This window comes from Talpa occidentalis, unplaced genomic scaffold (genome assembly GCF_014898055.3).
Source record: "Talpa occidentalis isolate TD23 unplaced genomic scaffold, MPIMG_talOcc4v2.1 talOcc4.12, whole genome shotgun sequence".
Classification (NCBI taxonomy): domain Eukaryota; kingdom Metazoa; phylum Chordata; class Mammalia; order Eulipotyphla; family Talpidae; genus Talpa; species Talpa occidentalis.
In genome coordinates this window covers 81,842,879-82,915,915 of record NW_023601212.1, presented here as the reverse complement: position 1 = coordinate 82,915,915, position 1,073,037 = coordinate 81,842,879, and the positions used below count along the sequence as shown (strand labels likewise).

At 41.3% G+C, this 1,073,037-nt stretch overlaps 2 protein-coding genes and 5 long non-coding RNA genes across 13 annotated transcripts in view; 3 read left to right on the top strand and 4 right to left on the bottom strand.

Annotated features, from left to right (window-relative positions):
- Positions 1-10,658: 10,658 nt before the first annotated feature.
- On the bottom strand, positions 10,659-73,557 carry FOXK1 (forkhead box K1). The gene is made up of 9 exons (XM_037507057.2): positions 72,968-73,557; positions 30,728-30,913; positions 17,574-17,730; positions 16,817-16,963; positions 15,959-16,152; positions 14,955-15,121; positions 14,566-14,850; positions 13,181-13,405; positions 10,659-12,543 (listed from the first exon to the last, which is right to left on the bottom strand). Exons 1-9 carry the CDS (start codon positions 73,555-73,557, stop codon positions 12,257-12,259), a joined length of 2,238 nt encoding a protein of 745 aa, XP_037362954.1. The 3' UTR covers positions 10,659-12,256.
- A 14,069-nt stretch (positions 73,558-87,626) lies between these two features.
- On the bottom strand, positions 87,627-95,810 carry LOC119241634 (uncharacterized). Of its 3 annotated transcripts, XR_008551228.1 has the most exons (4): positions 95,307-95,437; positions 93,732-93,924; positions 91,003-91,318; positions 87,627-87,820 (listed from the first exon to the last, which is right to left on the bottom strand). It is a non-coding gene; the product is annotated as an uncharacterized LOC119241634 (long non-coding RNA). The 3 variants fall into 3 exon arrangements; XR_005124353.2 differs by lacking the exons at positions 93,732-93,924; positions 95,307-95,437 and adding an exon at positions 95,680-95,810; XR_005124352.2 differs by lacking the exon at positions 95,307-95,437 and having other exon boundaries at positions 93,732-94,514.
- A 162,935-nt stretch (positions 95,811-258,745) lies between these two features.
- On the bottom strand, positions 258,746-973,233 carry SDK1 (sidekick cell adhesion molecule 1). Of its 3 annotated transcripts, XR_008551224.1 has the most exons (46): positions 973,020-973,233; positions 720,534-720,693; positions 706,516-706,622; positions 704,136-704,283; positions 574,866-574,999; positions 473,803-473,914; positions 472,936-473,126; positions 465,202-465,285; positions 461,276-461,470; positions 458,104-458,220; positions 456,771-456,938; positions 454,846-454,948; positions 452,524-452,700; positions 443,150-443,286; positions 427,774-427,921; positions 426,681-426,821; positions 421,791-421,972; positions 401,652-401,767; positions 399,839-400,031; positions 392,670-392,768; positions 388,505-388,696; positions 385,262-385,383; positions 368,804-368,913; positions 367,013-367,163; positions 366,187-366,424; positions 357,628-357,743; positions 356,159-356,348; positions 354,050-354,148; positions 342,050-342,244; positions 339,083-339,284; positions 331,319-331,422; positions 328,416-328,486; positions 322,492-322,627; positions 320,965-321,024; positions 318,848-318,949; positions 299,030-299,145; positions 296,953-297,139; positions 295,099-295,236; positions 288,625-288,786; positions 287,906-288,031; positions 279,205-279,369; positions 275,889-276,026; positions 272,988-273,108; positions 272,467-272,596; positions 259,427-261,773; positions 258,746-259,340 (listed from the first exon to the last, which is right to left on the bottom strand). XR_008551224.1 is itself a non-coding variant. In XM_054693671.1 (45 exons), exons 1-45 carry the CDS (start codon positions 973,231-973,233, stop codon positions 261,537-261,539), a joined length of 6,534 nt encoding a protein of 2,177 aa, XP_054549646.1. In that variant the 3' UTR covers positions 258,746-261,536. The 3 variants fall into 3 exon arrangements, 2 of the variants coding, with proteins under 2 accessions (XP_054549646.1, XP_054549647.1); XM_054693671.1 differs by having other exon boundaries at positions 258,746-261,773; XM_054693672.1 differs by lacking the exon at positions 973,020-973,233 and adding an exon at positions 750,074-750,125 and having other exon boundaries at positions 258,746-261,773.
- On the top strand, positions 263,197-265,296 carry LOC119241633 (uncharacterized). The gene is made up of 3 exons (XR_005124351.1): positions 263,197-263,364; positions 263,698-263,795; positions 265,221-265,296. It is a non-coding gene; the product is annotated as an uncharacterized LOC119241633 (long non-coding RNA).
- On the bottom strand, positions 655,115-679,688 carry LOC129145525 (uncharacterized). Its single transcript, XR_008551225.1, has 3 exons — positions 678,741-679,688; positions 658,908-659,094; positions 655,115-655,613 (listed from the first exon to the last, which is right to left on the bottom strand). It is a non-coding gene; the product is annotated as an uncharacterized LOC129145525 (long non-coding RNA).
- LOC129145526 (uncharacterized) lies at positions 679,115-706,137 on the top strand. 2 transcript variants are annotated; one of them, XR_008551227.1, is made up of 4 exons: positions 679,115-679,797; positions 697,243-697,347; positions 702,055-702,182; positions 706,081-706,137. It is a non-coding gene; the product is annotated as an uncharacterized LOC129145526 (long non-coding RNA). The 2 variants fall into 2 exon arrangements; XR_008551226.1 differs by lacking the exon at positions 706,081-706,137 and having other exon boundaries at positions 702,055-702,212.
- Positions 973,234-1,068,992: 95,759 nt separating the features above from the next.
- Positions 1,068,993-1,073,037, top strand: part of LOC119240159 (uncharacterized) — a 22,753-nt gene continuing 18,708 nt past the window's right edge. For both annotated transcript variants that reach the window (XR_005124090.2, XR_005124089.2), the window contains exon 1: positions 1,068,993-1,069,286. This is a non-coding gene — a long non-coding RNA (uncharacterized LOC119240159). The remainder of the gene's footprint in view (positions 1,069,287-1,073,037) is intronic.

The window sequence follows — 1,073,037 nt, the reverse complement described above, 5'->3', positions numbered from 1 at the left end:
GATGCAGGGCAGCGACAATCCAGTGTGACAGCCTGACTAGCCTGAACTGGGCAAGATCTTTTTTTTTTTTTTAATTATTTTATCTATTTATACAAGCACTGTGTACAGTCAGAAGCGCGGGAGGGTGAGAGAATTCACCAGAGCCAGAGCGGGGAGCAGAGCAGGCAGAAGGACCGAAGTACACTGCTGAGGGGAGCAGCGGGCGGCAGGAGAGGTCTGCGCGCCATGTGGGACCGTCGCCCAGCGACCAGGGATGGAACCGGCGCTGCAGAGGCTGCAGGCAGCTTTGCAACCCAGCGCTCAACTGCTGCGCCACCAGGGAGGCCCAACTGGGCAAGATCTTGAAGGAGGAAGATGTCCAGAGGGGAGTCTAAGATTGAAATGGGACAAACATGAGGGCCCAGGGGTGAGCCAGTTGGTGGGACCTCACCCACACACTTTTGAGTCCAGGGCATGACTCAAAAGCAGGCGGTGGACAATAACAGGGTTTATTTATATGAGGAGTAAGAAAAGGGAGGACCAGGAAGAGAAAGAGAGCGGCAAGAGCGCTTGGTGGCACATGGCCAGGTGTCTGTTTAACTCCACGTAGTGTCTGCTGAGCCAAAGCCAGGTCCAAGCCTAAGCTATACTGTGGCAAGCTGGCAGCTTTCCATGGACACCCCTTCTCACCAGCAGTTTTAACTGCCTGGCCATACAGGTTTTACTACCAAAACCCAGGGGCTGATCTTCCCAAACCCCAGCTCTGCCCCTATTTCTCATTATCCCCCACCCTCCCACCGACTACCCCCCTACTCCCCACTCCCCAGCTCTGGATGTCGGGAAAACTGGACATTCCCATCAAAGGGAGCAGCATCTAGTCATAATGGTGGGGGAACAGGGAGAAGATCGTCATTGCAACTTAGGTTGGTGGCAGGGACCCATAGGGCTACAACTCAGTCCCATGAGGAGGCGCCACATGGCTGGTGCTGCTCGCCCAGAAAAGCTAAGGGTACTCACAGTTGCCACAGCTGGATTACTTGCTGAAGGAAGTTGCTGGGACAGAAGCATCATCCTGCCCCCAGGCTCCTCCACAGCCCAGCTGGCAGAGCAGAGAGGGGGCTTGTGTGCCGGACCCAGGATCACAAGGTGGAACCCGATGACTTGGCTCTGGTGGGGTTTGCTGGCTTGAGCGCTGGCGTACAATCAAAAGTAACCACAGTTAACCGGTAAATTTGAGACCTGGAAAGGAGTTCAACAGTTAGTTTCATAGCTTAAAAAATTAAAGAGCTTCTGCACAGCAAAAGAGACAATAACAAAAACAAAGAGAAACCCCACCAACTGGGAGAACATTTTTGCACCCAACACTAATGATAAAGGACTGATCACAAAAATCTGCAAAGAGCTGATGAGACTCAGCAACAACAAAGAAAATAATCCAGTCAAAAAATGGGCAGAAGAGCTAAAAAGAAACTTCTCTGAAGAGGAAATGCAAATGGCCAACAGACATATGAAAAAATGTTCAACATCACTTGTAATCAGGGAAATGCAAATCAAAACTACCATGAGATACCATCTCACACCAGTGAGAATGGCACATATTAAAAAACTAGCAACAACAAATGTTGGCGAGGATGTGGAGAAAAAGGAACTCTTGTGCACTGTTGGTGGGAGTGCAAACTGGTCCAACCACTATGGAGAGCTGTGTGGAGATTTCTGGACCTACTAAACATAGAGCTTCCATATGATCCAGCAATTCCACTCCTAGGTATTTACCCAAAGGACACAGAAACATCAATTCCAAAGAGCACCTGCACTCCTATGTTTATAGCAGCACTGTTTACAATAGCTAAGCTTTGGAAACAACCCAAATGCCCAAAAATAGATGACTGGATCAAGAAGATGTGGTACATATATACCATGGAATATTACTCAGCATTCAAAAAAGATAAACACATGCAATTTGCAGCAACATGGATGGCACTGGAAGGGATCATGCTCAGCGAAATAAGCCAAAAAGAAAAAGAAAAATACCGGATGGTCTCACTCATAGCAGGAATCTAGAAAACTTAAATAAGGGACCAGGAAAATGAATATAAGAAAGTGAAAATCAAAATCAACAAAAAAACTATGAACCAGAGACACTTTTTGGGGGTGGGGGGGGCGGGAGGGGAAGGATTGGGGTCAGAATGGGGCGTTTGCAATTGTATGGGGGAATATAAAAATAAAATTTAATATTTAAAAAAAAAAAAGTTATATAATAAATTCCCCTTTGAAAAAAAAAAAAAGTTTATCAAGTAAAACAACATGCACCCATCTTAAACGAAGCCAAAGATGTGTTCCATTCCTATAAACCAGCAGGGTGCTGGAAATGGTTCCCTGCTGGCAGCATGGTGTGTCATGTCGGGCACTTCCGTGGTGCCACTACTCCTGTGATGGCTGATTTCAAGCTACTGACACTGACATCACTGAACAAAGTCTGGGGAGATGCTGGCAGCACCTGCGCAGGAGCAGCAGATGTGAAGCTTGAGAGCACAGATAACAGCAGCGTGATAGTGACGAGTTGAACATCTATTACCTTTGTTTTTCATCGACTTAATTGTAAGTTTATATACTTTTGAATAATGGCTTTGACAGCAGCTCACAAAATTCCTGCAGCTTTAACAAGCACCCTCCCACGCTGGCTCTTGCACCCCCGGCTATAAAGCCTCCTGCCTGCCCTGGCCGGGACAGAGGACGCGTCTGACGCCCACAGGTTTGTCTCCCTTCCTGGTCAAATCCCACTCCCCTGCCCCAGAGGCATCCTCCGCCTTACTATTACCCCGGCCCTGAGTCTCACCTCTTTAGAGCTTGTCCTTCGCCAACAGCACTTCTCTGCCCTCAGCGCCCGTGAGCACGGCCGTGTTGCATGTGATAGCACTTCCTGTGCACGGTCCAGTTTGATGAATTCACCGTGAGTTATGCATTCTGTCCATGTATGGGCTCCACATTTTGGCAATATTGACAGAACTGGGATGCATTCTCTCTTTGGTATACACCCCTGTTCCCAGGGCAGCTGAACTTCACTAAGAAACTGCCACCAGCCATCCTTCCCTCCCTACACAAGCCCCAGCCCTGCCCGGCCCACTCGGGACATCACCAAAGGTATTGTTTGGCCTGTTTCTTACCAAATGTGTATTTGTGACAATTGTTTTAAGGCCTGTAGCGTAAGTGAAAATTATCAGGTTTTTCTGCCTTCCCGCCTAAAATTAGCATTAATAATGGATTCCTGCGGTCCTACATGCATGCCTGATGGTGGACACATGAAGTAGGGTGTGGGCATGCATAGGTGGGCACACCTGGGCTGAGACTGGTCTTACAAGGGCGGCGTCACAGGGCTGCCAGTAGAAAGCAGAATGAGAGCAGAACCAGCAGAGCAGTAAAGGAGTAGAGACGACGAGAGAACACCCGAGAGCCCAGAAGGAGTGAAGACTCGCTGGGGGCTGGGAGGCCTGCCAGCCTCCTACGCCCCTACCTTGTAAAAAGCTCAATAAAAGCCTGAAAAAGCCACTGAGGGCTCCAAGACTCTCCTTTACCCGTCTGCTCAGATCATAGAGAATCTGCCCTGTGCCTTGCTGGCTCTACAAGGTCTTACCAGTAAGAAATGGTTCTTAATCAAAACAACACTTAGAAAACAAAACAAAAAGCTCATTGTAGCTCCCTGGAGGAAACGTTTTCTCTCTTGCTTGCTAACTGGCTAACATCTTAAAATATTAAGCATCTGTTAATATTGCTTTATGGCTTATAGTTAGAACCTTGTTACAATGAACAGAGTTAAAGAGAAGTGTGCAAACGTCAGTTATACCTGTAGACAACCTTCAACTCTGAAAAAGGCAGTTATTTTAATTTTTTTATTATTTGTCATTTTAATTTTTAAGTTACAGTTTCACTGCTCTGTATGCGCGCATGTCCACTCACCCTCCACCAAACCACTTGTGCCAAGGCCCTATCGACTTTGCTCCCCCAGACCTTCTGCCCTCTGGTAACCAGTTAATTTTTTCACCAATTCCAAGATTTGTTTTTGCTGTAACTTGCCAGTGTTATTATTTGATGATTTATGTCCCACATAAACAAGACCATCTGATAGGAGTCTTTCACTTTCTGACTTACGGCACATAATCACTGGGTCATACGAATACCAAAGAAGCTTGACAATGTCCGTGACAAACTCCAAGTTAGAGGCAGTCTGCAGTAGGACACCCTACCTAGTGCCTCATGATGATGGTTTGATTGTAAATCTCATAGCCATTAATCCAAGGCGGCCAATTTCCCCACAGCTGACATGTACCATGTCACTTAACCCACAGAGTGTTCTGGAGGTAGAGATGGAATTCCTTGCAGGTTTAAGTCTTCCAGCTGGACTTTGAACTCAGGTTTGTCTGCTCCAAAGTCCACATCCAACCCCCTCTGCCTTCTTTCAGTGCTTGGAGGAGGCAGGACCCCTAGGACAGCATGCACAGGAGCACACGTCTCATGTGGCCATGTGCCAGCAGGGAGGACACACATCTGCCCAGGACACACATCTGCCCAGGGGGGAGGGAGGCAGGAGGGCAGTTCTACTGGTTCCTGCACACCACCATCCTGGACCCACAGGCATGCGTGCTCTGGGCCGACAAACCACCCTCAGGGAGGCCTCCTCCATGCAGCTTCTCCCAGGAGTGGGCTGGTTAGGGGAGAAAGCACCCCTAACTCGCAGCTGCCACTTGGAGGCTGCACTCCTATCCCTCATCCACCTGACCATCGGCAGCCACTCACAAGGACACACAGAGTCCTGGTGTCTTTTCTTTAATATATAATTTTATTTCTGGTTATAGAAACAAATGCTAAGAGGAGAAACAAAACTTCCCCATCCACATACAACAATTTAATAGATAAAACAGTTAAAATAAATGAAAAACAAAAAGTAGAAATTTTAAACTTTGTTATAGCTTTAAAACATTAATGTCTGATACAATTAGAAATCACATTCAGATCTCAAACTTTTAAAAAAAGTATGGCTCCTTATTAAAAAAATACTGTATCCCATTTGAAATGAAAATGCAGGCCGGCCTGGCACGAGCTGTGGTGCTGGTCTTTTTGAGGACGGTGCTCCTGCCACTTTGCTGGGTGTTTGTAGTCTTTCTGGGTTCCCCACAGACTAGATTTTACTTCCAGGTGGTAAAACGCTGAAATACAACATGGCCTAAGCTTCATATCCGACATTATAGAACCTAGATTTCCACTTTATAGGATACCACTGCTTTTAAAGCATGGATGACGAACATTGTGAAAAATACTTTAGACAGCCAATGTAAAAAAAAAAAAATACACACTCAAACAGGCTCTCGCACACACACCCCGCACAACACCCACCCCCGCCCTCCCCCAAATGATCTTTACAGGAGAATTATTCAGAAAAGAAAAAACCCCTCAGCATTGCCTTGACTCTCTCTTTTGTCCAAGGTGTGGGGCGTCAGTTTGTGTCTGACTCGGCTGAGTCTAATGGGAGACTCTGGGACACGCCGTCTCCCTCCACCCCCCTCCTGAGCAAGTCAAGCCCGTGGAGCCAGGTGTACGGTGTCCCAGCCAGCCCTTCCTAAATCAGGAGGGTGGGGAGGAAGTGCCACATGTAAAATGTCTGATTCTAAACCCCATTTTAACCAATTCAAAAAAAAAAAAATTTGGATCAGTTAACCCAGAAATTTAGAGGATAGAGCATAAGCAGCCACAGGCACAGCTGAACATACCTGAGGCCTGTCAACTTCGGGCAGAAGAGAAATCCACTTCAGAGTCACGGCCCTCGGCTGAAGGGCCAGAGCACAGCCTCCAGGGAACAGCCTCCAGGGAACAAGTGGGACGAGCGGGCCCCTCATGCAGGTGAGGACAGTCTCTGCAGGGGAGGGCAGCCGGCCACCTGAACACGAACCAGGGCAGGCTGCAGATCTCTCAGCCTGGCTCCCTGCACTTCTGACCCATCAAGAAATACTTGGATGACTCAAATGGGCAAGTTATTAAAAAAAAACAACCCCCCCCCAATAATGAATAATTGACCAGAATTCTTCCAATCCTACTTTGACTCTAAAAAACTGGGTTGGGGGCAAGAAGAAAGTAACCTGGAGACCTCTTCAGTCATCCTTGGAATCGACTGGGTGAGAGACACCTAGAGATGTCACTACAGAGGCCTCCGTTCAGCTGAGCCTGTGCAATCTGGCCAACCAAAGTTAAACACATTTGCTGCCTTTCACGGTCCCGAATTCTCATATTTTCCCAATTGGTACCAGAATGACAAGCAGGTGCAAATGAATGAATGAAACCCTTTTGTGTGGGGTATTTCCCTGGAGAGAAGGAAAGATGCCTAGAAATAAAGTGAGTGCTCCCTTAACCACCTGCTAATAATAGCGAGCAGCCCGAACCAGCCATTAGGATAAGGAAAAGAAACGGAAGATCCCCAAGGCTCACTGATTCAAAGAGGTTTTAATTTTAGTACTGTGTCAAGATGCAGTGAAAACGCTAGTCCCTGGTGACAGCAGCGCTTCTGTGTAATGCTCAGTCCTCCCCCTGGTAACGGTTACCCTGCAGGAAGGCCTCCTGTCGACTGAGTGGGGTTTAGAATTCCAGAGAGAAGGCCCGCCTCTCAGGACAGAAGCAGCGGTGTTTTTCAGTTTTTCAAACAGGAGTCCAGCCTCCTGCAGGCAGCTGGTGCAGAGAGCAGCTGTGATATGGAGGCCCAGCGAGGGTCAAGCGGTATCCCCAAACACCTTCCCCATCTCCCAGGCAGCCAGCTCAGCCCAGGCCAGGCTGCACCTTTGCTCATCCCTAGGGACCCAGACCAGTCAGCAGCAACAGGGCTGGCCTGCTTCCAGAGTCTGGTTCTGCAAGGCCTGGCAGGATGCTGAGCCTGGGGAAGGCGGAGGGGGTGAGCCTGGGCCAGAACCACCTTCTCAGAGAAGCCCCCATCAGGCCTTCAAAGGCCCGTGGGGGCAGAATAGCTGAGCCAGCGGCCTGCCTTTCTTTTCTAGAGTGAAACTAGTTTCCCTGTACAGTGAAGTGGGCCTGTTCTCCAGGAAACACTCATGGTTGTATCACAAAATTCTATTCTTGGAAGCAGCTATCCCTTCAGGGCTTGGTGACAGGAAAAGGAAAACAGCTCCAAACAAGATGCCCCTTGTACAAATTACACTGACAGAATCCACCTGCTCCACATCCAGGGCTGACTTCAAACCTCCCTCCCAGGCCAGGGAGACAGCCACAGCTCGTGGCCTGTGGCCCAAATGCCCTCCAGACCCTCCCCAACACAAAGGTAGCAGCTTTTGTATTAAAAGAAAAAGCAAGACGTCCTGCACCAAACCCTAGAGAAAGAGTTAAGCCTGTGGATGGAAAGAACCGTGTCCTGAGCATTTAAAAAAAGCTAACGTGGAAAACAAGGCCTCAAGAAAGGAACTTAAGAAAGGAATTTACATAATACAGGAAAACCACCTGCAAATAATGGACAGAAACCGGGCAAGCAACCACTTGCTGTGGCTGCACCCTGCCCTCGCCCCAAAGAGCCACAGCAGGTCCCATCGGAAGGTCAATCCTATCTTCATAGCAGCACATTTGAATAATTTATATTATTCTTATTAAATAATATTGCTTCTAGGCAGAGGTATCACGAAGGCGGCTTGTGAGAGGCCGTGGGAGATCTTCACTGCAGCCAAGACTGGCGGGGTCGTCCGGGGGTCTCGCGCCATCCTGCCCACCGGCCTGTGGTGGCCACGCTGTATGACGTGGACAAAGCTTCGGCTTAGCGATCCTGGGCTGTCGTCTAGTCTCACAGTCCTTTTTTGGTAACATCCTGGAGCAAGCAGTGCACTATTTATTTAGCACTGCAACGAGGGGCAGGCATCGGTAATGGGGACTCTGGGCCCTTCTTTCAGGGGAGCTATGCTCTCCAGAGGGGCAAGGAGGGGCAGCGGCTGGAGCCTGGAAGGAACCCTGAGACTGCAATGTCCCTCATCCCAGAGGAAGTCATGCAAGTGCAAAGCAGAATTTGAGGCTTTTAAAGAAAAACAGCTCCTTCAGGCCCCCCAACTGGTTTCTCCACTCAAAAAGCACTGGGAAAAAATCCTTTCTTAACACTTTCTCACATTCAACTAAGTTTCTGTGTTTTCAAATGAGGTCTGTTTGTCTCTATAAAGTAAGAAATTGACTCCAAAGCCAAAGAGCAGCTTTCTCCCCCTGAACTCTGAGTTGCTGAGGGATTTCTGTCTACAGCGAGAGATCGTCAAACACAGCTCCCCCAGAATGTTCCAGGGAGATATTGTTTTAGAGGATATAAGAGCCCTTGTTGAATGATGCCCTTGATCCCAAACCAGTCTTTCACCAGGCCCAGCAAGATACTGAAGAAGGACATAGGAGTCAGGGGGCTGAGATCTGGCCTGGCTGGGGCCTTTGGGCCCAGACAGTCTGGATAGGCAGGGAGGCTATAGCCAAGCTCCACGAAGTCCAATTCCTCCCTCATTTAGCAATTCAGAAACCCACTTCCACTTTTTTTTTTTTTTTTCCATTTGGCTTGGTTCTTAAGTAGAGAAGGAAAACAAAACACAAATAAATAGCAAATCCCAAAGATGAACAAACGAGACCCCCAGAGGAAAACGCAACCGTGGCCATGAGCGCCTGCACTTGGTTCCGGTCTCTGTCTTCACAGCACCAGCCTCACCCTCTCCATGCTGCAAGCCTAGACCAGACCAGAGTAGAGGAGCACTTCTAAAATGAGTGCGTCTGAGGGGACGGCAGCCTGGGTCGAGGGAGCCACTCTGGTACAGAACTACCTTCATACAGGGATTTAAGTTGTATAATCTTTATAGGTTTAAGAATAGTCTAAGTCCTTCAAAGGTGCTGCATTAGCTGCCCTCAACAAAGGCCAGTGTCATCTAAGAGCTTCAGCAGAGAGCTGATGACCCATACTTACTGGCCCCCTGGGGCATCAGAAGCCCCGCCAGCTCTGTCAGTGCAGTTGAAAAGTGCCACCAAGTCACCTCAGCCCTGGCAGCCAGCAAGCTCCTGGGCACAACTCCACTCACATTCAACGTTTCTTGGGAAATGCTCAACTGTTTAAAAACAAGTATCTCTGTGACCTTCTTCCTCTGCAGAGTATATTTCTGTATTTGGTGCTGGAGAGTCTGATGATCTGTCCAGGAGGCAGGTAGAGAAATGGATGCTCTGTGGGAGGATCAGGGAGCTGATGGAGGGGAACAGCTGTGGCAACAGGGCTTATGCCCTGCGTTAGAACCAGGCAGGAAACCAGACCTTCCCAGAGCTACCACCTGCTAATCTCTTCATGAAGACCACACTAGAGGCCAAACCCCAGGGGACCAAAGAGAAGGTTCTCAGACACCTGAGGCTGAATGACACTCCTGAGGCTGAATTTTCACTCCTGACCTGGGGTCAGCTACCCTCTGCAATCTATACTTGCAGCGTTTACAGGACCCCCAGACTGTAAGGCCACTGTTCTGGTAGTTTCTGGCCTAGTGTTCTTGCTTCCATGGAGACTGTCTGTGGTCAGCTCTGAGGGGACTGGGTGATCTGGCTACTATGTGCATCTCCCTGGGTACAGCTCATTCCTGGGCCTCTGGCTACCAATCTCAGGATAAGTTCTGGCACAAGCTGGGAAAGCTGCCCAGTCACGGGACCAAAACCCATCAAGAAGCTGACTGTAAACCCAGAGTGGTAGTCCCTCAAGGCCCAGCTCTCCACACCCTGCCTGCTTAATCTGAGCTTCCCCACAAGTCCCTCCTCAGTCCCCGAAGCAGCTCTCCGCTGGGAAGAATGCCACCCCATCAATGTTTGTCCTCTGCTTCCAGTTCCATTCACCCACATCTTCCACTCCCTTCTGCTTGGATCACTGCCAGAATAAACAGCAGGACCATCACTGAGAACACACAGAAACCAAAACATCTCCAGGAAAGCAAAGGGTCAGATCAGACAGATTGGTACTGGCTTTCCCTAGGCGGTGGGGATGGTCCACAGCACACACACCGCCCCCCCCCACCCCCCCAACCCCGGCCCGGAGGAGACCACACACAGCCCTGGGGAGGAAGGGAGGCAGGCAAGTAGCTCTGACAGGCCAGTTTCAGACCCTCAGAGGCAGAACCCTTGCGAGGAGACTCACGGTCAGCTGCATGTGCCACCTCAGCACCACTCCCACGCTCACTCCCAGCCATGCACACACCAGACACATCGCAAAGAAACGGTTATAGAAAATAACAGAAAGTAAATGTGGAACCGAGCGTGACCTCTCATTGCCGACGGTGGCTGATGATGCCCGGAACGGCAGGCCAGTCTATTGTCATCCAGGCCCATTTTCTCTGAAACTTCCCCCAAGGCAACAGGTATAGACTTCCAGAAAAGAGCTTATTTCCCATTGAAAGTTCAGTGCCATAGAAACGACAGGTGTGGGGCTTAGGGAACACCGGAATAGGAACGTCCCCGTGCAGGTAGGAGGAATGCCAGTGGACGTTCCGCTCTGGCCCGCAGTGATAGATGACAGTGGCATGGGGACAACTGTGGCGGTCAGATGGCTCACCATGCACCCCTGCTCTTCAAGCTCCGGCTAGAGCCAGGTCCCTCTGCACGTGAGCCAGTCAGGCCTGGATTGTCTCAGACCTCACTTCCAGGCCCCCCCCCCCCCCCCCCGGTTTTGAGCTAGTGCTGTTGGCCAGGGTGGTCTTGCAGCCTGTGCCCTTCCCCTCAGATTTTACCGAGACTGAGGTTCCCTCGGGTTGAGGAAGCAGCTTTGCTGGTAAGAGGCTAAAACCATTGTCTCTATGACTCTCGAGCTCCATGCAGCTTGCTGTTTTTCAGTTGTGTCCACCACCAAACCAATGCCCAGGCTTCCGGCCAGGTGCACCATAACTTCACAGAGGTGATCTTAGCATTTCCTGAGAATGTTCTCCAGGAGCAGTGAGACCCCCAACTTGGGCTGCACATCAGATGGTCCCATGCACCTCTTGCCTGGTGACAGCTGCCGATGGTGCTGGGCATCTGTGCACAAAGGTGGTCCCCCCACCCCAGGAGACAAGATCGACAGAGTCAGCAGGAGCTGGGGGTGGGAGAACAGCCTGCTCCCAGCTGCTGCTGACCTACCTCAGAGCCACTGGTGCTGCCGGCAGGAGAATTAGTTCCAATTTAAAACAGCAGATGGGTTTTGGGTGGTGAAGACAACGAACCAGATGAGAAAGCGGCATGAGCAGCCGACACTCAGCACGGATCCCGAGAGTGGTATGCTGGCACCAGGGCATCAGAAGCAGAGAACACGGGGCAGGTCCTACTGTTTTGGGAGAAACATGGGTGTGAAGGTCCCCCTGCCCACCCTCAGCCACCAGGAGCACCAGCCTGCAGTTCCACGGCCCTGCAATCTGGGCACAGCCAGCACTGCAGGGGGGACGCTGGCTCCCAGCTGCTCTTTCACAGTTTTCTGCCTCAAGCCGTCAATCTTTCTTGAAGTTAACAGACAGAGCGGCAGATTTACTCTTGAAGGAATCCCAGACCCAACGTGTTACACCGTCCACAGATGAAAACCCCAAAGACAGATGATTCCTTTTTTGTCTCAGTTTGATGTGACTCCCAGGCTCCACATTTAAACAAGACACGCTTGGGGTGCAAAGCCAAACTGAACCCCCCTCCCCTGATTAATGCCAATATTTTCTGTCACTTTTAGGGAGAAAACACCATGAAACAGTCTGAAATTCGGCCGTTCTTGTCTTTCTCTGGCCTGTTCAAATTGATCACAAATGGGGATTTATCCCTGGTCCTGTCCTTTCTTGCGGAGGGCCCGTGTGTCCCAGGCTGTATGTCTGTTGGTCCTCCCAGGGAAGCAGTTTGCTCCAGATTTTTGCCTCTGCGTGTGGCCAGGTCTGCTGTGATACATTCCTTGAGACGCTGCTAGACCTTCTCCCATGCCCTTGACACAGGCCTGGGGAGAGAAGATGGTGTGCTAAGGGAGAAGGAAATAAAAACAAAGAATTCCCAGAATCATACAATCAGCTGTCTGAACTTGTTTATATGTTTTGTTTGGAACCAGAGCAGGGGCAGGAGAGAGAATGGAAAGGAGGATGAGTGTGTCCAGGTGCAGGTAGATGGAGGCCATCCTGTCTGTTTGGCACCGTGCTTCCGCAGCGTGGAGTTTTCTCCCCACATCCAGGAGCGGCAGCGCTGTCAGCATTGCGATCCAGCTCCAGAATTCTTGCGGCATGCGTCCTGCTCCACCTACACGCAGGTGACTTCATTCCCCGGAGCCCGGAGCCTGCGGGCCAGCAGCTGTGATTACCCCAGCCTGCGTGGTCACAGTTCCACTGGGCTCCTCCACTCGGGACCGCTTGACCTCGGGCTCCCCGGTGGAAGAGGCAGAGGTGGAGGTGGTGCTGGCAGTGGCTGGGGTGGTGGTGGTGGTGACTGCTGATGCTACTGCTGCCGCTGGCTCCTCAGGCCCCACCTCACACACCCGGGTGACCACCACTGGAGTGGATGAACTAGCCTGGGCTGCAAGGAGCTGCAGGGGGCTGGTGAGGGCTAGGAGTAGAGGAAAAAGAGATTTACACTGGGAAATCAACCAGATACCCACTGGTTATTCTGAAATAGGTCAAAATCACTCTGTAAGAACTAAGAAGTGACAAAGAATCCAGCCCCCTGTCTAAAGTCAGTCAGCCTCACCTCGGGCAGGCCTTTCCTCATGGACTGTGACTCCTGTGAGCCGTCCCTTCCCTGACCCTGGCTCCCCTCTGCCAGAGGGGGTTCCGTCCCTGGTTTCCTTTAATTGCTGGATATGTGACAGCTTCGAGGCCCCTGATATGATTGCTTTTCGTGTCTGGAGCCCTCCAAATACCCTGCGGGCTCCCTCCCTTACCTGCTGCAGGAATACCAAGTGGCGCCTGCGCTGAGCCATCCCACATTAAATTGAAACCCATCCCATGAAAAACCCATGCCTGGTCCATGCTTTCCTTATGCCCACATGTGCTGTCTATTTCACTTCACTCTCTGATCTGAGACATGAAGATTTTGCTTTTTCTTAGTGTCATCAGTGCCTGGTGCACAGCAGCTCAACACACTGACTGGTATTACATTTTACGGAAGACCATTTTCATGTTGCACCAAGCCCAACTTAACTACAGAGCTAAAGAAGAGGGAGCTGAGGACGGTAGGGCCTCACCGTAAGCGCTGCCGGCTAAACTGTTAGTGGGGACGGCGTGCTTCCCATTCTGCGTGACGGCCCGGACTGGAAGATGGTGCTGCCCGATGGTCACTGGGGTGGCTGGTTGCAGAATGGTGACTGTGTGTCCGGGGACTCCTGGGGCCATCTGGCTGGCCACTGTCTGGATAACCCGGCTGGTGGCAGGGATGGTGGCGAATGCAATGGTGGTTTTCTCTTCCAAGCCTGCAGGACAGAAATGTATCACAACCACACTTGGCCTGTAGCAGCCATCCACTGCCATTAAGTCTGTTACCGGGGGCTAAGTGAACTGTGGTATTTTTTAAGCACTGACACTGGGAAAAAGCTTTGGTTCTCAAAAGAAAAATTCCCCCTGATGAAATATGTTTTGAAATAAGAATAAAAATGACTAACAGAACCTTAGAACAAATTATTTTAAACCTTGAACTTCAACAAACCCCAACTTATTTTTAAAAGATTTATTTTATTTATTTATACACACGAGAGCTGGGGTGTGTAGGCCAGAGGTGCTGGAGCTGAGAAGATTCGCTAGAGACAGAGTGGGGAGCAGAACAGGCAGATTGACTGAAATACACTGCTGAGGGGAGCAGTGGGAGAGACAGGAGAGGTCTGCCGTGCCATGTGGGTCAGCTCCCTGGCCGGGGATTGGATTCATGCTGCAGTGGCTGCAGATAGCTTGATAGCACTGAGACTTAACCCCTTGCGCCATCAGGGAGGTCCCAACAAACCCAAATTTAATCTGAGAAAGAAAATGCATCATTTGGAATGAAATAATTTGTGTTTGGAGCCTTAACTTAGCCTTCTTTCACCAAAAGCATTTGTCATTATGACAGAATTAAAATAAGACATTCTGCTGAGATCCTTTAACAGTGGCCAATAGCACGCAGGAGATGCTATTTGAAAGTACTCCTGTGAGGAAAGGCCTTTTATACCATGAGTTGCATATTGAATATTTACTCTATTCATTCCTTGGGATTTGGATTTCTAATTTAGGATTTTGTAACTATTTTTGACTTTAAGTCACTTCTAAGGACTCCTCCAGGCTCTAGAGGAATCATCTTCCTGATTCCAATTCTAGGAAGGCCCCACACCTAATTCAATGTCACCTTGAAGGCTCTGTGCATCCTAAGGCACATTACACAAGGAGAAACATGTTTCAGGGATAATTAGTGCTAATTTAGAAGGACATACTCCCCCAACAACAAGCAGCAGGGAGAGGCAGAGCCTGAGAACCATCAGTTTCAGAGACAGCCTGTGTCCCTGGCTTGGCTCTGAGGCCCTGAAGCCCAGGCTGATGCTCTACCTTCTAGGAGACCAATGACAGCTGACTAAGTCGCAGCCAGGTGAATGAAGGGCTACGTTACCTCTGGCCTCACTGCCCAGGTCCAACACGGCTGTGCCTGCTGCTTCGTGGGTGCCCCCTGCTGAAGCCTGGCTGGTGAGGATGTATCCGTTGGCAGAGCTGGCGGAGGTGGTGACCACCCTGAGCATGGTGACAGGTGGGGCCTGCTGCACCACGTGGATGGCGTGGCCAGAGGGCTGCTGAGCTGTCACTATTGAGGCAGGCATGTAGGCAACGGGCTTGGCCACTAAACTGGGAGGTCGGGGAGGCACAGCCATGATCACTGGCTGGGCACTGACGGGAGAGCCTGCACAGAGGAGCAAGGAAGGAGCACGTCAATGGTGACTCGGACATCTCCTTCTGGCACAGTTCTGAATTCTGCCACAGCCGTAAGAGAAAAAGCCTTCTTACCAGGTGCACTTTGGGAATAGCGATACTCTGGAACAGAAGCTAACTTTGACCCAAAGTCAGGGTCATGTGGAATGGGTGAGCCCTCCCGAGACAGGCACTCTGGAGTCTGCAGGCCACTAGAACGAGGGGACATTAGCCCAGGGTGAGTGGGTGAGGCTGGAGCACTCCTACACAGAAAAGGGAGAGAAATGGCCATGGTAGTAAGTAAATGTAATAAATGAAAAGAGTGTTTAACAAACATGAAACATATTACTGCCCATGCCCCACATGTCACCTCTGCCCAACCTTTCCTGAAGCCTCTCTGTCCTCATGAGGAATTTCCAACATGAACATTCCCACTGCCTCAACTTACCACCCAATAAATGTAGCACAAGCCTAACAGATAAAACCCCACCAAACAATGGCCTGCATCATTATGGCTTCCCCACCAGAGCTGCCATCCCACGTGGAGCATTTACTTCCTGAGAGGGACCAGTTAGTCCCCCACCAAAGTGACCTGTATGTTAAAAAACATACTTTTGTAGGACACCCAAAAACGTCCCCCTAGGACGAATCTAGCACTCAGAGGGCAATACAAGGTCTGGGAGCACTACAGTTCTCTGACATGGACAGTAAGCCACAGAAGCCCCTTCTTTAGTTACCATTCGCCCGGGCCCCAGTCTCCCTCCTCATCCATCCCTTCCTGGGCACAGCAGTGCTCCGTCGGGGAAGAGGGCGCGTACTGACTGGGTCCCTCAAACCTGTGGCACAGCCTGCTTCAAGGAAGGTGCTGTAAGCTGTAAGCACTTACACCCATCGCTGTCTTAGATGCTGTTCCTAGACGGGACCCATTTCAGCTTCTAAGAACGGATATGTTAGAGAGCAGCCAGCAGTCTGCTTCCTGACCTTGCTATTTCACACATTTATCAGTCCTGAGAGATTATCGTGACAAGAAAAGTGAAGGGTTTTACGTAGATGTCCTGGGAGGCCAGCCTCCAGCGGGCGCGAGCAGAGCAGAGGCTTACCGTGATGACAGAGGTCCAAAAGGGGTCCGGAAGCAGGAAACACCGCGCTGTCTCCGTTTTCGGAATGCCTGCTCCACAAGTTTGGCCTCTGAGGCAGGGTCGATTCGCCAAAAAGACCCCTTCCCAGGTTCCTCCTGAGAACGGGGGACTTTAATAAAGTAACGGTTCAAAGAGAGGTTGTGTCGGATAGAATTCTGCAGGCAAAGCACAGATATTCACCAATCGTTAACAAACCAATAGACTGATCCCAATGCACTCCAAATCCGAACACAACAGATGTAAAAGCTAGGGGAAAGACCCAGTGTTCATGCCAGGGAAGGTTTTTCATAGGTTGGCAAGTTAACTGTGTTTGAATGTGGAAGAGCAAGGCACTGTGACTGATTTCCCATCAAAATTCAACATAGTATCATTACCATTCTTTACAAAAAAGCAAAACAGAACGATAACCCATGGTCTAGGAATATGCCGAGACCAAACTTGTACTGGAAAAAAACCCAGCAAATGGGAAGTAACAGTTCCTATGGAGATAATATACACATACGACACATTATGCCTGCTGTAGACAAAGGTTTCGCGATCCTGTATGAGGACGAAACAATTTATACATGTAAGTAATGAATGCAGTGCCTTTCCAAATCAGCACAGTATTATAATGCACAGTTAGCACAGATATGTCATGATGCAAATATGCCAGCCTTTATGTTTCTGGTCCCCAAAATGGGAGACGACTTAGACTCACTGGCCTGGAGCCCACTTTAGATCCACCTCGGAATACAATGAAAGCCTCTCTGTTTATCTTTGTTGAAGAGGTCAGGTTTGAGTTTCCTGAGAGCCAGGTGTCTGGAGCTGGAGCCTCACCTGCCAGCCTTTGTCAGCCGTCCTGTAATATGGGTAATGCTTGGTGATGTGGGCATAGATGCCGCTTAGTGTTAGCTGCCTGTCCTGTGCGGAGGAGATGGCCTGCACAATCAGCTGAGCGTATGAGTACGGCGGCTTTGATTCATCCTAGGGAGGAAAAGCAACAGAAGTTTGCCTGAGAAACGTATCTGAGTCCTGTCTGCCCAGAGGTCACCTCCTGACAGAGCAACCCTCCCATAAGGACACGAGGCTCTCCGTGTCTGATTCAGTCCATCCCATGACCTCTACCTGTTTTATCCCCGCACCTGCACTAAATCAGGAATGGCGATTTCTGCCTCATGGGAAGGAAAAATGAGGTTATCATAATTTAATTCTGAAATGTCTCATCTCCTCTACAAGTTGATTTAAAAAGTTAATGAGACATAAAATTGTAAGGAAAGAACCTGCCATTTGTCTCACAAACTCCAATTAATGCTCGGAAGCTATTCTGCTAACAGTAGACAGGATGAGGAGAAGGGGTCCGAAGTGTGGAGCGGGAGTGAGTGTGCCCACAGCGCCTAGACTTGGCACATGCCCATGTGCACACGGTGCTATCTGGATAGGAAACAAGGCTGGCCAGAGGCCAGAGGCCCATGAAAATGGGCCATTTTCATGCCTCCCAGGCAACCGCGCTGTGGTCCCTGGGGCACCTGTGTGTGGCCCGGCTGCACCTACGCCTGATAACCTCAGGGGTCAAATGCACTAGGAGGGCTGAGACCTTGGGGCTGTCCCCTCCAGACGTGTCTGCCTGCTGCTCTGAGGCAGCCTTGGCGGCGAATTCTGCTGCCAACTGCAGGTCTGAGGTCACATTCTGGACAAAGCGGTAGCCGGAGGATCCAGCTCCCCGTGGACTGGCCGGGCAGGAGTTGGGAACACTGTGGAGAGAAGACATGCTGTAAGTTCATGGTCCTCAAAGGAGAATGTATGCAGGAAACAGGATCCCAGGACCTGGCTGGATGCCTCAGGGACAGAAGCCCGAGACTGCACCTCATTACCATGCTGCGCCAGCTCTTGGACAGAGGACAGACAGTGCAACTAAAGAGCAGCAGTGACAGAGTCAGACCAAGAGCCAGGGAGCAAACTCCATCTATTTGAGTGGCCATTTCTGCTCACTGGTATTGGGCCTGGTGGGCCCTGCGGGCAGGGGCAGGACTTCTGTCTAGTGCTCACTTGGCCACATGACGGTGCTGAGGAAAGGACAGGAAAGTCATGGATCCAGAGAATGCTCACAGCTGGTAGAAGGTGAGGTACCTGCTGGAATCCAACCTATTCCTGTGTTGGAGGGGGCTGGGGTGGCACACTGGCCTCCCCAGGGACCTGCCCTCATGGTCCTCTTGGGCCACAGCCACTGCTTCACTCGCAATGGCTCACGTTTGTTCATCTCTTCTAGGCTGCATGCAGTGCAATTCAAGTTGGAAACTGCAACCAAATCCAAGGGCTAGAAACATCTAGGCTCCTTCCTTGGAGCTGGTCCCATTTCAAACCCAATGCTCACCCTGCGCTCGCTTGTATCAGACCTGTGAGGGACTCAGCTCGACAGTGACAGACAGGCTTTGGCTAGTTAGCCAAAGTAGATTTTGGTATCAAACCACATCAACATTTTGATTCTGAAAACTATTTCTAAGACTGAATATTCAGAGAAAACCAAAGACAGCACTAAAAGTGGATAAAACACGGTAGAAGACTCTGTGCTGCACCGAGTGCCAGCCCACCTCCGGGGAAACACAGGTTCTCCTCTGCCTTGCTCCAGCCTCACCAGGACCAGGGGCCAGCTCTTCCAAGGTCACACCTCCCAGAACCATCAAGAAGATGCTCACACATGCGTGCTCCCTCCTATCTTGAAAAGATTTCTTTTGCCACTGGGTCATTCCCTGCTGTCCAAATACTAAAAATGCTCTCAAGTCCTGAGACACCAGCTCAGAGGCTACCACCTCTTTTGTGCCACTCTCCTGACACACTAGCCAGAAACTTCTTCCTCTGTGAGCCCCATAATAGTAATTACTGGTTCACATAGTTGTCCCCCTCAGACGGGGTGGAGGTGGGGGCCTATCTATAACACTTGAAGGTGCTCAAGAAATGTTATTGAAGGGAGGAAGGGATCAATGAAAAATAAAATACTGTAACTGAGAACAACTTGGCAACTGACGGTCAACTCAACTCCAGGTCATTATCACTTGTCAGTAATGAACCCATGTAAGTCAAATAGAATTTTAAGGGTTCTTATATAGGAATTCTTATTCTTTTGTCCACTAGGTTCCTCAAATATGGTAGAGCTAGGTAAGTCCTGTGAATGCAGAAACTTTAATCAACAACCATAAAGAAGCCTGTTGAAGGCAGGAAGCAATAAAAGCTGCCTTTGTGAATTTTATTCAGAACCAGATAAATACCCAAGCTTAAAGTAAGATGTGCAGAAGGAGGATCTTGGCAGTAACACATTCACAAACTCAATATCTGGTTTTAAGTGCATCCATGGGGCGCCAAGTGCCACAGGAGACAGCACGAAGCTGTGGTTCAATGGACAAGCCACCCTAATATGAGGGCTCTTTCTGAAGATTCTCTGCGCGGCATCTTGCCAAACAGCATGGCTGCTGGAGATGCTGCTGCTCAACAGCATCTAGTCCCAGACACTGCAACACCCTTCCAGACACAATGAAGTCGACCAAAATATCACGCCTCACTCTCCTGGTGACAGGTTAGGAAAGCCCCGCCAGCTGCGTGGCCCAGGGAGGGACGCATTCAGCTGGAAAAAACCTAATGTCCAGCCATGTGGCAAGTGGCTCTCCTTGACCCTAATGATGCTGACGGGTACCTTACCCTCACCAGAGATGACACCAGTAATCCCTGCCTGTAGGCACTTGGGCCACGCTACCCATATTCAGATCATTATTCTGTTAAAAAAAATAGAAAATTTGGGCCTCCCTGGTGGTGCAAGGAGTTAAGCACCGCACTGTGAAGCAATCCGCAGCCTCTGCAGCACGAGTTCGATCCCTGGCCGACCAGGGAGCAACCCACATGGCACAGCAGACCTCTCCTGTTTTGCCCGCTGCTTCCCTCAGCAGTGTACTTCGGTCCATCTCCCTATTCTGCTCCTCACTCTGTCTCTGGTGAATCCTCTCACCCCCTGCATCTCTGGCCTGTACCCCAGCTCTTGTATGCATAAACATTTTAAATTAATTAATCAATTAATTAATTATTTATACAAGCACTGGGTACAGTCAGAAGCGCGGTAGGATGAAAGAATTCAGCAGAGCCAGAGCGGGGAACAGAACAGGCAGAGGGGCACAGCAGGAGAGGTCTGTGCTCCATGTGGGACCCTCACCGGTGGACGGGGATCAAACCGGCACTGCAGAGGCTGCGGACAGCTTTGCAGCCCAGTGCTCAACCACTGTGCCACCAGGGGAGGCCTTGTGTGCATAAATAAATAAATCTTAAAAAAAAATAAAAAGAATAGAAAGTTTACATTAAAAAACAGGCTCAGCAGCAGGAGAAGAGTCAGGTAGCCTCTGTGCCTCCTTCCACGGTTTGGCCAACTCTGTGGACAAACCCTTTTTCAGAGGCTTCCTGGGGCAGTTCCAGCACATGTCCTACCAGCCTGGCCCAGCAGACCCTCTGAGTGGCCAGCTTCTCACCTACCATTCAGTAAGGTCTGTGCCTGGCACCCGAGCCCTGGTCCAAAGCTTCATCCACAGGGCAGGACAGAAGTGTCTGCAGGCTTGGGACAAGTTAGGGGCACAAACACTCAACTCACAGATAGGCCATGGGCTGGAATCTGGACCAGGGCTCCCGCCCCAGAGAGACTGACCAAGACTTCTGTGTCTAACACCAGGGCTTCATCCTGCTCTACCTAAAGCTTCCTGACAGGAAAACTGAGAAAACTTCCTACAGTGCATAGATAGGAATCTTTCTTGAGGAAATGGTGAGAACACCAGGGACCAGATGGGATGTCAGATTTAATGAGGAAATGAAGACCACTCCAGGGGTCCCCAAGGGCCCAGCACATGAGAAGTCTGAATTTGGGGATGGCCTTCCTGGTGTCATATGAAACAAATGCTATTCTTCCAGGTTTCAGATGAAAGTGGAAATGAAGAACGTGCACTGTGTTTCATTTATCACTGCATTCCCCCTTTTATGGAAAAACAATTTCTTTTTTTTTTTTTTTTTTTTTTTAAAATTTTTTTTTTTTTTTTTTATAGAGGCATGTTTTTATTTATTTATTTGTTTGTTTGTTCGTTCGTTTTGTTTATACATGCACTGGGTACAGTCAGAAGCGCGGGAGGGTGAGAGAATTCACCAGAGCCAGAGCGGGGAGCAGAACAGGCAGAAGGACCGAAGTACACTGCTGAGGGGAGCAGCGGGCGGCAGGAGAGGTCCGCGCGCCATGTGGGACCCTCCTCCGGTGGCCGGGGAGCAGCCGGGAATCGAACTGGCGCCGCAGAGGTCGCCGGCAGCTTTGCAACCCAGCGCTCAACCGCTGCGCCACCGGGGAGGCCCTGGAAAAACAATTTCTAAGTCACATTTCTGTTTTAGGCAAGAGACTCCAGATCCTGAGGACTACTTCTGGCACTGCTTGCCTGTCCTGCTAGCTGCACTCTGGGCTGGGATGCTCTCACCAGGCAGACCCCATGCCAACCCTCTGACAGCCCAGGTTTAGAAGGTCACCGCTTTGAGTGCCTAAGACACAGTTGTCAATCACACCACAGCCTATGTGTACAAAGAAGGAAAATAAATGAGCAGCCTGACAGGAAGGGGTATTTCCAGGTCTACGATGATGGCAGGAATTCAGGCTGAGAGAAATACATCTGACAGAGGTCCAAAGCCACTGCAGCTGGAGCTGCCACCAGCCTTTTCCAGGCTGCCCCACTGCCACCCTCTTGCCACCCCATCCCTGCTGGGCCCTAGATACCTGCTCAGACCCTGGCAGGCCTGGTTCTGCTCTGGGTGGTGAGCAGCCATCTGGCCATTCTCCTCCCATGCCAGCCTCCCGGAAAAGCAGGTCTTGAGGCTCCAGGCATTACAGTGGGACCCAGAGAGCCCAAGTGTGGAGGCAGTGCTGCCAATGACACAGCCCCCTCCTAGGTGTCACCTGGAGAAGCCAGAGGACCCTTCAGGGGACCGAGGACCATGAAAACAAGGCAAGGCAAGTTCTCACCTTGAGGCCAGGAGACTGGGGGTTTGGGGGAGGTGTCCTATGCTGCATGCCCTCCCCCCACCAAAGCAGCCTCCCTGAGCTCTTGTCCCATACCACCACCCTAGAGACCATCCAAGAGGCTTTGTGGTATTACAGTCTTTTTTCCCCCTAAGGTATCATTGAGATTATAATTAGATTATTTTTCAATTAAAAATATAATTAGTTCCTTGATGGGATGGCCATTGAGCTGAGACTTTTCAGGCAGAAGATCAGTTTTGATGACTACACAGAGGTAAAGTGGTAATTCTGTTTTTCATTTATGTCTCTTTAATTTCTTTTGAAAATCAGGACCTTTTTTAGTCTAGAAAATAAATGTCTCAATTAAAGTATATTGAATTTCTTATTCAAAACATTATTTTAATAAAATTAGAGGCTCGTTTTCCCCAGCCTTTGTGAGTGTCATACCTCACTGTCAGTATTAACAGCCAGCAGGCATACCTGTTGCTTGACACCATCTACGGCACAGTACAAAACAGAAAACCAAGAACACAGGCTCGGGGCGGCATCACAAGCCAGGCAGAAGCTAAGACTGGCAAACAAAACATGACTGGCATCCCCAAAGAGATTATGTACTATGAGGGAATGAAAATACTATTAACAGGCTATTTAACAAACAAGAAAATGCTCTCAAAAATTTAAAAAGTGGAGAAATGAAAGTTCAACAAAGGGTAGCAGGAAAGGCTGGAGAAAATCTCCCAGAAAGCAGACAAGAGAAGGTGATGGACAAAGGAGAGAAGAGGAGAGGAAACAAGAGCATGCGGGGTGGGGGTGGGGGTAATTTTCACAGATATGATTATTTTCCAGAATGGGAGGAAGCGAGTCTTCAGATGAAAAGGGCCGCAGTTAAATGCCCAGCCAAGAACAACACAAGCATCTCTCCAGCGCATCGCTGAGACGGGCAGTATGCTGGGGGGAGATCAAAGAGCTTCAGAGGAACCACCAAGTACAGAAGGGCTGGAAGTCAGGGTAGCATCCAATGTCTCCACACCAATGCCAGAAGTCAGAAAGCAATGGAAGTTCTGAGGGAAGAAGGTTTTCAAGCTAGAATTCTCTAGGTAAATTCTTCAGTAGAACCATCTACTGTGTGAATGGAGAATGGCGACAGTTTCTAGGCATGTAAGATCTTTTTAAAAAGTCACCTCTGTACTTTCCCTAGGAAGTGACTTGAGAATGTTCTACCACAGATCAACTGGGCAAATGGAGAAAGGGAAGCACAGGAAAGTGGATGATTAGGAAGTGTCTCAGGATGATTAGGAAGAACGTCCGGGGTTGGAGGTACCCAGATTCAGGCAGGAGGATGTCCAGGTCCCAGAGGAAGGTCTTCCCAGCAAATTTCAGTGATGGACATAAATGGGAAGAATGGACGCCCACAGTGGGCAGGAGATCACAGGTACCCAGAGATCTAACCAGACACAGAAGAGGTGGGTGACTCTCCAAGTATAGGCATACCTTGTTTATTGCACTCTGCAGCTATGGCAGTTTTGCTTTGTTTTTACAAATAGAAAGTTTGTACCATATTGGCACATGTGCTCGCTTTGTATCTTTGGGTCACGTCTTGGTCACGTTTCAAACCTTTATATAATTATCATATATGGAGGTGAGCTGTATCTTCGATGTTACTATCATAATTGTTTTGGGGTGCCATGGACCACACCCATATATAATGCTGAATGTAATAAATGTATTCTATTTCATCCACCAGTCACTCCCCATTTCTCCCTCCCCTCAAGCCTCCCTAGCCCCTAAGACACAACAATATTGAAATTGGGTCAATTAATAATTCTACAATGGCCTCTAAGTGTTCAACTAAAGGAAGAGTTACACAGCTCTAATTCTAAATCTAAAGCTAGAAATGATTAAGCTTAACACACTGAAAAGCACAGATAGGCTGAAAGCCAGGCCTCTTGGACCAAACAATAAATGCAAAAATGCTCTTGAAGGAAATTAAAGGTACTACCTTGGTCAACAAATGAATGATAAAAAAGCAAACAGTCTAATTGCTGATATGGAGAAAGTCTGAGTGGCTTGGATCAAACCAGCTACAACAACCCCACAAAGTCTAAACCAGAGCAAGGCCCGAAATCTCTTCAATCCTATGAAGGCAGAGAGAGATGGGAAATTTCAGAATAATAGTTGGAAGCGAGGAGAGGTTTGTTCATGAAATTTAAGGAAAGAAGTCGGTCTCCATAACATAAAAGGTAAAGAAACAAGAACTGCAAGGAAAAGAAACAAGAACTGATATAGAAGCTGCAGCAAGTATTAATAAAGGTGGCAATAGATTTTCAATGCAGAGGAAACAGCCTTTTGTTGGGAAAGATGCCATGAAGACCTTTCATAGCTAGAGAGAAGTCAAGAGATGACCTCAAAGCTTCAAAGGAGAAGCTGAATCTCTTGTTAGGGACTAATGCATACTACAGAGAAATCTTTTAAGTTCAAGTCAATGCTCATTTACCATTTTGAAAATCACAGGGCCCTTAAGAATGATGATGCTTGTGCTCTATAAATGGAAGAAGCAAGTCAGGATGACAGCACATCTATTTACAACGTGGTTTAATAAATAGTCTAAGCCCACTATTGCGACTGCTCAGAAAAAAAAAAAAAGATTAAAGATTCCTTTGAAGATAATACTTCTTACTGAAACAGACCTGGTTACCCAAGAGCTCTGACAGAGATGTACAGGAGAGGAATGTTGTTTTCATGCCTGTTAATGTAACATCTATTTTGTAGCCCAAAGGATCAATGAGGCATTTTGACTTTCAACTCTTATTAAAGAAATACATTCGGTAAGGATACAGCTACCACAGACAGTAATTCCTCTAATGGTTGTGGGCAAAGGCAATTGAAAACCCTCTGGAAAGGATTCACCGTTCAAGATGCCGGTAAGAACATCCATGATTCATGGTAGGTCAACAAAATACCCTTTCCAGAGGGTTGGAGGAAGATGATCCCAACTCTCTGGATGACTGACTTTCTGTGGATAAAGCACTGGCAACATTTAGGAGGAATGATTCTAATTTCGAAAGATGTTCTGCTATGTGAGTAAATCTATTATGGGTAAAATGCTATCAAATAGCTTTGCATGCTACAGAGAAATCTTTTCAGGAAACAGTCAATAATGAGACAAACGTTCAGCAATTGTCATCCCTACCAGTCAAGAGCCATCAACATCAAGGCAAAACCCTCCACTGGCAAAGACAATGTGCTGAGGTCTCAGATGATGGTTAGCAGTTTTTAGCAAAATAATTCTTTTCATGTGCATTGCTTTTTCAGACACAATTCTATTGCACATTTAATAGGCTACAATGTAAACACAACTTCCACATGCACTGGGAAAACAAAAAATTTGCATGACTTGTTTCAACATGAGATCCATTTTATTGTGGTAGCCTGGACCTGCAGTATCTCTGAGGAGCCTGCACAGGTAAAGAAATATCTGAACACTGTAACTACCACCAGTTATAATAAAGAAAATGCTAACACTAGTTAAGCCGATTGTTCCAACATATTTTATTGGGAGGGTGGTAAAGGGAAGAAAAACTATATTCTTCATTTCCATAAAGGAAGTCAATACATATCTAAGAGTGGGACACCAGGAGGTAGTCACATAGGTACAGGAGGCCGGGTAGGCATGCAGTTGGCTGCCAGAAGATAGGTTAGAAGCTGGAGGGATGTCTCCAGTGACTGGCAGGGTGGGTGTGGCTAGGGGACTGCTTTTTACTTGTAAACATTTTTTAATTTTAATTCTCATATATGTGCATTTTACTTTGATTAAAAAAATAACTTTTAGAAAACACAAATGAAGTAAATCAGTACTGCTTCTCCCTTGTGGGCACTCACTGAACATACACTCAATTGCTCTCCATCATCTACTGGGTAGGATTATTTTCTTTGAGTCTCATGTTTGTAAAGTAGGGACAGCAGTCTCGCAGACTCACTCCTCTGTGTCCACTCTCAGCACAGGCCTGACATGAATGTCAGAAATAGTTTCTACTTTTATTGTTCTTAAAATCATGTAGCTCATGACCATCAAGAGTATATTGTGAACCAAAAGCCCCACCAAATTTGACAATTCTATAGCCTCCGTACTAAATGTTTAGACATTTCAGAAAGGGAAGTAAAGACTACTGACATGTTGCTGGTGGCAAGCAGGGCATCGACAAACAGCAACTAAAGTAAGGAAGGAGATACAGCCACACCCCTCTCCAGGGCACTGGTGAGCATCATGGTGTGTCCATGAGGCAGATCACTGAGCAGTCACAAAAAATGTGATGACATGGAAAGGTGCCAAAAGACACAGTGTGATCAAGTTATAGAACAAAATGAATTCTATAGGATCTTCTGGGGGAAGGAGTAACAAATAACAATGCACAGTGGGCAAACTACCCAATGTTCAGAGAGATGCACCACATGGACATATATTGGGAATGTCATGGGGAGTGGGGGTTCGTTTTCTGAAATGTCTGAATTTTAGATAATGTATAGTACAGCACTTCTGTAAGCTGAAAACAATGAAAGAATAGGGAAAGATATTTTACAGAGGTCAGTTTCTTAGACTTTAAAAATTGTTTCCCTTAAGATAAATTCAGCACTCTAAAATCATAGATGCTATTATAAAATATTAACTTGTTTCTGAAATGCCTGCCCAGTGAAAAATCATCAGCAAATGGGCCTAAGCTATTCTTCAGCACAGACTTACCCAGGTGGGTGCTCACTCTGAGGAGTAGGCCCACAGAATTAATGGGAGGGCAACCTCCACACCTCCCTCAACTCCATGTCCTCCAGGCCCTTTCTATCCTTAGAATCCCTTAGTGTGGAATCTGGGGAGGGCAGCACAACAGGGCGGGTATGCACACACCCAGAAGGTACACCAAAAAAGCATTAAACTCGAGGCTGCAAAGGGTTTGTGAGGCCTCTGAGAACCAGGAAATGGCCAGAGGCCAGAGCTTCAGCGCCAAGCTTCACTCAACTTTCTCTCAACCATTTTGGAGGCTGGACTCATGCAGAAGGAATAAGAACAAGGAACACAAGGGCCTACTTTTCTGTGTGGATGAACCAATTTTATTTCTCTCGGGTTTTCAGGTGGATAAGGGATAAGGGGTGTGTGTGTGTGGGGGGGGGGTTTGCACTGATAATGGTAAGGAAAGGAAAATGCCCTGGAAAACCCACAAATGATGAGTCTCACCCAGTGGGGCCAGGACCTTAGAAGGAAGACTGAATCTTGAGAACTAGGCTCCTCTTTCCAGGGGGATGGGAACTCAGGAAAGACTGTGGCTGGAAATCTTCAAGCAGGACAATCACTCTGAAGGCAGGAGGCAAAGTTTGCTAGAGAAACAGTAGCACTTCTAATGCAGACATAATGGCTTTCATGTGCATAAGATAGCGAGGATTGCAAAGCAACACCAACTGCATTAGGGCTGAATTTGACCCGGCAATAAAGTGGAATTGTGCCCCAAGGTTAAAAGTGGTTTCGATTTTGAAGACAGGTGCTTCATTTTTGGAATATTTTGTTAATCTTTGCCAATTTCACAAATAACTTTCATTTTTGATGTCTCCATTGGGAAAGTCAAAAAATGAAATAGCTTCTAAAATCTTGCTTTTACAAGTAAAAATCAGTAACTCGCTACCTGTACTGTGCCTTTCGCTTACTTTCAGTAGTTTCCTTAAAACTCTAGCTCTAAGAGCACTTTTTAGACTGGTTTGTTTTGTAAAATCCAGAAAATAATTAACCAATGTCTTTTTTCCTAAAAATACCACCTTGCAAGATGAAAAAGGTCAACAAACACTGCTGAAGATAGCCGAATTCATTTCAAAGACAGTTCATTCATTTTTCTGGGTGGAGTACTTCAGGGAAAGTTAAAAAAGAAAAAGAAAAAACCCACACCCACCCACACAAAAAAGATGAAACAGAAAGGAAGGGGGACAGGTCAGGAGGGTGAAGGCGGGGCCACAGTTTGTCTGTTCCAACAGGTACTGGCCACACCTAAAATCTGGGAGTGGAGAGAGGCCCCTAGCTGGAGAAAGCCAGCTCCAGCTAGGCCTCCAATCTGCAGCCGCCTGGCCAATGGGGAGGCTGAGGCACAGGCACACCAAATTAGGAAGCAGACTAGGGAGGAGCAGAGGCCTGGGCTCAGCAGCAGCTCTGGGAGCAGCCTGCTCAGCTGCCAGGGCCCGCCCACAAGCCTGCTTCCCTAGAGTGCCCCTTGTACCTTGAGAGATGGACACAGGGCCTTCCCAGGGTCTCCAGGGGAGGGTACAGGGGAGGAAGGGCGGCCAAGGATGTTTGTAAACATGTCGGCTCCACCCCTAGACAGAGAAGGAACTTGGCAAGCAAAACCTCAAAGGCTTCTGAGGTTTCCAAACACTCAACTGATTCCGCAGTGCTAAGATAAACGGATGTAAACAGAAATCCTTGTTCAGTGACAATTAAAGGCCAAACAGTGAGAAAGTCAGTCCACAGCTACAACTTTTTCTGAAAATATTCTACCAGTGAGCGAATTGGGTGGTGACAAGAACCCAGTCCCTCTGGGACAGGCTCCAGGAAAAGGATCCAGCGAGACAGGAGGGTGGGGACAGTGCCACCCCCCACCAGCCCAGCTCCAGCCAGAAGAGCTGGTTAAATATAAACCCAGAGACCGCCTCCGCTCAGACTCTGCCACACCAAGGCGACTTCTCAGAACAGCTCCAGCCCACACCTGCTCTTCTGCTTAGTAAAAAAATTTCTGTTTAATCCTTTACCACTGCCTCCCTTCTAACACAAAAGCCACTTTAATACTCAAAGCTTTGCTTGAATATCTTAACCAGCTGGCCACTGTTTGTATTTGGAGTATTAGTGGGAAATATGTTTATTTTATGAAGCCCTCCAGGTACCAACCAAAACATTATTCTTAAAAAGCACTTATTTGGCTGGATTATAAACTGATTATTAATAATCCCAAGCCTGTAAGGGTGACCGCATGCTTTGATTTTCACTGCCTGCTTAAACAGCACATGCTGTGCCTCTTAGGGCTCTCAGCTCCCAGCAGTGTGGGAAACACCTTATAACGTTCCTACGGCTGCTCTAAGATGCCACTGGATAAAGGTGTCCGTACCTGGTAGTTGTCATTGAGATGTAATCCATATACGGTACAATTCACCATTTAAATGTACAATTTAATGCTTTTTGGTATGTTCACCCAGTTGTATAGCCATCACCATCTAATTCCAGAACATCTTCACAAACCAAAAGGGAGCCAGATACTTGTTAGTTTCTGGACATTTCATGTCAATAGAGTAACACAATATATGTCTTTTGTTTCTGGCTTATTTCACTTTATATGTTTTCAAGGTTCATCTACATTGTAGTGCATACTAGTAAATTTGTTCTCTGTTATGGTCAAATAATATTCCATTGTAGGGACATACATTTTATTTATTCCTTCACTCAGTGAAGACATGTAAGCCATTTCTACTCGAGCTGTCATGAACCTGGTGTACAAGTTCTGGGTGGACCTCAGGACCCAGGGAGCTGTCGGGTCATGTGACCACCCTCTGTTTAACCTTCTGAGTAACTGTCAGACTGTTTCCAGAGTGGTTGCAGTATTTTCCTACAAATATGTATAAATTATACACATAAGAGGACAGCAGTCCTCCCTCACTCATGGGGGATACCATCCAAGACCCCCAGAGAATGCCTGAAGCTAAGGGTAGTACTGAATTCTGCACATATATGTTTTCCTCCTATTCATAGACACCATGATAAAGCTTAATCTATAAACTAGGCACAGTAAGAGAACAATAACATAATAAAATACAACAATTATAACAATATACTATAATAAAAGTTAAAGTGGGCTCTCTCTCAAAATATATTATTGCACATCATAATTCTGGACCACAGCTGACCACGGTAACTGAAACTGGATAGCAAAGCCATTGATAAGGGGTGGATTTATGTAAGAGCGCCATCACAGAACATTCATCAAGAACTGAGTATCCACGTGTGAGATTTAATTCACTGGAAGTTAAGAACAGTGAGCTCACATGCTGAATTTTGGGTTTTAGAACAGAGTTTGTGTTAGAAATCTGCAAAGAGCTTAAGAAAGAAGTCTGTCATAAAGCTGTAAGGACTAAATAGTCATACTGTATTGTACTCAGCACAGGGCCTGGCACACATTACATTCCCAACAAGTTACTATTCATTGTATCATCACAGAGAAATGAGCTTCTTTCTACTGTGTTTCTATTCACAGGTAGAAATCACCCAGTTTCACCCTTAAGCTTTCTCCCAAGGGCTTATTTTATAATATGCCAAGGAGGAAAAAATTTTACTTTCTCAACATCTACAAAATTTCTAAAACTTTGCAAAGAATTTCCACAAATAGAAAACAAAGTTCACCGAGTCCTTTTCAATGTCTTTAAAAAATCATACCTGCACTGGCTAATAGGCCACACTTCAAACAGGAAAAGTGATTAAGTGATTCCTTACTTTTGTAAGAGAATCCTTCAGAAAACTTAAGTAGTCAAGTCCCCTGATACATTCCAAATAGTCTCAAAATTCCCATTCCCAGGCAGACATCCAGAGTCATACCCAATACTGTAGAAAATGTAGAACATCGCTATCATTTTCCTTTTTCTGAGAAAAACAGAGCAGAAGGTCCTCGGGTTTCAGAGGAAACCACGTGTTCAGTGCGTTGGAGGCGGCTTACCTGATGGTGCCGGTTGGGGATGGGACGGGGCTGACCAAACTCCGGAGGTCCGGCTCCGGAATATGGATCTTCAGAGGGGAGATCTGAGGGTACAGTGGCCGGAGGGGTGATGCCGGGGCCTCTTCCTGTTGCAGCAGTGATGTGAATTGAATCTTGATGGCTGTACTGGGGAACCGGAAAGTGCACCTGTGGCGAAAGGAAAAGCAGCATGTGAGACACAGGAGGAGAAAGCAAAGACAGCACAGAAAGGTTCCAGTTCATCAGGTAACAGTAAGGTATGTAACAAAGCTCTCATCATAACAGTGGGTCACATATGCCCAATGGCGTCTTTCATGCTTTTGTTTGAGTATTAATACCAATATTAGTTTCCTTGCACCATACATGTGAAGGAGGGACACGTCATCCACAGATGAATAGCTATGATGTCATTTACTACAGCAGTTAAGGTTTCCACAGTGTAACTGTCACAAAGTCTCAGGGCAGCAGGCGACTTAGTCACTCCTGTCTGTGTTTAAAGAGCACAGATGGGGGTGGGGGGGGCACCTACAGTGTGTGGTTAATGCCACCCCTATGGATTCTGGCAGTGCCATCCAAGGCAATTTAAATGCACACTACAATTTTCTTCTTTTATGAGACACAGTTAAAGAAATGTTTGTCATTTTCCCACTTTTTTTAGTTTCTCCAAATTCAGTGGAAATGTCTTCCATTAGTGTTTTGTAGAAAGTTACATCACATGCATTTCTAAGATGTTTCCTGAGGCCTATGGTCTCCCCGATCTGGAGACAATGTCCTCTCTTTTAAGTCACAGCAATATCCATCCCATCTCTTATCTAAGAATGGGTCAGGTATCCCCAAACCTGCAAAGCAATGAATGAGTATGGAGCTGGGAATCTGGCTAAGAGCTCCATACAGGTGAGTGGCATTCAGCTAAGATGAGTGCCACCTGTGCAGGACCAGGCTGAATGAGTGTGTGCATGTGTGTACACACACACATGCACACACACACACCCCTACCCCCCTGTTTTACCACTTAGATCTGAAGGCAATATGACAAATAATTACTTTAAAGATAGTTTCTATGGCTCTTTACTGTTGGGTTCTTCCTTCAGTAGCTGCAAAACAGCACATTTTACTCTTTGCCAAAAGGGCACACGAGTAGAGCCCTGACTTTCTGCACCATAAGAACCCCTGTCTTAAGAGATCTTATGGTGCCACAATCTAGGCCCACTAGAAAGGATGTGGCTTCTGGCCTACGAGGGAGATCAAAAAGCAGACAGAAGAATCTTAGAAAACAGGGCTGGGGGTGAAGATGAGAGTGCATGGTCCCTGCGCTGGTCAGAGCCTGTCTGCACAGCTTGCCAGGCCAGGGGGTGACTCTGAGCTGAGATGGGAGAGTGCCCAAGGGGCACATCATCTCAGATGACTCGTGGCAAAGGCAAGCAGGGTTCAGAACCACAGCCCTGACCTCTCTGGGCTTCCTTTTTCTTTGAACAGAAGAGATCATCTCTAAGGTGCTTTCCAGTCATAAAAAGATATGACTCTAGATAATATGGGTATAAAGACTATGTTTTTAGTACAAACCAACATTCTAAAGGTAGGGATTTAGGTATGATATTGGTGGCAACAAATAACACCATCAATAATGGATACTAGCCAGAACAGTGACCTATTGTAATGGTTCTTTTCCAATTAAGGTTTGACAATAAAGATTTTCATATTACTTACTATAGCATCTATTTAGACTCACTCCTCCAAAATTAAACAGAGGCAGAGTGTCTCCTACCTCAGAGGGGCAGAAAAAATACCAGGAAGCTGCTTCATTTTAAACAGATGTCTCCCCAGGGTGCTGCAGAGTTCACCAATTACATTTCTCCCTGGAAGGTTTTCATTCCATTGCAGGCCATCGCTGGAGTTTTAATGAGCATGTTTTGCAATTAAAGCTATTCTCTTACAGGTGCCCAGTCAATCTAAGTACAGTTGCCTTGACTGTGGGGTCCCTGCTGAAGGCTAAGATGTGCCTTGCTGGAGATGCCACCTGCCCGCCAGCCCTGTATACGTGGCACCCACCTTGGAGGGAGATTCTCGCCTAAATTTACAGACAGAAAGTGTAGCTGTCTTGGTGGGGCTGGACACTATCAGAGCACATGCTCCAAAATCGACTGTGGTGACAGTCGCACAACTCTGTGTATCTACTAAAACCTACCAATTTGAACAACTAAGATGGGTTAGTTGTATGGCACGTGAGATAGGTCCCCATTGCGATGATTTTTAAGACATTGTTGCCCTATAGCTCCCACACTCAGAGTCCACTCCAGTCTTGGGTGTTTCTCAGATCCATCTGGAAGTTAAAGGCTCCTAGAAGCTCAGACAAACTGGCAGTGCCTTGGTGCCACATGAGGCTGCCAATTTCAGCGCTGCTGGGAAGGTGGGCTCTGGTCTCTCTGCTCAGCCATCACTGACTTTATTCTCATCTGGTCAAGACCAGGGAACCCGTCACCTGCCCTGTGGCCACAAAGCTGTCAGAGAATGAAAGCAGCACGCTCTTAAAGGTGAATAGCCAGTCAGGAAACAACAGACATTTAGGGAGTGTCTGCAACAGGAAGGCAGAGACCAAACAAACATTTGGGGGGTGGGGGAGAGGAAAGGGCAACCTGTGAGAGAAGAATGCAGACTACCAGCATATTCCTGAAATAAGAGAGTAGCTGCCACGTAGGCACTGAGGGGCGCAAAAGCACATTCAGAAAAACAATTCCTCAGACAATTCAATAAGCACTTAAAAGAAAATTTCAAAGAGAAGGCTGAGTGACAAATCTGAAGACATCTCCAAGGAAGGGCAAAAAGTTTGGCGGTTCAGTCCAGGAGACTGAATTTGATTTACGTTACAAAGGACACCCATTCTCAGGAAGCTACCAGGGATCACAGACTGTGGTCCCCTTAGTGCTGCCACCCCGCTTCCTAACTGTCACAACAGCTGTTCTGGTGAAAACAGGCCAGTACAGTCACGAAACTAAAAATATGGTGTGCTGCATCCATGGTTGGGAAGTGATATCACATAGGTACAGGCTGAAAATCTGGTCACCTTCCCTGTGATGCCTCAGACTGGAGTGCGGGGCTAGAACGTGGGACTTCAGTGATGTGAATGCTGGAAGGCTGTGGCATTTAACAGACCAGTGTAATGGTCCATCTAAGCTAAGGCGACACCAAGCCTTTCTATGACGTGCCTCAAGGGTGAGGTGCACCCTGAGCCTCAGGACAGACTCCACCAGGTTTACAGCCTCAGTGACAGCCTCACCATAGCCACCGTTCAAGGGTAACAGCCAAACAGGCCCTAGTCCAGTAACAAAAAATAAAAGACCAGGGTTTCAAGAGTGTAGCTGGTTCTGGGAGGCTGGCTGTGGTTCTTATGAATGGACACGGGGGACAGCCTGGGAGCCCACCCAAGGGTCTGAGGCAACTCTATTGTCTAGGAAGACACAAACCTGGCCTATGAATATGATTATCCCATCCAACCTGTGCCAGTGGACAGCAGCCAGGAAGCAGGTCATCTGTAGGCTGCCTTCAGACAGTCCACCGAGGCTGGTGGACAGATTCTTCCAGAAGGGAGATGCAGGGACTGCCAGGAAGGCCACCCTCAGAACTATCCCTCTGGGGAGTGGGCTTTAAGAATGGATGGCTGTGACCAGTGAGTGTGTATCATTCTTTTCTTTTCCAGATCAGAGTTGCACTTGCCTTGCCCTATTTCTACAGCACAAGGCTTTTCTCAGAGGGAATAAGTGAAGCACACAGAGGGACCCAGACATCTTGGACTTCATAGGAAATTGACACTGGTGGGACTCGGGGCTGCCCCAGGGACGAGTGTTTTTTATGTTGGAACACAAACATGGGGTGCCAAAAGGGCAGACTATGACAGGTGCTAGTCCAGTGGACACACATCTACTTCCGCAGTGAGCTAGCTTTAGCTGGACAATCAGCTGCCCCACTGAAGATGATGCTTCTCTGCCTCTCCTACAACCATGGACTGTATGGTTAAGGGGATGTGAATGGCCATGTCCTTTAGAGAAGTGGAGTGTCTTCTTTACTTTTCATTCAGCTCCCCAGTATATGGGAGCAGATTCTGGAGCAGTCAGTATGGGTCATAAAAGGGGCAGTGGATAACAGAGATGCCATTCACTGTCTTTGGGTTTCTTGCTGCAGGAGGCCAGTTTGTTTGCCTCTGACTAGTGAGGGACTTTAGTTGACTTTCCCCAGATCTCCCCGCACTATCCCAGTAGCCCATTCTCAAACCAGGTCTGTCTGATTTCAAATTCCGTGCCTTTAGCTGCTGTGCTACACCATTTTGTCTGCTGTTTTCACTTATCAGCGAGCATGTCATCAACATTTTCCTCCTTCCTCCATGGTAACAGGAGGACCTGGTACGACTGCATTAGCTTACATTAAGACTGTGATATACAGAGAAATAAACTTCACCCTTGTTATTCTGACCTTCAAACCTACATCCTAATTCTACATAGCTGAGAGCTCTAATGGGGAATGGCTGGACAAACCCTGGTGTATGTTCACGGAGGAATATTTTTCCACCTCAAGGTAGAAAGCATGGCTAGGTCTCTAAGTCTCAAGGAAAGGCTGGGGACAGCTGAGCTGACTCAACAGGCAACCCAGCTGGCTTTTCTTATGCCTTCCTCCTGCCCTTGACTCCACCTGCACGTTCTTTGCATGTGGCACTAGCTTTCCTGGGGTGGCCCAGACCAGAGCTGCATAAGGTCTGACAGGGCATGGCATGCCGAAGGCATGGGGGTGGGGGTGAGTTTGTAATTACTCTGAAAGGAAAATACGACTTTCCAGGAAAAAGTTTTGAAAACATTTTTACAATATGTATACTATAACATAAAATTTCTAAGTCAAAGGATCCTGAAATTCTCAAAAATTTTTAAGCTAAAATATCTTATTCCTATTAAAAATGTAATATATTTTTCTAGAAGATTCCCCCAAAATTGAACAAAGGAGGGTGCAGTCATGGGGTCTATTTCACTGCAGAGACCATGCAACTGCTGTGCCAAGACGCAGGCTGAATAGTGAGGGTGAAGCAAGGCAGCCCTGGGTGCAGTGATAAGCAACTTGCTGCATTTCTTGGACTGTAACTCAAGTCATGTCTAACCTTGAACAGTTACAATGTTAACCCGCCCAGCACAAGCCCATAATGTCCCTAAAGGGGCGCTCAGTCTTTGGATATAGATCCACTGAGTCAAATATTGGTACAATAAACCTGCTTTTTGTTAGCCTCAGTGTTCTGGTTTCTTTATGCCACCTAACAATGGGAAAGCAAATCACAGCCTGACCAACACAGCAAGAAGGTATACAGTGGCAAAAAATCAAAATACAAGTGCAAACTAGGAAGAGTAAAAGGAAGCACTAACAGCCAAGGCCACAGAGGCACAACGACTACTGGCCCTGTTCAGGCACCAGCTTAGCAAGGCCGCTGATACACCAACATCCTATTCCAGAAAAACTCAATAAACTCAAGGCAAAGAAGTAATTCAAAACCCTGCCCTACCGTCTTCTCTCCCTCCACGAATCACAGCTGCAACCCTGAGTATTCCCTGGCCTCCTCCACCTTCCAATTGACCCATCAGCCTTATTTTCCTTGGTAGGCTACGAGGACTGGGGAATAGGGGGCAGGGTTGTTCTAGAGATGTGGCTCTGATCCTGTCTGCTACTAACAGCCTCACTTCCTCAGCTCTGAGTCCAGTTCCTTCCAGTAGTAATGGTGGGGTGCAAGTACAGGGGTGTGTGAGTTAAATATGGTGGGGATTCTCCTGTTTAGAAATCATTCAGCTTTCTTTTTGTTTTCCTATGCCTTCTTTTTTAATAAACAGAATGCACTTATTTTTACAATCAAGTAAAAAAAGCTATTTCTACCACAAAAAGGGGGAGGGGGCTCCTACACAAAATGGCAACACAGTGAAAACTGCAGACAAAGGTCTTTTTAAAAATAAAGTCTTAGTTCCCATCTCAAGAGCACCCTAAGTGGAAAAGGGGTAGGAGGCCCCACTGGACTAGGACAGAGGCCCAGGAGGCCCGCTGAGCTGAGCAGTGGAGAGCTGCCTTTACACACCCCCACTAGGTGGGGCTCCCAGGGCCCAGGAGTTCTCCCACTAGAGGAGGTGGCGAGAAAGCAATCCTGGAGTTCATGTCCCTTCAAAATCACTTCTACCTTCTCAGGAGGAGCATGCTTCTCCTACATCACTTTCACCAAATCTGGTCCCAGAGGATGTGGGGTCATTTCCATAGTATCACTGGGAGGACATCTGGTAACATCTATAGCAACATTCAGAGGATCTGTGACCACAGTTTCACTGGAGGGTTGGAAGTAACATCTGTAGCATCACTGGGAGTTGGGGAGGGCCCTAGAATCTGCATTTTTAGTGGGTAACCCCCCAAGACAGTTTTCCCCCAAGAAGCCTTACTCCTATGTAAGTTTGGGAATGCAAGGTCAAGGACTAGCAACAGGCCAGGCACGCTGCTCTGTCCTACCAGCACTCAAAGACAATGGTGAAAGCCCACGCCTCCAATTTAGCACTGACGTCTGCTCTCCACTCATGGGGTCTCTTGTCTCACCATGATTACCATGAAGGAGGATGCCCGCCCAATGCCTGGATGATGGACACACAGCCCCCCAGCAGAACTGCAGGCCGTGCAGAGTCAGGCACCAAAGGGGAGGACCCCAGGCCATCTTCTCAAGGACTGTCTTACCTCTGGATGGGGATGTATCAGCTTTAAAACAAACCAAAAACCAAAAACCAAAAACAAAAACAAAAACAAAAAAACCAACCAAAAAAATCAAACACTACTGTTCAAGTTGAGCTCCTAAGCTTGGAGTCTGGAAAATCAAATGAGGCTTAAAGTCTGATGTAAAGCAATCTTCCAGATTTGCCTGAAAAATAACAGGGATAATCCAGTTTTGAGTGAATGGCGGAGCTACAAAGGTCAGCATTACCACTACAAATGTCCTGGCTTCCTCAAGCTCAACTCCAAACCAAAGAGGCCCTGTAGAGGGACGTCCCGCACTGCTTGGCTTAAATGCAAGTGACAAGACCTGGCTTTTTCCGTGGAGGCCACAGAAGCAACGCTGCTGCTCTCCAGGACTGACGGGACAGAAAGACTAAACCCAGTGCCAGAGCTCATGTGTGGTGAGCAATTCAAGTTCTATTTTCTTTCCATGCTGAATTAAGGAAGCAATTTGTAAAAGTCCAAGTGATTAATCTACAGCTCCTCTGTAAATCCAGCCACAGTAACTCAAGGTCGCCATTATTCATGTGGTCCCTGACTGTTTCTGAATACAAAACACTGGCTTGACTCAGTGGGCTTACATTCTTCAGGATTCTCCTCCCAAGGCCATCTACTCTAGAAGCTTTCTTAGTGCTTTGCTCCCCCACCCCCATGCTAGGCTGAGGATCACTGCTAGGGTTGGCACTTCTTCTACATCAGACAGTAAGTCTGTGACGGTTAAGTGCCACCCCTGCTGCCTGCCTGTCCTCTCCAAAGACACGTGGTTGGCAACGGCACAGAGCACATGTGTTAGTGAACACAAGTTAGAGCTCACCGACGTGTTCTTTTATGCACTTAAGGTCTATTCCTTAACAGACTTACTCACGAAGAGCAGGCTTATCAATCAGCACATGGGGATGAGGCAGAACGAGAGAAATCTTAACAGGGCAACAAGTCAAAGAGACATGGCGGGCCTACGCCCCCAACCCGAGCTCTGTGAACCCTCTTTTCACCATTAAGGAAATTATTTGATTTTTCTGACCTGGGATTAACCTTGAAAATCAACAATATGTGCCTTTATAGTTCAACAGAATTAAAGAACCAGAGAACAAACGCTCAGGAGCACTGTGTTTCACGCAGTGGGCCAGGAGCAGCCCATGCTGTAACTACTCACATCCACGTCCACGGCTTTGTAAACAAGGCTCTGAAGAAAGCATCTCAGCTGCCCCACGGCTGTCCGGTGGTTGCAGAAGTTTGCTCCCCAGAGTCCTGCCACTTCCTGTATTGTCATCAGCCTGTCCTGAGGTCCTACTTCAGAATGATTTTTGCAAAACACAGAGATTTTTGCCTTAATCTTAATGAACATAAATTCAGTAACAAAAGCCGGTGTCTGCTTATGAGATGTGTCAGGGACTGTGCACCAAGCATTTTTAACATGTTAACTAACCAAAATGCCCCATTTTCTCTGAACACCTTGGTTATATCTAAACAAGTGTATTTTAAATATATTGCAGCAAAGACTCCTGTTTCATCATTTCTCCTATAAGACAGTGAGCAAAGACAAAACTTTGGGACAAAGCAGCTGCTGAGCTGTAAGGAGAAGAGAAACAACCAAATGAAAAAAATGCAGAAATATGTTCTCCATGTTTATTTTCTGAATTTTAGCAACTCAAAAATGCCCAAGTTCAATTTTATTAAACTTGGCCGACGAAACGCTTTCAGAAGCTGAAGGCTGAGCCCCAGAAGGCCTGCCAGGAGGGCGATCAGCCATGACTGTGACAATCGTCCAAATGGATGGTCTGCGGCAGTCTTAGCCTTCCCAGATAAAAGCATGAATTTGCCAAGCACAGGAATGTTCTAGCAAACACACAAAACCCCTGCCCCCATATCTCACAGACATTATCGTCCATATCAAGTTATGTATTTCAAGATCTTCCCTTTTGACACTATCCTCATCTTTGGCACAGCAAAGCTCAAGTGAGAACCCCAAATACAAACCTCAATTACACTCCCATAAAGAGTAGTCTTTGTTTAAAAAAAAAGGAAGAAAAAAGTTCCATTTGTCAAAACAAAACAGGGACGGTGAAAGCTTCGACAAATCACTTCCTCACTTTGGTTACCATAGCTGGGTCTCGGCTTAGTTTCCTAATTTGGAAAACTGGGCCAGGCACAACCAAAGCCTGACAGAAACGCACCACTTCAACACTGGAGGCCAGACAGGGAGGGGTACACCGTGGGGCATGGGTTTCCCCACCCCTTCCTACCTGAGGCTTGCACCTGGTTGCCAGCCCATTTCCCTGGGGAACTGAAACCCTGCAAAGAGGAGGAGCCCAGGAAGTTATCATAGTTGACACAGATTAAGAAATCCTTGAAAAGGACTGGGGCTAGGGAAGGCAGGGTGTGTCTTCTTCCAGGGGAGGCTGTGCCACGCCTGTTCCCAATGCACTGGCACCCACCCCAAAGCAGAGACTGAGCACGTTGGAACCTAACCACATTGCTGAGAGCGAAAGGGAGAGCAAACCTTGGGGCTCTCCTGGGCCGGCTGGTCTCCTGAAGTAACAACCACACTGGGTTTCGCCTGGCCGCAGCAGAAGCTTGCCTACTCCCACCTCCAAACGCCTGTCATCTCCCATACTAGTAGCACTTTGGGCAAAAGCTGAGGGTTGTTATTCCAAAGCAGCAGCTCCCATCGTCCATGGAATCCCAGCTTTGAATGGAAGGAAATGGATTCACAGCTGATTTCCAGGGGAAGCTAGAGAACAGGGACACCAAGAGTGGTGTGGGGTGCATGGGCCGTGGGCATGGTGCATGAGGGCAGGCCTGAGGAAGTCATGGAGCAGCAGGCCACCCACCCAAAACCTCTCTCTCCTCTTGCCCACACTTTTTTCTGGATGGCCATGTCCCCAGGTATAAGACTCCATGTCCTAGCTTCTGCAGCAGTTGGGGACTATCAAAGAAAAGTAAGTAGGCTTTGCAAGTCCTTGGAAAGGCAGAAAGGCTCATCAACCTTCCTCTTCTCACCTAGACTGGACATGAGAGGACCCAGGCACCAGCAACCACCCCGGACAAGGAGGCCACCTTGAGAATGGAAGCCAGCACCAAGAATGGTGGGGCAGAAAAACTATGCAGCCTCTATGTTTGTTGAGTCCAAGACTGATGGAGGCAGCGGTCGGACCCCACTACAGGCAAACTACAGATCAGACATTGAATCACAGCAGGCAGGGAGGGCATGTGTCAACTCCATGTACATCAGTGTGGTGCCAATTGGCCACCAGAAGCTTACTTTGCAATGCCATATCATTTCACTCACACAAAGTAAGAACCCAAAACACCAAGGCCTTGAATACTTAAGAAGCAGAAAATATAAGGACACTGCTATAAGTTTCTTGAAAATTAATGGTCATTATTTTGCACAATATCGGCTTGAAAGAACAAAAGAAAGGAAATGATTCCTGAATTCCTACAAAAACTCAATTTGTGCTGCACCCACGGTGACCTTGCCACAACCACCAGGAAGCTTATCTGCAGCAGACAGCAGACACACAGACATGAGACGAGGCAGAGCATCCTGGTGGGCCCTGGTGTGGGGCCAGCTCTGTCATCATTTCAGTATGCTTCAATGCAGCAAGATTATTCAAGATGGTCTGTGAAAGAAGTCAGCTCTGCACACCCAAAAAGCCAAAAACAAAGCAGCTTTAAGAAGAGAAACTTCGACAATGACCAGGTCATGTTGACCAACAAGCTCTTTGACTCAGTTTGCTGCCTGGGGGTAGAAGGACAGGGCTCAGGAGGTAGGGCAGGCCTCTCTGGGGCTCGAGGCAGCCTGGAGCTCACAGCTAGCTCATCTCCCCATGGAAGGATGGCGCCCGTGCAGTGTCCCAGCCCCTGCAGGTAAAGGGCTGATAAAATAAAACAGTATGGATATCTCTATCTTCCTTACCTTTTATTTGTTTCACAGTTCTGTTCAGTTCCTTCACTAAAAATCTAGAGGATTTTCTAACCCATCTCTTCTGCTATTGTCATGGTGCCTTCACACTCAATTATCTTCCTGACACTAAACTTTGGTCATTAATCAAATAAAAGAGGAAACAGATCAAATGATACCAAGAGCCTTTCAGATTTTCCTTGGACATGCCAGTCGAGGGTGAGAGCCATTCCATGGTGACTTCATGAGAATCTTAGTGAACAGCAAGCTTTTTCTTTTTCTTCAGGCCTACCTCAGGAAAACTTTAAATGCAGGCTTTTTTTTTTTTTTTAAGTTAAAAATTAAAATAGTTTTAAGTTCTATGCAAAACCTCACATTCACCAGATGTCGGGCTGGGGAGTAAATTTGCCCAGGGGTCCAGATCTTCCATCACTGGTAAAGCTTCTAACCGTATTGCCACCACCAGTAGAGAGGCGTGAAATACTTGGTGAAACAGAAAGAAAAGCAAACTCAGAGCCTTTGAGTTGCCACAGCAGAGTCTCACAATGGTAGGTGGGGATTATTCCTATTACATAAGTTAGTCTAATGACTACAAACAGTTCAGTATTATTAGGAATGAGGCCATTTACTAGAACTACTGCCTGCCTAAAGGCAACAGACCTGCTTATCACAGGGTTGCCACCTTCTCACCAAGGCAATCAGAGGGACCACATGATTGTCAGAGGACACAGGGTCACAAGGCTGGCTGGGACAATGGTGGGATATTCAGCCACTCAACTGAAGCACACAATGCAAGACCTCCATGAAGCCCAGGATCCTGAGTAAGTCTGAGCAGCTTCATAATAAACTCAACAAGATTTGTATAGGAAACTTAGTTTAGGGCACCAATAAATAGCATCTGGAGTTTCACAACAGGGTTTAATTAAATGGAAAATTCTCAACAGCCACAATTATCATGATAAAAAAAAGTGCCAGAGATATGCAAGACCTTTATGGAGAAAAATTAAAAACTTAGCTGAAGGACAAAAAGACCTATCTGAATGGAAGATGGGTCATGAGTTTGTAAGACAGTTTACAATATGTTTGTCTGATTCTTAGGAAGCATGTGGCCATTAGGGAAGTAAGGACATTCAGATGAGTGGCAGGAACAAGACTGCACCACAGAGAGGCAGTGACACTGGACATTCCACACCTTGCCCTGCTGGGTCTGAGAGTCCGTCACCCATCACAGCAGAGACAAGTCCCTGTAAAACATGGCATCCCCACTGAGGACCAGCAGGTTCATGCCATCCCTACTGAGGCTCTCGGGGACATGCGGGCCAGCACAGAGATGACAGGCAGGCCAGCTGGGGTGAGAGCCCTGTGTACATCTGGGCATGCCTTTCAGCATGAGCGGAGGTCACAGGGGATGGGTGCCTCACCAGAGTGCTGTTAGTGACTGATGAAACACAGGATTTAAAATAAGACCCAAAGTCTTCAAATAGCCCACCAAATGTCCAGGATTCAGTTAAAAAATCACTCCTCAGACCAAGAATGAGGAAGATTTCAAACAAAATGAGCAAAGCTGTTAAGACACCAACAAAAGAGGACACTGATATCAGAACTACCTGACGAGTATTGGAAAAGAACCATAAAAAGTTCAATGAACAATCACAAACACACTGAAGCAAATGAAAGAAACAGAACATCTTTATAAAGAAATAAAAGATGTGATGAAAAAGAAGATGCAAAGGGAAATTGAGAACTAAAAAATATAGTAACTGAAATAAAAGCTCAATGAGTAAGCTCCCGCAGAATAAAAAGAACAGAGAAAGGAATTCATGAAGGTGAAGTTGTAGCAAAAATCACCCAGCTTGCGCGAAAGAGAGAAGAGATGGCGCCCGCGGGGCTGCAGCAAAGGCCTGACATTCATTCAGACACTAAGAGTCCGGGACGGGGAACACAAGGAATATTCAGAGAAGTCACGTTGGAAAGTTTCCCAAATTTGGCAGAAAAGGCAAACTTAAAGATTTAAGGTGAGTGAAATCAAACAGGATAAACCCAAAGAAATCCACACCAACCTCTGGAAAACTAAGACAGAAAATGAGAGATGGGAGAAATGATGCACGGCAGAGAAGCAATTCAAAACTTAAAAGAAATTTTTGGATCTGAGGATTGGTGCAGTTCTTACACATGACATCAAAGAATAAAAGAAAAACAACAACAACAACAACAAAAATTAACAAATCGGCTTTCATCCACATTTTAAATTTCTTGCTGTGCAAAGAGCTTGTTAAAGGGTAAAGAGACGACGATAGACTGGGAGGAAACATGTGCAAACCACACAATGAACACAGGACTCATAGCAAGCATTCACAAGAGCTCTCAAAAGTCAACAGTAAAAAAGCAAATAATTCAAAGAACAAGTGGAGAAAAGACATGAAGAGACAGTCACTGAGAGGACACACAACAGGTAAGTAAGTGCATGAGACTACGAGCACATCACCAGCCATTAGGGAAAAGCAAAGTCAAGACCAAAATCAGAATGTCACCACACACCCACCAACTGGCTGAAAAGAAAAAAAGTGACACCACTAAATGGAACCTCTCCTGCACTGCTGGTGGGAATGCAAAATGGAGCAGCCACTGAGTAAGATAATTTGGCAGCTTCTAAACTAAACATATGCTGATAATACCACTTAGCAATTACACTCCCAAGCATGTACCACATGGAAATGAAAACGTACTCCACTCAGATCCTGTACACGATCATAGCAGCTTTACTTGTAATTAGCTGAAAACTATAACCACCAGCCCCTCAGCAGGTGGAGGTTAAACAAAACGGAATATTAGTTACTCAGCAACAAGAAAGCATGCTCAAGCACACCACTTGGATGAAGGCTTTAAGCTGAGTTTGAAAAAATTAATCTCAAAGGTATTACACAATCTCAAAATGGCACCACAGATATGTATGATGGATGTGTGGCCAAATGGATGGCATTCCCAAAATGACAAAATGGAGAATAGAGCTGTGGTTCCTGGGCCTTGCACAAGGATGCTCTCTGTGGGTTGGGGCAACTCTGAGTCCTGGTCCATCTACAGGTATGCTAAGAATGACTACACACACACACATATGCACACATGCCACTGTCTGTTCCCTGACTGATCCTGTCCTAGAATCTCATAGGCTGTGATGAGGGGGAACCAGGGGACAGGGAAAAGCGCACAGGGAATGTATCTGCCACTTCCTGTGAAGCTATAATTATTTCAAAATACTATTTCCACCCCACAGTGGAGACCCACTCTAGTGACAGGGGTTCCTGCAGGCAGACCACCACTTGACTGTCATCACAACACCCACAGGGGGTGCCCACTTGCCTAAGTGAAAAATCATGAGAGGGCCTCCCTGGTGGCGCAGCAGTTGAGCGCTGGGGTGCAAAGCTGTCCGCAGCCTCTGCAGCGCCGGTTCCATCCCAGGCTGCCGGCGAGGGTCCCACATGGCGCGCAGACCTCTCCTGCCGCCCGCTGCTCCCCTCAGCAGTGTACTTTGTCAGTCTGCCTGTTCTGCTCCCCGCTCTGGCTCCGGTGAATTCTCTCACCCTCCCGCGCTTCTGACTGTACCCAGTGCGTGTATAAATAAATAAATCTTAAAAAAAAAAAAAAAAGAAAAATCATGAGAAGGAATAAAAAAGCTTATGGCGGTCACCCATATAAAAATGTCTGTAGATGTTTATCAGGAAGAGAAGGTAAGAAAGTAAAGCTTCATATTCTACTGCTTTTACAACAGAAAAAAATCATCTGATATACTCAAACAAAACCCAAGATCAGAACTCCAACACACTACTGACTCCAAGGCCAAGGTTGTCACCTTCTACAGGAATGTCAATTATAAGGGAACACGGATGGCAGTGACCACAAAAAACATATTGTCATAATGAAGTGTGGGAAGTAACAGTAGAGACAGGGCTCAAGCACTTCCTGTTACAGATGAGGAGGGGCCGCTGTGGGCTCCACCTCTTGGCCAGGGTGCCCACTCACAGCACTGGTGCCACCTGCAGCACCACACCCTTTGCTCAGAGAAGTGCTCCGCCACAAGACAAAAACTGGTTTTAAAATGATTAGATAAAAAGGAAAATCAAGCAATCAGCTTAAAATCAAAATTTAACCATACCGATGGCACTGCATCCCACAGTTGTCAGCCTGTGCCAGTCTGTAAAACAGGGCAGCCAGCACTCCACTATTAGGCTGCCAGACCCGGTGTGCCCTTCCCAGGATGTACACTGAGGACATGGGTGAGGCTGGCAGCCGTCTTCTCCCCTTCCATTCAGAAGCAGGCAAGCCGGCCACATTGTTTCATATGTGCCCACATAATGTGGGCAACACTGCCCACCTGTTCCCCTTGGAATGTGGGAGACATACTCACATAGCACCCACCTCCCAGTCTCTGCAGCAACACTCTATCTGGCTGGTCCTTACTTCTGGTCCTTAATTATAGACTCCAGATGGAGAGGTATCTGTCAAAGTCTGGTATCCTGCGTCCTATGCCCAGCCACTGAAAGGACTATTTTGACTTGTTTAGTTTTCTCTACATTTCTTTCTTTTCCAGGGAACCAGCTGTGGCTGTGAGTATCCGAGTGGCTGGCTATGAGCTGGCCAATGACTCCTGACTTAATAATATGCACCACACAGCCACTTGGCAAGCTCCAGTTCCTATCAGTCAGTTACAGTGAGAAACAAAGAACTTTCAAAGTTTCATATTTCACAACACCAGAGTATTTCAAAATATCCTATTCATTCATTCCAAACTTGGCTTGGCTGGAGTCAAAAGCCGACTGTTGATAAACAGAAGGCTTCTCATAGGTTAGGCATTCCAGCCTCTGCCACTAGCCAAAGGAGGCTCAAGTCCTAGCTGATCTCTTGGCAAAGAGGAAGGTTGGGCAGAGCAGGCGCACACCAATGTCATCAGAGCCCATGACCTGCGCCATCACCTGCAGAGTCTGTGCCTGGGCCTCAGTCACCATTATGCTGGACCCTGGCAGCTTCACTGAGACACACTGTGCCAGCACCCTGAAGACATCATCTGTGCTCTCCCCTTGCAATGAAACATCCATAGTCCACAAACTCCATCTACACTCCCTTTGAAATTTTTCAAGGCCACGCCAGGAAAGTCAGCTGACCAGAAAAGCCGCCCCTGGGCCCTGTGAAGCCTGAGGATTGTGGATTTTGTCCCCTGCCCAGGAACGAATGCTCTTTGCACATACTCGCACATAGACACTCTTTCTGAAAGAGTGTGAACATCATGCTAATCATGGTTCTCTCTGGAGAAACGACACCCTGGAGCGGGAAGGAGACTTTTCATTGTACGCCCCTCCTGCACAAGACGCCACAGATGGTCTGGGAGGGAAACTGAGGGAGGGGAGGAAGGATGACTACAGTCCCTCTGTGGCCTGAATGCGGGAATGTACCACTCTTCAGAAAATAGTTAAACATTTCTAAGATGCATCTTTGAAACAGAAAAAGAATCCCCTGTTTAGAAACCTCTGCAAGAGGAGCTGGATCTTACCTTTAGACCTGGGTCACGTCTAGAAGAGAGCAGTGGGTGAAGGTCTAAAGTAAGGCCAACATAAAGAGATGACCTCACCCCTCTTCCATCTGTGAACGTGACAAGATCTGGAAGGCACAGCACAAGCGCATCTGAGGTGCTCAAAAAGAGATGACTTAGATCTTCTGCTTTAGTGTTAGCACGCCCATCACACGAGGCAGGGGGTGGGCGGCACTTCTCTGAGCCCGGGGCCTGGCTCACAACAGTGCTAATTATACATTAAAAAAAAAAAGTTTCACTACTTTAAACTTATACTGGAGGCTGTGAACAGTTACGAACTTTCTCTATTGACTATTTCAAAATTAAATAACTAGCAAATCCACAGGCCAGCAAGAGAACTCTTTTAAGCCACAAAGTTACTTGGATAAATGACCTGAGCCATGAGCACAGAAGTGAAGTTCATCAACCAAGGAGGCCCAGGAGCCGGCCTGTCTCTCAGAGGTATGGACCCATATTCTTTTCTGACCATAATATTTATTTATTTTTTAAAAAGATTTATTTTTATTTATTTATGCATACAAGAACTGGGGTGTAGGCCAGAGGTACAGTAGTGAGAGAATTCATCAGACACAGAGCGGGGAACAGAACAGGCAGACTGAAGAAATACACTGCTGAGGGGAGCAGCGGGCGAGACAAGAGAGGTCTGCTGCGCCAGGTGGGTCAGCTCCCTGGCCGGGGATGGAACTCAGACCGCAGTGGCTGGCAATGGCTTGACAGCACTGAGACTTTAACCCCTGCACCACCAGGGAAGCCCTTACCATAATTTTAAAATGAAAACTTGTTCACGGTTCTGCAGAAGTCACAGAGCTATGAGCACAATTTAAAAATAAATGTCATCTCTTATCAACTGGAAATAAACAAAACAGAGAGAGAAATGATTCACCAGAATCCCCAGCACTCCATCCACATCAGTCCTGCTTTGTGTCAATAAATCTCACCCTGGTTGTTTGAGCAGTGTTTAATCATAAATGGATTCGAATGCACTCAGAAGGATAAACAGACCTAAATACCACCTATATGGGAGAGTACAGATTATTAAGGTAAGAGGACAGGAGTTCCAAGTCATGCAATGAGAAGAGAAAACTGGTACACTGACGTCAAGCACAGAGCGACCACTTTCAAGATTACAAGAACAAATCAAGACTTTGCAGAGTTAACGATCACCTTCACTGTGGAAGGTAAGCAGGGCCGGCAAACCATTCCTCAGAGGTTTAGGCCAATGCTTGGTTTGAATTATTCTAAACCACCCACAACCAATCCTGCAGGCAAAGGAGATGCTGGTTTACAGCAGGCTGTGCATTCCGGCTTTTAGTGACCCTGTCTGTGCAGCAGCACCTGCTGTCCAAAGAATCATCTCAAGAACTGCACGTTCCATACTTGCAGCACGAGACACAGCAGCTCTGTGAAGCCTGCCGAGCAAATGTTTCCTGTTGGTATGTCACTGATATGCTCCTCAAGGAACTAGAAAAAAGCAAGCACATACAATCACCTCAAAGAAAGTGAACAATTAGTTTCCCGGGGCTCCCAACGCCCGGCATCCCTCCTCTCTGCCCACTGGCCCAGCTCTGGTCTCAACACCCTGCATCTCGCTCCAAACTTGAATTTTGTTCTAAATGTTGGGGTCAGCTGGCCTGCCGAATGGAAGAGTCCAGCCCCATTACCAACCTTAGTTCACCTCACACCAGACTGGATTTCATCCCGGACCCAGCTCAGTCTCCCTGCACCCACAGTACCTTGCATGTACCTCTGAACTGCACCTTTCAGTACGAACTTATTTAGGTGAACCTGGGAAGGGCCATCATCTCTCTAAGGCAGTGCCTCCTTTGTAAAGTGCGTGAACACCATCACCGCCTCCTCACGGGGCTAACAGTGGAAACAGTGGGCTGGCTGGCCCAGCCAGACCTGTGATGCATTTACCCAGGGCACACGACGAGAGGCAACAGATATAGTCAACTTCACTAACATTCTCCATAGGCCTGTGACTTTAGGTCTTCTCTGGAAAATAGTCAACTCACTGCTATCCATCACCAGGCTGCCTCAGACTCGTATTCCTAACAGGCAGTGCTGACCGCGTCGCCTCCCTGTTCTGACAACCTCCAGCAGTTCCCCACCAGCTGCAGAATTAGGCAAACCTTTCCACCCTCTTCACCTGCCAAGATGTCTGAGGCCCAAAGGGAGCACCGCAACTTCCTTTCCCTAAGGTGCCCTCACCTTCCATCCCCTCCTCTATGGCTCTTACTGCAGTCACTGCCTGCCGCCCTCACATGTGTGGTGCACAGAAAGCAGAATGACACTTCGCAGCAAGCGTGTGGTCACATACATGTGCACCGGAGATGACTTCCCACAAGGGAGCGTGAGTGGCGGCACTACGCCGTTTCTGGCCAAGGCTATCAAAGGGTGTTCGCCTGTTTCCCACCCCTGCCCCTTTCACAGGCTGGGTGCACTGACCTGAGGCCCGCTCTTCCTGAGTGACTGGGAGAGACTTCCTCACCTGAATGCTGTTTCTCTGTGCCTGAGCCACTATGCCTTCAACTTGGTGTACTCATCACATACCCTTGCCGTGACTCAGACCTCACAAGGTAAAGCCCCTGAGCATGCAGCATTCGAGTCTGTTTCCAGAGCTGCCTGATGAAAAACCTTCCTGTGCCCTTGTGCATCTGGTAGTGCCCACCAGACAAACGCCAGAGTGACGCTTCTTAAACCGACCTAGAGGGAGCCCTGTCTGTGGCACGGCAGCATGAAGAAACTGCTTGCTGTAGTACAAAAAGCCACGTTGACAAAGGGCCTGGAGAAGCAGGGTCTGGCCTTGCTTCGCCACGTGTAACCAATGCATTAGTCAGGTGCTCAGTGCCCTCTGCTCTGAACTTGTTTTCCATCCCCTTGAAGCTCTGAAGCTGTGAAGTTTTGAGCTATGATTTGGTTCCCCATCACCCCGAGGGCTAGGGCAGTGTCTAACAAGCATGCCACAGACTAGGAAAAGGAGTACAGTGAGTGAGTGCACAATGAACATAACAACAATAAAGTGAGACAACGGAACCTGAGAGAAGCTAGGCGCAGGGCTATTGTCGCTCTGAGGGATGGCGAGAAGCCGGTTCATCGGAAGCCAAACTGCCCTGAATGTACAGTCACCTTGGCCAGGCGCCCCCACTGCAGGGCCTGCCCCAAGGCCACCCACTCTCCAAAGTGAGGAAGCGCCACCCTGCTGCAGCAGAAACAGAGTCCTAAACCTGGGAGCTGAAGTTCCCTGAAGTTCGCAGGGATGCATTTATTGTGAGTATAAAAGAATCCCCTGCTTAAACTCCCAATACTCCTAGTTCAAATGCCAATGAAAACACTGATGCCACCCTGGCTGAAAAGCTGATGTGCATGGCTCTTTTTAAATAAACACCAGTTAAGGGTGCAGTTTCTAAGGAGGGAAATGCATGTGCTCCAGCACTTTCTATGAGGCATCCATGAGCCAAGAATAGAAGCAGGTATCTTTACCTTTTTACAGATGAGGAAACTGAGGCTGGAAATGGAGGCTGACAGGAATGAATCATTTGTCCAAAGACATCAAAACAGAAAATGACAATTTCTATTTAAGCTTTGACCTTCCACTTTCACTGATGAGAGCACAAACTATTCACTACTGTATTTAAAAATATATTACAATAAAACTGCTGCTGTTAATTTATCACCATTTAATCTAATTTTAAAAATCATTTAACTGTCATCCTCTCCTCATACTTCAGAATAATACTGACAGTTAACCTACCTGCTAGGCTGTGCTGAAAGCCTTGGCGTGCAGGAGTGCATGGGTCCCCTCCCGCTCCCAGGGGACAGGACATGGTTCCATACCCATTTTCTAGGTGAGAGCCCTTAGATGCGCAGCAAGAGGAGCACAGACAGCACCAGCTACTCAGTATCAGGAGTTCCCATGACCCTGTGGAACTGCACTACTCAGTGTTTAAACCAATAGCATAATAATATATGATTTAAAAGTTTTATATGAATTACTTTATTATGGGAAAATTAGGTCAGTTTTACCAATGCTAAATTCTGAAACTTCACCCTTTTGATGTCTAGTAGACCACACAAGCCTGCCACAAAACCAACATGCCAGGTGCTGGAGGGCACTGGCTAGGCTGGAGATCAGGCCCTGAGTTCTGGAAGAAGTCCAGCGCTCGTGGGATCATGGATCTGCCAGAGATGAGCCGGCTTGTCTGCTGTGTGCTGTTCAGCCTTTAATTCACCAACAAACTGTTTAGTAAGTACTTGTTAAGTGCCTGGCCCTGTGCTGGCCCTAAGCATAAAAATCAATGATGGCTTCTCCTAGCAGACAAGGCCTGTAACCTAGTCAAGGTCATACACGTAGCAACATGACTGAGCTGCCAATGAGACACAATGATGGTGAGGAGTCACAAGAGCTCTGCCTGGTAAAACGGAAGCAGGGAGGAAAGACTTGAGGGACCTTGAGGTTGAACAGGGCTCTCTAGGTAGAGGGGGTGGGGACAGCAATGAAGAGCTTGAATGAGGGCCTAGGGGATTAGGGGTTCTGTATGCATCAGGCCAATAACAAGAGTTACTGTTTTCCACTAGTCTCTTTTCTAGAAGAATTTCACTGCCACCCCAAGACCCCAAACTCTCCACCCCATACACCCTACTCCTCCACTGTTCACTGATGATAGTTGTTCTTGTTTCCTCCACAAAAAGATTAGGGGAAAAGCTCTTTTAGGTCATATTTAAGTTAAAGTTTACGCTATTTGGGGCAAACTGCTACATTTTATTACACCAACTTATTATACTTGGGTCACCTTTGTTCTCATTCTGTCATATAAAATTTCATACTAAACTGAGGAGATAACTGTGGATAATTTAAGGTCAAGTTAAATTTTAACCTATTCAACCTTTCCCAAAGGGAGTGGTCTTTTTCCCAAGATCCACTCCAATTTACCTTCAGGTTAATTTTCCCCAAATTAGCAGCCACTGGTAAGAAAGAAACTGGATCAGAGAGTCAGGAAGTGTGTCCAGTTTGCCTGAGGGAGGCTAGGATCATCGCTGGCAACCAGACAATGTTTACAAAGCAACGGGTCTCATTTTAGGGACCTCTATGCCAGCCTGGATAAAACCCAAAACAAAACACAGCAGAGTAGCATCAGCGGCCAGGCAGAATTTGAAAAGGCCTTTATTTGGCTTAAGACTCAAGCCCTTCAAAGCACATTCCTAACACCCTGGAAAGCCAAGCTGGCCTGGTTGGAGAGGAAGGGCTGGTCTTCCAGTTAACCCCTCACTGGTCACCGAGGGGCCAGTTCTTTCTCGGCATTTCCTAGAATTGGGAAAAGAGGCAGAGAATTGAGTGTCAATGGCAGAATAGGTCCACACACACACAAGCTGGCGCAGTGTGGCACTCAAAGAGACGAGCAAACCTGAGAAAGGGAGGGAGGAGCTCTTCCATGCAGGAGTGGAGGGAGGTAGAAGGGCCAATTCCACACTCTGCTTTTAAAACTACCCTTGCTACTGCAGAGTCCCAAGTCTCTGAGTGCATTTTAGCACTAGGAGAAGAAATTATCCATTTGTGGAAAGTGGGTCATAAAACAGATTAATAACATTGAATAACTGCCCAGGGAGAAGCCTAGTTTTGGCTGAGGCACAGGGTATACTAAACTGGTTTAATTGTTATGTAAATTGCATTCTCAGTCCCATCAATTTATCCCTGATGGCCTATTCATCAGAACAGTTTTCGCTGAAATACAAACTGAGCCGGATACCCTTTCCCAGCACCCGCCTCCCCTGCACGGCCAGCTTGTGTCCTAAATTCCCAAGGACACTTCTTTCCTTTGTGCACGTGAAGCTCTGGTCTCCACCACACTGGTGTGCTTGATAAAAAATGGGTGCAACTTAACAATGCAGCACATGGGATGGGGGAAACAGCACCATTGAGACTCCGCCCTAGTCCTAGGGTTGCGCTTTCCCCTGGGCTAATCTGACACTGCCCCATTAGGGACAAAGGCAGGAAACCTTTAGGTTGTGGTATTTATGTTTATGAAGAAACTGCAATGGAGTTTAATTAAGGTGTAAAGTAGCTATTTTCCTCATGAAAACATTTTTATGAGCTGTTATTCATTCAGTTTCAATCAGATTTTTTGTAGACACTGAAAAACAAAGAGCAAACAACAATGGAAAGTCCTCCTGGAAGAAGGGGCTGTTCACAGGGGAAGTGCCAGGGCCTGGTACCAGAGCAAGCGAGGCTGGGGCCATTAGACAGCCCACAAGGTGGGAGAGGTCTGAACCCAGACTCATAAAAAGGAAGCCCTGGTTCAAGCACACCCCTGCACACCCCCCTCACATCCACAAGTCTCCAATCAGTGCGCATCATGCCCCTCACCTCCACTCTGAAAGCAATTCAGAAAAAGTCAGAAATACATTTTGGGGCCACAAGCATTATCTGATCTGCTGTAGGAGTCTGGCTGTAGCTGGCCAGGAGCCACTGCCCAGACAGTCTCCCAACTATGACTGTCCAGAGAACTCACCTGCCTGGTAGGCCTTTGTGAGATGGTGTGACCCCCATCCCGGTTCTGTTTCAGCTTTAACTGCAGGGAAAGTCACAGAGGAGAGCACCTACTTCAGAGAGGCTAAGGGATCCTAATCTACTCAAGTAAACATACATTAACATAAAAAAGGGGCTTTAAAGTCCCTTCCCAATATTGGATCACCTGCTGCTGTGAAATGGCAGCTCTGCAGCTTCAGCAAAGTGCCTGCTTACTAGGCCTTTTTTTAGAGGAAGCAGCAGCACAAGGAGACCCACTGGAGGGCGTCAGCGGACGGCTGTGGGGATGAGAGTCCTAAGTCACTTTTCTCCTGCTCGCATTGCCGGATTTTCCAAAATTTCCTTAAGTGTGGATTGCATATATGGTAGGAAAAAGTGTGAAATTTATTATTTTATTGAAGTTTATACAGATGTATAACAAAAGAGAAAGTGTGTACTTTCTTTTGCAACTGGCTCATACAAACACTGAAAATTTTTGATATCCAAAAAATTAGAGGGTGCAAGTTAAGAAAATAAGCTCCCAAATTAGCTTTTGAGTTCTGTTAATTCTATCACAATAATGATCATCATCTGCTCCTTTCAAAAGTTACTGACGTTGATATTTTGCCCATTTTTAATAGTTATCTTGCTAAAGGTATCCTGTATCTTCCTGGTTTCATAAATGAACAAAAAAATGAAATTCTGATTCTTCATAAAATTTGAAGCCTGAAAAAGATGAAGGAGGCAAGGAGTTCCAACTAAAACATGGACAAAGTTTTTGATTTGAAAAAGAAAATACATGTGCACCAAATCCCAAAGATGAGATTTATGGTTCAGGTCCCTTAAATGTTAAGAGATGTATCAGAGGGTAAGAAAATTGAAGAGTTAATGATTCTCAAAACATGAGCCAAATACATAGTCGGGTACCTGCAGGGGATACACATTTCCCAGGCAAAGACACAGATGAGAAAACCAGGGGCACAGAGCTGGCAGGCCACCAGGGAGGGGTCTGTCCTGGTGGTGACCATTCAAATGTCGATTAATCAGATCCTGAGACTCTCCCCCAATGGCTTCACCTCCAGGGTCAACAAAAACAGGGCAGAGGGCAGGTTCTCCTCTTCCTGTTCTACAGGGTCTGGTCACACGCCCAGCAGGGAAAAGGCCCATACCATACAAATCACAGCAGAAATGGGTCTGTCTGTGCATGGTCCTGACCCTCAAGGACCTTCTAGATTGGGGCAGGAAGGGAGATGGTGGAGCACGTACAGATACATCACAAAAAACATATACAGTTGTGAATTACACGAAATCCTGAAGAACTAAGAGTGAAAGTGCTCTGACACAGTCCTGAGAAGTGACAAGGGGTGACTGCAGGAAAAAAGGGGGTGCAAGCAGCAGGTGTCATGATGCTGGGGGAGGATGGCATGGCGATAGCATGTGATGGTGGCCTGCAGGCCCAGGGAGATATATACATACACACATACACGATAAACGTGGAAATTAAGTGGAAGCAGAGGCTCAGGCTGGCAGCAGTGTGAAATATAAGACACCAAAAGGGAAGAGGTAAGATACAGAAACAGAGTAGCATGGAGCATCCAAGGGCTTGGCAGGATGGCTTGGGGAGGATTTATGTTTAATGCAGACAGAGCTTCAGTTTGGGAAGATGAAAAGTTTGGGAGGGCAGTGGTGATGGCATAAGTAAATACATTTAATGTCCCTGAAAAGGTTACAATGGTGAATTTCACATTATGTTTATTTCACCACTCACACTAAAGAGGTGAGCTGGGAGGTTCTAGAAGTAGGTGACATGGGTGGTGAATGGTTCCTGAAACCTGAAAGGAGGGGAAGGCAGGGTCATGGAAAGCATCTGAAGGGCTCCTGGGGAAGGGGATGCATGCTGAGGACACCAGCCTCTCCCTGCCTGGCACTGCCCTGCATCTCACTGCATCACTGAGAAACTAATTTCCTCAATGGTCTCTCCAGCATCACAGTCTATACTCCACCCTTGCTTAAAACCACCGAGCGACCCCCACCCCCACCATCACAAATCTTACTGTCATTTAAAGACAAAACAAAATATCTACTTTACAAAAGTTAAATTCACTGGACTTATAAAAGCTCATAAATCAAAATAACTACATATCAGAGAAAATCTTACATCAAAGCCCAATATATAAAACAGCTGAAAGAGAAGCTTCTGTCTCACAGTCACTCCCTCCTGCCTCTTCCAGGCCCCTCCTGCTTTTCCAAAAGCACTTCAGGAGACTGAGGGGCTCCTTGGAACCAAGTTTGCCAGTCACTGACCTGGAGAAAGAACTGGATGCCTCTGGGCACTAGAACCCCTTCAGGAGGTGCAGCTGGCACAGGGCACACAACTTTGAGAGGGGGTAGGACTTCAATACCCCCCTGTCTACTGCCCAGGACACAGTCTGGAGGAGCCACAGAGGCCCTGAGTTGCGTAGCACTGGGAATGGCCCCCTCCGCCCACACATTCTATGCATTCCTCAGAAGTGCTGGAGCTGGCTCTCCTACCTGCTGTCCCTTGTCTTGCCCACCCTCAGAGGCCCCCACAACTGCTATCCTTTGTGAGCTGGTCTGGACAAGCCCCTCCTCTCCCACACACTGGGGCTTTCACACACCCTCTTGCCCTTACATAGCCTCCAGTATACAGTCCCTGCCCAGTGGCCTGGTGCTTGTCTTTTTTGGTAGAGGGTGACCAGCGCTGGGGACAGTTTCTGGCACATAAAAGGTTTAGCAGCTGGAGATCAAGTCTTTGGATTTTATCTAGAAATGGCAGCCAGACCCTGACTCTCAGAAATGCTCAGTCTGGGGCACTCCCTTTGTTCTCGAGGACCACCTGCTAGGACCTGGGCCCTGGCACACGCCCTCTATGAACAGTTCAGGGAACTGTTCTGGTTGCTCTTTACATTTCACAGGCCCAGCAAATAGAAGTAAACACCAGCTGAATGGGAGCCAAAGATAACCAAAGGCTTTCGTCACTAACGCTAGTCTTTCTCTGACACCTGGCCTTGCCCTGGTCATGGCTCCATGGTCGTTTGGAGCTCAGCTTGTCAATCTCTAACACAGGGTACCATTTACTCACCTGTCATCGTTCCTCTGAACAAGAAGCTGCTCTGATCAAAGACTCTGAGGGTAGAATCTTTAGCTGCATCACCAGCTGAGCGATTTATCCCCAAGTTATTTTAGCAATGCATAGCTGTCCAAATATACAGAGAGCTACTCTTAGACAGAAAAAAGCCAGGCACACACATTTTTCCCTCAGTGTGGTTTTTCTGCATCTGTAACAAATGCAGTATTCAGCTTTTATGCTACTTTCTGCCCTTCCCAAATTAAATCACAGTGGGGGTTGGCTCACAGGCTGGGGCCACATTTCGTTTACTGCTCATTGCAGCATTTCCAGCACACTGAGCCACCGGCCAGCTGTCCAAGCAGCAATCTGTCCCCTTGTGTGAGACTTCCCCCAGATAATGTGGTTTTAATATCAAAGTTTTTAGTTTTGCCAGAATGAAACAATTCTTCATGATGCTCTGTCCAACTCTTAGTGAATAAAATCCACTCAAGTCTCTTGGGTTCCTCTGATTTTATGTATGTTTACTTCCCTCTTGCTCATGGAGGCCAGACAAAGCTGGAACAATCTGTGAGGTAAGGTCTCCAGCCTGCAGAGGGCTTCACCTTTCCCCTGTCCTCAGAGCCAGCCATTCCCCCATCCCTACCATCTTCTGCCCCAATACTGGACCCCCTCAGGGAAACCCTGACACATCCCCTCAATGTCTGCTCCTAGTCCCTGAGGAAATTCCTTCCCTACAGATTGAGAGCTGCACCGCAAGTCAGTCAGCCTCTGTTCTGGAGGGCTTCTCATTACCAGCTCCTGCCCATAATGCAGATGCCAATTAAAATGCCACTTTGCCAGAGAGGCCCTTCCAGCTACCTGTTTCCAGTGTCCTTGTGATTTCGCTGTTGCACTCTGGACTCTCCCCAACATCAGAGTGCCCGTGTGTGTTTTGTGACCGTAGTGTCCCTCTCCTGCTTCCAGTCTCCAGACAGCACCAAGCAAAGCAAGTGCTGCCTTGCCAATGAAAGTAAAAGCAAAGGTCTTAGTAATCAACTGGAATGTGGGCAGGGGAAGCTGAGGGTGATTTTTCTGATGCTATTCAGTTCCAGCACAGAAATGCCCAAAGGCCACCTAATATAGGCCAGGGGCTCAGGAGAAGTGGGGTGATAGAACAGGAACCCAGAGTCACTTTGACCAGTGGGGCTGGGGCAGCAGGGACGCTCGATCAGAGACCTAAAGGGAGCTCCTGCCCTCATGGCACAAGCACAGCGGGGTGGCATCAACAAGGCCACTCCCAGCCCTGAAAGGCAGTCGCTCTGGTTAGAGCTGCAAGGGAAAGGTCGGGAACAAGGCCACAGAGCCAAAGGACTGTCATCTAAATGTCAGGACTATGAAGACACAGTTATTTGCATCAGATACAATCACCTATGAAGTAATCTTCTTGGAGAAGTAGAAAATACATGTACTATGATGAAAAGATTGTACACCATTTATGAAAATCACCCCTAAACCCCAAATTTAGCGATGTATTATTCTTTGACATATGTGTGCAAGGAAAGTATGAGAAAGGGTTAGTTACATTCCTAAGGGTATTGCCTTTGCAGAAGGAAAAGAAATCGGGTGGGAAGGGGATCCCAGCGGCCCTCGGCATCATCTGTAACGTGCCATTTCTCTTATTTTAAAAAAGGTTTAAAATCAGACAAAACGTGAACAAGTGTCAGTTCTTCCTGGGTACACAGTGCTTGTTAAACCACTCTTTGTACTTTTCTGCATTTTTAAAATCCTTAAAATAGACATGAATCATTTCATCAGTTCTCTGCTGCCACCTCCAATTCTAACTTTTCCTCTGCAAATTGCCCAGCATCCCGGTCACGCACTGCAGGGATGGAACTGGTCATGTGTGAGCTGGTGTGAGGTCGCACCCCTGTCCTGCTTATCTCCTCGAGCCCTGCCTAAGCTGTCGCCAGTCTGTGCAGCCTATAAAGGTCATTCAAGCTGATTCAAGGTAAAACCTGTGTTCTTCTCTTCAAACCCCCTGTACCCTCTGCTTCCATCCTTAGCCAAGCACATCAAAGAAACACAAAGCCCTACTATTTCGTTCTGATCACGCAATCTGAGAAGGGATTCTAGTGACCCATTCTCCATCACTGCAAGAACTCTTAGAAACCTGTCAGTGAGTGACGGGCAACATCGGTGTGAGGCCCTGCAGCAGTTTCTCTAAGTGAGTCAGAACTCACTTCTGACATCCACACACCCCAGAGCAAACAGTCCCACAATTAGGAAAATAGCACAAGGACAACCAGGGGAGCATGTGGTAAGCGTATTAGTATGCCGGGGGCTACAGTGAGCCCTTTGAACACACTTTAGTTCTGACAATCACCGGGAAGTGGAGAGGAAGTCCATTTTACAGATGAGAAAATAGGAGTTTGAGGTCAGGTGACATGCTCACCCAAGGGCTCCCAGCTAGGAGGGGATGAGCCCAGGTCCTTTAAAAGCTAAACACATAGATGACTGGATCAAAGAAGATGTGGTACATATACACCATGGAATATTACTCAGCATTCAAAAAAGATAAACACATGCAATTTGCAGCAACATGGATGGTGCTGGAAGGGATCATGCTCAGCGAAATAAGCCAGAAAGAAAAAGAAAAATACCGGATGGTCTCACTCATAGCAGGAATCTAGAAAACTTAAATAAGGGACCAGGAAAATGAATAACTATAAGAAAGAAAATATCAAAATCAACAAATAACTATGAACAAGAGACACTCTATGGGAGGTGGGGGGCGAGAAAAGGACGGCTTGGGGTAAAAATAAGGGGGTTGTAATTGTATGGGGAATATAAAAATAAAATTTAAATTAAAAAAAAAGTTTCCCTTTTATTAATTCCATGTTGCCAAAGAAATAAAGAGAAAACAAGCGATAGAAAAATCAAACACCAAAAGAAACTTTGCATTTTCAAAGTTTATCGATGCTCATGGAAAGACATGATTTAAGTTGTGATAATAAAACAGGATCCCTACAACATGTACATGCAGAAGAAAACAGGTCAGCTGTTATCCATAGTCTGATAAACCCAGGATAGGGATGTGTGATTTTGGAGTCTGCTGTGAAAAGGCATCAGTCTGGTTTATAGTTGCTTGTTGATTTTGAATTTTACTTTGTATTAATTAGTCTTTTTCCTAATCAACAAGCAATTATAAACCAGAGACACACTGGGGCGGGGGAGAAGGGTGGGGAAAGAAAGGATTAGGGTCAAAATAAGGGGGGGGGGTGCAATTATATGGGGAATATAACCAAAATGAAAATGCATACATTGTGCAAAAATGAAAAATGATGTAAGAATTATATAAAATAAAATATTTGAAAAAAAGTAAGAAAAAAAAAAAAAGCTAAACACTACACCTCTGATCACCTTCCTCAGCCAAAGGCTCTGCATTCAGACATCTCCAATTTGTCTGTTTAATCATTATACATACAGTCTTTATGAGGTGCCAGCTACGTGAAAAGCATATTGGTAGATACTGGGAGTGGGCTGACAGAGATAATAAAGAAAAATACAGTCCTGTCCCCCCAAAACTCAGAGGTATCAGATAAGAACTACGAACCACTATAGTAGCATTGAGACAGACCGTGAGGGAAGAAGGTGCTGAGCATGGGACTCACATTCAAAGGCATGGGAAGGCAACCTTAGGAGAGTAGCGTTTAAATACCAAGCTGTATTTACTCTAAAAACAAGAAAAGAGCCCATCATCATGGTATTTATCCTGTGATTTGGAGGTTCTAGCTAATTCAACAATACAATGACAAAAGAAAGATAAAGAAAATAGTGGAACAGACAAAATAACTATTATTTGCAGGTGAAGACTGTGACCAAAACAACACAAGCAACATGTGAGTTTAAAAACTGTTACTAAAAATTGTAAATATGACTGGCTACAAAATTAATATTTTATTCCAGTACCAATCTCAAAAATCAAGTACTAATTTCAAAAGGAAATACAGTAACTCTTTGACAGAAAGCCAAACACCACCTGAACTAAGCCAGCAGCACCAAGGACACCATGTGTTTCCACGATGCAATGAGAAGGCTGTCCTCTTCCACCCTTCAGCCATCAAGACTGTGTCTAACCAGATGAATCTACACTGAGCAACAGCTGTTAAGTAACTGCCCTGTTTTAAAACGTCAAGGTCAGTAAAGACAAAGAGGCTACGGGGCCATTCTAGATAAAGGAAACTGAAAAGAAGGATGAGGAAAGGCAGCACTTGCCTTGGGTTGGGACAACTGACAAACTGGTATGTGAGCTGTGGATGAGAGCGCAGCACACAGCATTTCCTCTTCCCCGGCACATGGCTGTCTCCTGGAGGGGCCCTGCACTGAGCTCTGGTCACGGGACACAAGCGGATGTGAGCTCGCCCTGCCCACCAACACTGCACTGCCCCACATGACCCTCCCTCTGGCCTGCGGCCCGAGGGCCCTCCCCCAGGTGCCAGGGGGCCTCCCCCAGGGTCAACAGACAGTGCCAGCCTTGGTCCCTGATGGCCACCGAAGATGTTTTCTGACCCCTGATCAGAAACAGTGGAAATATTCTGGTGTTTCCACAGGAAAGATACTGGAATTTATCTGTTACAGAAGTCAGCAGTTACAGAGATTGTGGATGTAAGTAAAGATAATTTCTCTCAATAGATGTTTGGTGTTACCAAGTGCAAAGCACCATGCTAAGCACTGGGAACACATCATTGCACAGAGCCATCAGCTCCACCCTCGTGGCACTTACAGCTTCCTGGCAGGGACAGACTCAAATCAATGTTCACACAACATAATGACCAGCCACACTTAGTCCTATGAGCTATAAGCTCAGACACTACAAAAGCACACTGACAAGAGCTGCTTGGTATGAAGGTGTCCATGCCAACAGGGGACTGGGACAGGCAACACCTAATTTGTTCATCAAGGAATTTTAAAAATCTATATAGATATGGGCCTCCCCGGTGGCGCAGCGGTTGAGCGCTGGGTTGCGAAGCTGCGCGCGGCCTCTGCGGCGCTGGTTCGATCCCCGGCTGCTCCCCGGCCACCAGAGGAGGGTCCCACATGGCGCGCAGACCTCTCCTGCCGCCCGCTGCTCCCCTCAGAAGTGTACTTCGGTCCTTCTGCCTGCTCTGCTCCCCGCTCTGGCTCTGGTGAATTCTCTCGCCCTCCCGCGCTTCTGACTGTACCCAGTGCATGTATAAACAAAACAAACAAAGAAACCAGCAAACAAATAAATAAAGCATGCCTCTATAAAAAAAATAAAAAAAAAAATCTATATGGATATGAAGCAAAATAAGGAGCTAAAATTGCATGTAATCTACAGGAATTTAAAAATCTATAAGGATATGAATCAAGACAATAATACAGAGAAACTAGACTCATGCAAACTACCAATAACCAGTATGCACAGTGAGCCCAGGGCTAGCAAGGTTTTTTAATTCTCTCAAAACCAACAAATCTGTCTCTACTCTTTATCATACCCAGGAATCATCTCTCAGATCCCTTTACTTTTTTGCCCGGCTTCAAGAGCTGAGATAATAAAAGGGAAAAGCCTTCCATCCTAGCTTATCTGCTGTCCAGAGTGGCAGAAATGAAGAGAGTCACCAGCCTATTCAGCAATGAGATGTTTCAAGAAGAGTCGTTAAGGAGGGGCAAGGCTGACAGGTTCCTCACCTCAGGCTTATAACCACAGACAGCTTTACTGAGTGGATCTGCCTGGGTCCCACAGATTAGACCAGACCTTCCTAGGCTTTTCACCTGGAAGCACACTGCCAAAACATTACTGTGCCTTGGAGGAGAATGGGGAAAAGTGAGGGGGTGGCCACACCCAGACCTCATCAAAGATGCCAGGGGCAGTCTCTCGCACGGCAATTGAAGTTCTAGATTCTCCAGGGGATCCCCAGTTGGCTAACCTAAAGGTTCAGGCCCACCATTTACAGAGGAAAATCTAACTGCTAAGAAAGCTGGATATTCGGTTGAGTCTTTCTGTGGGCTAGGAGTCAAATTAGGACCATAAATGCTCCTGATTACCATGGAATCCAACCGAAAGGAGTTGGAAAGATGTTTTCATCAAGTTGTGATGAGTCACTGTTCCCAGCTTCAGGGACATACCTGCCAAGCAGACCGGATATTTATGTCCCCAAGGGGAAAAGCAGAGGGATACAAACTTTTACTGTGTAACCGTCCTTTTTATATCACTTCATGGCCTCCTACCTACTCTTTCTGTCATCAGTATCATCAGATTTCATTTTAACATTCTTTCTATATCAGCTCCAAAGAGTTACTTAGTTTACAAGTTATTTTTCATTGACAGTATTTCCAGCCACAGCTTCCTGGTAACATACAGGAGGCTCCTTAATTGCATCAGTAAGCTATATGCAAATCACAGACAGGAGGGAGTATCTCTGGGAAGATTCTTTTTTTTTTTTTAAATTCTTTTTATTTTTTTATATCACTGTTCATTTTTAAACAGTATTTGCTTCCCCCCACTCCCTCAGAAGTAGTCCCCATAGTTTCCCTCACCAACGCACCCGTGCACATCACCTCAGTCCCCTGTGCTCCTCCCTCCCTCCCTCTGATCCCTCTCCCTCCTACTCCCCTGCAGGATGTCTCTGATTTATAATTGTCTGTTTTTGCTCTGTTGTGTTTTGTACTATTATTATTTTTCTACACTAATGTCTTATTCGGTTCCCCTATATTCCTGTTGTAAGTGAAGCCATGTGCTAGTTTTCTTTTCTTTCTGGCTTATTTCACTGAGCATAATTCCTTCTAGCTCCATCCACGTTGCTGCGAATGGCATGAGTTTATCTTTTTGATTGCTGAATAATATTCCATTGCGTATATATACCACATCTTCTTGATCCAGTCATCTATTTTTGGGCATTTGGATTGTTCCCGGGTTTTACCTATTGTAAATAGTGCTGCAATAAACATAGGTGTACAGGTGTTCTTTTGAATCAATGTTTTTGTGTCCTTTGGGTAGATCCCTAGGAGTGGAATTGCCGGGTCATATGGTAGCTCCATTTTTAGTAGACTGAGGAACCTCCAGACAGTTTTCCATAGTGGCTGGATGAGTTTGCACCCTACCAGCAATGTAGAAGAGTTCCTTATTCACCATATCCTCGCAACATTTGTTGTTGCTTTTTTTTTTTTATTATGTGCCATTCTTACTGGTGTAAGGTGGTATCTCAATGTGGTTTTGATTTGCATTTCTTCTGGGAAGATTCTTGGACAGCTAACCCCACCACAGCTCAGCATGGCTCTGACCTGGAATCATGCACAGCTCATGAATACAACAGGAGCCAGTTACTCATCATGCAACTGCTCTGATGGATCTGCTAGATCAAAAGAACAAGTCATCTTACATAGAGATTTGGCACAAAATTCCAACGGAAAGCTATAAAACTAATTTCTAATCCTGTATGCTGCCTCCCCAAACCAGAGTATCTGTGGTACAAAGCACAAAAAGCAAGGCTTTGTAGACAGAATAGTTTTTCTATTTTTTAATAACGTTACTGATTAACACTGGTTTACAACAATACACACATTTTTGGGAGTATAGCTTCCATGTGTGCATACACCACAATGCACCCACCACCAAAGTTCCAGACAGATTAGTTTTATCTTTTGTGTAACACTGGTTTACAAAGAAGAGGGAAAGAAAGAGTGGAAGCTATCAGACTGGGGAGGAAAGAATGACTTTTTATGTTTAACAAAGTGGCACAGTTTTTTAAAAGTGTGCTTAGAAAGGAGGAGTATTTCCATGCAAATGCACCAAGTCACTGACATTCCTGGAAGCCTCAGCACTACACCCTTTTTCAAGTCCTGTCCCCTTGCTCTTTCTTTTGGTGGCCCTGCACCTGTAGCCAAAGGGGGGGAAACAGGCATTTTGTGAGAACCAGTTTGGAAAGGGAAAAGGCCCATGTGCCTGGTTATGGGAAAATAACAAATAGTTGACAAGCTGTTTTGTGCCATTTGTAATAATTAAGCATTGACTGAATATACAAAATATACTAACTGTAGTCAAAGTATGTCACAAGATAGTAATTAAGGACAATGGCTAAATTATGATTTTTCATTCCCATAAAAATATACTGTCACTCAACTTTCAAAGCAGATTTTTAAAAACCACAGTACAAAGTCTTATCCTTTAAAAGATTTCTATGTTTCCAAAAAAAAGCTTGTGGGCCTCCCTGGTGGCACAGCAGTTGAGCACTGGGTTGCGAAGCTGCCTGCAGCCTCTGCAGCACTGTTTCGATTCCCGGCTGCTCCGGGGCCCCCGGAGGGTCCCACATGGCGTACAGACCTCTCCTGCTGCCTGCTGCTCCCCTCAGCAGTGTACTTCGGTCCTTCTCCCTGCTCTGCTCCCCGCTCTGGCTCTGGCGAATTCTCTCACCCTCCCGTGCTTCTGACTGTACCCAGTGCTTGTATAAATAACTAAATATTTATTTTTTTAATAACTAAATCTTTAAAAACAAAAACAAAAACAAAACAAAACAAAAAAAAAGCTTCATGTGTTGGGCTCAAGGGAACCAAATATAACTATATAACAAATACAACTATCAGCTGAACATCAGAGCAAATATACTTTCCTTTGTATAATAAGATGCACTGATAGCTGCATGACTCAATCAAACATTTTCCAGTGACCAATGCATGAGGTTACAAAGCCATGCATGGGTAAAAGATTTATTCAAAATGCAGGAAAAAGTGCTGGATTTCAATGTAACTGTATGAAAAATCCACTGATGAAGTTCCAGATTCTATATTGCAATAACCTTTAAGAAACTAGTACTTGTTGAATTTTGATGAGGTGTCAAAGGGATACCATCTGAATAGTGCCTTTTCCAGCTATAGGATTATGAGGCTAGATTTTCTTCACATAGTTAAGCAACACAAAGTATCCCGGTAGTCTAAACTCAGATCTCAGCTGTCTTCTCATAAGCCATGCATTGAAGACTTTCACCAAAAAAAAAAATATATATATACACACACACACACACACACACACATATACATACATACGTATACACACACACACACACACACACACACACACACACCCATTCTAAATTATTTTGTTTTGGAAAACAGTTATTTTTTCACAAATAATTGTTTTTGGGGCCTCCCTGGTGGTGCAAGGGGTTAAGACGCAACCTATGAAGCAATCCACAGCCACTGAAGTATGATTTCGATCCCCAGCCAGGGAGCTATCCACATGGCACAGCAGACCTCTCCTGTCTTGCCTGCTGCTCCCCTCAGCAGTGTATTTCAGTCATCCTGCCTGTTCTGTTCCCCACTCTGTGGTGAATCCTCTTACCCCCCACACCTCTGATCTGTACCCCAGTTCTTATATGCATAAGTAAATAAATCTTTAAAAAAAGTTGTTTTTGAAACAAGCTTAATATTACTATTTTTAATAGACTAATACCTAAAAAAAATTCAGTTCTATTTCTAATATGGTAGTGCTAACAGATATACCCCACATAAACAAAAGCTCTTTGGGGTCTCCAGTAATGTATTAGGGTATAAAAGGGCCCTAGCACCCCAAATTTGAGAACTGCTAGAAAAACAAGGTAATTGGGTTGCCCAAAGCACCAATGAGTAGAAAAGAACCACGTACTTGAAGCGGAGGGTAGCAGGTTGGGGAAGATCTTTAGATACGCTGGGACCCTGGCTAAAGAAGAGGGGCCCTTTTGAGCAGAGCAGCCGCAAGGTCAGAGTTCAGCTCACAGACAGGGAGGAGGAGAGTCCTCTGAGGAAACAAATGGCTAAACATGTTACAGATGACTGAGGGCAAAAAAGTTTCTTCTTAATCAAATCATGTGTAAAATAACCATCTCTGTTCTCTTACTCTTAGGTGAGATAAGCCACACATTTGCAAACAGTACACCATTTAAGGGTGGAACTGCTATGTGTAAGTAAAGTAAAACCCTCTCTAACTCGTCTTCAGAATGTCCAAGGAAACCACGCTCAATAGTCTAGAAGTAGGTGGAACAAATTCTGCTGGGGGGGAACAGCCCCCACAAGTCCCCAAAATAACCAGGCAGGACACACTGCTCTCACGGCTCAGTGCAGTTGCCTTCTTGGCTTCCCTTTACCCTTAGTGAAAGATGTTCACACACAGGTGCCACTTTTCTTCCTTTTTAACCAACCAGGAACATTTTACCAGAAAACTAGAACTGGTGAAAGTGATAGCAGCAGCGAAAATTAACTAGGAATCTCCTAACAAGTCACAATGCAGGGGCCTATTCCAGGAAATCAAAGTAAAAGCATTTTATATAATCCTCTCATTTTAATATGAAACACTTTAAATGTAGGGTAATTATGGAAATGGGGCATTGCTGTAATTCAAGTTGTCATTAATTTAGCAAGTTTATTCCCTGACATTCACAAGATGCAAAAACAGCAAATAGTAAATTACTGTATCTCCAAATCAAATGCTTTCTTTCATTTCATCACATAATTTTAAACATAGCTGTCTTTTTCAAGTACTAGGAACACCATTAAAACTCTACATAATATACTTTTAGCACCTACCAATCTATTCCCTCAATAGTGACACTTTCATAAATTTATTGTAAATTTAATTCAACACATAAACATGATAAATAGCACCCTTCTCGTGGACTGACTTTTAAAATACTATATAAATTTTATCATATGAATATAAGCCAAAAGAACTCACAATGAACTACAAAAAGGCACATCTTTTATCAAGAGTCAATGTACCGGTTTCTAATTTGCTACACTCCCATACACATTTTTAAATTAAGTTTTTTAGCAAGATGACAATCTAACTTTTAACAAATATATGATACACAATAACTGCCAACTAGCAAGAAAACCAGAATAAAGCACTTTATTGAGAAAATGCCCCATTTCCTTCCACAAAAACTTTCTCCCTCCAAAACTCCAGGTCCATTATATGGCAGTTACCATTTCTCCAGCTTCCAGATTCAAACTGACTCTCCTATCTCAACCACCAACAAATTGGATCACCTCTTTCTCCAGATGATCTTTTTGCCAAATCTCTTCCCCTGTAACCCCAGCCCCCTGGTCCAGGTCTCAATGAATCAGACCTGAGTGACTATGTGTCCTATGGTGCTTTCCATGGCCTTCCAGCACCACACGCATCCACATCCCTGCCAGATCCTCCTCCTCCCTCATCAATGTGCCTGTGTACATGGAGACAGAACCAGCACCAGCTCAGGGTCACATCTTCTAGCCAAGCCACAGGAAACACTCAAGTGCAAACCCAGTCCTAAGTGCAAACCCAGGTGCACTCTGGACCAATCCCCCATAACCAAGGCCCTGGGTCAGGTAAAGACCCTAAAGCTCCCCGGAACTAGGGGAGGCAGAGAGAGAGAAGGAACGCAGTGATTGCCAGGACATTAGACAGTGGGCATTCAGCAAAGAGCTGCTGTCTTCACTAAGTCTAGGATATTTTGCAATTAATTTCAATCTGATAACTACCTGTATGATGGCTAGTAACTCATTTGATATTCTTCAATCCTCATTTAGAATAGCAGCAAGAGGTTGCGAAGCTGCCCGTGACCTCTGCGGCGCCGGTTCGATCCCCGGCTGCTCCCCGGCCACCACAGGAGGGTCCCGCATGGCGCGCAGACCTCTCCTGCCGCCCGCTGCTCCCCTCAGCAGTGTACTTCGGTCCTTCTGCCTGCTCTGCTCCCCGCTCTGGCTCTGGTGAATTCTCTCGCCCTCTCGCGCTTCTGACTGTACCCAGTGCATGTATAAAACAAACAAACAAACAAGTAAAATAAAATAAAATAAAAGCATGCCTCTATAAAAAAAAAAAAAAAAAAAAAAATCATAAAAAAAAAAAGATCTTTAGAATAGCAGCAAGAAACTATGTTTATATGATTTCACAGGACCTAAAACAACTACCAATGCAATAAAATGCTTTGGTGGTGACAACTAATTTTTATCATGGTCCATGTGCAGAAGTTGTTGCCCTTTACATCTACCATTCACAGTGTGTCTTTTAGAGGGGAGAGCAGTCAGCGTGGCGACACATAGCTACTGACAGCCAAAGTGAACACCAGTCCAGGGGGTGAAAAAGTAAGGCACCCAGGCAATGACCCTCACACACAGCTAAGAGACAGACATCTGTGCTTCCTGATGGTTCCCCCACGCACTCCCACGTATCAGGCAGTTCTGGTTAAAAAAAAAAAAAAAAACAAAAACATCAAACCCAACTCTGATCAGAGCTCTGCATCCAACAACCAATTCACAGGAATGACAGAGAAGAGAGAGAGTAAATGGAGAACTTGGGAAACCAAGTCATAAGAGCAGACTGTGGGAAACTATACAGAACAAGGGACCCTGCTCCCTCGGCAAGAAAAAGGAGAGAGCTGGAGTCTACAGAAATAAGAGAGACTGGGAAACATAGCAACCAATTGCATGTCTGCACCTGATTTGGTTCCTGATTCAAATAAATACACCCTAAGAAAGGAAAAAAAAAAAATCATGAGACAATAAGGGAAATCTGATCACAGGCTGGGTATTTAAAGATAGCAAGAAATTATTAACGTTTTAGGTATGATAACGACATTGTGGTTAGGCCTTTTTTTTTTTTAAGAGTCTATCTTTTATTGAAATATTGACAGACAAAATGATATGACATTTGTGACCTGCTTTCAAATAAGCGGGGGAGGGGGGGGATTACTTGGGATGAAGATAAAACAAGCGTGGCCATAACATAACTACTGACCCTGGCTGGCGGGGACATGGAAGTTCACTATTCTTTATGTTTGAAATTTTCTGTGTTTGAAAAAATGAAAAAAAGGAGCCACACTCAGTGCAGAAAAATTTGGAAAACACGAGGATGCAAAAAGGAAAAAGAAAAACAATCCCATAATTCTTACCACTCACAAGAGCTACCACAAACAGAAGTCTTATTTTTACTATCATTATTCAAGGAGTTCAGGTTTATTACAAAAGTATTAGCAAAGAAATTTGCAAAAAAAAAAAAAAAAAAAAAGAGAGAAAAGTAACTAAGGGACTGTGCATGGGTTGTCTGTTTTTTAGTTCACACACATCTAATTCAAATTCCAAACTTAATAGTATAAAGAACTACAGTCACACACACAAACCACACCCACCCTTCCAACCACAGGGCTGCCCACGTGCTGCCCCACACGCTGACTTCACGAAAGCAAGCTCAATCAGTGACACTGCTTTTCCTCAAGGAAGCTGCAAATTCATTTAGCCATTAGTGTGTGCCTTCTACAAACACAATTTTGTGTACACACCTACCTCCAGCCAGAGGGTTGTATTTCCTATTAAAAGTAAAACGTTGGCCCCAGAGCACAGCTGAAGTACTAGAAGAAACACTGGAGCCCGTACACAAGGGGCTACCTGAAGAGTGGACAGTGAAGCCTGAATTTCCTTAGGCTGGGACCTCCAGGGCATTGCTGAGCAGTGCCACAACACCACACTATGTTCCCATCAGCACTAAGTCGTATGTGGCGCAAGGAATTTTTTCCCTAGCAATAACTACAAACATTTAGGATTTGGAAACATGCATTTCTAATAACAGACGGGGGCAGCTTCTGATATCCCTCTTAAGCACAAGCTTTCTGGAGCAGGAAAGGGGGGACTGGCACCGTGGCAGCTGTTTTGGGGAGTGTAGTGGGTGCATGCCAGGGTCGCTCCATGTGGATGTCACCCATGCCGAGAGGTGTCTATACGCCACACAATGCAAAAAAAGCTCCTAGTCCCATGTAACTGCAGCGCACTAAACACAAGCATATTCAGGTTCACAAAATTCCAATACAGAGAAAAAAAATTAATTTATGGTAAAGAAATTCTTAACTTTAAAACTTAATGGCAAAACTGTGCTCCAAAGCCAGAGAGGAAACAGACATATTAATTACTGCAGTTCCTTTAGCGTCAGTAATGACTTTTTCATTTTGGAACACTTGCTCTGAATTCATTAAAATTTCTTGACAACTTTGAATGTGATAGGCCAAAGAACCTTCATCTAACTTCACAGTTTGTATCTGCGACCTCCTAGGTCTAAGTTTTCTAAAATAAAAAGAGTTGTATGAGTTATTGATATATTTTGGATATTAACTCCTTGATGGGTAAATGATTTACAAATACCTTCTCCAGCTATTCCATCATTGGTTATACACCCAAAGAACACAAAAACATGAGTTCAAAGGGGTACCTGCACCTCTCTGTTTTCTCTGGCACTACTCATAGGAGCAAGGTAGGAAACAACCTAAATGCCCACTGACAGCTGAATGGATAAAGACGACGTTGTATATATACACAATGGAATACACTCAGCTATAAAAATAAATGATGAAAATCTGGATTTGCACAACATGGACAGACCCAGAGGGTATTATGCTACATGAAATGTCAGATAGAGGAAGGAGGATTTCATTCGTGTGGAAGATAAAGAAACAAATGAACAAACAAAACAAAAACAAACTTAGATTGAGAACCAAATGGTAATTACCAAGAGAACCCGGATGGGAGACAGCAGGTAAATCAGGTGAAGGGGTCGACTGTAAGAGGCGGATGGGAACTAGCCTCTTGGTGACCACAATGTAGTATATACAGATGCTGTATATAATGCCATACACCTGAAACCTTTACAATGTTATATATAGACCACTGCCATAGCAATAAAATTTAAAAACCAAAACTGAAGCAACGTAAAATAAAAAGAACATAAAACCACCCAAACCACGAAACATATTTGTCAACCGTCTTTGACAGTCTTCAGAGGCCAACAACCTTCCACTAGGGGGGCAGATGTACACATCCACTTAATGTTTCTCCTTCTGCACATCTGTTCTTACAAAATCTATATCCCTGCTACATGGATATTGCTCAGAGGTGCAGTTAAATCAAACAGAGACAGGCACCACAGTGGGGCAAGTCACCACCCAGAGGGAGTGCAAATGTTTAGGCTGCCGGACACGGCGGTGTGCCTGGATTCGCCCACCAGAAGAAGGCAAGTTCCTTGGAGTATCAAGCTGCAAACGGCTGAACAGCAGCACTTTATAAACCACAGAACTGAGACAAGCCAATTCAGTCGATGACCTGAGGATTCCAAGGACTAAGAGTTCTTCCCCTTGAGTCAGAGAAAATACTAGTGGGAAAGTCTCAGCCCAGATTCAGGTAGGCCCTCTTCTCTGAAAACAGGATGTTAATGGAAGCACTCAGAACCTGAACCATATCAAGGTGTGTGAGCCGAACAGGTCCCAAAGAGCCACAGGGCAGGGAGGGGAAGGAGCTATTTAACCTGTCACTTTCTCACAGAGAAGTGATTGCCCAGAAAAGCACTTAGTGGCCCAGGATGGCAAGAGCGGGGTTTATGGATAAAACAGAACCGAGTAAAAAGAACCACGGGTTCGGGCAGAACAACTTTGTTATTCACGGATACCTGATTTCACAGACACGCATGCCTTTCATGCTTGGAAAATAGAGGTATACTCCCGCTCTCACACCCTAGGTAGAAATGAGTCATTCATTGTTGATGTTGTGCTTGAAAATTATTCAACACAAAATTTACAATCCAATATGCCAAGACCCTAGATCTTGGGAGAGAAGTTTACGGAAGCAAACGATGGGCCCTGGGAATTACCCCAGCAAAATTTCCCTGGACTCGGGGCACTTATAAAAGAGGGAGTAATTAGACCGTCAAACAAGGAGGAAGGCAAAGCACACTGGAGAAACATAAACACCAGTGAGGAGTTAAAGGCAATTACTAAACAGAAAAAGAAAGTGCCTGAAGAGGAAATGAGTAATTAAACAGGCTTTCTCCTGATCAACAGATCCTGAGAAAGCAGGAATCTCTGGGGCAGGGGAGCCCGAGCAGAGGAGCTGTGGGAACGGACGAAAGGGCAGGGAGCGAGGCGGGAGGAAGGGAGCACACGGCGGGTCACCCAGGCATCCGCAGCCCCCACCCCAGGGCCGTCCGGGCACCCTCTACCCGGGTGAATCCCGGCCGCTCCACCACCTGCCCCTCCACCCCGGGGCGTCCTGGCCCCCCACTACCTGCCCCTCCGCCCCGGGGCGTCCTGGCCGCCCCAACCCCTCGCGAAGCTGTCCAAGGCGCCAGGAGGGCGTCCTCCCGACCCGTCCCTCCAGCCCAAGACACTGTCCTTCAGGCCCGGCCCCACCTGAGGGGCTCCGGTCTTCGGGGAGACTGGCGCTGGGGGGGGACCCCCCGCTCCCCGAGCACCACCGCCCGCAGCGAGCCCCGTCGCGGGCGCGGGGCGCGGGGGGCGGCCCCGGGCCCGGGGTGGAGGGAGGGGCGGGCCGGGCGGCGCGGGCGGGGGGGGCCGGGGTCCCCACGCCGGGGCGGGCGCGACACTCACTGGCGGGGCAGCTGCAGGGCGGGCGCGCCGCGGCGCTGGAAGGCCCCGTCCACGAAGACGCCGTTCTTGCCGAGGCAGCGCAGGTAGAAGTGCGGCTCCTGGAAGCTGAGCTGCAGGTGGCGCCGCGAGATGAAGCTCGACAGGCCCATGCTCAGGTCCACCGAGCCCTGCGACGAGTTGCGGCCGATGGTGACGCTGGGCTGGCGCATGAGGAACTCGAACTCGCGGCCCTCCAGGCGCGCCAGCGCGGGCCCGGGGCTGCGGCGCACCGAGGCGGCCGCGGCGGCCACCAGGGCCTCGCCCGCCGCGCCGCCCGCGCCGCCCGCCTCGGCCTCGGCGCCCCCCGGGCCCGCGGCGGCCGCGCCGGGCGGCGGCGGCGGCGGCGGCGGCGGCGGCGGCGGCGGGGGCTGGGCGGGCGGCGGCGGCGACGGGGCGGCGGGCCCGGGCGGCGGCGGCGGCGGCGCGGCGGGCGCGGCGGCGGCGGGGAAGGCGGCGGCCGCGGCGGCCGCGGCGCACAGCACGGGGCTGCAGGGCGCCGAGCGCAGCGCCAGGAGGGCGCGGGCCCCGCTGTCCTCGCCGACTTCGGCCATGTTCGCGCAGCTCGGGCGGCCTCCGCGGCGGCGCGGCGGCGGGGGCGGGGCGGCGCGGGGCGGGGCGCCGCGGAATCCCGGGCCGGATCGCGCCGGCGCGGAGCGGAGCGCGGGGAGCGGCGCCCGGGCGCCCGGCCGCGGGGCTCGCGCAGACTCGGGGTGCGCGCGCGCGCGGGCGGGGCTCCGGCTGCGCCCCGAGCCCTCGGGGGGGGGCGGGAGCCTCGCCGGGGCGCGCCGAGGAGGCGGGGTGCCCGCCCGAGGGGGGGCTCCGCGCCCGGGGCGGCCTGCGTGAGGGGTGCGGGGTGCGGGCGCGCCCGGCCCGGAGGGGGCTGGTCCCCGCGGCCTCCCCGCGCCCGCGAGGCGGGGGCTCCGGCCGCTGCCCCCGACTGTGCGCTGACTTCCCTACGTTCTGGGGGGCGGGGAAGGGGAACCCCGAAATGTTCAACCGGAAAGTTTTGGTCGTGAGTCACCGGAGAAAAGGGCAGACAACCCCCGTCTCCCGACCCGACCCGCGCCCCCCACCAGCTCTAGGCAAAGCGCCAGGCTGGGTTTTCCTGCCGTGACTGGTCACTCAGTCACTCAACAAACCCGGGAGAGCATAGCCGAGAGCTGCACAGGCACCGCGCGAGCGCTGCGCATCCCTTGCAGGCTGAGGGCGGGCGCTTGGGGCAAACCTTCCCTGAAAACCCCGAGTGGGTCAGGCGCCCTGGGGCGTCAGCACCGGCGAAGCGTCGCCCCTTCGGCCCGGGGCCCTGGAAGCGAGGGCGATGATTCTAGACACAGCCCCTCCCTGGGGAGCTTGTCTCTACTGGGAGATGCACACGTGAGCCAAGTGCACATACTAAGAAACATCAAATTACCCCTGTCCCGGCCCCGCGAGGCTCCGTTGCAAGGTGACCTGTGACTGCAGGGAGCTGCGGGCAGCCGAGGGTGGGAAACCTCTGCTCACCCACGTTCCAGCCTGGGGCTGAACTAGATATTAGCCCAATCACCACATGAGTGAATGTGTAGGTACAAATAGAGGTAAGTGTTGAGGGGGCGCAAGTAACCCATTTTTGTGAGAAGCTGTAAGCAGAGAACCCTGTTTGACAGAAGGAGGAGGTCAGTAAAAAGCGGGTTGGGGATCGCTTCCCTGAGGAATGACACTTGCACTGAAGTGACTGGGGAAGCTGTTTCAGCCAAGGAACAGCATGCGCTGAGGAAGGGGGCATGTGCCTTTGAGAAAGGACAGTGGGTCACTGTGGGTGGGAGCAAGCAGGACCACCTCAGCTGAATCAGGTGAGGCTAAGGAGGAGCAAAGGGCTATGTTGGGTCATATAAGGATTTGAATCTCATCCCAGGAGCAATGGAAAACCACGGGGGCTGTGGGGTGGGTGCACAGAAGGGCAGCATGCAGACCCACACATTTGAAATAGAATCACTGGTTGTGATATGGAGCTAAATTGGCAGGAGTCAGAGAGACAGTGGGCGGCTAATTAGGATACTAGTAGACCAGGTGAGAGAGGCTGGAGGAAGGCGATGGAGAGAATTTGAGGGATTCAAACAAGATTTAGCTCATGCAAAGAAACGTACATACATGGCTGGTGGGAATGTCGGTGCAGTCGCCCTGGAAAACAGTATAGAGGGTCCTTGAACAATTAAAGATAAATTACCATATAATCCAGCAACTTCATTTCTGGCCATATGCGCAAGAGAATTGAGAGCAGGGTTTTGAAAGGATATTTGTGCACACATGTTCCTAGCAGCATTATTCACAGCAGCTGAAAGGTGGAAGCCACCCAAAAGTCCACCCGGTTGACTATCATTCAGCCTTAAAAAGGAGGGAAATTCCTCCAAGGTGCTACATCGTGGATGCACCTTGAGGACATTATGCTCAGTGAAATCAAGTGCTCACAAAAAGGCAGAAAGACAATCACTTGTAGGAGAGGTCTGGAATAAACTGATTCATGGAAACAGATGGTAGAAGGGTGTTTGTCAGGTGCTGTGCAGATGGGGACAGAGAATGGGGCATAAGTTTAATGGGAATAGAGTTTCAGTTTTGCAAGATGAAAAGGTTTGGAAGATGGCTGGTGGTGTTGATCACACATTTTGTGGATGTGCTGAGCTCTCCTGAACTCTAGACTTAAAATAGTTTAGATAGAAAATGTTATGTCTGTTTTATCACTTTTTTTTTTAATTAAAAAAAAAGCGGCATACAACCTTCAAGGTCCTTTGCTCTGGCTCATCTGAGGAGGTTTCTCTTTTTAATAACAGGTCTGACTGATGGAGCTTTCAGGCCCTGCAGGCCTAACTTAATATTCAGTGTAAAGACTATGCATAAACTGACAAGCCTAGGCTATTCTTTTCCCAAGAAGCAAGAACCCATATAATAGTAATGCCAGGGGCTCACAGGGCTAACTCATCATGACTTTGCCAAGTCTGGACACCTATTTCATCCCTTCTGACTCCTTTTTTCTTAAACAGCTTCTCTGGAGAGGGCAAAAAAGGGGCTAATAAAACACCACCAAAGAACCAAAGAGGAAAAACAATTCTCTCTTCATCTCCAGGTCTAGAAAGCACACCAAAGCTGTTCCACAAAGCATTCACTCACAAAAGTAGAAGTTAAAAGCTTGCAAGAAGTACCTCAACCACATTTTGGAGCCAGGACAAGTAGGCTCTCCCCTTGATAGAATCCTCTGGAACCAGTCATGGAAACAAAAAAGGAGCTGAACTAACTCCAAGGCAGTGAGCCATTCACAAGAAAAGTACACTGTGCTGGACGGTGATGATTAAGACCCTGTTAAAAAGGCAATAAAATATCAAGAGAATCCATTAAAAAACAAAGACAAAGCATGTGAACAGCTCCTTTGCCAGAGAAGACATATGCATGACAAACAAGCACACAAAAAGATGTTCAACTGTAATTGTTGACCCCAATGGTATATGCTGACATAGCTAAAAGAAAACAACAGTGTGAGCTCTCTACGTTGAGGACTGGATGCGATTGGTACTGCCACTTTGGATTACAGTTTGCTGGTTTCCTATAAAGTACAACTAACTTTTAATATGACCCACAATTTCTTTATTATCATGTGTCACTTAATGATGTGGTTACAATCCGAGAAATGCGCCATTAGGTCATTTCATCATTATGCAAGCATCACAGAGTGTCGTTACACAACCCAGGTGGTACCGCCTGCTACACACCTAGACTCTATAGCCTATGGGGCCCATTGTTATATATGTGACCCGTCATTGACTGACACATCTTTATGCACATGACTGTACTAGGTATTTAACCTAGTAAAATGAGAATTTGTGTTAACAAAAAAAACTGTAGAGAAATATTAATGGTGGCTTTTTTTCATAATCACCCAAAACTGGAAACAACCCAAATGTACCTCAAATGAGGAATGGATAACAAACCCAGGTACTGCCAGGTGGTGGAATATTATGCAGTGATAAAAAGGAGTAAGGTGTGTCCACACACAACACAGGTGAATCCCAAATGTATTGTGTGTGCTTTCAATTATAGGATGTTCTGGAAAAGGCAAAACTATAGAGACAGAAACAGATGAGTGCTTGGAAAGGGCAGGAGGTCTGGGAAAAGGTTAACCACAAAATGACATGTGGGAATTTTTGGGGGGTGGGTGGTAATTGTGATGGTCATCATCACACTATGTATTTGTCAAAAGTAGCAAAGATGTATACCAAAACAATGACTCTTACTCTGTGTAAATCATATTTAAAGTTAAAAAATAAAAAAATCTCTAGAAAGCTTGTGGTGGTCAGAGACTACTAGCTGAATTTGGCTATTTACATTTATACTCTAATTAAATTTAAATTAAACATTCATCCGTGCCGATACAGAACAACATTGCAGAAAGTTGGACTGGGCCATACTGCCCTGGGGGTGAGGTGTGCCTGGGCTACCTCTGCCCTTCACCCCTTCATCTCCCAATGTCAGGGAATCACACCAAGCAATGTGCTGTACAAGAACCACAAAGAATTGATGATGGGGTCACCCCTTGCCTTAAGCTGAGGAGGCCCTGGCTTGGACTTTTGCTCGGGATTGGTATGTGCAAGGTGCAGAATACAGCTCCATTATAAGGCAGGATCCTTCTAGAAATCCCACAACCTGAGTCCTGATTGAGTCAAAGGCAGGCAGATGGGGCTGAGGAGGCCAAAACCTCAAAGTTGAAAGCGGTTAGTCCACACTAGAGTCTTCAAGGACCTGGAGCTCAATACATATTTGGCAAATGACTGGGGACCCCACACCATGCTCTGTCTTATCATCTCCTTCCTCTTCCTGTTGACTAAATGTCACTTCCTGCAGTTTCTGTGCCCTTCTGAGATCCTTCCTGTGTCCCCAGTACTGCTTCCTGCCTGTTCCCTGGGTCCCTAGAGTCTCACATCACACAGTGATGAGATCTCTGACCACCCTGGGGAACAACTGGGCTTCTGTGACACCACAAAGACAGAAAAATGCCCAGAGTAATCTATGGAAACACCTTACTCATTTTAGACCTGAGAGAGAGGAGCTCTTGGAGCCCTTGGAACAGGATAACCTGTTTTCCTTTGAGGGCCTAACTCCCAACCACCTTGTCACTTAGAATTCATGCATATTTCTTAAACACCAGTTCAGGAAAGAGCTGTTTGATCTTTACACTACTGGAAGCCTGTTCAAAACAAAGTCCAAGTAAGAAGGACTCTGGCAGAGGAGCTGGCCTTTAGAAAAAGATGTGCCATGGGTTACTCATTGTTGCTGTGTGATCAATGGCTTAAAAACGTAGCGGCTTCAAACAATGCACCTGTATCACCTCACAGTTTCTGTGGTTCAGGAGTTCAAGGATGACTCAGCTGGGTGGTTTTGCCTGGAGACCGACCTCTTTTGAAGTTGTGTCAAGATACTGGCAGGGCCTGCATCTTCTGGAAGTTTTTCTGAGCATGGAGTCTGTGCCTCACCCCCCCAAGGCAGGGAGCTCACATCAGGCTAGTGGGTGCTGTTACTGGCAGGAGGCCTCAGTTCCTTATTAGTCTCATGACCTCTCTCTATAACATCTTCACAACATGGCAGCTGGCGGCCCCCAGAGGGAGGAATCCCAGAGGTTGGAAGAGGGCTGTGAGGACTTTCATGGCCTTACTGCAGAAGCCTGCCTCTGCCATTTCTGCAGTACCCTGGTGGTTACACATGCCAGCCCAATTAAGTAGTTCTAGAGCATACATACCAGGAGGAGAGTTGAAGTGGCTGTTGGTATCCCATACATTTGTTCAGTAGCCAATCTTCTGGTGATAACAGGAGATGCTATTGCATAAGCCCAGTCCTCACCTGGTTCCAGAAGTAAACTGAGTTTCTTAAGATACAAAGTGAAGTCAGAGCAGCGTGGAAGGACAGTGAAGGGTGTGGGCAGGGGCTACTCCACTGTTACAGTACCCTTGAGCAAGCTCTTTGGCCTGGGGGGCCTCCCTTTCCTCTGCTGTAAAATGGACTTAGGGTTTTTGGGGGGCTTAAAAGGGACCACGTCCATGGGGTGGTGAGATACTGAAACTCACGTGTTACTTCAAGAAATGCAGAGCATTTTGTAAGAATAGACTTAGAAATGAGGAAAGTAAGACTCTTAGCCTGAAGGTCTGCTCCACAGAAACACCTCTCTCCCATCCTCATCCCCCCAAAAAGTTGCTCAGCAGGACAGTGTAGAAGTAATTGTAAGTAGGATTCTGTAGTGCTATTTCTGCTTCTCTGTGAAGGTTTTGCATGTGCTCCCACCATTCACCACTCCATTCAATAACAAGTGCCAGTTCTTCCAGAGAGAAATTTGATAGGTGTTAGACACTTCTGCACCTGGTGAAGAGGGTCACCCCACATTTCCTATCCTTAGAGTGGTTGCTTGGGATCTGGCCCTCCAAGTCCATCAGTGGTGGGTTAAGGGTAGGGGGCCCCGTGCAGGCAAAGTTGGCTTATGACTGGGGAGCCCACCGAGGGTATTCCCTTGGCAGGATCTTTTACATAGACCTCTGAGGACACAACTGGGCAGATGTGGTGCCCCTCCAGGCATCATAATTCAGAAGAATGCATGAGAAATGCGCAAGGGAGAGTTTCTAGCCCCCATGCTCCCAAAATGGTAGCCACTGGCCACAGCAGCTGAGAAGCCAGGAAACGTGTGTGCTCCCGATTGCTAAGTGCTGTGAGGGTAAGTTGCCCCTGGCCTTTCGAGGAATAAGTGAAGGGAAATGTGAAATCTCCTGAATGGCTTTTATATTGATTACAGTTTGAAATGATAATATTTTGGATATGCTAGACTCAATAAAATGTTTTGCGAAAATAAAGTTCACCTGTTTTCTTTTATTATTTTTTACTGCTTTATCTGCAGCTACTAGAAAACTTAGTTACATTTGTGCCTGGCCTTGTTTTTCTATTGGATGGCACTGATAGAGAGCCATGAAACTGTATTTTTTTTTTTTTTTTTTTGGTCCCATTAGATGTTTTTGTTTTAATGATTTGGTGTCTTTGTATTCCTTCCTTTTTCTGTTACCCCATGGCCTCTCTAAGTCTTCAGGTCCCAGGGCTTCTGTATCAGCCTCAGGGGGAGGAGAGATACAGGAGAACACACAGCATATTTGAACTGGCTGGCTCCGCCTCAGGGTGCCTTGGTTTTCAGCCACGGAAACCAGCTCTGGCCAACTTAAACAAAAAAGGAATGTCTTGGCAGGATGCTAGGTAATTCACAGACCTGAAGAAAACGGAGATCCAGGTTTCAGAGAGGGCAGGAGTCAGAGCTGCCTTGGGGATTTAGCAGTAAAAACCTGAGGCTGATCTCTCAGGAGTCCCCCAGTGGGACTAATCAGCTCCAAGCTTTTCCCCTTATTGCATCAGACTGTAGGAGACTGGAATCCCCAGGAGAGAGCAGCTGATGGCTTATCAGAGGTTTGACATCCAGACCTGGGCCAAAGGTGGGCCAGTGCCTTGTCGGGCAGCCCTGCAAGACAACTTGCAGAGGGTGGGCGCGTGGCAAAGCCCAGCCTGGTTGCTGTAAGCGGCAGGGGGAGGCAAGGCTGCGCAGGCACACAATGGTGGCCGCTGCCTCATTTCAGCTAGATTTTGTCAGTGACCAGCCGAGAACTCAGTCAATTCAGTGTTTTATGACTCTTAAGTTTATCTGCTAAAACTTTAAATTTTGGAAACATTTAAAACATATATAAAAGAAGACTGAATAATAAAATAAACCTCCACATACCCATCACTCAGCTTCAACCTTGATCAATTTATGGTCAATCTTGTTTCATTGCTAAGCCAACTTAAACAACCCTCTCATAGTCCTTGGAAGCAAATTAAAGACATTATTTTATCATTCTCTTAATCTAGTGTGTATCTAAAAAAGATAAGCATTAGCTTTCAAAATCATAACACAACACCATTATCAGTCATAAAAGAATCCTACCAATACCTTCATATTATCAAATTTCTGGCCAATGTTTAGATTCTTATTTTCAAACATCTTTATTGAAGTATAATTTATAGATCCTAACATTCACACACTGTAAGTATACAGTCTGATGAATTTTAGTAGGTTTATACAATTGTTTCATAGTTACCCCAATCCAGTTTTGGAGCATTTTAGAACATTACTGCCACCTAAAAAATTCCCTCATACCTGTTTTCAGTCAGTGCTACTCCAACTTGCAGCCTCAAGGAAAACACTCCCATGCTTTCTTTTCTATTTTTCCCTTTCTCCAGCAATTTCACAAACACAGAATTGCACAACATGGGGTCTTTTGTGTCTAGTTTCTTTCATTCAGCACAAGATTTTGGGGTTCACCCGTGCTGTTGCATGTCTCAGCAAATAAATCCTTTTTACTATTGATAGTGCTTTGTTGAATATTGAACACATTCAATATGCACATGCCACAGGCTTTTAAAATCAATCCACTACTCGATAGACATGGATTGTCTCCATTTTTCAGTTTTACAAGTAATCCTGCTATAAACATTCATGGATGAGTCTTTGAAAGTTTTCTTTTCTCTTGAGTAGTAGTAGTGCTATCCTAGGGATAGCACTGCTGGCTTACACACTGAGGATGTGATTCACTTTTTAAGAAATTACCAGACTTCTAGACTATGACATGCTCCACAACATAAAAGTATTCTCTCAGCCTCTACTCATCTATATTTGTCCCCATCTCTTTTTTTTCCCTTTTCAATTTATTTTAAAATCAGACCATTTATTCAGTAGAGTTTCCCAATCTGACTTTCGCTGATTACATCTCATGGTGCCTTATTTCATCTGAATTTTTAAAAACAAAATGCCTCTCTGACAGCTTATTTGGGCATACACATACATACATGAAAACTAATAAAACATTAATATGTGTTTCCCTGCTTACTTGAAGCCTCCCTATTCAAAGTCCAGATTTCCAGGCAGGAACTGAATGAGTGCAATATCCCGAATTTTTATAGCAATTTGTTGGTAAAATATGCAAAGCATTTATGGGCGGGAGAGCACACTTTCCTGTTTGCTCTGGTGCCCCTTGTGCTTGTAACAGAGCTGGTCATCTCACAGGTGCTCAGAAACTGCTTGTTGAATGAATGCATGAATATGAATTTATGGATATTATCTGCGATGGAGGAAATGTCCCATTATTGCTTAAAAAGTCAGAATAATTCTTTGAGTACATAGGTAGTAGAACATTCAGTTTCAGTCATATCTGGGTATCATTTCCCCTCTATTCAAGGGTTTTGTGGACGTTTCCTACACTGTCTAGAATGTTCTAGAGGCAGAATCTTTAGCCTACCGATCTTTGCTGACATGTCCACCATTCAAGGCTGATGAGGTTGCACATTTTACAGCTTCAGGGCCAAGCTTAGGCACAGGAATCTTTGGCAAGGCTGGGAGGCCTGGTTCCTGAGGTCCAGTTTTCCCTTCTGTGACCCTGTCCCTTTCTTGGGGCTCTCCAAGAGAGCAGGAGACTCAGATCCCCTCTGCTCACAGCATCCTGCAATCCAGCACCTTCCATGATCTTAGTTTGTGATTCCTTTTGCTGGGCCTGGGAGCCGCCCCTTCTGGAATGTTCCTGCTCCTTTTCCCTTTTTGGAGGCCTTGACATAATTCTCTCCCTGCAAACTTATGCTTTCAATTCTGCAATCCAAGCACTCCCAAAACAAGAGAACACAAGCCCTGGCTATTTCCAGAAACAAATTCAGAGAAAACAAAATACAAATTTATGTATCAGGAGACATCCTGCTGCATCCATTTAAGGAACACTGTCTTTGTATCTAATAATCATAATACCTTGCTTCTATCATTTTTAAACTTTTTAAAACTGATGCCAAAACGGAAGGAGGTATCATCATTCCCATTTTATAGCCGGGGGCTACAGTTCAAACAGCCTGGTGTAAAGGTGCGTGTACAGGCTCTGGTGACAGATCCCCTTATTCCAATTGTAGTTCCAACCCTTACTAATTGCAAGATCTTGGGCAAGCCACCCAATCCCGCTGGCTGCCTCAGTTTCCCTCCTCCATATAATTTCCAGACTACATGAAGGTCACATGTGTATTTACTACTTACTAAGTAGAATCAGATGCAACTGCTGTTTAAAAATTATCAAATGTAGTCATCAATTGATATGGTTCAACCTAAAATTATAACCAAAATTTATAAAAAATAGGCCCAAGTACAGTTCAATTTGAAATCTTCAGGCAGGGAAGAGAAGGAATCAAAAAGGAAGCAGACACAAGGAAAGAAAATGAAATTGGTCTAGCGAATTAGAGGTTGTAGGCTGGAACTGCATGTTTCTCACGCTACTGTAAATATACATTAACATAGCCCCTGTTTTGAAGTGGGAGAAAAGGAAAAAGCAAATGTAGTTTCCCACATCTATGAAGAAATTTGTATCCTAGAGAAGGAAATGGAATTTGAGAGGGCCTGGCTTCCAGCCCAACTCCAAGCCGCTTGTAAGGAGTGTAGGAGAGACTGCACACAACACACACATTGCAGGGGTGATTGAAAGCAGATGAGATGTAGCCTCCTGCTCTGCATAGGCACTGCAGCGACGCAGCCTCCCACGACGTGGGTCGAGGAGGCCACAAATGCTGAGGAAATGTGCACCATGCGGCCTCCGTCGGCTGCCCAAGACCTCTTGCTGGTCTTTTCCAAAGCAATGTGACCCATTAATGCTTCAAAGGAAAAAGAGAAGTTGGCTAAGAGTCTTACAAAGTTTAAGTTAATCAAAAGGTTACATTTATAAGATATAATCTTGCCTCCCTCTTTTTGTTTATTAATGCCATAAACAATAAGCGCTAGTGTTGAAATTAAAGCAAGTCAGCATGCTAACTTCCTAGATTTGAAATCCTCCCCAGCAAGCATTTTCCTACTGTGCCAATAATAGTAAATGCAGGTATCAAAGGCTCATTATAATAAACCTAGGGTAGAGTGATAATGTCTGAGAAAAGCACCAGATATACTAAATAAAAAGAGAGTACAGGAGCCAGCATTCCTGAACCCTGTCAAGACCAAGAACTGAAAACCCTGACTCCACTCTGGATAGAGCTATCCTTGACTGTAAACACAGAAAGACAAATGGAGCTTAGGTGAAACCGTCACATTTTCCTTTGGGGACAGGGTGGTTCACTGCCCAGCCCCTCACCTACATTATTTAATTAGTCATTGAAGATTTAAAGTGTTAAAGGATAGAAACGCTCTTCCTCTCCTCTCCAGGCTGCCAGAAATGAACCATTGTTCGAATGAGGAGCACAGGATAACGTCCTAAGGGACATTATCACCAGGAGACTGGCTTCTGCTCCAGGCTTTGATGGCAGCTGTGTGATCTCCGGCGATGTTGTAGGGTGGTTAATGCTAACAGTGTGGAATTAAAAGGGCCCAACCACTAGTAGACTCTCCTGCAGCCATTGTTTGTTCTTCCTTCTAATTTGCACAACTCTGGTTTTGCCTGGGATGGTAACAAGCCCTGCTTTAAAAATGACATTTCCCAGCCTTTCCAGGAGCCAGGGTGGCCATAGTATATAACTATGATTAATGTGCTCAAAAGAGGTCACAGGGCTTACAGTGACCAATGCATCCCAGTTTTCCTAGACTTTCTTGGTTGCAGCAATGAAAGTCCTGCATCTTGGGAGGCTCCTTATCCAGGACAAACTGGGATGGTTGGTCATCCTAGCAGAAGCCTCTTTGAAAGGGGCAGATGTAACTGGGCAGGGCCATTTGCTCTTTCCTGTCCCTCTCTCTGCAGGTGGTATGGGCTCCATACCAGGGGGTCTATTAAGCAACATGTGTGAAGAAAAGCACCACCAAGTAATTTTGATGGAAAAAACTTGATATAAAGAGCTGTTTACTCGGCATAAAGTAGTTAACTAGGGAATTGAAAGGTATGTAGAGAACTCTAAATGTATCTTGGAAGTAGCAACTAAATGAAGTAGATACTATCCCCAGGGGTGGGTGAGATGGAGTGGGGAGGTAAAGTGAAGAAGTTATAATTATTGAAACTGATAGGGACTGAAGCTCTGATTTGTGAGAAGGCGGGCTGGTTATTCTGAGAGGTCACAACGAACTGCTTCTGTGTTAGAAAAATAACAGACAAGAAGCTGTTGCTCTGGGACTGAAGTGATGGTGGGGGTAAAGGAGCTTTGCTGGAACACAGCTTACAGGAACAGGAAACTTGTGGAGAGCCAAGGGAAGAAACAAGAAGGAGAGAGTCCCTCCTTCCTCTTCCAGCCTTGGAGTCTTTGTCTAATGCCACCTATGGGAAGACCCTAAGAAGGAGCAAGTGGGCTAAATTGGGTGTGCCTAACACCACAAAGCCCATTGTGCAAGAATGGGGGTTTGGAGCTGAGACCCTAATTTGATAGGTACACCTTTTCTTTGATCATGTTACTCCCCTTTCTCCTGGAAGAAATCTCCCAACACCAAATTTGGTGTTGTTTCCTTGCTTTTTCTTAGAGTTTTATCTCTAAATTTGCATGGAACTATGAGTAATGTGGTTTGATTTTACCTGTTTAAAAGCTTTTTATGGGCCTTCCCGGTGGCGCAGTGGTTGAGCGCTGGGTTGCAAAGCTGCCCGCAGCCTCTGCGGCGCCGGCTCGATCCCCGGCTGCTCCCCAGCCACCGGAGGAGGGTCCCACATGGCGCGCAGACCTCTCCTGCCGCCCGCTGCTCCCCTCAGCAGTGTACTTCGGTCCTTCTGCCTGCTCTGCTCCCCACTCTGGCTCTGGTGAATTCTCTCACCCTCCCGCGCTTCTGACTGTACCCAGTGCTTGTATAAATAAATAAAAATAAATAAATAAGAAGCTTTCAGAATTATACTATTTCTGGTCTTGTGTGTTTGAATTTTTACATTCAAATTGTTTGGGAGATGCACCCATATTCTGCAGGTGGTGGCGGTTCATTCATTTCCAAAACTCTTTAATAGTCTGTTGTGTAAATCTGCCCTACTTTATTCACGCAACTGTTGAGTGTTCACTCAACTGTTTAGCTATTACTTTAAAAACAGTTCTTGTACATCCTTCCTGCAGTACATGAGCATGCTTCTTTGGCTGGTTTTCAAAGTGTGGTCTCCAGACTAGCAGCATCACATTATCTGAGAACTTGTTAGAAAAGCAGATTCTAGGGCCTCCCTGGTGGCTTAGGGGTTAAGTCTCAGCGCTGTCACCACTATGGCCTGAGTTTGATCCCCTGCCATGGTTCATCAGATCTCTCCTGTCTCACCCACAGCTCCCCTCAGCAGTGTATTTTGTTAGTCTGCCTGTTCTGCTCCCCACTCTGTCTCTGGTGAACCCTCTCATCCCCTGCATCTCTGGCCTACACCCCAGTTCTTCCATGCAAAAATGAAGGAAAAAAAAAAGCAGATTCTGGAGACCTATGGACTCACATTCTGGGAGTGGGCCCTAGAGGGCCTTCAGCAGTTTCTGATGCATGAGAAAGTTTGAGAGCCATCTACGCTAGGTTATTTACCTAGAGGCAGATTTCTGAGTCACAGACTGTAGAAAGTTCTAATTTTTTTAGATAACATCAAACTATTTTCCAAAGTTGTTGTACCAGTCTGCACTTCTACCCACAGTGCATTAGAGTTCCCATCGTGCCGCATCTTTGCCATCCTTGGCTCAGACGCCTTAATTTTTGCCAGTCTGAAAGGTATAAACATCTTCCCCTGGCCTTCTCCCTGCTTGCACTTTTACTTTCAGATTTCCCCATGTCATGAGGACATTAGTCCTAAGGGATACCTCGACTCCAGCATGGCTTCATTTTAACTAAACACACCACTTTCAATGATGCTATTTCCAAATGAGGTCACATTCTGAAATGCTAAGGTTAGGGCTCCAGCACGTGAATTTTCAGGGAGACAACTCAATCTGTAACAAACAGCACATAACAGATCATCTGAAACTGGAACACTTTTGAGGTAAAATGGGGCCCTCAGTTTCCTGGATGACCCAGTACGTAGAGGGAGACCAGGGGTTCATAGAATGCAAACACTTACCATCCACATGACTCAGTGGTAAGGCTTTGTTGCAAACAACAGAAAATAACAGAGTTCTGATACTGCAGGGATTTATGATCTCACATGGAAGAACTTAGGACAAAGGGTGGTCCTAGAGTGGGTTAGTCCAGATATGCCACTAGCAACTCGGTTTCTGTTATCATTTGGCTCTTCTGTCCTTGGTGTATCAATTCATGGTTTTATGATGGCTGGAGGGGACTCAGGCACCCCCATCTTCACAAACCAGGGTCACTTAGGAACAAAACACTTTCCTAAGGTGCTCCCCACCCAGGGTCCACTTCCCCTCATATCTCATTGGCCACAGGACACCACAAGCCCAAGTTTAGACCACTTCCTCGTGAGGGATTTGAGGCCACCTTGCTTTTCTGCGCCTGATTATGGTTCTCTCTGAAGAACCAAACTCCACCTCACCTGGAGCTGGTAGGAAGGGGGTACTGGGACAAAATCTAGGTTCTTTTGGCAGAAAAGAGAGGAATGGGGAGGGGGCTGCTAGGTGGGCAACTTAGATGCCTTTGCTACAACACAGCACAGGGGCCAGCAGCACTGAGGAGACAGGTAGAAGGAGATATTTTCACAGCGGGGCATGAAAGCAAAACCCAGGAATCATGAATCTTTAAGGTGTTATTCTTTCTAGTACATTGATTACACTTAATGTTTTGGGAAGTTGGCAGCAGCACTCACGTCTTGTAAGGTGGATGGTGTGATCATCGAGAAGGTCAGGTAGTTTCATTTATTGCCCTGGTCTGAAATCATTTCACACCGGATGACTCTGCAATTACTAAGGAGCACAAGGAGAAAAAGGCCTCATTACCAACGATCGTTACCAAGCAACAAGCAGGCATAGCAAGAGTTGAAATAAAGGAACTTAAATGGACCACAGAAATCAATCATCAAAAAAGGTAGCATATGGGAGAGAATATTAGTTATCTGTTTCTATTTAATTTCATTAAAAAAATGACACATCTGGTTGGAAATGCAACATATGTTCATTATAGAAAATTAGGAATATATACACACACATACACACACACACAGAGGTATATATATGAAACTCATTGCAGGCATGGGCTCAGCATGGACTACTTTCAATAGTTTGGTGCCTGTCTTTCAAAACACACACACACACTCAGTCTCCTATCTTGCTTTTTGCAGCCACTCTACAGAGTATTTCCCCATGTTTTTTTTTTAAAAACCCTTAGTTGATATCAGCTTAAATAAATGCACAGTGCGTTCATTAGGAATAATTCTTTGCAAAACACTTTGAAAACTTTGAAAGGCCAGTCCCAGGAATTGGGGGTGAGTTGAGCACCTAAGCACCAACCTTGCTCTCATTGGCTCATTTTGACTTAGGCCATGCTTCTAACCTCTTCATTTTGGGAAAAGTAAAAGACTGTGTTGAAGATGAGGTGAGAGGAAAATCTCCTGTGCATTGATTTGTGCTGGAAATCATAAAGCAAAATAGGAAACTTTCCAGTTCTTAGTACTATTTTTTTTTTCTTCAAGGACCAGTCTTTATAGGTCTGAGCACTTCCTGGGGAATAACAGTGCACGGGTCCTCAGCTGCACCTTAAATTCTCACCTTACTTGGTGTGGTGGATCCTTAGGAAGTATGGCAGCGCCATTAATACAATCATTCTCTTATTAAATACAAAAAGAAATCTCACAATAGCAAAGCTCCAGGGTATTTCAGCTGTCCTGGCAGGATTTTCCCTATTTGACTACAGTGCATATGAGGCTAGGCCAACCACACACCTCATGTAGGTGAAGTTCCAGGTATTTAACTCTGTTAACCTTCAAAGAACGAGTAGACATTGCCGATTACAGGTCAAGTAAAACGATTTGTCTCTCAGGTTTACTTTCGTTGAAAGAAGAGTATCTGACTTCTTGGGCTGAAACACTGAACCGATCGTCTACTGTAAGACTGTGCTCCATGGGAAATAGGCTCCTGCAAATGTGTGCTCTTAATTATTCAAGAGACCAAGTCCAGGGGAAAGAACATGGGCATTGATAAATTTCAGAGCAAGACTGACCTAAGTTTAAATCCTGGTTCCACTCTAAGTGGCTGTCCTTGTGAGCACAGGGCAGTTGCATGCTCCTGGCAGCCTCAGGGTTGTCATCTGTGGGAGGGGAAAATGATTCTTGCTTGACAGAACCTGGTGCTTAGCATGGGCCCAGCAATGCATGCACAGGTTTCTGTGCTCAGCCTCCAAGGACACGTGGTGTTCAAGGTGACACTGGAATGTGTCTGGATGCTTGGACAGAGCATTTGGAAAAACAGAGAAAAAGCCAAAGTCCTAACAGATGAGTCAGGGCTCTCCAGAACTAACATCTAACGATGGTAGATGCCTACCGGGTACCCACATTTAGGCATCGCTCAGGGATGTTTCTGCCAATGACTGAACACACATAAGGGCGTCCCCACAGCTGTACTGTGCAGCTTAGGTGTGTAGTAAGCTGTACCACCTATGTGTTGTGACTGTACACTGTGACATTTGCACAATGATGAAATTACCTGATGATGTCTTCTCAGACAAATCCCTAACATCTAGTGAGATGTGACTGAGAGATTTATTATAAGGAATTGGCTCGTGATTCTCCAGCGTGGGCCAGGAGCCAGGAGAACAGGAAGGGCTAATGTGCTCCTGTTCTGTTTCACTTGGGGGAGGCTGCACACTTTCATTGTAATCGGGTCTTCCACATTAGGGAGGGCAGTCAACTGCACTCAAAGTCCACTGATTTAAATGTTAATTCATCCAAAAACCCCCTCAGAGAAATGCCCAGAATAATGTCTGACCAGTTATCTGGGCATTGTGACCCAGCCAAATTGACATAAAATGTGAGCTATTTTGCCCACAACCTAGTATTTTTGAAAAGCTAGCTAGGACCTAGGAGCACTGAGGGATGGAAGCAGGGCCCAAAAGTCCACCGTGGAGAGATGGAGCCCACAGCTGGCTGTGGGTTGTCTGGATATGCACACCCAGGTCCTCAGTCTGATTGTGACACTGCCGTGTCCCAGGTGTCAGAGGTCCTTTGGAGATGGGAAATAGGCTAGAGAGTATGGGACTATCCCAGGAGACATACATCCCAGCACACTTCTGTGACATGACTGAGACTATGAGGCCTCTCCTCACCCCTAACCTCAGGCTCTTGTGGCAAAACAAGATGGGATTAACCCATATTTTTCATAATTCAAAAGGAAATGAGGAGGGCTGAACTAAGCCAGAGGTGGCGCAACGGAGGCCAAGGGCCATGCCAATCCCCCTACCTGTTTGATGCACCCCCCCAACACACATACTGGGTTTCAAAACATGGAATTGGTTGCCAATATTCAAATGTGAAATGTGCTCCCCTCTCAGCCTGCTAAATAATAAACATTCTTTAGTGATTTAAAATATAAGTACCAAGGACTGGTTCCAGGGTACAGACTGGGATCAGTCTCTTCATTCTGTTTGGACCAGTAGCAACTCAGGATGAATTTTTCTTATCAGGTATGGCAGAGCTGCAAAGGGGCTGGAGGGAACTTGCTGTGCTTCCTGAGCCTCAGCGTGGACTTAGCCCAGATGGGCTTCTACCCATAGTCCATGGGCCAGGACAAGTAATGTGGCCAGGCCCCTAATTATAGGGGGTGGGATGACCATGCCATGTGTTCTACTGGGAGGCATGCAAAGTTACTTGGCACACCATGGGGATAATCTTACTACAAGGTAGAGAGCGACTAGGAACAATAATACAACCCACCATTTGTGTCAGTAATTCCTAAATGTATAATATGTTCCTTCTGTAATTGCACTGTGGTTATGACAGTATCACCATGCTGTTGACTGACAACCTCTCATTCAGTAAAGACTTTCCTCCTGGCCCCTCTTCCTTCCTGTAGTTTGCACTATGTGCACTTGAGAGTCACTGCTGTACTCAAAGCACGCCCTTGTTAGGCCAGTAAATTGCAGTATCTTTAGTCACCTGATTTCCCAAGCCAATGCTGTGCACTGGCTTTGGAAGGATTTCTGTCCCCCAGTGTGCAAGGATGGCACTTGAACGCTCTTCAAGTCAGTTTTTTCCACTTTCCTTTATATCTCTGAAAATTTTATGAAGAAGAACACACTTCCACTCAAAGGTATAAAAGCCCAGAACTGTTGCTCCTCATGTACTGCATCTGGACAGAAAGGCCACTTCTCAGCAATGGGACGATCCAAATGCAGGCCCAGATATCACGGGCCTGGTCCCCAGAGAGATAAAGACTTTGGGGAAATGATGGCTTGGTGTCTTGGTCTGTCTTCTGTTTGAAAACACAAGCCAAACAAATTCATGAATAGTGCAACGTTATTGGTTAATGCAGAATGGCAACCAGGGGAGAGGGGAAGAGATGAAAGTACTGAGTTTCAAGGTTAAGTCTGAGAAGCAAAGAGATCGGATTTTTTCTCTCCCATCCTCCTAGTATGTATTTGCTTTTAAAAAAAAAAACACAAAAAAACACCACCACAAAACAGCACTTAATTGGCTCTTTTTGGTTTCTACATCAAACAAGGAAGGGGCTGTGTGCAGGCAGCCCCCTCATTCCCTGCCCTGCCTCCTGCATGGAGCCTTTCAGAGCACACAGCACAACTGGGCACATTCCAAACCCCCCTCTCCAAGCAGCCAGGCAGCCAGTCTTGTTTGTTTGTGAGTCTGGGAGATCCAAGCATCTTGTTAGTGTTATGTTGGGGAGAGGGGTGGGAGATCTTTTGCTCAGGCCTCTGGAAAGCTCTTCCTGCTTAGAAAAGAGGTTTTGTTTGACTCTTTTTTTTCTTTTGGCCTCTGAGGCACCAAAGGGAGTGATTCATAGGGAACCACCTCGAGACTTCAATAGAGCAGCAGCGCGAGCTCCCAGGGCCTCCGGCCTTTGTTCACAGAGCGGGATAAAGCCATGAGGGGCTGCCGGCTTGGAATCCAGTTCTCATGCCTGCTCAGTGTCGTCCTTGCCAGGCCAAGCTTTGGACATGAGCTGGTCTGGAAGCTGAGCAGTGTGCTTAGCAGAAGCTTTCTCCTCTGGGGTGGTTCTGTGTTAGGAAGGCAAAGGGGTGACTCAAACCGAAAAGGGCTTGAGCAGGGGCTAGGGCTCCAGGACCCTTGTTTTGTTTTACTCCAGTACAGAGTAAAGAAACAAGGGGCATTCCCTTCTGGAATAAGGGTGCAGGGAGTGGAGGTGGCTGAGCCCCCAGGCAGGAGAAGAATGCAGGCCTGTGGATCATGACAGTTCCCAGCCAGCCTTGATGGCCTCTGGGCATGCTGAGTTGGCTCCTGTGACCACAGCAGAACTGAGGGTAGGCTTGGGAACTGAGATGGTGATTGGATACAGGATCATGAGGAAAGTGATGGCCGGTAGGTCCATGCCCAGAAACCATCGCCCAGTGGATGCCACGTTGGTTTCAAGCTTCCTTGGGCTGCATTTGTCCCTGAGGTTGAATGGGGTGGGGGGGAAGATTAGAAAGTGTTCTGGTCACATGGTGAGGATCATTCCTCAGGGCCAGGCCTCTTTCCTGCATTCCCTTAACAATTCTGAGTGCCCAGTAGAGCACTGTGCAAATTCAAAAGTCAGGTGCTCGGCTGCAGCATGGTGCATTTGCTAGGCTCGGAATGTGTTAGCAGGTGCAAAACTGAGAGCAAATAATACATGGCTGACAATGATGTCACCGCAGCACCTAAGCGTTTCATGACAAGTGTCAGAGGCCACAGAGCAGTGTGGGGTGGTGTCTTTATCAGCTCAGCCTGCTACAACAGAGATACTATGGGCTGGAGGCTTAAACAACAAATGGCATTTCTCACAGTTCTGGAGGCTGGGAAGTTCAAGGTGGGTGTGTGGGCAGATCAAGTAAGCCAGGGCCTACTTTCTGGTTTGCAGAGGGCTGCCTTCTCTGTCCTCAAGTGGCAAGGAAGTGGGGAGAAGGATAGGAAGAGGGAGGATCAAAGAGAGAGACAGCAATCTTGGGTCTTCTTATAAGGACAGTAATCCCATTCATGAGGGCTTCACCCTCATAATCTAATTATTTCCCGAAGACCCACCTCCAAATACCATCACATTGGGGATTAGGTTTCAATACATAAATATTGGGGGGATTGGGGGGAACAGATGTTCAACCTAGAACAGGGAGTAAGGCTACATAGGTACCAGCCCTGGTCTACTCCTGATAAATCAGGTGGCCTCTTATAAGACATGCGGCCTGTCTTGGCTTTACTGTCCTCAAATGGGGATTTGTTAAGGCTGAATTGTTTCCCTTTCAAGTTCATTATGTTGCAGTTCTAACTCTTGGACATAGGCTCTTTAAAGCGGTGATCAAAGTAAAATGAGGACACAGGGAAAAGAAAATCACCCACAGGCCAAGGAGACCTCTAGCCTCCAGACTGTGAGAAATGTTCATTGTTTAGGCCCCAGTCTGTGACCCAGGCTAAGACATGGTTGGTGGAAGAACCTGTCCCCCACGGCTGTTCTGAAAATGATGTGATCAAATAGCTGGAAAGCCTCCAGGAGGTGGGAGCGCCATTTAGCCACCATAAAATGTCAGCCACTGTGCCAGTCCTGTCTTGCTCAACTCCAAGCAGAAATTTGAACACAGAAACCCAACACCAGTGTCCCTGGCTAAGAGACACTGCTTTCCGTAGTAAACTGACCAGGATGCAAGTCCAGCCCATCAAGGACCAGAAACCCATCTCACAATGGTTTAAGCTGTGCTGAAATAGGTGAGCACAAAACACTGGGACCTGCAGTAAGTGAAATCTTGGTGTGCGTTGACCCCATGGCTCCAGCTGTTGATCATGAGTGGCTACGCCTTCCTCCTGTGCCAGCCTGGAGGCCCAGTGGCCACTTGACTCTGGTCACCCTCAGCCCATCTCTCTCTGGAGAGGCATCTGGAAAGGAAAAGCCATCTTCTTGTGTGGTTCTATCTTATTAACTAGGGATCCTTTTCTAGAATTTCCTACCAAATGCCCCTTCAAATGGGATGTCTGATCTTTCCTGAACAGCTTGGGGAATGGTGGGTGGTTGGTGACTGACTTGGATTTCTAAATCCTTCACTCATTGGTGGGTCACTGTGGGAAGTACAGACACATCCAGGCCCACTCTGGAGCAGCATTAGGTGCCCCGCCCCTTGACAGCTCAATAATGGGTGAAGGTAAAGCGGGAGTCAGTCACTTAATATAGTCCACTGAAAATGGTTGTCTCACCAAACTCTGTCCCTTGAGGCAGGTCCTGCTGCCACCTTCATTTTAAAGACAAGGAAATGGATACTCGTTGAGCTACACAGGCAGGTAGGAATGTTGGAACTGAACTAAAAGCACTAGGATCTAACTCGCACCTACTTCATGTGTAGAACCAGCTATGGAGTGAGGACAGTTGTATAGTATGTTGGGATATACATTCATGTTCAGATATTTCACCTAGGTTCAGATATTGCATGGGGTTCAGACACTCCATGCTGGTAGCTTGCAATAAGCCATCAGAGAACTACTGAGGAAATGTGAAAATGTCACAATTCAGAACATGAAGTCTAGATTTGGCCTAAGAAGGATGGTAAAAAAAAACAAAACAAAGACTACATGCTAGAGAGCACAGGTATGCAGAAAATCTTAAAACAATCACTATTTGACCCTTCAAAGAAAACACTTGCAGTCCTTAGTCTAGACTTAAGAAAGTAATGGAGAAAACTAACAATGCAGTTAAACTAAATGTTTAATTAATGGCTATGTAGCCACTGCATTGTGAATAGCACAAAATATTGAGGAAATAGTCATCAGGGACAGGAAAACTATGACTCAATACAGCAAAGAAGCTGTTCACCTATTGATGAATAAAGTTCTTAACTATGTCTTTTTGTTCTGATTTCTGTTTTACCCACTCATGTACTCTCAAAGCCACCTTCATATCATATATTTAATGACAAAACATTTTTTTTAGGAAGTAGTGCATTGGGAAGCAAATCAATTAGACAGATTTCAATTGAATTTCAACTGTAAGTTGGCTATGGATATAGGAATTCAGCAAAAATAAGCAAAAGCAGTTTCTGATAATCACAAAAGCATCTGGGATTCACAAGAGCATTTTACCATAGAGTGTGCTGCACATACCTTTTATCAGTAAAATTTATAATAAATGTACTATGTATACATGCACCATGCCCCCCAGTCAATTGTTAAACCTGTGCTACCAGCCTGATCTCTAGGATAAGTACTTCCTGCCTTCCCTTTTAAACAAAGGCCTTTGGATTTCCCCTTGTGTAGGTGTGACTAGGTACCTAAAGCCTGGAGCAGTGTCTGGCACATAGTAGGTATTTAAAACATGTTGCTGAAGTGTGTGTAAACTCAAGAGTACTAACCCAACAGTCTAACCAGCAGTGACAATGCAATTGTGAGTCTTTAAATGGGAAATGAGTGTAAAATGGGGGGTGGGGGTGGGGGTGGGGGTGGGTGGGTCTGGGGGTAGTTTGGTTTTTACTCTTTGTAAAACTCCTCCAAACCTTGAAGTTAAAGGACAAGACCAACTGCCATCAGCTGGCATGCACCCAACAGTGCTTTCACACAGAACCGCATAAATAAAAGCTATAGAATAAGTGATGTGTTAAACCGGAAACATCACTTCTTGGCTATTTTAATAATTCCTTGACTCACCGCCCGTTTAAAGGCTTAAATATGCACTGAGCACCGAAACACCAGCAGCCTTCAAGGCACGGACCCTCAGGCAGGGAGGGGGCAGAGGGCCCGGGGCCCTGCCCAGACAATGCAGCTCCGCTAGCTCCCGAGCGCCAGAGCTGCCGCGGCGCGGGGCCGGGCCCACGTGGACCTCGGGGGCCTCTCCCCGCCTCCCGCGGGGCCACCGAGCTTCCGCGCTAACGCGGCCGCGCCCGCCGGAACGCGTGACCTTGAGCGGGCCACGCCGCCTCGCCGCCCCCGACCCGGGCCTGGACCCTGGGGCCGGCTGACGCGCTGCCGTCATGGGGACGCGGGACGTAACGACCCTCCCGGCTCCCGAGCAGACCGGAAGGGGCGTCAGGACGCGTGGTGCGCAGCCGCACTGCGCAGCTCGGCGCTTCGGCCCCCGCCAGGGGGCGCTCCGCGGAAGGGGCGGCAGCTGCGCCCAGACGGGACCACGTGCGCACCACGTGGCGCCCCCAGCCACCCCGGGCCGTGGTACTGCCGCTCCGCGGGCTATGCCGGCGGGCCGTCACCAGCGAGGAGGAAGAGCTCGGGCTCTGCGGGAGTCCCCGCTCACCTTTGACCTCCGACCCCGCTACCTTTAGGGTTACCCCTCGCCAGTGGCCGCGCGGTGTGTTTATAAACAGAGCTCCCGGCGGGACCAAAACCCCGGACCGACGGATTCGCACCCGGGGGAACGGAGCCTTCCGCGCAGAGCACCTTCCGCCTTCTCCTGCGCTTGCGCGGCGGCGGCGGCGGGGCGGGCCGCGGCGCTGGGGCGGGGGCTTGGGGCCGGGAAGGGGCGGGCAGCGGTCGGGAAGTCTGGGCGGGGCGGCCGCAGCCCAGCCCCAGCCCTTCCGTACCCTGCCCCGCCCTGCCCCTCCTCAGCCGGGACCTCCCTGCACCTGCCAGGCCCTGCTCCTCCTCGGCGCTTCCAGGAGGTGTGCCCCGGGCCGTGATCCTCGAGTTGAAGTGCGGCTGAGATGGGTGGGTGAAGGTTAAATAAACACCGGCCTGCCCTGGCTGGACTCCACCTGGCTGCTAAACAGTCCCTGGAAGCATGCAGGCCCTCTGTGCTGATGAATGGTGAACAAGTGGTATTTACACTCAGTGGACTACTATTGAGCCATAAAAAGCAGTGAAGTGCTTTATTATAATGCTATGTGTTCTGTAACATGGACGGAGCTGGAAGACGTTGTGCACAGAAAGACAAAAATACTATGATTCCTCCGCTATCAGATCTAGAATAGGCAGATTTGTAGAGACGGAAAGTAGAATGGCGGTTATCACAGGCTGAGCAGCTGGGCAGGGGGGAGTTAGTTTTCAATGGAGACAGTTTCAGTTTTGCAAGATGAAGAGTTCTGGAGATGAGTGGTGGTGAAGGCTGCACCCCAAAGTTAATGTACTTAATGTCGCTGAACTGGATACTTAAAAATGGGAAATTTTGTTGAGTATATTTTATCACGTCCAGCCCCATGAGCCTGACTCTGTTTTCATGTTCCAAAAGGCCACAACCTTTTTCTGATGCTCTTGAACTCCTACAGCCCCAGCCAGCCTCAAGGCTTCTTACCATTTTGTGATAGCAGTGCCTTCCTGTCTCCTCTCTTCTGGACCTGGTGGTTTCCTTCTCATGTGTCCATTTACATAATAAACATGTGTCTATGCTTACTTTATGCTGCTTGTATAAAGAGAAGGGGATACAAAGATGATCAGAGCAGGTAATGACTCTCCCCTCACGCCTGGATATTCAGGCAGAGGGCATGGTCAATAAACAGAAGGGAAAACACTAGATTGCAAGTGCTGTAAAAAGAAGGTGATGTGGTAGCGACTAGGGACCTAATCTGGGTCAGGTGATCCTGAAAACTGTGGGGAAGACTGACCATGTGCGGTGAGACCTAGGGGATAAGGAGCAGACCATGAAGATTGGATGGGGTGGAGGGGGAGAGACGTTCCCCTGGAGAGAGAAAGAGCAAATACAGCCAGTGCAAAGCCCTGGGCCTGAGCCACTTCAGTGTTTAAGAACAGAGAAAGACCAGGTGGTTGGAGCATGTGTGTAAGGGAGAGATTTATGAAATAAAGGCAGAGAGATGGGTGCTCCCCTTGCTGTAATTATGGAAAAAATTACTCTCAAACACAGTAATCATTTTATTTCTCTCTAATTTCTATGGGTCAGGAGTTCATTTAGGGCTCAGCTAGGTGGTTCTTGTCTGGGGTCTCACTCGATGTTGGTGGGAACTGTGGGCTGCTGAAGGGATGGACTGGGCTGGATGTCCAAGTTGGCTGATTGGCATGGCTGGCAGGTGAAGCAGGCTGTGGGCTGGGAGCTCAGATGGTGCTGTTGCCAGGAGTACCCACCTGTGGTTCTTCAGCATCAGGCTTTCAGGGTCCAGAGCTGGGTTTCTTGTCTGCAGGCTCCCAAAAGACCAGGCGGAAACTACATGGCCTTTTAAACTTAGCCTCAAAAGCCACACAAGTCTCACTTGTGTCATACTTTGTTGGTTGGAACAAACAGAAACTGATTCAAGGAGAAGGGACATAGACCCCTACCTCTCAAATGGCGGAGCATCAAAGGTTTTCAGATTTTAAAATCACATTGCAGATGATCATAGCTCTTTTATAGATGGAGGAACCATTATTTGGAGGTGCAGTGAGGTGGCCCAGGTTCCACAGCAGAGCTGGGGAGTGGGGTGGAGTGGATGGGGCCTCCCGGGCTTCTCCTATCAGCCTCTTCTTGGCATGCTTCAGGATTAATCTTTTCAGCACCTAGTTTTGGCTCAGTGGTCTCCTAGGAGACGCCTTGCGGAGCAATCCCACCTTAGAGAAACACACAGTCTGCTTCCTGGTCCTGTTTTCCTGTCTCCACTGTCCTTGGTACCGCCTCAGACGATGGCTCATTGTCTGCCTCTCTCAAAGCCTTGTTTGTCTCATTCAAAGCTGCATCTGCAGAATCCAGCCTGGTCTGAGCCCACAGGAAAGCTTCATAAATCCTGGGAATGAATCTCTGAATTTGGCTCAGGGTTCACTTAGCTTTCGGTGCCTCCAGCTGTCACTCGTTGAGCCCCTGTGACACGCTGGACACTTTATAGACACCAACTTTGTCCTCACAGCAGATCTTAGGCAGACTTCACAGCAATGAAGATAGAGGCTGGTGGGGAAGGGCTCTGAATTTTTAACAAGCTCCTTAGGCATGCTGATCTCAGAGGATAAGGACTGTACCCGGAGTAGCAAAAATCTAGGTGTCGCTGATGTTTCTGGCCCTTGGACAGCATTTTGAATATCAGGGATTAATGACAGCCTCAGCGTCTGGGTTTTGCCAACAAGGCAGCCTCTCAGCCCCAACCCTGTCTACTGACTCAGAATCTGTATTCTGGGTTGGGGCTGGAAGGGCACTCCCTGACTTCCCCCTGTGCTCTGGCCAGCTTACAGTGCAGGACAGGGGCAGTGGGACCTGGCACAGAGTAATGATGAGTGGATGAGTCTTTAGCTCACCGACCTTTCTGGGCTCAAAAGCCCTGATGATGCGGGTGGTTTTGCGTTTCCCAGCCAAACGTGCTGCACCTTTGATCGGAGAACAGTGCTGTGCCCTGGAGATGGCAGTGCAGGACGGGGACTCAACGAGCCAGGCTGAAGAACCACAGCGGCGGCCCCTCCCTCACTCCACCCCAGCGTCAGCTCTCAACCTCTCAACGCACGCACCGTTTCCCAGAGCTTTCTGCCGTGAGCACTGGTTTCCGGGGTGTGTGGGGAGCCGAGATCTCAACACTCCTGCCTGAGCGATCCTCTACCAGGAAAGTGCTCACCCAGCCAGCGTTTGTTGATTGCTTAAGGTGTGAGGGAGCCTGCTAAGTACCAGGGACACAGATTCAATGCAAAGAAAACAGTGATAAAGCATCACCCAAACACACGGAAGCCATGAACAAGTGCTACTGAGAACTTCTGGGTGCTCAGAACAGTAGCAGCAGCTCAGCCGTGGGGCAGCAGGAAGCATGCTCAGTGACTTTAAAACAGCTGTGCCCGTCGGTGGAGGACAGATTTCCTTACAATTTCCCCTTCTCCCTGGTGACAAATTAGTCTTAGCCCATCAGGAAACCGATCACAGGGGTCTTCAATGGTTCCCACTGTAAAGAGTGTGTCCAGCTCCGGAGTGGGTACCAGATTGAGGACCTGAGAGTAAAATTGTCATGAATTCGGGGGCAGGTGGGTATAGGGGGGCATAGTCTGCCCTTGGTCCTTGGAGAAGGGTTGAGGGGAAGCCTTGCCACCCCACCCAGTTGGCGGCAGCTGGCTCCTGTGCTCTGAAGGTCCAATGGGAAATGGAAGCTGCCGAGGCTCACTTGTCATGGAGCCTTTGTGTTCCTCCAAAATTATGTATTGAAGCCTCCTCTCCCTCCCCCGTGCCCCCACCAGGTGTGGTGGTATTTGGAGATGGGGTGTCTGAGTAAATAATTACATTAGAGTCCTAGAGTGAGTTCCTGCTCCAATAGGAGCAGAGGAGGCAACAGTCTCTCTCTCTCTCTCTCTCTCTCTCTCTCTCTCTCTCTCTTTCTCTCTCTTTCTCTCTCTTTCTTGATGTGTCCAGAAGGCTGCCTTCTGCAGCCAGGGTGGAGCCCTCACCACAGACAGACCCTGCCAGGTTTGATCTGGGACTTCCAGTTTCCAAATGGGTAAGAAAAGAAATTTCTATTGTTTCAGCCACAAGCCTGTGGTGTTCTAGTGACCAGAGAAGACTAGTCATTTGGAGCATAGCTGGCGACATGGGAAGAGGTGGTGATTTATCAGAGGCCTACCACGTGCCAGGACTGAAAGACTCTTGTGGATGTTTTTGCTCAGCTCAGAGAGATATGTTTTAACCCTCCTTTCCCCGGGTCTCTCCCTCACTTTCCAGTTATGTGTTCTTTGGCTCTTTGTCCATTCTTACCTGTCTATTTGTTTGTAGTCCATTCTCCCCGCCTCTCCCCGCCCCTGTAGTAAATGCTGTGAAGGCAGGGGCTGCGTCTCCTGTCTACCCAGTGCCTTGTAGAGCACTTGGCACCGGTAGGTGCTCAGAGGCTAATTGTCCTGTGGTGGTGAGTGCAAGCCCTGGTGTCCACATAGCTCCTTATCGAACCCTCACAATTCTGCTAGGTAAGCATCACCTGCCTTTCACAGATGATGAAGCTGAGTCTGAGGGAGGGGGAGAGTGAGTTGTCTCAAATGTACACATCTGAGCAGTTGTGCCTGTAGGTGGCAACCCAGGTGCGACTGACTGCAAAGATCCTGTGCTCCCAGCAAATCAAACTGGATTCAGCAAAAGAGATTGAGCTCAGTTGTGGACAGGTTGAGTTGGCCAAGTTGGTGGGTTGCTAGGTGGATGTTAGTGTTACACTAGTGTTTACAGACTCGAAAGACCCTAGAGTTGGACAGGCTCATAGAAGATGTCCCTATACCTTCTCATCCTGGGTTGGACTCTTGTCTTAATGTTCGTGGAAGGTCGTCATCCTTGGTCTGCTCAAATATACCTAGTGATGGGATTCCTCACATCAAAGAGTCTACCAATTGTTTTTTCAGAGATGTTGATTGCTTAAGTTTCCTTATGTGGAGCCAATGTCTATTTCCCTGGTAAAAAAAACATGACGAACAAGACAAAACCAAGAGGTCTGCAAGGTCTCCAGACTTGGCTTGATGTTAACCCATTAATTAAAATTTTGCATTCAAGTCTTCAGTACCTTCTTAATCCATCTCGCTGAACTTCCTCAGCCCATATTTGTCTAACACACCCATAGGAGCATCATGAGAACCGCTGCCAAATATTGGGCTGAAATCAAGACATGCATCTCGTTAGTTTTAGAAGGGAAATGTGAATGGCTCTGGGGATCCAGGCGGTTTCTTAATCACCATCCATTTGTGTCTTCTTCTTTCAGGGTTTACAAGATTTAGGAATTTTGGCATGGCCAGACATCAAGTTCTGCAGCTTCCAGAATATTCCCTTCCTTGTTTTATTTTTGATGCAGGACATCTGCTTATCTCTTCTCTCCTGGTACTTTCCCAGTCCTCAGAGCTCTCTGAGGATGGGGACTACATCTGTCATGGTCACCATTCTGTTTGCTGCAGAGCCCCCAGAGCCTGGCGGAGAAGAGCTTGGGGACTGTGCTGACCTGCACTGCACGGAACTGACTCCAGTTCTGCAATCTGTTCCCAAGTTCTGTCTTGCACGTGACATTCCTGAGTCCGCAGATTCCAACCTGTCTCCTACTTTAGTTGTTCTTTAAAAAAAAAGAAAGCATATTCTTTTTTGTGATTATGAAAGTAATACATACCTATTAAGTATTCTAAAAATAACCAAACAAAATCATCTATAATTCTATGCTCAATGATATTTATTGCTCATGTTTTCTTCCTGAGTTTTTGACTCACAACTTTCAACTGCCAGAAGGATTGTTTCATCAGGGTTTTTTTTTTGTTGTTGTTGTTTGTTTTTTTTTAAACATCTCAAGTTCTACCTGATCCTAATCAGCTTTATTGTCTTCCCCCTCTACACTGCTCCTAAGTTCCCTACACTGGTTAATAGTGTCACCATTCACCCAAGATAGACCTCTTGCACTATCTTCCTTTTGACCCTCAAGATCTTATTATTCACGAAGGTTTGCCGAGTCTAGCACCTGGAATGTGGTTTCTCATCATTCTCCCTGCTTCCCAGGACTCCAAAGCAGCTGGTTATCATTGCTCATCTGAACTATTGCAACAACATTCCTACTGGCCTCTTAACCTTTCACCTCAACCACTGGGGCAATCTAATCACTACATGGTCGTTGAGATAAGATCATATCACCCCTCTGCTCAAAACTGTTCCGTGACTCTCCTCTTTCTATAGAAAATTCAGCAAGACACTCAAAGTTCCGCATCCTTTGGTCCTCTGTCGCCTTCCTCATCACCTACTGAATGTCATGTCCTCCAGGAAACTTCTCTGCTCTTGAGGTCAAAATTAACAACCTTTTCTCTCTGTCCTCCTACAGCATTTGTTGGACTGCAGGTGTGCTAGCCATTTTGTGTGCTGTTGCTTCTATATCTTGCTTCCTCTTTAGGCTGGGAGCCTACTGATGCCAGGGTCTGTGCCACTTGTCTTTGTGTGATTAGAGAGAGTCAGTGTTGTGCAGATTCATTTCAATGAAAGATGCATATGGGCACAGAAACTTTTTTTTAAAGATTTATTTATTTATGCATACAAGAGCTGGGGTGTAGGCCAGAGGTGCAGGGGGCAGGGTGGGTGAGAGAATTCGCCAGAGACAGAGTGGGGAGCAGAACAGGCAGATCTACTGAAATACACTGTTGAGGGGAGTAGTGGGTGAGACAGGAGAGGTAGGGGCACAGAAACTCTTAAAGTAGGATTATGTTCTCTGAATATCAAGAGTATTACCTCTTGGAACTTCAGGTTTTTCTTCACAAATTTTAAATTAATAGGAATAGTATATGCGTGTGCATGTGCTCGCTAAATATAATTTACTTGTTAAATATTTATATTTCGCAGTTATCCATTCCCACTGATTTTCCTTGAGGAATTGCCTGTTTTCCATCGGCTACAGTTGAATGGAGCGGTGGTGTTTATAATCAGCAGCCTGCCCTCCCCAAGCCAGAGGATGTCATATGACCCAAGATAGATCCAAATTGGATGTTTCTTCCTCTGGAAACTGAATTGGGGTGAAAGACCAGAGAGGTTAAAAACAGGTGGAGTTTCCCATCCTCCACCATTCCTCTTGTGGGACTTAGTGTCCTAGGAGGTGCCAAGTTAGGGCTCCACCTCTTATGGGAACAGGTTACATTTGGATTTTTGAAAATTACAGTGAGATGAAAATTCCAGGACTCCAAAGGCTTTGTGATCCTTTTATTTCCTGTCAAGCATTATGTCAAGCCCTATTCAGATGTTCCCCATAGTACCTCAAGCTCTTTTCCGGAGAGAGCTTGTCACTTGTCTAAACCTCCTCTAAGCTGGCCAGGCCTGCTTGGTGGTGGTGTGGGCATGTGATCACCTACAGGGAACAGTTCCACATGGTGGAGAAATGTTTCATGATGGAAAGATGTGGGCACATCTACTCTTAGCTCTTTTTATTTGCGTCACTGGGAGGCTTAGTTCTTCTCTGGAGACATACCAATGAGTAAATAAAGCTCCAAAAAGAGAAATCATAGAAGGCAAATTTATAGACTTACTTGTTCTTCCTTGTTCCAACCTATAGCTTAGCTTCCAGGAAAGGGTGTGGTTTGTTTTTGGATGCCGGTGACTGTGTATTAACCTAGTGGCTCCCTAGGGCAGGAGAATTGGCATGTGATGTCGATGAGGTCACTTACAACTTTGTCATATAGTTTCTTCTTAACTCTTAGCTGCCCTGGTTCTTGCTGATTTCTAAGTTTTTTCTTTTTTCTTTTTAAAGATTTATTCATTTATACAACAATGGGGGTACAGGCCAGAGGCACGGGAGGGTGAGAGAATTCACCAGAGACAGAGTGGGGAGCAGAACAGGCAGAGGGACCAAAGACACTGCTGAGGGGAGCAGCGGGAGAAACAGGAGAGGTCTGCGGCGCCATGTGGGAATCTCCCTGGCTGGCCGGGAATTGAACCTGCGCTGCAGAGGCTGCGGACAGCTTCACAGTGCTGTGCTCAACCTGCTGCGCTACTGGGGAGGCCGTGATTTCTGAGTTTTTTCCTACAGATTTGTGTTCATTCCTGAGTTAGGGATGAGTTTGTTGATTGCAGAAAAAGAAAGCCTCAAACAGCAGAGATAGGCTGACCAGGTCTGGGCTATGGCTCCCTGGGGTTACCATTGTCCCCGACTTTGACTTTTCCTGTCTTTCTGCCCCAACCATCCTTGGCATGTGGCTTTCATCCTCAAGGTCACATAATGATCATGACTGCAGTGGTGGCGCCAGCAGTCACGCTGATATTCCATAAGGGAGAAATGAGCAAGGGAGCAGGTTCGAAGGGAACTACCAGCACAGTTAGCCTCTTAAAAATGCCTTTCCCCCGGGACCTCCTTGGTGGCATAGGGGTTCGGTCTCAGAGCTATCATGCTATATCACTGCTGTGGCCTGTGTTCGACCCCCAGCCAGGGAGCTGACCCATATGGCGCAGCAGACCTTTCCTGTCTCACCCACTGCCCCCTTCAGCAGTGTATTTCAGTGTATTTCCACCTGTTCTGCTCCCCACTCTGTATCTGGTGAATCCTCTCATCTTCTATGCCTCTGGCCTACAGCCCAGTTCTTGTATGCATAAATAAAAAAAAAAAAAACTTAAAAAAAAAGCCTTTCCCTGAATTTCGACCCAGTGACTTCCATTTATGTGCTTTTTGCCATGGGGCCACCCCTGGTTTTAAGTGAAGCTGAAAAGTGCGGTGTAACTGGGCACATTCTGACCTTGACTAAAGCCAGGCCTGTTAGGAAGGGAGAGGAAGAGAGTGGATACTGGGTGGCAAGTCACAATCTTTGCCTCAGCCCCCGACATCCTTCCTGAGACTCCTTTTTGTGTAGATTAGTTTTAGATACACCCTGTGGCTTTCAACCAAAGAAAACTGACAGTTTGGCATATTTTTCTTTCTTCTAAAACCAAAACATTCAGAATTATTGTGGGGAAAAGAGGGAAACATAGATAAGAAAAAAGATCAGAATCACCTGGATCCTATGACCCAGAGATGAGGATCATTAATAATAAATTCATATCAACAACTGTTCTACCAATTAGTGGTTTTCTCACTTTTTTTTTTAAAGATTTATTTTATTTATTTATACAAGCACTGGGTACAGTCAGAAGCGCGGGAGGGTGAGAGAATTCACCAGAGCCAGAGTGGAGAGCAGAGCAGGCAGAAGGACCGAAGTACACTGCTGAGGGGAGCAGCGGGTACGGCAGGAGAGGTCTGCACGCCATGTGGGACCCTCCCCGGTGGCCGGGGATGGAACCAGCACTGCAGAGGCTGCGGGCAGCTTCGCAGCCCAGTGCTCAACTGTTGCACCACCAGGGGAGGCCCTGGCTTTCTCACCGAAAAAATTAAATCTTAAAGGAATGCTCACTTCATAACATAGACAAAATGGCGCGTCTTTGATTGATGCTGGAATGGGAGACCCAGATGCCTCCTTGTTGGGTCCCTCTTTATTTTGTTAATTTTTGGACTAAGTTGAGAAACCAGGGTTCTAAAGGACTGTCTATCTATCCTTGCATTTTTCTACCCTAACTTGCTTGATCAGTCCCCTGTGGGGGAGCCCTTAGGTTGCTGCCATCATTATAGATAAACTTTGTTATGGGTAAACTTGCTGAACTCTCCACCCCCCTCACCATTTAGCCTGTTTTGGGGCTCCGCCTCCTTGGGGCTCATTTGTTGCCTTGGCAATGATAACAGGATCATGGAGTCGAGTTGTTCTTTTCTCTTCCTCTGCCATCTAGTGGCCTTACACCAAGGAAGCCCTTCCCTTTCTCTGTCATGTCATCCCCATCTTCAGAAACACCAGTATCTTTTCAGCGCGTGCCCTCCTGGGATGCGGCCTTGCACGGCACATTAGACCCCTTTCATTTGGTTTTGCGCTGGGGGCTGTGAGCGGCACCTTGTTGGAGGAGGCCACCCTAGCTCTCTTGTGACTGGTTAGTGTCCAGGCAGTAATGATATTCAGTGCTTTTGTACATACTCTATTTTAAAACTCTTTTTTTCTTTTTTTCCCCTCTTACATTTATATATATATATATATCTCTATATATGTATGTATGTGCATATATAGATATTATTTTTTTTACATCATTCTTCCTTTTCGTGCAATGCATGTGTTCTCCTCTCAGTTGTTGTCCTCGTGAAATTCCCACCACCAATCCACCCGTGCACCATCACCATAGTCCCTTGTGCTCTTCCCTCCCCTGTTTTGATCCCTCTCCCCCACCCCCTACAGAATTTCTCTGATTAATAGTTGCCTGTTAATTTTGTTTTTTAATTATTATAATTTTTTTCTTGATCCCTTATTGGTTCCATTACATATCTCCTTTCTGGCTTATTTCACTGAGCATAAAGCCTTCCAGCTCCATCCGTGTTGCTGCGAATGGCATGAGTTTATCTTTTTTGCTGAATAGTATTCCATTGTGCATGTGTACCACATCTTCTTGATCCACTCATCTATTTTTGGGCATTTGGGTTGTTTTCATATCTTACCTATTGTAAGTAGTGCTGCAATAAACATAGGAGTGCAGGTATCCTTTTGAATTAATGTTAAATCTCTATTTTTAACTAATTCTAGATTAGAGAGAAATATATAAGGATATAAATGCACACATACATATGTGTACACACATGCATGTATATAGGCATATGTGGATATATGTGTATATACATGTGCGTCTATATATCCATAGACACACACAGATACGTGTAGTGTATATATGCACACATGTACATGTATACATGTGTGTAAATATGTACACTTGCATACACATATACACACAATATCTCTTATACCCCACATCCAGTTTCCCCCAGTGGTAACATCATGCATAATTATAGTACAATATCATACCCAGGACTTTGATATTTGTTCAATCCATCGTGTATTCAGGTTTCACTAGTTACATGAGTGTGGGTGGAGTTTCATCCAACATGGAGATCTGTGGAACAAGCATGACAGTCAAGACACAGAAATGGGGCCTCCCTGGTGGCCTAGGGGTTAAGTCTCAGTGCTATCACAACAGCATGAGTTTGATCCCCGGCCAGGGAGCTGACCCACATATGGCTCAGCCGACCTCTCCTGCCTTGCCTGCTGCTCCCCTTAGCAGTGTACTTTAGTAAATCTGTCTGTTCTGCTCCCCACTTTGTCTCTGGTGAATCCTCTTACCCTCTATACTTCTGGCCGGCACCCCAGTTCTTCTACGAAAAAAAAATCTTAAAAAAAAAAAGACACAGAACTGTTCCTTCACCACCAGACCACCTTATGTGACCCTTTCTAGCCACCGCACTTCCCCATCCCCAGCCCCTGGAAACCACTGATCTCTCTCCATTGCTGTAAGCTTGTCATTTAAAGAATGCTGTGCAAGTGGTATCATATACTATGTAATCTTTTGAGATTGGCACTTTTTCATTCAGTGTAACTCCCTTGGCATTCATAAAAGTTATGTGTGTCAATGACATGTTCTTTCTTATATGCTTCTCTCACTTAGCATTAAGATCTCAGCTTTACCCATGTCATAAGACAGTACTTTGTGGCTTTCATGGCATGGCTGTAGCCTTGAAGGGCAAGGGTCTTTGTGGACACAGAGTTTTCACTTCTAGACAGAATTCCGGGTTCTCTGGCCGATGCACACTTAGTTTTGTGAGAAATCGTCCAACAACTTTCAGAGTGACTGTGCCACTTCCATCCCCCCAGCAATGGGGCACCGTCTCGTTTTTCCACATTCTCCCCAACCGTCTGTTTTTTCATTTAGCCCCCCTGATAGATGTGAGTTGTGACTTCATTGTGGTGGTGATTTGCATTTCTCTAGGGGCTCATGAGTTGATCTCTTCTCACGTGCTTATTAACCATCTGCGCACCTCTTCCTGTGAAATATCTCCTCATTTCTTTTGACTGGCTTTTAATTAGATTGCTTATTTTTTGCTATTGATTTTGGATATTTATTTATTTATTTATTTTTAAAAGATTTTATTTATTTATACAAGCACTGGGTACAGTCAGAAGCGCGGGAGGGTGAGCGAATTCGCCAGAGCAGAGAGCAGAGCAGGCAGAAGGACCGAAGTACACTGCTGAGAGGAGCAGCGGGCGGCAGGAGAGGTCTGCGCGCCATGTGGGATCCTCCTCCGGTGGCCGGGGAGCAGCCGGGGATTGAACCGGCACTGCAGAGGCTGCGGGCAGCTTTGCAACCCAGCGCTCAACCGCTGCACCACCAGGGAGGCCCCTGGATATTTATTTTTTTCTGTATTCTAGATTTGAGTCCTTTGGTGATTATGTGATTTATAAGTCACATAATCTATTTTTTTTTTTCATTTTTCTAACAGGGTCTTTTTCTTTTTCTGTTGAGATATCATTGACATCCCATACATTCACTCCTTTAAAGTACACAATTTAGTAGCTTTTAGTATTTTCACAAAGTTATAGAACTATGGCCATATTTAATTCCAGACTGTTTTCATGACTCCAAAACTAAACTCATGCCCATTAGTGGACACTCCCTCTCTGTCCTCCCTCTAGCCTCTGTAACCCCCTTTCATTTCTGTAGATTTTTCTGTTTTGAATATTTCACTAAAATAGAATCATAACATGTGGCCTTTGGGATCTGGCTTCTCTCACTTAGCATCAAGTTCTCAGTTTTACCCATGTCATGATAATGTGTATCAGTATTTTATTCCCTTTCATGGCTGAGTAATATTCCATTACATGGGTAGACCATATTTTGTTTCTCCATTGTTATGAGTCAAATTGTGTCCTCCAAAAAAGAAATCTTGACATCCTAGCCCACAGCCTCAAAATGTGGCCTTATTTGAGAAAAGAGTTGCTGCAGATGTCGAAGTTAGACCAAGGTCTTCTGGAGTGAACCTGCAGGGACCGGTGTCCTTACATGACATATGGAGAGAAGAATGTTGTGTCAGCGACTGGAGTGATGCTGCTGCAAGGCAAGAGCTGCCAAAGATTTCCAGCAGACTCCAGGAACTGGAAGAGGCAAAGGATTCAGAGAGAGAGAGAGAGAGTGAGAGAGAGAGAGAGAGAGAACGAGCATGGCCCTTAGAATTCCTGATGTCAGTCTGCGGGTGAAGCATGTGTTCACAGCCGGCACTGTGCGATAACACATTTCAATTATTTTGAGTCACCTGGTTTGTGGTCATTTGTTTCTGCAGCCCCAGGAAACCCAAATATGCATTCATCATGTGATGGACTCTGGATTCTTTCCACCTTTGGGCTGTTATGATTCATGCTGCTGTGAACACATGCTCTCAATGCTCTTGGGTGTACGCTTGGTGGAACTGCTGAGTCATGTGGAACTCCATGCTTAACTTTTGTCAGTGTGGCAAACACGCGTAACACCAAATCTATAATTTTAAACTTATTAAAGTGTACAATTCAGTGGCATTAAGTAACTCACAATGTTGCATAGCCATTATACTACCTAGTTCCAGATCTTTTAAAAAATATTTATTTATTTATGCATACAAGAGCTGGGATACAGGCCAGAAGTGTGGGGGGTTAGAGGATACACCAGAGACAGAGTCAGGAGCAGAACAGGCAGAATGACTGAAATACACTGCTGAGGGGAGCAGCGGGCTAGACAGGAGAGGTCTGCTGCACCATGTGGGTAGCTCCTTAGCTGGCCAGGGATTGAACTCCTGCTGCAGAGGCTGCAGATAGCTACACAGTGCTGTGCTCAACCCCTCGCACCCCTAGGAAGGCCCTCTAGTTCCAGATCTTTTGCATCAACCTGAATTGAAACCTGGAATCCATCAAACAGTCCCTCCTGCCCCATCCTCCAGCCCCTGGAATCACCAATCTGCTTTCTGTCTCTCTGGATCTGCCTCTCCCATCCAGGTCATGTAAATGGAGTCAGCCCATGCATGTCCGTCTGTGTTTGGCTTCTTTCACTGAGCAGAATGTTCTCAAGTTCAAGCACATCTAGCATGGCTCGGTGCTGCATTCCTTTCAAGGAAGAATAACACTCTATTGCACGGATAGACCACACCTGTTTGTCCACTCACTAATTGATGGACATTTGGGTTGTTTCCACCTCTTGGCTATGACAAATAGTGCTGCTGTGAACATTTGTGTGCAAGTTTTTGTTTGAACATCTGTTTTTGATTCTTTTGGAGTGGAATTGTTGGGTCACATGGTAAATTTTATGCAACTCTTTGAGGAGCCCCCAAAGGCAGGACATGGAGGCGCAAGGATTAAGGATTCCAGTTTTCCCCCATCCTCCACCACACTTCTTGTCCTATCTCAATTTTTAATAACTTATTTAAAATGTCATTTATAAAGTCTAATGCACATTTATAAAGTTTAATGTTTAATAATGGCTGTGCTTAACCACCAGCTTGCAAAAAATCCTGAAAATGTAGCAACTGACTCTGGTGAGCTGGGGTGAGCCACTCCAGTCCACCAGCTGAGACCCTATTGTGTCCGATCTTATTCAAAGCAGCAGGAGTAGGAAGTAGGCAAGGGCACCCCCAAGTCCTGCTCTCATCTTCGCGTTCATGGGATGGGATGGAGTCAGTAACATGTTAACATAAACCCGGTGGTGAGCTGGAGGGGCTGTCAGTCAGAATGAAGCAGGGTGAGGGGATGGTGAGTTTGACAAGTACTTTCAGGCAGGGCTGTGGCGAGGCCCCTGTGCAGGAGCAGAGGGTGCAGCCTCGGAGCAGAGGCTGACTGCAGTGAGGGGGCGCAGGAGCTGGACAGGGAAGGTGCAGTCCAGGAGGAGGCGGGATCGGTGTCGCTGGTTGGGTTGTAGGGGGTGGCAGTGGGGGTCACGAAGGGAGCTGCCGTGGGAGGGTCAGCCTGTCATGTCCTGCCTGTGGGCCATGACACCACTTTGGACTTTGCGCCAATCAGGGATCTCTTTGGACTTGGACAAGCACCTTCTCCTTCAGCTGGGAGACTTTACCCCCACCAGGAAGTAGTACCTGGATGACCCTTCCCCTCCTCTCCTCCTTTCCCGACTCTCCCGAGAGCTCAGCTGCCCTGAGAGAGCAGGAGTTTTTCTGTGGGGTTGCAGTCGTGTGCTGGGAGGCCATAACGCCCAGTTAACCGCACCCTGTGGGCTTAACCAAGGGAACTTTATTTCTCAGTCTGCAGACTAGATGTCAGAGAGCCGGGCTTCGGCAGGGCTGGTTCATCCTGAGGCCCAGCTCCTTGGTGCGTGGACAGCCATCTTCTCTGCGTCTCAGAGGGTCGTCCTCTGCATGTCTGCCTGTGGGTCCACGCCCCCTTCTTATAAGGCGCCTGGTCCCACTGGGCCATCAGGAATGCGTTCTCATCTAATCACATCTTTAAAGGCCCTCTCATCAAATGCAGTCACGGCCTGCGGTCCTGGGGCTTAGGGCTTCCACGTGTGAATTTTGGGAAGACACTGGTCAACCCATAACAGGGGTGTTGGGGACTTTCAGTTTGGGTTGGGGTTGATACGTCTACCATTTATTATAGAAAGGGGTACCAGGAAAGGGGAATTTGGGAAGATGGACTGGAATTGGGGAGAGGTTTGGGGTGTGTTGTCAGGGGCAAGAGACTATGTCTCAAGAATTCATTCCAAGAATATGTTATCCTAAAATATCGCCGCTGCCCTAGGCAGCTTTCTTCTCATACCTACGGGTAACTCACATGAGGTAAAAGACATGAGGGGTACAGTGTGCTTCCTGAGCCCCCCCATACTGGCTCTGGGACATTTCCACTCTCAGAGAGCTCTCTCCCCCACTTCCCAGCAGCACACACACAGGCCCCCCCTGCCCTGACCTCTCTCACTGGAGTTTAGTGCCACGAACAGAATGTTTATGTCCTTCCAAAATTCATATGTTGAAATCTAACCCCCAATATGAGAGATTTAAGGGTGTCCTTGTGTCCACTGGATGGATGGGAACTTGGGTGGGGGGCAGTGGGCAGCGAGAGCCAGTGAATGTCTGGCGAGCGGCGGATCCCAGATCTGTTCAGATGCCAGGGAGCTCTCACTATGGCATCGTGGGGAGAGGAAACATTTCTTTCTCCCTCAGACTGGAGGAAGGCCGCCAGCATTTCGATTAGTGCTTTAAAAATGAAAGTTTGGCAACACGAGTTGCGCAGGCTTTGGGTTTGAACGGGCGCTGTCAGTTGTCGGTGCTCCTGATGTTAGCTGTCGCTGTTATTTTTAAAGGAAAATGTGTTCCAAGTTCCAAGCGAGGGACGTAGGAATGAGCCCTGGTTGTATGGCCTGTGGGAACATGTCTGTGGGCCAAAAGAAAACATTGCAACTTGGGCAATAGCAAATCCTGGAAATGATGACAGTTGCTTGCAAGCCTGTTGCCAGTCACTTGCTGGTGTTTGCAGAAACCTGATACACAGGCATGTGTGGGGGAGGCGGGAGGCTGGGTCAGCTAGGGGTCTCAGGGTCATAAATCACCAAGAAACTGGGACCCATATCCCCCTCTATTTTAGGTCAGGGTCCCCAGAGGATTTTGTGTGCAAGTCATTTTGGAAGTTAGCAATCTGGGGGTCTGCAAGGGAGTAGGCAAGACCAAGATGTCTAGTTGGGCAAAATCTTTGGACAAAGTCATCCAGAGGTCATGTGCAGGCTGAGCAGCTCTGCCAGAGCAGCCCATTAGAAGCTGTGGCCCCTGAAGCCGAGGGTGACTATTAAGAATGGTGGGCAACAGGGGACCACGGTGGTCCACAGCTGTCCTATGGGATGTGGGGGTGTGGATTCTAGATTTTGATCTTGTGATTTTTCTGCCTGTTGCCTGTGTCCCCAGGACTCTCTGGGTGTCTGTTTCAGAATTAGGTGCTGGGTGACAGCCTGTCTTGCTGCAGGCTCCAAAGTGGCGATAAATTCTGAACCGGTGTGCCGATAACTTGTAGCGTTTTCCTTTCCCCCAGAAAACAAGAGGCCAAAACCACTTCTGAATTACTCCTACCAGCCGAGTGTTATTGGCAGCCCCAAGCAAGGACTGCTAGTCACCACCCATGCAAGGATGCTGGTTTCCTCCCACGGTGCAATGTCTGATTTCAACAGTTCTGGAATGAATGTCACACCTGGAGGTGGCGATGCAGGAAGCTGGGGTTCTTCTGTTGCCCTCCTCCAAAGCCCTTCCACACATGGGGTCTCTGCGGCCACTTACGCTTCTTGGACTATAACAGGCATACAGAAAAGTGTGCTGAGGGGCTGCTCCATTTTTCCAAATGAGTTCACCCAGCTGAGCTCCTTCCAGGGGAACACCCACCTTTGGTGACCAGACACCGCACCTATGGGGATCTGCTCACCCCACTTCATGACACCACAGATGAGCTTGCCTGCCGTTTACGTTTTATGCACGTGAAATCACATGGGCTGTGATTATTTTTTTGGCTTTCACCCCTTGGTCATTTACTTCTCACTGAGGACGTGTTGTGGTGCGTGGGGGCGTGCTGTACAGCCTTCTGCTGTGACCACACCCTGCTTTATCCATCCTCCCTTTCGCTCATGGGCATTGGTGCTTCCCCAGTTCTGGCCTCACAGTGTGCGAATGGACCACAGATAGGTTTCTGGGGGCCTGGCGTTGTGTCTACGCCCAGTGAAGTTGCTGGGTCCTGGGTATTTGTATTTCAGCCGGACTGGTTGCTGCCAAAGAATTTCCAAAGTGGGGGTGGACTGTTACACTCCTCCTAGCCATACTGGAGTTCTGGTTTCTTTATTTTCCTTCACCAACCTTTGGTGTTTGGACCGTCCATCTTGCAACTCAGTCACAATAAACGGGATCGTGCATTTCAATATTCTCCACCCACAGGGCTGCTGCTTTTCTCACAACAGTTTTGTGGCAATTGGAAAATGGACACCCCTGTCTTAAGATACCATAAACTTTTATCTGTTGAAAATTTTTGTAATGTTCTGTTTTGGTGAGAGCATGACATGTTACTGCCCTCTGCTGGAAAACTCTTGAAATTCATGGTACAAATCTTGGATTTCTGCAGTAGAAATAGGAGCTCCTTAGGTGTGGATGCCCTTGGGCAGTGCACACCCTGGACAACCACACATGGTGATTCTGACCACTCTGCAGTCTTGTCTGCGCACACTAGAGAAGATGGTGAGGAGCGGGAGGAGGAGGGCTGATGAAAGCTCACAAAATGGTGCCTGAGGGACTGAATCTGGTCTAAGTCGTGTTTTATTTCACCTATGGTGTAAAATATATATTGAGCCAATGTTTTCAAATTGGGGGACTTTTGTCTAAAAATCTGGAAAAGTCTGAAAATTCAGAGAAACTAAAGAAATGGGGTCCGCTCCCCCAAATTAGAACAAAGGAACCTGATCTGATGTGTTGATTTAACCTCAGTCTGTCTCCACCATGTGCTGCTAGACTCCACCCAAAGCCTCTGTCAATGGACTCAGGAAAACCAGAAGATAACGTGAATGCAGGGGCAGATTTCTACCCCAGGTATTTTCACTTATTTAGGGCACATGCCTTAATGCTATAGGTATATACGTTCGTGATCACTAATCTTGACATTGATAAGGGGGGAATAAAACTACCCAAACTGATCATTAGACTGGGACAAAATAACTCCATCTTCTTTGTGCTGGAGCAAAAATCCCACTGACAAGATTTTTATGGAACTATAGGATCATAAGTCCAGAGTTTACTGGCAGAACTTGCCCAAATGTCTTGGTGCTTCATGAGCTGGTGGCTGAGAGGATGTGGTGGCAGGAGGGCAGGCGGTGGGGATGAGCTGGCAAGGGTGAATGGCTGCATGTAGTGCTTGCTCTGGGGGAATCTGGTGTTCTGAAGGTCAGGGAAGGGGGTGACAGCCTGGCAACTCATGGAGCTGAGATTGAATTGAAAATGCCAAGTCTTTATGTTATGTAGTTTTAAACTAGTCTCTTGATTAACTCAAGAATTATTCACTTGTCTCTGTCCCTATATGCAATTTAAAAAATCTAATGGCTAATGGCTAATTCAAATAGTCTTGAGGTCATTGTCATTATCATTATGGCTGAACGAGAATCACAATATGACCTGTGTTTTCTGGACATCTACTTGTGCACGGTGATGGATTATCTCATGTAATCATCACAGTGTTGCTACTCATATGGATACTAATATTAGTGTTGTTTTATAGACTTATTTTGTGGCTAAGTCATCTGAAGTCTAAGGAGGTTAAGCAATCTGCCCAAGATCACAGTAAGTTGGGGGCTGTGTTTGAACCCAAATCATCCTGATGTCAAGGCTCCAGCTTTGGATGTCTCTGCTCTTCTGCTCAGATAACATCTGATTTGCCAACAGGATCTCTTAACTCATGCACCAGATGAAATCTAGGTGTAAGCCAGTGTTTTGTAATGATTGCCAGTGTGATACTGCTGCATATGTCACTTCTTCCTTGAAAATGTGACTCTTTTTGATCTTTGATGTCATGTGTTTTGGGGCTCTAGACTGAAACCACTGAAGTTCTCCCCTATCTTCTCGCAGAGGTCCCCAGGGTGATCGGATATTTTGCACAAGGTCACAGCCTGGCCACGGGAGAACTGGAATTGATTGTGGGGATCCAATGTTGAGTTTCAGAGGTTCCAAAGCTGTAGGCATCAGTGCCTGCTCTTCAGCAAAGTGAGCCAATCCACAATCCCACTGGCAGCAGGAGAGCTGCCCCCTCTCCTGGAGAGGCTTTGCTCAAATTGGCAGATGTCAGCAGCCTTGATCCACTCGTGGCTGCTCCACGCGGTCCTCCTTTTTGGGGTGGACGTGGCTCATTTTTGATTCTGGCAGAAGCATAAAGGCCGCCAGGCCCGCACTCTTGCTGAAATAAATCCAGTCTTGCCCTTGCTGAGAGGGCTCAGCTGGGATATTATGGGATAATCAGAGCTCATTACATCTTCACAGAGGCGTGGTGAGGCTCACAGGAAAAGACAGGGTTGAAATGTTTGGGAAAATAGTGAAATGCTAGGCAAACCCACAGTGTTATGACTCCGGGGGTTGGAGGTGGAGGAGGCCTGGGGTGAGAGGTGCTATGTTGTCCCCCCTGGAGTCAGGCCCCTAGACAAGTTCCCTCTTCTTCACCCCAGGCATCGCTGGCCCCCCCTCCTCCCCCCCAGTCATGAGCTTGCAAGGAAGAGGGTGGCTCAGCTACCCTGTATTTTCATGCTGCATTTTTATTTGCACTGAAGCCTTCCATTTAAGACATCTGCCAGTTAGATTAAATAAAAGCCTTTCTCAGGCCATGAAGAGGTGGTTATTTGCATTAAGTGGGAGTAGCCATCCATGAGAATGAGAAATTTCCCTGTGAGTAGAGCCTAGAGATGCCGCCTGAGTCCTCCCAGAGAAGTGTAAGCCTGGGGGAGGGGTACTCGTAACAGCAGGGGGGAATGTAAGATCTTTTTGGGAGAAGTCAAAGCAGGTTGGACTTTGTTGTGTTTTTATTTCTACATTAAAGAACCACTTATTTAACACATGCCTTGTCTTAGGTATAGATCCAACCCTCAGGGTTCAAAGTGTAGACATAAATGGGTGCCCATGTGAGCAATAAAGTACTGTAGGGGCACTGATGAAGGAAAAGTCAATGTGCTGGGGAGTTGGATGTCAGGGAAAGTTCTGGGAACTATAACATCTGCACCAGGTGTTAAAGATATAGAAGACTTTCCCTGTTAGACAAGGCAGGAGCAGGCATTGGTGGTGAAGGGACAGTACATGTCAAGGTCCTGAGGGTGGTACCTGCAGGAAGTTTTTGGATGTAAGTGATCACCTGAAATGACAAGAGCTTAAGGCACTTGGGGAGCAGGGGGGAGGGGTGGAGAAATCAGTCTGTGAAAAATCTCCGATGTTGTGGGGTCATTTTTTTTTTTTTCTTGTGGGACCCTCGCCGGCAGCCAGGGAACGAACTGGTGCTACAGAGGCTGCAGGCAGCCTCCCAGCCCAGCGCTCAACCGCTGCGCCACCAGGGGAGGCCGTGTGGGGGTCATTTTTTATTGCTTACTTCCTCATAGTTCCATAAAAAGGAGGGCTATATGTTTTGGTCTCCAAAAACTGAAGAGTCCTAATAAGGGCCTTTCTGCAGATGGAGGTGGCTCCTCTGATTAGGGAGGCTGAGCTAAAATCACCACTATCATGTGCTTCTCGCTTCCTCTGTGGGCCTGTTTGCCCACCACTCGAGTGTCCGCTCTCAGGGTCACAGCACATGTGCCCACCCTGTGTCCTCCATGTGGCTAGTCAGAGAGGTTTGCCTGGGAGATTCCCTCCCATCCATGGCAACTGAGGTCCCAGGGAGGTGTAATTCTTGAATGAATGGGAAGAACAGATTCCCAAGACCGCCAGGAACATTCCTGACAGCCTATTCCAGCCTGGATTACCCAAAAATAACTCTAGTGTGGAGCTCCAGTTGGACATGTCTGAGAGTAGGGCCTGGCCGATCAGCAGAAACATCTTAAGAGTGGGAGGAGGTGGAGGGTCATGGGCTTTACCCAGTCTCATGGGGAAGGGTTTGTGAGAACATGCTGGGTCCTTTGAGGTACAGACAGGCGAGACAGCACTGAGGGAACCAGGTTCAGTGGTGATTCAGATTAGTTTCTTCTCTGGGGTTTCTTGTGGGCACACCCCAATAGCTAAGGGTTCAGATTACTGTCTCCTGTTGTCTGAAGACCTGCCTAAGATTCTTGCTGTCAAGGACAGGAGAAACAAGATCAGGCAGAAGACAGGACTTGGGTCAGGACCACAATCCCAGGGCAGTCAAATAGCAGGAATTAGGACTAAAAATTGGTGCAGACAATGGACATTTGTTGTTTTTCTAAGGGAGTGTAAATGGATCTGACCACTAGAGGGTGCAGTTTGGCAACATGCATCAGAAGCTTCTGAAATGCTAAGTTACAGGTAAAAAAAATCCCCACAAACCCAACAACAAAAGACCACCAAGCAAAACAAATTTCAGCATTGCTTCTAATCTACAGGTTTTGTATTTTTCAAAGAAGATAACAGTCAGCAATTTACTGCTCTAAGACTTGAAAATAGATTATTTGGGGTTTGTACATGCAGACATATACTGTGTTCTCTGATTTGCATAAAATACATGATTTCTTTTTCAGTGATTGCCTTACATCTTCAGACAAAACTTCGTGTCAAAATGATCTTAGAAAATGCATAATTTTATCTGCATACTGAATATCCTAAGCTTCAGGGAAATAAGTGTGTGCTGTTGATTGCGTTGAAGGGGCATATGCATTCATTGGTTCTCAAATGGGCTGTACTGTGTCCTTCCTCAAGTTCATATGCTGCAGTCCCATAACCTAGGACCTTAGAATGTATTTGGCAATAAGGTCTTTAAAGAGGGAATTAAGATTAAATAAGCTCATGGGTGAACCATACTCCCATATGACTGGTGTTCTTAAGAGGGACGACCACGTGAGGACAAAGTAAGATGGGGACCATCTTCAAGCCAAGGAGAGAGAAAGAGGCACAGCTTCTGCTGTATCCTAATGGTTACAATTAGCTATAGAGGCATCCCAGATTCAGTATTGGGGGAGTTTGATCCAGTCAGAATTAGTTTGAATCAGTTTGGTTTTTTTTTTTTTTTCAGGTCAGAACCAGTTTTAATTGGTTTGAAGCAGTCAAAACAGGTTTGAACTGGTTTGATCCAGTCAGAAGTGCTTTGAATTGGCTTAATCTAGTCTTAACTGGTTAGAATCAGTCAGAAATGGTTTGAACCAGTTTGAAAAGGTCAGAGCAGATATCAACTGATTACAGATTATTTTATCAGGTAAAACCAGATAGAACTGGTTTTAACTGGTTTTATCTGGTCAACACTGGTTAAAACAGTTTGAACTGGGGCCTCCCTGGTGGTGCAAGGGATTAAGTCTCAGCACTATGATGCTATTGGCAGCCACTGCAGATGAATCTGATCACTGGCCAGAGATCTAACCCACATGGCGCAGCAGACCTCTCCTGTCTCGCCCGCTGCTCCCCTCAGCAGTGTATTTCAGTAGATCTGTCTGTTCTGCTCCCCACTCTGTCTCTGGTGAATCCTCTCACCTCTCCTCCCCCCACATCTCTGGCCTACACTTTAGCTCTTGTATGCATGACTGAATAAAAATAAATCTTTTTTTTTTTTTTTAGAGATTTATTTTTCATTTATTTATACACGCACTGGGTACAGCCAGAAGCGCGAGAGGGTGAGAGAATTCACCAGAGCCAGAGTGGGGAGCAGAGCAGGCAGAAGGACCGAAGTACACTGCTGAGGGGAGCAGCGGGCAGCAGGAGAGGTCTGCGCGCCATGTGGGACTCTCCTCTGGTGGCCGGGGAGCAGCCGGGGATTGAACTGGCGCTGCAGAGGCTGCGGGCAGCTTCGCAACCCAGAGCTCAACCGCTGCGCCACCGGGGAGGCCCTAAAAATAAATCTTTTAAAAAAACAGTTTGATTTTTTTTTCCTGGTCAGAACTGGTTTGAAGCAGTCAGAATCTGTTTGAACTGGTTTTATATGGTTAGAACTAGTTTGAAATGGTCAGAACTGGCTTTAGCTGGTCAGAAAAAGTATGAACCAGTTTGGATTGGTTTGAGCAGGTCAGAACTGATTTGAACCATCTTTTTCCCAGTCATTACTGGTTTAAGTGGGATCAGAAGAAGGTACAATGGAGGCATAAGTTAGGTGGGGACCAGAGAAGAAATTGAAGTACTCAGACCTGGAGATCTTAATCATCTTGAAATGAGAGACCATTGCCTCCTCAGATTGAGGAGTTTGGGTCATTGGATAAGGATCTTGAGGAGAGTGGTGAAAATTGGACTGTATCAGCAGGAAGAAGAGGAGCTGTCGGGAACAGGAATTTGCCTCTGTTTCTCTTCAGGAAAAGAGCAGAGATCAAAAGTCATTGTAGTCGCAGGTGACAAGCAGAGAGAAAGTGAAGTGTTGCAGTGTCAGCTTTGTACATGTGAATTCATGCCATCAGAGACTAAGTATAGCACGGAAGTGAAGTTTTCAAATGCACCTGTCTGCAGCCTCTTTTGTTTCTTGTTCAAATTCACCTTGAGCAAATAGTCCAATTAACTGTTCCCTCAGTGCCTCGCTTATACCACCTTTGCATCAATGGACATGTGCATCCAGCTTTGACAAGACCTACAGTGCTTTCTGTTTCCTAATTTGAATGTGATCTTACACTTTGAGATGACTCAGATGACAAGATTGAGTGGCAGAAGCCAGCCTCATACCTTGATATTCTGATGAATTGAGACTCCGGCTCATCCATCATTTTTGGAGCTGTCAGAGAATTCCTACATCTGGAAGATCTGTTACTCTCCTACAGTATTGGAAGGGGGAAGAAAATCCTCCTGGCATCTGGCATTAGTTTTGAATTTGCTAGAAAAATGGAACTGTGAGATACAGAGTGAATGTTCTAAGATGAAAGTAGAGCTCAGATGAAGGACAAATGACTAGCCAATCCAAAAGGACCCTTAGAGTGAAAGAGGATGCTGTTTTCTTGACTACAAATTTTGGTAAGCATTTGGAGGGGCTGACTTTATTGGGAACCGGGTAGCTTAACCACTTTTCACAGCTGAGTGATTTCATCTAGAAAAACTTTTGGTTCATTTTAAAGCCAATTGTTCTGTTTCTATGTAACTAAAATGAAACTAAGAGTAGGTCCTGCAGATTCAAGAATAAGGTGCCAGTTGTTCAAGACAAAGGCAGATTCACCACCTCACTGGGTGCCTCATTTTGGGAGATAGTTATCTTGCCTCCTGTTTACCAACAATTCATACTTAAATGCAAAAAATAAAAAACCCCAGAGAAAACTCAAGATTAACATGTCTCCTGCTTTCTGCTCTCAGAGATTGCTACACATAATATCTGGAGGGTAATCTTGTGTAAAAATACATCTATATACCCATATATACTCATGTAGATTATACCTGCTTATATTTGTCAATGATTTATGGATAATTATACAATTAAATATTTATATGCAATTACAAGGTGCATAGGTTTATAAAATTTGTGGCACACACAGCAGTATATTTTGATGTCTCCTTTTTTTCTCTTTGCAATATATTATGTTTTCATATAATAAGTATTCTTTCTCAATATAATTTTTTCTAGTTGTATCTATTGCATGAATTGTCCAATCCTTTTTTTGTACAGGGACATTTTCTTGGTCATTCTTATTCTTTTTATTTTTGTTCCCAATTCTTATCCCACTCAATTCTCATTAACAACTGGTAGGGAAGTCTTATTGCTGTTTTGCGGAAAGTATGTCCAACAGGGACTTAGAGAAACTAAGTTTTTTTTTTTTGCATCTGGAGTTAGAATTTATACTCAGGCCTCTGATCTTATCCTAGATTCCTTTAACACAGAGATAAATTAAAATTCTCCAGTAATTATTTCTTTACATTTTTTTTATTCAAATGATGCTGGAATTCACAAAGAGGCTTTCTGCATTACAATGACTTAAATCATTGGTTTTCAATTTTTTCTTGGAGTCTGGGGTCCCAATGGGTGCCCAGGGCCACCAGCAAAGAGTGGAAAGTGAGAGTCAAGTGGGAGTGTCGCCTGCCATGTCTACCTCCACCCCTATCAGCTCTGTGACTTCTCATATGAAAGGTCCATACTGGGGGTTCTAGATTTTACATAGTGGGGGGTCATAGGGGTGTCTCTTTTGACAAAAGTATCTTGCTGCTAATAAAACAACAGAATAAGATGCTGTCTGTGAGTTCATGAAGAATTGAAGGAGAAGACCTTAGATGAGTTGATTTTAAAGGTATTGTTAGGGGGAAAGGATGTCTTCAGCAAACTCCATACAGGCTTTGTGGACTCCATCCCCACTCCATCAAGACATTGGGAACTACAAATCCCATTGTCACCAAAGGGATGTTGCAAGGACCTGAGGGCAGAGTTAAGCAGCCATTTTCTCTGTTTGTGTATTTAACCAGCCATGTGAGTGGGGTCTCTCTCTTGGCCAGGTAGTGCTTGGTCTCTGTGGGTCATTTGGGATTCCAGGTCAGCGGAATGAGTAGGACACATTTAAGAATTTATCTCCCTCTTTTTCTCCCTGAGTTATTCATTTCCTCATTTCCCCTTCCCTTGTAAATAAATCTTTGAGTAACCTTTTGTGTGTGACTGCAGTCTAATGCCCCTTTAAGCACGTGGGTGAGGCCCCATGATCAGGCAACACATTTTATATCAGGGTTGCCTTGTAATAGTATCACCCTGCTGTCCATCCATAAGCAATTACTCAGTCACAGAAAGGAAGGACGCTCCAACACACACTACAACATGCAGGAATCTTGAAAATGTGATACTCAGTGGGAGGAGTCAGGCGCAAAGAATTTACAGACAGAGCGTGGCAGGAGCCAAGTGAGGACTTCTGGAACTATTTCCTAAAATGTGGTGACTTCCGTCCCTTGGAAACTGGCTCTTGTCTGTAGCTGTCCTGTGTTGAGGAAGCTCAAGCAACCACAGCGAGACTACAGGGAGATGCCAAGTGTAGTCGTTCTGGCCCACAGCAGATTGGGATCTGGGTCAACAGACACCCCAGACCTGTGAGCCAAGACCTTTGTGATAGGGCCAGCCCCCAGCTGAGGCTCCAGTATGGTGGAGCTAACAGCCACTGTCCCTGCCATGCCCCATCCGGGAGCAGTACAAAGTGGCCTCTGGCTCCCTTAGTTTTGAGGGATGGGATCTTCTGGGGTACTGTGCCTTTCTTCTCATTCCCAGGCCAGGGGGTTCCGGGTGCTGGGTCTCCTCCTCGAAGCCTCATCTCTTCTGCTGTCTTCTGTGCTGGAGGGAGCCTGGGCGCGCAGCAGTTAGAAATGCCTTAATTTTATTAGGTTGCGCCTTCATTCATTTTTGTCCCGAGACACCCTTTGGAACCATTGCACGCCCTTTAAAAATCAAACTAATTAAGCTCTAAATTAATTAAAAATATAAGGAAATCGATCTGAAAGGCAATGTAAACCGAGAAGAGAAATGAAATGAAAGTCAATCTCCAAATTGAGTTCTACTCTTTGGGGAAGTGGCTGTTTTGGCCAGCGTCCCCCATGGGGTGAACCTCTGTGGCTTCCTCAAAGGCCATTGACCCCACCATGGAAGCCGGGATGCCTGCGCACAACCACATCTGCGTGGGGCTCCTGCTTCTGCCCACCTGCCAGGTGAGGGGCATGGTCGTGACCAGGCCGCCGGAGCCATTCTTTCTCTGACACAGTTAAAAAAAAGTCCTGTTAATCACCAGGACGTCTATTTATTCAGTGTCCAGAGGTGCCAGCCACATCACATGCTTGACTTCATCTCATTCGCAAAATGACTGTTTTGGAACTTGATGGAGGTGGTGGCATGACATAGAGAAATATACTCAATGCCACGCATTATTCAATTTGAAATGGGTTAATTTTATGTTATGTGACTTTTACCTCAGTAAACGATTAAAATTAACAGCAACAACCAAAGGCTGGTGGAGTAAAGACACTTGTGATGTCGTCTGATGAGGCTGACCCGAGGCTTGCAAAGCAGTAACCTGCCTCCTTCCAGGCAAGAGCAGGGGCCCGGGCTCCGAGTCGGGGTCCATAGCCCAGCTGTGGTCTGGTCTTCACCACCCCTCAGCAGTTTGGGGAATATTTTGCAGGGAGAACAGATTCTTCTTTACATATACAGTGCCAAATATATGAGTTTTTAGAGGTTTTTCTACAAAAGTACTTTTCTTCCATGAGTAGAGGGGTCTGTGTTCCCTTGTGGCCCTTTGCCTCTGCTCAAGGCTCACCTCACCCAGGCCTGGGCATGGCTGCCTTCCAGTTCATAATCCATAGCTTGTCACTGTGCCCGCACGTGGTGGAGGGGGTGAGGGAGCTTGGGGTGGGGGTGTCTCTTTTATAAGAACCCTCTACCCTCACAACGTCATCACCTACAAAGCCCCTTCTAAATACCATCATCTTTGGGGGTCGGGGTTTCAACAGATGACCCTTGAGGGAACACAAACTTTCAGACTATGGCCAGGAATTGTTTTCTGTCTGCATTTCTGCATGGCTATCCTGTCCCTGAGGCCTTCCAGGCTGGATGGAGGGAAATTGCAGGCAGGAGAGGCGCCAGCTCTGTTATGAACATGCGTAGAGGTGGTGGTTGTACAGCATCATGAAGGTGCTAAATGCCACTGAATTGTTCACTCTATAGAAGTTCATTAGGTTATGTGGATTTTATCCCAATAAGAAAAAAAGAGGCATTAGTTAATAATTCAACAATATTACCACACTGCATTGCAGCATAATCTCAAAGCCAAGCCGGGGAATGAAACCAGCCCCCTTTATTCTGTGCTCGCTAATTGGAGTGAACTCAGGTTTCTGACTGGGGCAAACCGACTCCGTGTGATTAATTTAGCAAAGGTCATGATCAAGAGGACACATGGAGGAGCCCACTGACAGGGTCTGAGGCTGGGCTCTGCCACTCACGAGTTGTGTGACCTTGGCCAGATTTTTAATTTAAATAAAAAAAAGGTGCATTTATTATCAGCAGTCCAAGAGGAAATGCAGAACGATGATCCAATATTCTGTTTAACTTTTAATGCCTTCTGAACTTTCACCTGCGGAAACCTCAAATCCTGCCAAGTAACATCCTAAAAGAAAGAGCATCATCAGAAGTCATCATCTCCCAAAATGTTTCCAACAGTTAATTAATCACCAACTAAAAACACTTCTGAGAGTCACGGATATTTAAATTCTTTGTTTCAGTTTCTTTATTGGTGAGTCAGGAAAATACTATGACCTATCTCGGTGAGGTTGCCCAACCCAGGAGATGTGAGCTCTGCTGCTGCTGTAATTATTATTATCAATGCACCTGTTGGTTCTGTGATGTTCTGGGAGGGCAGGAAACTTACTTGCTTTCTTTTGCACTGCTGATTCAGCTTTGAATAGAGGGTCACACTCAAGAAATAGCACAATGAATAATTGAATGAGTTGTATTAATATTCAAATCCACAATGTCTAAGCGTTATCTTTGGAGCCTGAGATTGAGTCATATTTTCTGCCACTGCAGTTCTCGAATTCTTTATAACCGTCTCGTGGTGTTCAACAGAGCAGCCAGCATGCAGGAAGTTCTACCAACACGTCTGCTGAGTGAATGACACATAGAAACTCAGCTTTCGGACACAGGAGATTTTGATGGCATTATTGTCACGGTTGGGCGTAAACATTTCCTGGGAGTTGAGCCTAGTGCCCGAGAGTCAGTTATGCTCAGGGTGACTCTGGAGGCTTAGGGCCCAGTGCAGTCCAGCCAGTTCTGGTCAGTAGCAGCAGGAAGAAGCAAACAACTTTAGCTTGTGCTGGAGGCAGGAAAGTCTTGGCTGTGAGCATCGGTGACCAGAGAATCTCCCAAGAAGGAAAAGCTGGTGACTTAGGTGGTGAGGACAGGGAGCCAGCGGAGGTTGGGGGTGGGGGGCAGTGCTGACATGCATTGTTGTCCTGTGCTGCTAACAAGGCAGTATGCCCAACTTCTGCTATTGCCATAAGTCTGGCTTCGGTAATGCTCCAAGTTAGTGCAGCAATTTCCCTCTCTTACACAGAGTCACTCAAACTTCTATGAGTCACCTCATGAAAAGCCATTTTGACCTATGGCCTGACAGTGCCTCCTGCCAGGCCAGTACGGGCACTGCTATCAGAAAACACCCAAGTCTGAACCTGAATGCATGTTGCCTGAGGAGTCCACTACAACACTCTTATAAATGATCTAGAGCTAAAACTAGAACGTGGGTGGCTTAAAGTATCAGAAATTTGTTCTCGCACAGTTCTGGAGGCCACAATTGAAGTCAAGGTGTCACCAGGGCCATGTGCTTGCTCAAGGCTCTTGGGGAGGAGCCTTCCTGCCCCTCCAGTTTCTGGGGCTCTTGATGCTCTGGGGCTGTGCTGATTGCTCCCGTCTTGGTCTCTGTCTTCACCTAATGTTCTTCCTTTTGTCCCTCTGTATCACCTCCCCATCTTTTTCTTACAAGTTCACCAATCACAACATTTAGGCTCCTTCCACAATCTAGGGTGATCTTCTCCCAAGATCCTTAGCTACATCTGCAAAGATTCTATTTTCGTTTAAGATCACATTCACAAGTACTAGGAATTAGGATCAACCTCTACAACACTCATGCTACTGAGGACAGAAAAAGCCCTGAAATGGAATGGATTCCTCCTGCAAGTTCTGGTGTGCTGCTGGCATAACTGGAGAAGTGGTATTAAGTGGATTCTAAACCTCCATGTAGGATCATGGTAATAATTTTTGTTGGTTAATATGGTCTTCTTCCCAACCTTGATTTTCCTATTTACAAGCTTACATACACCTTTTTAGAGAAACTTCTGAAGGTTTAGTGCCAGGCCCCAAGCTGGCAATCGGGTGTTTGGAGAGCCCATAAACTGATAGGTGGGGTTGGAGGGAAGGCAGAGATGGGATTGTGTCTGGCAGTGTGCATCAGGGCCCTGGACACAGTAGGGATGCACTACATTCTTTCAGGTGACTACGGCACCTAACTAGGAGATCCAGGATTTCCATCATCCATACCATGGAATACCATGTGGTGGGAATAAAGTAACGGTGGAGGGAATGCATCCAGGAATGAGAGGAGGCCTGGAGACATGTAGCTGGAAGAAAAGCTATTTATCCATCCCCTCTTTTAGGTGAAGCAAAGTAAGAGGCTGTTCCTTCTCTCACCTACTCGTAAGTCAGAGTGATTTTCTTGTCTATATCTCAGTGAGATGTTTGATTCTTTGTGATACATCATCGATTAAGGAAGACCTAATTTGGTTACCTAGGGATGGCCCTTCTCTGTTATTGAAATTTATTACCCTGAGTTTTATCTGGAATCAGGAGGCCTGGACAGGCCAATCGCTACATGGCTCTGACTTTGTGGGCTTGAAATACTGTCAGACACAGAAACAGAAAATGTGGACTGCCAGGCCCTGCTCGCAGTCCCAAAGCTTTGCAAGAAAGTTCTTACAATTTTACATCAAAAATGAAGGTCAGATCACTTCTTCCACATTCAAGGATATTTGGGGAGCTTGAGCAGGCCTGTCAGAGATTTCCCAAGACTTTATCTAAACTTCAGACTCTCTGGGTTATTATTCAGATTATACACCTAAAATCTGCTCAGCATGAAAATGTATATTCTTTTTTTTTTTTAAAGATTTATTTATTTGTTTGTTTGTTTGTTTGTTTATTTATTTATTTATACAAGCACTGGGTACAGTCAGAAGCGCGGGAAGGTGAGAGAATTCACCAGAGCCAGAGCAGTGAGTGGAACAGGCAAACTGACGAAGTACACTGCTGAGGGGAGCAGCGGGCGGCAGGAGAGGTCTGCGCGCCATGTGGGACCCTCACTGGTGGCCAGGGATCGAACCAGTGCTGCAGAGGCTGCGGGCAGCTTCTCAACCCAGCACTCAACCGCTGTGCCACCGGGAAGGCCCGAAAATGTACACTCTTTACATCAAAATATTATACATATTTATAATTTCCCTGTATCCAGGCAATTGATCCCATTTTGCTCAAAGTTCACTAACATTTGATTATTTCTTAGTATTATACAATGCATCTCAAATTTTGTTTCCTCCTGTTGTCCTGTCTTCCTTCCTTTTTGTCATATTGTGGCCTCTTACTTGATTCTTTTCTTGGCTCTTTTGTGCCACCTGAGTTTTGTCTCTCTGCTCCCAGCTAGTATGCTTTGAGTGTCATTCTTTTTTTCTTACTTTCCCTATCTCGCTTTGGGTAAGGCACTGAAAACTGTCTCTCTAGATGGGCCTTGACTACTTTCTCTTTTTTGTTATTTTTTCTAACTGACTTCAAAACCCAGCCATGTGTAACATATGGGGACCAGGCTTAGTGATTCCCAAAGTGATATTAAGACTACTTAGAATAAAAGACACATCCAATAAGATGACGGGCAAAGAAAAATCAAAGCTATAAAAAGGAACAAATATGCTTCCTTAAAGACTGAGTTACCGTGGTTAAATTTAAGCTTGGCATTGGGATTCTCACTGGTCCGGGCAATAAGGGAAATAGCATTGCCTTAAGTCACCTTATTTAACAGAAAATTGTCAGCCCACTTGTCAGAGAAAGGTCTTTTCTGGTTTTATACTGTAAAAATATTTTTTTTTCAGGTGGGTGTTATACAAGGGACACTGAGCAACATCATGGATGAGGCAGAGATGACCTTGACCTAAAACATTCCTGCTCTTTCTGTAGGAACCTGTGGTTCCACCTTTTTTGGGGTGTCCCTGTATGGCTTCGCCATGAAATGTTCCCATGGGTCTAAGCAAGCTGACCCCCTGAGTGAGCAGAGAGGACTGAAAATTTCTCTGCTGGACACTGCCAGCTATGGTAGATGCTAGGGTTGATATCAGTTTTGCTGTACTATTTGCACTGCTTGTATTGATTCTGTGACAATTGCTTCTTCTTTTTTTAGATCTTTAAATGAAAAAAAAATTCTTTCATTTCAAAAAAATTAAACAAACGCAACCACCACCTATTGGGCCCCTTCCATGCCCTTCCATAAGCCATCCTCTCCCCGTCTGGTAACCTCAGTTCTGTTGTTAGAGTTCACCATTTTTCCTTTTATTGTGTCCATTCATCTGATTTATTTCCTTATATTCTACATGTAGGTGAAATCGTTCAATGTTTGTCTTTCTCCTTCTGACTTTCTTCATTTTGCATAAGTCCCTTGAGTTCTTTCCATTTTGCTGAAAATGGCAAGATTTCAACATTTTTAGACCTGAATGGTATTCTGTTGTGAATATGTCATTTTTATCCAGTCATCTATCAGTGGTGGTTTCCATATCTTGGCTGTTGTGAATAATGAGCAGTAAACATAAGAGGCGTATATACCTCTGTGAGTTAATGATTCCCAGATTCTTTAGACAGTTACTCTGAAGTAGGATTGCTGGATTACATGGTGGCTCTATTTTTAGTTTTTTTCAGAAGCTGTTTTCCAAAATAGTTGTACCGATTTACATTTCAACAGTGGACAAAGTTTCCTTTTCTCTGCGCACACTTGTTAGTCTCTTTGATGTGAGTCACTCTCAGGGGTGTGAGATGGTATCTCATTGTAGTTTGGGTTTGCATTTCCCCTAATAATGAATAACATGACCATTAGCCATCTGTATGTCCCCATTTGGAAAAGTGTCTGTTTAGACTTTCTGCCCATTTTCAAATTGGATTATTCTTCTGCTCCTCTTCCTCTTTTTTTTTTTTTTTTTTTTTTTTGTTATTGAGTACATGAATTCTTTATATACTTTGGATATTGAACTCTTACTGGGTGTATGATATCTTCTCCCATTCAGTAGACTTTTTGTTTTTGCTTACATTTTATTTCTCTATGTAGAAGCTTTTTAATTTAATGTTGTTCCATTTGTTGGGGTTGAGTCCCCAAAGACATCTCTAAGCATGGGCTGGTGTGGGAGGCTGAGGGGCCCTGCAGCAGAGAATGTGGAGGCTCATCAAAGCTGGGCAGAGGTGTGACTGGGCCTGGGTGGCAGTGAGCAGGGCCCAGGGCAACAGGGGTGACTCTCAGGCCTGACAGAACCCCAAACGCAGCAGCAGACCCACTTTAGCACCAGGGTGGTTGAGGGGCTGATGCCTGCTTCCCCATTCCCATGAGTCAAACCCCATATATTCTGAGAATTAGAGCCTGCAGGGGGAGGGGGTTGTTCAAAAAGACTGAACTCAGAGAAGCTCTTGCCCAGTGAAACTGAGCCATTGTTTTATGACAATAAAATTCTCCTTACCAATCCTGCCCCAGGTAGGGTCTCATGGGGACAATACCTCAATTATGAAAAGTTAAAAAGGTACATTGTCTTTGAGTATCTGTATATCTGTACACATTTTCAAAAATGCTAAATCTTTCATTTCTGCAGTTGGTACCATAATATAGTGGTCTGATGAACAAAGATGAAAGAATCAGACAGCTGGAAAGGGTCTCAGCGTTTGAGTCTAAAGCTTTAATTTTATAGATTTTTTCATCGAATCCTTCTAACCACTCTCTGAAGAAATTGAGGTACAGAGAAGTTAATGATTTGCCCAAAGTCAGAGCTGGAGAAGGTAGAACCCTTCTGACCTATGGCCTTAACCATTTTGTTGTTATTCCAGACAGCCTCACTGCTTCCACTGCTGTGGTGGCAGCCTGGAGGTCCCCAAAAGGCAGGCATGGCTTTAAAGCTAATGTTGGTCCCCAGTGTCCTCTCAGAGCCTGAGCACATAGTAGGCCCTCTTTAAAAGCATCTCATGGCTCTTTGTGAAACACATATTAGAAATACTACGTGGACTCGCACTGGTACCATTCATCCTTATGCCACTTGGGGATTTCCCAATGCCTGCCTTAAGGAGGTTCATCTGAACCTTAAATGCTCCTGGGAGGTCAGCAGGAAGCTCTTGTCTGAACTTCTGTTTAGAGGAGCAAACATTTCCCATGCACCACGCAGGGTAGGGCCTGAGATGTCCCCAGATTGGTGTTAATGGTCACACCTGTGAACAGACCTACTCCATGTGGTGGGAGATCAGCCCTGGTGCCTTGGAAGCACCGAGAAGGAGCACTTGCCCCAAGGGGGGTTGGGAGGCGCTGATACCTCATTCGAGAGTTTAGCATTTTCATTAAAAAATGAAATTTATAGGGCCTCCCCGGTGGTGCAGCGGTTGAGCACTGGGTTGAGAAGCTGCCCGCAGCCTCTGCAGTGCTGGTTCGATCCCCGGCCACCAGCAAGGGTCCCACTTGCCACGCAGACCTCTCCTGCTGCCCGCTGCTCCCCTCAGCAGTGTACTTCGGTCCTTCTGCCTGCTCTGCTCCCCGCTCTGGCTCTGGTGAATTCTCTCACCCTCCCGCACTTCTGGCTGTACCCAGTGCTTGTATAAATAAATAAATAGATCTTTAAAAAAAATGAAATTTATAGGTGTACATGCTTTAAAAAAGGTGAACAGTCCTCCAAGGTTTATAAACAAAACTACCATTTCTCTGTCTTATCCGATCCCAACTTCAGTTTTTCCCTCTAATTAACTAATTGGATGAGAGCCACCCACATTATGGAGGGTTCCTTTACTCAAAATCTACTAATTTAAATATCTAAAAAAATCTTCACAGCAACATCTATACTGGTGTTTGACCAAAAACTGGGTGCTTCATAACCTAGCCAAGTTGATTAACCATCACAGGCACAGAAGAGAGTTTCCCCTTTTATACATCCCCCTTTTATATTCCCCCCCCTTTTTTTTTTACCTTGAATGAGAATGAGAATTCCCTGAAGTATGGAAGAATCAGCTTATTAAATAAACCTAGGCAAGTGGCTTGGAAGAGTTTTATCCTGAACCTCTCCTGAGCATTCCAGTTTGGAAACATTTATCAACTATTCACTCTGGGGTTAAGACCATGAAACTTTCAGCTGTTTTTAGCTAATTGCCTTTAGTTTTATGGGTCTCACAGTGGGTGGGAAAGGAGATGCCAAGTGACTGTAATTATTGCTGTTGGAGATGCTATTATTATTTATCACCTACATGTTACCTGTCTATCTTCACATTCCCAGTTCTGGGTTGGTGACTGAGCAGACCCAGCATCTGCCCCACAATCCCCTGTGACCCTGCTCCCACTTTTCAGATATGGCACCTATACACATGGATGTTTTAAGAAGCTGAGAATTCCTCAGCTAACACTGGTATATTTTTGGGGAAATGTTTTGGCCAATGGTGAAGTGAGTGTTGTCTGAGCTCCCTTTTTTGTTTATGATTGTAAATACCTGCTGAGTTCCATAATAAAGAAATGCCCCTCCTCAGGAGGAAGTTCTGAGGTTTCATACTTTTCAGAAGTTAAGTCATTGGCCCCACCCAGCACCCAGTGAAGTTTACCCCAGGGCTCTATTGTCAGCTATTAGAAACCTTGAGTTTTACTTAAGCCTTTTCTTATAGATTTCCAGGTAGCTCATCAAACTTAGTATTAGGAGAAAAGCCTGATGGGAGTGCCAGTGGGAGTTTACTAAGCTGTGTACATAGAATCAAACTTCCTGTTTGTAGCATGAGCCCTGGGAAGCCTTTTTTCCCTTCCTCCTGGACAGCTTTGAAACTTCAGTTTAGAAACTTCAGCTTATTAGGCAACCCAAGTATTTGCCAGCAGATAATTTGCACATACTCGAGTTCTCTCAAAAACTGCTAGCCCCTGGGATGATTTCCATGGCTCTAATTCACCTTCTGTTACTCATGACATCATTGGGGGACTTGAGAGAGAAAACAAGAGCTTTCTGCTTTACTTCTGTCCCTTCAAAGGAGGCACCCTGTGGGTGAGTCTGAGCACCTATGGGTATAACTGAGACAAAATGGTGGTTGTCTATTGACTTCAGATATTTAGCCATTAAATGAGATTTTTTTTTTTTTAAACACAAGCAGAATTGCTTATACAAAATCACTAGAAAGGAGATGATTTGACAAAATTAGAAAAATGTAATTTCACTGAGTGTACTAGGTGACACAGAGACTAAATTTTGGCAGGGCCTTTGTGACTAATCCGGCTCTGATGCCTCACCCAGGGTGCCCCTGGATGGAAGGTTCTAAACCACTGTCTGGAAGGCCAGTGGGCAGGGTCTGCTGTGCAAGCTGCCCTCCAGCTCAGATTCCTCTCCCTCTTGTTTCTCAAATCCTAATTTTCCCAACTAGGTCTTCAATGCCTTTTTCCTGCCTAAGAAGTTCCTATATATTTTTTTTCCTCTGAAAAAGCAATCATTTCCTTTCTATCTTTCTCTCAGTAAAACACCTAGAGACCCACATTCTGGGTTCTTCTTTTACATAGTTACAACATCAAATATCACAGTTGAAATGCAGTAACAAGATTTTTCTTAAGTTATAGAAGCCTAGAGTCAGTGTGTAATTTGCTTGGTCCTTCTGGAAGTGGTGGCACTGGAAGGTCCATTTTGTCATACCTGCACCAGCTCACTTTCTCACTCAACAAACATGCCTTAGAGTTGCTTAAATCTGCTGGAGTAAAAGGAGTCTTTGATTGTCAGCTAGACTTTTCTGGTCAAGGGAGGGAGTTATTGTGTATGTGTGTGCCCACTCCAAGGGGTAGGGTCCCGGCATTTGACCTGATGGGAGGGTAAAGGGACCACTACCAGGAGGGTGGGTGGTTGAGGGGCAGCCTCTCCCTGGATTCATTACTAGCCCTGCCACTCTCAGGCTGGGTGAGCCAACTGTTAACCTATGCCTTAGTTTCCCCATCTGCAAAGCAGGGTGATAACAGCGCTTGCCACCTAGGATTAGTGTGAGGATCACAAGTTAAAACAGATGAGGCCTTTGGATCCCTAGCCCTTGGGCCCTGCTTGGGATTCAGGTTGCCGGAGCAGTGCTCTGCCTTGCATGCGGCCCACTACACCACAGATCAATTTGCTAAAGAACCAGTTTGCTGAAAGAGTCAGTTCCTGGATTCTGAGGCTACTTTCTGAGGTTTGGGCTCCTCCCTACCCCCGCCCTCCGTGATGTTACACTGTCACGTGAGGAAGGGGGTTTTCCTGTAAACACATTGACTATTTTTATTCCTGGACTCACAATCCCACTCTGACACCTGCCTTTCCCATCTTTGTCCTGTTCCCTGCCCCACCGCTGCCCCTGTGCTGCGGGCACATTGGTACCTCCAAGGGCTTTTCCTTAGACTGGCTTTACTGTTTTCTCTACTTTTGTGGACTTATGTCTCTGTCTCTGTCAGGGAGATGGCAGTGGTAGAACATCCTCATGGTTCTGGTGAATGGACTTAATCTGAAGTGACTTCAGGTGAAGTATCAGAATCAGGCACAGGGCTTAAAAGCCAGCCACCCCAGGGTGCCATGGTCCACAGCCCTCCCCACAGTTGCCAGAGCCCATTGCGCCCCAGGACCCTTCATGTTACACCACAGGACCTGGTATCAGGGGCCAATTAACTGGACTCTACAGAGTGATGTGATGTCTGCACTCTGCATCTGCCTTCATCTGTTCAGGCTCCTCTAACAGAAAACCAGAGAAACTGATTTCTCCCCATAACAGAGGCAGGAAGTCCAAGATCGCAGTACCAGATTTGGTGTCTGGTGAGAAACCTCTTCCTGGTTCATCAGCTGTCTTCCCTCTGTGCCTTCCGATGGCAGAAGGGGATAGCTATCTTTCTGCAGTCTCTTTTACAAGGGAATGAGCCCCAACACCCCTGAAGTCCTGCCTCCTAAACCCATCATGTTGGGTTTTGGGGTGTAAGGACACAGATATTGACGCCACAGCACCATTTTGCTAAATTTTAGAAGGGTACCTGCAAGACAGGTGATCCCTTCATTCCGGTATGGAATCAAAATCACCATGCCTTCCTTGGCAAGCTCAGACACTAGGGATAGCAAAATGAATACATTGTGCTTCCTAGCCGGGAGGGGATCATAATTTAATTGAAGAAACAAAAACATCATTTTTGTACAACCAGCATGACAAATGTCACCGTAGGTAGATTTACGAAATGCCTCCAGGTGCTCAGAGGAGGGAGTCAGGAAGGGCTTCAGAGAAAGGGTACTGAGCTGTCCCCTTTGGTCATGGTCCACCTGAGTAAAAAGGTTCACATGGTCTGTTCCAATGACTTCCTGCCCGAATATTTAGCCTGTGGGATTTGCCAGTGAACAGCCATAGAATTAACATTCTCTTATCATAAAAGATTGTGCCTCAGTGTTTTGAAGTAGTTTTTGGAATATCAAAAAATGTAAAGAAAAAGGTAACCAGCATCCATGCCATAATATTTAGAATCCAGAATTTAAACCTTTAATATGCTGTCATTTTTATTTCAGATCAATATTTTTTTTAATATTTAAAGGAGCAAGAACAATACAATAAAGATGAAATGCCCTTCGTATCCTTCCCCAGTTTCAATCTCCCTTTTTCCCTCTCCAGAGACAATATTATCATAAATTTGGTATGTATTCGTTTACTCTACTTAAAATGATTTCATCACATTTCAATGAATATATATCTCGATATCATGTTGCAAAGTATCATTTATGCATTTTAAACTTTACAGAAGTCCTATGTTATGCATAACATAACATCCTAAAGCTTGATTTTTTATTCAATAGTATGCTTTCTAAGATATAGCCATCTTGATAGATATCTTACCTTATTAATTTTAAATGCTGTATAGCATTCTTCTATTGAACAACGACTCCATGATTTATTTATAAATCTGATGGACAGTTAGTTTCCATTTTTTTGCTCTTACCAAGAGTGCTGCATAAAGCATTGTTCACATACCTCCTGGTGAAAAACTGCAGGTATTTTTGGATTGCGGGGTACGTGCAGGACCTAACTGCTCTCCAAAGTGGTTGCACTAATTTACACTCCCATCACGTTTGAATGAATCTTTATATTAAACACTTGGTCCCATTAGACTTGGTGACTCACTGCAGTTATGTGATGGAACTGGCCTGGATGACTCAGGATCATGAATCGTATGTATCTCTTCCCAGCCCCAGGTTTAGTAATGTTTTGAGGTTATCTTGAAATATTCACCACCATGTGAATGTTTACACCATGGAAACTGGCAAACACTAAAAGTCAGGATTTTCCCTTGGAGAGTCAGGTATTTAGCACTTACCAGCACACCAGTGCACCCTGATGTTCCTGATGTCCTGAGTGACAACTGTTGTGGTTGGTTTCGATCAGTCCTCATGCACCCTTTCTGTAACAGCTCTTGTGAGCTCCTGGGGAGACACCTATGGGCAAACAAACATTCAGTCATCATATTGTAAAAGGACAATGATAGAAATATAGACAAGGCGAAACCATGACCCAAAGAGAGGCTAGTAAACTCTCTGGGCAGACTGCAGGTGGTATGGTTGGGAATGGATTCAGAAAGCTGACATTTGAGCTGAGTTTGGTAAAAAACAAAAATAGAGTAAAAATGGAAAGGTAATTCCAGGAAGAGGAAATAGCTTTGGCAAACCTACCCAGGAGTAAACCAGCAGAATGGAGTTAGGATTTTGGGTGGGATTGTTGAAGCTCAGCCTGGGAACCAAGGGATGCTGAGACCAAAGGGGATGTGTAAGTTCGTGACTTCACCCACTTGAAAAAATTAATTGTGGTAAAACACACATATCATCTTAACCACTTTTAAGTGCATAGTATAGAAGGGTTAAGTATATTCACATTATTGTACACCCACTATAACCATCCTTTTCTAGAAATCTTTATCTTGCAAAACTGAAACTCTGTCCCCATTAGGGACACTAATTTCCTCCTCTCACCCTAGCTCCTGGCAACTACCTTCTACTCTCTGTCTCTCTGATTTTGACTACTCTACAAATAGAGTCATATGGTGTTTGTACATTACGTGTGAGACTTCATGCACATCTTCAAGTTCACCTATGCTGGACCACATGGTAGACTTTCCTTCCTTTTTAAGACTGAACAATATTCCTTTGTACATATAGATCACAGTCTACCTACCTGTGCATCTATCAACAGACACGGGGTTGCTTCCACTTGTTGACATTTGTGGGTAATGCTGCTATGAATGTTGGGGCTGCAAATATCTCTGTAAGACCATGATTTCAACTCTTTTGGGTATATTCCCAGAGATGGAATTGATGGTCCTATGGTGTTCTGTTTTCATTATTTTGAAGACCCACCACACTGTTTTTTATAGTGGCTGCACCATTTTATACTCTGACCTATGACACTAGGGTTCCATTTCTTCCACAGCTAACAGTTGTTTTCTGTTTTTTTTTTTTTTTATGGTAGCCACCTTAATGGATATATTCACCCCACTTTTGATAAGATAACATTGACCTGAGTTACTAAATCATAAATATTGGCTCTACTTTATGATTTTTTTATGACCTGAACTGAGGTGAGCCAAGGTTCTTTGGATATCCACATGTCAGTGAGGATCATCACTGGACCCTCCACTGCCAGGTGCTATTTTCATTGCAAATCTTGCCAGATCTATTTGATTTCACTGGCCAAAGTTCTGACTCCTGTCAGAGCACTTCATGTGCTCTGTGTTGCATGAAGACTTCCCTCATCTTTTGCAAGTGCAAAACAGGAGATCATCTCCAGCAGAGGGAGTGTAAGAGAGAGCAGGTGAAGGCAAGGACAAATAAAATTATTTCTGAGTTTTTCCACTGTTACCTCTTGGTCTTCTTTCTTTCTGTAAGTGACATTGTGTGAGTCCTTATCTCCCTTTAATCGGGTTAGAGAGTGCTGGAAGTTCTTGACAAGCACATGGGCTATTAAAAGGATCAAATGAGATTATAGATGAGCAAGCACTCAAGTTTGTAGTGCCACATCCATGCACAGGATTATTATTAATCTCCCATTGATCTCTTAATACGGGAAAATAAAATTAAGTCCTCTCCCAAGGGGTTACCATGGCAAAGACTTGACTATGACTCTCATCTGCCCAGCCCCCTCCCTTTCTCTGTGGGATCCAAAGTTCTAGCCCCAGCCATTTAATTGCCCATGTGATTTATTACTCATTAATTCACCATAAATCAGAGGCTGAAAGTTTGTTCTGAATCAGGGACATATATTTGTTTTGCTTGGCTCATTGAATGCTTAAAAATTATTTTAATTTTGTTAGTAGCAGAGAGAAATCAGGAGAATTATTAACTAACCAAAAAAAAAATTCCAGATTTCTGATTTTTTGGGAAAAATGAGAAGACCTGGCAGTCCTGGGACAATACTTGCACCTGCTGGAAAGGGCCCTTCCCCATCTGCCCAGGGGTTTGAGCAGCAAGTCTGATGTGAATGAGAAATCAACCCTGAGTGTGACAGCAGGAGTCCCAATCTCTCCTGGGAATTTGTGAGCAGGCTGGATGGGTTTGGGGCATGTTTGATTTTGGGGTATGTGTGTATCCTTCTGGGGCAGGTATAACCATCACCCCATAGATGTGGTCATTTTCTTCCTATCCCAGTGAGTTGGGGCCTCCCAATGCTGAGGAGGAAAGCCTACTGGTAGGTAAGTGTGCCAAGACTCAGAGTTAAAAAAAAGACCACTGTATCGCTTCCTTTTTGATCTTTATGCTATTTTTGTCTAGATTTATTCTTGTCTAATGTGATTTTCAGCACAGCGTTAATAGAAAAGCTTTCAAAATTTTATTATTTGGTAAAGCTTTAATGTTTTGGATCTATATCTTTTATCATATTGAAGAAGTTCTCTTCTATTCCTAGTTTGCAATTTTTTAATGACACATTTAAAACCACAATTGAATGACCCATTTTATAAACCTCTTTCTACATCTATTGAGTTATACTGTAGGTCATTCATTGATTTTTGACTATTAAATCCACATGCATTCCTAAGGAAACCTAGGTTTGTCATTAAAGTGTTATCCTTTTTATTTACTGTTGGAACCAATTTTGACATTTTGCATTTAATGTTCATAAATGTAATTGGCTTTGTTAGGATTTTTTTATATTGACCTCATAAAATGAGTATTGGGGTGTTCCTTCTTTTTTTTTTAATTTTTTTAAATTTTTTTTTTTTAAAGAGTCATGTATTTTTATTTATTTATTTATTTGTTTGTTGTTTGTTTGTACATGCACTGGGTACAGTCAAAGCGCAGGAGGGTGAGAGAATTCACCAGAGCCAGAGCGGGGAGCAGAGCAGGCAGAAGGACCGAAGTCCACTGCTGGGGGGAGCAGCGGGCGGCAGGAGAGGTCTGCGCGCCATGTGGGACCCTCCTCCGGTGGCCGGGGAGCAGCCGGGGATCGAACCGGCGCCACAGAGGCCGCGGGCAGCTTTGCAACCCGGTGCTCAACCGCTGCGCCACCGGGGAGGCCCTGTTCCTTCTTTTTTATATAAGAGTTTTTATAAGATTTGTATTATTTATATTATAAGTATTCCATAGAACATCTCAATAAAGATAATCTGGAGTTTACTTTGTAGGGAGTTTTAAAATTATAGATTCAATTTATTTAATAATTATAAACTATTCCAATTTTCTGTTTCTTCTTCTGTCAATTTTGGTGAGTTGTGTTTTTCTAGGTATTTGCAAACTTCTAAGTTTTCAAATGTATAAATGTAAAATTTGCTTAAAAGAGCAATTTTGCTATTATTTTCATATCAAAATATCTATAGAGATATTTCCCTTTTCATTCTTGATATTTATCTCTTCTCTTTTTCTTACCAGAGAGTAATTATTTTATTAGCATTTTCAAAGATGACAACTTTTGGCTCTTTCTTCCTGCCTATTCTATATTTGCTTTATTTCAACTTTTAAATATTTCCTTCCAGTCTACTTCCTGCAAGCAGTTTAACTTGCAGTTTAATTGTTTTCCTTAATTTCTTGAGATGTATGCCGAGTTTGTTGATTGTTGGTCTCCCTTTTTCTTTTTGTATTAATCCGAATGGGTTTTAAACTTAAGTTCTTCTAAATTTGGTTGTGATTTGGATAGATTTCCCTCTTACTCTACATCTAGCTTAAATAACATAATAATTACCTGGTCTTTTAAAGGTTAACTGGAAGTCACCTTCTATCTCTTTGTTTTCAAACTTTCTGTTTTAGGTAATTTAAACATATGGAACTGAATATTATTTGATATAGTTTGCAAATTGTTGTGTCTTACTAGAACAATTTCATCCATTTTTATTTATTGTGTTTACCAATACGTTTTATTTTTTTTTTTATTTTTATTTTTTTTAATAAATTTTATTGTTATATTCCCCATACAATTGCAGCCCCCCATTCTGACCCCACTCCCTCCCCTCCCGCCCCCGCCCGCCTAAAAGTGTCTCTGGTTCATAGTTTTTTGTTGATTTTGATTTTCACTTTCTTATAGTTATTCATTTTCCTGGTCCCTTATTTAAGTTTTCTAGATTCCTGCTATGAGTGAGACCATCCGGTATTTTTCTTTTTCTTTTTGGCTTATTTCGCTGAGCATGATCCCTTCCAGCGCCATCCATGTTGCTGCAAATTGCATGTGTTTATCTTTTTTGAATGCTGAGTAATATTCCATGGTATATATGTACCACATCTTCTTGATCCAGTCATCTATTTTTGGGCATTTGGGTTGTTTCCAAAGCTTAGCTATTGTAAACAGTGCTGCTATAAACATAGGGGTGCAGGTGTTCTTTGGAATTGATGTTTCTGTGTCCTTTGGGTAAATACCTAGGAGTGGAATTGCTGGATCATATGGAAGCTCTATGTTTAGTAGGTCCAGAAATCTCCACACAGCTCTCCACAGTGGTTGGACCAGTTTGCACTCCCACCAACAGTGCAGAAGAGTTCCTTTTTCTCCACACCCTCGCCAGCATTTGTTGTTGCTAGTTTTTTTAATATGTGCCATTCTCACTGGTGTAAGATGGTATCTCATGGTAGTTTTGATTTGCATTTCCCTGATGGCAAGTGATGTTGAACATTTTTTCATATGCCTGTTGGCCATTTGCATTTCCTCTTCAGAGAAGTTTCTTTTTAGCTCTTCTGCCCATTTTTTGACTGGATTATTTTCTTTGTTGTTGCTGAGTCTCATCAGCTCTTTGCAGATTTTTGTGATCAGTCCTTTATCATTAGTGTTGGGTGCAAAGATGTTCTCCCAGTCAGTGGGGTTTCTCTTTGTTTTTGTTATTGTCTCTTTTGCTGTGCAGAAGCTCTTTAATTTGATGTAGTCCCAGCTGTTTATCTTTGCCTTCACTATCACTGCTTTGGGTGATGTGTCTGTAAAGATGTCTTTGATGTGCAGATCACGTAGTGTTTCGCCTATATTTCCTTCTATATATTTTATGGTTTCAGGTCTTATGTCTAGTTCTTTAATCCATTTTGAGTTGATTTTTGTGTATGGTGTGAGGTAGTGGTCAAGCTTCATTCTTTTGCATGTAGCGACCCAGTTTTCCCAGCACCATTTATTGAACAAACTTTCTTTGCTCCAATGCATAGTCTTTGCTCCTTTGTCAAAGATTAGTTGACCATAAATCTGTGGATTTATTTCTGGATTTTCTATTCGATTCCATTGGTCTGTATGTCTGTTCTTGTTCCAATACCATGCAGTTTTGATGATTATGGCTTTGTAGTATAGTTTGAAGTCTGGGAGTGTAATGCCTCCATTCCCTTCTTTTTTTTTCAGGAGAGCTTTGGCTATTCGGGGTTTTTGTGATTCCATATGAATTTCATCAATAATTGTTCTATTTCTTTGAAGAATGACATTGAAATTTTGATTGGAATAGCATTGAATCTGTATATTGCTTTTGGAAGGATGGCCATTTTAATAATGTTTATTCTTCCAATCCACGAGCAGGGGATGTCTCTCCATTTCTTTGTGTCTTCTTCTATTTCTTTTAACAGTGTTTTATAGTTTTCTTTGTATAGGTCCTTTATCTCTTTTGTTAGATTTATTCCCAAATATTTGATTTTTTTTGTTTCAATAACAAAAGGGATGGTTTTTTTGATTTCTTCTTCTTCAGATTTATTGTTTGTGTATAGGAAGGCTACTGACTTTTGCATGTTGATTTTGTATCCTGCCACTTTACTGAACTGATTGATGAGTTGAATTAGCTTTTCTGTGGAGTTTTTGGGGTTCTCTATGTATAATATCATATCGTCTGCAAATAGTGATAGTTTGACTTCTTCTTTTCCTATTTGGATTCCTTGGATGTCTTTCTCTTGTCTTATTGCCCTGGCTAGGACTTCCAGTATTATATTGAAAAGCAGTGGTGAGAGTGGACATCCTTGTCTTGTTCCAGATCTTAATGGAATTGCTTTCAGCTTTTCACCATTGAGAATGATGCTGGCTGTTGGCTTGTCATAGATGGCCTTTATGATGTTGAGGTATGTTCCTTGTATCCCAAGAATTTCAAGGGCTTTTATCATGAATGGGTGTTGCACTTTGTCGAAAGCTTTCTCAGCATCTATTGATATTATCATATGGTTTTTATATTTCTTTTTGTTGATGTGTTGGATAACGTTGATTGATTTTCGGATGTTAAACCATCCTTGTGCCCCTGGAATGAATCCTACTTGGTCGTGGTGAATTATCTTATGGATACATTGTTGGATTCTGATGGCTAAAATTTTATTGAGGATTTTTGCATCAGTGTTCATTAGGGAGATTGGCCTATAGTTTTCCTTTTTAGTGTTGTCCTTGTTCGGTTTTGGTATTAGTGTAATATTGGCTTCATAGAACGTGTTTGGTATTGTCCCTTCCTTCTCAATTTTTTGGAAGAGTTTGTGAAGGATAGGCACTAATTCGTCTCTGAATGTTTGGTAGAATTCATTTGTAAATCCATCAGGTCCTGGGCTTTTGTTTTTGGGGAGGTTTTTGATTACCATTTCAATTTCGCTAATTGTAATTGGTCTGTTTAGGTGTTCTATTTCTTCTTTATCTAGCTTTGGGTGATTGTAGAGTTGTAGGAATTTGTCCATCTCCTCTAGATTATTAAACTTATTTCCATATAACTGTTCATAGTAGTTACTGATTATTCTTTTGATTTCTGCTGTGTCCGTTGTGATTTCTCCTCTTTCATTGATGATCCTGTTTATTTGTGCTTTCTCCCTTTTTTCCTTTGTGAGCCTGGCTAGGGGTTTGTCTATTTTATTGATTTTTTCAAAGAACCAGCTCTTGGTTTCATTGATCTTTTGGATTGTTTTTTTAGTTTCAATTTCATTTATTTCTGCTTTGGTTTTTATTATTTCTTTTCTTCTACTGGTTTTGGGGTTTTTTTGTTGTTCTTTTTCTAGATCTTTGAGCTTCGAGATTAGGTTGTTTCTTTGAGTTCTTTCTTGTTTCTTGATGTGAGCTTCTATTGCTATATATTTTCCTCTTATTACTGCTTTTGCTGCATCCCATACATTTAGGATATTGGTGTCCTCCTTGTCGTTCAATTCAAAAAATTTTTTAATTTCTTCTTTGATCTCCTCATTAGTCCAGTGGTCTTCCAGTAGTGTGGTTTTAATCTCCATGAGGTAGGAAAGTTCCTTGCCTTCTTTTTATGGTTTAGTTCTAGTTTGATGCCTTCATGGTCAGAAAAGATGGTTGGTATGATTTCAATCTTGGTGTATCTGTTGATGTTTGTCTTGTGCCCCAGTATGTGATCGATCCTGGAGAATGATCCGTGTGCGCTTGAGAAAAATGTGTACTCCGTTTTTTTGGGGTTTAGTGTTCTATAGATGTCTGTTAAGCCCAATTGCTCTAGGTCCTTATTTAGAGCTTTGGTTTCTTTACTTATTTTTTGTCTTGTTGATCTATCCATTGTTGATAGTGGTGTGTTGAAGTCTCCCACTACGTATGTGTTTTCTCTGATGTCTGTTTTCAGAGAAGACAACAGTTGTCTGATATATTTTGGTGCTCCTTCGTTTGGTGAGTATATGTTAATGAGTGTTATTTCTTCTTGAAGTATTGTCCCCTTGATCATAATGTAGTGACCATTGGGGTCTCTTTTTATCTTTTTGAGTTTGAAATCTGTTTTATCTGATATAAGTATAGCTGTTCCTGCTTTCTTTTTTGGCCCATTTGCTTGTAGGATTGTTTTCCATCCTTTGACTTTGAGCCTATTTTTATCTTTTGTAGCTAAATGTGTTTCCTGGAGACAGCAAAAGGTTGGGTTTTGTTTCTTAATCCAGGCTGCAACTCTGTGTCTTTTTATTGAAGAGTTTAGTCCATTTACATTTAGAGTTAATATTGATATGTTAACATCTGTATTTGCCATTGTGTTTGTCTTTCCTTTGATTTTATTTATTTATTCTTTTAATAACTTTTTTTTTTGGCCTTCTTTCATTGTTATTCGTCCCTCTGAGGTTCTGGCTTTAGGACTCCTTGTAGTATTTTTTGGAGTGGGGGTTAGTTGCAATGAAATTCCGGAGTTTCTGTTTGTCTGGGAAGGTCCATATTCTTTCTTCAAAGAGGAAGGAGAGCTTTGCGGGATAGAGTATTCTTGGTTGGCATCTGTTTTCTTGGAGTCTGTTGACTATGTCCCTCCACTCTCTCCTTGCCCGTAGTGTTTCTTCGGAGAAGTCTGATGTCAGCCTGATTGGCTTTCCTTTGAATGTTATCTGTTTCTTCCCTCTTGCCAGCTTCATTATTTTTTCCTTGTCCTGGATTCTTGGGAGCTTTACTATTATGTGTCTTGCTGTATTTTTTCTTTCGTCGTGGAAGTTTGGTGTTCTTCTTGCTTCTTGTATATCAATTTTCAGCTCCTTCTTCACATTTGGGAAGTTCTCTTCAATTATCTCTTTGAATATTTTCTCTGTTCCTACTTCTCTCTCCTCTCCTTCTGGTATTCCTATAACTCTTATATTTCCTTTCCTCATGGAGTCAGATAGTTCCCGAAGTCTTTCTTCATTCTTTTTCCTTCGTACTTCTCTTTCCTTTTCTGTTTTGGTTCTTTTTATTTCTGTGTCTTCAAGAGCACTTATTCGTTCTTCCATTTCATCAATTCTGCTTTCATTGCTTTTCCCAGAATTCTTTAGTTCTTCCACTAATTCTTTGATCTCCTGCATTTCTTTTACTTCCCTCTTTAGGGACTCAATTTCATTCTTCTGATCGTTGATTATTTTTCCCTTATCATTGTTTTCCTTTATGACTTCTGTCAGTTTTTTAATCACGGCAATTTTAAATTCTCTTTCTGGAAGGCTCAGAAGTTCTTCCAAGTTACTGTCGTTGCAATCTGGGGGCTGGTTTTCTTTTTGTGGTGTGCTTTTTCTCTGGAGAGTTGCTAGGTTGCGTGTGGTTCTTCTCCTCCCTACTGTCTGTTTTCTAATTTGCCGTATGCGTTGGGACACTGTGTTGTTGGGACTGGCCGGCATCTTGTGTGGGCTTCTCTTCTCCCCTCTGGTTCCTCCTGGAGTCATCTGTCAGTTTCAAGCAGTCTTTATTGGAGAAAGGTCCCTGTCCTAAAATGTCGATGTGGGGACACACTCCCCTGTGCGCCTGGTCTGCCCCGGCGGTGGGTTCCTGCTCCCCCTCTGGGCTTGGACTGCAGGCCAGAGGGGGTCTGGCGTGGGCGAACTTCCCCCGCTCACCTCTGGCTCCTGAGGAAGCCTTCTGCAGGTAGTCTTTACTGAAGAAATGTCCCTGTTCTAAAATGGTGATGTGGGACACACTCCCTGCGCGTCCGGTGTCAGGCACACTCTTCTGCGTGCCTGGTCTGCCCTGGCTGTGGGTGCTCGCTCTCCCTGTGGGCTCAGACTACTTGTTCGGAAGGGGCTGGGTGTGGGCTAACTCCCCAGCTGGCCACTAGTTCCTTCAGGAGCCTGTGCTGTCTACAAGTCGCTAGGTGGCGCCAAAGATCTCTCCTAGAGCCCTTGGGGAGCTGATTTTCCACGCGGCAGCCCGGGCTGGGTGCGCGTCTCCCGGGGTCTTTGTTCTTCTCTAATGGCGCCCGGAGCCGTTCGCTCACCGCCGCGGCGAATCCTGCAGGGTTCGCCTCAGCTCCCGTTCACGGGGTGTGGTGGCTGCAATAGTTCCTTTCCACTCACAGTCCCGCTTGCTGCGTCCGTTTTTCTTGTTGGCCGTTTTGGTTTGTTGTTGTTTCGTCGGAGAGTGCAGCCTCTGTGGGCGGGGGAGGGGAGCAGGGTTCTGCGCTTCCCTCCCTTCTGGTCCTCTTTTATGGCCACTTTCTTCTTTGGGCAGTTTGCTGGAGTCACCCGTTTATCTTCCGTGTCCCAGTTCTCACTGGGACCTGCCGCTTTTCCTCCCTATTCACTTTTTTTAATGGGAGATCTTACTCGCAGCGTCTCCTCGCCGCCATGTTGCTCCGCCCCCTCCTGAATTAGTTACCAATACGTTTTAATACATGCCCCAACTCTTACCTTTTAAATTTTTTGTCCCTTGAAAATTGACTATTCAATTGTTTTGTTACTTTTTTCCTCCATAGTTTGAGGTTGAGAAGTTGTATATATAGAGCTATATATATCTATGTATCTATATCTATATGAATTAATATATATATATGAATTAATTTGGGATTTTTTTACCTTGAAGTTTTCAATAGCACATTAAAAAATATTATACATCTTGAATTATTTGAACAAATTGATAACTTTTTCTCCTCTTCACTCCCTCGATTTTCCATATTTCACAAAACTCAGAAGATGACTGTTAGAATGGCTTTAGTTTTTCTCATCGTGGTTACTTGTGTCTTATGTTGTCTACTTAAATTCATAATTTTTGTTTTGGTAGAGTAAATCCTTAACAAATTTACTCATTTGTTCAAAAAAGATTTCATGGATGTAAGCTCTTTGGGCTCTAATATGTCTGAAAGTGTTTACTTTTGAGTTCACACTTAAATAATGTTAAGTGTGTATAATTTATATATTTTTGTGTATAAAATGCTAGATTCAAAATAACACTTAAACCTCTGACTTCTGAGGTTATTGCTCCTTTGCCTTTCAGCATCCATTGTTGCCACCGAGAAGCTGGGGTCCAATTTGAATTTTGTTCGTTTGCAGGCAATCTGTTTCCTTTCCTCTTTCTTTCTTTTTTTTTTTTTGCTCTGTAATTTCTTAGGACTTCCTTTTGGTCCCTATTGTTTTGGAATTTCGAGTGGTGCCTGTAGATGCTTTTCTGTTTCAATCATTCTGATTAACTTTCAGTGAACTTATCCAACTCCTATACATGTGTCTTTACTTAACTCTGGATTAATTGTATTATTAAACTTTTTTTCTCTTCTCCATTCTCTGGATTCTCTACATATGAATTTCATATTAGATGGATTTTGAGTGGTTTGATTATTCAGGAAATAATTCATTTTTAGCAGTGTCAATCTACTACTCGTCTGAGCTGTTGAGTTTCAAATTTTCACTATTGTATTTAAAACTTCTATTTTAGGAAGGACCCTAATTGGTCCTTTTATTTACCCATGCACTGCTCTCTCAACTAGGCAAGGTTTATCTGAGGCAGCAAAATACTTTCTGAAAAAATAGAAATATTTTCAGTTACCCATATTTCAAATGGTGTGAAAATTATGCAGTCACAATTGACCTTAACCTGGGTCATGTCCAGGAAGACCTGAAAGAGTAATGCAGCCAGAAGTGATACTATTAAAAATTACTCCTGTCAAGGATAAAGTTACCAATCTTGAGGTTTACTTTTAACTAAAGCAACATAAAACTTCCTCTATTCCCAAACGAGGGACAAGTAGGCTGAATAGACATCGCCTAAAAGGCTTCAGGAAATCTGCCTCTGTTTTTTTGACTTGACACACAGTTCTATCAGCAACCTAAATTTAGATTGCTCCTTGTTATGAAACCAGGACATTCCATTTTTGTTCTAAAAGGAATGACACAGAAGTCAACTCAGCTGCTTTTAATTCATAAAGCAGATTTAAATTTAGCTGAGGAAATAAAGATGTTAATTGCAGTATTATTTATAATAGCACAAACTGGAAGCAACCCAAATGGTCAAAAAGGAGGAAAGAGGAAAATAATTCCTGGTACTTTCAATCAAAGAATATTATGTAGATATTAAAAACAGTAGCTATGAGGATTCAGTGGTAAGAAAGACATTAAGTTGAATGAAAAACAGGACATAAAATTGTGTGTCTACTACAATTACAATTATGTATCTGCAAAATATACTTGAAAATAGGAAAATGTAAAAGAAATGTTATTTGTGGTAATGAATTGGGATGCATTTTTATGGAGGAAATTTTTTATTTGCCTTTTAAAACAAAGTTGTATAATTTGAGATTAATTTAGGAAAATAGGTGACAGAGAAAAATGTGATGGAGAAACAGAGAACAGAGTCCACAGCTCCAGGTCTTAATCACGACTCTGCCCTGTGTTTGGATTATCTTTAAGCTGCTTCAGTTTTTATATCACTTCTGGAATTTTGCTTTTGTTGCTTTTCCTGCTCTACAGACCATATCCTATGTACTTTCCACACTTTCAAAAATCTTCTAAGGTTCTAGCTTAGCACTATTATGTTTTTTGTTATTACTCAACAACTTTTATTCATGACGCTGATGATTGTGGTTCACATAGTATCATCATTTGAGTCACATATTTTGTCTTAATAGCCTGTAGTATAATATTAATGTAATTCAAAAAAGACATGATATGAATATAAAAGATACTATGTGAGGCTTAGTGTACTTGAAAGCAGAATCCATGAACTGTACTATAAGTTAGTATATTGGTATATACTGTGTTAGGTTATATGATATGACATTCATGGAATGACTTGTTTGTTTGATCATCTCAATCCTTGAAGGTATAGTCTTAGATCAGATTGAATAAGCAAAAATCTCCCAAGTTTCTAACAGTATTATTATGTTTTCTGCCATTTTATTGGATTTGGAATTAGAGGAAAGTAATACTTAGTACCTCATTTTGTTAAGTCTCTGTTGTTTATTTTTTGTTAACTAATCAATAGTTATAAAGGCTTGCTCATTCACAATCTTTATCTTCTACCGTTATGTCATTCATAAATCTTTGTTTTTTAATCTGAAAGTCCCATCTAATTGTTTTTAGAAACTTAACCCATGATGCTGGCATAGAATATTGCATGTTATGTCTAACAAACTCTTATTTTAACATTTATTGTAGTCTTAAAGTATTTCTTTCCTCTTTGAATTAAATTAATGTCATATTGTTCATGGTACTGATTATGGATCTAGGATCTTTGCCCTTTGCTCTACACAGCTTAGGTAAGAGGACATGTTTAGCACTGATTATATAATATCACGTTGAAGTCAAAACTCAGTGACTCTGCTTTCAGCCGAGGCTTCACTGATGGATCAATTTAATCAGTTTTATTTTACTTGACACATTTCATGATGGACCATCACCCGGTTTGGCTAGTCTGGAACTATTCATTACAAAAACAATACCAGAGGGTAAGTATCCATGGTTGACTAAACTTTGGGTTATTAGGATTGCAGTCCAACAGCTGTCCACCTTTTAAAATGTGGCTATAGGAAGTATAGAATTACATATATCATCTACCATTTATAGCTTACATTACATCCGCATGAGTTGTGTTGGACTAGAGTCTGTAAATAGGATAAGTTAAATTTGGGTTTATTTGTCATCTTTGGACTCTAAATATTCCTCCTTTCTGTTGTCGATCCCATGGAAACGTGACATCCAGGCCACTCTCACACTTTTGGTGATCTCACTCTGAGGTTGTGCCATAAACAATGATCAAAAGTGGAAACTAATTCCCCAAGAGACTTTCCATTAACATACTGGAAGGCCAGAAAAAATCCCTTTGAAATTCACAAAGCAACGCAGAAATTCTTCTCTGTGCCAATGAGCTGCTGGAGATTCCTGATGCCCTTTCAACACTGGAAAAGTCTTTGGTTTCTATGGTGCTCATCAATGTCCAATTGTTTTTTCTGGACACTCAGAGAATGGAAATGTCTGAAGTTAAGAGCTGAGTCATTACTCAGCAGCTTTTATTCATAACACTGATGATTATGGTTCACATAGAATCATTTGAGGCACATATTTTGTCTTAATATTCTGTAGTATAATATAGATATAATTCAATAAAGACATGACATGAACATAAAAGATACTGTGTGATGCCTAGGGCACTTGAAGGTGGAATCTAGGGGCTATATAAGTTAATACATGGATATATTGTGTTAGGTTATATATTTGTGGAACGGCTTGTTTGATCATCTCAGTCCTTGAAGGTATAGTCTTAGATCAGATTGAATAAGCAGAAATCCAATTTGATTGTTAAAATAGCTGGGGTTTAGTCCCCCAAATTTTCCCACTAATTTTTTTTTTTAAAGATTTATTTTTTATTTATTTATACAAGCATTGGGTACAGTCAGAAGCGCGGGAGGGTGAGAGAATTCACCAGAGCCAGAGCGGGGAGCAGAGCAGGCAGAAGGACCGAAGCACAATGCTGAGGGGAGCAGCGGGCGGCAGGAGAGGTCTGCACACCATGTGGGACCCTCCTCCGGTGGCCGGGGAGCAGCCAGGGATCGAACTGGTGCTGCAGAGGCTGCGGGCAGCTTCACAACCCAGCACTCAACCGCTGTGCCACCGGGGAGGCCCACTAATTAAGTTTTAACATGCATGTGAATCAATGGTGATTTTAACCCTGTTGAAATACAGTGTCTAATTCAGAGACCTTGGGGCGGGACCTGAGAACCTGCATTTCTTACCAGCTCCCAGGCCACAGAGATGCGTTGGCCCATGGTCCCCAGGGAAACGGCAATCACCAGTTTGCCCAGCAGTGGCTCCAGGGGTTAAGCTATGTCTCTTAGCAGAGCAGGGCCTGGGGCAGCTTGAATTTCTGGACTATTCTCTCTAGCCAAGAGCAGCCTCATATTTCAGTGGTTTTGTTTCCTGAGTATAACACCATGGGGTAAGAACTAGCTTTGACTTTTCATAACCCCAAGCCATCTGTATCAAATTCTTTATACTTCAAGGACTAGAAAACCATAGTCCAAAATGATTCAACAAAGACATCTCTTAGCTCCTGTAATTGGAAATTCCAGGAACAGACCTGATGTGAGGGGCTCAAATGATGTCACCCAGATCAAGTATTTTCCCATGTTCTCTTGGTTCCACTCACATTCAAGGGACGGGGGGCGGGTGGGCGGCCCCCTTATATCAAGATCTCAGACTCCCTTCTTTTCTGGAAGGTTGAGATAGCTGGGGCACCTCCAGACCATAGGTCCTGTCAAGCTCAAGACCAGGATTCTTAGCAGTCGTCTCACTGCTTGCCATTGGTTTCTGTAGTCGGACTTACTTAGTACAAAGAAAGGATTTCTCCACATTCCTCAGGCTATTATTATTTTCAAGTTTCTACACTTTTCTCCCCACCACCATCCCTTCCACCCCACTGTCCCTTTCCCTTCCCTCCCTGTTAATGTCAGAGCCCTGCATTGCTGTCTACTTAACAGTCTGGTATTTGTTCTTATCATCATGACTTCCTTTACTATACATAGTTCTCTTCAAGGCCTTCCCTGGCTGTGTTTCATCTTTCCTGATGGCTGGAGAATATTCCAGAGTGTGAGTGGACCTCTTTTTCATCCAATTGTCTATTGGTGGGCATTGAGGCTGTTTCTATGTCCCAGCTATTGTAAACAATGCTGCGTTGATGTCTCCTACTCTTTGGCTACTTGCCCCTCAAAAATGGGATTTCTGGGTCACATGGTATTTCTGTTTTTAGTTTTTAAATGTAAATCCAGATTGCCTTTCATAATGGTTGCACCAGTTTACATTTTCCCAACAGTATAGCAGCGTTCCTCTTTTTCCTCTCCAACACTTACTGCTGGAGGCCTTTATAATATCCCCATCTCATCATGGGGATGAGATGGCAGCTCATTGTGGCTTTTTTTTTTTTAAAGATTTATTTATTTTTATTTATTTATACAAGCTCTGGGTACAGTCAGAAGCGTGGGAGGGTGAGAGAATTCACCGAGCGAGAGCGGGGAGCAGAGCAGGCAGAAGGACCGAAGTACACTGCTGAGGGGAGCAGCGGGCGGCAGGAGAGGTCTGCGCGCCATGTGGGACCCTCCGCCGGTGGCCGGGGAGCAGCCGGGGATCGAACTGGTGCTGCAGAGGCTGCGGGCAGCTTCGCAACCCAACGCTCAACCGCTGCACCACCGGGGAGGCCCCTCATTGTGGTTTTAATCTGCCCCTCTCTTACTGAAAGTGATGAACATTTTTCACATCTATTGACTTTCTGGATATTACGCAATGCATTTAATTTTTTTTTAATTGTAATAATTTTTACTGAGGTAGCATTGGTTTACAACACCGTATATGATTTAGGGGAATAGATTCACACCTCTTCAGATGTCTGTTACCACGCCACAGCACCAAAGGTGTTGATAGTGTTCAATATGTTCTGTTATGTTAATGAAGGTAACATTTGGAGAACACTGAGGATAGGGCCTGGTTACCAGGAAAATAAAAATGAATAGACAATTGGAAATTCCAGTCCCACCCACCCTGACCTTGAACGTGGGGAGAGGGGCTGGAGATTGAGTTCAATTGCCAATGGCCAATCACGCCTATGTAATGAAACCTCCATTGAAGCCCAAAAGGAGGGGCTTTGAAGAGCTTCCAGGATAGTCAAACTGGGGGGTGGGGGAGAATGGTGGACCCAGAGAAGGTGTGGAAGCTCTGACATTCTCTCCATACCTCACTTTATGCAACTCTCCCATCTGGCTGTTGCTTTGTTCTCTTTAGAAACCTTCATAAAATAAAAATGATGATCTAGTGAGTCAACAGGTTTCCTGAGTTCTGTGCACATCTTCAGCAAACAGAAACTGAGATGGGTGTCCTGGGACCCTCTGATTATAGCTAGTTGATCAGAAGCACAGATAATAATCCAGGGCCTGTGGCAGGCGCCTGGAGGTTGAGGAGGGGTCATGGCGGCCTCCGATATAGAGCTGGCTGTCAGAGGCACAGGCTTGCCGGGGACTTGTGGAAGTGGAGGGCAGTCGGGGAGACTGTGCGCTTACCTGTTATAAGATGGTACGTAGTTGAGTTCGTGCACACCTTCAGGAGTCTGAGAACTGCTTGTTGGTGTGGGGCAGTCTCAGCATCACAGTCGATCGGAAACCCAGGAACCCAACGTAATGCTGCTGCTGGCCTGGGGAGGCAGGGTGTCCAGGGGCCTCCCAGCCTCCAGCAAATCTTTTACGCTTTCTCTGGGCTCTTCCTGCCATTCTTTTGTGGTCTCTCCTCTTCTGTAGGCACTCAACCTCTCATAGCTGTCCCACAGCCCTCCTCCTGTCTGAGTGACGCCGCCCTTATATCCCTGGCCTCTCGGCGCAGATGTGCACACTTATGCACAGGTGTCACAATCATGCACACGTGCCCTACGCCCATGCTCCCAAGCGCCTCCTGCATTAGCACAATCAAGGCCGCAGGTGATGGCCACAGAGGCTAATGGTGCAAAAAGCCTGATTAATTCACTCACCACACAGGACCACACTTTGAGAACCCCTGGCCTGAACAATCCTATCAAGGCCCCTCATTTGTGGTGCTTATCTCAAGCCCTTGTCTTTACCAACTTGTGCTATTACTTAGGCTTTCCTCTTTCTTCCCCTCCAGTCACATTCAAGCCTCCGGGTGCCCTCCTTGTTTAGAGCACAATAGATGAACATCGTCAGTTGGTGTCCAGACTTGGAGAGAAGAAACTGAACGCCTGTGTAGTTTGTTAGTCTCGACAGACTGAAGAAGACCCCTTGGCCCTAGTCCTGATATTGTTCACATTTATATATATCCTGATGTGCTCACTGTGGGTCCCAAGGACCCAGCATAATTTATAACTTTAGAAAATAAAATTGCAGTCTTTTGCTAGTGATTTAAAGTAAGAGCTATTAGCGTAAATGCTGTTGCTACTCAACAATTTGAGGAAAATACGAACACTTCTCCTTAGCCAGTGCCTGTTATAGCAACCCGGCTGACATGGCTGCTGCCTGCTGCGGCAGCTACGGCTGTGTCTTCTCAAAGTGAGGTAGAATGGATTCTGCCCTTCCCTCATCCCACAGGAGCTGTCCTTGGGTGAGGGGCTGACAAGTACCTTTATACCGCTGCTCTGCTTTCTTTTCCCATCCTGGCTGTTACAACTGAGATGAAAAGCCACTGTCGTCTGGGTGAGCTCTTGGTCAACAAAACATTAAATCAGTGTATTATTTACTCAAAAAAAGACATCCAGCTAACCATTCCAGGTAGGGCTGGCTTTTCCTTGAGGCAGAATAGATGATTACACAGCAGTTTCTTGGAGAAGTGGAGGGCTGTCCTGTCTAAAATTCCACAGATCACTTCCTGGGGTTAAGTACTGGAGTCCTCAGCTAGTGTTTTCTCATAGCATAAATGAAAGTCACTTCATTCACAGCACCTCTGTGTGAAGAAGTTGGACCATGTGAAGATCTCGGATGATTCTAGAAGAGAGAGAGGAAGTGGCAAGGGCGGTGTTGGGAAGGTTGGGGGGGTGGTCGGTTGACTCACTGTTCAGAATTCTCATTTCCTCTGAGCACCTTGCCGTGGTCTTCCCTGCCCTCCCCCGCCCCCACCGCCCCCGGGTGTTGGTCAACCGCTCTGGTGCAAGGTATTGGCAGACGCAACACACCAGGGATTTGAAGTGAGCTGGTGTGAGGCATGCACTCTTGTCCTCTGCCATTGACAGGAGAGCTTCCCCTGAAGAGCTTCTGCGCCTTTAACCTAGACTCCAGACTAAATACATGTGGTCCAGATTAGTGTCTGACCCCCACGGGTGGAAGGGGGAGAGGTCAACCAGACTCACAGCTCAAAGAAGGGGTGACCCCAGGCAAGCCTGGATTAGGTCAACAATGCTTGCTGTTTTCTTTTCCACCAAGATTTTGTAGTTGTTTGTTATGTAGCAATAGCTGACAGATACAGATGACAGACACTGGTGAGGAAGTTGGGGATGCAAGGTATTATTTTAGCACTTTCTCCAATTTGCCTAGAAAGGCCCTGCCTCTATATCAGAAATCACAGGTCCATCCATGAATTTTTGAAACACTGGTTCATTTTTGTCTCCCTCATTATGATTTGCAGGGTAATGATGTCATTAAACAGCTTTTAAAACTTTCACATTAGCCAAGAGATGGGATCATAACCAGCACTTTGGCAAGATTTCAAAACTGAAGGGGAGTTGTGAGGTGGGTTCATTTATAATAAAATGCAATGACTTGAGGATTTTAGTTTTCAATTACAAAAGTTCTAGTGCCAAAGGCTCAGCTATGCAATTCAGTTCTTAGCTGTTTTTGGCTGTTTCATCTCCTCAGTGCTTGACATCTAAATACCCAGTCAGTCAACAGCCACAATCCTGTTCTTATTTCATGCACTGCTTGTATGGAGTTATGGGGAGAAGAGAAAAATGTTTCCTATATATTTTTAAATTTATAATTTGGAGTAAACATGAACTACTAAATAGATCAGTTATTCACTTAAATGCCAAAAGGGCTTTAATAATGGCTTCTCTAGTAACTTTATAAACTATTATAATTTGTATTTATTTCTGATAACTAACAAAATAGAAAACATCGTAAAGAAAAATGAATTGCCAATAATCCTACCATACAAATAATGATAATTAATATTTTGATGAATAACTCTTCAGACATTTTTCAAGACACTCATAATTTATATACAGGTTTTAATGGTTGCAATGTATTCCTTTGCATAAATAGGCCATGATTTGTTTTATCAATTTTCTATCAATATTCATTTATTTTGTGATTTTCTCTACTATAAAGAGTAATGCAGTTAAGATCCTCGCATATTCATCTATATTCTAAGCAAAGTTCTTATGAGTAGAATTTTAGGTCAAATGTAAAGTTTTTGTATAAAGCATTTGATATATGTGGATGAAATAATTTCCAGAAGTTCAACTTCAAAAGCCACTTATAAAACACTTAATTATTTTGATTAGATGGTAATGTCATAATTGAAACATATAATGTATCTGAGGTCAACGATTATTCTTTTCAAGTTTTTAAGTTGGGCTTATGTACTTGTGATGAAATCAAAAACTTTGAATTTTGGTCCTTTCAATTCGGTGTTCTTGTTTCTTCTTATGTTAAAGTCTAGCTCACTAGGGAACATCTGGTGATTGATCTATCTATCTATCTATCTATCTATCTATCTATCTATCTATCTATCTATCTATCTATTGAGAGAGATGTGTTAGTGCATCTCTTCTGAGACTTTGGCTCTACCTTATGTATCCCCTCCTGGCTCACCAGACGCACAGACCTGCTGACTGATTCCAACAAACCAGGTACTGATTTCCAATCTCTAGACACATTGGAACTGCTAGGCAATTCCATGGGGTTGAAAACATGCAGCCTAGAGGTTGGCCCAGCACTCCCTTTTTCACATATTTCCCACTGTTCCCTGGTAATTTCGGTGGCTAATTCACCCACTTACTTTTCCTGCCTTGTTTCTATGGGCATATGAGTTTTGTTCTAAATCTCTTATGTTCAAATAAAGAACGTGTGAAGTGGTTTACACGTGAGCCGCACTTCCAGAGTTTTGTGGAATGAACGGGCCTGGGAAGGGAGCAATGCCCTCATCAATCTGTCCTGATTGACTGGTTTTCTGTTGGTTTTCTTGGCTCTCATGCCCCTGCAGTTCCCCTTCGGATTCTGATCTCCACGTCCTGTGCCTGACTGCATGGAAAATGAAAGCAACAAAGAAGACGACAAAATACAGGCAAAGAAAAGGAAAGGGGAAGTAGAGAGAAGCAGCTCTCTTTATCCTTTGTGTGACAAATGGTTCCTGTGGTCCTTCCAATAATATAAAACTTACTCTTCCCTATTGGTGCTGTGATTCTGCCCAAGGGCTAAAGGGTGGCTCTTTTGGGGAGAAAAGCTTTTTTAGAGTAGTTTTAGATTTACAACGAAATTGAGAGGAAGATACAGAGATTTCCCCTAAACATGTACACTCTCTCCCCAATACCAACATTGCTCATCAGAGTGGTACATTTTTTTTTTTAAACCAAGGAGGAACCTACATTGGTATGTGATAATCACCTACCGCCCATACTTTACTTTGGGGTTCACTATTGGTGTTGTATATTCTCTGTGTTGGAAAAATGTATAATGATATATACTCATCATTATAATGTCATACAGAGTATTTCCACTGTCCCCCAAATTCTCTGTACTTTGCTTATTCATACTTCCCTCGCCTCTCCCCCAGAAATCACTGATGTTTTTACTGTTCCCAAAGTTTTGCCTTTTTTAGTGCCAGATATTTGGAATCATACAGGATGTGACATTTTCATGGCTTGGTAGTTCTCTTCAGTGCTGAATAATACTCCTGTCTGGATGGACAACAGCTGATCCACCACCTACTGAAGGACATCTTGGATGGTTCCAAGCTCTGCCAAGTAGGAATAAAGCTGTTATAAACATCCATGTGCAGGTTTTTATGAGGATATAAGTTTTTGACTCCTTTGGGTAAATACCAAGGAATTTGATGGCCAGATCCTATGGTACGAGTACATTTGGTTTTGTAAGAACCACCAAACTCTCTTCCAGAGTGGCTGTGTTTCACCAGAGCAATTGGCAAGAGCTCCTGCCAAGCCACACCCTCCCCTGCGTTGGGTGTTGTGGGGTTCTGGGTGTTGACTCTTTTCATAGGTGTGCTGAGGTAGTTTTAACTTGCCGACATATGAATTGGAACATCTTTCCTATGCTTCTTTGCTATCTAAATGTCTTCTCTGGTGACGTGTCTGTTAAGATCTTCAACCAAGGCAAAATGAAGCACAGAAAAGGGATGAACTGAAGAACTTAATCTAATTCCTAGAATCAGCTAGAAGGTGAGTTTAACAAGAGCAGAAACTTGTGTTTGAATCCCTGCTGTATTTCTGACACTGAAAACAGCACCCATCACGTGATCCAAGCCCTGTGAGTACTTGCTGAATGAATCCTGACCATCAGCTAAGACATTTCCATATGTTTGTTGAGAGGTCAGTGGATGCGGCACTCAGCCTGTCATTACAAATAACATTTTATTTGTTCATTTATGTTTTGTCTAAAATTGCTTTTGCATAATCATGGCAAGTTAAACCACTGCCACTAAGACCATCTGGCTAAAAAGCTGAAAATTATTTACTATCATCTAGCCCTGGATTAGTAATCTCTCTGATTAGCCAGCTGCCCCAAAGTGGGCAGCACTGCAGAGGAGGAATGGGCACCCTGTTTGATTCCTCAACACTCCCTTATGAATTTCATGCATTTATGCTAAGGCCTCAGATCTTATGGATGGCTGGGGAGCCACTGTCTCCTCTTGGGCTAGAAGGCCGTGTAGGCAGGCCCATGTTCTTCTATGCCACTCCAAAATTCAAAAGTTCTGCAAGCTGAAAATTTTGGGGGAACTTCTTTGGCTGCAAAACCTGACCTGAGCTGATGAGAGACTATTTATAATCATTATTTTCCTCACTTAGCCTGAATATTCATGTGTTTTCCTGCAGAAATATTAATGGGTTTGATTATGGGGTGCTGCCCCCCCGATCCTTTGGGGTTTTAAATGTGATATAAAGCATATGCAGTACATTAGCTTTTGAAAGATGCAAAGTTCTGAATTCCAAAATACATCTGGCCCCAAGGGTTTCAGATGAGGCTCGTTGGCCTCTATAGGAATGGCATGAGAAAGTGATAATTCAGTTAGCACAGAGCACTCTGCTTTGAGCAGGGGAGGAAAGAAAGTCTGTGAAGGCGGGGCGCTCGGGGACTCCAGCAGGCAGCCTTAGTGGGTGTCTGGCAGCAAAGCCTGACCATGAGCATGCACCGGGCACTCGGGCCGTTTGGGGGCGAGGAGGAGTAAGAGTTCCACTAAAAGCAAATGTCTGCTTTTACCTGGGGCTGACTGAGGCTCTTCAGCTGCAGGTTGAACTCAATCACCTGCAGGCAAGTTGTGGCTGGTGTGGTCTGCCCCCTCCCTTTTTCACAGATGCCTCCTCTCCCCCAAATCCAGTAGCTTCAAGATGGGGAACTCCCCACCCACTCACACCTCAGAAGTGGTTCTGGTGAGGACACTTCTGCCATGCAATGATAGAGAGCTGCCGTCCCTTATTTCTGATGTCACCAGTCAGGGGGCAACATGAGGATGGTACAACCTTGGGGCTGCAGGCCCCATGCTGAGCAAAGTGCAAGAGTGGCTGGGAAAGTGAGGGTCCAGCAGTTCTAGTTTAGCTCTGAGAGAGGACTTAATCCCTCCTCCCCCCAAGAGGGTGGGGACCCCATCAAAAGCTACGAGGGGTTCAGGCATTAACTATGAAAAATGAATGACATATCCGGAATGCGTTGGAGAAGTAGAATGATCGGAAAACAAAATGGAATTAGAAAGCCAGTGAGATCATGGGAATTCCTAAATGGTCTGTCATTTGGTTTTAGTCTTTTCCCTCATGGATGTCAATCTTTCCTTTTAATTTTTTTTTCTCTTCTCACTTGGGATTAAATTATGCTTTCAAAACCTAGTCATTTTTTATGAACTGATTGAATGACTTCATTGACTTGAAAGAACTTTCTGCCAACTGCCTTTAATTGCTTTTTTCCCCCCGTTAAATCAAAGGTGCTTATATTCAGTCCTGGATCTGCTCCAAATTAAGTGATTATATGTTGTTGCCTCCACACTCGCCTCTAATTTCTTCAAAGTAAATGGACGAGTCACATCCCTGCCTAAAAGTAATGACCTGTTCATACAGGGAGCACCTGCCATTGTGGGTGATTGACTTCCCGGGGAGAGGCAGCTTCTCCCAGTGGAGGCAACTTTCTTAGAATGCTTATAAAAAGAACCAAACTAAAAGGTAGGAAAAAAGACCAGGGAAACAATTGGTAGCTAGGATGACAAATTAAGAAGATGGTGCCCATGATTGAGTTGCTTTTCTCTTCTTTGGATTTGAATTGTTAAAACTCAGAGAGAGAGATTGCTCGAACACCTGTCTGCGTAGCACACTCACAGAGGCTGTGGGGACATCTCCTGGGCCCAGGTAGGGAGGATGATAGAGGTGAGGGGCCAGCTCAAGCACAGACCCAGAGGGGACAGCAGAAAGGGCATGGCTGCCTACGATTTTGATGTCTCAAGTGGCCTATGTCAGATTATTTTCCGTGTTCCTGTAGGAATAACTTCTTATGAAACACAACCCCTTCAGAAATTCAGTTTCTGGGGCATCCTGAAAAAGCAAAGAATACAAGTAGCTATCATGAAATATAATCTAGTTAGAATAAATTGCCCAGGCATGAAGGTGAATGAGCTACAGAGACTTCAACTGGCGGGGACTGCTTGATTTGGTGATTGCCATCTGCTCAATTATCAGGGTGATAATTACTTGAAATGACCTTTCAGCCCATCTCTAGGCTTATATAGAAGAGTAAATTTATCCCTCAATCCATTAACAGTTTTTTTTTTTAACTTTGTTTGAAAGAAGGGATTTCAGAACAATTTGACAGGCCTGCTGGGGACAGTTGAACACCTGAGGGAGGTGGAGTACTTGAGAAAATCTACCCCATATTTCTCAGATGTGAGGACTTGGATATATGGGGAAAAGGAGAAAAGACTCCACAAAGGTTTTGTGAAAGGAAGAAAGAAGCAGCAGCCAAGTTCTTCCGTTCTGAAAGTCATTTTTCATTTCTGTCCATCTCTACTCTCCTCAGAGGCCTCCTATACCCCCAGAGCTTCTATTATCACATGGACACCATGTCCTAGCTGCAAGCTCAGTCCTAGTCCTGGGCCCCCACTCACTCGCTGGCCATTTCTTAGGGTCAGTAAGGGACCCTCCCACTTTCTGCAAATGAAAATGCCCCAAATAATGTCTAGCAGATTCCCAACCCATTTCCTGACTACACGTTTTCATCATTGAAATCACTATTCATGGAGCTTTGAAACCCTCCTTTTCCTGTCTCTTGACCTCCATATCCATCTAACTTTTATCTCTAAATTTTTTCTTAAGTTTATCCTTCCCTTAACAAAAAGCAACTTTAAAAAAATTGAAGTATATCACATATACATGGCAAAATGCACTACTATCAAGCATACATCTTGTGTGTGTGTGTATGTATGTGTGCGTGTGTGTGTAACTAGCATCCCATCACATAACAGAATATTTCCATCATCTTGGAAGTCTCCCTTGGGCTGACTCAGATGTAGAGGTAACTGCTAATATGATGTCTATCAAATAGGAGCTTGGTTTAACTTACATTTCACACAAACAGCACCACACACTGAGTCTGGCTGATTTTGGTCAACAAAATGCTTATAAATTTCATCTACATTAGTATTTTCAGCCATAACTTCAGCTTTAGCAATTGAAGTGCTTTCAATTTGGGGTTATTGTGAATAAAACTTCTAAGCTGAGGTGATCATCTCAGACCACATTTTTGGTGGACAAACATACTCAGTTTTTTAAGAATGGAATTGCTGAGTAGGCATATTTTTAGCTTTTCGTAGATGATGCTAAATAATCTACCAAAGTGCTTGAACTGATTCAGTCTTCAGTCTTACCAGCACTATAAGAAGGCTCCTGTTGCTTCACATGCCTGCCTGTGTGATGGCATTGCCAGCTTTAAGGGGAAGTCATTCTGATAGATATGTCACTGCATTTCATTATAGTTTTAATTTGCTTTTCCCTGCTGAGAACCTTTTTAATTCTTATTGAGCATGTAGGCATTTTCTTTTGTGAAGTGTTCGAATCTGTTGCTCATCTTTTAATTGCATTGTTTATCTTTTCTTCATATACTTACATATGATTCCTTTGTGGGAGAGATGCGCTGAGGAGTTCGTAACCTTATCTGTGCATTGTCATTTCCATCCTTATGACATTTTCTGATGAATAGAAAATTTCAGTTTTAATGAAATCCAATGTTTGAGTATTTTCTTCCATGGTAAGTACTTTTTGTATTGTCTTTAAGAAATCATTGCATACTTCAATATCCTGAAAATAGTGTGCTGTGTTGTGTTTTCTTCTGGAAGCTTTTTCATTTTACCTTTCACATTCCAATGCCTCACCTGCCTCATATATGCTGCAAAGATCACTCTTTCCCTCTGGAATGGCTGTGGTGCCATCGTCATTAATGAAATGATCTCCTATTTGTGGGTTCCTGCACCCTCTACTCTGCTCCAGGGGGCCACTTCTCTATCTTCGTGCCAATAACACTACATCTGCTGCTTTAGCTTTGGTGTAAGTCTGGACTCAGATCTCTATCCAGCCTGTCTTGTCTTCCATGATTCTGGGACATAATCTCTCTAGTTTAGCAAGAGCAATTTCCCCCTCCCTTCTTTCTGTTTATTTGCCTTTCTTCTGTTTTTAGAAACCCAAACAAAAAATAGATGAATATGCACACATAAAGCGAACCGATAACAACCAGCACTGTCTGTGGTGGAGCGAGGGAAAGGGGCTGAGGCCCACACGTGAGGCCCCCTCCTGCCTCATCACATCAATCATGTGCTCATCTGTGTATTTTCATTTGATCACTTACTACGTGCCAGTCCCTATGCGAAGTGCCAGAAAAGCACTGGGGAGCAACAGGAAGATGTGCTTGCCTGAAAGCTTCCAGTTTAGTGGAGGAGGCAGAGAAAAACATTGTAAACCACAAACAATTCTTGCAATTACAGCTAGTGAAAAGGGATGGGGGAAACAGGACGCAGTGAAACAGACCATCTTCTGTAGGTGCGCAAGGCGGGGCTCTCAAACCAAGACCTGGAGGATGAGAAGAAGCCGGCCATGCAGAGGAAAGATTGTTCTGAGGAGAGGGAAAGGCAGGCGCGGAGGTCCTGGGGCACAGCAAGGCTGGATGCATCCTAAAAACTAAAGGTGGTGGATGGTGGGGGTGACGTGGTGATCTGCCTCTGAACAGGTGTGACCGCGAGCCACTGGCTCACACACAGTGTTCTAAACCTGTGTTACCTCAATAAAAATAAAATAAAATAAAGCCAAAAACAGAAGATGGCAGCAAATATGAGAACAAGGGATGGGTTCATCTAGGACCTGATTTTTTCACTGGTTCTAAGTTCCCTGAGCATAAGGGTCGTGTCCAGTATTTTTTTTTTTTATTTCTTAAATAGTTTGGTGTAGTAAGAAGAGCAGAGTGATGACAAGGAAATACTCTTGGATGGGAGTTGTCATAACCTTGTCAGCTGCTCGAGGTGCATGACTGGGAGGCTAATAAGCCCACCTTTGGCTTTTCCTGTGGGTGAATGGATTTTCTTGTTTAAGTGTTGGAAAGAGTAAGAAATCAAATTAATAACCCACAAAAGCATGCCCCAGGCCTTACAACTTATATTTAAAGATTTAACATCACCCATTTATAACATCATTAATTTATGAGTCTCTGGTGCTCTTGGTTACCTAAAACCTTTTTGGGAACATGTAGGATGGGAATAAATAAGTAAATAATTGTAATGATAATGTCTTCTGAACCTGGGCTTGTGAAAATGAAGCATTGATTCTTTCGGGCTATTTGCTTCAATGACTGACTGCAAACCGATGCTTTATTGCTAATAAGTTCAATATGGAAAACTTTGGAGACTTCAGGAATAGAAATCAGCGCTTGGAAAGAATTTCACACCATGAATGACAGGTTGGTGAAGAAACTGATTAATAATACACTGCAGCTGCCATCGCTGGAACCCCACCCCACCACCCCATGCCTGGCTCTGAGGCAGACACCCGTCCCCGTAGCCGCTCCGCCACTCTCAGCTGTTTGACCTTAGAAACCCCCTTCACATCTTCATGCCTCTGTTTCTTCATTCATAAAGGTGGAAATTCAATATTTATTCATCTCATAGGATTGCCACGGCCATAGAGTGGTGTAATGAGGCCTGTTGGTCAAATCCGACCCATCACCAGCACTGCCCATGAGCTAGGAATGATTTTCACTTCTTGAAATGGTTGCCACAACAAGAAAACCAACCCGGAAGAATGCTCTTTTATGACATGTGAAAATTATGTGACATTCAAATGTCAGAGTCTGTGAATGCGGTTTTTTTTGGACACAGCTATGCTCACTCCTGACGCGGTCCGTGGCCACCCCCAGCTGTGCTTTGGAGTTGGGGAATTGGATAGAGACTGACAAAGCCTAAAATATTTTAACAAACCCAACTGTCCAATCTTTCAAATTCCCTACCAGTGTCTTACTGTTTCAAACACAAACTGGATTTCTACAGACAGAAACCTCTCTTATCATTCAAAACTGTACAAATATTAATGAACAAATCATACTGAACAGCTAATTGTCATCCACCAAGTGAAGGATAAGGGTAATTAGTAAACTTGTGAAAAACTATGTGCTTTTTCTCTCTCTCAGAATGGATTTAATGGAACTTGTGAATTTTAAAGAGTTCTTGTCTGCTCATGATGTTGAATTTAACAGGACCTCTATTTTTCAATGGTTGATTTCTAGATGTGTCAGGTTAATAAAACTACATTTCTCAGTATTTCAAAATGAAACTTTTCATTGCTTCAGGATCCAATTCTCTTTCCAGCTAGTCCACATGACTGTTTTGACTGAATTATTCAGCAGCTGAGTGTTCTGTGTTTTGTAGAAGTTGGGACTTCACCTTCGCCTTACCTCCCAGGCTCGCTTGGCTTCAGGTTATAAGGTGCAGACAATATCACCATTTTTGCAACATGTTCCTATTCTTTGATTTTCCTTGATTTGTAACAATGGTATCTGGCCTTCAGAGAACACTGGGAAACTTATCTAGAATCTTGTGGAGCCTGAGGGAGGAGAGGTGGGTATCAGTCCTCCTGAGAGCTGTAAAGGGCAAAGGCAGTGTGGAGCGCCCTCTGGTGGCAGGGCAAGGAGACAGAGGGCTGCCTTGGGAACTGGCTGCAATGGCATCAATGCCAGTGGGAATAAAGGTGTGTATGGTGGGGTTGGGGCAAGGGAGTGATTAAATATGGATTCAAGGCAGCTCTTTGGAAGGTGACTCCCGAGCTATAAAGACTTCCTGGGGAGCAAAGTGACAGCTGCCTGGTGGGTTACAGGAGGCCTGGGTACTTGAAAGCAGTCAGATGGAGGAAGCACTGCTTGCATCAGGGAAATGTGGTTAGATTCCTAGCGGGGGAAAGCCTAGGGCAACCTAAAAGGCACCTATCAGAGCATCCGCCACCGCCAGAGTGCTCCCACCTGGCCACAACTGCACCAAGCCAGCGCCATGCCATCTTCCTTTCCCTTTTCTTCCTTTCCCAAGCGCTTGCCCCTGGGGAAGCAAAGCGCAGCTGGAGAGTGTGCCTGGGGGCTGGGCGGAAAGGAAACAAAGGACCTTCTCCCGTCCACCAGAGGTTCTTACTCTTAAATCCAGCCCCACTTGATGGAAGAAATAAGTTTTAGACTTAAGTAACTTCGACATTTTTATATTGGAGTGTTTTAATTCCCGAAAACCATTTGCATATACTTTCTGGAAGTGACCCAAACATCTCTGTGCTATTTCTGAGATTTCATGAAAGGGAGAGAAGATCTAGTCCAGAAAAATGGGTTGGAAGAGACACCTTTATTTGCTACTCACAGACCAGCTCCTGATAAATCTCTGATGTGGCTTTTTTTTTTTTTTTCCCCCCTAGAAAGGCAGAAAAACTTAAACCAAGTCAAAAATTCATTTTTCTCAACTCAAGAGTTGCCACCACTTCCGTGCTCTATATGAGAACCCACGGTTTATGTGTGCTCTTCAGATATTTACTGTAAGGGGTGAATTTTGCTACCATACAAATCTAATGAGACCTGGAGTCCAAGGAACTTTCAAGGGAGGATGAGGCAGGAATTTTTTAACATTGGAGCATGTCTCTCAGGGTTTCACAGGTGGGGTCAGAGTTTCTCTGAACTCCATGAATTTTTCAGGCCAAAATTGGATGTGCTTATGCACATTATTCCTGGGGAAAATATAGAATTCATAATTCTCTTCAAAGGGTCTCTGACCTAAAAAAGGTCACAGACCATGGGTAGATCCTTGCCCTGATGACTCATTTGAGGTAAGAGGAACAAAGACCCCATGAAGGGCCCAGGCAAACAGCTTGGGATTTCCAGAAGCACAGAGGAGATGCAGCTGTGGGGGGAGATAATCCTCCAGGATCAGCCCCTGAGAAAAGAAGGGGCAGAAACAGAGGGAAACTCTGAGCAACCAACACACCCAACACAACTCTGGCTGGAATGGGCCTGTGGTCTGAGCCCCCTCCCTGGGCTGTGTTGGCTGGGCCTTCCTACACGCTCTTTGCTCATTCACCAGATGTAGACCCTCAGAGGGAGATGACCTTGAGTGGGCCATGTTCTCTGCAGCTGAACACTGCCCCCTGCAGGAGCTGATGGGTAGCTCACTCTTCACTCCAGGAGGAGTTGCCTGTCTTTTGGGATTATTATAAAAATAAAACCCCAGAGAATGTTTCCCTTCTCTGATTTTTTTTTTCTTTTTTGCTCAGAGCATTGTGGGTAGAGGGCACAGTTCTTTACCTGGATAGCTTAGGTTCATAATTCTAAGTGATGTATGTGTGTTTGTGTGTGTGTGCGTGTGAAGACCATGGAGGCTAAGAGCAGAAAATTTAGGATTCTCTGAATCCAACACCTCATCAAATTGACATCACACATACATGTAGATTCAATTCATTTCAAATGTGCTATCAAACACTATTTCAGAAGCTTCAGAAGTGGCTCAAACTTTTAAAGAGAACCAAATCTGAAGTTCAATTCAGTACCTTCCTCATGCATGACATAAGAGCATCATTTCTAGAAATTTCCCATCACAATTTCTGAAATGTAAATAGAACACAACAAAAGTACACAAAGAACAGCAAACAAATTAACAAAGAAGACACTTTTAGTGGCAAGCCTGTAGGCTGGCAAGGCAGGGGGGTCAGGGGGCTGAGGAAACCAAACCCCATGAATATTTACTCTTTCTCTGGGCTCTCTCCAGCATTCTCTCAAGGTCTAGCTCCTTTTTGCAATCATTGTCTCCTTGTAGTTGACCCCCATCTCTCAGGGACGCCCCCCTTAAATCCCTGACCTCTAGGTTCAGGTGTGCACACCTGTGCTTCAGGTATCCACAATCAGGCCCATGTGCCCGCCCCTATGCTCCCAAGTGCCCCCTGCATCAATACAGTCAAGGCCGCAGGAGATAGCCGCAGAGGTTAGTGGTGTAAAAAACCTGATTAAATCACTTACCCCTGGTTCCTTCATGCACCTCCGGCCTGGCTGCTAGTGTGGTGGGAATTGTGATTGGAATCCAGGGCCTCACCTGACATGCCAGCCTGGCCAGAGTCACCCCAATTACAAGTTTTGCTCTCTCAAACTAGAGGTCTTTCTTGGCACGGCTCCACCAACTCAGTAGAATGCTTAACTTTAGCCTTTTCAACTCCAGTGCTCTTCGCTCAGATTAATCCCTCTAAGTCTCAGACACAGGATGGAAAAACAGGAGTTCAGCTGTGAGGGCGGCTTTGTGTTGGGAGCTTCAGACCCTCACGGCTGTTTTCCCCAATTAGAATATTTTCTGGACTGTTTGCTTGCGAAGTAGGTCATAACCTGTTCAGCTTTCTCCTTTTGAGAAAACCCACTGATTCTCTCTGTGTCTGTATTTAAGTGTTAAAAAAATATCCCTATGGTATAAATCCACCTTTTGGTTCAACTTTGGAAAAATAGAGTTTATCCTAAGAATATGCAATTTAGTTGCATTAGCTTCCCAATCGTATTTGTGGTTGAAGTAGCTTATAATGTTCAAGAACCAACTGATAAGAAGGATTTTCCTTATTGTCCAGAGGAAGTTAAGCCCATAAATACCAATTTTCTGTTATAGGTCAACTCTGAAGGGAAATGAAATGGACTGGGTGCGCACTGGGGGCAGGCAAAACCAATTCCCCTCAGGCGCACATGTGTTCTGTTTTATACCAAGGACAACTGCTTAAATCCACCCTTAGTTCCCAGCAAACCCCCCTTGACTTCAAGAAGTCAAGAATCATGGTGGATTCATGGCATTATGGGAGTTGTAATCCTAGGTGCCTGGGATCTCTTGGGCATGGAGATGTGGGTGGAACCCGTAGAACATCTAGTGGAGTTCATTCAGGATATACTATTCCCCCAACAATTCTCCACAGTCTTGAAGAGAGCTGTGACTTCTAGATACTTCCATTGGGAAGGGCAGGCTCTTGTGCACAGCATTCTGACCACTGCTCAGCCTCATGAGAAATGGCCTTGGCCTGCAGCACCTCCTCACAAAGGGATGGAGAGCCCAGCCTATGTGGAGCTGTCGCCGTAGTGGGACAATCTCCACTGTTACAGACTCATCCTCTGTTCTTCTTGAGTGTGTGTCTGTGGCACCAGGCCCACCCACTGCTGTATTTGTAAGGTAAGGAAAAATGTCAGGCTTTTCTGCCCTCCCTCAGGATAGATGACGGAGCCCTGTGGTCCTAATGCATGCCTGATGGCGGGCACCTGGAATAGGGTGTGGGCCTAGGTAGATGGGATTCACCTGGGCTAAGACTGTGCTTTTTAAGGGCGGCATCACAGGGACGCCAGAAGCCGAAAGAGAAGCCGAGAAAGCAGCAGCAGAAGCTGAAGAGAAGCCAAGATCACCAGAGAGCCCAGATAGAGTGAGGATTTGCTGGGGGCTGGGAGGCCTGCCAGCCTCCTGGCCCCCCAGCATCCCTGCCTGCCATATGCCTGGTGAACCCCAAAAAGCCACTGAAGACTCTGACTCCTCCTTTACCCAGTCTGCATGGGATCAGAAAACCTGCCCTGTGTCCAGTCCCGCTTTACAGTCCCCTTGGGTGAGAGGACAGGGTTCTGTTGCAGTCCAAGAGGGGTACTTATAGGCCACTGCCAGAGTTCCAGTCGGGACACAGTGGCCCTGGGGGATTCACCCCCACTTGTGAAATCTCTTCTCTCTCTAAGCGAAGTGTTCTATCCAGCACTTGGCTGGGTTGTGTTTTTCTTGGTGAATCCAATACCCAGATCCTGTGGGCACAAGCACTGGGATGCCTAGTTCTAGTGACACATAACAGATGCCATTGCCTCGGCAGTTTCACACTGTAAAGTGCTATGTTGAGGAGTCAGTGCAAAAACACCCAGTGGAAAGTGAAAAGTGAGTTGTACATGTGAAAGAATGGGGTCTATCAGGGGGCACCCAGAGAAAGTCGACGTATCTTAGGGTGGCAGCTCAAGAGTCCTGACCTGGTGGTAGGATACATGGAACTGCTTTTATTTTCTTATTAAACAAGTTCCAAGTCCATAAATTTCACTGAACTGTCACTGGTATGGAAATGAGAGACTTCATACCAACATAGTTGATATCTACTCACTATTCTAAAATCTGATTTGAAATATTAGATGGAGAATCTTAAGCCTTTGCCCAATCTACCCGTATCTCCCATCATGAATTTGGATTGGAATTCTCAATCTATGAGATGGAGCTTTCTGGAGTCTCAAAAGGGAAGAAAACTTTGTAATTTTACTTTCCCTTTCACCAGAAATTGTGGTGTCTACAACACCGACATCACGACCGGTTGGTGATTACGGGTGAATATTTATTCTTGCTTAATCCAACCAATTGAATGAAAACATCCATTTGTATATTAGTTATCATTTTAGAAAATTGTTCTTAAAACTAGGACTAAAATACTGCCTTGCTGTTGTGGATAAAGAAGGAAGCTAACATTTCTAGATTATAGGCATGTGTCAGGGACCTGACCAAACATTTCTGTAAGTGTTGGTGTGTTCAACAACTGCTACTGACATTGCTCATTAAAGATAAGGTGACAAAGGACAATAGCAGCTATATAGGAAGGTATTAAGTCCCACTGCATGCAGAGATGATTACAGAAATAAAGATAGTTGGCACCTTAAATGACAATGAACTGGAAGTTCTTGCCTGAAGGAAATGTGGCTGTTACAGAGTCTGATGTCCATGGATAATAGGAGGAGAGGAATGACAAGAAACCACTATGGAGAAGAACTAGGGAGTTCAATCATTTGTCAAATGGGGCAGAGTGGACCCTTGCTAATTTAGAGACTCATGGAGATGGACCTGGGTTTTCCCAACATAAGTAAGTCTTGGTTGGCCTCCCCTCAGAGGCAGATTCTGAGGCAAGGATTTGAGTTCAAGTTTACTTGGCAAGGGTTCTAATGAAATGCTGGGAGGGAAGGGAGAAGGAAAGATAGTCAATGCAGTCTCTATGGTCAAGCAACTTGCCATGTGGGTCACTGGAGCTTCTACGATCTGACGTTGTAGAACATGCATCTTTGTTACCCCACCCAAGGGGTCTGGAAACTTCAATGTTCATACACAAGCTCCAGCCATTGGATGAGGGCAGTACATAGCTGGGAATTAATTTTCTGGCCATCTGGTGTGCTGTGGTAAAGAGATGTTGGGCACTCTCATTGGTAATGATCACAGAGATCTGGAAGGGCACCATCATTCAAACCAGTTCTACCTTGATTAGGATACTTAACTGAGCTTCCATTTGGCACCAGAAAGAAAAAAGCACATCTTGACTAATGCACACTTGTAGTAACCAATCACATTTTCATACTGTCTCATGTTTCTCTATTAAGAACAGTTTTGGTTTCTGGTTCTAAGGTATGCTTTTGACTACTTGATCGAGTAGTCCTCTTGCTAAATGAAATAAAAACCTCAGGATGTTAAATATAAAACAAACATTCAAACAACATGGATGTAATTAATATCAGTGAATAGTACACTTAAAAAGGGTTAAAATGGTCAGTTTTATATTATGCATATTTTACTGTCAAGAAAAATGAAAACAAAACCAAAAACAAAACCAAACCAAAACAAAACTAAAAAAACACCAAAACAAAACACTGAAAGATGACAGACAACCTGGGGACTCCAGGGCCTCAAGACTGATGTGGAAGTGGGTTCCCTGAGTTTTCTCATTGGCCTATGTACCCCAAACTGAGTGCTGGAGAAGATGGTGGCAGGAAGTGTCAACAGGTGCGGATGAAAAAATACTAAGAAAAGCTCTCTCAAAACAAAGGGTTAGGAAAGGGACAGTTTAGCAAGATGGAACATTTTAGACAAAAATCACTCTACTCCAAACATCATGGGAAAATATAACCATCTAAATATGCCAATTATAAGACAGAGTTTGACAGAGTGGATTTTAAAAATGAACAAATTATACATTGTCTACAAAACTCTCACTATATATCTAACATATATAATGATATATGCAAATAGAAAGTAGAAGGGTGGAATGAGATGTACCACAAAATATTCAAAAGAAAGGCGTGTCTATATCAACAACATAAAGTAGTTTTTGAGCAAACAAATTTGCCAGAGGCTGAGAAGGACATTACTTAATGATAAGAGGGTTAATCCACCAGAAGATGAGGCAATCCCAAATGTGTATGCAGTGAAACACAGAGCTGTAAAATATGTGAAGAAAAATTGATAAAACTTAAAGTGGAAATAAACAAATTGACTTCAGTCTCTCTCAACAACTCATAGAAAACTAGACAGAAAATCAGCTAGGTTATTGCCAAACTCAATACCACCATGAAGCAGTAGAATTATAGACATTTTTGAATACTCCATCCAAAGACAACAGAATGTATGCTCAAGTATACATGACAGACCATATCCTGGGCTTAAAAACCCTAAACAAATTTAAAAGTTAAACCATTCAGAGTATGTTTTCTGACCACCAAAGAATCAAACTAGAAATCAATAAAAGAAGATAATAAGAATATATTTAACATTTAAAAGCAAAATTCTTCTCAATAATTCATAGGTCCAAGGAGTTTCAAGGGACATGAAAAAAGAAATGAACTTAATGAAATGAAAATACAACATATTGATAATGTGGGATGCCGTTAAAGCAATGGACAAAGAAAAGTTACAACATTAAATGCTTACTCTGGAAAGAGGAAAAGTCCAAATCAATCACCTAACCTCCCACCTCAAGAAACTAGAAAAAGAACAAAATAAGCTCAAGACAAACAGAAGAGAGGAAATAATAAAAGTGAGTAGAAAAAATTCATTGGAACAAAAACTAGAGAAAAAGAAAAAAAATAACAAAACACCAATTCCTTAAAAATATATAGGAAACTGATAAAACTATGGAAATAAAAAAGAAAAACAATAAAAAAGACAGACAAGACACTAACAACATTAGGGATGGAAAAGGGGATGTTACTATAAGTCCTTCAGACATCAAAAGAGAAAATTACAATTTCATGCAAATGAATTTGATGAGTTAAGTGATTTGGATTAATTTCTCAAAAAGCATAAACCACCACAAGTAACCTCATATGAAATAGATGATTTGAGTGATGTAACTATTAGGGGAATTGAATTGATAAATTAAAAAATGTTGACAAAGCAATCTTCAAGACATGATGGATTAACTGGAGAATCTTCCAAACATAAGGAGAATTAACACCAATTCTACATAATCTGTTACAGAAAATAGAAGAGGATCCCTTCCCAATTCATTCTTGGAAGCCAGTATCGCCCTGATACCAACATTTGGTAAAGACAGTCACCAACACATATCCTTTATGAATGTGATGCAAAGATCCTTAGCAAAATATTAACAAATGAAATTCAGCAATATACAAGAAGACTTATACCTTATAATACAGTGGGGCTTATTCCAAGGTTCAATATTTTAAAAAATGAATCAATATAGTTCACTATATTAACAAGCTGAAGAAGGATCACATAATTATATCAATTGATACAGAAATAACTCAACATCCATTTATGGTAAAAACTCTCAGAGGGTCCATAAAAAATATCAAAAGTGATAGTTCATCTAAGTTAAAAAACATTTGTTCTGAGAAAGACCCTGTGAAGAGAATAAAAAGACAAGCCACAGACTTGGAGAAAAAAATGTGTAAACCATATATCTAGCAAAGGACACACACCTAGAATATATAAAGATATGCAACGTCATTAGCCTCTAAGGAAAATGCAAATTACTATCATGATGATCTATTGCTACACACCTATCAGAAGAGTTAAAATAAAAATAGTGACAACAACAAAATGCTGGCAAGGGTGTGGAAGAACTGGATCATTCATACATTGTTGGTAAGAATGTAAAATGTTATGACCACTCTGGATAACTGTTAGTCACTTTGGATAACTGGTAGTTTCTTAACTATTAAGCATATATTTGCCATATGGCCCAGCAACTGCAATCTGGGATATTTTTCTAGAGAAATGAAAAGTCTTCTTGAAACACAAATGTTCATAGAAGGTTCTTTTTTGGGGGGTAATAATTCCAAACTGGAAATAATGAAAATGTTTCATAATAAGAAAATGGTTAAGCAAACTGTGATCTACCCATGCCATGGAATATAACTCAGCAATAAAAAGGAAGGAACTATTGACACAACAATCAACTGGCTGCTCTCAAGGACATCATATCATGTTGGGTAAAAAATATCAAACTCAAAAGGTTACATACTGTGTGATTTCATTCATATAACATTCTTGAAATGATAAAGTTATGAAGATGGAAAACTCTCCCATGGTTGTTTGGGCTTAGGGATAGTGGGGGTTTCAGGATGGGTGTAACTGTAAAGGGTTAGCAGGAAGGAAATCTTTGTGGTGGTGAAATGATTGAGTCCTGATTACAGTGGTGGTTCCACAGATATGGCAATACATGAGCGCTAAGATGACCTGAAGCTATAAACGCACGTTGTACAAATGTCAAGGCCTGGTTTAGATGTTATGCTGTAATGAAGTAAGATGTTGCCATTGGGGGAAGAACAATGAAGGGTAAAAGGGGTCTCTCTGCACTCTTTTTGCAATATCCTATGAATCTATAATTATTGCAAAATAAAAAGCTATTTTAAAAAAGTGTCTAATGCCTAAGGTTTCTAGGAGTATCAAATGAGATAATAACTTTAAAAGGCTTAGAAAAATGCTTGAATCCAAGTATGAGTTCTATATTAAAAGTGTAAAAATATCACCCCAATATAATGAGTTCCTTGCTCCGGTCTTCATATTTTAAAATAGCTCATGTTAATGTCAGGTCTTTGGGGGGCGGGGACAGGAAGGGATTGTTGTTACTCTCAGAAAGTTTGGAAATATTTTCCAGTGAAGTTCAGGATTAATTTTTTTCTTTGGGGGAAACTTTTTTTTTTATAATTTCAAATGAATGCCACAATATTGCAGGAAATATGGAAGAAGGTGTCTGTGGAATTTGGAGCTGAGAAAAGTAAGGAATAACATGGATGCCACACACCATCTCATCCACATCCTACATTCTGGAGAGTTTCACTGCTAATGTCCGGAGACAATCGTTAGGTAGCTTTCATTACTAGTGGTGGTCAGTGAAATATAGCTCAGTTGGGATGGAAAGTTTTAATTGATGATGTTCTAACTACACAATTATAATTGGTCCTAATGAAAAAGAAATGTAGAAATATCTAAAGAAATCAGTGTGACATCCCACTCATGTAAGAGTGAATGCTCATTAATTTGGACTGATAGAGACAAGGGAGGTACACCACCATGTACCTGGGAATATATATCAGAGACTGGTGCAAGCTGGCAGGAATGGTGTTAAGGTGACCAGAAATCAGAGCTGGTTGAGGTGTGCAAATGCTAAACATGATGGACTTTGAAAGCTAAGTTAGAAGCAAAAAGACAAGTTACGTCCACTGGGGCAAAAGTCACAATTGTCGTTGTACGAGAACACATGAATACAGAATGAGGATGCTTTTATAGCTAAAAAAGAAGGAAAGACTTGGCAGTAAGAGCTCATGTTTTTTGGCTACCCAACATACCCCAGACAGGTATTTCCTCATCTAATCTGCACTACAAGCCTTCGGTGGGTGTTATATCCCAAGCCTGCAAATCAATGCAACAAATGTCTTGGAAGCAACTACTATGTGCCAGGCTCTGTTGTAGATCCAAAGATATAGCAGAAAATTAACCAGACATGACCTACCTTTAAGGCAATGGCATTCTGGGGTATAGTAGGGGAACAGTTAATAAAGGAATTAAACAATATTTTAGAAGGTAGGGGAGGGGAAACAGCAGGTGTGAAGTTGCAATGAAGGGGTCAGGTACTAAGGATGTGGCATTGGAACAGGCTTACAAGAGCCTGCAAAAGCATGTAAAGCATTGACCTTCCTGCTGAGTTGATGACCTTGGAGGATTCTGGGGGGCTGTACTCTCGGAGGGCAAGATGGAAGGAGGAAGGCAATTCTAAACCTGCAGACAGTGGGTGGGTGCTTGGTCTCCAGGGAAAGTGAAGGAAAAGGGTCCAAATCTGAAGAGAACGTGAAGGCAGAGGTGTGGGATTTATGGATGAACCCTCACTTTTAAGCTCCAGTGATGGAAGAACGGCGTTGTATTAACTGAGATGGGAGCACAGCGGAGCTGCTGGGTGTGGGGCAGGTGAGGATTCCACTTCTCGTGATGTGATGGTTGAGACGCCTGTCAGACAATTGGTGAAGAGGAGGATGTGGGATTCTGCGTATGAGGGGTGGGAGGATTGAGCTGGGGCTCTACTTTCGGCAGAGGCCATCGGCATCAGCATTGGAACCTGGAGCTCTGAGCCCTGACAGATGACCATGAAGGGAGGCAGTGCAGCTGGAGAGGAGGTTGTGGTCCTGGAGTTGGGAAGGAGGGGAGAAGAGGAAGCAGCAAAGGGGTCTGAGAAGGAGCAGCCACAGAGGTGGGGGAGAAGGGAGAAGCTGAAAGGCTTTTTATCCTGGAAACCAAGCTGTGTCAAATGGTGCCACTAGACCAGAGAAGATGGAGGCTGAAAGCTGAATTGGTGCAAGGAGGTTGTGCAAGGAGGTTGTGCAACTGAATTGGTGCAGGGAGGTTGGAGTTCTTGGTGAAATTGACAAAGTGGCTGTTCGACATAAAAACCCAACTGGAGTTGACTCATAAGGTAATTGAGGGAGGGGAACTAGCAGTGATTCCCAAGCAACATCCAGATCAGTGGAAGACAGTTTTAAGAGAGGGTGGCCACTTACCCACAGGGACTCCTCACACACAGGAAATTGGATGCATATTTATCGGGAGCATCCTGGTAAAGACTTCTGTGGCAGGGTGGGAGATGGAATGGGAAGATTCTCAAGGTCCCCTACAACTCAAAGATTTTGTCCTTCACTTTGCCAGGGCTCTAGGAAAGCCAATTGCACAGATAATCCGAGGGAGACTCACCTCATTCCAGTGATAACATTGGGGCGACAGATGCTTTTGCTGTGGCCTTGCTTGTGCTGTGTTCTTTTTCTTTCTACAGTTGTATTTACATTCCCAGCACTTCTTAAAATGTTGACTATAAACCAACTCTTCAAAGAAGTTGTAGAATTCGTCATAGGGTCAGTAAGCAAAATTGAAAGAAAACTGGCAAAAAAGAAACCCACATGGCAGGCAGGGGTCCCTCAGAGGAGGGGAAACAAATGTTCTCAAATGAAGGATGGGAATGAAGCTTGCTCCTCAATCAATCGTGCAGCACTTGTGTTCACACACAGAGTAGAAAGAGCCCACAAAACTTTGTTTAAATGAAAGGAGTATTTCAAGTAGTGAATTCACAGTCTCAGGAGGGAAGCAGCAAAGTCTCACGCTCAATTTAAATTAGAAGGCAATTGGATCTTTGAGAAAATGCTCTGTGTTCAGTATAGTTTTCCACAAATATTAAATGTTAGTCAGAACTATTCACATTTCTGTCATCACACTCTACCTCATTATACTATTTTATATTCCTTGAGGCATATATCAGTTTAAAATGATTCTGTTAATTGCCTCTGTGTTAACCATTTATGTGCCCTCCTTGACATGGGAGTTCCGATAGGACAGAAACTTCTCTGTCTTGTATATTTAATAATGCTCATATGAATTTGTTTACTAAATCTAATTTTTGGTGGTTGAAGCTATGACACTAACCTACTTTTTTGTGTCAGGAGTAAGTTTACTTTGGGATGGACCCTAATTAAAATAGATGTTTATTGTTAGACAGCATCTGTCCCTAGTTCCTCTTCTGCATACCTATTTAGAGTGGAAAATGACCAGATGTGGACTTTCCCAGTATTTTTTATATTTTTGCCACAAGGAATTGTCCCATATAATCTTAACAGAGTATGCTGAGGGACTTCAACAAAAGCTTTTGTGTAGTAGTAATAGAGAGACCCTCTTATAGGGAATGAACGTTTGCCACTGTTTCCATAGCTTCCTGATTTTGAATAAGGTCATGATGCCTGGAGCTGCAGCAGCCACTTTATGATCATCAGGCAATACATAAGTTCAAAAAGTTCACATCTTAAAGATGAAGGGGAAAAATGGCATGATCATCTTGACTCTTTGACAACTCTTTTAAGTTATAGGAAGTCACTGCTTATCTCCTTGCTAAGTGAATAAGCCTCTATTAGTTGAGTTTTCTGTTACTTGCTGCTAAATGCATTGTAAATGATATAATAGCCACTATGTGGTATCACTAAACATCTGTGAAGTAAACACTGTGTTTTCCAGTTAGTCCCTAGGATGTTAATGAGCTATGCTCATGGTTGACTCTTACCTTTCTTACATCTAGGATCAAGCAGACACTTTGCTATTGAGGACTGACTTCTAGACAATTAGGACAGATTCTCTCTGATAAACATTATTTAGCACTGTGTTTGCTACAGGTATCTCTGACTCTGTATTGTCACTTTTTACACGATTAAGATTTCAGTTCAATCCTTTGATAATTCTTGGACTTCCCTTGTAGGTGTGTGTGTGTGTGTGTTTTTTTTTTTTTGGTGCAGATGATTCCAGTTTTACATATAAACCCAGCTCCTCCTGCATGTTAAGAACTGGAAATATAAATGTGGATAAAACACAATCTCTGCTATATTGAGATGAGGTGGAGGTGAGAGGGCTGGAGGACAAAGGAGGGAGAAGACAGGATTCTAAAATAATTTAAAGATCAAGATACCTATGATAAAGGCAAACAAAAAGAGTCATTCGGGCCTCCCCTGGTGGTGCAGCGGTTGCACACTGGGCTGCCAAGCTGCCCGCAGCTTCTGCAACACCAGTTCGATCCCTGGCCGCTGGTGAGGGTCCCACATGTCATGCAGGCATCTCCTGCCGCGCCCACTGCTCCCCTCAGCAGTGTATTTCATCAGTCTGCCTGTCCAGTTCCCCGCTCTGGCTCTGGTGAATTCTCTCACCTTCCCGCGCTTCTGATGCTTCTGACTGTACCCAGTGCTTGTATAAATGGATGGATGAATCTTAAAAAAAAGAAAAGCATGAAAAAACAAAAAAACCCCCCCAAAAAAAGAGTTGTTATATCATAGATAGAAATGGAATGTTTATGTTTATGAGAACTCTTTACAATTCTTTTCTATTTAATTCTTAGAATTAAGAATTTTGTGAGAAGTATCTTTCTATTCACTTTTTTTTTTGGATGTGATAACTGAGGTCCAAAAGAGTTCACTAGTTTAAGTTTACCCAACTAGGACTGGGTCAGCAGAATTTGAATCCAAAACCAAGTGTTCCAATTCAAATCTTCTATTTCTCCCTTTACTCTTCTCCCATAGGAGGTAATTGACAAAGGTAGTACCAGTCCAGAGAATTGCATGTATTTGGCCTAAAAGAGATTTTCAGAAACTGTTTCCCAAGTTTCAGTTTACTTACTGACAACTACTTATACTATGAGGGAATCTGTAAGCAGTATAATGTAGTATTAAAAATATCTTAATTTTTAGAAATTTTAGAAGAGATGAATATCAAAGAGACATTTTCCTGAAAATACTTGCTCATGATTAGCATTATGTAGATCCCTGATGATAAAATAGAACATGATGGATGGATTTTGGCCCTTGAATGAAATATACACTGCTTAAATTTTTATTTTTTGTTTATTGATTCTACAAAGAAAATTGATAATGAAAGTAATGTTCATAGACATGGTAAGTCTAGAATGATTACTTAAATATTCATGACATGCTATATGAGCTAGTATGCTTTAGTTACAAGTAACAGAAGTATTTGACAAATGGAGTATTAAATAATATAGATCCTTAGTTTCTCTCATTGTGGTAAGTTCAATGGCAAGTTGTTCCAGGATTGATTATTGGAACCATATTCAATTGGAACCATGAAGACATCATTTTCCTTCTGTTGAGGAGTTTCCTCATGGTCACAATATGGTTGCTATAGCCCCAGGCATCACATCTTCATCCAATCATGTTCAAAAGAAGGAAAATTTCTCCTTGCATGTCCCTCTTCACTAGGCAATTTCTCCTTGGCATATTTCTACTGATGAGCTTTTGGACTGAATGTGGGCCAGGCCTAGCTTCGAGAGAGGTTGGAAAGTGCATACCTGTCATTTTCAGTTATTATGATGAACAGTAGGTGGTCCAGCTGCGAAGAAAGGTAGAGAAAGGGAGGAAATAATTCCTTTTCCACAAGCCCATCTATATAGGGCAATATTATTTCTCAAGCCTCTGAATTTGTTGCAATCATTCCTATTCCACAGGATGGCATTGCAGGGAAACTATTCACCATGATAGCTTGTAACTTTCTACTTTGGTTTGAGGTTGCAAGGTCCCACTCAGTGACTTCCACTGGTATCCTATGTGTTATTCTCTATTTTCAAAAAAGATACTAAATTAAAAGTGAATTTCCCTCCTTTTCCCCAGTCCTCTTCCCTAGAAGCAACCACTGCTACCAGTGTCTTATGTATCTTTTCAGAAAATACTAAACACATGACTACTAACCTCACAAAATGACTCTCCAGCTTGTGACTTGTGGTCTAAATGGCTCTTGGAAAGTTACAGCACTTTTAAACAACTCCTCTTTGCATGTCTGTGAGTGCACATGTGTGAACCATGCAATCTGTTTGTATAAAAAAAGTTGTATCAGCCATGCTCATTTGTTTACAGTTTCACTTTGAACGACAGAGACACAGTTGTAGTTGTGACAGAGACCACAGGTCTCATGGAGCTGACACACAAGCTCTCTGACCCTTAACAGAAAGCCGTGCCACCCTGCTTTAGGTTATGGCCGCATATTCATTTGTATGTTGAGTCTATTTTTCCTGTCGTACTTCTGGCTCCTGCTGAGGACACCAGATGCCAGGGTGCTCTCGGAGCTGGAGTGTGGGGGACCCTCGCAGGCTCTTTATGTCTGTGCCTCAGTGACTTGATTCCTGTTTGGAAAATCAGGCTCTAAAGGGTATGTAGTGCTTTCTGCTTGCTTTGAGAATTTAGATAAATTTAAGAATTCCTTATTTTCTGAGATGAGTCACTAGGTCTCTAGTCCGAGAAGCAATTTTCACGCTTAAGCTTTGCACCCAGGTCCTGCTGCTATTGGAGAAGCCGTCCTGGACGGGTGGAGGCAGATTTGACCTTGCCACAGGTCCCAGTTTCCATTAAGCCACTCAGTTAGGCAAATAGAGAGTAAATGTGTTTCTCAATCAGATCGTGGGTTTACACTCAAGGATAATTTAATTTAGTAGAAAATCTGGAAACCTTGGGGAATGGCAAGGATAGGAGAACAAGTATTTACAGAAATACCATGGAATCAACTTATCCAGTGTGTATTTTTTCAAGCTCACTTCTGCAAAGCAATGGCTACAAAATGACTCAGATGAAAATGGGATTGCTAATTTAGGATATTTCTTTCTCTTTCTTCTCTTCCTCTCCCACCCCTTCCCTTCATTTTTCCCTGCACCATTCTTAAGGCATATTTAGAAAAGAAAATAAGAGAATCCCTTTCAATCCAGGAAACAGGGACGGAGTGCAGATGCGTGCAGCTCTGGGGCAGGTCCCGGACTGCAGACACCAGCCGACCTCAGCGCACCTCCCTGCCCTCTGGGGTTGGCCCCAGACTCTTAGCCTGAAGTTCATTATCAGTTGCTGCCTGGAAGTTTCCCTCCGAACTTGTAAGGAAGACCAGGTAAGATCTCAAACCAGAACTACTAACACACTCCTTTATTAATGTTTCTTTCTTTCTTTTTGTTGTAGAAGAGTCAGACAGTAAACTCAACCAAAAGACAAAAAAGGAATGTTGCCCACTAGTCTACCCTCTCCCAGAAAGCCCATTTTCACATTTGAATATTTTTCCTTCTATGTTATTTCCATGCATTTCTTAGAATTAAGATTCCACAACCTGCATATCTTCTTTTGTGATCTGTTTCTCTTACTTAAAATATATTCTACCTTCCATGCAGTGTTCTTCTAATTCAAATGCACTTTCTAACCTGTGCTGAAGAAAACAAGATGAATAATCAATGCTACTTATGCTTATTTGCTGGCTGAAAATTTTGAAGTTATGGCCTCTTGGATAAGGGTCACAGGCTACAAATATATTACCTGAAAAGATCTTATTAATTAGGGGAATTAAATAGGTTAAGCAAGAAAAAGAATTGACAATATGTATCTCTAAACGATGTCACCTGTGTGGCTGGGCCATTACTAAGACAGCACTTTGAAATGTGAACCGAGAGTCATGAACTTAGCTGATGGAAGCAAAGGCAGTCTATTTATAGTCAATGTTGTCTCCAGAATCTCTTTACTAAAATTTAGAAAGTTTTGGCAGGCTTCCATGTGGTTAAGGCACTGGCATTTGGGGGTGGAAAGACATCCTTGGTTAGCAGTTGCTATGCACTGAATGTTCATGTGCCCCCAAAAGCTAAATGTCGTAATCCTGAATGTGACAGTATTTGGAGACAGGGTCTTTGTGATTAGGTCACGAAGGTGGAGCCCTCCTGAATGGGATTAGTGCCTGTGCAAGAGCAGGATAGGTCATGAAGGTGGAGCCCTCCTGAATGGGATTAGTGCCTGTGCAAGAGCAGAATAGGTCATGAAGGTGGAGCCCTCCTGAATGGGATTAGTGCCTGTGCAAGAGCAGGATATGGCTTTCATGAGAGGGAAATCATGCAGTGTTTGTCTTTTCCTGTCTGGCTTATTTCACTAAGCATAATTCCCTCTAGGTCATCCATCATTTAAAAAAATAACCAAATAGAATTCCTTTGTTTATATATAGTACATCTTGATCCATTTGTCACTAGTGAGCACTTAGGTTGCTTCCAGTTCTTTGTATAAATAGTGCTGCAAAGAACTTGGGGGTGCATAGATCTTTTTGAACTTGTTTCCTCAATCTCTCTCTGCCAAGTGAAGACACAGCAATAAGGCATCTATCTACAAAGCAAGAACAGGGACCTCACCAAGAACTTAACTATATGCTAGCAGCTCAGTCTTAGACTCCGGCTTCCAGAATGGTGAAGATAATTTCTTTCTTTCTTTCTTTTTTTAATAGCAGCCTGAACAGATCAAGGCAGTGGTAAACAAAGGTTAGACAGGAGGGCAGGGACTATGCAGGTATGGGCTCATACCTGTCCTTCCTGTATGGTAAGTGTGCACTGCATGGTGTTGAGTTCTTGGGGCCCCCGATCACCCTTAGGTTCGACGATCCACTAGATGGGCCACTGAGTCCAGAAAAGATGTATTGCCTATAGTTACAGTTTACTACGGCAAAGGACAGGGGTTAAAATCAGCAGAAGAAAGAGGTGATGAGGCAGAACTTCCAGACAACACTGGCTTCTCCCAGCAGCCGTGTGACAACATGGAAGTGATATTGCTGTCCAGGGAAGCTCACCCAGCCTTGGTGTCCACACACATGATTAACTTCTTTTCCACCCCTCCCAGAGGTCAAGCTGAAACTGTGTGGCCTAAGGCTGCCACCTTCAATCACATTGCTGGTATAGGCTGTCTGGCATGGTGCAAGGCCCAGGTAAACAAAGACACTTATCAGTCAGGACATCTCAAGTCAAAGGCTAAACCTTTCATGCTGGCAGGGCTTGGGTAATTTATTTATTTATTTTTAAAGATTTATTTTATTTATGCATACAAGAACTGGGGTGTAGGCCAGAGGTGTGGGGGTGTGTAAGAGGATTCACCAGAGACAGATTGTGGAGCGGTACAGGCAGATCTACTGAAATACACTGCTGAGGGGAGCAGTGGGGAAGACAGGAGAGGTCTGCTGTGCCATGTGGGTCAGCAACCTGGCCAGGGACTAAACTCATGCTGCAGTGGCTGCTGATAGCTTCATAGTGCTGTGTCTTTAACCCCTGCACCACTAGGGAGGCCCAGGGCTTGGACAATTTAGACTTCTGATTTAGCAGGTTACTGTGCAGCCCCCCTGTCGCCAATGGCCACTATTCAGTTAAACTGTGGTTTAAGCCTTTCCTGAGCATCTCTGCCCTGGATGTGATGCTTGTCCTAGGAGAGAGATGATAGATAATGAGGGGACTTACAGGGATTCTCTCCTGCTCAGCTGTTTCTCTTCTCTTGCTCTTGAATCTAATTAAGAAACTAAGAAAGGACTAATTTATGGCAGAGGGTGATGCTGTACCTAATAATGTATTGATCATCAAAGGATAAATAGACTAAAACGGAGATGCTAGTTAAATACAGGAAACTCTTGGATTGTGGTCAAAGTAGCTATTTAGAATCTAATGGATCCAAGTAGAACTGGTATTCTTTAGACACCCTCGGTTACATACATGGTTTAATGAACACAAATGTAGGCCAACAACACAATGAAAACAGTAAATGTGGAAGAATTGTGATGGTGGCATTGCAGAATATGATTTTATTTTTCTCAGGATATTGTTATTTATGCCTGAGTAGTATGGTGGTTTAAGTTACTACTAAAATCTCATAACAAGCACTAGCTAATAACTGTCACAACTATCTTTCCTAGGTAGCCTGAAGTACTACACTTGACAAAAATCCTCAATGTGAACAAACACACACACACACACACACACACCCTCCCCTTCCTGAACCACACACATTGGCTTCAGGAACTAAGCACGCAAATCCAGATTTTATTTTTACTGGAGTTATATTGCATCATAACATTATATACCTTTCAGGTGATCATCATTGAGAATCAACACGTGTATAGACCACATTAAGTTCACTGCCAAAATTCCAAGTCTGTCCTGCGCTACACCGCTGTTCCCTGTGAACTGATTCACCTGCCTTCCCCCCCTTCCCCTACAGGGGTAACCTGTAGCTGGTCTTGCAGCCCAAAAGTTTATTTTTGTTTTATTCAGCTCATTCGTTTGCTTCCATGCCACATTTGAGTGAAATCATACAGTGTTTGCCTTTTCCTGTCTGGCTTACTTCACTAAGCATAATTCCCGCAGGTCCATCCATGTTGTTGCAAATGGCAGGATTTCATTATTAAAGAGCTGAGCATTCTGCTGTGCACATAGAACACGTTTTTACCCATTTCAAATCTTTACCCATGTCAATCAGTGGGCACCTCGGTTCTTTTCAGTTCTTGACTGCTGCAAATAATGCTGCAATAAACATGGGGGTGCATAGATCTGTTTGAATTAGTATTTTTGTATTTTTCGACAAGGAGATATTACTTCACACCTGTGAGGATGGGTATTATCCCAAAGATAAGAAACAACAAATGTTGGAGAGGATATGGAGAGAAGGTATCCCTTGTATGCTAGTAGTGGGGATATAAATTGGTGCAGCCATTATGGAGAGCAGTATGGAAATTCTGCAAAAGATTAAAAATAGATGTACTGTGTGATCCAGACTTTCTTTAAAAAAAGCATCTGATAAACAAAAAACATATGAAAAGATGATCAATCTCATTAGTAATCATGGGAATGCAAATGACAGCCACACTTAACAGGTTGGCAACATTTTGAAAGGCCGACTTGAGGGAATGTTGGTGAGAATGTGAATCAATATGCTGCTGAAGATGGTGGAAATAGGTGCCAGGTCTTGGAAAGCTGGCGACATTGGTGCTGCTGATGACACACACTATGCCACCAAATGGCAATTCCCACTCTGGGTGCGGATCCTGGCGGAAACTGCACATGTGCTCACAAGGACTATGTGCGGACATTCAAGTTGCAGTGTTTGTAACAATGACATGATGAGAGCAATACAAAGGCTGATTACCAGGAGACTGGGTAGATGTGCCATGGTTTAGCCTGGTGGATACCAGGCGGGGTCTCCCGTGGCTGTGGACACAGCTTCCCATTGTTTGGCGCCTAGTTGACCCTGGTTCCGTGAGGCTGGAGGTTCACACGCCCCAGGTCAGAAAGCAGCCCTTAAACAATGGCTGGTGGGAACTGGCATGTGAATAACTCTGCTCCACTTTCCTTCTGTGCCTGTTCTACAGAGTTTCCAAGAATTCCCTGGTGGGATGGAGCTCCAGTGTTTTAAATGCCAGTCTATCCGTTGCTTATCTGGGGAGATCCAAAGAAACAAGGGAAACTTTATTGAGTATTTATTATCTGTAATAGTTTTTATTTCCTCCAAATAAATGACATGGATTTCAACCCTTGTCTCAGGGTTGACCTTTGGGGAAGCCCAGGCTGAGACTTGGCTGTCCACAAGCTGTCTTGGGGAAAATCATAGCAATCCTTGGTGAATGTCCCAGCAGGCTTGTGGTGCTCCCATCAACAGCAGAGGCATTAACTGTTGCTTTAACTCTCTCATTTCTGTCAGCTGGCTCCGCTGCACCCTCTTTTCAGCTCAGGGGAAGAAGAGGAAGGCGCTGAAGTCTGGGATTTGTTCTTGTGTATTTCCAAACAGGAGACCCCCACATCTTGGCAGACTCCCTCACTAACTCCATGCTGCAGGGAAGTTTACCCCTATGTAATGCCTCTGCTAAATCTCTATAGCTCCTGCTCTCCTATTACACAACTCTGTGCTGAGGACTCAGAAAGACACAATCTCTTCTCCATGCTCAGACTTCTAGCTCTCTTAGAACAAAGGGTACTTGTTTGTAAAGAAAGCATGATTCTTGACCTACTAAACATAGAGCTTCCATATGATCCAGCAATTCCACTCCTAGGTATTTACCCAAAGGACACAGAAACATCAATTCCAAAGAGCACCTGCACCCCTATGTTTATAGCAGCACTATTTACAATAGCTAAGCTTTGGAAACAACCCAAATGCCCAAAAATAGATGACTGGATCAAGAAGATGTGGTACATATATACCATGGAATATTACTCAGCATTCAAAAAAGATAAACACATGCAATTTGCAGCAACATGGATGGTGCTGGAAGGGATCATGCTCAGCAAAATAAGCCAGAAAGAAAAAGAAAAATACCGGATGGTCTCACTCATAGCAGGAATCTAGAAAATTTAAATAAGGGACCAGGAAAATGAATAACTATAAGAAAGTGAAAATCAAAATCAACAAACAACTATGAACTAGAGACACTCTATGGGGCGTTGGGGGCGGGGAGGGGAGGGATTGGGGTCAAAATAAGGGGGTTGCAATTATATGGGGAATATAAAAATAAAATTTATATATATAAAAAAAGAAAGCATGATTCCTCCAAATGTTTTGATAAAGTGCCTTGTTACATCCTTGCCATCATCATATTCTAAAAAGTCACACATCGCACAGAATGGGGAGGATGAGCCAATAACTGAGGGGATGATAGATTTTGAAATGGACAGTGTACCTGAGTCATCTTCCACGACAACACCAGAAAATGGATGTTGTCAGGGTTGTGTTTGTAACTTGCTTGCTGGTGGTACAGTCAGATAAACTATTTGGTATGAATTAAAACAAAACTTTTTAATTTATTTATTCCAGAACTTGTAATCTTGCCTTAAATTTCTTCTGGAACAAGAAGGGTTATAAGATGGAGTAACCACATAACTATTTTTTTGGGGGGCCCAAACTGGGGAAATTTTGAAATTGAAAAGTAATGCTAAAGTAGAAATAATTTTAGAAATATTTATTTATTGGCTGACAAGTTGGTTTCATTAAATTGGTAGACCTATGAAATACTTCTTTTGAAAAACTATTTTCAAAAAATAAATATTTAAAAAATAAATGAAAGCTATATGCATTAAAGGAAAAGCAATTCAAAACTCTTCATACTAATTATATGACGATTAGACAGTAAAATGGGAAGAATGATTATTGGCAGCTATTCACACATTTCTCTAAATTTCTTAGTCATATTTCCTTCTGATACCATGTCACTGATATTTTTCTAAAAAAAAACAAAATTTTCCTTTTCATAAAATTGCCTACAATCTTCTTCAGAGTGGCTTTTATGATTAATGACTTCAAAATTGTTGACGTCTCCAATCGATTCTTCTCAGTCAATCATAATATTTGAAATTGCAAAATCACTCCTCTCCATGGGTGCCAAACTTTCTGGTAAGCTCAGAACAATTCTGACAAATGGAGGTTATTATCAGTTCTATTATTTTTGTGTTAAACTTTGCGGATATTTTAGACCACACTTTTACAGATCCTGTCTTTTTGCTTTCACTCAGAATACTTCTGTTGAAAGATATTTTTATGAATCAAAATTTATGAAACAGTTTACTCTATTTTTGATTCTTCTAAGTATTTTGCTAATGGAAGCTGCTGGGAAATTTTAAGTACTAACTATCAGTTTTCAAATTAAAAATAGGAACTCCATCGAAAGATTTTTTTTCTTTCTGTCTCGATATTTCCAAACACAATTTTGGAGTTTTAAAATGAATTATTATACATGGTTTGAGCTCATATCATTTAAGTTGTTTACTTCCATGCTTGCTTTTGTGGGGACAAATTTCAATACCTTCCTGATTGCAGACTTTATTTTCAATAATTGCATTTTGCTAAGATCTTCAAGAGCGAAGATCTTTTGGCTGCCATGATTACTTTAATTAAAAATTTCCAACTGATTTGAAATGAAAGCATCCAAGATTTAGAGGATTCATTTATAAAAGACAGAAAAGTCACTACCATTTTAGGATGCTTACATTAATTTTATCTAAAGGTTCAAACATTTCCAAAATGCATGGAATATTGGAAGCAAAGAGAGAAAGTGTTGAACTTTAAAAAAAGTTAATGTCAGCCTCATTTAAATATTTTTGTAGTTCAGTTACTCTGGGCATAACTATGTATTATAAGTTGTGACAGGCACAGTTTTTGTTTCTAATATCAGAATATTGCTGCATATTTGGAACAATTATAAGTGCCCCACAATGGGTTCCAAGTATGTTGTTTGTCCTATAAGAAATATAGTTGGAATCAGTTATGGTGCATTTGTAATTTATAATTTAGTAGAACACTGCTTTTACTTTGATGTCGTTCTCCATCAAAATATTTGTTGTGTGGTCACAGCCCCCAAATTATTTTATCTTCAATGGTGAACTTTTAAACTGAATTTTCAACAGCATTCATAATATCTTTAGATGTGTTGCCTTCAGCAGGATGAATTTTCAGAGGCTTTACTTTGATACTATGAATTGATGAAAAACACCAAATGAACTGATTCAAATGAACTGAATTTCTATTTGAACGTGACTCTGAGATGTGAAACATGCCATCACTTAGCTGTTTGTGCAATTCCTCCACTAATGAAGCCAACATATGAACAGCGATTGCTTCCCGTTTTGTACTTATGCAGTAAAACTTGGGACGAAAAATGAGTGACATTAATTGGAAGAACAGTCATTGGCTCTAAACGAAGAGTCATATTTCACCAAGTGTCATGTAAATGCATCTTCCTACACTGCCACCTTCGAGCACAGTCTTCTAAAATGACAAGAAGGTTTGAATTGATATCGCAGCATCTTTAGTGGGTTTGCCTTTTTCTGGTTTTCATGTGGGACCTCATGGAAACAGGAACAGGAAAATGCCCCTGGGAGTGTTTTCACTGGGCCCCATTGTGGGTGCTTGATGTCAACAAGCATTTTGTGTCAACTATATGTTCACCATTCACTTCTGGGGAAATGGGAATTCAGCCCTTAATTTTTATTAAAACATGCACTTTGGCTTTTCATTTTCAGTTTATTACTATCTTAAGGGTTTGTTGCAAAATAAAAAAGGCATTACCACACCATAAAATACATAACCCGTTGTTGATTTACTCCATGCAATAAATGTCCATAATCCTTTAGCACGAGTGTTTGGGTTATTATAACACATTCACCAGCAGGGCTGCTCAGTGTCTTTTTCCCACATAAATTAAACATTCACCTGTGTATATTTTCCCCATTCCTCACTGGCCTTGCCATGGCTGGCCTGTAGTTTCAGGCATTTTGCAGGACAAAGCACAGGCAGCTCTGCTGCAAACTCCTCCCAACTACCCAGGACCAGAGGGCGACCTGTATCTAAGTTCACTCCATTTTATCACCCATCTTGCTTTATGAGTGAGTCCCCCACATGCTCTCCTAGAAAGGGAAGTGCTAGCTTATATTGGAAATGATTATGAAACAGGGACGGCCCATGCTAATCAGCTTTCAGATTTAGTCATGCATGAGCCCAAGAGTGTGGTGCCTGGCATGTGTCTCACCCGTTGTCAGACTAGATGATGGCGGAAGCTTCAAGCCCACTGGGTATGCTTTCCATCAGGGCTAATGCTAGTGCAGCTATCATAGCACTGTGATGTTAGAGAATTTAACAAAGCAAAGCAGGGACAGCAGAGAAAGATTGTTTTAGGAAAAACAGAAAGTTTGGTCGCTCCAGTAGATAAGTAGATAGATGCACAGATGAATAAGAACAGGGGCCCGGTAGGTGACAGATAATACACTCATGTGCAATACACAAAGGTAGAGATTATACATAGATGTAGGTGACACAAAGATAACAGGTAGATGGTACATGGGTGAAAGCTGAAAGGTAGCTGAAAAGATGATACTAATGGTATGTCGATGACTTTGCTAATTGTCAGTTATGATTAAGTCGACCGCTACTATTTGGCCAATTTATCCTTTTGTGAAATATTGCATAGCATGTCTTTACCTTGAACTGAGAACGTCTACTCCAGGACCTTATAATCTCTCTGACTTTTAGTTTCCTTATTTATATAATGAAGATAACAAGCACTCTGACATTAAATAAGATGATGTCTATGTGCATGCTTTGAAAAATGTAAGCTAAAATCCTCCTCCTTTTCATAAGAAAAGAACCTCCAGTGTAAAAACTCAGTCATTTCAAACTGATTCCATGTTACTACCAGTGTCATCAGGAAAGAAAAATATGTTATTTCTTATTCTAGCAAGATAAGAGACATGGAGTAGAGATGGCAGTTTATATTCTTATATTGATTTCTTGGCCCAACTAAAATATATCACTTAGTGTGTTTGCTTTTTTAATTAAAAATATTCATCAAAATATTATGTACATACAGTTAAAAATAAAACAGCATTACAGATAGTGATTTTTAACTTTTTATTAATTTTTTTTTATTGTGGTAAGATATACACAGCATAAAACCATTTTAACCATCTTTAAGAGTACAATTCGGTTGTAGTTAGACTTTGGCATTGTTGTGCACGCATCACCTCCACTGTCCCCAAAACTCGCCTCATCTTGTAAAACTTAAATAACTTCCCTTTAAATAACTTCCCTTTCTGTTCCCCCAGTCCTTGGTACCCACCTTTCTACTTCCTTCCTTTGTGATTAGACTGTCTAGCTTATCTCAATTAGCATGCTCTTAAGGCTCATTCATGTTGTAGCATGAATTGGTATTTCATTCCTTTTCGTGGCTAATATTTCATTTATGGCTACATGTAGGCATAAGTGGCATGAATATACTACGTAGAAAATACTACATGTAAAAAGTATAGAGCACATTTTCCGTCTTCATTCATCTGTTGTTGGGTTCTCGGTCGTTTTCCCTGCTGTCTGTTGGAATAACGCTGCCATGAATACAGTGTACACGTGTCAGTGAGAGCTCCAGCCTCCATGTCTGTTGTTTGCAGACCCAGAGCCACTGGTAACTTCTGGCAGACTTTTCTTTCCAGGTGAATCTCTTCCCAGTCGCTAAACATTATGCTTATATAGCTATGCTTTTATTTTGAAGTTTGAGTCCTCCATTAATTTTCTGTTCAGATGAAGCCTTTATTTTCCTAGCCACACCTCAGGCTCCTTCAGTCTCGCAGTATTTTTTTTTTAATTAATTTATTTATTTATACAAGTACTGGGTACAGTCAGAAGAGCGGGAGGGTGAGAGAATTCACCAGAGCCAGAGCGGGGAGCAGAGCAGGCAGAAAGACCGAAGGACACTGCTGAGGGGAGCAGCGGGCGGCAGGAGAGGTCTGCGCGCCATGTGGGTGGCTGGGAGCAGCTGGGGATCAAACTGGCGCTGCAGAGGCTGTGAGCAGCTTTGCAACCCAGTGCTCAACCGCTGCGCCACCGGGGAGGCCCAGTCTCCCAGTATTTTAAGTTAGTAAGTGGGTTTACGCTCAGGATGTCCACTGCAGAGTTAAAGAGCTTGCTCTGCGACGCATCCTGTCCACACGGTAGTCTGCCAGGTGTCCCTTCCTTTGCATGTCCACTACGACCTGGGGACACTGTTTCGTGTTTGTCCCTGGGGGTCAGCCTGGGTGTAGTTTCCTGTCACTGCTAAGGGGCTCACTTTCCTTTGTCCCTCTAACAGAGAGGCCACTACAAGCCATCCCTTCCTTGATGTCTCTGCGCCATCTATGGAATCTGACACTGCCGCCTCCCCCTCTCCTAGTGGAACCCTCGGCTTGGCTGTGGCTCTTCCCAGAGAGCTGTCAAAGAGAGGCATGCATGGGAATTATGCTTTCTGAGGCCCTGCATGTGTAATAGTCTTTTGTCCTCAAACCCTCAAACCAGATTGACAGTTTGCCTTGTAAAGAATTTAGAACAGAAAATCATGTTCCCTTGGACATTTTGAGAAACAGTATTAAATGAATACTATTGTCTTCAAGCCCCAGCATCCTTGAAAGGTAAGATGCTATTAAGTCCCTTAATTCTGGTTCGATGGCCTGGTTTTAATTTTTTTTTTCTGGGGGCTCTTAGGGGCCTCTGTGGATAATTAGGACCCTGGGTGCTACTCTCTGACCAGGTGGTTCTTTGTTCATTGTCTGACGCCAGTGGGTCCTGTCCTCCTTCATTGTGAGAAAATGCACACAGATGACTTCTTACACAGCTTCCTTTTCATTTCCTCAGATCTCTCTTTTGGAAACACCTATGAGTTCGATATTAAACATTCTCTTTTTTTTTTATATCATGAGATAATGTCCTGCCCATGCTGATAAATTAGTACATAGAACAAAGCTGTTTCACTGTAGCATCCAAGAACAAGCCCAGTTTATGGCAAAGAGCAAAGTGAGTGAAAAAAATTATCAAGAAAATGAGCTGGTGAGAAACACCTTTTTAACAGTGTTTGTTTTATTTGTTATTATCTCTCTCCACCTCCTATTAGAACATATTGGGGGAGGGAACATGTTTTTTTTTTCTCTACTGTATCCCCAGCGCCTGGAATGCTGCCAGATGCAGAGCAGGTGCTCAATAAATATTTGGTGACGGAGTAAACAACATCCTCTGTTGGAATGTCAAGTGCATGGAACAGGAGCCTGCTAATCAATTCTGTTTTCCCCAGGACCTCCAGCACTTAGCTCATGCCTGGGACACAGCAGCTGCTTATTAAGTCAGTGTTGAATGTGTGAGTAACTTGGGTGGGAAGCCAACCTTCCTGCTGAGAGGGGTCAATGTGCTTGGCCATGGAGATCCTTCACTGGGGTTCTCTTTCTCTGGGGAATAAGCATCCTATCTCTTGCTTGGCATTTTGTGCCTGGCTGTTATGTCCTGTGCGGCAGTGTGGCAAGGGCAGATGGTCCACGGTTCCATCGCAGATATTCCATGACCTCCTGTTTCAGCTCCTACCTCATGTCATCTGTGTCTTTTGGAGGGACTGTAGTCCTATTTCTCTTGGATTCTCTTGGGGGAGAAATGTCCTCTTTATTTTCCACAAGTTCTGCTAGAGCTCTCAGAGGGTTGACTTCCTCTCCAACCCACAAGAGTGGTCACCCCCATCCTATCATGATCTCCACCTCTATCCTCCCTCTGCATTGCTCAGTCTCACCAGATGAGCTCACTCAGGCTTTATGCCTTCTTAGAAGCTTATACTTCCCTAATTCTCATTTAAACTGGATTGTAGGAAAGAGAGAGAGGACATATACCTGGCATTTAATGGTAATACTTTGCATGGCTCTGAAGGACGTCTCACACCGAGAGCATGGACCAATCAGCCTCTAACAAGGTCACTGTTCTTCAGATCTTGACCAGGTGGGGTGCTCTGAGGGCACAGAGGGCCTCAGCAAAGAAAGCCATTATGTGAACAAAGCCACATAGTAGCAAGTTAATCATTGTTGGGTACTGGTGACTTTAGGAAGCATGAGTCCAAGTGGAAACTTATAGTTGCTATAAAGGAGGAGATGAAGCCTGGTGGGTAGAGGGGGGCGGTGTCACTGATTTCTCTCCCAGGTGTTAGAATGTCTCAGGGTTGCGGGATCCAAGCAGGGTTTGGAGACTCTCCCTGACTCTCCACCTGCCAGAAGAGGAAGCACGTTTGCAGGCAGCGTGAGAGACTTGGGAAGATGCTCCAGCCACCCGTCAGCAAGACCCCGAGGCCCCTCTGAGGCTGCAATGGGCCTCCGTGGAGCAGAGTAACTGGAGCATTGTGGTGGAATCTGGGAAGACTGGGACCGTTGGACCCCCAGGCTGCTGGCTCTGCCCTGCTTCCTCCACTCGGGGAGGCTCACAAATGCTGTGCACATAAACAGTGCTGTGGTGCCCTGGAATTGTTTGCATTTCTCAGCAACATAGGTAATGGTCAGGCAGACGTGGCTTTGTCCCTTCTGAACAGTGTTTTTGGGAGACATAAAGTATGTGGTGTGAGGTTATGATTCGGATGCAGGGCAGGGACTTCAGTTGTAAGCACAGTCTTACTATACATGCAGGACCACTCCAGGCCAGACGTTGGGGCAAAAGCATGGTGCCAACTCTGCTCTTTTCCCCCCTGGACTCCAGGAATGGTTGATGAGACCCCACCATCCATTTCTCAATGGAAAGCTAAGTAGACACCAGTAATTTCATTCTGCATTTCCAAAGGGAAGCTCTTTGCTGATGAGTCAGAGAAAATGGACTTGGAAAGGTCCAGACAGAGGGTGTCTTGAGCTGGAACTTGAATATCCCAGAGAACAAAGACAAATTTCAGATCCTTTCTCTTAGCCACTGTGCTGTAGAACTTAATAAATTTCTACCAAGAAAATATCCAGTAGTGGTGTGAAAATAGGTACATGTACATCTATCTCTATAACTGAGAGAAAGATAGAAAACCATGGATTGCACTGAGATAATGTCCCTTTACAAGGATTCTCTCCTTGGAAAATATATTGAATTCATCCTGAGGCATCTTGGCCCAGAAAGTAGATGAATTAATTTGTTCCTTCTTTACATAGTTACTGGATTTTTTGTTTACATAGCATTTTCACCAAGACTCTTGGGAAAGTAGAATTAGTACAGAAAAATAGTTGATAGCATGTAAAGTGGAGAATACTCAAATAAAATAGATTAAGTGGGAAGAAAATACACATATAATGTGTATTATGGATGCGTAATGGCCTACTACTGGATTAGTATTGATGCTTTGCCCAGGATGGAGCCAGTTCCTGCTAAGAGCAGTCAGTTTAAACAATAGAAAAATTACAGCATGCTTAAAAATACATAGAAAGGGAAGAAAACTCACATTTAATATCACTCAACACAGATGCTTAAAGGTAGCTATTGAGTTTGTATTGATAAAGGTTGGCATGGCACCCACACCTCCCAGATTTTACATGGCAGTCCTGATTTAAAGTAGTCTGTCCTTTGATGATTATGTGTTATAATCTGAGCACTGGGAGATAGGGCCCAGACCAGTTAACCATGGAAACTACCTATTCATCTATTCAAGAAATATCTGTGTGACGCAAAGTGGAAAGTCACAGACTTTGGACTCACATACTACACTGTGGTGGTTGTGGGAAAGTCAGTTCACCCCTCTCTCAATCCATTTCCTCATCTATAAGTAGAGATAGTCACTACTCTTAGGCATAAATGAGGTCACCCATGTTTTGAGGTGATATTGTGAAGAATTTACCACTTTCTTCTTTTAGTTCCTGAATGTGGTTACTTGTAACCCAAGGACCTCCCTCTTCCCCGCACAGAGATTTGAATTTAGAAATTCAAAGAACTTATCTCACCAGCAAAATGGGAATAGTGATTACATAGAACCAAAAGAATATGGTCTTGGAAGTCAGAAAAATTTGAGTTCAGATTCTGTCTATAGCAGAAATTGCACCGCCCACAGGCTGTACTGGGGTGGTCTGTATGGCCTACAGGACACAGCAGAAGGGATGGCGCCTGCTCGAGTAGGTTGCGCAAGATGCCACTGCTTCCATCTTGATTCACCTCTCTTGCATGGTCCACTCTGGGGGAGGCTGGTGACCCCATGCTGAGCAGTCCCTTGGGGAGGCAGCTGAGGGGGACCTGAGACCTCAGGTCAATACCACGTGGGCACTAGAAACCCATCTTCCAGCCCTGTCAAGCCATCAGATGACTTCAGCCCTAGATGACCACATGACTGTGACCCCATGAGAGACCCCAAGTCACAAGCACCCAACTGAATGGCTCCCAGACTCCTGATCCTGAGACACAGTGTGGGGTCACAAACACTTGCTGCTTAAAATGCTAGGTTTGGGGTTAATTTGCTACAAGGCAAACTGCAGCTACTATACCTTCTGTCCCACTTGCTGTTGGGTAACCTTGGGTATGTTGCTTCCTGTTTTCATCTGTAAAACAGGGGCCATGGCAGTTGCTTCTCCCACCCCCACCCCACCCTGTTATCCCTATCAGAGGACCCTGCAGGTAGGTCACATACACATAGCACCTGCCTGTGTCTCTGCCTGTGTCTCTGCCAAGGTCCATCCTCTGAGCACGAGTGCGTCCTTGGCCTGTGTGTGAGCTGGGCTGCAAGTGCCATGAAGTTCGTGGCCTGGGAGAGATCCCCCACCAGTGCGGAAAGGGGGCTTCTGAGTGTTCTGCCACTGTCTCTGAGGGGTCTCATGGAATAGCTTTTGCTTTCAAAGACCCTTTATTCATTCTCTGCCCTTCTTGGCCTCATTATTTATCCATTCCCTTACTGTGCTTTCGAAGAAAATACTTATACCCGAACTTTGCCTTCAGGTTGGCTGCAGGGATGACCCACACTAAGGCAGAGCTAATGTGATGTTTTTCTGATGAATGGGGAATCGTGGGGAGGGCTGGTTCTCTTCCTTTTTAGGGAGACTTGCAATGAAAGCTCAGAAGCAAAGGCTCTCTGTTCCTGAAATACCTTATTCCGGGATGCTTCACCCAAAGTTAGGGCTCAGTTATGGTGCATAAGTGAGTGAGACAGAGAGAGACTGCAGGAGAGAAATTTCTCACCACGAACCCAGCTCTGTTAGCACTTGGTGGGCTCATTTTATGTCAACTGAATCATTGTCTCAAATTCCTTCCAAAGTTTTCTTTCTGTGTTAAGTGCTGAGAGTATTCAGGGGGGCCGCAGCCTGAAGGAAGCATGTTAGATGACCAGAACTCAGTGGGGTTTGCTCAGGTTTCTCCGCAGGCCTCAGCACAGGGACGGGAGACAGGGGGCAGCGCTCAAAACTATGTACAGCCCATTAAAAACCATGACTCCGCTGACCCCCTAGCAGTGGGACTCGGCGCCTCTGTTCTTCTGCCAGTAATGATCAACGATTTACACCAAGACATTTGCCCTCTTAACAGGCAACCCTTTGGATCACTCGCTGGGATTTAAAAGATGGCTAGAAGGGGTGAGCAGTACTCCTGTGATTCCCCCAAAACGCTGACCTCGTGACACTGGCCTCATTAGCACCATGCTGTAAAAGCAACGATAGGGCCCAGACAGAATCCCTCCATAGCAGAAACTGGCCATCACACATGCAGGAAATGGGAAAAGCTTTTCCCTGACAACACATCTAACACTGCTGCCTGCTAGAGCTGTTACTGATGCTGTTTAATCAATGACTGTATGTTTCAGGAAAGTTCACGAATTCTCATCTATTTAACCAAGATGCTTTCATCACATATATTTATGTACAAGTGTTTAAAAATCTTTAAAATATAAAAACTTAAAAATATAGCCTCCCCGGTGGCGCAGCGGTTGTGCGCTGGTTTGCGAGGCTGCCGGAAGCCTCTGCAGTGCTGGTTCGATCCCCGACCACTGGGTGAGGGTCCCACATGGCGCACGGACCTCTCCTGCCGCCCGCTGCTCCCTTCAGCAGTGTGCTTCATCGGTCTGCCTGTTCTGCTCTCTGTTCTGGCTCTGGTGGATTCTCTCACCCTCCCGCGCCTCTGACTGTGCCCAGTGCTTGTATAAATAAATAAATAAATAAATAAATAAATAAACAAACAAACAAACAAATAAATAAATAAATAAATAAATCTTAAAAAAAAATAAAGGGCAAAGGATCTAATGGAACTAGATCTTCTTTGTAGTTTAGAGCATTGTAAAAAAAAAAAAACTTAAAAATATATTCTAGAACTATGTTTTCCCTTTTTAAAATTTTTTAAAAAAGATTTATTTATTTATACAAGCACTGGGTACAGTCAGAAGTGCGGGAGGGTGAGAGAATTCACCAGAGCCAGAGCAGAGAGCAGAACAGGCAGACTGACAAAACACACTGCTGAGGGGAGCAGCGGGCGGCAGGAGAGGTCTGTGCGCCATGTGGGACCCTCGCCAGGCGGCTGGGGATCGAACTGCGGCTTGCCCGGGGCTCGAACTGGGGCTGCAGAGGCTGCGGGCAGCTTCACAACCCAGCGCTCCACCACTGCGCCACCGGGGAGGCCCTGTTTTCCCTTTTGAAGTTGATTAATTAGTAACTTTTGAGTAGCTAATATATATTCTCACAGTTCAAAATTCTGAGGATAACAAGCAATACCTATTCCTTGTACTCCTATCTAATGCTACCTAGGTTTTCTCTCAAGAGGCGACTGATCTTATGTGCTACCTATATATATGTATAATATTTCCAGAATATTTTTTATGTAGACAACCAACTAGGTGTGTGTGTACACACACATGCATATATGCACACACACATTCATAGCACACATACTGTCTTTTGTCCACTATGCAATCATCCTCACTATTTATAGATTCCATATTTGGGAATTTGCCTACTTGCTAAAATTTATTTTAGCTCCAAAATCAATACTCACAATATTTCTATGATCAATTTCAAAATGCATAGAGCAGTGAAAAATTGGGGTCTCCAAACCTGCACATATCCAGCTGAGGTCAAACTAAGTAATGCTCTGCCTGCCTGTTGAAGCTCACACTCCAAACGCAGGTCCTTTCTGCAGTCTGTTTAGTGCTACATTTTCCAGACTTTGTGCTTTTTGATGGTGATTTTATCACTGAAAAGGCCCCCAAGCACAGTGCTGAAGTGCTGGTCAGGTTTCCTGAGTGAAGGAGGCTGTGGAGTGCTTTGCAGAGACAACAGGTATGTAGGTAAACTCTGCACAGCCAAGAGTGCTGTTGGTCAGATGTAATGTTCAAGAAGCAACAATAGATATTAAACAAGTTATCTTTTAAACAGAAACATAAAACAAGATTATATGTTGATTGATTGACAAGAATGCTGGACCCGAGGCCTGCATTTCCCTGTCTTAGTCACCCTTCTCGTCATGAGGGGAGACCTGTCTCCTTGTCCCTCGCATTTGGATAGGCAGATGACTGATTTGGCCAATAAAGTCTGGTGGGACCGATGCTGTGTGTATTCTGAATCCAGGTCACAAAAGCCACACATGTGCTGCTCTACTGGCTGCTCTTCCCTCACAGAGTCTGCTCAGAGGGCCCAGCTGCCATGCTGTTAGAAGCCCAGGTCCCATGGGTATCCACTCTTGGTGTGCTGGATGGTCTGTCCCTTCAGGCTGCTGGAGCCCCAAATGGGCAAATTAGTCTTCCTGAGGAAGCCGTAGACATCCTGGAGCAGACATGAGCCCTTTTCCTTCCTGTGTGGATCCCTGACCCATAATATTGAAATGTTAATGTTTTCCACTATCTGCTTTCATAATTGGTTTAATTCCTACATCAACGTCAACATTTCCATTTCCTATAGATGGTATAAAATTTGGGGTGGGTTTTTCCACACTGTGTTCCTGGAATGGAATTGGGTTTCTGGCAATAGGGCACTGCCATAACACCAGCTTAAAATATGTGGTGGGGCCTCCCTGTGGTGCAGGTGGTTGAGCGCTGCACTGTGAAGCTGTCCGCAGCCTCTGCAGCGTGGGTTTGATCCCAGCCGGCCGGCGAGATACCCACATGGCGAAGCAGACCTCTCCTGTCTTGCCGCTGCTCCCCTCAGCAGTGTATTTTGGTAGTTTGCCTGTTCTGTTCCCCACTGTCTCTGGTGAATCCTCTCACCCTCCTGCGCATATGACCTGTACCCCAGTTCTTATATAAATAAATAAATCTTAATAAAATAAAATAAAATATGTGATGTTGGTTTAGGAGGCAGATGGTGGGCAGAGTGGATGGCTTCACTGAGGCTAGAAGGGGTCTCTGGTGGCGTGAGGAAAGGTTAGCAAAATGCTTGCTTGTGGTAACTGGAGACTAGGAAATGTTTGTAATGTATGGCTAAGAAGATCTGGCTAAGATTGCCATACAAAATGCTGAACATGTCCCCTGGTTTCTTTTCACTAAATTTCTTCTTCTTTACACTGTCTCTTCATAACCTCTGTCCTTTTTAAATTTTGCTTTTCGTTTGTTCTATGAAATGTATAAATAGAATTTATAAATAAATAAACATCTATTACATCTTTTGTTAAAATTTATTAAATGAGGGAATTTACAGCTTTGTTCTATGAGTTGCAAATGTTTTTCTAAGTTTCTCATTTTGTTTCATGACTGTTTAGGATGGATTTTCTTACAGAAGTTTGATGATGATGTCAGGTCTACTTTTTTTCCTCTTACAGTTTCTGATTTTATATGATAGATATAACTCTAACATTATTTTTGAAATCTAGCATGTTATCTATTTTATTACTTTGGTGTTTTTCTCTTGAAAATTATTTAAATTTTTGCTATAACTTATTTATTACTTTTTCTGGATGTGAGAATGGCTACTCAGTTGTTGACTGAACACTATTGAGTCAATGGCTAGATCCTTTCATCCCCGATGTGAGATGCCAACATAATCAAAATTGAATTCTCATAAGTATTTGAGTCTGCTTTTTGACTTTTTATTCTGTTTCATTATTTTTTCTACCTATCAGTGTGTTAATACACTGCATTTTCAGTGATTATAGGTTTAAAATGTGACTTAACACTTGATAAGCCTGATTACCCCTTCTTTTTCAGAAGTTCCTATCTGCTTTTACTCGTTTCCCCACACAATTTAACAGCAGCTGTGCAAATCAGACCCTCTGCTTCATTGTTCTTGAGGTCACGTTAGATTTATACACTAATTTTGGATGTATGGGCATCCTATTACACTGATTCTTTTGATGCAAGAATGTGGTATATTTTCCATTTATTCTAGGCTTATTTTATGCCCTTGGGAGCATATTAAAGTTTTCTTCATAATGACCTTGCATATTTTATTCTTAGCTATTTCATCTTTGTTGTTGCTTTTGTAGGGAGTTATTTCTGCTGTTATATAGTCTAATTAGTTGTTTTATATGTTGTCATTTTTGCATATTAATAATATTTCTTTTCCTTTTCTCCTCCAACAGTTTTATACAAAGCAAAAGTCTCTGTTCTATTGGGAGTCCCATTGTGCCTACCTCTGCTTCTATCATTCAATCTGTACTTCCAGGACAGGCATCCAATTCATGTAGTTCAAGAAAGGGAAGTCCCCCTCCCCTTTATTTCCTTCCAGAATTGCCCTTTATGGCCCTTTCTGAGATACCCAGCACTGTTGATTGCATTTCTTGTTATTTGCAAAGACACTCCTAACCAACAAGGGAGACAATATGGTGGAAGAGAGGCGAGCCTTGATGACGTCTCAGAATCCTGGCCCAAGATCTCCAAGGTCTGCTATCAGAGTTCTTATTACACAAGCCACAAACTCTGTTTTGTAAGAAACCAGTTTGACCTAAGCTATTTGATCCCTGCACGAAAAGCTTCCCTGGGAAAGACCCTCTACCCGTCCTGCCATTTACTGTGTACCACTTTACATGATGGACTGTGTAAGGGCCATGGGCTTTCATGGTCAGATACTAGAGATCTGTTTTGTTCTTTTGTTTGTGTTTTCCTCATTCTTCTTGCTCCTTGTAGCTTTGTGTTACTGTTACATGTTTGAAGAAACAGCCCACTCTGCTTTCAATTGTCTTTGAACTGGGAAACCTTCACTGGTCAACTCAACCTGGCTGGAGATTCTGTGCCTGTGTGCTGCAGGGCCAGAGTGCTGCAGGGCCAGTGTCCAGTCTTTTCCAGGATCCTGCTCATTATCCCCTGCTCCCTCTGGTGTCTGATTGTGTCAGCTCCCTCTCTGCTCCATTCCAGGCAGAGAAACTTGTCCCTCAGGTTCATGTTGAGGGAGTCCACCTCCTGGCTTGTGGAGCTCACATTTCTCTGGCTATCTCTCCTCCTTGATTTCTTCCGCATGGAATGACTGGGCTGCAAGGGCTGGCTTGACTGTTATAAAGTTTTAAATGTGCAATTTTAAATGGTCATCATCCTTACCCACTCTGTAATGCATACATGGAATGGACCATTGTTCAAAGATGAGCAGCATATGGAACTCTGAATTTCAAATACAAGTGAAGTAGGAGAATAATAAGAAATAAGGAATCTTAAATTTGTCTCTAGATGATCTCAGCAGGGCTCACTAGAGCCATAATTTACAGTCATTGTATAAAAAATGGCACATTGAGATTCCTTTATATTTTAAAAACTGGCATTACAAAGAGAGAGAGAGTACAGCAATGCTAGCACCTAATTTCACTCCTATATTTAGGGAATATAGTCTTTATTCCACCTGTTGCAGCCACATGCTGTTTGTGAAGAAATGCTAACAGTCAGCACTTAATACCATTTCTCCTATCTCTCACTTAAATAAAACACAAAACATTAAAAAAATTGTTTTGAAATTCAAGAGTCAAGAATTTCAAACATCAAGTCAATTTTTGTCCTCCTTTAAGATACAATAGATACTTGACTCAATTTGTGTTTCAATATCAATTTTTAATTATTTATAAACAAATCAAGTTTTTATGTAGAACTTATTGGGAAACTCCACTATTTTCTCTATATTTCATGAAGAAATGTGCTTATATAAAACACTGTAGTAAATATGGTTTTAAAATTATATTGACCTAAAATGAAGTATTTAAAATTAAAATCTTTTTGTATCTTTTCATATCTTTTTTTCATATCTCATGTGCACAGAATTACCTGATCATCCTGGCTGACAATGAGAGCTACATATTCCAGGAGCCTCTGCCCCATAGAGGTCTGGTGAGAGCTGGTGGAAAGAGGCATGAAGGGAAGATTTGAGAGGGGGAAGGGCAGTAACTACTGTTCACAAAGGAACATCAAGGTCAGGATAAGAAGGGACAGGCTCTGGGTGCTCCTGGGTCCAGCATCCTCACCTCCTCATTCCTGTCTGGGGTATGCATATCCTTTGGGCTCCATGCCACAGAGCTCTGACTCAGACTTCTGCAGACCCTTGGCCGTGGGTGCAGAGGAACAGCAGCCACCCAGGGGAACACGTTCCCACAGTGCTCTCTCCCTGGACATCCCAGCCACATCCCAATGGCCTTGCGCTTGACCTCTCTAGTTGTCCTGAAGGATCCAACTTGCCCACCTGCTCTGGGTTTCAGGAGGAATGCCGAGTGATGTTTCTATCACATTCCAGCTCCACTTACAACCCTTCATTTCTCCAGCTCACTCTATGTGTGTATAAGGTCCAAAAATGGATAAGAAAGCTCTGTCCCATAACACTCAGTGTCTCTCTGCTTCCCTGACTGAACCCTGACAGATCCACCCAGAGAAAAATTGTGAAGATGGTTGCTGTGATTACTTATTTTCATGAAAGGGTCTTATGAATCAGAATACACAAAGAGCCTTCAGGAAAATATATTGCGAAATGCAATTTCATTTTTATTCTTTATATGATATTTAACAAAACCCAAACCAAAAGCCAACAGGCCTTCAAATACCACAAAGTCAAATTTGGAGGGAAATATGGCCACAGCGTCTGTATTTTATTCTCAGGACCTACCCCACGGGCTTCACAAAGACTTTGAAACCAGCAAATTTTTTCTGCTCTAGCCTTTGGTGTGTCTTTCCCCATGATTTTTAGAAAGCCTGTCCTGGTCTGATCCTTAAAGCAAAAGAGGCTTTTGGTTTCCAGGTGAAATCTGACTCTCTGAAATTTTATCTTGGTAGTGATCACTTGCACTTACTTTGGGATTTAAATCAAAGGTTCCAACTGCTAGTCAGCCATTAGGATTTAATCTAGCTAGGTTTTTTATTTGACACACACAGTGCTTTGTTTGTTTTTAAATTGATTTAGTAAACAAGTTTTATACATTGGGCGATTTCCCATTAAAATCTTGATTTCTGACCTCTCCAAAAACAGTCAGAAGATACTGCTTAATTGGGTCCCCATACAGGTGGGTAAGCCTGGGACAATAACCCTAGTCTCCACCAATCCTTACTATCTTAGCTTCAGCCCACTGCCTGCATTTATACTGCCTGCCAGGCTTGTGATATTTATAGCCCTCAGTTGTCTGTATCCAGGCCCTTTGCAATGGCCACCTTCCTAGGCATTGACCCCTGGACACAGCAAAATGCAAGCCATTTTTGTTAGGCAGCAGGGCCCTGGACACACAGTCCTGCCTTTCAATAGGGGAGCTTGTTGGAATCTACTACCATTGTGTGTGAGACAGGGCGAACAGGAAACATGGTGCCCACAGTACATTTTGGTCAACTGAACCTTCTGAACTTTTTTCTTTTCTTTTCTTTTCTTTTTTTTTTTTGGGTCTGCCTGGGAGATCTTAGCTCACTCACAAGCATTTCACTTTCTGGTGCTTTTTTCCATTTCTTTGTTGACTTTCGGATCCTGTCAGTTCAGATGATATTATCTGCTTCCATGATGCTGATGCTATATCAGGCACAGCTAAATATCAAGACTCTGGCATTTTCTAAGGTTGCAATTTCATTTATTATTCTACTGATTTCACACTATTCCCCACCACACCCCCTTTCAAAGTCTTTCTTCAACCATTTTCACATTTTGACATCAGATTTTTCCACAGAATTTTGTAACGGTTGATGCTCTGGTTGCAATGGGGTGCAGGACTGTGTAAGCTCTGTGTTCTGGGTTCATTCCTCAGCCTACCTTCCCCTAACACCCATGACCTAGACAGAGTGAACATTGAGTCAATCCTTTTTCTGAGCAGCCTGGTGAATCTCTTGGTCACCTTCCCTGGGCCCTGTCTTGAGGCCCTTAAACATTTGCAATAGCACCTGTCTCAGTGTTTTATCTCCTCACCAGTTTGCTCCCCAACTTGACTTCGGGCTCCTTAGGCACTAAGTCTTTTTTCATTAAACTTGCTTCATCTTTGCACTCTTCATCTGAGAATACAATAGGAGTGCATTAGTGGCTCTTGCCACAATAATGGAACAAATCACTCCCAAGCCTACCAGCACAGAACGCCAGTACTCATTTCTTGCTGTGTATCTGGGATTTGGCTGATAGGCAGGGTTTGGGCTCTGTGGGTCCTGGCGTGAGCTCAGCTCAGGTCTGCTCTGTGAGTCTTTTGGTTTTTCTGGGTCAGTGGGACTCCCAAGGCTGCTCTTGTCATTGTGATGCCCAAGTGCGGGGAGCAAGCCCAACTGGATGAGACCTTTTTAAATTTTTGCATCTTGCCTACTAACATCCTATTGACCAAAGCATGAACTCAGGCCAACCTAATGTCCAGTGATGGGAAAATACACCGCCCATGAGGAAGCTGTGGCAGGGATATGGAGGCCCACTACAACCACAAAGCAGTGGAGACTTCACGCTGGTACTTCAGCCTGACCCCGCGTGCTTACTTTTTTTTTTTTTTTAAAGATTTATTTATTTATACATGCACTGGGTGCAGTCAGAAGTGTGGGAGGGTGAGAGAATTCACCAGAGCCAGAGCAGGGAGCAGAACAAGCAGACTGACGAAGTACACTGCTGAGGGGAGCAGCGGGCGTGGCAGGAGAGGTCTGCATGCCATGTGGGGCCCTCGCTGGCGGCTGGGGATCGAACCGGTGCTGCAGAGGCTGTGGGCAGCTTCGCAACCCAGTGCTCAACCGCTGTGCTACCGGGGAGGCCCTGACCCCGCATACTTAAATAATTGTTGCATCAACAAATATGGGATCTTTAAGAGATTCAAAAAGATCCCTCATTTCTTGTTCAGAATTTAGTGACTGCAGATTTATCCACATGTGTGGCCTGACATTGGGAGGCTGCTTCTAACATGTTCTAGTTTCACGCCAACCATTTCCAGAAGTCGCATGGCTGTCTCAAATTAAGACTCAGAGGGTCAGAACCCGGAAGCTCAGTGCCACAGCTAATCACAGCCTCGACTGTGATGTCCAGCTGAATGGTGGAGCCAGGCCACCTCCCACATCTGGGGAACCCCACCTCCAGGCCCCATGGCCTCCTTATTAACATTCACTCATGCACTGACAGGGAGCAGAAGTCTGAAACCATATTAAATTCTTGTAGACCATTTTATTTTATTAGACCATCACTGTAACATGAGTTTTGGCATATGTATGAGAATTATGAACAAAGCTTATGAAGGAGCAAATATTTTCACTCATTATTGTTCTTTTCCAATGTTTGTTCATTTGATTATTTGTGAAATTCTATTAAAGACAACTAAAGGAGATGGGCACTTTCCACATTCCTGCCCATTGATGCTAATCCTAGGGATTTTATGCAATGAAATTTGTTTTCAAGATTCATTTTTGTTGAGTTGGTGCAGAATTCTTCTTTATAATTTGTGGAGAGGCAGAGGTCAGGAATAATATGCACAAATATTTATCTCCTAAACAGTTAATTCTTACTCTGAAAGTGACTTGGGAAACTTGAGGGGAATAAATTTTCATCATGTAGCAGAAAATGTTGAATAATTTAATTGGCACTTTTGAATACCTGCCTGTGAAATAAAGGAAAGGCCTATAAAGTGTAGGGATATTTGGAATTGTTCAGTCAGGAGGCTGCCTGGCACAGAGAGAACGGGGCTAACAAAAGAGCACATTGAGTCAATGAGTGATTGTGAGCTGTGGAATCCTCTGCTCTGGGTCCTGTCACTTGAGACCGGAGATGAAAAATTACAGGTAGACACTCATATTGCTAATTACCATGGACAGGATGTCCTCACCACCATTGTGGCTTGTGTACTTCATTCTAGAGAGCAATACTCATCTAAAGAGATGAGGTTTTGCAGAGAATTTCTCATTATCATCATTTCCTATAAAAACCTCATGAATTATTTTGGGGCACTATCTCCCGCTGCCATGGTACAGTTACAATGACAGGCTTTATAAAACTCATTTCTCTTGTCCAGGTCTTCTCAGCTTAGGCACAACTGACTTTCCTTGTGGTGCAGCCTGTGCCATCCTCACCCTGCAGGGTGTTAAGCAGCATTGATGGTCTCTGCCAACTAGATGCCAGAACTACTGCTCACCCAGTGTGACCACCCCGGATGTCTCCAGACATTGCCAAATTGTTCCTTGGGGAGCAAAAATTGCCCCGAGTTGAGAACCACGGCTTTAGTCCAATCTAAAAACAATTATGAGGATGGTAATCATGGAAATGCAAATTAAAGCAAGAAAGAAACAATTTTCCCAGCATCAGTTTTGCAACAATATCAACTTGGATAATGCAAAGTTTTGGCAAAAGTGGAGGGAAAAAGTTGTTCCTGAGGGCTTAGTGGAATAAATATTTTAGGAGGCATTGCTAGTTTCTATTCAGGATAAAAATGCACATCACCAGTGACACAGACTTCCTTTTAGTATCAAACCAGGAGAAACAGCGACGGTTTTACTGAGGAAGCATTAAAATGGTGTTCACTGCAAAATTACTTAATACACAGAAAAATGGAAAACCTAAATGCCCATCAACCGGAGGGCAGTTAATTAAGCAGCAGTGACCAGTGCCACAGACTAATTTGCAGCAACTTAAAATAATTAGGTACATCTGTATACACTGACGTGATGGGGCAATAAAACACCGAATTAAGAAAATAAAAGGCAAATTACCCAATGAGAGGTACAGAATAATTTCACTTGTTACTATCTCTTATATACAAAGTCAGTGAGTTCTTCAGGTTGTGTTTATAAATTGGAACACACAGAAAAAGATCTGGAAACTTCCCTAAGAGTGGTGACCCCACCACTCTTTTGCTTAACCTTGGTGAGAAATTGGTGGTAACTATGACCAGAATTTGGGCAGGTGGAAGGGAAAGAGGAAGTGAGGATGATGTGGGGGCTTCCAGAATGCCACCCTTCACAGCTGTGGCAGACATTTAAGAAGCAAAGGGGAGAGGGAGCCATCTGGAAGACAGCAAAGACCAGTGTGCATTCAAACGTAACTGTAACATTTGTAACAAATGTAACACACAGCACACTCACAGCAGCACTATTCACAAGCGCCAAAATGCCAAGCAGCAACCCAAGTGTCCACCAATGGATGGATGGATAAACCAAATAAAGCTATAGAGACAACAAAGTACTATCTAGCCAAGAAAAGAAATGCTAATAAGTGGGACAATGTCATGCTTGGAAACATGATGCTAACTGAAAGAAGCCAGACACAAAAGCCATGTTATGACTCCATGGAGACAGAAACCAAAATAGTGGATATCATAGGCTGTGGAGTGAGGGGGTAGCAGGTGACTGCTTAATGGGTACAGGTTTCCTTTTGAGGTGACAAAAAAGAGCTGGCTAGAGATGGTGGCATATACAACATTGTGAATGTACTAATGCCACTAAATTGTTTATTTTAAAATGGCTAATTTTATGTTATATGAATTTCACTTCAATAAAAATAAATTAAAAAAAAAAAGTAGGGCGCCACTTGTTCTGAGAACTAGGTGGCATCAGCTGTGAGGACACAAGCCAAAATCTGTTCATTCAGAAATTACTCTTCCATATCACCAGAGCTAAGGAACGCTTTACAAAGTGCATGTTTGTTGTCAAGGACGTGGGAAAAATTTTACCCAATTAATTAATGAAAGTCAAAGACTTGGACTCCTGACAAAACACTAAGGTAACAATTCAACTTTGCCAAATGCTTGGTGGAAAAATATGAAGAAAGCAATGACCCGGCCCTCCAGGCTTTGAAGAGTAGACACAGTCATGAAAACAAATAATTACGTGATAAATTGAGTACAAAAGGATACTTACAATTTATGGAAAACAGAAAGAGGAAAATGAGGATTCTTTTGGAAGCTTCTAACAGAAGCAATCTCCTGGGGTGGGCACTCACTTTTGTCAGGTGGGTCTTTTGGGCTTCCTGCTGGTCGGTGAGGAAGGGGGTTCAGTAGCCGCACGCCTGAAGCCACCTTTAGTATGGAGAGAAAAATGTCCACTTTGAAAAGATATGAGAATTGCATTTACTGTGTGTGCTGCTCTCCTGGCTCTTTTCCTAGACTGTCTTTCTCCCTGTCTTTGCAAATAAGAAATAATCCTCCAGCTCCTACTCCTCAACTCAATCCAATCTTTCTTCTTTCTTATTTGTTTAGTGCAGTGGTTCTAAAAGCGTGGTTTTGCAAAGCATGGGCCCTGAACCAGCATTGCCAGCATCACCTGAGAACTCACTAGAAATGGAAATTCTTGGTCTTCTCAGACCCGTTGGCTCAGGCAGTCTGCTGGGGTCCAGTCTTCTGTGTTAACAACCTACTTGCTGTTGCTGTTGAGAGTTCAAGTTGGAGAACTATAGCCCTAAGCAAACAGCCCTGGCATCTCTCAGGGTGATTAAATCCTCGCAAAGACAATGAGATAGCTCTTCACTCCCAACAGAATAGGTAGAATTGAGAAGTAGACAATAACAAGTGCCAGTGAGGATGTGATGAAATTAAAACCCTCATACACTGCTGGTGAGGCTGCAAATAATGCAGCCATTTTGGAAACCAGTCTGGTGGTTTTTTAAAATGATTAACACAGAGTTAGCATGTGCCCCAGTAATCCTACTGCTAGGTAGCCATGAGAAATAAAACACATATCCACACAAAAGCTTGTATGTTCACAGTAGCATAATTTCAATAACCCAAAGGAGGAAATAGCCCAAGTGAATAATAAATAAGCAAAATGTGGTATATCCATTGAATGGAATATATTTAGCCTTTATAAATAATGAATTAATGATACATGCCACAACATGGATGAAATTTGAGAACAGTATGCTAACTGAAAGAAACCAGTCACAAAAGACTAAGGTAGTGGAGTAATACTAAGGTAATAGAATAACTTCTACCATCCTGTAGTTTCATTTATGTGAAATGTCCAGAGAAGGCGAGTCCATAGAGGCAGAAAATAGAGTAGCAGGTACCAGGGGCTGGGGTGAAGGAGGGAGATGGTGAGGGTGATGACAAGAGGATTCAGGACTCTTCCTGAGATGAGGCAAATGTTCTAGCATTGACTGTGGTGATAGTCACATGCATCTGTGACTAGGCTCAAAACCATTGACTCTGTACACTTTGAAAGGACCAATAATACCTCAATAAAGCTGTTTTTTTCACTTAAGAAAACACTCAAAGTCTCCCCCGTTGCTTTAAATATCAAGTTAGGAGCCTTTACAACAGCCTCCAGAGCCTAGAGTGGCTAAACTCCACCTGGGTTCCAGTCGCAGTTCCTCCCTGATTCCCTCTCCATTTCCATGTTCTAGAAACCCTGCCAGAGCCAAGCCCAGGTTGGGGAAGGCTGCTCTCCATGGGACACCTTTCCCTGCTCACACTGTCAGATGCTGCTCACTGTGTCTGTCCCGGCTGCTGCCCTCTCTCAGAGTTCTGCTTCTTTTCCGTCATTAAGCCGATCACAGCCAGCGAGGCATCTTTGTTTTTGTTTCATTGGTGTCTGCTTCTCTCATGAGCCCCTAAGCTCCACTGAGCCAGATACCAGGTTTCTTATTATATTTGCAGCACCAAGCACTGTGCCAGGCATGGAAAAGGAGTTCAATAAATATTAATCACATTAACTAATATTAATGAAAATGCTAATTTGCTTCCATACACCTGTGAGGAATGCATCACTATCCTCCAAATGCATGCAAAATCACCGTAATTGCTTTTTTTCCATCTTAGTTGAGAATAAATTTCATATAATTGCTCATCTTTGAGTTGAAAATAAACTCTGAGAAGACACTGTCATTGATTGTATTAGGCTAAAAATCCCATAATCCCAGCTGACCTTTTCATCTATAAATTCCTAGTGTTGGAGGACGGGGGAGAGATGTATGATTAGGTCAGAGTCTTGCTAGAAACCCAAGTTAGAACTTGGGAATATCCACCTTTATTATCCTACCTAAAAGGCAGGACTCTGTTGGAATCTTGACATAAACTTGTCAAAGTTGTCCACTCATGTCAGTCTCAGATTTCAAGATATTTATTATTTCCTGAAAGCTTATTACCGAAGGGCAAAGGAAAGCATGAGAATGGGAGATTGATGTGAAAGGAAAAAGATTTTCAAAGGATAAGGCCAGACAAAACTTAATTAATGATAAATCTGATGGGATACACTTCTTCAGTGAAACCACCAGCCTGTATTAGTCTGTTAGTGCTGCCACAACAAAATATGATAGACTGGAGGGCCTCAACATCAGAACTTGATTGTCTGACAGTTCTGGAGGCTGGAAGTTCAAGATCAAGGTGTCAGCAGGGCTGGTGTCTCCCAAGGGCTCTTTCCTTGGCTGGTAGATGGTGTATTTTCCCCATATCTTCCTGTGATCGTCCCTCTGTGTCTGTGCCCTAATCCCCTCTCATTTTTCATAAGGACACCAGTCCCATTAAATTAGGGCCCACACTAAAAAATGACCTGATAGTAACTTAATTTCCTGTTTCCAAGTACAGTCATATTTTGAGGTACCAGATATTAGGATTCTAATATATTAATTTTCTTGGGAGGGGAGCTAGGATTCAGCCCATTACATGATATATGAATAGCAGGCAAGTTCAGGGGAAAAAAACCACCATTTCTCACATGACATACTCCTACTAATATTACATGATTATTTGTCTAAATAAATTTGAGACTAAGCCTCACAATTTTGATAAATCTGATAACATAGATGTTTAGGAAATGCTTAAAGAAATAACCAAAGACATTGGTTCATGTTATTATAAATAAACACTGTTTCTCATCCTTGGGTTGGGCAGATACAGGCCTGTTCTTTTAGATCAAGTATCCTCATGTGCTTTTGGAGACAACTTCTCCCTCCTTAATTTTCAGCTCACTGAGTAGTAATAGTTTTCAAGCCCTGAAGAGTCTAACTTTTCTTTTTCTCCAAGGGTCCTAAGAACAACTTCATTTGGTTAATGACTGAGGTTAAACCATCCTACTTGACATCTTTGTTGGTTCTTCATTTATAAACAGAAAATAATGTATTTTAGGATTTTTCTTAGCAAAAAATCTAGAAAAAAAAGACCCATTTCTTCCATTCAGTATACATATGGAGTCACAAGTGTAAGCCTAGGATGACATAAGATGCTAGACACTTGCCTTGTCTCTTCCTTCAATGATGCAAAATTTCTAGATGCTTCTCAAACTATCACACCAAGATTTCTTGATGTCAGTCAGGGCTTTTATTAAAAATTCAGATTAGAATTATGACTATATCTACAAAACTCAATTTCTCCCACATTCAAATTCTTTTATTCTAAATAAAAGTTAAAAAAAGAGCAAACTTCTTTCTTAGCAAATGACTACAGACTCCATCATATAGGTAAATGCTGTCAAAAGCAATTGAGTTCATCCTAGAGCTGACAGAAGGAAATGGGATGGCATTGAGGAGAGACCCAAATGGTGATAGTCCAGATGCTGAAATTAGACCAGCAAAAGTGCAGGTCTGTAAGGGGAGAGACACAAGCTGGTGGGCTAAGACTTTTCGCCATTGCTGCAGGATGGGGAGAGACGGGAGTTGCAGATATTCCCAGAGGGGGCATTCCAGTTTAGAGATGTCTTCACAAAGAATCAACGAAAGACATGTCATCTTTTGTAGTTGACAAGAAGTAAGACCTTGCATCATGAAACCCCACAGGAATGTTTGGACAAAGATCACTCAGTACTGAATAATCACACCACGATTGAGTGTATTTACATAAATGAACTAAAAGGAAAATATGAGAAAAACAGCAGCAAATATATTAACAAAGAATGCTCAGCTATTTTTGCAACATGTTTTTCTTATTGCTGCTGAAACAAATTGTCATAAACTTGGTGGATTAAAATGTAAAAGATTGAGCTACTATATTACAGGCCTGGTGGTCGAAAGTCTGAACTAGGCCTCACTGGTGTAAACTCAAAGTACCAGCAGGTCTGCACACCTTTCTGAAGGTACAGGGGAGAATAGTTTTCTTGTTTTTTCCAGCTTCTAGAGACCACCTGCATTCCTCGGCTTATATCCTCTTTCTCCATTTTTTTAAGGTCAACAATGGCCAGTAGAAGTTTTATCACATGGCATCACTCAGACTTCCTCTCCCACCTCCCTCATCTACATTTAAGGGTCCTTGCGATTATACTGAGTCCACTGAGATAATTCAGGGTAATCTCCCAGTTTTAAGGTCATCCAATTAGCAGTCTTAATTCCATTTACACAATTTCTCCCCCTCCCTTTCCATGTAACATTACATATTCATAGGTAACATGAATCGGGATAACTTTAGGGGGGTTATTATTGTACCTACCACACCATGGTATAGAGGTGAAATTTTTTTTTCTAAAATAATGAACAACAAAAAAGAGGGCCAATAAAATAGTCAAATCTCAGGAGAGAAGGAAGGGATAAAGACAGGAGTGGATATATTTACACGGCTCACTGATCAGAGAGCTGCTGGGCTTCAGATCCCAAGTGCCATGATCACCTTCCAACCCAAGGAAGGGACACTGAGAGCAGAGCAGTGCTATTGGTTAAGGTTGAAAGTTGTGAGCAACAGAAAAACGAATCTGGTGAATTGAAACAGAAAAGGAATTTATCGAAAGTCCTTAGACATCATGTCTGAGAACCAGGCTTGGAGGCTGCTCTGCCATGAATGATGGCCTGAATCACCCTGGCGGGAAGAAGGATGGTCCCGCCCCGGGACGCCAAGTGCGGCTCCAGGCTGGTCCCTCCCACCCCAACCCCCAGCTGCCTGGGTTTGGCTCCAACATTGTACACAGATGCTCCAGCGCGGACACATGCACGGAGGCCCCTTTCCTTTCCTATTGGCTGTGATTCCCAAGTCAGCACAACTGAGCCCAGGTCACACAGCCTCACTTAGCTGTCCGGGAGAGGTGAAAGCGAGGAGCTGGTGTCCCTCACCTTCTGGTGGGAGATGGCAGCGGCTCTGCCTGATTCCCCCAACACAGAGCAGGCGCGCAGTGCAAGAATGAACAAGAATTGACAGCGCCTTTCATAGCAACAGCTGTGGTGTGCTCAGTAGATATAGTGACAGAACAACAGTCTTCTTAAAATCTAGCTTGGTCACGTCATGTTCTTATTTTAAAAATTTCACATCATCCCATTTAGTAGTAAAGCAGAATCTGGTCACTTGGGGTGTGGTGGGGGGGGACTTATGGTCAGTGCCAGCCTGTCTATGCAGGCTCAGCCCTGACCCTCACTACCTTCAGTTACAATAGGCACTTACTCTGCCCAGTCTTAGCCCCCTGCTCCCTTTTTTTCCCCCTGTGTCTTATTTTTAGGTAAAATTTACATAGAGTGAAATGTGCACATCTTAAGTGTTAGGATTTGATGCGTGTTGACAAATGCATACACCTGTGAACCAGACGTCTATCAAGAGAGACCTCTCGCTCCTGGGTATTTCTCTCCTGCCCCTGCCCATCGAATCCTTGCTCCTTCCCACCCCCCAAAGCAACCACTGATCTTTCATCACTACAGATTTATTTTGTCTGTCCTAGAATTTCATTTGCATGAAATATAGCATGTGCTTTTTTGTGTCCACATAACACTGGCACTGACCATATGTGCTTCTGCCACATAACAAAATGTATGTGGGGTTCATCCACACCCGTGTGTGATCAGCAGGATAGATGAGTGCGGTGGGCCAGACAGACCTGGTGAAAGTCATCACTCTCATTTGAACAAGGATTGTTCCGATCACTGAGATTGAGGAGAAAGGACTAGCCAGATGAACCAGAAGTTGGGTTACTGTGTCCCCCAAACCTACCCCAAACAGACCCACTTTTTCTCTTTTATAAAATATATTTACTGTCTGGATAAGATTTTGTTTGGGAAGAGTTCCTCCCACTTCATATTTGAGAAACACAGGCTGAAGCATGCCGGGCAGCTCCTGGGGGCTTGTTTCCTGGCTGAGCTTTCCCTCCAGCTGGAAGCCATTTCAGTCAAGATCAAGAGTCCACTTTCTCATAGTCAATGAGCAAACATTTGGCTGCCCAGTATGGGCAAGAAATGTGTTAGACTCCGTGGAAGATTCCCCAGACCTTGGGACAAGACTCTAGCTATGGTGGTCCATGGTTCTGATTGTGGAGATGTATAGGCAAGACTGGTCCGGAGCCCTGCTGCTCTTAGCCCAGAGAGTCGGAGCCCATCCTGAAGGGAGAGCCCTGCCTGCGATTGCTTAGAAAGCTGATAAGCCATCTTTGATCTCTGTGAAATAGGAAAGGGAAAAGGATTAGAGTAGAGTGACTAGTGAGGTTTGTTTACTGTGGGGCTCTTGCAGAGAAAATATTTGTACGTTTCTGCATTGTTGGGGCTGCCTGGGCAATTTTTACTGGAACCTGGGATCCTAAATGAAGAGCAAGCTCTGGAGTTAGTTGGCAAATGTGGAGAGCGAGAGAACTCCGGAGAGATTTGCTGGCTCTCTGGGGAGGAGGCAGAGGCCCAAGACCTGAAGATACTGGGCTTCCCAGGCCCCTGGCGGGAGTGAGCACACTGGCTAGCTCCACTCCGTGGAGCCCCTCAGAGGCCACTAAGTCTGTGGCACTATTTCAGGCTTTTGTTATGGCCACACCTCACTTCTGGTGATAAATTCATATCGAGAATATAAAGATATGATACAGGTTAATTATATAGGAAACAATAGCTAATGTGAGAGAATCCTCTCTCTTCACACACCAGGCTGTGGTCCGCAGTCCTGACTACTGGGGAGCCTCCACGTTCCATGAAGTCACTCAAGACCCAGGCTCCTGCCATTCTGTTGCTCCCTCCTCCCCTAAATTCTGGTCTCCATCTAGCACAATGGAAGCGCTGCTGTTACCACATCTACACTCCAACCTGTAGGGAAGAAGCTATGAGGCAGACGTCCCAAATAAGAGGTGGATCTTAAAGTCAAAAGCTGGGCTCTTCCCTCTGCTCACATCCCAGTGGCCCCTTATGGTCACATGGCCTCATGGTGCTGAAGGGAGGCCGGGAGGTGTGGTCTCCAGGTGGGTGGCCTTGAGCCCTGCTAAAACTCCGCTAACACGGTAAAATGAGAGAAAGAATTTGGGAAGACGCCCAGCATTCTGCTGAGTGAGCTCTTTGCAGGAAGTCACGGAGGGATGGGACGAGGAAATTTATTAACTGGCAGGTTTTCCCTCTCTCCTGTCACATGTAGGCTGCTTCTCATAAATAAGGGTCCTCTTTTATTTATTTATTTTTACATAGCCCTGCCTCCTCCGTTCCTTGGAACCAAGTCAGGTCCAAGAGAGCTTGTTGCACTAACTCCGTCTCCCCATTTCCCACACTGTTTGTGGCAGGCAGTGTGTGTGTGTCCTATTTCAGGGCAAATCCCAAATCTGTGGGAGGTGAATTTGAACTGACACAGACTCCAGCCACTGCCCGTCACTTCTTCAAGCCTCTCCCGCACAGACCTGCGCTTTCCCAGCTGGTTGTCAGTCTGCACATGTACCTGGAATCTGTGGACTATATCTGTTTTCTGGGTTTCCCCAAATGGAGTTTATGGGGTTTTAAAATTCTCCTTGTTCCTTATGTATGATTTCCAGGAGGAGATGGAGAAAGATGTTCTTACACAGCGTGTTCATTCCAGAAGGCAATGGAATAGTTTAATGAGTCACTTTATTCTGGCTAGAAGGAGCCACGGACTGGCCTCTTGGGATACAGATTTCTCTGTAGGGTGAGACACCGCAGCAAGTACCAATTTAGGCTGGTGACAGAAAATCAACTTGATTAACAACGACAAGTTCAGATGAGGTGGCGAGAGTGTGTCGTGTTAGGATGGAAGCTGTGTCTCACTGTCTGCCATCCCAGGACAGCCCTGAGGACATTGCCCTGGGCAAAATGTAAGTGGGTTCTCTACCAGTGAAATTGTCCCCGACATACCTCTGAGGAGGGTAATGACCCTACAAAGAAGTAAAACTCCCAGGAAATGAATGTGTAAGTGCCACTAAGTTAATGCAAAGCGAGAGCTCAGGCAGCGGTGTCCTTGCTGGGCGTAGTAACCACGGGCCATAAATGAAGCCAGAGCAGAGGCTGATAGAAGTGCTGTTGGGGCCATAACTCTGACTCCGTCTGGTGCCTGCAGCTGATAAAGACACAGAGCATGGCTCCCTCCGCCCACCCGTGATCAGGACTTGTAGCACCAAGTTTCCTCTGGGGCAGCCAATTTTGTTTTTTCTTCGTGGAACAGATTGCTGGTCTCACGGCCAGATTCGGAACAATTCTGTGTCCCCACAGTGTGATCCACCACCAGGTTAATTCCAAAAATTTTGTAACGTATTTAGGTGGCAGAGGCGGCCTGGCCATCTTCCAGGGATGCCTTCCCTCAGCACGCCCTTGCTGAGCAGGGGCTCTGATGGCTATGGAGGGCCCCTTCTGTTTACAGATAAATAGAGGGTCTAGAAGGAACCTCCTTCATGGGCCTCAGATGACTTGCTTGAGGTCTCTAAGCCATTAGGCTGGCCAAGTGATCGGGGTGGATCCTGCCAACTGTGTGCTAACCTCATCATCCCCTCTTCCTTGCTAAGAGGAACTTGAGCTTTAGGCTTCAGTGATAATCCACGTGATGATTTAGGATTATCTAAGACTATCATGACAAAGCAATTTCCCAACTCCTCAATCTCCCTCGCAGCTAGAGAAAGCCATGAGATCCAATTCTTATCCATGAAACCTAAAGCAAAAGGGAAAGCTTTTGCTCTGTTGATAAAAGCAAGGAGAACTGTGCTGGTGCAGCTTCCCCCACTTCCTCCCTACTCACTGCCACACTCACAGATGTGATGTCTGGTGTTGTGTAGCCATCTTGTGACCATGAAGCAAAAAACCACAAGTCTCAGTGCTAACACAGCCTGGGTCTCTGACATTGTTTAAACAACTGAAGCAATGTCGGCAACTACCTATCTCCAGATTTTTCTGAGAATAATAACCCCCTTAAGAAATATATTAAGTTTTCTCTTCACTACAAGCCAAATTCAGGCCTGATGAAGTACAAGAGCAGAGCTAGGATGCTTTCAGAGATGCTTGACCTCAAAGTCCTTATGGCACTGGAACTGGTGACTGCACAGGTGGCCTCCCCAGTGTGCTGTGTAATTACATTTCTAATGTGGCTTCTGGATTCCTCTAGAGGCTTCCAGTGCAAGCAAGCAAAGACAAAGGGTTTATCTGATCTGAACTTTGAAGTCACACAGCATCACTTCTGCTTCATTCTATTGTCACAAACAGCTCACTACAGTCAGTTTAGATCCCCAGGAAGTGTTGTAAAACCAGAACCAGCTGGAAGGGAGTTCTGCTGGGGAACCACTTAGCAGGGGCATGCTCTTCAGCCACTGTGCTGAAGGCATAGAGGTGAATAAATTGTTGACCACTCATGGAGATGCAATAGCCTCTTTTTTTTTTTTTTTTTTTTTTCATTACAAAATGTTCATTGTAGGAGCTCTGGAAAGCAGAGAGAAAGTTAAAATCTTGCCATCCACTATCCTGTCAGAGATTCAGCCATAGAAAGCATTTGGCATGTTTCCTTTCAGTTCTTTTTTTCCTCAGGATAATTTTGGATCATGATTAGTTCTTTCCAAGCAGTGAAACAGGACAAGGGCTCGAACAGGTCTCCAGAATCATGGCACACTACCTCAGGTGCGGTTGTCCGACTGCCTCTTGGAGAAACTGATGTTTTTACTGAGACCAAAATGACCAAAGGAGTTGGGGGAAGAACTGTCCAGATGAAAAGGACAGCTGGTGCAAAGGCCCTGGGGCAGGGTCTGGTATGTCTGCAGGTCAAAGTGGGTTCAGAGAGACCAGGGTGTGTTGAATTTTGGAAAGAGGCTTACAATGGGGTAGGTGTCAGTAAAGACTGGGCTGTGCAAGGCTCATTAGTCATGTGGTAAGGATGAATTCTATCCTAAATTTATTTCAAGCAAGAGGGAGAAGAGATCTGATTAAAAAACAATTTCTCTGTTGGGGTTGCTGCACAAAGTGGTGCTGTTAACTGTGTGGCTTAATTATCAGACATTTACCATCTCAACCTGGAGGTCAGAAGTCTCAGATCACACTGCCACAGGGTCGGTCCCTGCTGAGGGCCTATAGGAAGAATCTATCCCAGGCCTCTCCCCTGGCTTCTGGTAGTTGGCGGATTGTCTTTGGCGCCCCTCAACTTGCACATGCCCCTTACCCCAAGCCCTGCCCTTTGCAGGGGAGCACCTCTCCTATTGGATCAGCGCCCACCCTGATGACTTCATCCTAACTCTATCCTGTTTCCAAATGAGCCACCTTCACAGATGCTGGGGGTTAGGACTCCAACAGCTTTTGCCGGGAGGAGGCATATTCAACCCATAAGCTTGGCATTGCATAGGCAGATGAGTTTGGGAGTAGAAGGCAGAAATTTGACTCAATTCACTGAGAATGTTCTCCTGTGTTCCTCCATAGTCTGAGACCCAGTGGCCTGCAGAGCCTCCCAGTGTCCGCTGTGCCAGCCTGAGGTGGCGAGGCACCTGTGAGTGTGTGAAGGGCATCAGGGAACAATCAGACAGCAGTTCCCCCAGGGCTGCCAAGGGTGTCCTCTGGGACAGGAGCCTTGTTCTGACCCAGCCCTGGCCGAAGCTGCTTCCTCTGGTCTCCTAAGTAGCTGACTTGTGGGAGAAGGTGCTCTGCTCCCTGCAAGGAGTTTTGTCTATTTTTCTAAGGCTAAGATGTTAATCTTCATTATGCATCGAACCTGGAAGGCTGTTTCCAACTCTGGTGAGAAGCTCTCTCTGCTCACACTTATAATTCAGCACTGTAGCTCTGAGAGGGGAAATATTTAAGACCCTGACATCTTAGATGGAGGTAGTAAATCGATGCAGCTTTGCAGGAACTTGAAGGATGGACTATCATGGTCTTAACTGTATACTCCTCTAATTCACACCTTAGAGTCTTATGCCCCCACTATCTCAGAATATGACTGAACTTGGGGATGGTCTTTTGAGAAGTAATTTGGATAAAATGAGTCATGTGGGTGGATCTGAGGCCAGTACGACTGTGCCTTAGCAGACGAGGAGATGAGGACCCAGGGGGAAGCCAGCCACCCTCACACCCAGGACAATGGCTGCAGAAGAAACCAGGCCTGCTGACACCCAGGGCTTGGGCTTCTAGCCCCAGGATCTTGAGGTGATAAAGTGCTGTTGTTTGAACTACCCCTTGGTGGCTCTCAGGAGAGCAGCAGACTGTCTGGGGCTCCAGGCTGGAGAGATAGTGATAGGAGAGGTGTACTGAGCGTTAGAGTATAGGGTCCAACTTTGCTTTGCAGGGTTTCCATATTTGCAAATTTGCGGGTTCCTTAGCTATGCTCTGCCTTCTCATTTCTACCCTCATTTTTGTAAATGAGTGACCGTTGTTGCGTGCTTGGTTGGCGATTCTGTTGTTTGAGACGGCCCCAAGCTTAGTGCTGCCTGGAGTTCCTGAGCACGAGGCTGTGCCGTGGGTTCTGGAGAAGCTACCCGTGCTAGATGCTAGATTAGCTCTGGCCACGCGACAATGTGGTCACTCGACACTACGTAAGGAATCAACACTATATAACAGAGGGTCTTCAAACAGAACCACATAAACAAGGTGTACTCACTGGCTTACTACAGAGTAGTCACAAAATGGTCTCGTGGAACCTAACCCTGTGTTTCCACCTTGGGAGCCATGGTTCTGCAGTCACTGATTCCACATTAGTGGTGACGTCACAGAGCACAGTTACTGAGAATGAGGAGAATCAACTACAGATGCTTCTAGGGAGGGGCAAGTTAGAGGGTATTATGGGGGAAGTGCTTGGGGGCATCTCAGAGGTGCACTTACTTTACAGCAGCATCTAAAGTGGAGATGAGATTATGAAGAGGATGAAGGGGCTCACCTCGATTACTTGTGTTGCGAAGGTGGTTGTGTGTCCATGTGCAGACGTCGTCATCACATCCTTTCCCCACGCTGTGGACGGCAGGTGATAACTTAGCTTTCTTTCCAAGTGCTCTAAGTTGCATTGTCAGCCTGAGGACTTTGATTTTATATTAGTGACCATTAATGGAGCCTTTATGTCTATTTTGCCACGAGCCCAGAGCACCATGTAGTGTTTGTGGAGTGAACACCAGGCATTCTGCTAGGTGGAGGCATCTGGCGCCCATTTACATTCTAAATTGGACCAACTATTAGCTTCTTTCAGAAAAGGTTTTTTTTTTTTTAAGTTATTTGTTTGAACTTTGCTTTTACTTTTGATCACCTGAAGGCAGAGAAATCTAAATTCCCAGAAGATAGAAGAGAGAAATTTAGCAGATTTCTAGAAGGGAGGGCTATTTTAAAATAAGGGGTTGAAAGAGCATTTCACTGGAAAGGAAAGAAGAATAAAGTCCTTTTATCCCTACATTAACTCTGGATTCTGAAGTCAGAAAAGAAAGTACACCCGTCTCCCCAGCTCTCCAGATGAAGGACCTGAGGCCATGTGACTATTGATTACAGACCTTGGCAAGGCCAAGAGGGAGCTGAAAGTCAAAACGAAGGACCATCAAATAAGGAGAAATACATTTTTCCACTATTAAAGTAAGCTCTGTATGTTAGCTGAGCACTCATTTGGAGATATAATTAACGTGGAGAGGGAGGACAAGACAAATCACGGCAAACTGATTCAGCAGAAATCATATCAGAGCTGGTTATTGACCTCGGCAGGAGAGGGAAAAACCAATCAAAGGCAGCTCGCGGCAGCCAGTGAAAGAAATGCACCCCCCCCACCCCGGGATGAGCAATTGTTAATCTGCATGCAATAAAATAAGAACAGCACATAAACAATACTCAGTGTCTTAAAAAATGAAACCATTAGTGTAACTGCATATGCTGCTCATCTTTCCCTTCTGAAACGTATGAAAAATTTCTTCGCCAGGGCCAATTAGGATCTTCTACCACTTGCACAAGAAGTGCTACTTATTATAGGTGACAACATAATGCTAAAAAGACGCTTAGAAATAAAACCCAAACTGTAATCATTTGGCTGGATAAGGCTCCCTGGCTTTGGCAGCCTCGTATATTTGCAAAAAAGTCTTCTTTCCATAGAGGTTATGTCTCTCTTTAGTATTTATTATGGTGTGTGAGGGGCTGGGGTGGGGGTGCAGGGGGAGGGAATCTTAGTTCACATCTTGGGAGGGCCAGAAATGTCCCGTGTTGTCAATGCCTTGAAATCAACTTAATTTTGCTTCTTAGTCCTTTCCTGCTTGGCTGGTAGGAAAACAAGAGGCATTTTAATGACATTCCCCACTCGGGCTCCTGCTAGAAATCGTGCCTAGGTATTGGAGTCCAGTTAAGGTAAAGGCAATTGGGAGGGTGAGAACAGATGACACCTATTGTTGGTTCCTATGGTCCCCCCAAACCTGAAACTCTCTTTGCTGCCTCTGAGCCAGATTTGGGGTCCTGGAGTCTTTGGTGGAGCTGGAGTCCAGGCTGAGAACCACATGCCTGGAGAGCATGTGACTGTTGTCTCTGAGGACCAGGCACAATTTGGGGGGATAAAGATTTGTACACGTCCCTGAGGTTGCAGAAAACTGGAACCCCTACTCCTCACAATTGGGAGACGTTCCTTTTTCAACCTGAGAAAAATGCTCCTTCTGTCTACATTTCCCTCGGATGCTCACTTCTCTTTTCAAACTCTGTTTTCTCAAAGTACTTAAACTTTTGAAACTAAATCAGGCGGGGAAAAATGCCTGGCAAGCACTTGCTGTCCCCCTTCCAGTACCCGATCTTGTGATGCCCACACTGTCAACAGGGGGAGGGAATAGGAAAGTACAAGGGGAAGACAAATTAATATCTAAAACAGTATTCTGTGATGACTGGTTGAGGCTCCAGGGCCTTGACTGTGCGAATTCTGCATTTGAATGAGTTGAGGACTGTGACCCAAGCCCCTCCCCCGGGCACCCCCCCTCCCCCCGCCCCCCGCGGGGGGCCCCCCCCACTAGGCCGGCTCCCACAGAATCAAGGGAATCTCATACATATGCATCCAGTGAGTGTGACTTAGGGTCTTTAAATTCTTGTTTTTGGAGTTGACATTGGCATCAACTTTCTTATCAATCATGGAGGTCACTATTTAAGACTGTGGGTTGAGATAATCCCTGCAGAAGCTCAGCTGTAGAAATCAGAGGAATCCTCAAGTATGTGCCTTATGAAACATCTTTCAAAAGTGAGAAAATCCTTAAGTCATTTATTCATTTTTCAACCTAGTCTAGGGACAGCTGGAAATTTTAATGAATCTGAAAAATTTGTTCAAATAAAGAAAATTAGATAAAGATATATCTGTGGTATAAAATTTAGATGATGGTAATGAAACTGTCCTTTGTAGGTGAAGATGTTGCCAACTGACCATCAGGAGACAATGGGTTTAATTACCTTTCAGTAAAAATAATGAATTCACACTAATCTGTGGGTCTCTTTTAGTTTTGCTTCTAAAATCCAATTCTGGATAAGGGCAACTATCAAAAAAAAAAAAAAAAGAATCAGCACATGATTCTCACTGATTCACATGATCTCTGTTGTGGCCATGCTTGACATCAGAATTTGTGGAGTGCTAAAAGATCATGATATTCTGGGGTAAATTCTTACAGGGCAACTCATATTTTGTAAATGTTGACTTTGGTCCAATGTATTCATCAAAATGGAAACCCCTATTAATTTGAATGAGAGTCAGGAGACTGAAGACTTATTGTCAAGCCCCAAACACCCCAAACTCTACCTTGGTTAGAAGTGCTACCCCTAGAGATAACTTCAGGAACCTGTGCCCCATGAGAGGTGGAAATCACCCCTTGGCGTGGTCTTGGCACACAACTCCAGGGGGCACTGTTCACACTGTGACCTGTGCAGAGGGTGACCTCTTGTGTGACTCGTTCTCCCGGAGCAGTGCAAGGCACAGAGTCTCACAAGCTGTGTTCTGACACATTCTCCATGATTTCTCATAGCCAACAACTGCAATTGGGGAGCATTTATTTCTCCCTGCTATTCCTGTGCCTCCCAAACTGAATAAAGGGTGAGAGAGGACACTCTATTAAAGCTTAGGAAGCCACTCCACATTGACAGCCTCAGACTGCTGTCACCATGTGGGGCTGTGACTCCTTGGTGAAATCCCCTCATCAGAACAAAGACAGGAGAGCAGAGCGAGGGATGGTCTGAATGCATTTCCTGTGGCGGGAGCTGCAAGGCCTCCAAGCTGATCAGATAAGGTAAATGTGTGAAACAAGTCAGAAGACCAGACACTCACCTCAAGCCTCTGCCCCACATTCAGAAGGCCAGTTTGTCACACCCCACTTCAGATGTCACTCAGGGCTCCTCTTGGGGGAACAGGTGCAAAGTGAAGCAGGGAGCCCTCCGATTAGCAGCATTATCTTGAGCCAGATCCGGTGTAGGGTCGTGGTCTTCAGAGGCGAGAACAAGCAGGCAGCGGCAGGGGAATGCCACCTCGCAAAGGGCAGCAAGTCAACACGAGCCACTCTGGGAGTTCCAAAGGGATGTTAGAGGTGGCCAAATGCTGGGGGTAGTATTTTCTCAACACCCGCTTGTAGTTTAACGTTTCCCCAGCTCTGCACTCTCACAGCTGAGTCTGGTGAACGCCCTCATTGTCAGAGTTTTGCAACCGCCGAGGCCGGGTAGTTTCACCGTCAGTTCGGGCTTAAAAGAGAAACTTGGAGCCCTTGGCGTCATCTCCAAGGATGATGGTGCCTTTCCATGACCACTTTGAGAGTGCGCGGGGAAGCAAGCCGGCAGGGAGACAGCAACGTGGGCCCCTGCGGATCTCCACAGCTTCTTTCCTCTGGGCTTTCTCTCGTGGACGCTTCCTCTTGCAGCCATTGCTCCTCCTGCAGGTGTTCCACCACAGCCATCCCCATCTGAGCGACGCCGCCCTTATAGGCTCCGCCTCCAGGCTCAGGTGTGCCCACTTACGCACGCCCACGCCATCCTCCAGGTGACCGCCATCAGGCCCGCGTGCCCCGAACCCACGCTCCCGAGCGCCTCCCGCATTCAAGGCCGCAGGTGACAGCCACAGAGGCCAGTGGCGTAAAAGCTCTAGCATCTTCATTTACCCTACAGTCGCCACAGGAAGGGGGCTCCATTTCCCCAAATATCTCGACTTTGACACGGCATCGTTGGTGATGTTCCCACAGGTACGTGGGTGCTGCGCTCCTGTAGGGTTAGGGAAAACGTATCAGGCTTTTCTGCCCTCTCGCCATTAGGATGACAGAACCCTGCGGTCCTGAATGCATGCCTGATGGCGGGCACCTGGAGTAGGGTGTGGGCACAGGTAGATGGGATTCACCTGGGCTAAGACTGGGCTTATAAGGGCGGTGTCACGGGGACACCAGCAGAAGCAGAACGAAGGAAGAACCACGAGTAGAAGCAGAAAGCAGTGCAGCAGAGACCACCAGAGAAGGCCAGAGAGCCCAGAAAGAGTGAAGACTTGCTGGGGGCTGGGAGGCCTGACAGCCTCCCTGCCCCCCAGCCTCCCGGTCCCCCAGCACCCCTGCTGTGTACCTGGTAAATCCCAATACAAGCCTGCAAAAGCCACCGAGGGCTCCAGGACTCTCTCCTCCTTTACCCCGTCTGCTTGGATCATAAAGATCCTGCTCTGGCCCTTCCTGCCCCCTACAGGTCCCCACAGCAACACGAATAGTTCTCATACTCCAGCAGGGTGTGCACAAATTCAACTCAATTCTGACACTATCTAGCTGGAGTTAGCATAGGATTTCACAGATTAAGGGCTTAGTCACCCCAGGATCTCCCTTCCCTTCAGACAGCAGCCAGAACTGGTGCTTTTGACCGAGTGCCTGTAGATCAGTGTACCCCAGGACCCCTCCTCAGCCTTCAGATGCCTGTCCCCAGCCCAGGTTACTATTTGTGTTTCTGACCAACTGGTTGTGAGTCAGAGGTGCCCAGCAGGCCCAACTCTGGTTTAGTTAATTTGCTAGAACAGCACACAGAACTCAGGAACCCCATTTACTCACTAGACCAGCAGCACATTACACAGGATTCTAAAGGAGAGAGATGGTCAGGCAGAGGGAAGAGACGCGCGGGATAAAGTGTGGGGAAACAGGGCAGAGCTTGCTGCCTTCTCAAGGTGCACCGTTCTTCCCAAACCTTTGTAAGTCCCCAGCCTGGAAGCTCTTTGAAGTCCCCTTGTCATGGTTTTTGTGGAGATTTCATTATACAGGTTCAAGGGATTAAGTCACTGCTTTAGTAATTGAACTCTACCTCTGCTCCTCCTTCCAGGAAATCAGAGAGTGGGATTAAAAGTCCCACCCTCTGTGCTTGTTGGTTTCCCAGGCAACCAGCACTACCCACCCCCCCCCATGTGCTTTCCAAAAGTTACCTCAGTCAACAAAACAAGAGCCCCCTTCAACACTCAGCACTTGATCCAAGGGAGCTGAGACCTAGGAACTGTGGATAAAGACTAAATACATCTGAGAAATACATTTTGGTATCTGAATGACCAAATACATATTTTCCCTCTAACTCACAATATTGCAGAAACCATACTCAGAAGGCCGTGCGTGTCAGTCAGAGTGGAGACGCAATCTCCTGGAGTAGGTGTTGGGATAAAGCAGGCAGAATGACTCTGGCCGCATAATGCAGCTGGCTAATAAGAATCACATTATTTTGTTTGGCTCAGAAATGATCCCAGATCTTCTTTATTATCTGTGGCTCAGCTGTTCTCTAGAAACATTTTAGCTACTCTTATCAACAGATTATGAGACAGCCTGGCTCTCCTAACTAAGAGCGTTTTAGGATTTCAATGTTACAATTTTATATCTCCACTCTCTGGAAATTTGGGTCATTTTGTGCATTATGAAGGACTTTCACTGTCCATGTTCATTTGCGGTGATTATGTGAGTGGCCAAAGGGTGAAAAGTAATCCAGGTTCTGCACATGTAAATTCAAATGGGGAGTAGTTTCCACCGGAGGTGAGTCGCCTTGAAGGGCCAGCACCTGCCCTGCACTTCACTGGGGCATCCGTGCCTCTGAAATGTCCTTGTGATTTTTGGCGAAACAACTGCAATTTCCCACCTGTTATGAACCGGTAGCGACAACCTGTTCTGATGAAAGCGATAGTAAATTATTGACTAGGCGCCCCAAATAAAATCCATTTAAATGTTTTTGTTGTTGATACAGTTTTGGTTTTTATTCCACTCAGGCACACCGGGCTGAAAATTAACTCTAAACTTGCTATAAATCTAAGGAGCAGGAAACAAAGAACTTGTTTCTTGTCCACCCCCTTCCCCACAACCTATTTGTTCTGCTTTTGATTATTTGAATTTTTATTTGATTCTTTGTCTTTGCCTACTTACGAGAGATGATGGACAGCTTTCAGTTTGTATTTTACTTGACATGTTGACAGCCTTTTAAAATATAATTATGTTATTTTCCGACTAAGTACAATTGACCATAAAAACCTGGACAATGTACAAAATTATGGACAAAACAAATATCACCCCAAATGCCATCTCCCAAAAGCCAGCGTTCCTATTTTGGTATATTAGTCTCATGCTTGTTCTCAAACATTTCACAGCCTTTTGGAGTGCCTGCTATATGTCAAGCGCTGTCCCTTTCAATATTTTTTTTCAATTTTGTTTTTCTGTGCTGTGTACTCACTTATTTCAGAATTAAGACAGTTGCACTTTAAATTCCGTGTCTTTTTTTTTTTTAACCTAATGTTTCATTGCATGTATTTCCTCACACCGTTCAGTAGCTTTAAACTGGCACATAGTTTGTTTACAAATTATTCAAATTTATCACGGTTTTTAAAACTGTTTACTTACTTGTACATATTTAGGAAGATTTTCATTTCTGGTTGTTATAAATTAAAACCCATATGTAAATCATTGTGTGTTTATTTCATTGCTATTTGAGAATAAATTGCTAAATGAGAATCCTAGTTGGAAGTATAAACATTATGTGTTAGATGCTTACGTCCAAATGGTGTTGCAGAAATATTGTCTAATTTTTCTCTCTTATGAGCAGTTTGAATGGGACTGTCCACTTTATAGTGTTATAGGGCAGGGTGAGGGTTTCCCTGGAATCCTCAAACCTGCCTGCCCTAAATAGGTTTTGCCATCTGCCGCATCAAGACAAAACATACTCTAGCGCATAAGACCTTCAATAGAAAATAATGTCAATAAATTTAGTGTGAAATAAAGAGAAGAAAAGGGAAAGAATATAGTTTCCAAATCAAACACCCACAGTTTCCCATCCCCTCGTGGCAAATGCCCAGCTAAACAGGGTTGGCCCAAAGCAGGACCACTGAGACCCAAATTCTTGCTACAAATTGAAGGCACCTTCTGGTGGGAAAGCACATGAAAGGGGCAAAAGGGGCCAGGCAAGTCTGTGATGACAGGAGCAAAATCAGAATACAAGCCAAAGTAAAGGCTCCCCATTGTCAGCCTCCCCATGGGGCTCACGCCCACTGTCTCCTTCCGTGTCCCTCGAGTCCCTGGTGCAAGTCCAAGGCCAAGAAGCAAGTGCAGCTTCTTCACATATCTCTCTGCTCCATGTGCTCCTCCAGGTCCTCTTCTTTTTTTGTTTTTTAAGATTTATTTATTTATACAAGCACTGGGTACAGTCAGAAGTGCGGGAGGGTGAGAGAATTCACCAGAGCCAGAGCGGGGAGCAGAGCAGGCAGAAGGACCGAAGTACACTGCTGAGGGGAGCAACGGGCCAGGGGAGGTCTGCGCGCCATGTGGGACCCTGTGGGACCCATTGGCCTGGGATCGCACCAGTGCTGCAGAGACTGCGGGCAGCTTCGCAACTCAGCGCTCAACCACTGTGCCACCAGGGGTGGGGTTGCTCTATAACAGTCCCTCCAGGTCCTCTTCTTGATCTCTCTCCTTCCTTCTCCCACGCACACTCCTCTAGATTCCCCTCCTGGCCCAGCCCCATCTTCCCTTAAGGTGGGGGAGGGGAACCTGGAACCTCCCCTTTCTCTGGGGATCACCCTGCTACAATAGCTCAGCGAGTCCTCACTTAATGTCACTGGAAACTGTGACTTTTTCTTTTAAAGATTTATTTATTTTTGCACCCAAGAGCTGGGGTACAGGCCAAAGATGCAGGCGGGGGGGCGGGGGGGGGAGGGGGGTGGTGAGAGGATTCACCAGAGACAGAGCGGGGAGCAGAAGAGGCAGATTGACCGAAACGCACTGTTGAGGGGAGCAGCTGGTGAGACAGGAGAGGTCTGCTGTGCCATGTGGGTTGCTCCCTGGCCGGCTGGGATCGAACTCATGCTGCAGAGGCTGCAGATTGCTTCATAGTGCAGTGCTTAACCCTGCACCACCAGGGAGGCCCTGGAAACTGTGACTTTAAGTCAAACAATGACTTTAAACAAGTCCTCAAACCATTGTTTTGTTTAAAAATCAGCTGGGATTTTTCCCCCCTTATCAACATTATAATGAAAGATGAAATGAAACAGTACTATCTTTATATATAGGACGTGCTATATTTACACTAATACTCTTATTTTTTTAAGACTTCATTTTGTATTGTTTTATATTTTTGACTGATAAGTTGAATACTGTATATGTTTGGTGGCTATTTTTTCCAGGTTCAGAACTTGCTTTCAAGGCCATTGTTGAAGGATTTCTCTCTACTCGTCTTTCCATTTTCAATTTCATTCATCAGTTTTTTTAAATGCAGTACTTAGTACTTTCATTCATCTTGGTTGCCATTTCTTTCATGTTTTATACCTAGAAAGTCCTTTCTACTTTGAAATTCCCTATATTTCTTTCTAGTTGTGTGGCTTGGTTTTTATATTTAAGTCTTCAAAGCATCTGCAATTTACTTTGATATATGATACATGAAAGAAAACTAACCTTATTTTTATCCAGGGAGTTGATTATCTTGCTTTATCACCTCAGAGTTGTGGAGTGAAATGTAGAAATATTCAAAAGGTTCTGGGTTTCCTCTCTGTAATCCCTCTGTGCTGAGTCTTCAGAATCCTGAATCCCTAAAATGCAGAGAACAGTAGACTCCTTTTAAGGATTGAATTATCATTTTAAACAGCTCTGCTTTGTGATGTACTACACATGCTTTCAATTCCCCCATTTAAAGTATACAATTCAATGATTTTTTCCCCAGTATTTTCACATTATTGTGTGTCTATTACCTTAATCAATTTTAGAACATTTTTATTATGCCCCCCAAAAATCCTGTACCCCTTAGTGACCACCCTTCAATTTATCCATCCACCCTAGGTGCTACCATAGCCCCTGGCACCCACTAATCTGTTTGCTGTCTTTCAAGAGTTGCCTATTTTGGATATTTACTATAAGTGGGATCATCTGCTATGTCATCTGCCATGATTACTTTCTTTCATTGGACATTGTGTTTTCAAGGTTCATGCTTGTTCTAGCATGTGTCAGCACTTCATTCCTTTTCATTGCAGAATACTATTTGATTTCATGGACATACCACATTTGATTTATCTGTTCACCAGTTGACAGATGTTTGCGTTGTTCCCATTTCTTTGTTCTTATAAATGATGCAACTGCAAACATTCCTGACAAATTTTTGTGTGGGCACAGATCTTCTTTCCTCACAGGCATATGACTTGGAGTGGAACTGCTGGGTGGTATGGTAGCTTAGCTCTACATTTCATTGTTTGGGAAACTGCCAGACTGTTGCCCAAGGGTTTCCCATAGCAGTGCGTGAGGATTCTGATCTTGTGACATACTTACCAACACTGGTTACTTATGTGATAGTATCTGGAAACAGTTAGTGTGCATATAATTATTAAGATGCACTAGGTTGGGTCCCTAGCCAATATGGCCGGTATCCTTATAAAAAGGGGTGCCACTCCAAAAGCTGGACACACTGGGGGAATGCCATAGGAAGACTGGAGTGATGCAGCCACAAGCCAAGGAAACACCAGAAGGCAGAAGACAGGCCCAAAACAGATCCTTTCCTCCAGTCTCAGGGAGAGAGGCCTTGTGGACACCTTGACCTTGTACTTCTAGTCTTCAAGAAGATTTCTGATGTTTAAACCACTCAATTGGTGGTCCTTGTTAGGGCCTTCCTAGCAAATTCATCTAGAGGCGCTGCAGCCCTGGAGAGGTCCATGGTGGGCTGACACAGGGCATAGGGCACCAGGGATGGGGCTGTGAGCTGGCAGGGCCAAATGGAAGAGCCAGCCTCTGAGCAGGCTTGGGGAATGGTGGTGGATTTGCAAGCAGGGAGGAAGGAAAGACCAGTTGAGCAAAGAGGCCAAGGTACAAGATGTGGGAAGGTCTGGAGAAGATGGAAATGTCACGAGGCAGAGCAAGGGAAGTGGGCACAAAGGTCTAGGGAGTGGGGTCACTTTGGGCCTTGCAGTGACCACACAGTCAACTGCACAGCTGGGAAAAACTTTGCCCCAAAGGCTGAGCCTGGTTGGGCTGTGACGTTCTTCCTCCAGGTGAATAGACCATTAATTCCTGCCGTGCCTGACCTGTTGTGAAAAGCGATTTAGTTAAATAGGTTCCAGGTGACTCCCTAGATTGTGACTATGAGGATTTATGCAAAACAGGACACAGACTTAACATCCTTCATCAAGCCTGCTCTTGTTAGGATCCAGCCCACATGTGGGGCTGCTAAATCTTCCTTGGTCCACTGCTCACTCAGGCTTCTGATGCCATCCTGTGTGCCAGCCTCATTTGTTAGGCTGTGACCCCACAGTGAAGCCGGAATTTGCCTTGCTCATAACCCAGCTGGAAAATTAAATTTTATTTCCAACACATCTTTACCCTTCTTGCTGCTGATTTGTCTGGCTCCAAGCCAGTCTCCCTATGGCTTTGGTTTTAATATGTGGCCATAAACCCCTCAGTGCTACCACTGCTATAAGCTGTCCTGGTGTCACTCTCCTCAATGCAGTTAATTAAATTCTCCGCACAGTGTGCACGAGGAGATTGGAAAGCACCTTGGATGGAGAGCATGGGTGGATGCTCTTGATGGGCATCAAGGTGAACATAGATTATAGTCCACACAGAACGAGTAGAGGCCGTCTGGGATTGGGTGGGAAGTGGCACCTCTAAGTTCCTTTAAAAAGTTCCTAAATGCTTCCTAAAAGCTTTCCCTCTACCCCAAAGTGATGGCCTAGTGTGACTGGTTTCAGCCTGATACCGTAGACAATTCTAGGGCGTCACCAGAAGAATGGGTAAGCAGATGGGCACATGCATCCAAACAGATGACAACTGCTCAACACTAGAAAGGAACGAATACTACAAAACAGCACACACTGGATGACTCCATTTTATGGAGCACAACAGCCTGCCAGACTCATGTACAGCCACGGAAACCAGATGGCAGTTCTTCACTGTGGAGTGTAGACTGGCGAGGAAGAGCCTGTGGGAACTCTCTGGCCGACGAAAACATCCCAGTGCTTGACTGATGGAGGTTGCACTCGTTTATCAAAGCTCACCCTAGCTTGCACTTTAGACTTAAGCAATTCAAAATACGTAAACGTTACTCCACAATTAAAAACAAGTCCCAAGATGATACAACCATAGAAGTTGCTGGAAATTCAAGTGTCCAGTCACTTACCTTCGAGGGTGGACCTCCTCGGGCTCCAGCAGGCACTTGGGATGGTGGCAGAGAGCACACAGGGGGATTCACCACCGGGGTTCCCTTGGGATGATCACCTCATTGATCGCTGTGGCTTTCTTAGGGAGCCTCTCCAGGTGCTCCCCGAGGGGGTGCCTGCGGGACTCCATCACACCGTGCCCAGATAGTCCAGTGCAGGAAGAGGACCTCATTGGTGGGAGAAGAAGGTTAAGTGGCTGCTGGGGCGCTCTATGCTGGATGCTAAATACAGAATCCATCTTTCAGAATTTTACTAGGCGCCTCCACTTGCTCAGAGCCAATTAAATAAACATCTCTAGAGGAGATGCTATGAGCTGCAGGTGAGATTGGGTTGAACAGTCCCCTAGTTTATTGGATGTCATCATGTGTTTACCGGAGAGTTACTTCCCCTGGGGTTGGGAGGGTTTAGGCGTGAGGTGGCTGCCCATGGATTATTTTTGGGATTCTTCTGGGGCTGGTATATCCCTCCCTTTCTCAGAATAGTTTGCACCTATATGTATGTGGGTATATCTCGGGGACGGCTGCCTTAACATGGCCTAGCAATTGGTCCTATCACACACCCACTTACTCAGCTACAAAACCTAGAAGTTGTCCTTGTTTCTTTATTTTTAAAAACACCCTGTCCAAGCCAACTTCATCTCCCAGATCTTTCTGGAATCCAATTCATTTCTCAATAGTTATTGCTGTCCTCTGTCCCACCTGGAACGCAGCCTCCCCACTGGCTCCCTGCCTCCGTTTTTGTTCCCTACCACAATCTATCCCATCACCCTCTGCGCGGTGGTTTGTCACTGCAGCAGGGTCAAGGCCCAGCTCTATCTTTAGCGAACAAAGCCCTGCAGGGTCTGGCCCCTGCCCGCCTCCCATCCTCCCTCTCACTGTCAACACTCCAGCTCCCTGGCCTTCTTTGAAGATCATGAGTGTCAGCCTCCTCAAAATACAAACCAAAGCCACAGAAAGTTATCACTTCACACTCACCATGAAGGCTATCAAAAACAAACAAGCAAAACCCCAGAACACAAAAGGTGTTGGCAAAGATGTGGAGAAATCTGAACTTTGGGCACTGTTGGTGGGAAGGTAAAATGCTGTAATCGTTATGGGAAACAATATGGCAGGTCCTCAAAAAAAATGAAATGAGCACAGGATTCACCAGTTCCAGCTTTCGGTATTTACCCAGAACGATTGAATGCAGAGTCTCCAAGAGATATATTTGTACACAGCAACATTATTTATAATAACAAAGAGAGCAGAAGAAACCCGAGTGTGCACTGATGGAGGACATACATGAGATTATATAAAAATACGCAATGGGGGCCTCCCCTGGTGGTGCGGGCGGTTGAGCGCAGTGCTGTGAAGCTGTCTACAGCCTCTGCAGCCTGGGTTTGATCCCAGCTGGCCAGCAAGGGTCCCACAAGGCGCAGCAGACCTCTCCTGTCTTGCCCACTGCTCCCCTCAGCAGTGTATTTCATCAGTCTGCCTGTTCTGCTCCCTACTCTGTCTCTGGTGAATCCTCTCACCCTCCCGCGAATCTGGCCTGTACCCCGGCTCTTGTATAAATAAATAAATAAATCTTTTAAAAAAATAAAAATACACAATGGGATGTTGGCCTTAAAGGGGAAGGATATTCTGCTGGGCTATCATGCTGAATGAAATGCCAGACATAAAAAGATAACAGGGTATGATTCCTCTTACAGGAGGTCCCTAGAGAATCCAAATCCTTTGAAACCTTTGAGACAGAAAGAGAATGGTGGTCCCCAGAGGAAGGAGCGTGGGGAGTTCATGTTTGATGGGCACAGAGTTCCAGTTGGGGCAGATGAAAATGTTCTGGAGCTGCATGGTGGAGATGCTGCCTCATGATGTGGATGGATTCACCGCACTGAATCCATCCACATCATGGATGGATACTAAGAAACCATTAGAATAGTAAAGTTTACATTGTGTGTATCTTACCTGAATTTAAAGAACAAGCCAGTTCTCAATCCAGGAGCCAGGCCCTGAGGCCCATGAGACATTAGCTATAGGGAGCTGGTGGGTAGTGATGGAGTCCTGGCTGGCCTGATGGCATCTACAGTCTCCACGTAACTCACTGGCCCCCTCTGGAGGCCGGGCTGTGTCTCTCAGAGTTCCGCTGGGGCACAGCAGCCAGGACCTCATCCAGGCAGAATGGGAACTGGCCCCCGGCTCTGCTCTGCTCCCATCATAACCCATCTCCACCTCCCACTGTGCTGGTTCACTTGCAGAGCCCACTTTAAGCAAAAATATGAAAGAATTTCAATATTTTTATGTTCTTTTTTTTCCAGATTTACATGTATCTTTGAACATTCAAAAATGTTACAGAAGTTAATCACAGGCCAATACCTAAAGACAAGACCAACTGTGTCACCGTGTTTGAGATATTTCTTTCTTGTCTTTTTTGAGCACTGTTTATATAGATAAGCCAGTACTCAATATGACTCTGTATTTTGGTGTTTTCTACCTAGTGTTGGCATTTCCCCATGCCATAAAATATTCTTCAGCATGAAGTTAATGATAATACCTGTCCAGGATCCCATCCCATGAGTACGCCATCATTTGCAATAACACCTGCTTTGTTTCTGTTTCTTCCTATTTTGCTAATAATGCTCCAATAATCTAATTTTCTTGAGAGCTTTTTTGATTGCATTTCTAATTATTATTTTGGAATGGATTTCTAGATTCCTGTGGAGTGGATCACCAGGTCAAGGATGGGGAGCATTTTGAAATTTTTCCTACATAGTGCCAAATTGTTTTGCTCCCTGTAAAAATAGGTTTCATATATTTATTCACCAATATAAATTTTTATGTAAATTTTTATTTTCTTTGTAGTAGCAGGCCTCAGAAATTTCCCTTTGATAAATGTGAGCTGAACACCCTTTTTTTCATTATTTATTTCTTATTCTTTTCTAGAGCGTTTGTACTGATTTATATAGTTCCTAATGTTGCCCATGTCCACAACTCTCACAACCTTTCATATATACTTAACATATGGTATATTATAATACGTCATTATTTTAATACACAATAATTATTATATATTTTTATACTGATGTATCAATAATAATTCTAATTCTAATTTGATAGTAAAATAGACTATAGTATTTTTAAAAATCTGAAAGTTTTTGGTTGCTAATAAGGTTGTAGATCTTCCCATATGTTTATTTGCACTTATGTTTCTTTTATGAATGTCCTTTGAATGTCTGTCTGTGGGGCTTTGGTATTTTCCTTATTGATCGGCACAAGCTCTTTGTAAATTAAGTCTAGTAACACTTCATTTGTCATATTTCTGCCCACATTCTGCCACTTTGCTGTTTGTAATTGTAATAAAGTGGATCAATGGTGTTTATTTACTTCCCTCCCGCACTGAAGCCCTTCTTCCTTCCTGCCACTCTGCGCTCTCCTCCTGCTTTCCGGGAAGGTCAAATTGAACAAAGGAGGGGTGGCCTGTGGCCTTCAGGTTCAGTTCTGGAGACCAAAGCCCTCCTGGGGAAGCCAAGAGCTTGCTCTTAACACCAAGGCTTGGAGGGTGTCGTGGGGTGTGCGGGAGCCCCCAGGACTGGTGGGCCTGGTGGCCTGGAGGGTCTGGACAAGTTGCAGTGGCACCCTGGTGGGGGTGCTGCAGCCACTGGCTTGCGTTCCCTTTCAGGTGCTGGGTGATGCTGGAAGGAGCTCCAGGCCTCCCTTCCTCCATTCCAACAGCGGCACAAAGCCAGGGAGCAGCGCAGGAAGGCAAAGAAAAGGGGAACCTCTGGAGACTTCTGACGGAGGGCAGGAGCTGGCCATGTGGGCCCACATGATCTGGGGTGGGAAGGGCATTAGAGCTGTGAGAATTCCGGAACTGCCCTCTCCCCAGAAGGAACATACTGTCAACAACTATCGGTGCCATTTATCAAGTGCTCCCACGTGCTCTGCGCCGGAGCTTCGCCTGCACACCTCATTCAACACTCCCTGGACTCTCCCAGAACATTTCCTTTATTCTGCCCATTTCATAGACAGGAAAACAGAGGGCAGAAGCCTGCCCAAGTTTGCGCAATCTGCAGAGCTTGGGCTGGGCCTCAGGCCCAGGCCTGCGTGAACCTGGAATCCACACTCACTGCTCAGCCTCCTCAGTAGAACTTGCTTTTTGGCATCATTTCCACATTCACGACTGACCAGAATGATGAGAGACCTGGGCTTCAGTGGGGGGCTGGTAGGTTGAGAATGAGAGCCAAGATGCTCTCTTCCTTACTTCTTTATTTGTTAGGTTTGGGCTTTCAAATCCCTTTCCCACACTTGAGCTTATCTGAGGCTCAAGCAGCCAGAGGGCAGGCCTGGTTTTCCTTCAGGGGAGCCATGATGAGGGCCAGGTGCTCTGGGAGCATGGAGGGTTTCAAAGTTGGAAGTTCCTGCTGCCATTTGATGGTGGGGCGCTCTGTACCCATGAGATGGTCAGAGCTTGGCACACGCCAGAGGGGGACTTTGCCAGTGTTACTGATGAAACATGTATTCACATCAAAGGATCTGGGATCCTTGTAACCTGCTGACTTGATCGTCCCTGAACCCATGTTCGAAACCCAGTTGTGTTGAGTTCACTGGGCAAGTCAGAAAGTCAGAAGGGTAAAGGGAATCTTCCTTCCTCCCATGAGTGCCACAGCATGTAGGTCCTGCTTGGTGCAGTGAGGATGTGGAGCACAGAGTAATATTATGAAACAAACTTTGGAGAATCAATCAGGACAGCTAGCTTTCACCTGCAGTGCTGGCCTCTGCTTTTCAGCAGAAGGTCAAGGAAGAAATGAATCATGAAGGGTTGTCATTAGAAAGACCTCTGCAGAGAAGGCGAGCCATGGGTTGGGCCTCAAAAGTGGGAGAGAATTTCTGTAAGTAAAAGAATATGGTAAAAGGGCCAAAGTGTATCACTAGCTATTAGGGAAATGCAAATTGAAAGCGCAATAGGATTCTTCTGTACACCCATCAGAATGATTAGAATTAAAACAACTCACAATAGCCAGTGTTGACTGGGAACACAAAATGGTACATGGTACTTTGGAAAGCAGTTATGTAATTCTACAAAAGTTAGACATATACACATGCTTATGACCCAATAATTCTGAGTTTATATCAAGGAAAATAGGTGCTTATGTCCACAAGGTGATATGTATACGAATATTCACAGCAATTTTATCATGAGTCCTAAAATGGAAACACCCTAACATCCTTCAACAATAGATGGGTAAAAAATTCTGGGATACTCATTGAACAAAATACTAATAACAATGACCTAAAAAACGAACACAAAGTTGATAAATCTCACAGACATAAGATTCAACAAAGGAGACCAGAAACAAGCACAGGAGACTTGGCATGTGATTGTACTTTTATAAGTTAGACTTATGAAGGATGATAGAGAATAGAGAAGTGGTCACCTGGCAAGGGCTTGTGGGACAAGGTTAAGTGGAAAGGGGCATGAGGACCATCTGGAAGCTGGAAACGGTGTACAGCTTGACTTGACTGATGATTATGTAACTAGGGTTAAATGGTTAAATTGCTCTCAGACCCTAAAGCACAAAAGAAAAGTCTAATTTGAGACTTGTGTTCACAGAATCATTTTCTTTGCAAATGACACAGCCTGAGCAAGCAGAAGCTGCTAACCTTGAGCTGAGCCCTTAGGCCAACGGGAACCAGAGATGCAAAAGCAGAGGAGGGGGTACCCAGAGGTGAGGGCAGCCACCAACAAAATCTCAAAACTCCAGTTACCCAAAGAATAGCCTCTTCGTACTTCATGTATGAACTGCCCCATCACTAGTCAATGAACTTCAGCCAAGTCCACATTTCTTAGCCTTTAGCTCACTCCTTTGTCAATAAAATTTAACTCCTTTATTCTCAACCCTGGTTTCCCAAATCTATATAATCTCATTCCCTTTCTTAACAGGGGAGCTGGTTTGAGGTTTCTTCTTGCCTCCTTGCCAATCTATTCACCGTTAAGCTGTTTTCTTTTCTTAAAACCTGATGTCACCGTATGAGCCTCAATGTCCACTGCTCAGTGACATTCCTACAGGCAAGAACATACATCAAATTTTGCTGAATTGTATTCTTAAGATTTTGTGGTTTACTACCTATGAGCTATACCTCAATAAAAGCATTTAAAAAAAAATAGCCCTAGTCATCAAACCCGAAAAAATGTTGAATTCAGGTGAAGAATTACTTCCAGTAATTCATTGGGGGAAGCGTTTTCCACCTTTTTGGGGAAAACAAAAAATCTATCCTCTGAGTTATTCTTAGCTTTCTGAAGCAACTTCATGAAGGAAATAGAGACATTTGCACAATGTTTGTCTAAGTCATTGTCTCCCTAACCCCCACCTGGCCCCTGCTCCCCAAAGTCTGTAACATCCCTCAGCCCCTGCTGCTGGGGAAATACTTTGAAATGCATCAGCATTCCAAAGCAAAACTGTCCTTTCCTTGAAGCTTCATTGAGCAAGATGTGTTTCGAGATTGGAAATATGTAGATTTATTTATCTTCTAAAACAACACCCTGTACTTGAGGGATGCTGAGCAAGTCTGCTGAGAAAAAGGTGAAAGCTGTCTGAACATTGAAAAAACAGTGGGTAGGGGCTCTGAGGCCAGTGGACAGAGTCAGAACAGGACAGATTCCATGGAGCAGGCTGGAGGGGGCCAGGGAGCACCTTTCTTGGCTTGGATTTTTCACACAGAAGAGGTGGGTTGAGAGAGAGGGACTGATTGCTGGTGTCAACTCCAGGCCCTCAGAGGCCCTCGGAAAAAACTGGGGTGTTGCATGAATCCAGGAGATTAAGCAGCTGGTCCCCAAGTCTAAGTTTCCCTCTTTTCTAAGTAGCTGGGAGCCAGCGCTGGATAAATTGTTCAAGTTGGAAGATTTGTCACCCCCTCTCTGGCTCTTCCTTCTGAACCCTTGGCCTTCCTCTGTGACACTCCCAGCCCCCCTGCAAAAACACCCCTTTCTTTCTGCTCGTTTCCCTGTCAGATCTACTTCTAAGACAAGTACTTCTATTATTGCTACTAAAACGCAGCAGCATTGGTTAGGGAGGCCTGAGGGAATGCTGTGAAGCGGAAATTCGCATTTTAATTAGGGCCCAGGGCTGGGGCCCCTTCCCCAAAGAGCTCCCTGGCCAACTTCCAGCCCTGAGCTGGGCTGCCATTTGCACAGTTACATCTGCCTCCTCACTCCACAGCCTGGCCTGCAGGAGCGTGGAGCTAGCAGATGACCGAAGCCTCGGGTCGTAATTTCCAGCTCTAGTAAAATTCTCATATATATTTTTTATACCTGTTCTAAATTCATTTGGGCTCTGGGCATTTTGAGCCGGGCTCATAATATGCTGGGCTGGGAAGAAGGCAAATGGAGCTCGTCTTGCTTCATGGTATCCTATACAGAAAGGGGAAAAGAAAATCCTGAATATTTATGTCTGCGCTCCCGGACCCAAGGCCCCCTCTGTTCATCTTGCTCTCAGTCACTGCAAGCCAGCTGCTCTTCCTCCTGGAGGCTCAGGCGCATGCCAGCGGTCCTCCAGCTCCTTCCCAGCCACTTCCCAGAGCTCGCCCTGGAAGTTTGCATGGTCTCTGATGAGAAAGAACACGGAAAACACAGCCCATTTATCGAGCTGTCCTGGGTGTGTCTTGGGGTGTAGCCCGGGGCTGGCCACCAGTCCCGAAAATGACACTGGGATCTATTGAGGATGAAACTTCCATTGAGCAGAACTGTTGCATTCAGAGAGGCAGGAGATATTCTGATTAAGTAGATTGAACAAGGGAAAAAAGCCCACGTCAGTGAGTGTCAGGGCAAGTGAGGGTTAATTAGGCAGCTCAGGGACAGGGCAGGCAGGGACTTTGAGAGAGTTAAAAAAGCTTCTGAGATAAGGACAGAGAAACCCAGGAGGGCTAATGAAGGCAGTAAATTTTAAGGCTAATAAGGAGAGTGCATTTTAAGAGAACTTGGACAGGGGCAGTGAAGGAAAGACGAAGATAAGAGCTGTAAAGCTGCGCGCAGCTGCCCGGGGAAGCACAGCCACAGAGCGAGCCAGCCCCCAGGAGGATGAGAGAGTTTAGGATAGAGAGAAACAGGTTTAAAGATGCCCTAGACACAGGCCCATTCGGCTTCTTGGCCCCTCCCTGACCTGGTTCCCTGGCCTGGGAGTCCCACTTTATTTCTGTTCATTTTCTCCTTAACAAACTTTTTCTTTCTCTAAACAAATCTGCCTCTTGTCGCTTGCTTGTCTGAGCATCAGTGACGCTCCTGCTGCAGGTTCCTGAGACACCCACCGGTGGGGGTCTAGTGGCTGGGGCTCAGCGCTGCCCCTGCAGCCTGGGATCTGCTCCAGGCAGGAGACTAGGCCTGAAAACCTGAAATTCCGGTATTATCAGCATGGTTCTTAGAATGTGGAAGTCTGCTTGAAGAACAGAAATCTTTCTAGAATTTAAAGACCATCTTCTCTGAGTGGTCCCAGGCAGGAAAGGAGGGAGGGAGGCCAGTGGATGTTCCTTGGCTCTCCAAGGAAAAGCTCCCTCTTGGGGTCTTACCCAGTTTCCCAGGTGTCCATGCCGTGGTTCCCTGCAGGTGCCAGTGTGCTGCCCGTGAGCGTGAGGTGGGGACAAGCAGGGCACACTGGCCCTCACATGTGATACAAGCAGGATATGTCTCTCCCAGAAGACAAAAAAAAAAAAAAAAAAAATGTATTCTGCTATCACCTGACCTCTTAGGCCTAAGTGGAAAATAGTGATTAAAAAATAGATTTAAAGAAAAAGTTGAAGGACGCAAAAGTTCCACAGTCATCCCTCTGCTTCCCACCCCAGCCCACTGAGGGTTTGAGTTGGCTTCTGGCTAGTAGAAATGTGAGACTCAGCTTTCCTTTAAGATGCTGATAGTTGAAGAGGAAAGGATTTACATTTCTCCACCCAAGGGATTTGTGTGGACAGGACAGAGGCCCCAAGCTCACCCCCACCCCTTGCAGGCCCGGTGGGAGGGCTCTGCCCCTCCTCCAGAGTATGAATGACAGCCCCCTGCATTTCTCACACTTTAAATTCATTTTCCTGACAGGGGCTGCTCTTGGAAGCACCAAGGGGGCCCACGAGCAAGCTCAGGCACCAGGGATGGGAGAGCCTTGTACCTGCAGGTCCAGGCCAGAGGGAGGGAAAGCGGGGCCTCTCATACCCCTGCTCCCTGGTCACGGGCCCAGCCACAGCATTCCTGTTCCCAAGACACCCCTCCCAGGTGCCCACCTGGACAGAAGAGACTCCCAAGGAGAGGGGTGTGTCTTCACTGTACTTACATCCGGGAGCTAGAATCCTGTATGCCTGCTCTCCCGCTTCCTGCCCGTTTCTAAAACTCCCCCCGGGCGTGGCCTAGCCATCTCCTCCCCACTGCAGCACTGGTCCCGCTGCCCACCTTCACCTGGAACCTCCGAGGTCAGATACTCACTTTCTTCAGCTGACAGAAACCAGAAAGAGGGGCGTGTTTTTTCCTCAGGCCCTTTTGCCTGCCCTCAGGGACATTAATGGCACTTTTTAATGTCCGTGCCTCCCTTTCCCTCTCAGGGGGAAGGTGGAATGTTTATTCATGCCCTTTTATCCTCAGGGGAAGATGCCTGGCACAGCTGCATTGAAGAAAGAAAGTGGAGGAGACAGGGAGAACGTGAGGGAGGAAGCAGGGAGAGGGGAGGGAGCTGGCAGGGCAGAGGAAGACAGGGAGATGAAGCTTCAGCACCCAAGGCCCACATGCCCAGGCGTCTTCTTTTTTTTAATAGTTTTTTTTTTTAAGATAGATTTATTTATTTATTTATTTATTTATTTATTTATTTATTTATTTATTTATTTATTTATACAAGCGCTGGGTACAGTCAGAAGTGCAGGAGTGTGAGAGAATTCACCAGAGCAAGGCATCTTCTTGACCTTGGGAACGATTTGGAGCTGGAGGGGTCCAGAGTGCCCCTCCTCCTCTGTGTAGTTTGCCAACATTTGCCTCCTTGGGTTTTCCTGTAGTGAAGGTTGCGGGGTGGGGGGTGATGGCTCCAAGTTGTTTCTACTTATGTCTCCAGCACTGAGGCAGGATTTCAAACCTCGATTCCCAAAACCAAGTTCTAAAGTGGATTAAATGAATAAAAAGGTACAGCTTGGCTTAGAGAACATGGCTGGGTGTTTTTCTAAGGAAGGATTAGATGCACTAACAAAAAACAAAAGCCAATAAACTTAGATCATACTCAGTGCTGCCCCTCCAACCACCTTCAGCAGCACAGCAGCAAGGTGGCAGATCAGGTGCCTGTGCTGAGAACTCACACTGCTGCCAGGGCAGGGCCTTGGGTCCTGCTGTGTGTGTGTGTGTGTGTGTGTGTGTGTGTGTGTGTGTGTGCGCTGATGGTGCTTAAACAAGTCCTCTCTGTGGAACTAGCCCAACTGTTTGGATGAATGTTTTGGAATGATTAATTTTTAGTCTAATGTTATGTGCCACAGGGAAGATTGTTGGCATTTTGCATGTAGAGGAATAAGACCTCCCCACACCCATCCATCACCCTCTTGGGTGATGTGAAGAAACACCTGTGGCTTGCCAAGGTCAAGTGGCCAGTTTAAGCCAAATCTGGGATTAGTTTAAAAGGTGGGGAAACTTTCTACTAATTATAAGTTAAAAAGGTGGGGAAACTTTCCAGAAAATTCATGGCCAACATGTTTTGGGGTTCTTTAATGTTTGAATCACTGTGTTTTAAAAAAAAAAGGTGAGAGGAGGGGTGGTTAGGAAAGTGATTAAAATATGGTCTTGATCCTAAAGATCCCAACAAATGAATATCTAATGGTAGAAATTTAGTAATGACCATGGAAAGTGAGAGATTTTCGGAAAGAGGTCAGCCCAAGATGTCTCAAATTCCCTCACAGGAGACTACCAATTGTTGAAGGTCTGTAATGGTCCACTGAAATCATTGAGATTCTAGCTGCCTTGACATATGGCAATTTTAACTTCAGCAAAAGGATGAATTGTGTTACTTTGGATGCTGCTGTTGCGTATAGTCATTTCCATGTTAACCTGTCTTTCTTTTCCAAAAATGGCTGCCAATTTACAGGCAACTGCTCAGCATCTTAGATGCTGGCATGACTGCAAAGAGCCAAACCATATTTTTCAAAGCCATCAGAATATGAAATGAATATATGAATATGAAAAGGGATTTCAGGCATATTAACCAGTGCTTAATTCCTATCTTGGGCTCAGAGAGATGGGAAGGAAATTGCCAGGGCAAGAAAGCCCACATTTAACTAACTTCCAGAGTCAAGAACATGATGAGGAAGCAGCCATGCACTGGATCACGTTCTTTCGTTGGCAAAATGGGTGTAAAACTCCTCAGAGAACACAGGCTCCATGATGACCAGGAAGGGCTGTGTACGTACATGTTGTTGCAGAAACCAAGACCCCAAACAAAACAAACCGGCAATGACTAAACGTTCTTAAGCCAAAATGTCCTGGCTGGCAAGCCTGCAGTTTGGATTATTTCCTCTCTGAGAACTTTATCATTCTGTAACTTCCCTTTTATTCCCCCCTCCCATAGTAGAAAAAAATCTGAGTATTTAATTTTAAAGATAGAGCCTAATAGGATAACTTTTACTGTCTTGCTTCCTACTCCCTCCCGGTGTTTTATCGAACTTTCTCTGTGCCAGCTGTGTTGAAATCTGTAGTCTTTACTGTACTTAGAATTTATGTGCTTTGGGGCACATAATCTGAAAGTTCAGTTTAATGAGTTTGGACAAGTGTGATCACCGTCACCCAAAGTGAGGGCCATTTCATAGCTCAGATTTCCGCCCCCAAACCACCTTGTGGTTCTGGACTTCACACTGCTGACATCAGGGTATCTGGATTATTTTGCATCTGGCCTCCCTTGCACGAGATAACATTTGCCAAGGCTCTTGCATATTGGTTGTGAATCAATAGTTTGTTTATTCTATTGCTGAGTAGGATTCCATTGTCTGGAATTTATTTACCCATTTTCCAAACAAGCCCACAATTTATTTATCCATTCTGTGTTGATGAACATCTGGAATATGGTGAGGCTGCTGTAAATATTCCTCTACAAGTTGTTTGTTTTTGACACATTTAATTTCTCTTGGGTGACTATCCAAGTAAAGGATTGCCGTGTTACAGAGCAAATAAATGTTTGATTTCGTAAGCAACTAGCACCCCAACATTCCGAGGGAGAGCCATTTTATTCTCTCACCAACAGTGCTCCACGTCCTCACAAACATTTGGTAATGCTAGACTATTATGTCTTTAGCCAGTCTAGTGGGTGAGAAATGAGTTTCTCCTTTTTATTTGACCAACTCCTATTCATCATTCAAGACAGCCAGATGCCATCTTTCTATGTGGCTTTCCAATTCTGCTCTCTGTCCCGTGGAACTTGCATGGTCTGTATGTTGAATTTGAATCATCTCTTCAATTCTGTCTTTCCTCCAAAGAACCACGAGCTCTCCGAAGGCAGGGCTGTGCTTTACATGCCTCTGCCCCCCTCCCAATGCTCAGCAGTGTTCCTGACCCACAGTGAAAGCCCCAAAAGTCTGATGAAGGAATAAGGAGTTGAGAAGTTTGGTTTCTGATTTTGTAATCTTGGCATTTCTGATTCTTTTAAAATGGGAATTTCAAGAGACACCGAGGTTAAACTGTATCCAAGTGTTATCAATGTATTGACTGATGGTGTCCAATACCATCTCCCTTATCTTCAAATTTGTTAGCAGATAACATTGGCCAACAGCACTAAAACTTGTTTTGTTTGGCTCCTGAGAGGCTAGAGGGAGAAAGCAAAACTGAACAGCAATGGCCACAGCTCAGCCGTGGCTCTCATATGGAGCCATTCTAAAGAAGAAATCAACCTCACAAGGCCATTTCTGCTGGGGCCTGGAACGCACACTGAAGAAGGGTGGTTGTTTCTGTATTGACCATTTCTGCATCAACCTGATAGTGATCCCAAGCATCCTGAGGCCACCTGAGGCCAGCAGGGACCCCAGCTCACTCTGTACTCCTTGGCTTCTGTCTCAGACCACTGTACTTGCACTGGTCTATACCTGAAAAATTTGCACTGGTTGGCATCTGCATTTGCAAATTCACCTATGAAGTGGAATTGAGTTGCAGTGTGTGGATTTATCATCAAAACATTCTTCAAGCCACTGGTCGTGCTCCTGCATTCTTGTGCCAGGAGAGCTTTGGTGGATGGAAATGAAATGTCTCCTCCCCAAAGCACAAAGGACAGCCATTATTTCTAAGGTATTAAAAAAAGACAAACTTTGGAATTCCATGGTGTGAATCCATCTTGGTCAAGGGATTATAAAAAAAAGTCATATTTCCATCTACACACAGTCAAACCTTTTCCTACAGAGATTATAATAAGGTCTTCCCACTTGCCTTGGGTCTCAGTTACAGCTCTCTTTCCTCCTTGCCTTGCTAACTTTAACTCCTCATCTCAAAGTGGTTCAAGATGGAGGATGAAGGAATTGGAATTAATTCAAATGGCCAAGTGGTTCCAACCACAGGTCTGCTGGGGGAAACAGGACTCTGAAATACAGTCACCCTCTGATATTACATAATGCCCCAAAGGGTGGCAGAGGCCTACTGCAGAAATACCCAGTTACATAAAAGGATTTATATCACCAAATCCCAAACTTATGATGGAAAGATTAATGCAGCTTTTCTATCCATCAGAACTTTCCAGAACAATGGAAATGGGTCATAATCTGTGCTGTCCAAGATGGTAACCACTAACCGTGTGTGACTATTGAACCCATGAACTGTGGCTCGTGAGGAACTGCATTTTAAATTTTATTTAATTTATATTTAAATAACTACATGTGACTAATGGATACCGTGCTGGACAGCACAGTTCTAACCTCATTTAAGGGCTAGTTAGTTGTCAAATGAGTCCAAACACCCCCTCAGTCCATCCGCTTCATTTCTTTTGCCAGGAGTAATTAGGGGAGGATTTGTGGATGTGGTGGAGTTTCATATGGATGTGGGATGATAAATAGGGTTTGAATAAGGAAAGTCATTACTATCTAGGAGATAGGGGCAGGAGGAGTTTGCATAAAATCAAAAGTAGGAAGGGTAACTGCCAGTTGTTGAAACTAATCAGCCTACCCACAACAATGATGCTTTCTCAGTTGTAAATGAAGCCTAAATTCACCTGACAGAGGAAAACCTACAAGATCTCATTTTGAAAAGATTAATGTGTAGGTAAAAGCACGCAGCGTTCAAAGACTTGTTGCTGGTGGTGCCCGTGGAACATGGGAGGCACCTTCGTGCGAGGAGGCTTTGGTCTTGTATGTATTTGTTCCCTGAGAATTAATGGTCTTCTAGCATATTTAAAGCCACATTAAAATTCTGTTATCTTCTCTATTTCAAGGGCAAAAAATACCCAGTCTTTTAAATTAAACTGTTTTTCAGATGTCCTTCTGAAGGAAGAATCATTCTGTCTTCACTTGGATTTCAGCCCCATCAATAAGAAACTAGGAAATTACTTGTAAAATGTTGAAAGAAAGGGGCACTTCTCATGACCTCCTGGCTTCAGCCTTTCTCTTTTTTCTCCTAACAGATAACAAATCAGAGGGAACAATTCAGTCTATTTCTCTAGAGATGGTTACAGACCTCTGTAAGCAGGACTCTGTGATTGCTCTGGTTCCTTTGGGGCCCCAGAATGGAGGAAGAGGATAGGGCAAGAGTGGATGGTAATTGGAGCTCTGTAGAGGTCTAAATAGTGCATTAAAAATGTAGAAGGAATGACAATGTTGATGAATGTAATAAGATCCCAATTTCATGAAATAATGTAAAAGTTGGTAGCGAGATGTATTTCAGTCAAATTACACAAAGTCTGATACAAAAGTAAAAATTGAACTTTGGTATCAGAAAAATGTCATAGAAGAGGTTCAAGACAAGAGATAAAGTAACCCAGAAGAAAATAGGAAAAAGAAAATAGAAACCAAATAACTGAGAACAAGCAAAATAAAATAATAAAGTGGCAAATATAAGTTTTAAAACATCAATAGTTGTATTAAATGTAAATGGTCTAAAAATACCACTTAATGACAGAGTTCCAGCTATGTGTTTCCTATAAGAAACTCATTTTAAATTTAATGATATATATAGGTTGAAATTGAAAGTACTGAATTGATAGTAACTGAAATCACAGATTGTATTTACTGCCCATAGTGGAATCAAACTATAATCAATGAATGACAGAAATAGCAAGAATATCTTTCCAAGAAATTGGAAATAAAATAGTACAATTCTGAATATCCCAGCAGTTGAATAGGACATCTCTGGGAAGTTTAAAAATACATTGAATTGAATGGAAACGGAAATGTGACATATAAAAATTTGTGAGTTTAAGTTAAAACAGTGCCAAGAGGGAAATTTATAGTACAAAATGCTCACATCAGAATAGAGTAAAAGTCTCAAATCAATAAATTGCATCTCAAGCAATTAGAAAAATAGCCAAATAAAACCAAAGAAGAAGGAAAGCTATAAAAGCAGTAGCATAAATCAATGTCATTGAAAGCATAAAACTAGTGACACACAATGGGAAAAAAAAGCCAATTTTTTAAATAATCAAGAAAATAAAAAAGTGGTAGAAAAATTGACAAAAAAAGGGAAAAGACATGCTATTTTAGAACTGTGAATGAGACAGGAGACTCACTACCAGCCCTCACACGTAGAAAGAATAAGGGAAAACTCCAAGCAACTCTACACACACAGTTAATGACTTAGATGAAATAGGTGAATTCTTTGAAAAGTACTTACTACCTCTTCTCACCTGGTATGAAATAGATAATTTGAATAGCTCTATAGCTATTAAGGAATTTGAATTTATAATTAGGAGTCTATGAATAAAAAAGTCTCCAAGTGGTTTCACTGGAGATTTCTACCAAACATTTAAAAAGTATAATGACACTAATTACATACTAATTACATAATTTCTTCAGAAAACAGAAGAGGAGGAAATGTTTTTCTCATTCTGTGAAGCTAGTGTTACTCTGATTCATACATCTTAGATGTTCTCAGCGCACACTCAAATGGAAAAGTCCAAGGAATTTACCAAAAAATACTTCTGGAACTTGTAAGTAGATTCATCAAGGTTGTAGTGTATAAGATGAAGACATACAAATTAATTTTCCTGTATTCTACCAATGAACAGACATAAACTAAAATTTTAAAACATCATATCATCTATAATTGCTTTTTAAAATATAATAGAATATTATATAAATAGAATAGACAACCTCTCTAGTCTCACCCACTGTCCTCTCAGCAGTGTATTCAATAATCCACCTTTCTTGCTCTCTAATAATAATAATAATAATATCAAATTAAAAAATAAGAATTATTTAGGTGGAAGTCTAATTAAATATACATTTGACTCGTATGTTGAAAAATACTAAGCTAATGAAAAGAAATGAAAGATGAGCTTAATAAAAGGGGAAATATTCTAAAACAACTCTGAAAAAGAAGGCTAAAGTAAGAGGAATGTCTCCAGTATACTAGATAGCTACAGTAATCAAGACTGTGCTCTTAAGATAAAGAGAGAGGTTAAACGTACTAAGTGGAGAACCCAGACAGAGTCCCCCACAATTAAGTCATTTAATTGTGTTAAATGTTTAAGGTTAAGTCATTTTTGACAAAAGTGTAAAAGCAATGCAATGAGGAAAGTAAACTTTTCAACAAGTGGTGCTGAAGCATCTTTGATCTAAATTTCATACTTACACAAAAACTCAATCAAAAAGGATCACAGACTTAAGGTAAAAACTAACTTTTGGAAGAAAACATAGGCAAAAATCTTTAGGCTACAGAATTTGGTGAAGAGTTTTGAGACATGGGATCAGAATAGAGGGGAGGGAGTGGCGCCCCAAATGGAGTGCTGGAGGTGGGGGCAAACAAAGAAAAAGACATGGTATCAAAGTATGATTCATAAAAGAAAATATCAAAAATTTGGCTTCATTAAAATTTAAAGAATTTGCTCTGGGAAAAGCTCTGTGAAAATGATGAAAAGAGAAGATGAAGACATAACACGAAAACTACATGTCCAACAAAAGACTTAGATCTAGAATATATAAAAAAAAAAAAAACCTTTCAACCGAACAGTTAAAAAACAAACAAGCAAACAACCCAATCAGAAAATGGACGAACGACATGAAAGGACGTTTTACTGAGAAGGCTATACAGATGGCAGATAAACCCATGAAAAGATGTTCAGCATTACTAGATATCAGAAAAACAAATTAAAACTATGTCATCACTATACACCTATTGGTTAAAATAAAAATTAGTGGTGATGGACTATTATTCAGCCATTAAAAAGGTGGAAATCCTGTCATTTGTGACATTGATGGAGCTTGAGGGCATTATGCTAAATGAAATGTCAAACAGCAAAAGACAAATTCTGCAGGATCTTATTTATATGTGGACTCTAAAGAAAATCAGACTCATAGAAACAGAAATGAATGGTGGTTATGGGGGGTGGTTTACAGGAAATGGGGATAAATTTCTATTTATAAGATGAATAAATTCTGACATACTAATGTACAGCATGGCGACTACAGTTAGCAAAAATATATAGTTTATTTGAAAATTGCTAAGAGAGTAGCTCTCAGATGTTCTCAGCACACCCTCAAATTGATAGTTATGCGAAGTGATGGATATATGAACTAATCTTATTTTGATGATTATTTTGCCATATATCATGTCAACTCCTCATGATGTCCACCTGAAATTGACACAATATTATAGGTCATTATATCCCAATAAAGGTGGAAAAAAATAGTGGCAATTCCAAATGCAGGTGAGGATGAGGAGAAACAAATTTTCTCATCTATTACTTTCACCCAGAATGTAAACTGGATGTCATCCTCTGGAAAATAGTCTGCAGTGTCTTAAAAAATGAAATAGACATTTAATCATACAACCCAGCAATTTTACTTCCCAGGCATCTGTCTCAGAGAAATGAAAACTTGTGTCCATATAAAAGTCTGTACGCATATGTTCATAGCAGTTTAGTTTTGAATAGCCAAACCTGGAACTAACCAACGTTCCTCAGTAGGTGAAGGGTTAAACAAACTGCTACCCCATATTGCAAAATATCACATAGCAATAAAACAGGGCAAACTATCAATGCACACACCACCAGCATGGATCTCAAGGGCATTAAGCTGAATGAAAAACACCTTCTCTAAAGGTCAGATACTTTATGATGCCACTTAAGCAACGTTCTCTAATTGACAAAAAGATGGAGATGGAACACAAATGAGTGGTTGCCATAGTGATGTTTGAGGGAGGGAGGTGGGTGTGTATAAAGGGGCAGAATAAGGGGGACCTTTGTGGGGATACAGTGGTGATTACACAAATCTACACGTGGATAACATCACATAGATCTACTGTGATGCTGTGATTCATAACAGAAAGACGTATTTGATCTTCATCCCAGGCCCTGGCAGAGCTCCTAAAACCCTTGGAATTTTCCAAGAGGACAGCAATAAAGGTGCCTCTTGTTGGGTGAGTTTCAGAAGCACCTAAGGATGGGCCCCGGTAAGAGCTAAAACCATAAAATTCTTAGAAGAAATCACAGATACAAATCTTTGTGAGTAGGCAATGAATTCTTGAATAAGACATTGGAGGTGCAAGCAATAAAGGGAAGCCAGATAAGCTGGACATCATTAAAAGTAAAAGTAAGAATTTTTGTGCTTCAAAAACACCATTAAGAAAGTGAAGCGACGATTGGGAGAAAACATTTAACTAATCATATCTGATGAGGGACTTGGTTCAGAATAAAACTCAGTGACTAAAAGATCACTAGTTAAATTAAAAAATGGGCAAAGAATTTCAAAAACTATTTCTTAGTAGATAATATAGGAATGTCATCTATTCTGTATTGGCTGTATGATCTTGGGTAGGGTCAGCAGCCTGAGTCATTAGAAAAGTGTAAGTTAAAGTCACTTATAACTAGCAGAATGGCTAAAATAAAAGACATACATACTTTTCACGCTTTGCTAGTGAAAACAAAAACTGTATTGACACATTAGAAAACAGCCTGGCAGTTCCTCAAAATGATAAACACAGCTCCCCTGTCTCAGCAATTCTGTGTTTTGGTAGATACTAGAAAGAAAGAAAAACCTATGTCCACACAGATTTCTACACAAAAGTTCATAGCATATGAAAGGTAGAAACGACTCAAAAGTTCATTAGTTGTTGGATGGACAAAAGTGTGGCCTAACATACAATGGACTATTGTTTGGAAAAATAGACAAAAACCCAACCAAACAAAAAGGAATTAAGTGCTGACCCCTGTTGCAGGAAGGCTGAAATCTTGAAAACATTATGCTTAGCTAAAGAAGCCAGGCACAAAAGGGCATAAATTGTATGAATCCACTGATATGAAAAGCCCAGGAGAGGCCAATTTATTGACAGAAAGTCTGATAGTTGCCTCGGCTGCAAGGGGAATGGCGGGGGGCAGGCAGGGGTGATGTGGGATGGTGACTGACTGCTAAAGATACAGGATTTCTTTCTCGGATCATAAAAACATTTGAACTTGAATAAAATAAAGTAAATGTACTTGGAACCGTTGACTTACGCACCTGAAGCTGGGGAACGCGGTGGTGTGGCCTCTAAGTCATTCCGCAGGAAGGCAGCGAGGAGGAAGCCGCAGGCCGCCGCTGTGCTTGACCTCGGCTGTAGTTGGACAGCTTGACCTCGGCTCCTGACCTGGCAGCACTTTACCGGTCCCCCTGGACAGTTGTTTAGTCTACGTCTGGCTCTCTCTGGAAGATGCAGTAACTTCCCCATGGGACCCACGGAAGCCTCTGCTTCCTCACAAATCCTCAGAATGTTTGTCGTCCAAACCAAACACCAGGGTGTACTATGTCTGGGTTTCTACATGTTTTCTCTGAAGAGCCATGTTTATCATTTGCTTTTCTCTTAAGTCTGTGTTTTGGAAGATTTTATTTATTTAGCAAATTTCATTTACCTTTCCTCAAAGAACGATACGGTTAGTTCCTTCAGGTTTTTGGCAGAAGGCCACTTCTCCACTCTGGTTAAGTGAAACGATACTTAGAGTATTAGTTAAAGTGCTAACAGCCACCCCCCACCACTCACCTCCCGCCCCCCCACAACTCCCTTACCCTAAACTACTTCTATTTCTCTTCTACCCCTCACCAGCAAGCATCCCATGCAATTCACTTCTGGATTGTGGTTATCATTTATTTCTATCTCTTTTTTTAAAAAAAGATTTATTTTATTTATTTATACATGCACTGGGTACAGTCAGAAGCGCGGGAGGGTGAGAGAATTCACCAGAGCCAGAGCGGGGAGCAGAGCAGGCAGAAGGACCGAAGTACACTGCTGAGGGGAGCAGCGGGCGGCAGGAGAGGTCTGCACGCCATGTGGGACCCTCTCTGGTGGCCGGGGAGCAGCTGGGGATTGAACCAGCGCTGCAGAGGCTGCGGGCAGCTTTGCAACCCAGCGCTCAACCGCTGCGCCACCGGGGAGGCCCTATTTCTACCTCTTCTTATTTGAAAATCAAGATGTGGGGGATGTCTTGTCGTGTTCCCCAAAGTGTCCCTAGTACCCGGTACACTGCGAAGGGCTCAACAGTGTTCTGCTGAGTGTGAATGGTTAAGTAATGCTTTGCTTTCCTTTTAATTATTTTTAGAATCGAGTTCAGTAAGAACAATGACCATTTCTGAAGTAGTCTGTATATCCTCATTTTGCAGAGGGGAAAATTGAGTCAAGCCTAAGAACCCACCCGAGATCACGTAGCTCATAAAGAGGGCTCTCGGGTGTGACCCTAGACAGTGGCCTTGGGAGCCCACCCCACAGTGCCATGGGTATGGAGCTGACCCTCAGACTCTCGTGCCAGATGTTATTTCAGCCCAAAACAAAGAAACCTGCACAGCCTAGCAAAGGAGTAGATCGCTAGCATTGTGAAATATTGGAAGTATCTTGAGAAACTCAGGTATTTGTTTGAACCCCTAGAGGGTATGGACGGACCAGGTAAGAAATAACTAAGGGAGAATTATGGCTCCAGAAAACAGAAACGAATACACTGTAACCATCATAATCAGCAGGTGCAGGCCTGGGAGCGGGCGCCTGCCCCAGGTTTTTGAAGCGTCTGGTGCAGGATTTTAGTTCCTGGAGATCATAAACTGGGGAGGCAACCACTTGAAGGCTGTGCCTCTGGGGGACAGAGGTAGTCCCTGAGCACCCTGGACCTGGACAGCCGGCCGTGCCTCAGCGCCCTGTTTCGTCGGCTCCCCTGTGCTGGTTCTGTCCTAAGCCCTGACGCGGCTGACGGGCGGCGAGTCTTCCTTTTTGTCATTGAGATGGGAGTAGGGGGCCTCCCCGGTGGCGCAGCGGTTGAGCGCTGGGTTGCGAAGCTGCCCGCGGCCTCTGCGGCGCCGGTTCAATCCCCGGCTGCTCCCCGGCCACCGGAGGAGGATCCCACATGGTGCGCAGACCTCTCCTGCCACCCGCTGCTCCCCTCAGCAGTGTACTTCGGTCCTTCTGCCTGCTCTGCTCCCCGCTCTGGCTCTGGTGAATTCTCTCACCCTCCCGCGCTTCTGACTATACCCAGTGCATGTATAAACAAAACAAACAAATATAATAAATAAATAAATAAATAAAAACATGCCTCTAATTAAAAAAAAAAAAAAAAAAAAAGAGATGGGAGTAGGATGTCAAAGGAGGGCAGACAACTTGGCTGGTGGTGGATTTGGCAAAAACAACAAGCTCTTTGAGAATAGATGCGGGCACGGGGAGCTGTGATTACATCAGCCTCGTCCAACTGAGAGCTTCCTCCCGCCCGCCATTGACCTTCTTGCTTTCCCAGCTTCTCCGCTAACAGCACCAGGACTCACCGGGGCCTTATTCAGATTCCAGCGTGTCCCCACTATTTACTTTGGGCTGGATTCAGATTTACTCGGAAAGCAATAGGAAATTCAGACACCAGATTTAGTGGTGAATGTCCTCCATGTGATAAAAGACAGTCAGAATTAGAGGTTGCTCAGGCAGGGCGGACGCCGAGGAAGGGATGGAGGGACGGCGTGGCGGAGGAAAGAAGGTGGCAGACAGTTCAGGGGACAGTGGGGCTCAGCTGCCTGATTTCAAGTCACCAGTTAGGAAAGCAAATACAGAAAACTGCAAGATAAATGTGTCACTTTTCAGGACAACTTTGAATGGAAGATGAACAGACCCAAGGAACGAATCGTTAGTCAAAAGAGCATATGTTGCCCCACGTTGAAAGGCTGACCACAGGCTGGTTCCAGGGTGAACTGCTTGAAACCAGGGTTGTGTATTTTGTTGTACATGGGGCAACTTTTCCCCAAAACCCCATAGCCAGGAGAGGGTTGACAGTGCCCTGCGTGTGGCTGGGCGAGGCACTCCCGGCCTCTTTATCCGATCAGTTGCAGATTCTTCCGCTTCTTTCCTCCCGAGGACCCCCAGGTGACCAGGACGAGGAGGTGTCCACCAGCAGGCCACTCTTTCTTACTCAAGGTGCCTGGGACGGCCTCAGGGGTGACAATGGGAACAGAGGATGCTAGTTTTGGAATTGAACCTGCTTTCCCATCCACTTCTGACTCACGCCTCAAAATAACCTGGTGATACGTTACAGAAAAGATCAGACAGGATTAGTGAATTTCCCAGGACCACAGAGCGAGGAAGAGGCCCATCTTCTACAAGTCATGTCCACGTCCAGTGCTCAGGATGCCCAGAGAGGGCAGGCCCTGGGGGCATGGCCGGGGGGGGGCCCACTCAGCCCAGGTGCCCTGGCATAGTGCCACTTTTCTCTTTGTTACTGAAAAGATAATAAATGAGTATATTGAAAAATTCAGTGGTATGAAGCTAGTCTCTCTCCCTTCAGTTCCTCTCCTTCTGGCCCTCCCTAGTGGCAATACTAAATGGCAGTGGGCACCAGATTCATGCTGTCTCCCAGAGCCAGTCTCTGCACATGCCAGCATCTGGTGTGTGCATTGCACATACGCACACACGGGCAGGCAGGCACGCACACAGCAGGAACACACTTACTTTTGCACAAAACAGTTTTATTGGGAGCTTGCTCTGTGTCCACGTATGGAATTTCACCTCGTTCTTTTAAAGAGCCATGTGGGTTCCATGTATGGATGTGGCGCAATGCATCCTCCTGGCGTATGTGGCCTGGTGCCCTGTGTGACGCCAGGCTGTGTGCAGGGCCAGGCCCGCGCGGGGCGCTGAGTGGGTCTATGGAGGGGGTAAGGAAGAGGGGCTCCTGGAGATGCCGGCGAGGCTTCCCTCGCTGGGGGCCCGCATGAGGCTCTCTCTGCCGGCAATGCCCGGGAGGCTGTCTGAGAGGTCGGTTCAGGCTTCTGTCTGGTGTCTCTCACACCTCTCTCTGGAGCGGGAGCCCCCAATTTTCCTGTGCCCGATGATCTTGAAAAATATTCCTGGAGAGGCACAGACCCTCATCTACCTACACTGGGCTCTACTAACTGAATGGGATTTTTTTCCTTCTGGGGTCCCTTTGGGGTGCCATGGGGCTCTCCGGGCCCCAAATCAGCAGGCCACTTTCCCTATCTGCTGGCTAGAGAATTCCACCAAAACATTTTCAGGATGCTTCAGAAATATGAATTTTTTACTCTAATGTTTGAGGCTGGATCAAATTCAACCCTGTAATGTGGTGTTTGCTTAATGACTGCAGAATATTGTCTTATCTGAGGGGAAGCAGGACATGCAAAGACCGCAGAGCCCAAAATTAACAGCTTGGAATTTTCGCCCATGCTGGCTGTTAATTGACTTAAGCCATTTAAAGGAAAAGAGGTTTTGGCAAATCCCAAGGCACTCGCACGAGCAAAGCCATGGACATAGTCAAATCATTTAAAAATACACGTCTGGCGAACCAATCATTTCAGGAAAATAGGCTGTTTGAGCAGAAGGCTTTCAAAGCTTCCGTGGCTCCCGAATAAAGTTTCTGAATACGGTTCTACTGCATCGCAAAACTAAACCCCTAAAACCTAGTTGTGATTGTCATAGACGTCAGCAACCACCTTGTCCAATTTCGGTTTTCTTGGGAAGGAGATAAGGCCAACCTCAAAACCGCTTCTCCCTTGTGGGTCAGGACGATGCGGCATTGAGGGTGGGGGGCAGCGTGCACAGAGCCAGCCCCGCAGATGCGGGGGGGCGGGGGGCGGGTACCGAGCAATGCTGACCCGCACAGGAGGACTCTGCCAGGCTGGGATGTTTAAAACAAGCTCATGATGTTCATGGAACGTTTTGTTTTTTTCTCTGGAAATGCCTCATTTTGCGGCAAAGCTGCCGAGGGCTGACACCCACAGCGCCTGCGATCTAGGCGGCACCAGCTGCGGCCCATCGGTTGTCTTGGCTGGAACCGCCTCACCCTATTGGTTTTCCCCTGGAGAACCCCTGGGGAGCAGCCTCCCAGCAGCCCTTCCAGGGAAAGGGCACAGCCTCTGAGACCGAGGGACTGAGCGGCTTCTCCAGGGGCAAGGAGCGGGTTCTCCTTCAAAGGAGGGGCGCAGTCCTGGGCTAGGTTAAGCAAAGAGAGCTTACTGAGGGGGTGCAGGGAGCTCTCCGAATTGAATCAAGCTTGGAAAATGGCAGGAAGACATGTTGCCCTGGGAAGTCAGGTCATTCATCCAAGGCGCCCCCAGCTTGTTTTTCTGGAGATTCACATTCACGGGGGGGGGGGGGGGGGGGGGGGGGGGGGGGGCTGGGGGGGGAGCACAACCCCAGGAACCTAGCTCGGGCCCCTAAGAAAATGGCCCTTCGGAGGGGTCCTCTGTACATGTCCCTAGGGGTGGAAGCCACGACCCACAGTTGGCCTAAGAGCTATTGGCTGAGTGGCTTCCTAGCAGCCAAAGCCCTGTGAGACCCCCACCCACACTGGGGCCCAGCTCACCTCAGAGGTGCTTTGCTGAGGTGGTGTCTGCTGGCTCCGCCCCTCCTGCCCACCCCTCCCTCTGGCCTAAGGACACTCCCAGGACCTCTAGCTCCTCCAGCCCCAGGCAGCTTTTTTCTCCTGCATTCATCCTCCTTCCTTCCGGTACACCTAGCTGTCACTCAGCAGGACAATGGAGGTTTCTTTTCAGAAGTTCTTCCATTAAGTTTTTAATAATAATAGTATTAGCAATGACAATAGTTATGGCAAGGCTCTCTATAACACGCCAAGTTAACTCACACGCCCTCTGTATCAACACAGGCCAGAATGAATGGGGAAGAGAAAAATCTCTTTCTCCACATTTCCGTGCAGGTGCCAGAGGGTGCGAGGCTTGGCGGTGTTTCTGTCATCTCCAAAGCGAGCTGCTCACAGGTTTGAGAAGAGCTCAGGTGAGAGCAGGTGGCTTCTGGAAGGCAGAGCAATGCAGACGTTCAGGATCTCAGCGCTGTAGCAACCAACCTCCTGGGTATGGCCTGGAGCGCCCCATGAACCCAGCTTGGGGCGCCTAAGAGAATGGCTGTCTGCTGACTGTCTGCTCTGGGGCAAGTGGTTCCCCTTCCTTGTGGGTGTTTCCTCATCTATAAGTGAGGCACTGACTGCACCCCCCCACTGGCTCCTGGTGGAGCTCTATGAATTAACAAATGCAAAGAACGCAGACGGCTGCCCAGCACATGGTTGTCCAACACAAGTCATAAGGCAGCTGCCATTCCCAAATATTGAAAATGTGCAGATTTTCATTTCATATTTAGGGGGGTTGGAATGTAGGTGGACAATGTTGAGAAAAAGAGAGAGAAATGAAGGTATTCTGAAAGGGTGAGGTGGGGACTCATGGCGCCCCCTCTTCTTCAACTGCCCCTCCCCCACCCCGGCAGTGGACACCCCTCCTGGCTGTACCAGGGAATCAGGGACTCCGACTTAGCTGGTCTGGGTGTGGCCTGAGCACCAGGAGTTTTACTCTAAGACACAGCAGGGAGGAGAACCCCCATCCTGAGGCGGCTGGAACCGGAGGAGGAGCGTAAAGCTGCGCCTCCCCAGATGAATCCTGGCACTGCAGCCGCACCTCCTGCCTGTGCCCCCCAGGAAAGGGGGTGACCACCCTTCTTTCTCTTTCACTCAGAGTTCCCCTGAATCTCCAGAGACCCCCCCACTTGGGGGACAACTGCTGTGGAGGGGAGGCAGTTTCTTCTGGCCCTGCACTCTTCCCAGCAAGGCTAAGGGCAGTCTCCCCTCCCGGCACCTATGAAGTCTTTAGGGGGCACAGCCAGTAGCGAGCCTGGCCCTGCCCTGGGTGGTTGCCCTGGGTGGTTGCTGAGCTCTCGGGGACGCTCAGCTTCACCGCCTGCCCCTGGCCACCTGGCTGCCGGCCAGGCCGCTGGGAGCGCTCAGGCCCTCTGAGCTCCCTCCCTCTGCTGTCCAGGCACACTCGCGTGTCAGCAGGAGTGGGTGTGGGGCAGCGGTGTGTGGGGTTCAGCGCAGCACCAGGGTGAAGTTTCAGAGTTTACTTACTTTTATAGCCCTAGAATTCATGAGTCATTTCATCAAAACTTGAAGAAAATCACAGGCCATAAGGAACCAAATGACGTTTTTATTAAAAATTGCACCCATAGCACCTCTCTGTCTTCCTACAGTATTTTTGAAAAGGAGATCGGGTTTTCTGCACAATTCCAGAAAATGTCGCTGGGAAAACCTCAGGACCAACCTAAGCTATTGACAAAGCAGAAGGTGACCTGGAGAGGAACTGAGGGGCGCCTGGGCGGGTTGGCCCCGTCCTTGGACTCCTCCGTGGCTCTCCCGCTCCGGCCTGGGTCCGTGCTACGGGGCTGCTGAAGCGAGGAGAGCCGTGCTCAGACACGCGGACTGACCGCTCACTGGGAGAATAGCTACACTGTGTGTCAAGGACTCGTAAAACTAAGACCATGCGACAAACTTTTATGCAAACACCATGCTTCAGTCCATCGTCACCAGGCGCAAGCACAGGATCAACAGAGGCGAACAGAGTGACCCGCGCCCTCTGGGCTGTCAGAGCTCACGGGGCGAGGCCCAGCACCTGTGCGCAGTGGGACGGGCCCCACATGGCCCTCTGTCACCTTTCTCCGGCTATGACATTTCCTGCGTGCTCCGAAGAGCACCGTAGGGAGGGGCTCGGGGCAGGCGGGGGAGGAGAGGGCTCAGTGGGGGCAATTTGTTAAGAGGGTGGAGGTGTGGGGGGGGGCGGGGGGGGGGGCAAGGCGATGTGCATAAAGCCCACAGGGGGCACAGGGACACCCACAGCTCTGCCCTGAGGGCTCACTTCTCTGGAGACTTGTGCCCTGGGGGCCCTCATGGCGAGCTGAGACCTGCACACCACCCCTGCAGCTCAGACAGAGAGCCTGGCGCCTCCTGCTGCTTCTCTGCACCCCTCGCCTGGAAGGGCAGCTCACCCCACACTCTCCGAGACGAGACGGATGAAGGTCTTCCAGGGAGGACGCGGCTGCTGTTCACTGTGAGGCACCTAAATGCCACGCTCCAGAAGCAGGCGAAGAGAGGACATTTCCCTTGGCCTTGGTAAAGGAAAGGTGGCTTGTCCTTTATTCCAGAACTGAGATTAAAATCCAGTGTCCATTCTCCTATTGTGACTTGTTTTCCCTCCCTAAAGATGAAAGGCGGGGGGTGGACACTTGCCAAAGCCCACAGCGCTCTGGGAAGGAGGCGGCTCTCTTGGGCCAGGGGCCGCGGCGACAGGACGGGGTGAGAATGTTAACAGTCCATCAGCAGCCAGTGCCAGTGCAACCTCGTACAGACAATGCCATACCAAAAAGTTTACTGAAAGTAGAGAGAACACAGGAAATATGAGCCTGAATAAAAAGGTGTCATGTTGTTGTCACAAAAACCCAAAAGCAAAAACACACCTCAAACCGAACTGTCCGCATCCTAGGATGGTCCAGCATTTCCCCATTAGTTAAAGCAATGTCCGTATGGCTTAGGAGGCAGTCAAAGTGCACGGAAGGCAGTGTCTGTCCACGTTTCCACCGATCGCTTGTCTTCCAGGAGTTCCCGCTGCAGCGACGCGGTTTCCTGTCCACTTTGGGGCTGAGGGGAAGGAGGTGGGTCCCCCAGGTGGGTCCTGTGCAGTGGTCGGGACATTAGGGGGTGGGTGGGTGGAGAAATTCTCATGCGAAAGTGGCTTTGGGCAGAGCATCTAAGATTTTTGGTTTAGAATATATTCCCCTCCACTCAGAAAGAGCAGGACAGAAGGCGTGGAAGGAGGGAGGGCAGGGGAGAGAGAAAGAAAGGAGACTTTCCACACTCTTTATTTTTGAAAAAAACTGCAGAGATTTTCCATCCAACACAAAACTCTCCTTGGTCTCCTGGGGCCACATCCAGCAACTGTGAAGGCAGAGGGTCAAGTCACCCCTCCACCCTGGAGGTGCAGGGAGAGGGCCACGCACAGACCATGTGCTCTACTAGTGGCCTCAACACCGCTGGGCCCCACCGTACCCCATCTTTAGGCACTGATCACCTGGGAGGACCCCCCCTGTATCCTGCCTTGCTCCCCTGCGCTTGGGGGATGTAGGTAGAGTGGGTGTGTGTCTTGCTTGGCTACACTCTGGCTGGCCAGAGGGATGTGGGGGCTCGCAGGGTGCCGCACTAACAGCACTTCTGTGACCTCTAGACCTGGGCTCTGAGCTGGGGGACTGACCACCCACACCCCAGCCACCCCAGACCTCTGTTGCAATAATAATGGGATGGGCTGGAGGAGAGCTAGTTTGGACTTTAAACTTTTCAAATTATTTCATGCTATTTTCCTTTTGCTAAAAATGAAAACAAAACCCTAACAATTAAAGGAAAAAAGCTTCCAGAAAACCTGTTAAGGCTAAAAGCTGGCCTCTGAGGGGGGCAGGGACAGCAGCACTGGGGGTTCAAGAAGCAGCGGGAGGCAGACAAGCAGACCTAAGACCGGACTGGGGTGGAGGCCAGTTCCTCACACAGGAGGACCTGGGGGGCGCGCGACTAGGACCTCGTGTTCTCAGAGCTGCTTTGCTTTATTTGGAGACACTGTCGCTTTTCTCATGTACAAAGCTAAATAATTAATAAAAAGGCACCTGGAGACAGCAAAGACTCATTCATTTCATGTGACATCTTTTAAAAAAAGATAAAAAGATTTAAAAAATACTCTGGTTAACAATGCACACTCCGTACACCACCAGCGACTCTGCAAACGCCACTCTGTTTCCTCTCCGGCAGCGTTTGGGCTGCACGGCGTGCTCAGGACAGGAGCGAGCTCGCTAAGGGCCGCTGTGATGGCTTCCGCCGCAGGGGAGGTCTCCTGTCCTGCACTACTGGATTGAAAGAAAGAAAGAAAAACGTCCCGAATATTTCAGCATTGGAAGGACACACCGGGCCGCTGAGCCATCCCAGCGTCAGGAGATGCCCCTTGGTCCCCGCTGGTTGCTAGAAACCTCACAGCTGATTCCCTCGCCTAGAAACTGCTGACAGAACATTCCAGAAATGGATGCAGTGGGTCAGGAAGCACTGAGCCCAGGTCAAACATTCGTTCATCAAACCCCACGCCTGAGCCTGGAGCCCTTGGCCCTGCAGGATGGAGTCGGTGCGCCGGGCCGGAGGCAGAGGAGGCCGAGGGAGGAGGGAGGAGGGCCTGCCTGCGGGAGGGGGGTCTCCCCGCTCCCCCTCCATCTTCCTCGCTGGGCCCCCGGGATGAAGCAGCCCAGGACTGGGAGGTCTGAGGTCTTCCGAAGTCCGGGGTGCCAAGCCATTGCACCAGTGAAATACACCTTCTCGTAAAAAGAAAAGAAAAAAGAAAGAAACCCGCTTCCTGCAGCGATGGTACAAAAAGCCGTTAAAAAAACCTTCTGGATTGAAATCTAGTGTTCACAAGTAGGTAAAATCAGCACGTATCAGAATTTGTTTTTAAACAAAAACTCGGGCTCCGTTAGTGGAGTTGATTGTCTTAACAAAAATAGACTCCAGAGTTCGCCTCCTCCCCCCGGGCGGCCGGGCTCACACGAAGGAGGAGAAGCCGGTGAGGGGAGTCCGGGTGCCGGGGCCGGGGGGCGCGAACACGGCGCTCTGCGTGGTCACCACGGTGTGCAGGTGCGGCCCCGCCTCTCCGCCCGCCACCGCCTCGTACCGGTGCGGGGTGCGGCGCTTCCACGAGTTGTAGTAGGTGGGGTCGCTCATGTAGTGGTTGACGAAGGAGTGCTGCGGGGGCGCGTCCTCGTACTCCGAGTCGGTGGCCTGGGGGGACAGTGGCCGTGTGAGCATGGGGGGGCTGCCGCAGGGGGGGGTCAGGGGGCGCAAGAGGTCACAGGGGAGGACATGGCTCAGAGGTGCACAGGCAGGGGTGGCCAGGGAGGGAGGGTCCTGGGAAGGTGGTGGTCATGGGGGTGATGGTCAGGCAGGGGAAGGCGGCCAAGGGAAGGGTGGGCATGGGTAGCACAAGGTGTGGCCAGGAGGCCGGGCCCCGGGCCGCTGCCTGTCAGCTGTTTCTGCTCTCCTCCTTCCTCCCACCCAGGCCCAAGCCTGCCCACCCTCCATGCAAGGTGCCACAGACCTCCCCAGGCCTGCCCTAGCCAGAGGCCCTGCTGAGCTCAGGTCTGCACACCCACCCCAGCGGGGCGGCGTGCTTTCTCAGATGCTCCTGAGTCTCTGCTCCCTCATCCGTGGTCCGCCTGAGCTGGGACCAGGAAGCGTCTACAGGGCACTCCCACCCCGGGAGAGGTCTCCATGGTCTCAAGGGGAGGCTCAGGGTGTCCCCACAGCCCAGAACACAGAAGAGCAACAGAAGGGGCAGGGGCAGGGCCGTGAGCTCTCTGAGACTGCCGCGCCCGCTGCCGTGGGCCAAAGGGAAGGCAACCCCGGTGTTGCTGAGGAGGGTGTGCCCTCCACGGGACATCAATTTTTATGCGAGGGCGCCTCCACGCAGACCTCTGTGGGGGGGCAGCTGAGAACCAGGCCAAGTGAGGGCGGCTGATGTCTACCGTCTCCACTCCACTCCCCTCCCGGCGCTTCCCCACCCGGTTACAAAGGAGCCACGGGAGACCCGGCAGCCCATTGATGTTGCAGATTAGTCCTGCTGAGAGCTTCCCCCCTTTTCTTTTAATAAAATAAATCAGTAGTTTCCATTAAGAGCATTTAGTGCACACAGTTTCTTTGTTCATTTTCTTAAAGCAAAACTCATGTTTTTTTATGGTCTTTTGGGTTGATTTAAATCATTTGAGGTGGAAAGTAGAGGTGGAAACGATTTTTTTCCCTGAGGGTGGAGGGCTCCAGTTTCCTCTCCCAGACAGGATCCTGGGACCCTCACGGTCGGGGGTTCAGGAGCAGTGGATGGTGCCCAGCAGGTGGCCCTGGTTCTGCTGTGCGGACCAACACCTAGAAACTCCCAGAGGCTGGAAACATAGCAGGTATTTATAGACAGGACGGTCAGCCCACGTAACACTGGCTTGGCCACTGGGCCCCACCCTGAGCTGTCCCTCACACTCCAGTCACCGGCCTGCATGGCATTTAGGGCACAGACTGCCTCGAAGACTCAAAGGGTTAGTCACAGTCCTGAGCTCCCCAGGACCTTAGTGTAAACTCCTTGTATTGTGGAATCACGAACTGCCGAACTGCCGGCACCGGTGGTTCCTCTCCTTTTTACTTTGTCAGAGCACAAGTAAGTGCAGGACTGAAAAATGTCCCCTCCTGACACTCCTGAGATGCAGAGCACCCAGTCCCTCCATTACCAGATGACGATGACAGAGGTGACAGTGGCTTCTCTTCAGTGGACAGATCACATGCCAGATAACCCAACCACGTGATCTCTGCACCTGCCAGTGATCCTGAGGTGGGTATTATAATTCCCTTTTTATAGATGGGTCTCTCGGGGTTTGGGGGTGGGGTGGGGGCGGGAGCCAAGCCTGAGCCTTGCATCTCCAGCAGACAGGACTGGCTCCCAACTCCAGGCCTGCATCAGCTGAAAGGATTCATGCATCCCTATCTGTCATCCCAAAGCCCACAGTGCTCTGGAAATCAGGTTGCTTTTGTAACTCATTTGGTGGCAAAGCCTGACCTGAACTGAGCTAATTTGGCAGCTAACCCTGCGCTGAACTGATATGAGGCTATTAAGTGTGAATATTCTGGTGTTTTGCTGCAGAAATACTAATGTGTTTCCTTGCAGATTGCTGCCTGGGTCCTGCTGGAGACGATACATAATAAACGACATATTCCCAAATCTGAAACACCAAATTCTTCGATGATCTGCCTCAAGGGTTTCAGGTGAGGCATCAGGTTCCTCTATTTGTAGCTGTGGTTAAAGGATTATTCTCCCGTTTCCCAGAGGCCTTGAAGTAGCTTACAAGGCAAACTCTGTGTAAACTGAGACAGGCAGGAGAGAGAATAAAGGTCACCCAAGGAAGCTGAAGGGATCTGTGACCTATCCCTGAATGGGGTTAGTCACTTATGCAGATACTGAGCTTGGGTCTAAATTTCCTGAAGCACAGAGGAAAAGAGCACACGTTGAAATGCACCGAAGGCCTCCCTTTCCTCCTGAGAAAATCGCAGACACTTGGGAACAGACCGCAGCTGTTGGCTTGAGGATTCACAAGTGGGGGTCAAGGCCATGACCACCTGAAGACTGAGTCTACCATTCCAGTTGTCTTTGGTGCTCTGGGTACCCCCGCTCACTGTCCTCACTCAGAGGATGCTCGCATAGGAAAGGTGAGAAGAGCTCTGTAGATCTCACTGTGTGTCTGAAGGAATCAGGCCCACGGAAGAGTGACCTTCTCAGGGTCATTACTAGGGACACAGTGAGGCCACACCCCGCACTGGTACCACTGTCAAAAGTAGCAGAAATGCCCCAGTGGCGCAGCAGGTTGAGCGCAGCGCTGTGGAGCTGTCCGCAGCCTCTGCAGCACCAGTTCGATTCCCGGCCGGCCAGGGAGAGTCCCACATGGCGCAGCAGACCTCTCCTGTCTTGCCTGCTGCTCCCCTTAGCAGTGCATTTCGGTCCTTTTGCCTGTTCTTCTCCCCGCTCTGTCTCTGGTGAATTCTCTCACCTCCACACCTCTGGCCTGTACCCCAGTACTTGTATAAATAAATAAATCTTAAAAAAAAAGTAGCAGAAATGAAGGCTTTTCAGTAACACTTGAGAGACACCCTCTTCACAGTTTAAGAAGAGGGCGGGGAAATGCTTTGAATGGTGGGTCTTAGGTCAAGTCCTAGCGGGGCAGGAATCATCCAAGCCAACACTCATGCAGCACCCAGCTGGTGACCCTGCAGACACCCTGACTGGGGAGGCTCTTCCCGTCCCTGACCACCCCTCACTGCAGCTATCTAGCCGGGTTTGTGGCCTAAGGAAATGGGGGTGCTTGGAAGGGGCTCCGCATTGTGGAGGGGTCAGCACTATAAGCGCCTGTCCAGCTCAGCATAGAGAATGGCGGCCCACGGTCCACACCCCCGTGTTTTCCTCCATGCCTAAGACATACAGTTTCATCAGAGCCGTCTTAGTAACTATACTTGTATCATTGTGCATTTTCTCAACCTAAATTTCAAAGTCGTACAGCATCGAGAGAGGGCTCTGTGACCAGCGTGGGTGCTAAGCACTCCTGGCAGGAGCTAATGGAGGTGTCTTATGTTCCTGTCTGGGCTTTGACCTTCCTGAATGACCTTCAGGAATGACCCTTTCTGCTTTTCCCTGTACAGGGGTGAATGACTGTCCCTGAGAAAGCAGCGTTTGGCTAATAAGTGGACACATGACTTAGCTGAGCTGGATGGCATCTACCCGGGGTTTTCACGCATGTCTGGAAGAGCAGAACTCAGTGGGCAACCAGGTGGGTGGCTGGAGCCGTGAGTGGCCTGGGTTGCAGATCTAGCCAAGTGGCTTTCTGGGCCGTGGTGAGGAACTCAACCACCATGCAGAAGGAGTCAGGGTCCAGAGACTCAGAAGGCCCCCTTGCTCCCTGCTCTTCGTCAAGGGAGAAACGGGAGTCCGCTGCTCCTGGGAAGGCCCTCACAAGAGAGTATGGGATTAAAACACCATTCCTCCTTTGGCTGATGGGCTGTTGATTGTTTATATGACATTATTATTTTTTAATGGGGATGTATTTTACTAAGTTAGAATTATTGACTTGAAGGAAATGCTGCAGGCTGCAGGGTCTTTTTTTTTTTTTTTTTTTTTTTTTTTTTAAGTTTCCTGTGTGATATGGAGGGGTGCTGTGTGCTGGTTTCCCAGGAAACTGGGGAAAGACAGACGTGATTGGACGCGGTGACAGACCCACTGTGAGTTTCCAGCAGTACGCGGAAGCTGGCAAGCAGCTGACAGGGATAATCCCAACACCTCTGGTATTATGTCCACAAGATGAAAGACTCAGATATTACTAGGGAACTAATTAGGTACAAGGAGTACAAAGGGGCTTGCCTAAGTTGGTTGGAGCAGGAGAGATGTTGAAAACTTTCTTTGGGTTTCAAAAACAAATTTTAAAATGCAGTTCAAACAGTCATCCTGATACAGTTCCTAAAATGGTGGCAGACCCTCTTATTTCTAAGCAGAGAATCATAAAGAGGCACAGCATGTGTCACATGATGCTGATGGCCTAATTCAGAGCAGGGCCCATCAGGCAGGTTCTTGTGCACCTGTGAGTTGATTCTCAGAATTGCCACTTTAGCAATATCTCTGAAAATGGTTAAAAAATACCCTGGGGGGATAGGTTGGCATTGCTGTTTTCTTAGAGAATTTATTAGCTTCTCAGAAGAGCTCTTCTAGCAGAGACCCCCAGGGTTTGTGATGGCTTATTCTCCTGGGTCTGAAGAAGAGGATGGGCAGGAAGACTGCCCCAGTCACAACCTCTCTCTATCGTTCCTGCATCGCCTCTGGGTCAAACCATGGACTGGACCCAGGACATTGAATGTACTTTACTCTGTATCCCTGACATCCCAGTGTACCAGCAGTTAACTCTAGAAGCTGTCTTTGGTAGGGGATGGCCACTTTACATCTAATTCCCAGTGCAAAGTCACTAACAGACAATCCTGACTGAAGTGGGTGCTACAGCTTCTGAGCTTCTAGCTCCTTGATTTGTTCTCCCCGTGGCCCTGGCCAATCTCTCTAAGGGCTTTATTGACAGTTCTCTGAGCCTCACCTCAGAGACATTGTGGGTTTGGCTCCAGACCATGGCAATAGTGTGAACACTGCAGTAAAGCAAGTCACCTTCTTGTTTCCCCACACATAGAGAAGATATGCTTATACTATGCTGTAGTCTATGAAATGTGCAATAGTATTATGTCTAACAAAACAGGGTACATGCCTTAATTTTCGGTGACACAGAGACACGAAAAAGCTGTTGGAAAAACGGTGCCGACAGATTTGCCCACGCAAGGCTGCCACAGACCTTCAATTTGTAAAAAAACAGAGCATCTGTAAAGTGAGATGAAGTGAGGCACAATTAAATGAAGTGTACCTGGAACTTAACTCTGTTCCTGTAAATGGTGGGTTAAGGCAGGGAGTCAGAAACACTCATCCCTCACAGGTCCTCTGAATGTCAGAATCATCAATGGGGAATGCAAGATGCTTCCAGAATGGAAGGAGGAGCTCTCTGATCTGCTCCCCAGTGGAGCAATGATTTCACTGGGAACAATAATCTTATAAACAGCCATTGAAAGCTTCTGGAAATGGTGTTATGAGCACAGAGCAAATGGAGAAAGATTTACTCCAGAAAATCTAAATATCACTCAGAACAGTGAGCATCTGAGGCTTCTGACCCATGAGCTCGCCCCCACTGCCAGCTGAGTGGGACGGCTCTACCTGGGCAGAGGTGGTCAACAAGACAGGACTACCTCTCCTCCAAGCTCCAAGTCTAAGAATTTGGTTTAACCTGGGGCAGAAAGCTTTTATACACATCCCTAGGAATATGTTGCAAAAGTCTCTTTCAAACAGATATGGCCAAGAATACAGGGCTCTCTTCCCTCACCTAACCCTCATTCCTCACAGGTTGGATGGTCTACATCATGTGGGGCGAGCCAAGAATGCCACACTTTGATCTTTCCCACCGCAGCTCATTGTAGGGAAGCAGCTCCCTGTGGCAAGCCCAAAAGTCCAGGGGCTACCATCTGGACCCACTAGGGGTGGAGAGACAGTCCATAAAGAACAAAGAGCTCCCCAGTTCTGCCTAAGGGGAAATGAGTTTATTTGGAAGAAGTGCCTAAGGGCATCACTGAAAACAATGGAGGCCTCATCGGTAAGAAATTAGTAAGGGGAAGCTGGTAGTTCCATGATATCAACAAGTAAAGCAAGAAACTAGCTAGAAGTTTAACAGAGAGAACCCGGGAGTGAGACAGCAAAGGAGAGCCCTCTTGGGGTTGGAACAGAATTCAAAAGGGCTGGACTTTAATTGGATCAAACTATGGAGTACTTTATACTTCAGGGCACTGTCAAAACTAATAAGAACAGCAAGTAGTGGAGGCTAACAGCTGGGTGTGATATCAATAATAGCAAACCGTGCAGAGTCTTAGTGGAGAGGTAAGAAAAAGAGACCAGCAGGGCCTGGCTGAAACCACAGGCAGCGCTGGTATCAGGGCACCTGCATGCTCAAGGCTGCCCCCTCGAGGAGCAAACTCAGAGTGCACACAACGCCGAGGAGACACACTTCCCGGAGGTAGTCTAGCCAAGTTACCAAACAAGTAAATTAGCAAATGAGCAAACAATAGCAATAGTCCCCAGAGGGTTGTGGATCTTAGTGTTCAGAGTTGTGGCAGTAGATTACCTAAAATTACCTGTTTAAAAAAATGAACAGGAAAGTGTGACCATTGCCCAGAAGAGCAGATAGCCTCTGAGGAGGGCCAAACGTGGTTCACACTTTGAAAGCAGTCACTATAATATGTTCAAAGAACTAAAGGAAACAATGCTTAATGAATTAAATAAAGTATGAAGACAATGTCTCACTAAGTAGAGAATATCAATAAAGATACAGAAATGATGGAAATATAACCAAAGGAGAAGTTTTGGAGTTGAAAAATATTAACTTAAATGAAAAGCTAAGTAATTATAAAAGAAAATGTAATGATACATTTATTCTCTAATTGAAAAAGCAATTGCATAAAAATATGCATTTAATAGCATTGTTGGTTCTATGACATAGAGAAATGTAACATATTTAACACTGCATAAAGGAGATGCTGAGCAAGGAGAAGACTTGTACGAATAACCTGGATCCAAAGGAAGAAATGAGGAAGACCAGGAATAGTAAAGAAGAAGGCTAAGATGAGAGATTCTAAACATATACTTGCTCTCCTTTCTTCTCTCAATTTTTTTGAAAGACATAAATTTTTATAAAGTAATAACTATGAAAATATATTCTTGAATTTGAATGTATAGGAACATAATGTGTGTAACAGCATACAAGAAGGGAGGAGGGAACAGAGAAAGATATGGATACCTTTTCTACATGCCACAGAAATTTAGTCTAAATCAGTAGTAAATACTGACACTAGAGCAATCACTTACAAAACAGTTGAAAAATATAGTATAAACAAAACTAAGAGAATTAAAATGGTACATTAGAAAATAGTCACTTAAAAAACAAGACAATAATGGAAAACAAAGGAATAAAGATGAGACATATAGAAGGCAAATGACAAAATGGCAAAAGTAGACTCTACTTAGCAGTAATTACATGTGAATGAATTAAATAATCCAGTCAAAAGGTAGATATTGGCAGAATGAATAACACAAACCAACTTTACACTCTATAAGGGGGCACTTTGGACTCGAATCCAGCTGAAAGTAAAAGGATGGAAATGATCGACCATTTAAGTAGTAACAGAGAATCAGAGTGATTATACTGATACCCGACAAAACAGAATTTAAGAGAAAAATTGTGACTAGAGGCAAAGAGGGTCATAAAAGAATCAATCCATCAAAAAGATATAACAGTTATAAACATATATGGACCTAAAGACAGAGGCCTGAAAGACAAGAATTTTAAACAGACAGAATGGAAGAGAGAAATAGACAATTCAACAACAGTAGTTGGAGACTTCAATACATTAACAGATGGCAGAAGGCCCAAAGCATAGAAGACTTGATAAACAGCACCATAAATCAACTAGGACTAACTGACACATTCGGAACACAACGGCAGACTCACACCTTCTTGTCAAGTACACATGGAGCAGTCTTCCAGCACAGACCATATGTCAGGCCATAAAACAAGACTCAAAAAATTTAAAAGGATTTGAAAACATACAAGGTATGTTCTTTGCCTATAATGGAATAAAATTAGAAGTCAGTAACAGAAGAAAATTTGGTAAAATCACAAATATGAGGAAATTAAAAACATACTCCTAAAAACTATTCTGTCAAATGGGTGACTTATGTGGTGATTTATATCTCAATCTAGCAGTTTAAAAATGTAGCTTAAAGTAAACTTTCCCATTTGAGCTGCCACTGCCAAGAAAATGAAGGTCACCCAGGTCCTGCTGTTGGGACCCTGTGAATAATCAGTGCCTGCAAATCTCCCAGATTCATAAGCTTCAAAGTTGGGATCTTGCCAGGTATCAGAGCAAAGAACTCTGGATAAAAGACAGGCCTCACTTTACCACCTGAGGACCCAGGCTGCAGAGAGGCACAAGAGTTCTCACCCTGGACTCCCCAGGGTTTAGCTGGAGGTGCCTATCAGAGGCTTCAGAGCGGGCATGGATCCCAGATCCTCGGTGGAGTTCTGCACAGAGTGGAGAGTGTCTACGCCTTTCACCAGTTTCCTGCTGACTCCTTCACCCAAATGTAGTAGCAACTTTGAGGGGCATCTGTGGGAGTTATAAAAGTAACCCCTTTCTCCAGGGCTAGCCAAGGGGGTGAGGCAGGTGCCCTGCGCCCTCCACTACACATCCTTATGCCACCAAGACTTGGTTCCACTGCTAGTGGATCTGCCTCTCAGTTCACACCACTAGGGTGTGTCTGGGGAAGACATTACAAAATCTCTTTAAGCTTTGGCTTTCTCATCTGTCATAAGAGATCCTAAAAATCTCCTTGCAGATTGAGTGTGGTCTCCATATTCCACTCTTCTTCTACCTGCCCTGTCACCTCCTCCCTGTATGTATATACATGCACATCAAACCTAGCTCAGTACCTCCATGCATTTAATCATTCTCCATACAAGTCAGCTGGATACTACCCTACAAACTCCCTGCATATATGAGAAGAGAAACAGACAGATGCTTCCAGAATAGCCCGGACCATTCCCTAGGAATGGTCACTGACCACACATCTTTGGTTTGGAGGAGATGGCTGTGGAGAGGGACACTCACATCAGCTTTACTCTTCTGTCTCAATGAGGCCTGCCTCGTGGGGCGGGTGTGAGCACTCCAGGTGTGCACTGGGCCCACACTAGGCGCTCAGCTAGCAACTCCCCATGCAGAGCTAATGCACATTCACTGCAAGCATCATCCCTGACGCCTGCAGATTCTAAAGAGCAGCAGGCCCAGGAATTAAGGACAGACAGTAGGTAGGTGTCTTGCAAACATGTCTCTAATTGCTGACATGGAGTTGGCTGGAAGGCAGTCCCGCCCCTTCCTGGCATGCTGCTTTTGGTACAAGCAGCTAGAACAAGGCTGCTGTTTCCTTATCACAAAAAGGCAGGTCAGTTTTGCAGGCGTCCACTTGATAACCCCTCAATTTTAGACAAATGTACCTTTCCGAACATCTGCAGGGCTGCTTGCTGTTTCCCTGTGCCCAAGGCTATGGCACAGAAGGGGGACCCAGTGGCCTCTGTAAACAGAGCACTCCAAGCAGAGCAGAGCAGTGTCAAACGGCACCCACCTGCTGTCCAGTCTCACCTGGAGTTCATATACAAGGCACAATTTAAAAGAAGCCATTCTGTGGAGCCTCAGGGCTCAATAAGGCCTGAATTCAGGTCAAAATGAAGGTGAGACTTTTTTTAGATTAAATATTGATTTAGAGTATGAATGCCAAGAGGTGGGGCGGGCCTACGTGCCCAGCAAATGACTTGGTGATTTTCGTCCCTCTGAGATTTCGCATATCTGAAATCAAAGGTTAGGGCTGATAGGGAACCATCTCTAATTGTGGCTTCAGCCGGTTTTGCTTGTACATGTGACACAGAGACAGGGCACTCGTGAGGAAGGCCCCTCCCTGGGCTCTGGGGTTGTGTTTGAGGCTGACTCTCCCTTGAGGGGGCGATCGCTCCAGGTAACTGCTCAGTGAGGACAGGGAGGCGTCTTCAGCGGGAGGTAAGTTCTCCTCTTCAGGGCACGGAAGCAAGAACAGAAAGTACTCTGGGCAGGAATGGTGAGGCTGGCAGGAGGGGGAGCAGATTTGGGGAGGGGAAGGCGCCCTAGTTTCTACCACTCTCACTGGCTCAGGCTGTCTGCCACCTCAGCTGGGCTCTAGAGACCATGGGTTCTCCGGTCACCACCAGAAAACACTAGATTTATTTCTGAAAGCAAAATGGAAAGCAAGTAGGTTTCTAGATCAGAAGTCTACTGGGCTGAGTGGATGATGGAAGAGCTTGCTGGCCCCGGGAGCTCTAGGACTAGGTGAGAGGAAGTGCATGGACATGCCCCTGTGCGCGCAGGAGCTGCTGGGAGTTCAGTCAGCTTCACACTGGTTCCGAGCCTGCCTTTCCCAGACAAGCTCGGTCTAGTTCCTCCTCCGGCTCTGTGGACTGGAGAATGAGACTTGTGGGAAGTGGAGTGCAGGCCTGCGCATCTGTCCTGCGCTGGGCTGTGCCTTGGCCTAGGGGCAATGGGTCTGAGTGGGGCTTTTTTGTTCTTTTCTGGTCTGGGAAATAGAGCTGTTTGTCTTTGGCTCTGCTGCCTGCCTCATGTGGCTGTTGTGGGGCTCAAACCGAGACCCAGCGTGTGGCACCTTGAGAAAGCAGAGGGTTTCCTACGCAGAAGGGAGTGGCGGCCACACCCAAAGGGAGTTTGCTTTAGTACTGACCTCCGATTCTGAAGCATCCACCGACTTCTCCTTGAGATTCCCACTTTCACTCAGTGCTGTGCCGTTGTACTTGTGGTGGATGTCCTCGTCTGAGTAGTGCAGCCCGCCAGGGCTCGGCCGTGGTGGGGACCTAGGGTGAGGACATGTGTCCTTCAGGGTAGCTCTGGGCAAGATCCCTTCCCCTCCCCCTGGCCCCCATCACACCTGAATGGGAGGAGATCACCACCTCTGACACTGTCCTGGTAACTGCTGCAGCTTCATGTGACACCTATGTGAGGGTGTCCCCTACTCTGAGGGGCCCGGCCAGCTGACAGAGGGGCCAGCCTGGGTCACTTCCCCCTACACATGAGAGTGCCCTCTTCTGCTGGCTCTACAAGTGGATTTAAAATACCCTTAACCCCCTACCAATCTTGCCTCTTGGATTCAACATGGCCTCTGCTGGGATCTGGTGGGATCTGGCCGGCTTAGGTCCTTGGGCAGAAGTGGGTCAGCTCTTGGGGTTATGGCTGCCATGTCCCTACCTGGTCCCGTTCTTTTTTGAGAAGGTGTTCTTGACATTGAGGTGGCGGCTGTTGAGTTCTAAGGCAGCGAATCCTCCATTATCCAGTGTCACGGACTCCTCCATGTTGGAGATGCTCTTCCCTGAGGCGGAGCCGGGAGAATGCACACAGGTGTTTAGTGATGGGCCAGGGCGCCCAGCCTGTAGTGCTACCGATGCCTGCTGAGTGAAACGCAGGTTGTGCAGGCCTGCTGTAGCTTACAAGAAAGCCAGAGTTGGGGAGAAAAGCTTTGGACTGATGACAATGATGGAGCAGCATGGCAAGAGTAGCATTTGGGGTTTACTTTGCCTGACACCAAAATACTGATATTCTTATCAGTATGTTACAATAAAGTACTCAAGATATATAAGCTTTATAGATAAGCTTTATATCAGGGAAATTAAGGTTTAGTAATTTTCAAAATAAAAAACACCTCACAATCATATCACAAAATGCATTTATAGGGGGCTGGAAGCAGAGGGAATGGGGTTTCTTCTTCAGATGGTGAAAATGTTCTAAAGTCGACCATGGCTCATGGCGGCACATGTCTGTGAACAAACTGAAAACCACTTCGAAAGGGTACGTTTATAAGTACACATCAAAACACTTTTTAAATACATTAGCAGATCAAATGAATGACAAACTTTTAAGAAACCAAAGGACCTTAGCTGTTTCCAGTGGCATCCCATCTCTCCTGGCTTAAGTGCCTTGCACTATCGCATGCTAGGGCTGGCCACCCCCACCCCTTTGGCCCCTCACCACCCTGGGAGCCCTGTCCCCAGAAATGCTGCTGATTTACTCACCCCCTTCTTTCAGATCATGGTCAAATATCATGAGACCAGAGAGAACTTTCCCGATGACCTGAAAGAGCAGCTTCCCCTTCTCCCGCCTCCATCTCCAGGGTCCCATACCCCGACTGTTATCCCACAGTGCTCATCCCCAAGGCTGTGTTTTTCTTGCTGACATATGCGCTTGTTTCTTGCGGTCTGCTTTCTGTCTCTCCTACTGGACCATACGCTCTGTGAGGCCTGGACCTGACCACCCACCGCCACCCTGCAGGACAGAGCCATGCACACACGTAGGTGCTAACTCCACTGCCACCCCCAAGCCCCCAGGAGCTTCTCGTTGCTGGGGACCTAGCATGCATTCTGGCACAATGCTCTCTTTGTGTGCAACAGGAAAGCCAACGGAGCCCAGAGAGTGGCGATGAAAGATGGAGCTGCTCACGAGCAGGATTTGGGTTGATGTGAGGTGAGCAGGTGGAAACCAATATCAGAGAGGAAATCCGGGGAGGATGGCAGTAGAAGGGAGGACAAGAGGGGCAGGGAAGAGTGATGCTGTAATAGCAGAGGTTTAAGTTCTGCATGTCTCCTGGGCAGGAAAGCAGACATTCTGGTAGACAAGTATTTTTTATCTAGGCTTCAATTATGATGTTAAATTAATACTCCAGGGTGAGGCGGAGTATCAGAAGCTGCAGGTCAGGTCTGTCTTTTCAGGTCTGTTTTCCAGATGGAGAAGGAGAGTGAAAAGCAGGGAGATTTTCTATGTGCCAGACAGGATTCTGTAATAGCATTAACTCAGTAAAATGACATGCCATTCATACATTGTAAATCCCATAGGAATAAAATCTGATTTAGGAACACTTGTTAGAAGTGAATTTATACAGAAAAAAATAAATCCTTTCTTTGAGGGATGAATTGCTTAACATTACAAAGGCAAATGGCAGGGGCTTTAGGTGCCTGGTTTTATTAACCCTTTCAGCAGAGGGACTGATAGTGCTGATGGCTGGGGTGGGGGGCCCAGTGGGTTCATGCAGTGGCTACTTGGTTAGCGAGGACTCATCAGGGTCCACCTTTTTAAGAAGAAAGGACAGAGAGCTGAGGGGAGAAGCTGCAGGGGTGGAGCTGGGCTCATAAAGGGCCCTTCCTGTTAGCATGGCTACTGGGTATGTGGATGCTGTACAGGGGGTAGAAGGGAGACCAAGGTCTAGAGCCCAAGTATGCTCTGGTTATACAGAGATGGTATCTCACTGGTGATTATGAGGAGTTTTTAAAAATTAAGGACAATAAAATGCCTAAAGTGTACTCATTTTAAGCTTCTGGAGTGATGTCATCTCATTACGTATGAAACCACTGTGGGCACAGAGGTAGAGAACACTCCGGCACTCCATACTGCTCCCTCATGAGCCTTCTCTGTTTGTACTTCTTTGCCAGGAGGTAATTGCTATTCTATCTTCTGGAAATATCAGTTCCTGACCTTCCTATACAGGGAGTCACACTGGATGGTTGTTTGCCCATTTCTCTGATGGCAATTCAGTCAGCAACATTTATTGAGCACCTACTGTATGCAGGGAGTTTGTGCTGAGAATACAAGGCTGAACTAGACCTCAGAGGGTCAGAGTTGGAATGAAGAATGTGAGGCAACATACAAACTTAAGACACGTTTCTGGAACATTCCATGAGTCACAGCAACATTTCTGAGATGTGTTCTATTTCACTGTTTACATAACACTGAATAGCACAGTGTTTCATCTGCCTGATACTTTATACTTTCTAATCAAATTCAAAAAGACCACTTTCTTAGCGCAAGGTGAGGTGCAGATGAGGAAACAGATTCAGAGAGACCAAATGACATTTCCATGACACCTGGCCAATGTATTGAGGTCAGGGCCAGGGCTGGAATCTGGGTCAGCCGGGCCTAGAGCTCTGGCTTTTTCGGGAGGTTTACTGTCTCCACAAGGAGATCTGGAGCATCTATTTTTCCACCCACAGGCAATGAAAGGGAAAAGTGGCCGCTGTCATGACAGATCTAGGAGAGACAGTCCAAGTGAACACTTCAGTTTGCACATGTGCAGGGCTCGTGTGCACATGAGAAAATGCCCACCTGTGCCGCAGTTCTTGTACCTCTTATTCTGCCCGTGCAAGACCAGGGCAAACACCGCCAGCAGGAGGAGGATCAGGCTGGACAGAGCCAGCACCAGGAGGAACCACCATTCCTCGTAGAAGGGGGTTTCCACTTGAGCTGTGGGGCAGACAGAAAGCAGAGACAACTGACACAAGTTGACAGAAATGCCACCTGGCCCTGAACCCAGGAGTGGGGTTTCGGGGGTGAGTCAGGAGGAAGGCTAAGAGGCATATTCCGCAGCTGCAGCGGAGATGAAGCCCCTGTCTGGACTGGGAGACTGCGGCTAATTGACCATCGTCGGGGACAGGGCTGGAGCGGGGAGCACGGTGGCTCCTCAGCAGCTGCAGGAATTAAGCCTGAGCACATTTCCACCTTCTCTGAGGAAGTAGGATCAATATGCTGTCCCTTCCCCACAGACCTCTCCACCCGGAGTCTGCTCCGACCTTGCCCGTCAAAACTACCTTTCACACTTACATCTCCAAATTTCATCTGCTCGCTGATGTTGAAAGGAGGAAGGACCAAGAGCGCCTGGACGGCCTAACCTCGCCACGAGCTGGCACCCCTCCCAGACAGCTCCCCAGGGCCCCTGGCCCTCCCATCACCACCTCACCACTGCCTGCTGGGGCTCCTTGCCCCTTATCCCACTGCAACCATTTCCCAGCTCTTCCCCTTCTTCCTGTCTTGCTCAAATCCATCCTGTATATGGCGGCAAGGGAGAAGAGATCTTTCCGAGATGGAAATAAGTTGCCTCCTCCTAAGATCCTTCGGTGACGCCCCATCAGGGTATTGTCTAAGCCTGAGGGATCCCCACGGTCCTGTCCTGCTGAGCTCTGGGCCGCCCACACCAAGTGGGCCCCTCTGGTAACACTCACTGGGTGGCTGTCTGTCTATCTGGTGCCCCCTCCACCAGGGCATGTCTTATTTATTTCACGCCTCCAGCAGAAGTGACCTGAACAATTGGCCCCACCTTTGGATAAGTTTTTAAGAAACAAATGGAAAAGGTTTCATTTAAAAGTTGCTTTAAAAAGGGATACTCTTTTTCCTCATGTTTATTCTGTCTACTAGGAACTGCAAAGTGGGAAACTGTTTTTTTTGAAGGTGTTGTATGGCCCTGGGGTCCCACTCAGAGCCTTCCTTCTGCCTCCCTGCAGGTAAATGGTTCCCAGATGCGGAAGCCCAGGACAGAACAGGAAGCCTGTTACAGGTGAAGCCCAGTGGCTTCCCAGGGGAGAAAACCCACATAAAACACGTCGACCTTATGTGATATAGCTCATTGCACAGATGCAAAATATGTGCACACTGGGGAAAAAAGAGGGGAGTTTGCTTTAGATAATGTGACAGCACAGGATTTCTGAGGAGATGACAGCATTTTGAATCCAAAAATTAAAGGCTGGGTTTCAGGCTATGCATTAAACTCTCCTTCTAACGAGGCCAACAAATCCCCACCCCACCCCATGGAAGTGGCCACAATCAGCAGGGAAAGACCTTGGCTATCCTGCATGTATCCCACCTCAGGCCAGGACACCCCCCAGATTTGCTGGCTTCATGGAGGGTGACAGAGGCTGACTACAATTCAGCTGGCAGCCAGGGCCAGCATTTGGATGCAATGGATTTCAGAGAAATGTCAAGCCACAGGCCCCTGGACTGGAGGGGGGAAGCAGCTGTATTTTCACGTAGGAACCAGCCTTTGTCATCAGCTACCTGTATGTGAATTAAAAGCTCAGTGCATTTGGAATTGCTTTATATCGATTTTTCATAGATGAGCCAAGTGAGGCAAATCTTGGGTCGCTGAATTGGGGTGATGGGTGCTTGGTTTCTTTATTCTAATCTCTACCCTGGGTATGTTTACATTTTTCATAATAAAAATGAAGGAAATGAGAAAATTTTGTTTTTGCTAGATCTTATTTCACAAACGTGCTGGTGGGGCGTTGGGCCTCTCCTGAAGCCTCTCACTGAGCTACCAGGAGTTACAGGGCTTAGGGTCCTGCCCCCACAGCGGCCTCCCTTTCTCCAAGCTCATGCAAAGAAAGGGTGAGGGATGTTTTCAGTGCAAACAAATATATTCAGTAGCTTCAACAAACTGAAATTCAGGGGAAGAGAAATGTACTTTTCTGGCTTATAAGGAAGAGCAATAGTGAAGCTGACACTTTCCTGGTCCATGTCTCTTGGTTTCTGGCCTAAACGCTGCCACTGTTTTCAGGCACCAGCCCCCTCTCTCAAACAGCTTCACACTGTCACCCTGCCTTCCGACCCTAAGCCTCTCTAGAGCCCTGACTCCCAACCTTGGCTGCACCTTAGAATCACAGTGGTGTTAAAAATAGTCACTCCTCCCAGACTCCTGCCCTAATAGATGCAATCACTGGGGGGCGTGGGATGGAGGGAGTTTTCCTAAGTGCAGCCAGGGGTGAGACCCATTTCTCACTGCACTCTCTAGGGAGTGAGTCTGGCTGATCTGGCCAAGTCACCAGCCTTTCCACCTTCCCCCACCTGCCTGACCCTCCTGGGCTGTAACCAGCACTTGTCTCTGGTAACCCCTCTGCCTCCATTATCATGAGGCATTATCCATTATCCCTTCCCCTGTGATGACATCCCCCAAAGCCTTCAAGACCCAGACCACCTCCCTCCTCTGAGAAGCCCTTCCTGATTCCCAGGCCGTCACTCTCTCCCCGTCTGTTACACCCCTGTTACATCAGTCTGTTGTCACTACAGGGGAAGAGGCCTGTTCTTCTTTATCAGCTGCTCCAGTCCTCGCAGCCCTGGGCTGGGTGGCACAGTCCTCCCAGCCCTCAGCTTCCAGGGGGGAGAGGGGAGGTGGTGGGGGGGGGGGGCTGTCAGACACAACCTGGTGTCTCGCACTAGCACTGCCCTGAGGGGCTGCTGGGGAGATTTTGCTTTTCAAAAATTGCAAATGGTTCCCTGGTGAGGATGTCTCAGCTAACAGGAGGGGCTGGACGCCTGGGCTCTGGAATACTTGCACACAGAGGGGACACTGCTTAGCTCAGGCTGACTGTCCTGACTCTTGCACATGTCTCTGATTAAGAAAAAATGAGGGAAAAAATGAAGAATTGCTTGAGAACAGTGTGACGACAGTCTTCTGGATCTGGGCTCTTCAGGGGCCTGGCTGGGGATGTGGTTGGCTCATTGGGTGCTGGGATCCCCACCGTCTTCTCCAGCAGGGCCCTGGACTGTCAGAGTCTGCCAGAGGACAGTGCTTGGCCTCTTTGTGATTATTCCACACCATCCTTCCCTCAGAAGCAGGAGCCCCTCTCCAGAGTTTCCCCCGAAGGCTCCCTACCTGACACAGCTGTGGAGGGGCTGCTGGGCTCCCCAAAGCCCACCTCATTCACAGCCACCACCCGGAACTCGTAAGTCACTCCTTGCCGGAGCTTATCCAGACTGAGGGTGTAGGATGTAGCACTCCGGGGAATGTCCTTCACGAACATGTCCCACAGACCTTCATCTGCAGGAGGAAGCAGGGAAAGAGAGGTCAGAGGGGCCTTACTCTTGAATTCGAGCCCCTTGCATCGGTCAGCTCACAGCTCCCCAGCCCAAGACTGGTGGCACCAGCAGCTGAGGTGGTGAGCTGCACAGGGCTGGGGGGACAGGGAGGGAGACTTGTCTTTTCACTCGGGAACAGATGTTGCCAAAGCTGCTTTCTGGCCAGCGGTATTTCCCAAACCATCTCCTTGCTCCTATCACAGTCCCATGGCCCCCCAGGCCTTCCACTCTGGTTTCTGACTTGATGGTGTGTTTGGCTTAGGATTCTTTAGGCCCTTCTGGCTTGCTGCTGTTGCTGACGTATGCACCCATCCCACCTCCCCACACCCCCGTATCTCTCTCCCAGGATCCTCCTAGTCAGAGCTGGTCCCCTGCACATGCCAGCCATGGTTCTGAATGCTGGGCCCACCTGCATTCTAATTGGAAATGCAATTCAGCTGGCGGGTCAGAGAGACAATGTTAAAGGACAGTTTCTTTCACTGCCAGCAGCCAGCTTTGTGGAGATTCGGCTCAACCTCCACATAGCCTCAGGCGGTAGCTGCGCCACTTTTAAAATCGTCACTTTTAAAATCAGCGCCACTTTTAAAATCGTCCACAACTGGGGCCTCTCTCATGCAGCTGGCATGGAGACGGGGAGCGCAGTGGGAATCTCACATGCTCCCAGACACCCCTGACAGGGCCTTTCCCTCAGACCAAGGATCCTGCTTTCAACTCTCAAACCGAACTCCAAAGGGTTGCCCTTGACTTTGAGTGTCCTTTGGAGGCTGCAGCATCAAACCTGCCCTAAGACCATCTTGTTTTTAAATCTATGCTCATCTGCTACCAAAAACAAGTATGAATTTAAAAAAACATTGAATTTTGAACAGAAACTTACACATCCCTGTTCACAGAGAATTATTCACAGCAGTCAAAAGGTGGAAGCCACTCAAGAGTCCATCCAAGGATGAATGGAGAAACAAAGTGTGGTTATCTGTAGCTGGAATATTCGTCAGTCATGACAAGGAAGGGGGTTCTGACATATGTATAGCATGGAGGGAACTGGGGGCCATTTTAACTAAGTGAAAAAAGCCAGACACAGAAGGACATCTCCTGTTTGGTTGAGCTTTTATGAGGAGCTAGAGGGGTTTCTGTCGTAGAGACAGAAAGTAGAAGGGGGCATTCTTAGGAGCTGGGAGTGGAGTGGGGAGTTAGTATTCAACAGGGACACTTTCGGAAGATGAAGAGGTTCTGTGGATGGAAATGAAGATGATGCACGATGATGTGAAGGCCCTTGTGCTCTCAAACTGTCCACTAAAGAAAGGCTAAGGTGGGAGATTTTATGATAGTTATATTTTACCACAAAAAAAATCAAATATTTTAAAACCCTGCCATACAGGAAAACAGCAAAAAATTGAACTTAAAGCCAGAAGAAAATTGGGAAGCAAGAGAAAGGAAGAAGAGAGAGGGAAGGAAGAGAAAGGAAGAAGCAAATGGATGTAGGGGCAACAACCAACAGCAATATTTTCCATTAGAAAGTCAGGTGAGACAGCCTTGGTGCGCATTAGCTGTGTGACCTCAGGCAGAGTACTTAGCCTCTCTGTGCCTTGTTTATAGAATGGTCACAAAAAAAGAATCTGCATTATAGATGCCAGGACTAAATGAGTTAATATTTACAAAGTGCATAGGACAGTGGCACACACATAGTATACCCAATACTACAAGAGTGTAAATAAAATGTAAATCTAACCACTAAGGCTATAGGTTGGTGAAAAATGGGTTTAGAGCCCAAAATGTTCATTTGCAGCAGCAATCCTTCATGAATTATAATTTCTTTTATAGGTTTAGGTATGTGATCTTTTAAAAAGAGCAGGAGATCTGGAGAGAAAAAAACACATCTGAATATGAATGCAGCGTGTTGACAGCTTTATGGGGAGCTAAGGGTTATCTGGAAGCCAACTTATCACACACGTTGAAACACCAGATATGCTCAAGTGGATTAGCCCCACAGTAAACAGAAGGAAAATTGCTAGTGTTCAAGTCTATATTTGCATAGGATTTAAGAGTTTGCACCTATTAAGTTCTTAGAGTCACAGGTTAATGAAGGACTGGATGTGAATGAGATTTTAAAGGTACAAATCTCTGTACAGCAGAAAGGTAGAACAATGACTATTTATTTCTAAATATCCACATTTATAGTCACTTCTCACCAAGATATCCATTATCACTAATAATGTCAAAATGGCAAGCCATAACTTAAGCCTCTTTTCCTTCTGAAATGTTGAGGTTCACAAATGAAATGATTGTTATATGTGATTTATATTCTGGCTTTGCATAAGAATGATCAGGGAATAATAGGCAAAGAGGGTGCATTTTCTCTGCATGCAGCAACCTCAGCCTTGGGAACCCCGTGGAGCCTTCCTCCTCCACTCGGCTCCTCCTCCATGCATTTATTCCACAAACACTAAGGACTCACTCTTTGGTCAAGTTCCAACCATCAGGGAATCAGAAGAAATTTCTATTCCTTCACGGGCTATTCATGGTCTAGGGGCAAGGGGTGGAAGAAAATCAGCAAGATCTTTTCACCCTTTCAGACTCATCTTTTTTGACCTCAGTCCCAGTCCTGCCTCCAAGAAGAGATGGTCGCTTCTACCACTTCTACCAATGGGCTCTCGGAACCTTGTCACATTTACCGGTCTATTTGTACCACCTGGGCTCTTGAACTTTTCAAGAGTTCAATAAATATGTTCAGGTGATCCATCTTCTCCACCTTTGTATCCCTGTAGCATTTCTCAAGGCCTTGTATAAGCAGACTGTTAGTAAATAACCACCACCAGCAGCACTTTTTTTAGTGCTTACTATAAGAAAGTCAATGTTATAGAGGCTTTAAATGTTGAGTGAATTGTATGATATTTTTCATCTAAAAAGATAGACTATTTTATGCTGTAAAAGATACTAAAGAAAAAAAAAATCAGACTCAAACTGGATGCTGCTTAAAACCATTGAAATTAAGGGACCAAGAGTGTGGAAGTTACTTTCTGACATTCTGAGTAGTTTCTATGCTTCTGGAGTGGGTTTTCGGAATGTCTTTTGCATTAATGTTTCTGTAATGCTTTGCTACTACCTAAGGAAAAAATTATTTCCCTTCTTTTACCATCACCTAAAGGCCACATTTTATTTTAAGAGCTCTGTCATAGCTCCAGGAATGTGTGCATTTTTCATAAAAACATTTTAAAATATTGATACAGAATCTCAACATAAAACGATTTATTTAGCAATTCATTTACATTGAAAAGTGTTGAGGTGGGGGTGGGGATCATACCAAGAGAATTTCCTTCTGAATTAACAGAAGAAAATGTTCACATTTTTATTCTGCCTAATTCTCCCTTTCTAAAATCAGCACATTCAGCATTTTAGATCTCACTTACAATTCACTGGGCTATTTATCCACACTAACATTTATATCATGGTCATGAGTGGGTAGGAAAAAGCTGGCAGCTGTTAAAGCGTCCACTCTGTTGCTCCACTGTGGATTGTTTTTCTCATTTGTATTATGCTGTTAAATATCTCAATAAATCAATGATGGAGAAAAGTATCTCTACAAATTAGGGGGGAAAAATAACATTACAGAACTATTAACCATAATGAGATTTTTGCAGCTGATTTCCACGCGCCAGGATAATCCCTAGCGCCTGGGTTTCCATCTCAATCAACACTTGAGAGGAGAGTGGCCTTTGTATTTTTTAAAGGCAGCTCTGAGCCTTTGTTTCAGCCAGCTCTCGGACCTCAGGTAAGGCTCACTGCTGGGAAACTGAGCAGACACCAAGCTAGCATTCCCTTACCCCAAAGGAGTTCCTGGTGGCCATCCTGGAAAAACCCATGATTGCCCTGAGATATCCTTTAATGCCTTATGCCAGACAGCAGGTGCCCGGATGACTGATGACTGTCCCTGTTGGGGCCAGGGCTTTGAACTTCCTGGGGGTCAATGTCAGCTCTCAGGCTTCCTGGTCTTGATGTCTGTGGGGACAGGGGTATGTGGCAACAGAGTGAACCCAGTCACATGTCTGCTGGGCCCCTACTGTCCTTGCGCACTCTCCTTACTGAAAAATTGTTGGGAAAATGCCACTGCACAGGACGCAGGCAGGGAACCTGCTGAGGGATAAACTTTGTAAACTATTCCTATTTGTTACCACACTCTGATCACATGCCTAAAATCCTCTCAGCCTCAGGAGAGATAGTTTTCCTTTAAAGGATACAATCTCTTTGTCTTTGCTGTCTTTATTGCATTATTTGTCTACTCAGAAAAAGGTGGGGGAGTGGCTAATATTGAAGATCACTGAAGAAAGAAACCTTTTCCGTTAAAGTAGGTTATGATGTTGTACAGTACTTACTCCTAGCAAACAAAATGAGTCAGTTTTAACTGTGCTAGCATCTCCCCCACCCACGTGGGAGGAGGCACATCTGTTCCAGACAGTGTCCTAATAAACCTGGAAACACAATCACCTCCTTTTGGAATTTAGAGGGAACCCAGCTCAGGCACATCTGAGGGTTCATTGCTTAATCTATCCCCGAACACCCAGACCCGACTGTGTGCTGCAGGTATTAGGGCAGATGCCACGCCAGTACAAAAGTCTGATTTCATGGACAGTTAAACAGGGTCTCCATGCCAAATGAAACTGTCATTCACAGCCTGAGATTTCTGGTTCCACTAACTCACACAACCAACAACTTGACTGTCAGCCTGCAGCGCTGAGCAAACGGACTCCTGTCAGTTGTCTGTTTCTTCAACACTGCCATCTCTCTTTGTATAAATGGTCAATCTGGGTTAGAAATGTAACTGAAACAGGCGGGGCTTAAACACAACTGTATGTGATAAAAAATTACCCTTTATCTGATCCTTGCTTAATACAGGAGAGAAAAGGAGAAGAGTGTCTAAATGCAAAGGATGCCTGTGATGGGCACTGACCCCAGAAAGAGACGGGATGCAAAACTGACAGGCTGTCAACAACTGTGGTTAGGAGAGAGACAAGAAGCGAGTGGCAGGGCAGGGCCCGAGTTGGCGCTGCAGCTGCAGCCCTCCTGCTGAATTTGCTGACTTGGGGACTTCTGTGGATTTTAAACAGAAAAATACTGATTTGGAAAAATACTGATTTTCATCTTTGTTCAATTGAAAACTCCCATGGCCAAAGCCCCAAAATGAACAAAATGAATGGGGAGGGGCCTGGGAGGCTCCCAGCAGCACTACAAGAAGAGGGAGCAGCATCCTGGCAGGGGCAGGGGCCTGTGCCCAGTCTAACCAGCTCTCATCTCCAGGCTAAATACATGACTTGTGAAAAAAGCAATACAATGTCTGCTTGCACTGGATACATCCTAAATATGTATTTCATGGCTGCTTTGGAGAGGAAAATATATTTATAGTTCCTTTAGTGCCATTCTAGTCTATTGTGTAAATATGTAAATTAGGCTTCGTGATCTACACAGTAAAATGCCTTGGGATAATTTGTGTAAATAAATCATCTGCATATGCCCACTGCACAGTTTCTACTGCCTTCCAGGGAGCTTTGCAACACCGATCTAGAGGAAACGTACGCCCAGCCAGAGAAATGAATCCTGGGCAAGGCCGTCCCCAGGGGCCTAATGTGATGTCCTTGGGCCCACACGCACTGGCCCTCCCTTCTCCAGAAGAAAGAGGGAATCTGTGTTTGAGCCCGATGCTAATTTCATTAGCTGCTGTTCAGTTCTGCAAGTGGACGTTAGGGCAGCCATGGGGCTATTCAGTAGAGTTTGAGGGGGTTAAAATGAGGAAGCAGAAGAGCGAGAGGCTCAGTGGCCATCTGCCTGGCTGCCCAAGCCTGCTGGCCACACAACCACCAAGCTGATGAGCTTCTTGCCTCTTGGCTGGGTGGGAAAGAGTCAGGCTGAGTGGACAGCTGGGGCCACCCAACACGATGTACTCAGCGTTCCCAGACACCCAGTGGTGGGGCTGACCTAGTGTGGCTTTTCCCTATGGAGAACGACTCCTTCTAACAAAAAGCAGGACCCATACACCAAAACCAAGCTCTCCCCAGAAAACCACTCCCATGCCTGGAGAAAGTCTTGCCAGGGAGCTTCGGTGGAGAAAATGAGATGATACAGCAGTTAATGTTTTGTGTAATGAGGCCTGTAATAGATGACAGCTGAGATCCAAAGCCCTAAGGTACTGGCAAGGTGTTTAAATATTGACAATCCATAAAAGCATTTCATTTGACTCTGAGTTGCTGCCGGCCTTCGTCACAGAAGGGAGGGGGTGCCTTTCTCGACTCGCAACAGCAAGACCGTGAGTCCAGCTGCCTGTCCTGATTCAGTTAACAATCTGAAAGGGGAAATCGTTGGCAGCCTGCTTTCCAGTTTGAGTAGCAAAATGGAGGTGAAAGCAAAATCTTTAGGGATCACTGAAAAAGACAGCTCATTCCAGGTCAGTTTCTTGTCACGTCTAAGTCCCCTGGGGTCATTTTTCATGTTTGGTCCTGACTGCTAAGCTCAGAACTCCGGCTGACTCAGAAGGCTTCTAAGTTTGGGCAAGGTAGGTCCTCAGAGGTGCGAAGCTCAGTGTGAAACCCTCGCTGACATGACATCCAATTAGTTCTTATTCACACCACCTTGCCAGCTCCCTCCAGCTACTCTTCTAACCAATAGGTGCCCTGTCTCCTTCATTATGGAGGATGGATGCGCACATGGTAACTGAGGAGAGATTAAATAGCTCCCCAGGCAAGCCTGAGAATCAATACCTTATCATTTCTTGGAAAGTGCTGAAATGTGTTCACTAGTGTTAAGATTCTGAGCCCATGCACCCGTGTCTGGCTGGTGATGTGTTACATTCCCCGCAGGCTGATCTCTGACATGAAAATGCTTGTCTCCAAGATGTATTGGTGCACTAGACTGAACATAGCTGAGACATCTTGAGATATCGCAGAACGTCGCCTTATTTGGAAACAGGGTCTTTACAGATGTAATTAGTTTAGATGAGGCCATTTGGGTGGACCCTAAACCAATCTGATTGGTGTTTTAATAAAAAGGGGGAAATCCGGACTCAGACACACAGGGGGAAAGTCAAGTGAACGTGGAGTTAGAGATTGGGGTGATGCTTCTAGAAGATGGCCAGCAAAGCACCAGAAGCCAGGGGAGAGGCCTGGCACAGATCGTCCCTCATCACCTTGTAGAGAATGAACCCCACCTTCACCCTGATCTTAGACTTCTAGCCTGCAGAACTGTGAGACAGAAAATTTCTGATATTTAAGCCACCCAGCCCATGCTACTTTTACAGCAGCCCTCGCTGACTGATACACCTACATTTAGAAGTAAGGAAATACTAAGGTCTGTGAAAATAAAAATGTGTTTTTCGCTTCAAAGCTCAGGGATCTCCTGAATTCTACCATAAACTTGGTAGACCTGAGGAGTTTGTAAAGTAAGTCATGTAATAAATGCCTTCCCTGGATTGGGGGAGAAAACTGGGTTGTTTCCTGCAGGCCAGGGCAGCTCTGCAGGTCCTTGGTCTGGGCTCAGACCTCACCGTCCTTGTCAATCTCTGAAAGTGTTCTTGAGTCAAATGTCATCAGTAGAGAGCCAAGGATTGTATTCTAGTACCATCTGCTTTCAGAGGTGACTGACCACAAAGGCCCGGGTTCTACATTGACCTGACTCCCTTCACAGAACAGACTGAATGCTTTGCTCAACAGAAACTATCAAGATCCCTCAGGCTGGACTTGTGGAGTTCCTAAGCCAAAGAATTTTTATATTGTTTTTAAATATGTGTACATATATTTGTCATGTGTGCGGTTTCCCCATAGAAGTTTCTACAAGGCAGTTATGACTCGTAATCTTTCAAAAGCAATCTGGAGGGGGAGGAGGGATGTCTCTGACAGTGATGTATGCAACTTTGGGAATTGTTCCTCCTGGTCTAATAGCTTCTGTAAATATTAAACTAAAATGATTCTCAGCACTGGCGCCCATCAGCTGAAGGGGTGGGGTGGGGATGGGGTGCTGGTGGTTCTCTCTCTGAATATATCCCTAGCACAAGGTGCACTTCCATGCTCAGATATTCATGATTAACTGTGAAACCATCTGAAGGTCAGAGTGACTATGCTGTGTTGTCTGCGTTTGGTGACAGGCTCTAGCTTCAAGCAGTAATATCAGACCCAACCCATTAGAAATTCATTTTTCAATAATGTCCATCCTTTGTTATTATAGTTGATCAGAGGAAGGCTGGAGGGGGGGACCCTCTTAGGGTGGTAGGTGGGAAATGATCTCGGGCCTCATCTTCAGAAGCCATAAAGATGAAGCAGATGTGTCAGCCTTACTATTAATGGGGATCTTCACAGCAATCTGACATGGGCGTGACTCTTTCAGTCCAGGCTGTGAACGAACATTCAGAGCCTTTGGTGAAAACACCCTCGGATCTCACCGGTGGGTTGAAAAAGCCTCAAGTGTCTCTAGGTCCTCGCTCCTGGGCTGAGGAGCAGGTGCCAGTGGGCCACCACCCTTACCTGAGGGCCTGGCCTCTATGACGTAGCCCGTGGTAGGTGCCCGGCCGGCGTTGCCCTCTGTCCACTGCAGGGTCAGTTCAGAGGCAGATTTGGTGACCAGGACATCTCTAGGGGAGCCTGGAGAACCTGGGCAGAAAAAGAAAACAGGGGTGACACTTGCTTTGGGGGGTGGGGCGGGGTTCTAAGTCTGAATCCCCAGGCAGGCGGCTTAGCCTTGTTCAGTACAATTTGTATATGGGGAGGCTGACACTGGCCTCGTGGGCTTGACCTGAGATGGGAAGAGCTGATGCATGTCAGATGCCTGGCAACAACAGGAGCTCCCTGGCCTTGATTCTGCCACTCTCTCCTTAGTAAAGGCCAGACTCATTTGGGGGAAACCACATGGCTGTTCTTCATGATGTGAAAAGCACATTTTCTCGATATCTTATTTCAGAGATTGAATTCAATAACTTTCTTTTATTCCCCCAGAAAACAAAAACCTTATAGGCTTAACACTTAAGAATTTTTCCTCTCTAGTTAACAAATCCACTGCAGAAGTTCACATTAACACAAGCTCTTGAAGACATCCTCATGGCCACAATATTCCCGTGTTCGTGCCTGCTCGAGCTGGCCACTACCACGTCATAGGGAAGGTAGGCGAATCCTGAGCTGGATGGAGTGCGAGGAGAGAGGCTCCAGTTGCGACTGGTGGGAGCTGTCTGACAGTGGTGTTGGCTTACCCTCGGCTGGCCCGGCGGTGACATTCGCTTGCAGCTCAGGCCCGTAGGTAATGGTCCGCGCTTGCACACGGAAGAAATAGGTCACTCCTTTGGTGAGATCCCGCACCTTTAGCCAGCGCTGCCAATTCCCTTTCACATCCACTGTCACCACCTTGCTAACCCCTAGAACCACCAAAAGCAGAGACAAGAATATGTTTAGAAGAGCAATCAGCACTGTCCATCCCACTGCGATAACAAGGAAATCTGGCCTACACTTGGCACAGGAACTATTTCTTACAATTAGGAGGCGCTTAAGTGGTGATAATAGACAATTTTCAGCACAGATAAGTGTAATTAGAGTTTAAGCTTGATAAGTGAGTGCTGACAAAGAATGAAGCAAACCTCACAACACAGTGGGGGAAGGCGGCCCCCTGGGCTCACTAATTACATGAGCGGGGAGAGCCAGGCCCAGGCAGTGCATACTGCAGGAGGGCCTGGTCCCCCGACTCTCGGTCAGCCCCCTGATGACATGCTGGAAGGAGTCCTCAAATGAAGAAAGCTCCGTGTCGCTTGTATTGATGACCAAAAGCTTCCTGACTTAGTTATAGGGGGAGAGGAGAAATGGAAAAAGATTTTTCACTTTAGCTAAAAGGTGGGAGTCCCCTCAAGGGGTCCCCAGCAAGACTGATTTGCCAAGTATAGCTCAAAGGCCTCAGCAACACCTAACAACTTCTTCCCTGCATCCTGAAGCAAGGATGGAGGAACATTTGTCATCACATATATCAATGACTAGATTTAGAGAATATGACAACATAGAGACAAAGTTTTCACTCATAAATATGCAAATGAAGCAAAAATGCTGCTGGTTGTATTAAGTATAATTAGAAAACCAAGATTTAACATTTTTGGGAAGAAGATACATAGTGAAAATCACACAAACAGCATTTTCTAGGAGGGAAAATGGGGTTCTTTGGCGAGCTAAGTTTGAAGGCGATACATTAAACAAGAACAAAGTTAAATAAGGTCCTTGCAGCGGGATTTCTTCAGTGCTTCCAGTGCACTGACATCCGGCTCATGGCTTCCTGGAGGACAGTGTAAGGATGAGGCATTCCAAGACTTAGTGAGCAAAAGTTGTTTTCCATGTTGTTCAGAAGAGCTGCCCCTGGTGCCCTTGGGCCCAGCTGCTCGCCATCCCCATCAGGGATGGGGTCAGCCTGCCCTGGGCGCCAAGGGGCACGGCTATTTGGTGTCTTCAAACCTAGAGCAGAACAAAACTCCCTTTTTATAAAATGCATTCGCCTTTCAAAGTCATCAAAGCAAATTTCCCTAATCTTACTGGTCTCCAAAATATCTTTTAGTTGGTTCACTATTTTCATGCCATGGCATTTATTCAGCTAAATTATTCTCCTTTAAAGAATTCTTTGACTGCTTTTGAGCATTCTCTAAATTTGAGTTTTCCTCCAATGTAGAGAAACAGGGCCACTTCTGCCCAGACAGCCCGACCCTCTCCTCACATTGCTCAAGACAGGGGCTTCCAGGGTGACCGTTTGTGCACACATTGTGGGTCATCAGCAAACAGACAGCGTCTGGCTGAATAGAAAGTTATTCTGGGTAGTCTACCCTTTCTTTGTTACAAAGTGGTTTCCCTCTCTCCAGAGCAAAACCAAGCACACAAAGATCTTGTGGATTCTCTCCCACCCGGAGGGAGAGCCAGTCTGGCCTTCCTGCGATACTCGACTGTGTCAGAATCTTATTTATTTAGTTGATTTTTAAATCATGCCCTGCACTATAAAGCCTCGGGGTGCAATCACATAAAATACTACCTTTTAAAACATAGTTTACAACATAAAAATAGCTCTACCATTAAATCAGATTCCCAGGAACATGGTTCAGTGAGTGTTCCATGTGGCTTGGTACTGTGGGCAGAGGGCTGGGGCGCCCCGCCATGACCAAGGGGCCAGCCAGGGACAGATGTGGGCCCCGCCTCAGCATGCAGGTGTGCCAGGACAGTTTTCCAACTGTGAGTGGCACGACACTGCATCAGCACTGTGGTCCCCATTCCTTTGACTGGGACAGGTGCATCTTAGTCAGAAGCTTGTCCCAGATACTGCCCATGCCTGGGTGAGGAGCCATGGAAAAGGCCCTAGAGTCAGTCATGAGAGAGCATTGTTTTACAACAATTCTTTTCTATCTTTGTGACACTCAAATACACATATGGGCCTATCTCTGGCAATCTTCACAAAGGAATCAGAATTACTACAGTTAATGGAATTCTGGCTCCAAACAAAAAGGCCTGATGTTTTCACTACCTCTGCAATCATCATTCTGGGAAGTGTATGGGTTCTATGAGGCATCTGAAAGTACTGCCAATCACTCAAGCGACCTGTTTATGACCTACGGCTCTCTGATGCAAATCTCGGATTCAACAGTGAAGGGGATAAGGATGGGGCTTCTCCAAGAGGCCCCATTCCAAGGGCCTTACGCCGAAGGCTTCCAGCACAATGATCAGAGTGGCAGTGCCACTGAGGGTGGTCGTAGATACTGCAACTTCTCTGGGCAACAAGAGAAGCCGGGACAGTTGGGAGAGTCAGACCAGCATGGAGGCTGGGCTACTGGGGCTGCTGGAGCAGGCCAGGCGCTGTGGTTGAGTGGTGCCTGCCCCCTGCTGTCTTCTGTGCACTCCCAGCCACACTCCATCCCATAGTGAAGGGCCTTCTCAGTTACACGGCAGCACCGTCAGAGATTCAACTCCAAGTTCCCCCTGCCCTCACCAGCCCCAGTAGGGACAAGTGCCCTCCGTGACTAAGAGCAGAGAGGACCCTTGGGTGGCACTGCTGGCTCCACATTTGGCCAAGTGTGGATTCTCACTGAAATGTTCAGAGTGGGCCAGCGGGAAGGGAGTGCGAGAATGGGGTTTGGAATTGATCATAGGTCTGTTACTTGTTCCTGAGTGAGGCTGGGCTGGGCAGTTGATCTCTGTAGGCCTCAGTTTCCCTGTTTGTTCTGAGGTTGATGGGCCCACCTCGTGGAACTGCTGAGAGGAGCCTGGGAGGTGGGCAGGCAGCGTACATGGAGGGTCAGGATCCCTCTCCATTAGCAGTGTTTAAAGTTACAAGTAGCTAGTGCCAGCATCTGCCTGGAACCTCACCCTGTGCCTCTTATACACATCTGTATGTTGCTGTGTGACCCCACCACCACCATTTAACTGAGCTCATGATCCTGGGTGGCCCCCCGGCCAGGGAGGCCCTGGTGGCCTGGCTCTCGTATTCTGTGTGGGTGTCTGGTGGGGGTGACTCTCCACTGGAGGCCATAGGGGCCAGGCCTGATGGTTGGCTGGCTGTCAGCCCCGAGGAGGATGGTGACAGGGTCATGTATTTCTCATCATCAAAGGGTTAGATCAGGAAGACCCAAAGAAGAATTGTGCCTGAGGTTCTGGTCATTCTCATAGTCTGTGAAGTGAAGCAGCCAGCAAAGCCGAGGGCTTCTCCCCCTGCTCCCAATTGAAGCCCATGAGCTTGTCACAAAGCCAGGGCAACCAGGCCGAGAAAGCCAGGTATCCCTGAGGCCCGAAAAGAGAATGCTGGTGACTGCTGGTTTCCTGTGAAAAGAGGCAGAGCCAGTTGTGACAGTGACCTGTTGTCACTGGAGAGAGTGATAAGCCCATGTGAGCCTCGTGGCCTGGAGCGTGAACAGCTCTAATAACTGCTCCTCAGGCTCTGTGTCTGTGTCGCTCACAGTCACATTTAGTGTCAGAAACACAAACACTCTGTTTCTCTCCATCAGGTGGCAGATGAGAACTTGGCTCTTCAACCTGATTGCCAGGGTTCAGCCTACCTCTGTCCATCATTCTCCAACTGCAGGGCACTGGCAAATGTCTTAGAGCAAATGGCTCCAAGCCCATCACTTTGTTTGGGAACTGAGGAAAAAAGCAGCATGCAGTGGAGAGCGTGCAGGGATGTGCAGCATGCACCTAGTGTGGCGGAGGTGCTGTACAGGTCACCCAACAGAGTCAGGACCTTGGAGGGGGTGTGTTTATAGGGAGCACAGGGGGAGCTGAGTGTGAGCAGAACCTGTCTAAAGTGCCCACACTCCTGTGAAAGTGGATGAGTAACTGCTCCCTGACAGCCTGGCACCCAGACATGCAGGGTCATCTCCCTGGGAGGCCACCCAGTGGAAGGTGGGGAGAGCAGTCACACTCCAGGAATAGCTCCAGGAGATGGGGGTGTCACCAGCTTGTAAGTCCCACTGCGGCAGCCCACAGGGCAATGGTTACTGTGTAGTCTTGCCTGGGGAGCAAGAGAAGCAGTCAGGGGGCGGGGTCCTGGGTGCCCGCCATGGAGGTGCAAGAGACCCTGCAGTCCCATGAACATAGACATGCTGGTCCACAGAATATATCGCTCACTTAGGGTGATGTAGGGAAGCTCACTGTCTGACAAAAAGGGGCTCGTAGGTCCATCAGAGCCATGGATTTTACCAATCCTTTCTCATTTCAATGGCACTAACTGGTTAATATCTCATGGGACCCGTGTGTGTATCGATGTGTGTGTGCAGGCAGGGGTGTACGTGTGTATGTGCAGCTAGGTATGTATGCATATGTGTATATGCAGGTAGGAGTGTGTGTGACACTGATGAACACAATGGAAGCTCTCTGTAATTCTCGGCTTGTCTCCTTGCTGGGGGAGCAAAGGTGGTGGCAAGTGTCTTGGCCTCTGCAGTTTGCACCCCTCTCCCAGCCAGGCCCCAGCCACCTGCCGCCAGGCAGGCATTTGGTTCTGACAAGAACACAGCAGAATGCACCCACGCTGAATCAATGTGGTGCTGTGCCCTCTTTGCCCTTTTCCAAACTACTTTCACATATCACCTCTTCTGTTATTTACCAAAGTTCATCGATTGTGTGAGACACACTTTTTCTTCTCTATTTTCACATCACTGATTTGGGATGCAGCTCAGAATTGATGGATCAAAAGCATTGCCCATAGTTTATTGGAAGTATTTTTTCTTTCTTAGCACTTCATAAAATAACAATGAATCTTATACTCAATGGCATCTTAGATGCGATAAAATAAAATCTAGTGCTTAAATTTTCATCTTCAAATCAACTCCCTGATTTACTCAAATGTACTTATTTTAAAAGGCAACTTTTATCATGGCTTTAAATGGAGAGCCGATATTATCTGATGTGTTGGTTATATTTTTCCCTCCTAGACATTAAAGAATCTATAATCTTTACAGTTCACCTATTACGGGGGGGAAGTCTGCCTTGAGCTGGTCTCCTCTCTGCCTGACACAGGTGGCTACCATGTGGATGACAGCAATGCCACTCATGCCCCAGCCTCTGGCCCTCACCTTCCCATCCAATTCAGGGGCAAATACTCTGGGCACCACCTCCCAAATGCATCCCTGATGTTCCTCCTACCACCCCAGCAATGTGTTCCCTTGCCAGAAACCACAAGGGTCCCCCCCGGTCTCCATATGCCCAAGCTTCCACTGTCCCCTAAAGCTAATCCATTTCTTTTTCTCTCTCCATCTATTATTCATCGTTATGCTTCGGTTGTTTCCTCTCTCAAAGCTCTTTTATGTTTAAACATTTTCTCTGTTCTTCTTAGAGGGTCTGTGTTTTTTATGGATCCCGGAAGTCAGAGTGATCAATACGTCTTCTTTTTATCCCAGGCACTGAGATGGTGGCAATTAACCAGAGGGACACTGGCTTCATTTTTGAGTGAAACCCACCATGACCCATGCAATCCGGCGCCACACCACGTTCTGCCGTGCTCATCTGGATCAGCCTTGGGAAGAGGGTCCGGGCCTTCCGGAGGAAGGTCCTCCCACGATGTCTGTGGACCTGGATCCTTCTTATCACCCAGGTCTCCTTCCTCCACCCAATGGTCTCATGTCACTCTACTTTCTTCTCCACGGCAGTGACCACTGTCAGATTTTTTCTTATTTGTTTTAATTACCCATATGTGACCACTCCTGGAATACAAACTTGCTGCATTCTGGAAAGCAAGGATCCTAATAAACAGATTGGTTATAATCCTTGCTTTCCTGTACCCACAGATTTTAGCATCTTGAATGGTTAGTGACAAAAAGTAGGTGCGTAATAAATGTCTGCTGAACAAATGAATAGATGAAGGTAGCAGAAGCACATCTGAAAAAGCCGGCCTGTCAGCGCCTCTCTCAGGAAGCCCTGCTAGCTCCTCGCCAGCAACGCCCTTTGTGATCCCAACCAGTGGCACCGAAAGGCAGCCTCCCAGTGCCTCCCAGAATCTCAGGACAGGAGAAATGCCTTGAATGCTACAGAGACGAAGTCAAGGGTCTCTACCACATAGGTCTGCAGTGGGTGCTGTGCTGGATCCCAGGGCACAGAAGGCCTTTAGTAACCAGGCCTCTTCCAGAAGGTTCCTCACTTAAAGATGAGGAGGAGGCTGGCTCCAAACACTGTGGGGTATTGTGTACCTGTGAGCCTGTTCTCCCCAGGGTCCCTTCTGGCCTTACCTTGCACAGGTGCTAAGGGCTCGTAGACCACGCGATAGCCCTGCAGGACGCCATTGGCAGCCACCGGCTCGCCCCATGAGACATTAAGTGTGGTAGAGGTTATTTCTGAAAATGCCAAAAAGCTTGGGGTCCCAGGAGCTGGAAGAAGAGAACATAAAGGGACTTTCACAAAGCTCCCTTATAGATCATCTACATACAGATCTACGCCTCCGTGAAGAATAAAAATGCTATTAGATGTTATTTCCAACCCAGTAAAAGTCTAAAGGCCACGGGATGAAAGGAAGATTTATTGATCATCTCCAAACTTCCTAGGATCAATCAAAAGCCACAGACCCACCCAAGAAGAGGAGAGAAAATGACGGTGCTTAAACACAAAGGAGCCCGAGAGACACAATGACAAAAGCATAAAAATGAATAATAGATGGAAAGAGAAAACGAAATGCAGATTGCTCCACTTTCCAGTGGCTGGTGGAGGATCCCGCAGCTCTGGCCCTGCTCTTCTGGGGAGGGCTGGGGTCTGTGTGCTTAGAGAGCTCTCCCCCGCTCCTCTCCTCTCCCCCAGGGGCCTGCGAGCCTCACAGGCCCCTACCCTCAGGTCTCGCCTGCCCTCTCAGGCACTCTGCCAGCCCAGTGGCCTGCTTGGTCTGGAGAAAGAGCAGAGCGAAGGGGCCAATATGAGCTGGAAGAAATTACTAGCAGGTGCATAGGGCAGCTTGGTGGCCAGGACAATACTGACCCTGCCTCTCCTTGCCCCCTGCCTGGCTCCCGGTGAAGGGCACTGGAACCCAGAGCTGCCCCCACCTGACCCTCCACCTCCATCAGTGTCAGAAACAGCCCCAAGTCAGCACCCATGTTTCCCCTTTTGTTCTCCCTCCTGCTCCAGGGGGTCCTTTGACTTCTGACCTGCCAGGGCCAGTGTGTCCTGAGGGGGCCCAGCCCCCCCTCTGTTCTACAGCTTCTTCCAGCTTAGGCTGTGAGTGAGACCCAAGGAAGCATCCGGTCATCTGCCCATCATGCCCATCGTGATGCTTGAAGCCCGTCTCCAGGGGGAGAATTATCGAGGTGGAGTGCTAGTTGGCTGAACCCACAGAATGTTGGAGAACCCAATGGGAGCTGAGTGGAGTGGGTTGTTGTTCCACATGCTCCCCACTTTCCTTGTCTTTGACTTCCTGGTTCTTACAAAGAACCTCCTACTGCTCCCCAGACCCCAAGGCCAAGCTGCTGTTCTCTGGGGAGCCCTGTTCTACTTCAGTGTTCCCAGGACACCAGGAAACACTAAAATGCCCTGGAGAACATGATCCGCTTGGAACACACACTGTGCCTGTGTGAGTAGGCTGGACGCGGCCACTGCAGCGTGATGACTGGCACCGCAGCCCACCCACGAGAGATGGCCAGTGACTGTGTCCAGGGTGGTCTGCGGCCCTGAGACCCAGGACAATGCCTGATACTGTGGCTTTACCCCCCAGGGATCTGCGTGCACTAATGGGAAAACCCTGATCAGGGCTGGGATGCACCTGCCAGCTATGGACAAGGCCTAGGAGTAGATATAAAGCCCTCCTCCCCGCCGCCATCTTGGGGGGCTCTGCGGAAAAGGTGCACCGCTCACATCTGTCTAACACCAGGCTGAGGCCAGGCCCTGGGGAAATGAACTGATTCACACCCAGAAATCCCTGCCTCTTCAGAAACCCCAGCGACATAGGATGGGGGCTACATGGCAGGCACAGAAATGTGGGCACAGAGGGAAAGGGTCCTCCTGCCTAGAGGGTCAGGGACACCCCCTGGGAGGTGACACAGGTCTTGGCTCTCAACGGGAGTGTTCCACAGAAGCAGCGAAGAGGAAGCACGTTCTCCTACCCGCCTGATGCGTGCGCCCCTGCTTGGGGCCGCTTCTCGGCCCGTCGCCGGCAGCATTGAAGGCGGAAATGCTGACCAGGTACTTGGTGTGGCTGCTCAGGTTCTTCAGCTTCACCGTGGTCTCCGGCAGGAACAGGACTTTCATTTTCTCCGTTTCGTTCTGGCTGTCTGCCTCCCAATAATAAATCTGTTAGAAAAAGCAAGAGGTTGGGGACGGGGAGGGCGTAAGAAGGCCCAGTGAGCTGAGCTGAGACAGGGTGTCACCTAGAGTGAGATGAGACCCTGGGGTTGGGGGGGAGGCCTGGGTGCATTCTCGGGTGCAGTTCTGGCTGGGAAGGGGGTACTTCTCCAATGGAATAGGGTTAGCTGGGGTCAGCGCAGGATGCAGGGAATTCCTGGCCACTCCTGTGTCTGGGGAGCCCGCAGCGAGCGCTTCTGAGCTGTCTGTAGTGTGAGCACTGCCTCATGTGACACACCCTGCACGAGGCAGGGTGGAAGGGACCTTCTTTCAGCGCCCTCTCTCACAGAACCAGCTCTCCCGGTGCCTTTTTATGGCCTCTGCTCCTTCCCTTGTCATCTGGAGAGAAGAAACACTAACCACATCTCCTCATCCTCAGCCTGTGACTACAGAAAGCCCCCCGGCTTCCACCCGTGCTCCCACATTTTGTTCGAGGCTCACAAATACCATGGTGAAGAGCCACGAGGGCCTGGCACTGTGGGGAGGCCTCATGTTCCCCCACCTCCTGTCATTTTGCTGTGCTGTGCCCCTGGGTGAATGCAATGCCTGGCGAGGAAGAGGCTGCTAGAATTGCTTCCCTTGTCAGTTGACCCAGAACCACTGCCCGAAGCTGGGGCCAGCCAGGCTTCCAAAGGCAGCACTGGTTCATGGTCCCGTCTTAGCTCTGTGGGCTGAGGCCAAGCCAGGACCTTCAAGTGCAGGCCCAGGTTCGGGCCAAGTCTCCTGCTCGGCACACTCGTGCGTCCAGGGCAGGCTGGAGGGCCCCAAGAGTGAGTATCACTCACTTCCACCTGCAAGATGCCTCCAGCTTCTGCTCTCCGAACTGAGCAAATAGATGCTTCGCTCTAATAGGCCTTACTACCTTGAGATCAATATCCAGGTTCAATGTCTGTGTCATTAAGGAAATTAGAAAACATATTTCGGACATACATAAATAGCACCTTGCCTGCAGGCTCAGGGACTTCCTGTTACCTCATTAATCACTGCAACAACCCTGCCGGGGAGGAAGGTATTCGTTTTCATAAAACACCTACAAAAATCATTTTCAAATGGATGTTTAATTGGTCCAATACTCATCAGGGCAGGCTAAGCTATAGAATCTGATAACTGATCAACTTGGGTCCTAACAGATCAGACACGGACATTCCACTCTGGAGAAGGATGGGGGATTCCGAGAAGCTTCGCGGGCTCTTCTCTCCAGGATGGTTATAGCTGATCTCACAGGTTTCTAAACTCTCTAGATAAACCAACTCTGTAACTACCCTCCCCCTGGCACTGTTGTTGGCATGGCCTGCTGTCTTTTTAAATGTCACTTCTAGACTACAGAGCTAATGTGGAATCATAGTTTATTGCAATGGTTCTCAAAGTGAGTTCCTTGGAACCACAGTCCCCTGGGGTACTTCTTAGAAATGCAAATTTCTGGGTCCCCTCCCCCCCATATATTTGATCAAGGGACTCACACAGTGACCAAGGGCAGAGCTGGGAAGAAGAGCCTGTTCTCTTCAGTGCACTCTGTTTTATGGTCAACAAAGGTTCAGAGAGTCCAGAGTGGGTCAAGGGAGCAAGGAAAAGGTACCTGGGCACAGACGGGCTATACAGTGAACCGAGCTCCCCTCCCCAGGGGCCCAGAGGCCCGGTCAGGCTAGGCCTGCTCCAGCGCTTAGTATCACCCACAGCGCAACAGGCTGAGGGCTGGCCGTGCGTCTGCCGTGGGAAAAGAGCAGGACAAAAGGAACTGAAGGCAGCAGTCACGGAGGCCTCTACGCTGGGGATTTAGGCCCAGATGCTTGGTGTACAAGTGACCTGAAGGGAGACCCAAACCATGCAAGGGAGCATTGCCTTGTAGCCCTGGATGTTTCCGTTCTGGCTCTCGGGTGGCGGCGGGTCCCACGTCACCTCCAGCTGGCTGGCCGTGAGCGGGTTCACCTGGACATTTTGCGGGGCCATGGCCGGGGCTGAGGAGAGAGAAACACAGGAGAGCAGCTGACACGTATGTGTGTTCACAGGGGCGGGGCTCCCGACTCCAGGGGAGACACTGCGAAGGGATCTACTCTGGACCATCTCAGTGTTGACTCCAGGGAACGCTGCCTGCCCTCCCTGGAAGCATGATTTTTTTTTTAAAGATTATTTATTTATTTATACAAGAACCGGGGTACAGATCAGATGTGCGGGAGGGTGAGAGGATTCACTAGAGACAGAGTGGGGAACAGAACAGGCAGACTGATGAAATACACTGCTGAGGGGAGCAGCGGGCCAGACAGGAGAGGTCCGCCGTGCCATGTGGGACCCTCGCCGGCCGGCCGGGATCGAACCGGTGCTGCAGAGGCTGTGGACAGCTTCACAGCGCAGCGCTCAACCACCTGTGCCACCAGGGGAGGCCCTGAAAGCATGATTTTAAATGCATAAAATAAAATAGGGAGCATTCCAAAGAAAACCGATTACGCTGAGACACAGCAGGGTGTTAGGAAACAAAGGCAAGATATGGCAATCTCTGTGCTTCATGCGCCATGAAGTAGGCTGAGTTGTTGGCCGGGAAGCTGCTGGGATGCCTCAGCAGAGACGTGTGTGGGTGATGTCTAGTGAGTCAGTAACAGCCCTGATTCGATGGGGGACTTCTATGGGCTCAGATGCTGAGTCACAGGTTCTGCGGTCCCTGCTGTGGCTTGTTGGCCACGTTCATAATGGAGGGAAATGCCAGAGTCAGATGGGGTTTAGAGGAAATAAAGGCGTGTGTGCTCCCACCACAGGTTTGGGGTCCTGTGGTGAGTCCTGTTCCACACGCACTTGGTCTGCAGACACAGGGATGTGAACACAGATGCCATCACCCCTTAATTGTTCTGTGAGGCCACCTATGGCTTCAAATTATGAGGATCCAGTCCTCGATTTCAGACTTCCCTCCACCTCAGGGGTTCTCCCGGGGGCTGTGTTTGTGTCAGTGGGGTGTCTGTGCATGTGAAAGTTTGTGAAAGGTGACCAAGGAGGACGCCCTGGCCATGGCCTCAGGAGCAGCAGCTGGGAGCTGAGAAGACACAAGCACACATGAGTGCTTTTCAGAACATGCCTCTCTTCTCGGTCTTCCAGTTTCTTGCAGTGTTTGAATTCCATGCTAGACACATGTGCAGACGGCCTGTCCCCTGCCTCCTGGGAGTTACTCCCTTTTCTACCTGGACACTCCCCAGTGAAACCTGTGCTGGGCTGGGCCCCAGGACCTGTGCTGGGGGCCTGGCTGTGGGAAGCAGAGGGCCAGCACAGCCCCCGTCACCATTTTAGTGTAGGCCGCAGGCCCAGAAGTCCTGCCTTGGACTGTTCACAGGCCGTAGATGGACGTGATAAAGCAGTCGCTGTCTGAGGGAGACAGCCCATACAGGGGCTCTCTGAAGGAGCCTTCTTGGGAGACGCTGACCTTCATGAGTCACCCCTTCCTCAGGTCTTCTCTCCCCACTTTGCTCACCCCCACCCCACGTAGAATAAAATAGTAATTAACACCCACTCAGCCTGACATCAACTATTTATTTTGTTCTAACTGTGTGGTTCCCGTATTATCGCTGCCCACCCTGCCGTTAATGGAAATGTTAATAACCCGCACCAGGTTGTTGTGACAGATGCTCGGCCTCATTATCAGAAATTCTTATTTACCGCTCCATTAAACAACAGAATCACACAAAAAAACAATTCAATCAAAACTAACTGGAGGAATTTTAACAGCCACATTAATAATCCAAAACATAAATAAAGTTAATGTCTTTTGCATGTTTGCCATCGGCAACTCTATTGCAAAATTACTGTTGTACAATTAAAATGTGAAAGGCAAAATTGAGCATGGCCATTACCCTGATAGTTGGTTAGAACTGTCTGTGTGTGGCACCCACCCACCCCCAGGGTTTCCTTGGTTAAGGCACAGCCAAACCTGGGGACATAAGAGCTCTGAGGTAAGAGAAGCCCATCCTGGACACAGGTGGCCTTCATGAGCTCCAGGCGAACCCCTGAACTCTGGGACCTATGAGCCCCTCCACTGGGGTTGGCAGCTGTCGGACAAAGCCCTCGGGTCCCACTCGACTAGCTGAGTCACACTGCTGTCCCCCAGCTGATGCTTAATGTACCCACTGGCTACCCCGAAGCAGAGCACTTTCGTGCCATAGAAATACTGCAGGTAACAAAGACATTTTGACGATGACACAGCAGGGGAGAGAAGTATGTGCGAACATGGAGCGAAGCGTGTTGGTTTCGAGACTTATTCTTTGGTTCCTGAAAGTTCCTGCATTTCCACCCTGACAGAAGAGCCTGACTGTCAGAAAGGCACTGTTTACAACCCCGAATGCAATTCTTGTTCTGTGTAAAGTGTGTTCGGTTTGGAGACCGATGGAGCGTCTGATGAATCATTATCTTTTTGTTCTCCTACCTTAGCATTTGTGGTGTATGGCAAACGCAAATATCAGCTCAGAATGCTTTTTTTAAAATGCATGAAATTATTTTTAAAAAGCCTTTTAGCCCAGCAATTTCTGGCATGTGGTGATATACGGATAGCCTACAAACAACAAGGAATGTAAAGGTTAAGATGCAAAGTGAAGATTCTCTCCACAAGTCTCATGTCAGGGCTTACAAGGCTATCCCAGAACTGTGATCCAGAGTCTGGGGTGTGATGGCTCCTGACACCCTAGCCAGGGAGCTACTCTGGCCCTGGGGAAAGAGAACTTGCCAGTGTAGTAATAAGGAAACTTCTGGGACTTCTGGAGACACCTAGATCAATAGTAAAATTCCAGAGGTTTCTGGAATTTTCTGAAATTCTGGATGATGGCTTTGGGAGCCCCACAGAGTTGGGTGCTGTGGGCAGGATGCTGGTGGACTGGCCCCACGGGTAGTTAGGACAGTCAACTCCCTGGGTGGGTGCTCTGTCCCCAGTGTGCCCATCCAGTATCAGCTGGATCAACCAACAGCCCTGAGAACACAGTGGCTATCCCTGACTCGGTTTCAATTTGCTGTGAGAGCAAAGTGCTGGTTCACGACCTCCTTACTCCAAGTCTGCCATATCCCAGAAGAATGTGGGCTACTTAGCAGGGCCAGAGCCTTACTTCTGAGCTGCAGGCCCTCTGCAAGGTGAGGTGAGCACCAGTGTGCTCATACCACAGAAAGGAAAGGGGAAACAGCTATAAAGATATTTAGAAAACTAGTAGAGGCTAGAGAGCTCATGGGGAAGTTTTTGGAGCTGGAGGTATCGTCAACTCTGCCATGAGACTCAAAACATCCACTGCCCTCCTATAGAAGGTTTGGCACCCAACCATGGACAGTACCTTCTTGAGGGAACACTACATGCACTCCTGGTCTGATGACAGGGACTAGTAGTGGCCTGCAGGCAGAGGTGCCATGGCCACTTCCCAGCAGAAGCTTCCTGAGGGCTGTGTGGCCACTACCTCTCCTCCACCACCACAGGGGTTCCATGTGGGGCTGGTTCCTCCATCCATGTCTTGAAAGGAAGACAACAGGAAGCAGGACGAACACAGTCAGAGTGGGAAGGACAGGGGATAGTGAGGGATAAAAATGTCATTGGTGTGGTCAGTCACTGAGATTTGGGGTTATTTGTTGCCACAGCATAACTTTGCTGAAATTTTCCTGAATATTAATCAGGCTCTGGGCTTAGGACTGAGGGGAGAGGGGACACAAAGGTGTAAAAGACAAGTTTAGCAGGAGAGGTAAAACACAGTGGTCGTTACACATGGTGGAAGGCGAGGGCAGGCTTAAAGGGCCACAATGGGGGATGTGGGGTCTTTTCCAGAAAGCAAAAATCTAGCTGACTCTTAAGGGGATGATTTAACATGTGATGATGAGCCAGAGGAACCTGGGTGCTGTGGGGGTGGGAATGGATGAGCAATAGCACAGAGGTGACAGAGCAGAGTGTCTGTTGGGGTCATATCAGACACATGGGCATCCTGGTGCTACAGCCATCTGAAGCCAGGCTGGCATCTGTTGTGCTGGGTGGTGCTGGATGATGCTGGGCCATGCTGGGCCATGTTAGGCTTCTATTTTTCACTTTTTTAACCCAGTGATCTATTATTTGGGTAGAACAAGTTCTTAACTGATAATCTGAGGCTCACTGTCCCTATTTTAATATAATAAAATAAGTGTTACTATATATGATCAAAAAATTAAAGAGTCATCATTTTGCTTTAATTACATCAACATTTTTCTGGTCCAACACTTACTCTGATTTCCTGCTGAAGTAAATAAGAAATAGAATTCTCTAACGTAATTTAACTTCTCAGCAAACTTTGCCAACACATCTGTTCCCCTAAGCAGGGATACCTGGAGACAGACTTTGGGTTTGGGTAATTATAGCGCCTCCAGGGCCTTCTTGATAAGTAAAGGAGGCTTCATGGATCACTGTGCTTCCACTCAGTCAGAGGCAAGTCACAATTGGAGACAGAGCAATGATTCAGTACAGGAAGGCAGAAAAGTAAGGATGGAGCAGATTTAAAAGACGAGCCAGGAAGCATGGCGGCTTCTTGTCTGGGCAGGTGCACAGACCGCCAGAAGAAAGGTTGTGGCCCCTGATGGGCCAACGCACCACCAGCTCCGCTCTCAGCTACTCTGGGTCTATGCATGAGCACTAAGGTTGTTATAGAGTCATTAAAAAAAAGAAGCTTACAACAGGCCATTGAAAAGAAAAATCAACTTATACACCTGTAACAAGCATGAGGGACATGGATCACCTTCCTTTCAACCTGAAACCCTGTCTCTCCAGAAATCCCAGACTTCTGAAGGAAAAAACTATGGAGATGAGACCCAGCCTGCCAGCTGCTGGCACTGTGGTGACCCATCAGCTGGGGGGGTCCACAGCACTGAGGGTGCACTCGTGTGCCGCAGAGCCAGGTGACTGGCGAGCACTGCATCTGGGCTCCCTCTACCTCACAACCCTGTGAGGGGGGATACTTCTCTCTGCCCCCTGCTTCCTGCACACAGATAGAAAAACTAAGACCCAGAGAGGTTAAGTTGCCCAAAATCACCGTCTCAGCAAGTGTGATAAAACCCAGTGGCTCTCTCTGAGCCCCCCTCCCACATAATTCCTAGGGGTATGCAGGGGGACCTGGGGCAGCCTCCTCCTTCCCACAACGCAGCTCCTGCTGCCAGACTTTCCTTCAAACTCCAACCCCCCAGTCTTTACTCTAAGCGCCTCATTGCTGAGTGAGAACTGCAAACAACTCTAAGGAAGCAGAACAAGGAAAATCAGGAAACCAGTCACAAAAACTGTTTTCAGAAAAAATCAATGACATGTACTTTGAGCGACAGAAACTCTACATAGGGCGCCATGGAAGAAGCCCCGGATAGTGAGTTTTAGGATCTGGGCTCAGCAGGTGGGACCTAGGACATTCTTCAATCTGAGGCTCAGTTTTACAGGTTGTCAAGTGAAGACCAGTCTGAAAGTGCTTTAGAGACGGAATGAAGTAAGCCACGTGAGACCACAGCCCTGCATCTGGCAGAGAGCAGGCCAAAAGCCTGCTCTTCCAAGGTGCGCGGGACCTATGTGTTGGATGCCAAGCTCATCTGGAAGTGGGCAGTTCATGGGATGGGTGAGCCACTGGTCATACCTGGGCTCTGTTCCCTGTACAGAGGGGAGTAGTTACACCACAGAGTACTGACATGTTCATACATGCACCTCCCCTGTGGTTCCCTCATGAATTAAGAGCAATTAAGGTGTGGCAGGGGGCTCTGCCTTCCAGAGCCTGGCACTGGCATCACAACTGACAGAGATGGATTCAAAGGCCCCACTTCCTGGCTCATACCCTGTGTAAACCCTTCCTCTGAATAGGGGTTACCCTGGGACTGGTTACAGGAGACTGTGTCTTGCAATCGTCAGCAGCCCCTCTCTTAGCCTCTTGCTTGCTGAGGCATGAAACTCAGGGAGGTCTCTGTCCAACAGCCTGGAAAATGGAATCCAGCCAGCATCACACGAGGGAGCTTACAAATGGAACCTTCCCTGCTAAAGGCTGCAAGGACACCCCACACAGGGGCCGCAGCTTGGCCATGCCTGGATTCCAGAACAGAAGGCCCTCTGAGGCAGCGTGGCGGCTCTGAGCAGCTAAGTTGGGATGATTTGTCCCATAGCCACAGGTTCCTGATAGAGCCTGATGTGAATGGGCTCTTCGAGGAAAGTTGAAGCCCATCCTCTGCACATTCTGGACCTTCAGAAAGTTGCTTGAATTTGGTGGCACCTTTGCCATGGATGCTGGATTCATGGTACTCAGGAGCCCAGGCCCAGCTTCAGTTTGGTGCCAGGAGCATCCAGAGGACACCTAAGATAAACCCATGTTCTTTTTACAGGTTGATGCTTTGGCAAGAATTACAGGATTCTGGAGCTGCGAAGCATTTACATGGTTCCTATAACAGGGGTCTCAGGACAGGGATGAGGACGAGTTCGTGAGTTTTTGAGCTCTGACAGAACATGTTCATATGGGTGAAGAAAACAGAGTGCGTACCAAGAAGACATCCTCCTAGTAGGCGATAATGTGGCAGCTGCAATCCTAAAATGCAGAGCCGTTTCAACGATTATGTCTTAAAAACAGTTGTTTCAATAGGAAAAGGAGGAAGAGGCCAGAGAGTCAGACTCATAAAAGCAAATGCATTTTTCTTACAGATATTTCCATGATAAAGACTGGTTTTGAATAAATCCAGTGTTTGGTTTTATCCAGTAATGATCTCTGCTTCCCCATCAGCAGCACTTACTGCTCGCAAGTTCTTATCAGCTCAATCACTGTTACCACCCACTGTTATGATAAGCAAAGTTAAAAGCCACTCAAACAAACCAACTAGATTGCCTGTAACTATTGTTTTTTCCCTCCTTGGTGATGGAGTGAGTTTCTATCACAGCCAAATCCAGGTCCCGACAGGCCGGGATTGCACCGTAACCGGTGGCCGTCCAATCATGCAATTCACAGTTTCTAATTCATCACTGGATTCCTGTGCAGTTTGTATTCTCAAAACTTAAAGTATAGGAAAAATAATTTAGTCTCCTTTTCCACCTTAGAAAATTGAGGCTTGGAGGGGTTAAGTTGCTTGTCCTGGAATGCGCTGGACTTGAACTTGGGTCTATGTGGCTCTTCAGGCACAAGTTGGCAGGTTCTCTGCCAAGGGCCAGACAGCATTTTAAGCTCTGAGGGGCATAAAGTCTGTTGCAACCACTGAACACTGCCTTTGTATAGCAGAGCGGCCACAGACAACATGTAAGTGTCAAGGCATCTTGATACAACTTTATTTACAAAAACAGGCTGGATTAGCTTCTCTGAGTAGTGAAGGAAGGACACAGGCTGGAGAGGGAGGCCTATCTGAACCATCAAGCACACTACATGCTGAATAGGATCCACGACACTTGGCCCAGTGTCCTGGGCTGTTAGCCTTCAGCATTTAATACTGGAGCTGTCAGGTGTCCCGGGGGAGAGCCCCCAGGGTTCTGTCACTTGGGACTGGGCTTTGAGAGTGGACCACTTGCTATCTTGGGCCTGCGCTGCTCTCAAAGTCTCATGTGCCATGGGGAGCCTCAGGTAGAGTGTGGGGGGCGAGTGATCCCGGAGGCCCCAGGAGGCTGGGACCAGCAGAGATTGGCTTAACCTTCTGACATCCCACATTTTTGAAATGCTGTCTTTCTATTATGGTTCCAAGTCAGAAGGCCTTATTTTCTAAGCAATATGTACCTTCCTCAGGGAAAGTGGCCACTTTGATGTGTCCTGGTACCAATGACCCAAACAGCATTTCAGTAGAATCTTTTGGAAGCTTTTTGCATTTCAGTTTTTTCACCTGCAAGAGGAAGGTAACCTTTAAACCCTAAACCCGCTGGGATGTGGCGAATCCGTGAACTATGACAAAGGAAATTGCAAGTAGGATGAGACCCCTCTAGTTCTCACTCTTCTCCCACATCCAAGTGCAGGGGCGAGGATGCCAGACTCCTTGGTACTCTCCCACACACCTCAAGGCTCAAAGAAACACTTTAAATAAATCAACGTGGAAATGAGGCTGGGGCTATCAGGCCCCTTCTCAGAGGAAGCACTGAGTCTAAAGGGAGGTACGCCCAGATAGGGAGGCCTGGAGCAGCTCGGAGCCTCACAGGAGCCAGGCCAGTGGCTGTTCAGGCCTGAGCACACAGTGACCTTTCCCTCTTTGCTGCTGGTGTTCCTCAAAGAACCTGCAAGTAGCACCTGCAAGTAGAACCTGGGTAAGTAGCACCCAGTCTCCATCTGAGCTGGGCCGATGGCAGCCACGTCCTGAGGTGTCACCCCGATGGCAGGAAGGGGAGGCCTGAGGCTGCGTGCTCACAGGCTGTGCTCATAGCACCAGCCAAGCCTTCATTGTCATTCCTGCTTCATAGGAAGAAAAGCTGAACATTGCACTGCAGTGAGGGGAGAGGCTGGAGTCCAAAGCCAAGCGTCCTACTGCAGAGCCTGGTTCTTAACCTCAACAAATGGGAGGTGGTGAGCTGCCCTAGTCAGCAGGAATCAGCCATCCACTTGTTAGACAGTCTTCATACCCACATCCCAGGTGCTACAGGGCCTGAATTCCATAGCAGGCCCTTGTGCATGCTGTGCGCTCACGCGGGGACAGCACTATGGGGCACTTGTGCCTGAGCGGCAGGTGTACAACCTAGTGCAGGACACAGGCAGGTCAAGAGGATGCTTCACCCCTCCAGGACAGTGCCACCTTGCAGCCCATCACGCTCTTCAAGCACCACCGTCATAGCTTTGCTCTCCTCCCCTCAAACCTTTCCAAGAAGCCTCTGATCCTGAAGCCCTTCCATGCCTGGCTGAGCTGTGCTGCCTCTCCCCAGGCCTTGGCCCTGCCCCCCACCTCAACTGCTGCTTCAGCCCTGTCTGGAATCTCCCTCCCAACTCATCTCTGCACCTTCCCTTCCAGCATCTGTGCTGGTTGTAAAGGGCAGGCTGGAGTGGCTGCTGCAAGGACAGAGCTGCAGATGACAGCCTGAATGAGGGTGGACCATGAAAGGGAAAGTGGACTTGACATTAAGGACCTGAATCACCAGTCATGTTGACGAACCTATTGGCTCTGGGAATCAAAGATGACACCCGAGGGCTGTCTTGGGTTTGGGGTGATGGAGGTGTGACCCTCAGGCCACGTGGAGGAAGAGCAAGCGTTTCTGTCCTTCTTGCTGCCATGTTGTGGGGCAGGGGACAGGGAATAGTGATGGGCTATACTCACTGCTCTCCAGGCTCCGGGTTTCTCTGTCCTCACTGCCCTACCACCAACCTGGAAACTGAGGCCCAGGAAACTGACTCATTTGTCTAGGAGCACAGGACAGACCAGGACTCCAACCATAAAGCATTCACCTAGTTTGTGCTTTAACTCCTACATAAAATTTCAGTGTGGACAAGTAGGTTTGCAGAACGTGTGGGTCACAGTCGAGGCGCTGGGTTGGCTGGACAGATGGTCCAGTCTGGAGTGTGAGAACTGGAATCACGGGACTCCAGAGACAACTGTGGATTTGGGCATGAGGTGGCCATGTCGGGAGTGGGGAAGGGAGGAGAGCAAGGGCCAACTCCCACTAAAGGCCCCAAAGAGACGACAGAGGCAGAGGTGGAAAGCGGGGGGATCCGTGAGTCAAAGGTCGGGGTAAGACAGGACGGGGAAGTAATCCGACTTGGTTATTCCAGGGACACGTGGGCTGATGCCGGCAAGGCTAGGAGTAGAGGACAGAACCGAGGGCGGTGAGAGCAGTAACTCCGTGGCAAGTTGAGTGCTGACTGAATATCGATTTTATTAAGAAATTGTTAATTAGTTTTTCTAGGTGTGAGGATGACTTTGTCATCATCATAGGTTTTTATGAGTTCTTTTAGAGATATGTGATGAAAATCTTTTTGAAAAAAATGCGTGGACATTTTAATGATGTCTGAAAAGTGCTTCCAAATCCCATGGGGGGAGGGTGGGAGGTGAATGTACAGGCGGAGCAAGATGGGCCAGTGGTGTCTTGTGGTTGAACTGGGTGGTGAACGCGTGAGCCTCCTTTCTGCTCCTCTACCTTCCCTTGTTAGAAGTCAAACATGAACACTAACCAGAAGAAGAAGGTTCTTTTAGGAAGAGACTGTCTGGGAAGGAGAGAGAAGAGCAAAGCTGGTATTTGGGGGAGACCTGGACTCAGGGCACCATGTTGGACTCAGCAGTTTCACATCCACTGGGCTGCGAGAACCCAGGGGTGGCGTGGACACCTGCTTTCCACGCGGCCAGCCGCTTAGCCACACACACACATGGGATGAGGCCTCCCTTCTCCATGCGGATGGCCCAGTGTTTGCTCATCTCAAGGTTTAGTCCACACTGAGCTCTGTGACTTCTAGACAGCCCCAAGCCCTGTAAAGCCTGATCTGGGAGAGCTTCATCCCCTTAAAGGTTCCATGCAGAGCAATCATGTGCCCTCCTCAAGGGCAGAACTAGGGGTGTCTCCCCCTTTGGGGGCCTATTGAGTTGCTGGGTGAATGAGGTCTTGATCCTCAGCAAGTATGGTAATCCGGAGGGCTTTCCAGAGAATCTGGCCAAGGACTGAAACTGAGGATTGTGTGACATTTGGGATCCTTTCCAGATAAAGCATTAGGCATTAGCATTGTCTTCATAACCTTCCAATGTTGCTGGAAATAGAATTATGAACAATGTCCATTTATCTACATTTCCTGAGCTCCCATGTCTGCTAGGAAGGGCAATAATTCAGGCTGAGGGGCAGCAATGAAGCACCCAGGGCAAGAGAGGGACACCCAGATTTGGGGAACATGTTTTCCTTGTGGCTGGACAAAGTAGGGTGGGTGAGGGCATGTCTAGAGATGATGCTGGAAGGAAGAGTGGGCCAGGGCTGGAAGGGTCCCACCGGCCAGTCTTGGAGCATATCCCCCCCACCATCCCGTAGATAAATGGGGGATCCTCTGAGGGACTGAGACAGAAAAGCAGCAGGATAGGATCTGCAGTCAGGAGGGTATGGGGGCAGGTGTGTGGGGAATGGGTGAAGACAGTGACCCAGAGGCTTCTGAGAGTCTCCATAAGGGGACACAGCTCACACCTGTGGGTGCCCAGCATTAGCAGACCAGAACCAGGGTGGCTTGGCCCCCTCTCATCTCTTCTGGGGGCTTGTCTGATTTTGAGCTTAGACCCTGGAGCACCCCAGGTTGTCAGAACCTCTGCTCCTGTCATCCCCGCCTCAGCCCCCCTGTCCCTCTCCTGCTGAGCTCAGAAGTTGTATAATCAACACAGTCGCGCCTTGATCAGCTGCCTGAAACCTCAGGCTGCCCACAGAGAGGGGTCCTGGGGTTCTGATGCTGAGAGAGGGTGCGCCGGCAGCAAGTAGCACATGCCCGGGCTGTAGCAGGCAGTGCAGTTCTCTCTGCATGACTAGGGCAAAGGGCGCGCTCTCCACTCACTCTCCGAGGTCTGCTCCACCTGCTCTGGTCAGGCCCAGGCACGGGCGGTGTATGTGTTGGGGGTGTTCAGGAGGGGGATGGCCCCTCTTCAGTGAGCCTCCAGGGTGAACTCCTTGGCAATGGCTCAGTGCTTGTGCATCACGGAGCAACCACACGCTGCAGCCCCAGGGTGTAGAAGTCCTGGGCCACCTCCACATGGATGACCACCCTGAGCTCCAACTGTCCATCTCTGAACTGGGGACGGTGGATGCACTGAGCATGCAAGGCTGCCCACAACGCCCACTTGGTCATTCATGACAACCGAGGTCATTCTGGGCCTCTGCCCACACACAGTGGGTGAGTGAGCTCTTGATCCTCAGCCAGTAAGGTAAACCATAGGCTTTTCCAGAGAATCTGGCCAAGGACTAAAACTCAGCACTGCTGATGGCACTAACAGGGGAGGCTGCCGCCACAGCAAGAAATCGCCAGCGGTTTCCAAACACCATTGCTTGTGTTCCACGAATAACACTGGGCGATGCCCCTGCACACAGATGGAGAGTCGCTGTGGCTCCATGACACACGGGCGGGATGGGCACACTGAGCGCCGCTGGCAGATGTTCCCCCGTACACAGGCTTCAACTAGCGCAGCTCAGAGTCCTCTCCTCATGGAGCAGGCTCTAGGAGACGCTTTATCTGTCACTAGGGGGAGCTAAAACAGCAAGACGCTCAGTGATTTGTCTCCCATTCCAACCAGCAGTAATTAAAAACTTGGAGTGTTTGTCAGAAAGGTGGAACCCAAATTCTGCAATAAGTTGTCATTCTTGGAAAATGGCAAAACAGTAGTTTGAAGATTCTTATCTGTCTTTTAAAGCAATGCACACACCAAAAGCAACCAAATGCCATATAAAACAAAGATACGATAATAAATGCTGAGATTTTTGCGTTTGTCCAACTGCCCTTTTTGTAAAAAGTTAGAGAGCCAGAGATCAAAGGGCTAGATGTTCAGCTGCCAATGAATGCTGCACCCCATGCCCCACTGGACGTGGGAGCACGTCCTGCCTCCCTTTGCTGGAGAGCCCAGAAATCGGATCTTCATTGTGGGACTGATTGTTAATACGTCTCAGTAAGCAGCGCCCTCAGCCTTGGGCTCTGCACAGCCCATAGGGCAGGGCCAGGTTACTGGAGTAGCTGGGCTCACAGAACTGCCACAGTGAAACCTGAGAGATGGCTGATACAACATGCAGGCCCAGTACCCAGAAACTTCTGGCCCCAGCAAGAAATGCAAACCAAGAGGTACACTGGTCAGCACCTGCAGAGGAAATATGAATGGAATGGAGACAGCAGGGATTTCAATGTCAGTTTAGAATTTAATATACTTTCCATAAAAATCCCAGTAGAATTTGCTGTTTTGAGTTTGCCAAAATGGTTGTAAAGATTGTAAAATGACTGGAAAATAAGCCAAAAATGAAGACAAGCTCTATTGCATAATAAAGTGACGTAAATGAAAGGTCTGGCGGCACCAGGGCAGTAGGAACACATCTCAGACACACTCGACCAGAGGTAAGAATCCAAAACATGAGTAAGTGCCATTGAAAAGAATCAATCAGTAGAAGGTCTTGGGGAGGGGGCTCCTCTGGCATTGAATACTCTGCTTAGAAGCCCACTTTACACCAGGTACCAGAATAACTTCCAGATTGATTATGGAATTTAATGAAAAGAAAATGAAACCATAAAGGTTCAGAAGCCAATTATGTGAGTACTTGCCAGCTCTCTGGCTGGGAAGCAGAGCTGCAGCAGATCTACCGGTTTGAGCACACAACAATATTTTTTAAACACAATAAAATCAGTGACAAACCATGTAAAGGGGAAACTATTTGCCACAGATATGATTGAACACGATAGTCCTAATATCCAGAGTTGCTACAATCAACTCAAAACACTAAGACTCCACGAGAACAAACACTATGAACCATCACAGACATTTAATCACAGACGAGTAATTTGAAAGCCTGTATATGAAAACAGTCCTGAGATAACTTTTCACCAGAGGAGGGAAGATTTAAAATGGTAAGAGGAACAAGCCACTAGTGTATTCTGATCTGTTGACACAGTGTCAACAAGTTTAGGGTTTTCAAAAGTACAAAATGTCTATCTCCCTTGAACCAGAGATTCTGCTTCTAGCACTTTTGCCTAAGGAAAGTCTCAGGGAAGTTGTGAGTTTTTAATTGTGTTCACAGCAGCTTTATTGTTAGAGCAAGGCACTACCCTCAGTACCAGGGTAGTTGAGGGCTGGTTGGGAAGTTTCATCCCACCAGGAACCGACCCTTTCCCACCCATCAGGCATTCTGCACCTCACCAGGGAGGCAGTGTCTGGTCCTGCCCCCCACCTCCCCAACAGCACACGATGCACCAGACACACACACAACCAGGGTGAAAATTGCAAGCTTGCTCTACCCACATGGTGTCTAAACACATTCCCAACTTCCAAACTGAACCAGTTCCAAGCCCCCAAGGCCCTCCTACAAACAAGCCCCCCACCTCCATGTCAGTCCCAGGAGGAGGCTACAGATGTCGGGAGAGGCAATCTCAGACCTGACCTGGGTCTGCTGCTGCCAGACCTCAATGCCATGGGCAAGAAAGCCCAAGGAGGTGGGAAGGTAGCATCGTCCCTCCTCACTGGGAGGCCAAGGAAATTCTGAGGCATTTCCCAGACCAGGGGTGCAGAGAGAAGAGTCACATCTAGATGGTCTGGGGGCTGGGTGGGGAGGAGGGTTCTAGCCTCTCCCAGGAGCAGCTGTGGGCTCCACTCAGGGCCTCCATGGACACGCTAAAGAGTGTCGCTTATGTTTACATGTGTTCAACTGGGAGGTGTTAAGGGCACTCCCTGGGGACAGACATGCAGCTGCTAGACTCGGGTACAAGTCCTTGCTTGCCAGCAAGGACTGTTTGGGGCATCGGGTCTAAAGGGTGAGACAGCTGTGACTCTGGTGTCACTGCACAGGTCTGGGTGCCCAACTACCATGAGGGATGGGAACTGGAGGTAAAAACTGCCAGCCCTGCTTTGTCTGGGGCTACTGTGTCTCAGGCCTGCTGCAGGCCACAGGGATCCAGAGGCTGCGGTCAGGCTGGGAAATCAAATGCTGGGCTTTTCAGTGGTTGAAAACAGGGGTTGAAGGGGACCCTCAAAGGCTGGATGCGAATCCCCTCTTGGCCCCTTGGGAGCTATGGCCAATAGCTGGGCTGCCCATCTCTGAGAGGCCAACCAGCCCCTCGACCCCCTGGTGTCTCACTTTTCATCTGTCTCCCAGTGGAGGAGGGGTCCTGGGCATGCACCCCCATTCTACAGATGAGCAAAAGGAGCCCCAGGACGGCCTGGCCCACTCCCCACCTAGCAGTCCTCTCCTTACTGCTTTCTTGGCCTCACAGGGAGCGCCTGAGTGTGCTGGGGAGGGGGTTTCACATTTCTGCAGTCTTTTCAATTTGCTCGTGGCCCCTGACAGAGGATCAACTTTCCAAGCTGCACTTGGAAAGGCCGTGAACTCTGAAGTGAGGCCAGGCTGTGAACTCTGAAGTGAGGGCTATGCCGGCCAGGAGGTGAGTTCTGGGCCAAGTGTCTGGACCCCTATTGGAGTTATTGTTCGTATTCAGAAGGGCTGGTGGCATTTCCCTTGCAAGACTGTTCGGGATAAATAGGACAGGCTGACCTGGTGAGGGATCCCAGCTAAGATATGCCCAGGTCTTGGAGACCGTGACCCGCCCAACGCTGGTGTTCAGTCCCTTTCTATGCGGGAATCTGTAACGGCTCTGTGCTATGTCTCTGCTGCTCCCTTCCCCATAGAGTACGACAGTTACCCCATTAGCCCCACGTCGTGTGCCCCACAATGGCAGCCTGCCTTTTCCTGGGCACCTCTCCTCTTCCTGCAGATGCAGCCACAGCTAAGGCCCAGCAGAGCCATGAACACCTGGCTCCAGAGTCCACACTGATAGCGGCATTGGCTGTCCCCTGGGGATCTTTCCTCCTTTTTGGTGCATGTGGTCCAAGTAGAGTTGACATCATCCCCTGGCTCAGGGACCTCAGGCCGCTGGCCACAGCAACTGGCTTGCAGATGGGGGTGCTACTAAAAGCAGGCTAAGTGCCAGTGCATGCCCACTGTAAGCCTTATTGGAAATGGGAAGCTCTCCTTCTGCTGCCTTTAACTGCAGAGCTACCTCGATGAAGAGCCTAAGGCAGGAAGCAAGCAGAAAGAGGACAGGTGCCGAGATGGGACATGGGACCAGTTTGTTGGGTCCTGGATCCAGCCGTGATTGAAGCTGTATCCAGACTCTTCAACTGCTCTGTTACATGAGTTTATAAATGATTGTTTCAGCTTAAGCCTGTTTGGGTTGGTTTCTCCTGCAAATTGGAGTCTGTATCAAGGTACTGTTTTTACCAATATGTAAATCTAATAAGGACTTTAAAATCACTCTCTTTGAGGTAAAACAGATTCAATTGCATATATTTGGACTAGAAGGGACCTCATCATTTTCCAGATAAGGTCAGACAAATTGAGCTACTTGCCCAGGGGCTTCTTCATTCATCCACCCACTAATACTGACGAATCCTGGTCCAGATACATTCTGGACTCTCATCCTGTGAGCTTGTAAGCAAGACAGATGAGTTGGAGGCAGATTTGGGATAAGAACCTGTGTCCTTACTCCTAGCTCACAGAGTTTCCCTTGGCACCATCATGCCTGAAGACTAGAGCTCAGAGTGGTTAAGTGACCTGCCTATAGCCACACAGCTGGTGGCGAGCACAGCCAACACTCAGACTGATGAGTCCCCTCATGAAACCACAGTTTTGTCCTAGTTTTCATCAATGTCTTTTTTCATCAATGTTGACTAGGTTTGTAATACTATGGAGCATGTAGCCAAGTGAACAGAAATTAGCCCAATTTAATTTTATTTTCTGAGGCTTTGTTAGCAGCACCTCTCATTGTCAGAATGAAATTATTACAACAGGAAACTTGGGCTGTGAGATGAGAGGCTGTAATGATAACAACTAACTGGCAGCAATGCTAGAAGCACGGGCATCCTCCTTCCAGAAAATTCTCTGCAGTGTAAACACAGATGACAGAGAAACATGCTGAGGCTGAACAACAGCTGAGAAACCCAAATGCAGGACTGGGTGCTGCCAGGCCCAATGTGTGAGATGTTTGGATTAATACAGGAATGGGGGAAAGAGAGAGGAGCAGAAAGAACTGAATGCAGGGACCCCTTCTGGTCTAAATTCTGGCTTGGAACCCCAAACTAGTTGGAGCAAGGAGAGGTGTATAGAAATAAGGCCGCAGGACTCCTAAGTGGTGGAGGAGACAACCACCTTCAGGAGCCTTAGGGAGGGCCTTCCAGACAGAACAGGAGACCCGGCCTGGGGACCAGAGGGGCTCTGGGGTCTCTTGGTAAGGCTGCAACCCACATGATGGTGGAAGAAGCGAGTGTATAGCTTCCTTCCCTCCTATCTCCCTCCCCCCATCTGATCTGGTGCTGGGGAATTGCAGGGTGTGCACAGCAGTAGCAGGCTTGCTCTGCCTCCTGAGATGCTGCCACCAGCTGGGCCCTACAGGCCCATGGAGCTGTGTAGTCCCATCCTCTGCCTGCACCCTGCCCTTCCCCTGCTGTAGGGAGTGCCAGGAAGAAACAAGCCCAGGACACAGTAACTGGAGCAGAAAAAGTTAAGTGTGGGCACTGTGGTTACGGTGCAGACCTCCAGACAGCGATTCTAGCTGCCGTCATCTTGGCGTGTGTGGGAGGACCTATCTGTGGGGCACGCCCCAGGGCACAGGATCCCCATGGCCACCCTCCTGTCCCATCTCCGCATAGGATTTCTGGAACCTATATTTGGAGGACAGAAAAGGCATGTGGGGCCACTTTGGTGTAGTGAGAAAGACAGACATAAAGAGAGGATAGGCTCATGTCATGATGGAAAGTCGAGCGGTCTCCCACAAAGTATCCAGGGAGCAATACAGAGGAAGACATGTGGAAGTGCCTCGAGGGAGGGTGTCAGGGGGTATTTCTGAGAAGAAGCCCTGAGGTTAGGCCCTGGGGCAGGAGTGGAGTCATCTGCAGGGTGGGAGGGTGGACAATGCTCCAGGCACTTGGCCTGTGAGTGAATTTCCTGAGACATTGCAGAGCTGCTCTTGGGTGCTTGCTCTTATTCCAGCTCCTCTTCAAGCTCTGCAGGCTCTGCTATTCGGTGCTCCTGTGTGTAGGGTCAGAAAGCTTTGGCATGATGGGTACAACTTTCCTTTTTCTTCTAGGGGGTAGTAAAGGCTCCAAGAGTTCAAGGCCAGAGATTTGGTGGCAGTCACTCTTCATGGGGGAGTGGGTGTCGGGGAAGGAGATGGGATAGGAGGACAGGCCACTAGGGAAGAGGAGGAGCAGAGACCCCTGGTGAAGAGGGCAGGGAGTTATGAAGTCCCAGGGGAGCAGGAGAGCCAGCATCTCATGGGGCTGCAGCCACCTTTACCTGGGGGGTTCAGTATCTGCCCATCACCCCTGAATAGTATGTGGTTCACCATGCTCATAGAAGCTCTACTCATAAAATCCAAATGGTGGAAACACATGCTAAGCGTCCACCCTGGATGAACAGGTAAATCAAATGTGTTGTACACACACAGGGAGTATTACCCGGCCAGGATAAGGGATGAGGTGCTGACACCTGCTGCCACATGGAAGAATCTCAAAACCACGATGCCCAGTGAAAGGAGCCAAGCACAAAAGGACATATTGTATGATTCCAGTTATATGAAATATCTAGAATAGGCAAATTCATAGAGACAGAAAGTACATTAGAGGTTGCCAGGGGCTGGGAGAGGGAAAGGGGCTGCTTAATGGGATGGAGTTTCAATTCGGGAAGATAGAAAGTTCTGAAGATGGATAGTGGTGATGGCTGCACAGCAATGTGAATGGACTTAATGTCCCTGAACCACACACTTAAAGAGGATTAGGATGACATATTCTATACTGTATGCATTTTACTACCGTGCAAGACAAACAAAACAATACAGAACTGGAGCTGAAAACTTGGCATCAAGCCCATGGTCGCTTTTCTGACCCAACATGGCTCCCTAGGGTCTGGCCAGTCTCTCCTCCAGGCTCCAGGTCTTTTCTCTAAGGCTCTGCCTGAAGGACCTTGAGTTCCCTAGACACTGACTCCTGGCTCTGGGATGCAGGCTGACTGACAGGATCTCAGTATTTCAGATCCCAGCTGGTCAGCCATGCACCCCCCTCACCCACCTCGTGACCAGGCCCCACCGTGGTGGCCATCCAGGGTCCAGGTGCCGGAATGGACAGGAGTACCCACCTTTACAGACAGCACATCTGGTGCCTTGTGTGGATCTTTTTGTGGCAGGCCCATCCCCCTCTAGAATACTGGCCGCCTACGCCATCTGCTCTAAGTAACCCCTTGGGACAGAGTTCTGTGCAGAGAGAGGTTAACATAACCCATGCTCCAGAGCTCACGCATGTCACTCATCATCACTTGTTGACAACATTGCCTGACCAGCCCAGAAAAATCCTGCTAAGCAAGACCCTCAGTGCTGACTGATTTGTTATAGTAACCTCTCCGAATTGCAAATGGTCTCATAGGTCTCTGCTTCCTGGTCCAGTGCCCGAACCTCCTTCCTCCTGCAAGCCTGGGTCTCTGTCCAAGGGAATGCCATGTATTCCCAGCTAGAAGCACCCATTTCTGACAAAGCATCTGCAGATCCAAGCAGAAACCCCAGACTGTGCACCCCTCTGGAGAACACAAGTCAGCAAGAGGAGAGTGGGGTGCTGGTGGGGGAGCTCCTGCCAGAGGATACACAGGGCCTGGGAGGAAGAACCCACTGGGCCTCAGAGCTCAACACAGCATCTCCCAGTGCATTAGCCCCACAGAGAGGGTAGTTCTTGAAACAAACTCAGGGGACACATGCTCTCTAAAGGGGTAGAACATGCCCTGTGGCTGACCAGGGACCCAGGAGGGGTAGTTCCAGGAGGTTAGGCTAATGTGCCTGAGGGCCCCTGCCAGATCCAGGACAGCAGGCGGGCAAGAGCCAACATCCCAGACAGGGGTGACACACACTGTCCAGCCGCTGATGGACACGACAGCTCCAGATAAAGCAAACCTGGCGGTTCCAGCTGAGCCTGCCTTCTCAGCATTGACCGGACACCTCCCCTCCCACCTGTTACATGTTTTACACAGCGGGACATGCAAGACTTGAGCACTGCACCTGGCAGCCTCAGCCCATGGGTGGGCTGGGCGCTTACCTGCCTCGCCCACGAAGACCTCCACAGGCGCGCTGGCCGGGCTCTCGCCTATGATGTTGTAGGCGGTCATCACCACTTCGTAGCGGCGGTATTTCTTTAGATCTGTAGAAGGAAGGAGACGGTGGTCAGCCCGCCCAGGTGGCCCTTATTTTTAGAACATTCCCTCTTGAATCATACCCAGGGAATCTGTGCTTGGAGGAGACGCAGGGGAAATACTCAGACTCCCTTCTGAGAGGAGTGTGTGAAGGGCATGGCACACCACATTCAGCTCCACTCCTCTGGGGGTGCTTCAGCACCCACACTGGGGTGAAGCAGACACTTGGCCCATCTGCATTCAGGGAACAGGCAGCAGAAGCGCCTCTGGTAAAGGTCACAAAACCTGATCTGGGCTTGCCTTTTGGTCCAACAATCTCTCCTTACAGACAGGAATAGATGGAGAAGGACACTGGTGTTAAAAAAGAAAAAAAAAAAATACACAAACCGAAGGTCTTCAAGGTTGAACGACAAGGTCCTGGGAAGAAAAGGTGTGTGCAGTCACACAGAGAGTGCACAGGGCAGGCAGCTGAGAGAGGAAGTCATACTAACAGACACGGGGAGAGGACCTGGCCTTTAAACCAAAAAGTTCAGGAAGGGTCTCGCGCTGGTTACTGCTGCTTCATCAGTTTTCCCGAGGCCAAGTGTGCATGTGTGATCACGTGGGTGAATGGTGTGAAGATGGCTCAGCCAGGTCTGTAAATTTTGCCTCCTGGTAAGCTACTACTTTAGCGAAGGTTCAGTGAATCAGACCAACAAGGTCCTGCCACCACAGGCTTTGCAAAAATGTTGACAAGGCTCAGCCCACATGCTGAGTCGGAGCTCAGCCTCACCCACCCTCACTGGTGTTAGAGCTGCGCTGCCTTGTGGGCCTTGTAAGGCTGGGCTTATTAGTCTCAATCTGGGAATGTATGGCTGCAAGTCCTGAGGAGAGGGGTTACTGGGAGACAATTGGACAAGCAGGAGTGGATGAGGATGCAGCTGTGTGGGTGGGTCACCCCTCTAATTCTTCATGACCCATGATGGGAGGCCTGGAGCCAGGAACCCTCATCATTAGAACCTGGTCTGCACACAGCTCATCTGCTCACTTCTGGGGAGTGTCTGGTTCTGGGAAGCACTCTGCCCCAGAGGATGGGAGAGAGGTGCCAGCAGATAGGGGAATAAAGCAATATTTAGGGAAACAGCTCAGTGCAGAACGAAAATAGCTGAAGCCTATCCTGGCCACAGGGAGTTGGATGGACTGTCTGCAGGGGGTGGTGGAGGCTGAAATGGGGTGAATCACCATGGCCTGCATTTGGACCTTGAAACCCACCCCTAGTGAAGAGTCAAAGGGGTGGTTTAGCTGGAGTCCAAGGGAGGAGGAATATAAAGAAATGGGGTGTCTACACCCAAAGGACTATTATCAGCCTTTAAAAGGAGATTCTGACATGTTGGTTCACCATGAAGGGACCTTGAGGACACTGTGCTGGGGGAACTGAGCCAGTCACCAAGGAAAGACCCCGTATGAGTCCACTTACACGAGGCCCTCAGAGCAGACAAGTCGACAGAGGCAGGAGCAGAGGTGACTGGGCTGGAGGGGGCAGAAGGGGAGTTAGTGTTTATGGTGTCCGTAGTATTCATGGGGTTTACGGTGTTTCAGTTCGTGAAGATGGAAAGTTCTGGAGAGGGCTGGTGGTGATATTGCACAACAACGTGAATATACTTTATGCCACTGAACGGGGCACTTTAAAGTTGGTTAAAATGGTAAATTTTGTTATGTGTATTCTACCACACACACACACAAGACTAAAAAAGGTCAAAGACAGCCAGCGAGGAAATCTTGCCCAATCCGACTATCCCAAACTTGAGGACCAGATGTTAGTAAATCCCCTTCCTGGTGTCTGTTTCTAGAAGTTTCATTTCCTGTCTCCCTGGTTCTGGCATGTGGAGGAGCAGCGTTTGAGAGGGTGAGTTCCAGGAATTAAAGCCATTAATCCAAGCTGGTTTTCACTTGGTCCACTGAGAGGCCAATTGGCGCTGGCCCCGACCTGCTCCCCGTCACGGCCACTTCCCGCTGGAGGCGCTAGAAGGCGGTGTGCACTTACGTGTTAATTCATACGTCGTTAATGTGGAGCTGCTGTTCACAGTCTTGAAGCTGCTTTGGGCTATTAGGGTAAGCAAAGCAGAGAGGCAGTTAGCATGCAGCAAGCAGTTACTGCAAATGATGTGCTGAGGAAACGGAGATGGGGCCTGGCTGGGAAGCTGCTTGGCTCCCACCCTGTTTGTCCAAGGCCCATAAGGACCACAGATGACACTTCCTACCAACTCTCTGGGGGTCACCCCACTTCATTAACAGCCCCTGGTCCATTGATGGGGTGGGGCATGCACTCACCTTTCTGATTAAATGGAACGAATTAGTATCTGGCACGACAGCACAAAGCAATACCGGCGAAGACAGAGAAATCAGTTTCTCCCGGGTTGGCAACTTTTCCAGATTCCCTATGGCAGGTACAGACAGCTTATCTGTGCTCAGGTGGAGCCCTTACGTGTGCTCAGGTAGGTAAGCAAACTCAAAGAGCACTTGCAACCTGACCCAAGCACGTCCTGGGAGCCTCTTGTTTTGACTTTGCTCCAAAGCTCAGGAAGATGCTAATAGTTTGGCATCAGTGAGGGACACCTGGGGCTGTGCCAAGCATGTGGGTGAGACCGCCAAGCCGTTTTCTTTGGTCAACACTACCCCTGATACCAGGCCAGGGCCAAGCTGCAGCGCGCTGCCCAGTGTGAGGGGCTCTGGTGTGCCCTGGGGAGCTGCCTGTCTGCACATGTGACCCGTGTGGGCTGACCCCACAGAGCCTCCTGACAAGACCAAGGTGGCAGAGAGCAAGAATGTGGCCGCCGAGCAGCACATTTCTGAAGCTGCTCTCGTCTCCAACATGTGGACACCAAGGGCCAAAAAGTATTTTCTGTGATACCCTTTGTCAGGAAATGAAACTCTAACCCTCCTTCCAGAGTAGGAGGAGAGAGGGGGGCAGCCTTGACCGATGGGCAGAGCTTGTCCCTGATTTTAGGGCCAGACCATTGCGGCCCAGGTTGCAACTGGCCATGCCTACATCTCCCCGCCAGACACTCTCCATGCAGGGGAGCAGCACTGCAGCTTCTGGAGGGCCTGGCTAACTCTCCTTGTAAAACCCGGGGCACATGGACCTTACTTCACACTGTGCTCCTGACTTCTAACCCACTGCTTCTGGCCCCTGAGCCCCTCCTTTCTTTCCACCTTCAGACCATTTCATCTTGCTGGGCCCTTGTAAGTCACACCTTCCCTTCATGTCCTTAATGAAATCCTTTTCCCCTGACCACCTGTCTCAGAGGACTCCTCCTCCATGAATCCTCCCCAGACATCCCCCCTGCCCCACACTGGATAGAAATCCCAAAACACAGGGAGCTTTCTGGGGGCCACTACCCTGCTGACCTTCTGGCAGACTCAGCCTCACTGCGCACCCCTGCGTCCCTGTGCTCAGTGGGAAGCAGGACTGCCTCTCCTCAGATCTGCCAGGCACTTCCCACCACACACTGTACAGAGAGGATCCACGATGGTTCCCTGGGTGGTACCTACACCAGGACGGAAGAGGTACCTGTGAGCTCTGCTCGTAATGCAGATGGTGTCTGGAGGGTCTTGTACTCGCTGCCTGAGGCTGCCTCAGCCTCCAGCTCCCGGTAGTAGATCCTGTACCCCTGCAGAAGGCCATTCAGGCTCTCGTCCCTCGGAGGCTGCAAAGACACCACAGTCAGTGCAAAGAAGAGTCTGATGAGGTCGCTTCAGGTTTAAATAGCCAGTTGGTCAGGAGGAAGTCACTGCTCAGTAATAGGTGGTTCCCGGTGTTTGCCAACAAAAGACAGGTGTCACATTCATGAAGGAGAAAAGGGGGTTGCAGGCCCGGGGCCAGGCCATGGAGTCACGTTCTGTCATCCAGATTTTCTAGTGCCCATCTGAGGGGGCTTGGAATCCTATCCCTGTCCAGCTGGAATACTCGGATGAACCCAGGACTGAGGCAGATGGGCCAGGAAGCTGCCTGTTGCCTGGTAAATCCAGAACTCTGAGAGTGGATGTGGCCACTCCAGATTGTCCACCAGCTGGTCTAACCCTGTCCCTCTCTGTCCCTATCCACCAGGGCTCCTCACAGACCTCTCTGCCTGCCAGGTCACACCCACCCCCTCCTGCCCAACTCAGACCTCAGGCTGCAATCCCTGGCACCTGTGAGGTCAGCTGGCCTAGGAAGATCTGATGGTAGGTGAGGAGCTCATTCAACTGTTAAACCCCAGGGAATAAGGAAGGCTCAGCCTCTACCCCACTATAAACCTTTGCAGGGTCTGACTCCAGGACCTGTGTCAGCCAAGATCTCATCAGAGTCCTTCCTCCCACAGTGGTTTCTGTTGACAGGTAGTTGATCTGTCACTAGGACAAACGCGCAACTGCACCCCACAGCTGTGTGCAGAGCAGTGGAGTAACATGAGAATTCCAAGCCTGTGGCTCGGCTCGGGGGTTACAAATTAGCCCAGCCCTGCCTCTGGCATCTGCTATCTCTTCGGCCTGTGAGGTCTCCTGAATAGTAATCAACAGTAACTGAAAGGCAGTCCTGCATGCAGTCTGGAGGATCAGAAGAAATGTCCCAAAGAGGGGGTTTTCCAGCTGACCCTGGAGATGGGGGGCTGAAGCAGCAGTGAGAGTGGCCCTCTAGGAGGGGCTGCAACATCTTGTGTGGACCCTTAGACAGGAGTGCAGTGGTGGCAGGGGTGTGGAGGGGCTCTGGCCGCAGGGCAGGGGAGGAGCAGCCAGTATAAGGCTCAGTTCTAGTCAGGACTGACTGTGCACCTAGTGGTTCGGACAGACAGTCATCCTGGCAGAGAGTCAGGATGTGGCAGCGTCAGGGGTCTGGGTTGTGATGATGAGAAACCTCATGCTTCCCTTTCTAGGTCTGAGCTGACTGGAATGGGTAAAAGGAAGAGGGAGTGAGCAGATCAAATGGTCTTGCAGCGGGGCCTCTCTGAGTGTCAGCCAGCCTCTCACCCTTCAAAGCCTCCCTTTCAGCCTCAGATTATGTCTCTGGCAACTGGAGGTACTTGGACCTCAGCAGGGAGATTGCAGAGGCCAGGGTCTGGCTCTGCAGATGCAGGCTGGTTGAGATAGGATTACAGTGAGGACTATTTTCTTTTAGGGAGATCTTATGAAGGGGGGAGCATAGGATTCAACTCACCAAAAATATCAAATATGCAGGAAACTAAGAGTTTGGGAAAACAAAAATGTTCTCAGTGGGAACCAAATGTGGTTATCCAGCTGGCAGCTAACACCCCAGCCAGCATCTGTGTCCATGTATCCTGGGGCTGGAAGATGGAGGGAGAGGGTGGGGGCTACCGATCCTGCGCCCACAAGTACTTCTATCCAAGAAGGAAGGGTGCTTTAGAGGTGTGAATGGAAGAGGTCAAGTCCTCAGGCCCCACAGGCACAACTGGCCACAGATATGGCTCTGCATGTGCCAACAGGCTCACTGCTGGTGGCCCAGAGATCCCTTGCACTGCCCTCCCAGCAGGAGGCTTCCAGATAGAGGGAAGGGATTGGAGGTCCCACAGGCCTGAGAGAGGCTGCTGTAAAAGCTGCAGCTGGTCCAGGCCTCACAAGGGCAAGCTCTCTTGATACAGAGTCCTAGGTCTGCATGGGATTCTGAATGCCTTTAATCACACGTTCTCTTTCTAGATTTGGAATAAGCTGATCTGTCATTCATAAAGAGGCCTCCATGACTCTGTATATCCCGGGAAGTACCAGTGGGACAGCTCCATGTAACACATGGACCGTTCTGGAGGTGATGGGCCAACAATTTCATACTATAGATTTAAGGACTGTCGCTGAACTTCCCAGCGTCAACTGTCAACTGTTTCCACAACAAAGAGAAGCTTCCCTTTGCATGCAGATCAGTTCTTTGGGCCCTCAGCACCAGCACCCCCTCCCCTCGCCCCTGTGCCCATAGTTTCTGATTGGTGTTGATTGGAGGGCAAGGTCATGTTGGTTCATTTCTGTCTTCTCCACAGCACCTGTGACAGGCCTTGGACTCAGCAGGTGCTCAACCAATGTTTGTGGGAATGAGCTGGGTTTGCTCACTCCCTGTCTATACTTCTTTCATCCTTGATTGGCCATCTGTATGGGCAGATGCTTCAGAGAACTGGCCACCCCACCTAAAAATGACTTTACTTTGACTTTATTCTGCAGACCAGAAAGTCTACTGGCAGACTCTTTGAGGGTCTTGAGTGCCTTTTCAGTTTGTGAAAATGCAGGTGACCTGGTAGGAGTACATCTGGCCTGGTCACCTGGTGAAACAGGTAGGAGAATGGAGTGAGCTGGTGAGATGTGGAAGGATGAAGACAGGGAGTCTCACAGAGGCAGTGGGGTTGTCTGGAAGGAAGGACAGGGGTTGGGAGGAGGCAGGACTCCGTGATGAGGCTCACTCTTCTTCCTTGCTGCTCACATAAGGACAGACTGGGATGAGGGCAGCAGCCATACCCTGACAGGGCAGCTCCTATCTCTCCCCAGGGCTGGGGCTTAAGGGGGTTTGACACATGCCCAGGGACCTGTGGCCAATATGAGACAGAGATAGAACTTAAGTACAAATCTAATCAACTATCATCATGCTCTGGTGTCAGATGTGCACCTCCCTGCCTTTGACCTGCGGAAGGTCCGTTCATCCTGCAAGATGCATTCAGTTGTCACCTCTGCCTCCTCCTCTGCTGTCTTTCCACTGCATTGTAGAGTTCAGCCCACTAAAGGAAAGCTCTTCTGGGTCTGGAATCTACCCCATTCACTTCTGGATGCTCTGCACCCTACACAGAAGGTGCTCCAAGTTTCAAATATGCCCCGAGAGGCCCCACTGCCTTGCCCCACTGTTCATGCAACCGTAATGCTCCTCCTAGGAAGTTGCCTGTTACAACACTGAGTCACCTTCTGCTGAGAGCTTCCTGCATGACTTGATACATCACTCAGGATGCTTTCTTCACTAGAAAACAACCTAAAAATCCACTTAGAGAAATGTGCAGTAACATGAGGGGAAATGTATTTGAGTGACAGACTGTCCAATCCACTGGAGGTTTCAGAACAGCCAACTTAAATGTTGTGATCAATTCAGAAACACTAATGTGTATTATGAACAGTACTTGGTATGAACACAATACCACCACTGTCTAGAATATATGCTCAAATCCTTAGATTTCAAACAGCACTGGACCCTGTGAAAGGCAAAGATTGATTATCCCACTAAGAAGAATCAAACTTGACAGGCTACTACAGAGGAGCTATTTAAATGGGTCGGCAGTCTTGAATTACAGTCAGTGTTAGCATTTTTAAACACATTACTAAAAAAAAGAAAGGTTTACAGGTGAAACATTCCATTTGGAATGCAAATCTATATTTAAACATAGTCTCTTTGTTCTGTTCACCCTGATTTAGTAAATTACTCATAATTTTAATTATACTTCAATTGCCTGGCAGTTGACAGACATTTATTTCTATAATACATGGTATTGACCACCTCCTGCTCTGGGCTTCTTGCAATTAGTTTGTTCTATTGGGCACCAAACAGGGACAGCTGATGGACACATATGCCAAGTTCCTTTGGTGCCGCTCCCCACCACTTCATAGAGTTGTTTCACTGCCACTGAGGGGCTCAGAGCCCAAGTGGTTGGGAGGCAGGATGGCCAGTGGCACGCCCACCATAGCTGGTGTCACGTCCACAGCGTCTTCTCTGGCGGTGATGCTGTATCCCAGCCCTGAGCCCTGCCTTTACAGAAAAGGAGCTTACCTAGTTATTGGTAAGCTGAGCACCACAAAGGAAAAGCTAATTTTCTGCTAAAATTTAGCACAGTATAAAAGAACAATCTTCTTTTGGCTGATTATGTTCATAGAGGGTCAGAAATGAGTTCCTACATCCCACCTAAGACCTGCGTGGATGTCAGAGTGCGGTGCTCTAACTGGCCTTGGACCAAAGGCCTTTGGAGACCTCAGAGGTCACCTATGACCTCCTATTTTTACAGATGAGGAAACTGGAGTGAGAGAAGCTATGGATCAGAGAGAGGAGGTGGGAGTCGGCTCTGCTTTCTTGGTTCCCAGTTCAAAGCCCAATATGCTGGGGGAGCTAGAACTTGCAGTGCTATGGAGTGAATTTCCAGTTTCACCTGAGGGTATCTGGAAATGTGTTTTGATCTCCTTTAAAGATTCCATCACCTCCCAGAAGCTGTTACTTAGCAATAGAGAAGAGATGAAGATGTGGCCCCCCAATTACTCCATCAATACTTGCAGGAGATTATGACCTTTTACCAGAACCTGGCTGATTAAAATGCTGTCCCCCATCAGGTTGTGTGAGATTGAACCACGTGAAATATGGCCACTTCCCCAACTGAATAATGGTCAAATTTTCTATGATTCACCTAATAGTTAGTCCTTACTTAACACCATCAATAGGTTTTTGGAAACTGTCACTTTAAGTGAAATGATGAATAATGAAACCAATTTGACCATAGACTAATTGATATAAGAATTTAGTTCCTGTGGCATATTTCTTGTCACAAAAACATCACTAAACTTCTAAGCAAAGACCCCAAACACTTCTAATATTCAACAATCATTTGTATTTAGTCATTCATTTTCTAACTCCCTGATTCCAATTCACCCCATGGTCCACTGGCTCTAGACCCTGCCATCCTCATCCCAGAGATGGCAGCTTTCTTCTGGCTTCAGGAAATTCCTTGCTGACCAGAAGCTTCCAACAGGCTCTCACCACTGCCCTTCCCTCTCACCACTGCCCTTGGCCACTGCCATTGGCCAGATCTAGCCCTGCTAGCACCTGACCCTGGCTGAGAACCCCCTAGAGCTGGCCCACAGGCAGCTGGGCTGGCCCTGGGGCTGGCTAACTTGCCCCTCTATTACTTTTGTCCTCCTTGTAAGCAAAAATCATGCAAAATTATAAATAAAGCAAAGAGAGGACAGCCATGTTCCATTCAAGGTCCAGTGTTGTTTAGTGCCCCACCAAGGATTATTTGATTATTGAGAAAACTGTGCCTGGTTTGACTCACTGTTCACTGAAGATTAAAGACTCACATTAGTGAAGATACATGGAATCCTGCAGATATTTTGTGTGGTTGAAAGTGATTTCTACAGGAGAGATAACTTCAGAGGTTATGGTTTCATTGCTCCTAGGAGCCCTGCTCTGTCCTCTTTCCAAATTCCTGGGCATTCAGTCCCTCTGATGCCCTTGTCCAGCCTTGCCCTTGCTGGTGCCTCCTTAATGACATGAGGACAAGTTCATTCTGCACGTGCATGTCAGCCATGTTTTCCGAGTCTTCGAAATCCTAGTTGGACACTATTTTCCTCCCAGTTTTTGTGTCCAATATGGATGTTTTCTTTGTGCTCCTCCTAAACACCAGCCCAGCAAGGGCCAGCCTGCAGGTTCCAGCCGAATGAGCAGGGAATGAGCACAAAGTAACTCCCTAAGCACAGTAGATTCCCGCAGGTCCTTACCTGCCACTGGATCAGAACAGAGGAGGTGGTGTGCGGTGTCACTGAGATGAAACTTGGAGGTTCTCCTGGAACTGAAATCCAAAGAAGTACACAGGGTTACAAGATGTGGTCCATTTGGCCACCATTCCTAGGCAGCTCCCTCCTGCTTCCAGTGAGGAGGTGGGGCCAGGCCAGCCCTAAGCTTGGAAAGTAGATAAGACAACAGCCTGGCTGGCTCCTTCTTCCCTATGGATTCTCTTCTCCTACTTGTAATGCCAGTGCCCAGGACAAAAGCGACCCAATTGTAAATGGATGGTCGCAAGATAATGTCCCTGAATTTATCTCTGCAGACAAACCCACACAAGTGAGTCGGAAGTGAGCCTGGGCCTCTCAACTGCAAACCCCTCATCACCCCTCATGACAGTGTGGTGCCCTGGGAACCTTACCTGCAGAGCCTGCCTGTAGGTACCACCTCCACTCCCCTTGAAGAGGAGCATCCTTTCTTTTGAGGTGCTTAGGGCAGCATGATTTCTCTCTGTGATCCAGCCTGGCCACAGGCCCTTGACTTTACACACTGGCAAGGCCATCATGAAAAGAGGCTGGCTCCTGGTGGTTGAAGGGCTACTTGCCATTGTTTTCAGATATGCAGTTCTGCTCTGCTCTCTGGAGGGACAAGGTCAGTTTGATCTCTGCTCATGGCAAAAGTCCTACACTCTGGAAACCAAGATTGTTTCAGGCATCCCTCAGGTCCAGTGGGCTCCTCTGTGCCCTCTCAGCCCCTTGTTCCAGTATCTGCAGAGTCCCACATTAGCCCAGGGAACTGATCCTCTGACAGCTCCCCACTGTAAGCTCCTGGGCAACACAAGTTAAATTCGAAGGTGGTCATTGAACTGAACTATTTAGGAAGTTCTCCCCACCTGCCCCCACCCCGTGGCAGGGCATCCCCACTCCTCTCACCCTGAAAAATTGGGTTGCTGGGTCACCTGCTCAGAGAGCCTCCTCTGCACTTGCCAGGTTACCAGGTAATTTGGGATATGCCTGCATTGGTCTCACCCAGCCCTCTCCATCCTCCATGTCCACAGCTCTCAACCCCACACCCTTGCACCTCTTGCTGTGCTGTCTTGGGTCAGAGGTGGTCCCGTCCAGCTTTCCTGATCATGCTGATTGCAATTACAGGCAGTCCCAACACCCTAATCACATTAACAAGAACGTGTTTATTAGCACACCTTGCACACATGCTCCTGGAGCCCAGGGACCCTAAACCCTAGAGTCTGTCCTGCCTGCCAATCTGGAAACAATGCAAGGCAAGGCAAATACAATGCAAATCACCTACAAAGAGAAGCCTCAGACCTCAGGAAGGAAGATAACATGCCAGATAGGTGCAGCAGAAGGAAGGCTTTGAATACAGAAGGAGGAAGCAAGGCCTTTGGGAAGCCTGGAGAAGCTCCCTCTGACTGAGCCATGTAGGGCAAAGCGAGGCTATGTGTCCTGTTCTCCTGTCAGTTCCTTAGAGACACCCAACAGTAAAAGAAGCTTGTTCTGTTTTCTAAGAATTGGCGCTTAGCCGCAGATGTAAGATTAAAACAGGAGACACAGAAGATAACCAGTTACTTGGGGTAGGTCCTCGCTTTCCTGCCTGGACCGTGCAGGCTGAGGCCAGCACTGTCCCGTCCCGTCCCTCTGACCAGGAACACATGGCCTCAGCAGGCCCTGGTCTCTAGGAGCACTGTGTGTGCTGCACAACAGTCTCTACACACTGCTGAGAGCTGGAAGGGTCCACCTGACCCTTTGCTGGTTCTACAGGTCACCTGAGGTCTCTTGTTAGAGACCCTCAAGGCTCAGATTATAAAAAGAGCAGAACTGAAGACGTGAGGTGGAGGGGTGAGCTGGCTAGAGATTGATTTGTTTAAAAATGGTTCCACTGGTGCATTAAATGGGGAAGACAGTGCTCTGGGCTGAGTCTGGGGAATTATTACAAAGCACTGTGGGGCCAACTAAGTGCTCAGGTTTGCGGTCCCAGATCTGAGCGTCGGCCTATTTCGCAGTATCAATCCTTTTCCATCCTAAAAGTCTGCCTGTCACTGCTGGATGAGTTTGATGGTGTTGTCTCCTGGCAGGATCAGTCACCCCAAATCACAATGGATCTTCAGGCCCAACTCCTCTGAGGTAGAACAGAGGGGGTGAAAAACCACTGGGAGCTTTTAGGGCTCTCCCGTCCATCACTTCATTGTGCTTTTGTCAAATGGCAACACTGGGGGATGGCTTGCGAAGCAGGAAAATGGGGGAAACCTCTTAAAACCCAGCTACCCTTTGACATTTATTTTTAATGACCCTATAAATTATTCAATTTCTAGGATGCTAATGGATTATAAGGGTTTTGGAAGCCAATCAAAGAAACTTCCATTCCATTTGGAAGCCCTTGAAGTCTTGATTTACGGCCAGGGCCTCACAGGAACACTCCGAGTTGCCTGTTACTAATTGAATCCTGCTGCTCCCCACAGCTTCCCTTGCTCCCATGGGGGATCCCTTCTGGCTCAAGACAAAAGTGGGGCCTCTCTTTAGGGGCCAGAGTTTCAGGGTGCAAAGGCAGCGGCAGTCAGGCTGCTGGTGTTCAAGGGCATAAACTTGTAATGAGTAGTAAATAAGCCACAGAGCTCGACTGTGCAGCGTAACAAATGCAGTCAAGAATATTGCTCTATAGTGATGTAATGAGATAAACACCGCTTCAACGGCAATTGTATCACAGTATATAAAGGTATCCAAGCAGTATGCTGTAAACCTTAAATTTATAAGATGTAACGTGTCAAATTTATTTAAAATAAACAAACAAACAAAACAAAACTTCCAGTGAAAAAGAAAGCAAAGGCAGCAGCAGGGAAGGGGTCTGGACCTGTCTGTCTCCAGGCCAGGCCCAGCTTTCTCACCATCCTGCAGCGTGGTCACCGCCTCTGTCTCGGTGCTGAAGTCGCTGTCCCCGATGTCATTGGTGGCTTTCAGGCGCAGCTTGTAGGAAGTGAAGGGCCTCAGCCTGAAACATGCAGAGCCCTGTGACTGCCCGAGATTTCCCTCTGGCCACCCTGGGGGTCCGGGTGAAGCCCCCAGAAGGGAGGTGGATTCTTCCCTGCCCCATGCACTCTGGGATTCTTCTGGGCGGAGAGGAGGTTCTTCGAGGTGGAATGAATCACTCATGGCAGCAGTGAGTCAGGTTTAGGGGCCTCCCATATTGTCCAGGGAGTGGCCCTCAGATGCCAAGCTCTCTCTGAAGGGCCTGCCTAGAGAGAAGAACTTCCCAGATGGGAGAGAGCAGAACATCCTGGCTCCCAGCAAATCACTGCTCTGAGAAACTCAGGGAATTTCTCAGGGTGACTAATTACATCAGCCCTGGCTCTAGTCTACAATGTAAAGTGAGTGCTCCCCAGTTCACCTTCTCACTCACTCCTTAGTACTCAGTGGAGGTCTGTGCTGGTCAGCCTGAGCCTGACTGTAGTCAGAACCCTACCCACCTCTCACCTCCACCATTTATTGAGGTAAAAATGGTGCCAGCACTTGACAAATATGAGCCCACTGAGCTCTGTGGGGCATTCTGTCTTATGAAGGAGAAAATACAGGCAACTTAGATAAAGTCCTTTGTCCACTGCCAGAGGACTGGTAAATGGCTTGGCTTAGATTGGAATCAGGGTCTTGAAGCAACATTTGCATTCCACTCTACAGAAGACCAAGAACACTTCCCCCTTCACTGATGGAGATTTAGGGACATTAATGCTCCCCGGAGGCACTGCTAAATGCCGCCACCTCAGGCCTACTTCTTCCCACCTTCCTACATTCTTCTATCCATCTGTTCTTCCTTCCACCTATCCATAGAGCTATGCTGTATTTATTGGGTCTCATGTGCCAAGTGTGCCACACCTAAAATTAAGGGTTCAACCTGTTCTGCACAGAGAGTGCTCAAATCTTCATCAAGTCCCATAAAACTGCACTTCCAAATGCTCACCCTTATTTAGTACCTGTCCAGCCAGCTCCTCTTGGCCATCCTGCATGTTACTTCAACATAAGCAGGTATAAAATCACTGTATCTCTACCCCACCTCTGCCCCCCACTCCAGCAGCAGGTCTGCCCTAGATTATGGCTTGCATTCCTCTTGGCTTCCTAGACCACAAGACCTGCAGTGATTCTGGATTCTACCTCCCCTGTCCCTCAAGTCCAAACTATCTCTTAAGTTTCCTCAACTACCAGCCTAAGTAAAGCCCTCATCACCTCAAAACCAACCCCCTCTCCTCATTCCCAATCAAACCTATAAACTAGTGGTTTTCAAACTGAGCACTGTTGAATCCTCTGGAAGACTAGGGTCTCCTTACTCTTCATATCCATTTCCATCTGGTTTCTAATTTGGCTCTGGGTAAGGATTTTTTTTAAAGAAAGCATCTTGCTTTTTAAAAATTCTATATCCATTTTTGGAAACCAGTATTATATAAAAATTTCTTCTATCCTTGTTTTCATATTGTCTCCTGCTGAAGGATAGATGGCAGGGGTTCCTGATCAGCTAACACCTCAAGGGCTGCTTCCCCTTCGAAGCCCTCTAGAACCTGATCTCACCCTGCTACTTATGAGTCTGTGGCTGCAGACAAATCTCCCAGTCTCTCTGGATAGAGGGGAAACTTGCCTTGTCCCAACTTTAAAGGAGATGCTTCTTAAGCATTAAGAATAATATTTTATTACAGGTTTCTGGGAGATACTCTTTATTAAGTTAAAAAAAATTTCCTATTTGTTCCTAGAGTCCTAGAAGTTATTTTTAGCTAATTTTGTTGATAACCATGCATTTTTCTCCTTTGACTTCCTGCCTCATGCACCATGTTTTTGGGAGCTAGCTCCTTCTACTTTTCTTATTAGGAGCTCGTACAACACAGTTGTTAGGAGTGTGAACTCTGAAATCAAAGTGCCCAGTTTCTAACTTTCAGCTAAGCTTGAGCTGATTACATTCCCTAGCTTCCCTATCTGAACTGATGAAAATACACATTGTAAGGTGGCTGTTGGGCTTAACTTCAGGAGACCCCCTTGGGAGCAAATGGGCATACAGTGAGAGATGACAACTTAGTAGCTGCCATGATCACCCTTTCATGTAGCGGCATACAGCCTGTCCCTGCCTGCTTCCTCATCTCTTTCATCACAATTTGCAGTTAATTGTCTCTTTTATGACTATCTTCCTTATAAGACTCAGGACTCTGTGAGGATGGGGACTAAGCTGGTCTCATTTACTGCAACACCAAGGGCATCTAGGGTGCTCAGTGAGTATCTGTTGAATGAATGAATAAGGGCATTATTCATCTCCAAATTTTTTGAGAAGGTTGAGTTAGAGGACATGTGAAAATCAGCAGTGTCTGACACATGGCAGATGCTCCAGAAATGACCTTGCTATAGTTAACACATATTTATTCAGGACATTATTATTTAGAACATTTTGGGCACATATTATTTTCACATATTTAGTAATTCACTGTTCTCTAGTGATTTTGGGATTTGAGCCCAAATATCAAGTTCATTTGAAGCTCACTGACGATCACTCTTTCTTTGCACTCCTGTGGGGTTGGAGGAGCTGGCACACAGTAGGTGTGTGGTCAGTGTGTTAGACAGGGAATGAGGTGGCCCTGATGGGGCTGTGTGCAGAGGGAAACAGGAAGCAGAGTTTCTCAAATCAGATGTATGTTGGGCCAGGCGCACCTCATTCACTTGCTTGCTTGCAAGGTGGATGAATTGTTGGGAGTCACAGGTACAACTAAGGCCAGTGACTGCAGGAGTCTACCTTTCAGGCAGGAAGTCTGGCCAGGCTTCCTAAAACTGACCAACAATAGGTCAGGACAGCGCAGGGAGAGACCAGCTTATGGCCAGTGAATGGTGGTGGTGCCCTCCCATGGTCTCTGAGTCTCCTGGTCTCCTGGCCCGGATGCACCCTCTGCTTATTCACCCAGTCCCCTCATGACTCTGGGGAGCTGCTCCCTTGGACTATGGGTATTTCTTGATGCTGACTGTGGCCCCATCCACTCCTGGCCCTGTGGTGCTCCTCTCATGGCAGATCGGGATTTCGGGGACCGCTGAGATGCCACCGGAACAAACCATCCTGAATATTCTCCTTCAACCCCTTTAGTGCTCCCAGTTCTGCATTCTGTTTACACTTCAGGTGGACTCAAACATCTGCTTTGGAGTCAGCCACACCAGAACTCAAGGCCAGGCCCTGCCACTTCTCACCTGGATTCAACTGGGTGAATCACTTAGCTTTTCTGAATCTCACTTTATTCATCTACAAAATGTACTTCTCAGGGATATTGTGAAAGTAATTTGCACAACCCTCCCTCATGGAATCTGACAGATCGTGGCACACAGTAGGCAATTAATAAAAATTACTCTCCCTTCCTTCCCCAAAAAGGCTTTAATCTGGCTCTGTCCCGGGAGTCCACCCTTGCTCTGTGCAGCTTCCCTTAGTCTTCATCTGCCAGCTTTCTGCCATCCAAAATCAGAAACTGGCTAGATTTGGGTAAATATTTGAGATAATACCCATTATTGAAACTCTAACAATCCCAAAACTCAGGAAAAGAATGGATTTGGATAATGCAGGACTCTTACTGCCCAAACTGCTATCCAAATTCTTGCTATCCAAAGTCAGGAACCAGGTATTCAAAAACAAGCTAGGGCCTGTCCTGCCTTGGATGGTCAACCTCTTCCCCTATCTACACATTTTACCTGCACAGTCAAGTACTCTGGGGGCAGGAGGGGGGCATGGCTTACAGTGAACTGTACTTCCCCCAGAGTTAAATGGAAGGTCTTATAAATAAATAGGAGAGTCTCCATATACTCACTCATTCACTTTGGTTAGAATAATGAAGTATATGAGTCTTGAACATTTAAAAAATTACCTGCGCCACCTTTATTTATATTTAAAGGGCTGACAACAGTCAATAAGAACTCATTATTAGCACCACAAAAAGCATGGAACCCTTGGCCGAAGTTACCTGGTTATCCATATGGCATTATTTTAAAATTACACCGATGAACAAAAGAAACGATCCCATGAGGCAGGGTCAGTACGTTGACCTGAGTGTAGTTTTACGCTACAGGAACTCCTCGCTGGACCTTGTATTTTTGGTTTGAGTCCACAGCACCTGACACAGTGGGCAATCCATAGGATAGCAGAATCCCCCATTACTGACATGCAACACACCAGGAACTCACGCCACACTGTTCTACTCTGAAGTGACATCAAGACTATCCACGTGGCAGCCCTTTGCTTCCACTATGCTGCATCTTTGAGATGCTACCCAACTTACAACGTCAACCATCAACCAACCAGAAACTGGTAATGTGGAAGTCTGTCCCTCAAACCCACGCCCTCCCTGGTACTCTCCACCCATCCTCACTAGATGTAGGCATGGTCACAAGATTTAGATGGTTCATCTTTTATGGGCTTTCTTTATTTTTGACAACTAGCTTATTTCAAGGAACTTGCATAAACAAAATATACAATGAAAAAAATCCAGCCATCAAAAAAATGGGAAAATGCAGTCATCAGGATTACTAAACATGCCGCAGATCACACCACACTACAGTGTACAGAATATCGTTTTTCCGGATTCTGCCCGTGACATTTTCCATTGATAGGCAGAGGAAGCATTTGTCCTAGTTCTGGCCCATTAGGAAATTGACAACAGTCTCTCCTACACCAAATTAAACTGTCTGTCCTGAAACATGGACCTCTCCTTTCCAATGTAAAGTCCCAAGCACACAGCTGGTCTGTTTCATTTCAGGGTCTCCCTGACAGGAAAGGCAGTGGATTTTATTTTTCTTTGTTCTTTCAGATGGTTACACAAAGGGGGTGACATTGTTTATATCTGGGAGGACATTCTAATTAAGTTTTAAGTGCCCAGTGCTATTGAGGTTGGTTATCAAGTTAGCTGGGCTTCGTCGGCTAGCTCCCCTGACCCCCCAGAGTCATGCCAGGAGAATCCAGGGCTCTGGGGAGGAGTCCACAAACAGGAGAGCTGCCCCCGAAGGGCTGAGAGCCGTCCTCTTGGGTCCTGGGGCTGTCGCTCAAGGGTAAGTGAGTGCTGGCGGGAACCTGGGGCAGAGTTTGACTATTTTTGGATGCATTATTACTTGGCTGCCAGCTCCCTGCTGTCAGTAACTGAGGCAGCTCAGCTCTAAGCTCCCAGAGTTAAGTGGAATCACGAGACCATTCCTCTAGCCCTGTCTCTCACAGATGAGAACATGGAGGCTTAGCAAGCTCATGCGGTGGGCTTCTCCCCAGACCACATGGTGACTAATGGGTACAGACTACCAACAACCTGCTGTTTACATGACATGCCTTTCCTCCATTATCTCAAAGACCCTCATAAATGAACTGTGTGATGGTTTGTTCCATGAAGCTTTGAGTTAGGGGCCTAGGGAGAGTTAATGCTACACCGAATCGAAGGGATTCGATTCTCCTTCCATTTGGAGAAGTAATCATTACCTACATGAGCTCATTACTTCCACTTCCTCATCTGCAACATGGGATTGATGGAAAGTCTAGTCACAAGTGGTCTGTGCACCACAGGGCTGTTATGGATATTGCAGGGAACAACATATGGAAATTGTTTTGAAAATGACAGAACATCGCATCATGCTGAGATGAAGACAATGATGACAATGACAGTAATGAAGGCTCAGTGGAAAGCTTTAAACATCTGGAAGCCACTTGACCAGGTCACTATGGAAATCACCTCTGAAGCGAGCATCCCAACAGATGGGCTTCCATGCTGAGGAGTTTACACTGTAGCACTCACTGTAACTGGTTTTCTACCTTGAACTCCCCAAAACACCTATCTGAGCAAATGTGTATGGCAGACACGTCAGGTATCTGAACATGTCTCTCCCCTCAAATGGGAGCCAGGAGTGCCCCCTGTCCTGCGGTGGGGGGGGCAATGCTTATGCTTGGGACCCTTCACCTCCATTTCATTCAGAGCTAAGTGCTGCCTGGGTCTTGTGGCGGAGGGGTCACAGTCCATCATTTGGGGACCCTGACAGGACAGCTGTAACTAGAAGCAGGTGAGCAACTGCCTTCCTTCCTGGCCACTAACTGGCTCTCAAGGCTATTTCCAAAGGAGCATGAAGTCTGGGAGCTGAAGTGGAGATGCGGGATGGCCTAAGTAGCCTGAAGGTGGGTGCCCCAGGGTGCCTTATACCATGTCCAAAGTACACAACAACTGAGAGATGAGTGATGAGGAGACCCCCCCAAGGCCATCTGAATGGCAAGTGACAGAATCCAGGTATGAGTGTGGGATGGTTCTGACTTCAAAATATCTTTGGCGATACCAACATCTTCCTGTGCTACCCAGAGCTGACCACACCCACATCACACATCATGCTGGGTCCTCAGACCAGGGAGGGCAGCACCTCCTTTCTCCAAACCCCACTGCGGTCACCTCTGGGATGCACGCTTCAGCCTCAGTCTGATTCCAAAGCCTGAACTAGGTCTAGGGGTCGTTGAGGATGGGGGCTCAGGTGTGGCAGTGTGCAGGGCTGCGCTGGGCCTCAATGGGGAGGGCCGCCCCCAGGAGGATGCATACTCTCTCCCATCTGGCAGGCTGGTGACCTTTCTGAGCTTTGGTTTTCATCACAGAGTGGGAAGATGAGCTCCCCTCACCGTGCCACAGAGGGGATTCTACCAGCTGCTCTAGGTGACATTTCCCAGCATGGTGCCTGGCATGGTAGGTATGAATCAGAGGTATTTGAGTCTCAAAGGTGAAGGACCTTGGCCGGTCTGAGAAACCACTGTCTTCACTCCCTCAGCTTCTATGAGGGAGTTGATGAAGATTCCAGAACCCACAGAAACAGGTCCCTCCCCACACCCAGTAACACCCAGTTAATTGCTGCTTAATACGCAGTAACTAAAATCAGGGCCAGATGAGAGTATGGTGAAAATATCAGGGTGGTCTTCCCCAGCAAGCTAATGGACTGGGGGGCTTCTTCCAGGGATAATGGGGACAGTGTAGGCCCGGCTGGGTGGTAAGCATGGCAACCTGAGATCACTTCTTCCACCTGCCCGTCTAGATTCTCAGCCTGCACTCTGTTTGCCCCTCAATTGCACAACGGGCTGAAGGAAGACCATGGAGGAGACATGCCTGCAAAATGTCTCACTGCTGTCAGCCTGTCCCCCTCCCACTCTGTGCCTAGGAGCCTACTAAATACTGGATAAATGGGGGGATTCTCACCTTGTTCGGTGGGGCCTCTATTTCCCCATCAGGCATCACTAACTGGGGTGGATCCTATCTGCCTCACTTATTTGGAAAGAGCACAGAGAGAAGGAGCATGTCTCCTGGGACACCAGCAGCCCCCTCCTCCCTGCCCCCCATCATCTGCCTCTGGAGGGCAGGGTACCTGAGCCCACACACCCAGGCAAATGAGGGCCAGCATCCCTCCCTGCTTGTCAGTGCCTGGGGTCTCGTGCTGGGTGTTGCCACCTGGAAAAGGCTCGGGTGGGTCCCAGGTGCAGGACACAGGAATTCTGGGCTCCCTGGTGCCCGTGGGAAGAGGAGCAGGAGGTCTCTGTGCTGTGTCTCCTTGCACCATGAGACCCATGCTCTGTGGGTGGGAGCCACAGCAACGGGGACCCCATGGGCAGGGCCCAGTCCCACGGGAAGGGTCCCCCCAGCTCTCAGTACCTTTCTACGGCACAGGCGGTGGCCTCGTGGCTGACGGACGAGGAATAGGTCTGCCAGTCTCCTCCGGGAAGCTCCCGCAACTGCACTGTGAAGTACCGGATGGGAGAGGCCCCGTCGCTGCCCGGGACCCACTGGAGCCGAAGACTACGAGCCGTCACGTCTGCCTGGGGTACCAGGAGCTCTCTGGGGGGTGCAGGACGCTCTGCAACCAAACAAGGACAGCCCAGGGGCAGCTGAGAGGCCGCGAGTTCTCAGGGGTGTGAGGTACTCTTAGGGCTGACTCGGGATGAGCCACTGCGTGGATCTGACTGGAGACCTTGCTTGTTCCTGAGCAGAGACAGACAGATGGACAGAGGCGAACTGACGCAGGCTCCCGACTGTCGAGTTTGGGCATCTCTGAATGGTACCTGCGTCTCCTAAGCCTCAGGTGTGAGCTGAGGTGTTATCGGATTCTGGGCTCAGTGCCTCTTGAACACTGATTTCCTCCCCCTGGACGTCCACTGAACCTGAAACTTTAGTGACACCGATCTCAGTTCGTCCTTGGTGCCATGCTGTCCCCTGTGCTGGCAGTGGTGGGACTGAGAGTGGGGGGCATGGGCCAGGGCCCAGAGTCTGACAGTGAACTGTTTGCCATCTCTGAGTCTCCTCACCCATCGATTGCAGTAAAGGAACTCCATGGGGGAGGGATAATTGTTTAATTGTTTATCATGCAGATTATTGATTCTGATTAAAATGTGTGGCATGTAATAAAGCAGCAATTGATTGCCGGCCCTGCAGTGACGGGCCTGTGAGGAGTGCTTCGATCTAACTTAATCAGCACCCTTCTCCTGAAGGGACGCTTTGGCGGGAGCCATGGCCCTGAGCCCCTTCCCTGCCTCAAAGCCCCCTCCTGGGCAACTGGCAAAGCTCTCTTGGCCTCTGCTCTCTGAGCAGGAGTGAGGAGTGGAGGGCCTGGGGCAACATCTAAACCCAATGGGCCTAAGAAGCAGGTGGTGTGGATGGGGTGGAGGTGCAGTGTGTGGGGTGGGGTGCAGAGTCAGATGGGGTGGAGATGCAGGGTGGGGTGGGGCTGCCGAGTGGGTCGCGGGATAGGGGATGAGGTCTATACTTTAACAGGGGCACGGTATGGGAACATCCCCTCCTCCGTCTACAGGCCGCGGAGCAGGAGAGCATGGCTTGTTGACAACTACTGCAGCTCTGAGGCAGGCAACATATCATCATCATGAGGAAATAGGCTTGCTGGTTCTGGCGAGCAGGCCTCAGAGGCTGAAGTCTTCCCTTGGAAGATTCTGAGCCCTGAGCCACAGAGGTGAAGCCAGCCTTCCCCACTGCTGGCCATCGGAGGGGTGGACCCGCTTGGGGGACTGCCTTTGCAGCTCTCCCTGTTGCTTTTTTTTTTAATATTTTTATTTTATTTTATATATTTTTTACATCATTTTTCATTTTTGTACAATGCATGCATTTTCATCTTGGTTATAGTCTCCCTTTTAAACTTTTAAACTGATGGTTTGAAGTCAGCCGGTGACACGGTGGAAGCCACCCGGGGGGTGGTCAGTACAGGTGGATGCTGTCCAGGAGGAGGCAAAAGAGCTGTGGGGAGAGTGTGGAGGGGCGAGCTGGGAGAGGGAGTGGGCAGGGAAGGGCCCTAAGTGGCTGTGCAGTTCTGAGTGGGCGAGGAGGGGTAGAGAGGGAAGGCCACGTCTCGGCCTTAGAAAGCAGGAAGGAGCTGGTTCCCACCCAGAAATCTGAGCAGACTAGGTGAACATTTTCCTGGCCTGGTCTGAGCCATGCGGTGAGAGCAGCTGTTTCACTCCCTGGCCATGAGTTTCCTTGGCTACAAACCCCAGCTCTGTTGGTGAGAATTAGAGGTGAGGAGGGCAGTGCCTCTCAAACTGATCAGAGGGCAGGAGGGCTCAGAATGTCTTTGTCTTTTTTCAGATCTACAAATTGTCTGTCAGATGTTTTGGGCTCAACTTAAATTGTCCCAAATTGTCTAGCTCCCTTAAATTGTCTGCTGTGGTGCCTGTGATGCAATGCTGCAGACACGGAGGGCAGCTTACACTGAGTGAGCACTGCGCTCAGGCTACTGGTCAGTGCGCACAGCAAGTGCTCCCATGGTCCTGTGCTCTATGCTCGCCACACAGTCCGCAGGCCATACAGAGGGGAAGATCTTTGCCTGAGGTTGTTCAGCTCCAAAGCCTGGGCATGTGGTGTCTCAGAAGGGACGCAGAACAGATTATATGCTCTGAGTCCTTCCCATCTGGGTGCCCTCAGGCTCCTTCCTGTTATCATTTCCCCTAAGATCTCTGGGTCCAGCTGTGATGTCAGAACCTAGAATTAGTCAAAACTGCATTTTCTGTTAAAGGTGCTGTGGCTCTGGCCCTAGAGGAAGCTAGTCTGTTGTGGCAGACTCCTGAGTGAGGTCCAGGACATGCCCGTGGGCTGCTGGGAGAGAAACCTGCAGCAGATTTTTGTGGGAAGAACAGCCCTTGTGTGCACCCTGTGAAACTTCAGCCCCATGCTGTGCACCCTGTGAAAATGACCCATCTGGGCTCACTTTCTTCTCCCATACAACCAGGGGCTCATACCACATTCTTCCTGGGCCTTGTTGGGGACAAACCAAGATAGCACATATCAAGCACCACCACCAGGGCTCAGAACAGAGGGGGTGCTCATGGGCTTCCCATTAGGACCGCCTCGTGGAAAACCTCCTTCCTGAGCACCTCAGTGAGGGCTCCGGTTTTGAACATCGGAGCTAGAACAACACCCTCTATGAGATATACCTTCATCTTTAAACCTGGGACAATCATGTCTACCTTTGAGAGTGGGACTGTGGCTAATGCCGAGCCCGCTATGCAGGGTGGTCTGACCAAGGCAGCAGCCTGCCCACCAAGTTCATGGTTCCCTACGAGCCCCCATCTCCTCCCACTCCCACCATGGCAGTGAGATTCAGGATGAGAGTCTTACCTCTCTTCTCAGTGGTGATGACCGTGGCTTCCAGTGGCTCCCCCCAGCCCTGCCTGGTTTTGGCCGACAGCCTGAAGATGTAGGCTGACTCTGGGGCCAATTCAGTGGCCGTGAATTGCCTCACGGTGGCACCGACCTCCACAGTGGTGAATGTGTTAGGGCTGCTGCTGGCCAGGCGGTAGGCAATCTGGTACCCTAAGGGGAGACAGTAGGGGGGCTGAGTCATCTCTCCACTCACACTAGAAAAGCCCATCTTCCCCCACTTGTAATCACTTCTAGATTGGAAACCCAGACAGACATTTGTTTCTCTATGAGTCCTCCCTCCTCAGTCGGCATCTGAAAGGCAGATGCTTTGCACACGGCCGGGGAAATCAGAGCCACGGTGGTGAATAAGGCAGGGCTGGGCACCAGCTAATCTTCCATGACACTTGTTTCCCTCTTCATTCTTCACAGGAACAGGATGTGAAACCAGTTTCATCTTCCCATGGCCACTGGTACCCCAGAGGAAGCCAGGAGGACTTGGGAGGAGGCAGGAAGCCAGCAAGTTGAGCGTTTCTGATGGGGGTCTGCAGAGTACTCACTACTCACTGCTGCTGTCCCCCACTCCACCCTCCTCTTGAAGATAGGTCTTCCCCTTCCTGGGCTAAGAGCAGTATCTTCCATCTGGTTTTTTAAAGCACATTTCTCCAACAGTGTGGCCTGCAGGGCTAGATGGTGGGTTGAGTGCCGTTGGCTCTCATGTCTGTGTCTGGTCCTTCCTCTCTTTCATCTTCCTGCTGCCCAGCTGCCCACAATCCCCAGTCTCCCAGAGTGTGATTGACACCCCCACCATCCACTGCCTTCAGTTGACTCCTTGTTCTTGCTTCTCCTCTGCCCTCCACACCCCTAGCAGCTCTGGCATGTGGCTCTGAGCCGGGGGCTCCACTGTAAATAATCCTCCTCCTGTCAAGGAAGCAGGAGGGTGCCTGCTAATCAGTCCAGGGAGGGGTCTATGGGCTCTGAATGTCTCTCATGTTGCTTGATTGTATCAAGGTTCTAGGGCTGATAAGAAGTCATTAATGATCAAATCTCTCCAACCAGGCCATGCCAAGCCCTCTCCACCAGAGTTTGAAGAGGCAGTGCCCACTGGCAGACCCAGCCAGGGTGCAGTGCTTAGCCTCTTTCTGCTCACAGACATGCTAGTCCAGCTGCTAAGCTCCTACTCTGATTAAAAGCAGAACTGATGGGGTGCTACAGCCTCTGAAAACATTAATGACAGCCAAACTGTTCAAGTCAAACAAGGGGGACTCATGGGGGGAAATTAGATCAACAGAGCTGAACTCTGTCTCCACCAGCTCTTGCCTTCTCGGGTGTCTTGTGTTTGGGAGGGCTGCCCACAGAGAGAAAGCACCTGCCTGACCCCTCGTTCAGCCCCTCTCTCCTCGGCCATGTCTTGTCTGGTGAGTGTCTCTGCTCCTTCTGTCTGCCTTCGGCCCCAATGTTGGTCAAGCTCCACAGGCACTGACCCTGCTCCTGCACTGCCATCTATCCAAACACCCCGGGCCAGAGGAGAGAGTGCCCAGGCATTTACTCCCTAGTCACTGCCAGTCACTCTCATCACCACACACACTGCCCTGTCCATGGTGACTGCTATTTGTAGATCTGGTGTATGCAAAACCCTGAACCTGAACACCCTGAGTAGCCACTACAGCTGTGGTTCTGCCTTCTACGCATGGTCTCTTCTCTCTGCCACAGTGACCAGCTGTCCCTGTGCTTCCAGGATGTGACTCAGCAGGCCCTGCACCTCTGCTAAGGGTGCCTGCTTGAAGCTGTCCTTTCCCGCTCACGGACCGGTTGACTGACAGTCCCGAGATTCTGCCAGCTCTTCTCCGAGACCTTCCCTCCCACCTCCTCTCCCTGCCTATTTGACTAGTGGGAACCTGACAATTGGTGTAACATGAACCCAATCCCAAGCCTCCTGAGATCCCTTGACAACAGATCCCTAACAAAGCAGACATTTAAGTTTGCATCAAGAACAGACTAACGCACCTGTGTCTGGGGCTTGGGCCCCGACTATGCACACACTGAATTTCTGGGTGGGGTAATCTTATAATTTTGCACAGTGGCAGGACAGATTTCTCCTTTGTGCATGCCTCTGCCTAAGGTAGCAAGAAGCAGCAGAAGCCACCTGACAACAGCTCCTTGTACAGGTACACCCCAGAGGCCTGGGCATGGCGGTGAACACAAGGCTGACTAGACACCCAGACTCCCCATGCACTTCCTTCCCAGGTGACTCCACCAGCATAGCTTCCTTCACTCCATGGGGAATCATGTGTGATTCAGACTCTACACTGATTCAAACTGCCTCTTGCCCAGTGAGTCTGAATTAGTGAGACACCAACTGCTTTAAGGAATAGCACAGTGATTACAGATGTGCTTTCATATTGTCAACCTTTGTTACATTTTGTCTCTGCTCAGATTATTCTGTTGCTGAAGTTAAAAATCCCGTGATGAAACTGAGATTTTTGTTCAAAGGCATATCTTTTGTGAATTGCGGAATTTGGGAATTTAATGGGAAAGTCATCTCTCCTTGCCTGTCTCTACTATTAATGGGAACAGCCCTACTTCTTCAGGGCCTCTATGTCCAAGGCACCTTACATCTGTCATGTTAGAACTCATGACATTCCAGGGAGCAGATATCAGTGTATCCACCTTACACTGGAGGACAGGGAGGTGGTCCTTTGGCATTGGAGTCCCAATTCTTCCCAGGAAACCCTGCTATTTCCCATAGTTCTTTTGTGCTCTGAAATGATAGGATTCTGATGATCTGAAGAAAAGGGAGAAAAATGGAAAATAATTTGGCCACTCAACATGAATTTTTCAAGGTGATTATGAAAGTACAGGAGGAATCTTGAAGCATTTAGCAAGCCAGAGGCACAACTGGTGCTATGGTGGGACTTAAGCACAGCAGTGCAGTGGAGACTCTGTGGCCGATGGTCTGTCTGGAGGGGACAGACAACCTGGGAGGAGCAGCCTGGCTTCCCCACAGCAGCGGGGTAGTACCCACCCTGCTTTGAGAAGGCTAGCGCAAGAGGAAAAGCTGGAGCGCCTGCACCAGGACAGTGGGTGACACCAAGACAAGGGCATGCTGATTCTGTGAACCTTCACAGAGCAAGCACATGAAGAGGCACTGGCAGCCCTGTCCCACACAAGGCACTTTCCCTTCTATGGATATTTCTGCTTGAGCCCTAAAGATTCTAGTGAGCTCCAAGACAGGTCTGATTAAATAGTTTATTAGGGAGGCAACCCCAAGAAGTGGAGAGGAATAGGGAAATTAAACAGGGAGGTAAGGATACTGCTAGAAACCTGTTGTGAAAGCTGTGGCCCCTCTGCACACTGAGACTTGGCCCTATTGGGAGCACTGGGGACTGTGGAGAAGCCACAATCACACCACAAGTGAAACCATTTCCCCCCCGTCAGGAACATGAGTTTTAACAACTGCATAATATTCCATCTTGGGGCCCTGCCCCTTAGCGTGCTATCAGGACCACAGAAGAAGCAGGGGTGTTTGCAGCTGGATTGCCCTTGAGTCCACTGCCCTTCAGCTTCAGTCGGGTAACACAGAGATAATATTGATAATATTCACTTTTATATCTGCAGCAATGACTCCATGAGATAATGTATGTAAATTGCAAAGCACAACGTCATTTGTGCCTAATTGCAAAAATCTGGGTTATTATTTCTATCTCTGATCCAGTTCCCACTCTGAGCCACAGGGAGAAAATTCCTCAGCTTTTGGGTTAAATTTGTACCTTCTGTTATTTGCCCTAAAAATAAGGCTACTATCACCTAGTCCCCCATTCAGTGGGAGTTCAACATAAAGATCAACACCTGCATTTTACCTTGATGGACCCCATGGACACTAGAAGAGACACTTTCTCTGTATACAAACAGCAAAAAGAAGCTGCTGAGCACTACCAGTTCTTTTTTTTGGGAGGGGTGGGTGGGTGGGTGGGGGAGGGAGAGTAACGATAGGCAGTATTCAGAGATAAAAGCATTTGGGAGGAAAAGGCTGGTTATGTAATTATAGTTACAGCAAGATCAGAACCATTATTGTGCTGAATTTCAGTGATGCAAGGTCAGCAGCCGACCTGGATGTTAGGGAAGGATGGATAAGCTGAATCAATAGTAGGAGTAAACTACAGCCTGTGAGCGGGCCTGTGTTTAAGGTTATGGGTGAATTATGATAATACAGGCATTCAGGGGAGTAAGGCCAAGTGCCAGCAACATTGAACTAAAGCTAAGATTAAAAACGTGGAGTAAGGGAGGCCTAAATGGGTTTCTGAATACACCCAGAATATGGAGGACCTCGAGCGCCTAGAACATCAGAACCGACAATGGGCACATGCTACAAATTCCAGATCTATCCACCAAGACAAATGCAAAAGGGAGATTTTCAGATCATGGAACCAAAAACTAAAAGCCTCTTGGTGGGAGTAGTCTCACTGCCTCAGTCAGACAGTTTGACTGGACTCATACCAAGGGGATTCTGGAGAGTTTTGTACAGATATATTAGAAGGCTACAAGACTTTATGGCTCCGCAGGCAAATAAAAGGTACCAGGATGAGAGCTGCTTGCCACAGGGTTCTGATGCTCAGGTTCCCAGTGGCAAGGCCACCACTGGGGTGGGGTGCTCCTGACCTCCTCAGTGGCCACTGTTATGGGTGTGGGTGGTGACACTCTGCCAGCATCCATTAAATGGTTAGAGAACTGACGAGCAGCTGAACAGCCCTAGGAGGGCCTGGTCAGCCCAGCCTAGGTGCTGTGTGGCTTGTTGGATTTATAGATTATCCATCTGAGACTGTGGCCAGGCAAATGCAATAGTGGATCAAAACCATGCATTTGCAAACATGGATTATATTCAATTGAGCTCCTAATTCTCAGCAGAGTTCTTGCCTACCCTTTTGTAATAAGCTAAAGGTAAATGTTAGACCCTCAGTAGCTGGAAGACGTCTAACCAGGTGGAGGTGGGGAAGATTTTGGCACATCTGATGGGGGCAGGCCCATGTGGATTTGAAGAGCACATGCATCACTTTAGTTTAATAGCATTTAAAGGAGTCTGGAGTAGTTGGCAAGGGAGGGAGGGGTGACCACACTCAGGTGGCTTGCTCCACACCCCCCAAAGGAAGGCTCTAAATGCTAAAAGCTCTCTATAGTAAAATATTTACGCAAATAAGCAAGCTTTTCCCCCTCTAGGCACCTGCCAGTGTTTCATGCTGTTAATCTCTTTTGGAAATGCAAGAACATGTTTTGATATAGATTACAAAAGCACGAGCTGCAGAGGTGTTTATATACTCAGAAGGCCGCGCTGCCAGAGTGGGAACATTGATTCAGGGTCTCTGGATGTAAAGTGAGTCTTGCAAAAAGATGTTTTCCCTTCTCCCCCGTGAACACCAATCTGAATCTTTAGAAACTGTTTTCCCATCTTTCCTCCAGCATCTACAATTTGGTGTGCTAGCTGTAATAATATTCAGGTGACAGGTTACCCAGACAACATTTGTTACAATTACAACTAAATGCCATTACAATGTGAGGCTCCAATGTGATGCTTTCTGCATTACAGGTAGACACCGAGCCATCTGCTTCACCATGGCTGGAGTGCTCAGTTTAAATACTATCTTCTTTCTACCTGGGTTATGGTGATTTTCAATCACCTCTAGGGACCCTGGATCAAAACCCAAATGTCTCCACATACTTAGGAACATCCCATAGCCTGGCACCAAATCACCTTTCTAGAAATTTCTCCCTCTCTCGTCAGCATGAACCAGCGTGATAAAGAACCAATCAATGTGACATATCACTGGTGAATATAAAGTAATTTCTAGCATTGGGCTAAGATGCGGTGTGACATAGAGACGGTGAACCAGCCCTGGAATCCAACAGGCCTCCAGGCTCCTATCATCCAATAGAAATGATAAAATACTAAGTAACCAAGATACTAAAGCTTACCACTGATTGAGCACTTACTATGTGACAGGGATCGTTCTAAGTTCTTAATGCGCAATTCATTAAACCCTAGGAGGGAGGTATGAATGATATTCCCTTTTGAGGGTACAGAAAAGCTAACTAGCTTTTGTGACTTCACTCAGCTAGCACATAGTGGCTGAGGGCTGACCCAGGCAGCATGGCTGACATGTCCAAAATCTCACCCACGCTCTACTCTGCCTGTCTGTAAGAGAAGAGGAAAAAAGCAACTTGTCCGTGACTCATGCCATGGGATTATGCAGTGCATAACTGCCTGGGGAGTTCAGGCAGAGGATGAATCATGTTGTCTGGGGATGTCAGACAAAGCTTCTTGAAAACAGCCGATTGAGTCAGGTCCCGAGAGACAGGAGAGGTTCCACAGCTGTTTGACCCTTTCTGTGTGTCTTACTTTCTGCAACTTAGAGAAGCACAACCTCATATATACCCTCAGAACCCCATAATCCTTCCCTGTGTCCCATCAACACCATGTCCAGGCAGCAATTCCCATGGGATTTCACACTACCTCACTCCAAGTTCAGGGTGGAAAGGGGAGAATTGTTAGAGCAGTTGGGCAAGAAAAGACTATAAAAAGAATCCAAATTGGGAAAGATGAAAAACTATCATTATTCGCAGATGACATAATAAACATAGAGAACCCTAAAAAAAAAACTAATTGAAACAACAAACCAGTTCAGCAAAATGTCAGGTTTTAAAATTAATTCACAAAAATCAGTTATCTTCCTATATGCAATCAATGAACTTGAAGAGGAAGAAATTAAGGAAACAGTCCTATTTACAAGCACACCAAAAAAAAATTAAATGCTGAGGAGTTAACCTAACAAAGGAGGTGAAGGATCTATAAAAAGAAAACTATAGGGCCTTCCCGGTGGCACAGCGGGTTGAGCACAGCGCTGTGGAGCTGTCTGCAGCCTCTGCAGCGCGGGTTCGATTCCCGGCCGACCAGGGAAATTCCCACATGGTGTGGCAGACCTCTCCTGTCTTGCCCGCTGCTCCCCTCAGCAGTGTATTTCGGTCCATCTCCCTGTTCTGCTCCCTGCTCTATCTTTGGTGAATCCTCTCACCCTCCCATGCCTCTGGCCTGTACCCCAGCTCTTGCATAAAAATAAATAAATCTTAAAAAAAAAAAAACTATTAGACATCGTTAAAAGAAGTAAAAGACACACAGAAGTGGAAAGATATAATGGATGGTGTCATTTATATGTGGAATATAGAGAAACCAAACAATGGATCATGCAACATTGATTTAAAAACTAACCCTTGAAAGCTGACTATAAAACTGAGGAATCAGAGGGTGTGTGTGGGGGGTGGGCAGGTAAAGTGGGAAGGAAGCACAATGGACAACGGACTGTGGTGGTGCACTATGGTCACAACACCTGAAAAACTCGGGGGTCACCCTATACTTCCAAAATACTAAGAACAATGTAAACCAACATTACCTTAGTAAAAAAAAAAAATAAGGTCCAGTGCTGGTGAGGGAGGGGTGATTTATGCACTGCTGTTATGAGTGCAAATTAACACAGCATTTCTAGAGAGAAAATTTGAAATGTGTGTGAATATCCTTAAAAGTGTTCTAATACCTTGTAGTTATTTTATTTCTGGGAATAGATCCTGAGGAAATCACGAGAAATGCAATGAAGATTCACCTCTAAGGATGTTAGTCACATTATTATTTATGATTGCGAAATTTGGTAGATAATCTGTACTTCTTTATTTTCAATTACAGTTTATTTGAGTTTAAACATTATAATATTTGAATATGTTCTTACTGTGAAGTTCAAACAATACTGAAGTATATAGAGGAATTCTGCTTTTGGCAACGTGGTAAACTAGATGACCTGGAAAACCTTCCTGTGAAGACATTTAACAATGACAAATATGATTGTTAAGGAAACCTTCTAAGTGCATAGTTGAATTGGCAAGAGACAAGGAGAAATTATAGAGGTTGCAAAGGAAATGGAATAGCAATTCAGATAAGTTAAGATGAAGCTGAGAGTAGTCCGAGGACAAGAGGTCATGGCAAACAAGGACGGCCAGGTTCATGGCTGTTGGATAAACCCAACATAACACCACAAGAAGCCACTTTGAGCCTGACAGGATGGCAAATGTTTTAAAATTCTAAACCTATCAAGGGTTGGAATAGGTGTATAAAGCAACACAGAGACAGGAGGGCGGTATTTCCACTTAGGAAGACAGCCTGGTGTGAAGCTTGAAACCTACAAACTCTGTGACCCGGGTATGTGCCAGCGAACCAGAAGGCAGCTCCTGACAAACGGGGGACACTCCTGAAGTCCCACACCAGGGGAATGGAGGGAGAGACTGTACATGCAGAAGTGACGACTGGGGAGTAAGTGACAGCTAGCGGCGTCTGCCAAAGCTAAATTCACGAAGCTGAAAGGAAAAAAAGGCAGGTCTCAGAAAAACACATAACCGAGATTTATCTGAAGTCAAAAAACATGCAATACTACCAGTAGGTTGTTTAGGCTTAAATGTAACTATAGTAAAATCAGAAAAGAAAGTGAATAAAGACAGGGCCTCCCCAGTGGCACAGCGCGTGGAGCACTGCGCTGTGATGCTGTCCGCAGTCTCTGCAGTGTCGGTTCGATCCCCACTGGCTGGCAAGAATCCCACATGGCGCAGCAGACCTCTCCTGTTGTGCCTGCTGCTGCCCTCAGCAGTGTATTTCTGTCATCTGCCTGTTCTGCTCCCTGTTCTGTCTCTGGTGAGTCCTCTCACCCTCCCGCGCCTCTGGCCTGTACCCCAGCTCTTATATAAAGAAAAAATAAATCTTTAAAAAAAAAAAGCTAACAAAAACAAATTGGGTGAGTGTTCTCCTTTGATTAGGACTTCGGTGGTATTGGAAGTCCTACATCTTAAACTGGGCGCAGGTATATATGTACTATTTTATTATTCATATATGACAAACACTGGAATGATGAGAAGCATTTTATAATCATGAAGCATTTTATAATTACAATGTTAGAAAAAAATGTTAGATTGTAAGAAAAAATGTTCTTAAACACCTAAAATTTTTTAGGTGGTAGAATTGTGGGTAAATTTCATTTTCTTCTTTGTACTTCTTTGAATGTTTTTAAAAAATTTACAGTGAATATGTTATTTTTATTTTATAATTGTTCTTTTATTATAAAATATTTCAAATGTGCAGAAAAATACTTAGAATATAGACCAAACACTGAAGTATTTGTCACCCTGACTAAACAAATCTTGAGATGTTGCCAAATTTCTCTGATTTTTATTTTTTTAGAAAGAAAATAAGACAGAAAAATTGGAAGCCATCCTGTGGGCTCACTGGATCCTCTCTCAGAGACAGCCTGATTCTCAACTGAGGGTCCATTCCTGTCCATATTTTACATTGTTATTCTATATGCACATCCCTAAAACGATATACTGTAAGGGACACATCACCCAAAGCAGTGATAGTGAAGGCAAAGATAAACAGCTGGGACTACATCAAATTTAAGAGCTTCTGCACAGCAAAAGAGACAATAACAAAAACAAAGAGAAACCCCACCGACTGGGAGAACATTTTTGCACACAACACTAATGATAAAGGACTGATCACAAAAATCTACAAAGAGCTGATGAGACTCAATAAAAACAAAGAAAATAATCCAGTCAAAAAATGGGCAGAAGAGCTAAAAAGAAACTTCTCTGAAGAGGAAATGCAAATGGCCACCAGACATATGAAAAAATGTTCAATATCACTTGTAATCAGGGAAATGCAAATCAAAACTACCATGAGATACCATCTCACACCAGTGAGAATGGCACATATTAAATAAACTAGCAACAACAAATATTGGCGAGGATGCGGAGAAAAAGGAACTCTCCTGCACTGTTGGTGGGAGTGCAAACTGGTCCAACCACTATGGAGAGCTGTGTGGAGATTTCTGGACCTACTAAACATAGAGCTTCCATATGATCCAGCAATTCCACTCCTAGGTATTTACCCAAAGGACACAGAAACATCAATTCCAAAGAGCACCTGCACTCCTATATTTATAGCAGCACAATTTACAATAGCTTAGCTTTGAAAACAACCCAAATGCCCAAAAACAGATGACTGGATCAAGAAGATGTGGTACATACACACCATGGAATATTACTCAGCATTTGAAAAAGATAAACACATGCAATTTACAGCAACATGGATGGCGCTGGAAGGGATCATGCTCAGCGAAATAAGCCAGAAAGACAAAGAAAAATACCGGATGGTCTCACTCATAGCAGGAATCTAGAAAACTTAAATAAGGGACCAGGAAAAAGAATAACTATAAGAAAGAAATATCAAAATCAACAAACAACTATGAACCAGAGACACTCTATGGGGGGTGGGGGGTGGGGAAAGGAGGGCTTGGGGTCAAAATAAGGGGGTTGTGATTGTATGGGGAATATAAAAATAAAATTTAAATAAAAAAATAATAAAAAAACAAAAAAAAAAGGATATACTGTAAGGTTGGTCAAGTATACATAAACATTTTCAAACTGCATATTCTTCTGCAACTTGCTTCTTTACACTCAACAGATGTTTGTGAGAGTTATTCATGTTGACACATGTAGATTCCCTTCATATTTTAGTTTCTATAGTGTTTTCTGCTGTATGAGCAGCCCATAATTCCCCTTCCTATTGCATTATTGATGGGCATTTGTAATGTTGCCAGTTCTTTTTTCCTGGCTATTAAAGGAGTCCTGCCACAACTATCCTTGTGTACTCTGTGCACACATGTGAAATCTCTCTAGGGTGTGAGACTGGAAGTGAAGAACCTCCAGATTACAGGTTACACGTCTGCCCTACCTGACACTGCCACATGTTTTCCAAAGGGATCACACTTACCTAGAACACAAAGCAATATATCTGGGGGTCCCTAGCAGTTGAGATTAGGTAGATACCATATTTGAGAGCTGATCTGATCTGGAGAATACACCATACTTGCTGCTCTTCTTTTAAATGCCCAATTTAAGTAGTTTGGGCCTTGGGTTCTCTTCCTCCATGGAAAGAAGGCCATTTCCAGCAGCTCCTGGCCTGGCCCAGACTACTACCACAGTCTCAGCTCAATCTATGCCTCCACAGGCAAAAGGCATTTTGTTTTGGCTGAGTGGACACCCCTTCCTTTTTTCCAGGCCTTGGAAGCCCTTATCCTTGGGATCCAGCTGGAAAGCTGCTGCCCATCCACCCAGATCCTACTGCCCAGAAGGAGCTGCCTGCAGAGCCCTTGGTGACACCTCTGTCATGTCACTTGTCAGGTAGGGTTATGGTGCCTCTCCCTCATGGTACTGTGGACATCTGCAGGCTGGGCACATTCTACTTACTGCTCACTTCCCACTCTGCATATGACGCCTGGCGTATAGAAAGCCCTTAATCTGTCAGGGTGAAACGGTGAATAAATAAAGGAATGGACCATTTTTTAAAATAAAATGTGCTGCCTTTGGGGAATAGAAAAAAATTAAGGCTTTTCATCAATGTTTCAGGATTATTCTTCTGAATGAAAAGTTAAAAGTAAACAATTTCCCTGGGACCAAAGACATGCAATTCACTCAAGCAGCTTCTTAAAAGGATTAGGTGCAAGTACTGTAGTGGAAGAAAGATGTTTCCAGGAACTTGATAGCAAAGCCCAGGTCTCTATCTTCTATGAAAAACTGGCTTGTTGTTTTCCAGAAACACATCAAAATAGCCTGGTTATTTCAGAGCTGAAGGGAAGGTCAATTACATATGATATTGCTATGAACCCCAAACAAATGGAAGAAATTCTAGGTTAACAAAATGTAAATTTCAGCCTGCCAGAAAACCTTAGCGCACGGTTCACGAAACAGCAGAGGGTCTCCAACCTCTCAGAAAGGGCTAGGCTGCTGTAGACAGAATCTTGTTTTTGTTTTATCTCTCAGAGATCTAATAAAACCAGAAGAAATCAATCTAACTGTTATTTCTCTGCGATCCCTTTACTACTGCCGCTCCCTTACCCAGAATGATGCCGTTGGGCTCTTCTGGGGGCTGCCACACGATCCGCACTGACGTGAGCCGAACTTCGGGGAACACCAGCCTCACCGGTGGGCCTGGGGCTGAAGGGGAAGAAACATACCATGATCTGGACACTGATACAATGTTATATGGGCCCGTGTCAAGATGAAGGGGGTTCTGTGGGCGAGCGGAGCATGGTGACGACCATGGCTGACACTGACTGTGGATGAAACATTCTAAGTTTTGGCAGAATGACTTTTGGAATCTAACTGGCTAATAATTTTGAAGAAACACCCCTCATTTTGATTCCTGCCCACCCGCTTTTCTGAATTTCCTCATCAGCACTCATAAACAATGCTGGAAATAGTGTGCTAGTTGCAGGAAAGCTGTCACTGAATGATGGCCTAGAGTGGATCAAGTACATCAAGCTGAGAGGAAAGATTTCACCAAGCTGAGCTCAGATTCCTTTCCTGGGGCTTTAGGTACATAAAGTGGTCTAAAATCCCTCCCAATTCTACATGGAGGTTATGATGGCGATAAAACAACATGTTTCTCATCAGAGATTCCCGCCCCCACCCCCTTATGCACACTATCTCTCTCCTGTGTTGTCCTAGAAAATTAAGTCTGGCCATGCACAAATGCATATAATTCTTTTGCAGGCCACGGTGCACCAATACTTCAAAAAGCAGTTATGTACTGTGGTACTATTGAATATAGTGCCATAGTCCTTCTAAAACACATTCACTTAAGTGGAGAGGTGAGCTAGTGTGTGGCCAGAATCAGGACTTCTTGTTGGAACTTATTAACTGATTGACTCCTAGATAGGAGGCAATGGGCATGAACAATCAATACAAAAATAAAATGGTATGCGTTCTTGTCATGCCAGGGCTGTTGAATTCTGCCTCTAGCTATTAAACTGAGAACAATATTTAAAATTTTAAACATGCATTATGACTACTATAATGGGGTAAAATAAATGCCAGGAGGACGCCACAAGCCAGGACCCAATGCTGACATAATCCCATGTGACAACACCCCCATCCCCAAAGCCATTCAGTACCAATCATTTGATGAATTTGAAAGGAGGGGTGGAAAAAACATGTCTCTGTTAGGAGTGGGAGAGAAGAAAAAAAACTGTTCTGTGATGTTGGAAGAAACAATTGTAATTGACTGAGTTTGAGGAGCAGTTTCTAAAATGGTCCTTTGACTTTTCAGTTGTGTAACCCGGATACCCTAACGCTTTACAAGGTTTTGCAAAGAAACAACCTCAGGTCACGCTTGTCCTCTCAGAGGCCCACTGGCCCTGCAACTGCTTGTTTCTGGAGGACAAAGTTTTGCAGAGCTTCTTCCAGCCACCGACCCATAAAACAGAGAGGACAGGTTCAAGTCAGCTAGAGTACATTTGGGGGCTAATTACTTAGTAAAGATGCTTAAGAAAACCCACAGTTGTTTCGCCTGTCAGATGGTTCTGGTCCCTGAGGAGAATAGCATTTACCACCCCTGCCACCGACATATTAGTTATAGTCTTTTCAATAATGAAAATGTGAAGGAGTTAACCTTTGAGTGTTTGATAGCTGCAAAGTGGAGAAACATATTTACTGATGATCTAGACTTCTATAAACACAAAGCCATCAAGTGCACTTGTTATTCAGGCCTGGAAACAGGGGTCTGGGCACCCTGGGAGCCTGAAAACACTGCACTCTGGATGGAAACGTCTAATTACCTCGTATTATGCAAATGGCAAGAGCTGGGCAGCACCAAGAGAATCGGGCACACAGGCCGGGAGTGGAGTTTTAACTAGATTTGTGCAGACATCACCAAGAGGAGCAGCCTCACGTTTTATGGCCCCGGCCCACCGGCCTTTATTGCACTGCCTATTGCAGAGTTACGATGAAATTCTGCACAGGTTCATAATTAGGCTGTAAAAATTCACTCCAGGCTGAGATTGGCCATATAAATGCTCAGCGACTGAAAGACAATTTTGTTTTGTTTTCCTCAACTGAAAAAAAAGAAGTGGTTTGAAAATTAAGTTAAAAATGACAGCCACCCAAATGGTTTGGATTGTTAAAAGCGACATGGGAGGCCAGCGAAGGCTTGGAGAATAAACATACCGTCATCTTTGGTTCGCTCTAGGAGGAGGGGCGAGCTGGGGACCCCATTCCCGATGCGGGTGAAGGCCAGCACCTGGAGCTCATACAGCACAAACTTCCGCAGGCCTGCCAGCAACGCAGACTGCGTATGGTTCCCTCGCACGACGTGACTTCGGAGCTCAGAGTCCAGATCTTTGGCCCGGAACAGGATCTGAAGCATCGACACACACGCGCAGTGGTGATGAGCATGTGACGTGTCAGGGAGGGATCTCGGCAGGTGTGGGGGGCTCGCAACTGCAGGCGAGGACCAGGACGGCTATGCTGAAGGCTGAGGCACCAATTTATATAAGCTGTTTTGGGGGAAGATGGTGATGCTGTGCTCCAGCGTAGCGGGGTAGCTGGAGTTATGACCCAGTTCATGGCTGCATGAGCTGGCTGCCTTGCCAGAATTTGCAGGGTCGGAGGGCCCCAACGGCGGGCCTCAATTATAACAGAGACAGTCTGCTTCCCAAGAAAGGAGCCAGCGGCCCACTCGGTTTCCCGGCTTAAAAGAGAAGCTGCTCTCTGGCATGCCTATACCATATTCTGCTGCCCACACCACACACAGTCATCCTAATGCCCACCTGCTCCTCAGCTCCTAAGTCCTTGCAATAAGCTCGCCCTCTCCAACCTATTCCCTAGGATCAGAGACCCCAAAGATTGTAAAAGATGGGGTCATCAGGGAGAAGCTTAAAAATAGCACAGCAATATTTTTCTCTAGGACCCAGGTATGGGATGGGTCCCCTCAGTAGCATTGTCTAATAGGCCTCATGTCCGATGGGGCCAGAGTGAGTGATTAGAATATCCAAGGCAGGGGAAGCATGAGAACAGGTGGAAGAAGCAGAGACTGGGGTATAAGTTATGGAAAGTGCAGTGGAGATGTGCACATGAGACAAGCGTGGCCTTGCTGGCCAAATCCAGAAATGTTCATTCTGTAGTTTGGTGGGGGTGCTGGGGAGCAGAAGGGGGAAACAGTGCTAGTCACTGCAGTGATGGAACAAGAGCACAGGTAAAGACTACCCCAGAGATGGCGCGCCAAGAGGCTGGGGTGCTCAGTCCTACAGTGATGCAGGATGACAGGGAGGTAGCGAGGAAGGACAGACCTGCATGCTTTTATACAGTTACACTTATTCGGCACTTGGCATGAAACAATAACCCGCTTCATTCCCACAGCCTCCTGCAAGGCAGTGACGGTCATTACTCCCAGACTGCAAGTGAGACAACAGGTTCAGACTTCAAGTAGCCGCTGCCATGGTGTGTGGTTTTGGCACAAGGTAAGAGGTCGTGCAGGTGCCTGATTCCCCCTCTAACTCCCCCAGGCTGGAGTGAGGCTTAGACTGGCATCTCAGAGCTGCCAGAGCTACTGTTCTATGAAAGATACAAGCTCACTGGGGGAGTGACGTGCAGCAGCCCCTTCACGGTGCAAACACAGGAGGGTCTCTGGAACATACCTTGTAACCCAGTATGAGCCCATTTTGATCCTGTTCAGGCACCGAAGCCCATGTCAGTAAAATTTGGGTGGAGCTGACAGCCTCAGCTGACACGTTTTCAGGTGCGGCTGAAGGAACTGCAAAGAAAGAGTTAAACAGATTGGTACCAAAAGTCTAAAGGCTTCTACAAAGAGAGGTCTAATTTTTACCCAAATAATCAAGTTGTCCTTGAAATAGCAATGTATTCTGAGCATTTTGCAGTGATCAGATTAAACCTGCAGGGGTATAACAGAAATGTAAATCTCTTTAATATTAGCAACAAATTCCATAAATCCTGGGTATTTAGGAGCTCAATTCTACCTGAGTCCACCCAGCAAGAAAATACGCTTGGTCTGCTTTCTGTATTAACTTGCAGGAACTGCAGACTTTCATCTCAAATGGAAATCCTCACGTTCAGATGCTGGTTCACTGACATCTCTAAATGAGGTTTGTCGTGAGGTGCTGGGTGGGGCTGGAGAGAGGAGGTAATTATCTGACCCACATGAATGGCAGGAAGGGATGGTCACTAAGTGCTGAGACATTAAGTGTCAGTTGTTTAAAGCCACCCTGTTGGGACAGTTTTTTTTTTTTTACAGTAGCCTTAGGAGATAGTCTTTAGAGACAGTCTATAAGAAAATGTGCCAGGATTAAGGCAAGTTGTTGGAAGTGCACGGTAGGGGTTGGGCCCTTGGTCCAGGTCAGCACGAGGAGTCACCAGACAAGGTGGCAGAGCGGAAAGGAAGCGGGCTCCACAGAAGGTCATAGGGAAGTTGGCAAGTTGTTGGAGAAATGCTGACTCTGGAGGGATGAAGGGGAAGGAGTTGGCCCCCACCTCTGTCCCCTCTTGTCCAGGGAGGGGAGGCCATGGAGGGCATCCTAGGAGGCACAGTCTTGGGCTGCAGCCCCCATGAAAGGGCATGCCTAGCCATGAAACCCAGGAGGCGGCAGCACGGCCCGGCCCACTTCACTATGCGGATTATTTCAGAACACGGAGGCAAGAGGCATTTCTTGCTCCTGACTCTCAAGGAACCTCTTCACATTTTTGGAGAGAGATAATGTCAGTAAGCCCACACTGGGTAGATAAAGTCTTTCTTCCCAAATATGTTCGTTGACAGTCATTTATTTGGTTATTCAGTTATTCAATAAAATAACATTAATTTATTTGCACAGATATGTGCCGCAGTAAAGCATATTTATAATTTCACGTTTACCTAGCCATCTGAAGGGGAAGGAGGCTCACTGCACTTCCCACCCTGGGTTCTCACTGGGGTTCTATGTGCCGGTCAAGGGCTCCCACCAGAGCCCTCAGTTCCACCAGGGCCCTTCCAGGACATGGCTACATGCACACTTAATGTAATAAAAAATGAGTGATAAACTGGCACCTTGAAACAACTGTGAATGAAATGGGTCACTTTCATTAAAAGAACATGAAAACCTATAATGCCCCTGACTTTATTTTCTGAGTCTGTTTGGAATAAGATGAGAATATCAGATACAATGTATGCCCAAGATATTAATGCTATATTCTAACAAACTCTGTCCCTGTCTGTAAGAAGAGAGGCCATTGTCATAGCAACAAAACCAGTCCACCTCTCAAATGCTTAACTGTTTCCTGCAGGTCAATCTTTGAAACTATAAGTGCACAGTTCTTACTATAGATCTACAAATAATAGCTGATTTTCGAAGTCGTGGTAATGCGTGCCTCCATTTACTGGAGGGCCATCCACATCCCCAAAGGACTAGGGTGACCTGGTGATGGAAGCAACTCAGACACAGCACTCAGAGCACCGCTGGAGTCTAACAAGGAGAGAGGCAGAGAAAATGGCAGTGTTCAGGATTAGAATTTCAGAGATTTAAATTCCACCTGGATAAAAGCTACCATTTAGTCACAAACAATGTTTTTAAGATTTTTTTTTTTAAAAGCCTTACTCATTATCTATTCTGAGGTAGATACAACAACTTTCCAATCTAACATCTTAAGTTCTGAAACAGTCTTAGAAATTTCCTTTCAAAACAACAACAACAAAAAAAACCCCAAAATAATGCTATTTTAGGACGCTGATTCTTTCCTTCATTTGCTCTCTCTTCTGTACAGGATTTCTTGCTGCTCAGTTCAATTCTACTTCTCATGGCATCTCTTGATTTTTAAAGCCTCATTTATCCTTATAATATATCATAATATAGCACGAGATGTCACGAAGCCAGTTAGACTGCACTTCAGAGTAAACTACATTTCAGTGTGGTTCAAAACAGTCCGCTGTGTGCCTCCTGCCCCGGGTGCCTGCCTGCACGCTGCTCCCTGACCTCCCAGCTCAGTCACTGAGTGACACCTTCTCTCTTAAAATGCTAAGCAGTGCCTGGAGGACCAGTTCTCTGAAGGGGTGGTTTCTCTGCTGGGGTGGTAAATGCTGAATGTTAGCAGGTCCAAGAGAGACAAGAAGGCAAAATTGCTGCATTAAGCAGCATGCGCCTGCCAGTGGGAGGAGCTGCCCATTAGAAGGAGGAGCTTCACAGTCAGAGGGAGGAGCTTTCCATGGCAGGAGATTCTAAAAGCTCCACTCAGAGGAGGCCTTACTGCAGCCCTACCAGACACAGCCACGATGATGGGGTGCCCAAGAATGCCCCAAGTGGTGGGTCCTAGAGGAGAGATCCACGCCAGAGGGGTGTCTGAAATGTGAACCATCTGCCTCTTGATTTGAAGACCAATAACCCTGCTATCCCATTTGTGATGAAACACCTGCTAAACCAAAATTCTTCCCAGAGAGAGAAACATAAAGTCAAGTTTACTAACCGAATAAATGTTTCCTTAGAAGTAAAAAATAATTATCTGTGAGTCATAATCTTTAAAAGAAGGAAGAATGTGCTAGCGGACAGAGCAAAGATTAAGTCACAAGTGATCTTACTCGAGATCAAAACCCTCCACAGTGCGGGAGGAACATGACAGTACTGAAGCTGTTGACCCAGTTAATTCTGCAGGGCTGCATGAGAGTCCCCCCTATCATACATATATGTATGTTTTTGTTAACTGAGGAAAAAAACCAAACCCACAATACAACATCTATACCTCAGTCTTAATTAAAACATTCCAATCCCCACAGAAATAAACAATGTTACTCATAAAAGTCTCTTCAGAGTTGTTGTGTAAGAGGTGACACAAGATTGAAGTAAAGAGAGTTAGAAGGAACCATCTGGAATGAGTTTACATAGAGTGACATCCTCTTGACTACTGTTAAAATAGCTTCTCAGCAACTGGAAAAATTTGTACAGAAATATAGTCTCAACTCAGCAATTTTTTTGCTGCTTATTTTTTGTGTGTTCCTTGAAAACATATCAAAACAATATTATTTTCCATTTTTTATTACATTTTCTTCATCTGTACATAATATTAACTCTGTTGTTTTCTAAAGGAAATACTTGAGAAGTAATTTAGCTGGGTGTAACATTTGAGGCTCACAGATCTTTTCTTTCAGCTCCTTCCAGATTATTATTCCACTCTCTTCTGGCTTCTGTTCTTGAGAACAATTACCTTTGTAGGTAAGATGTTTTTTACTCCAAATATTTTTAAGATTTCTCTTTGACTTTGATATTTGCAGCTGTGGCACAATGCAATTTGCTGTGGATTTGTGTTTGTTTATTCTCCTTGGGATTCATTCTGAAAATTCGTGTCTTCTGTTAATTCTGGAATTTCTCAACCATTATCTGTGCAAAGTTCCTCACACTCATTTCACCTCTCCTTTCTGAGTCCTATTAGATGTATTTTGGACCATTTATTCTATTCTCTGTCTTTTGACCTCTCTATCATATTTCAATCTCTGTTATTGTGCTGAATATTTTAGTTATTTGCTCATATTCAGCTTCTAGTTTGATAATTCTTTGAACGGTGTTATTTCTAATGATGGTCCTATCTTTTTGATGTAAAAATTGCTTTAAGTGGTATCTCAACCTTTACTGAAAGTTTTAATGCTTTCTTTTAATAATTGAAGACTTTAAAATGTTTCCAGCTTTATTGAGACATAAGGGACATAGAACATTATGTAAGTTTAGGTGTACACCGTGTTAATTTGATACACTTACATTTTGTAAAATGATTGCATCATGGTGGTAGCTATGTAACAACAAACACCTCCATCTCACCACATAATTACCAGTTGGTTTTTATGGTGAGAATATTAAGGGTCCATTCTCTTGGCAACTTTCAAATATATTAAGACAGTATTATTAACAATACTCATCACTTTGTACATTAGATCCCAGGAAATTATTCACCTTATAACTGGAAGTCCTTAATCATTTAAAATGCACTTCTGACATATTCCCTATCAAACTGGTATATATTTAAAGTGATTCGGCCTTCCTTTCGGCCTTCCTTCCTTTCTTCCTTCCTTCCTTCCCGATGCTTCTCCTTACTTATGGTAGATTATTTCTTTGTATGTTTGGCAACTGTGAGTTCATCATTTAAAATTCTTGGTTTTTATTTGGGACTGTGTGGCACTGGCCTGCTTCCTTTTCATTTTGCTTTCTTTTTGGAGGATTGTAAAATCTTTTCCTGCAGTATAATACGTTTAATATTTCAGAAGGAGTTCATCACTGTTTGCCCTGAGGGGAAGAAGATATCCTGCTCAGAAAGGACAGTAAGGCTCTTTGGAGTCTTCCAGTCATCGCAATGTGTACAAATTTGAACCCTACTTATTTTAGTAACAGTTTATCTGTACCAAATGAAATTAGGGGAGGTTGAGCTCTTCTTAAGGGAAAAAAAAAAAAAAAAAAAAAAACAACAAAGCAGCTTTATTGAGATATTATTAGCATAGCATACAAGTCACCTCTTGGAAGGAGACAATATGATTATTTTGTTGCATTCCTCGCTGTGCTGAGTTATATTCTGTCATGGATATCCCACATTCATCAACTGATGGACATTCAAATGTTGTTTCCACTCTGGCTGTTATTAAAATGCTGCAATCAACATCCATGCACAAGTTTTTGTGTAGACATATATTTTCCACTCTTAGGTATATATTACCTGTGAGTGGAATTACGGGGTCATATGTGTGTTTAACATACTGAGGAATTACCAGCTGCTTAAAAGTGACTGCACATTTTACATACCTACCAGTAGTATATGAGAGTCCCGATTATCTGTATCTTCACCGACACTTGCTATTGTCCATTTTTTAAAAAAAATTATCTTAGGCGTCTTAGGGCTATGAAGTAAAGTCTCACTGTGGCTTTGATTTGCATTTCCCTGATAAGTAATCATGTGCAGTGCTTTCATGTGCTCATTTGGCCATTTGTATATCTGCTTTGGGGACATGTCTGCTCAGATTCTTTACCCAGGTTTTAATTGGGTTATCTTTCATTGTGGGGTTGTAAAATTTCTTTTCTTTATATATTCGGGATACCAGTCCCTTATCACACATATAATTTACAAATATTTTCTACCATTCTGAAGATTGTTTTTTTTTTATGGCCTTCTTTGAAGCATAAAGATTTCCATTTTGATGAAATCTAATTTATCTATTTTTTTTCCCTTTCATTGTTTGTACTATTGGTATCTGGAACCAATTTCTCTTCTGAAAGTTTCTGGACCATTCATATAGTGTAAAATCAGAACCCAAACTGGGTCAGGCATAGGATTCACAGTTACTTTTTTTTTTTTTTAAGTCTGTATGCATTTAATAGATAATTTTATGTACCAAGGTGGGGGATTTTTTTTCCTCATTTAGAGTCTAGGCAGACAGACCAAATTCCCTGGGCAGATCATTTTAGTCTTCCCTTTCAAATATTACTCAGCAATCAAAAAAGATAAACACATGCAGTTTGTAGCAACATGGATGGAGCTAGAAGGGATCATGCTCAGCGAAATAAGTCAGAAAGAAAAAGAAAAATACCGGATGGTCTCACTCATAGCAGGAATTTAGAAAACCTAAATAAGAGACCAGGAGAAAGACTAATCAATACAAAGTAAAAATCAAAATCAACAAGCAACTATAAACCAGAGACACACTACGGGGGTGGGGGGGTGGGGGCGGAGGGGCGGGGAAAGGAAGGACTAGAGTCAAAATAAGGGGGGGGTGCAATTGTATGGGGAATATAACCAAAATGAAAATGCATACATTGTGCAAAGATGAAAAAAGATGTAAGAATTATATAAAATATTTAAATAAAAAAAAAAAAAGATGGTACAGCCTTCAAGAATCTTGTGCTTATGAGGGGGGCTTCTTAGTTGTCACTCTCCACTTTACACAGATCGAGGCAGAATCTTCTGTGTGGCAGAGGTACCAAACCCCAAGTTCTGGAGCCACCGGATGGCTCTGCCCTCACCCAGCCAGGCAGTCGCAACACCAATGGCTCAGTCTCTTGTCCTGTTAGCCTCTGACATCTGGGACTTGCCTGTTTTCCTTATGGGCATATCAGTACATTTCAAATTAGGAAAAAAAAAAACAACCACCACCATGTATTTTAGCCATAATGTTCCTAGTTAGCTACAGCAGAAGTTTTCTTTTCTTCTTTTTAAAAAATATCTTTGATGGTCTGCCCATTATTGGAGTTAGAACGTCGTTAGGATTTTTCAAGTTCTTTGTCACAAAGATTCAGACGGTTAAGGTAATAAAGCTTTTAAAACCTCCATGTGGTGATAGCCCGTGATCAGTGTGTTTTGGTCTTTTCTTTCTTTCTTTTTTTTTTTTTTTTGTGGGACCCTTGCCGGCGGCCGGGGAACGAACTGGTGCTGCAGAGGCCGCAGGCAGCCTTGCAGCCCAGCGCTCAACTGCTGCGCCACCAGGGGAGGCCCTCTTTTATTTCTAATGTAATAATATCTAACGCCTGAAAGACAGCTGAGGAGCTATCTGATCCAGTCTAGCTGTTCTGCAATCCCTCTTTAAATGCGGGTCCTCTTGGAAGCCTGGTGCCGTGGTGACAGCCTCCCTCCAGGGTTCCCTTCTGCCCCCAGTCCAGGGTGCTCGGGGCTCGTTCAGTGAGCCACTTCTCAGTCTCTGTTTCTCTGCGCTGCTGTTGCAGAGACCTCCTGCTGGCCGACCCTGGGCCTCAGAGAAGGTCAGGCAGAAATCAAGTCAAATCTGCCTAAGAACTTTTGCTCTTGGCTGAAATGGCTGCTTACAGTCTGTGGCTGAAAGTGAATCAAAGTCAAGGGAAGTGAATCTTAGCAACCTTCATGTGCCTGCCCATAATGGTAATGCCAGGTACAGACATATTTGGTGCCTTTGCTGGGAATAGGAGAACGAGTCCACCAGGATGAAGAGAAACCTTTATCCAGCATTTCCCAAACCTTTCATGTCATGATAGGCAGAGAAGTGACACTGGGTGCACACCAGGGAGGCAATGAACTGTGGCCTGCTGCTCTGAGTCCCCAGTGGTGATCAAACCTACCTCCCTGGCCTGGGTCCCTGGAGAGCTGAGGCACCTGCCCACCTTGAGCACCCCTATGATACAGTGCAGTACAAACAGTACCCCCAATCAGAGTGGATACAGGGCAACAGGAGGAGAAGCTGAGAGCCTGGGAGAGCCCACCAGGGTCAGTGGATCACGTCCTTATTTTTCAGAGCCGCCTATATCCTTAATCCAGCCTTCCTTGTGTCTTACTGGCCCCTCAGCATTCTCCATGTCCCCTTGACACCCCCTATGTGTTTTCTGGGTCCTTCCTTAGAGCTCCTAGTAGGCCCAGGTTGAGCAGCAGTCTGGTCAGCCCTGGCAGTGACCGGGCTTGCCAGAAACTCACTCCTGACCCCTGTGCGGTATCTTTCATGGCCTCTGAAGCCATTTCCCAGGCAGGGGAATGTTGCTGGATGCTGTCTTCATCAGGCCACCATGCACTTGGCCTTCCTTACTCATCCTTCTATGTATTGCCCATCAAGTGTACTCTAATTTCTGATTTTATCTTCTACAGCAGTTTTCAGTGTTTCAAAAGTCAATTAACTTTGTGATTTAAAATGATGACAATAGAGGAAGACTTTGCTCATACAATGTTTTAGCACATGGACAGAAGTAGAGTTCTAGTTGGGGAGCTGGGGAGGCCTGGGGCATTCTGAGGGCCCCAGTGTGGACACTGTCTCTGGAAGGGGGTTGGGGGCCACTTGACCCCTTCCTCTCCCATGTGGGTTTCAGGAAAACCTCCTTGATTTTGTCCCCTTGAGCCTGGAGAAAGCAAGGCTTGTCTTGGCTCAGGAAGCCACGTTCACACATATCATTAATCAACAGGAAGTCCTGAGGACCCGGAATCATAACTACCTTCTTAGAATCCCTATACATGCTTGTTGAGCCTCATTGATAGTGAAAATTATCCCTGATTAAAAAAAATAACATTATGAGTCCAGCTGCTGGTAGGATTCATCATTAGTGGCACAGGCCCTAATGAGGTTTTAAGTAATTTGCTGTCGAGGTTGACCTAATTTCTGCATTACAAAAGCGCTGCCACAGACAAAGGTGGGTCAAACCAATGAAATGGCAGGGATGGTAAGCTCCATGTCTCGGGAGACACTCGAGGACAGGGTCCGAGTCTGCAGGCCTGAAGAGCCTTCCCCTCACCTGACTCCCGCGTCCGGCCCCGGACTGCCTCGCTCCAGGGCCCGGCCCCAATGGCGTTGAACGCTTGCATCTGCAGCTCGTACTCCGTCCACTCCTCCAGTTCCTCGATGGTGCACTCCCTCTCCAGCCGATCGTTGATGACTTGGGCCAGCCCTGAAGACTGGAGGTCCAAGCGCCAGTACTTAATCCTGTAGCCCACCGACTCGGGGTTCCCATTGTACTGGGAATCAGGCAGGGGCTAGAAACGGCAATAGTCCATGGTGAGCTGACATCTCAGAACCGTCACCATTAAAGGCCTTCAAGGATGGAGCTCTCTTCTGAGGTCAAGTCTGTGGAAAGTATTTTCTGGGAGGAACATTTTCAGAACTTTCTACTCACCCAGGGACCTTTTCTTTTATTAATTAAATGAAATCCTCTCAGTAACTCTGACTGAAAATAATTTCTTTTAATACATTTTGGCTTAATTTTGTGGGGAAATGTTCTGATTAAATATCAAACTGGCTCTCTCACAAATATTGAGTGTGGTTCCATGCTGACCTGGCTTAAGGACTCACAGAGCCAGGGTGTAGCACCATGGACTGACTTTCTCCCCCAAGGGATACTCCTCAGTTCCAAGAAGCCAGTGAATAATGCCATGAACTAATGAGATAGCCCAGGCTGGTCTGAGAGCCAGCACTGACTGTAAAATGTAATATTTCCTGGTTTAATGATGAGCTTAGTTTTGGCTAGTAAAGGGCATGACAAGATTACTAAGTGCTGGGTGCAAGTATGTCCTCTGGCTACTTGAGACCACTGGCCCTGTCACTGCCACGTGGCCCAGACTCACCACCCAGCGGAGCCGCAGGCTGGTCTCACTAGCGGTCCTGACAGTGATGCTGGTGGGAGCCACGTCAGGAGGGGCCTGCAGCGTCTGGATGACCCGGGATGACTGGCTGAAGGGACTGGCACCAACGATGTTCACCTGCCTCATTCGAAATCTGGAAGTAGAACCACTGACAAGTTATTTCGGGGCAGAAGGTAAAGGGAGTGATATAAAACAAAACCAGACAGAACAAGCTGAGACTGTTTCTCGGGGGAGGGATTGGATATGTGTCTTCCTATATTGTAAAGGCCTTTGCTCAAGGGTGCCCTGTTTCCACCTGGTTTCATTAAAAATGCAAATCACATATATGTCCCTTTCCCCTAAGCCTTTTAAAAATGGTAAATGGATTGCACCTCAACAGTTTCAAGTTCTCTAGTGAAGTGCTATTGGGGAAGTCAGTTGGGCTGACGCAGGTTTAGGAGAGTATCAGGAGGTGTTCAAGAAGCTGTTTAACAGAATTGCAGAATGTGGCCACCAAATGACAGTTCTGAAAGTCCAGTGTTTTTTTAATGATGATGGGCACCCCCATGCCCTATTCTCTGTGGGTTCATGGCCCCAGAGCCCACACCCTGGGACTTGAACCCAACCAGTAACTGTGACCTTTGGGAAATTCAATCTGTCCCTGCTTCTTTATTTCTAAGTCAGATGCTCTTGGAGGTCTTTGTGAAATGTTCTCAGTTCTACTGCCTTATTTACATATACAAACATTTGAATGGAAGTTACAAACAAGAAAAATATCCTAAGCACACATATATTTATGACAGAGGCTTCCTAAACTGACATAAATAAGACAGGGACATTGATCACTAGTCACAATTTCTGATCTTTGAAATAATTATACAAGCTATGCTAATTTCACACCGTAAGTCCTGAATCCCAATAGTTGATTTTATGCTAAATGTTTTCCTCAGACACTGAGAGTACAGCATCTTGATTCATCTGCTCTAAACTCAGAAGAAGGATGTAAAATGAAATAAAAGCTAAACAGAATCTCTCACCAGTTTTTTTTTTAAAAAACCCTAACTTTGGTATTGTACTGAAAAAACATTCTTCCCAAAGATGCAATTTCACCTTTACTCCCTGAATTAGTCATTCTTATTTTTTTATTCCCTGATCTTATGAAATGTATCCATCCTGGCAGAACAATGACATTATCAAACCCAACATCTGGTGATAACTGGAAATTTCATCGCCTTCAATGATCTTACGGGAAGTTATAACATCTCTAACAGCTCATGATGGCTCTCCCCTTTGCTAAGGCCAAGGATTTACTGCCTGGATAAGTTTCAGGATCAAGAAGCAAAAGGTTAAATGGCATGTTAATGTTTGATTAGTGAGTCTAGCAACTCCTGGACCCTGGAAGGGGAAGCAGAAGGCTATTCTGAAGACATCTGTTTTGTGTATAGAAAGCATGTTCATAGTCCTGACAGGTTGTAGAGTTTTGTAAAGAAAAGTGTCCTATCTCTGACTGCCTGTGGCTCTTGCCTATTAAGCCTAATATAACTGTAAGCCATTTCTATCGAGTGTCTCGTCAGCTGGGTTAGATGGAAAGAGCATTGCTAACCTAGCTCTCAGGACATAAACCCCATTGGAGCAATACTGAATTGTGTATCTTCTCTGAAAGGTTCAATGTACTGCTACTGCCATGTGGACACTTTTCACTTACCTGTGCATAAGTGGATTTTGCTATTGCAGACAAAGCCACCTGCTGGTGATGCCAACTTGCCTGCAAAGGCTGATCGCCTGCTGTCTCACCTGTAGTGAGTGTAGGGTGTGAGGTTTGGGATCTCCAGGGTCTGGGCATCGGGCTCATTCTCTTCCTCGTAGAGGCTGACCCACTCCTCTTCATCACCGATGGCTCCTACCTGTGAAGAGGGAGATCCTGGCACCGACTGGACAAGTCTCAGGGCATGCGACTGCCTGGTCCATGGTGACTAGGCTGCGACTCTGGCTGGGCAGAGTCATGTGGTATCCCCTATTTGCAGAGCTACACTGAGTCCTGTGCACACACATACCCCAACTTGTGCCTTGGAGATGCGGCCCCACTGAGTGGTTTTAGCCCAAAGCTCAGTCAGCAGTCATCTCTCCATGCTCCCACTCTGCCCCAAACACACACTAAAACTACCAGTGGTGACCATTGGAAGGTATTTACATAGACAAGGACTCCTTGGGTGCTAGAGGGGCAGGTACACTTCCTTTCCTAGCAAAATAACCATCTTAGGGTAGAACTGACTCCCTCCCAATAGGACATGGCCTTTTCAGGTCTATACAAGTTCAGGTCTATATAAGCTCAGGTCTATACAAGATGGGGAGTCGCTCTCTCAGTTTCTACCTCACTGGGCCTCTGGTCCTGCCCAGGGACCTGCTTCTTGCTGTGTTTACCTTCATCATGAACTTTGCCTCCCCTTGGCCTACTCAGGTGGTATTTCCATTTGGCTCCAACACTCTGGGGCCACACTAGCTGTACTGCTCACTTATGCTGCCCTGGTAATATCCTATTACTCTAACAGGACATCTTCTAATTCTGTCCATGCCAAGCTGACCACACCACTCAAGCTGCCTTGCCAGTGCCATGAGCCCTGTCCCAAAAGAGACAATAGGGGCACCTGAGACCTCCTGCTGGCTAGGATGGCCTTAGGATTCCACTATGCAGGCTTCTGCATCCCTGTCCAGGGCACTCTGGCCTGGTGTGGCTGTGTGGCCCTGGGGACCCAGGGAACACAGGCAAAGAGAAGGCGCTGAGTAGAGTGAGGGTCAGCTACACAAGCCCTGTCAAGGCAGGATCAGCCCAGGGCTTATGCAGCTAACACTTCATAAATGCCTCAAATGACAGCATAGGAAATGTGCTCATTAATTTTGCAGAGAAACCAAGTTGGCAGGTGTCCAGGTCACTGGAGGATGGCATGAGAATTTGAAATGACCTTGGTAAACTGGAGAAATGGACATGGAGGACAAGAAGGGGAATAAGTGAACACAAGTGCCGGATAGCAGGCTTCCTAAAGAAAACTCAAGGCAAAACACAAAACTCTAATTACTTTGACCATTAAAACAGTTTGGAAATTCCTCAAAGAAATTAAGCATAGGGTTACCACATGACCCAGCAATTCCACTTTGAGCGATATGCCCAAGAGAAAGGGAGCCTGGGACTCTAGCAAGAGCGTGCACATCCAGGTTCACGCAGCCCTATGCACAGCAGCAAAAGGTGGAAGCAGCACAAATGTCCATCAAATGGATGAACAGATAAAAACTGTGATCCATCCATAAAATAGAATATTAATGGCCCATAAAAGTGAACGAAGTGCTGATACAAGCTTCAATATGGATGAAGCTCGAAAACATTATGCTAAATGAGAGAAGGCTGACCCCAAAGGACAATAAAGTATGATTCTTTCTCACAAAACATACAGAACAGGTAAATTCAGACATGGAATGCAGATTGGTGCTGGTTGGGGTCTACGGAAGGCGGGAGTGGGAATAGGGGTAGAGTTTCCGCTCAGGATGGTGAAATGTGTTGGATCTAGATGTAAGTGGACTAACTTGTGAAGCGTACACTTTAAAACGGTTAACTTTATGTTATGTAAATTTCACTTCAACTGAAAAAAAATTAAAATGAAATGATTGGTCAAAAGCTTATGGTGGAAAAGATTAGATTCAGTGAGCAGGGTGGATAATGAGCATCAGGGAGGCAGCGAAGCAGCCGAATGGGCCAGAGGATCAGGGCAAGACTCTGTATTGTGCTCAGGAGAGGAAGAGGGGGGACACAAGAACCTTGAACCAGGTGGGCTGGCTTCCTCCTATCTCTCCACCCCCACACCGTGGTCCACAGTGAAGCCTACCTCAGGGGGATGGGAATGAAAGAGACAAAAACAAGACCATGTGGACAGATGGAGGCTGTACAGCGCGCCTGTGCAGGACATGCTCCGCCTTCCGTGGGAAGAACTGTGAGTGCCTGACAGTGTCCAAGGAGGATGGGGAAGGTGGGTGTGCTGGGACCAGAGACTGGAGGGAGTAGTACTGGCCCCCACGTTTGCTTTGTCAACTGGTTCCATGTTATAATAAATTACTAGTTACATTTACTAGTCCCGTAAAGCAAATATGCTACCACACTCAGTTGAATTGTGTGGAGTAAAAAGGACACTCAGCACAAAGTTGTAGTGGTGTCAGAGAGCGAGGTGAGGCAGGTGCATGCTCTCAGTGAAAGGAATCCTCTAGATATTAAATCAAAGCACTTGTGCAATATCTTGGAAAACACATTTAGAGGAAACAAAAAGAAAGGCAGACAAAAAGAGAAAGGGATGATTTCGGGTCTAGGGCAGTCAGCTCCAGAACTTTGATTTAACACCAAACCCTCATCTCAATCAGGGCAGCTGCTGCTCTGTGCACAAGGTGGCTAAGGTGGTCACTTGGCACATGGCCCCTGGGCACTGCTATGCCTTAGCTGCTGTGGAGCTTCTGAAGCTCTTCCTTTGTCTGGGCCTGCAGGAGGGGAACAGATGCATGTCCAGTTTCAGGGACTACCCAAGTCCTTAGGCCTCTCTGTGGGGCATCTACCTCTGCAAAGTCACGCCTTTCTCTTTGTACCCCTCGCCCTACTCTTTCAACCTGGGATGCTTATTTGAGCTCCCCTGGTGTCAGGCCCTGGTGAGAGACCCTGGCTCTCTCACTCTTGACTTTGAAGCCTAACATGGATTTGTTATCTGTATAGTTGATTTGTGGGTCTGGTGGCTGTCCTGACCCTGTGGGCATCCTCTGACCTGCTGAAACACCCAGCACTTGGGAGAGTACTCTTGGCTGCCTGGGCTGCTGTGGGTTGACAGGGTGCAGTGTGCAGGCTCAGCAGTGACCCTGGTTTTCAAAGCCTGTTCTACCCACATGGACTGCAGGAGAACTGGCCAGACCTCTGATGCTCCCTTAGGAGAGGGCATGTAGGAGGCCTCCATGGGCACTAGAATGGCAGAAGATGGGCAGGTAGCAAGCAGCAGCAAGTTGGGTCCACAACTCCATTAGCAAAGACCTGGGGGCAGCAAGATGATGACTCTCTACCTTATCTTTACAAGGAGGAGTGAGCTCCTGCCCTGGAGAACCTCTGAGAAAGGACTCTTTCCTTCGAGAATTCCCAGGCCCCATCATTCTCAGGCAGATGGCCCCAAACTGGCCTTCTAAGAGGTCATTTCTGGTTAACTGTAGGACTTCAGTTTTGCTGAGTGTAGCTACAATGGGAGGGTCAGGACCATTGGACTGTGACAATGGAGAACCACTGAGGCTGACATACAAGGTCAAACCTCTATGCCATTCCATCCAGAGCTTGGTTATCTTTTGTAAAACTTGGATTTGAATGGGTGCCACATTGTCGGCAAGCCCAGGTGGGCGCCACACGGCTCCATTTGGCACTTCCTGCCTCTTTTCCCTGAAGTTGCAGTTTGTCATTACCTGGAGGCATCAATAGTCTCAAACACCTGTCCCCTCCAAATGCTCTTCTCTCTCTAAAATGTGCCGACCCCTTCTGCTCCTTCTCTATGCAGCTGGTAAACTCTCCCAGAATGGGGAGAGCATCTGGGCCTTTGGGAAGCCTCCGTGAACAGCATGCCCTCGCACCCTACTATTCCCCAACCAGGTTGTCAGATGGAATGTGGTAATTCTGTGCTCTCATGGCATCTTCTACCTTCCTCTGATCTGGTGCTGATCGTATCTGTCAAATTATCCACTTAATAGTGTGGCTCTCATACAAATACATAATGCGCATCTAAGATGCATTTTGCTCACTAATGAGGGAACAAACAGGGTGATAAAGCTGGTTCAGAGGAGCGTCAAAGTATGTAGAATAAAAGACAGAAGATGGCATAGAGTTCATGAGTTAGACATAACACAGGTCTGGGTTTGCAACTTTCAATCTTCTACACGATAGTGTCCAACTTCACGGTGGGGGCCAAGTTATGACACAGTAAGGCAACAGACTGACAATACTTGAGGCAGATAACCCTCAGGTAGGCTTATCAAACAGCTCCTAGGACAGAAGTCAGCAAACTATGGTCCATGGGCCAAAAGGGCCCACCTCCTGCTTTTGCAAATGAAGTTTTATTGGAGCATCGCCACGCTTGTTGTTTTGTGTCTTGCCAACAGCTACTTTCATGCTTCACGGTAGAAACAGAGTCGCCGCAGAAACAATTTGGCCCGATGGCCTACAGTATTTACTATCTGGCCCATTATAGGAAAAGTATGCCAGGCCCTGCTGGAACGCGCCATGTCTGCAAGGCCAAGCTCCAGGCAGGTCCGGGACCTGGCTCATCACAGTACCCCGAGCTTCTCCCCAGGGTCTCCCGGCATTCAGTCCAAACAGGGGCCCATTCTGTTGGTTTAACACAAATATACAAATAAACACGTGAAAGATTTCAAAATCAATTGTCTCACACTGAGCTCCAGAAGCAAATTATTGCTGAAAGTATAATTTTGCATATAGATCTCTAGGGGAAAACTTTAGTTTCTATAATAAAAGGTTTACATTTTGATCGGAGAGACCAGGCTTCTTTTTAGTGGGAAATAGAAATCCTTTCATACTTGCTGGGCTTCTCTGGCTTTCTAGTTAGATTCTAAGACCATCATGACAGAGTATTCTAGAAGTAACTGGCTGTTCACTAATGATGCACTGGACATGGAGGGAGGCAGAACTCTCTTAAGGGTAAAATAAATCAGAGCTCTGTGGGGAAGCTGGGATTTTGAAGGGTTTTCTTCTTCTACTAAAACTAACAAACAGCACTTTGCAATACTTGTCACAAAAGCAGAAATACCACACCTTTTCAATGCTACTCGGCAGGGAAGTTGTTAGGACCCATTAGGGAGCACCTGTGCAGTCCATCCACTGAAGCACCACGATTTGCCGCCTGGCCCTGGTCCCAACAGGAGAAATCTGCTAGCTTGTCTCTTCCTCGTCTGGCCTTGGTACCAGTTGGCCAGGGGCTGGGCCCCTCTGGACACGAGCCACTCATTTAACTCAGTTGACTCCTGGATCCCAACACCTTGCCCAGTGGGTTTTCCTATGTGAGCGTGAGTAGTTTGCACTCTGCAGGACCTCAGGTAGAAGTCAGCTGCTTGGGCAGAACTTTGAAGCCCGGCTGAGGGGCAGTGGTGGTCTTGATGGACTCAGTGCCCCAGAGGCCAGGAGGTCAGTGGCCATTCAGGGGACACCATCCTTACCCAAAGTGTCAGTCTGCACGAGGAGAGGAAGCACACACAATGCAGTTGTGAGTGGGGAGAGGTGGAGGGGGCGAGGGGAAGGGGGCTGGAGAAGGAAGGGGGAAACAGCTCTCCTTTTATCCACAGCTAAGGAGAAGAAAAAAGACACTCCAAGAATTCATTCCATGGAAAGCTGCCAAGCCAAGTGCACCCTGCTTGGCTGAAACTCTGGTGTCAGCAGGAAAACTTGCATGTCAAGCAACTTCCACAGTTCTTGAGTCCCCTCCTGTTCTGAGTGGCTCTCCTCCCCGGAGCCTGAGCTGGTGAACCCCCCTCCCCAGGAGGCAGCTAGAGGGCTGGAGGGTGGGGACAGATATGGCATCTGCCACTTTGCCAGTAGAAGCACAGCGTAGCCAGGAAGGCCAAGGGCCAGCGAGTCAGGCCAGTTTGCAATGCCAGTGAGTTGTTAAGAGCATCCCACCAAGCACTTGACTTAGCTTGACAGGTTTCCTGCTTTGGAACAGCCAGAAATCTGGTTCCCCCAGTCTACCCTGTCTGCTGTCTTCTTAGTGTTATTTTTAGTATTTGATGTTCTTTCTCTCTTGAAAAGCAGGAGGATTATGGAATGACTCTTTGGTTTTTATCACCTGATAAAAATAAAATTTACATTTTAAAACCATAGGTATCATGCAACCTCCAAACTATTACCTTTTCATTCCACGCCAATCCCTGATTGGAATGTCCTCATCCCCATCAAAATATTGTTCACCCTTCAAGGCCCAAATGAAATTTCACCTCCACTTTGGAGCCTTCCCTGGTTATCATGGCCAGTTATCCATCACATCTCCATCATCCCTCCCATATTTCCCCCACATGGTGAGTTTCTAGAGACAGGGCCTCAAAGTTTTCCATCCTTATAATCTAGTGTGTAGCATGATATCTGAAACCAGTAAGACAGCAGATGCTTAATAAATGCTTGCTGGATGAATGGATGACTGAATGAAAAATATAAAACCTAAAGACAGGAAAAAACGAAACACGTAGGCAAATCTAAAAATCCAACAAGCGATGTAAAAATGGGAGCAGCCCTCAACAAGAACAGGAAAAAATTACTCTCATAAAATTTAATTTGGTTTGACAGTTGTGATTTATATATACGTTGACCTCTATTTCTTGAAAATGACATTTGTAGTAAAATGCTTCCTTTAGTCCTACTTGAGTTGTCACTTGTGCTGTAGTATTTTCTTCTCCTGTGGTATTTTAAAAAATCCCATAATAGAACCTAAAAGGATCTGAAAGCTAATGAACAAAAAGGCCACTTCAAACCATTCATCTTGTACAGATTTCCTATGCTGGTCACAAAATAAAAGAGAAAAGTCATTGTAAGGGTGTTATTATGGACAATCAAGCAAACAATAAACATTTTGAGATATCTGAGTCTATATTTCTATGTCACCTATCATCACAGCGCCTACACGCTTAGGCCGAGGCGTGACACCAGAACAAAGATGCAGCCTGTCTTGGCAAATTTACCACAGTGACCGCGTCATTATTGAAGGGACCATTAGAGATGGTGACAGCCCTCTTATGCATACACGACGGGCTATTCAGAAATAATGTTGCTCTTTTTCGTCCTATTATGAAAGAGAAATTCAACTCTAGTCAGGGTTTATTACAACTGAACTGCTGACAGATACTTATCAAAAGGGCCACAGCCAGCCTTAACTCCCATGGTGTTAAGAGAGGGAGGAGTTATAACTGTTGATTAGAAGCCCCAGCTCCAGCTGTCGACATTTGGCCTGTGCCCTTACAGGAAGACAGCACACCAGCACACCTTCCTCCTGTCAGGCAGCAGGCCGCCTGTGCATGGTTAAACTGGGATGAGATTTTATAGGATGGTAGCTCCCCCCTGCCCCCAAATCTGCCAGGTCATTTTCATTCCTTAAGTGTGGGTCCTGGGCAGCGAACCATTTCCTGGAAACTTTTATGTACCAGTTCTGTTCTGAGTCTGAGGTAAGGAACCTTGACTGGACAGACAAGGTCCCCGCCCTCACTGAGCTCAGGTTCCTGGGGGACTCTTTGTAACAACCGAACAAATCAAGAAGAACACTTTTGTGACAAAATGGAACAGTGTGTGAGTCCCTGGGGCCTCCTGGTATGTCTGCTTCGCAAGCGGTGAGTCTTCACTTAGATACTGGTGCCCTGGCTGTACTGCCACATCTTCACTGGTGATGGGGTGCAGCAGGGTCCCAAACCCTCTGCAGAGGTGGGCCAGCCCCAACTCTGGGCGAGGTGAAGCCCAGGATGGGGGTGGGGAAGCCCCCGAGTAGTTTCTAAACATAATTTCTATGCAGACAAAGCTGGATTTGACATTTTTCAAGCTGTAGGATTTTTGGTTCCATCTGAATGAATTCTAAGCAACAGCAGCCTGACTCTCAGCTGGCCTCAGGGTACATGGCCCTAGGCAGGCTGCTGGCCCCAGGAATGGGGATGATTTCCTGTGTGGTCACTGGTCACTCAGCCAACTGCTGACCACTCAGCACCTCCTTCCCTGAGTTTCCAAGGGGAGTTGGCCTTGACTGTACCCTGGCTCCAGACACCAGCCCTGGTCTGGATCTGCTGGGGAACTGCTTGGCTTTCCAGCTGTTCTCTGGGGCTCAGCCCTGTGTTCCTTGCACAGGCCTCTCCCCAGGATCACTGCCTCTCCTCTGGGCCCACATATCACAAGCAGCCTTTGTGAGGGCAAACTTTATTCTTTTTATTATGAGCTTCTGTTTACTAAGTGCTTAGTATACATGAGTTCCATGCTAATGTTTTCAATGTGCTATTATTTTCCCAGTGGCATGGCAAGGAAAACGAGGCAGGAGGGGTCACATTATCTTCCCCAGGTGCTGTTCCCTGTCCCCATCCTGACTTCTATGCCCCAGTGAGCACTGATGGGCCCTCCCACACCCACAACTACCACGGAACTGAAGGCTCCCTGTCACCAACACACCTCATGCTGTCCTTGGTGCTTGTCCCTTCCCTGGTCCTGCCGCCAGCAAGGCCAGTTCTTGAGGGAACACGGGAGCCACTGGGGCAGAGCTGGGGTCAGAGTGCCCATTCCAAGGATCCCGAGATATCGCTAAGCCTCAACATTGCCCAGTTTGCTCTTTAACACTTCTATAGATTCTTAAAGAAGAAAAACATCCCTGAAAACACATACACAGGAAAGTGGACAATTTAGAATAACGCCTTTGGACTAATTATTTTACATTAATATGCCTCTTATTTTTGAAAGGAAGGTCTTCATAAGTGAAAGCCCCTCTGAGCCTGTGGCCTTCTGCTTCTCCCCCTCAGACAGTGATCAGCCAATGAGGTCTTGGTACCTTGTATCTTCCCTGCACCTCCCCCTTTCCTACTCACTAGAGGTGGGGGCTGCTGTGAGTTTCTCTCGAGGCCCAGTGTCTAGTACAGGGCTGTGGCAAGCAAGCGCACAGCACACAGGGAGCAGATGAAGTGTGGACAGAGCACACCCAGCTGAGGGGAGGATGAGAGCACTGCCCTGGCCACACACTCACCTTGATGAGCTCGGGCAGCTCAGGCACAAAGGGAAAACCCCCAGGTTATACATTGACAAGAGCATTTGCCAAGATATTTTCCTGATAACTCACTGAGAGGAGCAAATTATTGTGAGAGGCCCTGAGAAACAGGGAAACAGTGACCAGGTACACATACGCTGTGCTCCTGGGCCAATACATCAGCAAACAGAACAAGGAAACAGTGCCTGAGGCCTTCCCATGTCAGATTCCGCCCCCCAGTGGGAAGTGCACCTGGGGATAGAGAACGTTGCTTCATACCCCTGACTTTCCCCAGGAGTGTGTCATCCTGCAGGCCATCATGTAGACACAGCTCGGGGCACATGAGCATCTTACCTGTGGCTCTTGGGCACCTGGCGCTCCGTCTCTCTACCCTTTAGTTACCGAGAGAACAGCGCCCAACAGTCTCTGCTTTATTTTATTAGCCCATAACACTCTCTAAAACAGTTCCTTTTAAGAAAATGGCTACTATTATGTACAAATAAGCACTAAGTGGGTTTTTTTTTCCCCCTTTCCATTTTCAGAATGAAAACCGTTTTATCTGTACCCAAAGTGTTACCACTAGCATCTTCATTATAGGAAATCCTGCTCAGAGCAGCCTTTTGAGGAGGCTAGATGTGATTCTGGCTATTAGAGCTCAGCAAATGGCTGCAGACGGCAGGGGTTCACAGAGGACTGAGCAGGCAAACAGGAGTGGTAAATGAAAACATATCACATTTGCATTCTCCCCTTTTATGGTGCGTCATAAAAATGTGGGAAGAGATGTTTTGCTCACTCTACAGTCAAAGGTTACTAATTAAGCAAAGCATTACTGAACCAGAAATACCTATAAAAGCTGCTTTTTTTAAACCCACATCTGAACATCAGCTTATTACAGGGTCTTTCAATGGGCCCCTCTGATGATTAGGATCTTTCATTCCATAATTCACTAAAGATAACTCCGAGTAATAAAACCTTCTTGGTGCACTTTAAAAATGGTCAGAATTTAAAGGAAACTTTTCTGCAAAGAAGACGCGGTTGAGCTGTAGATCAAAGGGAAGAAGTAGAAACTCCGTGCTTTCATGTAGGGCCTAGTAGGAGGCTGCCAGTCCTGGCCTGGACCTTGAGATGGGCTCAGGTGCTGGCCCCTTCCTGGACCTCCACAACCACTGACCAGGTTCAGCCCCACTTCTGTTAGCACCCCAAGTAAACCTCTACTCAATCACCTCATTGCCTCACTGGTTTTAATGAGATGCATCATTCACTGGCTGACTCTCTGGACTGGCTGTTCCTGAGTCTTAACTCCTCTTCCAATTCTAGGCCCCGGTCAGGCACAGAGTAGGAGGCAACACACACTGCTTAGGTGGGAGGCTGCTTGGATGGGAGGCTGGGTAGGGAAAGCTTCCACTACAGCCTGGAAAGCGTGAGCTGGTTTGCTCAGCTTGAGAGAATTGGGTGTGGAATATTCCAGTAAGCTTTGCCTACACAACTCACAGTCTCAAGAGAGAGCCCCACTACTTTGAGTTCAGAAAAGTTGGAGCTTGTCTAGAGCAGGAAAACCGTGGAGAGCTTCTTAGATAACTGGAGTAGGATCCTGGGGGATAATATAACGAGGGTGTGGCACTTAGAGAAGAGGCCCTGGGATAGGGCCATGAACTGTCCTGTAGGCTGACCGGGTTCTCAAAGGAAATTTAATTTGTAACATATCCATGCAGTTACCCCTGTTTTGCACCTATAGCCTGAGCTTGGTGACTTGCCAAAAGTCATAAAACTTGGACGCAGCAGAGCTGGGAGTCAAGTTTAGCACCTCCATCTCAAAGTCTGTGCTATTTGTTTTCACATGGCTGGCTTTTTGGAGGACATGGCCTTTTTGGAGGACCAAGTCGGACTCAGTCATCCGTGGAACAGGGCGAAGGCCAGAAGGAGGCACAGAGAGGAACAGGCTGGCATTTCTTGTGCCTGGAGTCCCAGCACTAAGAGTGAGAAGAGGCACCACAGATGTGTTCTTTCCCTGGATGGGCCATGTGAGCACTGGGGAGGATGTACATAGGTCAGAGTAGATTCTGAGTCTGTGGAAAACTGAACACTGGCCTTAAGGCCTTTAAAGGCATTTAAAGAGATGCCTATTCAAGGCATATCCTGCTGTAATATGTCCTTTAGGTTAGAAGCAACAGGTCACAAGTGAAAACAAGATGAGTTTGCCAAAACAAATGGATATTTATGCTAATGTTGGTAACATTCTTGAGATTTTCTTGGGATATCTTAGGGTATCACTGAAAATCAGCACAACTTGTTCAACCAAAAGAGTACGAATTATTACAGCATAAAACCAGGGTAGCAGTCTGTTAATGGAGTCACTCCAGATATTTGAAGTAAAACGACATTGCTTTCCTGTGACACCAGGCATCGTCAGAGAAGAGACAAGCCACAGCCATGTGCTCTGCTCTAGGATGGAGCCCTCTACACAGGGCTCTCAATGCATCCAGATGAAATGCACAGCTCCTCCCAATCACTGCTATTTTCTAGAGAGCCCACAAAAGCTCTATAATCCTTACCTTCTGGGGTTTAGAACAAAGCTGCTTTTTTCCCCCCAAGAATGAACATTTACCCTCTAGGAACATTAAAACACAAATGGTTCAGATAATGAATTTTAGGGGGAGAAACATTATTTTGTTTTTGAATTTTTAGCCATCTGTACTACTACCAGAATTTTGAAACTTGCTGAGTTAATGTTAAAATGTCTTAGAAAATATTTCTTAGTTCTTCCAGTTCTGGTAATATGGTAAACAAGATAACCCAAAAAGGACTTGCATCCCCAAAGCTTTATTGGTCAGAGAAAACCAGAGGCCTCCTAGGTGCACAGATGAGCGCTTGAGGAAGTGCGTCCTCACTCTGAGCAGCCAAGGTAGTGGGGCTGAATGGCGGTGGGGATGGGACTTGGTGCATTTTGTTCAATGGAGATGAGAAGGATGGAGCTCCCTCACATTCTCCCAGCAAAACAGAGATCCAGAAAGTCTAGATCATCCATGAAAAGTCATTTGCATGCAGAGGATGTTAGCTGGGGAGGGGCTGGCTACCAAGCAGTCCCACCTCTGAGACCCAGGGTTCTGGGTCCCTGGAGCAGGACCAGAGACAATAGCTTTCCATTCACTCTGTATCTGGGAAGTTACATGCAAATCCAACAAGGCCTTGGACCCAAAGAATCCAATGAACTGATTTCAGGTGGGGCCTGGGTATTGGTGTGTGTTAAAATCTCCCCATGCACTGACTCACAGGACTGAGAATGCCGAGCATTTAAAAAGATGCCCACAAGATCCCACTGGGCCAGTGAGGTCGGGTCATCAGCAATCCTGCCTCTCACCTCTGTCCACAACGCAATCAAGTTCCTGTTTATGAAAACTGGTGAGAAAAGAAACTATTGATCTTCAAAACTAAACCAACAACCAGAAAAAGCCAAGTTCACTTATGAACACAGATATAAAAATCTTATAGCCCAAACCAAATAAACATCATAATCAGGTTGTGTTCATCTCAGGAACAATGAAATAGTTGGATATTAGAATATCCATATACCCATTTCCTTCCCACCAGATGGAGAAGAAAAAACAAGTGAACAACTCAATAGATGGAAGACATAATTTGATAAAATTAGACTTCTTTATTATTTCTTAAAAGCCCCCCCCCCCAAAATAACACCTAACAAACAGGATTAGAAGAAAGTTGTCTTAACTGAATGTAGGTAGCTTATTAAAAGGTAGCCAAAAAACCCACTAAAAATGTACATGATTAAATAGTAAAATAATTTCTTTGAAGTTAGTAATAAAACAAAGATTGTTCTAACACTGTTCCAATTTAATATGATACAAGATTTAGTTCTCTCAATAAGATTACAGAATGAATTAATAAAAAGAGACAAAAAAGAGGGAAAAAAGATGTAAAAATATCAAAGGAAGAAACAAACTGTCACTATTAATAGATGATGTGATTTATTTATAGAAAACTTTAGTAGAAGTAACAAGCTAACAAGGAGATTCTCAAATTTTCTGATTACGACACCAACACACCAGGCTGAGCAGGGGCACATACCCAGGTCACAGGTGTGAATCCTGGAGCCAGGATGTTCCAGTGCAAACTGACTCCTTGGCTTTGCTGTGTGACCCTGATACTGCAACCCGTGCGTGTCTTATCTCTAAGAAACGCAACAGCAACCACTCCAGAATCGTTATCAGGATTACATGAGTTAATATTTGTAAAAGCACTTAGAACACATAAGAGTTCACTCAATACAGAAAAATGGTCAAAAATCAATAGTGATTCTAGATGCCAGCAGCAAAGTCAGAAAATGAAATTACAAATACACATAAAATCTTGCAAATAGTACCAGTGACCATATTTTACAGGTGAGGAAATTAAGGTTCACAAAGAAGTTAAGTAGTATGTCCAGATCACAGAGTCAGGATCATTTTTCCTGCCTTTCTGAGAGCATGTAGTGATTTCATAAGAAGAAAATAGCTAACAAAAGTAGAATTAAACAAATGGGAACACTCATAATATTTCTGGATAGAAAGACTCAGCCTCATACAAGATCACAAGGCCAGGAAAATCCTAACTAAGTCAAGCTCTGTGTGTGTGTGTGTGTGTGTGTGTGCGCTCACACACGCATTGCTGGGGGCACTGGGGAGATCTTACCAGATGTTAAAATGTAATTTAAAACCTCTATAATTAAACAATGTGGAGTTAGTGCATGAATAACCAGACTAATAGAATAGAATAAAAAGTTCAGAAATAGACTCAAGTACACATGGGAATTTAATTTTACAAATCAGGAAGAGAAAAAAAATGGACTTTAAAATAAATGGCTTTAAAACAACTGCATAGCTATTTGCAAAATGATAAAAATAGAGTCATACCTCACTCTCTATATAAGGGCAAACTCCAAATAATGGAGATCAAAATACAAAAATGAAACACTAAAAGTGGCAGTAGAATATTGGATGAATGCCTTTATAACTTGAGCATGGGGGAAACTGTTGCAATATGACTCAAAAATCTAAAAACCTGTAAAAGCAGATTGATAAATTAGACTTCAGATTTTTTTTGCATGACAAAAAATTACATACGCAAAATGTGATGGGAACACAAAATGCTACAATCTGTAGAAGAGGGAATTGGTAATTTCTAGAAAATTCACATATACATTAGTTGTTTGATTCAACAATACTGCTCTTAGGAATCTAACCCAAACACATAGTAGCAAAAATACAAAATGCTTAGGCCTCAGAGGTTTCCACACCATGATCCCTGGTACCTGTGAGTATATTACTTTACATGGGAAAAGGGACTTTGGAAAAGTGATTAAAGTTAAAAACCTTGAAATAGGGAGATTATCCTGGATTAGCTTTGTGGTTCAACACAATCACACAAATCCTTAAAAGTAGAAAATGGATCTGATGGAAGGAGGAGAGAGTTGAAACCTGAAAAAGACTTGACCAGTCATTTCTGACTCTGAAGATGAAGAATGGGGCCACAGGCCAAGGAATGTGATGGCCACTGGGAATTAAGAACAGCTCTCAGCTCACAGCCCGCACAGTTCTAGAACTATAAAGAAGTGAATTTTGCCAACCATTTGAATCAACAAGGAATTAGATCCTCCAGACATGAATGCAATGCTGCTGAAACGTTGATTTGAGTCCATGAAATACAATTTGGATTTCTAACCAACAGACTTGCAAGAGAATACATTTGTGCTATTCAAGCCACTAAGGGTTAGTAGCTTATTATTGCAGCCACAGAAAACTAGTGTACATCCCTGATGCCTGACAGCAGAGGGCTGGTTAGATGAACAAACCTTAAATCATCCACATGAGGGAAGACTCTGCAACTGTAAAAGGGATATGGGCGCTCTCCACACAAGGTACAGAGTGATCTTTGGGGTTGTTGCCAGTTGAAGATAGGAAGGCACAGCATGTTATGATGTAAGAAAGGTGGGCACATATATGTATATTTGCTTATGCTTCAAAAAACCAAGAAAGAATAAACTTAAAACCTAATATGGGGCATTTGGAGGAGAGAAGTGACAGTGTAAAAGGAAAAGGTGAACATGAACTTATATGATTATGCCTTTTCTATAGTTTTGTCTTTGAGATCATGTAAATCAGTGACATGCTCAAAAATATATTCAATTTAAGATGTTTTAACAATGTTTTAAAAAAGCAAAAGGATTTTTAAAGAAAGCAATCACTAAAATTTGAAGCAAAAGAGCAAAACAAAACAAAACAAAAACTCTGAAATGAATAAACCTAATTTTGTATTTAGTTGGTGATATAACTGCACAGAGAAAAGAATTTAGAATTCAGTATTTTGACTGTACATCCACAGTGGAATACAGTCTAAGAAACAAAAAAATGCTTAAATTTCATTCAGTAGCCTTATTGTTAGGAGTGGCATTGAAATTACAGCTTGAAAACTTTTTATACAATAGTAGGATAAAGAAAATGAGTAATTATGTTAATATTAAAAACAATTTTAGCATATGAAAAAGGTATTTAAAATATAAATTCCAAGTTAAGTAATCTTCAATTTGCATTGGAAATACCATTATGATCTCATGATGTTTCAAAAAAGTATGTATGTCCTCTGTGTGTGCACTGGAAAGGTTTAGAAGCAATGACCAACCACTAGCAACCCTCAGTTGCCCTATATCCAGATTTGGGTCTTTAAATGCCACTTGACACTAAACTTGCCAGGTAAGAATCCTGTAGCTCAATTTGCACTTGGGGCAGGCAGTCATAGGTGAATCTAAGGCATCCTATTGTATCAGAAAGCAAAGATATCATCAAAGATTAGAGTTCTCTTGTTGAAGCATAGAACATGAAGGCCTGACCCCTGGCCAAAGATGGGTCAATTAGGTTCAAAAAGAATAATAACTGTAGGTGATTAAAAGGCACTGACTATATTAAAAATGGATATATTAAAAAATACTGGTAACTTGGGAAAGAGATAGCAGTGCGGAAAAAAAAAAAAAAGAAAAATTTTTTCAACATCGGAAGTAACTAGATGACCAGATTACTTTGAAATTGGTAATCAAAGGAAAAGGATTTGGAATTTACCTTCCTTCCCATTTTTAGGGTAACTAAATAACTGAAGTGATGAGGGGAAGTATTTCTTTTCAGAGATGAGCTACTAAAGGAGGAAAGATTGATTAAAAAAGTACCATTTTGAGTACTGTAAGAAAATAGTTAAGTAGAAAAAAATCATTCAGGAATGAGATCATAAGATATAGAGCTGGTGGGGAGTGACAAGGTGATCCTGCACCTCAGTTGTCTCCAGTCTCTGGCTCTCTGATCCTAAAACACAGCCACCTCCCAGGCGGCTGAGCAGCTCCAGCCCGTGAGTCATTGTTCTGCAGAGGCATCACTTAACTGCCCCCAAGTAGAGACCCCAGTATCACTCCTAGGAAACTCTGACCCTTAGTTGAGACACATACCTGCCCCTCTACAATCCACCTGGAGATGGATGTCTTCCCATCGTAGCCTGGTCGGAACTGAAGAGTAGCAGAGCGAGGGCTGATGTTGGAAATGACCAAATTGGATGGGGCACCAGGAAGTTCTAGAGACAAATGAGAGAGGAAAAGTAGAGATTTAAATTCTGTCACAGCTCAGGAAATATATCAAACATGTCAGCAAGTAAATAGTCTCAAAACACCATGCTGCCAAAAATAGGGTTTGTTTTCAAAACCGTGAAAGGGAGAAGCTAAACTTTCCCAAGGACATGCTCACAACATAATTCTTACTTTAATAGGGTCACCCATCAGGTTCCAAGTCATCTGAAGAGGCACTGGAGACATACTCATGTAACCTCTTAGGGGATAAACTCTGAAGGTAGGGACCATGTCTTACTCACCACTGTACACAATAGGTAATTCATAGGTATTTGGATGAAGAAAGGATGAATGAAGGTAATTTTTCCAGGCTCCTAAAAGACATGACCACTATCCTTTCTAGGCTCCTAAAAGATGTGACCACTCCTTTTTATGACCACTACGCTGTCTTGGAAAGAGAATGGGGACAGGGGACAGGAGCGTGCCCACGGCCCTGTGTTACTTCCAGGCAGCACGACATGGGTAGGTGTGTAGGTTGTGGGCTTAGGCTTCCTGGGACTGGTTTCCAGGACAACTGAATGCAGGTGAAAGTGCAGAACTCTTCACACTCTGCCTGTGTTCAGTTTCTCTGGCAACTAAATGAAGGGAAGGTGGTTCTGAAGGAGGTGCCCATCATCTGAGGTCACCCATGGCACGCCTACTCCTCCTGCAGTAGGCTGCTCACCCAGAGAGCCTGTCCAAGTCAGAAGTGATTACCATGAGCTCAGGATGAGAGCTCTTATATTGTTGTGCAACGCAAAATACTCTCTAGAGAAAGATAATGGGGCAGAATGAAGAGGGGAAAAGACAACGCAAGTCGCCAAAAAGGGCTGTCAGACCATGCTGTTTCTGAGGAGTGACTTCCTGCTGTGCCATTGCTTGGGGTATTTGAAACCAGGTCTTGCACAGAGTCAACACAACCACTTTGGTGATCAATTCAGTATTGGCAGAGGCAAGCTCTCTAGGATCTCGAGGGTCCTTTTTCATATCTAGTTTAATGAGTTTGAAGCAGAAAATGTTTAAATCGAAGGACAAGTGACTCTTCTTTATATTCCTCGGCTCTCTGGCTTCGTAAATGGTTCTTTAGTCACTAATGGATGTAAACTTCAACCACAGCAAACATAAGACAGTCCCCCTAAGTGACCATCATAATGTGATTTTGCTTCTAGTCAATACTTAGATCGCTCAGGGAAGTCTCAAGAGCAATCTCCAGCCACAGGTGATCTGACCTGTAAATGAAGCCATAGCAGTTCCGTGGCTCCCTTCACCTGGGGTATCAGAGGTGTCCCAGCAGCCAGTCCCCTCTCCCCTCCTGTCCTCACTCTGCAGTTTCTGTACAGCTCAGGTCACAGTAATCAGATGTGGAGGCCGGTGGAGGTCAGCAGGACTGGTGTACTGCCCCAGTTGGACAGTGCCCAGACCATCTCAGGGAAAACTCTGGTCAAACACACGCCCTCCCTCCCTCCCTCTCAATGTGGTTCTCAGTTGCCATGTGCAAGCAAATTAAAGAACACGCTACCACCATCATCACTACTTCAGCACAGTAACAATATTTTAAGTACGAGCTTTGGGAACTGGCTTTAAATGCTCTCAGTAGGCGCTGCAGGAGCTGACTATCTACCTGGGAAACATTAATCTTTCTGCAAGACAAAGAATTCCTTCTTTCAAGAAGAGATTTATTTTGCAAGTGCCTTTTAAAAAATTACCAATTGCATAGACATCACCTGAGAAGTTGTTCCACAGGCAAACGCTCCAGCCACGCCTCATAGTCACAGAGTAGACACGAGGGAGGGGGCCAAGCAATCTTAAGAAGCCCCTGTGATTCTGATGCCCTGGACAGTGTCAGAACCACCACCTTTGAGGGAGGATATGGGGCTATCTATGGGTGGACAGAAAAACTGGGCTATCTTTGGGACAGTGCTGGGCTCAAGGCTCCACTGCTGGCAGTATAGGTTGTTCGTGGTTTCCAGAAAGTGCCATATGAGGTCATACTGCCAGATGAGAGGAAACATGTCCCCCTCGTCCTTCTCTGACACCACATACAACACAGGCTGCTGGCTCATTAGAGCGGAATGTGAGATGAGGCAGGAGCAGGTTTATCACTGTAGGCTTTTTATTCTGCATACATTTCACTTGTGTATTCTCTTCAGGTCGCGCACGTCACCCTTCCAGGACAGCAATTAGGTTATGAAGACTGAACTGGATCTGAGGGTCTATGTACGGAGTAAATGCTGTTGGAAAGGGATCTTTACATTCAGGGCATTATACCGAGGCTCCATGCTTTCCTTAAAGACTAAACTAAGGCAAATTGATGACTTTTAAATGGCAAGAGATTTATGGCTTTAATCTCAGAATTGAACTAATAACTCCACAGTATTTTCTCATGACAGGAACCTGTGAATCCTTGAAAAAACACTTTCATTTTAAATACAAACTTTACAATTAGAGAGAAAAGTGAGTAATAATTTTCTAAAGCTGAAAAGAAGTAAGCTGGCTATTTAGGAAGAGATCTGAACTTCAAAAAGGACATGAGAGCAGGTGTAACCCATGTCCACACCAAGGTCAAATTCAACCCAAGCACTCTGTTCATTTAGCAAGAATACTGCACCATTGCTTATATTTTTCTCCCCCCATCTCTTTACCTTTCCTTCACATTGCTTCCTACTTTGTTTTTTAAATTCAAACTTAAATTTTTATTGTTTTGTTCAGTGAATAGTTTTCACTTCCTGTTCTTAATTTATTACCCACATAACACAAAGTTTGTGTTTTTCTACTGTGTGGTCCTCCACTTAGGCTCACACTTTATGGAATCCATCTCTTTCCTCCCTCCCATAAGCACATTCCCATAATCCACACCCTAAAAAAGAAATGTTAAGCCACCCTAAAAAGACACTAGACTACGAAGCTGAGTTTGGGCATTATCCACTCACCCCTAACCACCTTGGCAGGCAGCGTCTGTACAAAGAATGGGGTCTCATAATCACAATTTATTCAGCTTCAGATTCCATCATGATGTGGGTCTCAGAGAAAAAAGGCCCAGTTAGCCCCTGAAATGCGGAGGCAAGGAAAGCTCGCCAAGATTTTACTGACCTGGAGGCACTCCAGAAGAAATGGTGGATGATGTTGCCAGGCCGGGCCCCACAGCAGTAACAGCAGCCACGTCGATGGTGTAGGTGGTGAGAGAGGACAGTCCTTTGATCTTGTATTCGTGAGTTGTGCTATTTAGAGTGTGTGAGAGACGAGAGTCGTTCTTACCATACACCTCCCAGGAAATCTGATAGCCTAGAAATTGATAACAGGAGGGTTAATTTAGGTCCTCTGAAGGCCAAGAGCTGAGGCTGGACACCGCACCTCTGTCACCTGCGCAGATCTGAGACAACAGTGATGACAACCCACTGCCCTACTAGAAAGGGCTCCTTCCTTTGTGCTCCCCCAGAAATTTCCATCGCATCACTTTTCAATCCACAGTGGTCCTCTCCTCCGTGACAGTGAGCTATAGGAGGGCAGGGCCTGTGCAACATTTTGGTAACCTTGGTCCCCAGTGCATGGAATGAAGAATAAAGACTGCCAGTCTGCTTCACTTGATTCAACTGTCTCTTGTCAAATTCTGGATGCATTTTATCAGCAGTTGCATTTTTAGAAGTTGATGCTCTCATTATGCAGTACCCAGTCAGTAGCCTACTCTTGGGCTCCAGCTAACTTGTGGAATTACTGCTACTTTTTCTGCTATGAAATGATGTGTCCGGCACTCTTTCATTGTAAATAGTGCTTTGCCTTCCAGTGTTTTATCTGAGTACAAAAGTCTTCTGGTTCTGCCTCCCTCTTTTTGAATCCCCTGTTTTCCTAGTGAAATCTGATTTCCCTTGTACTCTGTTCAGTCCAATGGGGTCTCATAATCACAATTTATTCAGCTTCAGATTCCATCATGATGTGGGTCTCAGAGAAAAAAGGCCCAGTTAGCCCCTGAATTGGCCCCATGGAGGGGAGTTTATGTGATTAGAACAGGCTAAGGAGTGTCTGGTAAAGGGGAGACAGTGATGGAAAGAGCTCCTGAGCCTGGAGACAAAGGGAAGCGAGAAAGTGCTTGCTCTTCCCTCTTCCCAGGCAATGAGCCCAGGGGCGCTAAAGCACGGGAGGCACCTTAGCTCTCTTCCTCCTCCTCATGGAAGCAGTAAATACAGTTAGAAACTTGCACTCATAGACACACAAGCATTTAGAGGAAAGCATCTTGGGACTTTAATATTTTGGAAAAAACCTAACATCAGAAGCCGCCACCTGCCTGCCACCCCACGGAACCTGACGGTCCAGCACCTCTGGGCATGGCACTGAGGCTCCCGGGCTGCGGGGGCATGTGAGGAGCAGAGGCAGGCAGGGCATGGATGCCGTACCTGGTGCCTCAACACACATCAGAACTGTCAAATCATGTTAGCTGCATGCCTGCTTGAGGCCTTGCCATGCTCCAAGGTCTCTGCCCCAGGCCCCTGAAGACCGCTTAACCCTGAACTCGTCTGCTTATGGCTCTCAGCTTGGCCTTGGGCCTTGCTTTTTCTCTTCTCCAGGGGCTCGTGCATGTGCCCTCGCACAGCTGCCCTTTCCCATCCCAACCGTGACCTTGGAGTCCCCATCTAGCCCTGGGTTGAGACTTTAGAGACTCCTCCTTAACCATCCTGATGGCTAACCCTGCTCGTTCTCCGGGGGCCAGCACTCTAGCCAGGATTGGGAACAAAATGTACCATGAAGATAACAACCACAACAAGCCTTCTAGGCTGAGAATACTAGTAACTTCCAGTACAGAGAGTACTGGCGGCCTTTCTGTACACGTGTTAATTTCCTTTAATCCTCACAATAAACCTTGAGGTTGGAACCATGTTTATCTCCAGTTCACAAAGGAGAAAACCAAGGTGCAGTAAGCTGTGAACTTGCCAGCAGTTGGGGGGATTTCTACGGTTTCCCAGGCTCCTCATGCTGCTGAAGGTGCCTCCTGCAGTGCCACTTTCTCCCCAACCCTTGCCACCTAGGAGGAAACATGAAATCATCCCCCAACTGGGTGCTTAGGTCTGAAAAATCTCTGAATAGTTTGGTACTCAGGGTCTACTCAAGTGGACAGGAGAAGGAGGCTTTCTTTAGTGTCACAGCCTCCCTGTCACACAATTTTATTTGTTTAAAAGCTGTTCTGCATCAAAATCTACCAAAATACAGCACCTTTACATCATGGTGGCCTGGAGGCCAAACACAGCAATTCTAGCATGTTGGGTAAGTGCTGGGATTTATTAGTATCAAAATTAATAATTTGGTATGTTAAAGTTACTGTGGGTACAAACTAAGCCAAGACCCTCAAAAATACCTGAAGAAAGAAAGTGCTGGCTTAGATGCCTAAGAAAGGGGCCATGTGAAGTCTGCACAGGGACACAGCAGTGGCACGTGGGGCAGAGAGGCCTCCGTTATTTCTGGGAGGTGCATGGGGATGGCCCAGAAGTGTTCCCTCTGGCTCCTGCATGCAGAGGAGCGAGGAGCGAGGAGTCAGCCCCTGCCAGGAGCAGTGCCTCCAGCTGGCGTCCTACCTGCTCTGAACGGCTGCCTAACTGAGACTAACGACTGTAGGAGCTTCTGAAATAATTTTCTGTTGATCTGAAGTAAATTCCCTACAAGAGAGCAGTACATCCAATCACAAACTGTCTGTCTGCATCCCAGCCCTCATAAATCAGAGTTTACGGAGGGAGAGTGGGAGAGGTTGAAATTTACAATGAGAGTGCAGTGGGCAATTTTCTGGGGTGGGTGGGCCACCCCCTACTCAGCGTTTCCCTCTTCTTGGTCCTGAACTAAAACAAAACAAGGCAGAGGGGAAGCTCTCCGCTTACTAGCACCAAGGCTGATAAACTATCATTTCCTATAAGGCCTCCAACCACATGACGCTGTGCAAAGGACCAGGCTATTATGCTGTCATCTGCCTCTAACAGCCACCTACAGCTTTAATGGGGAAGGCTTCAAAGGGATGGCAGAGCCACAGCAACATTTCCAGAAAATGGCTTTAGAGGCCAGGTTTGCCTAAAACATTGTTTTTCTCTTGCTGCGCTTGGTAAAATAGGCCAGGGAGCTGTTGGAATGCTCCATAGGAGACCCACTTCGATTTGGAGGGTGCTGACCTGTCTGGGGGCAGAGTGGCCAGGGCCAGGGCCAGTCTTGCTAAGGGCAGGTGCTGCCCGGACAGCCAGTGAGGCACGGAGACAACTGGCAGGCCACACCTCTAGGCAGGTCTTCTGGGATGCCAGGCACATATTATGGTGTAGGTGGCATGGGCCAGACAAAGTGAGAGGGGGGGCAATGTGACCCCAGGGAGGACAAAAGCAGAATGTCTGCCCGAAGCTCTGCTATAGTGAGCCCCCCAGCCCAGGATCAGGAGTGCAAGCTGCCTGCTGGCTCCAACTCCAAAAGTCAGGGCTTTGAAGGTCAAGTTCCACAATAAACAATAAACTGTTGCTTGTGACTACAGGTATTTGTTTAAATAAAATACGAAAATGAGTTCATTAAGGCCTAATAGCTGGAGAACACAGATGATCATAAATTGGAACTATTGGAAACCACCGCTTAGCTGTGAAATGTTGGCTCAACTCAAATGATTACACCTATGGGGCTTCCTTTAAGATTTAAAACAGAAGTCAAGTGTGCAGTGTGTTCTGAAAGGCCAGGGCGGGGCCTGAAAGTGCGTATTTGTAAGAAGAGCCCTCAAATCTCTCTAGCAGGAGGCCTCGTCAGCTCTGCCCCACGTTAGGCCTTTCCAGATCTGCAGACTTTCAGCACAGCACCTGCACAGAGTAGGCATTCAGTGCGCATGTGCTGAAGAGGAAAGACCACCTCATCTCTCCCAGGCTCAGTTTCCTCGTCTACAACAGTTTTAATCTCAGTGTTTGCCTTATTGTGTTTACATGAGAATTAAGGGAGATAAAAGTGTGTGGGAGAAAAACACCATAAAGTAATGCATTCTTGTGATCAAAGAGATCTGAGAGGTTTGGTAAGAGAATGCAAGGAGACCAGGTCTGATCTCTGAGGCTGAAGCCCATGCAGGGGAAGGCCCCCACATGTGGTTGGGCTTTTGGGGCTGGCCCTGGTGGGTAACCAAGCCCCAGGCTGATGTGGCAGTTGGTAAAAACACAGACAGACAGGCACACTCTGTCAGCCGTTTTGCTGGAAGCAGTCTCGGCCTCCCTGTGCTGGTGTAAACTTGCTTTTTCTTTTTTTGGAAAATGGGGACTCTCACCTGTAATGATGCCGTTTTTCTCCAGAGGCTCCTGCCAGCTGACCTTGAGAGATGTGTCCAGAATCTCTGTGAAACTCAGATGTCCCACAGCTCCTGGCTCTATGATTAAAAATAAAGTCCTCTGTTACACAACCACCTCCAGCTCTTTGGGTCAGATTTGTATGGCAAGTTCTAACCATGGAAGGGAGCCAAGCCAGAGGCTGCAGGAAATATCAAGACCAGCCTGGAAGGGATGAGGGAATTCGAGGTGCTGAAGGCATGTGGGCTGTGGTCACATCAATGAGTTTACTCAGCTTCCTTGCAGCCACGCTGCCGGGAGCAGGAGAAACCGGCAGTGGATTTAGATCTCTCGTCCTCTGCCTTTCTCTTCCATTCATCTAATTAGATCAACTGGGTTGGCTGGATCCTGAGAAGCAGTCACCTATACTTCATCCCTGGACATGAATCCACATTTGTGTGTCTGGTTTGTGTGGGGTCAAGAACCAGGGGAAGCCCAGTGTCTGGCCCACACCTGGTTGCAGGTGACACCAGCACTCCTGTTGCAGAATTGCAGGTTTGTCCTCTTCAGTCACTCTCCCCAGGGACTTGACAGTGGCAGGGCAGGGGTCTGAGGAAGTTCCAGCAAATGTGTACTTTCTCAGGAGTTTCTTGGCACTATAGTCCCCTGCTCCTAACGCAAGGAGGTAGAAGAGCAGAAGGTGGTTTAAAGCTGGGTCAGCGCTGGTCTGAAACCTGGCTCCACTGCTTGTATTCTGGAATAATTTAAACTTGCAAAGCCTTAGTTTGCTCATCTGTGAAATGTGAGAATTAAAATAACTCACTCCACCAGGTAATGGTGAGAATGAAGTTTAACAAGACATGAAAGCAGGTAGCAGGTCCCTGGCACCACAGAAATGCTTACTGATGTTAGCTGCTATCATTATGATCCACTGCCAGTCATCACACATTCAGAACATAAAGTAATTTTTCAGATGAGCTTACTGCTGCTTGGAAAAGCATCTAAGGGAAAGAGACTTGAGAAGCTAAAACATGAATTAAATAGATGCAGAATCATAGATTCTCAGACCCAGGGGACATTACAAATGTCCTCTGTTCTCTCTCCCACTTCACAGCTGTGGAATTCAAGGCCAGGTCCAGATCAGTTCTAGGACACAAAGCACACAGATCTCCCTAGAGGGACAGCAGGACAGGACAAGTCACCCCTGGATGCAACTTCAGGGGCTTCTGACCCTCATGCTCCAGCCTTCCTAGATTTAGAGACCTTCACTGCTCTTACAAATAGACCCATTTAGCCAGCCTCCCCACGTAGTGGTCGGAGGGGGAAGAGGCTGCCTCATAGTTCAGAGGCGAAGGGTTGACTGTGCTGCGTGATGCTCTCACTGAAGGCTGGTGAGTCCCAGCTCTGCAGGGCATGGGGAGCAGATAGAAGGGAAATAGTTGATAGGAGGCTGGAGCCTTAAGATGGGATGGGGGAGTGGAAGGGGGAGAGGAAGGGAAGGAGATGGATGTCACTGTTGACTGAGCCAGGCATTGTGTGGGTGCCTGGCAAATATCACTTAACTAGGAAATAGGGCTGCTTTGCTCAGACCAGCTCTGCCCTCCTCTCTACAGTGATGCCATGTGTTTACCCTCTCAGAGGCCAGCTCAGGAGAAATGCAAGGGACAAAGTCACAGAGGAAGAACGGAAGGTTCAAAGGTAAACTCAGAGACAGGAGAAAAAGAGCACGAGGACGGAAGACAGCAAGCAGCTCCACGCAGTGCTGCACACACCATGGCGTGGATGTAGGCGGGCTCGCCAGCTCCTGTGGAGCGCACGGCCACGTGGCTCCCTAGTGACCTCTGAGTACTGCCATACTGACACCTTTTTCATAAGAACTAAATGTAATTTTTAAGCTTAAAATAGGAGAGCATGAAATCAAGGATGTTGGTTGTCCTGCCAGAGAGCAGAATTCTGGGGATCCTAAAGATTCACCCCCTTCTCCATCCTGTCAGCTTGCTCACCCAGATGGGGGATTTTTAGGTGAATCCAATACTAGTTCTCAGCTGGTATTTTGTTGAAGCCTCCAAACACAACTGGTAGCTTTTTAAAAATGGTAACAGCAAATATTCAACTGGGTGAAACTTTCAAAAGACTTTTGATGGTAAGCTCAAACCCTCTGGCAAATTTCCCTCTTAGGGTGTGGAAGATGGTAAAATAGAATGGCTGTCAAGATCATCTCATCCTCCCCCAATTCTGAGTTTCCAGAAAGATATTCTGATGGATTTTGAACTGACTTGTTCTTTTTTCGATCGATAGAGTAGCAAGAAAGCTTTTTGCTCCTTTTATATGCTCAGTGTTTCTGCTTCCTGGATTCCTGCCCAAATATGCTGTCCTCTAGCTCGGCTGCAACAGCTGCAATGTCTGCGCTTAAAATTTATATTATTTCCTCTTTACTGTGCTGCACCCCACCCCCACCCCCACCAAGTTCTTATTTCATTGGCGCTTTGGAAATACGAGTTCTGCTGGATGTGGGACCAAGCACAGCACAGCTACGGAGCTCTGGGGTCCCCTTCTCCAGCTGCCAAGAGTCCTGCTACCCTAGAGCCTGCTTCAAGCTTGCCTTTCACCTTTCAATGAGGTAGTTCACTTTTACAAGGGTGCTCTCTCCTTCTAACCAGGATAAACAGGCTCCCTGCCTAGCAAAAGAGGTGATTCTGTTAGAAAATTCCAAAAATGATGAGATCACTTCTAGTTTTTTCAATTCCTAAGAAAGAAACTCCAAATTTTCTTGTTTTCCTTACCAAGTTTCAGTTACTTGTTTGACTGTATTACATGTTCTATTTCCTAGCTACAGAGCTTTATGTTGGGTTTCCTCATAGTTCTGGTCTACAGCTAAGGGGAAAAATGTGCTTTTTTAGTAAAGAGTTCAGCCAAGAGTCTTCTCTGTTTTAATTTGGAGAAGTTTACGTTTTATTTTTAAAAAATATCCTCTGAAAAGAAAAACCTGATGTTTGGTTGTATCTGGCTGTGATTTGAGTGAGATGCTGCCCTTGCCATTTCTTACAACAAGTAAAATAGAGGAAAACTTGCAACAAACACTTGGAACAGTTATGAAGGGGATGCCGGACAGAAGCTCTTGAAATTTATTGCCACCTTGCAACCACCTCCCTTACCATAAATCTCCCTTCCCATGTTATCTATATATCTATAGGAATTAGGCTGTGCTTTCCTATACAGGAGTGGAATTCTACCCTTTGTCTAAGCAAGGCTTATTTTCCTCTTCCAGGAGTCCTGGGATCCAGCATGGAGACATCTCACTCCATACTCCAAGTTCCCAAAGACAAAACTTCCTTGAAAACCAGCCTCCTCATGTCCAGTTTCTCCCTTTTTTTATGCTTCCCTTACAATTTGATACCCAAAGCAACTTCACCTGCTCAGGTAGTTTTAACAGTAAGGATCTTATACCTTAAAAGTTCTGATATAGAACTGACTTCAAATCTTCCCATTTGTAGTTAGACCTTGCATTCAATGACATTCCCTAGACTTTTTCTTGGAAGGTAAGATTATAATCACTAATTTTGAGATTTCTAAATCTACGTCTTTAGACTTTCTTCTGCCTGTTCACCTAGATGTCACCACAGGTATGTAAAACTGGGTGTATCTCAAATAAACCTATGATCTCAACTCAGGATGTGTATTCCACATCTTGGTTACTGGCAATACTGTCTGCACAGTCAGAGAAACCCAAGTATGTTGATCCATCCTAGAGAATTCCTTTAACCATCTCCCAAATCTAGTAATTTTCTACATTTTCTGTGACAGCTCTCTAACTACTCTTTTTATTACTATCTCTACTGTCTGGGGGTAGGTTCACATGATTTCTTACCTTTTTCTAGCTCTTTTTACTTAAAGTTCATGACTGGAAAAAAGATCCCACAGCAGATACACATTATTTTTTTCAAGTTCTCATGAAAACATTCACGAGGATTGATCATATCCTGAGCCATAAAACAAACCTCAATTAATTTGAAAGAACTGAAATTACACAAAATGTGCTCTTGATCTAACTGAAACAAACTAGAAATCAATAGCAAAAATACAATAGGAACATCTCCAAATACATGAAAATTAAATAGCACACTTCTAAACAGACAATGGGTTAGAGAGGATGTCTCAAAGGAAATAAAAATATCTATAACTGAATGAAGTGAAACATATCAAAATATATGTGGTTCAACTAAAGTAGTGAGGAGAGGAAAATTCTTATAGCACTAAATGTTTATATTAGAAATGAAGACATTTCTTACTAAGTAGTGATATCAAGAAATTTAAAAAAGGAAAGAAAAGCAGAAGGAAAGAAATAAATAGAATAAGAGCAGAAATCAACAAAATTGAAAACAACAGAGAAAAATAAATGAAACAATAAAACTAATAAATCTCTAGGAAGAACAGAAAGTAAATAAATCCATCAACAATATCAGGAGTGAAACATTATATATACTATAGCCATTAAAAAGATATTAAGGGAATACTACCAACAACTTTACACTCACAAAATTTGACAACTAAGGGGACAGATCCCTTGGAAATCACAAATTATCGTAATTCACCCAAGATGAAATAGAAACTGAATGGTATTACAGAAAATGATTCATAATTTTAAAACCTTTTCCAAATGAAATTTTTAGGCCTAGAGATTTCACTGGAACTTTTAAACATTTAAAGAAGTAACATCATTTTACACAATTTCTTTCAGAAAATGAGGAGAAAATACTTCCAAACTCATTTTATGAGGAAACTATTACCCTGACACCAAAACCAGACTAAGACAGTAAGCACAGAAAGACAAAGCAACAGACAAATAGCTCATGAATAAGTAAATGCAGAATATCCCCTATAAAATATAGCAGAGTCCAACAACATAAAAATAATTATACACTATGACCAAGTAGAATTTATTCCAAGTATGCAAGGCTGCATCAAAATTTGGAAAGTCAATCCACCATGTGAATAAACAAACTGATCTGAAAATTATATGATTATATTAATTGATGCAGTAAAAGCATTAGAAAAGATCCAACATTTAATCATAACAAAAACACTCAGCAAGTTCATAATGAGATATGCCTCAATGATAAGAATATCTATTAAAAAATCATACCTAACAGTGAAAGACAGAATGCTTCTAAGCATTTCGTTTTCTCTCTAAGACTGAGAACAAGTGAAGAATGTCTACTTTCCTTACTCTTATTCAGCATAGTACTAGAAATTCTAGCCACTGCAATAAGACAGTAGAAATAAGAGAATATATATTAGGAAGAAATAGATGGTACTGGGTATGACCATAAAAGAAGGATCTTTATGGTGTTGGAACCATTCAGTATCTTGACTCTGGTAGCTGAGACACAAACCTACCATGCGATAAATCGTATAGATCTAAATACACACACACACACACACACACACACACACACACACACACACACAAACACCCCAGAACAAGTAAAACTGGGAAAATGTAAATCAGAACAAATGTAAATATCCTGGCTGTGATATACTATACTTTTGCAAATGCTACTACTGGGAATCTGGGCATATTATAATGGAATCTCTGAATAACTTCTCATAACTGCATATGATTCTGTAATACTGTCAATAAAAATTCAGTTAAACAAAAAACATATAACTAATCAAAGGTGAGTCTGGGAAGAACTTATGGGGTTACTCAATAGTAGCAGGGTTACTTTCATTTAATTTTTCTATTAGAGGAAGTTAGGTAGTCTCGGAACACCAAGAAATGCACATCGTATTTTCCCTGTGTCACCTATTTGACATCAACTTTGAGTCAGTGGCAAGGTGGTGACAGTGGAATGCTGGAATGAAAATCAGTCTGTCAGGGTTATAGGTAGTGAAGAGGTTATGGAGGAGGTCAGACTAGTCATTTATACTAAAGGAAATGAGCTAAGTCACTGGATGGAGCAGCACAGTTGGGGAATTGCTACCTGTGGGTGAGGGAGACCTGAAGATATTTGTGGGCTCAGGGAAGGTTAGTCTATTCATCCTTTGAGAAGCAAAGGAGAAGGATGGGGTGAGAACACAGGGTAACTGAATGGAAGGGAAAGAGAGGCAACTCATTTTAGATGGCCTTGACTTCCACAATGCTATTTGCAGAGAGGAGAGGGAAGCTGAGGGAGCAGGCAGAGAAGAGTGATGGACCACACCACCAAACAGGCAAGTGAGAGGCCGACTACACCAGTTTGGCTGAGATAGGGAGGAAGAAGCTGGAAGAAAGACAAGTGGCAGCCCTGGAAACTTCAAAAAAATAACTTATAATAGTTTTAATTCTCCTTATAAAGGGAGTGCATATTTATTGTAGAAGTGACAATATACAGAAAAATACAAAAATACCTACAAACATACCACAGTGAGTTGATAATTCAAAATTGTGGTATATTCCCTTCAAGGACTTTCCTCAGCTCATAATTTGACATAAGTATATTTTTATAGAATTTAGAGCTCATATAGTTTGGGACAACATTTTTTTCCACTTAATATTAGATCATCATCATTTTCTCTCAAAACTTTTTCACTAATTCCAGAATATTTAGCATTTTGCCATACCATATTTTTTTCAATTATCCCCCTTTGGAACATTTGAACACTTTGCATTTTTTTTCAATTACAGATATTTGTAATGAACCTCCTTGTACATCAACCCATGTGAACATCTGTGATAATTTTTTTGAGAAAAATTTCATTAGCTAATGTTTTCCAGAAGTGTCAGTTGGCCTGAGAACAGGGAAGGGGCCGGTTTGAATTGAGCAGATGCAGATAATCGAAAGTTGAGGGGCTCAGGATGACCCAGGTAAAATGCATGGGGAGGGCCTGAGGAGCATGGGCAGAGAAGCCCAGCAAAAACCGAAGATTGACCACATGGCCAGGACCAGGTGCTCTTTCTCGCCTTCCTGCTTTCCTCTAGCCAGGCTTCCTTTCATATTCCATGGACCAAATGTTATTTATGTTTTCTAGTGACTCATCTCTGTAGGGCAAGTAGAATGCTGAGAATGCTGAGAATATGGAGTTCCCTAATGACCATCTCTGCCCTCAGTGCTGGGTATACCAGCAGTCCATTCTTATTTAACAGCTGACTCATGACTATTGATATGACACATGGCAGATAAATACTCACTGTCTTCATGAGTCCAGATGAGCTGAGGAGTGCTTGGAGGCCCATCCCCTGGAGTGGTGAAACACAGAACTGATGTGAAGTAAGCAGTAAACTTCTTCAAGTTAGTTATGAACCCATGGTGGACTCCATGGAAATCAGGAGCAATGGTGACTACAGTGATAACCTCAGGGGCATCTTCTGGCCATGCTAGAAGCTGGATGGACAGGTTGTAAAAGACATTTTGTTAGTTGCATTTTTTCACTCTCAGTCTTGATCAGAATTTTCTTTTGCAATCAATATGCGCTCAGAGAAAGCAAAGTTATAACTAAGAAACCCCATAAATCCTACATTTAATGATCTCATGTAAACATTGAATTTGAAAGTTATCTCAGATTATGGAACACAAAATGTATTTTTATATATATTATATATGCATACATAAATAAAATCTACTTTATTCATTGGGATAATACATGCACCTTCAAATTTTTACTTTCTCTTCACTTAAACATATACTAGAATATATATTTATCATCTTCTATTCAACTGAATCAGTACAATGAAACATAAATACATATATTTCTCCTGCTAGGCACATGCTCTGACTCCATAAAAAGTTCTTGATACAATGGAAACAATTGTAATTATTTATAATTTATATCACACTAGTTTTCTAATAAGAATTTTAGGAATTGATTTGAATTTTAAAGAAATATAGCATGTATATATGTTCCAAGGGAAGTTGTTTAACTGTTTTGATAACATTATATGTAAGTGTGACTTTTAATTCCTTTGACACTCAACATTTCCAGAGTTAATTAGGTCTGTAAGTTAACATGCCACAGGACATAAAGTATATTTCTATAGATCAAGCCAACAACTAAGCCATGGAATGAATGTGGTCTTGTCAATGAAACTTGACAGGGAAGTCAAGAACAGGAATCACCTTGATCAATATGATTTTCTTTCAAAAAAGCTTTTGAATATAGATACTGCTGGGGGAAAAGAAAAGGGTAAATTTCTAGCGAAAAACAAGTGTTTCAGCAAGTTGACTCCAAATGGGGAAAAAAAACCCACGTCTCTGAAGAAATAATAGTCTCTAAATATAAAATTCTCTATAAATATCTTTCCTAAAAAAAAAAAATCTTTCCTGAGTTTAGCTGTCATTGTAGAAGATTAATGAATATGTTGTAAGTAAAATTAAGATGGACTCCCAAGCCCATCCAGAACTTGATCTAAAAGTTAAGATAAGCTCTACTTTTGGAAATTGCATCCAAAAACATCTATGAAGGTAACATATTCCAGTAGCTGTAAGAACAGAGGATTCTGGATTGTGGGAATGTGTCTGTGTCCTTAATTTAGTTCATGTAGTTATCCTGATTCAGCTGGTCTCAGTTCTATTAACAGAACTCTCCCTGAAGTAGAGAAGGGGAAGGGATAAATATCCTTACTTGATAGAAATATTATAGTTGCATCCAGTACCCTCTGTTCTAAGTCTGTGTTCTGAGAGGACTCCTTTCCAGGAAGAAGTGATTTGTATAAATACTATTTCCAATCAACTGAGATAGTTCTCTCAATGGTAATTTTTAAATGAACAGCCTTTCTCATTAGAAATTTTTCTGTTTATATGAGCCATCTTCTTGATAAGCAGTATTGAGTTTCAGAACAGTAGCTATAAGACCTTGCATAAATTGTGACCCCACCAAGGCCAAATGCTCTATAACTAGAAGCAATGGGTTCTTGGTGAAATGAGGGGTGGCTAGCCTCCTAACTGAATCATAAGACATGACATACCAAGACAGGCCCCTGGAGGCTCTCCATGAAGCTCACATACCTTGTATCCCTGGTTGATGCCATTGATGAACTGCTGAGGGGGAGGCTTCCACAGGAACTGAATGGTCGTGGAATTCACAGCTTCCGTCTGTACATTCTGTGGGGGCGCTGTAGGCACTGTTCCAAGGCAATCATAAAGGACAGCAAAACCACCAGTAGGAGGCACAGTAGGGAGAAGAGATGAAAAAGAAATCCTTAGCTACCACTTAAGGATTCACTGGCAATTACAGCACTGAGAACAGGGGAGTGTGATGAATGTTTTTGGAAGCAAATAGTGGCATTACAAAGAAAAAAAAATTGGGCTATTTCTCATTTTCTGTTGGAGAATTCTTTAAGGCATAGGCAGAAAAGTGAATGGATCTTCTCATTCCACAAGCGAGCCTTTCCTAGGGATCCCAAGATGGATAGCAAACAAAAGCTTTCTCTGATTTCTTTTTCAATTACCCAGTACTTGTGATCAAGGCAATGTTTCATCTAGAAATCCATCTCCCATTATATACCACTGTGCTTCAAGTCAAATTATCCTTTACATGGAAAAAAAAATCCCCTTCCCATATGTATTGTTGTTTATCCATTTGGAGACTGAATTTTTCTTTGTCTGTCATAAAGGCAAGCATTAAAATTTTTTTCTCTGTTTATTTCTTTCTTTTACTGAACAGCTATTAAGCCCAATTATATATTTGCAAATGGCCTGTCTTCAAGGAATTCACATACTGGGAGAAAAACTGAGGTTGTTGTAAACAGACAAACTACTCTCTGGAGCAGTAACTAACCAGCTTTGCCCTAGGAAAGTATGGCAAGCTTTGATCAGGAGACACCTGGTGAGGTCTGGAAGAAAGGGCCAACCACTGAAGAGAGGAAGACCTTGAGGAAGGCATCCCCATCTGGGGAAACACATTGAGTAAAGACAAAACCTGGCAAAAGGTGAGCATGGCTGGGCATGGGGTATATTGGGGAGAGGGCTTAGTAAGTCGGGGGTTATTTTGGGGGCTGCCTCATAGGTCAAACACAGTGGTTGATAATGTACATGTTAGGCAATGGGGAATTAAAAGTGTCTTGAAAAAAAAAAAAACACAGTGATGTGACATGACAAGCTTTTAAAGGATGATAACCCTAGCGGTCTATGAAAAGAGGATTAGCCCACTGGCTCTACTATCAAGTTTTCTGCAGGTGAAAAGAAAGGTCCTAAAGGTTCTTTAGAATCCTATTTCAAAAGTAAGACACAGAAGCCCGAAAGATCATTTGGTTCAAGGCAAAAAATGAAACAAAACAACAACAAAAACAAAGACAAGGGCCTCCTGGCACAGAGCACATGAAGACAGAACACAGTTCTGTTAAAAATTACAATATCTTTCATTGTTCTTTTTCTCAAAAACTCATCTCATTATGCAGAGATGAAAATAATGTAACATTTATCCAAGTCCCTCAAGTCTACTCTTCCATGTTCTCTTTTCCAATCTGCTCTTGACTTCGGCTATGATATCCCTTGACACTTCCCTCCATAAGTCACCAAGAAAACTGTCCTACTTCCCACTCAACAACTATGCAATATTTGTGGATTAAAAATGACTACAGGGATTGCTGTGTCTAAGATGCAGAAAGCTGGAGAGAACATAATGTATACCAAAGGACAGGAAAAGACTGAATAAACTATAAAATCATAACTTTTCTTGAGCTCACATGAAGCTGAGATCACAGGGCAACCAAGCAGTCTGAAATATAAAGAAAGCTGGACATCCCCAAGGAGGGTGACTGTGGTATTGGCTCATTTGTACAGAGCACAGGAGAAGATATCACAGAACTGGGTAAAGGAAATCCAACTGATTCTTTTTTTTTAATGTTTTAAATTTTTTATATATATTTTTAAAGATTTATTTATTTATACAAGAATCAGGGTACAGGCCAGATGCGTGGGAGGGTGAGAGGATTCACCAGAGACAGAGCAGGGAACAGAACAGGCAGACTGACAAAATGCACTGCTGAGGGGAGCAGCGGGCGAGACAGGAGAGGTCTGCTGCACCATGTGGGACCCTCACTGGCTGGCTGGGATTGAACCAGCGCTGCAGAGGCTGCGGACAGCTTCACAGTGCATCGCTCAACTGCCTGCACCACCAGGGGAAGCCCAAATTTTACATATTTTTTACATCGTTGTTCATTTTTGCACAATATATGCATTTTCACCTTGGTTATAGTCCCCATACAATTCCCACCACCCTTGTTTTGATCCTACTCCCTTCTCCCCTCCCCCCATAGTGTATCTCTGGTTTATAGTTGCTTGTTGATTTTAATTTTTACTTAATGAATTGCTACAGGGAATGTGGGCTAGCATGGGGGTATGGAATGTTTGGATACTGCAAATACACAAAAATGACTGAAGTACATACAGAGATATAAATGTGAGAAATATAGTAGCCTTCTGATCATAAATTACAAGACCCAGAGGATAATGAAGCAGTTATCTTTAAAGTAACCAATAGAAAAATCTATCATTCCAGAATTCTGCAGCCTGTGAAAATATCTTTGAACATGAAGGCAAGAGAAAAACATGTTTAGAAAGACAAAAATGGAGTGAATTTATTACTTCAAATCTGCAATATGAAAAATGTTAAAGGAATTCATATAGATCTTTTAGATCCATGCCCATCCCATTTGGTAAGTGAATGAGCGACCCCCACATGCCACCAGGTACCACACATTCCAGCCCCTCTCAGCATAACCCCTGATATAAAACTAGATAGAATATAAGGGCTGTTTTCTTAAACCCTACATTTATTATGTATCAATTGATAACCAGGGACAGTCTCTACAGAAAGAAACAGGGTAGAGAAGAGGATGTAGGAGAAAGAGGAGGAAAACAGAAAGGGGAAAAAATATAAGGAGCTAGTGGGAAAGACTAAAAAATATTTTGGCTTTTTCTCCTAGACCCCACATTCTCGGGGTTGGAAGAGGGCCTCTCATCCTTTGTGGGTTTAATGGTTTAGTTCTGGGGTTTCATGAGCCCAATTAGTGACTCTGATATGCTATGAAACTTTCCAACAAAAACAGTTAGGTTCACTAAAATAAGACCACAAAAAGGTGTTTTGCATCAATAAAATCAGCAATAATTTCCCACCATTCCAAGAAGACATGGGCATCTTTGCTTTGGTTGGGTGCTATGTAGTAGTCATTTCGCAAGGTGTGTTCTTGCCTGCTTCTGGCCTTTCATCCTAAAGTTAGTGCCTCTTGGCACTCTCCATGGTGTCAGAAACAAACACCAGGACTGACTCCCTCGCTGACCCAGTTAAGAGAGCAATTGCTTCCTTTTGTCTCTTCCTGGGATGGCACCAAACCATGTGACAGAGGATCCGGCCTGCCATCCTCACACCAAAGCTCATGGAGTCTGATCTTTTGGATGTCTTGACCTTTGGGCATCTCTACCCCAATGTCACAGGATGGAGTTTCTGAAGTTTCAGATTCCTTTTCTCTTGCCCACGCTGGACTTCATTAAAAAAATATATATATCAGCAATTCTTCTCAATTTTCTTTTATTCTCAGATTCTTTGGCTCCCCCCCCCCACCAACTTTTATCATTAGAAGTGACTTAAATTTGTGTACAGTGAACTTAAAATTTCCCTCAAGTGAGAGAAAGACCTACAGCCTGCAGTATATCCTCTGACTGGGTTCACTTGCAGGAGCAGTTGTGGCTCTGCCACATTTGAAGACGGGAGGACTGTCTCTGAGAGAGGACTACTCACAGAGCTGGGTTTTAGTTCTCACACAGGTCTCTGAAGGAAGCAGTGGCCTCCTATTGCTCTGAATAAAGCCTCCAGGGACATTTTCTCCCCAGATAATTAGCATTTAGAGTGCCATCTTTCTATACCCTTAACTGTAGACCTTGACGAGGCCTGGTAAAGTGACAGGTTTATGTTCTTTTGTGGTTTTCATTGTTCAAAAAAAAAATCCATTTTCACTAGATAATTCCCCCAGCACAGATCTAGGGTATTCTCAGTCTTAAATTTGCCACAGCTTAAACCCATTTGACAGTGTCTCAATTCTGTCAGCCAAGGACAGGAGCCCTGTTTGATGCACCCAGCACTCAATACCTAACGACTATCAAGTTTGAAAGGAAAACCACAAGAGAAGTTTCAGATACAAGTTTTATCTGTCATGGAGACATTTGCAAGCAGGCAAAGCAATGACTGTTTCTTATACCTGAAGATGTGATTTCCTGGAATGGCAAAGAGGAGATACCCAGGGCAGAGTAGTCCTGCCTAGGTGCATTTGATGGGGTACACTTGGGCTGGTGTCTGTCAGTTTTTCAGGATAGTAGTCACTGTTTACTGTCACTCAACAGCTTGTTGAAGTGACTGTTGAAAACCACACATACATTTCATACTGTTAAATGAAAGCCAATCTAAAAAGACTATGTAGTTAAACTAGACAATGTAGTTCAACTAGATGATATTCTAGAAAAGGAAAACTATGAAGATAGAAAAAGAGCTTGGCTGTCAGGAGTGGGGAGGAGGTGTGAATAAGTAGAGCACAGGGAACTTTTAGGGCAGAGAAATTGTTATAGATATATCTCCATGAAGGGGCGCACTGAATGGGTGCCACTTCCCCCCATCCCCCACTTGTATGCAGTTGCCTTGGATTACAAGTCCCAGCATGCCATAAACTGAATATCCTGGATGGGAGGCAGCTGGGAAGGGGTAGGGTAGATATATAAGTAGAAGGGGAGACACTTGGAGAGGGGACCCATGTACTTGGACAAGACATGTGGAAGAGAAACATGTGTAGACATTTGGAAGGGATACTGGAAAAACACACATGGGTGAGAGACACATGGGAGGTTGCTCCTGGTCCTTGAAGGGGACAGTGGTGCCCTATTCCTGACCTCCTGTTGGGGTATATGGTGTGGGGTATGTGGTGAGTTTTGAGTCTCTTCTGTCCCAGCTCTCTGGGACTTGGCCAACCTCTTTCTTGTGGTTCTTTGCCAGAAGGTACCTTAGACTTGTAGCAAACTCTTGGGTCTCATTAGCTCCACTTTCAGCCAAACCAGTTTGGTTGAGAATTTGGCCATGAGGAGATGGTAATTTTTTGAGTTTTATTGGAAAACTATTATTTGAAATCCTTTCTTCTTTTTCTATGTACACCAACTTTATTAAAAATCTTTCACACTAACAGTCTGCTTCCTTTCCCTTTGTGCATACAAAATGGTCAGAATGCTTTTAGACCACACATCCCATAATAGTTTTGGATCCTTGGGTTATTTCTCAGGCACATGCTAACAAAACTATGATGTTATAATGGTGAATACCTGTCCTTATGCATTTTCCCAAACCCACAGCATGTATAACGCCGAGTGAATCTTACTGTAAACTATAGATTCTGGGTAAAGTGTCAATGCTGTCCACTGCTTATAATAAATGTTCCATTCTGATAAATGATGGTGATGTAGGGGAACTATGGGAGAGCTCTGCATGCTCTGTTCAGTTTTTCTGTGAACTCACAGCTGCTTTAAACATTGTATTTTAAAAATGAAACACTGGCACATGATTTGTTTTGAAAACTTTCTGAATCTAGTCACTATTATGCACATTCCGTGTACTGCCTGGGGCAGAGAGGCCTTAGAGTGGCCAGACCATACAGAGCTCTCTGATAAAGACACTAGCCCATGTTCTATCAACCTGTGTTCTATCCTAGTTGCAAGTGACATTTCATTCGTGAATTTTTGTTGTTGCTCAGTGTGAGAGTATATATTTTTTTCCCAATTAAATTGCTAACATTTCCATCTGGTTAGATAGAGAGGGCATGTGTGATCATGCTTATGATTATTTTCTGGCATTGTTTCCCAATAAAACATGAATGATTAAATAAATCTCCTTTCCCTTCCTTTCTTCCTGGCTAGCAATGTTAATTCAGCAAGATTTGATCACTGATGGAATTTCAAATTGAATCATTGTTTTTTGAAATTAAAGTTTTAAAATAATACGGTGCATAATGAAGCCTATTCATTACAGACGACTATAGGGATTTACAGTTTCAAATAATTGATTTAAATTTTTTGAAATATTTTAGAGCAGAGATTATGTGATTAATAATTTATGTAATAAATTTTTCAGAATTTTAATCCTTTAATCAAATAAAAATGAATGTGTCAATACTGCCTTGCTCCATGCTTCATTTTTTTGATATTTCAACTTGATTTATTTTAAAACATTCTTAAGCATGAGTACATTCAAAACATTGAGACGTTGATTCTCGAAGTCATTAAGACCTACAGTCTACCCAATGTATTTTGTATTTAAATATATAAATAATTATTAAAATTATTTATGGCAATATTATTAATGTAATTTTACATTTATAGCAAAGTATTTCTCACCACAATAACAACTTTTGATTACGGAACAGTCATCAGGTATACCAGGTATATCTTCCACCCAGGGACTATAATGGGGATGATCCAAAATTCAGAAATGTATGTTCTGATAATCTCCTTTTTCAGCCTCTATTTAGAGTTTGATGGAAAAGGAATCAGCTGAAGCAATGATGCCAGGTAAATTATGTCAGCACCTTTCCTGAAAGCATTGATCTTACAGGAAAAAAAGATTAAAAGTAGGAAAATTTTCTGCAGGGACAAAAATAAGGACAGGTATTTATGAGTTTGTTACAACTGCATCAGATTGAGTACAAGGAGCTAGTTACAATGTCCTGCATTTACTAGCTATAGCCAAAATTCCTTCTGCAATTGCAGAATCACTCAAACTGCCAGGCAGCATAGAAACTGTCAGCAATGTGTCTGGGAGCAATGAAGCACAGGAAATAGGAAAGGTACTACTTTTGAATATGCTGTTAGAAGCTGCATGGCTGACATGGAGATGACCCACAAACTTAGTATAGAAGATGATTAAATCAAAATGCTTCCATTGTCAACTGGTGGTAACGATGTTAACTGCACTTGGTTGGATGTCTCAAAAGAAATCCTTATGACATTATTTATGTTGCAAAAGACATTCCTGTCTTAGACTGGGTGCCCGAGAAATGGACTTTGGCTATAAAGCCACTAACATATAAGCTTTATTGGTGTTAAGTGGACATATCTCTATGGAAATGAGAGGCCAGCACTGGGCAGAAGAAGGGCTGCTCTGTCAGACAGCAGTGAGTGAGGCCTCAGTTGATCCCACAGGCTGTGTCCTTGAGTTGATTCAAACTAAGGGACAGAGACAGGCATTTCCATGTCCATGGCAATTAGTCATGGCCACAGGTTGACTTGTGGGAGTGGAGTTACTTTGGGTGAGGCAGGTCCCCATGGCAGTGAGCAATTCCTGGGAAAGTCACAGCTATGAGTCCTCAACAGGCCAGGTATCAACACTGGGAGAGGGCATGATACCCAGAAGAAATGATTTGGACCAGACGCCACAGTATAACACAAACCAGACAAGCGCAAGGGATGAAATGGTCAAAATTAAATGGACACGTGGGAATAAATAAAATACAAGAGAACAAATGTGTAATTTCTATACCATTGCCAACAGAAAGGTAAAAGACTTTATATAACAAACTCAATATGAAAGGCTGTGATTCAAGAAATCCATTGTTGTATTCATGGAGGTCTCCTCTGTAAGAAGTGGTCTGTGGACCTGAACTCCTCATTAAATGCCGTTATCAGAATGATGCATCTAATAAAACCCAAGACAAGATAGTTGTGTTGGTTTTTTGCTTTGTAAAAGAAATGGAATCAGAGTACCACTTTTAACAAAAGAATTTCTTTTGAGTGAATCAAGATGCTGTTGTACTCAGGTATAGTTAGTCACATTGGTTCTCATCAATCTGCAATGGACAATTCTTTGATTTAATGACCTGGGCTAAGTTTGTCTCTGGGTCATCTGACATGTCATCCATTTATTTTCTAACAGTATAAATAAAAAATTGGAACTCTCCTGTTTCAATTTCAAATTGAAGTCTATCAGCTGTCCAAAAGAAGGGATTTTCAAGAGTATTAACTTAACAAGCAATGTTCTTATAATTTTGGGTAAATGGATCTCATTTTGAAGATCTATTGATGGTTGTTATTGGCATCAAAATTGCTTATTTAAATGACACTTCAAAAGTAATAGAGAGCTATACTGATGAGTGTAAAGTGCATGGATGGATTCAAAGCAAAAAATCAACTTTGTTAAGGAGTTAAACATTTTTCACTAATGCTATATAATCAATTTTATAATTCTAAAGGAGTCTGTGTTTGAACTCTAAAGAAAAATTAAGACTGGCAGCAGTATCTGTGCAGATCTATAGAAATGTCCATTATTTTGAAATACTTTATACGAAAAACACTTGATCAGAATCCAAATCCACTCACATTATCACAAAACCCCATTCAACATTACATTTGTCAAAGAAATAAAAGGAAGAGCTGTTAACCTAAAGAAACATTGCACCCTTAAAGTATAATTTAAAGAGATTGAATTATCTGCGTTTTGGTTAATAGCAAGAGGGAAGTTTCTCTCAATGGTGGTGGGGGGGAGAGCAATAAATAATCTTCAGGCATTTGTGATCATTTACTTGTGCAAATACTTTGACAGTAGTAACTTTCAAATATTTGAGGAGGTTATCATTAAAAGCCTTGTTCTCAATAGAACCAGATATTGAAAAAGTTATGTTACCCAATCGAGGTCAAGTTTCTTACTAAAGATCTTGAGCTTTTTGATTGGGAAGCTTTAGATTTAAGTTCAGATTTAACAGTTTCCCTAGTGTGTCAGTGGGGCTTTCTAAAAGTGTATTGTTATGAATCCGTGAACTGAAATGTGTCTGAAGCATTTCAGTCCACTGAAGTTGTTGTGATTATTGATTTTCATATTTTCCCCTCTTTAGTTAGCGGGACCCTCTTCAAGTCAGGTCTTAAATTTTTCTGACATATCCTCAGTTCTGTTTGAAAACTTTGCTTTGTGGAATGACTCAGGCTCATTGTCCACACTGTCTGCTTCTACCCATCCACTTATACAAGAAAGCCTATTTATTCTTGTGGTTAATTGGGAAGCTCAAAGCTAATGGGTTGGTTCTTATTTCTACACCTTTTTGCAGAAATCCTTTTCTTAAAGATAAAACCATCATGCTACCAATTCAAATTTAGAGTTTCAAGTCTGCCAAAAATCTCATCCCAATGTCATCAACTTACTTATTTGTTTTATCTCACAATATAATTGTCTTAGAAATAAACCCAACATTACTACCACCAAAATGACTGTTGAAATAGTTCTTGAGTCTTTTTTAAAAAAAAGTTTTTGTGTTTAGAAGTATATACTCCCAAGGATATATAGTCAATTTTTTATGTTTTAAAGTTACTTGAAATAAATACTTTCATTTTGGCTATTCCACCAACTCAATGTAGTTATGTTCATGTGTTTCAGTTTTTTTGAGTTTTCAAATTAATTTGGTTTTACATTTTCATGATTTCAAAGTCAATGAGAAGCCTACTTTCTATTTCCATACTTTCTATTTCCTTGTCGATATAGGTCTATAGTATTAGAAATATTCTCCTTCCTTTCTTACAGCTATATAATACTCTATTTGTATGGTTGTGTACTCTTCTAATACACTAAATTTCCATATGTAATTGGGTCCATCCTGGGTTTCCTGTTCTTTTCTATTCATCATTCACTCAAGCACCAAGACCTCACTGTTTTAAATATAGAGCTTTACAATATGTTTTAATACCTAAAGGGTTAGCCCACTCTCTTTGCTTCTTCTCTTTCAGGGTTCCCCAGCTTATTTGTTCCTTTAAAATTAACTTTCCAAGGTCCAGAAAATACCTGATACTATTTTTATTTCAATCATGAGACATTTGCAAATTAACACAGGGAGCACTAACATTGTGACGTAAGTCTTCTTATGCAAGCACATGGTATGTACATCTGTTTGTTTATGCCTACTTTTATGATGCCAGGGAACATTTATAGCTTTCTTCACAGATTTTGGTGATTTCTTAAGTTTATCTTCAGGTTTCTTTTCTTTCTTCCTCCCCCTTTTCTATTCTATTCTAATGTTATTCTGCTACTATAAGCAGCTTTTTTTCTCTGAACATAACTTCTTGCTGTGAAGTCAGTTGTTTTTACATGCTGATTTTATAACTTGCTAGTTTGATAAGTTCTCTTGTTTATAGTAGCTCTTTCATTGACTCTTTTGGAGTTTCCAGATAATGAATCTTATTATCTGCAAGTACAGATAGTTTTATCACTTCCTTTTCAGTCCTTATGTCTCTCATTACTTTCATTTGTCTACTGTTTGGGAATACACATTTATAGGAGGAGACAGGGCAACAGAACTTTAGACCACAGCAGGGACACTTACAGAGCTCCTCCATCAAATAAATGGAGAAAATGGACTTGGGGTTTGGGGCACACACATAGTTTACCATAGTGAGTAAACATCTATTTCTATTTATTATACATTTTTACTATGGAGGACTTTTGAATATTGGCAAATGTCAAAACTGCATTTTGGAATAAAAGCCTACTTGGATATGAGCTATTATTTTTTCATGTGCTGTTGGATTTTGTTTAATTTTTTTGTATCAATATGCAGAAAGTGAAACTAGTTTGTAACCTTCTGCTTTGATACATCTTTGCATTCTCTGGAATTGTTTGGGATGTTTTGTGCCCTAAGGCATGATCAATTCTTATAAATGTTTCCTGTGCACTGTGAAGGTGTATTCTCTATTACCAGGGTTCAGAGTTGGTATATAAATTCTACATTATTCATTGTTTTGTTTAGGTATTCTACATTTTTACTGATTTTACCTTTTGTTTATATTTGTCTTAGATTGAGAGAGGCATATTAATGTCTCCTTTTATTTGTTTCTCCTATAGTTTCTGCTTTATGAAAGTTGTTACTATGGTACTACATATATAAATGATGAGTGTTATTTCTTCATTATGAAGTGTAGCTTTTAGCTTTATAAAATGTTCTCCTTTCCCTTTTTAAATGATTTATTTTCAGATAAATTCTACTGGTCAGATATCATGATTATGATGCTGCTGTCTGTTTTATTCATATTTGTCTCTGTATTTTCTGTCCATCCTTTTACTTCATACCTTTCTAAATCTCAATCTTTTATAAATCTCTTCTTTACAGCATAGTACTAGATATTGCTTTGTTAGCCAGCCTGGAGATCTTTTTTCTAACAAGCTAATTTATGTCTGTTATATTTATTGATATAATCAATAAATTTGGCTTCAGTTCTGTCACATTATGTATATATACAAACATATTTTAAAATTATATGTTATTGATATTTCTCTGTGTATGGCTGTGTGTGCCTCACCATGTGATGCTTTATTTTCTTTCTTGATAGTTTTTGATAATCAAGCTTTGTATTTTAGCTCTAATGTTTATATACATACATATGTATACATACACACACATATTAATATGTTTACAAAAACCCTAAGTCTTCTCTTTTTAAAATACAATCTAATGGCTCTCTACTGTAAACAATATTGCAATTAGATTGTAAACTTTTTATCTCCTTTCTTCCTTAGAAATACTGTGATATAAGACTACAGAATGATGATATAGTAAAATGTCCTAATTCAATTTATATGTATTATTATAATTTACCAGAAGACTTCCTACTTGGTTTCACAGTTTCACTTACATTTGGAGAAGCCAATTTTATCTCTGGTAACAAGGTTCACATGTCTATGTTCTGCATACACATATATTGCATGTATATGCACACATGCATGCATGCATGCATCTATATGCATAATCGTGAGTGTGTATGTATATAAAGCTATTTTTATGTATGTCTAGACACATAGACACATTTATATGTGTATGCATGTTTGGATGTGCACTTACACACATGTATACACATAGATGAGTGTGTGAATGTACAATTAGACATGTATTCATGCATGCATACATATATATTTACAGTACATAGGAGCCTCCTGCTATCTGACTAGGTCCTTTCTTTGTGTTTATGTATGAATCTAGGTGAAGGTCTCCACCTTATGAACCTCAAAGTCTGGTTGGGGAAGCTAACATTAATTCTATGTAGTAAGTGCTATAATGAAAGTCTGAATGGATTCCCTTAGGGGAGACTTTGTGGAGGAGAGAGTTCCTGGAACCAAATGCGTAAGTGGAAATTTCCAGGTGAAAATGCAGCAGGAAGTGTATTATAACCTGAGCATGTGCCAGGGCATGGATGCTCAACTCAGTATCATGGTTTTGTCCTGTAAAACCAGAGTTTTATGAAGAAAGCTTCTTTTAGGAAGCACTATAGAGGCAAAGGCCATATAAATGGTCCTCCGATGATGTCCAGACCGTTCTGCAGGCTGGAGAAGAAGGAATTGTAGGGACCCTCCTAGGTCATGCCATTCACCATGGAATTTCTGGCCAGCCCCAGAGGGTGGCCACTCAGCAATTGCTGGCATAACATCTGGGACAGTTTTCCTGATCTCTAAGTCAACTTGAAAATCTGTTGTACAACGTAAAAGGGGTTTTACTTATGTTGAACTAAAACCTTTCCTTTTGCAATTTCTGCCACAGATCCGTCTATCTCCTGGGTAAATTCTTTCTTGCACATATAGTTGTTAGACTATTTGAAAAAAATCACAAAAAATATCCAGCTAGGCTTTACTACCATAGGTCAAATAACCATCCTGTTTCTTTTCCATTTTCCCATACAACAGAATTTATAGGCACTGCCTATCCTGGTCAGTTCCCTCTGAGAAACCTTGATTCTCTCATTGTCTCTCGTGGAAAGGCACATGGAGTTGCCTTAGTGCCTCAAGTGGCTTCTAGCCAAAACACGACACTGTGACGTTATGATCTGATTGATTTGAAAATCTGTCATCTACAAGATAGAGATTAGGATTATGGTCTCGGCACTCCTTGGATCTGAACTCAACTAACCATCTTCTTCCAAATCTTTTCACGGTAACTCTTGGTATTTGAAGTCTCCCCTTCCTATGGTCACATGATTGCTTATGTGAATCCAAAGGTAGTATTTGGTTTATGTCTCTTATCTTTCAGTTTTGGTTTCAACCATGTTACCTTTTCCAACCCCCAAAGGCAAGCCTTGTGATATTCTCAGCCTAACTTCCATTTAGTCTTACTGTTGGCTTCAGTAGTTCTCTTGGGAAGACTTCTTCAACCCTGATCCTGATGGATCCTACAAGCAGTGGAAACCTTTTGTGAAAGGGATGCCAGATGAATCCAACCAAATACCCTGTATTCCTCAAATTCAGTAATTTTTCAAGTCACAAATGCATTTAGAAGACCAAGAAATCAATGTAGCAGTCAGAGCCCAGTTAGCATGTTTGAAAGAATGAAACCTTGGAATAAAAAATACCACATCACATACTGCACGAATAATAGCTGTTCCAGGAAACTTTGTTTCAGGTGTGTGTATGTGTGTGTGTGTGCGCGCGTGCATGTGCATGCATGCACTGGGTTTCAAAATAAAACTTTTCTTACTGTGAATTGCTGTAAAAAATGTCCACAAACTACTGCAAACTCACCTGCCATGTGAACATGTAAGTAGGTAAGAAGATACTTCACTTCTTTTCTATTTCACATGAAAACTACGTTGAAAATCTGGCAGTGATTTTTGTCCATGTTTGATATATGCAGAATGAAAAAAGAAAATCACAAATCTAGCATTTTCTAGCTATGTGACCTTGAGAAATTAATTTCTTCCCTAGCATCTGCTTTCTTCTGTAAAATAGGGACAATGATGCCTATCTCACCCTACTGCTAGAGGATGAAGGAAGGAAGGTGATGAGTGTAAATGCATAGTACATGATAATGCATACTGCTAGATAGAGGCTTCTGCTAAAATGCAAGTTCATATTCTTCCCTTTCCTGAAAGTTCTAAAAGACCAAATTAAGTCCAACCTAATGGGACAGCTATATCATTTCATTCAGTACTTACTTAGTGTTTTAGGTGATTCTGAGAGAATTTGGAGTATCTGATTCTGTAGGTGCAGTCTGAGACCTAGGAAGTCTTAAGGATTGAGAAACAAATCTTTTGTGCAGTGTCATTTATGCCACATTGAGAATTTCCCAAGAGGAGATAAGAATGGAGTTTGCAAACAGAGTTCATTTATAATCCTTACTTTAGAAAACCTTTCAAAGCCCAAGTGAACATTTAGGAGCTTTTACTAATGTTTTAGAAATGTGGATAACCAAATGTTTTTTCCATTTCTTTTTAAATGTGAAATATTTCTTTTTCATTAGAAGGTAATGTTCTGAACCCAGAATTAATCATTAGAGTGCAAAAAAAAATACCTGTTACAAGAAGAAAAATGACAAAGGAATAAAACCAGGAAAAAATAAAATCATGATGTGCTCAAAATGATGATTTATAGTATAATTTGTCTTGAACCCTTTATAGAAAAAACAACATCTGCATATTAATGGGTACATTTAAGAAGTTCTCTGTATTTGCACTGGCATGCTGGGAGATTTAAACTTCATCTGTGACATTTCATATTCTGATGGAGTAGAGGACTCCACACCTAGGCTCACCTGAGGACTTCATACTCACATTATTTCTTCATGAGTCTTTCATGGTTAGTTGAACAATTTTTAACAAAAACTGAATGTGGGAACCAAACACTGAATCTATGTGGGATCTGCACTGCTGATTGCTTCAGATGACTATAGTACTTCCCTCACAGACAAAGTGATTAGAAAGGTGCTGAAGTAGATATTGGCAGTAAGAAAAATGCTTGCAATTATATTGGGCATTTAGTTACGCAGAACTTTTACTCTATGACTTTTCCCACTTGAAACCAAAAGCATATTGATTTCTAGAGGCATTTGAAAGAAATTCTCCAGTAAATTTAAATCATTTTCCATTTCAATTTAGTAATCACAATGGAAATCTGACAAGCGGGTTCCAAGTATATTGGGATTCTAGGTCACAGCCGCCATGACAGAGACACCTTTTCTCTCTTGTCTTGCAAAGTTCACTTGGCTGGAACACTATTCAAGTTCTGATGCTCAATCTAAAAGTTAATATTTGCATTTAAAACTGCCTAGAGCAGAAAAGGTCAGGAAGGCACGACTCATAGAACTTATTAAACAGGCATGGTGGATAAGCTAATGGTGAACAAAGTATGAAAGGGTCATGCAAAATCAGAGAAGCTAGAAAGTTTAGATTAAAATAATCTGAATATCCAAGGTACGCATCCATGCTGAGGACTCACAAAGAACCAATGTAGACACGTTTATCTACCAGATGTTTGCTGTATTTCTAATAAAATGGAATCAAAAAGAAAAATGGAATTTGTGACAGGTGAACAGTGGGTTCAGATCTCTTCAGGGATCAATGTCCCACTGTGTTAAACTCTAGATAAGCAAGAATAACTTGCTTATCTTCCTTCAAGAGCCTCCTTGACGAGAATACATTAGTGAGGAAAAATATGAGCTCCAGGAGCACCAGGCACTCCCTCTCTGCCCAGGCAAAGGGCATTCCTGTTTCTCTGTTTGCACCCTGATGCCAAGAATTGCCTTTCTGCCTTCACTTTATACCAGGGCCACTGTACCCTTTGTAAGTTCTGTGAGATCCACAGTGAAACACGTCACACACCCACCTAATGGAGTAGGAGTCATACCAGCTTTCCCCAAATCCAAAGAGCCTTATTAAAAGTCGAGATAGATTACGTATCATTTCCCCTGATGGATCAAGCTTGCCACTGGCTGAATGGAAAAGGAAAAATTAGGTTGGTTGGACTGTAGCTTTATTCTTCCTGAGGCCAAGTATTTCCAGCCCTGGTCTCTCCAGATTGCAGATTATGTTTCTGTATCTTCTGATCATTTTCCAAGTTCGGCTGACAAATAATTAAGTTTATGAGTTACTCTTTTTCTGTTAATATAGAGGCATTTTAATGATTTCCTTTTCAGCTTCAAGGACCAACTTGGTCCTGCAGGCTTTCTCAACAATCGGTGCTAAGAGCGGTGGGGCCTCGAGCGCACCGAGAAGGGTTCCTACTACAAACTAGCAGGTCTGGCTGTTGCCTAGACCGATCCACAGAGATTGAGTTCTGAGGGTGAGGGGGCCCAGAGACACTGTGTGTTTACAGTTTCTGCTAAATCCTACATGGACCATCATGTGGGCTCATGAGGCGAGTTGGATGTCACATGGTGTGAGACAGACTGTTCCACAATTTTATAACTAGAAATTTTTTGTGCCCTAGGCTTGACTGTTCAGTTGGCATCAGCACAGAAAGTGAGGTAGAAACTGCTAGCTGCCCTCCACTTCCATCCCCTTCCTTCCGCAACAATAGACAGAAGTGTATCTGTAGATGCCCACCTTTGCAGCTTCTCCAGCAGAGACATTCCATGAGTTGCAAGTGGAAGTCAGAGGCAGATGGGACTGCTACAAAAAGGCCTTAGAAGTGGGCATACTCGCATACTTGGGCACGGCCACATCCCTGTGCCTTCTTCCTCCTTGCTTTCTAGAATGTGGACATGACAGCTGGCACTGCAGTAGCCAGCTTGTGATCATGAGGCAGACGCTAATGATAGCAACGCAAACAGAAGGAAGCTGCTTCTCTGGTGACTGTGGCACTGTTGCTAGTGTGGCAAAGATGGGAGCACACCTCCATTTTGTTTAAGCGAGTTATTTTAGGTCTGCTGGAGCCTTTCCTAACCAGCATGGCCAGCTGCAAACTTAGTGCCCTGATGTTGTCCTGCCAGGCCGATCCCAGCAAAGCCTGTCGTGAGGATGGATTTCACATTCATGGCATCATCTTCTGAGTATCTGGACTGCTGGTCTTTAAAGCATGTAAGTAGCAACGATCTTGTGAATAAGAGGAGGATATGAAGTGGGTGAAAGAGGCTGGTTTCTATTTGAGTTCTCACTACTGTTTCACAGTGTTGGTCTGACCTCCAGAATCAGCTGCAAGTCCCTGAGTTTGAAAATGTGCCAGGCATCTCTACCCTTACTTCCAGGTGCCTCACACTACATCGAGCACACAGTAGGTGCTCACATCAATTCTTAAATGTCTGTTTGATTATTATTAGCAGGGATCTCTTTCTGTACAACTGCCAGGCAGAAACACTGTAACACCGTAGTGCATACTGGTCACTGTCACAGCAAGAGGAGAAAGACATAGCAATGCTGGCCTCTGAGTGATAGCACAGCATTTTCAAAGCTTTTCCTCATGTATTGTCTCATTTTCTCTTCACAATGACCCTTAAAGTAGTCAGGGGCAGGTACAAATGTCTCAATTTCACAAATGAAAAAATTGCAGCTCAGAAAGGTTAAGTGTGTTTCTTGAAGGCAGATAAGTAGTAAATATCGATATTAAGAATCAGGCCTAGGTGGACTCCCAGGAAAGGGCCCTTTCTGGGACCAAAGATATGTTCTCTTTGAGACTAAACACACAGTATTTTCTGAGCCTGTACCGAGGTGAGGAGGGGAGCTGAAGGCTGGTATTGAGCACATACAAGGACACATTCAAGAAGACAAAGAAGAAATTCCTGGAGTGAGCAAAGATGAGAATTATGGCCAATGCACTGACTGCCCGAGACGCATGGGGTAGGGGCTCTAAATTCCAACATCAGCCTCAAGCATTCAGGCAGGGGTTTCCCTGGTGGCGCAAAGGGTTAAGATGCAACCTATGCAGCTACCCACAGCCACTGCAGCATGAGTTCAATCCCCAGCCAGGGAACTACCCTCATGGCACAGCAGACCTCTCCTGACTCACCCACTGCTCCCCTCAGCAGTGTATTTCAGACAGCCTGCCTGTTCTGTTCCCTACTCTGTCTCTGGTGAATCCTCACCCCCCCACACCTCTGGCCTGTACCCTAGTTCTTATATGCATAAATAAAAAAAATCTTAAAACAAAAAGCACCCAGGCAAAGCAGATACCCCAGTTACAAAAACTGAGCGGTCCATGGGAGATCTGCATATGTGGCATTTTCAGAAACCTTTGCTCATAAATAGTTGAGAGAGAGCTATTATGAACCATTATTTGCACAAAACGCTAATTGAGGTCAGATTCTCACCCACATGAGAACAAATCCTTCCACCTAGCCAAAGTGTACCTAGCAATAAGTTTCCCCATCAGGAAGATTCCTTTATATAGCGGTGAGGGCCCTCTTGTACAGTTGTCACCTCTGCCTGAGCTCCACACTCTGGCAGGACAGTCCAGGTGTCCCCATCCACCCCAATGGGGAAATGACCTCTCAGTTCCTGAGGACATGAGAGGCTGCTAATGTCCCCAGAAAACAATGGTCTTGACTGCAAAGACTGGGTTGCAATGGTGACTCTGCCATTTGTGAGCCACGCAATTTCAGACCAGCTGAATTGGAGCAAGCTTACATCTGCTCTCTTTATGCATAAATGACTGAAATAAAACCACCCTGCTCTATCCTTGAAACTGCAAGCAACTTGAAGAGGGTCACCTGTTTTCACACCTGTGCTGTTGTGCAGGAAGCAGTGGGGGAGGAGCAGTGTGAGTCAGCCCTACTCTTTGGACAGGGTGTTTGGAGACACACAAGGGGTTGTAGGCTCAAATCCATTTTGAAAACCATAAGGCACCGAATGTATTACCCCTTGTCCCTCGTTGTCAGAGTTGGAGGGATTCATCACTTCAATGCAAATGACTGTTCTTTTGTCTCTGGAGTTCTCCACTTCCCTCCCATCCCTGCACACTCCAACAGCTTCATCTTCCTAATATGGCATTTCAAGCATGTCACTCACAGCTCTTAAACCTTTAATGGCTCCCCAACACCAATGGAATAAAGCCAAATCCTAAGGCCTCAAAGCCCTTCTCCATTAGGTTGAGATCTGCTTCCTTCTGCCCTGCACAGAACTCAAATGCACCGGGATTAAAATGAGGCAGTCGCAGTTAGTAGTAATAGGAGATTATTAATAGCAGTATTCGTCATTTTAAGTGCTTCCAAATTTATTGTTATTTTATTAAATAGACTAATTAAAGCAAACATTAATTGTCCAGGTTTTCAGCTATTTTCATTTTCCAATGAGTAATCAGGAATTACTTGCAGATGAACAGGTCCTTCCTGGTTGTCTTGCATTTTAAATATTTCTGCTAGTCACTGTGAAAGCAGAGCTGACTGCACTTAATTTATAAAGGAGGATTTATGGACTTACGGATGACAACAGACAGCCAATCAATAAGGGATGATAATAACAGCATGTAATATCAAGGAACATTAGGTCTCAGGCATGATTTGGGGAGAGAAGTGGGCAGTTAGAAACCTTATCATTTGAAAAAGGTCAAGGTCTGGTAGCAATAAAAATGCCTAAGCAAATAAAATCACACCTGTGAGTCAGGAGAGGGTACAAATTGCTGAATGAAAAAGGATTTTAGATTTTGTGGGAAAATTGCTTCCTTGGGCAAGGATTTGGGCTACTGTAGGACACAGGCATTGCATCAAGAGAGGGTCTATTTATTACTGCTAAGAGCAGTAACAATGAAACTCAGACATGGAGAGTGTTTCTGAATGCCCACCTCTTCTTGAGGCTGAGATCTGAATCCTTCAGAAAACCGTGGAGGAATTAGAAGCTGCAGAAAGTCTTAAAATGACAGGGTTGAGTCTTAGTGCATATTTGTAAGAAACAGTGCCTATATGACATTCTGCCTGGTCATTTTTTAGGGGGATGGAGAGAGGAGGAATTTTTATTGACCTACTAACTTGTTTGCTTGTGTAACTGAAAAAGAAAACCCTCCAAAAGATATCATGTTGCAAATTCCATCACCAACACTTAAATTTCATTTCTAACAAAACCCAAAATTCTAAATAGTCATTATCTTTGAAAAAGATCACAGCATCACATAGGATTCCAGAGCCAGATTTTCTGCACAATACACCATCACACCATAGAGAAAAAGCCAACTCTACAGAACTTTTCAAGAATAAGAGGACCAGTTAAAGGAGGTGTGTAGATACTTCCTGTCTTTAATAACCAGGAGAAAGCAGTTAGAATATTACTGGTTTTCCTCATACAGTATCACTGTATCTTCAGAATAGGTCCGGAGATTATATTATGTATATGTTGAATTTCATTTTAAACCATCCCTGAAGGACCAAATCCTCTATTTTTAACATGCCCAGTCAAAGTTTGCAGACCCTGCTCCCCAACAAAGAGTGCAATCTTTCAGGGAAGGAAGCTCACCTCCTTGCAAGGTATACTCAGTCACAGCCCTGCTGAAGACACCCAGTCCAGCCCCGTTGTAAGCAGCCACCTGTATTTCATACTGCGTCCAGATAATCAGCTCTGTCACCAGGCAGTAGTTCACTTCTGGGCTGGTGATGTTCCTCTGCTGGTATTCTCCAGGCAGGCCGGCCAGGCGGTACCTGCATCAGAATGTAGAGAAATGCTTTGAGCCAGGAATTTAAAACCAAGGTTTTATCCTTGGTTATTGTGCAGGGCAAGAGGAAAATGGAAGCAAATAAATGAGGGTAAGGCTGAGAGATCAGCCCTAACAACACTACTTCCCAATTCAAGGATGAAAAAAATGTATAATCTCACAGTGATTATAAACTCTGGACAAAACAGAACTGGCATTTCTGCTACACTATGGTTAAGGAAAAATTATAGCTTTTTAAGCGTAACTTGTCTAGGGAGTACAGTGACTTAGTACCAAAAATTCCAGACATGTTTTCCACGGGGGTGTTGCTATAAATCAGTTTGAACAACAGTTTCCTCCTAATACTCTGATGTGGCCATGGACAGTGAAGCAAGCAGTGCTGCCTCTTGGCCTCTGTGGGTTGAGTTTCCAGTTTGGTTTCCATTTCAGAATTGTATGTCCCAGAATTAGAATAAGTCATTTTAAAAGGTGTACACACCCCACAAATGCTGGACCAATGCTAAGCATGACAAACTGCTTTTAGGAGACGACTGAGGGTGCTTGTGTGGTGTGTTCTGAGCATATAATGGCAGAAATTCAAAGTTGCATTTATTTTTCAGGTGATAGATATGACTTTGGACTTAGAAAATGCATAAATTAGGAAATTACTATTTGCACTATGAAAGGACTTTTTTTTTAGCATTATTTTGATTAGCAAACGTTTTTCCATTATTCTGTTAATGGAAGTGAATCAGTCCCCCTGGCAAAAGTGAGGGATTATGTACAGAGAGAGTAATTTCCTAAATCATCACACGGCATCCGAAAGCATCTAATTTCTGTCTACGATGTGGTGCTTGTCTCAGGGAGACGTGGCTTTGTGTTTTTATGCTGAGTGGGAAAGGGAAAGGCTGAGCAGGAGGGCACAAGACCAGAGAGGCCGCAGGACACCCTTCACTCATCCTGGGAGGCTGGGAGCTTCGAGAGCTCCTCCAGAAGTCATCCTGCAGTGCCCCCGTCAGACCAGGCACAGGACCCTGGGCTCAGAGGGGAGGGCATGAGTGAGGCGTTCTGACCAGAATGGCAGCAAGACCGCACCATCCAAAAAAGAAGAAATTCAGGCCTTTAAATGGAAAACACCTCTCCAAAGAGAATGATGACCGAAATGCACCAGGGAAGCACAGAAATGGCAATAAAAGGCTCTTCATGAAAATCAGGATTTTCTGAAAGTCGTTTTTCATCCCCTCTTGCGACAGGCCATTTATACTTGGTGAAGCCTGTTTGATAGGACAAACAAATGATCAAGAACTGACAGTACTTGAATAGCAAGAAGGTCTGAGGCCTCCTCCTGCCTTTTGCCTGGATGGAGCAAGCAAGCAGCTTGGTGGCTCTGCTGCTCAGCAGGCAGCACCGCAAGTGGAGAGCAGGCAAAAATCAAAGTTCATGGATCAAACCACGTTTTTGCTTCATGCCCCATCAGTCTGTGCTATCGACAGAAGTGGTGTTCCTTTACTGAACGCCTGCACTAAGTAAGTGCAGGTGTAATTCACAGAGGGGTCAAGTCTGTTACACCATGAGGGTCTTCAAGGTGGCAGACAACAGGGAGACTGGCTTGGTATGAACAAGCCACGGGACACATCTTCCCACTAAATCCCTATCCACAAAGCAAGAATTGTTAGAATGAATGGCACTGAGATGGTTAGACAGCCATTGGAAAGGGCAAAACTAGGTTCCACACCCACACCACATACCAGAGTATCCTGCCATATGGGTGGTGCCTGGGGCAACTGACAACTAAGAGGCACAGACTGGGCACAAGGGGCTAAGGAGAGCTCTCGTGCATGGAGCTATCACCACACACCCATGCTCCAGGGAAAAGAAAATGTCAGAGCTCCAGAGGTTGGGGAGAGGACATGTGCATTGGATAGTCTCAAGTAAGTCCTTCCCTTCTCCCAGCCATGGTCTCCACTCCCACGATGACACTGGGACATTTCATAGGGTTGTCCCAAGAATAGAACAAAGCTGATAGATGTGAAAGGGAACAAGCAGTGCAGAGCGCCCCATAAATATTTCTTCTTTTGGAATGTTGCTCTTCTAGGAAGCACGTTAAGAGAAAGCTCTGAGGGCCTCCCCTGGTGGCACAGTGGTTGAGCGCTGGGCTGCGAAGCCGCCTGCAGCCTCTGCAGCACTGGTTCGATCCCTGACCACCGGTGAGGGTCCCACATGGTGCGATAGACCTCTCCTACCACGCCCGCTGCTCCCCTCAGCAGTGTATTTCGTCAGTCTGCCTGTTCTGTTCCCGTCTCTGGCTCTGGTGAATTCTCTCACCCTCCCGCGCTTCTGACTGTACCCAGTGCTTGTATAAATAAATAAATATATCTTTAAAAAAAAAAAAGAGAAAGCTCTGAGTTAAACTAAGCTAAGTCTGGGTGAGCCACCATTTCTGCAAGCAGGGACCCTCCGCGTGTGATGCTGCAAAACAGACCGCAGACACCATGTCTTAGAAATGGGTTTCTCTCTCCTCCACATCTGGCAGCTCAGTCCATGCAGACCAGTGGTTCAGGATGTGTTTGTAATATTCACAGGATGTCTGGGAAGGTCACAATTAATAACGGAAGTGCAGGGCATCATCCTCTGACTGGTAGGCTACGTTGCCCAGGAGACCATCTCAGACAGAACAAGATGATTTTTTATACGGAAATAAACAGGAGAATGTTTTTAAAGGACATAACCCCTATGCTCCTCTCAAAGAAACACCCTGGCCATTATTATAAATATTTTATTACTGCGCACGCATCCTAACTACTTCTTATGGCCAGAGCCACAATGGTGATTTATTTCTATTTTGCTCTTCCCTGGATTGTGCTGCAGATCTGACACAGAGACTTGTGCCCTGGAGGAAACGAGCTTGCAAACAGAGCTGATTTGCAGACCAGAGGATTATTTGGAAATGTTTCCAAGCAAATTCATTCTGGCATGGATCTTTAATTTCTGAAAACTTTGATATTCACAGGCCTTGGGTAGTGTACCCTCATTTTAGGGCTTTTTTGACTTAAGTCCCTACAAATACAGATGCCCTCTTTTCCAGAACTCAACTCCACTGACACCATCATGGAAAATCCTTTCAACAGTCATAATCCCACAAAATAGAGAAATGTGCACCCTCTGATGGGAACTTGTAACATCAGAGAGATTTTATTATTAAACTCCACGCCCCGAGCCCAGTTCTGTGGGCTGACTTTTAAAGTCTACTTGACAGCTGGAGCCTAAGAAAACTATTCCTCCATGTGTTGAAAAAGACAGAGGCAGGCAAGATGAGGAAGCTTGTGATGGGCGGGTCCAATTACTGCCACTAATAGATGAGCCTGGAACAAGAGCTGCAGCTGGAGCAAGGAGCCATTTGTAGAGTGGTGATGGGGAATCTTGGCTTCAGCAGTAGAATGCAGGGCTGTTTTCTGGAGAAGAACTACAACTGTCCAGAAGCATCTGCAGGACCCACAGCCCAGGGGACAGATTGTGTGCCCTTCTTTGAAAAGGGGAAGGACAGTTGGGGACATGAGTGCTGATTACAGTTCTCCAGTCCTTCATGTACCCCTGGGGACAGACTTTAAACCATTTCAGGCAGATAATGATCTGGCTTATGTTTTGAGGATGATTCACATACTGGAGGGAAAACTTTACAGTAGCAGTAAATTGGTTGTGACAGGCAAATATTACATGCATATGGATAAACTTGTATGAAATGATGAATGGATGATTACACAGACACATATTGGGAGTGAGTGGTCTTCCACACAAAAAGACAATGGTGTTAAGGAAGCATCACTCATCGTTTCTTACATTTATCTAAGAACTTAAACTTATCCATTTCAGACCTTTGATAAGCCACTATTTGATCATGTGCTGAGAATGCTCAGGACAATAACATGCTCAGAATAAGTATAAACCAGGCATTTGGAAGATCCATCTATGATTTTGGCTCTATAAGTCTGCTAAGAAGTAAGGCTAACAAATTTGTCCATAGTTCTACACCCTACTAGAAGAAATTTAATAATTATCTTTCAATGTAGTTTCACTTTTTTCTCTTTTATCAACAAACCACTGCAATTACCTTGTTTGGTGCAATTTTAAAATCAGGAGTAGTTCTGGCAAATGAGATTTCTTCTTTCAAATACAGGCAGATTGACTGAAATACACTGCTGAGGGGAGCAGCAGGCGAGAAAGGAGAGTTCTGCTGTGCCATGTGGGTCACCTCCCTGGCTAGGGATGGAACTCGTGCTGCAGTGGCTGCGGACACCCTCATAGTGCTGCATCCTAACCCCTTGCGCCACCAGGGAGGCCCTCAACTGTATATTATTAATTAAAATTATTATATTTAATGACACATGTTCCTGGTAAAAATTTTATATAGACTGAAATGGATAGTACACCGTGCTACCAAACCATAACACCCAACTCCATCCTTCTGTCAGAATGCAGCCGCTGATGCCAACTTTTTGTGTGTACCCACTATGCTTAGACTGTCTCTGCCAAGCTGTCCACGTTCACTATGCTCTCCAGTTTGCCACAGTCTCCACCATTCCCTAAAGACATACATTTGCCCTGGTTCTCCTGATTGTTGTTGGTACCTACAGACATCTGACTTTGCAACCTCAGCAAAGCAGACATGTAATTCTTTATAATGACAGTCTTCAAATGACCAATCATAGCCTACTTACCTGAGGATATACCCACGTAGCACCCCATTGTGCTCTGTTTCTGGGGGTGGTTGCCACTGGACCATGATAGACTGATTTGTCCGTCCACTGGCCACTATATTTTTCGGGGGGGCGCTGGGTGGTTCTTCAGGTAACATCAACCTAAAAAACAAGGAGGGGGAGGGGAAATAGAGATCATGAGGAGAAACAAAGGTGGCTCATTCATGTTTCCTGTCTTGCTGAATCTGGAGCCATTTACTAAAATTGAGTGATGAGAAAAACAAAACACACAGGTGATCAAACTGAAAGGACACGCATGAAATAGTTACAACAAATCAGCATAATAGGAAATCAGTTAGGCAGCAGCAAGGAAGACACAGGAGGTGACCTTATTCTGTCTGAAAAACCCATGGTACCGCTACTCTTTAACAGATTATAAGCCTGAGCGAGCCAGCTCACAGGCCCACAGTCTGAGACTCCTTCCAAATTATTTTCTTTAGCTCTTTCAATATTCCTCATCTCAAACGCTCACATTCTAAAGAAAAGTCATTTAGATCTCCACAATTCTACAACTCAATTCCATGGGGAGCTCGGGGCAGCTGGGGAGTGGGCATGCTGAAATCTGATGAAGCTGTTTCCCATGTTACATCTGAGTGGGCTTCAGAAGCAGCCACCCCAGGGATGGGTGAGCAGCAGCCCACTGGGGATCCACAGCAACACCAGTGCTCATTCAGCTTTCTCACAACACTCGGAGATGCTTACTTGTCAAGACTGTCAAAGCGTGGTACCAGCGCCGGCCCTCTTGGCACTCAGCTGGATAAAGGGCCTGGAAACAGGCACACTCTGCATTTCACGTATACCGAGAGTTGTGCTATCAGGAATAATTTATATCAGCACGGCCAGAGAGCATCACTGAAGTCTACGAAACTTCCCTCAGAGCGAAGGACAGCCAGCTAGTCCAGCACATGACTGCATTTTCTCTCTTTTTGCCAGTAACACCAAGGGCTGGAGGGTGATTACTTTGATCAAGTTCCTCTACTTGAAACGAGGCCTCTACTTGCTCTAAGGCTCAGCTTGCCCCTTGTCCCCTGACAGAGGGATGGCACTCACGCACCTGCTTGTCTCTGTGCTGTACTGGCCCTTCCCCACTTGATTCACGGCACACACCCTGAATTGATAGGTGCGAGCTGGGGTCAGACCATGTACGGTGACGCCTGTCATCTCGGGGCCAACATCTGACAGATGCACTTTCCATGGAGAGTCTGAAAGAATAAGCAAAACAAATTCAAACCTACACAAACACAAGTATAAATAATGAGTGCATACAAAATGCATTCCCTAAATCATCTTACTGGCTTACCAACGCAGGTGTTGGAGACGGAGCACTGATTTCAAAGCGCTGATTTCAACAGACATGGAAACCGAGCTTCATGAGGCTGGTAACTAGTGAGCCTGGCAGTAAACTCAGGGCCCCCCTCCAAGCCCAGAGTGCCTCCCGTTACCCCATGCTGCCGTCAGCAAGTAAAGAAATTTTCTGTTCAACCCGCATATGGCAGTTCAAATGGAACCGAAATATTTCTCACCCCTGTCTTCAATATGTGATGGGAAAGAGTTCTCTGACAGCTCACATGGTTAGGCAGATTGCAGATTTTCCTCCCAGAAGAGGATGCTGCACATGTCACCAAATGATAAATAAAAACTATATTCATTAACATTTTAATAAAAGAGGAAATGAGCATGATAAAGACAGATGGGCTGTGTATTTCGCAACCCATCTGCGTGGCGGTCCGTTCCACCACCACACCCTGAGTGGCTTTGGCTGGAGGGAGACGTAATGAAATTCACAGCTAGTTCACAATATCTTTCTACCCAGCTTTCTGGCAGGTGTGGGAGAACAATTCTGTCAGCCAAATGAGGCTTCTGAAGGTTCTGCTGGGCTCCTACACCTTCGCGTGATTGTTTTGCAGTTTAAACATGCTTTTTGGCCAGATCATTTCAGAGAGTGAGGCCTTGGCTTGAACAAGCCCTGGCATTGAGGTTGAGCACCCACTGTCAGTTCCCATTCTGAATCACTATGGTGCCTGAACTGTATTTTCAAGTTATCAGTGAAGTAAAGCCTGGGGAAAGAGTGTGCGTGAAACCAAACCTTCTGTCTGTTCCTAGGGTGCTAACATCCCTTCACCCCCTCCCCACCCTGGAGTTGGTTAGAAAGAGATGACATATGAAGTCCACCTGGGCATCAGGCAATGCTCAGACTGAAGACAACACGAGCTACATATACACTCCTCACGTGGATCACAGCCACTTCTGCAAAAGCCTGAATGTCTAGCGGTAAGGACTCATGAGTCTGGGTCTGGGAGCTCATTGGAAATGCACTCTGGTCCCTTCCAGGTCAACAAGAAGCCATAAACTGCTCTGAAATGAAAGAAGACTCTCAAAGGCCACCTCACTGACCTCCACAGAGATGCCTGTCACCAAGTTGGAGTTTGTAAGCCGGATTCCTCAACAAAAAGTTATGCTGCTCTGAAGCATACTGCCAGTTGGGCTTGAAGACTGAATCTTTTTAATTATTTCAAATAAAGCTGCTTCCAAAAATGGCTTTCTGGGAATGCAGTCTTCCCCACCAGCTGGGCATTTCAGTGTTCTTGGCTGTGGATTTGCCGTGATGGGTAATCTACAGTTGATGAGGAGCCCCCTCACTTTATGTTTCCTTAAAAATGCCACGTGTGCATCCCTGACGAGCTATGGGAAAAGCACAGCAATTTCTCTTTCACTTTGAGAGTCTGAGACCCCCCTATAAGCATCCAACAGCTTGTGGTGATCTGGCTTTCTAAGGTAGCTCCCTTACAGAAAAGAGCCACTTGTCAGCACAGAAGATGAAAGCGCTCCCCTAGTATCACTGCGACTGGACTTCTTTGGTGGGAACCAGGGCTCTCCAAGTCAAGCTTCAATGGAAAGAGTTTTCATTCTGTTGACTGAAAGGTAGTAGAGAAAACATGGATACCAAAGTTGACTATGAGCTCTCCCACTGACTTGTTTAATCTTGCATGTGCTTCTTATGTGAAAATGGGGGTACAAATCAAAACCACAATGTGATAGCACCTCCTATCCATTTGCATGGTTATATAGGGGAAAAAAAGCACAAAATAACAAGCGTTGGCGAGGACGTGGAGAAGTTGGAGCCCTGTGCAGTGTTGGTGAGAATGGAAAATGGTGCAGCTGCTGCAGAAAACAGGATGGCAGTTCCTCAAAAAAATTAAAAATACAATTTTACCACATGATCGCAATTCCACTTCTGGGCATATATCCAAAGAAAATAAAAATAGGGTCTCAAAGAAGGATCTGTACACCCATGTTCATAGAGCATTAGCCAAAAGATAGAATAGCCAAAAGGTAGAAGCAAGTCAATAGTCCATCACATTGATGGGTCAATGAATAAACAAAATGTGCCCGATTTATGTAATAGAATGTTATTCAGTCTTAAAAAAGAAGGAAATTCTAACATTTGGTACAGCGTGGATGAATCTTGAAGACACTAGGTTTGTATTAGAAGAAGATAAATCCCGTATGACATACTTAAATGAGATCCCTAGAGTAATCAAGTTCACAGAAAGTGGAAGGTGGTTGCCAGAGTCTGGGGGAGGGGGATGGGGAGTCGGTGTTTCATGGGGAGTATCAATTTTGGATGATGAACACATTTTGGAGATGAACAGTGGTGATGATCACACAACAATGTGAATATACTTAAGGCTACTAAATTGAGCACTTATAGTTAAAGATGGTATATTTTATATGTATTTCACCACAATTCAAACTTTTTAATGGTGAAAAGATGGGGAAATAACAACTCCTGAGATTGTTATGAATATGAAATAAGAAAATGTGCATTGCTGTGTCCAGCCTGGCCCAGGGAGCCTGGTCTGTGCTCTGGACATACTTGATTCCCAGAGTCACTTCCACCCTCTTTGTGCCCCGGAGGCCCTGCCTGGCAGGGATGGTTCCCACCCCAAGGCTTCTCCTAAAGAGCAAAGGGAGGGAGAACGAAGTCAGGGCTTTTTCTTTTCACTGGGAGGCTGCTCAGACTACCTGCATCCTCCATCCAAAGGTGCCTGCTCTCTGCACACTCTCAGCTCTGCAGCCTCCTTGTTTCTGTGGGTCACTGGTGGTACCAGCTCTGCTGCTACCAGCCCCAGATTACTGGGGGTTCCCTCAGCCCACACCTTTGCAAAATTTTCTCAAAGCTTCCTCCTTTATTATTCTAATTTGAGGGTGCCCAGTTGCCTTGTGGGTACCTAATTGATAGCTTGTTCAACAAGCTTATCTTTCATCCCTTTCGCCCTGCAGATCTCAGTGTCTGTAAGCAACAGAGTGACCACAGCAATTTCAGCAGGAGACAAAGTCGAAAGGACAATGTTCAAACCAGCTGACTGAAGCTGTTAACTGCAGGAAGAAAGAGGCAGAGAGGGCCCAGAAGTTGCCTTTCCTGCCCTTAGAGCCTCCTTCCCAGCCTTTGCCCCTGTGACTGGCAGCCATTTGTCAGCTCTTGGAAGTGCCTAACTCCAGCAAGAGGATCTGTTACCCAGTTTGATTTGACAACAGGGCCCATTAATCCACTCTATACTTTTAGTCCTCTGGATGCATCTACAGAATTCTTTATTCTTTTCTTCCCTCTTACTAAAAGATAAAAGATCTGGCAAGAAGAGAGATTAAACTGAAAACTAATACAAATGAATCCAATCCATCCCAGGGGCACTCTGATTTGTACCAAAAAAGAAAAAAAAAAGTGGTTTGGGAAGGATTAGCTCATTCACAAGCTTCCGAATTGCAAGCTCGCTGAGAACTGTTAAAATTTAAATAGCAAGGTCTGTTCCTAACAATCAATAAGCAAAATCCCTTTAAAAGATTCTTCTCCCAGTCCTCACAAAAGAATACTACAGGATGCTTGTCTTGGAGGCTGGGATATAGAAGGATCTTTTGATAAAAGAAACCATCCCCATAAAAGTTTTAAATAGTTTTTCCTTCCCCTTTAGGGACACCTCTGGCTCCTCTGATCTAGAAGACCAGACAGAAGACAAGGAATTTCAGACTCTTCCAGTCAGGCTATTATACAAATCTCTGCTGCACAAATGGCCATCACTAATCTTCTGAGCTACCAGCATCCAGAACCCAAGAGGAGTTAATTGTCCTCCACGCTTTCTGTTGTTTAAAAAGCTAGTGGTGTTTAATCTTTGCAAACGTACTGAAGCTTATTCCAATAAAAAAGCATTACCTATTTCCTTAATTAAAAGTACGTAAGGAAGGAAAATGCTTTTTCAAAGAAAACTTTCTTAATTGCCCAGAGGCCCATTATTATGACTAATACCTAATGTCTGCACAGCAGCCCGTGGTCTGGAAGTACTTCTGCACCTGGAACCTTGGGGAGAGCTATGGGCCTCCTCTCACAGACAGGAAACAGAAGACTCCAGGGAGTTTAAATAACTTCTCCAAAAACTCATGGGCAGCCAAAACCTAGACTGGCGGGAGGGTCAGCATCACTAACATACAGCAGCTGGACCCCTGTGTCTCCTCAGGAGCTCCAGCAGGAAGTGCCAACTACACCCAGGAAGTACTGACGCACACACACAAACCAGGAAAAGAATGTCAAAAGCTAAATTGAAGTTATTGCAACTCCAAGCAATAAAGAGGACTCTAGGACCTATGAAATGAGACCTCAAGGAAGCAACTAGCCAAATCCAGGGCTGGGGACATAAAACAGGACAAACACCCTGGCCTCTGCACCAGGAGAGCAGGAGAAAAGGTAGTGGGAGGCTTGTGGATGTCCAGATTAAGAGATAGAGCAAGATGTTAATAATGGGGGACACTGGCAGCAGGGTAAATGAGAACTCTATCTTCAGAATAATCCTGAGAACCTAAAGCTGTTCTAAAATAAAATACCAAGTAGGAAAAAAATAGACCTGTCAGCGAATAGATTGGTGTGGCCTGGGAGGAGAGGGGCTGTTATAAAATCCTGAGCAGGCTGGCACTGAAGATTCTGTGTGATCTGCAGTCTTCTGAAAGAAGACTGAGGTCTTCCAGATGGACGTGAGTCTATCAAGGTATTAAATACATTTAAAATGAGTGAATTCAAACACAATTTTGAAGAATGTAACTTAGACCTACACTGGGCAACTCTGGGAGACGAGACTGAGGCTACAAGAGGGACTGGTCATAAGAGGGATGCCTAAGGCAGAAAGAGTTCTTCCACTAGCCAGATAATTTCATAGAACGGCAGGAAAGGAGCAAGAAGTAACAGGGATATTCTACCTAAAACAGAACACCAAAGAGTAGACAGCTAAATACAGATGCATATCCTTTTCTTTGGGAGCTCCCGAGCTGTGGGGTAAGACACCAAACGTGGCCTAGACCTGGGAGATGCACACTGACAGGAAGAGTGTGGGTAAGGCCAGAGAGGTTGGAAATGGGGTTGGGGCAAATCCAGATGTGTAGGGAGTCAGCTTTGGGCAAAAGCTGACTTTTGTGTGGTGGTGGTGGGAGAGCCCCCCCAGAGTGGCCCTTGATGGGAATACCTGCATTGGAAGTAATGTCAGTCTATGGGGCAGGTTTGGGGAAGGCCCTCTGGAAGGTGGCTCCAACAGGGCACGTGGGGACCACCTGAGCCACTATGCCCATCTCTCCATCTCACCTGGAGGCAGCTAAGGGGGAAAGAACCTGTAACCCTGCCCCCTCAGCTCCTCTCTGGGTTTGTAAGATAGCAACAATCTTCCTTTCATAAATATCTTTGAAATGTGCTGTCTTTCTGGATGGATCTTAAAATGGAAGCAAATGCTATTAATGTGAGGCTCAATATGCAAAAGCCCAAAGAAAAATGAGCTAAAACATAAAATAGTTCCTAACAACTCTGAGGCTATTAGAAAATACCTATGTGAGATATGTTTCAAAGACAGCATTAAAACGATTTGAAGCATAAAGAACAAAGTCTCTTTGCCGTTTTGGCAAGCCAAACAGCACAAAGCCCGTCAGCTTTTAAGTACATAATAGCGAGCAGGGATGAAGACGTTTAACATATTGTGCAGTGACAGTCAGGAGCAGCTTTCATACAGGAGCAAATGAGCTCACGGAGAGCAGCACGCAAGACAGTGAGGGCTCTGCACATGAAAAGATACTGTCAGGACAAGAAAGATTTGAGCCACACAGTGCAGAAGAGGTGGTCCTTATGATGGAAGAGACTTTACCCGCCTCCCCCAAAGATGCTTGGAAGATGGCTTGGAGAGACAGCAGGCCTCAGAGGATGTTCTTCAAAAGCAAGTCTTAGACTGGTAGTAAGTCCTTTCAAGAGACCTGTCAGCTATAGAATGTTCTACAAACTTCCCATAGGATGTTACTATCTGAACCCCAAAATATCACCTTCAACTCAGCATGCTCCAATCAGGCTGACAGATGATCTGTCTAGAACATGGGGTCTCAGTAGACTCCCACTCCCAGGTCTGGGTCTGGGGTGCCCAGTCACCTTGGGTGTCTTTCTTTTTAGGAAATTCAATCAACAACTCAGGATCACCACCTTTCTTGCACATGGCCCTTGCTCCCGACACTTTCCACAGCCTGTGACCCTCAGAGTTGCTTACATACCACAGCCAGGGGACTCTCCCAGTGTGAGCTGGTGCTCCCCCACTCACTCTTGCTCAAAAAGTTTTGTGTGGTCTTTGGGGTTTATGACTGATCTGATATGTGTGTGTGTGTGTGTGTGTGTGTGAGAGAGAGAGAGAGAGCGCGCGAGAGAGCAAGAGAGACAGAGAGACCCATCTCCTACTTCCAAAGAGGACTTATGAGACCTTCTAAAGTGAAGAAATATATATATATATATATAAAATTGTATGATAAAATGAAAATGAAAATATAAATTCAAAATCTCTAAGGAGAAGAAGACAAAGAGATGCTCGAAGCACCTGGATGACTTAGGTACTTCAGTTTACTTCAGTTAAGCACTTAGTTTAAGTTTGGGTTTTATGGCAACACTGGTGAAAAAACAATACATTCAGTGGCCAAGTTTCAAAAAGAAGTTGCTAAGTTCCTCAAGAGGAAGAGGCATCTCTTGGTAGCAGAGACCCCTTCAGTAAGTAGGCTGTCTCTATATTGAGAGACAGTGAGTGATGCAGAGATACAGAAATGTTCTTTCAATTTAATGTGTCTTTTAGCACATCCTTAGAAAAAATGAAGACATGATAAAAGACACTTATAGAAGACAGTTGCTTCTTTTTTAAGTAAGAAAAAGTGCATTGATTTTAAGATGGAGTCTCAGGACCTTGATATGATGGTGAAAGCTCCTCTGAGTATCAGTTCTGAAACCTTCGGAAGGCAGGACTCCAGGTCTTCACACCAGACCTGAAGGATGATCATAGGCTGAACTCCACTGCATAAACTGTAGGGTCTTGCTAAATGGAATGTTTAGTTATTTTAAGAATAATTTACTTAGAAGGAAGACATGTCCCTACACATAATTTTTTTTAAAAAAAGATTTATTTATTTATTTATACAAGCACTGGGTATAGTCAGAAGCGTGGGAGGGTGAGAGAATTCACCAGAGCCAGAGGAGACAGCAGAGCAGGCACACTGACGAAGTACACTGCTGAGGGGAGTAGCGGGCGTGGCAGGAGAGGTCTGCGCGCTATGTGGGGACCCTCGCTGGTGGCCGGGATCCAAGCAGTACTGCAGAGGTTGCAGATTGCTTCATAGGTTGCGTCTTAACCCTTGTGCCACCAGGGAGGCCCCCTACACATAATTTTTATATCCCAAGAAGAGCAATAGAAGGAATGTATCACATATTGAAAAACTGCTTTTCAAATCAGTATCATATTCACTTATATGAAGTTCAAGAACAGGCAAAAATTAATCTAGGGAGACAGGCAGGAAGTCCTCCTTTGAAGGAGGACTGTTGACTGGAAAGAGACACAAGGGAACTTTCTAGTATGCTGAAAGAGTTTTGTATCTTGTTTGAGGTGTAGGCTACATGGGTGTATACATCTGTCAAACCTCATTTAAGATCTATGCATTTCATTATATGCAAATTACACCTCAATAAAAAACAAAAAAAAGTCAATACCATACATAAGAATAAAATTCTGGCAGACATTCCATGGAGATCAGAGAATAAACAATGAAAGATAGTAAGATATAAACACATAAAAAATTTTTTACTACTTGGAAAAGATATGGTTGTCATGAAAACTGAGAGGATCAACTGAAAAATCACTAGACTAATAAGAGAATAAGTGACTGAATGGAAAATAAATATCTAGCCATCAATAGCTGTCCTATATTCCAGCAATAACTAGTTGGAAGATGAAATAGAAAGAAAATTCTATTTATATAGTATGAAGAAACATCTCAGGACAACATTAATAAAAAAGCATAATTCTAAAATATAAAAAAATAAGTGGAGAAAAATTATTTTTGTGGCTAGAAAAGCAGAATTACCAAGAAGTCAGTTCTTATTTAATATGATTTATTAAATATGATTTAATATTATTTAAAAGTCAATGGGATTACTCTTGAAACTTGACAAAATAATGCATTTTTTTCCTGAAACAATAAACAGGTGACAAGAAGTAACAAAATTCTGGAAAGATGAGGACTCGCTTTATCTGTTTTAGACACGTTTTGGAATGAAAACAATTGAAATACTGTAAAAATGGTAGAAAAACAGACAATCAATAAACCATATAAACTCCAAACAGACTTTTATATAAACAGGTCCCATTAATATATAAAAAAGGAAACATTAGTAAACAAATGTATTATTTAATAAATCATACTGGGAAAATGGGTGTCATTTGGAAACAATAAAATGTCATGTCAGAAGACTCAACACATCTAAATTGCAGATGAATTAGAGCTAAATGCATTAAAATAAGCTTTAAAAACAAGAGGAAAACTTTTAATAATATGTATTTTATGCTTGATAATATTAAAATATTCAAACAAAAGTAATGAAAGAACTCATAAAGGAAAATATCAATAGATTTAACTATATAAAAATCAAACACTTCCAAATGTCAGAAAGTAATACGCAAAAATTAAGAGTAAAAAGCAAATTGAAAAACAACTTGTTACAAGTAACAGAAGAAACCCTAAGGCCTCAATAGAAAAATAGGGGAAAGGAAATTGACAAATCACAGCTGAGGGAGTACAAAAAGCCAACCAACTTGGAAAAATGACTTCAACAGTACCAGTAATCAAAGAAATGCAAACTAAAACACTGTAAGATCTGAACATAAAACTCAGAACCATAAATCTTCTAAATAAAAACATAGGAGGATATCTTTACAAACTTGGAGTAAAATATTATTGAGTTTCTATCTGGATATTTTCATTAGTGTTGATATCCCACCTTTGCTGTGCCCTAGGCCTAGTTTGCCCAGATGGGTAGTTAATTCAGCACTGCAACTGAGTACACTGCTCCATGCTCAGCAGAAGGATCCTGGAGAAAGTGCCCTCTACAGGAGGAGGCTGGGAACAGTGCCTCCCAGGGGAGGAGAGACAGGACAGCGCCTCCCAGGGGAGGGAATGGAGGGCAGTGCATAGAGGAGAGACTACCAACGTGCTGATCAAAGACAGAAGGTGGCAAAGGAGAGAGAATTCCCAGACACACAGAGCAAAGGTGCAGTGGTACTGACTGGTGTTTTCAGAGAACTAGAAGTGATGCCTTGTTGAAGATGCATGAAAAACAAAGCATGAATGGCTGGAGATAAATCTGGAGAAGCAGGTGTTGGTCAGATGATAAAAGACACTACATGACTAAGTCAGCAATCTATTCTTTAGGTTATGAGAATTTCTATATAGGGAGGAATTTGGGCAAGCAGTCTGGTTAGCAGATGGACTAAAGACTAGTCTCCAGGCTATGTTTAAAGCACAAGCAACTTGAGGCTACCAAAGGTGATTATGGAGGTATTATGATTGCCCAGTCCCAGTGATGCCTTCTCTGAAGAGTCTCCAAAGAGTTTTCAGAATTCACTTGCTTGCTGTGTGTTTTAGAAAGCTCTCATTGGTGGTTTGATGAAGTTTGGATTTGAGCGGGTCAAATAGATGGATTAGTATAATGGGGTGATAGTCGGGCACAGTGGCTGTAGGAATAGAGAGGAACAATGTATTACATGAAGGTTTAATAGTAAAACCAAAAGAATATATGGATTTACTTGTGGGGGGCAGGGAAAGGCAAGGAGTCAAGAATGACTTCTATGTTTCTAACTTGGAAAATGAACAACTTTGGGGGGATAAGACGATGAGTTCTATTTTGATAGTAAGAGCTTGATGAACCCCTGGGACATCTAGATATCTAGAAGACATTTGGTTACATGAATCTGAGACCCAGGGGAGAGCTCTAGGTTGGAAGCACACATAAGGGAGTTGTAGCGGTGAGCAAAGTGTGAACCATGGGGGTGAACCACATGACATCACTAGGGAAAACAGGTAGGTGAGGACATCAGCGAATGGAGTGATACCAACATTATAGGAATAGGGCTGGAAATGAAGTTTTGAGACGGGTCCGTGAAAAAAGTCCAAGAAATAAAAGAATAAGAAGTAAGAATGATGAGTAGGTGGAATGAACGAGAGCTAAGGAGCAGGAGATCATGTGCTTAGAGGTAGAAGCATCCAGGAGAGGGGGGGAACATGAAGACAGGGCAAGAAGGATTTGGCCATGGAGCCAAGACCTGGGGGAGTGAGAGAGGGAGCAGCCAGGACAGGGTGGAGAGTTAGCTTATAACACACAGGGGATTGCATGATTGTTTTTATTCTTTGTGCTTTAAGTAATTTCTAAATTTTTATTACTGAACATGAATAACTTTAATAATAAAAACTATAACTATAAAGTTATTTTATATTTTAATTAAATTTAAATAAGGTACAACATATAAAAAAACCACAACGATGAGCTCTCAATAGCCATTAAAAACTAATAGTAGAAGCAAAAGAATGAAATATTTTGAATTTTTCCTATAAGTGTGCTTGTTACCAGCAAGTCCTTACTAGGAGACATATGCTAAGACTTAAAAAAATTAAAATCCAAGGGAAAGGATGTAATTTTTCTAAGTGGTATGAGATTGCCATAATTCTATCTTAGCAGTGAGATATTTTAATGCAACTTATGGAAAACAGGCAAGGACTCAGTTTGAGAATGAGATTGAGATATAAGGATTGACAAGTGTTGCCTCCGATGAGGAATCTGCATACATGATGCCAATCCACTCTATTAAAGTATAAATTTTTTAAGAGATAAAATGTGGTTCTCATCTAAGTAAAAAATTAACATTTGTCAAAGACTTTAGTTAACTCATTAATTAATGAAAGAACCAGTAAGATGTTATAACTGTATCAAAAGAGAATTTGAATAACACACATGTATTAATAATCAGGAATGCTAAAATGAATTTAAAAATAGATGCTAACTGGTCATTATCTACAGAGCAAGAACCAACTGCTGTAATAACCACTTTGTAAACAGGACACAATGCATTTGCACTTTTGTGAACAGGCATTATTCCTATTACTGTTAAGTTTTCTACAAGCTACAGAATTGTACCATAGCTCAAAAACAGTAAGTGCAGACTCCTATGGTATCAGCCAACCCCTAAAGAATGTGCTAGATGAGACACCCAGTTTTTTGGTTCACTTCAAAGTCTTTCACCAATTTTTCTGGCAGTCTCTCTGCATGTGATCACAATATCAAAGAAAAAAGTATTCTTGACCAAACTCAATATACATTTTAAGGAGGGTGCCAAATGCTTTCACTCTTCAACAGGATTTTTTCAGCCTAATTCTAGGTTCCTCTCTGCCAAGTCATCAAGAATTCCTGTACTCTCTAACAGAGGAATCCCCCAGGTCTCCTTTGCTGCCACACTCTGTGCTCCTCAGCCCAGTAGACTTGTACCTTGAACCGTGTCTCTGCGGCCCTCTCTGAGGCCCGGGGTTACCAAAGAGGCGCTGGGGCAGAGAGAACTACCGAACTTCACAGAGAGACAAACTACAGGATCCCTGTGGAGGGACAGGCGTATTTTTCCATAAAGGGTTTTGACTCCAGTCAAGTGCATGAACAAAGGCTCAGTTCAAGCTCCAGAGTTCTGTTCCATAAAAACTCTGAAGTGGCTTTATTGTAAAGGCTGGCATGTCGTGAGGGCAGGTGTTACAAAGCGCCTGCCTCTGCCACTAACTGATGTCAGTTTGGCCCCTGTAGGATGCACGGTTTCCAGGAGAATGGCATCCTAATCAGCCTGCCAGGAGGAGCTGGCTGCAGGATATTCCAAGTAGCTGGATGAATGAACCTATTGGATGGAGATATTTAGAACTGTCCACTTTGCACAGCTGAGTATAGACCAAATGTAATTTTCATTTTAGTGTACTTGCCACTAAGCTGTTCTTTCTGACCATAATTAGCCAGCATGCTCAATTGCTTCTTAAGGGTGCTAGTCCCTAATAAAAATTAAAACCAGATCATTTGGTTTTTCTATTTGCTGTGGCAGAAGACATGGAACTAATTGACTGATAGCAGTGTGGATTATTTTGGGAAAAGCCACAGACTTATTTTGTATAGTTGAAATCAGGACCAGCTTGGAGATAGCCATCTTATCCACTCCAAATGCTTGGTATAATAATAGTACTTTGTTCATTAATAATAATAATAATAAATGGTGTGGCATACTCTAGATTCCTCTACATTAGAGATTCTAAAGAGAAAACATCTGGGAATCTTTGCCAAGTCGACAATTCCAGCAGGAGAGCCAGAGGTTAATGAGGGACTAACGATGTACTTAGTCACCTTCTTAGTGCAATGAAACACCTGAGCAACTACAGCATTGTCCAGTATGTGTCAGGCATGCTGTTAGCATCACAGGTACAGCGAGTTGACAATGTGAACCATGCTCACACAAGGGGTTCATGGTTCTGCTAGAAGATGGCGTATTAACCAGTGAGTATTGTTCAATGTACTAAATACTCAAAGTCAATATAAATAATAACATGGGAACTTCGCGGAGGGAATGATGGGACACAGGTCAAGGAAAGATATGAAGGAAAAGCAGTATTTTTGCTAGGTCATTAGGACGAGGGAGAATTTTCTCAGGCAGACACCACCACACAACCCTCAGCAATATCTGGCTCAGTCTCCCCAGTTGGAGTCACATTAGAAGCTGCTTGTTTCTAAACAGGCCCTAGGCTTGCTCTGCTTAATCTCACATTGGCCCCTCACTCACCACTCCACACAGTGGGTTTGCACCTCAACAGAAGCTTATTATGTGGCAGAAAGTGACCTGTCTGACCATCTCCAGGGTGTAGAGTGAAGACTGATCATCTTATCTCTGCGTCTTTGCACTCAGCAACATGCCTGGTGTGGACCAGAGGTCCAGTCAAGATTTAGTGTTGGGTGGATGGAAGGAAATATTACCATAAAATCTGTGTCTTATTTTGGCAAGATGTTTGACGGAAAGAACCAATCAGTTGTACAACTTACTGAGAAAATAATTGGTAGAGTTTGAAACACTGCCTTATTTTACGTAAACTGGGGAGGGTAGAACACTTCCCCTTCAGAAGACTAAGACTGGAATTTGAATCCATCACGAGGGATTCATTTCCATTCATGTCAGAGAGACTGCCTAGTTACAGGCAGTGCGATATTAGGATGAACACACTGGCCATTGCAAGGAGCTGGCCACCGTGAGGCTGTCTTTGTCAGAATTCTGATGGCAAGAGCTTTCCTGCTGTCACAGTCTCTCTGTATGTATCATCATCAACCTCTGCTTTACTTACAGACCACATGGCATGTGATGCCTTATCTTCTCAGGAAGCTGATTGAAATAAAGAATGCCAATGACTCCTTTCATTGATCAGAGCTACTGAGCTAAAGCTAAGTTGAATGTCAGCACGCAGACTGGTTTCCACGCACATACCTGCCCTCAGAGAGGCGACCAGAGTAAATGTCAGTGCTGTCCACAGGAAGGGGAACAAGGGCCTGGACAAGGGGCTCATTCTGAAAGAGTACTCTAAACTGAAGCATTGGGGGTCCATTTAGAAACCTAGGACATGGATGTCCAACAGCCTTTGGTGCTACCAGATTTGGCTGAGTGGGTGTTCTGGCCAGCTTGTGGGAGGAGGCATGGGGTGGTCATGGTGGATGACCTAGCCCTGTGAGCAGAGGGAATATCACTGAAATGAGAAACAGGCTCACCCAGTGAGCTGCCAGGAACCCAGAATGTTTGGCACAAGCTGGTTATCAGGAGCAGAGTGACCTGGGATTGGCAGAAGTAGGCTGCATGGGACAGAGGAGGCAGTGTTTTGTTCTAGATCAAGTAGGAACCTCACAAGGGAAATAGGTGCAATCATACGAAGAGCAACACTCTGCTTGTGTAAAGAACATTTTGGAATGAGACGTGCAAAGGCTGGGGGGCCGGCTAGGGGCTACTGCCATTGTCCTGGCAAGAGATTATGGTGGCTTGGGCCAGTGAGCAGATTCCAGCAATGTCCTGGAACTCCATTTGGTATGATTGCTGATGAGTTGAGGGGAGGTGGGACATGGGAGAGGGAAGAAGGAGCCAGGTTCTGCTCCTGGGCTTCTGACTTGAGCAACACAGAAGCCATAGGGGTGCCAACATAAGATTCAAATGGCCATGGTAATGAGCAAGAGTAGCATTAGGGCCAAGAAAATAGTCCAAAAACAGATTTTGATGAAGTTAAGTTTGAGAATTCTTAAGACAACCCAGTAGAGGGGTGCAGTAACTCGGTTCAATGTATGACCCTGGAGGTCTGGGTAAAGACTTACAGAGCAAGATATGCTTTTAAAGAAAACAAGCCACTTACAACCACAGGGAGATTTCCCAGGAAGAGATTCTGGGAGAGTAGAGAGGTGTGAGCCAGTGGACATAGAAGGGCGTGTCCTGCGTCCAGCAGAGGAGAGGATGGAGGACTGGCCAGTGAGGTTGGAGGAAATCCAAGAAAGAAAACATCTGCTAAAGGAGGGCTGGAGTGATGTGCTGGCTGCTGCTGAGGGGTCGAGGAAGGGGAAGAAAGGGCACATGTGTTGAAGCCAAAGGAAACATCTAAAAAAATGTTAACCATGAGCATTGTTGCTTTTGTTGACTCTTCAATCAGCCCCAAGTGGGGGATTATAGCCAATTTCAAAGGATGATACTGGACCAAGGATCTTTGCCTCAGGCAGCCCTGTCTGTGCAGCCACCTGGGGACTTCAACCCCACAACCAGGCTCCCACAGCAGCTCCCACAGCAGCCTCCACCGCCCCCCAATTGTTCATTCCTTCTTTCTCCTCCAGGCTGCCACATCTCCTTTTATCCTTTCTACAGTGAGCTGTGCTTATCATTTGAAACCCCATAAAGCATCATAACATTTTACTGGTTGTTTTGGGTCTGAGCCAGAAGTAAAGGTTATAGACATTAAGAGTCTAGAAAGAGATCTGATTATTGTCCATGGCGACAATTTTCTTTGCTACTTACTGTTTTCAGACAGCTCCACAATGTAATAAAGAACAGGGCTGTTTCCATCAAAGGGTCGAACCCAAGAGAGCACCACAGTGTGGCTGTGGGAGGAATTCAGGCTGGCCAGGAGGTTCTGAGGCGAGTGAGGTAGTTCACTTGGATAAAAAAAATAAAAAAATGAAAGAAGAAAAAATGCACATCAGAATTGATGGTTAGCCTGGGTTCTTACATTGCACAGACCTGAAGTGTAATGTTTATAAAGTGGAGAACATAAAATATGCCCCAAACACAAATACTATCTCCCCCAGGAAGTCCTCCACCATTCACAATGTTATTTTGTTTTCTAAACCATGACTTAACCCCTCCTGAAGGTACTGACACAACTAATGACATTGTAATCAGAATCCAGTGGGGATTGCCACTTTTTACACAGTATATTATTCAATTGAGAAAATGTGGTCAACAATTTGTTTTTACAACTAGAAGCGTTTAACAAAAATGTAGCAAATGCAGTAAGCCACATAAATAGGAAAGGCCTGGGAAATATGATTCAATATTTCCAATGCTAGCATTTGGAGTTACCAGCCCAAATGCCCATATATATTTGTAGACAACTTAGTTACCTCATTTATTGACAGCATGAGGTTACATTGTCATTTTGTCCTCTGTTAGATAATGGAAATTTAGGAACAGCACTGAAAGGGAAATGTGGTGAAAACACTAAAACCCTGTGGAAATAGTAAATAACATATCGGCAAGGCTATAAAATGGAAAAGCAATTAAAGTAAATAAATTCTGAAAAGAAGTTACTAATGGAAAGGCCTTTACTGGGACTTACTATGGTAAAGCTTCAAAATGCAACTGTAGTTTCCACTACCACACCAGGTCTACAACCTTAAACTCATAAGCTGCCCAAGTCCTGTATTTAACCTTTCCAGCTCATGATTCAGGGAGCAGGACCCTGTTTTGTGGCCATTAGGGATGACTATCCTTTTATTAGCGCTCCTGGCAGTGCTGGGGTGAGGGGGTGCTGACTACTACCCTTTTTACCCACTAACTAGTTCCTGGTCTCTCTTGGACATCAATTACTACTGACCCACATAGGACAGAATAAAAGCCATAATTATACTTGATATTTTTAATTTAAAAAATGTACTCATTATACTTTGGAATTTATTAAATTGTTATAGGTTTGCAGCTACCTAAGAAACATAGCTCTCTCTAACCCAGGCACACCATTTATAAACAAACTAATATTTCTAACATAGACTATGACTTTAAATGAGTACAATAAAGAATAAACCTGAGTCTGAAATGTTGCCTTGCTTTCTCTTTAATTGTGAATTAAGTTTTAAATCAGAAAAGGAGCAGTTATTTCTACTTGATTTCTCCAATAACTGAATCTCCTTAAGATTTCTAGTGAAGACCAAAATGAAGGAAATAACAGGATAAAAATATCTGTTCTACTTCTCTCATTTTCTTTTTTTTCCAACCTCAATTGGTTTTGTCTGAAACCAAACCAGAAGTGTTGAAGTACTCTCACATGAGAACAAACTAAGAATAAACTTGTATAAATATGTCCAAGTAAGACTGTGGTATAACACAGAGCTTATCTGGTCTTTGTCCTGGGTTACTGCATGGGGCTTCTAGACCTTTGGAATTTCCTAAGTGACAGGACTGTGTGCTATTTACAGTGGAGCCCTTGGACCCCACCTGAGTTTACAATAACAAGGTCACTTGTGGTGGGGTCCAAAATAGTTCTGGGGTGAGGGGGCTAGAAAAGCCAGTCATGGGGGTAGAGGGGAGGGGGCTAGAGCCTGAGTTCAGTCACATGGCCAGTGATTCAATGAGTCTACTATTGACACCCCAGTAAGAACGATGGACACCAAACTCAAGTGAGCCTCCTGGTTGGTAATCACACATCTCTCTGCCAGAACAACATCCTGAAGACAGGGGTGTTTCCTGTCTGGGATGCACCCAGACATCTCTTCATTTGTCTGGTCCTGATTTTAGTCCTTTACAGTAAAACTGAAACTGTAAGTGTAGCACTTAACTGGACTCTGTGCGTCATACTACTGAACTATCAGGAACTACTAAACCTATCAGGAAAGTGGGGAGCCCCAAATTTTAGTGAGGCATCAGAAGTATGGGTGGCCTGGGAAGTCTGGAGCTTGTGGCTGGTTTTGAAGAAGGGACGGTTTGGTTAGGGACAGTGTCCTCTACCTGTGGGGTCGGTGCCACTCCAGATAGTTGGCAGAATCACACTGTAAAGCTTTTTCCTAGGAATTCTCTGACATGAGGAATGTTAACTTAGAAGACTGATGGGGCTAGTTTTTGTTCCAGACCACTTTCTACCTGTGAAAGTGCTTAAGGAGGCTCCCTTCTAGCCATCGCAGTCTGACCTCTAAGTTGGGAGGAGACAGACGCAGCCCCTGTGAGAACCTTGAAAGACCTGTGTGACATAGAAGAGAGCCTGGTATCTTGCAATGGGGAGGAAGAAATTCCACTGAAACATTTCAGAGGACTAATCTCTGGGGCTTGACCATGAGTCAGGAATCATTTTACTTCCAAATTAGGTACTCATTGGCCCATCCTTCTCTGTAGCCAGTAGTTACATTCAGGAATCTCTCCCTTCCCTCCACCATCTACCCATCCACATGCCTCCAGTCAGTTACTAAATCTTACCTCAAAGATGCCCTCAACACCAAACCCTCTGCTCTATTGATGGACCAGCCCTCAGTTCAGCCGCCACCGGTCCTCTCAAGAGTTCTAACTATTCTGCTCACTGCCACTTGGGCTACACTGGAAGGGTAGGGTTATGGCCTGCTAAGGGCATGGGTAAGACCATCAAAATTCCTGGGATATCTGACTGACACTGACTTTTCAGAGCTGGAACTGGGGCCCCAAGAGCAGCTCATTGGAAAGAGTCCCAAGGGAATGGACATAATATAATAGGAGGGAGGACACATTATAAGGAAAATGATGAGCTGGAATTTGAAGGGGTCAGGCAGCCGTGGCTGACATACAGCAGAGGTCTGAGAGAAGACAAGGGGAGTAAGATGGGGGACATTCAGCCAACTTGGGACAGAATGGCAAAAGGGTCATTCTTGTCCTTCAGGATGTATGAACTGGGCAGGAGATGGGCAGTAAAAGGACAAGGTTGTAACTGGACAAAAGGAATGATCAACCGTGACTCCTGAGAAACTACCACAACTTTGCACACTTTTCCTAGTGGCCTGGAGCAGGTTATGCTGGATCTAATTCTAACTTTTAAAAGTATATCCTTCCCACAGCTGGGAAACAGGGGGCTCTCACAATGGATTTCCAATCATGCTTCTCTTAGCCTGAGCGCACACTTGGAAATGACCACTCTTACAGGTGAGTAAGCAGCTCTTTTCTTGGGCTGTAGGGCTTTAAGAATTGTGTTCAATTCACAGTACTTGTCTAGAGTCACTAGATGAGCATCCTCCCCTAGCCAGATGCTACTCATGAAGCCTGGGCATGTGATCACATACAATCCCTCTGTCCTTCGGAGCTTGCAGATTCTCACTTAGGATGTGATTCTAGTGAGACTGATTTCTCGCTTCCCTCCTCTTAGCAGATCAAAGCAACCAAAGAGAAGGCCACAGGGCCAGCTAGCAGTGGGCGCAAAATGAATAGCAAAGTGGTAGCCAAGAGCCTGAGATGGAGGGATGAAAAAGATTTTTTAAAAAGATTGAAAAAAAAAAAAGACTTAGAACTCAAAAAACAAAGTAGCTTCGATATGTGTGGATGAATTGAGACCTACAAGGCTAGCATTGAAGAGAGCATCACTGTCTGCAGCATCTAGAAACAATGAGCCCTCATGCGGTCCACTATTGTCCAACAAAGTCGGCTTCATTGACTCATAGTCACACCAGGATGATGGCTCAGTGCAAAATGTTTTACACGTTGATGTTTACATGTACCATGGGCTCAGAGTTGGAGGTTAGTTTAGATCCTTTCCTAGTTCCAGCTTCTACTGAGGTGGAACAGGAATTTAGCACAAAGGCCACAGGTCCCTACGCCCCCCCCCCCTACTGGGATATTTCTCAAAGCCAGCTATGCAGATTCCAGAACAAGCAACTCAAGTCCTATTAGTTTATCTTCACACCAGGTGCCACTAGTTGTAAAACTTGTCCTATTTTAACTAACAGGAGGCTATGGGGCATGGTGCTTTGATAAACAAAACTGGCCAAAAATCACTATTCCCATCTGTAAACTCCTGCCCCTTTTGTTAATCAAAAATGGCCAAAACCCATTCAGGATCCCATCTGTGAGCCCCTGCCCCTCAAACTAAGCAAGTCTTTATATCAGCAGCTTTAAGACCCAAGGCACGACTCTCCTCTGAATCTGCCTGCACTCAGCCCCGGGTGTGTACTATCACTACAATGGGCTTCATTTCTAACTTGCCTGTACTGACTCCCTCATGAATTCATTCCTGCTTAGAAGTCAAGAACCTCAGGACCTCCAAGCACCCAAGGCCCTAGAACTACCCTCTATGAAAATCCCCTCTCTCTTGTGTTCACATCCCCTGTTCAACAAAGAAAAGAACTTTTTAAATTACACTGGAAACATAAACAATTTCTTCAAATGGCAAGTTTTGGTTATCTAGAAAATTAAGCTCTGTGAAATATTTGACTAACCCATCAATAACTGATAAATGAGTCTTTAATATATTCTGAGTCCATTTCAGAGTACCTTATCTAATGGGGATAGATTGTGTCTTGGCACTTCTCTGCCAACTTTGAAAGGAGATAAATGATCAGCAGAATGACTCACAGACAGTAATATGCAGACAGGGTGACCAAGGGAAGTGGGTGGCAGAACAATGGAAATAAAGCCGAGTGCTGAGTCACTTTGTAATTTAAAGAGAATGAGGGGAGAAATCACCATCAGGCAAATTACACCACAATAATATCAGAAATTAACAACAGACACAGGACTGTATAGGAAGAGATTAAGGAAGGTGTGTTTGAGAAAAACAGCTTGGAAAAAGACTCAAGAGAAAGCAATTGGTAAAATTGTGGCTGTAGGGGGGAATTGCTCCTGCAGAAGAGGATCAGATAAGTATTTTTCTATATAAAAAAGCATTGCCCCTTTAACGCACAATGATGATTTGGTCAAACCCATCTTCTTTGACTTCGGTCTGAGGAAGAAGATGAGGCGGACCTGATAACTTTCGAGAAATGGTATTAAATTGTTCACTCCTTATTATGGCTTTGTCAGAAGTAGTTTTATTGAAAGAAACTGCTCCCCCTGCCCCAGGGTTTGGGTCTTCAAATGGCTCTGTAAATTAGGTTTTCTTTCTACTTCAGGCTCAAAAGAATTAGTCTCTGATCTCAGAAGGGAAGATGCAATGCTAATTGGGTCTTTAAATGATTAACAATTAATCAATCCACAAAGCCTAAGGAACCTGGTCCCTCTGGTGTGCTCAATACAGGAAGATACTTGGGGGTGTGGAGTCATCCCAGAAGCAGCTCCTCCCCTCAAGGCATCAGAAAACTAGTAAGAAAGACAATTAACACAACCGGTGACCTGTGTAACTATGACCTATGTGCTGTTAATTTCCAGAAATTAATTTGGAATTCCTGGAATTGTAGAGGCTTCTTCTCTTGTGGAGGGGGGAAAAGCAGACCCTTCATATATCAGTCCTCCTTTGTGGCACAAAATATCCAAGCCCATTTCAGACTGGTAGGTGGGGTGAGGCTTACACAGATATTAAGGGAACCTAGTCTATTCTAGGCATTGAGGGCACAGCAGTGGACAGGCTTACTGAGTGTATCAGAGGGTCATAAATATGGTCAAATACAAGACAGGATAAAAGAGAAACTTACTGATGCTGTTGTGGAGCAGCTGGTGCGCTGTTGTCAAAAGGAGGATGGCCATATTTTTTTTTTAACAGAAGATAAGGAATAATAAGAGCTGTGGCTGATTAAATATCCACCCTAGGGCCTCCCCGGTGGTGCAGCAGTTGAGATGGGTTGCGAAGCTGCCCGCAGCCTCTGTGGCGCCAGTTCAATCCCCTGCTGCTCCCCGGGCACCGGAGGAGGGTCCCACATGGTGTGCAGACCTCTCCTGCCACCCGCTGCTCCCCTCAGCAGTGTACTTCAGTCCTTTTGCCTGCTCTGCTCCCCGCTCTGGCTCTGGTGAATTCTCTCACCCTCCCGCGCTTCTGACTGTACCCAGTGCTTGTATAAATAAATAAATAAATCTTTTTTTTTTAAAAAAGAGGCTGATTTGTTTAAAAAAATAAAATAAAATAAATATCCACCCTAAGATAGGTCCCAGGCCCACATTCACAAACACTATGTTATTCAAACCTCCCAAATGCCTCCCAAAGTACATGCGAACATGCCTGGTATACAGGTAAGAAAACAGAGGCCAGAAGAGAGGTCACCTGTCCAAAGTCATAACAGTGGTAAGAGGTTGGAGGGTCCTTCAGGCCTGCCTCGCTCTGGGAAGGTGTCACCTTTCCTGCCGGCAGGGACGCCTTCCCTACAACCAGGCTTGCACCAAGAGCACAGAGGTACCCAGCACGGAGCAAACAACTCTGAGAGCAAGTCAATGAAGGACCTGCTTTTGAAAAGCCCACTTCTAATGCTCCTAATTTCTATATTTAATAAAGCAGCTTTTAACTGAAGTGGGGAGGCAGGGGAAGGGCTTTCAGGCTCTTTTGAAGGACACTGTTCAGCCATAAGTACCTCTCAGTCACTTCTGCAATATGAGATTTTTTCTTTTTTGTTATCTGAGTAAATCACAGAAATGTTACTGAGCTAGATATGAAAGTTCTCTGAGAGGCACAAAATGCCCTGCAATCCTGAGTTATTGTTATTATCATTACTACTGTCATTACTGATGTCAGAGAGTTAAGACCTATTTGGAGCTGAAGACACACCACACTATAACCTGCAACATCCCCAATTCATTCAGATTTGGAAGAGTGGAGTGTTTATTACACTAACAATTCACAAGGAACAACTGTCTCCAAATCAGCTCTGTAACCAGTTGTACCTAAATTGGTTTGAATCACAAATCTGCAAATATTTCTATATTTAGAGATGAGGTGTTTTACTATTACAGAAAGCCTATTATTTTATGGATACAGCAACATTTGCTGAAAAATGTATTTTACTTAGAGGAATCAAATAAACAAATAGTAGGGAAGATATGTAAATCAGCAGAACATAAAAATTGTGCAGAACAAAAAGAATGCACCATATTGGAAGTATGCAATTTGGCTTCTGCTGACAGAGTCTTTATGAAATGCTAACATTTATTTGGTACCAATGATGGATGATCTGAGCGTTCTCAAAGGTAGTTTAAAAATGTGAATAGCACAATGGATTATGTAAATTCACTGGCCATATAATCCAATATTATTAACATTAAAAAAATCTCCAACAAGAGATATGGAAGGGAGGAGAAAGGGCAGAGCACCAGAACTTGGGGTGCTGGGTTTCAGGGTCTCAACATTGTGATCTGAGCCATTTGTGTGCTCATGGGGGGAAGTCCAGTGTCTGTGAGCAGAGGGAAGTTGAATCTGCCCTGAATCAGAAGGAGAATCACCAGTAGTATGCGACACATATGCATTCATTTTTGCATTCAAACAATCGACGTATATTTTTGAGCACTTACAGGACACCAAACACGGTCAGGCACTCAAAAAGCAAAGTTGTGCCCTCTAGGTGCTTCTACTTTAGTAGGGGAAGGAACAGTGAAGTAGGCACTGCCACCTGTATGAGCAATACTAGGACAAGATGGCAGCAGGTGTGGGGAAGCACTGTAGGACAGAGACCTGGTGCCCCAAGAGCAGGGAGTGATCCTGAAGGCTGGATGGGAGGGACAATTCTGGTGAAAAGGGTTTAAAACACAAGTGAAGCTGTGAAGGCAGCAGAGGGCTGAGGTCTCATGGAAGGGGGACTAGGGACACAGGATGGCAGAAAGAAACCAAGGTCAGCAGGCAAATGCTAAAGGCAGGGTAGCAGGCTCTGGTCCTTCCAAGCACACCTATGGAACTGGACAAACGTCTGTGCAGCAGCCTGGCGGCACCAGGAGCCCTAGCTCCTGATCTTCTGTGGCAGAAGGGACACTTGCTTTTTCATGACTAAGGAGGGTGACCTTTGCTCCCAACAAGTGTCTAACCTCTACAGAAAACAAGGGGTCATCCTTGAGACAGAACAACTAGGAAGTAGCATGGGGCTGTCCCAGGCACTGAAGAGACATGACAGGCTTTTCTGGACTAGCTGCTACATATCATGAACCAGTCAAAACAGCACAAGGAGGGGCCAGCAGAAAGGAATTCATCTGTTCATTCATTCGTGTGTGCACGTGCACACACATGCCACAGATACAGGAGGCCACGTGTTTAATACTTAGCAAGTGTTTCTTTTTTTTTTAACTTTTAATCCCCTTGGCCAGAGTCTAGAGATTCAAAGACAAATGAGATATAGGCCTGTATTCAAAGTGTTCCAGTTCTATTTTTAGGGAATGATTGTTGTCTATATAATCCTTTCTGGGTCCAGGTAGGCAGAAAAATCTCTGCAAATTACCTTTTCTAATGGCCCAGCATGTCCTGTGTCAGCCAGGGACCGCCGGTGCCGACTGCCCTGACATCGGATGGCTCTGGCCTCCTCTTTGCTTTTCAGGTTTTACTTTTGTCCGCATGTGCCCAGGGACTATCCGGGAGGGCACCACACCAGTTTTAAAAGGCAAATAAATACATGTCGAAAAAGTAAAATTTGTCAGCAAGCTTTTCAGCTACCTGCCCACGAACAGAGGGAGTCATGGAAAAGAGCGGAAGACAGAAGAGAACGATGATCTCCTGCCTGGGCCTCCGGGCGCCCACCAAGGTCCAGAGTGGAGTAACGCGCAGCTGCCTGCTATTTTCAGGATTTCACAAGACTTATGGACAGTACCTATTGACCACGGGGAGGCGGTTGCACTAACTTCAACTTGCAGTCTGGTTGACTTTCATGGGTAGGGCTCATCTCAGTGGGCTGACCCTGACATTTCTGACTAAGCAGAAGTTCTGCTGGGCATTAAATGGAAAAGTAACTTTCTATTTCTTACCTGTGGTGTGGGGAATAGAGCCTGTTACAATATGGTGTGGAGAGGGGCGGAGAGGATATGATAACAGGGATCAACAAGGAGGAAAACTCATTTTCAAATCATCTAAACCACTTTAGAGGTTACAATTCTGAGGTTACAAATCCCTGTTATGTGTACATAAGGCAGAGACCTCTGCCTGTTGACTAGGGACCCAACGTGGATGACACCCATGTTAAGTGACAGCTACTTGCAAAAGGCCTGGCTGACTCTCACTGGTGCGCAAAGTCCGGAGATAATCACCACCCTGCCACTGCCATACTCACATCACTTCCAGTCGGGCTGTTCTGGAGTCGTTCCCACCCTGGGAGATAATTTCACAGGTGTAGTCTCCGATGTCACCTGACCACGTCTGGCTAATGAGGAGGGACCCATCTTTCTCCACCACAATTCTGGAACTGCTAGATGGGGTGAGGGCCACGTTGTCCTTCTTCCAGATGTAGCTGCAGGCCAAGCAGAGTCTTAATTTAGGATCTTGGCCTCTGATTCTTCCCTGACTATTAAGAAGCAAACAACTGAGACTTGTGAATCTACTAAAAAGCATCCTGTAAAAGGATGAATTTTATGATATGTGAATTATATCTTTTTAAAAAAAGCAACCAGATATCTTGATCATAGTACAAAAATAGATGCTAAAGTTAAAAACAGGACAATGAAGATAACTGAAATATTTATCTGGTCTTTGAGTTTAAAGATAGAAGTGTGAAATCCTCAGCACACCAGCCTCCCACTAAAACTGTATCTAACTGTATCTAACAGTGGGAAGTTCTCTAAGGACAATAGTGTGGCAGGGATGGGAGTCAATGACTGCTTAAAAAAAAATCACCAGGGTGGAATTAGCCAACTTCTCAAAAAAACAGATCACATCCCATAAACATGTTTTCTTAAAAATCCAGCCATTCTGGCACATTGTCCTTAAAAGTTGCATTTCTTTCTTGGTTAGTTTTATTTATGACAATTTTAGCACATTTTCCTTTTCAAATGTGGAATCAGTTAAGTGCTCATCCAGCCTCTAGACTTCAGTGGGCTGGGCCACTCCTCACTACTGACTGGATGGGAAGTGCTGACTTTCTTTTCCAAAATAATTCAATTAAAGTTCCAAAATGGATGGAATTCCTTAATGAGGCCCACTATGAAAAAAAAAAAAAACAGTCATTTACAAAATATTTATCTGAAATTACCCCAACTCAGAGACAGAATAGGCTTGATTCTGCAAGGAGGAAAGGAATCAATTGCTCATTTGGGGGCATAGAATTCAGCTGAGATAGTCACTGAAGACCTGGTCTTTCTGGGGGGGGAGAGAAACTCTGGCCCCAGGGGTACCCCAAGAGTGAGTAACCTTATTCCTTCTTACGAAGGAAACTCCAATTTCCTTTTTAATAATCACACTTAAAAAGTTACAAGAAAAACACCACGATCCAAGGGGATTATTTTTGAGATCTCAGAGTGGCAGAAATCCAATCTTAATTGTTCTTGATTCTTCTCTTGAGTCGCAGTCCCAAGTCATTTAGAAATGAATGAATCCTTTTCCAGGCATGAGAACTGTCTCTAAGGCAGCCCCCAAGGATTCCCTAGGTAGCCTTCTACTTATCAGTTTTTGTTCATTTGTTTTGCATCCCTCATTCTTGTAACTAAACTGAACTTGGTTTTTGAGCTCTGGAAGCTCCAGAGAGACAGGTGCAGATATGAAAGTTCAAGATTTGCCAAACACCTGCCCAAGAATAGAGCGAGAACAGCTTAGTCTCCAGATTCAGCTAATGATATATGCATCAACAGCCATCTTCCTCTGCTCAGAGCAAAATGTTCCAGAAGGAAGGAAGACATCTTGATTCTATCCATTTGGCAGACTGCATGCCTTTTGGGCTAAGAGTCAAAACACTAGGATGGTGGTATCTTTTGAGAATCATTGCTAAGGCTGATTCTGAAAACTGAAAACTTTTCTGAAAGTGGCAGCTTTTTGGGAAGATGCGCACCATTGACAGCACCTGTGTTTGCTGCCACACATTCCCCTGGAGTATTATATTTATCATTGCTGCCTTCCCAGTCAGAACTCAAGCAAAGTCAACATGTCACAAATTCTTTGTGAATCTCCAAGTTCCCTTCTTCACATGTAGTTTCCACCCAATGTGTCAGATAACTGTGGCTACCTTTCTTCCATGCCAGGACTCCCTCAATCTCCATTTCACAATGAAACCATCTTTGGAGGAGAGAAAACCCCTCTGGAGTATTAGCACAGACCGAGCGCAAACACTGCTGAAATCCTATTCGATCCCTCTGGATTTTTCTCTCATTAAGTATCAGCCTCTGACAAGTACGTTTTACAGATAGTGTATTAACCTTGGCAGAAAAATCATGAAAAGCTGTATTGAAGTCATGAAGTGGAACATAGCTCACTGTAAATAATACATAAGGCTGGAGTAGAAAATGGGATTTGTGTGATTAATGATGGAGCCCACGACCGTAAGATGCTGTAATCAGGCATCTGTGGCTGAAATCAAAGTTCCAAAAATTCTCCCTTCTCATCTCAACTTCACTTCCTAAGCTCACAGAATAGTAATGAACCACAAACGCTAATTGACTTAGCTGACCGGAGAGAAATCCGGGGGTCATGAGTGGCTGTGCAGCGTAGCGTGGCGGTGGTTCCCTTAATCACGACCAGGTCCTCGGGAGGGTCGACAATGGATGTTCGATCTGAAAAAACACAAGTCACAACTCAGATAAAACTGTATGTGTGAAAATTTCCTCCCATGGAGGGTAACGTGTTGGTCATCTCACATAAAAATGTCCAAGTTTCATCTTGGCAAAACGAGTGTAAATGGAGCACTCAGAACAGTTCAGGGACTTGAAGGAGCCCTCCAAATTATAGCCAGGGAAGTTGGGCCTCCCTGCACCTCCCAGGTCAACTCTGGACCTGTAAATGCTCTGGAATAAAATGAGAATGGAAGGTCATATGCAAATACCTATTAGGTTCTTCTCGCTTAAGTAAAAATCTTGATTCTTTCCCAAGAAAATCATCAGTTTGGTAACTCCTAATGTCTAGCACTTAGGACTTTTCAAATTCAATCTTGTAAGGTTGTGCAATTATTACTCCCACTTTTCAGGAATGAAGACTGAAGCTCAGAAACCCAGTTACTCATTCCATACCTTGGAGCTGGTAAGGAGTTGCCTGGTGCTTAGTGGTTTTGCCTATACCAGCCGCAACCTGTGTTCTCACACTGCACACCTCTGAGGTGAATGCTGCTCTGGCACCAACAGAGCCCCAAATCTTGGAGTCACTCAGTTCAGGGGCCTTCCTCACTACTTGCTATGCCTCTGAGCTTCAGTGTACTTGTCTGTGTAAGGGGGATGTTGGTCACTGTTGCAGAGAATAAAGTAGGGAACAGTGTACAGGAACATGTTCTGCAGGCCACACAGCGGTTGTACCAACCACCCTAGTGTTGCTACGACTTTGAATCTTAGCAGATCTACAACATTTTCTGGTGACTGACCTATAGAGATTGAGATATAAGCTTTTAAGTGAATGGTTAGTTCACACATGATGAATCAGAAGTGGCTGACAGAGTCGATCACCAATACCACCAAATGGAACAAAACCTCTTATTTAGTACTTGACAATATTGGGGGGAATTTGGATTCATTCCTTTTAAACTTATGGTATTTTTCAGAACCCCTAGTAAGTTAGAAAGGGTCAGTTATCAAAGTGGACACCAATAACATCATAGAAAAAAGCCAACATACTAAAGCATAATAATTTTGTTTTTCTTCAAAGGTGGTATTTTTAACAAATTATCCCCTTGAAAAAGTTGAAACTTTCTCTCCTCACAGTTTTATGAAGATCTATAAGTAAGCATTGTCTTTTGCTCATGTACAATGATTTTCAATATAATATATAGAGGGATGTAGCAGAGACGAAAAACAGATGGTGAGTGAAGTTACAAGAAGGGAGGGCAGAAATACTTGGTGCTCCAGAAAACAATTTATGCTAACTTTTCATAAACTTGAATTGTAGGTAAAATAAGAATAAACCAAAGGTATAAAAATAATAAAGGTCTTTTCATTCACTTTTAATACATAGGAAACATTTTTAATATACTAAACATATTTTTGTTGGTTGTAATGATAATTACATTTATCCTAGAGAAAGAACATGCTTTCTCCAGGATTTTAATTCTTGTTTCAGTTTTCTTTTATAATGCTTATAAAATTAACCAACCTATTTGTTTTGCTATTTGAATTAATTTGAGATAATAGCCCTACTCTACTGACTTTAAAAAGTCAATCTTTTATCTCTCCTGAATTGTCCCAAATTGAATCTTTGAATACATTATCTAATTATTCTTTTAGAAGCTGAAAAATTAATTACTCAATAGATTTCTATAAATTAGTTGTAAAGATAATCATTCTCTTTTGATTATATTAGAGAGTCCCAGGGCATATGGACACCCCCTAAGTGCAGATGACACGGTGATTAAAGCCGGATTAATAGAAGGTTCCTCTTGGATGCTGTCCTTACTCCACACAGTGAGCGCTGCAGACGCCTTCAGGGAGCCCTCTGTGTTGGCTGCATAGCAGGTGTAGTTGCCAGCATCCTGGACAAAGACAGGGGCTATCTGCAGACCCCCAGACTCCAGGAGCATGAACCTAGGAATCCGTACGGAGCCGCTGGCCAAAATGTGGTTTCCTGAAGAACAGCAGAAGACAACGGAATGTTAGAGCCCTGTCTCTTGAAATGAAAGAAGATGATGTTAAAAAGCCACAACCAAGAAAGTAATATGAGGAAATAATCGAGTAAAGCGGAAGTTTTATGCATAAAAGTTACCAAACCAATTTTCTTTTACATCATTTAGAATAACAGAAACTGAGAATATCGCAATTGTCCAACATTGAGAAAGTTGTTGGTTAAACAAATTATGATTTGTGGTGATCATTTGTGTGGAGTGACTTATCTTTATTGCTATTCCTCTGGGTTTGAAAAGTTTCTATAGAAAGTCATATACATTTTAAATCTAAAAAGAAAATAAATAAAATAAATCCCCTTTTCTCGTTAATTGTCAGTGTCCCAGAGCCTCGTGTTTCTAAGCTATGTTCTGAGGGCAGGAATTGCACTTCTGAGAGTTGAGAACCATCACGTGGCTTTCTGGGAACATGAACCAGATGTAAGTTTGGAAGTTTCACCCGCCCATAGTCCACCATGCGTGACCAGTTAACCTCTATGAACTGACAGGTTTGACATGATGTGTAAAGGAGGGGCTGTGTGCACTGCTCGCTTAGTGAAATATGTGCCACCTGTGGCCTGGGTGTCATGAAGACAGTCTGAGTGGCACTATTCTTCATGGGAACTGAAATAGAAGTGGAATGTAGAGCTTCACACATGTCAAACTGGAGAGAATGAAAATGGTCCTGTGCTAGAAGCAACTTGCTTTCATAAAAAAATGGCCACAAACAAAAAGGGTATGTGAGTCTTAAATGTTGAATATTATCAGGGTAGAAGTTCATTTCACAAATGGGGAAACTGAGTCCTAGCAGAACTGCTCTAAATTCAATACCTCGTATTTTAAGGATCCTCAGCAGGCCTGAGGTACTTTTCTAAAGGGCTGAGACAGATGAAAGTGATATTTACACAATGTATTAACATGTCTGTTTCCTTTTCTAGGCCCGTAAGCTTCCTGAAGGCAGAAGTCTGCTGTCTCACCATCCCAGTAAGGCATCTAGCACCTTGCAGATACCGAGTACCTGGTTATTTAGTCTTTTACTGAGTGAACAAAAATGAGAACAATGAGACACACGCCTCAGCCTGGTGGGTTCATGTTCTATGTTGTTTGTACCACTGTGGGCGGCAGGCCTACCTCTCTTCCATGTGATGGCAGGTTTGGGAGCCCCAGACACCTCACACCTTAACACAGCTGTCATCCCATCTGTAACTGTGGTGTCCACTGGAAGCTGAGTGAAGGTTGGTGCAACATCTGAGCAGAGAGTTAAACAGGGACATATTCAGAGTGTTGTTCCACAAAAACGCTCAGACTGGTATGGTGAAGTGGTCTATGTGGAAGTTTATAGGGCTAATCTCAGAGACACCGCAGTGATAAACAATGAAAACATTTTAGAAGTGACAATAACCTGTCATTGTTTGTCTTCCAGGAATTGTCCATCTTTGTTTACAACCTAAAAAGCATACAGTCTCTTGATGTAACAAATACACAGTGGGAGAGTGCAGGGACCCGGGAAGAACAGCTTTAGATGGATATAAAAAGAGGATTTATTTAGATAAATCAAAAAAGTTGCTACATTAAGGAGGAAAAAAGCTGATTTTTGAATACTAAGGATCACCCAAATGATGGTAGTTTCTTTCCAAGATCCATTCTCCAAGTTAAAAAAACCAGATTTCAAGGACTTCAGCAGGGAACTCCTGGGAAATGTTGTAGGCCTGAAGTGTTGTGGGGTTCTTCATATTAATGGAGGCCTCTAACCTCTAACAGCCCTGAATCAGACAAAAGGAAGGCAGGAGTAGCTCAGGCTGGTTTCAGTGAGGGCTCTTTTGACTGCCCTGCTTTGCTAATGATGAAACAGAAGACCCCGCACATCAGTGACCTGTAGCTCCCAAGCCCATGTGAGAGCATCTGATGAGCCTGGGGCTGATGTCCCCAGCAGAAGTGAGAAGACTAAAGGAGATGAAGGCACAGCTGCCTGACTCTCCCTTCACTGGATGGGGATTCCTACAGATCAGAGTCCTGTTGCTTCTTCCTCCAAGCATCTCATAGGGCTGATCACGTCAACACACTGCTTGCACTACTGACTCACCTTAACTGATCCCCAAACTTCTGCTCTTACCCTCAAAGTACATTCCATAGCCATAAACGACGCCATATGCTTCTCCCATGGCTCTTTGATCGGCTGGCTGCTGTGTATCCCTCCATCCTATCTCCTACCCCCTTGCTCATCCAAGACTCCCTCCTCACCTACTTTCTTCTCCCTGCATACACACATAGCCTAGCTTGTCCCTGCAAGGCACCCCCCATGCTCCATGATATGCATGGCCCCCAAGATTTCACATGACAGGCCCCTCTGTCATAGTTCAAGTCTCAGCTCCAGTACATCTGAGAACCCCTTTCTAAGCATGCCTGAAGGGGCCTTCCCTGTTCTCTGGTCTTCCCAGGCCTCATCACTAGCGGAAGCATCTTCTCCTTTACTATCTTTCTCTTAGAAGCACAGAAACCAAAACCTCAGGGACCCAGCATGTCTGACACAGATGCTCAATAAACATTTATCAAATGAATGAATAAATATTGACTGCTTCACATGCTGTATTTTCCTTTCATTAAAGATGTTTTAAATTTTTTTAAAAAAATAACCATTTTGCAAAAAGGTCAGTGTAGCATTATCATAATCATTACTTTATTTGTTTCTCTGGTTGTCATGGTAGCCAGTTTAATGAGCACTGCACTGTCATTTATATTGTCGCTATGATCCTCATAAAACCCCTGTGAACTGGGTTAGGTTGGTTGCATTTTGGCAAGAAAACTGGGGTTGAGAGAAATTACATAAGGTGCCCAAAGTTTCTCCCTAAAGCAAGGGCCAGCAAACTACAAGCCATAGACCAAATGCAACCTGTCACTTCTTTTGAAATAAAGTTTTACTAGAATGTAGTGAAACCCACTTGATTGCCTATTTTCTTTTTCTTTTTTCTTTTTCAAAGATTTATTTATTTATACAAGAGCTGGGGTACAGGTCAGAGGCATGGGAGGGTGAGAGGATTCACCAGAGACAGAGTCGGGAGCAGAACAGGCAGACTGACTGAGCAGAACAGGCCCGCTGAGGGGAGCAGCGGGCAAGACAGGAGAGGTCTGCCGCTCCATGTGGGTCTCTCCCTGGCCGGCTGGGAATCGAACCCACACTGCAGAAGCTGCGGACAGCTTCATAGCGCTGCGTTCAACCTGCTGCGCCACCAGGGAGGCCCTGTTTGCCTATTTTCTGAGGCAGCTTTCATTCTGCTTGCATCAAAGGTAAGTAGGTGTGAGAGACCACATTCCTCAAAGCCAAAAATAATTCCTAGGTGGCCTTTGACAGAAGTTTTGCCAGTCCCTTCCCCAGACCACTCTGGCCCACAATTTTAAGTTAGGCATGGAGTAATTCTAACTAACTAAAACTCAGTTTCTACTTTAGTAACCAATATTATTTCCACTGCTTAACACAACACTGGCTTCCTATGCAGAATTCTAACCTGAAGATAAATTTGACCCTGCGCAAGGTTCACAGAAGTCATCCCTAGATCACCAACATATATGCATGTATCTCTAAATATTCCTCCAGTGTCTTTGTAAGTTCTGGCTGGCAAGAGCTACTGGCTATGTACATGCCGGCATTGATTTGCTTTCTCAAATGGCTTTCATACCTGAGGATATAAGCATTTTGTTTCCAAAGGGCAAGCATGAAGGTGTAATTCCATAATCATGAAATTCTACTTTGTTTTAAAAGAACAATATTACAACTATGGGAGATTAAAAAGAAAACCCGCAGATACTTGAAAACCTTTACCTTTATTTTATTTTTCAAAGACAAAGTGCCAAAGTATTTCTGTTAATGGAATAATAAAAGAAACTCACAAAAGAACCATCATTGTTCAATAAAACTAAAACAGAGAATGAATATTTTAAAAATGGTGAAAAGAGCAAAAGAAAAAGATTAGGAGTGAGCTATTCATGCAACATTCCTTCCAGTTCTGTCCAGAAAAATGGGGGATTTTTTTCTACTTCCCTTCAGCAAAGAGGAGAACTTAAGTGCTGAAAAATCAAGGCTTTCATAAGAACAGGGAGGGCACGAGGGATGGGAGGCAACTAACTGTCTGTATTTGCTGCTCACAGGCTCCAGCAGAGCTTCCCCTATACCTACAAATGGGCACAGCACGGTTTCCATTTACCATTGACCTCAAAGGTTGAATGGAGGTGACCACCTTCTCAGTGTCACATGGGGCCAAGGTTGGGAAGCCCTAGAGGTCTGGTTCTGCTGATGGGCAGTACTCACTGGTGACATCCAGGTAGGTGTAGGTCTGGATCTCCCCTCCTTCATTACTGGCAAAACACTGGAAGATTCCAGAGTCCCCTGGACTCAGCTTCTGGATGCGCAGGACTCCACTGGGGAGCACTTTGTACCGAGGATTCTGGAGCTTGCTGATGGACACGGCATCCTTGTACCATCGGAGGATAGGAAGAGGGACCCCTGTGCAGGAATGGAAATAGATGGGCATTAAAAATTAAATTTTAAGAATTCCTTATTATAAGGAATTCTTACTATAGGCAAAACATTTCAAAGACTAAAACGTTTGAGTTGTAATAAGCATGTTATCATCTATTAGTCCTTTACCTCCTCCCCCAAAGTATTTTCTCACTTTAGATGAGAGATCGGCAGAGAGGCATTAACAGGAATGAACTCAGACCCAGATACAATCCGCTGGGCTCCCCTGAGCTGCACAGCTTTTCACTCTTACCTAGACCGTGCACTTTCGACTGTGCTGTACCGTGAGCCAGGGCTGGGGATGACAGTCTCTGCTGCTCTGCAGGGCCTGATTCTGCCACTGGGGGCTCAGGGAAGGTCACACGGGTGGAGAGAGTACAGCACTTAGTCATATCCCAGTTGATGATGGTGCCATCTTAGGCAGAATACAATCTCTCCTTGTCTGTTTCCTCACTTGTGGAAAGCGAGAGACCATCGTGGCCTCAGAAGGTTGTGGTGAATATTAATCACATCAATATAGATAAAGCTCTCAGAGCTGGCACGTGGTTGGTGCTCAATGGAGAGTATCCCTATTAATTACTACAACAACAGAAACGTGTGCCATCTTTAAAGCCCTCTACTTAAGGAGTGGCGATCGCTGGTCTAAGTGGCTGTCTACTGTTTGGAGGGGCAATTGATTAGGTTAAGGAACAACCACACAAGATGTATTTGGTGAAAAGTTGAGGAGACATAAGAGATATTAAATTGTAGATAAGGGATAAATTGTCTTGGCCCCTAAGACAAATGTGAGCACAACAGAGGAGAAGGAGGGGCTGTAGGATGGCTCCATTTTATACCCCAAGAGCAGAGTAAGCCAAGGGAGCACAGTTGAGAGTTTGAGTGCTAGGACTGAAAGGTTTGACTAAGGTGAGATATTCGACAGTCACTCCGAATGGCCCCGTCCTCATCTAAACACTGCAGTGAAAATGAGGCTGCAGTCAAGGGCACTTCAGCTGCCCACAGTCTGGAGGCCTGAAGGAGATTGAGGGTTGGGTGTTTGCAGCTCACAAGGAAGAGCCTGGACTGACAATGACAGGGAACTTCCTCCCTGAGAGCATGGGGATTTCTGCTGCTCTTCCCCCTGATGGCTGTGGTCAGTGCAGGTAAGCCAGGAGATGAGTGGCTGCCTCCTCTTTACCCAGCACACCCCCCTGCACACACACACACACGTGGCCTCCTGCATGAAGTGAGCTCCAAGCAGGAACCATCAGACTCCTTCCACTGGTGGCTCTCCAGGGGCTTGGGTGACTAGCAGTGGGGGAAGACTGGCTTCTTGGCACTTCCTGATGACCCTTTCTGAAGCAGGAAGGGTCGAGCTCACCCAAGAAGGGCATGCTCGGCATACCTGAGGGGCTGTGCAGAGAACCAGACCAAAACACTCAGGGCAATCAAGTCCCAACTCACAGTGGGTACAAGTCTGCTGGTTGTGGATACAGGTGAAATATGCTTATTTCCAGATCTCAGATGGTTCAGTATGTACCTCTGTTTCTCCAAATGCAAAATGGATTTAAATAAAACCCATCCTGACATGGTTCATGGTGAAAAGTTCAACTAAATCCCTTGATTTAGGATGCTATGTAGGTATACGACGTTTTCTTTAATAAATAAAATTAATGTCATGAAATATTTCAACATAATGTATTCTCAGATTCTGTTCTTTGCCTTAATTATGTTTCCTGTCACTTTTCATTAAGTCAGGAAATTAAAAAAAATCCATTTCAAGGTAAAAGCATAACCAATTCATGTAAAATCTCATAATAGCAATTACATGATGTAGCTTTCATAAAGAATAACCACTTCACATGCTGCTATAGTTTCATTGTCAAAATTAAAAGAAAGCAGTAAATTATATGATGGCAATGCAATGTTGAAAGATCTGTTCAATATATATTTATAAGTCTATACTTAACAAGCAGTTTACCCAATGGAAATCATGCAAAAAGGAACATTCTCTTGTCAAAGGAGAGTTTAAGATTGTCACTTATTGAAAAATAATTGTTAGGAGATAGGGAACTAGGAATATTTCTATTTTGGGGCAGTTTAATGTCATAAACAGAAGTCTTATCCCACGCAGTATGTAGACTCTCCTTTCTAAAATATAAGCACTTTAAATATTTTTTTTTATTATTTATTTATTTATTTATTTATTTATTTATTTATTTATTTATTTTTTTAGGGATTGGGGTCAGAATGGGGGGATTGCAATTGTATGGGGAACTTTAAATATTTTATAGCTTCACTTTCAGAGAATTGTTGGCCTTAAAAAGCTGGTGTTTATATAAGACAGAGAACAATGCAACCATGGTAAGGAAAATATTTCTATTTAAAATTCATATTATGGTTCTCAGCCCCTTTTCCCCTGCTCCCCTGCGGTTGAGGTAGCAGAGTCAGCAAAGAGACCAGGAACAGGCAGATCTGTAAACAGAGGCCATGGGGACTCACCGGGAGCTGAGAACCAGAACTCCTGGTGGAACAGATCCTTGAGGCAGGGGAGGCTGTTACATACAGGACATGTGAGGATGGGGCTGTGGTCAGACGCTGGCCTCTGTATTTACCATTAACATGGTACCGGGCAAGACCACCACTTATTTTCAGAAATGAAAAATGACATGACATGCCTATAAATAGATGGCCTTTGCTCTAAGTCCCAGGACCTCTCTTGGGACAAGACAGGTGTCCTGCTCAAAGCACTGGCTTTGGCAGCTGATGGATTTGGGTTTGCAATCTCTTATCTCCATTAATCACATACCTGTGGTGGGGTTACCTGCCCTGTAGCTAAGGAGCAGCTCCTATGTACCTGACACTGGGCCAGGCCTTCACCAGCAAGATCTCTTTACACCTTCCTGCTCTGAGCCTTGATCACCTTATTTTACCTTGCTTTCTAAGATTTTATTTTCCCCACATATGTGCAGTGAGATAATAACATCTCTCATGGAGCTGTTTTGAAGATGAGCTAAATTGTTAGTAAACTTTACCCTCCACACTCAGAAGAAAATGCCCACCCTTGAGATGGACAGGTATTAACATAAAAGAAAAGCTCCTTTCATTTCTTGACAATCTTCAGAGCACTCACATAGCTTTTGTTAATGAAATTGCTTTAAAAAGCCTGTCTCTGTTAAGGCATTTGGTATAATTACTTGTGCTGCTGGGCATGAAATGGTGAAAGTGGACAGCTAGTAATCAAGGCCTGGGGCCCAAGGTTGGCATTATCTGAATAACAAAGGAAAAGTCCACCCAAAGCTGAACAGGCAGAAAAACAGGAATATTTCCTATTCAAATATTTAAAACAATTGGTCTTCCTAGGAGCTGACTTGGTCACTAGTCCCTGCCCCCCATGGATGAGAGTATGAAGCTCCAGCCCTGAGCCCTGGGGATGGGGATGGGGATGGATGGGGTGGGGGTTTGGTCATGCTCTCAGTGCAGCTGAAGGTGGTCGAGAACCTTTGTTGGGACAGAGGTGGGGGGTCAGACTTCCTTACTGCTCTCTGGGGTAAATATTACTATCCTTGCTTTGAAGATGAAGATGTGAAAGCTAAGTAAGGTCAAATACCTTTGTCAAGGTCACATGGCCAATGACAGTTGTACTCCATTCATTCAGCAAAGATGACCCTGCCCGAAAAATGCTGTGCCTGTTCCCCCAGCTCATGGCTGCCTGTTTGACCGCCTCCCACACTTACCCATAGCTCGGCACACGATGTCCACGGTTTCCTCTACTTCAACTAAAATCCGATTCTCAGGTTCAGCAGTAAAATACGGCGGCTCTTTAAATAAGAAAACACATAATAACCCCTAAGCAAAAGAAGAGTATTTCCAGAGGACCCTAATAGTCTGATATAGTTTGCGTTCCTTTTAGAAACTATTTTTAAAAACTTCATTAGTTACCATCATACACACAAACTCAGGATTCACAGAGCAGAGGCCAAAGGCAATTTATATTTGAAGGTTTCAGAAAGCAAATTACTACTTAGGGCGATGGCTACTTTTCAGTTTATGGGCTTGAATCATGGAATATCTTAATTCACATTTTAGAAGGACTATCCCAAGAGGTTCATAAAGGTTTATATTTACAGCACAGTATTTTATAGGCTAGTTTGCTTCAGTATCTAAACTAAACACCACCTCATGAAGCATGTCAAATAAAGTGGCACGGCGAGGCACCCAGCCTGCATCAGAGAACGGAGCAGCCTATTAACATATTTTTTAAAATCTTAGCAGTTCTTCTCCTCCAAAATATAGATTTAATACTTCAATAGAATGTAAACTAATAGCTAAGAGAAAACGGAGGAAGGGCCCCTCATCTATCTTTACCAACAAAAGAGACTCTTAGCCACTTCCTATCTCTAGATATTCTACTCGTTATTCAACACAAAAAAAATAGGGGTTGTATTAAACAATGAATTTCCTTGGAGAAATACGTGCAATATTTTTCTCAGTTTATTCAGCAGAAATTCAACAGTGGCATGGCCAAGTTCATCCAGTATTTAGGTGGTAGTGATTTTATTATCATGATAACAAAAGGCTGTTGTATTCACTTTCTGCGTGATAATTAATTTCTGGGCACTGTCTTCCAGAATGGTTTATTTTCATTGTACTTGTGTTGAATGTGAATAATATAGCTTGGCATGCCTCCTATATTGACTGTATCTAAAATGGGGTGGAGCTAAAGGAAGAAAAATAGAGTAAGAACTTAGCATTTCAAAGAAATGATCAAGGAGAACAGACTGGTTTCTCAATGGAGGCAGTTAGGTATCAATTCTGCAATTACCTGGATCACTCAAGCGGGAACAATCTGCCTGAATTACCTCCTCTGCTAAGGCTGCACCTTCACTAGGTGGAGGCAGAAGACTCGACTTAGTTTTGCATGTGTATAGACCCAGGTCTAAAGAAATACTGCACAGATTTAGAGTCAATCTTTTCCAAGCTGGTTTTTATTGCACACTCATATTCACACCAATCATGTCTCATTCATCAATAATAATGATAGCTGCAGTATTTATATTCTAACTATGCAGTAGCTGTTCCCATGTGTGGGTCATGCCCTGTATTCATCAGCGATGGCTGGAATCAATATCTACCATTCTGACCAGTTCAGAGGACGGGAGGGGGAAAAAGTTAAAACATCAACATTTGCCTGTGACCAATTACAGCTTTCCTTTCTTAAATTACATATCCTACTTTGAATTAGTTGTAGAATCTCATGCAATTTTAAGAAATAATGCATTCTTTGCTCAGTTGACTCCAAAGATAATGTCTTACAAAACTATAGAACAATTAAGATTCTGACATTGAAACAGTCAATCTAACACGATCAACCTATCTTATTCCTGTCCTTTTGCTCATGCTCCTGTGTGCTTGCCTGTGCCACTGAGCTCGATGCAGTGTCACCAGCTGTGCAGATATGTGCCTGCACCACCACAGAGCAGGTCTCTGACAAGGACCCCTCATTGCTGCCCTATTGTAACCACGTCCACCCCAGCATCCCATTCCTAACCTCTGGCAACCAATCTTCTGCTCTCCATCTCCCTAACACTGCGGTTTCAAGAATGTTTTATATATGAAATCACATAGTATGTAATCTTTGGAACTGGCTTTTTTCACTCAGAATAATTTCCTTGAGATTCATCCAAAAGCAGTTATACTTTGATAGTAAAAAATCCATACATACAAATAGTCAACATCTACAGGGCCAGACAATTCTCTGTGTACTGACTGCAGATGCTGCCAGGCAAAATGGCCCAATGTCTGAGTGGTGGCTTCCTCATTTGGCTCCCCCTAAGTGCTAGGGAGGGCCCTAGTCTGGGGTTCAGAGACAAGGGGTACCTGAGGCTGGCTGGAGCAAAGGCTTGGCTTTATGGCTGGGGTGCCTCAGGGACCTTGAGGCCCAGCCAAAGCCACTCCTCAGAGCACTGCCAGCCTCCCAGGCCAGCCAGTTCCCACAGGGGCTTGGCACACTCACTTTACTCAATATTCTGTGCCAAGGGCAGTCTCTAGGCTCTTTGGGCATGGTCTGGAAGAGCAGCTTGCCAGTACTGCCAAGTGCTCTCACTGGAGCCAATGCCAAGGGACATTTTAGGAGCTGAAAGCTGCGAAGGCTGGGAATGGCATGGGCAGAGAATTTGTTCATTTATTGATGCTCTTGCCTTGTTCCTGAAAGTCTTCCAGGTGGCTGAGTGAGTGGAGCAGGGATGCTGAAGCCCTGACAGGCCCACACAGCTCCTTCCTCATCAGAACATGCTATTATTTCTCCCACTGCTCACCTTTTATAGGACCTGAACTCAGCAGATGCTTGGAAGTGTTTTCTCTTGATCTCCAGCTACTTTTACACATAGTCACTTGAAGGAAAAAAACTGGAGGGAAATATCAAGCATGTCAACCTAGATGATACCATGGGTTGGACAGTGGGGAGAGAGCTCTCGTCACAGTGCTCCTGTGCAGACTTCATCACCGCTTAATCCTCAAGGGGCAAGTGCATGTCTTAGCAAATCAGCAACAACTCTTTCTAAAAGGTTTCACTGCCAGCACAGGCACACACTAAGTTTTACAAAATTTACCAACCTGTGGTCAATAAAACTCAGGTTGAAACTAACACTCTTATCTCTTTTAAAACATGATGAAGACATCAGGAAAATGTTCTCATTGCTGTATGAAGCTGGATGTTAACAAGAGGCCAGCATGCTGATGGCCCTCTGCCCAGGGTTCAGGCAGCATGAGCTCCAGTCCCCCCATCTCAGAACTGGAAGTGGGGATAACACTCAGTAGCCCCAAGAGGGCCCCTATCAAGCACCCCACTCTCCAAAATGCCAGAGTAACAAGGTGTAGGTTGATGTCTGAAGGAGGTGGCATGGCTAAGTTGCACAGTCTGCCCTGAGTAGGGCTTACCAAAGGCCCCAAAGATTTTCCCTGTTCTGCCTTCCTTTCCCCTCCATGGTCTCCTTAAGGAGCAGCAGATCCCAAGGTGTGCCCTTGACTTGCCATCTTGGTTCACACCCTGGTGCCTTTGTCCATTGCAGTAGGCAGAACAGCCCCTAGAGATGTCGCCACCCTAGTCATTGGATCTTCTGAAGATGCTCTGCTTCAAGGCAAGAGGTACTTCACAGATATGATTAAGGTTATGGATTTTTAAATGGAGATATTGTCTTGGATTGGGGGTAGATGTGCCCAATCTTAGCACAGAAACCCTTAAAAGAAGAGAACTTTTTCTGGCAGGAGGGGAGTTCAGAGAGATTGACAGCATGAGAAGAATTTGGCCTACTACTACTGGCTTCACTAGTGAAGGTGGTTATAATTTGGGGGATCTGGAGGTAGCTCCTAGAACCTAAGAATGACCCCTCCACTCAACAGCCAGAAAGAACACCAGTATTGCAGTCTCACCACATGAACTAAACGCCGTGCTGACTGAGCCAGAAAGTGGATTCTCCCCCAGACCTTCTAGATAAGAATTCAACCCAATCACAACCTTGAATGATCTTGGGAGAATGGGAAACAGACTAGTTGAGCCCTTTCAGACTTCCGACCTCAGACCTATGATGTCATATAGCATATTATTTTAAGCTGTTTCCCACAACAGCAACACAAAGGCATTATATGCCTTCTCATTTCTTTGCATGGAATGATTTTCTCAACTCTGTCTTCTTGGCAAATTTGGACTCAAGCATCGAAATTCAGAGCTTGAGTCCCTTCTTTTGCAACCCCCCACCCCTCGACTTCCTCAGACAGGGCCTCTACCCACATACTTTGGTGCCAATGATCCATATTTGTGTGATCCACCTATAGATCAGCCCCCCATATCTTTAGAAGTGTCTCAGACAATGTATCTTACATCTGTATTTTTAGTACTTTAGCATAATTTCAGAGAACACCCTTAAAAATATCTACTGAAAGAAGAGATGAAGGGTAGTAGCAAAGACCTTGAAATCCTTAAGCTCCTTTAGGGGAGGAAATGTGTCTGATTCTTCCTTGCAAATCCTCCTCCATTCTCTACCCATGCTAACACTTTAGCTTAGTGACTTGTACATACTACGTGCTCAATCAGTGACTGGTGCATGAACAGTGAAGGCAGAAGACGCGAGAGAAGCCTGGAGGAAGAGAGGGTGCACAGACAAGCACACCCTTGTCCCTCTGAAATCCTACCCCGCCTTGGTATTCCCGGACTGGCCCAACAACCCTGCATTCAAAAGCAAATGACCCAAATAGCATTTGCTATTTGCCTCACATGACTTTTCCTTTTATCTTAGTAACAGTTCTGTATTAGCTTTATTTTCTGAGCTTTAGTCAGTAATACACTGCCATGCAGATAAGCTCCAGCTGTGATAGGAGATCAATAAAGAACATAATTATTATAGGTCACATGTGAATATAATACCAGTCTTATGTAAAAACCATAGAAAAAGACATCTTCAGAGTATCTTAAAACAACACAAAGGAGTTACAAGACAGGTTATTCTTAGTCGGTAACACAGTTGCTAGAGTGTCTCCTGTTCTGAATGTAATACTTGTACTTGAATTTGCCTGAATTGTTGGTGGAAGCTCCTCACCCACTGCCTGTCAGGAGAACCTGGGCCCCTGCAAGTGCTGCATGTATTTGGTCATTCCTGCTGAACTGTAACTGCCCATGAAGGGATTGTCTTCCACACAAAAATCCTCCATGCCTGGGGTGGCTGCCACCTCACTCCTCCGTTGCAGACTCAATAAATACATGTTGTGCAATAAGCGGAGGAGGTAAGGGAAGAGGAAAGGAGCCAGAGGGAGAAAGGCAGGAAGAAGGGAGGGAAGGGAGAATGAAGAGAGATGGAGTTTTACATCGGGATGAGAAGCTCCCTCTCAGCTCTGAGAACCTCAGTGCAGCTACAGAAGAAGGTGCCAGCCAAGAGATGTTACAAGAACTTTGGCATTTCAACAATAATCGAGACATTGGGACTTCTAAATGATTTGTGTATAAACATGAAGATAGATTTGACACATAGAGAGAGGGCTCTCTGCAACAGGGACCCTTGTTGGAATTTGTGCGTGGGAGCAGGATACGCATGCTCACGGAGCAGGACACTGTGCCGGCAGCACTGCTTTGGATGTGCATAAGAGTCAATCTGTTGGGATGGATGGATGGAGAATGTACCCACTGTGTTTCACTGGATCTGTGGAGCACACTGCTCCACACAGTGGGCACTTGGCCCACTTGGCCCACTCCACACTGTGGGCACCCAGATTCCGGTGGTCAGAGGCCAACAGGAACAAAGATACACACTGACCATGGAAACAGGAAGAAGGAACATGCTGGGCCACCCAAGAGTGTGCCGTGTGTACATGTGTGTGGTGTGGGGGAAGCAAGGAGGTTATTGTAGGGGCAGTGGAGGGATAGATTAGGAATAGAATATTGGAGAAAGAGCAGCAACCTTAGTGGAGGTTGGAGGAGCAGGACGGGAAGGCCCAGCCCAGGATGCTGCTTCTGCAGGTGTGGGTTGCTGCAGGAAGTCAGCGGTGGCCGGTGCCATAGCCAGACCCCTGTGCTCCTGCTCACACCTCGGAAATTAAGCAATACAGCAGGGAGGCTGACAGGCAGCGTAAACAGTGCAACTACTCTGTCTTGTCTCATCAGTCTGAAATAAAAGTAATTGGAAGCCAAAATGCTCCTGCTCTCTTTCGTCTGCAATGTTCACATCGCTGGCTCTGCACAGTCTGCCGGTGACAGCGCTGCGAAATCAGTAACCGTCCTGAGGACCCTCCTTCCATGATTACTGGGTTTGGGGTATAATCTCCTAAATCACTCTGAATTGACAGAGCCTTTTCAAGGCTTTTCCAAGATGACTCAACCACAAAATCCTAAACCTGTCACAGCAAATTCTTATGAAGACGAGGTGACTTAAATCAACATCACAAAGAAACAACGTGTGCTCATGTACCTTTAAAAGTGGGTACACAGAGGGATGGCAGCTCAAGCAAATATAAAAATGATCTGCTTCAGGATTTAGATGTAAATGCAATATGTAAGTTCACGTGATAGATTTAAATATTTTTGAAAGGAATTATGATGGAAACAAACATCCTAGTTTGCAGGGAGATAAATTTCTTCTCTGGTTTAAATTACCTTAAGCTGTTTTAACACAATATAGTCCTGTCTACTAGAGATTTACACATCACAAATTTTAATTTTGGTGCAATCTATAATGTACTGTGCTCATAGCTATAGATCAACACTAATGAAAAAGTCCTCACGGGAATGGGGATGTGGTATTTACATCGATAGCTAACGCAGGGATGATAAAAGCAGCAAGAGAACCAGCTGAGACCCCTGGTGTAGATGCAGCAAGGATTTGTGACTCTGACTTGCTTTCTGTGAGTTTTAAAAATTCTTACACCTCTTTCAGAGGGACTGACAGGTTTGCCTGGTATGTATTTGGCAGTCATTTTCAGGCCACAAAGCCATTTCCTAATGATTTAAAGGAATGTGACATACTCAAGGCAAACTGCCTCTAATGCAATATTTCTTGATTCTCTTGATAATTTCATAGGAAGATAAAAACTTTATTTTTCTTAGTTTGCAAAGTGGCAAACAGTAAAATAGGTTATTTGAAGAGCAATGGCTCTCCAAAGGGCTTTCTGCTTATTTGACTTTTTCCTGTTTTTAATTCCCCTTCTTCTGGAAGAGAAGAAGTTAAGCAGGGTTTCTCCTTCCTGAGGCCCACTTCTAAGACACTCTCTTATCTGCGGTGGCGTCTGTTCTGTTAGATAGGCCACTACATAGTAATCACAACCACTTAAGAATAAAAGTGTCACAGGAGCTAAAAAAAACCACAATTTTGGAGCAACTGTACTTGCCTTACAGTTTAACATAATCTTATCATAATCTGAAAAACAAACTACGGAGTCCCTCAACCACTGCACGACGTACATTTCCTAAACACTGATATTTTCTAGCATTTACTGTAACTCAAATGTGCTTAGTTTTATCTCCTAGTTCAGGATGACACTTGGCTCATGCTCTAGGAAGCGTCTCTGCTGTCATTTTTTAATTTAACAAAAGGTAATATCTAATATTTTCTCTATTCTGGGTTAAAAAAAAAACACAACAATCTCTGAATGCTGATCATAACATCAAGTCAGAATTATGGTAAAGTTGAGAGGCACCCAGGCCAACACAGGAATGTGATTTATATATATACAACAAGGTTTTCACCTATTTCCCAAGGTTTCTGACTGGAAGTAATCAGAAGACCATTTCTTGGAAGTATTCACCATTCTTTGGATTGAATCAATCTGTATTTTTGGAAAAGAAAACTAGACTGGATTTGGAATGTGAACTCAACTACACTGCCATTTGCTGAGTTGAAGACAAAGTCAGTGAGACAGAGGTGTCACTGTGTTGTTTCTAGGGATGTGTCAGTGAGGGACTCTGACTGAGATAGTTTGAGCCTTACCTATGATAGAGAGGAAGGCTCTCGCCCTAGCAGGCTCAAAAGTGCTTCCTCTTAGTGTCGCCTCACAAACATACACCCCGGTGTCTGAAGATGTGGGATTGTTGATGGTGAGGTGTCTCCCAAAGCTGTGAAGCCCACTGGTGAGTCTCACTCCATTTCTTTTCCAGCTCACACTCAGCTCCTCAACAGGCCTGTGAGAACAAAGGGTATAGACACAAAAACTGTGAATCATCAAGATGGCCATAATAATAATTTTAGGCATTCAGCACAGCTTGACAAAGCTAATTCTACCAGGAACCATGGCAGGTTGAACAATGGACATTTAAAAATCAATCCAGATATAACTCTACTCCCTTACGGCATGCATCAATGATACATTCTCCTCAAGGGCTATTGAGCAGGGATAGCTAATTGCAGCAGCAATGGACCATAAGTGCTAATGATTCCATTTGCTCAGGAAAAGAATGTTTAAAATAAATACTACTAGGGGACACAGCTACATGGGAGGCGTGATCATGGGAACTCAAATCTGGAGCAACTACTAACTAGGCCGAGAACACCTAGGACTAGAGAGGAGTTAACTATTTCCTTTGTATTAAAAGTCTTACCTCTTCTCTCCTTAGTTCAGAGTAACTATCATTCACAGTTATCACCTCTCTTCCACCTCCTCCTATTGAAATTTTATATTCAACGTACATTTAATGTAGTTACTTATTTTCTCCTATGTGGTGCGGCCCAGCTAGACAAACAAGACTACCATTTCTAAAAGAGTAAAACCACACATGGTGTGTCATTCCACGAAGGGTAACTTCATGATGTTGCAGGTATTATGGGTTAGTATTCCCAAGTGGACAACCAGCTGCATACCTGGCATTGGCTATGCATTCCAAGGTGACCTCGCTGGACCCAGCTACCACACTGCTGTTTCCTGGGGGAATCACAATGATGGGTGCCATGGTTTCAGGTGTACCAACATCTCCTGTGACAGAGAAAACAACAGTCCATGGAACTCTCCTCAATGTAGAAGATGTGATCAGGACATGATAAATGAAACTTCTTGCTAAGCCACTCTGACAGGACACCCAGTCTCTCACTGCCCTATCCCAACTTTGGGTGTGGTCATTATCACTGGCTTTTTCAGATTGTGGACCAAGGTTCAAGTATAGCTAGTTTCCTGGGTGAATCTGTGGTGTAAGTGTAAGTGTGTGAATCAACTAGAAGGCCCAGGAACTAACAGCTTTACTTAGGATGAGATTAGTTTATTGTGTGGATAAGAGGCTTTCAAACTGAGTATTGTCCAAAATGCTTGCCAGATTTATTTATTCATATCACTTTAAGACTTTGCTTATTGACTTACCTAGTCTACCCACTATTTTCAAATCTGTTCAATTTCACAAATATTTCATATGTCAGAAACTCTGTGAGGCCCATGTATATTAGAAAGTGCCCAGCTTTCCTATTAGTGCCCAAATGAGATTCCCCGAAAGAAATGTTTTCAATGAACAAAGTGTTCAGCTCCATCAGCATACTTTCAAATCCTTTTTCCTTTTCTGAAAAAAAATGTCCTAAATCGGACTCTTTTTTGTGAGTATCAAACCATAAATAATTTCACTCATATTCCTGGTAACAAGGGAGAAAAAAAACAGGACACCTTTTTACTAAAATACATGTAATATCAAATTAAACTACCCACAGTACACTTTGCTACTGTTTATTTAGGGAAAATGGAGACTGAGCAAACATTTCTAGAATAGGAATTTCAATAAAGGATGGAGATGGAGGAGACTAGAAATAAAAATAAATTTAAATTACTACAAATGCAAAATGTTTCATCTAGTACTTCATGGGGACGTGACCCACCACTATTATGAGCAGCGGAAGAGAAGTCTGGCAAATGGAAGGTTCTAGCCTGTTGGGCTGGCAATGGGTGAGGCCCATGGAGAAAACAACAGGAAAAGAGAGGATTGGGCTCATCAACACTAATGTACCTCAGCTCTGTTTTCTGGCTCCAGTATGTGATTTTTGAATGAAAGTTTCACATGAATGAAGAAAAAAAGCTTCATTAAAACAAATGTAATGTTGTAAACTTATACTGATTCCATGGATATGAAACAGATTATCAGATGTCCTGAGGTCTCTTGGAAACTGCCAGGAGACCTTCGTCTTCCCAGACTCTGTGCAAAGTTCGCCCTCCAGGGCTTCTTCTAGCTCTGTAAAATTGTGGGGGTTTTGGGGGTGGTTATCAGATTTCTGAGGTAATGCCAGAGTACAGACACTTTTGTGATGGGGCAAAGGACGAAAGTGGAATGCCAATCAGATTAACAACCTGCCTGTCATCTGTGAAAGTTGCTGATGAGGAGAAATGACCTGAGAAGCTAATATTTGCAAATAGTTATGTGAAGTGAAGGAGAGCAGCAGTGAATGCTAAAAGGTCACGGAACATGGTGCTAATTTGGCATTAATCACTGCTCAGCCACGGTGGCAGAAGAGGAAACCCATGCTCAGCACTTGTCATTGCCCAGGGAGGACAGCTCCTGGCTGGTCAGCCTCAACTGTATGCTGACCCAAAAGATGTTCAAGAGACAGATTAGCACTGAGACCAAGCGTCAGCCCGTCGGGGACCACTAGGACACTGCACGTACCACTCCACCGTGGATTTGGCCGCACCAGTAGAAAGATGAAGCAGGCCTTCATTTTGATTCATGTGGAACAATAACTTGTATTTACACCACAGTATTCCTAAGTACCCTCACTCTATGCAGTCAGTGGGACCAGCTCAGAAACTTATTCACTTTGGGTCTGATAAGTGCCAGACTGTTCTCAAATCTGGGTCTTCTGATCCCAGTGACATGTCAGCTTCCCATGACGCTTTTGGAGAAGTTGCTGCAAGAGATGCAGATTAAAATGTCATCACTCCAATAAAATATTTCTAATACCCACATAAGGTCTCTGGTAAGGTGACCTTGACTTATGGAAACTAAAACAGTAAGATCAAAGCAAGGTTTTCTGAATGCAAAGCTGGTATATTGTCTATTGGCAGATTTGCATAAGTGACTAGGATCCGGATCTCTCAACAGAAAGGATAGAGCTTATTACAGTACACATTCGGGGTACACTTTCTTCCTTAAAAAACATTAAGAATTTTGATCAAATTCTTAAGTGCATATTGATTGAAAAGAAATGTAATAATCTCTCCCACTAATGAGAACGTTTGACTTGTCAGCTGTCAACTTCCCTTCAACTAGGGGGGAAACTCATCATAATTATGAAAAGACTCTAAATACCGGAGCGCAGAGATCTTTTCTGGGGATCATTCATTCTCACTAGAGAGGAATCTGACCTATTTGTGTGTCTGCCTATCCATCTGTCTATTTAGTTTAGCTATTGAGTATGTTGCATACAGTAGCAGGGGAAGGAAGCAGACTGTTCCAGATACAAACTGTCAACTAATCTTCCTGTTCTAATCTCCACATCCTAACTAAGCCCGCTGTGACCAAGTTCCAGGTTAAGACCTTCTTTCCTGGTGGCTGGGATTCCTCCATCTGAAAGCTGTGGTCCACAGCTCCTCTCGTTGTCATGTCGATCTGTCTCTTGTTCCTGTACTGCTTGTTAGCAGGTTTTTACTCCTTTGTTAATGAGAGGAGGTAATGGCTTGCTTTTCCTGACATTTTTAACCTTCTATGCTGACTCTTCTAACTAACAATTTTTTTCACATTCAATTTTTAGAAGATGCAAAGGAGAATATTCAGGTATTTTTCAAGGGAAAAAGTCTGTTTATTTCTACCATTCCCATAGTATCTGAGACCTAATATGCACTCAAATAGATACTCAGCAATGATTGATTAATTGCCTAAAAATATTTACCAACAATGATATAATACTTCTTTACTGCTAATATTACCTCTCCTGATGTTCTATACTAATGGCTCATTTTTAAAACAGCATATGCCAATGTTAAGAATTATTTTCAAGAAAAATGAAAATAAAATGGTAAGTGGAGTTTACCAAGACCCACTGTAGCCAACATTTTATTAAATGTTTACATTTACAAACATTGCCCCATTTAATATAATGACAAGCCAGTAAGATAGTGATAATTTCCTTTTTATAGATGAGGAAAGGGAGGTCCAAAGTCATATGACAGAAAAATTTTAGATGATAGTGTAGAAATAATAGTTTAAATTTAGTAACATTTCTACCCACAGTTCATAATCTTTCTTTTACACAATACTGTCTCCTAATAAAAACTTGGGTTGTGCTTAGTTACTCAAATATTGAATGAACTAGAACTTTCCTTCTCCGAAACATTTCCTTGAGACTTTATTGCATGCCTCCTGGGCTGGTTTTAGGTAGTTGGAGAGGAAGACATGAAATCAAAGGAGGATTTCTACCGGCACTAGGTAACTTCAGAAGCAGAAAGGCACATGCTTTAAATGAGGCTCTTTGTCGTTATAGGGATGAAGTAACAGGAGATGGAAAAAGGGGACTTGGTCCTGATCAATTTCCCCAGATGAACCCCTTCATCACAGAAGTGGCTGAATAGGGAGAGGCTGTCTAGGCTGCATTTAATTGAAAGTGTACTTGATGCATATCAGATTCCTCTAACAGAAGAAAAAGACTCAGCGTTCACCTGCACTGTTTAGTTATGGAATTACTGCAGATAAAGTAGGATAAATGGAAAACACCCATGTTACTGTAGCTAAACACTGCTTTAAGCAAGCAAAATAATAAATGGCAAGTCACACAACTCTATGTTGGGAACACAGAAATGGTGGGAGGTAGTGGACATGACATGGAAGGCAGTAAAGCAGCCATTCGGGAAATGCACATTGTTGACCCTGCGGGCATGCTTGGCATGTCATCCTTTCTTTTCAACTGTTTCAACCTGGACATGGGGATTCAGGGTGCTGGCCAGGTTCCTGGAAGCACACCTGAGGTGATCCCTTACTCCAGCGTCCTCCCTAGTCCCTGGCCCTTTATGTTTCTTCCCCTATGATTTCAAATGAAGATTCCGCACACCCAATAGCTGAAAGGCATAGCTGCGAAGGGAACAGAGTTTAGAATCCAATGAACATGGAAATGCCATGGCTCCTCCTCGCTTGGGAGCAAGTCACTTAACATCTTTGGGCCTTACTTTCCTTATTTGTGAAACAACCACCATTTCACAGGACCATTAAAAACAAGAACATAAAATGTTTTTTCATATATGCATGTAAGCTTACATGTGTGTCAAATGAGGTATGTACAATGTACATATACAAGTAAATGCATGTAAAATTGTATGTCCATACATGCATACATAATGCATGTTAAATAGTGTGCACGTGGTTCATGCCAGCAGTGTGTGTGTGTGTGTGTGCATACATGATGCCTAGAATGTAGAAAATGCATGTGAACTTGATGGTTATTAAGGTTTTGTTAGGTAGGAAACAAAGTCCTCACTCCCTGCCCTATCCTAGACTTTCATCCATCTCTCTGCCAGGGGTGTCTTTCTCGTAGACTCCTGAAGGTGCTTGAGGCCAGTGTGGTTGCTCCTCTTCCCATGTGTGTGAAGGTGAAGAATGCTGACCTGGAGGCAGGTCCAGGGCTCCATTCAGAGCCCAGCAGGTAAGTGCCTACACTTGGCACTCTGAGCACTTACATTCCCCATACCCCTCTCCTCATAAAGATTCCATAGATGTCAACATCTCATTAAGATTAATAAAAATCAACAAAAAACTACGAACCAGAGACACTTTTTGGGGGGTGGGGGGCGGGAGGGGAAGGATTGGGGTCAGAATGGGGCGTTTGCAATTGTATGGGGGAATATAAAAATAAAATTTAATATTTAAAAAGAAAAAAAAAAAAGATTAATAGCCCTCTTTCTTTGAGTAAAGAGTCTATACCCTAAAGAAGTGGAATTTTCCAGAATGTCTAAGAAAGTTTATCCTGCATTTTGGTTTTTGCTCTTGGAGTCACTGTCTTGAGTCCTGACTGACATCTGCGTGATCCTGGCAAACATGCCTCAGGACCTCTTGGCAGCAGCTAGCTCAGACAGGGGTGAGGCTACGGACTCCCTTACCTGTGTAACATCAGGTTTTCTCCTGCATCACTCCAGACATAATGAGGTCAAATGCTTTTCTCAACCAGGAGATACTGAGTCATATTTTCCCCGAGACATGCAACTCATGCATGACTTTCATGATGACGTGCTGTAAGGGCAGGATAGGACAGAGCGCAGGTTTTCTGATCCCATGCAGACCGGGTAAAGGAGGAGTCAGAGTCCTCAGTGGCTTTTTGCAGGTCTTTTATTGGGGTTCACCAGGCATATGGCAGGCACGGGTGCTGGGGGGCCGGGAGGCTGGCAGTCCTCCCAGCCCCCAGCAAATCTTCACTCTATCTGGGCTCTCTGCTTCTGCTTCGGGCTTCTTCTCTTTCGGCTTCTTGGCTTCTGCTGCTTCTACTGGCATCCCCGTGACGCAGCCCTTAAAAAGCACAGTCTAAGCGCAGGTGTACCCACTTCAGGTGCCTGCCAACAGGCATGCATTCAGGATCACAGGGTTCCCTCATCTATCCTGATGGGGGAGGGCAGAAAAGCCTGATTTTTTACCTTACCCTACACGTGCAAAGTGAGCAAACTATGCCCTTGTCACGCAAAGGCAGATGTGGTCAACAAGGTAACTTTGTTATGGGAAAGGCTGAAGTATGAAAAAATGCCACAAATTCTAAGATTTAAAAGAGTCTACAGCTCTTTAATTCTGAATGTGTCTTTGTTTTTGTAAAAACAGAATCCCATCAAAAGGTCAGCAGGTAATGGAGTCCACAGGAACATTTGAAACCTCAAAATCTTCTTGCTTCAAAAATAATGGGTCTAAAATTTGTATGAACAAAAGAGAAAATAAACTTGGAGATAAGCAAGGAGTAAAGGCTTATGAATCTCTTACTCTCTTAGTGTTGAGCAATACATTACTTGTCTCTCCCCTATCTTTTCCCAACATCCATCTGTTCAGATGACATAACAGTAAAATTCAGAAAACCTGTCATTTTGACAGAGAAGAAGTTATCCCTCTCAAGCTGGCAGTACAGATACCCTGGCTCTTTGGCCACATGACTCTCATTTCACCTTAGTGTAGGGATTTGTGGGTAGATCTGTCTACCCCCTAGAATAAGGAGGGATGGACATGCTATTCATCTTTGTATAAAAAGTGAAATGCCGGGGCCATAAGAACCTGCTGTAAGTACTTGTTGAATGAAGAACTAAGTCTGTCCAAATGTTTGCTGGTTGATTATTGTCATCAGGCCATTATCACTGCAGGATGTTAACAACAATAAGGGCTCTTCCTCTCAGTGTACTGTACTGGGTGCTATGCTAGTGATGGAGATACAAAGTTTAATTGCAGGATGTCAGTGTCTTCAAGGTGGCTAGGGTTTACCAGAGGAAGATATTTAACAAAGCAAGTACAAACAGGTTGTGGGTGTAGGGCAGGTGGAGGGAGGGTAATGGCAGGACATGGTAGTTTTGCAAAGTAATGAGTTTAAGCCTTCCAGTAGAAAAGCCTTGTGACAGATCATTGAAGGAATGCATCAAGCAGACAATGGAAGGAAAGGAATTTCAGAACAGACAAAAACAAAAACAAAAAAAAGAAGTACTGGTTTGGCTCATCCGGAAAACAGCAGGTAGTTCTTGATGGTTGAGGGGAAACTGAGGTCTGGGTGGCTACAGATGAGGCTGGTGGGGCCATCTATGGAGCATGGACTTTATCAAGTAAGTAATGGAGAATCAATGAAGGGTGTGAAAGAGCAAAGCTGTGATCAAATAAGAGAGACAATCGGGGCAAAAGGAGACTGAGCAGGACAGAGGAGTCTGAGGTTGGGGTTAGGAAGTCTCTGGGTTTGTGGCTTGAGTGGTTTGGTGGATGACAAAGCAACTCATCAAGGAAGAAAAGACTTAGAAGAAAGAGCAGGACTGGGTGTCATGATGTTGATGAGTTAGGAGGGAAGAGGAGAAGGGAAATAGTTCTGGAGAAAAGGTCCTTGTTTTACCCGAGTGGCATGAGGGGTCTGTAGGTGGGCAGATTTGGGGGCACTGGCTGGCCAGTGGTGTGTGTGTGGTGACTGACATCCTAGGAGCCAATGAGGCCACTCCTTGAGCATGAAGAATGGGAACAGAAAATATTGGACAAAACCCCAGGCAGAGGTGGACTCTTGAAGGGCAAGCAAGGGAAGTTCACAGAAGATGCTGAGATAGGTCGTCAGAGAAAGAAGATGGGAGAGGCAGAGGTCATGATGTTTAGGAAAGAGAAGCTATCCTTTGATCCAAATGGACAGAATTCCCATATATAGAATCAAGGCTACTTCTGTTCATTTTTTGAAGATGAATCTTTGCGTTTACCTTGCAGGCCAATTGCCATGGAATGCAGAGCTACATATACATAAAGCCCTGACCTTTACTAAGCACCTCACTGTACCCAAAATACATTAGAATGCTATAGAATGTGAGTCACTTTCGTTCAGTGCTAGAGCTTAGTTTCAGCAAACCGGCTGGCTCTAGCCAGCTTCAACTAGTACTCTGACGATATAAAGCACAATGTAACTGATCAAAATTTGATTCTTCTTGACCTCCTTCCATGCATAGCAGGGTGCACTGCTGTTATTTTGGAGGATGGGTAAAAAACAGATCCAAGACATTTTACTTAAAAAATATTAAGTAAATTTTCCATGTACCTATTGTTTTGCAACAGCTTGGAGTCTATCCTCTTTCCCTGCATTATTAAAACTACCTGGCAAAGGGATTAAGTGCTTTCCTGCCTGCAAAAGCATCTCAACAGGTGCGTCTGATCTCTTGAGACTATGGGAAACAAGAGTCTTGACAGCTCAAACCCTGAAAGACTGAACTCCCCAGGACACACATTCTTTAAGAAACTAAGAGCTACACTCAAATCTATCTATCTGAGAACCCATATAAGTGACTATATGTGTTCCCATATAATCTTTTTTGTTACAATGTGCTGTAGTGAAAGAAAGGGAGGCAGCAGCCAGACCCAGGTCATTCCCCAGGACTCCAAGAAGGTAGTATCTCCAGGCAGAATATGGGCAATTTTAAGATGCTTTTTATTGTGGAAAGTGAAATAAACAGCATAGTTTTTCTCCTCAGAGGAAAAATCTCGTTCAGTAAATAGAAAATTCCTCTCACCTTTTTTACATTTTAATTTCTAGTAACCTATCTCCTGAACAGGGTAAGTGGGTTAAAATTCCTGGGTTCATCATTTGTTGTATGTAGAAGTGTCAAAGGAAACGTTCCTGTTATTTTAAGCACCATGCACTTTTTCACCCATCAGCCAGACCCCAATCAGCATTCTCGAGGTGCCATGGCAGTTGGGCGTGGCGCAGGGGGCCAAAGGGAAGCATGTGGGGCAGGGGCCCAGTGGGCCCAGTGGGCGTGGACAAACCCATGACAATAACTCTGGCTGCTCCCTGGAGATGTGTGAGCACCAGCTCACTCGATTCTCCTTGTTTACTGCCCAACATTAGGAAGGAAAGAAAAATGGGAGAAAATACAGTGGTATATCCCATTTACAATTTTATCTTTACATGTACTTCCATTTTTATCTCAATACACTTCTGGACTTTCCTATTGACAAGAGACGATAAATAAAATAATATGACAGTTTGACAAATAATCCAGCAGTTTCTTTTCTTCTCATTTATAACATATTTGAAAACCTGCACATTTGGAAATGAATGGAGTGTAACAAAGAATGTATTTTCATCAGCTTTTTACTGGGCAGAGAAAAATGAAGGTGATAACAGGCAATTCTACAGTGGGCGTATTTATTTATTTATTTTGGGATGAGTACAAATTTAGCAGCCATAAAACATGAGTGTGGATTTAGGAATTGCATGACTGGACACTGGCGTGATTCAAATACTAGATTCAAGAGACAGCAGCTGATAACCTGTTTTTTATTTAAACGTATAAATGCATGATAGTATATTGTTTAACAGTAGAAGACCAGTCACCACTAAAAAATGGGGACTACACACAGATAGGGCAGATGAAGGGATCAGAGTGTGTGTTTACTTTTTAATATGAAATTAGGTCAGTTTTCTGAATGGCATTGTGAAATGACTGAGAATATAAGTAGGTACAATAATAGATCACTTTTAGCTTTAAGAAGATATGCCCTTGAATAATTTTGCCAAACATTTGGGCATGGAGCCCAAGCCCACCAGGGCAATTAATGCCCATCTAAGGCTATTAGCAAGGACAGTGGGGCCCCTTGGCAGAGGCCTTTGAAGACCTGGTCCTCTCGCACCTCAAGCAGGTTGACAGAAAGTTCTTTTCAAAGCTCAAATGAGAGACAAAAAGTACTTAGAGACTGGTAGATCTGTAGGAAGTACACTTATTAAACTGGAAGAGAGATATCAAAACCACATCTGATTTTTTTTTAATGACCATAAAGCCATCATTTTGAGGACACAAGCTATCTTGAGCAGTCATTTCTTCCCCTTCAAGCTACAGGGTTGATAACAGGTCACCCCCTTTCCTGCTCTTCTTCCTCATGGCTCTTACCTCACTTATTACTTACTGGGCTTGTTTTATGTATTCTCTCCCCATAAGAATGCAAGACCAGGAGCACAGGCATTTCTACCTGTTCTATTTTGGCCATACTCCCAGGGCTTAGAACAGTGCCTAACATATTGCAGCTGCTCAACAAATATCCATTGGGTGACATGGAGTGAAGGTCTTGGGACAAGCCTCACCTCCCTGGGTTTATGGTAGAACTCTTGTGGTTAAATGCAGTAGAGCCACACAGTTAACATTTTCTGATCATGAAAGACTCCCGTAGACCTGTCCTGTTCTTGACCCCTGGGTCACTCCATGGGCAACTTCTTAGACATGCCAGTAAAGACCAGGCCCCAGGTAATGAAGGCCAAACAGCATGACCTCTTTACAGTACCTCCCTCCCAGTTTGGCCTCCCTAAGCTTCAGTAACACACAACCACAAGGTACTCTGAAATATCTTGGCTGCACTCCTCTGTTCAGAGTGTGCCACTTGTGGCAAGTGTTTCCATTTCTACCTTCCCTCACTGTCCCCCCACCCCCACCCCCGCTGTCCCCCAAAATCCCACCTACCCATCAATGCCAGAGAACAAGTCACCTCCTCTATAAAGGCTTTCCAGACCTTCAGTTAAAATGACCTCCCCTCTTTGTACTTGCAGCAAACTTTTAAAGAAATTGTGGTTGAATATACAAACATGAAAATCACCATTTTAACCACCTTTAAGTATACAGTTCCATGGCATGAATTCCTTTTGTTGTGCAACAGTCACTAACACCCATCCACTTTCATTTTTATTTTGCACAGCGGATACTTGCTACATTGAGTGAATCTAACTTTACATTTTCCAAATAGATATCAACATCTGTTCCTAAGATAGTAACATCACTTCCCTAGTTAGCGTTTTACATACAAGTTTCAGTAGAACAGCATAGCTTTGCTCTAGGACATGTTTGTGACTATTTGCCAGGCTAAATCCTTCTGAAGATCAGATGTTCTCTATATAGCATGTGACTTAAGAACAGGATTTGTAACTATAAAAGTGTCATTAATAGATAAAACAAAGAACAAAGAAATTCAATCCTGAGTCCCAGCAGAAAACAGAAAATTATCTTAATAAATGCTTTGAGCATATAAGAGAAAGAAAAAAGAAACAAACAAGAGGAAAAGGGTCATAGTCTGCTCAGGTGATATTTTGAAAATCACAATTGTGCCCTCCTTAAAATACAGTAAAGATCCTTAGAAAGCCAGAATAAATTGAAGTTATTTTCTGTTGCTACAGATACTACTATTCAATGCATAGCCTAGAAATTATGGCAGCTGAAGCTCAAGAAAATTCATAGTCTGGTTATAAAGAAACCTGCTTAGGAAGCCATATTGCTGTTGAACAGAGTTCCCAGGACTGTTACTTTTTGAAGACTTTGCTTGATTGAAAGAACATATAATTGAAAGCTTTATATTTCATACCCTCCCTAAGTTATGTGAAAAACACAAAGTGTTTAGGGGTCAATATTTGAGAAATAGATTTCTCAAGGTTTCTGTTACTTATCAGAAGGAGCACCCCAATAATCAACAGATGACACTCCTTTTAATTTTCTTATTATATAAGTCTGATATCTTAAAAAAGCCAGAAATTCTTATATTAAAAATCCAAAAGCAAATGAAACCTTTCATTTATATATTCAGTGTTACATAAAACATAAATGCTGAAAGGTGGTCATATTCAGAACTGTATAAAATTTTTATCAATCATGTAGCATTTTCTTTTGTTACATGTTCCCACCTTAAAAGCAAATGTTCATACAGATATATTGATGGATACTTCCTCAGTGGTTTTCAGAGTCAATTTCTTATTTATTTCATTTTGAGGAGGGTAAATTCTTAAGATAGAAAATCTTGCAGGATCTTTATCCTAACCAGCATAAAGCAACTGCAAGTACTATATGTTCCCAAACAATAAACGGTAAGTAAAGAACATGATGGAAAGCCAGCCTATCAACCATATTCATTCCAAAATAATTCCAAGAATAGAGCAATGCACCATTTTCTGACATTAGATCCACAGACCATTTCTCTCTGGAGGGTGGAATGGAGACCTCACCTCACCTCGTCTCTAATTGGGCTGGTGGGGCTGTGCCCTCTATCAATATGGTGGGACTGCCTGCTCCCACTGCACCAGGCCAGGCTCTGGGTCCAGCTCTTCGGGTATTTATCATGCTGAGTGGACAGCCCTAACCATGAGAAGAAGAATTAATAATAAAGCTTAGCACATTTGGCTACAGAGCAGTGCCACATCCAATTTGAGTACATGGTAAGACAGAAGAGGGAAACTTGACTTTCTTGCTCTCTCCCTCCCACTCTCCTCTGCATCTCTGGGAATTAGGTGGGCCATTGTGCTTAATGAGGACCACAGCAAACAAGACCGCAGAATGAGCCTGGGTGCGCAGATGCTTTGATAGTGAAGAATGAGAACTCATAACTGCAGAGGAAATCCCCCCCCTTCAGTTTTCCCATCTCTTTTCTTTTTGTTAGAGGTTGCTGTATCAGAATTACCCTTGGGTGTCACAACAGAGGTACAAACAAATCAGCAGATCTTAAGAGAAGAAAATATTTCTTTTCCTGTCTGCCCTCGCTTCCTTTAAATGAATAAAGTCAGTCCCTCAGCACAAGAATAGAGTACTCAGCTAGAACAAGACAGTTCCTGATATGACCCAAGGTTATCTATTTAAACCAACTGGTTCTGTACTCAGTCTGCCATGAGGCAAGGTTTTTTAAAATGTCAACACAATCTCATTTATATTTTGGTCTAAAATCAACAGCAACAATAAATCTAACATTGATGACAAAGAGAGGGAGAGTATATGAAGCAGAAGCTGTATATACAAAGAAAACAGCCAAGATCCCTCTTAAGATACACACTTATAAATAGGTTATCACAGGTGTTACACAGACGGGATGTATTGCTGGCAGAAGTCTGTTCACATAGACTGGAAGGCAGGTGAATAAAACATAAAGTCCTAATCCCATTTATATGATTGTTCAAATATATTAAGAAAGAAGCTGATCAGTGTGGGTCTATTTAAAATGTGGAAGGTCAATGATTACTCAGCAAATCTGGACTGTGCAAACTATCAATTCAAACAAATGTACACTAAGCACATTTCACAGACTTAGCAGTCTTGTGTGGTTTTAAAGCAGTGTGAGTGCTTGGCACTCTGTGAGGTAGTGTGAAAACAGAATTATAGCGAATTTATAGGAAATCCAAAAGCAATTATGACAATTTTTTAAACAATAGGCATGCCCACCAAACCTTTCCCAAAACTTCCAGTAAGGAGACCATCTATTTATTTGAAAAATTGACAATTTCTGTTTAATACATGAACAACTTGCCTATAAGCAGTAAAATGCCCTATAAGCCAGAAAAGAGGGAGAAAGAGAAAGGGACTGAGCCAGAACAGCACACTTAGTAACCAGCATAGGATCAACTACCTACAAATGATGGGTGGAACTGACTTAAGGAGGTAGAGGGAGTCTAAGGAGCTTAGAATTGATCCCATATACCTGAACATAAGTCAAGGATTTCCCCCCCAAAAAAAATTATCTCTCCCAAAAGAGAGAGCTGCTTTTGGCTGAGTCCTTACAAAGTCTCTCAGATACCAAATGTTCTCTCTATTTTTTATTTTGGAAATTAAGTACTGTTTGGGAAAGGCACATTAGCATAAAATAATCCCAATTAGAATTTGTGATGAGTACATGAAGGAGACAGTTTTTAGAAATGGCATAGAAATTTATCATAGTTTATTAATTATTTTCTGGAGGTATGACCTCCCTGTGTAAGTGTTGGATATTGTTGTGGAAAAGCCTTTAAAGTATTATTTTGAAAATCAAACATGAATGTAGTACATCTACACTACTGGATGCTTTGCAGCTCTAGAAAATTATGATGAGACAGTGCTGTCTAGACTGATATGGAAAGATCTTTATGATATATTGTTAAGTGAAAAAGGCAAAGTGCTGAACAATATGTATAGTATATTAGTTTTGGGTGTAAAAGGGGGAAGAAATAGGCCATACATATTTGCTGTTATTTACATAAATAAAAGTAACAAGATAAAAAAGTTATAAAACTCAGTAAGACAGATACAGAAATAATTATTATTTTACAGGTAACTTTTTTTTAAAGAAATGACTATAGATAAGAGATTATAAAAGGTGATAAAATACAAGTTTTCAATATGCTTTTCTTCTCCGTGGTGCAAAATTGATTTTCCTCAGAGAATCTTTTCTGATTAATTTCACTCTACTCACTCACTATCTTAATTTGACATCAGTATTTTCAGTTTCTAGAACACTAAGAAACCATGTTACAAATATTAAGACCTTTTTATTTATATCTTCTAAATTGTTGCTTCTCAAACCTTCTAGTGTATATAAATCACCCTGGGGATCCTATTCAGACACAAATTCTAAATCAGCAGATCTGTAGAGTTGACAGTCTACTCAGCTTCCAGGTGAAGTCTGTACTACTGGCCACACTCTGGTTCCTGAACTTTTATTCATTTAATGGATAAAATCATGCTTTCAGCATATGGTGAATACATAATACACTTGTTACATGTCAACCAACTCCTTACTCCTCAAAGTGGGGCTGGGACCAGTGGGACAGGCCTCTCCTCCTCTCCTGGGAATTGCCTAGGACAGAATCTTGGGTCTCACTCTGGATCTACTGAGTCAGGACCTAAATACTAACAAACTTCTTAGACGATAAGTATGATCATTCAATTTGGGAAATTCCATTTTAAGTGATTTCATTTTTCAATTTAAAATATATTCACCTGTTTATCAACTGAGTAAAAAAAAAAAAAAAACCACATAAAACCACCCCATCCTGATTCCAATAAGAGGCCCATATGTGATCACACCCAAACGGTAGAGATAAAAGGCCAAGGAGAGGAAAAGGCTGAGAAATTGCAGCCAGAGTGGATATTTCAAATGCTGAACTCAGGCTAATCCTCCTGGAACACATGCTGTAGGGTAAATGAATTAATCAGGCTTTTTATGCCACTAGCCTCTGGGGTAATCACCCATGGCCTTGACTGAGTTAATGCAGAAGGTGCCTGGGACCGTGGGAGAGGGCACACATGTCTGATTGTGGACACCTGGAGTATGGGTGTGCATACATATGCAAGTGTGCACACCTCAGCCTAGATAAAAGCTAGATAAAAGCTGTGGCAGTGGCTACGAGAAGACTAGTTGCATGACTATAAGAGAGGTGATGTTACGGAGCAACCCCAATATTGCACGGGTTGCCTGGCTGTGGGTCCTCACCCGCGCGCTTAAAAGGGACTTATTAATACTCCACTACAGGCACACACAAAAGGTTAATAAAAGGTTTATTTATAAGGGAAAGGGAATTAAGGAAATGTACAACTCAGGGAGAAAATAGGGAAATAAAGTCTTTAATGCGTCCTACCCGATCCGCAGACCTGGAAACCTAAAGGCACTCTCAGAGCTGGCCGGATGCTGCAAGCTGGTGGAGAGCCAAAATGGGGGATCCTCTCCAAAGTCCACGTGTCCGGTTTTCTCAAACCTGGCTGCTTAACCCCACCCTCAGGTTCCAGTCACCTTCCCTTTGGTGGTGATGGGATTTGAAGTTCCCAGTGTCTTTGGCTTTGACCTTGGGTGGGTGTGGAGTCCACAAAGCCTGTATGGAATTAGCTTTAGGACATCCTTTTCCCCCTAACAGTGGGACCACAAGATGATGCCATAGAGAACACCAGAGAGAGGCCAGAGAAAGACCGTAGAGATTGGTGGGAGACTGGGAGGCTCAGTTACCTGCCTGCATCCCAGAGCCCTGCCTGGTCTCCTGGTCTCCTTGCCTTGACAGCTTGTGGGCTTGCCACTATAGATGCTCATCATACTTAGATCCCCAAAACTGCCCTAATAATTTAAGCCTAATCTGTTTGCTTGGGATGGGAGACATTATAAAGGCTCATCAATACTTGGAGATTTCTTCTCCTCCTTGCTACAAGGGAAGGATCGTCCTTCCCATCCCAACAAGTTATGTGGGGCCATGTCACTGGTTTTGTCCATGAAATGTGAATGGAAGGGACTTGTGTTACTTCCAGGCAGAAGTGTTGAAGGGCCCATGGAATATTCCCTGAGCCCTGTGCTATAAGCATAAATACTCCTATGGAGATGGCTGCATCACAGAACAGTGACACATCTCCAAACCTGGATCTGAGTAACTTTTTTTTTAATATTTTATTTTATATAATTCTTACATCATTTTTCATTTTTTGCACAATACATGCATTTTCATTTTGGTTATATTCCCCATACAATTGCACCCCCCCTTATTTTGACCCTAATCCTCCCTCTCCTCTCTGCCCCCCATAGTGTGTCTCTGGTTTATAATTCCTTGTTGATTTTGATTTTTACTTTGTATTAGTCTTTTTCCTGGTCCCTTATTTAGGTTTTCTAAATTCCTGCTATGAGTGAGACCATCCAGTATTTTTCTTTTTCTTTCTGACTTATTTCGCTGAGTATGATCCCTTCTAGCTCCATTCATGTTGCTGCAAACTGTATGTGTTTATCTTTTTGATTGCTGAGTAATATTCCATTGTGTATATGTACCACATCTTCTTGATCCAGTCATCTATTTTTGGGCATTTGGGTTGTTTCCATAGCTTAGCTATTGTAATAGTGCTGATGAGACTCAACAAAACAAAGAAAATAATCCAGTCAAAAAATGGGCAGAAGAGCTAAAAAGAAACTTCTCCAAAGAGGAAATGCAAATGGCCAACAGGCATATGAAAAAATGTTCAACATCACTTATAATCAGGGAAATGCAAATCAAAACTACAATGAGATACCATCTTACACCAGTGAGAATGACACATATTAAAAAAACTAACAACAACAAATGTTGGTGAGGATATAGACACAAAGGAACTCTCCCGCATTGCTGGTGGGAGTGCAAACTGGTCCAACCACTATGGAGAGCGTGTGGCGATTTCTTGACCTACTAAAGATAGAGCTTCCATATGATCCAGCAATTGCACTCCTAGGTATTTACCCAAATGCCACAGAAACATTAATTCCAAAGGGCACTGCACCCCTATGTTTATAGGATCTGAGCATCTTATAGTGAGCAGATCCCTCTTGCCCTCAAGACCCAATGCACACTGGAAGAAAACACTGTTGTTGTTGAAAGTCACCAGGATCTTCAGGTTGTCTTTATTGCGGAATGCCCCTGATCCATCCTGAATGATTCACCTGGCTTCCAGGAACCTCTTTAATCCATCCCCACCCAAATAATTAAACCTTATTTCCAACTTTTCTCCACCATCTCTCTTCCACTGTAGATACTGCCCTGTGTCTGTGGTTTAACCTCCCAGTTCTGTACCCGCCCCATTTCAACTCCTCCACTCCCAACCTACCTACAAATAACCTCATACAAATTCCAGCTCTACAGACATCCAACAAGGGCTAGATCAAATCTCTCTGCCTCTGAAAATGTCCCTAATCATTCTGACCCTTTCTTCGAAATCCTTCACAACCTCCACAGAATACATTACAAAATGTAACACTTCAATAGATATTTTGTTCAAAGGAGTTTAGAAGAAGAGTTCTACTGTTTTATCTAAGAATCTCAACAGAATTCTGAGATTAACCTACAGAAACACCTAGAGAAACATGGCCTTATTTTATGTTCCTTACAGGTTTGCAGAAAAGATCTGGAATACTCTTGTTGTTGCTGGACCTGCAGATCCAACTTGAAAGTTTTGAGAAAAACATAAAAACAATCAACACAGCTGGAAAGGCAAGTGCCTGGTACATGAAAATTAATACTATTGAAGCTGGCAGAGCAACTCTGGGTAAAATGACCAACATCCATAAAATCTTGAAGTCTATGTATAGGATCCATCAGGACATGTTCATCAAGTCTCAATAGTGAGTGACAGAATTTGGTGGCAAGCTTCGATCTCAAGAATTAATAAGAGGGCCAATAAAAGCCAACTTCACCCAGATCACAGTTTGACCCAGAGTGAACTGCACTGGTTCCAAACCCATAACAACAATTCAAGGCAGACAGACTCTTGTGAGGCTAGAGTTGACACAAGGAAGACAACAGTATCTGCTGTGTTTCCTCATGATGCTGAGAAAGACTTTTGGATGTGTCCAAGAACTGGATCCAAGGAAGCAAATTTGATCTCCTTAAGATAAGATAAATTACCTCCTCGAGGCAATTTAACTGAGTGAGAGAGCGCACTGATTTAGTTGCCCCATTTGTGTTTAAACCCTAGCCTTTTCACTTGTTAGTTGTGTGAACTTGGACAAGTTTCTGACCATCTTTGACTCTTAGTTTCCTTATTTGTAAAGAGAAGTATCTCCCATTGCAAAGGTTGCTGTAAAAATGATCAAACAAGATGGCATGTGAAGGGACGATCCCAGTCCCAGGCACAGAGCAAGGGGATATCCAGTGTTAGTCCTTGATATTTCTATGTTTTTACTTCCTGTTATTCTCCATCATTGTTGCTTCTTTTTTTTTAAAATTTATTTATTTATACAAGAACCAGGGTACTGGCCAGATGTGAGGGAGGGTGAGAGGATTCACCAGAGACAGAGCAGGGAAAAGAACAGGCAGACTGACGAAATACACTGCTGAGGGGAGCAGCGGGAGAGAAAGGAGAGGTCTGCTGCGCCATGTGGGCCAGGATCAAACCCACGCTGCAGAAGCTGCAGACAGCTTCATAGTGCAGCGCTCAACTGCCTGTGTCACCCGGGAGGCCCACCATCACTGTTGTTTCTAAAGAAAAGTTGTTCTGTTTCTACTGCTGGGTAGAATTAAAGCTACAAAAAACCAATCTTACAATTACATATTTCTTGACCTGAATTGTTCTTTGCCATACTTTAGCAGTTTCTTTTTTTATTAAAAAAGTTTTATCATCATAATCAAATAATATTTGCACATGTAGATAAAATGTGCATATATTAATAAAATTAACTTTTGAAAGGTTTTTAATTAAGTTGTAGAATTGAGGCATATTAAACTAAATAATATTATTAGCTCACCACAGGGAACTTTAAACTGAAAAAAATAAAGATTTGCTCAATTATCTAGAGAATTCAGACCAAAAAAATCCACTTGCACTGTAATCACCAGCTTGGCAGTCCTGATAGTTCTGGATACAGTAGATAATGACTATAATTTATGTTAACCAAGAATTCTATTAATTTTCCTATACCTTTTTGAAGTTATATCATTAATTGCTATTAATGTTTCCTAATCAAGACAGAGCCACTGACTGAAACAATTAACCTATTTCTGAAGGTGCAAATAGAGAGATAATTCATCAATTTCCTAATTTTTCCCCCTGCTGCAGCACTAGCCTGGCTTTTGTCACTAAATATGCTTCTACTCAGGACTCACAGCAGCTGCTGTCAGCAATCAAGGAAAAACAAAGAAAGTGTCGTTTATAAGGGTCACTCCTGCAGTTCTGTGGTGAGGAACAGCCATTTGTTAACTTAGGTAGGAACCTCACTCATGACTATAAATCCCACTACCTAAAAACATTACTCCTGCACAGAAAGCCACCTCAGAATTCAATCTATTTATGAAATTAGAGGATATTGTTTTCACTACCAAGCAGCATTCTCAAGTGACCTAAAGTTCCAGACAAAGCAGTTAGACAAAATAGTAGCAGATGAGACAGATGATTTCTTGCAACAGCCAGTGGCTCAGTTGGTTGTTAACATGCCATACCCTATCCCCTCTTAAGTGACAGTGCCATGGAAAGCACACGGGCTAGAAGTCCAACAGTCTTGAATTCTAAGCTCTGGCTTTGCCATGGACTCACTCTCTTACCCTGCAAACTCCTTTTTACTACGCGAGAAATGGGCTTTGCTGTTGTGAGGACTAAATAAAATATCAGATATAAGGTGTTTAGGACATAGCCTCTGGCTTATAGTAGTTGTTTCATAAATGGAATGCCCCAAAATATCTAAGTAAAAACAGGACAGAAATTAAAGAATGCAACATTTACTGATGGATAAATTCTATTTCATAAGTCATGGCATTGCTTTGAAAAGTCATACATTTTAAAAGGATCCTCAAATCCCAATAGGTTTATAACCTTTTACATATAATGTGAAGTAAGACCTGGCTCAATACCTCACAGGCAATTTCTAAGCCTCCTAAATCCCAGCTATGAAATTGAAGGCAGGAAAGAGTGTCAGCCCCTGCCTGCCCATCCCACACAATGTCAGCCAATGGAAACCCACTGGTGGATGGATGGGTCAGGAATTTGTCTGTGGCCCAAGCCCCAAACTGGGTGCCATGAGGACCCCCAAGGAAGTCCTGAGGGTGACCAGACTGTAAAGACTTTTATTGAAGTTCAGATCCCCACAAGTCCTGATGGAAATACAGCTCCTGCCCACTCTCTTTGCTGAGTGAAAAGAACTGCTTTCCACACAGAGCAGACTCCACATGGACAAGTGAAGTTGTTTGGCCTGGGTGACCTAGCTACTAAGTGGCCAAGACAGACCTGTACCCAGATCCCCAGGACATCAGATCCCACATCTTTAACCACCATGCCAACTGCCCCTTAGAAATCTTCAGCTTATATAAGATGGCAAGCATTTTCAGGGGTGAATTTGAAATCAAAACAATTTAGTGACATTTTCCTCTAGCCAATCCCAGAGAAAACTGGGGAAAGAGAACAGAAACAAACCTAACATTCGTTGAGCACCTACTATATGCCAGGAATTATGCTAAGTATCTACAGGTGTATTGTCTTTTCATTGTTCAAATATCCCCAGCAGACCACATCATCCTGCCTCAAAGAGTTCACTGAGTGAGCTGAGTCCTCTCAGTAAAGAGCTCTGTCTACAGACCTGCCAGCACCAAAGCCAAGATTCTTTCTGCTGTGACATATCTGCTGTGGTCTCATCAGTGCAGGTTTAAAGAAATTGATTCAGGGACTGGAAGGTTAGCATTACGGACTCGACTCTGTACAGTTGGGGATGATCCCCTCCCCAGAGTGGTGCCAATACTCCTCACAGGTGTTAGTCTCAGATAATTAACTTTCATTATCCCTCTTTAGGATGTAGAAAGGAGTAAAAGGTTTGTACAACTTATTGTAAAACCCCACTTATGCAAATGCAGAGAATTGTTGAAAACACAATTTCTACTTTATCAATGGGGAAAGGTGGAGCAATGGCCAGCCATTAGGAGAGCAACATGAGGGAGATCTTCTTGGGGTGTCTTCTCAGCGGGTTGGAGAACACCTGTGCGAAGCTTTCTGTACAGATACTCAGGGCTTTTATCTGAAACTGCCATAAATGCTTTCCCTTAGTATTTCTAAGGCCCCAAAAGGAAGGAGGGAGCAATGCGCCCAAAGCCTCTTATGCATTGCAAGGAATCCCAGCTAGCCCTTTGGAGAGTCCTGGAGACAGGCCAGTGAGAACCCACTGCAAGCAGCACGCAGCCTCCACACATTCACTCATGTCCATTCTGCTGAGGGATAAAGCTATTCACTTTGGTGGCTAGAGATGGATAGTGATAGTTTCTGCTAATGATAGGCACACCATTGCTTTTGCCAATAACGTGAGCAATGGAACATTTGTGTGTGCATCTCTAACTGCAGTTTCTATGTGGAAATTTGAATGTGCTTTTTCCTCTAAGCAAAGTTAGAGGGCAGGAATATCATTCAGTTTCTCCTCATTGCTTTTCCTTTTTTAAAAAATGCCAGTTGTGTTAATAGAGGGTAAAAAGTTTTCAAGTTATCAAAGGTTCTTTCCAAATACTGTACTCAACGTTCTTTTTGCCTCAGTGTACAGATAGTGCCCTTTGGCAAGAAGTTAATTCTAAACAAGGTGTGGTGAAGGCCCAGGGCATTAGAACTCCGCTTCACCAGTCTCTGCTCTTCAGAGACTGGGCTGTCTTGTTTTGCTTTATTATATGCTCACGATAAGCAGACAGACTCTAAGCTACAACAGGATAAGGAGTAAGAGGGAAAGAGAGCTGACAAATAAATTTTCAAGGTCAAATTAAGAGCTGGACCTAGCAGGTTATGGACTGCCTGAGAGACTCTAGCTGCTGTCCCCACATCGCCAGCTGGGTGAAAATTACAATGACCATAATTAGGAATGCGAATCCAAGACTTGAAGTACCAGACAAGTGGGTACTGTGAAGGCTGCCCCTTCACCTCTGTCACACACACATATAGGAACAAGGAAAACAAACATTTTGAGTGGGAAGAATTACATCAGATAGGAGGAGGGTAATGGGTGAAGAAATTCATTATCTTCAGTGCTGCTTTGTAAACCTGAAAATTAACATGCCAAAACTCTTGGAGGGATAGTTAGTGGGAAGCTACAAATGAATTGACAGAACAGAGAGACCATGCGAATGAGAAAAATGTGCTACTTCTCCCTGGTTGCCTCTCAGGGAACCTGGAGAAATGCTCTGAACACTGCTGCATCAGTAACAAAGCAGAATGTGAGAGACCCAGAAGGAAGTGTGGGCAACACAGGTGCTATGTCCTGTTTGCTGAGTGACAGTGAAGATGCTCATGACCAGGAAGGCTTGGGGTGTGGCACCCACAGGTGAGATGCTGTCTCAGTCCTACTACCAGCATATGTTTGTCCTGATGCTCTGTCCACCATAATCCCCCTATCCAGAGCCCTCATTCAAAGTCAAATGCAATTTGAATCTCTTCCAAGAAGACAGCCAAGAGCCAAGCTAGAAAATGCCACAGTCCTTCATCTGTCTTCTCCCAGATTCCTTCCATTCCACTGATCATTAACTTGATTCACTGTTCCCCAAAAGTACTTGGAAGTCTGACTCCTCCCTGCCTTAGGCAGGTCTTCCCTACCTCCCGCCCTGGACAGATACAACAGCCTCTCCTCAACCCTGTATCTGTAGTTACACTCTCCCAGGTTACTCTAAACTACTGTCATTTTGAAAAAATCAAACCTCTGTTTGCAGGTGATTTGGATGTATCCATTTTGTACTTCTTAAATACCTATAGAAAATCCAAAGAGAAAAACAAATAGGGAAGCAGCTGGATTAATGCTGCAAATCAGGATCACTAACATCCAGAAGAGAATTTTTACAAAACTATATGATTAAGCCTTGCCTGAGACAAAGGCTTAGCCATCTGATATTACCCATGTTTTGAAGAGGAGTCAAAGGGACCCTCTAGGATCCTAGCAAATGCCACCAAGGTTAGGATGCAGGAGTTAGCATAGTCTGTGGGGCGGGGTCAATCTGTGAATGCCCAGAAAGGGCACAGGCATGAGAGACTGTGCACCAGCTAACACTTGGCTTAAATTTGAGATAGCCAGAAATCAAGTAATGAATAGATATGCTATTCCCAAACCTTGATGGGAATCAGGACACCTGGAGAGCTTGTTTATACAGATTGCTATGTGCCATCCTCTGAGTTTCTGAGTCCGTATATCTGGGGTGTAGTCTGAGAATCTGCATTTCTAACAGGCTTTCAGCTGATGCTCACACTACCAGTCTGGGGGACTGGTACCCCCCCCCCATTTTGAGAACTTCTCAAACACAGTAAATGCAGATGAAAGAGCAGGGTCCAACAATTTCTGAATTATTTCTAGATTATTGCTGGAATCCAGCAATTTCTATACTTTTTCTGGGATTATGGCTTAAGGAATTCTATTAGTCCTGTAATAAAACTTCCTCATGCAATTAGATTGAACTGTAGTCACTTCACTATAGTTCACAAGTTCATTAATGTGGCAAGATGAAGTTAAGTAATCCTAACAATGAATTTCATAATAAATAATCTAAAAAAGGGATCAATTTAAATAATATAAAAAATATTCCCCTCATGAAACAGAACACTTCAGGCAACTTTTGAATCAAATTGATTTAGATGAATCAGAAAATCCGAATCAAGTAAAAAACCCACTGAGGAGTCAATGACATACTGTAAATATGAAAATGAAATAATTAGGTATCAGGAAATACTGCTTTTAGATGAGAATACAATTACCAAATTAAAAATGCAGAAGCCCTGAAGAACAGATTGGATGATCATAACATCAAATCAGTTTATTTGGCTGGATTTGAGAGATTTCCTAGAATTCAGAGAAAATAGACTGAGCTATGATGAAAAGACAAGCAAAATGGTCGATTGATCAAGACATCGAATATAAGCATGAGGCATTCCAGAAGGTAAAAAGAGAGGCAGTGAAAGAAAAACATTAATCAAATTACCAATGTGGAAAACTTCCTTGACATAAACCAAGAAATTGTGCATCTTCAAATAAAAAGGGCTTACTGAGCACCAAGAAAGAGAGAACCATTTTAGCCGCAGCCCAATAAAACGTTTCAGCTACATGGACAGATAACTAACACTTCCAAGAGTCCAGAGAGATATAACATAGTATCAACAAAAGAAAAACAAAAATGAAAACCAAAAAATTCCTCAACATTTAATGTTAGAATGGAATGAAATGACAGCTACAGAGCTTTAATGGAATTAAATCATATCACAAATCCTAAGGATGTCAATCACCCCCTTCTCAAGGAGTCTGTTAGTTTTATTCCATGTAGCACCCGATGGTATTTTGATAAACACAGCAGTCAGGGCTGTCGGTACTATTTGCTGGAAATTCCTTGGAGCAAATACTTCCCGCCTGGCAGATTTCATACTAGAAGATGATGTCACAAATATACACTTGAGAGGAGAGGCTGTCAATCAGCTCTTACTGGCATGTGCCTGATAGATACCTCACTTTCAACCCTCCCAATCCATGGTGCCCAAAGTCAGTTGGCCAAGACTTGTGACTAGTAGGAATCAGTCAACCAGAATAATCATCTCAAGATTTAGAGAGAGAGAGAGAGACAACAGTCCACCACTGAAGCTGGGGAGGCTGTGATATAAAATTGAGCCTTATGGGAATAGACTGGTGAAGACAAGGAATCAGGAGTTATAAGGAGCAAAGATGAGCAGTCACGAGGCTCCTGAGTAATTGGAAAGTGCTTGGATCCAAGGATTTCTATTTTCAGTTTCTCAAGAGACATGAAGGTAGCTCGTTCTCAGGCCATGTGATATCCTCTTACTTCTTTTTTTTTCTTTCCCCACTTTTACACTAGAGCTAGCAAGTTTGCATGGGTATCTATGTCTCGGAACTAAGGAGGTAGGCTAGAACACCCTTTAGCACACCAGATCCACTTCTAGGAATTTATTGTAAAGACACGATTTTGATGTCCACATAGATACAGCTAAAGGGTTATTTGCCATCCTGACTAGGATGGTGAAAATCTGGAAACAATCTGAATGTTGAGAAAGAAAGAGAGCTGGATTAGTGAACCATAAGTTAACTTAGAAGAGGAAACTATTTAAAATGCTATAGCAGGTAGCAGGTAAACAGTTATCAGTTTACAGATAATATAATATTAGGTGAAAAATTGACAAGATACTATGTGTGGTACAATTCAATTTTGGTAAAAGTGTTCAGTTTTTTTTGTATGAAATGTATAAAAACGTTAACAATCATGAGTCTGGGTTCTAGAACTGTGAATTAAGTATATCGCCTATCTTTGTATTTTTGAAAACAACTATAATTCTTGTAAAAAGAAAGAACACGAACTCTATTTCCATAGCATTTATTTATATCTCAGCTATATCAGAATCAGAAAGTCAATCTATAATTTGTCTATTTATATGTTGGCCTTCACTTGAGGAAAGGGATGGTGCTTATTTGTTTTTTTTGCCCGCAGTGCCAGAGGCCTGCACAGAGAAAGCCCACAAGTTATTATCAAAAGCCTTCTTTTACCACTCCAAATACTTCATAAAGTTGACTCCAGAGCAATTGCTTTAGGTCCACAACTATCTGAAACTTACATATATTGCTTTCTACTATTATTTATCCTGTTTACTGTTCACTGTTTATTACTCTTCGCACATTCTCCCTCCACCTTCCTTTTGGCTATCTTATCTGAGGTCACCAAAAACCACCCAAAGGCGAAAACTTCCAATCTCCATCTCTAGCCCCAGCCTGATAGTTAAAACGCCAATTTGCCTTCTGGAAATTTCCATCTTGGCACCTAAAACTCAATGTAGCAAAGCAGAATTCACTGTCTATTTTCCTGCCCTCCTTCCCTGAAATATGCTTTGTATAGTCCTGACCCCTGGAAACATCGACATCATCATCAACTCAAGGTAGAAACATGAAAGTCAGAGAAGACATTCTCCTCTCTTTAGCCCCACAAATTAATACATGATTAAATCCCATTGAGTCTACATTCTCCCCAAAACTCACAGGTATGGTCCCTTCTCTTAACCTCTTTGCCACTCTCTTATGTGAAGATCTTCTGGTATCTCATCTGACATATTGCAAAAACTTTTCCTCAAATTGATCCGTATACTGTAGCCAGCATGATCTTCCTAAAACACTCCTATGTCTAAAATCCTTAATTAATTACCACAGCCCATAGAAATGCACAGCATGTTCTGTCAGTGAACCCAAGTGACCCTCTGGACCCCATATCCTATTACTTCCCTGAACACAAATTGGCCCCCCACTCACAACAAAGCTATAGCATTCCCAGGACGTTGTCCTGCCTCTATAGAGTGTTCTCTCTGCTCACGTCACCTTTCGCCTAGTCCTTTCAACTGCATCCTTTTCATCCTGAAAGGTTCAGCTAACTCATTTCTGTAACGCTTTCCCAGAACTGGTTCCTCCTGTAGGTTAATTAGGCGCCCCCTCTCTGATCCCAAAGACCCTTGTGCCTATCTATACTAGTGGTCAGTAACGCTGATCATGTCTCTAATAGCTGTTTTGCTGATTTCTCTCTCTCAGGACATGACCTCCCTGAGGTCCCAGTCTGTCTGTGAGATGTGTGTGCAGCCTGTGTCTTGTTCAGCCTCAGGTCCTAATGACTTGTATCTTATTCCTTCAAGTTAGCAGTTGTTAACTGCCCCATAGGGTCGAGCACAACAACATATCATTCTTACCAGTGACTTAGACCCACAAAACATAATCAGTTTTGGAGACTTCTGAACCATTTCTTTTTAAAAGTTCAAATCGTTACAAATTTAAGTTCTCAAAAAGCAAGTAAATTAACCACATTGTATGGATGTTTCCTCCACATTCCATTTAGCTTTTAATCACTCAGTGGGCTGTGAAGGCCACTCTGGAATGCTCTGGAGTCATCTCTTAGCCCTTCTCACCATGATTGTCACAGATACCTTACACTCTGTCTTTCAGCAAAATATCATTTTGAAATAAGAGTCGGGAGAGAATATTCTGCATGGGTGAGAGCAAGCTTTAAACTTTCCTGCCTTGGTTGTTTAAACGCATTTTGTAAAAATAGCTACAGCAATTAGGCCGCGCTTGTGCAGCAACTGCAAACATACCATTTCTGAGTTCAGGAGCATGAAAACCCTCTAAGCCGTTAATCTTATGTTTTCCCACTTCTGCCACAACCTCTCTGTGATTTCAGTGCGGTTTCTCTATATGTATATAAAACTATACACATTTCTTCAATTTCCCTGAATTTTTGACATGATTTTGCCCACCCCCGCCCCAATCTCTGAGAGCAGAATGTTATAAACATTTAAAAGACTTGACATGAAGCCAATAGACAAAATGGTAGAAGACGAGCAGAAGTGTAGAAAAGGCAAACAATAATGATGTAGACAGCATAGTGCAACAGCAACTTGCCCCTAATTACGATAAAGGCCTAAATGAACTGTGTAATGTGCTTGCTCTAACCAAGTAGGAGGGAAAGCTGCAAAGCACTTTTTCTAAATGCGAAATGCTGAGCTCTCCCTAGAACTGAGCCTCTGGAATTGCTCCTTACATTTCTTCAACATCTAGAACAGCCTCTTCTATCTTTGTAATAAAAGCAGGAAGCTTCTAAAAAGTAGGCACTGCCAAGGAAGGGTGTGTGGTATAGCAGAGAAGCCTGAGCTCTTAGCAGTCACTGGCCAGACGTGTGATCTGAGCCCATCAGTCACCTCCCCGGGCCTCCTTATTTTCTCTGGTGTGTCTGAGTCTAAGACAGCATATCAGGAGATCAGTGAAAGGGAAGACTAAGAGGAAAACATGAAGGGAAAGCAAAGAGAAATGGCTAGGGGTCAGCATCTGTCTCACCCCAAATAAGTTTTCTTTTTTTTTTTCTGCTCTCCGAGCCAAGAACAGATAAATACAGACAAGGCCCTGGTGAACTTACTCAAGGAGGTTTGGGAGTTGAGAGTGTAATGGGAGAGGAAAAGGACATCGAGACAGCTGTGATACATTCCAGAGAAAATAAAGGAGTGGGGTGGGGGAGCAAAGGTAGAAGAGAAAGGCCAGCAGAGAGGCAACAAAAAGAAGGGAGCCCAGCAGAAACCAGGCTGCATGCAACCAGGAGAGGGGGTGTTACCATGCGGTCCCCTGAGGGCTTCCCTTCTGGTTTGGTTCACATCCCCAGATGCTTCCTGAGCATTTACCTTCTCTCCTGTCATTCATCGCCCTTGACCATAGACTCTCAGTTTTAAAGGGGCAGGTAGGGAAGGAATAAGAGGAAAACAGAAGAGCACAGTCTGGTTTCTCTGAACCCTTACATGGAAACCATTTCATCTGTGTAAGAACAGGCAGTGCAGTGGAAAGGTCACACGAATTCTGGTTAAAGGACTGAAATACTTCTCCAACCAGTCAAGGTGTAAATAGACAAGGCAAATGTTCCTCTTACCCCACTAGCTGCCACATCCTTGGTTTCCCTGCTTCTTGCTTCCATAAATATTTGGAGGCCGGTGCTCATCTTTGCTCGAGGGGACGGTGAGTGGACAGCCAGCACGCACAGGGCCCAGCCAGCATGCACAGGGCAGAAGGGCTCAGAGGCAAACTCTCCACGCAGCAGCTGGGGGAGGTGGTGCCTCAGGGTTGTCAATATTCAAAGGTTGGCTTTGTTATCTTCAGCTTCTAAAGCTTAGCTCGAGCAATCATTACATTTTTTCCTATATTATCATCAAAACCTTTGCCAGGCTTTTCCTTCTTCAACCTCTCTGGACAAATGCAGTTTCTAAAACCATACTCTGCAATACTAGTTATATATGCTCATTTGTTCATGCAAAAATGCAGAGGGGCTATGGAGCACCAGTTACTGTGAAAAGAAGATTTTGTGGCCAGATAAATTTAGGAATTCTTCCTCTTATTAGAATTCACAATATGGGCACTGGCACATGAAAGCAAAATCTGGAAGCAATAAGGCAGTTTTACTTCCATGGCCAAAGAGCACAATTTAGGAGTTGATCCTCCTGTTTCTCCCGTACAACCTAGCTCCATCTTCCTAAATAGCTGTCATCACAGAGCTTCTTGGCTTTAAACCCATCAGGGAGGTCATCGAATAAACGTTCAACTCTTTTCAAGTTCCTTTGTTGCCTGGCTTGTTTTCTGCTTCCCTCATGCCCTTCATCCCAAGTGAATAGGACCACGTGTTCATTTCCTGCCCCTCTGAGCCCTGCTCACATCGACAGTTGCCTAGAATGCTCATCCCATCTCCAAATTATCAGCTTCTACCATGCTTCCAGGTACATCTCAAATGTCTCTGTGGCAGACAAGCTCTTTATCCAACTCTCCCAGGTCATTTATTTGCACCCTGCATCTTACTGACATACTAGACCAGTGAGGGTAAGGGAAGGACCTGTTCCTTATTCATCTTACTCATTTTCACATAAAGTGATCTCCCTCCCCCCCTGATATAGAACCAGAGAGAAAACAGTAATCCAATAAAAGAACTGGCTGGCATGAGCCAGCTTCAGCTGGAAGACCACGAGGAGGTCACCTAATTTCTATTGCCACCATTTTCTTAATTCAGCTTCTGCTCTGAGAAAAACACGAGCTGGAGATCTAGCTCTACCAAGGCAGAGGGAATGTCTCACAGGCTGTGAGAGGGTGTGCACATTCAAGCTGACCCATGTTTTGTATGTGTCATTTCAACTGTTGTCCCAATTAAACAAGTGAGGCTATGAAGAAATTTCCCAACTGGGTCACTCTTGTCTCCAAAATGTTTAGAGCCTACAGAGTGAAGGTCACCTTGTGGAGGCCCCTTTTGAAAAGTCAGGGTGCAAGGAGAGAGCGAGCCTACAGAGCAGCATGCACAAGTGAACTTGAGGAGAAAGGAGTCATGGGGCACTGGAGAAGAGGTCCCCTCGCCCCACAGCGAGTGTCACTTTTATGGGATACAATAGGATGTCGATTATCTAGACTAATTGGGGATTTAATGATCTGAATAATCAATTTTTTTTGGATAATTGATCAAGATGGATGTGAGAAGAAGAATCAGCTAGTCAGATAGAAGGGCCTAAGAACTGACCTTTCAGGTGACCTGCATTCTAAACATTGACATTGAGGACTACTGACAGGCTGAGGCAGGGGGAAACTGGGAGATGAGATACTCCTGCCCTTGTAGTTGGATGTGTCTGGACTGCATATTTGTGTCAAACCCCACGGGGAGTCAGGCACTGCTTCTAAAAGGTCCAGGAGAGCTTCAGCCCAGGAGGGCAGGCTCACGTAGCAGAATAGTATAATCAATACTTTTGAGGGACCTCAGAAAGTTCAGGCATCTTGCAGAATGTTAAGGAAAGATTCCTTGAACAGAAGAGTCCGGCCTCTTCAGGCAATATTCTGCAACATGCAGCTATTTTGCCTATACATGCAAATTCCCCAACAGAGAGGCTTTATAAATATGGTTTTTAAATGTGCTCCATAAGAGACAATTTTGAACAGAGCATTGTGCTGCAGTGAAGCGGCTGCACAGCAGAATAGTCTGTTTTTGATTTGTCTCTCTTCACAATATTCAGATTCTTTCTCTACTGTGGTTCGTGTGCTGGAGAGGTACAGAGCCCTGCAAATTCCACCAAAAAATAATGCAGCTGTCTGCTGATATAGCACGATGCAGGGAGCCACTCAGACACTGTGCCACTGTTTCCCTGCGAAAAAACATGAGTTCACATCAGCATCACCAGCAAGTGAACAGTCCTTTTAGATGGCCTTTCAATCCATGAGTGCTTTTATTATTTTTATACATTTTAAATGAACCTTACCCTTGGCCTCTACTTTTTCTCATATAAAATATTCCCTTCCCTGGGGGCGTAGATGCATAATGATCCCTACTGCTCATTTATGTTTTCAAGGTTGTGTTTCAATCCTGTTGCATTTAACTTTTATTCAAAAGAGGCTGATTTATGTGTTAAGAAGTACCTTAATTTAAGCAAGTGAAGTATACAAAAAGATAAAGTCATAGATCATGGATTAAGAGAATTATTTAATCACTGAGATTCTCTGTAGAAAATGTATATGTTCTTATTCTTAGATTGTATAGCACATCAACAAACTTCATCTATACATACTTTTATTTGGAAGATGCTACACAGGCACTGTGGGGACCACAATACCACCCCTGCTCTCTACATGCTGCCTGTGCTCACTTTTGAGAGAGTTAGGGACTCACAAAAGTACTAAAAGGTGGATTATTGCTGCTGGGTGGACACACCAGCCTAAGCAGAGGCCACACTAGGAGGACCAAGGAGTTCCCACCTTACCCTGGTTGCACTCCTCACACTGGCCAAGAGCATCATCCACAGAACAGAAGAGGCATCTGTCTCATGGTTGAGGCAGGATTTAAGGCTGGAGTTACTGGTGACCATCTGGTCACTACCTGAAAGCTTGATTGAGAATTGAGCCAAACTGGGGGACAGCAGAACCAGAAATAGAAACTTAGTTCAATGAAGTCCAGCATGTCTCCAGTGTGTCTGAAGACAGTCTGCTCATGGACCCTCTATTGTTTGTGCCAAGAAATTTCCTATTTATTTTTAAAGCTAGTTCCAGGAAAAAATAATATTCAGGGCAACCAACAGGAAAATGGGCCAAGAGTTAGAACCAAAAGGACTGCCTTCCTAATCTGCTACCTCTCCTGCCTACTTAAGTAGAGAATGACCATATAGATGTGCCACAGATGGACAGTCCTAGAACCCCAATATTACCTATGTCGGTAGAAAGAATGTCCACAGAAGCAGGAGATTTCAACCCTTGTCTTACAAGTGTGGCTTCTTTCTTCATTATTCCAAGGAAAAAATTATTTCTTTCCTTCCTGGAGCCCCCATAAATGTGCAGTCTTTCCTACTCTACATATAAGAGAAGACATAAGTAAAATAGATTTGTTATGTGTTGTCTTACAAAAGAATATGATTTTCCTTTTGATATCTAAAATGTATTTTTTTTTTTTTAAATAGAGGCATGTTTTATTTATTTGTTTGTTTGTTTGCTTGTTTTCTTTATACATGCACTGGGTACAGTCAGAAGCACGGGAGGGTGAGAGAATTCACCAGAGCCAGAGCGGGGAGCAGAGCAGGCAGAATGACGAAGTACACTGCTGAGGGGAGCAGCGGGTGCAGCAGGAGAGGTCTGCGCGCCATGTGGGACCCTCCTCCGGTGGCCGGGAGCAGCCGGGGATCGAACTGGTGCCGCAGAGGCCGCGGGCAGCTTCGCAACCCAGCGCTCAACCGCTGCGCCACCGGGGAGGCCCATATCTAAAATGTATTAACAATGACTTGAAAGAGAAATACAATTATCAGTATTAGTTTAGTTGTGATGAAAGTTTGAGATGACTTGTTGTTACATTTTTTAAAGGAAGGAGGAGATTATTAGCAGACTTTTGTACCAGATGGACCAAATATCTTGAAATTTCTTCCATACCCTTTAAGGGGCCATTCCATATGAATCACTATTCTGTTTCCATATGACCCACCTACCTGGCCATAGTTGACTGAACCATTGATGGGCATCTGGCCAGCAGTCTATGAGGGCATCTGCCAATGTAGGTTTGGCACTGTGGGGAACTAGACCAAGCAGACCTTCACCTGGATTGAGCAACATTTTTACTTCCATGCGTACTTGTGCAATGAATTGTCCATCGCTTTCTGGAACATAAATGAATGTTTGTTTTTTGCATCTCAATGTGCAAAGTGTATTGGCCAACAGCAGGTATAAACTAGGTTATGAATAAAGTTCATGAACATTCTGTATGTTTCTTTACTACAGCCTCACTACATTAGACTATAATTTTTATTTCTCTTTATGTATCTGATTCACTGACTAGGACCCACACCTTCCTGTATTGCTATCATCAAATGCTGCAAAAAAAACAAACACTCATTTAGGTTCCAGAAAGTTATGGAAAATTCACTGCACAAGTACATATGGAAACAAAGAAGATTGCTCAATTGTGGACATCTAGTAAATGTTTGTTGAGTAAAGGAAAGCTAAGTAGTCAGAGAAGTTACAGAACAGACAAGGAATAATGTATTGATGCAGGAGTGAATATATATTGATTCAGCATTATCCCAAAATCTAAATCAAACAAACAAACAAAAAATACTCTCCTGAAGTAACAGCTGAATATAAGCAATACAGGCAAAAATATTCACTCAAGCCATTTATATTGTCATTGAAATACGCTGGATGCATGGTATACACAGCTGAGCAATATGCAACAAGAACTAGGCAAATCCAGAGCTAAAAAGCATTGACCTTAACTCTGAATATCTCATATGGTAACTAAGCAGAAGTAAGTTCACACCAGTGAGAATGGTCCATCTCAAAAAGACCAGAAACAATAAATGTTGAGAAAGTGTGGAGGACAAGGAAGCATCTTACACTGTTGGTAGAATGTACACTGGTCCAGCCCCTAAGGAAAGCAGTGTGGAGATTTCTATGACTAATTAAAGGCTGACTATGGACCTGCCACATGATCCAGCAATTCTACAACCTTGTATCTACCTGAACACTGAGAGGGGGAAGGGCATCTGAAGGGGAAGGGTAAGAATGGGAATGGGGATTGAGAACAGTGGACTATGGTGGAAGACGATGGAAGCTTTGGGGGTGGGTGTACTATGGTGACTATACCTGACGGGGTAAAGTTTCTAATGTCAAAACATGAGCAAAGTCAATAAAAATATTGAAAAAAAACAACAACATAGAGGAAAGTTGAAATAAGACCCTCACTACCTTTGTTGTTTGATTGTTACATTTTTGTGATTTATTTTCTTATGCTAAGAGGCTTTTCAAAAAACACAAAATGACCATTTCACATAGCAATTTTACCCCTAGGTATATACTCCAAAGACTTGAACACAGACTCTTATAGATACTTGCATGTGATTATTCATTGCTGATGTATTCATTCATAATAGTCAAAATATGGAAACAACCAAGAGCACAACAGCAGGTATATGGGTAAACAAGTTGTGGCACATTCAAACAGTGAAATATTATTCATTCATAAAAATAATGTAGGTCAAATACATACTACAATGTAGATGAACCTTATTTTAAGTGAAATAAGCCATACATAAAAAGACAAATATTGAATGCTTCTACTTCAATGAAATATTTAATAAATGCACATTCATCGAGAAAGAGGTTACTAGGAGTGGTAGGAGAAAAATGAATGGGGGATTATTTGCTTTATTAGTACAGAGTTTCTGTCTGGGGTGATGGAAACATTTTGAAAATAGATTTTAGTGATGGTTGCACAATGTTAAGAAAGTAATTTCACTGAACTGTACACTTAAAAATGGTTAAATGGAAAATTTAATGTTATATATATTTTACACAATAAAAAAATTCCTTTAAAGATTTCTGATATTTTATTACATGGCAGAATGAGCGATCATGGACCCAATCCCTGCTATAAGCACATAAGATTCTAGGCATAATAGAAGAAAGAAATTCAGAGCTAAGCTTGATAGAAAAAAATAAGACAACCAGTATGTGTCAGAAAATACAAAAGGTCAAAAAGATACAGAAATATTACCTGTATTTTGTAGGACTCCTTAATGTGAAAAATTAACTTCAACCACTTCCAAGGCAATGAAGCTAATGAAACAATGGCAGAGTAATACTTCTTCAATCCATGAAGACATACAATATAGCCATCATTAGGAAGTATCAACATATTCAAACAACAAACTTTACATTCCTGAACTTGAGACAATGGAGTAGTTTGGAAAAGACTGTAAATTAATGAAGCTTGAAATGAGTAAACAAAAAAATAAAATTCTAACAAAATAAAATACTAAGAAAAAAGAGCAAATATAACTTCTACAAAATGAAAAATATAGTCACTGGAATTAAAAACTCAAAGGTGAGGATAAACATCAGATAAGACAGAGCTAAAGTGAAAATAATTAAATGGAAGAGAGATCAGGGATTCTGCCAGAATGTTGCAGAGATAGATAAAGAGACAGTACCTATGAAGATACTATAGGTAAGATACTAGGCTAATAAGGAGGCCCAAAATATGTTTAACTAGGAGTTCTAGACATAGAGCATATAAGAAGAGAAAAGCAATATATTTAGAAAAAAATAAGGTTAAGAATTTTGGAATTGAAAATGACTTGATTTCTCAGACTTATTAAACAGGAGGAAATAAACTGCCTAGTGAAACTGCAGACAGCAAAGACAAGGGGGGAAATCTTAAAAAAACCATAGAGAAGATTACCCAAAAAGAATAATTGAACTGGCAGATTTCTTATCAGAAAAATAAAGTGGCTAGAAGAAAATGGAATAATAGCTTCAAGGGGTTGAAAGAAAGTAAACTATCCACCTAGAACTTTATACACATTCAGTCTATCATTCAAGAATGAGTGTAAAATCACCTCCAGTGACACAAAAGCATAAGCACAAGTATTCACTGTGGCTTTCCTTATAACAGAAAAACAGCCAACATAGTTTAAACATCTATATACAGGAAATTGGTAAAATGGTATAAGAAGTATGTAGCAGCTAAAAAAAAAAAGAACAGTGAAGATTTCTGAGAAATGATTTCCAGGATATTAACTCAAAATAGAACAAGATAATGAGCATGCAAGAAAATATATGCTTTTATATACAGTGAAGGGAAAACAATACCTTGCTGTTGCAGAAAGTGAGACATGCTCAAAATCACATATGAATGTTTTAAAAATATATAGGAAACACTGAATGAACTCCCACCAGTCAAGTTTGGAATGATCTGAACATCAAAATGAGTAATTGAAGGACTAAAGTGTAAAATATTGAATTAACAAAAAGAATATGAGCCAATTTTAAAAATAAAACAGAGACGGGAAAGCAGTTCTGAACAGGAATATATTGACTTAAGCATAGTTAAAATGGTAGAAGTTTTAAAAAATCACTAGTATATTAATCATTATGGTAACATTTGATTGAGACAGAAGTCAGTAAATGTGACACAGGGTAGAGATTATTGGTAAACAAAATAGTTGCTTAGTTTCAAAGCATTAACCACACATTTTTAAATGCATTACAAAGAAAAAAAAGTACCTTAACATTTGTAGACATCTGTAGGCCTCCACTTGCCCAAAAAATCACTTAACCAAAACCCATCAATAAGTAGACAAACTGCCAAGTGCCCTCTGATGTGGTTCACTGAGAGGGGCATAGTATTGCCTGATGTTTAACGTTACTCTAACAAAGAGGAAATAAATAGAAACATTCAAGACAGAAAAACTGTCTGCAAAAGTACTGACCTGGATTTTTTTTTGGGGAAAAATGTCAATGTCAAGACAAATAAAAGGCCAGGAAACTCTTACATTAAGGTTAAGGAAATGAAGGGGACATGAAAAATAATGCAATGGATAATCCTTAGTTGATGCTGGCATTGAAAAAAGAAAAGCTATGAAGTCTTTATTATTATAATTAAGGACATTGGAGATAGGTTATATATTAATATTAGATAAAAGTACTAAATCAATGCTGAATTAGAAAGAATGAATGATAGTTTTATTGTGCTTATGTAGGCGAATGGTCTTGTTTGTAGTAGATACTGGAATATTTCAAGTGGATTGCAAGTGACAAATTCTCAAATGTGTCAGTTTAAAAAACTGTGTGTGTGTGTGTGTGTTGTGTCGGGGTGGGAGGGGAGAGAGGGGGAGAGAGAGGGAGAGAGAGGGGTAGAGAGAAGGGGAGAGAGAGGGGGAGAGAGAGAGGGAGAGAGAGCAAGCACGCACAAGCCAGAGAGAGCACAAAAGTGGGAAAATGCTAGTAATTGTTGACTATAAGTGGAGGGAGTGCAACGCTCATTTTCTTCATTTTACATTTCTGCAGGTTGAAATTTTTCAAAATAAAAGTGAGAAGACAAAAGTGTGGTGAAGACAAAAATTTCCAATTTTAATTGGAAATTACTTCTGAAGGCAGTTCTTTTATAGGGACATTAACCCTGAAGGAGCGGGGTGTGCGAGAAGTAACAAGTGTAAACTAAGTTGATAAATCTATCTAAATAAGCATCATTAAAATATAATTTTGTATTGTCATTGTAACAAACTTTGGGATTCAAAACAAGAAAATACTAATACAGTACACAACAAAGATTGAAATATAATATAATATGTTGATTAATTTTAGACTTAATTTAATTATGTATGTTAAATAGCTGAGAGTAACCACTATAAAATGGAATTATTTATATAAATTTAAAAATATACAAATGTTGCTTTATAAAATTATGGGGATGGAAATAAATATTAGAGGAATAGAAAATTATGAATTAGAAGGAATCATACCAACTTCAGATTAATGGTTTCCATAGCAAAGAGAGAAGGGGATGGGAAGGTAACGTTTTCTGTAAAATTGTACTTCTTTAGAAAGTTGGATTTTTTCATAGTAATCTCTAGAGGATCATAAGAATTTACCAAGGACATCATCACTACTGAAATTCATATGGAACCACAAAAGACCCTGAATAGCCAAAGCAAACCTGAAGAAAAAGAACAATGATATCATGTTCCTAGACTTCAAACTATACTATAAAGCTATAGTAATCAAAAACAGTATGGTACTGGAATAAAAACAGATCAATGGAATGAAACTGAGAGTCCAAAAATAAAATAAAAAATAAACCCACACTTTTGCACAGTTTGGCTCCTATGACAAAGGACCCAAAGGTATACACTGCAGAAAGGGAAGCTTCTTCCACAAATGGTACTGGGGAAAATGGACAGGCAGATGCAAAAGGATGAAACTAAACCACTATCTCACACCATATACAAAAATTAACTCAAAATGGATTAAAGACTTGGATGTAAGACCTAAAATCACACAATGCATTGAAGAAAACACTCCACAACATTGACTACAGTGATGTATTGTGGATTTGTCACCAACAGGCAGAAAAACAAGAGAATATAAACAAATAGGACTACATTAAACTGAAAAGTTTCTGCACAGTGAAAGAAGCCATCATAAAAAAGGAGAAAATACATTGTACATTGGACAAGGAACTGATATCTAAGATTTAAAATTAATTCATGCAACTCAACAAAAAGAAAATAAATAGCCCAATCAAAAAATGGGCAAATTAAATGGACACTTCTCCAAAGAAGACAAAGAAGTGTCTTCCACTCCTTTCAAAGAAGGAGCAAATACAGACGACCACCAGGGCATATGAATAGATGCTCATTATCACTTATCATCAGGGAAACACAAATTAAAACCACAATGAGATACCATCTCACACCTGGAAAGAATGGCTCATATCAAAAAGACAAGAGACAACAAGTGCTGGCAAGGACATGGAGAAAAATAAACCCTTGTATGCTGTTGTTGGGAATGTGGGCTGGTCCAGCTCTTATAGAAAACAGTATAGAGGTTTCTTAAAATACTAAAAACGTATCTACCATATGCTCCAGCATTCCACTCCTAGGTATCTAACTGAAGAATGCCAAAACATGAATTCAAAGGGATATTTGCACCCTATCTTCTTTGTAGCACTATTTACAATATCTAAGTTATGGAAACAACCTACGTGCCCAAGGATGGATGAGTGAATTAGGAAGATGTAGCAGATACACACACACACACACACACACACGTACGTGTGTGTGTATATAAATATATATATATATACTACATATATATATTTATATACACACACACATACACACACAATGGAACAGTTCTAAGCTATAAAAAAAACTAAGATGAACTCTCACCATTTGTGACAATGTGAATGAAATAAGCGAAGTCAGAAAGGGAAAAGTATCAGGTGGTTTCACTTATATACAGAATATAGAGAAACTAAACGAAAGGTGAGACAGAACCAAACCAACAACAAACCTTAAAAGCCTGACTATGGAAGTGAGATTATGGGGTCAGAGGAAGGTGGTAAGCAGGGTGTAAAAGGGGCCTAACTGACTATAGTGGAGGACTGTGGGTAGGCTGGTATCTGGTGTGGTGTGGTAACATACATCTGAAGAGGTGTGATCCTATAACTCTGAATCATGCACAGTGTTGTAAACCAATGGTACCCCAATTAAAAAATGTTATGTTTGTTAAATTTGGTGGGGCACACTGTTATCAAACTATAGCTTTATACATATCTGAAATATTTCACAATTAACTCTTTAAAGAATACATTTGAAATTTTAGCATTTATATGGCCAGACAGAATGTGAGCAAGGGAGTCAACACCGAAAGGAAGAACTATGATTTGCTACGAAATTCCTGCAGTTGAGACATGAATCAGGACCCAAGGGAGCAGGGGCACTCAGGGGTCAGGGAATGTCCCCTGGAGAAGCATCAGAATGCACTCACACTACAAGACAACTGACAGGTAGACAAAGGCTTCAGCATAGAGAGACAAGGTGGCACAAACACAGAGTGAAGCAGAGGAGGGCATCTGAACACTGGCACACGGCTGGGGTGACTGAGGGTTGGTATGGGGGGAATGTTGCTGATGCTCTGCTGGGAATGCTTGAGTGCAGAAGCAGAGCATCATGCCTGGAGAGATGATTCTGGACCAGAAGATGAGGTGAGGGCGTTACCTGCTTTCTCATTCAATCTCTCCACAACCCTCAAAGGAGGTCAAGCCCACTCCCATTTTACAAATGAGAAAATTGATAATTAGAGAAAATGAGTGGTTCACTTGTCACATAATACACGGCAGACAGAGATGTGAATACAGTTTTCTGAATTTAGAACTCTGCTCTCAAAGACATTTCAACCTGGAGGTGGGAGATATTATAGATCCTTAAACAGGGAACGAGCACGAACAGATGCGCCATGAAAACAGCCCTGTGAAAGTCTGAGAGCAGAACATCTCTACAGGGGAAGTGAGGGTGAGACAGTCAAAAATTAAGGCAAATTTGGAGATCTCGCAACACCAGACCAAGGACGAGGAATGTCTTGGTTTTCCAAAATAATTCTCTCACACCTTTCATTTGATGTTATCAGTAAAACTGGCAGGATTACAAGAAATAAGGTACAAGAATTTCATAGTAAATCACAAATTTCATTTGATGTTATCAGTAAAACTGGCAGGATTACAAGAAATAAGGTACAAGAATTTCATAGCAAATCACAAATTTCTCATGATTAAAACTGAAACCAAGAAGAAACATAGAATTGTACTCATAAAATAATAAAATGAGTTACAAATGTACTGTTTCACCTTACTATTGATTGGAAAACCATTAGCCCAGAATGTATGATAATCTGTGGTTTGGGCTGTTTAAAGATACAATTTTCTCTAAGCAAATCCACAGCATAAACAAGCTACTAAGATGCATTTGGTCTAGTCAAAAGTAAACTTTTCATTTGTAAATGAAAAATGTTCACCGAAATAAAGCCATCATTTATTTATTAAAACATATTTCCAAAGAGCTCTAATTGCTAAGACTTAGTTTGATAATCAAGGGACAAAATGTCTTTAACATTATAAGACTAAATTTTTAAATTAGTCATTCAAACTTTTTACTAATTCAGATGACTTATTACCATAAGTCAGAAGTACAGAGATGCTGCTCTTTTGTTTCAAGAGCAATTATTTTCTTAAGAACAATAGGATGTAAAAAGCAAAAGAAAAATTATAAAATTGCAAAAATATTTGCAATAGATTATCTATTTGATTGGTCTAAAGCCAATCAAAAATGAACAAAGTACATAAAAATACATAACAATTTTCATTGTCCAATTTTAATTATAACATGCATATTTATATAATTTTCCACATATTACTTTGAAAATTTAAAAGTTAGTTAAAAAGAATTATTGAGAAAAGATATCCAAAGGATAGAATGACAAGAACACTGTACAGAAGGCAGAATATTTTCCCTATCTCTATGCTTTTACTCACACTGATTTTTCAAGCTGGAAAATCTTTGCCATCATTTTTAAGTCCAATTGCACCCAACTCTGAGGTTTAGGTTAACTGGCAGTCCTTCAGGGAAGCCTTCCTGGATAGCCCCAACCCCAAACCAACCTCTCTTGATGATTAATAGAAATACTATTTCTATACTTTTCCCCTTTCCTGCTTATGTTACAGCCACTGATGTTTGTGTTTTCTATTCCTCCTGGAATGTGGGCTGCCTCTTTTTCACAACACCAGCATGCCGACCGTGTTGTGGTCTATATGCACACATCATGGCTTCATGCAGCAAGTTCTTCTTCCATATGTGAAAAGAAGTGAATGGAGAGAAGTATGTTAAGAGCAGCATAGAAGGATGGAAATAACCCAAATGCCCAAAAATAGATGACACATCAAGAAGATATGGCACAGATACACAAAGGAATATTACTCAGCAATCAAAAAAGATAAACACATGCAATTTGCAGCAACACGGATGGAGCTGGAAGGGATCATGCTCAGCAAAATAAGCCAGAAAGAAAAAGAAAAATACCAGATGTTCTCACTCATAGCAGGAATTTAGAAAACCTAAATAAGGGACCAGGATCAGGAAAAAGGCTAATTATAAAAAAGTAAAAATCAAAATCAACAAGCAACTATAAACCAGAGACACACTATGAGTGTGGGGGAGAGGAGGGAGTAAGATCAAAACAAGGGAGGGGGAATTGGATGGGGACTATAACCAACATGAAAATGCATACATTGTGGGCCTCCCCTAGTGGTGCAGCGGTTGAGTGCTAGGCTGCGAGGCTGCCCGCAGACTCTGCAAGGGTCCCCCAGCGAGGGTCCCCCATGGTGCGACAGATCTCTCCTGTCACGCCTGCTTCTCCCCTCAGCAGTGCATTTTGTCAGTCTGCCTGTTCTGTTCCCCGCTCTGGTGAATTCTCTCACCCTCCCGCCCTTCTGACTGTACCCAGTGCTTGTATAAATAAATAAATAAATCTTTAAAAAAAAAAAGAAAATGCATACATTGTGCAAAAATGAAAAATGATGTAAAAATATATATAAAATAAAATAAATAACACACGCACACACAAAAGAGCAGCATAGAAGGAAAGGAAATACAAAGAAAGGAAAAAATACAGAAAAGAGAAGATAAAATAAGGGAGTAGGGTAAAGGAGAGAAAGGAAATGGCAAGGGAACAGAATGTGGGAAATATAATGAGAAGGCCATCAGCATTTGAAGAATCATAACAACTCTGTTGAACACTAAAAGTACATAAACAATAGCAACATTATTCACAGTGGCCAAAAGGTGGAAGCAACTCACATCATAGACTCAAGTCCATATGGATGAATGGATAAAGACAACATGGTCTATCCATAAAATGGAAATTGAGCTTTGGAAAGGAAGGAAATTCTGCCAATGCTGCAACAAGGCTGAACCTTGAGCAAACTATATTAAGTGAAAAAAGGAAAAATACTGTATGCTACATGAAGTATATGAAATAGTTGAAGCAGACAAATTCAGAGGCAGAAAGTAAAAGGGTGGTTTCCAGGGGATAAGGTAGGGGAGAATACATAATTATTTAATGGGGACAGAGTTTTAATTTGGGAAGATGAAAAAATTCTAGAGATGGAGTTGGAATAGTCGTAAAACAATGTGAATATACACACTACAGAAGGTACACATAAAATAGTTAAGATGGTAAGATGTGTGCTTTACTACAGTTAAAATTTATTGTATTTAAAAAGTATTGTGTTTTGGGCTTCCCTGGTGGCACAAGGGGTTAAGACACAACCTATGAAGCTATCCGCAGCCACTGCAGCACCAGTTGGATCCCCGGACAGAGAGCAACCCACATGGCACAGCAGACCTCTCCTGACACACCCACTGCTCCCCGCAGTGTATTTCCATCGATCTGCCTGTTCTGTTTCCTGTTCCATCTCTTGTGAATTCTCTCACCCTCTACACCTCTGGACTGTACCCCAGTTCTTGTATGCATAAAAAAATAAATCTTTAAAAAAAGTATTGTATTTAAAAAGATGGAGAGGAGTTTTGTTTCATTTATGATGTAATAAAGGGGATCAGATTTATTTTCTCACCTTAAACAGCTAGAAAATCCAACAAAATATATGAAACAGAGACTTTCAGTCACTGGGCTATGGGCAGCACAGGACACTGTTCTTCTCTCAGTGAAAGAGGACAAAAACTTATGTCCACTTACTGCATTTCCAGCCCAAGGTGAGGGAACGCAAATAGATTCCAGAGGACCTCCTGGGTTGACAAGACAGAGTTCAGAGTTTGGGGAGGCCAAGGAAGCTAAACCTAGTGGGATAGAATCCCAATGAAAAGGTCAGTGCAGAGATAAAGCCACAGAAATCTACAAAGAGGCACCCTCTGGCCTCCTGCTGGGTGGATCTGTGCATCTGTGATTATGCGGGAAAACAACCAAGGTGAGGGGGAGCTGGCAGTGTTGCCCTAAGAGCCCAACATAGCTAGAAAGAGTTTGTACTCCCACCAACTCTCATGCACAGGGCATTAGGGAGACTTCTCGCCAGAGACTGGCTTTTCAGGAAATGTTACAGCAGGGCCTTCAGGCAGAAAGAGAAGGGTGCCAGAGGGAAGCTGTATATACACAAGGGAACAAAGCACACCCAAAATTGTAAATATGTGAGTAAAGTAAGAGTTTTGTTTCTCGTTAAAAAAAATTATTTAAAAGAAAAGTTAGAGAATCAGTAAAGACATGGAAGACTTGAACAACATTATAAAACTTGACCTAATTGATATTTATAGACCATTCCATCCAACAACAGCAAAATACAACTTCTTTTGTAAGAGCACATAGAACATCTGGCAAATTATTTTAGGCCATAAAACAAATAATAAATTTAAAAGGACTGAAATCATGCAAAACATTTTCTCTGACCAAAACAGAATTAAACCAGAAATCAATAGTAGAAAGATATTTGGAACTAGCTAGATATCCCCAACTAGCTAGAATTTAACAATACATTTATAAGTAACCTATGGGTCAAAGCAGAAATTACAAGGGAAATTAGAAAATATTTGCCATGAATGATCATGAAAACCCAACATATCAAAAATTGGGGGTGTACCTAAATTAGTACTTATTTATAGCATCAAGCAAAAAAAGGAAGAAAGTCACTAATTAGTGATTTATGACTATGCAACTTCAAAATGAAGAGCACTAAAGACGGTGCAGAGGACGGAGAGCATGCACCTGGTCCTTCAGAGTGTTGGCATCTGTCCTCATGCTCACCGCTTCATAGGTGGCAAGATGTTGCACAACCTCCATGTGAGCACAAGAAGAAAACCTTCCTGGATGCCCTGCTACTTAGCAGATTTCTGCTCAATTCTCAGCGGCCACAGCTTTGTAATATAATTGTGTGTATCTGGAAGTATCTGGGTCCTTGGTCCTGGCTCAGCTAACTAATGGTGTTGGTGACATAGGGAAAGCCTCCAATAAAATGAATCACCATATAAAACTGAGGGATTAAATCATCATGCTCTGATACCTAAACATACAAATGACTTCTTGTAGTGATTGTGAAATTGAATCTGTACATACTAAATTCTTGAATTACTTTTTTATTATCATCTCTTTCTTCACCTATAAAGATTTCCTCCAACATACTGGATATTCTGCGCTTTTCTTTTTATCCTATAATAGAAAATCTTGCAGCATTCAAAGCCAAAGCGACAATATTCTTGGAGGACTAAATGAGCAAAACATCTATTAGAGACACATCGATAATTAATAGGTGTGAAATAAACATGGCATCATTTTGCTTCTGTTTCGATATACATATAATGTATAATGAAGTGTATTTCCTTTCAGTGGATTTGATGATGATACTGTAGCTATCCAGGAAGATGAATTGATGGAGATTCTGAAGCACTGCTAGGCTGCAAACTAAAGCACATAATTCCTTTCAGTGCTTCATTTCATTTTGGGAATTTTTACCTGGATATCCCATAAAGTTCTGGTAAGAAGAGAGTCATATCCCCCACCATCCCAGGGGCCTGGCACTGCTGTTCTGCCAAGGCTTCAAGGAGGATTTAGTAGAGAGGGAACACATAGATTCACACTGATATCCCAGTCACCTAGCTCCCAGGACGGGTGTGCAGTCCCCAAGCCCAGAATGTTGAAGGGGAAGCTGTTAATTTAGCAGGAGCCATGCATATTTTTAAACTGCTCCTGATCACAGTTGCAGGGAGAAGTAAATTAAATTTTATGAAAGCTTTGACTTTTAATACTATCGGTAGTATATTAAAGTGTTCTGAAGGTAATTTATGGTACATATTTTCTATAACTGGTCCAACTCCAATGATGGAAAGCTTGAAAAGCTTCAAGCATAAAGTACTTGAAACACTCCTTGCCATATTTAGAGTGGGAACTCTCAGGAGACATTGCTTAAGAGGCTTCCTGTATCTTTTAGTGAATTTATTCTCCTGTCTTAAACATCTGCAGTGCCTGGCCAGTGTGAAACCAGCAGGATGTCACTGGCAGTCAGGTTAAGAGAGGTTTAGAAGGAAAATGCAGGGCATATGTCCAATTCTTTGGCAGTGCCACACAGGTGGTACTTTGAGAAGATTTCCACATGTAAATCTTATACATCTACAGTAGACTATGGCTTCCTTGAAGGCCACTGAGTATTACATAAATACTGTAGGAATTAGATATATTTATTCAGAATGCTAATATGGTTTGCTTGCTATCTAAAGGGTAATTTTTAAAAAGTCTTAGTTGACTTGATGTATCAGGATAAAATACTGAGTGGATCAATCGCTACTTTAAATCAACCCGTTTTAGATGACATTTAAAGGATCAGAAAAATGATATGTTTTCCCCTTACTTTTCCAAGAAAAGATTAGGGAATTCAGAGCAGTGCTAATTTTTCTTTCCCTCTTGGACTAACTTAACTCTTTGGTGGGGGTGGAGGGTATTCACTTTGCAAGTAACTATTTCAGATCATTAAAGCAGAATGCTGGGAAATAAAATAGGTATTCTAGTGCAAAGGACAATTAAATGGTTTATGGCACTAACATTAAAAGGTTGGCTGAAGATAAACCTGTAAAACTCTTAATATTGGTCCAGGAAAATCAAAGTTAGGGAAGAAATGTCAAGTTGGAGCCAGGGTCAGATAAAGGAAGGGAAGAGGCAGGTAACTGGGATCATTAAGTCGTCAAGGAGGAAAAGGGTAATGCCCAAAGCCCAGTGAACCAGCCAGAAGGTGACAAGAGAGACCTGTGGGGAGAATCTGAGTGTTTGTGGAGATATCTAGAGTTGCCCAGTGTGTATCCACCCAGAGAGAATTGCTCTAATTCCTTTGTCTCTTAACCAGAAGCAGATTTGCAGGGAGAAAGCTAGATTGGTGATAAGTGCAGAAAACAGGACAATCAGGGATGCTTGAGGGAATGGAGACTGTTTAGCCTGAAGGAACAAAGAAGGGCACAGAAGGAATGAAAACAGGGTTCTGGTTCTTGAAGAGCTGCCATTTGAAATCCTAGTAGCAATAATAATTGCACTAGCATTTGCTCCCTATTCTTACAATAAAACTGAAATGGATATGATCACTGTCAGGTAAGCACACTCAAGAATGGGCACTAAGCAGCCTTCCCACAGTGTCACTAGGGTTGGCAGAGTGGACTTAGATCCAGGTGGTCTGACTGCACCTAATCTTATAACCACTTTGCTGCTCTATCCCAGAGGCAGAGCAGGGCCGAAGTTTAGTATAAGGTCATCAGATTTTGGTTCAATATAATAAAGAACTTTCTTACAATAGGAACTGCACAAAATAACACTAACAACTGTCCTATGAGTTAGGTGCTTTTTGTGTTCACTTCACAGAGAAGGAAATAAACGTAGAGGGTTTAAGATGGCCCATGTTCTGCGTCTGGTAAATGGCAGAATGGGGTTAAAACTCCAAATTTCTAAACCTATGATCTTCCTATTCTAGCCCTGTCTCTTCATAGTTTAGCATGTCCCTGTCATGTGAAGTGGGCCAGCACAGAATCACAAATCATCCTCGGAAGCAACGCAAGACCATCTAACCCAATTCTTTGTAAGTTAAGAGGTTTTGAGATCCACAAAGGAAGAACTGTCCTAAGGTACATAAGTGTGGCAAACCTGGATCAGAACTTGGGTCTGTAACTCCCCTACCAGATTCCTTCTGCTACACTGAGCCACTGTACAGCTGGATGAGCCCTAAATGAGAGTCTTCCCGCCCCATGCTTGACTTCATGCCTGTGCTTCTGCTGCTAGAAAACTGCAATACAGCTGTTCCTGACGATTCACTAGTGGGCTTCTGTAGGGAGTCTATACCTGTGAGACTGTTATTTGCTCCTGTTCCTATCACGACTTCCCAGAAGGTGAAAGGTACATACCATTTCATTAACTTGGGATTTGTCAAGTAACTTGTGGGAGCAGGTGACATGTGCCAGTTCCCAGCAAAGGCTTTACAAGATATGATGGGTTTCCACTTGCCCTCCAGTGTGCCTGCCCTCCACCGCGATAGGAGGAGAGCCCAGATGGTGGCTCCTCATTCAGCCTCAGCCTTGGCAGAGAAGATATGAGAGCATAGCCAAGCTCAGTGGAGCCAGAGCTGACTCACAAGATTCTTAAGTGAAAAATAAATGTTAGCTGTTAGATGCCACAGAGATATGGAGGAAATCTTAAATGCAGGCTATTGGTTGAAGGTCTAGAAAACTCTTGCAGGAAAAAGGGCAACCCAAGCTATGCAACACTGAAGCATTTGTCAAGAAACATTTGTGATAACTCAGAAGGTAGAATGAGCACCTTGTTTTCAAAATAGAATGGTACCAGTGTGAGTTGGTTGTTACAGGATGCTTTCACATACTATGCAGGGGGAAAAATGACACTCTCTTTGCCTCACTGCCATGAAAACACAATAGGAAGGGAGTATAGAAATTTCAAAACTTCCAGGATCTGCAGGATTTGAAATAGAACTATTCCTCACTAAATCATGATTGGCCATTAAGGTATAGCCTCCTGGCAAAGACCAGATCAAAGGTATGATGAATATTCCTTTGTTGAAATCTCCCATTAGGTTAACACAGCCCCAGTGGAACACCTCAGTTGAACAAAACAGCTCAAGGAAAGAAATCCAGAACTAGTCTTTTGGAAGCACAATCATATCAAAGTACTTATAATTGAGTCTTGAGGGAAAAGGACCTGAACTGGAAATAACTGTGGGAGTCTGCATGCACATGTAGCTGACTCATGTCACGAATTAAAAACAAACACAATGGTTTCAGGAGAGACAAAGCACTAAACATATTTTGAGCCATAATTAAAATAGATTGTGACTATTTGCAACCTAAATGATCTTTGGCTCCCATCTTTTCCATGGATAGGAAACAGGTTGAGAAATTTGCTCATCCATCAAGGAGGTCATATCTCCTTGTACCTTCCTCAGAGGTAAACAGGGCTGATGATGAAGGAACATAACTCCCAGAGTGCCCATGAGAAGTCAGGCAAACAACATACTGGAAAGCTCTTGCAAGGTGCACAAGGGCCTGACTGCGGAACATTCCACAGTCTCAGCCTTACAGTCCTCAAAATACTTGCCCAGAAGATATTGGGACTGCAAGGACTTCTGTGGGGCTCCTACCCTTCCTTTTCCCAAGTGGGAGTTTTATTGAACTTTCTTTGTTCCTCCACTAAATATCTGTGGTAGGGAATGAGGAAGAGGAAGCAGTTAACTTGTTTTTTTTGATTCATGAGACTTTAGGTCAAGAGGGGATGTTTTTGGACACAATGTGGATCTTGACAGCTTGGACTTTCAGCCTGATGCCATCAACTTCTGATACTTCTGGCTTACTTGAAGAGGACACAAGTGTATTGTTCATGGGGGAGGGAGAAAGTTATAGGTCATATTACATGTTCAGAGTCATTCCTTATCTCCCTGTTCTCACTGTGCTTTCCTGTCAGGCATGGCATACATTCCTGCCATGTTTGCTTAAGACTTGGATGTGACCTGCTTTGAAAAATGGAATATTATAGGAAGCAACCGTGTGTTATTTCCCAGCAAAGGTTTCAAGATTATGTGTTTCTGCTTACCCTCTGAAGCTTCTACAATGAAGACAGCTTGCTCCAGAGGTGGCTGCTGCATCACAGCCTGGGTCCCAAAATGAGAAGCATGTGTGGTCGGCTAAGGCTGGCAAAGCTTGGCCAAGGCCAACAGAGCCACATCTGACTGAGGGACCCCTAGCAAGAAATCAACATTCATTATTGTAAGCCTCTGAAATTTGCAGAATAGTTATTACCACAGCAGAAACTGACTAATACAATATTCATGCATAATAACCACTGACTCAATGCTACCCACAGAGACTCAAATGTCAAAAGAAATATAATCCAAGTCATACATGTAACTTTAAATATTCTCACGCCACACTGAAACAGTAAAAAGAAAAAGGTAATAACAAGTTTAAATATATATTTTATCTCACCCACTATATCTAGCAAATTATTATTTCAACATGTGACCAACACAAAAACAAACATGAGATAGTTTACTTTTTATTGTACTAAGTCTTCAAAATATGGTGGTGTTTTATACCTATAGCATATTACAATTTAGTGAACCACATTTTAAGTATCAGTAGATACTTATGGCTAGTGGCTACCATAAGGAGCAATAGAGGTCTACTGACTGCCTCTTCTTCCTGATTGGCACTTCTGTAAGTGAAAAAAATACCAGATTTGGTGTCCAAAGGACTGAATTCTAGCCCTAGTTCAGCTACCAACACTCTTTCGATTTCTGAACAAGGAATATGTCTGGGATTCATCTTAACATAAGGGATTAGAGGATCTCCCAAGTCTCTTTCTGCTTTTAGGAAATATCAAACTAATCTGCACTTAGGAAATCTCAAACTAATATTGACTGCTTAATCAGTCAAGGGTTCTTGGTTGTAAATTATAGAAACTGACTCAGGCTAATTTATGCAAAAGCAAGGGATGGAATGAGGGACTTCTGGAAGGTGCTCAGGAGTTCACAATACTGATGCACTTGGCTGGCCAGTGTTGGAAGACAGACCAACAGGAGCTAAGGTATCTCTGAAACAGTGTTCTCAGGCACTGTCTCCTAATAAGAATCATCTGACTGGGATGTCCCTGGCACTGCTGTTGGATTTGCCACTTTTGGACAACAGCAAGGTGAGTTCTACAGTAGCTATAGCTACAAAGGAGCCCAACCTTCCCTTTATCTTTCTATCACCCATGCTGCCTCCAATGACCAAGGACAGCCCAAGTATATGCCCGATTTCTGGATACCAGGGGCCCAGAATAGGAAAAAAATCACCTCCCTTCAGGGTCTCACTGCCATCTTCACCAACATGAGTGCCTGTGGAAATAAGGCACTTTTCTTAGTATTAACTCAAAATGGATAAGAGACTTGAATATGAAACCTGAAACCATAGAACTCCTAGAAGGAAACAAAGGTGGTAAGCTCCTTGACAATGATCTTGGCAATAATTTCTTTTTTTGATTTGACACCAAAAGCAAAGGTAACAAAAGCAAAAATAAACAATTGGGACTATATAAAACTAAAAAGTTCTGCACAATAAAGGAAAATAACAACAAAACAAATGCAACCTACTGAGTGGGAGAAAATATTTGCAAATCATATATATCTGATAAAGGGCAAATATCCAAAATACATGAAGAACTCAAACAACTTCACAACAACAAACAATCCAATAAAAGAATGGGGGAAATCTAAATAGATATTTCTTCAAAAAGACGTACAAACAGCCAATACGCACATGACAAGGTGCTCAACAGCACTAACCATTGAGGAAATGCAAATCAAAACCACAATGAGATACTACTGCACACCGGACTTAAGGGAGCAAAGAGATGCTTGTGGGTTTCTTAAATTTCAAGGTCTTAGAGAAAAACAAGGACTATGGATGGCTTTGTCTGGATCCTTGAAGTAAAGCTAACACATCTCATTAAAAAATTAATAGTAACACGGTATTCCCATATCTCCACTTAAAAAAATCAAATTTTGTAGTTCCTTTATTAAGTTCTTATAATTTTCAGAAGTGCTCACAGATTCATTTTTAGATAAAATAGAAAATTAAAGTGAACACAGAATATAGAAGGCAAAAGAAGAGAGTGGATCAAAAGACATAAAAACCTTGCAAATTCATGCCAATACTTTATTATGTAAAATACTGGCATCTCACGATGTGTGCATTCACCCTCCCAGGATTTTCTGTGCCTCTATATGATGTAAAAATGAATTCCACTCTTTCACCAATACTGATAACCCCTGATTAGATCTATGCTAGAATTTTAAGATCTAATTTGTGTATAATTTATCACAGTCATTTCTACCGTGGTGATATTACTATTGTTTTGTGATGATATACTATACAGTATGCCATTATTAAAGAATTCCATTCTGTGAACAATGAATACAGTAGCAGTCTGTTAATGCATCAACATTGATTTATTGGAAACATTTTCTCTTTGGGTCTGCAAAAGCCTTTGCAAATCTACTTTACATCAGCACAAATAAAAGCACAAGCCCCCCAGAGGTGAGGTGCAGCCTACGTCCTGTTTTGCTCTCAGTGGAATCCAGTGCCAATTCTATCCAGGAGGCCAGGAGCCAGACTGTGAGATGGAACAAGGTTGTGAAAACAACAGCAGATTAAGTGAGAATTCATTCAGAATTCCGAAGGAATTATTTCCATTGTTTTCATGACAAACAGCTGAGTAAGGACAACTTAGGAACAGCTGTGAGGATATGGTTCTCTCCTTTATCAGGTGGATCTGTGCAAGTCAGGTGGAAGGTACCTGCTTATTATTCACTAATGAAAGAAAAATTTCATCTTCAACCATCCATTTAAGTGGAGTACATCCAGTGACTTTCTGGATCTTGCTGGTCTCCTTTTGGTTAAATCATATTTTCTTAAAAATACACCACTTGGAAAGTATTTGTATTAAGGTAGCAAGAACTACATACATGTGTCACTTTTTCTATAAACAATTAGACAGAAACAGAGAACACACTCAGTGTAAATGAAAAATTTCAAGATCCAAGACTAGCAGATCTCACATCAGTTGCTGGAGTGGGTTGGGGGGGGGGATGGAGGGTTAATAAAATAAACATTAAAATGCATTTTTCCAGTTGTTTAGGTTTCAAAACAGCTGTGAGAACAACTGTTGACTGAGTACCCCATGATGATATTTCACACCAAAGAGATTTATTTCAACCATAACTTCAAGGACAGAAAAGAAAAAGACGTTATAACTAATACGATGCATAGAATGGAGAGTATTCATCTGCTAAAGAATCATCAGGACCAGGGGAAAATGACAACATGCTTTTTGATTTGTTAAATAACCAAACAAATACATCTTATTAGCAACAGCCACCTTGGCTCTGGGCATTTCTGATGAATTAATGAGCAACTGACATTTACAGCTCAAGGCAAAATTCTTCCAGTCTTTCAGAAATCCCCAGGAAATGCCCTAGGGAGTCCTTGATCATGATTGCTTAATTATTATTACTTCTCCACTGGGGAAGACATTTCTGATGTTCACAATGCCCAGTGGTCCCTTACCTGCTCTTTCTGGGCACATGGAAAACTGTACTTTTCAGCCTTCTTTGTAATTAGTTGGGGCCATGTGACAAATTTTCTCTAATAAAATGGGAATAAAAATGCATTATCACTTCTCAACTCAATGAGTGAAAGTCTAAGAAGGAATCTCCAGTTATTCTGTGACCTGACACAATTTGGGGCAGGTGAGGGACAAGGTCAAAGCCACATGGATCTCTGAATCACTCAGTGAATCCTCTGTGGGTGAGAAATAAACCCTTGCTGTGTCAAACCACCAATACTACAGAGTTCTTTATACAGCAGCAGAGCCTTATCTTCTTACCACTCAAATTTTGAATTAAAACATATCACTCCAACAAAAATGTTTAGCTAATTATGTTATTTTCTCTTCAGAGTAGGCTGACACATATTCCTTTATGGAATCAAATAGGCTTGGCATTTCAAGAGCCAACTTTTGACATAGGGCCAGGTGGAAAAGACACACAACCCAGACAGAATCAGACACCAAGTTCACTAAGCAACTGTTGAACTGAACTGTAAGTTTAAATATTTGGATTGACAGAGAGCAAGGGGAATTGTCACAGAGAAAAGAACAAAAATGACTTACAATTGTCACAAGTTGACTAAGTTACTTAGTCCATTAATACTCAGTTTTACTGTCTGTCAAATGAAAATAACATGATGGTCTAAAGCAGCGCGTGCTGTCAAAGCCTGCCTACATCCTCTCTGGCCTCTCTATGGCAATGCACATTCCAACTTCCTGGGGCCAACATCTGTGTCTTGTCACCTGACAGCTTTCCCTGGTGACTTGAGCCCACTCTGCCTTCATCCACAGTGGCCAGGTGAATGAACAACTAGTTTCCCTGAGTTGCAGCTGTCCCATGGCTTCCTCCTTAATTCCTGGGTGGGGGAACTGCAGTGCATGTTTTGCACTGGTTCCTCCATAGGTCCTCAGAGGAATGCAATTCCTGCTTTTGCGTAGTACTACTATACAGGAGGCGAAACCTCTGATTGGCTGCTAGAATCCCTTCCCAGTATAACATGTTACCTCCTAGATAAAACTACTTGCCCTGAAATCTTTCTGACTCAGATTCCTCTGGGGCAATCAAAACTCAGAAGTCAGCTTAGTGTGAAGGTGGGAAAATTCAAAATAAAACAATAAAACAATATGCAAAATGCAAAGTTCTGTGTCCTGTCCCCCAGAGTGCCTAATAAATGTTAGCAGTCATTCTTATCATTGTTATTTATATTGAACTCTGGGAGTTTGAAAAGGGAGAGGAAGACTTCAGTGAAACTGTACAACTAATAAAGGTTGGCGCTATGTTGGGAAAAGTATGCCAGGAAATAGACTAAAAATTTTAGTGACATCTATAGATGCCATAGCATTCACCAACTTAGGAGAGAAAGCAGAGATACACGAAAATGGCGCCCAGCCCATCAGGGAAAAGGTGAAAGGCTGAAGGAGCAGACCTGGCTGACTTGATAGGTCCATACAAAGCTTATGCATATACTAAACATACATCATACAGGGGACACTGATCAGAGGTCTGTGTCACATTCATTACAAAACGGGAGGAATGCGTATCCTGAGTGAGTTCCACCCTCAAGCCCCAGGGAGTCAGCTCCCTGAGCTGCTGTACTCAGGGAACTGTCCGGGGACATCAGTCAGGGTACATATGCTAATTCATGAAGCGGTGTGCCCCAGTAATAGCAGTTCATTTATAGCTCTCCCTTGAAACTAGCCTTCTCAGACTGTCACAAGTCAGCATGTTAGCAACCCCACCCCCCCGCCCCAGATCCCCACCTCCCATCTAAATTCCTTATGCCGTGTAACACCACAACTGTATCAAGTTGCAGCAAGCTCAAATGTGGGCAAGTTCTGACCCACCTCCTCCAACAACCACAGATCAGCTTCCAGGGGCTGTTGCTGGAGAAGCCTGGGAGACCAGGTATTCAAGAGAGATCACCTTCCTTCTACCCTGTCCCCACCATTCCTTCCACCCTGTTCCAATTTACCCACTTGGAGTGACCAGGCCAATGGTGAAGAGAGAACAATCTCATGTTCTCTAGGCCCAGGGCTACTCTTCAACAAAGAAGCCCCCTCTTCTATCTAATCTCCAGTGATTTACTGGGAGGGGTCATCTTTTCCTGCAGAAGTTCAAAGGCACCACCTCACAGATACATTATATCTATGGATACCAATCATGCTTGTTTCACAGGAAGTGGAAAATGTTCCTACAAGCTCCCATGGGTTCTGTGCTTCCCCACCACAGCACTTACTCTGGTTGGGGGCACCTGTCACCTCACAAGCCTGTGAGCCTCCCAAGGTAGGAGCACCCTCCGAATCTAGCAGGACCAGATGTGCCAGCATCTTGCATGGGCCTGGCACACAACTGGAGGTGACAAATTGTTTGTTGGAAGAATGTTAAACAACAATAAAAAAAAGTTTAATAAGGTGCCAGATCTCTCTGAGATTAAGTTTCCTTAAAGTAGAGTTAACTATTCCCACTGCTCAAGGTTGTCAGGAGTTCAAAAGAGGCCTTAGTGTTCATGTCAGACGTCTAGCATGTGGTAATGTCAATAAACAGCAACAACAAAATAAAATAACAGTGCATGCAGTTCAAACCTACTGAATACCTTTTATGCAAGAGGAACAAGGAAAGCGCCCTCACTGAACCTCAGTCTAGTAGTACATGATATAGCACCGTCATCAAGAAGCTGTAAACTGAGAAGTTATTTAGAAGGAATGAGATTGCAGAGCTTTGAATACCTTGCTAAGAGGTCTGGACCTCCCTCTTTAGATGACTGCAAACAAATCAGATTATTTTTAAGGCAGGTGTTTTAAAAGTAGGGTGCTTTAATTCATGTGGAGGCTTGAGTAAAGCAAAGAGATAAGACAGGTAGATGATGAAGACATTAACGTTACATCATGATAAAGACTACAGCCAGGTGAAGAGTCAGAGAGGAGGGACTAGATTCAAGTTCCACTGTCTTGAATCACTAAGCAGAGGGTCACTAACTGGATACAGAGTGGAGAACAACCCTTGGGTTTTAAATTCTGTCTTCATGACGAAGTATATATTTCTTAGAGTGGATATGAAAGGCTTCATAATCTGAGGTCCTTGGAGTCTTCCCCCGGCCCTCATGCACCATGGGTCCCTGCTTACCCTTCAGGGTGAATTTTTGGAATGAAGCAGCCTCTGTGTTATCACACAGAGCTTAAATTAAACCTACACACATGCACACACACCCCTGGATTAATGTATAGAAGACAAACTCATGATGACTGCCCAAAGGACTCCCTCCCTCTTTCAGATGCATCCTTTCCTTAAGGTTCTCATTAAGGAGGCCATGTAATCCTTTCTAGATTCCTCTGAGGTACAGCAAAGGGCTATACAAGTTCTTGAACTCTAAAGAATCCGTTTTTCCCTAAAAGATATCTTTGTAGAATCCCAAATGTGGACACAACATACATGCTGGATGAAGTGTATGTGGAGGATCTGCTGGTGCCCTGCCCACTGGCCACCCAGGAATCTGCTTTACCTTTGCAGGGGGAGGCAGGCTTTGTGGAACCCCACAGAAAAGCCTCTGGGCTGCATGAGTTGTGCCAGTAACTCAGAGTGGCAGCTCCTAAGTTCCAATTTCTTATGAGGATCACATCTGTGTGATCTTCCAGCCAACACTTCTACTGATCTATTGAAATGGGGCAAATGCTCCATTACTGAAATTACATGGGCAGGCAGCAAACGCCAGAACAATCTCTTAGATATGCATGACTGAAATGTTTTCTGCATCAGTATAGTATAGTAACTCAAAAGTAGCAGGGAAAGTCTAAATTATAGAGTATTTTTAAAAAATTCAGTTTCATTCATTTTAACTGCTCAGATGAACTGCAAACAAAGTGGTCCCAAGGAGACACCCTTGCCAAGGATGCTTTCATAAGAAGGAAGGTTCATTTGTAAATAGTGACATAACTGGTATCTAAGTCCTTAAAAAGAATTTGTTCATGTAAGTCGGCAAGACATGCCCCCTACAACACTATTTACATTTCAGATGGGCTCCACATACACATTTATTTCTCATAGACTGAGCAAGAGTAATTTCATTCCAGTTCAGGGCAGATGATCATAAATTCTAAATGAGTAGAATCCAAATGAAGGTATTTACTGGGTCCATGCACACATTTCAGAAGGACAGAATCAGTGTGTGTGGCCAGATTATAAAGGATAGAAGAAAGATCACAGCTGAGAAGGTGGCCCCCAAGAGAAGGTCTGTAGTGTCAGGAGCTCCAAATTAATGTTGGTCTTGACCTTCACTCCAGACACCCCAAGGTCAGCCTGCCTGCACCATCCAGGGTGGAGGGGCATTTCAGTGGTTCTTCACGGCCACCCACCTGCTCATGTGGGAGCATCTAGGTGCAGAGGCCCAGGCCCATGGTCATCCCTTCACATGAAGGCACATGTACGTCTGCCACTCAGGAGAAGGTAAAGCTAACACATTTCAAAGACATGTAAGTAAACCCTTTACAACAAGCATGCCGGTGTGCAAGCTCAGCAGAGTAGTTCTCCCCACTGGAGCCTAGTGGAAATGCTATTCTCGAGAGTTGAGGCTCTCTCCTGTTTTCAAAGGTGAATAGCCAGCAAGTTGCCCATCTCTTTCCGGCCATTCCAGTAACCTTGCAAGTATCTGAAGTCCATGCCCAGTAACCTTGTGCTATTTGAAGTCTGTGCTCAAGGCCTCCCTCAGCCCTCTTCACCAGGATAAGTGACCCATGATGCATAAAGGTTTCCTGACAAGTGTTCTCCATGCAGGCCCGCTGCTCATGACCAGGGCCATAGCGCTGCATGAGCAGAAGCCTCACTGGCACTTGATCTCAGCTGGCCTGGTCTGTGTCTTCCTGTCAAGGCTCTGTCAGCGACTCACTTCAACAAAGGGAACATGTTTTGGAGAAAACCAAATAAGAGAGCGAGTGGGCGGAAGGAACAGCAAGAAACCATCTGGGACTTAGCTCAGGTGCTTCTGAGCTGAAAGGACTTTTGTTTTTCACCTGTTGGCAAGTTCTTAAAAAAAACAACAGGGCATTGTTTTAAAATGTCACCACACATCTGTGCATCACTGCACTTGTATTTTGATCTTGGCAGCGCTCCAGGGAGGCACTGGAGTGTGAAGGGCCATCTCCTGCTGCCCTGGCACCTACAGCAGCTGGCTGTGCAGCCCGACTGCTAATCACAGGGGCAGGCCCTCTCACCCGCTGACCGTGGCTGCAGCTCTCTCCTCAATCTCTCCGTCTCAGACTCTTACCTGTAGGAATTCCTGTTCTGCAGTCCCAACCAGCAATTAGGAATTTACTTTTAACAGGTCTAGTATTTTAAAATCATTTTTGCCAGAAGCTAAGGCATGCCTAGCCGTCGTGATGTTGTGGCGCATCCCCTTTTCCCTGTGGAGTACAGCAAGAATTATGTTCATTAAAAATCTTTTCATAATGACATCCTTACTATCAAAGGGCACAGAGATGATTGACCTTGGCATCTAGGATTAAGGCAGCATTATTTTTCTTGATTACCAGCAGCAGAATAGAAGGAAATTATAAAGCCATTGAGAGGATTAATACAGCCTTGATCTCTCTCTCTCCTGGCTCTTTATCTCAAGTGATTAAAATTCTGCAGGAAAAAAAAAAATGGTCATGTAGCATACGCCGGCTGCCACAGACAGATACAGTATCAGCTCCATGCATCAGCTCGCTGTGACAGCCTGCGCAAAGGTTAATTATGCATGCTGTATATAGTTTTAATCACTTTAATCAGAGCACTGTTCCGCTAGAGACCAGGCTGTAACTTTTCTACAAGCAGGGGAAGTACTTCAGGCATGGTGGTGTTTGTGTAGGGGGAAAAAAGAAGAAAAATGGTACATTAACCACAAAAAAGAAAGATAATACAAGAGCTATTGACTGAACAACAAATTAAACTGGGTGTCCATCCTGAAAACACAGGGAATGTCTAAGAGCTGGAAGCTGCTGCAGGGAGGCCACACAAACTTTGAATGTCTCCGTTCAAACACTGAGGCCACGCCCGCACCTTGCAAGGCACAAGTGTAGGGATCAGAGGGCTGTGGCCTCTGCATTCAGTGAGTTCTGCATCTATGGGCAGGCAGCGGGACCTCCAGTCTTGGTGGCCGAGTGCTGCACCAAGTAACCTATAGCTACTTCTTCAAATTCCCTACAAGCTTCCCGATGCAAAGTGCCCAATTTGTTATTGTACCTCTACTGCTATCTAGTGACTATAAGGTTAGTACCAAATAGCCACATGCACCAACTGTTCATGTTCATCAGACCAGTATGTGCAGCAATACACTTTTAATCACACACTTTGAGAGCCACCAGGCTTTATCCTTACAGTTTCTTGATTTCACTGTCAAAGAGAAAGGATTTTTAAAGCTTTTTTATCACTGTGGGTAATCTAAAAACTAGGCAAGTTACTATACACAGAATAATGAGAATCAGTTGCTCCTGGACTGTGGAAGAGAGGAGATGGAATGCAAATGTTTTCCCAAAGAGAAATTATTGACCGATATAAAGTTGTAGTCCAAGGAATTGTCAGGGCAATTTTACATTTTCCATTATAAATATCGATATTAGTAAATATTAATAGTTTTTTTAAACTTGATGGTGTCAATTACAGAGATATGTTTACTTCGTAATAATTCATTCAGGTGAGATTTTTAGACTTTTCTGTTCCATTTCCATTAAAAAAAAAACAGAAACAACTTAAATGTCACAGGGCAGCTCTGAAGTTAAGAGAAAAATATTTTCTCTAGGAATAAAATGGGGACTCAATACAGGAAGGCATGTGAAAGGAAAAGTGACAAATGGGCTTGAGAGCACTGGTTTCTCTGATCAGCCCTCTGATCTCAGACCTCACTGGGCTCATTGACAAAGAGAGACAATTATCCAAGATGATACTTAAGTCCCCACTATGATTCTGATGAATCCAGTTTTAATGACAAAAGGACTTGGTTTATTATGAAAAGTTTTATTTTTAAACAACAGATTTTTTAAACTTTAATATGAAGACATTTTAAAAAGATACTTTTAGAGAAAAAATGTTCTTGCTTATCAAAAATATAGAAATATTTTATTTTATTCTAAAATTCCTAAATGTTGAGACATGTATATTACATGTTTTTATGGCAGTGTAACTTAGAACAGCTTTTCCCAAGTAAATTTGGTAATGTTTTATTGTTTAAAATATGCATTCCTTTTATCCAGGGAATCCACTTCTAGGAATGTACTCAAGGAAAATACATATGTAGGGCAAAATACACATATGGGGCTATTACATACATGTGTCTATTATTGGATACTATTATAAATGTATTTAATTTGGAAAGTCCATACAGTGGCATTCTATGACAATTTTATTTATTGACATGGAAACATGTTTGTGATATAGCAGTTAGGTATAAAAAGGAGGTATAAAACATTATATTTAGGCTATAGCACTCAAATTATGGACAAGAATTTGAATCCAGGTTGCTTTTATTCCAAATCTAGATCTTCTAAGGGTGTCCATTCCGTTATGAACATGTTGCTTCTGAATCTAAGAATTAAGATTTATTTATAAGTAGGGCCAATATTTGGGGGCAGAGGGAGAGAGGTTGTTTACCTTATCAAAAAAGAATTTGCTTTTTATATAAGAACAATATAGAATTCTAAAGGAAATCCCCATTGACATTAGAATATATTCCAATGCCACAAAAGTTATTTAGGGATACTGAGTAAAGTATGAGAGAGCTTTATTAAATGCTACCATTCAGTGAATCTGGCTCAAATTCTATATCCCTGCTTAGCTATAATAACTTGTCATTTAATGTCCTTCCAAAAACAAACAAATAAAAAAACAAAAACTTTTCCTTTTGCCCTTTAGGATCTACTATACATTGTATTTTGAGCTTTGCAATCTGAAATGTAATCTTCAGTATTTTAAACATGAAACATCTTAAGATGTTATAAGCTCTTTAAAGCCATCTAACTGTTTCACATTTCAAAATTATAAAAAAACACAAGAGAAAAAAGTGTCCTGTAGTCAAGTTATAACACAATCTAGTCACTTAAATAGAAAAAATGCTAGTGAGACTATGTTAACATTGTATTCTGTCTTAATTCTAATTGAGAATCCAAGAAATTTAAGTGATGATTGTTTCCACATCCCATGGTACAAGATCCTCAAAACATGACCTGCAACACTGATGTGAAAAACATGTTTCCAACTTAAAGGAGATTAACAGGCTAGATAAAAAAACTATACAAACAACTGAATAGATACAAAAGAACTTGATAAAATTAAATACTCATTCATGATAAAAAAAATCCTTAGCAGATATTGAGCAAACATATGACATCCTTAAAAGCCTACAGCTAGCATCATACTTAAGAACATTTCACTTAAGATTAGAGACAAGGAAAGCATATCTTCTCCATTCAATACCCTATTCACTTATAATGCATACAATAAGGCAATAAGAGGGAATAATGCAGTTTGGTAAGAAAAAAATAAAACTGTCTCTCTTCTTAAGATGACATGATCATCCACATAGAAACAAGAAAGTTCCTAGAACTAAGAAGGATGGCAGGATATAAGGTCATTATATGAAAGTCAATTATATTTCCTGTATACCAGCAAAGAACAATGGGAATTTGGGGATAAAAGCTTAGCATTTATCTTACACTCAAACAAGCCAAAAAAAAAGAAGAAGGAAATGAAACATTTTGGTGTAAATCTAAAAAAATATATGGAGAAGCTGTATGCCCAAAATTACAAAGCACTGATAAAAGAAACCAAAGACCTAAATAAATGGGAGTACCATATTCATGGACTGGGAGATGAATATTGTGAAGATGTCAAGTTCTCTTCTCCAATTTGATCTGTAGATTCAACTTAATACCAATCAAATAATCTCTACAAATACCTGATCAGTATCCTTCCAAATTTCAAGGTCATGAAAAATAAGGAAAAGAGAGATGCTATTACAGATTAAAGGAGACTAAGGAAACATAACGGCTAAATTCAACTTAATAGGCTGGCGTGGGTAAACAGAAAAATGACATTAATGAAAAAGCAGGTGAAATATTTTACTTAATGTTAATATGCCAATTTTAATTTTTTAGTTTTGATGAATATATTATAGTATGTGAAAGGTTAATGCTATGGGAAACTGTATGAAGTGTATGTGAAACTTTTGGTACTAATTATGTAACTCTTCTGAAAATCTAAAATTATTTAAAACTAAAAGTTTAATGTAATATGAGGTAAATGACATTTACTATGGTTTCCCCCCAAGGGATATGGAATTTCTGATCTAAGGAGAGTGTCTTAAAGTGACAGTGAGAGAGAAAAATAAAACTATTTTAAAATGATTTTACTCCTCTAAGTCCTGCTTGTTTGATGTAAATGTTACACCCTTAGCACTTAATTTTTCCTATTAAGCATCATCTTTCCCAGGAAACTGACACATAAGGTCAACTGCCTCACCTTGAAAGGAGGCAAAGTGTAGCAAAAATAATAGGAAGTGGCAATTACTTTGACATACAAGAATGAATTCATAAAATGAATTAATCTTCATATATGAAAAACTCATGGAGACTCTGGTCCCTATCTGTGCAGAATCTTAAAAACAAAGCAATATAACTTTACATAAACTTTTCTGAACATAGATAAAGGTTTTATATTTAAGAATAACACATTGCTAAATGCCCTTTATTATTTTGATCACTTTTTACTTTTAATGACCCAATGATAGCACTCCATTTACAAAGACCCTCTTACATTACATTTAGATGGATGAGCCAAAATAAATTCATGAGATGGGTAAGTTGTAATACTCAAGGAACAATAAATATCAGATGGCATTTCTTTCTAATAAAATGATTTAAACAGCATTTTCTTTTCCTACCCTGTGGGAATCCATATATTATTTGTTAAAGGTTGCAGGCAATGTGCTATGTTGGTTTTTAATTTAACTTTTCCCTTCTCCCCTTTGCTGGGCAGCACGATATTCCCATGGCCAGGTGACTGCCTGAGAAAGCGGTCCTTATCCAGGTAAGGACTCAAAATCTTAAAGTTCAAAGAGCTGGGTAGAAACAGTATGCCTATATTTCCTTATTGGCAAGGAAAATGTATGCAGTCCAAGAAGTTGACAGTTGAGCCATGGAAAATGAAGAATTACCTAGAAGAGAGGCTATGCACTGGTCAAAAGGCCAGGCCTCCAAAAGGCTCCACATTGATTCCCTGACACTCACATCCTTCTACACTTTACTGTCCTGACTGAAATCTCAGAGAAATGAGAATTGCAATGGTGCCAGAATGTATACACTGTGTTACTTTTCACTTTATTTTTTAAACAAATTATTCAATTGACCAGGTTCTATAACCAAGCAGAATCCACCCCCATCCTGAATCACCAAAATTAGTTGTGTTTTTCTCGAATGAGAAATGTCAATCAACTTCATATTTCCCTCTTGTATTATTGCCTTTCAGCAATGCAATATAGTAATTTATATGTTTTTACAGAGTAATGATATCATACACATATTCTTATCAGAGTATTAGGCAACAAAAGCAAGCAACGTAGATTTTTCTTACTCTGAAGGCTAAAATGATGCCCTTTTTTTTTTTTTATAAACAGCAGCTCTTGTGCAAGTTAAGAACAATTCCAATTTAACTTTTGCTATGGAGAAGGTATGCACTATGGTGTATGTAACTTATGTGCCCTTAGAGACACCCTTAATTTCTCAAGAAGTAAGAGTAAACAAGAATGTAGATTTACATTTATGTTAATGTGTGAAATTAGATGAAAGTTTAGATTATTTGCCATGGTAGAATTCAGTACTAAAATATTGGTAAATTCTTGTATAGGAAAGTATAGATGAAAGAGCACAATTTGACCACAGTAGCAGAATATATTACGTTATCTGGTTGTGAAGGCTTCCGTACCTGATATTGCATCATCTAGTAATAATGCAAACGATGTTTTCAACAAAAAAAGTAAATTTATTAACCAGATGTCACCCAGTCTGTAAATCCAACCTTGATAAGGTGGTTTTCTTTTCCTATTTCATTTTTAATAAAGTCTAGTTCCTCTCTACAGACAGTTTTAATCGCATTATATCAAGGGTCTGCTTGATGGTATTTAATAATCACAGAACTTCCCGGAGACAAATCCCCCTGCTTGGATGATACCAGTCATTAGAATAAACTAAACAGTGCATTTTTCAGAATCAATGGTTGGTGACAGGTTTGTTTATTGTTCATTAATAAACAATAAACAATAAGATGCCTAGTGGGTAATGTCAGGTTACTTGATTATATTTCCTTCCAATTTATAAGACTGACCTATGACTCATTGGCTTGGGTATTTCTTCTGAACTTTACATGCCTCAGAGCTGCAATCCTTCATCATGGCAGCTAAATATGCCAGGATTAACATCCTGCTAAACACTGAATTCAAAATTACTCTCAAGTTATGAAATAGGGTTTTTATGAGAGGTTTTATGTAATCTGTGAACTCTGCTCATCTCTAGAAAGACATAAAGGAAAAGTAATGGTTTACCAGAAGTAAATTTATCTCTTCCATGAAAGAAAAACAACAATAACAAAAAGAATAAGCTAATGCAGTAGAAAACCATGCATAGCCAATGAGTGATAGCTAAGAAATAAAATACACTATTGTTTCTAAAGAAAATTCTGATTAAACATTAACATTTTAACATTAACATTAAACATTTTTAAGGGTGGAAAAATAACCTGAAGATCAAAAATTGTATTTTAAATTTTAGAAAATGTTTTAATCAAAAGGAGCTTTGGCTTTATATACACACACATTAAAATAATCCAATTCTAATTTCTTAAGGTGTTTGGGGAAAATATGCTTTCAACTAAAAGCGCTTTTTTTTTCTCTCTGTATCAAAGACCTTTTTTTTACTTCAACCACTTTGAATTCATTTTCTCAGATTGATTGATCAAGGCCAATTTTTATTTCATCTGAATCCAATACAATAAAATCACCTAACTGGCCTGTTCTCTATTTGGTTGAATGTAATTTACCTCTTATATCATCATTTGGAAAAAAATGACTTTTCCATCAGTCATAGGAATGAAAACCCACACTCACATCACTGACCATGTCTACACCTGCCTGTGTATATTCTGTTTGTTATTAATTTGCCAGAAAGATAGAGGAAGAAGGTGATTGCAGCCTCTAGCCAGAGTCCCATTGGGGCACCTGGACCATTCCACCAAATTGTGGGCCACTGAGCCAAAGACTATATGTGTGAGAGCAAATGGTCTCAGTTAACAACTCAGTTCCCAAGAGCAAAGAGCTCAAATCTAAGCTCTTCAGCTTGGAAATCAAAGTCCTTTGTGGTTGGTCAGCCCTTACCGTCTCTCATGTTTTCTCTACTGTCACCACCCTCAACACACAGGATGTGGTTGTCATGCACAGAATAGTAAGCTTCCCTAACTCTAACTATCCTGCTGCCAAATCAAAGCTCAATCTCTCTCTTGAATCTGTGATCCACAGACATATATTCTCCTTCTCCCTCTTCATAACCTCCTGGGAATATTTGACATACCATGTGATTATACGCACTGTTTTAGAGAGCTGGTCCATGACCCATATTCATCATCTCATACTCACTCCCCTTCTGTAGCTATGAAACAGCTACTCTGCCTTTTCTTCCCCTAAACCTAAAAAAGTCCTTCCTTCCTAAGGCCTTTGTACTTTTTCTCTCTCTGCCAAGAAAGTAGCTGGCCCCCTTTCATCATTTAAGGCACAAATCACTCTTGGGAATGATCACCTTGTTGATTTGTGTGCTACCCCCATCTCCCACACTAGAATGGGAGCTCACTGGAGCAGGGTCACCTTTGTCCTGCTCACTACTGAATTCCCAGAGCCTGGAACACATCTGGGCAGTGAGAGATGCTCAATCAATATTTGCTGAATTAATGAATATATGAATATTTGCCTTTTGACATGAGTTGGTAGCTAAGAAACACTCCCGTTTGGTTGTTCTAGATGAGGGAAATCAACCTATCAATGATCAAAAGGACATCATGTCATATATTCAAAATACCTTTAAAAAATCTGCCAACAAAATATAATCATAATGTTCTATTCTTTTTGTCTTCTGCACATTACTCTGCCTCCCTTTCCTTCAAATGTGTGTCTAGAATCTCCTTTCAGGTGTACTCATTCCGTGTTACTCTTGCTGTTTGTCAAGGTATATTTAAAGTTTGATTACTTATGGCTACAAGGGCTTCCCTTCCTTATGAATCCCAAAATAAAAATCTAGATAGGTTTTTTTTGTGTTAGACTTGGGTTAGATAGATGAAAACCCATAAAAATGACAGGTGCAGAACTGAGGTGAAACAATCGCCTGGCTCCTAGCTGGTGGCTAGTCTATCATTTTTTTCCTGCAGGCAGAGTTCTTTATAAGTGACATTTCATATGTCAAAAAGAAAAACAAAACTGAGCCTGTAGTCTTATTTCTACTGCATTCCAGCTATATTCTACTACATTTAACTACAACCCATGAAAGATTAAATGCTCTTCTCCATGCTCTCACGTTTAAAGCTAATTCCACCATCACTTCTTCAAGGAGGATGTCCATGTCTACCCAACCGCTGGCTTTGACCACTCTCTTATCCTCACCCCAACCCATTTCACAGTGGCTCAGATACAACTTTCTGTAAATCTCATCTTCTAGGACATAGTTCATATCCCAAGATCTGGGGCCAGATATATCCTTCTTTCTACTGCTGTCAGTAAAATATGTAGGAGGACTCAAACCTGATGTCAAGAGGAACAGGTTTGACTATTGAGAAGTGGTATAAATTATGGGACATGTGCTCAGAACGGGCATCCCCAAGATGCCAATAGCTAGAGATCAAGTTAAAGTAGGAGCAAAGGAAAGACTGTTAAATGTGGAGAATTCTTACTGGGGAAAATGCTTCTTGCCAACTTCTGTTTTCTTCTTTGTAGCTTTAAGGCTACTCCCTTCTCTCCCTCTCCCTCTCTTCTTTCACTCACACCTTCTTCATTCATCTCACTAGGCAAAGGGGTGTAACTTAGCTAATTAGTCAATCTGGTGAGGAAGGACGGACAGAGTGTATGCAGCTTAGTTTCTTTCCTTTCCCTTACTCCCTCATTCCTTCCCTAAGCAGGTCACCCACAGCACACAAGCCTGCTCTGTTCCGCTCTGCTCCCCATTTGCCAGGGTAGAGGATACATATACTGTCAAGGGCTTCCTAAGACTGAATAGCTAAGTCCAACTCTGGTTTTGGTGTTAGGAAACCCACATTCCTGCAGGTCTTAAACATACCTCCAAACCATGCTTTATTATCTGTAAAGATAACATCTTAACTTCCTAAGTGCCTGACACTTTTCAATAGGCTGAGAACTCAGGCAAGAGAGTGTATTGTTTAATGGCTTCCTTAAAACATAATATTGCTGGCATATATTTACGTTCTCTCCTTCCCCAAACCTTAAAGTGACAGTAAAAGATTTTTTAAATTATTGACCTGTAAGTACAAAGTAAACAGAAGAGAAGATACTACAAATTTTGGAAGAAAAAACATTAAAAGGAAGCTACAATTGAAGTGCTTGTTTCAAAAGATTCCTTTAAAAAGCGAGGCAACTGACACTAGTGAACCTGTAAAAGAAGCAGGCTTTCAGGACTGCAGGTCTCACAGAAAGTTTGGTTGAAGTTGAGGCTGAAAATGTATTACTACATATCGTTGTACAGAGCTATTGCAGCCCTCTGCCACATTTGACATAAAAAGAATCTTTTGTCTCTAAAAATATTAGGAGCAAGTCAGTTCCAGACAGAGTGGTATTGGGTTGTTGGAAAAGTCATGATGCATTTTTGCAACAGATGGCATTTTAGTTCATTTTTGGAAGTACTAGAGTCATTTGCATCTATGTTATTGCCAGTCTTCTGACAGTTGACATTCTAACTTCATTCTAAGGGAAAAAAATGAGTGATTTGGTTGAATTTTGGAGATTTTACAAGTTGAAGATGGAAGACAAAACTGCATTTTCACCATATTTTACTCTTTTACTTCCATAAAAGGAAGAACTCATGTCAAGCTTGTGAAAAGTTGCATAAAGTTTACAGTAATAATGCTTTACAGAAATGTCAGTACTAATGATGGTTCATGAAATTTCATGCTGGTGATTGATTTCAACAATGCTTCTCAGTTAGGAAGGCCCATTGAGGTTCATGATGACAAAAATAAAATGGGTTTGATCGAGTCAAACCCATGTTACACAACACGAGAGACTGCAGAAACACTGAACATCCATCATTTGAGCATTCACGACCACCTGAAAAAGCTGGGATACATAAGCAAGTCGATATTTGGGTTCCTCATGAACTAAAAGAAGTTCATTTGATGGCATGTGTAGACATCTGCGATATGCTAATGAAACATGAGGAAAACAATCCTTTTTAGAAGTGACTAATAACTGGTGATGAGAAGTGGATTGTTGACAACAATGTTGTGTGCAAGCAGACTTGATCCCAATATGATGGTTTGCCTCAAACGACATCAAAAGCAGACATTCATCAGAGGAAGGCTGTGCTCTCAATGTGAGATTTTAAAAGTGTCGTGTTTTTTGAGTTCCTAACAAGGAACCAAACAATCATTTCGAATGTGTACTGTCAGCAATTGGACAGATTGAACGAATCCATCATCCAGAAATGTCTAGAGCTTGCTAATTGTAAAGGAGTTGTGTTCCATCACAATGCAAGACAACACACAAGTTTGATCGCATGTCAAAAATTATTGGAGCTTGGGGCCTCTCTGGTGGTGCAGGCGGTTGAGCACAGAGCTGTGAAGCTGTCCGCAGCCTCTGAAGTGCCGGTTCGATCCCTGCTGGCCTCGGAGCAACCCACATGGTGAGCAGACCTCTCCTGTCTCGCCCGCTGTTCCCCTCAGCAGTGTATTTCGTCAGTCTGCCTGTTCTGTTTCCTGCTCTGTCTCTGGCGAATCTTCTCACCCCCCAACGCATCTGGCCTGTACTCTGGCTCTTGTATAAATTAAAAAAAAAATCTTAAAAAAAATTATTGGAGCTTGGATGGAATGTGTTGCCACATTCACCATACTCGCCTGACCTTGTGCCATCAGACTTCCACTTGTTTTGCTGTCTTCAAAACTCCTTGCATGGTATAACTTTCAATTCAGATGAGGCTGTAAATCAGCATCTTGCTCTTTTTTTTTTTTTGCTGATAAAGATAGGTCCTTCTATGAACAAGGAATTAAGAAGCTCACTGAAAGATGGCAAAAGGTTATCGAACAAAACGTGCAATATATCACTGATTGATCTTTACTCTTTATATAAATAAGTGATGTTTGAAAAACAGAAAAAATATGTCATGACTTTTCCAACAACCTAATATTAAAAATGGATCACTTCATACCCATTAGACTATAGTGAAAAAAATAACAAAAAGCAGAAAATAATTGTTGGTGAAGATGTGGATAAAGCAACTGATGCATTGCTGGTAGAAATGTGAAAGTGTAAGAGGCTGTGGAAGGCAGTATGGTAGCTTCTACAAAAGTTAAGTATATAATTACAACATGATTCAGCAATCCCACTTCCAGTTATATGACTGAAGGAACTGAAAGCAGGGAGTTGAGAAGATATTTTCGCCTTCATGTTCAGAGCAGCATTGTTCACATTGGTAAAAATGTAGCCACAACCCAAGTGTCCATTGATGTATAAACAAAATGTGGTCCATCCATGAATGGAATATTATTCACCCTTTAAAAAGGAAGGTCATTCTGACACTAACTACAACATGGGTGAAGCCTGAAAACACGTTAAAAGAAGTCAGCGGGTAAGTGAGTTAATCAGACTTTTTATGCCACTATTCTCTGTTGCCGTCATCTGTGGCCTGATGTTCTTAACGCAGATGGCACTTGGGAGAGCGGGTGTGGGGCATGTGTGTCTGATTATGGACACCTGGAGCATGGGTGTGGGCATGCATAAGTGTGCAAACCTGAGCCTAAAAGCCAGGGATATAAGGGCAACAACTATGAGAGGACAAGCAGCATGGCTACAGAAGAGGCGAGACCACAAGAGAATGCCAGAGAGAGCCCAGAGAAAGAACATAAAGATTTGAGGGTGTTGGGAGACTTGGTTGCCTGCCTGCCTCCCAGCCCCTCTCCACCCCGCCGCGCCTGGCCTGTGCCTGCTTCCTTGCATGCCAGCCTCCCTGCCTGGTGTGCCTGCCCCTGGTTCCCTGGGAGAGCATTAAAGCCTAAAAAACCCTCCAATGGCTCAGGGTCTTCTTTGTCCAAATCCACAGTGAACCTGCCCTGTGCTTGCTTGCACAACACTGGCCGTGGATGATTCTACTTACATGAAGTCCCTGGAGTAGTCCAGTTCATAGAGACATATATAGGAGCATAAATTATGGGGAGTAAGGAGAAGGAGGCAATGGGAGTTATGTTATAGAGATAAAGTTTCAACTTGGAATGATGAAAATGTTCTGGAAATGGGTGATGGTGATGGTTACATCACAATGTGGATATACTTACTGCCACTGAATTATACAGTCAAAATGGTTAAAATTTAGGTAAATTCTATATTATGTATATGTTACTAATATATATTATTTTTTTCATTTTTTAAAAGATTTATTTATATAAGAGCTGGGGTACATGTCAGTGGCACGGGAGGGTGAGAGGATTCACCAGAGATAGAGTGGGGAGCAGAACAGGCAGACAGACTGAAGACACTGCCGAGGGGAGCAGCGGGCGAGGCAGGAGAGGTCTGCCACGCCATGTGGGTTTCTCCCTGGATGGCTGGGAATTGAACCAGTGCTGCAGAGGCTGCGGACAGCTTCACAGCGCTGCACTCAAACCGCTGCGCCACCGGGGAGGCCCTAATATATCTTTTTAAAGACAATGGAGCACTGATCTCCTAGGGGCTGAGCAGTGTAGTTTCTGCTGGAACTGATCTCAGATAAAATTCTCTAACGTATTCATTTCAGAGAGGCAAGCATATAGGAGACAGGAAAAGTAATATATTTCCTCTGTATTCCTCCTAAAGTGTTAGAATCATTTTGCTTAGTAGAATATTCCAATTTGAGGCCCAGATTAGGATACCAGGAAATGGGCTGAGAGCCCTCAGTCTTTCTCTGCCCACCTTTAAGCAGCTTGAACATGGATATAAAAAAAATTGCTGCAAATAAGCTACCAGTGTCTCAAAATTCAGTTTTGTTAGAAAAAGACTGACATTTCTGATAAATATAAGGATGAAACTAAATAAAAGTCACTGATTATTCAACATTGCCTAACAAATGATTCAGACTACCACTTTTGCCAAATCAAAAATTAGGAAGTGTTATCTGAGGTTTTTGATTCCTAAATATGAAAAAGTATCTGATAAAGTTACAACAATTACCTTAAGTTACTGTCATGTCAATCGCGGACAGGTTCATGGTTGATTTGGGCAAACAGAAAAGGAATCTTGGAGCTCCTGGTAGATCTGACAGGCCTTTGATGCTGAGGCAGGGGACTGGATGCACATGCAGACCAGCAGGCAGGGAGGCAGGCAGCGAGGCTGGGAGGCAGGCAGCAATTGAGCCTCCCAGCCATCTGTATTCTCTGCTCTCTCTCTCCCCACTCTCAATATCTCTCCTTTCTCTACCTCTTACAATCTCTTCGATCTCAAATGATCTCTCCCGGCACCCACACTTATAGGTGCACAACCCCATGTTCTCTGACTTCTCAGCCCGGGCGCTCACAATCATGGGCACGTGTGCCCTGTGCCCATGCTCCCAAGCACTTTTTTGCAAAAATATGTTATCACATGTGGGCAACAAAACCTGGGAGGAAAACCAAGCTGCAGGCGGTAGCTGTAGAGGCTAGCGGTGGGGGGCAAGAAAGAACCCGAGCCGCTCCATTTCCCTTAGTTATACATTTGGCACATAGCCTTTATGGAAAGAAAAAATTGCAAAAAATCATTCTATCCCAAAAAGGTATGTTTACCAAATCATCACCACATAGACTGAGATTACACGAGACTAGAAAGGCTGTCTAAATTAGGTGTTCTTGATCTTGGCTACAAAGGAATACCATGGGAGCTTTAAATAGTGCTGGTGCCTGGCTTTCTCCCCTGACAATCTGATGTAATGGGTCTGGGTGGGTTCTGGGACTTCTCAAAGCTCCCATGTGGTTCTGATATGCAGCCATGGCTGTGAGCTGGTCTAAATAAAGGAAACCAATTTCCTTAACATTGCGTAAGTAAATAGATCTGTAGCTGTGGCAACTCAAATGAGATGTTTGTTGGCAAGGAGTTTTTTCAGAGCTTGCGCTCAAAAAATGTTTATACAAAATAATACCTGGAAGGCTTTGTTTTCTGCTGGTTACCTGAAGCTGACAGCTAGTCTCCTAGATGCCCACTCAACCTTAGGGAGTAGTTGTGTGGAAAAGCCTATCTGTAGCCACAGTGAGGCACCCCAACAGCTGCTTGGATTGTTTCCCACAGAAGATACCCACCTTTACATTGGGACAGATGAACACAAACTCTTCTAATTCAGTAATCAGGACAGATAATTGCATCCTCGTAATTGTTTTCTTTTTTCAGCTTAGGTTCACATTGATGGGAGATGGTAAAATTAGTCCACAAGCCATGTGAAGTTTGCTACTTTGCTGATTAAAGCCTTAATTGATTCGGAATGTTTTACAAATCAATCTCTGAGAATTACTTCAGGCACATGAAGGCATCTTATAAAGAAGTGTTAGCCCCAAATAAGGTTTTGAATGAGCACCAAGTTAGCAGACAGCCCTTCTGGTGAAGACATTCAAGTTCTCCATGGTATGGAAATGAGTCTTACTTTCTCCCATTTGTGTTCAAATTACTCATTCCATTTCTTTTCCGTGGCATCCAAGCAGCAGGGTGTCAGCTAAAACTCTTCAGTTTGAAGCACACAAGTACTCCCCAAACCCCAAATGCCTATGCTGTGATCAGTCCCCCTGTAAGAGCCATGATGACACATAGGAGACACTCCAATTTTATAAAGATAATAAACAAAACCATGAGTGAATTTTGCTTGAGCAAATACAACAAAAAGTATGACTTAAGTAATTAGTGAAAAGAGACATTTCATCAATATTATTTCCTGACCTTTAAGCACAGTGTTACATTAACCTTTATGCATAAATGGACATATAGTAAGTTGTTTACCCACCCCCTGTCCAAACACTTCAGGATCATTTCCAGGTGACACTAGTACAAACATCCTGCAACTATTCCTCAAAGCAGTGAAACAAAAGATTATAAGGCATGGGAAGTTATCATTATAATAAATACAGCCGAAAGGTTCTCCAAAATGGTTGGATTAATACATGTGTTAATGTATAGTATTTTGGTAATTCCATCATATACCCTACCCAACACTGGATATCATCAAACATTTCCAATGACAACAATTTGGTGAGTAATATCTATATATTTTTTTTATTTGGATTTCTCTTTTTATAAGATTACTGGCAATAAGTAGTCATCTTCTATCAACTGACTTGTCATATGCTTTGCTCATTTTTTCCCCATGAGTTGTCTCTGTTGCATGTTGATTACGACTAGAACATCAAGACTTTGTAGATTAATTATGTTGCAAATATTTTCTTCCACTCTCTCGTCTCTGAACAGAACTTTTAAATTTTGATGCAATTAAATATTTTTATTTGTTCTCTTATTTCTTTATATTTTCATTTCTTATAAAGAATATTAGATATTCTTATACCAAGAATATAAAATATTCTTACACCAGTATTTTCTAGAGTCTTAACAGTTTTGTGCTTAACATTTATGTGTTTGATCTGTTTAGAATTTATTTTGGTAAGTACAGTGTGAAAGAGAGGTGTCATGGACACTGGTTGACTAATCTGTTTTGGCTAAACTTGATATTTTATATATTTATTTTATATGATAAAATATTTATTTGATAAAATATTTAGTTGTTTGTTTTTTTTTAATACTGTTCTTAGTCCTTTTTTTAAAATTGATCTGACTTATTCCATTATCTTTTCTCCAGTGGTTTAGAAGCATTCAATTTCTATTCTAGTGGCTGTCCTCAAAAATTTAACATGTATTTCAACTTACTTTTTCCTTATATCTAGACTGAATCAGTAGGCATGCCTTTTTCCTGAACAAAATAAGAAAATTAGTGCCTGTTCTTGTCAAGGCTCTTAAAATTTTAGTTCCTTATGGATAGTGTCAACAATAAACATTATTTAGATTTAACAGTAAGATACAGCAAGATTTTTTTCCTCCCTCAACAGTTTTAGTGTTAATGAGTTTTAATGTTCCAGTGTATAAGAATATGCAGTTATGCAATACTTTACAAGTATGAGGACTTACAAAATATATCTCTGTAAGATGTGCTGAAAGCAATATGAAAGTCTAGGCTTTGGAGGGTTTTTAAGAAATCAACTATGATTTCTATTATATCTTTCCAGTTTTACTGAGATATAATTGATACAAAACATTCTATAAATTTAAGGAGTAAAATATGTTGATTTGAAACATTTATATATTATAAAATTATCACCATAGTAGCATTTGCTGACATCACCATCTCATCACATAATTATCATTTCATTTTTATGATGAGTTCATTTATCTTCTCTCTTAGCAACATTTAAATGTATAATGCAGTATTAATATTTATCATCACTGTCCCGTACATTGGTTTTCCAGCTTGTTAATCTTATAAACAGAAGTTTATACACTTTTGTACCATTTTATACACTTTTGTACCATTCAACCACTGTCGCTCCATTTGCCACACCCCACAGACTCTGATAATCACCACTTTACTGTTTCTGGGATCAGATTTTTTGGATTATCCATGTAAGTGATATCATTCAATATTTACCATTCTCTGTCTGACTTACTTCATTTAGCAAAATGTCCTCAAGGTTTATTCAAGTTTTTGTAAATGGCAGAAATCCCTTCTTTCTCATGGCTGAATGATATTCCTCTGTGTGTGTATAACATATTTTCTTTATGCACTCATTTATGGTCACTTAGGTTGTTTTCATTTATTGGCTGTTTGAATAATGCCGCAATGAACATGGGAATGCAAATATCTCTATGAGATCCTGATTTCAATTCCTTTGAATATATACTCAGATGTGAGATTGCTGTAGAAGGAGGTCTTAAACTCAATCACACCACATTTGTTCCTGGGTCACTTCTTGCTCTCAGTATCTCCTACCTCCAGTGCTGCTCCTGACTTTTTGTAGATTTCCCTTCAATCCATTTGTCTGCTCTTTCTCTTCAGGAATTCTTCATAAGTTATCCCTTTTCCTTTTTCTGTGCTATCTCTCTATCCATCATCTATCTATCTTTGATCTTATTATTATTATTTGGAATGAGAGGGAAGGTTTTGGCAGGTTCTTATTTGCCATTTGACCTGAAGCTTCTCATACACCTTCCAATATTTTCAGGAGAAAATATTGTAGAATAAAATCAAATTGTCACTTTCATGTTATCTAATAAATATGGGCACTCAAAAGGAATTGCATGACTCTAAGTTCATGAGCAAAATATTCCTTAAATTGTATTCCATTTTCAGTGAAAGGTCTTTTTGACTGCATTGTGGAATATGGTCACTTTGTTTACTCTATAAAAATTTGATCTTTTTCAGTAGTTTGTAGAAGATACTGGTAATAAGTCTTGAGAATGTGGGCAAGGAAATGAGAAGGGGAAATGATTAACGTTATCAAAATACCTACCATGTTCTAGAAGTTCTACTTATATGATCTGATTTAATTTGCACAAAATTAAATCATGGATTGTTATGTTTATTTACATTTTATAGATGAAGCTTCTGAAGTTTGAAGAGTTTAGGTATAAACTTTCCATAGTCACAGGACTTGGAAGGAGCAGGGTTGAGATTTGAACTAGGTTCAGATGATTCCAAAATCCCTTGCTCATATTATGCTTACCATTCATTGGTGTCTAAAAGATTTCTAAAAAAGTGATATTTACTCTATATTTCTCAAAGTATTTATTCCTTAGAATTACAATCCTTATTCTGAACTCCTTAATTAAGAAATTTATGAGGCTTTATTTCTTTTAATAAAAGTAATGCATACATATACATGCACATATACAACATGTGATTATAAAAATTTTCCAACAGAGCTTTCATTATTAAAATTCACTTGACTAAAACAAAACAAAACAAAACAAAACAAAAACCTAAAGACTGTGAAACATAAAATGGACTACATTGTGAGGTCACTGAGGACAGTCATGTTTACTGTTATATCCCCGATAACCAACACCTATTCAATGCCCTCCAAAACTGTTGGATAAATGAGTGAACAAATTCCAAACTTACACGCCGGGTGGCAAACTGTTTCCAAGGTTAGTCTGAATGATAGATTATTTTCCATCATTTCAGCCAAAAAGAAATATATCAATATACACACCAGGCATCATACAAATGACAAACACTCCCTTACCATTGATAGTATGTAGGAAGACAAAAATAATTAGTGTAACCACAGTTAACATTCTGCCTTCACATAAGTTGATTCTTTGAAGGATTCTGGGGGCGGGTGACCACTATGATGAAGGTACATGGTATTTCAAGTCTAAAGAACTTAAAAGCTTTGATTTACTTAAATAGAATGTTTTAAAACTGAATTTCAAGAAAGAATTTTTTTTACACATATGGTAGCTTCCTCATCGTTTGCAAGACTCATAAAACTGATGTGTTTCTATCTGTGATGGCTAAGACAGACTGTAACTAATATAGTCACATCTACCAAACACAGGAGCTGTTCTTCAAAGACTTCGCTATCCATCATTCTGGACTGGTCAGTTTTCTGTGTTTCTATAGCATATCAGCCAGAATCATTTTGTAATGAAAAATTCAAAGTGTCTTACATAATTGCAAGATTATGTAGCGAGAGTAGACCCACACTCTTGTGCACAGCTTATCATGAACAAGAGGTACTGAAAATTGGCAAGGCAGCCTGCCCACTAATTTGGTCATCTACTAAAAAAAAAGTTCTACAAAAAGTGGAACTCTGATCCAAAGCAACGCTTTCTTCTCTTTATGTTCAGCCAGATTAACTCAACTTTGACTCTACAAGCAATCCTCAATGCACTGGTAGCATTAAATAGTTTAAAATACACTTCAAACACATATTTCCTATTAGGAACATATTTTCCTCTTATTTGTCAAAATATGTCAGGGGTGTAGAAATGTACTACTTTATTTATGGATTTTATTCTTTAATAACAGTACTTTAAATCTTATTTTTCTTCCTCTAGGGGGTGTCTGAAGCTATTTAGTCATTTAGCTTCAATGTCCAGTTCTTTTCCAAAGGCCATTTACTCCGCATTCACAGTGATTACCTATGAGGAAGGTTTACTGGTGAACTGTGTAAAATTAATCAGAGGCTTTTCATAAATCACATACTAAGTTGCCTAACACCAGCAAATCTGCCTTAGTGAATGAGGTACATCATCACGACACCTGTATGATTGGCAAGTTTTCACATCAAAGATATTTCTTATCTACATTATTATCCCACTGGGATTAGTATTTTCAAAATACATCTCCATTAAAGAGAACACTGGTGACAAAGTGAGAATATAAACACAGAATACAAAAAAGCATATTATACTTCTATCTTTATGGAAATATGAAGTATAAATTAGTTATAACTGAGATTTCAAATATGTTAAATACTTGTAACATTATTAACATGAAGTAGAAATTAAATATCAGTTTCTGAAGAAATGTGAAAATAGGAAAATTCCTTCATTAAAATGTTAATATCACAAATAATGCAATTACAAAAAAGACTGTATCATATCTTTGAGAGAGACATTGTCTCCTAAAAGCTTATTATTCATGATAGATAGCATCTTTGTCTGCTTTTAACAAGCTTCAAATGCATTTTAATAAAATGATAATTTTCACTCTAACAAGTGAAAATTCCAACATGTATTGTATGATTTTGAATTACTAATAATGCATAGATGGTGTTTTTACTATTTGAGTCATCCGGTTTGGCCAAGAACTCAGATAATTTTTAGAAATTAAAGAAAAGTATCTTATTGGTAGTAGTATAATTCAGACAATTATAAGATAAATTTCACTTTACTCAATAATTAATAATTGAATAAGACAATAGTAATTAAAATAAGTATCACTTTGCTACATGCCAGACATTGTTATACACATTTGGCATATATTTAATTAACTTCAATGTCCCTGTGAGCTGGTGTCATTGCTGGCCCCAGCAGAGACAGAAGAGGAAGCAGGGAGTGAGACAGAGTGGAGGACTCGGGCTCTCCATGGGCAGGGCCTGGCACGCCCCACTGCTGTCTCTGTAAACAGGCTTTTGTAAAGGATAGCAATGTGGAAGAAAGCAACATTCAGATAGGATACCTTCCATGTTTCAACTTGCTAGGCAACATTCAAGAGACTCTACCATGCCTACATTCCTTCTTACTTGTGAATTAATGGCCATTTCAACTTTGAAAATACATATTATTATTCTTCCAAACTTTGAATTCTCTTTCCAGTAGAGCTAATATGTCACTGTGGTGCCAAGCACAGCCTTCATAATTAAAGATCTGTTGGCTTTTCTATTACATACTCCCTATGTGAGCTTTGGAACCACTTTTAAAAAAAGATTTATTTACGCTTTTTGAAAGTTACATAGATAGGTACAACAACAAGAAAAGAAACAAATGCTCCTTCTACCCAAGCAGACTGTGGGCTGTAATACAGGTAATGGTCGCTCTCAACAACATAGCCATCTATTATGAGAACAGTTGTCCTCTCAGAATCATTTGACAAAATGAATTCTGCATCCTGCTTTAAATTGAAATTCACCAGTCAGCATAAGGTTCAAATGACTTTCAAATTTGAAACGTTTTCTAACAATATTCTCTGAAGTCAAAAATCACCCTCTTAATCAATGAATGTAATATCACCACTGTTTAAACAAGTTTTCCTCAAAAATAAACTCTACAGACTAGTAAATCCATTTTTCTGCAGATGTCTGAGAAGTTCAATGTCTTGGCATCTGAAACTATCCAGTCAGGGTTCTGCACTGGGTCCCGTGCTTGCCCTCAAGGTCCAGGGTCAAAGAAAGGTGTCATGAGGGAGGAGCTCAAACCTTGACTGAGAGCAGGCCACCAGCTGCTGTGTTATAAACTCTGTGACAGAGGCAGCGATGAGCCTAGGGAACGCGTCATTATTTCAGAAAAGAGGGACATGAGAGACATCTTGAAGATGTGTGGGTAGACACAGGCATTCCAGGCAGGGCTTTATTCAAATAATAAGCAGCAGGGGAGAGGGATACATTAATTTGAGGAGAGACAGAAAGTTGTGATGGAAAATTAAACTTGTAAACTTAGGCTGGGATAGGGGTGAAGAGTCTTTAAAAGCAGACCAAGGAGTGAAGAAACCCAAATGCCCAAAAATAGATGACTGGATCAAGAAGATGTGGTCCATATGCACAATGGACTACTATTTAGTAATCAGAAAAGATAAACTCATGCCATTTGCAGCAACATGGATGGAGCTAGAGGGAATTATGTTCAGTGAAATAATACAGAAGGATAAAGAAAAATATTGGATGGTTTCACTTAAAGGAGGAATATAGGGGAACCAAATACAACATCAGGGGAAATACAAAACACAACAAAACAAAGACAAACAGACAATTATAAATCAGAGACATGCAGCAGGAGGGGAGGAGGGATCAGTGGAAGAGGGATGAGAGGAAGGGAGGGAGGAGCACAGGGGACTGTGGTGATGGTGCACGGGTGCACTGGTAAAGGAAATTCTATGGGGACTACACAGGGTAGGGGGAGAAAGCAAACATTGTTTAAAAATGAACAATGATGTAAAAAATAGAATCAATCAATAAATAAATCAATAAAATAATAAAAAAAGAATCTAAGTTCTGAAGAAGGGAGTATCAAGTTTTAGAGAGAACTCGGTTGATACTGAATATTGTCACTGGAGTGGGGGTTGGCAGTTGAGGCATCTGCCAGCTACAGCAAAGGAAGTCCATGCCTTAGTCCTGAGCACTGGCCTTCAGAGCAGGGGGCAAAGTATCCCTTAGGAAAATTCCAAGCTTGGGAGGTTTTAAGGTAATAAATTTTCTGTTATTCAACTTCCATCCTTGCTTTTTCCAAAAAAAACTAGGCCTCCATCTCCTGACCCCAGGCTGTCCCACACACCTTCCTATCACCACTGCCCTCCTGCTTTGAACATGCCAAAGGGTTGTGGGTGACATGCTGGTGTATTGGCACTGGGGCGCTGGTGAAGGGCAAGTGAAGCATGTGCACGAGTGTGAAGTTGTACTCCTCAAATTATATAGGTATGTCAACGAACGGCAAACCAATAACATTTGATTAAAAGTAAAAGAAAGGCACACCTCACCCATGCGGAATGTCTAGAATTTACCACATGGAATACAATCCTTCTGGGTACCAAAATGGGATAAACAATTTAAATTCTTTTTATCAGGACACCAAAACACAAGTGCTTCTGAATCCATCTCATTAAGAATTTTATTTCCAATTAAATATTATACGTTTTACAAAATGAACAGGCAACCATAAATTAGAGAAATTTTGCAAGGGAGGGGGAGGCAGAGGGATCAAAACAGGGAAGGGAAGAGCACAAGGGACTATGGTGATTGTGAACGGGTGAATGGTGCTGGGAATTTTGTGGGTACTACACCTGAGAGGAGTAAGCAAACACTGTACAAAAATGAACAATGATGTAAAATAAATATATACATAAAAATATATTTTGTTTTATTGCTCATGAAATTTGTATGCACTATGGTATTCTGATCAATTGTGTCCTTAAAATCATCAACATAATAACTAGATACAAAATCTCTTCTTTAAGTTTATGGTCACTGGAAACACATAAATTTCAAATGCAATTTATACATGCCAAGTGTGTGCGTAGACACATACATGCCTATGTATGTGATGATGATTATGTATGAATATGGTAGGAAAGTAAGATAGGATGATCAGTGAAAAACTCAGAGGATTAAATTTGGATAAAATTCCATGCGTGTTGGTGGGGAGTGTAATTCAATAATGTACAGGACACCTCCAACTGTCAAAGAAAATATTTTTCATACACTTTTGAAATAGATGATATGAAATCACTGTGATAGATATCCCAGTGGGTCCATTCAGAAGATGATGTAACCATTTAATCTTTTATATGTCAATATTTATAATAAATATTCCTTGCAACGAGTTATACTTCTGAAAAGTTTTAATATCCTTTTAAAATTGTGCAAGGCTTTCAAAAATTCTTTCAGGAGGAAGTGTAGCAGAGCCTCTGAAGAGTCCTGGTCCAGGAGAGAGATGATGAGGGCATGGTCATGGGCTGTGCACGCCAGGTTCCAACCTGGGCCCTACTTACAGGTACTGGGGCTTGGCTGGTAGTATTCCAGCAGTCTGTTCTATTACATCTCTCTTGCTCTCAGCTTAGCATGTTAGAGGCTCCAATTAAGACTAAAATAGAATGCTATTCTTTCAGAAATAAAATTGACAGAATTTGGGGACTTACTGGAACCAAGTAAAGAACTGAAGTTGTTCCTGTGACTTCCCGTTTTATGACTCAATTGATAGTGTGAGCAAGAAATCAAACCTCAGGGCATGTAGATGACAAGTCTGAGGAGTCTGGCCAGGTGAAGGGCAGCTTATATGTGTGAGTCCCAGGAGTAGAAGTTAGAGTCACCAGAGAAGCTTATGCTTCTAACATAAGCACTCAATGTCAACAGAAAAGACCTGGGAGGTAAGGGAAGCTCCCAAGAAACACTGGGAAGGCAAAAAATAAAGAATCTCAGAAAAACCCTGAGCAAGAGCTGCCAGAGAGGTATAAACCCGAGAACACAGGCTGTGGAAGAGGATGGCCAGACCTGCATGAGGGCACGGTGAGGAGGACTGGCCTGGCCCAAGATTTGGAGGAATGGGTGGTCTTTCATCTGCAGGTGGCAGGTCTGGGGGGGGACCAGGCACAAAGCAGACTAAAGAGGGCCCCCGAGGGAGGAGGCTGAGGGGGAATCAGGGGGCTTGTGTGATGGCCACCCGGGGTAAAGACATGGTTCTCCAGAAAATGTGGTGAGCACGCCTATGGGCTTCCACAGGGCGATAAGAGAGAAAAAGGAGAAAATAAAGCCACACTTTCGGAAAGGACAGGTATAGAAAGTGGGGGTGCTGAGGCTTGAACAGGAGCAGGAATATGCTTCTGGAACAGAAGTGAGGTAAATAAGAATGAGTCAACATACATAAATTTGGAGGGAATTTATAGAGTGGTAGCTGGCTTCCCTTTTCTCAAATTATCAGGAGAGTGAGGTATGCAGGGAGGGAGGCTTGGGGAAAGGGATTCACATTAAAACATCACTGTGATTGAAGATGAAGGCTCTATGTTATTATCAGAAATGGCCTATCACTAGATAATCAAATTCCTTAAACAAACGTCCTTTTCTTTTTAAAAGCAGAGGATGGAATTCCCTTAGCGCATTTAGAATTCACACCTTATACTCTACACATTTTTATGCAATAAACATAATTTATAAAAAATCTTTACTGAGATTCCTTTAAACAGTATATTAACTGCATACCCAAAGGGGCATGGCTGCACATTTTTCTTCTCCTGTATGTGTGTATGCACACACATGTGGTTAGATATACGTCCCTGTGAGCTATTTTATTATTCAGCTCATGAAATTAAGAGAGAGTGTCATTTATCAGCAACCTAAACTTGTAGTTAATAAAATTTCTGGGGCTCTTTCCTCCTGCAATGTGCAAGTTACTCTGATTTACTTCAAACAGAAATACATATGTGTTATCAAGAAATACAAACCCACCCTTCTCCTTGAAGTAATTGGGAAGATGGTCTAAAATTATTAAATTGGATTTCTGCAAAGTTGTATATTAGGAGAGGAGCTCAAATAAAATATCATTTCTACTGAACTTATTCCAGAAACCACAATTTCAATCTGTTTATACTGACGGTCCAGCGACTTTCTAAATGTATCTAGTAATTTTCTACATTCACTCAGATATGTTATTTTATTTTTATTATTTTGGGGAATCACACAGACAAGACAGCAACCTATTGAGTGTTAAATATTCACTGAAAATGGAATTTATTTTTAATTAACCAGGCTGCATTTATTTACAAAATGCACAGGGAGAATCCATCTTTAAGGAGGCCACAGCTTAAGGGACAATGTCAAGAGTCGGTTTCTTTTAGGACTAGTTATGCTCTGCTTTCAAGTCTTACCAGCACACTGGCATACACAAACTTCAGACTGTCTGACCAGTTCTACAGGTGACTCTTTGCTTCATTCTTTTGATGGGTAATATTTTACCTCCTCTTATCTTCCATCCTAAAAGCCTCCAAACTCAGCTTCCCTCCCTCTCTGAAGTCCTCAACTTCCTATGCCCATGAGAACCTTCCAGCTTGTTCTCAACCCACCCTTCTCTGAAGCTTCACGAGATACAACCCTGGGTCAGGTAGATAAGTCCAGAGAGTCATTCTTTGTACCTTATGTGATAACAAATAGATTTGAAACATATATTCTGGCTAATAAAGTGTTATATAAAATCCCTCTTCTTGAGAAAATAAACTACACACTTTTTTGATGTGATGATTGAATTAATTCAGGAGGTTCTACTCATAACGGATTTTGACTACAGGATCACATGTTTTATAAATATCAAGACTCTTGTGTAATGAGACCAAATCAGAAGCAAGGTAAATAGGTCTGACTTTGGCCTTCAAGGCCTTAAGCAAATGGCGATGTCTTATCTGTGGATCTCAGATTGGAGAGTCTCTGCATTAATGGGCACTTTTAAGAGATTTCTCTCTCTCTCTGACACACACACATGCATATGCATATATAGACACCTTCATTGTCCAAATTAAGTTAAGGAAGTGGGCTTTTCTTTTGTATGATGGAATTAAGTTTCACAGTTCTCTGTTGCAAAAGAGATTAAATTGCAGGAAGTTGACTATCTGGGGGAAGAAGATCAGCAAGGACTGGAGCCTGATTGTCTTGAGAGCCAGAATTGAACTTCTAGGGTCCTCTGTGTCAGCACATCCAAGGCCCCTAGTGGTTAGCCTTTCTGAGGGCCAGATGAGCATATCTGAGTCCCCTCAGGTTAGCACAGCTCAGGGTCTCATTGATTATCAATGGATTTGGGGTCGACCTGACTGAGTCTTATTCTCTTTCCATCTCCCTACGCATCCACATAAGAAGTTCCCCTTTACCTTGGTTCTTTGTTACAATTTTGATTGAAATTCTATACTGGGCCAAGAGAACATTTAATCTTTCTATATTCTTATAAACCTCTGCATATATTCTTCAAATATTTGTTCTACAAAGCTTATTTAGTGTTATTTGGCTCATAAAACTAACGTTTAGAGTTTATCAGGTTCAAACTCCTCATTTTACAGATGAGAAGACTAAGGTCTAGATACCCAGCAGCCAAAAATCCAAAAAGCCCACACAGCTTCATCATAAGATGAGTTCTCTAGCAAACAGACTATGCTCTGGATCCTGAGACCAAATTGATAAAAAGGGCCTTCTGTATAACAATGTCTGAGTGCCTGCGATAATATTGTTTCAGTTCTAAAAGAAACTAATTAATTTTCATCAAAAGCATTATGAATAAAAAAATCAGATGTGCTGAAAAATGAATTAAAACTAATGAAGGAATATCATCCATTGAAAACAGGTTGATTTTAGTTAATTCAGAGAAGAAAGAGCCAAGTCCTATTTTGCAGGTGATAGGATTTTAACAATTTCTTCTCCATAATAAAAGATCTTTTTTCACAGCTAGAGACAAAGTTAATAAATCACATCCCTTCTGTAGTCACAAAGAAGCCAGGATATTCAACTTGGTCCAGAACACAAAGCAATGTGAGCCCACGCTATGCAGAATTCTGCAGTAAATACCAGGAGACAAAGAGTTGAAGAAAGTGGTTCTGGTTTTCCATTATGCTCCATGCTAAGACTAGAGACCAAGGTCCAAGCCTGTTAGTTCACCATGTTCAAGAAGTCAAGTGCATAGGTAAGTCATGGATACACAGGCCACAGAAGCAACTCTATCATAAGAACGCAAAGGCTGTTGCTTAGCCCCATTTCTCCCCCTTAAATCCATACTCAATGAGGGGGCTTGAGCAAATGTCAGATGCATCTTCACCAAATAGGAGTGTGACTTGGGTCACCTTCCTCTCCTTGGTTGACCTTCGTTCTTCTGAGGATCCTTTCCCAAAGAGATGTTGGTTTACGGTGGACCCCCGCAAATAATTGTAGTGTATTTCTTAGTTGTACCGGTAGTGATGCCATACCTCTTTGCTGTGGAGACTTAGAGTCCCACCTGCACCTGGGCTGAGGGTTGTCAGGGAGCTCCAGTGAATGAGAAAACAGGAGCGTATTCCCTCACCCTTGGCCAGCACTTCAGCTGGTCTGGGTTGTCAGTCTGGTAGACGACCCAGACCTTCCTCAAAGTGTTTAGTTGAATTGTCCAACTGGCTACAACAGTCCACTGACTGGGAAAGGATTCTCAGAAGAACCTAGGTCAACCAAGGAGAGGAAGGTGACCCAAGTCACACTCCTATTTGGTGAAGATGCATCTAACATTTGCTCAAGCCCCCTCATTGTGGGTGTGGAGGCACAGAGGACATGTCAGGGAACCACCTGGGTTTCAGACAGATTGCCCCCACTCCCTCCATGTAACAGGCAGCGAGCCAGGCTCCTGTTGGTCATCACTGTCAATTACTCATGCCAGCACAGTAATTCTTCCCTTGCCTGTTGGTCCAGGGACCCTTGTGTCCCCCCTAATAGAGGCACTGTGCCAGGATGCAAGAGCTGTAACCTAACAGAGCCTGTGGTTTAGAGTCAGGAAACAATGCTAGCACTGGGCTATGGGGGCTGGGGGGTTGGTGAGGGATGACCAGAACCTCTGTTCATGGGGAGGACTCTCTTTTACCACTGTTCTTTGGATACCCTGTAAGGGGCACAGCTAGTCAATATGGGTTTGACCAACTGGAATCAGTCTAGATTTTTCATTTCTTTGTCAATGGTTATAAGAACCCCTTCCCACTGAGGCTGTAGCCATGGCACTTAACAGGTGTCAGAGCTGAAAAAGTAGGTGATATGGGAGCAAGGGCCCCCTTTCATGTAATTTACTCCTGCTCCTTTATCTTCCTGGGCCTGGTCCCAATTGTACCATTTCCACTTGACCATATTTATGATTTATAGGATTTGATATTTTCTGGCAGTTCTGGGGCCTAGACCTTGGTGCTCATGTCTCTCAGGGCCCAGAAACCCAGTGGAGTGAGATATCTGACCTTCTTGAAAAAGGAGTAATTCTCTGATCCACAAGTAGTGGTCTTGTTCCAGAACTCTAGGGCCCAAATTGCAACCCTCCTTCCTATGCTTGACATGGACTTTCACAGCATCTCTCTGCAACAAAGTCACTCTAGCTCCATCAGGTCTCCTGAATCAAATGATGTCACCTGCTGGGAAGTTTGTTCCTAGATCCACCAGACAGCCCTTTCTTGATCTGACTCTTCTTCTTCTCAAAACTGACAGGCTTTTGAGCCACCCAGTAAGTGGCTAGGAGCAGTGTTCCTATGGGTTATGTATATACGTGGCATGAGGAAAGTAGCAAGGCACTATCAGGTCATGCTTGCATAAAACTTGTGGTAGATTCAGGCCCATGGCAGAATGGATGCCTGTGGGCTTGGAGGCAGATGGGACTTGTGTTGGAAGTTTCAGTAGCAGCTCTCATTAAGCTGGACAAAGTTCCCTTCTTCTCTCTCAATAAAATTGAGACTAGTGTTATCTGAGGCCTTTGTGGATTCTCTCCAGAGAAGTCCTTCCCCAATTTTAGTAAGCACCAGAATCACCTGGATAGCTTGTTAATACTCAGCTTCCTGGAACTCACCCCCAGAGAGTCTGGTCAGTAAGTCTGGGCTGGGAGCCTGAACATGTGCAAGCCTGGCACGCGTCCAGGTGATGCTGCCACTGCAGGTCCTCAGACCAACTTTGAGCAACTCTGCTCCAGCACCTCTGAGGAATGGGTCTCTAGAACTTTGCTCTTCAACAGCAGCAGCAGCAGCATCACCAGGGGCCTTTTAGCAACTGAGAAACCATGTTAAAGACTTTGAACATTTTTACTCAATTTTGTTGCATGAATTGCCCTTTGTCAGTTTGAGCTTTTGTTTTCCCACTGTCCTAAAACCCTCTGCAGGATTCACTTCTTCTGGGGGGTCTTGTTTCCTTTCCCTACCTCCTTTCCTGTGTTTCAACTTTCATATGCAAACTACCACTTTCACTGAACATGGTCTTCACATGTTTTAGTCTGTGTGTCCATAAAAGAATTTTGAAAAACTATATTCCTCTTCCATATTTTAAGTTTACATTTAAAATAGTTATATATCATTTCCAGGGTATTTTAAGTAAAATGTCAGATCACTCTTAACGCCAGGGAGCTAACCACCATGATGATACCTACCATCATTAACTTTTAAATTTCCTTTTTAATATCTGGAAACTTTACATTGATTTTTTTTTCTCCTTCAATTTGTGCACAGAATTTTTATTTACTGTAATACACATTATGCTTGAAAGTCTTTTATCACTCTACTATACTTCCCTACAGAAAAAAGGATAGATATTTCATTAATTTTTTTTCAAATTCTTGTGACCCTAAATCTCTAAATGTCGAAAAACTTTGGGATGGTTAAATATAATTAATAACTGTAATATTATTAATAAAACCTATATACATCATTACAAATTTTGACAAGTATTGAATAAAAAGCAAAATTTTATTAGAAATTAATCTTTTAATGAGATTAATAGGTCTGTTCTTTTAATTAGTTCTTGTATTCATGAATGAATGTTGTTCTATCTAAAATGAGAAAGCATTCAGCATCAATTTTATTTCTATTTGTCATTTTTATAAATGTATGCACTGAGAAAACTAATTTTCATAAATAAGTAGATGGGAATGGAAGTTTTGTTGTAACAATGTTACTCAATTCTTTGACATCATTCTTACTGCTAGACCCAAAATCACATAGTAATTTATCATCAAATGTAATGATCTATTGACTGACAACTTGATTAGGTCCTCCTTCAATTTGGCTGAAAGCTAAGAATTGTAAACTGCCTGACGTGTAAGAGTATTTCTTACCCAGTTATTAAAGTCATCCACTTTCTCAAACTGACCTCAACATTTGAAATTACCCTTTATCTGGCAAGTAAGGGCTTGACAGCTCAGAATAATGTACCAAGGAAGATAAGGATTTGGAGGGAGACCTTTCCTTTGTGAGGTGGAGAAACTACTATGAAAAGGCATAGGTTCAGTTACAGATACTTTCTCAGGCACATCGGTCTGGGAGAATACTTTTGGAAATTTGGGATGTGGATACTAATTCTCCTAAAAACACTCATCTCTGAAGACTTCAGGAGTAACTGATGCCTGATGTGAAGGTCCCTGATATAGATTAATCCCACTGCTAGTAGTGAGCAGGGTTAGTATACATAACTAATGGGCAGTGTGAAATACTCTCACTTTTTTTTGCCTAACTTATATTTTCCTAAATTCAGCTAAAGATTTCTCTACTATAAGAAAAACAATAGTGCAAAATTAATAAATAGCAACTGGCTTGTTTCCTTGTGAAGGGCATAGCCTGGGAGGGTTGGGGCATTGACAAAAAAGAGTGTGTGAGCCATGGAGTGTGAGCAGCATCCACTCAGCTCAAGCTAATTCTTATTTTGATGGGGATGTGGGTCAGATATCACCAGATTTTCAATATTTATGTAGACTCTCCTGGTTTTCTGTTCATATTTCCTAAACCGTTTGTTTGGAGCCCTTTGCTAGGGCAGAACTTTGTTCTTATCTTGGAGCTGGTAAGGTGTAAGTCTGTGAATAGAGAAACTTCTGTTGACTTGAGGTATTGCTGTTCCCTGTTTCTGTACCCTGTAAGGGGCAGCCTCCTACTCAGCTCTTCAGTCAACTAACTCTTAGTCAAGCTTTGGGTGGCAGTTAAGTATCAGGACCTCCCAGACTTGGCAGGGTATCCTGTCCTGGAGTTTCCATAATGACATGCATTTCCCTCCATGGCGGGGGGGGGGGGCATATACTTTCATTTTAATTATCTATTTACATGACCATTTCACCCTGGACTTCCCTAACTGTCCACTGCAGAGCAAGAGGTTAGTACACAGGAAATATTCTATCAATAGCTGTGGACTGAAGTAATCGAGATTGCCTTGTATACAGCAACAGAGGCTACTCACTGACCACTTCTTTGCAGTACCATTAATATAGATGCAAGTAGTCCTGGAACTCTACACAATTGCCATGGATGAGGGACTCAGCAATTGTATTTGTTAAGGGAAATATCCTTGCACACAGATCTTTGGTAAATAAGCCTTAGGTCCATATCCTGCTCATTTGTACAAGTGCTCTCAAGGGGACCTGGGAGTTTTAAGCCTTGCTGGTTAAGAGAAACCCTAACTACTACTAGGTAATGCCAGAAACTCATAGAGATAATAATGGGTCATGTGGATAATTTCAACAGCAGTTCTTTTTGTATTGTCCCTTCCAATGTGGCAGCCTGTAGCCACATGGCTACTAAAATTCATTGAAACAAAATTAAAAATCTACTTCCTCAATCATACTAATGACTACTGATGACGTTTCAAGTACTCAATAGCCTCATGCAGCTCATGATTTTCATACTGGACAAACAGAAAACATTTCTATCACCACAGAAACTTCTTTTGAATTATGGGTCATAACTTAAATCCTAGAGCAGGTAGCTAATGTGAAAGAACCAGGCTAAGATTCAGAAGCATTTCTCTCCAAAGGAAAAGACTGTTCATGCAAACGCCCAACTGACCTCAGAATAAAGAGACTTTATCTCTCACTTAAAAAAAACCTGCCCTTCATGTTGCTTAAAATCTGTAAATATTTAAAACTCCAAAATGGCTATTTTCCCACAACAAAGAACAGTACACTCTACAGGAAAACTAAAGCCTTTGCCTTGGGAGAATAATCTCAACTAACCTGACCATTCCAGGTGGGAATAGTAGCTCTGGTGTGGCCGATTCATCAGATATTTTTTAAAACTGGAAAAGTTTCTCTCAACTTTTAAATATTCACTTGCATATTTATTTTGAAGGTATTGTATGGGATAAACAAAGAAAGTAGAGTTAAGGAGCAAATAGAGCCCACAGATGGCTACTTTGGCCTTCTCATCTACAGTTATACTGTACCTCCGGGAAGAAGTCACCACAGGAGTAAGGAATGGGCAGTTAATATGGATGGACTCGTGCCTTCCCAGAAGCCCTCTGGGCTTGTTCATATATTGAAGTTCCAAACCTCAATAAATTGAAACCTTGATGTATTAAAGACAAGCCCTGTAAGGGGGGTAATTAAGGTAAAGAAAAGTAATAAGAGGGGAGCCCAAATTCAATAGGACCAGCATCCTTAAGAAACAAAAAAAACAGCAGAGACCTCTTTCTCCATATATGCACAGAATTAAAGACATGTGAGGCCACAGAGAGAAAGCAGCCATCCTCCAGCTAGGAAGAAAGATCTCGCTGAAACCATAACCTTTCTGACACCTTGATCTTGGACTTCAGCCTCCAGGACTATGAGAAAATAAGTATCTGTTTACACCACCCAGTCTGTGCTACCTCGTTATGGGAGCTCCCGCTGACTAAGACAGCTATTCCAACTTACACATCTAAGCTCTTTCATGTATATATCCATAAGTTATCTATATAACATACATAAGTTATAAAGAAATCAATTTTTATAAATCATATATTGAATGATTTAGAGATAAAGAACTTATATTAATAGTGCATGTGTAGAACAACTCATTTTTTAAATTACAGTTTGACATATTAGGCTTGCAGAACATGGGCACTGGTATTATTTCACATGACTCAGTCAGCTTTGCCCACAGAAGGACTCTGCCCATAAGAATAATGAGGCCCATGGCTTGAAGGCTGTAATTTTACTGACATGTTCTATTTCTAGCATAATTCATCTCTTGAAATTTTTCCATATTTTCTATATATAAGCCTGTGCTAATAGTCATATAAATAAGAAGTACTGTCAAGTATTCCTGGAAAAGTGTTTCTTTAACATACACTCTTAGTTATCTTTATTTTACTTTATCTTACCAGCCCTATCTTTTAAAGTGGGCAAAAGATTAGGAATGAAAGTGGGCAGGGAATGTGTGGGGAAATTACTATTCCCTGACTTAGGACATCCCCTAACACATTAAAAGTGTTTGTCTTTTTCTCCCACCAATATAAGCTCTGATGGCAGAAACTCATCTGTCTCAATTGTTATTATATTCCTAATGCTCAGCACAGAGTTGGCACTTATGAAGTATTCAATAAATAAATGCTGAGTGAATGAATTGATGCATTTGTGGATAGACAGAGGGAAAGATGAGTGGGAGGACAAATATTCTGGAAGAATTAGGGATTTAAGCTAAATGTCTAGGGACACTCTGTGGAAACACAGAAAGGGTGACTTTCTAGAGAACTTAGGAAAAGAATCTACTTTGAGACAAGAAGTTCAGGGAAAGAGGCTAATTTAATTTTTAAATGGAATGTTCAGTAACCCAGCCAATCCTAGTCTCAGGGCACATTGTCCTAGGCACTAGGTTAGACTGGGCAAGCTTTCTCCACTGTAACCAGAAGCAGCACAATCAGATGAGTGATCTTGAGACAAAGAGGTAAGTCAGAGTCCAATGAAGTCACAAAACAGAAAAACAGTGATTAATCAATTAAAGACATCCACAGGGACAAGCCTTCTGTTTCAGGACTCCTTACTAAATCAATCAAAGAAATTAAAAAATTAGAAGATAATCGGAATCTTAGGGTCATAGCAGACTTAAAAGCATTTCATACAACTGTCCACTTAACGAACACTAATGCCCACACTGACATTCAGGTCTGCAGGTAACATTTTATTAAGGCGATACTTAAAAGAAAGAACGAGATCTCCAAGGAGGGAAACATGGCCCCAAATCAAACCAAAACAAACACTGCACCAAAGGACAAAGCGAGGGTGGATCCTCACACTTAGGGGTAAGGAGAACCTAAAGGAGTTGTAAACACCAAATGAAAAGGTGCTGTAGGCAGAATGAGAACAAAACCAGTAAGAAGTTATCCTGAGACGTTAAGGTGCAGAGAGGATCAAGAATGGAGAGTAGGAGGAATGGTTCATAGCAGAGGGGTGACAAATGAAGACGGGAAAAGCAAGGCATTTGGTTCCTGCTGACTTTCATTTGCCCATTAAGCAAGTATTTATTCATTCCCTAGTATTTATCATGCACTTGGGAGAACAGGAAATAAAATTCTCTTCCCTTATGGAACTTATGTTCTGGTGGCAGATAAAGATGACTTCATAAGTGATCTCCTGCAACAAAGTTGTAGGAAATCTTCAGTCTTTTAAGACTCTTGGTGAGGACATTAGTATTGAAATGCAGTCTTGTGGGATGGGGTGGGGGTGGGGGTTAGAATTAAAAACAAACAGAGCAGACAACAGGACAGTAGTTACAACAGGCCTTAGTTGTAAGAAAAATTTCTAATCCAAATCTCATTTTCTTAACTCCGTGTTGGTGCATCTCTTTAAATGAAAGCTAAGAAAGCTTTTCTGGCCTCAGTAGCAGAATTAACTGTTCCCTCACCTGCGCTTCCACAAAATTTCTATCTCACTCCATTTCATTCAACACATTGTGTTTATGTCATTTTTTCTTCCTTAGGAAGAGCAAGCTCGGGAAGGGCAAGAATCACATGTCTGAGGCACTTTCTTTCCTCAGCATCAAACATAATGCCTCATAAATATTAGATGATCATTGTTTTCTGAATGAAATGCCAAAATGAAATCTGAAACTTTTTTTTTTTAATAGAGGCATGTTTATTTATTTGTTTGTTTGTTTGTTTGTTTTGTTTATACATGCACTGGGTACAGTCAGAAGCGCGGGAGGGTGAGAGAATTCACCAGAGTCAGAGCAGGGAGCAGACAGAGCAGGCAGAAGGACCGAAGTACACTGCTGAGGGGAGCAGCGGGCGGCAGGAGAGGTCTGCGCGCCATGTGGGACCCTCCTCCGGTGGCCGGGGAGCAGCCAGGGATCGAACCGGCGCCGCAGAGGCCGCGGGCAGCTTCGCAACCCAGCGCTCAACTGCTGCGCCACAGGGGAGGTCCTGAAATCTGAAACTTTTTAAGGTGGGGGGGGTGGTTAATATACTTGGAAAACAAGTTCCGACACAGACTTCAAAAGCCACGGCATTTCCATGTGTTCCGGAGACAGAAACATCACAGGAATGGTGCAGGGGTTCCAGAGTGGCAGTGAAAGCACGTGAATAGTTTCCACAGTGATGGTAAATTCACTTTTTTAGGCATTCCCCAGCGTTCTTCCAGGCTGGAATGATAAACTATTTCATGACTAACAGGCCAACATGGCAGAGCTACCCACCAATCAGGGGAGAAGCCAGAGGGAATCTAATGTGTTAATATCAGTCCTTTAGGTACAAATTTACAAGGGGGTACAAGCCAGCTCATCCTAATGGCAGTGCAGGGTTCAAGGAAGTAGAACTGGTATCTTGATGTTTATCAAGAATATGCTACTGTCATGATTTTTTTTAAAGTTGTAACTGAAATGAACAAAGAAACAAAAGGCTCGAAACACTGCTTATTCATTTTCTATTTCTTTATGATGGTAACATTTTTGCATAATTTTTTTCAAGCTCATTTTCTCAATTCAGGATAATTCCTGAGTAGGCTGAAGGAGTGTGATGGTGAAGCCATTCAAACTTTCTAAAATGAACTCATAACCAATGGTCAACTCAGCAGATGGTATCTATATGTAGGTCACCCTGATAGTTAGGGTGCTTCCCAAAGCCTTAAGAAAGGAAAGGGAGAAGTTTGAATTCTGCAGCACAATTGTGCTGGAAACTCCCAAATGAGAGCAAAGCTTTGTGTAATTCTGCGCTGTCTGAATTAATATAAGCACAGAGCAACATGCTGACAGAGAAATACATTAGTGTGTGCAACAATCTTCCAAGGAAAGTGAAGGGAAAAGCAGAGTGTGGTACATTTGATACCAGCCAGGACACAGAGCAACAGAATCCACTATCAGTTAAACAAGCAAACAAACAAGCGCCCATGGGGCCAGCTGAATGGGTCATCACTACCGACTTATTTCTTCTCTAGTAAAATAATGCTCTCAAACCCACCTTAAAAAGCAGATATTCCTGGGCAAATGGAAAGTTACACTGATACTCAGTGGTCACATTTCTTACACCCTCCAATGAAGCTTTGCCAAACACAGAGCCACACTATGCTCAAAGAATAGGAATTGATTTTGTGCCAAGGCGGATATTTTTGAAGATCCTAGAAGGTGAGAGGGTATAGGCAGAAACCATTCCTAAGAACTCACTAATTAGAACATACGGAGTCTACATCTTAAGATAAATTTCTGGTTCACTTATTACTTATATAAATTCCTTTTTTTTTTCAACATTTCAGACATAAAGTGTTCTTAGAAAAATGAGGAGTCTAAAAGTCTGGATTTCGTAATGGTCTAAGTGGTTTCTTACTTTAACAGATGCTTTACCTGATTTTCTTAAGGCTTGATTTAATATTCTCAACCACATTGTAAAGATCTACAATTTTAATTACCTGCTGTAATTGCTTTCTATAAGAGTCGAAAGAACATCATTTACAGTAATCAGTAATAAAACATTATGACTAAGTGGTAAAGGTAGAACTGAACCGTTATCAAGAGGTGACCAACTGTTAGGGCTGCATACACAAAAGCAGCACATGGATTTAGAATCTTCAACAAGGTTTTAAACATCAAAAATGATTCTGTAATATAATCTATAACCTAGAGTTTGAAAACCTCAAAAATTCTACAGAGCAACTACACAGGTGTTTCTTAATTTTCAGATTTAGAATATTGAACTCATTCAGAAAAAGAGAAAGAACATTGGGAAGGTATGAGTGAGATTATTTAGCATAGAAAGGAATAAAAGCTGAATACCAGGGAACTGACCATGGTCATCATTTGTATTCACCTACTAAATACAGTTTTTCCAAGAAAACCATATTTACAAGTAGCAACTAGTTCAGTGGTCTCATCGCAGCCAATAACCATTACATTGTTTAGGATTTCCCCAGACAAGAGGTGTAATGGATGAATGTTAGAGTTTATAAAATGACTGCAAGGAAAATTCAATTTTCCATCCTCCCATTTAAGTCTTCTAAATATTTCTTATCTTTTCATATCAATTATAGTGACAGAGAGAGCAAAGTTCTTGAAGAATGTAACATCTAAAGTAGTCAGAGGTAGGAAGACACTCACTGCGTACGTACGTTATAATGTTGAGTCACTCTCTATATAAGTTTTGAAATAATTATATTTATATATTATGAGCCTGAAATGAAATGATCTTAACTTCTCTGTCAACTGAGGCATGTGGCTGTTGGCTAAGGTTAAGAAATTAGATGAAGAGTGAAGGGTAAAAATTACTAGGGTTACTTTTAGTTACAGCTCTAAAACATGGGTTGCTCTGAGGCTGGCGGGGATCAAACCGGCACTGCAGAGGCTGCGGACAGCTTCACAGCACTGCGCTCAACCACCTGTGTCACCAGGGAGGCCCTCCCTTTGTTTGCCTGTATGAAAGACCTGGGTGACTTGTACCCAATAAGAGAAGGGCAATTCTGAAAAGAGCACCCTGAAACTCAGGCATCCTCAGGCAGATTCGAGTTTAGAAAGAGTATACGAAAGGACCTGAGACAGATTCACTCCCAGATCAACTTCCTGCTCATCCCCTTGAGTACCCTTAGAGATACCCATAGTATATTTTGAAGATTGTCAGTTTGGGTGATTGGGGATACTGAGCTATTTCAAATTTGTTCAAACTTGTTGAACAAAGATTTACCCTAAGATTTACCAAGGGTAAAAATAAGCTGAAGTAAATCACAACAAAAAGAAAGGCAGCTTGGGATGAGAAAAGATGGGAACGTGTAGAGAGAACAAGAGCAAGCAACAGAAGTGCTCCAGTTTTGCCTTGTGGGGATGGGGAGATAATTAGAGCCTCCAGCTCTTTTGATCAAGAGCTGACATTTGTACTATTATTCTAAACCTCATCACCAACCCATTTGAGGCTCAGAAACAAAATATCAGAACTGGCATTTATACTTACGTTTTTAAACCAAAACCATTACAAGAAAACTAATGTTTAATGCTATTTATTATGCAGATCAAGTCTCCGAGAGGGAGAGGGATGGTCCATGTCTTACACCTAAGCAAGTCATCCCAAAGGGAGATGTGAAAATTCTCTTTCTCAAAGAGGTGGGCAGGATGCACTCAAATACCTGTTTGCTTTCAGAATTTTCCCATGGGCTGTGGTTTCACCTTTGCCCGGTGAGGTGGATTTATGTCCTTGTGTATTTAGCTTTAACTACACTAACTCTTCCAGAATAGATAACTGGATACAAAAGTATTCCCTGGAGAAAAACCAGGTTTGAGTTACTCATTGAGCAAGCACACATAAACCACAACAAACGGCTGCACTGACGCTTGAGTGTCTAGCATGAGCTCTTCATCAGCCACATTACAAGATAAGCAATTCTCTGTAAGCAGATGTCCTAAGAATTTGGTCCAAAAACAGCTTTATCAGGAAGACCAAGCAAAATATGGATTTCCAAGTCACAAAATGTATACCGTGCCTTGGATATGAACTGAGGAACTACGGAATGAGACTTTCATGATTAGCCAGATACTTAATATGCTTTTTATTTCACCTTTACCTACTTTGTATGATAGGTGCCTGCTTATTATTTATAAATAAGTATACTCATTAGGGGTGAATGCTTATTTATTCTCACAGTGACTATTAAAAAGCTTTACAGACCACATGCTAGACTTAGTTCTGTCCATCACCACCTCTAGGATGTGGGGGCCAGTGCATGCCTATGCTCATTATACACCCCACTTAGCAGGTTTAACACATGCTACATGATTAAACTCATTATTTACTGTAAAGGCTACTTCCTATTTATGTTTCAGAACATTCTGACAGTAAAGTCTCCACAAGCTATATTGCCTAAGTTGGATTCTAACTCGGTCATTTGTAATATGGTCATGGTCTACAGACTGATTTTTAGTGTTATTTCAACCCATTCCTATTGCTTTCGGAATCCAACCCATGTCAGAGAACAATCAAAAGGCTTATGCCTGCTCCCCTTTAATGCAAAAGACACAAAGAAAGCAAGGTCGAATTTTATGGGCACACAAAAACCACATTTTACAGGGCATTTCTTTCGGACTGTTCACTGCTCATAGGCATTATTCTCGGGTAGGCACTTTCAACTACTAGACACATATGAGGTCTGCAGTTAAATTAGCATTATAGAGGACAAAAGAATGTTAAGTGGTCTTCAGAATTAAAAGCAAGGTTTTGTCAGCCTGAAAGAGGATCAGTTGAAATGATATCCTATCTGCAAATGTTGTTTGAAGAGGAGATATTAACATGAAAGGGGTGAGAAAAACAGGAAGGAGAGAGGCAGTCATTTCTTTTTTAATCTAAACTTCATCCCTAGTAGAGAATCTCATTACACGGAACATTCTGAATATTGGATCAGACCTGATGATGTGTCTAAGGTATGTACAATGGCCTTTAAACAATGATTGACTAATCACTTTACAGAGTTCTCATTGCCTAACTCTATTTCCCTCCCCTTCTTTTTAAAGAAAAAAACTTTTATTCATATATTAATTCAGTTCAGAAGATCTGATCCACAAAAGTTAACTCCATGTAAAATCTTCAAAGTGAAAACCAAAAACAGGTTGACAGGTTTATAAAGCTTGCCTGGATTTGACCTCAGAATAGAAATGTCTACTTTCAGGCAAGTTCAGCCCATTCTTTTTCTGGTGTGCACCTGAGCTGCGGGAGCCAGCCATGAAAAATTCATGCAGGATGCTTCAGCAGTCCCACCTATGTCCTTAACATCTGCTGGCTTCACGTCACATTAAAACTTCAAAGTGAATCCACCCCAGAGATGGCAGCAAGCTTTCCCTGGTAAGCGGTAGAATGGAGAGTTCAGAAAAGTCCTCTCCTACCTGACAGGAAATATCTGTGCAGAACATGCTGTAATTTATCTTCTTAACCATATAAAAGGGAAGACATGATAAAAGAGAACAATGCCATCCGCTAAACATGCACAAAACAGCAGGCGGTACCGTGATGGGACTGCATTTCACTTCTAATTGTCATGTTTTAAAAAATATTTATTTATTTTAATCTAAGCCTCTTTATCTCTTGCTTCCCATAAGCTTCAGGGGTAGCCAAAATATTTAGCAACTGAAAAGCTGGTGAGATTTTGAACTCTCAAGTGCATAGCTGTTTGGGAAAATACATCATTTCCTTCTATTAGCAGAGTGATTGCCCACCAATCAGTGGGATACTCTGAGGCAAGGCTGGCCCTGGGTGTTCCTCTCCTGGACACTAGGCTGTCCTAACACAAGGAACAGTTTACTAGAACGACAGGAAACAAGAGGTGGGACCACATGGCACTCTTTGGTTTTAAATTAATTACAATACAGGAATTTAATTTCCAGTCCCCTACCACCTTGATTGTATTCACTTCTTAAACCTCCCCTACTTTATTCTCCCGATGCAGGGGGAAAATTTATCTTCGTTAAGTGATAACTGACTGTAGTATCTTTTGATTCTTCAGAAATGCTGGCTGGAAAGTTTAAAAAATTTTTCATCAATCTTATTTGGTGTTTTTACAAATACGATATCAGAAAAAAAATGTTGAAGTCTGCATAACACACTATATCTTAGTACCAGTACAGCGAGGTCTCTAGAATCTCTAATTCCATAATAAATCTGCAGAGCCTGAGCACTTATTTAGTGTTTCCGGCCTCATGAGCTGCTGGCAGTGAGCTCTGGGAATGCGGTTTCCACTGTGCACAGCAGTCCCTGCTGTCCAGAAAGGAGCAAGATTTAAACATACAAGTCTGGGGCTTTCTGTAGCTTTATCAGGACTTCTGATCTTTCGAGTTTTCAAAATAGAACTTTTAGTGAGAAGATGCATAATTGGGTGCCATTAACGTCTAGCTAAATCCAATATGTCAACAGTCAGGTTCTCCTAAGAATTAAAATAAGATTGCTCCCTCAACCTCCTTGCTCCTCACATTTCACCTGTCCTGATGATGAACAAAGAATATATAAGGGAGCAGAATGCGGGTTTCTCCTAAGATGTAAAATAAGTCTGCCCATATCATCAACCTTATATCTCACCTTTTACACATTTTACCCAGTGCCAATGAAAAGATAAAACTATACAAGGGAACAAAATGCAAGGCAGCTAATTATAATATTTATGAGCTACTTCCAATATAGTTCTTGGCTGGATTCATAACTGAAATTATCGGGAAAAATTTACATATTCCAATTATCTAATGTCATGGTATTGCATGGGTATGGCAGCTTGCAAATTCACTGTATTAGTTTTATTTTCTACTGTTGTTTTTTTTTTTTATATAGTAGGCATATGGAAAACTAGGAGGTGCAGTCTATTTTATAATTTTGTGATGTTAGCATCATGTTAACCAGAATATTTGTGGAATTCTGCCACCCTTTTCTAACAGACTGAGGTCAATTTCCTTGTTTCTGACTCAGAATTACACTGATTTGACCTCTTACTATCATCCTATTATGTACATTACAACTGAGTGCTGAATTAGATTTGCCAAACAGAATAAATGGCTCTAATTGTAAAACTCAGCAATCATTAAAGTCATCACAATCTATTTGATAATACAATGTCCATCCTTTATTATCAGTACTGAAATAAATATCCTGATAAACCACATTGATTCTACTATGACTCTTGGTTCAGATTCCTTTAATAGCAGTATATCATATGCTGGATTTTGTGAACCCCACACCTAATCAAAGAATATAACTCTCCAAAGCATTCAAGAGGCCAATTTCTTCAGCCATTCTACAGTCTGCTGATCAGGATTCAAGTTCTAGGAACTATGGTGATAATGGTAACTCAGAAGCACTAAACCAGAATGGTGCTGGGCATATAAGGGCACACTCAATTAGTTCCCACAACTTCCTACCCCCAAATCTGTTACATTCACCCAATAAAACCTACTGGGCTTAAAGCAATCGTATCTCTCTAGGACCAACAGAAGCAGGCACTATGGTCCTATCCCAGGTACAAATCAAAACTTCTGAAATGACCTGAAGGTGAAAGCCTCCCTTCAAGGTATATTTGAAGATTTTTAAAATTAATTAATTTATTTGCTTTCATCATTGTTAATTTTGAACGGTGGTTGATTTCTCTCCTTAGGTGTAGTCCCTGTTGCCACCACCATAGCATACTTGAGCCATCACCATAGTCCCTTATACTCTCCAGGCCCTTGTTTTGTCCCCTCTCCCTCCCCCTCTCCTGCTATGTGCCTCAGATCTCTGGTCATATATACACAATGGAATACCACTCATCAATCAAAAAAGATAAACTCATGACATTTGTGGCAATATGGATGAAGCTGGAAGGGATTGTGCTAACTGAAATAAGTCAGAAGGAAAAAATATATATCAGATGGTTTCACTTATATCCAGAATATAGAAAACAAAGGGTCAGGAAATAGGTATTTTTTCAAAGAATAAAATCTTCTATAGACAAAATTATCTTGAAATTTATAACCATTTCCCAACTGTACTTTCTCAAAAGCACAATCACCGCATTTTACACTATGAAGCTTCATGCTGCAAACATTTGGTGCCATGTTCTCTGAGATCCAGGTTTTAATCACAGAGTTTAGAGTTCTTACTTCTGGTCATTTTCCCCTTCTCTGGCATTAGTACAATTTCTGCGACCTTCTTTCAAAGACCAAATATTTAAACTAAGTTTCCTTAAACTGAATTTTCCAAAATTAAACTGAACAAATCACTGTGATAGGTGTATTCTTTCCATCTTTCAGTTTTAGTTAAATCATGTAGATGAATTGATCAGCTGATTATGACTAAGACATATTGCTAAGTTCAACACATTAGTGTAAATATTGTCTCAAGGATTTTATTACTAAATTAAAAGGATATAACCTGTGTTCATTCTAGTCTCAAATAAGGCTTATGGATATAATTCCTTAATAATCAAAAGATTTCTTGTTGTTATAAAAAGTACGTAGTAACAGTATAAAAATCAAAAAAGGGTTTTTTTAATTCCCAAAACAAATAAGATCTCAGGTTCAGAATTATCAATTGTAGTCACAATTTTCTGCATGTCACTTCACAGAAAACAACTATTGACAGTGGATCAACATTAAACCATAACTTCTCTACTGGCAAGATAAGATTTATTGCAAAATGACCCATGAGACAGTTGTTATTAATTAAATCAAAATTAGATTGCTTTCAAAATTATTAGTTGGAATTTCAAAACTCACCTGCTACAGTCAAGGAAATGTATGGGCTGGTCTTGTTCTCCCCGTTCCGCTCGTTGACGGCCTGCACGTAGTAGGCCCCTGCATCTCCAGCTGTGGCTGCAAGTATGACCAGTTGATTCTGCAGTGTGATGGCTCTGTGTCAGAGAAGGGACAGTGTCAAAGCCGCTCTGTGGAACTTCATAATTGTTTTTTTTTTTAAAGCTTTATTTGTTTATACAAGAACTGGGGTACAGGCCAGATGCGTGGAAGGGTGAGAGGATTCACCAGAGACAGAGCGGGGAGCAGAACAGGCAGACAGACAAAATACACTGCTGAGGGGAGCAGTGGGCGAGACAGGAGAGGTCTGCAGCACCATGTGGGACCCTCGCCGGCAGGCCGGGATCGAACCGGCGCTGCAGATGCTGCAGACAGCTTCACAGTGCTGCGCTCAAGCGCCTGTGCAACCAGGGGATGCCCTGGAACTTCATAATTGTAAGACAAATTAACTTACTAGGCCAACTATAAGAAATATTAAAAGGTTAAAAAAAATCTGCAATAGTGTAATTGCCAGGAGGGCCTGAGAGCTCCAACCTTTGGTTGTGAGGAAGACATTATTTGGGGGGATAGCTATCCAGGGTTTGTTGAAACTCAGAGGTGTAGGTGGGGCTATTTGATTTGTGGTCACAAATCTTTCAAACAGAGGGTGAGACCACCAAAACCTGGACCAGGGCAAATGAATTGACTGTGATTTTTCTGGGCATTCTCATGAGAGCCTGCATCTATTTCTAAACTAATGGGCATAGTGTTGACCTCTTCAACTCAAGTCTCCCATCATCCCAGGCTCCAGGATTACATTTTTCCATCTGTGTCCTAGAAGTGCAGACAATCTGTCTACTTGATCATAATGGAATCCTTTTCCTATATCCAATTCTCATACAAAGAGGAATCTGTGAGACACATTTGACCCACTTGACCTCCCCTCAGAAACAAGAAAATTGAGAATCTGAGAGATTAAGTTATTTGTCTAGGGTAACACAGCAGATTAATATCAGGGAGAAGACTAGATCTCCCCATAAGCCATCCCAACCATTCCATACATAGACTCTGATCAGATTAGTTATTTAAGAGAGAAAAAGAAGAAAAATAATAAAGACATACTTCCACAAACCCAAGCAACTTTAAAATGAGTGCTTTAGTAACCTTTGCTCAAGCTATAATTCTGTATTCTTTTTGCTAACTATGGACTAGGTTAGGGGAGGTAGAATTTGTTCTTAAAAAAACAACAGAACAACGATGAATAAACTATTCCTAAGTGGTGAATTAAGATTTGAGGTATTCTGATTAACAAATTAAAAGCATTCTGATTAACAAAATATCATTAGTCTGTACTTTTTTTTTTTAAGAACACTAGAAATATCCTGGGATTTACAGCGACTTGTGTCTCTCCTACAATTGTGTTATCTACAGGGAACAGTTCTATTTGTTTGTTTTTAAATCTTAGATAATCATAGCCTTTCTAAATTCGATAAACTAAGATCTCGATTATGGAAATACAAAAAATATGCGATGTAACTTCTTTTGAGAAATTTTAGAGTAATAATAATCTTTTTCTTCCTGATATCATTTGGAAAGCTTTTACAAAAGTCTTGATTTGTATACATTATATAAGATTATGTTAGGAAGTTATTGCTTATTCAGGGTTCCCAGAGGATATAATACAGTTTGAGGTCTCTATGATTAACTTACCTCATTTCTCATTTAAGAAAATTTCTCTATTAAGGAATTTTCAATTTTTAGTCCCATAAAAATATTTCAAAAAAGTTTTACTATAATTATTTATGACTCTTTTATAGACTCCTTTATAAAACTATAGAAATTGTTCCATTTTATTTTAGTATATATTATACTGGCACCTAAAATTAAATATGAATATTTACTACACATGAAGTTATATATTTAATAGTACTTAAAGTACTTAAAAACTGAATATATCATAACTTCTTTCTTCAACAGCTGATTTTGGCCATTGTAATTTTAAGAATGCCTATTATTTCTCAGAATTATTGTGCAGAAATGCCTATTAATTCTCTGTATTATTTATGACATTGTTTCAAGGGTATTGAAATAAAAAATGCATGAATAAAAATATCAAAGCTTACATCTATTATAGTTTATCTTTATTTTTTCATTTAGATTTTAATTTCTATACCAGGTTAAGTCAAAAATCATGAAGAAAAACTTAATCTAGTGCCAAAAATAGCATCACAACAATGCCAAGACTTTGGGGGAATATTAGATTTAATTAGGATCAATTCCCAGAAAACTTTACTCTTTTTCCCTATCCAACTCTTTCTGAACATAGAATTTCAACAAAAGAAACTAATCTCTTTAATAACGACTTAAATATCTAAAAACATTCATCTTAATTTCAAATTCTGATAATTGCTGTGATACTTAAGAACAATGTTTAAAGATAGCCAGTGGGTACCATGCATCCATTTGGGGTCTTTGTCCCTGACAGACCCTCATGCTGTTGAGGTGCCCACACCTTCCCCAGGCACTGGTATGTGAGGCCCATTCCCACCACCAGGCTTGGATCTTGATGATCAAAAGTCAGTAAAGGGCGATGGGCCTGGGGCCCACTTTCTGCCCAATTAGAGCAAAGGGGAAGAACATACTTGTCGGGGAGGGGAGATCTTTTCCTCTTGTGGGGTCCTAGCTAGGAAGTAGGTTTTTCCTAGAACGTCATGTATGAACAAGCAGGAGGAAGGCATAATTTTGACAATCAAAACAAATTATACCAGAGCCTGGAGGCAATGAGGAAGAAATAAGCTAAGTAATATTTTAACATGGCCCTTATATATGTTCATAAAATATTCAGTGAAAATCTTAGGTTTCTGAGGTTGGGGCTGACTGTCAACCACTATTCCATATCTCCACAATTATATAGTAGCAGTGTGGTTTGGGGAAGTGACCCCAACTAGTCTATGTTAATCAAGATAATGTAATTCCCTTTGCCAGTGACAAAGAAGAACCCAGGCTTTGGTGTCTATCTGGTGACAGTTACTGATCTGGGGATAGATAAGTTAGATTCAATGACAGAAGGGCATTACACAATTACACTCCATTAATAGCAATAAGGCCTTTTCTCTCTCCCTTAGATGTGAATAAGGAAGCAAGCTATCTCAGATGTTCATGGTGGTAATTTTATGGCCATGAATAGAACAATCTTAGCATGAAGTTGATAATACTGATGGCAGGACAGAGAGAGTAGGAAGTACTTGGATCCACGATCTTGATAACGTAATGGTGTCAATGAACCCATTGTGAAGCTTATTTTATTTCTGGAATTTCTATTTCATGAGATAACAGACTCCATCCACTTTTAAACTTGTTTACGTTAGGGGTTCTGTTACTAGAAGTCAAATGCATCCTGATACAGAATCAAAGCAGAATATGCAATAGCATCCTAGTATGCATTTGAGAGAAAAAAATTAAAATATGCGTCCTCTGTGAATAGGAAGTAAATCCTATATGTGTGTTTCTATATACATGTATGCATGTGTATATATAAAACATTAATAGTCATTAGCTGTGAGTGGAAAGACTGCACATTATTTTCCTTTGATTTCTGTATTTTAAGTTATTTTTCCACAATAAATATCACTTTTGTTATCAGCAGAACTGTTTTCAAAATGAATGCCAGGGCATGTTAAGCAATTATGCTAGCAAAGTTTAATACTTTGCCTATAATAACTATTTGGCTTTATTATAATATAATTCCAAAGTAGTAATTTAAAACATATATTGACTTTATAGGAAAATTATAGTATTAAGTCAGAGAGATTTTGCTTTATTTAAAATTTTTAAAAATAAATGTATGCATGGCTTTATATAAAATTATTTCCTTAGCATTTTCCATCTTAATTCTACATTTTAAAATGAAATCTCACAAATCTAATATCTAATTCCAATGGAAAATTATAAAGAAAATAAGGGGAAAAAAACTTAGTCCAATATCTGTGAGAATCTATAGCTCAGGAAATCAGAACACTGAATTCTTAAAGAACAAGTTAAAGGGTTCCTTGTTACCAACTACCAGCACAGTAAGGGTTTTTATGAGAGAAAAAAAATCAATCAATTGGCTATAACTGATGGTACTTCACTGATGAAGGAAACACTGCAATTCAGCAAAAGAGGACTAATTACAATGTGTAGTTTCTTTACTCTCTTTCATGTTTTTAAATTGAGGCAACATTAGCTTACAATGTTGTATAGGTTCTAGAAGTACATTGTCTCACTTCAGCAAGGGCGTGGTTTGCACTAGGCCCACCACCAAATGTCAGAACCATTCTCCACCAACCAGTTGGCCCACCTTTGTCTCTGGTAACCACTGTTCTGTTGTCAGAATCTAAGGGTTTGTTTTTGTTCTGTTAGTTCCTTTGTTTTTTTTCCCTTTATATTCCACAAATGAGTGGAAACATACAGTATTTGCCTTTCTTTTGACATTTCACTTAGCATAACCCCCTCAATGTCCACTTATGTTGTCAAAATAGCTAGATTTCATCTTATTTATGGCCAAGCAGTATTCTGTTGTTGTTACTATATACTGCATCTTTACCACTCATCCGTTGCTGAGAACTTGGATTGTTTTTATATATTGGCTATTGTGAATAATGTTGCAATAAACATAGGAGTATATACATCTTTTTAAACTAGTGTTTTCATTTTCTTTAAGTTAATACCTAGAAGTGGGACTACTGGATCATATGGCAATTCTATCTTTAATTCTTTGAGGAACCTCTCTTCTCTTTGCATTTTCCTAATGATAAGTAATACAGAACATCTTTTCATATGTCTCTGTCCATCTGTATAACATTTTTGGTGAAATGTCTATGTATATTGCCTGCTTATTTTTTAACTGAGTTTTATTTTTGGTATGGTTGAGTTGCATGAGTTGTTTCTATATTTTGGATCTTAACCCCTAGCCATAGATATGTTTTGCAAATATCTTCTATTGAATTGTCTACCATTTTGAGTTAACAATAGTTTTTCTCTGTGCAGAGGCTTTGTAGATTGATGAAGTCCCATCTGTTTATATTCTTTTATTTCTCTTCTTGGAGGCAAATTATTAAAGACATCATTAATACTGACTTCAAAGAGTTTCTTATGTTTTCTTCAATATGTTTTATGGTTTCAAGTCTTATTATCAAATCTATCATCATTTTATATTGGCATAAGAGAGCGGTCTAGTTTCATCCTTTTGCATGTGGCTTTCCAGTTTTCCCAACACCATATATTGAAGAGACACCACTTTCTCCATTGTATATTTTTGGCTTCTTTTGCATAAATCAGTGGCCCATATAGGTGTGATTTTATTTCTGGGCTCTATATGCCATTGATTTGTGTACCTGTTTTTATTCTAATGTCATACTGCATTGGTTACTGTAGCTTTGTAGTAGAGTTTTGAAGTAAGGAAGCATACCACATTCATTTTTTTTCTTTATTCTTGGGATTGTCTTGGCAATTTGAGAACTTAAATGGTTTCATACAAGTTTTAATATTTTTTTTTGTTCTGTTTCTGTGAAAAATCCCACCTTGCTCTTAATGGGGATTGCACTAAATATGTATATTGCTTTAAGTAATATGACCATTTTGACAATATTAATTCTTTCAATCCATGAGCATGGACTATCTTTTCCTTATTTTCTTTCAATGGCATTTTATAGTTTTAAGTGTACAGGTCCTTCACTTCCTTGGTTAAATTTATTCCTTGGTGGCTTCCTTGGTGCCACAGGGGGTTAAGGTGCAATCTATGGAGCAATCTGCAGCCACTGCAGCATGAGTTCTATCCCTGGCCAGGGAGCAACCCACATGGCACAGCAGACCTCTCCTGGCTTACCCGCTGCTCCCCTCAGCAGTGTGTTCAGTCAATCTGCCTGTTGTGTTCCCCACTCTGTCTCTGGTGGATCCTCCCACACCCTACACCTCTGGCCTGTACCCCAGTTCTTGTATGCATAAATAAATAGATCTTTAAAAAATTTATTCTTTGGTACTTTATTCTTTTTGTTGTATCATAAATGATATTGTTTTCATCATTTCTTTTACTGCTAGTTCACTACTTGCATATAGAAAGGCAACAATAGAGTTTTGGATAGCGACATTGTAGCTTGTAATTTATTGTATTTATTATTTCTTTTTTAAAAAAATATTTTATTTATTTTTGTACAAGAGCTGGGGTACAGGCCAGAGGCTCGGGAGGGTGAGAGGATTCACCAGAGACAGAGCAGGAAGCAGACAGGCGGAAGGACCGAAAACACTGCTGAGGGGAGCAGTGGGCACGACAGGATAGGTCCACCACGCCATGTGGATATCTCCCTGGCTGGCCGGGAATCGAACCCATGCTGCAGAGGCTGCGGACAGCTTCAGAGTGCTGCACTCAACCCACTGTGCCACCGGGGAGGCCCTGTATTTATTATTTCTGGTGGGTTTTTGTGTGTGCAGTCTTCAGGGTTATATATACTATTATGTCATCTGCATGTAGTGACAGTTTTACTTCTTCCTTTCCAATTTGGATATCTTTTATTTCTTTTTCTTCCCTAATAGCGCCAGTGAGGACTTCCAATTCCATGTTAAAAAACAGTGGTAATAGTGGGTATCTTTTTCTTGTTCCTGATCTTAGAGGAAAAGTCTCCAGCTTTTCTCCACTCAGTCTGATGTTGGCTATGGGTCTGTCATATATGGCCTTTATTATCTTTGGGTATGTTTCTCCTATATCCATTTTATTGAGACTTTTTATCATTAATGGATGCTGAATTTTGTCGAATTCTTTTTCTGCATCTACTGGAATGATCATATAATTTTTATCTTTCATTTTGTTAATTTCATCAATCACATTGATAGATTTATGTATGTTGAAACATCCTTGCATCAACAGAATAAATACCACTTGGCCATAGTACATGATCATTTAAATGTGCAATTGAGTCAAGTTTGCTAATATTTTGTTGAGGATTTTTTCATTCGTGTTCATCAGGTAACTAACTTTACTTTTCTAGTTCTGTCCTTGTCTGATTTTGGTATCAGCATTATGCTGGCCTCATAAAAGGAGTTAGGAGGCATTCCCCTAGTTTCTGGGAATTTATCTATTTCCTCTAGGTTTTCCAATTTAATGGCATACAGATGCTCACAGTAGTCTCTCATAATCTCTTGTATTTCTGTAGTCTGTCATAATGTCTCCTCTTTCATTTCTGATTTACTTGTGTCTTCCCTCTCTCTTTTTCTTAATGAGTCTGGCCAATGGTATGTCAGTTTTCTTGATTTTTCTTTAATGAGTTCTTTGTTTCATTGATCTTTTATTTTATAATTTTCTATTTAATCTGCTCTGATTATTATTGTTTCCTTCAATCTATTGATTTGAGGTTTTGTTTGTTCTACTTTTTTTCCTAGTTCCTTCAGATGTAAGGTTAGATTGTTTTAGTTTTTTTGTTTGTTTGTTTCTTGAGATTAACCTGTATAGCCATATAGATTTCACTTTTTTAAAATTAATTAATAATTGATTAATTAAATTTATTTATACAAGCACTGGAGTACAGTCAGAAGCGCAGGAGGGTGAGAGAATTCACCAGAGCCAGAGCAGAGAGCAGAACAGGCAGAAGGACCGAAGTACACTGCTGAGGGGAGCAGCGGGCGGCAGGAGAGGTCTGCGCGCCATGTGGGACCCTCCTCCACTGGCTGGGGAGCAGCCGGGGATGGAACCGGCGCTGCAGAGGCTGCGGGCAGCTTCGCAACCTAGCGCTCAACTGCTGCGCCACATGGAAGGCCCCATATAGATTTCTCTTAGTACTGCTTTTGTTGCATCCCAAAGATTCTGATACGTGGTTTTTCATTCTTATTCATCTCCAGATACATTTTGATTTCTCCTTTGATTCCTTCAGTGACCCAATATTTATTCAGTATTATATTGTTTAACCTCCATGTAGTTGAGGTCACTCCATTTTTCTTTTTGTAGTTGATTTTAATCTCATACCTTTGTGTTCAGAAAACATGCTTGGTGTAATTTGGTCTTCTTAAGTTTATTGATATTTGTTTTATTTACCAATATTTGATATACCCTGGAGAATGTTACATGTGCACTTGGGAAAAATATATATTCTGCTGCTGGAATGTCAAATGGGCAGTTCCTAAGTGCTTTTGGCCCTTCACTTGATTCTCCCAAAATTTTCCTAGAACAGTGGCAACACTTGTTAGGTAGCAGTAAAGAAAAGAATTCTTTATTTCAGAAAACATGACACATGGTCCACAGAGTAGCTCTCTGGGGTCTTTGACCATTAACATTGATCAAAAAGGGGGAAAATGCCCTTAAAAGGTGGATGCTTTGACCCAAGAATTTATGTGTTTGAAGTATGGGCTGGGAAAGATTATCTTGCTAAAATTGCAATTTTGAAGGGACACTGTAATACACATGCCTTACAAAACATCAGCTTTCAGAGATATGACACTGACATATTTAATTATACAAATACTAGATTCATGGCTGATGAAAACTACCCAATGTTCACCACATAGTTGCTCAAAACCAGGAAGGAAGAACTTCTAAGCTGCGTATACTGCCATGGGAACAGAATCAAATAACTGCATTCACTTTAACCAGGTGCAAACTGCCCTGTCCCATAGAGTTTACTCTCAGTGTATCTGTAAACACTAGGTGTATTTGTAAACTATTAAGAAGTTGTAGGAAACAATTTAACAACTTTCCCATAAGAATTGTTGTGGTCCCAAAGGGAGGCTTTCCAGGGTTATTGAAAAACTTCCCCCTGATCTACGTCACGACTTGCAATGAAACCAATCTTTTGGTTTGGAAAAGTCTCTGATGATCAGTAAGTAATTTGATCTTCAACACTTTCAACACAAACTGAGATACTGTATACACACTGATTTATACATTATGATGAAAATTCAGTAAAATAAGAACATTGTCCATACTATAAATATGGGTGTTTAATTTGGGTCTGTGGTTTTACCATTACAAATGTTAAAGCAGTATTTGATTAGCTTCAAAAGACATTTAAGTACATTTTTTAAAACAGCCAGATGGCCAAAAAAAAAAAAAGCAGAACATTAGTTTTTTTAAAGTCTTAAGTAACGAAAGCATTTAAATTATCCTCTGCTTTACTTAAGTAACTTTTTAATAATTTAGTTCTAAAGATTAGTGTTCTGAGTATAATCTGGATCTCAAGTCTCATCACTTAATAGCAAATTCAAGGCAAATAACTTCAAAATTGATGAACTTCCCTTACTTGTATAATTACCAGAAATAAAATTGCTTCCAAGTAGTTTTAGCAATATTGAGTCTCAATAAATGTTAAGTAACCAGAAAGACATGTTTATTTAGTTAGAAAGTAAACACACACTCCTGACCATTTACCCTAGGTACAAGAAGAGCATTTTAAAAGCAAATGAAGAAACCTGTTTGGAAAACCTGAAATTCTTAGAATTTCAATCCAATGTAAATGATGATCTGAGTTATGTTCATTAACAGAAGACAGGAACACTCAGGATACATGACAAGAAGCATTGGGTAAATGGGCTTGCAATTTAGCACTATAGTGCATTGTAATGCAGGTTCCAATAACAAAGGGAGCCAACTAATTTGAGATCTATGTTTATCCAGTAATAGAAATACTATCCTTCTGTGGTCAAAGAAAGAACAAAAGATGACTGGAGAGGGAAAATCTTAGATATAGGAAGAGACCATTCAAGTCTTCCACTTAGTTACCCCTGTGGTCCATGGGGTGGGAAACATTTGGATTTAGTCCATGTAGAGGTCCTCTTCTGTGGCAGGTATAGCTAATTTTATAATGGCAAGTATATGAAAGCATACAATTAAATTTATATAACTTCACTTTCAATCTAATTCTTCTCTTCTATATTTACTGTCAACTAAATTACAGATATAAATGAAGATGTTACAGGGTGGAATTTCTAAAGCAGTAAATCTTTTGGATCTTTAAAATCTTTCAAATTTGAAATATATTCAGATACCCAAATGTCCTGCCTTATATAAGCATGGAACCTGAAAAATAGTATGTGGCAACAAATTTGGGTTGAATAAATGAATGAAAAGAAAAAAAATTGAGGTATTCATATTCACCTCTGTGCTCTGACTATTCCTTTCTGAATTTGCATCTACATTTTGGTGCCAGGCAAGGAGTGGAGTAATTTAACCATTTGTTACATATGTATGGGGCACCTGCTATGCTTACTTAGAACACTCTCCATGGAAGCAAATTGGGAAGTGTGGACATTGAACCAACAGAGGTATCTCCATGGAAAGAAGATAGCCAATATATATAAGAAGAAAAACATTAGCTTTATGAGGTCCCAAATGTGTGAAGCAAGTCTATGTATTCTGTAAAATTATAGAGGAGGATAGATAAGTCAAATAGGCAACTGACCATCACAAAGCATGCAGTCCAACCACATCTATGATTCCATGACAGCTTCATATAGTGTAAAATACATAATTAGGAGGACTGATTGGTTCTCTCACTCAGAAAATATTTACTGCTACAGGGGTAGGAGGACCACTTCTGGAAGTGACTGAGGAGGAAATGCCTTTCTTATTTCTGCTGACTCTTCTGCTCGTTCATTCCACCTTTCACCTGACGCTATGTCCATGGGTTCCTATGAGGCAGCACTTGTCTAAAGGGGCAATGCATCCATCTGTCTCTCAGACTAGGGGCCTTGCCTGGGTTCCTTGTTTACTTTCTAGGAGCACAGGTACTGGGTGTGTATCCTGGTCATCAGGCCAAACAGCAGCAGAGAGGGAACTTTGATGGACCATAAAGCAAAGCAGAGACATCCCTCCTGCGTGTACACTGTCTTTCTCTGGATAAAAGCGGAAAAGAGACCAAAACTTAGAGGTGTTTCTTCTCATCCAGCTCCTGGTAGTTTGCATAGAACAAGGCCTCCATTAATGTTAAAGATGCCCACAGTGACAACACCTCTTTTTCTACCAGCAAGATATTACTTTATAAGATGTAGCACTATAGAAAAACCAGGGCTGAAGTCGTCACAATGTGAGAGGCTCTTACAGTGATCGGACAAGAGTGACCTGGATGGAGCAAGGGACTTGCAGTCAGCCCTGGCCCTGATCCTGCTCCTCAGGTAGTGCACAAATTATGTAATGATATAAATGAGACTGTCACATAAGTTATGACTAAAGTTTTTGCTGAATATGAATCTCTTTCCTCAGGTGCATGTGTGAATAGCAAGAAATAAACTGGTGAAGTCAATATCCTCTTTTGGGGTAAAATACCAAATGCTTTCTATCTAGAATTTTAGTTAACAGACATCTGTACAAACAAGCACAGCCAGGTCACTGAATAATCAGATTATAGTCATGAAATCATCTGATGCTGCTTCTACCTAAAACAAAACCATCTGTTCAGGAGCCAAAGTGCAATGATTTAAAAAAGATATAATTATAACTCAATATAACTAGTGAAAAACCTGTTTCCAGTTTCCTCCACCCAGCTAACAAATACAAGCAGCAAAACCCCCTTTACAAGATTTTAATTCTGGAAATCTCAGCATGTATTAACATGTCATAAATAGAATCAATCCTTGTCCTCTAGGAATGACACTGCATAAAGGACTGGAAAAGAAAGGCAGAAATTACAGGCTAATTTGACATAACTAGTGAAGGATGGTTTTCATCAGGGATTTTTGCCCAGCAGAAATATATTTATTTATGGCAGTGTGTCTTCGAATTTACAGTTAGTCTTAAAAAGCATTTTAGTCTTATATTTATCCAGAGACCTATTGTCATTTTAGCTAATTGTTCCAGCACTATGCACAAATAAAGGGACACAGCAAATTTCTATTGTCATCATAGACAAGAGTAAAGTGAATGATAAACAAGGATGCTTAAAATATACATAAAAATAATTTAAAAAGAGAAAAAAATGTAATAATGAGACACTGCTACACACCTGGTAGAATGGCTAAAATACCAAAAACTGATAAATACCAAATGCTGATGAGGATGTGACGAAAAAGGAACCCTTCTTCAACTGCTGCAACATGGAAGACCCTATGGCAGTTTTTTACAAAACTAAACATATTCTTACCAGTTTCACCCCCTCTAGAGTGTCTATTTTTTTAAAAAAAAATAGAAAATAACAAGTGTTGGTTAAGTATGTGGAGAAACTGAAAACCTCACACATTGCTGATGAGTATGTAAAATGGTGCAGCCTCTGTGGAATATTGGTTGTATTTGAAAATGTCAAACACAGAAGTACCATCTGACTCAGCAATTCCACACCTAGGTATACACCCAGAAGAACTGACAAAGGGACTCAAATATGTTCATAGCAGCATTATTTATAATAACTGTCTTCATAAATAACATAACGAGATCTCTATAAATAGATGAACAGATGACCAACATACAATGGATTATATTCAGGCAAAAAAAAAAAAAAAAGGGATGAAGTTCCAAAACATGCTACCACATGAATCAACCTTGAAAACATTATGCTAAGTGGAATAAGCTGAACACAAAAGGACAAATATTGTATGGTTCCACTTATAAAAGTAATCTACAACAGGCAAATTCTTCAAGACATAAAGTAGAATAGAAATTACCAGGGGCTGTGGTTGGGGCTGGCAAGATGGGAACCTGAGAATGACTGTTTAGTGGTAGTAGTTTCTAGGACAATGAGAAAGTTCTGGAAATAGATTGTGATAATGGTAACACAAGATTGTTAATGTACCTAATGGCACTGTATTGTATACCAAAAATGGTCAAAATGGTTAAATTTATTATTTATACTTTATCACAATAAGCATTACATAGCAACAATAAAAAAAAGCATGAAGGGAACGAGGATGGCTTAAACAGAACTGATGTTTAGTGATGACAATTTTGCTAAATGAAAGGTTATAGCAAACTGCTCCAACCACTATGGAGAGCTGTGTGGAGATTTCTTGACCTACTAAACTTAAAGCTTCCATATGATCTAGCAATTCCACTCCTAGGTATTTACTCAAATGACACAGAAACATTAATCATTAATTCCAAAGGGCACCTGCACCCCTATGTTTACAGCAGCACTATTTACAATAGCTAAGCTATGGAAACAACCCGAATGCCCAAAAATAGATGACTGGATCAAGGAGATGTGGTACATATATACACAATGGAATATTACTCAGCAATCAAAAAAGATATACACATGCAGTTTGCAGTAACATGGATGGAGCTAGAAGGGATCACACTCAGCGAAATAAGTTAGAAAGAAAAAGAAAAATACTGGATGGTCTCACTCATAGCAGGAATTTAGAAAACCTAAATAAGGGACCAGGAAAAAGACTAATTAATGCAAAGTAAAAATCAAAATCAACAAGCAACTATAAATCCGAGACACACTACTGGGGTGGGGGTGGGGAGAGGAAGGATTAGGGTCAAAATAAGGGGGGGGGGTCAATTGTATGGGGAATACAACCAAAATGAAAATGCATAAATTGTGCAAAAATGAAAAATGATGTAAGAATTATATAAAATAAAACATCAAAACAAAGTTTATAAAGAAAAAGAAACAAGACTTAAACAAACATATGAAATGTGTGTTCTTAGGTCTTTGGACCTTAAACAGGGGAATTTTTCCAGAGTATAAAATCCAAACTAGAAGCCATTAAAAAATGAGGGAAAGACAAACTATGAAACAGATGGGCACCTTGAAAACCTCCCCAAAGGTAGGCTGTCCAAGAGTCCTGCTATTCCTGAGATGCTATGAACAGCAGCCAATAGGAAATACATTCATTTTATTTAGTGATAAAATAAAAACAATACATACATCAGCCAAAATTTGAATATTGCCATGACCAAGTCAGATACTTGTCCCCAAATTAAGAGTATCAAGACCAGGGTGGCTGCCCTGCCCGTGGCTATAGGAACCTCTAGTAGAGGATTCTGCAGGGTGTACCAGTGTCCTGTCTGCAGCCTCTTGATATCCTATCATTCCCAAAGTAGGGTGGGGACAGGGGAAGTTGACCTAGTCATGCTTATGAACTGTTTTGAGGCAGAAATGCCTAAGGTTGGTGATTCAAGCTTCTAGACAAGTCTGTTTCTCACCGTATCTTCTTATCTTCAGAATAAGGCTCCAGAGAGGCAATCTTCCTTTCTGCAGAAGAGCTGTGGGCACACCACTTGACCCTGCCCTGCATGAAATTGTCTGCGAAGGATTATGTCTTCAAGGCAGGATCAAGCACAAGGAGAAGCTACTATGAGAGACAGAGCTCTTCTGTATGAGCAAATAATAGTGGAGGGAAGACTAGGAAATCAGTAGTGGGGAGCTATTGCTTTTGTAAATGCTCTCCACCTTTCAAGTCAGTCACAGTATCAGTTCCTCTTTAAAAGAACATAATTATTACAAAAGGGTTTGACTCTTTGTTCAACTCTTTTTGATTATTAAGGGACAAAGCTGTGCCTGCTGAGCCAGGAGCACCCGTGCTGGCCGTGGCTGATTCAGAGTGCCTCAAGATTATAGCTGCTCTCCAGTGAAGGTGGATCCTCCTGGCCTGCCTCAGAAACCTTGCTTCCCAAACTATTGGTAGACACCTTTGTGTTCAAGGACAAATCTCTATCAACAATGAAGCTGAAACTAAATTTAGAAGACCCGATTTTTCTTTTAACTAGTTTTCTTTCTGACAATCACTCATCTAGGCATTGGATTGCATTGGATGTAGAAAGAATGTCTATAGTCTCTGTTTTGTCCTCTGTGGCCAGGCTCCAGGCACTGGCAAATAAAGCAGGGGCATGGCAAAATATACTATAGCAAGAAACCAACTTATAAACAAATCTCATAAACTCTCTGGTCCTTAAACTAAACTCTGAGGAAGAGCTACCACATCCCTTGTTAACTATGAAATAAAGACCATCCAGGGTGAAGTGTACCCCTTCCGTGCTGGGCTGAGAACAGGGGGCCTGCTTATTTACACCTGTGCTGGAAGCTATGCAAAAGAGGTGGAGCGGAGCCTCCAGCAGATTCATTAGCCAGAGTTGGAGATGGACACTGGTATTCTCCGGACTTCAGACAGGTTTTTCTGCGTCCATTTTCAGGCGGAGGGAACCTGTTTGGTTAGGGCTTATCTCTCTCAGGACAGACCCTCTCGCTGTTCCCTGTTCCTTCATCGCTACTGGGGTTGCCTGCAGTTCTCTGGAAAGAGCAGGAAACCCCTTTCATCTCTCTTTCCTCTTTCTCTTCTCCTTCCCTGTCTCATGCTCCCTTCCTTTCATTCCCTTTGTCTCTTCTTCTTTTTCCTTCCTCCCCCCTCCCCTTCTCTTTATCTCTGTCTCTCCCACTCTATCTCCCATACCCCCTTCACCCTTCTGTAAGACTCACATCAACCCACAGTGGCGCCAACATGATATGCCTGGTAGATACAGGCAACATGCATTTTTTAGGCAATATCACTCATACTGCTTGGTCACCCACATGAAAATAAAAACAAGAAAAATGGATAAAAATAGAAAAAATGGATAACAGCCACTTCCCCCAATGTTTCCACTTCTTGCCATTTTTAATGATCATACAGTCTATTTCCACAACAAACATAACACAATAACATAAAACATAATTGCCTCCATTTGTCTTCTTAAAGAACTGTGCTATGTTTGCTAGGTGGTGATTTTGGCCACATTTCTCAACAGGAATTTTAAGTTTGCCCCAAGTAATGTTTACCCAGAAGCCACATCCTAAAACAAACCAGACATGAGGTTTTGAGCAGAATGAAAGATCCTCTGCAAGAATCACACAAAGTAAAGCCCACTGAGATTCCCTGAAAGAGATGCAGACTTTTGCCCTGTGATGGGGCAGGAGAAGCCAAACACGCTAGGTGTCTCTGCCCCGACTGCCAGTCTCATGCTTAATATGTGAACTTCATAAGGGTCAGCAGAACAATGGTTCCCAAAGATGGCCATGTCCTAACCTCCGGAACCTGAAAATACGTTATCTCACTGGGCAAAGGGACTGTGCAGATGTGATTAAGCTAAGGATCTGGTTTTCTGGAGACAATCTTGGAATATTTAAGTGGGTGCAATTAATCACCAAGTTCTTAAAAGTGAAAGGAGGAGGCAAGAGAATCAAAGCTAGAGAGAAATGTGAAGGTGCGGTGCTGCTGCCTTTGAAGGAGGAGGTAAGGGCCAGGAGCTGAGGGATGCGAGCACTTCCAGAAGCTAGAAAAGGCAAGAAACAGACTCTCCCAGCAAGTACACAGCCCTGACACTCATTTTAGACTTCTGACCTCCAGAACTGTAACAAAACTAATTTGTGTTGTTTTAAGTCACTAAATTTGTGGCAACTTAAAAGTTTAAAATTTGTGGCAGCAATAAAGAACTCCTCCTTGGCTCTCTGTTTCTATCTGTAAAATAAGAGACCCTACCTAGTTCACAGAGTTATGGTATATGTTAAAAAATGGCTGCAGTAAGTACATGTATTACATACAGGACCTGGCACTGTAAATACTCAACAGTATACTTCCATTCTCACACTGACAAATTTAAATTTATGGCAAGACTGGTTTAGTACTTCCTTTGATAAAATGCTGGCATTCATTCATCCCTTTGAAGATCTTCAGTCATAAGCATTTGTAATCTTTCTATGCCTGTACTTTAAGGCTTATCAAGCTGTTAGGGGTAGCAGCAGAGATCTCGAGACACTCCCTTTGAAATCAAGAATAGAGCCAGAAAGGGAGAGGAAAGGGGTGAAGAAGCCAGGCTGGCTACAGGAAGTTTTGGGGAAGGAGCAAGAGAGTGTGTAAATAGAAGTTTTGTGGTTTTGTAACTGAATCCCCTCGGTGCCCAGAGGCCATGAAGCAAGGCAGCTTTGTTGGGGCTGAGGCCGAGGGAGACAGAGTAGAGCGTCAGAAGCGGCCATGTCATCTGGAACCTGCCAGACCCTGTCAATAGTCCTTTCAATGGGAAGGTCCTATAGTTTCTCACTCTGAGGAGCACTTTTTCTTGTTTTGGCCAAGCTTGCTGTTCAGACTACCAGGAATGAAGAGGGAGCTAAGAGAGAAAGGGATACTGACAGATATTGACACCCACCATGGAAATAAAAGCAGTTATCAGAAATGCATAGCTAAGGCCAATTAGAGAACTTAAAAAAAATAGTATTAAACAACTGGGTAGACTCTAAGGGTCATGGAACAGGAATTTATGCTTTTAATTATAACCTTGCAGTGATATTGAAAAGAGAATAAATTACATGCACTGTGCTCCAAAGAAAAGTAGAGACATATTAGAAAAGTTTTCATTAAAGCTCCAACAGGGAAAAAAAAAGAGGTTATGGTGATAAATTATTACTTTTGGCAATTAAAAAAAATCCCTGTTACATGAAATAGCTAATTATATAATAATACCTCATAAATGAAATAGTAATGTGGTCTTATTTTATCCTCCACATCTGTGTCTTTCTTTGCTCAAAAACTGTCAAAGTGGCAAGGCTAGTTTATGTACTTTGGGATACACTGGTAAAAATAAATAGTTAAAAATTGCATTTTATTGTGCAAACATCTGAGTTTGGGTCATTTCAGTTAGGGTAGGAGGAACAAAAGGGTTGATATGGAAAGGAAGTTAAAGGGAGTTAGCATAACCAGAACAGAGAATTGTGACAAGAACAAATCTGGAGAACCAAGAACAAACGATTTCAGCTTGCTGGTATACCCGGGTGTCCAATGCACCTCTGTAGGTCGATAAGAAATTCTAAAGGATACAAAGGACTTTTTTCTTTTGATGTAGGGATAAAGTGTGTATACGTAGGAGTCATACAGATGAAAGAACTCTAAATACTGTTATACTTTATGAATCATTTGGTATGTGATGGGCGAGGAAACAGAACTTTGCTTAGAAAAAGGAAAAAAAATTGCTAGTAGGCTGGAGAGTACATCAATATAGCTAGATATTTCCATCAATCAATAATAGGAATAAAGATACATATATGACATTACTTATATAAAAAGTGTGGAAAAACCAGAATAAAACATGAACCAAGCATCTTTATATAGTAATTTTTTCACTGAATTTTAAAACAAATATCAAAAAGTTCTAAATTAAACATTTTGAAGAACATGTAAACTCAAACAGAGAAGTAATGGACCCTTGTTTGTCAATTTTAAGACAATGGTATTGTCCTAAAATATTCATATGCCTTTAGCATGGAGAATTCAGAAGAAATTTCTAGAATAATTGGGAAAATGGAGAGGCAAGCCACATTTCTAGATAAGAGGATTACTGGATCATAAAGATATTTCATTCAAGATTTAGTTGAAAAGTTTAACAAAATTCTAAAGAATATCTTAATAGAACTTTCAAAAAGTGGAAAAAGATGCAACTTCTGTCCTAAGAGGAATCTTGTCCCAGAGAAGGACACTGCCATGCAAACAGGAAAAGCACCTATGATCTTTCTCTGAGATCTGCTTCTATGCTCTGTTATCTTCTTGATGAAGAAATTGTTTTTAACAGTGCAAGAAACCTCTCCCTTTCTACTTAAGTCTCTTCCATCTAATCTGGTCATCTGGGCACTGGGTATAAACTCGTTAGCATCCTGTTCACTCATATTTAAAGACCTCATTAGTCTTCTCTTTACTAGCCTAGACAAACTCAATTCACCCTTTCATTTAACAAAACTATTTTCTAACCTTTAATAATTTTTTCCTTCCTTTCCAACATATCACAAGAAGCAGGGTATGTCTCTAAACAAATCAAAGGAGCCAAACAAAGCCTGCACAAAATTAGAGAATCCATTCTACTGGTTTCCAGAGCAGGTTGCTTGTGCTCACAGAATTGTCTATGATTTTTAAAGCCAGAGGTTACGAATTCCATTACTTAGCATTCTCATGATGTTTATGTGTACATCTGATCATGAATCATTACCTTCCCAGAAACACTTTTATGACAGTTAAAGTTAGATTTATGGCCCTCAACTGGTACCATTCTGAGTATAATTAGTCAATTGCACAGATTTTACTATGTGACGCAGAAAGAATACAGGCCCATTCTTGTGACTTTATCCTACCATTCAGTACCAGGAAGAACACCTGCTACTTTATACAGTGAACACTTCAGAAAGGGCACATTTTACATTAGGTCTCAGCTCTCAATCCAAGGTGATGGGCTGTAACACATCATTGTCACTTTCCAGTTTAATGAAATTTAACTTTTCTTTATTAGTAAGAGAAGTGAGAAGGCCAGCTGAGTGGCAGACTTTAAATAGCAAGGGATCAAAGAAAAATTGCCAGCAGTGCAGTCAGTCCTCCCCCTTTTGCTCTTTAAGACACCAGTGCTCCTGACAAGCTCCATTTCTGAGGGAGTTCTGTGCACGTTACTTGTTTTTAGGCCCTCACACCTTCTCTCTCTCTGTCATAACCTCAGAAAATGATTGCTAGGGTTTTAGTTGGGGCCTTTTAGCAGTACTTGGTGAGGTGCTGGGGGTGCTAAGTACCAAATCTCATTAGGATGGAATGCAGGTGGTATCACTTCTTAAGAAACTATGCCCACCACTCCTGTAAGGAAAAGAATCACAGCCACGCATATTATCTCATCAGAGCACAATGCTGGACTCAGTCAACAAATTTTATCTCTTGGGCTGGGATGATTCTGGAGTCAGTCAGCTATGCCATGAACCTTGGACAAGCTGCTTGACCTAACTTAGGCCCTATCACCCATCTGAGAAAAGGAATAATGATGCCCCAGAGGATTGTGCAAGAAGTAACACATGCAGTGCTTCCAGCATACTGCCTGGCACAGAGTCCACACTTAATAGTGTAACAGTAATGACAATAGCAATAGCTATCATTTTTTATAGTAAGCCCATTAATCTTTTCTTAAGAGCCAAGTATAGTGTCCAAGAAATCATGTAGGGCAACAGACACAGGATCTAAAACAGATGTCTCCAGGGCCAGTTAAATAGAGAAAAGAGGATGAAATGTAGAGTGTGGATGCATCCCAAAGTTATCCCCTTGTTATATATATCTTTATAATTCTCTTTCTTTTTACTTTTACTTTTTTTGCAGATTTATTGACGTGTACTTGGTACATTAAACCTTTCTTCTTATTTAAAACTTAAAGAAGCAGCAGCTAGAATGGGACTGTTACATATATGATTCAGAAGAGTGTCTATGTCTCGAGGGATGGGAGAGGCAGGAAGGGTCCTTTAACCACACGAATGATGATTCACACGTTCAGCAGCAAGTTGGGCAGGTAAGTACTCATTACATTCTCCGTTAAAGATTTTTGTATTTCTGAAATAGCCCATTGTACTTTTTAAAGGAGGCAAAATCAATATGTAAAATGAACTCAACAACAGTAATTTTACAGAGATAATGTAAAAATAGGACAGATTTAGTATGTGCTAAGTGTAAGGACCCCACTCCCAATGCAGAGGCTGACAGGAGTGCCCTCAGAGCAGAAGGGCTTCCAGAATTTTAGTACTCTTCAGAAAGCAAGACAGGGAGGAGCCTGCTCCTGAACACCACTTCTAAAACTCATCAGGGAGGAGGTCCTCAGCTGTCTCAGACACATCCAGCTACATGACTGCAAGGTGTCTGTGATTGTGCAAAATTGCTTCTCCTACTTCTCGCCCTCACTCCAGCTTGGCCCATTCCTCTTACGTGTAGCCATTAAAGAATGGGCATTCTGAATGCTGACACCCATTTATACTTTAAACCTCACTTCCAACAGTTCAGTAAGTGGCAGAGGAGTGGAAGGTTAAAAAAAGATGCAGTTTATAGCTTCCCAAATCTAAAGAAAAAACAAGATTGCTTAGTTGCTGACAATAGCTATAGAATCGACAGACATGAAGGATGCAAAAGCTGTTAAAGGGCAGAGGCTCAAGGGTCTACTTAAAAGTTTGCGCTAAGAAAGAAACCTGAAGACTATCTAAGGCGCAAGGAAACCTTTCATCAGCTGAAAGAGACTGTCATTGTGCACTGAAATATTCAGGGCTAGTCATGTCAATCGCTGGACAGGCTTTTTTTGTAGACATGAATTTCTTCAAATACAGAGCTTTTCTATCCATTAGAAAATACATTTTATGTGTAGGGGATTACTCCATTAATAATCTTTTTTTTTTTTTCCAAACAGGAATACAAGAAGACTTAAAGCTAAGTAAATGAATCACTTACAGGATCTTAAAATAGGGGAGGGGTGCCTTCAAATTTAGAAATATGTTGTCTTTTATAGCAGACAAAAAAAACTGAACCAATAGCCCTCATATGTTACTATTACTTTTTATTTTTTATTTATTTATTTATTTATTTCTTACTATTACTTTTTAAAAGCCACATTTGGGTAGATATTTTTCACAACATCATACCACTTCTTAACAGTACTAATCTTATCATCATCCCATTTGTAGGACTCTGGAATCCTTTGACCTCATTTCCATTATCTCCTGTTCAACTCTCTCCATTATTGTGAAATGAATCCTTTTCTTTCCCATGTATGAAAGGTTTGATTTATTATAATGTTGCTATTTCAATGTTTGAAAGCTACAAATAAAGGCATTTATTAAGCTTTCTATATTAGAACGTAGGTTGGACTATGAGCTAGAGAGGTTACAGTGAACTGAAATCTAAGCAGGAGCCAGCTGCAGCCCTGACATTAAGTAAATGAGCTCCAAGTGTGATGTACAGAGAACCAAATGGATAGATGGATGGGTGCATGGGAGATTGGGCAGAAAGGAGTAAGAGTGCGTGGATGGATGTGTAGAAGGACGGATAGACAGATGGATGGGTGGATAGATGAATGGACGGGAAACAGAGAGCAGAAAGAGATATTTAGGTCTCAGATGAGGGGTATTCAATTGGACAGCGGGAAAGAAGATGAGAGCTTAAAAGGACTTGTTTATGTAATTCGTTTAGTGAATAAGGGTCAGATATTTGCAGGCCTGCTTGGCAGAAGAACGATGAACATATAGACACAATGGACACCTTCAAGAACATGTATCTTAGTAAGGAAAACGCAAACACTAATTATTCAATGTTCACTAGAAATGACTGAAGAAGAAAGGGAAGAGGGGGCAAGAAGGGAAGTGACAAATGACACATGCAGGTCAAAGCGCTCTGTAAAGGTACAGGACTCCGAACCCTCATAGGCAACTCCAGGTCAGGATCTGGCCAGGAGGGGCATGGAATGAGGGGTCCAGCATGGTCTGGAGCCAGGCAGTTCTTAACAGACCTAGTTTAGGGTCTATGCAAGTTTCAAAGCAATGCCAGGTATCTGGGAGCTTTGTTGCATATTTGTTCAAGGACCCAGACTGGAATTACATCCATAGAGCACATCTTGAACTGATTACTTTTGATTAGAGTTATTTCAAAAGCTATCCTTTCACAAAGAGGGAATTGGAGGATTCCTGCAGTTGAGAGGGCACTGGATGTGAGCGCCCATCTCCCCCTATCTTCTTCCCCACCTGGGAGGAGCTGGTGTCATCCCACTCAGCTTCCCACTGGATCTAGAAGGAATGAAGATCGAGGCAGGAATTACATTAGCAGCCTTATCCCATTAGCTAGTAGGCGCATTGTGCTGCTTTGGGATCATAGCTGATGGGCTGAAGGACCTTATAATAACCAGATGCCACCAAGTCAGTCTCTCCTCACGCCTTCACCATGACCTGGTCCATGTGACATGGTTTCTGCCACGGTTCCTTATAATATCTGGATCCCTAACATGTAAAACATTCAACTCAGTTCCCTTGGGTTAAATCTGCTCCTGGGCTCCTATTTCACTAGTTATAGCTCAACTAGGTGGACTGACCTATCAGCATTATGTTCCTTCTCACCTAAATTCTGGTTTTACTGACCAGCTCAGCCACGGCTAGGGCGATTTGTTTAGCAAGTGCTTACATAATGTTTACTATTCACCTGACGCTGGTCCAAGCTCTTTACAAATACCAAACAATCTTCATAACACCTTGGGAACTAGGCTGTTACTAGATACCGACATAAAGAAAGGTTAAGAAACTTGCCCAAGGTTACCCATCTAGTAAGCAGTGGAGCTGTGATTTAAACCCAAGCAGGGATGTTCCAGAATCCTGTGAAACTTCAGGCTAATTCCCCCATACTTCTATTTCTCTCCCAAATCAATGCAGCCTCTGTGCCAGCCCTTCCCATGCCCCCCGTCCAGCTTCCAGAGACAATCCCTTTCAAGCCATTTATCTTGTCATTTGGTATTTGCCTCTGTGTGAACCAGACACCTATGATCTCTCAGCTCCAAGCCCACCCTCTCTCCCTTGCTCCAGTATTATCTGACTGGGGCTCTGCAGATTAGTTTCAGGTTCCTTTGTCAGCCAGCTCTTTGTTCTGTCCTGCCAATGAGCAGCCCTAGGGAGCCTGGAAAGTAGAAGGAGGGGAGGAGGGACTCATGTCCCTTGCTGCTATTGGCTGTGGCAATGTGCCCTCAGAGCTAACTTTGCTCCTAGCATAGTCTCCACTCTGGCCTCCAGATTCTTCTGCACTCTCGGGAGCTGTCCACTGTGCCCCTCCAAGCCTTCAGCAGCTGCCACATGGTACCATTCCATGGGTCATTGGAGCCCAGTTCTGAGAGGGTGACCTCTCCAGCTCCTTGGTCCCCACAGGCTTCACCCCAACCCCTGTGTCATCCCAGACTTTTTGCTCTTCCAGCACATATTAAATCCCTCTGACTGAAATACCTAGTATGATTTCAGTTTTCCTGACTGACAAATATACATATCTGAAAGTCTTTACTCTGAGACTATTTAGCTTCTTCGAAGTGATTGCCTGACATCTAGAGTATGATGTAAACATCTGGTTGCTAGTGTCTGGAGCAGGGCAGAAGCTGGGTGAGCATGACCCTCATTCTGCATGCAGACCATGACTTTATCTCCTCATCCTCCCTCTATCCTCTGTTCCTATTATCCTAAATACAGGGTCTGTCTGGGGAACAACTCCTCTGAATAAATATTTGGTTCTGGGAAGTAGGGAATACATGGTGATCATAAATAAAGTTGGCGGATGATGGCTCTATATAGAAACTTTTCATTGGTCTTGCTACTTCTGTCCCGCCCCTCACCCCACCATTCACAGTGGATGGGGTTGGATGAGTACACTGATCTGCAGGCTCTTTGAACTTATTTTCTCAGTTCTTCTCATCAAGTTCCTGCTCTTGCAAATGCTTTCTATCATTCAAGGCTTTTGGAGCTAATCATCTGCTCCCACTATTGTCTTTCTTATTCCTTGCTTTGTGATTTATACTTTATTATTCTTTATCATTTTCATGGGGTTTCAAGAGGAAGAGAGAAAGGAGTGGAAAGTTAAAATTCCATGTTTAATCAAAAATTTGGATATTCTTTTCATCAATTATTACTTTCCTTTTTAATTCACAAAGTAAATACAAATTACATCCCAAAATTTCTAAAATAATTCAACACAACAAACCCCAAAATTAAAAAAAATATATATTTTAAAAGGGAATACCTATGAACACTTATTTATATGTATGAAAAGTAGTAAAAGCAGTTAGAAATAGAATTGACTTCTCCAGTCACTAGATTTCCCTCGGGTCAATCAAGTTCGTTCTTTCAGGATCTGTTCCTGAAAAACATTATAGCATTTAGAGTATGGTTACTCTTTCTCTCCTCCCCCCAGAAAAGAACTAGTCAGATGATGTAACCACACTAATCCGTGACAACACGAATTAGTTGGGTTCTGCTCCTAAACTCTACGCAAGACCAGGTCTTATTTCCAGAAGATGCACCCAGCCCAGATTCAGGTCGGAGTTCCCTTCATCTCACACTGAGAGGTGCTCTTTGAGGGTCATCTGAGGAACACTGTTGGATACACCCCACAAATGACCTAAAGGTATAGAAATAATGATATGAGAACAGTGCAGCTGGGACAATTCTAGTGGGAAATGTTACAGAATTTGACATCTTTGCCTATGGGAGAGAACTGCATTTCAAATGCAGGTGGGAGGAAGACATCACAGAGTGGCCACTCAACTTCACCCCCTCCAGTGTCAGAACATCCTGCCTGGCAGAAGTTAGAGTGCCCAAGACTACCTTATGGACTCCCACTTGGGGTTTCCCATGGACCGTATGGACTGCTGCTGACGGCGGAGGGAGAAGTGTACGTCTGCCACTTCTGACAAGCACGGACATCGTGTCTGGTGTGTAAGTCACAGGGGTCACGGGTCCCAGCCATCAAGTCCCTTACTCCCTAAGTGACAAGAGGCAGCATGCTGCTACAGATGTGGCACCTGAGGGTCTCTCTCCTACAGCCAATAGTCACAAGGTGGCTTCCTGCTTTCCACTCAGCAGAGGGACTGAGGTCCTGGGGTCAGCGTGGTAGTGCAGCTTTGAAACTGTCAGCCTCCTGCTGGTGCCAGGGGCCTCACTTCCCAAGGCAGGCCAATTCCTCAGCATTATCCTGGGGTCACTGTCAAATTCAGTCCAGAGCATGTCCCTGTATGAACACCTATGAGCTTCTAGCTCTTACTGAGTTCTGTTTCTACATACCCAACAATGACAGCAGCACAAACCCCAGCGTCCTAAGGCAGCACAGTCCCAGAAAAAGGACTGCTTATGTTTAGAAATACTTTTATGCAATACTTCACAAAACTACCAAATGTATAAGGGGCAGCAGAGAGAGTTGATATGTTACATTTCTACTAAATAGGTCAGCTTCAGAGTGGATTTAGAGTGCCGTCTCTGAATTAACTGTATTACGGTGAACTGGCCAGTGATATATAAGGAAAGAACAATGGTGTATCGAGCCAGCTTTTCTTTTTTTAAAAAAGAAAAGGAATCATCAAACGAGCCTTATTATTTATAAAAGGCACTGAGAATCTCTGAGATATAATTGAGGGAATTAAAGAGATTTTGCACCAACGCCTTAGAAAAACTAATGTTTAAAACTAGTTTCTAAAATTATTTCTCTCTTCTTTTTATATAGGTTCGTCTCTAGGGTAAGAAAGAAGACGCTATTCAAACCAGTTAGACAGCAGGAAGACTATGAGGTGTATCTTCAATGGGAGCAATTTTACTCTGTTGCCGTGCTTCATCACCTTTGCCTTTTTGCAACTGAAATAAGCATTTTCTTTGTGCTTTCCTGAGTTAATCAGAATTTAGATGCATATATTTAGAAAAAAGAATTTTTCTAATTATAATTAGCATTCAAAAATGCGAAACAATTAGTGGGCACAGAGGAAAAAAGATTAAGGGCTACACTGTAGAAAAGTTTGCCTTATGAGTTTCTTTTTAAAATATGATTTCAATAATAACTCTTTCTTAGGATGAAATAATTTTAATGATAATGAATATATTGTCAAGAGAAGTCACACTTCTTATTTGAAAGCCAAAACCAAAATCAGAGTTCATGTCTATCACCACTTCAGAGTAAAGGAAACTATGCCTATCAATTTGGTTAGAGCAAATGAAGACAACGTAGCTGACTTTTTCTACTCTTTTTTTTATTTTGAAAGTAAGATAGCATGCAGTTATAAAACAATCTGGTATGTTTTTAGGGGAAAACATTAGAAAAGTTGCCAAGTGGTGGCTGTGAAATAGGTGGTCTATTGAAAGCTAACACGAACCCAAAAATTCTGCTCAGCCCTGCAGCAGGCGGACAGCACCATGTACTGATTACACGAAGACAGTGGCTAGAAAAGATCAGAACAGACCTCTGCCCAGTACAGATGGATATACCAGTGACCAGAAGGTAGGAAGAAAGGAGGGAGAGAGAGAGAAACTGAGAGAGAGAGAGAGAGAGAGAGAGAGAGAGAGAGAGAGAGAGAGAGAGAGAAACAAAGGGTGGGGGAAGAGAGAGAGACTGACAGACTGAATGCAAAAGAAAGAAAAAAAGACTCAAGAGTGTTTAAGGAACAGATCTGCTTCTCACGGCTACCCCTGTTCTGAAAGAAACCACATCTGTGTGTTATGCACATGGCCCCAACTGTATTAGCTGACAGAGCCAGATAACAAGAGCCATACCCTAGTAAGAGTAAATGATTGCCTAAAACTGTGTTTATCTGAAATAGCATATTTACTCAAGGAATATTCACTTTTTGAGATTTTGCATGGGGAAACAAGAGAAGTGCACGGTTGTTTTAACAGGATGGTGATGTGATGAACTGAAGATGCAGCCACCATCCGCAGCAGCAAATGAATGGGTAATGTGTTGGGAAATCAAGAGAATGTCCCCCTCTTTCCTTGCACTCAGACTTAGGGCTTGGAAGGCTGCTTATACCCATGGACAACTGTAATTTTCAGATTAAATATGCCTGTATCTATTGGGTAATTTCCCAAAGGTATTCTGTTTTTTTATCCCCTCCCCCTCCAGTAGACAATTATTTTCTGAAGCATTTATACCAACAGTCTGATAATAGCTATTTAATTTATAAAGTTTCCCTACATTTTCCTTTCTGTTTTCATATTTTCTAATGACATATTTTCCCCTTGATTTCCTCTCTGTCTCTTTGATTCAGCTAGAGGATCCTTTTTATTTTAAGCGGCATAAACGAAAGAGATGCAGTATCAAGATCATCAACATCCAACAGCTGAGAACTGCTTTTCACACGTGGATATTTAATTAAAACCAAGTTTCATTCAGCTAACTGGGATCTTGATTATGGGATGGTTTTTACCACACTGAAAAGTCTGACTTCATAATGAAAAACCAACTACTGCTGAGTGTCTCCCATCTGTCTTTACAATCATTTGTAAATCTGGTGGTTGTGACACAGAAGACAGAGTTCAGAAATGATGATTTACTGCAGGACATTTTTAAACACTGCTAGCCCAGAATGAATTGCCCTTTGACGCTTAGAAGAGACAACTTGACCAACTTCAACTCCACACTCATTCTAGTCAGAATTTCTTGGACTGGGTGGTACACCTAGTCTTAAAGATAGTGTTTACTTTTATATATCAATCAATTCAAAATAATATCATTAGAAAAGGAACTGTAGAATTCTTGGTCAAATGATAAAAAAGGAACATCCATAATTTAATACTCTGTTAATTTTATTTTACTCTAAGGCATTCAATTAAAGTGTCATGCAATAAAAGCCGCTGCTACAATGGAATCCCAAATCCTATTAAGTGTCAAGGATGTTAAACCTACAAAACTAACAGATTCTTTAGTCTGAAACCATTTAGGTACTTTATGGTACTGCCAGCGAGACTCCCACCTGAATAGCATTTTACTGGAAAGGCAGTCTATAATGTGCAATCATTGAAGCACTTTGAAATAATCGACCCCATAGGGCCCTTCAACCTTATTCAGTTTACATTAAATAATTATGAATTCATCATTTTGTTTAAGCTTATGTTTAAAGCCAGTCCTTCCACCAAGTCTATTCTGTAAGATTGAATATATTTTAGTTTAGGATCATGTTAGATCTAAATATACTTAAACGTACTAGAAACATATGTGAAGTACTTGACTATGAGGAAATACAAAATACAGACTTACATTGTCAGTGCATAAATATAGATGTATGCAAGCTGTCTGCTGAGATATGAAGACATAAACTGTCAGATGAAACAAAAATATTCTCTGACTATATTAGTCAGATATAAAAGATGAAGAATATGAACTTAAACACAGTTTGTTAAAAACCATCCAACAGGAAATGCAGATTCTCAAGGAGGTTTTTTGCTCAAAGCCCAAAAAACTTAACAAAGGTATTAATTTTTAAATCTGAGCCATAAAGCCTCATTAAAAATATAATATCAACTTTGCATTTTCATGTTAACTTATTTTCTTTAGAAAAGTGCTACTAAAGTATGCACGGATGTTAGTACATAAAATTCTGGCTTCAGATTAACATATTTTCTTTTCTTTTTTTTTTTTTTTTTTAAATATTAAATTTTATTTTTATATTCCCCCATACAATTGCAAACGCCCCATTCTGACCCCAATCCTTCCCCTCCCGCCCCCCACCCCCAAAAAAGTGTCTCTGGTTCATAGTTTTTTTGTTGATTTTGATTTTCACTTTCTTATATTCATTTTCCTGGTCCCTTATTTAAGTTTTCTAGATTCCTGCTATGAGTGAGACCATCCGGTATTTTTCTTTTTCTTTTTGGCTTATTTCGCTGAGCATGATCCCTTCCAGTGCCATCCATGTTGCTGCAAATTGCATGTGTTTATCTTTTTTGAATGCTGAGTAATATTCCATGGTATATATGTACCACATCTTCTTGATCCAGTCATCTATTTTTGGGCATTTGGGTTGTTTCCAAAGCTTAGCTATTGTAAACAGTGCTGCTATAAACATAGGAGTGCAGGTGCTCTTTGGAATTGATGTTTCTGTGTCCTTTGGGTAAATACCTAGGAGTGGAATTGCTGGATCATATGGAAGCTCTATGTTTAGTAGGTCCAGAAATCTCCACACAGCTCTCCATAGTGGTTGGACCAGTTTGCACTCCCACCAACAGTGCACAAGAGTTCCTTTTTCTCCACATCCTCGCCAACATTTGTTGTTGCTAGTTTTTTTAATATGTGCCATTCTCACTGGTGTGAGATGGTATCTCATGGTAGTTTTGATTTGCATTTCCCTGATTACAAGTGATGTTGAACATTTTTTCATATGTCTGTTGGCCATTTTCATTTCCTCTTCAGAGAAGTTTCTTTTAAGCTCTTCTGCCCATTTTTTGACTGGATTATTTTCTTTGTTGTTGCTGAGTCTCATCAGCTCTTTGCAGATTTTTGTGATCAGTCCTTTATCATTAGTGTTGGGTGCAAAAATGTTCTCCCAGTTGGTGGGGTTTCTCTTTGTTTTTGTTATTGTCTCTTTTGCTGTGCAGAAGCTCTTTAATTTGATGTAGTCCCAGCTGTTTATCTTTCTCTTCACTATCACTGCTTTGGGAGATGTGTCTGTAAAGATGTCTTTGATGTGCAAATCCCGTAGTGTTTCGCCTATATTTCCTTCTATGTATTTGCATTGGAGCAAAGAAAGTTTGTTCAATAAATGGTGCTGGGAAAACTGGGTCGCTACATGCAAAAGAATGAAGCTTGACCACTACCTCACACCATACACAAAAATCAACTCAAAATGGATTAAAGAACTAGACAGATTAACATATTTTCTTAATAGGGACAACCATATTTGCTTAAAGGTAGGAATGCTTTCATTTTGTATACACTGGTTGTTACCAAGATGGTGTCACAATGGCATGGAAAGTGACCAGCACCATTTGGTTTCTATGAGCACAGATGAGAAATGTTTCCTCTGCCTAAAAGGAAGATAAAAGAACATTGAAAAAAAAGGCTTCAAATTACTTACGTAAAATAAAATCATGTTAGAAAGTGCCAGCTACCAAATAAAAATGTCCATTATTTCCTGCTGATCCCTTCTTGGCAGGATGTTGGTATTTTTACTGTTTAGAATTGGGGTAGGGGAGGGGGTACCACATCCCCTTTCATAATTGCATATATTTTTAGCAATATCTTAAGGACAACTTTTGGCAAAGTTCCTAAACTTAAGATAATTATTACAAAACAATATATAAATGCAACTGGCATGAAAAACTCTGAGTGGGGCCTCCCTGGTGGCACAGCGGTTGAGCGCTGGGTTGCAAAGCTGCCCACAGCCTCTGTGGCGCAGGTTCGATCCCGGCTGCTCCCCGGCCACTGGAGGAGGGTCCCGCATGGCGCGCAGACCTCTCCTGCCACCTGCTGCTCCCCTCAGCAGTGTACCTCGGTCCTTCTGCCTACTCTGCTCCCCACTCTGGCTCTGGTGAATTCTCTCACCCTCCCGCGCTTCTGACTGTACCCAGTGTTTGTATGAATAAATAAATAAATAAATAAATCTTAAAAAAAAAAAAAAGAAAAACTCTGAGTGGTCAATATCTTGGGATGTCTTCTTGACTCAGTGTTAAGTATTATACCAACAGCTATGGCTCTTCAGAACTCTGCTAGGGCAGCTTATGTACAAGGACATGAGTATTGGTTCAGATTCCAGTGCCACTGTGGATTTGCTAATGCACATCAGAGAATGTTTCCCTCCTGTAAGATGACAACCAAAACCTGTCCTGACTATCTCACAAGGTAAGGAACGAGTTGGATTATATAAGTAAACACTCTGACAGCCATAAAGTCTCATTCAAACATTAGACTATTTGTTAAAAGGCTTAGGGATATCTATTAAGCAGCATACCAATAAGGGCAAATTGGTGCATAGTCATCATAATATAAAGGGCAAGACAAAAGTCACTTCAAGATCAAACTTGTATTTCACTCAAGTCTGCAGTTAAACATTTATTTTATACCTCAAGTGTCTCTATCATAATAGAGGGCTGCTTGCAGCCTATAGAGACACATTTATTTCATCCTGTGTAAGTGCCAAGGGGGTAGAGAGTAAAACCTGTAAGAGCGAGTAATGAAATGGACTTTAGAGAAAAATATCATGATTAGCAATGAGGAAGAAGGCGTCTGAGGTTCGGGGAAAGCAGAAATGAAAGTGAACATGTGGAGTGTGGGGAATGGATGCAGATCTCTTGCTGGATTCAAGTTCATGCAGGTATACACTGCTCTATGCGATACAGTTCTCTGCATGTTACCATGGAGATGTCGAGAAGTTTCACTGTATGGTGGGTTATATAGGACTGTTGTGTGATATTCTTAGTCTCTGTAAAAAAACCAAGGTCAATTTCTGTTACATGTCTTTTCCAGAGTCATCTTTGTCCAGAAAACTATCTTATTGACACTTGATTTAGGCCTCTGTTTTAATTCTTCCAGAAAAATAATTTTTTTCTAGTGGCCTTTCCTTGGGTCATTTACTGTGGGCTGTTAATATGCTTTGCAGTGATTAATAACTACTGTGCACAGTGACTACATACTTGAAATCCATGCCATTTGTGTGGTGGTTTATGCACAATCACAAATGATTTTCATTGAAGACTTCCAACAAGCCCGTGAGCTAGGTTAGGAGAGGATGCATCAGAAAAACATTACACAACAGGACCTGGCCAAGTCCACTACACAGCGCTGGAAATGTCAAATAAGATTGAGAAACTGGTACAATTCGCTCAGGTGATAGTAATAGAGGTCTTAAATTATCCAGACAAAAGTCTGAATTGCATATTGAATATCTTTTCAGGCTGTAATTGGGAAGTAGCATGTGGGTACAATGCACAAGAAAAATAAATGTCTCCTCTGTGTCCCCAACGTACCCTGTACATTCATCTATTATTGTTTTCTGTAAACTGAATTGAATCTGCTTACGCTTATACCCCTGAAGATAATCCCTAAAAACTACTCTTTCACATCCATCCTCAGTTTCTCCCTGCCTGTCTCCCTCATTCCCTTCTCCCTCCCTCTCTGAATCTCTCTCCCTCATTCCTCTCTTCTGCTATTCATTCAACACATATTTACTGAGCACATGTCATTGGGATTCACTATCATATTCCAGACCTGAGGGGCCTGGCAGTTGGCCTGAAAGACAGTAGGTGCTGAATAAAGAAACTTATGAATGACATGGGGTAGGGAACAGATGCCAATTGATTAACACAGAAGACTGGAACAGGCAAAAGATTCACTTTTTCGGTGAATCAGTGCAACCACTAGTCAAGAGCAATAAGCTATAGAATAGAGGCAAGGACATTAATCAAGTAATTATTTTATTTAAAGAGATAATAATGACTGAGCATAAGAATTAAACAGGAAATGTTGAAAGTAACTACACAGAGAGCTAAAAATTACTTTAAAACATCATTCTGAATGACCGGGATAAACATGTGTCAAGGATGAAAAACTAGTCTGGAAAGAATGTGATCTGCAGACAATAAAGAAAGACTCCCTTGAAGGTTGGGAAGGCAGCCCAAGAAAAGCTACCACCAGCTTTAGGTAAAATATAGAGTGTTAAGCTGAACCACATACAATTGCCAGTATTCAATTGCTTTTGACCTACAAAAAATGGCAGCTGCATAATGGTTCAACTTAACAGAAATCAAAGAGGCCTAAAAATGGCAAGCACTGTGAAGAGAGACTATTAGGAGTGCATAAAAACAAATACCTTGAACAAGTTCTATACCTGTAATTTGACTTGTATTTACTGAAAACCGGCACATGTAGAGCAATGACCCAGGTGATTACAAAGTAAATGAAGTTGAACACTCATGAAGTTGGCTTTTTTTTCCCCCATGAAATTGGCTTTATCTAGGAACAAGAATGAAGAACATGGACAGTATTCCATGAGGATCAGACCCTGCTTGCCCCCTAGTGACTGACTGGGCATTGCCCAGCCTTCAGGAGACCTTGACTGGTGGAGCCTCTAGAAAGAACTCACCACAGACACCAAAGGTTTCCCTCTGAGAAGAAATTATGAGTTTGATAACTCAACAGTCTCATTTAGAAGTAGTCCCATCACGGTCTGTCTGACTCTGAAGATCAGAGTTAACCACATACCAATACTACAAGTTATTTTTAAAAGGCTAGACAATAGTGGCATTCTAAAGAAGATCATACATCATGGAAAATACATCCAAATTTTATAACTGTGATTATAAAAATGATACGTACTTTTCTTTAAAAACTTGAAAAATGCCAAGAAATAATCTGGCAAAGATACCAATTTCTGAGATGATAATTCATATCGTTTCCCATGATAAATGGCTTACACTGGAGCTTTGTTCAAAAACCAAACCCATCCTACAAAGCAAGGAAAAATGCCATAGGTGTCAGTCTCTGCAGCCAGCCCCCAGACAGGCTGAAGGGATTTAGAACCCAAGAGACTAACTTGATCATACTTAGGGTGACAAAGTAAGCGAGGTAAATTTATTATAAAAATGGCCTCAATTCTTCATTCTCCCTTTATCCATGTACTCTTTGCAATGTCTTTTAAGTTCCTCCCAGTAGGAGAAGGAACCTATCTCCCCTGCCCATGAACTGCCAAATTGTGATTTGGCAGGCACAATAGAGCAGAAGGGGGGTCATACCAAGCTGAGGCCCAAAAGCCTGCCTTGTGCCCTTCCTCACTCTCCTGGAATGCTGTGATGCCACCAGACAGCCCCAGGCTGGCCTGCTGAAGGTCAGACGCTATATGGAAAAGAATACAGCTGTCCAAGTTGAGACAAACCTCTATCAACCTGCAGCAAGCTGATTCCCAAGCACACACGAAGAGCCCAGCGCATCAGCAGAGCCACTGACCTGACCCGCACGGACCACAAACATGTGGATGAACACATCAAGATCAGAAAAGCACTCAGCTTACCCAGGGGTGTGTGAGCAGTAATAAGTGCTTATGTGACCTGGAAGGTGAGCTGGTTAGGGACCCAAGAACTGAAATAAGAAAGAGAGACAATGACAATCCCCAACTAACAGAGGAAAGTGACCCAGGTCTGGTGTTTCCCAGCCTCTAATGTAGCAACAGAAGGCAATCAAAGCAGGCTCATCCCTCACTTGAGCTAAACAGAAACCTGTCACTATTAGAAGGTATGTCCAGCAGCAAAGGCAAGGGGGCCCATCATTTGGAGCACCCTAAGATCCAGCAGTCAGATAAAAGGATTTTCCTTTCCTACAGGCCTAATACTTCCGTCCTCACCAAGAGCTCACAGGCAGCAAGCAGCCGTGGCACGGGGGCAGCTTACCACAAGTGTCCAGGCTGGAAAGTCTCTTTGATCTCATGGACCTGAGACTTTAGCCAAGTGCATTAACCTTGGAAGTGATTTCTGCCCTCCACAGGCAGGGGCTTCCAGCCAAAATAAGAGTCCAGGACAGAATTCCTGTCTCTCCACTCAAATTTGAGACTGCTCTCCCTGACCTAGAGATACCAGATAGTAAGCCTGGGGAAACTCCTCTGCTCCCCTGGATAGCCCCAGAGAACTAGCAGGAGACCCAAAGGCACCAGACAAACCAAGCAGATCAAAATAACATTACAAAGGCTCTAAAAATTAAATTGCTATTGTCACAAATTTGACAATGCAGATGAAATTAACAAACTTTTTGAATAACAAACTTTCCAAATTTGAAAATTCCATATACTAACAACAAAACGAAAGCAATAGCCTTACTAGCCCTACACCATTAAATCCCATCAAGATGATAGAAGACAAGGAAACACTTCCAAATCAATCTTAGGAGGCCAGTGTTACTCCGATACCAAATCCAAACAACAGATAAGTATCTCTTATAAACTTAGCAGTAAAGATCCTTAATAAAATATTTGCAAATTGAGTCCAACAATATATAAAAAGAATTATTTGTGCAGTGACCAAGTAGAATTCATATCACTTATGCAAGACTGCTTTGAATAAATACATATAATCTATCAACAAAGAAGAAAAACATACAATCACGTCATTTGATGCAGAAAAAGTATTTGACAAACCCAAAATTCATGATAAAACTTTCAGTGAGTTAGCATAAACTAGTAGTATGTAGAGTATAGTATACAATGGTAGTGTATGGAGTAGAAATACCTCAACTTGATAAAGAACATCACAACCAACATACATCTAACCTGATACTTAGGTGAGAAAGATTGGGTTTTATACCTAAGGTCTTATTCCCATCAATACCTGCTTTCACCACACTCATTCAATATAGTACTTGAAGTTTAAGCAACCACAACAAGGAACAAAAGACATACAGATTGAAAAAGAAGTGAAGTTGTCCCTATTTGTAAATGATGTAATTGTCTACACAAAAAATCCCAAGGAATCTACAAAGAAAAACCTCCTGGAATTAATAAATGTGTTTAGCAAAGTCACAGGATGCAATATAAACACACACACACACCCCCCCAATCAATTATATTTTCATATACTAACAACAAAACGGAGAAACTGCAATTAAAAACACAATACCACTTATTCTTGCTTCAAACAAAATGAATACTTAACTATAAACATGTGCAGACTCTGTATACTGAAAATGATACAGTTTTGATGAAAGAAATAAATCAATCTAAATAGGTAGAGACACATACTGTGTTAATGGATGAGAAGATTCAAAATAGTAAATATGTCAGTTTTCTACAAACAGGTCTATCCCAGCCAGACTTTTTGTAGATCCATACAAGATTACTCTAAAATGTACATGGCACAAAGGCACAACAACAAAAACAATTTTGAAAAAAAAGAACTTTAAGAGGCATCACTCTACCCTATATTAAGACTTAGCACATAGCTACTGCAACCTAGATAGCATAGTATTGGTAGGTGGACATACAGATCAATTAGACAGAAAAGAAAACCCATAAATATAGAAAAAAAAATTGAAAAGAAAATTAACCTTAAGCTTTATGACTTAAGCTTTATTAACATTAAGCTTCATGACTAATCAAAATTAATTCAAATGGATCATGAAACTAGAAAATGAAAAACTATAAACTTTTTGAAAAAGACAAAATGTTTGGGGCCCTAGTCATGGGATTAGGGTTTTGTGGAGAACTCTTAGACTGGACTCTGATAGCATTATCCATAAATAGAAAAACTGATTGATGAAGTTTTATCAAAGCCTTTGCTGTGCAAAAGAGCCTGTTTGGAGGATTCAAAGACTAGACATAGACTAAAAAAAATATAACCCACATATGCAATGAAGGACCAATATATAAAATATATAAAGAATTCTCAGAACTTAACAAAAATTCAGCTAGGAAATGGGCAGATGATGTGAAGAGATATGTGAAAGAAATCTACAGATAGCAAATAAGCAAATTAAAAACTGTTCAACATCATTAGCACTGGGGAAATGAAAATTAAAACCACATGTATCTGGATAAAATAAACAACAGTGACAATATCAAATGCTGGTGAAGATGCAGAGAAACTCAGTCATTTATTGCTGATAGAAATGCAAAATAGTACACTCTGTAAAGCAATTTGGCAATTTCTTATAAAACTAAACATCAGCTACCATATCATGTAGCAATTGATTCTTGAATATTTACCTTGAGGGGAGAAAAGCACACGTTTACACAAAATCCTGTACACAGATGCTCACAGTTTTATTCCTAACAGGCAAAAATTATAAGTAACCCATATTTCCTTCAATGAGTGAACGATTAACCATACTCTGATATATCCACAATATAGTATATTACTTAGAAAAAATGAATGAACTACTGGTACACACAATAACTTGGATGGATCGCAGTGGAATTAAATCCCAAAAGTTCACATACTATGTGATTCCATTTATAATTCCTTTATGAAATGACATAATTATAGAAAAGGATAACAAGTTAGTTGCTGGTAGGGGTGGGAATGTGTTAGATCAAAATAGGTAAGTGTAGTTATAAAGGGGAAACAGGAGGCTCTCTTGTGGTGATGGAGATGTTCTCAATCTTGACTGTGGTGGGGATATACAAGCCTACATGTGATAAAAATACACAGAACTAAACACACATGTGGGTGCACACACATGTGCACACATACAGAGAATTATTAAACCTGAGGAAATCTGAAGAAGATTCGTGAATATTTAACAATATCAGTATCTTTGATTTGATGTTGCACCACTATAGTTGTGCAAGATATCCCACTGGGAGAAGTTGGGATCTCCCTGTTTTATTCCTTACGAGTGCATGTGAGTCTACAACTACTTCAAAACGAAAGATTTGGGGACCTCCCTGGTGGTGCAAGGGTTAAGTCTCAGCACTGGGACTCTATCTGCAGCCACTGCAGCATGAATTTGATCCCCAGATAGGGAGCTGTCCCACATGGCACAGCAGAGCTCTCCTGTCTTGCCTGCTGCTCCCCTCAGCAGCGTATTTCAGTCAGTTTGCCTGTTCTGTTCCCTACTCTGTCTCTGGTGAAACCTCTCACCACCATCCCCACACCTATGGTTTACACCCCAGCTCTTGTATGCATAAATAAAATAAATCTTTACAAAATGAAAGATTTCATTGAAAAAGCTCTACTGTTCAAAATTCAATGGAAACCACAGATAGGACACCAAGAAAAAGTTCTATTTTTGGCACCATTTACCAGATGTCGCTCAGCACACATACCAGATGTGGTCATTTCATAATAAACCCACCAGGAACTTATGACCCTCTAATAAAGTTCTCCATTCTGTTCTGTGTTGCCACAGCAGATCTACTAAACAGGATATCAAGGAGGAGGAAGGGAAGAGTGAGTGAAAAAGCAGATAATGCCAGTCTGGCCATGCAGTGGGTAGACTGAGAGAGGGAGAAGAGACTTCAGTGGGAAAGATGTAACAACTTTAGAAACTGTAAAAACCGGGCCTTCCTGGTGGTGCAAGTGGTCAAGACACAACCTATGAAGCTATCTGCAGACCCCAGCTAGGGAGCAGCCCACACGGCGGCGCAGCAGACCTCTCCTGTCTCGCCCACTGCTCCCCCTAGCAGTATATTTTAGTCAATCTGCCTATTCTGCTCCCCACTCTGTCTCTGGGGAATCCTCTCAACACCCCCCCATCTCTGGCCTGTACCCCAGTTGTTGTACGCATAAATAAATCTTTTTAAAAAAGGAAAATGCAAACACCAATGATTAATCAATTTTCAGTCTTCCTATAGCTGTGTACTACAGCTTTTAGATGCCACACGATGGAAAGTGTGAAAACTTCTGACAGAATCTAAGAATATGCATATAATTCACTCCAGCTATCCAGTGGCATTGGAGTTTTCAAGATGCAACACTAGATTTTCCTAATGGCACATGCCTGAATGATCTAATCAAGTTATTAGACACAGTCTCTGATTCTGCTGCTGGGTGGTGAAGTACCGAGAACTCGAATAATAGAAAGTCGGCCATGTAATTAAATATGTTTTTGAGGCTACTCATGTTTATTTAGTTTCCTTAAAACTTAAGTTTCAGCTGATAATGTAATAGTTCATCAGCATGCTACATCTGCTGTATTTGCCCATTGCAATACTCTCCTTGAATCTGTGGGGTTTTACCTTGTGTTTTATTTAGGGCAAATCTATGCTATTATATGTTCTGTAAAGCAATGGTTTCTATGTTGAAAGTTGGTACTACAGGAGAGGAAGTTAGGCTAGCTACAGTATTCACAGCTGCTTTAAAGAGAATAAATGCAAATCTCCTAAAATAGAAACTGGCTCAGAGTACGCATTCCACAGCCATCTCCCTGTGTACTGATAAAAATTCATTCTATGACAGGCAGTGACCTGCAAGGAAGAAAACTATATCTTTGTCTTGTTATATTTTTTTTTGTTTCCTTCTAGATAATTCCAAAGTTAGGGTTTTTTTGGTCTCATTTTATTTTATAAGGGAACATATCTTAATTATGAACATGGAGTCTCAGATTGCTGGTTCTATTCCCCAATTCTTCCTTCTGACAATATTTTGTGGGGTCTTGTTATCTAACACCTCAGTGCCTCCTGGTCTATAAAGTGACCAGAAGGAGTTAAACAACCTGGCTGGGTTGTTGGGAGGGGAAATAGATTGGTACTTATAAAATATTTAGACCAGAATGGTGTCTAGACACAAAAACCACTGTGTACTTACCCTATGCATTAGCTATTATGGATTTTGTTTTATATCAAAATAAGTAATAACAATATAAAGAACAGAAAACTAAAAATATAAAATATAAAAAGTAAAACAACACTACAATAATTTCTTGTTTTTAGGTCCCCTGGCCTGATGGGCCCTCAGCTCAGCTTCATTTAAAATCTTTTAGACAATTGGGGAGCTGCTCTTATTCTCATTATCCTCAGCAATAATTTCAAACATCTCCACTTAGCTGCCATGTCAACTCCCTGAAGCCCGTCCCATGGTGTAAGTGTCCATCTGTAGCCACAACTTGTCTCCTGCCTCCACTGGGGGGTTCTCCCCAACCTTCTTTCCACAACATCTACACAAGCTCTCCCTTGGGTTTATGGAGTGCACTACTGTGTCCTCTCTCAGCCAAAAGAAAGGACCTCCCTTGGGCCTCCCCGGTGGCGCAGTGGTTGAGCACTGGGTTGTGAAGCTGCCCGCATCCTCTGCAGCGCCGGTTTGATCCCTGGCTGCTCCCCCGCCACCAGAGGAGGGTCCCACATGGCGCACAGACCTCTCCTGCCGCCCACTGCTCCCCTCAGCAGTGTACTTCGGTCCTCTGCCTGCTCTGCTCCCTGCTCTGGCTCTGGTGAATTCTCTCACCCTCCCGCGCTTCTGACTGTACCCAGTGCTTGTATAAATAAATAAACAAATAAATCTTTAAAAAAAAACAAAGAAAAAGAAAAAAAAAAAAAAGAAAGGACCTCCCTTGATACCCATCCTACTCCATCCTCATCCAAACTTTCCCCAAATGCACATAAATTGTTTATTCTTTTTTCTATCCCTTTACTCCTCTGGCTTCTCCTACTAAAAGAGGATCCTAATTTCCAAATTCAAATAGTGACTACAGGAACCAGACCTTCCATCAGATACTGTTGCTTCTCTTTTGTGACATTTAAATACAAACACCTTTGGGTATATTATTGTAAAGGCAATGAAATGAGCTTTCACTGAGGAGTGGTCATTACTCAATCCCACATATTTGTTGTGTACTAATAAAACTAATTGCAAAAAATTCATGAGGGGAACAGAACACAACACCTAATCTCACCATTTATTAGTATTTCTAAAGTTAAAATAGCAAAAAATTACCAAAAGTCAATCTTTATTAATCACTTAACTTAAAAGTCAGGCACCATTCTAAGTATTTCATATTCTATATTATTCCATTTAATAATTACAGCAACACTATTAACTAGGTACATTACTACTACTAAATTGGCATGATAACCCCCATTTAATGAATAAGAAGTGACTTGTCTGGATAAACACCAAGATAGCCTGACTTCAGAGACCTTACTGGTAACTACCATTCTGCTTATCTCCCAAAGTGAAAAATAAGATAATACACTCTGCAATTCATGGTGACTGGATGATTTTCTTGGAATAAAAAATTTCCTGAAGCATGAATTTAGAAAACGTTCAGACTGACAAAAAATAGATAACTAGTTTGCTTATTTTACATTAACCAATGCAAATCAGATACCAAGGAGATAAATATAATCATATACAACAAGAATAATGCCCTCTATAAATCAATATTAGAATTTGCACATAATTCAAGATGCCAGCGCTCAAACATGACATATCTATCCATCACTGAAAATCTTGGCCAACTGGCCAGAAATGTCATCTCTTGGAAAAATGCCACTTTTTAATAAATGATACACTTATTAAAAACATGTTCTTATGAAGCAAGTGATTAATTCTTTGCATTGTAGTGTTATTGTTATTGGGTTTTGTATTGCAGTGAGAATGATAAGCTAAGAAGAGAATAAATACTTTAAAACACGACCCAAAAGGATCTAAATCCCACAGGATTGAGAATACATCCCACTTTTTTTAACATAAAATATTTAACAATGCCCACTTTACTCTTATTTAATTCACAGATAAAACAATCAGACCTTATATATAATTTTAAAATGTCAATGTAATACCCTAAGAGTGGTATAATGGAGAAATCAAAGAAAACTATTTTATATTATAAACAATATTATAAACAACAAAATATTCTATTTTAAGCAATATCAGAAACAATAAATATTATAGTTATTATTTACATATTATAACCAATGAAAAAGAACAAACTATTAATATACCATACAATAAGAACGGATCTCCAAACTATTATGTAGAGTAAAATAAACATTAAAAAAAAATACATCCTGTATGATTCCATATAGTATAGTACAGGTCGAATGAACGATTGCCAAAATTTTGGTGTCAGTGTTGTCATATAGTTTTAAAATTATCGCTATTGAGAATCAAAGGAAACTCTGATTTATGTCATTATTTTTTCTAATTTTATCATATTAAATTTTAAGCTGAGACTTAAATACTAATTAATTAAAAATAGCAGTAGTAAATTTCACATATTAACAAATACAACATATTTATGAAAGATATTTATATTTTCCAAAAAAAGTTAAAATAATCTCACTGTTTTATGCTTTTTAAAATCTCTAATGTTTGGTTTAATAGAAGACAGCTGGATCCTCATATCTACTCTGCATTCAATTTACATATTAAAATACATATTGCAAATTGCTTTCTCTTATTTCTCCTTTATATCAAAGCTAGGGCATTATATTGATTTTTTTTTTTTTGGAATTGCATGTGTAGGCTTTTTTTTATTTATGAATTTTATTGCAGGGGAGTAAAGGGAACATGATTAAATATTTGTTACTTTGTTGTAACAAGGGAGGCTTATTTTGTCCATTGGCACTAACAACACTACCTTAGATCATGTTTTAAAGTACTTATTCTTTCCTTAGCTTATCATCCTCACTGAAATATGAAAACTAGTAGCAATATGCACTTCAATGTAAAAAATTAATGTCAAGTAGTTAAGTCCCACTGAATATTCACAGTAGTATGTGATAAAAAGGCAAAATAATATCTAAGTGTTATTGTAAGAATAGTTTTGACCCATAGTCCCTATTCAAGGGTTTCAAGATCACCCATGAAGCCCAGACCAGAGCTAAATTAATCTATGGTGATAAAATCAGAACAGTGGTTTCTTCTACTTAAAATTTGTATACTTTACAATGTATAAATCATACCTCAATATTTTAAATTGAGCTGTTAAACAAAAGTAGTCAGGCTAGGTTAAATAATAATAACTATTGACTTATTTGTAAATGATAAAAGAAAGGAAATTATATTTATTGAAATAAAGTTTCAAGATAAACATTATTAAAGTAAAGAAAAAAAAAGATACTACATATTCAGAAATAATGAATTTTATTTTTAAATGCAGGGCCAAAATAATGTGTTACATTGATATTGCCTAGAGTTCTGACAATGGATCTCACAAAATACAGCTCATATCCTGAATTTCCAACATATGCCAAGTGATAGATCCAGTTTGATAAGAGGGAAAAAAAACTAAAAGGTTATAATAGTACAGTCATGCTATAGATTTTTTGGGGATATTTTTTGGGGATAGATTTTTTGGGGATTTTTTGGGGATAAGAGTAAGACTTCAAATGGCAGGTAACCCCCCAAATCAATAATTTAAATATGTAATTTTTAATGTATTTCATCTAGTCATATTACAGTATTACATAAAAATTCAGAGTATCTCAAATTTCACAGTATTCTAAGTAAATATAGAGCATGACAGTAAATAACATTATAAATACTTCTATTAATAATGGATTTTAAACCTTTATTGTCTGATATCTTCACACTTCATGTTCTTTTACTAATTAAAACACATTTGGTTCTGAATCTATTACAATGAATCTCAGATCCCCTCTGTTACATATTTGCATTCCACAGCTACAAAATGAAGACAGATACAGGTGTGTTGCACTGGCATCTCAGGCCTCATCAGGGCATTTCTGAAGTGGTGAGTGGTTTTTGGTAAAGTTCCCAACAAAACAAAATAAATTTTTTCCTTAAATTACACAGTAACTACATTTATGGAATATTTCAATATATTAAAATTCTACAAAAATATTATGTGTTTATATTTTTAAATGGAATGCAAGGGTCAGATCATGGCAAAGTATTTCTTTTTAACCTATGTAGACAACCAGTGGTATATACAGTTTTTCTCCCCCTTGCACAGGACAATCCTGGGCACTGCAAGTGGTCGAGTCTGGCTCCTGCCCTCTTAAAGACTGCTGCCATTGGGTACACAATTGCCCCCACAAACCTCCAGTAGGAGGCAGTCTACCTCCATTAAATATTATTGATCTAAGGATTGTTTAAGGAATAGTAGAAATACAGTCCCCAAAACAGAATCAAAAGACTACCATACATTCACTCTTAAGTCATGCAATGTAAAAATATCTTCTTGGAGCTAAAATACACAACCCCACAAAAAATATACTTGGGTACTCAGTCATTCACTGATGTTTTGTGACTATAGTTCACTACAAGAAAGCATTCCAAACAGTAACTAAAGACTTGCTATACGGAAACAATATTCTTCTTCCTGCGTAGGGCTGAATTTAAAAAGTTTGGCCCTGAAGTGAAATGCTCCACATTGCGCTATACAAAAATCTAAGCAAAGACTCACTTTTCCTAAGTCAAGAAAAGATGAATTGACATATGAATTCATTTGTTGAGATGAGCTGTCCCCAAGTAACTAAATGGATCACTAAGTATGGATTAAAAGAAAAATGTGTTTGATTAAAAAACAAAGTAATCACTGGATTAGAAAAAATGAAAATGAAAAATCAGTCAACTTTAAAAAAAATCTGCGTGTAGCTTAAAAATGAAAATGATATAAATGGGATCTTTGGCTCTTTCACCTAGGGAAACATATTTAAAATTTTAACAATCAAATGTTCACCAATCTGCCCCCCCCCCTCAAATTAACAGGCAACTATAAATCAGAGACATTCTACAGGGGAAGGGGAGGGAGAGGGATCAAAACAGGGGAGGGAAGAGCACAAGGGACTATGGCGATGGTGCACAGGTGAACTGGTGGTGGGAATTCTATGGAAACTACACTTGAGAGGAAAAAGCAAACACACAAAAATGAACAACGATGTAAAGTATAAATAAATAAATTATATAAAAATTTAAAAAATGCTCACCAAGGAAACGTGCTTCATTCTATATATTTTTTAAAGATTTATTTATTTTAGGGCCTCCCTGGTGGTACAGAGGTTGAGCAATGGGTTGCGCAGCTGCCCGCAGCCTCTGCAGCGCCGGTTCCATCCCCGGAGGGTCCCATATGGCGCACAGACCTCTCCTGCCGCCCACTGCTCCCCTCAGCAGTGTACTTCGGTCCTTCTGTCTGCTCTGCTCCCAGCTCTGGCTCTGGTGAATTCTCTCACCCTCCCGCGCTTCTGACTGTACCCAGTGCTTGTATAAATAAATAAATAAATAAATAAATAAATAAATAAATCTTTAAAAAAAAAAAAAAAACAACTTCTACACTAAGAACTAAATCCTCTCCACCCCCAAACTTAAAAAAAAAAAGATTTATTTATTATGTACAAGAACTGGGGTACAGGTCAGAAGCATGGGAGGGTGAGAGAATTCACTAGAGCCAGAGTGGGGAGCAGTGCAGGCAAGATGGACCAAAGGCACTGCTGAGGGGAGCAGCAGGTGAGGCAGGAGAGGTCTGCTGCACCATGTGGGGTTCTCCCTGGCTGGCGGGGAATCGAACTGTCGCTGCAGAGGCTGCAGGCAGCTTCGCAGTGCGGCGCTCAACCGCTGCGCCACCAGGGAGGCCCTCTGTATTCTTGATAAAAGAAATTTTTGCAAATATGTAAAAACTAAACATATAACATCTAACCCACTCCTAGGAATCTATTTAAAAGAAGTAAACATGTAGGTTCAGAAAAGATTGTGTAGGCAAACGTTTACAGCAGCTTTCTTCATAATCATTCCAATAACCTAAGTATCCTTCAACAGTTGCATATATAAACAAATTGTGATACAGTCAGACAATGGGATACTACTCATGGTTAAAAGAAATGAACGGCTGATTTATACACAACAGCATGAATACATTTTAAATATGTTTTCCTAGGTGAAAGATCCAAAGATCCCATTTATATCATACTGAAAAAGGCAAAACATGTTTAGACACAGATCAGTGGTTACCAAGGGTTGGAGGCACAGGTTGCCAACAAAGGGAATACACAAAAACTTTCAGGTTGACGGTGCTATTCTATATGGTACAGCAGTGACAGATACACAACTCAGTGCTTCTGTGAATCCCACAGAAAGGTATACAGGAGTGAACCTTAATGTTTGCAAACTAAAAAACAAACAAAAAATCAGCCAGGATATTGGAAGATTCCAGAATGGGATAAGGACTGTGTCAATGAAAGACCGATGAATGAAGTGCAAATGTATGACAACCTCATGGAAGGGAGAGAGAGAGGAGATGAAGTAAATAGAATTGGAAAACAGCGATTTTTCTATATTATAAGGCTAAAGAATAAAGGAACAGCGTAAACACAGTTTGGTTGGTAAATTTGCTTCTCACTGGGTATGAATTAGCAGTTCTGAAACTAGTGTACATCTATGCTAACGTTAAATAAGTATATAAATTGTAGCTAATGGAAGTTAGCCTTCTCACTGCCAGAGAAAGAAATTACAAAGAAGCGGCCTGGAAAAAGGAATTATCCTATGGTGCTGGATTCCAGTCAGAGATAGCTGGTTGAACTCATGGTTATTTTAAAATATATACAGATAAAGACTTGTGCACAAATAGGGGATAGAGTGTCTACCTCTGCCCACTGGAAGCCTAGAAACAGTGACAATTGGTAGCAAAGAGCCCACCCAGCACTCAGAGGTCAGTCTATGTTTCCCAAAGATATCAGGGAACTTTTTTTTTTTTTTTTAAATCTTTTTTTTTTTTTAATTTTTTTTTTTAGAGGCATGTTTATTTATTTATTTATTTGTTTATTTATTTATTTATTTGCTTGTTTTGTTTATACATGCACTGGGTACAGTCAGAAGCGCGGGAGGGTGAGAGAATTCACCAGAGCCAGAGCGGGGAGCAGAGCAGGCAGAAGGACCGAAGGACACTGCTGAGGGGAGCAGCGGGCGGCAGGAGAGGTCTGCACGCCATGTGGGACCCTCCTCTGGTGGCCGGGGAGCAGCCGGGGATCGAACCGGCGTCGCAGAGGCCACGGGCAGCTTCGCAACCCAGCGCTCAACCGCTGCGCCACCGGGGAGGCCCGATATCAGGGAACTTTAGAAAAGTAGTTGATTCTGCGGCTGGTGCAGGTGATATAAGAAACGAACCTGGAGTATTTCATGGGCCCAGGGAGTAAGGAAGTACTAAGAAAAGCCAAAGCGACCCCGGCATAAAACTGCACAAATTCCCAAGGTCTAAATTTGAGCTACAAATTAAAGATAGGCTATACTCCAAGGAATAACATTAAAGATCAGTGTCCACAATGATATAACAAATTGGATTGGATAAATAAATGGGAAGAAGGGATAAATCTTCATTGCAAGTGAATTCCAATTAGCAAATGTAGAAGGAATGAGGGAAACAGAACCTCACCATAATTGCGACACAGGCATTTCTCACTGACAAATGCTACATTGCTGGGCTAGAGTTTAAAGAGAAACAGATCTTTGCGTAGCCTCAAAGTGTCTCTCCCAGATACTGATTACAGTGGTGGTTTGAACATAACCCACACATTATTTGATGATCTTCCCTGCAGAAGTGGAGCTTAATCCACCCCACTCCCTCTTTTCTGCTTCTAAGGAACTGTGGTATGAGAGAATATACACATCTGGTCTTTGTCTGGGTTTCTGGCACAGAGTTCTTAAGCCCTGAGAATTTCCTGGGTGATAAGAGTGACAACAGCATCTTTTCTTCTAAGGAGGTGAGGCTACTCTTGGGAGGCTCCTAGAAAGTGTCAGCATGGGGACTAGTAGACAAGAAGACCAAGCCCTGATCAGAAGCTTGGAACTTACAGCTCCACACCTTCCTTTCCCAAGGAGGGAAGAGGTACTGGAGATTGAGTTAATTGTCAAAGGTCATGATTTCGTCAATCATCACTAATAATGAAATGTCCACAAAACCCCTAACAAATGAGGCTACAGAGCTTCAAAGCTGGTGAGCACATGTACATGCTGTGAGGGTGGTGTCAAGAGAGGGCATGGAAGCTTGGTGCCTACCTCTCCTGACCTCCAAATCTCTCTCTGTGTGATCTTTTCCATCTTGACTAAATCCTTTATGATAAACCCACATTAGTAATAGAGCACTTTCCTGAGCCCTGAGTTGTTCTAGTGAATTATCAAGTCTAGGCATGGATCAAAAGAACCCCTTAATCTTTAGTAGGTTGGTCAGAAGTGTGGACAAGCTGGGCACAGCATTTTCAGCTGGCATCTAAAGTGGGAGTGCCTGAACCCTTTGCCTGTAAGGTCTGTGCTAATCCCGGGAGTCGGTGTTAGAGCTGAATTGGATTGCTGAAGGGCCAGAGTTGGTATCAGAGAATTGGAGAATTGGTGTGAAAAACATCACACATTCCTGAAATAACTTTCAGTTAAAGAATCTAGAGAAGATAGGAAACATACTCTGAGAAATCTGTCAAACACCACCTTCACCAAGTGATCACAGAACTGAATACAGCAATAAATTCATGCTGATATCATGAACCTCTAGATATGATGCCATGCAATACCACTCATCTCTGTGATATTTTTCCCCCAAATCTATAACTCCAGTCTAATTATAAAGAAACATCAGACAAGCCCAAGGGGAGGGACATACCATAAAACACCTGTCCAGGGCCCTTCAAAAGTGCCAAGGTCATAAAAATAAGAAAAAAGTGAGAAATTGTCTCAGATTGGAGAAGAGTAAGATATGACACCTAATTGTGATGTGGGATACTGGGTTGGATCCTAGAACAGGAAAAGGACATTGGGACACGAACTGGTGAAATGCAAATAAAGTATAAAATTTAGATTTTTTTTTAAAAAGAATAAACCAAATTATTTGTCCAACATATGGATAAATGTCTTGTGTATCATGCTGTGTGGAAGAAACCTGATTCCACACTATGCATCAATGTCTAGGACACTCTTCTGACCCTCTGCAAAACTATAGGGTCAGAAATCACATCCATGGTTGCCTGGGGGTCAGGCGTGAGGGATCAGAGAAACCACAAAAGGATGGATAGAGAGCCTTTGTGAGATGTTCTGTGTCTTAATCATGGTGGTGGTTTTCAGATTGTGTCCACCAAAAGAATGACACTTACTGTGTACAGACCAAAGGTAAATATTTTAAATATCCCAAGATTCATCTTAATTTATAATTTCCCTCTTAGAATCTTCTGTTGACAAAGTGAGAGACTGAACATGATTGAACAGATTGAACAGATCACATTTGATATCAGAACTCTGTCCCACAAGGGAAGGGGGTAGGGATAAGATGGTCGGGACTTGGTTTGTGACTGTAACTTCTCTATATTTGCCCCTCAAACCTTTTCTAGCAGAGGAATAGTCAGAAAAAAAAGCCAACTATGCTCTCCAAACAAATCACATATGGGTCTCCTGCTAGTGTACCCATTTCCAGCCTCCCCAGGCTTACAGCCTCCCCTGACTCATCACCTCCAACAGGGGCACCTGAATGCTTCTCTTTTCTTTTCTCTTTCCCCACTCCTCTGTCTGCCTCTCAGTTTCTGTCAAAAGCAAGCTCTGAATCAATAGCTGCTGTTTATTTTCCTTTGGTCTTCCTTTATTTCCACAGAAGCAAAACCACTTTATAAAACAAAGCCTTATCAGAAATTAGATAAAACATTGCCCAAGTGCTATGTAATCAGTAATGTAAGAAGCTCTGGGCATCACAAATGAACAGTGGAATGGAGGCTGGTGAAGTCTCCCTATGCTGCAATTCCCTTTCAAAATCACCAAGACCCTTTTGAACTTGTATTCCCTAACTAAGGCCATCATTATTTGCACACTAGCTGTTCAGTGAAACAGGTACAATCTTGTAGAATGAGAATTTCTTTCATCATTTCTGAATTATTCACTGAATATTGTTATCAATGGCAAGGGATTTTCTGTTGTTGTTACTTAGAAACCAGATCTTGCCACTATTACAGTCAGAAATTCGAGAATTGCTTCTTGGGGACAGGAGGGACAGGAAGGAAGGCAGGGTATTAGGAAATACAGGGGAAGAGGAAGAACAGAAAAAGAAAACGGTCTTTTTTTAGTAAAAGTTGACTTTCATGAATGGATAAAGTAGAATTAATAATGAAATGCCTCCAAGGACTGATAAAATAATTTCACTTCACAATAATTTAACATTTTAATGCTCCCTATAAAAGAGTTTTCTTCCTCACCACCTGCAACAGCTTGCCAAGCTATTTGGATTTCAGGGAAAATATTAATATGGGCTAAATTAGCTGATGTAAAATTTAATTATTCTGACAGAACAACACCAAGCAACAATTGCTGAAAGAAGCAATAAATTAAGAAACCTTCATGAAAATGCAATATTCAATTATAACTAAAATAAACTCCCTAAGATGTGAACCAGGACAACTATATTAAATACTATGAATTTCTCAGGGAAAAAAATTCAGTTTGGATGAATAAAAACTCTCCAAGAGCCAACTTCATTAACCAGTATAACATCAAAGAATCTTGGAGTGACCAATTAATTTAAAACATCTTTTACAACCAATTTCCATATGGTCTCATCACTTATGTTTATAGCTTGAGCAGAAGTCTTGACTAGAAAGCCAAGAGAATGCCTAGAAAGATCAAGGTTCTTTAAGAAATATTTTCCTTATCCACTCATAAATTTGATTTTGGGGGGGTTTACTTTTTCACTTTCCTTTAAAATTTAATTTTATGGGTAATGCTGAATTCTCAACAACATATTTTATTCAATATAATAAAAAGAAGAGAAAAGGACAGCAAATACCAAAGGGCTCAGCTTTAGCTAGTTCAAAATATGCCTTTTGCAATGTATTATTTGCAAATCACAGCCATATTTAGCCTACAAAAGTCACTTCACCAGCCCTAATGGGTCCCTTTATGTATTTCATTGATAAGAAACACTTCACTACAATCAGGTTCCTCACAATGTCCAGTGATAAGCATGACTACAAACTGGTCACCTACAATGCCCCAGCTTTCTAGATGGGAAGGTCCAGAGCCAAATACAATGATTTGTAAGAAACTTCTTCTGCCTTGGGGACTGCACCCTTCTGTTTTCTTCCTTTTTTTTTTTTTTAAAGACTATGACTGCACTGCATTTCTCTTTTCTTGCCATAAAAGTTAATTAAGTGGTACTAACTCTTTAGCTTAGAAAATTTGAATTCCTGTTTCTCTAATTCGGAGACGTTTTTGGCTTTTTCTTGACGATGATGTTTGACTACAATGGTATGTGGCTTAAACATCTAAAGTTTCCAGAGGAGTTCAGAAATAGAGTTTACAAAATGACAGTTTGGTTTTTTTTAATTTCCATTAATTCAGGTTGGCAAAACAGTAACGAAATTACTATAAAGTTAATATTGAAATTATAATATTTCCAGATATTGTTATTTGAAAACTAGTTATGGCATCTAATTTATGAATTACTGTGTGTGGAAATGGTCCTCCACCCTTGAATTCCCTCCGTTTTTCGTCACTGTCCCAAACATCTTTATGAACAGACAACAACAGAATTTGAAGACTCTGTGGTAGTTCAGTGGGTCTCCTTTTATTTGGTTAGAGAACTAGAAGTACCAGTGTTGCATACCCTTTATCTTTTAGGGTGAGGTAATAGCAATTAGGGAAAGTTGGAATTAAAGGCTGAGATAATAACCAAAATTAGATAAGAAAACTAGAAAGAGATAAACCAAACCCACAAAACAATTAAAAAAAAAACTAGTAACAAAAAAACTAGAAAAAAATCAACATGTTTGTTATAGATCTATTACAAGTTTTGTTAAAATGCATAAGGGAGAATAGAAAGAAAGATTTAAGGTTTAATATTTATTCAGAGGTAACAAATCAAAATATTTCACACATTGGTTCCCCAAATACAGTTCTTGCCTCAGATGATGGGCTTCATGATTCATAATAATAAAAATATAATAAATACAGATTCACAGAGTTTTAAGTATAAGGAAAAAAAAGAGAAATCCATATAGTCCCAGATGATGTAAATCTATGCTGGAATTTCAAAGTCAAACTCTCAAAAAAGCAATTTCTATAATTGTTGTTTCTAAAGCCGTATATCACATTTTGACCAAGAATTTTAAACTTCTCCCAAAGCACAGTAACAAAGTTTCCCCTTGAGCCTTGCTTTCTCATTTTGTTTGTATTTAATTCTATTAAAATCCTAAGGTCAGATGACATTCAAAGTATTGGGAATGCTTTCAGAATAGTAATTATGTATCAAAGTGAAGGCGTTGAAACTGTGATGTGCAGGAAACTATTTAAACCAAAGAAAATCAAAAGAAAGGGGTCTTTGAAGTCCTAAACATGCATTAAGATAAAAATAATTGATGTAATAAATTCATGACATAGATTGCAGTCCTTAATAACAGTGAATAAAACCTTATGGAAGACAAATTAACAGAGTCAATTTCAGGCTCAACTATCAGCTTGGGCAAGATGAAAAAAAAAATTGCAATATATGTTCAATTATATAGGCACGACTTAGAAAGTGTTTATTAGTTAACTTTCTCCCAAAAGGTTGTTTTGAAATGGAAATCAGAAGGTAAAAGAAACACTACGACCCCCTAATAGTAGAGCATTCATTTCCTCTTCTGCTCATTAGAAATCTGTCTCACATGAAATATTATCTAGCCTCTTGCCCAAAATGTATGATGTTTCTTAAAATTAAAAGTAACCAATTTCACAACTGACCCAGGAAAAGAAATGGAAGCATAAAACAACGTCACCAGGGCCTCCCCTGGTGGCACAGGAGGTTGAGCGCTGGGCTGCGAAGCTGCCCGCAGCCTCAGCAGCGCCAGTTCGATCCCTCAGCAGCGCTGGTTGGATCGCCGGTTGGTTCCCCGGCTGCCGGCGAGGGTCCCACAAGGCACAACAGACCTCTCCTGCCGCCCGCTGCTCCCCTCAGCAGTGTATTTCGTCACTCTGTCTGTTCTGCTCCCTACTCTGGCTCTGGTGGATTCTCTCGCCCTCCCATGCTTCTGACTGTGCCCAGTGCTTGTATAAATCAATCAACCAATCAATCTTTAAAAAAACAAAACAAAAAACAATGTCACCAGGGCTTTTAGAAGACAGTCTTCAAAGGAACTGTAGAGCCCAAGCAGGCCAGGTGCTGGGGTATGGCACCTTTATGGGCACCACTGAGACTCCTTCCCAGCCAGTGTTAAACCTCCCTTTTGAGAAAAAGGGCCTTTCCAGATGAAGTCTGCATGTCTGGCAGAGAATCATCACTGTCCAAGACTCAGCTTTGTGAAAACAGTTTGCCCTGGACTTTTAAGGGATGATGAAAGAGCAGGGACATCTTCAGGAATAAGACACCCACTGACCCCTTCTCCACTCCCGTCCCCAAGTTCTCCTTTCTCCCAGACAGTCTATGGTCCCACTCACCATTCTTTGTCCTCTGCCTGCAGTGCCTCTTGCAGTGAAGGAGTGCAACAGTAATGGATTATGATGCAGTTGCTAACTTCAAGGTTTATGAGACAGGAAGTAAAGGAGGGATCATACCAGTTTTATTATCCTCTTATTTGATACCTTGAAAAGAACTAACAGACCTTCAAAGACTGAAATACACAGGAAATTATCAGTTGAAATTTAAGTTTCATTTTAGTGTCTACATGCCCTAATATGAGAAGTGCAAGCGCTCAGGCTGAAGTTGCACAGGGACCAGGAACACTTTGGACAAGCATAAGGAGGGATCCCAGGGGCAGGCCCACTCTCTGGAAGGAAAATGCAAATTCTCAGAAGGGAAGAATTGGGTAGATGTGGGTAGATAAGATTACTACACAAGGAGGACAGCTTTGACGTACATCTCTTCTCTGCTGTCACCACATTCGGGCATCTCAGAATTTATGCAGAAAAGAATGCGAGAGAGAAAGGTGTGCATACATGGCAAAAGCAGGACTCTGTTAACCATTTGACTCTACCAAATATAATCTTTTATTTCACTATCCTACCTATAAAAAGAATCATGAATAAATTACATATTCTATTTAAATACTTTAATAGTTATTGATTTGGCACATAGTAGATGCCAAAATTAAATGGTTTACCTCACTTTTTACTCTTCTGCAATGCAGTTAGTACCTCTTTAACATTTCTTACTGTCCATCTAATCACATTTTTTGTTTGAATCAAAAACACATTTTTTAAAAATGACTGTAACAGCCTACTAAATCTCTAGTCCTCTTTGGTAATAACAAACTGATACTATTAAGTGATTTTTAATTGAAGCAGTCAAAATAACCATATATTCTTAGAGCAAAACATTTGTGCCAATTTTGTTCAATAAGTTAGGTCAATTTTGTGTTATGCAAATAAATCATGTCTTGCTCCCTAAACCAGATAAGACTTTCCATGTCTGTAAAGCATGTGTGAGCTTTGTATTAAAATGTGTGAAAAATGTCTGAATGTTAACAAGAAAGCAAGTTGAACTAATTTGTGTTGCTTTACACAGTTGGGAGAGGTACATTTTGGTTCATTTTTGTTTCTTCTTTATAGTACAGACTTGGTCCACAAATCTATCTTCATCACTGCTATTTTACACCAGGATAGCTACATCCTTGAAAGTTATAGGGTGCCCTTACCTGTGTGATATGGAAGACTAGAGCTCTAGAACTCCAGCCTATTCATGAGTCTAAAAGCAAACTCATTTCATGTTCCTGGGATATGACAGGAAGAAAAGAGGATACAAGGTGTTCTCTCTTCCTGTACCAGGGCTTAAAAATGAGCAAAGCAGGAGTAGCAAAGGGTTCAGCTATAGTAAGCCACTTATGTCATTGATCAGAACTTTTCTAATTTCAGATAAAGAGGTGGTATTCCTCTAACCTTTCTTTAATACATTCATCTATTAGACATCTGATCAAATTCTGGGGGCATGGGATAGTGAGAATATGATCTGTCAAAATATTCCCATTATTGGTATTTTCCACTTACTTGTTCTTTTTATCTCTCTGACATTCTGAAGTGTGTCCTAACAGATATAATTATTGTTAATCATTTTCTGCACAACTGAAAAAAAGTCCAGATATGATTAACCAGATATACTTGAACAATAGTAATGCTGTGAATAATATTGAAATTAAAGGTATATGTAGAGCTGAAATTCTGAGTTTATATATAGTAATTATATAATTGCATCAAGTACTTTTAAGTTTTAAGATTTGTTTTTGCTCCCAGTCAAGTAAGACAGGGATGAGATTTAATTCACCCTATGATTTTCCTATGGTAACAAAACCAGAATTTTCTCACCTCAATACATGATGCATGAAGAAACTGAACATGTATTAGAATTTCTAAAGCAAATGCCCAAGGCTAACCAGTTTCAGTTTCCCTCCCAGATCCATATGATTGAATAATATATTTCAATAAAAACTTCAAACCCTAAGAGTCCTTAATGGAAAAGTGTACATTGAGGGAGTTGGCAATGAGACAAAGCCAGTATTAGCCTAAACTCTATTCTATTTCACAGACGTTTGTATCATGTCACAGAACCCATTATAATATAGATTAATCATTTAAATGCCCCAAGATAAAACTGAACCTATTTTCCTGAAAAAACACATATTTTTTTTCTAAGTAAATAGTAATACCTATTCATTTTAGAGAATTTAGAAAATAAAGGAGTATATAAAAAGCACCCTTCACCCTGCCACACACACACAAAAAATTTGCAATACTTTCTGTTTTTGTATACATTTACACACAATTTTTCTTATTCGTAACTGAAATTAAAACTGTACATGCAGTTTTATATCCCATTTTTATGACCTATAATCATTACAATATATAATAATGATGTACTAATATTAATGATATCATTAAGATGATATAATTCCATATTGTGGTAAGTCTTTGAAAACATCAATTTTACATTCATTTACTAGTTCAAATCTTAAATTTGCCTGAAAGGTTTTCATGAGGTCTCACCCTTTCAATCTTATCAGGTCACCATAATCCCCTCTCTGTGTCCCCTGGTTTTATCCTCTTGCTTCTTTGAACCTGTCTCCTGCTTACCTTCACATGTGCCACTCCTCCGCCCTCTTCTCCCTGACTCTTACTACTAGCTAACCCCTCACCCACCAAATACAAGTACACACACCCAGGATGGCTCAATCCTCCAGGGAAAGGCACTCCTAGCTGTAGTACTTCTCTTTTAAGGCTAGTGATTATTTTCTCTTTCTCTGTTATTTATTTAATGTTTGTCTTCCTGTTTTCAAGGTGATATTCCTGGCACCTAGCATCATGTATTCCATAGAGGTAGTGTACAATGATTTAGTAAATAAAAGACTATAATTTTTTTTTTTTTTAAGATTCATCTATTTATACAAGAACCAGGGTACAGGCCAAATGCGAGGGATGGTGAGAGGATTCACGGGAGACAGAGCGGAGAGCAGAACAGGTGGACTGATGAAGTACACTGCTGAGGGGAGCAGCGGGTGACAGGAGAGGTCTGCATGCCATGTGGGACCCTTGCTGGCCGGCCAGGATCAAACTGGCGCTGCAGAGGCTGTGGACAGCTTCACAGCGCGGCGCTCAACTGCCTGTGCCACCAGGGGAGGCCCTTTTTTTTTTTTTTTTTAAGATTTAAAAGACTATAAAATCTTAACAAACCAAATCCAAGATATGTCCTACTACTTCTCAAAATAAATTCCCAAAAATATAACTGTCAAAAATTACATGTTTTGATTACTTTTGATAAATACTGTTATGTATCCCTCCAGAAAATAGTATAGTAGACATTTTCCTCTACACTAAAATTTATACACAAATACTACTTATTATCATATCTTTAATTTTTAGATGTTGTCTTTTTGAGAGTGAAAACTATATATTAGTGTTCATGTATTTTTAGTTTCCATATATTTACCTGTTAATAGGTATTTCTTCTGTGATGCCCAGGATGTCAGCATGCCTAGATCTCCCAACATCACAAAATGATGTACAAAATCATCTTCCCCGTGCTCATTGGTTTGCATAGTAGTAACAATAAAATAATCAAGCATGTCCACCCCAATAACACATTTCTTTCTTTGGTGACTCAGTGATACAGTGACATTGGATAAATGTGATTGTACATGTAAATCTAGGGCCCCCAACTAAAAGTTTTATATAACTTGTATGAATCTGCATGCTGAGTTTAAAAGCCACAAATCTGTAACATTAAATTTAATTAGGGCAAAATGCTATTTAATATAAAGCCAATATTCAAGAATAACACAGATTAAAATACAGAGTAGTTTTAAAAAACAATTGTTTTAATCACTTCCTGATTAGAATAGCTAAAATAAGCTTCACACACATATGGTGCAGCCAGTAGGGTGCAAAACTCCCACATAAACCACTGCAGGAGAGTGGAGTAAAGACAAAGAGTGTCCCTAGGAGCTGGGACAACATGGGGCTATAGATTACTGTTTAGTTCTTCAGCAACACTGGTGGGCTGACAGGGTCTTCCTAAAATCCCGTTTGTTTCAAATGCTCTGGAGAAACTCAAAACATGTTTGGTGGGACAAAGACTGTCCAGTAGCTCCTTAAATCCTTTTCTAGCATTTCAGAAACTATCTATAAAATCTGCAAAAGGTACAAGGGTTGGTGTTCTATGGCATTTGGTGAAAAACACCAGTGACAGCTGTTCAATATTGCTGTTGCCTAAGATAGGAATACTAGTTAGGGTTAATAAGAGACTGATCAAAACCTTAAAAGAAAAACTGGGAAAGAGATGTCTATAGGGGGTTCTGGAAAGTTCTGAGACATTACAGAAAATTTAGCAGGCTGCACTCATGTGCAGGGAAGACCTAAAAAGACCCTAAAATCTCACTGTTGACTGACCTTGAAGCTCTGAAGAAGCAAGAAGTGAAGGCAAAAGCAGTGCTGTAAACTGCATGCCAGTGTACAGAAGACATGCCTCAATACATACCCAAGCTCCCTGCCTAAGGCCTGGAGTTTTATTGGTTCAATGCCATTAAAGAATGCTCTGTCCAGTCATTAACTGACCACTGAGCTAACATAAAATATATATTTTATATATATTTAACATACATAAATGTAACATAAAATGTCATATAAAATATATATTTTATAGAATTAGTCTGGGAAAGTCACTAAACAAACAACAGCCCCTGTATAGAACTGTTTCAGTAGGAACGTAAAATATTGTGGTTGCTGCGGAAGTGGTGGTTCTTCAAAAATTATAAATGGGATTACTATATATTATCCATACCACTTTTGGGTATATACCCAAAAGAATTTAACACAGGGTCGCAAAGAATTATTTTCCCTCAGTGGGCCTCTCTGATGGCGCAGGGGTTAAAGAGAGAGCTATCAAGTTATATCTAGCCACTGCAGCATGAGTTCTATCTCAGACTGGGCAGGGAGCTACCCACATGGCGCAGCAGACCTCACCTGTCTCACCCGCTGCTCCCCTTAGCAGTGTATTCAGTACATCTGCCTGTTCTGCTCCCTACTCTCTCTGGTGAATTCTCTCACCCAAATTCATAGCAATATTATTACAAGTATCTAAAAGGTGGAAGCAAATTAAATTGCCACCAACTGAAGAATGGATGAACAAAATGAGGTAGAGATAGACCATGGGACATTATACATCCTTTAAAAGGAAGGAAATTCCAACACATGCAACCACATGGATGAACCTTTAGAATATTATGGTAAGTGAAATAAACCAGACACAAAAAGACAAATATGAATGAGTCCACTATATGAGGTAGCAAAGCTGTCTAACTCAAAGAAACAGAAAGTGGAATGGTAGTTTCCAAGGGGAGAGGGGAAGGGAAAATGAGTATGGTACATAGTTAAAGAGTATAGAGTTTCAGGTTGCAAAACAAAGTTCTGGTGGTTGGTTACACAGCAATGTGAGAAAACTTGACACTACTGAACTGTACACTTAAAAATGTTTAAGATGGTAAATTATATCTTATGTGTATTTCACAATTAAAAGTGAAAAAGAAACAGAAGCTAATATGCAGAGAAAGATATGAAGCAAATTTATAGAGAGATAAAAAAAATAAAAAGTAGAGGGTTTTAGTTCCTGCTTCCAAGTCTGTTCTGAGTCCCACCGGGGCTCCTAAACTATAATTCTGAGGACACCTCTATAGTCTAATTATAAATTCTTTATTGGGCTAAACCAGCTTGAGTGAGTTTCATGCAAGTATAGGAATCTTAACTAACTTGCACACATACTGGAGAGTGAGGAACAGATGACGCTGAAGAGACATTGTTTACTTCATAATTCTGCCAAGAGCTTTTGCTATTTGCTGATTTGGAAAATACAGATGACTGGGCATAAAATATACTGCCCCCCCCTTCCCAAGAAGGCTGATCCTAAATAATATAATTTGTTTTAATGAAGGAGGCTGTTCAGCGCAAAAAGTATGCTGTATGAAGTAGCTTAGATACACATCTGCCACACTCATAACAAATGCCCCATACATCTCAAAAATAATTTGAGAAAGGCTGGCGGCCTTTGATATTTATGTTCACTTTTCCAATTGGAAAAGAACTTGTGTTTAATTCACGGTTATTTCATTTGATCAGGTTTTGGAAGGGAAACTTTATCTAAGCTGCAAATGGCAACTAATCTCAGATAATACCTTCAACTGAAAGTTTTAACCATCTTACTGAGCTACTGACTTAATGCTTAAGGAGTAATTCCATTGCAGATAGATTCGCAAATGTATCTCTGATCAAATATTACTTTTAACATCACCTGTAGGTGAATCAAAGTCTGAATACAGATTTTGTGATTTTTTATTAATTTGGATAGACTCATTTCCCCATGCCGATTTGTGTGAAGAAAAAACAACAGGTTATGCCAATGTTGATTTCATTCTTAAGCATGCCACACAATTCATACACCCCTACCCCCTCTCCTTCCAGAGCACCAGTGTGCATTAGGCCTCTGCTCCAGAAGTAGTAGCACGTTTAATGAGACAAATTTAAAAGCAACTATAGTTAAATAGCAGCGTGATACTACAGGTGACTAAGGAGAGCTATTGTCCTAAATTCCAGTCCTGAAGAAAACACAATGTTTCTATGAGCCTTCATAGAAAAGCTATTGGTAAGGACACAGCCAGATTGGAAGCAATAGTTCCCAACATGAATTCTTAGTGCAATAGCCTCTGAAATATCTTGAAGCCTTTTAAAAGTAAAAAAAAAATATATATATATTGGGGCCTCTCCTTGAAGACCCTGGAATCCTGTTTGTAGGATTCCAGGGTAAATGTCCAAGGTGGTTTGATGTGCATTCAGATTGAGAACCGTCTGTCCTGAGAGCTGTTAAATCGACTGTAAGAACTGAGATGGAACTCCCACCGTACCTCATGAATGGAAGGATAGTGAAACACAGGCTTTAGAAATACCACACAGATACAATCAGTGCAATGCCCAAGATATGGAAACAACCTAAATGCCCCAAAACAGATGAACAGATCAAGAAGATGTAGTATATGCTGATTTGTGTAATCAGCATATACACGTATATACACACACAATGGCATACTACTCAGCAATCAAAAAAGATAAACTCATGCCATTTGTGGCAGCATGGGTGGAGCTGAAAAGGGGTGATGCTAAGTGAAATCAATCAGAAGGAAAAAAACAAATATATGAGGGGAAGGGGAAGGAGTGATGAGGAGTGGGAGTAGGGGTGAGGGTGAAGTGCACAAGGGAATATGGCAATGGACTCTGGGTGCTTTGGTAGTGGGAGAACTACAGTGACCACACCTGAGAAGGGGAAATCATATAATGCCCCACATTTTAATTAAAAATAGAAAAAAATATACCAAACAGAGAAGCAACTTCTAGTTCCCCCTACTCGCTCTTCTATCCATTCTCCCATTTCATAAACATGTGATGTTCATTTCTAGTCCTTGTACTAGGGGATAAGGAAACAAGAGTCAGAAAAGAAATCAGACATAGCTTTTGGGCTAGATGTGACCGTGGATATTAACCACTTGAAAGGCACCTCAGAAGCCTGTCAGTCACCACCATCACAAAGCTCGGCACTCTGACCACCAGAGCAGAGACACTGAGAAGCTCTACCTCTGGAGAAAAGATCAAAGAATTCTTTTAAAGCAAATAATACATTTCTATTATTTGTGGTTTCTTTATATCAATCATGAAAAATAACTCACTAATTTCTATTGAATGGAATACAAGTAATCTAGAATAGCTATCTAACAACATATATTTAGAAAGCTTTCCAAAGTATTGACTATTTTCCTGTCCTGTTGAAGTTCTTCAGGGAAAATACCTTTTTGGAAACTGAATTTGATTCAAGTTGAAGACCCTATGCATTGCATGAGGAGGCATTTATGGTAAATAAGTTTGTAAAACTCTGTCATGCTTATCCTTAGGGTGCTAATTCTGTTTCATTTAGTTGGGGGGAAAATACAGATGTGTGGGGATGGACTCATTTGTGTAGACAGGTGGCCACAATGCAAGCCTGTAACTACCAAGATTACTGCTGGTAACTGGATTGCCTCCCCAGACTCCAGGACAACTCCCAGTCAAGATAAACTCATTCTCCACAGCAAGCAAAGGTGGCCACTTTAGAAAAGTTGCAGAGCACATAAGGATACTCTAATTACCACACCAACATGCCAATGACATCTAAACCTTGAACTGCTTCACAAACACAGCCTTATAATGCTTAGTGCAGCAGCTATGGAATCCTGAATGAAGGTTTCACATCCTCTCTGCCAACAAATTCCATTTCACTGAGTGTGTTCCTAGACATTTCCTCAATTAAACAAATAAAGAAGACACATGGCAAGGATTAGTGTCTGCCTCTCTCACTCTTTGAACACTTCACATGGAGAAAACAGAAAAGGCTGACAGAAATGCTGTACATACAAAATGTATAAAGTAAACATTGATTGCATAAAGTTTTAGAAAAAGACTTCCTTATCTTGGAATTTTGGGGAGCTCTACTTTAACTAAGCTACAAGTAATATGGTAGCTCTCTCCCGACAAAGTGAAAAAACATTCTTGTTACTCACATATGTTTATAAATACTTCTGTATTCCTTTGATCATAACAATTTGAAAATCGGCAGTTTTCCCAAGCCCTACTGGCAAAACACAGTAGCTGGAGTTCCCTAGTTCACTATTCTCACCACCTGCTCCTTAAAAACGGAAAGCCAACGGGAGTTCTATGCAGTCACTGCTAACAAATACTCCTCTCTTCATCATTTCATCTTAAAAATAAAATTACCAGGAGGTTTTTCCTCCACAGGGATTCCATTCTTTTCCCTCTTTAATCTATATGCTTTTACTTAGTTCATCTGAACATGCCATATTGGAGTGGTGTTTGCATTCCTGGGGCTTCTGTCATCATCATACAGGTGACAGAATGACTAAGAGATAGAAAAATTACCTACTTAAAATGCCTAGTTAAAATGCCTGCCAAGGTGGAGCTCACCCACAAAGTTGAATAAAATACATGATGTGTTTAGTTCCAAGTAATACTACCAAACATAAAAGAATATAAGAATTCTGGTAGAACAATGGCAATACTAGCTCAGCTATCCACCTCTCTGTGTCCACTTTTTGGAGTAGAGTCTTTCCACATTGACTCTGGGCTTGGTGGTGTGACTTGGTGCGGTTCATAATATAAGAGGCAGCTTAAGAAAACACTTTGAAATTTCCATTCTCTCCTCTAGACCAACTCTGTGAAACAAGCCCACTACATCCTATGGAAGGGTGTGGCTGACAGGCGGCAGAGTACTGATTCCCTATATGAAGTCATCCCATCCACTAGTCCTCCTCTAGTGGTCAGTGATGCACCAGAGGTCCCAGGTCAACAGAACCACTTAGCAACCACTCATGAGAAATAAAAAGTTATCCTTTGAAACCACTAAGCTTGGAGGTTTGTTACACAGCAATAGCTAACTGATACACTACTAATGGAAACAAAGAGAAAATGAATTGAGAACCAAAATTTTCAAAATAAAAGTTGTTCTGAGGCAGCATGATGCTGCATTTCAAAGACTGATGGTGATGTCATGGAAAAAAAAAAAAAACCTTTAGTTTGAAATCCAAAGCAACATCTTCAAGACCAGAGTTGGTAGGGTACTACTGCCAAAATAGATGATTATATGTCCCCTCATCCCCCTGTACTCTCTGACTACATCTGAGGCTTTTCCAATTGGCTACTTCTTGATCGGTTTGCTGTAGCTGGTTTCCTGGAAGGAATATGGATCTTAATTTTATAAGTAAGGAAAAATGATCTAAGATCTGGAACCCAAGCCACAACTCTTGCATGTCACTGGCTTCTTTCCCAGAGAAAAAGGCCATTTGTCACCACATTCTCTTGCTCCCACTGCCAGGACACTTAATCTTCTGATGGGCTCTTCCTATTGGCAGGAGTCCTCACTCTCCCTTCCTAGAATCTTCTCATTCACATCTCTATTACCCTCCACGCCCTACCCTTCTGTCATTTCACAATCTGCTTTTTGAAAAAGTGGACACAGATGGGCCCAGAAGATTCAGAGTCTTGGCAAGAGTTTGTGCTATCCACTGGCTTCAATCCAGAACTATTCTCACTAGGCCTAAGAAAATCAGACTGATGCCTCAGCTGTTGGATTTGTTTAACAGCAGGTGATGAAGCATGAAAACCATGGGATAGTCCCACACTGTCATTAGCCGACATTTGATAAGCAGTATATGTGGAGATAGAAAATCCCTCCCTATCTCCTAGACCATTGCTAGACTCCTAGCTAATCACTGATTAGCTCCAGATATGAGCATTCTTCAAATCATGTATCTCAAAGGAATCCTCATTAACAGTGACTCCCAAGCTCTGGGCCATTTTTCCCTATAGAGATTTCCTTCCAGGACTATCAAATCCATATGCACCCAAACTCTTACCAGTAGACTGAATAAGTAATGAGTTTCAGTATGTATGTATACATACATATATACACATATACATATACTGTTATTTTTTTAGATGTTTTGATTAACAACACGAAAGTAACATTAAATATCTTGATAAATCCACAGGCATGACACATGAGTGTATATTCTTGTGCACATGCCAACATTAAGCATTTTGTTTCAGTGGCTGAATAATGAGAGGTCAACAATTGACACTCCCTGAAAATTGTGGTGACTTTTTAATGAAGACCTTTTTATGTCTTTGTATTCCAACACACTGGGTAGAAACCACTGTTTTAGAAGTCACTCTCGAACATTTTATAAGGTTCATTCTTAGGTTGATCTAGAGTCAGAGATATCCTCTAGGGTTATCGAATTAATCTTTCAGACTAAACCAAACATACAGCAAGTCTCAGAGTCATGGGAAAGGTATCCCAAACACCAGCGGCAACATAGTCAATCATGCAGGTTTCGCAGCCTGGGCACTGTTGACAATTTTGGTAAGATAGTTCTTTGCTGGTGGCAGTGGAGTGGGTGAGGAGAAGGAGGAGTGCTGTTCATTTGTTACAGGATGTCTAGCAGCATCCCTGGCCTTCACCTACAATAAGTCAGTAGCACCCAGCTGTGACAACCAAAAATCCCTGGATAGTGTCAAATATGCCCTAAGAGATAAAATCTTCCCCTAGCCCCTGAACCACTGTTGGCTACTAAGAGAATCTGGAGATAAGACATATGTAAACACTTCCAACATCACAGTCATGAAAGTGCATGGTTTGTGGCAGAACCAGTCTTATGACAGCACAGAAAATAATGTAGAAGGCTCCAGTGTCTGCTGGTGATAAGCTGATGGCAAATGTTAATGGTAAACCCAACATCACACTTACTTTCCAGAATACACAGCAATGGAATGAAACCATTTCCTATTTAGGAATTCTGATTACACATTAGATCAGCAGACAGAAACAAATAGAACTCTGATTAAATCAATATGGCAACAAGGTTGCTTTTAAAACTAAAAGTAACTTGCTCCTCTCTCTGCCATGTAAACAATCAGCTAGGGATGCTTTTCCAATACTTATTTATGATGCAAGTGAAAAATTTAAAAATCAATTCCCTTCAATGGAGGGAATCACTGTTGTCTCCCTACTAGCAAGCTTGCTTTCTGGTCACAACATGTCATGCCTGTAAAGACCAAAAGGCATATTCCCAAGAATGTCACTCAGACACCTACCTTATTCATGATCTATTTATCATGGAGACAGGCAATTACAGTTTGATTAGCCTGTAATAAATGGTGTTTCTCTCCAATATAGCTAGCAAAGTGGGTAAGCAAAAAAAAAAAAAAAATCTTTTGGTGTGATTTACATCCCTATGGACTACACAGCAGAAAGGGGAAGTTGGTAAATAATAAGTCACTGGATAAAGGGAAGATTTGGGCTAAGCAGTAGAATATTTGCTATATTGGAAGGAAATGATTACATTGCAATGGAGAAAATCAAATAAAAACAAATATTTCAGGAAGCTCTTACTAACAGTATACAAAACAAACAACTCCACTCCTGAAAGAGGGGTGAGAACTAAACCTCAAAATTTGCCATAGGCTTCAAAAAAATTTATAAGATATGCCCATAGTTGAATTACTACTTCCAGTTTCACTGTTTACATATACCATCTGTCTTAATATCAAAAAGCATTAACTTTGTTCTTCATGCTGATCAGAGTTAATGGATTTTAGTGAGCATATCTCTAAGTCCAAACTTTAAAAAACAAAGTTTCTTTCCATAGAGTGGCCATATTTTGCTTGAAGTAGTGTGAAGAGTTTGATGAACTGGGTTCCAGAACTAAACTAAAAGTTTCTTCAGCAATGACGTTTTCTCTATGAAATGGGAATTCCTGCATGACCTCACCCCTCATTGGATGCTGGGATGATGGAGCTTTAGACAAATGCAAGGTGATGTGACTTCACACATACTTAGCAAATCAGCAATTTATTTTCCCCTGAAGAATTTTAATAGTGTCCCTCTTGCTCTGAGATATTGACATCTGAATACAACCTTATTTTTCTCAAACCAGTCATTATTTTGTGATGTAAGCATGTTTTAGCCCAGAATCAATGAACTGTTCAATACAATTGAATTCCAACTGCAGTAATTTTAGAAACTTTATTACGATAGTAAATTGTGGTTTCAAATCAGATATCATCCATGACCATGCTTAGAGGAAAAGACTGTGTAAAACCATATACTCTCACACTAGCACCGGCAATTTTCTCCTCTCCAATGGTCTTGGTTTTGAGAAACTGAAATCTGTCTACCAATGGCTGAGTCCCGAGAGACAGAGGGTGCCTGATAGCTCTACAATGCAACATCATCTCTGTTACTGGAGTTCCTATCTCTCTATAAAGTTTGTGTTAAAACACAGAGTGCACCACCCTGGTGGCGCAGGCAGCTGAGCGCAGCGCTGTGAAGCTGTCAGCAGCCTCTGCAGTGCGGATTCGATCCTGGACTGGCCAGGGAGATACCCACATGGCACGGCAGACCTCTTCTGTCTTGCCTGCTGCTCCCCTCCGCAGTGTATTTCAGTCAGTCAGTCTGTTCTGTTCCCCCCTCTGTCTCTGGCGAATCCTCTCACCCTCCCGCAATCTGGCCTGTACCCAGATTCTTGTATAAATAAATAAATCTTAAAAAAAAAAACAAAACAAAACATAGAGTGCAAACAAATAGTGAGGATGGACTGAAGCTTTTAAAATAACAGTAAGTTTTATTAACAGTATGACTGTTCTCTTAAGGAAATACTATCGCAGTTCCTCTGTAATTATGATTAGAAAACTTTTATGTGAAATTCATTAAAAGTTAAGTCATCTGATATCAGGGGACCACATCAGAGGGTTATTTAACAGATACTACCTCTGCTGCCCTTTTTCCAGCACTTCACCAAGGGACAAACAGTTATTTCCCTATTTTAAGGCCTAGACATACACACTTCGGATCTCAGATTATAAAATTCCTAGGAGGGATGGTGAAGGACTCCCTTTCTTAAACCCTGCACTCTTTCACCTCTCTAGTAAGAATAAAGGTAAATTTTTCTTATAGTTTTCAGAATACCCTAGTAAGTTTTCTTCCTTAACAGATCTCTAATCAGAAAAATTAAATCCTTTATTAACTGAAAATGGATTCAACTCTCTAGAATAATTTTTCCCTTAAAAGTACTTGTCTAGCCTCCTATACATGGCAACACAATGTAGCTTAAAAGAAAAGTCTAAGTAATGTGGTTGAAGAGAGATTTCATGGCAGAGTTGGCCTGGCTGTCCACCAAAACCCACTTTCTGCTTCTAAAATACACATTTATACCTGGGAAGCCGCTCTCCAGCCAGAAATTGTATTTCAAATCCCTGTGCAGGCAGGTGTGGTTATCCCGGCAAGTAGGAACACTCTTCCCAGGTAGTCAAGCTTCTTTATTACTCTTCTTCCCTACTGAAAGCCCGAAGTAGGTTAGGAGTGGATGGCAGAACTACCGAGGAGGAGATTCGAGACACAGATGCCCTCCCTTGGCAGTTCCGCCATTTACTCCTAAGCCCAAGGAGCAGGAGCTTTTCTATCCTGGGCTTTTCTGTGAATGAAGCCACTCTGCTGTGTTTGAGTTTTGTGTTTCAGTCTATTTGTGATCACAGCTGCCCTCACCTAACAGAGTGTACTATTAGGACACCCAGGAGATAAAACACAGCCACATGGAAAGGTTTTACTTTACCTCACCTCTCAGCACAAACAAATAAATACTGCTAAGACACAAGAAGCTGTTGGAGCAATGGAATGATGGCTGTTTCAAGTGCCCTGTTTCTGGTGAAGGAAATTCTATGGGGACTACACTGGGGGGTGGGGGCAGTGGGGAGACATTGTTTAAAAATGAACAATGATGTAAAAAATAAATAATAAAATTAAAAATAAAGTGCCATGTTTTGTTTTCTAAATACGTGAATTGTCTTTTTGCATGCTTTCAAACTACTAATGAAAAGAGTGTATGTTTGAAATTCAGATTTTACAATAGAAGTTTTATTATCATTAGATGAACAAAATATGTATAATTCTCTCACTGATTTTTCTAATTTGTTACTCATGTGTGAATAAAAAACACCTGAAGAAGTAATCTCTTTCAACTGCATGATTTGTTAAATCACCAAGGCATTGTAACAGCCCTAAGAAGTTTCCTTTTATCCACAAATATTGTATTTTTTCAAAAGCTTATATTTAAGACATAAAATTGCTATTCTAATATTTTAGGAAAATGCTCTCTGATTTCTATGGTAATCTTGAATTTATGGCTATACCCCAGTACACAAAGGCAACTTACTAATTTGGTCTAATTTATTTACTGTCTCATTTTGAACTCTTAATTCATTACTCAATAGGGACAAAGCTAAATTTTGGGTACAGGAGCTTTTTATTTTAGAACACACTTGAGAAAGGTCTGAGACAGAATTATATAGTCACAAATTCCTGCCTAACACAGATATGCTATCTGGCCTTGCAAAAGTTACTTAACCTTACTGTTTCTGTTTCCCAAGTGTGAAATTGAATATTACATGTTACTTCCTTCTTCTCCCAAAGAGTAATGTGAAGTTTAAAATTTGTAAAGCAATTTCAAGGTGAAAGGAGTTTATAAATATGAAATATTCAGGCTGATTTTCCTCTCCACCTTGGGAAATTCGTGTTTCCTGAGAGTGGAGGAGAAAAGACCAGCAGGGGAGTGAGAGCACAGCCCTCCAGCTGGGCGCACACTCTGCCCCAGCCTCAGGCACTGCCCAGAGAATGGGGAAGGGAATGGGTGACCTACTAGAGCTCAATCCCGGCCCTGAAGACCCTGATCCTGCGGCAGGGGACACCTGGCTCTTACAGTGCATGCCTGGCATCGGGTCTGAGGGTGCTGTTTAAGCAGACTTTAAAGGTGCCCTTTTGAAGCATTTCCCATGTGAGCAGAATTCGTTGTGCTATGGAGTGTACATGGAGCACCCATAGGAGTCCCCAACTCTGAGGAAGGACACAGATAGAGATGGAGGTCTGATGCAGTGTAGAGGGCAAGCTACTCCAGGGTGCTCCTTCCTGGTGGGAGTCCTGCAGTGAGATGAAAAGCCAGGTGGCCTTTGGTGATTAAAATGTTTGTCTACACTTCTCTAAGCTGAGCTGACTCCTCAGGGGGTCCCTTGCTGCGACTGACTTCCTGGGGGCAAAGACTTCTTGATTATTTTCTTTGCTCATTCTGCTCTGTGCTTAGGGTTCCTGAATGTAATGGTGGCTGTGGCATAAGATATGACCTACTGGCCTCCCCTTCTTGCAGGAAGTCTCCCACGCCAGAGCCTACTTTTCTTGTCTATCTTCTTGGCAAGATTTATTGATAAAAATATTGAGAAAATCAAAGAAGAACTGACATACAAGGGAGAGTTGAAAGGATGGCAGGCAATTCATGAAGTCCTGGTGAAATGAAGCAGAGTAACTTCCTACTCTATCCCAGCTCTGTACCCATTTCGCATAGTCCCCATCTCCCTTGCTTTCTCTGATCTTGTCCCATCTTCCTCTGGGAATACCGGACACCCGTTACAAAGGATGTCTGTTTAAAGCAGATAATAGATCCTTTAAATCATCAGAGAACACCAACAGAGGCATTAGAAAATCATTGTGAGGCTATCTATCCAAAATTTAGAAGCTTGTATCTTGAAAGTCTTATCATTATTTCAGTTTTGCACACTGAAGCTGTATTTCAATTACTTAAAATAACTGGTATTAAAATAATTATGGATTCACAAGAAGTTGCAAATAAATACTTGGGGAAATCTTGTGTATTCTTCACCCAGCCTCCCCCAATGCTGACATCTGGCAGAATAGCTCTAATACAATGTCAAAACCAGGAAACCGGGCCTCCCTTGGTGGCACAGCGGTTGAGTGCTGGGCTGCGAAGCTGCCCGCAGCCTCAGCAGCGCTGGTTCGATCCCCGGCCCCTGGGCGAGGGTCCCACATGGCGCGCAGACCTCTCCTGCCACCCACTGCTCCCCTCAGCAGTGTACTTCCTCAGTCTGCCTGTTCTGTTCCCCGCTCTGGCTATGGTGAATTCTCTCACGCTCCCGTGCTTCTGACTGTATCCAGTGCTTGTATAAATAAATAAATAAATCTTAAAAAAAACAAACAAACCAGGAAACTGACATGGTGAAATCCATAATATTTGATCAGATTTTCACCAGTATTGTATGCACTCATTTGTGTGTGTGCACAAATACACTTCTTTTCAATTTTATCAATTATGTGGCTTTGTATAGTAGCTACCCTCACAACTATCATACGGACTGTTACATTACCATAAAACTCCTCCAGTTATTTCTGCATAGCTACATTCATCCCCTGCCCCCCATTACAGTTCCCAATTCCTCCATCTTTATAACTGTGTCTTTTGATGAATACTATAGAAATGGAATCCTAAAGTATGTGACCACTGGAGATTGGCTTTTTTTCAATTGGCATAATTCTCTGGAGGTCTATTCAAGTTATATATACAAAGAATATATCACTTTTATTACTGAAACAGTATCCATGGTATGTAAGGAGCATCGGTTTTTTAATCATTCATATATTGCAGGATATTTGGGTTGGGGTTGCATCTAGCTTTTGGCTATTACAAATAAAGCTGCAATGAACATTCATGTACAAATTTTTGTGTGAACATAATTTTCACTTCTTTGGGATATGCTCAAAAGTACAACTGCTGAGTCATACAGTAAGTGCATTTTTAATTTAGGAGATACTCACAGAATATTTTCCAGAGTATTGTATCATCAGCAATATATGAGTTTCTCTACATCCTCACCAGTATTTGGTGTCATTGTTTTTTATTTTAACCAACTTGATATGTTTGTAATGAAATCTTGTGCTTTTAATTTGCCTTCCCCAATGGCTAGCATGTTGAATATCTTTACATGTACTTGTTTGTGATTTGTATGTCTTCTTTGATGAAATGTCTGTGCAAAAAAAAAAAAAAAAAAGTCTTTTGCACATTTTCTACCAGAGCTTTTTTATGTCTAATTCTGATAGTACTTTATATTTTCTATGTCTTAGCCTACTCTAGATATATCTGAGTCTTTGTCAGATAAATGGCTTGCAAATATTTTCTCCATGTCTGTGATTTGTCTTTTCATTCTCTGAATACAGATATTTGCAAAAGATTTTAGTTGTGAAAATATCTAATTTATCTTTTTTTCTTTTCCTTCTGTGGGTCAACTTTTGGTATCATAAACCTTAAGAGCTCTTTTCCTAGTCCTTGGTCCCAAAGGTATTCACTCATGATTTTTTCCTATCAGTTTTATAGTCTTACATTTGCAATACATGACTGTTTTACAAGTTCTTTTCAGGAAATTCTAACATCTTATTCACTGCAATTTTGGCCTTAGCTGATTGTTTTCTCATTTAAGTTGTGACCTTCCTGGTTCTAGGTATGGGGAGTGATATTCAATTGTATCCTGGACATTTTGGAGATTATGCTGGGATACCTGATCCTGTTTCAAGTTTTTATTTTAGTAGGCATTTACCTGATAGGATTCACAATATAGGGTCTAGTTTTTGTAGGCTATAGTTCCAATGCCAATTTATTTCTCAAAGGTATTCTGATCTCCTTCCTTCTGTAGGATCTGTTGGGGATCCTGCTCTATCCTTACTATTGCTGGCTTTGGAACAAAAAGTAATCCTCTGGGCCAATTCTACCACTGGGTAGGAAGTGAGGGATTCCTGGCCTTCGGGACTAAGAAAGTTTCTATGGCCCAGTGAAACTGGTAGGCAACTTGCCCAATATCGGCTGGTGCCCCATAGGCACAAGCACCTACCTGGTCCACCTTTAGCCACTGGACATGGACTATAAAATGCTGGGTAAAGTAGCTTTTAATTTAATACAATTTCTGGTAAGTAGCTACATTGATTCATTTGTAGTCTTTATTTCAGCTGCAAAAAATGAAATAAAACCTTAAGTTTGCAATAATATTTGGACAATTTATGACAATCTCCTGTATTTGTGAACAGGAGAGTCTAATATCTCATTAACTGATGCTAATTATATGTGCAATTATTTTGGAATAGAGTGAACAATAAGGACAATTACAATCTTAACATTTAACAGATTTTTTAAGTCATCATTTGAGAGGTTGAACCAACTGAGAGATGAGTGTTCTCTCTACTTGATTCTTCATTTCTTTTTTATTTAATTGAGTTTTAATGCTACATAATATTGATTCACAACTTAAAAGATTAGAATTATAATCAATCTAAGCCCACACTGCATTCTCTCAAAGCCCATTTTAAAGTCTAAAAATTGGTGTCATTTATTAATTTCATTGTAATTTGCACTTAATTAGAACCTCTCCATATTTGAGACTTACATACATAACAACTCATTCCAGCATGATTGGGAAATAAGATGGTCTGTGAAAGCAAATTTCCCCAACATTTGATACTAAAAGCCTCAAACATGGAAACTTGTTTTAGAATCATTTTAGAAAAAAATTTTCTGAAATTAATATTATTTTTTCCCTCCTTAGATAAAGTATATTAAATGACATTTAACCTTTTCTTCAGGTCTCAGGAACATTTTCACAATTTGCATACTGTGTGATACTGTAGTGATGATAAAATCATCAACTTAGATAAAATACTACAGAATTCAATGCACATTAAGGCTATTATTTTACTGGAGTGACACAGACAAATTAAGTACATCTTTATACTCAATTTCAGAGGAAACTGAGTCTCAAGGAAATTGAATGGCTAACTCATAATTACAAGTAATCAAAAGACAGAAAAAGGAATAAAAAATTAAGATTCACACGTACATTTATATTGTCAAAGCTCTTTTCACAAACAGAACTTCAATTATTTCTAATAACAATACTTATTATCTTTCATATTTTATAACAAAGAAACTGAAGTGCAGAGATTTTACCCAACTGTCCAGTCACAGGGAGAGTGCATAGAGACTCTTCCTCTGGGTCCTGTGCTGTTTATAGTATGTAATATTTTAGGCCCTTTTCAATCAAAACTCCAGAGCTTTGTATGCTGCACCATGGGTGCAGGTTATTTACACCTTCCCAATGTGCCTTCAATGGCTGCATTTTGTGATTCTTGGCTCCATATTTTGCATTCTTTGGTTTCCTCACTGCTGTTGGACTCCTGGTTATCTCCTTACTGCTGTCTGCACACCTGACTCTCACTGTTTCTAATCTGATATTTCAAATAGACTGAGATGAAACAGCCTTTGAATTAGAGTCTGAGGGGCTCTCTCTTTGAAATCAAGTCATGAGTTAATGTGATATGTACTCTGACTGTGTAAAGCCTGCTCTGTTGATTGCTGATTCAGTTTTGTTCTTGGTGGCAATGGCTACTGGATGCGTGACTGTCAACCAGTGACAGGCTGTGACTATAATATCTTACATGAGTCAATTACACAGTAATTAATTAAATATTAAATTTTGAGTGGTTTTTCTTTCAAAGCTAGTATATTCTCCAGATGAAAGCTCTGGTTCAGATTCCATGATCAATGATCAAATACTATGACAGCAAAGCTGTTGAAAGGTATCTGATGACTGATGGGATCTTATTCAAATGGGGTTGGCATATGCTTGAAAAGATTCTTTTTTGTACTTTCGGTTACAAGTATTGAAGTCTAGACCAAACTTCATTCAGTACTAAAAAACAAGAAAGTCAGTTTTGGGAGAAAGAAATAGGAGATGTTGGAGATAGTGACAGCAATGGAGGAAGAAATTCCTGAGGGGAAGGAGAGAGAAGTGTTTAACAATCATCTGTTCCATTTTCCTCCTCTCTGCCAGCAACACACATTCATTCTTTTTTTCCCCCTCACCCCACCCCTCCTACTAACTACGTCCATTCTTTCTTATACTCTTTGGAAACCCTTAGTTGTATTTTTTTTTTTTTTTGGAATTGGATTTCTTGAGGTGTGGAGAGAAAAGGCTCCCCAATTGTATTTTATATTGAGTCTGTATTCCCAAAGGATATTCAAGTTTAAAAAAAGCGATTTTCTTTCTTATCCTAATAGAGGATGCCAATGTCTTCATCATTAGTCAATTCATTGACCAGTCAGATTCAGCTTTGAGAAGGTCTTATCTTGGGGATGTGTTCACATTTCCCAGCTTGCTGAGGGGCTCCCTGTACCCTTTGGCTGCCCACCATCTTTTGCTCCTCCAGGCTTAGTCTCCTGCTACCTTCCAGGGGAGACAAACTGTCTCCTGCACCCTTTTGTACCCCAGCCACATGAAATTCCCTTGGTTGTTTCTATCTCCTTAAAACAGGGCCATGGATTAAAGAACAGTTAGTATTCTGGGTATTAAGTGTGTGGGTTTGCACCTTGACAGGGACTTTTGGGAAAAACTACTCTAACCCAAAGTAGAGAATCCAGTGGTAGCACAAAAAGTTCTTTCCTTTGGGTCCAGGTATACATATATCTTTATCTATACACACATACATATGTGTATATATGTGTATATACACCCACATATATAATGTTTGCATATATATATTTGTAACAACATGACTACTGTACTCTGTGGGCCTGCTTTATACCCACTGTGCATCCTGAAGGCAGTGAAATGACTAAGTCATCTTTATAACAATGATGATTTATAATAATTTTATGATATTTGCTTTGTTCCAAATACCCTGCTAAGCCTTTCACATACATTTTCTTACAGAACCCTTGCAACACGTTATTATGTAGATCCTATCATGATTTGATGTACAAACAAGGAAACTAAGCTTTAGAGAGAAAGTAACTTATACACAAAGGACAACAGTCCCAGAGTGCTTTTTTAGGAGGGTCACTTGTGGCAGGTCTCCTCCCTGGCTTCTGTTTCCACATTACAGCCAATGCACAGAAGACTTGTTTAATGTTCAGTGCAGTTCAAAGATGTCCCACAGTGCTCAGAATAAAATTCAAAGGACAGAAATGAGCTAAAGGGCGCTGCAGATTCTGGACCCTGCTTATCTCCCCATGCCCATCTCTGCCACTCTTTCCCTGACTCATCACACCCCCACTACACTTACTTTTTTTTCTTTATATAATTCTTCAATTACAAATGCAATAATGTGACTTTAATTTTAGCAGAAAAACAACATAGGTGCATATAAGTGATGTCACAAACATTTAAAAAAATCTGAAACTACTTAATTTAATTGACATCATGTAACAGCACTAACTAAATATGTCTGTTAAAAATTTTGGTTCAGGGCCTCCCCTGGTGGCGCAGCGATTGAGTGCTGGGCTGCAAATCTGCCTGCAGCCTCTGCAGCGCCGGTTCGATCCCTGGCCAGTGGGAGAGGGTCCCACATGGTGCACAGACCTCTCCTGCAGCCTGCTCCTCCCCTTAGCAGTGTATTTCGTCCGTCTGCCTGTTCTGTTTCCCGCTCTGTCTTTGGTGAATTCTCTCACCCTCCCACGCTTCTGACTGTACCCAGTGCTTGTATAAAAATAAATAAATCTTTAAAAAAAAAAATTGGCTGAAATTTACAAGATAAAAGAATTATGCATTTTTGCAGCCAAGGAGAATAATTACTTTCCTTAATTATCATACAATTTAAGGTACATTGCTTCAAAAATACATTTACATTTTCAGAATCCTTTGGTTCATTTATTTAATTGATTAATTTATATAGATTTTACACCATTGTTCATTTTTGTACATTATTTGCTTTCTCCTCCCATAAAATTCCTCACTTTCTTCTTGCATCTTGAACAAACTCAGACTTTCTGCTTTGAATTCTTTGAGGTTGCAATATTCTTTGAACTTGAAATATTCTCACCTCAGGTATTTGCCGCATGCCTGCTCTTATACTTCAGGAAACAACATAATTGTTGTTTCCTTAGAGTAGCCTCACTTAACTTCCCACCAAAGTAACCTATCTGAATAACTCTATTTCCTTCACATAATTTATAGCTATCTGTAATTATCTTGTTTATTCATTTGTTTACTTGTTAGTGACCGGTCTCTCCCATGTAAACTTTATGAGGTCAGAGACCTTATTTGTATACTCTCTGAAGTGTAAACCCATACTAAATAAATATTTCATGACAGAATAAATGATACCTTAATAACAATGATGATGAATAACAGTCTCATAAATTAATGGAGATTATTCTCACTTTAAATAAAAAAGGAAATCTGCAAAAATATTTAGAAATATTTTTACATTGTTTAAAAATTTCAAATCATACTGCTTCCCATGATAAAAGAGAAAGTATATAAACTTTCTTAAATTACATAAATTGAACTTTTGGATATAAAGCTTTTCTACTTTCTGAACAAAAATCCAAATTGCTATCAAATTATAGTGAATTCACAAAGGCATCTCCTGATTTCCCTGGAAATAAAATTTAATTTTAAAGTTTGAAGTTGGTATAATATAAAAGTATACCTTTCATGTGCACATTATGTTTTAGAGAAAAATCTCTATATTACTACCACAGTAATAAGGATCTCAACCAAGTATTTATTAATGATGCAACATTCAATATACTATATAATGGCATAAAGTATTTCTATCTGAAATAATCAAATGCCAATGCAACCCTTCCTAGAACATTTTCTAAAATAGATATGGAGGTTGGTGGCCAAGATTGTGGCCCCATTAGCTTCTGTTGTCCTTTCAATCAACTGGGAGCCCCTTTAGCACAGCAATAACACAGCGGTAGTAAATTAGGGTGTGCATGCTCTCTCACTACATGTGCCTCAGATGTCACTGTTCTGTGTTAGTATGTGAGAGAATCAGCAAGTATATAACCAAGAAAGAGTATACTGAGGAGCACCAAAACAGAAGACAGAATTTCCTTAAACAGCTTATTATTATATCAGAATTATCCAACCAGATCACTGTTGTTATTAACTCCAACATGAGAACTTTAATAAAAAAACAATCAGATTTGGGCAAAGGATTTTTTTTTCTAGTCACATTAAAAGAGCATGCATTAACTGAAAAACCAGTGAACAAAAAAGTTATTGTGAGTCCAGTATGTGATGATCTTGCATTAAGCTAATCTTTCTGAAGAATACAAAGGTCTTTCACAAGACCCCTCTATAAAAAATCCAGGTAGGAAAACAAAATGCCTACATGAGAAACGATGGAACAATGAATTGCAGCATATGTAGCTTTAAGTAACTCAGACTCAGTCATTTAAAAACGAAAGACATCGAACCTCTACATGTCCTGAAAGGGTTTAAAATGTAAAAGTTGTTACACGCAATATCGAAAGTTGAATAAGAGATGTTTAATGAGTTTCAAGAAAATCTCTGATTTCTTTCTCTACACAGTCAAATAAAATAGATAAATAATTCAAAATATTCATCAGATGATAAAAAAAATACAACAAAGAGCACATTAGAGTCCTGGGGCACATGGTACAGGTGCTGCTCCCTTGTGTTTGCCACAGAGCTCAGCACCGGGGTCCTGAAGACAAACACCGGAAGGAGAGGGCCCAGAGTTGCAAGACTACATAAGATCTGGTAAGCCAATTTCTCCTTTGATATCAGAAGGTTAGTTTATCTCACAATGCAGTTAAGAAAAGTTTTTCAAAAGCCTAATTTCAAAACAAAGATCTTACTTTAAAAACAGGGAATCACTTATTCAAGTAAACAAACAAAACTATAACACAATCAATAGGAAGACAACTAAAACAAACCACTTACCAAACCAATGACAAGTTTTTTTAAAAATGGGAAAATGTTTGCCAAAGGGATATCTGAGGCATCTCTTTGTTTATAAAAATTTATTTTGAAATAATGGAATATTGGAGAGATGATACTGAGAACAACCATGTATCCTTCACCCAGATTTGCCTAAAGGATGCACTTCGAGTAAATATAGAGCAATGGAAAACAGAAAAGTGACACTGGTATCAGGGGTGGGCATAGGTCAGCTGGCTTCCCTACAACTACAATCAAGATACAGAACTACTCCAGCAGCATAAAGGTCTCCATAACACTACCCCATAACAGACATATCTACCTCATTCCTCTCACTCTTCCTAAGCGGTCACCCATTGATTGATTCTTCAAGAATGTAATTTTGGGGCCTCCCCTGGAGGCACAGTGGTTGAGCTCTGGGCTGCAAAGCTGCCCACAGCCTCTGCAGTGCCGGTTCTATCCTTGGGCACCGGCGAGGGTCCCACATGGCACGACAGACCTCTCCTGCCGCTCCCACTGCTCCCCTCAGCAGTGTATTTCGTCACTCTGCCTGTTCTGTTCCCCGCTCTGGCTCTGGTGAATTGTCTCACCCTCCCACGCTTCTGACTGTACCCAGTTCTTGTATAAATAAATAAATCAATCAAAAAAAATGTAATTTTGTCATTTCAATGACAAACGTTATATGACCAGAATCATACACTAGATAGCCTTTTGGTTTTTTCCATTCAGGATAATTCCCCTGGGATCCATCCAAATTGTTGAATTGTTAATGGTTCTTTCCTTCATGATGCTGAATGGTATTCTATGGTATGCATTCAAGTGCACATTTTGTGTAGACAAAGGTTTTCATTTCTCTGAGATGAATGCTAGAAAGAGCATTGTTAAGTCTTCTCATCTGTGTATCCTTAGCTTTTTTCTCCATTTTTTTTTTTTTTTTTAAGAAACGGCAAAACTAATTTCCAGTGGAGCTTATTTACCATCCGTATATACTTTTTCATGAAATGTCTTGTCTTTGGCCTATTTTCTAATTAGATTTTTTTTTTTTTTTTGCAGAGTTTGAGAGTTCTCTGTGTATTCCTATGTATTCTAGACATGAATGCACTCTCAAATACGTGACACACAAATAATGTTTTAAAGCCTATGGGTGTCTTTTCATTCCATGAATGGAATATTTTGCAAAGCAAAAGTTTTAAATTTTGATGAATTCCAATTTATTGATGTTATCATTTTCTGTTATCATTTAGTGTCATATCTAAGAACTCTACACCAAACCCCAGAGATTTTTCTAGGTTTTCTTCTGAAAGTTTAATACTTTTACATTTAACATTTAATTCAACACATTTGAGTTAATTTTTGTATGAGGGTCCAGGTGAAGGTTTACTTTTTGGCCTATAAATGTTCAATCATCCCAGCACCATATATTGAAAAGACAATTCTTCCTCCATTGAACTGCTTTTGTATCTTTGTCAGAAATCAGTTGGCTGTACTTGTGTGGTTCTATTTCTGGGTTCCCTATTATGTTCCACTGATCTATGTGTCTATCCTATACCATAGAGTCTATCCTATACTATAGAGTTTTTATTCATTTATCTATATAGTGAAAATTCAAATTGGGTAGGGAGAATCCTCCTTTTTTTTTTTCAAAATTGTCTCAGCTAGTCTAGCACCTTTGTTTTTATGCACATTTTAGAACAATATTTTCTATACCTACAAAAAAATTTCTGCATGATATTGGTAGGAATTGCATTAAACCTACATGTTGATTTGGGGAAAATTGACTTCTTTCAATCTACAAATTTTTAAGAGCTCCAAAATATTGGGTATTTTATTTCTCTTGTATTTTTTAGTTTTCAGTCCCAGGCCTTGAATATGTTTGTTAGATTTACACTGAATTATTTCCTTGTTTAAATAATTATAAAAGGTATTGTACTTTAATTTCAATTTCCATATATTCATCACTACTATACAGAAATGCATTTGATTATCATGTTGATCTTACATCCTTTGACCTTGCTAAACTATGATGCTTAAAAAAAAAAAAAGACTCCTTGGGATTTTTCCAGAGAAGCCATCATGTAAACTGTATATAGGGACAGATATTTTTTTCCCTTTCAATCTTTTATTTCTGAGCCTGCTAGATATTCCATTACTACATTGAATAAGAGTAGCAAGAACTGGGTGATAAGAGTGGAATCATTACCTTGTGTCCAGCCCTAGAAGGAAGTGGCCCGTACATCACCATTAATTATGATGTCAGCTATAAGTATACCTTACACACATGCTATTTCTCAAGTGGAGGAAGTTCTCTCTATTCCTAATTTACTGTTATTCTTTCAATCAAAATTGGGATTTGAGTTTTTTCAGATAATTTTTCTACATCAATTAATATGACTTTTTCTCTTCAGATTGTTAGTTAATATGTTTCATTGCATTGATTAATTTTTGAATACTGAATCAGCCTTGCATAACTGGATTAAATCCCATGTAGTCATGAAGTATAATTCTTTTTAATGTATTACTGAAAATAGGGAGGACTTCATTATAACTCATAGGGCATGTAAATCTGTGCTACACACTCAGTCTCTTTTTAACCACTCCAGTAGGCATCTTGTTACAACCTAGGAAGATTGGAAGTCTAGGCTCTCCACTTGGCCTTTCCTGGTGGGGTTTGTAAGTGTGGCCCCAGGGTTTTTTTTTTGTATCTCTGGTTGGAGTAAAGTGTTTACTGTCTAAAAGCTTTCTGTCTTACTATTCAATCGATTGCCCCTTTTGTGGTCCTTTTGCTTGAAAAGGAAGAGTTTCGTGGAGGATTCCTGCTCTGATCCCCATTGGCATCTGGGCTTTTGCCTCTGGCATCCATTTCAAGATATCTGAGCAAATAGAAAGCTCAGGGAACCAATCACTGTGTCATTAATTGAGCCCCAATGTCCCTAGGCAGTCTGCCTTCTGTTCTCCAACTTTCAGTCTTCTGAGATTTTCACATATGATGTTCAGGGTTTTTAGCTGTATGTAAAAAGGAGGAATGGGGGCAATACATACTCCATATTTCCAGAAGCATGAGTCAAGAAGATTCTTATAACAGTCTCTTTCTCTTTTATAGATTGATGATCAGCAAAATAAGATTCAAGGATCATTAACGCACAAAAATGCCGGAGGAACAATAACAACAGAAAAACCTACTACAGGAGTAAAGTGAGAAGTAAAAGATAAAGCATGAACTGTACATCAAGTTTAGAAGCAAAAACAAGTACCTCTTTCTTTTTGCTTAGGGCAAAAGATAATGACTCTGAGATGGAGATAGATGGTCAAAGAATTGTACAGAGCAAAGAGGAAGAAGACAATAATTTAAGAAAAAGGGAGAATTAGAAGTATGGTAATATCACATAGCCTTAGGAACAAAAAGCAGGAAACCTATTTTAAGATTTCATGTCAACTTTTAATGAGGGAGGGAGGTTCTCCATATTGTTAGCCAAACATTGCTCGATTCCATTAGTTGAAGACGAAACCAAATTGCTCAGAAAAAAAGCAGAGGCAGAAGCTCCAAATCGGCAGCTGACATCCTAAAGACACACTGTAAATTACAGTGGGAGAAACAGGGATAAGTAATTAGCACTACACAAATTTCAATATCTGGGCTTTTCTTACAATTAGCAGACACACAATTTAAAAATCATAGCCCTGCACATAATTATTATCATTATTTTCCAAAGGTAGTAGGAAAAATGCCTAGCACAGAATGGTTGACATTCTTTTCATTCACTGTATCTGGTTTTATTATAAGTAATTGTCAAACACAGGGCCTCCCTGGTGGTGGAAGGGTTTAAGATACAATCTATGAAGCTATCTACAGCCACTGCAGCACAACTTCGATCCTGGCTAGGGAGCTACCCACATGGCACAGCAGACCTCTCCTGACTCTCCTTGTTACTCCCCTCAGCAGTGTATCTCAGTAGATCTTCCTTTTCTGCTCCCCACTCAGTCTCTCATGAATCCTCTTACCTCACACACACTCACGTCTGGCCTATACCCCAGTTCTTGTATGCATAAATAAATAAATCTTTAAAATAAAAAAAATAAAAAAGTTGTCAAAGACAGCTAGAGAAGAAAACATAGAAAATAAATGATTTCTTTCACATTCCAGTTCTTATACTTAAGAACTTGACAGTTTATCCCTTTTAATGTCTTCAAAGGATTTCTAAACTAAAGCTTCACTCAGCACTGCTCTTCTATATGCAAAGTAAATTTGTCTCACATACCATGTTACTTATGTTTTCTTGAAGGAATTACAAGGGTAAATATTTGAAATCTCCTAGTTACTAGTGTTAGACACCCTAGGGAGTCTAAGACAATGAAATACTGTTCTGGTCCAGCGACTTACTTTCTTATAATTATATTTTAGTCTCCAAATCCAACATACTTTTAAATATAATAATTAGAGAATCAATAACTTAGAAACTAATTAAATATATTATTTCATTCTTTAATTTCCTTAACATTGTTTTAAAAGTTAGAACTTACAAAAGGATTCAAAATTTAGACAGTAATTACTGTTGTTTTTTGAGTAAAATATTGATGATGATGCAAAGGAAAAAAGAAAGCTCTATGAGAATGAGAAAATTGAGCTATATCTTTTAGAGAATATTCACCAAGTCCTGAGTAGGGAGAATGAGAATTATTTGCTGAGGTAGGATTTTTGATCACCTTTGGTCAGTGATCCACCCAATCATTTGATCAATCACCAATCACTGTGTTAGTGCTCTCTGTATGTGCAGCGTACCCCTAAGGGGGCAGGACCCAGCAAACACACGTGATACAATTGGTAAAAGAGGGATATGATGGGGACAATGATGGTTAAGATCATACAGAGGAGCATCATTTGAACCAAGACAACAATAAATGGCAGATGTTAAGTGAGAATTTCAAGGCAGAGAAAGGAGCATAGGCTGTCAGTTGGAAGGGTATCGCTCCTAAGAAGCAGTTTAAGACATGGGAGCAAGAAGAAATCACCCAGAGAGATTATTTTGAATGATAGAAAACAAAGAGGATCAAACAAAGAATGTATAAGAAAACCAATGCTTTGACAGCAAGGTAAAAAAGTAGAGGCCTCCCTTGTGACCTAGAAGTTAAGTCTCAGCATTACCACTGCAAAGGCCTGAGTTTGATCCTGGCCAGGGAGCTACCCACATGGCGCAGCGGACCTCTCCTGTCTCTCCCGCTGCTCCTCTCAGAAGTGTATGTCAGTGGATCTGCCTGTTCTGCTCCCCACTTTGTCTCTGGTGAATCCTCTTACCCCTCCCCACCTCTGGCCTATACCCCAGTTCTTCTACATAAAAATATATAAAATCTAAAAAAAAGCAGTTAAGAGGAACAAAAGGAGAAATAGTGAGTGATGAGGAAGGCAAAAAAGAGATATGTCAAGAAGCTGAAAGTCATAACAGCTCCAAATACTGCAAAAGGCAAAATAATGTAAAAATGTAAATTTCCCATTAGCTTTGATAACTGGGTTGTCATTGAAGACTGAAAAGAAGGCAACTTCAGTGGAGTCTTCTGGGTGTGTTAATGATCGTCTTTTTCAATGTTTCCCACTGATATGCTGGCTACTGAATCATATTTAGTTCTCGTTTACTTTCAGGAATTTGTATTACTCAGATTAACACATTATATAAGGAAAATAAAAAATATACATGATATAAATCTTAGTTAATTAAATATATTTAGCTCAAATACTTAATGTATTGGTAGTGCATTTCTCCATGTATTGTATTTCTGATTTTGTAAGAATATTCACATCTACATAAGGTAAGAGGCAACGCATGGACTTGTAATAATAAGGATATTTTCCTTACTATTTGTAATAGTAAGGATATTTTCTCATACAAAAAAGGGGAAATTACTAAACGAGAAATTAGGTTCAGAAAAAAATATAAAGAAGTACAAATTTGGGGCATATATATATATATATGTATATATATATATGTTTGGTGTGTAGTCTATAAACAAATCAGCATTACTTTAAAGTAGCAATTAAAGTAATGTCGGAATTCTGTTAATTGTAAAAAATAGTAACTTATTAATATCCTAAAGAAATAATATGGTATATCTCTATGTTAATATATTATATAGTTTAGTAGGACATATATATAATCTGTGATTTTATAAATTATTTTTCTAAAATTATTCATGTATTTAATTCATCTTGTACCTCAAGGGGCACCCTGACTTCTTCCTATAATAAGATATTTTTGTTCTATAGCATTTTTATCCTGCTTTAAATAATCATACAATATAAGAACATTTTGAGTTGTTTTTGGTTCCTCACAAGTCTGAAATTCAAAAACTCTAATCGATTTTCATGACATTTGAATTTAAAAGGTAATGCTAAAGTATGAAACATCAGTGTGACTACCTGAAAGAAACTGGTGAATATCCTGCTAAATGGTAAGAAAAAGAAATGAGTATTTTCCTATCATAAGTTAAAGAAATATGCATCCAAATAATTTTCCTTGAGAACAAAATCATCTTACAAGGACAAACATACTATATTTGAATATTTACTGTGGGTCACAGAGTCATTTAAAGAAACATTAGCCCAGTGAATTGCCTGTAAATCCAGGCTAAAATATTAGTGTATTTGTTTCTGAAGTGTTTTGAGACTATACATTATGAAAGGTGTTATATAAATGCAAAGTATTACTTTTAAATTAATTTTTTCTGGAACTGAAAAGACAAGTCATATGGCTTTTATTAATGTAAAGTTTATCTTGACCTTGCAGTGGAGAATATAATCAACTTGAAAAATATTAGTATAATGTTATATGGAATTAAAACTAATGTGGAATCTTAAAAAAGAAGAATTGCTTCCTACCTTCTAAACAAGATTGACTGTGTGACGTTAGCATGGTGACTTATCTGTAAAAGTTATACTATGATCTCATAATTCAATATTGGTAGGGTTGCTTGATGTGTGATTTATTAGGCTTCTCTTTATCCTAAATGCCAGCAAAAGACAGGGTATCCAGTGGGCTTACTTTTTCATTTACTACATATAAAATCTGAAAGAGAAACAAGATGAGAATTATAAAAAGATAAACCCTTGTAACTATCATTGAACATAACAGTAAGCCTCAGATGAATTATTAAAATTTTGGCAATATATGCCATTATTTTCATGGTCCTCAGTGGGAAAAAAAGATTATGTTACGGTAAAAAAAAAAATCAATATTGTGTGATGCTTGAGATGTAACTATAAAATGTCATTTAATTCTGGATTCATGGTAATCGTCATGTGTAAATGTTCAGCCAGCCAGCACTGGAAATAATATCAGTCATGAGGAGAAATGTGGAACATCACACTGAAAGTAACCAAGCTGTCTGTCCCAGCTGCCATGCCCTATCTTTTCAAAAGGTTAGATCTGTTCTGGGTTATAAACTGTAAACCTTGCCTAAGAACATAATTGCCACTGGGTACTTCTCCAAGGCAATATTCTAAGCAATGGACAAATATATTTGCAAAAGCATTTAGCCAATACGCAGCGTAGCTTAACAACTCAAATACAAAATATTCATTTCAGCACTATGATCAAAACAAGTATTTCTAAACTGGAAATATTTTTGTTTGCAATAGAAACACATGTTCTGGTTGTCAAAACATGCCTAAATAACACATTATTTTTGCAAAAGGTGTTTAATTTGGTAAATATATGCCTTTGTAGACAGACTAATACAAAATTTAAGTTACTTTTTTTAGCATTGATTTAGTATTTTGTATTGATTCATCAAGAAATAAAAATAACCTTCAGTTATTTATTCATTCAATCTCAGTAATTGAGCAAAAACTTTATATTTATCATCTAATTTAATTCTCCTAACCAAATGTGAGAAAAGGTAAGAAATCTGAGGTTTGGAAAAGTTAAATAATTTGTTCAAAGTTTCCCAAATTGTAAAAAAGTTATAATAGACTGTATTGAGTAATAAGCAATGACAAGAGTAGATGGTTTTAAAAGATTTCTTAAAATAGGAGTGTTTTTTTATATAACAAAAAATTAGAGGTAGGAAGTCCAGGACTAAGTAGTATGGCAGCTCAGTGATGTCTATCAAGAATCCTACTCCCTCTTTTTGTAGCAACAAGGGAACCAGTGAACCAGGCCCAGGAGCATCACTGTAATTCAGTATGGTGGTCAGGCGGGGAAGCACAGGGTGCCATCTCAAACAAAAGTCACTCCTGTTAGGAATACCAATGGTTTGACCATGAGTGGGATTCATCACAGAACAGAGACAGGGCTCAAATCTAGGCCTAGAAGAGTCCATGGCCCACATTACTCATCATCATGCTATTTTTTATTATTTTCCCTTTGATGAGTTCACCTGAGAATCCAAGATGAAAAATGGAAGATGCTTTATTTAACATCTACTCTGACATACTAAGATTCTAGATGAGGAAACAGGGGTCTGGAGAGGGAAGTGGTTTTCTAGAATTCACACTGCTAGTTAGAAGCAGAGATCAAATGTATCTCGATACTGGATGATTTTGCCCATATGTAGAACACAAAGAAACAAAACAAAGGTACTGATAAAACTTAACCAAAATATACCCCAAAAATATGATTGCAGAATTGAGGCTACTAAAGGAAAAGGGAAGATCAGGGTGAGACAAGGGGGAGGGGCCTAATGGTTTATGGCAAAGGACTATGAGGGCTTGGCTAGTGGGGATGGTGTGGTAACAAAAAGTTATACAACCATGAAGTAGTAGAGCCAAAACAAAAGCCCACAACTGATTCTCGAAACATCAGGCAATGTTGACTACAGCCTCCTAGACACTGCATTGCTCTTCAGGATCTTCAAAAGGTTTGCATACTCCTAACTAACCAAGATACACTCACAGAGACTCAGTTGTTTTGGAATAGTAATAACACAATTAATTTTGCATACACGACCCTCAGAAAGGAGTAGGAAATAGCTGCATCATTTCCAAGCTGAGCACTGTCTTAAAGCTCTTACTACCTGGCTATCCTGAATGCAGTTAGGAAAACAGTTCCCAGAGTGGTTTCCTTTTGGAAATCTTCTCACCAATGGAAGTAAAACCTTTTCTAATGATCTTTAAAGGCGACAATTTGCCCCTCTAACTCCCTCTAAGCCTCTATGGACTTTCTACTCTGCTTATGAATGTGCTGAGTCCAACTCAACAGAATGAAAAGAGGGTGGTGCTATAGAGATTTCAAAGCTATTTGAAAGTAGAAATCATAATTACTATTTTTCCCTTTTTCCCCCCCGCACACCCAGAGAAGCCACAAAAGCAAGACTCCAGCCCCTTTTGCTGCCAAGGGAAAAAGAGAGTCTTCTGGAAGAGGTAAAATTCCTTCACATTCCCTTCTGATGCCTCTGGAAATGTCACTTCACAAATTAAGTTCAATGCATGGGTTGGAGGCCCAATCCCCTGAGCATTCCATCCTCCCTCCATTCAATAAATCATTTTAAAATTAACCTTTTTATTTTGAGACAATTTCAGATTCACATGCAGTTAGAGAAAAAAATACAGCAGAATCCTTGTACCTTTACCTAATTTCCCCAAATGGTGACAGTCTATAAAACTACATTATAACATTACAACCAGGATACTGACATCAAGTCCAGTTACATAGTCTTTTCATCACTTTAAGGATCCCTGAGTAGCACTTTATTATCACACCCACCTCTGTTCTCACCCCTATTTCACTGACCCCTAACAAACTCGGTGTTCTCCATTCCCGTAATTTTGTCATTTTAATAATTTTATATTAATGGAATTATACAGTATACGACCTTTTGAGATTGAATCTTCATCACTATAATGCCCTGCGGATTCATTTAAGTTGCTGTGTGTATCAATGTTTCATTTCTTTTTATTGCTGAGTAGTATTCCTCACTGTGTATGTACCTCAGTTTAATTATTCATTATCCAATCCAGGGACACTCAGGCTTCTCCAGTTTTTGGTGGTTATGAATAAAAATGCTATGAATGTTCATGTACTGGTTTTTCTGTGAACATAAATTTTCATTTCTATGAGAATAAATGCTTAGGAAATAGTTTGCTTGTTTTTGTGTTTTTTTTTTTTTAAGTACTATTTTAATCCACTTTTAAGGCTCTGGTTAGAGGTCAGCCTGGTTCACTTTCTTAAGCAACTAATAAGTTCACATTCTCTTGTGGGGTTCTCCCACCCCACGACTGGTCTCCACCAGCCCTAATGTTCTGGGACTAGCTAGCACCAATAACTACCGAGAGCCCTTATACCATAGAGCCCCCTGAGTTACTCAAATTAGCCAATCCACCTGCTGCCTGAGAAACCTTGTTAATCCTTGCCATATATAAGTTGACCTCCGTGGTTCTAGCTTGTGATTACCCCTACCTTGCATCTCCTTTCATGAACCTGCTGGTGCCTGACCTCCTTTGGAGTCATAGCAACAAAGACTCTGCTATTCATTCTTTCCATAGTCAATGTGTTGTGTTCTGCCATCAGCGGAATCTTCAAATCTTGTAAAACAACTAAGAGTGCATTTCATGGGTTTTATTTAAGTGTATGTTTAGATTTATAAAAAAAAAAAACCTGCCAATTTATTCCCATAGTGGATGTGCCATTTTAAATTTCAACCAGCAGTACTTGTGGACGACAGGAATTGGTTTCTCTGTTTCTCTTTTCTTATCTCCCTATAAGTTATTTAAACATTTTTAAAGACTACATAGTGATTTATTCCTAGAAATTTTCAGTAACTAGTTTTATAAAGTTTTCTTAGTGGTTATGTAACTATTAAAATATATAAATATAACTTACTGCTCTGAATGATGTTTAGGAAATCCCATTCAGGTTCCTTTACCTGCTCCACTTTTTAAATGTAATTGTGTTAAGCATTTCCTCTCTATCTACTGAACACTGTATCAGCTAGTGTTATAACTTTTGCTTCAAGCATCAGATATGATTTAAGAAACTCAAGGGAAGTAGGAGAGTTTATTTAATTTACCCTTAGTTTTATGCATTCCAATGTTCTGTTTTTCTTTCTGAAGTTTTAACATTTCTTTCATTATCATATTCATTCTGTTTAGAAAATTTCCTTAAGCTATTCTTTAAGGATGAGTTTGCTAGCAACACATTCTCTTAGTTTTCCATCACCTGAGTTTGTCTTGATTTCCCTTTCATTCCTGAAGGATGTTTTCACCAGATATGAAATTGCTGTTGACAGTTCTTTTCTTTTGGTACTTGAAAAATGGTTTGCCACTTCCTGCTAACCTCCTGGTATCCGATGACTGCTGTCACTAGAGCTCATGTTCCTCTAAGAGTAATGTGTGTTCCCTCTGGCTTCTCTGAAGACTTTTTCTTTTTTGTTCATAAGTTTAATTTTGATATGTCTTACTGTAAGTTATTTTCATTTATCTGAACTGAGAGATTTACTCATCTCCTTAAATTTGTAGGTTTATGGGATTGTTTTTTTTTATTTTTTGGGGGGAGTGCAACTTGGAATGTTTTCAGACATTATGCCTTCAAATATTTTTCAGTTTCACCTTGGTCCTCCTCTTCTATTGGTTTTGAAAATACAAATGTTAGTTCTTGCTATTGTCCCACAAATCTCAATGAGTCTGTTCATTTTTTCCCCTGGTCTGTTTTTTTCTCTGTTGTTCAGATCGTGTGAATTCTTGATTTGTCCTTGACTTCATTGATTCAATCCTCTGTCATATATATTCTGCTATTAAATGGTGTTCTGCTGGAGAGTCTCACCTAGGGAGACTATTATTTTGGTTATTATATTTTTTAGTTTTTTAATTTTCATTTGTTTTTTATTACTTTTACTTCCTTGCTGAAATTTCCTATGTTTTTAATTTATTGTAAGAGAATTTATAATTAGTTATGGAAGTACTTTTATGATTGTTGCTTTAAAATCTTTTCCAGGTAATTCCAACAACTGTTTAACTCTCAATTAGTGTTTGTTGATTGACTTTTCTCATTCAAGTCTTGATTTTCCTGGCTCTTAGTAAAGTCATCTTCAATTATGCCCTAGACATTTTAAGTAGTAGAATCTATCATGCACTGATGTGTAGCATAAGGGTCAAGGTCCATCTAACACTACCCTAAAAAGGACAGAGTACCTGTTCCCACCATCTCATTGCCTCTGAATGATAGTAAAGATAACTGCACTCTGGGTACCACAGTCACCAGGAAAGGAGATGGAGACTGACTCTAACTACTTTTATTGCTGCAGAGTAGGGCTAAAGCTTCTCTACCCATTGAGTTTAAGTGAAACAAGTGTGGGGGTTGAAGACTAATGGTGACTAGCCCCATTTATCACCATTCCTTAAATCTTTGCTGTTTTGTTGAGGTGATGCTCAGCTCTCTTGCAAAGTTGGCTGACAATAAATACCCTGGTAGGGGAATCAGAGTGCCAACTGTTTCTGCTGGGCAAGAGATAGAGGATTGCCAAACTATTCAGCCCTGCCAACACCAACCAGTGGGAAAATCAAATCACCTGCCTACTTAGAGTAGTATGTGGGGTGCAAAATCGACATTCCATCGGAACCCAATGAAGTTATGAAGTGGGGGTGGGCAGGAGGTGCTTTTCAATTCCTGTTTGGCTAAAGTGGATGGGCTTTACCAAAATGGTTTTTGCTGGTAGACCACTCTTTTCCTTTGGATAAAAGCAATAATTTTCTTGGAGTTTTTTTCAGTATATATGTCTGTGACTGGGAAAGTTTAGAGTTTCTACAGCTCCTTGTCTAGGTAACATGGGTCCCAATAAGGAAACTCAAGGAACTCTTGAACACCATGGTCCTTAAGTATCAGAATCCCTAGGTTGGCTGCCTCTTCTTTCCACCTTTCAGAGACTACCTATCATGCTTGTTTGATATATCAGATCCAGTGACTCTTAGTTGTGATAGGGAGAACCTGGCAAGAATGGGACTGTTCCATCTTGGCAGAGCCTGAAGTCAATAAAAATTTCTGAATGTTTATTACATGTCAGGCCCAGGTGAGTTTCCTGTCCTCATGAAGCTAACTAAATATTAAAAGAAGATTACATAAAAAGTAACTCTAATAATCTATGATGAGTTGCTCAGAAGGCAGTCAAAGCCCACCTCCTTTCCACGAAAATTTCCTATTTGCTCCTTCTGTCAGAAACTGTTTTTTAACATAGCTCAAAGGCATGTATCTCTTAAAGATAAAAAAACTTTAAACATAACTAATTATTTGTTTATTAAACAAATATTAGGTAAATACAGAGTATATGCTGGATCCTATTACAGGTATTGAGAAAGAGCAAACAAAACAATAAAAAGCCCTACACTGATGCAGCTTACCTTATCTTAGAAGGGAGAGCAAAATACAATAAACATAACCCCTAAAGAAACTGTAATTCACATTCATTCACTCAATCAATTTATTCAATATAAATGCCTTGCTAGGTAATACCTTGCCTGAAAATCTCCCAGTAAAAATTGCTATTTGACATATAAATCCAGATGGCTGTTTAGATCCTGCTCTGTTTTGAGAGAGGAGAGCATGATGTAGTATAAAGGGTGACAATGTGCAGTTGATATGAAAAAACAATTTTCAATAAAGGAAAGAGAAAATACAGAAAGCGGAGGCTGGTGATGCCAATGGGAAATGTCCTGATATGTGGAGGGTCAGTGCTTTCACTGTGGCAGAGACTTGAATTCTGGTGCATACAATCCAGTACATGTATGTGCCACAGTGAGAACACTACCATTGATTGGCTCTGTTTCAGACCTCAGGATAACTGTGCATGATTTGTGACAGCTTCATTATGGAGGAGATTTTTCCCCTCTGAAAATGCTAATATATGAATCACAAAAACTTTACTTTCGTCAATGAGGAAAACCTGTGGCACTGTTGTAAATGAATTAGAATCAGAAGATAAGGTTTGTGTTTCAGTTCTGCTGTTTAATAAACCCTAGGGTAAGATCTTCATTTTCTGATGCCTTAATTATGCCTATCATCTCTCAGCATTGTAATTAAAGCAAAAACATTTTTATAAATGCTGATGTATAATTTTTAGTATTATAATCTTCATCAGAGAATCTGACTATGGATGTTTTAAAATTCTACCACTCAAACAGTTACAATGAAAGATATATTATTCAGAGTCTTTTTTCCCACTTGGAATTTCTCATGGTTTCACCACAGGGCATTCAGATGTTTGATTATGTGATGCTCTGAGACTCTGGCATTAGGTAGTACAGTGTATGGACAACATTATCCTTTCAAAATAAGAAAAATAAATGTCTACATTCCAAAACAGTCACATGCAAACAAGTGAAACCAGACCATTATCTTGCAACACACACAAAATTAACTAAAAATGAATTAAAGACTTGACTTAAGTCCTGAAACCATCAAACTCTTAGAACACACATAAGCAGTAAATTTTTTGACATCGGTCTTGCCAAAACATTTTTTGGATATGATACCAAAAGCAAAGGCAACAAAACTAAAATAAATAAATGGTACTACGTCAAGCTAAAAACAAAGCAAGCTGAAACAAAATGAAAATATAAGCAAGTGAACAGGAGAAAACATTTTATCTTTGATAAAGGATTAACATCCAAACTATATAAAGAACTCATCATATAACTCAACAGCAACAACAAAATGTAATCTGATTTAAAAATGGATAGAGGATCTAAACAGACATTAATCTAAGAAAGACATCAAATAGCTCACAGATATATGAAAAGGTATTCAATATCACCAATCATCAGGGAAATGTAAATCTAAACCATGATAAGATATTACCACACATCTGTTAAAAATGATTGTTACCAATAGACAAGAAATAACAAGTGTTGGCCAAGATACAGAGAAAAAGGAACCCAGATGCACCAATGGTTAGAATGTAAATTGGTGCAGCTACATGAAAAGTTCCTCAAAAACTTAAAGAATAGAACTACCACATGATCTGGCAATTCCACTTCTGCCATTTATCCAGGAAAGACAAAAACACTTGAAAAGATAAATATACCCCCATGTACACTGAAACATTATTTACAATAGATAGGATCAATGAATGAATAAAGAAAATATTATATATAAAAATATGATAAAATATATTAAAATAGAGAGTAGAATACTATTCAACCATTAAAAGAAGAAAATCTTGTCATTTGTGACTATGTGAATGGACCTTGGGAGTATAATACTAAGTGAATTAAGTCAGACAGAGAAAGACAAATACTATCTGACCTCACTTATATGTGGAAACTAAAATAATGAACTCATGAAGACAGAAAGCAGATTGGTGGTTGCCAGAGGTGGGGAAGTGTGAAGTGGGGGAAATGGATTGAAGGTAGTCAAAAGGTACACACTTCCAGTTATAAGATAAATAAGTTCTGGGCCTCCCTGGTGGCACAAGGGGTTAAGCACCGCACTATGAAGCCATCCGTAGCCTCTACAGCATGAGTTCGATCCCTGGCCGGCCAGGGAGCAACCCACATGGAGCAGCAGACTTCTCCTGTCTCACCAGCTGCTCCCCTCAGCAGTGTATTTCAGTCGGTCTGCCTGTTCTATTCCCTGCTCTGTCTCTGGTGAATCCTCTCACCCCCCCCCATACCTCTGGCCTGTATCCCAGCTCTTGCATGCATAAATAAATAAATCTTTAAAATAAAAAAAAAGACAGGGCCTCCCCTGGTGGCACAGATGGTTGAGCACAGCGCTGTGAAGCTGTCTGTGACCTCTGCAGTGCTGATCTGATCCCGGCCAGCCAGTGAGGGTTCCACATGGTGTGGCAGATCTCTCCTGTCATGCCCGCTGCTCCCTTCAGCAGTGTATTTCGTCAGTCTGCCTGTTCTGTTCCCCCGCTCTGTCTCTGGTGAATCCTCTCACCCTCCCGTGCATCTGGCCTATACCCCAGTTCTTGTATAAATAAATAAAACTTTAAAAAAAAAGATAAATAAGTTCTGGGGATGTAACATAAAGCATGATGACTATAGTTAACAAATAAATGTTTTTAGGTTCTCAAGTTCTTAAATTCTCAATTCAAACTGTGTGAATGATAGATGCTAACTAGACTTATTGTGATGATCATTTCACAATATATAAAAATATTGAGTCCTTATGCCATATGCCTGAAACTAATATAATATCATAAAAAATAATCACAATTAGTTAACATATTTAGGATCAGGAGTGCTACTGTCTTTAAGGGAAACAGAATGGCTGGATTGGAAAAGGGCTAGCTTAGGTCCTCTTAAGTGCCACAATGTTCTATTTCTTGATATTGCCTATGCAGATATTTACTTTACAATAATATATTCAAGCTGCACAAATATATTCTAAATCTAATAACAGATTTAAATATCTAGATTCACAGGAAGATACCATTACAGTAAAGTTCTCATGTACCTTTCATCCAACTTCTCCCAAAGGTAAGATCTTATGTAACAATGGTATAACTTTAAAATACTGCGGGGGTGGGTGGGAATTGTATGGGGACTATAACCAAGATGAAAATGCATACATTGTGAAAAAATGAAAAATGATGTAAAATATATAAAATAAAAAAACAAAAAATGAACAATGATGTAAAAATATATAAATAAAAAGAAAATTTTAAAAAAATAAAGGAAATTTTAAATCATGGAAAAAAAAAAGAAAACATTATAGCCATTGGTATAATCCCTGGCCCGATTTAGATGTCACCAGTTTCACATGTAATAGTTTGTGGGTGCTATAGTCCTAAGCACTAAGTTGTAAGTTCTATGCAAACCTAGCATGTGTATCTTTGCACAACCACCACCTTAGTCAAGATACAGAACTGTTTCAGCACCACAAGGTCCATTTTGCTACCTCCCTTATATTCATATCCTTCCATTTCCTCTCTCCTTCCCCCCAAACCCTTCTCCTTAACTTCCAACAAGCATATTTTTTCTCTGTAACTGTGTTGTTTTGAGACTGATACATGAATGAAAGCATATAGTATATTAACCCTTTGAGACTGCATATTTTTCACATATCATATCCCTGAGCCCAACTCAAGTGGCCGTCTCCATTAATAATTCATTTCTTTTTTATTGTCAGGTAGAAGTCCATGGTATGGATGGACAACACTTTGTTTAATCATTCTTCCACTGAAGAACATCTGGGTTGTTTCTAGCTTTTGACTAAATACAAATAAATCTCTAAAATCTGGCAATTGAAAATAAAGCTACTATTAATGTTTGTATGCACACCTTCGGTTCTCTGGGACAAATGCCAAGAAGTGTGATCTCAGGGTTATATGATAAGTGCATGCTTTTCAGAATGGCTCTGACCGTTTCAGTGCTCCCTCCCAGCAATGTAGGAGTGACTCAACTTCTCCACATCTTGACAATATTTGGTGTTTTCACTACTTTTTTTATTTTTTTATTTTAGCTGTTCTAATAGGTATGTAGTGAAAGATCACAGGGCTTTGAATTTTTATTTTCCTAGTGGCTAGTGATTTGTAAAATATTTTGGTATGCTTTTTTATTCCCTTCCTTTGTTCATTTTCTTTCTTTTTTAAAAAAAAAAATTATTTATTTATTTATACAAGCACTGAGTACAGTCAGAAGCGGGTGAGAGGATTCACCAGAGCCAGAGCAGGGAGCAGATCAGGCAGACTGATGAAATACACTGGTGAGGGGAGCAGCAGGCAGCAGGAGAGGTCTGTGTGCCATGTGGGACCCTTGCCCGGCAGCCGGGGATCAAACCGGTGCTGCAAAGGCTGCAGGCAGCTTCGCAACCCAGCGCTCAACCGCTGTGCCACCAGGGAGGCCCACCTTTGTTCATTTTCTAATTGAATTCTTTCTTAATGTTGAATTTTGAGAATTATTTATATATTTCAGATAAAAGTCTTTTGAAAGTTATGTAATTTGCAACTATTTTATTTTTTCATCCTCTTTATGGCATCTTTCATACAGCAAAAGTTTTCAGTTTCAATAAAATCCAATTTATTGACTTTTTTCCATTTATGAATCATGCTTTTGGTGCTATGTCTAAGAATTCTTCATGAATCCCTCAGTCATGAAAATTTTCTACTGTCTTTCCTAAAGAGTTTTGTAAACTTAGGTTTTACATTTAAATTTATATTATGCTTTCAGTTGATGATGAAGATGATTTGGTATGAGGTTTGAGTTGAAGTTCAATTTTTTCCTTATAGATGTCTAATTGCTTCTGTCCCATTTGTTGAAAAGATTGCCCTTCCTCCATTAAATTGTTTTCTTTAAAATTGTGGTAAAACAAACCTAACATAAAATTTATAGCTGTAACAGAATAAAATATTCTCACAGCACAGGGCTTGGAGGTGGAGAAGCAGCAGCTTCTCATTGCTCTCCCTGTCCTGTCTACTCCAGCTCCTTCTCTAAATGCCTCCATCCCTAACATTGAATCTCAAATCATCGGACTTTATTTCCCACTAGCCCTTCATTGTTATAGTCAACTTCTGACACTGTCTCTCACTTTTTGATGATTATATCTCTTGATCATAATCTCCTTATGCACATTGATAGTCTCAATCAGCATACAGTAAGCCTGTGCTATCCGGAGATATTTCTGTGTTCTCACTTTTGTGCCTTAACAGATTTCAAAACTTCAAAAGATTTAAAAATTCTACCATTAAACATCTCCCTGTTGTTTCCTATTAACAACCTCTTTGAATTAATCCCTTATTCTCCATAAAAATTATATTTTAAAGAGATTTTGTTTTTATTTCTAAGAACAATGTATAATCATTTCATCAATAATCTCAATATTCAAGAAGAGGTAGTTGGAACTCAGTTTCAAGATATGCTTCTCAATCTAAACTAATATTTAAGTTTTCCTTTCTTGGTGAGCAAACTATTACCTGTCATATAATGAAATTCCAGCAACCAAATATACAATGCAAGAAGGAATGCAGCCCTGAAGAGAAGCTTCATGTTGATGGCAGACCTTTTGACTTTGCACAGTAAAAAAGAAAAACAAACACAGCAACTACCTAATGCATTAGGAAAGCACAATATTCAAAATAGCATGAGACAGAAATTAAAGAATGAGTCTATTTGCAGTTTCACAATGGCTGTTAATAAACTGATATGGTAATATGCCAGCAGGACTGTGGTATGCCAGTATTTTTGACATGATTAACCAGTTGATAATAAATTATTAAGAGTTTTAAGATGTTCATATAAGCTTATAAACAACTAGGAAAGGAGAACATACTGAAAAAAGAACTAGTCAATAATAGCCATGACTGTAGTGAGAAGACTCTTTCCAGAAACACATACTTTTATTTCATCTCTGTTCTCTCTTGACACCATCTAGTTCTCAAACCTTTCCATTCAATGAATGATCCAGTTGATCACAAACTAATCCCACAGGATTTGTTACTGAAATGCTTCATTCTAGTTTCACATTTCCATTTTATCAAATGTAGCCAATTTCATATCTGTGGGGTAAGAGTACTACAGAAAAAAATCAATTCCATTTGGAATTCATTTTCTGAAAAGCTTGGTGTATCACTGAAAGTTAAGAAACACTGCCTTTAAAATTGGACAAATGCTACAAAAATATTTGGAGTTTTAGTATTTATTTACTATCATTAAGATTTGCCTTATAGCCAAAAGAAGTAAAAATTTATTGTCTAAAAATCATCAAAAAAAGCAAACGAAGAAGAAATTATTTGGAATCCTTCAAAAGAAAACTGAAAAACACACCTTGAAAAAAATTATTTTAAGAGTTAGAATACAGCTTTGATTCCCAATTTATTGCCAACACCAAAAGCGGGTTCCCCAGAATAGATGCCTATCTAGACAGGAGTTTGCTTTCTACACACTGGAGGAGAGCCAGGGTTTTCGTGGGGTGAGGGAGAAGAGTAGGAAAATGGTGCCAGTGAAAATAACAGAGTTCTATTTTGGATTCGTTGAGCATGAGGTGCCTTTGAAAAAATCCAAGCAAGTGGCAAGAATAGGCCACTGAATATATATGTTTGAAACACAGAAATGTGGCTTTGAGTCTCCTGCCAGTACAGTAATTGGTGTGTTAGTGAATAGAGTTAGATGAGATTGCCTACAGAGAGAGGATGAGATGAAAGGTAAAGAACTCCAAGGACCAAAAATTGAGGAAATCCAAGATTTAAAGCACAGGTAGAGAAAAAAGAGATGGCAAAAGGCCCAGAAGCAAAGACAGGAAAAATAAACAGAAGTGTGCGGTGTTATGGAATCCAAAAATAAAAGAGTATTTCAAGAAGGAGAAACTGTTTTTGCATTCTTTGGGTAGAAACCTAAGAATGGCATTGATGGATCCTATGGTAAATCTATGTTTAATATTCTGAGGAATCTCCATACCGTTTTCCACAGGGCTGGACCAGCCTACCTTTCCAACAGTTCATGAGTGCTCCTTTTTCTCCACCTCCTTCCCAACACTTGTTGTTTCTGGTCTTTTTTTTTTTGTGTGTGTGTGTGTGTGTGGGACCCTCCCTGTGGCCGGGGAACCAACCGGCACTACAGAGGCAGCGGACAGCCTCACAGCCCAGCGCTCAACCACTGTGCCACCAGGGGAGGCCCTGTTTCTGGTCTTTTTGATAGGCACCATTCTCACAAGTGTGAGGTTGTATCTCGTTCTGGTTTTGATTTGCATTTCCCTGATGGTAAGTGATGATGAGCATTTTTTCATGTATCTGTTGACCATCTGTATGTCACCTTTGGAGAAGTGTGTATTTAGCTTTTCTGCCCGGTTTGTGTGTTTTAGTGATATAAGTTCTTTGTAGATCTTTGATATCAGCCATTTGTCAGATGTATGCTGTACAAATCTTTTCTCTCATTCAATAGTGTCTTTTTGTTTTAGTGACAGTTTTTTTTTTTTCCTTCTGTGCAGAAGTAAAGGCAAGAGCCAAGTTTACTTAGGAGAAGAACTGAAAATTTATTCCATTTTGGTAGGAACAGAAACAAACTGTTGTGAGTTAGTGTATGAAAAAGATGTATGGAGACCCTATTTAACCTGCTCATGGTTCAAATGTCCTCATAAAGAATTCTACAAGGTCCAGAGTTGATAAGTATCTATAAAATCTTATTAAACAAAGTGAGAACTTTCACAAATTTCACTTTCCTCTATTTCCCCATGTATTTCAAATTTGAGATTTTTAATTCCATTATTTCTTACTTAGAAATAATTGAACGTTCAATTAGAGTAACCAATATATTTTATCACTTTGTCATTTACCAGTCCTTGTATCTGCCTTTCACCAGTTTTTTCTTCTTATACTGTGCCCTTTTAAAGATTCTTTCAAAGAAGTTTGACAGGCAGTAAAATTCTTGAGCACTTATATGGAAGATTACAATAATTTTCAAATGGATCACAGCCATATTTCCCACATGACATACTCTTTCAGATCCTTGCCACTTCCTCCATCTCTTCTCTAGAACTCTTCTCTAGAAGATGAAATCTCTTCTCTAGAACTGCCTCAACCAATAACAGAATGGTGACAATAACATTATATGACTTCCAAGGTTAGTCACAAAAGGCAACACAGTTTCCATGTGGTTCTTCCTTTGGAGATGATAGCCCTTGAATGCATCTGTCATGTTCTGAAAAAGTCAAGACCATATAGAGAGGCCAGTGTGGAAAAGAACTTAAGTTTTTGGCCCTTAAACTTCAACAAATTCCTAGGGAACTATCAACACCAACTTGCAACCAAGAGTGAGTCATTTTGGAAAAGGAGGCTATTGTCATTGGTTGAACTGCCCCAGCTGACATCATGTGGAGGAAAGATAACTCACTATGCCTGCCTAATTTGTAGCTACATATATAAAACAAATGATTGTTTTAAGTTAAAGTTCATGTTGGTTTATGAAGTAGCAATAAATATTGAGAACATCCTGCATGTTTTAAATCTACCATTATTTTAGCTAGATGTAGAATTCTAGGTTTATGATTATTGCCACCATGAACTTTGGTGTTTCTTATACATTTCTTATAAAGTAAAACACTCACTTACATTATGACCCAAAAAGTCCACTATAGGAATTTAACTAAGTGAGATGAAGACTTAGGTTTACACAAAAACATTCCTCTGAATGTTTGTAGTAGCTTTATCAATAATTGACTCAAATTGGAAATACCCCAAAAGTCTTTCAGCTGGTGAACAGAATAACAAACTCAGGTACAATCACACAGTAAATACTAAGGAATAAAAAGGAACTAACTAGTACATGCAACAGCATGAATGAATCACAAATGCATTATGCTAAATGAAAAGAAGCCAGAATCAAAGGTTATATACCGTAAGATTCCATCCATATAATATTAGAAAACTCAAAACTCTGGGGACAGAAAACATGTCACTAATTAATAAGGGCTGAAGTTGGAGGGAAGAATTGAACACAAAGAAGCAGGAATGCATTTGGGGGTGATGGAACCATTTCATATTTTGATCATGGTGGTAGATTAAAAGCCACTTGTTTGTCAAAATTCACTGACTGTATAATAAATGTGAATTTAATACATTCATTTCCAAAATGAAGCACAAAAGATGTTACCTCTGGATAGAAAATAGAAGGTTGAAAAGAAGGTTGAAAGGAAGACATCTTTTCCTGATAAATTTGTTACCATACTCAACAAGGGGGCAAATATCTCCTCGAAGTGAGGCACATTTCAAAGACACTGGCATGTAAACAGGACTGTTAAACCTCTGACATTGAGGCAGATTTTCTGTTCTCTCTTTTCCTGAGAATCATGACCTCCCATTTCCATTTTCCAATTAAACACCTGTCTCATATTATCTTTTGCAGAACACTTTCTCTATTTATTGTGGTTCCTCTGCAGCCCTGTAATTTCAGATGGTATGTAGCACAGTTTTTCCAAGAAAACAATTCGATGCTTTGTCATGTCTGGATTTTCATAATACAGGTTTCTTTAAAATTTTAATTAGTCAATGATGAGGCAATGAATTAACCTTTTTGTCACCTCTGATCTGAAATCAGCTGGGCCTAAAGGAAGAAATCATGTGGTTAAAATATGGTCCTCTAGGTTTTTCCCTTCCACAGGGATTATTATTGTGAGATATTTCCTAGAAAAGGAGGAAAGAACTGAAAAGGTTTATTATATGTCACCAAATTGAATTTTTTAAAAGTTATAGTTTTGTGGACCTATGGACAGTATAATCCAGAGATATGAGATAATTATCCAAAGTTAAAGAGTGAAAATCTATAAGATGTGTTTCACCAATATCAACTGACCTAGTCTACTTAAAGCTTAAGGCTTTCATAAAAGGATTAGAGAGAGAAAGCCAGGACAGGTTCAAGCAAAATAAGTGTCCATGAATAGGGGAGGGCCTAGAGAAACAATGAGACATACGATTACTTGAAAAATAGACTACTTTCAAAATTATAGTGGTAAAATTTGACTCAGCTGCACTATCATCTTCCTGTTGAAGGAAGGACTATAACTAATGAGAGTGGGAGACCAGGCTGAGTCAGTATATGACTTAGAAAAAAGAAGTTCAAAGAACAAATATTTGGTTGTGTTTTTCTTACTGAATTGAAAAGAGAAAAAAGAGATGAGTTGGATTCATATTAAAATCCCAGGTAGACTGCGGTAAAGATAGGGAGAAAGTGCTCAGCCTCACTATAGCCCAGAATAAATATTTGTTAAAATAGTCCAGCTGTTTTTGCCTGCATGAAAACAATTTTGTAGTACAACTTGGTCTCCTAGATATTCCAATGCTGGAAAGAAGTTGGGCTGCAGAACAGATATGCACATAGCAATCACTGGGATATGCAATTCCTTGCTATAATCAGGTATTTGGCTTTCATATCACTCTTAGTCCTCTGAGTAGGAGTAATTCCAAGAACTCAGAGGAAAAAAATAAACAGTTGGCATGTGCAAAACTGAGGACATGATTCTGGATATAAAAGCCATATGATATCCCCTGATAAGATTTTCTCTCTTATTGTTGAAACTACAATTAATAATGGATCTTTGAGCACTGAATACCAGAAAAAAATAGGCAAAATTTAACCATGTATGAAATAAGTGACATTGCAAGGCACTTCGTATTTCATATACAATCTCCAGAGTGATATATCAGTAAAATTTACCTAGTGAAGTAAAATGGAACTTGAACTGGGAGATTAAGGCAAGTGAGCAATTTCAGTAGCCAGTCACAGGGTAAGTGACCCTAAAAAGATAGTGGGTATGGAAAGGAAAGGTCATAAAAGAAAGAAAACAAAGAATATACAGGAGTCTTTTCACATAGACAAAAAATATATAGTATGTAAATTAGGGATACAAACGGAAAAGATAACACCATAGACACTTAAAAATTTCAGAAAAAAATTTTAAGAGAATATCAATGCCATATGACAGGGAAAGATATCTTAAACAGGTCTGCAAATGTATTAACTATAAAGGAAAATACTGATAAATGCAACTGTAGTAAAAATAAGTTCTTCTCATCAATACACAGGATTGTATATTGATTTTTATACCAGGAAAGGTGTAAAAAGGCAAGTCACGGAGATGATAAAAATATACAAGCAAAAGACTTGTACCAAGTGTTTATGAAGAACTCTTAAAAATCAATAAGAAAAAATTAATAACAACAGAAAAACTGACAAAAGATTTGAAGATTAAATATATACTTCACAAGAGAGGAAATGTAACTGACAAATAAACATATAAAAAACATACTAAGCTTCATTACTATCAGGAAAATGCCAGTTTAAACCACAGTGAAGTGTAACCAAGCACACCCCTAGACTGACAAAAATTTAAAAATCTGACAATACCAAGTATTGATGCAGAGTTAGAGCTTTTAATATCCACAATGATGGTGGAAATGTAAATTGGTTTAAACAGCCTGAAATATCTAGTGAAGCTGAAGACAGGCATACCATATGATCCAATAATTCCATGAATCAGGAAGCATGTGGAAGTGTAATCATAGAAGGATTGTTCACTGTAACCATAACTGCAAACAAGATTAATGGCCATTAACTGCAGAATGATAAACTGTGGCATAGTCATATAATGGGAAAACTATACAGCAATGAATATGAACAAAAAAGAATTATAAATATCAACATGGGTGAATCACAAAATCATAATTTTGAACTTAAGATGCAAGACATACATAATTACATTATTTTTCATTCTATTTGTATAAAATTCTCAAAACATCAAAAATCATAAGGGATAAAACTCTAAAGAAAAGCAAGCGTTACCAAAGGTCAAGTCTTCTGGTTGAAAAGTGGAGGATAACTTGAAAGGGATTCACAGGAGGTTAATAGATTGTGTTCAGTGTTAGAACCGGAGATGATTACATGGGTGCTTGCTTCCTAATCATGTCTTATTCTGTACTTTGTGTTTTATGTGCTTTGCTGCATTTATGTATATTTCATAATTAAAGATACTCCCTCCTCCCATTTCCCACAAAGAGAATATTACAGAGTTGGCAGTTAATACAATGTGGGGTAAGAAATTGAAAATGGAAGAATCAAGTTTAGAACCTGTGAGAATGGGAAAATGGTGGTGGCATTAGTTGAAAAATGAACATGAAGAGTAACTGGATTGGGGAAGAAGATAGATTTCAAAGTAACAAGCTTAAGGCAATGTCCTTTATTTGGCCAAATACTTGATACAGAAATATTAAAGGAGAAACAAAGACAGATAAGAAGTTACAGCAGAAAGTAACACATGTTAATTTTTTCTATAATATTGCTGTATTATGTTTAACTTAATTCTGCAGAGATGCTTTCCTAAAATAAGTTACATGAAATAAAGTAGATAAGTGACACTTTGCATGATGATTGTTAAAATTAACTTAACTACGCAATAATGGGAGTAATGGATTAAAGCTTACTGGAATCTTCAAGTTCTTTTACTTAGATGAAATACCCAAAAGTTAATGCTATGTTCCCGTTATACAATCAGTGATATTTCAATTTGCTCCTATCAGTGGTAACCAGAATCACCAGTCCTTGAGAGACATTTATAGTTTTTCATTTAGCCTCAACATTTCAAAAACTAGCTTCAAAAAAAATCATTATAGTCCAACATGTTGTTCTACAAATTACTTGTATTAAAAAAGAAATAAATGATGTTATCATTTTAATAATGGAATACATAGAAGCTGCAAGAGTCCCAAAGATGCATTTTTTTTAGTAATACAATTGTGATAAAATTACATTTGAACAACAATATAAACTTCTTGGATATGTATCTCTCAAATGAGAATTTACCTACAGTTAAGTCAGAAGAGCCTGGCAGGATACATAAATATGCACAAGAAGTTGCATGTGTTATAATTCACTGGGAGTTTTCTTTCCTTTATCATGTATTTTTCTTTTAGCAACACTTAATGGAAAAAAACAAATCCCCAACACACAATTTTCCAAACTATAAGAGTAGCCAAACTAACAAAATACAAGTCCTTAAAAAGAAAAAAGTAAATTACAATCCAACTTCAATTTGAAGTTCAAAAAGAGTGTGATGTGATTGTGCTGGTCAACAACGCCTGTGACTCATAGCAGCTACAGATAAGAATAAATGTGAGGCATTTATTCTTATTTCCATCAGCTTACTTTCCCACTGACATCCTTAAGTATGCTCTCTCCTTCTCCTTGATTTTTTTTATGTGCACAAAAGTGCTTTAACAGACAGATAAGTATGAAAAGAAAATCAGTATTAGTCGTAAATCAACCAATTCATTCCAACAAATACTGATTACCTACTCTGCACCAGGCACTATTTCAGAGTCTGGGGATGGATCCACAGGTGACTAATGCATGGTGTCTATCCTCAAGGAGCTCACAGTGCAGAGAGAAACCAACAAACAGGCACTATAATTTATGGCTGATGAGACTAACAAGAGAGGTGTGTAGAGGAGACATCAGACAGAAAAAGGAACAGAGAAAAGCAAACTCCAAGCCAGTGTGTGGTGCTTATCAGACAATTAGATGGTCAAAGCTAGAGCTTTCCAGACTCTATTCCCTGGGCAGGGGCTGATGGGAAATTGGGGCAGAGCTGGGGCTTTGACCACTAAACCACTAGGGCTTTGGCAGTTAAACTGCTGCAGGGTTGGCAGTTAAAATGACATTTGGGCAGTTGAAAGGTTGGAACTTCAGCAGCTAAACCACTTGTAAGGAGGGGTGTCTGTGGAGAAGTTGCCAGTTTCCAGGTGTGGTTTCAACTTGGACCTTAGTCTCTGCTCAGCAGACACTATCTGGAGTAGGATGGACTGCATCTGGTCACATACTGGCAGTTTGCTTGTTCTCTCTCTCTCTTCTCCTCCCTTCCTCCCTCTCCCTGCTCCCCTCTTTCCTTACTCCCTGTATAAATCCTGTTGTTGTTTTTTTTTTCTCCCCATGTGGCTGCTTTAGAGTCATGCCCTGAAGCTATAAGTATGTGGGTGAGGAACCACCAAATAGGTCACCCTAAATCTCTTGGGTTTGCCCCATTTCATGACCATACAGAAATCACTCTGAAATGGCCTCCATGGGCAATGAGGGTGAGATAAGTGGCTTGAGAAATATATTCAGAGAAAGTAATACAGAAGTTGAAATCTGAAATTCCTGGCATTCCAGGTAGGGGAGCAGCATGGGCAATGACAAAAGAGAGTCTAAGACAAGAGTCTGGAGCAGCTGCAGCACACTATGCAGATGGCTGTCTTATTAAGGTCAGAAAGAGACAGAAAGCCAGAGGCAGGCAGCAGCCAGGCCAGGACCACAACTCAGACCAACTGAAGACAATGTGAAACCATCGTCCAAAGAGATCCCTACAACCTACAAGGTAAAGGCTGGATTGCAGGGTAGATCGGGGCAAAGTGGGTCCTGGAGATCAATTCAGCATCTTTATAAGAATCTAAGTAGAATAATATACTGAACCGCCCCCAAACAAAGGTCATGTCAGTGGAGAAAGAGAATTTCAGGAGTCATTGGGATTTCAAGGACATAATGGAAGAATCACATAGAAAGTACCCACATGGCACAGCGGACCTTTCCTGTCTCGCCCACTGCTCCCCTCAGCAGTGCATTTCAGTAGGCCTATTCTGTTTTCACTCTGTCTCTGGTAAATCCTCTCACTCCCGACACCTCTGGCCTATCCCCCAGTTCTTGTGTGTATAAATAAATAAATCTTTAAAAAAAAATTTTAAAAAGTATCCTAAGTATTTCTGTCTCTTCATTAATGAGACTGACTGAGAAACGGCCTTTATCACTAACACCCAATCGAAATCTGTTAAGAGAAGGAGAAAGTCAACACAAACAATACACAGTATTTCAAATGTGAATAACCAGTTAACACTTTCCTCTCTGGACTCAGGCAAGGGGGCACTAAACAGAATGCCACAGTTTCAATGTCACAGGAAAAGGCCCACCTCTCCACAGACTACAGGTCACAATCACAAATAACTTCTAAATACTACTTCTTGCTGCCTTTTGCTGTAGCATTATATCCTTTTCTCCCCTTATGAGAAGGAGGTAGTGAGGGAAGAAAGCAAGGAAGGAAGGAAGGAAGACTCGAAGGATATCAGGCACAAGACAAGCTTCATTTATTCATTTAACTAATAAAATTTCTTAAGTATCAATGTGTAGAACACTGTATTACATGCAGGAGATGCAGAAGTGAACAAATTTCAGTACCTGCCTCAAAAAATTTCAACCTATCTTGATTTAAGTAGGGTATGGAACAGAAATAAAAGCAGAATTATTCATAATTTTAACTAATGTATAAATTCACATGAGTTATCCCCTTTATTAAAGAAAGCTTAAAGAACTTGCTAGAAGTCTTCTCAAATGGGAATGAAGTTAGAGTGAGTTTCCATGCATGCAGGTGTGTGTGGAAATGCAAAAGAATTCACAAGTGGATGCTCCTTCACAGATGACATCAGACCCATCCATAAATTTCCACAGACTTGAGAAAAGCAACAAAAGTCAGAGAGATGGTGCTTGCTAGTTTCTTGGAGACTTACATCATTAATTTATTTCTCTACTTTCAAATAAACTCAAGGATCTTCAAGTTTGTCAAAAATACCCACTCAAAGTTATGAAGATCTTAATGAGTCTATTGATATGAGCAGATATGATATGACAAAAAATTAAAAGTCTTTAATTTCCAGGAAGAAATTTCTTTAATTTCCAGAAATTTCTTCCTGGAAATTAAAGACTATGCTTTAAAATCACTGTTATTTTTCCAATATGAAGATATGAAAGTAACATTTGCTATTTCTTAGAGGCAGTGTTTATTTACCAAATTGTTAGAATTCATACAGGTTTCATCTACCTCAACAAGCCAAAAAAAAAAAAAAATCCCTAGAAAGAGTTACTAAAAGCATATTAAAAACACTGTTCTATTTCTATTTTTCAAATGTGTAAGAACAACAGCATAGGTAGGCTGTAAGATGACCAGAATAACATGTGCATGTGAGGACAGAGTACACATTAGATTTTCTTAGTATATTTTTCACAACACAATTGCAATTCAGCTGGACTTACCTGGACTATAGGACCTTTATGATTACAACAATGGCTGTGACTAAGAGTGTCCCAGTGATGCAGCCAGTTGGCAACCTCTGACTGGCCTCATTTTTTATACTTCCTTGAAGGCATGTGTGTTTATAGCAAGCTTTCTACCAAGAGGAAAGAAAAATGTCTCCTGTGGCAAAATGAGAAATGCTCACTGAGCTCATTTCAACAGGTTGTTTCCACAGCCCTGAGCTCTGTTTATATAGAAAACAAAGGGGACTAGAAGAGAGTAAAAAGGTGAGACTAGTCATTCTGTGAGACTAAAATGAGATGCTGTGGTTAGGGAATACCTAGTGGCTAATTTTTTCTCAAAATCACAATGTCTGGCATACTATGGCAGCATATCAAGTTCTCCTTATAGTGACAATGATGTTTTACTAAGAAAAAAATGCTTTGAAAATTAAAGTCTGTTCATGAAATATTTCTGCCTTACCTAGCATTTACAGGATAGTTAGCTAATATTAGATTTTTTTTTTTTTTACTTTCCAGTCTTCCTTGTAATACAGAAACTTTGAGACTAGGAGGGAAGATAAATAATTATAATATGGCAAATTTTACACCCTCCAGTACACATAAACAATGAGTAGGGCATCTTGGTTCGCCTGAGGACTTAGGGGATTTATAATGATACTATCCGGAAGTCCCAGAAATTAGTTGGTTAACCAACAAGTCACACACACGTTCCTGCTGTACCATGATCCAAATACTATCTTTTTTTTTTTTTTCAAAAGATTTATTTATTTATACAAGCACTGGGTGCAGTCAGAAGCGCGGGAGGGTGAGAGAATTCACCAGAGCCAGAGCGGGGAGCAGAGCAGGCAGAAGGACCGAAGTACACTGCTGAGGGGAGCAGCGGGCAGCAGGAGAGGTCTGCACGCCATGTGGGACCCTCCTCCAGTGGCCGGGGAGCAGCCGGGGATCGAACCAGCGCTGCTGCAGGCAGCTTCGCAACCCAGCGCTCAACCGCTGCGCCATGGGGGAGGCCCCCAAATGCTATCTTTGTTTTTTCAACTTATCCAGTGCTGTGTTGTGCAAATCCCTCAAATCTACCTTAAACCTCTAAGAGGACAACTTCACAGAACGCAAACAAAGTCATGGAATCAACCCTGAATCAGATGTGTCACAAGCATAAATTCAATTTCCTTCTGTTTCACTTAGTTAGAAACTCAAGAGGAAAAATGAAAGTCTGTATGGAATAAAGTTCCATTTTTACATAATCCCTCCAAAGTCACCCCATTTGAAGAGTGAAATATGGGTTTTTATTTCTCTGACCTAGGATGTTTCATTATCACAAACCTTACTCAAAGTTATTATCACAATTTTGCTCACTTCAAACATGGAGGAATCAAAGCCTGGTACCACTGTAGATAGATCTAAAAGTATGGAGTCACTTGACTCAACTTTATTTAGCATATTAATTAACATTAAAGTAATTTAAAGTGGGCCTCCGTGGTGGCGCAGGCGGTTGAGCACCACACTGCCAAGCTCTCCACAGCCTTGGCAGCACAGGTTCGATCCCGGCCGCTAGGGAGAATCCCACATGGCGAAGCAGACCTTTCCTGTCTTGCCCGCTGCTCCCCTAAGCAGTGTATTTCCTCAGTCTGCCTGTTCTGTTCTCTGCTCTGTCTCACCCTCCCTCACATGTGGCCTATACTCCAGTTCTTGCATAAATAAATAAATCTTTAAAAAATAAATAATTTAAAGTAACCTAAGCATTCCTTCTAAGTTCAAAATGAAATTAAATATGTATACTAGTTATCCAAGACACATAATATATACATTTATTATGTTTACACACATAAGCACATATCTGGATATATACACATGTATATAAACGTATGTGTGCACACACATGCGTTTACATATGCACCTACGTATAGATATGTGTGTGCACGCATCTATTTCTCTCTATACCCCTGATGCACATTGGAGGATACAAAGACCTAAACATTTACTTTTGTTGTGCTCAATAATTGTACCACTTCCCTCAGCTGGAGTCTGGAACTTGTAATCCCCAATAGCAACTCTTGTTAACACCTTTCTTTTTTTCGGGGTCTCAAGAAAGACAGTCTAGTTCCTACCTTCCCTTGTTTTTTGAAATTGGCAAAAGCAATCACAGAGAGTTATCAGAAGTGATGGGTTTGTTTCTTTTAGGACTAAGGCAAATCAGAGAGCAAGGGAGAAAATGTGCCTCTGGCTTCAAGTTTCACCTTATGGATTATTGTAGTGCTTCCGATTTCCTGTAATCAGAGGATGCCCTTTTGGGGAGCACTATGATGTGTTCTGGTCATATCTTAAAACCTGTATGATTTAGTTACAACTCACCAAAGGATCTATTTCGCTACTGCTTCATTAATTCCACCTTACCTATTGCTACTGAGAGCTTGGACTTCTGTTCACATAAAGGATTAAAGAAATAATTTTCATGCCTCCAGATAGCATGAAAGTAATCAGAATACAAAATGCAATTTTGCTTTACAAGATTTATTTTAAGGGAACTAACTCGCAGAGAATAATACAACCATTGCCATTTCCTCTATTTGAAACACTCAAATAAGTAATAACAATAATGAGAGTAATAAAAACCACTTATAATAAGAACAGTCATGATGTTCTGACTATGATCCGGATACTTGTCTGAGTTCTTTAAATTTTCAGGTGCTCACACAGGTAATCCTTGCAAGTCTGAAGGATTTTATGGAAGACAACACTAAGTACAGAGGGGCTGAGCAAGATGCCCAAGGTCACACCACTACTAAATGTCAGGACTAGGGTTTGAAATAAGGCAATCTGGTTGATCAGAGCTCATATTCTTGGCCACTATTTTACATTGTTTTTTTTGCAAGTTATAGTCATTATTCTTCCTAAACATAATAGGAGCAGTAAGATAATAACAAATGCTAAGACAAGGGCATTTTCCACTAACTATTTAGAAACTGTATTTTTAATATATTATCATTAGATATTTTCAAAAATTCTGTGATTGACACAAGCCCTTATTTTATCATTAGATCAAAGAAATGATTAAATTTTATCCAGGGCATTCACAATTTATTTAAATTCATATAGAGTGTGTTAGATGAAAGGCAGGCACTGAACAGCTAGACATTCCACTCACAACTAAAGACCAGAGATAAGCCAACGGCAGGTTGCCAGTTCCTACTTCCTCTCCAACTTTAATTAACATGAATACTGTTTCTCATTTATTTCCACAGACAAAATTTTTAAATTTAACTAAAATTTTATTCAAAATACTAACCCACACACAACAGCTTCAAGTCAGATTATGCCTTCTGTGTGTATATCCAGTTTTAAAATAATAAAAAGTTAAAAAGAGTATTGATAGTAAATTAGTTGTTCCAAGTACTTGGCGTGACACAGGATTCATATAGAGTACTTAGCTCAGCAGAGCATACATAAATGGTCATCTAGATCTTTACAGTAGGCAATAAGAGCTTCCCAACGATATTACTGAATGGCAGGGATGTGTTAAAATGACCATGGACATGTGTAGACTTCATATAGGAAATGCTAAATACTCTAAATTATTCAGCATAGGTAATTCACAAAATCACTTCATGCATTAAACTATAGGATCTGACTATAAAAATAAAGTATATATATTGTACATATAACCACAGGACACAATTCATCTCTTAGATATAATACATTACTTCATCTAATAATGAATGGGCAAATGTAGACTAAAGAAGGAAAGATTCATGCTCTCAAAGATAAATAAATTTTGAGGATTCCTCCCCATTATAACCATCCAAGGTAATAAGTGCAATTCTGTCAGTGATGATAAAGACCAAGCACTAAAACATGAAGAAAAATCATCCTGGGTGAAGCATGAACTAGTGCTGTTATGGTTGCTTGATCCCAAACTTTCTAATCTGTCTACCACACATTTTTTCAAGAAGAGCTATCTAATTGATAGCTCTGGCAGAGAAGGAAACCAGCCTTTCCAAGCAAGCTGCAGAGCTGAGTCCATTAAGAGCAGGTTTTACTCCCAAGGTGATAAAAACTGTAACAGGACAGACTTTCCCCTTTCTTTCTCTGTATGTCTCCCTTTTGTTCCTCATGTTTCCCGTTCTCCTCCTAAGTTTTGCTGATCTCTTCTTCATTTTCTGTTGTGGAGGCATTTCAGCTCCTGTTGACTCAGACGACTTCTGGACTAGAACCAGGTAAAAAGCTCTTGTTGTGAACTCCATGACATCAACACTCCTGCTTGTCTCCTCCCTTTCTAGCTGTCTTTACCTTTTTGGGGTATCTTATTTCTCGACCCTTTTCTAAATATTGGAGGACCTCAAAGTTAGCTCGTCTCTTTTTTTTTTTTTACTGTCAAAAATCTCTCTACCTATAAGTCATCATTCTTATGGCTTTAAATATTACCTTAGACTGATGATTCTAGCCCAGGATCACTGGTTGCCAGGTCCACATCTTCCCTTTGAGCCCCAAACTTGTGCATATCCAAATGAGTAGTTGATGATTCACTCAGATCTCAAACTTAAGATGTCCCAAAGCCATTCTTATCCAGCTGTCATTATTTCAGTAAATACATACCCAACTGCTCAAGTCAGAGACAAAAAGCCTGATGCTGCTATATTCCCAGTCCATCTCTAAGTCCTGTTCTACACTTTTTATCCTTGTTTTGCTCTTTACTCATAAAATTATTATTAATTCTATTTCATCCTATAGCTTTTATTTGTCTACTTTTTCTCTATTTCCTTTGCCCTTTCTCATCTAAGCTATCAGCAACTTTTGCCAGGATGTTTACAGTGTTTCCCATGGATTCGGTTTCCACCTTTGTCCCTTAGGACCTGTTCTTCACAAAGAAGCCACATTTTTTTTTAAAGATTTATTTATTTATTTATACATACAAGCACTGGGTACAGTCAGAAGCACGGGAGGGTGAGAGAATTCACCAGAGCCAGAGCGGGGAGCAGAGCAGGCAGAAGGACCGGAGTACACTGCTGAGGGGAGCAGCGGGCAGCAGGAGAGGTCTGTACGCCATGTGGGACCCTCTTCCGGTAGACGGGGAGCAGCCAGGGATCGAACTGGCACTGCAGAGGCTGCGGGCAGCTTCACAACCCAGCGCTCAACTGCTGCGCCACCAGGGAGACCCAGAATCCACATTTTTTTAAAGCTAATCTGAACATGGCACCCTCTTAATTTAAAATCCCACATATACTTCTGTGGTACTTAGAATAAAACCCAAATCTTTTTCCATAGTTGCATGATCCCGGCCCTACTGACTCCTCTCAGTCACTGTCCCTTAGCACCACTGCCATTTTGGCTTCCTTTCAGGTCTCAACCACAGCAGACTCTTTCCCAACACTATACCCAAGACATCCAACCCATTTCTCCTGGCTCTTTCTCTTTCATGTTCTTGGGAACAGCTTCTTTCATCACCTTTATATTTATGGGTTTGTTCATTTGTCCATTTTTCCTCTGTTCATTATTACCCAACTGAACATTCTGTGAGAACAGGACCCAGTACCTGCCAAAGTGTATAACACAAAGGAAGAATCTCGCAAATATTTATTAAGAGTAAAGGAACGTCTTTTCATTACCCCAGGAAAAGGACCAAGAAAAGATCCAATGAAATATTTAATGATGATTAGTGAAATGCAAAAGGAACAAAAGAAAAAGGTCAAATGAATAAAGACCAGATAGGGTGTCAATAGGCCAGCGTATATATAATTCCTTTTATATGAAATGTCCAGAATAGACAAATCCATAGAGACAGAAAATAGATTAGTTGTTGCCCAGGGTCGAGAGGAGGGAGGAATGTGGAGTGACTGCTAACAGGCATGGAGTTTTCTTTGGAGTGATGAAAATATTCTATTAGATAGTGGTGATGGTTGTACAGCTCTATGATTATATTAAAGACCACTGAATTATATAGTTTAAGAAGGTATATTCTCTAAAAAGAATTTATGATACGTAAATTCCATCTCAATAAAGGTGTAATTTAAAAAAAAAAAAGACTCCAAAAGATGATCTGTGATGAGATGGCTACAATCCATTCACTAGACTATTCCATTGATCTAGTCTCAGAGCCTAGCACAGTGCTGACTGATTGACAGACTAGATGGATGAATGATGACTCTGACAATAGGGACTATCATCTGGATGCAAATAATCCATAAATTAGATCTAAGTAGGTTTGGTCACATCTGATAACAGCAAAAATAATGAGCCCTTGTGAAGAAATGATTCCACATTCTAGAGAGAGAAATTCTGTAATTCACAAAAGGCTCTAATATCTGTCATGGTATTTGATTATCACCCACAGAAAATAAAATCCTGTAAGATGTATTTCCTAGATGAAAAAACAGAAGTTTATAGAAGCTGGAAACTTGTCCTGGGACACCCAGCTCAAGGCATCATGGGCCAGAGCAGAGGGTGCCCCATGCCCAGCACAGGGTCCATTTTGTCATATCACAACCCTTATGGGCAAACCTAGATCAACTTTGTCATATGCACCCACAATAATAACCAGAAAGGTATCATTCAGTAGTGAACTCCATCCTTGGTTCAGTTACTAATATTTGATCTTAAATCATGTAGCCACTGTCTTCCTCCATGCAGTCATCTACAAAATCTGTGTGATAAGATTTCTTCTGCTTTCTTTATGGAATGCCATGAAGTTTTAAAGCATTTTTGCAGAAAGAAAAGAGAACTACAAGGCTTCCACAACATTTGCAATGACAGTATCTACAATGACCTCCATTACTTAGCTGCGCCCAGAAGCTTCTTCCTCTTAAGGATAGCCAGTTCCTTCCCTTCCTCAACTAATCAACAGAATGTTTTCACATCAGATATTCACAGGATCAGTTTACCCCACTGTACATGTTGTAAAACTGAGTCCACAAACATTAAGTGAGCCTTGCACTCACTCAGAAAAGGACTGAAAAGTACAGCTGGCTCTCAGTCAGCTATTCTAAGGTAAATTAAGTATGCTTTCCAAACCTACTCTGCTCCCCTAACACTTTACATTTATGTAGGACCTTTCATTCTACAGTTTGTATTACTGGACCACTTTTTTTTTTTTTTTTGAGAGTGGCCCCTAATCTGGTGACTGGTGTCTTTTTTTTTTATTAAATAATAAATTTTATTTTTATATTCCCCCATACAACTGCACATGCCCCATTCTGACCCCAATCCCTCCCCTCCCGGCCCCCACCCCCCAAAAAGTGTCTCTGGTTCATAGTTTTTTGTTGATTTTGATTTTCACTTTCTTATAGTTATTCATTTTCCTGATCCCTTATTTAAGTTTTCTAGATTCCTGCTATGAGTGAGACCATCCGGTATTTTTCTTTTTCTTTTTGGCTTATTTCGCTGAGCATGATCCCTTCCAGCGCCATCCATGTTGCTGCAAATTGCATGTGTTTATCTTTTTTGAATGCTGAGTAATATTCCATGGTATATATGTACCACATCTTCTTGATCCAGTCATCTATTTTTGGGCATTTGGGCTGTTTCCAAAGCTTAGCTATTGTAAAGGTGCTGCTATAAACATAGGGGTGCAGGTGTTCTTTGGAATTGATGTTTCTGTGTCCTTTGGGTAAATACCTAGGAGTGGAATTGCTGGATCATATGGAAGCTCTATGTTCAGTAGGTCCAGAAATCTCCACACAGCTCTCCATAGTGGTTGGAACTGGACCACTTTTTAAAACACAATCTCAAGACCTCTGCAAGGTGCACTGCACCCAAGAATGCCACTCTCCTCCTACATGGAGGACACCAAGAGGACACAGTGTGATAAATTTAAAGGGCCACCTCTCACCTGACAGATTTTACCTTCCCCATGCTCCCATTGCCTTCAGCTCTCCCCTTGTGTCCCCAGTCCTGGAATGGTACACTTCTGTGACTGTCTTTGACTTTTAAGTGCGTCCCTGACTTCCTTCTCCCCCTCCTCTGTGTGGAGAAATTTAACTTTTGTGTCCAAAATTTCTGCTTAAAGACATATTGTCATATGTGTGTGTGTGTGTGTGTGTATATATATATATATATATATATATATATATATATATATGTATATATCCATATATATGTGTGTGTGAGTATATATATATCTCCTTAGAATTCATGTATAAATTGACTTTCACTCTGATCATTGGGTCTCCATGGATATGCAAGCAATATGCACCCTGGAGAGTCACCAGAGCTGCCCTTAAGGACCTTGCCCTATACATGGATTACAAATGAAATAGTGTTACATCTCCTTGACTTATTAACTCCAGCAGTATTCCCTTGGCCAGAATCCAAAGTGTATTTCCTCATAAGGGAATTTCGTGCTTCAGGAGTAACTTTCATGGATGATGCCAGTGCAATTAGGTTCTTGTTAAGTGAACAGATGAGTGAATGAGTAAATGACCTGTATTTGGGGGAGAGCAATACTGATACTGATACTGATAGTCTGAAAAAGAAGCTAATAAAAGTCACTTATATTTGACTGCGTAATGAACTATACATTAGATGCATAGGCGCAATGGCTCTTTAATTATCCAGTCAAAATTAAGCCTGGCCTGAATTTTCCAAGGACATTATAACAGGGGCGCAGGGATGCAGATGAGGAGGTTAGAGTGGCATATCTTTTTTGTTTTCTGTATCACAGGTGGTACCACTGACTGAAAATTCATTGCCAAAACTACCTTAAAAATCTATACTTTATACTTCCAAGTGAGTTAGTAAATAGTTTATTCAAATATTAATGAATGTTTATGTCTAAAATTAGAGAGTAATGAGCAGAAATGGGGATGATTATAATAGCAATACACTACATTTACTTTATACATTAGAAAGAGTTTTCATATCGGTAATTTTATCCACCAAATAAATATGTCTCCTAATAATTCCAAGAACTCATTAGCAAGCTGCTCTTTCACTTCATTTGAGATATATCAGGTCATCACCTTTGTTGGGAATAAATGATTTGTCTAAGGTCACACAGTTAACTAAGTGACAGAGCTGAGATTGAGACCCTAGTTTTCTGAGTCTCAGTCCAGCACACATTGCTCTACATCACCTCCCCAGAATAAACCAAGTACTATTATTCATTTACTCATTCAAGAAATTGTTACCCATTCATCCAGTAAGTATTAACTACTTGTATGGCCAAATGCTGCTAAGTTTCTGGGTCTTCAAAGACAAAGCAACTGTCCAATTAAAATGGGCAAAGGACCCAAATAGACATTTGTCAAGGAGGACATACAGATGGTCAAGAGATACATGAAAAGGTGCTTAACATCACTAATCATCAGGGAACACAAATAAATTATACAATGAGCTATTACCTCACCTATTAGAACGCTTATTAAAAAAAGACAAGACATAAGTGTTACAAAGAAAAGGGAATCCCTTGTGCACAAATGGTGGAAATGCAAATTGGTGCAGCCACTTTGAAAAACAATATGGAAGTTCCTCAAAAAATTAAAAATAAAATTATCATATGATGCAGCAATTCCACTTCTGGATATATATCTAAAGGACAAGGATTCACTATTTCAAAGAAGTATCTGAAGGCTCATGTTCATGACAATATTACTTAAAATTGCCAAGACTTGAAAACAACCTAAAATGTCAAGTGTCCATCAACAGATGAATGGATTAAGAAAGTTATACACACAAGCACACTTGTAGAGTTATACACACTCTACAGTCATGTTTCACTTAATGATGATGGGGATAAATTCTGAGAAAAGCATCCTTAGATGATTCCACTGTTGTGCAAAAGTTATAGGGTATTATTACACAAACCTAGATGGTACAGTCAACTACACAGGTAGACTATCTAAAGGGACCACCATCATACATGCAGTCCATAGTTAATGAAAAAAAGTCATTAGGTAGTACATGAATCCATGTGTATTAATGATATAAAATGTATATAATAGAATGTTACTCAGCCATTAGAAACACTTAAATTTGTCATTTGCAACAAAATGGATGGACCTTGGAGGCGTAATGCTACGTGAAATAAGTCATATAGAGAAAGACAAATGTTGTAGAACCTCACTTACACGTAGAGTCTAAAAAAGGAAACTCATAGAAACAGTAGAATGGAGGTCACCAGAGGCAGGGGTGGGGGAAGTATGGGGAAATGGACTGGAGTGGTCCAAAGGTACATGTTTCCAGTTATAAGATAAATGAGTTCTGGGGATGGTGACTATAGTTAACAATGTGTTGTAGATCTGAAAGTTGCTGAGAGTAGATCTTGAAAATTCTCAACACAAGAAAAAAACGTGTAATGATGCAACGTGTTGGATGTTAACTAAACTTACTGTGGTAAACATTTCACAATATATACATAAATCAAATCATTATATTGTATACCTAAAATTAATATAAAATTACATCTAAGTTATATCTCAATAAAACCAGAAAACTTTTTCCTTGCTTCAAGGCATTAATGTTAGTACAGAAGGGGGTTGCCAGATATATGATAGTCATAAAGAAACACATTATTTAGTAGTACATACTATTATGTACATTTTAAAAATAACTTCCTGTTCATTACGGTTGCTATTTCAAAACATAATGTGGATACAGATGTTAAAGCTAAGAAAAGAGCAAGGTATGATTCAACTAACACATTCCAGGCTTGGCAACTTCAGAATTTATTGTTCATTAAAACTGTATTTTAATTATCGTAGTTTTAATTAAAGTATTATGTAGAGTTGGTGAAATGCAATTATGTGCAACTGACTTAAGATGTATAATAGGCTAATATTTATAAAGAAATGCATTATTGTCACTAGATCTGTTCATGTAAATTGAAGTGGTATTTTATTTTCAAATGAAAAATTGATACATAGAATATTAAATTCTTGTCATTAACGTTAAACACTACATTGCCAACTCAAATGGAACTGAATCATTCAGAGATCCCCACCCTTGGGCTATTCAGTCTAATGGCTTCCAGCTGTGATAAAATTTTATGCCAAAGCAGTAGGCTCCAGGTCAGCTGCCTGTACCACTAACAAACATTCCCAAAGTGAAGACACTTCAGTGACCTTCATTGCATGATGCAGACCTCAAACTTCAACATCAAGCTACTGCTAGCTACAGTTGATAACTCAATCTAAAAATATATAGGTAACCCTCCATCCAATACTGCCCAACTTTCTAAAAGAAAATATGTAATTCTTACAACAACCTTAGTCCTCTTTTCACTATGCAGTGAGGTTCTGGTACAAAGCACAGCAAGGTGGAGCCTCTGTCAGCATTCTGTATAGTCATGTACTACATGACAGCTCAGTCAGTGGCAGGCCACATATATGATGGTGGTCCCAGAGCCTAGGTGTGTAGTAGACTATACCACTGAGGCCCTGTAATTATGCTCTTTGACTCACACACTGATGAAACTGCCTAACAGTGCTTCTCTCAGAAAATATTCCTGTCATTAAGTGACGCAGACACAATGGAGCAATGTAATACCTTCATGCTTTTTCTTCCCTACTTTTATGGACAATAATTTGTCCCAGGGTAATATCAGCTCAGATAATGGGACTGCTCCTGGATATGGTTGGAACAACAACAGGACCTTTCTAGGCTTTAGATCAGCACTTGGAAAAGCTTGAGGGCATCTTTTAGGAGCTAAGGTATCCCTGGGCTCCAGTATATTCTCTATCCCTTCTCCCTGCCCCCAGCTGTCTCTAAGTCTTATAAAACATCGACATGTACAGACACACACAGCCTCATCTATACAGAATATTTTTAATGTTACCATCACGATATACTTTTTGGGGGAGCATGAGGGGTTGCCATAAAGAATGAACTGTCTCCACTTCCTCACTGAGAGTTGGTAAATTATTTGTCATTCATGTCTTGTTATATCTTAGAACAACTCCAGGAGGAAGAGATCATTCTCTCTGCCTCATACACAAAGCCCAAGTTTCTGACCTCCCTAAGATAAGTAACTCTGGTCTGGGTGTCTTAGTTTGTTCAGGCTACTATAACAAAATACCATAAAATAGGCCACTTACCAACAAGCAATTATTTTGAACAATTATAAAGGCTGGGAAGTCCAAGATCAAGGTGCTGGCAGATTCAGTGTCTGAGCAGGTTCCTCTCCCTGGTTCACACAAGGACATCTTCGCACTATGTCCTCACATGATAGGAAAAAGGTGAGAGGGTTGTCTGGGGTCTCTTTTATAAGGGTACTAATCCCATTGTGAAAACTTCTACCCTCTTGTCCTAAGCTTCCTTCATGATCTAAGCACTTCCCAAAGGCTCCACCTTGGGCATTAGGTTTCACTATATAGAGGCGGGGGAGTGGTGAAATATTTAGTCTATAGCAGTGGGATTCCAAACCACTAGACGTTGGGACCCAACATCAAATGCCCAAAAGAATAATTCTAGGGCCTCCCTGGTGGCATAGCAGGTTGAGCGCAGCGCTGTGAGGCTGTCCACAGCCTCTGCAGCACCGGTTCGATTCCCGGCCGGCCAGGGAGATAACCACATGGCGAGGCAGACCTCACCTGTCTTGCCCGCTGCTCCCCTCAGCAGTGTACTTCTGTCCTTCTGCCTTTTCTGTTCCCTGCTCTGTCTCTGATGAATTCTCTCACCCTTCCGCACCGCTGGCCTATACCCCAGTGCTTGTATAATAAATAAATCTTTAAAAAAATAAATAAAAGAATAATTCTAGGTGACCTTTGCCTAGTCTACTCAAAGCAAGCACCACTGAAACCATCTGCAGGCAACCATCAAACTATTTCTCCTCTTTCTCCTTCCAAATCCCAGCACTTTTGAAACCCATGCAATCAAGCTTTACTACCATTTAGTGTCCATGTATCCCCTTGTAGGTGCTGATGGCTCTCCCTTCTTACTAGAGAAGGAATCTCTTTGGTCCCCATCTTACTTGACTCCCCAACTCATCATCCCAGGTGGTTTAACATCCAAGCCCATGGACACTCTTAAGTCTAACTCTGTGGCCTTGTGGTTCAACCCTCTTTCCTATACCACAGACATTTTCCTCTTCATTGACTCTCATGGTCTTCCCTAAATCCCACCAACTCCTCTAAAAGTTCCATTCTGAATTCTAGATCTCAAAATACCCAACATCTTGGTCCAGCTGTCCTGGGAAATAGAGCCCCTGCAACAGCTTCTATGTGATACTTTCCTGATCAGCAGGAAGGAAGGCAGATGAGAAGGGCAGCAGGACCAAGCTGGCCACAGTTTTATAGCTGTGCTTGACCCACAGGATGACTTTAGAGTAGCTGCAGAAAGCTACATGTTGGGGTACAGTTCATCTGGGGTACTGTGAGAAATTTATCTGCTGCTCCATTATCTGGAAACTTCAAAATCCCATTATCTTAAGTTCACCCCACAGAAATTTGGTCATCTTTCTAGCCTGAATCACCTGATCACTTAAGATCAGGTCTAGTGATGGAGGGAGCAGCCAAGGTGAAGAAGAGAGGGGTCTGGGCCCTAATACGAATACTTTCTCTCATCCCCACTAAATAATTCTATTTCAATTTTCTGTGTCTCCTAACATGGCATCTTGAATTCTATCACTTCTCCCTATCCAACTCAGAAACGACCTAGAGTTATCTCTGTCTGGCAAACACGCTTGACATCCTTGTTTCTCATCCATTTGACCGTCAGGCTAAACTTTAACCTCCTGGGCAATTACACCAGAACCTCTCAACTCTGCTGCAGAAATCCATCACCACACACTGCAACCGTGCACTTGCACTCAAATGGCATCATAGACCTGCTGCTTAATTTGCTCTTACTCTCTGGATGATTATTTAATGACTTCACTTTTCTCCTTTTGCCACACTTCATTTTAAATGGAAAACCTCATCCCAATATTCACAGAGAAAATAAAAATCCACAAGAAATCCCTCCATTTTTCACAAGCATATCTGCTGAATAATATGCTTCCAAACCCAAGTTGTTACTTTTATTCTGTCACAGCAAAAGCTGCCCTTGCTTCTATCAAAGGCTGTCCCTTGAAATACTACCACATTATTTATGAAGCCTGTGGCCCACCATCAAGCTGGGCCTTTGTTCTCATGCTAGTTATGTGGGTGTACAAGTCACCAGCTTCTCATCATCTCCAAGACTTCACTCCTCTAGGTAAACTCACACTCACTTGGAGTTTAACATTCTCCTCAGGTAGTGGAGAATTTCCATTAGCATATAAACATTAGCTTGTAATATTAGCATATAAAGTTTTCCCACCTTAAGCAAAAACCAAACCCTTAACCCCAGGTACCCATCCTGTTTAATCAGTCATTCTCAATAAAAATTTCCAAAGAATTATTACAGTTGCAAACATTTCCTAAAGAAAATAATGAAATGAAGACCAATATTCTGTGTCCTTCTTGATTCAGTATCTTTTTCCCTCAGGTTCATTCTTAGTGGGTCTAAAGTTCTAAGAAATGTAAATTCTTGTCTCATCTGAAAATATCTTCGTTTCTCCTCACTTTCAGATATTAATTTGGCTGAATATGGAATTCCACATTGACAATTATATCCTTTAGCTTTGAAGCTACTATTCTATTATCTTCTGTATTACTATCTTCTCTATTGTTGCTGCCCACTGTCATCTAATTGCTGTTCCTTTGAGGCAAACTGAATTACATGTATGGTTGCTCCTAAGAGTTCTCCTTTTAAAGTTCTACAGTTACACTACAATATATCCAGATTTGGACTTATTTTTACTTATCCTACTTGGAGCTTATTCTGCTTCTTGACTCTGAAGATTCATCATTTTAGGAAATAACACAGCAATTATCTTTGAGTATTATCTATCCATACTCTCTCCCTTCTTTCCTTTGCAACTCTTTTTAGATGTCTGCTGGTTATCCTATCCTCTATTGCCCTTGTTCTGTCTCCTGTGTTTTCCATCTTTTTATCTCTGGGCTTTATTCTGAGCACTTTGCTCAGATCTACCAGAACAATATTTCTCATTTTAGTTGCATGTCTGTTCTTTCACCCATTCAACTAACTTTTGAAATAAATGATTGTATTTTCCACTTCAAAAAATTTGGTTTTTTTCCTACTTGGTTCTTTTTAAAATCAGTACATTAAATGATGTTCAACATCATTAACCATTTGGAAAATACAAATTAAAAAACACAATATTTAGGCCTTCCCCGGTGGCGCAGCGGTTGAGCGCTGGGTTGCGAAGTTGCCCGCAGCCTCTGCAGCGCTGGTTCGATCCCCGGCTGCTCCCCGGCCACCGGAGGAGGGTCCCACATAGCGCAGACCTCTCTTGCCGCCCGCTGCTCCCCTCAGCAGTGTGCTTCAGTCCTTCTGCCTGCTCTGCAACCCGCTCTGGCTCTGGTGAATTCTCACACCCTCCCGTGCTTCTGACTGTACCCAGTGCTTGTATAAATAAATAAATAAATAATTCTAAAAAAAAAAAAGAAAGAAAAATATAAAAAAAAAAACCCACAATATTTATAAGCACACACCTATCAGGATGGCTAGAAGAAAAAAATAGTGATAACGCCAAATGCTGATAAAGGAGCAGAGAAACTGAATCACTCATACACTGCTTGTGGAACTATAAAATGGTAAAGGCACTCTGAAAAACCATTTGGCATTTTCTTAAAATAAAAAAAAAAAAACATGCAACTAAGTTACAGGCCGTCACTGCACACCTGAGCATTTATTCCAGAAAAACAAAGACTTACGCTCACCCATAACCTGTATAAGAATGTTTATAGCAGATTTTGTCTTTCAACAGGTGCATAGTTATGTAACCGGTATGGCCATATGGAATATGGCACAATAAGAAGAAAGTAATTGCCCCTACATGCAATGGCCTGAGTGAATCAGAGAATTATGCTGAGTGAGTAAAGCTAATCCTAAAGGTTATAGACTGTATAATTCCATTCCATTCCTAAGTGCTAAAATTAGATCAGTGGCTTTCAGAGTTTAGAGAATGGGTAAGACAGGAGCATACGTGTAGGATTACACCTCTTCAGATGTATGTTACCACACCACATCAACCAGTGCTTGACCTGTCTTCTGCCTTAGTCCCTATCAGAAAAGCATAGGTAATAACAGGACCAACTCCATCTGAGCTGCTAAAGGATCAAATGAATCATTCTCCAGAAAATACTTCAAATAGTTCCTGGTACTCAAAAATATTAGCAATTATTATCACTAAATATTACCTTGAAAATTTCATAAATTTATGTCAAATAAAAGTTGTTAGACAAGATTTCATACTCTCATGACATTAATAAAAAATTCTAGAAGAGGCAAACTAAGCTATGGTAATAGCTATGGTAATAGAACTAATTGGTCTAACCTAATAGGCTAATTAGATTACTGGGCAGGAGGAGGGCAGGGGAAGGGGTCATACCAGCATGAGGGAACTGGATAGGAGTGGTGACTATACCCACTACACATCTCTTAAAATTTATCAACCTGCACTCTTAAAAATCTGTACTGAGGGTGGTATGTAAAGTTAACTCAATATAGCATTTTAACATGTCATCTACAAAAATATATTTCTCCTTCATCAACAGCATTTTTTCTTTAGGTTTGTAATACTTATAACTTTTCCTTTTTGGTGAGGAAGTTTAGAAATATTACATGACTTTTTTTCCACATTTCTTCATTCACTCACTCAGCCAATGCAGTACTGTATGTCTGTTATGCATGTCACTATAGCCAACTACAGTTATGAAATACATACATAATTTTTGCTGTTCTGATGTCTTTTTAAATTAGTATTTGTTTGTTTTTAATTGAGGCAACATTGGTTTACAACGCTGTGCATGATTTTGGGAACTAGGCTCACACTGCCTCAGATGTATGTGAGTACATCACACCCACCACCCATATATCTAGAGAACAAAGATGTTTTAGATGGTCAGTACCTAGGGTAGGTTAAAAACTACTTGAGGGAACAGAACCTACCAATGTGATATAGCAACGTAACTCTCAATTGTTAACGTTTGAAGGCACAATGTTTAGAAGACAAGCTGGAAGACTGGAACATGCGCCAGTCACAGGGGATGTGTGGCAACAGGAGGTCATCCCTGACCACACAAGTAGAGTGGGGTCCCCCTCCTTCTTCTCCAGCTCAGTCCTCTCATACCCACATTATACTTTCAGCATGATGTTCAGCCTCCTTAGAACATATCTGATGATTAACCTGTTTGTACCTTGTACACTACTCCTTGATGGCAAGACCTTTGATGCCTCACTTCTGTTCGTAGCTGCTAGCACAGTGCCTGGAACAAAATAAGTGCTCAATAAATATCCACTGAATACATAAGGAAGAAAAAGAGGAAAGAAGAGGCAGAAATGGCCATGAGCTCCCCTTCATAAGTATTACTGAATGTTAACACAAGAAGGGAACTTGTAGGTGACTGGTAAGTCTTCCTCTTTTCTGATGTTAGAAAAATGGAGTTCAAGGAGAGTAAAACATTTGTCCAACGTCAGGGTTAATGGTGGAAGCATGTCCAGATCCTGCATCTTTGAGTCTCTTCCACTTACAACAAACATGGCTCAATTCACACATACAGACATATTCTATAAACATTTACAAAATGCCTATAAAATATAATATAAAAGGTTTAAAAGCATGTTATTTTGAAAGCCCAGTTAACCATAAAAATATTTTTACAACCAGACCTACTTCATTCAAGCATTAAACTGCAACTTCCAATACAAGTGCTAATTTAAACAAATCTTTCTTGAAGCAATTGAAATGAAAAGGATGTAATAACTTAATGGATGTTTGAGTATTTAAGCACGGACAATTATGAGTCAGACTGTTTCCAAGTCACCTGGGGTGCTGTTTACTGCCCATACTTCACAATTCAGACCTTTCCTGGCAAAGCTGACTGGAGGTTTGAAATATTTAATCTATAAACTTTGCATTCCCAGAAAAACACATGCAAGTACACTTGTGCTTACACATTCCTGTCAGGTAGTCTACAGGATGCAATTTGAGCACAAGAACCTGCAATTAAGCAAAAGAATGGCATTGTACAGAACAAGTTTTTGCGTCCTAATCTGATAACTGCCGACATAAATTACCTCCTGGAGGTAATAGAAATATTGCATGACATCAACATTCACATTTCATATGTTGAGAAATAAAAGAAAACAAAGAAATATATCAAGACTGAAATAACATAGAACAATTTTATTATCAAACTAGACTATATTTATAAGACAAGGCTATATTCATCTTTGATATGCAAAGATTGCAAACTAACTACTTGGATTCAGAAAATCAGAAAAAAAAAACATGTCTTTTTTCATCTTATCAGCTAAATAAAACCCATAATTGCCTATTCAAAATTTGAAGTATAACCTATAGTCAATACTTTCAAATTACTGTTTGCCCTTCTAAAATATATTTCTCCTTCATCAGCTGCATTTTTTCGAGATTTGTTGTGCTCCCCTACCCCCAATTTTGGTAAGGAAGTTTTCATGATATATGATTACGATATCACATGACTTTTCACATTTCTTCATTCATTCATTTGTTCATTCAGTCATTCATTCAGCCATTCCAGTACTATATAACTGCCATACATAGCACCAGGTCAGATAAGGTTATATTATAAAACAAAAATGCTTTAAATGGTCAATATTTAGGAGTGGTTAGAAGCTATTTGAGGGAACTGAACCTACTGAAGTATAAGGAAATGTGACTCTCATCTGTTAAAGTTTGAAAGCATGATGTTGAAAGAGCTGGGCATTGAGGTAAGTGCCACTCACAGGGTACACGGGTCAGTCAAGAGTATATCTGACAAAGGACTGATATCAAAGATATACAAAGAACTCATAAATTTCTATAAAAACGAAACAAATAACCCAATCAGAAAGTGGGTGAAAGGGTTAAACAGATACATCTCAAAGAAGACACTCAAATGGCCACAAGGCACATGAAAAAAAATATTTACCATCACTCATTGGAGAAATGCAAATCAAGATCACAATGAGTTACCATCTCCTACCTCTGATTCCATGTCTCAAATAACCCCACTTCCCACCCCGAATTCCCTATCCCATCAACCTGTTTTATTTTCTCCTCACCATTTATGGCCACCTGACATATCCATCAGGTTTGTGTCTGTTTCTTTCCACTTGGATGTAGGTTCCCTGAGGATAAGGACTTTCTTTTGCTAGCTGCTCTATGCTCTGGCTAGTTTCTCGCACAGACAATGCCCTCAGCAAGTACTTGGTGAAAAAAAATGGTAAAAAAAAAAAGGCAAGAACTTTGCCATTTGGGAAACTTTGCTATGGGAAGCGGCTCAAGCACCACCACCAGGACACATGCTTCAGTTGCTTCAGTTACTTTTCTGGGAATGAAGATGAATTCCTGCAGCTATTTTCCCTACACAATTTAACTTCTCATTCAACAAGTATCCACCTTGAGAATAAAGAGGCTGCCAGTGATTAGGTGCTGATTTTGCAGATAGAATCACCCCCGAGGTCTCCTGTTGTTGTGTACCCTCTGCTAAGACACCTAATGATGCCTATTAAGAGATCATTTTCATTCCTTCTCCCACCAGGACTCTGAATTTAGTTGGAAGGTCACATTTGCCTACACTTTGTCAAAAATATATGAAGTTAGGGGCCATTTGGCCCAATACAAAAAGGATAAATAATGCATATGCAGGCATGTTCAGCGCTGATGCAGGCGTGTGTCTGTGTGTGCCCATGGCTCATGGCAAACCCGGGCTAGCCTACAATATTTCAAATTGAAAGCTGGTTTTCTAAAAAAAAGAGAAAAAGTACTAAAGTAGTGTATAGAAAAAGTAAATCAAAATCACGAAGAAGGTTCAGCAAAATAAAGTGAAAATAAACTAGTCTGATGCAGAAAAGAGCACAAGATTTAAGAATCAGTCTGACAAGTTTTGGTTTCCAGTTCTGCCATTCATCAGCGTGTGCCCTTGGGCAGGTCATTTAACGTGTCTGACTTAGGTTCTGAGAGCTCTAAGGGCAGCTAATTACACCTGCCTCAGAAGGCAGTTGGGAGGACTAGAGAAGCATGTTTAAAGTAGGTACTCGATAAATAATAGTTGTTGTTAAAATTATTAATAGTTTAGTCTACTCATTTTCCAAGTTGGGAGACATTAGACATACTGTTGCCTTGAAAATGAAAAAAAAATTATAAGTCTAAAAGTCACATTTTAAAGGTCATGAAATAAAGGGAAGGGTGGCAAAATGAAGTTCCTCTACTCCATTACAAAGGTACCTTTCTTGTGCTGTGTTGGGAGCAGACCTCAGATAATCTGGTTAAGAAAAAGAAAAATACTGGATGGTCTCACTCATAGCAGGAATCTAGAAAACTTAAATAAGAGACCAGGAAAAAGAATAACTATAAGAAAGTAAAAATCAATATCAACAAACAACTATGAACCAGAGACACTCTATGGGGGGTGGGGGCGGGGAAAGGAGGGATTGGGGTCAAAAATAAGGGGGTTGCAATTGTATGGGGAATATAAAAATAAAATTAAAATTAAAAAAAAAGGAGGTGCAGAAGTCTGACCTGTTTCAATTTGTATGAAACATTGTGAGTCAGATACGATGCCTCTTGGAAGTATAGAAGAGATCTAATGTCATCTGACTCTTGTCTGCCAACCATTCGGACCAGGTCAATGCAGAAACGCCCTTCTATCTGCCATCTGAATCTGAACTTTTTTAGAAGTGGTAAGTAATGTATCTTTGATGTATAAATTTGTGGAGCAAACCACGTGCCTACTGATTTATGATCTCTTGCACAGCAGGTACTTAATAAACATGGGGGTGTGATGATGAGGTGGAAAATATGAAACTAAAGGGCCTTGCAAAAGTGTAAATATCCATAATCAGCCCCATCTTATCTCTTTCAAAAAAAAAAAAAACAAGGCATACTGGCATATTATTCTACTGAGATTGGAAATTTATCAACAGCTTCACGGTTGTAAGTAGGCCATTTATTTGATGTGACACTAAGTTAAAGCCCTACTAGCATCTTTACATTATTAGCTCACCAGGAATTAAACAGTCTTTAGCACAAATTTGCAAGTAAAAAAATATAAAAATAAGAATTGTTATTTCACTCTATAGCCTTTCATAGTTCTTGAATAAATATTGCTTCATGAGTGCAGATAGCTTAAGACCATAAGTTAACAAATGAATCAATATATAGTTATTCAGTACTCATTTAAAATAATCCTGCCACCATAAATTGAGCTGCCATTGGCATTAATTAGAAGCTTTAGTGTTTGAGAGCAAGCTTAATTCAATCCACCTGCTTTCCTGCTCCCCCCACCCCATCTTACCCACCCACTGCATCTAACAACTCTTCAGCATTCATCAAAACTTTGCTCAGCCACATTCCACTAAACATTAGAACCTTCTAGAATATTTGAACAGGATTCTATCATAGGTTGCCTTTTCCCATGCAACAGTCTACTAAGAGAATGAGAAACTGACCCCAAGTCTTTGTTTTCACTATTACTCAAGATGCATAAGTTACTAAAATCAATGTAAAGATGTATACCTTAGCATATTTTAAGAAAATAAAGAAAGGAGAGCAGTTATTCCATTTTTAATGTAATTGATAACTGTTCTAGAATTTTAAAATACGGGTTTTAAGTATTTTAATACTTTTTTCCATTTCCAATAATCAAAATTTGTGAAATGAGCTTCAGAAAAGTCCAGGTTCCAGCAAGCTGGAGTGCCAGGAAAAAGCAGTGACACTGGGCTTAGAGAAGGATCCTATGAATGCTCAGGTTGAGGAGGAGCAAGAGATGCCCATGGTTATTTCATAATCCCATTAGAAACCTATTCAGCAAGTGACCTTACACATAGCCTTCTTGGAAAAACAAGACAAAACAAAACAAGAGTTCTTTCCTCTGATTAATTTTTATCTATTTGCAATCATATGAGAGCATAAATATTTGACTTTTAGGCTAAGCTTATTGCACTTCATGATTTTTTCAGAAATACTCATGTCTTTATATCTGGCATATCATCTCTAAACCACATTGCAAAATGCCTAATTATTAAATATATGCCAAATGTTCTTTTTAATTACTTTAAACTTCAAATGAAGAAATCTGTTTGGCATTCAATAAATATCTTGAATGTGGGATAGGCAAGAACACCTTGAAATAATGCTTAACTAATCACAAAGCAACTATTCTGCAATAGATGGGTGAGCCACTAATTAGATGAAGGGAAATAAAACTGTCATGGTAGGATAAAAGGATAAAGAGAAATAAGTGGTAATTACTGTTTTATCGTCAGAGAAAGTAGTATCAAACATGGCTCAATAAAATAGGAAAAAAACCCCACAGCTCTATAACTGAAAACCAGCACTCATTAATTTAGTACTTTGAGCCAAACACAACTCAGGGATGACAAAGATACTGCAAAATGTGCATTCAGAATGGAGAAAACAAACCAAAAAGTAAGGGCACGCGGCATGCTGAATAATATTCTATGACTATTAAAATGCTTAAAAATTTCCAAATTAGTTTGAAAATAGTTGTTTATTAAGGATTTATGTAGGATACTACACAAAGTTATTCTTTTCAAAGCTTAATTGGCACAATTAATATGTAAATGGTGCCAACACGTTTAATAAATTGTATTTTAAAGTTTAGGACAACTTACATTCTGTTGCTTGGAATAATCTTGTGCCCTTCTCTGAACCAAGTCACTTGAGGTCTGGGGCAGCTGGTGATAGGCAATAAGTTGAGAACAGCTGCATGGCCTTGAGAAACTGTTCTCCTCTGGTCTGTAGCTATGAAATTTCCCATATCTGTAGAGAAAAATCAGACTTTTAGCATTCCAGAAACCTCCTTTTTGAAGAGGGAGGTCAAAGATGAAAATAATGATATTTTATAGGAAAGTCACCAACATTGCTATAATTAAGCAATAAGACGAAAGAGCACAAGCAGCAATGCTGATGAGTGCATATTTAGTGGAGAAGCGAAGCGTGAGGCAAAGCTGTGAGCCTCCCAAGTACCCTCAAAATGCATTAATCAGCAGAACTTCATGGTCTTTGTGTTCCTGCAACAATACAATGAAATGCTGGCAACTGATCTTAATATTGAAATTAAATGTTGAAAAGCATCCTAGTGTCACACGAAGCAGTGTTCAAAGAAAAAATGCTTTTAGGAAACTCGAGTTGAACCTCAAGTTCCCAAATTTTTAAGCAACTGACACTTTTCTGCTTAGTCTAGTCTTCTCTTCACTTCTGGGTGACTATTTCCTTAACAGATATTTTGGAGGAAATATTTTCTGACCATGATTTAGTTTTCATAGGACTTTCTAAACTCCATACTATTGACTTAATTTGGGGCAGAAAAGTTTTGCTCCAGTCTTTGTTCTTCTGGTTACCAATATTTTAAAAATAAGGTCACAGGGAAAGACACAGCCATTAGAATGTGGATATGTTATCAATTATAAAAATAGTAACATTTGAAATTTTGAAAAATGTCCATATTATAGTTATGTACAGATAGATATGTATAAAAGTAAATATGACCTAAATATTTTTGTCTGAATGTATATAAGTTGGAATAGTCCACAGAAATTCCCTATTATAAAAGGATTTTTTGATTCAAAAGAAATTATTTCTGTTACAAGCAGCATTTAATATTATAGGTAAAAGATGAAACAAATTAATGAAAATATTCATGGTTATTTTATCAAGTGAAATTTGTTATCAAAGGAGAAAAGAGAGATAAAAGACAATCTAAAAGCTAGAGACACAGGACAGAAACAAGGATTTAAATAATTTAGCAAGAAAAGTACACAATTTAATTTTCTAAAACAGAATTTAATATGTTATAATAAATTCCAACCTGTTAACTTATTCGAATATATATTTGGGTATTGATCTGAACTTTTAATTTATTAATTATCTTTTCAATTATTCAATTGAATTGAGTTCTGAATTATTCTGCAGACAGATTTAGTGGAATGATTCAACCACCACAATTCAGAAAAATTTAAGCCTTCTTAGTAATTAATAAAAAACATGTATATAGTATCAGCATCTGATTTCTAATTCAGTCATGAGTAATTATAGTAGAATAGAATAACTAAAATTATCTTATTTTATATAGTAACATTGAAAACTAGAGACCTTAAAGGAGTGAAAATAACAAAGGAGAAAATATTGTCATCACTGATTAACACAGCTCACTTTAGTAGCTTTTAAGAGTTTTCTAAAACCTACTGGGACATAGTAATGTGTGATTAAATTTTTCATAATACTTTTTGCTTTCTTTTAAATGAAGAGATACTTTAGTAGTAAATTCAAAGAATAATAAAGCAGACAGACCTATTTTTATTAATTCTCTACTGGGCAGACCCATTTTGGAGAACGAAGCTTTTACAACTGAAGGATACCCAAAAGCAGGGAGCTTGAATTTTAGTGTAGTATGTAAGAGAAATAGGAGAGAGAAGTTGGCCCATATGAAGTTGGTCCTTCTATAATCCAAAATCTGTGAAGAGAAGACTATTTAATATGGTCTGCCTGCTTTACTGTAATAATAATTAATACTATCTGGAACATTTATTTATTACCCATGTACTTTTTATTCTGCAGCTAAAGGATTTCTAAACAAATCAGCATTGGCAAGAAATGATTATAAACTGATGATATTTTATCTAATTAGGTTCAGTTTAACTTTTAAACATTTTGAATAAGCGTGCAATAAAAGCTAGGAGCAACTAATTGATTCACAAAACAAAGGATGTCTCGTTCTTTATTTTTTTCAGTTAACTACAGTGCCTTATAGGGACCTTAATCTGTTGAATTGAAAAAAACAGACATTTATTTACCATATTATCCTCCACCCTCATCATCATCCTCAGAATAACCACTTTGGCCCTTATCTCTCAACCAATTTTAGTAATTATTCTATTCCAAGTAGAATCCAAGATAAAAATCTCCTTTCCTACAATGTTAAAACTGATTTTGATTAACAACCTCACAGACACTTTGTTATTGGTATCTGGACATCTTTTCACGTGCACGTACATGCAACTTGAACTTCCGATCTTCTTTGCAAGAGTGCTCCCATTCTGTTTCGTACCACACAGCGGTAAAAACCAGCATCATGTCTCTGTAAAGATGGAATAATATACCTGAAAAACACCAAAAAGAAATTATCAATGGTTTCATTTTGAGAATAGTTCTGACATCTTAGCTACATGTTCAACAAATATTTTATTTTTGGTTAACTAATAACTATGAAACCCTCCCTGACCAAAACACTACCTGAAACTTTAATTTTATTGTGAGATATAATAAATCTCTGTTCCCCAACCAGGCTGTAAGTATTACATAAAGCTAGATCTGCCTTATTCATAATTGCACCCCTGGTCTTGGCACAGTGAGACACATATAGTAGGTATCACTCACGACAGGTTGAATGAATAAAAGGTGTTAAATAGCTAAAACTTATGACACATGTATCAGACTTCAATAAGATGTTTTTATAATTTTTTTCAGAATATCTAAATATTGTTTCTAGAACTAGCAACAGTCTTAACATAATGGGTTACATCACTCTATATAAAAGTTCAAAGAATGCTTTCAAGATAAGATACAGATGTCATTTATTAAGGTAAAGAAAGTGCATCATGATGCAACTTTCTCGACTCACAGTTGTAGACATCTCTGAACAAAATTTATACACATTGACTTTCAAACTTTCTGGATGGGGGCCTCCCCTCGTGGCGCAGCAGTTGAGTGCTGGGCTGCGATGCTGCCAGCAGCCTAGGTAGCGCTGGTTCGATCCCTGGCCGCTGGCAAGGGCCTCACATGGCGCACAGACCTCTCCTGGCGCCCACTGCTCCCCTCAGCAGTGTTTTTTGTCAGTCTGCCTGTTCTGTTCCCCACTCTGGCCCTAGTGAATTCTCTCAACCCTCCCACGCTTCTGACTGTACCCAGTGCTTGTATAAATAAATAAATAAATCTTTTTAAAAAAAAAAAACTTTCTGGATGATTGAAAAGTCATTTCATTTGCATTTTTCATTTCCATGACTATAACTAGTCATTCTTCAAATCAATGCTTTTCTTAGAACTTAAGTAAAAATTTTTAAGAAAAAAAGTAGTTAGAAGACTCATTTTACATAAAAATGCAACTTTAGGCTTACTGTTAGTTTGATAACTTCAAATGGCTGAAATCCACAAGCAAAGAGAATAACCAAGAGTCACTTGAAGTGAATTTTACAGTTCTAAAAACCGTATCTTTCATGTTACCTAAAAGAGTCCATTAATTGGTTCACAAACAAATCAAGAATAAGACTTCATGTTAGATATTTTTCACATGTGGGAGATGTCATCATAAAAAAGAAAAAAGAGTAAAATCCAATCAATGGTAGCTTTATTGTCTGAAAAAGAAAATGCAGTGATGCTATCCTTTTCAAAAAAAAAAAAAGTTGTGGTAATAGTTATCTGCAAGTAAAAAAATTTCAGCTAAAAATTGCAATGTATGGTATACTTTATTTGCTCAGTTCCTAAGTTTACTTTGAAGTCACTTATAGACAACCAATTGCTGATCTTTTCATTGAAGTGTGTGCAATTAGAAAACTTTAGCAAGGAACTAGTAAGCATATTTTTAAGTGAATAAACATTTGGAAAATACAGATAATTCAGTATTAAGCAAATATTAATCAAAGTATGTTTTCTTTCTGATAAATGCCTTGAGAGCCTATGGCAAGATTAATAAAATATTTTATGAAAAAACATAGCTAAGTTTTAATCTTCAAAATTTCATTCTGTTCTTAAGAATGGTTCACCTCATACAAAAAATTAATTAGTGAAGATCATCAGAATAATATCAAACTGAACACAAAGAGTCAATGCCATTTATTTAAATTACAAATCAAGACTGGAAGGATGAACAGCTTTGATTACTATATACTGTGATTACAACAAGGAGGAGTTTTGAGAATAGGTTAGAACAAAGTCAACAAATTTTTTTGGAAAAGAATTAACACAAGTTATTGGAGTTTAAAACTATAGAACAGTTCTGTCATTGCAACATAACCATATTTATATAATTGTTATTCATTCTATTTTTCCTTTTTTGCAATATCCTAAATAGATTTTAAATTCTTATGAATTTCCATAGTAATCCTATGTACTAATGCACAAAAATAGAGAAACAGATACCAAATTGAATATTAGGCATATGCTGTTTTGTACCATCTCTTTAGTCTAATGCCTCACCAGGGGAAAAAATGAACCAAAAAAGTTTCACAGTACTCCACCTATTACAGGAATTTCTACACAAATTATGTTCACCTAACAGATGGGAATATTCATCCATTGTAAGTCTATTGTTTATATACACACATTTTTAAGCAGAGAAAGTTTCTTGGCTCTTTATAAGAAAGTATGATGAAGTCTTAGCACCATATGTCACTAAAATATAGAAAATGCCTGCTCCTATTTCAAATAAACACAGCATGGAATGTTTGTATTCACTGTATCAAGGAAGAATTCTGTGTGATTAACAAAACGTTTTCCAAGTCTAGTTCATTAATCAGGAATTAAAAAATTAAAGAATATCAAATACAAAATTACAACAAAACCAAGAGTTTAAGTATTCATTTCTGCCAAGTTGAATACTTAAGTGCTGAACTGTCACTTGGAATAGGCTACAAGAACAGAATTTCTTCAGGAAGTAGTTTTAGTGACTCCATTTCAGTCCATCAACAACTATGTAACTAATCCTGCATGGAGTGGACATTTGATAATTTTTTGTCCACCTAGGATCTGTACCACTTTACTGAATCTGGAGAAGTCTCCACTCTGAGTATTGATGAAGATAGAACCCCATATCTATAGGGCACAAATGCAAGACACCATGTGACCACCAGACACAAGTACTCTGGATTTTCAGATCTGGGGCCAGTGATGCACAGGAATGAACTAAAGCAGAATTTGCCAGACAGCTGTGATGGTGACACCCTGTGGAGCCCTGGACCAGGGGAGCAATGAGAGTGGCTAGTGCCAAGCAACAACATCCACCAGTATCAGAATACCACCAGTATTATCAGAATACCACCAGAATACCAGTATCTGATACCACCAGTACAGTGGTATCAGAAGCAGGACCCTCAGGTGACTGGCCCTGGGGGTGGCTAAGCTCTGATGAACTCAGCTCACTCTTCTCTTGCCCAATCTCCAGTCAGCCTAGTGAATGTATGAACAACCTTAAGTCCATGCAACAAATTAAATTTTCCTGAGCACAAATCACTGAATTTTTATAAAATGCATGATAAAACTACTGAAAAATAATTTCATTTTAGAATAGTTACTGCTGAACAATTCTTTCCAACAACTAACATATATTATACAGACCTACATTATATAGGTATCTGAATACAGGTCTCCAGAGACCTATCATAGTTCAGAATAATGAAGCCACATCTTCAATATTAGAAGAAAGTCCATACTTTCCCTTCTAAAGTCAGGAGACATAATTTATTTGTGAGACTATTTAATAGATCACAATTCATAAGAATTTCCATGCCCATTACAATTCAATATCTCCTTTCTTTTAATGGAGATATGCATACATTTTATGACACTCCCGAAAAACTATTTCCCACAACTTTAATTTTTTATGCTGTATGAAAGTATCTATTTTGCATTAAAATAACCAAGTTCTATAATAAACTTTCTTCCTGGCCCAAAACTCATTCTTATGTTTAAAGTAAAAATGGGGTTGAAAAAATAAATAAAACAGTAAGTCATTTATATCCTTCTTGGAACAATCTCAATTCTTTTTTGGAGATAAGGTTAATATACTTTTTTAAAATTTACTTTTATAAATTTCCTATATGAAAAAATTTTATTACTGATTTTACCTTTTATTTTAGATGCATTTTTTATAAAAATGCATTGATTGACTATTGGTTTATATTATAGCATAGCTTCATTGATAAATGTATGTAATTAAAACAAATAATCAAAAGTAGAATGAGACAATTACTGGCTTTTTCTCAAGCAAAATAATGTAAAAGCCAGACTGAAAGTTGTTAAGAAATAGTCAGTGATCCATATCACTAATAGGTCCTAAGCACTGGGAAAACTAAGTTATGTTCTGATTCTTTAAAGTAATCAGTGTGAAGTTAAAGTAAACAGTGCGGTGGAGATGGAAGCTAGCCAATGGAAACATTTTGTTTGTAGATGTTCTTTAATATGTATTTCTTAGTTAAAATTAACAGTACATTGAAAAGGGCAATACATAGATCTCTGCTGGGGGTGGCTAAGGATGTATAGAATCTGTCACTGCCATTGGTTGATAATATAAATTTGGGGAACAAAAGCCCTTCAGGGATCAACTGGATGCTGAGTATCCACACCTTATTACTGACATCATACTATGAAAATTACACTTAAGTTTTATCTTCATTCGTAATTGCAAAAGCCAATCCAGGGTTTCAGGAATTAATGTTGAAATGTCTTTGAAATCTTTTTCTGGAATTCTGGTTTATGTGATTCTGTTCTCTAGTATGAACAAAGTTTTGGGATCATTCATTCTTCATTCATTCCTAGTTTTCATGATCAAATCACAGCAGAAAAGGAGCAATTCACAACTAGTAAAAGAGGGACACATGATTGGAACGGAAATCTCTTGTAAGGAAATAATGTTCTTCCAAGTCTATAGGAACAGAGTTTCAGAAAGCCTTTAAGAAGACACTGATTTTCAGGGCCAAAATATTTTACTCTATATTTGTTTACTTAATTCTTTATGTTACTAGTGTATATTTAAAAAAGCTTACGATCAGTATATCAAACATTGATGCATGAGGGGAAAATGGAAGTTTTTACACAGTCAAAACTATCCATACTAAGATGCAACACAAAGATGACCTAAATTATGAAGTACTACAATCTAAGCATAAGTGAACTAGAAACAGAGTAAGTTTTCACCTGTCTTATATGTGGACAATTAGGATACAAATTTTGACATACTGGCTAAAGTTCTTTGCTTAGATTCCAAAATAGTCCTTAGAACCAAAAGGAATTAGTTCTCTAAATCCAAATCATCTCCAATAAAAACTTGCATAAACTCAATGCTAATTTTGTTTCAGAAATTCTCCAGAACACAATCATATCTAGTATGACCACATGCAAATGAAAAGGCAGTCAAAGTAAATTCATAAGTAAATACAAATAATACACCATTTTGTTGGCAGGATACAAGCATTGGAGAAGGCCATATTAATATTAGAGATCAAAATCAAATCAGATAGCACAAGTTACATTATATAAGCCTTGGAAGTTAATGTTGATTACTTAGTATTGGAGTAAGATGAGAATAGTCCACCCACTTTTACCTGCCAAAGTTTATTTTCTCCTTTCTATAGACAAAAAGAAAAGGACTTAATGCCTTATAAATGAAAAATTTCACTTTGTTAATTCCAGAGTTCCTAAGTATTGTGTGATATAGAAGAAAGGTCAGAATCACGTTGAAACCTTTATACTCAGTGTCCAACTATTTCCACTTGGCCATGAGGAAATAAGAAAGTTACCCCAAACCTTCAGCAACTTGGGACTATCATCTGGGACTCTACTTATTTTAGACCAAATAGCAAGACCAGTATGTCTGAGTCAAAATATAACCATTGTTGTGAGTTGGGCAATTCAAAAGAGGACAGGACTAATGAAGTATTAACTAACAGAAAAGAATCACTATAAGCCAAGGTTGGGACCACTGCAGCTGAACATCTTGGGGAACTAAATCCTTTGTGGGAAGACATAAATGGGAGTCACACTCAAATAATCTATGAAGGTAGAAACCAATTGGTTACCTTTCACCTAAGAATACATTTTCATTTTCAGAAATACAAAATTTATCTATTTATTTTAAATCAGATATCAATTTTATTTTCAACTTTCACATAATCCTGTATTTTTTAAATAACTTAATTTTTAATTGTGACAACATCTTAATTAAAAAGACCTTTACTCTTTGTCAGTGAGGGGCTCAGAAGATTAAAAATTTTAAAAAAAATGCATAGTGATTTCTTGCCCATGCTTTAGTGATGAAGTATATTTGAGTGGTTTGCTCAGGGCCTCATGACTAGAGAATATGTCCAAGGATAAATATGAGAAATTTTAACATGCTAACAATATTGTCTTCAGACACATGAATATGGACTCATGGATTATCTGTTCACTTATCTAGGCCTTCTTTAATTTCTGTAAGCAAAGTTTTATAATATTTAATGTAAAGACCTTGGAAATCCTTGTCAGATTTATTACTAAGATTTTTTTATGCCATTTAAAATTTTATGCATACACATATAAAATGAAGACTTTTTTGCTATATGTATAAGTGAAGTTTATATATTGAATTTTGTATACAGGGATAGAATTGATTTTGGTATACTGATCTTGTGTCCTGTAATATTTCTAAACACACATTAATTTTAGCATTTTTTTGTAAATATTTTGTTCACATATCATATTACCATCAAAAAAGAGAGAAATACTTCTTTCACAATCAGGACGCCGTTTATGTTTTTCTTTTCCTCCTTATAGCACTAGTAACTCTCTACTTGGAATTTTTTAGCTTCTTGTGTTGGTAGTTTGTAGTTTTCATCATAGCATTATTTTTTCAAATATTTTTCCATTTGGGATTCCAATTACACATATATTTGGTCATTTGAAATTGTCCTGTAACTCATTAAAGTGCTTCCCTGTGTTTGATTCCTTCGTTTCTTCTAATCTGCCTTTCATTTTGGATAGTTCTTTTGTTATATCTAAGCTTACTAACATTTTCTGCAATCTACTGATAGTCCCATCCAATGTGTCTTTTATCTCATAGGTTTCATTTTATAAGTTTGATTCCTGCCTTTTAATATCTTTCACATCTGTACTTAACTTCAATCATATGGAATACAGTTATAATGATTCAATGTCTCTGCTAATTCTAACATGTTTCAGCTTTGCCTTGGCTTCAAGTCATTGATTTTTCTCCACATTATGAGTCATACTTGCCTGCCTCTTTGTATTCCTGATAATTTTTGACAATCCTAGAAAATGTGAATTTTATCCTTTTGGGTGCTGGATATTTTTATATTCCTACAAATATTCTTCAGCTTTGTTCTCTGATGCTGTGAAGATAATTGGAAATAGTTTGACTATCTCTGATCTTGTTTTTTAAGATTTCTTAAGCAGGACAATTGCTGTATTTTATCTGGAGTTAGTAATTCCCTACAACAAACTCAAGACAATTCTGTATATTCTATTCCATAATCCATGAAATAGAGATCAAAATACAAAATACCCAATCTATGAGGATGGTTCCCTTCACAGCAATGCCTCAGATTATGGACTTGATTTACTTATCAAAGGAAGTGTGAAAGAGGCACATGACCAGGGGATCCACTAGTCCTGTTATTTACTGAGTCAGCTGGAAGTAGCCACACTAACAAGACAATGGAATTGGGAATATATTTGCCAATATACATATGTTGAAACAATGTGTATAGCTAAAAGGTTAAGACTTAATTGGCCCCAATACTAATGGCTGGTTTGTGTTTCCTGAACTTAAATTCTTTTGGTTCTCAGGGGGAAACATTTCCCACAGAATATAGAGTAAGGAATCCAGGGAATTTATAATTTGCCCTGGTCACTTAGCTCTCTTCACCAGTGGACTAGTAAAGAAAGAAAGGAATTACAATATTGATAGAAGTAAATTACTAAAATTACCATAAAACAGGAGGGTTGTTGTCATTTGGTGAAGGCAAAGAGAATGTTAGAATACAAGGAATTCAGGAACTCATTGGAGTATGCCCTAGTGCTTCCAGGAGTAGTCACAATTATTGTACCCATGGTATAACAAGGCCATGACAATAAAAGAAATAAAGAGCTGGCTCTCCTTACCAGCAAGAAAATAGACTGAAGTACTGAAAGTTAGAGATATCTAAAATAGGCCAGAGAGGAAGAAGAAAATAAATATTAATTACAGTCGGGAGACTTGCTCAAATAGCAAGAAAAATAGCTTGGTGTTCCACTAACTCTTTTGTATAAAGTCTTGTAGAAAGTGTAGCTGACTATCCTCTTGGAAGGGACTCTGATGGATTGGATTTATACTGGTGAAAGTGATGCTGGGGTGTTCAAAACATGAATGCGATTTGATTCACTTGTACTCTATTTCAAAAGTTTCTTTTTGGCACTACCTTTTTTGGAGTCACTGTTATGGTTAACAATTCCAGTGTCTTAACTGGCTTCATACTGGTGCACAAACCATGCCTCATACCTATTGGGTCCTGTCCTGGGACTTCTCAGACACCACAGTCAGAATGTTTAGTTATTCATGCTTGAGATAACCAGAAAAAAGGGCTAAATGGCCATGGAGCCAGAGTTCATCAATTGAGTATAAAAGCTATTTATATATTCTTCTTTAACCCTTCAGATGGAGCAATTCTAAGATGCATTTCATGAGGTTTCAGTGGGAAGTTTCCAGTAGGATTAAGTTTCAGCCACCTATAATCACCACCAACTTACGAATGCTCGTGTTGGTTTGCACTGTCTGCTTTCCCAATTTCATTGGCACTGCCTTTGTTCTTGCTGCCTCAGGTGGTCTGATTTCCAAGCAGACCACCTCATAAATCTTTTTTTCAAGCACCTTCTCCAGAGAATCCAAGATTAGTAAACATAACGAATCTGCTTAATTTGTTGCAAATATTTTCCTGATTAATTCTTTGTAGACGCTGTAAAATTTGGTATGGTTATCTATGATGTGTTTTTGGTGATTTTTTTCCAATGCTTTTTATATACTGTACTTGCATAGTTAGAGATCATTAGTATTTCCATTGTTGTCTTATGGTTTCATTTTTTTAACTTAACTCTTCAATGTATATGAGACATACTTTTATGGCTGGTGTAAAATGAGAATGTATTTTGAAAACTGTTATGAAATAATTGTCTTCTTTACTATTGGTTCTAATGTTTACTTGATTATATATATATATATACTTTTTTTTTGCCTATACTATGGTGTAGTTTGAAACTCTCTCCCAGAATTTTTCTGCTTACTTTTATACCACTAATATGATATTTAATTATTATGATACTTTAATATGCTTTAACTCCTAGAACAAAAATGTTCCTTCCAATTATTCACCTAATGCTTTGAATATTTGTTGGTATTCTTTTCTGTTTATATTTCTAGATGAGCTATATAGAACCACTTCATCATCCCAAAAATCCTATTGGGATTTTTATTGAAGTTGGGTTAAAACTTCTACAATAATCTTTTATTGAGATATCCTACTTTTCTTCATGTAAGTTCTATTCATATAAATATTCCATGTATTTAATAACTTTTATGGGCACTATGATCATCTTTATCCTTTTATAAGGCATAAGAAATGGTAACATTTCCCTTAAACATTTTTACTGGAAAGAAAAAAATCCATCAAATTTCTATTGTTATACTGTCATCAATATTGAACCACAGAGACAGATCATTTAAGGAGACTAAGATTTTCAACAATTTATAGTATCCAATAAGTCCTCCTGATATAACAATTAGTGTTGTACCTCACATTAAGAAATATTAGCATATATACATATACTTTGAATGCAATTGCAAAATACTTTCATATCCCAAAGTAGAAAATAATTGAGAATAAATGTTTTCTGGATAAAACAGATATAAATCTGCCAATGACACCTACGCAAACTTTGTTTAATTATTGAACTACTACTATTTTGCCAGCGTACTCGTCTGTGCTTAAACATGGATATATGCATCAATATAAATAAGGGAATATTTGAAACTCACTGACATTCATTGTTTATAATATAAGCAGCAAAAAAAAATACTATTTTCAGTCAAAGCAGGGAAATATGAATTTATGTGATATGCTTCTTATAGGGCTGTTTTTTTTTTTTTTTCATAATTGACACCAAAGGGAGGGGGAAACAGCTATTAAATTTCAGGTAGGCAATGGCTACCACGTTCATAAAGTAACCATGTTTTTCATTTGAGACTTAGAGCAGTCTCATGAAGGCTAACAGATGACCATTGAATGTGTTTATTGGAAAGAAGTAAATGAAAGAGCAATTTGAAAAAATAGCATGAGATTTTTAGAGAGGTTTTATTATCTTGAAACAAATGATGACAAAATACGATGAATTCTTGATAACCCATCTCTGTCTGAGGCCCTCAATAAACAGAACAGTTTTTATCAAGTCTACCTCAAATTGTTCTTGCCTCAAAGCAGCCCATTTCTTCTTACTGAATTTCTAGTGAAATGGTAGTGAAATATATAACTTATTCTAATGATTCATATATAGTGAGTCACTCCCTTGGTTTTGATTCAACACAACAACATGGCTTTGTCGTCTTGTGGATTACCCAGACTGTGTTTCAGATTAGTAGGCGAATTTGCTACTGCAAAAAACAACGGAAAAAGTTCCACCCCCTCGCATATTTTTAAGCTGACACTACTTTGTCGTAAGATTAAATAACTGTATATGTAATAATATCATAGTGTATGTTTTGGTATTTTAAAATAAAAAACTTAACTACAGTTTAAATGTATCCAATGGAATCTAAAAAATACAATGATTTTATATCTACATTATCCATTTTTTAAAAAATGAATTCTTTAACAAAACTTTCATATTTTTTAAACGCTCTGAATTTGAATATAAAATCTATTTGCCCCAAAGAATTTTATTCTAACATGACATGCTCTTTTACCTGAAAGATACTTACTGACTACCCATAACATCTCCAATGAAATAAATATATATATATATGGCAACTGAAAAATAATTTCCTTTGACCAAATAATTCTAAGTGCCTAAAAAAAATTTTTCTTCTGGATCATATGCTCGCTGTAATCATTATTACTACAAAGTTAATCAAAACAAAATAAATTTATTACACAGTTTTACAAACAATGAAGAAAACATATCTCTTAATGAGACAGAAATATTTTTGTCAATTAATTTATAATTCATTGAATGGAAAGTTACTGGTAGAATGAGCAGAACTGGACAGAAATTAACAAAAAAAAGAGAAAGTATTGTCCATATATTTGCAGAGTTACTTTAAGGTGTATGTAGAAGAAATAAACAAGAAGAGGTCAATGAATAGCAGCAAGAAGAGCATTTATACTGAAGTAATAAAAAAAGATGTGGATTTAGATTATCAAATACTCTTTATTTGCAAAAAGTTAATGAAAGTAGCTTCTAAATGACTGTTTGACAAAACATAAAGCACTAACATCCCCATAGAGTATTTTCCTTCTATGTCAAGGTAGAACATGGATTTGAGAGGAGCAAACAAAACCTTTCAGCCCCTCTTCCTCCAGTATGCCACTGAGTCTCCAAATTTCTCCTTGTTTCTGAATGGGGTGAAGTGCTGTTAGCATGTGCTCCATAGAAGACTATTTCTCAACTAGTTTCTTTCTAAAAGTCTTGCATGTTCTCATTCTAATATACGTCAATGGCTAAATTTAGCCACAGAGCACTACACTAAGCTTGCTGCTTGGAATAAAACAAGGTGCCCTTGCCTGTGGTATTTCTGACAGATTTACTTTGCTCTCATTGAACATTTCTTGAGGCACAATATATTCTTTGGTAATAGTTGGGGAGTGGGGAAGGGAAAGTTTTTAACAAAAAAATGGATATGATTCCTGCTGCCCACCTATATAGCCCTTGAATTAAGAACCCCAACACTGGTTAAGATATTCTATCTCTAGTGTCATATGTTGTCCTTAAAATAAACAAATACAAAAAATGAGAGGGGAGACATCTAAAGTTTTTAAAAAGAGTCCAATATTTTACTCAAGTCCAGTATTTTGAGCTGTGTGTCTGTCTTGCACCACTAAGACAAAGTTCCACAGGAAAACTCAAGATGGGGAGGGAAATACCTCGCAAAATGGAGAAATAACACAAAGAAGGTAGAAAGAGAACTGGCAGGTGCCATACAAAAGCATGTTCTCAAGTAGCTCAATTTCAGAAACCACACACATGGAAACAGAAGATCTAGAAACAAATCCTCTACCACTATCCACGGCTGTGTACCCAAGTTTCAGGATGGCCATTATAGACCCGTATTACTACTACTAAAAAGTAGTTCTGGAAGAACAATCTGTATTCTTATAAATCCTATTCCTTTTTCCCCATAGTGCACAAGTCATTAAGACATTTTTTTTTTTTAGAAACCTCTGAAGTGGCTTTTACTTATTCTCATTTTACAGATGTGAAAATAATGTCAAATTGGTCAGAAAACCTTTCCAGAGTCATACAGATAATCAATTGAATAGAAGTATTTGGACTCAAGTCATTTGCCATGAGGGCCTCATTTCTCATATATGATTCTCATTTCTAAATTTAATATTTTCCCTTTCTTAGACCCCTCCTAACAAACCAAAATCTACTGTGGTGTAAACAATAATATATAATATTTACTAGAATTTATTAATGAATTGGTTTGGGGTCTGGAAGTATTCTTTTTTATAAAGACATTAGAGCCTTTTAATACAATACCACAACTGAAGCATGATAATCCCCAGTTTGTGGATATTGAAAGTGGGGCTAACAGGACACTTACCAAGGTCAGACCACTAGTGATAATTGGTTTTATTCAAACCTAGCTCTGTCTGATTACTCCCATATAAGAAGATTCCCTAGTAATACAGACTTCAAGAAGTAGACTGAAAAGGGAGGTCACAAAGTCATCTCTACAAAGGGCAAGATAATAGACATGATTAAAGCAAATATAACATTATAAGGTGGAGGGACAAAACTGAGAACCAGCGAGGCTGTGCCTTTAACCAAGGGTAGTGGTAACCAGGCAAACAGTCCTCTGTGGGGCTAGGCCTTCTGACTGGTCACATAGGCTGGAAAGACAATTTTTATATAAAACGTCACAATTGTTAAATGCTGACAATCAATAAGATATATATGTTGTCTTTACACACACACGCGTGCGCACACACACAAGTATTTAGATGGTTTTTGAAATAAACACAGCCACATTCTGGACAGGCTGAATGGAGTTCATAGATGGCCAGATTTTAACCTCTGAAGTAGATTGTGAGAGGTGGGCTATGCCCCATTTTCAGAAGCTCATTATTCTATTTAAATACCTCTATTTTGTGATCTTATATCTCTGAATCATATACAGTGTTGTAAACCAATGTTGCCTCAAAAAATAAAGTATCTCTATGCAATCAATTCCCTCTCTTCATTTAAATGAGAACATGGTATAGCTGACTTATGTTGACTTTGGGGGATCCTGGATTTTTTAGGCCATCACTAATTCTGCATCCTAGTCATAATCACAGCATTTAGTACAATAATCCTCACATAGAATGGAGGCTAAATAGATAAAAACCTGGAAAGATCTTGAGCATTGCAGGGAGCTACTGAGGCTAGCAAACCTGGTGAAGTCACACCTTAGCTGTAAAGCTGATCTCTAGCTTCCCCCCTCAACCCAGCCTTTGTCTCTGCTCCCAGCATCTAAGTCAGTAATGTAGCCCCAAGCTACAATAAATAAGTTCAATAAATTTTTTTGCTGCTGTGTAAATACTCATAACCCCACTTTTTCTAATTCCAACTTTCTACATTAGCCTAAGAAGTTTTTGTTTACTGCTCAGAGCTCCCAAAGTGACTGATGGAAAAAAAGATCTCTGTTTAAACTTTGTGTGCTCCTTAGGTACAAACAATGCTGGTGGGTGGGGCTGTGGTCATCAGAAAGCAATTTTATCACACTGAAGCTGCTACTTGCATTCCTCTGTAACTATCACTTTTCTGGTCTGGTAATTTCACTAACAAGCTTATTTTCACAAATATAATGATAGACTTCCTAGGGGTAAATATGGCCTATATATCAGAATAGTAAATCACATTCTAATTACATGTTCAAATCTATTCCTTTATTCCTTAGCACATTACAAATTCAATCCAATATTTTCACCTCCTTGTGCTACTATGGCCAATAAGACAAAAAATTCTAAACACATCAACCTGAAATGGAATCTTATTTTCAAGCAATCAATTACTTATATTCGCTGGTGTAGGTGGTGAGCTCACTGTCATTGAGCATCCACTTGAACTCCAAAGGCCAGCTCCCTTCAGCAAGGCAAGTGAGAACAAGGCGGTTTCCTTCCAGATGGATCTGTGGTAGGCCTGGCTCCGTTTTAAAATATGGCACAACATCATCTGAAATAGAGAGAGAGGAAGAAACTGAATAAAATACACATGAAAATGGCATTTATCTAATTAATCAATCACTTTTTAAGACTAATTTTAAAAAGTAGACATGATCACTACTTGGCCCAATCAAGCAACAAATAATTCTGAACCTCCTAGAAATATGCTATACCCTAGACATTTCAACAGTCTGAAAGCTCAATGATAACACCATTTGAAAGCCTCTTAAAGGTCTCACTCCCTAAGTAACTTCCATTCATGATCAATACTTGTTTCTCAAAGGGGACGATTGGGCAATCTGTGCCCTCACAAGATGCTGGTTTTAAGTAGCATTCTATTCTCAAAGTACAACCAAGGTATACACAAAGGTTCTAATAGAGAAATTTTCTCATATAAGCTTCAACTGGTAAAACAAAAGAAGTAGTATAATTAAGGTTAACATACAAACATAAATGAACCACAACCTAGTATTTATTACATACACATACACACACACACACACACACTTGTCTCTTTCAGTGACTTTCAGTGTGCTATAGAATTGGAATCTGTGAATATTCATATAAGGGAAAGTGACACAGAAATGAGAATGAACCAGTCATTGCTACATACAACACATACCACAATGAACTCACAGACAAATGTGGTAGAAGATTATTGGTGCTGTGATGGGGGGCATGGTGTGATAACATATATTTGTAGAGGTGTGAACCTATAACCCTAAACGTGTGTTATAAATCAACATTATTACCTCAATAGACATATTTAAAACAACAACAAAAAAGTTTATATAAGTTGAAAACCAGGAAAACTACTCTGCTAGCAATCGGGATGGGAGATGGAGAAGGCAGGGTGATAACAGGGCAGCTTAGGGAGGGAAAGACAAGATCTATTTCTTGATACAATTACACTGAGATATTTACATCGTAAAAATTCACAGATTTCCCCATAAGATTTGTGCAACTTATATATAAGAACATAGTATACTTAGCTTCTAGTTCTAACTCCACCACTAATTAGCTTCATGACCTTGATCAGGACATGTGGGTTTATGTTTATTCATCAGTAAAATAAACAAAACTGGATAACTTCTCATTTTTCTAGAAAATACCCAAGGTACACCTGCATAATCTGCTTCCTGTCTAGCTTTCAGGCCTTCTACCCAATCTGCTTGCTCACAAACACCCTAGCCACACTCAACTTTTTCACTCTCTATCAGGCCTTTCTGACCTCAGGCCTTCACTTGATCCTTTCCTTCTAGCACAGAGCATGCAGATCACGTTCATTCTTCAAGCTAAATGAGCCTCCTCCCCACCAATACATACTGACAAACCATGACATTTATTTCATTCAGTAATTATCAGATTTTGAAATGAGAGTGTTTATGGATTACACCAGTGCATCCCCATCCTCTAGTTCAATCACTTCTAAATTTCCAGCACCTAGGGCAATGCCAGAAACAAACCAGATATGAATAAATACTTGTTTAGTGTATAAATATAATAAAAATGATATAAATATAAAAATATTATATAAATATAATAAAAGACATGCTCTGTGCTAGGCAAGTTCTTTGCAGAAGGAAGCCACAGTAACAGACAGTATTCACTGAGGATTTACTACGTGCTGAGAACTGTCCTAAGGGCTTTATATATACTACCCCATTCAATTCTCACAAAAGCCCTATGGAGCACATGCAATTATGTACCCATTTTACAGATGAACAAAGAGAGGCACAAGGAAACAAAGCAACTTACTCAAGACCACCCATATAGTAAGTGGTAAAATCATGATTTAAAACCCAGATCATCTGCTCCAGGATCTGCCAATCTATGTATTACGATTCTAAATGTCATACCTTTCTCAACAAGGAAAATTTCTTCTCAAGAATCCATATCTTAGTTTTAAATTTTTTATAAGTTTGTGTAATTACTAGAGTTTTAAGTGAAAATTACTATATTTTAGGTAAATTAAGCACCAACTCTCATATTAACAGTGTTAATATTGAGACTGTATTTTTACATTAATCTCATACATATAGGCGGTCTCTTTTGTATGGATTAGATAGAATGCAGTATGCAATTTATTTTGCCAGTATGCTGATCACTGTATTCCATTACTAGTATATTGGTAATACAATATTACCTCTCTTTTAATAGTATTCATTTTTTTATTCCAATAAGTAAATGTTAAAGTGCATCTGTGAGTGTGGTAAGGGCTATAATAAGGAGATGGCTGGTCAATGAAATGGCATTCAAGAGCGAAGAGCTGGAGGATCAGTGGGCACCCAGGGGCAAAGTCCCTGTGGCAGAAGCAAACATGGCAAGTAACTACGGAAGTATAAAAAACTGGAAAACAAGTAGGGCTGTAGATGCAGAGAGAGTGAACGGAAGCAGGGTAGGCAAAGGCACAGCCTTGTTTCACATTATCCCTGTGTGACTATCAATGGTGATCTTCCACATTCAAAGTGTTCTCATGAGAATAAATTATATGAACACTTTATTTATGGGCCTTCACCAAAAAAACTGTCAGCATTATGATGACAATGACTTGCTAGTATTATATACAAAAAACAGGACACCTTTGAAGGGTCTGTGTTGTTAAAAGAGCATTCCAGGGGCACCAGGGAGAAGGAATTAAAGAGGGATCAGAGTAGAGGGAGGCCAGTTAGGAGACCACTCAGTGATACAGGCTAAATGATCCAAAAGGTTAGGGTTAGGGTTCTGGTTAATTTGACCAAGGTAACATTACTGATTGTGGTAGTGGACATGGAGAGAAATACATGGCTTTAAAACAATAATGAGGAGGCACAAAAGTTATATTGATGATGAATACTGGGTGAAGGAGAGGAAGGGGTCAGGAAGGAGTCTTAGATCTCTCACTTGTATAATTTTCTGCTCAATGAATATGTGTTACTTCCGCAATCAGCACTAGGAGTACAAAGACAATTAAGACACGGTTGCTGTCTCATAGAGGTTATGGTCTAGGTCTGATGCAGGAACAGAGACAGTAAAGGGTTAGATGCTGGGGTGACCAAAATATGTAACTCAAAGGCAAGAGCAGTCAGTCCTTGCCCTGTTTGTAGAGTTCCACCTGCCTCTGCTGCATGCCACATGTTCCAACCTATAATTTCAAGTGCATTCTTAAGTTTTGATTGTCAACCATGTGTCCAATTTCCCTTTTTGCTAAAATCCTCCACTCTTGTGACCCAAACAGTCTAATAAAGCTGACTTGCAGTGGATATAGCTTTGATACCTTGGAATTTACTGAGCTACAGGCTTTAATAATGTCCTGCCATTTGCACTATATTTAACAATAGAAAAAGAAATGCCACTTCAGATGGTTCCAGTGTCGTACAAGAATGAGTCATAAAAAATACATCTTTTTGAAAAGAAAAAGCGTCAAGATAGACGCTCAAGAATTTGAATTTGGTTTTACAATTGACAGAACATCATCAATTTAAAATATTATGGGATGACTTTGAATTTAAATGACACCATAATTCAATATTTTTACAGAATTCATGCCACTAAACATGCCTATACTATGTACAAATTATGCAAGGCACTGTGATCTGGTAGGAAAAGACATTGTCATAAAGAATAGTTTCATAGAGCTGGCAAGCAAATATCTTACAATCCAAATGATTGTAGAATAGTGTTTAGCACAGATGCTAACATAAGAAAAAGGGAGGGCAAACATGTCAATGCACTGGAATTTTAAGTGCCTAATTTAAAATTATTACCACAGGTATTATAATATAGATTAGCCAATATACTAAATACCATAGCTATATCTCTGAGTCTAGTTGTATTTACCATTGAAATACATATAGTAGGTCATGACATTAAAAGAGGACATAAAGGTAGCAAAACCAAAAGCTTTAGGAAGAATGAGAGCAAAAGAGACAAAAAATTAGTATGCAGGTCTACACGGACCCCTACAAAAGCATGAGATCTTTATATATATAAATGGGGACAGAAAAAATTCTGAAAAGATCTATAAAGACAAAAATGATTGAGTTATCTGTGAGATAAGATTATTAAAATTTGACCTAAGGAAATGCAAATGGTCCACTTAACACTCTTTGAGAAGTGTGTGTGTGTGTGTGTGTGTGTGTTGTGGTATGTGTGTTTTTCCAAAGAAAATTAGACCTCCCCTTCCTCAAGAAAAATGAGCAGACATTTAACTATGTTTCAGTATTCTAACAATGAACATTATAAGACCCTGGAATAAATTACTAAGGAAAACTGTGAAATTTCCATTTTCACATACTTTTAAATGGAACATAAATCATTTATGAAAGAGAGAATTTCGTCTGTCTGGATAATACAGATTTAAGGTCCATCCAAAGGAGAGGAATGGACTTAATGTTCTCTCAAGACAACATCATAATTTTATGATGTAGAAGTCACTTCCCTAAATGGACTTTTAAGGTTTTTAGATATAAAGTAAATGGATTTAACTTTACCTGTCCAATGTGGAGATAATTTTCTGTGCTCATCTAAAAAGGAACCATGACCCATTTGCCACAGTAAAAATCATTTACATGGGGAACAGCTGGAGGAAAAGCTCTGAAGCAGAGCCATGTGCTGTGGTTCGAGGTCTTTCTTTCCACTCTGAAGAGGGATGAACTGCCATGGGTTCTAATTATCTGCTTCACAGTGGAGAATTCAGGACCTATTCCTAGAAACTCCTTAACAGCAAGAACAGGCAGACATTAACTATAGATACCCAAAAGGTCAAGCTTCCAGTTATTTTTGTGCCTCTGTCGATGAGAGACCTTTGGCTAAAATAATGGCAATCTGTTCATCAATTTCCCCTTTTCTCCTCCATTTCAAAGTTACAATAAATAAGGAAATAATAATAAATTTCTACTTAGCAGAGGAATCAATTGTATCATAAATAAGGGAGTCTGAGCATGGGTCCCCACATGTCTGGAGTGATATGGAAAATCATCGTAATCAGCACCCTCCATCAGGTGAGCGTCCAGCAGCAGGATTAGGAGTCACAGCGTGAATGGAGCAATCAGCTGGAGCAGGACCTTTTATTACTGAACTATGCTTTTTCGACAGCTGAATTTCCCAGGGCAACTAATCTTTTGGTTTAAACCACTAATCTTCCTTTCAAAACTTCTTTTACATCAAATTCAAACATTTTCATGCCCCAAGCTTATGAATTTACCATTAACAGAAAGTTTTATTTTTCAAATCTCAGTGAGAAACAAAGCATGGGGGATTAATGTTTCATTTGTGAACAACTATTCCGGAAAATATGGGTAGAAGATCTTTTTCCAGTAAATATAGTCATTCAAATTTCAGCCCCTAGCAATTTATGTACACCTATTGAAGCCAGGGGTATAATCTGAGAGTGAGGCATGCTTTTTTCGTAAGAGTAACATTAATCTTTTAAAGACAACAGTTAAGCATTTCAAACATACTTCTGAGGTAAAATTTAAATATCTGATTCAGATGTGGTCTACTATCGTTAAATGTGCCACCATGGAAAGGTCACACTGCAGGTTGTAAGACGACCTCCTGAGATAGTTGTCTTAGGACAAGGTTCTCCAAGATATAGGAGTAGCTGATTCCAGCTATAATTTCTGTGACCACCTAATTCGAGTCCTTTCTGATGGTAAAAGTTGAAATTAAGAAGGCAGAAGAGGAGAAGGGCGAGAAAAGGAGAGGGGTTAAAAAAGAGAAGGCGGGGCCTCTCTGGTGGCGCAGGTGGTTGAGCACTGCACTGTGAAGCTGCCCGCAGCCTCTGCAGTGCCGGTTCCATCCCTGCAGGCCAGCGAGAATCCCACATGGCATGGCAGACCTCTTCTGTCTCGCCTGCTGCTCCCCGCAGCAGTGTATTTCAGTAGATCTGCCTGTTCTGTTCCTGCTCTGACTCCAGTGAATCCTCTCACCCTCCCGCGCATCTGGCCTGTACCCCAGTTCTTGTATAAAAATAAATAAATCTTTCAAAAAAAAAGAGAAGTTGGACGAGCAGAAGGGAGAAAGGGAAAAAAGGGGGGAGGGAGCAAGGGAGGAAGCCATTGATATGCCTTCATTCTCAAACTAGATAATTATCGCTCCAATAAAATTGGTTCAATCATCACAACGAATTCTCAAGCTTCATTCTCCTAGCTTATAAATATGTTCCAGTGACAGACTGTCAAATATAGTACAATGTACAATCATGTTCTGAGGGTCTGAAAAAAATCAGCCAACTTCTTTGTATGTCACTTTATATATTTTTACTACTGCCTTGTAAAATAAATGATTATCAGAACGTGAAGGTGCAAGATCATGATATTAATTGTACTCATAATCCACAAAACTCACTTGCTATGATGACTACAACTAGGTTTTTTCTTGCTGTACACTCCCTCTCAAGCCTTTCTGATGGGGTCTGACTGGCAGGTGAGTTGAAAGTTGAGCCACCACAGCATCTGCCCCACAGCCACAAGCGCCTCACCACCTTCAAGGTTTCGCAGCGCTCCCACAGGAGAGCAGCCATGGTACGGTGCATGCACAGGTCCTGCTCCACAGTTAAAAGGCACTTCATATATATACACAATGGAATATTACTCAGCAATCAAAAAAGATAAACTCATACCATTTGTAGCAACATGGCTGGATCTGGAAGGGATCATGCTCAGCAAAAGAAGCCAGAAAGAAAAAGATCTGATGGTTTCACTTATAGGAGAAATGTAGAGGATCCAAATAAGGGATCAGGGGAAAAAAAGTAATTATAATAAAGTGAAAATCAAAATCCACAGGCAACTATAAACCAGAGACATTCTGCAGGGGAGGGAAGAGCATAAAGGACTATGGTGATGGTTCACTGATGAATGGGTAGTGGGAATTTCATGGGGACTATAACTGAGATGAAAATGTATACATTGTACAAAAGTGGAAAATGATGTAAAAATATAGAAAATAAAATGATAAAAATCTTTAAAAATAAATAAAATCAACATTTAACAATCAAAAAAAAAAAAAAGGCACTTCATTCCTCTAGCCCTCATTTGCCAGGTGAATCCTGCTGAGGAGCTCGAGATCCAGGAAGCGAGAGACTGGTCAACAGGCCAAGGGCAAAAGGGAGACAGGCAGGAAGCCATTGCTTGAGAAGGCTTTCAAAGGTCTCCCATGGCTGAGGTCTCCACGTCTCAGTCAGAGCAGGAGCTGAGGGGGCAGCAGTGCCCAGGAGCCCAGGGTACCCTGCAAGAAGCAGGCTTCACAGGGACTCAGCTACCAAGTGTTTGCAAAAATGCAATGATTCAGACACACTTCTGAATGCTGCTTCAACTATACAGGGGCTTGAAAAGTTTTTGAAGGCTTATTAAAAAACTGTCCCCTTCCTATGACAAAGGAATTTTTTTTTTTTAGATAAATGTACTCCTCCACATCAACAAAGAAGCACACCTTTGTGAGCCAGTGTGCCTATAGGAAGGCACCTTAGAAGGTTAGCATATTGCAGGACTGCCACCCCCATTCCCCTACCACACATGCACCCCACACCCCTGGGGGAGATCTCTGAGGAGCAGAACCAGCCTGGCAGGGATGGTAGGGACATTAAGCCTGATTATGGACAGAGTATGGAGATCCAGGGATCAGCACACCTGAGCTGTAGGAACAAGAAAAAGACAGAAGATGTACAACCCTCTTCCAAGTGTATGTCTTGTCTTTTCAGGAGGGAACCAAAATCAGAAGGGAGAGAACAAATCAAAGCTTGCATAGCTTATTCCTAGATCTCACCATAAAACCATCATCTGTGCTCAAAAGTTGACTAGAAAATCTGGGGGATTTCTCTAAGTAGTACATCTGCAGGATTCTCTGGATATTTGGATCTGTGCATGTGAAAATAGGGAAAGCAGGAGGGTTCCTCAGATTCCCATTAAACAGCACTGTGAACAGCTTGCCAATGCATTCAGCCAGTGGGGAAGTCAAACTGATTATCTCTGTTTTCTCTGAAATCAATGAGAATTAACAGCATATTTACAGGAACTCATGGGGTAAACCTACCCTTCCAATATTTTCCCCCAAGAAACCATTTGAGCTTTCAGTGAGATTAATCTACAATGAAGCTGATGGTGGACCATAAATGGTTGTATTTATGTACTGGTTTGATCCTGCACTGTGTTCATCTATTTCAGCATATAAATTAATAATAAGAAGAGGCAGTGGGATAAAAGCAATTACCCTATTTTTCTAAACTGAAATAAGCTTCCAGCTCTCCAATATTTTATTTCAAAGTAGAATGGAACTAAATTGTCATTTCTATGGTTTGTAGTAAAAACATATGACCAACCAAAATAAGAAGAGAGTTATCAGAAAGAACCAACATTTTTCTTGCATATGGTACAATAGTTCTTTCAAATAACCCTAAAAGTCCAACTCACATTAAATAAATGGCCAAAAAAACAAACAAAAAATGAACTCATATTTGATTTATTTTCCCTGCTCAGATGTTTACTGGTAAGTTTATATCACATATTTAATGACATAAAAATTGGAATTCTAAAGATTCCTAAATGTTGAAGATTTAATTTTAGACCTCAAAAATTACATGTGAAAAGAACTTCCTATAGATATCTAAGTTCAAGTAGATTTGACCTTTGATTTTAGCAAAATTAAAGTCAAAAAATGTTTCTCAAAGAGAAATACGCGTACATCATGGTAACTCAGAGCAAGAATTGGAAGCCAGACCTCCTGGGTTCAAATCCTAGTTCCATATCTTACCAGCTTTGCAATGTGGGGTAACTCAACCTCCTCTGCTTGGACTTCCCAAACAACCAAGTAATAAAAACAACTTTTTTTTAGAGCAAATATTCTCAGGCTTTTTGGTCTCAGGAAACTTTTGTGACTTTTTAAAAAGTTATTGCTTACTCTCAAATCTTGTTTATATGGGTTATATCATTCTGTATTCATCACATTAAAAAGTAAAACTGAGAACTTTAAAATATTTATTAACATTAACACTGTAGTTATTATGTTATCACAAAAGACCTTTATGAAAAACAACTTTATTACTCAAAAATATTATTGAAAAGATTTGCATTGTTTTATATTAATTCAGATTTCTTCAATGTCTGACTTGATAAAAGACAATTAGATTCTCACATTTGCTTTTGCATTTAATCTCCTGAAATTCTGTTGTTTAGGTTGAAGGATATGGAAAAAAATCCAATCTCCTATAGTCATGTGGTCAGAAAAGGAAGGGAGATTTTAATAACCTTTTCAAATAATTGTGAATATTCTTGATACTACACCAAAACAGAACAAGAAACAGTTTCATGAAGTTAGTTTCAACATGGCATCTGAAAGTCTATCAGTGAAATTCTGGTGTTTTCCTCCATTAAAATCTTTTGACCTATCTTGCACTTTTAATGGACCTGTTACACATGGATGACATTGTTGGTGCATTGTGTTGTGTAACTCTTCTAAATGTTGACATATTTCATTATATGTTATAAAAAAATATAATGTTATCCCATCCAAAAAGTACTTAAGTAATGGGAAACTGTTGAGTTCATGGTGACATATACAAGATATCCAAAGTTCTAGTTTTTACTTAATAGTTCATTTTTATTAGCAACAAATATTGTGAATTGTCTTTGCTGACATGGGACTCATTTTGATCATTTTCAATAAACTGCTGTCAAATGCCAAGTCCGAACTACCATAGTCTGTTAGTCACTACTTCAAGTGAAAATAGGGTACTGTGAAGGGGGGGGGGGCGGGTAAAATATTGAGTTCACAACTCAGTCTCACAAGATGTGGCCTAGAAACACCACCATACTTCAGAATACATTTGAAGTATTTCGTGTAGTGGCATTTTTTTGATGCAGACTACATAAAAGACATTTATTAGAGTTAAAACTTAGTAAAATTAGTAATGTTTATCACTTCATCAAGGATATTCTAAAGGACAAAGGATATGCTTGAGGTCCAGGAGTCTTCTCATGATTGTTTCTGTATCATCAGTAAAATCTCAACACAGGGGAAAGAGAAAATATCTCATGAAATGTGTTTGACCTCGTGGATTCCCTGAAAGTGTCTCAGATCACACTTTGAGAATGGCCACCAGTGAGTTGTTACAAGGATTAAATTAGTCAATGCGTTCAAAGTGCTTAGAACGATGTTGGTTAGGGAAGCATAATATATGTCTCATCAGACTTCATTAAAACATAGAGTCATTGTAGAAATGAGGCTACCAGAATACCAGAAGGGTGAGAGCAAAGAATGGAGGGGCCCAGTGGACTCTGGTAGAGGACTATCAGTGCCTTGGTGGTGGGTGTGGAGCAGTAACATACATCTGAAGGGATGTGATCCTATACCTCTGCATCATATATTGTGTAGCAAATCAATGTTGCCTCAATAAAAAATAAAGTGTGAACAAAAGAAAAATCATACAGACACTGGATGAAATTACATCTTCCTATAGAATGCTGAATCTTGTGCTTCATTTAAAGTACTTTTATTTTTTGGCTTTCTTTTAAAAAGTATACATAAATCAGGTAATAGTCTTAAATGTAGATAATTATTAAGTTAAAGAAATTGTTCAATTTAAAAAAATGGGTTTATTTATTTTTAATTATATGAACTGAGGTAGCATTGTCCTACAACATTGTGTATGATTGAGCTGAACAGATGTGCGTCACCACACTGCACCCACCACCAAAGCACCCATAGTCCTTTACCCTAGATCACTGCCACCCCTGCCCCTTTGTTTCCATTCTTCCTCTCCTCCCCTTCAAGTAGCCTCAATCCTGCAGTTATATTTCTAAGGTTTGTTTACCTTCAGTTTTGTGAGTTTCTTTGTTTTGCTTCTTTATATTCCTCATATGAGAGAAATCAACCAGTATTTATTTTTCCCCTTCTGACTTATTTCACTTAACATAACCACCTTCAGTTCCATCCATGTTGTTCAAGTAGCAAGAGTTCATCATTTTTTAAATAAGGGTGTTTACATTTTCAATTATTTCATAAGTTTGGAAGTCCAAATATTAATTTATTTTTTCTTTCATTCAACAAGTATTTATTAAATGCCTAGCAGAAGATCTATAAGATGGAAATGCAGATGTGAGTAAAAAAATAAAAATCATACCTTCATGAGGTTTATATTCTTTTGTCCAGGGAGATAAAGAATAAATAAATAAACAAGAAAAATATATAGCATGGTCTCTTTTGCTAAAGCTCATATTTCTTCTACTCAAATTATGTCATATGTGGCTGATAAAAAGGGAACTGATATTGATATAACATAAAAGTTGTATTGATTTATACATGATTTCCCCCCAGCATATTAATGTTATAATGTGATCTATACAAGCTTCATCATTTACTAAACAGTAAGCCTTAAACTATAGCCTTAAACTATACGGAAGCAATTAACAACAATAATAGCAACAAAGTTACCTTAAAGTTAAAGAAGTACCTCCTTAATTTAGTGTTAGTTGTGGCTGGTTTAAGAACTAAAAGAACCATTTCACTTCCTACCACTTTACTGAGAGAAACTGCGAGTGCAATAAATAACCAGAAAGGTTTTTTTTCCTTTGTATCAAAACAGCAAATCAAGTGTTGCAAAGTTCTACATGTTTTGGGGTACTCTGCCCCTTAACACTATTGTCCCCATACGTTCTGTCATGTTAGTATGTGATTTCGCAGAACATGGAATTTTTCAGGAACACATATGAAATAATAAGAGAAACACCTGTAGATAATATAGTGATAAATGCTATAGGAAAAACAAATGGAAGAGAAAAGGAAAGAGAGAACTTAGGGGGAAGGCCTGCAAATTTAAATAAGGAAGATAGGATAGCTTCCTGGAGTTGATGGCATTTGAGTAAGGATCAGAACAAGCTAAGGAAGGGAGTCACACACTTAGAAACAGAAAGAGGACTAGGCAGTAAGAAAAGAAAGTAGAAAGGCCTGCCAGGGAAGCTAGAGAGCCTAGAGTATTCTAGGAACACTGGGAGGATAAAATGGTCAGTGAGGGGCACTACAGGAGTGAAGGTAGATAAAAAGGTAAGGATTAGGAGCTCACAGGCATCATGGCCTTTTGAATTTTTCCTATGTGCCACTGAAAGTCAATGGAGAATTCTGTGCAAGAGTGACAAGCTTGGGCACAGATTCCATGGCCCATAGGGATCACTGTTGAGATTAGGCTGGAAAGGCAGAAACTGAGAAACCATTCAGGAGACTGCTGATTGATCCTAATGAGAGTCAAAGACAATCAATGCATAGTCATATATTCCATTCAGGGAACATTCAACAGGTAAGGTAAACTGAGGTATAAAAATGAAAATATATAATTTCCTACAAGTAAAATTAGATGAAATGATCAAAACTACAGAAAAGCCACTGTTAGGTGGCTAGTTGAAAAACTTAAATCATTCAGGAAAAATGAGAAAAAATACATAATTAGGAGAAAATTGGCTGTATCTGACTTCAATCTTCCAAAATTTGGTGGAAACAAATTGGAACCCATGGTGGTAGCAAAAAAGGTATTTTCCATGTTACCAAAAACCAATTTTTAAAAGTTAAAACATAAAAGCAAGCAGAGATCAAACCAAACCAAATGACCTCTCAACACATAAACCTACTAGGAAGATGATTAGACTCTAAACATTAATGATGACTAAGCTTTGTCTAGAGTTAACATTTTCTTACTGTTAATGAGATGCAGGAATGACTTCTTTATGCTTGACTTAAAAGCAATCCTCCCTTTTGTCATGGTAGAAGCTTTATAAAAACAAGGACAGGCATTTCTTTCTTATATCTGTATTATCTCTAAACCAGTAAGCAGTTGTTTTTCATACATTCAGTAGCATATTTAGGCTAATATGCACATGAAGAGAATAGGCTGGAAGGATGGCTGGCTTAAGTTTGAACATGCATTCATGAAAGTTTCCCCAGCAGACCCAGGGGCACCCTCTTTTGCATTGGACCCACAGCCCAGTCTGATGGATGCAATTTGGGAATAAGAAGAAAAAACATCCTGAGAAGGTGTCTTCAACATTTTCTTCAAAAGAATCACAAACAAGCAGAATTATACAAAGATGAGCTGAGCACTTTCAGAATCACCAAGGACCCCAAGTAAAGCAAATTAAAAGGGAGGGCAGCCAACCTGTGGTCTTGGTGCATCTGGAAGACCAACTGATGTTCCCAGACCCGAGGGGCAAGGGACAGGAAGGACTCGCCCAGTGGACATGGTCCCAACTATTTCCAGTTCCTCTGCACTAGAAAGGGAGGCCAGGGTCAGTGACAGCCAGACAGAAATAAATAAAGACAACAGCCCTTTTCAAAGTCCTGAGGTGCTGAAAAGGGAAAGTTCATTTACTTCATAAACTAGTTTTTAGTGTCAAGAAATTAGTCTTAATGAATAAGACTTTCTTTTTTTAAAGATTTATTTATTTATACAAGCACTGGGTACAGTCAGAAGCGCAGGAGGGTGAGAGAATTCACCAGAGCCAGAGCGGGGAGCAGAACAGGCAGACCGAGGAAGTACACTGCTGAGGGGAGCAGCGGGCGCAGCAGGAGAGGTCTGCACGCCATGTGGGACCCTCGCCAGCGGCCAGGGTAGCCCAGCGCTCAACTGCTGCACCACCAGGGGAGGCCCTGAATAAGACTTCTTAACCCCAAACTTGTTCTCACAGATACGGAATGAATTCAAACACTGAATCAACTCAAATACTTTCCCAGCAGTAGGGCAGAGGCAGGATTCTATTCTGTACTCCCTTAAGTTCCAGGGGCAGCACCTGTTCTGCCCAACAATGTTCTCACAGATGAATTATCTTTTCCTAGACAGTTACCTCAACTCCCCAACTCCCTACAAGCTTTCAGTGGGCAGGAGGGCACTGACTCCATGCTAAGCATCCCCACTGGTTACTTTTCACCTTCACCTCAAGCATGGTAATAAGCAATATGTTAAAAACCCTATTAGTCAAACCAATCAAGACATTCACTTACATGTAATACAAAGAAATCAAAGGATTAGACAAACTTTAAAACTGACCCTGGGAAGCTGACCATAGATCTGAGGCCTCCAGGAGGGGAGGTGGGGAAGAGAAGAGAAGGAGGGGAGAGCACAGTGACTGTGGTGCAGGATTATGGTGCAATGGTGGTGGGAGACTCTTGCGACCACACCTGAGGGGAGAAATCCTATACTGTGAAAAAATTAACAAGGATGTAAAATAATGGTACTTCATGAATACACACACATATGTGTGTGTGAGAGAGAGCATATATATGTATTAAAAAAACATACAGCAAACATACTTTCAAATTGTCGAAAAGTTTAAGATGTGGCAATCTAAGCTATTAATGGAGTTGTGATTTAGGAAAGTTCTTTGTCTAAACCGGTGACATTTTCTCAAACAGAGCTCCCTCAGCAGGAGTCTCCAAGCTTCATCAGCCTGCTGTGTACTACACAATGGCATGGAAAAGAATGTCTAGTAGCAGTTCAGAAAGGAAACAGAACACCAAGATTAGTAAACAGAGGATAAAATACAGCTCAGGAAAAATAACCTTCACTGGGCAGAATTCATCTGCAACAATACACAAACAGCATCATTAAAATGTGGCAAGAATGACCAGGAGGTAGACAGAAAGAAAAGGGCAGTCAGTGGAATTATAATTATCCGGACATTTAAAAGACTTAAAATAGAAGGCAGTGTCTCAAATCTGCAAGGCTTGAACCTTGAATGCTCCTCATTTTGCAAGGATTCTGCTATTCTGAAATGTCTGAATGTAAGGGGGTTGGGGGGTGGCAATTATATTTTAAAATGGCGTGTAATCTTTTTACGATAGATAGCTGACATTTTATAGTAAGACATCATTTTGATTTCAAACTGTTGGGTGATTCTTATAATGACTTGAGGAGCTCTAAGGAAATAAAGTATCAGCAGGTGGTCAGTCAAATACTAAGAAATTCCTCACTCCACAGGCAGTAATCAGGTTGAAATACTTCCTCCATTACTTCCAAAAATAGAACAGATAGTGATACACAGGCCTTCTCAGTTTCAAAACTATAATTTCCACAAATGGTAAAAACATATTCATTTGTTTCTATAAAGAACCATCAATAAACTTGCTTGTAATCTGTAACGGCATCTAAGAAAAGTAGCTTTTGTGGGGAAATTTATTTAAATCAGAGCCTCTCAAACTTTGGTGCCCATTCTAGGCTGATTACTCTGATCCTGATACACTACAGAATGCTGAGGATCACCAATTTAAAGGTTTTTGACAAATTTCACAAACATTTAAAATATAAGTTTCATGTTTGAAATGCAAAGAAAAACAATCTATTGACACACCCTAGCTAGTGTGTACACACACACACACTCCAGATGGATTTGAAGATCACAGATCACAGCTTCTGCTGTGGTCCCATCATGATTATTAAACCTTTCCCATCCATCAGTGCACAGTAGGCCCACTGCAAATTCTACCAAGAAATATACAAAAAAAGGCATTTGGTGCATATCTTGGAACATTACTGACATTACAAAGATTTGTTTTTCTGAATGTCAGTACAAGAAGTCAGTGCAAAATATTTCTTTAATTTTATGACTTTCACAACATACCCAATGCCAAGGCCTCTGGGCAGACGCATAAAGGACATCCAGAAAAGAATTAATAATGGTAAGGCCTCCCCTAGGTGGCCAGTGATCCTTCCCATGTCAATCAGATGAAAGTACTGAATTAACAGCTAGGTCCTGCCATACCCTGCAGGCTCAGAACAGTTTAAAAAAGGTCTATTGAGAGGTTTCAAAAACCTAGGTCCTGGCACTCAGTATTATGATGCTGCAAAAGGAAAAGGGTAGGCCATCTAAAACCTAAAACTCTTACAGATAAAGGTCAAATCTCTGAATTGCCTGTAAGTTGATCCAAGCTGCCTTCCTCAAAATAGTACAACTCTAAAGTTTAAATGTTAAAATACAGAGATTCACCTTAAAAAATAACATAATTAAAGAATTATTATAATATAAACAGTAGTCTTAACTTTGGATGTGCATTTGAATCTCCCGGGGAACTCTAAAACATGCTAATGTCCAGGGCATATTCCAGACCAATTAGCTCAGAATGTCTGGAAGTAAGACCCAAGTATCAGCATTTTTCAGACCTCCCTTGTGATTTAAACCTGTAGCTAAGATGAGAACCACTGAAACGAGCTAAAGGATACCCGATAGTTATTTGAAACTAGCAACCTTGCCCAAAATATATTTAGACTCAATTTGAATTAATAAAACTCCTTTGCATAAATTATTACTGTGATTTGGTGATTTTATACTTGTTAGTGTTTATTTTTTAGGAGCTAAACAGAATAGGTTAATTTTGGCATAGTTTATTTCATTAACTTTGTGCTACATCATTTATAAATAATAAATCTTTACTCCACAGTGTGATTTTCCAATTTATCCACATTCTGCCTTCTCCATTGTATTTTGACATCTTTCATACATCAATTAAAAAAAAAGATAAAGGAAACCTAATCAGGAAAGGAGGTAATTTAAATCTATTTCTTTTACTTCAACCAAGTAGAATTCAAGAAAAACTGTATGTTTCTATTTCCAATCTATGAAAGTTCAACTTTTATTCAGAAGTACCCCTAACCATTGAGGAAACTGAACAGGCACTCCCCGCCCCCAAAGATCTGGGAGCACAACCTGAGGATACCTGATACAAGTGAGATATTGAAATTTAAGTTTTCAAATTTCTAAATTCATGCATAATTTACCCTCTCTATAAAAGACATACATTTCTGCTAACATAAACTTCTGTTACGGAGCAGCCACCCTTTTCCCCCTAACACTTCCACTCACCATCACTTTCACTTTTCAGTCTCTATACACTTCTGTGTATATCCCGCCACAACACCAGGAAACTCGTTCAAGAAGCATACAATTTGGCAACCACAAAGATTGAGAGCTGGGCAAAGATTTCATTTATCCACACTTTTCATATTGCTCATATAGTAAGACTATTCAAGAGATTTTTATGTAAATCGCATCAAATGTCTTCCAAATATGGGGAGATAACAGCAGCCAACCCTAACATACATAAAAACCTAAATGATGCAGGCTATGGAGATAGAGTTGGTGAGCAGACGCACAGGTGTCAGAAAGGCCCACACACAATGTGTGATTAAGTATCCTTATCACCCTGAGTCTGTTTCCATATCTGTGAAATGGGGGTAGTGATTTTTATCCTGCAGAATTGCAGGAGTTAAGAAAGGTGATATCTGTAAAACAGCTGTTAGTTAATATCAGTACAAATTAACTCCTGTCTCTCACTCAGTGTTCCATGTCAAGAAAATGAAATCCCAAATGAAAAAGAAGCTTCTTTTGTGTAAATGACAACTTCAAAATCCCTTCTGACAGGCAGAAGCATGTGAAAATGACTATGAAGAGAAGAGCAAATCAAATGCACCCTTTGATTCTTTTATTTCTTTTGTTTGGATCCTCCAAAATAGTGATCCAAAGTGGTTTCTTTTTTCTCAAGTTTCTCACATCTAATAAATTACTATATTCTAAAACACAGCAAGAAGAAACTAAATCAACCCAATACAGATGTTGATAAAGCCCGATCAATTTAAAATGAATAATTCAATCAGGAGGTGTCCAAACGGTTTCACTAAATCTTTTTCAACATCTTTCTCACACTTAACATTAAGTCACTGACTGAAAAGATTTTCATTGCCTCAACAATGAATCTAGGAATACAGCCTCTGGACCCCAGGATTTGGCACTTACCCAGCACATTCATCATCCTCACACAAGTCACAGAAGAAAAACGAAATGCTCTGAGCTAGGGGTCTTTTATAAGTGAATTTTCTTGACCAGAAGCTCTTTCTGTTTGTATACACATTTGTGTTTTTTTTTTTTAATTTTATCCTTAACCTGCCATAATCTGCAAAATGATTTAATATAGACTTTACTCATTAGTTTATTATTGAAATGTTTTAATTTAAACAAATCAACTAAGTATCTGCAAACTAAAGATAAATACTACTGAAAATATGATGTTATTGATTCACGTTATAAATTTCAAGACTGATCTTTTCACAGTCACTCTCTACCTAAATAAGAGGAATACTTTGCTTTCAGGAGCCTTACATTTGACCAGCAGATCAGATTGTGACAAGCCACTTCATTTCTCTGTAACTCAGCTTCCTTATCTGTAAAATGAGAATAATAGCGTAAAGGACTCTTAGATTCCCAAAAGCATCACCCAGAGTTCCTATAAATGCTGAACATCCCTGGTACGTTTGAAATAAAATTCAATTTTACAAAGAATTGATTTACCACAGCTTTTCAAGAGCAATTCTGTATTGGCATAGACATAAGTTTATTGGATCAATGAACCATCCAACACATTTCTATTGAACTTTTAGTACATGGAAAGCATTGTGTCAGCTATAGAAACACGAAGGACAAGACAGGGCCCCTGCCCTAGAGGAGCTTATAATTCTGATATGGAAATCTGATATACACACACAGAGAACTAACAATCCAAGAAAAGCTGTGGAGGAGTGGTGATTAAGTTTATGTGTCAACTTGACTGACCAAAGGTTTCCAGATAGCTGGTTATACATTACTCCCCAGTGTGTCTGGTGTCTGGGAAGGTGTCCTGGGAAGAGATGAGGATGTGAACTGGCCTACTGAGTGCAGCAGGCGTCACTTCGCACTGTGGTTGGATCTACCAACCTGCTGAGGGCAGAGGAAGAGTGGATTTGTCCTGTCTGGCTGCCTGAGCTGGGGTGTAGATCTTCTCCTCAGTTCTTGGTTCTCAAACCTTCAGACTCAGACTAGAATCTACACTGTAGGCCCCGTGGCTCTCAGGCTTTCAAACTACATACAGCACCAGTTTTCCTGGGTCTCTACAATGACAGGTTATGGGACTTCTCAGCCTCCATACACATGTCAGCCAATACCTACAATAAATCTTTCTCCCCCCAGCCCCTTCTTCTTTCTACACCATAGATTTTTCCTATAGATCTATCCTATTATTCTTTCTACACCACAGACCTATCCTATTATTTCTCTGGAGACTCCTGGCTGAGCCAAGTAAGAAATGCTTAAAATCTCAAACTCTCTGAATCCCTTCTGACCAGCATTACCTCACCATCCTCTCCTTCCATTCCCTAACTTCCCCTCTCTTTAACATCAATTTGACTGTTAAAATCTCACTCTTCCCTCCTACCTACGTCTGTAAGCAGTTTTATGTTAGAACAGACTGTGTCTGAACCCATACCCAGTCATTTTATAAGATTTCACACATGCCAAAGACTCTCCCCCATGTCCCCCAATGCTAGTCCCCAAACTCCTACACTGTGTCTTGCTGTCCTTTCCTCCACCTCTTCTTCCTCCTGCTACAATTAGCAATTATGACAACTGCTTGGCTACAATGCCACTAACCTTGTTCTGATTCTTGCTGCTGTTTTTATAAGGGGGAGGGGGGAACTCTTATGGAATCCTTATTGCTTTGACTGTCTCACAACTTCTCCCACATGTGACCCCACTGAAGAAGTGGCAGATCTCTGTCTCCACTGAGTGCCTTCCCCTTGCCTACGCAAACATTAAGAAATCCTGCATGACACTCAGATGACAGTTAAGGTTACTCTGTCCTTGGACATAGTAATAAAATTGCTCTGCCATTCTTTTCCACACATTGTGGGAGGCCCAAAGGCCTCCTCAATTTTGCTGCTAATTCCTAAGAGTTCTTGCGGTCACCTTGCCAGGCACACTAGCTCCCGCTCACCACAGAGGGATTGCAGTTAGCTAGCTTCCTCTATTGGTACAAGCTGACCCAGTAGAACTTAGCTCTTTCACTGCTGACACAAATTCCTCCTGACCAAGACACTGGACCAACGTGTACGTGTGAAAGTCACACTCTATTGAATGGCAGGTTAGGAGTAGTCTAATGACAGCATACCTCCCTGCTCCTCTGTTGTGCCTGGGCCTACTCTCCCCCGTCAGTCCCATCTCCAAAGTCATCCATCCCTATTTTATTTAACACAGAGATTTAGCTTTCTTCCACCCTACAAGCTTTAAAGCTGACATTTGCATTTCCAAAAATTCATTAGTATTTCTGCTGAAACAAAGAGCCATATACTCTGTCTCCTTTAGCAACAAAATAAAATTGCAGAGGTCTTAAAAGGTCAGTCTTCCTCCTAATCCCTTTGCGATCATTCTCCTAAAGTTTTATTTCCCCACCGACAAAAGTTATGCCATATCTTTAGAGGCAAAATCAGTGGCTGCAATTTCTTTTGCTTTTAGTTTTTTCCCCATTTCATCTATCTCTCCCTTTCTTCAACCCTAATGTACTACTATGCTCCTGCCCTCCACCACCAACCTTGTTGCTTACATGGCACAGCTCCTAAGTCACATCAGCCTACTTGGCAGACACATCAGTCACTTGTGACTCCTCTGAAGAGTTCTCAGAAGGCACATTCCAGGGTGCTCATGGAGGAAATCCATGGGAAATCCACCGCCTGGTTTCCTCCCACTCCCCAATGATTTCTCTCTTTAGAAGTTAACACCCCCACGATGGCCAGATTTTATCATCCCTCCTCTCGGTGGCTGCTCAGGAGCACAACAGGCCAGCATTTTATCTAAGTCCAGGAGGCAAGGAGCAGCTCAATCAAAATAGAGCTCAGAGTGAGGGACCAGACAAGATTCCAAGTTAGAACTGCAAGTTGAAGTGATCAGGCAAGCAGCACCTGAAGGGGTGCAGGGAGAAGAGAATTCCACAAGCTATACCTCAGATTCCATGGTCAAATATGCTTAGAAACGCCACAAAATAGAACCCACATGAAAAAGTCACAGAGCTTATTAAAGGCTCTTCGAAATCTTGCAATAAAGATCAATTTATTTCACAAACTTCATTCAGCACAGAACCCTCTCATTCACAACACCTCAAATGAGGTATGTAAAGACATACTTTGGAAAAATGATTTATCAATTTACTTTCCTTACTGTACAAACTGGAGAAATTTCTCCATTATCAACCACCTCAGATTAACATTGACTCCCTCCTGGGATGGTGAAGTGTGAGGTGCTGATTCCACAACTGGGGTTTCAGACTCATTTCTTACAAGACTGTAGGCTGTAACCTTACTCCAACCAGGCTTCTCACTGTGCCCTACTGGGCCCTGGCTTTACTCTGCTCCTAGTGTCCCTTTCTTGGGACCTACCTGCTGCCTTCTAGCTACTGCTAAATCAGTGTACAGCCACAGAAGCCACCTTCTCTGTGCAGTTTCCTCTGACCTTGCAGGTGGGCGTGGCTGTTCCTTAGTGCCCTCATTTGCACCCACACCTCTCAGAGGCACTTAGAAACTCGCTGCCTTTTCTTTAGCACTTGTTTCATTTCCCCTTTCAAAATATACTCTCGAAGGTCAGAGTTACATCTCTCAAGGAGACTCCCAACTAGAGAGTCTCACACATAATAGTTACTCAACAAGTGACACAGAAATGAATGCTCTGAACTAGATAAAAACAACCTCTCAAAGACATAAGTATGGATGTGTAGTCGACTGTTCTAGTGATGGATGGCTAACTCTTTGTGTTTTAATACTGTTCTGACCATAATCTGATTTCAAGGTAAGTAAAATATTCTTTATGAATCAGCCACCTTTAAGAGCAATTTGGCATGAAAAGAGTAAAGTTTCTAAAAGGTAACATAATAAACTGAAAATTTGTTTACTAAGAAAGTGGTTTACTCCCGGAAAGATGGAGAATGTTATTTTAGAGCAAGAACTGCCAAATTTACATACTTTCAGCCTTAAATGATAATCCTCATTAGTCTGAGAGCTGTAAACAAGGTCGTGCTGATATACAGCCCACATGGCTATAGCCCAGGGCCTAACTGTAAGAAACAACCAAAGAATGTTTACACCAATTTGTTCATCGTCTCCAATTTGAGTTTCATTATCAAAATGCCTTTACTCCCCACATTTCCATCCTCCTTTAGGACTAGTCCTGAGTAACAGAGGAAGGACTTTGGGGCTACAGTCAGCATTGGGTCTGTGAACTCCCAGGTGTTCACCACTAGCCATGCAACTTCTTCACTATCCGCCACAATCCTCCCCTATATGTGCAGCTCTTTACCACTGCTGATGACTTTAATAAAACCTCTGCCACCTGCAGGCCACAGAGCTAACTGGACATAAGAAACCAGAAAATGTGAGGGAGGGCTGAACTGGGTAAGGCTAAAGGCCTGCCCAGACAAGCTGACGGGACTCTCCTTTATTGGCAAAACTGGAATAAAAATTAGAACTGAAGTCCCTGAATTCTTAGACTAGCACTGCTATTACTTTCATCAATCCCCCCCCTTTTTTTTTATGAGAAAAGAAAAACCAATTATGAGGGGAAAAAATAAGATGAATCCAGAATGCGGGGGCAGGAGAGGGGGGAGAGCAAAGGGAGAAAACCTCACTGCCTGTCTCATTGTTATAAGTTAAATCAAAAGGACCCCTTCCTTATGCATCTCCCTCAGCTGTTTCTTCTTCTCATCATTTTGCTAATAGCGTCAGAGTATCTTTAAACAGAATCAACCAAGGCATTCATTGTGTGCCTCTTTGGTGTATGGACATAAAAGAGATCGTTTGGGAATACAAGAAATGAGGAAATTATAGGCTCTGCCTTCAGGAAGCTTGTAACTTGGTTGGGGACAATATAAAGAAACAAAAATTTAATGCAAACCAGTTCCCTGTTTGTAAAATAAAGAACTCTTTCCTCACAGGGTTACTCCAAGAAATAAAATTCTCAGTTTATTTCCCTTTAATTTAACTTAATAGACATGGAAAGCTCTCAGCACAGTGCCTGTCATAGACAGAGTTCAATAAATAGCAGAAAAATGAAAGCATTCCATGGGAGTTCCACGAGAGAGGAAACTTCTATTAAAAGGCCTGCTGCGGGCCTCCCTGGTGGCGCAGGCAGTTAAGCGCAGTGCTATGAAGCTGTCCACACACAGCCTCTGCAGTGCTGGTTCAATCCCCGCCGGCCACAGAGATACCCACATGGTGCAGCAGACCTCTCCAGTCTCACCTGCTGCTCCCCTCAGCAGTGTGTTTCAGTTAGTCTGCCTGTTCTGTTCCCCACTCTGTCTCTGGTGAATCCTTTCACCCTCCCACACATCTGGCCTGTACCCCAGTTCTTGTATAAATAAATAAATCTTTTTTTTTTAAAAAAAAAAGCCTACTATACAGATTACATTTGCAGTAAAGCAACTGCAGCAAGCACGTCGGGAGAGCATGAAGAGTCCACTGCTGGGCAAGCAAACCTCCAGGAGTCCATGAAATCTGGAGAGACTCTGCCACCACTTCACTAAGGGCCCCACAGTCGCATGGCCCGGATCAGGCTGGCTCTGTGCATTGCTGGGCTCAGGACCTGGGCTGGATGCCTATTGCTCCCCATTTGCCTCTATTCCTTGTCTTTAAAATGATGTTCACTATTAGGACCAGTCCTAGAGTGCTGTTACTAACTCTGTTACCGTCACTGGTGTCAGATGCTTTGTAAAGAAGTGTGAAGAGGGCCTCTCCTGGTGGCGCGGCGGTTGAGCGCTGGGCTGCGAGGCTGCCTGCAGCCTCTGCAGTGCCGTTTCATTCCCCAGCCACCAGAGAGGTCCCACAAAAAAAAAAAAAAAAGTGTGATCCAGCAATTCCACTCCTAGGTATTTACCCAAAGGACACAGAAACATCAATTCCAAAGAGCACCTGCACCCCTGCGTTTATAGCAGCACTATTTACAATAGCTAAGCTTTGGAAACAACTCAAATGCCCAAAAATAGATGACTGGATCAAGATGTGGTACATATACACCATGGAATATTACTCAGCATTCAAAAAAGATAAACACATGCAATTTGCAGCAACATGGATGGAGCTGGAGGGGATCATACTCAGCGAAATAAGCCAGAAAGAAAAAGAAAAATACCAGATGGTCTCACTCATAGCAGGAATCTAGAAAACTTAAATAAGGGACCAGGAAAATGAATAACTATAAGAAAGAAAATATCAAAATCGACAAACAACTATGAACCAGAGACACTTTATGGCGGGTGGGGGGCGGGGAAAGGAGGGCTTGGGGTCAAAATAAGGGGGTTGTAATTGTATGGGGAATATAAAAAATAAAATTTAAATTAAAAAAAAGAAGTGTGAAGAAAGGAAATGCAAAGGTGGGGTGGGGTCACTATGCTATGCACCTGAGGTCCAACCAGAGGACATGGATTTAATATGAAACGGACTTGGAGGTAAGTAATATTCTCCAGCTCAGCCAGGTTCCGGGGGATTTGTGTGTGGCCCTAACTTTGTAAGGTAGACTGGACCCAGGAAGTCATATCTGGAGGTAGCTGCAAAGGCACCATGGAAAGATGATGAAAGCCAGTCCCAAGGGGATGGAAGTGCAGATGGACACACACCCCAAGTCTGTTCTGTTCCTCAGATGCCCAACCAGCTACTCAGGAAATTAAATTGCTACCTACCTCCAAACATAAGTCTAGGTAATTCCAGCAGTCACTGACTTCTGCTTTGCTGAGAGTATGTACATAGTTTACAAGTACACACCTCCCACCTAAATCAATAAAGCATCATGAAAAAAATGCAGCAGCTCTAAATTTCTGGGGTAATAAACATAATCAAAAAACATTTTTTTAAAAATTTGTGTACACTGGCTTAACACAAAGCACAGCCATGACTGTAACTCACATAGGTGTAAGTAATGTCTCTTACACTTGAGAAAAAAATGGTAGAAGTGATTACAAGTTGCTTTTTTCTAGCAACTTCAGGATACTGGCAGTTTGACTATAGCACAGTCAGAATATTCAAGTAAAGAAGTTACTGGCTGGATGACCGAGGTCATGTACCCATGAGCTGGATCAGTTCTGTAACAGATCAACATATTAAGGTGCCAAGGACCTCCACTTGTCACCACTGCCATCTGGCTGCACAAGACTTCTTTGCTCCGTGTTTCTGTGCTTGCTCATCAGTCCCTGAGGAAGGCACAGGCTCTAACTAGGCAATATGCCCTCACCTTGTGTGCAGAAGCCCTAACTAGTTCAGAGTCAGATCAAGGTGTTTGGTGTAATTTCAGAAGCCTTTACCTGGGGCAGGCCACTATCAAATCTGTAAACAATGGTGACCCCAAGGGACCTACTTGGGGGTGGTGAGCATAAAAGAAAAGTCTGAATAGCACAGCATTATCATTCTACATTATTTATAATGATCCATAAGAGATCCAAAGCACAACCGACTTGATGGAACATTTTATCTAGAGCTGGAAAAGATAATGTCGTTTTCTCTAATTACAATTTTAAATTTGATCTGAAATGTAAAGTCAGATGTGATTTTCCTCATTTTTTCCCTTACTCTTTTCTTTACCTTTGAACATAATCTGGGTAAACAAACACATTCATAAGAGTAGCAGTAGCACTGAATCACTGCTGACCTGGGTCACATGGGAAGTACTGAGCAGAGATGAAAGCTTCATCTCCTATTTCTCCTGGCTATTCATGGGCCTCACTCTGGAAAATGCACCTTTAATAAAAAATAAATAATAGATTTACAGCCTCCTGGTTTGTAACAAGACAAATGCTATTGTGTTTTGGGTTTCAACGATACCTGATAGACTGGGAAGCTTGCTTTTAATTCATTCCCGTAACTTTAAAAGACCAAAGAAAACTTGATGGATTTGAATGCTATTAATAAGTTAATCTCCCAAACTTTCTTTAAACAGATTTATTGCCTTTACTAAGATGGTCCCTTTGAAATTCTCACTTAATGGAATTTTATTGTTTATCTCTAGATTTATTTTCTTGATCTTGAAAAATCAAAAGTCAGTCTAAACCACTATTTATTGCCAATGTTTATTTTTCCCCCTCCAGCAAATGCTTAACTACATTCTTTTAGCTTACATAAAAATATCAATGAAATGTTGCTATGCTCTGTCCCCCCAAAATTTATATATCAAAGTCCTACCCCTGACAGTGATATTTGGAAATGGGACCTTTGGGAGATATTAGGTTTAAATGATGTCAGGTCCTGATAATAGGACTAGTGCCCTTACATGAGACGAGGAGAATGTGTGTTCTCTCTCCTAGCTCCTTCTTCTCCACCATGAGGACACAGTGAGAAGGCTGATATCTCTAAGTGATTCCTTACCAGGAACCACATTGATGGCACCCTTATCATGGACTCCCAGCTTCCTAGAACCGTGAGAAAAGAATAACTATTGTCTAAGGTGCCCGATCTGTGATACTCTGTGAAGGCAGCTTGAACCAGCTAAGACAGAGTCAATTCAAAATTAAGGATCTGTCCTTTGAGAAGCAGAGGAAGCATTCTCTGGGTTCCCTGTGAGTTCATGGTAGTGAGAATTCAAACAACTTGAATGGGGCTGGAAGAACAACTCAGAAATCACCCCCTACACTTTGCAGATACCAAGTGGCTCCAATATGATGGCTCACACTCAGATACTTTCTGTAATTCACATTACTGATTTGTGAACCTGTAAGCTACTTCTATTCTAATCCTAGATCTCTCCATAAGTGTAGTTTTGTTCACCTTTACCACTTGTTCCTTTCTTTGGTTTAATAATTGATTTGCTTCCAAACATTAAATGAAGTGTTCTCTTTCTTATTTTCATGAAGCCAGGCAGTAAGTACAATGTTGATCCAACTACTTTACATGTAACTTCAGCTCACAGAACATGTATGGAGGAGACAGTGTTGAGTGGGGATAGAGGTCACGCTTTGTAATAGGCAGGCACCCAGCACTGACCAGCGTCAAGGGGGAGGGGATCCTTCCCACATTCATATTCTAAGAGCATTAAGAACACTGGCCCCACAAGCTGCCTTAAGCCCAGGTTCAGGCATCAGTTTAACAATAGCAGAAATGGCCATTCACCTGCCAGGTCACTTCAGGTGTGTTTACAATCTGCTTTGGAAGGACAGCTGAGCCCTTGGCTCTGAAGCCAAGTTTGTCCATGTTAATACAATAAACTATTTGGAGCCCTTCAACCTATCAGCAGTATTCAGAGCCAAAATGAAAACAACAGCCCCACAAACAGCGATTACTAAAATACAGCCCTCCCTTTAGCAGAGAGTCAGTACGTGTGTGTAGAATTAATGAAGTTGTCATAAAAAAAAAAAAGGAGTGCAGGTGCTCTTTCCTGCACTCCTATGTTTATAGCAGCACTGTTTACAATAGCTAAGCTTTGGAAACAACCCAAATGCCCAAAAATAGATGACTGGATCAAGAAGATGTGGTACATATATACCATGGAATATTACTCAGCATTCAAAAAAGATAAACACATGCAATTTGCAGCAACATGGATGGCACTGGAAGGGATCATGCTCAGCGAAATAAGCCAAAAAGAAAAAGAAAAATACCGGATGGTCTCACTCATAGCAGGAATCTAGAAAACTTAAATAAGGGACCAGGAAAATGAATATAAGAAAGTGAAAATCAAAATCAACAAAAAACTATGAACCAGAGACACTTTTTGGGGGGTGGGGGGCGGGAGGGGAAGGATTGGGGTCAGAATGGGGCGTTTGCAATTGTATGGGGGAATATAAAAATAAAATTTAATATTAAAAAAAAAAAAAAGAAGAAGAAAACACAGTACTAGATTTGGCCTAATCTCACACCCAAGGGTTGTTCCCCCCTTTTCTTTTTATTCTTTTCTTTTCTCTTTCCTCTCTCCTCTCCCGTTCACTCTTTTCCTGAAGGGCACTGCAACAAGAGAAAGGGAAGAATGGTAGGGATCTCATGGGTTCCCAGCCGCTTTACAATGTTAAAATGCAGTGTTACTTTCATACAAAAACATTTTTTTTAATTTAAATCTTAAAAAAGAAAAGGAAGAACAGAAATCACAATGTTACCCAGACACAATGTTACCCAGGGCAGCCAGGTTCTCAAGCAGTCTTCAGTTTTTCAATTTAGCTCAGTCATGAGCTAATCATAATAACCCACCCAGCCCCTGAGGAGAACATCATTTGATTATTGTTCTTCCTATTCAAGGCTGGTTTGGGAGGTGGTGTTCATTAACCAGGTGCTGGGGGTGACTGAAAAGACTCCCTGTGGCCTCACTTCTCCCTGTGAGTGTATGAATGCTATTCCCAGAGGACAGCTGCATCTATTGTTGTCATCTCCTAACACGGGGTCCTCCAGCAAACAGATTCACCCCATTTCCTATTGCTAAAGAGGATGTGGAACCCCATGACTAAAACAGAGAAGTACTCTCTCTGCTCAGCCCCCTCAGTTTTGCCCACTGCACCTGCCTCTCTGGGGTTATTTGCATTCCTCTCACCTACCTGGTCACTGATGCTCAATATTAGTCCCCTGCCCAGTGCCAGCCCCTGTTCTGCTACTGATCTGGTCCTGCAGTTCCTCCACCAACATACTTCATTCTCTACTCACAGAGAAGAGAAATCTTCAATTATCTTGTCAGATCCCTGCAATATTCAAAATTAATCTAGAGCTCACCACTGCTCTGGGATAAAGCCTAGATTCCTTCATCACAAATGAAAAAAGAAACTCCCCATGCCAGTCCCACCTGGCTCCTGACCCAAGATGTACACATGAGTTCATAGGTGCTTTGTAATTTTCCCTTCGCTTCTGAGTGGTCACATGTTATGCAACTCAACCATAGCGCTGTCCCCCACCCACTCCTATCTCAAGAACTCCTACCTGCCCATCCACTGAAACTCTCCTTCCAATGGGAATTCTCCCTGCCCTCCTTATACGCCCATTGTACCCCATCTGTCACCACCACCACTTACACACTGTATAGCTGTGCAACTGTCTGAATCCCCCATATAACCAGAAGTCCAGTGTGGGCCATGAGTAGGTCAGTCTGTTTTACAATTAGGTGTTCCACCTAGTACATGCCTTTCACTTAACAGTCACTTGACAAAATAGCCACTGAATGCATGGCTATCCTTTTTCACTGGGTAAAATTCATCAGAATAAGATAATAACAGCAATAACAACAGAAATGATAGATGCTATGTTTACTGCTTTTATATAACAGAAGTTAATTTGCTGAGCCATTTTATGTGTTATTTTTTTAATCTGTGTTATTTTTGGCTCTGGCCCCTCAGTGGTCTGTACACCTCACAGGACACGTATGGGGACAAGTTCCTCCAGACATGAGGTCAATGCTACGGCCACATCTTGATATCCACTATGAGTATGATCTGCATGCTCCTATGCTAGAAGATCCTGATCCTAATAAGGCTGCACATTCTCTCTACGGAGGCACTTTTGCCTAGGATTGCCATTAATTAAAACTATTTTACTCTACAAAAATTCATGAAATACCATTAAAAAATTGAAGGTTTAGCAAAGTAACAGGACATAAATGCATGTTACTTGAAATTAGGAACTACTGACTTACTGGTCCTCCTATCATCTTCCATTTGTGCACACAGTAAATGCCCACTGATGTTAGCTGAAATGAATTTTAAAAATTAAACACTCCTTGCTGGTTGAAAATTTTATTCCACATGATGTCCTTTCATTCATGGTTAGATGCTGGTAGTTGATCATTAATTCTGTATATTCAGATGTTCAAAATGTAGAATTTAAAGACGCTCTGATACAACTAGGCACCTAATTGTGTAACCTAGGTAAGAGAAGAGGATAACAGGGAGAGAAGAGAGAATGACTGATGGTGTTTTAAGGACCAGACAGATGTTACCAATTAGTTTTCAAACTGCAGACAGCAAATTTAACTCAGCATTAAGAAAACAGGTCACTTTACAATTCCACATAACTCATGCTAGAACTGCTTGTCCAAGTTAAAAATGTGATCCTATTGTCTGATTTCCAAAAGTGCTATAGTCAGTGAGCTCCTTGAATTTTTCAAAGTTGATTATTCTAAAAAGGACATTTAGGTGGGCTAATAGAAATTATTTAAAAATGTGAGCTCAGGCATTCCCTAATAACAAACTCTAAAACAAAAAGCTACTCTGATAACAACACATACAGCATACAATCACTTCAGTAACGTTTAAAATGAGATTTTGTAAATTGGTAATATAAAGTGCACAATATACTACAGAGTTCCCTATCCAGAGAAAGAGAGAGAGAGAGAGAGAGAGAGAGAGAGAGAGAGAGAGAGAGAGAGAGAGATTCCACCACTACATTTAGGTAAATGATGAACTTCAATAATCAAATTCTCAATTAAATTAAATTACAAGGACTCTTAGCTGGAATTTTAGAAACAAGCATTTCAACACAAAGACACTAATTTCATTAAATAAATATATTTGAGAAAAATATAAAATATTAGCTCCCTGGGAAAATGTAAAACAAATGTGTGTTCTCTAAATACAAATATCTCAGTACATATTCTGACAGAGAAATTCATACTACAGATGGTAAACACATAAATCACCACAGATTAAAGAAACATGCATGAAAAGTAAGCAAGCAAACTGTGATTATAATGAATTCTAAGCATTTATGTATTGGCAAAAATCACTGAACAAAATAAAGAACATTAATTTGTGTTAAGACAAAGGACTTTGTGGAGCAAAGCTTGAAATGCCTTCAGGGATCCATCAGTTCAGTAAACGGCATGGCTCTCCAGAGCGTGCCTAGGCTTGCCACGCAGTGGGATATGGCCAGGCCACTGCCATCCATGATTGTGGCCTAAGTTATAAATATTGTTATAAGTAAAACTATCATGAGAAAACAAGAATTATTTCCAGATAAGATGAAATTTGAGACAGGCCTACAAGAGCAATGGATTACATGGGGATCTTCATCATCCAGTGAGATGCAGAAACAGTTTTGGGAAAGGCAACCATTCCATGATGCTGAAAAAAAAAAAAAAATACAGAGAAGCAGCAGCCTGAGGCTTGTCCCAAGACAACTGGATGCTGGTTCTACACAGAGAATAAAGAGCCAATGGTTTCTGTCCCCAGCTCTCTCAAATGATGGAGCTGTTGTCCATGATTTAAGATTGTGAAGGAAAGAGAGTAATAGGGAAAAATTGTCCTGAGGTCAAAGTTAGAGAAAGACTTTGAGTCTCTGGGACATAGAAGCAAAGGTAGATGATGGTTTATCACTCATCAGACATACCAGGGGACACAGTTCAACGAAAACAGCCAACTAAGTGTCAACTGTATATCACAAAGAACAGACCCTAACAAGTTTAAGGTCAAATTCTTTTTCCAGAAGTAATTTGTAATTGATGATGATGGAGTGGAAACAAAGCAGAAGCAATGATTCCAGTACAGACAGCCTGGCCTCTCCAGCAGAGGTATCACAGGTTGAGAGATCACCTTGAGAGAAGAATCTTCATTTCTCAGACTGGCTAGCATGATGGGGTGACTTCACTGCCAATGTAGAGAGAGGGTGACCTGGAGGTCCTTGGAGATTCTTCATTAAGGCTTTGTAAGGATACCACTGCCACTGCTCATGAAATCATAGAGTCTCCCACATCAAACTTTTCAACACAACATGCCCTACTCCTAGCACCATGAATAGCCTTGCTTCTCATAAATAAAGTATTTACTTTATCTGATAAGCTCTGAGAACCAGACAACTGGGTATGATTCCCTTTTCCTGTTGGTTACTACACAGCATCTCACTAAAATCAGGCAACGTCATGGCAAGTGGTCTAGACCCTCTGCATCTCCCACTCAGTCTCATATCTTGTTCTAGTTTGTGGACCTACTTTTGTTTTGTCTTGTTTAATCTCACTTCTAACTGTTGTATTTGTTTTTGCACTCTCTGTATCCTTTCTACCACCTTTAAAGCTAAGATATAAATTTTAAATGAGTAAATAAATATAAAAAATACAGACTCATTAATTTTTCAAAAGAGAAAATTAAGGTCCAAAGAATCACTAATATTAATGTGATACTAGAAAAAAACATATGCCACACTAAATATTCAGCAATAAATTAGAGAAGTTAAACTAAAAATAAATGTCTACTTGTATAGATACTAAATCAATTTGTCTATAATTCCTTTGGTAAAATATATTCTATTTATTAACAACATAAAATGGATATATGCTCCTGTGTAGGAGCAAAATTTGTTGGAATCCAAATAGTGTTTGAAGGGATCTGGTGACCAACATTATCCATCACAGATACTCCAAGATGAGATCAATTGAGGAAAAAAATCATCTCATAACAGGGAGACTGCCAAAGGCCACAGCTATATGTCACCAAAGATAGAGTCATAAATTATAAACACTCTGTCTGCCAAGGCTCTGCTCTTTACTATAGACTGCTGGTGCAAATCATTTCTGAGGTCCTTTGGAATGTGGTAATTAATAACCTTAGAAGACATGCTGAATATTTACCAGAAGAAAACCCACAGGGTAAGAACAGAGAAGATCAAAATTCAATTCAACAAGAACTTCTTAAATGTTATCCATTTTAGGGGTCCAGAGATCAGTCACCCAAAGCCCCTGACCAGAAGAATCTGAAATCTAGTGAGAAAGAAAAATATCTGTATACTGTGTACATAACACAAAGAACATCAATTATTGCTATAAACTGGTAAAAAGGAAAACATTTTTATCTGGAGATAAGCTAGGAAATTAGATAAAGTACATCAGAGTTGTCTAAAGGAGTTGATCAACAAAGATTAATATATTCAATTAACTGACCCATACATTACTATTAGTAACACTGGTTCAAACATAAGATCTTTTAATGGTCACTCCCCTGAAAATCAAGAAGGTGAGAAAGCTAGCAAATAGGCAGCTACCTTAACCCCCACCTTGATCAGATTCAAAGAATACCAAGAGGCAAACCCCACGGTTTATCATTTCTTACTGATACTTGTGAGGTGTTAAAATGGAGGAGATTAAAGGTAAGTAGCTCACCAACACACTCTACACATTTGAATCAGAGTGCCATTGAGACTAACCCTATTTATATCGTTATCTATAATACAACCACATAATATATATTTTATTTCATTTTCCTATTCACTGTGGTAGGGTAGTTCTATCAGAGCAAGGATTTTTGCCTATTTTTGTCTACTTTCTCTAAATGCCAAGACATACAGTAGGCACTCAATAAATATTTGTTGAATTAACAAATGAAAGATGACCCACAAAAAAATAGTGCATACCATTAACCCAGTGTTCCTGTTTCTAGGCATAACACAACAAATAGTAGTAGCTAGCATTCTCCAAGTACTTACTATATACCTGACACTCTTCTAATCCTATTATAGGTTTAAGCCATTTAATTCTCATGCTATGAAGAAAGTGAGGCAGAGAGGATGAAATTCTTGCCTAACATTAAATGGTTAATAAGTGGTAAAGGTGCAGCAGACCTCTCCTGTCTTGCCCGCTGCTCCCTTCAGCAGTGAATTTCAGTAGATCTGCCTGTTCTGCTCCCCACACTCTCTGGTGAATCCTTTCACCACCCCCACATCTCTGGCTTACATTCCAGTTCTTGTATGTTTAAATAAGTAAATCTTTTTTAAAAAGTAAGTGGTAGAGCACTGTTTTTTCCTCTCTAAGTAGATAACCTGAAATGTGACCAAATAAATACATGAAAAGATGTCATACACTGTTTTTCAAAAAGCACTCCAAAATCTAAATACTTAAGAATAAGGGGCAGCTTTTATAAATTACAATATATCCATAAAGCTAATATCATATATCAATCAAAACATGAATGCTTACAAAGCATTTTAATCATATTAGATATGGTGTTAAACATAAAAACAGAACACAAAATTGCATGCTGTGATCTCAACTCTATGTAAAAAATAAAAATTAGAGGTAAATGCACCAATTCTCTCTTTTTAAAACTTCAGGAATATGAGTAATACATGATATTTTATTATTCTTCAATCCATGGCATTTTATTATTAGTCGTTCATGCAATATAGATGCATAGATTGATGCACAGATATCCCCTTAAACCCAACTCCATACTCATCCCACCAAAGTACCAATTCTAATGTTTTGTGGGTACCTTTCTATTTGAATGTGCTTTACAAAATGTTAGCAAATACTTTGAATTCAAATGAATGATAATATTTTGCTAGTAATTTCATTCTACTTTCTATTTTTCAAACTACATAAATTCTGTAAACTTTGACTGTGCTCTTTGTGTATAGTATCTGCAATTGATTTTAATTGTTATCTGTGTGGCCACCACATCTTACTCAACAGTTCTACTAGTATGGCACCCAAATTTCCTGCCTCGAGAAATAAATGTTGCCACAAACAGCCCATACATATACCTTATTCAACTACTGACAATGCCCTTGGGATATATATCAAGGAGAATAAATGCTGGCATACAGAGTTTGTGTTCCTAATTTGATTAGACCTTCCAGACTGTTCTCCATCACCGTCTCACAGAAGACTACATTCCCACCACCAATGCATGAGAATTCTTAAACATCCCCAGGAACATTTGCATTTTTCTGCATTCTAATTATTACTAGTTTAACAGTGATTGTCACATTGTTGCTTCAATTCTCCTTTCTCTGATTACTAATGAGTTTGATGATTTCTTTACATGCTTGTTAGTCTTTAGGGCTTATTCTTTTGTTAAGTGCATGCTCATATCTCTTTCCTATTTTTCTACTGGGATTAGTATCTCCTTCACATTGATTTGCAAGAGTTTCTTGTAGTACTAGACATTGATTTGCTATTAATCTTTTACAAGTTTTGAGCACTGCACACATCATCTCCCATTCTGTCATCTGTCCATTTGTCCATTGATGCCTTCATTACACAGAAATCCATAAGTTTGATATAATCAAATCCATTGATTTTTCCCTATTGCTGTAAGCTTTTGTTGAAGAAATTTATCAAGTTCTTCAACCACACAACTAAAATTCTGAAAGAGATTGAACTGAATTGAAAGATTAATTTAGGAAGAACTGATGCCTTCTTCATACTATATCCGAGAGAATAAAAGTCTCTTTATTAACTCCTATAACCTTTGTCTTTTAGGTGAGTTGTAAATTTTCTTCTAAGGTGATATTGTGCATTCTTGATTAATTCATAAGTACCACATATTTTTGCTATTATAAATGGTATCTTATGCTTTATTCCATTCTTAATTAGATAGTAATATACAGAAATTATACTGATTAATGTAGATTGGGCAATGTTACTGTACTTATTAGTCATGATAACCAATTAATTATATTCCACTGATTAAGATGCCTTGCCTATAAATAGCAATAATTTTATTTCTTTTTCTTCCTATCATTTGGGACATTACCAAATGCTGGTTAGTGGCAGCAGAGATAATGAGCCTATGTGCCAGACACTTTTGCTTGACTCTTTCAAGCTCCATTCCATTCTCCCTCCATTTTGATAAGGCTGAAATCTAAAAACTACATTTCCCAGGCTCCTTTGTAGCTAAGGTTCTGAGGGCAACCTAGGATCTGTCAACCAGAAGAGTTGGAAGAGATAGGTAAAGGCCATCTTCCTACTCCAGTGGATGGTGGGATGGAAAGTTCGAGAAATGTGTTTTGTGTTGTCAGGATCTGCATCAGTATCTAGCTATCAACTTGTAGGATAAATGCAAATAAACAGCTTTTTAAGTATCTGATCCATTGTATCCCATCTCTTTCAGTTTGGAAACTTTGTTTACTGCATTAAACTGTGACTGATAGCAGCATATTTGTTGGGTTCCCCAATATTGGGGAGAATGTCTCTGAAATTTCTCCATTAAGTATAACCTTTTATTTTCAATCACTTTAATCAATTAAATTTTAAAAATAAAATTAATCTTTAGATTTTGGCATGTAACTGTAAGGAAGCTTCCATCCATTCCTAATTTGTTGCATTTATTTGTGTTTTTAAAATCATAATTGTGTTGAATTTTATCAAATGCTTTTTCTACACAATTTGAATATTTTCTTAGTCCTTTTAATGTGAAATATTACATTCAGAGATTTCCTGATAATGGTTTTAGTAGTTTGATGAAATGAGTTGGGCATCTTTCTTTCTACCTTCTATTTTCTGGAGCAACATGTAAAAGATAAAAAGTGATTGTTTCTTAAAAGTTTACCAGAGATCACTCATAAAAGTCTCCCCAGAGATTTTTGGAGAAAAGGTCTTAGACTACTATTTCCAAGTATTGGTCTAATCATATATTGGTTTAATCATGTTCTCTTTTCTTCTCATGACAACTTTATTTTTTCTGAAAATGTATTCAATTATTTAGGTTTTTTTCCCCAAAATGTATGACTATAGATGTCTTCCTATACTATTTTATGATTTGAAAAATTGGTCTGTAGTTATTTCCTCATTTTTTGTTCATATTTCATTTTTCTTTCCTTCTTGCTCAGTCTGTCAGAGGTCTACCTTCTTTATCTTTTAAAGAACCATCTTTTTATTTCCTTAATCTTATCTAGTACTATCATTGTTTTGCATTTAACTGCTTTCAGTACTTACTTTCATTATTTCCACCCTTTTTGTTTCCTTAGGTTTTATTTCATTTACCAACTTTTGAGTTGAATGCTTGGCTCGCTTATTTAACCTTTCTTGTTTACTGATAAATGGATTTGAGACCATAAAATCCCTTTCAGCACTGTTTGAACTATATCCCACAATTCTGACATTTAATGTGTTCATTATCTTTCAATTCTAAATATAAAAATATTCCATTTTTTATTTCTTCTTTTAACCCAAGGCTTATTTAGAAATATGCTATTTAATTTAAAACCATAAAGAATGGGGGACAGCAATCGTTTTGTTTGTTATTTCTTATTATATTTCATTATACTGAGGGAAACAAATTTGTATCATTTTCATTCTTGGGAAGTTATTGAGGCTTCCTTTATGGCATAACACACAGTTTGTTTTGTAAACATCCCATACAAGGCCCCAAAAAGTCACATTTATGTTGAGTATACAGTTTTAGGCATATTTCTAATAGCTCAAGCTTAATGATAGTGTTATTCAGGTTTTCTTCACATCTGCTATTAATTTTTTCACCACAGAGTTTATCAGTTTCTGAGAATAGTGTGTTAAAAATCCTCAAGCACAATTGTTGATTTTATCTTTCTTTTTCTTTGCAGTGCCTCAGATAGCTGAAAACAGATTGTATATTTTCAACCTGTATTGTTAGACATCTTATGTTTCTGACGGCTAAACCTTCTTGTTCTAATATTCCTTTCATCAGTATGTAGTGTGCCTTTTTTTTCCTTTCTATTTACTTGTTAGTGCTGTTTCTCTTGGTTCAGTTTTGTCCACTACATCTCTTTCCTGTCCTTTTATATTCAACCTTTCTCTGTCTTTCTTTAAGAGTATGTTTCTTGGAGACAATTCCTTTTTATGTCTTTCTTTTACATCCAGTCTAAAATTTTCTTCATAAACTTTTATAAAGAATAACCCTACAACATAATTTTAATTACTGTCAGAATTTCTGATTCTTTGTGAGAATTTTTTCATATTTTCCATGTAATGTACTTTCTTTTTGATTTAGCTCCTCACCCTCCTTTCCAAATTTTGATTAGATAAATAAGTTTTCTTCTACTCGCTTAAAAACCACATCCATATTTTTTTTTCTTTTTCATTTTTAGTGGCTGTCCCAAGATTCATTCTGAATGTTTATTTATTGCTACAGTCAAGTTCCTTTGTTTTCCCCTCCATTCAATAATGCAGATCACATCTAGATTTTCAGTCCTTATTTTGCCCAAGGTTGCCCTTTTACTTCAGTCCTTGGCCTATTTAAGGTGCCAAAGCACTTTCCCTAGGGGACTTGGTCCTCCTTATTTCCCTTGTATCTTGTAACTGCTCCTGTGTTTGCTATGCTGAACATTTAAATACTTCCAATATGTTTCACTGTGTGTAATATATTCCCAACTTCCTGGGAAGTTTCACACAAGACTTTGTACAAACATAAGTTCTCGAATTTGAATGACAATTTGACTGGTAATAAAATTCAAGGTGTTAGGAAACATGAAAGTAAAATTTCATGTGAATGTATGTGGTGCCACTAAATTATACACTGAAAAAATTATTAAAATGGTGAACTTTGTTATATATTTTACCACAATTTAAAAAATAATTTAAAACATTTTCCTATAGACCGCCTGACACCTCTGGCTACATCACACTTCTCAACTAGACAAACATTCAAGTGTGTTCAGTCCTGACAAGGGGTTCCTCATGTTTTTGTTGTTAGTCTTTAGCACACCTATTTCCCTTGGGCTTTTATATCTTCCTGAAAACTAATCTTGTGGTAGGGAGTCAGAAGTCTATGATAGTTTAGAGTCTCAGCTGAAAATAAAAGTCTATGCTGCTTTTGTATTTAAAACAGAAGAATATGCCAGAATATTTTCAGTGAGCATATTTTACTTGAATAAACAGAAAATGATATTTTAAAGGTAGTGGTCAAAGCTGAAAATGGCAAGTTATTTTTGGAAACTGCACAATATGGCCTGAACTCCTTAGAGACAGATCTGCTTTGCACTTGGAATCATTTTTCACTAGGGCACTACACAGTTTTCTGAACATCCAAATTATATTCCCCAGGTGAACACTGGCTGTGAGACAGCATATTGTAGAGAAACAGCATAGCATTCTGTCTTAGATCAACTATGTAAACATAGCTGTAGGTTGTTGAAAAACAGAGACCTAAAATATTTATTATGATTGCATATTTTCTTTGTATTTCCCCCACTGGCATTTTTGCTAAATTAATCTTTCTCAATCCATTTTAACATGAAAATGAAAGCAAATGTGAATGTAAACAGAGAACTGAAAAGAAAGTGAAATACTCATAACTTACAGGTTCTTTATAAAAAAAAAATGCTCAAATACAAGGCAACCCTATAATGAATTTTGTTTAGCTCCACATTCAGAAAATCCTATTTAGCTTCCTTTTTAGAAGCACTTCATTCTGGAAGGAACCATATGTTCTTTGTTGCTTGGCCTTGGATAGCTTCTCCTGTAACTTTGGAATGCAAAAATGTAAAGGCCACATGTAATCCATTGGAAGAAGCTAAGAAAAGTCATCAAATTCAAATTTAGGGACCCTGTCTTGGTTCAAAAATGACTTACAGAGCACTTACTATGTGCTGGGCATTATGCCTGGTCAATAACTACCGTAAAGGAAAATAAATCACACACACCCTCATTAGCAGGTCTCTTTAGGAGCAGTCTTCAGGAGAAAAACAATAACCACAAAAACCTTTATACTCCCAGGGACTTCCACGTCCCACAACCATGCTTAGAGCATCTAGTGTGTAGAAAGGCACCTGGGATATCTGTGTGGGAATAAATATGTGACCAGAAAGGAAACAGTGTTTTTCTTTTCTCCACTAGAAGCCTGAGCCTTTATGGCTCAAGAAAGCAGCATTCACAGATAATTAGGAGGGAGTCTTAGAAGTATTTCTTACACAAAGATGGCCCAATATCCCAAAGACAAGCCAAATTCAAACTGTTAGGATGAGTGATTGGATGCCCCCAAGAAAAGAGGGAAAGCTCAAAGCAAGCTTTCTAAGAAAACTCTGGAGACAGGTGAGGAGTAAATGGAGATTCCCTGGCATGCCTCTTATGTAAGAAGGATAATCCTACCTTACTCTTAACAGGCTTATAATCTAGGGATGTATTTTCTGGACATTTTAGGGAAGGGGCAGGGAAAGATCATAAATACCTTCAACATATGAACTATATAGTAAGGTAAGCATCAGAAAAGAACACAATGGGGCCTCCCTCGTGGCACAGGGGTTGACGTCTCAGCACTATCAAGCTATCACCAGCTACTGATGCATGAATTGATCCTGGCCAGGGAGCAGACCCACATGGCACAGCAGACCTCTCCTGATTCGCCCGCTGCTCCCCTCAGCAGTGTATTTCAGTAGATCCGCCTGTTCTGCTCCCCACTCTGTCTCTGGTGAATCCTCTCAACCCCTGCACCTCTTACACACCAGTTCTTACATGCATAAAAAAAAATAAATCTTTTTTTTAAAAAAGAAAAGAACACAATGTAGGAAAGGAATGTAGAAGTGATAGTAGAAGAGAAATTTTAGACAGAATGTAGAAAGCCTCACTGCAAATTTAACTTGAGTAAAGACCCAAATGAAGTGTAGGAGTGGGGTGCTGTTGGAAGAGCAGGTCTAGCAGAGGAAACAGCAAATGGAAAGGTCTGAAGGAGCAGCAACTTAGGCAAGCTGAAGGAACAGCAAGGAGGTCAGAGTGGCTAGGACAGTGACAAGAAGGGGATGGTGGAGAAGAGGAGCCTATGAAGAGGGACATGAGGACCCCACAGATCTCGTGAGGAGGCTTGGCCTTCCTTCTAGTCAGTTGGGCAGCCCACGGAGAGTGCCAAGCAAAGCATCATGCAATCTGACACAGTAAAACGTGCTGCCCAATGTCGACTCAGCTTGGGGACAAGGGCAGATGCAGGGAGACCAGTTACAAGGCAACTGCATGAACTCAGGTGTGAGATGTTAAACATTTTACCAGTTTACCTGAGTAAAAATCAATCCAAAATGGGCAATGACAAATTTGACAGGCGTGTTCCACAAAGTGAGTCAGGGGAAAGACTCATATAAAGAAAGTACAGAAGCAAAGAAAGGAAGTTATTCTGTTGATTCCAGTTTAAAGTCTACTTGATGCTTTGTGATTGGTCATCTTTGGAGTTTCTTTTTTTAACATCGAGGCATTTATTTACAGGCTTAGATTTTGGTTTATTAAGATACCTGCTGTGGCATTAGAACCACTGCAGTGTAGTAGTGCCTCTGCTTAATTAATTTAACAGAGAGGATGGTAACAGACTGGTAGCAGAGTAGGGATAGTTAAAAGTGATCAAACACAGGCAATATTTTCAAGATAGAACCAGCAGTATTTCCTATAGACTGTTTGCAAACTGTGAGACAAAAAAACAAGTCAAGGATGACTTTTTTTTCCCCCCCAATCAGCTAGAAGATTGAGTTGCCATTTACTAAGACAATGAATTCAGGGGTCATGTTAAAAGGGAAGACATAAGTTTGTAATGAACATATAATGTTTAAACAGAATGTCACTAGTGAGACAATACATTTTTCAAAAACAATACAAATATTCTAAAGATATGTGATAGGAGTATTCAGGATATGCAAACCATTTTCCCAAAAGCATGATATTATTTTTTGATAACATTTAAAATATTGTTGTGATTAAACAAACAATCCAAATATGAAGTAGAATGCAAAATTCTTGTGAGATTTTAAGATAAAACACCAGACTTCAAAGAAGTGTACTAGTGACAGGTGCTTTGAGCTATATCTGGTCTCCTGGGGCTGTGTGTTTCTCTCTTCTGCCAATACAAGTTTTTCTGTGTTCTTCCAAGCTCTGAAGATCTCAGTATTTTTTAAGTTTATTCACCATCAATCATCTTTAAACATTTACTGAGTATCAAGCACTATACTGGGAGCAAGGGATACAGCGTAAATAGAACACAGTCCCTGCCCTTGTGAAGTCTGCACTCTATGTTGATATTAAGTTCATCTGTGTTTGTTTTGGTTTAGGTGGATTTTTTAAGGAAAAAACCGTGTCATCTCTATTTATACTTTGCAGAGTTACTTTGAGGTTCAAATATTTATGATCATGAAAACAGTTTAGAAATTATAAGTAGATATGCAGGTGAAATGAATAGATATGGCTTTTGCACTGAGGCTCCAGGCAGATAAAGTAAATGCTATTATAAGACACTTAAGGAATGAATCAGAACACAGTAAAAATGAAAGACTATGTTTGTGGGTGCCAATTACTACATGTGTGCACTAAACTGGGCTCCTAAGTGTCCTGGGACTAAAGAAAAACTTAAGTGTGCATTTATTTATTTTGTTTTCTGGCAAAAGAAACACAAAAATTAATTGGCAGAGGAAATATTTTTCCTGGAAATAAACCTAAGCAGGGATAACATGGGTCATCACGTAAGCCATGCTGTTAACAGAAAGGACAATGCTGTTCACTGTCATTTTACAAAGGCGACAACTGCATTGTCCAAACCAATGCTGCCTATCCTGATGAGCTATAAAGTCAGATTGCATAATAGTAAATTACTCAATTATCAAATCCTGCAAGAATCACTGCTTGGGATTTTATTTCCAATTACACATCTGACTTTTGCAATAGTGATGAAAATAATTATATATATATATCATATATATTTATATCAGTTAAGTTCAGTGTCTGAGCTAGACTAAAAGCTTCAAGGAAAATATCTTCAGCTAGAGAGGATACGCCTTCTTTCTTTGTTCATTCTTAAAGTTTAAAAAAAATCCTATATGTAACAGAAAAATTTAAAACATTCAGCCATTGCTTCTAAAACCCATTAGCACATGGATCAACCAACTGACCAATCAGACAGGTGACCTCAAGTACAGTAGAAAAAAGAAATGTTATGAATGTTTATTGTTTATCTAATAAAAATGCATGTTAGAAGTACACAAATACTGTTCTTTATTTAAATGCTATTTTGAAATATTTTTGATAGTCTCTAATATAGATTGGGTTGTCATTCCAGAGGGGGAAATTTTTACTAAACTCAAAAGTTGTGAAATTAAATATAAGTTAAAAATCATTTTTTGCATTCACAATCTAATGGTCATTTGGTTTTCTTGCCCTGATGACTACAGACACAGACAGCAGCAGTTTCTGATTCCCACAGGTCACTGTAATGGCTGTGTCTAACCCATGGCTCCTCACTCTCACCCCATTCATACTGCAAAATCTCTGCCTCCTGCCCGCACTGTCCATGCAGCTCCACTCACCACCCTTTGGCCAATGATTGGAAAAGGGTTGGACATGTGTCCCAAACCACACTAATTTCAATATTCCTTGGAATTTTTTTCAAACTAATTCCTGGAAAGATTCCTTTCCTTTTGATTGAAGGACTGTTAGGATAATACCCTGGAAGCTACCCATGATCCCACTGCAGGCAGTATGTGGAATATTCATTTGCAAATTCAAGCCAAAATTCACAAAAAAAGATAAGATATGGAAAGAGAGTGTGTCCCAAGTTCCAGTCTCTCGTCTCCTTTCTGCCATTCCAAGAAATTCTTTTGCTCCAGCAATTTCTTTGAACCACATGAAACTGCCATTTCTGTAAATCAAATCTAGCCTACTTTTGCAACTACTGTGACTATTTCAAACTGGTTCTAGCTTAAAGATCAGGTCAGATTTAAGCCATTCGGGACCTAATGAGTCTTTGGTGACTATAGTTGTCAATATTTAAGGGAGCTGCCAAATTATGTGAATATAATCCACTGCTCCCCAGTTTTGACTTGTATTCACTTGTGCATGTGTATGTACATGCACATGTATGCTGAATTCTACACAATTTAAGCAAATGTGTGGATTTATGAGTCCATCACCACCACTAATACATTGAACATTTTCATCACCACAAGGGCCCCTGGCATTGCCCTTCTACAACCATAGCCACTACCTTCTTTCAACCTCTTTAATGATTATAAGACTCTTCAAGTTATCTCCTTCATCTTGGTTGAGATTTAGTAGTTTGCAGCTTTTGCCAAATTGGTCCATTTCTTTTAAGATGGCAAGTACCTGAGCCTATTTGTCCTTTATTCTTCATAAGGCTTCAGGATTTGCAATGGCACTCCCTGTGTCCTTCTGATATTAGTGATTTGTGTCTTCTGCATTTTTTCTCGCTCAGTCTTACTAGAGTTTTATCAATTTCATTGATTTTTTTCAGAGGCAAGCTTTATTCTTCATTGATTTTTCTCTATTATTTTTGTATTTTCAATTTCACTGTTTTTGCCTTTTATTATTTCCTTTCGTCTGCTTGTTTTTTTAAAAAAAAAACTTTCCTTTTTAATTTCTTGAAGTAGACACTTAGATTTTGAGAGCTTTGCTCATTTTTAATGTAGTATTTGGTGCTATAAATTTTCCTCTCAGGATTGCATTACCTACATCCCTATATTTTGATATGCTGTGGTCTCATTTCCATTCAGTTCTATGTATTTTTGTTTCCTTTAAGATCTCTGGGTGACATGGATTATTCAGAACTGTGTTGTTTTATTTTCACTGGTTTGGAGGTTCTCCTATTGTCTTTCTGTTATTGATTTCTCCTTTGACTCCCCTGGTCAAAATAGTACATGTTCATGAGTTCAACTGTTCTAAAGCTTTCAGAGGTCTGTTCTAAGGCCTGGGATGTGCTCCATCTTAGCATATCTACAGAGAACTGTTGAGAAGAAGGCATCCTTTCAATGCTGAGTGGCGTGTTCTAGAAATGCCAAATAGGGCTGTTGGTTGATTGTGTTGTACATCCCTCCAATATCCTTACTAATTTTCTGTCTAGGCACTCATCCTATATAGATTCAGCATGCAGGTCTTGACCTATTTTTGTTGGCTGTGGTTACAATAACAGCCAATTATTTTAAAGATGTAGTGTTCTTTCAGTCTGATTTATTAATCTGGTGCCACTGGCACTCCCACTGGTGTTGCTGGTATTGCCTTATAGGGTAAAAGGGGTTTCCCCAGGCCTTGGATGCCCAGGAGCTCTCAAAGGAAAGGGGCAGGGAGTTGAGTGGTGCTTCGGGCCCACAGGCTAGAAGAGAGTTCTTTAACCCAGCATATACTGTGGCAGGATCCCTTTGCCAGTGAACCAAGGCAGGGGAAAGGATTTCAGGTCCACAGGGATACAGACAACACTGGGCTGCACCATTTGTTGTGACAGGACCCCCTAGAGCAGGAGCTGCCAGGTTCCTAGGTATCTCTTAGTGAAAAGGGTAACTCAGGCCCAACAGTAAAAGTAATATGTGCCCTGGCCATTGACTACAGGAGGGACCTCTACTAATCGTTGGTGGAGCCAGGTTTACTCCTGTTTGATCCAGAAGGAAGGGACATACCTGAGCCATCTTCTGCTGATAGCTCAGGGGTGAGGAAATGCCAGGTCTGGCTTGATCTTCTGTAAACTGGGGGAATGTGTCAGACTCTGTATTGTTCCTCCAGTCTGGAAGTCCCAAACCAACTTTCAGAATGTGTTCTCTCCACCTCCCCCTTCCCCCCTCCCCTGGCACCCTTGCACTACTTCTAGGGTTTAGAGTCATACATAGTAAAGAAAAGGAAAAACAGGTCTATGCATTTTGGAAGTCTAAGTTTTTAAATTTTTGACAATGAGTGAAATCCTGCTAAGTTTAAGATTCCTTGTTGGAACATACTGTCTCATAGATTGTGATGAACATGAAATAGATAGCACATGTAAAGTTCTTAACTCACTGCCTTCTATGAAATAAGCACTCAGAAAATGTCAGCTATTGTTGCACAATATAAAGCAACAATTAAATTTTATGAAAAAAAAACATGAATAGAAAAGGCCAGAGGGATAGCCATTATATAATTATATCTCTGGATAGGAGGATCATGGGTATTTTTAAAATGTCTTCTTTTATATTTCTCTGCATTTTCCAAATGTTCTACAACTAATAGTTTTTAGTTTGATGATAAAAAGTATTTTAAAAATGAGTATAATCTGAATATATACTTTATCACTTTTAAAGGTAATTATTTAAATATCTGCTGCACAATCTTCAGATAAAATGAGGAAAGTGACAACTTCAACAATAAAATCCAAACTTATTTTCCATTTCTGGGCTTATGAAATATTAGTATAAATTGACTGGACCAAAACATTTAACTGCTGCTGCTTTGCTCTGAGACTGCAATGATTTTTTCAAAGTGTTCTCATTTCCTTTTTAACCCTTAGAATGACCTAATTAGCAAATCGCATGACAGCTAAGGTAGAAAGCTTAATATGATTCCCAGCCACGAATAAAATAAGATCTTACTCTGGTCAGCCCAACTCAGAAACACAGCTTAGAACCAAGTCAACAAAGAAGAGCTCTCTAAACTGTGACCCAACAAAATCAAAATAATTACCTCCAAAGAAAAATTCTGTGTCATAAATTCTGCCTGCCTTTTAAGTCTGTTTAGTCTAGATGTGAGAGGAGAACACAGGTAAAAATTTGAAAAACAGAATGTTTCAGTGAACATTATCAACAACATCTCCTAGGACCTCTATTTCAAATAAGCAGAGTTTGCCCAGATAGATCTTACATTTAGGAATTGTGTCACACTGAAATCTGATTGACTTGTGCTGTAAGTTCAGGGCTTCATTTTCTCAATTAAGAGTCTCTTAAAGTTTGTTAACTTGTTTTTTTTTAAAGATTTATTTATTTATTTATACAAGCACTGGGTACAGTCAGAAGAGCAGGAGGGTGAGAGAATTCACCAGAGCCAGAGAAGGCAAAGTGATGAAATACACTGCTGAGGGGAGCAGCGGGCGTGGCAGGAGAGGTCTGCATGCCATGTGGGACCCTCGCTGGCAGCCGGGAATTGAACCAGTGCTGCAGAGGCTGCGGGCAGAATCACAGCCCATTGCTCAACCGCTGCGCCACCAGGGGAGGCCCAAGTTTGGTAACTTGATGATCAACATCTAGGTCTATATAATTCTCATAAGAAAAATTTTTTTGAAAAAAACCTTTCAAGCTTTTTGTTGTATAAGACTATTAAATTTAGGGGGAAAGTAAGGTCAATTAATTGGATGTTTGTGTTTTATTTTTGAATAGCTTTAATTGCAGAATAAAAGACTAAAGAAACACGCAAGTAAGTGTGAAGTATAACTAGCTCAAAATTATTTTATGATACTATACAGAGTATACATATAGGCAAATACCCTGTTTTAAAGCAGAAAAACGTCACAGAAGGTTGTGTCCAACTTTAAGCATGCTTGACCTATAAAGTAAGGGAGAAAGAGAGCAGCTGATTCCCCACATGGACTTGAAAACCTCTACCAGGATAATCTTGGCAGATTGTATTACATATGAACATTAAAAATTCATTTTATATCAAATACCATAAAATAGTACACAGATGCTCAATTTAAATTATTCACATACCCATCAGGTACTGATATATTAAAGTAATATGACCTATATTAATAAATATTGCATTATAAACACAGATGTGCCCTTTTTGTTGGGGGGAGGAGTTGGAAACCAGGTTGCAATGCCTGAAAACATTTACTCTGGCAAAAAAAGTTATAATAAATAAAATATAAAAGAACAAAAAGAAAACAGTTTGAAAGAAAATTTACTTTTCATGATTAAAATAGGCTATTTTCCTGCCCTATTTTAAAAAAAAAAATTATCAAAAGCTGGTTGAGGCCCTCCCTGGTGGCGCAACCAGTTAAGAAACAACCTATGCAGCTGTCCGCAGCCTCTGAAGCACAAGTTCAAGCCCAGCCAGGGAGCTACCCACATGGTGCAGCAGACCCTTGCCCACTGCTCCCCTCAACAGTGTATTTCAGTCAATCTGCCTGTTCAGTTCCCCACTCTGTCTCTGATGAATTCTCTCACTCCCCACACCTCTGGTCTGTACCACAGCTCTTGTATATATAAATAAATCTTAAAAAAAAAAAAAAAAAAAGCTGGTTGAGTATACCAAATAATATTATACAACTTATTTTAATCTTTAATTCCTTCAACAATGAGGAATGATAAACAGAATGCTTAAACTAAGCTAATATGTTCATTTTAACCAGGATCCAAAGCAATATGGCCAAAAAAAAAAAAAACCAAAAAAAAACCATAAATTAGTTGAACTTTAATGAAGTAAAACATTTCCTTAAAATATCAATACATGAAATGAAAGGAAATATGACAAGAGTTCTTACACAAAACTTTTCTTTTTAAAACTACTACTTGTCAAAGTAATATTAATCACTCAAAACATTTCAAATTTTACTTCACATTTTGATGACTACAAGAATGTTTCTCAACATATCTGTCAAAAGTAATAATCAGCACAAGAGAATTCCTGACTTGTTCTACATCTTCTCAAAGTTCACTTTTAGTAGTCACCGATCCATCAAGTATTAAACTAAATTAATAAGTGCTAGATAGGCAAAGCAGTATTCCAATTAACACTGTCCCAATAAAATCAGAGAAGGAGTAAGAGTACATAACCAGTAATAAACAAGGAGAGGTTTTGAAGGTTGCAGACCTGAGACACATGCTTTTCACCAAGTGGCCATCAGGACTAAAATGACCTAATCCCTGGTAACATATGCAGTCCCCATAATGTTTACTTTTGCTATATGTTGATTTATAGTATTATAATTATCTTAAGTCTATATCACAAAAGGGAAGAAATATAAAGGTTTAAAAAATTCCAGGCTATTGTGAATTTACTTAAACATCACAAGATAGCTAAAAACACAACCTCTTCAGTAAATTATTTGCAATCTCTTATACCAATATAAATACACATATACATATGTATAATGTACACTATATGTAATCTACACACTATATAGAGATATACATATGTTGAAATATGCACATATGCATAAGTATATTGAGACATCTGTATGTGTATATATACATATACAAGCTAAAAAGTCACATTGCCTTTATAAATATCACAATCATGATAATTTAACTGATGTTAAGCATATTATATATTTTATATATCTAAAATTTATTTTCACATGCATATTTTATTTATTTATTTTTTTAAGATTTATTTATTTATTTATACAAGCACTGGGTACAGTCAGAACCACGGGAGGGTGAGAGAATTCACCAGAGCCAGAGCAGGGAATAGAACAGGCAGACTGACGAAATACACTGCTGAGGGGAGCAGTGGGGAGGCAGGAGAGGTCTGCGTGCCATGTGGGACCCTCGAGGGCGGCCTGGGATTGAACCAGTGCTGCAGAGGCTGCAGGCAGATTCGCAGCCCAGCGCTCAACTGCTGTGCCACCAGAGGAGGCCCCCACATGCATATTTTAAAGGAATGTAAATGGAGCTAAGTATTGTTTTAATTTTAGCATTAAATGCACCAAAATAGGATTTTTTTCTCTCTTGATTAACTTGGCTTGAGGTAAGACTTGGCCTATTCAATGAGAAATGAGTCAAAAAGTAAGTCATGATTCAGATGTCTGTTTATATATTAATTAGCTTGCAGTAAATAGAAGGAAAATAGTAAACAGTATGACTGCATGTGCATTAATAAAGTCATTTACAAAAAGACAGTGTTATTATTCAGGGCCAATTTAGACAATTCTGCTAACTTTCAGTTTATTATACGGTATAATGGTCTAAATTCATGCTCAAAAGCAAAAACAAGCCCCAAACCCCACTGTGTGGAGACCCAGTACCTCAGAGTACACAGGATGCCCACATTCTAAATTCAGTCTGGCATGCACTGTGATTGATGCCACATCTCCATTCTATTTCACACTGAATACTGTAGAACATAAAACTGCCTGTTCTGAAAAGAACTTTCTTTTGCCCAAGGGATAATAGTTAGCACAATATATTATTTTAAAAATTTAAGTATAATGACAGTTCACAAGGAATTCTACATAGATCAAATAAGTGTTGAGATGTCAATATTTCAACCTTGTCTTTTGTTGTCGGTTACAAATGGATGTGAAAAAAATATGTGGAAGAAAAATAAGTAATATTATAAAATAATATTGTATCAATCCTGTGATGGTTTCCACAAAGAGAATGCATCCTCACAGAAAAATTAAAACTCATAGATATCACATTTCATAGCCTTCAGAATTAATCCAATAAATTCTATAGTCTATTAAAAAGAACTGTGTGTATGAAAGATAACTAAACATAGAAGTCTTAATACCTTCCATGTTTTTCTTTGAGTTTGTAAATATACTGTACTTCCAAGAAAATGAAAAAGATAATGGAGATTGACAGAAATCATATAACAGGAAGTTCTACCTAGAGATATAATTCAGATGGATGAGGGAGGAGGGGCTTCTGGCCTCCCACACAGTTGATAGCTTGATACTAAGCAAGATAAAACTCTACTGTTGTTCTTTATGATCGATCTTAACATAGGCCTCTGATTAATGTTAGAGAAGGAGTTATTTGGGGGTCAAAGGAGTGACATTTCTCTTTATGACCTTATTAATAAATTAATCTATAATAGATAAGACATAAAAGAATACCGACTCCAGATTTCACAGGAAGCCTTAAGTTCATCAGAAATTTTTCAATATAAGATAAATATGGGAGTACAATATGGATGGGTTTCTTTCTGGACTCACAATTCTATTCCATTGGTCTGTGTGTATGTTTTTGTTCCAGTACCATACTGTTTTGATTAATATAGATTCACGATATAGTTTAAAATCTGAGTGTGATACCATAACTTCCCTTTCTTTGTCAGAATTATTTTAGCTATTTGAGGTATTTTGTGGTTCTATATGAGTTTCAGTATTGTTTTTTTCCATTTCTTTGAAAATTACATTGGAGCTTTGATATGGAAGTACATTGAATCTATATATTGCTTTGGGTAGAAAGGTCATTTTAACAATGTTGATTCTTACAATCCATGAGCAGCCACCACCCAGTATTACTAGTTCTTTAAAGCTATGTGGGACTGCACTTTCCTGTTAGCTCAGTTAGGTATGGAACTTTGCTTCAGACAATGAAATGCAAGCAGAAGCTGCAGGGTTCACTTCTAATCAGAAAAGAATGGAGTCAGCAAGCTCTAGATCCACCACACTTCCTTCCCCTTAGGCAAGCATCACAGCATTTGAGATGGTGGCTGCTCCATCAGGCCAGGTCTCTAAGGGGACTGCAATAAGCAGAAATTTGACTTGCCCCTACCTACCCACACTGGATGTGTACCATATGAATGGAATAAACTGAAATTTAAAAAATCAGACTCTAGTGCAATGCTCTCTTGATGCCCCACACCAACTTCACGGGTAGCTGGAGATCTATCACAGATTTGATCCATGCTATTTTTTACCCTCCCTTTGCTGACCAAATACACTCCACTCTAAATTAAGTTGCAAAGGAAAATGTATTTTAAATTATTCTGGCATTTATAAACTGTTGGGAACCAAGATGGATACATATGACCCTTGGAAAGTAAAGAATTCTTACAGAACTATACTAGAAAATTTATAAGTAGTCAAGTATGCCTCCATAGGCATTTGAAAATGAAATTGATCCTATAAAGGCCAGATAGTCAGAAGCATTTACTAAAGAGAAAAGCCTTTAGCCAAGAATAACAATCCATGAGGAAAATAATTCAAATATGAAAACTATACAATTGCTAGGGCTGAGGAAAGAATTAAACAAGTTGAACAGCTGCATAGATGGCTAGTGATAGTTTATGAATAAAGAAATAATTATATTTCAAAAATAAAATATATGCTATCTTAATGATAAAAACAAAAGGTTTATAACTCAGATTGCTCTTGGTGTTTTTACTCTCAGGTAGCCACTGGATCTTTTGAGGTAATTTAGAAGCTAATATTCATTAAATGCTCTAAAAAGATCATCCCTTTGCACAGAATAAACCAAAAATGAAATTCAAATCATATGTATATCAAATTTAAGCTACATTATAAAAATGAAGTCCATATAATTCCTGCCCATATCTATAAGCAAGCATAATACAATCCTGCTTACCAGATTCAGTGCTCTTCTTGCTGAGAAATATAAGGAAAACCATTTCAAACCTTTTTCTCAGAGGTAAGCAAATACCATCTTATGTTTCCACACATGCCTTTATGTGGCTGTGTCATCTTTATTATCCATTATTAGAAATGACCCCTAGAAGGGTATGAAAGTTCAGACGATGACAATGGAAGTCACCTCTCATCTGCCTAGGGCAGGTTATGCCTGTACTCCTTTCAGATTTGAGAGCACCTTCTCCCTAGTAATAATGTCTGCCCCTTCAGGGTAAGAGTCTGGCCTTGTGGCTTTACCTCACAGTCACAAGAGAGAACAATCATGCTCATAAAACAGAAATTAAAAACACAGAGTAGAACAGGGAGGTAAAGGGAAATGAGACCTATTTCTTCAAAAGGTCAGCTCCTATCACAAATGCCACCTCAATGGTGGAACCTCAGGTTTTTTGGTTGGTGGTAGAAACATTAGTTTGTTGACTTTAAAAATAAAGTCAGTTAGCTTGAAGAGATCACTCAACATATTTTAGCAAGAAGTTTCAAACACAAATAGGAATTACTTGTAAGATTGTACCAGCATGGAGATAAGAACAACAGCAGCAAATGCAAAATCAACATAAAGGCAGTTCTCTCCAAAAGAGGCACTTTGGAATCAGGAATGAGATAAACACTGAATGAATGAAAGGTGTCCTCAGCAAGGTCTGGTCCCCTCACCTTTTCTGGTCCCACTTTGGGGGGCAAGCAAGGTTAAGTCCATTTTACTTTCCTTCTTAGAAATCTTCCTTTGTGATGCTTTTTCTTATGTCTCCATTTGCTCTTACAGGAGATCCCTTTTACAACTCTATGCCTTCCCTCCTAAAGTACTTCCAGTAAACAAAAATAAAAGTGAACCTATCCCAAAACTTCTAAGAGAAGTTTAAAGAGAGATAAGTCCATACCGCCAATAGCTACTATCAGGTGTTTTTACAGATGAAGACCTTTTATTTTAGTAATTTAAATATTTTAATGCTTTTATTGATTTCGAGATTGATGTCATTTTAATCAATACTACATGAACATTTACTAACAAATACTAATGTACTATATGCCAGGCACAGTAACATGAGCTGGGCACCCCAAGATGTTTCCAATGAAAGTCTCTATACAGGGGTCTTTCTCTCCTAATAGCCAAGAATGCTGCCCCGGAACATGGGCAAAGAGTCAGGCTAGCTCTGCAGACCTGCACAGAGCAAGGAGTCACCCCCATAACTTGTACAAAGCATAGGCTGAAAGTGATCATTTTGATACATTGGATCACCTTTCCAATATTGATATTGGGCAAAAAATAATGTTCTAAGTTGTTTTATGTGAAAATTTTACAATCTCTAGATTTCTGGGTCAAGATTTTACTTGTGGCATATGAATATTATGTAACATCAAATGATAATACAGTAGAAATATACCACAGATCAATAAGGAAATCTCCATCTTTCTGAGTTAGACCTCTACAATTTGGCTTTGTCATAGACTACTTATATACTGATTAAATTTTTAAATCAGTGTGAAATAAAATAGTATTGTATTAGATTTTCTTAATGAATTAGTTTATGAAATCTTAAATACATAGCCTTCTTCCCTTCAATTTTTTTTTTTAAAAGCAGGGTTCTTTTTTTTATTATTTTTTATTTTTATTTATTTATATAAGCACTGTGTACAGTCAGAAGCGCGGGAGGGTGAGAGAATTCACCAGACCCAGAGTGGGGAGCAGAGCAGGCAGAAGGACAAAAGTACACTGCTGAGGGGAGCAGTGGGCAGTAGGAGAGGTCTGCGCGCCATGTGGGACCCTCCTCCAGTGGCCGGGGAGCGGCTGGGGATCGAACCGGTGCTGCAGAGGCTGCGGGCAGCTTCGCAACCCAGCGTTCAACCACTGCGCCACCTGAGAGGCCCTTCCCTTCAAAATTTTTTTCTGCGTTTCTTTCTTGAATTACATAACAATATATATTAAGGATATTTAGGTAATCATACTATTAAGGTGATTCTTTAATGACACATTGGGTTAAATAGCTTACTCACCTGACTCATGTACTGGAGCGATATCTATCCTTATGAATGGATTCAATCTAAGCCAGCAGTCATTTGTTGAAAAACTGCCCTATTTCAGACACATGCCTAAATGCAAAAATTTATGACACAAACTAGGGGAGTTCACAGTCTTGTGAAAGAGAATAATAAGTAAAAAAAAAAAAAATTTGTTAAGTGCCATATGTGGTGCATACAGTGTTATGGAAAAATGACAAGGATGTATTTGGGATAGCTATAGGAGGACTAACATTTTATTTATTTATTTATTTTTAATAGAGGCATGTTTTATTTATTTATTTATTTGTTTGTTTTGTTTATACATACACTGGGTACAGTCAGAAGCGCGGGAGGGTGAGAGAATTCACCAGAGCCAGAGCGGGGAGCAGAGCAGGCAGAAGGACCGAAGTACACTGCTGAGGGGAGCAGCGGGCGGCAGGAGAGGTCTGCGTGCCATGTGGGACCCTCCTCCGGTGGCCGGGGAGCAGTTGGGGACCAAACCGGCGCCGCAGAGGCCGCGGGCAGCCTCGCAACCCAACGCCCAACCACTGCGCCACCAGGGAGGCCCGAGGACTAACATTTTAAACTGTCCCTGAAGCATAAGAAGAAGCTATTGGAAAGCAAACATACAAGGAAAGACATGGAGGTCTGGAAGTACACAGAATGATCAGTGTGTGGCTTAGACTATGCCCACTGATATCCATTGTGATACAGCAATAAGAAATCCATCTGCATAACTTTGAGCACATGAAAGTACGTGAAAGGAACTTTGTAAAGGGCTTCATGTGCTCAGCTTGACAGCTTCTAACTTACAGAACTTAAAATTAATTGTAAAAATTTTTAAAAAATAAAATAAGCAGCTCTCCTTCCCACCTGTGACTATGCAGGTGCCTCTTTTTCTTTCTCCTTTTTCTAATAAACCTGTCCTTTAAATATATGTATAAACATCTTCTATTAGTCAAATGCCTTAAATTGGACATAATTTGCTATACAAAGATATACATTGTTCAATTTTGACTTAAAATGAATGTCACTTGAAAAACATAGATCATGCTTGGCAAATGGAAATTACTGTGTTAAATGTCTGAGAGACTTTGGATTCTGTTCTTTGGTAGATAACATGACAGCAAATTAATACTGAGACTTTAGCTGGGCTTCCCTCCAATAAAATAAAACCACCTAGAAGAAGATCTACTGTCATAATTTTCCCCAGACAGACAAGAGGAAAACCTGTCCTATCATGGTTAAGATATAAAAAGAGTGGTTCCCTTGGACAGCTTCATGTAAATCCTTTGATATTTTAAGTTATAACATTATGGACATATGAATAATGATTTTCAAACGTCAAATTAATTTACATGGATTTGGGCTCTTTTTTGGCAAAGTTTTATGGAAATAATTTTAAAAGCAACTTTGGTCAAATTGATACCTAAGTCACAGTATGAATCATATTGATGGTGGACCAAAAAAAGCTGTTTAATGTTAATGCATTATTTCTACATAAACAATTCACTCTGATCTATAATTACTTGACATGTCCATAGCATATGTCACAGCAGATATCAGTCAACCTTCTCCAGATTTCTGAAAGTCTTCATTCACTTCTTTAGATTCAAGTTCACTGCTCTCCTTTAGCTTTTTAATTGCTCTTTCTCGGTCTTGTTGGGAGATTTTTTTCTTCTGCTTGCCCCTTAAATGAAAGTTCCTAAGCAGCCTGAACCTCTTCTTATCTGATTTGCTGGAGAAGACAATGTAAAGACCTAAGGACAAAATTTGATGCACAGATATTGTATTTGTCTTTCAAAGTACTGCAGATTTAAATTTACAAACCAGGATAATTGATGTTATCATCAGACATTTGCTTACCTCATGGCTTTGCTTTGTCTGTGTTAAGTCAATGTACACAAATTTAAAAAACTGTTTTTGATTTTGTTTATTGCCCTAGAAATCTAGAGCTTCTGCATAAATAAATAAAAATAAATCTTTAAAAAATATTAAAATGAGTAAGAATACATTGTTCACAGGGCAATAAGAACATGTATGGAGTCAAAATTACATTGAATTTTGAAATTCAATATTTAAAAAAATAGAAATTCAATATTTCTGAATGTGCCCTCAGAATTAACAGAAGGAAACTTATTAATTAAAATATAAAATTGGGCCTCCCCTGGTAGCACAGGCAGTTGAGTGCCGCACTGTGAAGCTGTCCGCAGCCTCTGCAGCGGTGGGTTGATCCCAGTCGGCCAGTGAGAATCCCACATAGCTCTGCAGACCTCTCCTGTAGAGCCCACTGCTCCCCTCAGCAGTGTGTTTCATCAGTCTGCCTGTTCTGTTCCCCGCTCTGTCTCTGGTGAATCCTCTCACCCTCCCGTGCATCTGGTCTTACCCCGGTTCTTGTATCAATAAATAAATCTTTAAAAAAATAAAATAAAATAAAATATAAAATTAATGAAATCTAGTCTGATTTTTTTTTTTAAAAAAAAAAAGGCCTCCAAGATAAAGATGGCAGATTGAAAGCACATTTAATTCTCTTCTGAAAGTTTGTTAAAATGACAGTAAACAGATTTTCTTTTCAAGGCAAAGGGATCACAGGAGAGAATACAAAACGGAGACAGATGGAAAATGTTGTAGCAGAGGGAAACATTACAGCCATGCAAGGAGCTTGAGTCAGAAGTGATGATGGGGAAAGCAACAGCCACTATGATTTTCATGGGACATCCCCAAAGGATTTGTAGTGGGTCTACCACAAAGAGGCATGAAGGGGAGCCAAAGTAAAGAAGCCTGCCTGAACAACAGCTAAGACAACAAAACCAGTACCCACCACGCACAACCACGTGCTTACCCAGAGCATCTTGTATGCGCACTAGAGGTTCACACTCCAGAGAGAGTAACACAAGTGTACTTGAACTCGGAGACACTGAAGTAATCTCAGCCAACACACCTTCCTGCAAACAGGGAGATGACCTGAATTTATGCAGTCTGCCCCAAGCCAAATTCCTCAACACAGGCAGCCAGTTTGTCACCCTCTAGGCAGGAGACTACTGGACACCTCTCTGGGGAATCTAACCTGCTCGAGGGAGAAACGACAGTGCCAACACCTAAAGTCAAGATCCTCAGCTTCACAGTGCAGTCAGATCACCCCACTAGGGCTCAGAGTTAGCAAGCTGCTTAGAAGGAAGCTATTCAGAGTGGCAGCTTGATGAATACCTGCTGACAGAAAACTGGAATTTTCTTATAACAAGCATGAAGTTTGTTATATTTCACAACCCCAAAGCAAAATGGGGTTTATTGTAGTAAACCCACATTATAAGGAATATAATACAAATTCCATAGCATGACAAATACAATACAAATTCAGATTGCTTCACAATCCAACTCACCCTCCTCTCCCACTTCATTTCCTATCACAAGTCCAGGATAGCAGCATGTAGAGTCGGGAAAACAACTGCGCAGTCACACAGGCCTGAGATCAAGCCCTGGTTCTGGCACCTCCTACTCATGTAACTTTGGGCCAGTTGCTTAAACAATAAGAAGTTTTTAATTTGTGATGAAAACACACAAATACTGATATAAGGTATAATACAATAGTCACACAAAAAAGCACATAAACTCCATTCACAAGATGCTCAAACATTAAGACATGAACCCATTTTGATATTTATCATATTGGTGGTGACAGTTATTTAAGTGGATGACTGGATAAAGGGAGGGGTGGATTTGAAAGAGCTTTTTAAGTACTTTAAAGAGATTATTGGAATGGATTGTATTTTAAATGCAGTGGGTAAAAAACTCATCAAAGGACACAGCTTTAAAACTCTGCATTTTATCATGTGAATTATATTTCAATTAAAAAATAGAGACCAGAAAAAATTAACATTTTTATTGAGGTGTTATTTAATAGTCAATAAAGAATGTGGTTTTATAATTCAGTTAAACAACTACTGATTGATAATCACATCTTAATAGCATGGTACTTTTTATTAAAATGGAGATTCCCCCAATAAAATATCAATTGTTAAAAATGGGAAATAATCAAATAGCATAAAGGAAAAACTCACTTCAAACTCACTGTAACAAAACAAGGATTGCTAAAATTTGCTTTACTTACTTCCAGACATTTTTATATGCATAGATTTTTAAAAAGCATTCTGTTATTACAACTCAATCATGTAGGGAGAAATTATGATTCAAGAAAAAAAGGTAAAGAATTAATAATTAAATTTCTTATTAATTTAAAAATCATAGCTACCAGATATTGACTAGAAAAAAATGTTGAAAAATATGTAAAATAATTTCCAAGATGTAAGGGAAAAAATACAAGATGCTAAATAGTACTTATGATTTATGTGTACATTAAAGAAATTTGTTTTCTTTTAATGTACTTCTTTAATTTGAGTGCAGATGGGGGTAGAAAGACCTATACATAAGACATGTATAGGTTATAAGACATATTTTGTCATATAACAAAGGTCAGGGTTATGAGCAGAGGGACCTAAGCATGTTTTAGAAAGCTCTCATTTTACAGCTGACAAAATTTTAAAGCAGAGCAGTTAAGAAACTTGCATAAGGTCACACAGCTAATAGGTAGCATAATTCAAGCTGGACAACAGTCCTTTTAGTTCTCAGGACAACTTCATTTTCACACTGTAACCATAGTATAAGGCAATCAAATGCTATTAAAATTAAGAATCAGTCATAAATTTATGAATGTAAAATTCAACACTAATGTATACAATTTGAATAATGTAGATTTTATTTTTAAATTAAACCAACAAATAATCAAGAGTAATCTTTACAACCTGCCATAGTTTTGTTTTAATGTAACTTAACACACTTAACACAATCATGCTAATGAAAACTAATGTACAAGCCTTTTTATTTTATTGGCTTTGATCTGAAATAAATTGATACATTTTATTAAATTAAACCATAAGGCTAAATGCACTTATTACCACTTTATAAGACCCTTAGCATCTATGAGTAAAGGGATTTGAGGAAAATATCTATCAATGTTCTTTCTATGAAAATATTGAACTTTCCCTGTGATAGCCGCCTATTTTTTTACATTGGTTTAAAACGTTTATTTTTATGTGAAATAATTTCTCTACAACTAATTTTTAAGATGAAGAAAATGACCCATTATCTTATCTTAATTAAGGATCACAGTAATAAAGTATCACTTAGGGGAAGTTCCCAACCATATAAGTGGCTAGCAATTCTACCAGAAGTAGTATATGTGGTAATTTGTTAGTCTAAACTCTACTTAAGCCTGGAGTTATAGTGAACTTTGGGAAAGTGGAATTGTAATGCTCCTGAAAACATACTCCCCACATCCAAAAACAGACAAGGATTCTGCTCCAGATCCTTCTAATAACAGATAACATTAACATTTAAAAACCAAAACAACTAACAAGCTTTCAGAAGTTATAAAGCCTTCTCTGATAAGTCAGTGCAATGTCTAGTAACCCTAGAAGGTTTTTTTATGCTTAATTTAAATAGCTATTTAGTTTTGCTAGATAAGTATGAAGACCTTCATACATAAGAAAAAAATACACACTGACAGTTGGAGAACTCCACTGAATCACCTCACAAAAAAGCACTGAGGTCAATCCATATGTAAGAGGTTTATGGCCAAAATCACAAGAGGAAAGTCTCCAACATGAAAGACAGAGACTAAACAGAGAAATATAAAAAAAGATGCAAGCAGCAGCATAGGCAATGAAGAATACCAGAAGAGCTAAGAAAAAAATACTGTAAAACAATGAAGGGGAAAAGTCAAAGAAATGGACAATAGGAAAGAAAAATAGATGAAAATCAGAAACTTAACCAGCACATACAACACGAAACCAGCAATAGTTCTAAAGATAAAAGATAAAAAGAGAGAAGGAAGCTGTCAAAAAAATAATATCCCTCCAAAATTCCAATAAAAATGAATTTCCACATTTTAAGGATGGAGAAACTAGTACTACTATTTTTACTATAGACTTACTGAGATCATTTTTTCATATAGTATTAGGTTGATAAAAATTTTTAATTGGGCCTCCCTAGTGGCACAGTGGGTTGAGTGCAGGGCTGTGAATCTGCAGTGCAGGTTCCACCCCAGCTGGCCGTGGTGATACCCACATGGCATGGCAGACCTCTCCAGTCTCGCCTGCTGCTCCCCTCAGCAGTGTATGTCTGTCAGTCTGTCTGTTCTGTTCCCCGCTCTGTCTCAGGTGAATCCTCTCACCCTCCTGCACATCTGGCCTGACCCCAGTTCTTGTATGCATGAATAAATAAGTCTTTAAAAAATTTAAATTTATAACACTACTTATTACATACTTTCATAATGTCTGAAAAATACACAAAATTTATTTCCACATCACCCTCAGAATAATAAAAATTTCTATATTTAAGTCACATATAAGTAATACCTAAGTTCCTAAGTCATAGTACTTCAATTTCCTTTAGTCTTTAACAACGGATGGCATTCAGATTTTCAATTTACTTAGTAATGCTCACATCTTTCAGCCCTGTCTGTACTTTTCATTTAGTATTACCCTGTATTGGAAATGGAATTCTAACCAGTCTGACCAACAGCAATCCTGATTTTCAAATATGTGATAAGAAAGACTGAGATTATATACCACATACACTCAAGGATTTCATTCTATCTTACTCTATGAGATCACATTATTTAGGCTAGCAAAAACACTTTAATTATTTTTTGCATATCTATAGACATAGTTCAATTATTTTCCATCTTTACCTGGGTACTGTGACTTTTTGAAGCATTATAATATTTTTCTGCCCTTAGGTATCCATGTTAATAAACAGTCTATTCCTCTCCATCTCCCTCCAACTCCCATATTTTCACCATTTATTGATTGCTTACATTGGCAAGTGGAAGATGTTTTTGAGAATGATTAAGTCCAGAGGCAGGGAGCAGAGTAAGAAAGTAAAAAATGCAAAAGTCGACAAGGGATGAACCAGGGCCATGAAGCAGAGATTAAGAAAAGGAGAGACTTTAGAGACTGTAACTCTGAATGGAGAGTGTGAAGAACTCTAGGATGATTCTCTGATTTCTAGTCCAGGTAAAGGGATGACTAATAAGAATCCCAATAGAAAGAACAAGAATCCATCCAGTATTTTCTTTTTCTTTCTGGTTTATTTCACTGAGCATGATCCCTTCAAGATCCATCCATGTTTCTGCAAATGGCATGAGTTTATCTTTTTTGATTTCTGAGTAATATTCCATTGTGAATATATACCATATCTTCTTGATTCAGTCATCTGTTTTGGGGCATTTTGGTTGTTTCCATAGCTTAGCTATTGTAAATAGTGCTGTGAAAAACATAGGCATGCAAGTGTCCTTTTGAATTAATCTTTTTGTGTTCTTTAGTCCCTTAGATGAGGAAAGCATACATTGTATAAAAATGAAGAATGACGTAAAATCATATAAAAATGAAGAAAGAAAGAACAAGAATCTCACAAGAAAGAACACAGACTTTTCTTTTTAAAAAAAGATTTATTATTTATACATACAAGAACTGGGATGTAGACCAGAGGTGCGGGGGTGTAAGAGGATTCACCAGAGAGAGTGGGGAGCAGAATAGGCAGATCTACTGAAATACACTGCTAAGGGGAGCAACGTGAGAGACAGGAGAGATGTGCTGTACCATTTGGGTTGCTCCCTAGCAAGCCAGGGATTGAACTCATGCTGGCGATTGGCGATAGCTTGACAGCTTAATAGCGCCGTCTTTAACCCCTGTGCCACCAGGGTGGCCCCAGACTTTTTTCTTTATCAAGACTCACAATGTTGGGGCCTCCCCGGTGGCACAAGGTGTTAAGACAAACACTATTAAGCTATCTGCAGCCACTGCAACACAAGTTCAATCCCCAGCCAGGGAGCTGACCCACATATGGTGCAGCAGACCTCTCCTGTCTCATTCACTGCTCCCCTCAGCAGTGTATTTCAGTAGATCCACCTGTTCTGCTCCCCACGCTATCTTTGGTGAACCCTCTCACCCCCTACACACACACCTCTGGCCTGTACCCCAATTGTTGTATGCAAAAATAAAAAAATCTTAAAAAAAAAAAAGGACGGACAATGTTCTTTATCGAGATGACAATGTTCATGATAACTCCCTGGAATAAACTAGAAAAGTTACATTAAAAAAGCACTAGGCTTGGAGATGGGATAGAGTCCTAAAGCCATTGATTGTGCCACTACTTGATATAAGTAAGCTCGGAAAGAATACTCTCTTAGGGTTCAATTTACTCATTTGTGAGGGAAAGTGAGGCACCAGCTCTGACCCAACATACCATGAGCCAATGACTTCTCAATAATCATCCTTTCAGACCAAGCTTCCAATCCAGAAACAACATACAGAAATGTGAATGCTTAACACAGCTAACTTAGAATAATAGCACTAATGTAGCCTACTTAATTCATAGGTTTGATTCTCCTGGATTCTGACTTGCCATAAACAGCAATCCCTAACAACTTTGGTTCACAGTAATGGAGAACAAAAAAGAAAATCATGAAAAGAGAAGTAAGAGGAAGCTACAACTGGAGAAGAAATGGCAGCGTGTTAGTAATCTGACCAAGAAGAAGGAAAAAAAAAAAAAAAAAACCTTAAAAGTAGACCTTACAGTCAACTACTTCATGTTAAGAAACAGTGGTCCTGAGTCATCAGAGAAAGCATTAAATTGCATTGAATATCCTCTGATTAAGAAAATATAGGAAAGTAAGATGGTAGAAAGTGTGTAATATATTTTATAAAGATTCCCATCAAATATGGTTAAATTTAAAAGATTTTAGTCCTTGAAGGTGTAAGATTCAGTTACCTGGAAAACTAATTTATGATCACTTACCTGGAAAATTCCATCTTATTCTGGAAAATGACCAGATAAATGGGCTGTTACTGAATGTGCTACTTCAGTACAAATAAATGAGTCAAGTTTAAAACAAAACTTAATTTCTAGACAGCTTATTTTACCTGAGCTACAAAGTATTTCCTATAAATTCTTTGTATATTTAAAATATTAATGTGTAACATTTTACATTGTTCAGATAAGCATCCTAAATAGTATATCTAAATCATTTATTTTTCAAGAATAAACTCTCCCATGTACCACTTCTTTTTTTAATTTATTTATTTATTCATACAAGAACTGAGATACAGACAAGAGGTGTGTGGGGGGGCTGGGGGCGGGGGGGCGGTGAGAGGATTCACCAGAGACAGAGTGGGGAACAGAACAGGTGGATTGACTGAAATACAAAGCTGAGGGGAGCAGTGGGCAAGTCAGTACAGATCTGCTGTACCATATGGGTAGGTCCCTGGCTGGGGAATGAACTCCTGCTGCAGTGGCTGCAGATAGCTTCACAGTGCTGTGTCTTAACCCCTTGTACCACCAGGGAGGCTCCCCATGTACCACTTCTACAAATGTTATTAACTGGGGAGAGGGGAAGCAACAAAAATATATTATAAATAATGAAATTAATTATCTACAATAATGGGGGAGAAAATAATATGGATAACAAATAATATATTAAAATAATTGACATTTGTTATCTCAAACATACTTAAATAGTGGTACATGTATAATTATTTATATATTCAATATGCTCTAATAGCCCTACATTTCCTGCTGGTTAGAATCTGAGTATGGCAAGCAAAACTAGGATCTCAGGGAAAAACCCCAAAGGACAAACAGCTGCTCAAAATGCAGGTAATTTTTTATTTAAAAAAAAAAAAACTAAAGTTAAATATATCCTCAGTGTGGTATTTCAAATACCCATTATTCAAATAAAAACAATTTCTGTTAGATTTCTCAACTACCCCTAATAACTAAAGTCAAAATAATCATAAGCATTTCAATGCAAAACTAAGGGTATATAAGGGACATGGCAATAACAGAGGACACAGATTAAGCTCAACCTAAAATGTGGCCCTGAATTATTCAAGCAAAAAGGTGGACTTGTAAAAAGACCCACATTTAATATCAAATGAAAACTTCATGTGATTGAAGGGTCAGTACTTTGGTCTGATAGTCAGGAACAGATCTGATCTTCAGAGTAGAGTTCACATTAGTCAAATCTTATTAGACTCTTAAATGAGCGATTCATTCACTGGTACGTGAAACAGTTATTTTGGTAGAACACTGTAACAGCATAATTCCAAATACCGGTCATATCATTTCAAAACCAAAAATTTAACAGAAATGATTGACAGTGTAAGAAGTGAGAAACAAACTTAAACAATATTGAGATTTAGTCTTCTGAATAGTGGTCTATATTTTTACACATAGTGAAATAATAAGGTAATGATTAATTCTTTCAGAAAATGTTATCACACAAATTTGTTCATAGATGTTAATTTCATAGACTCACTAGTCTGCTCATGAAGTAAATGGATGCTGATATTTCATGTGTGAATTTAGCTACTGCGGGTCACATTTTTATTTCTCATTCATGCACATATGGTAACTTCATAGTCAAGGTAATTTTAAAACAGATGATTTACCTTATGTGCCTATCTATTTGAAAGTTTCACTCTATCCATATTATCGCAAGTAAACAGCAGGAATACCATTTTTCCCTCTATTATTCATTCTGCCCATATACTTTTCCTTTGTAAAACAAAAGTGAATTTAAATCGAAGTTCCACTATCCCTTCCCTCCCCTTCCCTTGTCTTTCTGACTCAGTTTGCATATTTCTTACATGGCTTATTGTCATTCTAAGAATTAATTACCAGCACGTGTCTTCTGGTTAGCATATAAGTTAATAACATGATTAAAAACAAGTTTCCCTTTAGTAATTTGGAAAGCCCTAAAATTTTAATAAATATTTAGCCACAGAGAAATACATAAAATCTATGAACTTTCGTTGGAAGTGCAATGGGGGTGATGAACAACTGTCAGGAATACCACAGAAAATATTCTTACACCAGAAATAAATCAGCCCTACTTTTAGGCAAGCTGAAATGGATCATTCTAAAACTCCATGGTTTAATGTATTGTTATTTTTAAATATGTGCAAATTTTGCTATTTTGAGCTGATATAATGGAGATATATACATATAGATATATAGATATATATAGAGAGAGAGAAAGAGAGGCACACACACACACATTACAAATGTGAGTGTGAACTGGTGCTGGTTTTTGAGACTGTAATTTGACAATACTTCTCAAGAGCCTTTAAAAGTTCTTATTCTTTGATCTAGTTGTCACATACTTAGAACTCTATTCAAAGGAACACTCTTACATAAAATTTTATCCATAAAAAGTGTTCATCACATAATAGTGAAAACTTAGAGCTCTGAAACTATGGCAATGTTAAATTATGATTTATTTATTTGATTGGATTATATAATTTTGCCATTAAATTGTTGCTTAAAAATGTTAAAAAGAAGGGAAAATGGCTATGATGGGGACATAGAATTACATAGATAGTATGACTTCAACTATGTAAAACTACTCAAATGAACAGTAAAGAAGCATGACAAAATGGACTACTGATTATTTCTGAGTGAGTAATTTTGTTCTTTTCTTTATATGCTAACTATAATCTCTTTAATGAACACACATTTCTTTTTAAATCAGGGGGAAAATGATGATGATGTTAAAGAAGTGAAGTGTATTTTCTATTTTGGTGGTGTAATAGAGGGCCTGACAGGCTAGGGTAAGCTAATGCAACTATTTCTCTGTAGCTTCAGAGAAGTATCTTCACATATTTCTACAATTGCTAAAGTGCCTTCCAGGATGAGACCCCCAAGTCAGATCAGATGAAGCACTAGTTTGGAGGCAGACTTGCAGCTCACCCTATACCATGAGCCTCTGGTCAGCACAAGGCCCTACCTAACAACCCACTCCCAACAAAGCTACCAACCAGAGACTGAGGAGCCACCTTCCCCAGCGCAATCCCAGCATTTCCTAAACTATTGTGATTTTTTTTTTTTGTTGTTTTCTTATTTTGTTTTAAACTTCAGCCACAACAAGGACTTTAAGTACTCTGGGATATCAAACATTAGGCAGAAATAAATAAAACTCTCTCCCTGTAGTAGTAAATAAATTCGAATTCTACCTCCCCTGACCTCCATACCCTCCCTCTGTGCCACGGTCCTTTCCTCCATCTTCGAAACCAGCATCAGCATCTCCTTCTCTGACTCTGCTTCCATCATCACATCTCCTCTGAAGCTAACCTGCCTTCTTCTTATGGGACTTTTGTGACTGTGTGTTACCAAAGATAGTCCAGAATAATCTCCCCATCTAAGTCATAAGGGACAGTTTCAAAGTCCCTTATGTCATGCACAGTAATATATTCACAGATTCCAGGGATTAGGGTGTGACTATTTCTAGCAGGTCTTCACTCTGCCTTCCAGGCCATTCCCCCCTACCTGCTAAAACCAATAATTACTTAACTCCTGGCCACCCCTACTCCTCGCTGATGAAAATTTCAGCACTGAGGCACTATCTTTTTCATACTATCACAACCCCTGTCACCATTCATTGTGTGCACAGATGATTTATCCATCATGCTAATCTCTCAGTTCTTCCCTGTCATTACTTCTGAAGAACATTATCCCATGCAACCTGGTCACACACACCCCCACCTTGTCATCATACTCTAAAGACTTTTATAAAATCTGATCTCAAGTGTCTTGCTAAGTCCCCATTCGCACACTCAATCACGGCCACTGTATTGTACAATCAAACACTGTGAGAAGGCAATCCTACTACGATACCTCCAAACGAGAATTGACCTCCACCAGGGCCTCTAATTCATGACAACTAGAGTATCTTTACTGTTCACTCCTACAATCATGTCCAGCCTCAATCCCTACCCATTTAGAGTCCATGTTCCATCACTATAACCATGACCCTACAAGCATCCGTAACCCCTTTGTCCTCTCTCCCTCTACCATAGACCCCTGTGATATCACAGACCCAATATTAACAAAACCCCATGTTCCACCCAACACAAATAGTTGAACATGTTTTGTGGAAAAAACACAAAACCAAGCTGCCTGGGTCTTACTTTTTTTTTAAAAAAAGATTTATTTATTTACACAAGAACCAGGGTACAGGCCAGATGCATGGGAGGGTGAGAGGATTCACCAGAGACAGAGCGGGGAACAGAACAGGCAGAGTGAGGAAATACACTGCTGAGGGGTACAGAGGGCAAGATAGGAGAGGTCTGCTTTGCCATGTGGGGTTCTCGTCAGCCAGCCGGCACTGAACCCATGCTGCAGAAGCTGCGGACAGCTTCACAATACGAAGCACTCAACCGCCTGCACCATCAGGGAGGCCCAGGGTCTTAATTTAAATGCCATTATTACAGTGATGGAGCCTAAAATCATTTACATCAATAACCCTCTGTAGAAAATCTAGACTCCTAGAAGCAATGAGTATAACAAGTCCTAGCTGTGGTTTCTAAGTTCCATCCTTCAATAAATGGGAACCAAGGCTCCTTGAAAGAACAGTTGATTCAACAAAAAACAAGGTAAGTCTGGAAAGTAAGTGTGCACCAGAAAGTAAGGAAATATTCAGAATGAGGTGGATATGTCAAAATGTTACACAAATCAGTCTGAAAGGGCTCTTACTACTAACAAGCAATAAAATGAATAATTATGGTATAATATGCAATAAACAGATTAATGTGAAAGAAAGTTCTTCCTTACAGTAGAATGTCTGTTAATCAATGAGGAACAAATGCTGGAGTTTAAAAAAAAAAAACACCATTTGGTGGCCACTGTGGTGCTAGGTGGTTCAGGTGGGAATTGGCAATGGATGCTAATGCTTGTGGTGGGAGAGGTTTGATGTGGAACATAATATTGGTCTTCCCACAAAATATTGATTAATTACTGTTGGGAGAGACCCCACGTAGTGAGCAGAAGGGCCTTGACCTGAGTTCCTAAGGCAGATCAGGTCAAGGCCCTTCTGCTCACTACACGGGGTCTCTCCCAACAAATTACAAAGCAAAATTGGTTGCCAGGTGACCAAAGCTAACATTACCAATACGGGATATGCTGACATCATGTGCCTCCAATTAGAAGAGAACAGTATGAATGAATTCTGTGGTATCCAGTCAAAATTCCAGCCTAGGACTGGATAGGAGGAAGCACTGGAAAGATTCAAGTTAGGGACATTCTGAAGAATGAAACACCTAAACTCTTAGAATTATCAATATCATGAAGATGGGGAAAAGACTAAAACACCACTAAAGCTTAAAATAGAAATTAAATGCAACATGTGGATACTGGAGCATACAAGAGAAGTTGCGGGATGGCAGGCAAAATCAGGGCAAGATCTGTGGATAAGATTGGCAGTGTTGTATTGGTTTCCCAGTTCAGATGCAATTATGTTCTTGTTTTGGTTTTTGGCTTTTTTTTTTTCCCACAAGTCCAAACAAATACAGAGTCTTACACTAGTAAAAGCCTAGATCTCAAAGAGGATAAATCCTTCACGGGAAATAAAATCCAAACTCTTACTAAGCCCCATAAGGCCCCTGGATCACCCCTGCTGCCTCTGATCTCACCTCCTTCTACTCACCCCTAGTTGACTACAACTAGTAACTCAGCCCCGAACCTTCCTTCAGTTCTCAAACACTCCATGTTAATTCTGTCCCAGGGCTTTTCCACACTCCACACCCTTCCCTACACTGCCCCTCATGCCATCATATAAATCAGATCTCTCTGCTTGAATGTCATCTCTCCCAAAAGACTTTCCCCAACCACACCACTCATGTCTGAAGCTCCATCTTCGCACCTTTATTTTTTATAGTACTTTATTTTCTTTATAGAACTTAACACCATTAGCAACTCTAGAATGTGCTTGCTAACTTGTTTGTTCTCTGCCTACCACACTAATTTGTCATTTTTATAGGAGTGTCACATTCACCATGGAATTCTTATTACTTATGTGGGTAACACACTGTGGGCATATAAAAAATATTTGCTAATTTGATACACTAAGAGGAATGCACATGTAACAAACTTTCATGAAAGAGAAATATAATCATCTGAAGATGTGGATTTACGATAAAAGGCAAAATAACTGGGTTAGTAACCACTAGCAGCATCAAGAACAGACCACCAAACCAGAGATATGCCATTAATTATAGAACTTATGTAATTATAGAATACTGAAACTAAAGATAGATTTATAGCAATTTAACTGACAACCTGCGGTGTGAACATTAAAAAAGGTAAGTGGAGAGCATATCAAGGAACAAAGTTTTTTTCGGAGTTGCCCAAATGACAAATATCTTCATAATAATATAAAGCTAAATCTGGAAGATGTATAGGATTCAAAACTGCATACTCCAGTGGTTTGTACATGCATCAAGAATGAAAATCAAGGAAATAAAAGACCATCCATGGCTCTGTGCGGCTGTGAAAAAAGAAAAAGAAACAGAAACAGAACACAAATGAGACAGATTGATGGCATGAAGGAAAACTTGACAAAAATAAATGGAACTGCAGGAAACAATCATGATGGTGAAAAGAAATGAAAGGACCCATTCCATCCAGTGTTCCTAAGCAAAGTACTAGAGAAAAAGTATAACAAGTGAAGATAAAATTCTACCACAACACTACCTACAGAAAATGGGAAATTTTCCATATATATGTAGTACATACACTCCTATCATAACATACAGGGAAATATATGATATAAAAAGGAAACTGATAAAATTTCTAGCTAAAACAATGATTATTATATCAAGTCATAAGGGAAAACTGACTTTAATATTTTCTCAAATGTATAAAGATATTACCAGTTTACAGTGAAATAGGTATCATAATAAAAAATCATGGTAAATTCTATAATGTAAAATTGGATGATTAAAATAACAAATCCCATAAAGGACGAAATGTGAATTATTTGAGAGCAGGGATATATTATTATCTCATTAATCTCTATCCTAACCCCATTTTAAGTCCTTGTAAAATTTGAATTTTATTTAAGTGAACAAAATAACATAGACAAGTTATTACCTTAAAGTTAATAGTATTTTATTGATCAGAGATTAGGGAGTTAGGGAATTCCAGGAAGAAACAATCTTCTACAACACAACTGAGAAATAACAGGGCACCTGGGGTAAGCCAATGGGAAGATCAACTCTAAATATGTCTTCCATGTTGATCTCGCCCATCCAGGGGCATCCCTTCATTAGAAATGGGACTCAAAAATTTAAAAAGTCAACAGAAATCAATCCTGAACAAACACAAGAGTAGAGGCATTTGCAATCAAAAGGATATTGTACATGCAACAACTAGAAAAACATTTTCCAGATTCCTGATGCTGAGGGACACTACTGAGTTAATTCTGCTCTCTTAGCAACCAGTCACATTTACAGACTGGACTTTGGAAGTGGAGGTACTATGCCTTCAACAGTTCAGAAGATATGAAAAATAAGACATGGGGCCTAGATCTTAAGAGCCAAGAGGATTTTCCCTAAGTGCAAGTGAACAAACCATCCAACATAAACTTGCAAGATAAAGCACAGCCACTGCATCCAGACAGTCTCCTGATGGTTTGAATCCATGCAGGGATGCCCACCTTTTACAGAAGTAATTTGTTTTCTTGTGTACACAAACTCCCACTTCTACTCTCAGGGAGCTGACAATGTTTGGAGAAAAATACTCACTTTTCTCCCACTAAATCCATAATCACAAACCTCAAATGGGTCCTTCATGCTGCCTAGCAATCCTACTGTCTGGTCCACTCCCTCTTCTACTCTCCTAAATGATTATTTTATACCCCTTTCTTCAAGTCTCCCACACCTCCTACCTTTCCGCATTTTCGGTTTGATCCTATTTCTCTGAGATAGTAAATGCAACCAGCAAGATCGCTGCACAAGCACTCACCATCTCATCCACCCATCCATACCTGTATGTCCTGCCCTCTCTTCTGCTACTCTAGATAAATTGGCCATGTTCCCATCTAAAGCCAAAATCTGCATTTGTACACTAGATCAAGAACATAATTCCAACAATTTTACCCTCTCTTTCTCTATCATTACCTTTTCCCTTTTTGCTGGATTTTTCTCCCTGAGCCTGAAAATATTTTCCCATTAAAATTTAAATTCTCTCACTCCCTCCTCCCACTACCACTCTCTTTCTGTAGCCACCTTTCCAAAAAATCCATCTTTTCGGTCTCCAGTTGCTTTCTTTCCATTGTCTAACCCACTAATACAGATGCCAGGCTCCTCCCACTGTTGCTCTGCAGAGGTTTGCACAAGTGACTTCCCTACCCCCCTGACTTCCAGAATACAAGTCTCTGGTTTCCTTCTGCCTCTCTAGGTGTTTGGACTCAGTCTCCTTTGTTTCTTTTAATTACCCAGGATTCTAAATATTGGAGAGTCCTAAAACCAAAAGACTAGTTCTCATTTCAGTCTACACATACTCCTTTAGTGATCTCATGCATTCCTGTGGTTTTTAAACCTTTTGTTATACCAATCATCCCCCCTGCCATTTTTATTTCTAACCTGAACTTCTCCAGAGCCTAATCCCAGCTTTGTGCATCCTACCGCCTTTCTGACAGTGCACTTGGATGTCTAATAAACATCTCAAAGTGAACACATCTAAAGCCAAGCTCATTAGTTCATCCTCAAGCCTGTTGCTCTCACTTTCCTCATTTCAGTGAATAGAAATATAATTTCTCAGGTCAAAATCGTTGATGTCACTCCATTTTCTTTATCCTTGCTTTTATAGGTGTGCACATGTGCATGCACACACACGCACACTTCATATCCAATCTGTCAGAAATTAACAGTGTTAGAATCTTTGTGCACTTTGACTTTGCTATGACATGTCAATGAATTTGAGTGGGGTATATACCAGATTGGGTTCCATGTGGTGTGGGTCACATACCAGTCACATGCAGAAAAACCATTAGTCTGCAACAGAATAACTACTTAAAAACTCGTGCTTCACTACTATAAAGTATACCTTTAATTAGACAAAATACAAGCATGTGATAATTTACCTGATCATCAGATAACATGTCTTCCTTTAAATATATAGAAAAATATTAACACTTGCTTGTCTTTTTTTTTTTTCCTTAAGTGAAACATCTATTCAATTTTCTTTAGAAAACACATACATGTAACAAATTGCAACTTGGAATTTCTTTTAAATGACAATATTGATAGGTTTACTATTTCCTAGTGATTACTTTCTAAGGTTTTCTTAGAGATCAACAATCTGCTTTGGCATATGGGTCCCACTGAACATTTTCCACAGAGCTTCCTATACCAGAGTTTCCACTACAACATCACAATCTCTATTCCTAACCTTTCTGATCCTCCATCTGTCCCTTGTGAAAGTTCGCATCACATTACAAAATATTTAATTATCTGTCTTCTTTATTGGACTGTGATCTCTGTAAGGTACCATGTCTGAATTGTAAAACAGTTTTATGCTTAATACTTTGCTGGCTCATAATAGTTATTCAATAAACATCTATTCAGGAAATAAATAAGCAAATGATTCCTCTTATATAGGTAAGGGAAATTAACAGAAAATCCTGAGGTTTTCAGTTGGCAAAAAGGAGGATGGGCTCCCTAAACAGGAAGGACAGGAAGACAAAAGACAATGTATAACTCTCAGTGCATGAGTTTTCTTCCAGAAATTCACATGCCTATCATTAGACAAGGCAGATGAAATGGAAGTGGATTTTTGCAAAGGAATACAAAAAAGTAAATGAAAGCATCAGAAATGCAATCATTTATAATAGCAACAAGCACGATAAAAGGTTTCCTTTGAACTTGAATGCATTCCCCCACAGTATTCCCCTACTAAACAGTAATGTTTAGTAGAATCTATATGTCATTTATTGGGCAGCTATTAAAGCAAAGAACACTACGGGGACAGAAGAAGTAGGAAGGCAAATATGTTATTGTCCCTGGAGTAGAATTTACTTCTGTCTAAACTAAAAGCTCCTAATTTTCCCTTGTTTTTATTTTCTAGCTTGAAGAAAAATAAAAGTTTTTACATTGCTACAAATCAAAAATCTGTCTGGTTTTTAAAAACTGACACAGCATACTTAATATTTGATAATTATGATTTCAAGGTTTAAAGTTTTCCTCTTGCTCTGGAAAACTGAGAGCCCCAAAACTCCACATCCTGCACTCATTCTGGTACACTACAACTACAGGAGCATCATGAATGCCCACTCTGCATCCTATTGGGGTAAAGCTGGTGAAGTCTCAAAGAAGACTCTACTCGTCCCATGGTTCTTAACAAAACCTTGGAAGATCAATAGGCATTCACCAAGTAGAGAAGGTTTGAAGAAAAGTCACTTTCATTGACTAATCCAATACTTAGTGAGAACCTATTATGTGCTGAGTGCTTACTGCATGCTTTCTCTCTGGGCACACACTAATCTGCTTCATCTCTCCAGTATCTGTGTTTCATCCTCCACTGGGTGAGAAGCCCTATGGCCACACAGACTACATCTCTGAGATTCAGTAGCTAGCACACTCCTTTGCATGTGGAAGACATGAGTCCCAGTTTGTTTGCTGAGAAGAAAACCAGTTGTGTCATTTATGACTTACAAATGTATTTGCAATAGTCGGTGGATCTTAAACAATTCTGTCTTTCAGGTCAACTGCATATAGTATTTTTAGGAGAATTTGCTCTTTTTAGTTTTGTCAAAAATATACAAATATTGTCATTTCTAATTCAAATGTGATACCTAAATGTTTTCCCTTCAATTTAAGCCTAATCTACATAACCTGTCTCATGATACAAATGTTAAAGGTATACCAATTTACCACTTTGTATTAAATTACAAATTTGCCTTGAAGACGGTTTTTTTTTTTTAATAAAACTATTACCCAAGCCCTGCATAGTGTAATTAAATAAGTCAAACTACCCCTTAGGGATCTCTTTCTTACTTTGAAATGAAATTTTAGAGCCAAAGCGTGCCTGTAACCTTTACTGAAGTCATGTAAATTCTAGTCTGAATTTAACAAACTAATCAGATCTCCTTAAGAAGGGCTCTGACATAAATAGTTGTGACTCCACCCCCCCCAAAAAAAAAATCAATATTGGAATTATTTTAAAACAAGATCATGTTTTTCAAAGGTCACTATGACACTTTAAAGCTAGAACCACATATATCAGGATCTCTCCAAGCTTATCAATTTGCCCTCAGGTCTCAGCAGTTTGAAAGAGAACTGAATATAAGAAGCACCTCCAAAGATCAGCCTTGGTGATCCTAATTATCAATGATTGATTAAATAAGCATCTCAGGGCTGCTGCTCCTATAAGTCAGATACCATATTAAGCACCAGGGCACCAAGATGATCAAGTCCCTGCATCCAAGGAACGTATTTATTTTATGCCTCATAGATAAGTTAACTCCTCAAAAACTAGTAAATATATGGATATATTTATTTAGCAGGAAGATTATTCAGCTTAGTTTAAACTGTGTGTCTGAATAGTCTCTCCAATTACCTCTAAGAATAGCTGCAGAGATAGGGCACTGCATAAGAATTAAAGTCCTGAATTTTGCTTCTACTTACAACACTGACATGCTGAATGATTTTGATAAAATAACTGCAGATTTCTGAATTTCAGCTTTTCATATTCAAATAAAAAAAGGTAATTCTTTCTACTCTGAACAAGTTCTGAACACTGCTATCAGAAAAGAATGCAAAGCATTAAAAGTCTGACACACAGTAGGAAAACTGGTCATTTTTACTGACATCACAGCTTCAAAAAGAAAAAAAAGATTTACTCTAAACAATACAACCAAAAGATAGCACAATTACAGAAGTACCCTCTGAAAGTTTATGAATTAGAATCATAGAAAGTCCTATGATATCAATATTTAAGATGGCCAGTAAAAAGGTACTTAAGGAGGCAAGACCAAATTTGCTCCAAGTCTAGATGACAGCAGCACCAGCTTACCTGTCCTAACTCCGCCTTCAATCCAGTCTCTGCATATCACTGCCAAGATTGTTATAAAACACTCATTTCTTTCTAATTCTACTTCATTGTAATCTTAAGAGGCTTCCCATTTTAGGAAATTATACCTAAATTCCATTGCATGGAAACATTCATGTCAGAACCTTGCAAACCTTCTACAATTTGTATGTATTATTTCCTCTGTCACATAAATACATCATGCCCAATACTACATCGTATTTATTCATGTTGATCAAGTTTTTTCCACTACCCTATAACTCCTCAATCTTTAGAATATGAAATTCCAAAGTCATCAAGGGCCCACTCAGGTGCTTCCAATAGGATAAAATTTTCCATATTCACAATAGAGAGACTATCCTGAATTATCTGGGTGAGCCCAATCTGATTACCTGATCTCTTAAAGCAGAGAGGCGTAGCAAAGTGGACATTTCTTTGACAGGGGCTCCAGCTGCTCGTTTTTGAGAGTGTCACATGGAAAACATGAGAGGAAAAGTGGTACCCTCTAGATGCAAAGATCAGCTATGGTTGAGAGTCAGCAAGGAAACAAGGCTTCAGTCCTACAGGTGCAAGGACCTGAATTAAGCCAATCTGGATGAACTTGAAAAAGGAGTCATTCTCGGAGCTTCCAAAATGGAACCTCATTCAGTTGGCATTTTGATTTTGGTTTGTGAGACTCTAAGCAGAACAAGTTGTACCTCACCATATGAAAACTTCTGGTCTACAGAAATGTGAAATAATAAATGAGTGTTTTAAGTTACTAAATTTGTAGTAATTTGTTATGGGAGCAACAGGAAAATAATCTGCTCACAAATATGACAGCACAAAATCAAACAAGAAGGTATTCAGGCCAAAATACAATTTCAGGCATGTTGTCCAAAAATATGTCATTCTTTGTATGCTTGTAATTTGGTTAGATAAAGGATCAACATGCCTACTTGAACAGGGAGAACACTGAAGAGTAGGATTAATGTTTCAGTTTTGTTTTTTTTTTTTAAGATGTATTTATTTATGCATACAAGAGCTGGGGGACAGAGCAGAGATGTGGGGAGTGAGAGGATTCACCAGAGACAGAGCAGGAAACAAAAGAGGCAGACTGACCGAAACACACTGCTGAGGCGAGCAGCGGGCGACACAGGAGAGGTCCGCTTCACCATGTGGGTTGCTCCCTGGCCGGGGATTGAAGTTATGCTGTAGAGGCTGCCATTGCTTCATAGTGTGGTGCTTAACCCCTTGGCACCAGGAAGGCCCTAATGTTTCAGTTTTTATTAAGGAAAACTTAGTGAGATTCCCATAGCCAAACTGAACTTTAAAGTAATAGGGTCAAATAAATTAGAACTATTGCTTAAGACAGACAGGTTATTGGCTTCAACTGTTTTTGAAATAAAGTGAGAAATCTATGCTAAAGCTTCCAAATAGTCAACACTCCCCAATGACCCAATGGGCTTATTTTGATGCATTAGGGGTATAGTATGCAGCAAAAAGCCAACACAGTAGCCTATAGAGAGATTGTACACACTGTCTTGCTATTATTAATGCTATACTAATGAGATAACCATCCAGTTCAGAAAACTACACAGAATGTTCTTAACTCTATTGACAAGTTAGATATAGATCGATCAATGAAACCAGCTCTGAAGGAACACAGGATTAAACTGTGAACTTTAGGTAAAAATCCTGCAACCGCACCATTTATAAGATCACTGTGCTAAAAGATGGGTAGGGTGTGACTGTTACCCCAAGGAGAAGATTCTGGTAACTTCGTATTTAACATTTTTACCTATCTGTCACAGCAGCAAAAATATAATGAAGGTAGTAACTTTAATCTAATTAAAACAACTTTTAAAAAAGTTTTTGGGCCTCCCCTGGTGGCGCAGTTGAGCACTGGGCAGCGAAGCTGCCCGCAGCCTCTGCAGCGCTGGTTAGATCCCCGGTTGCCAGGGTCCCACATGGCACTCAGACCTCTCCTGCCACCCGCTGCTCCCCTCAGCAGTGTGCTTCGTCAGTCTGCCTGTTCTGTCCCCCGCTCTGACTCTGGTGAATTCTCTCACCCTCCTGCGCTTGTATAAATAAATAAATAAATCTTTTTAAAAAGAAAAGTTTTTTTCCCCAAATGCAGAATAACCTGTTCAATGAGGAAAACTTGAAATACAAAAAAACACATGCACAAACAAAATCATCCATAATCTCAACATCCAGAGATAACTGATACCTTTAACAAGCTGTTAATTGGCTTCTGGCTTATTTATGCAATATTTTTATTCCAATACATGTATATTAATAGCCTTTTTACAAAAAATAGTTTACATTTTTTAAGGATTAGCATTAAGAAGGCATTTTCCACAACATGATTTTTTAATAATCTATTGATAAAATGCTATTGTTTGGTTCTTCTTTTATTTGCCTCTATTTAAGGCAATAAACAATTTTTAAAAATTTCTTCACATTTCTGGATATAATAGAGTCAAAGCTTGACTTACTATTCACTAGCTATATAATACTGGACAAGTAACATAACCTTCTGTGCCTCCATATTTTTAATCTGGATATAGATATATCAGCAGTACCTACCTCATAGATGTATGGTGAGTTAGATAACAGATGTAAAATGCTGAAAACAGTGTCCAAAACAAAGCAAGTGTTACATAGAAGTTAGATATTATTGTTGTTATTTCCTACAATAAATTCTAAAATATGTTATTAGTGGGTAAAAATTCATACACTTTAAGAATTTTTGCTATGAATAATTTTTTCTTAGAGAGTACAAAATAAATCATTCACCTATAAGAAATGCATTTTACTGACTCATATCAATAGTGCATATATATTACATAAACAACCTATTTGCTAGGTCAAATCAATGCTGTAAGTATAAATATCATAAAAGTCTTACTGAAACATGAAAAATAAATTATGTCTTGCCAAGGAAGGGTCTAAAACTACAACTTAACTTGGCTCTTTAAGTCAGGCTGCTCCAACAAAAAGAGACAAAGCACAAAAACAAATTAATGGACAAAATACTAGCTGGATTAATGAGAAAAAGTATTTAGCCTAAGAAAAAGTATTTGGTCACTGGCTAAAGTTAGCTCATAACAAAGGAATTTGTTTCTGGAAAGAGCAATTTCAACTATAGTGTCAGGTGTTAGAAAAAATCTTATTTAATGATAACCTAGTAGAAGAAATGCACATGGAATTGTCCAAATGTGCTAGGAAAAGAAAGCATTTGGTGATGGTAAAATTCAAAACTAATAGATTATACAACAAGAGCTGAGAGTCTTATCAGAAGAACAGTGGACATCGTTGACAACTTAGTAGGTCATACTCTATCAGGGGATATAACCCAACCTGCTCGAGGGATCACATATTCTGAGCTAGGAGTCATTAGAGGTGACATATCTATGGCTTGGTAAGCTGTCATAGGCTGTGACCTAATGACACTGTTTCAATAAATTTTTGCAGAAGCCTACAAAAATGAAATAAGAACATCACTTCACTCCTCTTTTTATAGAAACAAGATGTGTTTCTACCTCTGATGATGTATAAAACCCACATAGGTAAAATTCAAGAGGACATAGAGGAAAGCAAATTAAAACAAGTAAAAACAATTAAGAGGATTTAAGAAACCTATACATAGACTAAAAATATTAGTGTTATACAAAACGTAACGGTAAATTGGGTATGTTTTAAAATAATGTTGTAGTCCCAGCTGTTTATCTTTGCCTTCACTATCACTGCTTTGGGTGATGTGTCTGTAAAGATGTCTTTGATATGCAAATCACGTAGTGTTTCACCTATATTTCCTTCTATGTATTTTATGGTTTCTGGTCTTACGTCTAGTTCTTTAATCCATTTTGAGTTGATTTTTGTGTATGGTGTGAGGTAGTGGTCAAACTTCATTCTTTTGCATGTAGCAACCCAGTTTTCCCAGCACCATTTATTGAACAAACTTTCTTTGCTCCAATGCATAGTCTTTGCTCCTTTGTCAAAGATTAGTTGACCATAAATCTGTGGGTTTATTTCTGGATTTTCTATTCGATTCCATTGGTCTGTATGTCTGTTCTTGTTCCAATACCATGCAGTTTTGATGATTATGGCTTTGTAGTATAGTTTGAAGTCTGGGAGTGTGATGCCTCCATTTCCTTCTTTTTTTTTTTCAGTAGAGCTTTGGCTATTCGGGGTTTTTGGTGATTCCATATGAATTTCATCAATAATTGTTCTATTTCTTTGAAGAATGACATTGAAATTTTGATTGGAATTGCATTGAATCTGTATATTGCTTTTGGTAGGATGGCCATTTTAATAATGTTTATTCTTCCAATCCATGAGCAGGGGATGTCTTTCCATTTCTTTGTGTCTTCTTCTATTTCTTTTAACAGTGTTTTACAATTTTCTTTGTATAGGTCCTTTACCTCTTTTGTTAGATTTATTCCCAAATATTTGATTTTTTTTGTTTCGATAATAAAAGGGATGTTTTTTTTTATTTCTTCTTCTTCAGATTAATTGTTTGTGTATAGGAAGGCTACTGACTTTTGTGTGTTGATTTTGTATCCTGCCACTTTATTGAATTGATTGATAAATTGAATTAGTTTTTCTGTGGAGTTTTTGGGGTTCTCTATGTATATTATCATATCATCTGCAAATAGTGATAGTTTGACTTCTTCTTTTCCTATTTGGATTCCTTGTATGTCTTTCTCTTGTCTTATTGCTCTGGCTAGGACTTCCAGTATTATATTGAAAAGCAGTGGTGAGAGTGGACATCCTTGTCTTGTTCCAGATCTTAATGGAATTGCTTTCAGCTTTTCACCATTGAGGATGATACTGGCTGTTGGCTTGTCATAGATGGCCTTTATGATGTTCAGGTATGTTCCTTGTATCCCAAGAATAAGAGCTTCTGCACAGCAAAAGAGACAATAACAAAAACAAAGAGAAACCCCACCAACTGGGAGAACATTTTTGCACCCAACACTAATGATAAAGGACTGATCACAAAAATCTGCAAAGAGCTGATGAGACTCAACAACAACAAAGAAAATAACCCAGTCAAAAAATGGGCAGAAGAGCTAAAAAGAAACTTCTCTGAAGAGGAAACGCAAATGGCCAACAGACATATGAAAAAATGTTCAACATCACTTGTAATCAGGGAAATGCAAATCAAAACTACCATGAGATACCATCTCACACCAGTGAGTATGGCACATATTAAAAAAAGTAGCAACAACAAATGTTGGCGAGGTTATGGAGAAAAAGGAACACTCCTACACTGTTGGTGGGAATGCAAACTGGTCCAACCACTATGGAGAGCTGTGTGGAGATTTCTGGACCTACTAAACATAGAGCTTCCATATGATCCAGCAATTCCACTCCTAGGTATTTACCCAAAGGACACAGAAACATCAATTCCAAAGAACACCTGCACCCCTATGTTTATAGCAGCACTATTTACAATAGCTAAGCTTTGGAAACAGCCCAAATGCCCAAAAATAGATGACTGGATCAAGAAGATGTGGTACATATATACCATGGAATATTACTCAGCATTCAAAAAAGATAAACACATGCAATTTGCAGCAACATGGATGGCGCTGGAAGGGATCATGCTCAGCGAAATAAGCCAAAAAGAAAAAGAAAAATACCGGATGGTCTCACTCATAGCAGGAATCTAGAAAACTTAAATAAGGGATCAGGAAAATGAATAACTATAAGAAAGTGAAAATCAAAATCAACAAAAAACTATGAACCAGAGACACTTTTTGGGGGGTGGGGGCCGGGAGGGAAGGGATTGGGGTCAGAATGGGGCATGTGCAGTTGTATGGGGGAATATAAAAATAAAATTTATTATAAAAAAAAAAGAATTGTGAAATGCAAAAAAAAAAAAATTCTGGGAAGGTTAAAAAAAATAAAATAATGTTGTACAAAATGTAACAGTAAATTGGGTATGTTTTAAATAGTAATGATGAACATGCTGCATGATGGAGCACTGCTTTAACCTGTAAAAAGGAAATACAATTCCCTCCTGACCATCAGAGCAATTGCTGCTATTCTTTCCATAATCTTAGGAATAAGAACCTTCTAAAAATAAAAGTGGTCTCCATACGAGTTTCAGTACATTTAAGAATGGTGTATACAATACAAGTCACACAGGGTTTGCTTATAACCCTAATCCTCTGAGATAACACAATCAAAGGTCCCAAAATCCAGTCTTCGGTTGTCAACAACAGAGAACTACTGGCAGACTGATCTGATCCAAGATGACACTACATAGTTCTCTAAGTGAGTGCTTTTTTGCGTCCCTGAATTAGTAGTGAAGTCCATTACAGTTAATGAATTCTTAAGAAAGTAAGTGCTTTTCTTTGAATTATTTTGTATCAATTTCTTTTAAAGTAAAAATGTATAAAAGTGGATATATTTCAAGTTGTTAATTGTCAGACAATAACAAGAGTTCTTCACTCTAGACTTTCATGAACTTTTCCAAATTATCATTTATACAAACCCATAATAATTCATTTGAAAGGCTATTATACCCTAATTAATATATTTTTAGAAGACTTTGTAAAAGTACTATTAGTAGCACATGAGAAAATGAATTCCTTAAGAGGTCATAGAAACTCTAAAAATTCGTCATTAGAAGTCAAGAGAATGTTTTCATAGAAAGTTCAACAATTATTTATTTCTTAAGAGATAAAACAGGCTTTCAAAGTAAAATACTTACAAAATTGTTTTACTGTACTTTGAATCATTAGCCTGTAGCAAATTCCAAATATAAAGATTAACTTTGGGTTAGAACAACATAAAATAATAATCATGTAGCAGGATGATATGATCTAGGTAGCTTTTATTCAGGCATTTTGTGGGATGTGTGTGTGTGTAAATTACATATAGGTGCTTGCATGTATAAACATAGTATATATGTAAAATACATGGTGCATATAATATATATAATACATATGATGATCTTCATGATTACAGTTATATGTATTATACAGTTATGCAAATATATATAGTTTGTGTATATATTTTTTGCATTATACTAAAGTCTATTTTGAGAGCAAACTAAAACAGAATAGCTTTTGAGTTAAAAGAACAAAGGAGTGCTCTAGATTTTTCTTATACTTTTTTAACTTTTTCAATAAAAATAACATTTTAAATAGTTCTCATCTGATGAATTATAAGTATAAAATAACAATTGGTAATGAAATAATTACATGTGCAGAAAGCCCTTGTAATTATACTACATGAACATTTTGAAAGGTCAAAATGAAAAATTTCAGTGAAGTCTCTCATGCATAGTGAAGAGTATTTTTCATTAGATTTGCTTCACTCTTCAAAAATTGATCAAAATAAAGTGATTTATATCTGAGACTTTACAACTAGTGCATTTGTAACTTTGAGTAATTTGTAAAATCAAATAACTTATAAAAGCAAGTGAGTTGAAAAAACAATGCAAAATGTTTAAAGCAAAATTTACATCACTGTCCCTTTGGCTAAACTACCACACAATTCTGAAATACCTTCTAAATGCTAAAACAAGAAAGTTACTAAAAAGCCTGTCTTTTAAAAATATATTCTAGATTATAGAGGGCCTTGCTTTTATCAAAAATACAACTCTACACATAAATTATTGAGCACTTAACGGCTCAGTATGTGTTATTAAATGAAATAATTCATGAAGTTGTAAGTACAGTTAAAATTAAAAGGGTTAAATAAGGGATTTATGTACATGAACCTGTACTAAGCAATTCATAGGATGCCATTTTTGTCCTCCAGAATACCTTGCCAATCAGTAGTACCTCTCTTTTTTAATTCAATTTAGACACAACAGAAAAGAATGGATTTTTTTCTTTCCTAAAAAGCAGAATTCTTTCCTCCTAGAAATCACTCCCCAGGAACTCTTCCAATGAAGAGTTAAGTGTTAGCTCTCAGTCCAAGACAGGCTCATCTTTACAACACAGTGAACAGAAGTCACTGCACTCCAGGTATGGTCTCCTCCAGGCCATTCCAGCTCCCATCCTTTGTTTCACCTGCCCCTTCAGCCCACGGATGACACTGGGTGGTCAAGGGACCAAGAGTTTCAAAGACTCCTTCTGAGTATCATAAGACCTCACATGAAAACTTCACATTCAGTGGTGAAAAGAACCTTGGGGGGGTTATTTATATAATTAGCATCAGAAATGTTTCTGCTTTTTCATATATAAAAAAATAAATACAAGTAAGATGGCATAGAGATGGCTACTAATTTAGTACAATATTGATTTTCTCATTTCTTAGTAAGGTATCTCCTAATTTTTAGCTGGACACAAACACAGTTCTTCGTTCCATGGACTTAGCGTTTCAGCCAGAATGGTGAAGTGTAAGTACTATGAAACAACTTCTGGAAACCTCCTTAAAAAAAAGTGAGCAAGTGCCATTTTCCATATTTTTCTCTGTTCATCAAAGTTGGACCAGAACATCCCTCTAGAAAAATAAAGAGACACACTGATAGAGTAGTGGTGAGTCACATGGAGTGTGAGTCCCAGTGATTCTGGCCATGCACACCAGCCCTAGACTATCTACCTCTCATAAGAGAAAAATAAACTTCTCTACAAAACTGCATGAATTTTCTATTGAAAGCAACAAAAACTAATCTGATTGACACATACATTTGCAACAAGTAAATATGTGAGTTTTAACTACATATTTTTCTTCCTTCATTAACATAATACACAAATTAACACACAAAAACAACCCCAACAATGGACGATTATATAACATATTCAACTTACAAACTGCTGAAATACTGACTATAAATCTCTTATGTAAATACCATACTTGTGATTTTGAGTAAAAACTGAAAATTCCATTTGACAGTGAATCTGTAGACACTTGCTCTGAAACAATGGTAACCTGTCTTGTCCTTCTGCTCTTTCCTTCTTATTTCTAAAATACTAATATTTTCTTTTTATTGTTTGCTATAACTTTATCTTTTGACCACACAAGTCTTAAATCTTCATTATGAGACTACTAAAAATGACAAGGATTTGACTAAAGAGATTCACAATGTATAAGTAGGCTATTTTTTAAATGCCAGTTATTATCCAAGTTGGTACAGAAGGTTAACACAATTCCAAACAAAATCCTATAATAGAAATTTTAAATGTAAATATTTATCAACTTCCTGGACAATGACTATACATCTCAAAGTAGTATAAGAAATCATTAAACATACAATTTAATCTACTCAGATCATAATTACTTTAAAAACTAAAAATTTGCAGTTAAAACCAAATTTAAAAAGAAAACCACAAACCTGTACAAAATATTTGTAACAAATATGACAAAGTAAAGATAGGTGAACTTCTTTACAGAACAGAGTTTAATCACAAGTTAATAACAATTTAAGGCTATGAAAACAAAATGTACAAGACAAGAAACACAAATGACTAATACATACTTGAATAACTTTTCACCAATGCAAAGGTAAGTAAACCAAAACAAGAAACCATGTGTCATAAAATTAGTGAGATTTTTAAACAAGAAATTTACAATAGTAGTTATCTATAACTGAAAACCAATACAATGCTTTATTGTCAGTGCAAAGCAGTACAACTAAGCAGGTAGCAAAAGCAGGGATGTTTGTGTGTGTTGGGGGAGGATGGGGAACAGAACATCTTAGTTTGCATCCTGGCCTGGCCCTGTATTTATCATTTTTCTGGGTTTCAGTGTCTTCAGCTAAACATGGGGTAGTTAACGGTCCCACCACACAAACTGTTGGGTGGATTTAATGAAATAAAACGCCAGAAAGACCAAGCGAGCACGAAAGTAAGAGCTAAATCAATGTTGACTGCTTTTGTCTTTATTAGCATAATTATTGAAAATAATCTAATAATACGTATAAAAATCCTCAAAAATGTTTCTGTTCTCCAAACAGTCACTTAAATTCGCAGAATATACTCTAAGAAGTTAATCTAAAATACAAGAAAGGTTTTTACACACAATTATTTTAATGGCAGTGCCATTTGTAATTTTGTAAAGGTGAAGATAACCAAAATTTCTAAGAACAGGTGAATATTAAATCTCATTACAATCACACAGCTCTTAAAAAGACATGATACATTTTTAACAAATAGGAAAAGCAGCTTTTACGATAATATTAAATGGGACAAAATGGCCACAAATTATATGCACCCAAAATCTCAATTATTCACACCAAAAACATAGAAAAAGATCAGAAGGAAATAATACCACTAAGATTGGTCTAATCATAGAAAAGTATAATTACGGTTGGTTTCCTTTTTTGCATTGTCATTAAATTTTTTTTGTGTTTTACAAACTTTCTACAATGAGATTATTTTATAATGAAGAGTTTAAAAAATAATTGCATAATACTACCACTTATAATTACCAGGAAAAAAAAGTGGATTAGAGGGGATTCCACAATATTAAGAAGAGAATAACTGTTAAACATTTTGACAAGTATTTAACAGTCTGACAATTTGATTAGCAAATTTACTAATTACTTAAATGTTCACTAAGCAGGAAATTTTTAGTATAAAGCTCTAAAGTAAGTAAAATGACCTAAATACTCTACTTATTGAATCTTAAATATTTTAAACTTAAAGGAATTGGTGCTATTTTTGTACTATAGTTTTATTTAAAATCTTTCATCATAAAATCTCAGAATATACAAATAGGTAAACATATCATCAATCTGCAAATAAGAGAGTATGAATAACTTAAATAATGGTTTTCAGAGTATACTAAATTGCATTATAAATGTTTAGTAGCAAAGAAGTAAAACTGCAATCATCTTATAAAAATTAACAGACAGAGTCTGAGTGAACTTGAACAGAAATAAGTATGACCTAGGTTACTCTTGACTCCTCTTTCTGGGACCACATGGTTTTATGAAACTCTGTTGGTTCCACCCTTACAGACATCCTTACCCCCTTAGCCTTAATTGCTGTAAAAGCCCTGACTTGGTCCTGTTTCTCCCTTATTCCTAAACAACTCAAAACAGCAGCAAGAGGGGTTCTTTTCTGTTGGATCTTGTCACTTTTGGGTCTGATGGCTTTCCATCTAAAGCAAAGTGAAAACCAAAATCTTTACAAAGACTCTAATGGCCACACCCCTGTTACTTTTCTTTTACCTACCCCTGTAGCCTCTAGCTTGTGATCAGTCTTCCAGCTGCTGAACCTTCAGAACATTCCCCTTTGTAACATCTGCACTCACAGAACACTTTCCAAACATAGTAACAGTGCTCACTCCCTCAATTCTCTCAACCAACGTCATTCCTCAAATGTCACCATCTCCATGGTTGAGTCACTCAGTCATGGTGGTCTCCCATGTAGACAGAAGTTATATGTGTTACTATTAAACATCATTCTGCCTTTTTTTCTTATCAGTCTGTCTGGTGCATGTATGATTATCCTTTGACTACTAGGTTTAAAACAGTAGGCAACAACCCATTATTTATCCCTTGCCCTTTCTTTCCTCATGGCACTTCTTGCCTTATACAGCATAATTTATTTTATTATTTATTATTTGTCCTCCCTGAATATGGCCATGATGAAAACTAAATGTGGGCAGGAATTTCTGCCTGGTGTGTTTATCAATGTATCCCAAGCATCTAGAGTTTAAATGACATGTGGTACATGCTAAATAAAAATGTTAAATGAAAGAAATACTACATTTACCATGCTAGACAAGCATACCATGAGAAACCTACCTAAAATAAATTTAAAATGTATGCTTCTCTTTTTTAAGACGAGTGACACTTAATATCTGTATTTGTAAAGGTGATTATTATCAAACATCAGGAAACTATCCTCCTTGAAGAGAAAAACATGCACTGGAATAGCTAAAAAGTATGTCTGAAAGGAAATATAAAGACATTCCTTCTCCAGAGCTAGCTAACCTCTTGTTATCTTCAATTCTTTATTCAATCTTAATCCTCAATATGCCACAAATTATTTTTTTCTTAAAAATCAGAACATAAAAAGGCAGTTGAAATAATGTGACATGATATAAGCAACCAAACACTGCAAGGTCTGTAAACAAAGATATAGTTAAAATTTCAAGCAGCCAAGATAGTATCAATAACATCTATTGTGGCCACTGAATTTTTACCATACGTCTGACAAGGGGCTGATATCCAAGATATCCATGAAACTCAACAACAACAACAAAAAATCTGCAGGAGAATATAAAAGGCACTTCTCCACAGAAGACATACAGACAAAAGGCACATGAAAAAATGCTCATCACCAGTTATCATTAGGGAAATCAAAACCATAATGAGATACCACCTCACACCTCTGAGAATGACCCATATCAAAAACAATAGTAACAAGTGCTGTTGAGGATGTGGGGAAAAAGAAGCCCTCGTGTACTGCTGGAGAGAATGTAAATTGTTCCTTGCTGTATGGAAAACAGTATGGGATTTCTCAAACATTAAAAATGGATCTGCCATAGGACCTAGCAATTCCACTCCTAGGTCTCTACCAGAACAATACACGGCACTAATTTGAAGGGATATACACTCTCCTATGTTCTTTGCAGCACTTTACAATGAACAAACTATAGAAACAACCTAAATGCCCAAAACAGATGAGTGGATTAAGAAGATGTAGTATAAATCTGCAACATCTACCAGCTTTTTTAAAAAAAAAGAGGAGCTCTTGTCATTTGTGACATCAAAGATAGAATTGAGTGGCATTATGCTAAGTGAAATAAGAAGGAGAAAGACAAACATGGCACGGTATCACTTTCAATTTGGAATACAGAAAAATAAAACAAAGGATCAGATAAAGCCAAGCCAATAACAAAGCCTAGAAATCTGACAGTAGAACTGAGGCTACCAGAGCAGGAAGGGTGGAGGGCCAGAGGCCAAAATGGGGAGGGAATACAATGGACTGAGGTGGAGGACTAAGGGTACTTTGGTGGTGAGTATGGTATGGTAACACCTGAAAGAGGAGATCCTATACTTCTAAATCACAAATAATGTTGTTCTCCAGGGCCAGGCCAAGAAGCTCATACCACTAATATTAGAAATAAAACACAAATAGACAGCCTGCCCATCCTGCTTGGGCAGAATTACTGCCCAAGCATCTGTGGGAGGGCTGGTACCTTGAGGGTAAGATATTAAACACAATTCCATTGTCTAATACAACTTAATTTTACCCAATATTCTGACTCATTTTTTCGGAAGGATATGTATGTAAACATGTCTCATAGGTATGTGTGTGGGGTACACACACACTCACACACCCCTAAATCCCTTAGGTTGCCATAAAATGTTGAATTTATCACTGTTCCCTGCTGCTTTCAATAAGGTTGACCTCCATCAATGCCATGGCTATTACTAGAACATTCCATTTTAAAACATTTCAGATGCATTTATTCTTTAAGAGCATTAGCATAAACTACATGCCACATTCAATAAAAGCAATAATTACTTCCAACGAATTGTATTCATTCCTTCATTTGTTAAGTCCAACAAATACTGAATAAGAACCCACTGGGAGACAGTTTCTAACCTCAGAGAACTTACAAACTAATGAGGAAAACAAACAAGTTTGGGGCAAGTTCAGTGCCATACAAGGAGATTTGCATATAAGGATTCTATGTGTTAAGAGAGAATGCTCTGGAGGATTAGGAAAGGATTCTGGAATTACATATTGAAGTTGCAATCTTAAGAGCGATAATTCAGTAAGGCAAGGGTAATGATGAGCCCAATTCAGAATATACTGAGTTTGAGTCCAATGGACAGAAAAGTCAACAGCCAGTTGCCCACATATTAATAAATCTGAAATAAGAATGAAATAGGGTAAGAATTCAGTGATATCAGGCAAAAAAACTGGCTGTATAAGACAAGGGGAGGTTAATGTATATTTAAATGTTAATTAAAGGAAGTCAGCATTGAAGAAGGAACTGAACTTAGAGGAGAAAAACACATTTCAAATATAGAAGAAAACATTAAGCAAATATTTATTAAGCACTTACTATGTGTCAAGCTTTGTTCTTGCAATGACACAAGCAAAGACAGGTTAAAGCCTCTACATAAATCAAAGAGACAAAAAAAAATAGCAAGTTAAATAATAAGGAACTTCTAGGGCCTCCCTGTGGCACAGGTGGTTGAGTAGGGCTGTGAAGCTGTCCACAACCCCTGCAGTGCAGGTTCGATCCCAGCTGGCCAGGGAGATACCCACATGGAGCAGCAGACCTCTCCTGTCTCGCCCACTGCTCCCCTCAGCAGTGTATTTTCAGTCAACCCACCTGTTCTGTTCCCCACTCTGTCTCTGGTGACTCCTCTCACCCTCACACATATCTGGCCTGTACCCCAGTTCTTGTATGCATAAATAAATCTTAAAAAGAAAAATACCAGATGGTCTCACTCATAGCAGGAATTTAGAAAACCTAAATAAGGGAAGAAGACTAATTGTAATAAAGTAAAAATCAAAAGCAACAAGCAACTATAGACCAGAGACACACTAAGGGGGGGGGGTAGGGGGGAGGAGAAGAGGGATTAGGGTCAGAATAAGGGGGGGTGGGAATCGTATGGGGAATATAACCAAAGTGAAAATGCATACAGTGTGCAAAAATGAAAAATGATGTAAGAATTATATAAAATAAAATATTAAAAAACTATGAATAAAAGTAATAAAACAAAAAACTTAATAAAAATACTAAGGAAATTCTAGACATTGTGGAATAACTAGCTATGGATACCTTCTAGAATAAATAATTATAAAACAGAACAAAATATAAAAAACAATTGTTTTTGGTCACAAATGATGCTTGAAAAAAAAAGGAAAACTAAAGCAATGAATCCTACAGTTGCCTTAGGTTTCTGCCTGGAGGCATTTATTGGACCAAGTCATGGGGAATGAGAGCCCAAACAGGGCATCATGTTATTTTTAGCTGAGAAGATAGGATGAGAGGAATTTGAAGGCAGCATACTAAAAAGGAGGAGCTCTTCAGAGAAAGAACTCCAGAAATGTGTGTATGGTTCCCCTTGACTCTGAATGTTAATCTGGAGAGGAGACTTCTAGGGTAAGTGCTGGAGTCGACACAGATAGAAAACATCAGAGTCCTACTGGACCCTCCTAAAATACTTGAGGCATTTACTAGAAACCCTGGACAACAATGCATTATAGTTTGGATGAAATAAATACAACAGTAAAGACTACTCTTTACTACTCCTAACAAAACTCAAAACTTAGACTTGCAGGTTTCAAGCAGATACACATGTAATTTATGTTTGCCACCAGAATAAAAACAAATACTTTTTAAGGAAAATGAAACTCAACTCTTAACCAGGAGAAAAATTACAGAATATAAACAAATGTAGAAATGACAGAGATGGTGAAATTAATTGGAAGAACTTCAAATGAACTCTTATACAAATGTCTGAGGATTTAAAGTAAAATAAGACATAAAAAATATATATTACAATAGGGGGACCAAAAAAAAGAAGTATTTAGAGTTGAAAAATACAACACCTGAAATGAAGAAGTCAATGGATTTGCTTAGAAGCATATAAACATGGAAGAAAAGATTGGTACATTTGAAGAGAGAGCACAAAAACTATCAAATTGTAACATGAGGTGAAAAAACTACATGCCACATTCAATAAAAGCAATAATTACTTCCCATGAATCATAAATAGCATATGTAAAACAGGGAAATCAAGCATTATGCATACCATTGGAGTCCTGAAAGATGATGAAGCATTTGAAGATTGAATGTTTAAATTGTGACAAAAGACCAATAAATGCAAAACAAAATTAAGCCAAGAAAACATTCCAAGGTGCATCACAATGAAATTCTTGAAAATTATAACAAAAACTCTTTTAAAAAAAGCATCTGGTTTCGGGCAAGAGTTAAATTACACATGTGGAATACATAAAAGTTATTACGGACTTTTTATCAAAAACAATACAAGTCAAAAGACAGTGGAAGAGCATTCTCTTTTTTTAAAGATTTATTTTATTTATACAAGAGCTGTGGTACAGGCCAGAGGCATGGGGGTGAGAGGATTCACCAGAGACAGAGTGGGGAACAGAACAGGCATACTGACTGAAAACACTGCTGAGGGGAGCAGCAGGTGATACAGGAGAGGTCTGCAGTGCCATGTGGGAATCGCCCTGGCCGGCCGGGAATTGAACCTGCGCTGCAGAGGCTGCGGACAGCTTCACAGCATTGCACTCAACCCACTGTGCCACTGGGGAGGCCCCAAGAGCATTCTTATCTTTCAGAAAAAAAACAAAAAGTTGGGATTCTATATACAATGAAAACATCATTCAAAAATAGAGCCAAATTTTTTTTTTCAAATAATAAGAGAATTTATTTTTGAAAGACCTTAACTTCAAGAAAAGTTAAAAGTGATTCAGGCAAAAGGAAAATGTTAAAAGATGAAAAACAGTACCTACAAAAAAATAAAGGGCATTGTAAATGTTCTGCCAAACATGGGCAAATAAGAATGTCTTGTTTTTGAATTTCTTTTTAAAAGATAATTGAGAGTTAAGAATAAAAATTAAGGGCCTCCCCTGGTGGCGCAGGCTGTTGAGCGCAGAGCTGTGAAGCTGTCCGCAGCCTCTGAAGCACTGGTTCGATTCCCAGCCAGCCTGCGAGGGTCCCACATGGCACAGAAGACCTCTCCTGTCACGCCTGCTGCTCCCCTCAGCAGTGTATTTCATCAGTCTGCCTGTTCTGTTCCCCACTCTGTCTCTGATGAATTCTCTCACTCTCCCACACATCTAGCCTGTACCCCAGTTCTTGTATAAATAAATAAATAAACAAACAAAAGAGTAAAAATTAAAATTATTGTGGCACTCATGCCATGTATAAAAATATATGATGTGTGTTAGTATAAACAGGAAGAAATAAAAGTATGCTGTTTTAAAAACTATGAAACACTGTTAAAAGAAATAGAAGACACAAAAAAATGGAAAGACATCCCCTGCTCATGGATTGGAAGAATTAACATTATAAAAATGGCCATCCTACCAAAAGCAATTTACAGATTCAATGCTATTCCAATAAAAATTTCAATGACATTCTTCAAAGAAATAGAGCAAATATTGATGAAATTCATATGGAGCCACCAAAAACCCTGAATAGCCAAATGTCCCCTGAACAAAAAGAAGGGAATGGTGGTATCACATTCCCAGACTTCAAACTATACTACAAAGCCATAATAATCAAAACTGCATGGTATTGGAACAAGAACAGACACACAGACAAACGGAACCAAATAGAAAATCCAGAAATAAACCCACAGATCTACAGTCAACTAATCTTTGACAAAGAATATGCAATGGAGCAAAGAAAGTTTGTTCAATAAATGGTGCTGGGAAAACTGGGTTACTACATGCAAAAGAATGAAGCTTGACTACTACCTCACACCATGCACAAAAACCAACTCAAAATGTATTAAAGAACTAGACATAAGACCTGAAACCATAAAATATATAGAAGGAAATATAGCCGAAGCACTACATGACATACACCTCAGTAACATCTTTAAAGACATATCACCCAAAGCAGTGATAGCGAAGGCAAAGAAAAACAGCTGGGACTACATCAAATTAAAGAGCTTCTGTACAGCAAACGAGACAGTAACCAAAACAAAGAGACACCCCACCCACTGGGAGAACATTTTTGCACACAACACTAATGATAAAGGACTGATTAAAAAAATCTACAAAGAGCTGAGGAGACTCAACAAAATCAAAGTAAATAATCCAATCAAAAAACGGGCAGAAGCGCTAAAAAGAAACTTCTCCAAAGAGGAAATGCAAATGGCCAACAGGCATATGAAAAAATGTTTAGCACCACTTGTAATCAGGGAAATGAAAATCAAAACTACAATGAGATACCATCTTACACCAGTGAGAATGGCACATATTAAAAAACTAGCAACAACAAATTTTGGCGAGGATGTGGAGAAAAAGGAACTCTCCTGCAGTGCTGGTGGGAGTGCAAACTGGTCCAACCACTATGGAAAGCTGTATGGAGATTCCTCAACTTGCTAAAGATGGAGCTTCCATATGATCCAGCAATTCCACTCCTAGGTATTTACCCAAAGGACACAGAAACATTAATTCAAAAGGGCACCTGCACCCCTATGCTTATAGCAGCACTATTTACAATAGTTAAGCTATGGAAACAACCCAAATGCCCAAAAACAGATGACTGGATCAAGATGTGGTACATATACACAATAGAATATTACTCAGCAATCAAAAAAGATAAACTCATGCAATTTGCAGCAACATGGATGGAGCTAGAGGGATCATGCTCAGCGAAACAAGCCAGAAAGAAAAAGAAAAAAAAAAAACAGATGGTCTCGCTCATAGCAGGAATTTAGAAAATCTAAATAAGGGGCCAGGAAAAAGACTAATTATAATGAAGTAAAAATCAAAATCAACAAGTAACTATAAAGTAGACACACACTATGGGGGCGGGGGGAGTAGGATCAAAACAAATGGGAGGGGGAGAATTGTATGGAGACTATAACCAAGATGAAAATGCATACATTGTACAAAAACAAAAAATGATGTAAAAAATATATAAAATTTAAAAAATAATAAAAAATGAAAAAAGTATGCTGTTTTAGTATATTAGCTTTTATATGAAGGTATGTAATATATATAGACAACAATAAATTAAAGTAGTAGAAATTAAATAGATTTATTTAGCTAATAAATCAGAAGAAAAGATAATAGGTTATACTTTAAAATGCTAACCAAAAAATTTTATGAAAAAAAGAAAATTTCTACTATATCCATTTCAGGTACATGCAAACTTTATTTTTTATGGAAAATTATTCTACAAGTCAAAGGGGCTTAGCAGAGAGAAGAGCCATATTAAACATCTAAACACATATTAACACTTGAAATTTCATAAAATTTGCTTGTTTAGATATACTGATTTGTATTAATATGCAAGCCACATAAGAGGTACTCCATAAATAGTCACTGAATGAAAAATTAAGTTGTATGTGTGTGGTAAACCAAATCCTTATAAATGGTTGTTCATGCTTTAAAGATCTACTTCTAATTATTTTATTTTTAAAAGCAGTACAATCCATTTTCCAAACAAAACCTTATGTAGAACTACAACCTATATGACAAATAAAAGAAGTTGGAAGAAGGCCTGGGGACAACTGCAGACCTGCCATTGGTTTCCCTAACAACCATGACAATCTCCAAGTACATCTCTGTGAAACTAAGAGTTCATGACACAAAGTCCAAAAATGTCTGTATTATATAATTCTACAGACAACTATGGAATAACTGGATTTTCTAAATAGTTTTATTGAGATATAATACCAATTATAAAATTTACGTATTTAAAGTACACAAAGGAATTTAGCATATTTATAGTAGGGCCATTGTCACAATCTAATACTAGAATATTTCCTCACCTCCAAAAGAAAATTCATAACCATGAGCAGTGAATCCCCATTCTCCAGTTCACTTCCAGCCCAAGAAAACTACTAATCTTTATTTCTACATAAACTTTACTGTTCTGGACCTTTTTTATAAATGGGATCATAAAATGTGTGAAGGTTGTAACTGTCTTCTTTCAATGAGGATTTCAAGGTTCTTTCATGTTATAGACTGTATCAGTATTTCACTTCTTTTTATTTCTGAATACTATTCAAGTATATAGATATACCACATTTTATTTCACCAATTTATCAGTTGATGGACATTTGGGGCTCTCATGAATAATGTCCTAGGAACATTCATGTACACATTTTGAATGGATATATGTTTTCATTTATTTTGGGTACATGACTGAGAACTGCTGGTTGATATAGTAATTGTATATTTGATATTATGAGGAACTGTTTTTCCAAAGTGGCTGCATTTTACATGCAAATCAGCAATGTGCAAAAGGTTGTTTTCCTTCTGCTGCTTGTGCTTTCAGTGTAATGGCTAAGAAACAATTATAAGACAATTATAAAACAAAAAAAAATCTCATATTAATATTTTTTTACAGGTGGGAGGTAGGACTCCAAACATTCTTTTCACATGGATATCCAGTTATCGCAGAACAATTTGCTGAAGAGATGATTCTTTTCTCTATCTTCACATTTTGGTTAAAAATCAATTGACTATCTTTTTCCTTCTAGCTTAGGTCACTGAGCATAATTCCTTCCAGCTCCATCCACATTGCTGTGAATGGCATGAGTTTATCTTTTTTTGATTGCTGAATAATATTCCATTATGTATAAATACCACATCTTCTTGATCCAGTCATCTATTTTTGGGCATTTGGGTTGTTTCCAGGTTTTACCTATTGTAAATAGTGCTGCAATAAACATAGGTGTACAGGTGTTCTTTTGAATCAATGTTTTTGTGTCCTTTGGGTAGATTCCTAGTAGTGTAATTGCAAGATCATATGGTAGCTCAAAGCAAAGACAGACAATTATAAATCAGAGACATCCTGCAGGAGAAGAGGAGGGAGAGGGATGAGAGGGAGGGAGGGAGGAGCACAGGGCACTGTGGTGATGGTGCATGGGTGCCTTGGGGAAGGAAATTCTATGGGGACTCAATCTGAGGAGGTGGGGGGGGAAGCAAATATTGTTTAAAAAATTAAAAATACAAAAATCAATTTACTATCAAAGTGAGGGTTTATTTCCAGATATTCAATTCTCTTCCATAGATCTATATGTCTTTCTTAATGCCAATACCACACTTTGTTACTATAGCTTTCAAGTATTTGAAATTGGGGAGTGTGAATCCTCCTCCAACTTTGATTTTCATTTCAATATTGTTTGGTTATTCTGGGTCTCTTGTATTTCTATGTGATTTTAGAATCAGTTTGCTGAAAAAAAAAGATTTGCCTAAGATTTTTTTTTCCACCCAGAAATAATGTTTTATTGTTTGGGTTTATCTGAACTCAAACAGGAGGACAAATAAAATTAACTATCACATACTTATTTGCCTAAGATTTTGATGTAAATTGCATTTAATCTGTAGTCAATTTGGGAAATTAAACCATTTTAACAATATTGTCTTCCAATCTATAAACATGCCATGTTTTCCATTTATTTTGATCTGTTCTTTCTTTTAACAATGCTTTATAATTTTCAGTGTACTAGTCTTATACTTCTTTATTGTTATTCTTAAGTAGTTCACACTTTTTAATCCTATTGTAAATGTAGTTGTTTTCTTAATTTCACTTGTGGGTTGTTCACTGTTGTATATACTCTGTTTGACAAGACTTAACTATCACTGACTGAAAATGAATATTTTGAGATATTATGAATATCATAAACCAAATAATCAAATTCTTCCAAATACAACTGCTGGAATTTGAGTCTTAATGAATATTTTCATACTCCCTCATTTTCCCTGCAGCTAATAAATTCTTAAGAGCCTTGTAATTATGTATAATTTAAATATTTCATGTTAATATTCACTTGCCATTTGCAGGGGAGGAAAAGATTGCAGCAAGCATACCACTGTCTCCATGTAATTTTAATTAAAAGAAATCCAAAACATTAGATAATACAATGGCATCATTATCTAGTCCACTATCCTGAAGACAATACATAATATTAATGATTATATCTATTTAGGTAATTTCAATTCTAAAAAGAACAAAATATTTTTACAAACATTAGTTCATTAATCCCTACAACAAAGCAAAGATTTGGTAGGATCAGCATTAACATTTTCATCTCAGTTTATAGGGAATAGTGTATATAAAAACAATGAAACAATGTGCTCAAAGGAATTCAGAAAATCAGAAGTTGGAAAAGTGATTTCCAATAAAAGGGCCTCCTATTTGCCAAAAAATATAGATATGTACCTATACAAAATACGTATTTCTATATGTAAATTCAAAATTTGTATATGCAATCATGATTTAAATGTATTAGAGATGCTATTAAAAATGAATCATCTCATGAGCCACTTTGTAGGAAAAAATTATTAAAAAACAGTGACTCTAAAGAATGCCCAATTAATGATCCTTGTGCACACCTAAATTCTCATCTCTTAGGTGTGGTTTTGTTTTAAAGGCAGTGAAAAGTAAACCACAATTATAGCATCCATATGTTTAATCATAGTAATCAAATGACAATGAGTTTATTATTAATGGAATTTTTGTTAAAGTTTTTTCTACCACTAGAAATCTGTTATAACGAACATAAAAGTTATGAGGAGCAAACGCCTCTGGTCTAGAAGAATTAAAAAAAAACAAGAATAAGGATAAATTAAAGTGATTTTAGAACATCTAATATTCCAACTACCTGCAAATCAACAGAAACTCCTTATAACACTCTTGGAGAACATAACAAGAAAGAAACATTTCTCAAACAAAATCTCCCACTATTTTTGAGAACATGTAGATAATAAATGGAAAAAGTTGAAGTAACTGATCTGTTTCAACAAAAAGTAAAAGACAGATGATGATAATTATGGATCAGTAGTATTTACTTTAGTAACTAGGAAGATTAGAGAACAAATTAATGAATAAATCATTTCATAATCAACTAGAAAAGTACATATACTAGATCAATTGAAATTGCTTAGGAAAAATTTACTCTAGAAAAACTTTAATATTTCATCAATAGAATTCTGTTACATGAATATACATTCAAAAACACAAAATAAACCTAAACATGTTTCTGAGGCACCAAATTCTAAAAATCCACACCTTAAAACATTTAATGCACAGGTCAGTCCCATAGGCTGTCATTCAGAATCTGTTGTTATAATCTTAATAAGGTCACACTCTTCACTCCCTAGGCCACAGCAGATTTAGAACATGAAATCAGGGAAAGGGAATGGAAGGTAAGTGACAACATCTAAAATCAAAGAAGGGGAATAAAGGAATCTTCTTCAGGGAATCTGATTGGGCCAAGAGGAATTCTCTAAAAATATTAGCATCAAGGGTGACCCAAAAAAAGAGTTCCAACAGATTATTTTTCTAGGAAACACAAAGTTCCACCCATTTGCTCAGCACTTAATATCAGGTTTTTTTTTTTTATTCTGCCATCTTGTATTACAAGCAGTACCTATGATTAACAGCCATCTTGGAAAGACTTCAAAAAACAAGTTAGAGATCAATGCAATCTTAAAGAAAATAAAACCAATTTGGGGAAGTTAAGACTATGCAGAGAGAAGACGACTTCAAAAAATTTTATCATTAAAATTCTCATATATAAAAAAAATTATCAATTAAACAAAAACAGGATGCTATATAAGGAAAAAGAATAAAAAATATTAAAAATTAACTACACATAGCAAAAAAAAAAAAGAACTGGAGAATAAACTTGAAGAAATTTCCCAGAAAGTAAAACAAGAAGGCAAATAAATGCAAAATGAAAGAAAAAAATAGGAAATAGAGGGGTAGTTGAGGAGATGTAATGTCAGAATAAAAGGAATCCCAGAGAGACAGGACAAAAACGAGTGGGAGAAAACCTTTAATTAGAATTGTTAGAATTTAAAGAATTCTAGAGAACTTCTCAGAACTGAAGGAAATCAGTTCTGTGTTAATGAAATTTATTATGATAACTGAGCCCACACGCAATGGAATAAAATTATCATCATAGTAAACTTCACTGTAAAATCAAAACATTAGGGCAAAGAGAAGTTTGCCCAACGAATAGCCAAAGAAAAACCACAAGATTACATCATATAATTAGAAGTGGAATAGCTTTTAAGTTCTCAAAAACAACAATGGAAACAAGAAGACATTGGAGTAATAACTTCAACTTATATCCAACCAAGAATTCTCCGTCCTGCCAATCTAAAAATAATGGCAGAGTGAAGGCATTTTTAGATATAATAGATATCAAAAAACCCATCTCCTGTACAGCATTATCTGAAGAAACACTGGAGGATGTGCTCCACCAAAACAAGAAAATGGCCTGAGAAAGAGGGAAACATGAAATAAGGAAGCATGAGACCCAGCACAGAGAAGCAGCAAATGGTATCCTCAGAACACAAGAACAAAATCCTAGAATCAGAGCTATGCAACTAGTGTAGAGGGGATTGATAAAACTTCAACAATGTGACTCAGAGCTAGGCACCCTGTCAGAACAATGATCCCTTCTACTCTGCTTTTTAACCTCCTCTTCAACCAGAACATAAAATACTAAGGTGAAAGTGAGCCAGACTCTTATCTGCTTGGCTTGTACTAGCTACATGTTAATGGAGTTGTGATTCTATCCCCCCACCAACAACCAGCTCCATGCCTTTGTCAGCTGAGGAAGTTCCTTTCATCCTTGGATGGCAATTTTCATCTACCCTGGAGAACTGAATGGGTATGGTGAGCTAGGAAATACTGAGAGAAGCACTTATGTCCTCTCCCATGTCTCTGCCAGGCAGCTCACACATACCCTCACAACAGCCTTGCCAGTTGTCCTACGTTAAGCCAGATGTTTTCAGGACTTGTTCATGACCTTGTCCACTATTTTCCCCAGAGGGGCTTTGTAAAGTATGGGAAAATGAAGCTCAGCTATGAATCAGAAACAGTTCCATTTCTCTATTTATGGAAACCTATAGAGGCAACATTCCCTTCCCTTACACAGTTAACACGTATACAAGTTACTCAATTTTTCAAAAACAACAGTAAGTTGTTTTTGCAAAATAACATGAGGAAGGAAACATTACAGGTTTATCTCTAGGGGAGAGGGAAAAAATAAGGGAGGGATGTAAGTTGGGTACTTTAGGTCTTCATTTTATTATTATCCTCTAACCATAATGCATATTTTATATACTCATCCTCAAGTAGTATACATCTCACAATTTAAAAAAACTGAAAACAAAAAAAAAATGGCTCAGTCATTAAGAAATGATTAGTTAACAATCTCCTATATTTCAATAAAGCAAGTTGGTGCTTTATTAAAATGAACAAAGAATTATATTGCTTTCATAATAATGGTGCAATGATGTCTGGAGCAGGGCTACAAAAAGAGTGATGGATGTTATCTATTAAAAAATAAAATATAAAAAAGATTAGGTAGGTGATATAAGGTATATACACAAGTTAGTGTTGCACATATGGTTTTTAATTGCTGAATGAAATCAAAGCATGAAATAAATTTGGAATGATGTCAATCTTAAAGAACTCATTTAGTGCTTTGTGGGTACAATCTCAGAATTCAGAAAAAGAAGTTTCAAAATAATTAATGCAGAGGTATCATCATAACCAGGAATAACAGAAAGGTAACACTTGACTAAAATTTATTGGTATTACAGTATGATATGCAGCATTGTATTTTAAGAAGAAACAGAAAGGATAATACCATATATTTTAATTAAATTCTGGATTTCTGCATATTTTTATCAGTTAATAAGAATAAGCTCCAGATAAATTGGAGCTCATTCCCAAATTGGTCTTTACCTGCCCATAAGGCCAGTGGACTCCCTGATATGCCAGGTACTAGATAAGTGTTGTTCAGAGGAACCCAAAAGACAGACCTGGGTGGGAGATAATGTGGAGGAGCACACAGATGAGAGCTTAAATCCTGTCTGTGGATGACAGTCTCAACAGAGTGAAAAGTGAAAAAAAAAAGATGAAGACAGTTAAAATTCAAGCAAATCTAACATTGAATAGGCAGAAGGAACACATAAAAGAGTCACTGTGTCAGTGATACTGAAGAATAAGTGAGAGGTGGTATTAGAAGCCAACAGAGCAAAACAGATTTAAGAACAAAAAGTAGTAACAGCTGTCAATAGCAGCTAGTAATTAGCAATAGCAATCAGTAGCAAAATAAATCTTTATTTCTCACACATAATGTGCTAGGTTACACTTTAAGCACTTGACACATCTTTTTTCTCTTAATTCTCCCAACAGTGAATGCAAGGAGACAAGTATAATCATTACCCCATTTTATAGACTCAAGACTCACAGGGGTAAGGAAAGAGCTCAAATCTAAAAAGCTGATAAATAAGGAAGCTAGTACTAACATCCAAGTCCATCTAAGTTTTCAACTTTTGCAAACCTAACAAGAACTATAAATTTAAATAACGGGTTTTTATATATCATCTTTAGAACACAAACTATTTTGCATAAAAAGTGAGAGAAACCTCAAAACCTGTTGATGTTTCTCAAGGCAGACCATGAGGTTTTTTGCCAAAACCTCACACAGACAGAAGACTGGGATTAATGTTACAGATCAGTCCAAAACAAATTTCAAGAATAAAGGTTTAAAACTTCAAATTAAATGTAAGCCAATTTAGCCTTAGGGTTTTAAATGACCAACTTTTGGAGGGCTGGTTTCTTTAAATCAATTACCATCAATATAAGCCAGATGGCTGAACTGTCAAAGTGGATAGAGCTGTCTGTATGATAAGGTCACTGCATCTGTCACTGAATGACTTTGGAAAAGGTGTCACATCCAGAAACTCCCTAACCTCACAGCCCATGTATCTGAGAAAAGTCCATCAGGGATTAAAATGAGCAGTGAGGGGATTAGATGGGGTTACAGATTTTGACAGTGTTTGTCAAATTATTGTTTGCATTTTTATTTTGAGAGTAAAGAAAGGAAACAAAAGCAAAAGCTCTCCACAGTCTAGATAGAATCCAAGGGGTTTATCAAGGTATGCAATTTTATTCCTTCATCTTTAAACCATTTTTTACTCCATTTTACTATAAACAATATAATCTTAACAGGCACCATACTGTGTCTGATATCAGGAAGGATATTACCATAATTAAATGTTATTTCTGTGAGGATATGTGTGTTACAGGTTGAAACAAGATCATATATGGTATTATATTGCAATTTGCAAAATCATCTCACTCCTGCTGCTTCAGAAACTCACTCTATAATAGCAATGACTGGAAATCTACAGTACTTTCATAATAAAGGCACAGTGATGTCTGTAGCAGGACCTACAAAAAGAGTGATAAACATCATCGATCAAAAAATAAAATGTAAAAAGAGCAGGCAGTTTGACATTCCACAGAAATACTATACTTACTCACACAAATCTACAAGCACAAGTCCCCTTGTGTATATTTCTATTTCACAATTTCAACACTGGGGATGCCTACCAATCTGAAAAATAAGAGTAACTGTTGCATTTATGTTGAGGTTACATTTGTGCAAGCATTTTTAGGGCCTCTCTTTTTAGTTAAGTCATAGATGAAAATTAAGCCTTAAGAATAAGCACTATCTTGCCTGTTAATCTATGCCTCTATCTCAAATGACTTTAACTCACAAGTATTTGTTGTGAACATTTTTCATTGAAAAAATGACATGACCAACAATATTTTTTTAATTTCTCTGTGCTGAGAATATGTAAAGGGTAAATAAATGAACATGGGGACTCAAGTTGTTTGACTGATTCAAAACCACAGTTAAATCAGGTGATCTCTGAAGAGAGTCTGGTCATGCACTTACTAACCTAAATGTGGGAGGTAAAAGGATTTTATCTTCTAGCCTATAGAAGAAATTAGACAAATTTAACTTGAATTTGTATACCTTCACTATACTAAATGAATTAACCAATGGTCCATTCTTTATATTTTCAGAATGTAACAAATGAAACTGAATTGAGAAGTATAATGATCAAATATAGGTACTCTTCAAAAAACAGAAATTTAACATGTGAAAATTAATTCTTTTGGAATTCAGTAAGTATAAACCAATGTACTATACTTGATCTGAATCCTCAGTCTTAAATTTTCACTTTAGCCATGCAACCTGTTGCAATTAACTCATTTATTAATACAAAACAGTATTATTTCCCCTATATTTTATAATTAGGGAGCACAACATAATAAAGTATTAGAGTGCTGAAAATACAGTGTTAAAATAAGGCTTGAATCCCTGACAAGTCCTAGAAACTTTAAAAATATGTCTATGTACGACAGAGGATGGAATGATTTAATTCTGAATTCTTTGAGTAAACTGTGGAAACTACAAACACAGCTATAAACTATGGGGTCAAAACTGATGATAAAATAGTAACAGCAACAAAGTATATAGCACTTGATTCCATACAAGACACTATATGTGGAGTTTCAGGAATGCTAACTTAGTTGATCCTATAGCAACCCTATAAGATAGACACCATTATCACCCCAATTAGTAAGGAAGAAGCAGGGCTGACAGTTTAAAGTCACACAGCTATTTGGTGTTAGAACAGGAATTAAAGATTAAGACCTGTACCTCCAGAGTCCAAACTCTCAACCATCAAGTTATATTGTCTCTACTGCTTGAGAAAAGCATACCAACTTTATTCTACCATGAAGCGCTAACTTGATTTTATAGTGACAGGTCACTGAGCAAATATGATAAATATGTTTTAATTATACACATTTTTCTGGAATTTATGAATTGAAATTTTGAGAGGTAGAGATAAACAGATGTATACAAGAATAAGATGTGAATTCAGGACCATTGGAATATCATCTCATTGTCACCAGCATTTTAAAAGCACATTCATTCAGACAATCTAAGCAGCATGTATGAGACAGAGTTGTGCTGGAACCCAGACCCTAGGGGCACCAAGGAAGCTCAAGGTTGCTCATGGTAGGGCACAGTGGAGGAAGTGCAAGCTGAAGAGGAACAAGGAAATAGATAATGGAGTAGTTAGTTTGTGGAGGTCTTTGTGGGAAGCACAATATCCTCACTTTTATTTAAAAAAAAAAAAAAAGAGAGTAACTGTCTCTATTGTAGAGAACCTACGTGCAGAGAAACCAGTTAGAACTGCTGCACAGTTCAGCTGTGGGTTTGAACTAATGTAACAAAAAGGAGACAGGGGTTTCAGAGAGACAACAGTTGTGAGGGAATCATAACAATATTGTGTGCAGCAGGTTGTATATTAAGAAATGTTTTGAGATTACTTTCAGTTTCCCCTTGAAGAGAGATAATACGACCCTCATTAACCAACACAGGGAGTCCCCAGGGTAGTAGCACTTCAGGGAGACTGAGCGGAGAAAGGAGGTGATGGCATCCCATTAGGTGAGGAGGACAGTGCTAAACACTAACCCATAACAAATAATAGTGTGGGACCTGAGAGAGTTTAGACTACAGATAAAGAAAAAGATAGATGGCCTCCCCTAGTGGCACAGCGGTTGAGCACTGGGCTGCGAAGCTGCCCGCAGCCTCTGCAGCGCCGGTTCAATCCCTGGCCGCTGGCGAGGGTCCCACATGGTGCAACAGACCTCTCCTGCCTCCCCCGCTGCTTGCCTTAGCAGTGTACTTCGTCAGTCTGCCTGTTCTGCTCCCCTCTCTGGCTCTGGTGAATTCTCTCACCCTCCCGCGCTTCTGACTGTACCCAGTGCTTGTATAAATAAATAAATAAATCTTTAAAAAAAAAAAAAGAAAGAAAAAGAAAAAGATAGAGACATACATGAAGCCATGGGCCCAGGGATTAGGGGGTAGACACGTGATGAGAGAAGTCCCCACATCACTTCTCGCACATGATAAATTTTTACCAAATAAAGCATATGTAGTATCTCTGAATTATGAGGCATCATGAGTAAATGAGGTGATCCAAGTAGACTAACCTTAGAAACATTTACTCTTATTTTAAGCATTAGGTTAAAATTGTTATAACTTTGGTGGTTCCCCTGTATACTCTCTGTCATTTTTAATAAAGTATATAAAACATAACTTTTTCATAAATTTATAATCTCTAACATTAATCTTCTTACTCTAATGTAATGCATGATACACTGGCAAGTTACTGATTCATAGTTATCACCACCTTGCATGTCCCTAGACTATGATAAATCCTTTCCTTTTTTCCAGGTGTGATATCCCTATCACTTCTCATTGTTCCAACTAGCACTGCTTATCACGCCACCCCTCTTAATTTCTATCTTTAATCTGGACTATAATAGAATAACATATATTCTTAAATAACATATTCTTAAATTTGTATATAAAGGAAAACTATTGATTCAGACTGTATAAAATCTGTCCCTATGCAACAAGAAAAAGGACTGTATAATAGTTATTTTGAATGTTGAGAGGAGGAAGAAGTATTATTTTATCTTTCTCTAAGGTGGTTGTAACATGGAATAATAATAAATGGAATGAAAGTTTACTCAAAAATCTTCTAACCTTTTAAAATTCACCTAAGAAATGGACCCTTTCAATGAACAGCCTCTATCACAACTTATTCTTCTGCATGCTCCAGCTATATCAAACCATTGAAACATTTGATGATTTCTGAACTGCTTGAACTGATATTTCCAATTCAAACTGGAAGGCTGGATGAAGGATTTGTAATGGAACTTTGGGACCAATTCAATCTGGTCATTCCATGTACAGACAGACTCAGACTGATCTACTATAGCAAATCCAATGTTCCATAAGTCACTGAGACCATGTCATAAATGAGAAAGGACGATCAAATGCAGTATTTGTGAGCTAACTCAAGAATAATTCCTTTAACCTTGCAAGAGAAAAATTGAAACTGAAAAGTCCTAGCATTGCAAAAGCTCTGACTCATGAAGATAGGATTCATAAAATTCTTTCTATATTCTCCTTATTTTCAGTTAGTTAAACAAGAGTCCAAGAAAATCAAGTATCTTGAATAATTACAACTTTTATCGGTGTGCACACTTCATTATAAATATATATAAATCAGAAGTAAACAGTACTCTGCAATGAGAATACACTACACCAGAGGTAATATTTTAAATTTTCTCTTTTGAGGAAAAGCATCATTAAAGTATGATGAATACAATGACTCAGCGGACTGAGCTCTGGACTTAGAGATTAAAAACTCAGGCTAGCATTTTGGCTCTCAAGTAATGTCAAGTACGCATAGATCAGATCATAGGTAGGTGGACAGATAAAAGACAGACAGACATTTGAATCTTCTCTTGGAATCTTCTCTTCGAACACTATATATATATATTTATATATATCTGAATTTATATGTTCATTTGAATTTATATGTTACTTTTTATTTGAATTTCAATTAAATCCCAGTATTTTCTCAAGACACATTTAAATACAAAGATTTTGGTCATCAGTCAACAAAGGCCATATTAAGTTCTATGTTCAATCAAGGAGAGCAAGCTAAACAGCTGCATCTTTCTGTTTACCATTATTGACAATGAGTTGGGATTTTGTTTTATAATTACAGTCTTAATAGGATGTCAGAATGTTATAAAAAAAAAACATAACATCAGTCAACCAGAAAGCAACAGGGTACTTGTTAAATGGGAACTGTTGAGATACAGGATCATGTCTGCTGTGCTGAGGAGGAGGAACTCTGATAAAGAACTGCTTTTTCCTATGCCCGCTGTCCACAGATCCCTCTGGTAAGGTCACCCAATTTCACAGACACATCTGTCAGGCACCAGCTTTTTAATTAGAGACATTACACTTTAACTCACAAATCTGCCCTCACACATAACAATTTTAACAGAGAAGAAAGTTTGAGATGAACAGAAAAGGCTTTTGTAAACACTTTGGATTTAAATATACAATTAGTTCTGTTTCTTCTTGTTTTAAGTCCCTAAAAAGCATCTATTAAGGGAAATTTGTTTTATCCTGCCAAATGTCCAAATCACATCTGGCTTTGCAAATGAAATCAACACCTTGAGTTGTATCCAGAAACCAACAGGAAGTCAATGTAAATTGGAACAAAAGGTAATGTGTTCCATATGGATAGAGGATTTTAAATGCCTATAAAATGTTTTATAAAAGCACCTGTATTCACTGCACCAACTAAGGGGTGGTCAGTAAGATATTTTATCTATGCTAATTACTATTTCTAATTCTTAAATTCTGTTCAAGCACAAAGAATCTTTAAATGGCTATTTTATACCCTGATTGTTGGCATATGAGAAAAATTATTTGGCCTGCAAACAATGTTGGATTTATTGCTCTGGTTCATTTAAAAAGCCATAACTCTCAGGTTACTTTCAGTGGAGCAAAGAGACAATATCTAAAGTTCTATCTCAGCTAAGAAAGTATGCACTCTCTTAATTAGTAGCTGCAAAAAAGACTTCAGGAGCGATAGAGCTATACGTTTATTTCTTCTTCTAAGTAAATCTCATCAGACAAAATTAGGCAATTCTACAGAAGTTAAGACTGCTGTCACAGTGGTTTATGAATAAAGAAAAAATGCTTTAATCTTTAATTCATTTTATAGCCAATTCAACAACGTATTTCTGAAACATCTACCATAAAACAAAAACTGCACTGTTCAAAGTTCTAAATAGTGGTTCTCATTTTCAGCTGCATACGAAAGCATCTGGGAACTTTACAAAATACTGATGCCTGGGTTCTACTCAGCAGCTCTGATTTAATAGGTTGGAGGAGGCAGTCTGAGCATCAGCTCCCCAGGTGATTTTTTATACCCAGACAAAACAGTTGCTCTACTCCAAAGATAGGTTCCTCAGTAATTCTAGTCTTCTAAGACATTGTACAGGGATATATTTACAATACTCTATGTTGTGGTGTTACGGTATGAAGATATACTGCCATTTCTAGCTGCAGTCTCATTGTACATTGTCAACATGGGAAACATATGAACAGAAACCAAAGTGAGTCCCTTAGCAAACCAGGATGCTATACATCCTACTCACTTAAAACCACTCCTATAACATGCTCAAACTTTTTCCAGGCAATCCAAACTAAATCCTTGTCCTTTTTCTCCTGTAATCTATAAAGTAGAGTAATATGAGGCTTATAGCAAATGTTCATGAGCACAAGGTTTGGGGAAAGTGAGCAATCTGTTGATGGTGGCTATATCACTGCTGCAATTTTGTGCCCCAGGATGAATGCTACACAGGACTGAATGCCAAACAGAATCAAACGTCTCTGTGAGAGTTGGACAGTAGGAGAACTGTCTACTCTCCTAAGTTTTCTCCTTGAGTTACAAGAACACTCCAAGAAATGAGAGACAATATAGTGCATCAACATCTAAAAGAAGCTACCTGATTTGGGAGAATCTGGGAGACTGCCCAAATGCGGAAACTATACCTCCCATAATTACCTGAAGCTATAACAAAAGAGAAGGGGCAATCACAGATCACCTAAGTGAGATACGTGGGCTCAGGTAGTGCTTTCCCACTCAATCCATTTCAGCAAGTCCAGTGTTTGAACCTATATGTATTCATTCATGTGTTCACATTGAATTTAATTCCTAACAGAAAGTCAAATGGAGGTATATGGCAAATTCTTAACACAAAATACAGTCTCTAAAGAAATATCAGAAGAAAAAGAATGCCAATCTTTAAAATGATATATAAATATATGAATGACTGGCAATCATAGGAACACTTGTCAAATTAATGAATATATTTCTTCTGCGCCAGGTATACCTAAGCAAAATTTCATACTCCTCCCCCAAGACTAACAAAACAATCCTGAGAGAGCGATTAAGAAACATAAATCCTCTGAATTCATTTCTCTTCTACTAATTGGTATCAGTGATAAGGACTATTAACTTAAAATATGCCTATTTCCAATGAAATAATTTAATTCATCATTCATATTAAATTACCTGGCTGCAAAGTAAAGAACTTAGCAGTTGTAAGACACACTATACTGAAAGTAATAATTTTACTTAACACAGATTTCCTTTCACATAATTGGTACCTACATCTAAATATCAGAAGAAATAATTCCAGCTTGAAGGCAAGTGACAATATATCACTTTTGTGCATTCTCTCAAAAAATAATGAAAATAAACAAATGATCAGTAAGCGCAAGGGGAGGGGGGGTAAAAAGTTCTTCCTGACAATTAGTTATCCAAATGTATTTTCTTTGAGTATTTTATGTGTAATTGGCAATATCATTTCTTCATGACAGGACTCATTTAGTGATACTACAACTTCCCATTAATTCAGCATTTTACAACAAACTTAAGCAGTAATTAGTTGGTATGAATCTTGCTACATTACCATACACACTTTGTGACCAGATTTTAATAGGACCATCTCCTCTGTAGTCACACAATGGTGTTAAACCAATTATTTTTTATAAGTTGCCTTAAAATAAATCTATTTTATTTTTCATATTCGCTTTCCTTGGGCTACAAATATACAGGACAAATAACATCTTAATATAAACAAACTAGGCACCTAATCACCTTGAGTTGCACTTCAATCTATCTCCAGATATGTATCTCTTATTATTTCTAATAATTAGTTTCTGGAAACCCAGGGCTAAGTGTTGGGTACAAAATAAAGACACAGAATCTGCCCAAAATTCTAAAGTTCTGAGTTATAAGGAAAACAGTAAAAAATATATATCTGATATAGCTATAGAGAATTTCAGAGTAATCTTTTTCAGTGAGGCAGCATTTATTAAAAACAAAAATTATACTAAACTCTCCATGATAAACTCAACCATATGTTGCCAAAAAGGTGCTTATTTATACCTGAGAAATAAATATTCAAATGAAGTGTGTGGTTTGTGTTAGATAAAATATTCCGCTGCATGTACAATATTGGTTTTCCCACCCAACCACCATCCCTGAACCCCTACCACACTCTGCTTTTTAACTTTCTCCCCACCACCATCCCTTGTATGCTCTTGCCCTTTTGTCCCCACTTTCCCTTAAACTGATTTCTCAAGGTGTTTATTAATGTCCACAATGTTTTGTAAGTATTGTGCTTTGTCCAACTTTGCACTATGTAAATATCTAGTATTTATCTTTGTCATTCTTACTTGCTTTTCTGCCCATAATACCTTTGAACTTCCTCCAATTTGCTGTAAATGTCTGTATTTCATCCTTTTCATGGCTAAATAGTATTCCATAGTGTGCATATACCACATCTTCTTAATCTAATCTACTACTAATGGACAATTAGGGCTGTTTCCATGTTCTAGCTATTGTAAATAACGCTCACTGCAATAAATATTACAGAGAATATAATTTCTCTTGGCATTAATGGTTTTATGTTCTTTGGAGAGATGCCTAAGAGTGGGATACTGAGACATATAGTATATCCATTTTTATAGTTTTAAGATAAATCTAGATCACTTTCATAACGGTCTACCAGTTTATATTCTATCTCATTGAGGTTTTAACCTGCATCTCTTATTGACAATGATAATTAACATATTTTATACGTCAATTGGCCTTACAGATATTCTCTTTGGTAAACTATCTGCTCATATCTGCTGCTCATTTATTAACTGGGTTGCTTTACTATGGCTGAATCATATCATTTTTTATATATCCTGGATATTAACCCCTTGTTTGTTAAATATTGTGGGAATATTTTCTCCCATTCAGTAGGATGTATTTTCTTTCACTGTGTAAAAGCTTTTTAACTTAAGGTAATCCCAACTGTTTTTGCCACAGGGATGGAATCTCCAAAATATCTTTAACACTGAATGTTTTCCTCAATATGTTTATTGCTGCAGGTCTTATATCTAAATCTTTCATCCATTTGGAATTTATTTTTGTGTATGGAGTTAGAGTGCTCCAACCTCATTCTTTTATTTATGACCTTTCTGTTTTCCCAGCACTATTTATTAAAGAGACTCTCCTTCCCTCATTGTATGGCTGTGGCTACCTTATTACAGAGTAGGTACTGACATGTGCATGGATTTCTGTTATAACCTGACATATTTATCCATCTATCTATTTTTGTGTTAATACCATATTTGTTCATAGTACTGTTACTTTACAGTAAAGTTTGAAGTCAAGTAACTTGATACCTCTGTTTCTACCTCTTTCTTAGGATTGCTTTTGCTATTCAAAAACCCTTTGTAGTTCCACACAAATGCCAATCTTTGGGTCAATTTTTTGGAAAATTATTGGAATATTGATGGAGATTGCATTAAATTTACATATCACTTCACGCAGGCTAATTTGATTATATTGATTCTTCCCATGCATGACAATGGATGACCTTCAATTGTCTGATGTCACTATCTAAATCCTTTAATAAGATCTTGTAATATCATCATTCAGGTCCATCATTTAGATTAGTTACAATCATCACTTAGGCCCATCATTTAGGTAAATTCCAAGGCATTTGATTCTTTTTGAAACAATTATAAATGGAGTTATTTTCCTGATTTCTTCTGCTTCTTATATACTATTTGTATATAGATCTTTATATGTTAATTTTGTAACCTGCCACTTTGCAAGATTTATCTTATATTTCTAATAGTTTTGGTGGCGTTTTTATGGTTTTCTATACATAAAATCAGGTCATCCATGAATAGCAACTATTTTACTTCTTCTTCACTGACTTGGATTCCTGTTTTTGTCTGATAGTGCTGGCCAAAACCTCTAACGCTAAGTTAAACAGAAGTAGTGACAGTCTTATCTCCTCTCTAAACTTAAGAGAACAGCTTTCAATTGTTCACTATTAAGTATTATATTTGCTGTTGTTTTCCAGTATAAGGTCTTTATTATAGTGAAGTAGGTTCCTCCTATTCCCATCTTGTTTAGTTTTTATCATAAATGGGTACTGAATCCTACTGAATGTTTTCTCTATAGCTATTAACATGATTTTTAGTTTTACTTTTTTATATGATGTATTATATTCATTGATTTACAAATAATAAAACATTCTTGCTTTCCTGGTTTAAATCCACTTGATCGTGATCTATAAAGAGCCTTCTCATATACTGTTGAATTCAGCTTGCTAGTATTTTGTTGTAGATTTTTGCATTGTTGTTCATCAGGTATATTGGTCTATACTTTTCTGATGATACCTTAAAATTTATTGGGGAGCATTTCCTCTTATTTTTAAAAACAATTTCAGCAAGATGAGCATTAGTATTGTTTAAAGGTTTGGTAAGATTCATTTGTGTTTTTCTTCTTTTTTAAATTTATTTATTTATATATATTTTACATTATTGTTCATTTTTATACAATGTTTGCTTTCTCCTCTCAGGTGTAGTCCCTTTTACCAGGTAAAATTCCCACCACCAATTCACCCATGCACCATCACCATAGTCCCTTGTGCTCTTCGCTCCCCTGCAGTGTCTCTGACTTCTAGTTGCCAGTTAAATTTGTTTTTTAATTTATTATAATTATTTTTTCCCTGGTCCCTTATTTGGTTCCCCTATATTCCTGCTATAAGTGAAACCATCTGATATTTTTCTTTTTCCTTCTGGCTTATTTCACTGAGCATAATTCCTTCTAGCTCCATCCATGTTGCTGTGAATGGCATGATTTTATCTTTTTTGATTGCTGAATAATATTCCACCTTACACCACCAGTAAGAATGGCACATATCAAAAAAACAAGCAACAACAAATGTTGGCGAGGAGGTGGTGAAAAAGGAACTCTCCTACATTGCTGGTGGGAATGCAAACTGGTCCAACCACTATGGAAAGCTGTGTAGAGGTTCCTCAGTCTACTAAAAATGGAGCTACCATATGACCCAGCAATTCCACTCCTAGGGATCTACCCAAAGGACACAAAAACATTGATTCAAAAGAACACCTGTACCCCTATGTTTACTTCAGCACTATTTACAATAGGTAAAACCTGGAAACAACCCAAATGCCCAAAAATAGATGACTGGATCAAGAAGATGTGGTATATAAACACAATGAAATATTAGGATGATGTATTTATTCTGTTCCTTGAACCCTGACTGTTCCCCTGCCCCAACAACACACACACACACACCACCTCTCTCTTCCTACAGGGTTGTGCGAGGGTTCACTATATCCCTCAATAAAATGATACAGTTCACATTGGTGGCCCTCCCCACTGGGCCCTAACAACATCAATATTCCACTTCCCTGTCCTCATACCCCTTAAATTATAGCAGTGGGAAAAACTGTTGCTACTTGCTCCGGGGAATGGCAGAATTCCTTTGGTTTCCCTACACTGACATATCTCTTCCCAAATTACCCCTATTTAATTGCATGATCTGTTTTCTGTCAAGACCCTGACTGACAAACTGAGAAAACCAATTATCCTTTCAGGGAAATTAATTGTTAAATTGTCACATAACATAGTATAGAGGAGCTGAATATCAATATATTCAAAACATAACTATACAAATATTCCTTGAAGATATAAGAAAATATTTGATGACTTTTGATGAGGACTCCTTTTAAAAGACATGAAATTTAAAACATTTAAAGCACATTAAATCTTTTTCACAATTTAGTGACATCAAAACTCAAATTTTTGTGGGACCAAAAAAATCAGTAGATTTGACAGGCAGAACTGATCAAATAAGAAATTATTAATAATGAAAACATATAAAGACTGTCAAAACATCCATAAAAGATACAAGCCACATAATAATAACGTGAAAGGATATGTTCTATCAGGAATGCTATAAAGTTATAGTAATAAAGTAGTATTAAGTGTAAAAAAAGTACAGGTTTTACAGTACTATGATAGATCAGATACCTTAAATTACACACCTGTAAATAAAAATGTTAGGTGAATTATTTAAAAAAAGGGCATTCTAAAATATATTACTGATTTGAGCAAGAGAATAGGAGTTGGCGGAAAGATAAAATGACTGGAGGACTCTAGGGACAGTGAGTTTTTCCCATCTTGCTGAAGTCTGGTGGCCTGGAGCTTCCAGTGTGATGACTACCTAGGGCATAAGAGATTCATCATAAAGTCTGCGGTCTCTACAAAGTAGGAAGGCTTGAGACTTCTGAATTAAGTTGGAATCGCAAAGTCCTTTGAGCACAGTGTAAAGGTGAATGAGAAATACATACCCATATATGAGAGAAAAGCAAAGTAACAATTTGACTTAATGGAGTTGAAGAAAAGCTCTTTCCAGAAAATTTAGAACCACCAGGGGGCCTCACACTTGTCTCAAGCCCAGATTCAGGCTACCATAGGAGGGAAATCCAAAACAACCTCAAGCAAACAAGTTTTGAATGTAGCCTTCAGGTAGCTGTGCCCCTAGGCAACTAACAAAAGCAAATACAAATCCTCTCTGGAGGAAAGCAACTTCAATCCAGTATTTAAAGCAGTAGGAAAGGCAGCCAAACAAAATCACAGGTAAAGGATCAGCAAGTAATTCACACAAGATAAAATATACATAATCAATAAACAGAGGACACATAAACAGATGCACATAATCATACTAGCAGCAATACAGATATGCAAATGAAAACAATAATGTAATACCATTTTATCCACTTTATTGGTAAAATTTTTAAGTCTCATAATATTAGGTGCCAACTAGGATGTGGGGAAACTGGATTCACATGTTGCTACCTCATTCATTATTCAACAAATATTTATTAAGCTCCAAGTGAAATAGGAATGAAGGACTTTTCTCTCTGCCCACCAGATAAGCCCTCTCCTTTCCTTTATTTACCCTCGAGGCTTAACTAAGTTTGTTTTCCTACATTCTAAAGGAAAAGGGCATCACTGGGAAGATAACATCTGAACTGCTGACCTCCAGGTGATGGCGAATGCAAGCTGGCATCAGACACTTGTGTCCAAGGATGGATATGCTGACCCTTGCCCATTTCACCCTTCTACTCCCTTGTAACTCTGGATAGATAAATATCCCTGCCCTCAGGCAAAAGGCAGGATGGTGGTCTTTCAGACACAAGTCTGCTGCCCTACCCAAACTCTGTTTCCTTTTATTGGCTAAGGGAAACCCGGACCGGCATTCAGTAACACAGTATGTACCTGTTATTTTAGCGGAAACACAAAGTGTGTTTTGAAATTTATATTCAAGTGACAGAAGGAAAACAATAAATAAATATATGTTAAGGAGAGAGGGGAGGGTAGAAAGCTAAAGATCAAAGATCGGAGAGTAAATATTTTAGGATATGCAGACCAAACAAACTCATTGAGAACTATTTAACTTTGCAAGTGTAACACAAAAACAGTCACAGGTAATAATAAATACTTATATAAATATGACTGTGTTCTAGTAACTTGAACATACAATGGGGCCAGATATGGCTATGGGACAATAGTCTGTCAACTATTACAGATTAAAGAGCAAACATTCTGTTTTTGTGTCTTTTTAACTACTGTAAAAGCTTCAAACCTAAACAAAATACAAAAAGCAGTCTAATGAATACCAAAGAAGACATCAGATAGCCAACAAATACATTAAAAGGTGCTTAACATCACAAATCATTAGGGAAATGCAAATCAATAATACAGTGAGATGTCACCTCACACCTGTTAGAATGGCGATTATAAAAAATACAAGAGACAAGTGTTGTGAAGAAATAAGAAAGCTTGTACACTGTTGATGGGACTGTAGATATGTCCAGCCTCTATGGAAAATAGTGCGGAGGTTTCTCAAAATACTAAAAATAGATCTACCATATGATCCAGCAATTCCACTCATTGGTATCCATCCAGAAAATATAAAAACACTAATTCGAAGCAATATATGCACTCCTATGTTCACTGGAGCACTGTTTACAACAGCTAAGCTATGGAAACAGCCTAAGTGCCCAAAGGACAGATGAGTGGATTAAGATGTGGTTTATATAGACAATGGAATATGCTCAGCTATAAAAATAGATGAATCTTGTCATTTGCAACAACATGGATAGAACTGTAGGGGATTATGCTGAGCAAAACCAGTCAGAGGAGAAGGCAAATATTGGATGACTCACTCATATGTGGAATATAAAGAAACAAAACAAAGGAACAGACAAAACTCAACCAAAACAAATCCTAGAAATTTGACTGTAAAATTAAGGCTACCTGAGTGGGAGGGTGGCTTTGTATCATAGAATCTTCTGTTAGGTTCAGGTCACTGACATTAACAAAAGCCATAAAGATAGAAACTGATCAAATAAGGTTACAGGAATATATATATATATATATATAATTTTTTCAGTCCATATATATACACAACATATACTACACTTTAGCAAAACATCTTTGATGAATGAGACAGAATATAAATAAAATTACTCACCTAATCCACAAGTAACAGATAATGGTTTGACATATTTTAAATTGGTTAAAAAACTCACAGAGTAACTTTTGAACTACATAAATATTTTTTTTAATAAATTTTATTTTTATATTTCCCATACAATTGCAATTCCCTTATTTTGACCCCAATCCCGCCCTTCCCCGCCCCTCACCCCCCATAGATTGGCTCTGGTTCATAGTTTTTTGTTGATTTTGATTTTCACTTTCTTATAGTTATTCATTTTCCTGGTCCCTTATTTAAGTTTTCTAGATTCCTGCTATGAGTGAGACCATCCGGTATTTTTCTTTTTCTTTCTGGCTTATTTCGCTGAGCATGATCCCTTCCAGCGCCATCCATGTTGCTGCAAATTGCATGTGTTTATCTTTTTTGAATGCTGAGTAATATTCCATTGTGTATATGTACCACATCTTCTTGATCCAGTCATCTGTTTTTGGGCATTTGGGTTGTTTCCAAAGCTTAGCTGTTGTAAACAGTGCTGCTATAAACATAGGGGTGCAGGTGCTCTTTGGAATTGATGTTTCTGTGTCCTTTGGGTAAATACCTAGGAGTGGTATTGCTGGATCATATGGAAGCTCCATGTTTAGTAGGTCCAGAAATCTCCACACAGCTCTCCATAGTGGTTGGACCAGTTTGCACTCCCACCAACAGTGCAGGAGAGTTCCTTTTTCTCCACACCCTCGCCAACATTTGTTGTTGCTAGTTTTTTTAATATGTGCCATTCTCACTGGTGTAAGATGGTATCTCATGGTATGAACTACATAATTCTTTTGGGTTTATCTTACTGTATTTAATCTATCTTAACCACTGATATAGGATGCACCATTGTTTTATTTTATATATATAAAATAATGATATACTTATATCATTATTAAAGGAAAAATGTTGCCTAGTTTTAAAAATATAGTTTTTGGGAAATAAATTCTTTCACAACAAATGTAAGTATTAATTATCAAAAGATAATAAGCAAGATACAGAAACAGACTTTAAAACTAAATTAAGTTACTAAATTATGGTGTAATTTTAAAGGAAAAGTCAAGTTTTTTTTTTTTAATTATTTATTTATTTATAAAAGCACTAGGTATAGTCAGAAGTGCAGGAGGGTGAGAGAATTCACCAGAGCCAGTGCCAAGAGCAGAACAGGCAGAAGGACTGAGGTACACTGCTGAGGGGAGCAGTGGGTGTGGCAGGAGAGGTCTGTGCGCCATGTGGGAGCTCGCCACCATAGGCCGGGGATCAAACTAGGCTGCAGAGGCTGCAGGCAGCTTCGCAGCCCAGTGCTCAATCGCTGCGCTGCCGGGGAGGCCCGGAAAAGTCAAGTTTTTTGAGTTAATCTATTTGGGCAAAAATTACACAGGTCTTTGAAAAACAAATCTCATTTTGCTATAGAGAGAAAAGAAGAGCTAAGGTAAATTTTTAAAAATACAGATTCACAATGAAATCATGACTTCTACATAAAGGTCATGTAAAAAGATATTATACTTCATTCTTTTAAATAAATGTATCATACAAGCTTGACTTGACAGTTAATTGAATTTTTTTACTTTTACTACAATTCTCTCATGGACTCTCATCTGGAGGAAAATGAAAACTAGCCAAAATATAAACAAGTCATAGCTAAGAGTAACTCTAAAAATCAAACAAAGAGAAATATTGTCAAATAAAGCATTAATAATCAAAATAAATTTTGCAGCTGGAAAATGCAGCTTATAGTAGGTCCCATTTGACCCAAATCAAGAGATCCTCCTACTGAGTGAGACAGAAATGTTCTAAAGGGAAGAACACCTTCCTGGAAAAGCATGTGAAGGAGTCCTGAGAGAAATCCTAGTAGGAGGGCCTCCCAGTGGCGCAGCGGTTGAGTGCTGGGTTGTAAAGCTGCCTGCAGCCTCTCCAGCGCTGGCTCCATCCCCGGCCTCTCCCCAGCCACCGGAGGAGGGTCCCACAGGGCACACAGACCTCTCCTGCCACCCGCTGCTCCCCTCAGCAGTGTACTTCAGTCCCTCTGCCTGCTCTGCTCCCTGCTCTGGCTCTGGTGAATTCTCTCACCCTCCCACACTTCTGACTGTACCCAGTGCTTGTATAAATAAATAAATAAATCTTAAAAAAAAAAAAAGAAATCCTAGTAGAAGACAAAGCTGTCAGAGTACTGAACATAAGCAGTTGTTAACCAGGGGAAACAGGAGAGATAGTAGAGGCAGGGACAAGATTGGGTAAATGGCAGGGAGCAAGAAGCAGGAATCCCAGATGGTATGAAGAACAAGAACTTAAGGAAAAGTCAAGCCTTCAAGAGAACAGGAAGCAACTGAGGGAGTGCAGCTTCCAGATCACAAAAGTCTTCCTCATTACAGTTTTACAGAAGAGGCTATGTGAAGGAAGTACAGAGTTTTAAGCAAGAGAAATTAAGTTTCACCCTGCACTGTGTGGAGAATGAACTGGAAGTTATAGAGTGAATGCAGGGGAATTAGTGAAGATGTTACTACAATAACCCAGGTGAGAGCTGGCAAAAGTGAGAACTAACTGATATCATTACAGGTGGAGCAAAGAACATAGTCAGTGGGAAAATGTAGGAGGTAAACATGGCAAAACAAGAATGGATTAGATATAAAGGATAAGAGAGACAGGCAGAAGTAGATGCAGAATAATGTCATTAAGTAGAGAATGCTGAAAGAGAAGCAGGTCAAGGGTGGGTGTCCAGGTTGGACAGAGACTGAGGGTGCTAATGGACACCATGAGCATGAAGATCTTAACCCATCTCATGGAGCTGTCAAGGAGATAGTCAAATAACCCCACACAATCTCACATGTCAGGCATCCACCCTCATCTTATCAGTGAAAAGGTTGAGGCCCCAAAATCTCAAAGCATTTGCCTACAACCACAGAGCTACCAAATGGTGGAGGACATCTTTCAACCCAAACTATTGTGACTCAAAAGCTCAGATTCCTCCCATGACCCTTTGCTGCTGTGGTCAAAAGACATATATACAAATATGGAAAAATACCCAAAGGAAAAAGAAATGAAGACAATACAATGGTCTAAAGTCACCTAATTTCTATTATATTCCTTCAACATTATTATTATATTAACATCTTGTTTTGGGAGTTAGGCTCTATGTTTAGGAAGTAGAGAAGCTAGAACTAGTACAAAGGTAACAAAAAGGATAAAATAGAGGGAGCAATAATTCAAGATATATAGTAGCTGCACTTGTAGTAGTGAATAGACACATAGGAGTGTAGAGCAGAATCCAAAGGCTTTGTTAGAGGTCATTTAGAACTGCCAACATCCCACTTAATGCAAAAGTGCCATCTAATGAATGGTGGTCCCTCAGGTTTAGAAACTCCAGACAGCTATTCTTTAAAATAGCCTAGATTTTTTGTTTACACTATGTAACTACTAATAATGCATACAATTCTCCAAAGACTGCTGAAGAAGTAAATTTATAAAGCATTTTAAAAGGTACAAGCCAATTAATTACAATAAGCATTTAAACACAATTTCACTCCTCATTTTCTACATGTTCTTCTAATTGATTCCCTGGTTTGGGAAAGGATGGGAGGTGGAACCAGCTTTCTAAGAGAACCAGTGGGAAATCAGATAGGAAATTTGGGATGAGGTTTTGCTTCACGTAATTTAGCAAATTATTTCAATTATTTGAAGTTTTTTTTAAATCTTAAATCTCAGTCAAACTTGACCTTCCTTACAAGGTTGCTGTGATGATCAATTAGTATATATGAAAACATTTTTAAACCACATGAAACCACATACAGATACAAGAGACAATGGTGATGGTGACATTGTTAATGATGGAGGGGGAGGAGGGAAAAAGAGGAGGAGGCAGGAAGGAGGGTCATTTGTAATGGCCTTTCATTTTATTCCAACAGTAATGCTGACAAGCTTTTCTTCCTTAAGTGTTGCCCACAGCCTGAATGTGTCTGGCACTACTACCAGTGAGCTGTGTAACAGGCAAGTCATGAGCCTCAGTTTCCTCAAACATAAATTGAATAATTTAGGCTAAAGTTCTAAATTTTGAAAGTTTTCTGATGTTCCATAAACTGATTTTTTTTAAATTCAAGCCCTAGTATCCTGTTTATTTCAAGGGCTTGTGATGAGATTGGAATTATTGTTAGCTGAATGAAAAACCAGTTTATCAAACACAACTATTCTAAGATACAACAACTATAATATATTTTTTCTTTAAAATACATATATATCTTTACATGTATTGTTTTCAACATAGCCTTGTCCCTCTGATGAGAATGTAAATCACTTCAAACAGGGAACATTACTAATTTTTTATTCATTTTCTTCACAGTATCGAACAATGTGCTGAAAATATGCCAGATGTTCAATAAAAATTGCAAAAGAATGTATAACATGTAGAAACAAAACTGTTCCGCATAATCCCTCCTCCATCCGGGAGTTGACTGACATTTATAAAAATATAGCTAAAATTAGAATTATATGGATATTTAAAAAACAATAGCATTTATAATTTATAATTATAAATTATAATTTATAATCCTTTTTGCCAACAAAACATAATGGAGGGAACTATGAATTTACTAACCCAAAACTCAATGGGGAAGGAAATATGGATAAAAAATAAGAAAGCACTCACAAATGACAACACTACTCTTCTACATAAGCAAAACTACAAAGGAGGGATACAAGATTACAAAAGCAAAAAAAATTAAAATGTTCAAGACTATAACATGCTTCAATTAAAAGTAACCGTGGTTATGAAAAATTTGAAGAATTTAATTTTTTTTAAAGAAATAAGTCTTCGTCAGAAGTGAAACGCAAAATACTTCAATATCTGTTTCATAGAAACTTCATATTTCAATGGAAGTTTGAGGAATAAAGTCCAGAGAGTATTTCAAACTAGCATAACCAGGCAAGTTTTATATTAAAAACAGAAAGCCAAATAGACTATAGAAAGTAAAACCATACAAAACTTATTTCTGTTCTTAGCTACGAGAAGTAGTGTTTTATCTGTTTCTTTACAATGTCATCAGTTCTTCACTTGAACACAAACTCAGCTGCTCTATGTAAGTTGACAACATTTCTTATTCTTGACTTCAAACATCCTGGCCAAATTGAAAACAGTGTAAATGTGCAAAACTGAATTTCATTTGAATTAGTTGAAGAATCTAAACTGACTGCTCATATAGCTAACTTTATTAATGACTCCTTAATTAGCAAGGTTTTAAGTACCTGTAGTTTGAGGATTAACACATATTAAAAATAACGGTGTGAAATAACCCAATTTACAATATCAGGAGATGATAATGATTTTGCAGAAAGAAACAAGGTCTAATAAAAATAATCTAGATTCCTAATACCACTTACTGGCAATCACAGCTTTACATCATGCTAAAATTACATACTTATCTCCTCATTAGCAACTAATCTCACTTATTCTTCTTGCCAAACCAATTATGAGAAAATTTTCAGACTCAAAGGAATTAATAGGACACTTGGACCTTTCTTAGTCTTCTCATGACTCAAGTAATTAGCAAGCACTTGTAAATGAAATCCAAATAGTTTTCCTAAACTAATTAATGAAATGAAGGACATCAAAATGTTATCATCAAATAACAACTCAAGTTCCATATACCAATGGTCCTCAATCAGATATAATTGCCAGATGTTGACAGGGTCTTTTTTGGTCAACTCAGAAACTAATTTGAGATATAAATAAGAATGAGGCAGTTATTTATCAAATACAGCAAACTAGTTATGTCATAAAGGAATACTTTACAGGCAATGCCTAGTTTATTAAACAGCTTTTGGCTTCTGCAACTCTTTAAGCACATAACACAAGGTGAATAAGTGATTATAGCAGAAATTTGCATTTATATGATATTTTCTTCCAAGCAGCTCAAAATGGTAGAACATAGGCTAGGCCATTTTCTCAAAATTTCATAAAAAGCCTGGAATTTCTGAAAAGGAACTTGGAAAGCTGATTCTTCTGTCAGTTCCTTATTTTCTGTGTCCTTTCAACCATTCATTAGAGAATCAGAAGGTAACCCTTCGTTAGATTTTCATTTTGTTACCTCTCCTTTCATATCCCCAAATTCAATAAAAAGTTTACATTGTATCCAGTTACACTTTCTCTACAAGGTTATTTTACTGGCTAAATGAGAGCCTCAAAACAGACACTTTTGCAGATATACTTTATGCTAAAAATTAATAGTTCATTAGCTGTTCTGAGCTCTAACTTGTTAAAAGGTTGACACTAATAGTGAATCAGAAATTAAATTTAAACTTGATTACAGATTTCTTTTTTTTTTTTTTAACTAAACCTGAGGTCCTTCAAGAGCTCTTTAAACAGTTGCATACAGTGTTCTGAGAACAACACACTGACTTTTTGCAGCCAGTAGCATATCAGATCCTACACCGTTCAGTTTGCTCTGGGTAAACAGTAAAACCCAGAGTCTGGCACCAAATAAGCATTATCTCTATATATATATTTACAAGAAGAGAGAGAAGCTGGCAAGCACATCTTTAAAGTTTTTCAACTCTAGATTCAGAAAAAGACCAGTTGAAATCGCCCTGTGACACTAGGCCCCAACATGATCAAGAACAAATAAAATCTCACTAGTCTCCTCTCCATCATATGGTAAAATTAATGGACAGAAGTTGCTTCCTGGCCATCAATAAAACTGCATGAATTTTGTGCCTGAGATAAAATAAAATATATTCCCTCATACCAAGTTAACCAAATCTCTGAAATCTCTAACCTATGATTAAACCATCATCAGCACAGTTATTTTCTTACGTCTTAATTCACAGAAAAAGCTTCACCTGATCTAAAATCTTTGGAAGCATTTTCAATTTCTTTGGTAAAATGCCCGACAGACTTCTTTTTAATCTCCCTTTAGATAAAGCTCTCTGAAGATCAAAGGGGCCTCACTCAGGCAGATGTGTTTTGCTGTCAATGGCTAAGAGGGAAAAACAGACTTCAAGCAAACTGCTTAGAGAAGCCTTAAACAATTAGGCATTAAGTGGAGAATATAGTCCTTTAGAAAGGTCAATGGATAAGGAAAAGCATGGCATTCTCACATGCACAAGTTCATGTGCTCTCTCGCTCTCTCTCCACACACACACACACACACACACACACACACACACACTTTTGTTGGAAAACGCAAACAACACACACACATACACACTTTCCTTTGAAAACTTAGAAATAATACCTAGCTGGAAAATTAAATCACAAGTTCTCCATAAATAGCAAAAATTACTGAAGTGTATATATATATGTGTGTGTGTTTTAATTTCCACTAAACTATGTTTTAATTTCCACTAAAGATTTTCTGATGGAAAAACCTAATTAATTGAAAAGTCCAAGTTTTGAAATTAGCCTATACAGTAGCACATTCTCAGAAATGTCAATCTTTAAAGCTAACAATTACTATTAGTGAGCATTTCATAACTTATTGTGATCAGAGAAAAAGCCCAAATTATGGACACAGCACCCAAAGTCATTTCAACCAACTTCTATTTATCCTTTCAGAAAATAAATCAGTGAGTATATAAGAGTATCACATTTCACCAGTTGTAAAAGAACATACATTTGTCCTGGACAACATGAAAATCACCTGAAGTAAGAATAAAAGACCACTGAACATACATCTGAACTTTTGCACAATTTTGAACAAACAAATGTGTTTCTCTATGCTGTACTATTCATTTATTGGGTGCATTATATTACATAATAAGTGTCTAAAGCAGAGAACTACTTAAAATCCTCATTAAAGAAATATAACAGCAACAACTGTCACCTATGTATGACTATAAGAAAGCCAGAAAGCTTATAAACTATATAAAAGCAAAATCTCTAGTCTGATGTATTTTCAGATTTCTAGAAGCATTGTTGCAGTGCAAATGAAGTCTAATGCTAAAGGAAAACAAAATTTTATTTGGAGAATAAATTTTAATTAAATATTGTCCAATTTAAAATATTTTAAGATAAAAAGGTTTTCTTTAATCTTATTTCAACTTACAAATACAAAAAAGAAATCACTAATAAAGAAATTAGTTTTAAGAAAAATTATTTTTATTGAATTTTATTGAATTGTCATTCATTTCCATAATTACTTAATTTCAGGAGTACCATTTCACATCTCAACACGTGCACATGCTTCACTCACCTTCTGACAAAGCTATTGCACCACGACACTATCACATACCCCGCTCTAGTCTCCTCTCCCTCCCCGCTTCCCATTTAGGAACCACCATATTTTTCACAATATCAGAATTAAGTTTGTTGTATTTTGCCAGTTCATTTTTAGAAGACAGATTCTTTAAGATTTCAATAAACTTTGTTCTAACGGAATCTTGATATTTGTAAAACATGACTATTTCCATTATATTTAAATAACAGATATCAACTTGAAAAAAACTTACTATGATAAAGAATTATCCAGAAGCAAGTAAAATCACTCAGATAAAGAAACAACTAGCCCATTTCTCAAAAGTCAATTGAATTATTTTCTTCCAGGTGTAGCTTTTATAAGTACCAAAAGTCCAGTAGGCAACAATCCTTAAATGCCCAAAAGTGGTGCTCTTAAATGCATGAGTAAAAATGTTTTCCTTTTTTAGAGAAATGTTAAGTTGTATTTAGCTCTAGTCCAAATGTTACTCAATATGCCAAATTTTACTGTGTTTCTTACTATTGGTAAATTTTAAAAGCATTTTTCTACTGTAAAACTAATATTAACTTTTTACAGAAAAATATTTTTTACTGATCTAAAAATAATACGTTACCCATGAAGCAAGAGCAAAAAAACTAAAAAAGTATCACAAATACCATCACCCAGATATAACCACATTTATCAACATCATTTTGGTATCTTTCCTTAAATTCTTATTTATAGACTACATATATGTTTTTATGTAGCTTTACACACATACACACACATACACAGGGAAAGAGATTTTTTAAGCACATTTATCAAAGGAACCAGAGAGAAGATACTAATGAGAAATAATTAGATGGTACATAATATCAATATTTATAATAAATGGTTTGTAAATATTTCCAATTTTAAAAAAGTTAATGTCTTCAGTCATTCAGCCTCAATTTAAACACATGGTGAAATCATTCATCAAAACCCTTAGTTCCGAAAATTCTCTTTATGTTGTTCCATTCTACTGTGCTTTGGAGAAAAGGATAGGGGGGACATTTTGTGTAATCCTCTTGACAGATTATCATAAGCTTTTGGGTAGTTCTGCTTTTAGTAGCAAATGCTACAATAGAAAGGAACCAGTTTTAATTTTAAGTGATAAGTAAGAATGACGAGCAATTTCATATGAACTGTAGATATGGGACATGGCTCAAAAAACAGATATTCTCATTCCGTAATAGAGTGGATGAAGATGAGTAAACCTGCCCGAAACAGCAAAACTGAGTCACAGCCCATGTGGTAGAATCCAACTGACAAGACTCATCCGGATTGAATTCTTGAGGTTAGAACACAAACCAGTAAGAACCCTGTCCAAGACAGGATAATCCTAGTTTGTTTTCCAAGTGAGTACCAGTATTTCTCCAATATCAGAAAGAAAGCATGATTTGATGTTTTGTACTTTCTAGCAATGTTTTGGGAAACAGCATCCATGATGAAACATCCATTGTGAGATAAATGTCTACTTGCACACCCCACAAAACACAGCTCCCAAACTAGCAAATAAAGCTAACAATCTGCCAAAAGACTCTAAGGCTCCTCTTACCCCAACAACTAAACAAAACTTAGAGCATTTCCATGTGCTGCTTTGTGGACCCCAGTATGTCCAACTGCCAGTCCCATTCTGTAAAGTAGAAGCCAAGGCATAGATGATAACAAAATCTCACCTCAAAATAGTTGTCCATTTGAGGTAAGAAAAACCACCACCTCCTGAAATAGCATTCAAAGAGATCCATGGTTGTACTTCACTACTATGCCAGAAAAAACATTGAATGATAGCAAATTACTGTAATACCTTTTATTCAGGGACGACTTAGTATGCAAGTGAACATGTCTCAGGTATGGTTAATGCAAAATTCTCCTCAGTATGCTCCTATAAGTGGGTTGGGATTTCAAAACAATAGCCAACTCAGTTTTGACTCTCTGAAATGCTGCATTCTAGGCTGTAAAATCCTTTCATAAATATTAATATAGTGTTCGGTGCTGCTTCACCTGACCCTCCTTCCAGACGTTCCAAGTCATGTGACTGAATGACAAGAGAACAGGGTCCACCCTACTTTGTGGGCCTTTCCCACACTTCATAAAGTGGCTAGTCAGGAAGAGTATGTTTAGAATACATGGGAGTCTTGATCCCACCAACAACCCCACATTATACAAGCCTCAGCAATTAGAGGGATATAAAGGCCTTCAAAGAAGAAAGGAAAGTTTTCATCAGTATTAAGTGACAGAAAAGTTGATGGTCAGGGACACCATAGTACTTCTACTAGAAATAGTTCTTCTCAATTTTGGCCTTCAATTGCCAAAACCTCAAAGTATGCTTAGGTCATTCAATTTGCTTTATATTCCTATTTCTCCCAATTTTCATTTTTGTTTAAATAATTTTATGGATAGTTGAATTTGCATGTTTTACATGTGTTGAAAAACATTGATAACCTTTACAGAATGCCATCCATTTTCACAAATAACAAGCTTAAATATGAGGTCCTCTGCTTCTCCCCAGAGGCAGGGCTTTATCACAAATCAAAATGTACACAAATAGGGTTTGTCTTAGAATTCCATAAATCACTCTCGACTCCAGTTTTGCCCAGGGGCACTACCAGTGGCCTCATTTACAGATAATTAGTACACTACACTAAGATTTTCTAACTCCACTGCTGTAAAAATTTGTGCCTTTTCTTTCAGAAGTCATCCTCTAATGTACCTTTAGTTAGTAATAATGTTAGCTTTAGCAGCACGAAGTACAAGTATTTTTAAAAAACTCAGTGTAAACTATGGTTCAATGTCAAATAGAAGGGGAAAAAAATTCACAAAAATGCGTATTTTTCTCTGGATGAGGACTACTTTAATATATAATATAGTTCAACTTAAGATACAAAAGTTTGCTATTAAAAACATTGAAATCTATTTCAGTCAAGGTACTTTATAGGTATATATAAATATACATATGCACATATAATAAATGTTAAAAACATACTACGAATCAAGTATTAAGCAAATACTGATTATCCTTAAGGCATAGCACTGAATTTTAAAAATAACAGCTTTAAAAAAAAAAGCAATTGACAAAATGAAAAGACTTTTCAGACTTGACTTTAATATCTTTAAGAAAGGAAAAAGTTACTCTGGCCCCAAAATATATTTTATTTTTTAAAATATGCATTTATACATTTCACTCAAAGAAATGTCAGTATAACACAGTACTAGAAATAAGTACATAAAATATTTTAAAATAATGTTTACAACTGCTTAAGTCATAAAGGAGTTTACTTACTTTCAGATTAAAGATATCAGAAAAGGAAAGGTGACAGTAGAAGGCACATTTTACATCTGCCTGGCCTTCTGAGCACTGAAGGTCCGAAGATAAGCGAAATATCAGCAGCTATGGAAGCAATGGAGTGGGATAAAAGAACCATGGAGCCCACATGCCTGGAATGTGTCAAAGAAGCCAGTGCAGGTTCCAAAGTTACCATTAAATTAGATCCTCCTCAAATAGTCTACTGTAGAAGGAATATGCTAAAAAAAAAAAAAATCAGACACTAAGGCAGAGAAATGTATGGAAATACCAGCATTGCGAGAGAGACAAGCAGAGGACTTTGAATGAGAACAAAGGGCCCCTTCTCAAGGCCTGAGCTCTGTTCGCATCATTTTCCCCTTTAATATAATGTAGTTTAAATAAACAGAAAACTTACTCATTTTAGAAAACCAGAAGTTTTCTAATATTGCTTTAGGATAAATATTCTTAAGCAATAATTATGTTTATTTGCTGATTTACTGGCATATATTAAGGGCTGGCACTAAACTATGCACTGTTCATTAATATTATTTATTTACAATAATTATCCCTATGTAACAGATGAGGAAGAAAGGCTTTTAAAGAAATTGACTTCTGCAAAAGCTCACTGTAGGTCACACAACAAGTAAACATAAATGCCAAGACTCAAACAACCTATTTGACATCATTAGCTCATTCATTTATTCATTCAAGGATATGAATGTTATGCAGGAATACATTAATCAAATTATCACATAACTAAATGTAAAGTTAAATATGTATATGAGAGACAAGAAAAACTCACCCCAATCTCTGCAGGAGTGAGGGACAAGTTCTCTGAGGAAATGCCACCAGTATTAAGGACATAGTTAGGTCAAGAGGTGAATGAAGTAAGAACAAGTGCAAAGTTCGCTAGCAGCATGAAGCAAGGCACTCACTCAATGTTAGAAGGAAGGGAGAGCACTGGCAATTTCCTTAGGGCAGTAAAATCCAAACCTCATAGTCCATGTTAAGGATTTTGGTCTTTATCCTAAAGCAATGGGAAGGTACTTCCCGTTGGGATAAACAGGTTGGGTAAAATGATATTACTTGTTTTTTAAAAATCACTTTGGCTGTGAATGGCAAACAAACTGTATTGGAAGCAGAGTGAATGAGACTAGATCAGTTAGAAAACATTGTACGTGGGCCTCCCCTGTGGCACAGAGGGTTGAGTGCAGTGCTATGAAGCTGTCCGCAACCTCTGTAGTATGGGTTTGATTCCCAACTGGCCAGAGAGATACTCAGATGGCACAGCAGACCTATCTCACCCGCTGCTCCCCTCAGCAGTGCTTTCGGTCCGTCTGCCTGTTCTGCTCCCTGCTCTGTCTATGGTGAATCCTCTCACTCGCCTGCGCCTATTGCCTGTTCTGCAGCTCTTATATAAATAAAATAAATCTTTAAAAAAGAAAACACTGCACCTGTACAAGAAAGAGATGATGACAGCTTAGATTAGGGTGGTAGCAATAGAAATAGAGGGAGGGGGTCAGATTAGGGCCATGTTTGGGAAGAAATATAGTGGTGAGTAAGGTTAATGTGGACAAGGCATAGAGGATAACTCCTAACTGATGGAGTGTTTGAATGGGTAGGTGAGTTTGGTCTAGTACATGTTAAGTCTGAGGTGCCTTGGAAATATCCAAATGTAAATATCAAGTTAATAGCTGGATAGGGAAGTTAAGAATTTCAGATAAATTTCTGAGTGATTAACACATATGTAGATGATAATTCAAACTGCATTCAGGAATAAAACAGTTTAGGAAAAGCATATAGACTGATGATAGAAGAGAATTAGTTTTGGGGAACGCCAACATTCAGTGGGGAGAGACTGAGACTGACAGAGAAAGCAGATATCATTTAGGAGGATAACCAAGAGAGTGAGCTGTTACATGTATTTCAAAAGAACAAGTATTTCAATACTGTTACAAGTACTTCATAGCATTGGTGAAGAATGCTATGAGAAGTCAAAGTGAACTAAGAAATTTTTTCAGGCCCATTTTCAATGAAGTCACTGACCATTTTATCCAGAGCCACTGATAGGAAGCAGAAACCAAATTAGTAAAAACTGAACTGAGGCAACAAATACAGATGACACTGAAAATTTTAGTGTAAATGGAAAGAGGAGAGAGAGGGAAAGAGATAGACAGCAGTAGGATTCAGGAAGGGCATGTTTCTATTTTAACATGGAAGAAATTTGAAGCACATTGAAATGATGATAAAATTGACCTGGTTAAGAGCAACAAGTTGAATACTTGTTGAAAAGGGGAAAAACAGACATTACATGTTTCTTGAAAAAAAAAAAAATAAGATGGAATTAAAAATCAGCAGAGATAACTGACCTTAAATATTTAAGGAGGATGTACTAAAGAGGCATATAGCTCAGTTATTTTCAGAAGTAGGATATCTAGGATGTGAAGCAAGGTTTTGTCTGATAGCTTCTGTTTCTCTGTCAATTATAAAGTAAAGGGATCAAAACGGGAGGGAAGAGCACAAGGGACTATGGTGATGGTTCTTGGGTGAATTGGTGGTGGGAATTTTACGGAGAATACACAATGATATAAAATATATACATAAAAAATAAATTAATAAAAAAATATAAAGTCATCCGTTGAAAAGAGGGAATGCAAGAAGGAAAGGGGAAAGTTTCGAAGCAAGAAGGAAACCTCAGAACATTTAAATGATGATAAAAGTCATACACCTGCTCAGTGCCAGGAGGGTTCTAATCAGGTTTTTAAACTTGAATTCAACATTCATGCCATTTATTCATTGCGATACATTCTGGCTTTTTGTGCACCTCATTTCCCCCACTCTGACTCTCTGGCACAAAGACTTCTTGAGTAGTGCAATCACAGGCAGACATCGGTGCTCTCTAAAACATCATTGGTGGTGATGGTTTTAAATAACAGAATTCAACTTTATCCATACCCAGTAAACAAATTCATAGAAAGGACATCATGTTGCTTATGGAATTGTCTCAACAATGAGAAAGTAAATTTCCACAAATAGACAAAAATCCAGGGAAACTAGAAAAAGCCAAGATTTAACACTAGAAACTCTGCTTTGGGCAACCTTTGAGTCATAAGGTTTGTACATTTCTTAACTATATTGCTCTACAAAATGATTTGTACAAAACACCATTATGCATGAGAGTTAAATTAAAAAAATTTCTAAGCCATAACAAAACATTAAAATGTGTTAAATCTTATGTATTTACAAAATATCCTATGAAAATTCTACTTCAAATATGTATGTTTCTCATATTGGCTGCAATTTGATCTTGAATATTGGTGTATTATTTAGAATGTGAAAAGAAACACTTCACTGTCAAATACAAAGGTTGCTGTTGAGTCATAGTCAACATTCTAGTCAAAGACTTATTTTAAAAATGCCAAATGATAAGGAACACAGGAACAAGGAAAAATAGATAACCTGAACTGGTTTTCCATAAATGGATTAAATAATTATCAGATTCATTCATTCTTGAATTTGTAACAACTGGGTTGTTTTTAGTCCTGAATAATAAGTTCTTTTTTAACTGATTCATTTCTGATAACTAAATAAAATCACTTCACATCATGTACACGAAAGCTATTTCTAATTCTTTACAAACTGGGACATTAGACAAAATAATATAACCTATAAGATAAGGGTAGGTTTAAAGGAGGGGGGAAGATTCAGATCATTCAATTTGGAAAATGTGTGAATTCGATTTTGTATCAGCCATTATGACATACCAACATACTATACAATATCAGAACTGCTACTCTTCCCTTAAAATACATTTCCAAGTTCCTTCTTTCTGACCCCTGAAAAAGAAATCAGTTATAAAATATGAATTGTCACCAAATAACAAGAGATAAATATAAGACAATTTCACAGGTAATCAATGACATAAACACCTACAGTTTATAATAAAGATACTTACTAACTGAGATATAAAGCAGAGTTTCTAAAATAAATAATTCACTAACTAAACCCCTTCAGATAAACTGATTTAATTCACCACTATTCATCTTCCTCAGACTGTTCTTATGAAAGGTCTAACTTAGTTCATTCCCAAATATATAACTATGGCAAGCAGGTGATAGTGTGTGACCACATATACTGTAGCAGCTCCATTCTATTATTCAGCTAAGAAAAATTTAGGAAGAATTTTCCCAGTAGAAAGATAAATGTCATTATGCCTGAAACACTTCAGGAAGTAATAGTTTATAGAAACAGAAATGCCATTTACCACCTATAAAAAATGACCATATCTCAGTAGACATGAAACAGATTTCAAAATAAACATTTATTCCAAAACCACTTTATTTTAAAATGTTAGACAAAGAGCAAAAATACTAAAAATTAAAATAATTTTCTTTGCTCTCCAAGAAGCAGGCAAGTTTCTAAAAATAACAACAAATTACAAACTGAGAAACCTCAAGTGTGGCAGATACCTTCTCTTATCTACATAATATCTCTCTCTTTTTCTGCTGAAAGAACCAAAATCAGTTCAAACAGCAACAGAGAGAGAGGGAACACCCTTACTTCAGGCCAAGAATATAAGCTACAATAGCTCTAAACCAACTGAAGTAACCCTGACTAGTGACTGATATAGAGGGTCCAAATGACTGAGCTCTGTCTAACAACCATCCTGAGTTCTGGAAGTCACAGGGGATGGGATGAGACTTAGAAGAACACTTGTTTTCCTTTATTTTTTTTTCCTTTAAATTTCCCTGCATAGAACAAAAAGAAAAATAGTTGCATAATAAAAGAAAAAAGAAAATTAGAAGATAAATCCAGGAGTTTTAACTTCCTAAAACAAGGAGTTCATTTATTCATCTCTTCAACAAAAATATTGTACAGAGGACCTACTCTTGTAAAGACAATATTTTGGAGACTTAGGATAAAACAACATACTAAAGAGATTAGAGTCTCTCTAGTTTTGGAGATTATGTTCCAGCACAGTTCGTTCCATAAAGAGAGAAGAGAGATAAGGGGAACAGCATTAACAATTAAAGCAGCCCACCTGATTAAGCCCATGTCACAATGCCACATCAATGCAAATTTTCAAAATATCATACTAAAGAAGTGCATAAAAGTATTCATACTCCTGCATGTCAAATACAAGAAACAGAATGCATTTCATTCCCAAGAGAATTAGAAGCTGAAAATACTGAACAAAAATGATTTTTAACTTTTTAACTAAAAAGTTTATACCTAGAAAAGTTTAAAAGTAAAATTAAGATATTTTTAAAGATCAAAGTGTCTAAATAAATTCATTTCTTGCACATGCATTTGCAGGCAAATACCAAAAGTAAAACAAGTAAGAGGGAGACATGACATATTTCTTTGCCTGAATAAGGTAGAATGGGCAACTGACATCAGGGGTTTCACAACGGAATTTGCTCTGGTGGGAAAAGCAAAAACTGTAAGAACCAGAAATCAAAAAGAGGGCAGGAAGAATAGCTCTCTCAGCAGGAACAGCAATAGGAGTTTGCCTCATCAAAAAACCTTACAAGACTTTGGAAAGAGTAAATGATAGAAATTTCCGACAGGGAGGTGGACAAATGACAGGAAAATCCCACACAAAGTGACATAACTACGTATATTTCTTTGAATTCTAAGTGTCACCATGGACAGGACAATACTTTTGAAGTTTTTTAATAGTACACTGTGCTATTAAAGTTGGCAAATATTTTAATTTGTCTTAATATTTGCAACTACATTATGATTCAGTAGGACTGAAGCAAGTCAAATTATAATAATGGGTTTTCTTAATGTGTCAATTTAATACGAAGATTTTGATTTCTTATTGATGCTTTTCAAAATAACTTTCTTGATTTTAATTTTTCACATAACAATCACAAAGTTAACTTTATTGCAGGGGTATTTGTGATAAACATTTCCCAAGTTTCAAAATGATTAATAAATCCCAGCTATTAGTGTAGGGTCATCACTTCCACCCTCTGTTTTTAGTATCAATTACCTGCTCATACAGAGTGACAAAAAAAAAAAAGCCAGATATTTAGGGCCTCCCCAGTGGTGCAGCAGGTTGAGTGCAGTGCTGTGAAGGTATCCGCAGCCTCTGCAGTGTGGGTTTGATTCCCAGTCGGCCAGGGAAATACCCACATGGTGCGGCAGACCTCTCCTGTCTCGCCCGCTGCTCCCTCAGCAGTGTTTTAGTCCATGTGCCTGTTCTGCTCCCTGCTCTGTCTCTGGTCTCTGGCCTGTACCCCAGTTCTTGCATAAATAAATAAATCTTTTTTAAAAAAATTAGATATTTAGCAAAGGCATATGCAGCCACATATAGGGATATGGAATATTACTATCATCCCAGAGTCCTTAGGAAAAGTAACCAGTCATTCTAAAGAGTTTAAATGAAATTCAATTCTACCTGTTCGAAAGAAAGCTGGCATGATAGGTTCCAAATATGTTTAACAGATAAGACATAATAATGTCTGCAACTATTCTATTATTTTTCATCATGGTAGTCAGCTTCAGTGATATCTGACAAATTTAAACAATTTAAGTCAATAAAAAGTTTACACCTCTGCCCCTGGGTCTAAGATAGAAGTTTATTTACTTAAATGACTTTTGAAGTATTATTTTTTCTATATATAAAAAATCAGTATTATAGTCAGATTATAGCTCATAAACAGACAAACACAAATACTATGTCAACACTCCCATATGGAGCCCATTTTCTAGTCAAGTGCCCAAAGCAATATCTTTATGTATTTCTCTGAGTTTCTCCCTTACTGCACAGATTTAATTGGCTGTATACAATTGGTTTTAAAATGTTCATAGTTAGGTGAGAGGGAAAAATGTTAACATCTTGAAACAAAGCAAAATGGAAAGTTATCAAGTAGAGCAGAAGTCCTGGAGGTTGGTGGAACTATTTCATTTTATACATGTATTTTCCATCGAATATTTACTTTTGCTTAAATTTCAGGAAATTACTCAGTGATGCATTAAACAAATTCTCAGGATCAAAACATCATAAACAGTGAAAAATAATGGTAATGAAATTAAATCTACTTTATTTTTGATTCCACTGTAGACACATCAGCAGGACTAATGACAGCTATCATATTTAGAGGCATGTCTGTTCTCTGCTCCCCTATACCTGTATCCCACTAGCTCCCTATTCTCCATCTCTTCTCTCACTCTCTTGAGAAGGTATTTCTCAATCCACAAAAGAAAACACAACTTCCCTATTCCTGCCTACTCTGCCTCTGACACAAACTTGCCTGTATCTTCCATCCTGATCTTTTCATCCCTCTCCTCAGACTCATCAGGAATGGGGCTCCTATTTTTTAATAGAGTTCCATACTCCTTCATTTATTTTGGCACCTCATTATCAACTATCTCCCTCGTCTTCTGTGTTTTTACTTTCTTTCTATTCCCTAAACTTGGTATATTGTTCAAGACTTATTTATCACACGTGCAAGCACACACACATACTTACACATGCTTGCTCTCTATCAGCCCTACATCATCACCTTCCAGATTCTGTTTCTACTTTTCTTAATAGCGACCTGACTGAAAGAGACTAACAGGACACTAGTCTACACTTCGCCTCTCATTCTCTATTTAGCCCCTAGAGATACCATCTATCATCTCAACTTCAGAACAAGTTCTGGACTACACTGTTGAGAACCTCTTTGTTGCCAAATTCATCAAGTGCCTTTAAGGATGGAACTAATGAGAAATTTCTGTGTTATCTACCCATGACTATTGCTTCCCTTATGAAACTTCCTCCTCTGCTTTCCACAAAACTACTCTCTTATTTTCTTCATTACTGTTCTGGCTGATCCATGTCTGTAGTTCTCTCAGGATCCTGTGTCTACATCTTAAATGCTGGGGCCCCCAGGTTTACATCTTCAGCCCTCTTCTCCTTTTATTCTGTGATTCCACCTATGAAATTTCATGTATTTCTGTGGCTAAAATAACCACTGATACACTGATAACATCAAAATCCTCAACTCTCATATATTAATAAGGTCACATCTGGGCCTCCCTGGTGGCACAGGCAGTTGACTGCAGCGCTATGAAGCTGTCCGCAGCCTCTGCAGTGCTGGTTCGATCCCCGTCAGCTGCGGAGCAACCCACATAGTGCGGCAGACCTCTCCTGTCTCACCCGCTGCTCCCCTCAGCAGTGTATTTCAGTCATTCTGCCTGTTCTGTTCCCCACTCTGTCTCTGGTGAATCCTCTCACACATCCCCCACACCTCTAGCCTTGTATGTATGCATAAATAAATAAATCTTTTTTTAAAAAAAATAAGGTCACATCTATTCAGCAATCTAATAAATATCCTTGTTTCTCTCTACAGTCTTCAACATGTTGTAAGCCTAAAACTGACTGAACTCAATAGCATCCCATTCCCAGATTTGTCCTTCCCCTGACTTTCATGGATGAAGTCCTCATATATCCACTTGCTCCAAACCAGAAATCCAGGGCTCATCCTACACTCTTACTTCCTAATATCCAAGCCCTAACAATGCTTCTTCCTTAAAAATTTCTCTAACTGTACCATGGTACTGTCTGCCCAAAATACTTCTCATCTAGAGAATTCATGACTCCAGATTTAGCAACACCTTATCCATCTTTCATTATACCTCATAAAAAGATTTCTGAACATCAGGACTGAAGAGATTACCCCCTAACTGAACTCTCTATTCAGGATAAAATCCACTGCCCTTGGTTTTGGAAAAGCAGTCTTTCAAGACCTCACTATTTCCAAACTCTATATACCCTAAATCACGTTGATAATTACGCACATGGTAATGATACAATTACATGGAACAATAACTTGAACTTTATTATAACATTACACTCAAGTTAATGCTTCAGTGTCTATATTTACTATTCACTCCTATTTGAAAGGCTCTTTCCCGCCAATCATCCTCATCCTTTTACCTGGCTAATTCTTTTTTTTTTTCCCAAATTGAAGTTAACACTGGTTTTAAATACTATATACGATTTGGAGAATGGATTCACATCCCCTCAGATGTATGTCACCACATCACACCTACCACCAAAGCACCCATAGATCTTCACCATGGCCATTAGGCCCCTTTTCCTGTTAGCCTTACCCCACCGTCCCCATCTAGTACTGGATAAATATTTTCTTCCTAATGAGCTCCACTCTAATGTTACCACCTCCAGGAAGCCCTATCAACCCCACACACCCAGTATGATATGTGTGGGTCATTCATTAAAGTACATACTCCAATGATATAACTTATTCATTCACTAGTTTGTATGCTGTAGTAGAGCAAAAATGATTTATATTTTTCCCCCAGAGCATCAGAGAATGCCTAAAGCATAGCTGATACTCAGTAAACTTTGGTTAAAGAGTAAATGAATGAACAAACGAGTCACATAAAGTCTCTTTGCTGCTTGGTATCATTTGAATTTAAATGCTGTATATCCACTGTAGATATTGCTTATTCATAAAATATAATATTGTAAAATGTTTGACTATCTTACATATCCATTATTAACAGCTGCATACTATTCCATCCTACAAATAAATCATATTCTACTCAGTTATGTCCTTACTGTAAATATTGCAGCTGTTCAGTAAAAGTTTCTCTACACTCCAAGAATTTATATCTAATTACAGAGATGATTTGCCCTCAAATTTTTGCGTTAGGTACAGCTTTAAGGTAGCTCTAGCCAAATCTTAATGATCTTATTTAGAGAACCATCTTTATATTTAGCTTATGCCATGAAGGAGGGAGGAAGCTGTCTATAAACCCTAATTCTTCTGTGTGTGTGTGTTTGAAAATATTATTTTCTTATATTTAAGAAATGCTCTTTTTCCACAGGGCATATATGTTACTGCTTTTGTAGAAGCACTGAATATCTCAAATTTTCATTTTTTACCCAAGATATTCAAATTGTTAAGTTACATCCTGATTAGTGGATTTGTTCACAGCAATAATCCTTCTTGATCTTGCAATTTCAGTCAGCAACAATAAAAGGTATCAGGTAGCATATGACATTTGAGCACAGAGAAATAACCTTTTCAATTTACTAATTCCTGCTTTTAAAAAGTCAGTACCTCACTGAAAATGGGGTAAGCTGGAGAAGAAATGTAATCATTTAAATATTTTAAAAGTATACTGATGGCATTTAAATTAAGAGGTGAAAATGGTTTATTTACTAGATGGCATTATCATAATAAATGGTTAGCTATCAGAAAAAAGTAAAAAACTTGGCCTCTAAATCTAATCATATTTAGAGGGGCGGAGCAACATGGCGGCGAGGAGACGCTGCGAGTAAGATCTCCCATTAAAAAAAGTTAATAGGGAGGAAAAGCGGCAGGTCCCAGTGAGAACTGGGACACGGAAGATAAACGGACGACTCCAGCAAACTACCCGAAGAAGAAAGTGGCCATAAAAGAGGACGAGAAGGGAGGGAAGCGCAGAACCTTGCTCCCCTCCCCCGCCCACAGAGGCGGCACTCTCTGACCGGCAGAGACGAGGGAAACAACAAACCAAAACGCCCAACAAGAAAAACGGATGCAGCAAGTGGGACTGTGAGTGGAAAGGAACTATTTCAGCCACCACACCCCGTGAACGGGAGCTGAGGCGAACCCTGCAGGATCCGCCGCGGAGGTGAGCTCCAGACGCCATTAAAGAGAGCCCCGCCCACCAGGAGGAGACCAGCACCAGCACACAGCCCCGGCCGCCCGGTAAGCTTGCGAGAAAGCGGCGCTCGGATTGCAGCTGCCCAGGGCCCTGCGCCTGCGACCTAGGCTTGCGGGGAGACGGCTGAGGCCCTCCCTGAGTGAGCAGGAACAAGGCGCCCAGGCAGGGGAGCGGGATTCAAAAGGCGCCATTCCCGCGCCACTGATCTGGGCTACAGCCCGCGTCCTGGAACTGAGGGCTTTGGAATTGAGACCCGGGCAGAGGCCCTCCCTGAGTGAGCAGGAACAAGGCGCCCAGGCAGGGGAGCGGGATTCAAAAGGCGCCATTCCCGCGCCATTGATCTGGGCTACAGCCCGCGTCCTGGAACTGAGGGCTTTGGAACTGAGACCCGGGGCACGAAATTAGGGGCGTGGGTTCCCCACGACGGTGGGGCACAAGGCAGACACAGCACCCCAAAGCCGTTGAGGTGTACCCTACCATCCCCGCTCTGCTCCCTGTCCCACGGGGTGGAAAATCAGCTCCCCAAGGGCTCTAGGAGAGATCTCTGGTGCCACCTAGCGACGTGACCCCAGCACAGGCTACTGAAGGAGCTAGTGGCCAGCTGGGGAGTTAGCCCACACCGGGCCCCTTCTGAACAAGTAGTCTGAGCCCACAGGGAGAGCGAGCACCCACAGCCGGGGCAGACCAGGCGTGCAGAATAGTGTGCCTGAGACCAGAAGCGCAGGGAGTGTGTCCCACATCACCATTTTAGAACAGGGACATTTCTTCAGTAAAGACTACCTGCAGAAGGCTTCCTCAGGAGCCAGAGGTGAGCGGGGGAAGTTCGCCCACGCCAGACCCCCTCTGGCCTGCAGTCCAAGCCCAGAGGGGAGCAGGAACCCACCGCCGGGGCAGACCAGGCGCACAGGGGAGTGTGTCCCCACATCGGCATTTTAGAACAGGGACCTTTCTCCAGTAAAGGCTGCTTGAAACAGACAGATGATTCCTGGAAGAACCAGAGGGGAACAGAGAAGCCCACTCAAGATGCCGGCAAGTCCCAACAACACAGTGTCCCAACGCATACGGCAAATTAGAAAACAGACAGTAGGGAGGAGAAGAACCACACGCAACCTAGCAACTCTCCAGAGAAAAAGCACACCACAAAAAGAAAGCCAGCCCCCAGATTGCAACGACAATAACTTGGAAGAATTTCTGAGCCTTCCAGAAAGAGAATTTAAAATTGCCGTGATTAAAAAACTGACAGAAGTCATAAAGGAAAACAATGATAAGGGAAAAATAATCAACGATCAGAAGAATGCAATTGAGTCCCTAGAGAGGGAAAACAATGGTCAGAAGAAAGAAATTGAGTCCCTAAAGAGGGAAGTAAAAGAAATGCAGGAGATCAAAGAATTAATGGAAGAACTAAAGAATTCTGGGAAAAGCAATGAAAGCAGAATAGATGAAATGGAAGAACGAATAAGTAATCTTGAAGACACAGAAATAAAAAGAACCAAAACAGAGAAGGAAAGAGAAGTACGAAGGAAAAAGAACGAAGAAAGACTTCGGGAACTATCTGACTCCATGAGGAAAGGAAATATAAGAGTTATAGGAATACCAGAAGGAGAGGAGAGAGATGTAGGAACAGAGAAAATATTCAAAGAGATAATTGAAGAGAACTTCCCAAATGTGAAGAAGGAGCTGAAAATTGATATACAAGAAGCAAGAAGAACACCAAACTTCCACGACGAAAGGAAAAATACAGCAAGACACATAATAGTAAAGCTCCCAAGAATCCAGGACAAGGAAAAAATAATGAAGCTGGCAAGAGGGAAGAAACAGATAACATTCAAAGGAAAACCAATCAGGCTGACATCAGACTTCTCCGAAGAAACACTACGGGCAAGGAGAGAGTGGAGGGACATAGTCAACAGACTCCAAGAAAACAGATGCCAACCAAGAATACTCTATCCCGCAAAGCTCTCCTTCCTCTTTGAAGAAAGAATATGGACCTTCCCAGACAAACAGAAACTCCGGAATTTCATTGCAACTAAACCCCCACTCCAAAAAATACTACAAGGAGTCCTAAAGCCAGAACCTCAGAGCGACGAATAACAATGAAAGAAGGCCAAAAAAAAAAAAGTTATTAAAAGAATAAATAAATAAAATCAAAGGAAAGACAAACACAATGGCAAATACAGATGTTAACATATCAATATTAACTCTAAATGTAAATGGACTAAACTCTTCAATAAAAAGACACAGAGTTGCAGCCTGGATTAAGAAACAAAACCCAACCTTTTGCTGTCTCCAGGAAACACATTTAGCTACAAAAGATAAAAATAGGCTCAAAGTTAAAGGATGGAAAACAATCCTACAAGCAAATGGACCAAAAAAGAAAGCAGGAACAGCTATACTTATATCAGATAAAACAGATTTCAAACTCAAAAAGATAAAAAGAGACCCCAATGGTCACTACATTATGATCAAGGGGACAATACTTCAAGAAGAAATAACACTCATTAACATATACTCACCAAACGAAGGAGCACCAAAATATATCAGACAACTGTTGTCCTCTCTGAAAACAGACATCAGAGAAAACACATACGTAGTGGGAGACTTCAACACACCACTATCAACAATGGATAGATCAACAAGACAAAAAATAAGTAAAGAAACCAAAGCTCTAAATAAAGACCTAGAGCAATTGGGCTTAACAGACATCTATAGAACACTAAACCCCAAAAAAACGGAGTACACATTTTTCTCAAGCGCACACGGATCATTCTCCAGGATCGATCACATACTGGGGCACAAGACAAACATCAACAGATACACCAAGATTGAAATCATATCAACCATCTTTTCTGACCATGAAGGCATCAAACTAGAAATAAACCATAAAAAGAAGGCAAGGAACTTTCCTACCTCATGGAGATTAAAAACCACACTACTGGAAGACCATTGGACTAATGAGGAGATCAAAGAAGAAATTAAAAAATTTTTTGAATTGAACGACAAGGAGGACACCAATATCCTAAATGTATGGGATGCAGCAAAAGCAGTAATAAGAGGAAAATATATAGCAATAGAAGCTCACATCAAGAAACAAGAAAGAACGCAAAGAAACAACCTAATCTCGAAGCTCAAAGATCTAGAAAAAGAACAACAAGAAAACCCCAAAACCAGTAGAAGAAAAGAAATAATAAAAATCAAAGCAGAAATAAATGAAATTGAAACTAAAAAAACAATCCAAAAGATCAATGAAACCAAGAGCTGGTTCTTTGAAAAAATCAATAAAATAGACAAACCCCTAGCCAGGCTCACAAAGGAAAAAAGGGAGAAAGCACAAATAAACAGGATCATCAATGAAAGAGGAGAAATCACAACGGACACAGCAGAAATCAAAAGAATAATCAGTAACTACTATGAACAGTTATATGGAAACAAGTTTAACAATCTAGAGGAGATGGACAAATTCCTACAACTCTACAATCACCCAAAGCTAGATAAAGAAGAAATAGAACACCTAAACAGACCAATTACAATTAGCGAAATTGAAATGGTAATCAAAAACCTCCCCAAAAACAAAAGCCCAGGACCTGATGGATTTACAAATGAATTCTACCAAACATTCAGAGACGAATTAGTGCCTATCCTTCACAAACTCTTCCAAAAAATTGAGAAGGAAGGGACAATACCAAACACGTTCTATGAAGCCAACATTACACTAATACCAAAACCGAACAAGGACAACACAAAAAAGGAAAACTACAGGCCAATCTCCCTAATGAACACTGATGCAAAAATCCTCAATAAAATTTTAGCTATCAGAATCCAACAATGTATCCATAAGATAATTCACCACGACCAAGTTGGATTCATTCCAGGGGCACAAGGATGGTTTAACATCTGAAAATCAATCAACGTTATCCAACACATCAACAAAAAGAAATATAAAAACCATATGATAATATCAATAGATGCTGAGAAAGCTTTCGACAAAGTGCAACACCCATTCATGATAAAAGCCCTTGAAGTTCTTGGGATACAAGGAACATACCTCAACATCATAAAGGCCATCTATGACAAGCCAACAGCCAGTATCATTCTCAATGGTGAAAAGCTGAAAGCAATTCCATTAAGATCTGGAACAAGACAAGGATGTCCACTCTCACCATTGCTTTTCAATATAATACTGGAAGTCCTAGCCAGGGCAATAAGACAAGAGAAAGACATCCAAGGAATCCAAATAGGAAAAGAAGAAGTCAAACTATCACTATTTGCAGACGATATGATATTATACATAGAGAACCCCAAAAACTCCACAGAAAAGCTAATTCAACTCATCAATCAGTTCAGTAAAGTGGCAGGATACAAAATCAACACGCAAAAGTCAGTAGCCTTCCTATACACAAACAATAAATCTGAAGAAGAAGAAATCAAAAAGACCATCCCTTTTGTTATTGAAACAAAAAAAATCAAATATTTGGGAATAAATCTAACAAAAGAGGTAAAGGACCTATACAAAGAAAACTATAAAACACTGTTAAAAGAAATAGAAGAAGACACAAAGAAATGGAGAGACATCCCCTGCTCATGGATTGGAAGAATAAACATTATTAAAATGGCCATCCTTCCAAAAGCAATATACAGATTCAATGCTATTCCAATCAAAATTTCAATGTCATTCTTCAAAGAAATAGAACAATTATTGATGAAATTCATATGGAATCACAAAAAACCCGAATAGCCAAAGCTCTCCTGAAAAAAAAAGAAGGGAATGGAGGCATCAGACTCCCAGACTTCAAACTATACTACAAAGCCATAATCATCAAAACTGCATGGTATTGGAACAAGAACAGACATACAGACCAATGGAATCGAATAGAAAATCCAGAAATAAACCCACAGATTTATGGTCAACTAATCTTTGACAAAGGAGCAAAGACTATGCATTGGAGCAAAGAAAGTTTGTTCAATAAATGGTGCTGGGAAAACTGGGTCGCTACATGCAAAAGAATGAAGCTTGACCACCACCTCACACCATACACAAAAATCAACTCAAAATGGATTAAAGAACTAGACATAAGACCTGAAACCATAAAATATATAGAAGGAAATATAGGCGAAACACTACGTGATTTGCACATCAAAGACATCTTTACAGACACATCACCCAAAGCAGTGATAGTGAAGGCAAAGATAAACAGCTGGGACTATATCAAATTAAAGAGCTTTTGCACAGCAAAAGAGACAATAACAAAAACAAAGAGAAACCCCACCAACTGGGAGAACATTTTTGCACCCAACACTAATGATAAAGGACTGATCACAAAAATCTGCAAAGAGCTGATGAGACTCAACAACAACAAAGAAAATAATCCAGTCAAAAAATGGGCAGAAGAGCTTAAAAGAAACTTCTCTGAAGAGGAAATGCAAATGGCCAACAGGCATATGAAAAAATGTTCAACATCACTTGTCATCAGGGAAATGCAAATCAAAACTACCATGAGATACCATCTTACACCAGTGAGAATGGCACATATTAAAAAAACTAGCAACAACAAATGTTGGCGAGGGTGTGGAGAAAAAGGAACTCTTCTGCACTGTTGGTGGGAGTGCAAACTGGTCCAACCACTGTGGAAAGCTGTGTGGAGATTTCTGGACCTACTAAACATAGAGCTTCCATATGACCCAGCAATTCCACTCCTAGGTATTTACCCAAAGGACACAGAAACATCAATTCCAAAGAACACCTGCACCCCTATGTTTATAGCAGCACTGTTTACAATAGCTAAGCTTTGGAAACAACCCAAATGCCCAAAAATAGATGACTGGATCAAGAAGATGTGGTACATATATACCATGGAATATTACTCAGCATTCAAAAAAGATAAACACATGCAATTTGCTGCAACATGGATGGCGCTGGAAGGGATCATGCTCAGCGAAATAAGCCAAAAAGAAAAAGAAAAATACCGGATGGTCTCACTCATAGCAGGAATCTAGAAAACTTAAATAAGGGACCAGGAAAATGAATAACTATAAGAAAGTGAAAATCAAAATCAACAAAAAACTATGAACCAGAGACACTTTTAGGGGGGCGGGGGCGGGAGGGGAGGGATTGGGGTCAGAATGGGGGGCTGCAATTGTATGGGGAATATAACAATAAAATTTATAAAAAAAAAAAAAAAAAAATAAATCTAATCATATTTAAAAGCAAATTCTAGATGAATTAAAAATTTTCATATTAAAAAATAAGACAATAACACTCAGAATAAGAGAATTTAGAAGAATAACTATCGAAGTACAGATGATTCAAAAAGTCCACAACAATAAGAAATAAATGTAGTAATATTTTATTCCAGAGCAAAAAATTCCATAAGCCACTTCAAAAATGCAGACTGGGGGAAAAAAATCTTCTAAAGTAAATGACAATCAATACAGGAAGCACTCCCAAAAGTTGATTAAGAAAAAAAGACAACTCAATAAAAAATTAGATGTATAACAGAAGACAAAATTGAAGTAACCATAAAAAAGAGAGGTCCAATTTCACCAATAGTCAGAAAATGTCACTTAAAGCTAAAATGAAATACCATTTTTCACCCATCAAATTAGCAAAAATCTAACATGTACTGGCACCCAGTGCTGTTAAGGATGTGAGAAAATGAGCACTCTCATAGGATACTTTAAGGACTATATTTTTTGAGTATCTTCTCTGGAGAAGTGTCCTGTCTAGTTCTTTTGCCCATTTTTAAATTGGGTTATTTGTTTTGTTTTTGTATTCTTTGTATATCTTTGATATCAGTCCTTTGTCAGACATATGGTGTGCAAATATTGTCTCCCATTCAGGTGGGTGTCTTTCTGTTTTAGCTACGGTTTCTTTCACTGTACAGAGCTTTTTACTTCGATGTAGTCCCAGCTGTTTATGTTCTCTTTTGTGTTCCTTGCTGTTGGGGACAAATCCCTAAAGGCATCACTAAAGCTTGTGTAATGAAATGTGTTCTCTATGTTTTCTTCTCTGTGTTTTATACTTCCAGGTTTTGCATCCAAGTCTGATCCTTTTTTTTAAAAGATTTATTTATTTATTTATTTATTTATACAAGAACCGGGATACAGGCCAGATATGCAGGAGGGTGAGAGGATTCACCAGAGACAGGACAGGGAACAGAACAGGCAGACTGACAAAATACACTGCTAAGAGGAACAGCAGGTGAGACAGGAGAGGTCTGCCACGCTATGTGGGACCCCTCACCGGTTGGCCAGGATCAATCCAGCGCTGCAGAGGCTGTGGACAGCTTCACAGCCTGGTGCTCAACTGCCTGCACCACCAGGGGAGGCCCCAACTCTGATCCATTTTGATTTGATTTTGGTGTGAGGCTGTGCGATTGTGGTCTAGTTTCATTCTTTTGTATATAGCTGCCAATTTTCCCAACACCATTTATTGAAGAGGCTCTCCTTGTCCAGTGCTCCTTTGTCAAAAGATTATTTATGTCTGGGCTCTCATCCCTATTCCATTGGTCTGTGAGTCTGTTTTTGTTTTAATCATTATGGCTTTACAACTTCAGGTCTGGAAATGTGAAACTTCTATTCTCTTTCTTCTTTGTCAAGATTGCTTTGCTATCCCAGTGTCTTTTGTGATCCCATGTGAATTTCTGTACTATTTGTTTCAATTTTTTGAAAAATACCATTGATATTTTTACTGGGATTGTATTGAATCTGTATATTGCTTTGGGTAGGATAGCCATTTTGACAATGTTGATTATTTCAATCCATGAGTAGGGAATATTTTTCCTTTTTCATATTTATTTATTTATGTATATAAGAACTAGAGTGTAGACTAGAGGTCCGGGGGGTGAGAGGATTCACCAGAGACAGAGTGGGAAGCAGAACAGGAAGAGCTACTGAAATACACTGCTGAGGGGAGCAGCAGATGAGACAGCAGAGGTCTGCTATGCCATGTGGGTTAAGTCCCTGGCTGGGGATTGAACTCAGGCCTCAGTAGCTGGCAAAAGCTTGACAGCACTGAGACTTTAACCCTTGTGCCACCAGGGAGGCCCTTCCTTTTCTGTAAATAATAAGAGTTTTACTTCTTCTTTCCCAGCCTGTATTCCTTTCATATCTTTCTCTTATAAAACTGCTCTAGTTAGAACTTCCAATACATGTTGAACATCAATACTATGATGAGAGTACATCCTTATCTTGTACCAGATCTTAGTGGAAAAACATTCAGTTTTTCACATTAAGAATGATGTTAGTGGTGCAGGTGTCCATTTGAATTAATGTTTCTGTGTCTTTGGGGTAAATACCTAGGAGTGGAATATAGCAGCACTATTTACAATAGCTAAGCTATGGAAACAACCCAAATGCCCAAAATAGATGGCTGGATCAAGAAGATGTGGTACATATACACAATGGAATATTACTCAGCATCAAAAAAGATAAACTCATGCAATTTGCATCAACATGGATGAAGCTGGAAGGGATCATGCTCTGTGAAATAAGCCAGAAAGAAAAAGAAAAATACCAGATGGTCTCACTCATAGCAGGAATTTAGAAAACCTAAAACAGGTACCAGGAAAAAGACTAATTATAATAAAGTAAAAATCAAAATCAACAAGCAACTATAAACCAGAGATGCACTGCAGGGAGGGGGGAAGAGGGAGTGGGATCAAAGCAATAGGTGTTGGGAATTGTATGGGGACTATAACCAAGATGCAAATGCATACATTGTGCAAAAATGAAAGATGTAAAAAAATATATAAAAATAAAAATAAATAAGAATGATATTAGTGATGGCTTTGTTGGAAATGGCTTTTATTATGTTAAGATAGCTTCTGTTTATCCCCAGTTTTTCAAAGGTTTTCATCATAAATGTTCATTGGATCTTATCAAATGATTTCTTAGCTTCTATTGATACAATTATATGATTTTTATCTTTCTTTTTGTGCATGTGGTGAATTATGTTAATTTACTTTCAGATGTTGAACCATCCTTGTGTTCTTGGTATGAATCCCACTTGGCAACTGTGTATGATCTTTTTAATGCATTGTTGGATTTGGTTTGCTCGTATTTTATTCAGGATTTTTGTGTCTGTGTTCATTGGGGAGATCATTCTGTAATTTTCTTTTATTGTGTTATCTTTCTTTTTTGATAGTAGAGTAATATTGGCCTCATAAAAAGTATTGAAAGTACTCCTACTTTTCCTATTTTGGGAAGAGTTTGAGCAAACCAGGTATTAGTTTGGTAGCTTTTGTAAGTTTGAAGTTTTGGTAGAATTCACTTTTGAAGGCACCTGCCCTGGAATTCTTATTTTTGAGAAGAATGTTGATTACTCTTTCAATTTCCTTGCTCATGATTGGTTTGTTCAGGGTTTCTATTTCTTACCTATTCTGACTCAGATGATTGTATAATTCTGAGAATTTGTCCATCTCTTCTAGGCTATTGAATTTGTTCACAGAAAATACTTTTTAAATGAGATTTATTCTATCCACATCCTCAAAGATTTTAATAAGATTTTAAGTTCAGAGCTCTGTAACCTGTCACTGACAGAAAAAAAGGACCTAAAACCCATCTGCACATTCTGATTCATTCATAGTTCACATTACTTCATTAAATTTCCCTTCATGGAATTCATCTTTTTTTCAACTTTTTTCTTGAATGTTATTCTATTGATTACATGGTTTCTAAAAAGATGAACCACATAAGTGCAAAGTCCAAAAAAATATTTTGAAGAGAATAAATTCATCATAAAGCAATACCATTAGCAAACCCATTTGACTGCAGAATTTAAAATCCAAAAATTATTGTAGCCAAAATAACACCCTGGGATATTAACTTAACTCTATGCAGTGCCACTGATTTGATATGTTATTTTTAGGAATTGTATTTAAATACAGTTTAATCTTGTTTAAAAGCAGGTATTGCTTAAAATCATTATTAACGTGTTCTACAAATGCTATATTACAATATACTGTAAGGAATCTACTAGGGAAAACTAAAAACAGAGATTTGATAGAGTAATTTTAAATTTGTTGTGTGTGAAGGGCTGGTAGAAATTTTGCCAACTCTAAGATCATTTTACCCAGCCTCTAGCAATTGTACGATAAAGACAAAGGGAAAATATTTAGAATTAGACAAACCTTAGTTCATGTGCTAACTCAAACATGTCCTAATTTTGTGACTTTGATCACATTCATTTACTTCTATAAGCATCAGATTCTTCATCAACCAAATGAGCATAATATAACCTAACACATGGTGTTTGGGAAAGACTGGAGATGGTATACAACACAGCAAGCCCACAGCATGTACAATGAGCCATAGAATTAACACTGTGATTATTAGAAAAACTTTGTATTTATACAAAGGCTATAAAACCAAGCTCAAAACCAAGATGGAATACATATACCACCCCACCCCACTAAGGGAAGCTAAAAACTTTGAACATTTTATATGAAACCATCATTACAGGACCGTGAAACATGGAAAGGAGTGGCAAGGAACAGCAGGACCCAAAGAATGACACAGCAGAACATCCCCTGGGTTTTTTGTTTTGTTTTTGCCTAATCCCATATTGAGACTTACGATGGCAACCTAGAAAAACCAATGGAGGCAGACAAAAAAGCAATCTCCAAAGAAAACTTACTCTCTCTAACCAAAGGGCTAGGAAGGGTGCAACCTAATAAGACAGAGAAGTTTTAAACAAACACCATGGAAAAAACACAAGCACTTTCCTTAAGCAAAAACCAAATGGACTGCCTAGTCTACCACCCTTGCCACTTTTATCAAGGTAACACACCTCCCATCCCTCTAATGTATCAGAGAAGGCTGACACAACTGTCATCACCACACAGCAATTAACAAGTTCTAGCCTCCTACCCCACAATGAGTCATATGTGGGGTTCATTGCTTTAGATGAAGGCACTTTCTCCAATGAAGCTAGATAGTGACCAATGAGAACTGGAATATTAATTCAGGAAAGCAATCTAACAACTATGGAGTAGCAATACGCATAGCTAGGGTGGTAGGCACAGATATGGAATTATCACAGAAGAACAAGCAGTGGACAATAAGAGTGCCCAGTTCTGGGTGGCCCATTTTTAAAAGAAACTTTGAAAAAAAACTACAGTTTTCTTGTCAAAAAAAATGATCTGTTCTTGTTCTTGGACAGAATAAGAAAATACTCTTCCCTCTTCTCACAACCACCTACTATTGTGAATCTATCTTTTTTTTTTTTTAATTCGCCCACTACATTCAACAAATATGTGCTAAGCTGAACACAGGAATACAAATAAGACAGGAAAGGGAAATAAGAGGTAGAGAAATGAATTTGAAGAAGGGAGTCTCAAAGTGACATTAAGCACATGTGAAGTTGGAGATGTCTGGGAGATATCCATGTGGAAATGTCAAATAGGCAAAACTAGCTGGCAGGCAAGCATAAATACTATAAGACCAGAGAGAACACCCAAGGAAGAAAGCAAAAAGTTGGTTTCTGGGTACAGGAGGTAGCAACCACTTCTGCCTTATAAATCTCTTATAAATGAGAACTAAACTAATTTGCCCTTTCCAGAAAAAAAAAGCACATAGGAGACTAGAAATGCAGGGTAAAGTTTTCTGACACATCAGAGCACTATAGCAGTCTATTGAGAGAGAGTTGGCATTGGTGGAAAGGCACACTGGTATCTCTTGAATCTTTTTACTTCTTGTCAGGCTTCTATACTTATTGCCAAAACAACTGTAATTGCTTCGTAACTAGTCTAGCCCACATCCTCTTTGGTTCATGCTATTCCATTTCCCAAGTGCTGTCACAGAGATTTTTATCAAAATTGAGATGTGATCATGTTACCTCCCGTCCTTAACCCCTCCAATGGATTCTTTTTACTCCTATAACATAAAAACACATGTCCTGAAACTGGCTTTAAGGGTCTTGCATATTCTGGCTCTTATCTAACTATACAGAACCATCTATAACCTATCCACTGGTCTTCTCTAGGTAGCTCAGATACTAAGTATGGTGGATACGCCCTCCAACCATGGGTTCTGCACTGACCATTCCCTCTACCTGTACAGTCTTCCCTCTGTTTTACCTGGTCAAAGTCAGATCTCAATTTAACCATGACATCTCCAAGAAAGTCTTTATTGACCTCCAACTACAATAACAACAAAATGTTACTGCCCTTTAGAACACACACCACTGTTAATACTGTTAATAGAATCTTCGTGTACCGCCTTCTGGAGTATAAGCTGAACCATGGCTCAGCATCATGTTCCCAGGACCCAGTATAGTGTCTACTATATAGTAAGACCTCAAGAAGCTCTAGTTGATAGAACAGATGAGTGGTACCCTTGAGTACGGCTCATGGTCACCAGCGAGACCATATTCTGAAATCAGAAACACCCAACAAAACCTATTGTTTATACTTAGAAGCCCATCAGTCCTATGAACACTAGTTCTCTTTTATATTAAAGTAAATGCTACACTATGTGATGATAATGACTAATGTTCCTTTGTTATTAATCCATTTCTGTTAAAAGTATTCTGTATTCAAGCCTTCCAGTCATATTGGCAGGTCATGTTCTGCTTGGCTTTCACTGAACTTGAAATTATCTGTTTGCATTTTATTATGGAACTTCCAATGGTGATATCACTAGCCAGATGACAATAAATTTATAACAAAGAATCTAAAAATAAAAGCCATTATGCTCACTGACCATCAAATAAAAATAGATTTTACTATCTTCAAGGTCACTCAGAGCTGAATTTAACAAATTTATTCTCCCCTTGGCAATCACAGATGAAAAAAGTAAGCACAAATCCAGCCAGTACCAAGGCCTATGTGCTTCCTACTGGTTCCAGCTATATCAGAAATATTTAACATTGGTATTCAGTTAGCAGTATGGATTTTGTAACTACTCATCATCTCCTTCATTAATACTGCAGTTAGTGACAAAATCAGATCACATCATCTGTGTGTTTAATTACAAGCTGGAAAATATTCAGGGTATACAAATTTTATTAGCATGGCTGACATCTGCCAACTATTTTGGTTAATTACTCCTGAATTTGGATTCTAATCTTGAACTATTTCAAATTTCGATATATTGACATAAATGGTTTTCAAGCTACCATTATTTCTTTTGGGTATCTGTCTTCTTCCTATTCCAAAATTGTCAGAAATAATATGAGAATATTGACTACAGTTCACTCTGTAGTTAAATAAACTGTTAGTTTATACTATATATCATGTGATTAATTTTTGTCAATGCTTATTAAATACTCTCAGTAATGAACACAGGATATAAAATATTTTGAGCTCTCTAAATTACACATGAAGAATATAACCCTAAAACTTCTCTTTTTACTTCAGTGTAGAAAAAAGTATCTGACTTTTTATTTTTATGGACTGGATATGGATAGGTTGTTTGTGTTGCTTTGTAAGCAAACGTGTTTCCTATCCCTCCTCTAACATATAAGTCATTTGTGGTATATGAGGGCAGGCTTCTTGGAGGAAATTAGTTTTGAAGAGAAAAAGAAGGCTGGCAAGGGTGAAAGAAAAGATCAAAAAAAGTAAGAGGGAATGTGATGGGTGAGACAGGGTGAACAGAACAAATAATTTACAGAATGGAAAGGAAAAGCAGTTCACTGTGCACACAGTTCACATTTTCACAGGTAGTCAGAAGCAACTAGAACACACAAAATGAAAGACAAAAAGCATAACAAATACATTATGTTAGAAACAAAATATACCAAGGACACTAAACCTAAGTATCTCTGATGCTACTTCAATTTTTCATATTCTTAAAAGCATCTCAGAAAAATGGAGTCCACAAATTTACAAAGATAGAGTGGTTATTTAAATCTGGGCAGATGCACTTCATGCCCTCAAACACAACACTGTTCTAGTACAAGAAGATGTATGCTCCAAGTATAAGAAGATTATACTTCCGCTCTCTAGTACAAATATGTTCTGACTTGCCCTGAAGAATGGGTGATTAAAATGAAATGACCAAGTCACCATTCCACTGGTCATCGTTATATAATTGACTAAAAAGGATTCTGGCTATCAGCTGTGGTGGTGATAAATAGTCCTATTAGCTCAGTCAAAGCTTAGCCTCATTACTATAATTAACACGACTTTCACGACAGGTGAAGCTCCAACAAAAAAGGCTATGTTCTATAGCAGACATAGCTATCTAAATTTCTTTGCCACCCTGATTTCTTTCATTTACAATGAGAATTATAATGCTTCTATTAATAATGACTTCATCTTCTTTACACATGTTCCTTTGCTTTTCTTGCAGGAAACTCCCTAGAAGCACCAGCTAATCAGAAGAAGATTTGGATATTCTTGGATCTCCAGCTTAAATCCATCCTAATTGCAAATAGCCCACATTTGATGTGGTGTCCACAGGCTAGGTGAATATACATGTATATAGTTGACTGGCATCTGTTAAACAATGGTGCTTTGAAGAGCTTGAGGTACCTGCTTTGAGTTAGGTCTAAATAATGGGCATCATTTTAGACATTTCATGTTAAATGAGGATTTTGTGGAGAACTGTCAGGCAAATCAAGCAAAAACAAAACAAAACAGTTTCCATTGTCCTACTTAATCCAATATTGAAGTACCTTAAGTATGTCTTTTGCTTTCTTTCCTGATGAGTGATCCTATGTGATCTACACTTAAAACTCAGATAAAGACATCAAATTTCAAGAGATTTCCTCATAGTTTGAAAAATTTAATCAATGTTGCCAACATATCAATTCTCCCCCCAAATGGTCCATAAATTCATTATCCAAACCAAAATCTCAGAATAGCTTTTGTTAGAAATTATTGAGCTGGTTCAAAAATTCATATGGAACAGTCAAAACCACTCGATAAAAAAGAACAAGTTGAAGGCTAATGTTATTTGACTTCAAGAATTATTACAAATTTACACTGAGCAAAACAGTTAAGTCTTAATGTCAGGTGAAACAAACACTAGTGTAACAATATAGAGTCTAAAAATAGATCCATACATACAAGGACAAATGGTTACCAAGAGAGTGAAAAGGTAGTTCAATGGAGAAAAGAGAGACTTTTCAACAAATGGTTCTGGAATAGTTAGATATCAGTCTACCAAAGAAAATGTATACCTCCCATTATATGCAAAGATTAATTGAAAGTACACCACAATTCTCAATGTAAAACCTAAAACTAGAAAACACCTAGAGAGAAAGGTTAGAAGAAAGTATCTTTAATCTTGCATTAGACAAAGATTTCTTAGATATGTTCCCAAAATCACGAAAGACAAATTACTGACTTTCAATAAATTAAAAAAAATTAATCTTGGGCCTCCCTGGTGGTACAGCGATTGAGCGCAGGGTTGTGAAGCTGCCTGCAGCCTCTGCAGTGCCAGTTCAATCCCCAGCCACTGGCGAGTGTCCCACATGGCGCGCAGACCTCTCCTGCCGCCCGCTGCTCCCCTCAGCAGTGTATTTCGTCAGTCTGCCTGCCTTGTTCCCCACTCTGGCTCTGATGAATTTTCTCACCCTCCCACGCTTCTAACTGTGCCCAGTGCTTGTATAAACAAATAAATAAATCTTTAAAAAAAATTACTCTTCAAAAGACACTGTTAAGAGTATGAAAAGGTAAGTTTACTGAATGGGAGAAAGTATTACTCATTACACAGCTGACAAGGGATTAATATCCAAGCTATACAAAACTCATATTCAATTTAACAACTGAAGAAAAACAAACAACCAAGTTAATAAATGGGCAGCAGATCTAAACAGACAATTCACTATAGAGGATATTCAAAGGCCAATAGACATATGGAAAACTGTCCATCATAATTTTTAATAAGGGAGATGCAAGATAAATCTCACATCCATGAAAATGCCACAGATTAAAAAGACCACCACCAACAAATACTGGAAAGTATACAAAGAAGAAAAATTCTATTATACTGTTGATGAGAATGTAAATTCCTGCATATGGGGAAGAAATTTAGATTTTCTTTATAAAAATAGAAATGGAAATACCATATGATCCAGCAATCCTACTCTTGGATATCTATCCCAAAGAACATGAAACCATCAAAAAAATTATATATATATATACACACACACATGCACACACACATACGTGTGTATATATATATATATATATATATATATATTCTCTACAATGCTTACTGCAGCATATTAACAATAGCTAGAACATGATAACAACCTAAGTAATCACTGACAGAGGACTGGATCAAGAAGTTACAGCATACTATTGAAATACTATTCAACCATAAGAAAAAAATGTAATTTTGGAAAGAGTTCAAGGGAATTACATGTAATAAAGCAATTCAAAATGACAAAGACATTGAACAAAATGACAAAATAGGGCTTCCCTGGTGGTGCAAGGGGTTAAGATGCAACCTATGAAGCAATCCTCAGCCTCCACAGCACAAGTTCGATCCCCAGCCAGCCAAGGAGCAACCCACATGGTGCAGCAGACCTCTCCTGACTCGCCTGCTGCTCCCCTCAGCAGTGTACTTCCGCCAATCTACCTATTCTGTTCCCGGCTCTGTCTCTGGTGAATCCTCTCACCCCACCCGGACCTCTTGCCATACCCCAGCTCTTGTATGCATAAATAAAAATAAATCTTTAAAAAAAAAAAAAGACAAACTATTGAACATTCACATAGTGGACAATAAGACAAAACAAAATACTTGCAAAAACTAGCAGATACTAATAAGTAAAGTAAGCCTTCTAAAAAGAAAGGTAGGAGTAAGAAAGGATCCAAGAGGTATAAGGGACAAAAAATACATACACACACACACATATATATACAAACAACAGTACAGTACAGGTTACTTCAGGGGTTAATTTAATTAATGTCTCCTTCTCATCTAACTCAGAAGCTTCTGGTACAATGAAAGTGCTCTCTCTAAGGAAGGAGGTCTTCCCATGTACGGTTTAATCTGTGTTATCTTCCTCTTACAAAACTGCTGGTTTTAAATCAAGATAGTGAAACAAAATAATTTTGAATAACTTTTTTTCCGTTTTACAGAACAAACTATCACATCTCAATTAAAAATATAACAGATTATTAACAAACAAATTAAAAGGAGAAACATATTCTTTTATTCACTGGAAAATATTAACTAAGTCATTACAGGGCATTCCTGGCAACATTTAAAGAAATGTTACTCTACACATTCAGTATAAACATTAATATATGGAATTTGGGGATTACCTTATATATCCTGCCATATAATTAACTGATTACTGTCTACTGAGTCAGTCCTAGGAAAGGCTAATCACACCCAAAACAATCTCATAATACTTTTGAATATTTCTCCAAAGCTTTGCAAAGAGTGAAATGGTAGTTTCTAGTGTAATAGTTGGATCCACTGCTTGCGAGCTCCTTGTATATAGTCATAGCTGGAGAAACATTAGCTATATCAGCTATTTAGCAAGAAAATGACATACATTTGGTGGAATGCTGACTCAGGAGAAATATGTTTATATTTTTTTTAAATCTGTTAATTACATTGTGCCCAACCAACTGAGGTTTAACTAAAAAAAAACATGAACCACACATTCAAAATGGTGGACAGTTAATGGAAAGAGGAAAAAGAATGGCTACCAATAGTGGAATTAGTGAAGAATAAATTTTTCAAGATAATGAGTCATGGGTTTGGAGTGAGAGGAGAAGATAATATGGAGAGAACGATTAAGAATTTAAGTGGGGAAAGAAAGAATCAAAAATGAGAGTTGGCAATGAAGATGAGAAGTACCACACCAACTGACAGGCTAGGATTGAAACCCAAGACAGCCTGCTCCACATTCAGACCCCTAACCACTCCAATAAACCAACTCTCTTTCATGCCATTTGTGGCACTGACACATGAGATAGAGGCATTCCCAAGCAGACATTTCATGAGGCTTGTATGTACATACCACACAGATAGTATGAAAACATTCAGTAACAACAGGAAACATGAACATTTACTAGGTCTCTCTCATATAGAAGTCTTAGAATCTGGAATATGCTATGGCTAAAGAGAAATTGTTTGGAATATTTGCCATATTCTATCTTTTTTCTGTGCCTTTAAATGAAGGTTTCAAATGTTGTTGGAAAATGTCAATTATAAAATGATAACCCTCATTGCATATTTTTATTCAGAAGTCATATGCATTGGGGATATGAAATAATAATGCCACAAAGGTGACAGTAGCAAATTTTTGGCTTAGTGTTAACTATGATGCATAAATCAAAAGAATCGAGAGACCATATATGCAGCACTTTGAAAGAAGGGGGTTTAAAAGATCTGGAGGAGAGGTTAGTTGCAAATATTAACCATGTTGCATTGAATAACTTAATTATTCCATGTATTCATCTGTAAAATGTAGACTAATTCTGCCTGCTTTAACAATGGCACAGGATTGAGAGGATCAAACAAGATAATATAAAAAAACTGTTAGGTCTCTCCCACATGTATGTGGGGGTATTCTCATTGTCATCACATTACCTCTTTCAGTGATGTCAGCTATGTGGTTTCTTCACTAATAAGTTCCAGTACTACAAAAGAGGGAGTTTCTATTCAGCAAAGCCTCTGCAAAGCTATCTGAATAAATTTTTGTTCTCTTTAATCATATTTAATTTTGACTACTGACATCTAATAAGAGATTACAGGTCTCACAAATTTCCATATCACTTTTTATTAAAGTTTTGCTTTTCATAAACTATGAAACATTTGTGGTATTATGCTAATCATTCTTTCTAAAAAGTCCAAATTTCAGCATTTAAAATAATCACATTCATCTTTTAGTCCACCTCAAAATCCATCCCTCAATTCTAGGAAATAACAATATTCAAAGAAATTTTTTCAAAAATTACTTAACACTGATTACCTGGTTTTCAAACATTTTTTGCATTAGGTTATCTCCTTTCACCCTAGAAGGGCACTGAGCAATAAAGGTGAAGGGCTACAATAAAATGTCCTGTATTTATTTTTATTCATCTTTTCAAGTCATGAGGTATTTGAGAAAGAACAGCACTGTTAAGGCAGGCTGGAATCTCCTGGACCGATGCAGAAGGGCTACTGCCCTTACATGCAAAACCCAGCATTTTTTTTTTCTTTGTGACTAATCTACTAATATACTCTATTAGATTAGCTAATAAAGTTACATAAAATAAAATATACTCTCATTCAAGAATATTCTGTCGTTTCTGTGGTTTCCTGGGAAAGGTAGATGAGTTTTTAAAAAGTAGTCTAGCACCTTTCTGGTTTTTACTTAAGATTCTTGATCATAGGTTTTCACGGAAAGAGGGAAGAAAGTGAGCACAGAGATTCTGTTCTAATTTAAATATTCTTCACAATTTAGTAGTAATCACTTCTTTTAAGGTTCAATCACCTTCTAAATGTTACAGGATAAAAAGAAGAGAAAAATATTATGTGGTTCATAGCCAAGTACATTAATAAAAGTACCTTCTAAAGTGTAATAATTATTCTAATTTTCTATATAAATTTTTTCATTTTTCATCATCTCCATCTCCAAATTTCAATTTTCATTGATTAAAAAACACAGCAGAACTCCTTGCATACAAATTTATTCAGGTTTGCAAACATTAAATCATCATTAGATTAGAATGACAAGCATGACAAAATTAATACTTCAAAAGAGATTCAGGGAAATGTGAAATCTAAAATGTATTGAATTAGGTTTTAAATTGAAACCATACAAGCTTAAGTTCAATGAAAACTAATATTGCATACTTTTTAATCAATTATTTTATAATCATCTCCCTAAGTCCTTTAATTTACTAAGAAATCCTATCTAAAAAGTTTTCTAAAGTCAGCCGTAAAAATACCATTGAAGTGCAAACTGGCTCTAAACTGATGCTAAATCCATCAAATATCACCTTAACGTCAATTCATCAAAGCACTTTACAGGAGAGAAAGTAAAGTGTCCTCAGTGCTCATTAGTGTTACAATTAAAATCCATATTATATGGAAAATAAAATTGCATAATTATTTGAAATCATTATGGATCTAAACTCTTTAAAATGATACTAAAACTTATTTACAACCTTAACAATTTAGACTTAATTTCCAAAATTAACATTTAGTCAAGAGCAACAGTTCTGCCTTTTTTAATATTTTTAGTGGAGGAAAATCTTTGTTGGTTTCCTTATATATCTTGTGATTAACAAGTGATTACAGGGGAGAGGGTAGGGCTCAACATTTGAGTGTAATTATCATAAATCCATGAGAAAGGATGAGCTCCCCAGAAAGTGATGACAGACCCAAGGAGGGGACAGGAGTGGAGGGAGAGAACAAGTCAGAAGATACCCACCCAGAAGACAGAGGACACGGGGTAGGAAGGGGGAATATGCAGGAGGCAAAGGAAGGGCATTAAAAAATAGCATAAAGATTAGTTACCCTCTAGTCCTTCTTTAAACATTACCTCCCTTAATAATTCATGTACCAAAATATGTGGGTTTAGAAGTCACATTACAAAAGATTTGTAATGTAATGTTTTTATGCTTAATAATAGTTTGCTTTTCTCTCAGTCATTATCTTCCAGAATACACAGAGAAAAAGAAAGGATTTATGTCAATAATAATATAAAGAGGCTTTTATGAAAGTATTAATAATCACAAAAAATAAACTGATTATAATTTAGAGATCCTTTATTCATCTGCAGCTGAATAGATTGCAATTAACTGATCAGAATCAGAATTATATAATTTGACACTTTATTCTGTGGAATATATCTTTTTTATGAGTGTTATCTTATTAATGGGATTATTTAGATAGAGACTTGAAAATTAGGTGTAGTGAAAAAATTGACCTACAATTTTAGCCACCATATTTCCTCCAGGAAAAAAAAAATGCCCAAGGAAAATGAATACATAAACCAAACACTGTTATGAAATGGGTCACCTCTAACCTGTGTCTTAATTTGCTGTTAGTTAGCATGGAAGCATGAGGAACCTCCTCCAGGATGCACCCATGATTCTGATCTCCTCTGCTGCCAGCACCATTACCCAAGGGGGGCTACAGCTCATAACCCCAACAGCAGACCAGTTTGGATTGATGATGGCAACAATTCACACCTCAAGAGGAAGCACTCTAATTTAAGTTAGAGTGTAATTATCACAAATCCATGAGGAAGGCTGAGATCCCCCAGAGAACCTTCTGAGTTTCATCGAGTTAGATTGAGCTTGGGATCCCAGCTTGGTCACTTAACTTGCAAAATGACATTGGATGAGCTACCTGCACCTTGAGTCAGAGTTGCCTCCATCTATTGAAATGGAGTGGAAACTTATGGAGTTGTGATGATTAACATGAAAAAACACATGCAATCTTCAATAAATGGTAGCTGTAGTATAGTATCTCATCTTGTCCAAGAAAAGTGGTGGCATTGGTGGCTGAGAGATCTCCTCAGGGTAAGTGTCATGAGGCATCACCAGTGCACTCATCCTCAACAAAATGAAGAGAGGACCAGAGTAAAATTTCCCCCTCATACTCCAACATCAAGGAGAACAAAGCAGAAATTCTCTCACAGTTCCTTCATGAAAAAAAAATAACAATAACATATTCATCTACACTAAATGAGTCTTTGAAAACATGGTTTCCTAATCTCTCCATTATGCTGACTATTTGACCTGGTCAAGTCAGGAGCACAGCAGACATAGTTTCTAACTCTAGATCTTTAAAGAGATGGGAAAAAAAATCCATCTCAAAATAAGCCAAAATAAGAGCAAAAACAGGTTATAAGCTACACTGATAGCTATGGTTTTTACCTGTTTTTTTTTAATTATTATATCTTTATTGAATTTCCTTCAATTGATTGCTTAAAAGTAACACTGATTTAAGCTACACTGATAGCTATGGTTTTTACCTGTTTTTTTTAATTATTATATCTTTATTGAATTTCCTTCAATTGATTGCTTAAAAGTAACACTGATTTAAATCATCAGATATGTGGGATAATTTTTCTTATCACTTCCTTAATGGAAGAATGCCAGATTCCAATTTTTATGGTATGGATAAAGCCTGGGACTACACAGCAGAAACACACTCGAGAAAGTAGGTTTCAATCTGAGAAACTCGTCTCTCTGAATGTACTCAAGGTGATGATAAACCCCTATATGGCCCAGCAGGGGAAGCGTAAAGTTGTGTGAGAAATTTCTCTGTGCCATGCACCATGCACACCTCAGTCTAGATGTGTCCACCACCTATGAAACTCATGATTTGTTAGATAATAGAATTCTTTGGTCCTTGTGTTTATCAAAGGCAATATTTTCACAATCCTGTCAACCTGGCAAACGGCAAATGACTTTAAACTGGATCTAATGGCATAGGAAAAAAAATCAATACTAATGGAAAACTTTACACCGTCCAAACTTCCCAGAGTCACCTTAAGCTCAGCATCAGGCCTGGTGTTGGGACAATGAGGTTATTATCAACCCTTAGAGACACCAAAGCTGAAACTAAAAATGAAATGTGAGTTTTCTCACTGCCACCCACACACTGCAAACATTTGGAATAAATCTGCATCCTAATGGTAGGAAAGTTGGCTTTATGAACATTTACTAGAGATAAACCAAGTAACTTGAGTTCAGCCACACAACAGTCTTGGTCTCAAGATCACCTTGGGAAGCTTGGGGAGGAGAATCATTGGTGACTAGGGAAGCGTGCAAACTTCAAAAGGAATCATAATTTTTAAGAAATTTAAATCCAAATCCTAGTTGGTTTCGTTACATCCCAGACCTAGCAGACATACTATCAATGAGCTCCAGCACTTACACTCCATTAAAACAGCCTCAGGACTAACAGAGCCGATGTGTCTGTTCTATATCTAGTTGTCTTTGTCCTGCTAATCTCATGCTTAATATGGCTTAACACACATAGCTCACTGAAAAGACATTTAAGACTCATGGGAATGTCGATTATGCAACTGAAATCAACTTCAGATTGTCTACACAATTAAAAATAAACATTTTTGAGATAGTAGCATGCATGTAATCTGTAAGATTGTCAAACTCATGATATCTAAAAGCCAGGTTAAAGATGAGTTTCTCAATTTTACAATAGTATATTTTTTTCTGCTAAGCACTGACTACAACTCTTAAACTCAGTTGAGCTGGAATGGCAATAAATTTCTAATATATTTGTATTTGATGTTGGTCCCCAAAGCCTGCCATACAAAGATTAATAGTTTCTTGGTCAAGCAGTCTTTAATGTTGCAATTCCCTCAGTCCTTGTGCTGGAAAAAAAAATTATATTTAATATAAACCTAAAGAAGAGGGAGAGGAAATAAGGAGTGGAAGCGAAGACAAAAAGATGGAGAAGGGAAAAGGAACTTATTAACTGAATATAATAACCTGAAATTTTGCCTTACCTTTCTCATAGAAAATAAATAAAAACAGAAATCTAATCCAACCTATTACCCTTCCCAAGTGTTAAAATGACTAAACATCAACATTTTGAAGTGTGACTATAAACCAATACTTGCAATAGCAAATCATTTTAAGATTACAACAGAATTACAAAGGTCTACAAAATTTATCTCCAGTTTAACATTCATATGGGGCCAGATGAAATGAAGATTAAAGCAGTTAACCAGATAACTTAGGCAGGCATATTCTCCAGCCCTCACCCAGTTTGACTTGAAATTGCTGCATAACGTGCTGTCAAACTGGGTATCAACTGGTCATGAAGAGTTATGGTGACTGGGGCCTCCCCAGTGGCACAGCAGATTGAGCACAGTGCTGTAAAGCTGTCCGCAGCCTCTGCAGCATGGGTTTGATTCCCAGCCGGCCAGGGAGATTCCCACATGGCGTGGCAGACCTCTTCTGTCATGCCCGCTGTTCCATATGCCTGTTCTGCTCCCTGCTCTGACTCTGGTGTACTCTCTCACCCTTCCGCTCCTCTAGTCTGTACCCCAGCTCTTGTATAAATAAATAAATCTTTAAAAAAAAAGTTATGGTGACTGAACTCTCTAGGCATATGTTCTGTAACCAAGATGCTATACTGGGAAAAGCTTCCTCTAAAATGAATGGAAAAGCACCTTAACTCAAGTAGAATCCCAAGAGCAATACAAAAGAACTCTTCAAGATTCTATTTATTATTTTCTACAAATGAATATTTACAAACTGGTAATAACAATGTGATGAATCTTTATAAAGGTAAGGCTCAGCCATGAAATTCTTTCTGGAAAAGATGACTTAGCAGTATTCATCTTCAGGCTGTCTTCAAAGTCTCTTTTAAATGTAAAAACAGGGCCTCCTCTGGTGGCACAGGCAGTTGAGCACAGCGCTGTGAAGCTGTCCACAGCCTCTATAGCACCAGTTCGATACCGGCTGGCGAGGGTCCCACATGGTGTGGCAGACCTCTCCTTTCGCTCCCGTTGCTCCCCTCAGCAGTGTATTTCATCAGTCTGCCTGTTCTGTTCCCCACTCTGTCTCTTGTGAATCCTCTCACCCTCCCGTGCATTTGGCCCAGTTCTTGTATAAATAAATCTTCAATCAATCAATCAATCAATCAATCAATCAATGTGAAAACACAATTTTGGTTTTTTAGAAATTCAATTATGATACACATATTTTATGTAATGGGCGGGGGGGGAAAGAGAAGACACCTTCACAAGCAACTAAAATATACATAACAGTTCCTTTTACAACCCAACCAACCAACTCTCTCCTTTGACAGTTCAGGGTACAGCCTAAACTGGGAAGGCAACAAACCTCTGTTCTGATTAAGATCTGGATACTAGTATCTAGCCATTTAATCTCTATATTTCAAGAATTTCCCCATGTGAAATCAGGCAGAATATATTTCTCTCCTACAGTGAAATACTTTCAAATAACTAATATTCTTATACAAATTGAACATAAATACAGGATAAACTACTATTTTTCCTACTTCTTCAATCCTTTCAACTTGTTTACATGTTAGCATTTAGGATATTTTGCCCTCTGGAAAATTAATTCATAAGTAGGCAGAAGGCTGCCATAGTACAAATCAAATCTTCAATATGGCTACATCAAAATTCTAGTAGCAACAGATACACAGACATGGCAGAGATGTAAATGTTGACTCAGCACCAATGTCATAATGCCAAGACCAATACGATGATGCCTATATCAAAAAGAAAGCGAATACATGGCAAAATTGGCACTAATGTCATTCTCATACTAGAAAAATCAACCTGAAACCTATAGAATGGGATTATTCTTTGTTTACTGCAGTCTGTACAATATTGTTTTTGAAGTATTTCACACAGAAATACTTTACTGAGTTGTTGTCATGATTCTGAGACAAAACTTTTCTCACTTTTCCAGTAAGTGTGTTTTTTAAATTAATAAGTCTAAATTTAATTTTTATCAATTAAGAACAGTTTAAAAGATTGAGAAAAGGCTGAATCTTAAAGGAATTCTAAGGAGAATCTTTTTTAAAATCACAGGTTTAGGATATTTAAAAAAAATCAATCCTGATTTTTATAAAATTTTTCTTTATATTCAGTTTGCTCAAATCAGAAAGTACCTGTATGTCTATCGGGTAGATCCTATTTTACATATGAGGAAGTAGACAAAGGTTAATGTGCTTTCTCAAGGTCACAAACCTAACCAGTTGCAAAACAGATTATACCTCAGAGATCCAAATTCCACATCATCCTCTCAGTCTACTGGGCTATGCTATTTCTCAGACAGAACTAAAAATAGATAACAATAAAAAATTACCATAAAAGGTTGATTCTTCCATTCACCACTTCATGGACTGCCGTTACAAGTACAATACTAAAAAATTGATTTGACGTTCACCTTTGATATTTTTATTGCAATGAAGCAGCACAGAATATGACTAAAAGGCATAGTCTTACTTCTAGACCATGCCAATGTGTGTATCAATAGGTTGCCTATCTAAAGGATTAGCAGGCTACTGGGATTCTGGTTAAGCAAAATAGGCTCATTTGCTTTAAAGTATCTTCCAGTTTTCAGAGGAAGTCTACTCCTGGTTTTTTGTTGTACCATAGCTCTTTGGGAGCTCTTTATTATATACTCTGGATATGAAATTTAATTTGAAAATATACAATGTGTGGTGTTAATTGTTTTATTAGTTTAAATCTACTAAAAGATAGAAAGTCGGAAACAAAAAAGCCAATACAACTAGTGAGTAATGACTTGGCAGGCATCTCCACTTCTGTCTGCTCTGGTTCAAGTGAGGACAGCATAGGGAGGGAAGCACTGGTCTTGGAGCACAGACACTGCACTAGTGAGGGACATCTAACTGTGATGGACACCTGACTAATGATAGACACGTAACTGTGATGGACACCTAATTCAGGATGGGCCAATCAAAGTCATTTTCCCTTTGGGGATCAGGTCGTTACAATCTGCTCATCAGTGAAACTGAGAAAATATAAAACCATGAGCCAGAGTCAGTCATGTGGATTGTGTGCTCTGTGATCAAGAGAAAGCCATTCAACAAGCAAAGAGAAGCTTGTTTCTAAGGCGGACACAGGTAAGCAGCAGAAAATAGGCAGCAGAAGAGGCATTCCTGAGTAACTAATGTTCCTCCTAGTCCCTGGTCCCCAAGGAGAAGGAGCAATTCTGAAACGTGACATACCCATCACAGCCTTAGAATTGTCCCTTTTTTAAGTAGGCTAGAGCCCATTTATTTCTATTACTTGCTATCAAAAGAATTTTAATTACTGGTTAAGACAATTAATTCAGAACTTATGTGTGGACCTCCCTGGTGGTGCAAGGGGTTACGTCTCAGCACCATGAAATTATCGGCAGTCACTGCAGCACGGGTTCACTCTCTGGCCAGGGAGGTGATCCACATGGCACAGCAGACCTCTCCTGTCTCACCTGCTGCTCCCCTCAGCGGTGGATTTCAGTCAATACACCTGTTCCACTCCCCACTCTGTCTCTGGTGAATCCTCTCACCTCCCCGTGCCTGGTACCTCTGGCCTGCACCCCAGCTCTTGTATGCATAAATAAATAAAATAAATCTTAAAAATAAAAAAGAACACTTATGTGGTCAGAGAAATAAAATGTTGAATGTATCATATAACTGCTTTCAATTCTCAAAGTTAGAATGCCTAAGGAGTGATTCACTGCATGGCTGCTTCTCTTCTGAACAAGTGGAAGTGAAGACTAAGGCCACTGCTATGCAGGTATAACCACCTAATAACTTGGCAGTACTCCTATTTTCAATGGTGCTGCTGACAGGCAGGGATGCCCTCAAGGAACAGAGTTCCCAGGAGTTCCAAGATGGGATTAAAATTCAGTATTTTATGTTAATAATTCCATTCACTTTTAATACTATAGGATAAGATACATAAAGAGACAGACAGAGATAGCTATGGAGACAGAGACATAGAGATGAGCATATAATGTAAAATAGGGTTTCATACTGGGTCCAGGTGCCAAAACACATTTTCAAACATTATTACAAGGTTCAAATACCAATTCCCATGGCATATTAACAATGAGCAATTACTTCAAAAAAAAAAAAAAGCTGCACAATTAGCTCTTCAATCCATAAATATCTGATATGTCTCATGATCTGTTGCAGTCCGTATCACTTATTTCAAAGTCAGTGACTGGTCACTGTGTATATATTAGTTCACACACAGACAGTAAAGCATGAGGCTGAGTGGCCTCCTTTTCTCCCAGTGATAAACACACTTGACATCTTACAAAAATGGAACTCACCAACAAGATGAATGTCCAGCAAAGAAACAGTGGTAAAACTGGAAGTGAAATTTGAATTAAGCATTAAAGTTGTTACACGAGAAATAGCTGACCATAGGAATAACAGCCGCACTGGTTAAGAGTCCCTGCATGTGTAGCCACCAGACTTAGTAAAGACAATTTATGGCATAAATAAGCAAAGGATGAAGATGTCCAGAGGAAGTGATAGCAGCATAAAGCTTCATATTAAAGGAATTCAGAAAGATACTTCACAGCATTGGAAGCATAAAAGATAAGATATTGGAAGCTGATCTAAACTTAGAAAAGGGTATGAAAATTCACAAAGGCACAGAAAAGATGTTTTATATCATACATTGTGACAAACAAGAGGGAAACCTTTGATACCACTCTTGGTAAGTTTTGAATTCCGTGTTTCCAATGTTTTACATTGTTTGTACTAGATCAGTATCATTTTTACTATTTTTTCATTTCCCTAAAATTCTAGTAACAGTATAGAGTCTTTAAAGTTTTAAGATGAATTATTTTTTAAGATTTATTTATTTATTTTTACAAGCACTAGGTACAGTCAGAAGTGTGGGAGGGTGAGAGAATTCACCAGAGACAGAGCAGAGAGTAGAGCAGGCAGACTGACGAAGTACACTGCTGAGGGGAGCAGCGGGCAGCAGGAGAGGTCTGTGCGCCATGTGGGACCCTCGCCTGGCAGCCAGGGATCAAATGGCGCTACAGAGGCTGCAGGCAGCTTAGCAACCCAGCACTCACCTGCTGCGCCACCGGGGAGGCCCTTAAGATGATTTTTAAGGGCCCTGGAACTACTCTAATTTTTCCATTGATTTTTAAGGTCACTGTGCATGGTCCAGAGTGCACCAATACTTTTCATCCTGCGTGGCTCTGCAGTAAGGGCTGCACACACAGCTCTTATAAGGTTGTAATAAGAATCAAGGAAATGACGCTCATAAAATATCTGTTGGGATATGAGGTTGTAAAGGCAAGGAAAAGCTAAATTCTGAAGAAACTTGCATACCTTGAATGCTGAAAATTAATTATAAATGCCTTAAGAATGATAAGAAACCGCTGAAGGGATTTAAGGAGGGTGGCAGGGCAAGATCTGCATTTTAGAAAATTAACTGGTCATGTTGAACAGGATGGGTTTTAGGGAGGGAAATACTAAAAAAAAAAAAGACTGCACTAATAAGAGAGACTAAGCATAACTGATTATGACCCTTATACTGGGGAAACCATTTTTAAGAAATACTTAAATACAGAAATTATCAGAAGTGGTGATGAACTAGAGACAGGTGTTGATAATGGCTGCAAATATCTAGGCAGGATAATACTTGCTGACATTTGTTAAATGCTATATGCCACCTTTTGTCCTAAGGTCCTTACATCTACATCATAACTCAATGAACCCTACTAACAAGTTTAGGAGACAGGTTCATTTAGAGATAAAGAAAACAAGCACAGAGAAGGTTAAGTAACTTGCCTGGAGTTACATAGCTTGTAAGCAGTGCTGCTGGATAGGGACCAGGCTGTGGAAATCCAGGCCTTGATCTGCCCCATTTTCATCCCACTCATCTAATCAGTCATCTGCTTTTCAGTCCTGGCCCCATCACTCTGCAGAAAGTACCCTCTTATGTCACTTCCCTTCCATTTGTCCTAAGCAAACATTTATTGAATACCACTGCATGACCAACACTGTCCTCATCCTACTGTGGAAAAATTCCCTTTCAAACTAGCCAGGATCACTGGCTTATCTCCTGAATAATCATTTCTTCCAAGTTGTTAACTATGAGTCATACAATTGCATAGAACAAGAAGATAAAGACAGGGCCATTTATCTGAGATGAAAATGTAATTTCACATACAGTCCCTCTATCTACAAAGTTCTCATTTGTAGATCAAATTTTTTTTGTGAAAGAATATTGTTCATAAAATTATTTTATACTTTAGCTTTTGAAACTTTCTATTTTTATGTAATTTCACACTCTTCACATTCATTTGCATGTCATATATAATACAAATGTGGCAATATACTGCATATGTAGTTTTTAGGAAATTGTTTACAATGTTAAATCATGATTATCTCCCAGAGCTATAAAATTTCTTTAACACATGATTACACCAATAGCTTTTAACTTATTTTTATTAAAGTAATATATTGCAAGATTATATACACATAATATTAAATATATACATATATATATATCTGTTTCAGGTTATCATCATAAAGAAAAAACATGTGTATGCTACAATAAGCTCACCACTAAAAATCCAAAGATATACTACATAAAATTCCTTTTAAGCCACCGGATTTCTAGCTTTCCATTTCAGCTGCTTTGTCTCTCATATTCTATTCTTAGGAAGATGAACTTAAGACAACTGTGTTCAAAAGATCATGGACTAACATCTTTCACACTTTTCTAGGACTTTCAATAATACCAGGTTTTTCAGTGTGAAATGTCCAAAAATAATAAATGTTTTCTATCTGCTTATTTTCCCTAATTGATGGCATATTTTAGCATAAAATTAAAATGCATTTCAAAATTAAACATACATTTCTTTTCTTTTCTCTCTCTCACCTAGAAGGTAGATATAGTTGTTTCGGTCATTCCTAATAATGGAATTGCACACCATATAAATTTGTTTTCTACTCTGACAACTGAGTTATTTATTAAGTTCTATGAAGGGTCTATGTTCATTCCACAACTACCTAACAGAAGAAAAATTATCTATCATGCTGGTATTAAGTTACATTTTAGTTATTCAGCTTATGCCAAAATATAGAAAACTGGTGGATGATAATTTCAATGGGTTACCGAAGAGTTACTGAGAAATCAATCTCCCAATCATAGATTTATGCTGAAAGGGAAAAATAGTCATTCAATTCTTGATTTATACCAGTTATTCATAAAAGTCTTCAACAGATAAGGGCCATAAATTTGCTCTCTGTAAAAGTGTAAATCATTGCCAGAGGAGGATAACACAGGCCTGTCTCTCTGACACCACTCAGCTGTGGAGCAGCAGCTCATGGGGAAAAAAGAGAAGGTAACTTTGAGTTTTGTGTTTCTTATAACATCGCCATCATTTGCAAAAAAAGGATAATTTTATGACTGTAAGGACGGATAAACAACAATATCAAGGGTTGAAAATTTTTTCATATAGGGTATGCAATAATTATATTAGTTAATAAATTCAGCTAGATGTGGATTTAATCAGCTTTAGCCATGGCTACTCCAAGAAATGAAAAACATTTTGCTATCTATTTAAGGATTTTAGGTTTACTTTTTATAAGACTGAAACTAAACTTTAGCTTTTCAGCCAGATTACCAGCAAGGAAGAAATGATTAAAATTTGATGCAGTAAGATTCATAAAGGAGACATTCTCACAAACCTGCCATTTTTTTCTTTCCATCATAATATTAAAATATTCTGCTTGCATCCATATGAAAAAAAAATTCCTGAATAGTTCATAAACCTCTTATACTTAAGAGCAGTGTAACTAGGTTTAAATGGGTAAGTATATGATTCCAGAGAAAAAATTTATCCCAACACAGGTATGTATAAAAAGAAAAAGACCAAATATATACAGCAAGCAACCTTGATTAGCATATTTTGGGGCACAACATAATGTATCTCTTAAAAATTTTGTCCAAAGTGAACTATAAAATGACATTTTACAAAACTAAAATGATATATTTGCTGAGAGTCATTTGCTTATTGTTTGGAATGTGTAGGGAAAAAAAAAGTAATGGTTTTCTTATTTTTAATTTCTATATTATTTAGAGACTAAGACATCAGATAAATGTTATGAGGTTAAGATATAATTTTCATAGAAAAAAATATTATATGTGTCTTTCTGATCTTCTGACTCCTTTCTGCCCAAAAGGAATTTTCCTAATCCACTCAGACATCTAAAGCAGAACTAAATTCAGTTTAAATTACTGAGTTCTATAGTACAAATACTATCTAGAAATATACTTCTTTTATATTTAGGATCCTCTGCATGGGAAATAAAAATGAAAAAATATAAAAAGCAATAGACTCCATGATTAAAACACAATTCAAGATCTTTATCGATTTACTTTTTGTTCTTTAATTTATTGTTTTTATGTACTCACTGGCCAAAAAAAATCCATCTTGTGAAAGCACAGAAACCTGCTTATCTCAAGAAATTCTCCCTGTTAAGATTCCCAGGTTCCTTTGGCTCAGCTAATCTGCTCAAAATTTCATTGTTCTTTTGATAGGAATCACACAAATTAACTACATATTTTTCTCTTCCTAGACAGAAAACTCAATCTGGATGCTCAATAAAAATTTTATTCTTCTCTACTGTCTGATATAAACCAAGCCAATTATATTGGCCATAAAAAATGTAAATTATTAGAATTGTTTAATTGTTTGTGCTTAAATATTCTTATGGAAAGGATGACAGCTCTCACCAACCAATTTATTCTTTTCTCTTTACATGCTAGATCTACAATAATTTCCTTCAATTCCTTATTATGATTACTCCTCTCAACTTTTAAGAGTAAAGGGAAAATTTTTTTGTTTGAAAAAAAAATTGTAAAGTATGTTATACTAGTGACTATTCATTACTTTTGCAAGTATGTAAAATTGGTCTGTCCATTAATATTTCTGATGATATCCCTGATAATATGAGGTTATAGAAAGTACTTAATCTAGATTTTATTATGTGATATTAAATAAATCATATCTATTTTTGTGATTACTTTTGAAATTCACATTAGCTGTTTCTCATGTTTTTCCCCTCAAATAGATAGTCCATCATAATTGTATCATATTCTCCTCCTTTCATCCCCTAACCCCAGCGTTTCCTAGAGTTGATTTTTCAATTGCCTCTATTATTTAAAGTTTACAATTAATTTACTATTAATTAGACATTCATGTAAAACTCAGAGCTGCCAAAATAAAAAGCAATTCCAGTACTGTTAAGAAAAACTGGTTATACTCTACAATATTTTTTGTGTTAATAAATTCACTTGCCTTCACAACCTATTAACAATTATTTAGATTATTTAGATTCAATTTTACTTCCACTGATTGCATACAAGCCACAAATTCTTTTCTATTATACTGTATGAAGTAATAACACCCTTGACATTGTCACTATCTTCAACAATTTTTTTTTCCTGACAGAAGTCATCATAAAAATAGCATATCTACACATATTAATCCTTTAATCACCTAAGTAGTAGTAGTTTGGCTGGGTATAGAATTATTGGATCTGATTTTCTTCTACTGGAAAGGTAACTTTTTTTCTTTCAATCTTGAGTTTCTACTTATTTTTTAAATTAATTTGTTCATATATATTTTATATCATTGCTCATTTTTGTACAGTGTATGCTTTCTCCTCTCAGGCATAGTCCCTGTAAAATTCCCACCACCAATTTACTCATGCACCATCACCATAGTCTCTTGCACTCTTCCCTCCCCTGTTTTGATCCTTTCTATCACCCTGCCCTGGAGAATATCTCTGATTTATAGTTGCCTGTTAATTTTGTTTTTTTATTTATTATTATTTTATTTCTGGAAAGGTAACATGTTTTGTTCTGATTAGATACTTAAAGAATTTCCTCTTTATTTTGAAATTCAAATGTCATATATTTGTGTGTGTGTGCATATATATATAATCACTTTATATGCCTCTGTTAATCAATTCTATGTCTTCTCATTTACTACTTGATTTTGAGCACCACCCAATCTGCTATTTAATTCCTCCATTCAGCAACTATTCTTACATTTCTAAAAATTCTTTCCCATACTCAGATTATTCTTTTTTTTAAAAGATTTATTTATTCATGCATACAAGAACCAGGGTATAGGCAAGTTGTGCAGGAGGGTGAGAGGATTCACCAGGGACAGAGCTGGAAACAGAACAGGCAGATCTACCGAAATACACTGCTGAGGGGAGCAGTGGGCAAGACAGGCGAGGTCTGCCTCGCCATGTGGGCATCTCCATGGCCAGCAGGGATTGAACCAGCACTGCAGAGGCTACAGATAGCTTTGCAGTGCTGAGCTCAACCGCCTGCACCACCAGGAAGGCCCAGATTATTCCTTTTTGATTTCAGTTTCTTCTTACAGATTTAGCACATTAAAAAATTTCATTAAAAAATTCAATTATCAGGTCTCAGTTTAAATGCCATGCCAACAATAACCAACATGAATCCAAAGTAAAACCTATATTCTCTAGTTTTTATTCAAGCTACTCATAAAATGTTAAGGTAACTCTTCACAAGTAGAAAGTTGTACAGAGGAGAGGCTCTGCCACATTACAGATCTTAAATTGACTGAGTTTATCTTAAGAAGAACTTTTACCCACTTTCCTAAAGAGTATTAAGCACCAAGAAATCAGAAAAAGATGCAGCCTCTAGAGTTGTTCCATTATTTAAGGTTGAAAGCAGGTTGTCCTAAACCTGTAGTACTCTAAATGGCATCTTTAAATTAGGGCAAGTAAGTTGTGTCTTTTAAAACATGCAGTATGGATCCACAGATGTAGCCCCAACCATGAACTCAATGAAAGTTACTTCATTGCCTAAATGTGTCCTTTATTTTGGGGGAACTCATGTAATGTACAAATTGTTCACTCTAAAAAATAAGAAAATACAATTTTAAAAGCTTTGCTAATTGTGGGCATTGCAATTACTTAGAGGCAAATACTAGATTTAACATTGAAATAACTAGATACAGGAATGCAGAGAAGGAAATTTGTTGAAAAAAATCATTGTGAAAGATTTTAATTTATTCTTTCTCATTTAGATTATCACTGAAGCAATAATGCAATAAAACAATTCAAGTATTATGCTTAAAAAAATTGTTCTTGAGAAGTGGCAAATTCTTCCATAAAGATTTTTTTTATGTTAAAATGAATACAATGAGATAACATTTGGTATCACTGAACAACTTTGTAATTGTTATGATACTTATAATAATTATTATAATTACTATAGTCATACTTACTGTTGAGCAACATACCAAGCTTTATAAAAGAAAATGTACATCTCCCCAAATTAAGTTAAAGCACTCCTTACCCCTCCACTAAAGATTAGCAAAGCTATTTAGAGATATGATAAAGCAGACAAACATATAAAGTGTACATAAGTTCATTAACACCTAACTACTTAGGCATCTCTTCTACATAGAGTAAAATGATTTCTTCTCTGAAAGAAAATTAATGAGAAAGAAAAATGCAAAGAAGATCAGAAGAGTGTTGAAACCATCTAAGCTATAAAGTCTTCCCTGCTGCTGGCAATCCATCAGACTGTTCAAAATAAAAGCTATTTCATCTAACCTTTTAAAATCTTTTAGGTTAAACAATACTTTCAAATCCACCAATTCCAAAAAATAATGGGAAAATTTTAATGCTAATATGACAATACCGTTAATCTTGCTATAATGTTATTACTAACACTTTTAAACTTAAAGAATATCAAATTGAATATTAAATAGAATTTTACTTTGGTTTCACTGTAGAGCATTCTTTTCTCTGCAATAACTGTGGAAGACTCTCCAGTTTGCCACTGACAAAGGCTAGCGTGCCAGAGAAATACTTCAAAAACCCAATGCCTTGTTGGCATATTCATAACCACTGGGACTGGATGCATTTCTCATTATCATCACCTTCTGCGTCGTTGGAACATCTCTTAGTGCTTTGCATATTTTCTAATATTACTTATTTATCTTTCCTTTTCCACATTTTGCCCTTTTGATTGTGAAACTTCTAGGAAAGGATTAATACCAGGCCACACTGAGCTTGGGTTTGTTCTTTAGAGAAAGCTGTTAACTCCATTTTAGTAGCATAGTGTATTTCTTGAACACTGGAAAGCCAGTCCTTAATGAATACACAAGTAGTCATCAACTTAAAAACAGATTATCCTCAAAAAAGTAAGTGTAAAACAGTTGTTGGAAGTAGGAATGTATTTTCCCAAATGATCAACATTGTGAAGGTGACTAGGATTCTCAACCAGCACTCCAAAATCTACTGAATCCACAATGAAACTCCTTTACAAAAGAATCCTATGGAGCCAATGATGGTGTCCAGAGAGCCTGGTGCCAAAACAGCAACTTCCCTGCAGAGTAGCATTGGTTGGAAAAAGGAAGCCTCTGTGCTGATGTTTCTCTAGAGTCTTGCTAGAGGTGAAAAGGGAACAGGGGGAGAAAACCGCAAGAGGATGGAGGTAGGAGAGATCATGACAGTTAATCCAAAGTACTGACTTTCATAATCAAGTGCCCACAGAGATGCAGTACATTTAGTAAGAAAGCAGATTCTGAAACCAGAATGCCTAAGGTTCAAGTGCTAATTCTGGAACCCTGGGCAAGTTACTCAAATTCTCTTAATTTCAATTTCCTAATCAGTAAAAAAGAATAAGGCAGCTCAGTGAAAAAAGAATAAGGCAGCTTCTTCACAGAATGTGTTGTGAGGATGAAATATATAATATAAAGTGCTCAGAACAGGGCGTTGCATGTATTTGCTACTATTATATGAGGCAAACACCAGGACTCTGCACTGCACTGTCCAGGGGTTTGCACAAAGCACCTCACACAACATTCTGGAATGTCTTCACAGGCCACTTCCATCATATAAGGAATTTTTAATCATTTCATGTGTATGTGAAGAGTTGGTCTTTCAAGGTTCTGTTTCAAGGCTCTGTTTCAAGTCCTGTTGAGGACAGAGATGAAAGAGCAAATATTTTTTATGCCACTGGCATTTTCTAAAATGGCTGTACTTTTGGCACAGTGATAAGCAAAGGAGATCAGAAACATCTGGGTTACTCTTTGCTCTTTCTGGAGCAAAATGCTATGATCTGCCTGTGTGATTATTTGTAGAAAAGTGAGTATTCCCTTCTATTCACTATCCACTAAGAAAAAAAATTATACTATCATGTATTGGGATTTATTTTTATCCTATTATTGTAACTTGGAGGATTCTGACAATGCCTAGCAAATGAGTAATACTCAAGAACGGGTGTTAACACTGAAGAAATCATTTGCAAGTGCTCTAACGTTTCAGAGTGAATAGTTAAGCCTTGCATTTCATTTTAATCTGAGATTTTGTAATCTCACTTCTATCCTTACCATTCTAGAAAAACTATGCCTTCTGAAATATCCAATGACTTATATTTACAAATCTAATGGACACCTTTCAGAATCTGACTTGCTATTTCAGGAGTATATATCACTGTAGGACAGTACCATTTTAGTCTTTCAACAAATCTTTATTAAGCATAAAATAAGCACCAGACACTGTACTAGATACAGCAGATACAGCATGAGTAAGACCATCATGAAAGGGAGAAAAGCAACAAATAAACAACTGCATAAGTAAATAATTGATTATAAATATGATATATGTTATTAAAGGAAGATACAAGGGATGGTGAGTGCATATAAGGCATATTTGCCTTGGATTCCAAAGCAAGCAAACCCAACCAGAGGTCAGGTAGTACTTATGCATAAGCTTGAAGTATTAGAAGTTGACCGCAAAAGGAGCAATATGAAAAGAAAACAACATATTCAAGGACACAGAGCTGAGAGATATTTGGTGAGTTTAAGATTCTAAGAGATCAGGCTACACAGATTATAAAGAAGACAAAGAATCATGAGGCAATACTGGAGAGGTGATCAGGATATTAGATCGTATCCAAAACTCTTAGTTTTATAGCCATAAAGTAAAACACTATCTTGCAGATCTTAATCATTGAATCTTAGATTCAATTAAATATGATTATCTACATTTTAAAATGTGTTGAATAGATATTAGTTTGAAGGAAAGGAATACTTTCATAAATAAAAATAAACAGCTTCAATAACTACAAAAGTAATTCTAAGGGGTCAACAATGTGCTCTGTCTGGATCCCTTGGGATTGCAGTTGCTTTTCTGGTCCAGATAGGTCCATTTTCTTTTGGAAAGTTGAATTCTTATAATGCCCAGGTGTTGGTTAAAGATTCTGCAAAGCATAATTATAGAGAAAAAAGTTTTTTATAAAGTCCAGAATGGTGAAAGTCTGGAATATCATCATTACTAGTGGGAAAAGGAGTACACAGGAAGTTTCTGGTTCACTTTTGCCCCCTTTCTTGGGTCTAACCAACTGAACACAACCACAAATAACTGATAGGTGGGGATCAAAATATAAGTACTAGTAGAAGCCTGGTAACATTCAGTACTCCTAATAGTTTCTGGTAAACTGTGTTGAGCAATGTAGCTTAGACCTAAGGTCAAGATGGGACTCCTGGGCCTCCCCTGGTGGCACAGCAGTTGAGCGCTGGGCTGCGAAGCTGCCCACAGCTTCTGTGGTGCCGGTTTGATCCCTGGCCGACGGCAAGGGTCCCACATGGCACGGCAGACCTCTCCTGCTGCTCCTGCTGCTCCCCTCAGCAGTGTATTTCGTCAGTCTGCCTGTTCTGTTCCCCACTCTGGCTCTGGTGAATTCTCTTACCCTCCCATGCTTCTGACTGTACCCAGTGCTTGTATAAATAAATTTTAAAAATCTTTAAAAAAAGAAAAAAAAATGGGACTCCTGACTTGAGGACAACCAGGTTATCAGATCAAGCTTTAGTTTATCTACTCATCCAGTGAACAGCTGAAACACTGGATCAGAAATGAAACAGATTATTGCCTAGGGGCAGCTGGTAGGAAATGGAGGAGGGTCTCCACATAGCAAAAGGCATAACAGAGGCAGACACACTAGTATCACCCATATTATTGCCAAGTTCTAGACTTTACAATTTGCCATCTTCCCTTGATGAAAAAGATGTTAATAAGGAGAAAGCAGAGAGAGAGACCCAAAGAAGAAACAGGGTTCTTCTCCACATAACACAAAGGAGTGAGATCAACTTCTTCCTGAAAGGCAAAACTTTTAGTAATATTACTTCCAAATCTGATTATAGATATCCTTCTTTCTACAACTACCTAAGTGCTGTAATTTGACACTTGATACAACAAAGCCATAAAGATTTATAGGATCCATAATCATTACCTTGACAATGAAGATAAAATCTACTGAGATATCATAAAATACTCCATACTTTAAAGGAGACAGCAATGACTTTTGCAGCAAAGATATCTTTTATCCTGCTTATTTGCACACACCATCTGTTTTATTAGCATGTCTTGTCACACAGAACTGCTTTTGTAATTGCAAGCCTTGTATTATGATAACAGTAGTAGAATGTGAGGGTATGAAAGAGACAAGGAACAGGAAGGGAGAGAATAACTACTTTATTCAGTCTTGCCTACCTTGTTCCCAAAACAATTTAAGTGTCCTAGTAGTTACTCACTTAGCCATTCCAAGTATGTATTTTCATTTATGTGCTAGGCACATTGTGCTCAACAACAGCAATATAAAATAGTGAGGAAGGCCTCCCTGGTGGCGCAAGGGGTTAAGCACCGCACTACGAAGCAATCCGCAGCCTCTGCAGCACGAGTTCGATCCCGGCCGGCCAGGGAGCAACCCACATGGCAAGGCAGACCTCTCTTGTCTCGCCTGCTGCTCCCCTCAGCAGTGTATTTCAGTCTGCCTGTTCTGCTCCCCACTCTGTCTCTGGTGACTCCTCTCACCCTCCTGTGCCTCTGGCCTGTACCCCAGCTCTTGTATGCATAAATAAATAACTCTTTAAAAATAAATAAAATAGTGGGGGGAAATATGGTCCCTATTCTAAAGAAATTGATGGTTTTGTAATAGAATTTATTAAATACACAGTTAGGGGAAATAGTAGGGATTTTAAAGATCAGGAATAGGGATACTTAGATTGACTACTTAGATTGATGAATGTCCTTCAAATTCTTTTTGAAACTTTTGCATGTGGGAAGCAATCTTTGTTACATTATAGTTTCTTAACTTACATAAATGATGTCAGACTGCATCTAATCACCTGAAACTTAATTTTTCATTCACCATTATATCATTTCAAATATCATTTCAAATCTACTACCATTGAGATGTATACACAACAGCTAAATATATCTGTGTGCTCTAACTTGCTCTAACCATTTTGGATTGGCTGTAACCATCTCTAACTAGCTCCAACGGGGTTGAATTGTCTTTATCCAGTATCAATATGTTCTAGTCTGTTCTAACCAGATAGAAGCAGCTCCAACCAGTTCTCACTGGCTCCACATCATAGCTAGTCAGCCCTAGTCTACTCAAATATGCTTAAACCTGCTCTAACCAGATCAAACTGGATCAGACCAGCTCTAACTGAATCAAAACAGCTCCAACTGTTGCTCTAGTCTACTCTAACCTAATTGAAGCAGGTCTAGCTAGGTCCAATCAGCTCTAACAGGATTGAGCCAGATCAACTTGCTCTAGTCAGATCAAACCGGACTAGTCAATACTACATTGCTTATACCAGATTGAACTAGCTCTAACCAGATCAAACAGAATTGAGCTGTCTCTAACAGCTTCAACCACATCCACCCAAATCTGAAATGTTCCAGTCTGCTCTAAATTGCTCTAACCTGCTCTGATCAGTGCAAAATGGCTCCAATCAACTCCAACTGGCATCAACCAACTCTAACCACCTTCAACCAGCTCCAACCAGTTTGAACTGACTCCAACCAGTTTCAACCACTTTAAACCAGCTCTAACCTGACCTAGTCTGCTCTAACCTACTCTGAACTGATCCAACTAGCTGTAACAGGCTCTAAACTGCTTAAACTTGCTCCAACTAACTGAAGACATCATCAAACAGCTTTACTACCTCCTACTGTCTCCAACCAACTCCAACCCGCTTCAACTTGTTCCAACCAACTCCAACCAGCTTCAAATGGCTCCAACCTGATCTAGTCTGTTCTAACCTGCTCTAATCTAAACTAACCAGGTTGAACCAGCTCTATCATTTGGATCTATATAGATATGTGTGTGTGTGTAATTGCTACACATACAAACATACAAGCACATACACACAACACATATCTATAATACAGTATTCCACCACCTGAATGTCACAAATTTTATTTACCTTCCTTCTGCCCTAAACTGAAAATTATATTTACCAATGCATCATTTTAAATACGTTTGTGACACATGCAGGTTTTTCTGTGGCCCATCTAGCCTCAGAAATCAGTTTGTTTTCTCAATTATTGTCATGAATAAATGATATAAAGGATATCGGCAAACTTCTACATAGCCTTAAAAATTTAAGCACAGATTCTCATATGATCCAACATTCTACTTCTGTAAACATAACCAAGAGAAATTAAAACATATGCTCACACAAAAACTTGTACAGAAATGTTCACAGCATTATTACAGACCCAAAGTAGAAACACCCCAAATGTACATAATTATGTTAAATTCATATAATGGAATTCTATTCAGCAATGAAAAGAAATCTAATGCTGAAACATGCTACAGCATGGATGAAAACCAAAAACATCATGCTACATAATAAGAGCCAATCACAAAAAGTCACATATGTGATTCCATTTATATGAAATATCTAGAATAGACAAATTCATAAGATAAAAAATAGAGGAATGGTTTGCATGACTGCCAGGACAGGGGGAAGGGGAGTGGGGATTAATTTCTAATTAGTATGAAGTTTATTTTCTGAAGTGATGAAAATGTTCTGAGTTAGTGATGATATTACATAACCTTTTGAATATGCTAAAAATCCGCACTTTCAAATGGTGAATAATACATATAAAATATATCTTTAAAAAATATTCTAAACTATAAACATCCCCAGGATATGAACTTTGTCTTATACATCCTTACATTCCCTAAAATGCCTTATTTATGGTAGGTTCTCAAATTATATTTGCTACATTGAGATTATGGGTACTGGGGATCTATCCCACCAGGTTAATTGGAAACTTCATCCCTAGACTTACTACAATTCTTATTTAGCTTTTGCCTTTTAGCAAAATGAAATATAATTCTTATTAAAGGGGTAGATATCATCCCATCATATGTTAAGTAAGTTTCTAGGTTATGGATGGTCATAGTGTGTCATCTTTTAATACTTGATGAAGAATGTATGAAAATCTGCAAATAATGAATCCCAGGAAGCTCAGCTGGATTGGATCACAGGTCTGGAGGTAATTTCAGCTCTCTGTCTAGTCTTCTGAGTTTGGCTCCATAATCCTTCCACCCATTACCCTTGCATGCACACATACAATCTGAATTGCAGAAAAGTCTGACTGTAATATAAAAGGTATATTTAATGGTAATTTACCTGAGCTGTTCTCAATTTTGGTTAATTTTGAAATAATACATTCTATACATCATATTACATTGTATCAGGTAAAACTTTTGTAAATTTGATCATTATGAAGCTTCAAGGAAAGTTCATTCATTCCTTACTTAAAGTACATTAAGGGTTTACTATGTGCCATGCAATAATGTAGGGGATAGGTGCCTACCTAGTGAACAAAGTTTCAGCCCCTATCCAGATCTCACAGCAAATTAAGGCAAGACATAGCAAGTTGAAACAAGTTGAATTCTAGAGTTCACAGTCTATTGCTCTCAAGTTATAGGCAAGCCAATTCATAATTTTTTAATTGTGGTGATTACAGCCACAAAGAAAGTAGCAAAATGAAAAGAATAAATGTGAACAAGAGAATATTGGATTAGAAGGGCACTTTCCAGGATAGTATTAGCACATTGATCATCATTTCATGGCAGTGCATCTTTACCGCATTTCAGATCTGTTGAGAGGCATCACAAATGTATGAGATAGCTGAGTGCTGAAACCAGATCTCCAATTAAGCTGAAAAATGTCAGACATTGCTTGCAATGAGAATATGCTATTGACAAAACTTATAAATGGGAAAAGAGGAAAAAATCAAAAGAATAAATCGAAGTTCTAAATTTTAGCTCCTGGTTCATCTACATCCTTGGATTACATGCTTTTATTTCTTATAAATGTAGTTTCCATCTTTTTTCATAGCTCCAAAGGGAATTAAACTTTTTAACAGATTTGTTAATACAAGAGTGACTTAGATGACTTGTTTCAGGTTTTATTCTTCTTAACCTCCATGTAGTATTTGGCAACACAAATCAACAGGTGCTTTTTGAACCTCTCTTGTCCCTAAATGTAATCACATGCTCTTCCTCTTGTCTCTGTGTTCTCTGACTTTGCTTTTTCCTGTACTGATTCTTTTCCTTTTCCCTTTTTATTTTTCCTAGCAGCTCTCAAATGCTAAGCATCATCCTCATCACTCTGTAGAATTTTCTCTTATTGTGATTATTGTTATCAAAAAGCTCTCCTTATAATGTTTTGAAAGGGCACTGCCGATCCATTTAATACTCAAAACAACTTTCTGTGCATCACAAATTTCACCCTCAATCCTTTTCCTACACCAGGCAGCCTCTGTTGAGAGCTTATTTTCACAAAGAAAGATAAAGAAACAAGACTACTTAGGAATATGGGTTCAAATTCTGACTGGGCTACTTTATGTGACATTGGGTAGAGTTGGTAAGTTGTTCCAGCCAAGCATCCACTTCTATAAAATGTGTACAATAGTACCTCTTTCCAAAGGGATGTTGGATTAAATTGTGATGATGACAACATTTAATTATAAATTATGTGTCAAATACTTTTAAGCACTTTACACATATTAACTCCTTTAATCCTCACAGGAAGTTTACCATTAAGCCCCTTTTACAAATAAGACAGTTACCCCTATCACACCAGTTAATGAGCATTCAACAATGGCTGCTATGTTAATTACCTCTATGCTGTGATTTTAAAATACCTATTCCATCAAATATTCATTCAATTATACTTTGCTAGGGGTTTTCATGCAATGTCTCACCAATATAACAGGTGTATCAAAAATCAGACTCCCCATTTCATTCCCTTGCACCCTAACCCAACCTATACACAAAGCCTGGTTCTCTTAACTTCTTTCATTCAGTCAATAGTCACCCAGCATTTAACGTATAGTCATACCAGACATGCATCCAGCTCCAGCCTTGGATTTCTTCTTAATTGCACACCTTCTCTTTTTTCTATTTCCACTCCCTTACTTTCCTGCCAGGGGGCTGAATTCTGAAGCCAAACTATATTAAATGTATGCTATGGAATACTTCCACAACTCATGTAAAGTTAGATGAAAATAAGTGGCAATACCTCAAAGTTCATCCATAAAGGGTGCCTGAAAAGCAGTGGAGAGGGAAGAGAAAGAACGAGACCACCTGACTGTGCAGGCAGGAAGACAACAAACACAGATGCAGGTATGTGATCAAATTATAAACTGTCCTCTAAGTGATTGAGAGCATGATTCAAATGGCCTCAGAGGTATCCAAAACAAAATAAAATCTTAAAGGAGACCATCATAAGTGAACAGTGGAGTGCAGGATATGGACATTGGTAAAATCTCAGCAAAGCAAAGGACTGGAAAACACCAATCCAAATTGAATAAAAAGGCCCATGTAAATACAAAGCTAAAGTGTCAATTTACATTATTTGGTGTCTTTTTAAGATTTATTTATTTATGCATACAAGAACTGGGGTTCAGGCCAGAGGTGTGGGGGTGAGAGAATTCACCAGAGACAGAGCAGGGAACAGAACAGGCAGATGGTCTGAAATACACTGCTGAGGGGAGCAGTGGGCGAGTCAGGAGAGGTCTCCTGCACCATGTGGGTAGCTCCCTGGCTGGGGATGGAACTCATGCTGCGGTGGCTGTGGACAGCTTCATAGGTTGCACCACCAGGGAGGCCCTGGTTGTTTTTATGTCATGAAAAAGAAAGCCAACTTATAGCTCAAGGGCGGAAAGTGAAAGGAGCTAACCATGGTAATGTCATTCTTACGTGTGCCATTTCAGCAGCCTGACAAGCAGCACTATGAACCTCCAACTATCAATAAGGCTGACAGAACCACTTAAGTTAATTAACTAGTTAGGTTTTTGAAATGCAATGGGAACTGTACATCAGCATTGCTTAATTATTTCAAAACTAAAAACTGCTAAATATTATAAACTCTTTGTAAATAAATGGTATTGCCATTTTTACAATGCATTATTATCAAACTTTAGTGAATACAGTTGAGTACACAAAAAATAGAGTTCTAAAAGCAGAATTTAAAAGTGTATATTTTAACAAACAACTTCCAATTCATAAACAGAGCAATCTATGGTAATGCCCAAAATATCAAATTAAAAAAACTAATGCAAATACAGATCAAATCAATAAGTTTGTATAAACAAACGCTTAAGAAGAATGACCAATTCAACATACAGGAAACAAAGAGTAATTGCCTATAACCTCTTCGAATAATAAATGATATACTCAGATGTACTATTTAACTTTGTTTTCAGTAATTTGTCAAGTGGCACAGGCTGTATAGACTCTGTTCATAACTTCCTTTATAAAGAATAACCTTGGTATAAATCTTTTAAAACTCAATCAAGTCAATCCTTATAATTAAAGACTGAGAATTAAGTAATAATATATTTTAGTCATAAAGTGAATATATTTTGGCCAAAAGAAAAGACTAAAGTATGATGCTCTTTCAAGTCATCACAACACACTGGCCTTTAATGAGTCTCTGTAGGGTTCTATCTGTGCTCCCCAGGACCCTACCTATATACCTTTCTGATACCACTCATGGTGTTGCTCAGAACAGGACGATGTCTGCCTCTCTCTCCAGGGACTGCTACCATGCCTGGCATATGGTGATCGATAAATAAGTTAAGGGATTTGTTTACAAATCTTTCTGCCACAAAAGTGGAAACTTCTTGAAGGGAAGGACCATTTTTATTTGCCCTTAGGTTATGCCCAGAACAGTGCCCAAGAAATGACTGCTAAATGATCTTCATCATAATTTATAGGACCCAGCTTGGGACTATATCATATAAGTAAATAATGTATGTCACTTATATAAAGCTGATTTTTAAAATAACTCTAGCTTATTAACTGGGGGCTGGCTGCCCAATGACAAACTGGAGATAAATATATTGGAGAGTTTAAACATATTGTCACTATGTTTATTTGTTTCTTCATTAACTTTTTCTTTCATATCTCTTAATCACAGATAATTTAAGTAGCTCTCTGAGACCAGTTAGCCGTGACACTGGTCACAAAAAATACCACTTAGCAGGATGCGAAATCTGTGAAGCCTGGCACTCCACAAGAGGGCCCATAGAAGCTTTGTTTTTCACTAAGTCATCGAAAAAAACAAATGTTTGGTAATGGCTATCAGCAAAGATTATGTTGTTTGAAAATTCCTGCTGCAATCTATGGAATTTTAAAAATGAAGTTCCAGGAAGCCTAGTGAATTCTGAGCAGGTTATGAACTGATGGGGCAACAAAAGCCAACTTGTAAAGACTGTTTCACCCTACGTATAATTAGTGTAGGCCAGTAACCCTAATCTCTGTTTACTCTGTTTGGTTTTTTCCCATTACAGAGAGACAGCAATTTGGGGGCAAAAAGATTGGGATCATCTCTGCCCCTTCCTCTAGGATTCTTGATTTCCTTGGCAACCAGCCTCCTGTCTCTCCCACTCTGTGGTTTATTCGGTCTTGTTCATAAAGGAGGAAGTAAAAATTAGAATATTTTCTGCTTTCTGTTTTAATATAAAAGTAGAATGCTTGTATTACAAATGTACTGTTTATATTGATTTTACAAAATAGAAATTCCTAAAGCTATTTTGTGTATATATTAATGTTTGTAAACAGGCACACATACAAATCTCCTTTTCTATATGTGGATGTATTTATATATGGATGCTGCATGTGGTTTTTCGGTTACTCAAAAAAGTCTGTGATCAATGGCCAGAGATTAATATTTTCCCTAAATATCCTTTCTTCTGAAACACATCCCAAACTAGGAGATGGACTTACCCTGGCTTGGTACCCCCATCTGTAGGACAAGGCTAAATGCTTTTAGTATGATGTTTCATTTAGTACACAAAATGATCTATGGAAAAAGAAACCAAAACTTAGGTAAGACTCCATAGGACCTCATCTTGACAATAATGTACAAAGGCAGTGCAGAAGGGGAAGTCAAAATATCTAGCAAATTTCCCTTAGACACTAGCAGTAATTCCATAGAAAGAGGAAAAAAATATATTTATTACTTAAGTACAAATCTATGACTATTTATATTGTCTAGGATCCCTGGAAAGCTCTTCCATCGATAGATATAAGCCAAGAGTAGGGTTAATACACACATCCAGTTCCAAGTCAAGAGAAGTTCAGAGAGATAGTGATTGACTGAATTCATATTTCAAAGTAATAGCTTTTAAATAACATCAAAAAAAATCACTTGAATTAACCACTTGACTAACTTGTTCTAGCATTTGTTTAGAAAATGAAACATAAAACTAAGAAAGGAAGTAATGAAATCAAATCAAGAATACTGGTATTAACTTTCTTACAGGGATAGTCATCTCATCACTACCCTTGACTCTGTTCTATCAACCCTGCACAGCGCTGCTAGAGTAAGTTTCCCTATAAGTATATTGATAATGTTACTCTTCTCGCAAAATCCTCTCTGTCTACATAGCAACCCAGCATGGTGTAAACACAAAAGCTTTCAAAAACAAAAATCATGTAAACCAGTTCAGTCTGAAACTAAAGAGATGCAGAGATTGTGGAGAATCAGGAGCACGTGTAAGGGTGTATTGACATAATTTGTTTAGGATATATAGTAAAACCACCACTCAGCCCACGGGCCACTTGTTTTCAACTCATGCACTTATGGTGTGAGATCTGTGCTACTCTGTGCTACTCTGCCTAGCAATAAGGATCTGGGATTTGTGGCTGCAGCATGTCCTAATTTTATCCCCAATGACTCCATCCTTTCCATCAAATCCCCAGCTCCTACAACAGCAGAGTTCTCACAGGGTCACAGGTGTGCCACACTTGCTGCTTTCAAAAACTATTCCAGGAAGAAGGAACGTTTTACAAATGAGAAAGTTAGACTAGACCAATTTAGCATAGATCCTCCTTAGCCACTACAAAATTGAGATTTGCCAAGGTCACAAAGGTTTCTTGTACATAAGCCATGATCAGAAACCGAACCCTCTGGCAACCAGTTTTTAAAATCCAACTGGTTTTTCTTAGGATATTTCCACATATAGGCAATTTCCTCTATATAAATAGCTCGCATGAATAATTTCATTTATTTACTATAAACACTGAAATCTCCATACTACTATATACATTAAGAACACAAAATTAACAAGTTAAACTCTATGTCTTTGAAAATATGCTGAAATAGCTTTTACATTCTTGTCTAAACAAAACACATTTATTAAAATACCAATTAAAGCAACATTTAAGGGATCCTATAATGTACCATTGGACAGAACTGAACAATTTACCAAGGCTGCAGTTGTTCAAGCACTGAAATAACTGACTTCAGCCATGTAAAAATACTGACAAGAATCAACTGGCTAACAGCCCAGAGCAGCTTTCAAAACCAGTTCATAAGTATTTAATACTTTTAAACATTTCAAACTCCTTTTCCACTGAGTATTCTTGCACGCCTAAAATAATGGCACATCTAAGGGCAGATTAATAAATTGCTTACATAAAAATGTCACAGACTCCATTAATAATAATACTATATATTCTCTATTATCTGAAATAGATGATAGATATAAATAAACATATACACACATATATAAACATATACATTATATACATACATCCACACAAATATACATATACACAAACACACACACATACATACACATAGCACATGCCACTTTAATGCAACTTGGAATATATTCCTTCAGTACTGAACCTGTGTAGTACTCTCACCCTTTCAGACAGCACACACACCTGAGCAAGCAACATGAACAGAAAGTAGTAACAGACTACTGTAATATTACCACTGGGCATTTTATGTACAAACCGCATGTGAGGCTTAGTCTCCCTTCCTTAATACACTTATGTTCCTTTAACTCCTTACTCACATAGCTAGGTATCCTCTGTCATTTTTTATTTTTTTTAATTTATTTATTTATGCATATAAGAATAGGGGTACAGGCCAGAGGTGTGGATGGTGAAAGGATTCACCAGAGACAGAGTGGGGAACAGAACAGGCATATTGACTGAAATACACGGGCGAGTCAGGAGAGGTCTGCTGGGCCATGTGGGTTGCTCCCTGGCTGGCCAGGGGATCGAACTTGTGCTGCAGTGGCTGCGGATTGCTTCATAGGTTGTGTCTTATCCCCTCGTGCCACCAGGGAGGCCCCTGTCATTTTTTAATAAATGCAAGGAAAGTTTTCTTTGCCTAAGTCATTACTTAAATGCTTGTTCATTAAATTAAAACCAAGACATTTTTTTTTCCAGTGGCATTATGAGTCAACACCACAAATCAATCAGAAAACTGTTAAATAGTCAAAATATTAAAATAACCTGAGATAAGCAATAATAAACAAGAAATTTCCAAACAAGTTATTAGTTTAAAAATATTTGAAAGAAACAATTATTCATTACCTTTGTAAAAAAAAGCTAAATAAAATAAAGTGACAAATTGTAGATTAAAGGAATCCTAGAGACCTCATGAGTAAGCAAATGACAAATAGAAATGTTGATTTATCCAATTTATAATAAAGTGTGCAAAATTAAATCTCTATCAATCAGAAGTCATCACATTTGCATAAGAGAAAAATATATTTAATATGTTTCCACAAAAATTGTAATAGAATCTATTGTTGAATTTAGAGTCTATATTAACTAATAACCTCAATAATGTTGAAATTTAAACACAATGGTTTCTATTTTTAAGAGATACAAATATGGAAGGGAATCAAGAAGAAAAACAACATTGCAATTTACTTAAACACTTCAAAATGTCATCATAAAATGGCCCATATGAAAAAAAGGAACTACTTCAATGTATTTGCATTTCCCAATGCATATTCTTATTCCACTCAGAAAATTTAATTGTGTTTTGCGTATGACCTTTAAAGCATCATTGTCACAGCTTGATGATGACATCCAAATAATTTCAATAAAACATCTACCACAGATGGGAAGTAATAAAATCATAATAGAAATATTCAAACTTCATAATAGTATCTAGGAGAAGTTTCTTTTCTAAAACTTAGTTTTTACCTCTTCAGAAATGAATACTGTGCTTCCAAGTGAATTTCTTCAATGAAACCTATTAAAGTATGGCCTCCATTACACTCCGAATAGCCAAACGCATCATCCTTTATGTCTGATCATTCAAATCTTCAGTCCTCATTAAAGTCGTTTTTTTTTTTTAAGATTTCTTTATTTATTTATATAAACACTGGGTACAGTCAGAAGCACAGGAAGGTGAGAGAATTCACCAGAGAGGGAACAGAACAGGCAGTGTAACAAAAATACACTGCTGAGGGTAGCAGCGGGCGGCAGGAGAGGTCTGCGCGCCATGTGCGACCCTCGCTGGCAGCCAGGGATCAAACCGGCCCTGCAGAGGCTGCAGGCAGCTTCACAGCCCAGAGCTCAACTGCTGCGCCACCAGGGGAGGCCCCTCATTAAAGTCTTTCCTAAGAAATTCAATTAGATCTTACACATACCCCCTGCATATTCTAAGTACAAGACACTAAGCCACATGAAGCACTCCCTTCTTCAAGTCCTTTTCACATTTATTTTCTGCACATTCTTTCTGTATATGACACCACTTTGTAATTTATGACTCACATAAAAGCCATGCCTCACAAGCCACACTGAGTTCCATTAAGATAGGTAGAATGCAGTTTTCTACTTCTAATATACCTCCTACAATACCTAGCACAAAGTACATATATTCCCAGTGCTTATAGCTCCTAATTGGCAAAAACAATAAAGACAGCCACATAAATATATGACAGTATGAAAATAAACTAGTAATGTGGCACACTGGTCTTCAAATTCACACTGTTCAATAACAATAAAAGCAAATGGCTATGCATTTGTACAAATGTCATTTGCTCTCATTTTGGCCAATATTAAATGATTTTTTAAGCTTAAATATTTGAGAAACTGAGTAATTTTAATATTTTAGTATTGACAGATACAAATCCATACAGCTAGACAGCACTATTACCATAGATCAGATGGGTAAACTAAGGCTGAGAGAAATAATGTAACTGCCCAAAGTATGAGAAATATATCTGAAAATCAAACTTGGATCTTTTCAACCAGTGAAATGCAGCTGGATTGGACTATTTTGGCCATGAGTAGCAATAAGAAGTTTTGCTATTTATACCTGGTACTCTTGGAACATTCTCTCCAGGAACTCTAAGCTGCTATGGAAAATTTCCAACTATCCTGGGACCACCATGCTTATGAGGACAGATATTGGCTCTCTGATGAGCAGTCACAGTTGAGCCCAATCTTCTAACTACCCCCTTCAAGGTTCTAGACATGTGAGTGAAGCCATCTTGGACTCTCAGGACTAGCCAATCCACCAGTTAAAAAATCATCTTTCACAAAGAACATTAACTGTTCAACCAAGCCCTCCCAAATTCCTGACCTATCGAAATACAATGCACAATAAAATAGCTGTTATTTTATGCCCCTTGAGTTCTGAGGTAATTTGCTATGCAGCAGTAGGTAGCCAAGTAAGCATCAGCTCATTACTCTGAAAATTGATAAAGGAAAAAAAAATCAAGCAGTGATCCTATCCTTTCAAGTACAAACTATAGTTTATTACAGGGTAAACATATAGTTGAGAATGAATAAATTCTATAAAGAATTCTAGCTAATAAAAGAATAAGCAATGATATCATTAGAAATACACTGTTTATCAACCTCTGAGAAAATCTGATTCAGGGCAATAATCACCAGTAGATGTTATAATCTCATATGGAAGGTTTATGAGAGAGATCAGGCTTATACAACTCAAAAACTCTCTCTCTCTCTCTCTCTCTCTCCACCCCCCCACCTCCCTCCACTCCAATTCAACTGTATGAAATAAAAAGAGGGCAGGTTATTATACAATAAAAATAGATTAACAGACATAACAATCTAATGTAATGTAAGAACCTTTTTACACCTTAATTCAAATAAACCAAGCATGAATGGCTATCTTTGGAGACAACCTAAGAAATCTCAATTTGGATGGAAAATCAGATGCTACTAAGGAATTATTATTCATGTTTTTAGGTGTGATAATGGAATAGCAGTTATGTTTTTAAGAATAAGTACTTATCAGTTTGAAATGCAAACTGAAGTAATCATAGGTAAAATGGCATGATGATCTTTGGTTCAACTTTAAAACTCTCCAGGAAAAGAAAACAACACAGCACACCCTGTCATATTCCTGGAACTGTAACAAATTGACAAATTGTTGTTAAGAGTCGAAGTTGTATGATGTGTACATAGGAGTCATTATTTTAATCTCTTGTATGAAGTTTGAAAAAGTCTGTGGTGAAAAATGTTTTAAGTGTTCAGTTATTAATTGGAAATGAATTTATAGATTCCTGTGATGACAACTGCCATCTTTACAATACTGATAGTTTCCATCATGAATGTGGTACAATAATGCATTTATATATGTCTCCTTTTAAGTCTCTGTAAATCCTTTGGTGTTTTTGGTTTAATTTAACCTTAGGTAGTGGTAGTGTATGTTAGATGTTTTAGTACATTTGTGTGTATACACACACATATATATGCACATACACATATAAATAGTATTATAAATATATGGAAACTATTCTTTTAAAAATATTTCAATTATTTGTTAATGGGATATATGTATGTTCTACTTTTCAAAAATTTTTAAAATACATTTTGGGTACAATTATTTCTTTATAGGAAGAAATCTTTTATGCTACAACAGAAAAACTAAAAGGAAAAATAAATTCTGAATGTATTTCAAAGCAAAATTTCCAGGGACAACTCTATTCCACAAAACGAGGCATCCTTTTACTTCCAACATTGCTCTAAGCTACAGCTTACATTCAAAGCGCATTCCCAAGTCCTGCACTAGGGAACAAAGGTCATGTGGGGTTTACAGGTTGGAAGGAAAAAAATGATAGAAAAGTCATTTTAAAGAGTTGACTTCTGTCGAATCTATTATTTCCCGGGCTAGTCCAGGGCAAAAATTACAAGAGACAAGTTGCAGAAGACATGGTGCCACTTTATGCAACCTTTATTTTAGTTATTTCTTGTTTGATATTAAGTTTGATTCTGTTTTCAAGGTTTTTCACTCCATTCTAAATCTCACCTGGTGTAAACTATTTAAAATTACCTAAGGAAGTACAGTAGCATAATTTAAACTTTCAAAACTCCTAATTAGGAAAAATGTCTTCATAGATATTGGTTCTGTAGAATAGAAAAATTTTGTTTTATTTTGTTTGGTTTTTTAATTAACTTATTAGGAGTGTATTATTTAACTTGTGCTTGTAAGAAGATGCTTTCTTCTTCCTAGGACTTCCATAACAAAATAACATAAGCTGGGCAGCTTAAAACAAGAGAAATTTAGAGATCAGAAAGCAAACATCAATCAAGATGTTTTCATGACTGGTTCCTTCTTGAGCTCAAAAGAATTGTATCACATCTCTCTCCTAGTGTCTGATGGTTGCTGACAATTCCTGACATTCCTTGGCTTGTACCAGAATTACTTCTACTTCTGTTTGTGTCTTCACATGATGTTCTCTTTATGCATCATAGTGTCCAAAATTCCCCCATCATATAAGGACACCATTCATTGGATTAAGACACACTTATATCTGTATAAGCTCAAACAGTCCCTTCACTACTTTGCTTAGATATCTCAGCCCGATATCCAAGTTCACCATTTATACATTCTGCTTTTCACAAAACTGCAAGACAAAATTCAATTAGGCTTTCTGCCCCAACATAACAAGCATCTGCTTTCCCCCAGTTTCCAAAAACAAGTTCTTCATTTCCATCTGAGCCCTCAGAGCAAAGTGGTAACCATCCACATTTTTACTACAGTCAGTTCAAAGAAGGCTAGATTTTTTCAGTTACAGTTACTACTGGTATACAATTACGGTCAAAAAAATGTGATCTAGTCACAAAATCAGAACTGAGAACACTCATCTCCAGGTTCCAGCCCAAAGCTCCATCTAAATATTCAGAATTAAATCAGGACACAATAAAAAAAAAAAAAGAATTAAATCAGGACAATGTATATTTGTAAGAATAATACTAACTAATAATACTAGGTAAATTTTAATATGCAAAATGCTCCAAATGGTATTTGCCATGCAGTAAAAACTGCATGAGCTTTATCAAGTTTTATTTTTATTAAACAATATACTTTTGCTATGGAATGAATGTCTGTATTCCCCAAACTGCATACACTGAAGCCCTAATTCCCAGGGTGGTTGTATCTGGAGTTGAGGCCTATGGGGGTAATTCATGAAGTCCTCATAAAGAGACACAAAAGGAATAATCTCTCTCTCCTCCATGTGAGGGTAAAAGAAGGTGACAGTGTGCAAGCCAGGAAAAAGATTTTAATTAGACATCAAATCTTAAAACACCAAATGCTACATATCTTGAAATATCATTATACTAAATAACCTTATATTACACAATAACTGGATACTGATGAATAAAAGGAGCCTTATTTCAACCACCTAAATTTTTAAGTCATCAATTTTTTAAGTAATTTTAAAATAAGTAGTTCCATTATTTCCTATTGTTACCTTCTCAATCTGTCAAGAGAAATGTTTCCCCATTGTTTACCTGATAAATATTACTGACTAGCAAAAATCTATAACATTTTTACCACAGCTTACTCCCTGTGGGGAAAGAAATATCCATGCAGAGAAGGAAAAGAGAGCATCTGTATTTTGAAACAAATTCGATTAGAGATATTATAGCTTCATTAATTCTAAGGTGCTGAAATAGGTATGAAAATCTATATAAGCAAATACAAATTTGCTGAAATTGTTAAAATTCAGAATTACAAATATTAGTGCTTCATTTCATGTCACAAACAAAAATAAAAATGTCTGGTAATGATAAAAATTATGAAAAAATCAAGGAAGGGTAAAGGGATAGAAATATACTTAGAGGGACAGTTTTTTAGGTGGTCAGGAAAGTAAAGGAAAGGGGAAAATCACCACAGGTGGACAACATTCCAGGTAGAGACCAGCAAGTACAAAGAGTCTGAAGCTAGGGCAGGAAGACACTCTTCAGTTTTTAAGAGTTTTAAGAAGAGGTTGGATTTAAAAAATAATAATAATAAAGCCCATTCATTATTCCATTCATTAACAAGAAAAACATACATATCTTCATATTCATAGTTTAATAAAATGAATGTCATCAAAAATGACATAGATAGGAATTTTCTTATTCAACATATATATAGAATGGAAAATACAGGTTTACCACATTTTTAGTAGGGATTTATCCCATATCAGGATCTGTGTACATTTACAGCATAATTTTCAATTAATTAAATCAAGGTTTAATATATTCCATTTATTATATTATATTCGAATAATCCTACATGATAAGTAATCATTCACAGATGAGAAACAGAGGTTCAGAAAAACACCCATAATCTGCCTGTGATTACATGAGTGAAAAAAGGTAGAATCTGATTAAGATTCTGAGTTGTAGGTTTGAACCCAAAATCCAGGGCCCTTGTCATCTGACATACTTAATACTAAAATGGTATACCTGTCTCAGGTGTCCCTAAAAGATCATATCTGCATATTTGTGAATGTCACACCTTATTAAGTAACCATAGTTTCCTATTTTGAAGAAGACAGGAATATGTCATGGATTGGTATGTTTTTCTCATCTATTTATTCAAGAAGTATTTTCTGATACTGCTACATACTATAACCTGCTATACATAGAGATAATGCAGTGAATAAATCAAATATGTGATCGTGCACGTGTGTACATATATTATGTGTGTATATATCCTTATAAATGTATATATGTCAGAGGTTTATTACAAATATATCTGTAGGTACTAGTGTAGGAGATAAACATCTGCTATTTTTGAATGTTGGAAAAGAAGAGTTACTGCTCATAAAACAGAACATCCCCAAATGGTGGTGGGATACGAGGTCACAGAAAGTCCTTCAGATGTCCATTACTTTCTTTTTTTTTTGTTTCCTCTATTTTATTTTTTTATTTAAATATTTTATTTTATATAATTCTTACATCTTTTTTCATCTTTGCACAATGTATACATTTTTATTTTGGTTATATTCCCCATACAATTGCACCTCTCCCCTTATTTTGACTCTAGTCCTTCCTTTCCCTCCCCATCCCTCCCCATCCCACCTCCGTAGTATGTCTCTGGTTTATAGTTGCTTGTTGATTTTGATTTTTACTTTGTATTGATTAGTCTTTCATGCAAAAACAAGAGTGGTGGTTTCTGTCATCAAATAAATTTAGGAAACACTGGATTAGACAATGTTAAATTATTTGCTCTACATGTTAATGTACATCGTGACAACTTTAAGAAGAGCGTACAGTATACAGTCTTTCTCAAATTTATTGAACAATGTAATCTATTTTGAAAAAGAATCTCTTAAAGGAATGTGTATTCTTCAAAATGTCCTTCAGGATATATTGCTACTGAAAATAAAAATATGGTCCAGTTAACTACTTTGGAACCTGCTAGTGACTACAGAACACCAGAAAGCATACATAACAAAGATGAAAAGATAAAGTTTAACAAATATATAATAAATTTTTGGCATTTAAAAATAAAATGAAAGGGCCTCCCCCTGGTGGCGCAGCGGTTGAGCGCTGGGCTGCGAAGCTGCCTGCAGCCTCTGCAGCGCCAGTTCGATCCCCGGCCGCCGGGCGAGGGTCCCAAATGACATGCAGACCTGTCCTGCCGCCCGCTGCTCCCCTCAGCAGTGTACTTCAGTCCTTCTGCCTGTTCTGCTCTCTTCTCTGGCTCTGGTGAATTCTCTCACCCTCCCGTGCTTCTGACTGTACCCAGTGCTTGTATAAAAAATAAATAAGTCTTTTAAAAAAATAAATAAAATGAAAATGAAAATATTAACAATAAAATATCAGTTTTCTTCTATGAACAGCTATACAAGAAGTTTCATTTCTATATCCACAGTGGTGATTCTATCTACTTCATGAAGGCTGTATAAAATATAAAAATTTAACTTATTTATAAACTTCAAGTAATAACTCAATAATTCTGTAAATAACAATGAGGATAATATCTAAAAGTTGTAGATACCTGCTGAAATATAAAAGACATCCTAATATCTTGTATTTTGAATTTAAGAATCTACTGTGGCTCATAAGATTGACTTATTTCTTTTGCCAAAGAGTTTCTCTAAAATATAAAAAACAGCACTGGCACTGGCTGTGCTTTGGATGAGACCATTTGTCAAAGGACTAGTGTAGTTATTTCAATTATTCAAATAATACTGGCACTTAATAGGCTCTATGCATCAAAGATGTTTGACAATCATTAACCTTTTAGGGCTACAGTAATTTGTGCAATTAACTTGGGGGAAATTATTTTTCTTGGTCACATAATTAATTATCTATGCCTCTTTTAAACAATTTTTACACCTGAACTAAAGAAGAGACCAAGACTATACATTTAAGATTAGGTCCTCAATATAAAGAGTACAATTAATAAGCTATACGTCAAGTGTTCAATCTAACCAAATATATTAGAACCAAAAGAAAGATGGCCAAGAATCCTTCAGAGGCAAAACCAAACACTACCATAGGCATACGTTTTCATCCTTTAAAATAAGACTTTTTAATTGAGAAAAAAAAAATCATCCCGTTTCCAAGTTCATAAATTTAAATGGAAGTTTCAAGCTAAATAGAATACTATAATTTAAGAACTAATATTTTATTAGCAAAGTGACAGAATGAGTGATTTACTTTTAATTAATATCGTTGGCTGATATCTCTGGGTGTTGACAAATTGGTGATGAAGTGAGAAGATATGAAGATATTCCCTCCCTCCGCACCAAAACAAGTTTCATAAATAAAAGAGAATCACCTTGACCATGAGTCAACAAATACATAAAACAGAAACCTATTGAATTAAAAACTAACCCATGGGAATGTCTTGAGTTGACATCACTCTCCACTGAATCAGATTATGGAAAACACCAATACAGATATGATATGATATATACATATATGTACATACACACACATATTATGATTTTCTTTTTTTAATATAATTTTTTTATATTCCCCATACAATTGCGACCCCCTTCATATTATGATTTTATGTATGTATAGGAAATGAATACTAAATAAGCAGGCTTACAAATATTCCAAATGAGTTCATTTTCATGTTTAGTCATGTTTTAAAAAACTAGATTTATAATGTTTTTTTCTTCTATATTTTTGCCAATATTCCCAGTTTCTTCCCCCCCCCCCCAAATGAGGTTTTGTCATTATAGTTAGGAAAAAGTAACAACACTATCACTTAAAGTAAAATAAAGTATATTATTCAAAAATTGCAGAAAAGTGATTTTTTAAATCAGGATGATTAAAATTATAAATATTTCCAAATGTTAGAACAGATCATGGCAATGTAAACACTTAGGACAGTGCCTAGCACAAAGGAAGCAGTCCACTGACCTTGGCAATCACTGCAGTGAGAAAATTCATTAGGTTGAACTATACAAAAAAACCAATTTTCATCATTTTTAGTCTACAAACAGGCAATTTTATATGATTCAATCTACACAATAGTAGTTAATATCACCACTCTGGAGTCCAAAGATGCAGTTCAAATCATGGCATTACAACAAACTAGCTATGTGATCTACAACTTGTTATTTAAATTATCTGAGCATAGGTTTTGTCATCTTTAAAATGGAAATAACATCTGCTTCAAAGTTTTTTATCTGGCAGAGAATAGGTCCTCAATAAATGTCAGTTATAATTATAAATTACTTGCTTTAGAGAAAATTAAATATTTTAACCGATTTTTATACAAACCTGTGGTTCCATACGTCTAATGTGGTCACAGGTATAATTCAAAAATGCCAACTAAAAGTTTCAAAATACTTTGTGTATAAGATAAAGCCATCTTCCAGTTGGTACTACTGAACTTAATTCAATTCAGGTTCTCCATGAGTGGGATCTTAACATAGCCCACTGCTCATGTTTCACTCTCTCTCAAATTCTCTACATTTATCAGTGATCTTGCTTATTGTCTTCAGACTTCAAGTCTGCCATCTCTCCCTTACGAGCAAGTGTCTTTCTCATTTCCCAGAGAACGCAGAGGTAAACACAGAAGGTTAACTCTCATATCCCAGTCACCAAACATGTTCACACATCTTTCCTTTCTCCAAAGCTTATCCTTCCCTGGGCTCTGGATCGCAACACTTTTCCTCCTCCCTTGGGAAACACAATCCTATAATCTCCATTCTCAAATATCTTCAAGGTCTCCCCTTCCCCTCAACATTTAACTGTGCTCCAGTTAAAAAAAGTATCACTTTTCTTGAACTCACATCTCCCTCCAATCACAATCACAATCCTCCTTCCTCTCTTTTTTGGTTTGGTTTTTTTGTGCTTAGAAACTGTTAGCCTTTGGATCATTTACTCCCACTGTCACTACTTGACTCTCTTTTCACTTTGTAGCCCACAACCACCATTGAAAATGATCACCTCCAAGGTTTCCTTTTGCTAACTTCAAGTTCATGCTTCAGTTGCTGCAGTACCTAACCCAGGATCACCTATTCTGCCTCCTTCCCTCTACCTGGGCTTGCATGACACCACACCCTGTAGATGGTCACTCCTGCAACTCACTCAGGGTCACTCTTCTAGGTGCCCTTTGAGAATACATGTTCTTCTGTCTCTTCAAAACTAATAGTTCTCAGGACTCTTTCATAGATTCTCTTTTTACTTTGTACACTTCCTCTCTATCCTCATAATCATACTCTTGACTTCAAATATATCTATGAGCAAAAAATTCCTATAGCTGACATAAGCTGCCTAACTAATAGCCTAATAGCCATCCTCTATTTAATTAATAGAAGTCTGATTTCATTATAAGGTGTTGTGCTCTAGTTGAAAAAAAAAAAAAGCTTGATTTTTCAGGTTTCCTTGTATATCAACATGGCTCTATAACAGTTTTGGCAAGTGATCTGCAAGTGGAAATCTAACTAGTGAAGTTTCTAAGAATGCTTCTATTTTTTCTGACAATGAGGAACATAACCAAATAGAACACTCTCCTTCCCCTTTGCCCTTCCTCCCTTTTGCCTGTCTGGATCACAGGTGTTATCTCTAGATCTCTCAATCTGATAGCTAAAATGAGATCCTTCATTTTCCCTAATTATATTTCTTGGATAATTGTTCATGCATATATTGTCATTCCTACTTTGTGAAATGCTTGGTTGTGTCTTTGGCCATCCCACCTATAAAGTAAGGTTTATATTTGATTTCAAGAATGCCCTATATTTAAAAGATGATGCCTTTCATAAGTTGTTAGCAAATTTTCTTAATTTGCAGTTCACCTTTCACACTAGCTTCTAATTTTTATCATAAAGAAATTATAAATTCTACTTTATGATTTGGAGACTGCGTATTAATGAGGAATTCCTTTTTCACTCCAAAATATAAAAATTTGTAACTTTATTTTCTTCTAAATTCAATTACCTGGTTCAATTATTATACATAAATTTTTGATACATCTGGAATTTTCAGCAAGTCTGCCCTCATTATTGTTTGTTTTATAAAATTTTCTCAAAACTCACTAATATTTCTTCTGCAGATGAACATCAAATTACTTTTTTTATACATGAGAATCCATATAAAGGGCCTAGAGTGGGGGAAAAACTTACCTTTATTGAAAGGCCAATAAATCCACAGTGTAGGGAAAGTAGGGTGACCTGAAGTGTAGCAGCCAAGAAGGTAGGTGGAGGCAGATTGCAAAGTGCCCTGGTAAAGATTGAAGATTTAACTTGTGTTGGTGCCAGAGCTGTGGTTGGTTCATACACAGAAGTGAGGAAGTCAAATTCCCCAAAAACAAAGTAGGGAATAGGTAGAAAGTCAATTATAGTAATAGATCTTTGGATAACCACAGTACCTGATGATAATCTTTCCTTTTGTGAACAACTAGGCGGAAAGTCACACAGCTTCCAGAAAAGTAACACATCCCAAGTAGAATACTTAAAACTAGTTAACTATGTGGTCTTGATCCTACAGACTGAACCACAACAGTGGATCCCTGACACCACACTCAGATAACCTTCCGCACTCATCTATTCTCTAGGTATGAATAACATGCCGCAGTGAATCCAAAAACTTCCATCATTCTGATAACTTGGGTATTAGAACATGAAGTTTTAAAAAATTCCACAATTTGAATAGGCATTACACTGAATTTATAGACCAAAGGAAATTTGACATTTTACAAATATGGCTATTTTCATGTGTAAAGGGGGTATCATTTATTTTTTCTCAATTCTTTCATTCTTGGGTTTTCTTCATATAAATCATGTACACTTCTTATTGACTTTATTTTAAGTGTTTAGGTTTGTGATTGTGAAGGGAGTTTCCTCTTATTGATTTTAAGTGGTTATTATTGGTATAAAAGTACTGAATTTTGTACACTTAATTTGTAAACAAGCTCCTTAGTAAATTGCTTCTAATAATTTGTCTATTGGCCTTTTGTATTTTCTAATCATATAGTCATTACCTTCAAATTACAATAATTTTGCTTCCTCCTTTCTGTCATTTTTCAAATGACTGATAATTTTTCAAAGAACAAATTATGTCACACTTCCAAAAAATAAACATTTCAATGATAACCTAATTTCAGATTTTTGAATGTTTCTAGTGTTTTACTATTGTAAATAATGACTATTAATTTGACACACATCTTTAACTATGTTAAGATGGAGAGCACACTTCAATACTTCCATTCCTAAGGGTTTTCCTTTTAAAATAAGGAATAGATGTTAAGTGCAATAATATCTGTTATTATAATATCTACTGTTACTAGAAATAACTTTGTAATATCTATTATGAATGCATGGCTTTCCTTCATTTGTTTGTTTATAATTTTAAGTGTATTATTCTTAATAGTTAGCAATAGAATGCAACTTGGTATCAGTTAAATTAACTGCTGAATTCCAGTTTCTAAATCCTAAATTTCAACATCAAAATCATTAAATTCTTCAAATTTGGTTATTGTAATGTGTTTTTAAATTTTAATGCACCTTAAAAGTAATTTTTAGAGTGCTAGAATTTACAGTTCTAAGTTTTGAAATAAAATTCATCACTTTCATACATTTGAGGTTGAATACCACACTACTGAAAGACAATTGGATTAATGAGGAAAAGAAATTAGAAGTAAAATAACTTGAGACAAATGACAATGAGGACATAATTTCCAGACTTATTAAACATAGCAAAAGTGGCACAAAGAGGGAAGTATATACCAATATAAACCCATTCAAAAAATAAGAAAGTTCAAATAAATAACCTTATCTCCCACCTTGAGAAACTAGAAAAAGAAAAAAAAAAGCTAGTAGAAAAAAGGAAATAATAAAAATTAGAGTAGAAATAAATGGAAATTACAAAGACAATTCAAAAGATTAATGAAACCCAAAACCTGTTCTTTGGGAATAAAGACAAACCTCTGACTAGGCTCACTAAAAATAATAAGAAAGAAAACTCAAATGGGACCAAAAATGAAAGAAAAGTTACAACAGACACTGCAGAAATTCAGAGAATAAGAGACTAACGTGTATATATATGTGCCAATAAGTACAATAACCTAGAAGAGATGGACAGATTCTTAGAATTATACAACCATCTGAGACTGAATAGGGAAGAAATTGAAAACCTAAACAGACCACAAGAAAGGAAATTGAAACAATCAAAATTCTCCCAGAAAACAAAAGTCCAGAACCAGACAGTTTCACAAGTGAGTTCTACTAAACCTTCAAGTTCAACTAATTAATATCCACCCCACTCCAGTCTTCACAAAAAAGAGAAGGAATACTTCCAAACACATTTTATGATGCCAATATTATGTTAGTACCAAAACCAAAGACAACACACAAAAAGAAAACTACAGCCCAATTTCCCTGTTTTCGTTTTGTAGTTGATTTCTAGTTTGGCACCTTTGTGGTGAAAAAGATGTCTGGTATGAGTTGAACCTTCATGATTTCGTTGATATTTGCCCTGTGACCCAATATGTGGTCAACTGCTGAGAATGTCCTATATGCACTTAAGAAGAATGTGTATTCAGCTTTTTTAGTGTGTAGTGCCCTATAAAAGTCTATTAGACCCATGATGTCTAATTCTTTGTGTAAGGCTATTTTTTTATAAAATATATTTTTTTATTTTATATATTTTTACATCATTTTTCATTTTTGCACAATGTATGCATTTTCATCCTGGTTATATTCCCCATACAATCCCCACCCCTCCTTATTTTGACCCTCCTCCCCCACCCCTTAGTGTGTCTCTGGTTTATAGTTGCTTGTTGATTTTGATTTTTACTTTATTATAAATAGCTAAGCTATGGAAACAACCCAAATGCCGAAAAATAGATGACTGGATCAAGAAGATATGGTACATATACACAATGGAATACTACTTAGTAGTCAAAAAAGATAAACTCATGCAATTTGCAGCAACATAGATGGAGCTGGAAGGGATCATGCTCAGCAAAATAAGTCAGAAAGAAAAAGAAAAATACCGGATGGTCTCATTATTAGCAGGAATTCAGAAAACCTAAATAAGGGACCAGGAAAAAGACTTTTTTTACAATTTTCTTAAAGATTTATTTATTTATACAGGCACTGGGGTACAGCCCAGAGACACGGAAGGGTAAGAGAATTCACCAGAGACAGAGTAGGGAGCAGAACAGGCAGAATGACCGAAATACATTGCTGAGGGAGCAGCGGGTAGGACAGGAGATGTCTGCCGCACCATGTGGGAATCTCCCTGGTCAGCTAGGAATCAAACTGGTGCTGCAGAGGCTGTGGACAGCTTCACAGTGCTTTGCTCAACTCACTGCACCACCGGGGAGGCCCTGAGTAAGGCTATTATGTTCCTATTTCTTTTATGTCTAATAGATCTGTCCATTGGTGAAAGTGGGGTGTTGAAGTCTCCCACCACAAATGTGTTTTTCCCAGTATCTGTTTTTAGAGTTGATAGTAACTGCCTAATATATTTTGGTGAGTATATATTGAAGAGAGTTAGGTCTTCCTGATGTATTCTTCCCTTGGTCACTACATAGTGTTAATCTCTGGCTCAACTTTTTTAACTGCAAATCTATTTTTTCTGATATAAATATGGCTGTCCCTGCCATACTTATTGGGTAACATTAGCTTCTCAGATTGTTTTCTGGGCCTTTACTCTGAGTCTGTTTATCTTTAGCATGCAGGAGCATTTCCTGGGGGCAGGAAGAAGTTGAATCTATTTCCTAATCTAACAAGTTACTTGGTGTCTTTTGTCTCTCATATCTGAAGGAGAGCCTTACAGCATAGCGTGTTCTTGCAGGGTAGTACTTAACTGGCAGCTTTTATCTTTCAGTAATTGAAACAAGCCATTCCATTCTCTCCTTGCCCATAGTTTTCTTCAGAGAATTCTGAGGTTCACCCATGGGGTAACTTTATAGGTTATCTGCTTCTTCCCCATTTCCATTTTCAATATTCTTTCTTTGTCTTGAATTCTTGGAAGTTTCACTACCATATGTCTTCGTGTAGGTTTCATTTTTTTTTTTTTAAGATATCCCAGGAACATTTTAGCTTCCCAGTTTTCTAGATCTAGTCTACAAATACATTTCCTGTCTCCTTTTCTCTCTCCTCCCTCTCTGGTATACCCATTATTTTTATATTGCCGTCCCTAATGGAGTAGAGTAATTCTCAATGTTTTCCTTTTATTTTTTCATTTTCTCTTTCCTTTTCTATTCAGACTCTTTGTTCATTTGCATCTTTATTTATACTGATTCATGCTTCCATTTGGTTTATTCTATTTTCATAACTTTCTCCTGAATGTTTCATCTTCTTTGTTGCTCTTTTTTATAACCTGAATCTCCACATTTACCTTAATTTAGCTAGCATTTCAAGTTCAATCTTCTATTCACTGATTTTATTTCTTGTGACATGCATTTGCTTTTCTGTGTTTTCTCTGTATCTTCCATTTAAGTTTCTTTTTATGGCAATTTTGAATTCTATATCTGAAAGGAAGAAAATCTCTTCGATGTTTTTGTGGTTTGGTTCTGGAGATTTGTTCTCTCCCTATGGTGTTCCCCTGAGGACAGTTTGTTGTGTTTTTCTTGTTCCCCACTATTTGTTTTCAGTGCTACACTGCTGTATAATATTTCTTAAAGCATTCACATCCACTTTCATCTTTACTGTCTAGCTTAATATATCAAGAAGAAATATTAATGTCTCACTGCTATCTTTCTTTGACTTCTCAGTAATTGTGATGCATAAAAAATAATGCTATTTATTATGGCTTTCACTTTCATCTTCATGGTTGTTTCTATTTTAATGCTGTATTTTTTTTAGTAATAATAGAATCGTTGTATTCTCCTTGTATTTATCAATTGCTTTTCTTTAAATCTTAGTGATTTCATTTGAAATAAAGATTTTACATAGCTACATTCCTTCTTTTTTAAAGATTTATTTATTTATTTATACAAGTACTGGGTACCGTCAGAAGTGTGGGAGGGTGAGAGAATTCACCAGAGCCAGAGCAAGGAACAGAAACAGGCAGACCGACGAAATACACTGCTGAGGGGAGCAGCAGGCGCAGCAGGAGAGGTCTGCGCGCCATGTGGGACCCTCGTTGGTGGCCAGGGATCGAACTAGTGCTGCAGAGGCTGCGGGCAGCTTTGCAGCACAGCGCTCAACCACTGCGCCACCAGGGGAGGTCCACAGCTACATTCCTTCTTACTGGAGAAATATGGTAAGGTTGTTTTTGGTTTTGTTTGGTTGGTCAGTTTTTAATTCTCTAAGTTGGGCTACATTTTCCTTTAGATGATCCAACTTCCTAATCGGTGAAGCTGGACTAGCCCAAGAACCTGTACAGCTAACCACCAACCATAGAACATGACAAATATATCCCAAGATCCCCAAAGGTCAGGAGGCTATAAAACTTCATGCTTTCCCTTCAAAGTCAGAGAAATAAACTAAAAATTAAAGATTGGTCTCATTCTGGGAGGAAATATATGGTTTTTTTTAAATATTTATTTATTTAAACAAGCACTGGGTACAGTCAGAAGCATGGGAGGGTGAGAGAATTCACCAGAGCCAGAGCAGGGAACAGAACAGGCAGACCGACAGGAATCGAACCAGCGCTGAAGAGGCTGCAGGCAGCTTCAAAGCCCAGCGCTCAACCGCTGTGCCACCAGCGGAGGACCTATTTAAATTGGTTTCTTAAGAAATGCAATATGAATACTATTGTTATGTAAAAATAACATTAAATTGTATATTAGCAACTTAACTGAATATAATCACAGGGCCACTGCCTTCAGATTTCTTATATTTAGTAGACAGGATACCCAACACAAAACTAATTTTTGTTCCTTTGTAGGTAAACTCTGCTCTTTCTTCTGGGCTCAAGTCTTAAAATTCAAATATTTTGCCAGGATAGGCCTAAGTAAGAGCCATTTATCATAACTTTTGGCTGGTTCTCAGGGGGCCCTTTTGACATTTATTCACACTCTTCTCTAGCACAGGAAAGCTCATAATTTCCTTGATCACTGCTCTGGAACACTTCTTGGGTTGAAGACCTGTTACCTGTCCTTTGCATCTATTGTTCATATTTACACATGAAAATAATTTTCATATTTAGATATCTTTGTCATTTTTTTTTTCCCCTCAACATTCTGGAAGTGTTTTCAAGTATGTTACCCATAATAGTCTTCCATTTTTTGGAGTATCAAATCTTCCTTTGAATGCCTTAATATAAATTTTAAGTTTTATTGCAATTTTAGTTTCTTTGCATTCTTTTATTTCAACTAGCTTTTTTTGACATTTCTGCTTTCATCTCAGCCTGCTCCTCTTTAGGGTTCTCTGGTTTCATTTCTTTTCAAGGCCATGATCTTTTTCTAAGTCACCAGGAGATTTCACTCATTTTTTTATAAATTTATAGTAAATTTATTATATGTGATAATTTCCAGAGAAATGCAGTATCCTCATTCTTTCCTTACCCTTACCTTTAAGAATCTTTTTGAAAGTCACATGCTAGGTATCTTCTCTGTACTTATCTTTGATGAAGTGAACTCTGTTTAGATCTAATGTCCTTGCCAGACAGGGTAACATTGTCCTTAGTCTTCGCAATGTCCCCTAAATGCTGGCAGATTATCTCTCTCAAATTGGAACTTAGAAAAAATATATGTGCTCAAAACCAGATCAGTGATGTGTGACAGAGATTCCTTCTAATGTGAGCACGTGGACTATCTTCCTGCTCTGATAGTGAGATATATTCCTATCTTCTATCATGTACAGACAGGAATACACTTTCTCACTTTCTCTCCCCCTCCCCCGTTGTCTCTACACACACACATACACACACACACACGCCTATATTCCTTCTAGTATAGGCATTCCTTCTCTCATATATTCCCTCTATTTAAAAAACTTTAAATGATTTAAATGACATGCATTTGGACATTTAGTGCACCTTTTCTCATCACCCCTTATGTTCTGCTGCACATTGGGAATTACAGTTTATAAGTGAAAGGGAGCCAAAAAAAAAAAAAAAAAAAAACTAGTGGCAATAGGAAAAGGAAAAGTTAAGGATGGTAAACTGACTCAAAAGCCTACAAGACAAATTTTTGCTACTCGGCACAGTCCATGTACTTCCTGAAGTTAAGCATACTGAGAAAATGAATTTTTTAACTACGTCCTACTTTGTGTAGGGTTATTTGCCTTGTTTTAGTTCAGAAGTAAAATATATTATATAGTCCAAAATTAGTCTCAATATAATCCACCGACCATCTGAAGGAAGCTTCTACCCAGATCCTATAGTGCAATTGTTGTGCCTGTCCTCTTCATGGATGTTTTAATGGAAATTGGAAAATGGTAAATCTGGCTCAACTAGTCTATCATCACAGTATCCCAAAAATAATGACTTAAGAATTTGTTTCCTTTTGGAGTAATTACATCATTTTCCATTATTTCAGTGAGAACTGGGATTATATAGGCTGTGTTTGTGCATTTTAGTCATATTATTCTTGAATGACAATTACTTTTCCATCTCATTCTGAAATCAAATTTCAGACCTATAAAGAACAACTGACAGCAATTGTTTTCCTACTCCCTTAGGGGTTAACATTTGTGTAGCTGTCTCTCTTGGTTGGCACACCCTGTACTGAAGAAAAAGAGCCATCTGCCTCACTGTCTGAAAAACACCACTTGTCTGATATTCTCCTGTCGGTAAGGAGATGACTCTGAAAACACACATAACTTATGAAACAGATCACTTTTAAGACATCATTATCAAAACCTCTCTAAAGGCATAAACATATTTCCATTTAAAATCAGGTCTAAATTTGACTTTTATCTCAGCCCTATATTCATGCTAATATTTATTATGGTTCTAAATCTAAATCCAGATAATCTGATTCAGGTAATAGTAATAATATATTTTAAAATATTGGCTTTAAAATTCCTTTCATTTGGTAGTAAAATGCTGTATCTTGTAGAAGGTGATGTAAATAAAACTTTACATTGAGGCAGCAGGAAACAGCATAGAGTAGTGAGGTATAAAAACCTGGGACAACAGAATTTCAAAATTCAACACAATTTCTTGACTACATATACAGCAGATAAAATAGACTATTTATAATTAATAGTAATCAAATTTTGTGTGTGATAGAGAATTCTGAGTCACCTCTTACAATATGTCAAGTATGATATCAGTGTTTTACATAACTGTCTCAATTCTCATAACCAGCCAGAGAAGTTTCAGTAGTGTTAATACAGAGGAGTTGCCAGCTCCTATCAGGCTGCTTTTCAGTTCTAGAAATGAAAATGTTGAACAGAAGGGAATATGGGTACAGCCAGGTCTAAGAGGCACATGTTTTAAGTTCAATGACAAATACTCAATGTGCTAGTTTCCATGGGTCTCCTCTGCTACTATCCTCACTGGTCACACCTTAAACTCTACCATCCCATCATCCAAATCCATCCAAGCTGATTTTAATTCTCTATCAATTTCACTCAACCCCCCTGCCCTATACTGACTACTTCAATATGAAAACACAGTAGAAAGAGATGAGATTTTCAATCCCTCTAATGAAATGTATGCTATTTCATTTCTAATTGTGTTTATTAATGTTTTATCTCTTCTTTGTCGGTCTAACTAGAAGTTTATCACATTTTTAACTTCTCCAAGAACCAATTCTTAGTTTCACTGATTTTTCTGAAGGATATTTTTTGATTTCTATTTCACTTATTTCCACTGTTATTGTTATTTTCTTCCCTCTACTAACTTTAGGCCTTGTTTATTCATCTTTTTCAAGGTGTAACATCATGCTATTCATTTGGAATTTTTCTTGCTTCTTAAAGTGGGCCTGTATTACAATTATCCTTCCTCTTTAGACTGCTACAACCCATAAATTCTGATAGCATGTACGCTTGCTTATATTAGTCTCAAGGTATTTTTTTCTGCTTTAATTTTCACTTTTATCTCATAGCTATTAAGCAGTATATTGTTTTGTCTTAATAGTTTTCCCTGCTTTTTAAACACAAGTTATCTAGCTTTATGGCACTATGGTTAAGAAGGGTACTTGGGTTTGTAAACCAAAAACTAAAAGAATGCTGATGAAAGAAATCAAAGAAAATACAAACAAATGTAAACAAAACATACCATGTTCATAGATTGGAGGACAGCACAGTAAAGATGACAATTCTCCCAAACTGATCTAAAGATTTAATGCAATTTTTATCAAAATCCCAGCAAGATTTTTTGTAGATATAGGCAAGAACATGCTAAATTCACATGGAAATTCAAAGGAAAAAAACTGACTGTATATTCAAAATAAAGTATATATACTGAATAAAGTGTTTTCCTTAATTATTTATGTCAATACTATTTCACAATGCAGAGCATTAGCATACAAAATAAATGTAATTTTTTTGTTTACTAAAACTTAATGTTTTAAAATTTTTATGCATTGCTTCAGAAATCTGAGAAGTATAATTTTAAAAAATATTTGTAAATTTTTAATGATGTATAATTGACAAGCAACATTATATAAGTTTCAGGAGTATCACATAGTGATCTGACATTGCTAACTATCCACCATAATATGGTTCAAAATAATAACCATAATACATCTACTTACCATATTTCTTAACAATTTTCAAATTTTGTAATACAATTTTGACTACAGATCTTGTGCTGAACATTATATACCCATGATTTATTTTATAATTGAAAGCTTGTTGCTTCCTGATCCCTCCATAACTAACTCCCCCCCTAACTCCCTACTTCTGATAATCACTAATCTGTTCTCTTAAACCTTAATATTCTGGGCCTCCCTGGTTGCTCAGGCAGTTGAGCACCGCACTGTGAAGCTGTTTGCAGCCTCTGCAGCACGGGTTCGATTCCACCCAGTCAGCGAGAATCCCACATGGCGAAGCAGACCTCTCTTGTCTCACCTGCTGCTCCCCTCAGCAGTGTATTTCATCAGTCTGCGTCTTCTGTTCCCCACTCTGTCTCTGGTGAATCCTCTCACTCTCCCGCGCATCTGGCCTGTACCCCGGTTCTTGTATAAATAAATAAATAATAAATAAATAAATCTTTAAACTTTAATATTCTAATGGCGTTTGTAAATATATCAGAAAAATATAAACTGTATTTCTTCAAATACAGCAAATCCAATCAAAACCATTAATTTGATGTTGTATAAATTTTCTGCAGCTGTATATTTATAGTCAAGTACCATCATCAAAATCACTCAAATAGCAATATTACCAAAGTGATAAAAAGATTCAAGCAGGTATTCAATAAAACTTTTCCAAAATGACTCTTTAAAAAGATAGTCAAAAAAGGTAAAGGAAGGTTGCAATTACACTCAGCTCACACATATATTTGTGTACTACAGTGTGTAAAAACAGATTTACAAAGTCAAAATCAGCCACCTAATGTTGCAGGGTTTATATAGGGTTCTCCCAGGGTTAATTTCGTCTAGATTCTATAGTAATTGTTATTTATCACAGTATAGTTCTCAAATCAAATAAGAACTAGGTCCCTTTACTCAGAAAAATTATTTTTCTTTCCTTTCATTTCCATCCTGCTTGAAAATTGTAATAATAAACTTTAAATCCTTTAAGTCTGAGAGGTTTGCAATAAAGCATGGTACCAACACATAACTCATGTAGAGAAGATGGGGACTGCCATTGAAAAATTACCCTGCTCCAAGGTATAGATCTAGAATACTTAAAACAGATATTTTTAAATGCCGGTTTATGTATATGATTTACTTTCAGTATCTATTATCAGTACAGCACTTTAAATAATCACTCTGATTGAAATCAGAAAACTGCCTGGCTATGCTGGTCATGGAACAATTATAATGCTATACATTTTTTCCTCTAATAAATATGCAGAAAGACCTTATATACTTTGTATGACCAAAGGAGAATTTGAAGCAATGGTTCTCAAAGGAGGAAATAGATTTAAATGTAGTAAATTAAAGACAGACAAAGGATGATCAGAGAAGATGCAGAAAATGGAGATGGGAGCAAAGGAAAGAGAAGAGAGAAGCTTAAGGAAGAAAGACAACAAGCACCTGGAGATGGAGAAAAGACCAAGAAATTGAAAATGGAAAAAATGAGAAGAGAAATCACTAGTAGGTAGGACAAGAACAAGTAATTCAGAAGTACTCCAAGAAAATTACAACTATTAGTACCACAAATGTTTAGAAAATCAGTACTAATTTCAATTAAAGTTTTTTTAATAAATTTTATTTTTATATTCCCCATATAATTGCAACCCCCTTATTTTGACCCCAATCCCTCCCCTCCCTTCCCCCCACTCCCCATAGAGTGTCTCTGGTTCATAGTTTTTTGTTGATTTTGATTTTCACTTTCTTATAGTTATTCATTTTCCTGATCCCTTATTTAAGTTTTCTAGATTCCTGCTATGAGTGAGACCATCCGGTATTTTTCTTTTTCTTTCTGGCTTATTTCGCTGAGCATGATCCCTTCCAGCGCCATCATGTTGCTGCAAATTGCATGTGTTTATCTTTTTTGAATGCTGAGTAATATTCCATGGTTTATATGTACCACATCTTCTTGATCCAGTCATCTATTTTTGGGCATTTGGGTTGTTTCCAAAGCTAAGCTATTGTAAACAGTGCTGATACAAACATAGGGGTGCAGGTGCTCTTTGGAATTGATGTTTCTGTGTCCTTTGGGTAAATACCTAGGAGTGGAATTGCTGGATCATATGGAAGCTCTATGTTTAGTAGGTCCAGAAATCTCCACACAGCTCTCCATAGTGGTTGGACTAGTTTGCACTCCCACCAACAGTGCAGGAGAGTTCCTTTTTCTCCACACCCTCGCCAACATTTGTTGTTGCTAGTTTTTTTAATATGTGCCATTCTCACTGGTGTAAGATGGTATCTCATGGTAGTTTTGATTTGCATTTCCCTGATTACAAGTGATGTTGAACATTTTTTCATATGCCTGTTGGCCATTTGCATTTCCTCTTCAGAGAAGTTTCTTTTTAGCTCTTCTGCCCATTTTTTGACAGGATTATTTTCTTTGTTGTTGAGTCTCATCAGCTCTTTGCAGATTTTTGTGATCAGTCCTTCATCATTAGTGTTGTGTGCAAAAATGCTCTCCCAGTCGGTGGGGTTTCTCTTTGTTTTTGTTATTGTCTCTTTTGCTGTGCAGAAGCTCTGTTCAATTAAAGTTTTTTTTAATTAATGTGCTCTATCATAGAAAAAACTATGGTACCTTTTTTTCTATAAATTTGGCATTATGTTTAAGATTAACTTTTTATCATCATTAAATTTCTTGGAGTATGACAGTTTGTCATTTCCAAATTCTACCTAAGTGGAAAGATGACAGATATAATTACCAATTCACCATTTTGTTTCTTCAGCACATATGTTATAAATGCCTTACTCTTCAGACGTGTTGAATTGCTGCTCCATGTTGAGTACATTATGTAACACATAGGCAGAGCCATTTGATCATAGAAGTTCCTCCAAATTAAAACTCCCCCTGCCCCATGCTTCCAAGAGGCCTCCCAGTTTTACAACAGAATACAGTCTTCAATCCTTTGGGCAAGGAGACCACTAGTGAAGCCAATCTGACAAAATAGCTTCTCCCCAATGCTCCCAGATCACAGAGGCCAAATGGTAGGTACCTCAGTGACATCAGCATTGGACCAAGTTTCAAAACCTGGGACAATGCACCCAAAACACATGTTCTTGAAAAGTTTTACAACACATAGTAAAGTTTATATTTCAACAGTAATTTTCAACAATTTACTTATTTCTATTGAAGAATGTCAACCCAAAAAATGACTATTATTATTAAAAGAGAATTAAAAGATGTCTTTTGGTCAACTTGAACATCTTCAAAAATACACTCTCTAATTCACACATATACACATACATATACACAAACAATACAAACACACAAAGATATACTTCATTAACACAATAGGCCTGGCATTGAGCAGACTACCCCAGACCTGCACATTTGCAAAATAGCATTCCTACAAAGCCAATAATTACTTCAAAGAAAACAAAAAACAGGTATTTTAAAGTGATTATAGGCCAAAAAATAAACCAACCAACAAACAAAAAAACCTGTTGTTTTCTGCACTGGTCTAGTGAGAATTAGCCCCACCGGTTACAGAAATTTAGAGGCGCTTCACTCACCCCGTGAAAAGATTGTATGTAGATTTCCTTTTGTGTCAGGTACTACTCCACTGGGGCTAGTGAAGCAAACAATGATGAACAAAACTAATGTGACTTGTTTTCTTGATCCTTCGTCCTTACATTCTAACGTTAAAGAAGCAAATGGAAGTGGTTGGAATGTTAAAGAAAGGTACTCTGGTCCAAGAACTCTGAAGGCCATGAAAGAAGTAGAAACACCTCTCTTGCACCACATGTGATACAAAGAAAAGGAGAATAGCAAGACTAGAAATAACATGGAGGAGGTACGGTAATATTTTGCTTATAAATTTTCTCATGACAGTGTCTATTGCTATAAATGAGGACAATAACTCCAGGGCAAGGCAGATGCTTTAAGATTCATTCAGCCAAAGACCCTTTCTCAGTTTGCTCTCAGACCCCAAAGGTCCTGGCTACAGTATGAGTTCCTATCTCCAGGGTTTAATTACCAAATGATTCCTTTTTACAGTGACCTCTGGAATGCCCCAAAGAGTACCATCCCCCACATTTTGTAAACGTGAAAGTGAGGGCAAGGTTTGCCCTAGAATTGGTTGTCTATCTAGCGTTCTCTTGTTATTCCAGAATTCTCTGGAATAGGATGCAGTGCTAAGGGGCCAAGTAGTAATCCTGTTCTAGGAAAAGACATTTTAAAGAAGATATCCAAAATTTCTTATTTGAATGTGTTCCTAACCAGGTATAGAATCACTCATCACACATAAGCAATACATATATATTAATTAAAAATTAAAAACTAAAAGTCTAGATAATGTGATCATTTTAATAACAGTGGTTTGACAGCTAGCTCCTGACTTCCCATCTTCCGTAAAATTGTTCATATATTTCAATTTCATATTCGGGGGGGGGGGAACACTTAGCTTAAACAAAAAAGAGGATGTATTTACCATGCAAGTGAACAGCCCTTAAGTAAATGACTTCTACCTTTGCAGGACCCAGCTTCCTAGAGGGTCTTCTGGGTTAGGTTCTAGCTCCCTTGGGAGGTCAGAGCATCCCCTTGCTCCACTCCCTCCCAATGCTGCATTCTTCAGGGGATCTCTCTACAGAGCAAGGCAGGAGGTCACTTGGCAATATACACACAAGTACCAACCCAAAATGAAAAGGCAATCTTTCCTTGCTACTCCTGCAGAAAAGTATAAAATAGGACTCCACTTGACCTATGGTGGCTATGTGTTGTGGATCACATAGCAATCCATGAACTAACACTGTGTATCCAAGGTGATGACAACAAAGTACTGCAACAAGGAAACATGGCGAGCACAGTAACTGACAGCTTCCACAAGAGTTGGGTAGCTGCACAGTACAGAATGATGGTGGGTTTAGAGAGAGAGAGGAGAAGCAGACATAAGACCTGAAACCATAAAACATATAGAAGGAAATACTGGTGATACACTTCATGACATACACCTCAGCAACATCTTTAAAGACTCATCACCCAAAGCAGTGATAGGACTCTTTAAAGATGTTGCTGAGGTGTATATCATGTAGTGTTTCACCAATATTTCCTTCTATATATTTTATGGTTTCAGGTCTTATGTCTAGTTCTTTAATCTATTTTGAGTTGGGTTTTGTGCATGGTGTGAGGTAGTAGTCAAGCTTCTTTCTTTTGCATGTAACAACCCAGTTTTCCCAGCACCATTTATTGAACAAACTTTCTTTGCTCCATTGAATATTCTTTGCTCCTTTGTCAAGATTAGTTGACCATAAATCTGTGCTTTTATTTCTGGATTTTCTATTTGGTTCCATTGGTCCATGTGTTGGTTCTTGGTCCAATACCATGCAGTTTTGATTGTTATGGCTTTGTAATATAGCTTGAAATCTGGGCGTGTGATGCCTCCATTCCCTTCTTTTTCAGGAGAGCTTTGGCTATTTGGGTTTTTTGGTGGCTCCATATGAATTTCATCAATATTTATTCTATTTCTTTGAAGAATGTCATTGAAATTTTTAATGGAATAGCATTAAATCTGTAAATTGCTTTTGGTAGGATGGCCATTTTGATAATGTTAATTCTTCCAATCCATGAGCAGGGGATGTCTTTCCATTTCTTTGTGTCTACTTCTATTTCTTTTAACAGTGTTTTATAGTTTTCTTTGTATAGGTCCTTTACCTCTTTTGTTAGGTTTATTCACAAGTATTTGATTTTTTTTGCTTCAATAATAAAAGGGATGGTTTTTTGATTTCTTCTTCAGATTTATTGTTTGTGTATAGGAAGGCTACCAATTTTTTCATGTTGATTTTGTATCCTGCTACTTTACTAAACTGATTGATTAGTTTAATTAGTTTTTCTGTGGAGTTTTTGGGATTCTCTATGTATATTATCATATCATCTGCGAATAGTGATAGTTTGACTTCTTCCTTGCATATTTGGATTCCTTGTATGTCTTGTATGTCTTGTCTTATTGCTCTGGCTAGGACTTCCAGTATTACATTGAAAAGCAGTGATGAGAGTGGACATCCTTGTCTTGTTCCAGATCTTAATAGAAATGCTTTCAGCTTGTCACCATTGAGAATTTCAAGGGCCTTTATCATAAATGGGTGTTGTACTTTGTCGAAAGCTTTCTCAGCATCTATTGATACTATCATATGGTTTTTATATTTCTTTTTGTTGATGTGTTGGATTACATTGATTGATTTTCGATGTTGAACCATCCTTGTGTTCCTGGAATAAATCTTACTTGGTCGTGGTGAATTATCTTATGGATACACTGTTGGATTCTGATAGCTAAAATTTTACTAAGGATATTTGCAGCAGTGTTCATTAGAGATTGGCCTGTAGTTTTCTTTTTTTGTGTTGTCCTTGTTTGGTTTTGGTATTAGCGTAACGTTGGCTTCATAGAACATGTTTGGATTTATCCCTTCCTTCTCAATTTTTTAAAAGGGTTTATGAAGGACAGGCACTAATTCACTTCTGAATGTTTGGTAGAATTCATTTGTAAATCCATCTGGTCCTGGGCTTTTGTTTTGGGGGAGGGTTTTGATTACCATTTCATTTTCACTGCTTGTAATTGGTCTGTTTAGGTGTTCCATTTCTTCTTTATCTAGCTTTTGGGTGATTGTAGAGTTGCAGGAATTTGTTCATCTCTTCTAGATTGTTGAGCTTGTTTGCATACAACTCTTCATAGTAGTTTCTGACTATTCTTTTGATTTCTGCTGTGTTTGTTGTGATTTCTCCTCTTTCATTTGTGATCCTATTTATGTGTGTTTTCTCCCATTTTTCCTTTGTGAGCCTGGCTAGGGGTTTGTCTATTTTTTCAAAGAACTAACTTTTGGTTTCATTGATCTTTTAGATTTTTTTTAGATTCTATTTCATTTATTTCTGCTTTGATTTTCATTATTTCTTTTCTTCTACTGGTTTTAGGGTTTTTTTATTGTTCTTTTTCTAGTTCTTTGAGATGTGAGATTAGGTAGTTTCTTTGAGTTCTTTCTTGTTTCTTGATGTGAGCCTGTATTGCTACATATTTTCCTCTTATTACTGCTTTTGCTGCATCCCATATATTTAGGAAATTGGTGTTATCCTCATTCAATGCAAAGTATTTTTCAATTTCTTCTTTGATCTCCTCATTAGTCTGTGGTTTTCCAGTAGTGTGGGTTTCAATCTCCATGAGGTAGGAGGGGTCCTTGCCTTCTTTTTATGGTTTATTTCTAGTTTGATGCCTTCATGGCCAGAGAAGATGATTGGTATGATTTCAATCTTGGTGTATCTGTTGATGTTTGTCTTGGGTCCCAGTATGTGATCGATTCTGGAGAATGAGCCATGCGTGCTTGAGAAAAATGTGTACTCAGATTTTTTTGGGGAGTTTAGTATTCTATATATGTCTGTTAAGCCCATGAGCTCTAGATTCTTATTTAGAGCTTTAGTGTCCTTACTTATTTTTTGTCTCGTTGATCTATCCATTGTTGATAGTGGTGTGTTGAAGTCTCCTACTACATATGTGTTTTCTCTGATGTCTGTTTTCAGAGATGAGAATACTTATGTGATATATTTTGGTGCTCCTTCATTTGGTGAGTATATGTTAAAGAGTGTTATTTCTTCTTGATGTATTGTCCCCTTGATCATAATGTAGTGACTGTCTGGGTCTCTTTTTACCTTTTTGAGTTTGGAATCTGTTTTACCTAAGTATAGCTGTTTCTGCTTTCTTTTTTGGTCTATTGCTTGTCAAATTGTTTTTCATCCTTTTACTTTCAGTCTATTTTTATCTTTTGTAGTTAAATGTGTTTCTTGGAGACAGCAAAAGATTGGGTTTTCTTCTCCCTCCTGCTTGTTTTCTAATTTGTCCTATGTGTTGGGACACTGTGTTGCTCGTACTGTCTTTTTATTGAAGAGTTTAGTCCGTTTACATTTAGAGTTAATATTGATACGTTAGCATCTGTATTTGCCATTTTGTCTGTCTTTTCTCTGGTTTTATTAATTTTTTTGGTCCTGTTTTGTTCTTACTTATCCCTCTGTTGGTTCTGGCATTAGAACTCCTAGTAATTCTTTTTGGCGTGGGGGTTTAGTCGTAATGAAATTCTGGAGTTTCTGTTTGTCTGGGAAGGTCCTTATTCTTTCTTCATAGAGGAAGGAAAACTTTGCGGGATAGAGCATTCTTGGTTGGCATTTGTTGGAGTTTGTTGACTCTGTCCCTCCACTCTCTCCTTGCCCATAGTGTTCTTCAGAGAAGTCTGATGTCAGCCTGATTGGTTTTCCTTTGTATGTTATCTGTTTCTTCCCTCTTGTCAGCTTCATTATATCTTCTTTATCTTGGATTCTTAGGAGCTTTACTATTACATGTCTTGCTGTATTTTTCCTTTCATCATGGAAGTTTGGTGTTCTTGCTTCTTGTATGTCTATTTTCAGCTCCTTCTTCATGTTTGGGAAGTTCTCTTCTATTATTTCCTTGAATATTTTCTCTGTTCCTATGTCTCTCTCCTCTCCTTCTGGGGTTCCTATAACTTTTTTTTTTTTTTTAATAGAGGCATGTTTATTTATTTGTTTGTTTGTTTGTTTATACATGCACTGGGTACAGTCAGAAGGCGGGAGGGTGAGAGAATTCACCAGAGCCAGAGCGGGGAGCAGAGCAGGCAGAAGGACCGAAGTACACTGCTGAGGGGAGCAGCGGGCGGCAGGAGAGGTCTGCGCGCCATGTGGGACCCTCCTCCCGTGGCCGGGGAGCAGCCGGGGATTGAACCGGCGCCGCAGAGGCCGCGGGCAGCTTCGCAACCCAGCGCTCAACCGCTGCGCCACCGGGGAGGCCCCCTATAACTTTTATATTTCCTTTTCTCATGGAGTCAGATAGTTCCCAAAGTCTTTCTTCATTCTTTTTCATTCATACTTCTCTTTCCTTTTCTGTTTTGCTTCTTTTTATTGGTGTCTTCAACAGTACTTATTCATTCTTCCATTTCATCTATTCTGCTTTCACTGCTTTTCCCAGAGTTCATTAGCTCCTCCATTAATCCTTTGATCTGCATTTCTTTCACTTCCCTCTTTAGGAACTCAATTTCATTCTTCTGATTGTTGATTATTTTTCCCTTATCACTGTTTTCCTTTATGACTTCTGTCAGTTTTTCAATCGTGGCAATTTTAAATTCTCTTTCTGGAAGGCTCAGAAGATCTTCCAAGTCACTGCTGCTACATTCTGGCGGGTGATTTTCTTTTTGTGGTGTGTCTTTTTCCTGAGGACTTGCTTGGTTGCTTGTACTTTTTCTTCTCCCTGCTGCTTGTTTTCTAATTTGTCCTATGTGTTGGGACACTGTGTTGCTCATACTGGCCGGCATCTTTTTGGTGTGCTCTTTCTGGGATGTCGGAAACTGGTGGTCCAATCGAGTAAAAAACTGTTATGCCATAAGTCCAGTAGGGCAGTGGTATTATGAATATGTTGGTGGTCGCTATCACAGAAAATCTCTCCTTCTGTATTTGTTTAATTCCAGAGGTGGGTCTTGCGGTCCAACAGACTGGTCTGGCCATGTCAGGATTGCCCACTGGGCTCCAAATTGCTGGATCCCCCTCTATGCTCTGACTGGCAGCCAGACGGGGCCTGGCTTGTGGGGGCTTTTCAGCTCACCTCTGGCTATGGGGGCAGCTCTTTCCCAGTTCCACGCAGTCTAGGTGGATTCCAGATGCAAAGATACCTGTTCTAAAATGGCAAGCCAGGAGAGCATTTCCCTGTGCCTGTAGTCTGCCTGGATGTTTATGTACCGTTTTTATATGTGTTATATTTGACCAACAAAAGCCTAAAAAAATTAAGAGATCAGGATAACTGAAGGGTGAGTGCTGTCTAAATTTTTATTTTTTATTTTTTTCCTGTCTAAATTTTTTAAAACTACAAAAAGTTATTTAGTATGAATCCCTAGAGAGAGTCTTACAAACTAAGAAAACTAAGAATTCATAAAAGCTAATGATGCTGACATGGGAATTCATACACTATATGACCATGAAAGTCCCTTTCAACAGTTACTTGTAAGAGCTATGAGATGTCTTACTACTGGTACAGAGCATTCCTTATGATGAGCATTCCTTATGATGCTTTAAGGTAGTCAACTAAATATAGTTTAAGTTCAATAGTTTCCTTGTTTAACTTAATTTCATTCTATTCCATTTTGAGATATACAAGCACATCATCATAGTCACTAACATTTCACTTTTATCCTTCAAGATATATTTTTAATAAGGGCCAGGGTTAATGCCTTAGCTAGCAGAGCAACTTAAACAGTCTACTCCAGACTTATACAGTCAGTATGAATTGCTAGTGAAATATAATTAAATGTATGTGATGTAACAAATGTATGGCTTTGAGATATATAAAAAATATAGATTGATCATTTGACTTGATCAGGAGCTGTTACATTAACTAATACAAAAAGTGTTCTTGCAAATGAAATGGTAAGACAGTTAAATTTAACTTTTATGCTTTTACTAACATTTTTCCTAAAAAATTAATTTCTAGAATGATCATAAGTACCAATAAATACTAATATTTCAAAAACAATCTATTCCTTATATTCAAATTTCTAGACAAACCTAAAATGAAGTCATATGCCCTGATTTGTCCACAGCTCTGGTTTTCTTTGTTTCTTTGTCCTAAAAGATAATTTGAATCCTGGTGAAACAGAAAATGGTCTAAAATGTTGATTCAGAAGGCAGTTCTATTCTGAAACCTGTTATGTGAGGAAAATGGAAAACCTCGCTGTGGCCTGGTTTCCCAGCTCATGAGATCATTACAAGGGCCATAAAGGCAACATATGGAAAGTGTTCTGCATGGAGGCTGACACACAGGACATACTCAAACATGTTAGACTGCTTCTTCTATTCATCTTTTGTATGGTATCCACAGTGAATGGCCCTTCACCCAATAATGACAAATATAGTCCCTGTAATTATGAATAACATTGTGTGTGTTCATCTAGTCACTTGACACTATAGACAGAGTGGAGTAACATCAATTGCAACAGGTCTAAGAGTGCTGGTTAGCCCCCCAGGCATTCAAAAATGAATTCCAGCCAATTTGGGGGTAAATCATTACAGAAACTCCATGCAGGAAATGATGAATAAAAAAGAACTGCAGATTATCTTTTCAATTTTGCAAAGAGTAGAAACATAGGGTATGATTTATCTATTAATTCCAAACAGTAGTATAAATGTGACATTTCTCTTGGTTAATCTATGTTTTTTTTATATATATATGGTCATTTAAAAAAATGGGAGTAAGGTTCGGTATATTTTATAAAAACAAAAGTGGACTAGGTTTATAAATGCCATCAATTTTCAAAATAACCACCCAACCTTTGTCTTTTAACTGACTCTTCTAAGTCTATTTACATTTATTGTAATTATTGACATTTGGATTTATAATTACATTATTTTACACTGCTTTTTCTGCCTCTTTTATTTTCATAGAAGGCAATGGAGTTAAGATTCATTTTTTAATAATTTCCTCCCTGTGTTTCTTTTGAGTAATGACAGAAAATTATTAGGTAAATAAAATGGTGCATCAATTTTATTATTTATATGCTTGTTTTCTTATTGGAATGGGGTGATGCTGAGCACTCTTAATAAATTCTTACGCCTTTTGCTGATAACAAAACACAGAACATAAAATCTTTATGAAATTTTGATACAACTACCATCTGGTCTTTAAGATTTAATCAATCCATGGAATTACAAGGCTACCTATTAAAAATCATAGCAATAGACTCTCAGAATAACTGCTCTTTGGGTAGTAATGAAGCTGCTTTCAAATTTATTTTATCCTTCTAGTTTTATCTAATAAGACTAAGGTATATTACCACAATATAGATATCTATGCATCATATATTATTGATCTTTGCAACAACCAGATGTCACTAATTGTGTTTATTCTATCATAATTCTCTCTTAACACTAACTGTAAGTAAACATCAATTGAAGGTAAATACCTCAGGAAAGTGTTATGTTGCTTGTAATGGGGAAAACTGATTATAACTATCTAATTTTTTTTAAGTTTTAAGTAAACTACCATAACTACCACATACAAGATCAATTATGAGAAGTGAGCAAAGTTTAGAATTATAAAATAGCAAGGTTAACATGACATGTTGGAATATCACTAAGAAAAACCTACCTGGACCCTGCCTAATGCCTTATTGATTAGCAATCTAGGGCTAAATCCTCAGTTTTATAGCCCAGAGAATTTATCACAACACTAGAGTTGATTTCACTCATGCCTCAGGTCAAACTTAAAAGCCATCAATTATATAAAGCAAAATGGCATATTATCAATATTATTAGTAGTTATAACTGCCAAGAAGACTGAACACTGAGCTCTTCTGGTCAACGTAAATTTGCAATCACAAATCAGAGGTTTGTGGCATCATCTTGTATCTGTTTCCACTATGAGAACATGTATACCCTAGGATAGCCTCTCCAATAGATCATGTTCACATAGGCACTGACAAAACTTTTTGTCTATTTATTGGTTTGCTGATTGGTTCATTTAACTCATTGCTAAATGACCAGCTTCTTTTTTCTGTGGCACTGTCATCCTGTTAATACTTTTAGATTATGTTATCTTCTAGACTGTTAGAGGTCCTCTCACTCTTTCCCTTTGACCCATTATATAATGATTGAATCAATAAGGTTTACCATTCCCAAGCAAAACTTACTGTAAGTGGGGTTTACCACCCATATACACCAACAGCATGAACTTTGTTACTGTGCTATATAAAAAGATGGCATGAATGTGAGATATATAAAGAATAAAAAGAGCAATCCAGAATTCTTCCTACATCCTCCCTCCTCCACTCCTAGTTCTGTTCTCCAATCTGAAGAGCTAACTTTCAGATGAGTGGCTCCTGGAATGACTTTCCCCTAAAGGAATAATGAATAATAGTCTAATAAGTGTGAGACCCTGATCTTATTACAGAGTTAGGTACTAGAATTCCAGTTAACTGGTAAAAAAAGAAAAGAAAAAAAAAGAAAGAAAACCCAACATGAGTTGGAAAGATTACATAATTTTCCTATGGCCACACAGTTACCAAGCAGTAAAGCCATGAACTGAAACTAGTCAGTGTAACTTGTTATGTACTATAACCTACACACTTTACCACTGTTCTATGTTGTCTCTGATATAAGCACCAACCTACTTTAGAGATGAGAAAAAAATGTAGAGAGGTTAATTTATCAAGGTTTCACAAAAATTACAGGGCTGAGCTGAGATTTTAATTTCTTTACCTTTATTACTAAAATAACAATACCCATTCTCTCATTGAAACATTATACATGTTTAAGTATTTATGAAGCAAAATTCATACATTTAGGCTCAAACTCCATTAGTTTTCAGGGGCACAAATCTACTTTGAAAGTGGAAAAAAACTGCGTGTAACTGGTTAGATACTAAGCTACACTCTAATGCATAAATTATTCCCTGGGAATTAGTAATGTACTTAAGAAATTTGTATTAACTCTTTCAGTCCACAGGGGTACCATTCAAGTGAACTGAATGGTACCAAATGCCTTACAGATTAGCAATCTAGGGCTAAATCCTCAGTTTTATAGCCCAGAGAATTTATCACAACACTAGAGTTGATTTCACTCATGCCTCAGGTCAAACTTAAAAGCCATCAATTATATAAAGCAAAATGGCATATTATCAATATTATTAGTAGTTATAACTGCCAAGAAGACTGAACACTGAGCTCTTCTGGTCAATGTAAAATGGTTGAGAAAAAAAACTGGTAAAGCCATTTTAGGAATATAAACTAAATTCAGAACACAATTAAAAGTCAAGCTACAGGGAAACAGTTCTAGTGGATTGGACTCTGGCTCTCAAGAATTTGGCAGAAATTAAACTAAAAGGAGGTTATAAATATCTAGGTCTTTTTGAAAGAAAACCACTTTGTCAGATTATCTGTGCCTAATGGCTAGAGTGTAGACTTGACTGCAGTAGTCACAGAGTAGATGAAAGAGGAAAAAGTTATTTTGCTTCTGTTTCATTAGGTACTTTTGGCTGAGAAAGAGAGCAGAGGCTTCAGGAAGAGTCATCAGGTCTACAGTTGGTACCACTATCTCCCATTCTCTTACAGTAACCTCATTCAGGGATCCTAACCAATCAGTCTGTTTTTCAGGAATATTAACCCTCTCTGTCTTGTGATGATAGCACATCACTATTCACAAGCCCACAGTGAAATCTAAATCCCACTGTGTGTATTGTATACTCAAGACAATATAAAGACCAAATCAATAAAGTTCCTTAACCTATATATTACAGAATATCAGAAGATTTATATTAAATGTTGCCAGAGTAGTACAAAATTGCCATAAGGAAAAAAAAAAAGAATCATTTCCTGGTTTGTGCAGTTGGAGAGGAATTCTTGGATGAAGTGGCATCTAAGCAGGATCTATAAGGACAAGCATAACTTCAAATAACAGACTAACATCTAGATGCAGGAGATAACAAAAAACAATAGCATGAGCAATAGGACAGACGTGAAAAGAAAGTTTTTCTAGGAGCAGCAAGTAAAAAATGTAATTACAGATTTTGGAGGCTGAAGTGACACTTTCTCCAAATTTTCTAACAGAGGAGGATAATAATTATACAAAAGTCAGCTGTGTTTATGTACAGTAATAACAAACTATCAAAAAAGAAATGAACAAAATAATCATCAAAAAGAATAAAATACCTAGGAACAGATTTAACCAAGGAGGTGAAAGATCTGTACACTGACAAGTATCAAAACAATGATGAAAGAAATGAAATACACAAATAAATGAAAAAATCTTCCATGTTCATAAATTGAAAAATGAATGTGGTTAAAATTTCCAATTTCAACAATCTGGAAAATTGTTAAAGCTATTCAATATGATCCCTTTCAAATTTCCAGTGGTATTTTTCACAGAAATAGAAGAAACAATCCTCTAATTTTTATGGAATCACAAAAACTGTGAATATCCAAGCCAATGTGAAAATACAGAACTGGAGACATCACACTTCCTGATTGCAAACCATACTACAAAGTTATAGTAATCAAAATGTATGGTACTGACATAAAAACAGACACAAAGAAGAGAACAGAGAGCCCAAAATAAATTCACACATGTATGGTCAATTAATTGACAACAAAGGAGCCAATAATATATATAATAGGAAAAGGACAGTATCTTTTATAAGTGGTTCTGTATTTAACACCCAAAGCAACAACAGCAACAAAATCCTTGCTCTACCACTTTATAGCGTGATCCTAAACAAATCACTTAACGCTTCCTCAGCTGTATTTAGTGAAACAATAGTGGCACATATCCTATGTTCTTGCTGTATAGATTAAATAATATAATACATGTAAAGTGTCTGGTACAAGTGTTGGCTCTATTACTACAAAGACACCAAAGAGTATAGAATCTTTGGAGAACTTCAAGTAGTTTCATATAACAGGAACACAGATTTAGGTAAGATTTGTGATTTGGGTAAGAAGAAAGAATATAGTGGAAACAAAAGAAAGAGCAAAAGCCTGTTGAACAGCCTAATATGAAAGTTCGCTGAAGCTGTGTTAGTCCTCTTAGTGAACTTCCTCATCCTTACCAACAGCCCCAAAACTTCAATAGTGGACATAAGCTGGTAAGTTATTCCCCTCCTTATAGGTACCAGCATACCAGGTACAAGCAGCTTTATTGTGAGCAGCAGCAGTCCAGTATGCTTAAGAATCTGATTTTTATTCTGAAGACAATAGGGACTCCCTGAAGATTTTGAGAAGAGCATTCAAAGTAGCAGTATAGAAAAACTGAGACTCTAAATCTTAAAACTTAGACCCAAACCATATAGTTAGTCTGGGAATACAGACACTAGGAACATTTAACAATGGGGTTGTTCTAAAATAATTGTCTTTATTATGCTTAAAAGAAAGAACACAAGAGGGCCTCCCTGGTGGCGCAGCGGTTGAGCACTGGGTTATGAAGCTGCCCGCAGCCTCTGCAGCGCCCGTTCAATCCCCGGCCACAGGGCTAGGGTCTCACATGGCGCGCAGACCCCTCCTGCCACCCACTGCTCCCCTCAGCAATGTACTTCGTCAGTCTGCCTGTTCTGCTCCCCACTCTGGCTCTGGTGAATCCTCTCACCCTCCTGCACTTCTGACTGTACCCAGTGCTTGTATAAATAAAATAAAATAAATCTTTAAAAGAAAAAAAGAAAGAACACAAGAATTGAGTAACATAGCATATGATGACAATGTAATTCCAAAAGGCTAAGAATGGTTGAATAGCCACAGGTCCTGATAAGTGAGGTACCACACTCCTATCTTCTGATCAGGAATATTTTGGAAAAATGAAAACTTGCACTACTGAATGGTGCTAATTTTTGGAATTAAAAATTCCACATTGCAAATCATGCTTCTTGATGTAGGAATAAAACATATTTAATGTGTTTACATCACTATATTGGTTTTTTTGATAATTTTTTCAATAAAATTTAATCTCATAAAACACAGTTACTTCAACTTGTCTATCTGATATATTTATGTTGAAATAAAAGGTTAATTCAGTCATTTTAATCTCACTTATTTCTAAATATATGTTATGTGCCAGTATCTTTTCTCAATGAGTTCTTTTGAAGATAATATTTAAAATGGAAAATTGTTACTCTGGAACAAGTCAGGTCCTCAAGAAACCAGGAATTGAACCATTTCATTTGCATAAAATATTTTCACAGTACAACCAAAAAAATACCTGAAAAATAAAATTCTCACAACCCAAACTGCAGTTCAAAATGATATTACTCCTATGTAGCACAGTCCAGGAGAGGTCAAACTATGAGCTGCAGAACCCCAACATCCAACAGCAAGGCTTCCCTACAACTCTCAACTTTTTCCAATATGATCGTATTTATTACCCAGAAATTTTTAATTGCTTTTTGGTTTGCAAACATCCAGTTTTCAATGATGGACTTTAAGTAAATGTTATAAATATGAGCTTATGAGATACTCCCAGGGTGCCAATGGTGTAATAACACACATGTAAATTATAATATAGAAAATTGTATCTGAGTTACAAAAAACGGTGCCAAACGAGTACAGGGGCCTGAAAAATCTTTCTTAGTAAGTCAAGGAAATCTCACAAAGGTTTCTAACATGGAGTGCTGGACTACAGCTCAAGAGAGAAGACTTTGTGTTTGTCAGATGAAATAATGTGAGCAAAATAGCATACTCCAGCACTGTAGGAGTAAAGTTACCATACCTTAAAAAAATCACTATAGTATAAAAATAATCACATGAGGAAAGCACATTAGATTCTCCCTTTCATATTATATGTATACATACAACTTATATATCATATTTATGCATTGTTTATCAATGCATAAATGCAACAATATCACATGCACCTTTTTCCTTCCTTCTCTACGCTCCCTTGCTAACAACTTAAGATGTATCCATCTATACTTTTTTCATCATGATGTAATCATAAATATATGTACACAGAAATAATTTTGCCACTGTATTACAAAAATAAGATCAGAGTACATATTACTTTTCAAATTTATATACATTTTACATCATTCTTCATTTTTTTTAAATTTATGCTTTCTCCTCTCAGGTATAGTCCCCATAAAATTCCCACCACCAATTCACCCATGCACCATCCCCATAGTCCCTTGTGCTCTTCCCTCTACTGTTTTGATCCCTCTCCCTCCCCTGCTGAATGTCTCTGATTTATAGTTGCCATTAATTTTTTTGTTTAGTTTTTGTATTTATTATAATTATTTTTTGCCTAATCCCTTATTTGGTTCCCCTATATTCCTCCTATAAGTGAAACCATCCGATATTTTTTCTTTTTCCTTCTGGCTGATTTCACTGAGCATGATCCCTTCCAGCTCCATCCATGTTGCTGCAAATGGCATGAGTTTATCTTTTTTGATTGCTGAGTAATATTCTATTGTATATATACCACACCTTCTTGATCCAGTCATCTATTTGGGGGCATTTGGGTTGTTTCCATATCTTACCTGTTGTGAATAGTGCTACAATAAACATAGGGGTGCAGGTATCCTTTTGAATTATTGCTTCTGTGTTGTTTGGGTGGATTCCTCAGAGTGGAATTGCTGGGTCATATGGTAGCTCCATTTTTAGTAGTCTGAGGAACCTTCGCACAGCTTTCCATAGTGGTTGGACCAGTTTGCATTCCCACCAGCAGTATAGGAGAGTTCCTTTTTCTCCACATCCTCGCCAACATTTGTTCTTGCTAGTTTTTTTTTTTTAATATGTGCCTTTCTCACTGGTGTAAGGTGGTATCTCATTGTGGTTTTGATTTGCATTTCCCTGATTATATGCGATGTTGAACATTTTTTCATACACCTGTTGGAAATTTGCATTTCCTCTTTGGAGAAGTGTCTTTTTAGCTTTTCTACCAATTTTTTGACTGGACTGTTTATTTTGTTGAGTCCTGTGAGCTCTTTGTATATCTTTGTTATCAGCCTCTTATCAGGAGTGCAAAGATTTTCTCCCAATCACTATGGTGTCTCTTTGTTTTGGTTAATGTCTCTTTTGCTGTACAGAAATTTTTTAGTTTGATGTAATCCCAGCTGTTTATCTTTTCCTTCACTTTCTTTGCTTTGGGGATGAGTCTTCAAAGATATTATTGAGATGTATGTCATATAGGGTATTAGCTGTATTTTCTTCTATATATTTTATGTTTTCAGGTCTTTTAATATTTTATTTCATATAATTCTTACATCATTTTTCATTTTTGCACAATGTATGCATTTTCATTTTGGTTATATTCCCCATACAATTGCACCCCCCTTATTTTGACTCTAGTCCTTCCTCTCCCCACCCCTTCATACCCCCCACCCCGTAGTGTGTCTCTGGTTTATAGTTGCTTGTTGATTTTGATTTTTACTTTGTATTAATTAGTCTTTTTCCTGGTCCCTTACTTAGATTTTCTAAATTCCTGCTATGAGTGAGACCATCCGGTATTTTTTTTTTCTTTCTGACTTATTTTGCTGAGCATGATCCCTTCTAGCTCCATCCATGTTGCTGCAAACTGCATGTGTATATTTTTTTTATTGCTGAGTAATATTTCATTGTGTATATTACCACATCTTCTTGATCCAGTCAGCTATTTTTGGGCATTTGGGTTTGTTTTCAGGTCTTATGTTAAATTCTTTTATCCACTTTGAATTATTTTTTTGTGCATGGTGAGAGGTAGTGGTCTAGTTTCATTTTTTTATTGAACAAAGTGTCCTTGTTTCATTGCATATTCTTTGCTCCTTTATCAAAGATCAGTTGTCCATATATGTGTGGCTTTATTTCTGGGTTTTCTATTCGATTCCACTGTTCTGTGTGTCTGTTTTTGTTCCAGAGAGTACATATAATTTTTTGCAATTTGGTTTTCACACTCAATATCCCATGAAAGTTCCCCCCAAGACACCTAGCTCTATTCCATCTATTCTTATAGCTGTATATGGCTTTGACATATCATATCTTATTCAGCCATATCACTATTAAATTAATGGCCATTACCTTTGTTTTCTATCATCTCTGTAAGCAATGCCACAACAAAACATTCTCTTCTTATCGCATTATATGCTGATAGCTTATTCCATACGATAAAATTACAGGAGTGGAAGTCAAAGGGTGTGTGTATTTACATAATATATTTTTGTATATTCACACGTGTGAACAATTTTTAAAACTAACATTGCTAAGTTGCTTTCACAAGAAGCTGGATCAAATCACATTGCTTTTCTCCATATCACCACTAACCCTTAGGACCCTGCTTTTCTGTTATTTGATTAATCATATTTGCCCAGTTTTTTAAATCAATTTTCTTAATTTTAATTTGTAAGTTTTCAGCTTATTATATATATTCCCTTATTATTTGAGTTACAAATAATTTTTAAAATATATCATTTGTCTTCCCTACATTTTACAATGAAAATATTTAGATTTTATATCACCAAATGTGATGCCTTTTATAAGTTCTGGATTTCCAACTCCTACTATACATATGTCTCTGAAATCATATACTGTTTTCTCTTTTACACTTAAGTCTTTAATCTAGAATTTGTTTATATATGTAATTTTTATTATTTTATATATTTTAATGCCTATAATTATATATCTATATTGTGAGACTTGAAGTTTAGAATATTTATCTTAGAGTGAATATTCACCTTTGTTTTAACATTATGTGAGTTTTAGGTATGCATCATTAAAATTCAACATCCATATATACTACATTCAGTTCAACACTAAAAATAATTTGGAAGTATCCAATGGATAGGTACACTATTCCTCTCAATTCCCCACTGACTTTAAATACCACCTTTAATATATATTAAATTCTCATATGCAGGTATCTAAATTTCCCTTCTGCTGACCTGTCTTACTATTCCAGCACTAATACCATCCTAATTAAAGCACATGGTTTAATATGTGAAAAAGCAAATTCTCCTTCAATCCCTTAATACTGTTTTTGGCCATGTTCAGGCATTTATTCTTCCATTTACACTTTAAAATCATTTTTTATCAACTCTTTATTAATAGTGTTTCCAAGTAGCTTTCCACCTACTTCAGGGTTTTTTTTTTTTTCTTTTATTAAGGTCACATTGGCTTATAACACTGTAGATTAAGGAGAATAGATTCACACCTCCTCACCTGCATGCTACCACCTTACCCTCACCATCCAAGGACCCACAGTGCCTTATAACAGACTCACTGTTTTCAGTTTCAACCTAGCTTCTAATTTCTTAAGCAAGAAGTTTGTGCTCATTCACTACAGTATATCTGTGAGAATCCAAAATCATATGCACTGTCTGAAGTAGCAGCCTCTTTTTCTTGACAACTCTTAGAAAAGGTGATGACATGCTAAGGAGAAATGGAAGAGCGTTTTCTGGACAATGAAATCTACTCTCCAGGCTCAGCATGGCCTTAAGTTCTAATCAGGGATAAAGAATGTACTAAACTGAATGGCTGTTTAACGTAAAATGTTTTTGGTTTTGAATTTCTGGGTTTTGGGTGGGGGGTTTGCATAGAAGAACTGGGGTGTAGTCCAGAGGTGGAGGGAGTGAGAGGATTCACCAAAGAGAGTGGGGAGCAGAACAGGTGGATTTACTGAAATAAACTGCTAAGGGGAGCAGTGGGTGAGACAGAAAAGGTCTGCTGCTGCCATGTGTGTAGCTCCCTGGCCAGGGATCAAACTCAGGTGATGGTGGTGATAGCACTGAGTTAACCCCTAGGCCACCAGGGAGGGCCCTAATTTAAAATGTTAATGGTCTTTTGGCACCTCAATGATTAGAGAATTATACTTTAAAAAAAAAAACTTAAAAAGATTTACCAAAAATACTTCTTGTATCTATTTCTGGGAGGGGAAGAAAGTTAGTTGGTAAGAGAAAGAACTTACTGGCTAATTGTCAGAACCTTTGAAAGTATTACTATCCCCTACAAAATGACATTCCTAGAAACTGTTCCAACTCCTAACTTTAATTATGAAACACAGTTTTTCTAGAGCCTAGAAACATAATTCTCTCTAAAAATAAATGGTTGGCAATTTACATTTATTATAAATGGTAATAAAATTTGTTTTCTCCAATAGATAACAGATTCCATTATCATTCCTGTATAATTACTGACTTTCATTTTAAAAGAGCTATTAATTATTAGAAATATGGAGGGACAATTTTAAGTTCTTGAATCCTATTGAACCATATCCCTTTTCAAGCACAAAATAAGAATTTATATCTCCATAAAATATAATGCCAGAGTAACAAGAATAATGTGAGAACAATTTACAGCACTGGCATTAAAGGATGGAACCCTGCTAGGATTAATTTGTACAACTTTAGTCATACTTATCAGCAAGCTGTGCCCTGTTAATTATCCAGGGTAAAAATGAGGAGATTTAAAACTATAATCATAAAGAAAAATATTTTTAACTTTCTCTGAATGACCAAAAATAAATCAGTTTAAATCTCCAAAAATCTCAATTGTTGTCATTCAAAAATTTTAAAGATAGTAACTGTATGGATAAAGTGTTTTTTTAACTGTACTAAAATTATTATCTTATTAGCATAAAGAAGAGATTTAATGCTAATCAAAATAAGGAATGAGAAAGCTACATTCTGAAATTGCAAAAAATAGACATTTTAGTACCTATAAAGGAAATAAGAACTAAAGCTTACTCTAAACATGCAAAACTACAATGTAAGCTGTATTAATTTTCTTATAAAAATACTTTTATCAGTACTTCTCCAAATAAAACATTTACATCAATTTAGTTGGAGCTACCTTAAAATAAACCATACCTGAGATCACCTTCAAGGAATGAGTGGTTAATATTAGAAACATGTTGCCTGTACCCAATCTGATGAACCTAATATGCAAGGAAGAAAATATAGGCTATATTGTACCTGACATCAGCCTTAGAGATGTGTTTGGGAACTCAACTCCACTGGCAACAAAAACAAAAATAAATGGGACTACATCAAAACAAAAAATTTCTGCACAGTTAAAGAAACTTGCATCAAAATGCAAAAACATCCTATGGAATTAGAGAAGGTATTTGCCCATTATATGTCCAACAGGGGTTAATTTCACATGAATTCAAAGAGCTAGATATGCACCCATATGTTTATTGCAACATTGCTTAAAATAGCCAACTGGGAACTTCAGTACCCACTGATTGGCAAATGAATACCAATGATGTGGTATATATACACAATAGAATATTATTCATCATTTAAAAAGAGAGAAAATCCTGCCATTTGCAACAACATGGACGTCTATACCTGCAGAAAGTACAGAACCCTACATATATATACTATATTTTTCCCAATACATGCATACCTATGACATTGTTTAATTTATAAATTAAACACAGTATGGGTTAACAACAAAAACTGAAAAAAAAATAGAATATTAACAACATACTAAAATAAAGTTTACGTGAATGTGGTCTCTCTCACAACAAGTATTTAATGTAGGTAATATTTTCAGAAGCAATTGAATACAGGTAACTCAAACAGTAGAAAGAAAATCCTTGAATAAGGGGGGTCAACTGTATATAAACAAAGAGAATGCTTCCTCCCAAGGATGTGAAAATGAGGAGAATGGAAAGAATCTTACTCTCTACAGCCATACCCGCACCTCATGAAGGTAGTCCAAGGGCATGGGAGCTGAGCCTATATCATAAGTACCAAACACTATCAACACAATGAAAAACTGCATGGCTCATAAATATAGGCTTTTTTTCCAAATTTAAATTTGAAAAAGGTTGTTGATATTAACAAAATATAAATCATTTTAAGTGAAAATTTAATGCTCGTTATATTTTAAAAATATACTTGCGTAACAATGCCTATCCGCAAGGAAGGGGGTAAAGTATTCATAAACACAGAAAAAGATGCACTGGCAAGATATTTTGTTTGGGTAATTCACCACTATCCATACATTTTTATATACATATCTAGCATTTTGATGCTAGCAACCTACCTTTTGGATTTTATTGCAAAAATCTGTTAAACTATACATAGAAAGGTTTTTACCACATAATTTCTAATAACCCCAAAAATGAAACAACCTATAGGTTCATCAAGAACTAGTTACTTATGAAAGTTATGATATACTGGAAATATACATTTACTAAAAATAAAATCAGAGTGTACTTATAGAATAAGCACTTATAAAATGTGTGAAAAAGCAATGGACAATAGAGTATATGATCCTACTTGCAGATTTTTTTTTTAAAGATTCATCTATTTATTTATACAAGCACTGGGCACAGCCAGAAGCACAGGAGGGTGAGAGAATTCACCAGAGCCAGAGCGGGGAACAGAACAGGCAGACAGATGAAATACACTGCTGAGGGGAGCAGCGGGCACGGCAAGAGTGGTCTACACGCCATGTGGGACTCTCGCAGGTGGCCAGGGATCGAACTGGCGCTGCAGAGGCTGAGGGCAGCCTCGCAGCCCAGCACTCAACCGCGGTGCCACCAGGGGAGGCCCCCCTACTTGCATATATTTTAAGTATACATATAAACTAATATGAATAATCTTTTTAAGTAAAATACATATAAAATTTAACAAGTTACCTTTGGGATGAAATTAGGGGACAGAGATGTAATACATCTTCTGCTGTTTGATTTTTTTAACCAAGTCAATTGTTCCTTTTATAAATGAATACTTTATTAAACTATACTGCCTTTCCTTCTGTATGAAGTTTAGAGCTTACAATAAAAACAATCTACATCACATGAACTAGGCTGTTAGCATGATCTAAAATGAAATCATCATCATCATTTACAAGCAAGTTCAATATAGATGCCTAAAAGCAAATTCAAAGACCTCATAAATGAAGGCCTTAAAATAGGTCTGATTCTGTTTTATGATACATTACTTCATTTCAAATAATTCAAAATAACTTTATAATGTGCTAATCAGACTGGATGAAGTGCAAACATTTTAAAATATTTGTCATTTGCCTCTAGAAGACATCTCTTTGTTCAACCACTATAATACTTCAACTATGTACTTCATCATTATTCTTCCCATTTTCAGAAGGAACATTAAACATGTATAGAAGAATGTCATACTAATAAAATGTTATTTTAGGCAGCCCTATTCTGAATACACTGTACACATTAATCTAATTTTCAGACTCCAAAGAGACAAATAAAAAAAGTATTATCATCTTCTTATATATGTGTAGTCACTGGGTATCAAAACACAAGGTATATCATTCAAAATATTTAAAAAAATTATAGATAAAAAAAAACATTTGGGCAAAAGTATTTCAGAATTCAGACTTCTTTAGACTTTAGAAGGGTAATATAATAATACAGCATTACATATCACCCCCTGAGGTACAGGAAAGCACTGTAATCAAATGTACTACTATTTCTGCAAAGAAATGTATGAATATTCACACCAAGTGGGATAAATAAAAACATATCTGTTTAAGGCCTCCCCGGTGGCAAAGCGGTTGAGTGCTGGGTTGCGAAGCTGCCCGCAGCCTCTGCAGCACTGGTTCGATCCCCAGCCACTGAGTGAGGGCCCCACATGGCGCGCAGACCTCTCCTGACGCCCACTGCTCCCCTCAGCAGTGTACTTCATCAGTCTGCCTGCTCTGCTCTCCGCTCTGACTCTGGTGATTTCTCTCACCCTCCCTTGCTTCTGACTGTACCCAGTGCTTGTATAAATAAATAAATAAATCTTAAAAAAAAAAAAAAAACCACACCTGTTTAAGTTTTGCTTCCAAATGAGTTATGAAAAACATTTCAGAACTTTTTCACTTTTTGAAACTATAGATATGGGATTCTGAGCCTATACTGGGCAACTTTCTAGCTGGAAAATAATTTTCCCAATGAACAATATTTTCTTATACCACAAAGTCACTTAAGTCTCAAAGCTAAGTCCTGGTTTGGAGAGATGGACATGTTGAATAAAACTGATAAAGATCATCTCAGGATTTCCTGAAACACAAAAAGCATTATTTGCACCAACCACATAACTAATCACTTGTTTTGACCACTTCTACAGAAACACAATCAGTAAATACTAAGCGTCAGGAGTCATTATCAGCTTCTTCCTTATTATCCCTGAAGCCCTTCCACATGGCACCTTCAGATAGATAATTGTCACCATTCCCTGACTTCCCTCAGTTTTGTGTTCTCCAAACCAAAGATTCCCACCTGGCTCCCTCAACCATCCTGTTTGACACTATGTCCTAATTTCACCAGATTGGCTACTCTCTTTTGGATATGCTCATTTGTCAATGACCTGAAAATGTCACAACTAGTGTCACATGCTATAGATGTTAACTGACCAACCCAAAGTCTGGTTACTTTCCTGGAACTGAACATTACCTTTGCATCCAACAACTTAATATTATTATACCCAAGTGGTAAACATAACAATGCAACTGGTTTAAACTAGAGAAAGTGAATCAACTAATTTGCTATTAAATTAAAATGTATGTAATTAAAATTATATGTACATATAATCACTGTGTACCCAATGTACATATAAAATGATACTCATTCTCAGTAGCAAACAAGATAAAAATAAAAATGAAACATTAAATAATTTAATGTGAATTAAAGGTCAGTATATCCAGAACTTGCTTCACAATAAATGGCAGGATGGAAAACAGTACGATGGAAATGAAACAACATTAACCATGAACTGAAATTACGGGTGATGGATACACAGTCACCAAATATATTCATTACATATATTTGCATTTTTATGGAAAAAAGTTAAACTGAAAAGGAAAAATAAAATGCAAAAAAAGAAGTTAGCAGTTGGCATATTTCTGATTTGCAGTAATGAAAGACTGGCAAAGCAATGTTGATGAGAAGTTTTGGAAAGGAGAACTTAGTGGAAGTTAAATTGTCATTATCTTTCTGAAGGGCAGCCTGGCAACATGGAACAAAATTGACCTGCTCTATAACCCAACAATCACACTCCAGTGCATTAGACAAGTAGGAAGATCTGTGTCACCAGCCATATCCATAATACTGTGATGTTAAGTAGAAAATGACTAAAACAACTCCAATATCTATGGATAGGAGAGTCAAGGAAAATATCACCTATAGTGGAAAAGCATGCATCCCTTGAAAATAGTAGCACACATCTGTGTACTATCTGCATGTCTATTTCAATTAAAAGCGTACACGTCTACAAGACTGCATTCAATTTTTATCAAGTACAATATTTAAAGTATGATTACTTAACCTTAGCTAATTTTTAAGCTATACTTTACCTGACAGGTACCAATGTGCTAATTTATCAAATTCCTGAGATCTATCAAAATCACTATTTTAAACATTTTTGTCAAATTTAACATTAAAAAGGTTGTTCTTATTCTATAAGCAGCAAAAGGAATACTAAAGTTCTTAATTCCTTTCTAAACAAAGATGTATAGTTGAACAAATTCTGTATCTCAGGGAGGACTTATTCTGGGATAATTGTAATTAGTGTTGTTTAAACAGGGCAGTTGCTTAAAACATATAAGATACTTAACTAAAATCTACAAAGACCATGAACTAGCACCACAGATTTGGTTTGATTTCAGACAACTATTTGTAAAGAACAAAAATAACTCAAAATGTTTCCAACATCATTAGGGTTTTCATATATCAAGAGAAAAGTAATCTATATTAAACAAGGCCATCTTTTTAAAGAAGGAACTCTGATGCTAAAATATGCAATTCTGAATGCTAAGCAGCAATTTACAGGAACATGAACTCTTACTCGGTGTAATACAAAAATACACTTGTATTTTTGCTTGCAGTTTTTTCCACAGAGTTCAAGGTATTATGTGTCAACTAAGAATAAGGAATGGGAAAAAAACAGAAGAGAGCTGTAACTGAAAAGCTGGGCAAAGATGTCTAAAAATTAGAATCAAGTCTCTAAAATGCCTAACTCCTTCAATATACATATGTGTGTATTGGAAGGGTGGGGAGGAGAGTTTTGTATGAAAAAGAATCATCTGGAGCTTCTTAAACCTACACTTCAGAATAAAATGTAGGGAGGGAATTCTTCCAGAATAGAATCTGGAAGAACTGTTTCAAGAGGGCGGTAGAATCATGATTCTGGTACAACACACACACCACCACTTCTAGATCGGGTACATGCAAACCAGACACCTGGGGAGTGGAAAACGGATCCTTCCTCATCACCAAAGCATGCAGGTGCTCAAAAAAATCAAAAGGGAAAATCAATGTCAAATGGTGTATTATGTATTATGTACATATATATATATGACACAATACACACACACACACATGTCACCCAAGTAGTGAAAAGATATTAGACCAAGAAGTCAGACAACACACTCTTTTTTTAAAAGATTGATTTATTTATGCATACAAGAATGGGGGTACAGGCCAGATGTGGGGGGTTGAGAGGATTCACCAGAGACAGAGTGGGGAACAGAACAGGCAGATTGCCTGAAATACACTGCTGAGGGGAGCAGCGGGAGAGTCAGGAGAGGTCTGCTGCGCCATGTGAGTTGCTCCCTGAGGTTAACTTCATAGGTTGTGTCTTAACCCCTTGCACCACCAGGGAGGCCCCAGACAACACACTCTTGAAGCATGGATAAAAGAAGATGGAAGCAAGCCAGCTTGCTTAGGTCACACCAGCCGGTAGTTATAGATGGAATCACACTGATAGGAATTAATACCTTAAATTCACCAGCTCTCAGCTCCCAGGATGCTCACAGGTACTCAGCCCTCTTAAAAGGCAAAAATACATCTGGGTACATCAATCCTGATTCTTCGAAGCATGACAGCCTGGCAGATCCCTGTCTAGTGAGACCCATGTCTACCCTGTGAGAAAGACTGCTTGTAACTCAGTAGGGAGCTCATCTATTACACATGCCTGCATAGCATTCCCTGTGAGCTACCAATGCCTCAGATTTTTCTAGACAGTTTTCAGTTAACAATGGGTTGTTTTAGTATCGCCCCCAGCCCACCATGCACACACTCAACTCCTGACTGGCATCTATAGACCAGCCTCCTATGGCCACCCCCAGACAAGCCAACACCATTGAAATGCTTCTGAGTCATATTAGCCCCACATTTATTACTCTCTGCCAACTGCCATCTGTATCCAAATCCCAGTTCTATCCCAGCTGAAATTCCAATCACAAAAAAATCATCCTGCTAGGAACTTGAACAAATTTGGTCACAATATTAAATTGACCGCAGAGTGTAATGAAAAGAAATATTCCTTCTCTATGCATTTTTATATGAACTGCAGTTGATGGTACCTTACGTAATGGCAGGGATGTTCTGATAGGTCAGTAAAGTTACCCACTAAAAAAGTAAAAGTAGTATGTAATATCACTTGTTGGGAAGAAGGCAGAAAGGGAAGTAGGAAGAATATAAACAGTGAATTAAGAAAAAAAAAAAAGGACAACTAACTAAAAAAGGTCAAGAAATACATAATGTCTTCTGTGTATTTTAGCTGAAAAAGAAAAAACACATTAGGATTTCATTCAATCTGATAAATTAATGAGCATAATAAAAGCTGTAATTTATTAAGCAAGACACTGCTAAATGCTTCACATACATTCTCTCTTCTAAGCTACGAACCTTGTGGAGAGATAGTCCTGTTTTACAAATGAGCAACCAAAACAGACAGGTCAGGTAACTTGCCCAACATCACACAGTTCATAAACTGTAAAGACAGGATTTGTCCAGTTCTAAGACTCATGACACTATCACTATGCAATGCCAATAAACTACAGTCAATGGCTTAAAGTACATTTTATGTGTGTGTATTTGAAAATGAGATCTCTCTCTATCTGACAATATGAAATGATCTCTAAAAAACATTGCTAAGTGCACTGAAACTAGTCTCCAAAATAACAGTAAAAAATCAAATGGTTGGGGGAAATACATACATATATATATTGCATAAAGTATTACTAAAGAACACTTGAGAAATGGGGAACAATGATGGACCCAAAAAGAAGAGACTAGGGGATCAGAAAAGTGGACTTTTCATTACATATATATTGGTGTGGTACAAATTTTTAACCTGCCCATAATTTTTCATAAGTAGTAAGTGCTACATAATAAAATATAAATGCAAAAAATAATATCCTATGATAAAAGGATACCCTAAGTCTCCTTGCTTATACCAAAGCTAAGTGAAGAGGCTTAAAAATAACAAAGCCACATCTATTTTAATCAAGCATCCTTCCTAGATGCTTTCATCTGTAAAGGATACCTATTAACACTGATCACATCCTAAAAACATGGACCAAACATGATGCCAAACATAGAAAGGGAGAGAAAAGGACCACTGAAAATTAGTCAATGAGGAGAAGAAAAGAAAAGACGCAAACCCTGACCCTCCTGGCAGACCCCAGGGAATACAGCTGAAAAACAAAGCCAAGTTGTAGAAATGGAAAGCAAGATGAAGGTGCAGAAGCATCCAACACTGGTAGTAAAGGAATTTTCACTCCCCAGTTAGTCTGGAAAGTGGAAAGACAAAAACAAAAATGAAACACATAAATACCAATTTCATTAGCTGTAAGTATTCTGTTCAGAAACAATATTTACTTTTGGAATTTCTAAAATTTTGTATTTTTATTGATTCAGGATCATGGTAATGTTCAGTAAGTCCACCATCACACACACGTACTACAATTTTAAAAGGTTAAATACCATTTACTCAGAGAAAAGAAACTGACTAGTTTAGGCAAAAAAGAGAGATTTACTAGAAAATAAACAGACTTGATGAAAAGTGAGTCAAACTTCAAGAGGCTGCAGCAATCTGCAGAGCTCCACGAGCACAAGATACCACAGAGCAGAGAAATGGCCAGTGAGGCCCCTGCTATGTCCCAGGGCCATTCACAGAAAATGGTACATTTTTGTAAACCAGGTATCACCCCAGTTGTTGCCTACTGCACTACATTATTCATATAAAACACTCTCCTAATTTACATTAATATTAATATAAATATGTTGATAAATTCATAATTTATGTAAAACATTTCAATTAAAATCATTCCTAATTTTTCTTTACAACTGCATACTTCAAAGTTTTTGTACATAAGGCCATAAAAAACTTGAATTTATTGAACTGATGGTGATATCAGAGTTGTTGTGGGAGAATTTGACACCAGAATCATAAAACAGAGATTAAACAGCACTAACCAGAAATCAATGGTACAAATGTGTTTATCAATCCATCTTCCAAAGGAGTTTATGTACTTACAATGAGCCTGTAATTTAAGATGCTGCATTTTTTTCAAATACATGAACAAAATAATGCCCAAAACAATTATTTGCATCTCTTTACTTGAAAAAGCACCAAAACCTCAAATCTCAGCCTGAACCACTAAACTACCTTAATACCATGTTCCTCCTAAAATCCACTAATACCACATTATGGTAAATAATAATTGCTTTCATGATTTTTAAAAAGTCTTCAATGCTTACTGATTGAAACTTAGACCCTTCAGAGAAAAATTTTGAATTGTGGTAACACAGAGGTAAATACTTGAAAACAGGCTGAATAACTTCTTATCCATTTTTTTTAACTAATATAGCATCCTTATTATTTTCCTATCACACTTTTCTATAAGCTTTTAAATTATTCTTATTTCAAAAGCAATCTAAGCCCAATGAGAAAATACAAAAAGTAAAAGTAATTTATACTCACCAAGCTGCTGACAATATCTTGTTGTGCTGCCCTGCAGAGTTTTTTCAATTTACATGCGTATGAATGACCCTATGTGGGACAAATCTTCCACCACAAGCATTCAAGTGACACAGAAGGTAGAACAGCATAAGGAGTAAGAACAGAGACCTCTGCAGATTAAGCCCAGTTCCACCACTTAGTAAGTGGGTGACCTTAACTTCTCTGAAACTTCATTTCCTCATCTATGAAACAGGACTTCAATGCTATAAGATGCTGCACAGAAAGGCCTCAGCACAGTGCCCAACACATAAAAGCAGTCAGTAAAGACAAGCTTTACATTGTACAGAGCATACTATAACCTCATTTTTCACCTAATACATTCTGAACATCCTTCCATGTCAATTAGATCCACTTCCACAGCACCCTCTTTAATACCACTACAGTACAGGGGGTTTCTCATGTGCTACATCAACCACCATTAATTAAAGAAGCCAAAAATTTCATATCCTCACCCTCTTAGTTAGGGTCACCTGCTGCTAACTAACACAGATGAGACAGAGGAGTCCAAAAATGGGGGAGTGGAAGTCAGAAAAGGTAAGGACTGCCAATATTCCCTCACTAGCTCATTTGGAAAAGACACAGGCCAAGGTTTTTTGGCTATTTTTTTAAAGATTTATTTATTTATGCATTCAAGAACTGGGGTACAGGCCAGAGGTATGGGAGGTGAGAGGATTCACCAGAGACAGAGTGGGGAACAGACCAGGCAGATTGACCGAAGTACACTGCTAAGGGGAGCAGCGGGTCAGGCAGGAGAGGTCTGCTGCACCATGTGGGTAGCTCCCTGGCCGGCCAGGGATTGAACTAGTGCTGCAGAGGCTGCAGACAGCTTCACAGCACTGTACTTAACCCCTTGCGTCACCAGGGAGGCCCAGGTTTGGCTATTTTTTAGTTATTGCCAATAACATCTATAATGAAATTCAATTTACTAAGAAAATGCAAATTTTGAAGCAAAGAAATGACTTAAAAAAAAAACCCTTAGTTATATTGGCAGCTTATAAAATACTAACTTAGAAGTGTAATTACTACAAATTAGCCATCAAAGTAGAAGTATATCACAAGTTAGGTTTCACGTCTTTGATTCTACAGGTAATAGCAAAGTTAGAGATTCAGATGACCTTTGTCTTCCCAGCTATAATATTCCAATGTACCAGATTTAAGTAATATTCAAAGTTCAGGAATTGTTGCTAAAAAAATTAAAAAAAAAAAAGCAGCCAACCATAACCAAGTTGCCACAAAACTACAAATGTCTACACTCTTATCTTCCATTAATTCTCAATGAGCTTCTTCATAGTTGAATCCAGTTTTCTCACAAATGCATGCTTTCTTTCAAAGTTAAAGGTGGTTTACCCTTGTGCATCAGAGAACTGAATCCAGTTCTCCGATAGCAAAATCCAAGTCCAATTTTTCACAAGATGCCAAATGAGAATCAAAAGGAGGTCATCTGCCAGCTAAACATAAGGTCATAATGTTTAGTCCTATTATCTGGGAAGAATCTTATTATCTAGACATTGAATTCCCCACTCCCATTGCTGAGTCTCTTTTAACCTGAGTTCTTAATCTTTTTGTTCCCAAGTACTGATCTGAATCCCCAGACTCTGATATAGCCTGCCTCCTGTTTCCCTGCTAAGATCCTGAAAACCCTTCAGAATAAATGTCACTGCACTATATCTGTTGTTGTGTGTGGGTTCCTATGAGTTGACCACTCATGGGCAACTGTGACCTATTTTCTATCTGCAAATCTCAGCAGAGCATTCCTTGCCTACCTCCAGAGTACAGCCTGTATCACCAGGCAGGCCTGGGAACACCGAGGCCGCTGTTGACCTATTATGTGACTATCGCCATGGTGGTCTCGGGATAACTCTGCCTATGATAACATCAAATACTTTGTTGATGCAAATGTCTCTTGATTTATGGTCACGATGTCCCTTTCTCTATTCTTCATAAAACTTGGTCCCCCATTCCTATCCCACCTTCTGGACTTTACTCCTTATACCATCGTCACATGGCCAGCTTTTATTAGCCTGTATGTTTTCAATAAATGGCGCAAGAACTTGTGCTCAAGCAGCAGTCTTGCCTTGCAAACCTGCTCCACAACTATTGTGTTCCCTGCAAAGTGGCAACAAGGTTCCTGTCACAACAGTTGTGTCACTGCCTCAATCTACAAAAAGCCCCATGAAGGAAGGAACTGTGGTTTATCATTGATTCTTTATTGCCTTATGCAGTACCTTGCTCACTAAAAGCCCCTAGTAACTGGTGCCCTTATTCTTTAGCTAAATAGTCCACTCTAGAGAAATATTAATGGGAACACGCTAATGCTCACTTTTCTCAAATCAGATGGCATATATGCATAGAGTCAATATGAGGGACACACAGCTTCCTGTCAGTTGGCACTTTTAATTGCATTTCACTCCTCCTTCCTTCTGTTTTCAACTTCTTTCTTCTTGAAGTACATCTTTTAGTAATTCCTTCAGCAGAAGTCTAAGAGTGATCAACTTTGTCTTTACAAAGCCTTTTTTTCACTCTTAGTGTTCACTATCACTTTACATGAATACAGAATTCCAGGATGGTGGTTGTTTCTCCCTTTCAACACTTTGGAGATATTACTCAATCATCTACTACAAACAAAATGCCTGCCAATCTAGCTATTAGCTTCCTTGGGTTGTTTTTGTCATGTTTCTAGTATTTCCCATAATGACAATAGGTATGAATTTATTTTTATTTATCCAATTTGTGATTCACTGATTCTTAAGCCTAAGAACTCAGGTCTTACATTGATTATGGAAAAATCACAGCCATTCTACCTTCTGACAGTGTCTCTCCCAGTCACACTATTTCTTCTTTCTGGAAGCTCACAGAAGGTAACATGGACCTTCAGGAAACTAAAGTTCATGAATCTTAATGACACCTGTTTTCCATCTCTTAATCTATATCCCAAGCAATTCCCTCAGATCTCCTTAAAGATCAGTGGTTCTCTCTTCTATTAAATCTACTCAGGTATTTGACTTCTCCATTGTGGTTACTTTTATTTCATGACTATAACTTCATTTCTAGAGGTTGTATTTATCTATGATGTTCTTTCATTACAGTCTTATCCATTTTATTTCTTTTTTTTTTTAGAATTTTTTTTTAATAGAGGCATGTTTTATTTATTTGTTTTTGTTTTATACAAGCACTGGGTACAGTCAGAAGCACGGGAGGGTGAGAGAATTCACCAGAGCCAGAGCAGGGTGCAGAGCAGGCAGAAGGACCGAAGTACACTGTTGAGGGCAGCAGCGGGCGGCAGGAGAGGTCTGCGCACCATGTGGGACCCTCCTCCAGCAGCCGGGGAGCAGCCGGGGATCGAACTGGCGCCGCAGAGACCGCAGGCAGCTCCGCAACCCAGCGCTCAACCGCTGCGCCACTGGGGAGGCCCATTATCCATTTTATTTCTAACAGTATTAAACAAGTAATATCTGTCCTATGTTTCAGGAGCACCAGCGGGAGTACTAATTCTACTGTTTACATCTGTTGACTTTGTAGTTATTCATTTCCTTGTATGGCTGGCAAATTTTTATTGCAAGTTCATCTTTAGAAGTTGCTGTTTCTTCTGAGGTTCCACACTTACTTCTGAGGACTCCACTGGCTTCCATAGTTCTGGACCAGATTCCATGCATGTCAGTTTAAGAGTTATTTGAGCTAAGAAATGTTAACTTCTAATTCAACTTAGAATTAGAGTTCCATCTTCGACATTACCACTGTAGCTTAAGCTCCAACTCTCCCACCTAAATGGATGCATGCTATGTACTTGGTAAGTATAAGAAATGTCAAATTTTAACCCACCCCCAACATGAGGTACACAGCCTGGGAGCATACACATTTCTTTTATTTTTTATTATCATTCCTTATTATGCACAACCCCCGAGAAAGCAAGTCTGTTTGCACATCAGCAAGTGAACAAAGCTTTTCTGTCCTCTTTTCACAGATGGGCCAGCCCATGAAAGTTTTACACAGAAAGACTACAACTTCACATTCCTTCTATATGCAGAAAAGAGGAAAGTGTCTGCCCCTTTTAAGACCCTCAGGATCAAGTTTTTGGGACCTATAATTAGATATGAAATCACCATAAGCCTTGAGTACCTTACTATGCCCTGGTTTTGCATTCTCTTTTCACTGTTGGCACCTGGGATTTCCTAGTCTATCCGACTTAGAAATGCTTTTGCTTGTTTTTGTATTTTGTCCACTGTTTCTTTGTGTTTATAACAGGCCTGGGGATCAAGTCCTCTATATCAGCTTTTAGCAATGTTGCTAGAAGTCTCCAGCAGTCACAAAATATGAAACTGAGTAATAATCACTTCAGACAATTATGATGATTACTTACCATTTTGCCAGATGACAAGGCACATTTTTTTCAGCCTCAAGAAGAGTTTTCAAATTGGAAAGAAATAAGTCTTCCCAAGGAATTTTAAGATCATTTTCTTAGCACACACTTCGAATGACTTCATAGTTCTCTTTCTTTGAGAATTTCAACAGAACAAGAACATACCTGTTGACTCCATTTTCTCACTACCCATTCATTCTATAATCAATTTCAATCTTGCCTTATATATTCCTACAACTCTAGTGAAATTATACTCTAAAAATATTAACATTCCCCACCTAATCAACAAATTCACTGGCCTTTTTCTTGGTCCTTATCTTATTCACCTGTCTACAGTAATATTGATCATTCTGCATTTTTTACCCCAATATTACCCCAATTCAAATAGCCCTTTTATCATCACAACCAATCTCAATTCATTCCCATCACTTTATCTTATCCTCCTTTAATTTACCCAGTAAGTCACAGCCAGATTAATATTACTATACTCTAGTCACGTCAACCATTCACCCCTCCCCTCCCATGCTGGACTTAGGTGATTCATTAATGCCTAGTTCTATGTGAAAAGAAAAGATAACTGAGGCATGGTTCCTGCCCACAAAGGTATAAATAACAACAGCACCTTAACTGAATACATGTTATATACTTGGTAAAATATTAAACGTCCTACTGCAATCATAGAAAGTGATCTTCACAATAGCTATATGAAGTAGGTGCAAATATTATACCTACTTCAGGGATGAAAAATAAAGATTAAAAAAAATTAAGCAGCCAATTCAAGGAAGCATAGATAGCAAGTAGCTGAGCCAGTTTTACATTGTGCCAAGTCCATCCTCTTGAGCAATATGCTATATTGTGTCCACAAATACTTACACCAAAAATCCAGAATTTTCCTCTAATTGCAAAAAACCTATATCCAAGCACCTCCATATCAGCTCCACTTGGCTGCCTTAAAGGTACCTCATATTAATACATTCAAAACTAAAATCATCCTTTACTGCCCAAACAAAGGTGGTCCAACCTCAGTGAATGACTGCCCCAACAAACTAGTTATGCAAACCAGAAACCTGCACATCATTCTCAACATATATTGACTCCCCCATGCACCCAGCCAATGAGCAAATCCAGTGTGTCCTTTGTATACTAACATCTCTCTCTATTCCACCTACCTTTCTTCATCTCCTAGCCCAAGCTACAACTCTCTTACCTCAACTGCTGTCACTGTTGAACTTTCATTCTGGTTTCTCCCAACTAGTTCTTAATTTTGTAAACAAAACTATAACTTTTTTCCCCTCCAAATGATACTTTTAAAATATAAATCTGATTATTTCACAAGTTTGGATTCGGGACTCTAAGCTTTAAGTCAATCTGTATTTCAGGATATGAAGCAATAAGATTATAAAAACTAGTAATAGTGGGTTTCAGTCACAAAGAGAAAGTCAACTTTTAGCGAGAGTCAAGAATGATGCCAACCTAGGAATCATTCTGTGAGATGTGACAAAGAGGATTGTACCAGAGAGGTTTCAAACTTAGTCTTAGTTCTAGTTATTTCTGAGGCAGAGCTGAATCCTACACTTTTCAAGTTTCAAGGTATTCTTCTTGTTATACTGTGATACCCTAGAATGCCTCCAATAGCATCGTTTTTTTCTTAAGTAGCTCAGACTGAATTTCTAGCTTGCAACCAAGAGTCTTTGGTAGGAAAAGAAAGGAAAAAAAAAAAAAACTCAGACAAGCCAAGAAGACCACTTAGAAAAGGAAGACATGCCTTCAAGTCAAAAAGAAAACAACACCTAAAGTAAAAATACCTTTGGCCAGATAATATATAAATATGCTCTATCTTTGTAAACTCCTGTATGTCCTTTTACAGGTGTTACATAAAATGCTATGAGGTCTAAGTCAGATTTTCTTTCATGTTCCACAAACCATTAGAGCTTATTATAGTTACATAAATGCTAAATTTTATAAGTTATATTATTTACAACAATGTAAATAAAAAAGTTGCATCCTTGGAAAGTCACTCCTCTGGGAACATGCCTTCATGTAAATAAAATTTTGTTTTGTAGCAACACTTTACTGCTGTTCTGTTTCCTGGTTGTAATTTGCATTGTTAGGTATTATAAAATCACTTTGCTCATAGTCAAGAACTTTATGAATTGCATAAGTATACTGAAAACTAGTGTGTCATGGAAGGAAAAAAATTAAGACATGAAAACTACAGATTTTACACACACACACACACACACACACAATTACTGTTGCCATCTGGTGGTTCATGTACTAAACCAAAACTGACACCATGAGATAGGTGTCATGACAGGTTGGTTCACAAAGTAAAAACTGCCTTTTGTATCACAGCTAATATTTAGTGAGAAGGTAAGACTGACCTTTACTTTAAAAACAGATCATATTTCATGAGAAAACCATAAAGACATGAATTAAATAAAATAAGGATCACATTAAAGGGAAGAACCCACAGACACTACAACTTCTGGAGATGATCATCCTTATGTAAGTATGACAGGTTACAGCTATGTAATATAACCCCTACTTACCCCAAGTCAGAAATATATTCCTAACTAGCCTGTCTGGGTTGCTAAAATTCTTATCACCAATTATTAATAAAGACAACTACAGGTACTCCACGAGTAGACATATCCCTCTCTGAGTCATAATAGACATTCTTCAATCACCTCATTTCCTTTTTTCCCAATAAAGAGAGTTCATCTTTGTAAAATCAAGGGCACATGTTTGAGAGCTTCCAACCCTTTCATGATAAGGAATGGCATCTACAATTCTAGAGTTCAAGAAGGGGAGAAAAGGCAACAAAACATTGCACCAAACACTAATTTTGTCTATATAATAACACTGACCTATGAGTCTAGTCTATTTTCTAAAGTCCCCATCACCAAAGGTTGGCCTTATCAGTTGAAAAAAAAATATGTAGTAAAGTCAAAAACACTGTAGAAGCCATAGTCTTAGCCCATGTTCAGCAAGGCAATTTCCAAAGATCAGTAATTAATAGATTTACTTAAGTGACATATCTGTTGTCAAGAAATTGGATTATTTAATTGATAGCTGTTATCGTCACTAAACAATGTCCATCAACAAGAATGCCAGCTAAGCCTGTTAAAGTGAAAAATAATCCCTGTGTTAATTTTAAGGGCCTTTTGATTTACTAAATTCCCTAATGAAAGCAATTAACCAACATAACATTAGGTTGAACACAGAAACATCAACTAACACCATCTACTGATCTCCTTAATTACTAGTGGTCACTGTCCAATAAATACAAACATATACATATTCATCACTATTTTATATCTTTTTAAATTTCTCACTGCATTAATTACCTCCAATAGATTTCAATTAGTCTTGCCCTTTCTTCTTCAAGTCATTTAAATAAATAAGCATCTCACATCTTAAGAAAATTTATTTCTCCAAACTTCAGGTTTACACTGATAAATTATGGCACTAATTCATTTTACAGAACCTAAAATCTTGAGCATGAACCATTTCAGGCTAGAGTAAATACATCATGTGTTAGATGGCAATGCCTCAGTAGAAATATTGCATCTTCATTGTCTTTGACATTGTAAATACACTGGCAAAAATAAAATGAAGAGTATTAGGTTCTAAGAGTTAAGACATATAGAGTCAGCGCATCCCCAAATAGGAAATACACTTAGTCATCTGAGGAAGAGCAGAAAGGATATGACAAATACACAAGATCAGAGAATCAGAGAAGTATGATTGTGAAGATCTAGTCTAACTCTCCTTTTAAAGTTGAGAAAACAGACTGAGGTTAACAGACTTCTTCATTTTGCAGTTAAATCCAGTTCTATTGACATTTACCCAATGCCTCTTCCATTCACCACATCCATGTTTCTAGGAAAGTTTGTTTTTTTTTTTTAAATATTCTCATTCCCACAATATCCACAGGAGTTCTCAGGGACAGGGAACTGAGGCCAGGCTGAGGCAATGAGTCCCTGACTTTCAGAGTTGCCTGTCATGAGGCCAGACCACCTAAATACTAGAATAGCAAGTATATAACTGAACAAGGGTTTCCTAAAGCAGTGCTCCCATGCTATTTTTAATTTTTGTATTGGGATACAGTAAGAACAGTGTTAATATAGTAAGACTAATAATGTTTCTTCAGAACAGGTCTCAAGGATAGGATCAATTACTAGCAAGTAGACATCTATCAAATTATGACAGACTTTTGCATTTCAGGAATTCATTGAAAAACTTAAGACTAATTTCTATGTGCTGCCACAAAAGGATGCCAAGAGCTGTCATACTTGCAGTCCCAGATGACAAAATATATTCTCCCTTGGATCATAGGTACAAATGCTTATGCCTTTCTTATTTAAAAAAATTTACAAGCTTAGGAGGAAATTTTGTTTTTTAAATGCCCTATAGAAATGTTGACATCAGATGAACTAGAATAAAAGAGACTATACAAATTGAATGCTCAGTTAAATTCTGTAAAAATGCATCATCACTTACTAGAAGTATTTAATCAGATAATAAAACTTACATCAACACCTTGACTATTTTTAAAAGATAATTCCACTTTAGTTCTTTATACTAAAACCTTTCAATTTTCATTTCCCATCCTCACTTTTATTCAGTCTTCATGGGTTTGGTCTTAAAGGGTCTGTTCTTAGAACTATATACTGCCTTTCTTACTTTTTACAGAAATTAAAGCCATGACATAGAGACAATCTCCAGTTTGTGTTTTCCTGCTCACTCTGCTCCATTCTCTAGATTTAGCCAACATTACCCGTCTTTGATCACAGGGCCACTTTGAAGAACTAAATTCATGCCTCACAACAAAAGATTCTTACGGTGGAAATAATATAAAAGCAACTGGTAGATAGAATTTAACTACATTATTTGATACCACTTAATTACTCATTTGTCAGAGTCCCACTGTTTTACCCAAATATTTGCAGGCATAGGAATCTTCCTAACTAAGTATAATTCCAATATGTAGCTAAATTTACATCTAGTTATATAAAACACATGCTAAAAAGCAAACTATGAAAGATCTGTACCTTACAAACCCCCCCCACCTATTTTTTTTTTCATTTAAAGGACTTAAATGCATGTACTTAAGTGCAAGCAAAAGAAATTTTCAAATGCTCCTCAAATAAATAGTAAGTGCACTCTTATTAGTCAATTCTGGGGTGCTCAAATCTGCCAACAGACTGCTACAACTCATTCTCAGTTGGCAGACAGTTACATTATAAAAAAGAATGGAAAGAAAAACATTAAATGGCAATGATTATTTTACTATGGGAAAGGAATGGGTACACAGAGGGGATTATATATATATTCCTCTTCTCTATTTTCCAAATTGTCTAACGCAATTTTTGTTTTACAACTGTAACAGTGAATAAGGTAACCTGAAATATGAGGTGATGTAACCCAAAGGAATATTTAGAAAACAGTAATCGTCATCTTCTCTAGGTATGCGTTAGACTGCTCTCCCTTCCTATATAAAGGCAGGTTACACAGGAGATACTCCAGCCCAGTGTTATGGATGGAGACTGTGAATAAAGCAGCCTACTTTCCATCCTGGCTCTACCACTACTAGTCCCAGAACCTTACAAAATGAGTTAACATCTCAGTGCCCTAGGGTCCTCACAGGTAAAATGAAAACAAGATTCTACCTACCTCACAGGGGTTGTTCTGAAGAGTAAATGAGCCTACCTGTGAAGCACTTAGTACTTGGCACAGAAAAAAGAGCTCTATAAAGGTTAGCTACAGGTGGCTATACATAAGATTGCATAGAGAGTGATAATTGCTTATTATTGGCTTTACAAGACAGTTACCAACCAAGTGGCCAGTTGCCATCTGTTAAACATACAGTGGTCTAATAAAATTTAATCAGTATGTATCTGAGCACTTACTATGTGTAGCACTCTATGAAGACTCTAGTGAAGCAGGTAGTCTGGAACTCAAGTTTCAGCTGAAACTCAAATTACAAAACTATTAGGGTATGAGGGTCTAAGGAGAAAACAAACACTTCTGGGTTAATGAAAAGCAATAAGACCAGAAGGAAAGCTAGGTCACTAGTGAACCCAATTAACAGCAATTTGTGATTTCTCCAGCAAACCAGTTGCAGAGAAGCATACTTAGTAGACCTTACCCAAGGCTGGGAACTGGCCAGAGTGAAAGGGTCATGGCAGGACTCTAAGCCACAGGAAATGAGGCTGAGGATGCTATAGAGTTGGGTGAGATGATGGGACTGGCCAACACAAGGACAAAAAACATAACCCAAAGAAACAAGAATCACCAGTGGAGTTTTTTTTTTTTTAAATGCACAAACTCATGCTCCAAGTCCTTCTAGTCTGGAGGAGGAGCCCAGATAATTGCATTTTTTTAAATTTCAGCAGTGATTAGACTGGCACAAAATAGCAACTAGATAATGCCAGTAGGACTAAACAGAATAAGTAACCCCAAAATGCTGATTAAGTCAGGAAGAAATTTCTAATTTTCAGATCATAAACATGAAGCATGTTTAAGTGAAAATAGGTTCAAAGTGTATAAAGGTCACTAGAATGAAGAGGGAGTAGCCCACAGAACCACAAGAGAAAGTCAAAGGAAAATTGAGAAATTGAGTAGTGTGATCACATTTAATAGAGTGCAATGATTCTCAAACTTTTCTGAACATTGGAAGAACCACCTCGGGAGCTTTTAAATCTCTTGATGCCTGGGTCAAACCTCAAGTCAATTAAAACAAATTCTGGGAATGAGATTGAAACCTTGGTATTGTTTAAAACTCCCAAGTGATTCCAATGCACAACCAAGTTAAAGAAACAGGGCTAGAGAGGTTCCAGAATATCAACAAGTGACAGGAATGACGAAAAGCAGGCATCTAAGTTGTTAGTGGTTCTCAAACCCTGGTGTGTATCTCAGAATCCCCTGGAAAGTAAGTTGTGACTCACTCAAGAACAAAAGGAGCTGGCCATTCACCACATTCCCCAAGCAATTCTGATATGCGAAGTTTCAGAGCCATGGGTCTAAGTAACTGGAAATAAGTCAAAGAATAAACTATAACTATGAACAACCTCAAAGCAGTAACTGAGAAGATCATTCCTACCCCTCTCTGAGTGATAAATGCAGGCTTGGCTTAACATAGGAGGCCCTGCTAAACATGATCAGAATCAATAAGTCTGTCAATGAGTTAGCAGAAAAGCTAAAGTACCAGACTCACAATATACTAATGACTGCACAATCCTTCACCTCAGAAAGTGTCATTCTAAAATACTCAGATCTGGCGTCTTGGTGGACAACATACAGAAAGTATGCAATGCCACATGCCTTTTAGAATTAAAGACTTGGCTCTTCAGGAATCCAGGAAAGTCACAAAGTCACACACCAATAAGCAAAGCATATAACTCACATTCTCATTTCCATGTGGGAAGAAGAAACCCTAGGGTACATAAAGTCACACTAGGAACTTCCGGTGTTGCACAAAATGGTCAGTTAGGTAACCTGCTCCTAACTTAGGGTATATAACTATATAACTTTAATTAGTTAACATTGCACTGTTTTTCTCTCAAGATCTCATCACCAAGGCTAACCACACCAAACACCAGTAGAAGAAAACAAGGAGAAATGACCAATTGTTTCACCTAGCTACACAGTAATAATACGGTACTTGTGACCAGTTCCAACTTAGTGGTAAGTATTGCATTTAAAGTGTTACATTTTATCTGAAAAGATTCAAGATAATACATTCCCTTGCATATGACCAACTCATCATCCCATCAGAAATCTCTATAGCAGCACCAGAATTTTCATTTTCAAGATACATGAGCTTTTGTCAAATGGTGACATCTCCCCTGTAATATGAATTTTCAATATGATATAAAAAATGATGGATATATTACACATTTCACAGAGCACAGAGAACAGAAACCTGTCAATGAATTTAAAATTTGTGACAACCTATTTGAAATTTTACACTAAAAGATCTGTACACTTTCATAAGCCATATAAATGTAAAGCAGGTACAAACATTTTTTCTGGGGACAAGGAATGAAACATTCATCTGTAACAAAGTTTGACTGTTGCCTTGGTACATTTCTTTCAATGTTTTCTCATTAACGTTTCAGTGATAAAAATGCAATGCTTCAGTATTCAAAGCGCAACTGATAAAAACTTGAAAATAATGTACTATACTTCAAAACAAAGCCACACATTTCCCTACCATTTGAGCTCGTGCACTAATCTTCACATGTTATATATAATGCACAGGTCTTACTGCAAAATGCAAGTCATTTAAAAAAAAAAAAGGAAAACTTAATAAACACCATTTCTATTTTAAAGGTCACCTTAAATGATTTAGATGTCTTCGTTTGAACCTGGCTGCTCTGGCAAGCTACAGATACCATTTTACAAAATGACTTAATAAATGCTTTTCTACCAAAGTAAGTCATTAAGCAAGAACGAAGCAGGGGAAAAAAAAAAAGTGAAATGAAAATTTTCCAAGTAACGGAGGAGTTAAATTCAACAGAAATAAGAGTTTTCAAGTACAGAGTGGAAAAAAAAAAAAAACCCATAAAAGCAAACATGAACGCCTTGGGGAGGGTAAGGGAGGACCACAATTTAGATAACACTAGCTAAACACTAACCAGAGCCTCAAGAGTTAGTAAACTATCCAACGACAGTTTTGTGCAGACCTTTAAAACACAGTTACCTCTTAGTCATTACATGTCAATTACCTTCGCCCCACACAGCCCAAGTTTCGAGCGTCAGTGTCAGCGGCTTACCGTGATAGTATTCCACCACACAGCTACGGAGCACCAAAGCCAATTTTCTAAAGATGCCCCCAGCAAAACAGGCACACTCACCTTTTCTCTCAAGACTTCACCATAAGGACCTATCCAGACAGTTAATTCTGCCTTTTTGTTTTCTTTCCCCTTTATTCTTTTCAGACAAGCAAACTTCAGTGCAACGGGGCTGCTACTGGAACTGGCACAGGGTTCTGTCTGGGGTTTTCCTAAGAACCCAGATTTGGGGTGGACGCCGATGTCACATGCGATTCTATCTCCCCTCTCCAATGCTCACTTGGAAGGACCAGATCGGCGGCACCTCCTTGGAGATCTCCACGGCATCCCACGAGGGGCCAACAGCGAAGAGGACAAAGCCGAGTGGGAACGCTGTGGCCCCGAAAGTTTTGCTCTACCGACAGCCTGGCCCCCACTTGGGGGTCGGCCTGGGGCTCGGGGGTCGCGCCGGCGAGCAGGCGGCGGGCCCGGCGGGCGAGCGGCCGGCCGCGGGCGCGCGAGTCCACCGCCCACGCCGCTGCGCGCGAGGCGGGCGCTGTCCACCCGTCCCCAGCCGGCGCGTGCTCGGAGCGCAGACGGGGCTCCCAACTTTCGAGGTTTGGCCCGTCCCGCTCCGCGAGCGCAAATAAGGGCCCACCTGCGCCGTTCTGGGGGGTCGGCCGGCCGCCCCCTCCGCGCGCGCCCGCCCGCCCGCGCCCCCGCGCCCCCCGGCCCCGCGCCGCGGCCCCGCCCCAGCCCAACTCCAGCCCGGCGCCCGGCGCGGCCCGCGCCCCTACCTTGCGCCAGCGCCCGGAGCAAGTGCAGCTGGAGCGCCAGCAGCGCCCACCATCCGCGCCGGCGGCCCGCGCTCAACTTTGCCGTCGGCCGCCCGCCGCGCCTCCCCGCGGCCGCCTCGTCCTCACCCCGGGGCTCGGCGCCGGGCGGGGACCCCCGCGGCCGCCCCGGGCCCGCCGCGCCGCCTCCGGGCGCCGGCCGGGCGCCCCGGACCATGCTGAGGGGCCGCCGCCCCCAGCCCTCCGGCGCCCCGGCCTCGGGCCCCGCGAGCCGGACGCGCGGGCGGTGGCCGCCGGCCGAGGCGCCTCCCGGCGGAGCGGCCAGGAGCGGCGGGCCGGCGGCGGCCGGGGGCGCTGGGGGGCGCGGGCGGAGAAGTTGTCAGCGGGGGAAATCCACGGCAGGAGGCCCCCGGGCCCCGGCGGCCGCCGCCCCCGCGGCAGGAGCGTCCCGGCCGCGGCGCGTCTCCCCGAGGGTCCGGCGGGCGCTGTGGAGACGCCGCCGCCGCCGCCCCCGCCCGGCGCTGAGGAGAAAGTGCGCCCGCCCGCGCGGCCGGCGCTCGCCCTCCGCCGCCGCCGCCGCCGCGCCCATTCACAGCCCGGCCACACGCGCCGCCCGCCCGCGCCCGCCGCCCGCCGCCGATTGGCCGAGGGGAGGCGGCTCGCAGGCCCGAGGCCCGCCCCCGCGCCCTCGCCTGTTTTCAAACTCTCCGCGCCCGCCCGCCTGGAATTTCACGCCGGGCCGGGGCTCGGCTCGGACGGCTTCCCGCGCCGGCTGCGCCCCCTAGGGACTCGAGGCCGGCACTGCAGCTCGGTGCCGTCTCGCTCCGCGCTCGGCGGGCGACTCCGAGCGGGGGCGCGCGGGGTCGGGGCTGCGCTGGGCGCCCGCGGCCGGCGCGCAGGTGGGCTGGCGCAGGTGCGGCGGAGGCGCCCGCGGGCGGGCCAGCCTGCAGTCCAGAGACGGGGCGCGCCCCGCCCGGAGCCCCCGACCCGCCCTGCGCGCAGCGCCGGGGGAGCCGCGGTGCTCCCACCCTCTGGCTCGCTGTTCGGTGGGTGCACGCCAAGTTACTGTGTTTGCAAAGGAACAGCACGCACAATCGGGTTTTTAATTTCTGGCAACAAAAGGCACCACTGAGTGCTGTCCGGCCGCCTGTTGAAGGAACGGACGCCGGCTCTTTAGGGGTGCCCAAGGTCATGCGTGACCTGCAGGGACCTCAGCCTAGCCTCTTCCGTAGCGCAGGGCGGGTCTTGGAGAAGGGTCTCCAAGGGACAAGGTCTCCAAGGGGAAGAAGCTCCTGGGTGAAGAATGTTCAGGGGTGCAGGCTCTCCTTGATGAAGGATCTCCAAGGGAAAGAAGGGTCTTCTAGCGCCAGGCCTGGGAAGCCCGAAGCCGGGCGGAGAGCATGACGCTCAAGCTCAGCAGCATGTGGTAAACATTAGCCGAGTTTATGGGGTGAACTAAGCGCTCTGGAGGCTGGGAGGCCAGCATTTTTGTGGGAGGAGGGCTGGAAGGTGACACATAGTCTGATGCTGTTGGCAGTTGGCCGTGAGGAGCCTGGGGGCATGTGATGATTGAATGAGATCATGTAAGTGATGATGGCAGCGAGACAGTGCTGGCTCCCCGGGACGCCCTAGATGAGCGTTTGCTGTCAGTTTATTACCCCAACCAAGATGGACCCAGGCGGGAGAGTGGAGAGCTGGTCAATGTGGCCCATGGTTCTTAGCTCAGGCTTCCAGCGCACCTTCTATGCACTTCCCACCCTTATTTATTAAGTCTCAACAATGACGGTGTGAGGAGGATGGGGAAACTGAGGCCCAAGCACAGCAGCTAAATGGAGGAAGTGGCTTCCAAACTCATCTGATACCTGGGTCTCCCTCCCTCCCCCAACATCGCTAAGCCACTAGAAGGTAAGATGCAACCCAAAGGTGAAGCTTTTCCCGACACCATGTTGAACGCTCAAACACCAGTGTGCACCGACTGGACAGCAAGGAGTGCCTTTTGGGCACTGATGTCCTGAGGATAACTTGAGGGTGAGAGGAGTCTCTTTTATTTCCCCTTGCAACAACCCTGGACCTCTACTAACTTGCAAGGTTTTATGAGAGTGGGGGAGATGGGAGATAAATATACAATGAGCTCTTACTGTGCTCCACTCCTGTGCCCTAATCCTCACCACCCACTATGTGAGAGATGCCGTCACTAGTACAGATGGGGAAACTGAGGCTAAAAGAGGTGAAGTGCCTTTCTGGAGATGAAGTGTTCAAATCTCCACCTCTTCATTTTTGAGCATCCCTACTTTGCTCAGAGATGGAGGCGGGAATACCAGTAGAGAGGATGAGGGGGTTGAGCGCTTAGCTCCACTCTTTCTAGTTGTAAAATCTGGGCAAATTGCTGATTCTAAGTTCCTGTAAAAACTTAGGGATAATTCCCATCTTAAAGGGCTGTCTGGAGGGAGCAAGATAACTCTCACTCAATAAATGCTCTTTTCCCTTTCCTCGAACCAACTTGGCAGCACTTGTCCCAAACTACCCTTGCTGTGATCACCAGTTGAGTCTGTTCTACATTTAACCTTTTCCTTTCAAACAGAAACCTATGCTCATTACTTTCCTTTCAAATAGCAAACCATATGCCCTTACAGCATAGGCAGGAACATGGCCCGGACAACTTCTTGGCTTCAGGACACTCAAAAAATGCCCAAGCCTCTTTTGATGTGATTTATTTCACACTGAGTGAAAGCTTTGAGGAAACTTGCTTAGAAATTAGAAAGCTGAGCCAGTATACTGTAGGTTGTAAGAAGGGCGTTGACATCACTGCTACTCCAAAAGGTCTGAAGACCCCTGGGAAATTTTATTCCAATATCATCCAGGGTAAGGAGGTTCTAATTTTGTCTCCATTTTACAGTTAAAGGAATGAAGCCAGGGAAGTTTAATATATGCATAGTAGCCGTGTTAAAGCCAGAGTGGGAATCTGGTTCTCCTGAGTCCTATTCTAAGACTTTTCCCCACCAGACTATGTTGCCTTTTATAGGACCCATTAGATTACTATCTTAGGAGTGTGTTTAGACTGTGACTATGAGAGAGAGAGAGATGGGGGGGGAGATTATAACACTGGGGAGGGGAGACTGTCAGCACAGAAATGGAATATTCTGTCCAAAAGGACTAATTAATCTCTACATTTTATCTAGCCCATTGAGAAGGTCTCAAAGCAGTGGACATTTTATACTTACCTTTAACTCACCTTTAAAATCTTCAGCCATCTATTCTAAAAGGCCACGGGTGGAGGGTGTTACTCCATGAAAGCTGACTTAAAGCTCATTTTCTTTTAAAAAATGAACTGTGGCTTTCTCCTACCTTCTAGAACAAGAAGTCAGGATTTTCCCAAATTAAAGAGAGAAAGTAATTTTCAAAACAAAGGGTAATTTCAGAGACCACTGAAGCCACCGGTGTTTTCCCCTGTCATAATCGAAAGCCTGGCTATTCCAGGTGTGCACTGTGGGCCATCAGCCTCACCAGCTCTGGTCAGAATTGCAGAATATCAGGCACAGTTTGGGACTTCTGGATCAGAATCTACATTTTAACAAGATCTCTAAGTGATTCATATGTAAATGTAAGTTTGAGAATCATTAATCCCTTCATATCTCTTAGGAACTTAATAAACAAGATGAATTTAGCTCTTTTGTACACTCTGTCTTCCTCTCTGTCTTTATTCCTGTTTCTTCTCCCTAGTCTTTTATCCTTAATGAACCATGAGATAAAAGGGAAGTTTTTTTAAGGTAGAATTATATTTTTTTATTTTAAAGGTAATATATGCAACTTCCTAGAACATCAGTAGTCTCAACTGTACACAAATTAAAAACTAAACCATCTTTATGACACTGTGAAAAACATATAAGAGAAGCAAGCAAAAATGACAGAGTTTTGTATTAGTTTTTCTATAGAAAAAGCTTTAATAACTGAAAGCAATTCCATTAAGATCTGGAACAAGACAAGGATGTCCACTCTCACCATTGCTTTTCAATATAATACTGGAAGTCCTAGCCAGGGCAATAAGACAAGAGAAAGACATCCAAGGAATCCAAATAGGAAAAGAAGAAGTCAAACTATCACTATTTGCAGACGATATGATATTATACATAGAGAACCCCAAAAACTCCACAGAAAAGCTAATTCAACTCATCAATCAGTTCAGTAAAGTGGCAGGATACAAAATCAACACGCAAAAGTCAGTAGCCTTCCTATACACAAACAATAAATCTGAAGAAGAAGAAATCAAAAAGACCATCCCTTTTGTTATTGAAACAAAAAAAATCAAATATTTGGGAATAAATCTAACAAAAGAGGTAAAGGACCTATACAAAGAAAACTATAAAACACTGTTAAAAGAAATAGAAGAAGACACAAAGAAATGGAGAGACATCCCCTGCTCATGGATTGGAAGAATAAACATTATTAAAATGGCCATCCTACCAAAAGCAATATACAGATTCAATGCTATTCCAATCAAAATTTCAATGTCATTCTTCAAAGAAATAGAACAATTATTGATGAAATTCATATGGAATCACCAAAAACCCCGAATAGCCAAAGCTCTCCTGAAAAAAAAAGAAGGGAATGGAGGCATCAGACTCCCAGACTTCAAACTATACTACAAAGCCATAATCATCAAAACTGCATGGTATTGGAACAAGAACAGACATACAGACCAATGGAATCGAATAGAAAATCCAGAAATAAACCCACAGATTTATGGTCAACTAATCTTTGACAAAGGAGCAAAGACTATGCATTGGAGCAAAGAAAGTTTGTTCAATAAATGGTGCTGGGAAAACTGGGTCGCTACATGCAAAAGAATGAAGCTTGACCACCACCTCACACCATACACAAAAATCAACTCAAAATGGATTAAAGAACTAGACATAAGACCTGAAACCATAAAATATATAGAAGGAAATATAGGCGAAACACTACGTGATTTGCACATCAAAGACATCTTTACAGACACATCACCCAAAGCAGTGATAGTGAAGGCAAAGATAAACAGCTGGGACTACATCAAATTAAAGAGCTTTTGCACAGCAAAAGAGACAATAACAAAAACAAAGAGAAACCCCACCAACTGGGAGAACATTTTTGCACCCAACACTAATGATAAAGGACTGATCACAAAAATCTGCAAAGAGCTGATGAGACTCAGCAACAACAAAGAAAATAATCCAGTCAAAAAATGGGCAGAAGAGCTTAAAAGAAACTTCTCTGAAGAGGAAATGCAAATGGCCAACAGGCATATGAAAAAATGTTCAACATCACTTGTCATCAGGGAAATGCAAATCAAAACTACCATGAGATACCATCTTACACCAGTGAGAATGGCACATATTAAAAAAACTAGCAACAACAAATGTTGGCGAGGGTGTGGAGAAAAAGGAACTCTTCTGCACTGTTGGTGGGAGTGCAAACTAGTCCAACCACTGTGGAAAGCTGTATGGAGATTTCTAGACCTACTAAACATAGAGCTTCCATATGATCCAGCAATTCCACTCCTAGGTATTTACCCAAAGGACACAGAAACATCAATTCCAAAGAACACCTGCACCCCTATGTTTATAGCAGCACTGTTTACAATAGCTAAGCTTTGGAAACAACCCAAATGCCCAAAAATAGATGACTGGATCAAGAAGATGTGGTACATATATACCATGGAATATTACTCAGCATTCAAAAAAGATAAACACATGCAATTTGCAGCAACATGGATGGCGCTGGAAGGGATCATGCTCAGCGAAATAAGCCAAAAAGAAAAAGAAAAATACCGGATGGTCTCACTCATAGCAGGAATCTAGAAAACTTAAATAAGGGACCAGGAAAATGAATAACTATAAGAAAGTGAAAATCAAAATCAACAAAAAACTATGAACCAGAGACACTTTTAGGGGGGCGGGGGTGGGAGGGGAGGGATTGGGGTCAGAATGGGGGGATTGCAATTGTATGGGGAATATAACAATAAAATTTATTAAAAAAAAAAAAAGAAAAAAGAAAAAAAAAAAGAAAAAGCTTTAATAAGTCAGCAGAAAACAATCTCTATAGAAGAATGGGCAAAGAGCATGAATAAGCAAGACAGGAAGAAATACAAAGGGAAGTTAACATTTGAAGAGTGCCCAATCAAAAAACATTGATTCAAGAAATGAAAAAAAAAATTAATAGCGCTTTTAAAAATGCTTGGCTTTTTTTTAAAAAAAGATTTTTAAAGGACAGTTTTATTAGGAAAAGGAGAAAGGGGAAAAAGAGACAGCTGTATAGTGGTAGGCAGGCAGGGAGGAGAGCCCTACAACTTATAAAAATGTTAAAGGACTGATAATGCAAGAGTTGGGTAGGGTGTGTGGAAATGGATGCTCATATTATTGATGGAAGCTTAAATTAAACAGACTTTCTGGAGAGAAACCTGCAATCTGTGGCTAAATTCTAAATGCAAACTGTCTTTGATCTAGCCATTATACCTCACAAATGCACAAAGGCACATGTATAAGGTTGTCTACGGCAGCATTCTTAATAGAAAAAAATGGAAAACAACCTAAATGCTCATATGGGGAGATCAAGTACAATAAGATGTACCCACACAATAAAATCCCACGTGACTATTAAAAGAATGGAGTTAGAGGTATTGATGCAAAAATATTATTCAGTTGTGTTTCTTTATGAGGCAAGTATGTATGGAATAATTCATATTTAACTTTTTTTCCTGAAAGAATGGATGTCAAATCTTAATAGGGTTTCCTTTAGGAGACATGAGATTATATGTATTTCTATACTTTTTTTGTTTTTAATGTGAAAATGAATTTAACAACAAAAACCTAATAGGCATTATTTTTAAAAAGCAGATGGTGATGAACCTGTCATTTATAACCTATAACTCATTAAGAAATGTCCCTCTTGGGTCCTCAGTGGTTCTTCTGAGAAAAATATTCCCCAATCCTATTAGAGGTCAACATGCAACATGAATTCATCCACAAGGGGATGTTATGCCCTTCCACATGCAAATCAAATGGTGTGTCATGGGGATTTCTTAATTTCTGGCTTCTATGGTCTTCTGATGCAAAGTCTACCCTCTGGATGCTTCAGTAGATACCTCTAAGACTCCTGCTAGCTGCTAATCCCTGCCTCAGCCTCACCTATGTTCTGTTGCCTGGCAACCCACTAACAAGCCACCAGGTACTGCCTTTGATCCCTAATGGGCATGTGACTTGGTGACCCTAGAACCCACCTAGTTTCTGAGATCTTTTTCAGAAAGTGAGCTATTATGGAATGTCCTTATTAAGGAAGCTGCAGAGAGATTTCTGAAATTTACCAAGTCTCCAAAAACTTGTACCAGCCTCCTTTAAAAACAAATATCCTTCAATTTTTAGAGTGTGTTAAATTGTATGAAGCAGAGGTTCTTACCTTGTGGTCCTAGGCCAACATGATCATCAGTATCACCTGGTTAGAAACGCACATTCCTTGACATCAGCCCAAAATGTAGAATTAGAAATTGTGGGGCTGGATCCCAGCAAGTTGTGTTTTAACAGGCCCTCTCGATGATTCTGATGTGTGTTCTAGTTGAGAGTCATTGGTGGGAAGCAATTCCTTCCATTCCCATCTTCCAATACATACTTATTAAATACCTGATTTGTTCCAGCTCCAGTGCTAGGCAGGAAAGAAATAAACAATTGCAGTAATGTCTGATGAGCAAAAGCACTTAAGGGAACATCTGAGAAGGGGTTTCACGACCTTGGGGGATCAGGGAAAGTTTTCCAGGGGAAATGAAGTCCAAATTGAGACCTGAAGGATAATTGTTGAGCCCATCGCCGGGAGAAGAAGGATGCTCCAGGGAGAAAGCACCCCGCATGCAGAAGCCCAGAGAGCGAACTTTAGCATGAGAACCATGGAGGCCTAGTGAAGATTTTTAAGCAGGGGAGTTGTGTAATCAGATCTATTTTTAGAAACATCATTCAGGTTGTGGACTGCATTAGAGACAAGCAAGACCGAAAGCCAGGAGCAGCAATTTAAATAGGAACTGGCAGTGCCAATTGGGATGGAAGAGAAAAGGTAAATTAAGGAGCTACTTACGAGGTAGGATCCATAGTTAAGAAAGGCAGGACCCATGTTTTCTGACTTTAGCAGCTGGAGAAATAGCCATGTTGTTTCTTCAGAGAATGAACACAGATGGGGGTGGCAAAGACACTGCTGGGTTCAGTTCTGAATGAGTAAATTTGAGGTGTCTGCAGAGGTTTGGGTATAAAACCAAACTGCATGGACTCTATAATGGCAAAGATGACAGAGCGCCAAGAAGCTAAAGATGAAGTGACCTCTTGAAAGGATGTCTTTGCAGAGCTAGCTTCACAGAAACAGCACTTGCAGTGGGAGCCTCAGCCAGCCCCAGGTGGTGGGGGAGTGAGTAGGAGATGGAAATGACATTTTTCAGGAGGCTTATAGCAAAGTGAGAACAGGAGATAGCAAAAAGAGTTAAGCTGGAGGGAAAATCCTTTCTGTAGAACAAGAGACCCAGGGGAAGCTTGGGGGTGATAATCTATCACACAGAGTCCTGAAGCCCCCCGAGAATGTCTTTAAATGGAAGTTTAGCCTTAACCAGGGAGAGCTGTCCACTAAAGGAAGAAAAGGGGGTGGGGTGTTGAGCAAGAGGCACAGTTTAATGGGTGGGTAGTCAGGGGAAATTAAGGAAGAAGCAGCTGGTGGTTTATTTTCTGTGGCTCTCATCTATAGAGAACCTACCTACTTTAGACACAGAGGAGGAGACTTGACAGTCTTTGAGAGTAGAATGTAGAAGGTTGGAGATTTTAGCAACCTTTCTCCCCCCTGGTCTTCACATAGATTCTTTGTTTAATCTTACCAACCAACCCTGTGCGATAGGAAGTACGTTTTCCATTTCACTGAGGCTCTGTGAATTTAAATCATTTGCCCAGAGCTACCCAGCCAGTGAGAGGTAGAGCCGGGTTTGAACCTGTGTCACCCAGTGCTACCTCCTGCTTTTGAAGGAGGCAGGACACAAACTATACAGACAGCTCCAGGAAAACATATTGACAGGGCTCTTAAAGGGCATCCTATTTCAAAGAGGAGTTTTAAGCCAAATGAAAGGAAGTTTTTAAATCCTTTTGGGAGAATGCATGGAAGTGATGGAATCTCAGAGTTGGAGAAGAGAGTTGGGACTGATCTCAACACCTATTAAGTCTAATTTTCTGCCTGCAGCTCTCAACTCCTCCTTGTCATCTGTCAAGATCATTCTGTAAGAGAGCAATGTGTCTAGCAGCTCCGCCCTCTGACTTCCTGAGTAGGGGTTGCTGGCACCCAGGGCGTGCTGGTGGACTTTAAAAGACAAACCAGGAAGGTGGGGTTTGGAGCTCCCACCCTGTGCCCCTTCCAGTTCCAGTGTATGACCAGGGGCTTCTTCAGGTAGCTCCTGCTGCAGCTCTGGTGCTGGGGCTCTTTCAGCTGGCTTTCACTCCCCATGTGTGGCTCCTGCTTGGACCCTTGCCCCAGATGAGCGGACACTCTCTGGGGTAAGACAACAGAAAAGTCATCTGGCCACATGCCAGCCAATCAACTTTATTTCCTTTTGATCTCTCTCCATTCTCCCTTTTCCTCATTCCCTATATAAACACTTTCCAGCTTCTGCTTCTGAGTGTCTTGCATTCCAAAGCACAGGGTATGTGTGAACTCACCAACCAGGTCTTCTCCCAGACCCATGGGTTTGCCCCATTTCAATTCCATTTGGAGAAGTTCTAGTTACTACCAATGTCTTGCTTATACACAATTGTAATCAGCTTTCCTGTAGTGTCTGGTCACTGACCCTCATTCTGCACTCCAGAGCTATGTGCAAGTGTCACTATTGTCTCCCAGAGCCCAAAGCAGCATGTGGTACACTACAAACAACAAACATTTGGTGACAAAATAAGTGGCGTAAGGAGCTCTGGACTGGAAATTGTGAGGGCTGCATTTTAATCTAGCTCCATTATTCGGTAGCTGAATGACTTTGAATTAGTCACAATTACGCTTTTGGCTTTAGTTTCACCATCCTAAAATATGGTATAAAACAATCATTTACAATGTTCCCAGGTCCTGGGTATTGAGGAATTCAATCAGGATGCAGCGAGAAAATATCTGAAGACTGGAATCATCTGGAACTTCACTCAATATCTGGTACCTGAACTTTACTTGAGTGCTGACTGTATCAGAGCTATTAACTAGACTGCAACCATGTGGTTCCTCCACATGTTTCTCTATCAGCCTCTCCATGTGACGAGGACTTTATCACAATATGGCAGCTGGCTTCCAGGACGAGCACCTGAGAGGCCATATCCAGAAGCTGCATGGTTCTTCTGACCAAATCTTGGAAGGCAGGCACTTCACTCCCACTTCAGTCCTTTGGTTAAAAGCAAGTCACTGAGGTGACACAAAGTTTTAAGAGGTGAGACATTAGAGTCCACTTTTTTTTAAAAAGATTTATTTATTTATGCATACAAGAACTGGGGTACAGGCCAGAGGTGTGGGGGTAAGAGAATGCACCAGCGACAGAGTGGGGAACAGAACAGAATTGACTGAAATACACTGCTGAGGGGAGTAGCAGGCAAGTCAGGAGAGGTTGCTGTGCCATGTGGGTTGCTCCCTGACCAGGGATCAAACTTGTGCTGCAGTGACTGTGGAGAGCTTCATAGGTTATGCCTTAACCCCTGCGCCACCAGGGAGACCCTAGAGTCCACTTTTTAATAGCAGGAAACAAGCCCACACAGGTAGATCAGGCAAAATAGGAGGTATTGGTACAGTCATTCAGAAAACACAATCTGCCAGATATACTCCCAGAGGACGCTGGGAAATACTTGGAAGGGTCCTTTGCAGGAGCCTGGGGCTCCTGCCTTAGAAGCTCATGAAATAATATTGCAATTACAAAGCCTTCCACAAAGACCATGTCTTCCCCTAGATGAGAATTGGGGCCAAATTCTGTACCCCAAAATTCATATATTGAAACCCTAACCTGCAGTCACCAAGAATGTGACTATATTTAGATGTAAGACCTTTAAAGAGGTAAGTTGAAGTGAGGTCATTAGGATGGGTCCTTACCCAGTCTGGCCAGTGTCCTCATAAGAAGTAAAAATTCGTTCACAGGATGGACGACATCAGGGATGGGCATGGAAAGGTACCCCAGCAAGAGCACACCAGTCTGGAAGCCAGGGAGAGAGACTTCAGAAGGAACCTGCTGACACCATGATACTGGGCTTCTAGATTCTAGAACTGTGAAAAAATTAATTTCTGCTATTTAACCCCACCCCCCACCCCCACCACCCTGCCCCATCTGTGGTATTTTGTTATGACATCCCTAGCAAACCAATACAATGAGTGACTAGGGGGGGCACACTTTAGTCATGGGGGCAAAGCCCTAAGAACTACCACACTATAATAATGCAGAACCTGCCATTCTTGCTTAAGGGACATTTTCTTTATGTATTTGTGCTCCTTGGCATTTCAGATTCAACTGGGACATTTATTATGTGACTTTTTTCAATTAAGGTAGCTTACCTCCAATTTTCTTTCCAAAAGTTCATGTTTCTTTCCACACCTATAAGGGCTTAGAATCCTTGGAGATAAATTTGGGGTTTGGTTATAGTTTTTACCTTCCACTCCTCTGTGCTATATTCAATTAGGAGGTGAAACTGAAAGTTGATCTACTCCATCATTCTGAAAAGTTATTAGATGAAAAAGGTACATGACTGCAGAGTAAGTTGGTGACACATATATATGAAATGCCTTAAGAAAGTTCATATTCTTTGACCCAAAATTACATTGCAAAAAATATCTCTAAGTAACTGAAATGCAAAGATTTGTGTATAAAAATACTTACCTCTTCACTGTGTATAATAGGAAAAAATTAGACGCAACCTAGATGTTTAAGAGTAGAAATTCTCATACATTATAGCTTATCTAGTTTGTGGAATACTATGAAATTATTAAGTCTATATTTTCAAAGGTTATTTAAAGTAATGGGGTAATGGTTAACATAGTGTTAAAGTGGGGAAGTTATGCTAATTTTTCTTCTACAGAACTTGAAATACATGGACATATATTGGAGGGAAGGAAGGATAGATGGATGGATGGATAGATGGATGGATGGATGGATGGATGAATTGATCTTTATAATAAATATTAGGTAAACTAAATTGTGTTTTAATGAGGAGGTGGTACTCATCACTTTCTTCTCCCACATAAGAAGGGAAGAGCTCTTGTTTAACTCATACCGAGTGATTTTGGGACTTTTAGTAATGCTACCTCTGTTTGCCCTCTTCTTCCTTTCTATTTCTTCTACCTTCTTCCACTCTCAGAAAACATTTCAACTGAGTCAGACTCCTGGCACAGTAGGCTTCATTTAGGGACCAATGGTGGCACCAAAGAACTTTTGGTTTGGAAGAAAAGAATCACAGAATTTAAGAGCTGGAAAAGGCCACAGAAATCATCTAGTTCAACATAGTTATTTATCTTGATGTCAGATGGAAAAGCAAGAAATGTGCAATAGAACATTCTACTTTGTCGTAATAAGCCAGTATGGGTCTCTCAACCATGAAGTCATCTGAATCATTTTTGAAGCTATTTGTATTTTCAAGCCTGTACCATTTCCATAAATCTGCTACCCACTGTGGGAAGCACAGGATGGGGAGACATGGTTTAATAGCAACACATGTGAGAAAAGACTTGAGGCTGCTCACTTGCTGCCTTGAGCTCTGTGGGAGTCTGCAACGTGCGGCGGTGGCTCTGGGCTAAAGAAGTGTGCAGAGAGCAGGACACACTGCAGTGTCAGGCCATCCTGAACACAGCTGGAGCAAGGTGCTCAGTTCTTGGCAGAGCAGTTTAAAAAGGATGATCAGAGGCTGGAGCAGGTCTGGAGTGAAATGGTTGGCAGAACAAAGAATACACACATTAAATGGGAAAGACTGGAGGTGCATCTAGTGACTGTTTTTAAATATCCTACTGTATGGACAGGTCATTAGATTTCATTTTAACACAGTAAGTGGGCCCTAGCCAGTGGTCAGTCAAAATCCAGTAAAGGGGGAATTTTCTAGCAATTGTTTTCCTTACACTGAATAGACTCCCTTGAGAGCTAGTGAGTTCCCTGTCACTGAGACAAGGCCAAACATCAAAGTTTAAGATGTGATGGAGAAGGGAAAGCAGTAGACAAAAGATTGGACTCAGTAAGTGTTAAGATTCCAATCAACTTTCCCTCCAAGACTCATCTTTTATTTTACTTACTAACATTGTGTCTTATTTATAAAAATACTTTTTACACAAATGTTTATGTTAGTTTTATTCACAACAGACCAACACTAGAAGCACCTCCAATATCCTCAATAAGTAAATGGACAGTGGTTTCCAAGGTGTGATACCATACAGTGATGAATAAAAACATAACTGGGCCTCCCCTGGTGGCGCAGTGGTTGAGCGTTGGGCTGCGAAGCTGCCCACAGCCTCTGTAGCACCGGTTCGATACCCGGCCGCCGGTGAGGGTCCCACAAGGCGCACAGACTTCTCCTGCTGCACCTGCTGCTCCCCTCAGCAGTGTACTTTGGTCCTTCTGCCTGCTCTGCTCCCCGCTCTGGCTCTGGTGAATTCTCTCACCCTCCTGTGCTTCTGACTGTACCCAGTGCTTGTATAAATAAATAAATCTTTAAAAGAAAAAGAAAAAGACATAACTATGGTAATACGCAAAACAGGGGTAAACCTCAAAAACGCAATGCTGAGGGCAAGAAGACAGACACCAAAGTGTATATGTGAAGTTCTAGAACAGCAAATTGATCTATAGCAATTTAAAGCTGATCAGGTGGAGAGTGGAGGTGATTGACTTCAAAGGGATATAAGGGAGCTTTGCTGGGGTGATGGAAATCTTCAGCACCTTGACAGTGATGGTGGCTACATGGGTGTTTATATTTGTCAGGATTCACTGAACCATGCAATCACAATAGTGAGGTATAAATGTGGAGGTATAAATGGGGAGTGGGAAGAGCATAGGACTGGAGGACAATGGAGGAAGGTGAGGCATTTCATAAAGGAGTGAGTTAATGGACTAGGTCTTTTAGTGACCTGAGTCCTTCTCAGTAAGATCCAGTATTCCATTCTTGTCCTGGCTGATGTGTTCCAGAAATAGCACACAGTGCCTCCTCAGCCCTTTCCTTGGGCCATGGCTGACAGCTCCAAGCTATTTCTCCCTCAATGCATTACCAGGGTTTGCCCCAGTGAAGCTCATTTGCCACTCCTCTGCCCACACTCTTAGCCCTGAAGACCTCCAACCATTCGTCTCCATTGGCCTGACATTCCACCACCCAGGAAGGTCCAAGGTCATGTGCTGAGTCACTGACTTCACTGGGCACTTTTCTTCCAGATCATTTGCAAAAAAAAATCACAAGGGACCATGACCAGTACTTTTTCACCAGGGTTCTGGCCGTTGACACTATTCTGGCCAGAGTTGCTTTTTCAATACTTTTCTTTCTCCCCATCTCTAAGTCATTTTCTTATCCGTTAAAAGGAAAGAGCCCATACTTTCTACCCCATAGCATATTACTATGCTAACTAAAGGCTTAAAAATAGACTTTGATGCAGAATCTTGCCAAGGGCAATTTGAAAAACTAAAATATTATTTCCTTGTGTTTCCTCTTATACTCATTTATCCCCTAACAGCGATTTCATCAGGCTCAATTTCCTATACCAAAATAATGACGCTTTCCTCCAGAATTTGTCATTTCCTTTGGTGTCAATGATCACATTACTTATTTGTGAATCACCATCTTACCCAGAGCAGAAGTTGGTCTGAACCATGTTTTTAAATATTCAGTTGGTCGTTTTCATGGTCACTGCTAGAAGATTTCTACAAACACCCTTTACCTTCATAGTGGATTACAGGGCCGGGGCTTTCTGGATATGAAGATGGTTGAAGGGATCTAGGCAAATCATTTTCAAACTCTTTTTAAATTGAGCAATTTCTGCTCAACAAAATCTTGAGTGGAAATGTATTCATTCAGCAGGTATTTATTCAAATGTCTACTCTGTGTCATGCACATGTCCGGGTTCTTTAGCAATATATAATATGCACTATGTCCTGGTCTGTGGAGCTGATACTCAGTAGGATAGGGAGGTGAGACAAAGCAATAAGCACAATAATAGATCCGATATTCAAGGGTGACAAAGATAACAATAATGAAAAGAAAAGGTAGACCAGAGTAGCAGATTACCCCCACTGAGGGGGTGGCATCTGAATAAAACTTGCAAGTGGGAGGGGTTGAGCATGGGATTATCTAGAGAAAGTGTCCCACACATTGGGAACAACTCCAAAAAGGGAGCCAGCCTGGAGGATTCCAGGAGCAACCAAGAAGTGATGTGGTGGAGGAGAGTGAGGCAGGGAGAGGTGCTGGCAGGTTAGCAGGTCCACAGGAGGAGGCCTTGCAGGCTGTGATAAGAACTTTGGCTTTGGGGAGTCATGACAGCATTTTGAGGAAGAGAGCACCTTGATCTGAATGATGTTTAAAAGGTCACAATGTAGGGCCTCCCTGGTGGTGCAGGGGTTGGAGACACAGCGCTGTCAAGCTACCACCAGCCACTGCAGCACGAGTTCAATCCCAGGCCAGGAAGCTGACCCACATGGCTCAGCAGACCTCTCCTGCCTCACCACTGCTCCCCTCAGCAGTGTATTTCAGTCAATCTACCTGTTCTGCTCCCCACTCTGTCTTTGGTAAATCCCCTCACCTCTTGCACCTCTGGCATACACTCCAATTCGTGTATGCAAAAAATAAGTAAATCTTAAAAAAAAAAATAAAAGGTCACAATGTAAACTAGATAACAGAGAAGCCACTCAGTTTGAAGAGAGTCACTTAATGGGTTGATGCCAAATTCCTGGAGATCGGCAAAGCCTTTTGCATTCTGGTCCTCATGACAGCACATTTTAAGGCATACATTTTATCATTATTTAGGTACAATAAAGCCAACAGAATAGAGCCTACTGCCATTGAAGAGAATGTTTGTCAGAGGAGGAAGAGCACCCTGGAGGCAGCAGAGGTGCAGGGCACACGGGGCAGCACCATGGTGAGTCAGAAGGCAGAGGAAGAAGAGGGCAGTGTGGGCAAGAGCCCACACTGAGAACAAGGGCAGCAGGGAAGCAGGCAAGGGACTGGCCAGTTTGAAGAATTTCAGTGTGCCCTGGGCAAGATGGCTGTCTCTTGTTGCCTGGTACCCAGCCCTGGAAGGTCAGGATGGGGATGGTAGCCCTGAGAGTGAGAGCCCCATAAAGGAGAGCTCTGGGTTGTGGGTTTGGGTTTAAAAGGCATGTTCTCAGGAGAGTTATTTATTATCTCTAGAAACTGGCTACCTTGGGAGGTCAGTCTCTCCAGGGTCAGCAAGGTCTCAAGATATTAAAGCATCAAAAATACAAAATAAAAAGATAACATCAATATATAATAGTGCTCATTAATATCAGGAAATTTTAGAGACCAGCTGGGTCAGAATTGGAGGGAAACCAAGAGTTGACTGTGCAAACAGCACCTTCCCCAATTCCTCCGAAATAGGGTGTGCAATGAGAAAAGTATAAAAGTATAAAAGTAGGGTCTTGGCCACCTGGCCATGCCATCAGGCCAGGTGACTTTCCCTCCACAGGCATTTGCTTCCTCCTCTATGAAATGAGGAACATATTTCCTGCTTCATTGGTGGTAAGGAGTTATATCTTGTCAAAATGCTCTGTGATTAAAACAAGCTCTATAAATACTGCAGTTCTTTTTACATGGCTGATTTCCTGTCCTGAGAACGTCTAGAACATTTCAAAGAGGGGTTCTGGGTGTTTTCTCCTTTCTTCTTATGGCACTTACTCTTCTCTGCCTTGTCTGATCACAACTTGTGGACTGGAGTCATCCTCCCCTGACATGTTGGGAGTTCCTTAGGAGCCACAAGTGACCCTTCATCTTTCATCCATGGTCCTCAGTGTAGTTCCTAGAAGGTAGGCTTCTGATAAAGTTTGCTGAGCAAAAGCAAGAGGACTTGATAGTAGTAGGTCAAACACTAGGCTGCATTGAAATCTTCCTCCTCTTGCTTGCCTCAAAAAGTCCAGTGCAAACACTTCTTTTGCATAACAATTACGTTGATGATTTAAAGGAACAGGGAGGTCCTTATGAATTGTTAATCTTCTGATGTCTAAGGGAAAATGGTGTATTCCATCTGAATGTGTCCAATTAGCAAAGGGTTATGATTAAGCAATGGGGTTGTTTGTTTTATTCAACAGACATTTGTTGAATTCTTACTATCTACCAGGCACATTTTGAGGATCAGAGAATAAGCACAGTCCCTATCCTCAAGGAACTCATTTCTTAGGTACACACAGAGAAACAATTAATTATAATACAAATTATTCTCTGCTATCAACTTCAACTAGCACAGGTTCTATTACAGTTTAAAAAGGTCCACCATTTACTTCACTAGATTTTCCAAACTTAAAATAAAATGAGAGAAACCTACAAGTGATAAAGATGGATGAGATTTCTGTTATAGAGGCCAGGAGGAAAGCCTGTAACCTTCTTAAAAAAAAAAAAAAAATGGAATAGAGCTGACCCATTGAGTGAGACATTAGGTAGTCAGAGAAAACAAATAAACAAAGCCAGATTGTATATCCCAATGTCAGGAGCCGAAATAATAAGAAGGTTCAAATGAATCCTTGCCAGCAAATAGAGATCTTCATGGAGCTGGCCTCCCAGAGACCTGGCAGGGGGACAATTGATGAGATGGACTTCAAAACCAAAACCCATTCAAGAAGGCACAGGCAGAATGAAGGCAAAGACCTGCCTGAAGAGGGAGGATTTAAACAGCAGTGGGGAATCTGGGCTTACCTGGTGAAGGATATGCTAGGGAATCCCAGTGAGTGGAAATTCCATCTTAGGTAATAAAAAATCTTTGACACCCTTGCCACCCCAGCTCTCCCATCCACCCTCACTGCCATAGCCTGCATGGAGATAACCACGATTAGCAAGAAACATTAACTGGTATTTGTGAAGTGGCCAGTCTTTTCCCAGCATTGATGGAAAACTTTCATTACTCTGCACAGGTAGGCCAAACATCTTATCGAAATATCGGAAACAAAAAAAATAAATCAAGTGGCTTTGGAAGTTAGTGACCTTTTTTTCATTTCAAACTTATAGAAGAGTTAAAAGAATAGTATAATAAACATGCATTACATTTCCCCCAATTTACCAGCGTTAACACTTTGTCTTTTTCCCCTCTTCCTCTAATCTCCCTCACCATCTCTCTGTCTCTTTCTGTCCATATATCTCTTCTCCCTCTCTTTTCCTATTTCTCTTTCTCTCTCTCCCCACTATCTCTTTCTGTTTCTGTTTTTCTTCTTGCTGAATATGACCTCCTTCTAATTAGTTCATGTTGTCTCCTAAAATAAGCCTATATTTTTAAACATGGATTATATAATTTAATCCTCATGACCACACTGTACATAAGATATGACACACCATGTTTTACTAATAATAGCTATGATATCAAATAATAGAGATTAAAATAAAAAAATAACATTAATTCTGTTGTAAGATCCATTTCCCTATTTGCTCCCATAGCAGTTTTGTTTTACTTGCACCGTGAGCTGATAATTTTGGTTTCTCTCTCTCTTCAGGCTCTTTCCATTTAGGATAGTGCCCCACCTCTTTCTGTTCCTTTGTTTCTCATGACATTTAATCTTGTTAGAAGAATCTTGGCCAGTTGACATTTGGCATGCAGCACTTGCTGGATTTGCTGGTCATGATCACATTCATAAATACATTAAATAAATACTGACAGTATCATAAGTGATGTGGCCTTCTCATCAGGGTACATGACATCAAGTGTCCCACTACTGGTGATGTGAAGTTTGATCACTTGATTAAGGTGATGCAAAGGTCAAATTTTCAGAAGGGATAAAGGGCTGACTGACTCCTTCCTGGTACAGGTGGGTTAGGACCCATTGACTAATTAACTATGACCAAACCAAGAAGTCATGGAGGAAAGACACAAAAATATAATGATTACAATGCTATAATATTAATTAGTGGTTAGTTTCTATCTACAAGGCAAATTATCAGCATTTTTATTTGGGGGATCTTATTTCATATTCATAACTACTCTGCAGTAGATACTATTGTCTGTGTTTTAATGATAAAGCCCAGTAAAGGACAGTAACTTGCCTGGGACCACACAGTAAGTTAGCAGCAGAGTCAGTGATTGCAAATCTACATTTTATCCATCCGGTTAGACCACTTCCTAATAATAGAGCAAATTCATTGTCTGAGGGGAGGTATGGGGAAAATGTACAAGAAGGGGCGTTGAAAAGAATGAATAACTATAAAAGTCAGAGGCTTTTCTTTAGACAACATACTGGATGAAAAGTTCTTTGTTAAAGAAAAACATGAGGACAGCGTTTATGATTCACTCTTTGTAGTCAACTGTGTAGGAAACTCAGTTGAGAGCTTGATTAATTTGGACTCTGGTTACAATCAACAAGCCCCAACACACACTAGCTAGGGGAAAAGAGGGATTCATTGATTCATGCAACTGCAGAGGCAGGGGATTTCACTGGCTCTGGAGACCACAGAAACTGAACACTAGAGTGACAAGTTTCCTACACTCCTGATTTCCCAATTCCTACTTGTCTCTTGATTCTCATTCTCTGTGCTCACTTCTATCACTCTTATCTGCCTCAAACAGATCTTCTCCATTGGAGAAGTGAGAAAAGGGCCATGTTCATTCCATATTGTCTACATGAATAGAAAGGGCCTTCTTAGAATCTACTAAGAACACTTTTGGCTAAAGATTCTGGTTAACCGATCCCTGGACCAATCAATCACTGTGATCAAGGGGATTCATGACCCCAATAAAACCACCATGATGGACAAGCAATTCCCCAAAGGGAGAGGAAGTGGTTCCAGCAGAAAAGTTCCTCAGAGGGGAAAGTGAACCAAGGCTCCAGCCCAGGTTGGTCTGACTCTAAAGCCAATACACTCAGTCACTAAGCAACACAACTCCCCACTCACAGGCAAGGTCAGCATCCTGCCAGGAGAGTGCAAACCACCAACCCAGTTGTTCACTCTGCTTTTGAAAAGGCTAGCATGACTAATAGATGTTCTCTACAGGGGGAAAGATGAAAAGAAAATAGTTAAAGGATTGAATGGACTTCCAGCCTTGGTCTACAGAGGTTATTAGAATCACTTCTACAGCCGACAGGTACTAGATCAAACCATGGTCAATACCAGGATGTTCTAAGCCAGATTGGAAAGAAGTTACTGCAGATAAATCACTGCAAGCAGATGGCATCCACCTGAGAGCACAGCAGGAGCTCATGGATGAAATTGGGATGGTTGGTTGGCAGGACTGTGGACCTGTCAGCACAAATGGCCACTGTGCTAGGGAGGATATCAACTCACAGATGTGACCTCTGCCATAAGAGCGCCTAGGCAGGGCCCAGGGAATTGCAACACAGATGAGTCAGCTCTCAGCCTCCATCTGGACCACGCTGGTGGCAACTGGAATAGAGAAGAGAAGTCCATGGACTTAAAAATAACCCGCAGAGCAAGGAATGAATGGGCTGAGGGAGAAAAGTGGCCACACAGGTAGTGGCCACACAGGTACTGCCCAGAGAACTCACACCTGCTGGCTGTACTGGAATCCTCAAGTCCTTAGGGTCCTTCCCACAAAGGGAAGGACTATGACTCTCATTTCCATGGAGTAGAGCAAGCAGCTGATATACACCAGAGAGAGTAGATTTTCTGAGTCACGCTGTCCTGGTTCCAACCCTGCTCTGCCACTAGCTTAGACTTTGTGAACTTAGGCTGGTTGCAAAACTTGTCTGAACCTCCAGTTCATTACCTGTAAAATGAAGATAAACACACCTCACTCCAGAGGCAGAGTTGAGGATTAAAGCCGATAATGAAAGTATATGACAGCAGGGAGGTAATAAAGGGCGGCAGGTTCTTATCTACTACACCTGGAAACAAAGCCTTTTTCTGCCAAATTTCATGGTACCCTAGGGCCTCTGGGGGAAAAGCCTTCAGGGTCACTTTGAAGAGAGGAAGAAATAAGACCTCAAGCCCTCTTATTTTTTACCCAAACAGCTCTGCTTGTATTATTCTCTACATGAGATTCCCTTTGAAAACAGGTGTGGCATGATGCTAATCTCTATCTCCTCACTTCCCATCCTAGCCTCATTGCTGTGGGGTCATTTAACATAATTAATGGTTGTACTACTTAATAGAAATACAAATTTCATCTGTTTCTAGATTTACTACCACAAGAATTGAAGTATCAGGACCTTTAGCACAGTGACAAAGTATGACTTTTGGAGCTAGACTGGGTCTAAATCCTAGTCCTAACCTTACCGTTATGTCATCTTAACTATTGAGTTACTTACAGCTCCTTGCTTCACATTCTATAAAATGAAGTTGATCATAATATTACTATTTGGCTTGTAAGGATGTCCTGCAGATTGAATGAGTTAATATGTGCAAACTGATTAGAACAGAGCCTTGCACTTTTAGTTGCTATTATCACCAGCATCATCATTATCACCATTGTCATCACCACTACCACCACCATCATCATCATCACCATTATCATTTTCATTGTCATCATCACCATCACTACCATCATCATCTTCATTATCACCATTGGCATCTTCATTATCATCATTGTTAACATCATCACCATTATTATTACAATTGTCACTATTGTCTTCATCATCACCACCACCACCATCACCTTTGTTGCCATCACCAACATCATTGTCAACATCATCTCATCATCATCTTTATTACCATCATTATCTTTATTTCGTATTCATCATCTTCTTCATCATTACTATACCCTCAGAACACCATGATGACCCCTCTTGCCCTCCAGGATAGAGCAAAGCACAGCAGTTTCCCCTGGCTTTGACTGTTTAGGGGACCAAGAACTGTACACCAGGGCCCTAAATTGGAAAGTGAGTAGAAAAGGGAAGAGAGAAGATAGACTTTGATAGCCTATAGCTCAGGATGATTCTGCAAAGATTAAAAGGTGAATCAGGCAGCAAGAGGCTATTTTTCTGTTACATCATTCACTGGGCTTCTTGTTATTCATGATCAGCCACCCATAGACTGAGGGACTTTTTTTTTGTTCTTGATCTATACATTCACACCCTCCTAGGTGTCTGGTACAACAGTGGGTTTTGTTACTACAAAGGTTTGAAAAACACCTACTTACATTTTCAAGACTAAAGAATTATAGTCACTAAAGTTCTTTTGAAATAATTGAGGCATTTGCCAATTGAGATGAGGCTGTTTTGACAGTCAGTAGATGATAGAGAACAAGGAACAAAGGTGAATGATAAAGGAACAGAGCTTTTTTCCATAGAGAATTGGGAAGAGCAAGACTCGTGCAAGATCAGTGCCAGCCTCAGTTTTATTTTATATTCTTTTATGAGAGCTAGATGAGGTGTGTATGGGGCTCAAGGGATGCCTGTAGAGAAAGTCAGTGTTAGCATATTAAAGGACAAGGGATGGAAAATTGGTAACAGATAAACCGAAAGATCTCAAGACTATGAGGTGGGCATGAAAGAGGGAGAGCAGATAGAATGTGAACAAGGTAAAGGTGACACACTTAATAAAATGGGACCTTCCCTAGATTGCTCTTGATCACCCTGCCTTGGTAAAGTCACCATACTCCAGGCTGCACTAGAACTTTAAAAACAAAATAAAACCATTAGCTTTATTTGCACACACACCCCCAATTCCCTATATTTGGGAGATGGCTGAGTTCTAGCTTGGTAAGCCCCAGTAACTCCAAGCCTGGAAACAGCTGAACTGGGAGACTGGGCCACAGGGAGAGCCTTCTATCTGTTGAGTGGGCCATCTGGCTTGTTCAAGTGTTAATGACCTTGCTGCCTTCCAGAGACTGACCTACAGAGAGGATAAAAGCCATAATGCTATCACTTCCCGAGATGCCCTATCAACTCAAGTGGTAGATGACTGTGTTTTTCTCTCCAGCATGCTTGTTTGTGTGTGATAAGTGATCTCCCTGGTCCAGTAGTAATATTTGCGAACTGCAAAAGCTTAGGATGAGCTGACCACAAAGCTACTTCCTATTTCTTGTGTCCTGTAGATTACTACCAGTGTTGATTTCCCTGTTGTTCAGATATCCAATGAGAGCTCATTGCATGAATGGTCAGAGAGGACTCTCTAACCAGCTGGCTCTCCCAAATGAGCTCACTCTGCTTTTTTCCACTCTGCTGTTTTCTTCCATAAGGCTGAGTGTAAGAGCAAAGCAGACTTGGCTTTTAAACAGTATTATGTGTCATCTAAATAAATACATTTCACTGGGGAAAACATGTTAAATATGATATTCCCGTGAGTCACAAAGCAGCTGTGCTGGTTTCACAGTGTAAATCTGCTCCCCCATCAGTACTAACGATTGAAAAAGAATGGAGATCACATTTCAGAATGGGTGATCCCTGGGGGAGCAGGAAGTGGTCACCTCCTCCTGGTGTAGTCACAAAGATTAGCCTTGATGAGAGTCCAAAAAGCTTGACACAGATTTGGAGTTAAAGGAGAGGGAGAGAAAGGTGGATAGAGTTCCACAAAATTGAATGTTTAGATCTACCGTTGCTTCAGTCGCTATGATGACTTAAAATAATAAATTGAACCCAATGTACCTCAACAACCAAGTGCCAGAGGTCTTGGGTTCACAAACAAATAAGTTAATCTTTGCAAAGTCACTTTATAAAATTTAGCATTTTATTGATGGAGTTTTGTTGCCCTTATTGTCATTTAAATAACCATTTAGAATTGTGATTCTCTCTGTAGAACTAAGACAGTGTGGGGAGTGGGAGAAGGGCTTTAGAAGAAAATCAAACCCCAAATTTCTTACTTTCAAATGGCAAAGGGTCTTAAAGAGGGTCTTTCTGTGACTGTGTTCAATGCAGCCAAAATTCAGGAGGCTGGGAAAAAAAAGTGTTTTGTTGTATTTCCTTGTTAATGGGAGACCACCCATGTCATAGGGAGGAAGTCTCACTGAGACATTATCCTATTTTCCTGCAGACCTCTCCAAGAGTGAGAGTTTGGGGGGAAATCTTTAAATCACACTAATAATTTGCCTATTTTCTTGAAACATTTTTTTCAGCAATATTTTGAGACCACCGCCAGGGCAAACGGTATAAGGACATTACTCTCCACTATTCAGAGAGTTTTGAAGATTATCATAAAAGGGCTTTCACCTTCAAATCCTAATCCTTCAGGACCTCCACAAATAGCCTACCTGTCCCCCTCTTAAATATGAGAATGCCTTTGGCAAAGGTAGACTAAGGACATTTCAGAGGGAACGGGCAATAAAGAGAACAGGTCTAAGATGCTAAGAAACCCTCTGTGGTCCTGCTTTCCCCATAGCCTGACTTTGAGTTTTGATCTACATTCCAGCTGCTCCTGAATCTCTGAAGTGCATCAGTCCCGAACTTGCACTGAGCATTACATGTGGAAAACACTATCTTCTAATAAAAAATCTGAAATTAAATCCTTGTGTCCTTTGATAACATCTTTCAAAAGCAAAATTACCTGCTCAATTATCCAGATAGCACTTTTTGCTTATGCAGAAAAAAATGACTCGTAGCAGAGTTAATATACTTAATATTATATTTTCTGAGGCATGTACCATAGAATATCTTTGTTAGTATAATTAATTTAATTGTCACTCCTACCAAGAAGTGTTTTAATTATATTGCTCTGTGAATAGATGATATGATTATTATAAACTCACAATCTTTTTTTAAAACCTCATATCTATGGTCAAGTGATAGGAAGAAATCGAGAGATGGAAACCATTACTGTGAAGTCTCCAACAACAATGATTTACTGCGAAGAGATAAAAACCAAACACCTCAGCCATATTATCACCATAATTGTCTGCCGTTTACCCATCTTGTAAAGTAAACGGATCATGAAATGTGAGCACACGTTTCAAAACATACATAGGAGGTGTTACAGTGATTATGCATAAGCTGCCTGACTTAATTGTAAATTGTTTTTCTTTCAGCAGGAAGTGAAAGGTATTAATTAGTAGTGATTTTGACAAGATTGGAAGTCCACGGACTTTGACTCAGACAGAACTGCAAAAGTGCCTGCATCTTTCTGAGGGTTTTTTGTTTTTTTTTTTTAAAGCTTTTAATGGCATTTTGCTGTTCGCTAATCCCTGGTGTAGGCACACACTGGAAGATCCAAGATTTGATACATGTACACATGACTCAAGTTTTAACAAGGAGCTTTTCTTTCCTAACTCCAGGTGGCAAAGACAAAAGTTGGACAGCATCGTGTGGCCCCAGGGAGCCGCAAATGGTGGATTAGGGCGCAGCCCCGGTGCCAGCTGTCTCCTACAACTTGAGAGGTGCTGGCACTAAATCGAAATCTGACTCAACACTGCCTTCCTCTCCTTCCCAGTCATCCTGCTCTGTGCCTTTTCCACCAACAGGTTTTTATTCTCAGCAGCCAAAATAATTTATTGGTTTCCACTGTTCTCCTTGGCAGAATCCTCAAGTACACCAACCCCCCTCCCCCTTTTTCTGGACAGACTCTCCATAATTCAGCTGGCATCTCATCAGCACCGTGCTGATCTTCCATCCTTCCTTTCTTCAGAGTCGTGATTCTTTCTTTCCTTCTCCAGGTGAAGGGGAAATCACAAGCAAATAGACACCATCCAGTTATCCAGTTGGGGTTAAAGAGATTGGGGGATGAACTCGACAACATTTTTGCTTCTTTGCTGAAATAATCTCTGTTTTCTCTGTGCAGGTAGCAAATCAGCTTTACTAAAGCAACAAGCAGCGTCCCTTTCTTTTGGCCAACATTACGATTCTGCATTTCCCTCTCACAGACATGGCTATTAATTGCATTCTCACCAGGAGCATTTTCTAAGCTTCAAGATGTCCTTTGCCTGGATAACTAATGCTGTCCTCTCATTTGGTGCAAAAACAAAACAATTATGGTATAGGTTCTTTAGGTAAATTGGGAATGGGGTCCACACACATGGGCATTGGGTCTGGCAATCAAATTTAGACCATCATCATTAGTGACCCATCATCCCAGGAAAACACCCAGAGTGTTCATAATTCCTTAACCTCACTACTGCAGACAAGACAGTGACACTGTGGAAGAGAAAAATGACTTGTTTAAATAGAGGAATTCAGCTGGGATCTATGGTGTGGGAGTGTGTGTGTGTGTGTGTGTGTGTGTGTGTGTTTCATACCAACCTGAACATTTTTGCAATTTAGACTGAAAACTTCCATAAATCCATTAATACCAGTGATAGATTCCAGGGAACTGTGAATGTGTGGCTGTCGGGCACGGGCCTACCTTGCAGCCCTCCATACCTGGGAGCAGGTAGATTGGAGCACAGTCAACCAACACTTGATGCCCAGGAAAAAGATCACATGTTGAGACATTTTAAGGATTACATCCTTCCAGCCCAGGGGAGAGCACACCAGCACACACAAGCAATAACATTCCTCCACCTTGTTTTGTAAGTTAACATTTTGACAAAAAAAAAAAAAAAAGCAACGTGAAGGAGTTAATATTTAAAAATGCCAGCAGTAAGCCAGGGACAGGAATGGGGCACTGAAGAGAGGCAAACCTTGGACATATGCCTAAAAATAATACCTACATCTCCCTTTTCAGTTTTAATTATTTTTTACACCCCTGGTGAGCTGTCTGAGGGCTGAGATGCGAAGGCTCTCTGGAGCCTCTGCCGCCGTCCCTGACACTTGGCAGTTACATTATTTAAAGCAGACATTAGGCACAGGAAACAGGAAACTGAGGGCCAGGAGGGAATTTGGGAACATTGTCAAATCCACCTACAGCTGCCGGTAGGACACCAGCTCCCTAAACAGCCATGGGTACAGAAGGATTTTGAAAACCACCCAAAACTTAGATTTCCCTCCTGAAAGCTTTGTGGGGCTCAGGAAGTGAAGGATGAAGTTATTCCTCATGTTGAATTTGAAAGCCCACCTCTTCAGCCTGGATGGGTACTAGGAGGTTTAGAAAATAGTCCCTCTGGATGAACCTTGTAGACATGATGAAGAAAATGAAGCCAGCCATTAAAGAGACTGTACTGTAGGGTTCTGCGCGAGTCCTTCACATGAAATTTAAAAACAAACTCAATCTACCATGATGGTGGTGATGATAGTACTTATTGTTTGCAGGTTCTATCATTGAAAGGAGGCTTGAGAGAAATTTCAGCAGTGCTGGGTTCTGGTTGTATTTACTTTGGAAAGATTTACCAAGCTGTACATTTGAGATGTATGAATTATACCTCATTAATTGCACCTCAATGTGATCTCTCTCTCTCTCTCTCTCTCTCTCTCTCTCCTCTCCCTCCCTATACTATGAAAAATGTCAACCACACAGAAATGTACAGGGATTGATAGATTACATGCTACTGCTCACAAGTTAACAGCAACATTTGTGTCGCTGTTATCTCCAAATCTTTTTTCTTTCTTTCTTTTTTTTTTTTTTTTTAGGAATTGGACATTATAAGTAGAATTAAAATTCTCTTTCTGACGCCATTGCCTGCCTTTTCTCTCTGGGGGAAAACACCATCCTGCAGTTAAGGCTTTTCATTCTCATTCATGTTTGTTTGTTTTATTTTTATCTTCCCAACATTAAGTATTTTTTGCAGACATAAAGGATACATTGTGTGTTTTGCAGACTTTCAAACTTTATATAAATGGTATCATATATAAATGCAACTTGCTTTTTCAGGCAAGAGGTGTTATTTTCAGGATTATCTATCTGGATTCACGTAGCCCTATTTTCTTCATCTGTTCCACATATAGTACTCCGTTGTAAAAATATACTGCAATTTATTTTTTTAAGATTTATTTATTTATACAAGAGCTGGGGTACAGTCAGAGGTGCGGGAGGGTGAGAGGATTCACCAGAGACAGAGCGGGGAACAGAACAGGCAGATAGACCGAAGTACACTGCTGAGGGGCGCAGTGGGCGAGACAGGAGAGGTCTGCTGCTCTTCCTTTTCATCTTCTTTTTGCCTAGTATGTGGATTTGATAGCTGGAACCTTAGCAGCCGTGTTAAACCATGAGGTAATATTGAGGAGAGAAGCCATTTACTAACTATGACACATCAGGATGACAGAAGAGGGCTAGGTCCCTGGTGACTTAGTGGAGTCTTCATTCCAGTCCTGAAATACTTTTTTTTTTAAATGCAAAAGATAAAACCTTAGATAGACAGGTCACTATTACTAGTGACTGAACAGTAGGTTATCATTACTAACTGATAGAATTTGGGGGTTATTATAAGCAATATTGCAATGACTGTTCTTGGGCCTGTCTTTCTGTTCACAAGTGAGAGTTTCTTTCAGGCATTGTGAAATAGTAAGAAATAAACATTTGGTCTTTATCCCTGGTTCCTGATACAGGAAAGAATGGCTAAGACCCTTGGAAATTTCTGAGTGATAGGGGCATCTTGTGATGTTCCAAAGAACTCTCTTTCAGTCATACCTAAGTTTATCCTAATAGATGCCCCAGGGTAGGTGGCCAGAGAAACCAACCTTGAGATTAGAGGGTGGCAAAGGAAGAGGGACTGGAAATTGAGCACAATCACCAATGGCCAATGATTCAACCAGTCCTGCCTGTATAATAAAACCTCCATAAAAATCCTAAACGATGGGTTTGGAGAGCTTCCAGGTTGGCAAACACAGTGACATGCTGGGAGGATGGCCTGCCTGGAGACAACATACAAACTCCTTTCCCCTCCTCTGAGACCCAGTGCATCTCTTCCATCTGGCTATTCCTTAGTTATCTCCTTTACCATGCACTATATCCTTTATCATCTAGCATATCCTTTAGAATGTATAATAACTAAAGCACTTTCCTGAGTTCCACAACTCATTCTGGTAAATTATAGAATCTGAGAAGGGAGTCATGGGAACCTCTGATTTATAACGTGTTAATCAGAAGAATGGGTGATGCCTTGAACTGGTGACTGTTGTCTGAAGTGGGTGTGGCCAATCTTGTGAGACTGAGTCCTTAATTCATGAGTGCTATGCTAAATCCAGGTAGTTCTGTCAGAAATAAATTTAACTGTAGGACATACAGTTGGTGTCAGAGAGTTGGGGAATTGGTTGATATGAAGAAAAAATTCACACATATGGTGAAAATATTTCAGGCATATATCTGGAACAAAACTGGAGGAAGGTAGGGCATGCCTAACTCCGGTATTACAAAATACTGCCAAATGTTCCTCAAAAGTTTGTGCCAACTTATACATGCACAGAATAAATGAGTTTGTATTTCTTCCTATCACTGTCACTCTCTGTATTATCAGAATTAACTTTTATTTATTTTTTTTGCCAATCTGACAAGTGTGAAACAAGATCTTACTATTGTTTTAATTTGCATTTTCCTGGTTCCTAGCAAGACTGGCCATTTTTTTCCCATATATTTATTTGCTATGTAGGTTTCTTTGACATTGAATTGTTTCTTCAGTTTCTTTGCCCATTTTCTCTTGAGTTTTTGGCTTCTTTTTATGGACTAAGAGGAAATAGTATTATATTATGGGAACTACAGTTTAATCAGCAATTTTCCTCATCTGTGTATTACAGTTTTTCTTTTTTGTTGTTGTTGCAAAGAGGTTTTATTTTATTGTAGTCAAACCCATCCATATTTTCCTTTATAGTTTGTACATTTTTTATGTCTTGCTTAGGGAAACCTTTCCTACATAAAAACTGTAAATATATTTTTATATGTTTTCTATGAAGAGTTTTCTGATATTTTGTAGTTGAGTCTTTGGTCCTTTGGAATTTTATTTTTGTACAAATTAAAGAGATGGAACTAATTTTTTTTACAAGGATTATCAATAGCCTCACGTTTTTTTGCTTCACTAATTTGTACATTTGTTTCCATACATGTTGGCTTGTCTCTATTCTTGCTCTACTCCATTGACCTAACAGTCTATCCTATTGCTATTAACACAACATTTTTAAATCCCAAAGTAGTGTAAAACTTGTTATATCTCATATAGCAACTGTCTTTCTTCTTGTTTCCTTTTATCAACAAGTTATTAAGCTGCTCTTTTTTTTAGGATTTATTTTATTTATTTATGAATAAAAGTGCTGGGTTGTAGGCGAGAGGTGTGGGGGTGAGAGGATTCATCAGAGACAGAGTAGGGAGCAGAACAGGCAGAATTACTGAACATAATGCTGAGGGGAGCAGCAAGCAATACAGGAGAAGTCTGCTGCACCATATGGGTTAGCTCCCTGGCTGGGGATCAAACTCGTGCTGCAGTGGCTGCAGATAGCTTCATAGTGCTGAGATTTAATCCACCAGGGAGGCTCCTATTAGGTTATTCTGAGTTTTCTTTTGCCCTTCAGATATTTTGAATAAGCTTGGGAAGTTTCTTGAGAAATCCTACTAAGACTGAATTTGATTCTCAAATTAATATCCCTGTTACATTAAAAGATTCCCAAACTCACATATGTTTTATCTGTGCCTTAAAAATAATTTCCTCTGGTCATGTTTTATACTTTTCTTCATGAGTTTTTGTAAAACTGATATATTTTTGGTTGACGTAAATACTTTTTGTTGCTGTGGTGTTTATTTTTTCTTCTAGTATGTTTTGTCTGTCTTTTCCTTCTGTTGTATTTCTCACTACCTTCTAATGTTATAGAGGAATGCAATTGCTTTTGTATTTTGATTTTATATCCAGAACATTGCAAATCTCTCTCATTATATGGGATCTAAGATTACTGTTTGCTTGATTTTCATCTGTTGCCCTGGCATCCCATTTGGTTTTCATTTTTCATTTCTCCCAGGTTTCTCATTTTAAATGAAGTGATATTATTAACATTAAATGAAGTGATATTATTAACGTTATAATCTCCACTTCTGAAATGATCTTGTCTAAGTCTAATGGGAGACACACAGGTAGTTGCACAGCAAATAAAGTTCTCACTTTAACACACAGTTCAATGTAAAAGACAACCAATGGCAACCCACCTTTGTTTACCTGACTTATTCTGTATGCAAGGTATTTGACCTCCCTTTATAGGATGGTAGGCAGGATGGTTGTTGGTAGACCAAAGATGTTTGAAGCTTCTTTGTAGCATCATGCAGATTTGATTTAGTCATCATGATTATACTAAGATTATAAAATTATTTTAATAGCTTCTGCTCTTTTTCTGGTATAAGTAGAGTTCTTACACTATGGGGATTGTTTATTCTTTGAAGATTTTTAGAATTCACCTGTAAAAAAGAATATGGGTTTTGTTTTGTTTTGGTTTGGTTTGGTTTGGTTTGTCTGTACATGGATTTAAGCATCTTGGTTGTGGGAGTGCAGGTAAAAGTACTTTTGATTGCCAATTCAATTTCTTACATAGTTATTGAGGTGTTTATTATTTTTAGACCTTCTCTAATCAATTTTGGTAGTTTATAGTTTCCTTAAAAAATATTCCATTCGTGTGAGTTTTCAGATTTGTTGTCTTAAAGTTGTTAATTGTATCCTCCTAGTTTTTTTAGAAATCTTAACTGTATCTGTTTTTTACAATTGTCCATTCTTATCATTACTTATTTTTATCCCCCTTTAAATTCTGCTAAAGACTATCTTATTTGTTTTATTTAAAAGCCAGTTTTGTTATTTTTAAATCATTTATACTTTTTCTATTTCATTCATTTTCGTACTTGTAATTTTTTCCCTGCTAAAAGAAAAAGTAGCATTTAAAAATAAGTAGTAGGTCATTGCATTTGCCAATGTATTTAATGAATTTTTGTGCTGTTTGCCTTTTTCATGCCTTTCTTCTTTGTTTACTTTCTCTAATATTGACTATCTGCTTTTATTGAATTCTCTTATTTGTTGTATATCTGAAAATATATGTTTTCCCTTGGCTGATGAATGATAGTTTAACTAGGTATAGAATGCCAGGGAAGGTATCTTTAATACATTGTTCTTCATTGTGCTTATCAGATTTTATAGTTTATATACATTGCATGATTATTTGTAAAAATATCTCCTACCAAATTTTTGTTTATTTGTCCACCATTATATATCCAATCTCTAGATTAATGCCAAGCACACAATAAGTACTCGATAAGCAATGTTTAAATGCCAGGTATAGTGTTCGACAAATGGATACATGAAGCCCTTGTTTTCTTTGTTTTCTGAGGGAAGGTGAATGCCTACTTATTCAGGAGTGAGTCTCAGTACTTTTCCTAATGCCTGATGTAATAGTGCCTATATAAATATTTGTTAAAGGAATAAATTAATTCATCCAAGTTCCAAATAAAAGAAAATGAACAGTAGTCTTCGACACTAGTTCATCTTGAAAAGGCAACATTTTGAGTTTTTAGGTTTACACTTAGGTTTTAAATTTTCTTCCCTGGGGTTAGCCACAAGGTAATAGGGGGCAGACAGGGGGCTTTCATGAAAGCAAAATCCTTCCTGGAGTGTTCCCTTTTACCAAATCTGTGCTAAATTTCAAAGATCTATGCTGTTCACAGAAAGGATAATATTCTCCAGTTTAACTGTGAGTCTGGGTGAGTCCTTATTTCTGAACAGACTAGCATGCCTCATCACTGGAGGTTCCTTTAAGGAAAAAGGGTGTCACAACAGGAAAAATGACATCCGGATGCTAACTGCATGGACAGGCACAGTGACTAATAAAATATTCATCAGTTGCTGCTACGGTCTCTGGGAGGACAGTGCAACAGAGCCAGCTGATGCGGCAGTGTAAGGAAGTATCCTAGGATTTTGCAGGAAGGCCCATTTAGGAAGGAGGCAGGGGCCTTTGAGACCCATTTTACAGGATGTACTTAAAGACTTAGCCCCCTGAGAGCATTAATGTGATTCAATGTGACCATTTATAAAGTAGAAGGAACTATTAGGACTCAGAAAAGATGCCTGGCCTGCACCATTAGAGGACATCAGGGTCACCTCTACATCAACAAAGTAAGAGGATGGTTCATAAAGATTTAGTCTGTTCATCAGCCCTAAAACCCAACTCAACATGCCAGCAAAGGCTGCCTTGCTTCTGCATTCTCCAGTCAAGTCTAGCAATTCTCAATTGAATGTCTAACCTGACACATGTAATCCCAACTTCAGCTGGTTACTACAGACTCACAATGTACTCTGTCCCACGCAAACAGCCCTCTCTAGACTGGACAAGAGCAATCATCTGGTAAGAGACACTCTGCCAGTTGGTGACAGGCTACAGTACCTATATCTGCCCTTGGTCACTCACAAGACCACAGTACACTGCCAGTGGAGAGAGACAAAAAATAAAAGAAAAAAATGATTTTTATATATGCCAAAGCTAATATGTTAGCAAGATTTTGAAAACATGTTTTCCTTGGCTTGTGGCGAAGAGGCCTTTTTGCAAACTGCATCTCCTTCAGCCATGACATCTTCGTTGAAACATGGAAGTATAAACAGAAAAAACTTCCCTTCCAAATATTGGTTCAGATGCAGGCAGAACACGGTTGCCAAAGCAAAAGAACAAAATCAGAATCAGAAAAGCAAATTATTTTTTGAGGCATCAAAGTAGGGTGTCCAAACAAAGAAGAGTGCTGTTTCTTTGTTAGGGGAGAAAAGAGCCATTATGGAGCATACTTTACAGTCACCCTTTAATGTTGATATGTGACAAAAGTGTTTTTGCTTCTCCTCGTCTCGCATTGCGCCTCTGATCTGGGCCCGCCATTTGACTTTGCCTTTCAGAGACTCTCCAGTTTCAATGACCTCAAGAAAGGGACTTCCTGAGTGGTTTTGCACATCTTTTTTGTAAAGATTAACAACAACAATAATAATAAAGCAATAAATTGGCCTCAAGTCTTGGCAAAACCTAAAACCATATGTTCTGAGAGTTGTTTCAATCACTGGTAATTAAGTTTTCTTTTCCCTCACAAAATGAGACTTTTTTGGACCAAACAAATAGCTTGAGGCATGTGGGCATCTTGATGGGCCTCCTCTTCTCTTTGAGGATCAAATCCTGGCCAGCTTTGTTTGAAGTTCAGAACCCCATGTGGGACCAAGGCACATTAATAAAATAGTAATACATATTTGGAGTTATTCTACAACTCAAATGACTTCATCCCAGGAGGGACATGTAATAAAGACTCACTGACTGTAACCAAAAAAAGAAAGAAAGAAAGATAGTCTCCAAGTCACAGGGATGTTAAAGAATCATACATATGTCTTCATGTCCCAGGCCACCCAAGGGACTTAGGGCTGGGGTGCCAGCACATTATATACATCTTTTCTGATCAACACCCAGCCCAGATGGTCATTGTGCCTCCCCTCAGCAAAAGTCACTGAGCATTTGTGTATATATGCAGCTTGTTTGTCTTGAGTTAGTGCAGTCTTGCAAAACACAGATGTTTTCCTTTTAATCCTGTTTGTACTTTGCAATGGTCACACTCGATGTCATTTGGCTGCAGGAAACCCCTCCAGGAATGATCCTGCAAGAGAAATAGCATATGAGCGAAGCCACCTGAATCGGGGCGGCTCTCTGCCTCTCTGGATAGCTGAGCACAGTTAATTTATTTGAACAGAATGGGCTATGATGGTGAGGATGAACATATAAATACCTTTTTTTTTTAAATGCTAGCTCTATAGAATCTAATCATCTGGCCCTTCAAGGTAAGTTTATGACTGTGTTTAATGTACTTCTGAGTGTTGACTCTCCACCAAATTTGTAAAGAGATTTCCTAGCTTTTCTGAGAGAGGTGATATGTCTTAGAATTCAAGAGCTCTGACTGATGGGTTCAAACCTTGGACCTGCTGCTTCCTATCTGTGTAGCCTTGGGCAATTCACTTTGCCTCTCTGAGCTGTTTATTTAATCAGTAAAGAGGAGCTAATACAAGTACATATGTCAGAGTTGTGGGGATTAAGACACATGAATACACAGAGTAAATGTGCAATTCAAGTACATTACTCATTTAATTAATCTACATTAAAATTATTTTACTTAATCTATGTCCCTTAGGGCTGTTATTTCTTGTTTCAGGTCCTTAATCTTGATCTGCATAGAGAGTCAGCTCAAGGAGCATAAACTTGCAATGAAACAGACTGTGAGTATATTTCTCCTCTGTCCACAAAAATGTCCACTCCTTTGGCTCAAGAAGTAAAGGCCACTATGAAACACGATATTGCCATATTACTTATGTACTGCAAATTTGGGGTCAACTCCAGAGAGAGATTGGCCCTAGAACTAGGACTGGGGTAAAGAATCAGTTAACATTAATTAAGTCCCTACTCTGTGCCTATTCTCCCAAGTGACTTTATGTGATACAAAACTCTAGAGCAAATAGCCCTATCACCTCCATTTTATAGAGTAATTTAGCTTTAGGGAAGCTAAAAACATCAACGTTCCAAAAGTTTACCTCTGCCTCCGCGATAAAGTCCCCAAAACAAGAGTTTCTCAATGGTATGACCCTCTGTCTGTCCACTTGCCTTGTCCCCCATCCTTGTACCTCACTGTATGTACCCCAAGGGAAACCAGTCTTTTTTTCCTGCCTTTAGGGAGACTGAGACCCCAAAAGCAGTACAACCAATGGAAAAACCAACCCAAAAAAGCACTGAACACTAATGACAGTCTTTACTGACAACTTATGGAAGGCATAATAGAGGTGTGTCCTAAAATAGAGGGGTGTCCTAAAAACCCACTTTCCACACCTCTCACCTCAAAGCCCATGTCCTCATGGGAGCTGCTCATCTCATTTCCTTTCCTCCCTTCATTAACTCTTAAATGCCACTTCTGTGTTCTCTTTTCTCTGTTTTACCTCCTCTGCTTCCTCAAGTACAGAAACGTGGCCATCTCTGGCCTTCTACCCTGACTTGTCCTCTCCACTCCTTGCACAGATTAGCATGGGTAGGCTAATAGGGAGGGTGGGCAGAAGATTGCAAAGGCCTATGTTAATTTTTTTCTTTGTTATATTCACACTGCACTATAGCAAAACTGAACTGGTGATCAGTCTTCTCCATAGACCTGCTAAGGTCTTTTCTCATCTGCCCTAAGTAGACCTTGTCCCCCATAACTCTTTCTTCCCATGGGCAGGGCTCATGCAGACAGAGGATGGAAGCTGTTTCCAATTTAACAATCCCCTCACCTGGGTGGGAGATTCAGGTACCCCTTCTCTGGGCGCCCACGCATCCCTGATCACAGTTTATGACTGTAGTTACCACATAATATTGTCACTATTTGTTTATTGATCCATCGCCCACCATCTTGTAAGTGTCTTGAGGGCCCCACAGCACTTTCCACAGATGATTGCTTCTGTTGGTTTTTATAGTGGCTTAAACAAATAATAATAGATTCTTCTCAATATGAAAAAAAAGATGTGTGCTAGCACTGGCATTGATGTGTGCTAGCACTGGCATTGATGTGTGCTAGCACTGGCATGGATTCAGCAGCAGCTGCATAGAGGTGACAGGGCCAGCCTCTCCGTGATCCTCTTGGCCTTTCCCTCATGCTAGAAACCCCCAACACCACAAGATGGCTCCTGGGACTCTAGACAGGGCATCTTCATTCAAGGGAAAAGAAATGGGGAGCAGAGGTAAAGCTGGTCATCTGAACTTCTACCAGGAATGCAAGGACTTCCCTACAACACAACTCCACCTTGGACCTGGACCATGGTGTCTCATTGGCTGTGGCTGGCTCCCAAGGCTTTCCCCAGCTTGCTTAATAGAGTTCTATGACCTGATTTGGTTTTGGTTTTTTTATTAGAGTGAAATTCAAACATTAAATAACCCTGTTAAAGTAAAATTTCAGAAACATTTTGTACATTCTCAATGTTGTGCAACCCCTGCAATAGAATTTGATTTAATTGCAAGGCACTTTCGTCACCCCCAAAGGAAACCCTCAGCCTGTTAAGCAGTTATTCCTCATTGCCCCCAACTCTACCCTTGGCAACCACCAATCTGTTTTCTGTTTCTATGGACTTACCCGATCTACACATTTCTTATAAATGGAATTACACAATATGTGACCTTTTGTATTTGGCATCTTTCACTTAGATTAATATTTTTTTGTGGTTCATTCCACTTTGTAGTATGTATGCACCTGGATTTCATCCCTATTATGGATGAATAATGTTCTACTGTATGGATAGACCATGATTATTCTATTCATTCTTGCATTGATTGGCATCTGGGCTATTTATCAGAACCCAGGCATCCTGGCACCAGCTCTTCTACGCCCCCTAGGGGCCTCTGCAGAATGACAGTTTCTGAGCCTGAGGGCAAAGAATGCACAGAGAAGGTTTAGGGTTGCCCTGGATGCCTGGAGGGAGTGAGGATGTTCCTGGAATGGGGAGCCATTTGGGTTCTCACTAGAAATTACCTTTGCCTACTCCCAATCCCGCTAAGGCCCTGTGAGCATCTTTCTTTTGGAAACACTCGCCTTCTGCAACCACTTTTTGCCACCTGGGAGAGCCTCAGCCTTCTTAACTCAGGGTCACCCAGTCCAGAACTGCCTTGGCTGGGGCCCCGCCAAGCACATTCCTCAGCACTAGCATCACTTTATGTCGTTCTTATTAGTAATCAGGTAGATTCATGGTCTGTTGACTTTTTATTCTTGCCAATGTCTGATAAATTGGTCAGATGCAAGGATCATTCTTCAATAATTAAAAGCCTTTATGGCTTGCAAGAGGCAGCAAATTTGGAAGCACCCACCACGGGTCTGTGCAATGCTCCTCCCAGTCACTGTCCATGTCCACCATCGGCCAGGTAAATGTTCATTTTACCTGGGAAAATGACCTCTGGGTCATTTTAGCTTGACCTCTGGGATCTCAGTTCTGCCATCCAAAGACTCTGCTCTCTACAAATATTAGGTCTTTTCATGTATCCTCTAGGGTTTGCAAATGCACCACTTGTTTCAGGGAAACGAAAGAATGGCTCCTGAATGGACTCAGCATCCAGGATATTTGCTTGGAGGTACCATTTCAGTATCTTTAGTTTGCTGCTCTGGAGATGTGTGGGTGTCTCCAGACTAGGAATTAAAACTTGAGATAATTTCCTGTGCCCCCAAAAAGGGAGCAAGGAAAGGGATGCCCAGCTATTGGCCTGTGGCAAGTAAAGAGAAGACCTATGTAATCAATGATACACAAAGACGAAAGCACCAAACAGACATACAGATTAAGTCAACTTCCTCATCTCAAATGCGGAAAAAGCTGTCATAACACCATACTTAGGAGCTCTGGCTATTGAGTCAAAAAGATCCAAGTTTGAGTTCAGGCTCTGACACAAACTGGGTGATCTTGGGTGGGTTATTTAACCTATCTGAGCCTGAGCTTCCAAATCTATGAAACAAGGATAATGTCAACCTCATGAGCAGGATAATTCTATGAGGCACAGCATTTCGCACATGATGTGAGCTCAGTCATCTGTAGCTGTTAGATTAATCATGATCCCTCAATTCCCCACTTCATTTGCCCCCGTGAATCCAGACAGAGCTGCCAGGACCCTTACTGTCCAGCACCTTCCCTCTTCAGTCATTCCAATCAAGGTTTTATGGATTCAACCCTTGCCAATGCATTTTTCTTAGGGGCCCCTCTTTGCCAGGATGGGCTGAGGATTATGAAGTGTGGGTAAGAATTTCAAGGTCAAACCCAGTAGTTCCTATGAAAATAAAAGAGAGCAGTACATTACATTGTCAAGTTAAATACAGTGTGATGGAGCATCTCCAGACGGCACATCCTGGAAGACTGTAAAAGTCTAATAGATTTAGGGAAACTGTACCTCGGGGAACGTATTAGACAGCACTCATCAATGGATCAAAACTGTCTTGGAGGCTCCCTTCCCAGGGAACAGCAGTGCCCTTAAATGATTGCTTTCCCTTCAACAACCTGGAGATAAATTGTACTTCATACATTAACTTTACAAGAATGGGACAATTATTTTGAGTGGAGAGTGCACCTTATTTTACCCCAAATGAACAAGTATATCCTTTGAATGCCAAATTCCATTTTCCTTTAAATGATTATAAAATGACATGATGCCATATTAATTTCCCCTAGCTTGGTCTCAGCTGATTTCAAGTATATTTGGACCTATTTAGTTTCATGCCCCTATTGGTGAAGTGTTTAATGATTCCAAAGAAAGTTTTGGTGAACTTTATATATGATCTCTCTCAGATATAAAGTCAGCAGCATGTGAAGTTCACACAAACGCTCCTAGGAAGGAATCCTTTCGGTAGGCTTTTATTCGGGGAAGAACGCCATTTGACATTGAAAATAAATGCTGACAAAAGAAGCATGACTGCACTGCACAGGCCTTTTAAAGTTGCCACAGAAAACCATCAATCTACTTTCCTCTCTCAGTGCACTCCTATAGTGACATCTGCTTTCCCAACTTCAGCAGCCATCACTCTGAAGAGCTGAGGTTTGATGAAGAATTGCGCTGTTGACAGATCCTGGCCCCTTGCTTCTTATGCATCTCTCTGTTGGTTGGGATTTAATCTCTTCCATGGGAGGGACTGATAAAATTGAGTGATTTAAATACTTCATGACTAGACCATGCATCATGGCATCCCTCAGGGACTGACTGAGGGATGGAGCATCCATTACTGGAGCCCTGACTCCTTGGGCTCAGGGGCAAGATGCTGTAGGGAGAAGTGATGCACATCACATCACCTATAAGTTGTTCATCAAAACAGTCATATGCCATCCCAGAATACAGGGGAAGGGAAATAGACCCATCTCTTGATAAAGGATTGTCAAAGAAAGTGCTATCTTTAATCTACCACAGCAATAAGGAACATGTGCCAAGCAGTATTGTTTGGAGACTGTTAATGCTTGAGGCACATTGTTATATTGTATTCTAGAAAGAGGCTTAACCAATATTCATGTTCAACTAAACCAAGAACAATGAGGTAATTACCAGACATTTTACAAAATAAATTTGACTCATCTGGGTATCTAATCTTCCATTTATAAGTGATTTTCAAGAATCACTAAAACTTGGGGCCTCCCCTGGTGGAACAGGTGGTTGAGAGTTACGCTGTGAAACTGTCAGCAGCCTCTGAAGCACTGGTTCGATCCCAGCCGGCCAGAGAGGGTCCCACAAGGCGCAGCAGACCTCTCCTGTTGCGCCCTCTGCTCCCCTCAGCAGTGTATTTCATCAGTCTGCCTGTTCTGTTCCCTGATCTGTCTCTGGTAAATCCTCTCATCCTCCTGCACATCTGGCCTGTACCTCGGTTCTTCTATAAATAAATCTTTTTTTAAAAAAGTCACTAAAACTTGCTCATTTTGCCTTTTTTAAATATTATGCAGATGTTCATTTCTCTTATTTCCACCATCATCACCACCATTTCTATGTCCACCAAAACCCTCTCCACCACCACTGACATCACCATCTCCACCCTTACCACCTTCACTACCATCCCCGTTACCACCACTGCTACCACCATTACTGCCACCATCACCCATCACCATGACACCAACAGTTTTGCATTGTCCAAGAGACCCCCATTTCACCTCCAATAGCTTCTGACTGTTTTCATTGCACCTACCCTGACTCCTTCCAGTCTGGTTGTTCCACTGCAGAGTGATCATTTTAAAAACTGATCATGTCAGAGTGTTTGCTTCTAACCTTTCAATGGCCTCCCAGAACTCTTAGGATGAAAACCAAATTATTTATCATGGTGCACAAGGCCCAGACTACCTCTCCAGCTTCACCTCACACCAAGTTCTCCTGTTTCTGTTGTTCCAATCCAATCCAATTCTTTTGTTTTGTTCTTGCAGTATTTCCTCAATCCAACTCCATCCAAAATGCTCTTCCTGCTCTCTTTGGGTAAGTGACTCCTCAGTTGATGTCAGGTGAGCCAAAGTTTCATCTCATGCTCTCAGAGCAGCTCCTTTGTTAGTTTGCCATGTGTGCATGTTCACATTTGCTTGTGTGATGGTTTGTTGAAGGCTTCACCATATGCCATTAGCGCCATGAGGCAGAGTTGTCACCGACATCAGCCCCAGACCCTGTGGAGGGTTGGCCTAGAGGAACTGCTCAGTAAACATTTCTTGAGTGAAGGAAGAAATAAACATTATGTTCACCATGAAGTGTCTCATTTACCTCTTTCAAGTTGTGAGATTGGTTTAAGGGTTTAAAATTGGAACAAAGTAATGGTTATTATACACTGCATTTCAGGCTTGAAACAGCCGTAGATGCCTCTCTCACTCTCCTTGCTTTATGAATAGCTCCACTGAAAGACATGTTATATATTAATACTCAACTAGTTTAACCACGAAACATTTTATTTAAAATTGTGATGCACTATGAAAAACAACGCTTGAAAAAGGAATATTTTTATCAACTGAAAAGGAGAATTTGATTGAATGTTTTTATAATTTCTGTATGCTTGTTGATTACAGAAATTAAGCAACAATCCATTCTTAGCTGTATTTTTATCATTTTCTTCAAATTTTATATAAAGAAATAAAGCATTGCAAGTGAAAATGAAATTAGTATTACCTCCTACAGTTTCTTTATTTCCCTGCTCTCTCTGGAGGCTGCCACCATCATAACTTTGGTATAAATTCTCTAACTTCTTGATTTTATATTTTTCTATAATGCGCAATCATCTATTTTCATATATATGCAATAATAAATAATGTATGATATCTTTTGTGTATCTTTAAATGATGTCATACTTTTATATAATTCTGAAGTACTTGTTTTATGAGATTTATTCATTCTGATAGCCATGGTCTGTTTTTTTAACTACTGATAATATTCTATCATATATACTACAATTTATTTGTTCATCCTTGTACCAATCGTCATTTAGGTTACTTCCCATTTTCATCAAGCAAACTGCTGGGATAAACATGAACATAGGCATTAGGTTTCTCTAGAACATATATCTGGATACAAAATTGCTGACTATATTTATTTTGTAGTTTTATTATGTATTGTTAATTATTCTCCAAAGCGATTGCACCAATTAACTCTTCTACTGGCAGTGTGTTATATTCTGGTTTTTTACATCATCAAAAATTGATACTGTCAAACTTCTTTTAAAAATTGTTTCTTACCAATCTGATATGTGTAAAACACTTAATCATGTTTTAATTTTCATTTCCTGGATTTCTAGTGAAATTGGTTGGTCATCTTTTCAAATGTTCATTGGTGATGTTGTTTTCTTCATTATATTTCTGAAATTATTTATCCTTTTTCTCTATGGGGTTATTTGTCTTTTTCTCTACTATAAAACATATTGCATAAAATTTATTTATATAAGTGGGGAACAAATTTTTTGTCTGTTATGTATGTTGCAAATATCTCCTCTCGGAATGATGTTTTATCTATTATACATGTTACAAATATCTTCTCACATTCTGTAGCTTATTTCTAGTGTTTTATCAAACAGAAGGATAACATTTTAATGTACTCCGATTTATCATTCTTATGTGAATCATGATTTTGTGGTCTTTTCAAGAATTCATCCATAGCATGTCATGTGGATATCCTCCAACAACTTTCCTCCATATGTATTCAAGTTCTACTTTTCATATTTAGTTTTTTTTTAATTACTCTAATGCTTATTTTATTGTGAAAAGTAAATTCAATTTATTTTTTTCCATATGGGAAGGCAAGAGTCTTCATACCTTCACACTACTTAATCTACAGGTCATTTTTTCTCCACTGATTCTGTTTTAATTGACACACGGAATACACAAAGTTCTTTTTTTCCTGTGTAATATTGCATAACTTTTAATACAAGTACAAAGGTCCTTAAATAATGTCATTTATTCTATGTAGTTTTGTTATAACATTGATGAGGAAAAAAGCTGATTCCCAATTGGGGCCACAATCTGGGTAGATTTGCATGTTCTCCCCATGTCTGCATGGTTTTTTCCAGGGACTCTGCTTTTCTCCCACATCCCAAAGATGAACACCTGAGGTTCAGTTTTTAGTTCATAAATACATAGAGATCTAACTCAAAGTTTCCACAAGAACTGGTGGAACTGGTGGCATAATGGGTCTATCCTATAGAATCAGGACTGTCTTCTGCTCTCAGAAACAGAAGTAGAAACAGAAGTATTATACTTCTGTTTCTTCCTCCTCCAAGAATTATGTCCAATGTCACCTCCTCCAGGAACCCTTCCCTGAATTCATTTGTAAGACTACTTCTTTCTCAAATTCATAATTATAATACAAAGAGCTTTTGTATAATAGTTATGAAAATATGATCCATCCTCCATGCCTAATAGCAGTCTAATCCTAAATCAGATAGAGAGCAAGGACTCTGGAAAATGGAAAATTCTAACCTCAGTTCTTTTACTAACTTAACTCTTTGGGTCTTCATCTGAGAAAGGGGAGAATTTCTACCTGACTTCAACAGGTAGGTAATTGAGAGTTTCTCACTTTATGCAGCCTTCCTCAAGCTTCCTGAGTTATATATATAATATATATATATATAATATATATATTCACATAATGCCATGTACTTCATAATAGGGCCCAACTTTCAATGCTCTGAAATGACTATGTCCCCCAACCCTATGTTGAACTTCTAATCCCCAGTGGCATTAAGAGGAAGGCTTGGGGGAGACAGTGATTAGGTCATGAGAGTGGAGCCCTCATGAATCAGATTAACGACCTCATAAAAAAGACCCCAAAGAACTGTCCTGCCCATTCTTCTGTGAGGACACAACAGGAAGATGGCGACCCATGAACTAGGAAGAGACTCATCACCTTGATCTTGGGCTTCCCTTCCTCCAGATCTATGAGAAATAAATGTCTGGCATTGAAGCTACCTGGTACTTTGTCATAATATCAGCCCAAATGGACTAAGACACCAGCTCAAAATGTAGTATTGGGCAAACAATTGATAGTGACTGCTCATTAGTAATTTAGGATATTTTCAATTTCTTGTCCCAGAGAGATTTTAAAGCTTCCAAAGGACAAAGACTGCATCTTTTATTTCTTCTCAGTAACAATCACATAAGAGAACTTGCTGGTGTACCGGAAATCTGCTGTCCTTTTCAGGGTGGTAGTTACCTAGGTATATACATATGCAAACACTCACAGAGCTCTGCATCTCAGCTGGGTGCCCTTTACTGTGTCATGCTGCAGCTCAGTAAACACTTAAGATGATACTAATGATCTGGAGGTGTGTTAAACACTCACTAAGCCAGGGACTTTATGTACATTATTTTTATCCTCATAACAACTAAAAGAGATGGTGTCATTATCCCCACTAAACAGATGAGCAAACTGAAGCTCATAGATATGAGGTTGTGTATCCAGGGCCACATAACTGGTCAGCTCGGGAATGAGGAGCTACACTGAGACAGATTTGACTGTGACTTTCCTAATCTTCTCATCTGAATTCATTAGGGCCTCAAGAGAAAAAGAAACACACATGTACACACATAAGAACACGTAGGTGTGCACACACATGCACAGGCATATGCTCACATGTACATGTACACATACACACACATACACACACACATCCCTCTCTGCACACACACACACTGATTCAAAATGAGCTTTCAAACTAATATTCCACATTACGTCTGATACATGATGATGAACAAATTCATCTCAGCTTAGGAAATACAAATACAAGAGCAATCTGAAAAAGACTGGGCAAGGATGAACCCAGAACAGCACTTCCCAACCCTCACTGTACATTGAAACCCCTAGGTATCTTGTTGAAATGCAGGTTCCAACTCCAGAGGTTGGGGTGGGATCAGGAGTCTGCATTCCTCTCAAGCTCCAGGTGACACCAGTGCTGGTGGTATGTGACCCATACTCTACATAGTCAAACATCAGAGCATATTCTCATGTGTATGATAGATTAAGTCATTAGTAAAACACAAGAATTTGCTCGGAAAATTAGACAAATACAATGAAAAATGTTGGCATTACCCTGGTCAGGCTAAAAACTTAATTTTTATTCAAAGTGCCACATTTGAAATCATTTCAGAGATGTCCAAATGGAGACCTGCAGTTGTCAGTGCCCATCTGCTCCAGGTGTCAACTTCTGCCTAGTCCACCACCTCCCAGGCATACCAGGTGATTGGCACCCATGATCTCTTTCACAGAAGGGAGACCCAGGTTTTGTTCACACTTCCATCTGATGACTTTTGTACCTGTGGCCCAGCCATGACACTGCTGTTATAACCAACCCTGCAGTCTGCATCTGAAGATGAATAGGACTCACAATCCTTTGCTGCAGTCATCCTCTTCTCCTGCCCTCCCTACTCCCAGATTCAAACTAAAGCCTATCTATGTGTCAGCAGCATACCAGCAAAATATGCGAGCTGTCAATTTGCAATGTCCCAGTCCTGCATTCAGACAGAATGTGAGATTCTGTGCCAGGTTTACCCACAGCAACTTGCTCATTTATTCCTGGGAGATCAAAATAGCTGTTGGTAGGGACATATCTAACTTAGCCTGACACCTTGCCGGCCGTAACAAAAGAAGATTCCCATCCAGGCAGCTCTTGGATCCTGAAAAACAATCTTGCTCCCTAAAATCATACAGTGGTTCAGCAAAAGAAGGGAATAAAATATATACATACATACCTACATAGATATCTACTTGATGTGTTTATATTAATATATGGAGACAGAGACATGCAGACAGAGAGAGACAGAGACAAGAGAGGGAGAGATGCTCCATGCAGGTGTTGCAGTTCTTGGCACTGCTATCACCTAGTCTCAGCACAATGCTGAGACCTCATCAGGAACGTCATTGTTTGAATTTTGCTGCAATTTGATGAAATATATGCAGAGGAGCTTTTGTTGTATGTTTCTCTCTGTGTGTGCATTTTTTAATATCCCAGGCAGGCTACAGGGGAACAACGATCTGAGATCTGGTGTATATGAGGGATGCAGTAGAAATACAGGGTGCTGAGCTCCTTTCAGGAACACAGCAGCAGTAATAAGCTGCAAGTTTGATTTGAAGCTGCCAAGAAACATTTGCTCCATAGTTGTATCTTTTGTGAGGTGCTGCTATGCGGGGTCTGTGCAGCATTGCCAGAGGCTCTGTGGACAACGCTGTTATAAGCCCTCCACAAAGATCCAGTTATTTGGCTGTTGTTATGGGAAAGATACAATTATGGCCAAATTGGAGTGGTGATGGGGGACAGAAAAGAAAGTGGATTGGGGGTGGGCAAAATTGCTATTTTCGTCTAAACGTATTTTGGCTGATCACCTGACCTGAATGTGAACAACAATCAGGAGGAGCAGGTAGCAGCAGCCCTGCTTGGCTTGAGGATTATAGCCCTGAGTTTGTGCTGGGGAAAAAATTGCCTTTAAGAGAGAAAACATCACATCCTCTTACTATTTTTGTAATTTTACAAAAATACTATAATTGTACATGAAAGTAGGAAGTTCAATGACATTCAGAGATTCTGTGTAGCCTCTTTACCTGTGTTACTTAATACATGTCAGAGATATGTGATTTTGCAAGTTAAGATTTTTGAATGAAAAATCTAAAGTATCAGTCAATACTTTTCCAAAAGGATTATTATTATTCTCCAATCTTAACACAGTTATCAAGCAAATGCCCAACTGCAAGCTAATTAAGATGGCAACTAAAATGCCAGGCTTGGTGAAACTGAGTTGCTTTTTTCAAAGCGACAGGCAGGAAGAGGAGGTTATTTCCCATACAAACAACAACATGAGTACATACAACGCTTCCTCCTCTATCTCTGAAAACACGGAAGTAAGGGAAAAGTATAAAAAAATATTTAAGACTTAACAGCCCTTGGGAAACATGTAGATTCTTTGGGAGTCAAATACCACAAGGTAGAGAGAACAAAGAATTTTTTCCATATATCTGAGTCGGGTCTGGGGTACACTTCTCTACCCATGAATGGAGGCTAAGACATTGCAGCACTGGTCCAGGGTATTGCCCAAGATGCAAGAACAAACAAAGATGCCTGTGAAACTCACCTGGTGTTGAATCACCCTTGTCATGTCCCTGTGGGATGAGCATATACTCAGGACCCCAATGGACTGATTACATGGACATCAATACAAAACTGCTGGTCAAAGAAGAATGATTCCAGACAGGAGAAACACACACACACACACACGCACACTCATTTCTATTCAAGATGAACTTTCAAACAAATTCCAAAGCACATTTTCTAGAAGAAAAAGGAGAAATTTTTAAAAAATTAAAATCCTAGATAAAGAAACGTTCACTTACAGAAAGATAGAGTTGATGTACATTCCCCTAAAGACCCTGGACGTTACATATGTAACGAGAACAAAAAGATACTGGGAGGTGAAGAGAAGAAAGCAGACCTTCTAGGGACCTCAGAGCAAAAAATGACACAATGCTCAGTTCTTTGAATTTTCTTCTTGTTTCTTATGTCCCAAGTGGGGACCTGGAAAGACTTGCAACTTGGAGACACCTACAGGCACAGACAAAAAAGGAAAAAAGTCCCAAGGAAGGTCTGTTTTCTCTAGCTAGAGGACAAGCAAAAGGCAGCCTAGCAAAACAACTTTCAGACAAGCACCTCTGCACTGCAGGCAAATAACACAGGAAACACTGCATTCACACCCACATTCCCACCAACAATTGCATAATAAAAATCAGAACTTTCACCCCACTGGTTGGTAATGAGACCGCAGCCAACAGTGTCAGTGGAGATCAGTTGAGGAGCCTGGATTTCTACCCGTCTCATGCTCACCCATCTCACCACTGGAGAGGTGGCAGAAAAGAGAAATGGAGGATGAGAACATTTATCACCAACAACTAAGTAGTAACAAAACTATCTCCATGTGGAAAAGGGCAAGGAATCAGCCGTGCACCTATCAGCCCAGAGGATATCAACGGGGGCCTTGGACTGAAGTCACAGCCCCACTCAGCAGTAGCGAAGGGCCCCACTCTCTGAAAGGACAAAGCAAGCGTCAGAACCAGAATCAGGTAAACACAGATCTTGAAATTATCAGGCTAGGATGTGAAATAATTATGATTGATATGCTAAGGGATCTAATGGGAAAAAATGGACAAGATGCAATAACAGATGGGTAATGTAAGCAAAGAAGAAAATGCTAGCAATGAGTCAAAAGAAAATGCTAGTAACCAAAAACACTGTGACAAAAATGAAGAATATTTTTGATGGGTTCATGAGTAGACTGGATGTGGTCCAGGAAAGAATGTGTGAGCTTGCAAAATGTCGGTAGAAACTTTCTAAACTAAAATGCAAAGAGACTGAAGAAAGAGGAAAGGGAGGGAGGGAGGGAGGGAGGGAGAAAGGAAATGCCCAAGAACTGTGGGGCAATTACAAAAGGTATAATATTCACAAAATAGAAATACCAGGAGAAACAGAAAAAGCATTTGAAGTAATGGTGACTGAGAACCTTTCAAAATTAATAACTGTCAGAAAAGTTGGGGAACTACCAAGGAGGAGTATTATTTGAAAGTGGACTTGGATTAGTTTTAAATGTATATTGCAAAAACTAAAAAATGTCTCAAAAGAAATACTATTGACTTGCTAACAGATGAAAGAAAATTGAATCATATAAAATGCTCAAGTCAGAGAAGTCAGAAAAAGAGAAGGCCAAAAATGAGAAAGAAACAGAGTATGGCTACAAGGACAAAACAGTTATAAACATGGTAAGCATTAACCTAACAATAAAAATTTGTACTCAGAGAACTCTCATTTCCTATCACTTCCACCCCAGTTCCCTAGATCCCATAGGCGATTGCTTTCATTAGTTTCTGGTTTATTTTTCCTCCCTTCATTTAAAAAAAATGAAGCACACATGTATATAAAATTTACCATATTACAATATAATACTCTTGTGCATTTGCTTTTATCGCTTAACAGTATATTCTAGAAATCACTGTATCACTTCTTTGGGATCTCATTTTTTTTTTTCAACTGCATGGTAATCTATTGCACAGATGTATGGTTATTCAGACAGTATGCTACAAATGGGTATTTAAGTTGTTTCCAATATTTTGCTAGTGGGAACAAGGCTGTATCAACTTGTTTCACTTTTGTGGAGGGGTGTCTTCAAAGCGATTTCCTAAACGTGGGGTTGGTGGGTAACAGGGCAGGTGAGCAGGATATTGCTAGACTCCCTTCCGAGAGCTTAGCCATTGTGCACCTCACTGCATCTTCCCCAACAGTGTTTTTCAGTCTTGAATCTTTGCCAAAATGAAAAGTAAGAAATGGTGCTTCAGGGTAGTTTTAATTTCTTTTTTCTTAATAAGAGTAAATTTGAATATTTTATAGGTCTAAAAGGACTATTTGTATATTGATTTTTATGAACTGTATGGCTATGTCTTTGTTCATTTTTCAATCAAGTTTGTGGTCTTTCATGCCTCCTCTTTAAAAAGCTTTTAAAAAATTAGGTGTATTAGCCCTTTACTTGAAATATAGTTTATACTTCTGTTCTCTGATTTTCCACTTATTGTTTGTTTTTTTTACTTTGCTTACATTTATTTTTTCATCATAAAAAGGTATATTTTTCATGCAATCAAAATTGTTGGTCTTTTTACTTGTTGCGTATGGATTTTTCATTGTTGTTAGAAAGAATTTTTCTATACCCAGGCTGTAAGGGAATTCATTTATAATTTTAAAAGCACTGTGCACTTTCATTATTTACATTAGATTTCTAATCCATTTTGAATTTATTCTGGTTTTTGGTGTGAGGAATGAATTCAATATTATCTATGTCCAAATACCCATCATAAAACCATTTACTTAAAAGTCTATCTTTTCTCCAGTGATTTGAGATGTCACATTTATCACATACTAAATTTTCATAAGTCCTTGGGTCTATTCCTGGATTTTCTATTGATCTTTCTGTCCATGTATGCACTAATACCAAGCTTTTAATTATAAAGACTGCATGTTTTAGTATCTAGAAGTGGAATTAGAGTTTATTGAACTTTTTTGTGCATTTTTTGCATTTTTATCTTTCTATTTGAACATTCAAATCAACTTCTGTTTAGCCAAGAAAACGTTTGTCATTTTTGTGGAGAATTGACATCTACTTGATGTTGAGCCATCTTGTACATGAACAAGGGATGTCTTTCTATTTGCTCAAGTTTATTTTTACAAAAGATATTGGATCCTTAATTAGAAATTTCACATTTTGCACTGAGCAGGATAAATACAAATAAATTCACACATAGGCAATTTTAGTGAAACTACAGAGTATTAAAGATAAACAGAGAAATATTCATAGCTGCCAAGGAGAAGACATTGATTACCCACAAAGCAAAGACAATTAGGCAGACATCTCATCAACAACATTAGATGCCAGAAAACATAAAACTGCTGAGGAAGAACAATTGTCAATCTAGAATTATCCCAGATAAGCTATCACTCAGGAGAGAGGGCAAAATAATTATCCTTTAACACATAAAAAGATGGAGAAAATTTATTTCCACAGATGGCCCCCACCCCTCCCATAAGAAAGCTACTAAAGGATGTACTTCAGCACAAAGAAAAGTACACTCTGGTGAAAGAGTGGGACACAGGAAGCAAGGGCTAGCAAATACACCATTAAATAGGCTGATAAATCTTATTGATCATTGAGTTTAAGAAAAGCTTGTGTTTACAAAATATACACGTGGCTCTCCATAGAACAATAACATCAAAGGGAAGAGGTAGCATTTGCTAAGGCCCTTTTCTTCTTTGAGAGAAGAACAGAGACACTGTGAAATGCTAGATTTTTGAAAAAATATAAAGTATATGTGTCTTAAAAATGCATGGGTAATAACAGAAGAACAGCTATCATTTCCAACACAATGGGGAAAAGAAAAGAGAATAATAAAAGGTTATCAGTCCACAAAATAAGGAAAGGAAGTGTGGAGGAATATAACAACAAAAAAATAAGATGATGGGATATACCAATAATCACACAAATGGGATTAAGTTAAAATCACCTTTTAAAAATCAAATTAGATTTAAAAATACAGCTATATGCTACTTATGAACAAGAGGCACAATTAAAACCAAATGACTCGGAAAAGTTAGGATTATGCAATTGTTTTTATGCTAGTTCTTTGTGCCCTTTGGTTTTTTGGTTCCCTTACTCCCTGTATAAGAATTTACACTTATTTTGGAAAAACCTGTTCATTGGACCCATCATTTCTGTCTGTTGGTTTGATTCTGTCACCCACTGTAATCACTATTCTGCCTGCTTCATGCTCTGTCCCCTTTTGATCATCCTCACCTGGCTTCCAAAGATGGCTAAGAAAAGAGAGCTAAGACACCCACTGGCGACTCCCAAACTTTCCTTATTCAGACAACATCATTCAGCAAGTTGCAAAAGGCATAGCCACGCAGCAGTCATTTGGCAAGTTTGAAGTGTATCTTTCTTTTTTTTGTTATCTATGTATATTTTATATCATTGTTCATTTTTAAACAATGTTTGCTTTTCTTTCCTTGCCCCTTAGGTATAGTCCCAATAGAATTTCCTTCACCAATTCACCCATGTACTGTCACCACAATCCCCTGAGGTGTATCTTTCTTAAGAAGTTAGGATCAAGAAGATGTGGTACATACACACAATGGAATATTACTCGGCAGTCAAAAAGATAAACTCATGCAATTTGCAGCAACATGGATGGAGCTGGAAGGGCTCATGCTCAGTGAAATAAACCAGAAAGAAAAACAAAAATACCGGATGGTCTCACTCATAGTAGGAATTTAGAAAACCTAAGTAAGGGACCAGGAAAAAGACTAATTATAATAAAGTCAAAATCAAAATCAACAAGCAACTATAAACCAGAGACACACTACAGGGTGGGGTGGTGAGGAGGGAGTAGGATCAAAACAAGGGGGGTGGGAATTGTATGGGGACTGTAACCAAGATAAACATGCATACATTGTGCAAAAATGAAAAATGATGTAAAAAATATATAAAATAAAATAAAAATGCTCACCAAAAAACATTTTAAAAAAAAGTTTATTGAGAAGTCAGGGCAAAGTGCACCTGGGCATCGTCTCATCCTTACTGCTATTTTCCCATCTTGTCCAGGTATTTTAACATGCCAGGACTTTCACTTCCAAGACACAGACAGAACTCTTGTTAATAGCAGATTTACCACATCACAAGAGGTTTTGCTATAAAACCCCAAAGAACCTAACCCCCTTTTTCAACTGGAGATGGAAAACATCAACTAATGCAAGACACTGCATTCCTGCATGCAACTTAATTAACACATTATGCACCTCCTGTATTTCAAAAGGTCTTTGATGTCAGTTCTTGTGTGTTCAGCTTGCAATAATTGAGAAATAAAGTTTCCAAGTCAAGAAACAGTATCAGAACAAAAGGCATAGTCACCCACCAGTCATTTGCCATGTTTGAAGTGTACATTTCTTAAGAAGTTCATTGAGAAGTAGGGGCAAAGTGCACCAATGGTGCACCTGTCTCTCTCAGCCGATATACGAATAATTAATTACATGAAAATGACTTCCATTGGAGGTTAATTTATTTTGGCTGACAGTCACATACATACACAGATATGTCTTACACTGCAGTCAAGCAGAGCTTTATTTAGAACATTTTATTTATATCTTGGGTGATTTCATTCCTAAGAAACTAAGGGAGAAAAAGAGGAGATGGTACAGTATGTAAGGGGAAATACTTCCCACCATTTAAAAAATTATGGCTAAGAACTTGGCTTTCTCCCCAGCATATAGAATTCAGACACACTGCAGAGAAGGCTCAAGTGTGCGCTGAGGGCAGGTAAAGAGGGCAGGGACAGGGGTATTGAAATTATCTGATTTTCTGTGGTACCTGCCAGAACTTCATTTACAGACTTCCTTCTGAAAGGGTGGGAGTGGGCCCAAGGTCACCACCATCCCATGCTTGCAGATAGCACAGCATTATTGTGTTGCTCAGAATCAGCCTCCCTTCCTCCTCCAATGCCCCTACCCTCCCCAACAATGTGACCCCAGGCTTCCTGGGAGCCAAGAGGGACTCATCTTTCCATATAATGGCTAAACTTTATAATGGGTTTTGTTCCATTGCAGGCACCTTGTAAGTAAGCATTATTTCATTCCATCCTCACACCAACTCTTTAAGGTAGATTCTATACTTTATGGAGGGGGAAACTTCTGTTCTGAGAGGTTACAAAACTTGCACATCCAGTCAATAATCAAGCTAGGTTTCCAGCCTGGGGCCTGGGGCTGACTGTCTTGGTTTGTACTCAACCACTGCATCATTCTGACTCCTGTAATAATTATTATTACTGCCCTCATCATCACCATCATATCATCATCATTGAGGCAGGGGTCCTACAACAACCCAGGAAGACCTTTGTGACTTCTGATATGTATTGGCTGGTGTAGCAGTGTCACCTCTGAGGACTTGAGTGGGTTTTTAGCATGCCTTGTGCTTCATCTGCATAAAAATAGAAAAAGATGTGCTTCCAGCAGTATGAGAGAAAATGGGTTTTGATAATAATATGGTGAGCTCCATTCTCATCAGCTGTCCTTAGTACATTCAGACACAAGTCTGGGCTCCTGGACCCCATAACGTAATGCATATTTTAAAATAATATTGATTTAGTCATTATATGCAGAATGTTGTTAATTCACACAAAAGTCATATCAGGCAGATACTATTAGATGCTCACTTTTAGATGAGGAAACCAGAACTCACAGAGCAGGCTATAGCCAAAGTCCACACGCAGATTAAGTGGTAGAGAGGACATTTAAACCAATTTCGGGATGACTCCAATGTCCAAGTTTTTAATTATAACATGCTTCCTGGGTTAAAGTGCGAATTAAAGATGATGTATGTTAAGGGCTTCAGCCAGCGCTCAAGCACATAGTAAAACTCAGTTATCGACAGGTAGACATGGCTGCGTGCTGTTCTCACTCTGGCACTGCTCCATCACCAGGGTAAACTCCCAAATCAGGGCACTGCGGAGGTGGCCGGAGGAACCTGCCACCCCAGCCAGGTTTAAGAGAGAGGTGAAGGTGAATTGCCTGCAGAGTGCAAGTCCCCAAACTGATAGTAATCTTATTTTTAAAAAATAGGTACTTCTTAAAAAACAAAATGAAACAAAACCAAAACCTATTCAGCCAGACTGCCCAGTTTTCTTACACAATAGCTATCTTAATGAAATCTCAAGTTCATTTACTCTATCTGAAAACCACTTAAAAGGAAAAACACCTATGTTCCTAATACTGGTCTAGAAACAATACAGTGGGTAACAAGCTGCTTCTGTCAATCGCCAGTTTTAGGAAACAGAAATGCCCACCTGCCTTCATAGCAAACACGGTTCCTAACCTCACAACAGGTGTCTCTCTTCCCCTCCTGCCAAGAAGTGGAAAATAATCATTTACCAGGAAACAAGATGGTGCTGTTTTAATAGCCCTGAAAGACTATGTGGACCGCGGTGATGAAAGTTCAGCCATGGGGTCAGGATGCTTGGGTTGAGATTCCAGGTCAGTAACAACTGCTCCGTGCCTCAGTTTATTCATGTGTATAATGGGAACCATGGGCTGCCTACTTCCATAGGGTTGTTTCATGGATCTGACGGATCAATTCAGATGTGCTTCTGTTATAGGACAGGGAGAGGGGCAGCCCAAACCCCGCAAACCTGCCTATTCTAAATGGGTTCTGCCATCCGCCGCATCAACACAAAACATATGAGACTTTAATGGGAAGGAACTTTAATAAAACTAGGAAACAATACAGGTAAGGCAAAGAGTCTAGTTTCTAAATGAAGCACCCAAAGTTACCCATCCCCTCGTGGGTAAAACTCCATCCAAATGGGATCGGCCCAGAACAAGGCCCCAAAGCCTGCTACAAGTCTAAAGCATCTTCCAGTGGGGACCCACAGAAAAGGGTCACAAACAACCGGACAAGCCCGGAAGGAAAAGAGCAAAATCAAAATCAAGATAAAAGCTGCCATTGTCACCTCCCACGGGTCTCACCCACATCTGTGTCACCCAGTCCACGACCAAAAGACAAGCACAGTTTCTTCACGCGTCTCCTGGCTCCATCCTGCTTCCTTCCTCAGTCTCTTCTGCAGCTTCTCCTCTTCCTGCTCAGCTCCACCCTCCCTTGGGTGGGGCAGGGAACCTCCCCCTTTCCTGGGGACCACCCTGTTACACTTCCAGCAGTCCCTGGCATATAGTTATGCCTAGGAACTTTAGTTATATTTTTCACAATATTTATGGCAATGAATATTATTTTTATTGTCCCATGGAAACAGGCTTGAACTTGCCACCTTTAGGGCAACCCAGCTCTGAGCAGATTTGTACACAAGAAGTGTTTGGGTTTTGCAACAAAACCTGGTAGGTAGAGTCAGAGTCTGCTGTTGGAGGGTAAGCTGGTTGGGAATTAGGAGAGAGGTTAAGAAAGAAGCAGGAACCATGGATTGGGTTATGGCATGAACCTCCTTAAAAGGGCCTGAGATGAGGTCAAAGATGGATGGACTTCAGTAGGGGCCTCTTTCAGACTCCAGGGGAGCCTGAAATAGCCTCTTTGCTCAGCCCTTCTTCTCTACTGCCAAACTTTCCCAGAATTTGAGAGACCAGCTAGTTTGAGTGGGGAGGGAAGTTTCTGGAAGGAGAAGGCCCAGAGAATTCATCACATGGCTCCAGGCAAAGATGATAGTATTCTAAAAATATCCATAAGCCGTGTAGCATTTTAGATGACCCCTGCGGTGACAATGTTGAATTTCACCTGAGTTTTGTGCTACTGGAAAACAGCATGTTAAGAAGTCCTCTGCCTTTTGTTTTCTAGAAACAGCTTACTGCAGTCATATACCATAAGACCCAGATAAGACTGAAGAATGCTACTACCTGTTTACCTAGGACAAGGACTGACAATGAAGCCCAAATCTCTATTCTTCGTTCCACAAACTATTAGCTGGCCTGATTGTCCCACTTATCGGCTGGAACAATGGCTCATTAACCAAGCCTGGTTAATCTTCTCTCAGTCACCCAGATCCCTGACCCTCTCCCTCCCTCAGAATAGGAGCAGCCTGCACTCCTGAGCACCCTCTGATCTATCATCCATCAACTCCACTCCCTCCACTTCAAACTATTTCCACACACCCAGTTCTTTCTAGCTGGACTTATTCCTCCCCATAAAAGAAACACCCTTTGGCCCAACCTTGGGAATCTTACAGGTCTATGGTTATACACCCTCCTATTTCAAGCATCCCTCCCCCACCTTCTCTCTCACAAAGATACTTTCAAATAAGGCCTCTCCTTTCTAAATCCAGATTTGTTTTTATCTGATAGGGGAAACCTCATATGGGGTAAGTCAAGAGCTGCAGTTCTCTAGAAGACTTAGGTCTTCCCCTGCCGCTGGCGGCTTCCTCGATCTGTAAGAAACAGGGAACCTCTCTCCCCAGTCTCCACAGAGGAGTCACATGAGAACTGGGCCTTCTGAGAGATGAGCAGCTGCTCTTCCTCCTCTCCTCCAGCACCTCCATGTTGTCTGTGGCTCCTCCCTCCTGTTCTTCCTACTTCACAGGGACTCCACCTTTTCCTGTTCTTGCTGTTCTACACTTCAGCTTGAAATTACCTGGTGCCAGGCAACCCACCTCACGTGGCCCTGCTGTGGGAACCCAGGTCAGCTGGTAACTTTCCTCTGTGTCCCATTGGAGGGACTCTGATTGGCTCCTTTCATCTAATTATGCTTCTCTGCAGGTGCTGGCCCCCCTCTGGATTAACCGCCCTCGGTCACGTCCTCACCTCTAGTCCCATCTGCTGGGCCAGGTGAGGTCACAGGATGATAAACACAGCTGTTTAGACACCAGGGCAGCAGGGAGGCATTGCTGGGCAAGCAATGATTGATATTTCCACTCAAATCTCTCCAGCAGGCTTCTAGAAAGCTGGCAAATCTCAGCTAAACATGGACTATTCTTTGGAAGCAAGTGTCAACCCAACTCCAGTTGCAACATTTGCAAATTTCACCCACTTTGTGGGGACATCACTTGTTTCATCCTTTCCTGTGATTACTTGGTACATTGAGAATAAATGGAAGCTCGTGTGTCATGGTCCCATATCAATCCCACAGACCCCCAGAAGCCCAGTGAGAGGAAATCTGCCTACCTCCTAGCTTGGTTTGGAATGATTATTTGTTTGGTGTAAAGGAAGAAAATTTTTCTGTTTTTATTCTGGTGCTGCAGCAAACAGATCCCCTGTATTCTTTTTTTGGTTTCAGCAACTCAGGATCCCACAAACACCCTGAATGCATTTTTAGAAGGCTGTGCTCACTCTGATGGTGTTGGTGGTGTGTTGAATAATATAAAAGTGGTTGCCACAGTAATGAGGATGGGTCCTGTGAATAAGGGGGCCCTGGAGGGACCATATCAGAGATTCCCAATTAGGGGTTCACAAACATCGTGAAATGGCATGTTCAGGATCGACTGCTGATAAGAACATTCCACCTAATTAAAATGTCAGGGTTTGCTGGCGAACCAGGATTTATAATTGGCCTGGGAGGTAACACTTGTCTCCTGGTCAGTTCCTACTGATAAGAAGTTCTGCTTGACAGTTACTGAGGTCTTGGATAAATAAAATATGGGAATACAGATAAATTATTACATAATAACGGCAGTGTTGTTGGAAAGTTTGTGGAGTGTAGAAATTATAAGCAGCAGCCTATGGGCCAGAGTCAACGCTTGGACATCTACTTGGTCTGCACAGGACTTTAGGTTTTGTTTGACTGTTTTGAGCCAACATTAAAGAAAGGAGATGCCACACACACACACACACACACACACACACACGAATCCAGATCTGTGACTTCCCTTGAAACTGGCCACTGGAGGCATGTCGGGAGCAGCCATTCAGCCACTGGCAGTAGTTGAGGGGTTACTGCTCACCCACCAACCAGGGCACCCCCACCCCTTGCTGTCCTGGTGCAGTGCCAGTGGCTGTGCCTCATACACTGGTACTGCATCCTCAGGTCTCTGTTCAAACTGGGAAGAAGAGAAATCAGAACAAAGGAACATACTAGGTTTGTTCTTTTTCTGGTCTGTTTTATTCATTTATTTTAATGGCCTCTGTAGGTGAGAGGTCATCAAACTACGCCAAAGGGTCCAATTTGACCCAACACCTGTTTTCCTGGTTTTATTTGAATGCAGCTATGCTCAATTGTCTTCCTATGGTTGCTTTCACAATTCAGTGGCAGACCTGGGTAGCTGCACAGAGACCATCTGGCCCACAAAATCCAAAATACCTATGATGTGGCCCTTTGTGAATTTTTCAGACCCCTGCTCCAGGCAATTGAGTTTGTGATCCCTGGTTTAATGATTCATTGTCCTCCCTGGGCAAATGACTTAACTTCTGTGAGCTTCAAGTGCCTCATCTCTAAAATGGGATAACATGATTCCATAGGATTCTTGGGGGAATTAAACAAGATGAAATATGCACTTGGCACATGAGGGGGGTATTTTATTCAACATGTGCTATCTGCTGATATTAATCAAGACAGTAGTTCTATAAATATAGAAGTGACACCAGATACTCCACATGTTGATTTAATGTCAAGATTAGCCTCATGGGACTCAGGACACTAGAGAAATATCATCTTCCCCTCAAAATCAAAGAGTTCCAGAAAATGCTTGGCTGAGTCAGCAGTGGAGAGCAAGACAAGCCACAGCCCAACTTAATACCAGAGAGAAAACACAACCAAAAAACATGTAGGGGCACATGACTGGCCAGAACATGCTTCTGGGGCTATATAACTGAGTCCCATACCTCACACCAGTGCCCAACCCAGAGAAACCACTGAGAGCTGCCTCCCACCAGCACGTATGCAGCACCTCAGCTGGGTCCCATTGTACTTCCACCCACACACTAGAAAGCCTGCACTGGAGGAAGCAAATAGGGAAATGTTGGGGTGTGCATTTGTGCATTTGGGCCATGACAGTGGAGGAATCAAATCGATCGAATGGAGGGATCCCCTGTCTATTATTTAGGAAAACTGCTCACTTACATGCAGTTGAGCTGTAAATCTCCCCATCCCATGACCCAGCATCACTTCCAGCACTTCTTACCACCCTTAATATCATCGCCATTGTTCAACAAATATTTATTGAACACCTATTATTCTAAAGTTACAGAGGGGGCAGGAGAGCTCCCAGGGAGTTTACATTCTAGTGTGAGAGGAGCTGACAACGAGTAAATAGAAAACATCAGCTTGTGTTATGTGAAGAACTGAGAAGGGCAGTGTGTTAGAATGAGTAATCAGGGTTTTTTTTTTTGTTTTTTTTTTGAGAGGGCATATTTGAACAGAGACCTGAAAGCATGAAAGCCAGCTGTGTGAATGTCAGGGAATCAGCATTCCAAGAAAGGACATGGGACGGTCAAAGGTCACATGGTGGAAAGGTCAAAGGTCATATTCCAGCTCATTAGAAGGAGGTGGGTACAGCAAGAACATTGCCACTGAAGACGTGGTTCATGACCATCTTTAACATCACATTGGGGGGATCGGAGGGGTCTTGTTAGAAATACAGTTCTCTTCTCCAGCAGCACCCTTGCCCCTCCTCCCAGCCTTTGTGTGGACATTAGAAGTTTGGCCAAAGCACAGCTGAACAAAGGCAAAGGAAAATAAAGCAAGGATGGTGAGGGAAACAGCGCCCAAATCCTGCAAGGTCACCACCACCAAGGCAAAAGGTAAGTTGGCCCACATGTCCTTTGCTGCTTGTTTTCACTGATTGCAGTCATCCAAAAACTATTTTAGTCATGGTGGGGCAGGGGCTGTGTTGGTTAATGTTTAACAACTGGGTCTATGCAAATAAGTCCATCCTGCATGGTACTTAGTATTTTCATTTATGTTTACAATTAAGAGAAAAGTAAAATAGCAAAGGTGCGTGCCAAAACTACAATCCTTCATTAATGGCATGGGGATTTCTTTGCTGAATTTACTAATAGTTACCAAATTCTGGAATAGTATTTAACTCTTTATGCTATTTTCAATTTAACATGACACACTTTTAAGTTTAACCTACATTATTAACATTTTCTCCAATACTTTCTTACATCTAGACAATCAACCAAGTAATAAATCAAGCTCTGGTTTTAGTGTTTGGTGATTACTGTGGTATAAATACTCTCACCGTGGCCAAGGTTAAGCTTCCAACATGGCATCACAGTTGCACATTGCTACCCAGTGTGTCCACCCTACAGACATAATAGAATAAATAATCTCAAGAATAGAGATGATACTAATTAGGAAGTGGTTAGTTTTGAGTATTCATTATCTTTCTTTACAATTTATTTACATTTTTATAATGTAATTTTTAATAATGTCTATGTTTAACAATCAATGCACAAAATTTCAGTTGGCTTTCCTGAATTGGTACGAGCTAGTTTCTAACACAGCACTAGGTGAGATACCTCAATCATGTACAGGACAGTGTAGCCCCCATCTTCAGAACTTATAGTTTAATACGGTAATTGAACTTCATTTAGACCCAGGGAAGGGGACTGGAAAATGGCACTGGCCCTTGATTTGCCCTGGGCCCCCACTGAATACCCCTTCCTCAAGGGCAGCCTCATGGAACAGGCCTCCAAAGCCCTCCATATGACGAGCCCAGTGGAGACCCTCTAGAACAAGGGAGGACAGGAAACCAGGAGACTGGAATGTTGAGTATTTTGGAGAAGTGATTAGGATGGGGTCACCTTGGCTTGCTTTTCCCACTTGGGCCACTAAATGGAGGAAATGATGGCAGAGCATCTCTCCTAGAGCCCAAGCCCAGACTAGACAAATTAGGCCCAGACTAGGTCAAAATTCCTGGGCCTGGAGCCAGGAAGGAAACCACCTTATACTTTGATTACCTATTATAGGCAGGTTGGATGATCCACATTCTCCCTCATCTTTGTCCTCAGATAACCTGGTGGGATTGGAATCTTTACCAACTTCATCTTACAGCAGGAAAAACTGAAGCTGAGAGGGATTAAGGAGTTTACCCAAGATCATATAGACATGAGGCAAAAAAGCTGGGACTAAAACACAGGAGGTCCAGATCCCTTTGCCTTCCTAGATGGGGACCATAAACACGTGAGACCTTGGTCATCCTGCCCGGTGATGTTGGGATAACTCTAATGGGTAGTCTTACCTATGGCCCCCAAGTAAGGCAGAGACTGACCATTCTGAATGGCTATCCCTATATCTGATGGGTTCCCTTTATGACTTTTTTCTTCCCTCTTGGGTTCGTCATTATTTGCCTTTTGTAACTGTTTCCCTTGAAAAGGTGCTGCTGACACCTCCTCCCTTGTACCAGCCACATCCTTACTGCATTCAATTATCCTGGTTTATTAGGCTCTTTAAAGCTACTTTACAGCCCTCTCCTTGCTATGACCCTAATCTTCGTTTTTCCTCTAGCTTTTTCCAGGGTTATTGCTTATCAAGAGAAAATTCTCAAAAGACTCAAAGGAAACAGGAGAAATAGGCAATAGAAGGCTGACTCTGCCTATCAAGTGTGTTTTCACCAACATTAAATTGACAGAGGAAAATGGAGTGGTCCTACCAGAATTCTGTCTCTTCTCAAACTGCATCTTACCAGACCCTATTTTCAGAAAGAGCAATCATTTTAATAAAAGTCTCCACTAGCATAACATTCACCAGTGTACTTTCAAATAGACAAACATAGTTTTGCAGTACAGATGAAGTAGATATTATTACACCCATTTTACAGATAGAAAATAGGAAGGTCGAACCATACCTGAACTTCCAGCGTAGGACAAATGAAATATTCCTATTCCTCCCAGGTCCTCCATCTTACAACAAAAATTTCCTGCACATGGCAAAAAAAGAGGTATAAGAAGAGTGTCCCTCTTCCCAGCCCTGGCATCAGCAGGGATTCTGCCCCCTGCTCTTCAATAACAAAGAATGGAAGTTAGCTCTCCACCTCTCCAGTCCTTGTGCCAGTGGAGCCTAGTGCCAGAGCTCAGAGACAGTCAGATGGTGCAAGTTGGTTCCCCAACCAACCACCTTTCACTGAAAGGTGTCATCAGGGCCCAGGAGAGAACTAACTGCCACCCACCCATCCACAAAGCATCAGTGTGAGTCAGTATTTGTGCTCCCTCAATGGGGAGACTGCCTGCTCAAAAAGAAAAATTAAATAAGATCCAGTCTCATCATACAATATCCAAAATGTCTAGCATAGACCAGAAAGTCACTCCTAATATCAAGAACCAATTACAATTTGGATGAAAAAAGATAATCAACAGGCATCAATACAGAGATGAATCAGAGGTTGGAACTGTCAAAAATTTACAGGGGTTATCATAAAAATGTTTCAACAAGCAATTATGAATTCTTTTAAAACAAATTAAAAATAGAAACTCAGAAAAAATGGAAGTTGTAAAAGAAAGAATCAAATAGCAATTTAATAAATGAATAACAAGGGGGAAAAAATCCCTCACTGGATGTGCTCAATAGTAGTGGGAATGTCCAGGAATAGAATCAGATGACCTGAGCACAAATCAATAGAAGTTTTCAACTCTGAACAATAGAGAGAAAATAAGGCTGGGGGAAAACCCAGATTCTCATGGACATCGAGACAATAAGAAAAAGAGTAACATTCATATTCCGAGTCTCCAGAGGAGAAGAAAAAGAAGGATTGAAAAAGTATTCAAAGAAATAATGACTGAAAACTCTCCCAAATTTGGAGAAAGACATAATTCAAAAGCTGAGTGATTCTCAAACAGGATAAATGTAAAAGAGTTCCACATAATAATTAAATGTCTGAAAAATAAAGACAAAGAAAAGATATTGAAAGCATTTGAAACCAACACATTATTTATAAGAGAACTTTAATTTGGATGACAGCGGATTTCTTGTCTGAAATTATGGAGGCCAGAAGGAAGGGGTTTGACATTTTCCAAGTACTGTAAAAAGAACTGTCAGCTATAAATTCTATATTTGGTGAAAATATACTTCAGAAATGAAGGAAGGAAAGAGGCCTTCTCAGATGAAAGCAAACAAGAGAGTTTATTGTTGGCAAATATTTCCTTCAGGATTGAGTGAAAGAAGTTATCAAAACAAAGTTTTTTAAAATTACTGCTATTTCTTTCCTGAGAATTTCTATTTTTTTCACTTCAAAAACATTTGGACTTCAGAAGAGAAAAAAGAACTTTGGAATGTGTAGAAAGAGGGATAAATACAATAGACTATGCTTCTCATTAGTATCGTAAATTATAATTGAAGCAAAAATTGTAACATCTGACATGTCACTCAATATACATAAAGAATACACTTAAGAAAATTTATATGTAGCTATATTCATGTTATATTATATATTACATATTTTATATTATTGTATTGATAATATATATTGCTATAATATGGAATTATATTATAATATTATGTAATTTATTTTATAATCTGTATTAAATATATCATGTTTAATACATATATCTTTAAGATTTTATTTATATTTTCATATCTTATTCATATATGTATAAATATATTTTAACCAACACTGCCAACTCATTTTGTGAGGCTAATATAAACCTAACACCAAAACCAGAAAAAGATAGTGAAAAGAAATAGTCACAAGTCAATATCTCTCATGAATTTAAATGCAAAAACTCTCAATGAAAATTTTAGTAAATTAATACAATAAATATATAAAAAGAATTAAACACTATGACCAAATGGGATTTATTCCAGGGATGCAAGGCTGATTAAATATTTTTAAATGAAATCTACCATATTTACAGGCTAAAAAGAAAAAATTGTATGATCTTACCAATTTATGCATAAAAGCATTTGACAAAAGTCAACATTTATTAATTATAAAAACTCTCAGAAAACTAGGATAGAAGGTGAATATCCTCAATTTGATAAAAAAAAAAACTTTTGCCAAAGACTTCACCTAATATCATAAAAGTGAAACACTAAATGCATTCCCCCTAAGATTTGAAACAAAGGAAAAATACCTTCTCTCACCACTGCATTGAACATATTACTGGAAGTTCTAGCTGGTACAATAATGGGGGAAAGGAAACAAAAGACACATAGTTGGAAGAAAAGAAGTTAAACTGTAACTGTTTAGAGATCATATGATTATCTATGTAGAAAATTCTCAGGAATCTACAAAACAAAGAAACCTCGAACTAATAAGTGAATTTCAGCAAGGACACATGATACAAGGTCAACTCACAAAATATATTACATTTCAATGTACAAAGAATGAACATGTAGAAAGTGAAATTAAAAACTTTACAATGGCTCCAGAGAAGAAATAGTTAGGCATAACTCTTACAATGTATGTACAGAATTTATAGATAAATATGACAAAATACCGATAAAATAAATAGAAGAAGACCTAAATAAATGGAGAGGTAGGTATACCATGTTAATGAATGAAAGGATTTTAAAACGCCAATTCTCCCTAAATTGCTCAAAATATTTATTGCAATTACTATAAAAATCCAAGCAAGAATTTTAGCTTATTTAAAAAATTTTAAGGAACATTACAGGAGCTAGAATAGCTGAAAAGATCTTGAAAAAAGATTAAGGTGGGAGAAATTATTCTGTCCAATATTGAGCCCCAGTATATAGCTATAGTAATCAAAACCATGTAGCTTTGGCAAAGAAAACAGAGACATAAATCAGTGAAATAGCAAAGAGAACCCAGAAATATACTCATACAGATGCCCAACTGATTTTTGGGAAAAAAAGGAAAAGCAATTCAAGGAAGGATAACCTATTCAATAATTGGAGCAACTGAATAGCCATAAACAACAGCAAAATGAATTTCTATTGAAGACTCATATTTTATGTAAAAATTAACCCAAAATGGCACATGGACTTAAAATATAAAAATGCAATTGTACCAATTTTTAGAAAAAAGACAGGAGAAAATCTTTAGAATTAGAAAAGGAGTTTATTTAAAACATTTAAAAGGGGAAATGGCTTAATTGGACTTCACAAAATTTTTAACTTTGCTTTGTAAAAGACCCTGTTAAGAGGATGAAATGACAAGTTATGAAGTGGAGAAAATATTTGCATGAAGTGTAAATGACAAATGACTCATGTCTACAAAGATATAAAAACCTGTCAAAAAATTACAGTAAGTGAACAACCATCCAATGGGAAAATTGGCAAAAGGCCAAGAACAAGCATTTCACCAAAGAGGACACACAAATAACAATATGAAAAGATATTCAACATCATTAGCCAATAGGAAAATGCAAATTAAAACCACAATGACCTATCACTACATACCTATCAATGACCTAAATAAAAAATTATAACATCAAATGCTGGTGAGGATGTGGAGTAACCATATCATTCATACAATACCAGTGGGAACATAAAATAGTACAACTGCTCTGGAAAAGAGTATGGCAGTTTCTTATAAAACTAAACATGTGCTTATCATTTGACCCAGCAATTGCACTCCTGGGCATTTATCCCAGAGAATTTAAAACTTATGTTCACACTAAAATCTATACATGAATATTCACAGCAGCTTCATTCATAATAGTCTAGTGTTGGAAACAACCCAAATGTCCTTTAAAAGGTAAATGATTAAACAGATGTTAGTATAATACCACTAACTCAGAATAAAAAAGAAAAGAACAAACTATTGATATATATAATAACTTAGTTGGATCTCCAAGGAATTATGCTGAGTAATGAAAGACAAATCTCAAGACATTTTATACATATGATTCTATTTATATACCCTCTTGAAATGATAAAATTAGAGATGGAAAATAGAGTATCGGTTGCCAGAGGTTTCTTGCAGATGGGGATAAGGAGAGGTGACTGACTATAAAAAGGCAACACAAGGGATCGTTTTGATGGAACTGTTGTGTATTCACTACGGTGATCACACAATCCATGCATTATAAAATTGCATAGCATTAACTACACACACATGCATAAGTGGGTGTATAACTGGTGAAGTCTGAATAAGATCCATATGTTGGTGGATCATATCAATATTATTTCCTGTTGCAATACTGTAATACAAGTTGATACCATGGGGGAAAGTAGGTGAAGAATATACAGGATCTCTCTGCATTGTTTCTTACCACTATATATTACTATTATCTCAAAATACAATGGTTTCACAATCACATCTGTATATTAAGAAGAATGGGCACAAAGGTGTCATTTCTGAAGCTCTTGCTGAATGGAAGTTAAGATTCTGGGTGAGTCAGGAGACACAGAGTTGGAGACAATGTGGTCTGCTGTCTTTCATGAGGAATAAGAGGCTGGATTGATTTGTAAAGATGGCACAAGGAATAGAGGGAACCACCAAGCCCAGCATTGACTAACACATGAGAAAATGTTCTTGGCAAAAAGTATTAGGGGCCAAGTTCTGATATAGCCATCAAAAGCTACACTGTCAGACAAACGGAGATCCCCAAGACAGAAAGGTTCAAGGCAGCTTCATGGAAGAGGAATTCTTAACAAACCGGAGTGTAGACTTGACCTAGAGACCAATTCACTCCTACTAAACAGAAAACAATGAGCATGATGGGGTATCACCTGTGAGATGAGGTCACAAAAGTCTATCACTTCCATTTCCGCAGTTTCTCTCTTCTCCCACCCCTCCTCTACCTTCCTCTCTGCCAAGGGTTAAATGCCCTATGGAGAAGTGTCATGGCAAGGAACTGGGACCTGCCTCTGGTCAAGTTTGCAAGGAACTGTTGACTGAGGAAGTGAATTCTGACCCAGGGGCATTTTATTATGACTGCAGACACAGCTAATCCCACAGGTGATTTTACGGGACTCACAGGTCTTCAGCATACTTAGGCTGCTTAACAGCCGCTCAGGGCTTCCCAAACTTAGCATCAGCACCAGCTTTTGCCTTCTCAGTTGGCTTTTCTCCTCTGCCTGGCTGCTGGGCATACACAGGCTGCTTTTGGCCATCAAGGCCCACTGGCCACCCCCAGATTCTCAAAAAAAATACATAACCTTCCAAGGTCCTCCACCTTCTGGCGGGATTGTCAGTCCAAGTTCATAGTCCGTGTCCATCAGTCCAAGTCCATTAGGCCAAGTTCGTTGGCCTCTCCCTGAATCAGCACCGGCGAGCTCCGAATCGTGGTCCTCTCTTCGCCAATGATTCTGCTGCCTCAGGGGTCATTGGCTGGTCCTTTCCGGTGTCGTTGGCTGGTCCTCTCAGGCGTCTCCTCCTCCAGGTGTGGTCTTATTCCGTAGCTCCCGGACCTTGTCCACCAGTCCCTCCAGGTCTTCGGAGGGCTCCATACCCGTCTGCATGGATCATCTTGCCGACTTACGCCAATTGTAAAGGCAGGAATGGACACAGTGCAGGACTTCAGATCCAGCAGACCGGGCAAAGGAGGAGTCAGAGTCCTCAGTGGTTTTGCAGGTTTTTTACTGGGGTTTACCAGGCATACGGCAGGCAGGGGTGCTAGGGGGCCGGGAGGCTGGCAGTCCTCCCAGCCCCCAGCAAATCCTCACTCTATCTGGGCTCTCCGGCCTTCTCTCGGCTTCTGCTTGGCTTCTCTCTCGGCTTCTGCTTGGCTTCTCTCTTGGCTTCTCTTGCTTCTTTCTCAGCTTCTGCTGGCATCCCCATGATGCCACCCTTAAAAGCCCAGTCTCAACCCAGGTGAATCCCATCTACATCTGCCCACACCCTACTCCAGGTGCCCGCCATCAGGCATGCATTCAGGACCGCAAGAATCCATCATCTATCCTGATGGCGGGAGGGCTGAAAAGCCTGACATTTTTCCTTACCCGACAGAGAGGCTCCAAGTTAAAGGACCCTAAGTTGTGCATGGATTCCAGATCCACAGAAACCTGAGATAATAAAGGTGTGTTGTTTTATGCTGCTTAGGGGATGACTTGTTGTAAGGCAGGATGGAATGGACACAGGGCAGGTTTTCTGATACAGCAGACCAAGTAAAGGAGGAGTCCGAGTCCTGGAGCCCTTGGTGGCTTTTGCAGGCTTTTATTGGGATTTACCAGGTACACAGCAGGCAGGGGTGCTGGGGGGCCGGGAGGCTGGCAGTCCTCCCAGCCCCCAGCAAGTCTTCACTCTGTCTGGGCTCCCCGGCATTCTCTCGTGGTTCTGCTTCTCTGTGCTTCTGCTGGCGTCCCCATGATGCTGCCCTTAAAAGCCCAGTCTTAGCCCAGGTGAATCCCATCTACCTGTGCCCACACCCCACTCCAGGTGCCCGCCATCAGGCATGCATTCAGGACCGCAGGGTTCCGTCATCTATCCTAATGGCGGGAGGGCAGAAAAGCCTGTTATTTTTTACCTTACCCTACACTTGTTATGCAGCAAGAGATCACTAATACAAGAGGTAGTGCTCTCATTACCCAGCATGTTAACCCAAACTGTTCATGTGGTGGTGTAGGGTAAAGAAAATATCAGGCTTTTCTGCCTTTCCGCCATCAGGATAAATGATGGATCCTTGTCCTGAATGCATGCCTGATGGCGGGCACCTGGAATAGGGTGTGGGCATAGGTAGATGGGATTCAGCTGAGCTAAGACTGTGCTTTTAAGGGCGGCGTCAAGGGGACGCCAGCAGCAGCAGCAGCAGCAGCCGAAGCCGAAAGAGAAGCGGAGAAGCAGCAGAACGAATGCTAGAGAGCCCAGATAGAGTGAAGACTTGCCCAGCCAGCACCCCTGCCTGCCATATGCCTGGTGAACCCCAAATAAAAAACCTGCAAAACTACTGAGGACTCTGACTCCTCCTTTACCCAGTCTGCATGGGATCAGAAAACCTGCACCGTGCCCTAGTCCTGCCTTTACAGGTGGCCACAGGGGTCCGAAAAAGAGATTTGATGGTGCAAAACCTCATGGGGCCCAGGCTCAGACCAGCCATGACACCTCCATCATTCAGGGCTTTCAATTCCATCTGGATGGGGAGATCCTCCAAGTCACAAGTATGGGTGTGATTTGGCAAATGACCTGTGAGAACTATACTTCCAAACATGTCTTCTTAGCAGGCCTCTAAGCGCCAATGAGTGTCAGAGAAAACACCTGGGAGGGGGAGGGGTCGGAGGTCATACTAGACTCAGATCTGGACATTTGGGTGGGAGTGGCGGGTGAGCAGGAACTGGCAACAAGTATATCCCTGAAATGACCACAAATCCCCCCTCCCCCAGTCCCTTTACATTGTAACCACAAATGACCTTTGACCCCAGCTACACAGAGACTGTCAGCCCCTTTGCCTCCAAGCTGAGGGCTCCTGGCTCTCTACCTTCCAGCATTTTCCAGTGAGTTAAATTTTGCATGATCCTGCTCGCCACCCTAGTCAGCAACCACCCCCCACCCCGCCCCGCCGTCCCCAGGGCCTCTGACTAGATGTCAGCAGTTTGCTGGCATAAGTTTGCCATGGTGCAGAGCCTGGATGCTACCACACCATGAGTGTCTGACCCAGGACTGGGGGGCTGGTCCTGGCTGCCCAAGAAAGATTGTCAACAGGAGAGTCTTTGATTCTCTAGCAGTTGCTATTGCAGATTCTGCAAAGGCCAGCTGACAAAGCAGCTCAATGGAGCTGGAAGGCCATGGCCCAGTCTCAGGAAGCCGGGAGCTCCAGGTGAAGCCACTTTTGGGGTCCACATCTCATGATCCTCTCTCCTTGCTGTGCCTCAGGCATACTAGGCATTTTCCCAGCTCAGGCTTGTTAGGGACTGAATTGTGTCCCCCTACAAATTCACATCTGTTGTAATCCTGACCCCAGGAGCTCAGAACGTGAGAGGACACAATGAGAATTAAGAGGGAATTAAGTTAAAGGAAATTAAGTTAAAATGAAGCCATATGGGTGGGCCCTAATCCAATAGGACTGCAATCCTTACAAGGGGAGGCGATCACACAGACACACACAGAGGGGAGGCCCTGTGAGGACAAGGGGAGAGGACGGCCGTCTTTCAGCCAAATAGGGAGGCTTCAGGAGACACCAGCCCTGCTGACTCCTTGATCTTAAGCTTCCAGCCCCAGCAATGACAGGGGATCATTTCTATGGTTTGAGCCCTGAGTCGGTGGTACTTTAAATAGACGTGTATAAGGCCTCTTCAATTACCCCAGACACTGCTTGAGAAGAGGCTCAGCTCCATCAAGACTTTGGTAAGTTCTCCCCCGCCCCAATAGACCTCCCCTAGCCACTGCCAAACCTGCACACTCACCAGCACTCCCAGTCACCCCCATCTGCTCTGCATTTTCCTTTGTCTGCAGCACTTCTCACTTCCAACATGCCATGTTTATTACACTGATTGTTTCCATCTGTCTCTCCCCGCAAGCGCGCCAGCTCCACAAAGCAAGCATCTTTACTTGTTTGTGGACTCTCTCCAGCATCCTGCACAGTGCTTGGCACGTAGTAGGTGCTCAGCAAATATTTGTTGGATGGATGGCTTGCTACCCAGCTGCTCATTCTCGAAGTCTCTCTTCCTCCCCCACTGCCAGCTGTCCAGTTCTGACTCAGCTTGCAGCTTTGCTTCCACCTCTGCCTTGGCTCTCGTTACTCTTGCTCCCTGGCCAGCCCCTTGTCTACACGGCTTCCCTATTGTTCCTTGGTCATGTCAGGATTCTGTCTCCACAAACCCTCTGCTTCCCAAGCAGATCCTAGGGCCACAAAGAATTCACTGAACTGGGAATTGACGACATCACCCCCACCCCTCCCATGGCTGCTCCAGGCCTTCTGCTTCTACCAGTGAGGGAGCTGCCTCATTCAGCCTGTTGTGCCAGGAAGTTTCACTCATCCATTCACAAGTATTGATTGAGAGTTTTCTGTGTGCTGGCCTGGTAACCACGGTGATGTTCCTGCCTCTCAGTGCTAATGTGGAAGCCAACCAACCGTGTGCAAGTCCCCGAGTGACTCAGGGGCTGTGTGAATGCTGATTTGTGTGACTTTAAAACCAGCATCTCACAGGTGGGCTAGCATACAACACTGGCTTCTTGGTGATCGATACATTTCAGCAATATATGGGGTTTAATTTCATTTCTACTCTTCTTCCCTGAGGATGATGGTAGATAAAATTGAAATTTAGATTCATCAATAAACATTAATTGAGCATCTATTCTTTGCCTGCACTTGGGCCTTGTGAAAGACACAAAGGTGAGAGCTTACCACGCAAACATCACCAACTGCTCTGGGGATTTATTTATTTATGCATACAAGAGCTGGAGTACAGGCCAGAGATGCAGGGCGGTGAGAGGATTCACCAGAGACAAAGTGGGGAGCAAAACAGGCAGACTGACTGACATACACGGCTGAGGAGAACAGCGGGCAAGTCAGGAGAGGTCTGCTGTGCCATGTGGGTTGCTCCCTGGCCGAGGATCAAACTTGTGCTGTAGTGGCTGCGGAATGCTTCATGGTGCAGTGCTCAACCCCTTGCACCACCAGGGAGGCCTTCTCTTCCTTATTTTAAATAAAAGTACTTCCAAAAAGAGAACACTGGGCCTCCCTGGTGGCGTCTTAATCCCCTGCACCTGTTCTGTTCCCCACTCTGTCTCTCGTGAGTCGTCTCAACCCTCACACTTCTGGCCTGTGCCCCAGCTCTTGTATGCATAAATAAATAAATCTTTAGAAAAAAAAAAAAAAAACAGAAAGAGAACACTACTCTTAAAACAGAAATGACTGATAATTTGACATGTATGCCAACCTGGATACAAGGGTAGTAAGCATGAGGCACTGTGTCGAGAAGGCCTTTGTGGTTCAGTCTGGTCTCTAATGCAAAGAATGATTAATGGTGTCTGTCATGGGTTCCAGAAGGGAGAAGAGTATTTACCATCCCACCTTAGAACAGAGGTGCTTAAGGGATTTTTCCCCATGCTGTAACAAGGGATGGGGGTGCTATATGAACACTGAAAATCTGAGGGTGAGTTCACTGAAGAGGGGTATAAGAAGACAGGACTGTGCCCCGCCCACCTCATGATGTCACACCCCGGTCTGGACATTGTCCAGCTCTCTATACTCTGCAGCAGGAAACCCAGGGTCCTGTCCCTTCTCAGACCTTGGAGCCTTCTCAGGCCTCAGCCCCCATGGTTTTTCAGCCATGTCTAACTGTACTCCTGTGTATTCCAGCCCCACTGAACTTTTTCCCCAGCTTTATTGATGTTTAATGACAAATATAAATTGTATATATTTAGGTTGTGCAGTGTGCTCTTTATTAAGGTATACAGCAAGATTTAATTTCTGTAAACTTTGTGATTACCACAAGCTGGTGCATACATTGGTCACTTTACCTCGTTACAGTATGTGTGAGGGGAGAACTCTCAGGTATGTGGTAGCTAGCTGAGGCCACCATGCTGGACATGAACTTATCCACCTTATAACTGGAAGTTTGATCAGCATCTCCTGTTCCCCCACCCCTCAGCCTGTGGTGACTATCATTCTACTCTCTGATTTTGTGAGTTCGACTTTTTTTAGATTCCTCAGTAAACAAGATCATACAGTATCTGTCTTCCTGTGTCTGGATTATTTCACCTAGAAGAATGTCCTCCAGGTTACTCTTGTTGTAGCAAATCACAAGAGTTCCTTCTTTTAAAAGACTAATAATAGTCTGATTTCTTTTCAGATCATATAAATTTTTCACCTTTTAAAAGACTGAATGATAGTCCTGCATGTGTGTGTGTGTGTGTGTGTGTGTGTGTGTGTGTACCACCTTTTTCCATTTAAGGAAAAAGAGGAAACCCCAAATATTTTCCACAACTGCACCAAAGAACATTCTCACCAAAAGATCCAAGGGCTCCCTTTCCTTCATACCCTCACCAACACTTGGTTAGCTCTTGTCTTTTTGATAATAGTCATTCAAGCAGGTGTGAGGTAGTATTTCACTGTGGTTTTGATTTGCATTTCCCTGATGATTAGTGATGATTTTCAAATACCTATTGGCCTGTTTTCTTTGGAGAAATTTCTATTCAGGTCATTTGCTCATTTTAAAAATTAGACTATTGGGGGGGTTTGTTTGTTTTTGCTCTACTGAACTCTTTGCAAAGCCTTGATATGCTTTTACCTATGTTCTTCCTAGACTTCCAAAGACATCTTGCCTACTGTCTCTGCAAGGTAACCATTATATAAACCTATTAGATCTGATGCCAATATCACCACCTCTCAGAAGCCCTCCAATGCTTCTTCTGTCAGAGTCATCATTCTCTCCTTTGTAGCAGTCTCATTGTCTACGTGTGCCATGAGGGCAGGGCTACTGTTTCAGAGTCCAGACCCAGAACTGGGGCTGAAATACAGCTGGCGCAATGACTTTGGTTGACATATGAGTAAATGAGTGAAAGAATAAGTGAGTGACTGAATGAATGAAGTTCACAAATGTCACCTGATGCTGAGACTTGGCTCTGCATCCATGTGCCCATGCCCCTCCTTTTGCCCCTTCAGCAGTGCACTGTCCTAGAACCCCCAGGCTCCATGACTTAACAACAAAGGATAGTCAGTTTTCCCTCCCAGAGTCTAGTGTGAATCACACAGTCCTCCCCATTGTTATCTTTGAATTTATTTTGGATGTTTTTACCCCTGGGACTTGTTGACCCTGGAGGGACTTCCTCTCCCAAGGTTAGTAATTCCTGGTGGTGACAAACTACTCACCCAACACACCTTTCAAATGCAAACCAACCAGCCCAGTCCCACTTCCTCTATGGGGTCCTAACTCTCAGGGTCTAGCTACCTACCCTAATCACATAGCACCAAACAACTGGGACTGCCCCTGTGCCCAACCTAAGCCTGCTAACATGGTTAATCCTAACATGGCGAACCCTAACTTCTTGCTCCTTCCATGGAAACCACAATAAGGCGCTTGCCCACATTTCCCCCTCTCCTCCAAATCCTGAACCCTGCCCCCCCCCCATGGTGCTTTCCCATGCAGGCCCGGGGGGCATCATGTGTCCTCACCTCTTTGGAACTGTGAGTAACAAACGATCTTTTCAATGGCTTCTACTCCTGATCTGATATGGCCTAATCATGCCCCACATTTTCTGTTAAATCCCTATATTTTAGGAAAGTGATTCAGTCATCCATCCTTTTTCATGTGTCCACCACATCATCAGGTAGCCTCCACAAATCTGTGGCTGGGAAGAGAGTGAACCATCTCTCACTGATGGAGGACAAGAATAGAAAAAAAAAAAAAACACTAAAAAAGGAGGTGCCACAAGACCAGAAACCTGGCTCACACAAAGAGGTGGGGGCAGAGGACATTCGCATAACCATCAACACAGTTGTGGACACCAGTATCCTGAGGTGCAGACACCTAGATTACAAAGCATAACATCCACGCAGGTATCAGACTGCTGTCTAGAGCGCAGGCCCAAGGGTAAAGATATGGAGATTGAGCCCATTGTAGAATCTCTGGTCCCTTTCAAATTCTACGTAGTTATCCAAATTTAGCAACCAACTCACCTCCTTGTGAGGGGTCAAGAAGATATAGACTATATAGAAGATAAAGAAGTCTATATAGAAGACTTTATCAGTGCAGTCTCTGCACTGGCTCAGGGCAGCACTCCCACTGCCCACTGTGACTATGCAGGTGCCTCTTTTCACCAACTCTCTACCTCTGCAGGGCAGCAGCCTTCCTGCCTGCCCCTGACCTGTCAAGGCCACTGGCCAGCAACCATGCAAGCCTCTCTTAGCAAACCTGTCCCTTCTGGGGCAACTCTTCCTGCCCACTTGTGTCTATGCAAGTGTCGTTTACTGTTTTATCCCTTCCCTAATAAACCTGCTCTTTAAATATAACTAATGTCTGTGTCTTATGGAAAAACTCGCCCGGGAAACTCACCGCGTGTCACTGAAACGGGAGCTCTGGTGAAACCTTTCCCAGAGTGAACCCAAGGACCCTGCACTCCAAACTCACAGACTCCAAAATCAACAAGTCACCAGCTCTTAAATACCCTACCCAGAATGCACCCTGCTCACCAGTGGGCAGCCAGACTGAGTCACTCAGGGCACAGAAGCGTGGGAGGGCAGGAGAGGGGGTATGGCGAGGAGGGCGTGGCTGGAAATCCTGGGGTTGGAGGGGGGTCTCCTATCTCCACCTCTGGCCTTGATCTTCCATTGGAATTAACAACGAATCACCAATCTAAGGTCAGTTTATGTTTAGCTTAATAACTATGACACGGTGTGATTTCAGAGTACCCTTTGCCATAGATCTGACCTACTTTGTCACCAGAAAATATGGAAGTTGAATATTAACAAAGCAGAGACTCCAAGGAGACGGATACAAGGACTGATTGGGCCATAAAAGTGCTCTGGCATTAGGGCTGTGGGAGAGATTAATTGGCTGAGGCCCTGCAAGCTCACCTGCTTTCCCCTCCGTGGACCAGAAGCAGACAGGAGCCCTTTGGGGATGGCCGGTCTAAGCTGGGATGTAGCAGAAGAGGAAACGTGTGTCTTGTGAATGTCCGCCCTGGGTGTGATGTCTCTAAGGACCGTAAGGTACTCACCCCTGGGGTGTTTGCTTGTAGAGTTTGCATTAAGCAATTTGATCATCATCAGTCTCTCAATTATTCACGACCAAGGAGGGTGAGCTGAGGAGAGAAGCATCAGGAATATTTGAAAGCACAGACCTAAAACATTAGCTGATAATTTCAGCTTTGTTCTCTCCCAACATTAACAGTGGCTTCTCAAAAGTTATAAAATAGGGCCTCCCCTAGTGGCGCAGCAGTTGAGCACTGGGCTGCGAGGCTGCCCGTCAGCCTCTGCAGCGCCAGTTCGTTCCCCAGCCCCCTGCGAGGGTCACACACACACACGCACACACAAAGTTGTAAAATAAAGTCTTCACCCCTTCCGTCTCCGTCTCCACCAGCTGGAAGTACAAATAGCCATGGTGCTGACCAGAGAAGAGGGTTGGTGCGTAAGGGAGGACGAAAGCCAGAGCACCAGAGAGGATGCACGAACTGGAGGAGGAGACTTGGAAAAGAGCAACACTTTCCTTGGGGGGGATGGTGGGGGACATGCTGTGTGACCAAGACCAGAGCAGGGGTGCTGGGTGCCCAGTCTCATCTACTTCCCCACACCCACCCCGGAAGGGGCTTTCGTTGTACAAAGGAGGAAGCCAAGTTCTCTCAGTTTCCGCTCAGGAAACCAGCCTGGAATCACAGGGGATGTCGGTGGGGGTTGTTGACCCCCTGCCTATCCCCTGCTGCTGCCCCAGGGGCCAAGCCTGCAGCTCTGTGGTCATGACACTGAAGCTTCCCACCACCTCTCACCTTGGAAACTTCCAGTGACCTGGAACAATGGCTCTTCGCTCTGGGAGGCTGGGAAGGCTGCTGCAATGAGCACGTACCCATAGGCACACACTGGCACCTGGTGCTGTCTCCAGTTCAGGGCATATGTGGATTCCCTGTGTGGAAGCACAGCTGGTGGGTGCAGGTAAAGCACTTTCTCCCCAGTCAGGCAGTTTTAAGGTAATGTGTAAACAATTTTAACGTAACGTGTCATCGCTGCTGTGGTTAAAGAGCTAATAGACCAGTGTGGAGAAGGGGGGACTTCTGAACAAGGAATCAGAGTCCTATCCTGTTTAATGTACTTGCTCCCCACCTCCAGCTTGCCCCCACCTACCCTTGGCCCTGTGCCATCTGTGGGTCCCCTTGCCACCCCTCTGCCTCTGGAAGGAACTTCCGTCTGTAACAGGGTGGTCTCCAGGAAACGGGGAGGTTCCAGGTTTTCTGCCCCACCCAAAAGGAGCGGGTTGATGAGCAGGGAGAGAAGAAGCTGCAGAGGAGACTGAGGAAAGAAGGAAGCAGGATGGAGCCAGCAGGAGACCTAGAGGAGGCACATGAAGCCAAGAGACACGTGAAGAAGCTGCACTTGCCTTTTGGTCGTGGACCGGGTGACACAGATGTGGGTGAGAGACCCGTGGGGAGGTGACAATGGTGGGTTTTGTCTTGATTTTGATTTTGCTCTTTTCCCTCCAGACTTGTCTGGTTGTTTCTGACCCTTTTCTGTGGGTCCCCACTGGAAGATGCTTTAGACTTGTGGCAGGCTTTGGGGCCCTGCTCTGAGCCAATCCTGCTTGGGTGGACTTTTACCCACGAGGGGACGGGTAACTTTGGGTGCTCGATTTAGAAACTAGATTCTTTGCCTTTCCTGTATTGTTTCCTAGTTGTATTAAAGTTCCTTCCCATTAAAGTCTCATATGTTTTGTGTTGATGGGGCAGATGGCAGAACCCATTTAGAGCAGGCAGGTTTGCGGGGTCTGGGTGTCCTCTCCCTGCCCTGTAACACATCCACACTGTGGCGCTGCACTTCCCCTGCCCGCAGACCATCTCTCCTGACCTCCCCACTCTACAATTTGGTGTCACACTCCTCACTTTAGGCAACTGAGGCTCTGACCTTACCTGAGGAAGTCAAACTATCAGCCAGAGGGGCACCAGGATCCTGAAGACCCTACTTAGGTGTTGGCAAAGGGCTTCTGCCTGCCACAAATAGGAGGAAAGAGCTTGGGCTCAGAGAGGAAGCAATAGCATTTCTAGGTGGCTCCTTGTCCTCCACAGACCTCAGTTTCCCCACCTATAAAACGAGGGCAATGATTCTTCCGTCATAGAGTCATGCCACCTGAAAGGCACAAAGACAGTGTCCAAAGCAGTGAGCTGTGGCCTCCAAATCCAGATCTACCAGGTTCCAGACTTCTGGGGCTACAGTGGGAACCCCCATTAAATAACACCTCTTATTCCACTGAGTTCTAAACAAGTTGAGTGGGACCAGTGAGAGGTCAAAGCAGCCCCTTCATTCTCTATGCAACTGTCAGGTTGGTCCTTCTACCTCCCAGGAGGTAGAAGGTCAAGCATTGTGCTCACTGCAAAGGCATCTTTTACGTCCATTATGCCAGCACCAGGCCTGTGTGGCTCCTGGAGGCAAGTGTGGTTTGAGATGTGTCTGCATATTTGTAACCCCACCCTGGGAGTCAGTTGTATGCTCTAGTGAAGCCCATCAGAGGAACCTTCTAAGTGGACCCCATGTTACCCAGGCAGTTTCTTTTCCTGTGCAGGCTCCTACTTATCTAACTGCAGTAGCTCAGTCACTTTACTTTTCCCTCTACTCAAGGTTCCAGCAGTGACACAGGAGTGTCCTACTACCTGCAGGCTTCCAAAGGACTCTGCTCAGCAGCTTCCTCTTCTTTGCCATTAAAGCCTGAAAGCCAATAATGATGACCTCACTCACCCTCAACTACCTCCAACTTTGTTTTATAGCAAGAGAGAAAAACTGTATTATTAATGAACTCAAGGTTTGAGGAGAAAAAGCATATTTTCACTTGAGTTCTGGTCTTCCATAAATGCAATTCACTCAAAAAAAAGCAAAGACTAGAAAAAATTGTTTGAATACTTATCACAGAAAAAGAATCACTTTGATAATGTAGAAAGAGTTCCTACAAATTAAAATTAAAAAGAAAAAGGCAACCCCTTGGGAGAGAGTGGGCAAAGAGCAATTGTCATGAATAGTTAGTTTCCTGCTGGGACAGCTATTTCTGTTCCCTCCATCCTGGGGGATCGCAGGTCTGCTTAGGTCTCCATCTCCATGTGGCCAAGTGTCCTGAAGTCTAGACTTCCAGTGGTCAATTGTAGGGGCCCTTTCCCTTCACCTGTGGTCTCCAGTGTGGGGAGTGGTAGATAATGGGTTTCCATGAGAAGTTTTCCTCAATCTTAAAAAGAAAGATACTGAAAGGGAAGGTCCACTTTATGCTTTGGGGCATTACCATAAAGACCCAAAAATGTCTGGGACCTCAAGGGGAGCTGGCTAAATATATAACAATTTCTTTAACGATGGCAGAGCAGAAAAGTGGAAAGAAACAGGGCCTCCATGACATCACTGGGCTTCTGAGTTCACCAACCTTGGAGCTACTTTTGATCTGCACTCTTTTTAAACTTAAAACATTTTTTAAATTGCGATAAAATACATGTAACATATAATTTACCCAGTAATCATTTTTAAGTGCACAATTTAGTGACTTTAAGTGCCTTCACATTATTGTGCAACCATCTCCACCATCCAGTTCCAGAATTTTTTAATCTTCCCAAATTGAAATGTGGTCCCTGTTAAACACCAACACCCCACTTTGCCTCCCCCAATAAATGGCACCCAACATACCATTTTCTATCCCTATGAACGGACTTTTCTAGGGACCTCCTGTAAGTAGAATCATGCAGTATTTGACCTTTTGTTACCGATTTATTTCACTCAGTATAAAGTCCTCAAGGTTGAAATGGGTCAGAATTTCTTTCCTTTTCAAGACTGAGTAATATTCCATTGTGTGAATGGACCACATTTTGTTTATCAAATCATCGGTCAGTGAACACTTGGGTTGTTTTTACCTTTCAGCAATTATGACTGAAGCTGTTATGAACATGAGTATGTTCTAAAGATCATAAAAAAAACCTAAATGTTTCTTTTAGTTCTTACTTCCATATATATACCCAGTAGTGGGATTCCCAGGTCACATGTTCATTTCATTTTTTTAATTTAAATATTTTATTTTATATAAGTCTTACATCTTTTTTCATCTTTGCACAATGTATGCATTTTCATTTTGGTTATATTCCCCATACAATTGCACCCCCCTTATTTTGACTCTAGTCCTTCCTTTCCCTGCCCCTCCCTCCGCCCCCCCACCTCCCATAGTGTGTCTCTGGTTTATAGTTGCTTGTTAATTTTGATTTTTTACTTTGTATTGATTAGTCTTTTTCCTGGTCTCTTATTTAGGTTTTCTAAATTCCTGCTGTGAGTGAGACCATCCAGTATTTTTCTTTTTCTTTCTGACGTATTTCTCTGAGCATGATCCCTTCATTTTTTTAAGGAACAGTTCTACTGTTTTCTAGAGCAGCCACGCCATTTTACATTCCCTCATCTGCAGTTATTTTATTATAAAAAGATAAATTCCTTATTGTCAAAGTCAGTCAGGCCACAATTTTCTGTTCCTTGCTCCCCAAATTCCCCTACTTGATACAGATATAAATAGGTATTTTTATAGATATGATTGGCCAATAAACATGAAAATATTCACAGTCTCAGTAGTTAAACAGGGAAGCATAAATTGCAATAACAGTGCTATATTTTTGTGCCTGGTAGATTAGTAAAGAGTACATAGCCTAGTAACATGCAATGTTGAAGAGATTGGAGTAGTAGGCATTCCTGCACACAAGTGGGAAGTGTTCCTTAGCACAGCATTTGGGAACGGTAGTTTGACCACATCTCTAAAAACTTAAATGCACAAACCCTTTAACCTAATAATAATTCAATCCCTCTTTAGAAACATTTGCACAGATATACAAAGGATGAAGTAGAAAGATATCAACTGAAGGCAAAGCTGATAAGTGAAAGAAAAGGAAACAGCCCAAATTGCTTCCAAGAAAGACTTGGCTAAATAACTCAAGATGTACCATGCTATGGAATACTATGCAGCTGTAAAAAGATTGGGTTTTGTAGCTAAGTGAGCAAACATGGAAAAACCTCTGAGATAATAAATAAAAGTTCAGTGAAAAACAAGTCATCAAATAACACAAACAATGTAACCATACATACATAAAATGTTCTATCTGGAAATTACATACATATGTACATACATATATATCTATGCATATACATGCAAATCCACAAAAGAAAGACAGTATGGAATTAACAGGATTATACTGTAGGGAGAAAGTAGGGAAGTGGGAATAAAGAGGGAACTTTATTTTTTTATTCTACATTCTGTTTGAAAAAAAAATTACAGTGTATTACTGCATTGTGTAATTTATTTAAAAATGCAAGCCACTCATGATGGTTCAAATCCAATATACAAAAGGGATGTGTTACAGAAAAAGAGGGTTGCTTTGTATGAGGGGAGGTCCTGCCCACCACCTCCTGCCCGTCCCCCCCAGGCTGACCCCGTTTCACAGACTCATGCCTTTCCTGGCAAAAGAGGGACTTACAGCAGCTCCCAGCCTGCCTGAGCAAGACCAGGGGCTCCAATTTCTCAGTCTGGGACCCAGAGGAGTCTAAAAATAGAGGATCTGTGGACCTTGGGAGCCTAGCAGCCCCCAGCCTCCACTGGCGCACACAGCGATCACAGCACCTCCCCATTTCTTCCTACTGGGTGTCTCCCACAAGTTCTGGCCTCAATCTAGAGCCTGCTGCCCTGAGAAATCCAAAGGCTGCAGCCATCTCAGCCATTGTGCTGGAGTCACATTCCCGGTTTGTGGCCATGTGACTGGAAACCCTCTTCCTGCAGTGTGGTTTATTTTTGGAGGCCCGTGGTGGCTCTGGAAGGCATATTACTTCGTGGGAGGGGTGCTGAATTCAGGAGGTGTTGTGGACTTCCTTCACCTCTGTCATCTTGTCTTTAACCAAGAGTTTCACAGATATAAGTCAGAAGGTCTGGGAATCTGGCACCACATCCTCTTATGCATTTCCACATTTTTTCACAACCCCTCCCAATGTGAAACCCTGCCATTTAGCAACTATGATCTGAGCAATGTCCCCGAGCTCTAACTTGGCTTCCTCATGTGTAAAACGAGGATAGGTAAGCATGCCTCCCAGAGTTGGAGTGGGAATCAAGTGAAAAAGGTTGTGCTCAAGTAGCCGGGGGCAAAAGTGGGGCTTAGAAGACAGATGGTTTGACCCAGCCTAGGCAATCCAGGAGGGCTTCCCATAGAAGGGAGCAGAGAACTGAGGTTTGAAAACTGCAGAGCATAGTGGCAGAAAAGAGCCATTTCTTATGTTCATGGATCTATGAGCCTTGAGCTTGAACAAAGCACAGCAGGATGGGCTTGTAGCTGATGAGTTATACCTGCCCCCATAACACACCCCATTCCACCCAGGAGGAGATTTGAAGCCTGGCATGGCTGGGATTGGAATCATCTGGAGGCACCTTTGCTCATGTGTCTGACAGTTGGCGCTGGCTGTCACTGGGACCGCACCATGCTGTCCACTGGACACCTGCCAGGGCTTCTCTCTGTCTGTGACTGGCTAGTTGGGCTTCCTTCTCACTGGCAGCTGGGTTCCAAAAGAAGCAGCCCCAGAGAACCAAGGGGAAGCTACCTTTTTATAAATGAGGCTCTAAAGTCACGGGGTGATTTATGCCATAGTCATGCACCCACCAAGATTGGAAGGGATGGATTATAGAACCCACCTCTGGAAAAGAGGAATGTCATTATCATGAGAACTGGGATAGATTGTTGCTGCCACTTTTTGAAAATGTCATCTATTGTAAAGGCCAGTAGCAAGCAGGAAGTACTTATTCTAGACTAAGGAGAAAGGAACATGTTCCCGGGCTGTCTGGGACTGTTGTGCAGGTTGTGTACTGTACAAGAGCACCTAGCTGAGGGGGAAAATAGGAGCTGAAATCAATCCAGTGCTCCATTTACTGAGCTGTGTGCAATGCGGGAAGCTGCATCTTCTCAGAAGGAGAGACTTTCCTTTGCAAAGGGCATTGTCCACATACTAAAATAACCACCCACAGAATTGTGAGCACCCACAGAGTTGTGTGCATTGAGTGGAGTTCACTTCTAGTTCTCATAAAATAACTGCTTCAACCAGTTGTGAGCCTGGATGATCTCACTGCAGGGAAAGTCAGTAGAAGAACGAGAGGCTGGGACAGGAGTAGGGTGGGGGTAAGAGAAAAGCAGATGAGAAGGGACGGGGTGGGGTTGGGGAGGGAGTAGCAGAGAGGAGGGTGTGCTGAGCCTCAGACACCCTGTTCTTGTCATCACCTCCCCCACGCCCAAGCACACTTGTGCAAAGCGATTTTCCATCTTATCTTGGCATCCTCTGGCCAGGATTCTAGCTTGTCCTGGTCCCAGAGCTATGCACCTCAATTTCATAAAGGAGGCCCTCCACATTACCTGAGGCTCCGTGGAGGCATGGAGAAAATCCTTGACTCCTCAGGGACACCAAGGGCAGGTCCCAGAAGCCCAGGCTCTAGGTCTGAGGGGAGACACAGTCTCTCCTGGAGAAGAGGCTGGCAGAAGGGGGAGAGCTGCCCTCCTGGAGAGCTGGGAGAGGTCCTGTGGGAGTCTGACGTGCCTGAGCGGCCAGAGAGGAGAGAATTCCAGTCAGACACAGAAAATGTGCTGGTGCTTAGAATCTAATCATTTTTTTTTCCAATTTCCCTTTATGGAGATGGGGCTATTCTGAAGAAAGCTCAAGGCCATAAAAATAAAGCCAGAGCCGCGTATCTGGGCTTCCTAGAGCCTGCTGTAGCAAATGTAGAACACAGAAGCTATTTATACAGTAAGGGAGCATTTCAGCAAGAAACTTACAACGGGCGTTTAGAATTAATTTAGCACCTTGTCAGCTCCAAGGACATATGCTATGTGTCTAGAATTATGACACCTCCAGCACCATATGTGCGTGTTTGATGTGACCGGGAAGGCTCGCGAAGCCTCCTGGTGCACAGACGCAGGCGCGCTCCATGTGTCGGCGATGATCGCACCTCCCTGTGTGTGCGAACACCATCAACACGTCTAGAATCCCAGAGACTTCAGAAATAAGTGGGCATATGGCACATGTCTCACGTTTGGCACCAGGCACAGAACATAAACGGTGGGTGCAGACCGAGTCAGGTGGGGTCTGACCGCCAGGCTGTGTCGTCTCCACTTATGCGACTTGGAGGGTTTCCTGCCCTGGGAGGGTGCAGCGTGGGTCTCTGGGTGGGCATCAGAACCCACCCCAGCTTGCCATGGGGCCTGAGCATTCAGACACGGGCATGTGCCCCCACTTGTTATGGAACTGGAGGCTCTCAGCAACTTTCACCTTTGAAGCCTAAACGGGAACTGGTTACATCTGGTGCACAGTTAGGAAATCTCAGCTAAGCAGAGACCCAGTGACTGCCCAAGCTGGAAGCAGGGTCACAGAGTCTTCACGACCCACGCGGAGTGGCAGGTCAGACCCTGGATTGCTGTTAGGAAGGAAACGAGACGCAACAATGATCACCAACCAAGTGTGGCAGCATCCCCGGGAGCTTCAAGTCTGTCAAGGGGTGATTGTGATGGGGGAATCAAATTCAGAGAGGGCAGCTGAGGTCACCACCATGGGGTCGTGTGGCCCCTGTAGCATAAGTCAAGGTTTTGGCTTTTACTTTGGGCAATGAGGGGCCAGTGGGAGTGTGGACAACAGCAGGGACATGAGCTGACCTCCATTTTTACAAGACCACTCTAGCTTCTGGGTGGAGAATTCTCTGCATCAGGGTTAAGTTGAAAGAAACATTTTTTTTTTTTTTACATTTCAAACTCAGTGAGTCCTTGCTCTAATCTCTGAATGTCCCCCTGAACTGTTCACTCCCTATAACTAGCAACTTGCAGAAAATCTTCTTTTTCATTTAACAATCACCAAATCTGTCTTCAAATTGTGCAAACTGAAAATCAGCTAATGAACCAAGGATACTACCACCAACTAGAGAGCACAAGAACTTTGTGTTTAAAGTTAGGTTTTTAAAATTAGGTGCTACTTGCATAGAGTAAAGATGACATCAGTGTAAACAGGTGGCAGGTAGGTGAGTCCTCTCCCTGCCCTGAAGCCCATCCTCCTCCCTAGCAGCAGACTGTCACCAATGCCTGTGCATTCTTCCAGAAGAAATAGCAGTACTCGTAATTCTGCCTTTATAGACTTTTTATACACAGAGATATAACTGCTTTCATTTCAAAATGGTGGGTAGATTGTACTCTGACACCTTGATTTTTTTTCACTTAACTTTATGTCTTTTATACCGTTCTGTATAGGCACAGAAACAGCATCTCATTCCTTTTCACTTCTTTTTGCACGTTCTTTTTCAGAGAGTAAGTTCACCCCCCCCCATAATTGATCCAAGCAAATTCCTTTTAATTTGAGTTGTTTTTCATTTGGGCTAATTTCTGCAATGTTGGCAAGAATGTGCTTTACAGATGCTTGTGGGTGCCTGTGTGACTATCTCTGTAGAATAAATCTTAGGAAAGAGGTGGTTGGGCTAGAGTCAGAGCCCCTGACATTTGGATAGGTCTCACAGATTGCCTTCCCATGAGCTGCTGTTTACACACCCATCCCCAATATATGAGCATTGTAATTCCCCGAGAGGAGGTTGGATCCACTTCCTAGGGCTTGTGCAACAAATGACCACAACCTGTGGCTCAAAAATCAGAAATTTATCCTTTCACAGTTCTGGAGACCAGAAGTTCAAGAGCAAGGTGTCAGCAGAGTTGGTCGCTTTTGGAGAAAGTGAGCAAGAATCTGTTCCATGTCTCTCTCCCAGCTTCTGGCAGCTGCTGGCAATGCTTTGTGTTCCTTGGCTTATAGATGCATCTACCATTTCTGCCTCCGACTTCACATGATTCTCCCCATGTATTGTGTGTCCCAATCTGTCATTTAAGGAAGCCAGTCATTGGGTTAGAGCCACCTTTAGCCCAGAATGACATGATAATCTGACTATAATCTGCAAAGACCCCATTTCCAAATAAGGTCACATTCACAGGTACCAGGGGGTAGGACTTTGACTTAACATTTGGGGGACATAATTGAATCCAAAGGGAGATATAATCAAATGGTTCCATCTTTGCTGCTCTGAAAGTCTCCTTTTCTTAGCAGAGTCAAGTGGATGCTGGAGATCCCAGCAGGTCAGCTGCTCCTATCAGCCCCTGCTGACTACCTGATGAACCAGTGCTAACACCTGAAGTCATTTTTGCCCTCTCATCAGAGGCTCCCAAAGCTTGCTCAGTGGCAAGGGTGGGGGTTGGGGAGATGGGAGGAGTGGAGATTATGGGGAGTAACATCATAGCGGTTCCCACCTATTTCCCAAACAAATTGAGGAGACTTTGCCTGTATGGATGTTTGGTCCAATAGAGTCACATTTAACTGGCGTATAAAGTCCAGGTTCCACAAGGTGAAAATCACATTCTGGGCAAGAGTCAAAGTTGCGCTTGCCCTAGACACGCATACCAAATGCTGGACTTCTTTTGCTTTGTCTTTGCATTTTGGTATCCAGAGGCCAAGGTCTGGCTCACACTCTCTCAGTGCCAACCCTATGGAAGGGTGGGGCTAAAAGGATCCAGTTCCCCTGCACTCAGGGCAGATGCTGTCATCAGGGAAAGCCCTGTGTTATCTGCACGCTGCCGAGAAAGAGGAAGAACAGCCCTTTCCCTTCAGCAGAGCCTTTCAGCGAACAAATCTGAGACTTTCAAGTGCCACAGAGCAGAGCATGGGCTCAGCCTCCGTGGAATCCCAGGTCTGTCAGCCAGATGAATGGACCTGAGGCAGACCCATGCCCCCAGGGGTACAGAGGATCCCTCCAGTTCTCTCAGCAGCCCCACTAGCCCCCTCCTCATTTTCTATCAATGCGGGCAAAGCTTTACACTGGGGCTGGCAGCCCTCCTGATGAGCCATCATGGGCAGAGGTGAAGGGACAGGGTTTCTGGGAATCCTCACTCACTCCGCCCGGCTTGCTAATCCAGAAGGACGATGGAGATGACTCAGGAAAGTATAAAAGCAGGATAAAATGAGAGACTCCATGGGGCTCTGACAGAGATGTAGAGAACCCCTGTGTCCGATCGATGAAATATGTAATGGACTGAGGAGGTTTGCTCTGGGAAATATCCCCGTCTGCTCCATCCAATTATCCTATCTCATGATGAGGATCGTAAGTGTTTTGCCCCGTTTAAGTGATATTTAAAGACCCACCTTCATGGAGGAGGAGCGCAGTGGGCTCCCCAGCAAATATCAGTTTAAGTGGAGCAAGCGAAAATGTTGTGCACAATTCTTGATTTATTGACTTACTTCTCCCAGTCAATTTCCCACCGGGGAGCAGCATGGCGCTGGAAGCTGCGTGAAAATCTTCTAAATGCTGCTCAGAAAACAGGGTGTCATCTCCTGAATACATTGCCTGCTCTCTGAGACAGCAAGAGAAAAATCCCTAAGCAGAATTGATCACTGGGTATTCATGGTTAATCCCAAACAGCAAACACACGTAGGGCTCACAATCAGCACTTGATAAATGTACCGAGGTGAAGACTTTGGCCACAACTTTCCTATTAGCATTTTTTAAATTTTTATTTATATATATTTTACATCATTGTTCATTTGTAAACAATGTTTGCGTCCCCTTCCTCAGGTGTAGTCCCCATAGAATCTGCTTACCAAGTCACCAGTGCACCATCACCACATTCCCCTGTGCTCCTCCCTCCCTCCCACCCTCAGATCCTTCTCCCTCGTCCCCGCAGGGTGTCTAGGGTTAGTCAGGGAAGGGTGACAGACAGCCCTACCCTGGAGCTCTTCCTCAGGAGGAGGGAGGAGAGGAACATGGAGCGCAGTCCTCCAGCTTCCTGGAATAGCCAGCAAGGCCTTGGAAGGGGGAGCAAGTGCCTGCAGCCCTTTGTCTGTAGAGGGATGGGCAGCTAAAGGTAACCAGAAAGAACTGTCAGTGGCAGAGCACCCTTTCTGGGGAAGAAAATTGAGATGAGGTTTAAGAAAACAGGCGAGAGAGCCTCCCCAGTGGTGCAGTGGTTGAGCGCTGGGCTGCGAAGCTGCCCGCAGCCCCTGCAGCACCGGTTTGATCCCCCGCTGCAGGCAAGGGTCCCACATGGCACGCAGACCTCTCCTGCCGCCCGCTGCTCTCCTCAGCAGTGTACTTTGTCAGTCTGCCTGTTCTGCTCCCTGCTCTGGCTCTGGTGAAGTCTCTCACTCTCCTGTGCTTCTGACTGTACCCCGGTTCTTGTATAAATAAATAAATAAATCTTATTTAAAAAAAAAAAAAGGAAAAAGGAGACTCCTAGCACACTGGAAAAGAAAATGAGAAGCTTTTGTTTATCGACTTTTTTAAAAATGAAGGCTGTTATTGGTTACAACTTCATCTCCTTTAATATTTTAAAAGAAAAATGATCCACTATTGGAATTATTTCTAATTAGTGTTATTTGATGAATTCTTTCTCTCACTGTGAGACTACACTGAATAGAGGCATGTGGGGAGTGGGGGCTTACCCAGTTGACTTTTGTGGGGGATGGAGGTGCATCAGGATTCTGTTACAAATGTACGGAACCCAGCACGGGCCAGAGTGTTTTCAGGGTCACCTCCTGGCTCCATCTGAGCCACTCTGGATCTTGGAATACAATGGCAAAGCAGAGATGTTAGAGCCAGAATGCTGGAAAAGAAACTACCTTTCTTGGAGAATGCACATTGTATTTTAGGTGGAATAATATTTCACCAGATTGAGGGAGTTTTAAAAATCTCTTCTGGCAAAGTCTGAAGGTTTAAATATGAAATGAATTTTATTTTTCCTCACTTTCTAATCTCCACAAATACCAAGGTTTTTGTTTTTTTGTTGTTGTTGTTGTTGTTTTGTTTGTTTGTTTGTTTGTTTTTTTCAGAAATCAGAGTCCTTTTCAGACACTGAGGAAATTTCACCATCAGATTAATTAGTATTACTGCTCTGGTTTTAAAAGAATATTTGTTTTGAAGAGATCCCTTCCTTTGACCAGTTACAAACTTATGGAATTCTAAGTAACTGAATAGTACAGGAAAGAGGACTTGCTCTCCCATTCCACAGCCTAATGATGGCCACAATAAGAGTCCTGGGCCGCTTGATTATCTAGCTGGTGCGGCACTTGTGCAGACGTCCAACTGACCAGAGGAAAACACAGAGCCTTGCTCTCAAAGAATTTATAACCCATTGACGGAAAAAAGAAAGCGTCATGAGGGAAGAAAGGAACAGAGAGACATAACCGACCAGGCAAGACCCACCTCTCTCCCGCTCCTGCCCATCCTTGCAGGCTATAGTGTAGATGCTGGCTCAGTTCCTCTCCTTACCATACCCATACCCCTGGCCATGTGACATTGCAGTTTTTCCCATGAAAGGGAAGAGAATATTTCCCCACACCCTGACTCTGGGTAATCCCATGGGACTTGCTTTGCCCTGAAGAACGTGTGGTGGCCTGCCAGTCCCCAGCCCTGGCTTCAAGAGTGAGGCCCACGTGTTGGCATTGGCTCTTTCATCCCGCTGCCACTGTCACAGCGGTACCTGCCTGACTAGCCGTCTATCTCAGAAGGGGGTCAGAGCCATTCCACACAAGTTTGGTGGAGGGCAGCCAAACTTCAGTTGACCCTCTGAACCATAAGCATAAATAATTGCTGTTTTAAGGCATGAAATTTTGGGTGTTTTGTTACACAGCAATTTTATATCACTAACTAACTGATACATTCCCTTCCATGACCTGCTCAGTCTCCCCCACATTCCACATGTTTTGACTCATGTGCATTTTCCACAACACCCATACCAGCTGCTCCTCTGCAGGTCATATGCTAATATTGATTTGCTAAGACCCTCAGCACCTGCATTGATTTTTCAGTCTACTTATTTGCCTTGTATCGGCATTTCCATCTCCTTGCAATCTTTTGGGAGCCTGCGGGACCCACAGGAATCCAGGGAGGCTCCCCCTGCCTTTGTCCCCTCTCCCTGCACTGGGTTTTCATACCTGTCTTTTCCCTCCTTCTCTCCCAGTTCTTGCTTCATGGCACCTGGCAGGTGCTTGCCTTCCCCTGGCATCGCTGTGCCTTCTTGCAGGAAGGAATTTAGAAATGCTCTGTGAGGCATTATTCATACACGAGACGTTGTCGCTGTTGACGGGGTAGGAAGGTCCCCCAGCAGGCCTCTGTGACCCCAATGCCAAGATCTCCTGGCAAAGGAGGCAGAGCTTTTGTGGAACAGACACAACCTTGTCTGGCAGCGTGCAGCCTCTGCCAACAGCAAACTCCATCGGCCGCGACAGTGATTTGACAGCATTTGTTAACATATTAATGACAGGAAAAGGCTTTTTTGGCAGAAAGATCTCTTCTCCAGGTCCTCCTCTCTGAAGAAAAGAATAGGGCCACATGATAAGGTAAATCAGATACAACCCCTGGAGAAGACTCCCAACTTCATCCATGCTGTTTAAGGGGGAGGGGTCTTTCAGAGGGAGTCACCCTCTGTGTATTGTCTGTGTTGAACCCCAAAGTCACACATTTGTTTGCAAAGAATAGGGAGCCACACAGGCTAAGCCTGGTGAAAGGGATGTCTCCCTCAGAACCCTAACAGCAAAGATGGTGCAGTCAAATGAAGAGGACTCAAGAAGGGCTTAAAAAAGAGACATTTACAAAGGGATGAGAAGTCTACTGGGAAACCACAGAAATCTGCTGAGCTACCTTGGGACTCATAATGGTGGAGCTGTCCCCAGGTCCAGCCCATAGGAGCAAGAAGGAGCTGGTAACAAGAACCGGGAAAGAGGGAGCCATGTGGAGAGAATCACCTTGACAAGACTTCAGATGAGGGACACAATTGGGCTAAGGCAACCTCACAGGAGAAAGTCAGGGAATCGACACACCCACCAGCATGGCCTTCCCCATCCCTCTGGCCTTCTGGGACTCCCCACCCCAATGGGAAGTCACAGACAGGGTACCCACTGATGTTAGTAAGAGCATCCTTGTGAGCTGAGTGGAGGGGAGTGATTTCAGTGGGTTAGGATATTAGTAGCTCCCAGGCAACCCCCAAGACAGTTATTCAAGCACGGGCTTCTGATGCTAAGAAGGGGTTTGGGCTTGGGGCATCGCCAAGACCTGCATAGCATGAACACAACTCAGCAGTTCTTTGCAGTTCTTTTCCTTTCCTCTCACGGCTATGACAAGGCAATTTCCTATTTCTTCACTTGAATTCCAAAGAGGGAATCGTACAGGGTTTTAGGTACTGGGAACTGTTTTATACCCTACAAGAGTTCACTGGCTACTCTCTGGGCCAAGAAGCTGCCAGGCAGGTCCAGTTTGGCAGGTGGTGCGCTTCCACCGGAAGGTTGAGGAATCAGCATCCAGGAATGATGCACATCTGTTCACTCATTCTGTCTTCATTTGAATTTTTCTAGGAGCAGACCCCGAGACTAGAAGGCAAATTAACCAGGCAGGTAGTTTATTGTGGAGATGATCTCAGAAAGCATGAGTTGGGGAATGGAGAAGCAGGAGAGGGAAAGCTTCCAGTAAAGGATGCATTAACATGCATTAACACGCTGAGCACCTCTGGGCACCAGGGCGAATTCTGTGGGTGCTGAGTGATCAGTGAAAAAAATGCCCACCTCAAGGGCAATAGTGAGTGGAATGTTTATATATACATGTATATTTATATCAGATACGCACTAAATACACACTCATTTATACATGTTAGTCATTGGTAAAGGGACACTAAGTGCAGGAGGCCATTAATTCCCAGCCACTTTTGGGCTCCAAGGATCAGAGAAGGTCCTCAGGGAATTGGAAGTCAGGGACAGAGAGCACCACATGCTTCTTTGAGGTTTGTTTTAATCAGCTATGGTAAGACACACAGACATGTAAAGGTCTGTACCTGAAGGAAGATTTATACTCAAATCCCTAGAAGTGGGGTCACACAGGGAAGCACTTGGGTCATTTAGGAGGCAGAGGAGGGAGGGCAGGCCTGGACAAAAGCCTCATTGTAATTTCTGCTGGAAAGAATGGACAAGGCAGGGCAGACAGGCCTATGAATGGTCACTTTGAATAACTCCAGTGGGCTCTGGGCTCAGGACTGTCCCTTGCTGTCTGGCCTGGCCCTGAGTGATTAGGACAGGGAGGGAGTGGCCCTGGATGTGACAGCCCCGCGGAGGAAGGGGTATCTTGTGAGCTCCAGGTTGGTTGCTTTACATGTGCAAGGCACACTCACTGATGGAGATATTCTTCCTCCGCCACAGCGGAGGAAGAGAGGCTGGCAAAGGAAGGGTGTACTGACAGTGGCTGTTACACATTCGTTCAACTTTTCAGTGAGAACCTCCTATGTGCAAAGACCTGGGTGCAGGGGGGCTTCAGAAAGCCCCGGGGGTCCCCACCCTCATCATGCCTATGATGGGGACATAGGAACTTCAGCTGAGGACAGGGGGACTGGAGCCCTGTGCCTGCAGGCAGCTTCCCCTCGAAGGGTGGTGAGCTCACCTCTGGCACCATATCTAGTCAGTGTCAGGACATTGGGCACTGGGGGCTCCCCCTCCAGAGCCAATTCTGGGAGTGGTTACACAGCTCACCCCTTGGCTGGAATCAGTCAGGGAGTTGCCATCTGCTGGCTTTCCAGGACACGATGTGTCTGCCGAATGAACACTGCAAAGCCCTTCAGGGGGGTTGTGGGGTCTGCATGGTACATGGGAGAGGGAGCATAAAGGACCCGACTGGTGGAAGTCAGGGCGGGCAGGGCAGGGCAGCACCTCCTGGAAGGAGAGCCCCACTATCATCGTCTCTGCATCAAATAACAAGTACGCTTTGAAAGATGGACGCCTCCAGCACAGAAACACAGAGAATCTTCAAATGAGGCAATAAATTTTCCTACTCAAGCCCCATCCCAAATAATGAGCGGTCTCTTTTAGCAAACTCTGAACATTAACACAGCTGGGAGTAAATCAGGTGCCTGTGTTAAAATGGAAAGCTAGACACCAAAGGAAGCTGGAAAGAAGGGCTGTAAAAATGCTGCCACAGTGTTCCCTGGGAAAGTTAATGGGCCCAGCATGGCTGATGGACTTTCCTCTCCAGGAGCTCTCTCCCCAGCAGCCCTGGGGAAGCCCTGTGACATAGAGGAGAGCCTGCCTGGAGGGAGACAGCCCTCCCTCTCCAGGGGACCAGCTGGGGTCCACTTTTAGGGCAGTGCAGCAAAGACCAGTCCAGGCCCCAACCTCCTGCAACTCAAATGCAGCCTTATGAGAAGTGCTCAGAGTCCAGGACAGTTGCAAAATGCTTTCCTTCATTATGATTTTTTTTTCCTTGAGCTTGCTAATTAAATCATTAAAATTTTATCATCACTTAACCATGGATAAGAACCATTTGAAACATTTAATTAGTATGCTATGAGGTACATAGGAGCCAGGAATCTCTGCAAGTTGGGTCTTTTAGTGGGGAGAAGTGGATAAAGTGGAGGAGGGGAGAGACGAAGGAAAAGAAAACAAGGCGATGGCTGATGTACAAAGGAACCTGCAGCCGCTCTCCTGACTTTGATAAGAGTTAGGTTTGGAACGAGGCCCACCTTCCTGGTCCTGCCCCTCTCCCTTTCCTCAGGAGCTCTGGCTGATGGCCACAACCAGCCTCTTAGCCCAAGTGGCATCCGGGGACTGTATGTGAGAGAGAGGGAGGGTGGGAGGGAGAGACAGAGAGAGAGAGAGAATGAGCATGAACTCTCAGCTCAACTATCTAAATTGCTTTTCAAATTCTCCATACATTTACGTTCAGGGCCTCTGAATCCCCTACACTTCTCTACTCCTCGTCAGCAAAATAAAATATCATGCATGAAATAAAATTAAAATAGGGCAATTCCAAGGTCAAGATGGTATTCAGCATGTAGGGAAAATGGCCCCCGGGGCCATGGGGAACAGGAGCTACCAGTTCTCCAGCCTGTCCCCAGTGCCCAGCAGCTTACAGGGCATCTTCTGTGCTCCCACAACAGCCTCAGGGTGGGTATTATCATTTCCTCAGTCCTAACAAATCAGAAGCTTGGAACAACACACACCTATTATCTCTCAGATCCAGACACCGAGTCCGAAATCCAGGTGTGGGCAGGGCTGTGCTTCCTCTGAACCTAAGAGGGCCTTCCTTGCTCTCCGGGCTTCTGGCGGCCCCAGGGAGTCTTTGGCTTGTAGCAGTTTCACACGTCTTCATACTGTGTTCTTCCTGCCTCTTCACATCATCTCCCCTCCACAAGTGTCTTGTCCAAATCTCTCCATTGTTTTAAATTAAGGATACCAATTGCCTCAGCTTCGGGCCCACCATATGTCCCCATCTTAACTTGATTACCTCTGCAGACACCCTGTCTCCCAATAAGGGCCCGTCCACAGGAACTGGGGCTGGGACTTCGGCGTGTCTTGTTGGGGACATAAGTCAACCCATAACGACTGCTCTGAGTGTTGAAGCTAAAACATGTGGGAGCTGCATTTACAACCCAGATGCGACCTCAGCACCAGGCTCCTAACCGCTGTCCTGCTGGAGGGATCTCTCGACCTCACATGAAGGGTCTCCAACCCACCACACCCCGAGTGCCCCATGCTGGGCTGGCCTGGAAAGTCAGGCCAGACATCAGGTGGCCCAGAGCTGGCCAGGCAGTCTGTGGAACAGGCAGGGCAGACCCCTGCAGCTCACCTCAGGCTCTTCTCTCTCTGAAGCTGCTGTCTTCTCTGTTGCTGCTGCTTTGAAGAATTTCAGAGTTCATGTCCCATGTAAGTCAGTCTCCAAGAACCAGGTTTTCGGGGGATTCTCTCTGAAATGACCATCCCCTCTTTCCAGGCCCACCGCTGTGTGCTCATCCCTGGCCCTGTGGCCAGTGGCGTCCCAGCAGAACAAAGGGTGAGGCCAAACGACAAAGTGACTTGTCCCCTGACTGGCCTGAGGATGTTGGCATCAGTGGGTTTTCCTCCTCAGACCTTTCTTATGCCCTAAACCCTAGGAGTGCCAGCATGTGCTCTGTATTATCAAGGGGTGTCCAGACATGCTTTCTGGATGCCCCCATGCTTGGTCCCTAACTCCTGGGACTTTCTCTGTCACTCTGCTCAGGCTGGAACTTGGGTGCCACCAGAGAGAAGAGGCTGGAAGGGGTCCCGCACTGAGATAAATCTGAGAGCTGGGCACCCACCCTCTTTCCTGCCCAGTGGGGTTGAGAGGTCAGGCTCTTTGATGGCTCCAAGTTCATCCAGTCGTAAATAAGCGAGGATCCGGGCTGCCTCGCTGAGATGCAGACACCCCCAGGCAGGCTGACACAGCAGCCAAGTTTTCTGCAGGAGAGGATTAGAAGAGGGGAAGGATTTCCCATTAAACACAGTAATTATTAAAATCCTTTGAGGCAACATGCAGAAAAGAGTATGCAAAACATTTAAGGAACTTCTGGTCCCGAGCTGCTATTATACTGTCAAATGACAGAGATGGCAGAAGAGAAAACACAAGATGTCAGCGTGAACGATACCTGATACAGGCTGCATGTGAAGTGGGGTGACAGTCGAGAACCCTGTCTGTTTGCCAGGAGATAATGAGAGTATGCAAGTCCTTGATTTCACTAACTTCACCCTTCATTCTGGACAGACTCTGGGCAGAGATGGAAGTTCTGATTACACCATGGAGCTTGTCTGGCAAACTCCCCTACGTGGTAGGCAGGCAGGATTTCTGCTCCAGGGCAGGGGAAGAGTGGTCTGAGGCTCGGGTGACAGACTGGAGTTGGTGAATTCCTGAGATTTTTTAGAAGAGCTGGGGGTGAGTGTGCTGAGTGGCAGAAGTGAAGAAGCAGGAGACCGTGGGTCAGACCCTCCATCCATGGTCATCGTCTACCACAGTCAAGCCACCTTTCCTCCAGGCCAGCAGGGGAGGCAGGCTGAGAGATGCAGGGCTTGGTGTGAAAACACAGGCTTCCATGCCTCTCCCCTCCCCCACAGCTAGTGTGTCCCCAAGAAAGTTCTGGTTTGACTGGGTTGGGCAGAAGGAGAGCTAGCTGGTTTTCTCCCTTGTTTTCTTCCTCAAAAGAGAAAGCAGGAAGGTCTTTGTGAGGTGATTCTCCAATCTCTTGCCCAGGGCACTCCCTGGAGCTTGACACCCAAGGCAATTCCAATTGAGTGGGATCAGAGGAGAGTCCCTAATTGGCACTGCCTGTTCCCAATCACTCAACAACAAAACACCAAGCCTTTGGTTGGTTCCCAGCACCACTCAAACCCTAAAATGAGCTACGAGGCTCCAGTGGCCATACTCCTCATCAGACTGAACGGTTAGTGTCTGGGTTCCTGGAGACACCTGGGAACCTGCTTTTGTCTCTTCTCCACCAACATTGCCAAGGCATTCCACCAGTCTCAGGCCTGCTAGTTGGGGTGTGTAATCCTAACCCACACCTGCTGAGTCAGAATCTAGATCTTACCAGGTCTCAGAGGCTCTGTATAACTGGCCCCACTAGAGAAACATGGGTTCCAAGGACCCCAATATGACTACACTGATGACACCTCAAAGGAGAGTGGAAGAAGCCTTCAGATATACCGAGTCTGAAGGAGCAGTCCAGAAAGGTAAGATGGCCTCTGTTATGGGCTCTGTTAATGTCTGTGTCCCCCAGAATCATTTGTCGAGGTTCTACCCCATTGTGATGGTGCCAGGAGGTGGGGCCTTTGGGGGGGTGATTAGGCCATCAGGATGGAGCCCACGTGAAAGGGATCAGTGTCCTGTAAAAGGGACCCCAGAGGACTCTCTTGGCCCTTCTGCCTGTCAGGACAAGTGTGAAGATGCCAACGGAAACGGGCCACACCCGTCACTGAATCCTCCACTGTCTCGGCCTTGGACTTCCGGCCTCCAGGACTGTGAGGAATAAATCTTGATGAAATCTCCCAAGCCAGGGTATGTGATAATTGTACCTGAGCAGAACACAGCCTCCCCTCCTCATGGAAAAGAAACAGATACTTTTTGAGCTGCACTTCTTGCAGGGTAAGTTGAAGGGTGTACCCTTAGCTCTGGTGGGAGATGGTGACCCCCCCCAGAAGAGCAGCCAAGAACGGCCAAAACACAAGACAAAATGAAGCCAAGCCTGGATCCTGCACCATCCTCCTCCTCCAATGCGAACGCTGGAGCTATCGCCCTCTGCTGGACCCCATAGGAAGTACAACTGAGGGGGGCTACTGTTGCGTGGGGTGTCCATTAGACCCCCATTCTCAGTAACAGTGAGATTGGTAACAACAAACAGTCACACCGAGGGCTGGTCTGTGCCAGGCACTGTTCTAGCATCTAGCATAGATTTACCTGTTTGTTTTCAAAGCCCTCGTGAGACTTTTGTTATTAGAGATTGCAGTGCCTGCTTTGGTACTTACCAGGTCTATTTCCTTGTAAAACACAATACGTGTGGCATAAAGTTTGCCATGTTCGCCATCTCTAAGTGAACAGTTCGGGGCATAAAGTCCATTCTCGTTGCTGTGCAGCCATCACCACCTCCATTTCTAGAATTTTTTCATCTTCCCAAAATGAACCCTAACTCCTCATTTCCCTCCCACCCGGCCCTGGTAACCTATTTTCTTTCTGTCTCCATGATTTTGTCATGGAGGAACTTCATGTAGTGAGTTATATGTCTTTTTAATTAATTGAATTAAACTAAAGTCCTTCAATATTTTACTGCAAGGGAACAGACATGATGATCTACACACACAGGTAATCTCTAATAATAATTTGAAAAGTAAAATTTGTTAAATCAGAAATGTGACCCATAAACATTCTTATTTTCCTGGAAATAAGCCTCAAGCAAAATTTTAAAATAGGATGGGAATAGCAACAACAGCAACAGCTGCTTCTGGAAAGACCTAGGAAGTAGGAGACGGAAGCTCCTTCTGGTGCCTGATTTGGGAAGCCCTGTGTCTAGGTACTGCTGTTCTGGGGGTGGCCTGCTCACGGTATGTTTCTAAGCTCATCTGCTCTCCTGTCTGAGCTGCTGTCACAGCTTGCTGGTCACAGCCAGGATCTGTGAGCCAAAGGTAGCAGGTTCAGCTGCTGAGCTGGCAGCCAGACAGCCTTGATGGATAGCATCTACATGGATGCCCACCAGTGCCCCCTTGGAACTGGCAGTGCCCAAAGGGGCAGCCAGAGCTGGACCCATGCCTGGGAAGTCCAGGTTTCCCGTTGGTTAGGGAAAGAAAAGTCTAGATAGATCCTAGTCTAGACCTTAGCACCCAAATCTTCGGAGATAGCTTCCCTCTACCCCATCCCTCCACCATTTTACTTACAAGTTCTCTTCCTACAGGTGACCTGAAAGACTTCCTTTGTCCCCAGAGGGAATTTAATCACCTCTCTGAGAAATCACCCTTCTTGAGATGATTTCTTGAGAAATCCAGTGGTCTTTAGGAGCCTTTCTAGCTCTGATCTAAGTCCTGGGGCTCCAGTTCAAAAATGTGCTGAATAGGACATGGGGCCACATCTCTCATTCAGTTCCTTTTAGAGTTCCCAGCCTTCCTCTTTCAACTACCTCACAGGACAGTGCAGAACGGTGGGAGGCAGAGCTCATCTCTGTTTTTAAAATAAAAGATTTCCAGCACAGAATTAGATCAAATATAAACGACACTGATTTGTTCCCAAGGGAATAATTCATGCATTTATTACACCCCCGATCTCCCCTCCCACAATCATCTTCATTTGGAAGAGGAATCAAAGTCTGGATCCTAAGAAGACTGAGAAGAGCCAGCCCAAGAGACTTGCTGAGAGTTTTAATGTCCTGCTTAGTTTGGGGACAATTTGGCCACCCCCAGTTCATCTCCTCCTCTCTCTGGCTCTCTTGTTTCCCAAGGAGAATCCATGCAGAACCTGAGGCAAAGTCTCTCTGCTTTTCCCCCCACCCCGGTCACCCCACATCCTTCTCTGGACAGAAGAATGAGGTGTGGGACTGGCCTCCCCTAGCATGACAGAGTGGGCATCAGTTTAATGAGAAATCCTTTCAATTCAGCTGCAGGGGTGCAGGGGCACAATGGAGGTCTGCCATGGGGGACGTTGGGGGTCAGGACCACGTGCAAAGCCAAATGGGGGAGGGCATGGAGCCGGTTCCCAGGCAGGCTCCTGGGAGACTGGCTTTGATGCTGTCCCAGAATTTGGTTCAGAGTCAAAGCAAAGGGATGAATTTGTGAGCTGGAATGCAGCCCTGAATCTCCCCAGGAAATCCACTGAAAGATAGATTTAACTTGTGAGAATTTCAAGGAGGTGATGAATCATCCAGCTCCCCTCTATTTTCCCAGACCCAACAGTTCACGTCTCTACCTTGGGCTGGATAAGGGAAGGCGTAACATCCTTAGACTCCCAGGGTGCTTTGAAGTTTTCAAAGGGCTTTCACTTACATTGTCTCCTGTGATCTTCTGGGCAACCCTGTGGGGTGCAGTAACAGGAGCTAGGGGTGAAGATTCCTATTGTGCTGATGGAGAAACGGGACACTAGTAAGGCCGAATGACTTTTCTAAAGTCCCGCAATCTGGGAAGGTGATCGGAATCAGGGCCTTATTCTGGGGTTGTTAGTTAGGTTCCGATTATACACGATAGTGTAAGGAAAAGCATGGACTTCTAAAATCTAAACTAAATCAACACAGCCCCACTTAAAGTACTCAGTCACCACAACTGGCCATCAGTTTCCATATTGGCCAGCACAGCAAGAGCACTTCCATCTTTCCAGAAAGTCCTCGCAAGAGGACAGCAGAGCAGGTTGCTCAATCTATGACCCTCACACCAAATGCCACATGCCTGGGACACTGCCACACTCATTCCTTTATATATTGCCTGTGGCTGCATAGAGTTGAATAGTTAGGAGGCTGAAGGCCCCACAAAGCCTGAAATATTTACTATTGGTACTTTACCAAAAGTTTGTCTTTACTTATTTTAGAAGATACTAAGTCTCCAGTTCTACTCATTTACAGACCAGAACCAATGCCCAACTGGAGAAATCCCTCCTCTCTCTACCCCTGGTAATGGCATTCATTGAACTTGTCTGCCTATGAGTGTGTCCAGGAAAGAAATGCTGTTCTTTTGCTAAAAGGGTGATTTTCCCCCTTCTGTGCCATTTCAGCAGCTTTTCTCCTGCTCTGTCTTCACTCTTACCCCCTTGCCTGTTCTAGCTGCTGAAAGATGTCCCACCCACCACTTAACCCATGTTCCCCAGCTCTGGCCCCCAGGGACAGGCCTGGCTGCTGCAGAGCCTGGGGCTGGATCTGAGCCTTATTGATCTTGGTGCTTCCAGTCTCAGCCTTTAATGAATTCTCATGGATCAACTTCACAGGCGTCTTTGGAATGAACTAATGCAGGGACCATACAGCAATCATGTATTGATCCCCCACCAAGCTCCAGATTGACATTACCTCATGGAATCTTCCCAATAGGCCTATGAGAGAGGGCTATTAGCAGCCCATTTTATAGATGTGAATAACTGAGTCTGTCTGAAGAGCAACTTCAGTGCTATACAGTCTCTGGGTGATAACAGGGACCTCCTTTGTAAGAGAGAGAGCTTGTGAGACATGTGGAAGATGCGAAACACCTACGAAGGGCAAGAAGACAATGTACTGAACCCCATAAAACCTCACCCACTTCCACAATTTTCAACTCTTTGTCAGTCCTGTTTCATCTGTTCCTCCATTCATTCCTGTCAAACTCTGTTCTTTCATGGGAAATCCCAGTCTGTCATTTTATCAGTGAATATTTTAGCATGTATCATTAAAAAACAT

Excerpts from the sequence above, each read along its gene's own strand:
- SDK1 (XM_054693671.1), bottom strand. The coding sequence starts at position 973,233 with ATGGTCCGGGGCGCCCGGCCGGCGCCCGGAGGCGGCGCGGCGGGCCCG. Across the intron at positions 318,950-320,964 it reads AACGACGTATGAATTAACAC|ATCTAAAGAAATACCGCCGC; the intron begins GTAAGTGCACAC and ends TTCCTTCTACAG. Across the intron at positions 297,140-299,029 it reads GAAACATCCAGGGCTACAAG|ATTTATTATTGGGAGGCAGA; the intron begins GCAATGCTCCCT and ends TTTTTCTAACAG.
- FOXK1 (XM_037507057.2), bottom strand. The coding sequence starts at position 73,557 with ATGGCCGAAGTCGGCGAGGACAGCGGGGCCCGCGCCCTCCTGGCGCTG. Across the intron at positions 16,964-17,573 it reads CTGGAGGGGACAGCCCCAAG|GATGAATCAAAGCCGCCGTA; the intron begins GTCTCAGCCCTC and ends TTTCCTCCCTAG. Across the intron at positions 12,544-13,180 it reads TTTAGCCGGCAGCGCTTACG|CCCTCACCAGCCCCCTGCAG; the intron begins GTGAGGCCCTAC and ends CTCTACTCCTAG.